At 43.2% G+C, this 1,145,523-nt stretch overlaps 5 protein-coding genes across 27 annotated transcripts; 3 read left to right on the forward strand and 2 right to left on the reverse strand.

Moving 5' to 3' along the window:
* Window positions 1-79,453: 79,453 nt before the first annotated feature.
* RUNDC3B (RUN domain containing 3B) lies at window positions 79,454-310,237 on the forward strand. Of its 6 annotated transcripts, none has more exons than XM_033931222.1 (11): window positions 79,454-79,784; window positions 130,414-130,529; window positions 159,894-160,027; window positions 166,632-166,717; window positions 181,413-181,502; window positions 218,881-218,961; window positions 233,423-233,591; window positions 246,806-246,963; window positions 289,867-290,013; window positions 299,620-299,738; window positions 309,078-310,237. In XM_033931222.1, exons 1-11 carry the CDS (start codon window positions 79,729-79,731, stop codon window positions 309,221-309,223), a joined length of 1,302 nt encoding a protein of 433 aa, XP_033787113.1. In that variant the 5' UTR covers window positions 79,454-79,728; the 3' UTR covers window positions 309,224-310,237. The 6 variants fall into 6 exon arrangements, 4 of the variants coding, with proteins under 4 accessions (XP_033787113.1, XP_033787114.1, XP_033787112.1 ...); XM_033931221.1 differs by lacking the exon at window positions 79,454-79,784 and adding an exon at window positions 88,154-88,547; XR_004538136.1 differs by lacking the exons at window positions 79,454-79,784; window positions 299,620-299,738; window positions 309,078-310,237 and adding exons at window positions 88,149-88,547; window positions 270,693-271,010 and having other exon boundaries at window positions 289,867-290,004.
* Window positions 310,238-321,070: 10,833 nt separating this feature from the next.
* SLC25A40 (solute carrier family 25 member 40) lies at window positions 321,071-463,810 on the reverse strand. 12 transcript variants are annotated; one of them, XM_033931235.1, is made up of 12 exons: window positions 463,705-463,800; window positions 459,330-459,417; window positions 450,208-450,328; window positions 445,932-445,991; window positions 431,544-431,650; window positions 408,276-408,343; window positions 406,645-406,769; window positions 379,374-379,547; window positions 377,480-377,589; window positions 356,973-357,054; window positions 352,362-352,442; window positions 321,071-321,525 (listed from the first exon to the last, which is right to left on the reverse strand). In XM_033931235.1, exons 3-12 carry the CDS (start codon window positions 450,302-450,304, stop codon window positions 321,407-321,409), a joined length of 1,023 nt encoding a protein of 340 aa, XP_033787126.1. In that variant the 5' UTR covers window positions 450,305-450,328; window positions 459,330-459,417; window positions 463,705-463,800; the 3' UTR covers window positions 321,071-321,406. The 12 variants fall into 12 exon arrangements, with proteins under 12 accessions (XP_033787126.1, XP_033787124.1, XP_033787129.1 ...); XM_033931233.1 differs by having other exon boundaries at window positions 463,575-463,735; XM_033931238.1 differs by lacking the exon at window positions 463,705-463,800 and adding an exon at window positions 462,786-462,801.
* DBF4 (DBF4 zinc finger) lies at window positions 462,870-613,903 on the forward strand. 5 transcript variants are annotated; one of them, XM_033931229.1, is made up of 14 exons: window positions 462,870-463,445; window positions 464,209-464,308; window positions 477,025-477,200; window positions 496,155-496,352; window positions 504,320-504,370; window positions 520,183-520,252; window positions 520,432-520,490; window positions 538,652-538,682; window positions 560,338-560,380; window positions 568,490-568,615; window positions 586,271-586,385; window positions 591,738-591,862; window positions 611,469-611,558; window positions 612,633-613,903. In XM_033931229.1, exons 2-14 carry the CDS (start codon window positions 464,263-464,265, stop codon window positions 613,729-613,731), a joined length of 2,229 nt encoding a protein of 742 aa, XP_033787120.1. In that variant the 5' UTR covers window positions 462,870-463,445; window positions 464,209-464,262; the 3' UTR covers window positions 613,732-613,903. The 5 variants fall into 5 exon arrangements, with proteins under 5 accessions (XP_033787120.1, XP_033787117.1, XP_033787121.1 ...); XM_033931226.1 differs by having other exon boundaries at window positions 462,871-463,445; window positions 560,335-560,380; XM_033931227.1 differs by lacking the exon at window positions 462,870-463,445 and adding an exon at window positions 463,858-463,999 and having other exon boundaries at window positions 560,335-560,380.
* Window positions 613,904-653,539: 39,636 nt separating this feature from the next.
* On the forward strand, window positions 653,540-1,140,103 carry ADAM22 (ADAM metallopeptidase domain 22). Of its 3 annotated transcripts, none has more exons than XM_033931244.1 (30): window positions 653,540-654,086; window positions 654,472-654,632; window positions 687,560-687,636; window positions 741,377-741,443; window positions 780,327-780,409; window positions 784,458-784,521; window positions 867,033-867,102; window positions 901,677-901,747; window positions 911,360-911,434; window positions 920,709-920,780; window positions 927,382-927,548; window positions 933,182-933,266; window positions 940,798-940,888; window positions 950,873-950,924; window positions 970,459-970,558; window positions 979,527-979,598; window positions 985,026-985,118; window positions 989,827-989,907; window positions 1,002,659-1,002,709; window positions 1,005,521-1,005,584; window positions 1,007,332-1,007,437; window positions 1,011,214-1,011,333; window positions 1,013,096-1,013,264; window positions 1,025,314-1,025,422; window positions 1,044,302-1,044,392; window positions 1,056,557-1,056,574; window positions 1,079,132-1,079,232; window positions 1,095,203-1,095,269; window positions 1,135,461-1,135,584; window positions 1,137,533-1,140,103. In XM_033931244.1, exons 1-30 carry the CDS (start codon window positions 653,996-653,998, stop codon window positions 1,137,551-1,137,553), a joined length of 2,613 nt encoding a protein of 870 aa, XP_033787135.1. In that variant the 5' UTR covers window positions 653,540-653,995; the 3' UTR covers window positions 1,137,554-1,140,103. The 3 variants fall into 3 exon arrangements, with proteins under 3 accessions (XP_033787135.1, XP_033787137.1, XP_033787136.1); XM_033931246.1 differs by having other exon boundaries at window positions 653,540-653,917; XM_033931245.1 differs by lacking the exon at window positions 1,056,557-1,056,574.
* Window positions 843,303-860,055, reverse strand: LOC117354199 (claudin-12-like). The gene is made up of 2 exons (XM_033931247.1): window positions 859,903-860,055; window positions 843,303-845,059 (listed from the first exon to the last, which is right to left on the reverse strand). The coding sequence occupies exons 1-2, from the start codon at window positions 859,926-859,928 to the stop codon at window positions 844,288-844,290; spliced, it is 798 nt and encodes a 265-aa protein (XP_033787138.1). The 5' UTR covers window positions 859,929-860,055; the 3' UTR covers window positions 843,303-844,287.
* Window positions 1,140,104-1,145,523: the final 5,420 nt, after the last annotated feature.

Genomic DNA, 1,145,523 nt, shown 5'->3' on the forward strand with positions numbered 1-1,145,523 from the left:
TAAAATTATATTCTTACCAAAATTCATCACAGATATATAACCATCTAGTTACTAACTCATAAATTTCTCAGATAAGTATGTTTTCAAACTTTTCTGAAACGACATATAAGATTGAATTTTCCATGTCTGTGGTATTCCAGATTTGAACAGATTGGTACAAAAAGGAATTTTCCAGATATTTTATTAATTTTCCAGATATTTTATTAAATAAAATTCCTTTAAAAGAAGATGCAATTATATCCAATCTATGAAAGCTTTGAATGGAACATAAGAATTGCCGCTGCTGGCATTGTGCCCAGCAGTCCGCTCACGCGGCGGCTCCCTAACCGAGACCAGCCCTACCTGCGTTCGTTCTGGTTCAGCAAGAACTTGTCCAACCTTGTCTTGAATCCCTAGTTCTAGACAGAAAGGATACTAGTTGAAAAACATGTGGTGATGTCAATCCATATTAAATCTTAAAAATAAAATAACAGAATAAATACCGATGCAAAAATTTTTGCTAAGTTGTTAGCCTCCAGAATACAAACTGTTCTACCATATCTCATCTCAACAGATCAAAATGGTTTCATGGTTGGTAGACTTCCCAGCGATAATTCTAGAGTATTAATTAATGTGATCTCACAAGCTTCCCACTCCTCCATGCCTATGGTAGCTATAGCACTGGATGCGGAAAAAGCTTTTGACCATATAGAATGGTCCTATTTATTTTCTGTCCTGCACTGGTTTAAATTTCCTCCTACTCTTATTAATATGATTAAAATTTTGTACACCAACCCTACTACAAAACTTTATGTCAATGGTTTATTTTCAGATCCTTTCCAATCGAAACGGTTGTCCGCTTTCCCCTCTACTCTTCAACTTGGCTCTAGAACCTCAGATCCAACCCCTTAATCATCAGAGCAAAATTTGACTCCTTAGAAATCAAACTGTCGGCTATGCCAATGACGTGCTACTCTATTCTAACCCTAGCTCCATACTACATATTGTGGCGGGGCCGGGGGTAAGCCTAGCGCTGGCAACCCAGCTCCCGCCCCAGGCGTAAGGACCAAGCGCTCCCAGGAGGACTTCCGCTGGGAAACAGTGAAATAATTAATGGAGGCGGCGTTAGTGGTAAAGTTCAGCTTTTCTTTTATTTCCCTCAGTTTACAGCACTAGGGTTTCAGCAGTCCCTCTGTGTTGAGGAGACTCAAACAAAACATACTTTCATACAGTCTAGCCTGATGTCCAGGCAGAAAAGCCAAAAATAAAACCAAAAACGTGTTCTCCTGATTTTGCTTTTTCTGTTTGAAAAATCGTTATGAAGCTCTAGCACTGTCCCACCTGAAGCCCAATGCCCCCACTACCCCAAGCTCTCAGAGTAGGGCTAGGGAACTTTATCACCCAACCGTTTCAGACTGCTGGTAGTCCCCTCCCAAAGTTCCTGCTTCAGGGTTAAATTATATCGGGACTCTAAGTTCCGTGCAAGCTTTCTGAGGAGGTTAATTACAGGTTCTCACCTCCTTCCCTATCTTCACAGGCTTTCCTCTCGGGCTCTAAGTAATTCATGCATACTAGTTCACAGTTAGACTAAGGGAGAAAGAACGCTACTTCCAAACATTCACTTTCATTCCCCTCCCCCATTCATACCTCGTTATCTGTGACTCTCCTGGAGATCCCATGCTGCAAGATTGCATTCCATGTCACTGCTCTCAGATAATGCCCTTTCTAATTCCATTAGGGAATCACCATTCTCTGAGCCCTGGTAAGAACTCCCTTCAGGGCCAGCTAACGAACAGCCCTGTCCTGGAAGTCTCGCTACTTCCCTGCACTGCTGTTGAGGAGTTAGAAGTCTGGTCACTCGGGAGGGTTGTAAGACCAGCTGTGCCTTAGCTGAGGTCTGGGACAGAGACCTCTTAGCAGGCTCTGTCCTGCTTAGTGCAGCCTGGCTCTTCCCTGCAATCCTCCTTCCAGTCTTCTCCACAGTGTTCGTAATCTCCTCAGCCCTCCTCCCATTGTTTCCACCTGGGCTCATTTTATGCTGCAAGCCTAATCTCACTCTCCCTCTGGGTTCATCCTGCTTGCTAGCCACACACCCCTCATTAACCATGCCTGTGCTGGTTTTCTTTCTCAGAGGTTTTGTCAGAGCTTTGCCCAAGGGATCATAAAAGGAATTATAGTGCCCTAAACTAGACGTTATGGTTTCTGTCCTTGCCTCTCTGCCTTGCCCTGCCTGTTGGCTCTTAGTGCTAGGCACAGGGATACTAGACAGTTTCCTGGGCTTAGGAATAGGGACAGCCCTTTGCAAGGCAGGGTTTAAAACCGGGTTTAAACTGCTGACAGGCACTTCCCTGTCACAATATACTACAAGATATTGCTCGATTCTATGAAATCTCGGGCTACAAACTTAATATCTCTAAAACTGAAGTACTACCACTGAATTGTCCCGAAGCTATACACATTATTAAATCACATGGATTTCAATGTTCCACTACTAAGATACAGTGGCGTACCTAGGGTATGTGGCACCCGGGGCCCATCATTTTTTGACCCCCCCCATGTAAAAAAATATTTTTTGTAATGACCATGAAACGGAATAAATGGTCAGAATAGAAACAGGCAGTGAAAATTTTCTTATTGAACCTCATATATGTAACCATTATTCCAAACATAACATAACATAAATTATGTCAGAATTGTCATGACATCAGAAGTACATATGGAGTAGTTGCAGGTGATGCTTGGGACAGTTCTGATTGTGTTCGGTTTTATGTGTTTTTTGAATAAAAGGGTTTTTATTTCTTTTTTGAAGGTTTTGTAGTCTGTGGTCGAGATCAATAGGTTGTAGAGTTGGGGGTCGAGTGTTGCAGCTCGAATGACTAGGAGGTTGCAAAACAGTTTTTTTTCTTTTGATGTTTTTGGTTGGAGGGTGTGTGAATGGTATGTGAGTTCTCCTATGTCTGGTTGAGGTAGATTGAATTATTTAGCTGAAGAAATTAGTTACCCCCCATTCCACACACATTAATTTTCTTCCATTTTTGTTCCCATTATAAAAAACACTGATAAGTTCCCAGAAAAAAAATACATTAAAATAAGAAGTGAAAACAAAGAAGAGAACATAACATAAGAATAGCCTAACTGGGTCAGACCAATGGTCCATCATGCCCAGTAGCCCATTCTCATGGTAGCCAATCCAGGTCACTAATACCTGGTCAAAACCCAAAGAGTAGCAACATTCCATGCTAGCGATACAGGGCAAGCAGACACTTCCCCATGTCTTAATAACAGACTATGGACTTTTCCTCCAGGAATTTGTCCAAATCTTTCTCAAAACCAGCTACACTATCTGTTTTTACCATAACTTCTGGCCACTTCATTTTTAAGTTTAGATCTTTCCTTCCAAACAGAGACCTTGCTAGATGTAACTTCACACGGACTTAGCTGTGCAGGAAATGTGAATCTCCTCATACACCCAATATATAGTGCAAAAATGTGCAAAGGTCTGTTTTTTTTTTTTCTTTCGATCACTAAATAGCCTAATGCCACACAAGCAGCGCTGTTACAAACATATTCTGAAGGTCAATGCTAAGGTTAACAAAGTTTCCTTCCTTGGACCAGAAGGAGAAACTGACAAACCACTGGAAGAGATCCCAAAACAACTACCCAGGAACAACACCCAAAGACCCACTCAGTGTGTGAACCAGTTGAGTGGAGTGGACTAACTGGGGGGTGGAAATGGGCCCGGAGTTTGCTCAGCAGAATTTCCCAGACTACCTCTTCCTCTCAACACACTGCCACACTGCCACCACCACCACCACTAGGAACACCTCACCGGGTAGGCCAGCAATACTATAAACTTTATAAAACACATTATATTTTCTTATAAAGCACATATTTTGAGAAGTCACGTGATGCCATGAGCGTGTGAGGACGTCTCCTCGCTTGCCCCGGGGCTGCCCTGCATACTTATCTGCAATTCTCGACGTTTTCCCCACTTTTCTTGTGGATACACCGTCTGTTGGGATCTACTATTTGCATGGACAGATATATCACCCGATCCCGGGATCCCATGCAGGCGAAATCAGCGCGCAAGGAGCGGGAACGAGTGCGGCCTAGCGAACCTAAAATGGCGGCGAGTCCCGCGGCAGCGGTCTCACACCTTACAGAGACCGCGCTGAGTGATATAAAGGAGGCTCTCTCTCAGGTACTGAGGCCCAAGTTGGAATCGCTCACGGCGCAGATTACAAACATTGAGAGCTTGTTAGAGGTGGCGGCGGCACGCACAAACGAATTGGAACAGCGAGTCTCCATGTTGGAGGATGCCAGCACGGCGCGAGATGCCGATCTTACTGCATTACAGGCGCAGGTTCGAGCCCAAGCTGACAAACTGGACGACTTGGAAAATCGCTCACGCCGCTCGAACCTGCGCCTGATGGGTATCCCTGAGACGATAACAGACCGTTTGTTGCTGGAGGTGCTGGAGCGTTGGCTGCGGGAGGAACTGCCGCTTCCTCCTTCTATGGGGCCCCTGCGCATAGAACGAGCACACCACTTGGGCCCTCGCCCTGGCTTAGAAACACGCCCGCGGGTGGTCATTTTGAAGCTTTTGAACTTCAAGCACAAAGTGGAGATTCTACAACAATATCGAGCTAAGAAGGATGCCTTGAAATATAATGGAACATTGGTTCGCATTAGCCAGGACTTTTCTATGGCGCTGCAAGAACGGAGGAGGCCTTTCTATCCCTTGTGTGCTCAACTATCGGAGTTAAAGCAGAGGTTCCAATTCAACTATCCGGCCCTTCTGCGGATACAACGTAATGGAGTCTGGAAGTCTTTTCAGTCTCCTGAAGCGGCGGCTGACTTTATCAAGCTTCTTGGTAATCCCAGTCCGGGAGGGGACTGACTGAGTGGATTTTATTTACTCATCTAGGCTTGATCATGATACCTAAATGTTAGAGTGCTCTGTTTTAAGGGGAATAATGTCTTACAGGCTCTATAGAGCTTTATATTCAACTGGTTGGGGTGGCCCTGGATGAGGCGTCTTTCGTGACCTGTTTGCTCCCACATGTTGGGGGTTTTTGGGATTGTTGGGTGGTTTTGGGGGGTGGGGAGTTTCTGGGTAGCAGTGGTGGCATTACAAGGGCATTTTGTGTCATATCCTATTTGTGGCCTGGGGTTTAGTACTCTAGGGTTGACGGTAATGTTTGAATGGAGTGTGTATGTGGAGTCTTGGGGTGAGGCTGGGCGCCCTGGGACAATCTCTACAGGAAGGTTCACTTGCTATGGTGTGATGGGTGGGATTCCTCATGGGTGACCGGACATTACGTATACTTTCCTGGTATGTGGCGGGCATTACATCTCCTGCTAAATGCACGAAAATCCTGTCCCAATTAAAGCAGCATTCGGCTGATATAGCTTGCCTACAGGAGACTAAACTCACGGATTTAGAACACCAGAAACTCCGGAGAGGTTGGGTTGGGGACATACTTCTTCACCGGGGAAGAGGGCAGGGGTAGCTATATTAATCAGGAAGGGCTTGCCGTGTACAGTCCAGGTCCTGAGGCGTGATCCTTAGGGCCGTTACCTTTTGGTGAAAGTGATTGGACCTGGGGGGCCCTTTAGGTTGTTGGTGGGCTATGGCCCGAATGGATATCAGCATTCATTCTTTCAAAATTTGGTTAATATATGCTTACGGGATTCCGATTGTCCACTGATTTTAGTGGGCGACTTGAATCAAGTATTAGATTCGGGCGTGGACCGCTCTGGGGGAAGGGGACTGGCATCTGTAAAGCAAACTAAGGGCATTCCCTATCTTTGTCGAGCTTTGGGGTTGGTGGACCCTTGGAGGTTACTTCACCCCACTGAGCGAGACTATACCCACCAGTCTAGAGCCCATGGTTCTTTTTCTAGAATCGATTATACTTTACTTTCTGAAACTTTGTTTGCTCGGGTCTCGGAGGCAACAATAGGCCCCCTTGAGGTGTCGGATCACCACATGATTTGGCTTGATGTTGCGCTGGGGGGTCCTGTAGGTCCTGGGTCAGGATGGAGATTTCCTTCATATTTGCATAATGATGTTCATTTCCGGGACTTTTTATTACAAAAATGGGAGGCTTATTGTTCATTTAATGCTCAACATATGGATCAGCCTATACTGTTTTGGGACACGGCAAAAGTAGTGCTAAATGGGGATATTATTGCCTATGTGGCTTCTAGGACCCAACGCATAGCGCACCGTATTGTACAACTTGAACGGCAGTCGGTGCAGTTAAAACGTGATTTATTGAATAATCCCTCAAGGGCCGCTAAAGACGTGTATGAAGCAGTCCTGGCTGAGTTAAACTCCCTTATCCATGAACGTACGAAAAAATTGCTGTTTTTTTGGAAATTTCAATTTTACAAATATGGTAATAAAGCGGGAAAATTGTTAGCTTCCATAACTAAGAGTTGGACGGGATCTCAATACGTCCCTATGATACGAGAACATTCGGGTAAGATGTTGACTTCCGCGGGGGACATTTTGGCTTGCTTTAAAACCTATTTTGAGGCTTTCTATGCTTCCCCGGGTCCTTATATGGGTCCGGATGTGTGTGACTACTTGGAGGATGCGGGGATGCCCAGATTATCAGCAACACAGGTAGCCCGATTAGATAGACCCTTACACTTACAGGAGGTGTTGCTGGCGATACAGAAATTGAAGCCCTGTACAGCCCCGGGACCTGAAGGCTATTCCCCAGAGTTTTTTAAGATCTTATCCTCCTCTATAGGGGGGTCTCTCTTGGCTTATTACACAGCAGTCCAGGCCCACGGTACATTTCCGCGCTATGCGAATGACGCCCTGATTACACTGATTCCAAAACCATCTAAATCACCCACTGACGTTGAATCTTATCGACCGATATCACTTTTGAATGTTGATATTAAAATACTGGCTCGTGTGTGGGCGGATAGGTTAGCGCCCTTGTTGCCTGCTATTATTGTGCCCGAGCAAGTGGGCTTTGTTCGGACGCGACATTCCGTACTTAATGTGCGTCGAGTGTTACTGGCCTTTTCCCAAGCTCAACAGTCTCATTGCCCTGGATTGTTAGTTGGGTTAGATGCAGCAAAGGCCTTTGACAAGGTTCATTGGCATTACTTGTTTCAGGTACTACAGCATATAGGACTCCCTGATAGTTACTTGGCGTTGATTCGAACGCTTTACTCGGGACCTACTGCTTCGGTATTGGTCAATGGGGTGAGATCCCTTACTTTTCCTATGGGCAGGGGACTCGACAGGGGTGTCCCATGTCCCCGCTCTTATTTCTTTTGTACTTGGATCCTTTGCTACGAACGATTCAGAGAGATGATGGGATCGTGGGGCTACCGGAAGGATCTTCCCAGTTGCGGGTGTTGGCATTTGCTGACGATCTTTTACTTACTTTGGGTAACCCGCATCGCTCGCTGTTCCGAGCTTTGGACCTCCTGGATGAGTTTCATCTTTATTCGGGTTTAGTTCTTAATAAACAGAAATCCTTGGCAATGCCGACCTCGTATGAGGTGCGCCAGACCTGGCAGGGTGAGTTTCCTTTACAGTGGGCTCCTTCTCAATTGACTTATTTAGGGGTGATTATTCCTCAGAATTTGGATAGGCTGTACTCGGCTAATGTCTTGCCCTTACTCCGTCACACAGCGACTACACTTTCTAATTGGCAGAAGTTTCTCCTGTCCCTTTCTGGCAGAATTGCTCTCTATAATATGATGATACTCCCACAATGGCTCTATATATTACAAATGCTTCCCATTATGTTAACACCCACACATTTATCCCAACGCAACTTTCTGCGTATCTGTGGCAAGGGAAACGGGCTAGGATTTCATTATTTAAGTTGATGCTACCAAGAACCCAGGGGGGTTGGGTCTTCTGAGTGTTTCTAGATTTAACCTTGCCTGCCAGTTGCGGCATATTCATGACTGGTTTTGTAATACAAAATGTTTTTCCTTACCTGAGCTTGAATGTTATCAATTTCCACCTTACCATTTTAGCTATCTCTTACATGCTCTCCACTTGCCGGACCTGCCTCTGTTACAATCGCACCCCTTCTTACCTGCAATGCGTAAGGCTTGGAAACTGCTGTGCAGGAAGTTGAAGATCTCCCCCTGTGGAACGCCCTATCTCCCCATCGCTGGTAATGGAGGTTTCTTACCTGGTTTGGATTCTGCAGCTTTCCAGCGCTGGACTACTGTGGATCTTTACTACGTGTCACAAGTGGTGCTTCACACAGGTCTTCCTGTTCCTTTTGCTGATCTACAGACACAGTTTCATCTTTCCCCTGCGGATTGGTTTGCCTACCGACAACTCCAGCATTACTTGCGGACTTTGACCTCAATGGTGTTGAGTGAGGATGTTCACAATAGATTACAAGAAGCTCTTTGTCTCACAGCACAAGAACCAATACCGTTGAAATTTTATCATAGGTTCTTGCAGGAACTTTCTGGTGAACTGGATTTTCTTACCTTGGCCCAGAAATGGTCGGCTGATCTCCAGGTGCCCATATCAGATGACATGATTCGTACAGGCATTCGTCGAGGGCATGCTTCTCTATTGTCAGCGGTGGAGAGGGAGCGAAATTACAAGTTCCTACTGCAAGCCTTTTACCCACCCAAGAGAACTCACGTAATGGGGATCAGTACAGGACATGGCTGTGGAAAATGTGCGCAGCCTATGGCATCTTTTGGACACATGTTCTGGTCTTGCCCCTTGGTCTCTGCCTTTTGGTTGCAACTGGTGTCTACTGTGGCTCGGCTTTGGGGTTGTTCATGGAGGATGCATCCAAGTTTCCTCATCACTCTTCAGATTCGCTTCCACCCACCTCGACCGGGTTGTGCGATTTTTCTCAGAAAAACTGTGTTATTGGGCAGGAAATGTGTTCTTTTACAGTGGCTCTTGCCTCAGCCTCCTTCTATCCAGCAGTGGAGAGCATTAATGTTACAGCAAATGTTATTGGAACGAAAAGACATTGTGGACATGACTGCTAAAGCAGGTCAGTTATTTCGTCAATGTTGGTATTCTTTTAGTTTGACCTTTACTTCTTATGTTCAACGACAACTTTGGGATATGTGATTTGTTTATTGCTCCCATTGTACCTGTGTTATTCTTTTGGAATATTTGCCGCTGCTGCTGCTGCCTGGGAGGGGTGGGTGGGTGGGGGGGGGTTGGGGGGATAGGGGATTGATGTTATATTGTGGTTGAAAATCTACGTCTGCTGTATGCTGTGTGTTTCATGCTGGCTTAATAAAAACTACTTTACATAAAGCACATATTTTAACTGAACTCTCTGACATCCTCAGCCTTTCCATTCACAAAAATAGAAGGAAGAAAAATTACCATTTCCTGCTGTCTCATGTCCCCGGCCTATACAATATTTTTCTTCTGCAGACCCTTCAAAGTCTGACCAAATCCTCGTTTCACTTGCATTACTGAGGATGCCATCTCTTCCCAATCCCAGATCCTAAAGTCTAAGACAGTAGCGCAAACTAGTGCTGCCAGATTCAGGGGGAAAAAATTTTGATTTGATTCAGCCTATTGAATTGGTTTTCAAACATCCTGGTGGGTTTATTTTATAGCTTTTTCACCCCCCCCCCCCCCCCCCTTTGGCTTCTCCTAACCACACTGGCGCTGTGGTGTAAATAAAATAAAGAAACAAAAAGGACTTTTCTTCTCTCTGTTAAATCCTAGCTCACGTTTGCGGTCTAACACCAGCTCTGGCAGGATACACATTTCAAATCTGACATATTGTAATCACAAAACAGAAAATAAAATTAGTTTTTCTACTTTTTGTTGTCAGGTTATTTTTCAAATCTTGTTGGTCCAAGGCTCTGGTTGTCTTCTGATAACTTGCTTGCCAGGATCTCCTTCTTTCTTCTTTCTCCGTGTGCTAACCATCCATCTTCCATCTCTGTCCTCCCCTTCCGTTTACCTTCCCTCCCCCGGATATCTGGCATCTTTCATTTTTTTCGTCTCCCTCCACAGATCCACCTTTTCTTAACTACCCTTTCATCCAGCATCTCTCCCTCCTTTCCCACCACCCCAGGGTCCACCATCTCTCCCTTTCTTTTCCTAACTACCCTCCTAACCAGTATCTGTATCCCCCCTCCACACCATCTCTTGTGTCCAACTTCTCTCCCTTTCTGTTCCTTCCCTCCCTAAATCCCATTGTCTATCATCTCTCTCCCTCTCCTCTATTTTTAGACCCATTATTTCTTCCCACCCAAAGTCCGGCATATGCACATCTCTTTGAACCCCTCCCCCTTCCCTCCGTGTACTTCTACACCAGGGCCCCCCTCCCCTGAAGGCCTGTCCCCCCTTGAAGGCCTGCACCCCCCCAAAGGCCTGTCCCCCCCCTTGAAGGCCTGCCTGCCTGTTCCCCTTGAAGGCCTGTCCCCCTCCTTGAAGGCCTGTCCCCCCCCCCTTGAAGGCCTGTCCCTCCCTTGAAGGCATGTCTGCCTGTCCCCCTTGAAGGCATGTCCTCCTGAAGGCCTGTCTCCCCCTCTAAGGCCTGCTTCCCCCCCTGAAGGACCACTCGCCCTCCCCCCCCAACACCACAAAGGACTGCTCATCCGCCCGGCCTCCCCGCACCATTTACCTAGGGAAGCAGCCTGCAGCAAGATCGCGATGCCAGTGATCTTTACGCTGCTTTGGCTCTGTTTCCTCTGCCGCGGTCCCGCCCCTCCTCTGATGTCAGAGGAGGAGCGGGATCACGGCGGAGGAAACAGAGCCGAAGCAGCGCAAAGATCGCTGGCATCGCAATCTTGCTTCAGGCTGCTTCCCCAGGTAAATGGTGCGGGGAAGCCAGGGGGGGGAATACAGACGCGAGACCCGGACGTCGGGGGCTGAACTGGACGCAGGGGGAAAACCAGACCGGGAGCACCCCCTCAGGGCTTGCACCCAGGGCGGACCTCCCCCCCCCCTTGGTACGCCACTGCTAAGATAAAATATTTAGGTATTCAAGTTGCAGCTACCATTTCAGATATGCAAAAATATAATTCTGATCTCCTTTTAGACCTTTCAAACAAACTCACTTCTAAATGGACGCCACTAAAATTATGGTGGGGTAGGATAGAGACGGTCCGTATGATGATTACCTCTGCTATCAATTATATTCTAGGAATGCTACCTTTCTATGTCTCCAACTACACTTATACCAAAATTGACTCTATTCTAACAAAATTTATTTGGAACAACAAAACCCCGAGAATTAGTCTAAAAAAACTGAAAAGGCCCAGAGTTGAAGGTGGTGTTAACTTTCCTTGCTTCAAAACTTATCATACTGCCTTTATAATGAGACAAGGTTCAAAATGGTTAGCCACGAGATCAGCTGAGGAAGAAATTCCTACTTGGCTCCACGTAGAACAAAAACTACTAGCTCATACCTCAATTGCTCTCTTTTCCTTTTTGGATAGACCCCCAAAACCTTTGGCACACCTTCATATACAAGATACTTCAAAAGTAATCAAATATATTGATGGCAAATTGGAAATTCCCTGGTTATCTACTAGCTATATGTCCATCTGGAACTCTACCAAATTACTGATACAAGGTCAACCCATTCATTGGCCTATATGGGAAAAAGCAGATATCTGGACTTTCAAACTCTTACATAACAAATCCTGGATACCATTCACTACACTATCCACTCAATATCATCTCCCTATGACCCAATACTTCTCTTGGCTCCAACTGAAACACTGTATTACAGACTTCTGTACTTCCCATACACTTACTGATTCTACTCCTGCCATATTAGATCTCAGTATGAAATTTAGCAAGAAACGGAGTGAAACTTCCAATTGGTATAAGACTTTACAATTGAAATCATTAACCAGCACGCCCGGGGTTCAAGATATCTGGAGTAAAGAAACAGGAACACAGTTAGACAAAGAACAATGGCACATCATTTACATACATTTAAATCCCTTAGATTCTCTGCTATAACGCAATCCTGCTATTTCTTATTACATAGGGCATTTTGGACACCATACAAGCTCTCTAAATTGTCCTCGGAAGGAAATAACAGATGTTGGTCCTGTAAATTGGACGTTGGGACTCTTGACCATACGATATATTACTGTCCCATCATATCCAAATATTGGTCCTAAATTTGGGATTTCATTTCCCAAATTTTACCAATTAAGGAAACCATATCTTTAGCGAAAATACTTTTTGGTGAGTTTGCTCTAAACTCTACTCTGTCTAAACATCATATCACTCTCTTCCAATCTCTAATTATGATAACTTTCAAAACCATATTAAATGATTAGAAACATCCTGACAAACTTTCATTTGTTGCATTGTGGAATCTAGTCTGCATTATTTTACAATATGAAGGCATAACTGCCAAAAGGATACATAGATTCCACAAATTTATGCTTATATGGGACCCAATCATTAGTTACTGTAAATTAGAGAATGACAAGATGGCGGTTTACCCGCGGCCACCGTGTTTAGCCATGCCCGCCAAAACCGGTAACAAAAAATAGCAGTCGATGCGGGGATGGGGACAAGGCCATTCACCGCCCCGTGGCTTGCACAAATTACATTGTAACGTGCCATGAAAATAAGAGGGAGGAAGGTAGATAGATAGGCCACGCGAGAGGAGCTGAAGGGTAGTAGAAAGGAACAGATGGTAAAGGAGGGAGGGAAGGGTGGTGGTGGAAAGGATTAGGACAGACATTGAAGGAGGGTGGAGAGGAACAGACCCTGAAGGGAAATGTGGAAGACAGAGTGGGAAGAAGACAGATGCCAGACTATGGGGGAGCGGAGGGAAGAAGATGGGTGCTAGACCAATTGAGGGGGGGTTGAAGGGAGAGGCACAGTAACAGCAAATGGAAGACGCAGAGAGAAGACACACAGTGGATGGAAGGAATTGAATGAGAAGATGTGGAAAGCAGAAACCAGACAACAAAGGTAGAAAAAAAAAAATTCTATTTATTTATTTATTTTTTGCTATAGGATAAAGTAGTATATTAGTTGTGTTGATAAAAATTTATAAACAAAGCCCTGCCAGCTGAACATTTCTTTCTCTAGTTCAGCAGCAGGAACTTTGATTTATAAGAAAGGAATAAGCTAAATATTACAGTACTAAGGCTTATATGGATGCAGCGGGGACGGTGACGGGGCGGTGAATGGGATGGCGGTGGCGGTGACGGGGCGGTGAAAGGGATGGCGGGTGACGGTGACGGGGCGGTGAAGGAAATGGCGGTGACGGGGCGGTGCAGAGGATGGTGGGACGGGGACGGGGTGGTGACGGGGACAGATTTTTTCCCCGTGTCATTCTCTACTGTAAATCACATCTGACTTCTCCCTTAGTTCAATTATTTCCCTCTGATCAGACTCACTCATAATGGTTTCGTTTGTACCTTTGCTTTGGATTAATGCCATGAAACTGCCCAATGATAGATCGATGTTGCCCTTGTTAGTTTTTCTCTATGACATTCCTAATTCTTCCTGGCGATGCCAGTTTAGATTGCCACACTATCATACTTATAGTGCATAAAGTGTTAATCATATTACCAAATGCTCATGTATCGATATTATACCTGTGTAACTTGTCATACATATGTTAAAGTTGTTGTATAACTTTTCTTATTGTTTTATAATATAAAATAATAAAAATATTGAACAAAAAAAAAAAATAACAGACATTAAATACTATTTGTGCTTGAAATGGTAACCAGAGAAGTCCTCTGAACAGGGGTGACATGACCAAACTTGACCTGTCTAAAAATCATTTGGGCTGCTGTACTTTGTAATAATTGCATCCTATTCCCTAGTTTAATGAGGCGGTGCTGAAATGTTCTCAGCCCAACCAAGAAGAGAATGACGTGGATTACACTACAATCAAATCTGAAACAATGTCAAAATACTGAATTTAGTTTCTGCAAATTGGCACTTAGCAAAATAAGATAATACTTTTCAGCTACAGTGGCGAAATAGCATTCAGAATTTAGGAAGTTGGTTGGTTGGGCTGAGAACTTTTCAGCACCCACTAGTAATATATCTTAGCTGTCTCAGTGGCATAGTAAGGGGGGATCAAAGAAAAACCCGAAAAATAGGGAGCTGACAAAACTATGAAGGAAAGGAACTCCCAAGCCCCAAGAAGGAAAACTGTGTTCAGGGAAAGGGACTGCCCACAAGAACGATTGGAGTAAAAAATTACTCGCTTAAAATGATCCTAAAGAAATAAAGAATAATTTATAAAGAGAGCCCTCAGTCACACAACCAACCTCCGACCTCCGGAGGAAACGGCTGCCACTGGTTTGCACCTAGAAGGTGTCAACTGTGAAACATCCTAGGGCTCTCTGTGAATTTAGTGCTAAATAACACAAAAGTGCTATAGTGCAAATAAATCAAAAATGTGCACTGCGAGCAGTCTCTTCCCCTGAACCAGGGGGGCAAAAGATACAAGTGTCCAAATTCAATCTATTGAAGCCAAAAGAAGATACTTAGCTTCTCTGGTAAGCAGTCAGTAAGTCACCCCCCTGGTCTGCAGGTTTAAATCAGAGGCGTCTGTTCTGGTTCAAGCGCCATTTTCTACTATCGCCAATCTGCTCTAGCCTTTTGATTTTTAGGCTCCTGCACAGCGCCAGTCGTTCCTGAAGAAGGGGGAGTGCTCCCCCGAAACGGAGTCCCGTTGGACATTTGGTGACTTACTGACTGCTTACCAGAGAAGCTAAGTATCTTCTTTTGGCTTCAATAGATTGAATTTGGACACTTGTATCTTTTGCCCCCCTGGTTCAGGGGAAGAGACTGCTCACAGTGCACGTTTTTGATTTATTTGCACTATAGCACTTTTGTGTTATTTAGCACTAAATTCACAGAGAGCCCTAGGATGTTTCACAGTTGACACCTTCTAGGTGCAAACCAGTGGCAGCCGTTTCCTCCGGAGGTCGGAGGTTGGTTGTGTGACTGAGGGCTCTCTTTATAAATTATTCTTTATTTCTTTAGGATCATTTTAAGCGAGTAATTTTTTTACTCCAATCGTTCTTGTGGGCAGTCCCTTTCCCTGAACACAGTTTTCCTTCTTGGGGCTTGGGAGTTCCTTTCCTTCGTAGTAAGGGGGGAGACAGGGAGGCAATCCACCCCAGGCATGGTCTTCCTCAGGGCGCTGGCACCCCTCCTGCTCTCTGTCCCCTTCCCTTCCCCACATACCTTTTTAACTCCGGTGCAAGCAACCACTAATTTGCTGCTCGTATCAGCTTCAGTACACTCTCTGACATCACTTCTGTGACCCGCGCCTATGAAATGATGTCAGATAGCGCTGAAGCAGACAAGAGCAGCAATTTCATAGCTGCTCACACTGAAATAAATAGGTATAGGGAAGGGGGACGTGTGTGCGGCGGGGGGGGGGGGGGAAGAGAGCAGGAGAGGGATGCCACTGATGCCCCGCTAGGCCACTGATCTCAGTTTTCATAAACAAGTTATCAACCTGAGACTTAAAGGACAACAAACTACTACTACTACTATTTATCACTTATAGAGTGCTGAAAGACATACGCAGTGCTGTACATTTTGATATTTAATAGATGGTCCCTGCTCAGAAAAGCTTACAATATAACTTGGACAGACAGAAATGGCATATAGGGTTGGGGAATCCAAAATGATTCCCTAATACCTTAGAAAGTTGCTCTACATTTAGAAAGCAAGGACTATGGAATCCAATGATCTTGACACAAGGTTATTCAAATTCAATAAAACATCCAATTTACGGAGTGTCAACTTGACAGTAGGTTACGGATCCAACAGAGTCCGTGTTTCGGCTAACAATAGCCTTCCTTAGGGGTCCAGGTCAGTGAACATTCGTTGATATGAGGAGGTAAATGTAAAGTAAAATCCTTACTGTACGAAACTCAGTAACAAGAAAGGAGCATGTCTGCACTGCATATCCACTGCTTCCCATTTTGTATCCCTTGATGGACGAGGGGGACTGGTTGTGTTCCCTCGACCTGAAGGAAGCCTACACTCACATTCCGATCCACCCGGCTTCTCGAAGGTTTCTTCGCTTTCAGGTGGGGAACCTTCATTTGCAGTATCGGGTCCCCCCGTTCGGGCTCGCTTCATCCCCACGGGTCTTCACGAAGTGCTTCGTGGTGGTGGTGGCGGCCTTGCGGTTGCAGGGTCTTCAGGTTTTCCCGTACCTCGATGATTGGCTTATCAAAGCTCCGTCGAGGGAGGGGGTTATTTCAGCATTTGGGGTTCGAGGCAAACTTCCCCAAATCCCAGCTGTGCCCCTCTCAGTCCCTGCAGTTTATCGGGGCCGTGCTGGACACGGTTCGTCTCCAGTTGTTTCTGCCTCTGCCTCAGCAGACCGCGCTCCTGCGGCTGAGTCAACTGGTGTTCCAGAGGTCTTCGGCCTCGGCCAAGCAGATGATGATCCTCTTGGGACACATGGCCTCCACCGTTCATGTCACACCGTTCGCCAGGTTACATCTTCGTGTCCCTCAGTGGACTCTGGCGTCTCAGTGGTGGCAGGATCGGGAGCCTGCTTCTCAGCACATTGCGGTGACTCCCTCCTTGAAATGCTCGCTCTGTTGGTGGGCCTGCTCTTCCAATCTATCCAGAGGTTTGCTCTTTCTCGTGCCCCCACATCAGAAGGTTCTGACGACGGACTCCTCGGTGTAGGCCTGGGGAGCGCACCTAGACGGCCTTCGGACTCAGGGTCTGTGGTCGAGTGCGGACCATTTCTGCCACGTCAACCTCTTGGAGCTCCGGGCCATTTACAATGCTGTGGTAGCTTTTCATCATTTGCTGCAGGATCGCGTGGTCCTGGTGCACACGGACAACCAGGTGGCGATATATTATGTGAACAAGCAGGAGAGTACGGGTTCCCTCTCTCTTTGCAGGGCAGCCCTTCGTCTTTGGCAGTGGACATTGTGCCACAACATCTTCCTTCGGGCAGTGTATATCCAGGGCGAGCAGAATTGTCTGGCGGACAAATTGAGTCGCCTTCTTCAGCCGCACGAATGGTCGCTCCATTCTCACACTCTGCGGCTGGTATTTGTTCGGTGGGGAACTCCACAGATAGATCTGTTCGCTTCGCCCCTCAATCACAAGTTGCCTCGATTCTGCTTGAGGATGTACTCCCCAGATCATTTCGAGGCCGATGCTTTCCTTCTCGATTGGACGGGCAGGTTCCTCTATGCGTTCCCTCCCTTTCCTCTGATTCTCAGGACGCTGGTGTACCTCAAGTCAGTCTGCGCCACTATGATCTTGATAGCTCCTCGGTGGTCCCGGCAGCCATGGTTCTCCCTACTCCTCCAGCTCAGTGTCAAGGAGCCTCTGCTTCTACCTGTGTTTCCTTCTCTGCTGTCTCAGAGTCGGGGTTCGTTGTTGCATCACAATCTGCAGTCTCTACACTTAACAGCTTGATTCCTCTCTATGTGCCTCCCTCCTTAGGTTTCTCTCAGTCGGTGAGGGATGTTCTCAAGGCCTCTCTGAAGAGTTCCACTCGGCAATGCTATTCCCAGAAATGGACCAGATTTGCTGCGTGGTATGCTGAGCACCACATGGAGCCCCTATCTGCCTCCTTGTCTTCCATGCTGTTTTATCTGTTCCACTTGTCTCGGTTTGGCCTCAAATCGACATCTATACGATTCCACCTCAGTGCGATTGCTGCTTTTCATCAGCCGCTTGATGGGAATCCGCTCTCTGTCCATCCGGTGGTTTCCCGCTTTATGAAGGGTCTCTTCAATGTTCATCCTCCACTCAAACCCCTCCCCCCCACCCCGGTGGTTTGGTATCTTAATGTGGTTCTGGCTCAATTGATGAAACCTCCATTTGAACCAATTGATAAGGCTCATCTGAAGTTTCTCACTTGGAAGGTGGTGTTCCTGGTTGCTCTCACGTCTGCCCGCAGAGTCAGTGAGCTGCAGGCTTTGGTTGCGGACCCGCCTTTTACTGTATTTCATCATGACAAGGTGGTCCTTCGTACTCATCCCAAGTTCTTGCCCAAGGTGGTTTCGGATTTTCACCTCAACCAGTCCATTGTTCTTCCGGTGGTTTTTCTAAAGCCCCACTCTCATCCTGGTGAAGTGGCGTGTCACAGGCTTGATTGTAAGAGGGCGTTGGCCTTTTCCCTGCGATGCACTGAGTCTCATCGGATGGCTCCTCAACTTTTCATCTCTTTTGATCCTAATCGGTTGGGCCGTCCTGTTTCCAAGCATACCTTATCCAACTGGTTAGCTGCTTGTATTTCTTTTTGCTACGCTCAGGCTGGTCTCTCGCTGCAAGGTCGGGTCACAGGGCATAGAGTCCGAGCGATGGCGGCGTCTGTCGCTTTCTTCAGGTCCACACCGATTGAAGAGATCTGCAAGGCTGCCACTTGGTCCTTCGGTTCATACCTTCACCTCTCACTATTGTCTGGATGCTTTTTCAGTGCGACAGCCGGTTTGGCCAGTCGGTTCTGCGTAATCTGTTTTCATAATTGCCAACTTTCCCTCTGTCCCTTTTTGATTAGCTTGGAGGTCACCCACATGTAGATGAATATGCTGCTGCTTGTCCTGGGATAAAGCACAGTTACTTACCGTAACAGGTGTTATCCAGGGACAGTAGGCAGATATTCTCGCAACCCTCCCACCTCCCCGAGGTTGGCTTCTTTGCTAGCTATCCTGAACTGAAGACCACGAGGAGGGGATGCGCCCCTCTAGTGGAGCGGGAAGGCACATGCATGCATGGGCAGCACTAGCAAACTTTGAGATCTTCAATCAAGTTTACTTGAAAAAGCTGTCTGCGATGGGGCTCCGTGGATGACGTCACCCACATGTAGAGAATATCTGCCTTCTGTCCTTGATAACACCTGTTACGGTAAGTAACTGTGCTGTCTAGACCCCTGAGAAACATGGGACCGTGTTGGGTCCCGTACTTACTGTCAAGTGATACTCTGTAAATTGGAGATTTTATTGAATTTGAATCAAACCTTGCATCAAGATTCATTGGATTTCCACAGTCCTTGCTTTCTTTGTTTGGATTTCCTTCTTTGACTGTGGAATACTTGGGCGTTTGTTGTTTTGTTCTACATTTTTTTTTTAATTATTATTTATTTATATCATTTTTATATTTTCATCAAGCATAACAATCTTGACAAAGGATCAGAATATGCACAAATAGGAACATAAATTAACATATGCAAATGCATAAATGTATAAGAAATACAAACAGCTATTTGCTCCACAAATAAAGGATTCAAGACATGGAAATAAAAATAATAATACATTCCACTGTAATCAGAAAATTATCCTAAATTAGAGTAACAGCACTGGTTATCCACGCTACAGCCGATGGTCAGGTCATAAATCAATGGACTAAGCTGACCCTTCCTTTGGTCCTAAAAAATCTATTAATTGTTTAGGCTCAAAAAAAGAAAGTTTTTATTTTGATAGGAAACAAAACATTTCGCTGGAAATTTTAACAAAAAAGTAGCTCCGAGGGCTAGGGTTCTGGGCCGCAAGGCCAAGAACTCCTTCCTACACCTATGAGTTTTTTGTGATAGATCTGGGAAAATCCTAACATTTGAGCCCAAAAATTTATCATTTAAATGGCGGAAATATAAACGTAAAACATATTCCCTATCACTTTCCAGAGCTAGACTCAGCAAAAGAGTAGTTCTATCTGTAACCACCTCAAGAGAACTCTCCATAATAAAGACAATCTACATTGTCCTTAGATGTTTTCCCTTAGGGTCGACTCCCCTTGAGGTCTCTTTATATCCAGATAATAAGCCCTAACATTTGGAGGTAAATTTTCCATAGGAATGGCAAGGACTTCACGGAAATATTTTCTTGCCATCTCCACTGGGGATATGACTGGACATTTAGGAAAGTTCAAGAGTCTCAAATTATTTTTTCTAAGTGAATTTTCAAAATTCTCCAGTTTACGTGAAATAAATGATTTTTCCTTTACCAATTCCAACTGGACAGTATTTTACTTCATTCAAGTTTTCTTCTGTTTCTCCAATTTTTTCAGTTAATTTAGATAGGTGTAAACCCTGCTCCTCCACTTTGGAATAGATAGTTCCATAGTCATTTTTAATTGTTGAAAGACTCAATTTTAGGTTGGCGTCCATTATAGATATGGCCTGCCACAGCGCCTCCATGTCAATCTTTGCAGGTCTTTTCGATTCCCCAAAACCAATGTTGTTCCCACTAGAAGTTCCTCTCACTTCTGCTTCACTGATGGTGGGGGTTAATTGAGCTTCCAAGCCAGCACCTTCCTCCTGAGTTTCCTCCTCTGCTGGAATCCAGACTCCTCTCTCCGGGCTGCTGGGCTCCTGCAGCTCCCTGCACCACCAAACATCCGGGCTGGGGAGGAATTGACCTTTGCTCCGGACTCAGAATTGTCCGGAGTACTCCAGCGCTGAGGTCTCCCGACAGCTCCGGGCTCGCCTCCGAAGTAGCGTGTGTCTCCACACCTGAGCGGGCAAAGGCAGCCAAAATCGTCTGCTGACTCATCATCTGCGGGTCAACAGCTGCCAGAGGGTTAGGGCAACTGTTCCCTTCCTTTTCCCCATTGCGGGTCAGTCTTTCCTCAACCGTGGTAAGTAAAGAAAGAGTCAGCAACTCTCTGCCTCCTGATCAAGCGTCCGTCCTCGACACCATCTTGAATCCACTGCATTGGAGCTGTTTTTGTTCTACATTTAGATCATCTTTCTGATTAAGAAGTACAACATTAGGTATATATTCCAAATAATTAGAAAACCATAAAATCTTAATTGTAGATGCATTTAACTTTAACTTAAATGTTAAGGCCCATTGTTTCAATTTCTGTATACATCCTACTATCTTGGACTGAGTATAGATCATAACCTTTGTTACAGGTACCAATATGGAAATATCTTCTGCATATGAGCAATAAAACTCATCATCTTCCAAGTGAAGATATTCTAAAGAACTCATAAATAAATTCAACAAAATTGGGGACAATACCATCCAGTCCAGGTGTTTTATCACTATTTAATTTGTCAATTTGGTAAAACTAGAGAGCATAATTTGGGATTACAAAGAGAAAGACTTAGGAGCAATGTTAGGAAATTCTTCTTCACAGAGATGGTGGTAGATGCCTTGAATACCCTCCCAAGGGAAGTGGTGGAGAGGAGGAAAATGGTGATGGAATTAAAAAAAGAATGAGATAAAAATAGAGGATCTCTAATTAGAAAATGAAGGATGTAAATTAAAGAACTAAGGCCAGTATTGAACAGACTTGCACGGGCTGTGTCCCATATATGGTGGAGGATGGGCTGGGGTGGGCATCAATGTGAACTCAACTAATATGGTAGATATCCTGCAAACAACAGGATGATTGGATAGGCTGGAGTGAGCTTGGATGGCAACTTCAGCATTTGGAACATAGGACAATCCCAGACTGTACAGTCTATGACCCAGAAATATCAAAGAAGAGACAAGTTAATCTAATCATGTATTTTTCAATGGGTATAACTTATGGGCAGACTGGATGGACTGTTCAGGTCTTTATCTGCCGTCATTTACTATGTTCAGTACATCTTCCAGGTGTTACATTCTCTAACTCACCCATCTTATTTTTTAGGCTTCTAGTATTGTATACAGACACTTTTTCCTTGCATCTACAGGCTGCTTAGAAGTTGACAGGGATAATTTGCGTCCTGTACTCCTGTACCTGGTGCACCATGTGACTGCCACAAGGAGGAGCCTAAGGCTGTGTAACACATTTTGCCTGTGTAACACATTGGAAAAAAAATTCCAGGCAGACCTTTCATTTTTATTTTTTGCAATAACTAAAACCCCTGGTTTTTTGTTTTATTTTTTGCATAGCCAAGCAATGTTGGTACACCAATTGCTTGGCTACTTTTCATGAGGTTTTAGCTAACTTTCATGACCAGATTTTCTGCAAATAATATGTGTTCTGCCCCCATTTTATTTGGGCAATTACTCAGTTTCTTGTGTAAGAACAAGTATAAGTATTTATGCTAATGTGGAGTGAAAAATCAATCCACTTGTACCCATTCTACTCTACTCAGGATTTTGTAGACTTCAAACATATATCCCCTCAGCTGCCTCTTTTCCAAGCTGAAAAGCCCTAACCTTTTTAGTCTTTCCTTATACATGAGGAGTTCCTTTATCATCTTGGCTGCTCTTCTTTGAACCTTTTCTAGTGCCGCTATTCTTTCTTGAGATAAGGAGACTGAGGTTGAACCATGAAGCGATATAGAGGCATTATAACATTCTTAATCTTGTTAATCATCCATTTTTTAATAATTCCTAGCATCTTGTTTGCTTTTTTTGGCTGCCGCCACACATTGGACAAAAGGTTTCATCAAATTGTCTACAATGACACCCAGATAATTTTCTTGGGCACTAACCCCCAAGGTGGAGCCTAGCATCTGGTAACTGTGATTTGGGTTATTCTTCCCAATGTGCATTATTTTACATTTGTCCACATTAAATTTCATCTGCCATTTGGATACCCCAGTCTTCCAATTTCCTAAGGTCTGCCTGCAATTTTTCATAATCCGCATGTGTTTTAACAACTTTGAACAGTTTAGTGTCATCTGGAAATTTAATCACCTCACTCGTCATTCCAATGTCCAGATCATTTATAAATAAGTTAAATAGCACCAGTCCCAGTACAGATCCCTGCAGCACTCTGTTTACTGGTGGTGAATATTAGGGGGATAATCATCAAATCATTCAATTAATTATACAGAGGGGCATAATCAAAAGAAATGTCTAAGTCCGTTTTGACCTAAATTTCAAGTTGCCCCAAAATCAGACATGGGAAAAGTTCCATTTTCAAAAAATACATCCAGCATATTTTTTTCTTCAAAAATTGTCCAACTGTACGTCCAGCCATCTGATCACCCAGACCGCTAAGTTGTCCATTTTTATACCCCATTTTCGTCCCAAAATGCATCCAAGTCACAAACACCTAGAAAAAGACCTTTTGGGCGCGGGGAGGGGCCAGAAAAGTGATGGACTGGACACCCCAGACTGGCACCAGAGTAGTGGGGTACCATACAGAGCACTGCTGTGAACTTCACAAAAAGGGTGTAACAGAAACATCTAACTACAGCTCCCTTATAGGTCATGGTGAGCCCCCCCCAAACACTCCCAGAACCTACTAGACCCACCTATCTACCACCCCAATAGCCTTTATGGCTGCAGGAGCCACTTATATGGCAGAACAAAAGGGTTTTGGGGGTTTTAAGGGGGTGCACATTTTTCATCATGAATGCAGTGATTAGAGTTTTCAAGTTTCAAGTTTATTAACTTTTTAATATACTGACCATCAACAAGTATCTGGCCGGTTAACAGTAAAATTTTAAAAAGAGAGAAAAAAAAATAATAGATATTTAAAAATGGTGATAGTGAACATCAAAGACATTAACTGGACAGACTTGAAAGTGAGGGTAAAAGGGAAGGAGGAGAAAAGTTACATATTTTGAGAAGAGAAGGAAAAAGTGGGAGTGGGGTAAAACATATTGGGTGGGGTCGCTTTTTTAAAGCGGTTGGTTGAATAAGAGAGGAACAGAAAAGAGAAGGAGAGAGAAAAGAAGAGGAAAAAAAAAAAAAAAAGAAGAGAAGATAACTCTAACACAAGTGAAGGTGTCACGAAATAAAAAAGTCTTCAGGCTTATCTTGAATTTATCTAGATGTTGTTCATCTCGGAGTTGCTGTGGCAGAGCATTCCACAACGTTGGGGCGACTACTGCAAAATTTATTTTCCGGGTGTAAAAGAAATCTTTCATGGAAGGAATTAGCAAGAGTTTTTGATCTGTTGACCTCAGAGTATGTGAAGAAGATTGAGGAATGAAAAGCTTATCAAGATATGAAGGCTGGTGAGAGAGTTTTATTTTGAGGTCAGCAGGATGATTTTATAGGTGATACGATGTGTGATAGGAGCCAATGTGCCTCTTTCAGAAGCGGGGTAACATGATCATATTTGCCTGTTTTGTAAATGAGTTTTATTGCTGTATTTTGTATTAATTGTAGGCGTCGGATTTCTTTTTGGGGGATGACCGTTGTAAAGAGAGTTACAGTAATCTAGGTGGGAAATGACTATAGAATGAACCAGAATTTTGATTGCATCAGTCCCTAGAATCGAAGTTAGTGAACGAATAAGGCGAAGTTTGAAGAAACAGATTTTTACAACCGAACTAATGTGATCATGGAAAGTAAGATCCTTATTGATAATGACTCCTAATAGTTTTATTTTTGTTTCCATTTATATAGGAGTGGATTTGATAGAAATTTTTCCTGATAGAGACTCGCTGTTTTTGATTGGGAGTAAAAGGCCACAGGATTTATCAATATTGAGAGAAAGTTTATTTGTGTAGAGCCAGTCCTTTATAGTGTCCAGTTTATTGTTTATGTCTTTTATATCTGAAATGTTTGAGGTGTTGACTGGGTGAAGTAGTTGTATGTCATCTGCATAGGCGAAGATCGTGAATCCAATAGATTGTGCTAGCGTAAGAAGAGGAGACAGAAAGATATTGAATAACAGTGGGGATAGAATAGAACCTTGCGGGACACCATAGGTTTGTGATGTAGATGGAGAAGTTTCATTCTTTACATGAACTTTAAAGCTACGTTCGTTAAAGTATGAAGTGAACCATGAAAGAGCCGGACCTGTAATACTGCAGTCTTTAAGTCGGTTAATGAGGAGAGAGTGGTCGATAGTGTCAAAGGCTGCAGACAGGTCAAGGGCTTGGGCCCTCCTCTCCATGGTTCAATAACCCACCTCCAAGACCACTTAAGCCACCTATTTGCAGCTCTACTAGGCTTTCCTATGCCAAGCTGCCAGGTGCTGATGTTCTAGAGGCAGATATGTAAAGTTGTTATGGAGGGGGGGGTCAGTGATCACTGGTGGAGTGTGTGGGGGTCTGTACTTTGTGTCTGCAGTGGTTATCTTGTCACTTTGGATACCTTCTGTGGACTTAGACCTGGTTTTAGATGGCCCAAGTCACAATGTCCAAGTTCCATCTAGGCAGTGTTGTTCAACTTTTGGTTATACATGCAGTATGACTAAGTCTAGGACGATCCACGTCCCACCCATATCCCGCCCTCACCTCTCCTCCTAAAACACCCCTTTTAGCTCTGGTTATTCAGCAGCACTGTAAAGGCTTAAGTTGTTTTTAAATACGTCTAAAACCTGGTTCAGTTATCGGCACTGAAAGGACACATTTGAAAGGACATAAGTTTTCTGTCTCTGTCTGTGCTGGAGATAATCAAACACTTGATGTTTGGGAAGAGGCCATTTAATCTTGTTCTTGAAGTTAGTTGTTTGAAGACAACGGAGGTTCGACCCTCCACCGCCATGTACCGGTTGAGAGTGATAAGGGAAGCTTTTAACACCTTTAGATTTAAACAATGAAGTACATATCCTGCTCATGCACCCCCTCCCCTCTCTTATCCAACCCCCTTTTCCTGTGTTGATTACCACTGACCCCATGTAAAAAGATATATAAATGGATGTAAACTAATAAAAGATAGGTAATCTCTTTAGGACACTGTCTGCGTATCTTTTCTCTTTCTAAGGGGGAAATGCCTCCGGATATCCGTACCAGGCGACAGGGTGTGGGCAGGGCAGTTTTGGGATCAAGGAACGGACCACCGTTCGCTTCAGGCACTTAGACGACTTTTGTTACTGATCGTCCAAGTGCCCGAGTTAGACCAGTTTTTAGATGTTTTTCTGTTTCGATTATGAGCCCTAAGTGTATTTTCTTCTGCCTTAAGAATCTGATGACTTTTCTGAACAATTGACTCTGATCTCTTAAGCACATACATGCATATTAATCAGAAAGTATAAACTCTATATATCAGTATCATCAAAAGACTGTTCTTTTCTGAATGTTCACTGTATTGCAAATATATGTAGCTAATATACTTAAAAATCAGAAACTTGCTGTACCAAGTTTGAATTTCCAAGCGTAGTTACTGGGAGAAGTTTTTATGGTACAGGTAGAGATGTTTGGCAGATGAATTGAAGTAGTAGGATACAGATTTTGTGGAATAGGTAGAAAGTGATTTCACTTCAGGAGAGAGGGGAGTGGAGTATATTATGCTCTTGAGACCAGATGGAAGAGTCTGCCCTTGTAGGGGCACAAAAGAGCACAAAGAATACTGGCAAAGCTAGAGGGCAGGACAAAAGGACCAATAGAGATAAAGGCTGAGGACTAGGTTACAGAGAAGGTCATTCCTTGATTTGAAAGAGAAGTCACATCCTGGCTGACTCATCAGAGCATAGATTGTAGGAAATGACAGCAGGCAGATAAAGCACTAAGGCTTGGCTGAGAGTAAAGATCATGCATTATGCAAGAGTGGTTACATTCACATGTTAGACTACAATACACAGAATTCTTTGCTCCTACACTAAAGCAGCACTTGAAATCCTAAGAAATTAAAGTAGCATTAAATACATTATATAGATCTATAATATAAAGAATAGTTATAAGGCATGCACACACTATTGAGGCAGAACAATAAATAGTAGATTTTTCAAACAATTTAACGGGGCAGGAGAATTTGCTCCCCAATTAAAGCATGGTGACTGGGGAAACCACAGATATTCAGCAATACTTAGATTTTGCTGCAGAATATTTGGGCAGATTTCAGTGGCACTTTCTGGTTAGTACTAGAGTGGACTTGGAAGTTATCCCCCTAATTCTATATATTTGGCTCAAAAATTATGCATGCAAATCAGGCGCACACCCAATTTGTGCATGCAATTTAATTGTTAAACAAGCCAATTAGCACAATAATTGGGAACTAATAATCAATTAGTGGTGCTAATTGACTAGTTAAAATTTACATGTGTATAAGTCACTTAATCCCCCCATTGCCCCAGGTACATTAGATTGTGAGCCCACTGGGACAGACAGGGAAAACTGCTTGAGTACCTGCATAAATTAATGTAAACCGTTCTGAGCTCCCTTGGGAGAACAGTATAGAAAATTTAATAAATATATAAATAAATAAATAAATATTGAAGCTCCAAGATCCGTACATAAAATTTATGTGCATACTAAAAGGGGGGTGTGGCCATGGAAGGGGCATGGGCAATTCAGGAGTATGCCTGAAACTACACATACTCTTACTGAATAGGGGGATCTTTGCCTAACTTAGGCATGAGGATTTATACCAGGGTTCAGCTGATGTAATTTCATGCCTAAATATTAGTTGTGGATCCTGGTGCCTAAGTGCTATTCTATAATCGATGCCCAATGGTGCTATCTATGAACTAGTGCTTAGCCCTTATGTTTTATGGTGCTGAAATTGGGTCCCATATGGGCAGCGAAAATAGTGCTTAAAAGCTATACCCAGTTGGCTCTCTGAGTATGACACCGAATATTGGCCACACTTGAATGCCCCCAAGCAGCCAGATATTCCATGCCGTTGTGAAAGATTATACTTGGTATTGAATAACCAGGTCAAATTTAGCCTGCCTTTAAAATCACTGATGACTGCAGGCTAAATAATGTGGCAAAGTTTGCTGTACAAGAAGTGTTTCTCTGGCTCAAGTTTTCATGTTTTTAAATTAGATTATCCATCCCCCTCTCTCTATTTTTCTGGCCGATCTTCTTGTATTTTGAATTTGGTAGTATGATGAGATTTCTTTTAGCTGTTTATTCTATTTTAGGTTGGCTTTTACAAAGCTGTGCTGTCAAGCAGCACATTCTAAAAGGCAAGCCGTCCATAGGAACAGAACGGGACTCGGCATTTAGCGTGCACTGACTTGGAGGTGCAGCTGTGTAAAAGAACCCATTAGTTTTCCAATTGAAGGGTTTTTTCTATTTTTGACAGCTGTATGATCAACTCAATTTACATGGCAAATTGTATTAGCTTGTAAAAAAATTATTTTTGGATTTGATGAGGAGAAAATAGAAAAAAAATCAACCTTTGCTATACTGATGAGTGTTTTACTTTCACATCATGAGCTTAGGATAATGGTTAACCTCTTCCTGTTTGCTGATGTCACCTGCTTCCTGATATTCATTACTCTTCACACCAGATGACTTTGTATCAGAATCATTTAAAAATCATTATTTTAGCCAGTGGATGTGGCTGTTCCATTATGGAAAACAAAATGGGCAGGGTCAATATTATGAAATGCTGCACCTCACCTCATAGTGCCAGACAAATTCTGACAAGATATGTATTCCTAAGAGTTCACCTCTCAGAGATGGCAAGGGTGGACCCTACCCAAAGGGTGACATTGAAGGCCAGAAAGTAATTTTTCAGAGAGGAGGTAATATAAAACAAGTTTCAAAGAAATTTGCTCCGAGTAACTAACCCCCTCTTCTACGAAACCGCACTAGCGGTTTTTAGCGCAGAGAGCCGCGCTGAATGGACCCTTAATGAGCGTTGGGAGCAGCGCGGGCCATTCAGCACGGCTTGCTGCGCTAAAAAACAGCTAGCGCGGTTTCGTAGAAGAGGGTGTAAGCAGTTATATGTGAAAATTTTCCAGATTGAAAAATGCCCACAATTCCTTGGCAAAAAATATATGCATAGATTTCAGAACACATGTACTTCTAGGTACATGAAAGAGGAATATGGCAGGGAGAGGCCAAGTACTGTAGAAAGGGTGCTCAGATTTTTTTTCCCAAGTTCCCACTGGTTAAAAACATAAACCATATGGCCTATCCATCCATCCATAAAGACCATATGACCATCTATGCTATCTTTTTTTTTCTTTTTTATATTCTTTATTTATAATTTTAACAATTGACAATAATTACAAGTCAATAAAAGCAAACATACAATGTAAATTGAAATTAAATCAAATTTCCAAATTGATTAAAGGATATCAACCTATACAACGCATTATTAGTCCACAATTTTGGAGACAAAACTGAAGAAAAAACTGAAATAAGGCAACCAAGAAACTAAGTATAAGGCAAACTAAACAGGCAATCTGATTGCTCTTGAACAATTCTTTTTAGAGCTAACTTGAGAATAGAGAAGCTCATGAAGACTCTCTATCAGAGATAAACTTAGATAACTGCTGTGGATCATAGAATACATATCTATTCCCCCAAAATGTCATAACACACATACAGGGATATCTTAGGACAAAGGTTGCCCCTAATTGTACAGCCTGTGGTCTCAATATTAGAAACTGCTTTCTTCTTCTCTGGGTTGAACGAGATATATCAGGGTACATCCTTATTATATTTGTCATAAATGGAACATCTTTATGCTTAAAAAACATCTTAAGCATCCAGTCCCTGTCTGAATCAATTGCAAACTGTAGTATTAATGTGGCGGGGACCTGAATCTCAGTATCCGACCTCTCTAGAAACTGTGTCAAATCTAAACTATCAACAGATAAATTCTGCTGATTTGGGTTTGGATTTTGAGATTTAACTCTCATTGGGAGGTAATATATTTTTGAGAGAGGTGGGTACTAGGTTTCTGGTACCTTCAAAATTTCTGACAAATATCTTTTAAACATAGCTAGGGCAGTCATAGGTTGTTCTTTCGGAAAATTAATAATCTGGAGATTACTTCTCCTAACAGAGTTTTCCAGTGTTTCTTCTTTAAAGTGCAAACTAACACTATCCTTGACTCAAGTCAGAGTTTGTACTTCCAAAGTTTTTACTTTAATCTCAATGTCACACGTTTTATTCTCCAGACATGATACTTTATTTTTGAGTTCCAAATTTTCTGAAAGAACAGTAGTACAGCATGAAGATAATTGTTGAATTTGATTTCCCAGTGAAGTTTGCATATTTGATATGGCCTCCCATATGGATTCCATGGTAATTACCTTAGGCCTTTGTAAGGGAACAATCTCAGTTCCAGGATTCCCTGCTGTGCCCACAGTACCAGTGACCACTTCAGATATCAAAGAAACTTCTTGGGCTCCCAAAATACCTGTAGCCTCCTGAGTGCTTGAAGAATCTCCTAGAGCTTGCTGTGATCTCATCACCGCTTGCTGTGATCTTGAAAGCTCCTCCTTCCCCATTCCAGGGTCAGTCCTCCCACTCTGAGAGGACAGCAAGTGGGCATCCCGAGCCGGCACATCAAAAACGACTCCTCTGTCGCAATGGGACAGCTAGACGGACTCCGCTAATCCGGAGATAGGGTGGCAGCCTCGAAGGAGAGATCCCGCACCTCAGTGTGTGCGCTCTCTCCAGCCGTGGAATCCTCCGGCTGTGGGGTTCGTGAGCCGCAATCGACGAAGACATCCATCGGGCCTAATGGTGCCGCTGCCTCCACGGGAAACACTCGTATTTTCGACTTCCTTTTCACCATGTCACTTTAGGAAACCTTCACCACAAGCGTGACGGCGTCTCCGCAGATACCTCAGACTGCCATCTTGGGTAAGTTCTGCCTCCAGCCATCTATGCTATCTGATCACTCTCTTTCACTCCCTTACAGATCCTATATACTTGTCCCAAGCTTTCTTGAATTCAGATACAGTTTTAATCTCCATCACTTCCACCAGGAGGTCTTTCCATGAATTTACAACCCTTTCAGTGAAGAAGTATTTCCTCAAGTTCCTTCTGAGTATATCCCTTTCACCTTCATTCTATGCCTTCTTATTCCAGAGCTTCCTTTCAATTGAGACTCACCTCTTGTGCATATAAGTCTCTTTCATATCTTACCCCTCTCACCTTTCTGCCAAAGTATACATATTGAGATCTTAGTTTGTCCCTACATGCTTTATGATGAAAACCACTGTCCATTTTAGTAGAACAGGGAAGAGAGAAAGAGAGGAGAAATACAGATCATGGGAGGGAGGGGAGCAAGGGAGGGAGGGAAGAGAATGAGGGAGCAATATTGGATTATGGGGTGGAGGGGAAGGAGGAAAAGGGAGAGGGAGACATGCCAGACCATAAGGTGGGGTGGAGGAGAAGGAAGATGTAAATTATGGTGGTGGGGGGAAGGAGCACAGGGAGACCAAAGAGAGATATTGGATATGGGATAAGGGAGTCAAAGGTGCACAGATGGTAGAGGCTGGATCAAAGAAGGGAAGGTTGAAAAGGGAGATGTTGAACACATTGAGGACATAGAGACACAGAGGGAAGATTTGGGTACAGAAGGAATTAGGGAGAAGATTGTCACAGGCACCTTCAAGGCAGCAGCTCTTGGGGATACCTGCGGCAGGTTTTGCTTGCCTATGGGCCAATTTGGACCACACAGGAATATCAGGAGACAAGTGAGCATTATATACACACACTACCATAGGCTTAATTCAGTTTGGTATTGGGTATTCTTTATTATTCTCAGCAAAAGGAAAAACAAGCCTTCTGGTTTATAAGCCACAATGCAAAGTTCATCAATACAAGCAGAAGACAAAAGCAAAAACAAGACAAAATTGTCAGGAATCAAAAGGTCAGAATGCTCCCTTTCAAATAAATGGCTTGTCAGAAAAACAAAATCAGAGAAGCAAAAAAACCCACCAAAATCCCTAAAAAGGGGGGGGGGGGGGGGGGGGAGGGGATGGTAGACACAGGGAAAAGATAGAGAGAGCAGAAGCAGTTAATCATCTTTCCCTGCTACTCTGACTTTGCCAGTGTTTGCTCCAGGCATAGGAGCTTTCTCCGATCCTTTTCTCAATGTCAGATGCTTTTGAATGCCTTTAAGATATGACAATCCAACCTTTTCTCTGTGGCCACTTACTGATCATAACGAAAATGAGCCTCACTCAATTTAACCGCTTATGAGTAATTTTAGATTTACACAAATCAATCGAAAAAGGGACCAAGAACTAAAACCCATTAGACTACATAATTTTTCAGCCTTTGCTAGTTTTACTAATATTCCTTGTCCTTATCTCAATTTGAGATCTGTTAGGAATAAGGCTCCTCTGTTTAGAGATTGGATTGTTACTAAACAACAATTATTATGAATTTTTGTTACTTAACTCTGCTTCTGCAACATATGGTATATTGCTGGGGGACATCAATTTGCATCTTGAGGAGGAGGATAATGCTAAAATAAAAAATGTTAAAACTTTTCTATCATCAATGGATTATATTATGCCAAAATTTACACAATTACATGAAAGGGTCACCATTTAGATTTAGTAGCTCTCTCCTCTAAGGATGTCTCTTCTCCAAAAATTTCTTTAGATAATGGTATTTGGTGTCCAAACATCTGGTCAGACCACTTCACTTAATATTTTAATCTGGCATGGATGTTCTCACAATCCAACAGACCACCCATATTTAAAAGGGAGGTTGTATCAAAGAGCCCAATTGATCCTACAGAATTCTGGAAATGCGACAAGAAAATTCCTAAGATAAAAGATACAAATGAATTTATTTTCCAAAGATTCTTGTCTTTCTGTCCTTGATAGTATAACCCCAAAACATCAATTAATAAAACAACAACACTCTTATAAATTCAATGACTGGTTTGATAAAGAGTTCCATGCTATGAAACGTACAATTAGACGTTTAGAACAAATCTGGATCAAAACTTGGGAACAATCAGATCGTGAAATTTGGAGAAAGAGAGTCCATAGTTATAAGCAATTAATAAAGGATAAACAGAAAGCTTTGTATTCTGCTAAGATTGGTCCATCAGTAACTAATACCAAAGAGCTGTTTAAGTTGGTTTTTTTAAATATCTTTAACACAACCTACCACACTCAATCATTGCACATTACACTTCCAATGTCAGAAAACTTAGCTCATCATTTTAGCTCTAAAATGAATAGCTTAAGAACATCCTGCCCTCAATTTAGGGACTTAGATTCCCAAATTTTGCTACCTTTATCAGATGCTAGTTTTGCAGATTTAAGTTGGTGCTCTTTTACTAAACTTGACTGGGACTACTTAAGAAAATTATACAATAAGTATGTGAATTTGTTTTGTCACTTAGATCCTTGCCTTCCAGCAATTATGAAAGTAGCTCCATTGGATTTTCAACTAGATTTATTGAACTGGTTGTCTCATATGTTAGAGAGAGGCAAATGGAGAACATATTATAATTACTCCTATAGTTAAAAAGTCTAAAGAATCTACTTCACAAGTTACTAATTATAGAACAATTGCTAGAGCAAGCATGGTCCCTTTTTAAGGACACAGTCACCGAGGCACAAAATCTATATATACCGCATATCAACAAAGGATCCAAGAGGAAAAAGAACAAGGAACCGGCGAGGCTCACTATAGGGGTGAAGGAAGCGATCAGAGACAAGAAGACTTTGTTTAAGGAATGGAAAAGGTCAAAAACAGATGAAAACTGGAAAAAGCACAAACAACATTAAAGCAGATGCCATAAGGCGGTAAGAGGGGCCAAAAGAGACTATGTGGAAAAAATAGCCAAGGAGGCAAAAAATTTCAAGCCATTCTTTCAATATATTAAGGGGAAACGACCCACGAAGGAAGCGGTGGGGCCGTTGGATGACCATGGAATAAAGGGAGTGCTAAAGGAGGACAAAGCCATTGCCGACAAATTGAACATACTTTTTTGCATCTGTATTTACATAAGAGGATATACACAACATACCAAAAGCTGAGAGGCTATATTTAGGAAACAAAGTCGGGAAACTGACAGGGTTGACGGTCAGTCTAGAAGAGGAATGCAGGCAGATTGATAGGCTTAAAAACGATAAATCCCCAGGATCGGATGGCATCCATCTGAGGATAATCAAGGAACTGAAAGGGGCTATAGCTGAACTGCTTCAACTAATAGCCAATCTGTCAATCAAATCAGGAAGGATTCCGGAAGACTGGAAAGTGGCAAAGGTTATGCCAATTTTCAAGAAAGGTTCGAGGGGAGATCCTGGAAACTACAGACCGGTGAGTCTGACCTCGGTACCGGGAAAGATGGTAGAGGCACTGATAAAGGACCGCATCATTGATCACCTTGATGGATACAATCTGATGAGGACCAGCCAGCACAGCTTAAGCAAAGGAAGATCTTGCTTGACAAACTTGCTACACTTCTTCAAGGGAGTAAACAGGCAGATAGACAAGGATGACCCGGTCGACATTGTATATCTGGATTTTCAGAAGGCATTCGACAAAGTCCCGCATGAACAACTATTTCAAAAAATTGCAAGCCATGGAATCGAGGGTGAAATACTCACGTGGATTAAAAACTGGCTGGTGGATAGTAAACAGAGAGTGGGGTAAATGGACAATACTCAGACTGGAAAAGCGTCACGAGTGGAGTGCTGCAGGGTTCAACCCGTGCTTGAACCCATGCTCTTCAACATATTTATAAACGACCTGGAAATTGGTATGCCGAGCGAGATGATTAAATTTGCAGATGATATGAAGTTATTCAGAATAATGAAGACACAGAAGGATTGCAAAGACCTGCAATGTGACATAAACATGCTTGAGAAATGGGCTGCGACATGGCAAATGAGGTTTAATGTGGAAAAGTGTAAGGTGATGTATGTCAGTAACAAAAATCTTATACACGAATACAGGATGTCCCAGTGCAGTACTCGGAGAGACTCCCCAGGACAGAGACTTGGGAGTACTGGTCGACAAATCAATGAAGCCATCTGATCAACGCGCAGCGGTGGCGAAAATAGTGAACAGAATATTAGGAATGATTAAGAAGGGGATCACAAACAGATCGAAGAATGTTATCATGCTGCTGTACCAGGCCATAGTACGCCCTCACTTGGAATACTGAGTCCAGGACTGGTTGCCGTACATGAAGAAGGGACACAATACTACTTGAAAGGGTTCTAGTAGAAGAGTGACTAAAATGGTTTAAGGGGCTGGAGGAGTTGCCATACAGTGAGGAGAATTAAGAAACTGGGCCTCTTTCCCTTGAAAAGAGGAGACTGAGAGGGATTGTGATTCGAAACATTCAAGATAATGAAGGGAATAGGACCTTAGTAGATAAAGACAGTTGTTCACCCTCTCCAAGCTACAGAGAACGCGAGGGCACTCTCTAAAATTAAAAAGGAGATAGATTCCGTACAAACGTAAGGAAGTTCTTCTTCACGCTCTTCCGGAGGCTGTTATAGGGGAAACACCCTCCAGGGATTCAAGACAAAGTTAGACAAGTTCCATGCTAAAACCAGAACATACACAGATAAGGCTAGTCTCTGTTAGGGCACTGGTCTTTGACCTAAGGGTCGCCATGGGAGCGGACTGCTGGGCACAATGACCCACTGGTCTGACCCAGCAGCGGCAATTCTTATGTTCTTATCCATCCCTTTCTTTGTAAAATTAATGGAAGATTTGGTTTACTTTCAGCTATTAAACTATTTGAAGTACCATTTTCTTTTGCATGAGTCCAATCAGGTTTTTGTCCTTTGTAGAACACCGAGACCATTCTAGATGCCATCCTAGTCTCTTTAAATAATTTGTTTTAGTAAAGGTACCAGTGCTTTCATAATGCAGTTTCAATCTGAGTAGTACATTTGATTTAGTGGATCATAAAAAAATTATTAGAATGCCTAGATGCTATTGGCATACAAGATAGTCCATGACTGATTCTGAGGCTTTCTTTCATGGTGCACTTATCAGGTTCAATTTAACAATGACTATTCTGGCAGTTGGAGCAACCCATGTGGTGGTCTCTCAGGGCTATCCGTTTTCACCTTTGTTTTTGTTTTGTTTTTTATTTCTAAGATTTTTACATTATTATCAAGCATCTCATCTTGTACAGAAAGTGTGATCAAGAAAACATAATATTTAAATTTACTTTCAATCCTGAAAGTGAATCAAAGTATAAAGGAAAAACACATCTCATCTTAATCACACACTAGTCCTCCATTTTAGATCCAAGATTAATGAAAAGAGTAATTAAGTTTGAAGAATAACTTTACAAAAAATTCACTTAATCTGTGCTGAAAGCAGAGCTAAATTATCACTTGGATACAGAAGGTATTTCACACTCAAGACGCTTCAGGAGAGAGGAAAGCAATCAAGTGAGCCGGTTCTACAAAACACATATTTAAAGGAACGGTATCTAATGACACATTTACATGGATGTCTAAGAAAGAAAAAAGCTCCTATCTGAGTCACACCTGGTTTCAACATTAGAAATTCCCTTCTTCTCTTCTGAGTCTCCTCGAGACATCAGGAAATATCTGAATATAGAAACCCAGGAAGTCCTTAGAATCTATTTTTAAAGAAAAGTTTAAGGATCAGTCTCTATCTGGAGCCAAAGCTACAATCAGTAAGAGAGTGGCTGAAGAAGCCAACTCTCTATCTGATTGTTCCAATAAAGTAGAAACATCCAAGGGTACTTCCTGAGATTTTCCTTCATCTTCTTTCTTTTGAGGATCCTGATTTCTTGAGGGGAGAGAAATATCAGAAGGACTGGAGACCCTGGAAAAAGAGTTAGAGAAACCAGAGGACAGTAGAAGTCAAGGACAAAACACCAACATGATTAGAAAAATTAAGGGCTTCCTTTTACAAAGCTGCGCTTAGTGCACGCTAAATTGCCTCATTGCGCTAGAACGCTAACGCCAGCATTGAGCTAGGCGTTTAGTTCTAGCCACGTAAACATAGACATAGAACATAGAAATTGACGGCAGAAAAGGGCCATAGCCCATCGAGTCTGCCCATACCAATGGCCCACTCCCCGACTTTTACTCCCCTATAGATCCCACGTGAAATATCCCATTTCTAAACCCACATAGCGTGGGTTTAGCACGCGATAAAATTCTGCATGCACTAAAAACGCTATCGTAGCTTTGTAAAAGGAGCCCTAAATTTCCAGACAACATAGGTAGTAAAAAATTATTTTCAATTTGGTGATAAGAATATGTTGAGTTTTGGAATTTAAGTCTGCTATATTTTGCATAGTACAAGGGGAGTTGTAGCTCTCTAGTGTTACACTGCATGCAGAGTGTAGTTTTTTGAGGTTCAGTTTAATATAAGTATATATTTCTATTTTTAATTTATGATCAGTTATTCTGTACTTGCTGATAGTCTATCAATATTCTAAGCATGTAACTGAGATTGGGTATTCTATTAGCAGGAAATTCTTTGTAGGGATGTTTAGTAATCTCACTTGTTTAGTTTTCTCAGTAGGTGTATTGATGCTCTAGACTCGAGCCTTCTTCAAAATGGTGCTTGTGACCCCTAGCAATAGTCTTGCAGTACTACTGCTGAAGTATACAAGCAGTCATATTAGGACTTTATTTCTTTTATATGGCAGATTGAAACACTTAAAAGTACCATTTTGAAGAAGGCAGCCACTGGAACAAGAATGAGTGGGAATCGATCTGCCCCTTCCCCCCATCATCCCCAGGACCCCTGGGGTGGGATGGAGTTATGCAGGTGAGCTGACTGGCTAGAAGAAAGCTGATGTGGGGAAGTACTGAGATGAGGGGGGGAGTGCTGAGGGGGGTGGGGTATGTGATGATGTGGGGGTGCCAAAGTAAAAGTTGGCTCAAGATGTCACAATCCTTTGTGTCTGGCCTTGACATTAAAGCATATGCATATGGGCCCATAACTGGTGCACCATTCGCTGAACATATTTATTAGAGTGGCCAGGCACAAGCAAGCGGGTGCGTCCTCCTTGGCTTAGTGAAATTCAAGGTCATAAATGTAAATAGCTGGCACTAGTGACTCTATCAAATCCTTATAGTGCTCCTCCAGGGTCTCCTTGGACACCTGCACTACTGTATTATCTCCTCCCCCTGCTTCCAGCATATCCATATACCGGAAACTTGGCACAGGTGATCACTGCTGTAAATTGTCATGACAGTGCTTTTCCCCTGAAGAATTTAGAAACTCAGTGCTTCACTAATAATAGTATTTTTTTTATTTTTGTTGTTCCTTTTTCAGAATTCAAATTGAGTACAAGATAACAGTGGCGTACCAAGGAGGGAGTGGGGGGGGGGGGAAATCCGTCCCGGGTGCAGCCTTAGGGGGGGGGTGCACAGCCGGCTAGGTCCGGAAAATTCTACCGGGCCGATCAGCCTGCCTCTCCCCTACGTGACTTCCCTGGTTGGAGTGCATGCGTCTGTGGCGGAAAAAGACTGCAGAAGCTGCGCTGGAGAGTCTTAAAAAAAATGTAATGCAAAACGAATTGTCTCTGCAACCCCTGATTCTGGCAGTCTTGCAAGCTCAGCGTTGGAGATGCAGGTAACCGTGCGGTGCCGCGTTTGTTCAGCAGCTGTTTTAGGGACGTAGGAGAGAGAACGATAGAAAAATTGGTCGGGGGTGAGGGCCCGGGTGGTTCTCATCTCCCGACGCCTTAAGCTTATATTTGCGACCGTTGTCGAAAAAAAGGGGTTTTAGCTGTACCCCCCCCCCCCCCGCCGCACTATAAGAAGCGTTGAAGCTCTTTGTTGTGGGATCATGAGAGAATGCCGCTTCTGCTGTCCGCTGAGCTGACTTAACCTTGTGCGTATATTGATAGTGAGAACATTCATTCTGGTATTGTTTATATGATTTCTTAGAGGCGTTGTTGTAGTATGCCTTTAGATACTGACGGTATTTAGAGAGATTGTATAATATTGTGGATACCAGGTTTTCATGCAGGCTTTTGTTTTTATTATTTCAATAAAATTTATTTTAAACTTGATAGGAAAAAATAAGCATAGCTTATCTAGCAATTTTGGTGTAATTCATTTTTACAATAAATAAGTCCTAGTATTTTTATTTTTTTCTAAATTTGTGTGGAAAAGTTTTTCAAATGTACCCTGAAATTAAAATGATTTTTGCTTCAGGAAATATTTATTACTGTCATTATATTTTTCTACATCACAGGGGCCCTTTTACTAAACTGCATTAAGAAGCTAGTATGAGTTTTACTGGACATTAGAAGTTAGTGCAGCCAGCGCAGTGAAAAAAAAGAAACAAAAAATGCTAGTTGCTCAACACAGGTAGGGGCAGGGACAGGATGTGACAGGTGGGGTGGAAGGAAGCATGGCCAGCTATGATAGCTAGCACTCAGAACTGTCAGTAGCACAACTATACTAAATGGTATTTCAAGATGTGGCTCTAAGTGTTGGCAAACTGAATTGTCCGATAATGAAGCTACAGCAGAAGTGTTTTGCCCCTCCCAGATCCACCTTCTCCCTGTATCACAGTGGGCTAGATTCACTAAGCAAACCGATCGGTTTGTGAGCCCTTTGCGACCTGATTTTCCTCCGACCTGATTCACTAACCTCTGTGCCAATCCAATTCTGATCTTTGCATGCAAATGAAGGGAAACGGTATGCAAAGTAGGTAGGCAGTGATTCACTGGGTTTCAAATAAGGATTGGATAAATTCCTGAAGGATACAGGGATTGAGGGATACAGATAGAGGTAGAACTAGGATTATGAAAAGGTACAGATAGAAGGATAAAGGAGACTGAAGGGTTTTAGGCAAATGATCACCTTACAGGTCATGGACCTGATGGGCCGCCGCAGGAGCGGACTGCTGGGCGTGATGGACCTCTGGTCTGACCCAGCGGAGGCAACTTCTTATGTTCTTATGTCAATTCTGCCATCGGAGAGGAAGTTCGGCCAGGCAATCGCTGTCTACCTGGGCGGAACTTCCTCTCCAATGGCAGAATTGACGTCGGGGAGAGGAATGCTGGTCGGCCCGATGCAGGGAAGGAGAGCTTGTGGCGGCAGCGGCTTTGGGGCATGTTACCCGATGGTGGTGACTTGGGGGGCTGCTCCCCAATGGCTTGGGGGAGGGCAGGGAGAAAGAAAGAAAGGGGGCAGGCAGGGAGACAGAAGGAAAGAAGGAAAACAGAGAAAAAGAAAGGGGAGCATGAAGAGAGAAAAAAAGAAAGGGAGGCAGGAGAAAGAAAGGGCAGGGAGAGAGGAAGAAAAAGTTGGGGGAGGGAATGGGGTCTGGAGGAGAGGAAGCATACAGGCTGAAAGAAGGGAAGAAAGATTGAATGCACAGTCAGAAGAAGAAAGTGCAACCAGAGACTCATGAAATCACCAGACAACAAAGTAGAAAAAATGATTTTATTTTAGTGATCAAAATGTGTCTGAATCTATATTTTGCACTATGGCCCCCCTTTTACTAAACCACAAAAGCGGTTTTTAGCGCAGGGAGCCTATGAGCGTCAAGAGCAGCCCTGGGCATTCAGCGCAGCTCCTTGCGCTAAAAACTGCTATTGTGCTTTAGTAAAAAAGGAGGGGGGTATTTGTGTATTTTTGTATGGTTGTTACTGAGGTGACAGTGCATAAAGTCATCTGCCTTGACCTCTTTGAAAAAACCCCAGAATAGGAATGATAACATTTTCTCAGCGTACAGTGTGCTTTGTGGTTTTTTTTAATTTTATTGTTGATAGATCATTTTGACTTGGTCATTTTAAAAGTAGCTCGCAAGCCCAAAAAGTGTGGGCACCCCCTGAGCTAGAGCGTTGAAGCTGCGTGTTTCTGCCGTAAAGGTCATCTCTGACACAACCGGAAGTTGCATCAGAGACAACCTTTACGGCAGCCATATGCAACTACAACACTCCGGCTGCTGTAAGAGGGCAGTTTAGACATCGCCAGCCACAGGGCAGGGAGGTTTGTTGGACCGGCCTGTTGTCCGGGCCGGGAGGGGGGGGGGGAGAAAGTTCCACGAAGGTAAGGGGCAGGGAGGGAGAAAGGAAGATGGGGGGGAGAGGAAAACAGGGTAAAACAGAGGGGGGAGAAGGACGCTGAAAGCACATGGGGAAGACAGAATGGGAAGAAGATGCTGAATGGAAATGAGGAACAGAGAGTGGGGAGAAGATGCTGCAGGAAAATGGGGAAGATGAGAGTGGGGAGAAGACGCTGAAGGGAAATGGGGAAGAGAGAGTTGGGAGAAGATGCTGCAGGAAGAAGACAGAGATGCCAGACTATGGGAGGAGCGGAGGGAAGAAGGAGGGAAAAAGGGAGAGGCACAGTAACAGAGTAAATGGAAGATGCAGAGAGAAGAGAGACAGTGGATGGAAGAAAGAGAGTAACAAGAAGATGAGGAAAGCAGAAAACCACAGAAGACAAAGGTAGAACAAAAATTTTCTATTTATTTATTGCTTTAGGGGACATGTGTCACTGTTTCTGTGGTGTTGTATTGTATGCAGAGTCCAGCTTCTTGCTGGTTCAATTTAACCTTTGTCTATGTATTTCTATTTTATCCCCCCTTTTTACAAAACTGTGGAGCATTTTTTAGTGCCAGCCGTGGTGGTAGCAGCTCTGATGCTCAGAATTCTATGAGCGTCAGAGCTGTTACCACCATGGCTAAAATCCACACTACAGTTTTGTAAAAGGGGGAGGGGTTAGTTTGTGATGACATATTCCATACTAGGCAAAGGTGTTTTCTGTGTTCGAAAGACATGGTTTTTTGTTTAGGATTGACTGCAGGATTGATCTGTACTAGTCTGGCTTGTTTAGTTTTACAATGGGTGTATTGATGTTGTACTGCTCACTGCAGTATGTAAGATGCTGCCTTTTCCTAGGTACTCATGTGTGACATGTGGCTTGTTACTAAAAATCATGTTTTTTCATACAGATGGGGGGGTGCCAAAAAATAATGGGCCCTGGCTAGGTACGCCACTGCAAGATAATATAGACATATATAAATGTCCTTCAATGCAAAAATAAAAAAATGTTTATGAAGTTCTGGGAGTAAAACAATTCAGTAAGCTGAGTCTGCCAACTTCTGCTGGCCCTACTCCACGAAATTCCTTCTCCTCTTTGTTTTAAATGTTATGTTATGTTAATCAGGTTTTCTATTCTGCCTTTATCTAATCAGTTCAAGGTTGGATTACATTACAAGAGGTTGGGTCAGTTACCCAGGAAAGTCTGGATGCATCAAGCGATGACTGGAACGGTGGTAGAATGTCAGATTATGATACAAGGGAGGGTACGGTGGGGAGAGGGTGGGGTGGGGGGGTTTAAGGAATGGGATTTTTCTTTGGAGCGGCAATTCTTATGTTCTTATGAGAATGGATATCAAGTACTAAATATTTTCTGTATGGGGTGAACAGTATGTTATGTGATAAGAGAAAAAACCCACTCAGTTTATCAGTATATCTCAAACATAAACTGAGAATGAATTGTTGAAACCTTCTAAACAGGCATATTTGAAAAACCAAGGAAAAGAGGACACTCAGACCATGGCTAACCAGTCCATATCTTTGCTGGGGCATGAATACCATCATAGGTCCATAAACCTTATAGAATTTTTTTCTTTGTAGTATTTTTTACTGGCATGAATACAAAAAAATACCAATTATGTGAAATTGTGTAACTCTACAAGTAATAAAAGCACATAGCTTAAATCCATCTGACGGCAGCTCAACTGATTCACAAAATTTTGCTTCATAAAGGACAATTTGGAAAAATCTTAAGCATACTGAATGTAGAATTGGCAAAATCCAGTTTGGATATCCCAACACTTCAGTGTCACCTTTAAAAAACATCCATAAAGCCATTAATTATATAGAAAAAACTGGCAAATACTGGTTGTATTAAAAAAAAACATTGATATGTCAACAAAAAACATTCAGTCACAAAACAAACTTTACTTACGTTTCTTTTAAATCCAAATAACATTTTATTAGCATTAGTAGGAATGGTTAGCCATGTATGGGTGTTTGAAGTCCCTTTTCCTTGTATTTTCAAATATGCCTACACTGTATTTAGAAGGTTCAACAATTCACTCAGTTTATGTTTCAGTGTGTTATGTGTATTTTTGGTTGCTGGGGTGAAGGCTGAGCACTTTGGCAGCTTGAAACAGAGGTATAGGTTCTTTAATGTATTCTTCATATTTTGAGGGGATTAGATGTCCTGTAATAATGTTAGTGTAATTGTCTGGAATGTTTCTGGCATCACCTCACCTGTGAAACAATCACAAATCTTGCAAACACTGGCAAGGCATAAGGTGGGAGTTGTGGGTTTACAGGAAACCAAATTGTGTGATCTTGAAACATTGCTAACGTTAAAAAACCTCCTGGGCTCGTCATTGTTATTATGTCTCTGCTCCAAAGGAAAAAAGCGGGGGTTGTGATTTTAATTCACAAAATGATCCCTTTTCAATGGATTAAGTTCAAGGATCCTGAACAGAGATTTATTATAGTAGAAAGTAGAATTTAATCATCATCATGTAATGTTAGTTACTGTTTACGTTCCCTAACACTGCATCGCAGTCTTTTTTTAAAATCTCCTCGCCCACTGTCATACAGATTATTTTGGGAGATATTAATTCTGTTTGGACAGTCAAAGACTCCTTAGCTACAATGCTCAAAGGGTTTTGTCTTCAAACAGATAATGGTTTGGGTGGATGGCTTAAAAGTTTAAGCTTAGAGAGTGTTACATCCTTTGGAAAAAGATTTTACACATTTACTGTATATATAGTTCATCATACCATGTCTAGAATAGACTATGGGCTCCTTTTACAAAGCTGTGTTAGGCTTTTTAAATCATACCGTGCAAATATAAGCGCTGATGCACAAGAATTCCTAATGAAAGTCGGAGCTATATCGCCACGGCCAGCAATAAAAAAGCTTAACGTGGCTTCCTAAAAGGGGGAGGGATATATTTTTATATCTAGACATTTCTTTTCATTAGTGCATATATCGGAGATAGGACCACTGGCTGTACCTGTGACCAAATCAAGCCGCAAGGTGCCAGGCGTGGGGTACAAACAAGCAGTTTAAGAGGTACTTAGCTTCTCTGTTAAGTCAGGTGTATGAGGTAGCACACAGGGCATTATCCACACTGGTGCTACCTCCTGACCAGTGGACGTACCTAGCATATGTGACACCCGGGACCCTTCATTTTTCTGACCCCCCCCCCCCCATCTGTACGGAAAACATGATTTTTTAGTAACAATCCACACGTCACACATTGAGTACCTAGGAAAAGGCAGCATCTTACATACTGCAATGAGCAGTACAACATCAGTACACCCATTGTAAAACTAAACAAGCCAGAATAGTACAGATCAATCCTGCAGTCAATCCTAACAAAAAACCATGTCTTTCGGAACACACAGAACACAGAAAACACCTTCGCCTAGTATGGAATATGTCATCACAAACTAACCCCTCCGTCTTTTACAAAACTGATAGTGTGGATTTTAGCTATGGAGATAACAGCTCTGACGCTCATAGAATTCTGAGCATCAGAGCTGCTTACCACCACGGCTGGCACTAAAAAAATGCTCCACAGTTTTGTAAAAGGTGGGATAAAATAGAAATACATAGACAAAGGTTAAATTGAACCAGCAAGAAGCTGGACTCTGCATATAATGCAACACCACAAAAAACAGTGACACATGTCTCCTAAAGCAATAAATAAATAGAAAATTTTTTGTTCTACCTTATGTCTTCTGTGGTTTTCTGCTTTCCTCATCTTCTTGTAACTCTCTTCCTTCCATCCACTGTCTGCTGTCTCTCTTCCCCTATATGGCATATTTTCTCCTTCTATGCCCCTTCCAGAAACTGTATGCCTCCCCCTTCCATCTCTCCTTTCACCCCCATTGGTCTGGCATCTCTCTCCTCTCCTTCCCTCTCCCACACCTCTTCTCTGCAATCTCTTTCCCTTTTTTTCCCTCATTTTCCTTTTCAATTTATTTTCTGCATCTGTCTAGATTACGTTCTTACTACCCTCTCATCAATGTCCTTTTTTACTGTCTACCTAAAGCTTGCCACCTTTTCCCTCACCCTTCCAGTTTCTAACTCTATCCTCATCCCTCAATCCAGCATGTGCCTTTTTTCTTTCTCCTTCCCACTTCCTTCCAGCATCTCCCCCTCTCCCTCACACTTCCATTCAGTGTCTGTCCCTCTCTATACCCCTTCCATCTACTGTTCACCTTCTGTCTCGCCCCTTCCAGTCACTGCCCTCTCTGTCCTTTCCATCCAATGTCTGCCTTCTCTCTCTGTCTCTCTCTCTTCCATACAACATCTTCCTTCTTTCTATGCTCCTTTCATAACTATCTATCCTGTGCCCCTTCTCTCCTTTGTACATGATTGATTTCAGCTCTGCCACCTCTCCATTTTTTTCTCTCTGTCACCACCCCAGCCCCTATGTTCTGGCATCTCTCTCTTCTCCTTTCTTTCCTTCGCACCCCACAGTCTGGTATCTTCCGTTCCCTGATTCTCTGGCATCTCTCTCCTTTCCTTTTCTTCCATCTTTCCCTCCGCCTCCATGCTCTGACATCTCCCCCTTCCTTTTCCTTTAGTCTGGCATACCTTCCTCCTTCCCTCCAAGCCCTGGCATCTCCTTCATTCCCTCCCTCATCTTCCTTCTTCCTCCAGATGGGTACAGCAACACTCTCCCCTGCAGCTCTGGACTTCCCCACATCTGCTCCCCCCAAATTGCCAATGCTTCGGTTACTCTTCTTTCTTCCTTCCTCCCCCCCAAGCAGGACCCTGCGGCACCATCAGCTCTTAGTCCCTCTAACGCTGGCCCTGCAGCTCCGGACTTCCCCACACCTGCTATTATTTTAAGTGTTATGGCACTGTATCCATCAGATAATACTTCTAACCTCGGCCTGCCCCAGAACTCGCCTAGGCGGGAACAGGAAGTCGCTGTTGCAGGAAGAGTTCCGGGGCAGGCCAAGGTTAGAAGTCTCCTCTGATGGAAATAAGGCCTATGCCCAATTAGGTGTCTATGAAAAGTTTGGTACAAAGAGATACAACTTTGAATATGGATTGCAGCCGAGGCCAGAAAAACTAGAGATTAACAGAAAAACACTAGGGGTTACTAGGAAGAAAAAAGCATAATAATAATCTTTTTATGTACTTTGCTGGATTATGCTATATAACACATTTATAGAGGTATTAATCTATTTCTCTCTCTTGCTCTGTTCAGTATTCTTTGTCTAAAAAATATTTCAGTTTCCCGCTCAAAAAGCCTGGGTTTCTGGTGTTGTTTATGTGGATTACCATACCCAGGGGAAAAGGAGAAAACTCAGGACTTGATTGATAACAGATGTTCTTGAGATAGTTAGCTTGGAGAATATCTGATTTCACATTCCATGGCTGGGTAAAGAAGAAAACCTTTCTTAAATATGCTCTAAAGAAGTATTGAATATGACAGAAATATGAATGAAATATGACGTGTGGCGTGTGACTGAATGTGGGATCCCAGAGTGTGTGATGGAATGATTTATACTTAATTTCAAACTTTTTACATTTATAAGATTCAAAAATCTTTAAGAGGGCCTGAGAGCAACATATGGAGCTTGTTAATCTAATCTAATCTAATCCTTAGGTTTGTATACCGCATCATCTCCACGTTTGTAGAGCTCGACGCAGTTTACAATAGGAGAAATAGGAAGGAACTACAACAGAGGGTTAGAGGTAGAAGTGTGAAGAAAATTTAGAGGACTTGGGATGCCAAGATAAGAGTTTTCTTGATTCCTAAGTTGGAAGGAGACTTACATTTTTTGAGAAAAGCCAGGTTTTCAGATGTTTGCGGAAAACTTGGAGAGAGCTCAAGTTCAGAAGAGGGGAGGTAAAGTTGTTCCAGAGCTCAGTGATTTTGAAGTGGAGGGAGTTCCCTAGCTTTCCTGTGTGGGAAATGCCTTTTAGCGAGGGGAAGGATAGTTTTAATTTGTGGGAGGATCTGGTGGTATTAAGCTTGATAAGTTAAGGCTGAAGGAATGGTTACCATGGTCAGCTAGTTTGACCTCTAGTTTAGGAATTCTCATTAAGGGGGTTATATGGGTTTTCTTTTAGTATCTGTGAAACCCCAGGCTGTCAGTTTTCTCCAAAGCATGAGTTCTTGAAGGGTCAGAGAACTGTTTGGATTCAAACTTTTCTTTGGGTATATTATAATGTTTTATGCATATTCAGAAATTGCTGTGAACAAATATATAATTTGTAAAACTTTTCTTTAAGCATGGTAGCTATAAGAGCTACAAGGAATTTCTTTGTTCAAAAACATAAGGACCACCTCTGCTGGCTGATTGGTAGATGGGAGTGATGTCATACTGGTCATTGCGAAAGTATATAAATGAACGCACCAGAATAGGTTCCTCGAGACCATTTAATTCAGAAAGGTGCATTTTACATGTTTGATTGTAAATGCATCTCCATTGTACAAATACCTTTTAAAACAAGATTTCTGTTAATTTTTAATAAACAATATTTGATTGGATATCTAAGGGTGGGATGGGGGAGGGCTGGGTGTTGGGCTGGAATGTTTATTGAAATACTGCTTTTTGTGTACCTGTTCTGATAGTGTGATTTGTTCTATTAACTGGCTTTATCTCTATAACTTACTGTTACACTTGGTTGTATTTTCTTGAAAATTTAATAAATATGAGTTAAAGGAGGTCACGTGATGCCATGAGTAGGTGAGGTCATGTTCTCTGCCTGCTCTGGTACTCTGCTCTCTTTAATGCTTTCTATGCACTTAATTTGACCCGACCTGCAGACATTTTTAGTGTCTTATACTTTTTGTTATATGGCAAATATCTCACCTGCTCTCAGGACGTCCGGATCATGAAATCTACAAAAAAAAGATTGTGAGCGGCCGAAAGTTGAGGAATCCAAGATGACGGAGACTGCAGGCATGGCTGTGTCTCAGTTCACTGAAACCATGCTAAGCAATCTGAAAGAGGCAGTAGCACAAGTCTTGGGCCCTCAGGTGGCCACTTTGTCTACACAGATTCAGTGCCTTGAACAGCTATTGTCTGACACAGCTTCTGGACAATGGAACTGGAACAATGGATGTCCAATATGGAGAATGCCGCTAATGCACATGGTATGGTGGTAACAATGATCCAGGAACTGTTGCATGCCCAAGCCGATAAAATTGATGATTTGGAGAATCGATCACGTCGCAACAAGCTCCGGTTTCTGGGCTTACCTGAAACCCATGCTGATCCTCATTTATTTACTGTAATATGTTCAGGGATATTAAGTATAGGTCAAGGTCAGAAAGAGAATAAACAATATCTGATGCAACTGACCTGGATTGGTTACAAAACCTAAGGAGAGTGATCAAACTTGGATTTATAAAAATACTCAGAGATACGAAACTCTATAAGGAAGGCTGGAAAACCTCCCTTGGGTGAAAAGTTCACCTTCCAGTCATTGTTGTTTTATAAAAACTTTGATCACTGACTCCAAAGATAGTGTATTTGCTCAGTTTCAAAAAAATTTTTTACATCACTATTTGCCAATGTATTTCAAAGTCACTGTATAGTATTGTATAATGCTGTTAACACTTAGCTTCAGTAGGGTTTAAGGAGTCCCAACGTGGCCCCGTTTCGTTCCCTGCCTCAGGGGACCCGATTAAAATTGTTCTAAACTGGTGCCTGGTTCAGTTAAGTGTGCATCCGTGACTATAGAAAGGCATTTCTGAAAAGACAAACAATAAACATCATGTCAGATGTGGGTAACTCAAAAAAGGTCATGCCCACACTGTACTATTACTGACAGCACTGGAAGTAGAAAGTCCTGCTGGAGAATCGATGAAGTAGGTTCTGAAAGTTCAAAATCGCCAGACAGAAAGCTGGCTTCTAGCAGTGTTTTATGGGAAAACGCTGGAAAAAACGTCAAAAACGTCATGACGTCGAGGTTAGAGTAAGGAAATACACTTAAATGAAGGGAGGGAGAGCACTCGATGTGGCACTAATGGAAAATGAATTACAAAAAGGCTAACCACTCGATCTCATTGTTTAAACCTAGAGGGTGCAAGGTGTTCAAAGTATAAATCCATTTTTGCTCTTTCTTCCATAGGATTTTTGCAATATCTCCGCCTCTTGTAGTTGATACTGTATCTATTCGCACCCTAAACGAATCTTATACCCAACATCCCCTATCAATTGACCTGGCAGCCGCCACATGGCACTCTAACATCCAATCCCTCTATAATAACCTGGTCCAGACAAAAACAACCCAAACAATCACCAACAAAGCACCTGCTCCCTGGTACACTAATGACCTCCGATCTATAAAACGATCCCTGAGGAAAGCAGAAAGGATCTGGGCCAAACATCCGAACATTGAAACCAAAACCCACTGGAAAAACATATCCACCACATACAAAGCTGCCATTCTAGAAGCAAAAAAGACCTACTACTCTCGTCTCCTACAACAAGCCCCTTCCAGATCAAAACAACTATTCACCCTCACCAACCATCTCTTCACCAACGCCCAAAGGAATAATCAAATCAACCAAACAGAACTCGATAGCGAAACTCTCTCGGACTTCTTCCAGTCCAAAATACAAAACATCCGAGCTAACCTCGACCTCAACACCAAACCCACTCCTACTCAGCTCCAACCAACTCCATATACCCCCCCTTCCGCCTCTCTCTCCCAATTTCATCTAGCCACTCATGCGGAGGTCCTCGAAACCCTGAGAGAACTCAAACCCTCCAACACCATCCTCGACCCCTGCCCGTCCAGCCTCCTGCTGGCTGCCGGAGACGCCATGGCAGAATCCATCCTCCCCATCATTAACACCTCTCTAACTACTGGAACTGTCCCCCTCAGCTGGAAATCAGCCATTATCAAGCCCACTCTCAAAAAACCCTCCCTTGATCCTAATGAACCTGGCAACTATCGCCCAGTCTCCAACCTCCCAATTGTCTCCAAACTCCTTGAACGAATTGTACTCCACCGCCTACACCCTTTCATTGAAGAACAAGCTGCCCTATCCCCAGTCCAATCTGGCTTCCGTAAGGGCCACAGCACAGAATCAGTTCTCATTGATATCATCGACGACAGCTGGTCAATACTGGACAAAGGCAACGACGCCCTACTAGTCCTACTTGACCTTAGCGCTGCCTTCGACACAGTTGACCATCACCTACTCACATCTAGGCTCCACGACCTCGGAATCAAAGACACAGCCCTCCAATGGATCACTTCCTTCCTTCACCAAAGGACCCAAACAGTCCTACTAGGGACACATAAATCTAACCCTAAGCCTATCAAATATGGCGTTCCTCAAGGCGCCCTTCTATCCCCCCTTCTATTCAATCTCTACATCAAACCCGTCATCGATATAGCGCAAAAATATAAAATCAAAATCCACTCTTATGCAGATGACATCCAGCTGCTCCTCCCCTTAGGCGAAAATCGGCCATCCCAAATTGCTAACCTCGAACTCTGCCTCACTGACATGAAAACTTGGATGTCAAACAACAAGCTTCAACTTAACGCATCCAAAACCGAACTCCTATGGATCAGAAACAAAAACACCAAATACCTACGACCTACACTAACATGGGATTCCACTCGACTAACGGCAGCAGATCAAGTTCGCAGCCTGGGAGTAACCCTAGACGGACACCTATCCTTATCCAACCACATATCCCAAGTAGTCTCCACCTCCTTCTACTACCTTCGCCAACTGAAAAGGATCAAACCCTACATCTCCAAACCAGACCTCGCCCAACTCCTATACGCATATGTCCTCTCCAGAATGGATTATTGTAACTCGCTATTTAACGGACTAACCAAAAATAATATCAGACGCCTCCAACGGGTCCAAAATGCAGCCATCCGCCTCCTACACAACCTCAACTACCGCGATTCCATCTCCCCGGCACTCCATGCTGAACACTGGCTCCCAATTAGCCAACGCTGTACTTTCAAAGCCCTAACAATTGCCCACAAGAGAATCTACTCCACCACCCCCTCCTACATAAAATCCAAACTTCCCATCTACAACCCCACTCGCACCCTCCGCTCAAAGTCAGAGACACGCCTATGCGTCCCCCCCGGAAGATCCCTGCTCACAGAAACTGCCCACAAACGATCCTACAGCCACTTCATTCCACACCTCTGGAACCAACTTCCCCCCCAACTTAGACAACAGAACTCATTATTAGCATTCCGTAAATCGGTAAAGACCCTCCTCTTCAATTAAAGACCTCCTCTGTCTCTCCCCCCCTTAAGCCCCACCCTCCACTCTCCTATCTCCTTCCCGAAATTCCAGTATGACCCTCTCTTACTCTATCCACTAAAAATTTGCATCTATATGCTTATAACTTTCCGTAAATTAAACTACGGTATTTCCCCCTTCTCTCTCTCTGCTTAATCTCCCTGTATTCAATTCTCTCTAAAAACTATAAATCCAACCACTAAACCTGTTGTACTACTTATATGTCTAGTTACTCCGCACTGTGTATGTTCATTTGTAAACCGTTCTGAGCTATTGGGAGGACGGGATAAAAATCTAAATAAATAAATAAATAAAAATAAATAATATGGAAAACTTTAGATCTGTCAGTTCATGATTCTGGCTGGTCCAATGAGCAACTAGAGGTGCTTCTTTTACATTGAATCTAATTCTGCTGATATGCTCGCTGATGCGGATTTTAACACTCCGAATGGTACATCCCACATAGTGAAGATTGCAAGGACACTGTATGATGTATACAACCCGCTCCGTGTTGCAGGTTGTAGGTGGACATCGTAATTTGATGTGAGTCTTAAAAGTCATGTTTGTTAAACTTGTGCTATGTATGCACATCCTGCAATTCCCACATGGACTGTGCTCCCCCACTGCCATTCTGTCTGGGAATGTACCAAAATTGGGAATGTACCAAAAGCTGCTTAAGGTTCCTCTGTTTTGAAAAAGCAAACCGTGGAAATTCTTGAAATTCTGGATGGTATCTTAGAATATTCCAATGTTGTTTAATAATCTTTTTGATATGAAATGCATGAATGGAATAAGGAAGGACACATACCAGTGAGGGTGTGTCTTGAGTATGTGATGAATTCAATAAAAGATCACGGTTTACATACAGCGCACGTTTGTACGCTTTACGAATAACTGTAGCTGGATATCCTTTTTCCACAAAGCGAGTCTTCATATCAGTAGCTTGTTGAATGTATTCCTGAGTAGTGGAGCATAACCTTCGCAGGTGTAAAAACTGACCTGTCGGTATGTTTTTGCGTAGATGTTGGGGATGGAAACTGCTGTATTGTAAAAGATTGTTTATGTCAGTGGGCTTCCGATAAATGCTTGTAGTGAAACACCCCTGGTTTAAGCGAATCTTGATGTCCAAAAAAGGAACCCCTTAAACCCTACTGAAGCTAAGTGTTAACAGCATTATACAATACTATACAGTGACTTTGAAATACATTGGCAAATAGTGATGTAAAAAATTTTTTTGAAACTGAGCAAATACACTATTTTTGGAGTCAGTGATCAAAGTTTTTATAAAATAACAATGACTGGAAGGTGAACTCTTCACCCAAGGGAGGTTTTCCAGCCTTGAGTTTCCAGCCTATAGAGTTTCGTATCTCTGAGTATTTTTATAAATTCAAGTTTGATCACTCTCCATAGGTTTTGTAACCAATCCAGGTCAGTTGCATCAGATATTGATCCTCATTTATTGCCTGGGCTGGAGAATTGGCTGGCGTCTGAATTCCTGATGTCATCCTCTTTGGGTCCTGCGCGTTTGGAATGTGCACACCGGCTTGGTGTGCAGCCGCGTAGAGTGGTGATAGTGAAGTTTCTTAATTACCACCACATGCTGTAGATTCTACGGCTGTACCGTGCCAAAAAAGACACTTTGAAATTTCATGATGTGCAGGTCGACTCACCCAGGATTACTTGACGGCCTTGACCAAAAAGCGGAAAGCTTTTATCCACTCTACGCAAAATTGGTGGATTACAAAGCATGATTTCATGTTTGTCTACCCCACCTTGCTAAAGATTCAGAGGGATGGTGTTTGGAAGTCATTTACAGTGGCAGAGGAGGTTGCAGAGTACATCAACACCACCTTTTCTGGTGCTGAGAGCTCCACTTGAACTAACCGGCTATTTTCTTTATTCCTGTCTACAGGTTTGTCAATACTGCTGTTAGTACTGGCCTACTCTTTGCTGGCAGAGTTGCTACATATTTGACTGGGGTCAGTGCTTGGATGGGGAGGGGAAAGGTCCTGGGGGGTGTCTATATGTACCTGCTACATTTCTCTTCAGGGAAATGTCGGGTGAGCTGTGGGGGTGTTTGGGGATGGGTGGGGGGTTGGTTTTGGAACAGCAGTTGTTTGGGGTCATGTTTGCTTGCTTGCTTTTTGTTTTCTGTTCTGGATGATTGCATTGCTCTTGTGCCTGTCTTGTTGCTTCTTTCCTGAGTGGCGGGTACCTGTTCTGGGGTGAGGCTGGACACTTTGGGGCATTGGTGTAGTCCTTACACTTTATCGCATCTCTTTCTACTCTTCCATGGGGGCTAACCTACTCTGGATTATATCTTGGAACGTTTCTGAGATAACCTCCCCGGTTAAGTACACCAAGATCCTTGCACAACTCAAACACCATAAGGCTGATTTGGCCTGCTTACAAGAATTGTGCCTAATAGACGAGGAACATCAATAATTGCAAAGAGGATGGGTGGGAGAGGTGTTGTATGTTTCTTCCCTGAACAAGAAAGCGGGAGTTACTTTGCTGGTTAGAAAGGGTTTGCAGTGCCTGATTGCCACTCTTCAGCAGGATCCCCAAGGTAGATATCTCTTGGTCCGGATTAAAGTGCATGACACTGCCTTTTGTCTTCTGATAGTGTATGGTCTGAATGTCTATTCTCAAGCCTTTTACAAAATGTTGATCAGTGTTGGTTTGAAAGATACTTCTACTCCTTTGATCGTGGTGGGGGACTTTAACCAGGTGCTTAATCCGGCTCTTGATAAGTCCAAATCTGCTACTCAATATCATTGTAGTGAGACTAAAGGCATTCCTTACTTGTGCACCCCTTTGGGAGTAGTTGATCCTTGGAGGCTTCTCCATCTCACCGACCATGATTATACTCAACAGTCTCGCTCCCTTGGCTCCTTTTCATGGTTGGACTATCTTCTGGTTTCGGACTCCTTATTCCCTAGCGTAGAATCTACTCATATTGGCCCCTTGGAAGTCTCTGACCACTGTCTGATTTGGTTGGATATTGTGTTTGGGGGGGTGATCGGACAGGGTGTACTGTGGCGTTTTACAGCTTATTTGCAAGGTGATTCTGATTTTCAGAAATATTTACAAACTCAATGGGATGACTTTTTACAGTTTAATGGGCAGCACATGGATGACTCCAGACTGTTTTGGGATACTGCTAAGGTGGCCCTTAGAGGGGACATTATTGCCTATATATTGGCTCAGAGAAAGCGTATTTCCCAGGGCATTATTAACTTAGAAAGGCAGCATACTAAATTGAAGGCTCAATATCTGAGGCGCCCATTTCCTTGATTGCAGGTGGAACTCCATGCAGCCCAGGTGGCACTTAATTTGTTATTACACGAATGGACCATCAAATCCTTGTTCTATCGTAAATTCAAATTTTATCAATAAGGGAACAAGGCAGGTAAATTGCTAGTCATGGTTACTAAGAATTGGCAAGGTTATCTGTACATTTCCCAGATTAAGAAAGGGGCGGGTATCCAACACACTAAACAGGCTGATATTGCAGATGTTTTTTTTCGACACTTCTTTCTTGGAGTTCTATGCAGGTCCAGCGCCCTATCAGGGCCCTGAGATTTGTGACTACTTAGATGATGCAGCTTTACCTAAACTTACAGATGCCCAATGCTTGGTCTTGAATGGTCCGGTTCAGGGGCAGGAATTGCAACGCGCTATTAAGCACTTCAAATCTTGCACTGTTCCAGGATCAGACGGATTCTCTCCTGAATGTTATAAAATGATGTTGTTTCAAATTTGTAGCCCGCTGGCAGAGTATTATGTTTCGGCTATGTTTGGACAAGATTCTGGAAGAAAAGTCCACAATCTGCTATGGAGACACACAGGGGGAAAATCGCTGCATGCCTTGGGATTGGTGATACTATTTGGGATTCTACCAGTTACTTGTGACCTGGATTGGCCACTTGGAAGCAGGATACTGGGCTAGATGGAACATTGGTCTGATCCAGCATGGCTATTCTTATGTTCTTATGTTAATAATTAGAAAATAAATCTGAAATTTAAAGGCCCTGGTTATGTTCATTAAAATTTATATTCATTTTTGACTGCAATAATTAGGAGCAGGTGAATCATTAACAGGCAGTAAATGTGCTGGATGGCAAGAGCATATTCTTACAGTTTTATACACTTAACATCAGAAGAAGGGGCTGTATAATCAAACTTTGTACTAGAAGTCAGAAAGAAATGCTGGTTCACCTGAGTTCATCTTCTAATCTCCAACATACTCCTCTCCATGTCATGTTAGGCAAATTGTTAAGGTGAAAAGAGGTTATCATCAGCCTAGGGGGTGAAAGACAGCATTATCACCTATCAAAAAAGATAAAAAGGATCCTTGGACATCATCCATCCTGTAGAAGTTTCAAGTTTATTAAAAATTTGATATACCACCTTATCATTTATTTCAAGGTGGTTATACATTTTAAAATAGGGTAAAAACAGATAATACAATTTAACATAACTTTAACAAAATAAACATACACGATTAGACAAAACAATAACATACACGACTGGACAAACAGGTACGAGTGGAAAAAAGGGGAGAACTACAATGATTAATGAAAAGTAAGATATAAAGGTATAAACAAAAAGGTGGGGTTAAAAAACAAGTAAGTCCAATACAAGCAGACTCATAAAAGATTAAAAAATTTTAAAATCCTTAAAAGGACATTTATACTTGAAAGGCATCTTTGAAAAGGAATGTCTTAAGAAACGATTTAAATTTATCAAGATTAGTTATCTCTCTTAGAGCAATTGGTGCCGAATTCCAGAGGGTTGGGGTAACTACTGAAAAGATAGTGTTTCTTCTAGTGTTAATATGGTTCAAAGTTGGGATTGCTAATAAATTTTGGTCTGAAAGAAAACTTACTGGAGCCAATACCTAGTTAGAAGCCCTTTTCTATTTTCCTGCCTAGACATGACATTACATGACCCAGTGTATAGTAGTGTAATACGAATGCAGTTCATGCACTAAACTCTATAGCAGCCTCACTATCCCAGGTGTGGCTCTATATGTATTTTGGATGGTAAATGCATTGGAATGCTAACTGACAGGTTATCATTATCATACCCCAAAATACCCAAAAATTGAGTTATAATTTTGAATAAAATCATATTTATCAAATTATTTTCTCTCATCTCAGGTTCTAGCATGGGATTAGAACTGAACATAAACAAGATGATCATAAACATGGAAAATGATTAAAATTTTGAGCTTAAAGGCAATAGAATCGAAGTTGTAAAGGATTTCAATCTCCTGGGCTCTTTTGTAAACAAAGAAGCAACAATCAGGAAATAAATATTTTGCAGAATAGCACTTGGTCGCTCTCAACAAAGTTATTCAAAAGCAAGGAAATAACACTCCAAACAAAGATCAGACTTATCCATGTACTCATTTTCTGTGATCAATTACAGATGCGAAAGCTGGACACTAAGGGGTTCATAATAATAAAAAAAACCCCGTCTAAAAAGTGTCCTAAATGGCTACTTGGACAATCAAAAAGCCTGATCGTCCAAGTACCCATAATCAAAGCTGGTTTTAGACGTATCCAAAACCAGCTTAGGCCTTTCCCCTGCCACTAAACGCACAGAGAGAAAAGAGGCGTGTTTAGAGGAGGGGAAAGGGCGGGCAGTGGGCGGGAGATGGGCCAACCTACACCTAGGCGTGCAGCAGGTATAACCAAAACCTTAGGCAGGTTGTCTAGTCTGGAGCTGGCTGGCCTGCCGGACAGGCGGGCTTGGCACCCATCTGGCCAGCCAACATTTCAAAGGTATGGGGGTGGGATTGGGGGTGGGGGGATCATGGGGTCGGCGGGGGGTCACGGGTCAGCGGGGGGGCCGATCAGGGGTTCGGGGGGGCGGTTGTTGGGGGGTGGTGTCGAGGGCAGGAGGGCTTGGGATCCCTCCTGCCCGTATTGTAGTGGGGTGGGGTGGGGGCAGGGGGTCCGCCTGGGCAGCAGAGGTTGGGCTCCCTCCTGCCCCAATATCGTTGGGGGGTCGTCGGTGCCGCGGGGCAAGAGGGCTTAGGCTCTCTCTTTCCCCGATGTTGTCGGGGGGAGGGAGGGGGGTTGGGGTGGATTTTGTAACCAGTGTTATTTTTGACAGACACCGGTTACAGAATCCAGCTTTTAAGCAAAGGACTGGCTCCTCCTTCACCTAAAAGCCCTTATATTGGACATTTGGGGCTTAGGTGTTTTTTTGGTTCATTATGGGGTATAAGTGTAGACGTCGTGGGGGTATAAGTGTAGACATAGTGGTGGTCTGGGCATTTAAACAGCTGAATGTAGAGGCAGGCCATTATCAAACAAAACCTCCATTTGGACGTTTTTTTTGATTATGGACATTTTCCCTGCTTCTACTTTCAACGTTTAAGGCCTTAGGCCAAATGGGGACTTAGATGTTTTTTTTTATTATGCCCTTCCACGGAAACAAGACAGAAAGAAGATTGACTCATTTGAGCTTTGGTGTTGGAGAAGGATATTATGCATGCCGTGGACTACCAGAACTACTAACAAATTGATTCTGGAAGAGATCAAACCGGCTATGTCACTTGAGGTCCAAATGATAAAGTTACAACTGTCTTATTTTGCTCATACTATCAGAAGAAAAAGATCATTGGAGAAGGACATAATGTTTGGAGAGATCGAAGAAACCAGGCAATCAAATGGCTGGACATGTTGAAAACAACCATGGGGATGATGTTGGAGGACCTTACTGGACTAGCACAAAACCGATTTATTTCTAGATCTGTAATTCATCAAATCACTAGAACATGAGTTGATGGCACCTAACTAACTCCATCTCAAAGGGACCTCACCTATTAAAAGGCTATTGATAATCATATTCAAGCTCAGGAGGCCCTGAGAGGACGTTTTCAGCCAAGAAGATGGCACAGGATCTAAAATATAAAGAGAAATTGGCTAACAGTCTTCATCCCTTGAGTGGGATGTAATGGATAGAAACTAATCTATTAAATAATTAAATAGCATGAACTTTTTAGAACACTTGCACTTTAAGGACCTTATACACTGTGACGATTTTGGGAATTTATTGATGATTTTTTCTATATTTTTTCTTTACTATTTATTTTTTGTCTTCTCCCTTGATGGTAATGTTAAAAAGGCATTTATTCTATATTCACACTGGCTATAGTGGTTATATTGAAAAGGACTAAATGATGTATGGGGCAATTCTTATTTAGACTTACGTCTGGTGCTGGTTACCCATGAGTTATTGCCCGAGCCCATAATCCCTTGTTTACTTTCGAAGGGCTCATACTGATGTCCATTATTTAATAGATTGGTTTCTATCCTTTATATCCCCCTCAAGAGACGAAGACTGTTAGCCATTTTCTCTTTAGATTGGTCTGGACATTATTGGCTACATTAGTCCGCAGGGTTTTGTTTTTTGACAGGATCTAATGAACATATGGTGAGTAAAGAGCAGATTTCAAAGATGTAAGTATTGGAAGGCTGAAAGAGTCAGAAGTAGCAGATAATGGAGAGCTTGCCATAGGAAACATAGAAACATAGAAAAAAGCGGCAGAAAAGGGCTATAGCCCACCAAGTCTGCCCATTCCAAGTATCCCCCCCCTGAGTTTACTCCCTTAAAGATCCCACGTGAGTATCCCATTTTCTCTTAAAATCCGTCACGCTGCTGGCCTTTATCACCTGGAGTGGGAGTCTGTTCCAATGATCCACCACTCTCTCGGTGAAGAAGCACTTCCTGGAGTCGCCATGAAACCTCCCTCCCCTGACTTTCAGCGGATACCCTCTGGTGGTTGAGGGTCCCATGAGCCAGAAGATATCATCTTCTGACTTGATGCGTCCCGTGATGTACTTATACGTTTCAATCATATCTCCCCGTTCTCTTCTTTCCTCAAGTGAGTACAGCCGCAATTTCTTTAGTCTTTCTTCATACGTGAGATCCTTGAGCCCCAAGACCATCCTGGTGGCCGTTCACTGTACCGACTCGATCCTCAGCACGTCCTTTCGGTAGTGTGGTCTCCAAAACTGAACACAGTACTCTAAGGGAGGCCCCTCCATGGCTCTGTACAACGGCATCATAACTTCAGGTCTCCTGCTGACGAAACCTCTGCGGATACACCCCATCATTTGTCTTGCCCTGGAGGAAGCCTTCTCCACTTGATTGGCAACCTTCATGTCCTCACTAATGATCACCCCTAGGTCGCGTTCCGCCGTGGTCCTAACCAAGGTCTCACCATTTAGTACATAAGTTCTACGCGGGTTTCTCTTACCCAGGTGCATTATCTTGCATTTTTTAGCATTGAAGCCTTGCTGCCAAGTAGTTGACCATTGTTCCAGCAACAGTAGGTCGTGTGTCATATTATCAGGTAATAAGCTTTTGCCTACTATGTTGCAAAGTTTGGTGTCGTCGGCGAACAGTGATACCCTTCCTCTAAGTCCTTGCGTCATATCTCTTATGAATAAGTTGAATAGAATCGGGCCCAGGACCGAGCCCTGCGGCACTCCACTGATCACATCCGATGCTTCGGATGGGGTACCGTTCACCACCACCTTCTGAAGTCTACCGCTCAGCCAATCCCCAACCCATGTAGTTAGAGTGTCTCCTAATCCTATCGATTTCAGCTTGTTCAGTAATCTTCAATGAGGGACGCTATCAAATGCTTTACTGAAATCCAAATATACCACATCCAGTGACTCTCCGGCGTCCAGTTGTCTAGTAACCCAGTCAAAAAATCTAATCAGATTAGATTGGCAGGATCTACCCTGGGTGAAAAGTCACTTAGGAACTAATCACCTTACTGTGGAATAGTTCTGTCTTTGTCTTAAAGATTTGTGACATTATATCAGCCAATGGTAGTAGAGAAGATAATAATAATAATAACTTTATTTTGTATACCGCCATACCCAGGGAGTTCTAGGCGGTTCACATCAATTAATTAAGGTTACAAACAATGAAGTCATTGGAGTTAACAGTTTGGAAATCTACAGGTCATTGAAGTTGACAAAAATATACAAGAGTGTACAATAGGAAGGTGATATTTATTTACAGGAAAAATACAGGTCATTAAAGTTAACAGATTAGGAGAGTACAATAAGAAGGAGTAGGTGGAGGTTCACGTGCATTGAGGGGAGTTGAAGAAGAAGAAGAGGGTATGTTAAGGGTTCTGTCCGTGGAATAAGTGTGTTTTGAGTTTTTTTGTTAAGTCAAGGTAGGTGGGGGCATCGAGCACAATTTGGGCTAGCCATGGGTTCAGTTTAGCCGCCTTATGAAATGACATAGTTTTAGGGAGGGTAGGCCAAACAAATGAATTCTGCGGGAGTTCTTATTGTTATAATTTAGATTGAAATGTGGGTAGAGGTAGCTCGGGGATATACCAAATACTGTCTTGTAGCAGAGGCATGCGAACTTGAATAGGACTCTGGATTCAAATGGTAACCAGTGCAGATTATGGTAGAAGGGGGTGATGTGTTCCCATTTGTTTAAGCCAAATATAAGGTGGACGGCGGTGTTCTGAATCAGTTTTGGTCTCCTGGTGGTTTTCTTCATGGAGCCCAAGTAGATGATGTTGCAGTAATCCAGGATGCTGAGAATGGAGGATTGTACTAACAGGCGAAATGAGTTGTCGTCAAAGTATTTTTTTATGGTGCGGAGTTTCCAAAGCACCGAGAAGCTTTTCCTGACAGTAAGATCAGTGTGTTTCTCAAGGGATAGATGTTTGTCTAAGGTGACTCCCAGTATTTTTAAAGTTTGTTCTAGGGGGAAATCTGATCCATTCACTTGTATTGTGGTATCTTTGATTTTGTCGTTGGAGGTGGCTAGGAAGAATTTAGTTTTGTCCGAGTTTAATTTTAATCTATAGAATAACATCCAGAGATCTATCTGACTGAGTAAGTTTGATAGAGAGTTAAGCAACTCTGGTGTGAAGCAGGTTAGCGGGATGATTATTGTAATGTCATCTGCGCAGATGAAGAATTTGAGCTTGAAACTTTGCAGGAGGTTTCCCAAGGAGACGAGGTAGACGTTAAACAGGGTGAGGGACAGGGGGAAGCCCTGGGGAACCCCACAGGAGTTGTTCCAGCTGTAGGAGAAAGAGTCATTCTTACATACCCTGATCTATTTCTTAGGAACCCGTGGAACCAGTTGAGAACCTGGCCAGAGATGCCTATGTGTGCAAGGCAGTCTAGGAGAATAGTGTGGTCGACTAGGTCGAAAGCACTGCTCAGGTCAAGTTGTAAGATCAGGGCGCTGAAGCCCTGGCTGAAGAGTGTGTGCCGGTGATCGAGTAGAGAGGCTATGATGGTTTCTGTGCTGTGGCCCGACCGAAAGCCCGATTGGTTGTTGTGTAAGATATTTAATTTTTTCCAGATATGTAGTGAGTTCGGCGTTTACCACCCCTTCAGCTATTTTGGTGACTAGCGGGATGCTAGCGATAGGTCTGTAATTAGACGGGGCGTTGGGCGGTTCTTTTGTGTTTTTTTTATAATTGGAGTTATCATGATGTGGCCTTGCTCTACTGGGAAATTTCCTGAGGATAGTAAAAAGTTGACCTATGCCAACACATTGACTTTGAAGTGGATCGGGGCAGTTTTCATGACATTTGGGGGGCAAGTGTCCAGTCTACAATAGGAGTTGAATTTATTGTAGTATTTGTTAAAGGTTTGCCAGTCTATGGTTGTGAAATGGTTCCAACTTAGATCAGTTCTGGACCCTAGGTCGGATTTGGGTATGTCTATGTCATAGAGAATTGGAAAGTACCCGTGGAGATTGGCCTGGGCAGTTATTGATGATCTTAGTTTTTGTATCTTGGAATTGAAGAAGTCTGCTAGGGTGTTAGCAGTTAATGTGGATTCTTCACGGATGTCAGTAAGTGTCTCGAGGTTGTAGAGGTCGTTGACCAGATTGAAAAGGTTTCTACTGTTAATTGTAACGTTTCCAATTTTTTGGGCGTAAAAATTTTTGCGTTTTTCCTTGGTGAGGTCTTTGTAGTGTTTTCATTTTGATCTCCAAGCAGCTCTGTGCTCTTGAGTACCAGATTTAGTCCAAAGTCTTTCTGATTTTCATAGATCCCTCTTTAACAGTAGTAGCTCTGAATCAAACCATCCCTCTAGATTTGTAGATCTAATTCTGCGGGTTTTTATAGGGGCAATTTTGTTTAGAATGTTAGTGCTGTCTGCTTTTCACTCAATTGAGAAATTAAAAAAGGCACCTAGTAAAATTTGCTGCAGTAATAAGTATAAACAAATAGCATTTCAATTTAGCTAATTTCAGTGAAAATTATATATAATGGGAGCTTATCTTAAAACAATCGCAAAGATAGGTTGTTTTTATGTTTTCACCAAAGATGTTCTTCTCTTCTGAGTTTTTGTTCCTGTAAGCGGAGATCCTGAGAGTGCCAAGTGTTTCTAAAGTTGGCCTATTTACTAATAGACACAATATACAGGTAGGGTGTGCCCTAGGACATTACAGAAAGTCTGATTCCACGGCCTCCACGCTTAAAAATTGAAATGTTTAAATAAGGAGCACCTTCAGAGTGAGTTTGAAAGCTCTTAAGAGTAGCTCACAAGAGCCACTCTGATACTTAAAGAAAGCAGAGCCAGCAAACCATCATTTGGGTGCTCTTATTTGCTCAATATGTGCAAATTAAAGTGACAAACAAGTTTCCGATAAATCAGTAGAGTGACTGCAATAAACAGGGATTCAGCTGTCAAGTAATGCCCCGAATGCCTGAGCCCGCTGACCAAAGACAAAACTTCAAATAACAATCATTGTAATCATTGTAATGATTGCTATTTGAATTTTTGTCTTTGCTCAGCGGGCTCAGGCATTCCCTGTTTATTGCAGTCACTGCACTGATTTATCGGGAACTTGTTTGTCACTTTCATACAAACAGAACACAGAAAACACCTTTGCCTAGTATGGAATATGTAATCACAAACTAACATCTCCCCCTTTTACAAAAACTGTAGTATGGATTTTAGCCACGGCCAGCGCTAAAAATGCTCTACAGTTTTGTAAAAGGGGGGATAAAATATAAATAAAACCACCAAGAAGCTGTACTCAGCATACAATGCAACACCACAGAAACAGCGATGTCCCCTAAAGCAAAAAAATAAATAAATAGAAATTTTTTTTCTACCTTTGTCTTCTCTGGTTTCTGCTCTCCTCATCTTCTTGTCACTCTCTTCTTTTCATCTTCTGTCCTTCTTTGCCTCTTCCAGAAATTGTCTGCCTCTCTTTTCCATCTCTTCTCCCCCCCCCATTGATGTGGCATCCATCATCTTCTCTTCCCTCCTCCAATGGTCTGGCATCTCTCTCCTCTCCTTCCCTCTCCCACATCCCCATGGTCGGACATTTCACTCTCTTCTCTCCCTTCCTTCCACTTCCATCAGCATCTGCCCCCTTTCTCTCTCTTCAACCCAATTCCATCCAGTATCTTTCCCCTTATATCTCTCCCCTTCCCCTGCACACTAATTCCATCAGCCCCTTTCTCTCCTTCCACCACCCTTCCATACCACCCTGCCCCCTTTCTCTCCCTCCACCACCCTTCCATCCTCCTTTCTCTCTCCCCCACGGCAACACCTCTCCCCCGCAGCAACAGCAACACCACCCCCAGCAATGCCCCCCCCCCGCAGCAACAGCAACACCAACGCGGCCGAATGTGTTACAGGAAAGTCCCGCAATGACTGCTTCTGCTGGTCCAGCCCCCTCCGATGTCACTTCTTCCAGAGCAAGTAAGTGACATCAGAGGGGGCTGGACCGGTAGAAGCAGGCATCGCAGGACCTTCCAGTAACACATCCAGCCACATTGCCATTGCTGTGGGCGGGCGGTCTGTTGCTGTGACTGCAGGGGGGGGGCCCGTTGCCGTTGAAAAATAGCAAGGTGAGTCATCCTCCTTCAGCGGGCCCCCCTCACAGTTTCGGGCCCTAGGCACATGCCTACTTGGCCTAGTGATTAATCCTGCCCTTGTGGCTACAACTTTGAAGAACTAGATCTTTCTTCCATTCAAATATTCAACACCAGGTTTTACATAGGACAGGAAGACAATGGAATCTCAGGAAATATCCCACAGGAGTGGAAAGCTACTCTTTTAAAATTACCCCTTTATGTTTAAGACCACATATTCAGCTGAAAATTCACTTAAAAGTTAATTGGATAAGTGTCCTGGTTAATTTTAAGCAGATTTAGAGATGAGCTGAATATGGGCCTCCTGAGTACAAACATGAACCAGCTAAATCTCAGCCCCGTTCTTAGAGATCCATAGTAAAGCAAATTGCTTGCTAAGATTCAAGTTCCAGAAGTCATGCATAGATTCTGTAACTCCTGTGGGGCAACTCACTTAGAAAAGAAATCTAGGAACAGGAAAAAAACAAAACAAAAATTTGAGAACTGGAACATCAGCTATCAAACAATGCCCTCCTCTGGTCACTTGAAAATATGACTGTAGATGACTATTTAAGAACTGCATATCCTAGAGCAGTGTTCTTCAACCACAAGTCTGTGGACCAATGCCGGTCCACAGAAATTTCCTGCCGGTCCACAGGGCCAGCATGTGCATCAGGCCCAAAACAATGTTCTTCATCCACCGGCCACAGTGCAATCGATGGGGCATTATCTTCGAGCCAGCTCCCTTTTCCTCACTAATTCAGTGCACAAAGCCACGGGCAGTGGCTCCTACGCGCTTCCTGCGCCTGAATCGGAAGCCTTTTCTCTGAAGAAAACACCAGGGGCGGCATAAAATGGCCAGGCGGGAGCAGGCCAGAAAGTAAGGCATAGCATGAAGGGAGGGAGACAACAAAGGTAGGAGGGAATGATTTTATTTTTGAATTTAGTGATTGAATTATGTCAATTTTGAGAATTTACATCGGCTGTCAGTGTGCTTTGTGTAGTTTAATTTTGTGGTTAACCATTATGTGTTGTTAATAAGATTATATTGTGTATCTGTGAAAAATGAATGGAAAAAATAGTGTTACAATTAGTACTATTATGGGGGCGGGGTCTGGGGTGGAGATTGGGTAGAGATGAGCAGAGTCTGGCCCACGACTTAGCCCAGTGTTCTTCAACCACCGATGCCGGTCCACAAAATAATTATTTTATTTCTGCCGGTCCATAGGTGTAAAAAGGTTGAAGAACACTGTCCTAGAGCTCTTCAGCTGCGAAGGAAAACCTACTTCAGTTCTGCACATAAGTATTCTCACAGCTCTAGAAACAAATCAAAGAAAGTAATTTGATCTGCCCAGGGAGATTGCAATTTAATGTTTAAAGGGAAACTCCTTTCAGTTTCTCTTTGGACTCCTTTTACAAAGCTGCACTACTGATCAGGGTGCGCTGAATGTGAATCCATGGGAATAGAATGGGCTTCGTTGCATTCAGCATGCCCCTAATCGGTAGCATAGTTTTGTAAAAGGATCCCTTTGAAATTAAGGATCTGCAGATTTTTGACTTTGAGCTTCTTTTCTTACAAAATGAAATCCCCTTATGTCTTTTTCTTACTCTAACCCTGGCATTGCCCCTTTCTGGCATAGCCAAGAGTATAGGTTATGAAACAATTAACATAACTTTGACCCTAGTAGCTTTAGGGGGAAAGGGTAGTTTTCAAATGTAGTATAGTGGTTGGAGCTACAGCCTCAGCACCCTGAGGTTGTAGGTTTAAACCCACACTGCTCCTTGTGACCCTGGGCAAGTCACATAATCCTCCATTGCTCCAGGTATATTAGAAAGATTGTGAGCCCACTGGGACATATGGGGAAAATGCTTGAAGTACCTGTCTGTAAACCGCTTTGAATGTGGTGTAAAACTACAAAAAGACAGTATAGAATTCCCAATCTCTTTCCCTAGCCATGTTAATCATTATAAACATGGCTAAATGCCCATGAAAATTGTCTCAAAATGATTCCTGTAATAGAGGGGGGGGAGGGGGTTCAAGAAAAATATTCACGCTATTATGCAGCTGTCTCAAACTCAAACCTTTTGCAGGGCCACATTTTGGATTTGTAGGTACTTGAAGGGCCATAGAAAAAATAGTTAATGTCTTATTAAAGAAATGACAACTTTGCATGCGGTAAAACTTATAAATCTTTCCTTAATTATTTCTGATTATTTCAGCTATACACAGCTGAAAGCAGTGCAACATGCAGAAGTGAAGTTTAGATAGTTTTTCACTGTCTGCATGTTGCACTGCTTTCAGCTGTGTATAGCTGAAGTTATCAGAAGCAATTAAGGAAAAATTTATAAACTATAAAGAGTTTTACCTCATGCAAAATTGTGATTTAGATTCTAATCTAAAGTATCAACTGCAAGAAACAAGATTTTGGCGTAGTCCTCTAGGCTTTTTTTGTAGAGGGGAGAATCAATATACGACTTGTGCCTGGAAAACTTGTGCCTTAAGTGTCCGGTAGTTGAGTCCGCAATAGCCTTCAGCTCTCACCTTCTCCTGCACTGGACACAACCGTCGTCTTATATCAAGCAGTCACCGCCAGGAGAGGTGCCGAATTTTGCAAGAGTTCATAAGATTACATACACATGCACAAGCTGCACTCCTCCAATGGTTACCTTACGTTCTGGAATGTTGCCTGCCTCAATGCTGTAACCTCACGCAAGCACTTTCCTGCATCTGTATGCAATTGTCCTCTCCACTCCACCTTACAATCGCGTACAGATGCAGGAAAGCGCTTGCGGGCGGGCAACGTTCCAGAACAATGGTAACATACTGAGGGCCTCAAAACAGTACCTGGCGGGCCGCATGTGGCCACTGGGCCGCGGGTTTGAGACCACTAAGTATTTTTTGCTGTGTAGCAAGTTTATACAGAGATCATTGGTCAGCGTTTACCTTTGATTTACATAGGCTCATATCTATTTTTGTTTGCAGTTTAATTTGAAACCTTATTAACCTTGGACCCCTGATGAAGGCGTGTTAATAGAAACACGGACTATGTCGGGTCCCTTGGTTTGTCAAAAGGTGGTAACATTAACCGCATTCAATATTTGATATAATAAACATAGCCTACATCTTGTATGCTTGTTTGCAGTTTTTCCTTGTTTTTCTTTTAAAAATACTATTCCACATGAAACATACTCATTACAAAGGCATATTCACAACTCCTAGAGTTCTGCAGGGGGTCAATAAACAATTCTGTGGGCAGGTTTAAAAACTTTTGTTGCATTATTTACTGTTTCAGCAAAATTAAATGCAAATTCTTTACATCTGACTATTAGGAGTTATCATCATTGCTGGCTGTGTGTTTTCCATCAAGATACTACAATAAAAAACTGTAACATCTGTAACTCAAGGGACAGTATTTAACATCTTTTAAAAGTATTTCTATTTTAGAGAAAAGGAGAACTGCTGTAAATAGCTGGTCATATGTAAAGAATTGTTTTGGAATTGCTTCATCAATTGAAAGCAATAGTAAAGCTTTCCTCTCCCCGACGTCCCCCACCGCTGCCCCAAGCTCTCCCTGCAGAAGTGTCGGACCGACTAGCATTCCTCTCCCTGACGTCAATACTGATATCGGAGAGAAAGTTCTGGGCCAGCCAATCGCTGCCTGGCTGGCCCGGAACTTCCTCTCCGATGTCAGAATTGATGTTGGAGAGCGGAATGCTGGTCAGCGCAATGCTTCTGCAGGGAGAGCTTGGGGCGGCAGTGGCTTGGGGGCCTGTTCCCCGATGGCGGAGGCAAACCTAGTGGCTTGGGGGAGGGCAGGGGGAGAGAATGAGGTCTGGAGGAGAGGAAGCATACAGGAGGCTGAAAGAAGGAAAGAAATATTGGATGCACAGTCAGAAGAAGAAAGTGCAACCAGAGACTCATGAAATCACCATATAACAAAGGTAGGAAAAATGATTTTATTTTCAATTTAGCGATCAAAATGTGGCCGTTTTGAGAATTTATATGTGCTGTTTATATTTTGCACTATGGCTCTCTTTTACTAAACCACAATAGCGTTTTTTAGCGCAGGGAGCCTATGAGCGTCGAGAGCAACGCAGGGCATTCAGCATAGCTCCCTGTGCTAAAAACCTGCTATCACGGTTTAGTAAAAAGGGAGGGTGTATATTTGTCTATTTTTGTATGGTTGTTACTGAGGTGACATTGCATAGAGTCATCTGCCTTGACCTCTTGGAAAAAAATAACGGAATATGAATGATAATTAACATTTTCTCTGCCTTTCAGTGTGCTTTATGGTTTTTAAAAAATTTTATTGTTGGTAGATCATTTTGACTTGGTCATTTTAAAAGTAGTTTGCAAGCCCAAAAAGTGTGGGCACCTCTGATCTAGGATATTCCAAGAATCTGAAAGAAAGCTGTAAATTATACAAAATATGGACTGGTAACCAATGAAGCTGAACATATTAAGGAGTAATCCTATCAAAATTTCTTTAGATGCTAGGATTTTCTTCAAACTATACTGCTTGGAATATAAAATGATTCATGGAATGGCTCCACTCCTATGAAGCAAATTCTCAAAATAGTGCTATTAGTTAGGCGGCGTAGGTGCTCTACCACTGCCTAACTTATTTGTTTTAATTGGTTTTAATTGGCAAAGTAACTAACTGTGCTCCTCCCTGGGACCCTGGGACCCTGGGCAAGTCACTTAATCCCTAGCTGCCCCAGGTACATTAGATAGAGTGTGAGCCCACCGGGATAGACAGGGATAGACCGGGATAGACAGGTAAAATTGCTTGCGTACCTGCATGTAACCCACTATGAATATAAGTGGTATATAAATACATTTTTTTTAAAACCCTCCTTTAAAAAATGGAGGCGCCCTTTGTTCCACATAAAGAGGCACCTAAGGATGCTTAAGGCCAATGTATGTGGGCTAACGCCAGCAGGGCAGGATTAATTTGTCGAGGGCCCCTAGGCACACAAGTACACTGGGTCCCCCGCCCCAGGCGGAAACAGGAAGCTGCGTCAGAGGGAAGCTTTGGGCAAGCAGCACCGTTTGCACAATTACAGTTCCCATTGCCTTTCTTACCCGCGTTGCTTGCTTGTCTTAACTTTCCGTCGATGGGGGGCCGCGTTGCCGATCGATGCTGGAGGGGCCCATCGCCGTTTGGAAAAAACAATGTTGATGCCCTCCTTCATCGGGCCCCCCTGACCATTTCGGGCCCTAGGCACATGCCTACTTGGCCTATTGGTTAATCCTGCCCTGAACACCAGACGTGGCCTTTGGAGCCCCTAGGTGCCTCTGTAGATGTAATTTTTGGAAAGGTAGGACTATAAAACCCTGGTCTACATTTCCGGCGCCTACCCTTCACGTAACCACAATTGTCCAAATGGCACAGTGGCGTGATTGACATGTGATCGGTGGCCATTTTGTAGGCAGCCACCGATAACGGCCCTGTTTGCAGAATCCAGTCCTTTATGTTTTCACCAATAACAGTTCTAGTTAGTTTTTTCAGCTTATAGAGTTTTCTAGTTAGGTTTTCCATCTTATAGAATTTTCTCTACATTATTTTCATACTAAACAGCTAATTTTTGGAATACTTTGCCTGAGTAGGTAATTTTCATGACAAACTATCCCCCCTTTTATCAAGCCATGTTAGGGTTTCATATTGCAGGCTGTGGCAGTAAAAGCTCCAATACTCATAGAATAATTATGACCGTCAGAGCTTTTACAACTATGGCGAGCAATAAAAAAAACCTAACGTGGCTTGATAAAAGGGGGGAGGGGGTATGTTTTTTTTTCACAAAAATATCAAAACTATTTTATTTAGGGTGCAGAGCTTGGATGCACTGCAGGTAAGACGTGTGATCGTTGGCTCTCTCTCCCTCCCAGCACTTTAAAAGTATTTATCAGCATTTTTAAAAATAAGAATCCCCTTTCAACTAACTAACTAAAGGAGCATATTTAAAGCTTAAAGATGCCAACTACCAGACAAACAAGACTGGATTCAGCGATTGCAGCTGCAGGAGGGGCAAAAAGATCTAAGCCTAATCCTCCTACTCCTTCAAAAGTACCACTCCCAAAAGATTCAACAGAAATATTGGACCAGATAATGACAGAACAGCGGACAATTAAAATTTTAATCCAAGATAACACTGATAAACTCTCTAAGGTACAGTCAGATGTTTCAAACCTATCTCAGCAAATGGCAGTTTCTAATGTAAGAATGAAGCAGTTGGAGCATAGAATGTCAAGGGCAGAAGATATTTTATTACAATGCCAGTCTGATCACAAAACTGTAATTAGACTCATTAAAGAGTTAGAAGATGCATATAACAGGAGTAGGAGGAACAATATCCACCTTCTGGGACTGCCAGAAGGAGTTGAGGAGGAATTTCTACCTAAACTGGAGGAATTTCTACCTAAACTGCTTTCCCTTAAATTCAAGCAGCCGTTAGAGATAAAACATTGCCATCGCATACCAATTAACTAAAAAGGTCCCAGACCTTTAATTTTGAAGCTTCTCAGATTCAATCAAGCTATAGAAATCCTTACATCAGCCAAACAAATTAAAAACTTAAAATGGCAAGAAACAAGGATCCTCATAATGCCAGATTTCGCTAAACACACTGCAGCCATGGGAAAACAGTTTCTTTCACTCAAACCACAACTTCAACAGCTGGGAGCAAAATATGGTCTGTTATACCCAGCAACGATGCGGGTTACATTTAACAATAAAACTACTCACTACAGTATTGCATTGGTTTTCTTATTGAAATAAAAATGATTTGAAAAAAAACAACCCAAAAACTACTCACTACGATTCCCCAGAGACTCTGCTTGATTTTGTCAATCAACAACAAAATGCGATGACCTGAAACCCTTTTTATAGATTTGGTAATGAATTTAATTTTTAAGATCCTTTGATAAATAAACTGGCTAGTTTTAAAATTTATCTCAATCAATTAATTATTATAAGAGGCCCGCTATTTGATGGATGGCAAGCCTCATGGACGTCCGTCCAACTTACTTTAAGGTACGGGGAGGCGGTGTCGGGGTTGGTGGTGTCACGGGGTCGGCGGGAGGGTCTCGCAGGTCAGCGGGTGGGGGGCCGATCGGGGGTTCAGGGGGGCAATCGTGGGAGGGGGTGCGCCGAGGGCAGGAGGGCCTGGGATCCCTCCTGCCTGTATCTTTGTGGGGGTGAGGTATCTCTCCTGCCGTGATGGCTGCGGTGGGGGTGGGTAGGTTGACGGGCAGCTGAGCTGATTGCGGCAGCCGCCATCAGCTCAGCAGCCCCTTTTACGGCATTTATACCTGTTTTGACTTGGCCTAAGTCAAAACGTATAAGTGCCGATTAGGCAACCTGCCTAAATTTTTGGTTATACCTGCTGCACGCCTATGTCTAGGTTGACCCACCTCCCGCCTTTTTCCCTCCTCTAAAAACGCCTCTTTTTGCTCTATGCTTTTAGAGGCAGGGGAAAAGCCTAAGCTGGTTTTAGATACATCTAAAACCAGCTTTGCTTACGAGTACTTGGACAATCAGGCTTTTTGATCGTCCAAGTACCCATTTAGGCCACTTTTTAGACATTTTTTTTTGGGGGGGGGGTTATTATGAGCCCCACAGTGTTCCAGACGTTTTCCTCATTCCACCATGTTTCCGTGAAAACAGGCAATTGTAGCAGTTTCAAAATGAAAGAAAAAAATCTCTGTACAATATTATTCTTTTTAAAGTCCAAACACAAACACTTGCACTCCTGGACTGACCAATACTTGCATCAACATTCTTCTCCAGGTAAGAGTGTCCCATTGAGGTTATCTAATATAATAAAACCCTAAGCCGCGCTTGCATACTCCCATCTGCATGCTCCCGTTTTCCGTGCGCTGTTGGGCACTGCAGGTAGGAATGCGCATGGGCGCGAATCTTTTTTTTTTTCTCTCTCTCTCTCCCGAGGTGGATGTTGGCTGCTGCGGCTGTCGGCGGCTGCAGGCCGCGGTGGCTGTCGGGGGCTGCCAGCTGCGGCGGGCGAGCACGGAGCACAGAGCCATCTTTCAACTTCTCTTCCTTCATCCTTTCACTCCTACTCCTCTCTTTCTTATCGTTCTCACAGTTGCTTCTGCCGTCTTCATAACCCTCCCTTCATTCACTTCTTTCTCTAATAGAGACCACGCCCTCCTTCATCCCCAGCCTGCAGCCACCACTGAAGTAAATCAGACAGTGTTTATAGGAAAGGAGGGGTGTGCAGCCCCAGTTTTCAAGGACTGGAACTGCCCACCCCCCATAAGCTCAATAACTCTGTGCTCTCCATTTATTTAATACAGGATACTGCTGTTCCCTGTAGCTATCATAAAATTCATTCCTAAAAATTGGTATTGAAGAGTAGTCTCTCTGGCACCTTGCACAAATGCACACTTAAAGTTAGTCAGCGCATGGTTGATAACGCCCTTATGGATAGGAAAGTCACTCATAGTGAAAACCCAAAGCAGCAGCAAGGGAAACCTGAAGGAGGGTGCTAACCATCAGAAGGAGAGAAACTTCACCTACCGACGGAGGAGAAAAATATTATTTCAAAACAAATCACTCTGCAATTTTTTCATGTGTTTGTAAAATGTCATTAAAGTTCAATATATAGTAAAAAAAGAACCTCAGAAAATATACACAAATTAATATTCCACTTTCACCTACCACAAAATTTCCCCTTCAGAAGCTGGTCCAAATTTAGCATCCGTCGTCATCAACAGCTACTTTCAAAGTGTATTTAATAAAAGGGGTGAAACAGGATCAGAGAGAGATGGTAGAGGATGTGAAAGGGGGAAAAGGAGAGATGGAAATGGTAGGACCACTGCTGCTTTGGGGCACTGAGGGAGGAAAGGTTGGTACGTTAGGACTGCTGCTGCCGCCTCGGGTAAGTAAAGACCCTGTCGGATGATAAATGCAATGGAGGATCTATGAGGGCCAAAAGGGTACAAAGGAAATGGTGAAAGGTGAGGTGGTGGGACTGGGTTCAGTGGGAGGCAGGGTCTGGGCATGATAGAGGCGGGGCATGGGTGGGGTCAGAGTCAGGGTATAGGTGGGGCTATTCTAGCACCCGTTACTGTAACGAATGTAACGGGCTAAAACACTAGTTATTCCATAATCTTCTCACAATATAAGAGTCAAAGGAAAAAGAAGCAGCTCAGCTATCAAGTCAAAAATAACCAGCCAGGTTCAACGTCTTAAGCAACAGTTATGTATCATCTATGTACAATAAACACTTTTCCTTGAGCAGAGAAGAGAAAAGAAATTAAGCCTAGTTTTAGTGCATGTAGACTCATGGCTTCCAAGCCTGACATTGCTCAGCCCAATGTTTGTTCAATGGTTTAATCTTAATCTTTAAGCAAACAGCACAGTAGGGAGTCTTGACCAGATATACATTCACAGAAGCTATCTGTACTTGAGAATAGCATTCTGAGGCCCGGATTCACTAAAGTCAGCGATCGTCGCTAAACCTGTTTTCACAGGTTTAGCGGCGATCTCTGCTATCCACGCAATTTACTAAACAGCCCACCGCGTGCTCTTCCCTATTATCCGATCCGATCCAACCCATGCAAATTAGTAAAACCCCATCCAAAATAGCCAAGCGATTGATTCATTAACATTTGCTTGGCTATTTTGAATCAAAATTTACTATTCTAAAACCCGACTGCTGTAGACCTGTTGATAACTGTGTTAACGACAGGTCTGCCTTGGGAGGGGGTTTCATTTTGTTTGCAATGGCACAGACATTTTGCATATATTACACACGCAAAATATCTAGCCAATAAAAAAAAAATGAAAAAAAAAATAAGCGCCTCTCCCCACCAACAAAGCGCTCCCTCCCTTCCCTTCCCCAAACCCACAAAAATGGCAGGAGGGATGCCTGCTTCCTCCTGCCACCAGACGCTCCAACCTCCCCCGCACAAATATGGCAGGAGGGATGCCCAATCAATCAAGGAGAATCCATTTAATGTCAGTCAGTTCCACTTCTGTTGTTCTGTAAGAAGCATTAAATGGATCCCCTGAAGTAGCCAATTCGGGCGAAACAGAAAGACTTTTCTGTCGGGATAAGAAGCCAGATATGAGATGAGAGGTTTTTTGATTACTACACCTTTAAATGAGTGATATTTTTTATATCTGACATTATTGCTCTGGGTTCCACGTTTGTTAAAACCGTTTGAATTTTTGAAGCTGAGCTGTTGCCCTCGCTAATATTTTAGATAGTTTGGGATTTCTTTCACCTTTTTGATACATACAAAGTTAATTGAATATTGAAAATACAAACTTGGCTGCATATGAATGAAAGCAAAATATATATATATATCTGTATGGAGTTTTTTTACAAACCAGTGATAATGCAAGCGGCTTAGGGTACTTGTGTAGTCCCGGCTGCTTGCAATTGAGGTTTGTTTTTCTCCGTTTTTTGTAATTATTATTTCACACACAATTTGTGTTATGTTAACAGTTCTTGTTCATGTGGTATGAATGAAACCCTACTACTAAATATCATTTACAATACGTTTCAAATCATATTTTTACCATTTCTTTAGGCCATAAATAAGGCAGACAGCCGTGTTCTGGAACACACTTAATTTTCTAATAATTTTCTTGGGAGCGCCTATATAAATAATATTACAATAGTAGAGAATACTCAGGATAGAAGATTGGACTAGTAGACGAAAGGAAACTTCATCAAAATATTTTTTAATAATACGGAGTTTCCAGAGCACTGAAATACTTTTCTTAAACACTAAATCAGAATGCTTTTCTAATGTAAGATGTTTATCCAAGGTTACTCCTAGTATTTTTAGAGATTGTTCAATATTATAATTCATCCCTTTCACATGTATCATGGTTTCCTTGATTTTTATCATTAGGAATGATAAGGGAGGTGAAGGGGAAAGAGCTAGAGTCCTGTATATATACAGATGAAGATCTTAAGTCCTCTATGAAACTAGAGGTGAAGACAAAAAAACCCTGAAAATCCCCCAGAATAATAGGCCAATAAACACTACTAAAGGCCTAAGATGGCTGAAAATGTTCTGACTAAAGCTGTCAGCCTTTGCACGATCTATGCTTGCTGAAATCAGCAAGCCAAGCGAAACTTATGCTAAAATGAGCAGGTGAAATTAAACATTCTTTTACATGGCAACTGGTGTCACATCTGCTGTAGTGCCATAAGAACAGGGAAGTGAACCTAAGAAGGATGAGAACATGTCTTGACCAAGAATACAAAAATACACAATTTGCGAGATATATCCTGGAATGGGCGAAGCCTTACTGGACGGGAATAGATAGTTATTTTAGTAAACAGGGCATACAGTATGACACAACATGACACAAGATAATGTTGACCAATTAATAAACTGATAAATGTAATGACGTTTGTAAGTGACCAATAAAAACTAACAATATGATATGTGCCAACGTGGCCTCAGGCTATCAAGAATTGTATAAGAGACAGCCTTTGTGATTATGAAAGGAAGACAGACATCCAGGTATACTCAAGCGCATGAGGCATACTATCTGTTAGCTCCATATGCTGCAAAGATTTGTTCTTGTAACCTGTTATTGATAATAAAATATATATATTAATTAAACCAGCATATTGAGTTTCCATGAAGCCAGGTATTGAAGGCCGTAAACAGGCGGCTTTTCAGGGGCTGCTAAAAAGCATTTAGTCTTTTCTGTATTTAATTCTAGTCTAAAAGCAGACATCCAGAATTCAACCTAACTTATAATGATTGATAGGGAATTTATAAGCTCAGAGGTAAGAGAGCTTAATGGAATAACAATAGTGATGTCATCTGCATAGATGAAGAATTTAAGCTTTAAACTCTGCAAAAATTTACCCAATGAAACAAGATAGAGGTTAAACAGGGTAGGAGACAGAGGGGAGCCTTGAGGTACTCCACAAGAGTTGTCCCAACCGTAAGAAAGATTATCATCCTTTAGTACCTTGTAAGATCTTTTTCCCAGGAACCCTCAGAACCAGTTCAGGACATTACCTGAGATTCCGATGGATTCTAAACAGTCCAAAAGAATAGAATGAGCCACCAAATCAAATGCACTGCTTAGGTCCAGTTGCAGAATCGTAGCACTTGAACCTAAGCTAAAAAGTAAGTGCAAGTGATTAATCAGTGAAGCTATGACTGTTTCCATGCTGTAACCTGCCCAAAAACCAGATTGGTTATCATGAAGAATATTATATTTCTCCAAGTAGTAAGTTCTACGTTTACTAACCCTTCCAGTATTTTAGTGGCCAAGGGAATACTGGCGATAGGTCTAAAATTAGATGCTATATTAGAGGGTTCTTTGACATTTTTAATAATTGGTGTAACCATAATATGAACTTGTTCCACTGGGAATTTTCCTCAGAATAATAACGAATTAATCCAGATTAACAACTTGGCCTTAAAGGTAACTGGAGCAATCCTCATGACATTTGGCGGACAAGTATCCAGTCTGCAATAAGATTTGACATATTTATTGTACAATTTATTGAATAGGTGCCAATCAATAGCTGTAAACTTGCTCCAACAGAAATCAGTTCTAGGAGCATCAGAGTCCTGCAGAATAGAACAACACTAATGAGGCTTGGCAGGCTCAGTTAATAAAGATCTTAGTTTTTGTATTTTGAGGTTAAAAAAAACCGCCAAACTGTTCGCAGATAGAGTAATTCTTCATAAGTGTTAGTAAAGGTCTCTGCATCATATAAATCATTTACCATTTTAAAAAGGCTCCTACTATTAAAAGAGACATTACCAATTTTTGGGGCATAGAAGTTTTTGCGTTTTTCCTTAGCCATATTTTTGTAGTTCTTCAATTTTAGTCTCCAAGCATCTCTAATTTCTTGGATTCCTGATTTTAACCATTGTCTTTCCATTTTCCTCAAGTCCCTCTTTAGCTTTAATAACTCTGAATCATACCAACCATCTAAATTTCTGAATCTCTTTCTGTGAGTTTTAATAGGGGCCATCTCATTCAAGATATGGGTACTGTTATTAATCCAAGTGTCCATGAATTGTTCAGTTTCTTCATTTTGCTTTGAGATTATCTCATAATGAGACCAAAATTACACGGGATTTATCCTACCTCTACTGGCATGGAAGATTTTATTTCTTGTTTTCTGATTTTTTTTGTGTCGATTTAGTTGTTTTTAGTTGCCAGTCAATTTCAAAATTACAGAGTCTGGGATCTGACCATAGGAAGTCTGTCCAATATTCCTGTTTCCAGTGAATTTTAGAATTGGTTAGTTCTCTAGAGGAGAACGTGACCAAGTCCAACTGGTGACCTCGTTGGTGAGTTTTAACTGGAGAAGGTTTAAAATATCCTAATGAGGAGATAAAAGAACAAAATTCTATAATTTCGAATTGGTCTGTTTGTTCAAGATGGATGTTAATATCCCCACATAAGTTATATGGACCTAATAGCAAATTAGTTAATAAAAAATAAAAATTCTGAAACTCCACAAATCATAAACTAAACAAAAAGGCAAGCCAATGCATACAGCTGTTAATCAGGAAAAACAGAATCACTTGTTCCCATCTCTGCAAACAAGGGCTCCCAGATCATTTCATATTTCCTTAAGTATCCTTTTACTGAGTTGCAGACAGTACTGCCATTTAACCTTCACATGTTTTTGAAAAATGCTGAAGACTTAATTGTTTTCTAGGTTTTTAAATGAGCTCTTTTTTAAATATGTGCTCCTGTAATTCCTGATGTTATGTATCAGTATGGTCTTTTTTTGTATCTAGTCAAGGGAGTTGGCAGGTTATAAATCCATCAAATTGTTCTTCATAGTAAATGTCTCTGAATAGAGACCAAAACTGCCATAACATCACCTCCACACTCTGCAGCATCCTTAGCTATGGATAGAATATACAGTATTTTCCTTTAGCTGTAAAGCAAACATAATCCCACCCCCACCATGGCCCAGAGTGCTAAATGCTCCAACTCTGCTAACTGAGTAAAACAATCCAAATTATACATGCAGCTCTTTGAGCTGATCCCACGTCTGTTTCTGCCGCCATAACATATTTTTGTTAAGGTCCATTAAGAAGAATCTCCCCAAAGTTAGATAGCACACTGTCAGTCTAACAAACAGAGGCCAAACTTTAGTGATCTTGCTCCAGTAGCTGCTCGGCAACACCCCCTCCCCTTTTTTTAATGCAATGTATTATGTGCAATATTGATTTTCCACTACAATTTATTTCCAAGCTTTAATGCTAAAATAAAATTGTTTGCATAAGTAGTAGAGAGATTGTTCTGTACTGGATACCTACATTTTAAACAGATTGGGTGTTGGGACTTACCCCCCTTTTACAAAGCCAAATAGCAATGCACCAAAACTCGTTAATTCCCAATGGGCTTCGATGCATATACCACTCTCCACTGTGCTAATCAGCTTAATCATTTAATTGGTTCAACTTTTATGGGACATGTGTAATATAAGCTATAAGCTGGTGTCTTTAGATGGCAACTCTACAGTCACTAGTGTGCAATGAAAAATGTCCCATTTTTACTGCTGTATATTTGATTTTTTTTTCAGTTTTTAGTGTTGAATGAAGTTACTTTATTTTATTTTAGCAAGATATCATTTTTAAAATTTATCTCCTCCATTATTGTGAATTGTATCTCCCTCAAGAAGCAAAACTTTTATACTATGCTAAAGGTGATTTATATTTTGCTTTATTCCTTGCAGATTCAAAGTGGATTACTTGAAGAATATATACAGCTTTTAATTACATTTCCAAATAAAAACAAACATGCATACAGCTTGCATAAGAAAAGACATACATTGCATTGAAAAATATACAAAAACAGAAACTATTCAAGGAAATTAATAACAATCTGTGTAGATCAAGATAAGGAAAAAAGAAGGGAGAAGGGAGAATTACAGTCACATACAGAAGGAAAAAGAAAACCAAAAAGGAAGTTAATCTAGTATATCAATAAGCAAGATCCGCATTGGGAAAAATACTAAAATATGAATAGGAGCAGTTCTAGCATCACAAAAATTCTGCAAATGCACTGGATCCATAAAAATATAAGTACAGTATTGCTCTGATATTTTATGATTACCGGTATATTTATAAGGAAAATACAAGAAATATGCTACACCTAAAGCCAATACCTGAGCACATTTAGCTACAAAAGCTTTATATCTACTAGTCTATGTGGTTCGAGATAAATCAGGAAAAATCATTCCACAAAATGTACTTTTCTTATAGCAAAACTACAAAGAATCCGATTTTATCAGATTCCAAGGCAAAAGTAACAATCAAAGTTGTTTTAGATGATATTATGGACTGAGTTCTTCAAAAACAAACAAACAAATCAAGCCCATACTAGAAGTTTTTACTTCTCTTCCACCTTTTCAATCTCACTCAAAGGTACATTAACAAAAAAAAATTGTCATGAGAAGGGAGAGAGACTCTTTATGTATCCAAAGAACTTCCCCAAATATTTTTCAATCATGTCCACAGTTGACAATAAGGGAGATTTTGGAAAGTTTGTAAACCTCAAGTTCAGGCGCCAATTAAAGTTCCCAATTCATTCCATTTTCTGATGTATAATATTCGTATCCTTTATTAAGTCCATCTGGCACTTCGTGACAAAGTCTTCCTAGCTTTGGCACAAGGTTAGATAAGGAGCTCAGTAAACCCCGATGCAGGAGAGCCGACCAGGTTGGCCCTGCTGATTATGGAAGCGCTGATTTCCCTTGGTCTAACCTTGAGGAGCCAGACAGGGACTACCAGGGGGAGTTTAGTCCTGTGTCAGATTATGCTCCAGAACCTGCAAGTAGGGCTCCAAGGAACTCAGTAGCTAAGAAACTACGGCTCCCAGAAGGCCAGAGTCAGAACAGGAAGTGGTCACAGAGGCAAGCTCAGCTTCAGAGAGAGTTTTCTCCCTTCCCCCTCCCTCTTTAGGACAGTGGGCAGTTGAAGACTAATAAAGCAGGGCAGCTGAGAGACAAGGGGGGAGGAGCCTTCAGTGTGAGCTCAAGAGGGAGCACACTGCCCCTCAACTGAATCCTGAGGAGCTGAGCCACAATTGGGACATGATAGATATGTCAGAGGTGCGTGAGACTACAGCTGAGAGGCAACTGCAAAGCTGTGAACTGATGGACTTTGATGAACCAACTTTGCCTAATGAGGGTTTGGATGCCATGGACACCAACTGAGCAAAGGTTGGAGGTGTTTGTTAATTTTTGAGTGCCTTACCTTTTTCTGTTCTTTGTTGCTTGATAAGTTTTGAGTCAAAAGGATGTGGTATGCTGAACTCTGTAAGCTTGTTAAAGCTAGTCCCTGAAGCACTGCAATACCTGAACTGTTGCCTTAGACTGTATAACAGTGCCAAACTATAGAGAGTTGGGTTTTCCCTCTTCAGTTCAGCTGGAGGCTAATTGGGGAAAGATAAGTGACTGAAAGAACATAAGGCACAGTGGAACTCCTTTTAGGAAGAGTTCCTTATCTGCAGGCACTCCGTGGGAGGGCTACAACGCTAGCCATTTCTTCCTGTGGCTTTTTTTTTTTTTATTGCTTACAAAATTTTATTTTCCCTACTGCAGGAGTGTGGTTTGCCCCTCGCTCCTGCTCTTTTCTAAAGAAGGAATTATTGCGGGGACTATTGTTAACATAGAAGGCTGGTGAAAAGGATTGACTACACTTTTTGGTGGAATTCCCTAAGCATGTATCACAAATTTGAGTCTTATGCATATGAGAAAAACATGATCTCTCGATTCTCCACGAACATGGTGCGGAAAAAATCACCTTGGTCATTCTTAGATTCATATGTTCATTCTACTCCATAGACACTTCTGCCTTTCTTTCTTTCTTTCTTTCTTTCTACTTATCTATTTCTTGCTTTCTCTCTGTCCCTCCCTCTATCTCCCTTTCTCTTATTTACTCTCCTCGCTTTTCTGCTTTTCATATATCTTCTACTAGCAGTTGCACATACCTTGAACTTTTTTAATAATCTGGTTATATGTTAATGACTATAGACATGGTCTTATTTTATGTCACTGGTTCTTAGTCAGATTTTGTGTGTTTAAACTGCTTTCTGTATATTTCTTGAAATATTCAATAAAAATCATTGAACAAAAAAAAAAAAAAAAGAAAAGGATTGAGGTATCGGGACTGGAGTCCAGCCTAAAGTTTTCTTTGATTGGACAATTTTGAATTAGAACCAGGCAGAGGTTTGTGAAGTCAGGGTGGGCTGGTTGGCCCGGAGCTCTATGTTTTCTACAAACTGTATTGTAAGTTTTGCAAGGTACTATCCATACCTGGGCAAATTAACCTGAAGCAACAGAGTAAAATACATCTTATATTTTTCTTTCTGATATTCTGGAGTGTGTGTGGTTTTCTTTTCCCTTGCCTGAACTTATCGTGAACATTGATCTTATTGTTTTCACCCTAGGCGGTTGCCTAGAAGGCCTGAAGGATTCCCTGGTGAAAGGGAACACGCTGGGAGAAGTTAAGGTCACTAGTAACACAGCTCGCTGTGGCGATCAGGAGCTCGTGGGTGTGACACACTTGAACCTCTCCCAGCTTCTTCTCTAAAGTCTTGAATTTTCCCCATGAACTTCCAGTAATTCTTGATGTTGCTTCATCTCTGTTTGAAGAAAATTTAAAGCATCCCTGGTTTTATCAAGTCTATTCAGTACTAAATGATCCAGTGCATAGCGGTGGCTAGGAGAGCAAATAGAATGTTAGGAATTTTCAGATAAGGAATGTAATGTAATTTATTTCTTATATACCGCTAAACTCCGTTAGGATTCTAAGCGGTTTACAGAAAAAATAGACAATAGGGTGCATTAAAATTATAAGTAAAATGGGTACTTAGATATTCCCTTACTGTCCCGAAGGCTCACAATCTAACTAAAGTACCTAGAAAAATGACAATTAGTAGAGTAATGAAAAAATAAAATAGAGATAGATGAGAAAAATAAGAAAATAAACATTCTAATAAGACTACAATGGTCTAAAGAACTTTGAAAGGTTGAAAAAGAGGGGAGATAGGAAATAGAAGCATAAGGGAGAACCGTTGAAACTATAGAATTCTTGGGAAATGTAAATGAAATTTAAATAATAAAGTAGGAAACAAAAACCAAGTGGCAAAACAATGAATGAGATTTAAAAATAAAATATCATAAACTAAAAAAGAAAGTGAAAAAATAAAAACAAACAGTCAAGACTGAAGTCCAGCTTGAAATGACTTCACTGCTTTGGCTGCAAAACTTCTCCAGATGTCATCCGATCCTTGTCAGCAAACCGGAAGCCCCAAATCCAGTGTCTCCGGTCATCAACTCGTCTAAGATATTCACTCTCTCCGCCTGCATGTCAAATTCGCTGAATCTGTCTCCTTTCAGGACAGGCACCGCTCGCGTCTCTCTGACCGTTTGCGGCGCCAACCATGGCCTCCCCCTCGTGGTGGCGGTGGTGGTCGTGGGGGTCGCTCCTCATCATGGCCGAAGCTAGCGGCTGCAGCGCCTTCTCTGAGTCGACGCTGCTCAGCAGGCCCAGGCTGGCATCAGGGCCGGGTGCCTCTAGCGGCGGGCGAGCGCCGGGTTGGCTGCCGGCTTCTCGGCGACAGGGGTGACGGCAATGATGGGATGGAGGGGCTGGGTGAGCGATTGCGCCGGAGGCATCTCCTTGCCCGCATACTTCAGCTCCAACTCAGCAATCCTCACCGACGCAACCTGCCCCAACAATGCCTGATAAAAACTGAACAGTGACATCGTAAGGGAGGGGGGCGGTCTGTTCTGGGCGCCATGTTGGTCGGGGGCACATTAACTCCTCCTCTTTTTCTGCAGCAGAGTTGGCAGCTGCGCTGAGGTGCAGGAAGGTCCAGTGATGACTCACTCACACGCCAAGCCCTGGAGGAAGAGAGGTGGCCTGGAGAGGTGGCCTGGAGGTGCCAGCCGCGGTGCGAGCAGGCAAAAGGCAGGAGTAGGCGAACGGCTCAACTGCCGCAGTTCAGGAGGGTTCCCGGCTGCTTCTGGGGGGTGGAGCTTGCTCACACGCCGAGCCCCAGAGGAAGAGAGGAGGCTTGGGAGTCCCGGAGGTGTCAGTTGCGGTGCGAGCAGGGAACAGGCCGGAGCAGGTGGCCTGGAGAGGTGGCCTGGAGGTGCCAGCCGCGGTGCGAGCAGGCAAAAGGCAGGAGTAGGCGAACGGCTCAACTGCCGCAGTTCAGGAGGGTTCCCGGCTGCTTCTGGGGGGTGGAGCTTGCTCACATGCCGAGCCCCGGAGGAAGAGAGGAGGCCTGGGAGTCCCGGAGGTGTCAGTTGCAGTGCGAGCAGGGAACAGGCCGGAGCAGGTGAACGGCTTAACTGCCGCAGTTCAGGAGGGTTCCCGGCTGCTTCTGGGGGGCGGCACTCGATCACACGCCAAGCCCCGGAGGAAGAGAGGTGGCCTGGGAGCTCTGGAGATGTCAGCTGTGGTGCGAGCAGGCAAAAGGCAGGAGCAGGCGAACGGCTCAACTGACGCAGTTCAGGAGGGTTCCCGGCTGCTTCTGGGGGGCTGAGCTTGCTCACACGCCGAGCCCCGGAGGAAGAGAGGTGGCCTGGGAGCCCTGGAGATGTCAGTTACGGTGAGAGCAGGCAAAAGGCAGGAGCAGGCGAACGGCTCATAGTATCTGCTGATGTTTAGAATTTACAGCTGGTCTTTTCTCATAACGCATATACCATATGCTTCTTTTGCTTGGTTGATGTCCTTTTAGAGGATTTTATAATTAAATAGATGAAGAATTGTTGTTTAAAAGGAGGGAGCTCAACTGTCAGCCAGCCACCATCCAGCCTCCAAGTTCCGGAATGTAAAACAAAACCTGGTCCTGGGGAGCCACTTGAGTCAGTAAGGATTTTTGGACATCCACAATGAATATACATGAGAGAGATGTGCATGCAAATATTCCTGTTGGATTTCCTGAAAACCTGATTGGCTGAGGTGCCTGCAGGACCAGGTTTGGGAACCACTGCCATATTGTTATCTTCTTAATATTTTCCCTCTTTGTTTGCTGACTTGACTGACTTGAGCTCTTTCCTTAAATTCTAATTTCTAAAGTAAAAAAGAAAATTATGTATTCATATTTGAAAGAATAGCTTTGGTATTCAAATTTAACAAGATTTATAAAAAAACAACAACTCCATATTAAATTAAACTAAGGATTCTCAACTCAGCCTGTCAGGTTTTCAGTTAAAAAGTGATAAAATCATCCCAGGATACTAAAAGAACTTAAACATAAAATTGCTGACCTGCTGTTAGTGATCTGTAACCTGTCATTAAAATCATTTGTAGTACCTGAAGACTGGACAGTGGCCAATGTTACGCTAATTTTTAACAAGGGTTCCAGGGGAGATACGGGAAATTACAGACTGTTAACCCTGACTTCAGTATCGGGCAAAATAGTGGAAACAATTATGAAAAATAAGATTGTGGAGTATGTAGACAAACATGATTTAATGGGACAGAGTTATCATGGGTTCAGCCAAGGGAGATCTTGCCTCACTAATTTACTGGACTTTTTGAAGATGTGAATAAACATGTGGATAAAGGTGAGCCAGCTGATATAGTTATATCTAGATTTTCGGAAATCTTTTAATTTAATGCAGAGTTTATATACCGCTAAAACACAACTCAGTCTTCAAAGCGGTTTACAAAAACAATTAAAATATGACTAATACAATGACCACAAAACTAATCAAGTACTTTTAAGTAATTTCCCTCTCTGACCTAATAGGCTCACAATCTAACTATAGTATCTATGCAGTGACGTAGTAAGGGGGGGTGGGAGGAGTGGACTGCCCTAAGCGCCATCTTGGTGGGGGAGCTGGCATCTCTCTACCTCCTTGCCACGCTTTTGGTCTTCCTTTGTCACCCCACATGTACCTCTTTAAAAATCTTTGCCAGCACAAGCAACTATTCTAGCCTGGGTTGCGGGGCCCGGAAGTGACATCAGAGGGAATGCCAGCATGAGCAGCAGGCCAGAGAAGTTGCTTGCACAGGTGAAGATTTAGAGGTACAGGGGTGGGAAGGGAGGGTGCAAGTGTGACGGGTGGGTGGGGCTTGCAGAAGGAGCAGGGGGAAAGCAGAGAGGAAGGCGCATTGGTGCCTCTTATCCTCACTATGCCACTTTACCTATACAAGAAATATACAAACATATTTTCATATATACCAAGGATAGATAAAGGGAAGAAACAGTACAATAATCCAATAAAAGGCACAACAGAAGAAAAAAAAACCCTCCGATTTAAAGAATCTCAAAGAAAGAACCAAAAAATAACAGCAGTGAAAAAATAAATAATACCTCCCAAACTCCAACAAAAATGCAAATAACCACTAATGGCAACAAAAACTAAAAAAATAAAAATAAACCACCATCTTTTTTACTTCTCCCAGTCTTAATCAGCTTCCAGTTCCATGGAACAAACTGAGCCAGGCCAGCCTGAACTAGCACCATAAAGGCAATTCCTCCATTGCACCTGAAAGGTTTGAACCAAATTCTGCAGCCCCTCCAGCTAGATTAAAGAGGCATCCTCTGTGAAAATTAATGAGTCATGGAATAGGAGGCAAAGTTCAGTTGTGGATTACGAATTGGTTACTGGATAGAAAATGGAGGGTAGAGTTAAATGGTCATTTTTCTCAATGGAGGAGAGTAAACAGTGGAGTGCAGCAGGGGTCTGTACTGGGACCGGTGCTATTTAACTTATTGGAATGACCAGTGAGGTGATTAAATTTGCAGATGACACTAAACTAAATGTAAAGCTAGCTATCCGCTTCATAACCTCTAATTTCTTTTTATGTCCTTCCCTCATTTATTGAATTTACCTGTAAACTGTTCTGAGCTCTATCTTTATGGAGATGATGTGGTATACAAATGTGAACAAATGCAAAGTGATGCACATTGGGAAGAATAACCCAAACCATAGTTGCCATATGCTAGGGTCCACCTTGGCTGTTAGCACCCAAGAAAAAGATCTGGGTGTCAATGTAGACAATACGATGAAACCTCCTGTCCAATGTGCTGCAGCGGTCAAAAAAGCAAGCAAGATGCTAGGAATTATTAGAAAAGGGAAAGTCAACAAGACTAATAATGTTATAATGCCTCTGTATCACTCCATGGTGCAACCTCATCTGGAGTATTGTGTTCAATTTTGGTCACCTTATCTCAAGAAAGAACTAGAAAATGTTCAAAGAGCAACCAAGATGATAAAGGTTAAAATTCTGTATTTTTCGCTCCATAAGACGCACTTTTTTCCCCAATAAAGTGGGTCAAAAAGTGGGTGTGTCTTATAGAGCGAATACAATTTTTTTAAAAACACTTGCCTGCCCGGTACCTTTTTTTTAAAATGCTCTCTCACGCATGTCCGCCAACTCCTGCTCCTCTGAAGAACCAAGTAGCACAACAAAGAAGCAGAGACCCGGTCCTGAGTCAGGCATCGTCTCCTCCAGATAGGAGGGCTGCCTCTTTCCCCTCCCTGATCCGTGCGGACGCTATGGGCCAGTCCTGGCTACTTCCTGTTTGTGCACAACTTCCCGCTTGTGCTAGTCGCTGGGCGGCAGCCTCCTCATGATGTCGGGGCCAGCAGCGCACAAGCGTGCTCCTGCATGGGTCCGCATGCCATCAGTTCTCATGAGTCCCGTGAGAAGTGGCACGTGCCCATGCAGGAGTGCGCTTCTGCGCCGCTGGCCCCAATATCATGAGGAGGCTGCCACCCAGTGACTAGCACAGACCCGTGCCACGTCCAGCAGCTCCTTCACTCCCTGGCCGGGGAGACGCAGGTGCCGTACCTCCTCTGCTGCAAAGTTAGCGTTGTGCCGGGGGGCACATACAGCCTGCCCACTGGTCAAACTGATCAAGCCGGGAGCGGCGAGCAGAGACTGCGGGGGTAGGGAAGGGGAGGCGGAGGCTCCTGGGCTGAAAGGCTCTGCCTGTCCCAAGCACCCAGGCCTTAGCCTGCAGCTCTTTTGCAAAATGTGCCGGCAAGTGGTCTGCGGACAGTGCGTGGGGCAGGGAGCATAATGGTCACAACTCAGTTTGATGAAATTTACCGACTTTTAGATTTGAAAAAGAAACAGGTGCTAAAAGAACTTGAAAATTGGAACAGTAAGAAAATAAAAGAACATCAGGTTTGGAAGCAGATAAAAGACAGTGACAAGAAAACAATTGAAAACTTCCCGAAGGACTGTGAAAAGATTGTGGATGAATGTGATCCAGAATGCTTTCTTAAGGTGAAATGCTAGTGCTTTTTACTATACATACATAAGTGCTAAAACTTCTGTGTGATATAGGGGAAAAAAGCAGGGAAACAGTACAGAGGGAGTTTAACATTTTAAATCTGTTTCTTTTAGTAAAATGTATGAAAATACCCTACATATATCTGGTACATACAAACTAGTGTTACAAAATACTGTACATGCTTTGATTGAATTTAAAATGGTGATCACTGAAGGGAATGGAGCTAAGTGAAGAAAAGGAACTGAAGAAAAAGTGACAGAAATAGTGGCTGTTGACAAACTCAAAGAATGTAGGGAAGTTCACATAGTACTTTAATCTTGCAGAAAAGATGCTATTGGAATGTCTTGGAAGAAATGTTGCTCTATTTTCCTTTTACTGTTTGTAGCTGTTTGTCACAGGGAGGGGGGCAGGTGCATAACCTGGCAGGGAGAGGGGACAGGGTGCAGAGCCTGGAAAGGAGTGTGGGTTTGGGTGCAGAGCCTGGCAGGGAGTGAGGGGGGCTAGGTGCAGAGCCTGGTATATATTAGTACACAATGTGGTTCAGAATGTTTTTTTCTTGTTTTCCTACTGTAAATCTAGGGGTCTTTTTATCAAGGCACGGTAGGGGTTTAATGCGCGGAATACCGCACCTTAAGCCGCCTGTTGCACTAGTCGCTAACGTCTCCATTGACCAGGCATTAGTTTTTTTGCTTGCCGCAAGGGTTAGCACATGATGAAATGTCTGACGCGCTAACTCCGCTAGCGCGGCTTGATAAAAGGACCCCCTAGGGTGCATCTTATGGTCCAGTGCTTCTTATGGAGTGAAAAATACAGTAGCTGGTATTAAGAAAGGTTTGGATAATTTCCTGGAGGAAAAGTCCATAGTCTGTTATTGAGACAGATACGGGGGAAGCCACTGTTTGTCCTGGAGCAGTAGCATGGAATGTTGCTACTTTTGGGGGTTTTGCCAGGTACTAGTGACCTGAATTGGCCACCATGAGGATGGGTTACTGGGCTAGATGGCTGACCCAGTGAGGCTATTCTTATATTCTTATGCAATGTATATACATGAGATAAATTAGCATATCCACAGTGAATATACATAAGAAGATAGATTTGCAAACAATGCTTATTCATTCTAGGCATTCGGAAAACTTGACTGGCTAGGCGTGTCCAAGGACTGGGTTAAGAACCACTGGCTAAAACTGAAGCCTCCTATGATTTGAATCCTTCTTCCTACTGTGTTGCTTTATCGTGTTCAATAAAGATTTATTTACAGAAAAAAAAAATAAAAAACCCAAACAGCAGTAGCCGGGGCGATATTGGCTGTTGAGCCCCGGAGAAGCAGTGAGTTGTAACAGGCTGCAGGGGGCCAATGCGTCCTGTCACGCTGCTCTCTGCCAGCATGCGAAAGGCAGCGCGCCGCGTGCAGTGGCTCGAGCCTCGCGCCGCCGTCATTCTGGACGCTCGTGCAAGTGCTTAAAGCCAGCGCTCGCCTCCCCTGGGCGTTCCAAGAACTCGTCTGGGAGCTTCCCCCCCCCCTCCCTCCCCAGTCACGCGCTGTATGGCAACGAGGAGCGGGGAACTGGGCTCCCTGGGCAATTGGGTGATAGGAGCGGGGAAACAAAGGAGACGGACGGGAGATGGCTTCCTTGAGCTTGGGGCTGAACCTGTCCCGCAAGAAGAGCGTCTGCAGGAGCGCTGCGGTGGAAAGGAAAAATCTGATCACTGTCTGTAGGTAAGGAGCGCGGGCGGGGGACTCGCCCTCATTCCGAGGCAGTTACTCTATCTGATCGGATTGAAAGATCGAAATAAAAGGGCTGTTATGGGGTGGCCTCGTGGAAGGCGTTCAATGCTCTTGGCCGTGCGTTCTGCCATCGATGAAGGGGGATCGAGAAGATCAGCAGCAATTGGAGTAAAGTAGGAAGAAGTGAGGGAGTAAACTCGCAAGTCCTAGGCAATAGCGTTGCCTAGTATTGGCTGCGAAATGCGACTGAAAATAGGTGGAGGAAAGTGGTCCAATTTTTCAGATACGGTAATTGTTGTCTCCCTTTTAGATTAAAACGGTATTGCTGAATAGTTCAGTCGGAACGAATGGCTCTCTAGAGTACCCCGTTTTCAGCTGTTTCCAAAATAAAATAAAAATGTATTTTTATGAAGAGATTCACACGTATGTAGTTGTGGACAGTTCCACTTAAAGGGCAGAGCATGATTGCACTGATATTCAGAGAATCTAACATTGTGAGGGCTCTTGTTACTTAACATACCAGATGATAAGCTGCCTTTCATCCTCTGCATCTATATATTAGTGCGGTCAAAAGCGCTTCCCCCCCCCCCCCCCCACACTTTACTTTATACAGATCGCGCCGCGTTGTGGGGGGTTTGGGGGGTTGTAACCCCCCACATTTTACTGAAAACTTCACTTTTTCCCTAAAAAAACAGGGAAACAGTTAAGTTTCCAGTATAATGAGGGCGGTTACAACCCCCAAAACCCCCCACAACGCCGCCGCGATCTGTATTAAGTAAAGTGGAGGGGGGTTCCCCAACAAAACCCCCCATCGGAGCCCCTAAAAACACTCTTTTTCTTCGGCGCGCGCTTCCATCTTGCGCTCAGTTGTTGGCGCGTGCCTTTTGTCTTTGGCGGTTTTGTCTATGAACCGAAACCTAGGTCCTTTTACTAAGGTGCACTATGCGTTTTATGCTAACCGCGAACATGCCCATTATATCCCATTATATTATAACTTGTGGTTAATATTAAAGTGTTATTGCATGTTATGTGTGTGCAAGAATATGGACACTTATGAAGCAATGTAATGACTGTTTTTAAAATCATACCTAAACCAAGTGATTTAAGTCCTGGTATAACTTAGATTGAAAATCTAATTTTTTGTACGGTGATATTTGGAGTAGACCCTAGCTGGCAGCTAAACTAAACTAAACCTTAAGTTTGTATACCGCATCCTCTCCACAATCGTAGAGCTCGGCACGGTTTACAGGAATTGGGATAGAAAGGAACTCCAATGAAGGGTTAAAGGTCAAAAGAATGAAGAATGTTTAGAGGGCTAGTATATCAGAGAGGGAGGAAGTGTTACATTTTTGAGAATAGCCAGGTTTTCAGATGTTTATAGCTGGTATGTATATCTAGGAAAGTCAGTCTCTCCCCCACCCTGGCTGACCGCTTTCTCATCCATTCTCATACTTTACACACACACACACACACACTTAAAACACATACTTTTTTTTTTTAGTCAAGGTTTGTTTATTGAAAATTTTTGATAAACAAGTACATACAGTTGATTGAAAAACAAGAGTTGTACAAAGCGTGCACTGAAATGTATACATGTATCAACCTGGAATCGCACAATTAAATCATGAAAAAGAATATAAACAGTATTTCTACAACTCACAACTTACAAACCATAAAAAAAAAAGCATCTTAACAGCATGAATCAAAGGAAATAGAAAAGGGAGGAGAAAAAGCAAAAGATAAAGGAGGTTGGAGAAATCAAGTAGGAAAAATATGAAGGAAGAGTCTTAATGAGTTCCATCTGATTTTAAAGCGAGAGAATCTGCAGGTGGATTTAGCTAGGTAAGCTTCAGTGCGGTTAAGTAAGGCATACTGAGTTCCACCAGTGGGAGTGTAAAACCAGAGTGAGATCTTTCCAAGAACTGAGGAGAATCCTGAGAGCTAGAGAGAGCAACATATCTAACAGATAAGCGTCATCCTCCGGGAGTGGAGATTTTAATGCAGAGGATTTCAGTAATAACATTTGATAGGTAAGAGCTATGTTAAGGTGAAAAATGGAACATATGGTATCTCAGACCTCACTCCAGAAGGAGCCTATTGTGGAGCAAGAGAATAGGAGGTGTTTCAAAGGTGTCCAACAATTTTTCGAATAGGAAGGATTTATGTGGTGTGATTTGATGGGAGTCCACGGGGCTTTATGCAAGAGAAAAAACATGCTTTGGAGAAATGCCGCTGACCTGGAAGTATGAAAAGTAGAGTGGAAAATATGGGACCAGTCTTCCTCAGTAATGTTCAGACCTAGCTCCTGTTCCCAGGTTTTTAAAAGGGGGAGGGTCGGATTGGGAAAATAAGACTTGAGAAGTTTATAGAAATGCGAGGTAGTGTGGCCTATGTTTAGAAATTGGTTGGAAAGGGTATATAAGGTAGGTATAGAGTTGGAGACAGAAGTGAGGAAACCAGATCATTTGATGGAAGAGCGTAATTGCAACCAGTGATAGAATTGGGAGTCTGGCAGTGAAAAGGATGTCATTAGTTCATCAAATGTAAGCCATGATCCATCAGGATGACATATGGATTCTAAAGACCAGATGTGTTTGGTAAACCAGGCAGGCCATGCAATAGGTTTTTTATCTATCAGAAAGTGGCGATTATTCCAGATAGGACAGTAGGCAGATTGACACCAAGGAATGTCTAGATGTTTATCAAGATCCATAAGAAGTTTGTGGGTGGTCAGAATAATAGGGTTATGACTCTGAGGAAAGCTTCTAAGTAGAGAAGTGCCCAAGAATCTCAGCAGCGGGTAGGGGCGCATAAGTGCTATTTCTAGGGAGAGCCAATTAGGGAGATCAGAGACATCTGAAGAGGAGAGCCACATCACACCTTGTCTCAAAATGAAGGCTTTATGATAACAGCGGAGGTCAGGGAAGTTGCCCCCTCCGGATTGTTTGGAGGCTTTCAGTTTCTGAAGGGAGATACGATGTGGTTTGTTGTTCCAGAGAAAGCGAAGCATAAGGCTTTCCAGTTGTTTATAGAGAGAAAGAGGAAACATAAGGGGGAACATATTGAAGATGTAAGTAATTTTTGGTACCACCATCATTTTCAACATGTCCAATCTCCACCACCAAGAGAGGTGCAGCGGAGACCAGGAGGCTAGAGCATCTTTAACTTGAAATAGGAGTTTAATGGATATGGCTTGGGAAGAGGAAGAGATATCTTTGTCAAATGGGAGGCCTAGATATTTTATCCCAGAAGAAACCCAAGAAAATGGGCATGATATATTGGAAAAGGGAACACAGGAGTCATTGAGGGGCATTATTTCAGATTTATCCCAGTTGATTTTGTAGCCGGACATCGTTGAAAAGGAAGAGATAAGGTGAACCAGGGAAGATAGAGAGGATTGTGGGTCGGTTAAATACAAAAGAACATCGGCATAAGCCGAAACCTTGAATTCCACATGAGCAATCGTGATACCTTTAATATTTGGAGATTGGCAGATGGCTGTGAGGAGGGGTTCTAAAGCAAGGTTAAATAATAATGGGGACATTTTTATTTTTATTCAGTTTTCTATACCGTTCTTGCAGGAGAGCTCAAAACGGTTTATATGAATTTATTCAGGTACTCAAGCATTTTTCCCTGTCTGTCCCGGCGGGCTCACAATCTACCTAATGTACCTAGGGCAATGGGGGGATTAAGTGACTTGCCCAGGGTCACAAGGAGCAGCATGGGTTTGAACCCACAACCCCCAGGATGCTGAGGCTGTAGCTTTAACCACTGCGCCACACATTCCCTGTCTAGTCCCATGGTACAATGTAAAAGGGGCCGATAACATCATCATTAACAATCAATTTAGCCATTGGGTGGTAGTATAACAGAGAGATCATATGAGTGAACAGTTGAGGAAGGCCAAAATGAGATAATACACAGAAAAGGTATTTCCACTCCACTCTGTCAAAAGGGGCCGATAACATCATCATTAACAATCAATTTAGCCATTGGGTGGTAGTATAACAGAGAGATCATATGAGTGAACAGTTGAGGAAGGCCAAAATGAGATAATACACAGAAAAGGTATTTCCACTCCACTCTGTCAAAAGCCTTCTCCGCATCTAGGGAGACTATTACAGAAGATTGAGCATCTGACAGAGCGGAGTGGAGAACATGACATAAAAGTCTGGTATTGTCAGCACCACATCTGCCCTTCATGAAGCCCACTAGGGCTATAAAATTACACAATATATAAGAGCAAAGAGTGTAGCCCTAGTGGCACAAAATGCAAATAATTTAAACAACCGCATCTTTACAACAAGTTCTTGAATATGCGATGATTGGGCGGTGAGGTAGTAGTTAGAGAATGACACGGTGGCGGTTTACCCGCGGCCACCGCATTTTAGCCGCGGGTCACCCGCCGAAAACGGGGAAGAAAACTAGCAGTCGCTGCGGCGACGGGGACAAGGCCATTCACCGCCCGCGGGGCGGTGAATGGTCTTGTCTCCGCAGTGAGGTATCAAGGATCGCGCGGTCCCCGCAGCCACCGCCCGCCCGCCCGTAGCATTTAGCCAGCTCCCTCCCTCCACCTCACCTTAAATTTCGAGTTTTCCGGCTTCCTTTTTTCCGAGCCGCACGTGTTCAAAAATCCGTGCACGCGCGACTGCGCGAGTCAATCAATCTTCTCCTCTGACGCAACCGGAAACAGGAAGTTGCAGGAGAGGAGAAGTTTGATTGACTCGCGCAGCCGCGCGTGCACGGATTTTTGAACACGTGCGGCTCGGAAAAAAGGAAGCCGGAAAACTCGAAATTTAAGGTGAGGTGGAGGGAGGGAGCTGGCTAAATGCACGGCTTTTTGAACGCGTGCGGCTAGGGAAAAAGGAAGCCGGCAAACTCGGAACGAATATAAGGTGAGGTGGAGGGAGGGTGGAATACGCTAAATATTAGAGTACTAAGGCTTATATGGATGCTGCGGGGACGGTGACGGGGCGGTGAATGAGATGGCAGTGACGGTGACGGGGCGGTGAATGGAATGGCGGTGACGGGGCGGTGCAGAGGATGGTGGGCCGGGGACGGGGCGGTGACGGGGACAGATTTTTTTCCCCGTGTCATTCTCTAGTAGTAGTGTTGGCGTTTTTCCCCTGTTATTGCCTCCATTTCTCTGAGCATAAAATTCATTAACAGTTGTTTGCAGTTTAAAAACAGTACATTTTGAATACTATTAAGAGTGATTATTTCATCGAATTTAGGATACCTCTTTTAATCACTCACTTCTTGGAAGTTTTGAGTTTATTGCCCTATTTTTGTTTATTATGTAAGTATGGGCATATCTTGCATAAATCATATTTGCAAGGGGGTGTTCTCAGGGGCACAGCCAGGATGAAGCTCACATCTAAACATGTAACTTTATTCCTATTGAAATTCTGTGCCAAAAAAATCCAAATTCTATGCACAAAATTTGCAAATTCTGCAAGTTTATTTCATAACATTTAGACCAATATTTTTGCCAGTCGCTCCTATTAGTATTTTCATTAAATTATACTAGAGAAAACAGTCTTCAAGTTTTTCTCGCTCAATGACTTTCTTCTAGCAGCCCACCTTTTATAAAAGCCCACCTTAGTGAAGTTTGGTCGGTTGGTTTGTTTTCAAAGCTTTTATGCTGTTGAAATACATTTTTAAAAGCTGACATATTTCAGTAAATTCAGAATAAAAAACTTTTTTTATCTTTGGTTGTCTGAGCAGTTTATTTTTCCATTCACTTAACATTCCAGAGTCCTTTTTCTACTATTCTTTGCTTTTTTTGTAAATGTCTTCCCAGGATCACCTATTCCTTTTCCATTTTATCCCTATCTGTCCTGTCCAGCATCTTTCTCCCCTGTCTCAATCCTGACCTTTTACTTTTTTTTTTCTTTTTCTTTTTTTTTATTAATGTGTTTATTAAAGTTTTTGTAATCTTCTATATATATAAAATTGAATGTGTGTATGTATGTTCTAGCATAACTCTGAAATGCAAGAAGCAATTTCAACCAAACATTGTATACATATCACTTACTATCTGGGCACAAACACTGTGGGGTTGGGAAGGGGGGTGACATAAAAAGAATAAAAAATGACAGATATTAGTGTCTAATCCATAGCTTTCCATAGAGGGCCATACAAGGCCATAGAGAGGACTATTCTTGCTGCTAAAACTGAAGATGTCCAAAATTCCTTTTCCTGTTTAATAGAAGATTGGGATAAATAAATATCTGGGCAACACATGGAAAGATTTCAACCAAACTTGGTATACATATTATCCCAGAACAAGCAGGCAGAATAGTCTCGCATATGGGTGACGTCACCGTCGGAGCCCCGGTACGGACCACTTCAAAAGTGCAGCGTCTTTAGTGTGATGCGGCCGCTGCTGGAGCCGGGAGGTTTGTGCGTCTTGCGGTGGGAGGTCAATGGGGGTTAGTGTGTGCCGGGAAAGGGTGCACGGCGGGGGGGGGGGAGGGGGCGACGACGGCGGAGATCTTACAGTGAGGGAGTGAGTCGACGTGCGCATCCACACTCTTGCCTGCCGCGGACCTACAGATCATAGAAAATGGAAAACGGAAGCACGCAGGTAAGAGTGCGCATGCGCGCTTAGGGTTTTATTATATTAGATAGAAGATATGATGGAAAAGGATCCAGTGAGCATTTACACTTTCTCATCTTTTCACACTGTTTAGAAACTTTAGAAAGTTCAGAAACTGGATTAAATGAACACCAATAACGATCAGCTGGTATTTCCTCTATAGAATTTTTTGGAATATGTAGGGAGATATCCAATTTCACCTACGGGAAAAGATTGCCTGATAAAGAGAGATTTTATCTTGAAAAAAACAAGCTAGAATATCAGCAGAAGGAGATGAGGATTGGTCAGATTTAGAATCAGAGTTAGTCAAAGAATGCCAGAGTTTAAAAAGGATACCATTCTGGTTATCAGACTTAGCTATTTTACATTTTGAGGCTTGCCTTTCTATCATTTGTAGTGAATTACATTTATCGCTCTTGTTTTTGATTTTGTCTACCATCTTGGGAGCTACCCTAGATTGTTTCATATTTTTGAGTCTCTTATGTGGGATAGTATTGAAAGCTTTGCTGAAATGTAGGTTAGCTGATTTCTCTAGTCTTCTGTGTCAAGCAAATATGATTGACAGAAAAGTGTAACATCCAGTAGACTGCCAATAGGAGATTGCAAAAAATAAATAAATAGAAAAATCATTCTATCACTCTTGTCTCAATTAATTTTCAAATCCCTGAGGTAAGATATAGCCAACTAAATAGTTTCCAGCCTTCTATACAGAGGAACCCCAGTGATCCTTTTGCAGTCTTGCAAAGAATTAGGTGGTATTCTTGGATGAGAACAGTCTATATTGCTTTTTTCCCACAAGCTTTTGAAGCTTATTTAACAATATAATTTGTTACTTTATGCTCTATTAGGAATTTTGTGCTTTATCTTTATCTATTACTGGAAGAACTGTATTTTTGATTCTGATTATAATCTGCCTAGACCCAATATTTGGATTGGCAGATTGTATTAACTTTTGTTTCGGTGTTGTAGTAATACTTTTGTTTAGGATCTCTTTGAATTTCTTCACTAACCTTCGAGAGATAACTTGTCCTCAAAGCATAATGAGCAGATCAGAGCTAAAAATGAGATTGACTGGATCTATGAGTGAATTATAAATTACTTTACAATAGTGAATGGGAGAACTGCAGTCTTCTAATATAATGCTTTTTCTTCTTCTTCTTCTTTTTTTTTTTTTTTTTTTGCTGCAGCACTCTGGTTGCTGCAAAACAATGCTACACTTGAAAATTAATCTCTGTCAATTCTGCAGTACTGCTCACCATAGGTAGTTCTTTGAGATGTGTTCAGATTGTAAAGTATGCCTTACTTTCCATATGCATTCAGGAGATCTTTCGTATAGTTATATTTCCCTGAAAATAAGACAGGGTCTTGTATAATTTTAGCTTTAAAAAATGCATTAGAGCTTATTTTCTGGGATGTCTTTTTTTTTTTTTTTTTTAAATCTACAACAATCATCTGTCCCTTCCTCTCCTCCACACCAATTCTTCCTCTTTCCTATATTCCCCCCCCCCCCATGTGCAGCATCTTTCCTCCCTTTCCTCCCATCCCCCTGTGAAGCAGAACCTCACCATCCCTCCCACTGTGAGACTGACATACCTCCAAGGCAACCAAAAACAGCTTCAGCAGCAGCGCTCTGGCTGCTTCGTGGCCTTCCCCCACCGGGGCTTTCCCTCTGCCACGTCACTGATGACATCAGTGATGCAGAGAGAAGGCCCTGGTGGGGAAGGCTGAGAAGCAGCCCGTTCAGAGGACTGCTGCTGCTGCTTTAGGAGGCCTCGGAGTGGAGATATGTCAGGGTAGGGGCCGCTGAATCGACGAGTCCTATTTTTTCAGTATATTTATCTTCTCCTACTACTGTTGATGGTGGGCAGCAGTCCAGAAATAGTGGAAGCCTTGATTTAAAAAAAAAAAAAATCTAGGGATGGAGTCGGGAAGTATCAGGGACATTCGGGGGGCTGCGGGGTCAATCTTAACTAGGGCTTATTTTTGGGATAGGGCTTATATTAGGAGCATCTTTTAAAATCCTGCTAGGGCTTATTTTCGTGGAAACACGGTATGTAAAAATAAATATCTGTGTTTGTTGATGATGAAAATGAAACATCTATATAACTAGAAAGATGCAAAGTTGCATTCACTCTGCTTATACAAACGTTTTGAACAACATGCTTTGGAAAAACTACAACTTCGACAGAAGACGTCTATACAAAATCTTTGGTCCCCCATTGACATTTATTTGCATTCCTTATGAATAATCTCTATATACTGTAACATGATATTAAATTCCTGATATGTTTTTATGATGTACTCTAGACTTTTGAGAACTGTGTTTGTTATTGAATTGGTTCTTTTTCTTATGCTAATTTTCAATAAAAAAAGATTTGAACTGAAAAAAGAAAGATGCAAAGTGATTGATGCTTATACTGAAATGTAGTTAACTCTGCTTTTCTATCAAAGCAGATGTGGAGCCCCATTTTACATAGAATGTAAAAATCAGACGTGTAGCATCCAGATTGGGAAAGCTGTGTTGATGTAGGTCTTTCTGTAAAATACCTGCAGGAGTGCATAGGTATTTGCCTTCATGTTCAGTGGGATGAACCACTTTACTAATGTATGCATGAACACTGCCTACTTGGCAGCTTTCACATGGACCTTGAAGTCCTTTATGCTTGGAAGTGACACTGTTTGCACTCGGAGCAGCCCAATTTTACAAACTGACACATGGAACTGCCACCACTTACCATTTATATCCTAGATTATCTGTAAAACCTAAGCAAGTTGCAACAAAACATAAAATTGGACAAATTAACTAGTGAAGGTGCAATTTAGATTAATTTTAGAGGAAGAATTAAAACGACATGGGGTTAAGAGCATGACGCTTTTAGAACATAAGAAGCGCCATCTCCGGATCAGACCCTCGGTCCATCAAGTCCGGCAATCCGCACACGCGGAGGCCCCGCCAGTTGTAAATCTGGTGTAATTTTTAGTCACCCATGTCCTTCTATGCCTCTCGTAGGAGATGTGCATCTGGTTTGCTTTTGAAACCTAGGACGGTCGATTTCCACAATAACCTCCTCTGGGAGAGCATTCCAGGTGTCAACCATTCTCTGCGTGAAGCAGAACTTCCTAATATTTGTCCTGAACTTGTTCCCCCTTAGCTTCATTCCATGTCCTCTTGTCCATGTCGAATTGGACAATGTAAATAATTTTTTCTGCTCTATTTTGTCGATTCCTTTCAGTATTTTGAAGGTCTCGATCATATCCCCTCGCAGTTTCCTTTTCTCAAGGGAGAACTATCTCAGTTTCTTAAGTCGATCCTCATATTCCAGTTTCTCCATACCTTTTACTAGCTTCGTTGCTCGTCTCTGCACCCTCTCCAGCAATTTCATATCCTTCTTCAGGTTGGGGGACCAATGTTGGATGCAGTATTCCAAGTGGGGTCTGACCATTGCTCTATAAAGCGGCATTATGACCCTCTCCGATCTACTCATGATTCCATTTTTTATCATTCCCAACATTCTATTTGCTTTCTTTGCCACCGCCGCTCATTGTGCTGACGGTTTCAGGGTCCTATCTATCAGTACACCCAGGTCCTTTTCTTGTTCGCTCTTACCCAGAATTGCACCTGACATTCTATATTCGTATTCCATATTTTTTCTGCCTAAATGCATTACTTTGCATTTCTCCACATTAAACTTCATCTGCCATTTCTCTGCCCATTTCTAAATGACACAAGTCGCTCTGGAGTTCCTCGCTATCCTTCTGCGATCTAATCGCCTGGCATAGCTTTGTGTCATCTGCAAACTGGATGTTCCTTCTTCTAGGTCATTGATATAAATATTAAATAAGATCGGCCCAAGTACCGAGCCCTGGGATACACCGCTAGTCACTTTCTCCCAATTGGAGAACTTCCCATCTATGCCCACTCTCTGTTTTCTGTTCTCCAGCCATTTGCCTATCCATCTTTGTAGATCCCCCACTATTCCATGGCTTTGTAGTTTCCCGAGAAGTCTCATGTAAAGCCCTGACCAAAATGAGCTCTTTTTTTTTATCCTATGTGTGCCTTTTGACATAGTGTAAAACCTGCTATAGAAGTTTCCCTGTGCATGTGCATTCTATTTTGTAAAATGAGGAATACATCCGCTATAATAAAACCCTTAGCGCGCATGCGCAGTTGAAACTCTGTGCGTCAATGATCTGTGTCTCCGTGCCGCTGCATGCGCAGTAGAAGGAGCATGGTTTCGTGTGGTGGTTTCCGCATGTGCAGTGGGAGGAAAGAGTGTGTAGCGGTTTCCCGATCTTGACAACGAGGGTTGTCCTGTGAAAACCAGGAGATTTCTCCGTGTGCTACAGATTGCCTTCCCTCCGTGACGCTGGACAAGGGGAGCAGGGAAGGGATGCTGCTGGACAGTGGGGAAAGAAAGAAAAAGACAGTGGACAGAAAGAAAGAAAGACAGACAGAAAGTGGGCAGGGAGAGAGAAAGAAAGACAGACATAAAGAAAGAAAGAGAAAGAAATGCCTTTCTACACATCTATTCTAGCACCTGTTAACATAACGGGCTAAAAACTGTTTGTATAAATAATCCTGCTCAAGCAATAACCACCCCCTACCCTCGAAATCTCAGCTTTCTGCCATTTATATGTATATGCAATATACCTGTGTGAAAGCTGCTATGCATTATCTTTGAATACTGTATGCTTTGGGCCACTGTAAAGTCCATTACTATAAAGTGGAAACAGTTTGGCACCACCAAGATTGGACTGCCCCTTAGAAATGTGGGATAAAGAAACTGTTGAGGAAGGTTCTGGATGGCTTGAAAAGAACTAGAGCAGTCTATAGCTGAGACTGGGAAATTCTAACTGCTTACATTTTCAAAAGTTCTAGTTCTGGACTTCTGTTATAGAATAGCAGAAAGGATTTGATTTAAATCATACCCATGCCATTATGAATGGATTAATGGAATTCATTTACCAAATTTTTTTTAAATAAAACATTGCATTAATATTCAGCCTCGTACTACATAATTAAAAATTAATTCTTATTTCATGATGAATAACTTTTGGACTATAATGTATCTTCAATAGAAAACTATCTATTTTTCCTCAGAGCATTTTATTTTAAAAAAGAAGCCAATTTAAATTAAAAAAGTGATTTAAATGAGAGAGAAAATTTGATTTAAATCAAACAAATCTTTTTTTTTTTTTTTTTTAATAATCAATTTTTATTTACCCTCTAGAAGAGGCTCTCACTGCAGGGCATTGGGGAACTGAAATAGAAGCGCTCACTAAGAGAATTGACCCTGAAGAGGGTAATATAATGTGTCTGATAGACATATAGGCCCAGATTCTGTATAGGACACCAAGTCTCAGAAGCTGCTTAATGGCTTTTGAGAATTGCACATGGGCATCCTATAGAGAATCATGTCTAAGCACGCCTAAGAACCCCAATTCTCTACCCGATGTCCATGTCACAGGCGCTGGTTAGAGAATTGGGATGCCGCTGAGCTTATCATGGCAAGGGATCTCCCTGCTTCGATAAGTTTAGTGGCAACACATCTCCACTCCCCCACAAAGACTTCCAGCAGGAGGGATGCCCAGTCCCTCCTGTCGGAACCCCCCCCAAAAAAAATAATGTGGCAGGAGGGATGCCTAGTCCCTCCTGCCCGGCACCCGCAAACCCTCCCATGAACATCGCGTGGCAGGAGGGATGCCCAATCCCTCCCCTGAACGTCGTGCGGGAGGAGCGATGCCCAGTACCTCCTGCTGGAACCCCCCACCCCCCTGTACATTGCTGGCAGGAAGGATGCCCAATCCCTTCTGCCATAAACCTCCCACTCTTACCGAATATAGCGGGCATCTCCCCTTCCGGACCTCCCTGCACCCCTGGACCTCTCCCCACCTTAGATAGTTGACCGGCTGGAGGCATCCTTCCTGTCCCCAGCTGGCTGACCTGCCTTCTCAATAATGGCAGGCCTGCCCCTTTCCAGTTCATCGAGGGATGACCAGGGAGGGGCCTTAGGCCCTGATTGGCCCAGGCGCATATATATATATATATATATATATATATATATATATATATATATATATATATATATATATATTTTTTTTTTTTTTTTATTCCTTGGCTAGTGGAAACTTTGTACTACCGGTAATGATGCGAGACTTGTCTGCCTCTCCACCTTGAGTGAAATGTATTGATATTTCAAAATTGTCAGGCTTTGGGGTGGTGGAGACTAAGGGAAGGAGCAAGAATAAATGTGGACAAGTGCCAGAAATCATGTGCTTGCAAAATGATAGCAAAAATTCAGACTCACTGTTCTAATCAATGTAAGCAATTTTTTGTGTGTGTATATTAATATATTCAGTATGCATATTTTTTCTGTTTTGCATATCTACATACGAAAAGAAAGCAGCAAATTAAAGTTAGCTAGCATTGTTCACTTGCAGCTAAGTAGAACAGATTCTATTTTTCTGTTCTGAATATATATCCCTTTTCATGCTGTGTCAATTCAGTGACTGAAAGCATTCATCATTTTTAATGATACCAAATTACGGGGTTATAAATATGCCAGTTTCTGCTTCCAAGATAAGAAGAAAAACCTGTAGAGATACTCCTGGATTAAAATTGGTGGATCTGGCTTTCGGAGTAACATTCCTGGAAATCTACCATATTTTTACTTTAGTCAGTGTTGTGGAGGCTGGAGCCTGCTGATAGCTACCCATTGTGCAATGTCAGAGCTGGAGAGTCTTGAAAACAAAATAAGCCAGACTCCAAAATGTCACACATGGTACCAGACTACAGCCTGCCATGCCCCTGAAAAGCTGTTTTGTTCCACTCACAGTAATAAGCCATCTGATGTCACAGATTTGTACAGAACCTATGATTTGCATTTTGGAATAGTCATGGGAATTAATTTTAGCATAATCTCTACAGAAGCTCAAAGTCTGCCAATGCCATTCTTCAGAGCCTTCACCTGCAAGACCACAGGATAGGAGACATGACGTCAAAATATTTTGTTATTGATGGAGTGTTGCCTAGGTTATAACAAATAAGGGCCCCTTATATCAAGCTATGCTAGAGATTTTTAGCATGACCCAGTGCGGATGATTCCAAAATCTGTAATAAATTAGATACCCATGATGGCGTGAATAATATCAGGAAGGACCTAGCAATGAGGAATGGTCCAAAATTTGGCAGCTAAGATTTAATGTTAAATGCAAAGTCACACATTTGGACTTGGAAAAACCCAAGGAGGGGTGAAGAACTTTTGTGCCCAAAAGAGGAGCGGGACATGGGTTTGATAGTATGTGATAATCTTAAGGCGGCCAAACAGATTGAAAAGGATGCTTGAAGGATGCTTGGGTGAATAGGGAGAGGAATGGTACGTAGGAAAAAAGGGAGTATTGATGCCCCTGTATAATCTAATCTTTCGTTTTATATCTCCCACTTATATCCTAAGGCACTTTATCATATTTTCCTATCTGTCCTGGCGGGCTCATACTCTGTCTAATGTACCAGGGGCAATGGGGGGATTAAGTGACTTGCCCAGGGTCACAAGGAGAAGTGAAGGATTTAAACCCACAACCTCAGGGTGCTGAGGCTGTTGTTCTAACCACTGCATCACACACTCCCTGCATCATCCCAGCAAAAAAGGGTTTGATGTAGTTTACATTAAGACTTTGCACAGTATATTAAAAAAAAATCCCTAATCCGAAATGGAAAACAAGAAAGTCTGTCATCTTTTTCACACACTGATGAGTAATTCATTCTATAAAGTAGTAAATAGAAAAGAGTAAGAATGGAAGACTTGACTCGTTGACTGAATACCTTTAAAAGATGGAAAAGACAGCTTATAAACAGTAGCTCATCTACAGCCACTTTGTTGTGACAGATTTAAAGGCAATGGTACAACTGAGTCACCTAATTGTCCATAAAGTATTTTAAAAACTAGACAGGCACATTTGAACTTGACTCTTGACTGAATAGGAAGCCAATATAGTGATCTCAAGAGGGGTGTGACATGTTCAAATTTATTTTTGTTAAAAATCAGCCGAGCTGCAGTATTCTGTATCAGTTGTAGATGTTTTAAATTACCTTTACTAATACTACAAGAAACTGAATTAGAATAGTCCCATTGAGCTAATACAGCCAACTGAATAACTGTGGCAAAATGATGTTGATAAAATAGGGCTTGTACCGACTTCAGGTGACATAAATTTAGAAAACATTTTCTAACTAGATTATTTATCTGTTGCCGAAAAGATTTAGAATCCCTAGTGTAATACCCAATATTCTTGATGATTTTTTTCAATAGACAAGGCTTTTCCAGAGTCTAAAAAAATATTCTCCCCCTTTTGTGAAGCTGCGTTAGGGATTTTTATCACTAATTGCAGCGATAAAAGCTCCGACGCGCATAGAATTCCTATGAGCGTCGGAGCTTTTACTTCTGCAGCCAACAATAAAAAACCCCCTTAACACGGCTTCATAAAAGGGGGGGATATTAGGAAGTGTTGGACAGTCGGGCCCTAACCACAACAATTTCATCTTCACAGGGCTTAACTTCATAATGGTCAAAGTTAACCACTGTAGCAATCTGGACTAACTTCTTGTAGTATAAAAATATAATCTGCATATGTAAAAAAAGAAATTCATCTGTATCTAAACAGAAAACACTTAATGATATCATGTAAACATTGAAAAGGATGGAAATCCCTAGGATACACCACAGTTGGGAAACCAGGCTGTGGATGTTCTTTCACCAGTTTGAACCACATAGGATCTTAAAGACAGAAAACCCCCAAACCATTTCAGAATACAGTATTATGTGCAATTCTGGAGACCTCATCTTCTAAAAGATATAAACCAAATGGAGTCTAGTTCAGAGAAAGGCTAAATGTTTGGTAGTTTTCATCCGTAAGGCATATGGGGACAGATTTAAAGATCTCAATATGTATTTTTTTGGAGGAAAGGCAGGAGAGGGGAGATATGATAGAGCCATGTAAATAACTACTTGGAATAAATGCACATGAGGCGAGTCTTATTTAATTGAAATGAAACTCTGGAATGAGGGGGCATAGATTGAAGGTGACGGATAGATTCAGAAGTAACATCAGAAAATACTTTTTTCATGGAAAGAGTAGTGAATGTTTTGAATGGCCTACCAGCGGAGGTGGTGGAGACACAAAGGCCCAGATTCTACAAAGCACGCCTAACGTTGGGTGCCATTTGGGCATCCAAGTTAGGTGCCGTTTGTAGAATCGCAGTGAGCGGGGCTCAGCGGTAGATAGGCTTCCAAATTTTTAGGTGTCTTTTACAGAATCGTTTTTAGGTGGCAATTAGACATCCAAAAAATGTCCTTAATATTATATTTATGATGTTATTAGAATGGCAATTTTATAATTGTAAAATTTGTCACCATCTAAAAAAATCTGTTATCTTTTTATTTATTTATCTTCTGTCACAGGGAGTGAGTTGGATTCGAACTAGGAACGTCAGTGTAGAAGGTTGTAGGTTTAACCAATGTGCTACAGACTGAGCTATCAAGCTGCATAGGAATTGTAAAACTAGGGGCTCCTTTTACAAAGCTGTGCTTAGCGTGCGCTAGACGCTAACGCCAACATTGAGCGCTAAAATTCTGCATGTGCTAAAAACGCTATCGCAGCTTTGTAAAAGAAGCCCCAGATCTTGTAGGCATTGTAAGGAAATCTACTTTTGAGTGTAGTATGGGCTCTCCTTAATCCCCCCCATTCCCCCTTAGAAACATAGAAACATGACAGCAGATAAAGACCAAATGGCCCATCTAGTCTGCCCATCAACAGTAACATAAGAACATAAAAAACGCCTTCACCGGATCAGACCAAGGTCCATCTAGTTCGGCGATCCGCACACGCGGAGGCCCATTTAGGTGCTCCTTTTTGGAGACCCGGTTTTCCCGTATCCCTCAATATGATCTGCAAGAAGGTGTGCATCCAACATGCGTTTGAAACCCAGCATAGTATTTTCTGCCACCACCTCCTCCGGGAGAGCATTCCAAGCGCCCACCACTCTTTGTGTGAAACAGAACTTCCTGACATTTGTCCTGAACCTGCTGCCATTCAGTTTTAGGCTATGACCTCTTGTCCGCGTCACATCTGAAAATGTCAGTAATGCTGCTTCCTGGTCAATTTGATCAAATCCCTTTAATATTTTAAAAGTCTCTATTAGATCCCCACGCAGTCTTCTCTTTTCGAGGGTGAACAGTCCCAGTTTTCCGAGGCGTTCCATGTAGCTTAAATTCTCCATGCCTTTGACTAGTTTCATGGCTCGCCTCTGTACCCTCTCCAACAGAATTTTATCCTTCATAAGGTATGGAGACCAGTGTTGGACACAGTATTCCAAGTGTGGTCTGACCATTGTTCTGTAAAGTGGCATTATAACATCTTGCGACCTACTCGTGATCCCCTTCTTAATCATGCCTAACATCCTATTTGCTTTCTTCGCCGCCGCCGCACATTGAGCCGATGGCTTCAGGGTTCTGTCTATCAGCACCCCCAAATCCCTTTCTTGTTCGCATTTGGCTAATGTCACCCCCGAGATCTTGTATTCATGTTATTTGTTTTTCTTTCCCAGATGCATCACCTTGCATTTGTCTATGTTAAAACTCATCTGCCACTTTATCGCCCACGTTTCCAACTGATTTAGATCCTTCTGAAGATCCTCACAGTCCCTTTGAGAGCCAACTGCCCGACATAGTTTTGTATCATCCACAAACTTGATTATATTACAAGTGGTTTCCTCTTCCAGGTCATTTATAAAAATATTAAACAAAATGGGACCAAGAACCGAGCCCTGAGGCATGCCGCTGGTCACCTTTTCACATTCCGAGAATTTCCCATTTATGGTTACCCTCTGCGTTCTGTTCTCTAACCAATTTCCGATCCATCCGTGCACTTCTCCTCCTATTCCATGACTTAATAGTTTACTCATAAGCCTTGCGTGCGGAACCTTGTCAAACGCTTTTTGGAAGTCCAAGTAAATTATGTCCACTGGATCTCCACTATATTTGCTTGTTAACCTTCTCAAAAAATTGAAGTAAATTTGTCAAACATGACCTCCCTTTCCTGAAGCCGTGTTGACTATCTCTCATTAGGTTGTGCTTATCCAAGTGTTGTACAATGCGGTCCTTAATTAGTGTTTCGATTATCTTCCCAGGAACCGATGTGAGACTCACCGGTCTGTAGTTTCCTGGTTCACCTCTTGATCCTTTTTTGAAAATTGGGATGACATTTGCTATCCTCCAGTTGTCTGGTACTTGCCCGGTTCTAATTGACATGTTAGCTAAAGATTGTAGTAGTTCCCCAATTTCTATCTTAAGTTCCTTTAAAACTCTCGGGTGAATCCCGTCCGGTCCAGGGGATTTATCACTTTTTAGTTTGTCAATCTGAAAGTAAATCTGGTCCAGCTCCACATTTATTGATGTTAGGCTCTCCTCTATGCCTCCGGTGAATACCCTCCCAGTGTCTGGCATTGTTGTAGTGTCCTCGTTTGTGAAGACAGAGGCAAAGAATGAATTTAACCTATCAGCAACCTCTTTCTGAGAGATCCCCTGTACCTATTCCAGGCCTTCTTGAATTCAGACACAGACTCTGTTTCCACCACCTCTTCCGGGAGACGGTTCCACGCAACTACCACCCTTTCTGTAAAAAAGTATTTCCTCAGATTACTACGGAGTAGTGCTGCCCGATTCAGGAAAAAAAAATTTCAATTCGATTTGATTCAGCCTACTGAATTGGTTTTTCGATTAGATTCAATTTTCCTGCCCAATTGGGTGTTGTTTTTTTTTTCAAATATCCTGGTGGGTTTATTTTATAGCCTCTTCACCCCCTTTGCCTTCTCCTAACCACACTGGCGCTGTGGTGCAAACAAAATAAACTAACAAAAAAGACGTTTCCTCTCTCTCTTAAATCCTAGCCCACGTTTGCGGTCTAACACCAGCTCTGGCAGGATACACGTTTCAAATCTGACATATTGTAATCACAAAACAGAAAATAAAATTATTTTTCCTACCTTTTTTTTTGTCTGGTTATTTTTCAAATCATGTTGGTCCCATGTTGGTCTGGTTGTCTTCTGATCAGGCTCTCTTTCTTTCTTCTTTCTCTGTGCTAACCATCCATCTTCCATCTCTGTGCTCCCCTTCTGTTTCCCTTTCCTCCCCCAGAGGTCTGGCATCTTTCTTTTTTTTCATCTCCATCCCCCCGCAGCTGCAGCAATGGACCCCACCATCCCCAGATCCACCATATCTCCTTTTCTCAACTACCCTTTCATCCAGCATCTCTCTTCTGTGTTCCTTCCCTATTCTCCTCTCTAATACTGTCCCCGTTCCTATGCTCCCTCGATGTCCAGCATCTTATCTCTCCCCATATCCAGCTTCTTCTTTCTCTCTTCCTTACCTCTTGTATCCCCTTCCCCAGGTACAGGCTTTCTCCTACTATCTCTCCTGCCATCCTGCACCCTGCCCACCTACTTTGGAGCAGTATCTGTCCCTCTTGTACCCTTCCCCTTGCATTTCTTCTCCCTCTCTCTTTAGTCCAGCACCTCTCCTTTGCTTTCCTCCCCCTCTGTTTTGTTTGGTTTCTCTCTTCCCTTCACCCCAGGTGTGGCATCTCTCCTGCCCTCTCTTACTCCTTCCTCCTCTTCCCTCTGCACAAGCCTGCCCCCCCTGCCATGAAGGCACTGTTTGGCCTGCTCCCCGCCGTGAAGATCTGCCCCCTGCTGTGAGGCACTCTTTTTTCCTGCCCCCCCCGCGAAGACCTGCCCCCCCCGCAAAGGCCTGCCCCCTGCAATGAAGCACTCTTTTCTCCTGCTCCCCGCCGCGAAGACCTGGCCCCCCCGCAATGGCCTGCCCTCCTGCCATGAAGGCACTCTTTGGCCTGCTCCCTGCCGCGAACGTCTGCTCACCCCCGCAAGCCTGTATCCTCCCTAAGCTTCCCCGCTCTTACTTTTAAGTTAGCGATTCCTGCAGCTGCCCATCGTCCTTAGTGGCACATTCTCTCTGCTGCGATCCTGTCCCTGACATCAGAGCAGGGGCAGGACGTAGCAAATAGAACGTGCCGCTGAAGATGACGGGCAGCTGCAGGGATCACTATAACACCAACGAGCCTGCAAGCTGCCTTAAGGAGGTAAGAGCGGGGAAGCTGGGGAGAGGCCTTTTTGACTGACTCTTCTCCCTCAAGCAGGAGCGGTAGCGGATGGCCAGCAAGAGGCAGCGCTGCAGCTCCTGCTTTAGGAAGGTACGGTTGAAGGGTCAATCATTGAATCGGGAGGCCGATTTGTTGGGAAATTGAATCGATTCGAATCGTGAACCGGGCAGCATTACTACGGAGCCTTTCACCTTTTAACTTCATCCTATTCAATCCTTCATTACAGAGCTTCCTTTCAAATGAAACAGACTCGACTCATACACGTTTATATTACATAGTTATTTAAACGTCTCTATCATATCTTCCCTCTCCCGCCTTTCCTCTAAAGCAGGGGCGTCAAAGTCCCTCCTTGAGGGCCGCAATCCAGTCGGGTTTTCAGGATTTCCCCAATGAATATGCATGAGATCTATTTGCAATCACTGCTTTCATCGTATGCTAATAGATTTCATGCATATTCATTGGGGAAATCCTGAAAATCTGACTGGATTTCGGCCCTCAAGAAGGGACTTTGACACCGCTGCTCTAAAGTATACAGATTGAGATCTTTAATTCTGTCCCCATACGCCTTATCACGAAGACCACACACCATTTTAGTAGCCTTCCTCTGGACCAACTCCATCCTTTTTAATATCTTTTTGAAGGTGTAGCCTCCAAAATTGTACATAATATTCTAAATGAGATCTCACCAGAGTCTTATACAGAGGCATCAATACCTCCTTTTTTCTACTGGCCATACCTCTCCCTATGCAACCTAGCATCCTTCTAGCTTTTTCTGTCACCTTTTCAACCTGTATGGCCGCCTTAAGATCATCATATACAATCACACGCAAGTCCCGCTCTTCCATCGTGCACATAAGTTCTTCACCCTCTAAACTGTACCGTTCCCTCTGGTTTTTTTTTTGCAGCCCAAATGAATGACCTTGCATTTCTTAGCATTAAATTTTAGCTGCCAAATTTCAGACCATTCTTCAAGCTTCGCCAGGTCTTTCTTCATGTTATTCACACCATCCGGCATGTCTATTCTATTGCAGATTTTGGTATCATCCGCAAAGAGGCAAATCTTACCCGACAACCCTTCAGCAATATCATTTATAAAAATGTTAAAAAGAACAGGCCCAAGAACAGAATCTTGAGGCACACCACTGGTAACATCCCTTTCCCTAGAGCAATCTCCATTGATCACTACCCTCTGTCGCCTTCCACTCGACCAGTTCCTGACCAGCAATTTCTCTTAATGAGACCTCAGGTCTTAAAACTGGGGGCCAGCTTTATACTTAGGTTTCCTTGTAAATTTTGTGTTAAGTTTCAGGGAGCTAAATACGTTTTCTTTGAGTCTTCACAGTTGTCGAGGTTCATTATAGGTAAAGATGTGATTTCTGTAAGCACCCCTGCAAATTCACAGGAGGAAGGCTCGTGAGTATAAACTAAGTTTACATCAGATGTGCCAGTTGGTTTCCCTATGATGATTTGAATTTGAATTAATCCAACTTTTTAAAGCTCTCTCCCCACAACTAGTGGACTAACAAACAGAGTAATGGAAAAAAATTTTGTTTTTCTTTATTATACCTTGTAACGATTTAATTGTTACTGTTTATTTGGAATGATGTTGCGATCATATAATCATTGAAATGCAATAAAGAAAAAATAACCTGGACTAATCAGAACCTCAGCACCTTCCTGGTGCATCCCAGGGTGCACTGGGGAGGGGAAGGCCCACCATTTTGAAGAGGCACTGGGGACCGACCCCTGTGCCAGTGAAAATTAGCAGGAAGGATACCCACTTCCTCCTGTCTTGCTCACTACCCTCCCCCCTCCGTTCCAGTGAGAAAAAAACTGGCTGAGGGATGCCTACTCACTCCGGCTAGGCTGACCCCCCACCCCGCATGAGAAAAAATTGGCAGGGGAGATGCCCCCCATGCGCCAGGCACCACCACTTGAATCAGGATGCTGCAGAAAGAACACTTCCGGGGCAGGCCAACGGCAGGAGGCTGGCTTCATTGCGCCATTGGCTGCTCGAAGATTTTAAATTTCAGCAGCTGGGATGTGGTAAGTGGGGGAGTTGGGACTCAAGATGGTTCCTGGAGAGGGTTTCACTACAGTATACTGTCAGGTGCACAGTCACCGCTGGCCGCATAAATCAGACAGGCGAGCCAAATTCGGCCCGCGGGCCTTGTGTTTGTTACATGTGGTCTAGAGGTATTTAGTGATTCACATACCTAAGGACTTATACTTACCTGTGGGCTTTGGTCACCCTGCCTCAATGATTCTAGTTTAAAGCCCTCTTCAGTAGGTTAACCATTCAGCTGCTGAAGATGTTTCTTTCCTTCTTTGATAGATGCACACCATCCCCGCTCAGCTGCCCTTGGAATCACATGGTCCAGGAAGCCAGAATGTTCACGACAACATCATCCATGCATTCATCTCCAGGTCACTTTCCTCTCCCTCCCACCCCCTTCCTTTCTATGAAAAAAATAGGTGGAGAGGCAATGACATACATAGATGTCCAATTTCAGAACTAGGCACTTCAGGGGGGTAAAAATCAGCCCACATTGCTCAGCATTTTTTTTTAAACACTTCCAACTCTGGACAGAATTAACTCCAGATATTTAGTGCATTCACCCTGGAGATCATATGTGTGCTGCTCTCTGCTTTTGCCTCTTATTTGTGGGTCCACAATAACTTGCTGCTTCTGCCTCAAAATATCACAAAGTCTGTATTGCTCATAGAATTTTTTGTAATGGAATCTGCAGTTCTATACTATATAAGTTGGTCTGTGTTTAACTCTGAAACATAGATTTTGGAAAGGTGGTAGTGATACAGAATTTGTTTCTTCACATCAGTACAGAAGTCAGAAGAAGAAATAGCAAATGTTATAGGTCAGTGGTCCTTAAACTTGTCCTGGGGAACATCCTTTATGCATATACATGAGGCAGATTTGCATACCTGTCACCTCTTATTATATGCAAATCTGCCTCATGCATATTCATTAGGGATATTTTGAAAACGCAAATGGCTGGGGGTTCCCCAGGACAAGTTTAAGAACTTCTGCTATAAGAGACCAAGACGTGTCATTATTCGGCACAGTTTAGCAGAGGAGTATTCAACCTCGGTTCTTGAGAGCCTCAATCTAGTCGGGTTTTCAGGATTTATCCAATGAATATGCATGAGATCATTTGCATGCAGTGTCTCCATTGCATGCATATAGATCTCGTGAATATTCATTATGGAAATCCTGAAAACCTGACTTGGGTGAGCGCCAAGGTTAGTCTTCCCTGGTTTAGCTGATCTGCTGAATCCCCTGCTGTAACTCACTTCACACCACTGGTCCCCTACCAAATACTGTTTATATAAGGGGGTAATTCAGACTCTGGGTATACTTGCAGACAACTGCCTACCAACTTACACTACCCCCCACTATCCAGTTACACCTGGAGGCCACTGACAAGCACAATTGTCATTGAATTTGACTTGTTTGGCCAGCAGCAGAATAGCACAGGTGCTGGTTTACCTGTGTCAGTTTTTCTGGAAGTTATACTGTGTGGATTCATTAGAGCTGTAAAGCTTACTTTCTTGCTTGGATATTACTGGTCTCAACAGACATTTCATGATTCTGCACCCCCCAAAAAAAAACCAAACACAAAACGCAAGGCAATCAATTGATAAAATCCAATTTGGAAACAAAAAGAACAGCAAATGCTCGACATGGCTATGTTTTGCCTAGGGCCGCTTCAGAAGCATTATAAAATACCAACTGGTAATATCAGCCTCATGAACCTGGATTGAAGCAGCCCTAGGCAAAACATGTCCATGTCGGGCATTTGTTTTTAGTAGCTGGAGCAACATAAGTGAATAAAGTCTACTTTCAGTCTTTTTTTTTCGTTTCCTGCTAAATTCTCCCCCTTAGGTTTATGCTGCATATATACTTCATGTGGAACAGTGCAATTAATACATAAGGCTCTGATTAGGATCAGTGCAGTGGCATCTCGATTTGTATAACCATTTCCACAATTACAAATCTAGGCAGAAGGAACTTTCAAAAACTTTAAACAATTGTATTTTATTCTGCTGATTTTCTGTTTTTGATCTGCCAGCTGAATAACAAACATTTGTTGGCGCTGCTGTTTGATTAAAGCACTATGAGATCTGCATGAGTTCTGTTCACAAGACAATGGTTATAAGATCTATTTTAAGATGGTTCTGCATTATAATGGATGTTGCTGACAAAACAGTACAATTGTGTTTGAAATCATTTCAGCCAATCTCCTTTACTGTAGGAGCATAAATGTTTTCTAGAATTGTTTCTTCCCTGTCATCAACAGCAGATGAATCCAGGCAGATAGGTTAAGTCCATCCACCAGCAGGCAGAGATAGAGAACACCAAAGTTGTGATCCATTACCTTGGATAGTAAAGGGTTACCAGATGTCCAGGTAAATCCAGACATGTGCTCTTTTTGGAGGACTGTCTGGTGTCTGGACGGATTTTGGAAAACCTGGCACTTTGGGTGGATTTTGGAAGGCCCCGGCGCTGCATCTGGAGGGCCTATGGGCATGCATGGATGTGACATGATTTCACATGCACAAAAATTGTCGGGGCACTGCAGACTGTCAGACAGTCACAGCAGATCGGACGGCATTGACATCACTTTCGGCTACAACTGATTCAATCGTATCATCAATGCATCCAAATACTTTCCGTGGGGGGAGGCCTTGGAACTGCACTTGGCCCTACTTTTGTTAGATCTTTTTCATACCAGCTAGAAAAGTAAAATGAGGGATTATCCATTGAGCTCAGAGTGAGAAAGGTGGCTAATTAAAATCTCAAACCCCAAATAACAGGACATGTGAGAGAATTTTCAACAAGCACCTATTTTTAAGAGAGCATGGGCCCCATATGCCTTTGTAAAGCTAGCTCCCAGAATTTTCTCCAGTAATGCACAAATGCTCCTAGATTTTACAGTTATTCAGAGGCAGGTATGAATGTGCATGTGTACACAGGTTATAGCAGCTCCATCCCTGTTTCACTCAAGCTACATGCCAAGGGACATGTGTAGACTGTATTAATAATCCATAATAATAAAAGGCTAAGCGCGCATGCGCTGTCGAAAATCTGTGAGTCCTGGTGGCGTGAGCTGTGCTTCTGTGCCAGTGCTCACGGCGCCTGCGCTAGCGCGTGTGCCAGCGACTCCTCCCTCCCACTGCCGGTCCTCTTCAAAGTGGCCTGCTGAGGTTCGCCAGCCACTGTAGCGAACCTTGCAGGCCGCTCTAGCAAATCCAGGGAGGCAAAGGCGGGATGGAGGTTGCAATCGGCAGTGGCTGCTGCTATTCCTCCAGCCGCCTAGCTCCTCTCCGCCAGCCCCGGCTGGCAGCCCCTTCTGCCCAGTCCTCTCTGCTCCGGTGGCCCGCGCAGGAGAAGGAGCGGATGAAGCAGGGAGACTGTGCAAAGGGAAACAAGGGGGTTGAAGGGGAGGGGGAGGAAGCCGAGGAATCTCTAGCACCCGTTAATGTAATGGGCTTAAAGACTAGTAATAATAATAATAACAGTTTATATACCACAGGACCGTGAAGTTCTATGCGGTTTACAATGATTAAAAGATGCTACAGATTGATTGGCATTAACAAAGTTTGGAGTTAGTGATTAACAGTTCTAAAGATCATTTGTTGAGGACTAAGATTGTATAGGTCAGTTACCTAAGTACTTCAGGAACAGATGTGTTTCCTGAATTCCCCATAAGTAGTAGGCATGAGCAGTTGTTCTAGATCTTTACCCCATAATGCTGCGATGCCATGATGTGAGAAAAGATTAAAGTTGGCACAGTCTTTCAGCATACCCGCTGAGCAATTTTCTAACAGCTGTTTTCTGTATAGAAAGCATACTTTACACATGAAAAACGGTTTCTAAAATTACTCCTTTGTTGTTCATTTCATACTGATAATACAGTGTTTTGCAAACTGTGTGCCCTGGAGGATTCAAGGTGTGCCCCAAGATGCAGGCGGGGAGGAGAGGCATTTCCCACACAGGAAAGCTAGGGATCTCCCTCCACTTCAAAATCACTGAGCTCTGGAACAACCTTACCTCCCCTCTTCGGAACTTGAGCTCTCTCCAAGTTTTCCGCAAACATCTGAAAACCTGGCTTTTCTCAAAAAATGTAAGTCTCCCTCCAACTTAGGAATCAAGGAAACTCTTATATCTTGGCATCCCAAGTCCTCTAAATTTTCTTCACACTTCTACCTCTAACCCTCTGTTGTACTTCCTTCCTATTTCTCCTACTGTAAACCGCGTCGAGCTCTACGAACGTGGAGATGATGCGGTATACAAACCTTAAGGATTAGATTAGATTAGGTACTGGCGCTGGCTGACTTGTAGTCAGTCAGCCAGCTTAGCACCTGCGCCTCTGCTCCTTCTCCTCGCCTCTCCTTCTGCAGCAGCCTCCCACCAGTGGCAATAGGAGGCTCAGGGCCACGGCTGGAAGGCATGCACGCATGCGCAGACGTTGATGTGATGACATCATGCATGCGCGCGACATCATTGCGTCAACATCTGCGCATTTCCGGGTGCCCTCCAGCTGCAGCTTAAAAGGTTTGCGACACACCGTGGAAATACCTCAGAGGGAGACAGATATAATTGTCAATTTGTCCAATTTTAACCTGAACAATTCTAGCTTTAAAAAAATTAACATGGTGATACTAAACTGAGTAAACTATTTTCCAACTGTTTCTAAAATTATGCTCCAATTTTTCCTATATCTGAAAAAAAAAGCTAATTATGCATACAGCTGCCTCTTAAGATCTAGTCATAACTGTAAAAGTCAAATCTTTACCCAATTTCGTAGTAAACAAAAGCTAGGCACAAAAATATTAGTACAGCTAACATTAGCACATGTTTAGAATAAAGAAACAAAATTTCATTTCCTGTTGTATCTTATCAGGAAAAAAAATTAACCCTGTAACTGCTGCTAACAGCCAAAATACTAGTGGTGGAACACTGGAAAGCAAAAAAAATGTCCCTAGGATCGGAACATAAACAAATTCTGTGATAATGGCAACACTCCAGAGAGACTGCTGTCACAATTTTGGTGAAACATAAGCAGTATTCATAGACATAACAAAGAACAAACACATTGGATCAAAATGCAAAGACAGAAACCAGGGAAGGTTCAAGAACCCAAACACTATCCTGTGCGCCATGTTTCTTTGTACAGTCTTTCTTCACTAATTGCACATTACAAATAAAGTATTAGTTTTGTAAACTGTTTTTGTTTAAATTTTTTTTGTCTAAGTTCTAACGCAGAATTTTGACAGGATGAAATCCATGTGTTGAGTATATGCAAGTCTTCACACTTATACATTTTCATATATCTGCTGTTTAAAACTACATTTCAGAAAATATTAACGTACTCTATATGAACAAATTACAGAAATATTCAATAAAGAAAATGAAGGGGTCTTTTATTAAGGTGTGCTAACTGATTTAAGGTGCGCTAAAGATTAATGTAACATAGTAACATGTAGTAACATAGTAGTAACACCTTAATACATAGTAGTAACACCTTAATACATAGTCATCTACTATGTATTAAGATGTGCTAACTGATTTAGGGTGCGCTAAAGATTAATGTAACATAGTAACATGTAGTAACATAGTAGTAATATAGTAACACCTTAATACATAGTAGTAACACCTCAATACATAGTCATCTACTATGTATTAAGGTGTGCTAACTGATTTAGGGTGTGCTAAAGATTAATGTAACATGTAGTAACATAGTAGTAATATAGTAGTAACACCTTAATACATAGTAGTAACACCTTAATACATAGTCATCTACTATGTATTAAGGTGTGCTAACTGATTTAGGGTGCGCTAAAGATTAATGTGTGCGTTAAATGCTAAATCGGTTAGCGCACCTTAATAAAAAGACCACAAAGAAAAGTTGATTGCATAAGTCTTCACTTCTCTTGAGTTATTATTGGTAGAAGTATTTTTTGAAGTATGAATGAGCCATAGTGGGATGGTGCAGCCTTTGCACATTGTGCTTGACAAGAGTAACTCAGATTTTTATTTGATCTCGGTTCTGGGTGTTAACAGGCCACTGAAAAGCATTCATGGTCTTTTTGCTGAGCCACTTCGTTACTGCTTTTGCTCCTACTGGAAAGTGGATCTTCTCCCCAGTTCCAGGTCTATAACGGAATGGGACAGGCCTACTCCAGAGCTACCAAATTACCCAGTTCTAAGCGGGAGGTTTTAGGCCAGTGCTGAAGTATTGTGGGACCTGCAGCACTGATTCACTGGCTAGAATGAGAGACTACAAATATCACACTGTACTGGGATATAAGTTCAAAACCAAGACTGGTCCAAAAGTTTTCCTTCTGCAATGAGGGGTAACTTGGCATCCCTGATACTCCAGGATCTGCTTGTACTTTGTATTTCCAACAGTATTTCCAAACCTTGTCTCTGCTACTGCAAAGCACCCCCATAACACAGTTTTGACATCACCATGCGCTCTTTACTTGCTTTATTGTAGGGATGGTGTTTGTAAATGCAAATTTATCCAGCTTTTATATTCTGCCGATGCCACATGAAAGGGTTCAAAGTGGACTACAATGAGAAAACCAGGAACAATTCATCCTGGACTTATACAAAATGTAATTAAATTATATAATATGTTAAATTTAGTAGGTCTTCATAGGAATATCCGATGTTTAAACAAAGCTAGAATGACATACATAAAAACATCCTATCATAGGTATATATTCAATTTAAAACTGTTCAGCTGACTCTCTTTTTTGGATTTGAAAGGAGGTGGCCTAAATACTTGTCAGGTGGGATTCTACATTGAACCTAGTGCAAAATCAACTGTGGTTGCAACTTGCAATACAGCCTCTGGTTTTTGGACAGGGGAAACAGCTGATTTTGCTTGACCTGTTGCGTGCTTTTGAAGTAGTTGATCACACTGTTCTGTTAAAAATATCAGGCTCTTAGATTTGCAGGTACTGTCCAAAAATGGATCAGATGATTTTTGAAAGACAGATCTTTCTAAATATTTATAAAAGGGCTTGCTGTGGCATGTTAATAGGATTGCCATCGTCGCCAGTTCTGTTTGATGTCTTTATAGAACCACTGTTGAGCTTATTTGGTCAAGGAACCAGTCACTGTATGTCTGTGAATAACATGACATATGGAATCTTTTGTATTGTGTTTTCTATTCTAATTTTGGGTCCTGGGTTCAGCCTCGGAGGCAGTGGGAAGTAAGATGAGACGAGAACCAGGTGGTGCATAAAAAGTATATTTTGTATAGAAATAAGCTTAATATTACAAAGACATAATGCCTACAGAGATGTGCTTCAGAATTCCTTTGCTTTTGGTGAATGCGAAAGAAAAAGAAATGGCTGTCCTGTATGTCTGTATGAAGAGGTTAGGTGTGGAGGTGTTGAAGGGGGAAGAGGGGAAGCTGACAGAGAGGGGGGAGATTTGTGGCTTATATTTATAGGTTTCCGTTTGTTCTAAAAATAGTATCTTCCTTCTGTCATAGTTTGGTATCTGTTTGAAACAATGGTTCTGGATTGACAAGAAGCACCTGTTTTTAAGAACAGATAGCTGGAACCATTCTTTAAGCACATGTCTTTAGCACATCTGTTGAAATTCCAGGGCTGTGCAGGATTCTTTCCAGTACTATGCCAAGGGTTCTCTGTTGATCTCAGGTACTAGTATTTTAGGAATCACTTAGTGGCCTTCTAAGGTCTTAGACTGAATAGCAGGGGCCATTCAGTCTATCTGCAGACATTTCTGGGATCTGAAAACATACAACTGGTGAGCCCGGTGGATGAATATGATAGGTGTTCCATTTGTCTAAATTAAAGTAGGTGACGCTAAATATAGAAATGACAGAAGTACTTTATATTAGTAGTGGTGGTATAGATTATACCTTTTTCTCCCACTAAGGCATGATTTAGGGATGAGTTTAGATTCAGCATTTGTTACAAACGTGTACATACGAGGGCTGATTGAAAAGTAATGAGACTGACTCTTATTCATTCCATGCAGTGCTGTTCTGGTTTTTGTGAAGCTCATACATTGGCATTTCTCAACCTGCAGTTGGACTGCCGTAGTCATCATTGTTGTGTCACAGTGAGAGGAAGAACTTTATATGTTTTGTCATGGAGGATGAGGAAGATATGTATCTGTGAGAGTACGCCAGAGGTGTGTGATTGAATTTCGTGTCAAACTTGGAAAGAGTAGTAATGAAGCACTTGAAATGTTCCTAACCCTGAAAAAACTGTACAGAAAGAAGTTCTCTTCAGATAATCAAATGAAAAACATTAGTCACAGCGCTAAAAGTGATGATAACATATTAAATGACAGCAGATAAAGACCTGAACAGTCCACCCAGTCTGGTCTGTAATTACATACATTACAATTTAATTATTAAATTAAAATGTATTTCTTTGTTATTTCTGGACCATAGAAATCTACCCAGTACTGTACTTAGGTTCCTACACTGGAGTTGCCATTGAACCTCACTCTAGTTTATCCAAACCATCTCCTTTGCGGAATTCAACCATGAAAATTAGCCCATTCATATTCTTAATAGAGATCCTTTGTGTTCATCCCACGCAGCTTTTGAATTCTGTTACCATTTTCTTCTCCACCACCTCCCTCAGGAGGGCATTCCAGGCATCCACCATCCTCTGTGAAAAAGAATTTCCTAACATTAGTCTTAAGTCTACCACCCCCTCAACCTCAATTTGTCCTCTAGTTTTACCAATTTCTCTTCTCTGGAAAAGATTTGGTCCTATATTAATACCTTTCAAATATTTAAAGGTCTGTATTATATCAACCCTGTCCCTCCTCTTCTCCAGAGTATACAGTACATGTTGAGATCTTCTAGTCTCTTGTACTTTTTTGGCACAAGCCCTTACCATTTTTTCACTTTCCTCCGGACTGCTTCAAGTTTAATATCCTTGGCCAGATACAGCCTCCAAAACTGAACACAATACTCCAAATGGGGCTTCACCAATGACCTGTACAGGGGCATCAACACCTTCTTTCTTCTACTGGTTACATCTCTCTCTATACACCCTAGCATCCTTGAAAGTCTCATAATTCCACTTTTGCACTTCTTCCTATATCTAAAAAATGTTTGTCTCCCTGTATCAGCTATTTTTTTTTCTTCCATTTGTATTTGTATCTTTGCTTTCCTGACTACTCGACCAGTCTCTCTTAACTTTTCCAGATATTTTTGCCTCACAAAAAGGACTATCACCCTTACAATTACTCTATTCAGTTTTGCCTAGAAACATAGAAACATAGAAATAGACGGCAGATAAGGGCCCACGGCCCATCTAGTCTGCCCACCTTAATGTCCCTCCCCTACCTTTGCCCTGTGAATAGATCCCATGTGCCGATCCCATTTGGCCTTAAAATCAGGCACGCTGCTGGCTTCAATCACCTGTAGTGGAAGACTATTCCAGCGATCAACCACTCTTTCAGTGAAAAAGAATTTCCTGGTGTCACCTCGTAGTTTCCCGCCCCTGATTTTCAACAGATGTCCTCTTGTTGTCGTGGGACCCTTGAAAAAGAAGATATCTTCCTCCGCCTCGATGCGGCCCGTAAGATACTTGAACGTCTCGATCATGTCCCCCCTCTCTCTGCGCTCCTCGAGCGAGTATAGCTGTAATTTGTCAAGCCGTTTTTCGTATGGTAGATCCTTGAGTCCCGAGACCATCCGGGTGGCCATTCTTTGCACCGACTCCAGTCTCAGCACATCCTTGCGATAATGCGGCCTCCAGAATTGCACACAGTATTCCAGGTGGGGCCTCACCATGGATCTATACAATGGCATAATGACTTCCGCCTTACGACTGACGAAACCCCTTCGTATGCAGCCCATGATTTGTCTTGCTTTGGACGAAGCCTGCTCCACTTGATTGGCAGACTTCATGTCCTCACTGACGATTACCCCCAAGTCTCGTTCTGCTACCGTTTTTGCTAGGATCTCGCCATTAAGGGTATAAGACTTGCATGGATTCTGGCTGCCCAGGTGCATAACTTTGCATTTTTTGGCATTGAAGTTGAGTTGCCATGTCCTAGACCATCGCTCCAGTAGGAGTAGGTCGTGCATCATGTTGTCGGGCACTGAATCTTCGTCTGTTGTGCATTTGCCCACTACATTACTCAGTTTGGCGTCATCGGCGAATAATGTTATTTTACCTCGAAGCCCTTCTGCCAAGTCTCTTATAAAGATGTTGAATAGGATTGGGCCCAAGACTGAGCCCTGTGGTACTCCACTAATCACCTCCGTCATTTCGGAGGGGGTGCCGTTCACCACCACCCTTTGGAGCCTACCTCCAAGCCAGCTCCCAACCCATTTTGTCAATGTGTTACCTAATCCTATAGAACTCATCTTGCTCAGTAACCTGCGGTGTGGTACGCTATCGAATGCTTTGCTAAAATCCAGGTACACGATGTCCAGGGACTCCCCTATATCCAGCTTCCCCGTTACCCAGTCAAAGAAGCTGATCAGATTGGATTGGCAGGATCTCCCCTTAGTAAATCCATGTTGTCGGGGATCCCGTAGATTCTCCTCATCCAGGATCTTATCTAATTGGTGTTTGATTAGAGTTTCCATTAGTTTGCTCACTATCGATGTTAGACTCACTGGTCTGTAGTTTGCTGTCTCCATCTTTGAGCCTTTCTTGTGGAGTGGAATGACGTTAGCCGTCCTTCAGTCCAACGGGATGCTGCCTGTACTAAGGGAGAGGTTGAAGAGCGCGGACAGTGGCTCCGCCAAGACATCACTCAGCTTCCTAAGCACCCTGGGGTGCAGGTTGTCCGGCCCCATTGCTTTGTTAACCTTGAGCTTTGACAGCTCACCGTAGACACTGCTGGGCGTAAACTCAAAGTTACTAAACGGGTCAACTGAGCCAACCCTTGTCTGTAGCTGAGGGCCGAGCCCTGGCGCTTCTCGGGTGAAGACTGAGCAGAAGTATTCATTTAATAGTTGGGCTTTTTCCGAATCCTTTTCCACATAGTCTCCGTCTGGTTTCCTAAGACGTACAATCCCGCCTGAGTTTTTTCTTCTATCACTGATATACCTGAAGAAGGATTTATCTCCCTTCTGGATGTTCTTTGCTAGAGACTCCTCCGTGAGGAATTTAGCCTCCCTGACTGCTGTTTTGACGGCTTTTGATTTGGCCAGGTAGTCTGCTCTAGAGTCCTGCTTCCCTGATTGTTTGTAAGAGATGAATGCTTTTTTCTTCTCCTTGATCAGGTCTGAGATCTCCACAGTAAACCACTGTGGCTTATTGTTCCTTCGCTGTTTACTTACTGATTTTACATAGCGGTTTGTTGCTTCTTGTATGGTTGCTTTCAAAGTCGGCCACATGTCTTCCACGTTATCGGTTTCTTCTTGGCTTTGTAGCGCCTGGTGAACGAAGTCTCCCATTTCTTTGAAATTTGTGTCCTTGAATTTGAGGACTTTGGTTAGTGTAGTAGATTTAGTGAAACCTTTCCTGATATTGAACCATACCATGTTGTGGTCACTAGAGGCCAATGTGTCGCCCACCGAGACCTCTGTGACACTTTCTCCATTGGTAAGTATCAGGTCCAGTATTGCCTGATCCCTTGTCGGTTCCAACACCAGTTGCCTGAGGCTTGCTCCTTTCATAGAGTTTAATAGCCTCCTGCTGCTGCCGGAAGCAGAGGTAAGTGTAACCCAATCCACATCAGGCATGTTGAAGTCACCTAGCAATACTGTGTCCCCATGCAAGGTGTTATTTTCTACCTCATTTTTACTCTTTCCAGATGTTCCCATCCAGACAATTCCTTGACATAATCCCCCCATCCAAACAAAGTTGAGTTTTTCTTTTAAGTCTAGAACTTTTACTTTTGAATGAGCCCTCTTTATACCCATTTCGGTATTAAACCGGACCATGCAGTTATCACTGGATGCCAGGTGATCATCCACAATAACATCAGAAACACTTTCCTCGTTTGTAAGCACTACGTCCAGTATGACCCCATCCCTTGTTAGTTCCATTACCAACTTCCCTTATGTCCTCCTATCCTATTAGCTCTTTCTTCAGATTCTCCTCCATTTTACTAAAGTCCACACGTTTAAAATCCAGGACTTTAAAGTTTTGTATGGCCGCCTTCCATTTTACTTGTTATATCAAACTTAACTGTTTGGTGATCACTACTGCTCAGGTGGGCACCCACTTGTACATTAGAGACACATTCCCCATTTGTGAGCACCAGATCTAGTATCACTTTTTCCCTCGTTGGTTCCATCACCATTTGTCTGAGCAGAGTCCCTTGAAAGGCATCCACTATCTCTTTACTTTTTTCTGATTCCACAGATGGAACTTTCCAATCCGTATCTGGCAGTTTGAAATCACCCAGCAACAGCACCTCTCCTTTATTCCACAGCTTTGGATATCTGAAACAAGATCTTTATCAATTTGCGGCACTTGAGTTGGAGCTCTGTAGACAACACCCACGTAGATAGAAGTTCCATCTTCTCTATTCAGAGCTACATATCACCTCTTCCTTTTCCTAGGCCTCCTGCATTTTAGTTGCTTGGATATTGGCCTTTATATGGAGAGCTGCTACTCTGTCTTTTCAACCATCTCTGTTCTTCCTAAAATGATTATAGTCCGGTACCAGGTTTGCATCCCATTCATGGGAATCATTGACTTCACGGGAGCCAGTAAGGAAGCCGCTTAGCACTGAGCAGCAGTGCCAAATCGTGTGCATGTGCTTGTTGCTCAGCGGCCGAAGAAACTCACAGCAGCCGGTTAGCAGCAGGGCAGGAACTCGCAAAGTTCGCTCCTGCCCACTGCACCTCCACTGGGGATTGGCAGTAGAGGTATGAGGCTAGGGCTGGGAGGGAGGATGCGCAAAGTCTGACAGGGGAGGGAAGGAAGGGTGCTGGTGCAGAATCTGACGGGAGGGAGGGAGAGAAGGAAGGAAGGAAAGGGGCTGGGTGCAATGCCTGACAGGGGAGGGAGGGAAGGGTGCTGGGTGCAGTGCCTGACAAAGGAGGGAGGGAGGGAAGGAAGGGTGCTGGGTGCAGAGTCTGACAGGGGAAGGAAGGAAGGGGGCTGGGTGCATAAACTCCGTGTTGGCGTTTTGCTGTTCCTGGTATCAGTCAAATTTGAACCAGGACTTTTAAATATAAGTCTCCATTAAATTATTTATTCAAGCTTAATAGCTGGATGCTTATAAAGTATGACTTCATTAAAATAACAGTCACTTAGTGGTGTATGAGCCTATGAGGAAGCACCAGCGACAAAAAAACCCATAAATTGATATCGTGTGTATCTGGGGTGCCGCTTCTGATGGCTCTATAAACACTGAACTGTTTGAAAGTACTTGACTGCAAGTTTAGTGAAGAATATTTTTAACATAAACTGAATGATTTGCACTATTTTGTAAAATCTTTCTCCAGCACCAAAGCTCAAATGAGTCAATCTTCTTTCTGTCTTGTTTCCGTAGTGTCTAGCTTTTGCATCTGTAACTGACCACTGAGAAAATGAGTGTGTGGACAAGTCTGATCTTTGTTTGGAGTGTTACCTCCTTGCCTTTGAATACTTTGTCGAGAGCTTTCAATGAAGTTCAACCAAGTGCTAGTCTGCAAAGTATTTCCTCCTTGCTAGTTGCTTCTTTGTTTACAAAAGAGCCCAGGAGATTGAAATCCTTTACAACTTCTATTCTATTGCCTTCAAGCTCAAGATCTTCATCATTTTCCGTGTTCATGATCATCTTATTTACATTCAGTTTTAATCCCATGTTATGACTTTCAGCTTTGACTTTTCTCAGTAGATACAGCATGTCTTCTTTGTTGCTAGTGATGAGCATTGTATCATCTGCATAGCGCAGGTTGTTTATATTTTGGTACCAACTTTGAAATCGACAATTCCAAATTTGCTTTTCTGAAGATGGTTTCACCGTGCAAGTTAAACAGATAAGGTGACAAGATATATCCTTACCTGACGCCACATTTTATTGGAAACCAATCGGTGTTCCCATATTCAGTTCTCACTGCAGCTTCTTGATTTTCATAGGCTCTCTATCAGCTGAGTTATTGAGATCCATACAGTCAAAAGCTTTGGTATTCTTTGCTCTTCTCCAGTATCTATCTAACACTGGCAATATTGTCTCTTGTTCCTCTACCTTTTCTGAAACCAATTTGAACTTTGGGTAGTTGCTCAACATATGATTGGAGCCTTTATTGTATTATTTTTAGCAATATTTTGCTTTCATGTGGAATTAATTCAATTGTTCTGTAGTTGTTACAGTCCTTGGTGTTATTGAATTGTAATTGAAATTGCTAAATATTTCTGTAACAATAATTTTGCTGCAGCAGCTCTGAAAAGAATGGGTGGAACCAACTAACTTTGTAGTGGACTGTTTTGAACAGTATATTGAGAACAGGTCTATTCTGATGATTGTGGTTCTAAATATTAAGATTATATATCAGCAAGAAGTCTGTAGAAAACCATGATTTAAATCAAGTCTTGCTGACTCATGATTCAAATCGATTTGATTTAAATCAAATCAACCCTGGATGGAACTTGATGCTAAGAAAAAGAGGTTTCCATTGGTAGGTGGGTGAAGGCAGAACTTGTTTATATGCATTTTGTTTTATATATTATTTTAACTTGTACACCATGTTGGTCAAGCTCCATTAAGTTCCAAGGAATGCAATTTACATATTTAATTCGATTTAATAATTTCTTATATTAAATGAACCACTTAAAATGTCATGCTTTGCTATATTGTGATTGACTATTGTCACAAACCCGAGCCCAATGCCGGCCTTGTGCCAGTTAAACCCCAGAGAAAACATCCCCTGAAACTGGTCCGGGCTAATCACTGTGTCCCTGATAGGCAGGAACAAGACCAGGAAGCACAGGCTGTGTTCAGACCTGCTGCAGAACACAGCCTGGTGAAAACTGGCAGGGCCCCTTTAAATCCTCCATTTTGTGAGAAACTGGCTAAGCAGGGGAGAAGGCAGCCTCAGCTGAAGGAAGTTCAGCCCCTGAGTAGGGCTGGGCGTGGTACAGCAGCTTTGCAGCATTTGGAGAGCTGGCTGACCAGGAGGAGGGGAGACAGAGGAGAAGCTCTCAGGTGGAAGGAGCCTCCAGGTCCCCCTGAGACAAGGGACATTGAAATGCTGGACACAGAACCAGAAGATACAACCCTGGTAAATCCTGAAGGTGAAGCTATGGATTGCAGCACTTTACCAGAGGTGGGACTATTTGAAGAAATGGAAATTAATTAAGTTGTAATTGTTGTTTTTTTTTTTTCCCTAAGTTTTTGTTGAATGTTTCCATTTCTATTGAGCATAAGGATTTTCCTAAAGTCTGCTAATTAATGGAATGTATGCTGGCCCAAGGTGTGCTTGTATGAGAAGTTTTTTTTTCTCTTGCTTACCAAGAGGGCTGCTGTGGAAGGAACTTCAGCAAGTTCCTTTCAGAAAGTGTGAATATCCTGGAAGTTTGAGACAGGATTTGCTGCCACTACTTTTGAAAGGGCAGCGCTACACAGTGCAGTGTGACACAGTTTATTTGTCAATTAACAAGTAAGACTCTGGGAGAGTCAAGGACTGTCAGAGACTCTGTTATACCTGGGACATTGATAAAAGAACTTTGGGAAAGTTATCCAGACCAGGCTGGTTACCAACATATATTTTGTTTTCATGATTATGACCAAGACCTTTTGAGTACATTTTCTTTTTATGCATTTTTGCTTGGACCTGTTCAGTTGAACAATAAATTTAATTTCTTTATTTCATTACTTACCTGTGTGAGGCCATTCTGTTTTATGCACATAGGATAAGTTTATTCACAACAGGGACTTCCTCCCTCTTGGGGAAGCACGCTGGGGAGAATCTTTTAAGCGTGGGCCGGTTACTGCAAGCCTTGAGGGCCGGCCATGCTACACTATACACTTATTCTGCACCAGGACTAGCTTGCTACATACACTTAACTAAATCAGTTCCTTTATACCTTGTTTAATTGTATAAACAAGTTGCTTTGAGTTTAGCCTCCCATCTGTTTATCCCATTGCACACTGTACCACCCATCTTGTCCCTATCTGAAATCTTAAGATTTATTTCTCAAGAATATTCTGAGATTAAGTTGACCATTATTGTTTTACTGTTTTCTGTTGCTGAAACTTGATCTGATAATGTCTGTTTTTGTTTTACTGGAATTTTGTGATCCTGTTTGTTTGCCTGCCTGTGCCACAATTGTAGTGATCATAGGGCCCTCAAAATGATGTGAATGTAACTTGTAAACCGCATAGCTAATATGCGTTATATAAATTTTTAAATAAATATTATCTACATTTGACCCCTTGGCTATAGGATAAACTGTATTTTAAAATAAAACACTAGCAATGTTTTGATTTGTGCTTATTAGATGCTTCATATGGGGACTTGTATACCGCTTTTTATCCTAGGATAAGCAGGCAGCATATTCTCACATGTGGGTGACGTCCTCCACAGAATCTAGCACGGGCAGTGTCAAAAGTGCATTGCCACTTCAAGTCTTTAGAAACTCCGTGAGTGCCCTCCCGCCCGACGTCGACTCGTGGCACCTCAGTTCTCCATTTTACACAGAGTGAAGAAGTGATTTTTTTTTTTTGGGGGGGGGGGGGGACTCCATCCAAAATCATATTGCCTTCCTGTCAACATTTCTCCTTTTTGCCCTTCAGCTTTATTTCTTTCTTTGTTTTATTATTATAGTGTTATTCTTCGGTCTGTAAAAAAAAAAAAAAATTATTTCTTTTCTTTTTTTTACCTCAGTCGGGCCTTGGGCCCTCTTTTTTCCACTTAAGAAGTTTTTCAACCTTAGTATCACCATTGAGTCTTGATTTTGCCGCTGAGATTTGTCCTTTCATGTCTAACCTTCAAACAGTTTCAAAAAGTGCTGTCTGGTGTCGGTGTCGGTGCCCTGTTTCATTTACTGACTTGCACAGTTGGTGCTTAGTGTTTGGGGCCTGAGCATCGAGTAGACACGTACTCATTGTTCTATACTACTGAAACACTATTTAAAGGCTCGATCTAGCCAGCAGGAAAAGTTGTTCGGCTCAGCCATGAACTCCAGTGATAAATCTGAGCCATCATTACCAGCGGTACTGACATTCATATCAACATTAGATGCTGTTCCTCCATCGGGCAAGTCCGCTAAGAAGCCATCCGTTTCCTGACAAGTGTCACAGGCCTCTACAGCATCGAGTTCCTCGATGCAGGCCAAGAGTCGACACCATTAATCTTCTTTAGTGCAAGTGGTGTCTACTAAAGGGTGTGCATGCTCATTGAGGTCTCCCCCCCCTTGACACCCTGCAGTACCGATGGTATGGCTGTTGAACCAAGGGTTCTAGTGCAAGTCTTTAGAGAACAACTGAAGGAGTTCTTCCATAGGGAGCTCTGAGTTGCATTCAGCACCGGTGCTTACATCGACTCCCTTGGTACTGGCTCAGCCTGAGCTTACCACATTGAGGCCACATGGTACCAGTGAGAGGTCTGCATCAATACAGTGCTGCTTTACATTGCAGCACCAAAGCACCACCGAACATCAACATCGCATGCTTCTAGATCCAAGAGGTCATCATCATTAGATCGGTACCTACATCATTGAAGAAGCTCTTCTTGACGCTCTTACACTCATTGGACTCCTTGACATAGAAAATCATTGTCCTACTGAGAATCTCCTTGGGCACAGGATGTCAAGTCTGACTTGTCTCGGCACAATATTGATACCAAGTATGAGCCTACATTATCTGCTCTAGAGCCCTACCACTTCCCTTCAGATCCATTTCCTCCTCATCCCAGAAGATCTCCTCCTCCTCCAGATCCCTCTCTCTGTTACTATAGCTCTTAAAAATATTGACACTCTCTATCGAATACAGTCTTGTCCTGGATTTGATAAACTGCAATTAATCACTCGTTGAATCAACTCTTTAAAAATCCTCCAGGGTCTATGCCACTGCGCCACCAGAACGTGAGGGTCATACTATGGACAAGTTTGGACACCATTTTTATCAGAGCTCTATTAGCTAACCGAGTTCTCAATTACAACTTCTGCATGTCTTTTTACCTTAAACAACTCATAAAGAAGTTATGGCTGATTTTGAGCAGTATATTCCATCTGACAGCCTACCAGAATTTCAACAGACTACTCAGTCTACTTCAAATAAAATAATTTATGACAAGAACATCATTCAATGTATTTGAGATAACATCCAGAGCATCAGCATCTATGAGATGTCTTGCATGGCTGCGAGTCTCAGACATAGATTTTAATTTTCAAGACTGGTTAGCAAACATTCCTTGCCTCTGTGGAGAACTCTTCAGCAATATAAAGTAGAGGCTGCTACTCGGTATTAGCAGAGTTGAAATACTTTAATGGGATCTAAGACTAAGGCTCAACCATCTGAGCCTTCTCAAAGATCTACTTCTTCCTATAAGAGGCATTATCCAACAACATCCTCTTCTTTTAAGCTTCCACCACAGAAGAGGGAGAAGAAACTGAGGTCTCAGAAGCCAGCCCAGTCTTTTTGACATGCTTTTAGAGAGCATAGCCAGAATTCCTACTCGGCCTCTTCCCCAATCCATTGGAGGTCGACTTCTGTTGTATCATCGGTGCTGGACTCATCACCATGGACACCTGGGAACTCAAGGTCATCAAGGAAGGTTACTGTCTCCATTTTATCACCATTCCTCCAGACCACCCTCCAAGAGGGTCCTCTTTCACATCTCAACAGACGTCCCTTCTTCAGGAGATCAAAACTCTACTTCACCTAAATGCCATAGAAGTATTTCCCTCTTCTCAGAAAAATCAGAGATTCTACTCCCAGGTATTTTCTAATTCTAAAGATGTTGGGAGGTCTTCATCCATTTCTTTACATCCGAGCCTTAAATATCTAGTGAAAGAAAAGTTTTGCATGATATCTCTAGGGACCCTATACCCACTTCTAGAATCAAATGATTGGCTGTTCTCTCAAGACCTCAAAGAGGCCTACACATATATATCCTTCTATCCCAATCAAAGAACGTTTTTACGTTTTCAGATTTCTCATCATTTCCAGTACTAAGTTCTGCCATTCAGCCTAGCTTCTTCTTCAAGAGTATTCACGAAGTGCCTAGTGGTGGTGGCAGCAACCCTACATACCCACGGATTTCAAGTGTTTCCATATCTGGATGATTGGCTGATAAAAGCTCCCATCTCCTCATGCAGTACACTCAGCAACACAGAAGACAATAACTTCTCCAGCTTCTAGGGTTCAAAGTCAACTTCCCCAAGTCTAACTTTAACCTTCTTGAGTGCTGCAATTCATAGGAGCCCTGCTTGACACCACTCTTCTACGGGCTTTTCAATCTCAGCAAAGACAAGATACCTTACTTCATCTTTGCAGTCATGTCTCCACTCTACAAATCATCTCAGCAAGGCAAATGATGCAACTCATAGATCACATGGCATCCACATTTCATGTCATCCCCTTCACATGACTTCATAGAAACATGATGGCAGATAAAGGCCAAATGGCCCATCTAGTCTGCCCATCCACAGTAACCATTATCGCTTTCTCTCTCTGAGAGATCCCATGTGCCTATCCCAGGCCCTCTTGAATTCAGACACAGTCTTTGTTTCCACCACCTCTTCCAGGAGACTGTTCCATGCATCTACCACCCTTTCCGTAAAAAATTATTTCCTCAGATTACTCCGGAGCCTATCACCTCTTAACTTCATCCTATGCCCTCTCATTGCAGAGTTTCCTTTCAAATGAAAGAGACTTGACTCATGCACATTTATATTATGTAGGTATTTAAATGACGATCATATCTCCTCTCCTGCCTTTCCTCCAAAGTCTACAGATTGAGAACTTTAAGTCTGTCCCCATACTATTATGCTGTTAACAAAAATGTGCGTTTATGTTGAATTATACCTGCTGTACACTGCCTTGGGTGAATATCATCATAAATGTGGTAAATAAATCCCAATAAATAAATAAATATTGTGTTCTGTCTGAAAGTTATGCTGATAGTTATGCTGATGCCATTGGTTTTCATATTCCAGGTTTTCTGTAAAGACTCTGATTGACCGCTCCTGCTTTGAGACTATTGATGATTCATCACCAGAATTTATCAATTTTGCCTCAATTCTTGAACAGATTCTGAGTCATCGGCTTAAAGGTATGATGAAAAGAAGCAGAATTTTCTTAAACATCTAATTTGTGCAATTTCTAGAACAATCTGGATAAATGTTATAGATGTACTAATACTCACGGTATGTGTAGAAAGCAAAATATGTTGTGCTACTTGTTTATTGAACCTTTCAAGATTTTTTAAATGTGGCTTGATGTCTAGAAAAGGTCCATTGTCGGACTGAAATATACATTTGTATTTTACCAAATGGATTAATCACCTAAAAAAAAAAATAGGTATTTGATTCTTTTAAAAAATAAGTTGGGAAGGGTGATGAATTTCCTGTATTGCCTTGCTATGGTACTACCCTGTTTCCCCGAAAATAAGACCTATCCCAAAAATAAGCACTAGCATGATTTTTAAAGATGCTCATAAAATAAGGCATACCCCAAAAATAAGTCCTAGTTAAGATCGACCCCTGAAGTCCCCCTCCCCCCAAATGTCCTCGACACTCCCTAACTCTATCCTTGATTTGCTGAAAAAATTGAACTTGTCAATTCAGCAACGCCCACCCCTGCTGCTTTAGGAGGCCTCGGAGCAGAGAAACAGTCAAACTTTGGTTTGCAAGTAACGTGGTTTGCTAGAGTTTTGCAAGACGAGCAAAACATTCCTGCAAATTGTGCCTCGCAAACCGAGTGTTGACTCGATTTGCGAGTGCACCCCCCCCCCCCCGTGATCCGGCATCCCCCCTGCTCGCGTCGCTTCCCCCTCCCCCCGGCACCAGCACCAACACACAGGACATGCCGGTGCCAGTGCCTGAAGATTCTCCCTCTTGGCTGGGCTGGGCCTTGAACATCTGCGCATGCTCAAGGCCTTCTGGTTCTCGCTCTCTCCGAGATTCTCGGAGATCTTGGGAGTGTGGGAAACTGGGGCTACTAACAGCTGGTGGGGGAAACTGTAGTAAACGTGTCGTAAAGTCGAACAGTCGTAACTTGAATAGGTCGTAAGTCGACGAGTACCTGTATTGCCCTTGATTATTACTACTGCTTAGCATAACAAGGTTGAACATTGGAATCAAAATACTGTACACTGATCCTGAGATGATAAACACACAGAATCCCAATACCTTGTCATTGAGCATTTTGCTTTTCTCCTGCCCTCTTTCTGCGTTCATTTATTTTTATTTTATTTTTTGCATCATCCCCCCCCCCCTTTTCCCCATCTCGTGTCTGGTTTCACTCTCCTTTCCCCCAGGGTGTGTTCATTGCCTTAGTAACCTGAGCTGTATTAGCACATCTCTTGCAGCAGGCAAGGAGTCAATTTTCCAGGCTAATGTTCCTCAGGATGTTACCAAGATTGCAGGCAATCAAGTGGGCCAAACTGACTTCTGGATGAAATGATTAGATGTGAAAAGTAGTCCAATGCTGAACTAAAATGTTAGAAATCCACATGGAGGAAAGGACAGTGTACTTTCTGTTTTGTCCTGAGAGTGGAGGAGTGTCTAAAATGTTCCTGAATAATGATAAATGATCAATTTATTTTGTAGATTGTTGATGTTGTATTTTTATGTAATCACAAAAAATTGCATTTTGTTTACTGTAGCTCTTTATGGTTATAAAGTTATATGAACTTTAACTGGAGTAACTTATAGATGGACAGTTAATAGTGAAATGTGCGTATAATCTAAACTGGAATTTATATTCTGCTGGATCCCTTAAAATGCAGAGTAGGTTACAAAATGGTTTCAATATATTACTGTCTGTGGTGTAGCGAGGGTGAGTGGCACCCGGAGCGGTGGCGCCCTCCCCTGCCTCCCCTTCCCCATACCTCTTTAATTTTCCTGGCACGAGCTATCTGCATCGTGTTGGCGCTCTCTCTGACGTCTCTTCCTAGGTGCGGGACCCAGAAGTGACATAAGAGAGAGCAGACACTGACATAGGCAGCAAGTCCAAACAGCTGAGAGGCAGGGGAAGCCCTGAAGCAGTCTCTTGCCACTCAGCTGTTCAGGGCAGGAAACCGTTGTTTTTTTTTTTTTTTTTAATGGACACAGATGTTGTGCATATGTTACACCGGGGACTGATGCTCCACCCCACCCCAGTGAATATCAGCAGCAGAGATACCTACTTCGTCCCCCCCCCAAAAAAAAAAGGCAGGAAAGAAGCTCAGTTCCTCCTACTCTGAGGCTCACTTGTCCAAAATGGCAGGCCTTCCGCTACCCAGTTCATCATGTGACGCATGGGTAGGGGCCTAAGGCTCTGATTGGCTCAGAGGCCTTGGGGTAGGAGGCATTGAGCTTCCCTTCTGATCCCAACTTCTAACAAAGGTACGGGGGATGGGGGGTTCAGAGGAGCATCTGGTGGCAGGAGGGAGTTGGCATCCCTCCTGTCTATTTTTGAAGGGGGAGGGATGGTTTGGGTGGGAGCACCTGGTGCGGGAGGGGGGGCTTCTCCGTTGGCAGGAGGGATTGGTCATCCCTCTTGCCAATTTTTTCTCACGCTGTGGGGGGTTAGCATGGCAGAAGGAAGTGGACATCCCTCTTGTCAATTTTCGCTAGTGTGTGGGGGGTGTCAGTCTATGGTGCTGTTCATCAAGGGGACTTTGGGGAGGGTTGTCTTCGGCGTGGGGGGAGGGTGCTTTTTTATTTTTTATGAGTGTGTGTGTGTGTAACACACACACAGCATCTGTGCCCATCAGTAAGACTGATAAGCTTCAATTGCTTGGCTAGTTTGCATGGCATTTTAATATTAAATAGCTAATTTGCATGGCCGGGTCAGAAAATGGGCGATCAAGGGGAAAAACGCATCTGGTCGGCAAATGCGATAGTCACTGAAGCAGTCAAAACTGGTTTAGTGACGATTGCTGACTTTGGGGCATCTAGCTCTCAGTTATCTTTTAAACCCCAAATAAACAATTTAGCTTGTAAAATATTTTTCAGATTAAGGCAATTTAGGTATATTTTGTCTTTTTCAGGTGGCTCATTTTTAGAATATTAATTCATGGCCAGGCTGCTATTCTTTCACAGTTTGATTACTGCAATTCACTTTATTTGAATGTCTCTTAAATTGTCTCCTAAAAGCAGCTAAATTTATATATTTGGATTTTGCTTACACCTTCTTTAGCAGTCGCTCAAGGTGACTTACCTTTAGATACAGTAGGTATTTCACTACGGTTGAAGGGCACACAATCTACACTTATAGCTGAGGCACTGGAATGTTAAGTAACTTTCCCAAAACCATAAGAAGCAGCAGCAGAATTTGAACCAGGCACCCAAGGATATCAAGACCAGTGTTTTAAACTCTAGGCTACTCCTCCATAGTAATTCAGATTAATCTTTGGCAAATAGAGATATGATAGAGTAACGCCTCTGATTGAACTGCGTTGGCTACCTGTGCAGGCTCGTATTAAATAAAAAATAGCCTATACTATTTTCAGATTTTGAATGGATCTTGTTCAGATTGTCAATAGTCTTTATCTATTTGGATGTTTCTGCTTCAAGGTACTTTTCGGCCTAGCCCCCAGATATATAACTGACCTTTTCTCTTTCTTAACCAATCAACTTAAGAGAAGCTCAAACTTGAATTTTGTTTCTCCACCGGTTAAAGGATGTAAATTTAAAAGACACCATCAACTTCTCTTCTCTTATCAGGCAGCATTATGGGTTAAAGACCTGAAACAATTACTCATACTTGCGAATACTTCTGGAACATTTAGGAAACACCTAAAAACATATTTGTTCCTAAAGTACTTAGGCAGCTACACTGAACAATCTCTCCTCACAATAACTGACCGCTAAATCTGAACTCTGTTAGTACCACTCAATCTGTAACTTTTAATCATTGTAAACCACATAGAACTTCACGGTCCTGCGGTATATAAACTGTTGTTATTATTATTATTATTAATATCTTATCCTAGAATGAGATGTTAATCACACTTTGACTACTTTAACTCTAAACTGTCCATTTATTATGCACACTCATTAAAAAAAATATTATGGGAGAGCTCTTTTTCATTTCAGTCAAGTAAGATTTAGAAGGGTCTTCCCCATTTGATAAGAATATTTTTATTTTGAGAGAAACTTTGAAGGGTTTTTTTGTTTCAAAAATTTTTATTACAATAGATTACAGTTGAATATTAACTTTGTTAATATCTATAGCTACAAACTATATTGCTTTTTAATGTTAAACTGCTATGAACCCTAGAGGACTAGGTGGTTTATAAATCAAAAGAATCAAATAGGTTCTACATTGGCAAATCCTGTTCTAAAATGTTTCTGGTTCTATACACATTCCAGCATGGACGTATCCATTCCTATGTCTAGTTTCTGTCTAAAATTGGGCTGATAATTTTCCAGCCACTCAGAAATAAACTTTTATCCTCTTAAACCCTGCAACTAATTTTCCAAAATATTTCCTAAACACTGTCCCCTGTTACCATAGCAATGTTTTGTTAATAGATGTTCTTAGAATCTGCATATTTCAATGTTTTATTTTTATCTGAAACCTTATTCAAGGATGATAATTCCTCATATTAAATGGTGTCAGATTCAGGACCTAGGTGTAGTAAAAAAAACTCATTTTACTTAAAAGACTTTTTTGAATATTTTCTCACTTTCTTGGTGAATTGCATGGCTCTGAGTGTTGCAGAGTGCAGAGTCTATTTATCGCGTTTACATATGCTGCTGTAAAGAAATAGGCAATAGTTTATTAATTCTTAAAATTGTTAATGACAACATAGTTCTTTTTAACATCTTGTACATGATAAGAAGGCAGATTATGACTGTAATACCCATAGAGTTTTCACTCTTTACTTCGTTTAGGGCTTCTTTTACAGAGCCACAGTAGTGATTCTCCCATGGCAAATGCACTGCAGCCCATAAGAACTGACTGGACCTCAGTGCAATTGCCATGGGGAAATAGCTACTGTAGCTTTGCAAAAGGAGACCTTAAACATTTACTATTCATTAGTATACTCTAGTCTTGCACTACTAGGCCAACCTCGTAATCACAAACCTTCTTTTAACTTGCAATCCATGGATAACTATTGAATAGGTGTTCCCTTAGTACATATGTCAAAACTTTCCACTTTGTCATTCAACCCCACAAGTCCAGAGAGATGAGATGTAAGAGAGCAGGTCAGTCCAAAAGTCCTTGATCTTGTCACATGTCCAGAACAAATGACCAAGGGAGGCACCAGGATGGCGACACTTGGGGCAGGTTCCATTTGAAGAGAGTCCCATGTATTGAGCTCGATGAGGAGAGATATAGAGCCAAAGCGCAAACTTGTAATGTTTCCAGTGAATTACATTGTCCATCACCAATCAAAATCCTAGAACAAAGGCTTTGAAGTCCACATACTGAAAGGTAAGAGCTAGATCAGCATTCCAGGCTCTCGCATAACGGGTGAAATTTAATTCAGTACAAGAATCTTGCAAGTACTAATGATGAAACCTCAGTGGTACCCTAAGTTGCGATCCCAACTTGAACATCCTTTCAGATCTTGACTGGGTAAACTACACACATAGTGATGTAGCTGCATGTAGGCAAAAACATTGAGTGATATTGCAGGAAACTCTCGCTGAAGATCAGAATAAGACTTCATGTGACCTTCTTTGGTGATCACTTGATTTAGATAAGAGTCCTATGCCACTCCAACAATGAAAAATTGAACCCTGCTGTCCTGGTACAAAATCTAGATTGTAACAAATAGGCAAGAAAGGGGACACTGCTACAGAATATTCTTGTCTGCGACATACCCATCTCCAAGTGGTTATAGCAGTGGTAAGTATATAGGACCTCCGAAGGATGGGCAGTAAGGGCAGCCCCTTGTGATGCAGGTAGCAGCTGAAATGTCATGGCTTAAGGAATGACAGTTCCAACGGAGTAATGGAAAAGTCCTGCGTCCCACTGTACCAGTCATTAATTTGTCACATAGCGGAAGCTATAGTCAGATAAAGCAGGTTAAGAAGACCAAGGCCACCAAAACACTTAGGTATTTGAATAATAGAAATAGTTAGGAGAGCTCTCTTCCCTTGCCATAAGTAGGTCTGTAGTAGTCTGTGGGGCCACCGCTCATCTGTAAAGAAAGGGAGTCCATTTAAAATATATATAGCCATTTAAGCACTAGCAACATGTTATATAATTGAATGCGCCCCGACAAAGATAAAAGATAAGAATACCACAGGTTCAATTTAGAAGCAGTGACCATAAACAGTGGTTGAATATTATAAGAATACAGTTTGGACAAATTTACAGGGATAATTACTCCCAAGTATTTAAAAGCAGTGTCCGCCCATTGCAAAGGAAATATCCCTTCCCATTGATCTCCCACCTCAGAAGAGAGAGGGAGCGCCTTAGATTTCAGTAGGTTCAACGTAAACCCTGACAGTGTCAGGTACTCCTCAATAGTTGAAAGCAGGGCTGGAAGGGATTTGGCAGGTTCTGTCAATACCGCTATAATATCATTGGCATATGCCAAGATCTTTACTTGATGTGGTGGCACATCCACCCCAGTGACATCATTCCTAGCTCCAAGCACCCGCAACAGAGGCTCCAATGAGAGCAAAAAGGTTTTTAAATGTAGCAAGATTCTCCAGTGGCCTGCTTCTGCAAAGCCACAGCATACATTACTGTTTCTCAGTGCAGCAGTACACTTTACTTGGCTTTGGCCTGGTTTCTCAGAGTTACCAATATAGTCTCAAGCAGTTACGTGAGTCATAGTTAATGTGACCATACGTCCCGTTTTGAATGGGACCATCCTGTTTTTAGATCCCCTGTCTTGTTGTCCCTATGCATGACTTCGGGATGCCAAAATGTCCTGTTTTCAGAGACAGCGTCCCGAAGCTGTGTGTGGGGACAACGGGACAGGCGATCACAGAGCCTGGGCTCTCCCTGCTTCCCCGCCTGCTGCCGTTGCAACTTCAGGAAAGGAAGGTCCAGGCATCGGCCCACAAGCCTTCTCCCCAATTCTGATGTTGGAGAGGAAGTTCCAGGCTAGCCAGGCAGCGATTGGCTGGCCCGGACTTTCTCTCCTATGTCAGAATTGACATCGTGGGAAGGTTTGTGGGCCGACACCTGGACCTTCCTTTTCTGCAGTTGCGGCGGCAGGCGGGAAGCAGCAGCGGCGGACCTGTGGAGGGGGTGTTGTAAGCAGAAGAATTGGCGGTAGGTCAGGCTTTGGTATTGGAGTGATGGAGGGAGGGAGGGCCACTGGCTGGCTTTGGTGGGACAAAGGCTGGAAGGCAGTGAGGGGGATCATAGGACAGAGGGAGGAAGGAAGGAGAGAGAAAGGCAGAGAAAAGGGGGATGGGGGTTGTAAGCAGAAGAAAGACTAGAGAGAGAAAGGCCTGGACCAAAGGGGAAAGACAGGAGGCAGATGCAGGACTATGGGAGGTGCAGACGGAGGGGGAGAGACCCTGAGGAAGAACAGAGAGATGTAAGATCATAACAGAGGAGGGAGGGAGAGAAAGAGAGACCTGGAACAAAGGTGGTGGTAGGTTCAAAGGAGAATTGACACTAGATCTGGGGAGGGTAACAGAGGGAAAAGAGAGAGAGACCTGGACCCAAAGGGGATGGGGCTGGATTGTGAAAGAAATGTTGGAGAAGAAAGAAATGGATGCATTGGATGCACAGTCAGAAGGAAGTACAAACAGAGACTCATGAAATTACCAAATAAAGGTAGGAAAAATTATTTTATTTTCAATTTAGTGATCAAAATGTGTCAGTTTTGAGAATTTATATCTGCTCTCTATATTTTTCACTATATTCGTCTATTTTTCTATAGTTACTGAGGTGACACTGCATATTTTAAAGTCATCTGCCTTGACATCTTTGAAAAAAAACCAAAACTCGTAAATGACAATTAACATTTTCTCTGTTAGTGTGCTTTGTGTTTTTTTTTTAATTTTATGGTTACCATTATGAATTAATAAGATATTGTGTGTACATGAAAAATGAATGGAAGAAATTAGTGGCGGGGCTGGGGCGGGGCTAGGGCAGGATTGGGGGTGGGACTGAAAATTAATAGATGTCCTGTTTTGATGAAAAAAATAAATGGTCACGTTAGTCATAGTCCAAAGTTGTATATGTATCTCTTTTTTGTTTGTGTGTATAACCATATAACCTATTATTGTTTCTGAATTGTTATTGTTATTGTTCTTTTCCAGCACTTGTGCCACTTTGTTTATATTTACTGTTTTCCCAAAAAAGAAACCTACCCTGAAAATAAGCCCTAGCAAGATTCTAAAGATGCTCCTAATATAAGCCCTACCCCACAAATAAGCCCTAGTTAAGATCGACCACTGAAGCCACACCGACACTCCCCGACTCCATCTCTGACACTAGTGCTGCCCAATTTGCCAATCATCTCTCCCTTCCTCTCCTCCACCCCAATTCTTCCTTTTTCCTTTCTTCCCAAACCCATGTGCAGCATCTTTCCTCGCCTCTCACCCATCCCATTGTGCAGCAGCTCCTGAAGCCTCCAAAAATAGTGTCAGTGCTCTGAACGGGCTGCATCACTGCCTTCCCCGCCAGGGCCTTCCCTCTGCCGCATAAAAGTCTCCAATAAACCTGAGAGTATTTGGTTTAATGCGGGATTCAGAAGAGAGCAACATTACCACTGGAGTCCAGGACCACATCCAGGGATTGTCAATTTTACCAATTTAATATTCCTACCAGAAAATCACTGACCTGCCCCCGCCCCCCCCCTTCCTCTTGCCACTCTTACATAGTAGTGGGAAGGAAAAGGAATTACTCGGAACACATGGCCACATTTTCAGGAACTATGAACAGCTCCTGTCCAGCAGAGTGCCAACTCACAGTTACAGGCTTTAGAGCAGCAGCAAAAGACCTGCTGGGGAGGCAGTCTACTTGTCTGAGCTACCTCCAGTCTCACTCCACTGCCAGGCCACTAGGACAAGGAGAAGGAAAGCAACACTCTGGAGAGGAACACATGAGAAACAATTTCTAAAATTACTCCCCTAATGCTATTTCCTTTCTTACCCTGACTGCCTTTTAGTTGAAACAAAAAAAAAACCGTTTTTTTAATGAAGAATCCCTTTAAGTAAAACCCTTCACCATTTTCTTATATAAAAACATTTTCAAGTACTTTCTGAGCTTAATAATGATGTCTTGAAAAACTGCCAAGGAATAAACTGATTCTGAATTTTCTAATTAAAAAGCTAAAATATGGACTATATAAAGTTGGCATGACTGGGGACATTTCAAGTGATTTTGGGCTAGATTCACTAAGCTCACCGATCGTGTCCTGACCAGTTTGCAACCCCAATCCGATTCACTAACCTTCTGCCTGATCCAGTCTGCACCATTGTTCCCTCTAAGGATTGATTGAGGTGTGTGCAAAAAAAAATATGCATGAGCTACATACTCCACAAATTTATGAGCAGGCGCAGAGGACGAGTGCCCCTGAGATTGTGGGAGGGTTAAATACTCAAAACTTAGAAGAATAACAATTTACTTAAAGTTTTTGCTTCGCCAGCTTTCTGGTATCTTTACATACAGTGGCGTACCTAGCATATGTAACACCCGGGGCCCAACATTTTTTGGCACTCCCCCTATCTGTATGAAAAACATTGATTTTTAGTAACTAAGCCACACGTCACACATGGGTACCTAGGAATAAGGCAGCATCTTACATATTGCAGTGAGCAGTACATCAATACAACACCATTGTAAAACTAAACAGCCAGACCAGCACAGATCAATCCTACACCATCAATCCTAACAGAAAACCATGTCTTTTCGAACACACAGAACACAGAAAACACCTTCGCCTAGTATGGAATATGTCATCACAAACTAACCCCTCCCCCTTTTACAAAACTGTAGTGTGGATTTTAGCCACGGTGGTAACAGCTTTGACGCTCATAGAATTCTGAGCATCAGAGCTGCTACCACCACGGCTGGCGCTAAAAAATGCTCCACAGTTTTGTAAAAGGGGGGATAAAATAGAAATACACAGACAAAGGTTAAATTGAACCAGCAACACCATAGAAATATGTCTCCTAAAGCAATAAATAAATAGAAACTTTTTGGACTTGCGAGCTACTTTGAAATGACCAAGTCAAAATGATCTACCAGCAATAAAATTAAAAAACACAAAGCACACTATACGCTGAGAAAATGTTAATTATCATTCCTATTCTGGGTTTTTTTTCAAAGAGGTCAAGGCAGATGACTCTATGCATTGTTCACCTCAGTAACAACCATACAAAATAGATACCCCCTTCCTTTTTATTAAACCACAATAGCAGTTTTTAGCGCAGGGAACTGCACTAAATGCCCAGCGCTGTTCTCGACGCTCATAGGCTCCCTGCACTAAAAACCGCTATTGCGGTTTAGTAAAAGGGGGCCATAGTGCAAAATATAGACAGCATATATATAAATTCAGACACATTTTGATCACTAAATTTAAAATAAAATCATTTTTCCTACCTTGTCTGGTGATTTCATGAGTCTCTGTTGCACTTTCATCTTCTGACTGTGCATCCAATCTTTCTTCCCTTCTTTCAGCCTGCATGCTTCCTCTCCTCCAGACCTCATTCCCTCCCCTAACTTTTTCTTCCTCTCTCCCTGCCCTTTCTTTCTTTTTTTTCTCTCTTGATGCCCCCTTTCTTTTTTTCTGTTTCCCTTCTGTCTCCCTGCCTGCCCCCTTTCTTTCTTTCTCCCTACCCTCCACAAAGCCACTGCTGCCACCATCGGGGAAAACAGGCCCCAAAGCCACTGCTGCGGCTGCCCTAAGCTCTCTCTGCTTCCCACCGTCGGATCCCCCCCCCCTTGGTACGCCACATTTCAGGCGGCGGTGTGGAGCAGTGGATGAAAAAATAAGGCTCCGAGGAGAACGACAAGCGCCAGACTCGCGCCGCTTCCGTCCCCTTTCGCGGTGCTGCACTGGCACTTGGCCTGAGCCGCCGCCGCCGCTGCTTCCTCTCACCTCCGCCCACGCTCAATTCCAGTTGCACCCACTGCGTATTTTAGTGAGCAACACGAGAAAAATTATGAGTGATGCCAATGAAAATAGTGAGCGATCGCTTATGCGCTCAGCTTAGAGCAGTGGTCTCAAACTCGCGGCCCGGGGGCCATATGTGGCCCGCCAGGTACTAGTTTGAGGCTCTCGGTATGTTTATCATAATCACAGAAGTAAAATAAAACAGTTTCTTGATCATATGTGTCTTTAGCTATAAATGACAATATTATTATTAAAACTTAGCCGAAAAGAAAGATTTATAAACTATAAAGAGTTTTTACATCATGCAAAATTGTCATTTATTTAATAAGACATTAACTATTTTTTCTGAGGCCCTCCAAGTACCTACAAATCCAAAATGTGGCCCTGCAAAGGGTTTGAGTTTGAGACCACTGGCTTAGAGGGAACATTGGTCTGCACCCAATCTGATCTGCACATGCAAATGAGGGGAAATGGCATGTAAAGTTGGAAGGCAGCGATTCACTAAACCAACGAAGGAACACCGATTGGGCTGGCCAATCCAAAAAGAAGCGACTGCTGAGGACCAGTCGATCACGTCTTTGTCGACTGTCCTGCTCTCTGCTGCCCTGAAATCCCAGCCCTGCAGCCCTGAAATAAAACATCTGCCACCTTGTCCCTGCTGACTCTCCTGATCTCTGCCGCCCTGTCCCTGTCGACTCTCCTGCTCTCTGCTGCCCTTTCCCTGCAGTGCGAGCCCGTGGTTTTAACCCGCGAGTTAAAAGCGTGTTCCTGGCTGCAATGTTTTCTGTGCAAGCATGCCTATTCTTCCTATACATGTGTGTTCCCCAGTTTTTTTTCTTGCTGCATTATTGAAGAACATGGTTGCTATGTCTGAGCAGGGCTAGGGGATCCCAAGCAGTGCCTGAAAGATGTGCGACACTTTGGTTTTGTGTCTGTGGTTGGGCAGACCTTTTCCTGAATCAGTCGTCTGGGAAGACTCGGCCATGGATAGCCCAACAAAGATGAGCTTAGTGAATCTAGGTCTTTGTCTCTCATTGATAGCTTGCAAATGTGCTGCAGAGCGTGTGTTTCTGTTCAGTCTTTTTGAAGATAGTGTAAGACTTGCTAAAACTCACACATTGTTTTTAATTGTTTGCAAGACTGTGTCAATTAAGAGAACAGAATGAGGATTAGCATGTAGGTTGAAAAATAAACAGCATCATGACAGTTAAATTCTGTAGGCCTGTCAAATATGAATTGTTTAGTCCTTATCTACTGTTTAATTTTGCTAGGCTTGTTTTGTTTGCCGCTTTTGGAGGAATTGGATCTCCTGAACTCATGTAGGTTGAAGAAACTGTTTTGACTAGAAATCTTGCTCTTCCCTATTGCCTTCTGGCAGATTTTATCATTATTATTGCTTAAATGGAGTTTGAAAGAAGGCTATTTCTAAATTGGGTAGCTTTTACAAATAAAGAAAATTGTTCCAATTGAACAAGCATTTCAATCTTGCCAACAGGATTTGTCACAGTAGTGAGAGAGCCCTTGGCATTTACAGTAAGAATAGCCATTTCCCCCTCCCCCCTCTTTTACAAGGCCCGATAGCTTGGGCCGCTGCGGTAACTGCCCCGAAGTCCATGGGGCAGGGGTATGCAACCTTAACCCTTTCCAGGCTGGGTTTTCAGGATTTCTCAAATGAATATGTGTGAGATCCATTTGCATACAATGGAAGCAGTGCATGCAAATAGATCTCATGCAAATTCATTGGGAAGATCCTAAAAACCCGACTGGATTGTACTCCTCAGGGCTGACGTTGGATAACCCTGCCATAGGGATTTAAAGGGCTTTGGGGCTTTTGCTAAGCAGCTTTGTAAAAGGTGTGGGGGGTTAATTTATAAATTAGTTTAATCCTTTTTTTGTTATTTATAGGCATAAAAAGGTATGGCATCACATTTTACATAAAACATAAAGATGGGTATTGAGGCTTGCGGGCTGGGACATACTAGGTTCCAATGATATCCTAGAAAAGTATCTTCTGACTTAAAAAACTTTTTCTAAAATTGCTAATCTTCATGGACCCGGGCACATTTGTATCTGCAGCTTTGTTGTTTCGTAGCATGCCTTTCAAAAGCTGGTTTGCCCCTGATGCAGCCATACAGTTGAAACACAGCCATGTCATAGAAACATAGAGTATGATGGCAGAAAAGGGCCGGTGGCCCAACAAGTCTGCCCACTCAAGAACCCTCCCTAACCAAGTCTGACCTCCCTCAACAAGTCTGTCCACTCAAGTGTCCTCCTTCATGAGAATCCATCTTACAAGCATAACTCTGTAGCAACCCCACTTGTTTGTCCCATCGTCTCTTGAAGTCGAACACGCTACTGGCCTTGACCACCTGGCGTGGTAGACGATTCCATTGATCAATCACCCTTTCAGTGAAGGAGTATTTCCTGGTGTCTCAATGAAATTTTCCCCCTTTAAGTTTTAGCGGATGCCCTCTTGTCACCGTGGGACCCTTAAGAAAAAAGAAATCTGTGTTTTAAGCCAGAAAGCTACAGAGCTCCTCTTAAGAAGTAGGAATGTTTACAGTCCAGAAGAAGTCATGGACAATATGTTGTGTGAATGATTTTAAGACTGTGAAACCAAATTCCTAAACTATATTATATTAAGCTGATTTGTGTACTAGTGACAAAAGAATAGGAATTTAATAGCATACCTGATAAACTGAAACTAGATAAGTGTGTTAATTGCTAACCCTTATGAGGGAATTTGGGAGGGGTTGTATGCTATTGTTATACCCAGGGGGTAATCAGCATAATACGTGACATGTCTCCTCAAGTCTGCTTATCTGACCTCCGTGTCCTGAGGGTTACCTTGACAACACCAAAAGGACACCTCCTGGCTTCCTTTGCCAACGTGTCGCCTGGATAGCATCAAAGAGACAGCAAACTGCAACACCTGCTTGCTTATCTGACATCCTGACCTCATTGATCTTCAAAGGACAGTAAAACCAGATGATCATCAGTAAAGACAGATGGGAAACTACATCAAAAAGAAAGGGACAGTGACAAGTATCTGCTATCTTGACCTTTTTGACCTAGGAGTTGCCCAAACAGCATCAAAGGGACAGTGACAAGTATCTGCTATCTTGACCTTTTTGACCTAGGAGTTGTCAAAAACAAATAACAAAGGACCAGTACCAGCTGTCTTACTAAGAGGCAAGCAGTGTTCCCAGCTTTTCACCCAATATAAAAGACGGGACTTGCCTCTAACCTTAGAATCCATGATGTCTGTAGGGAGAAGCCACGATGTCTAAAGGGACAGTCCTTTGGTCCACCCATCTATCTATTGCACGGATTCCCAATGGTGAAGATGGTCGTTATATGGGGTCAAGGTGATGCTATTTTATATTTAATTCTTATATATGTATAATAAAGTGTTATTGTTTATGTTTTATATTGTCTGTGTGCTTTTCTGAGTGTCACTTATCATCCCATTTGACAGAAATAAGTGGCGGAACAGCTATCAATCTAAAGGGTGGTTAGTTCCCTCTCCACTGGGCATAAAAAGTGCCAGAGCCCAGTGGTGTTAATTCAGGGATGCACAGGTATGCCTGGTGATTAATTGAGTAACATAACATAGTAACATAGTAGATGACGGCAGATAAAGACCCGAATGGTCCATTCAGTCTGCCCAACCTGATTCAATTAAAAAATTTTTTAATTTTTTCTTCTTAGCTATTTCTGGGCAACAATCCACAGCTCTACCCGGTACTGTGCTTGGGTTCCAACTGGTGAAATCTCCGTTAAAACCTACTCTAGCCCATCTAAACCCTCCCAGCCATTGAAGCCCTCTCCAGCCCAACCCCCCCCCCCCCCAATACGGCCATATACAGACACAGACGTGCAAGTCTGCCCAGAGAAGCATGAAGAAAAAGAGAAACTGGGTTTTTTGATTGTGAGAGGCTTGGGTATAGCAGACACTTAAGCCTGCCCAAAGCCCAGTACTGGGACAGTATTTATTTTGGACGAAGCATTAGCACAGAAGCTGAACTGTGATTGCAACTGGAAGGCATATACCTAGTTTAGGAAAGTTTGTGGAGATTTCCTGAGTTTTAATCTATTTTTCAAGCACCAAAGAACTGTTGTGATATTGGCACTTGGTGAACTTTAATCAGTGAAATAAACCAGTTTGAAGAAAAAGTGTTGCTGATGTGTGAACATTAACCTTTTTCTTTTATTTTTACCTCTTTATCACTCCAACAATCACTCGGTTTTGTGCATGTGTCTGTGCTGGATGTCTTGACCCGCTAACAGGTTTCCCTTGTCGGCCACACAAGATATGTGGCAAAACTCTTTTTGATGGGTCTGAAGTATGCCAATTAAAGCATTCCAGGAAACCATGTGGCGTATAGCTCACAAAAATCTTTCCAATCCTTGTGTGTGTGTGTATGTGTGTGCGCATTGTGTAGCTTTGTCATCTCTGAGTGTTTTGGAGGAAGAGAGAAGGGGAGGAAGCTTTGTTCGTGGGGAACAGGGGTTCAGTTTTAAGATGTGGGTGAGAAGTTGTAGGGAATATAAGGAGATGTGGGGGTAGTTGGGGTGTTGGGGGGTGGGGTAGGTAGGAAGTTGAAGGGCATAGATATGGGGGTGGAGTGGTTATCTGATGGGTAGTTTCAGGACTAGTCACACTATTAGTCACACTATCGGTAATCGGCCGAGACACACTATTGCAGATAAGTGCCTAGTTTTCAAACTTTGTAGAGCTATATGGACACTTGCAATAACACAATTGCAATAACACAATAGAAGATGTAGTGCTAAATATAATGTGCTGTGATTAAGAACCTATGCACTATGTCAGCGACCTCGTATCACTGTTTGGCGCCCTGCTGAAGTATTTATGAGCACACGTGAATATAAAAATTCATTATAAAGCTAGTTGTGCAGCAGTTTTAAAATCTGATGATTTAAGATTTTGTGATGGGACAGGGGTTTTCCATTTGTTCTGTATCGATTTTCTCCCCTACCCCTACCCTGTGATTTTGGGTAAAGATGGATGTAGGGCAGAAAGTGAAGGAGAAAAAAAACAAACCAGCAAATGGATAAGAAGGCCCGGAAACAGAGTTAAGAGCACAGACAGAAGGAAGTGCAACCAGAGACTGGGAAAAGATGAGTAGAAAAATAAAATCAGCAGACAACAAAGATTAAAAAAAGTAATTTATTTAAAATTTAGTGATTGAAATGTGTCAGTTTTCAGAATTTACATCTGCTGTCTATATTTTGCACTGTTCAGGAAGAAACGTATTTCTTTCTATTTCTCTGGTGTTGTACTGCATGCAGAGTCTGGCATCTTAAATTTTTTAAAAATATATATTAGGACTTTTAGGGCTCCATTTAAAAAGGTGCGCTAGCGTTTTTAGCGCACACAAAGGATTAGCGCGCGCTAGCTGAAAAAAATACCGCCTGCTTAAAAGGAGGCAGTAGCGGCTAGCGTGTGCGGCATTTTAACGTGTGCTAAGCGCGCGCTAAAATCGCTAGCACACCTTTGTAAAAGGAGCCCTTAGTTTGTGGTCCTGTATTTGCATATGGTTTATTTGTAATCTGCATACGTGACCAAGGCCAGGTGTTCTGGCAGGAATGAATGTGAAGTGTTATTGGTGTCATGGCTCAAGGAAGATATTTGTCGGCAGTTTATCTGGGTTTTGGAAGGCTTCAAGCTCGGGGCCGCGTCTGGAAGGCCTCTGCGCATGCACAGACGTCAGTGTGATGACATCACATTCATGCGCGCACGAGCATGATGTCATCATGTTGACATCCATGCATATGTGGAGGCCCTCCTAGACAGGGCTCGGAGAAGGAGACGTGAAGTTTGTGTGGGGGCAGGGCTGGGGGGGCAGAACATGCTGGAACCGGGGTGGAACGGGGCAGAGCAACGTGTCCTCTTTTATTTTAAGAGGAAATCTGGTAACCCTACATGAGGCAAATTTTTCAATTGAAAATCTCTGGAATGAGGGGATATAGGATGAAGGTGAAAGGAGACGTCTCAGAAATAACCTTAAAAAAACCTTTTTCATTGAAAGGATGATGAATGTATGGAATGATCTCCCTGTGGAGATGGTGCAGATGTAGACTGTATCTGAATTCAAGAAAGCTTGAAGCAAGTACATTAGATGTGTAAGGGAGAGGAAGGGATAGTAGATGGCATGAATGGACAGGACTAGATAGGCCATATGGTCTTTATCTGCCTTTATTTTTCTATATTTAGTAAAAGGCCCTGTTAGATTGTAAGCTCTTTTGGGAAGGAATCTACCAACAATATTCAAATTTGTAGCTCTCTTTGAGCTTGGATTTGAAAAGGCAAGTAATTAAATAAAAATCTAAAAATTCAATTTCAGCTCAGCCTCCCTTTGATATTCAGTCTCTCTGCTTGCATACCTTCCCACACACAGATCAGCCTTGTCTGAATGCTGTGACTTGCACAGTTTTCGATTGAATGTAAAACCATGGTGATAGAAATGATAGCTGAAGATAGGAGTGAAGTGCTTTATTTTGGAATAGCATAAGATTCTTAGATTTGATGAGCCTATAACAAAATTATTATTAGTGTTATGTAAATACCTTTTTGGTTATTTAATTCTTTGATATTAGTATGAAGATGTTTAGGTTTAGGCACTGGTAAGAAATATTTAAAGCAAACTGAGAACCTATCAAGCAGGACCTTGATTTCAGTAGTTTGTTACTTCCAGAAGGAAAGGATTAAAAGAAAAAAGTAATAATTTACAACAGAGAAACTCCTCTTTAAAAACCCCTGACACTTTAATTGTGAATTACCAAAGATCAACCTAGTCATGGCTGAATGGAACATACAAATGATAACAACTGTGCATTCAGAAGTGGCTGTGGCATACTGTATTAATTGCTATTAACTAGAACATAGTGAACTTGGCTAATTCTTGGCAAATCCATAGCAGAATGCTAGTTAGACAAGAATGAAGATTATATGTGTCTGTTTGTTGCAGACAAGATGGATTGGCTGCATTTAGAAGTTAAAATGTAAGTAAGAAGTTTCTAGCACAAGTTAATCTAATGTAGGCATCACAGGTTTAGAAAACGGTGAAATTGCCTGAGAATGCACTCGATGAAGTTACAGGGAAGTACTTTTAAAACCAATAGGAGGAAATTTTTTTTCACTCACAGAATAGTTAAGCTCTGGAACGTGTTGCCAGAGGTTGTGGTAAGAGCGGATAGCGTAGCTGGTTTTAAGAAAGGTTTGGACAAGTTCCTGGAGGAAAGGTCCATAGTCTGTTATTGAGAAAGACATGGGGGAAGCCACTGCTTGTCCTGTATCGGTAGCATGGAATATTGCTACTCCTTGGGTTTTGGCCAGGTGCTGGTGACCTGGATTGGTCACCGTGAGAATGGGCTACTGGGCTTGATGGACCATTGGTCTGCCCCAATTCTTATGTTCTTATGTTGTGGCCCAACCCTTCACTTTTAAATGGATGGCCATCCAATGCTGATTAATCTTCAAATAGTGAAATATCATGGTGGGGAGATTTTTTTTTTCCAGCTAGCATAAATTTTGCAGTAGGTGTGAATGGTGATATTGAATAGTGCTGAAAATTAGATGGTGACCAACAGGCTTTTCTCTTGGTTCTTTCCACAGATAGAAAAGCACAACTATAGGTGTAAAACATTTGGCAATTAAAATATAGTTTTAAATATACTGATTGACTTCATACTTAGGAATCTGTGTGTCTGTTTTCTGATCTCTGTTGGGCACTGTAATGGATCCCCAATCTATCTATCTCATCATTTCGAATTTCCAGGTACACGTAGGCCCAGATTCTGTATAGGATGCCCATCCTGGGCATCCTATACAGAATCGGGCTTACACCTGCCCAAACTAAACCCGATTCTGTAACAGACGTCCATGTTGCAGACGCCGGTTTCAAAATCGGGTTACTTTAGATGCGGCTGCTATACTTAATCTCAGCAAGGGATCTCCCTGCTGCGATTAGTATAGCGGTCGTGGCTACGGCCGCCAGTCTCCCCTCTCTTCCTCCCCCCCCAAACGATCATGGCAGTAGGGTGCCCAACCCCTCCTTCCCACAGAACCCATGATCACCGGCAGGAAGGTGCTCAACCCTTCCTGCCGGTAGACCCCACTGCCCACCCCCAAAGATCGCCGGTAGGAGGGAACCCCCCCTCGGGCTTACCCGCAAGTTGGCCAGATGGGTCCTCGCACTGTCTTTTTTTTTTTTTTTTAATTCTTTATTTATTAGATTATTCATTACAATATCTTTGTAACAAACATGCATGAATGAACACAAAAAATACAAATGTAAATTCCCTAACGGGAATTAACATAATATAAGGAAACAATTTCAACCATATCCTAGTCCACATTAAAGCTGATCGCCAGTACAAATAAAACATCAAAGCAAATCTTTCTATCTACTATCTAGGAACAGGCAAATGGCTATTATATGTATTATACATCATCCTCCTAAAATAAACTGAATGTTAAGAATTAAGCTTTCAACAAAGGTTTCTCTTTAATAAAATCTTCTACCTGGGCTGGATCAAAAAACACATATTTATCATTTCCATATGATATCAGGCATTTACATGGGAATTTTAAGAAGAAAGTAGCTCCGACTGCCAAAACCTTTGGCTTTAGCTGAAGGAACTGTTTCCTCTTAAACTGGGTTTGTCTAGAGACATCTGGAAAAATTATCACCCGTTGACCACAAAACATCTCTTGCTTTTTCAGGAAATATAATTTCAAAATATCTTGTTTCTCAAGCTCTGTCTTGAAGGTCACGAGAAGAGTTGCTCGTTTCTCAATTATGTCTTTAGATGACTCCAAAAACTGTGATACATTCAAACTCTCAGGTGATACTATTCTATCCATTCCACCTTCCTCTACCTTTTCTTTGGAATCTCTTGAAATGTAATATAAATTATCGACCTCAAAGGTCTCCACTTTATTATAATGTAATATCTCCCTCAAATACATTTTCAAGAGTTCCATTGAAGAAAGGTAATGTGTGGTAGGAAAATTTAACAAACGAAGATTCTTAACTCTAATAGCATTTTCCATTTTTTCTAATTTAGCATGTAACATCATACTATCCTTTATATTAGAAACAGCACTAGCTTGTAAATTACCTACTGCCTGATCTAACTTTTCAACCTTTACAGCTGTTTCTCCAATTTTATTATTTTGTTATTTAATTTTCACAGTTACATCAGATGAAAATTGACATAAGTTCAAAACGGTTTTTTGTAAAGATGACTCTATTCTGTTAATACTAAGCCAAACATCATTTAGAGTGATCACTTTATCCCTGGGGAGAGCATCCGAGCTTTGCCCAGTAATCATCTGCACTGGGGTTAGTTCTTTAGTTTGCCCCAGGGACTGTCCTGAAACCTCCAGACCAGATAATGACAATGATTGAGGGGAAGAAGAAATTATTCCTTCCTTAAAAGGGGAAGGAGATTCTTCTAACCGTAAGGAATATGATGGTTGAGGAGGTGGTGTTGGTTCCCCAGAGGATAAGGAGACAGCTTGAATATTAAAAGTTACCTGTTCCTCAACAGGAGGCAAGATAGGAACCACAAGATGGCGATCCATCGGGCCTGTTGTTGCAGCGGATGGTATTGCTTTAGCTTTCCTCTTGCCCATGCTGAAGAATCGATAATCCTGCTCCCTGCTCCTCTTAGGCTCCGAAGGGGCTCAAAAGGGGCAAGCCCCTTTAGCCACGCCCCTTCGGCTCGCGACCCGGGGCTCGCAACCGCGGGCCGCGTACCGCGGCTGTTCGAAGGTTTAAGGCTCCTTCTCCAAGGACCCTCTCAGCTGGCTGGGTCGGGCAGCAGCGGGACTGCCTGTCCCGATGTTTCCAAGTGCAACAAGCACTAGCGACAGGCTCCCTCTCTGCTCTCCGTGCTTAAGGCTCCTTCTCCAAGGACCCTCTCAGCTGGCTGGGTCGGGCAGCAGCGGGACTGCCTGTCCCGATGTTTCCAAGTGCAACAAACACTAGCGACAGGCTCCCTCTCTGCTCTCCGTGCTTAAGGCTCCTTCTCCAAGGACCCTCTCAGCTGGCTGGGTCGGGCAGCAGCGGGACTGCCTGTCCCGATGTTTCCAAGTGCAACAAGCACTAGCGACAGCCGCACTGTCTAGCCAGCAGGCCCACCTCCGTCCAAATGAGGTGGGCCCGCTTCTCCCCTGCTCAACCCACAGGATCATATGGCCAGATTGGCCCAGGTGCCTAAGCCCCTCCCACCATAGGGGGGTTGGGGCGTTTTGATGGGGGAGGGTCATTGGGGGGGTCCGGCAGGAGGGGTTGGGTACCTTCCTGCCGGCGATCTTTGGAGGGACGAGGCCTATCAGCAGGAAGGGTTGAGCATCTTCCTGCCAGCGATCATGGAGTTCTGTGGGCACCATCCTTCTGCAATCGTCGGGGGTGGGGTGGAGTGGGAGAGTCTACTGGCAGGAAGGGTTGAGCACCTTCCTGCCGGTGATCATGGGTTGTGTGGGAAGGAGGGGTTGGGCATCTTCCTGCTGCAATCGTCAGGGGGGAGAGGGGAGACTGGCAGCCATATCTGTGTCCGCTATACTAATCGCGGCAGGGAGATCCCTTGCTGCAATTAAGTATAGCATTTTGCTGGCATACATTGTAAGCATCTCCTGCTCTACTAGGGAGGGAGAATTAGAAGGGCTTGAGCTTGCGCAGATGCATGCTCAAAGCCGGCAGAGAATGGGAAGAAGATCTTCAAGTGGCACTGGCACTTGTGGGCTGCATGCCGGTGCCAAAGGGGGGGGGGTGAGTTAAAGTTGGTCGGGCGGGGGGGGTTCCTGTTTTCGCGGGGGGGGTGCCGATTCGAGCGGGGGGGGCGGTTCTCGTGCCGGTGCCAGACGGGGGTGTGTGTGCCTGTTCTCATGGGGGGGGTGCCGGATCACGCGGGGGGACGACTTTGCGAGCGGGGGGGGAGGGGAGCCTTCCCGCCCGACAGAGGCGCGCGGTCCCCAGTTTTCTTAATTCCGCGGAGCTAAGAAGACGCGTGTTTCCAACGGCTGTTGGAAGTTTTTTCTCTTTTCACTTGCCTTCCCGCTCGCGCGTATTTTTCTCTTCATATTTTATTTCTTTCCTTCTTATTTACAGTTTGTGTAAAAAAAAACAAACAAAAAAAACTTTTTATTTTTCATTTTTTTGTCGATCTGCCCCGGCGGGGCCTGTTGGCACCATCGAAGCCTCGGGCTTCGATTTTGCTACAGCAGTATTTCCCTTCATGCCCCCGTCACCGGGTTTCAAAAAGTGTCAGCGGTGTGCACGCCCTATCTCCCTCTCCGACCCGCACAAGTGGTGCCTCCAGTGTCTGGGTCTGGACCATAGGGCTGAGACCTGCACCCGCTGTAGTTCTTCACAAAAAAGAACTTTAAAAAATCGTCAAATTCAGCAGCGGATCCTTTTCGGTACCGCTATGGAAGTTGCACCGGTGTCGACGACTTCCTCCAAATCGACTCCGACTGCCTCGGCACCGCAAGATACATCGCCGGTGTCGACTCCTGTAGGTAAGCCGGCTAAGAAGCCTTCCCCTGCTGTTCTAGGCCCGCCAGTCGAGCATGCAGTGAGCCAAGTCCTGCAGACTGAGCGCCGGCCCCGTAAACGCTCCGCTCCCATTGAAGTCACTGCCTCATCATCGGCATCGACTTCACCCGAGCGTCGAGCGGCACCGAAGGTACCGAGCAAGAAAAAACCGGTACCGGTGCCATCGGGACCAACGTTGGATGAGCGCATTGCCTCTATCCTCCAGGTCCAGCTTCAGCAGCAACTCCAACAGTTGCTCCCGGCTCTATTGTCTCCGAACCTTCCAGTGTCGGTACCGACTGAGCCTTCGGTGCCGTCTGTCGAACAGCCTCTGTTATTGGCATCGACTGTTTCGGCACCACATAAATCTTTGTCCATGCCTGTTCTGTCAGCAGAACCAAAACGGCGTGCTACTCCTACGGTGTTGGAACCGGTACTGTTCTCTGAACCCCGTACCGTTCTACATTCCCCAGGTACCGTCTCCACTCGGTCTGGTAAATCGGTACGCAAGACTAAGCATACTGAGACATCGACTCCACTTTCCCAGGGCCGTTTACAATCGGTACGGGACCCTGACTTGTGGGACGACTCAGATGATCCCCTCGGTACCGAGGAGGATTACACATCTGATGAGGATGAACCATCGGTGCAGGATACTACTGCTAAGCCAGAGCACTCCTCCTTCACAAAATTTTTAAAGGAGATGTCAGACACCCTGTCTATTCCTTTGGAGTCTGACTCTAAAAAATCCAAAGCATTTTTGGATGCTTTGGATTTTGACCAACCTCCTAAGGAGTTTTTAAAGTTACCCCTCCATGACATCTTGAGGGAAACTTTTTATAAGAATCTTGAAACTCCTTTGACAATTCCAGGAGCCCCAAGAAAACTGGAATCTCTGTATAAAGTGATTCCAATCCCAGGATTTGACAAGCACCAACTTCCCCATGAATCTCTGTTGGTAGAGTCAACCCTAAAGAAATCTGCAGGAGCCAGTGTGTATTCCTCTGTCCCTCCTGGCAGAGAAGGAAAGGCCATGGATAAATTTGGAAAGCGCCTTTACCAAAATGCCATGCTGGCCAACCGTTCAGGTAATTACGCATTCCACTTCTCGTTTTACCTGAAACATCTCATTCAACAGGTGACCTGTTTTCAGAAGTATATTCCGGACCGTAAGCTTCCTGCTTTTCAGCAATGTACCTCTAGTCTTTTGCAACTCAGGAAGTTTATGGTCCGTTCCATTTATGATACTTTTGAACTGACGTCACGAGCTACTGCTATCTCTGTAGCAATGAGAAGGTTGGCATGGCTACGGGTCTCAGACCTGGATGTAAACCATCAGGACCAGCTTGCCAATGCGCCTTGCCTAGGGGATGAGCTGTTTGGGGAGTCCATGGATACCACCACACAAAAGCTCTCCGCCCATGAAACTAGGTGGGACACCTTGTTGAAAAACAAGAAGAAACCTCCTCCTCCTCGTCCATTCAGGCAACAATCTTCATATCAAAGGAGGTTTTCTGCTCGACCGGCTCAGCCTCATCCCCCTCAACCTCGCAGACAGCGTCAACAGCAGCAACAGGCTCGTCAACAACAACAGCCTGCTGTAAAACCGGCTGTTCAACCTAAGCCGACACAGCCCTTTTGACTCTCTTCTCCAGAACATTGCTAGTCTTCCTCCCTCATGTCCTCTACCTCAGCCCATAGGGGGTCGACTACAGGTTTTTCTGTCTCGATGGGAAGCAATCACCTCTGACCAGTGGGTACTTGCTATCATCGCTCACGGCTACGCCCTAAACTTTCAGACTCCTCCACCGTTAAGTCTGCCAAAAGAGTCTGCTTCCAACAAGGCTCAGTCCCTCCTCCTCGGTCAGGAGGTTCAATCCCTCCTTCTTCTCAATGCCATCGAACCAGTTCCTCTAGACCAGCAAGGCCTGGGATTTTATTCCCGGTACTTTCTTGTACCCAAAAAGACCGGAGATCTCAGACCAATATTAGATCTCAGAGATCTCAACAAATGTCTGGTCAAGGAGAAGTTCAAGATGTTATCTCTTGCCACCCTATACCCTCTTCTCTCTCAGGAAGACTGGCTATGTTCCCTCGATCTCAAGGAGGCGTATATTCACATTCCAATTCATCTGATGTCCAGACAATATCTTCGCTTTCTTGTCAACCAACATCATTACCAATACAAGGTGCTACCCTTTGGCCTAGCCTCCTCTCCCAGGGTATTCACCAAATGTCTGATTGTGGTCGCAGCTTATCTCCGCTCCCACAATTTTCAAGTCTTCCCTTATCTGGACGACTGGCTCATCAAGGCTCCTTCTCCTCAGTCCGTACACATAGCCACCAATCAGACCATTTACTTCCTTCGACTGTTGGGGTTCGAAATCAATCTACCCAAGTCGCACCTCATTCCAACTCAGCGACTTCAATTCATTGGAGCCATTCTGGATACTGTTCGGATGAGGGCGTTTCTTCCTCCAAACCGCCTTCACACCATCCTTCATCTCTGTCAGCAGGTGTTCCAGGAAACTTCCATCTCTGCAAATCACATGATGGTGCTCTTGGGACACATGGCCTCCACAGTACATGTCACTCCCTTCGCACGTCTCCACCTGCGTACTCCTCAATGGACCCTAGCGACTCAGTGGTCACAAGCGACGGATCCTTGTTCACAACACATATCTGTGACCTCGTCTCTTCGACAGTCGCTTCTTTGGTGGTTGAAATCATCAAATCTATCCAGAGGTCTACTGTTCCATCTACCTCCTCATCAACTGGTCATCACCACGGATTCCTCCCCCTATGCATGGGGAGCTCACTTGAACGAGTTCCAAACTCAGGGGTTTTGGACCGCCCAGGAAAAGAAACACCACATCGATTTCCTGGAACTCAGAGCGATGTTTTACGCCCTCAAAGCTTTTCAACATCTCCTTTTTCCTCAGGTTCTTCTCATTTGCACAGACAACCAAGTTGCAATGTATTACATCAACAAACAAGGAGGGACGGGATCCCGTCCTTTATGTCAGGAAGCTCAAAGGATTTGGACATGGGCGACTGCTCGTCACCTATTCCTGAAAGCAGTCTACATCCAAGGGGAACAGAATTGCTTAGCAGACAATCTCAGCAGAATTCTTCAACCTCACGAATGGACTCTCGACCCCTCGACTCTCCAGTTCATTTTCTCTCAATGGGGCACTCCTCAGGTGGATCTTTTTGCAGCTCCCCACAACCATCAACTGCCCCTGTTTTGCTCCAGACTTTACTCTCCTCACCGTCTGGAACCCGATGCATTTCTTCTGGATTGGACCAATCTCTTCCTTTATGCATTCCCTCCTCTTCCGCTCATGCTGCGCACCTTATTCAAGCTCAAGAGGGAACAAGCCACCATGATCCTCATCGCTCCACGGTGGCCCAGACAGCATTGGTTTTCCCTTCTACTTCAACTCAGTTCCAGGGAACCCATACCTCTTCCTCTGTTTCCTTCACTACTTACACAGCATCAGCAAACGCTTCTTCATCCCAACTTACAGTCTCTGCACCTGACAGCTTGGTATCTCTCGGGCTGACTTCAGCTCATGCTCTCCTTTCTCAGCCTGTCCGTTCTATTATTGATGCCTCCAGGAAACCGTCTACTCTTCAATGTTACCAACAAAAGTGGTCTCGGTTTTCTTCCTGGTGCCTGTTACATCACCATAATCCCATATCTACAGCAGTGGGACTGGTGTTGGACTATCTATTGTCCTTATCTGACTCTGGTCTTAAATCCTCTTCGATAAGGGTCCACCTTAGTGCCATTGCAGCTTTTCATGAGCCGATTCATGGAAAACCCCTCTCAGCTCATCCCTTAGTTTCAAGGTTCATGAAGGGCCTTTTCAATGTGAAACCACCTCTTAAGGCCCCTCCTGTTGTATGGGATCTTAATGTGGTTCTTTCTGCGTTAATGAAGCCTCCTTTCGAGCCGTTAGCCTCAACGCATTTCAAATTTCTAACTTGGAAAGTGGTCTTTCTAATAGCTCTCACTTCTGCCAGGAGGGTCAGTGAGCTCCATGCACTGGTGGCGGATCCACCTTTCACTGTTTTTCACCATGATAAGGTCGTCCTCCGTACACATCCCAAGTTCCTTCCTAAGGTTGTGTCTGAATTTCATCTTAACCAATCCATCGTTCTACCTGTTTTTTTCCCAAAGCCTCATTCTAATCCAGGTGAACAGGCTTTGCATACCTTGGATTGTAAACGTGCTCTGGCTTACTATCTTGATCGCACCAAACCTCACAGATCATCTCCTCAACTGTTTTTGTCCTTTGATCCTAACAAGTTGGGTCATCCTGTATCTAAACGCACTCTGTCCAATTGGCTTGCTGCTTGCGTTTCTTTTTGTTATGCTCAGTCGGGCCTGACACTGGAAGGTTCTGTCACGGGCTACAAAATTAGAGCTATGGCAGCGTCTGTAGCTTTCCTCCGTTCCACTCCTATTGAGGAAATCTGCAAGGCTGCTACTTGGTCCTCAGTTCATACTTTTACATCTCACTATTGTCTGGATGCATTCTCCAGACGGGATGGACACTTCGGCCAATCTGTTTTACAAAATTTATTCTCCTAATGGCCAACCTTCCCTCCATCCCTCTTTTTGTTAGCTTGGAGGTCACCCATCAGTCAAGAATATGCTGCCTGCTTGTCCTGGGATAAAGCACAGTTACTTACCGTAACAGGTGTTATCCAGGGACAGCAGGCAGATATTCTTGCGTCCCTCCCACCTCCCCGGGTTGGCTTCTTAGCTGGCTTATCCTAACTGGGGACCGCGCGCCTCTGTCGGGCGGGAAGGCACTCGCGCACGCGCGGTGCGGCCTAGCTAGAACTTTCTAAAGTTCTTAGAGTGCAATCACTCTAAAATTGTCCGTACCGGGGCTCCGTCGGTGCCGTCACCCATCAGTCAAGAATATCTGCCTGCTGTCCCTGGATAACACCTGTTACGGTAAGTAACTGTGCTATATCACCACTCTCAATGTATATGATTTAGAATGATTTAAGGATCTTCGGAAATTAGTGCAGTGGTCTTCAGCAGTGTTTTTTGAAGAGCTGCTAAATCGTCATCAATCTTTGAACAAGCCTCTTACTAATTTCTTATGCTTTATATTTTTAAATACATAGAAATAAGTTAAATATATTAATTTAATATCTTCTAGTGCTTTGAGCTGAGTCACTTATCTTTTTTTTTGGCTTCAGCTTCAACTCTGTTGGCTGGGGACATCTGCTGACATGTTTCGCCATACTGGCTTTTTCAAGGCAGTCCCCTAAATAGAAAAATAAATATAGTTGTATTCCCACTACATCTAACTTGCCATGATATATTTTACAAAAGTATTTAACTTCTTAGCCCATAAACAAGATCGGGTTAGATGAGGAGGCGTTATCACAAACGGTAAGCAACTAAGAAGTTATAACTACTTTGGAGGGGATGGACCGGCAGCTGTTTAGAGGTGCAGGAAGATCCCACAATGACTGAATTTAAAGTTTACTGCCGCTGCTGCTGTTGTTTCAGGAAGTTTACGGACCTGGTGTGCTGGCTGTTCACCCCTTTAGAGCGTGAACCGGGGGCAGACCGCCCTTCCACTCCGCCCCTATCAGTCTGTTAAAGTCTACAAATACATTTTACCGTATATACTCAAATATAAGCCCATCCAAATATAAACCAAGATAACATTTTTGTCCCCTTCTGGCATGGTTAAACGATGAGGTAAAAGCAGTTATTAAAGTCAAAGGAGCATCTTTAATTAAAAAGCAGATCCAAAAGAAGAAAAAGGAAAGAGTATAAGTACTGGCAAGTTAGATTTAAAACTTCAATAAGGCAGTGCAAAATAGAATGTGGAAAGAAACTTATCCAGAGTACAGCCAAAGCAAGAAATCTATGAAGAGAATCATATGGTTCACTAGATGACCAAGGGCTAAAAGGTTGCTCAAGGAAGACAAAGCCAGAATAGAAAAAAAAAATTGTTTCTGGAAATGTACATTAGGAAAGGGATAGTAAATAAGACAAAGAATATTAAAATGCCTCTTTGTTGATCCACAGTGCAACCTCACCTTGAGTATTGCATTCAGTTCTAGTAGCTGTATCTTAAAAAAAGATATAGCAGAATTAAAAAAGGTTTAAAAAAGAGTGACCAAAATAATAAATGGGGAAAGACTAAAGAGGTTAGGGCTCTTCAGTTTAGAAAAGAGACTGCTGAGGGAATATATGAATGAGGTCTACAAAATCCTGAGTGGTCTATGAATACAAGTGAATCAATTTTTTTTATACTCTTTCAAAAATTACGAAGACTAGGGGACACTTGAAGTTACAAGGAAATAACTTTAAAACAAATAAGAAATATTTTTTCACTCAAAGAATAGTTAAGCTCTGGAACTCATTGCCAGAAGATATGGAAACAGTGATTAGCATAGCTAGATTTAAAACAGGTTTGGACAAGTTCCTCGTGGAAAAGTCCATAGTCCATTGAAACAGACATGTGGAAGACACCACTTGTCCTGGAGTTGGTAGTTTGGAATTTTGCTACTTATCTGGGTTTCTGCCAGGTATTTGTGACCTGAATTGGACACTGTAGAAACAGGATACTGGGCTAGATGGACCGTTAATCTGACCTAGTATGGCTAATCTTATGTTTTTAGTGTAATGGGTTGATAATCCTGGAACCTAGGTCCAATTCTCCACTGCAGCTCCTGGGCAAGCCGCTGACCCTTTCATTGTCCCAGGTACAAAACTTAGATTGTGAGCCCACTAGGAACAGGGAATGTACCTCCATATAATATAATATATCAAATCCATGACCTCATCATACATTCATTCATGCGCTCTTTTGTTTTTTGTGTTATTTGGATCCAGGGCAGTTCACTTGGTTTGGCTATGAAAGCCCTCGCAGTTTTTGGGACTACATTCGAGTAGCATGTGCTAAGGTTCCACACAACTGCATCTGTAGCATCGAAAACATGGAGAACGTTTGTTCTTCAAGAGCCAAGGTAAGAAACAAAATGGATGTTTTCTTTAGATCAAAGTTGCATCTCCCTGGTCTGGTTTATGTTTCTGACCTGATAACCAGGATTTGTTTTGCTATCCTAGCTACTATTATTCCCCTTTCCTCCAGTTCAGTGCTGAGTTTTTCCTGCTCATTCTTTTGTGGGGGATTCTTTCTCTGTGAGCTTTCCAAAATTTATATCCCCCATTATCTTTGTATTTTGCACAACGTAAGAAGAAATTCATTTCTTTTTCTTTTTCCTTAGTGTTGAATGGCATGGGCTTTTTAAATTTCCAATTCAGCTTTTGTTTTCATGTTTCTGTTTCTAATTTTCAGTCTCTTACTCTGTATTTGATGGATTTGTCTGTGCTCTGACTGTGTGACCAAGGTACAGTATTCTGCAGGCTCTGTAAGGGATCTGTAGCAGTCCGGCTTGTCCTATTATCCAGCCTGTACCATGCTATTGTACTTATTTTTTCTCTTACCTCCTGGAATAAATGAGGGCTCTGAGACAGGCTAATTCTATAAGTGCGAGCCTATAATTAGGTACCTATGATTTTTATGGAATGCTAGTTTAACAGGGTTAAATACATTTATTTATTTATTTTAAAATTTCTTACCCACCTGACACCTAGGCGAGTTACAATTAAAACATACACAATTCAATCACATGAAAGACAACAGTTACAACAATACACATTAACACATAAAACATGTCTTCTTTTATAGCGAGCTCAACAACAGAACATCCCACTGAGCATAAGTCTTTTTTAAGCAGTCATCTATAATGCTCCACATTTTTACATGAACATAAATGACCTTGCTTAACAACAAAACTCCTTAACGAACAAATGAGTCTTGAGCAGTCGCCTAAAGTGTTCCACATTCTTCCACAAACATACTTGACTTGGTAATAAATTCCTCAATCTATCCCCTCCTATTGAGAAAGATGCCTGGCTTGTTGATATATAATGTACTGGATGCACCACCAGTTTCATTGCAGTTTCTGACCTCACCTGCATAAGTCTCGAACACTTATGATTTTAAAGTGTTCGAGGCTTGTGCAGACAGGGATGATTTTTTACTTAAAATGTCTTTTAACCAATGTATCATTGCTGAGTGTGAAAACATAAAAGTTATAACTATAATACCAAGAAATTTGTTCCATTAAGTAAAAATCATACCAAATTTTAAGACAACGGAGCTTCATGTCTAATGGCCCTTGGAGCAGATGCAAACCCCATTACAATACTATCACTAGAGGTTGTGGTGGCCATTTTCACCTAGGGAGCACCAGAGACAGGAGTGAGTAGGGCTCGCTTCTGCCCCATGAACCACTAGACCACCAGGGTTGGTAGATAGACCTGGAAGAGGGCCTTTCTGGGGCAGGAGGGAGGGGCAATAAGCCTGAGGCTATGATTGACAGCTGTGTGGGTGCCGGTTGGTATTCAATGCAGGTATCCACATAGCTAACTGGGCAAAATTAGGACTGCTGTGTATGTGGTCCTACATTCCTGGTTACCTATATGGGCACTGGCACTGAATATTGCTGGAGCCTCTCTTCCCCCATTACATTTCTTTGAATATTGATGTGATACTATTGTACAAAAATACTTTCCATGGATTAATTAATCTGACTAATATCATATGTAGGCTTCAGCCACTACCAACCTAGTCTCTTGAGTTCTCCCCTCGTTCAGTGTCTTATGATATCTCGGATTAAAATAATTGTAACCTGGGCCTCACATTTTCCTTCCCTTTCTTATACATTTTTTTGGAGGGATATCTTGTAAGTTGCATAGATATCTTTTTTTGAAAGGCAGTATATCAAATAAAATTAACTTGTGAACCCATTTGTTTCTAAAGAAAGTGCATCCCTAATAGTTATATTCTTTGTGCTTGTTTAGGGGTTAGTGATATAAAATAACTTTTTGTTCATAAATGGCCACTTATAGTTTAATGGGTTGTGTGTGTAAGCATAAAATGTGCTGTGGCATGAAGGCATCTTCTTTTATGTGACCTGCTTAGCTGTAATGCAACAAATTGATTAAAAAAAGCCAGGTTATAAAGAAGGAGGGAGCATGGGCAGAGTTGAAGAACACACATAGGTTATAAAATATACAAGCAGGTGTAAATGTGCACAACTACATTTTATATGTGGTTGTGAAGGTTTTGTCAGGCTATTTTAAAAAGACATGAAGGCATCTGTGTGTCTATTTCTAGTGCAATGTGTCTAATAGTTCGGAATACTAGGGTTATGCATTTGAACCTACAAGTTGCTTGCAGAATGCCATCAATCATATTTGAACTCCTCCTCCTTCCCTGGCAGCTGCTCCTGCCCCTTAGATTTTTTCTATGAGCAAGTTGCTCAGAAGTGTTTCTGATCTGCTCTGCGTTTTTATTATTTTTGGGTATTTTTTCATAGTGTTTGATTGGAGGCTTGGTGCCTAGAGGTTCCCACATGTTGGGACTTCTGCCTCGAAGAAGATGTAGGCTCACATTGTGGAAGTTTGCTGTTAACAGGATCAGCCCTTGGGGACACCTAGCTAGCCAGCCTGCTTTTGTATTTTTTTGGAGCTCAGGGCCTGTCCCCCGCATAGTTGCTCATATCTCTGATTTATCAGGAGCTTGAGTGTGGGCTGTTTGACTCCATCCCGGCTTAGCTGGGCTTAATAGCAGACTGACTGTGTCCTTTTCTCCTTTGCAAGTGAGGTTTTCCAGGAGTTGAAGTTCAGTCCAACATTGGTCCGACTGGCAGCCCAAAGACCAAGTTCGTTTAGTGAACCTGTGAAGCAGAGTTCTTCTCCATTTGTTCCAGTGCACTCCAAACTGAAACAGGCAGGCACATTGCACAGTGAGTAAGCCTATTATAGCCTAAGGGGAAGATCGGGGAGGGGAGGGGTCTCAAAAAGTGAAATTTGAAGGTTTCTGTAGCCAGAACCAAGATCCCTCACCTCTAAAACTCAGGGAATCCCCATGGATTGTTTTTGGTGCGATTTTGCTGACAGCGACCATCTTGGATTTTAAATAATCTTCTTTTCTAAAGCCTCTATCTGCCTCAAAACCCCTCTATTTTACTTAAAATTGATAGGGATGGACCCCTCAGGTCTACCTCAGTGTATCATGCCAGGTTTATGCTGGATGGCTGGCCGAGGATCGTTCATGTCCTGTGTGCAACAGAACATTTGGGTGGAGGGGAAGGAGGGATGGAGCCTTGGACTCAGCCTACTCTTTCAGGGCTGGGGATCTACAGGAGGCATATTCCCAAGGGAAGAGACCCTTTCCAGAGTCCTCTGAAGGTGTATTGCTAAGCGTAAATGCGTAGTGGCTGTGGAGCCCAGGAGGACCTACAGGAGTTCCCTGCTGGGGTCCTCGAGATTCCCAGTATGAGGCTTCACCCCAAATTTTGTGAGCCTTATGTGGAATGCCTATTTGAGGTGCCGAGGGTCCTCAGCATCTGCGTTTAGTGCGACAGAGGTGATGGCGCAGGGGATGTCCTCTCAGCATGTACCCTGACCAAATGAGGACACAGAGCTGGACTAGGATGTTTAGTCTGACATTGACTGGGAAGATGGAAAGTGATTCCATGCCATTATTGTCCCAGGATGCAGTTTCTCTGGCAGAGTCTAGTTCTCTGCATCAGAACAGCGGTCAAGAAGCAGTAGTGGCCCTAGACCAGGGCGAAGACTCCCATGGTGCACCAACTGTTCAAAGCCTCTGCTCTTAGGCATTATAACTACCTCACTGCAAGAATAGAAGCTGGAAGTTCCTCCAGCCCCTTCGTTGCAGTGCTCAATTATGAGTGGCTTAGTTACTCCGACCGCGTTCTTTCCCACGCATCCGGACATCACAAAGTTGGTTACAGACCATTGTGAGTTGCCAGAGGGGTCCCTGTGAGTGGCTAAAATTATGTCCAAGCTTTACCCTATGGTCTGGATTTCCAGCAGCTGTTTATTCAGCCAAAGGTGGATTAATAGGTGGTGCAGGTCACCAAACGAACCTACTTGTCTAGTGAAGGAGGTATGATGTTAAAAGCATACTCAGGACTGTAAAGTGATCCTGAAGATAAAATGTGAACTCAAGAGAGAATGTGAAACTTTGGCCCTGGGGATTAAGGCAGAAGTGCTTCCTTTATGGCACATGCCACACCTGTCTTGCGTCCCAGCCTCGGAGGAAGACGAAAACCCCCAAATGCTCTTATCTGGGATGAATTATATAGTAGACACTCTGTATGACATCATTGGAGTCATGAGCAAGGTGTCAGCCTATGCTATCTCTGCCCAGCGGATGCTCTGGATCAGACAGTGGGCAAGACCCAAGATGTCTCGGGGCCTAGTTCATGGGCATTTCAAGGCTCTTGAGGATTCCATCTTTACAGTATATGGGAAGCCAAGCAATGCAGAGATTCACCGGGGGACAGAGGTTCAGCCCCTCTCTAGCCTCCAAGAAAGCAGCCCCTGTTCTCCCTGCTTACCAGTTCAGGCAGGGAGAGCAAGGACTGCTTTTTTTTTTTAACAGGTAGACAGGCAAGAGGAGGAGCCATGCTAGCGATTGCTCTTCTGAGCAAGCGCCAGGCACAGTTCCTCCTCCCTTTACCTGTGTTTTTCCGCACACATAGCATGGATATAATTTGCATGCTATTGTACTGAGAATTGCCCGTAAAACAAAAATCACTCCCACCGTGGTATTTTTTTTTACCTGGTGGTGTGGAGCTTAGAGAATCAAGCCCTGAGTCCATACAAGGAGAAGAACCCTGCAGCTACGCAGGCATTTTATTCTCCCCTGCTCCTTCAATATAAGAATGAAAGAAGGCTGTATCATTGATTCTGTGCTAACTTGTTTAAGAAATTGACCTGATCAATTATTTGTGGCATTCAAAGGAATACATGGTTAGGCCTTGTAGAATTTTGTTCTTAATGTGAACAGGTCAGATGCATATCCATTTAAAATAACTTAAGGGTCATTTTACTAAGGGCTCCTTTTACAAAGGTGTGTTAGGGCCTTAACGCGCGCAATAGCGCACATTAAATTCCTGAGTGCGCTCGCTACTACCGCCTCCTTTTAGATTTTCGGCTACTGCACGCTATAGCACGCAGTAATTTTGTGCATGCGCTATAAACCCTAGTGCACCTTTGTAAAAGGAGCCCTAAGATACCAATAAGGGATTTAGCGTGCACTACGGTAAATGCTGTGCAATACATAGGAATTCAAGCTTGTATACGGTAATAGGCTGCTTGACATTAAGATTGTGCTGATCGTTAGCACATGTGAAATCTGTTAGTGTGCCTTAAAAGGACCCCTTAGCAACTTATTGCACTGAGAGAGTTACATTTTATTTATTTATTTATTTAATTTTTAATCTTTATTGATTTTTAATCTAAAACAGTTACATTTTATTTTTATTATTTCCAGAGAAAACTCCAGTCCCAAATTGTGGGGGACAAATAACCTTTTATAAGTCATGCTAGCAAAACTTTACAAAATAAAATATTTTATCTTAATTCACTGAGAGGCTCTGCACATCTCAAAGAATGTTTACTCTCATGTTTATAATTTCAAGTGTAAAAATGTTTATTAAAAGACTATTGTACATTTCAGATTTTGACGCCATAGCAATAGCTCATCAAATTCCCATTATGTTATAATAAGTAAAATAATTGGTACTTCAGGTAGTACTGCAAACTATTCATAAAAAAGATCAGACACTGGTTTGTTGATTCATTTTCACTGCAGATTTTCATCTGAATAGGATGCACACAAGACATTTAACAAAATATATTATCAATAATAGTTTATTATACATTTTAAAAGCTATTTCAATGATGTACTATATAACTTTTGAATGTTTTAAAAGATTGTACAGAATTACTGTTTAACTAAATATTTTTATCAATAAACCAAACATGTTAATGACCACCATGTAAATAAAATAAACAAGTCCAAAAAATGAATAACCATGCACACACAGAGAAAAATATTATATATATATATCAATATAATAACCAATAATGGCAAATGATAGCATCAAAGAAAAAGTAAACCAAAACAAAATATACTATATTAGATAAAATAATGTTTGTATTTATCACAACATAACACAAGACACTGAGGTCTTTTCTCCATTTTTGATGTATGAATGTGTGTAGTGCTGGACATTTATTGGATGTTATTTAGGGATATATATAATACTTATACCTGCCATTTTTACACCTGAATGGTTTTCATCCATATTTTATTATGTTTGTGATACTATTTATTCATTCACTGTGTGTCTCATGTTGTTTCATTTTTAGATTATATATGCACCCCTAATGCAGGCTTTTTAAGCCAAAACACGGACCATGTTGGTTTCTTTTACTTCAGTAAAAGACTTCATATTATGTATTAAATCCGGTTGACGTGTACTGTTCCATCCCCACTTTTTGTGTCTGTTTGGCTTTGTGGGGTTTCTTTCATTTCCCTGTTTTGCTTAAAGGTCAGCCATGGTGGCACTTCTTAGCAGTGTATTCATGTAATGGGTTTCCATCTCCATTCATATTGAGCTAAGTAATTTTCATGCATCAGTAAACCAAGTATTTTGCTGTGAAAACATTTCTGTCTCTTTGCAGGGACGAGCCTGGATAAGAGTAGCACTCATGGAAAAACGACTGTCAGAGTATATCTCCACGGCTCTGAGAGACTTCAAAACAACCAGGTTTTACCTTCAATTTACTTTCTTAAGGGTGAACATAAATACCACTGCATCAGGAGACCTGGGTTTGGGCAAAAGTAATGTTGCTTGCCTGTATATAGGTGTTTTCCATAGACAACAGAATTGAATCAGGTACACAAAGTGAGTGACATATCATAGTGTCGGAACAGAACTGCTGTCCTGGAGCTTGGAACTCTGAAAAGTTCTGAACGTGTGTAGTCTTTCATGCTGCAATGTCTTCAGGAGAGGCTGACCAAAACCATATCTATGGGTCGGTTTTGGCTAGAACCGAAGTTGAAACTGAAAATATTGTGCCTGCTCCCCTACTCTGGCACAAAATGGGTCCTTCCAGGCTGCTGCCCCCCAGGCCCCGTGAGCTGCTGCTATCACCCCCAGACCACCTGATCATCAGTGGGCCCTATCTGGGCCTACCTTAACAAGCCCTGATAGTATAGTGGCCTCTTCAGCGGCAGGCAAGGACACCACTCTTTCCTGTCTGATGTCACTACTGGTGTAAAATGGCTGCTGAGACTTCTTGTGACAGCCTTGCAAGACTGCTGCAGAATGTCCTAGCAGTCATATTAAGATTGCTCTTGTTTATGCTGGTGCTAATCTCAATATGGCTGCAGGACCTCCTGCAGCACTCGATAGCCATTTGAAACCAACAGCAGTGGCACCGGACAGGAAAGAACACCCCACTCTTTCCTGTCCCTGATGAGGCCACTAGACCTCAAGGACTTGTTAAGGTAGGTCTGGGGAGGGCCCACTGATGCTTGGGGGCTGACTTGTCTTTAGGGGTGAGGTAGGGTAGAATGGGGGGTAGAGCTGTTGGCTCGACATTTTCCAAACCCAAACTTTGCTTAGCCTCTAGTCTTCGGCAACTCATTTGGTTTCCAAGCTTAATGCAAGTAATTTTGGGTGAGGTGGGAAGGATTTTGTGCCTGATCAATCCTATTATCTATGGAAAACATCTGTTTCAGGTGAGCAGTGTTGCTTTATCTTCTGACAGCTGGATTGAATTAGGCATACAAATGGATGACTCCCAGATTCTGGGCTGCTTAAGTTTCATATTGTCTTAGTTGTTAGACAAGCCCACCTAGTCAGTTGCAAGCTCATGGGGACAGACTGATCAGCAGTGCTTGACCAAAGGCACTGACCTGTGCTGAACATTGGTCCAAACCATAGTGTGCAGTAAAAGTATGAAGAAAGGACCAGGTAAAACATGCTGTAAATATGGAAAATGCTTTATAAAATTACCCTGTTTCCCCGATGGTAAGACACTGTCTTATTTTTTTTGGAAGGCCAAAATATGCTCTAGGGCTTATTTTCGGGGGGATGCCTTATTTACATTTTTTTCTAAAAAGGGGGGGCTGTCTTATTTGACGGCTGAAGAATCGGTCGGCCGAAAAATCGTACCATGTATGGCCAGCTTTATCCATCATACCATATATTGTACCATTTAATGTCCCCAATGTTCTCCATCAGGGAAACACAGTAAAGAGATTATTCTGTAGTGCAGCATCAGAGGGGACTTGACAATGTGAAACCATTGTTTATATACCGTATGCATTTTAAACAGGCTTTATATACAGTAAGTGGTATTGCTCACAGCAAAAGAAACCTGTCTGCGTGTCTCACTTTTGGATGTTCTGGCCGTGAACAAACTCCTGCAGTCTCCGTTAGGGAGGGATGAGGGAAGCTGCCTGTGTTTCCTTGCGCGGAGTCACGTGCGCGCGCTGCAGTCCTGTCACTTCCTCCTCTTCACTTCATGACGAGGCACGGCACGCAGCCATGGAGGCAAATACGGTAGACGGAGGGACCACACGGAGTCACCCACCGTACCACCCGATTCGGGTAAGCGCAGGTATCGGTGGGTGGCTTATTTGCGGGGGGGGGGTGCCTTATTTTACATTTTTTTTCTAAAAAGGGGGGCTGTCTTATTTGATGGCCCTGCCTTATCGGGGAAACAGGGTACTCCCCAAATGGGGAGTGTGAGATCAGCTTGATGTGCTATGTTGCAATGGTTTTAAAGTATTTAGAAACACTGACAGCAGTTTTCATTCAGAACACATTGTAAGCACAAAGGTGTTTGCCTTTAATATCTAAATAAATGAATAACAGCAGGTTATGCTGTTGCTAGCATGCAAGTTAAACAGAATCAAGCTTCGGAGCTCTAGGTTGTTAGTTTGAGTTAGCCATTGTGTGAAAGTATTCTCCTAACAAAGCATCCAAGAATATGGGTTCTCATTGATTTTAGAAGCAGAAAACGGCAGCTACTTATCTGCCTGTCCAGTTAGAGGAGAAATACTCTAAATTTGCCACCTCTGATTCTGTATATAAGGGAGATCATAAAGGTAAAAAAAAAAATAAAATGATAATAGTCATTAGTGGTACCCTCAATCCATTTTTTTCTGCCAGCAAAATAAAACCAAGGTAGGCCAGCTTTCCCTGCTGTGTTTTCCTCACTTTTTTTTTCTTCTTCTTTCCCCTTCAATCTTTTATATTACAGCTAAGCAGTTGATTAGGGTAAAAATCAAAGTTGTAGTTTTAAGGGATATACAGAGCAGATAACTGTGGAAGTCTGTAGGTACTGTGTGGGTAGCGTATGGAATTTTATACACAGTACTATAGAGGAAAGAAATACAATCTGATTAATAAAAAGAAAGACAATTAAGGTCAAAAACAATAGGAAGGGGAAGGAGAAAAACTCTCAAAAAATATAAAGATAAAATGAAACTCCTAAGCAATTCATTTAGTCATTGAATGCATCTTTAAAAAGAAAGCCCTTGAGTTTGCTTTTAAATTTTTCCAAATTTTTTTTCTTCTCTTAAGTAAATTGGAAGGGAATTCCATGTTTGAGGAGCTGTAACGGAAAAGATGGATTGCCGTCGTGTGTTAATAATTTTAAGGGAGGGAATGACTAATAAGTGTTGGTCATTTGACCTCAGTAATTTGGATGCAGTATAAGGAATCAATACTTTATAGATAAAAGCTGGAGTTTTAAATATCAGAGATTTAAAGGTGAGCAAACTTAATTTGTACATTATACGATGTGCGACTGGTAGCCAGTGTGCTTTTTTAAGTAAAGGAGTCACATGTTCAAATTTTGCTAGTCTGTGCCATATACATTGCTAGTATTTCCCATGACATGCAGTTACCTGGGCTTCTTGACATTGCACATTTTAATCTAAGTTCCTCTTACCAGTTAGCACTGAAGGTGTATTACAAATTAAATAAGCCATATTATAAATTAAACCATACTACTTTATCCATATGAAACAAAAATGTATAAAACATATATGGTTAAATATGTTTCAAAGTCGACATAGATACAAATAGTGGTAAATTCCAGTACTGAACTTTCTAAAAATTAAAAAATATATATGAATATTACTCCTTTATGTAGTGTATCATTTATAGTATATTCTGCCAGCTTCCAATGAAGTTAAAATGCCGTAAAATGTACTAAAAACAAATAACAAGAAAGATTACAATAAATACATCTTAAACAAATGTCTTTAGATATTTCCAAAAGGAGCAATAGGTGTTCAAGATTCTCAACTCCTGAAAACAAGCTGAATTTTCTAGGACCCTCTTATAGCAGACTTCTGACACTGAAAGAAAATAGATTAGGCAAACACCACTAACTGTTACATTGTTAGGAAATAGAAACAGGCTGATCAGGTATTCAGGACTGGAATCTTCAAGAAATGTTATGAATCATACATGGACAACTTAAAGCTGATATGGGCCTCTATGAACAGCTAATGTAAATTCTGTTACATAGAAACATAGAAATAGACGGCAGATAAGGGCCATGGCCCATCTAGTCTGCCCACCCCAATGACCCTCCCCTACCTATCTCTTTGAATAGATCCCACATGTCTATCCCATTTGGCCTTAAAATCAGGCACGCTGCTGGCCTCAGTGACCTGAAGTGGAAGACTATTCCAGCGATCAACCACCCTTTCAGTGAAAAAGAATTTCCTCATGTCACCGTGCAGTTTCCCGCCCCTGAGTTTCCACGGATGTCCCCTTGTTGCTGTGGGACCCTTGAAAAAGAAGATATCTTCTTCCACCTCAATGCGGCCCGTGAGATACTTGAACGTCTCGATCATGTCTCCCCTCTCTCTGCGTTCCTCGAGTGAGTAGAGCTGTAACTTCTTTAGCCGCTCCTCGTATGGGAGATCTTTGAGTCCCGAGACCATCCGGGTGGCCATTCTCTGGACCGACTCTAGTCTCAGCACACATAGGAGTCTGTATTCTAGGGGGGCTCATAATCGAAAGAGACAAACGTCCAAAAACCGGCTTAAGTCGACTCTTCAGGCTGTTCTATTCCCATATTATGCCAGTTCTGGATTGGATAGTTGGCTGAAGAGCATCCGTGTGCTGCATGCCACGGGACACATGAAGGAGCCCTCAAATGCTCCTCTGAGTCCTCTAGGGCTATGGAACTGCATGGGGTCTGGGTGGCAGTGAAGAAATCCCTCCTGGAGGCCCCAAACAGTCCATGAAGTGCAAGTATGTAGAAACAGCGGAGCCCAAAAAAAGCCTGTTTGAGGTCCTGCAGGGGTCCATGAAGCCTCCTTTTGCAGGGGTTTATCCCAGATGTCATTAATCTCCTGTGGAAAGCCTATTTGATGGGGCTAGGATGCTTTGTGCTGCCTGTGAGTATGCCAGGCTTGAACCAGGGAGAGATTCTGCTCCAGGAGACCTCCCTGCTGCTAAGGAACTTGATGCCCAGCCTGAGTGACTAGGCAGACCAGAACTGATTGGAGATCTGACTCAGATCAGAGTTTCTTACTTAGAGGTTTCAGGTTCCCTTTCAGGGACCGGAGGTCAGGAGGCAATAGTCCTGCTCAAACAAGGAGATGATCCCTTGGTGTGGCGGCTTTTTAAGTTGGCTACCATGCCTCTTGTTGTTATGGATGCACTCAGAGAATTGAAGCTGGAAATGCAACAACCATCAAACTCTCAGTGCATGGTCATGAGTGGTACAAATGCTCAAACTACCTTTTATCCTGTATACCCGGACATTATCGTGCTAGACACTGAACGATGGGAGTCTCTGGAAGGCTCTCTAAGAGTAATCAAGACTATGACTAAACTTTACCCTATGTCTCTGGAATTTCAGCAGCTGTTTAGTCAGCCAAAGGTGGATTCCACGGGGTTCATAGACAAAAGCGCGCGATGACAAAGGCGCAATGACAACCCAGCGCAGACAACTGAGCCTGAGTTTGACATCCCTGGTCTAATAGATCTGGTGTCCAGAGAAACAACAGTATTAAGCAAAGGTAAACAAATAATACTAATGCAATTTGATGTTTCAGCAACTTTCAACATGATAAAACCATGCCCTTTAGTAAATAAACTATCTGAATTTAGAATTCAAGAGTTCCTCACAAACAGATGATACAGAGTTCCACAAGGATCTTCTATCTCACCTCTTCTGTATAACATCTTCCTGACCACTCTTAATGAAACTAGGCCATGGAGAATGGATATTCTCTTATACAGATGATATTTTTCTATTAACTCCAGTAGAACTGAACTCAACCAACCTCACTATCAAGTTATCCCAAACCCTAAACAAAGTTCAACAAAACAAAACCTTAAACTAGACACCAAGAAAACCAAGCTACTGTTGTTCAGGCTAAAGGCAAACCTGATCCCTTCCTCCATCAAAATGAGTCACCAGGATCTTGGGAGTCAAACACACAGTGGAATCCCTATGGGTAGAAAGTCCATGTGTAAAGGGGAAAAAGGATAGTGATAGGAGGGTACTACCTTTCACCTGACCAGGATTAATGGACAAATGCTGTAATGTTATCAGAAATTAGGGAGGCTAACAAACTGGTAACACAATAAAAATGGGTGATTTCAACTACCTTGCTATTAACTGGGTAAATATAACATCAGAGCATGCTAGGAAGATAAAATTCCTTGATGAAATCAAGGACTGCTTTATGTAGCAGCTGGTTCAGGAACCAGCAGGAGGTGAAGCAATTCTAGACCTAGTTCTTAGTAGAGTACAAAATGACAGGACATATACATAAGCATGGATTAAGGAGAGAAAGCCAATATCGATTTAGTCAAGGGAAATCTTGCCTCACCAATTTACTGCATTTCTTTGAAGGGGTGAATGAACATGTAGATAAAGGTGAGCAGGTTGATATTGTGTATTTGGATTTTCAAAAGACATGTAACAAAATACCTCAAGAAAGTCATGGGATAGGAGGTAATATCTTATCATGGATTAAGAACTGGTTGAAAGACAGAAAACAGATTAGGTTTAAATGGTCAATATTCTCAGTGGAGAAAGGTAAATAGTATTTATTTGGTTTTCTATACCGTTCTCCCAGGAGAGATCAGAATGGTTTACATGAATTTATTCAGATACTGAAGCGTTTTTCCTGCCTGTCCCGGTGGGCTCACAAACTATCTAATGTATCTGGGGCAATGAGGGGATTAAGTGACTTGCCCAGGGTCACAAGAAGTAGCATGGGTTTGAATCCACAACCCTAGGGTGCTGAGGCTGTAGAGGCTGTAGCTTTAACCACTGTGCCACACACTCCCCTTGAGAATTCGTAAGGAATCAAAAGCCTGTCGATAAACATGGGGGAGTGATTGACTTGAACTTTAAATGCAAGAAAAAGAGTTTTGAATTAGATTCTGTGAGTGATGGGTAACCAATGAGCTTTTTTAAGGAGAGGGGATACATGGTCAAATTTTTTTGTGTTAAGGATAATTTTTATGGCTGTGTTTTGAACTATCTGTAGTGGTCCTAGAGGATTGAAGGAAGGCAGATGTGCCCTTCTCCACAAAAGCAAAAGTAAGAAGGAGTTTGAGAACTACAGCCTGGTCAGTTTAGCCTCTGTAGTAAGTAAATTAATGAAAATACTGTAGCTTTAACCACTGCGCCACACACTCCCATGGGGTTTTCCATGGGTCTGTGCAGGGACCACTGCTTGTTAACATAATTGCTGATGACATAAAGTTGTTAAATCGCATGAGGATTGTGAAAAATTGCAAAAGGACCTTGTTAGACTGGGGGACTGGGCATCAAAATGGCAGATGACATTTAATATGAGCAAATGCAAAGTGATGCAAAGTGGGAAAGAGAAACCCAAACCATAGCTACATGATGCCATCTTAAGCATTCACCGTGCCCGAATGGTACTTTGCCCCCACCCCTCAAAAGAGCCAGTTTTGAGTTTAGTGGTCTGTGGTGATATTAACAGCTCGTCAGTGAAGTCCTACTGAATCAGGATAGCCCGCTCAAGTGATTTAACTGGCCAAGAGCTTTTTCTTGCCTCCAAAAGTGAACTCGATACTCCAAATGGAGCCTCAGCAATGACTTACTTGTACAGGGACATCAACAGCTCCTTTTTTTCTGCTGGTTTTGCCTCGCTATGAAGTCTAGCATCCTTCTGACTATAGCTACCTCCTTGTCACATTGTTTTGTCACCTTAAGATCCTCAGGCACTGTCCCTCTCCCTGTCTGTGCATATCATAACATATACCTATATAGAACCCTTATTATATTGTGCATTTTTCTTCTAAATTCTGAAAGCCATGGATATTAGTAAAACTCTGCACCACATTTAGTAGATAATTTTATAAAGTCATTCCTGGCATAAAATGTACATGCTGTGACCTGACGGCACATACCTGCTGGTAGGCAGGCAGAAGGGTGGCGTTTGGATGAAGCCTAGGTAGTGTTAGCACAGACTTGCAGAGATTATGGAATACTTTAATTTCTGTGCATATATGTATAAAGTATGTGCCCTCATTTACAGCAGGTTTTACCTGCATTCAAAAATGATTTTCACTTTGAATATCAACCCAATTTAGGAAGGATTCTGAGAATGAAAACATGATTTTCTATAATACCAGCAAAAAAAAGAGTGACCCAAAGCCAATGATGATTGATATCTTGAGATACTCCCAACTAGTGGAAATAGTGCATAGGGAGAGGGGTAGGAGAGCAATACTTAGGACTTCTTTTACTAAGGTGCGCTAGCGGTTTTAGTGCACGCACAAGATTAGCGCGCATGGATAGCGTGCGCTAGCCCAAAAATTACCGCCTGCTTAAAAGGAGGTGGTAGCAGCTAGCGTGCGTAGCATTTTAGCATGCGCTATTCTGCGTGTTAAGGCCCTAACGCACCTTAGTAAAAGGAGCCCTTAGCCTGTGCTAATCTCTGAGGAAGAAAATCACTTTGAATGATAAAGCCAAAACACTTGAGGATGCTAAGGCTTCACAGATTCTCTTTCAGAAAATAAAATGTAAACTCAGTAATTTATGTGTGTCAAAGGAGACAAATGAAGAATCAGTGTGAAGTCTCTTAGCTGGGAGTACATATAACAGTAAGTTATATGCATTGTACTGCTGGCTAAGAGACTTCATGCTGATATTTCATTTGCACTGTGCTTATAGCTACAAACAAGAGTCTTTTATGTAACTTAAGGTTTAAGCAAGATTCTTGATTAATTTACCATTACAAGCAAAAGAAGTCCTGCAGTGCTTCTATGTAATTTGACAAAATTTCTAGAAATTTCATGTGGAAAAGGTATTACATAGTGCTACTATCATTTTACAGTACTTTAACCATGAATCAGCATGCTTTGTCAGTGACTTATGGAGAGGAACATAAGAGAACAGAGAACATATCAAGGTTAATAGAAATAGTCAACAGTCAAAGGAGGAATTGAATCTACTGGAGGGAACATGCCTGAAATGACGAATAAATTAGAGACTCTATGGGTCATAATTCCATCTACTATCGACCCCCAGGGCAGTCCGAAGAAATTGATGGAGAAAAGATAGATGACAGAAATGATAGATGAGATCAAGCGCAACTGCAAGGGAGGCAACACAGTTATCATGGGTGATTTCAGCTATCCGGGAATAGATTGGAACCTAGGCACCTCCGGCTGCGGTAGGGAGACCAAGTTCCTGGATGCTGTGGGCGATTGCTTCCTGGAACAACTTGTCAAGGAAAACATGAGAGGAAATGCAATTCTGGACTTAATTCTAAATGGACTGCGAGGACAGGCGCAAGATATAGTAGTAGAGGTGATGCTAGGAAGCAGTGATCACAATATGATCCGCTTTGACCTGGATGCAGGGGCGAAGCATGGATCCAGAAAGACGGCCACAGCACTGAACTTCAGAAAAGGGAATTACGAAAGGATGAAACTCATGGTGGGGAAGAAGATCAAAAAGAGGATAAGCACTGTAAAAACGCTAGAGCAGGCATAGACCCTTTTTAAGGACACGGTCACCGAGACGCAAAATCTATATATACCGCGTATCAACAAGGGATCTAAGAGGAAAAAGAACAAAGAACCGGCGTGGCTCACTGTAACGGTGAAGGAAGCGATCAGAGACAAGAAGACTTCAAGGAATGGAAAAGGTCAAAAACGGACGAAAACTGGAAGAAGCACAAATAGCATCAACGCAGGTGCCATAAAGCGGTAAAAGAGCTCAAAAGAGACTATGAGGAAAAAATAGCCAAGGAGGTGAAAAACTTCAAGCCGTTCATTCGATATATTAAGGGGAAATGACCCACAAAGGAAGCAGTGGGATGATCATGGAATAAAGGGAGTGCTAAAGGAAGACAAAGCCATTGCCGATAAACTGAACACGTTTTTTGCATCTGTATTTACCAAAGAGGATATACACAACATACCATAACCCGACATGCTATACACTTGAGGCGAAGATGGGAAACTGACAAGGTTGACGGTCAGTCTAGAAGAAGTATGCAGGCAGATTGATAGGCTTAAGAGTGACAAATCTCCAGGACCAGATGGCATCCATCCGAGGGTCATAAAAGAACTGAAAGGGACTATAGCTGAACTACTTCAACTAATAGCCAATCTGTCAATAAAATCGGGAAAGACTAGAAGGTGGCGAATGTTACGCCGATCTTCAAAAAAGGTTTGAAGGGAGATCAAGGAAACTACAGACCGGTGAGTCTGACCTTGGTACCGCTGATAAAAGACCGCATCATTGATCACCTCGACGGACACAATCTGATGAGGACCAGTCAGCACGGCTTCAGCAAAGGACGATCTTGCTTGACAAACTTGCTGCACTTCTTCGAGGGAGTAAACAGGCAGATAGACAAGGGCAACCCTGTCGATATTGTATATTTGGATTTTCAGAAGGTGTTCAACAAGGTTCCGCATGAACGACTACTTCGGAAGATTACAAGCCATGGAATCGAGGGTGAAATACTCATGTGGATTAAAAACTGGCTGGCGGATAGGAAACAGAGGGTGGGGGTAAATGGACAGTACTCGGACTGGAAGAGCGTCATCAGTGGGGTGCCACAGGGCTCGCTGCTTGGACCCATGCTCTTCAACATCTTTATAAATGATCCGGACATAGGTACAACGAGCGAGGTGATTAAATTTGCGGACAATACGAAGTTATTCAGAGTAGTGAAGATGCAGGGTGACTGCGAAGATCTGCAACGTGCCATAATCAGGCTCGAGGAATGGGCATTGACATGGCAGATGATATTCAACGTGGATAAGTGTAAAGTTATGCATGTCGATAACAAAAATATCAGGCATGAATACAGGATGTCCGGGGCAGTACTTGGAGAGACCTCCCAGGAAAGGGACCTAGGAGTTCTGATCGACAAGTCGATGAAGCCGTCTGCACAATGTGCGGCGGCAGCAAAAAGGGCAAACAGAATGCTAAGAATGATAAAGAAGGGGATCACGAACAGATCGAAGAAGGTTATCATACCGCTGTACCAGGCTATGGTGCGCCCTCACCTGGAATACTGTGTACAGCACTGGTCGCCGTACATGAAGAAGAACATGGTACTGCTCGAGAGGGTCCAGAGAAGAGCAACCAAGATGGTTAAGGGGTTGGAAGAGCTGCCGTACAACGAAAGATTGGAGAAACTGGGCCTCTTCTCCCTCAAACAGAGGAGATTGAGAGGGGACATGATCGAAACATTCAAGGTACTGAAGGGGAAAGACTTAGTAGATAAGGACAGGTTGTTCACTCTCTCCAGGGTAGGGAGAACGAGAGGGCACTCTCTAAAGTTGAAAGGGGATAGATTCCGGACGAACGTAAGGAAGTTCTTCTTCACCCAGAGAGTGGTTGAAAACTGGAACACTCTTCCAGAGTCTGTCGTAGGGGAGGGCACCCTCCAGGGATTCAATACAGGGTTGGACAGGTTTCTGCTGAACAAGAAGTGCGCTGGTAGGGCTAGTCTCAGTTAGGGTACTGGTCTTTGACCTGGGGGCTGCCGCATGAGCGGACTGCTGGGCACGATAGACAACTGGTCTGACTTAGCAGCGGCAATTCTTATGTTCGTATGTTAACAAGAGTAATGTTTGCATTATAAAGGGTATGAGAACATGCATACTAATTCAAAAGTGACAGTCTTAATAGGCTTAGCCAACGTTGAAATTCAGACTTCTACATACAAGAAAGGGAAGCAAATTGAGATCAGGATATATATTATCAGAGTCGGAAGAACTGCTACTGCATGTTGTGACCGGGTAAGTCCTGGACTGGATTAGCCAGAGTCCTGACCTTTTTCATCCAAGCCTCAGCCAAGCAGTTGAATTAGGCATGGAGGGTAGAGGGATCTCTGCATTAAATAAAAAAGGTCCAGCAAAGGTGTTTAGTGTGAATTATGTCTTTATTTTCTGGCTTATACTTTGGTGAAGGAAAAACAAAATACAAACTTGCTCTGGTGACTTAACTGCTTGTTAGCCCAACCAGGCTCTACAGTTGAACAGTTCAATTTTTCATTTTGTTGTATAATTACTTGAAGGAAAGCAAGCTTTACCTATTTTATTTTTTGAATATAATTATTGGTGTTAATAAATATTACTTTTATTCAATACATGGAACATATCAACTGGGATATTTCCAGTACATAGTGTCTTCTATCCAAACACTTCTGTGCACATACTGTGGTCATATCTCATGGCGGGAAGCCATGACATTTCCAGAGGAGCCAAGGAAGAACATTAGCAATTATGGAACTCATTCCATGTTGGCAGAAATAATGTACAGAGGAAGCAATATACCACAGAACACAGATTAGATGGTATTACAAAATTAGAAATGGTATTAAGTAAGTCTCTCCTTAGAATTTCTCCTGATGCATAATTGCAGATTCTCCCTGCCATACTATGCCTATATAAGAGAGTGATTAAATTCTTCCATATTAATCGGCAAACTCATCAACAGCCGCCCGTGACTTAAGTTGCATGATTCTGTGGGCAAAATCCAAAATAACAAGACAAACCACGGATTGCTAGGTGGAAAATTTGCATGTCACAATCTGCTGATCATAAATTTCATTTGTATTCCCTGAATGTCTGAATTAACATGAAAACTATTATAAAGTCAGTTTATGTATTTAACAGCATTTGTATTCCACTATTAAACCCTTTATTTTGCATTGTTGCTCAGAAGCAACTTGTGTTTTCTATGGCTCTTTTGGGAGATCTGCATTAGAGAATGACACAGGGACAAATTTTTCCCCATCCCCCGGGAACTCATTTTCCCATCCCAGTGAGGCAAGTTCTTTTCCGGTCCCTGTCCCATTCCTGCAAGCTCTGATCTCATCTGCACAAACCTTAAACACTTTAAAATCATAAGTGTTCAAGGCTTATGCAATTAAAACCATACTGTTTGACAAATTCATCTCCTAAACAGAAGCCTCACTACTTACAAAATTATATTCTCCCTCTGTCAATTTCTGTGTAACATACTGTCCCCTCACTTTCTGCATTTTGAAATTTGCTGATTGTTCCTTGGGTTGCATACACAAGACCTATATTATATATCTAAGATTCATATTTTCCTTTTATCTATTTCCTGTTAAAAAGTTATAGCATCATTACTTGCATTCTGTAATTTACCGACTGTCCAGCTTTATTCTGTAATTCGCTTTATTCTATAATTCGCTTTATTCTGTAATTCACAGAATGAAGCTCTATTCTATATTTCACAGTGTCCAACTTTATTCCTTGGAATGTAATTTGCTGATTGTCCAGCCTTTTTTGATGTGAACTGCCTAGAAGTCATTCAACTATGGCGGTATAGAAGAATAAAGTTATTATTATTATTATTAAGGCACAGCTTACAGGAATGGGGCAGGGACAGCGACAAAACTCACTTGAGAAATTGAGTTCCTACGGTGAAAGGAAAAAATTTTGTCCCCGTGTCATTCTCTAATCTGCATCTCCAAATGCCTTTTTACTTGGCACTGTTGCTCGTAAAGCAGCTGTTTCACCATCTGCCAATTAAAGAGTTAATAGTGTTTCAAAGTGGATAACAACTCACCGTAGAAAATAATAAAACTTATACCTAACCCAACAGAGTATTCTGTTAGCCACATTAAATCCTTGTTGAAAAATTGCGGGATATAAGACCTGTATAATATACCAAAGATACATCCACAAATAAGACCTGAGTTCCATCATGCCCAGAAGTCCGCTCACGCGGCGGCCCAACAGGTCCAGGACCTGTGTAGTAATCCTCTATCTATACCCCTCTATCCCCTTTTCCAGCAGGAAATTGTCCAATCCTTTCTTGAACCCCAGTACCATACTCTGCCCTATTACGCCCTCTGGAAGCGCATTCCAGTAGTCCACCACTCGTTGGGTAAAGAAGAACTTCCTAGCATTCGTTTTGAATCTGTCCCCTTTCAACTTTTCCGAGTGCCCTCTTGTTCTTTTATTTTTAGAAAGTTTGAAGAATCTGTCCCTCTCTACTCTCTCTATGCCCTTCATGATCTTATAAGTCTCTATCATATCCCCTCTAAGTCTCCTCTTCTCCAGGGAAAAGAGACCCAGTTTCTCCAATCTCTCAGCGTATGAAAGGTTTTCCATCCCTTTTATCAGACGTGTCGCCTCTTATAAATGGCCCTTTTTACAAAGCTGCGTTAGTGATTCTTCAATGCAAATGCACAGAAACCCTTAGGAATTGAATGGGCTTCAGTACATTTGCCATGGGCAAATCGCTGTTACGGCTTTGTAAAAGGGGCCAAAATACCAGACACCCTGCTACCCCATATTCTTCCATATTTCTGGTTAAATAAATAAGCAGTCTGTTCTGTCACATCCATGTTTCTTAATATTTTGTAAAATATATTTTGTCATGCCTGCTCTTTTGCTTTATAGAATGTAAGTTCCTATTGGCCAAATAGCAAGGGTGAGGAGATGCAGAGAAAATAAGCTGCTTTTAGTAAAATAAATGAAAAAAAGTCGTTGTAAAAATAAGCACATACAAAAATTCAGATTAAATATATTAATAGAACACTACTGAGACTGAGGGATAATGCAACACCTTCACAATCAAAATGTAATTATGTGAATGCCTTCTTAACTGTTCTGTTTTGCACAAACACTGTGATTTTGCTTATTCGGTTTTAAAAAATGCATCATTGCTTATTCTCTCTTGTAATTGATAATTTGGCATTCACCTTTTAGTTTTGCTTTCCAAACAGATATGAGCAAATGGAAACCTGCTGTTCTTTCAGTGCTCATAAAGGGTTTCCATTAAGACATACAGATAAAAGCTGAAAACATTTTTTAAAATTCAATATTACGCACAGTTGGGAAGAACATTTAGTGGCTAGATCATCGCAGCAGATCAGAGAACTGGTGCTTGTTGACATTTGTTTGTTGAAAGCTATTTTATTCCCTGTAGGAGGTTTTATGAAGATGGGGCGATATTGCTGGGTGAAGAGGCAAACATGCTTGCTGGCACACTGCTGGGACTCAACGCTATTGACTTCAGGTAACATAGAAGCATGCAGTATGTCAGCAGATAAAGAATGTTGGGTCCACTCAATTTGCTAAATTAGTACTTGCTTGCCATGCTGCTATAAAATCTCTGGTCACCTTCTTTTTGGTTCCCATTAATGTCCTTTCTAGTGCAATAGGTGTATCTTTCTGGACAGTAGGGTATTCTCCCTATGCTTTTGAGCCAGCCATGCAGAAGGAATCCACTCCAGGTTTTCAACTCCTCCTCCTTCTCCAGAGGGATTTGCTGGCCCCTTCAGCTTTTTCTTTGGCAAAGCGAGCCAGAAGGTGCCTTTCTGATATGCTCTACATATTTCTTTATTATTTCTGTGTTTTTTTTCTACAGTTTTGCGGATTTCAGTGCACCAGAGTTCTCCAGTGTGGGTGTGGTCTGAAAGATCTGTTTTTAAAGGTTTCTACCACTTCCAATAAGGTTCCCCCATCTCTAAAATTCTGTTTTTAGAATTTAAGTTTAGTTAAGTTTAGTTAGCCCTTTTTTTGGTGCCAAAATGCTGCCATGGCAGCCATCTTGGATTTTCCACTTTTTTCCCCAAAGTTCTCCATTCCCTTCAAAACTCATCATTTTACCTCAAAATTGGCAAGGATGGAGTTCTCAGGCTCCTTTACCCCTAATTCATGCCAAATTTGCTCTGGATGATGCCAGAAAAGAGTTCTTGCTTCACATGTAGTGCAGAGTGTGAAAGGGGTAGGAGCTTGGGTTTAGCCTTCCCCTCTGGTCTCTAGGGCTGAGGAGACATTGGGGGGGGGGCAGTCTGCCAGGAGAAAATCTCTTCCAGAGCCCCAGAACAGCGGCTTACCTAAGCATAGGAGCGTAGAAGCCATGGAGCCTGAGACATAAGGTGGAGTTAAATAAAGGGGACTCAGCACTACCTAGTAAAGCCTTTTCACCTGAATTTGATGTGGAGATCTTATTTGGGGCTGCACAGGGGGGCCCAATTGTAGAGGCTGGTCAGGATCCTGTGGACCTTTCTGACAGGGACTCTAAAGATGAGGGGTCACTGTATGCTCTTGCTATCACAGAGCAAGTCTTAGGGGAATACAGGATCACAAACTGCAACAAATGGTTGTGGCCCTTGACCCTACAGAATTCTGGCTATTCAAGCCTGTGGGGCTGTTAGAGCTCATTACTGACTCTCTGTAAGAGTTACAATTAGACACCTAGCAGACACTGTCTGCTCAGACACCTAGCAGGCACCGTCCGCTCAGTGTTCTATGCTGAGCAGAGTAAGAGCACAGCCTGTGCATTTCCTGACATGAGTGTTTTAGTCATGGACTACTGGGAAATACCTGAGGGCTCTTTAAAGGTAACTATACAAAGTAGGGTAAATATAATCAATTACTGATATTCAATTCATTAAAATACTATACCAAGACTACCACAACATAAAATTAATTAAATGTTTAATTTATTAATTTCTTTAATTCATATCCTAAAAACTAACAAAATTTATTTCATCTACTACTAATGACAAAATCATAGGCTGGGAAAAGCTACAGCATAAGCCTTATGCTGATTGAACAATATAATTAACTAAAACTGGAAAACAATAAGGATTAAGAAGAGAGAACCTCAGAACTGATTAAGCATTTCTTATTAGATCATGAATATAAGGAACAACTGACTTGGTCAAGTCTACGGATTACAACTCAAGGAGATATTGGGACTTTAATTGACTCATCATCAAGTTAAGTGAGCTTTATTGGGTCTGAATGGCTTCAATACCTAAAATCATTAAGAGCCTTGAAGATTGATTGATGAACTCTACTTAAAAGCTTTAGATAGTACCTGTAGCTTTTCCCAGCCTATGATTTTGTCATTAGTAGCACTCTGCATTTTGTATTACTTGTTATTGTAGATTACACATGTCATACCAAGATGCATGGGTTTACCCTGGCAGAGGGCAAACTTTTGCCTCAGCTTATGCTAGTAGGGATGGATTATGTGACTGATGCTCTCTGACATAATCAAGGTCATGAGCAAAGTCTCGGCTTATTCGATCTTAGCCCACAGAATGCTCCGGATCAGGCAATGGGCAGGAGACTCCACCTCTAAGGCTACACTCAGCAGACTTCCCTTCAGCAGACAGATATTGTTTGGAAAAGGTCTGGACAATGTTATGGCCACTGTGGCAGATTGTTGACTATAATCTCTACCTGACAGCAGACCAGAGGTTCTGGGTGGTCTAATTTTTGTGGTTCCAGGTGTTTTCATCAGTACTCAGGAGGAACCTCATCTCAGAGATCCTATCAGGGATCAAGACCGAGATTTACAGGACAGAAATGAAACTGAGCTTCCAGATCTCGTCCCACTCCAGCATCCAAGAAAGCGCAATGACTCCAGGACCACAGCCTTTCCCCTGAGGATAGACTTTCAGAGTATGTGGACGCCTGTGCGCAGATCTCATCAGACTGTTGGGTCCTAAAGATTATTCAGGGAGGCTACAAACTCGAGTTCGCTCATCCCTTAACAGACTGGTTTGTGGACTCCCCAGCGAGTAACCAGAGAAGGCAAGCAAAGTCTTAGCATCAGTGCAGTGACTAGTAGAACTTTAGGCTATAAAGCCTGTGCCACCTGAACAATTTGGCTTGGGCATATAATCCATTTACTTTATAATGCCCAAGAAAGGCTCAGAAGACTGGAGAACAATAGTGGATATCACATAAGTTAATGCAGCTCTTAAAGTTCCATTCTTTCACATGGAAACAGTGTGGTCAGTCATCGCAGCGGTAGCACCAGGGGAATGTCTGGCTTCCTTAGACTTGACAAAAGCCTACCTGCATATTCCCATATATCCAGAACACAGGAGGTTCCTGAGATTCTGTATCCTGGAGAAACATTTCCAGTTCTCAGTGCTCCCCTTTGGTCTGGCAACAGCATCCTACACTTTGAGCATGGGCATTGGACGCCTGCACACTCATAAAGCTGCAGCTGCCAATTAAGCTGCTAGCTTTCACTCAAGGTGTGAAAAATAACAAAACATGAAAAATGACACTAATGCAAAATTTTACCAAAACATAATAATTATGTATTTATTAGTTATTGTTTATATTTTTTCAATCATGAAACCAAAAGAATAAAGCATAATTGCTTGTGTTAACAGTTGCATTAGTGGGAGATCGTTATAGTTGCCAAAATGCTGGCCTTCTGATAACGAGCTCAGCTCAATATTTCAAAACACCCCCATTATATACCTTTGGCTCAGTGTGACATCATTGGCCCATGGCCAATCAAAAATAACAGAGGTGGTCTTAAAAGTTAGACAAAGAAAATTCCTCATATGTTTAAAGTTTCAGAAATATTCGTTTTGTTTACATTCATTTATGAATATACATTAACATTTTATAACATATCCAATATTCCTTTTGTCATTCTTAAAACTTATTTCAGACAATTTTTCTATGTATCAGGCAAGATGCTAAAATGTTCTAAGCCTGCTTTGAACAGCTAAGTTTCATGTTACCTACAAACAGTGCTAAAAATTGGTCAGCCTTGGAAGAAAGGAGCAAGAGAAGGAGGGGCTGTCTTCCCCCTTTCTATGCTAGAGACTGCTAATTATTTCCAGATGTTGTGCCCTTTGAATTTCTTTAGGTTGCAAATATATATAATATGTTTTTTCAAAACCCATTCTTTTGTTCAATACACAGCCATACAATACACATAATCACACCAGGGGCCCCTTTCATTCATAACTTGATTCATAACTCGTATTCATATTTAATGCATATTTCATTCATATTTAATGCATGTTATATCTTAGTTTGGGATACTTCTTCCTAGCCAGCCTAAGGCACATCTGGTATCAATTAGAACCACTAGGAGCGGGAAACTTTGCACAAAGAAAAGCAGAGAGAACAAAGAAGACAGAAAATCATTGACACAAAATGGAGTCCAGGACACAGCAGATATAGAAAGACAGAGAACAAAATGGAGTCCATGTATATCCTGATTTCCTCCATTATCTAGCCTAATAGCAAAGTACATAAAAAGAATATTATTATCAAGTTTCAAGTTTCAAGTTTCAAGTTTAATATTTATTTGTTTAATCGCCTTTTCAATATTCAAGGCGATTTACATATTAATAAAATTACACAATAAGATAGTTAAAAACTGACAAGACTAGACAATAACTATACGAACTGGGAACAAAATGAAGGACGGGAAAGAAGTTACAATGTAATTTCCCTTAATATTAATCTGTAATGTGTTTTTCTGGCCTTGGCTAATATTTAGATTTTTATTCACCAATTTTTTGTACGCTTCTATTGGGCGTGGCCTTAACTAACACATATGCTTGTATCTAACTAGAGTTACCCAGAATCATACGAAAACCAGGCCCTTTTGTAGAAAAACTCTACAAAAATACTGCACTATCATGTCCTGATGTCCATTCCATTACCGTCCCATAGACATCACCCCCTACTGGTCACGAGCCACTACTGCTCAACTTTCACCAAGGTGATGGTGGTGGTTGCTGCGCATCGCCACAGGGCAGGATTACAAGCGCATCCATACCTGGACAAGTGGCTGATCAAAGCCCTGTCGTCCTCGGAAGGAGAATGAGCAGTGAATCAAGTGGTCCAGATGTTGAAGAGCCTGAGCTGAATAGTGAATTTTTTCAAGAACCAATTGGTTCCATCCCAATCCCACAGGTGGGGCTTGAGGCGCCTGGGCCAACCGGAATCGGCCCAGTTGTCTTAGGCCCCCCCTCCTGTGGGTGGGGATTTAGGCACATGGACCCAACCGGCCCATGTGCCTAAGGCCCCGCCCACAGGAGGGGGGGCCTAAGATAACTGGGCCGATTCCGGTTGGCCCAGGCGCCTCAAGCCCCACCTGTGGGTGGAGTTTGAGCTGCCTGGGCCAATCAGGCCCTAAGGCCAGCTGTTCCTGAGATGGCTGGCCTGTCGGATGGACGGGCTTGGCACCCGTCCGTCCGACCAACAATTTTAAGGTACGGGGAAGGGGGTGGGGATGGGGGGGTCGTGGGGTTGGCGGGGGGGCGCGATCGGCGGTTCAGGGGGAGCGGATGTGGGAGGGTTACATCGAGGGCACTCCTGCCCGTATTTTAGTGGGGGGTGGGGGTTAGAGGGTGTCGCCGGGCCAGGAGGACTTGGGCTCCCTCCTGGCTAGATCATGGGGGGGGATGGGGGTTGGAGATCGCCGGGCCAGGAGGGCTTGGTAAATTGGTATGATTCTGTTGAGTGATAGAAGCTGCTTTGAATGCATACAATTCCTGCTTAAGCTTATAGAGCTTCTCCATAATACTAGAAAGCTGTAGACAGATGGGGCATGCCCTAAATCTCCAGATGGTGTGCCTTGGAACTAAAGCACTACAATGGTTGCACTAAATAAAAGTCATCCTGATTGGTTGATATGGGAATTGGCTGAGGAATATTCTTGATTATCGGGTTGTCTATATATAAGTCACAAACCCTGGGTTGGTTGGGGAGTGGGGGTGGGACTAAAGTCCTTAATTCAGCAGAGAACCAAGCAGATAAGAGCCAGACTTCCTAATGTAACCATGGGTTACAAAATAAATATGCTATAGTTGACTCGGGGCAGGAGAGACCTGACAGAGGGTTTTTTTTCCTCTAATATTTTAAAGTTAAGTTTTTTTTGTTGTTGTCCAGCAATGATAATGCTGTGTTTGCATGACTGATTGTTGGAATTCTAGACTGCTGATGTCTGCAACAGGTCTGATGACCTCATGTAGAAGTCAGTAGTGCTGGGGAGGATTCTAAAATTGCCAGGGAGAGCAGTTGGGTGATTATCAGTCTGGAAGACAGGTTGGTCTTGGTTGCCTGAGAATAGAAAAAGATTTTAAAAAAAGAAAAATATTTTATGGTGGATCTTAATTTAATGTTAAGTTCAAGTCTGGCCTATTTTTGTGGCAAGGGCTGTGTTTGGTTATTTCATACAGTTTTGGTTTTTTAAAAAAATCTTTATTCATTTTCATATCTTACAACAAGTGTATAATATTCAATCAAAAAAATTTTACAAATCACTTGACATTCTTACTTATAATCATCAAAGCATAAAAAGAATCCCTCCCCACCCATCCCATCCATTAGTAATAAACCAATTAAACAATATCAAATATCCCAATCCCACCCTACTTATATCCTTATATAATAAAAAGGTGTTTAAGGTGTCTGATCATTAGAATATGTAATCAATGGCCCCCAAATCTTTTTAAAATTATGATAATTTCCTTGCTGTATAGCAAACACTCTCTCCATTTTATAAATATGACAGACTGAATTCCACCAAAAGGTATAATTAAGTTTAGTATAATCCTTCCAATTTCCAGTAATATGTTGAATGGCAACCCCCTTCAGTATTAGTAAAAGTTTATTATTATTTGCTGAAATTGGACTCTTAAATCTTATAGATGTACTAAATAAAATACTATCATAGGAAAGGGCAACATGATTTTCTAACAATGAATTAATTTGGGACCAAATTAACTTCCAAAAGGCATTTATATAGGGACAGAAAAAAATTAAATGATCTAAAGTCCCAGCTTCTAAACTACAATGCCAGCATCTATTAGACCTAGAGCTATCCAACTTAGGTTATTTCATACAGTGATTCTCTGTCCCTTTTGTGTTGAGCTGCAGAGCTCTTGTATTTAAATGGAATGCAGTAACAGTTAAATTAATTTTGTCCTGGTTAACATTAAGAAAACAGGATAGAAAGTATCTTTTTGATGTTGTAAGAAGTAGTGCTGAGGAAACATTTATTGATGAGTTCTGGTTATTTACAAAAACCAGTTGTGAATTAGAGTAAATTCTGTCACTAAAATATTTTGGAGATAAGCCTATAGATTAAGATGCATTGTGGGTGGGAAAAAGTTTAGGGAAATTTTAATTATTCATTTTTTTCTCTGGGTAGCTAGTCAAAAGTAAAGAAACAAATATAAATTTCAGGGTGTCATAGGGTTTTGCTTCCTTTGATTTTTTTTTTTTTAGTTAGGAAGTAGGTACTCCATTTATTGAAGCTGAATCTCCAGAGAGAAAGAAGCGCTGGTACCCAACGGCTCTGCAGAAAAAAGAACACCTAGACCCTGTGAGGAAAAAATTATTTCAAAGAACTAATTTCTTTGAGAGAGATTTTATATGGAATCTTATTCTAAAGTTATATAGATATATACATTTTGTTAGATTTGTAAAAATAAACTAACAAAAACTTTTAAAACCAGTATTTGTTTAAAAGGTTTCATTTATTGTTCACCCAGTATATTTTATTTAGGGTAAATTTTATATTTTATGCTAAGTTTTCCCTCTTTTTAGAAACATTCTCACTTTGACTTGTAAGGTAACCTGACTACAGAAGGTGAAGAGAGTGAGAATTGATAATAAAAGAGGGAGAGGTTACATTTTGAAAGTAAAAGAAGAGGGTAGTTTTTTAAAAATTAATTGTTTTGGGGGGTTTATTTTTACTAGCTATATGTAAAATAGAAGATTGAAGGGAAAGTATTAGATTCTATGCTTAAAGCAAAATCAGGGATATACAATTCTGAATTACTTAGCTCAGAGATTTGCAGTACTACAAGCACATGTGTTCCCACCAAGGCTTTGTCCCAGGAAAAAATAAAATGTCGTTATGGAGAGGCATGCCCCTTCGGATAACCTCATGGGTTATTCTGACAATGGAAGGTAGCCTGTTTGGCTGGGGATGTCATTGCCGTGTGTGCCCAGTCCAGGGACAGTGGTCGGCCTCTCAGAGAAAGTGGTCCATCAACAGGTTGGAGCTAAGGGCTATTCGACTGACATTACACAAGCTGGAGAAGAGTCTGGAGGGACAGGCAGTCTGAGTCTTCTTGGACAATGCTACAGCAGTGGCATATGATAATCACCAAGGAGGCTCCAAATGTTCCCAGCTACATCTGAAAGCCCACTTGTTCTTCTGATGGGCAGAGATCCATCTTCAAGCAATTTCTACAGCGCATGTAGTAGGAGTGGACAATGTCCAGATCGATTATCTCAGCAGGCAGACGGTAGACCCAGAAGAGTGGATAATGACTTGGAATGCTTTTGAAGATACTGTTCATTGCTGGGGCTGCCCAACTTTCAACCTGATGGCTAAGACAAACAACAAGAAAACAAATCATTTCCTAAGTCAAAGATCTGAGCCCAGAAGCACAGGGCTGGATGCCTTTGATAGGGCAGATATGCCACAGAGTAGCAAGCCACCCAGGGAGAACGGTGCTTGTGGTACCAGATTGACCATGCAGACTTAGTATGTCTACCATGGGACAAAAGTCTCAGACTATAAGTACATCCTGATCTTCTCTCTCAGGACCCAGTGGTCATAGAAGATTCAGATTGCTTTGGTCTTATGGAATGACTATTGAGCGCATGATGTCAGAGCACAAAGGATACTTAAAGGCAGTTATTACTACTCTCGTTAGAGCCAAAAAGCCTACGATGGTCTCCGCTTATGCTAAAACATGGGAGACATTTCAGCACTGGTGCATGAAAGAAAAGAAGGGCATTCCAGTCCACAGGATCAAAGAAAAAGGAAACTAGTCAAAGGTATGGAGAACTTGAGCTACAAAGAATGCCTCAGAAAACTGGGACTGTTCACCCTCGAAAAGAGAAGATTGAGAGGGGATTTGATAGAGACTTTTAAAATATTAAAAGGATTTGACATAATAGACCAGGAAGAAGCATTACTGACATTTTCAGATGTGACACGGACAAGAGGTCATAGCCTAAAACTGTGTGGCAGCAGGTTCAAGACAAATGTCAGGAAGTTCTGTTTCACACAGCGAGTGGTGAGCGCTTGGAATGCTCTCCCAGAGGAGCTTGTGGCAGAGACTAGTGTACAGGATTTCAAGCGCAAGTTGGATGCACACCTTCTTGCAAATCATATCGGGGGATACGGGAAATCCGGGTCTCCAACAGGGAGCACCTAACTGGGCCTCCGCGTATGCGGATCGCCGGACTAGATGGACCTAGGTCTGATACGGTGAAGGCGTTTAAAAAAAAAATAAAAAAATTTGGTGCTCCAATCACAGTGGTGTTGTTTTTCCTCCAAGCAGGTCTCAACAAAGGCCTCGCAGTGCCATTGCTTAGGGTCCATGTGGCAGTCCTTTCTTGCTTTAGAGCCTGAGAACGCAAAGCTTTCCTGGCTTCTTTTACCAACATAGCCAGGGTGCTAAGGCTCAGACCACCGGTAAAACAACTGTTTCCATCGTGGAACCTTAACGTGGTCTTGCATGGACTCTGTCGGGCTCTGTATGAGCCAGGGATTTCAATGCATATTCATTGGGGAAATCCTGAAAACCCGACTGGATTGCGGCCCTCAAGGAGGGACTTTGAGATCCCTGGTATGAGCCTATTCAAGAGGTGTCTTGATGGATCTTACCATCAAGATTGTTTTACATGTGGCTATTACATCAGTGAGAAGAGCCTCTGAGCTACAGGCACTATTGTGCAGGGAGCCCTTCCTCAAAATCATGGAGGCGGGAGTTTCCTTGTGCACAGTCTCGTCCTTTTTGCAAAAGGTTATATTGGCTTTCCATGTCAATCAAGAAGTAAGATTACCAGCATTCCAGTCCACAGGATCAAAGAAAAAGGACCAGATTCTGAGAAAGTTGGATGCGAGGAATGTCCTCCTACATTATCTAGAGGTTACTAATGAGTTCCTACTGTCTAACCATCTGTTTGTGCTCACCAGTCAGGCTAGACATAGCAGACTGGCATCCAAGGCTACCATTTCAAGATGGATACGCATGGCCATTTCATCAGCATATATTGATTGTGACAAGCAGTTGCTGGTCTCCTTGAAGGCACATTCGACAAGAAGCATGGCTTCTTCATGGGCGGAAGCTCAGATGATTTTGCCAATGGAGATTTGCAGGGCAGCAATATGGTACACCGTGCATACATTCTCCAAGTTCTACAGAGTAGATGTGGCAGTGTGGGAAGACACCGTCTTTGGGTCCTCAGTGTTACAAGCATTTGCAGAGAAGTCGCCCTAGATTTCTGGGACTGCTTTTGTACATCCCTCCTGTCCAGAATGACTCACCTATTGCACTAGAAAAAGAGATTAGTTTCTTACTTTGCTAATATCTTTTCTAGTAGATAGGTGTGTCATTCTGGAATCCACCCTGTCAGCTATTTTTCTGCTTGCCTACTGTCTCAATCAGAAAGTTTGAGTCAAAACTGAGATTTTGATGTCGGTCAGACCTTAAGGGTCTGTAAAATAATCTATTGCTATAATAGATTGAGGAATGTTTGAGCTCCATAAATGTTTCTGTTTGGTATGGTTATTTCGATGCGTGGGTTGTTCAATTATGATGTTTAACATGTTTTGTTATACTTCTGTCAGAGCACAACAGAAAAGTGTTTGGGGAGTCTCTCCGTACCCCTCCTTATGTGTTTCTATATAGGGCTATTGCCTGCTTTGGTACAAAGAGCCCTCTGGAGAAGAAGGAGGAGTTGAAAACCTGGACTGGATTCCTTCTGCACAACTCATGAGCATGGGGAAAATACCCTACTGTCCAGAATGACATGCCTATATACTAGAAAAGATATTAGCAAGGTAAGAACCTAATCTTTTTTTTTTCCATTCCTAAACATGCCTGAATTCTATTATTATTTTGGCTTCTATCACATCAACTAGTGAACTTTCCCAAGATATTTACCACCCTCTCAAGAAGAAAGTATATTCTCATAGTGCTTTAGGCCACTCCTTCCATTCTTATTCTGTTGACATCTAGTCTTTGATTGATATGTTCTATTAAAAATGCTTTTTGATATATCTGATTGAAATGTTCTATCCTAATAGCTAGATGGCTTTAATCTCCCTTTATCTTTTTTCTTCTAGAGATTCTATTTCAGTTGCTGCCCTGTTTCACAGTGATTTACCTTTTCTCCCATAATAATAATAATAATAACAGCTTATATACCGCAATACCGTGAAGTTCTATGCGGTTTACAAAAGATTAAGCAAAGGTACAAATTGACTGACTTCAAGAGGGGAAGAAGAAAGAGAAGTAATTAGACAGGAAATTAATTGTTGAGGAGAAAAGTGATCAAAAGGACAGTAGGTTGCTATTGAGAGGAAAGAGATAAGTGGATCAGTTGTCAAAATGTTTTAGGAACAGGTGTGTTTTTAGACGTTTCCTAAATTCCTCATAAGTAGAGGGCGAAAGTAATTGTTCTAGGTCTTTACCCCATGATGCTGCTTGGTGTGAGACAAGGAATTCATGGTGTTTTTAAAGTTTGCAACCTCTCACTGGGGGGGGAAACGAAGTTGGAATGTGAACTTCTCTTGTGTCTGTTGGTTGAGAAGGAGAAAAGGTCAGTAATGTATTTGGGGGCAAGTCCGTGTAATGCTTTAAAGCAGAAACAGACAAATTTGAACTTTACGCCTTACCTGGTTGACTCTGGCGATGGTGTCAGGCTGCTACTTCCACCTTCATATGGATTTCAACCTCTTCTACCACCTTGGTCTCTCTGCTTTTCTTCCTTTTGAAGTTCACTCCATCCACCTATTCACTCCACTTCCTTTCTCACTGACTTTGGCTCCTGCCTTCCTTGTTTCACAAATCATTCTCCTGTTCCTTCATTCTTGGGGACTTTAACATTCATGTCCCTCTGATTCTTGTGCTTCTGAATTTCTCACGTTGACATTCTCATACAATCTCCAGCTGTGTTCCACTACCCCTGATTACCAGCATGGCCACTACCTAGATCTTGTCTAACTGCTTAGTTTAATTTTTCCACCTAACATAGTAACATAGTAGATGACGACAGATAAAGACCCGAATGGTCCATCCAGTCTGCCCAATCTGATTCAATTTAAATTTTTTTTTTTTTTTTTTTTCTTCTTAGCTATTTCTGGGCAAGAATCCAAAGCTTTACCCGGTACTGTGCTTGGGTTCCAACTGCCAAAATCTCTGCTCATCTACACCCTCCCAGCCATTGAAGCCCTCCCCAGCCATTGAAGCCCTCCCCTGCCCATCCTCCACCAAACAGCCATACACAGACACAGACCGTGCAAGTCTGCCCAGTAACTGGCCTTAGTTCAATATTTAATATTATTTTCTGATTCTAAATCTTCTGTGTTCATCCCACGCTTCTTTGAACTCAGTCACAGTTTTACTCTCCACCACCTCTCTCGGGAGCGCATTCCAGGCATCCACCACCCTCTCCGTAAAGTATAATTTCCTAACATTGCCCCTGAATCTACCACCCCTCAACCTCAAATTATGTCCTCTGGTTTTACCATTTTCCTATCTCAGGAAAAGATTTTGTTCTACATTAATACCCTTTAAGTATTTCTTTCCTTCTCTAGCTATCATCTGATAACCTTCACACTTAACTCCCCCATCAAATAAAGAAGAACACTTATCTTTTAGGGCTAAAAGTTAAGTACTCTTTTTTTATTTGATTTTTTCAACACACCAGATTGATAAATTTCAGCCTGTATTGAATAATTCATTCAGTAACAAGACCAATGATGAACACTTCACCCCAGTAAGGACACGAAGAACTAATCTAGTAGTGTCTTGGATGTTTGAGGTCTTGTTGAATAAGTATTTAAATTTTGCATCAGTTCGGGAGGGATGCCCAATCCCTCATATCACGCAGAACACCTCCCGTGCCATGGCCCCCCTGTGCCAGGCACTCTAGAGCCACTGCCTCCCAAAATATGGCAGGAGAGATGCCCACTCCCTCCTGCCACCAGATGCTCAATCCCACGAACCCAAAAAAAAATGGCAGGAGGGATACTCACTTCCTCTTGCCACTGGACGCCCCCACCCCCGAACCTCCCCTGTACCTTTTTAAAACGTTGGAAGCAGGAAGCCCACTCTCAGGCTTCTGCTTCGGGCCTGCCTGTCTAAATGACAGGCCTTCCCCTCCCCAGTGCATCATGTGATACATGGGAAGGGGCCAAAGACCCTGATTGGTTCAGACATCTAAGGCCCCTCCCAAGTGAGGGAGGAGCAAGGAGACTAAAGCCCTGATTGGCTTGACCAACTGGCTTGACCAATCAGGACCTTAGGCTCTATGTGGGCATGAGTCCAAAGGGGTGTGATCCCTTTCAGAGCCTAGAGGACCCAAGATTAAGAATTTATCTTCCCTATCATTATGGTGGCAGAGGAAAGCCAAGGTGATCATTTCAGTTGTTAAAAGTCCTATGGACCAACATGTGCCAAAGGGAGAAGTTGCTTAATTTGGACATATAAGTTACCTTCATCAGCTATCTTTCTTGTCCTCCTCCTCTGGTGAATATGCTACACCTGAAGGGAATGTTTTACCAAGGGTAGGTGATGACCATCGGGAATGTTATTCTTCATCAATTAGTTTATTAGTAGAGGGTTTGGGTCTTAAGACACCTAAACCGATGCAGATGATCCCAATATTCTCATCAGCATCTGAGGCTGAACAACAAGGTAAGATTATTACCTTGTAAGATATTTGGCAGATTGTTACTCAAACAGAGCAATCTATTCAGAAAACTATTCTAAATTTGTATCAGTTTATTCAAGATACTACAGTTAAAATCTCTGAACATGAAGACAAATTACTTCATAATGACCAATACATACACACAACTATAATGGCTTTGCAATCTGCTGTTTCCTCACATATTAGAGATAAGCTTGATGATTCATACTGAGTTAGAAATGATGGAAATAATTATTTGCTGGACTTTTTGATAAAGTTTTGCCACACAATGGAGCACTGATATGGCAGTGTCTATCACAGCTGAACTACTGAAACAATACTTGTGTTTTCTACAGCATTTACCCTTAGAGGTAACATACTGAGAAATGGGATATAAGTTTGTCTTTCATTATTTTATGTCTCCCAGAAGGGTATAGACACTTTTAATATGGAGAGTAATCTATAAAATATCCTGTGATAATGTGTTTGGACAATACCTTCTATAATCACAGTTACTCTTTATAAGTATAATTATATGTTGTTATATATTGTGGAAATCTCAGACCCAAAAACCCGTGAATGGTGATATCACCATAATGAGGTTCAATTAGGGGACCATCATAGATTTTCACCGTCCCCACAACCATCCAAGTAAGAATTATGTGAAAAACAGAATAAACAAACAAATTAAACAAAACTTATCTGTGGATAGGATGGTATGATATCGATATTGAGCCTCATCAGTGATTGAATGATTCTAGTGCTTGTGATATGTTAAAAACAATCGTTGCAATTCCTTCATACTATATGCTTGTCCCTCCGACTCGAGTTTCGAATGACTTCCTTCTTCAGGGAAGGACTGTGTAAGAACAAGTATACTGGAAAAACAGGAAAGACAACCTAAATGTATCGAAAAATTTTTATATAAAAATCCTTACTAATATTATATACGGGATTCTGTGTTGGCCTAATCGTAAATGCAAATTCCTTCAAAGTCAAAATAAATCTAATATTACTCACGAATCTCATGATAGTACCGGCTCCACAGTACAGAAAGAACAGAAAGCTGGACTGAGTAAATCTGAAAACGCACTGGCCTTAAATAGGATTGAAATTGGATTAAAACGAGGCAGACGTCACGTCCCAAAAACGGAAATGATGTCACCAAGAGGGAAATACCAGAAATTCCAACCATTTAATACAATACAGATGAATTTGAGTGAATGGAGGTTAAAGAGATAACCATTCAATCTCATGATTCAAACCACTAGGTGTTAAGGTATGTGGAGCCGGTACTATCATGAGATTCGTGAGTAGTATTAGATTTATTTTGACTTTGAAGGAATTTGCATTTACGATTAGGCTAACACAGAATCCCGTATAAAATATTAGTAAGGATTTTTATATAAAAATTTTTCGATACATTTAGGTTGTCTTTCCTGTTTTTCCAGTATACTTGTTCTTACACAGTCCTTCCCTGAAGAAGGAAGTCATTCGAAACTCGAGTCGGAGGGACAAGCATATAGTATGAAGGAATTGCAACGATTGTCACAAGCACTAGAATCATTCAATCACCGATGAGGCTCAATATCGATATCATACCATCCTATCCACAGATAAGTTTTGTTTAATTTGTTTGTTTATTCTGTTTTTCACATAATTCTTACTTGGATGGTTGTGGGGACGGTGAAAATCTATGATGGTCCCCTAATTGAACCTCATTATGGTGATATCACCATTCACGGGTTTTTGGGTCTGAGATTTCCACAATATATAACAACATATAATTATACTTATAAAGAGTAACTGTGATTATAGAAGGTATTGTCCCAGAAGGGCATCACATTACTAGACAATGATGCCTGTTTGAAATGTAAGCAACCATGAGCTACGTTATCACATATGTTTTCGAAGTATCCTCATATATGTACAAGACTATTGGGCAGCTATTTTTGGACATGTCCAGGCAATGTGGAAGATCAAATGGCATCTAAATTGTTACAGTTTGTTCTGAAAGTCAGATGTATAAAACCCGCGACTGGTGGGCGTGAATTTTTTTCTGAAATGTACAATGTTGCAAGGCATGCTATGCTGGCCAAATGGCTGGAACCTGATCTACCAATGCCATCCCATTGGAGTTCAAGTACGATAACTTTATTAACTTTGAAATGTTTTGATTTGGAAGAGTGAGGTTCTAGACGGGGACGCCTTCTCACTAATATTTAGAAACCTTTTTGGAATACCCTATCTCATATGGCACTCAATAAAATGGCTGATTTTTTTAAATTAATATTTGAATTAACTCCCGTGCTTGCTTTCATTTCATTTGTATGGGTGGATGGGGGAAGGGTGGGAATAATCTTGTTGTATATTGAAGTGTTGTTCATGTATGTGAAAATGTTTTTTTGTCTTTGTATTTTATACCCAATGGCTTTTCTGCAGTTTAATAGATTTTTATTTTTTAAATTATGGAAAACATCTTCCATGCTAGAAATCCTAGATTCTTTAATTTTCCAGTAATGCATTATTTGGCACCTCTATGGTTTTTGAGAATGTATTTAAGAAATAATTTGCATTTATTCTTGGTGGGAAGCTTTATTTGTCAAAAATATTTATTATGTGCCTAAAGGCTCTGAAGTCATTCAAGAGGAAGGAGGAATTGATCAAGTTTCCACTCTGACAGCCTTGATATTTCTCAGTTCTTGGAAACGACTCAAGAAGTAATTACTAAACGTGCTATGTTGTTGGTTACATTTACTATTGAGGCTGTTAAGAAGGAAATAGTAACATAGTACATGATGGCAGATAAAGAACTGTGTGGCCCATCCAGTCTGCCTAACAGTCACATTCATTCTCAAGGCAACAAATCAGCAATTTATTCATTTTACTTGCTAAGTTTGTCATCCCCACACTCTCTAGTTTAAATACCTAGTAACATACTGTTTGAATTTTTCAGCAAGTAGCCTTCTACCCACCATAGAGAGATATAGGCCATCTTTACAATGTAGCCTTTTGTTTTTCCATATATTGCCCCATCCTCCCATTTATCTAAAACTTTGTTGACACCAGAATTTGAGCCACTTATTCAACTTCTCTATATTATTAAGCCTTTCCTCTCCCTTACCACAGGGAGTACTTCAGAAAAGTCTACAGACTGTACCAAAGACTTCAGACCTTCCCCAAGCTTCTGGAAAGCTTTCTGTGCTTCAAGCTTGCCACTGTTGACCAGATCAATTGTCCCTAAGTGGATTACAATGGATTACAATATCAGTTTTAGAGTCTTTACTTTCTTCTTTGATTAGAGTCAGTATGTGGCTAGTGTCTCTGCTGGCAGAAGATCGAGAAAGGCATTTAACTTTGTTTGGACCTGTGGACCGAGTCCCTAAATTAATGCCTCTGATAATGGAGTCCCCTAATAGCAAGTTTTTTTTGCATTTTGCTGCTTTGTCAGTGCTTTGTGGGTATCTATTATTTTGATTAACACACTTTGTATACTTAACTCCATTTTCTGTGCATCAGAATGCTGCAGTACAGCATAAATTATGAAGGGGCAGTAATTGGCAGGGAGGATGCCTTTGTGTCATTGGTCCTAATTTGCCAGCGCCTATAGTTATCCATTTATTCTTAAGTTGTTTTCTCCTCTGTGGCAGTGGTAGTAAGTTGGCTACAGGCAGTGCAGGTTTAGAAGATCCTTTCATTGCAGCCAATTCCTGACTGAGTCTGTTTACCTCCTCCCTCATAGAAGAGAATTGGAGACAGACAGATGGTGCAAGCCTTAAATGACCAAATGCCTGTCCTTAAGACAAATGAACCACAATTATTTCACTGAATGAAAGCCATGAAGATTGGTTGAAGTGAATGTTAATAGGTGATGAGTATTGACAGGTGCTTTATGATTGATACGAATCAGCAAAATCACTTCTATATGGTGGGTTACCTATATAAAAAGAGCAAAGGGGGTGGGAAGAATATAAGTACAGTAATCTGAGGGCTCCTTTTATCAAGCTGCGCTAGCGGTTTAACGCGCATTATAGCATGTGTTAAACCGCCGGCTGCGCTAACCGCTACCGCCTCCTCTTGATCAGGCAGTAGTTTTTGGCCAGCGCGGGGGTTAGCACGTAATGAAACATCACACGTATTAACCCCGCTAGCACGGCTTGATAAAAGGAGTCCTGAATTTCCAAAACTATGGGCCACCAAATAGTAGTTCAAGTGAAACTATAACATATACACTAGACTGAAAACCAAAAATTATCAGTATCTGTATTAGGAGAAAACAATCTTATTTTTGTTTTTTTAAAGCAGAGAGAAATAACCAGCCACTAAAATTGCACCAGGACTATGCAGATATTAGACAAAGAAGAGAAATACTAAATATTTGCCAGCCAATCAATGAAATATGTAGAGTAAAAAGAACAAGCAAAGAACTTATTTCTCTTTAGCTGCCTTCTCTCTTCCAAAAGCAGAGGTTATCTGGTCCTGTTTCTGCAAATTTGCACTTCTGAGACGCCTCCTTTACAAAGATTAGCTTTCATTTACCCAGAGAGTATTTGGTGCTCTGGGTCTGCCCCCTGCTTACCTAAAATTCCTTTGCAAAAACCAATATTATAGAGTAATCTAAATCTGAATTTCTAAATCTATGGGCCACCAAACAGTAGTTCAAGTGAGACTATAATATAGAATAAAACCCAAAAGTTATTAGTATCTTTATTAGAAGGAGAAAACAAGTTTGTTTTTTTTTAAGCAGAGAGAAATAACCAGCCACCAGATTACACCAGAACTAAGCAGTGTGACAGGTCCCTTAGAGAAAGCTCTGGAACTTGTAGAAAGGCTAGGGCTGTCCCAAGAAACAGGGTGTATAGGGATTAGCGCTGCCTGATTCGCTAATTAGAATCAATTTGCTTTCTAAAAAAAAATCAGACACACCAATTCAGTGAATCCTGACACCTCCGGGTCTCCTAAAGTAGCAGCAGCAGCTGTGGTGGTTGCTGGTGAAAAGAGACAGTGCTCAGAATAGTTTTTTCCTGGTATGCCCCGCTAGGGCCTTCCTCTGCTACATCACCGATGAAGTGGCAGGAGTCCCTGGCAAGACAGGCCAGAAGCAGCCAGTTCAGAGCGCTGCCTCTTCCCGCCAGCCACCACTGCTGCTGCTTTGTGGGAGAAGAAAGTCCTATTTTGTTTACACCATAGTGCCAGCGCGGGGTTGGAGAGGGCAAAAAGGGGGGGGGGGGGGGTGAGTGAAAAGGCTACAAAATAAATCCACTAGGATGTTTGAAAAAAACGCCCGATTGGGTAGGAAAAGTGAATTGAATAAAATAATCAATTCAATGGGCCAAATTAAATCAAAAAATTTTTCCCTGAATAGCTCTACTAGTTTACATGGTATTTTAATATTAATCAGCTTATTTGCATGGTCGGATCGGGGAATGAGTGACTGTGCAGAAAACCAGGTGGTGAGCCATTTTCTGCATCAGGTTGGCAAATGTGATCGTCTCCACAACTGTTAAAACAGGTGTAGCAACGATCGCTGGCTTTAGTGCATCTGGGCCTAAGTAAAGAAGAAATGAGAACTGTTTTGTTTTGGGTTTTTTTTGTTTCACGGAGCAGTACTGGGGATTGACTCTGAATGCAGGATGTTGGGGTTAAGCAAAGAAAAGGAAAACTGCTTTGCTTTGGGGGTTTTTTGCTGCAGCACACAGAAGTTCTGGGGATCGGGGCTGGGAGAAAATTTCCCAGTGCTGAAAAAACGCTGGGTATATGAATTTGATACAGTGACAATTATTCTATTTGGAGCCTATAAGTGGCAGGAGAAGGTGAAACCCAAAGTGTATAAGCTGGATTTATGAGAGCAGATTGAGAAAGGGGCATTTGATTTTACATGCACAGTACTGTTCTCAGAAGGCTCCAATCCCGACTTCAGGCCAGAACTCTGGAATACCCTATTGACAAATCAATTGAGAAGATTCAAGGTGTAAAAGACACTAGATTGAGAGCTTAACATTGGGAGCTATCGCTGTGGACATTGTTGTGGGAAATACAAGTTTTGAGAAACTTAACTTTGAATAAAACCTTCTGGAAATACTCACTGACTTTTCTCCAGATTTATTCCAGTCCAAAGAGCAAGGCTAAATCACGCTTTCCCAGCTGGGGCCACTGGGCAGTGTGACAGCATATAAAGAGCAAAAATGCTAAATATTTGCCAGCCAATCAATGAAATCTGTAGAATTAAAAACAAACAAACGAGCAATGAACTTAGCTCTCTTTAGCTGTCCTCTCTCTCCCAAAGTTATATTGAAGCTATATTTTTCTAAACACCAAGCTCTTTTTTGTAGTCAGCAAATTTGTCCACCCTGATGTGTCCAAACAGTCCCAATCGTAGAAGACAGTTCCTGCAGTTGAGGCCTAAGGCCCTAGCTATAGGGGTTACATTTTTCCTTCGTTTTACATGCAAATGTCTGATCGCTTATGGGAATAATAGATCCAGCTCCTTTAGAAATTGTCCTTCTGGACAAAACTGTTCCTCGTGTAAATGTAACTTGATTTTTGTAGATGTTGGAATAAAAAGGGCTCAAATAATGTATATAGATTGCTAGCCTGCCACTATTGGAATTGCTTATGTAAATCTCTTTGTATATAACCACAGAAATGTGGTATATCAAGTTCCATTCCCTTTTCCTTTCTATAAACAATTATGCACTAAAGACGTGACATTTTTGCTTATAAAATTTTTTTTGTAAAGATTTAATTTCCTTTCTTTGCTTTATGCATTATCTTATATATGTATAGAATAATTATAGATCTGTTTTTTCCAAGTGCAACACACTAATAACTCCTAATAATAGGCTAATGCTAGATCAAGTAAGTCTCTAAAGAAGACTTTATTAGAGACTATGGATCTCAAGTGCCTGCAGCTATTCGCTGTTAGAACCAGTCTTGGCTAATAACCTGTATAAGGGCTATCATCAGTCCAAATATCTCTATTTGAATTCTAATTTTTGAATTTTAAATTTTATATAGAGACATTTGTTATTATTCCTTAGATACAATTGCCTCTATGGGCACATACAAAAATAGCTTGTATAATTTTTTATATACTTTTTTAATATATATTTACTTTCGCCCCTAATTGGGACTCTTGTATATAGTACTTAGCTCGGATGTAGATTTCCACCCAGCCATCAAGAAGTAATGCGACAGAAGATCTCTGTTTCGCTCTAATGATGTATAAAGAGCTTCTTCTGGGAACTGATTGCCATAGAGGCAATTGTATCTAAGGAATAATAGCAAATGTCTCTATATAAAATTTAAAATTCAAAAATTAGAATTCAAAAAGAGATATTTGGACTGATGATAGCCCACATACAGGTTATTAGCCAAGACTGGTTCTAACAGCGAATAGCTGCAGGCACTTGAGATCCATAGTCTCTAATAAAGTGCATCGACGATGCACTTCACGTGCATCGACGATGGATGGAGACACTGCCGTTCAACATCCAGCATCAACGATCCATGTTTCAAGTTTCAAGTTTATTTAATCTTTGATGAATCGCCTATTACATTTTCTAGGCGATGTACATATTATAATTAAGATAGAAGAGACTTTACAAAATAATTCAAATAACAAAATTAAACAATACAGTCATGAGTTTAAGGGGTGGGGTAAAAAGTTACAATATTTGGGTATGGTTAGAAAAAGGAAAAAACAAAAGGGAGGGAATCATAGTACCAATGCACAATATAGTATAGTATTTGATTAAATAAAAAGAACTAATGTTAAGATTCATAGGCATCTTTAAATAAGTGGGTTTTTAACAGTTTTTTAAATTTTACACTATCTTGTTCAGTTCGAATAAACTGAGGTAGGGTATTCCACCATTGTGGGCCCATAACGGAGAACATATCTGATCTTCTGGTCCCAATAATCTTCAAAGACGGCACCGATAGTAGATTTTGATCAGATGATCGTAGGGAACGTTTAGGTTTGTAAGGAATCAATAATCTGGAAATAAACTGTGGCTCATTAAATGCCAATGTCTTAAAAATAAGTAACAAAATTTTATACAGGATCCTGTGGCCAATAGGTATCCATTCCATCTCTGCATCATTGGTGTTGCCTCCCTTGGGGGAACCTCGTAGAACGACAAAAAGCACAAACATCTCTTCTCCTCCAGGCAGGCTTCAGCAATGTCATGGGCTTCTTCTACGTCGATAGAAACATAGAAACATGATGGCAGATAAAGCATCAATGTCCTGCAACTAGATCTCCATCTCTGCAGTTGGTATCACCTCTGAGGTGTGCCTCAACATCGAGATCACCAATGTCTTGACACCTGGAAGAGAAGGTAGAACACTCGACAAGTTTGGTCTCAGGGTATTCCAAAGCTCAATGCCTGCCAGCAGGATCTTAAATTACAACTTTTATATGGCTTTTTGTATGAAGTGCCTTATTCAGAAGCTATCTTTATGAGCAATACATTCATTCAGAACATCTAAATACCTTTCAACACATCTCCAATGATGTACATGAAACACAAAAATATATGGTACATTCTACTTCATGGGTCCAGGAAGTGACATCAGAGGGAGAGCCGAGGCTGGCATGGGCAGCAGGTTGGAGATGTTGCTCATGCTGGTGAAGTTAAAGAAGTGCGAGAGTAGGGAAGGAGCAGGGGGGATAGAGAAGAGGGATGGAGCACCCGCCACCCTTGGTGCCTTCTACCCTCACTGCGCCACTGTGTACATCCTCTGGTTCCAGATTCATGAAAAGCCTTTATCATACTAAACCACTAATCAAACTTTCTCCAGTGGCTTGGGATATCAGTGTTATCCAGTCCACTCTGATGAAGCCTCCCTTTGAACCACTTGCTTCTTCATCTCTTAAACATCTAACTTGGAAAGTAATATTTCTCATATCTCTCACATCTGCACACTGAGTCAGTGAGCTTCAAGCACTGGTATCAGATCGACCTTATACAATATTCTACTATGATAGGGTAGTTCTTCACACTCATAAGAACTGCCATCTCCGGATCAGACCTTCGGTCCATCAAGTCCGGTGATCTGTACACCTGGCGTAGTTTTAGTCACCCATATCCCTCTATGCCTCTCGTAAGGAGATGTGCATCTAGTTTGCTTTTAAATCCTAGAATAGTGGATTCTGCAATAACCTCCTCTGGGAGAGCATTCCAGGTGTCCACCACTCATTGCATGAAGCAGAACTTCCTGATATTTGTCCTGGACTTGTCCTCCATTAGCTTCAGTCCATGTCCTCTTGTTCATGTCTCATTGGTCATTGTAAATAATTTTTTTTCCTGCTCTATATTGTCGATTTCTTTCAGTATTTTTAAATTCTCGATCATATTCCCTCGCAGTCTCCTTTTCTCAAGGGAGAACAATCCCAGTCTCTTAAGTCGTTCCTCGTATTCCAAGTTCTCCATACCCTTTATTAGCTTTGTTGCTCGTCTCTGCACCCTCTCCAGCAGTTTTATATCCTTCTTTAGGATTGGGAGACCAGTGTTGGACACCGTATTCCAAGTGTGGTCTGACCATTGCCCTATAAAGCAGCATTATAACTTTCTCCGATCTACTCACGATTCCTTTCTTTATCATGCCTAACATTCTATTTGCTTTCTTTGCCACTGCCGTGCATTGTGCCGACGATTTCAGGGTCCTATCTATCAGTACACTCAGGTCCTTTTCTTCGCTCTTACCCAGAGTTGCACCTGACATTCTATACTCGTGTTCCTTGTTCTTTCTGCCTAAATGCATAACTTTGCACTTTTCCACATTAAACTTCATCTGCCATTTCTCCACCCATTTCTCTAACTGACACAAGTCACTCTGGAGTTCCTCGCTATCCTTTTGCGATCTGATTGTTCGGCATAGCTTTGTGTCGTCTGCAAACTTGATGATCTCACTGGATGTTCCTTCTTGTAGGTCATATTAAATAAGATGGGCCCAAGTACCGAGCCCTGGGGCACACCGCTAGTCACTTTCTCCCAGTCTGAGAACTTCCCATTTATGCCCACTCTCTGCCTTCTGATCTCCAGCCATTTGCCTATCCATCATAGTATATCCCCCTCTATTCCACGGCTTTGTAGTTTCCTGAGAAGTCTTTCAAGTGGAACCTTGTCGAACGCTTTCTGGAAGTCCAAGTATATTATGTCCACTGGTTCTCCACTATCACTATCATCCCAAGTTTCTTCCAAAGGTTGTCTCGGAATTTTACCTGGACCAGTCTATAGTTCTTCCTGTCTTCTTCTTAAGACCACATTCTCATCTTGGTAAAGCTGTACTCCACACACTGGACTGTAAATGTGCACTTGCTTATTACTTGGATCAGACTAAACCTCACAGAGCTTGCACTCAACTGTTCCTTGGAGCTCCTGTCGCTAAGAGAACCATCTCAATTTGGCTGGTGGACTTATCTCTTTTTCCTATGCTCAGGCTGGGCTGAATCCTGAGGGCTGTGTTACTGCACTTAGAATTTGAGCAATGATAACTTTAGTAGCTTATCTACATTCCACTACCATTGAGTTTATCTGTAAAGCAGCCACCTGGTCCTTAATTCATAAATTCACATCCTACTATTGTTTAGAGAATCATTCCATATGAGATAATTGGTTTAGCCCAGCAGTTCTGCAAAAATTATTTTTTGCTTAGATGCCAACTTCCCTCCAACCCTATTGGTTTCACAAAGCTCATGGTAGTTATCGATAACCCTTTTCTCAGAAGCATGATCCTAGCAGCTAGGGAGTCCCACATGTAAGAATATTCTGCCTGCTGTTCTTCAAATAAGCATAAGAACATAAGAAGTTGCCTCCACTGGGTCAGACCAGAGGTCCATCGCGCCCAGTGGCCCGCTCCCGCGGCGGCCCATCAGGTCTGTGACCTGTGAAGTGGTTTCTGTCTAATCCTATAACCTACCTCTACTTCTATCTGTACCCCTCAATCCCCTTATCTTTTAGGAACCTATCTAGACTTTTCCTTGAACCCCTGTAGCGTGCTCTGGCCTATTACAGCCTCCGGGAGCGTGTTCCATGTGTCCACCACTCTCTGAGTGAAAAAGAACCTCCTAGCATTTGTTCTAAACCTGTCCTTTTTCAATTTCTCCAAGTGCCCCTTGTGTTTGTGGCTCCCCACAGCCTGAAGAATTTGTCCCTGTCTACCTTCTCTATACCCTTCATGATTTTGAAGGTTTCTATCATGTCTCCCCTAAGTCTCCGCTTTTCCAGGGAGAATAGCCCCAGCATTTCCAATCTGTCAGCATATGAGAAGTTTTCCATACCCTTTATCAACTTTGTCGCTCTTCTCTGGACTCCCTCAAGTACCGCCATGTCCTTTTTGAGGTATGGCGACCAGTACTGGACACAGTACTCCAGATGTGGGCGCACCATCGCCCGATATAGCGGCAAAATGACTTCCTTCGTCCTGGTCATGATACCCTTTTTGATGATACCCAACATTCTGTTTGCTTTCTTTGAGGCTGTCGCACACTGTGCTGATGCTTTCAATGTTGTGTCCACCATCACCCCCAGGTCTCTTTCAAGTTTGCTCACCCCCAGCAACGATCCCCCCATTTTATAGTTGAACATCGGGTTCTTTTTCCCTACAAGCATGACTTTGCATTTCTCAGTGTTAAAACTCATTTGCCATTTTCTTGCCCAGTCTTCCAATCTCGTTAAGTCCCTTTGCAGGGTTTCACAGTCTTCCTTGGTTCTAACCCTGCTGTAGAGTTTGGTGTCGTCCGCAAATTTAATGACCTCACAGTTCGTCCCTGTCTCCAAGTCGTTAATAATTATATTGAACAGGAGCGGTCCCAGCACCGACCCCTGTGGGACTCCACTCATGACCAGTGTTCCCTCTAAGCTGCGCTGGCGTGCGCTGGCGCACAAAATATTGCCTCGCAGCGCACAATGTCACGTCACAGCGCACGGCGTACGGAGATGGCAGGCCGCGGCGAGAGGAGAATTGGGCGAGTTGGCGCTGGCGCCCGATATTTTTAGCGCACGGGGAAAAAATTTTGCTCACACCACCCGCCCGCTTAGAGGGAGCACTGCTCATGACCCATTGCCATTCTGAGTAATGGCCCTTTACTCCAACCCTTTGTTTCCTGCCTGCCAGCCAGTGTTTGATCCATCGGTGGATATCCCCTTGCACCCCGTGGTTCCACAGCTTCTTAAGCAGCCGTTCGTGGGGTACCTTGTCGAAGGCTTTTTGGAAGTCAAGGTAAATGAAGTAAATGGATTCCCCTTTATCCATCTGTCTGTTTATTCCCTCAAAGAAGTATAGCAAGTTCGTGAGGCATGACCTTCCCTTGCAGAAGCTGTGCTGGCTTGCTTTCAGCTGCCCATTGTTTTCTATGTGGCCGCAGATGGTGTCCTTAATCAGTGCTTCCATCATCTTTCCCGGAACCGAGGTCAAACTCACCGGCCTGTAGTTTCCCGGGTCACCCCTTGATCCTTTCATGAAGATGGGTGTGACATTTGCTATTTTCCAGTCCTCTGGGATCTCCCCTGTTTCTAAGGAGAGGTTACATATTTTGCGAAAAGTTTCTGCTATTTCGTTTCTCAGCTCTTTTAGTACCCTTGGGTGGATGCCGTCTGGACCTGGTGATTTGTCGCGCTTTAGTCTGTCTATCTGACGGAGGACTTCCTCCCGGCTTACTTCTAGTTTGACCAGTTTCCCATCCTGGTCTCCATGTAAGATCTCTTCGGGTTCTGGAATATTGGATGTGTCCTCTCTCGTGAAGACTGACGAGAAGAACTTGTTTAACCTTTCGTTTCTTTATTTCTTTCTTCCTTTAGCTAGCTGGTGCGGGTGGTTGTAGGCACCGGGAAGCGAGCGGAGAGGAGAGAGGAGCAGCGTGGGCGAGGGCAGGCAAGTCAGAAGGCAGGCGGACAGCGTGGGGTAGCGGCGAGAGGAAGCTCCGCCCACCCCCCAGTGTCACAGCAGCGTCGGCAAGCCCAGACTCCCCCTTAAAAGGGGGTGAGCCAACGGCGCGCGGCAAAGGCGCTCGCCTTAGCGAGGGCGCCTTTGCGAAGGAGCCGAGAGAAGGAGCCAGGAGTCCAGGCTGCTCAGCAGCAAATTCAATTCAATCTTCTTCAATTAAAAAACAAAAAACATTTATTTATATATATATATATATATATATATACACACACACCCTTTCTTCTATACTCATTATTTTTTCTCTTTTTACTTCTCCACCTAGAGACACATCGGGCACACTCCTGTGCACCAACTTTAAATCACAGAGAAGGAAAAATGGAGTTAGCAGAAGGCCAGCGAAGCTTTCCAGTATACTGTATTGATTGTCACATGTATGACTACCTCCCTTCCGGGAGGCAGGCTAACATATGCGGTCGATGTCAGGAACTGGCTAGCCTAAAAAAGGAGGTCGGGAGACTGCAGATCAAAGTACAGGAGCTAGAGGGACTCCGCTCCATAGAGGAACCAAGGGAATTTGAACCAGCTGAGGACACCACCAGAGAAAACCACATCCACGAACAGGTCAGAGAGCTCGAAAGATTCATCGAGGAGGCCTGCAAGATGGTAGAAACACAGGATCACCCGCTCTTCAGAAGGGAACAAACGGATGGAGGACAGGACCCGCCAGGAGCCACCAAGACCCACCAGGACCCGAGGGAGAGGAACCTTGCGGAGGAACCAACCAGGAGAAGGAAGGATTGGAGGACCCAATCATCGACACAGACCTGAGACCCAGGAGGAAGCTGAGGAGAGGAAAATCTGCTATCGTGGTGGGAGATTCAATCCTGAGAGAGGTGGACAGTCACATAGCAGGAGGCAGAGCGGATCGCCTAATGACATGTCTCCCAGGGGTGAGGACAAAGGACATCTCCGACAGAATCGAGAGTATCATGGAGGGAGCTGAGACAGAGGACACAGCAGTGATAATCCACGTCGGAACAAATGATGTCAGCAGAAGGAATTTCAACATGACTACACTGACCGAGCAGTTTAAGATCCTGGGGAGGAAGCTGAAGCTGAGGACAGGGAAGATAGCCTTTTCAGAGATCCTGCCAGTACCAAGAGCAGATGCGAAGAGGCAGACCGAGCTGCAAGCAACAAATGGATGGCTGAGGCGATGGTGTGACGAGGAGGGTTTCCTCTTTGTACGGAACTGGTCAACTTTCCTGGGGAAAAACAAGCTCTACAGGAGAGACGGACTGCATTTGAGCACGGCTGGGACGAGGATGCTGGCACGTAACATCCAGACCTGAATAGACATGACTTTAAACTGATAACAAGGGGAAAGCCGATAGTCGATTTGACCTCGACACATCGGACCACAGTATCAAGCAAGGATACTGAAACAGGAAATGGCAATAGTGGACTAGAGACAAAATGGACACTTTATGGACATAAACCCAAAGATGCAGCACAGGGACCCGAGAGGCAACTAGAACTAAAGAGCAAGACAAGGAGGAAACAGCAGGATCCAGAGGGCTATCAAAGAACAAAGAAGCGGGCAGAGGACGGGATAGACACACCACAGGAGGCAACACGTGAGGAGACCAGCAGGAGCAACAAATCAAGAGTAGATCCAAAAGAAAAGGTAACAAACCGGGACTTAAATTGCCTATATACAAATGCTAGGAGCCTAAGGACTAAAATGGGGGAGCTAGAAGTTATAGCCGGAAATAAGGACATAGACATAATAGGAATCACAGAGACATGGTGGACAGAGGACAACAAATGGGATGTGGCCCTTCCAGGGTACAAACTCTACAGGAAGGACAGGGCACACAAGAAGGGGGGAGGAATAGCACTGTATATAAAGGACTCCATTCCTTCATCCAGAACAGAAACAACAATAAGGGCAGACAGTCTGGAGTCACTATGGGTTAAGCTGACAGGAGGGGAAGGAGCTGACATCAAATTGGGATTGTACTATCGCCCACCAGGACAGTCAGAAACAAACGACCTGGAACTGGAGGCCGAACTGAGGCAGGTGTGCAAAAGTGGAAGGGTGGTGGTTATGGGGGATTTCAACTATCCGGGAATAGACTGGGACATTGGGCACTCAAATTGCACGAGAGAAACTAAATTCCTAGAGGCGATAAGGGACTGCTTCATGGAGCAGCTGGTCACAGAACCAACGCGAGGGGATGCCACTCTAGACCTAATCCTCAACGGGCTAGAGGGACCCGCAAAGGAAGTGGTGGTACTAGCACCATTAGGGAACAGTGATCACAACATGATCCAGTACAAATTAAACATGGGAATATCTAAGGTGAAAAGAACCACAACGACAGCACTCAACTTCAGAAAGGGAAACTACAAGGACATGAGGAAAATGGTAGGAAAAAAGCTCAGCAGCAGCTCAGGGAAGGTGAAGACCGTAAAGGAAGCCTGGACACTGCTAAAAGGCACAGTGCTCGAGGCACAAGACCTGTGCGTCCCAAAGTTTAGGAAAGGGTGCAAAAAAAATCGAACTAGAAACCCAGCATGGATAACATCTGCAGTTAAAAAGGCGATAAGCGACAAGAAATCATCCTTCAAGAAATGGAAAAAGGAACCAACAAAGGAAAACCAGGAAGAGCACAAAAGACACCAGAAAGAATGTCATCGAGAGGTCAGGAAGGCAAAGAGAGAATATGAAGAAAGACTGGCAGGAGAAGCAAGAAACTTCAAACCCTTCTTCAGATATGTGAAAGGGAAACAACCAGCCAGAGAGGAAGTGGGACCACTGGACGACGGAGACAGGAAAGGAGCGATAAAGGAGGAAAAAGAGATAGCTGAAAGGTTAAACAAATTCTTCTCGTCGGACTTCACCAGAGAGGACACATCCAATATCCCGGAACCCGAGGTGATTATAAACGGAGAACACGACGAAAGGCTGGTACAACTAGAGGTAAGCAAAGAGGATGTCCTCAGACAGATAGACAGACTAAAGAGCGACAAATCACCAGGCCCGGACGGCATCCACCCAAGGGTACTAAAAGAACTGAGAAACGAAATAGCAGAAACACTTCGCCAAATATGTAACCTCTCCCTAAAAACTGGGGAGATCCCAGAGGACTGGAAAATAGCAAATGTCACGCCCATCTTTAAGAAGGGATCAAGGGGTGACCCAGGAAACTACAGGCCTGTGAGCTTGACCTCGGTTCCTGGAAAGATGATGGAAGCAATGGTAAAGGAAACAATCTGCAAACACATAGAAAACAATGGACAACTGAAGGCGAGCCAGCATGGCTTCTGCAAGGGAAGGTCATGCCTCACGAACTTGCTGTACTTCTTTGAGGGAATAAACAGTCAGATGGATAAGGGAGAATCCATAGACATCATTTATCTTGATTTCCAAAAAGCCTTCGACAAGGTACCTCATGAATGGCTACTTAAAAAACTGTGGAACCACGGGGTGCAAGGGGATATCTACCGATGGATCAAACACTGGCTAGCGGGCAGGAAACAGAGGGTTGGAGTCAAGGGCCAATACTCAGATTGGCAATGGGTCACGAGTGGAGTTCCGCAGGGGTCGGTGCTGGGACCTCTACTGTTCAATATATTTATTAACGATCTGGAGACGGGGACAAAATGTGAGGTTATCAAATTTGCTGATGACACCAAACTCTGCAGCAGGGTTAGAAACACGGAAGACTGTGAAGACCTGCAAAGGGACCTAACGAGACTGGAAGACTGGGCAAAAAAGTGGCAAATGAGTTTTAACGTAGAGAAATGCAAGGTCATGCATGTAGGGAAAAAGAACCCGATGTTCAACTACAAAATGGGGGGAACACTGCTAGGGGTGAGTAACCTGGAAAGGGACCTGGGGGTGATGGTCGACACATCACTGAAACCATCGGCGCAATGTGCGACAGCCTCAAAGAAAGCAAACAGAATGCTGGGCATCATCAAAAAAGGGTATCACAACCCGGACGAAGGAAGTCATCATGCCGCTGTATCGTGCAATGGTGCGCCCGCACCTGGAGTACTGTGTTCAATACTGGTCGCCGTACCTCAAGAAGGACATGGCGGTACTCGAGGGAGTGCAGAGGAGGGCGACTAAGCTGATAAAAGGTATGGAAAATTTTCCATACACTGACAGGTTAAAAATGCTGGGGCTGTTCTCCCTGGAGAAGAGGAATCTTAGAGGGGACATGATAGAAACCTTCAAAATCCTTAAGGGCATAGAGAAAGTGAATAAGGACAGATTCTTCAAACTGTGGGGAGCCACAAGCACTAGGGGTCACTCGGAGAAATTGAAAGGGGACAGGTTTAGAACAAATGCTAGAAAATTCTTTTTTATCCAGAGGGCGGTGGACACATGGAACGCGCTTCCGGAGGATGTGATAAGCCAGAACTCTGTACAGGGGTTCAAGAAGGGTTTGGATAGGTTCCTGGAGGATGAGTAGTGGCTCGTGGCTGGTTATGGGATGGAAATGGGAATGGATGTCAGACCATGATAGTGCAGTATTTTTTTGTGAAGTTTTTCTATAAAAGGCCAGTTTTTCGTATGATTCTGGGTAATTCTAGTTAGACAAACATCTGTGTTAGTTAAGGACCGCGCCCAAATAGAAGCGTACGGAAAAACAGGTGAATAAAAATCTGAATATAGATGTAGCCAAGGCCAGAAAAACACACTATAGATAAATATTAAGAAAAAGAATAATAATATTCTCTTTATGTACTTTGCTATTAAGCCAGATCATAGAGGAAATTAGGTAAAGCGTAACATACATGCATAGAGATATTAAGAACTCCATCTTGGTTCCCTGCTGTTTTTTGTCCTCTCTGGTTCTTTGTTCAGCTTCCTGCCTTTAGCCTCGTGGTTCTAATTGATAACAGATGTGCTTAGGCCAGTTAGGAAGAGCATATTAGACTCCATATTCCAAACTGAGATATAACGTGTATTAAGTATGAATGTAATATATTGTGTTGTGTGTGAAAGGGGCCCCGAACGAATGAATGATGTATGAAAGATATGTGAAAGAATGGTGTGTACTTAATTTCCAATATTTTATATAGTTTAAACCTGAAGAAACACTAAGGAAAATCCTGAGGCAACATCTGGGAGTAATTAGAGTCAGAGACTGTTGCTTCAGTCTCCAGAATAGGAAGGGGGGCATTGGAAGCCCATGCTTATCACTGTGTGTAACATGAAGCTGTCAGCTTTCCTCTTCCAGACTAAAGTTACTGTCAATTTAAGGAGAGGTTGAGAATTTCTCAGCACCCTGTTAATAATTGTAGAATTCTTTTGAATATGTTAATGTTAATTCAGAAATCAAAAGTAATTTTCTGAAAACTTTGTATAACTTTTAAACATGGAGGAATGTTTCTTTGTCTAAACTTTAAGACCACCCATAGAAATGTTATTGGTCGTCAACCTTGATGATGTCACTAAACCAAAAGTTATATAATAGAATGAAATGAGATATGAAAACGAGACCGTTAGGAGAAGGCCAGCCTTTGGCACCTCTAATGATCTCCCATTAGCGCAACGTTAAGCAATGATGCTGTTCTTTTGATCTAATAATGGAAAAATAGAAACAATAATTCAATAAATCTTGGTTATAATTTTAAAACCTTGCGCTGGTGTCATTTTGCATGTATTATTGTTTTCAAACCTGAAGCTTTCACAAAGGCGTTGATGTCCCTTGCTCAAGGATAAAGGGATAGAGGGGTACAGATAGAACTTGAGGTAGGTTATAGAAGTGGTCAGAAACCACTTCACAGGTCGCAGACCTGATGGGCCGCCGCGGGAGCGGACCGCTGGGCGAGATGGACCTCGGTCTGACCCAGTGGAGGCAACTTCTTATGTTCTTATGTTCTTTCAGCTATCTCTGTTTCTTCCTTTACCACTCCCTTCCTGTCTCCATCATCCAATGGTCCCACTTCCTCCCTGGCCGGTTGTCTCCCTTTCACATACTTGAAGAATTGTTTGAAATTTCCTGCTTTCTCTGCTAGTCTCTCCTCATATTCTCTTTTTGCTTTCCTTACCACTCGGTGACATTCCTTTTGGTGCCTTTTGTGTTCATCTTGTTTGTCCTTGGTTTGGTCCTTTTTCCATTTTCTGAACGATGCTTTCTTGTCACTTATCGCCTTTCTTACTGCATTTGTTATCCACACCGGGTTTTTTGTTCGATTCTTCTTGCACCCTTTCCTAAACCTGGGGACGTACAGGTTCTGTGCTTCGTGTACCGTGCCCTAGTTACTTACCTTTAGCAGGTGTTATCCGAGGACAGCAGGCAGATATTCTCACAACCTTCACACCTCCTCTAATTGGCTTCTTAGCTTTTCTATGGAACTGATGGTCCCGTGAATTGACATCGGGTGGGAAGGCACTGACGCATGCGTGGTACGCGCAGCCTCGAGATTTTTAAAGTGACAGTACAATTTTACACTGTCCATATCAGGCTCATTGGATGTTGTCACCCACTGTCTGCTGTCCTTGGATAACACCTGCTACTTCGGTTTTTTTAACTGTTTATTTTTATGCTGTACTTAAGTATTTTAAAAAATAAGACACAGAGAAGAAGGATAATTAACATGGTAGGAGGATAGGAGCAGGGGCATGGGGGAAATATAGACAGAGTGATAGCGACACATAGTGAAGATGGATGGTGTACATGGAGAGAGAAGTGCCAAATGGACAAAGAGACCCAGGCAAGAGAATTAAGAGAAGATAGATGAAAGCAGCAAGCAGAAACCACAACCAACATGATGAGGAAATGTTCTCTCAGGCTTCCATGTTTGATATCATGATTGTTGCTGTTTCCAGGTCTCGCCGCGTCTGGGTAGGTAGAACCAACATTTCAGCCATCATGCTGTGTCTTTTTTTCAGGGTATGCTGTGAGGTCTGCAGTTTGTCTTTTTATATAGTGGGTTCACTGACCTGATTGAGAAATAGGGAGAACCGTTGGTCATGAATATGAATTTTTGTGGATAAGTTCGTTGGTCACAAATTAGAAATGTGGCAGGAAAGTTTTTTGGTCTTAGATTTGAGTTTTGGCGGAAAAGTTCGTTGGTAATGCAAATTTGAATTTTGTCAGGAACATCCATCAGACAATTTTAAATTCTGGTATGGAAGTCTGGTCACAATTTCTAAAATTCTGCCAGAAATAAAAGGGGGTGGAGACTTTTAGATGGAGGGAGAAGGTGTTTGTCCTCGGCCCCAGTCCTTTTTGCGCTGAATTTCTTTTGGATGAGCTTTTCACTCGTATATGTGGTTTTTTTGTTCCCAGAAATGCCGACATATTGCTCTGTCCCCTGAAGAAGGCAGTTTACCTGCCAAAGCCAGGGTCCTTGTAGGGATTATATTTATAATAAAGCTTAACCTTGGTTGGATTTAGACATCTACTTTTGCTCTTGTCATTGTTTAGGATCAGGGGTCCCCAGCCCCCAGTCCGTGGCCCATGAGACATTGATCACCTTAGGCAACATCTATCCATCCCTCATTCCCATCCTGCATGGCAGAATCCCGTCGACCACGAGGCCGACATACCTCCATTCTGAAAAGTAGCGGCGGCAGCAGCACTGAACACGCTGTTTTGTTGCCTTCCCCAGGTCCTTCCCTCTGCCGCCGCATCGCTGATGACATTATTAGTGACACCGTGGCAGAAAGAAGGCCCTGGTGGGGAAGGCAGCAAAGCAGCCTATTCAGTGTTGCCGCCGCTGCTGCTTTTCAGAACAGAGGTATGTCGGGGCCTCACAGTCAGAGGGTCATCAGGGTTATGCTTCACGTGGGGGATGGAAGGGTGATATGGAAAGGTGTTTCGCAGGGAGATGGATTAGCGGGGTCATCGGGGTTCTGCTGCACATGGGAGATGAGAGGGAGAGATGGAAAGGGTGCTGTGCAGAGAGATGGGTTAGCGAGGTTGTCGAGGTTCTGCTGCATGTGGGGGATGGAAGGGAGAGATGGAAAGGTGCTACACAGGTGGATGGGTTAGCGGGGTTGTTGGGGTTTTGCTGCACGTGGAGGATGGAAGGGAGAGATGGAAGGTACTGCGCAGAGAGATGGGTTAGTGGGGTCAATGGGGTTCTGCACATGGGGGATGGGAGGGAGAGATGATGCGCAGGGAGATGGGTTGGTGGGGTCGTCGGGGTTCTGCTGCATGTGGGGGATGGGAGGGAGAAATGGAAAGGTGCTGCGCAGGGAGATGTGTTAGCGGGGTTGTTAGGATTCTGCACATGGGGATGGGAGGGAGAGATGGAAAGGTGCTGCATAGGGGGATGGGTTAGTGGGGTCAATGGGGTTCTGCTGCATGTGGGAGATGGGAGGGAGAGATGGTGCGCAGGGAGATGAGTTGATGGGGTCATTGGGGTTCTGCTTCACATGGGAGGATGGGAGGGAGAGATGGAAAGGTGTGCATGGGGATGGGTCGTTGGGGTTCCAGTGCACGTGTGAGATGGGAGGGAAAGATGGAAAGGTGCTGCACAGGGGAATGGGTTAGTGGGGTCAATGGGGTTCTGCTGCATGTGGGAGATGGGAGAGAGAGGGTGCGCAGGGAGATGGGTTGGTGGGGTCGTCGGGGTTCTGTTGCACATGGGGGATGGGAGGGAGAGATGGAAAGGTGCACAGGGAGATGGGTCGTTGGGGTTCCGCTGCACGTGGGAGATGGGAGAGAGAGATGGAAAGGTGCTGTCCAGGGAGATGGGTCGGCGGGGTTCTGCTGCACGTGGGGGAAAGGAGAGAGAGATGGAAAGGTGCTGAGCAGGGGAATGGGTTGGCAAGGTCCTGCTGCATGGGATGGGAAGGAGAGATGGAAAGATACTTGATGATGTCATCAGTGACATGGCGGCAGAGGGAAGGCCCCAGCAGGGAAGGCAGCAAAGCAGCCTGTTCAGTGCTGCCGCCGCTGTTGTTTGGAACAGAGGTATGTTGGCCTCGTGGTGGGAGGGTCGGCAGGGTTTTGCTGTGCAGGATGGAAAGATGTTGCGCAAGGGGATCTCTTGCAGCCTGGCATGTCACTGTCTTCCATAATCCCTAGATGGGATCATCTGGTTGCAGGAAAACAAGCTCAGGGCTTTCACTGATTCTGCATTATGGTAAGTTGTATAGTTTCTATTATGATATTATAACTTAATAATAATAGAAATATAATGTATATTGTGTATAAAACTGCCCTACGAACCCACCCCGAATCCTTCCCTCTTCCCCCCATCGGTTCCTAGAAAAATTTGCTTCTATAAAAGCAGTCTTTGGTGTCAAAAATGTTGGGGACCACCGGTTTAGATGGTTCTGATGGTGATAGCCTACATATTCATAGAATCTCTTGAAACCACCCTGCTGGAGAGTGCCAAGCTCAAACCTAAATTGTGGATCCACCATGTAAATGACACTTTTTGTAATTTGGCCCCCACAGATGGGAAAACCTCTGTGAATTTCTAAACCATCTGAACAATGGTCACTCCAGCATAAAATTCATCATGGATGCCTTACCTTTCTGGTTGTAATGATCAGAAAGCAGTCAGATGGATGCCTGGTACACATGGTATACAGGAAACCTATCCATTCCAACTGTTATCTACATGCAGAGTTCCATCACCATCCATCCACAAAGAGGGATTGTACGCACACTGGTGAACAGAGCACTATGAGTTTGTGACCCAGGCAGCCTTCAGAAAGAAAAGGACACCCTCCAGTACACATTCCTTGCTAATGGCTTATAGGCAGCCCAACCCAAGAAAATCAACAATGGCCAACAACCATTAGATGAAAACGCTGTGATAGAACAAAAATGGCAGTGCTTCCCTATGTCTACACCCCCCCATTTACCTGTGCTCCAAACCCCTGGGGTATACGAAATCCCTTGTAGCTGCGGTCAATCCTACATTGGTGAAAGCAACACACCATAGAGGGAAGACTGAAAGAGCACAAGAGACACCACAAGCTATGCAACACAGAAAAATCAGCTGTAGCCCTCCATGGTAAGGAAACTGGTCATGCGATTAGATTTGAGAACACAAAAGTCCTGGAGAAAGAAGACCGCTGGTGGCCAAGAAGAATCAGAGGCAATAGATATTGCAAGACACCCCATAACTTCAGTGGAGATAAAGGGCTCTCCATAAACAAAGCATGGCAACTGCTCATCCCAAAAAAATTCAGCACAAAAAAGACTGGGGTAGAGGACAAATGCCTTCTCCCTCCATCTAAAAGTCTCCACCCCCCTATTTTTCTGACGGAATTTTAAAAAATGTGACCACATACTTCCCCACCAGAATTTAAAATTGATTCCAACGGATGCTCCTACCAAAATTCAAATTTGTGTTATGAACTTTCCCGCCAAAATTTGAATCTGAGACAAACAAACTTTCCCATCACATTTCAAATTTGTAACCAAACTTTCCTGCCAAAATTCAAATTCATGACTAGTGGTCCTCCCTGTTTTTCAGTCAGGTCAGTGAACAAACACACTCTATATAAAGACAAACTGCAGACCTTACAGCATACCCTGAAGAAGGCCACAGCACAATGGTTGAAACGTTGGCTCTACCTACCTTGATGCCTGGACAACAACAACAATCATGATTAGGAAAATTAAATGACCAGCCTATGAAGGTAGAAATTTTTTTTTTCTTTTTATTGATTAGAATATGTAAATTTTGTGGCAAACCTGGCAAAACCTGATTTTAGACACATCTGGGGCCCCAAAGAAGAATCTTGCTCCAGCAAACCTTCAGTCTCCAGCATAGCAAAGTCTCCCAGTTTTGGGATGAGCCAGTTACTTCTGTTGGTTTTCTTTTAACTGTTTTTTTTTTTTTTTTTAATGAATTGACATGGTCCTCTTCTTTTTGCAATAAGTAATGCTAACCTAAAGAGTATGAAATACCTAGAAAGATATGCTGTGAGGTCTGAAGTAGGTTTAGAGAGAAAATAAAATGGCCTTCTGTGATGCTTGTGGTGGTTTGCTAACAAGGTTAGTGACTCCTTACTATTTAAATTTGTTTCAGTACTAATTGATTTTTTGTAATTAAATTTGTAGTTTTTGCCTGAAGGGAGAGGGTTTGGATGGTAACTATCCAGCTGTGATTGACTATACACCTTACCTGAAGTTCACCCAAAGGTACAGTACATTAGTGTGTTCTTGGAATTTTAAGTGTGACAATACTTACATGCCAGCTTATAATGAAGTACATTTGTGTTCTTTAAAAACAAACAAACATTTGTTTATGCTTCAGAAAAGCTGTTATAATTTGAACTGGGTTATAATGGTTTGATTTTAATCTGGCTTTCCTCAGTAGTAATATTGGCAGGCACTCAAAAGCTATGAGCTATAGGATAGGCAGGCAGGTTACATATAATCTCTGCCTCTACCATGATATTATAATCATGATAGCATTTTAGGGATATTGTCACTGAAGCCTACTTTTTTGATTAGGTCCAAAAGCAGTGTCCTGTGTAGAGCTTCTGTAATTGATTTTTTTTTCCTTAGAAAGTAATCCCACAAGCTAGCATAAATCAATATCACTTCAGAAGTTGCAATTCCTAGGAACAGGTAGTTCAAGTACTTGTATACCACTTACTATGTTATACGCTATCATTGATCACAAATGGCAGAGTAGCAAGCAAATGGCTGGATCACTGACCACTTGTTTTAAAAAAAAAAAAAAAAAAAAAAGCAATTTTAAGCTTTTGACATGATTTGAATTGTTATATAATGTTTCTATGAGGAATGGGTAGACTGAACATATGAAGGAAGAAATCCAGAAAAATGGGTAGAAATCATGATAATACGAGACTGTAAATTTGATTTAGAAATCTATGCTGGTGATCACACCCTTTTGAGCAAAAGCGTTCCTCTACCAGCCCAGCAAGACATATTTGTAACCTACCCTCTCTAACTGCATTCCATATGTATTTTTCATACAGTTCTTCACTGTCAGTTTAATTTCCATCCTATAAGTTCACATAGAATTTTTCTTTTTTCAACCATCTTTATTTTCTCTTCTTTATTAATTTCCAGGTACTTTAGTTAGATTGTGAGCCTTCGGGACAGTAAGGGAATTTTTTAAGTACCTTCTTACTTCTCATTTATAATCTTAATGTATATTTTCTTCAAACCGCTTAGAACCTAACGGATGTAGCGGTATATAAGAAATAAATTACATTACATTACATTTAATTGCTATTCAAAATATACAAGCTTAACCATCATTTTGACAGCTTCCAGAATTCATTTTAAACTGGAATACAACCCAGTGAAAATAACTATATCCCCAAACTTTATCCCCTTTTACAAAAGGCAAGAGAGTTTTGGAAGCATGAGTTCAAGTTCAAGCATGCTTTTTCCAGTGGGACTGATATAAAATCTTTGGTAAACATGAAATATTTACAGGACCAGAAGTAATCTAGATAAATAAATAAGTAAGTACCGTATTTTCACACATATAACGCGCGCGTTATACACGATTTTACAAACCATGCGCGTTATACGCGTGAGCGCGTTGTACAACTTTTTTTTTTTTACATAGTCCCCCCCCCCCCGACGCCCGATTCATCACCCGGAAGGACCGCTCACACCCCCACCCCGAAAGACCGCTCGCACCCCAACGGCCTCCCCCCTCCCCCTCCCGCATGGAGAAGCTGCCTACCTTGTTTCCGGATGCCAGTGAGCCCAGCTGCTTCCTCTGCCGGTGGTCCTGCCCCTTCTCTGAGCCCTGCGCTGCGCTGCTTCCTCTTCCGGCGGTCCCGCCCTTTCTCTGACGTCAGTATTCTGGATGATTCTCAGACGTTTGATGGTTTTCTTAAAGGATCCCAGGTATATGAATTTGCAGTAATCTAAGGTGCTTAAGATTAGAGACTGAACCAGCAAGTGAAAGGAAAGGAAGTCGAAATAGTGTTTGATGGTATGGAGTTTCCAGAGGGTGCAAAAGCATTTTTTAACCTGAGCATTGGTATGGTCTTCAAAAGTCAGGCATCGGTCCAGGATGACTCCAAGGATTTTGATGGTAGGATTGATTGGGTAGATTAGCCAGTTTAACTTCAAAGCGTTAGCTTGTGGTTGGGACTTGCCAGGAAAAGCGTGGTTTTTTTCAGGGTTCAATTTTAGTTTGAATTGTGTAGTCCATTGCTCTACCTTAGTGAGAACAGATGAGGTGAATTGTTCAGTTTCTTGTGTCAGTGAGGTTATGGGGATGAGGTAATGTCATCTGCATATATGAATGATTTCAGTTTTAAGCCAGATAACTTATGTCCCAATGATGCCATGTAGACTTTGAACAGAGAACTGTAGTTTGTGCGAAATCCATGCCCTCTTCTCTGCCTCACCCTCCAACATTTCACAGGGTACCCCTCACATTTGGGCCCTAAGCATGTGTGTAATTTACTTTGCCTTAATCCAACCCTGGTTGATAGATTTAGCATTGAAAGTGTTAAACCTTGGGAGGTGAGAGGAGAGATTGAGGGGGCTTGAGGAAGAGAGCACAGGCCTGATGGTGGTAAGATGATAAGGGAAATAGCAGAGAGAGGTTAGGCCTGGGGTGAGGAGGAGGAAAAAGTCCAGGAGGTGTTGGGTATGGTGAGAGATGAGCAGGGAGGAAGTAAGTGATGAATGGAATTTGGAGAGTAGGAACCAAGTAAAAGCATTGAGGTAGTGGCACTTGGAGAATGTCTTGTCCCAGTGAAGAGAAGGAAAGTGCAGAGAGAATTGAGTCCAGAGCGAGACTACAGAGGTAGTTAGGTCCATTCCAAGTAGTGTTACTTTAAAGGGTCCTGGTGTCATGATTGATTGTCGATTAAACATGAAATCTCAGATTGTGGCAGTGAAAAGGTCAATTTTTAAGTTGAATATGATTCGATCCAATAGTTAGTTGTCCCTATCCCCAGTCACTGTATATACTCGAATATAAGCCAACCCGAATATAAACAGAGGCAACCTTTTTTCCCCCAAAAAGGAGGAAAAAAAGTTTGACTCAAATATAAATCGGCAAGGGGGGGTTGTTAATATTCAAGTGCCATGTCCTGCCATGCCAGGCTTTGACCCCAGTCCCCCCTCCCTCCCTTCCTGCCAGGTTCTGCACCCTGTTCCCTCTTCCTTCCTGCCCTGTGCTCTGTCTCCTCCCCCTTCCTCCCAATGCCATGTAGGCCTCCCCTGTGTACTTTTGAAATCCCTTGTGGTCCAATAGTGAGCTAGGACAGAAGGGATCTCCTGCCTCCTGATCTGGCAAACTGTGATGACTTTTAACTCACTCCGGCCTCCCCCATGTACCTTTGAAATCCCTGGTGATCCAGTGGTGGGCCTGGACAGGAGGGATCCCTCCTGCCTCCTGTCCCGGCTGACTGCAATGACTTTTAACTCCCTCCCGCCTCCCTCGAGTGTACCTTTGAAATCCCAATCCATATCTACCAGCATCTGTCCCCCCTCTCCTACCCAAACCACATCCACCAGCATCTGCCCCCCTCTTTCCCACCCATCCCACATCCACCAGAATTTTCCCCCTAGCATCCCCACTGCTGCTGCTTTCCTGAAGCAGCAGCAGCGACAACCTGAAACAAACTGGCTGCTGACTTTCCCATACATATCCATGGCTGCCAGCTTTGCTCTAGAAAAAGAAGTGACGTCAGAGAGGGTGGGCCAGCAGCTGTGGGCATGTATGGGAAGGTCTGGCAGCTGGTTTGTTTCAGTTTGCCACTGCTGCTGCTTTGAGAAAAATAAGAGCAGCAGCATAAGATGAGGGGTACTGCTTCTGACTCCACCTGCTGCGCAGTGGGACTGAATGGCTGTGTGACCTGATGCTAAAAGGTACACGGCTGCGCAGCTTAGAGAGAACATTGCAGTCGGGTTTTCAGGATTTCCCCAATGAATTTGTATGAGATCTATTTGCATGCACTGCCTGCATTGTATGCAAATAAATCTCATGCATATTCATTGGGGAAATCCTGAAAACCTGATTGGATTGTGGACCTCGTTCCCCATTCCTGCCGTAGATGATACCCATGCAGATAGAGGTTCCATCTGCTCTTTCAAAGATGATTCATATTGCTTCCTTCTTTTCCCAAGCCCCCTGCATTTGTCTGTTAATATTGTTTTTCACTCCTAGTGCTACTTCTCCACTTTTGCCCATTTCCAGCCTTTCTGAGTGGATTATAGCCTGGTATGGTTGCATCCTATTCATGGAGTCATGAAGCTAAGTCTCTCTGATAGCAACAATATCTGTCTGCCTCTAACATCAGGGTTTGCAGATTCTGCACTTGGTTACCTAGACTGTGAGCATTTTTGCTGATTCCTTTCTAACTATATTTTATTGTTTGAATTGGCTTAAGTTTTTTTTGTGTGTGTGTATGTATGTGTGTTCTGGTCTCCCCTTCTACTTTACTACTGATAAGTAAGTTGCTAAGATGGTTTCCTCCACTATATTAACTTAATATTAGGGTAAACTTGACTAAATATCAGTGTAAACTACAGTGAGAACAATAAAGCTAATTTGGAGATAGGCAAATTAAATCTTAGCAATAATAGTATATGTTCTCAGAAATATACACATTAAAACTGCAGTAGAACATTCATATAACAAATATGATAAATGTCAGCAAAATGCAAATGATAACACCATAATAGGCAGCATAGCAGAACATTTATCACTAATAATAAAATCTTAAGCGCGCATGCACACTCCTACCTGTGTGATCCGTGCTCTGTAGCTCCGTGGCTTCGCATTCGCAGTAGAAGGAGTCAGCGGTGGTTTCTTCTACGCATGCGGAGGCACTTTAAGCAGGGACGCACGGAGGTGACTCCCCCCCTCCCGCCGTCTAACACAGTGCAGCCTGCAGTCTGGCCGGTTCCCTTACAGTCCCTTGCCAAAGTTATTTTAAGTTCAAAGCCAAGGCGGCGGCTCCTCTCACGAGCCTCACCTGCGTAGGAAGCCTCTCTGACGTTAGGTCAGAGAGAAGGTTTCCGACGCAGGCACGGATTGTGAAAGGAGTCATCGCAGCAGCTTTAAACTAAAAAATAACTTTAGCAAGGGACTGTAAGGGATCTGGCCAGAACAGGGAAGTGGAGGGAGAGGGAATGCTGCTGCACAGGGAAGTGGGGTGGGGGGAGGGAAATGCTGCTGCTGCACAGGGAAATGGAGGGGGAGGGAATGCTGCTGCTGCACAGGGAAGGGAGGGAGGGAAATGCTGCTGGTGAGAAAAGGGGGCTGGAAGCTGAAAGGGAAAAGATGGGAGAAGGGGGCTGGGGGAAGGTAAAAATGGGTTTGGAGCTGGGGCTGAAAATATGAGGGAAGGAGGCTTTACTAGCACCCGTTAATGTAATGGGCTTAAACACTAGTATAACATAATATGATATGATTTACAATATCAGCAAAATATAAATGAAAAACCTTACTAGGCTGTTTGGACATATAGATAAAGAAGATGACTAAGACAAAAGATATTGCGATAAATGGATGGCTAAATTGAAGACAATATACATACAGTGGATTAAGTATGTGGAACTGGTCTCCATTACAGGGTGTGTACCAAGTTAGTCCAGATGTAGAGTCAGTCACCTTAATCATTAAAGACTTAAGAGAGCAGCCTGGCTTTCACCTATTTCCTGAATTAGAATTAGTCCTGAGAGTGCGTTCCAGAACATAGGGGCTACTCCTTAAGCAGGTGTCATTAATAAACAACAAAGCTACCAAGTTACCCAGTTCCAAGAGAGAGACTGTAGGCAAGTTTTGACTTTCTGACAATCCTATCATAATGCATTATGGGACTGCACCAAGGATTTCAATGGGTAGAACCAGATACTATAAATCCCATACTGCTTTAGAATTTAAGTTCAAAACCAGGACTGGCCAAAAAGTCACCTTCCTAGAACTGGGTAACTTAGTAACTCTGAAACAAGTATATGCCTTTTTGGTTTCAGCACAGTTGGAAATATAGTGAAAGGAGAATTGCTAAGCCAATTTTATGGTGTGGAATAGGTGGCTGGATATAGATATGAATGAGTCCAATACAATTTATGAAAATTTCTGAACTGAATTTTAAATAAGATACTAGCATTATTCTTTTCAAAGAGATTACATATAGGGAGAGATTTCAGCTTTGTGTTGGACCCTTATCTTTATTCTGTATCTAGAACAAACTACAAGAAAATAGCCAAGAAATGACGAATATATTTAAATTAGCAACAATATCGATAGAACTGAGGCACTACTGACAGCACAAGTTGTCTCTGTGTGTGAGTAAATGGGACTGAAAAATGTTCATCTAGGGCAGAGGTGTCAAAGTCCCTCCTCGAGGGCTGCAATCCAGTCGGGTTTTCAGGATTTCTCCAATGAATATGCATGAGATCTATTAGCATACAATGAAAGCAGTGCATGCAAATAGATCTCATGCATATTCATTGGGGAAATCCTGAAAACCCGACTGGATTGCAGCCCTCAAGGAGGGACTTTGACATCCCTGATCTAGGGGCTTTAGATAAATATATCTATTGGGGAGGGGGTTCTTTAAATAAAACAATTCTGGGCCTAGCTACACACATGTTCTACCTATTTTATAATATGTGGTAATATATGTGCTTATGTGCCTTTATAAATTTACCCCAGATAAAGTAGACTTAACACATTTATACATATTCCAATAGGCATAATTGAATGTGCATGTGTTCATATTTTATAAAGTCCATACAATTACCCAGGAAAAAAAAAATAAACCATTCATCAACTATTGAACTCTATATTTTGTGGACCTTCATATTTTTGGAGGAATACCCATTCTGCTTCAGTTTCTCTCATAAAATTACAGACATATTTTTTCAAGAACATAAGAATAGCCATAATAGGTCAGAAAAGTGGTCCATCTAGACCAGTGTTCTTCAACCTTTTTACACCTTAGGACCGGCGGGAAAAAAAAAATTATTTTGTGGACCGGCAAACTACTAGGACTGAAATTTAAAAACCCCATTTCTTCCCCGTCTCCGCGAGCTCAGTCCTCGCAAACCATCTGATCCAATCCGCACAAGTCTCAGTTATGACTGTATACTGAATGTATTTTATTAAGGTATAAAAAGAAACAATATTCTGTACAATTGTCATTTTATAAATACAAATAATACAGACCAAGGATCAACAAAACCCCTGTCTCCCCTCCCCTTCACATATATCCCCTCTACTATCAAGAAAACTGAATAAGCCAAATTATTACAGAATGCTACACAGAAATATCATGCTAACAGAATACCGCAGTCACACATAGCAGGAATAGGGTTAGGGGAGTGCAACTAGGGCAACTGCCCCTCTGGTCAGAGAGAGCCCTAAGCCACTGCCTGGACTTTGCAGTCCCCAGTTATGTCTAACACCAGCTCTAGCAGGATATATATTTCAAATCTGATATATTCTAATCACAAAATAGAAATAAAATTATTTGTTTCTACCTTTTGTTGTCTCTGGTTTCTGCTTTCATCTTCTTTTCACTCTCTTCCTTCCAGCGTCTGCCCTCTCTGTCTCTTCAATCCAGCATCTGCCCCTTCCATCTACTGTCTGACCTCTCCCCCTTCCATATGGTATTTGTCTTCTTTCTATGCCCTCCTCCTCTTTCCATCCAGCCTATGCCCCTCTCTCCTTTTTACACGATTCATTCCAGCTTCACTGCTCTCTCCATTTTTATCTCTCCTACACCAGATCTTGCATTATTGTCCCTCTCAATTTTTCTGCTAACCCCCCTTCCCATCTCATTCCTGTCTCTCCCCTTCCCCTCCTCTAATCTCCCTGCAAGCTGTTTCCTTCCTTTTTTTCCTCCCTTCCCTCCTCCCCCTGTCCAGCAGTAACTCTCTTCCCTTTCCTTTCCCTCCTCCCCTCTCAGCAGCATCTCTCCTTCTCCCTCCCTCCAGGTCCAGTAGCAGCTGTCCCTTTTTTCCCCTTGCCCAGCAGCTTCCCAGACTCCTTTCCCTCCTCCCTTCCCAGCAGCATCTCTCCTTCTCCCTCTCCAGGTCCAGTAGCAGCTGTCCCTTTTTCCCCTTGCCCAGCAGCTTCCAAGACTCCTTTCCCAGCAGCATCTCTCCTTCTCCCTCTCTAGGTCTAGTAGCAGCTATCCCTTTTTCACCATGCCCAGCAGCTTCCCAGACTCCTTTCCCTCCTCCCCTCCCAGTAGCATCTCTCCTCCCTCTCCAAGTCCAGTAACAGCTGTCCCTTTTTTTTTTCACCATGCCCAGCAGCTTTCTCCCCTCCCAGCAATTCTCCTTACTTGCCAGCGCTGCAATTCAGTAAGGCAGCCTTGGGTCCTTTGTTGGGTCGCACCGCCTCTGAGGAAAGCGGAAGTTGCATCATCAGAGGCGGCCCGACTCAGCAAAAGCTCCAAGGCTTCCTTCCTGAATCGCTGCACTTGTAAGGAGAGCCATTGGGAGGGAAGAAAGCACAGTCTGAGGCTCCCCATTATATCTCCGGCCCTGCGCTCCTCGATCTTGCCGGTCCTGCGCAGACCGGCAGGAAATTTGAAGATGTTGATCTTGCCGGTCCTGCGCGGACCGGCGGTTGAAGAACTGTGATCTAGACTAGTATCCTGCTTCCACAGTGGCTAATCCCAGTCACTAGTACTTGGCAAAAACCCAAATAGTAACAACATTCCATGCTACCAATCCCAGGGCAAGCATTGGCTCCCCCCATGCCTGTCTCAATAGCAGTACACACACAGTCTGCTTTAATCCATACACATACTTTTTTTCTTTTCCCTACAACAAATCTTACAATTACAATTAAATCATTATATTTCTCTATCACAGGACCATTTATTGCCTCCTGTTTAGGAAGTGCGAAGTGCTACTGCATTAACTCTGCGTTAGTCAGGTAGATCATGCTGAATATAACACGCTAGCTGGCTAATGCTTCCAACATCCATTCTGCATGCATGCCACATCTCCTTAGACAAAAATTCAGAAAAATACAATCATGAGTAGTTTAATGTGCAGTCCCAGTCAAACTTCCACACAACCCCTTAACGTATTTGTCTGGTGGTAGCCTATCACATGTTAATTATGTGGCTAACCTTTTTACCTTTTCAGCTACTACTTTTGAGAACCAAAACAGCTTTCTTTTCCTCTTACTTTTGTTTACTTTCCTAACAAAAAGATTTGTTGCCCCAAAATAGCTCCTTTAAGTTTGGTCCACTGCTTTTCTATTTCCCCAAATGTTCCCATCCAGCTAGCAGCTCTTCTGCGTATTCCCCCATATTGAAGTCTAAAACCTTCAGATCTGAGTAAATCCTATCAACACTTTTTAATTCTAAGCCACACCATTGGGTGATTACTAGATGCCAAATGATCACTCGCTGTAACATCAGGAACACTCTTCCCATTTGTGAACATCAGCTCCAGTATGGCACTACTTCATGTGAGTTCCTTTCCCAAATGCTGGAACAGCACTCCCTTTAGATAAACCAAAATCTTTCTAGACAAGCTTGCAACAGGGATTCCCTAATCTACATCTGGCATGTTAAAAATTACCCATTAATATTGCTTTTCTTTTTGTTGCAATCTTGCGAATGACTTCAATTAAGAACTCCTTTTACAAAGGTACGCTAGGGCCTTAATGTGCGGAATAGCGCGCTAAATTGCCGTGTGCGCTAGCTGCTACCGCCTCCTTTTGAGCAGGCAGTAGATTTTTAGCTAGCGTGCGCTATAGCGCACGCTAATCCAGTGCGTGCGTTAAAAACGCTAGCGCACCTTTGTAAAAGGAGCCCCAAGTCTCAGTCAACTTCTCTCTCTGAAGGAAGCCTGTATATCATACTAGAGTAAAAACATTATTCATTTGCTCTTTCAAGATTAATCCACGGTTCATCTTCCGTACCCTTTAAGCCCATTAATTCTGTCACTTTAATATTATCTTTAACATATAATGCCACTCATCCATCCTTTCTTTCCTGAAAAGAGTATAGCCTGGTATAATGATATCTCAGGCAAGGTTCTCCTTGAACCACATCTCTGTGACCACCATTAAATCCAAGTCAGTCTCTTGTATCACAGCCTCTATGTCCAGAACCTTGTTTCCCATATTACAGATGTTGGTATACTAAACTCTCCAGAAATTGTTCTTTTTTTTTTTTTTCCAATTTCTGTAAAAGTATTATTTGATTGAGGGTTTTTAATTACCTGGGGGCTTTGTTCACCCTTTCCCAATGAATTTAGTTTAAAGCCTTACTTAGTAAAGTTTAAAGACACTTACATAGTAAAGCCTTACTTAGGGCTCTTTTTACGAAGGTAAGCTAAGCGTTTTAGTGCATACACCGGATTAGTACGTGCTATAGTGCGTGCTAGCTGAAAATCTACCACCTGCTCAAAAGGAGGCGGTAGCGGCTAGCGCACGGGGCAATTTAGCATGCGCTATTCCGCGTGTTAATGCCCTAACGCGCCTTCATAAAAGGAGCCCTTAGTAACAAAGTAAATGACGGCAGATAAAGGCCCAAACAGTCCATCCAGTCTGCCCAGCAGTCAAACTCATTATTAATTCATGATTAAATTGTCCATCTTTGGCATTTCTGGGACATAGATCATAAAAGTCTGCCCAGCGCTGTCCTTGGGTTCCAAATTACTGAAGTTTCTATAGAAGCCCTCTGCAGCCCATCCTAAACCTACTTTTTATTCAGGAAACAGACCAAACAAGTCTACCTAGTACCGGCCTTGGTTTTGCACACCTGGAGTCACCAGCTAAGCACCACTCAACACATCAAACACAACATTCAATCATTTTTATCTCCATCACCTCCCATCATCAATCTAATCTAATCTTTAGATTTGTATACCGAATCTTCTTCCAAAATGGAAGCTCGACTCAGTTTTCATAAAGATACTTAACATAGTTAGATCAGATCTAGTTAGCAATTATAAGAAAAATAATTTAACAGAATTCACAATCTTAGTAAGATCTATTAAAAAGATGTGTTTTTAGAAATTTCCTAAACCACTCTCTCCATGAAAAAGAATTTCCTTTTTTTTATATATTTAAGTATTTTATTGATTTCAATATAATATCAAGTAAAACTTATACAGAAAGCAAATTTAACCAAACATTTTACAATCATATAAATCCATACTTAACAAATTAAGTAGTTTACAAGAAAAATTATTATGGTGAAATTAGCTCAAGTCCTCTTTAGATCCAAGAATTAATTTGCGAGAAAAAACAAGAAAACAACCAAAAAAGTAAGAATATGCCTATAGATCAGGTAGGGAGTTATTTTCTTTTAGAGCTTAAGTTGAATTTTCTCCTTGTCCAGAGGGGACATAGCCAGAAAATTAATCCAGTGTTGAGGACTCAAAGAATACATATTTAATGGAACGATAACGGACAATGAACTTACAAGGATATCTTAGATAAAAGGTAGCCCCCAATGAGGTGACCCCCAGTTTCAAAAGAAGAAAATCATGTCTACGTTTTTGAGTTTCCCTTGAAACATCAGGAAACATTTGAATTTTACAAAAAATAGTATCAATAACCAAGATTTATCTATAAGAACATAAGAAATGCCTCCACTGGGTCAGACCAGAGGTCCATCGTGCCCAGCAGTCTGCCCACGCGGTGGCCCAACAGGTCTAGGACCTGTGCAGTAGCCCTCTATCTATACCCCTCTATCCCTTTTTCCAATAGGAAATTGTCCAATCCTTTCTTGAACCCCTGCACCGTACCCTGCCCTATTACGCCCTCTGGAAGCGCATTCCAGATGTCCACAACACGCTGGGTAAAGAAAAACTTCCTAGCATTCGTTTTGAATCTGTCCCCTTTCAGCTTTTCCGAATGCCCTCTTGTTCTTTTATGTTCTGAAAGTTTGAAGAATCTGTCCCTCTCTGCTCTCTCTATGCCCTTCATGATCTTGTAGGTTTCTATCATGTCCCCTCTAAGTCTCCGCTTTTCCAGGGAGAAGAGCCCCAGTCTCTCCAGTCTTTCAGCGTATGAAAGGTTTTCCATGCCTTTAATCATTTGTGTCGCTCTTCTCTGAACCCTCTCAAGTATTGCCATATCCTTCTTAAGATACGGTGACCAATACTGGACACAGTACTCCAGGTGCGGGCGCACCATTGCCCGATACAACGGCAGGATGACTTCTTTTGTTCTGGTTGTAATACCCTTCTTGATAATACCCAACATTCTGTTTGCCTTCTTTGAGGCTGCTGCGCATTGTGCTGTTGACTTCATTGTTGTGTCCACCAGTACGCCCAAGTCCCTTTCAAGGCTACTTCTCTCTAATACTAATCCCCCCATTTGGTAGCTGAACATCCGGTTCTTTTTCCCTATATGCATGACCTTGCATTTCCCTACATTGAAGTTCATCTGCCATTTATTCGCCCACTCCTCCAGTTTGTTTGGGTCCCTTTGTAGTTCCTCATACTCTTCGGCAGTTGTAACCCTGCTACAGAGTTTGGTGTCATCCGCAAATTTTATAACTTCACATTTCGTCCCCGTTTCCAGGTCATTAATAAATACATTGAAAAGCAGTGGTCCGAGTACTGACCCCTGCAGAACTCCGCTCATGACCCTCATCCAGCCCGAGTAGTGACCTTTCACTCCAACCCTCTGCCTTCTGCCTGCCAACCAGTGTTTGACCCATCTGTGTACGTCCCCTTCCACCCTGTGATTCCACAGCTTCCTAAGTAGCCGCTTAAGTAGCTACTAATGTTGCAGGTGTTACCACTTCTTTATCTGACTTCTCCAATATCTCAGTAATATTCAATATTTGTCCTTCAGTAGGAACAGGTTGCTGTTGATGCAACTTTTTACTGGGGAGATAGTAAACTTGAGAAAATGGTGGAAGATTATCTTCCGGAACTCCCAGTATTTCTATTAGATATCTCCTAAACATATCTCTAGGTATAATCATAGTTATTCTTGGAAAGTTTATCAGTTGCAAGTTATTGCTACGCGCCTGGTTCTCTAATAGCTCCACTTTTCTTCTAAGATTTAAATTGTCTTTAATTATAGTTTCCTGGAATTGTTTTACTGAAACCATATCCTGCTGAGTCTTTTGAAGTAAATTTTTTGAAGAAGTCATGTCCACCTTTAGCTTCCCCATTTCTTCTGAATGGCAAATAAGTTTATTTTCAATTTTTTGGGGAAATTAAGACTAATTACTTTCCCAAAAATTGCCCAAAGGACTTCTAGGGTCACCTCAGGAGGCCTATCCCCAAAAGAAGCTTGTATAGGAGTGCAGAGTCTCTCACCTTAGAATATTCTGGTTCCTGTTCCCTCTGTTTCAATCCTCCTCTAGGTGTTAAAATTCCCACTGTGTCTTTTCCGGAGATAATCCGAACCGGAATTTCCATTTTCAAGCTCTCCGATGTCAAATCTCTTGCCTCTGGGGAGAGTACTACCCCTTCTTCCGGGGTTTCCTGACCCCTGGGAGAGCTAGCCAACTGTGGTGGAGGAGGTGGTGCTCTGACATCCGGGCTCAGAGTGGTATCTGGCCCAGGAGGTATCCCGTCGGTCTCGCTCACTCGCGGGATCCTCAGTGGGCTGGCTACCGGACTCTCCAACGCAGCTCCCTGCATCCTCCTTAGCAGCTCCTCGATATTGCCGAGGGAGGGACCCTCGGAGCGCCGCGAGGCTCCAGCAACGCTCCTGCCTCTCCTCTTCGGTATCATCTCAGAAAGAGAAGTGAAACCCGGCTGAGAAACAACCGTCACCAGCAAGAAAAGGAAGTATTTAGGAGCGCTTCAGTCAGAGCTTTAACCCGGTCATTCAGGCAGCGGCCATCTTGGATCTCCCATGAAAAAGAATTTCCTCACATTGCTCTTGTCTATCACCCCTCAATTTTTCAACTCTAAGGCCTGAATCCAATAATACTGAATTTAAAGAGATAGCCCAAAATTAAGAAAAACCAATAACCTTATACAATTTAGTTTCAAAATATCTGATTAATCAGTGGGAGAGGGCAGTTTCAGCAGTATAGGAGGAGTACATTGAGAAAAATATTTTCGTCAACAATTCCACTTCTCAATCTCTCCTCCTTTTCTGTGCTGATTGGATAGCAGGAGGAGGTCATCAACAGTGTTACCTCAGGCCACCATCTCTTCCTCAGTTTCCTGGACCTAATAGAACTTTTGGAACGACCTAATAGAACTTTTGGAACCACCTAAGTTCAATGAGGCCTGGACGGCAGAGGGAGGAGACAACATGAGAGATTTCACCATTGATCTGGAAGGAGGAACTATAACGTGTTTCTGCCACTTCTAGAAACCTCTGTCTTTGCCAAGTTGACCCTACATGGCCTCTGTGGTGATTCCACATATACCATTTAATTCTATGGGAAGAGGGCCCTGCCAGTAGTTAAACTATCAAAGGCGTATTATCGCTTAGTTAATAAAATAAGATTTGTTGTCTTGCATGAATGGAAGATGTGATTAGCCCTACCACTAAATGACCAGTTTGCTTCCTGCATTAACATGGCTCCTTTAAACATGAAAGATGAAACTTTTTTCTTTGAGATTGACTTCCCTTTAGATTGCCTCATTTTCACCAGCTTGTGCAGTTCACTCTTTTAGTGGCATGTGTTCTTAATTCTTACCCAGTGTTCAACAATTCTTATCTATTCTGGAACTTTCACCCTTGCAGCTCTGATAGCATCAGCAGTGATGAAGAAGAACTGAGGACGCTGGGAAGCAGTGGCAGTGAAGGCAGCACACCAGAAAATATTGGCCCACCATTCAACATGGATGAAAACAGCTGGTACAACAAGTGCAAGAGAGTCGAACTGAAATATCGTCTAACTTTGGAGCAGAAGGTAAAATGATGCAGTGATGAGGATGTGAAGAGCAGCTCTGTGCTAGGCATAATATTTTGGGATTAGGTGCCTCCTGACAGTAACTTTTAAGTTTCAACAATTACTATTCTATACATCAAGGACTCCTTTTACAAAAGTATGTTAGGGCCTTAACGCGCGGAATAGTGCGCGCGCTAGCCGCTACTGCCTCCTTTGTAAAAGGAGCCCCAAGACACTGCATAATATCTTCTGTATTTAAAGTGTAAGAGTGTAACATGGATAACTTGATTCAGTTTCTCTGTTTGGTTTGTAAGCTGTTGGGTACAAATGGGAAATTTTAGCAAATCATGTTGTGAAGTTACCCAGAATTCCCTCCAGACTGTCTGACAGTGGCTGAGGCAAACATTGGCTCTGTCGTTTCTTTGTTCATGCTTGCTTATTCAGCACTTGTTATACCACCTGTCAAATGAAGACAAAACAGTTGTAAATCTTAGATGGGAAATGCCTCGTGTTCCTAGATAGTTTTGAAGTTCCCTTTTGGTATTCTGATAATTTCTAATTATTTTTCTGTTTCAAACCTGAATACTTTTCCACTCCCAAAGGGCATTCTAAAGTGATTTGCATGAATTCATGATGTAATATACAATTACATACATAATAAAAGTCAATACTATTCAGAGCAGCAGTATTGGTCTTGCCATGTAACTTTTACCCTGTACTTATAGTTTATTCATAGTTTATTTATAGTTTACAAAGCCATGGTAGTGAGGCACAGCAAATACAATGCAGCCCATAAGAACTGAATAGGCTTTATCACATTTGTTGTGTAGAAATCACCAATGCAGCTTTGTAAAAGGAAAGGGGCTCTTAGTTTGCTAAGCTATACCACTTAATCTCCGAAAAGCAGTGTACAATCAACTGCAGTAGTCAGAAAAGGATGCCAAATAAAGATACACTTAATCAAGGTCAAATAGCCCATCCTGCCTACCATTGTACTAGAGAATGACACGGGGACAAATATTTCCCCATCCCTGTGGGAACTAATTTTCCCATTCTGGCGAGTTCTTTTCCTGTTCCTTCCCAATTCCTGCAAGCTCTGTCCTCATCTGCACAAGCCTCAAACACTTTAAAATCATAAGTGTTCGAGGCTTGTGCGGTTAAGGCAGAGCTTTCAGGAACAAGGACAGTGACAAAACTCACTGGGATGGGACAGAGAAATCGAGTTCCTGTGGGGACAAGAAAAAATTTGTCCCCATGTCATTCTCTACTCTGTACTCCACCCCAGGAACCTACCAGGGTTCTTCCTTGAGGAGTATGATCTTTAGGTGCCACCATTTGGGCACAAGTGACTTTGGTACAGCTTTTTGGGTGCTTCTGTTGGAGTGCACATACAATTGGGAGCCACTCTTAAGGCAGCTGGTGCCATTACTAACCGTGTCACAAGATCTATTAACTAAGCTAATGATATAGCCAGTGTAACTGGGAGAACATAAAAATGAACATTCTCATGGCATGAAAGTGATTATCTGAAAATAAGGCAAAACCTTGTTGATGTCTGTAAAAGACTGCAGATTCCCAAGGTTGTAATTCAGCACCAGATGGCTTGCTTAAATGTAAGGAAAAGTGGCACTGCTTGGTCCTTCTGGGCAATGTGAATTTTTTCTCCCTTCATTCATGATGCCCCGGTATTCCTTGGGCCTATGGATTCTCTGGGTGTGGCAGACTTGGTTCTCTGGCATGGGACAGCTTGTCTTGGCTTCCCATTTTTTCTTTGAGAGATGCTTCATTTCTGTTCCTGTCAGTGGCCTGCACCAGAATTCTTTCATCCAGTGAGCCAGAGACTTTCTGTGCTGAGGTCGAGATTTTTCTTTTAGCAGTGGCAAAGAAGTGATCCATTCATTTTTCTCTCCACCCCCCACCCCAGCAGTGGAGAAGAGGCCATTCTGATGCAAAACAGCTGGACTCAGATTACGAGACCGTGCAGGATTGATATTGTGACTCCACCTACCCTTGAACTGAAGAACCAGTATGCACAGCCCTGAAAGTGGAGGAGATGAGAGCATCCCAGGAAGAGGAAGGCCCAAAGCTTGAAATTCCCAAAATTGCTGGGTCCGTGACCACTAGGAGGCGAAAGGTAGTGGTGCTTGATGATTCCCTTCTGAGGGGTACAGAGGCGTCCATCTGCAGACCAGACATGATGTCCCAGGAGGTGTGCTGTCTGCCTGGTACCAGAATTCAAGATGTTACAGAGAGCTTGCCGAGACTCACCAAGCCTAATGACTATTATCCAATGCTACTCATCCATGTTGGCACTAATGATACTGCAAGGTACTGCTCTGAACGTATCAAAAGTGACTTCATGGCTCTGGGAGGGAAGGTGAAGCAGTCAAGTACATAGGTGGTGATTTCATCGATCCTCCCTGTCGAGGGTAAAGACCAGGGCAGAGAAGCTTGCATTCTGTAGATGAATGTGTGGCTGCACGGATGGTGTCACCCAGAACGTTTTGGCTTCCTGGACCATGGGATGATTTTCTAAGGACTTCTGAGCAGAAATGGTGTGCATCTATCAAAGAAGGGAAGAAATGTCTTCAGCAATAGACTGGCTAGCCTACTGAAGTGGGCTTTAAACTAGACTAGTTGGGGCAGGATAATCAAAACTACCAGGTTAGTATAAGCCCTCAGGTAAGTGAATCACTAAATAGCTTTCATAAATGGGAAAAGGGGGCAATATCTGGAAAGCAGTTTATACTAATGCTGGAAGTATGGGAAACAAAGTTCTTGATCTAGAGGGTGAGTTGGATTTAGTGGCAATCACGAAGCCATGGTTCTTAGAGAGCCTTGACTGGGATATAGGTATACTGGACTAATCTGTTCAGGAAAGACATGGTAGGAAAAAAAGGAGGGGGAGCAGCGTTATATGTTAAAGATCATATTAAAGCCACACAATAGCAGGATCTACAAGGTAAGGAAGAGGCACTGTGGGTCAAACTAGAAAGAGGGAATGGAAAATATATTATATTGGTTTGATATAGGTATGACAGAGATTTAATAGAAGACATTCAAAATATAGCTGTAAAATGTAAAGTAATACTAATAGGAAATTTTAACATGCCAGATGTTGATTGGGGTATCTCTATAGCAGGGTCTTCTAGAAGTAGGGAGATCATGGAATCTCTACAAGGAGAACTGTTCCCGAAGCTGGTATTGGAACCCACTTGAGATGGGGCCATACTGGACTTAGTGCTTACAAACGGGGAAAATGTTTCTGTTGTCATAGTGGGTGATCTCTGCATGGTATGGTTTAATATTAAGACAGGTGTAGAAAGGGCTCATTTGAAAAAGGAAGATTTTAAACTTTAAAAATAAATAGTTTTGTTCAGATGGGGCTTACGCCAACAAATTGTTGTCTGGATGGGAAAATCTGGAAGAAATAGGAAAGCAGTGGGCAAAACTGAAAGGAGTTATTGTAAGGGCAACAAAACATTTTGTAAGAAAAGTAAGTAAAAGTAAGAGAAAAAGAAGTCCGCTTTGGTTCTCAAAAGCAGTAGCTGAGAAGGTAAGGAATAAGAGGTTAGCTTTCATAAACTACAAAAAATCACAGAAAGAAGAAGACAGGCAGAAATATCAGAAAAAGTTAAGAGACTGGTCAAGTAGTCAGTAAAACAAAGCCACAAATGGAAGAAAAAATAGCTGACACAGTAAAATGGGGGGACAAGACATCTTTTTTAAGCTATATTAGTACATAGTAAATGACAGCAGATAGACCTGAATAGTCCATACAGTCTGCCCTTTAATTACATGCAATTCAATTTTATAATTAAATTAAAGTGTTTTTTTTTGTTTATTTCTGGGACATAGACCTTAGAAGTCCACCCGGTACTGTCCTTTGGTACTGGAGTTGCCATCGGAGCTCACTCCAGCCTATCTAAACCATCTCATCATTTGCGGGATTCAGACCATGAAAGTCTGCCCAGCACTGTCATCATGTTCCAAATTGCTGGGGTGCCCAAAGCCCTCCCAAGCTCATCCTAAACTGAATGTACAGCGAGTCTGCCCGATATAGGCCTTAGTATTTCAATTTATACCAATCATATTCTAATTGGAGATCCTCTGTGTTCATCCCACACTTTCTTGAATTCTGTCACCATTTTTTTCACCACCTCACTTGGGAGTATGTTCCAGGCATCTACCACCCTCTCCGTCAAAAAGAATTTCCTAACATTACTTCTAAATCTACTACCTCACAACCTGAATTTATGCCCTCTAGTTTTACCAATTTCCCTTCTCTGGAAAAGATTTGGTTCTATGTTAATACCTTTCAAGTATTTAAATATCTGTATCATATCACCCCTGTTCCTCCTCTCTTCTAGAGTATACATGTGAAAGGAGGAAGTTCAAAAGTGGCATTGTGAGACTCAGAGGTGAAGGGGAGGAATATGTAGAAGCTGATAAAGATAAGGCTGAATTTCATAACAAATATTTCTGTTTTGTGTTTACAGCTGAAGAGCAGGAAGCAGGACAGCAGAAAACCTAAGCAAATATGGCTTGAAGTGTGGTAGACCCTGATCAATTTTTAGAGGATTATGTTTGTGAGGAGCTCACTAAACTAAAGGTGGACAAAGCGATGGTGCCAGATGGTGTACATCCGAGGGTACTGAGGGAACTTAGGAAAGTTCCGCTGGCTCCACAGGCTGAAATTTTCAATCCTTCTCTGTACAGTAGAGTCAGGCATGGTACAAGAGGATTGGAGAAGGGCAGGTGTGGTCCCTCTCCACAAAAGTGGGAGTAAGGAAGAAATAGGGAACTACAGGCTGGTAAATCTGACTTCTGTGGTAAGTAAATTAATGGAAACACTTTTAAAACAGAGAATAGTGTAGTTTCTGGAATCCAGTGGATTACAAGACCTGAGGCAACATTGATTCACTAGAGGCAAGTCTTGTCAGACAAATCTGATCAATTTCTTTTACTGGGCAACTAGACAATTGAATAGAGGGAGTGTGCTAGATGTGGTGTATTTAGATTTTAGCAAAGCCTTTGATAGTGTTCCACACAGGTGTCTAATAAATAAACTGAGTGCCCTTGGTATGGGCCCCAAAGTGACAGGCTGGGTCAAGAACTGGTTGAGTAGAAAGTGACAGAGGGTAGTTGTCAATGGAGATCACTCTTGAGGAAAGGGATGTTACCAGTAGTGTGCCTCAAGGATCAGTACTTGGGCCTATTCTTTTTAACTTTTTTGTAACTGATATTGCTGAAGGGCTACTGGGGAAGATTTGCCTCTTTGCGGATGATAACAAAATCTGCAATAGAATAGATACCCCTGATGGTGTGGAAAACATGAGGAAGGATCTAGCAAAGCTTGATGCATGGTCTGAAATTTGGCAGCTAAGATTTTAATGCGAAGAAATGCAAGGTCATGCATTTGGGCTGCAGAAACCCAAGGAAACAGTACAGTTTAGGGAGTGAAGAACTTTTGTGCACAAAAAAGGAGCAGGACTTGGGTATGATATGTAGTGATCCTAAGGTGGCCAAACAGGTTAAAAGATGATGGCAAAAGCTAGAAAGATGCTTGGGTGCATAGTGGGAGGAATGGCCAGTAGGAAAAAGGAGGTATTGATGCCCCTGTATAAGACTCTGATGAGACCTTATTTAAAATATTGTGCACAATTCTTGAGATTGCACTTTCAAAAAGATATAAACAGGATAGAGTCAGTCCAGTGAAAGTCAACTAAAATGATTATTGGTCTACATCATAAGGTATGCAATAGTCTTTTAATTTAATCTCTGAGGAAGTTTGATGGTAAATTAACTCCCTCCAGTGTTTTAAGGCATTGGTCAGGTCTGGAAAGCTCCTTAAGAATGAACCTCTTTGAGTGATGAACTCCTGAATCATTGCTTCTGAATATAGGATAGGAGGGGGCCACAGACCCACCACCAAAGGCAGTAATCTGTAGCAAAAGGACTTCCAGTCCATCACCATAAGGACTGATAAATCCCCATTAAAATTTCATTCCTAACAGTTTCACTCTGAGAAGGAATTGAATGAGTTGAGTCAGTGGAACGTGTTATTCACCTTGTTCTATTCAATTAAACTGTTGGCTCTACTGGAGATGTGCTATCCCTGGAGCTAAGTGAAACTTTGTTTGAAGGCAGGACTGGCTCACCACAGCCAGGAACCATCTCCAAGACCTGCTCTGCAAAGTCAAAGCTAATCAATCTGCCGTGCCACCACATAATTTTCCATGGAGCCTGGAGAGTGAGGGGGGAGGGGAACTGGTATGGAGGGGAACACCTTGGCTTTGATCTTTGTGCATATCCATATAAAAACATGTAAGAAATTGCTAATAATAATAATTTATTTTCTTGTATACCGCCCAACCAGTAGTTATGGGGGGTTCACAACAGGAGAATACTGAGACATTTCAGCACATGGTACAGTTTCATAGAACACACTATCTACGTACAATCTAAAATTATATAATAAAAGTAATACAATTGTTAAAAACATTCAAGTACATTGTTAAAAATTATTAAAAATTTAAAACATACTATGGCAATAAAAATAGAAACAAAAGACCTCATTTAAATATATCAAAATTAATATTCTTATTTGTCAAATAAATAGGTCTTTAATGATTTCCTAAATGTGAAGTATGAATTAGATTGAACAATCATTGGACTTAGCCAGGAGTTCATCTTCCCAGCTTGATACTCCAAAGTCCTGTCTAAAAAGGTCTTAAAACAACAGGCCTTTGGAGTAGGGAAGATGAACTTTCCAGAATTTATAGTTCATTTTGTTGAATAAGAAAGTTTCAGATAGGGGGACAAATATGAGGGAGATAATCCAAAAAGCACCTTATAACAAATGCTATATTGTGTGACTAGATTTGGGGAATTAACACTCCCTTAAATTAAAAGAGAATACACAAATCAGAAAAAAAGATGAAATTGCCTGACTATAACAGTGAATCATAGGTAATGTTAAAAGGTTGGTTTGAATAGAATGGAGGGGGGGAGATAATTGGTGTGTTAGCAGAAGCACAAAATTATGCTTCTTGTGAGTGAAAGAAAACAGTCATTTTATGTTAGTAATGGACTGTTTTTAATATCCTGTTCATAGATTCAGTGACCTGTCCCTTGAAATTGCCCCTCCCATGGAAGAATACTTTTGAAAAAAATTGCAAAACCTTCAGTTACAGATGACAAGTTTATTCTGTAAAGAACTGGTAAGGAGTAACAGCTAGACGTGAGAGGATGGGGGAATGAAGTGGATGGCTGGAAAGGGAGGTAGTTTGAGCAATGAGAGTTTGTGAGCCAAAGTGGTAGAGTACCAGAGAGGAAGAGTCTCGGTCGAGCAGGCTGGATAGTTGGTCTTTCTGTGTCATCATTTAGTATGTTAGTCATCACCCACACTTCAAAACTGTATTATCTCTGATTTCATGTGATGTCCCAGAGATCCTGCAAAAACCAACCTGCCAGTCTCAACTTAGTGAATTTCTGGGGAGTTGTGGCCTTCTGGTCCACACTGCTACCTTTTGGTTTACAGTATTGCAAACTTGTGTTTTCTTTACCTGTGCTTTATTTTATCATTTATATCTGCTATATGGAGAAAGTGAAAGGTGGGTTCTTTGCAATGCTGTAACCTTCAAATTTTGTTCCTATGACTCGTCTTCTCTCTCTTAATTTCTTTAGACATTGTAATGGGATGCACGTCGGTGTGTTGAGCCTGTGGGAGCTCCAGCAGAATGCTTCTTTCCTATCAAGCATTTGTAGTTCCATTTCTTCCTTTTGGTTTCCTAATTCTTTTCTGTCATTCTTCTTTATTCTGAACTGCTTAGATGCCTTGGCTCCAGGGCAATTTATCAAATAAAAATGAACTTGGACCTGTGATCTGTCTCAAGTATGCTCCAATTCTGTCACATTTTCGCTTGCCTTGACCTCTCCCAATAGCCTCTTCAGACAACTTTTTGGTCATGTTTCTTTTGAACCTTTCCTTCATGACCTCTTGTTCTTGAATTTTCTTGTGGAAAAAATTTACCTTTTTATACTTTGATGACTGCCAAAAATGGAAGTATTTTAGCATATTCTCCCTGTTTTGTAAATTGGAGTTTATGTTGCAGGTCTTGTACCATGTTAGTACTGCTATTTTGATCTCATCCATCATGTGTCCTTTTGAAGACTTTGAATATGATTCTCAAACTGAGGTTTCATCAGTGAAATGTGATTTGCAAGAAGGTGTGCATCGAACTTGCGCTTGAATCCCAGAATGGTAGTCTCCGTCACAATATCCTCCCGGAGAGCATTCCAAGCATCCACCACTCGCTGTGCGAAATAGAACTTCCTGACATTTGTCCTGGGCCTGCTGCCCCTCAGTTTCAGTCCATGACCTCTTGTCCGTGTCACATTTGACAATGTGAATAACAATATTTCTTGCTCTATTTTGTCAAATCCTTTTAGTATTTTAAAAGTCTCTATCATATCCCCTCGCAGTCTCCTCTTTTCGAGGGTGAACAGTCCCAGTTTTCCAAGGCGTTCTTTGTAGCTCAAATTTTCCATACCTTTTACTAGTTTCGTGGCTTGCCTCTGCACCCTCTCCAGCAGGGTTATATCCTTCTTTAGGTATGGAGACCAGTGTTGGATACAGTATTCCAAGTGTGGTCTGACCATTGCTCTGTAAAGCAGCATTATGATGCCCGCTGATCTACTTGTGATCCCCTTCTTTATCATGCTCAACATCCTGTTTGCTTTCTTTGCCACCGCTGCACATTGAGCCGACGGCTTCAGGTTCCTGTCTATCAGTACCCTCAGGTCCCTTTCTTGTACGCTCTTGCCCAATGTTACACCTAACATTTTATATTCATGTTCCTTGTTTTTCCTACCCAGGTGCATCACTTTGCATTTTTCTATGTTAAACTTCATCTGCCACTTTTCCGCCCATTTCTCCAGCTGGTTCAGATCCTTCTGGAGATCCTCGGTGTCCATTTGTGACCCACCTGCCTGACATAGTTTTGTGTCATCTGCAAACTTGATTATATTACTTGTTGTTTCCTCTTCCAGGTCATTTATGAAGATATTGAATAAGATGGGTCCAAGAACCGAGCCCTGGGGCACGCCGCTTGTCACCTTCTCCCAGTCCGAGAAATTCCCATTTATGCTTACCTTCTACAATCTGTTCTCTAGCCATTTGCCTATCCATCTGAGTACGTCCCCTTCTGTTCCGTGGCTTAGTAGTTTCCTCATAAGCCTTGCGTGCGGAACCTTGTCGAACGCTTTATGGAAGTCCAAGTAAATTATATCCACCAGGTCTCCGCTATCGATTTGTTTGTTCACATTCTCAAAAAATTGAAGTAAATTTGTCAAACTTGACTTCCCCTTCCTGAAGCCGTGTTGACTTGCTCTCATCAGGTTGTGATTTTCCAGGTGTTGCACTATGCTAGCCTTGATTAGTGCTTCAGTCATCTTCCCAGGAACCGACGTAAGACTCACAGGTCTATAGTTGCCCGGTTCTCCTCTCAATCCTTTTTTGAAGATTGGGATGACATTTGCTATCTTCCAGTCGTCTGGTATTTGCCTGGTTCTAATTGACATGTTAGCTAGGGTTTGTAATAGTTCTCCAATTTCAACCTTAAACTCCTTTAATACTCTCGGGTGAATTCCATCCGGTCCAGGGGATTTGTCACTTTTTAGTTTGTCAATCTGATAGTATATCTTGTCCAAATCCACATTCACTGTGGTGAGGCTTTCCTCTATGTCTCCCTTGAATACTCTCCCTGTTTCTGGCATTGTTGTAGTGTCCTCATTGGTAAAGACAGAGGCAAAGAATGACTTTAGCCTATCTGCAATCTGTTTTGTCTTCTTTGATGCACCCTTTTCTTCCTTGGTCGTCGAGAGGGACTACTGCCTCTCTTGATGTTTTTTTTCCCTTTTATATATCTAAAAAAGGACTTGAAGTTTTTGGCTTCTTGTGCTATTTTTTCCTTTTTGGCATCTCTTACCGCCTTATGACACTTTTTCTGGTCGACCTTGTGACAGTTCCAGGCCTCCGTTGTTTTTTCATGTTTCCATTTTTTAAACGAGTTCCTCTTTTCCCTCACTGCATCCTTCACCTCTTTAGACAGCCAAGCTGGTTCTCCTTTGTTCTTGTTTCTCCTTCCTTTGGATATCTGTGGAATGCAGAGATTCTGTGCTTCGGTGGTGGTGTTTTTTAGTAGGGACCATGCTTGATCGACCGTTTGGATTTCGGCTTTCCTTTTCTTGAGCCGTTTTTTAACCATGGCTCTCATGCTGTCATAATTCCCTTTTTTGAAGTTAAAGGTTGTGGTTTGGGTCTTGATTGGTTTCCCCTTCCCGATGCCAATTTTAAAATTGATCATGCTGTGATCGCTTGTCCCCAGCGGGGCCGTGACTTCTACATCTGCTGTTCTTCCAGTTATGCCATTTAGTACCAAGTCCAGGGTTTTGGTCCCTCTTGTCGGTTCTCCCACCATTTGTTCAAGGAAGAAGTCCCCTATCATCTCCAGGAACTTTGTTTCCCTGCTGCAGATTGAGGTTCCCAGATTCAGTTTATCCCCGGAAAGTTGAAGTCCCCCCATGATCGTTATGTTTCCTGTTTTACATCCATGGTTGATTTCCTCTATCATTTCTGTGTCTGTTTCCTCCATCTGTCCTGGGGGTCGATAATAGAGGCCAATTTTTGTGTCTGCTTCATTTTGTCTAGGAATCTTTATCCAGAGGGACTCTAGTTTATCTTTTCCTTCCGTTTTCCCTTCTCTGATAGACTCTATTCCTTCTTGGACATACAGGGCAATACCTCCCCCTTTTTTGCCCTATTCTATCTCTTCTATATAGTTTGTATCCCTGCAGTTCTGTGTCCCATTCATTTTCTTCATTCCACCATGTTTCTGTTATTCCAATGATATCCAGTTCTTCTCTTCTCGCTAATGCTTCCAGTTCTCCCATTTTGTTTCTTAAGCTTCTGGCATTCGTGTACATACATTTGAGCTCCCTTTGTGCTACTTTCCTGGACTTTTTAGTCTTCACATCCCTTTTTGTATCTGTTTGCGCTCTTTCATTGCCTCTTGTAGTTTCAACGTATTCTTCCCTTTTATCTGAGCAGTTGCTTGTAGTTCCCTCTCTGGGGTCTCCTGATGTCCGGGCCATCAACTGGTTGTCAACTGTTGGCTCTCCCCTGATCCTTAGTTTAAAGCCTTCTCGATGGTCTTCTTCATGTTCTCAGCCAAGACTCTCGCTCCCTGCTTGGTGAGGTGTAGGCCGTCCTTTCTATAGTATCTGCTTCTTCCCCAGAATGTCGTCCAGTTGCGCACGAAGTCAAAACCCTCTTCTTCGCACCATCGTCTCATCCAGGCGTTGATTGCTTTCAGTTCCATCCGCTCTCGGTACCGGGAGGATCTCGGAGAAGGCCACTTTCACCTCCCTGACCTTCAGTTTCCTTCCGAGTGAGCGGAGTTGTTCCTTCATTTCCTCCCTGTCGTACTTCCGTCCGCTGACATAGTTGGTTCCCACATGGATAAGCACAGCAGTGTCCTCTCCTCCTGCGCTGTCTATGATCCTGGTGATCCTGCTGGCCACATCCTTCATTCTTGCACCAGGCAGGCAAGTAACCAATCTATCCTCTCTTCCTCCTGCGGTGTGGCTGTCCACATTGCGTATGATGGAATCTCCAACGATGATCCCTATCTTCCTTATTTGGGGGTTCCTTGGGGGTCGTAAGTCCGTATCCATGGCGTAGGACCTGTCTTCCTTCTTCTGTGGTGCATCCCCAGATGGTCTCTCATCTCTGCTGAGTGTGTGGTCAGCCTTGGCCTCCGTTTCAACCTCTCCGTCAATTGTATTGATGCCTCCTTCCATATCGCCTGGGCCTTCTTCCTGGGTTGTTCGGGTTCTGATCTCTAGCCCTGGGATCTCCACAAGTTGCTGGTGGGCTTCTTCGATGAATCTCTCCAATTCCTCGATCACTTTGCTGGTACTGGACTCCACCAGCAACTTTTCCTGCTTACGGTTTTCTTCTTTCATGGCGAGGAGTTCTTCTAGTTCTATCACAGTTCCCTCCAGCAACCGGACTTGCTATTTCAGGCTATCCAGCTCCTTGCACCGACTGCAAACGTATGCCCTAGTCCCCGAGGGGAGGTAGTCATACATATTGCAGCCGGTGCAGAAGACTGGAAAGCTCATCTTCTGGCTTTCGTGGGCGATCATATCCTGCTCCCCTTCTGAGCTGCCTGTGCTTTTATGTGAACCTTCTGTTCTCTGTCTGACTGAGGGACAATGCTTATATAGCAGCTGTTATATTTACAGTAAATGCTAAAATTTCCAAAAGAGCAGATCAGTATTGTTGTGCGATTAAAGATGCAAGTATATCCTGTCATGTTTATTAACATGATTAGAAAAACTAACGCAGCATAATTAGGACTTCTGATTCTAGAGAATTCTTTTGAGTCAATTAGATGGTTTCCCAGAGCTGAAAAAACAGGGGTCTATAGATGTTTTTGCTTTGCAAAAAAAAAAAAAAAAAAAAGCACAATTTTCCAGTGCAAGCCCTATCATCTCCAAGATCCAGCAACAGCATCAGCTTCTTCCTTTTTCCCAGTCCCAGCAATTGGGTCTGCTCCCTCCCCCTACTTCTGACCATAATGGCATCAGCAGCTCCCCCCTCCTCCTTCCGTCCTCAATAGGAGCAGCAGCAACAGTCCCCTTTCTCCCAACCTGCTGCATCAGCTCTGCCTTTCTCCTACCCCTAAATGTGTCTTCCTCCCCACCCCCCACTACTTCCAAGGGTAGGAGCTTCTGCTTTTTCTCCTGTTGCTGTCTGTTTCACCAGCAGTAGAATGACTTTGCATCAGGAGAATAGGTCATGCCCATTCTTGCGTTTCAAAGTACTTTAGTGCCAGTCGAAAAGCCAGTGAAACAGACAGTTGTAGAAGTAACAGCAGAATCACTTGCTGGCCCCACCAAGGAACTCTTCTGCAGTGGCCAGCTCTGATGACATTATCCAGCTAAGGAACCAACAGATTTTTGGGGATTATTCAATTATAATTGAAAATCTCAAATTCATTTTCAGGGGTGTTATATCAGGTTTTTTCAGTTATAACCGCAAATTAGAACTCCCGTGTATACTCAAAGGTTACACAGAAGCTGTGTATTTAGAGCTGGGAAGGAAGATAAGATTTTAGAGGAAAGGGAAGAAATTATTTTCATCTCTTATTGTGTTGCATTTCCAGGGTTATCTCGAGGAATTGGTACGGCTTCGGGAGGCCCAACAGTCTGAATCTGTTTCACAGAATAAGCTGCTGCTTCAGCGGATTGAGGATATGGATCTGGCCCAAAAGATGGAGAAGGAGCAGTTGGAATACATAATTGTGGAACTGCAGGACCAGCTGTGAGTGTGACTAGAATATATCTATAAAACAAGAAAACGGACTGGAAGCTCAATTCACAATCAGATAAACAAATTTTCCAGTTATAGTGCATACTGGTGGAACGTGCTCAATTCCTTAACCCCTTGTAAGCATGCAACTGCAGGTTAACATCAAGCCAATAAAACTTAATAGGGGAAATGCCTCAGATGCTACAAAACTAGCATTGCTTTGAGACTCGAAAGGAGAGCTTACATTGTTCAATAGCTCCCTTTCAGCTTTCTATCATCAATGAAAAAACCCCTTGGGTTATGCTTGAAACAACAAAAGCAGCACTCATCTGTAACTGCAGTGACTGCTACTTTCTATTTGAATCAATAAGCCAGTGAGCCGATGATGGCCAGCGTGTCATGATCTACTGATCATTTCTTCAGGGCTCTGAAGTGCTCTCTATGCATTGAGTCTGGCTTGAAGTTAACCTGCAGTTTCATGCTTACAAGGGGTTAAGGAATTGAGCACGTTCCACCAGTGTGCACTATAACTGGAAAATTGGAATATATCTACCACATAGATAGCATGACACATGGATCTGGCTTGAAATCTCATGGATTTTTTATTCTTATTGAAAATCTGATTAGTTTTGTTTTGAGCATTAATGACAATATTCTTCTTCGCACAACATAAACTTTGGAAGCCATAGAACTTGCTTTTCAGAGGTGGGAGCTTTGAAGGGTTGGTTTCAAGAGTGCTCTCAACCCTGAGGTTCTGAATGGAGTTTAATTCATATTCTTCAGCCCTAGCGGCTTTACTTTAAAACTCAGGTGACGAGTAGTGGTGACAGAGGAAATAAATACTTGGATACTGAAGTAGGCAGCTGTCCAGGCCTACCTCGGTAATGAGACCTCTAACGCTATATACTGGTTTCAATAAGTATATATTTATTTAGTCAATCAATAACAGCTTACAGGAATAAATCATTCAGCATATAGCGTAACAGAAGGTGATCTCCAGGCCTGGAGATCCTCTGGAGTCTGTTCTGACCTCTCCCTTCTAAAGGCCTGGTTTTTATACATTTCTTAGTGGCCAACACCACGTTGGTCTACATCACATGATACATCCTTATTGGCTACTTTCCTATGCTTTACTGCCTAGTTACATTCCTTTATTGGCTGGTTGACCTGCGTCATGTTATATGTTCACTCTGTTTACCGTAAGACCTAACCTATTCCCCGAAATGCCTGTTTCTATACCATATATGCATTTCCGAGCAATAAACCTCCTCCCAACTGCAAATATTTCTGACACTTTAGATGATATCTCTTGAAAATTCTATCTTCGGACCATGGTCTGTTTATCTCTTCATGGTATCTGGCTGGGTGGGCCTGATGCCAGACCGCAGCATCAGGACCTATTATTTTCTCTCAAGTTTCACTGACCCAGTAGCTAACTTTTCTTAAAACCTGGGTATTTCTTCATTCTTGCATGTTTTCTGGTAAATTGTATGCAATATCTTTTTACAGTTAATCTACTGTTTCCATCAGCTGCAGAGATAAGATACTAGTTGCAGGGGGAGAGAAAGGTTTTTGTAGAGAGAACAGTTTCTGTGAGCTTATGGTTTTTCCTTGTCCCACTTCACCTGGTTTAATAATGTCAGGACTTACAGGGATCCTTCAGAACTCCCATGCTTTTTCTTCTTTCCATCTCCCTCCTCCTCTCAATATTGCTTCTTCTAAGGTTGGATATGAACTTAAAACATAGGGCCGGTACCACCTCTTGACTTATTGCCAGAGGATACCATCATAACAGCAGTAAATGGGGTGGAGGCATCAGAGAGAGCTAGTGGGCAAAGAAAGGACTTGTGTTCTAGCTCTTAGTAGATTTTATTGTGCTGTTAAACAAAGTGATGATTCAAGCACACCTCTGTAAATAAGACAAATTGATATCTGATTTTAAACAATCAGAAGTCTAGATCTGAAATGCCAAACCTCTCGCAAATCTATATTCTGGGTTTTACAATTTTTGTTTTGAAGACAAAAAAGAATACGTAATTAGTAAAATATTAATACATGAATGTTTCATTCTTTTATCTTAAGCACAATATCTCAGTTTTGCAAATTTATGCAAGTTCCTGTTGCCTGTGAGATCATTTCAGAGGATTTGTGTGTGTTTGGGTACAGAAGTGAAAACACCAAGGAGTGCATATATCCCTTTAATAGTAACTCATTTAACATGGTTTGGCAAAGAAAAAAGCAGCTCCACCGTGACCACCTCATTTAAATTGCAAATATGAGGATAAACTGCTCTAAACTCAGTAAACAAAATTCACCAGACATATCAGTCATACAAAACTAGGATTTGTATTATGTGGTGATGGATTTGCTGTGTGTGTCTACTAGCACTATAGAAAGAAGTAATAGCGGTACTATATATATGCAAATATAAACTGATCTAAATATAAATCGATAAAATTTTTCTCCCTTTCATTTAAGGTTAATTTGAATATAAACTGAGAGTTTATATTCAAGTGTTGCCCAGCTATACACCCACCTCCCCTCCCAAACCTAGCACTGGCCTTTCCCCAGGTCACCTTAAATCCTAGTGGTCCAGTGGTATGAGCCAAACCGGGATGGGAACGATTCTTCCTTCCCCTGAGGTGAGGTGTTGGGTCCTGTCCCAGCTGTCAGCTGGCTGCAGAATCACCGCACGCCCCTTCCTTCCCTCCCTCCCTCCCTCTTTGCTGTAGAATCAATGCACACTCCCAACTCCCTCACTGCTGTAGAATCAATGCGTACTCTCAACTCCTTCACTGGTGTAGAATCAATGCGCACTCCCAACTTCCTCACTGCTGTAGAATCAATGCACACTCCCTCCTCCCTGCTGTAGAATCAATGCGCACTCCCAACTCCCTCTCTGCTGTAGAATAAGTATGCGCCCCCTCCCTCCCTGCTGTAAAATAAGTGTGCGCCCCCTCCCTCCCTGCTGTAAAATAAGTGTGCACCCTCTCCCTCCCTCCCTACTGTAGAATTGATGTGTCCCCTTTCTCTCTGCTCTAGAATTGACACGTGTCTCCTCTCTTCCTCCCTGCTGTAGAATTGACATGTGTCTCCTCTCTTCCTCCCTGCTGTAGAATCGACACGTGTCTCCTCTCTTCCTCCCTGCTGTAGAATCGACACGTGTCTCCTCTCTTCCTCCCTGCTGTAGAATCGACACGTGTCTCCTCTCTTCCTCCCTGCTGTAGAATCGACACGTGTCTCCTCTCTTCCTCCCTGCTGTAGAATCGACACGTGTCTCCTCTCTTCCTCCCTGCTGTAGAATCAACACGTGTCTCCTCCCTCCCTCCCTGCTGTAGAATCAACACATGTCTCCTTCCCTCCTTCCCTCCCTGTTGTAGAATCAACATGTCTCCTCCTTCCTTCCCTACCTCCCTGTAGAATCGACACGTGTCTCCTCCCTCCTTCCTTCCCTTCCTCAGAGAAGCAGCATAGGCCTTCTGTGGGCCTACTTTAAACACTGGTGGTCCAGCAGGGTGAGTCGGTTCAGGAGCTGTAGAATCGACGCATGTCCCCTCCCTCCCTGCTGTAGAACCATGTGTGTCTTCTCCCTGCTGTATAAAGGCCTTCTCTGGGCCTACCTTAAACACTCGTGGTCCAGCAGAGTGAATCAGTTCAGGAGCGATCCTCATATATTCCTGCCCGCACAGTTTAGCTGAAAAATGGCTGCTATGAGTTCCTGCGGCAATTTGAGAGATGGAAGCGCGTTCCATAGTGTCAGGGCTACCACAGAAAAAATTGTCTTGCGGGTTTTGTCATAGAATTTATGTCGAATTGAAAGGAGGGTTTAGTGGGAAGATCATAGTGTAGTAGTAGTCTGTCGATGAAAGCTGGTGTGTGTTCTTGTTTTATTTTGAAGACAAGACGTAAGATTTTAAAGGAGATGCAGTGGGATATAGATACCCTGTGTGCGTGTTTCAAAAGAGGGGTAACATGATCGTATTTTTTAGCCTTGTAGATGAGTTTCACCGCAGTGTTCTGTAATATCTGAAGTTGTCTGATTTCTTTTTGGTTTATACCTTAGTAAAGAGAGTTACAGTAATATTTGAAAGTCTGAATCAAATCTCACCTGTCCCTCTTTTTCTCTAGGGTATACATTTTCAGGGCTTCCAGTCTTTCCTCGTACGTCTTATGGTGCAAACCTCCTACAATTTTCGTCGCCTTCCTCTGTCCACTTCCAAGTCTTATGTCCTTTGCCAGATACAGTCTCCAAAATTGAACACAATACTTCCAAGTGGGGTCTTACCAACAACCTGTACAGCAGGGGTCTCAAAGTCCCTCCTTGAGGGCCGCAATCCAGTCGGGTTTTCAGGATTTCCCCAATGAATATGCATTGAAAGCAGTGCATGCACATAGATCTCATGCATATTCATTGGGGAAATCCTGAAAACCCGACTGGATTTTGGCCCTCAAGGAGGGACTTTGAGATCCCTGCTGTACAGGGACATCAGCACCTTCTTTCTTCTACTGATTAAGCCTCTCTCTATATAGCCTAGCATCCTTCTGACAATAGCCACCGCCTTGTCACACTGTTTCTTTACCTTTAGATTTTCGGACACTATCACCCCAAGGTCCCTCTCCCCATCCGTGCATATCAACCTCTTACCTCCCAGCACATACAACTCCTTCTGATTTCTAATCCCCAAATGCATTACTCTTTATTTCTTTACATTGAATTTTAATTGCCAGATATTAGACCATTCCTCTAACTTTTGCAGATCTAAGGGCCGCCGCATGAGCGGACTGCTTGTCATGATGGACCACTGGTCTGACCCAGCAGCGAAAATTCAAGTTTCAAGTTTATTAAAAATTTGTTGTACACGCAATGTCAAATACTTCAATGCGTATGACAATTTAAAATTAGGAAACAAACAATAAAACAACTTTATACAAATAAACATACAGTGTATATGTACAAATAATTACCAGTACAAAAGGAAAGGAGGGTGAACTACAATCTTTAAAGGAAATAGAGATACATTTAGGAAAAAAAACAACTGGAGGGTAATAGAAATTAATCTTGAAAGCATGGCTATACGTGGAAAAAAGGTAAAGGAGATTACGACCTATGCGTACAATCTGATTAAAATTAAGTATTAGAGCATATGCTTTAATGATAGAAGAATTATGCTATCTATGTCTCAAATGCATCCCTATACAAGTAACTTTTTAAAGAGCTTTTAAATTTTTCTAGTGAGGATTCACCTTGTAAGTAAATTGTTCCAGATCTGGGGTGCTATAACCAAAAAGATAGTAGATCTCCTAGTACCTATTACTTTTAAAGAAGGGATAGTCAGCAGATGTTCTGTTGATCTAAGTGTCCTGACTGGAAAATATGGTATTAGAAGACGATCCAGTGGTAGCCAGTGTGCTTTTTGTAACAGAGGTGTGACATGATCATATTTTTTTGAATTAGTAATAATTTTTATTGCTGTATTTTGTATGATTTGTAGTCTTCTTATTTCTTTCTGGGTTATACCATGATACAATGTATTGCTGTAATTAAGCCTAGAAATGACCAAAGAATGAATGAGAATGTTAAGAGCTTCTGGTTTTAAGGCTTTTGTTAAGGATCTGATAACGTAACTTATAGAAACAGCTTTTAACCACTGAACTAATCTGATCATGAAAGGAGAGTTCTTGATCTAATAACACTCCCAGTATTTTCGTTGGAGTGGGGAGTTATCTAAGATTATTTGCGATGAGAATTTAAGATCATTTTTCCATGGAAAAAGCATTCCTGAAGATTTAGTAATGTTCAGGGCCAACATATTATCTTTAAGCCATTGACTTATCTGTTAGTTTATTGTTTATATTTATTATTTCATTGGAATCAGCTGTATTTAATGGGTGCAAGAGCTGTATGTCGTCTGCATAGGCAAAATGAATCAGTATGGATGTCCAGTAATCATGTTGAACTATTGGAACATACTCATATATGGCTATGTCAACTTCGAGTCCTTCTCCCTCCACCCCCTCAGAAATCTACAACCTGTACCAACATTCATTGATGAAGCCAAAAGACAACATTTGCTCCATAAAATCAGTTAGGCTTTTTAAGCTGTGTGTCTGATCTAATGAACTGATTTTATGGCACAAATGTTGTCTTTTGACTTCATCAATGAATGCTGGTACAGGTTGTAGATTTCTTCAGCTTCATACTGACTAGGGGGCTGTCTGTAAGAAGGACCGGTGGAGATGGAAAGCCATGGTCACCTTTTCAGGTGCTTTTCCTTTTCATTGTGTTTTTATTCAAAGTCTAGTGATCTTTTGTCCCTCAGGAAAAGGTACAGACTGCTGCCCAATAGCTTAGCACACTACATGGGCAGTGACTTCAGAACAGAAGCCTTGCTTAGTAATGTGAAAATGGGTTAGTATTGATTTTTTTATTTTGTTTTTAATCAGCTACGTGTTCACATTTTGTTCCTATAAAAACTACATTGGGAAAACTTGTGGGCACTTTCAGAGAGAGCAAAGAGCTGCTGTCACAGCTGGTCACTGGTGTGTGGGTGAAGCTCCTTTTTTCTTTCACATAGGGTGGCTGTTTGTTCTTTTAAATGCAATGTATTCTCTTCTATTTTACATATGTTTTAGATATGTGTACATATCATTTACTTGTTCTCAAGATGCCCTGTAAAATGAATGCTTTGCACTAAAATTCGGTGTGTACATTAAGCAGGCCCAGGTTTAGGCTCAGGTAACATAAGCATCTTGCTTTGGTGCCAGATTATGATAAGTACCAGAATGTTGCCACTGTACTTCTATCCAGCCCTGCTCTTTGCTTTCTCCTTAGCTACCCCAATGAGTGTAGCAGAAAGCTCAAAGTGAAAACTTGACCATGGGCCTGCTTGCCTTTATGTTCTGAGTCTGATAGGCTCTGCTATTCCCTGTCTGCTCCACTTCCCCCCCCCTAGCACCACCACCACCACCACCACCACACATACTAGTGCTGCCTGATTCAGTGACAAAAATTTTGATTTGATTCAACCTATTGAATTGATTTTTCGTTTCAATTTGCTTTTCTTTCCTAATTTTCAAACATCCTGGCGGGTTTATTTTGTAGCCTCTTCACCCACCCTTTGCTCTCTTCAACCCCACCCTGGCACTATGGTATAAACAAAATAAACAATCAAAAAAGACATTTCCTCTCTCTGTTAGGTCCCAGCTCACGCTCACTGTCTAACACCAGCTCTGGTAGTATACATATTTAAAATCTGACATATTGTAATCACTAAATAGAAAAGTTAATTATTTTTTCTACCTTTTATTGTCTAGTCAAATCATATTGGTCCCAGGCCCTGGTTTCTGTTTGTCTTCGGTTAACATGCTCACCAGGGTCTCCTGCCCATTTGACATTTTCTTCTTTCTCTGTGCTTACCATCCATCTCTGTACCTTTCCTGTCATAGCCAACATTTCTTTCCCACTGACTACCATCTCTCTCTCTCCCTGCCTTGTGCCCTGGGTCAAATCTCTCTATTGCGAGAGTGGAGAGAAATGGTCTCAGAAACTTACATGGATAAGGATATTTCAATCCAATACCAAGCCTTTAAGGTTTATATTTCCATCACTGACTTAATTGCCTCCACCTCCTTTTTTGTGTGACCAATTTTTACTGTGTCATAACTTAATTATTATTTAATTTTTTCTTTTTTATAGACAGCAAAAAATTACTTATCTTAAAGTGTGCAGAGTTACTTACAAGCCCGACGGGGACCCGTTTCGCCACTCATGTGGTGTTTTCAAGGTTTCTCAGGACACTCTGCTGAAATATATAAAAAACAAACCAAAATTAATATTCTCCATATACACACCCTTAAACTGTGTTTTAACTTCTATTTAAAGCTCTTAATTACCGTATTTTCGCGGATATAACGCGCACCATTGTAAAACGCGCACAGGGGTATAGCGCGCAGAAATCACGATGATATGTACAAAAACTTTTCTATACCGCGCTCAGGCATATAACGCGCATGCTGCCCGACTCTCCTTTCGCCCGCCCTGACTTTCCGTGCGCTGTCCCGACTCTCCGTTCACCCCCCCTGACTTCCGTGCACTGTCCTCCCTTGAAGTCCTGTCCCCCCTTGAAGGTCTGTCCCCATCCTGAAAGCCTGATGCCCCCCCCGACGTCCGATACATCCCCCCCCCGGCAGGACCACTCGCACCCTCACCCCGAAGGACCGCCGACTCCCCAACAATATCGGGCCAGGAGGGAGCCCAAACCCTCCTGGCCACGGCGACCCCCTAACCCCACCCCGCACTACATTACGGGCAGGAGGGATCCCAGGCCCTCCTGCCCTCGACACAAACCCCCTCCCCCCAACGACCGCCCCCCCCAAGAACCTCCGCCCGTCCCCCAGCCGACCCGCGACCCCCCTGGCCGACCCCCACGACACCCCCACCCGCCTTCCCCGTACCTTTGTGTAGTTGGGCCAGAAGGGAGCCCAAACCCTCCTGGCCACGGCGACCCCCTAACCCCACCCCGCACTACATTACGGGCAGGAGGGATCCCAGGCCCTCCTGCCCTCGACGCAAACCCCCCTCCCCCCCAGCCGACCCGCGACCCCCCTGGCCGACCCCCACGACCCCCCCACCCCCCTTCCCCGTACCTTTGGAAGTTGGCCGGACAGACGGGAGCCAAACCCGCCTGTCCGGCAGGCAGCCAACGAAGGAATGAGGCCGGATTGGCCCATCCGTCCTAAAGCTCCGCCTACTGGTGGGGCCTAAGGCGCGTGGGCCAATCAGAATAGGCCCTGGAGCCTTAGGTCCCACCTGGGGGCGCGGCCTGAGACACATGGTCGGGTTTGGCCCATGTGCCTCAGGCCGCGCCCCCAGGAGGGACCTAAGGCTCCCGGGCCTATTTTGATTGGCCCAGGCGCCTTAGGCCCCACCAGTAGGCGGAGCTTTGGGACGGATGGGCCAATCCGGCCTCATTCCGTCGTTGGCTGCCTGCCGGACAGGCGGGTTTGGCTCCCGTCTGTCCGGCCAACTACAGAAAGGTACGGGGAAGGGGGTTGGGGGTGTCGTGGGGGTCGGCCAGGGGGGTCGCGGGTCGGCTGGATGGGCGGTCGGAGGTTCTTGGGGGGGGCGGTCGTTGGGGGGGGGGGGGGGTGTGCGTCGAGGGCAGGAGGGCCTGGGATCCCTCCTGCCCGTAATGTAGTGCAGGGTGGGGTTAGGGGGTCGCCGTGGCCAGGAGGACTTGGGCTCCCTCCTGGCCCGATATTGTCGGGGAGTTGGGGAATCGGCGGGGCAAGAGGGCTTGGGCTCCCTCTTGCCCCGATCGTGTCGGGGAGTCGGGGGGACAAGAGGGCTTGGGCTCCCTCTTGCCCCGATCGTGTCGGGGAGTCGGGGGGCAAGAGGGCTTGGGCTCCCTCTTGCCCCGATCGTGTCGGGGCGTCGGGGGGGGCAAGAAGGCTTGGGCTCCCTCTTGCCCCGATCGTGTCGGGGAGTCGGGGGGGCAAGAGGGCTTGGGCTCCCTCTTGCCCCGATCGTGTCGGGGAGTCGGGGGGCAAGAGGGCTTGGGCTCCCTCTTGCCCCGATCGTGTCGGGGGGTCGGGGGGGGGGGCAAGAGGGCTTGGGCTCCCTCTTGCCCCGATCGTGTCGGGGAGTCGGGGGGCAAGAGGGCTTGGGCTCCCTCTTGCCCCGATCGTGTCGGGGAGTCGGGGGGGCAAGAGGGCTTGAGCTCCCTCTTGCCCCGATCGTGTCGGGGGTGCCAGGGACCACACGGAGTCACCCACCGTACCACCCGATTCGGGTAAGCGCAGGTATCGGTGGGTGGCTTATTTGCGGGGGGGTGCCTTATTTTACATTTTTTTCTAAAAAGGGGGGGCTGTCTTATTTGATGGCCCTGCCTTATCATCGGGGAAACACGGTAGAAAAAAAAAAAAATGAACAGTTAAGTCCCAGTTTTTGCCGCTGAGACTCTGCCCTCTCTCACTGTAAAATTAGACTCTACTTAGTCTGTCTTTAAATTTAAAAAATGTGTGTTGTTTTAAAAAACAATTATGTTTTTAGATGTATCTAAATAAAAATAATAACCAAAAATTTATCTTTTTTTATGTCATCTTAGCATATTTTATGCTGCAGAACGAATTATTTTTTTTTACATGTATTCCTATGGGAAAACGCGTTTCACATAACGAACGTTTCACATAACAAACTTGCTCCTGGAACCAATTAAGTTCGTTGTGTGAGGCACCACTGTACATTACATTACATTACATTACATTAGTGATTTCTATTCCGCTTGTGCCTTGCGGTTCTAAGCGGATTACAAGTTAGAAGACTGGACATTTCCAGTAGCATTGCAGTACATGTAATCAAGAATGTGTTAAGTTACAATTGTTATTCTGGACTTTTCCAGGAGACATTGATAGCAGATAGTAGATAGTGATAGGTTGTTTAGACGAATAGAGATAATATTGTCCGGATTCTGTTGTTTAGACCAGTGTTTTTCAACCTTTTTTGGGCAAAGGCACACTTGTTTCATGAAAAAAATCACGAGGCACACCACCATTAGAAAATGTTAAAAAATTTAACTCTCTGCTTATATTGACTATATATAAAGTAATTCTCTTGAATAGGAATCAAATAAACACAAAGAAAGTATTTTATAATTACTTTTATTACGAAATAAAAATTATAAAAATTATAAAATACTTTATTCAGTGCGAAACCTGGGCCTGTTTGGCTGAACACAAAGCTGATATTCTGGCTGGAATCGAAGAAAGACACACACGTAGCTCTTCGTCAACAGCTCTCAGTCTCTCTCTGTATTTGGTTTTTATAGCATACAAAAATAGACAAATATACCCTCCATCCTTTTTATTAAACCACAATAGCAGTTTTTAGCGCAGGGAGCTGCGCTGAATGTCCAGCGCTGCTCTTGACGCTCATAGGCTCCCTGCGCTAAAAACCACTATTGCGGTTTAGTAAAAGGTGACCATATTGTAAAATATAGACAGCAGATATAAATTCAGAACTGTGCATAGTAAGTGAAGGGAAGTTTTCATCTCTGGGAATTTACCCAGTTAACTATTAAGTTATTTGGGCAAATTCCTTTGAAAACTGTGGTAATACTGCCTCCACTTTGCTAAATTTAAAATCAAATCATTTTTCCTACCTTGTCTGGTGATTTCTGGTTGCACTTTCTTCTTCTGACTGTGCATCCAATCTTTCTTCCCTTCTATCAGCCTGTATGCTTTCTCTCCTCCACACCTCATTCCCTCCCCCAACTTTTTCTTCCTCTCTCCCTGACCTTTCTTTCTTTTTTTCTGTTTCTCTTCTTTCCTTCCGTTTCCCTGTCTGCCCCCTTTCTTTCTTTCTCCCTGCCGTTCCCCAAGCCACTGCCACTGCCGCTGCCATCGGGGAACAGGACCCACCAATGGATAACAGGCCCCAAAGCCGACGCGGACGCATGCTCTCCCTGACGTCAATTGTGCAATCGGAGAGGAAGTTCCGCCCAGCCAGGCAGCGATTGGCTGGCCCGAACTTCCTCTCCAACTACAGAATTGACGTCGGGGAGAAGAAGACTTATCGGCTCGATAGATTAGATCGCCAAGACAAAGTGAGTCCTGGGTGATCGACTCACTTTGCCTTGGCGAGCTACTGGCGCCCCTGCCTCGGGCCCCCTGTCAGCTCCGGGCCCGGCGGCCCTGCGGCACACCAGGCAACATCTCGCGGCACACTAGTGTGCCGCGGAACACCGGTTGAAAAACACTGGTTTAGACGAATAGAGATAATACTGTCCGGATTCAAGGTATTGCTGGTGGTGGTGTTATGGTAGTCATGAGAGCATTTTCTAAAACTTTTGTGAGGTTATGATGATGGGAAGTGTTTTTTGAAGAGATGAGTTTTGATTTCTTTTCGGAATACTTTAGTGTCTATTGATTTGGTCAGTAGATTGGTGATGGTAGTATCGATCTTTGCTGCCTGTGTCGCTAAAAGGCTGTCATATAGTTTCTTATAGTTTAGTATAGTTTAGTAATGTAGAATTTGTTAGATGGCAAAAATCATTACCAAGAGCTGATATTACATAGCAACTTTTTCAATCATCTCAAATACAAACAACTTTGCTTACTAGTTTTAACGTCCTGTCTCACTTTGAGCTGTTAATTTCTACTGCGCAACTGCCAATGCCCTAACTCCGTTTAAAGTTCTTTATTGCATGTGCCTTCCAATCAAATTATTAGTGCATGTGTAACAAGTCTACACCATAGTTGCATTCTAAAATGTCCTTATATTAAATACTTTAAACAAAAATACTGAAAGTGCTTAAAACTATTTGTTATTGCCACCTGCCCCACTATTAAATTCATAATGTTTTACACCTACTAATTACTCATTAAATTCATGCGCATGCGTAGCATTCCTGCCATTCACACTAAATTTAAAAAATCCTTAAAGCGCTTAATTGTCATAACTCCCTATAACCATTTAAAACTGTGGCACACCAATGAAGTTTTCCATAATGAATTTCTAAAAAATGTTAATTGTAGACTCTTCAAAAATAAATGTCAACGCTCCCCCTGATTGATGTTGTGTTGCTGACTATTCGACCTTATTACAAAAATAGCATTTTTTTTCATCTCATATTTACTTCATTTTTACAAAATATTCACTGATAACATGTTCAAAAGATATCAGAAGTCAATCACCAAACTCCTCCCAAATTACTGAAAAGAATTGCTCAGGAAAAAATTGCTCAGAAAAAAGGCTTCCAATCAATGAAAGCCGGCGGGGTGTCTGCCAAAGCATGGATCCATGTCAAGTCTTGATTGGTTAAACTTTACATTGGCAGGAAGACATTGTGTTAGACCCCCTACTCCTTTGCTTCTGCATGGGGGTAATCTTTTTTTTTTTACCCTGCTGAGGGTTTTTGTTCACTTATAAAACCCAACATTTAATGTTTGCCATGGGTTGGGTGTTATGTTAATATGTTGGCAGGGAAATGATAACTTGTACTGCTGAGGTTCTCTTCACAGCCCCCTTACAATATCAAAATTGAGGAGGCCTTGTACCCCAATCCTCACACCTCCAATTCTCCAGCACGACAATAAGGGAATCAATGTATTCTGGGATCCTTTCCTAGCCCCTCCTTCTGACAGATACCACTGCTACCTCCATAGTACAACCTCATAGCTGGCACCATTTTTATGGTTGCTTTAAAGACCTAGCTTTCAGCCATATTCTAGCAGCTTTTAAAAATGCTAAATAATATAATTTCTGATAATTGTGCTGAAGGTCAGAAAGTGCGGTGGCCTGGATTCAAATTGTAGGAAAAATCTACCTCTTACTGTCTGATTAAAGTTTTAGTTACTGACCCCCTATCAGTTTCTATCCTCTCTCCACATATGCTCTCTAAAAAAATTTTTTTCAAATTACTGTATGTTCACACATATAATATGCATGTTAGAAGCGTTTCTACAAACTGAATGCACCTCCTGCACACTATGGGGTTCTTATATTAAGATGCACTAATGGATTTAGCACGTGCTAACAATTAGCACATCATGCTAAATGCCAACAAGAGAAAAAGGAAACCGATATGGTTCTCCAAACTAGTGGCAGAGAAAATAAAGGCAAAAGAGTTAGCGTTTGTGAAATATAAAAATACTCAAGAAGAGGAGCACAAAAAGGAATACCGAATGAAAATGAAAGAAGCCAAGAGAGAGATACATATTGTGAAAGCACAGGTGGAAGAGCAAATGGCTATAAATATAAAAAAGGCAGACAAAATTTTTTTCAGGTATATTAATGAAAGAAGGAAGATGAAAAATGGAATTGCGAGACTGAGAGATGCTATGAACTGCTTTGTGGAGAGTAGAGAATGACACGGGGAAAAAACTGATCACTGTTCCCGCCCTGTCCCTATGTGCTTGTCCCCGTCCCTGCCCCGTCCCCGTGAGCTTAAGCCCCATCCCTGTCCCCTTCCCCACAAACTCAGTCCCCGTCCCATCCCTGCAAACTCAATCCCCGTCCCTGCCCCTCAAGCTCGGTCCCCGTCTTGCAAACTGTCAGATCCCATTCATACAAGCTTTGAATAGTTATGAACTTATTTTATTAAAGTATAAAAAGAGACAATATTCTATACAATTGTCATTTTATAAACACAAATAATACAGAGCAAGTGTTGCAAAAACCCCTATCTCCCCTAACAAATCGTATTATCAAATTACTACAGAATGTTACATAGAAAAATCAAGCTAACAGAATACTTCAGTCACACATCGCAAGAATAGTGTTAGGGGAGTACAACTAGGGAAAGATGGGAGCTAGTGTTCTAAGGCGTTGACTACAAATCCAATAACCATAATGCAATGTACTATAAGCATATTTAAAGTGGATCTTCTGTGTGGCTTTAAAATTTTTAAAGGAAGCCTCAGAGTGAAGGCCCATAAGTTAGAGCATTCCACAAAAAGGGCATCAGAAAGAAAAAGGCAGAGTTGACGAGCAGATTCCCATCGTGCAAACGGGGGAGAGGGGAGCACCAGATGTCTGCCTCAAGAGAGTGTGAAGAAGATCTTGAGGGGCTATATGGGGAGATTAAAGAGAATAAATAAGGAGTATTTGCATAATATGCTTTGTGTGTACATGATAAAATCTTAAACTGAATCAGGTCTTCTCAGACTCACTTTCTACAGGGAGAAACAAAAGTACAGTGTGCAGTGAAGGCAATGAAGAGCAGAGATGATGGCAAAAGCAGGCCTTTTTAAACTCACCACTGGAAAATTTTCCATCTAGTTATTATTCATTGCTAGCAATATTGTTACAGCTGGTTGCTAGAAATGGCATGCAGTTTCATCTGCTCCAAAATTAAGAGGTTGCAGGCGATAGGTAGAAACTGATTGGTATTATCTTTTGTGCACTCATTTGGAAACTGATGAGTAAGCTCCAGCTCCTAGAAGTTTATCCAGAACGAAGCCCATCAGAAATTTGAAGGCAGGAGCTTAGCAACCATCTGAAGTATGTTATTACTGATTAGAAAATGTATCAGTGGCACTTCCACTCTAATAAACAGTGATATGAGAGCAAAGTAAAAACAAACATATTTACTAATCTTTTAGTCTGATTCTTGGCAACAGTTCATCCTAGGAAAGAGCTTTTATGTGAAATGAAATTGGTGTTAACTGGAAAACATCTGATATAGTGCCATGGGAAACTGTTCTTCTCAATACCCCGCACATACTATATATACTTGAATATAGGATGAGATTTTTGGACCAAAAAATGGGGGTCTCGTCCTATATTCGGGTCATCACTCACCCCCCCCCCTTCCCCGACTTGATGCAGGCCTCTGATAGGCCGGGACAGGAAAGATCCCTCCTGTCTCCCATCCCAGCTGATGCAAATCATTTTTTTTAACTCTTCCCCCCCCCCCGCGTACCTTTTTTGATACCCCCCCGCTCCAGTGCCTTTTGAGTTATCCCTGGTGGTCCAGCGGTGTATGGGCAGGACCATGCTCCAGCTCTGCGCACCTCCTTCGACTTGCCGATCAGGGCTCGTGGCGCACAAGCACACAGGAGCAAGCTTCTCGAGCTCCCACACGGCCCTGCATTATTAGCAGAATGGCTGCTTCCAGTTTTTGTGGAACCTGGCGGCAGCCAAGGGCCACTTGAGAAGCTCGCTTCTGCGTGCCTATGTACCATGAGCCCCGAGCCCTGATCACCGATTGGTGAGTCAAAGGAGGTGCACAGGGCAGGAGCGCGTTCCTGCCCATACACCGCTGGACCACCAGGGATAACTAAAAAGGTACGTGTGTGTGTATGTGTGTAAAAATAATGATTTGCATCGGCCGGGCCAGGAATCTCTCTTGTCCCGGCCTGGTCTACCACTAGACCACCAGAGGTGGAAGAGAAAGTGGGACAGGGTGCAGAGCCTAGAAGGGAGGGGGGGACCGGGTGCAGTGCAGAGCCTGGCAAGTAGTGATGGGGGCTGGCTGCATAGCCTGGTAGGGCAGGGAGGCAAGGGGGCTGGGTGCAGAGCCTGGTAGGGAAGGGGGCTGGGTGCAGAGCTTTGCAGATCAGGGAGGGAAGGGGGCTGGGTGCAGAGCCTGGTAGGGAAGGGGGCTGGGTGCAGAGCTTTGCAGAGCAGGGAGGGGAAGGGGGCCGGGTGCGGAGCCTGGTAGAGAGGGAAGGGGGCTGGGTGCAGGGAGGGAAGGGGGCTGGGTGCAGAGCTTGGCAGGAAGGGGGGCTGAGTGCAGATGCTGACAGGGGAGGGCGTGAGGACACTGAGTGGAGGGCATGAATATTAAGCCCCCGTCTTATATTCGAGTCAACTATTTTTCCTCCTTTTGGGGGGGAATGGGGGTGTCGACTTATATTCAGATCGACTTATATTTGAGTATATACGGTTTGTTACTGTTCTTCATCAATCCATTATCTCATTAGTAAGGACCTGTAATATAAATAGAATGGCCACCCACTGAAGGCTTTAGGGCCTGTTGTTCACATTCTTTATTTCCTTTTTAAATTTTGCATTTTAGTAAAGTAACAAGCATATAAAAAAGTAAGATGGTCACCAAGCAACACGCTTGTTGAGAGCTCCCGTTTCGTTTGGAGATTTTCTTTCCTTTTTAAGTGTTGGATTACCTTCATTGATGCCCAAACGATGTGAAAGGCTGAGGGGCAATCTTCCAGATGCCCCTGAATCCTCAACAAAGTGAAAGACTGTGATTACAGCGTTCACAGTCCATCAGCCTTTGGCAGGCATATCTGCTGCTGTGCAGGGGGAACTGCATAGCTTAGGCGGCGGGCTATCGCTGAGCCCGCATGGACCACATATGCCTGGAGAAGCTGCGTCGGATCAGACGGTCTTGGAGGAGTCCCAGAATGACTCTCGGGAGAAACGTACTGAACACCCATATATTGCCTATATGATTTCCATAGTAACAAGCATAAAATGTTAAACAAACATACATAGTTCAGTTGTTAAAAAAATAGCATGCTTAAAAATGGTTGATAAACATCAGAAATCTTCAAATCCAGAATTGTGAGGTTGTTATGGTATACAAGTTTATTGCTTTGAGAATGAATGTGACCTTTGGGCTGATTGGATAAACCATACAGATTTTTATCTGCCGTCATTTACTATGTTACAAGTGAATTGTTATGTTATGTTCCCCCATGTCCATCTCAATAACGGACTATGGACTTTTACTCCAGGAAATTGTCCAAACCTTTCTAAAAACCAGCTACATTAACTGCTCTTACCACAATCTCTGACAATGCTTTCCAGAGCTTACCGTAACTATTCTCCGATTAAAATATTTCCTCTTATTGGTTTTAAAAGTATTTCCTTGTAACTTCGTCGAGTGGAGGTAGATGCATCTGATATTTGGTTTCCTGTATATGGATATTTGCATATAACCATTGCTGATAGAAAATATGGTGTCCAGAAAGTTTTCTTTTTCTGTAGTGTAGTCAATTTTGAATCTTATAAAAGGATGGGATGCATTAAAAGAACTGTTAAGGTGTCTCTCTTCTTTTTCAGTCCAAATCAGAAGAAAAATCAATATATTAGTAATATTTACTCAAAAGTGTTCCTTCCAGTTCTATCATGAATAGGTTGGTATATTGTAGTGTTATCCTGGTGCCAATAATAGTGTCCATAATTTGTTGATACATGGCATTATTCAAGCAGTAATAGGATGAAATTAATTTTGTAATGGTTTCTGGTGTGTATTGGTGGTCCAGGGTAGAGGTTTTTAGAAATTTCAGAGAAGCAAAGTTTACATCAAAAAAGTCTTGCATTAATTAATTTTTTTTTTTTTTTTTTTGAGATGCATTAATTTGATGCTTAATCTTAATGCTCCAAATGTCTCTAAGACCATGTTTTGGTTTTTTATTTACAAATCCAGATATTAATTTATGTTTAAATTTGTTTTATTATTTTCGATAAACAACAAACATAAAATACAAGTCATCACATAGTGCATTACAATGAGAAATGATCCCCCCTCCCATTCCCTCCCCCCCCCCCCCCCCCCCCAGGGAACAGCCACTGTTAAACTCGCCTGAATTGGTTTATTCTAACAATCTAGCTTTCGCTACGGGAGACAAAGTTAAACAAAAAGGTCTCCAACATTGAAGATACTGAACCCCTCTCTTAGAATGTATGTCTAGAACATCTTGTCTTTCATAACTCGCCCAATAAATCATCTGAGTCCGCCATTGCGAGACGGAAGGCGTGTGCGGGGACAACCAGCATTGTAAAATAGTCTTTATGCCCACCAGAATAGCTCTTTGTACAAATGCATTCACCCCTGGTGTAACCGGGTCCAAGGAGAATTTCAGTGTAAAGAGAAAAGTCGACGTCTGTGTCCAGGAGCAATTCCATAGTGGCTGTATTGTACGTCCTATTCGCCGCCAGTAGGCTTGAATACCGGGGCATAACAGAAACATATGGCCAAGAGATGCTCTGGCAGCCGCACATCTGGGGCACCTTGCTGAAGTACTGATGTGGGTTTGATGCGCTCTTATGGGTGCTATATAGGCACGAACCAAGAATTTATAATATCGTTCCCTCTCTACTGCTGCCACCAGGATACGTGATCTCAATGTAAAGCCCCTCTTTATCATGGACTCTGTAATTGAGGTTTGTAGGTCCAAAGACCAGGATTCGGCCAAGGCTCTGTAGTCCAGGTCTCCAGCCAGCCCCTGCAAATAGCGATGATAAACACTGAGTGGGGTGGGTTCTTGGGCTGTTAAGCAGAGGGCCTCAGATAGCGTATCTTGAACTATGTCCAACAAAGCCTGTCTTGGCAAGGAATTCACGTAGTGTGACAATTGCCTATAACACAGCCAGTCACTAGCTGAAAGGACCTTAGTATCTAATAGTTTCTGGAAGGAATAGAGGGTCCCATCCGCATTCAGAATTTGAGACAGATAAAACACTCCCCCTCGAGCCCACCTAGATGGAGCCCTGAGACTTATTCCAGGAACATAATCAACGTTGCCATGTATTGGTAAATAAGGTGTCACTTCTGGTCTAATGTGCATTTGATTGCACAGTTTCCTCCAGGTTTTCCTCAACGGGCCCAGTAAGATATCCCCATAGTGTTGTGAGCGCAGAGGCAGTGTGGAAGCATGTATCATGTAGCTGCAATGATAGGGGGTATATGCAAGGCACTCGACCTCAGCCACCGAAAAATGGGAGGTCCCACATAGCCAATCATTTATATGTCGAAGCTGACATGCCATATTCATTCTGCCTAGATGTAAAAGTCCTAAGCCTCCCTGAGATACGGGTAGAAATAGTGTACGGAGGGGTATACGCGAACGCCTGCCACCCCACAGATACCCATTCAACGACTGGTGAAGAACTCTAAGGTGCCGGTGTTGTAACAGCAAGGGTAAGGTCTGTAATAGATACAGCCATTGGGGAATAATCATCATATTGTACAGGGCTATTCGCCCTAATAAAGATAGTGGGTAAGAGCGCCAGGCTCTGAGTTTCTGTCCCGTCAGATGGAGACGGGGGAGAACATTAAGTTTGTATATTTGAGTTAAATCTTGTGGGATCCAAATCCCCAAATAACGTAAAGATTTCGTGGCCCATTCCAATTGAAAGGGCCCCTGCCAGGAAGTTCGGACTTCATCTTGCAAAGGCATGACTAAGGATTTTTGCTTATTTAAGATTAGGCCAGAGAATAAATGGAACTCATCCAACAGCTCGAGGGCTCTAGTCAGGGATTGCTGGGGGCAAGCCAGGGTTAACAAAATATCGTCAGCAAATGCTAACACCCGTAATTGGGATGTTCCCTCCATTAATCCTACTAAAACATCATCTTTTTGTATTGTTCTAAGGAGGGGTTCCAGGTACAGTATGAATAGTAATGGTGACAATGGGCAACCCTGGCGTGCCCCCCTGCCCACCCCAAAGGGTGGTGTATGAATTCCATTTACCAGTATGGATGCTGTGGGGGACGTGTATAATGCTCGCAGTGCGGCTAGAAATTGCCCGCCTATACCTACATATTCCAGAACCGAAAACAAGTAAGGCCACAGGACCTGATCGAATGCTTTGGCCGCATCCAAGCTCACCAAAATGCCCTCAACGTGTGATTCTTGTGCCCTAGCCATAGCCAAAAGAGTGCGTCTCACGTTGAGGACAGAGTGGCGGCCCTGAACAAAGCCCACCTGCGCAGATGATATAATGTGTGATAAAAGCGGAGTGAGACGGTTTGCCAACAAACGGGATAGGATTTTTATGTCTACGTTTAGTAGGGATATAGGTCTGTAGGAGTCAACCTCTTCCCTAGGTTTGTTCGGTTTCGGGATCAGTGTTATAGTGGCAGAATTAGCGTAGGCCGGAAAAGCTCCGGTCTCTGTCACCTCCTCATAATAGGACATCAGTGACTCACAGAGCTGGGGCGACATCATCTTATAAAATTCTGCCGAAAACCCGTCAGGGCCCGGGGCAGTGCAGGAACGCAAGGTCTTAATGGCTTTTTGTATCTCTGGGCCTTCCAGGGGTCTGTTCAAAGTTTCCCGCTGGCGTTCAGTGAAACTAGGCAGGCCAGCATCAGTTAGATAATCAAGAACATCAGGGCCTGAGTATGGTTTGGGATTCGCGTAGAATGTCGAGAAGTGCCGATAGAATGCGTCCGCAATGTCTTTCGGTGCAGTGTGGTAGGTAGTGGGACTATGTTTAATTCTTGGTATATATCTGGAGTCCTGCCAGTTCTTAGTTATTGAAGCTAACATCCGGCCCGGTTTATTCCCAAACCTATGGTATTTGTATTTGCGGTAAATTAAGGAGCGTTTGGTGCGGTCATGTATTAATGTATTAAGAGCTACTTGTGCTACATGAAGGTCTTCCTTCAATTCAGTGGTTGGTGTGCTTATAAATTTCGCCTTCAAAGCTGTGCATTTTCTTTCCAAACTTATAATACTGGCCGCTATGCGTTTATTCCTTGCCACAACGTAGGCAATGATCTCCCCCCTGAGAACAGATTTAGCGGTTTCCCAGAAAAGGCCCGGTTCAGTTCGATGTTGTGCGTTATTTGTTAGGAAATCATCCCAGCGCGTTCTGAGGTAGGCCCCAAAGTCTGGGTCCTCTTGAAGGTAAGATGGGAATCTCCACCGACAGGCTCCCTGAGGAGGCTGTCCCCAAGCCAGGTCAACCCAAACAGGACAGTGGTCCGATATCTCCATAGGGCCTATAATAGAATCTGTGACTCGACCAAACCAGGATTCCGGAACCAGCATGTAGTCTATGCGTGAGAACGACCCGTGTGCCCGAGATTGGTGTGTGTAATCTCGCTCTGTTGGGTGGAGAAGTCTCCATGGATCTACCAGACCCAATGATTGACAGAGTAAGGGGATACCTTTGTTTAAGTTGGGCACCGTCAGCGTTTGGGGACCGGAACGATCCAAGGAAGTGTCTAGCACCTGGTTAAGGTCACCAGCTATTATCAGTGGCAGGGTAGTGTCTTGCAAGCCTAGGGATACCAATTTATCAAAAAATACTTGTGAGTATGTGTTCGGCCCATATACAATCAGCAGCCGGAAATCCGTGCCCTGCATAGATATCTTTAAGAGTAAGTATCTTCCCTCAGGATCCTCAGCAAGTGACGTCACTGAGCAGTGTAACCCCTTGCGTACAAGCAAACATATCCCGGCTCTTTTCCCAGATGAGGAGGCTGAATACACAGATCCCACCCATCCCCTTTGTAGTTTACAGTGTTCTTCCCGGGTCAATTTAGTTTCCTGGAGGCACGCTAAGTCCGCCCTATGGTGTTTTATCTGTCTCAAGAGCTTCGTACGTTTAATTGGTGATGTGATCCCAGACACATTCCAAGACAGAATACGGAGAGAGTGGTCACCCAGGGTCAAAGCACCAACAGCTTGAACCATCCGGCCGCATGTGATCTACACCCAGGTGCCCAGCCTCGCCCGGGTGAGCCAATATGTCCCCGCAGCAACTAATAATCAGGCAAATATGAACAAGTAACATCCCCAATAACCCATCAGTAGGCTGTTCCCCACACTCCAACACCCTCCCCCCCTCACCCCCAAAAATCCCAAAGACCATATCCCCGAAGGAATATGTGGTAGGTCCGAGAATGGCGCCTCACGAGACCCCACCCCCACCCCTGTAAACAATAATTCAACAGTGCCCCCATCATTTCAGGCTAATAACATTTCAGACTAATAACATTTCAGTCTAATAACATTTCAGTAACATTCAACTTAACAATAGCCGGTTCTGCCTTCCAGTATGAATCACGCCGCCTCTTCGTTTGCGCCTATGTCGGCTCGGACGTTGGTGTGATGGCCTTGTTTATATAGTCAGCGGCTGTCACAGCCTCGGTGAACACGTGCCACGAGCCCTCATGGTGTATCTTTAGGACCGCTGGATAGATGAACTGAAAACGATACTTATTTTCTTCCAGCTTAGAGCACAGAGGGTAGAAGGCTTTCCTGCGTTCAGTGAGAGCTGCAGAGTAATCCTGGCTTATCCGTATTGCAGAGCCTCTGAACTTCACTGCGTCGCGTTTAGTGCGGTACTGTCGCAGGATCTCCAGTTTGTGTCTGTAGTTGAGGATTTTCACAATCACCACCCTAGGCCTGGAGTCCCTTGTCGGACGGGGGCCGAGGCGATGTGCTCTTTCCAAGCACAGTGGGCCCAGAGATGTTGTGTCTGGGAATTCCAGCTCCAGCCAGCCCTCCAGCTCCGCAGTTAATTGATTGTCGGGTATAGTTTCGGGCACACCCATAAGGCGTAGGTTCCCTCGGCGAGAACGGTTCTCTAGATCATCCAGTTTAGCAGCTTGTAACTGAACCGTCTCTTGCAGGGCCGAGAGATCCATTTCGTGTGAGTTTAGGGTGTCTTCTGCTGCCGACACCCGGTGCTCCAATTCGGTCGTTCTGGCCGTCGTGTCCGACATCAGCTGTTCCAGCCTGGTCATTTGGGTTGTTAGGGCTTCTATCTGGGGGCCCAGGACCTGTGCCACCGCCGCCTTCAGTTCCAGCAGTGCCCCAGCCGAGAACTCCGTGACCGCCGTTCCGGATGCGGCCGCCATCTTGCCTGCCCCGGGACTGGCACGCTCTCTGTCTTTTCGCGCTGTTTTCGCGCGTGCCGCCTCCTGGGAACGGGTCAAATACCGTTCCATGCGGTCTAGCGTTTGTTGCTAGGCAGTCTTCGCTCTCGGGCGGTCCAATTGTCGGCGGTATGTGCGGGGGCAGAGACGGGGCCTCGGAGCTGAGCGGGAACGCGTCCTCACTCGCTCATGGCGTCAGGTGACCTCTCGATATTAATTTATACCACTTGGAGAGTGTGAGATAATAGTGGCTTGGTGTATTTTAACTCTTTCAGAAAGTCTTGTATGAAGCTGACTTATGTACCACGGGTTTAAGATTCTCAAGTATAAATCTAGATATTTCTTTTACAGGGCGAGGCAAAAAAAAAAATGTAACCACTCCGTGTTTGTGCTGTTTTTTTCAGTACCACTTGGAATGTAAACATGAAATTCTACAGCTGTATTTGTTATTACCATCTATGTGTCAAGTGGAATGTGATTATCTTTAAACACCGCAAAGTTAGAGCCAAATGATCTTCATTTAGATTGTTTTCCATTCTTTCAAGAAAATAAGAAGCAACATAAGCACTGGATGTAAAGCATTGATAAAGAAAAGTAAACAAAAATATGAATAGAAACTTTCCACAGAAGCAACAACTCACAGTACCAACTTTTTTTCAGGTACATCAGAAGCAGAAAGCCTGTGAGGGAATCTGTGAGACTATTCGATTATGAACAAGCCAAAGGAGTTCTCAAGGTGGATAAGACCAGAGTGGAGAGACCAAATGAATTCTTTGCTTTAGTCTTTATGGAAGAAGATGTAAGGGATCTGCCTGTACCAGAAATGTTTTTCAAGGATGACAATGCAGAGGAACTGTAAGAAATCTTGGTGAACCTGGAAACATGAAATTTTTGATCTGCTTTTAGTGATCTCCTACCTGTGATTAAAATTTTCCATCATACTTGAAGATTGGAGAATGGCTAACACCAATTTTTAAAGTAAGTTCCAAGGGTGATCCTGGAAATTATAGACTGGTATGCCTGACATCGGTGCTGGGTAAAATAGTGGAAACTATTATAAAGAATAAAATTACGGAACACATAGGCAAACATGGTTGAATAGGACAAAGTCAGCATGGATTCAGCCAAGGGGAAGTTTTGCCTCACCAATCTGCTTAATTTCTTTGAAGGTGTGAATAAACACATGGACAAAGGAGCCAGTTGATATAGTGCATCTAAATTTTCAGAAAGCTTATGAGACTCCTGAGAATTAAAGTCATGGAATAGGAGGCAATGATTTGTTGTGGTTTAGAAATTGGTTATTGGACAGAAAACAGAAGGTAGGGTTAAATGGCTAGTTTTCTCAATGGAGGAGGGTGAATAAAGAAGTGCTGCAGGATTTTTTACTGGGACCAGTGCTATTTAACATATTTATAAATGATCTATTAATCGGAACAAGTGAGGTGATTGAAAAGTTTTGTGTCATCTGCAAATTTAAAGTTGTTAAAGCACATATGTACTGTGAAAAATTGCAGGAAGACCTTGGGAAACTGGACAACTGGGCATCCAAATGGTGTTTGATATTTATTGTGAACAAATGCAAAGTGATGAAGATTGGGAATAATAATCCAAATCAAACTGATGCTAAGGTCCACAGATCTAGGTGTCATTAACGTTGTAACATAGTAAACGACAGCAGATAAAGATCTGAATGGTTCCTATATGGCTCCCCCAGCTTCCTACTCCCCAAATGATTCACTCTACACTTCTTTGCATTGACAAACATTGGACCACTCTTCCAACTCTTGCAGATCTTTTTTCATGTTTTCCACTCCCTCCAGGTTGTCTACTCTGTTACAAATCCTGGTATCATCAGCAAAAAGGCAAACCTTACCTTCTAACCCTTCGACAATGTTATTCACAGACATATTGAACAAAATTGGCCCCAGCATTGATACTTTAGGCACTCCACTACTCATCTTTCTTTTTTCCAAGTAAATTCCATTAACCACCACCCTCTGGCATCTGCCCATCTACCAGTTTCTAATCCAGTTCAGCACTTTAGGCCCTAACTTCAGCCCATCAAGTTTATTCAAGAGCCTCCTATGAGGAACTGTGTCAAAGATTTTGCTGAAATCTAAGTAAATTACAACTTGCGCACACCCTTGATCCACTTCTCTGGTTGCCCAGTCAAATAATTCAATCATATTCATTTGGCATGATTTACCTTTAGTAAATCAATGCTGCCTCGGATCTTGTAACCCGTTAGATTCTTGGAAGTTCACTATCCTTTCCTTCATCAATGCTTCCATTATTTTTCCAATAACTGAAATGAGGCTTACCAACCTGTAGTTTCCTGCTTCATCTCTGCAACCACTTTTGTGAAGAGGGACCACATCAGCTCTTCTCCAATTCCACAGAACCTCTCCTGTCTCCAAGAATTTATTGAACAAATCTTTAAGAGGACCAGCCAGAACCTCTCTTAGCTCCTTCAATATTCTTGGATGGATCCCATCCAGTCCCATGGTTTTGTCCAACTTCAGTTTTTCAAGTTGTTCATAAACATTTTCTTCTGTGAACAGCATGGTATCCACTCCATTTTCATTTATAACTTTGCCAGCCAATAGTGTCATTGTAGACAAAACCCTAAAATCTTTTACCTGTGGCCAAAAAAGCATATAAGATTCTAGGATTTATTAGGAAAGGGATAGTAAATAAGGCCAAAGATACGTGTGAGTTCACTTTGAGTACGAGGGACCGCATAAAAGTTTTCAACCCAGCCAAGAAGAGTATGATGTGGAGCCATTTCATATCATTGAAATGAAAACTTGGAATAATTTGTAAGTTTCATGACTCCACATCATTCTCTTCTTGGTTGGGCTAAGAACTTTTCAGCGGCCCCTTGTATTACATTCAATTCTGGTCACTGTATCTTAATTAGAAAAAGTTCAAAGAAGAGCAACCAAAATGATTAAAAAAAAAAAATCTTTATTAATTTTCCAAACTAAAGAAAAAGTGCATACAGATATAGACAATTAATAGCACTTACAATTGCATAAATATAAAAATCAAAATACCTTATACCTTCCCCCCTCCCTCCCCTCTCCCCCATCTAGATGTGTGTGGAAAAATAAAAAAATCCAAAAATTAAGGATTGTTCCAATTAACCAATCTACAATTTAATAAATGTTTCCAACAGACCCCAGACTTCTTAGAATTTTTTATTATTTCCCACTTGTTCTGCATACAATCTCTCATACCTTTAATATAAACATGTTTCCCACAAAAAGGATAGGTTTAACCTGTCATAATTTTTCCAATTCCTGGTTATCTATTGAATGGCCAACAACAAGGATTCCAAAACAATATCAAAAAGCAAAAGAGATAAGGGACATCTTGTCTAACTCCCCTCTTCAGAAAAAAACATTCTGAAAATGTATTGTTAATATATAATCTGGCAGAAAGGGAACTATACAAAGTTTGAATCATTTGAATAAATCCGGATCCCATTCCAAACCAATCCATTGCTTGATACACGAAAGTCCATTCTACACGATCAAAGGCCTTCTCTGCATCCAAAAAAACAGAGAAGGCCGGATCATCCATTGTTTTTGCTAAATTTAGCATATGAAATGCCAATCTGGTATTATTTGAAGAATGTCTTTGAGCAATGAAACCTGTTTGGTGCATACCAATCATATAAGGGAGAGCCTTGGCTAATCTTAAAGCCAATAACTTAGCCAGGATTTTCCCATCCACATTAATTAAAGAAATAGGCCTGTAGTTTGAAACCAATATGGGATCTCGGTTTGGCTTTGGCAAAACAATGGTTAACGATTCCGCCATAGTACCTGATATACAACCCTTAATCAGTTGTGATTGATATAAATTTAAAAGATGAGGTAGTAATAAATTTTGAAATTTTTTAAAAACTATACTGTGAATCCATCACTACCCAGGGTGGATCCAACCGTGAGAGACTTCAATGCTGCCTGGAGTTCCGTAGATGATATAGGCACTTCAAGTTTTTCCTTTATATGCTTAGGAATTTTTGGCCCATTTATTGAATTTTAAAATTCTCTACTGTCATGTTCTTTATCTGAATAAAGCTCAGAAGAATAGAAAGCCTTATAATAGTCCAAAAATTGTTTTAGAACATCACCAATATGGGTATGAATGTTATCTTTTTCATCTTTAATGGCCACAATCTTTACTTTTCTTTTTTTGCTTTAAGATAATTAGCCAAAAATCTTCCCCCTTTATTCGAGTTTCCATAATACAGAGCCTGCTGAGAAAACAAATCTTTCCTAGCCAATTGTGAGGAAATCTCATTATATTTGTATTTAGCTTTCAATAAGGCATTCAAAGTGTCTTGTTCCCATTTTGAGACTAATTGTGACTCTAAAATCAAAATAATTTGTTCCAAATTGGAAAATTCTAATTTTAGCAGTTTCCTAGTATGTGCCGAATATGAATTTTTTTTGCCCTTTCATAGTAGCTTTGAAAGCATCCCAAATAATTTCCAAAGAGATTTCCTCTAAGGTGTTGAATTGAATATATTCATTCATTTTTATTTGAATTTCCTCAAGAAAGTTTGAATCTGCAAGCATTGCATTATTAAACCTTCAAACAGGTCTATTAGAATCTTCTTTAGTAAACTGATATTCTATCCAAATTCCAGCATGATCTGACAAAATGATCGGATCTATGCTAGCCTTTGTGACATTTTGAATTAAATAATTCGAAACAAAAAAATATTCAATTCTTGAAAACGATTTATAAACTTGGGAACAAAAGGAAAATTCCCTAGCATTCAAATGAAAAATCTGCCATATATCCTTTAAACCACATGCATGTACCAGATTATCCAGACCTAATGATTTTATTTCTCTACTCGGTTGTTTATCAATTATTAGATCCATGACAGCATTAAAATCTCCGGTTACAATTAAATTAGTTGTAACCAGTGATAGAATAATTTGGAGTGTTTTAAAGAAATCTACCTGATAGTATTCGGTGCATAAATATTAAAAAGCATCATAGTATCTTTTCCTGAAGTCAAATTAACATAGAGCCATCTATCCAATGGATCAGCTCAAAAGTTATCGAAGTTAGCAGAGACAGTCTTGTTAATCAGGATTGCCACCCCTGCCTTTTTACCTACTGCTGGGGCAAAAAAACCAATGTTTTACCCATCGTCCCTCCAATTTGGCGGATAGATGAGTTTCCTGAATAAAATAAATATCTACTTGCTGACTTTTCAAAAAAATTAAGAGCCTTTTTCTTTTGATAGGGTGATTGAGTCCATTTACGTTTAATGAGTAAAATTTTAAAGCCATTTTCTTTTATATGTAGGTACTATCAAATGAAAATGTAACTTCTTTGCCGAAATTATAACTAATTTTCTCACACACATCCAGAATCCTAAACTAACAGTCCCCTCCCTCCCCTAAGGGTTCCTTTTACTAAGGTGCGCTAGTGTTTTTAGCGCACGCACAAGATTACCATGTGCTAGCCAAAAAATTACCGCCTGCTTAAAAGGAGGCGGTAGTGGCTAGTGCGCGTGGCATTTTAGCGTGTGCTAAGCGCACACTAAAACTGCTAGCACTCCTTTGTAAAAGGAAGCCTAAGTATCTCAAAAACTTGGGTGCGTGCATACTGACTAGCAATTGCCACTCTCCCCCAGGCACCCTAAATCTTCCCAATAATTCATCCTCCCCATTTAATAAATAATACAATAAATTATGATTCCCAAATAAATTAAACAACTATATTATTAAGCATGAAATATTCAATATAATTCATTTAGCCCCTCTAGCAGTTTAAGATAATTCCTTAATAATACAGTATTTTGATATTTGAATAATATAACATTCAATGTACGTTTTGTTTAAAATTACTCAGCACCCCTAGATAATATGTATAAGTCTTACCAATCAATAAAGTAAAATTAAAACCTCTGATTTATCATAACTGAATTAAATAAACAAGTCAATTAATTTATAACAAATAAAATTCACCCACCCTCTCATAAACAATGGATATGTCAGTAATAATTAGAATGAAATAGTCAATAAAAACTAGAATTAGTAATACTAATTAATTAATTATTATCTCAAATGTATTAAACGTGTCAGAATATCAAATTTTCTATTACTGATATAATGATTTTCAAATTTGTGCTACTGTAAAAGAAATTTAATATAACATTCAATTTAATAATATATTCAAACACACAGTAACCAACCACCCTACCGTACCCATTCATTCTTTTACTTTTCATTCACAACTACCCTAAAAATAAAAACTCCCACCCCAAATAACTCCATTACCATTTGCCAATTCAAACATCCCACTACAACTACTATCTATCCATGCATCCTTCAGAATTACAAGCCAGAGCATTATAAATAGTAGCCATTATCCCCTTTGTACAGACTACATACAGCCCAGGAGCTATCAATCTCAAATAAACACACCACAAACACCCCTGCCATCCACAACCCGCCCCACATTCTGCAAACAACAAGCAAGTAAAGTCTCACCACCATCCCTGCTAGGAATACTCCAAAACAGAGCTGCTATCATGACATCAGAAGCCCAGGAGAGCAAAGGAGCTGATATCATGCAGAAGGAACAGGCATTCTCCAGTTTCTGCAGTGGAAACCTCTTGCCCATTTCTACCATGAGCCTCTCTTGACCAGTCTCAAATAGATGCTAATGGGACAAGTTTTCCCTGGGTTCAGCTCACAAATCCAAACATGGTTTACTCCTGCCTGCCTCCAGCCAATGTGTTAATTCCCAGGAGGAAGAGGAACTCATTCAGAAAGAAACCTTCCCGATATATTCTCACCAGAGGCCACACATACTGGTGATTAAAGCAGACAGCCGGACCATTGGAGTTTTCTTAGCAAGTCCCAGGATCCTATTGTGGCTGCCGGAAGTGTTTGGGCCATTTGCGGTGTGCTGCATTGTTTAGTGATGGCATTCTGTTAGTACCGACCATTTTAATTCTTCAATGAGTACTTTCCATGTAGCGGGATTGATGAATGAGAAGCACCATAAAACCACCGTTGGCGAACTTTGAACTCCATTCCGTTTTGGATCTACTGAGCTAAGTACTCTTCACTGACTCACACTGGTTTTCATTTTATTTCATTATTTTTTAATTGACAGGCACATAGGACTTGGAATATAGACTGAGGACTTTTTCTAGCTTCACACACTTTTTCTTTGATGTATTGACGACTTTGAGTCATTTTTCACTTTCATTTTTTATTTTTTCACATTTTGTGTTTTTGTTAAGTAAGGTTTCAGGGAGATTTTCTTTGTAATGATTTTCTCTCCTGATGTCCACACCTGGGGATGATAGTGTTTCTATTTAACAAACATTTATACCTCATTGCATATTTTATAATATTTCAAAGGAACAATATGATGTACTGGGCAGGGTTTATTTAGATTCATTTCTTAGTGCTTGTCACTGCATAAACACCGCCCGGGGCCATTGGTTGAATCGAGGGCATCGGGCCCGTACTGACGGATTCCTTTGATTTATTTTGCTTGATTGTATCCGTGACACTTAAGTAGGGGAAATTTAGATTTTTCTTTTTTCGTATCGCCCCCAGGGACATCCTAGGAGAGATCATCATTTATTATACCAATTTTTTTGTATTCTGTTAGTGTCACAGAGTCTGGGCATGCGCAGGGGGTATTTGCCGGTTTAGTCTCGTCGGTCCTCTATTTTCACTCACTTAAGTCTGTAGCATCAAGGTTGCCACTGAAGAAAAGAAGAGGAATCCAGCCACCCACTATTTTAAGTTCTTGTAAACCGTGTCGAGCTCCATTCTCATGGAGATGATATGGTATATAAACTTAAGGTTTAGATTAGATTAGATTAGATGTGGGGAGAGGCTCCAGAGAGCCTCCCTCAAAGATTCATATGCTGGTGAAGTGTGGGTCCTTCATCTCCATCTCAAGTTTGGCACGCAGGAGTCACTGTCAGATCATCTTAACCACACTGTCGAGGCAGGCTCGTGGGAATGACATGCGCCAACAGCAGTCATGCTTTCGCTGCGATCCAGTCCCTTCTCTCCCCAACCTCGGTGCGGTGCCAGTAAATTGCAACGTCACCATGGTGCACGAAGGGGCGGAGCCTAACCGACTCGAGGCTTAGAAAGCACAACAACGCTCTGGCAACAAAAGAGCTACAACTGTAAAAGAATCCATTCCTGTCTGGTCTGCAAGACGTCAGAGCATTCAATCTTACTTCCATAAAAAAACATAACAGTTTCTTTGTGGAATTCTTCCGTAACTATGGTAATCATCCATTTTCCAACCCCAAACATCTCCAATTAAAATAAATAAAAGCTTTTTTTCCTCATAACATCAACCATGTTATAACCAAAAATGAAATAAAAATAAAATAAAACAAAAATGATCCTTACAGTTTTCAAGTTAGAATGATAGAAGTTTATGACATCCCATCAGCAAATTGAGAAATATATTCTTTCAATTTCACAGGGTCTTCAAAATGAATGGTCTTGTTAGTGTGTGTAACCCTCATTACCGCCGTATACTGCTCCCATTTGTCTTAGTTGTGGGCGAAGTTGCAAAAATTGCTTCCTTGTATTTGCATTGGCCTTTGCAAAGTCAGGGAAGAATAGAATACGTGCCTCTTGCTATTTTAAATTCTTTTTCTCTTTGGCAGCCCTTAAAATTTCAAGTGCTTGTGGGAATCTTAGTACCTTAAAGATTATTAGCCTAGGTCCTCTCTGACCATTAATTTGTTGCGATGGAACTCTGTGTGCACTCTCAAATTCTAATGGCTGCTTGAAATTTAAAGAGAGTATCTTAAGGATAAAATCTTCCAGGAATTTGATGGTATCTGCACCTTCTGCTCCCTCTGGAAGACCAATCAGTCTGACATTGTTCCTTTTGCCTCTGTTATTGATTTCCTCGAGGTCCTTAGTCAGTCGCATGATCATTATGTGATCTTCCTGAGTTTGAATCAAGATTCCTTCAGCTTCAGACACCCTGTGCTCCAAGCTTTCCAGATGAGCATTTGAGGCCTGTACCTGCTTTGCCAAATTTGCCATTTCATCCTTAACCATTGTAAGTATAACTGAGTTATTTTGTAACTTGGTAGAGTTGTCCTGTAACATTTCTTTAATGCTTTTCATCTCCCCAATCAGCTGCTCTAAAAGTTCAGTGGAATCCTTCGGCAGAGGTACTTTAGATGGTGTTGGGGGGTCAGGCTTTGACCTCTTAATTAAACCTGATGCTGCAAAAGCATTTTCCAAATGAATTTGTCTTCCCGTAGCCATATTTAACAAATTCTGAAATTTTTGAGGAAGAAAACAGTACTTAGTTGAGCTGAAGAGGCCTTTGAGGGGAGAGCTCGGCAGTTACATAGCCACTCGCATCGCAGCCAAGTTCTGGAATCTCGAGCAACCAAAATGATAAAAGGGATAGAATCCTCTCATGTGAGGAAAGGCTAGAGAAGTTAGGGCTCTTCAGCTTTGAAAAAAAGATAGCTAAGGACAGATATGATAGAGGTCTACAAATTCCTTAGTGGTGTAGATCAGGTAAAAGTAAATCCATTTTTTGCTCTTTTAGAAAATACAAAGACTAGGAAACACTCAATGAAAATTACATGGAAATACTTTTAAAACAAATTGGAGGAAATATTTTTTTTACTCTGTGAATAGTTAAGCTCTGGACGTTGTTGCCAGAGGATGTAACAGTGGTTAGCCTAGCTGTGGTTAAAATAGGTTTGGCAGCATGGAAAGTTACTACTATTTGGGTTTCTGCTAGGTACCTGTGACCTAGATTGGCCACTGTTGGAAACAGGAATCTGGGCTAAATGGGCCATTGGTCTGACCCAGTGATTTTTGTGTTTGGAAATGTTTGCACTGCAAAACTTCTATTATTTGGAGGAAAGGAAAAAAAAAAAAGAAAGGGTGGTAACTAGCTTACTGTTAATGATGTCAGTGTGACATAGACTTTTTCTGGGGGGCAGTGTTGGAGGCCTATCACAAGTAGAGAATTACACAGGAACAAATTTTTCCCCATCCCCACAGGAACTCATATTCCCCATCCTGTCCCCGCAAGTTTTGTCGCTGTCCCTGTCCTTGCCCCTTTCCTGTCAGCTCTGCCTTAACTGCACAAGCCTTGGGCACTTATAATTTTAATGTGTTTGAGGCTTGTACAGATGAGAACAGAGGTTGGAGTAACGGGGCAGGGACAGGAAAAGAACTCACCGGGACAGGATGGGAAAATGAGTTCCCGCAGAGACTGGGAAAAATTTGTCCCCTTGTCATTCTCTAATCACAAAAGCTCCATCCAAAGCTGAAAGCAATCTCCGAACTCAAGGAAGTGCTGCATATGATCTGGGATAGCCTGCCACAAGAACCAATAGACTTGAAGGCCTGTGCATTCCCCATTTGATTTGCCCTACTTTTACTCAATACTTGGCCCTTAAATTTAAAATATAAAGAGAATGGACATGTTAAGCATTCACAGTGACTGTGAAACTCTAACATATTGTTAATTATATTGTTTGAATGATGTTGTTTTATTGTGTAGCCCCTCAATATCTCTCCTCACTTATCTCCTCCTATGCTTTCCCCCTTCCCCCCGTGAACTCTGTTCATTGGGTAAGTCCCTCTTATCTGCACCCTTCTTCTCCACCAACTCCAGACTTCATCCCTTCTTTCTTGCTGCGCCATATGCTTGGAACCAGAGTCAATATAACATGCTCCTTCTCTAGCAGTCTTCAAATCCAAGCTAAAAGCCTACTTTTTGAAGCTGCTTTCAACTCTTAACTTCCACTCACTATCAGATACCTTTACCCATTGTACCATTCCTTCTACCAGAAACTCCCCAGCCCTGAGATGTCCTGTCTGTCCAAATTAGATTGTAAGCTCTTCTGAGCAGGGTTCTTCTATTGAATGTTAAATGTACAGCGCTGCATACGCCTATCATCACTGTAGAAATGATAAATAGTAGCAGTGTCTTAGCTTAAACATTTTAAAAAAATTTTATTTATAGAAGTTATATTTTTACAAATCAATTATAATCCTTTGACTTGATACAGATTACCGTATTTTCACTCATATACTGCGCACCCGTGTAAAACGCGCACACGGGTATAGCGCGCGGGAAACTGTAATTTATGTAAAGAATTTTTTATATAGTGCGCACACCCGTATACCGCGCATGCCGCCCCGACTCTCCCGTCGCCCCCTGACTCTCCTCTGGCCGCCCCGACTCTCCTTTTGCCCGCCCCGACTCTCCTCTCCCCCTTGAAGTCCTGTCCCCACCCTGAAAGCCTGATGCCCCCCCGATGTCCGATTCACCCCCCCGCAGGACCGCTCGCACCCCCACCCCGAAGGACCGCTCGCACCCCCACAGCCTCCCACCCCCCCATCATGGAGAAGCTGCCTACCTTTGTCCTGCTGCTTCCTCTGCCGGCGGTCCCGCCCCTTCTCTGAGCCCTGCGTCTGCGCTGCTTCCTCTTCCGGCGGTCCCGCCCTTTCTCTGACATCAGAGAAAGGGCGTGATCGCCGGAAGAGGAAGCAGCGCAGACGCAGGGCTCAGAGAAGGGTCGGGACCGCCAGCAGAGGAAGCAGCAGGACAACGGTAGGCAGCTTCTCCATGATGGGGGGGAGGAGGCTGTGGGGGTACGAGCGGTCCTTCGGGGTGGGGGTGCGAGCGGTCCTGCAGGGTGAATCGGACATGGGGGGGGGGAACTATGTAAAAAAAAATTTGTACAACGCACTCACGAATATAACGCACATGGTTATACTCGGTTTGTAAAATCGTGTATAACGCGCGCAAATACAGTACATCAACTAAAATAAGGAAACAATTTTCTAGCAGGTAAACAAAATCTCAAATATTTTGCCCACAATAGGTACAAGGTCAAGAAAAGTAAATTATGAAGAAAAACAAAAATAAATTTGAGTAGCAGCACTACTCATCCCAATCTACAGCTGGTACTTGAACAACGTGGTAAGCTATTCATTATTAGCTGTAATTGCCATCTCCTCCTTTGCCCCAATGAATTCAAGCAGTTGTTTAGGCTCAAAAAATAGAAAATTCTTATTTTGATATGAAATATAACCTTTTGCTAGAAATTTCAAAATAAATGTACCACCCAAGGCTAGGACTCTTGGCCTTAGGGCCAAGAACTCTTTGCCTTTGTGACTTTTGAGAAATATCAGGAAAAATACAAATAGTAGAGCCAAAAAACTGGTCATCAATATGCTGAAAATAAAGATGAAGACTATAATCCCTATAATTTTCCAAGGCAAAGGTTATCAGAAGGGTTGTCCTATCTGTTATAACTTCTAGGGAACTCTCTAGAAATACTGACAAATTCATGTCCACTGAATTATCTCTTGGAGTCTCCTTTGGAGTTGAGACCCCTGGATCTCTTTTAATATTCAGATATTGTGCTCTCACAGTTGGAGGGAGATTTTCCATCAGGATAGCAAAAATTTCACAGAAGTTTTTTCACTCCATTTCGTTAGGTGATATAATAGGGCACTTCGGAAAATTCAAAAGTCTCAAGTTCTTCTTCCTAAATTGATTCTCAAAATTTTCCATCTTCTATGATATAAAGGATCACTCTTTAACCAATTCCAATCTATTCATCTCCTTGATCTTAATCTCTTGTTTATCCAATTTATCACCTAAGTTAAATAACAAAAGTCCTTGTTCCTCCACCTTGGAAGAGATAGTCCCATAATCATTATTATGCTCCGAAAAGCTCATTTTAAGCTTAGAATCCATAACAGATATAGCTTGCCACAATGCTTCCATATCAATTATAGCTGGTTTTCTCAACTCCCCAAATTTCAAGATATTCCTTCCCGAAGCTCCCCTTACCTCTTCTGCAGTGTAGAGCAGAGATTGTTGAATACCGGCTAAACTTTCTTCATACAAATTCAATATCGCTGTCCTTCCTAAGCTGGGCTGTGTAGATCCCTCTCGGGGTAACAGTTCTCCAGCTGCTCGCTCCACTGAAGTGCTTCTGGGTTGGGGAGGAACCAGTCTCTGTTCCAGGCTCAATGAGACCTGGTCTGCACTGAGGTCCACCAAAGAAGTTGGGTTCTCTCCCAAAGTAGGTTGGAATGTGTCCACCAGGCAGGTAAGTGCTCCGACAATCGTCATCTGAATCATTCGCCGAGGAACCATCAATACTTGAGGGTGAGGGTGGGAGGCTCTTTTTCTGTTCTCCATATCCGATATTGGGGAGAGTAATTGCAAGAACACCATCTTGATCGAGCTTGAACATTTTTAAAGTGCAAAAATCACTCGGTAATAACATAGATTAAGATTTATTTATTTGGTTTTTATATCGCATCTTCCCATGAGAGCTCAGAATGGATTACAAGTTTACATAACATATATATAGATAGATAGATAGATAGCATGATGAGCATTGTATGACAAAACATAGGATGGCAGTTTAGTATAGCATGGCAAAGTCAAAAAGAACCCAAAGTCAAAAAAGACCTAAAATACTTAGAAAGATACCAGTTCAAAATAACCTGTATATATCTAGAGGGGTTATCTCTCATTGAATAAAATTGCTGTGTTACAAAAAAAAAAATTAATACTTTTGGTTAGTGCTAAATGTTTAATAGTAATACATGAATATTGGGCACTTGGATATATCTTTATAAGGCCAAAAAATCTAAGAAGCATCAAAAACTAAGCCTCAATTAGAATTAATATATTCGTTTATGACCTCAGCAGTACAAACTGTGAGAAAGACTTAATAGTAATACATAGCACAAAAAAAGAAGCACGAGGCCTTTAAGTTCCGAGCAATCAAAAATCTATTTATTAAAGGCCCCCTGTGCTTCTTTTTGTGCTTCCTGTTTAGTCTATACTTCGACTCCCTCTCCATTTTGATTGTCTAATAGTAATATATAAGCATGATTAAGTATGGCAGATTTCTTATTGAAATTCAAAGTGGTTACTAAGAGAATGGCAAAAAATTATAGGGGATTGTTGTGTGTGGGTTTGTTTTTATTTGGGGAGGGGGGGCATTGCCTCACCCGGTATAAATGCTCCAGTATCAGATATGATGGTTCTTCCAGGGTAGTATATAAAAAGTGTTCTCAGAATAGATGGCTTGGTATAATATTTTTCAGATGCGACTGTGCTTTCTTTGGAAATGTGCTGATGACCCCTAGGGTAGAACTGTGAGAGAAGTGCTGGAGGTGTTGCTTGTATCATTTTGAACCCGACTCTGGCAGGGTCAGGAGTTGCTGGGGGTCGCATGTGCCCCATATATTCTAGACACAAGGAATTTGTATAAGCAAGCTCAGAGGGCTTATTGGAGGTTGAGGTCTTTGGTGGAGGGGGCTCCTTAGAAGGGGAGGATTTGTGAAAGGAAGGACCACAGGGAAAATTGTGATGGGGGCTCTTTGGGTAGGGATTTGTAATGGGGGGTTTTCAGGAGGAAGGATGTGTTGGCGAGGGGGAAGGGGGATATTAATCTAGTAATGACCACCCCTTTTAAGATTTGGCCCAAAAACATCAGTGGCATAATACTCTTGATCAAGAAAAATAATGCCTGCTTTTAGCTAGTATTATTTTTCCAGGAAATAACACAACTTGCTGTGTTCACCACAAACTGCGTTACATCATTACAAAGTAAATTGTACATCTTGTGTGCTTTGTTTTTTATTACTGTGTATCTCACAGTAACTCGTGGTAATGCAGTGTATGTTTATTGCTATTTAATGCATGTTAAGGGGCAAATCATATGCATTATGGCCATGATGATGCACATAAATAACTACCCCCCTTTATTTGTTTATGGACACTTATTAAACTACAACTGGTACATCTAATCCTGTTTCACAATTTTTGTTGTTTTTCTGTTAATTTCTCTTGTGGAACTCTTTGGTTCTATTTTGCATGTTGTTGTTTAATCTTTATATACCACCATTTAGAAAATATCAAAAATACTTCTAAGGCAGATTTTTCAGTTTTAAAACAGTGCCTCATTTTTACCCCACATTTTAAAGTTCTTACTAGACAAGTTAAAAACAACAGTGTTTTTTTAGAAGCTTTGCTTGAGGCTTATACTTGTTCATAAAAAGTGGTGCAGCTGAATGCTTTATAGGTATTAATGCTCAAACTGTATTGCTGGGGAGTCAGGCAGTCAAATCAGTTTGAACATGTGTTTTCTTATAGTAGGATAATTTGAAGAGACTAGATGATGTGCTATTTGTATAGGCATAGCCTAGTGGATAGAACAGCAGGCTTAGAACCAGGGTGAGCCAGGGTTCAAATTCCATTAATGCTCCTTGTGACTTTGGGAAAGTTACTTAGGCCCAGATTATCAAAACTTTTAACGCGGTTGCTAAACTGGTTTCTGATGGTTTAGCCTGTATGCATTTTAGCAGCAGATTGTAAAAAAGGCATATCTCTGTCTTTAGCGAGCTTTCTAGCAGTCTCCGACACTGCCATGCAAATGGGCTCTTCATCATTAAATTGAGCACTCCAGTGGATTCTTTAAAATCGCTAAGCCATTTTCTAAGAGTGGTGTCGGCTTTTGGCGACAAAAATCAGCGACTGGTCCAGGAGTACCTGTATAGTGACAGCACTGTTTTAAACTCTGGCAGCAGGAGAGATGTCCCCACTCTCCTGCTACCAAGCAGTGAGAGAGATGCCCATTCTCTCCCACTGCCACACAATACCACCCTGCCTCTGACAGCCCCCTCCCGGTACCTTGAATTAGATGACTTACTGGAGGGATGGCTACTCCCTCTGGCCAGCTGGCCCGCTTCTTCAAAATGGGCCTTCCCCTCCCCGGTGCATCCTGGGATACACCGGGGATGGGCCTGAGACTGATTGCCAGGTTGTTTAAGGCCCCACCTATAGGAGGGGCCTGAGGAAGAATTGAGAGTAAGACCTGCATAAAAATGTATCATAAGACCTGCATATATTGTAGGTGAAGACCCCTGAGAACCCCAAATAGTTATATTTCTAAGAGAGACACTGTGCATATGAATTCAAACTTCTAAGCAGTCATTTTCCTCTCTGATAGTAAGAGAGAGATTCACCTTTGCTCCAGAAACCAGCAGTCAGATCTCCTGACTGTGACATCACTGTTTTGGGACTTTTCAGAACAGTACAATACATGATAAGAAGTCCTCCTAAGAAGTACTAGCAAAGGACAGTGTAACTCAGGAAGGTGGGAGGCTTGCTCTCTTGTTATTAGCCTTAGTATTGGGAATGCATTTGTCAGGGAAATATAGAAAAGTCAATTTTGGCACCAGGTGACGTCACGCTTCAATATGGCTTCATGATAAGTGTATAGACCATTCAGCCAATAAAAATGACATATATGACAAACCAATGAGAAGTGAATAACTAGGAGGTACCCTAGGCTACTGAAATAATGTATATAAGTGACATGCTGGATGGTATATGGGAAGAAGGAGGAGAGAAGAGAGAGGAGTCAGACCCAAAAGAACATCAGATTGCTATTTCTTATGTATGTTATCCTTATAGCCAATATGCTGTACTTTGCTATTTCATGAGTTGCCTTTTGCTTATTGCTAATAAACCTAACTTATTGTAACTGTCACTGTCATGAGGTCTTTATTATGGGCTGAGGATAAGATCTGCAGCAATCTTATCAGGCCTTAAACAACCTGGGTCAATTAGAGGCTCAGGCCCCTCCCCAGATGCACTGGGAAGGGGCCTAAGGTTCTGATTGGCCTGGTCGCCTAAGGCCCCTCCAATGGGGCATCCGGGCCAATCAGAACCTTAGGCCCCTTCCCGGTGCATCCCAGGAGGGAAAGGCTTATTTTGAAGAGGCAGGCCATCTGGCCAGAGTAGGCATCCCTCCAATCAGCCATCTAATTCAGGGGTTGGAGGCAGGGGGGCTGTTGTGTGGCAGTGGAAGAGAATGGGTATCTCTCCCACTTCTGGGAGGGGGGCGAAATTTGCTTGGCAATGGGAGAGAGTAGGCATCTTTCCCACTGCAAGGGGTGGGGTTGGCAGCAGGAGAGATTGAATATCTCTCCCGCTGTTGTGTTTTTTTGTTTTTACGTTTTATCTGCGCATGTGCCAATTGCTATCACCAGTGATGGGCACATGCAAATTTAGCGAGTCTTCGCTACTCTCTGCCAACCTCATTTATATGAGCGTTTTTTGGAGGATGACTCGCTTTTTTTAATTAGCTACCAGAACGGTTGCGATAGCAGCCCGTCATTTTTAATGCGGTTTGTTTTTTTGGGGTTTTTTTTTTTTTTTTTTTTTAAATCTCGGCTTTTGTTGCCTCAGATATAAACTCAGAGCAAAACTTACTGAAAGTTGCTACTGTGTTAACCACATGTTAACATACATTAATGTGTGGTATAACTACTTAAGGTCATTACAGATTAGAACTGAAAGATTATTAGTGATGCTATTTGATCTGAACATACATCACATATCCTGTATTTTCTGTAGTTGTTGCCCATTGAATAGCATCGGACAGATAGGGAAAATGCTTTAGTACCTGATTTGTAACCTGTTCTGATCTCATTTGGGAGGACAGGCTAAAAAACTATAAATAAATTATAGCATTGGTTCACAAGGCCTTTAATAACGAAGCACCTGCATCTGTTGTTGCACTATTGACATTTTAAGATTACAAAATCAATGTTTATTAGATGTTCCCTTTCATTGTTAGATTTGGCTGGCTGAGGCTCTTGAGCAGATATTTTCTGTTGCTACACCCAAGTTTATGGAATTCTTTGCCTGTTGAGCTGAAACTATACTTCTCCCTCCGTATTCGCCGTGATAGGGGATTAACAGACCCGTGAATACAGAAAAACCGCAAATAACTTTTTCATATATTATTTGCTGTTTTCTATTAAAAACCATTGTGAATATGTTGAAACCGCGAATAACATGGTGGGAGACCTGGCCTGTTCCTGAAGGAGAGGCAAAACACGGTGAAGAAAGTGTCGGGAATCAGCAGTTTTTCTGTGTAAACACTTGGAATCGGCGATTTCTCTGTGCAAGCTGATGTAATTGGGGGGGAGGGGGGGAAGGAGCCAGCAAGCAAGCTAAAAACCATGAATAATCAAAACCTCAAATGCTGAAACCGTGAATACGGAGGGAGAAGTGTACTAACAAAATATCCTTACCTTTGGAAAACAGTGTGCCTCCTTTATTTAGACAGGCGGTTCCATTGTGTCTTTGAATAGAAATGATGAGACAATTTCACTAGCAGTTTTAATGTGGCACTGTTTGGCTTCCAGAGAAGTATTGGGAAAGCATGATTTTTTTTTTTTTTTTAATATATATCTATTTTACTTAGTTGTTATTAATTTTTAAAATTTTATATATTTTAAACTTTGGGTTTGATTCCTGTATGTTAAATGTAACTCACCCCCTCTTATCAAGCTGTGCTGCTGAAGTGTACCTGAGCCACCCTTTCTATTCCTTTGGCGGCTCAATAATTTAGCTTATGCTGCTCAGGAGCGCAGCTTGATAAAAGGTGGGGGAGGGTTTTTTTTAAAAGATTTTTATATTATGTAGGCTAAAAAAATTTTAATTTTATGCAGTGAGACTTATTTATCAATATGGTATGTGAGCAACTATAGGGGGAATTCATCAAGATGTGCTAACTGATTTAGCCTGTGCTAAATGCTAAGATGTCCATTATATTCCTATGTGCGTTTTATCATGCTAAATTGGTTAGTGCCCCTTGATGAGTTCCCCCTTTAGTGCACTTTAATTAATGTAGCCCCTAAATTTGTATTGCAAACCCTCCAAAGTAGGGAAATAGATGCTGTTCTGAATGTAGGTTACCCCGAACAACTACTGAAAAGGTTTGAACTAAATCCAATAAAAATAGAAAATCTTAGGGCTCCTTTTACTAAGGTGTGCTAATGGGTTTAGTATGTGCTAAATGCTAAGAAGCCTATTTTATTCTGATAGGCTTCTTAGCATTTAGCACATACTAAACCCATTAGCACACCTTAGTAAAGAAGCAATGCAAAAACTTAATAACATACAAAAGACATACCTTCTCTTGCATAAATATCTGATTAATAAAGGCGCTGTTACATTTCTGGCCCTCCACAATTAAACAGTTCTGTAGCCAGTTTGCACCAAGTAATTTGACGCACAGATTATGATCATCAGTACAGGTTCTCAGCTAAAAGTTCTGCATTTAACACCATCAACGTGTCCTTCCAACAGACCACGTCCACTAAACTAAATCAGAAAGAGACGGTGGGGGAATTTTGTCCAGGAAATTGTGCCCAAAATGTGAAACGAAAATGAGGACAGTAAGCTTCCAAAATGTAAGCCAGCACTGTGAAACACCAAGTACAGGCTAGATTGTATCTAGAAACATTTCCTGGTTTTACAAATTTTGTTTGGAATTTCTCACATACATAAATCTGCAAGTTTCATGATAACTTGAAAACTTTCATTGGCATTAACAGCAGCAGGTCACAGAGCTTCAAAAGCCTTTCATGAATGGCTCTGTGCCAAAATATGAAATTAAGAGGGAAAAGTCACTCTGCAAACGGGAAGAACTGAGAAATGGGTGAAAGTTGGGCAAAACTAATAATGCTAAATGATCCCAGAGGGAGATAAATGATGAAACAGATTCTTAGGGCTCTGCTGCTATTTATAACCTGCTCAAGCTGAGTGCTTTCAGAGGCTATGACATCAGCTGAAGCTCTTTAGAGATCTGATCTTGTGCTCCTTCTGCTGCCATTTGTCCTTCTTTTAACTGGCGGCCTGGAGCTGTCAATCCCTCTGTATTATCTTTTCTTGTGATTGACAACCAAGGCATTCACTGTCTATATTTCCACAGGACTATGCTAAAGAATAATGACTTAAGGTCAAGGCAAGAGTTAACAGCCCATCTCACCAATCAGTGGCCTTCTCCGGGAGTACTGGATGTTCATGCTGTTGCCCTCGATACTTTGTTTTACCGAAAGCACAATGAACAGTGGGATGAGTAAGTCGAAAGTCCAGTTCCTCCATTAGTTGTCCATTTCACTCGCTCATCATGCCCTCTATTAAAAAAAAACCCCTAAAGTACACGTGTCATCCAGCGTGGAAACCTTAATTCTTTAATAAATTGTGCATGCATTCTTCCTGATTGTAGCATGCAATTAAGATATTCAAGATAGCTGGGCATATGTTTCAGATTGTGTAGTGAACATGCAGAGCAGTGTTATTACCTGATGTAATATTTCCTAATTGGAACATTTGGAAATTAATGCACCAGCAGTAGTTCTAAAAGCATTTACAACTTTTTTTTTTTTTAATGATATGATCATTCATCAAACTGAATACTGAAGCACATTAAGGGCTCCTTTTATCAAACCACAGTAAAGGGTTTTATCGTGGGCCAGCAAGGTAAACGCTCCGATTCTCATAAGAATTGAATGAGCATCGGAGCATTTACCTTGCTGGCCTGTGGTAAAACCCTTTGCTGCAGTTTGATAAAAGGCAGCGTAAATCATCTGATTGTGGTGAATTATGACAGAGACAGGAGGATAATAGAAATGCAGAGAGTAATCTTACAACAGACTGCCAAGGTTTAGCAGGCAAGAGGTGCTTATTTTGACCCTATAGTGAAAATCCAACAGCAGTAGTACTTACATTGAAGGCATGGATATAATATGAGTATGCATGTAAATTAGTGTGTTTGATAATTATCAACAATCATACTTAATGACTCCATCTTCACTTTATATGTATAATTTATACCTGTACTTACTTTATAAAATCAAATAAAGCAGTTTGCTAGTGCAAAAATAATAATTGCTGTGTTGTCACATCAAGCTTATAATAAATAATAATTTAAATAAGTGAGCCTCAAAGACTTCAATGCAGCTTCGATAGCAGTTGCTAACTTAGGAAGCCACCTTTATTAGCTCTTTTCAAGCATGGGAAAAAACAGAGCAGTAAAAAAACTTGGAAAAACATACTGAGAAAAACCTGTTTATCAAAAAATCCAAACTTCAGTTTACAAAATAAAGCTTGACTGTGCACAAAATCCAGCAATACTCAGCCTTAGTTTAAATGAGAAACTTCAAAACATAGCCAGCTTAGCCAGAGTATATAAAAATCTAGTCACTTATCACTTGACACCATCCAACGGATCATAGTCACTCAAATAACATTCGAAATGTTGGATGAATTGGTCAAATTCACTGTGGCTGGAACCTTCGTAGCTCTTGACAAGGGCCTTGTTTCATGGACCAAGCCACTGTGTCAGGAGAAAATCGGCAGGCAACGTTAAAATAACAAGTTTAGCAGCGGCATCAGGTTTCCATACAAACGCTGAAAGTGTGCACCAATCAAAATGGTAAAATCTGATGACCTGTTTCAGTGACGCATAGACACATTTCGTAAAGCAATATACACCAATTGTCAACTACCGTATTTTTTGCTCCATAAGACACACTTTTTTCCCCCAAAAAAGTGGGTGGAAATAAGGGTGCATCTTATGGAGTGAATTCCACAGCCCCTCCTCCCCCTGGTACCTTTTTGTACTCTCCCCAGTACCTTTTTCTACTCCTGGCGCTTCCCTCACTGGACGGCTGCAGCAGTGAGAGGCAGAGCGGCGAACAAGGCAGGCGTAAGCATCTCGCATGTCTGCCTGGTCCTGTGCCACTGTGTGAATGGTTGCCATCAGTTCTCACGAGAATTTGAATATCCAAAATTGTTCTCTTTGTTTCAGTTTTCTTTTAATGTCGTCCCCCCCTCCTCACCTTACCCAATGTCATTTGCTCTAAAACCATACATTTCAAAATCTTTAAATAAATGTCCATATTGAACCAGTGGAGTGTCCAGTTTTTTTGTTTTTGATACAGGATTTATGTTCAAGTTTCCAAGTTTACCAAGTTTATTAAATGATTTGATTAATCGCCTACTCTACATTCAAGGCGATGTACAAGATAAAACAAATAATTATAAACATAGGTAAAAAATTATATAAACATAGGTAAAATATTATATAAATGGACAAGATTACAAAAAACAAACACAATTTTAAAAAATTAAGTTGGTACTAATTATATCGAAACAATGGGAAAATTCATTAATGGTTACATGTTTTAAATACCTGTGAGGTGGGCTTAGTATGAACAGGTTTTTCTCGATATGTTTTTCTGAGTTTTTTTCACTGTTCTGTTTTTTTCCCAAGCTTGAATGGAGCCAATGATAATAAAGGTGGCTTCTTAGGTTAGCAACTGCTATCGAAGCTACACTAAAGTCTTTGAGGGTCACTTATTTAAATTATTGTTGTTGTTATTATTATATGCTTGATTTTTTTTTTTTTAATGTATTCAATTTTCTATACCGTTCTCCCAGGGGTGCTCAGAACGGTTTACATGAACTTATTCAGGTACTCAAGCATTTTTCCCTTTCTGTCCTGGTGGGCTCACAATCTATCTAATGTACCTGGGGCAATGGGGGGATTAAATGACTTGCCAAGGGTCACAAGGAGCAGCGTGGGTTTGAACCCACAACCTCAGGGTGCTGAGGCTGTAGCTTTAACCACTGCGCCACATTCTCCCCAACATAGCAATTACTATGTTTGCACTAGCAAACTGCTTTATTTGATTCTATTACATTTAGTACGTTTCTAGTTTGCTACTTTTTTTCTGACTGACTTTATAAAAGCCATTTTACATAGGTATATTGCCACATACTTTCTAAAACAACTTAATAAAATATCCCCCTTTGTAGTGGAAGAGGATAGATAGCAACCAACCAAATCATATACCAAGAATTGGTTTGTAACTATTTCATGAAAATATATTTGTGAAGTCTCCGATGTCTGTTATAGAAGTAGAGCTTACTTTTCTTTTTTCCAAAGACAGTATGGTAAAAAGGCAGAAAATCTGGGGGTCACTTTGTAATACGAGCTTTTTGTAAGATTCCTTTTGTGATAATTGAATCTATGCCCATCCGTATATCTGATGCCTTTTTGGGGGGAGTGGGAAGAGTAAGAAGATTGTTTTTTTTCTTTCTTTTGTTTGTTGTTAAATTTTTGAGGGTCTTTTCATTTACAAAAACTAAACTTGGAGCTTTTCCTCGCCAACTTTGGTATGCTAAGTAAGGAAATTGTATTTTTGTTTTCTTTTCTGAGCATACTGTGTAGCTTTGGAGAAGATGATCCAATCTCTGTTAGGCTATTTTTATGTTTTTGTATTAATGTTTCCTATCCTGCACTGTGTTCTTGTATTTTTGAAGTATGAAATGGTGATAGTTTGACCTTGATGTCTGATTCATATTTACATTCTAGAACAGTGGCCAGTGGCGGCCCCCTGGTTCTGTCTTCAGTGAACAATCTCCCCTCCCCTCTTCCTTAGTCTTGCTGCTAACATACATCTATAAGTTTAAAACCTGTACTACATAGCTCTTTGTGAGTTTGAGCTATGTGCTACCCCAAATCCTACTCTAGCATCACAAAACTAAAAGAAAGGGTGTGTGTGGATGAGATTATTTTTTTAAGTACTTGTTTTGTTCTATTTTAATTATGTATGTGCTTTGCCCCTTAAACATATTACACTGTTCTCAGAATAATAAGTTGGCTTACCTTAGCCATCCACTCACAATACCAGCTCTTCCAAGCAAACCTTTCCAGTCTTCTCAAATTTCCCCTGTGGTTCTCCTTAACCCACGGCTTCTGAACTTTCTCTGCTCATGGAAGCTCTCACCTTCCCTCGGGTACCCTCTCCCAGGGACCTCTTAAGGGGCCCTCCCAGAATGAATCCCAGAATGGGCATATGAAGCTCTTCCTTTTCGAGGACATGTCCGGGGGTCTGGACTGCTTTTCAAAACCAGGCACTTTGTCTGGGTTTTGAAAAGCTTCCTCAAAATTGCATCGGTCAGGAGGGCATCTGCGTATGCACGGATGCCACGTGATGATGTAGCATGTATGTGCGCAGGAGCGTGACATCATCCCATTGCATCTACACATGCATGAATGCCCTCCCCGATGAAAGCAGGCAGGGAGGGGCGGGACGGGACTGGGGCATAACGAGGTGGGGATGGGATGGGTGAAATTGGGTGGACCTAGGGGTGGGTCTTGATTTTACTAAAGTAAAATCTGGTAACCCTATTTCTTTTAGTGATGTGCTGCAGTGTTTGGAGGATTGGCAGTGGGGGGGGGGAAGCTCGACAAATGTCAGACCTGGGCATGGAGGAATGCAGAGGGAGGGAGGGAGCAACTTCAGACAGCCCCCATCATTAACGTGACCATTAATTATTTTCATCAAAACGGGACATGTATTAATATTTAGTCCTGTCCTCAACCCCACCCTTGCCCCGCCCCCAATTTCTTCCATTCATTTTTCATGTACACATAATATGTTATTAATTCATAATGGTAACCATAAAATTTTTTTAAAAACACAAAGCATACTATACGCAGAGAAAATGTTAATTATCATTTATATTTGGGGGTTTCAAAGATGTCAAGGCAATGTCACCTCAGTAACTATAGAAAAATAGACAAATATAGTACAGATATAAATTCTAAAAAAAAACCCACATTTTGATAACTAAATTGAAAATAAAATCATTTTTCCTACCTTTGCTGTCTGGTGATTTCTTGTTGCGTTTCCTTCTGACTGTGCATCCTTTCTTTTATTTATTTATTTCTGCACTCAGACCCAACAATTGTCCCTTTCTATTCCCTCCCTCCTTCCTTCCTATATCCTCAGTGCCCCCTTCCTATGTCCTTAGTGCCCCCAGTGCCTCCTTCCTATGTCCTTAGTGCCCCTTCCTATATCCTTAGTGTCCTCGGTTCCTCCTTCCGAAACCAGAAGTTACGTCCCGGGGGGAGGAGAAGAGAAGGGAAGCCAGCACGCACACGTTAGAGCCTCGGAGCAGGAGTTCACTATGGGCAGCGACGGAGGGAAGCTTACAACTTACTTCGGGCCTTCCTCGCTGCCGGGTCTGACTCCTGCCTACTTTCTGTTTCCGCGAAGGCAGGACCCGGCCACGAGGAAGGCCCGAAGCAAGGAAGAGCAGCAGGTTATAAGCTTCCCTTTGTCGCTGACCTATCGAAGATAGGTCAGCGATGGAGGGAAGCTTGCGACTCTGCCAATGGGAGGGATGGGAAGAGAAAAGCTGCTGCTGCTGTACCCAAGAGCGTGGGTTCAATTTGAACGCTGGAGTCAGCCTGGGAAGGAACATCTACGGTAGGAGCAGGATTAGGGCACGGAGAACACGACGACAAGCAGGCGGAGAACACTGCGGGGCTTTGGCGCTGGACCGACCGTCCCCTTGTCCCTGCGCATAGCTCCAGGACGCTGTCCCTGAAAACGGGACATTTCGGTGTCCCAAAGCGGTGGCTCGGGACAACAGGACGGTTGGTCCAATAACGGGATTGTCCCGTTGAAAACGGGATGTATAGTCACCTTACCCATCATTGGGCAACCCAGAGCTATTTTGCCAGGCTCACTCAATGATAGCTATGCCCTTACTGGCAGCCCCTGCAGGCCTCAGCCAGTTGGCCTTCTCTCGATGCATAATACATAAGGTTACCAGACATCCGGGAAAACCAGACATTTCCTCTTTTTTAGAGAACTGTCCGGGTGCCCAGAGGGATTTCTAAAATCCTGCAGTATGTCCAGGTTTTGAAAGTCCCTGGCCTCAGGGCCTCATCTGGAGGGCATCTGCGCTTATGCATGCATGTGACATCATCACGATATCCATGCATGCGCGTGGGGAGGTTTGGGTGGGGTGGGGCAGAACAGGGCGAGACCTTTTTTTTTAATAGAAGATATCTGGCAACCCTAATAATACAGTTTTTCACAGCCCCTTTCACACACATCACTGATTATATAGCACAAGAGATTACACAAAGTGACCCAATTCTAGGAGGTTGCTTGCTTCCCCTCTGACCTTGGTGTCATTGACTACACACAGGAGGTCCTCAAATCCCCAAAGAGAGAGAAACCACCTACCACAACAAACTTTTCATTGTACAAACTTAATACATTTCTGGCTAGCTTTCAGGTGTTCCACTTCTTTCAATGGATCATTACAAAATGAACAGAGCAGAGTTAAATATAGTATTAGTGGAGTTTCCACCTGAATCAATTTACATTACAACAGTGGTGGGACAGAGTGTGCATAGTCTGTTTGCAGAATAACAAGGTGACAAAGAGACAGAATTGTGTGGTAGTGAGTTAGAAAGTCTGTGTCTTAAATATTTTTTTTTTGTTGTTATTTCAAAGTACTTGATTAATTGATTCCTTAGTGTCTTAGGTTCTTGTATAATTCTTAATTTTCCTTTTAATATCCTGATCACAGCAGTTCCATTGCAGGGGTCTGAGCCTGGAAAGTGTTCCTGGCCTATTTGCAAATATATTGTCCCTCTTGATATTTTCCACAGTGGTTAATATGTACTACATTAGAGGAATAGCTTGAATAAAATTCCTTTATGTTTAATATCTTTTGCATGCAGGTAACATTGAAAGGCAATGGTCTTAGGGATATTTGGAGCATTGAGATTAAGCATCAGATTTCAGCATCTCAATGGCCACAAATTTGGTCTTGGAGAATAAGATGTACAATGTCGGCATCTATGAGGCAAACTTGGTTTTTTCTTTTACACAGAGCTTTTTGGACCCCAGTTAGATTACAAAAATTAAATAGTTCCTTGTCTAATAGATGCTGGCAATCTTGATATAGGGACTTTGGATCATCTTTTGTATTACTGTCCCCATATCTTAGCCTTTTGGAATTCAATCTGGGATCAAATAAATTGTTTATTGGAAAATCATGTAGCGTTATCTTATGATACTGTGATATTTGGAATGTCTATGAGAAAAAAGAGTCAGATATCATCGTATAACAATAAACTTTTATTGATCATGACAGGAGTTGCCATCCAACATATTACTAATAACTGGAAAGACCACAGTAGACTTAATTTTAATTTCTGGTGGAATTTGTTGTGTCACCTATATAGAATGGAAAGATCACTGGCGGTACAGAATGGAAATTATAAAAATTTTATAAAAATATGGGAGCCATTAACATCTTTTTGTCATGATTAAATGCCATTCTTCTATTAATTATACACCACTTAGTGTTGGGAGGGGGGAGGGTTTCTATTGGAGGGTTTATGATCTTACAATTAATAATGGGCTTAGAGGGAGGGTGGGGAGAGGGGTGCTTTTATGTTTATAAAGTATACTGATAAGATGTTCAAGTGGTCTATTTAATTTTGTTAATATGAATTTTGTACACTTGATGAAAGCTTAAAAATGAATAAAGAATTAAAAAAAAAAGAAAACCATGTAGCTCTATTATATGATACAATTCTATTTGGGACATCTATGAGAATAAAAAAAGTCAAATTTCATCAAGTAATAATAAACTTTTGTTGTTAATGACAGGAATCGTCATTCAACATATCACCAGAAATTGAAAAAATTATACTAGACTTAATTACACCTTCTGGTGGAATTTGTTGTGCCATATATTCAAAATGGAAAGAACAATTGCCATGCAAAAAGGGAATTATAACAATTTTAAAAAGATTTGGGGGCCTTTGATAACATATTGTAATGATTAGACACCTTTTTACACTAAAAGTATATTTATAAATAAGGGGAAATGGGGAATTTATTGTTATATTATTGGTCTTCGTATTTTTGATTATAACACTTGTATGATATACTTTATTTACATTATTTGTGGAAAGGGAGGGTGGGGGAAGGGCTTAATTTATGTTTTAAAGATGACAATAGATAAGAATGTCAAGTGATATGTATGATTTTAATTGATGTAATATTGTACACTTGATGAAAGATGAAAAAATGAATAATTTTTTTTTTTTTTTAAAGAAAGGCAATGTTAAGATGTATCTGTGAAAAGGTACACTGGCCCTTTAAACGTGTACATTTAAATGGGAAAGCATGGCCAGTGTTTGAGGAGAAAGTGGCTAACCTCATAACTTAGTGGTAGTGCTGTGTACTGCCAGGTGAAAGATCACTAGATTCCTCCAGTGGCCATATGTAAAATTTGGGTGAATCATGTCTGAAATGAAATTTGCACTAAGAAAACTGCATTGAGGGCTAGATATATTAAAAGTAGGCTGCCGTATAATTTACCACATGTCCGTGGGCATTGAGGCCCTGATTCTGCAAAATGTGTCTAAAGTTAGGCATCCTTTGTAGAATCGCGCGCAGCAGCCTTCAACACTGTTTAGGCATTTAACTTTTTAGACATCCTGCAGGGGTAGAGAACTCCAGTCCTCGAGAGCCGTATTCCAGTCGGGTTTTCAGGATTTCCCCAATGAATATGCATTGAAAGCAGTGCATGCAAATAGATCTCATGCATATTCATTGGGGAAATCCTGAAAACCCAACTGGAATACGGCTCTCGAGGACCGGAGTTCCCTACCCCTGCTTTAGAGAATCAGGTTTTAGATGAGATATAGATGACCAAACAATGTCCTTAATGTTATATTTTATTATTTAGCGATTTTATGCTGTTTTTCATTATAATTGTAATACTAGGAGTTGGATCTGTTTAATGCTTTTATTTATTTCTCTTCCATCAGACAGAGTGACTGGGATTCAAACCAGCAACATTAGGATAGAAGGGTATAGGTTTAACCAGTGTACTAGAGTGAGCTAGTAAGCTGCTTAGCAATTTTAAAACCAGGTCTTATAGGCATTGTAAGGAAGTCTACTTTTGAGCATAGTTTAGGCTTCAGATAGACCTGAGTTCTATGGACGGAACTTAGGCACAGTTTGGATGTCCTTAATGCGATCTGCTAAATAGCCTAAGTTCCGTCCATAGAGCTCAGATTCATTTGCCTACAATATAGGCTTAATATGGACGTCCTAGTTGCTCAGTGTTATGTAAATGAATCAAAATACGGCCAAATTGAGTTATTGCCCAAACCATGCCAATTCCACGCCCACGCCTATTGAGTTAGGCGTGAGTTTTAAACATGGGCGTCCATGAAATTATGGCTGCATCTAAAAAGTAGCGTCTACGTACCAATTATCGCTTGTTAAGACCCTTAATTGGCTCATTAACTATTTAGATTGGATGCCTAACGTTAGGCATGACTGAGGCGCCCTTTATAGAATCAAGGCCTTAATGTACAGCTTTAGATATAAGATCAATTACCAAGATTCTAATTGCTAATGGACTGGTCAACACATAGATGACATTGCAACAAAAGAGTTAATGTACTTGCATATTTCTTTTCCATTGACATACTTAGATACACACATGCAGATGTGGATGGGGTATCCTGTTGTTCTGTTCTTGCACTGTCCCACAAAGAATGAAGAAAAGTAATATAATAGGGATTCCTGTCTAGTGATGCAATCAGATTTAGTTGTCAGAGTAATCCATGGAGTGCCTCATTCTTATGAAAATGCATCTTACAATTATTCATTGTTAATATCCAGTAAACCAGAGTTGTCTGGAGCTCTTGTTGAAAGTCCCCATTCTATAAGATTGATTTGGACACAACTAATTATGTGGCACAGACACACATGAATAGTATATTTGCATGGGTCGAACTGTTTGAAAATCTTGGCTTATTTTTTCTGTTTTTTGCTTGCAGAAAAGGTTTTCAAAGTCTGGATCAGCTGTCCGCTGATGTTCTGTCCCAGAATTCCCTTAATCCAGGTCAATCCCAGGATGGTGATGGAAAGCATGATGGGCTTAGTCTGCTCAGTGAAGGTATCTTATTTAGTTCCAAAGCTTGAAATATTTTGTCATAATCATATACATTTATTTATTTTAATTTCTTATATGTTAATGCTAATGGTGTCTTATATACTGCTATATCTCCTGCTGGATTCAAAGTCGTTTACAAAAGATTTCAAAAATTTACAAAGGATGATTAAGAACAAAAATATTGAAAATTATAAATAATATTGCCAAACATTATGGGGTTGAGTGAAGCCCATTGTTCAAGGATAGAGTAATTTATGAAAAATTCAGTAGGTCTGGGGGCGTAACGGGGCTTGACACAGGCAGAACTGAGGGCCATGGGTCTGGATTTTCCTTCGGGAAAATCTAGTAATCCTATCCAAAACCTCCAAATGATCTGAACTATTTACTGAGATTCATCTCCCACCCTATAACACTGATCCCTTTCTTGAGGAGATATAATTGTTCATGTTTATTAAAGTTGATATATCACAAATCATAGCATAGCTAAGAAGTTTACAGAGGTAATGAAATAAATTAGAAAGACCTATCTCTGATATTTTCAGAATCGCACCAAAATATAGTTCTGTCTGAGAAAGTAGAGCTACTTTGGGGAAATTCAACACTTGCAAATATGGCTTTCTCACAAGTTCTCCAAATGTTTTAACTTATGGACAAAGTGTTCTTAATCGTGAATTAACAAAGATTGTACTATAGTCAGCTGGAAGATGCATTGTTCCAATTTAGTGAATCTCTCCCTTAAATTTTCATATGAGACTTCTGGTTATGCATGCCACTGTAAATGTCAGTGATAATTATAAGTAATGAAGAAATACCATTCTAATTAAGTAAAAAATTGTCACAAATATTAGCCAGGGAGATCATACTGAATTTCTTTAAAGGAGCTCCTATTGCCAACTACCACTGAAACTTTGAAGAACATAATAAGATTTAGGTCCTCTTCTATTAAACTGCGCTAGCAGTTTTCTAGCATGGGGAGGCGCACTGAATGGCCCGCACTGCTCCCGATGTGCTGAATGGCCTGTACGGCTCTCTGCGCTAAAAACTGCTAGTGCAGTTTAATAGAAGAAGGGGTTAATGGTGGACCAGCACCTTTCATACCATAATTCCTCATCTGCAAGATTCTCAAAAAGATCTTCTATTCATGCCCCTGCACCATCAGTAGGTCTTACAATACAGAACTGATCTGACCCTATAAGAGTGTGCCCAGGAATTGGGCTAACAGCTCTCTTGTCTGGGAGGCGGTCTTCTGTATGCCCTCAATGTGAGGAACTGGAGGGCCTGAAGAAGCACGTCAGACTCTTGGAGGGCAGAATATGGAACTAGAAGCACTTCGAGCAGTGGAGGAGGAGGACAGAGAGGCAGAAAACTTCAAGACAAAGGGAACTATTGAGGAAGAAGTCAGGGAGTTAGAGAAGTTCATCGAGGATGCATACAGGGAGGCCGTGAAAAATAACCAACAGTGGAATTGCCAAGATACACCTACAGTGAGTAAGGACAACCATAAGGAAGGAATAGGTACATAGCAGCGAGACCTGGAAACAGCAGAGGGAACCCACAGGAAGACTAGTCCGGTGCAAGCCAATGCCAGGATGAAGGAAGATGGAAGTGCACAGAGGACACAGACCTACGGCTGGAGAGATGGACATACACCAGGGACACGGACCTGTGGTTAGAGAGACAAGAGAAGATAGAGAGGACAGCAATCGTCGTGGGGGTCTCCATCATCAGACAAGTCGACAGCCACATAGCGGGAAGAAAGGATCGGCTGGTGACCTGCCTACCAGGAGCCAAGGTAGAAGATATAGTGAGCCGCATCGACAGGATCATTGACAGCGCGGAAGGGGGAGATACGGCGGTGGTGATCCATGTGGGGACAACAACGTGAGCAACAGGAACTACAGCAGGGAAACACTGAAGGACCATTTCTGGATGCTAGGAAGGAAACTGAAGACCAGAACGCCAAGGGTAGCATTCTCGGAGATCTTGCCGGTATCCAGGGCCGATGGGAAGAGGCAGTCAACGCATGGATTTCCATTTTGGTTTTTCTTTATTTTAATATTGACTTTATTGTATGTTTTTATGGTTATAGTAGTTGTTGATTACATATTTTATTACATTACATTTTGTGACAAATTTCACATTATATTTGTTGATAAATTTAATTATCAACATAGCTGCATTGTTCAATATTTAATCATTAACCTATGTATTTATGACGTATATGTATTTAAGTTTTTTTTACCTCATGTATATGAATCATTCTTCATTTTTACTTTCTTCATAATTTTTTATGTATGTATTTCATATGATGCTTTCGATGTTTTTCATATATCCGTATACTTACTTATAGACTCCTGAGGAAGGCCTGTTGGCCGAAACATGTGCATGTCGAGTCATTGAGTCATTGGATGTATTTTTATGTCATTGGATGAATAAAGATTCCTATATTATCAGATGCATTGGAGGACACTTTCATTAGTGCACACCATTGTGATCTGGATAATTCCACTCAGCCTTTGGTACATTTGAGTTTGTGCTTTTGTTTTTTTCCCCTGTTTTTGCCTTTGAAAGAGCAAGCTATACAGGAAGGATGGACTCCACCTCAGCGGAGACGGAACGAGACTACTTGCAAGAAACATCAACTGAGAAATTGAGAAGTTTTTAAACTAGGAAGAAGGGGAAAGCCGACACTTGACCAAGAGTCGATGGTTCGGGAAATGGTATACCCAGAGGATACCATGCAGGAAAATTGCAGGGAAGACTCACCAGATCATAGGCAAGATAGAAATCCTGATGGATCGAAAGGGATACAAGAGGGAAGGAAATACAAGAAAGTAACGGGCCACAAACTCAAGTGTATGTACACGAACACAAGGAGCCTAAGGAATAAGATGGGGGAATTGGAAGCTAACCTTGACATCATCGGCATCACGGAAACATGGAGGAGCGAGGAAAACATCTGGGACACTGTGCTACCGGGATACAAGCTATACCGCAGAGACAGAGTAGGACAAAAAGATGGGGGTATTGCCCTATACATCAAAGAGGGAATCGAGTCTACTGGAGAGAACACACCAGAAATGAAAAATAAGGTAGAGTCTCTATGGGCCAAAATACCGGGAACAAATGGAATGGAAACGAAGTTCAGCATCTACTACTTACCCCCAGGGCAGTCCGAAGAAATTGATGGAGAAATGACGGATGAGATTAAACGCAACTGCAAGGGAGGCAACGCAGTTATCATGGGCGACTTCAATTATCCGGGTTAGATTAGAACCTAGGCACCTCCAGCTGCAGTAGGGAGACCAAGTTCCTGGATGCTGTAGGTGATTGCTTCCTGGAACAACTTGTCAAGGAAAATATGAGAGGACATGCAATTCTGGACTTAATTCTAAATGGACCGGCGCAAGGTTTACAAGTAGAAAGGTCGCTGGGAAACAGTGATCACAATATGATCCACTTCAACCTAGACACAGAGGCAAAACATTGATCCAGAACAATGGCCAAGGCACTGAACTTCTGAAAAGGGATGAGAATCATGGTGGGAAAGAAGACTGAGAAGAGGATAAGCACTGTAAGAACGCTAGAGCAAGCATGGGCTCTTTTTAAGGATACAGTCACCGAGGCACAAAATATATATATACCACATATCAACAAGGGATCCAAGAGGAAAAAGAACAAGGAACCGGTGTAGCTAACTGTAGCAGTGAAGGAAGTGATCAGAGACAAGAAGATTCGTTTAAGGAATGGAAAAGGTCAAAAATCGACGAAAACTGGAAAAAGCACAAATATCAAAGCAGGTGCCATAAGACGGTAAGAGAGGCCAAAAGAGACTAAGAGGAAAAAATAGCCAAGGAGGCAAAAAATTTCAAGCCGTTCTTTCGATATATTAAGGGAAAACGACCTGCGAAGGAAGCAGTGGGGCCGTTGGATGACCATGGAATAAAAGGAGTACTATAGGAGGACAAAGCTTTTGCCGACAAACTGAACACATTTTTTGCATTTGTATTTACCGAAGAGGTATGTAGGCAGATTGATAGGCTTAAAAATGATAAACCCCCGGGACCGGATGGCATCCATCTGAGGGTAATCAAGGAACTGAAAGGGGTTATAGCTGAACTGCTTCAACTAATAGCCAATCAGGAAGGATTCCAGAAGACTGGAAAATGGCGAATGTACGCCGCTATTCAATAAAGGTTCGAGGGGAGATCTGGGAATCTACAGATTGTTGAGTCTGACTTCGGTACCGGGAAAGATGGTAGAGGTGCTGATAAAGGACTGTTATTGATCACCTTGACGGACACAATCTGATGAGGACCAGCCAGCACGGTTTCAGCAAAGGAAGATCTTGCTTGACGAACTTACTGCACTTCTTTGAGGGAGTAAACAGGCTGATAGACAAGGGTGACCTGGTCGACATTATATATCTGGATTTTCAGAAGGCGTTCGACAAGGTCCCGCATGAATGACTGCTTTGAAAAATCACAAGCCAAGGAATTGAGGGTAATATATTCACGTGGATTAAAAACTGGTTGGTGGATGGAAATCAGAGAGTGGGGGTAAATGGACAATTCTCGGACTGGAAAAGTGTCAAGAGTGGAGTGCCGCAGGGTTCGGTGCTTGGACCCGTGCTCTTCACCATATTTATAAATGACCTGGAAATTGGTATGAGTGAGGTGATTAAAGTTATTCAGAGTTGCGAAAACATGCAATGTGACATAAACACGCTCGAGGAATGGGCCGCAACATGGCAAATGAGGTTTAACGTGGATATGTGTAAGGTGATGCATGTCGGTAAGAAAAATCTTATACACGAATACAAGATGTTTGGTACAGAACTTGGAGAGACCCCCGCAGGAAAGACTTAAAAATCCATAAAAAATAAAAACAGGGTAACAAAGGGGTAGGTCAAACACTGTTCCCTCTAAGCTGAGCAGGAGTCCTCCACTCACAGTCTCACCAATAGAGGGTGTTGTTTTACTATCACATTTTCAATTGTGAGGGACAGGCAAGTTCTGCAGGACTCCAGGGAACATACCTGTTCTTAGCGACTGAAAATATTCCACCCCCTAGTGGTAGCAATGCAGCTGGAGGACACCTGCTCAGCTTAGAGGGAACAGTACTCATGCCCCTTCGATATTACATAGATACCACATAAAAGAGGGCAGGGAAGATGGGCATGGTCTGATGATATCATCCCAATGGGTGAAGCATGCCATGAATGCATTACATACTGACACAAGGTATGGCACAGGACCTACTCTTACTGGAACACTGGTCCACAACTTGGCAACTAAGTTTTAATGCCAAAAAGTGTAAGGTCATGCACCTTGGCAGCAGAAATCCATGCAGAACTTACACCCTAAATGGTGAGACCTTAGCAAGAACTACAGCAGAACGGGGCTTAGGAGTGATCATTAGTGAAGATATGAAGACTGCCAATCAAGTGGAGAAAGCTTCATCCAAGGTTAGACAAATGCTGGGTTGTATCCGAAGAAGTTTTGTCAGCCAGAAGTCCGAAGTTGTAATGTCGTTGTACAGGTCCATGGTGAGACTTCATCTGGAATATTGTGTACAATTCTGGAGACAACATTATCAAAAGGATGTGCTGAGAGTTGAGTCGGTTCAGCGAATGGCCACCAGGATGGTCTCAGGACTAGAGGATCTCCCGTATAAGGAACGTCTGGGTAAGTTGCAGCTATACTCACTCGAGGAACACAGAGAGAGGGGTGACATGATTGAGACGTTCAAATATGTTACGGGCTGTATTGAGGTAGAAGAAGATATCTTTTTCCTTAAAGGACCTACGGCAACAAGAGGGCATCCGTTGAAAATCAGGGATGGGAGATTTCATAGCGACACTAGGAAGTATTTCTTCACCGCAAGGGTGATTGATCGTTGGAATGATCTTCCACTGCAGGTAATTGAGGCCAGCAACGTGCTAGATTTTAAGAAAAAATGGGATAAGCATGTGGCATCACTTCAAGGAAGAACTTAGGGGGGAGGGTCATTAGAGTGGGCAGACTTGTTGGGCCGATGGCCCTTTTCTGCCATCATATTCTATGTTTCTAAGGTAGACGGTAAGAGGACGTCCCAAAAACTGGGAATCTCCCTAGCCTGTAACAGGATGATGTCTGTAGGTATTCTAAGGCCAGAGTAAAAATATATGAGTATCCATTATAATAAAACCCTTAGCGCACATGCGCAGTTAAAACTTTGTGCGGCCATGACCCCAGATCTGTGGCTCCGCATGCGCAATAGGAGCCTTCAGCAGTTTGCAATATGTGCGGCGGTTTCCCCAGCAACATTCCTGCCCCGATCTCTAACGCCGGCTGACTTCTGATTACGCCTCTCCTTTTCACCCCTGGACCAGCAGCGGCAGCAGCCATGGGGCATTAGCTAGGCTGGCCTAGCCAAAGCCCCGAGGCTGCCCGGCCTAGCCAATGCTGGACAGTGAGCCGGTAAGGGAGAAGGGGTACTACTAAACAGGGGGGAGGTAAAAGTAAGGGAGAAGGGAAGACAGACAGTGGGCAGAGAAAAAAAAGACAGAGAGAAAGAAAGAAATGCCTAAGTCTAGCACCCGTTAATGTAACGGGCTAAAAAACTAGTAAGTTATAAATGCATATCTGCAGAGCCCATGCACAAATTTGTGTCGGCTTTAGAGCAGGTGTAAAATATGTGTATTTGCATTTGTACATGGTCTAGGTCAGTGGTCTCAAACTCATGGCCCGGGGGCCACATGCATCCCGCAAGGTACTATTTTGAGGCCCTTGGTATGTTTATCATAATCACAAAAGTAAAATAAAACAGTTTCTTGATCATATGTCTCTTTAGCTATAAATTACAATATTATTAAGACTTGGCCAAAAGGAAAGATTTATAAACTATAGAGTTTTACCTCTTGCAAAATTGCCATTTTTTAAATAAAACATTAACTATTTTTTCTGAGGCCCTCCAAGTACCTACAAATCCAAAATGTGGCCCTGCAAAGGGTTTGAGTTTGAGATCACCGCTCTGTTTATTTTCTAAAGGCACAAAGGTGTCTATATTGCCTTTAAAAAAATAAGAATAAAATAGATGCAATATTCATTCTTTTGGATAGCCTATTGTAAAATTCCCTTTTAAATAACTTTAGCTATTGCAAAATGGAATGCGATTTCATGTATGCAATGGTATGTTGTTTACAAGATTAAAGTTTGAAAATGTAAGATACGCATCTAAATCCTTATATATTCCCAAAATGCGTGGGTTTATTTTCTTTTATTTCTCTGCAGACTTATGCTTTTTAGAAATTTATATCTTTATTTGTAGGCATATACAGCTAAAAATCCATGCATAAGTTCCAAATAAGCTTTTGAAAAAATGTATTCCTGTAGGGATGCAATTCTGATACAAGGCCATATTAGCACACTGATCTGAGCCCTGTAAAAGAATTATGAATCCTTCCTCTTTCCCTCTTGCCACACAGCCATTCTAAAGGGAAAATGTTAGCACCTTGTGACAGAATGCTGAGACATTCCCCCCTCCCCTCTCTTGTCACAAGATCCTTGTCACATATTAACCTGACACACGTTAACCCTTATCTTATTCCTTATCTTAAGTATTCCTAATATGGGCAGCAAACACGTGGAGGGGCATAATCGAAAGGGACGTCTAAGTCCGTTTACATCCATCTCGTAAGTCGTCCAAAGTTAAAAAGAGCCTAAGACACATTTTGAAAGATACGTCCAACTTTTTTTGACCTTCAAAAATCGTCTAATTATTCGTCCTGCCGATCTGATCGTCCAAGCTACTAAATCGTCCATCTTTATACCACATTTACGTCCAAAATGCCTAGAACAAGCCCTGTTGGAAGTGGGAGGGATCTGCAAAGTGATGGACTGCACACTCTGACATGCCACCTAACTAGTGGGGTACCTTATAGGGCATTGCTGTGAACTTCACAAAAAGAGTGCCATGACTTCTCCTCACTACATCTCCCTTATAGGTGACGGTGAACCCCCCAAACCACCTCCAGAATCCCCTAGACCCACTTATCTACCACCCCAATAGCCCTTATGGCTGCAGGAGCCACTTATATGCCAGTAAAAAAAGGATTTGGGGTGTTTAGGGCAGTGCACATGTTTCAGTATCAATGCAGTGATTACAGGGGCTTATGGGCATGGGTCCTCCTCTCTATGGGTCCCTAACCCACCCCCAAGATGACTTAAGCTGCCTCTGGGCTGGATGATTAGGCTTTCCTATGCCAGGCGGCCAGGTGATGATGGTCTGGAGGCTAAAATTTAAAGTTGTGAATAAAATTTTTGTGGGGGGAGGGGGTTGGTGATCACTGGGGTAGTGTGTGGGGGTCTGTGTTATGTGTTTGCAGTGTTTATGTGGTGCGTTTAGGTGGTTTTTTGTGACTTAGACCATGTTTTACATGGTCTAAGTCACAACGTCCAAGTTCCGTCAGACTCTGTTGTAAAACTTTTGGTTATAAATGCTGTACGACTAAGTCTAAGCCGGCCCACATCCTGCCCAACTCCCGCCCTCGACATGCCTCCTGAAACGCCCCGTTTAGCTTTGGACATTGAGCGGCACTATGAAGGCCTAGGTCATTTTTAAATACGTCCAAAACCCGGTTTTATTCTCGGCACTTGGACGTTTTTGAGAAATGTTCGTCCAAGTGCCGACTTAGGCCAGTTTTTGGACGTTTTTCTCTTTCGATTATGAGCCCCATAGTGCCTATGTGCAAAACAGGTCTCTGTCACACGCTGAGTTTAAAGCTGATCACGTAAGGAGCATGCATTATTAACCTTTGGTCTGTCACATGCTATAATAAGCTTTTAGACATATTAGAAGTGTACACAAGGGAATCACTTTATTGTAACCGTTATGATGTACTCGTATGTATCGTGAGATAGAAGCTTTGAGAATTACATTAGATATGTAAACAAGTGAGTTGCCTTGTTATAATCCGCACTGTAAATGCATGATGAAACTATAAGCTTGCAAAGCATTAGCTAAGTAATTAAGGGAGTTAAGATACTCAATAAAAGGGTGCAAGACCATCCATTAGAGTAGTGGTTCCCAAACCTGGACCCCCAGCCAGTCAGGTTTTCAAGATATCCCTAATGAATATGCATGAGAGAGATTTGCATATAATGGAAGTGACAGGCATGCAAATCTCTCTCATGCATATTCATTAGGGATATCTTGAAAACCTGACTGGCTGGGGGTCCCCCAGGACAGGTTTGGGAACCACTGCATTAGAGTCACCTCATCCCGACCCGAGTCCTGTGTGAAGCCTCATTCCTACATATTCCTATGTGCCACTTTAATCATATGCTCTTGTTTTGACAGGAAAAGAAGATACACCTTCTTTGCTTGGTCTCTGTGGCTCTCTGACTTCTGTTGCGAGTTATAAATCTCTGACGAGCCTGAAATCCAGTGAGTATCTTGCAAGCCCCACAACTGAGATGACGAGTCCAGGCCTAACTCCATCATGAATGGGCGAGCGTAGCAGCAAGGAGCAGCTTTACATGTTCTGTGCGTTGTCACATTCCGTCATTTGGACTGCTGTGAAGACTATGGGCTTAAAAATTCAAGCTGAGGTTGAATATGGTTCTACTGCTCCATTTTTGTGTACTTTCTCCACAGTGACCTAGTCAGATATACAGTATGAGGAAAATTGTTCACTCTGTGCTGCTGGAGAACTTTTCATTACTTTAGTCAATATAATACAGTAAAATGATCACACGAGGTTTTGAATTGGATTGCTTTGTAAAAAGCTTTATCAATCCTGTTCGTTTTAACATTTCATTCTAATGGGCATTACACGATTTATTATAATTCTTTAGAAAAAAGAATTCTTAATAGTCTAATACACACATGTAAAAACATATTTGTAATATTCTGACTTTGATAAATTAAAAAAAAAAATCAGGTATAGGATGTATTTCACTTCCAACAGTGAAGAATCCCAGACATGTATAAGATAATTTTTCTCTGTCATGACGGCTAGAATTGTTCATTTCTTTGACTGTGCAATTGTACTTATTAGCAAGTCGGGTCAGTTAAGTCTTGTATGATTAATTATTTATACTTCTATTCTTTTTAATAGAGTGATTAAAAATTAACAGTACAAAATAGAAATAATAAATCTTAGTACACCCAGGTTTCACAACATATATTTTTTAAATACAGTGCAATTATTTTTTACATTTTAACAAGTTGTCTGAATTCTGTGTTAAGTAATTTGAAAGGAGACCTCTGTATTTTCTAGTATGCTAAGAAGTGTTCTTTCCTGGTATGGAACATAACACACTATTAAAAGCAGACAGGATCTGGATCGATGAAGTCAATTAAGTGTGCTGATCTTATGGACCTGTGCTTTGCTGTGCCAAAGAAATTTTAAGATGTAAGTGTAAAAGTGGTGGCCACATTGAATGGTTCTTTGGTTACATCTGTTCACACAATAGCCAGTTTTGTTACCATTACATATTGTACCGGGTTGCACTGTGTGCTGTGGTGTTTTATTGTGAAACACAGAATTCTCTGTAAATCTTTTTAGCTTTAGTAAATCTTTGCAGCTGTCCTTGGGCAAACAGAACTCAAAAATGCTTAGTTGAAACAACCGAAGGCAAGTTATCCCAAGTGCATGCTGCTGTTTACTGACCCTTGTATAGATTTGTGTAAGAAAATGAGTGAAAATTACACATGCAAAACATTATCTAGCTAAAATGACATTGTTCAGAATTGTCTTTATTTTTACGAACATTATGGTTAAGGATTGCAGCTAGGCCTAATATTCCACATATTGAACAGATTCTAAATATGGCACCTAAAAAAATTGGTTCAGACTCCACCCCCTCTACTGAACACTAACACTATTCAATAAATGGTGTGTAACTTTGAGCACCAGGAACTGTGCCTCACTTTAGACATTAAGCTTACTATTATAGGGGGAAATAACAGTCCTCACTAAAATGTTTCCACCCTTATACTTAACCAGCAGTGTGATTTTCATATAATTTATGTTTGATCCACCAGAATATTTCAATATCTAACACATTCTTCATATTCAGCAATTGGGTAAATTCTTATTTGTCATAGGTCCAGTTATTTATTCATTCTTTCAGTATTCTATATTAAGCATTTTTATCACTTTTTTGCATTATAATAAAAGAATAGCAGGAGCCATTTAACGCCAACATCAATTAATGTTTCACCATGCAATTGTTTCATAGGCTAGTCTCCAATAGGTACACTCATGTAAACCATGAATGGTCTTGGAATGATTTGCATGAATGAACCTTTTGGAGACTGGGCTATGAGACAGCTGCATGATGAAGCATGAATATTGGCGTTAAGTAGAAGTCAATAGCAGGAAAGATTTAAGAACATAAGAGTAGCCTTACTGGGTCAGACAATGGTCCATCAAGTCCAATAGCCCATTCTCACGGTGACCGATCCAGGGCAATCAGTGGCTTCCCCATGTCTTAACAGACTATGGTCTTTTCCTCCAGGAATTTGTCCAAACCTTTCTTAAAACCAGCTACGCTATCTGCTTTTTACCACAACCTCTGGCAATACGTTCCAGAGCTTAACTATTCTCCGAGTGAAAAAATATTTCCTCTTAGTGGTTTTAAAAGTATTTCCCTGTAACGTGTCCCCTTGTCTTTGTAATTTTTGAGGGAGTGAAAAATCGATCCACTTGGACCCGTTCTACTCTACTCAGGATTTTGTAGACTTCAATCGTATCTCCCCTCAGCCTTCTCTTTTCCAGGCCAAAGAGCCCAAACCTGGTTAGTCTTTCCTCATAGGAGAGGAGTTCCATCCCCTTTATCATCTTGGTTGCTCCTCTTTGAACCTGATGAAGATAAGTTCTTTTATTATATTGAAAAAAGGGGCAAATATACTTAATATGAAGAATGGGTTAGATATTGAAGTAGTCTGATGGATCCAACACAAATTATATGAATATCACACTGTTAGTTACGTATAAGGGTGACTATAGCCAAAGCCCTTTACACAGATTGGGAGGAGGTGTAGCATTATATACAAAGGATGACATTAAGGTCACAAGAATCACAGATGTCCAATACACTGGGGAATCCCTTTGGGTTAATTTGGCCAGAGGGAAGGACAAATGCCTGTATCTTGGCGTTATTTACAGACCCCCAAAACAACAGGATGACCTGGATATGGAATTGATTGGAGATATAGAGAATATCACCTTGCGTGGGGACACAGTATTGTTAGGTGACTTCAACATGCCTGATGTTGATTGGGGCACACTTACGCTGCTTCCGGCAGCAGCAGGAGGTTATTAAACTCCTTGAAGGGAGCACATCTCAGACAATTGGTGTTGGAACCAACAAGGGATCAGGCAATACTGGACCTGTTACTTACCAATGGTGAAAGTGTCACAGAAGTCTCGGTGGGAGACACATTGGCCTCCAGCAACCACAACATGATATGGTTCAATCTTGGGAAAGGCTTCAATAAATCTACAACACTAACCAAGGTCCTCAAATTCAAGGACACAAACTTCCAAGAGATGGGTGACTTTGTTCACCAGATGCTTCAAAGCCAAGCAGAAACCGATAGTGTGGAAGAAATGTGGTCGACTTTGAAAGCCACCATACAGGAAGCGACGAACCGTTATGTTAAGCTGGTAAGTAAACGCCGTAGAAACAATAAACCACAGTGGTTCACTGCAGAGATCTCAGACCTCATCAAAGAAAAGAAAAAAGCATTCATCTCTTACAAACAATCAAGGGAACAGGACTCCAGAGCAGAATACCTGACCAAGTCAAAAGCCGTCAAAACAGCAGTCAGGGAAGCTAAATTCAACATGGAGGAATCTCTAGCAAAGAACATCCAGAAGGGAGATAAATCATTCTTCAGGTATATCAGTGACAGAAGTAAAAACTCAGGGGGAATAGTACGTCTAAGAAAACCAGACGGAGACTATGTGGAAAGGGACTCAAAAAAAGCCCAACTGTTAAATGAATACTTCTGCTCTGTCTTCACCCGAGAAGCGCCGGGGCATGGACCTCAGCTACAGACAAGGGCTGACTCAATAGACCCATTTAGCGATTTCAAATTCACGCCCAACAGTGTCTACATGGAGCTGTCAAAGCTCAAGGTCTACAAGGCGATGGGACCGGACAATCTGCACCCCAGGGTGCTCAGGGAGCTAAGTGATGTCTTGGCGGAGCCGCTGTCAGCGCTCTTCAACCTTTCCCTTAGTTCAGGTAGCGTCCCGTTGGACTGGAAGAAGGCTAACGTTATTCCACTCCACAAGAAAGGCTCCAAGACAGAAGCTGCAAACTACAGACCAGTGAGTCTCACATCAATAGTGAGCAAACTAATGGAAACTCTTATCAAACACCAATTGGATACAATCCTGAATGAAAAGAATCTACGGGATCCCTGTCAACATGGATTTACTAAGGGGAGATCCTGCCAATCCAACCTGATCAGCTTCTTTGACTGGGTGATGGGGAAGTTAGATGTTGGAGAGTCCCTGGACATCGTATACCTGGACTTTAGCAAGGCATTCGATAGCGTACCTCATCGCAGGTTGCTAAGCAAGATGAGTTCCATAGGATTGGGCGACACATTGACGAAGTGGGTTGGGAACTGGCTTGGAGGCAGGGTTCAAAGGGTGATGGTGAACGGCACCCCCTCTGCAATGGCGGAGGTGATCAGTGGGGTGCCCCAGGGCTCTGTCTTAGGCCCGATACTATTCAATATCTTTATAAGGGACTTGGCAGAAGGGCTCCGAGGTAAGATAACATTATTTGCCGATGATGCCAAACTAAGCAATGTAGTAGGCAAAAGTACAATAGTAAAAAATTCAATGCCCGACAACATGATGCACGATCTACTCTTACTAGAGACCTGGTCTAAGACATGGCAGCTCAGCTTCAATGCCAAAAAATGCAAAGTTATGCACCTGGGTACCCAAAATCCATGCAGGACTTATACCCTTAATGGCGAGATCCTAACAAGAACGGTAGCAGAACGGGACTTAGGGGTGATCGTCAGTGAGGACATGAAGGCTGCCAATCAAGTGGAGCAAGCTTCTTCCAAGGCAAGACAAATTATAGGTTGCATACGCAGGGGCTTCGTCAGCCGTAAGCCTGAAGTCATTATGCCTCTGTATAGATCCATGGTGAGACCCCACCTGGAATACTGTGTACAATTCTGGAGGCCGCATTACCGTAAGGATGTGCTGAGGCTGGAGTCGGTCCAGAGAATGGCCACCCGGATGGTCTCGGGACTGAAGGATCTCCCGTATGAAGAACGGTTAGATAAATTACAGCTATACTCGCTCGAGGAGCACAGAGAGAGGGGAGACATGATCGAGACGTTCAAGTATCTCACGGGCCGCATTGATGCAGAGGAGGATAGCTTCTTTTTCAGAGGTCCCATGGCAACAAGAGGACATCCGTGGAAAATCAGAGGTGGGAAACGGCGTGGTGACACCAGGAAATTCTTTTTCACCGAAAGGGTGGTTGATCGCTGGAATAGTCTTCCACTTCAGGTGATTGAGGCCAGCAGCGTGCCTGATTTTAAGGCCAAATGGGATCGACACTTGGGATCCATTCGCAGAATAAAGGCAGGGGAGGGTCAGTAGGGTGGGCAGACTGGATGGGCCGTGGCCCTTATCTGCCGTCAATTTCTATGTTTCTATGTTACACCAAGGAAAAGTGGTGCAAGTTCTCACACCTAAATTAAATGTGGCTAAATAAGAATATAAGAATAGCCTTACTGGGTCAGACCAATTAGTGGAAAGCCTAGTAGCCCATTCTCATAGTAGCCAATCCAGGTCACTAGTACCTGGCCAAACCCCAAAGAATAGCAACATTCCATGCTACCGATCAAGGGTAAGCAGTAGCTTCCCCCATGTCTTTCTCAATAACAGAGTATGTGGACATTTCCTCCAGGATATTGTCCAAACCTAACTGAGTGGGAAGGGGAATGGGAATGACTTTCATAGTGAGGAAAAGAACAGAAATGCATTTCAGAAAATTAAGTCACTCCCATTCTAAATGCCATCTATAGTTCTATTTATAGAACTGAGTCACATGCACAAATATTTCATAGAATATAAGAACGTATGGGTCAGAGGTGCTAAGTGGCATTTACACACATAAGTGCTAGGCTCTAATTCTGTAAAGTATGCACCAATGCCATATGGATCATGGGCATGTCACAAAGCGATATGCACATCTTATAGAATACTATCTGTTGCATGTATTGGATTGTGCACTTAAATGCACAAATTTACACTAGCCATTGAGCTGTTTATCCAGTGCAGCTTTGCCTTAGCGCCAATTTTATAATAGCACTTAGGTATACTTAAGTGTGCCTACATCTTGGCATCAAGCTATAGAGAATCATCCCTCTGTCAGGGGGACTCAATGTTGGTCCTCAAGATCCACAACCCAGTTGGGTTTTCAGGCTTTCTACAATGAATATGCCTGATTGATCTGCATACTATGGAGGCAATGCATGCAAATAGATCTCATGCATATTTATTGTAGCAATCCTGAAAACATGACTGGATTGCGGAACTTGAGGACCAACATTGAGCACCCCTTGCCCCTACCTTTAGTGTCTTTTTTTATTTTTCTGATTTGTGTTAAGAGTAGCCCAATTCATGATTTTGACACATGAACAGTGTTCCAGCAGAAATCATTTTTTCAGATGTTTTGGTTTGGCAGAGATGTATATTGACTTATGTAACATATTCTCAAGCCAGCTGTCCTCCAGTCTGCGCATTCCCCACTCCATTAAGCTAATGAGCTTAGACTGTGCTCACAAACTTTGATCATGTTTACTGTCAGCCTTCAGGACAGTGCTTTGAATGTAGAGCTCATCTAGTACCTTGCAGTTTGTCACTGCCATGCTCCGTCCCTCATCCAAGTTGAAGTTTAACATGAGTGGTTTTTATATCAGGTTTTTATGTATCCAGCTTCCCCAAGTGGACAAGACTATCCATAGTTCAAGATCCATTCAAATGCAGAATAAAAGCTTAAATTGGTGTGCATATTTCATTGCTTTAATATGTCACTACTGCTGTATGTAAATTAAACATTTTGTACAGTCTAATGTCCTGTGCCATTTACTTTGTACTGTCACAGCCTGTAAAACAATAGCTTTTCCATTGTAGGCAACTTTTTTTTTTTTTTTTATTAAAATATCAACTATAACTGTAAACAAAATAGTGGAAAATCAGTTCTTTTTCAAACATAGTAGTTAGAGAAACAAATATTTCATATAATGAAATTTGGGGTTAGGACCTGAATCATTACTTTAAAAATAGAGATATATATATAACCTCTTGCTTTAGTGGTTATGGGGGTTGGTTATGGATATAGGCCACTGGCACTGACAGCACTTTTGAAACCTCATCAATGGTTTTGACATAGGCAGTAATAGTGTCTACAAAATTAAACTCAATGATTGATTTTTAACAGAGAACAAAACACAACTACTGCACAACAACTCACGATGGCAACCAAAGCGCCCAAGTGAGAGAAATGGAAACAACACTTTTTTTTATTTTTTAAAGAAACAGGAAAGAAAAACCAATGGCTATAAGCTAGAAAATACTACTAATAAGAGCAGGTCAAAGGTATGCTAACTAGCCGAAGCCCAGAACACACTTTGCTCTGCAGAGAACAAAGAACTGAGGTACTGTGAGCCTACGTCGGGTGGGAAGGCGCATGTGTGGTGCGGGCAGTCGCAAAGTTTCTTAAAACTTAGTGACAGTTCATTTTTCATACTGTCCGTACCGGGCTCCATGAATGACATCACCTGTGTTAGAATATTCTGCGTGCTTGTCCTAGGATAAACTATGCACTAAAGCAGGCATATCAAATGTGCATCGTGTATCATACTATCTAATGCACATTCTAATTTAACTTTTGTAAATTGCTTTGAAGTAATTGTAATGGGGAGATTAGGGAGGACAAATATATTAGTGCGACTCATCGATGAATGCTTAGCTGCTTTAGCAGTCCATCATTAGTCATAATTTTGACAGAACTAATGACTCAGAAGCACACCTTTGTAAAAGGGACCCGATAGTCCCCTGCTTGGTCTTACAAACTAGGCAACCTGTTTAAAAAATTACCTACCACAAAACTTCCCTTAAGGAATCTGTAAGAAACATCAAGTTATAAGATCACATAAATCATTCAGTAAGTGAAATTTATTTATTCACAGCTGTACATGAAGATGCTTCTCTCTAGTTGTGAATGCATTTTTAACAATGTAGGCAGCCGGTGATATGTAAATGAATACACATTTACAAGTGTAACTGTCTAACTAAAGGTTTCTACTGCAATAGAGTAACAGAGACCGTAATCTTAGAAAACGTTTACAACTCTTAGAAATAAAATTAAAACTTGTGAGCATAAACACATAGGGAATATTTGATTTTATAAGTTAAATTAGTCACAGTACTGAAGATCCCAGCAGTGTGTAAATGTTTAGATGCCTGCAGGTCAGCTCACAGCATTTTCTCATGCCACACAACTAACTCCCTCTGCATTATACATAGCAATATACACTAGCTATAAATTTTTGTACAGCCCTGCTTTTGACACAATTGTATTATTGCTGAAAAATGTCTGTGAATATGTAGTAGAAACACAAATGCACTTATGTAATACAGTAATATTCACTGCCACTTTGGTACACTGAGACCTAGCTTAATTTAATATCTCAAACACATGTAACAAATTATCAGTAAGCCTGCAAAATATATCCATCTATCAAGTATATCCATATATGAAACACTAAACGGTTTGTTCAAAGTTCTTATTTTTCATTCTACTTAAGTTTCTCTTTTTAAGCCAATTTGAGTGGGAGGGAGAGTTTGGTCATCTCAGTTGCTCTATTTTGCCCACTCACAATTTTGCTCCTTGGCTCTCCTGGTAGGTTGCAAGAGTCTCTGGTTTTGAAAGACAACTATATAGCAGTCCCTTGGCTGACAACAGTCATCCTATGAGAGTAGTTCAGGAGGATTTTAACTCTGTCCTGCAGAGACTACCTCTAGATTACATTATTATAATTATTGCACACTGAATCTGGGAGAAGACAAGACCCAACAGTAGAACAGCTGGCTTTCACAGCATACAAACTGGAAATTGAACCAGGTCTGACTCCGGACAAAATGAAGGACTAAATACCAGATTATTCAGCAGGGGTACCAAAGTCTTATGTTTAAATAAGTTTATATACATTAACTTAGCCTCGACAGTACTAAGCCTATGAAGCTCTGCTCTTACCAGTACATGTTCATATAAATGGCACAACTGTTTCACAAAACTACAGCAAACCACTTCAACAGGAAATCAGAACTTCCCTGGTCACATTATGAAAATTACAACATTTCCATTTGACCAAAAGTTAAGCAGGTACAATAAATCACAATTGCCTCACAAACTGCAGTATTTTAGGATGATGATAAACCTGAGAAAGCAAACAATCAACCTTCACGGTCAAAATATTAAATAAAGGAATAGTTTTAGTCACAGTGCCCTTCTCTGTTTTCACAAAATAACTGGAAAATGGAAGAGAGCTGAAAACTAGTAATAAAAAAAAAAGAACTACTCTCTCATTGTCACAGAAGAAATCAGTGCAAGTGTGCGCTCACCAGGCACACTTACTCATATGACAAATTTAGGGACTTTTTGGCTCACATTTGTCATATGAGTAAGTGCGTCTGGTGAGCACACACTTGCACTGATTTCTTCTGTGACAATGAGAGAGTAGTTCTTTCTTTTCAAAAAATTATCTTACAAGTAATTATTTTTTATTGGGTGTACGAGTTTGTACAGCATGCCCCTGTTAATGTGACAGTGGGAGAGTTCTCACAGCATATGAAATTTGAGCAGCAACAAAATACACCTTACATCACAAAGACAAAATGGTGGTAATACAGGTTCACAGGCAGAATCATTTGGCATACTGTCAGGTTACAGATGAACATGGTGTGATCACTGTTACTACATGAATCCATGTCAAGAAAAATAGGCTGACCATTTTGGTTTTGTGTGGAGATGCAATGAGGTCTGCCAACTCATGAAAATGTTAAGAGTAAGAAAAACCACAACGAGAACATTTTAACTTCATGACACATTTTACTGTTGCCATTTTGTGCACTGCTCAACTTGCTATGCTGAGGACCACCACCTTCCTGAGATGAAGTCTCAAGCACTCCAGCCCAGCTCATAAGAGCTCAAGTTCACTGCAATGGAAATAAGTCATACTGCTCATGATATGTTTACTGATATGACATTATTTCTATGGTCTTGGCATTTTTTTTGTTTCTTTCTAAATTTAGTAATAAGATGACAACCATGGATGCAGTTCTGATTTCCTTAAGTATGACAAAGTGGGAGAAAAGGACTAGGCCAAGATCAGTTGTAGCATCAAACATCAGACTTAGAGCTATGAATTGAGAACAGTCTCTTCTTAACCTTTTGGCCAAGAGTGACTGCAGGGATTTAACAAGGTGCCACCTGATCCCATTTGGGATATTCTGACCTAATGACCAAATGTGAGGGCAGAAACAAAAAACTGTCAATTGCACTTTTGTACAGGTAAAAAAATAAACTAGAAAATAGTATTATTTGGAAATCAAATCCATTAGCACAGTTTTCTTTGTTTCCCTTGGAAATGCATTTTCTCAAACCAGGTGTACTATATAGTGATTTTATGGGAGGAACCAGTCTCAGGTATGAAAGTAATAGATAATCTACAAAAGCAGCATACTCTAGAGACCTGCCTTCGGCAAGCTTGGGACTTATAATAAGATTAATCAATAAATCATAATTGTTCTCTCTCTTGGGTATGGTAAACCACTTTAGCCAAAAGGCAATACTAACATTATTGATATACTGAACAGATTGCACAAGGTACCTTCTTAACTCAAACAACCTGAGTAAATACAATAGATTAAACTGGCACAAATGTTTGAAAAAAGTTCAAAAAATATTATATTATGTACTCTCTCTTGAATAGATATTTTTTTTCTGTTTTCCTGTCATTCATTAAACCTTTATGGAAATCTAGTTGGTCACGTGCTCTCTCATTTTATATACACAGCATGAAAGCAACAAGGGAGTTTTGAAAAGTTCTCAGCCCAACCAAGAGAATGGCGTGGATGTCAATGATCTGAAACAATGTCAAAACATACCCCCTCTTTTACAAAGGTGCGCTAAGCTTATTAGCAAACGTTAATGCGTGCATGTTATCCTATGGACGCGTTAGTGGTCAGCGCTAAATCTACGCTAAAACACTTAATGCGCCTTTGTAAAAGAGGGCCATAGAATTTCATTTCTGCAAATTTGCACTTGCCAAAATAAAACAACACTCTTTTCAGCTATAGTGGCAAAATAACACTCAGAAATTAGGATGTTAGTTGGTTGAGCTGCAAATTTTTCAGCACCTCCTCATACTTACTAGGCAAATTTGTAAAGTGAAAGCATGTTCTTAAAAACAAAGTGCTCCATTAAAGCTTTATAAATTATTTCACTTTACCTGTGCTTAAAAGTTCTCCTTTATCACACAATACTTCTTCAATGGTTCCATTATGCACAAAGAGACACTCAAATTAATATTTATATTTACAAATACAGTGGAACCTTGGTTTGCGAGTAACCCGGTTTGCGAGTGTTTTGCAAGACGAGCAAAACACTTAGCAAACTTTTGTCTCACAAACCAAACATGTTCCGCTACACGTGCACCTCCCCCCCACTCTAACCGGCATCGCACCCCCCCCCCCCCCCGCGAGAACCGCTTCGCACCCCCGTGCTGAAACCGGCATCCGCCTGCCCTTCCTCCCAAACATGCTCCTTACCCCATCTGCCGGTTGTGCCACTGAAAGAAATCTCCCGCCTCTTGCCTGGGCTGGGCCTTGAGCATCTGCGCATGCTCAAGGCCTTCTGGCTCTCGTTCTCTCCAGAAGGCCTTGAGCATGCGCAAATGCTCAAGGCCCAGCCCAGGCAAGAGGCGGGAGATTTATTTCAGTGGCACAACCGGCAGATGGGGTAAGGAGCATGTTTGGGAGGAAGGGCGGGCAGATGCCGCTTTCAGCACAGGGGTGCGATGCCGGTTCGGGGGGCGCGATGCTGTTTAGAGCGGGGGGGAGGGGGTGATGGAGCAGCGCCGGTAGCCTCGGGGGGGGGGGGAGGAGGTAGAATGAATCAAAACGAGTTTCCATTCATTCCTATGGGGAAACTCGCTTTGATATACGAGTAACTTGATTTATGAGCATGCTTCTGGAACAAATTATGCTTGTAAACCAAGGTTCCACTGTAGAAGGGTTTTTTCTTAGCCCCATTTCCTTCAAGAATGATGTAAAAAAAATCAACATTCATAAAAAGAAACAAGACCACAGGCTGTACAGTCAATTTCAGGAAAAGGAATCAAAATAGTCACCCATTTCTCACTTGGCAGTATTCCTTTGGAAAAAATGTGAAAATTATTCTTAATCTTAAAGTGCTGTTTGCAGAAATGTAACATACTTCAAATGCTTTAGTCCATTACACTAGCTAGCAATTTTTTAAAAAGTAGCTATGTTCTGGTTTGAAACATGAAAGTTCCACACTGGCACTTTTTCTGGATTTCTCTTCTACCTTGTGATGGTTGATGAAAGAAACTTAAATACTTTTCAATTGCTGATCTTTGTTTAATTTGCGAAAAAAGGCCTTTCCATATTCGTAAGAGCTGATCATTATGGCACAGGCTGGTGCAACCTTAATTAGTCGAGGGATTAAACCTGAAATAATAATTAAAAAATCAAAACACAAACAAATAAGAACCTGCTTCAACACCGTAGCAACATATGAAAAGGTAGCCTTGATTTTTGTATTATACAGGATCAACCAATGCAGATTCTATGGCATGGAATTCATTTCAGTTAATATGCACAATACAAGTTAATCAAATGCAAGAATCAGTATTCATTATCAAGATTCTAGATCTTACATATCACTTGTATAACTGATTTATAGATTTGTTTAAATTTAAATGAGAAATACAAAGATTGAAGTTTAATGAGAAACAATCCTCACTAGGACTGAAATTTAACAAATTCCTTCATGATTCTCTACAATTTATTTATTTATTTAAAACACTTATAGCCCGCATATAAACTATGTAGATAACAATGATACATACATAATTAAAACAAAACATAAAACAATCTGGCTTTCGCCTTCAACACTCCACAGAGACTGCCCTCACCAAAGTCTGCAGTGACATGTTCATTGCCAGATCTAAGGTCCTTTACTCAATACTCATCTTGACCTGTCTGCTACCTTTGATACTATCAATCACAGCTTACTCCTTGATACACTGTCCTCTGTCCTTGCTTGGATTCCATAAATCTGTCCTCTCCTGGTTTGCTTCCTACCTCTCCCAACACACCTTTAGTGTATGTGTTGGTGGGTCCTCGTCTGCTGCTACCCCGCTAGTGGTTGGCGTACCCAGGGTTCTGTCTTAAGACCTCTTCTCTTTACATCTCTTCCCTCGGTGCCCTGATCTCCGCCCATGGCTTACAGTATCACCTATATGCTGATGACTCCCAGATCTACCTCTCTACACCAAAAATTTCACCAAGAAATGTCTCTGCTTGCTTGGCTGACATTGCTGCCTGGATGTCCTGCCGTTATATGAAACTAAACATGTCCAAGACTGAGCTCCTAAATTCTCTGCTCCTCCTCCTCCTTTCTCCATCTCGGTAAATAATACTGTCATCATTCCAGTCTCCTCTGCTTGCAACCTTAGGGTCGTCTTCGATTTTGACCTCTCATTTTCTACACACATCCAATAAACTGCTAAGGCCTGTCGCTTCTATCTCTACATTATCACCAAAATTTGCCCCTTCCTCTCCCTTTTCCACACTCTCATAACCTCATGCTTAGATTATTGCAATCTATTTCTAACTGGTCTCCTGCAGTGCTGCCTCTCCCCTTGCATCTGTACAAACCTTGCTGCATGACTCATCTACCAACCTTGCTACACTCATGTCACCCCTCTCCTTAAATCACTTCATTGGCTCCCTATCCGCCTTTGAATACAATTCAAGCTCCTATTGCTGACCTACAAGTGTGTTCATTCTGCTGCCCCTCAATATCTCTCCTCTCTTCTTATAACATCTCTCAGAGAACTCTGTTCCTCAGATAAACCATTCTTAGCTGTACTCTTCTCTTCCACTGCTAATTCCAGACTTTGTTCCTTTCATCTAGCTGCCCCATATGCCTGGAATAAATTACCTGAGTTTGTCTGCCAAGCCCCTTCCCTTGTTTAAAAGCAGACTGAAAACCCACCTTTTTGATATAGCCTTCAATCCATAGTCCCCACTGCTCACCAACCCAGCCAGCTGATTAACTGTTCCCCTTAACTGTATCCATGACATCCTGTTTGTCTGTCCATTTAGATTGTAACTCTTTCGAGGAGAGACCATTTTCTTCTTTATGACTCTATACTCTATGATGGCAGATAAAGGCCAAATGGCCCATCTAGTCTTCCCATCCGCAGTAACCATTATCTCTTTCTCTTTCCGAGAGATCCCACGTGCCTATTTCAGGCCCTTTTGAATTCAGATACAGTCTCTGTCTCCACCACCTCTTCTGGGAGACTGTTCCATGCATCTACCAACCTTTCCATAAAAAAGTATTTCCTTAGATTACTTTGGAGCCTATCACCTTTTAACTTCATCCTAGCGCTATAGAAATAATTAATAGTATCTGTCAACTTTGCCCAGTAGAATGATTCAGATTTTGCCCATTCTGCTTGGTAGAATAGCTAATGCTCTTTCAAATCTGCAGATTGCAGGTTTAATAAGATACTTCATACATAAATTAGAAGCAAAAAAATGCCATATAAATTTCCCCTTTTACAGTAACATTTACCTATAAGAGAAGGCGAGACTTCCAACATTCTCTCTTTTTAACATTACTTACATTCCATCTACCTCCTACCCCCCTACCCCCAAGCTAGACCTCTCTTTCCTTTTCACAAAACCCTTCAATCTTACTCCTCTCGCTAGATGCCACCATACTTCTATACCACTACTGACACTGTCATTAACTTTAGACATTCAGAACCACACTATAAGCTTCAGAGACAAGGAGTCTATATATTTGCCCATTTGTTTCTTAGAAATATTTTCTTTTTCAATAGCATTAACTTATACATTACATTTTTCCACTACCAAAAGGAAGGTGGTTCATTATCATCCCAGATACACAATCGGGGCAATTCTAGAAAGTATATATTGCATGTGTATTCATTAATAGTATGGATATGTATATATACACACACTAGTCTTTAAGCCTGTTACATTAACGGATGCTAGAATATATGTCTGTCTGTTTTTCTTTCTTTCTGTCTCTCTCCCTCCCACTGTCTTTCTTTCTAACTGTCTCTCTCCCTGCCCCTGTGTCTTTCTTCCTTTCTTTCTGTCTCCCTCTCGCTGTCTTTCTTTCTTTCTCCTTCCCTCCCGCTGTCTATCAGTCTTTCATTCTATCTGTCTCTCTCCCTGCACCCTATGCAGCAGCAGCATTTCTCTCACCCCCAACTTCCCTGTGCAGCAGCCACAGCAGCATTCCCTCCCCTCCATTTCCCAGTGCAGCAGCATTTCCCCCACCCCACTTCCCTGTGCAGCAGCCGCAGCAGCAGCCTCTCCCCCTCCATTTCCCTGTGCAGCAGCATTTCCCTACCCCACCACACTTCCCTGTGCAGCAGCAGCAGCATTTCCCTTCCCCTCCACTTCTCTGCAGCAGCAGCATTTCCCTCCCCCTCCACTACTCTGTGCAGAAGCCGAAGCAACATTCCCTCCCCCTCCATTTCCCTGTGCAGCAGCATTTCCCTCCACAGCAGCATTTCCCTCCCCCCACCCTACTTCCCTGTGCAGCAGCAGTCTTATTTTCCCTCCCCCTCCATGTCCCTGTGCAGCAGCATTTTCCCCTACCACCCCTTCCCTTTCCATGGTCTGGCCTGCTCCCTTAGTCCCTTGCTGCCCCCCCTTCCCTTCCCGCGGTCTGGCTGGCTCCCTTAGTCCTTTGCCGGAGTTTATTTATAAGTTTAAAGGTGCCATGGCGGCTCCTCTCACAATCCCCATCTGCGTCGGAAGTCTTCTCCGACACAGGTGCGGCTCATGAGAGGATCCGCCACCACGGCTTTTAACTTAAAAATAAACTTCATCCGGTAGGGCCGTATTTCCTGGATGGAGGACTGCCGCTTCGATGGCTTGCATTGGTGGAGAGCAGGGAGGCCAGCGCTTTTCAATTTCTCTGTCGGCCACTGGCACAGCTAAGCACACATGCACACTCCTGCCGGCCAGGGACCTACGGATCACACAGGTAGGAGTGCGCATGCACACTTAGCATTTTATTATAGTAGATGCATAACTTGTCAAAATTCCACTTAAGTGCTATTCTGTAAATATGCAAGTTATCTGACATAGTGTGTATTTGTACAGGTGGGCATGTACATAGTCTGAGTTTAGCATGAGTGGCAGATGCTTCTCAACTTGTTTGATGTCTTCCAGCCACTCTTCACAGAGTGCAAGAACCTGTCTGTCACACTCTTTCTTGGTAAGTTATCTAGATATTATCCTTGGCCTTGGCAGTCCTTTGCGTCACCCTCTTCCAAATACTTGCCATAGGAATCTAGATTGCTTTGAAGCACCATTAGCTTATTAACCAGGATCTTGAATGTTTTCTGTAAAGCTCTCTTCATTGTTGCTGCAAAGGACTGTCCCAACACTAGTTTCTCTGCATGCCGTGTGCCTGCTATTTTTGACCGACTGCTGCACCATGCTCTTCACAGTGTATGCTACTGAGATAGACAGGGGGAAGCCACTGCTACTATTGTGACCTGGATTGGCCACTGTAGACCATTGGTATGATCCAGTATGACTATTCTTATAGTTTTATGTTCTTATATGCTGATTTAAAAGACACTACAATATAAAATGCTGACTGTAGTTCACCACCTTCTCTCAAAAATGTTGAAAGCCGACATGATAAAAATGATTTAGTTTTGTGATGAACAGTCAAGAGTCCACAAGAAAAGCCTCTAACTCCTGTCTCCCTTCACTGCATCCATCACTTTAGACTAAAGTATGACAACAGATTTATTTTTTTTATTGAATTCAGGTCTAAGTTTTAACATGGCCATTCAAAGACATTCACTTTCATCCTGTTGAGCCTCTCCATTGTTGCTTTTCCTTTAGGGTCTATAGCAAATTGGAACAGGTTTTTTTCAGGATCTGCCAATATTTTACACTATCCTTTTTTTCTCTTGATCTTCATAAGTGTGACAAACCCAGCACCAGCACTAGTCCAGTCCCTGATAGGATTAAGTGCAGAAGAATGGACCAGATTGATTCTGGCGCTCAACTTGAGGCTGACCTCCCTTGCCCCTATAATCAAAGTGATAGTGAGCTGGAACAGAGGCAGGCAGGTTGGCAAAAGCAGCTTCCGGGCTTTAGAACAGCTAAAGAAGCCACAAGGAAAGTTGCTGCAGTTGAAAAACTCAGGCAGAGGAAAACTGCTGTAGAGCCAAAACCCATCCCCCGCTACAAGCTAAAGGGGATTGGCTCTGATCTGTTTAAAAGCAGGCAGAGACAAACAGGTGGAGGAGGAGCGAGTGACGAGGGCGAGTCACTCCCACAGCCCAAGCCAGGAGAGGGGCTGTGGAACAGGGCAGCAGAGGAAAACGTGGTGGATTATCCCATGCAGGATTTGGAGGAAGTCTTAACCCCTTCAAACTATCAGGGTCCAGACCAGGTAGAAGGCATGGAGATAGAAATAGCTGGTTCTAGGGTAGAAGGCCAGACAGAAGGTATGGAATTTTGAATGAAAGAATGAAGCAACGTGGAAACTGTTTGTGGTTTGTGTTTTCCTTTTGCATATCGTTTTTTTTTTCTCTGCTGCACAAGTTAAACCTGAAGAAGGGGATATATGTTGAGCTGTATAAGCAAGTGAAGTTTGAGAATAATACTTGCCTGAAGCCTGAATCAAGGTATACATTCAAAGACAAGTTTGTGAACCAGAGGCAAGCTGAAATGTTTAAAGTGCAGTTTGAACTGTAGGAATGTTGCTGTGACTCCCGTTTCAGGGAGCTAATTAGGTTAACCATCTCAGCTGGGTGATTTTTGCCTGCACGTAGGAGCTGAGAGAAAAGCTGAACTGCTAGCAGTGTGCTGTGACAATTTTGCCTAAAGAGTTTTTGTCTGCTTGAGAATGTATTGTAAGTTTGATTTCTGCCAATTTACTATTTTTGTTCCATGACCTGCAAAGTGATATTGTTTTGCTGTTGCATATCTTTTGACCTGGGGGCCAGAATAAACCACTTATTCTTTCCTAAAGAACTCGTTTGTCTGGTGATATGGTGAAACCTTGTACTTACCCTATATCTCGAGGGGCCTAGACCGTTGTCTGGGGCCACCTAAAAATCCTGAAGGTACCCCTAGTTGGAGGGGACGCGCCCGAATCCGTGTGTTTGTCACACGCCAGCCCTGGACTGCAAGAGGGTTGGTGACAATTTGGTATCAGGAGTGCGGATCTGGTACCTCTTCAGGTGAAGATTAGGGAGTGCAAAGGTGGAAAATTTTTTTTTTTTTACTTACTTTCTACAATTGTGTGGTTCAACGGAACCAGGATTACAACTGCTGTTGAAGGGAAGCGGCTTAAACAGTGCAAGGATATCGGTTCCAGTGTCCTGAGTTTGGCGGCTGCAGGAGGTGCGGATAGCAGACCGGGGGTCAAGGCCATCGTCCTGAGCTGGCGAGGAACAAAAGGGGGACCAAGAGGTCTCTGAAGAAGGGTGGTGCACCCTGTAATGAGCACGCAGGCGATGATGCATCAGTACCTCTGGTAAGCATATACAACAGAGGGGCTGGTGAAGATAGTTTCGGGGAGAAAGAACTGTGTGGTATCGCACTTGGAGTGGGTGTTTTTTCATTTGTTTTACAGAGTCAGCATGGAGCCGGCGGCGTTAGCAGTGGTTGCGGGAGAACGTCAGAGGCAGAATGAGGACTTAAAGAAGGTCCTGGAGACTAGCCACGGACTATGGCAAGCAAGCCAGGAGGCTAGTGAACGTCATCACAGTGACTTTATGCGAGCCATGGAGCAGCAGTCTCAATTAATGGCGCAGCTATTGAAGCCTACGACTGGTGGACAGATGCATATACCGGTATTGGGGACTGGGGGTAATCTACCTGTGGTAGGGCAAAACTCTCTAGGTTTATTGAATTTGAACAAAATAACACCACAGGATGCCCCAGATGATTTTTTAAACTCTTTTGAGAGGGTTGCGGCTGCAGCAGGTTGGCCTCCAGAGCAGTGGGCGGTTCGCCTTCTGCCATGTTTGGCTGGCGAGACCCTTGCGGCTTTTCAGACCATTGCTGCGGATCAGGCCAGTAGTTACCCAGCTGTGAAAGCACATATCCTAGATTTTCTGGGATATACAAGAGAGTATTACAGGCAAACCTTTCGTGCTCTCCAGTTAAGGGTAAAAGAGAGACCTAAGGCACTGTTACAACGCCTAACGAAAGCTGCGGAGAGATGGTTACAGCCTTTCTTGGCAGACCCACGAGCGATGTTCGCTGAGTTAATCAGGGAACAATTCCTAGAGGCTCTGCCCCAGAATATAAAGGGGTGGATCCAGAAACAGGGATGCCAGGATCTGACACAGTCACTATCTGTGGCAGAAGCTTATCTGGATGCCCAGGGACTTCCCGAGAAACCAGGCCCAAGTTATAGACCCCAGACACAGTTCCAGAGGGACACTACACTTCAGGCTCCTACTATTAATAACATACCACCTAGGAACCCTCAGAAGCGAGTACAGAAACCCTTTAACCCAGCTCCCATCGTTTGCTTCAGGTGTGGGGGAAAAGGTCACCGACAGGGGGAGTGCGTTGAAAGAAAAGGTTTTACAGTAACCTGTGACCTGGAAAAGGGTAAGATTACACCAGGGGGGAGATATCTGGTGGTGGTATCAATAGGGGGCAAAGACATGGAGGCCTTACTTGATACAGGGGCGGACCAGTCAATGTTAGCCCACCGGTGCTGGAACACAGTATTTCCTAAGGAAAAGGGGCATGATTTTGTAGGTAGAGTAAGAATCAAGTGTATCCATGGGGATAGTAAACAATACCCATTGAGACCTACCACAGTTAGGTATAAAGATAGAGTGTATCAAACTTCCTTTGCGTTAGTGCCAGAGGCACCGTATGATGTTATACTGGGGAAGGATTGGAAAGGGTTCCCGGTAGCATTACAGGAAAAACAGTGTCTAGTTAACACAAGAGCACAGGGATCCTCTAACCATGAACCTGAAGGGACATTAGGCAGGATATTTCCTTTTGCAGGAGAAGCCTTTCAGGAATATGAACAAAGGCAGGGGCGTAGGACACGGGCCCAGAACAAAAGACAACAGCAAGGGAGAAGTAGAGCCATGAAGCGGGCAGGAGAAACCAGGGAAGTCCCGTGGCTCCCCAAGGATGTTATGGATGCTTTTCCTACATTTCGGGAGGAGCAGAAAACCGATCCAACCCTGGGAGAAGAATGGCAGAGAGTAGGAAAGGGGTGTATAGAGGGTAAACGCTGGATCGAGAAACAGGGCTTGCTGTATAAAGAAGGCCCGGGTGACCTAGAAGGGGAAATGGTACAACAATTATTGATTCCCCAAGGGTTTAGAAGACTGATACTTAGGTTAGCCCATGATCACCCGTTGTCGGGTCACAAAGGAACAGAAGCCACTATTAAACAGATAGAAAGACGGTTTTTTTGGCCGGGATTAAGGCAGGCTGTAATAAATTTTTGTCAGTCCTGTTCCACGTGCCAAAAACTGTCTTTGGCGAAACCGGCCAGAGCACCCCTCATTCCTGTACCTGTGGTAGAGGAACCATTACGGCGGTTGGCCATGGATATTGTGGGACCATTGGAGAAAACACCTAGGGGATATAATTTCATGTTGGTAGTAATGGACGTAGCCACACGGTTCCCTTGGGCTTTTCCATTAAAGAAGGCCACATCGACCAGTATTATGAAAGAATTGTTAGGGTTGTTTTGTATGGTAGGGTTTCCCCGGGAGATTCTTACAGACCAGGGTAGCAATTTTTTATCTAGTGAAATGAGGTTGTTTTATGAGGGATTTGGCATCCGTCATATTAAAACGTCTGCCTACCACCCTCAAGCTAATGGTATGGTGGAACGTTTTAATCAGACAATTAAGCAAATGCTGAAAAAGGGCATAGAAGGAGATTCTAAGAACTGGGATATGTTTATTCCTTTTGCGCTCTTTGCAGCGCGAGAGAAGGTGCAGGATTCTCTGGGACTTAGTCCGTACGAATTATTGTTTGGGAGACCACCTAGGGGGGTGCTGGATATGTTGAAAGAGAAGTGGGTGTTTCCCGAGGACTCGGGGAGTAACGTAATAACATATTTAGCTCAGCTTAAGGATAGGTTACGGAGGTCCCTGGAACTCGGAAGAGGGAATTTGGAGTGGAGTCAAAGACAGCAAAAGATTTATTATGACAGAAGGGCAAAGGAACGGGAATTACAGATAGGTGATCGAGTCCTTATATTAATACCCACAGACACTCACAAATTTTTGGCACAATGGAAGGGCCCAGCCACCATTGTGGAAAGGATAGGGGAGGTGGACTATCGGGTCAAGGATGATAAGGGGAGACTGCAGACCTATCATGTCAACCTATTGAAACCATGGAAAGATCGGGAGGTGTTGGCTTTGGTAGCACAACAAGGGCAGGAAGATGACCTAGGACCTCAGGTTACGGACTTCAAGGCTGAGGGGGAAGTGAATGTAGGAACTGCCCTCACACAAGTACAGGTCCATCAGGTGAAGGAAGTAGTCCGACAGTTTGGGGATGTGTTCTCTTCTGTGCCAGGGAAAACGGGGGTTGTATCCCATGATATTATAACAGTACCAGGGAAGGTGGTACGGGTACGCCCCTATAGGCTGTCAGAGGAGAAGAAAGCTCTGGTAGAGGAGTTGGTACAAGAGATGCTAACTTTAGGGGTTATAGAGACCTCGCAAAGCCCATGGTGTAGCCCCATTGTAATTGTGCCTAAAGCTGATGGGACACCACGTTTTTGTATTGACTTTCGCCAGGTAAACGAGGTGTCGCAGTTTGATGCGTTCCCAATGCCAAGGGTGGATGAATTACTGGATAGATTAGGATCAGCCCAGTTTTTAACTACCATTGACCTTACAAAAGGCTACTGGCAAATACCACTGACCGAATCGGCTAAACCTAAAACAGCGTTCAGCACGCCACGGGGCCTATTTCAATTTAGGCGCATGCCATTTGGCTTACATGGGGCGGCGGCTACATGCCAGCGCCTAGTCCGCGAGGTGCTACGGGATCACCATGGGTACGCGGACGCTTACATCGACGACATAGTGATCCATTCAGGTACATGGGAACAGCATGTGCAACATCTTAAAGCTGTCCTGGAAGCTCTGAGGGGGGCCGGTCTCACAATAAATCCAAAAAAATGTTTCATTGGTCAACAAGAGGTAAAGTACTTGGGATATATTGTGGGAAAGGGGCAGATAAAGCCTATAGTGGATAAGGTGCAATGCATTCGAGGATACCCGGCTCCTAACAACAAAAAACAACTCAGGGCTTTCTTAGGACTGGTAGGATACTACAGGAGGTTTATCCCTCACTTTTCGTCTCAGGCAGGACCCTTGACTGACATGTTGAAGAAAGGGAAACCAGAGACACTGGGTTGGGACAGTATGAGTAGGCAGGCTTTTCAAAGATTAAGGGCTAGTTTGTGTGAAAGGCCCGTGCTCAAAGCTATTGATTTTGACCTACCATTGATTTTACAAACTGATGCCTCAGGCACAGGCTTAGGAGCAGTCCTAAGTCAAGAAAGCCAAGGGTTAGAACATCCCATTCTGTACTTGAGTCGGAAGCTCCATCCTAATGAACAAAATTATGCAACAGTGGAACAGGAATGCCTAGCGGTAAAATGGGCTGTTCAGACTCTTGAGCATTATTTACAGGACAGGGAGTTTACGCTAGTGACTGACCATGCAGCCTTGAAATGGTTAAATACCATGCGGAACAATAACGCTAGACTTACACGATGGTATTTAGCCCTTCAGGTGTTCAAATTTAAGGTGGTGCATCGGCCAGGTAAACTTAACACCAATGTTGATATTCTGTCACGTATGCCTGAGAATTTAGGGACTCCTCAGGGTACAAGTGAGGGTCATCCTTTAAGGGTGGGGGAATGTGACAAACCCAGCACCAGCACTAGTCCAGTCCCTGATAGGATTAAGTGCAGAAGAATGGACCAGATTGATTCTGGCGCTCAACTTGAGGCTGACCTCCCTTGCCCCTATAATCAAAGTGATAGTGAGCTGGAACAGAGGCAGGCAGGTTGGCAAAAGCAGCTTCCGGGCTTTAGAACAGCTAAAGAAGCCACAAGGAAAGTTGCTGCAGTTGAAAAACTCAGGCAGAGGAAAACTGCTGTAGAGCCAAAACCCATCCCCCGCTACAAGCTAAAGGGGATTGGCTCTGATCTGTTTAAAAGCAGGCAGAGACAAACAGGTGGAGGAGGAGCGAGTGACGAGGGCGAGTCACTCCCACAGCCCAAGCCAGGAGAGGGGCTGTGGAACAGGGCAGCAGAGGAAAACGTGGTGGATTATCCCATGCAGGATTTGGAGGAAGTCTTAACCCCTTCAAACTATCAGGGTCCAGACCAGGTAGAAGGCATGGAGATAGAAATAGCTGGTTCTAGGGTAGAAGGCCAGACAGAAGGTATGGAATTTTGAATGAAAGAATGAAGCAACGTGGAAACTGTTTGTGGTTTGTGTTTTCCTTTTGCATATCGTTTTTTTTTTTCTCTGCTGCACAAGTTAAACCTGAAGAAGGGGATATATGTTGAGCTGTATAAGCAAGTGAAGTTTGAGAATAATACTTGCCTGAAGCCTGAATCAAGGTATACATTCAAAGACAAGTTTGTGAACCAGAGGCAAGCTGAAATGTTTAAAGTGCAGTTTGAACTGTAGGAATGTTGCTGTGACTCCCGTTTCAGGGAGCTAATTAGGTTAACCATCTCAGCTGGGTGATTTTTGCCTGCACGTAGGAGCTGAGAGAAAAGCTGAACTGCTAGCAGTGTGCTGTGACAATTTTGCCTAAAGAGTTTTTGTCTGCTTGAGAATGTATTGTAAGTTTGATTTCTGCCAATTTACTATTTTTGTTCCATGACCTGCAAAGTGATATTGTTTTGCTGTTGCATATCTTTTGACCTGGGGGCCAGAATAAACCACTTATTCTTTCCTAAAGAACTCGTTTGTCTGGTGATATGGTGAAACCTTGTACTTACCCTATATCTCGAGGGGCCTAGACCGTTGTCTGGGGCCACCTAAAAATCCTGAAGGTACCCCTAGTTGGAGGGGACGCGCCCGAATCCGTGTGTTTGTCACACGCCAGCCCTGGACTGCAAGAGGGTTGGTGACATAAGCCACTCTGTCCCCACTGCTGCAAATCATCCTCACAACATAATACCAATTTACATAGTAACATTAATGACAGCAGAGAAAGACATGAACGGTCCATCCAGTCTACCCAATATGGTTACACACGTTATAAATTTGTGATTGTCTTTTTTTTTTTTATATATATTTCTTGGCCATAGACTATAGAAGTCCACGCAGTTCTGTCCTTAGATTCCAACTACTGGTGTTGCCATTGAAGCTCACTCCAGCCTGTCCAAACCATCTTGTCATTTGCGGGATACATACCATAACAGTCTGCCCAACACTTGTCCTCATGGTCCAAATTACTGGACTTACCATCAAAACCCTCCCTAGTCCATCCTAAATGAATTGTTATATACGGGACACAGACCACGCAATCTGCCCAGAACCGGTTTTAGTTCAATTTATACCATTCATTTTCTTATTAGAGATCCTTTATGTTCCTCTCCTGCTTCTTGAATTCCATCACCATTTTCATCTTCACCACATCTCTCAGGAGGGCATTCCAGGCATCAACCAACCACATTGTAAAAAAGTAATTTCCTAACATTCTTCCTAAGTCTACTACCCTGCAACTTCAATTCATGCTCTCTAGTATTACTATTTTCCCTTCTCTGTAAAGGATTTGTTTCTATATTAATACTTTTCAAGCCTCTGTATCATATCTCCCCTGTCCCTCCTTTCCTCTAAAGAGTCTCTTTTCACATGTCTTTTGGCGCAAACTCCATACCATTTTCTTCGCCTTCCTCAGGACTGTTTCAAGTCTTCTTATATCCAAAACTGAACACAATACTCCAAGAAGAGTCTCACCAATGACATGTACAACGACATCAACACCTCCCTTCAGCTGGTTATGCCTCTCTCTGTACAGCCTAGCATCCTTCTGGTTATAACCACTGCCTTTTCACACTGTTTCATCATTTTCAGATCCACAGACACTGTCACCCAAAGGTCCTTCTCCCTGTCCGTGCACATCAGCCTCTCAGCTCCTAGCACATATGGTTCCCTCACGTTTCTACTCTCCAAATGCATCACTCTGCACTTCTTTGCATTGAATTTTACTTGCCAAGCATTAGACCATTCTTCTAACTTTTGCAGATCCTTTTTCATGTTTTTCACTCCCTCCAGGGTGTCCACTGTCAGCAAAAAGACAAGTCTTACATTCTAATCCTTTGGCAATGTCGCTCACAAACATACTGAACAGAATCAGCCCCAGTACTGATCCTTGAGGCACTCTACTACTCACCTGTCTTTCCTCCGAGTGAATTCCATTTACCAGCACTCTCTGGCATATTTCCATCAACCAGTTTCTAATCCAGTTGACCATTTTGGGTCCTAACTTCAGTCCATCAAGTTTATTTAAGAGCCTCCTGGAAACAGGTAGGCTTTAATTTAATAGTCATTGTAAAGGCAATTTTTGGAAAAAGATTAGGTTCTTATCTTGCTAATATCTTTTCTAGTATATAGGTGTGTCATTCTGGACAGTAGGGTATTCTCCCCATGCTCGTGAATCATACAGGAATCCACTCCAGGTTTTCAACTCTACCTACTTCTCCAGAGGGCTCTGCTGCCTCCTTTAGCTTATATCAAAGCAGGCAATAGCTCTATATAGGAACAAATAAGAAGGGGTATGGGGAGACTCCCCGAACTACAAATCTATTCTGTTCTGAAAGTATAACAAACATGTTAAACATTTTAATTGAAGAATCAAAACATCGAAATAACCATACCAATCAGAAACATTTATTCCAATACTTAAATCCACTTGTCAGTCCCTCTGGCTAAACTCCAAGATTCAAACTGGCGGATTTAAGGTTATCTGGAAGTATTGGATGAAGGCAGGTATATGCACTTTGGATGATATGATATCAGATGGTAAGATGCTTGAATTTTCATAATTGCAACACAAATTTGGTCTTAATAAATCACAAAGTTACAGATGGTTGCAGTTGAAGCAGGCCATTCAGGAGGGGTTCCCTGGATGGAAAAATCTTACAAATCAATATAGCTTTCCGATATTATGTTTTCAGGTGGACTTTCTGCAGCACCAGGCCGCTCAGTGGTATAAATTAATATCTGGATTTTTGAATAAGAAACCAAAAACTGGTCTTCGTGACATTTGGAGCATTGAGATTAAGCATCAGATTACTGCGTCTCAATGGCCACAAATTTGGACTTGGAGGATGAGTTGTATGGTGTCAGCATCTATGAGGCAAACTTGTTTTTTCTTATTACATAGAGCTTTCTGGACCCCTGTTCGTTTACATAAATTAGATAGTTTCAAGTCTAATAGATGCTGCCATTGTCTTCTTGAAGCTGAGACTTTAGATCATTTACTTTACTATTGTCCCTTGATAGTGCAGTTTTGGAGGTTTATTTGGGACCAAGTAAATAATTTATTAGAGAATCCAGTGGCTTTATCTTATGATACTATTTTATTTGGTACACTTATGAGAGCTAAAAGTCAATTATTTATGAGAAATAACAAGCTATTTTTTGTAATGACAGGGGTTGCCATGCAGCTTATTTTAAGAAATTGGAAAAACTGGGATAGGTTGAACTATACATTCTGGTGGGAATCCCTGTGTTATACTTATAAAATGGAACGATGCATGGCCATACAACAGGGACGTTTTAAGAATTTTATGGATGTTTGGGAGCCATTGGCTAAATACTGTAAAGAGGAATAATTAATTTAATTTTATAGTCAAGTAAACATACACATCCTGTATGGGGGGGTAAAGGGAATAGAATTGAAATTGATTCAAGGATTTTATGAATAATTTCATGACAGTTTTATTATATTTGTTTATTAGCTGGAAGGTTGGGGGAAATTTCATTATGCAGTAGTAGTATTTGTAAGTTTTGTTGCGCTTATTATGTAATGTGCAAATATGTGAATCATTTATTGTGCATTTGTAGTTTGAAAAATCAATAAAGAATTAAAAAAAAGAAACATTTATGAAGCTCAAACATTCCCCCAATGAATTATAGCAATAAATTATTCTTCATACTCTTGCAGTCTGACTGACATCAATCTTGCAGTTTTGACTCAAATTTCTGATTGAGACAGTAGGTAGGCAGAGAAATAACTGGCAGGACTGGGTTCCAGAATGACACAGATATTAGCAAGGTAAGAACCTAATCTCTTTTTCTAATGCAATAGGTGTGTCATTCTGGACAGCAGGGATGTATAAAAGCAGTACCAGAAATCTAGGGCAGGACCTCTACACCTACCCTTAACACTGAGGACCCAAAACGGTGTCCTCTCATGCTGCCACATCCACTCTGTAGAACTTGAAGAATGTGTGCAGAGTGGACCAGGTTCCTTACCCTACAAAAATCTCTCCGGGCGCAATCATACAAGCTTCTGCCAATGAAGAGGCTTTGCTTCTTGTGGAATGCACTTTAAAGGAGACTGATCATTGCTTGCCACACGCAATATATGCTGAAGAGATGGCCATTCGTATTTATCTTGAAATGGTAGCTTTAGACACTGGTCTACCATGTCTAACCTGACTGGTGAGCACTAACAGATGATCTGACAGTTGGAGCTCATTGGTGGACTCTCCTCACATTCAGCTTTCTCTGAATTTGGTCCTTTTTCTTTGACCCTGTGATCTGGAATGCTGGTAATCTTACCTCTTGTCATGAATTGCTGAAATGACTTTCAGAAAAAAAGGACAGAACCATGCATAAGGACACTTCTGCCTCCATGATCCTGAGGAAGGGATCCCTGTACGTCAGGGTCTGCAGTAGAGAATGACACGGGGACAAATTCTCTCACTGTCCCCACAGGAACTCAATTTCTCCATCCCGTCCCCGCAAGTTTTGTCACTGTCCCTGACTCTGCCCCATTCCTGTAAGCTCTGCCTTAACCGTACATGCCTCGAACACTTATGATTTTAAAGTGTTTGAGGCTTATGCAGATGAGGACAGAGCTTGCAGGAATGGGGCAGTGATAGAAAAAGAACTTGCGGATATGGGACAGGAAAATGAGTTCCTGCGGGGACAGGGAAAAATTTGTCCCCATGTCATTCTCTAGTCTGCAGCTCCGAGACTATCTCATTGATCCAATGGCCATGAGGAAAACGATCTTGACAGTAAGATCCAACAAGGATGCCTCCTCAATAGGCTCTTATAGAGCCTGATTAAGGCCTTGCAAAAAACTATGTTAAGGTTCCTGATGGAAGTGGTTGCTTTACCAGTGATCTGAGCCTCAGTGCCCCTTTTATGAATCTGGCTATGTCTGGATGCAAAGCTAGAGGAGCTTTATGTTCACGGGCTCTGAAGCACAAGAGGCCCACCACTTGGACCCTAAGAGACACTAGGCTTTTGTTGAGATCTGTTTGGAAGAATGTTAGTACCAGAGATCGGAGCACTAAATGGCTCCACCTTCTCCTTCGTGCACCAGTGTTGAAACATCTCCCATGCCTTGGCATAAGCGGAGACCGTCGTACACTTCTTGGCTCTGAGGAGAATAGCATTGACTACCTCTGTGTATCCTTTGCACTCTAACACTATGCCATAAGACCAAAGTAATCTGGATATTCTATGACAGACCAATGGGCCCTGAGATAGAAGATTGGGTTGCACTTGCAGTCTGACACTTGTCCCTCTGAAAACACACTAGGTTCTACTTGGCCAATCTGGTGCTATAAGGACCACTCTTCTTGGGTGGTTGGCTATCCTGTGAAGTATTCACCCTATTACGGGCCATGGAGGAAACACGTACAACAGCTCGTTCTTTGGCCATGGCTGGATAGGGAATCTAGGCCTTCGCTTCCGGGCTTGGATCTTCAACTGAATGGTTCTTCTTCGCCTTCTTGTTCATTACTGTAGCCATCAGATTGAAAGCTGGCCAACTCCTTCAAAGAACGATGGACTGGAATGCTGCTACAGATAACGTCCAATCTCCTGGGTCTAAGGTTTGTCTGCTGAGGTAATTGGCCTGGACATCGTCCACTCCCACTATATATGCTGGAGGTATAATTCTGCCCATCAGAATAATGTGGGTTTCCAGGCTCAGCTGCACACTCTTGGTGCCTCCTTGGCGAGTGACCACTGCTGTAGCACTGTCTGAGATAACGCAAACTGCCTGTCTTTCCAGATTCCTCTCCAGCTTCTGTAACACCTGACGAATGGCTCGAAGCTCCAGTCTGTTGATGGGCCACTTTCTCATGAGCCTCTTTACTGGGAGCCCATTGCAATGGCCCCCCCAGCTGAACAAGTTGGCATCTGTTGTGAGAATCACCTACAAAGTTATCCTGAGAGGCATGCTCCACAATAATGACTGTGGATGGAGCCACCAACACATGTTGTGGTGGGATTCTGGAGTCCACGGGATGGTCATTTGAAGGGAGTCTATTTGTGGAGACATCGAAACAGCAGCGCATTCTAGAGCATATGTGAGCCCTTATCCAGGTTAAACATGGAACTAGAGATCAATGCTGTGGCAAAAAAGGCATTTTATTTATTTATTTTTTTTAAGTAACACTTAATTCATCAGATAAAGATGTTTCTTTCATTCCCCTCCTACCATCCTACTCCCATACCTCAGAGATAGGAGCGATGCCCATTTGCTCCTGTTTCTCTGGGGTCTATCTTCAAAATTGTGGAGCTTCCTGGGATGCACTGGAAGGGCCTATCTCTATATAAGGAAGAAGTTTTAAATATATTATAATTTTTATGCTAATTGAAGGGCAGTGCATATATATTTTTTATGCATGTTCTTCATCAATAAGATGTTTTCTGCAAGTGAGTGTCACACCTCCATAATAAAAAAGGTTAATTAATTGTTTATCAGAATATGAAATAGAATAACTGCAGAGGCTGTATTGCCACATCTATAGTGGTTGTCATGGAGCCCAGCACTTGAACGTGGTACCATGCAGAGGGGGCTGCCTTGGCCATCAGTCCTGTTACCTGCATGAAAAGCTTCTGTGTTCTTCTGGAAGATAAACCCAGTCTTCTGCCCTATTGAATAGCACACCAAGATATTTGAGGGATCGGGACAGAACCAGATGGCTTTTTCAAACATTCACTATCCATCCCAGGTTCTGTAAGAGCTAGACGACTTGAGCCACTGCTTGTTCTTCTGAGAACGATAGAGCCCTGGATCTGCCAGTCATCCAGATATGGGTGCACTTGCAACTCTGCGGAGATAAGCTGCTACCACCACCATCACCTTGGTGAACATGTGAGGTGCCATTGCCAACCCAAAGGGGAGCGCAGAGAACCGATTACGTCTCTCTAGCACATGGAATCTCAGGAACCTCCTGTGTTCTGTAAATCTGGGAATATGGAAGTAGATTCCCTTAAATTTAGGGAAGCTAGAAATTCCCCCGGAGCTACCGCAGTGATGACTAACCACATGGTTTCCATATGAAAGCGTGGAACCTTCAGGGTCTCATTCAGATGTGTGCAATCCAGAAAGGGTCTCCAATCTTCTGTGCCTTTCTTGAGCACTATATGGAGTATCTGCCCAAGCCTGATTCTTCTGGTGGCACTGGTTCTATGACCTGAAATTCTACAAGTCCCTGCATGACTTTTCTGGGTGCCCCAATGGGAAGTCCACAAACCAGTCTATTAGGGGATGGGCAAACTTGAGCTTGTACCCTCCCTGAATGATATCCACCACCCAGCGGTTTGATGGGATCTGCTACTAGACCTCCACATATGCTGAATCTTCCTCCTATCTTCAGGGGAAGACTTTGGACCTGGTCTCACTGTGTCTTCTTGGAGTTTGAAGTGAGGTGAGACCAAATGGCTTGACTTTGTCAAGGCCCTGTAAATCCCTGATAGGAACACCGAGGTGAGGCTCCACCTGAGTGCTGATGAAAGCACCTGGAATTATGAAAATTAGACTGCCCAGAACCTTTAGAGGTTCTTAAATGCTAGTCATCAGATCGTCCAGACTCTTTCCAAACATTTGTCCTTTGAAAGGGAGTCTGCTGAGAGTAGCATTGGAGGTGGAATCCCCGTCCATGACCTGATCCAGAGCATTCTGCAGGCTGAAATCGAATAAGCTAAGACTTTGCTCATGACTCCAACAATGTCATAAAGAGCATTAGATTATCATGCTATAGCCACATGAATTTTACACATACCACACATGGGGAATCTCAGAGGGTCACCCTGACTTATATAGTACAGCGTGGCAGCACTCCTCACTGGCTCACAAGTTTCAAGTTTATTTAAAAATTTGATTAATCGCCTAATCATAACTTCAAGGCGATGTACAATACTAAAATTATTTGCAACGAATAAGGGAAAATACAAATGCTACTGACTAGACTTATGGGACTGATGGAACCATTAGGAAAGGCAGGGATAGAAATACAATGGTTGATAGTAAATAAGACAATTAGGGGAAGCAACAAAAGGAGGGGTTAGAAGAAATCAGAGATCTTAATATGGGCTAAAAAAACAAGTACCGGTATCTAAAATAAAGTGTGTGGTCTTAACTAAGGGATCTAACAGTCAAAAACAATCTTAAAAAGTGTATGTACACGAACACAAGGAGCCTAAGGCATATAAGATGGGGGAATTGGAAGCTATGACACAAAAAGATAACCTTGACATCATTGGCATCAGGGAAACATGGTGGAATGAGGAAAACGTCTGGGACACTGTGCTGCCGGGATACAAGCTATACCGCAGAGACAGAGTGGGTCAAAAAGGTGGGGGGTATTGCCCTATACATCAAAGAGGGAATTGAGTCTACCAGAGAGAACACGCTGGAAACAAAAAATAAGGTAAAGTCTCTATGGGCCAAAATACCGGGAACAAATGAAATGGAAACGAAGATCATAGAAACATAGAAACATAGAAATAGACGGCAGATAAGGGCCAAGGCCCATCAAGTCTGCCCACCCCAGTGATCCTCACTATCTATCTTTGCGGATAGATCCCACATGTCTATCCCATCTGGCCTTAAAATCCGCCACACTGGTGGCCTCAATAACCCGAAGTGGAAGACTATTCCAGCGATCAACCACCCTTTCAGTGAAGAAGAACTTCCTAGTGTCACTGTGCAGTTTCCCGCCCCTGATTTTCCACGAATGCCCCCTTGTTGCCGCGGGACCCTTGAAGAAGAAGATGTCTTCTTCCACCTTGATGCGGCCCGTGAGATATTTGAATGTCTCGATCATGTCTCCCCTCTCTCGACGCTCCTCGAGATCAGCATCTACTACGACCCCCAGGGCAGTCCGAAGAAACGGATGGAGAAATGACGGATGAGATTAAATGCAACTGCAAGGGAGGCAACACAGTTATCATGTGCGACTTCAATTATCCAGGGATAGACTGGAACCTAGGCACCTCCAGCTGCGCTAGGGAGACCAAGTTCCCAGATACTGTAGGCGATTGCTTCCTGGAACAACTTGTCAAGGAAAATACGAGAAGAAATGCAATTCTGGACTTAATTCTAAATGGACTACGAGGACCGGCACAAGGTGTAGAAGTAGAAGGGACACTGGGAAGCAGTGATCACAATATGATCCACTTCAACCTGGACATGGGGGCGAAACATTGATCCAGTACGACGGCCATGGCACTGAACTTCCGAAAAGGAAATTATGAAGGAATGAGAATCATGGTGGGAAAGAAGATTAAGAAGAGAATAAGCACTGTAAGAACGCTAGAGCAAGCATGGTCCCTTTTTAAGGACACAGTCACTGAGGTGCAAAATCTATATATATTATATCCTGATGAAGATACAAAATGTAGCCCATTCTCATGGTGGCCAATCCAGGTCACTAGTACTTGGCCCAAACCCAAGGAGTAGCAATATTCCATACTACCGATACAGGGCTAGCAGTGGCTTCCCCCATGTCTTTCTCAATAACAGACTATGGACTTTTCCTCCAGAAACTTGTCCAAACCTTTCTTAAAACAAGTTATGCTATCAGCTCTTACCACATCCTCTGGCAACACGTTCCAGAGCTTAACTATTCTCTGAGTGAAAAAAAAATTTCATTCTATTGGTTTTAAAAGTACAGTGGTACCTTGATTTACGAGCATAATTCGCTCCAGAAGCATGCTCGTAATCCAAAGTACTCGTATATCAAATCAAAGTTCCCCATAGAAAAAATGGCAACGCTAATGATTCATTCCACAACCCAAAAGATGCTAAGGAACTGGGAGGAAGTGGCAAGGGATGGCCCAGGGATGTGTACCTGTCAGGTGCTGCAGTTTGTAGGTGGCCAGTCGTGTCCTTGGGGTCCATTGTACAGCAACCATTGGGGTCCTTGTACAGCTGCAGGCAGTGTCACTTCAAGGAGATGCCTCTTCCGTCAGCCAGGCAGCTTTCCGCACCACGTTGGAGAACCCCTGCTGAGTGTTTTACTCGTCTTGCAAAACACTTGCAAACCACATTACTCGCAAATTGAGGTTTGACTGTATTTCCCTATAACTTCGAGTGTCCCCTAGTCTTTGTAAGTTTTGTAAGATTTGTAAGATTTGTAAGTTTTGTAAGTCTTTGTAAGATTTGAAAAATCGATCCACTTGTACCCATTCTACTCCACTCAAGATTTTGTAGACTTCAATCATATCTCCCCTCAGCCATCTCTTTTCCAAGCTGAAGAGCCCTAACCGTTTTAGTCTTTCCTCATACAAGAGGAGTTCCATCCCCTTTATCATCTTTGTCACTCTTCTTTGAACTTTTTCTAGCACCACTATATCTTTCTTGAGATAAAGAGATCAGAATTGAACGCAATACTCCAGATGAGCTTGCACCATGGAGTGATACAGAAGCATTATAACATTCTTAGTCTTGTTAACTATCCCTTTTTTAATAATTCCTAGAATCCTGTTTGCTTTGTTGGCCGCCGCAGCACATTGGGCGGAAGGTTTCATCGTATTGTCTACAATGATATACAGGTCCTTTTCTTGGGTGCTAATCCCCAAGGTGGACCCTAGCATCCGGTAACTGTGATTCAGGTTATTCTTCGCAATGTGCATCACTTTACATTTGTCTACATTAAATTTCATCTGCCATTTAGACGCCCAGTCTTCTAATATCCTAAGGTCCGCCTGCAATTTTTCACAATCCACAAATGATTTAACAACTTTGAACAGTTTAGTGTTATCTGCACATTTAATCACCTCACTTGTTCCAATTTCCAGATCTTTTATAAATAAGTTAAATAGCACTGGTCCTAGTACAGACCCCTGTGGCACGCCACTGTTTACTCTCCTCCATTGAGAAAAATGGACCATTTAACTCTACCCTCTGTTTTCTATCCGATAACCAATTCCTAATCCATAACTGAACTTTGCCAACTATCCCATGACACTTTAAATTTCTCAGGAGCCTCTCCTGAGGAACTTTATCAAAAGCTTTCTGAAATCTAGATACACTATATCAAGCGGCTCACCTTTATCCACATGTTTATCAACACCTTCAAAGAAGTCAAGCAAATCTGTACGGCAAGATCTCTCTCAGCTAAACCCATGCTGACTCCATCTCATGTTTGTCTATGTGTTCCACAATGCTATTTTTTATAATTGTTTCTACCATTTTGCCCGCACTGAAGTGAGGCTTACTGGTCTGTAATTTCCCAGATCTCCTCTGGAGTCCTTTTTAAAAATCGGCATAACATTGGCCACCCTCCAATCTTCAGGTACTACAGACGATTTTAGCAACAGGTTACAGATCACTAACAGCAGGTTAAACTAAACTAAACCTTAAGTTTATATACCGTATCTTCTCCACAGATGTAGAGCTCGGCACAGTTTACAAGAACTTAAATATAGGAAGAGCAGAATAAAGGGTTGGGATTGCATAAAGGGGGGAAGAGAAAGGGTAGGGGATGTGTGAAGAGGGTGAAGAGAAAATTACATTTTTGTGAAAAGCCAAGTTTTCAGGTGCTTACGGAATAGTTGGAGGGAGATCAGCTTCCATAGTGGGACAGTAAGATTGTTCCAAAGCCCTGTGATTTTGAAAAGGAGGGATTTTCCCAGTTTACCCACATAGATAATACCATGTAGAGAGGGGAAGGATAGTTTATGTTTTTGGGTGGGCCTGATGGAGTCAGGACTCGAGGAGTTATAAGATAGAGGGATTAGGGGGAGAGGATGCCGTGAATGATCTTAAAAGCCAGGCAGGCACACTTGAAATGAACTCTGGAAATCACTGAGAGCCAGTGAAGTTTGGACAGAAGTGGGGAGACATGGACAGATTTGCGTTTTGCGAAGATCAACTTGGCCGCAGTGTTCTGGATTAGCTGGAGTCTTTGAAGATTTTTTTTTGTTAAACTTAAATAGATGGCATTACAGTAGTCTAGTTTGGAGAGGATGATAGATTGGACAAGGATAGCAAAATGATGTTGGCGGTGGAGGCTAAAAAAGCATGATTTTGCCAAGGAGTTGAGGTGGTCATTGAAGGAGAGGGAAGAATCGATGGTGATGCCTAGGACCTTGCTTGAGAACTCAAGCTGCAGAGTGTCGCCAGAGGGCAGTGAAAAGAGGGTGGGCAGGTGTTCTAATTTTGGGTCGAGCCAGAGTAGTTTTGTTTTAGACTCGTTCAGTTTCATCTGTACCGAGAGGGACCAGAAGTGAAGTCTTGTTCTCGTGGAGGTTGGTGAGGTTCTGGTCAGTCTCGAGAAGGACAAGGATGTCATCAACGTATATGTAGATTGTTTCGAGGGGAGATAGATGGAAGAATTTCAGAGAAGACATATAGATGTTAAAGAGAATAGGGGATAGGGGAGATCCCTGTGGGACTCCACAAGATGGTTTCCAAGGAACGGACATGGTGCCATTTGTGTTGACAGTGTAGGAACGGGAGCGTAGGAAGTTCGAGAACCATTGTAGGACAGTGGAGTCAATGCCTATCTCGGAAAGTTGATAGAGTAGAATATCGTGGTGGACTACATCTAAGGCTGCAGAGAGATCGAATTGCAATAGGACAGCAAACTTGTTTTGAGAATGTAATTGTTGCACCTTTGAAATTAAGGAGACTAGGAGGGATTCGGTGCTGAAGGTAGGTCAGAAGCCATATTGGTAGGGTAGGAGAATGGAGAATCTCTCTAGGTAAGATGAGAGCTGGGTAGAGATGACGGCCTCTAGCATTTTGGTCAGGAGAGGGATATTTGCTATAGGGCGGTAGTTAGATGGTAAGGAAGGGTCAAGATCAGCTTTTTTCAGTAGTGGAGATCAGCTTTTTTCAGTAGTGGGGACAAGGCAATATGTCCCATTTATGTGGAGAACAGGCCCGATAATAAAGCAGAGTTTATAAGTCTGGTAAGGGAGGATATGGCCTGCGCAGGAATGTTATCGTAGAGGTAGGAAGGGAAAGGATCCAGGACGCATTTGCAGGATTTCAGTTTGAGGCAAAGCTTAGAGATCTGGGGTTCGGATACAAGTTCAAAGGCAGTCCAGGATCTATCTGCAGGGATAGGGTTGGAGTCGTTGGTGCCAGGGAATTGTAAGAGACTGTTGGGGGGAAAGAGCTCCTTATGGTAGTAATCTTTTCGTTGAAAAATGTAGCTAGGTCGTCTGCGGATGGGGAGGAGGGGGGAAAGATGGAGTCGTTTTTTGAAGTTAAGTTGCGCCAGATGTTGAACAGTGTACTATTTTGTTTTTTTGATCTGGAAATTTTATCACCATAGAAACTCTTCCTTGCCTTTTTCAATACTGTGTTGTAGAACTTGATATTGTCTCTCCAGGATTGTCTGTCTGAAGGGGATTTAGATTTTTTCCATTTACGCTCCAGAGCTCTACATTTCTGCTTCAATTCCCTGTGGTATGGAAGATACCAGGGAGCCTTGCGGAAGTAGCAGATAGGTTTAGTAGATAAAGGGGCAAGAGCACAGTAGGTGGTCTCAGAAAGGATTACCCAGTTGTGCCAGTTGGATTCTGGGTCAATAGGTTTAGGAAAAGAGGGAAGTTTGTTGAGAAATTGAGTCCAGAACAGTTCGCTTGTGATTTTTTTGCGGTAGGTAATATAGTTTGTGGCCCAGGGTGGATTGCCAAGGTGGCAACTCCCCTGTTCTTTTTTATGATTCAAAAGTTCCCTCCAATTCCTAGCCTGTATATAAGAAAAAAATAGGAACTTCACCTATTGCCTGTTCAATTAACTGAACCACATGCTAATGTCTACCAATGACCTGGTTGATATTAATGGCAAGCAGGGAGTATTGTTGGACAAAAGCTAGAATTTGATCTATTCCTTCATCACGCTGGTACTGCAATAACAGAGGGAAATGAGCAAATTTTGCTCTCAAATAGGCTTGATGTACCACACTTCTGGGGTATCCCCTCTGGTAGAATCTTCGTTTCATTATACGAGCCTGACATTTGTATTCATTCAGCAAGTGACAGATCCTATGAAGAAATAGAAACTGGCTGATGGGCAAACTTGCTTTCAGTTTCTGAGGATGAAAACTGTGGTATCTGAGCAAGCTATTTCAGTCAGTGAATTTCCGAAAGATGGTGGTAAGGAGCTGACCCTGTGATTTCATAATTTTGATGTCTAAAAAAGAAATTTATTGGAGATGAACTGTGGCAATTCAGCCAACTTAGAAACTCATCCAAGCTATCTCTGGCAGAAGTCCAGATACACAATACATCGTCTAGGAAGCGTATCCATAATTTGACATTTCTAAAATGTTGAGATGTGTACAAAAACTTATCTTTTAAATTGGCCATATTTAGTGTGGCCAGAGATGCACCCATGGCTATGCCATGGACCTGTTGGTAGAAGATACTATGATGCCAGAAATAGCTTTGTGTAAGAATCAACTTGGCTAATTCCATGAGGAACTGGGCAGATATTCTATCACAGACCTCCTATTGTTCAAATATTTGCTGTAAAAGACTCAACGCCCCTTGTGTCAGTATCATAGTATAGAGGGCGGTCACGTCTAAGGTAATCAACAACCAGTCCTCATGAACATCGTGGATCTCTGCTAATAGTTGCAACACACGAGTTGTATCTTTCACATACGATTTCACTTTAGCCACTTCTTTCTGCTGAAACACATCTAAAAATTTTGACAAGGATTCCAACACTCATTTTTTCATGGACATGATGGGTCATCCTGGGGGAGAAGATAACCACTTGTGTATTTTTGGGAGAAAGTAGATTTTCAGAGTCACATGGAAAGGAGGACGTAAAAATGCCGCCTCTTTAGATGTTAACATTTTTGCCTTAAACGTCGAAAAGACTGTGTGCAATCATCTGCTTCAATTTCATAGCTGGATCACCCAATAACTTCCGAATTTAGGGTCAATCTGTCGATGGGCCTCCATCAAATAAGCCTCCTTCGTTTGGACAACAGTGGTACCCCCCCTTGTCCGCCCTAGAAATCATCAATGACTCATCTGCTCTAAACTCATACAAAAACAAGCAAAAACCTCCCAAACCCCAAGAGTAAACAATGGATAGGGGGAAGAGACAAAGACAAACAAAGAACTAAGCTAGCTTTAATGTGATATAAATTATTAGAGCGGGAGAGCCCTCAGTCACACAGCCACCACTGGGAAATCCCAGGGAAAGGCTGTCACGGGTTTACACCCAGAAGAGGGTTAACTGTGAAACATCCCCGGGCTCTCTCCGCGTGAATGAATAAATAAAGTGCAAGAATATCGTGCAAAGTGTGAAAAATCAAAAAAACACACTCAAGTAACTAAGTTTGAATTTGTCTCTGTCCCCTAACCAGGGGGCCAAAAGGAAAAACAAGTGTCCAAATCTAGCCGAGCCAAAACACAGTCCGGAAGTACTTAGCTTCTCCGTGTGAGAACAGCCAGCAAATGGTGACTTCGTCCTACGGGACTCCGTTTCGGGGGTGCACACCCCCTTCTTCAGGAACAACTTGGCTGCGCTGAGTCTCTCAATTCCTCCGACACAGCTAAAGAGCAAGGTAGAAAATGGCACTCAACTGAAGAGGACGCCTCCGATTTAAACTGCAGACGTAAATGTAATTGGTTGAATGCGTCAGCTGATCAAAACAGCTGACTAGTCAGATCCACATCTATTCGAAAAAATGAATGAATGAAGTAAAATACACTGAAAAAACTCTGTAAAACTACTGAAAACGAAAAACTGAAAATAAGAAAGGTAGATATCTGCCATAACAGGAAGGCAAGAGATGGCAACATCCTAGAACCAACAAATCTTACACTTTCAAATCAGTCACCACCTGTAAATCCAAGTGGGCTGTATATGTCATCATATGCCCCTGCAGCATGATATACGTGGGTCGGACTCAGAGAACTGTTAGGACCCGCTTAATTGAGCATCGGTCGCGGCTAAATACCCAATTAATGAGTGCCCCCATGGTTCCACATTGTATCCAGCTTAATCATGCCTTTCAAGATCTCCGCTGGTTCATTATGGAACAATTGTTTGATGATTATCATGGGGACAAATTATCTTGGTTGCAACGGAGGGAACAGTATTGGATTTTTGAACTCCAAGCTCTTACCCCCAGTGGACTTAATGATTACATTGAATGGCAATATACCTACTAGTATGGGTTACTTATGTGTTCAGTTTCGGTTGTGCTGTTCCTGTTATGGCAGATACCTACCTTTCTCATTTTCAGTTTTTCGTTTTCAGTAGTTTTACAGAGTTTTTTCAGTGTATTTTACTTCATTCATTCATTTTTTCGAATAGATGTGGATCTGACTAATCAGCTGTTTTGATCAGCTGATGCATTCAACCAATTACATTTACGTCTGCAGTTTAAATCGGAGGCGTCCTCTTCAGTTGAGTGCCATTTTCTACCTTGCTCTTTAGCTGTGTCGGAGGAATTGAGAGACTCAGCACAGCCAAGTTGTTCCTGAAGAAGGGGGTGTGCACCCCCGAAATGGAGTCCCGTAGGACGAAGTCACCATTTGCTGGCTGTTCTCACACGGAGAAGCTAAGTACTTCCAGACTGTGTTTTGGCTCGGCTAGATTTGGACACTTGTTTTTCCTTTTGGCCCCCTGGTTAGGGGACAGAGACAAATTCAAACTTAGTTACTTGAGTGTGTTTTTTTGATTTTTCACACTTTGCACAATATTCTTGCACTTTATTTATTCATTCACGTGGAGAGAGCCTGGGGATGTTTCACAGATAACACTCTTCTGGGTGTAAACCCGTGACAGCCTTTCCCTGGGATTTCCCAGTGGTGGCTGTGTGACTGAGGGCTCTCCCGCTCTAATAATTTATATCACATTAAAGCTAGCTTAGTTCTTTGTTTGTCTTTGTCTCTTCCCCCTATCCATTGTTTACTCTTGGGGTTTGGGAGGTTTTTGCTTGTTTCGTGATTTTTCTACCTCCCTTACTTTAGGGTTGCTATTTTTGTTCTCTAAACTCATACAAGGCAGCTCTCTCTTCGAGTCAAATTGTTATGTTGGGTTGGCAGATTCTGTTCCAATAATTCAATATCATGAATTAATAAATTTCTAAAAGTGCACATGTTTGGGTGTAGGGGGCCAGGTGGATTTCATCCTGATTTTCTGGAAATTATGGAACAATCACCCCCTATAGGGTTTTCCATGAAATACACCTTCAAATCCAGTCTTCATAGGAGTTTAAAAATAGCTAGCCGTGTCTCAAAAGCATCATAGTAGTTAATAGGCAGAAATCCTAATCCCAAATTAAGGAGAGAGAGATGACCTGCCAATTCCTTCCCCGAAATATTCACTATGGTTGAAAGTTCCTCCATTGGGATCTGGTTTGTGGACCCAGATATTCTCCAGGTTGAGGTTTGTACTTGTTGCCTGTTTAATCATTTCTTCCATCTGTTGAATGCTTTCCTTCTGTTCCTGCTCCAACTTAGTCATCTACTATAATAAAACACTAAGTGTGCATGCGCACTCTTACCTGCATGATCCGTGATCCCTAATCCGTGATCTGTAGGTCCACTGCCGGCAGGAGTGCACATGCATTAGCCACATAATCCACTCCCGTCAGGCTCATTCTCTGCCAGAGTGAGCCATGCATCTTGATATAACAAGTGCACTGCATAAAAGAGGCTGCTGCAGCTGCTTTGATTCCTATGGCCAAATCTTTGAACTGTCTTCTTAAGATCATATCCACTCTGTGATCCTGCATATCCTTTAGTAGCATGCCTCCCTGACTTGGTAGGGATGTGCGCTTGGTTACTTGAGCAACTAAGAAATTCACCTTTGGCTGGGTGAACATCAGTTTACATTACTGTGCCACAAGATGCAGCCTAGTCATTGTTTTGCCTACCTTTAGAGAACTCTCAGGAGCATCTCAGTTCTCTGTGACTAAAACACTTATATTAGGATGCCAGGAAAAAGACATTTGCACTCCACTCAGGATAGAAAACAAAAGTGGAAAGGGCCTGCTGGGAGTCTAAGTGTAACTCCTATAGGGAGTCGGTAATGAGCTCTAAAAGCATCAAAGGCTTGAATAGCTGTGTAGTGTGGGATCCTCCCCTTGTTCAAGGGCCTGCTTCCTGTGTACTAGTTCCAGCTTGGGACCCTAAATAATCCAGCAGGGAAGATTTGCTGTGCGACATCAAGGGCATAAAGACTGATCCCTTGCTTTCCAAGTCCCTGTCAGAAAGATCTCCAGGGTCCTGGACAACCTCTGCTAATGACCCTGATGCACCCTGGGAGTCCAAGGCCCCTTGCGCGACACTTTGCTTGCTGACAGACTTCCTATGAGGATATTAGCTATCCAAATAAGCTCTCCACATAAAATTAACAAATTCAGGAGAAAAGTCTGTACTAGGCAGCTCTGAGACCCCCTTTAGATAACTCCACTTTATGTCTCTTATGTTTTGAGGCTTCCCCCACTCTTACACTTAGGTTTATCGCTGGTCTGGGGCTCCAGGAGGGATTTTCTCTCAGGAAACAGGCCCCCTAAAGGTTCCTTAGGCCAAAGAGGACGCTAAGCCTGATGCCGACACCTCACCTTCACATGCTGCGCATCATGTGGTACAAGGGCACTCCTCCAGTATCCATCCAGCACAAATCTGGCACGAATTAGGGGTAAGAGAGTCTGAGGACTCCATCCCTGCCAGTTTTAAGGCAAAATGAGGTGATTTGAATTATCTAATCTATTTATGGATCAAATTATGCCTGTAGAGATTCATGGCGATTTACAATAATAATCTGGAGAACTTTGAAAAAACATTTGGGAAATCTGTGGCATCATTTTAGTACCAAAAAAACAGCTTAACTAAAAGTTAAATCTCCAATTTTGCTCATAAGCTGTAACCGTCTTATTCACTGTGCCATGGCAGGTCTCAGCTCTAACTCATAGTTGAATCTGAGAGAAGAGAACTTGCCTCAATCAGCCAGTCTTTCAAACAGAGATCTTCGAGCTGCCAGCCAGACTGAAGTCATACTGATCCTCAACCTCCGCAGAACCGTGTATGAAGGGGGGAGATGAAATCACAGCTGGCACTCTGAAGAACCCTGCTGAGGCCCCTACAGATGCCTATCAGCCTGCACTCAAGCCCCTGCGAATCAGTAGGTGAGTTAAGCAACTACAGTAGCTAGCCAAACAAGTCCCCAAGGGATTATCGTGAATGCTGCAGATCCAAGTCTACTTTTCCAAGAGGCAGAACTTTCCCCTGTTTTGGTGTACTGAAAGCTGCAAAGAACACATGACAAACACTGAAAATAATAAAGAAATACTCAGAGCAGAATTAGAAAGATGCCTTCTGGCTCGCATGCACAAGGAAAAAACTGAAGGGAGCAGCAGAGCCTTCTGGGGAAGGAAGTAGAGTTGAAAACCTAGAGTGGATTCTTTCTGCACAACTCACGAGCATAGGAAGAATACCCCACTGTCCAGAATGACAAAGCTATTGCACTAGAAACAGAATTAATGTGAGTTTGATATGTAAATGGTTGTAGAGCCTTATGCCTCATGATATTTTGATTGCTTATTCATTCTTAATTTTTCTGGATATTTCTGCAATTGTCCTTTCACAGGGAAAGTGTAGTGTATGTTGTGTAGATTAGTGAAAAACTCTTATTTTAATGTTTTTAGACAGCAGAATGGGAAAAATGCTAAGACTTATAATGCAAGGTGCTGTTTCTAGCGATTAGTTCTACAAAGCAAAATATCTTCTGGAAGCAATCTAAGAAAGAAAACAAACACTCACCAGCAAACAGTCCACGGAAGCCATCCTCCAAAATGATTCTGTTAATTGCTCTCCACGTAGATGATGACCTCTTCTGGGAAACTAAGGGCAACACTCATAAAATCAGTAAACTAAAATGGCAATTTTTATACTTACTGAGAGCTGCAAAGTCAATAGGCAATTTGAAAACTGCTGAAGGAAAAAGAACCCATTTTGTTTCAATCTCTACCTTACCCTCACCCAATAACACCTCCCCAGGTGTTCTCTGTGGACAACAGGATAGAAGTTCTCACAGATGAGTGACAAATAAACACTATTTGGAAAAGGAAAAAAAAATGAAAGCTGCTCAAGCTTAGACAAATTCTAGAAGATTTAGAGAGTATTGCTGCATACGTGTGAAACCTACTACCATAATATGGGGACCCCTTCAGTCTTTATTAAATATTAAATAAGAATACAACTCCTAGTTGTGGCATATGTGTTATGTGAGGACTTTTACCCTGCTGTCCAGGAAGACCATCTATGTACTATGGGTAAATAATTTGGTTTTCTCTGAGGATCAGTTTAGGGGGTGAAGAACTTATGCATGACAGAAGAGCGGGACTTGGGTGTGATTGCATGTGATGATCTTAAGGTGGCCAAACAGGTTGAAAAGGTGACAGTGAAAGCTAGAAGTATGCTAGGGTGCACAGGGAGAGATGTGACCAGTAGGAAAAAGGAGTTATTGATGCCCCAGTATAAGACTTTAGTGAAACCTCATTTAGAATATTGTGTACAATTCTGGAGATCGCACCTTCAAAAAGATATAAAAAGGATGGAGTTGGTCCAGAGGAAGGCTACTAAAATGGTATGTGGTCTTCATCATAAGGCGTATGGGGACAGACTTAAAGATCTCAGATTTCAATCTGTATACTTTGGAGGAAAGGTGGGAGAGGGGAGATAAATACAGAGTTGTGCAAACATTTTGCATCACCTCCGGGTAATGCATTGTTCCGTCTTTCTTGCTTGATCACAGCAATATTTCTGATGTCTACTGCTGCATATTATATATTGACGTGTTCGGAATTTTATGCTCTATCACCCTGCACTTTTTTAATTGATTTAGGATTTCAGATTTAAGACTTGTAAAGCATAAACTGCAGAATGTCAAAAAATGTCAATATTTCGTAAATGGATTACATTAGCTATTTCAATAAGAACTAAATTTATTCGTACAGTATTTTAACTATTACCCCCTTCAAGAGGAGGTAGCCCTGAAAAGGGCTGGTTGTTTTCTGCTATTCTAATAACGTATGGGTCAGCCTTTGTTCTTGATAACAAGCTTGCAGTGTTGAGGCATGGAGTGAACCAATTTTAGAAGTTCATCTGGCTGTACAACATGGTGCTAAGCATTAATCAGTGCTTCAGTCAACTTGACCTTTGTTTTTGGGTGTTTTCTGAACACCTTGACAGCAAGATTATTCCACAAATTCTCAATTGGATTGAGATCTAGTGACTACCCTGGCCATTCAAATCGCTGAATATGGCTGGATGTCATACACTTTGTCACCATCTTTGCTCGATGACAGGGTGCATTGTCATCCTGGAAGTGGAAGTCACCCTGGAAGAGACTCCTTGTAGACGGAACCATTACCTTTTGCAAAGTGGAGAGATACTTGGTACCGTTTCATCATGCCATCAATCACCTGAAAGCGTCCTATGCCACTGGCTGACACACAGCCCCAGACTATGATTTTTGTCGGATGCTTTACAGTCAAGTCCAGACACTGTGGTTCGAAAGCCTCATTCTTAAATCATCTTACAAACGTGTTGCACTGGCCTCCTAACACACAGAAAATACTCTCATCGCTGAAGAGAACATTTTCCCACACCTCTTGAGTTCACATGCTGTACTTTCTGGCCCACTCAACTCGTCGCTTTCTTTGCATCGCCGTTACCAAAGGCTTCTTTCTTGATCTACAGCCACATAGGCCAAACTCCAGACACCGCCGACATACTATTGAGGCAGATATGTTCACTGAATACATTTCCTGCCACTTGGCTTACAATTCTGGTGATGTGAGTTTACGATCTGCCACTGAGATCCGGCGAACAACCCTGTCCTCTCGCACAGTGGATTTGTGTGGTCTTCCACTTCGAGCCCTGTCAGTCACATTTCCTGTCTCTTTTTTCTTACTGAGCAAGCGTATGACTGTACTTTGATTGCACTTCACCCTGGCTGCAATTTGCCGGTTTGAATAGCCTTCTTCATTAAGTACATCGTCACACGTTCTTCTTTTGAAAGATTTCTAACTTTTCCCATGTTGCAATTATGCTGTCACTGGAGTAGCAGACAGTTATGAAAACTGATTGCCCCACTTCGCGCATGAATGATGCACTGTGATTGGTTCCTCTAAACCAGGGGTGTCGAAGTCGGTCCTCGAGGGCCGCAATCCAGTCGGGTTTTCAAGATTTCCCCAATGAATATGCATGAGATCTATGTGCATGCACTGCTTTCAATGCATATTCATTGGGGAAATTCTGAAAACCCGACTGGATTGCGGCCCTCGAGGACCGAAACCTGTGCTCTAAACAAATGCCATTGGTTTTGACACAAAATATCGACATTTTCGAAATTCCGCAGTTTATGCATTACAAGTCTTAAATCTGAAGTCCTAAATCAATTTAAAATGCACAGGATGAACAAGTCAGTACATAATATGTAGCAGTAGGTGTTGGAAATATTGCTGTGATCCAGCAAGAAAGATGGAACAATGTATTCCTCGGAGGTGATGCAAAACTTTTGCACGGCTCTGTACCTACATAATATAAATGCACATGCTCCCTCTTCATTTATATCTTCTCAGTCAGGGACTGGTGCCCATTGTGAACCCAGGGCATTTGGACTTATCTGTCCCTCTCCTCTACACCACTGTCTAGATATCCTCCAATTTAATTTTTTCTCAAGTCTTATGCCATATACGAGTCTGCAGACGTCAGCATGGAGTACGGTGAGGATTTTGGTCCATATGGCCTCAACTGTACATGCGACTCCTCTGGTACATCTCAGTATGAGATGAGCTCAGTAGATCATCAGCACACAATTGACCCAGTCTACTTAAAGCTCCAAGACTTAGTCTGTATCATTAAAGCTCTACAGGACTGTGTTCTGATGGATTATCCAATCCTAAAATGGTGGGGGCATGGGAGTACTGGTCGACAAGTCAATGAAGCCGTCTGCACAATGTGCAGCAGCAGCGAAAAGGACGAACAGAATGCTAGGAATGATTAAGAAGGGAGAGGGTTATCATGCCGCTGTACCGGGCTATGGTACGCCCTCACCTGGAATACTGCACTGGTCACCATACATGAAGAAGGACATGGTACTACTCGAAAGGGTCCAGAGAAGAGGTTAAGGGGTTGGGGGAGTTGCCGTACAGTGAGAGATTAGAGAAGCTGGGCCTGTTCTCCCTTGAAAAGAGGAGACAGAGGAGACATGATCGAAACATTCAAGATAATGAAGGGAATAGACTTAGTGGATAAAGACAGGTTGTTCACCCTCTCCAAGGTAGAGAGAACGAGAGGGCACTCTCTGAAGTTAAAAGGGATAGATTCCATATGAACGTAAGGAAGTTCTTCTTCACCCAGAGTGGTGGAGAACTGGAATGCTCTCCCTGTTATAAGGGAAAACACGCTCCAGGGATTCAAGACAAGGTTGGACAAGTTCTTGCTGAACCAGAACGAATGTAGGTAGGGCTGGTCTCGGTTAGGGCACAGGTCTTCAACCTGGGGGCCGCCGCATGAGCGGACTGCTGGGTGCGATGGACCACTGGTCTGACCCAGCAGTAGCAATTCTTATGTTCTTATGGGTGTGGGTGAGTGGCCACAATAAGCTCTGGCTTTCAGATTTTGTGTAGTATTTTATTGCATGAAAGATGGATAAATGGAAAGGGAAAGTTAAGGTCTATTCTCCAGACCTAACTGAAGCATTGACACTTACCAAGCCAAGATAAATGGCTTCTTGTGGTTGACCACAGAGGAGCAAGCAGGACTCTTGCAGCATGAGAGGAGAGATCTCTCTAAGCCCCTTTAAGCGAGGGCTGACTCGGAGGGGTGAGAAGTGAGGCAACGTGTGCAAGATACTTAACTGCAGGGACAAGGCCATTCACCGCTCCACAGAGCGGTGAATGGCCTTGTCCCCGTACCTGCAATCAGTTTTTTTTTCCTCCCCGTTCCGGCGGGTTAGCCACAGGTAACAATCACAGTGTTATTCTCTAGCTTTAACTCACAGCTTCTTCAGATGTAAGAAAGCTGAATAGCTGCCTAAGTTGACTTTTGGTCCTATTCTCTGAAGAAGATGAGAACCTTCACTTCCACACTGTGCAATCATTTCATAGCTAAATGCTGTCAGTCCTTGTACTGGGCCTCTTCTAGCAACTGTACTTTTATTGTAGTTGCAGAAAAGGCACTTTTGCTCCCCAGAATAAAAGCGACCCATCAAGAAACCAAATGAAAGAAAACCCTACAGTACATGAAGATACAAGAACACATAAGAGAGGCATTTCTAACTATGAAAGCATGTGTAGTTAATTTATAATAAACTGGTAAATAATTCTTCTGGAAATCTTAAAAGAATCCACAGCACCAACTTACTATTAAAGGCTTCATTTTCTCCAATCTCAATTTGTCTACGTGTCTTCACAACATCAAAAGGCAAAGTCACCACAGCAGAAATCTAAACAAAATAAAATTAACCGTTATTCTTTATAAGAATCTTATTACTTCATTAGATTATCTATTTATTCTTCCTAATATGTATTTACAATATAATGAGGCAAGATGTTAAGAATTATTATTAATTAAATTTCCTGTAAAATGTAACATGGCTTTAAAGCATCCATACTATGATGGATCCAACACCTTCAGTATCTTAAACACATTCAGTGTCCATTGATAATCTTCTTTACTTATCTTAGCTGCACTCAAAAAACCCTCCTCTGCACAGGTTATTCAGATTCGACCGAAGTCTCATGAAAATCAGTTAAGCCAAAGCTGACGGTGGCCAGTCAGCTTTCACTGAAGCTACTTCAGGGTATTAAAGGTTTCAATCGTCACCTCCACTTTGTGCTCAATGGTGAAGGTGTTGGCCACTGAATTTAAGTATATAATGAATGCAGCAAAGACTACATATTTATAACACATTAAAGACATTGAGAAGACACAGCACATGTAAAATTTGTTGAATTTGAATTGGTCATAATGGATTGGTTTGGAAAAGAGGAGGTTTTTTTTTAATGCCAATGAGGTTATCTCTAGCCTGATCGCATGCAAAAGTGTCAGCAAAAAGCTGGAGTCTGAGGCTTTTTCTTCCTTCTTAAACAAACTTTGAGATCCTTGAGTTGAATATAAAAAAAGAGCATTTTGTAGTTTGTTCTGTGTTTGTGGAGTGGATGATTATTTTTGTACCTCTGAGTTGGTTAAATTGTTGGTAATTTAGAACCCCACTATTTACCCTTCTCCATTGTGATTATTAATCATTTAACCATTGTTTTCTTTCTTTTAACCACTTCTTAATTCACAATAGCACATTACCTTCTATCCCATGACTTTAATTTGTTCAGTACTCTGTCCAATGTCTTTTGAAAAGTCAGCTGTGCAATTATCAATTGGCTCACTTTTTTTTGTTATTATTTATTCAATTTTTCATTAAACTTCCAAGCATATAAATCTTGTACAGATAGTGTGATTAAACAAATAAACAAATTAAGGTATAGTAATTAAATAAACAGCAAGAATAACCTACTAAAAAATTAGTATGGTTACAAAAACTAAACACACTCAAGTCCACTATCAAATCCAAGAATTATTGAGTAACGCAATTCAGGAATACAAAATAATAATAAAATGTTTGCTGTTAAGCCAGAAACCCAAAATTTATTCATGAGCGATTGTTGTATAGTTCCTTCCTTTTCTGCTCATTTTTGAGATAAAAATGATGTCAAATGGCTCGGATCAAGGAAAACATATTTAAATGATTTATATCTAACTATGCATTTACAGGGATAATGGAGGAAAAAAATTCCTCCGATCTGGATCACCCCAGGTTTTAACAGAAGAAACCGATGACGTCTTTTTTTGAGTTTCCTTCAAAACATCAGGAAAAACTTGAATACAGTGGAACCTTGGTTTACGAGCATAATTCGTTCCAGAAGCATGCTCGTATATCAAAGCAAGTTTCCCCACAGGAAGTAAGGGAAATTGCTTTGATTGGTTCCACCTCCTCCCCCCCCCGAGGCTACCGACGCTGCTCCATTCTCCCCCCCCTTGAGGAATCCGACGCTGTTCCAAACCCCCCCCCAGCGATCCGGCATCCCCCCCGCTCGCGTTGCCCCCCCTCCACCGCGATCCTACTTCCCCCCCCGAGCAGTCAATGACATCCTTTACCCGACTTGGCACCAGTGCCGGTGCCCGAAGATCCTCCCTCTTCTGGCGCGACCTGGGCTGGGCGGTGCATTGGAGATCCTCCTTCTTCTGGGCTGGGCTGGACTGGCTTTGAGCATTTGCGCATGCTCAAAGCCTTCTGGTCTCGCTCGAGCCCAGCCCAGCCCAGCCCAGAAGAAGGAGGATCTCCAACGCACCGCCCAGCCCAGGCCGCGCTAGAAGAGGGAGGATCTTCGGGCACCGGCACTGGTGCCAAGTCGGGTAAAGGGTGTCATTGACTGCTCGGGGGGGGGGAAGTAGGATCGCGGTGGAGGGGGGTAATGCGAGCGGGGGGGATGCCGGATCGCTGCGGGGGATGCCAGATCGCAGGGGTGGAGCGCTCGTACAGCGAGGCAAGCTCGGTTTACAAGGCACCAAGTTTGCGAATGTTTTGCTCGTCTTGCAAAACACTCGCAAACTGGTGCACTCGTAAACCGAGGTACCACTGTATTCAGTCCCAGGAATTCATTCCTCCTATTCTTGAAGAACATATTCAACAGCCAATCTCTGTCAGGAGATAGTGCCATTGTAATTGTAAGAATGGCTGGAGTAAACTCTCGATCAGAAGTTTCCAATAATGTAGCTTCTCTTTGTATGTTTGCTTCTGTCTCTTGATTTTGCAGCAATGTTGGCAAATAATATGCCCGTGTAAGAGGGGGCAAAGATTCCTCAGGAATTTGCAGAATCTCAATAAAATATTGTTTTATCATTTCTCTGGGTGATATTGAAGAAATCTTAGGAAAGTTTATTAAATGTTGATTGTTTATTCTATTTTGATTTTCAAGAGTTTCAAATTTCCATCGCAATATGATATCTTTGACCACTAATTCTTGATTTTGTTTTAATACTGTAACTTTTTCTATTTTCTGAATATCAGTCTTGTACATTGTAAATTCATTTTTAAGGTATTAATCTTTTCTTTATGAATATTCATTTCTTTTTCCAAAATTTTTATTTGAGGAGTAAAGGATTTTCCTAAGTTCACAACTAAGTCCCAAATAGCTTCAAGTGTTACTTCCTGGGGTTTAATAGGCTCAAAAGGGGAACTTAGCATAGTTAGTGAAGATGTAGCAGGCGTTTTTACCTCAGAAACAGCTCTCATCTTCCCAGCTTGTGATGTTCCAGCCACAGGTTCATCTCCAGGAGACAACTCAAACTGGGAGGTCTCCAACATCATGTTTCAAGTTTATTAAAAGTTTGTTGTACACTGAGCATGGGCATTGGACGCCAGCGCACTCATAAAGCTGCAGTTATCAATTAAGCTGCTAGCTTTCACTCAAGGTGTGAAAAATAACAAAAACATGAAAAATGACGCTAACGCAAGGTTCACCAAAATATTTAATTTTATTGTTTCTATTTTTCTATCATGGACATCAAAAGGCTAGTTGCGTTAACAGGAGGTCGTTATAGTTGCCAAAATGCTGGCCTTCTGATAACGAACTCAACTCGATACTTTGAAGCTCCCCAATATATACCTTCAGTTTAGTTTGATATCATTGGCCCGTGGGCCAACCAAAAACAGAGGTGGTCTTTAAAGTTAGACAAAGAAAATTCCTTTATATGTTTAAAAGTTTCAGAAATCATATTTGTTTGCTTACATTCATTTCTGAATATACATTAACATTTTATAACATATCCAATATTCCTTTTATCCTTTTCACAAAGGTATATTAAGAGAATCCTGTATTTGTTAAGTGCTGAGAAATTCCGAGCCTCAGAGAAAAAGGAGAAGGCAGTCAAGGAGAAGGCAATCAAGGAGAAGGAGGGGCTGTTCCCCCTCTCCCTAAGCTGACAGCTTCATATTTCACCTACTCACACAGAAGCCTTTCTAACTTAACCATTTCCAGATGTTGTGTTCAGGATTTTTTCTTAGTGTTCTTTTTTTTATAAACCATTGCATTTTTAAATATAAATTCTTTCATCCATCCATATCATACATTCAGGGGCCCCAAACATTCATAACTTCATAGCTCGGTCATTCATATTTCATATATGTTATATCTCGGTTTGGGATACGTAATCTCATATACTTTTCTAACCAGCCTAAAGCACATCTGGTATCAATTAGAACCACGATGCTAGAACGGGAAAACCTGAACAAAGGCAGGGAAAAAAGTTGAACACAAAATGGAGTTCAGCCAAACAGATACTGAAAGACAGAGAACAAAATGGAGTCCATGTATATCCTGATTTCCTCCATGATCTAGCTTAATAGCAATGTACATAAAAGAATATTATTATGCTTTCCCTTAATATTAATCTGTAGTGTGTTTTTCTGGCCTTGGCTACATCCATATTCAGATTTTTATTCACCAATTTTTCATACGCTTCTATTGGGTATGGCCTTAACTAACACATATGCTTGTATTTAACTAGAATTACCCAGAATCATACGAAAAGCAGGCGCTTAATACTGCACTATCTTGTCCTGACGTCCATTACATTACCGTCCCATAGACATCACCCCCTACTGGCCACGAGCCACTACTGCTCAACATGCAATGTCAAGTACTTCAATGTGTATGACAATTTAAAATTGTGAAACAAAAATAAAACAATTTTATACAAATAAACGTACAATGTATACATACAAATAATTATCAATACAAAAGGAAAGAGGGGTGAACTACAATCTTTTAAGGAAGATAAAAATACATTTAAGGAAGACACATCCAGAAGGTAATGAAGATTAATTTTAAAAAATATGGCTAAGCCTAAAGTAGAGAGAAGGGGAGATTGTGACCTATACGTAAGGTCTGATTAAGATTAGGTATTTGAGCATAAGGATTGATAATAGATGACTTATTCTATCTATGTCTCAAATGTGTCTTTATACAAGTGACATTCAGGAGTCGAGAGCACTTCCTCTCCGGGTGTGTTCTCTTCTCATGGTGAGCTGGCTCTCTGTGGTGTAGGTTGCATGGGAGGCACTCTTGTATCGGGACTCAGGGTAACATCGAGCCCAGGGACGGACACTGCCGCATTACTCACCGGCAGCGTGTCCTGCGGGCAACTTCCCAACAGCAAGGGTTCCCGCTGTAATCTCCTGAGAATCTCATCAATAGTCATAAGAGGGGCTTCTGGGCGTTGGGAGGCTCCACTGGCACTTTTGCCCCATCTCAACCAGCTCACTTTTATCTATGTTTATTCACCCCTTTAAAAAACATAGTAACATAGTAGATGACAGCAGATAAAGACCTGCCCAACCTGATTCAATCTAAAAGTTTGTTGGGTTTTTTTTCATCTCCTTAGCTATTTTGTTGGCAAGAATCTAAAGCTCTGCCTAGTACTGTTCTCAGGTTCCAACTACTGAAGTCTCCGTCAAATGTAATAGATTGGTGAAGCAAGATTTGCCTTCACTAAATCCATGTTGGCTTTGTCTCAGTGTACTTATGCATATGCTCTGTAATTTTGTTCTTTATAAATAGTATCTACAATATTGCCCGGCACCAATGTCAGACTCAGTCTATAATTTCCAGGATCACCTTTTAAAAAATTAGCTTTTCGTAGACTTCTGGTACCATGCTGGATTTTAAAGAAAGACTACTAATAGCTCTGCAAGTTTATTTTTCAATTCTATTGGTACTCTGGAATATATACCATCTGGTCCAGGTGATTTGCTACTCTTCAGTTTATAAAATTGCCCCATTACATCTTTTAGAGATTTGTTTCTGTCTCATCAGCATTGAATACCATTTCTGGCACTGGTATTTCCCTCACATCTACCTTGGTGAAGACCAAAGCAAAGGAGAAATTAGGTCCTTATCTGCTAATTTTCTTTCTTTTAGTCCCTCAAGATCGGCACAGAAACATCTTGTTTATGCCAAAGTTTCTCAACATACGGTACACATACCCCAGGGGGTACGCGGTGCTGGCACTGTATGTCTCCCAACTTCCTTCTGCCGTCATGTATACGTGGCACTAGGCACTCTATGTCTCCCAACTTCCTTCTGCTGTTGCGTATCTCTCGCCTTAGTCTTCTCGCCCCATCCTTCCTCCCCCCTCCCCCCGGACCAGCAGCAACTGTTTGAACATAAGAATTGCCGCTACTAGGTCAGACCAGTGGTCCATCGTGCCCAGCAGTCTGCTCACGCAGTGACCCTTAGGTCAAAGACCAGTGCTCTAAATGAGTCCAGCTTCACCTGTGTACGTTCCAGTTTAGCAGGAACTTGTCCAACTTTGTCTTGAATCCCCGGAGGGTGTTTTCCCTTATAATAGACTCCGGAAGAGCGTTCCAGTTTTCTACCACTCTCTGGGTGAAGAAGAACTTCCTTATGTTTGTACGGAATCTATCTCATTTCAACTTTAGAGAGTGCCCTCTAGTTCTCCCTACCTTGGAGAGAGTGAACAACCTGTCTTTATCTACTAAGTCTATTCCCTTCAGTATCTTGAATGTTTCGATCATGTCCCCTCTCAGTCTCCTCTTTTCAAGGGAGAAGATGCCCAGTTTCTCTAATCTCTCGCTGTACGGCAACTCCTCCAGTCTCTTACCATTTTAGTCATTCTTCTCTGGACCCTTTTGAGTAGTACCGTGTCCTTCGTGTACCGCGACCAGTGCTGGACACAGTACTCTAGGTGAGGGCGCACCATGGCCCGATACAGTGGCATGATAACCTTCTCCGATCTGTTCATGATCCCATTCTTTATAATTCCTAGCATTCTGTTCGCCCTTTTCACCGCTGCCGCGCATTGCGTGGATGGTTTCATAGACTTGTCGATCAGAACTCCCAAGTCTCTTTCCTGGGAGGTCTCTCTAAGTACCGCCCTGGACATCCTGTAATCGTGCATGAGATTTTTATTACCGACATGTTGATGCCTATTTCTCGAGCTTGATTATGTCACGTTGCAGATCTTCGCAATCCCCCTGTCTTCACTACTCTGAACAACTTTGTATCGTCCGCAAATTTAATCACCTCACTCATCGTACCAATGTCCAGATCGTTTATAAAGATGTTGAAGAGTACAGGTCCAAGCACCGAGCCCTGCGGCACCCCACTGGTGACGCTCTTCCAGTCCAAGTATTAGCCATTTACCCCCCACTCTCTGTTTCCTATGCTCCAGCCAGTTTTTAATCCACGTGAATATTTCACCCTCGATTCCATGGCTTGCAATTTTCTGAAGTAGTCGTTCATTTGGAACCTTGTCGAATGCCTTCTGAAAATCCAGATATACAATGTCGACTGGGTCGCCCATGTCTATTTGCCTGTTTACTCCCTCGAAGAAGTGCAGCAAGTTTGTCAAACAAGATCTACCTTTGCTGAAACTGTGCTGGCTAGTCCTCATCAGACCGTGTCCGTCAGGGTGACCAATGATGTGGTCCTTTATCAGCGCCTCTACCATCTTTCCCGGTCAGACTCACCGGTCTGTAGTTTCCCGTATCTCCCCTCAGACCTTTTTTGAAGATCGGCGTAACATTCGCAACTTTCCAGTCTTCTGGAATCTTTCCCGATTTGATTGACAGATTGGCTATTAGTTGAAGCAGTTCAGCTATAGTCCCTTTCAGTTCCTTGATGACCCTCGGATGGATGCCATCTGGGCCTGGGGATTTATCGCTCTTAAGCCTATCAATCTACCTGCATACCTCTTCTAGACTGACCGTCAACCCTGTCAATTTCCCGTCTTCGTTTCCAGCATAAAGCCTGATGGGTTCCGGTATGCTGTGTATATCCTCTTCGGTAAATACAGAAGCAAACAAATGTGTTCAGTTTGTTGCCGATTGCTTTGTCATCCTTTAGCACTCCCTTTGGTCCATGGTCGTCCAACGGTTCCACCGCATCCTTCGCAGTCATTTCCCCTTAATATATTGAAAGAACAGCTTGAAGTTTTTCGCCTCCTTTGCTATTTTTTCCTTATAGTCTATTTTGGCCCCTTTTACCTCCTTATGGTGCCTGCGTTGATATCGTTTGTGCTTATTCTAATTTTCGTCCGTTTTTGACCTTTTCCATTCCTTAAATGAAGTTTTCTTGTCTCTGATCGCTTCCTTCACCTCTACAATGAGCCACGCCGGTTCCTTGTTCTTTTTTCTATTGGATCCCTTGTTGATACATGGTATATATAAATTTTGTGCCTCGGTGACCGTGTCATTAAAAAGGTACCAAGCATGCTCTAGCTTTTCTACAGTGCGTATCCTCTTAATCTTCTTCCCCACCATGCTTCTCATCCCTTTATAATTCCCTTTTCGGAAGTTCAGTGCCATGGCCGTCATTCTGGATCGATGTTTCATCCTGCTTCCAGGTTGAAGTGAATCATATTGTGATCACTGTTTCCCAGCGTCCCTTCTACACTTTGTGCCGGTCCTTGCAATCCATTTAGAATTAAAGTCCAGAATTGCATTTCCTCTTGTATTTTCCTTGACAAGTTGTTCCAGGAAGCAATCGCCTACAGCATCCAGGAATTTGGTCTCCCTAGCACAGCCGGAGGTGCCTAGGTTCCAGTCTATCCCCGGATAGTTGAAGTCACCCATGATAACTGCGTTGCCTCCCTTGCAGTTGCATTTAATCTTGACCATCATTTCTCCATCAATTTCTTCGGACTGCCCTAGGGTTCGGCAATAGATACCGATCTTCGTTTCCAGTCTATTTGTTCCCAGAATTTTGACCCATAGACTAACTTATTTGTTGGTTGTGGCATGTTTTCTCCAGTAGATTCAATTCCCTCTTTGATGTATATGGCAATGTCTCCACCTTTTTGAGCCACTCTGTCTCTGCGGTATAGTTTGTATCCCGGTAGCACAGTGTCCCAGACATTTTCCTGAGTCCACCATATTTCCATGACGCCAATGATGTCAATGTTATCTTTTTGTGGTCATAGCTTCTAATTCACCCATCTTATTCCTAAGGCTCCTTGTGTTCGTGTACATACACTTGAGTTTGCGGCCTGTTCCTTTCTTGCATTTCCTTCCCTCTTGTATCCCTTTCGATCTGTCTTGTCTGTGATCCAGTGAGTCTTCCCCTCTATCTTTCTGCACGGTATACCAGTTCCTGAACCATTGACTCTTTCTCTCGGTTGACTGTCGGCATTTCCCTTCTTCCTAGTTTAAAAACTTCTCAACTTTCCTCTTGATGTTGCTTGCAAGTAGCCTTGTTCCATCTCTGCTGAGGTGGAGTCTGTCCTTCCTGAATAGCTTGCTCTTCCCCAGAATGTCGTCCAGTTGAGCACGAAGTGGAATCCTTCTTCCTCACACCAGTGCCGCATTCACGTGTCGACTGCTTGCAGCTCCATCTGCCTTTTCTCGTCGGTCCTGGATACCGGCAGGATCTTCTAGAATGCTATCTTCTGCATTCTGGTCTTCAGCTTCCTTCCTAGCTTCCGGAACTGGTCCTTCAGTACTTCCCTGTTGTAGTTCCTGTTGCTCACATTGTTCGTCCACCGCCGTATCTTCTTTTTCCACACTGTCAATGTCGATGCGGCTCACTATGTCTTCTACCTTGGCTCCCGGTAGGCAGGTCACCAACCGATCCAGTCTTCCTCCCGCTATGTGGATGTCGACTTGTGTGATGGAGTCCCCCACGACGATTGCTGTCCTTTCTATCTTCTCTTGATTCTCCAACTGCAGGTCTGTGTCCTTCGTTCCTATCCATTTTCTCTCATCCTGGCGTTGGCTTGCACCGGACTCGTCTTTTTGTGGGTTCCCTCCGCTGTTTCCAGATCTCGCTGCTTTTAACTTCTCCACATAGCTGCTGCTAGCATTAGTTTTAGCCGGCGATTCCATTGGGCAGCTGCAGCCTGCCTCCAATGAAAGAGAAAGTTGCATTATCAGAGGTGGGCCAGCCTAGCAAAAGCCCCAAGGCTGCCTGATGGAATTGCCGGCTCAGCAATATCTCTTTTCTCTCTAGCAGCAACTCTCTGTGTGCTTTTAACTTCCCCACACAGCTGCCACTAGTGTTAGTTTAGCTGTGGTTCCATTAGGCAGTCTCAGGGCCTTTGCTAGGCCGGCCCATTTCTGACTAAAGAGGAAGTTGCATCATCGGAGGCAAGCCGGCCTAGCAAAGGCCCCGAGGCTACCCGATGGAACTGTGGCTAAACTAACGCTAGCGGCAGCTGTGTGGGGAAGTTAAAAGCATGCAGTGAGCTGCTGCTAGGGAAGGGAGAGGTATTCCTGGACAGGAAGAAGGGGTACTAATAGCTCTGCAAGTTTTGCTGGACATGGGAAGAGGGAGAGGTGCTGCTGCTGAACTTGAAGATGCGGAGGGAAAGGAAAGGTGTTGCATGCTGGAGGGGAGGGTGAGATGGTGCATGGGAAGAGAGCATATTAATTGAGTGGGGTTGGGGAGAGGGAAGAAAGGAAGGAAAATTGTTGCAAGATGAGTGAGAGATGAGGGAGGGAGAAATGGACATGGGGAGAGAACATGTGAGGTTGGGGAGAGATGGTCTGGGGATGGGAAGGAGGGATATCACACTTGATGGAAGGGGCGAGGAGAAAGAGAAAGCATGCAGGAGGTAGAAAGAGCTGGACTCATGGAGAGATGGATGGGGAGGGCAGAAAGGATTAATGTCACACAGGGGCAGGGGAGAGAGTAAAAAGTTGGACTCATGTAGGGAGAGAAAGAGAGATGTTGGTTGGGGGAGGGAATGAGGACTGGAGGAGAGGAAACGTGCAGAAAAGAGAAAGAAATGTTGGACTGGTGGAAAAGAGGGAGAAATGTTGGATGTGGCAGTAGATGGGAGTGGGAGAAATGTACCCTGGATCTCTCTCGCTCTCTTTCCCTACTCCCTTTGCAGCAAGGGAGAGAATGAGAGGACAGTGAGAGAGAGAGAGGGAGATATGTTGCCAATGGGTTGGAGGAGAGAGGAAGAAAAAAGTTGGACTCATGGAAGGACAGAAAGAGATGCTGGTTGGGGAAGGGAATGAGTCTGGAGGAGAGGAAACATGCAGGAAGCAGAAAGGAAGAAATATTGGATGCACAGTCAGAAGGAAGTTCAACCAGAGACTCATGAATCACCAGACAACAAAGGTAGGAAAAATTATTTTATTATTTTTTTATATATCTTTATTGATTTTTAAACTTTAATAGTTCAATACAAATTATAAGTCTTACAAACTACATGAAAGCACACTATTAACTATACAATTGATATACTGAACAATCATTTCATCTCCTTCTTATCTTAATTAATAAAGCAATAATACATATGATATGAATTTAATATTATAATGAAATAATTTATCTCCTTAAAATACATTACCCTTCCCCCCACCCCTCGCCCCTCCCTGGATGTGCACGGACTCTAATTAAAAAAGAAAGAAACAAACATAACCTTAATTAGTCAATGGACTTCATATATCATTAAAGGACTTATTCCCTCAACGTTCCACCATCATCCTTTCATACTTATATGTAGTACACACATTTACCCACCAAAAAGTAAAGTTAATCCTATCATGGTTTTTCCAATTATGAGTAATTCCTGTCAATATCATGAAAAGGCAACTTTTATTTTTATCTAGAGTAGGTTTGACATGAAGTAGTGCACCACATATTATCGCTTCATATGACAAGGGGATAGATGATTCAAGAATGAGATTAATTTGTCCCCAAATTGACTTCCAGAAACCAAGTATCAACGGAGAAAAATATAATAGATGATCCAAAGTCCCTATATTAATATGAGAATGCCAACATCTATTAGATTTAGAATTATCTATTTTTTGTAAACGAACTGGAGTCCAAATAATCCTATGTAATAAAAATGACCATGTTTGTCTCATTGATGCTGACGCTGTACATCTTAATCTCCAAGTCCAAATTCGTGGCCAACGAGACATATCTCTTAAGACTATTTTTTGGCTTCTAATTTAAAAATCCAGAAATCAATTTGTACCACTGGGCAGCCTGATGTCCTATTAGATCTTTCTGGTAGCATAGGATCTGCAAGCTGAAATAAGTTTTTAACTCTTTCCATTCAGGGAACCCACTCTGAATAGCCTGCTTCAACTGCAACCACCTAAATTGTTGAGACTTTAAAATGCCAAATGATTGCTGCAGCCGTGAAAAATCAAACAGTTTTCCATTAGACATAACATCATCTAATGTCCTAATATCTGCCTGCATCCAATTCTTCCAGGCGATCCCAGCATCGCCTATTTGAATCTTGGAGTTTAACCATAAGGACTGCAAAGTAGATTTCATTATCGGAACATCTGTCAGTTTGTCAATAAATTTAATTGTTTTCCATGTATCCAATAAAATTATGTTGTCCTTGGCATATCTAGGTAACTTGATACTTAGTATATGAGATAGTTACATGGGGACATAATTTTCCATTCAAGATATAATCAATCTGGCTGATGTTCCATAAGCTCAGGGAGGATCCAATACATACCTTGACGCATTATGTAGGCTTGATGATACCTATAAAAATTGGGAAAATTTACCCCACCCTCCGCAATTGGTTTTTGTAAGGATACTAAAGCAATTCTTGCATTTTTCCCAAGCCAAACAAATTTTGTCAGAATACTATTTAACTTTTTTTTTTTATTATTTATTTATCACATTTTCCATAAAAAATATCAAGTATCCACTTGTACAGAAAGATAGAGTTATCTAAAAAATACAAAAACTTTGTTATAATTAACACTATCAAAAAGAAAAATAGCTTAACTCCAGCTCAAGTCCACAAATCATAGATCCAAGAAGTAATAACAGCGAGCATTAATATAAAGAAAGAAAAAACAGGAAATTCAGGAAATCCAGTCAGCTGAAAAGTATCCAGGTTAATTCAATGAGCTCTCATAATGTCCCTGCTTTCAGGTGCTCAGCCGACAAGAAGGTAGTCAGTTGTGTAGGATCAAAGAAAACATATTTTTGCTTTTGATATATTATCACACATTTACATGGGTGTCTTAAAAAGAAAGAAGCTCCAAGCGCAATAACTTCCGGTTTTAGAATCAGAAATTCTCGACGCCGTTTTTGGGTTTCTCGTGCCAGGTCAGGAAACATTTGTATTTTATGTCCCAAGAATTCTTTTAACTTATTTTTAAAGTATAGTCTTAGTAACCTTCTTTCTGTTTGTCTGGTGCCAAGGGAACTGTAAGAAGTAAAGTTGCTGGTGTCACGGTTTCCTTGTCCGACTGTTCCAAAATTTTTGAAATATCTAATGACTTTTGGTCCATTGGTAATTCCTGTAATTTTGAATGTTGTCCTTCTTCCCTTCGTATAGGCAAATAGTAGACCTGGGTAAACGGTGGCAGCAGTTCTTCTGAAATTCCCAATATCTCTAGCATATATCGTTTCAGCATATCTCGCAGAGGTATTGTTGCCACTCTAGGAAAGTTAATTAATCTAAGATTATTATTGCGAGAAATATTATCCAGTGCTTCCAATTTCCTTCTCAAGTTTATATTATCTCGCATTAATGTTTCTGTTAGCTGTTTTGTGACCGTATTTGAGTTTTTTAATTCTTGCATATCAGTCTGTATATTTGTTATATGTGTTTCATGGGTTTTTAGTTTTTGTTCAACTTGGCACAATTGAGGCTTAATAGAATTAGCCAGATCTGCCACTAGATCCCAAATTGCTTCAAGGGTTATTTCTTGGGGCTTAACTATTGTGGTATATTTTTTAGGCACAGTTTTAGACAATTCAACTGACCTCACTTCTTGTAGGTGTCCCTCCTGAATGCTGTTGTTAGAAATAACCTCAGACACCACAGGGCTCTCCAAATGGGAATCCTGCTCTAAATCCAAGCTCCCCTCTCTGATTTTCGAAGCCTCACAGGAGGGGAGCTCACTGCCTTCCAGTAACTCCTCCTCTTGTGGGGAGCTGGCTGTCCGAGGTAGTGGGGGAGGTGCTCTGGCATCAGGGCTAAGGGAGATCTCTAGTCCCGGGGAGATTGCTTGCAGCCCGCCTCCAAGTGCCTCCATTGGGTGAACCGCCGCCGCCACTGATACCGCTTGCATCCGGCGAAGAAGTTCGTCGACGTTGCCGACTCTGATGGGGTCTGGGCGCCGCGAAGCTGCAGCGGCGCTTCAGCCCCTTCGTTTTGGCATTTTAAAACGAAGAAAAAGTTTTTTGGAACAGCAGGTAAATCGTTTAATCGCCCGAAAGTCTCAGCCAGGACGCTCAGCAAACCGTCCCTGCGGCCATCTTGGATCCCACCGTTCTAGCATACTATTTAACTTTTTGTAAAAGGACCTTTGAAAATAAACTGGCAACATACCCATTTGGTAGCAAACTACAAGTATAATCATCATTTTAACCGTTTGTACTCTCCCCCACCAAGACAAATGTAGAGGGTTCCATTGCTCACACATTTCTGCGATCTTTAACAATAAAGATTTTTCATTAACTTTCATCATTTCTTCCAATGTACTTTTTATCCAAATCCCTAAGTATTTTATACCATCTTCTTTCCAAATAAAAGGAAACTCATCAAATAATCCTTTTACACAATGTACATTTCATGGAAGAACCTCAGATTTGCTCCAGTTTATTTTGTAACCAGAGAATTTTCCAGATCTGTCAATCAAATTAAGCAATTGTGCAATGGTAGTTTCAGGATTCCTCAAATGAATCAAAATATCATCTGCATATGCAGAGACTTTATATTCCCGACCTGCATAAGGAATACCACGAATCTCCTCCACTTGTTGAATAGCCAATAACAAAGATTCCAAAACAATAGCAAATAGCAAAGGAGATAATGGACACTCCTGTCTAACTCCCCTCTCCAAACAAAATCACTCTGAAAAAGTATTATTTATATATAACCTGGCATAAGGGGAGAAATGTTGGATATGGTGGTGGAGAGGAAAGAGAGGGACAGATTGAAGGGATGCAAGGGGATAAAATGTTGGACATAGTGATGGAGGGAGAAATGTGGCATGGTGCTGAAGAGGGGTGATAGAAGGAGAAATTGGTATGGGACTGGTGGGCAGTGGTGAAAAATGCTGCACATGATCCGAGGGATGAGAGAAGGAGAAATGTTAGATGTGGGAGAGATGCACCCTGGATCTCTCTCTCTCTCTTTCCCCACTCACTTTGCAGCAAGGGAGGGAATGAGAGAAAAAGATGGACAGTGAGAGAGAGACAGAGACATGTTGCCAATAGGGATTGGAGGAGAGAGAAAGAAAAGTTGGACTCATAGAGGGACAGAGAGAGATGTTGGTTGGAGAAGGGAATGAGGCAGAAAGAAAGAAATATTGGATGCACAGTCAGAAGGAAGTGCAACCAGAGACTCATTAAATCACCAGGCAACAAAAGTAGGAATGCCGCTGCTTTTGTAGCTCCCCCAACAATCAACAACCACCAACACCCACAGAAAAAAACATACTCTCTGTGAAATAACACAACATGACTAGGTTCTGTGCTAGTTTGGAGGGACTAAAAGAAAGAAAATCAGCAGGTAAGGACCTAATTTTGCCTTCATCATCCCTCCAGACTGACACAGAAATGGAAAGGATGTACCATAGCAGTACCCATCATGGGTGGGACCCCCGAATGGCCGCAACTAGAACGCGTTCACTGAACACCACGTCTCAACACACTTGAATATCCACACGGTAGTGCCACACAAAGGAATGGAGAGAAAACTAAACTGCAGATATCCACTGGAGGTACAAGAGAAGACTCAGCCCAGGAAGCTGCCTGACTTTGAGTGGAATGAGCTTTGAAAAATTCCAGAACAGGCTTTTTTTTTTTTTTTTAAACTTCTTTATTCATTTTTAACACTTACAAAAAGTGAAACAGTATATAACATCAATTTGTTCTTAAATACATCACTTAATATTCTATATAACTCAATTTCAAATCCTATATCCCTCCCCCTCCCTATTCAATAACATTCATCAAACCCAAGAAAACATATAATAACCTCTCCCCTCTCCACATTGTTTACCCTCAAAAGAAAACCAAGAAATCCCCACCCCCCCATCCTAGATGTGCATATTTAAGGAGAAAAAACTGATATTCATTCATTACAGTATTTTGTTAATGGTTCCCAAATATCCTGAAACTCCCCCGCTGTATGGCAATTACCCTTTCTATTTTGAATATATGACAGAGTTCCACCAAAAGCTATAATTCAAGCGATCCCAATTTTTCCAATTTTTAATTATATGTTGTATGGCAACTCCTCACTATAAGTGGGAGCATCGATTAATTTTATCCAATTCTTTAATATTTACCTAAAACTTCTACAAAAAAGAATTGCTAATCTTAAATATAATGCCAAAAAATACTTTTTATAAATACATAATAATCAGTGTAAACTATCAAACATACAAACACAGGATACTTCCAGTTCATCAAACATAAATCATCAATATACTCCTCCCTCTCTACCAATAAATATAGTAATAAGTACTCCTCTACTCCTATGGACTGGTTTTTATCTCTTCTGGAATTGTCGTATCGTCCTGGGCTCAGCTGCAGATTCTAAAGTGCTAAGTGCTCCCTAACAAAATCAAAAAATTCAAAAATCCAAATTTTTTTTAAAGATCACTATCCAACAGTCCATGCTCAGTTCATCAATTCAAACAATCGATGCGATTCATATTATCAAATTCCACAAACTTCCTCGACACAGTGTGTAGTCTCCGGTAATTGTTTGACACTATACGTGTTTCCCCTTCAGCTTTGCCAAGAGGAAGATATTTGCAGCACTTTTTAAACAGCATACAGCCTCACATTGGAACAGAATCCCTTACAGGACTTCATGGTGGCACAGCCGTTAACAAATGCTCTCAATGCATTGAGACTGCAAGGAAGGCTAGGGTGGAACATCCGAAAGTCATGCAAACGCCCCCAGGCAGAGCCACCTCGTGAAACTTGGCGAGGTCGGTCCTCCGTTAACCGAGGCACTTTAGAGTCACACAAAACCTGAACCAGCTTATCTAACTCCTCCCCAAAAAGAAATGAGCCCCAAAAGGGGAAATTACTGAGCTTAGTCTTAGATGTCGCATCTGCCAACCAACCCCAAAGCCACAGGGTATGGTAGGCAGCTACTCCAAAAGCCATGGACTTAGCTGAGGTATGCAAAAGATCATACATGGCATCAAAGAGATAAGACATGCCTAGCTAAATCTTAGCCACTTCCTGATCCACTAAGGACCAGTCAGCAGACTTGCAGTCAAGAAACTCGCTCAGACCACCACAAACAAGCCTGAGAAACCAGACTGCCACAAATTGCTACCTGGACAGCCAGGGCAGCAACATCAAACTTTGTTTAAGCAGAGCCTCCATTTTACAGTCCTGAGGGTCTCTCAGGGCTGAGCCACCTTCAACCAGCACAGTATGTCTGTGCGTGATAGACGAGACCACTGCATCAACAACAGGAAGCTTAAATGTATCTCTATCTGACTCTGTGCAGTGCTGCATGCATCTGGTAGCGCTATAGAAATAATTAATAATAGTAATAGTAGTTTATCGCCATCAGGGATGGGGTAGAATCTTGCCATGGACCACCCCATGCGAAAAGTTATCTCTGGAACTTTCCACTGAGCATGCACTATATCCTGGATATCCTGATGCATAGGGAAAGAGCAGGATGCTAACCAGATTCCTCTCAGCAGAGGGTCCACAACACGAGGGGGGACCTTAACTTCCTCTTCAAAGTTTAAAACTGAAGACACCTGAAGAATGAGCTCCTGCAACTCTTCCCATTGAAATATGCACACAACAGATGCGTCCTCGCCAACTGGCGCCTCTAAAAAGCTCCATCCAACAAATCAGGCCCCCTGAAGGATCTGTAAGGTTCACCCCAAGATCTCATTCCTTATCCAAAGAAAACGGATCAGTCATATAAGAATCCTCATCCCAAGATGCCCACAGCCACTTGGATGAAGGCTAAGGGGGTTGGACAGAAGCAGCCGCAGCAGGAGACTGAATGGGGAAGGCCATGAAAGGGACAAACCCCACAAAGCTGACCCCTGAGAACCCTGGCACTGAAGCAGGATCCACAGCTGCCAGTAAATAAGCCTTTCACATGGCCAACACCAAATCAAGGGAAAAACACCCCCCGAGGCTAACACAGCATTTATGTTAGGAGTAGAAGACATATGTAAAACATGTTCCTGCCTTTCCAAGACAGGAGGAAGGTCACCTGAGGCTGTGGGCAAACTAGGCAGGCTTTCCGCCAAAACTAAGGGTAGGGCCGTCGCCATACTGTCACCAGAAAACATAAGCGGCACCGAAAGCATGGCCTTCCCCGCTGCTACAGCTGCAGCTGAAACGGAATCCCCAGCCCCGGCGAACTGCAATACCAAATCTGACTGACTGCTGATGAAAACCAGGCGTGGGCAACAGGGGAAGCCAAGGGCTCACCACCACCGATGAGAGATGTGTGTGCAAAGGAGAACCTGGCACACTGATATACAAAACTGAGTCTCCCCTGAGGTGGCCAGAACATTTTGTGCAACTGCCAGCTACATTCATTGCTTCATGGTGGCAGTAATATACTCTGGCAAGCAGTCCTTTCCTGGTTGCCGACGAATATAGCAGACAGAGTCACTACCAAATTTAGAGATTCAGATCTGATTGCTCCACAACAATCTTCTTTCATTGCTCTGTGGTCCATCTGGCATACTCTTTAGCCCAATTCAAACGTTTATGATGCTGAAATGCATTGAGGAAGGGCGTTTTCCTGGAATTCTTGCTCACAGGCCTGCTTTCACCTGCGAACTGTCTGGCCTGACACCAACACCCCTGTTTCAACCAGTGACTTATTGATGTCAGCAGCAATTAGTTTCCGATTCTGTAGAGCCATTCTCACTATCCTGCTTTCAGTCTGAAGTATTGTAACCTTTTTTCAGTCCCTTCCAGCTTTGTTTTTGATGTTTCCAGTCTCTTCAAAGCGCTTGCAGAGTTTCAGTATCCCGGCTGGTGACACACGTTGACCAAGTTTGGCTGCAATCTCTTGGTAACAGTAGCCCTTTCTTAAGGTTATGGCAGTCAAGTATCTTCTGCAAAATTTAGCATGCAGCATTTTAATGTATTTAGACAATTAATATTAATTTAATTCAATAAAATCACAATTAATTCAAATAGTAATTCAAATTTTGCACAATGGGCCTTTACACAACACCCACAAGCTGTGACAACATTAGAGCATCAAAATGAAACAAACAACCTACTGTACTATATGCACTCAAAATCTAAGCAATATATATAAAAAGAAACACAACTGATTGCTTACCTTACCTTTCTTATGTCAAATTACCAAAAGTCATTCCTAGCCACAAAATAAACAAAATTACTACACAAATATTACCAGTAATGTTTATAAACAATCAAATATTGCAGGATTAAATAATTAACTACAGCAACTGATGAATAAAGTTCTGCGATCTCAAAAAACTCAGTGTTTCCATAATTTTGGCCACTATTGTAGTTTAGGTTCCTCTTCCCCCACATGCATTACTTTGCAGTTGCTTAAATTAAATGTCATCTGCCAGCCCAAGTCTCCCAGTCTCTTCATTTAGTGCAATATATTCTAATTCTCCCTTCTTGTTTGTTTCTTAGGCTTCTAGTCATTTCTCTGTGTCTAATTTTATAAATATCCTTAGCAAATGTAATTACAGTAAAACTTTGGATTACAAGTAACTTGATATGCAAGTATTTTGTAAGACAAGCAAAACATTATTAAATTTTAACTTGATAGACAAGCAATGTCTTGCGATACAAGTACATATAGTATATACACATCACATCACATCATAACTGAACTGATGGTTCTTCTCTCTCTGACGCTGCAGGAATGTAGTGACTGTTCTAAATGATCGAGGTCTTGCAATACAAGTACATACAGTATTTTGTATTAAAATTTTTGGGTGGTGGAATGAATCATCTAAGTTTCCATTATTTCTTATGGGGAAAGGTTTTACTGTATTTAACTGCCTTTTCGGCTATCAGTGTGTAGCATCATTACCTCAGAACAGCAGGAAAACAGCTTAAATCCCAACAGTCAGTGATCACAGAGTGCAGTACTGTTATGCTGAGGTGAGCTTAACAGCTATAGCCAATAGTACACCAAGCAAACAAGGAACAATTATATATAAGAACTCTGTTTCACCATAATGCTAAACTACCAGAGAGACTACTGGTCTCTTAATACAGGGTATAAATGTGATAAATAAAATGTTCTATACTGTATGCTAACTACAAATATATGTACATGAAATCAGAAAAACAAATTTGAAACACATTGAAATTTGCAGTTACAGTAGAGACAGCTGAGGCAGCCTGATGAAAGATCACTAAAACCTAAACTAATAATAATAACAGCTTATATACCACAGGACCGTGAAGTTCTCTGCGGTTTATAATGATTAAAAATGTTACAGATTGAGTAGTATTAACAGAGTTGAAGTTTAGCTATCAGTTGTGTGGAGAGATTGTGCAGTGCAGCTGCCTACGTACTTTAGGAACAGATATGTTTTTAGGTGTTTCCTAAATTCCACATAAGTATTCCCAAGCATGAGCAATTGTTTCAGATCTTTACCCCATAATGCTGCCCGATATGAGAGATGTTGATGATGCTGCGCAAAATACAAATTGCCACCCTTTACTCTAATTTAACCTGTTTACCTTATACATAAACACAGCCCCACAATTGATAGATACTGAGTTCATGAGGTTACTGGTTTTAGCTTAATTCCTTGTTATCAAGAATCTAATAAAAGGGGAAAAGATGAAATACATATTTAGTGGCATAGGAAAAAAATGAACTTAATGCAGACTTACAGAGCCCGACACTGCCCCTGCAGTAAAACAGATCCCGAATGTTGGCTCCTGGGTACCGTATAGCTGATGCAACCACTGCTTTCCAAGCTCATAGTTATACCAGTACAATGCTATGAAAATAAAGTGAGCATGAACTTCTTGATGGGTTAAGCAGAGACAGCCAGTAAATTCAGCTGGGCAAAGGTCATGTACGATCTTAAAGCTAAAAATCAACAATTTAAACTCAGATTTGGAATCCAGTGAAATCTAATCAAATAAGGTGGAGCAAAATCCTACTCCCCCCATTACAATTTTTGGTGCAGTATTTTGTAAAACTTGGATTCTCTGCATCTGATTCTCAGGTAGTCCCAACAATGTTATATTGCAATAATCTATAGATATTATAGCTTGTACGATCAGTTGTGAATACAGTTTCCAAGAAAGATTTAATATGACAGATTTTTAGATAAATACCTTTTTCACCAGTGAATTCACATGTTATTCCATTAACAATCTAAAGTTGGCTTTAACTCCCAAGATCTTTTTTTCAGATTTCACTATATTTCTGATTCTTCTAATCTTAAAAGACATACACTGAATATCTATCTGTACCTTGCTCCTCTACCCTTGTACATTAGCTTTGATAGGATTTATCTTCAGTCCATGGGTTACCATCCATTCATGTTTAATTTATATATATTTTTTTTCTTCAAAATATTATATATGTATACGTGTAAATTCCTGAATGGAAAAAATATTAAAACATCTGCATAGAAAAAATGTAGCACACTACCCAGATAAAGGTTTTAAAAAGAGTAGAAGATAATAGAAAGCCTTGAGAGACTCCTGTTTCATTTTCATAGAAAAATTGTTTTTCCATTTAACTTGAGAACTATTTTTTAAAAATATACATTTTGTTAATTACACAAGCAAAAGCAGAACACACACCTTTTTCAAAGCATATATAAATTGGATATGGAATATTCATAAGATGTGTGCACATAATGAAAGCAACACATGCAAATCTGTATCACGGATATTCATTGCAAATATTCTCAAAACCAGACTGGCTGTGTGTGCGCTGAGGACTGGATTGAGAACCACTAGTCTAGACAAATGTTCCAAGGCAACTTCCCTTAGAGGGAAACAGAGAATTTAAAATCTCCTTCTAATTGAAGACTGATATCAGTGGCATAGTAAGGAGGAGGTTGGAATGTCCTGGGCGCAATTTTGGTGGGTGGCACCAGCACCTTTCCACCCTCCCATATCATTCTCATGCCCTCTTTAAATCTTCGCCCAACATAAGCAAATTTAGCCTGCTGCTTGCGCCAGCCTGGCTCCCCTCTGAAACCACTTCCTAGTAACGAGGCCAGGAAGTGATATCAGAGGGAGGAAAAGCTAACAATAGCACAAGCAGCAGGCCGGAGAAGCTGCTCGCACTGGTGAATATTCAGAGGTATGAGGGGTGACTTGGGGGCATGGAAGGAGCTGGGGGGTGGAGAGAAGGGCATGGGGAGGGGGAAACACCACCCTGGGCGCAACCTACCCTCAATATGCCGCTGACTGAGATAAGGGAACTTGAACATGAAGGTGTACATACATATCTGGGAGTTGAGGAAGGAGTAACAAATCAAGAACCATCACTGAGAGAAGAGATCTGTAAAGGTATTTTTTTGCTATTAGAACTTCACAGTCAGCTATGAGATGAATACCTGTTTTTAGTTCTCTTTTTACTGAATCTACACACATCTGCTGTACCAATTTATCTTATACTTGTAGTAAGTCATCTCATCTGTACAGGCAATAGATGAAAGTGGGCAATAAATGTCAGGTAAGTTTTATAAGGAAACCGTCTAGATATAGACAGTATATAAATTATAAAAATAAATAAAATATATGGGACCTGAAATTTTACCTGAAAAAGGCACATCTCGAATAACAGTGGCGCTCCACCCACGCCACAGAGAAAGCCAACCATCCTTCGCAACAGAGCTACTGATGCATAGTCTGAGCTCCTTGTAAGACAGAGGACGAAACTGTATCTTTGTTCTAATCAGCTCCAATGGACTTATCACAGTTACTGCACCCACTGGAAAATAAAATTTTCATCATATCTGTGCTAATCTAGATGAAGGCATACAAATGATGGATAAGGATTACTAAATTTCATAATTAAATGCTGCTTTTTATTGCACATAGTGATAATGTCAGCAGTAAAAGAAAACAAGCTTTTTCATTTTGGAAATGTGCCTAGTAAATCTAGAAATATTTCTATTAAAGTGAGGTAAGATTTTGAACATACTGCATTATAACTTTTGTAGTTAATGTTGTGGTAAATGCAAAGCCTATGTAGTAAACACAACCCATATAGGAGGCAGTTCTATAACAGGACACCTTCAATTAAGCACCATAACATGAGCAGTTGAGCCTATTCTAGGAGGACACCTGTGGGCTCAAGCATTCTTAAAGAACACTAGCATAAACCCAGCACCAGCATCCATAAATGTTGCAGGAGTGCAGGTAACTTATAGTATTCTGTTAGTAATCTGTGTAAATGGCAACCACACCTAACCCATCCCATGGACCACCCATATAAATGGCTCACTTACATTTTACACTCTAGCATTTGAGCAAGTTGACCATGGACTCTCATTGAATTTCTTACAAGAGAATGGTTTAAAAGAAGTTGTCTGGGATTGGTTTTCAGCTTTTCTTCAAAGTCGTACTTTTAGAGTAGTCACTGGTGGATTAACATCTCTGGACAGCTCATTAGAATGTAGGGTACATAGGGTTCAGCCCTATCACCAATTATGTTTAACATATTTTTTAGTCCTCTTGCAAGATGAATTCAGGAACTGGGAATTAGTATGTATATTTATGCAGATGACATTCTATTGGTCTATAGATTATCTCCTTTAACATTAGATTTAGATCCACTTATAGATGGTTTAAAAAAGATAGAAGAATGGTTGGGAGAACATAAATTCGTATTAAATATGTCAAACACAGTGGAATGCTGTATCTCAGAAGATAAAGCAACGCCTCAATTAGACTTCTCATTTGATCATTATTGTATAAAGATGGTAAATAGCTTTAAGAATTTGGGAATTATAATTGACTAGTCTTTAAGCCCGTTACATTAACGGGTGCTAGAATAGATGTGAGTGTCTGTCAATCTTTCTTTCTTTCTCTCTCTCTCTCCTTGGCAGCTTTCTGTCTGTCTGTCTTTCTTTCTGTCTCTCTCCTTGGCTGCTGTCTGTCTTTCTTTCTGTCTCTCTCTCTCTCCTCGGCTGTCCACCACCACTCCTTGCCTGCTCCCCCTGTCCAGCAGTAACCCTTCTCTCTTCCTTTTACGTTCAGCAGCACCTCTTCCCTGCTCCCCTTGCCCATCAATACCTGTTCCCAAACCGCGGCTGCTTCCGTTGCATGGGCCTCTTAAGAATTAATGAGGGGGGGGAGTTACCGGCATGTTCTCCACCTCCTTGCGTCCGTGGTCGCCATTTCAAATGCCACATGCGCAGTAGGAGCCAGAAAACCGCCACAGGCTCATTGTATTGGCACGGAGCTACGGATCACGGAGGCAGGGATCACGGCGGTAGAAGTGCGCGCTTAGGGTTTTATTATTATTGATTGTCATTTTGAATTTTGAGGAACAGATCTCGTCCATAGTTGCTAAAGGATTTGGGGCGTTAAAACATCTTAGAGCTATTCGAGATTTTCTGGATGAGAAATCTTTACATACTTTAATTCATACTTCTGTACTATCTAAATTGGATTATGGCAATTTAATATATGCAGGAATAACAGCAGGGCAATTAAAGCGCTTACAAACAGCTGCGATTCAGTTGTGCCATGCACATATTTGTGATCATGTGACTCCTTTGTATTTGAAATTCCACTGGTTACCAATGGAATTTAGGATTAAATTTAAGATTTTGATGTTGACACATAGAGCATTATTTGAGTTACAACCGTTACGTCTTTCTAACAAGTTTTATTCTATGTGGCCCACAGTGACACTGCGCCGGCTTGAGGACGATGCAATGTTTTCCTCTTTGCCACCCCCGGGTGTTTTACCTTCTGACCGGCTCCCTCCTCCCCACTGCCGCATTCGGGTTTATGTGCACAAAACAAGGACAGCTGCTCCACCCAGAAGCCTTCCCTCTGATGTTGGGACATTAGAGAGAAAGCTTCCAGTTCAGGAGCGGGACACATGTAGGAGCCCCTGTCTGTGGCTTTGTGCACAGAAACGAATGCGGCAGTAAGGAGGAGGGAGCCAGCCAGAAGTAAAACACTCGCTTGAGGGAGGCAAATAGTTGAGGCATAGAATGGAGGGAGGGAGAGGGGCATGTTGGGACTCAAAAAAGAGGGAGCAGGGGAGGAAGAGACATCACCATGAAAGATGGTGGTCTAGTACTGAGGCTCCGCCTTTAGCCGCCTGTTTTCCTGCTAATATAAGCTTTTTCAGTGTGGGTGCAGCCCTTAGAGGAGTGGGCAGTGAAAGAATTGGCGTTGGTGCATGACGTCGAGGAAGAATCCAGATCCTGCTAAGCCCTGGCAGCGTGAGGGAGATCGAGTGGTGCTGCGCCGTCACGAGGTAGGGAAATGCTGGTGGGAGCGCCTTCTTCTCCGGAGCGGGAACTAATGGAGAGTGATACGGGGCCAGACTCGGAGGAGGCAAAAGGATCAGTGGCCTTGTTCACTTGCTTGGATATGCAAGGGTGGATGGCAGAAATGAAAACTGAAATATCAGAGGTTGCCTCCTGGGTTACAGCAGCCATCCATGAACTGAAGCAAGATCTGACTGATACGAGTGCCCAGATTGATACGGTGGAGGCAAGAGTGGATGCTTGTGTGGACACTGTCACGGAAGCCCAGCATGGAGTGGAAGATGTACGGGCAGAACTTGCAGACTTGACTAAAATGGAGGACATTGAGAATCGAGCATGGAAGAATAATTTTCACATAAGAGGGCTACCTGAAATGAGTGAGTATGGCCGGTGGCTGCTTGAGGATGACTCTATTAATTTGGGGATAGAGCGGGCGCTCTCTGGGACCCCGCGTGGCCGACTGTCCCCGTGACATCGTTGTTTGTCTCCAAAGTTTTACTCTAAAGGAGAGACAGTTGCGTCGTGCCCAGGAGCTTGGCACAGTCTCCTGGAAAGGTTGTTGCCTGGAATTATATTAAGACTTGGTAGCCAGCACCCTTCAGAAGTGGCGGTCTTTTAAGGCAGTGACCAGAGATCTTGCCATGGCTAATTTGCGCTACCGCTGAACCTTCTCTTTTGGACTAGTGGTTACCATCAATGGGGTCCATAAGCTCCTGAAGCCAAAGCGTTGTTGCAGAAGGAGGGTATTGAGTGTTTGGAGGAGCCTGAACCATCGGGGGAAGGGGGCACACCACAGAAGCGTCCTGCAGAATTTCGCTGGCAGTGGGTGGACAGGCCTTTTGGATCACGTGCGGCAGGGGGCTCCAGGGCTGGCCGGTGATGGGAGTGCTTTGTGGACTGGCGGGTGACCTACATAATTTTCCCTGCTGACTGTTCTATGGGACCTTGCTTCCTTTAGTTTGGGGCGGTTTGCCCTTTTATGGCATTGTTATGAAACTTGGAAATATGGGTGCAGGGGGGGGGAGGGATAACTTTGTTTGTTGTATCCATGGCTTTCTTTCTTTATATTGGTAGTGAGGAGTGCTGAAGTGTCACTGCACTCCTGTATTGTTGCATGTATGTTTTCACTTTCTTTTGTAAATAAAAGTTATCAATTAAAAAAAAAAAAAAAAAAAAGAGGGAGCACAAACTTCAGACAAATGATAGGAGGGAGGGGGCTTGAACTTGGGATATAGAATGAAGAGAAGGAGAGAGGGGAGCATGAGCCATAGAATGGAAAAATGGAGAGAGAGTGAGGGAAAGAGATGCTGATATGAGGGAGGGAATAGAAAAGAGGAACTGGGTGTCAGAGGAAAAGAGAGATGGTACACATGAGGAGTTGAAGAAAGGAATGGAAGGGAAGGAGGGGAGAGAGATATGCCAGACTGCAGGAGGAGAGATGCCAGACCGCAGAAAGGAGAGGACATGTTAGATCTCGGGAAGAGAGGAGGAAGGAGAGAGAGATGCCAGACCATGAGAGAGGAGAGAGATTCCAGATCATATGAGGGGGAAGACAGAGTTGTCTGACCATGGGTGAAGGATGAGATGGTGCACAGCAATGGGTGTGGCAGGAAAGCGATAAGAAGAAATGCTTCTTATGGATAGATGGGAATAGGGGAGAAGAAAGAGGGAGAAGATGGTACACATGGATGGATGGGAAGAGAAGACATGGAAAAGTAGATAGATTTTGAGAAGAAAGCAGAAAAATGAAGAAAATTAAATGTTAAAAGTTAATGGTAAAGATGGATGTATAACCAAAGAAAACCCCCTACACCTGTCACTAAATCTTAAATATGCAAGTCTATGGTTCGGATTTTGCACTAATTTTTAACTTTTTATGTGCTCAAAAACTTCAGGGTACCTAACAGCAATACAGAGTTACTTACGCAATGTGTGGGTTCTTAATCATAGCACATTACTTTAAACACTAACAACTTTTTATTATTTTTTACACTCTCCATATGACTCTTCAAAAAGTTGCAAAATGAGAACTTATCTAGAATAGCTGAGCTATTCCAGATAAGTTCTCATTTTGCAACTTTTGAAGAGTCATATGGAGAGTGTAAAAAATAATAAAAAGCTGTCAGTATTTAAGTTTTCAAGTTTAATTAAAATTTGATAAATCGCCTATTCAATTTCTAAGTGATGTACAAAGCATAAAAGGATCTAAACAAGCAACAGGCTAAATGAAAACTTCACAAAGGCTTTACACTGTACATGATTCAAGGGGAGAGGGGGAAGAAATACATTTTAAAATAGGACTGGGAGACACCTAAGGGAAAAACAATATGGAAAGGGATTGGAAAAAGGAAGTCAGAAGGAAAAATTAGCACATTTGAGAGATGATAAGACAAGATATCACAAATTACAGCACAAGAGTAAGAAAGGCCCCCAAAATATTAATATAAAGACATCTCCTGTGATTGAACTTGATCCAAGTATTTTTGTAGTTGTTCTGGTGAATCAAAGTTGCGCGTGAATCTTCACTACAAACGTGTTTTCCACTGCATGTTCACCTTTCTAGGAGTAAAAACTTGAAATGAACTTACAGAAACGACCAGAACAGAACCTAATCACACCATATTCTGGAAGAAACTGAAAACTCATCTATTTGACACTTAATCACCATACCCTCACCTCCCCCTCCACACACCCCCTCCTTCCTACTTCTTCTCTTCTCCCTTTCCCCTCCTCCTCCCTTCTCCACCCCTGCCCATCTCTATAAGTCGGCTTGAGCCTGCCTAGGTATGGCGACACAGAAATAGAAGATTAGATTAAGGGTAACAGTCATTCTGGCCGGGTACTAAAGGCCGTATCTCGCTCCCATTGACTTTAATCTGGCACGCATTTCTAGAAATTATTTACGCTTCCGAGCAGTGGTTTTCGCCAGATCTGGAACATTGAGAATTTTTTTTTTTCATTATACTTCAGGTTTGTAATACTTTTAGCTGCTGCTAAGATTTGGATGGTTTGTGGATATCGAAAAAGTTTTGACACAATTGGCCTAGGATGTGGAAAACCAGGATTTTGATATGAGGGTGTTCTGGGGGCCCTCTCAAATTGCAGCGGGAGGTCCGTAGTAAGATGGAGGAGGGCAGGAAGATTATTCATAAGGAACTTGGTTAGGTCAGCTCCCTCCAAACCTTTTGCCAGGCCGATGATTCTAATATTGTTTCTACGGTTCCTGTTCGAAAGATCTTCCAATTCTTGATCTAGTTTTTTCAATTTTAGCTGAGTTTGTTCTTCCAATTGCACAAAGGAAAGCGCTGCTGTGTCTGCTCTGGATTCTAAAGTTTCAATCCTAGTCTGGCAGGATGCGAAGGAATTGGTAAATGAAGACATTTCAGTTTTTATGTAGTAATGCTTTGTTATAATATCTTTGAGAGTTCTAATCTCATCAATTACCTCATCCAATTGCGTGGCTAAGTACTTGCTGGTTGAGGGCTTCTCTTGGGATGGTGGATCATGTTTCGATTGTTTGGATCCTGAAGAGAGGTAAGTTTGAGCTTCAGATTTATTCAATTTGTTCTTCGACATCTTATGATTGTTTTGAGCCGTTTCAAAAAAACAAGGATCAGAATTATATAAGTGCTCAGATCAATATTCTAGTAGTTGGAGAGGAGAGAAAACTGTAGGCATCCATCTTGGATCTCAGCTCAACAGCGCCCCCAACATCCAAATTTCAATTTGGACTTGAACTTTCTGATTGAGAGGGTAGGCAGGTGAAGGAGATAACTGACAGGGTGGGGCTCCAGAATGACACACTTATCTACTAGAAAAGATATTAGCAAGGTAAGAACCTAATCTCTTTCTCAAGTGTAATAGGTGTGTCATCCTGGACAGACAGGACATACAAAAGCAGTCCCAGAAATTGTTCCCGCTCTAGATTTCTGGGACTGCTTTTGTATGCTCTGTCTGTCCAGAATGACGGACCTATTGCACTATTGCGGGACTACTACAAAGGCTCATAATACTGAGGACCAAGAAGCAGAGCCCTCCCTTGTGGCTACATCTACTCTGTAAAACTTGGACAATGTATGTAGAGTGGGTCAAGTCATTGCCCTACAAATCTCCTTGGGGGAAGACCATCTGTGCTTCCGCCCACAAAGCTGTCATGCTTCTAGTCGAATGTGCCTTTATGGAGACTGGTGACCATTTTCCACAGGTAATATGCTGTTGAAAGGCCCTACGGATCCATCTGGAAATCAAGACCTTGGAAGCCAGTGCACTGCATCTAGCCCGACCAATAAGCATAAAAAGATAGTTGGATATCTTGAGGTCACCGAGTTCACACCATCAGAGAAGCACTCTTCTCACATTCAACTTTTTCAGAATCTGGTCCTCCTTTACTTATGGAGAATCACATTTTTATTCATCCTACACTCTATCTATGAGAGTGATTTGATTTCTTTTGTCCTCTTGCTTATAACATGGTGCTCTCACCTACCTGCCTTAGCTCTACAAAGCACAGCATGGTTTTCATGCACATGCAGTTTTTCAGTTGCCACTCTTTGTGCTCCTTTCTGATATTTAAGTTTAGCTGGCAGTCATGCCTCTATCATTAGACACAGCGGTGTGCATGCTGGTTTTTGGCAGTGTGTTTTCAAATATATATTTTTCAATTATTCCTTTTTCTTCAATAGTTTCTCAAGAATTACTTTCAACTGTTCTTATCCGCTGTTTTATAATTGGTTTTCATGATTTATTTTTGATTGTGTTTTTTTTAGCCTTTATTGGTCATGTTTTTAACTCACTGTTTGAAATTTTATTTGATTTTATTGTGCTTATTGTAATATGGTTTATTTAAATATTTTTATATTATCTCAATGTTATCTAATTGTTTAAAATTTATTTATATGTTATTTTAGTATTTCACTAGTCCCCTGAAGAAGGAATCTGCCAAAACTGGGATCCTAGTTGGGACCTTAACAGAAGAGTGTGTTTCTCTTTTTTGGACTTTAATGTGCATTAATAAATGTAACATCTTTTGGCTGGATTTAGATATCTCACTTGCCTTTCTCTTTGGTTTTACCCTTATTCTTAGAACAAAGTGGTGCACAAAAAACTCCAGCCTTTGAACATGAGGAAAGGCTTTCTGCAAGAAACAGCCTATAGCTCCAAGACTCTTCTTGCTGAGGTAATAGTCACCAAAAAAACCATCTTGAGCATCAGATCCATCAAGGATTTTCCCTTCAGCGGCTTGTATGGAGCCTGAGGCTTTGCAAAACCATGATAAGGTTCCATTAAGGAAATGGGCTATGTCCAGATGAGACACCAACAAAGACTTATGCTCTCGAGCTCTGAAACAAGAGAGTCCCTCCACTTGAGCTCTGAGGAACACTACTGTAAGATCCTTGTCAAAGCCAATCTGGAGGGATGCTAACACCACTGAGATCAGAGCAGAGAATGGCTCCTCGTTCTTCTTAATGCACCAGAGCTGAAATGTTTCCCATGCCTTAGCGTAAGCAGAAACCGTTGTAGGCTTTTTGGCTCTGAGCAAAGTAACAATGACTACCTCCGAGTATCCCTTGTGTGCCAACGCCACGCACTTAAGGCCATGCCATAAGAGTAAAGCAATCTGGATCTTCTATAACCACTGGTCCCCTGAGAAAAATAGATCTGGCTGAACACGCAGTCTGAGACACGCACCCTGCTGATGACGGACTATAGCTGCATATCACGGTCTCCGTGGCCAATCTGGAGCCATGAGAATGACATCTCCCTGATGGCTTGCAATCCTGCAGAGCATCCAGCCTATCATGAGTAATAGAGGAAACACATATAAGAGCTCATTCTTTGGCCATGGCTGAATCAGAATGTCCGGAACTGCACTTCCAGGCTCGGGTCTTCAACTGAAGAATTGGTCCGCCTTCTTGTTTCTTACAGTTACCATCAGATTGAATGCTGGATGACTCCAGCGCTGAACAATGGATCAGAAGGCTACTGCAGACAGCGCCCATTCTCCCGGATCCAGTGTCTGTTTGCTGTGGAAATCAGCCTGGACATGGTCCATTCCTGCTACACACACTGCTGAAAGAGCCTGAAGATGAAACTCTGATCACCTGAACAGTAAGCGGTCCTCCAGACCCAGCTGCGTATTTTTGATGCCTCCCTGGCCACTGACATATGTTAATGAATATATAATAAAAAGAAAAAAACAAACACGTTCTCAAAGCGCACTATAAATGAAGTTCAAGCAAAACCTTATAAAAACTATCACACTTTCAAATGTAGAAGAGTTGTGCTCAGAGACATGAAGGAAAAAGGGGGACAAAGTCCCCCAAAAACCTCACCACCCAATCATTGAACAACTTTCTCTACAAAATTGAACGGTTATGCAAAGCATCACAAGTAAATAGCACTTATCTTTTTAAACAGAATTCTTTGGCCTCTACGTGCGACGTTTCATCGTTTCTTCAGGAAGCCAAGTAGAGTATTCAAAAAGACACAAGTCTTCTTTACTGGATGTCAGTCTCTGAAACACAAACCCAAATAGATTTTAAAGTGACATTTTAAACTAACTAAGTAAAATTAAAATCTTACAAGCTAAATTAAATCACATTAGTTAAGGCAGATCGGAAGGGTACCTGGTGTAGTTGACAAGTAAACTTTAAAAGCTTCTCACTCCTCTGCTCGCAACAGCAGAAAGACGCAAACAAAGGAATTTGAAAAGAAAAACTTTGCGCCAAAAAAGGGGCGTCACCAGCATCAGTAAATAAAAATGTAGAAAACGTGCACTACTGCTACGGATCTTAAAAAGGGACAAAACACCTCAAAAGAGCGCAGTTACAAGCACATAGAGCACAATGTCAAAAAGTATGTAAAAAAACAAAATGAACAGGTCACAATGCTTGCCACTCCATCTCATTATTCAGCCCAACAGGAGAAAGGGTGTTTAATTTATAAATCCATCTCTGTTCTTTGCTCCATAGCAAACTTGCAAAATCCCCACCCCGAGAAAGTTGTGGTACTTCCAAAACCGAATATTGAAGTTGCAATATAGTGTGCTGGCACGAAAGCCAGTGTTGCACCAGAGGGGCTTCCAGAGTTTGGGTCCGAATCCCACTGATGTGTTCTCCTATACAGATACGTACTGGTCTGGCTGTGTGTCCCACATAGTATTTTGGACATGGGCACCGAATGATGTAAATAACCCCGCTGGTTTCACAAGAGGAAAAGTTTTTGCCCCCACATTTGTTGACCCATGAAGTTCTAAATCTCTCAACAGGACACTGATCACACACTTTGCACTTTCCACAGCAGTGATGGCCTATTCTGGTGGTGCTATCACTGCCAGTGTTGGGTTTAAATTGAGATGTCATCAATTTCTGCCTTAAGTTCTTACCTCTTGAAAAGGCAAAGCGGGGAGGGGTATGAAAAATGGGGTGGAAACATAATACATCCCAATTTGACTTGATGATTTGTTTAATCTTAAATGCATATTGAGTGTAAGGTAACACACATACAAGGGGAGATTCTTGCGGTTTAGCACTGGGATTGAGAAGAGTAGAACATTGGGCATACAGGGCATGTTTGTAAGCCTTTTTAATAACTGTCTGTGGATACTCTTGCGCCTCAAATCTCCGTTTCCTTTCATCAGCTTTGATAACAAAATCAGAACGGGAGGAACAAATTCTCCGCAGTCGCAAAAACTGCCCAACAGATATATTATCTCTCAGATGTTTTAGGTGAAAACTGTCATACCTAAGAAGATTATTTCTGTAAGTATCTTTCCTGAAAATAGTGATCATGAACGAACCCAATTACAACATGATCAAAAGATCTAAAAAAGACAATTGGGTGGAATGCACATTAGAAGAAAAATTAAGATTACTATCGCACTGATTAATCCATATAAGGAACCAGGTTAAGTTCTTCCCTAGATCCTAACCACACCATGAACACGTCGTCAATATATCTTTTCCAAAACATTTTAGAAAAATGCTCAGACAAGTATAAAAAGTTATCTTCAAAATGAGACATGTATAAACATGCTATAGTGGGTGTTATCTTGACCCCCATTGCGGTACCCTTCATCTGCAAGTAAAATTTATCATCAAATTGAAAATAGTTTTTATTAAATGCTATCTGAGCAAGTTGGATCAAAAAGTTAACTCTTGCCTGAGACAACTCTAATGCTTCTAGATGTCTTCTAATGATGGCAACAGCTGCATCTTGAGGGATGTTTGTATAGAGGGCTGTTATGTCAAGAGTGACAAGAATGGAGTGGGAAGGAACATCTTGAAATCCTGATAAAAAGTGGATCATATCGTGTCTGTTAACATAGGAGGTGATTTTGGGCACTTCACTTTTAACTGAAGATCTATAAATTTTTAACTGAAGATCTATAAATTCAGAAAATGGCTCCAGAATTGATCCAATGCCCGCTACAATAGGGCAAGAAGGATTTATGACAGACTTATGTACTTTAGGAACAAAATATATTACTGGAATCTTCTGATGATGGCACAATAGACACTTGAATTCCCCATTAGTAATAATGCCTTTTTCAAAAGCACCTACTAAAATATGAGATATGAAGTCCCTAAGTTCTTCTGTGCTCTATTTCCAGATAATAATTGGAGTCTGATAATTGGAGCTGTGCTTCTTGTATGTACATTGTGGTGTTCATCACAACTACCCCACCACCCTTATCAGAAGGGCTTAATGATATCAGTGTCTGTAGCTAAAGACATGAGAACAGAATGCTGATCTCTTGTTAGGTTTTGTTTAAGAGGTACATATTTTTTTCTAATGCTATATCTTGTTCCACTAATTGTTCCAAAACTTTAGTGTGTGCGTCAACAGGTCCAGGAGGACACCAAGTGGATTTATTTCTGCTCATCATATCCGCATGAATGACTTGGGGTTGATCTTGAAAAAAATGCTGCAATTTCAATTTCCTAATGAATTTATAAATGTGAATCCGAGTGTCTAAGATAAACCCTTATTCAATACAAATAATTCAGTTTGAGATAACTCCCTGCTGGACAGATTGAAGACAATGGATTGATGTAGTATTATTTGGTCATTTTTTGTTTCGGAGGTTTCGAGGTGGTTGACTTGGTGGCATTGGCCAAAAAATTATTTTTGTATCCTTGTCTGGTAGACATGGGACCAACTATAGACAAATTTCTAGTGGATGTTTGTTGATCATCATCCGATGAACCACTAGATGTATTAGCATATGTAAGACATTTCACTGTTGTTTGGAGGGTTTTGTCCATCCACAGATAAACAAAACCCTTTGCATAATAAGAACATAAGCAATGCCTCTGCTGGGTCAGACCTGAGGTCCATCGTGCCCAGCAGTCCGCTCATGCGGCGGCCCAACAGGTCCAAGACCTGTGCAGTAATCCTCTATCTATATCCCTCTATCCCCTTTTCCAGCAGGAAATTGTCCAATCCTTTCTTGAACCCCAGTACCATACTCTGCTCTATTACGCTCTCTGGAAGCACATTCCAGGAGTCCACCACACGTTGGGTAAAGAAGAACTTCCTAGCATTCGTTTTGAATCTGTCCCCTTTCAACTTTTCTGAATGCCCTCTTGTTCTTTTATTATTCAAAAGTTTGAAGAATCCGTCCCTCTCTACTCTCTTTATGCCCTTCATGATCTTATAAGTCTCTATCATATCCCCTCTAAGTCTCCTCTTCTCCAGGGAAAAGAGACCCAGTTTCTCCAATCTTTCAGCATATGAAAGGTTTTCCATCCCCTTTATCAGATGCGTCGCTCTCCTTTGAACCCTCTCGAGTAAGGCCATGTCCTTCTTAAGGTAGAGCGACCAATATTGGACACAGTACTCCAGATGCGGACGCACCATCGCCCGATACAATGGCAGGATAACTTATTTCGTTCTGATTGTAATACCCTTCTTGATTATGCCTAGCATTCTGTTTGCCTTCTTAGCGGCCGCTGCGCACTGTGCTGTCGGCTTCATTGTCATGTCCACCATTACCCCCTAAGTCCCTTTCTTGGGTACTCTCATTTAATAACATCCCTCCCATCGTATAGTTGTACCTCGGGTTTCTGTTTCCCACATGTCATACTTTACATTTTTCAACGTTGAACTTCATCTGCCATCTCGTCGCCCATTCCCCTAGTTTGTTCAAGTCTCTTTGCAATTCTTCGCAGTCCACTTTAGTCCGAGCTCCACTAAATAGTTTGGTGTCGTCCGCAAATTTTATTATCTTACACTTAGTCCCTGTTTCTAGATCATTTATGAATATATTAAATAGCAGCGGCCCGAGCACCGAGCCCTGCGGGACCCCACTCGTGAACCTCCTCCAGTCCTAGTGACCCTTCACTCCTACCCTCTGTTTCCTACCCGCCAACCAGTTTCTGATCCATCTATGTACGTCTCCTTCCACCCCATGGTTCTTCAGTTTCCGGAGTAGGCATTTATGGGGCACCTTGTCAAAGGCTCTTTGGAAATCTAGATATGATGTCTATGACATCTCCTTTGTCCATCCGTTTGTTAATTCCTTCGAAGAAGTGCAATAAGTTCGTTAGGCACGATCTCCCCTTGCAGAAACCATGCGAAGAGAAGAGGAGCAGGGGCTTAACAGCAGCAAGGGAGGCAGAAGGATAAGAGAAACCAGCCGGCGAGGGAGCAGCGAGTCAGGGGTCAGCGAGAGGTAGCTCCGCCCACCCCCAGCGCGTCAGCTCCAACTCAGCCTGAACTTCCCCTTAAAAAGAAGAGAGCCGCGGCGCGTGGTCCCAGCTCGCGGCTCAGCGAAGAGGAGCAGGGGCTTAACAGCAGCAAGGGAGGCAGAAGGAGAAGAGAAACCAGCCGGCGAGGGAGCAGCGAGTCAGGGGTCAGCGAGAGGTAGCTCCGCCCACCCCCAGCGTATCAGCTCCAACTCAGCCCAAACTTCTCCTTAAAAAGAAGAGAGCCGCGGCGCGTGGTCCCAGCTCGCGGCTCAGCAAAGAGAAGAGGAGCAGGGGCTTATCAGCAGCAAGGGAGACAGAAGGAGAAGAGAAACCAGCTGGCGAGGGAGCAGCGAATCAGGGGTCAGCGAGAGGTAGCTCCGCCCACCCCCAGCATGTCAGCTCCAACTCAGCCTGAACTTCCCCTTAAAAAGAAGAGAGCCAACGGTGCACAGCCGTTTGGTACGTGGCGAAGGCAAGCGGCAAAGGCGCTCGCCTTAGCGAGAGCGCCTTTGCGAAGAGACTATGAGAAGAGCCAAGCTGATACCTCCAAGGACAACAGGGAAAGGCGGCAAGGTAGGAATTTAACGTGAACGGGGAGAGCACACACAAACCCAAGCTAGAGCAAGACAAAGTAACAGCAGGCCCAGAGGAAAAAGAAGGGGCAGATCCAAGAGGGGTCACAAACACACACAAACGAAGAAGTGACAGGTCTAGTAGATACTAGCAAAAGACACACAAAACAAGAAAACACAAACACACACTAGCAAGAAGCAACCAAACTAACACCTAACAAACATCGGACAGACTCACACAGTCAACTAACAGGCAGACAACTACAAATATCAGCTAACCAGGAGTCGAAAAAAGAAGGGGCAGGTCCAAGAGGGGTCACAAACACACACAAACGAAGAAGCGACAGGTCTAGTAGATACCAGCAAAAGACACACAAAACAAGAAAACACAAACACACACTAGCAAGAAGCAACCAAACTAACACCTAACAAGCATCAGACAGACTCACACAGTCAACTAACAGGCAGACAACTACACATATCAGTTAACCAGGAATCCAAAAGCAAATCAACTAGCAGGCGGAAAAAGACCAACACTCAGTAAGTGAGAAGCTGAAAAATGGCAGGAAGAACCAGAAGCAACAAGACTGCATTGAAGACCAGCGTCCCAGTCACCGAAGAGAGCCAGAGGATGACCACAGCTTGCATGCAGACAGAAGACTACCCACAACAGATGACAGAGGTCTCTGTGCAGACCGAAGCTATTCCACAGCAGATGACTTCAGTCTCAGTACAGACGGAGATGGTCGACCAGCAACAGACTGACTGAGACATCATGCAAGTATTGATGAGCCTAAGGGAGGAGGTGAAGCATCTCAAAAGCATCAGGGAAGATGAGGCATACATCGATGGCGTCATCCAGGAGATGTCCCAAGTCTCTGAGCATGCACAAGAAAACATGACCACCTTTGAGACACCCAGACCGACCAGATTCGCAACGTTGGAAGTAACAGCTGGGGTACAAGAAGAGGCTGGAGACGTCAATTCCTGGCAACTGGTCACCTCTACAAGCAAATACAAAAGATCTACCCCTACTTCAAGCAATCAGAGAAGCCTCACATCAACCCCACAGATCACCCTAAAGAACAGGTTCCAGCTTCTATAGATAGAACCAGCCACTGACTTTCAGGACAACTTTCAAGAGGATTTCCAGAAGATGACTCAGGCTCCAGGGGCAACAGACCAGCTCCCTCAGAAGAAGCGCAGAGTGGTAGTCATTGGGGACTCCATGCTGCGGGGCACAGAGGGACCAATATGCAGACCGGATCTACTATCAAAAGAGGTTTGTTGTCTGCCAGGAGCCAGAATCAGGGATGTAACCACAAGCCTAGGGAGACTAGTCAAGCCCCAAGACTACTATCCTATGCTTCTCATCCACGTCGGGACGAACGACACCGCCAGGAACACCCCAGAGAAGATTCCCGAAGACTTTAGAGCCCTGGGTGAGAAGCTGAAGCAAATGGGAGCACAGGTGGTCTTCTCCTCCATCCTTCCAGTGAGAGGTAAGGGGAGATCCAGGGAAGATCGCATCCAGAAGACAAACGAATGGCTACACGGATGGTGCAGGGAGATGAACTTCGGCTTCCTGGACCACGGAGAGGCACTACAGGGACTACAGGGATCGGATGGGCTCCACCTAACCAGAAGAGGGAAGAATGCCTTCGGTAGACGACTGGCTCACCTGCTCCAAAGGGCTTTAAACTAGGTGAATTGTGGGAGGGAACCCTTTCTCATCCTGGTAAGCTAAGTAACCATCCTGGTATGGTAAGTAAATACTCCATTACTGAGTCTGAGGTAAGTACTTACGCCGCAGTCAGTACCGCAGGGGACACACCTACTCAGAAGGGACGAACTAACTCAAACAGGGAATTAAAAGGAATACTAAGTCAAGCGGGAAAATCTTCGCACAGACCGGGCATACACGGAGTATGGAAGGCTATGTACATCAATGCCCGCAGTTTAGGCAATAAAATATTGGAATTGGAGACGGAAATGAGGAGTGCTGACCTAGATGTGTTGGCAATATCTGAAACTTGGTTCACGGATTCCCATGGATAGGATATGGCTATACCAGGTTATAGCTTACTCCGCAGAGACAGAGAAGGTAAGAACGGAGGAGTTGCACTATATATCAAGGAAGAAATCAAAGTTACCAGAATCACAGGTGTCAGGTATACAGGGGAGTCCCTCTGGGTGAACCTTGCCAGAGGAAGTGGCAAATGCCTATATCTGGGCATTGTATACAGGCCTCCTAAACAACAGGACGACATAGACAAAGAATTAATTGAAGACATTGAGACCTTTACTCTGCGTGGAGACACTGTACTGTTAGGGGATTTCAACATGCCTGATATAAACTGGAACAAGGTTTCAGCCACAACCAGCAGCAGCAGAAAGCTGCTAACATCTATACGGGGGGGCAAGACTCAAACAGATGGTTCTGGAGCCCACCAGGGATCAGGCGATTCTCGACCTGATACTCATCAATGGAGACAGCATCACAGAGGTTTCGGTAGGCGAGACGTTGGCCTCCAGCGACCACAAAATGGTGTGGTTTCACCTCAGGAAGGGATCCACGAGGTCAAACACGTCAACGAAGGTCCTTAACTTTAAAGGCACTGACTTCGAGAGCATGGGAAATTTTGTCTATGAGGTGCTGCAAACCCAAGATACAACAGATGATGTGGAGGTCATGTGGTCAGCTTTGAAATCCACCCTACAGGAAGCAACCAACCTCTTTATAAGGTCTGTGAGTAAACGGCGGAGAAATAACAAACCCCAATGGTTCTCTGCAGAGATCTCAGAACTCATAAAACAGAAGAAAAGAGCATTTGTATCCCACAAACTATCACATCGACCAGAAGACAAAGAAGCTTATCTAGAAAAATCTAGAACTGTCAAAACGGCGGTCAGATACGCCAAACTCAGCATGGAAGATTTAGCTAGGAATATTAAAAAAGGGGATAAATCCTTCTTCAGGTATGTTAGTGATAGAAAGAGGAATACAGACGGGATAGTGCTCCTAAGGAAACCTGACGGCAACTTTGCAGAATATAAAGCCGACCTACTGAACAAATACTTCTGATCAGAATTTACCTGTGAGGCACCAGGATCCGGCCTACAGCTGCAAAGAGAGAGCTCAGAAGACCCGTTCAGGAATTTTGAATTTTCAACTAGCAGCATCTACCAAGAATTGTCAAGGCTCAAAGTGTATAAAGCCATGGGACCGGATAATTTGCACCCCAGAGTGCTTAGGGAATTGAGAGATGTCCTGGCAGAACCATTAGCCGCGCTCTTCAATCTTTCCCTGGGCACGGAAAAAGTTCCATTAGACTGGAAAATAGCTAACGTCATTCCGCTCCACAAAAAGGGATGCAGGTTAGACACTGCAAATTACAGACCGGTAAGTCTCACGTCAATAGTGTGCAAGCTTATGGAAACATTGATTAAACACAAATTAGACACGGTTCTGGATGACGAGAGACTGAGGGATCCATACCAGCATGGATTTACTAAGGGGAGATCCTGCCAATCCAACTTGATCAGCTTCTTCGATGGGGTAACAAAAGAACTGGATAAAGGAGAGTCCCTAGATGCGTTGTATCTGGACTTCAGCAAGGCTTATGACAGCGTCCCACACCGTAGACTTCTGAACAAGATGAGTTCATTGGGGCTAGGAGAAATATTAACTGCATGGGTTAAAGACTGGCTCAGTGGTAGACATCAGAGGATGGTGGTAAACGGTACCCCCTCTGAAAAGTCGGAAGTGCACAGTGGAGTACCGCAGGGCTCGGTCCTGGGCCCAATCCTATTTAATATCTTCATACAAGATCTGCCTCAGGGACTTCGGGGTAAAATTGCATTATTTGCCGATGATGCTAAATTGTGCAACATAGTGAGCGGAGATACCATGCCCGACGCTATGACACAGGACATACTTGTTCTGGAACACTGGTCTACTCTTTGGCAGCTGAATTTCAATGCCAAAAAGTGTAAGATTATGCACCTTGGTGGCAGAAACCCATGCAGAACCTACACTCTGAATGGTGAGATCTTAACCAGAACTGTGGCAGAACGAGACCTGGGAGTAATCATTAGTGAAGATATGAAGGCAGCCAATCAGGTGGAGAAAGCCTCATCTAAAGCTAGACAAATGCTGGGTTGCATCCGGAGAAGCTTTGTCAGCCGAAAGCCTGAGGTGGTGATACCGCTGTACAGGTCCATGGTGAGACCACATCTGGAGTACTGTGTACTGTGTACAGTTTTGGAGGCCACACTATCGGAAGGATGTGCTAAGAATGGAATCGGTTCAACAATTGGCCACCAAGATGGTCTCAGGGCTCAAGGATGTCCCTTATGCACCTTTACTCTCTCGAAGAACGCAGAGAAATGGGTGACATGATAGAGACGTTCAAATACGTTACTGGCCGCATTGAGGTGGAAGAAGATATCTTCTTCCTTACAGGCCCTACGGTGACAAGGGGGCATCCGCTGAAAATCAGGGGCGGGAGATTCTATGGTGACACTAGGAAGTACTTCTTCACCGAAAGGGTGGTCGACCTTTGGAATGATCTTCCACTTCAGGTAGTTGAGGCCAGTAACGTGACTGACTTTAAGATCAAATGGGATCAACACGTGGGTTCACTTCAAAGAGGAACTTAGAGGGGAGGGTTATTTGAGTGGGCAGACTTGATGGGCCGTAGGCCCTTTTCTGCCATCATATTCTATGTTTCTATGTTCGTTTCTTTCAAAATGTTCATCGATGTTTTCTTTTATCAGTGCTTCCGCCATTTTCCCCCGAACCGAGGTCAGACTCATTGGTCTGTAGTTTCCCAGGTCACCTCTTGATCCCTTTTTAAAGATGGGCGTAACATTGGTTGTTATCTTCCAGTCCTCCGGGATCATGCCTGTTTTCAGGGATAGATTGCAAATTTACTGCAGTAGTTCCGCTATTTCCTCCTTTAATTCCTTCAGAACCCTTGGATGGATTCCATCCGGACCCGGGGTTTGTCAGTTTTTAGTTTTTCTATCTGCCTGCGTACATCTTCAAGGCTTACTTCCATGGATGTTAATTTTTCTGTTTGATTTCCATTGAAGAATTGCTCAGGTTCCGGTATGTTAGATGTGTCTTTGTTTGTAAATACAGATGAAAAGAACATGTTAAGTCTTTCTGCCACTTCTTTCTCCTCCTTCACCACTCCCTTCCTGTCTCAGTCGTCCAGCGGTCCCACCTCCTCCCTAGCCGGTTGCTTCCCTTTAACATATCTAAAGAACGGTTTGAAATTTCATGCTTCCCTGGCTAGCCTCTCTTCACTCGGTGACATTCTTTTTGATACTTCCTGTGCTCTTTCCAGTTCCCCTTAGTTTTGTCCTTTTTCCATTTCCTGAATGAATTTTTCTTATTGCCTATCGCTTCCTTCACTATTTTAGTTATCCACGCCGGGTCTTTTATTCGACTCTTTTTGCACCCCTTTCTGAATCTGGGGATATACAGATTTTGCGCCTCGCTCACCGTGTTCTTGAGAATCTGCCTCATCTCTGTTGAATTTTTTGATTTTGGACAATTTCAACTCTGCTCTAAAGTTGTCAATATTCTTATTAAGATCTTGTGATTCGGAAAATCATGTGGAAATACCATTTGATACTGTTCTGTTCGGTATGTCCATGAGGAAAAAAAGTCAATTATCAACACATAACAATAAGCTTTTGATGATAATGACGGATGTTGCTATGCAACATATTACTAACAGCTGGAAAAATTATAGTAATCTCAATTATACGTTTTGGTGGAATTCCCTGCGTCATATTTACAAGATGGAAAGAGCAATTGCAATACAGAAAGGAAGTTATAAAAAAAATTTTAAAGATATGGAGACCGATGGTTGATTTTTGTAGTGAATAGGCATCATTTTTCTTTGATAATACTGGTCTCTACAATCAGTAGCAAATCATAGGAACATTTATTCAAAATGGCATTCCATTTCTGCTGAAAAATGGTGTTATAAAGGAATAGCCTAGGTTAAGTCCTCATCCTCAGCCCTCTTGGAATATGTTTAACTCTACAGTGGGGGGATTGGAAGATAAGATGTAGCGAAATTGAAATTTTGAAGGAATATGATAGTTTTAATGATTGTATAGAAAGATGGGAGGGGGAGGGTTTTTAATTAATTTACATATTAAGAATATAATGTATGAAGTTCAAGTGTTATATGATAGTATTTCATGTTGTTCTTTTTTACACTTGATGTAAGTTTGAAAAAGAATAAAAAAATTTAAAAAAAAAAGATCTTGTGATTGTGTACTAAATACATCATCTGACAATGAAATTTTCAATGCATCCAATTGAGATGAATAATCCCCTTTGTACTGGTCCAGCTTAGTTTTAGTGGTCTCTACAATCAGTAGCAAATCATAGGAACATTTATTCAAAATGGCATTCCATTTCTGCTGAAAAATGGTGTTATCAAGGAATAGCCTAGGTTAAGTCCTCATCCTCAGCCCTCTTGGAATATGTTTAACTCTACAGTATTCAGCAAGTGTAGCTGCATGTAACTCTGCTCATACAATACGCTTTTGTAAATTCTCTAATTGGTCCCAATCATGTTGAGGCCAAAGAATTCTGTTTAATAAGATAAGTGTTATTTACTTGTGATGCTTTGCAAAACCATTCAATTTTGTAAAGAGGAAGTTGTTCAATGATTGGGTGGTGAGGTTTTTTGGGGACTTTTTCCCCTTTTTCCTTCATGTCTCTGAGCACAACTCTTCTACATATGAAAGTGTGATAAAGTTTTTATAAGATTTTGCTTGAACCTCATTTACAGTGTGCTTTGAGAACATGTTTGTTTGTTTTTCTTTTGATTATTTTTTTCACATTTCCGTTTTTGGAATTTTGTTTCCTCCCCTTCTATTTTTTACTTAATCAGCAATAAATATATAATGCCCTCTTATTAGATTTAAATAATTTATTTATTGAACATATTACTTTTAAAATTTCACATCATACATAATACATATTAACACTGTTTAAAATAACATTAAATACAAACTAAAGTGCTCAGTGTACCTTTAAACAGCTGCTACCTAAGTCAAAAGAGTCATGTGTTTGAAAGACTAAAGATTCAGTCAGCTTTTAATTTCCTCATAACGATTCAGTTTTAACTGTCCATTGTGGTCTTACCACTCAGAATGTTCTTTGTCTGGGTTCCATTTCTTATTAGGTGCAGCCAAATCCCAGTGCAAAAGTAAAGTGCTCTGTGCTCAATTCTTATGTACTATATCCATTAAAAACTTTTCCTCCTAAAGTCTTGCAGCTTCTCCTCCAGTTGAGTTCGTTTTCCACTGCTACCAGTTATCTCCCGACTCCAACTCAAGCTGAGTTTTGAATTACCGTATTTTTCGCTCCTTAAGACACACTTTTTCCAACCCCAAAAAGGGGGTGGAAATAAGGGTGTGGACTTATGGAGTGAATACCCCCCACCTTAGACAGCCCAGGCACCCCCCCACGGTACCTTTTTTTAAGTCCCCTTTCGGTGCTCCTGCCTGTCTCCTTCGGTTCGGGGCCAAGCATAGCAGCGCAGAAGGGAGGCACGTGCTGTTTGTTTTCCTGCCTGGTCCGGCGCCGATTGGCTGCAGTCAGTTCTCGTGAGTCGAAAGAACTGATTGCAGCCAATCGGGGAGCGGCACCGGACCATGCAGGAACGCGAACAACACGCGCCTGACTTCTGCGTCGCTCTGTCCGGCCCTGAACCGAAGAAGAGCCGTCGGCAAGGGAGACAGGCAGGAGCACCAAAAGGGGACTTTCAAAAAAGGTACTGGGGGTGTGTGTGCCTGGGCTACCTATGGGGGGGGTTGTGCCTGTTCTGCCTACAGGGGGGTGCCTCTGCTGCCTATGGGGGGGGGGGTTGTGCCTCTGCTGCCTATGGGGGGTTGTGCCTGTGCTGCCTACGGGGGGGGGGGGCCTACACTGCCTATGGATTTTTTGCTCTCTAAGACCCTGTCCCAGCCTACCACTAGACCACCAGAAGGGGTACAGGGCAGGGCGGTGGGAATTTTTTTTTTTCTGGGTTTTTCTCCTCTACAGGTGGGTGCGTCTTATGGTTTGGTGTCTTATAGAACGAAAAATATGGTACTCATCGTCAGGGAGGTACTATTTGCAAATACTGGGAATAGTTACACAAAGCTCTCACTATCTGACCAGTTAAGATTTCAAATTTCAACAGTTTTAATTATCTAACATCACATTAAATATGAACTTAAACTCATATTTTCCAACAAGTTACCTCCATGCCTTTATACGTGGTGTTCGTAGTTGAGAGTGACAGCTGGGCAGAACGAATGAACGAGTAGACACAGATAGTCTCCTTTTAACCTCAAATTGCCAGTCACATGACCAACACCAGCCAATCGGCTATTCCTATTGTTATTGGCAGGAGCAGTATCCAGTAAAAAAAAATGTCTACTGCAGTTTGGTGGGCCATTCAATCTCATGATTTAGCCCTAATGGTTCCACCGTTCGCCAACTAAAAATTTACTTTTGTTCCTTTTATAAAAGAGTTTGGAACATATCTCCCCCCCCCCCCCCCCGAGATAATGTCACTTTAATTAGGACTGCATATCTTAAATCTTTCACCGAGTGTCCTGCTTCCTTCCAATGCTTTGTAAGGGGCACCTCAATCTTACTGGTTCTTACAATGCTCAAGTATTCTATGATCCTGCTTTTCACTGAACGCTGCGTGTGTCCAATATAATAAAGTCCACACAGATATTCAATAACAAACATAAACCACTCCTTCTGTGGTACAGTTTGTCTTTGCTCGTAATTTAAATGTCTGGATGGAATGGGGGATCCGTATCTCAGCTGTCTCCATTGCTAATGGACAAACAGAGCTCTGCCCACAAGGAGCGTGACCAGGGTTCTCCTCTGTATTATGTTATGGATGTTTTAAGATCTCCCCCAGATTTCTCACCCGCTTAAATGCAAATCTTGGATGTTCCTGTAAATTAGGGTGTAACCCCAAAATGTGCCAATGTTGACTAATAGCACTCTGAATTTGGTGTGTTCTAGTTGAAAATGGTAATACACACGTGAGTGGGCTATCTCTTTGCAAATCATCATTTCTGACTATATTCCACAGGGTAAGAATATTGTGTTCTCTTATAAGCTCTTTTTACAATCTGAAAAGGAAACCCCTCTCTGAGTAAAGTGCTGAGCCAAATCTTGAGCATTGGTCCTAAAGGATTCTGAGGTAGTGCATAATCTTTTAACCCGCATGTACTGTGCTAAGGGAATACTGTCCCTCAGATTTCTCGAGTGAAAGCTCTTATAATGTAGAAGGGTGTTATGATCTGTTGCCTTTCTATATAAATCTTTTGGAAACACACTGTCCTGTAGAGTGATTATGTCCAGAAAAGTGATTTTATGTGTGTGATATGTGTGTGTGATATCATCCACCCGATTAATAAATGAAAAGAATTCCAATAACTGACTCTGTACCCTGCCAGATTAGTACCATGTTATCAATGAATCATTTCCATGATAAAATATGCTGTCTAAATGGACTGTTGTATACAAACTTAGTTTCAAATTCCATCATGAATAGACATGTGACTGAGGGGGACCACCCCCTTTATCTGAAGATAATATTGACCCTCAAATTAAAAAAAAATTAATTATTAATTACACTGTAAGCCATATATTTTAACAACTATTTTCTCTGCTGAGATGGGAAGCTTTACCAAATATTTACTAATTACATCCAGGGCTTCCCCCTGGGGGATGTTTGTCCATTGTGACGAGAATAATGTGTGCTGAATCCAGGATATTTATTTATGATATCAATATAATGTTGAGAGCCACGTATATATGATTGAGTTGTGGACACAAAACCTTTTACATAGTAATCCAAGTACTGGGATAAGGGCTCTAAAATAGAGGCCCTTCCCTTCCTCCTCTATCAAGTTCGATTAAATTTGTTATATAGCTGATAAATTGCTGTAAATCTGTGGTCAACGCGGATCCTAATCTAACTGATGTAAACCGCCTAGAACTCGCTGGGTATGGCGGTATATAAGAATAAAATTATTATTATTATTGGGCAACCGGGGGGATTTTGCAGTTTCTTGTGAATTTTTGGCACAAAATAAATGTGAGGATTTTGGGGTACTCATTAAATAAAAACTTGTATTCTTATGGTATTTGTCCCCTCCATACTAGCACTGACCAAGAAGACTGGGACACTTTGTCCCTCCAGACTCATCTCCAGCTTCTGCCACCCCCAATCAAATGGCTCAAAAGTTCCAATCTGTTGATCAACCACTTCCTTTGGGAGGCTGACCAACGGCCCTGGATTAGGCATCTATTAAAAGAGCCACCCAGATGAACAGGCCGGCATCCGTTCTTACAATTACCCGCAAAACTATTCTGAGGGGTATGCCCCTTGATAATGCCTATGAATGGAGCCACAAGCCCATATAGGCATGAGCTTCCAGAGTCCATGGCAGAGACATCTGCAGAGAGTACAATTGAAATGACCACTGTGACAGCAACACGCTCTGGAAATAACGCATATGAGCCTTTGTCCATGGGACCACATCTATCACAGCTGCCATGGTGCTTAGCACTTGGAGGTAGAGCCATGTGGATAGAGCTGGTATAGCCAACAAGTTCATTATCAGGAATTTTCTGTGTTCTGGAAAGATAGGCATGTGCAATCCAGAGAGGCCAGAAATTCCATGACGGCGCTACCATGTCTGATCATACTGTCTCCATTCAAAAGCGCAGAAATTCAGCACTACATTGACATGTGTAAGATTCAGAATGGGTCTCTAATCGTCTGAGTTAGGCTCAGGTAAATTCTCCATATACTTTGTTGTGCCCAAGAATCTTCAAGTGGCACACTCTATGGCCTGAACATCTAATTGTCACAACCTTGCTTTCTTTCTCTGGTTGCCCTGCTGGGTAGTTCACAAATCAGTCTTTTAAGGGCTGGGCAAATTCGAGCTTGTAATCGCTTTGAATGATCTCCAGCACCCAACAGTTTGATGAGATCCGCATCCAAGCCTCCACATACTTTGGAGCCGTCCCCTATCTTCAGGGGAACTGCTCCAGACCTATCATCATTGTGCTTTCTTGGAGGTTGTAGCAGAATGAGAACTAGAGGCCTGGCTAAGCCTGGGACCTGAGAACCTCTGTCTGGCTCCATGCAAGGATTTCTGAGGGGAGGCTCTTCCTCTGTACTGCCGAAAGTGCCTGTAACTATAAAAATTAGACTGCTTGGAACCTCTAGGTTCCTGGTCTGTCGTCAGATTTATTTTATTTATTTATTCTATTTTCTCCCAGGGGAGCTCAGAATGGTTTACATGAATTTATTCAGGTACTCAAGCATTTTTCGGCCAACAATCTGCCATGTCGGTCAAGAGATCGTTCAATCCCTTTCTGAACAACATTTGTCCCTTGAAATAAAGTCTGCTAAGGGTAGCCTTGGAGGTGGAATCTCCCACCCATTGCCTGATCCAGAGAACTCTTTGGGCTGAGATGAATAAGCCAAAACTCTGATGTCATAGAGAGCATCAGCAAGTAATCAAGTTCAAGCTCAATTTATTTGACATACCACCAATATAAAAACCAGAGTTAAAATCTAAGCGGTTTACAATAAAATAAGAGGTAGGAGATTAAAAAAAACCCTCCCCACAAAACATTAAACATCACTGGAACATACGGCAAGAAATGACAAGGGAAGATTGTACAATAAAATCAAAAGGGAAGGGAAAGAAAAGGGCAAGGAAGAAACAAGGAGGATTTGAATAAAATATTCTTGTTCAGTAATGGTCTCATTCATTGAAAGCAAAAGGAAGCTATTAAGGGAGGCCAAACAGGGCAGCTGCCCTGTGCCTCTCAGCTCCAGGGGGCCCTGTGGTCTGTGGGCATCTGTTCCCCTTATTGGCCCATCTCCCTTCCTTCCACTCACCTTCATGGTTGCCTTTCTAGATCAAAGTTTTCTTTTTCAGTGGCTCCCCAACGTTGCAGCCGTTTTCATAAGTTGCAGGCAGCTGCCTGCCCTGAAGCTTCCCCTCTGATGCAACTTCCTGTTTCCACTTGGGTAGATCATGGCAGAGGGAAAGCTTCAGGTCAGGCAGCTGCCTGCAACTTATGAAAATGACTGCCACACTGGGGCCCCAATGAAAAAGAAAACTTTGATTTGGAAAGGTGACTGGAAATGTGAGGGAAAGAGAAGGAGATGGGCCAACAAGGGGAAGAGGTTGAGTGGTGCTTGTGTGCTGCCAGGAGCATGTGGGAACAGCTAAGGTGAGGGGGCAAGATATTCTATAGAATTCAGAGAGAGAATCTGACTAAAGCCTAACCCTTGCGCACACATGCATGCAAAAGAAGGAGGATGAAACACAGCCTGCACCTCTTGGAACCCTGCTGAGCCCCTACAGATGCTTGACAGCCTGTGCTCAAGCCCCTGCAACCCAGTAGACAAGCACAGCTACTAGGAGACCAGACCCTGGGCTCCACAAGTTTCTGCGGGCTGGCTAACAGGTATCACAGAAGGATTGGCCTGTCAACTGCAGAGTTCAGTCTGTTTCTCCTCCACACAGGCAGAGCTTGACTCTCAAAGTGGTGAGCTCTGAGCAGTGAAAGTCGTCAAAAACTGCACAAAAGGACAAAAAAAAGAAATATACAGGGCAAATCAGAAAGACTCCTTCTAGCTCACACACAGAATAAATAACTGAAGGGAGCAGCAGGGACCTCCAGTGAAGGAGGAGGAATTCAAAAGCTGCAGTGGATGCCTTCTGCATGGCTTGTGGGGATGGGGAGCATGGGGATGGTACACACCTATTGCACTAGAGCAAGAATTAATTTTCAAGGAGTTCAATAATATAAAATTGATTCCAGGATGATTCCAAAATCTAAATTAAAAAACAAAACAACATAACCAACACTAGAGTCATTTACTAATGGTTAGCATGTGCCACCGTTTTTATTTCATGCAAGGGTCCTTAAACAAAAAGTTTATAATGACTATAATGATCTCTATTTTGTTATGGAAGCAAAGACCCTTACAACATATTAAATAAGCACTTTCATTTGTACATAGTACAATATCTGGAACCTTTTCAATTGTTAATCATAAGCTATAAACTGGATGGTGTGTAAATTGGAATAATAATAGGATACATGACCACACTATGTACTAAAATTCTGCACTACAGGAGTCAAGGAGTTAAGAATTCCACACTTGCATCTGAATGGAAACTAATGGCACATTTGAGGGTTCCAGAGAGGATGAAACATACAATGTACAACTCACATCTGGCTAAAGCTCCAGCAAGAAGTGATGCACTGCCCATATTAATTCCAAGTTTGTGTGTCAAAATGTCTCGAAGTTGATCAAAGGAGGTAAAGTAGATCGCTGTGGCAGGCACTGCCATCACTCTACAAAAGTTAAAAGCATAACTAAATATTTATATTTTCATAAAAAGTGATTACAAAACACAAAAATGTGCTTTTGCCCCACTTTCCTTCAGAGGAGATAGTGATAAAAGTTATTACAAACAGAACAAACTACTGTATTATTTTTGAGAAGTGTCAAACCTGATGGGTTAAACCAAAATTTGAGTGTTTCTCTGCTATCTTCATTAATGATTACAGCAAATAAGATGTGTACATCAGCATGAGAAGACCCTTGTGATCATTAAAAAAAACCACCATACCGAGGTCTTCCTCTAAGAGTAAGGGACTAGAGTAGCTGATTCATGTCATCTGTAAGTACACTCAATTTTGCATTGCTTGAATGGACATCAATAGCTTACAATTCATGAAATGAGGACTTAAGCCATAGTAGATAATACATAGAAGATCAAAGTCTCAAAGAATAAAATACAAAATATTAGGCTTAAAAACATTCAAACAAACCAGAGCTCCTGTAATTGGCCAGTGCAGGGTCTGTTAAAGCAGAACAGGCTTCTTCATACAACTCTGCTAATAAACCTACCACATATACTCAAATATAAACCAAGGTAACCTTTTTATCTCCCCCAAAAAGGAGGAAAAAAGATTTACTCGAATATAAACCAGGGAGGTTAATATTCAAGTGCCCTGCCAGGCTCTGCACCCATATCCCCCCCCCACCTGCCAGGCTCTGCATCCAGACCCCTTCCCTCCCTGCTAGATTCTGCACCCTGTCCACTATCGATGCCTTGCAGGCCTCCACCGGGCCTACCATAAGACCTGGTGGGCTGGGCAGGAAGGATCCCTCCCGCCTTCTGTCCAACTCTAAAAACTTTCACCTCTCTCCCACCTCTCCATTGCGCCTTTGAAATCCTTGGTGGGCCATCGGTGAATTGAGGCAAAAGCGATTTTCCCACACTCCTGCCCCATGCAGAGCCACTAGCTGAATGGCTGCTGCAAGTCAAGAACTCGCAGCAGCCATTCAGCTAGCGGTTCTGCATGGAGCAGGAGTGCAGGAAGATCGCTGCTGAACCACCAGTGATTTGAAAGATACATTGGAGATGTGGTAGGGAGATAAAAGTTTTTAGAGTTGGCCAGGACAGAAGGCAGGAGGGATCCTTCCTGTCCTGGCCCACCAGGTCTTAAGGCAGGCCCAGCAGAAGCCTGCAAAAGGTCTAGGAGAGGGTGAGTGGGTGTTGACCCAAATATAAACCGAGACCCTCATTTGGGGGCCATTTGTTTGCCCAAAAATCTCAATTTATATTTGAGTATACCCAGTATGTCAGAACTTGCAATTAAAATATGCTAACTGTGAAAAAGGGTGTCCGTCTCTACAGCTTTATAAATTTGGAAGTTATTTCTGATAGAGATTTATGCTAGTGGGGGTGACTAGAGTCCAAACAAGCCCATGTCTCCACAATGTGGACAGATTGCTACAAGAGCAAGTCCCATTACTCAAGAAAACATAATATACATAATTGCTCAACTTACAATGTTGGAGGAAGGCCACTCCATAAAGACTTAATACCTTCATTCCGAACAATATGAACAAAAGCATCCTGAAATTAAAAAGTGCATTTTCATGGTTACAAATACAGTTGGGTGCAAATGTTTAGACACTTTTGGTTAAATTTTATGTTTCATCGAGGGGTTGTTTACTTCCAGTTAGCACATTATTCCTTAAATGAACAGAAGCTGTACATCCTCTACATCAGTGGTCTCAAACTCGCGGCCCGGGGTACTATTATGAGGCCCTCAGTATGTTTATCATAATCACAAAAGTAAAATAAAACAGTTTCTTGATCATATGTCTCTTTAGCTATAAATTACAATATTATTATTAAGACTTAGCCAAAAGGAAATATTTATAAACTATAGAGTTTTATCTCATGCAAAATTGTCATTTCTTTAATAAGACATTAACTATTTTTTTTCTGCGGCCCTCCAAGTACCTATAAATCCAAAATGTGGCCCTGCAAAGGGTTTGAGTTTGAGACCATTGCTCTACATGGTACAAAGTTAAACAAAAATTATCTACAAATTTTAAAAACACAATTACTATTTGGTGATCTGAACATATTTTAGAAGTTTGGACATCCTTACAGGGGATGTTACTTAAAAATAAATAAAGTTGTTGATTGGACCAAAAAATTGATCAACAAATACCAACCCTTCTGGCCTTGTTCTGACGATTTATAAAACACAGAGTTCACCAGGAAGAGCAAGTATGGTGTAGCAAGTAGCACATGGGTCAACAGGAGCTCTCTTCCAGTTTCCTTGCTGTGGTAGTCCAGAATGGATAAGTGTAAGGGGCAGTGCACATCTTTCCCCTACAACCACTAGAAGTAGCCCATCTTTGGCAAACTACAATAATGTGAGATACAGACTTTCCATTTGTCACCAAAATTCTCATCCAGTTCTGTACCAGTTGAAGTGCTGGCCCTGCTTGAAGATGTTTCTTTTAGTTTGGTGAATGTACTATCCCTCCCCACCCATATAAGTTTGTTCTCAAAGGAGGAAACAGCGTGAGCAGCAGGCAGGAGATATCTGCTGCTTGCTGCCAGTGAAGATTTGAAGAGGCACGTTGGGGGAGCTGTGGGCACAGTGGGGTAGAGTACAGGAGGGCCCCCAGTAAACCTGTATATTATTTTATTTCTAATTGCACTTTACTTTTTCAAGCACCACTTATGCAATTTTCTTAAATGACATAAAAAAACAGAACATGGGCTCATTGAGCATATAGAATTTTTAAAAATGGTCATTATTCAAGCTTACAAAGGAGCAAGGAAGGGGGTAGATACAAAAACACACTCTAGGAAGTTAAATGAAACAGTTGACATAAGATCTGAAGATCAAGAAAGCTCTCTCATGGAGTTAACAACTAAACAGAAGTCACAGACCACTGTAAAAAAAAACCTGCTAAAAAATTTAGCTAACACCAGATTAGTTGTCGACAGGTCCACAGCAGAGTTGCTTATACAACCATGATCTGCAGGAAGAGTTATCAAAAGGAAACATCAAATTTATCTATTTTGTTCTGATGCAGGCAAAAACTGAAACATGACCATTTCAGGTTTTATAGTACTTCATATACCTGATACTGGAAAGAGTTTATGCTGTTGGTACTGAGAAGAATGCATAAAGCACAGTTACTTATCTTAACAGGTGTTCTGAGGACAGCAGGCAGATATTCTCACATGTGGGTGATGTCATCCACAGAGCCCAGTACAGACAGTGTTAAAGTATAATGTCATTTCAAAAAAATATATATATATATATTTTTTAATATTCTTTATTCATTTTTATAACTTACAACAAGTGCATCAGAAAGAACAACATTTTAACTTGGATACAACACTTGGTATTCTGCAATAATCAAATTAATAAAGTTTATCCCCCTTCCCTCCCACCCCTTTCAATACACATACAAAACACGTATACCATATAATACATTCTTTCCTACCAATCCAACTATTACTGAAAGACCAAAAAACTACCCCTCTTACATTTGTACTATTAAGGGAAAAATGGTATCTATTCATTACAATAATTTGTTAATGACCCCCAAACATCTTGAAATTTATTAAAATTTCCTTTCTGTGTGGCTAATGTTCTTTCCATTTTATATATATGACATAAAGAATTCCACCAGAAACTATAGTTCAATATTCAAATTCTTCCAATTACATGTAATCTGTTGTATGGCAACTCCTGTCATAATAAGTAAAAGCTTATTATTTTTTGAAGATATTTGGCTCTTAGCCCTCATTGACATGCCAAATAATACAGTATCATATGATAATACCACCGGAATTTGTAACAAACAATTTTTTTGGCCCCATATTGATTTTCAAAAAACCAAAATAAATGGACAATAGAATAATAAATGATCTAAAGTCCCTGCTTCAAGATGACAATGCCAACATCTATTAGACTTAGAGCTATTCAATTTTTGTAAACAGGGGTCCAGAATGCTCTATGTAACAGAAAAAAAACAAGTTTGTCTCATAGATGCAGACACTGTACACCTCATCCTCCAAAACCAAATTTGTGGCCATTGAGATGCAGTAATTTGATGCTTAATCTCAATGCTCCAATGTCCCTAAGACCAGTTTTTGTTTTTTTATTCATAAATCCAGATATCAGTTTATACCACTGTGCGGCCTGGTGTCCCAGGAAGTCCACCTGAAAGCATAAGAACTATTGATTAAGTTTTTTCCATTCAGGGAACCCCGCCTGAATGGCCTGCTTCAGTTGTAACCATCTAAAACTTTGTGATTTACCAAGACCAAATTTATGTTGCAACTATGAAAAGTCAAGCAGCTTACCATTAAATATAACATCATCTAAAATACGTATACCTGCTATCATCCAATACTTCCAGATAATCTTAAATCCGCCAATTTGAATCTTGGAGTTCAGCCATATAGTTTGATTTGTTGATTTATGTATTGGAATAGGAGTTAAATTATTTACATATAAGGTTTTCCATGTATCTAATATAATAAAGAGCTAGCCGCGCATGCGCATTGCTATTTGCGTGTTCCGTGCGTGTAGGTCTGTGGCCGAAGGAGTGCGCATGCGCGCTAATACGTCACCAGCCGATCGCCTCCACAGACCGCACCGCAGCCAGACGGACCGCGGGAAGGGAAAGGGGGGGGGAGGAGGATTTTGAGGGAACCGGCTGTCCACATAAATTATTTTCATTTCAAATCTGCCGCCGCCGCCGCGGCTCCTCTCTCTTCTTCCGACATAATATAAGTGCAGCTCATGAGAGGGCGCGGCGGCGGCTTTGAAAACGGCTCCCTTAGTTCTTCACTGAATTTTTTTTTTTTAAGTTTAAAACTGCCACCGTGGCTCCACTCACGATCCCGGCCTGTGTCAGAGAAGGCTTCCGACGCAGGCTGGATCGTGAGAGGAGCCGCATCGGCATCTTTAAACTTAAAAAAAAAAACAGCAAAGAACTAAGGGAGCCGTTTTATCTCCATGCTGCTACGAAGGAACAGGTGAGGGGGAGGGAAATGCTGATGCACAGGGAGCAGGCAGGCATGGCAGGCAAGCAGGGGGAGAGGGAAAGGGGCTGCTTTAGGGGTAGGGGTGTGCTGGGGGTACACAGCAATCATGGGCAGGGGATCACAGAGCAGGCAGCCATGGCTCAACAAGGGGAGAGGGAAAGGGGGCTACTTTGGAGTGAGGGGTTTGCTGGGCCAGACAGCAATCATAGGGGGGAAACAGAAGGGGGCCACGGAGCAGGCAGGCATGGCACAAAAGGGGGCAGGGGCATACACCAATCATGCAGGGGAAGAGAAGGGGGCCACAGAGAGATAGGCAGGCAGGGCGTAATGGAGAAATACAGGCAGGCAAGGGCGCAAGACAGAGACACAGACAGAAAGAATGACAGACAGACAGACAGCATCCAAGCACAGAGAGAGAAAGGAAAAAAAAACCAGTCGTCTACTCTAGCACCCGTTGGACAGGGGGAGAACGAAAGAGATGCTGATGGACAGGGGGTTGAAGAAAAGGAACGGAGGACTAATGTTGGACAGGGGGAGAAGGAAAGAGGTGCTGCTGGACAGGGGGGAGGTAAAACAAAGGGACAAGGGCTGTTGCTGCATAAGGAGAGCAGTGGTGGTGGACACAGGGGAGGTAAAAGGAAGGGAAAATGGACAGGGGGAGCAGGCAAGGGGTGGTGATGGACAGCCAAGGAAAAAGAAAGGCAGAAAGAAAAAAAGCGGCTAAGGAGAGAGAGAGAAAAAAATAAAGACAGACACACACACATATGTTCTAGCACCCGTTAATGTAACGGGCTTAAAGACTAGTCTACTAATATTCTGTTTTCTTTATATAACTTTGGCATTTTGATACTAAGAACATGGCATAATCGCAGAGGAAACATTAGTCGCCATTCCAACCACAACCAATCTGGGATATTTTCGATGAGCTCTGGGAGGACCCAATACATACCCTGGTGCATAATATAGGATTGAAGATACCTATAAAAATTGGGAAAATTTACCCCTCCCCCTGTAATTAATTGGCTTTTGTAAAGACACTAAAACAATTCTAGCAATTTTATCCAGCCAAATAAATTTTGTAAGAATACTGTTTAATTTTTTTATAAAAAGACCCCTGAAAAAAAACTGGTATCATACCCATTTGATAACAAACCAAAGGCAAAATCATCATTTTAATAGTTTGGACTCTCCCCCACCAAGACAGATGTAAAGGATTCCATTGCTCACACATTTCTGTTACCTTCTGTAATAAAAATTTTTCATTCACTTTCATTGTTTCTTCCAGTGTATTTTTTTTTTCATTGTTTCTTTCAGCGTATTTTTTTTCCAAATGCCTAAATATTTTATTCCATCCTCTTTCCATAGAAAAGGAAATGAATCAAACAAACCTTTTGTACAATGTACATTAAGTGGAAGAACTTCTGATTTACTCCAATTTATCTTAAATCCTGAAAATTTTCCAAATTTCTTATCAATTCAAGTAAGCATGGAATGGTTGTTTCTAGATTTCTCAAATGCAACAGTATATCATCTGCATATGCAGAGACCTTGTATTCCCGATCTGAATAAGGAATGCCCTGTATCTCTTTTACTTGCTGAATAGCTAATAACAAGGGTTCTAATACAATATCAAAAAGTAAAGGAGAAAAGGGACAATCTTGTCTAACCCCCCTCTGCAAACTGAATCGTTCCTAAAAATTATTAATATACAATCTAGCAGCAGGGGAACTATATAAAGTTTGGATCATTTGTATAAATCCCAAACCTATACCAAACCAATCCAATATTTGATATATGAAGGTCCATTCCACCCGATCAAAGGCTTTCTCTGCATCCAAGGACACAGAAAAAGCCGGATCTTTCATGGCTTTTGTCAAATTTAACATATGAAACATATGATACCAAGATTTGTAACAGAGTAGACACCAAAGAGGGAGTGGAAAATATGAAAAAAGATCTGCAAAAGTTAGAGGAATGGTCTAATGCCTGGCAACTAAAATTCAATGCAAAGAAATGCAGAGTAATGTATTTGGGGATTAATAATCTGAAGAAACCGTATATGCTGGAAGGAGAAAAGCTGATATGCACGGACGGGGAGAGTGACCTTGGGGTGATAGTGTCCGAAGATCTAAAGGCGAAAAAACAGTGTGACAAGGCAGTGGCTGCTGCCAGAAGGATGTTGGGCTGTATAAAGAGAGGTGTAGCCAGTAGAAGGAAGAAGGTGTTGATGCCCCTATACAGGTCATTGGTAAGGCCCCACTTGGAGTATTGTGTTCAGTTTTGGAGACCGTATCTGGCTAAGGACGTAAGAAGACTTGAAGCGGTCCAGAGGAGGGCGACGAAAATGATGAGGCTTGCGCCAGAATATGTATGAGGAGAGACTGGAAGCCCTGAATATGTATACCCTAGAGGAAAGGAGAGATGGGGGAGATATGATTCAGACGTTCAAATACTTGAAGGGTATTAACGTAGAACATAATCTTTTCCAGAGAAAGGAAAATGGTAAAACCAGAGGACATAATTTGAGGTTGAGGCTTGGTAGATTCAAAGGCAATGTTAGGAAATTCTACTTTATGGTGAGGGTGGTGGATGCTTGGAATGCGCTCCCGAGAGAGATGGTGGAGAGTAAAACTGTGACTGAGTTAAAAGAAGCGTGAGATGAACACAGAGGATCTAGAATCAGAAAATAATATTAAAAATTGAACTAAGGCCAGTACTGGGCAGACTTGCACGGTCTGTGTCTGTATATGGCCATTTGGTGGAGGATGGGCTAGGGAGGGCTTCAATGGCTGGGAGGGTGTAGAAGGGCTAGAGTAGGTTTTAACGGAGATTTCGGCAGTAGGAACCCAAGCACAGTACCGGGTAGAGCTTTGGATTCTTGCCCAGAAATAGCTAAGAAAAAAAAATTAAAAAAAATTTAAACTGAATCAGGTTGGGCAGACTGGATGGACCATTCGGGTCTTTATCTGCTGTCATCTACTATGTTACTATGTTACCAACCTGGTGTTATTAGAAGAATGTCTCTGAGCAACAAACCCTGTTTGGTGCATACCAATAATAAAAGGGAGCGCCTTAGCCAAACGTAAAGCCAATGTTTTAGCTAAAAGTTTTCCATCTACATTAATTAAAAAAATAGGCCTGTAATTTGAATCCAAAGTAGGGACTTTATTTGGCTTTGGCAAAACTATAGTTAAAGATTCTGCCCTAGTACCTGTAATGCAACCTTTAGTTAGTTGAATCTGATATAATTTTAATAAATGTGTTAATAAGGAATTTTGAAATGATTTATACCGTAAAACCATCACCACCTGGAGAGGATCCAACTCTAAGAGACTTCAACACTGTTTGCAATTCTTTTAATGATATAGGCCAGTGATGGATAATCTTTTTGAGCCGAGTGCCCAAACTGCCGCACAAAACCAAAGAATTTCCTCAAAGTGCCAGCACGTCAATTAAACCTTAATAACAAGATTTTAGTATCTAAAAACTCTTTATAAAGTTGCCTGAACTATGTAACATCATTTTTAAAGGTTGGAATCTTTGTATTGTCAGAGAATCAATTTGATTCACAATCCTTTGGTTTTCATTTCAATTTATTGGCAATTTATGTTTTAATGATTTCATTCAATTTAATGAATTTAGGAATAATTTGATTCAGTTACACAATATATTTTAAATGTATTATTCACATAACATGTCAAATGTATCCTGAGTAAAAAAAAAAGATAAACTTCTTAAAACTGTTAACTGTGTCAAGACTCGGTGTGCATTCCCAAAGAGTCTATACATGTTTTTTTGTAAAATTTGCAATCAAATTAGAAAATAGTTAAATCATTACATTTCTAATAATATGATGTAAAGAAAACAAGAGCTTTCAATTAAACCTACCGTTTTTATTGGAAATTCCAGATTGGAATACAACAGGGCCATGTAAAGTCCCTTTTTTAAATAACATCTTTAAATAATATTTAAATAACTTAGAAAGTGTCTTAACTGCAAACTGAAAACACTGCTTCATGTAAACATATGCATTGGGCATGCTCTGAAAAAAATTAATGTGATTTTTGTTGTTGCATGCATGCTGATAACTTGTCAATCCTTGGCTCATAGTGCGTTAATTTCAGAGCAACACATGCAGCACTCATGTCATCCATTAATCTGTTTCTAGCATCAGATTTTATATGATTCAAAGCCGAAAACAGCTGCTCACAAGCATAGGATGACTCAAACAAAGTAAGAAGAGCAATCCCAAGTGCTTTCATGGACTTAAAATTGTCTGGCAGAGAATTCCACGCTTTTAGGATTTCATTTTCAGAACTGCTAGCAGTGATTTCATTTGTCACCCTTTCACACTCAATATGTTCAAGAGCCGCACACAGGTCATTGAATTTACTTTTCCAGATAGAGCTTTCTTGAAATTCCAGTAGCTCCATTTCCAAATTTTGAATATCCAACCACTGTAAGCAGGAAAGATCAAGATCTTCAAATGTGGACTTTTCTGGGGAAGTTATAAATGAAAGGGTTGTCTCCATCTTACGGAACTAAGAAAATCTTTTACTAAAATTCTCCTTTGCTTCGGCTACAATGGTGGAATATGCTTTGTGGATTTTCTGGTGTTTTTTATGACTGTCCACAAATGTTGTAGAATTATTCAAATGTATTTTTAGGTTGGGAAAATATTTTAGCTGTCCACTCTCAAGGTCTTTTTCAAAAACATGCAATTTTCTCTCAAAAGCTTTGATGTCACTAAACATGCTTTCTGCTGTTTTTCCCATGCCTTGTAATTTTTTGTTTAGTACATTAAAGTGGTTAGTAAAATCTGTAAAGAACATGAGGCTGGTAAGCCAGGCCATGTTGGTGAGTTGAGGATAGTCTTCCCCCTTCTCGTTCATAAATAGCCTAACTTCTTCCAAGCAGGCCACAAATCTCTCTAACACTCGTCCTCTGCTCAGCCACCGGACATTATTGTACATCAGTAAAGTGTTATATTGTGCCTGAACCTCATCAAGAAGGGCTTGAAATTGTCGAAAATTAAGAGCACGCGCCATGATGAAGTTCACCATTTTTGTTACATCTTTGAGGACATCGGCAAGTTTTTTGCTGCTTTCTTTGGCGCAGAGAGCCTCTTGATGTATTATGCAGTGAAATTGAATCAGTGGATGTTTTGCTTCCTTAGCAAAGAAATGAATGAATCCTGATGTTGTCCCCACCATGCTAGGTGCTCCATCGCTAGTAACTGAAACTACTTTTTCTGGACTTATGTCTAGTGATGAAAAAGCCTCCATCACAGCATTGTGGATATCTATCCCTTGTGTTCTTCCAGGCAAAGACAGCAGTTTTACCAGCTCTTCTCTCATGATGTCACCAGTAGCATAACGCAAAATGAGCGCTAGTCTTGCATGGTTAGTAATATCTGTACTTTCATCCAAGCACATGGAGTAGAAGGGTGCTTTTTGTAAGTCACAAGTAAGCTGTTGACTAACATCAGCAGCCATTCGCAGAACCCTATCTTTTGCAGTATTTCTGCTTAGCGGCATCTCAGAGATGCGCTGCACAATTTTATCCTTGTTTTGGAAATCATGGAAGAGTGAATTACTCCCAGCCAAAATTGCCTTTTTGATAAAATCTCCATCAGAGAGGGGCTTACCATGTTTTGCCATGCACAGTGAAATTTGAAAGCTGGCAACTGTAAGATGATTAGTTTTTGAAAGATAGTTGCTAAAACTAAGAGACTGGGAGTGATATTTCTTTAATTTTCCTACAAGGAACTCTTTTCTTTGAGCTAAACCAAGTTCAGCAACACTGTTATGGTTGGTCTCAAAGTGATGTTTGACACTTGATGTGCGAGACACAACACTTTCATTACACATAATACACAATGCTTTCCCACTGCGTTCAATCACTCCATATGTACTCTGTCCAGGCCTCTTGGAATGGTCTTCCACTATCTGTTTTTGCTTTTTTTGCTGTACTCATTTTCTTTGTTCAAGACTTCAAGTCTACAAAAAGATAAAATTTGTATAATAAAAAAAATCTAATGAAGTGCTGTATACAAATCCGTCCCCATAAAAAAATATGTGATTGGGGAATTTTACTAATTGTAGACATCCGTTTTGGTCAAAAAATATACTGTCCGGGTGAAAACCGGACTTGTGCAACCTGAGTGTATGGGAAAAGGACTTTTATTTTTCATTATTGGAGCCTTTGTTATTTTATTATGATGTTTACAAAAGTACTGTGAAGGGCCACATATACACTTTACTGTTTTTTGCTATATTGAGTTTTCCATAAGGTACAGCGCAGAGGATTAGTGTGTTGGTTGTTCACAGAGAGCCCAGCCCTCCTCTCAGCTTACTGAACTTCTCTATGCAATCATCATAAGCAGCTTTTTTATTTCCTCAAATTTAGCATGTCCCCCATGGAAGATACAGAGGTTTTTACAGAGGAGCACATTATTAGACACATTAACTTCTCACCTCTCTAGCATGGGAGCACTAGGAACTGTTCCTGATTACAGATGTCACATGTGGAGTCGCACTACAGCCTCACTGAGTTCCTGTGACAGACTCAGTGTGAAGCTTCTTTTCCTCCCCCCACTTCCCCCTCACACACTGCCTGGCTCATAGGATACTAAGGGGAAGACAGGCAGGCTAAACATCCACTCACAGGACTGCAGCCAGCACAGGAGGATGGGCTGCGGCCCACCGGGACAATGCCCGGTCCTCCCAATGGCCAGTCCGGCCCTGTTGCCAGGTGAGCTGCAAAGCAGACACCGGCACACTCGCCTCCCGCCGCGCCGCATATCTTAATTGCGGACTAGAGAATTGTGCGGAGACAGAAATCCCACCCGTCCCCGCCAAAGTCTCACCCGTCCCCACCCGTCCCCTTGAGGAATCCCTCCGTCCCCACCCGTCCCCGCGAGGAATGTCCTCCGTCTCCGCCCGTCCCTATAAACTTCAGAAATAGTTATTTCATTTAATTATGCTACTGAATTAAAGGCTCTGGTAGAAACCCATTTACAAATAAGTAAAAAGACTTTATTAATTTGGAAATATTAATTGGGAAGAATACACACTTTGTAAACGGGTTTCTACCAGAGCCTCTTTTGTTTATAAATTTTTATCAACACAACTAATATACTAGTTTATCCTGAAACAAAAAAAAAAGAAAAAAAGAAATAGAATTATTTTCCTACCTTTGTTGCCTGGTTTCTGCTTTCCTCATGTTCTCATTCAGTTCCTTCCATCCACTGTCTCTCTTCCTTCTGCGTCTTCCATTTGCTCTGTTACTGTGCCTCTCCCTTTCTCCCCCCTTCCAAATTGGTCTGGCACCCATCTTCTTCCCTCCACTCCCCCCATAGTCTGGCATCTCTGTCTTCTTCCCTACCAGCGTCTTCTCCCCACTCTCTCATCCCCATTTCCTTTCAGCGTCCTTCTCCCCCCCCATCTTCCCCATGTCCTGTCAGCGTCCTTCTCCCCCCTCTGTCTTCCCCATGGCCTTTCAGCATCCTTCTCCACCCCACCCCCCATCTTCCCCATGTCCTTTCAGCGTCCTTCTCCACCCCTTTGTCTTCCCCATGTGCTTTCAGCGTCCTTCTCCCCCCCCCGTCTTCCCCATGTCCTGTCAGCATCCTTCTCCCCCTTCTGTCTTCCACAAATGCTTTCAGTGTCCTTCCCCCCCACCCCGTCTTCCCCATGGCCTTTCAGCGTCCTTCTTCACCCCTTTGTCTTCCCCAGTGCTTTCAGCGTCCTTCTCCCCCCCTCCTTCTCTCCTGCCCCTGGTGCAGCACAGCCGGCCAGGTCCCCTTACTTTTGTGGCGCTTCCGCAACCGACAGACCGACAACAGCCCCTGTCTGACAAACCTCCCTGCCCTTAACCGCGAACCTAAATTTTCTTCTTACAGCTGCTATAAGAAGGTAATTTAGATTCGCGGTTAAGGGCCGGGAGGTTTGTCGGACCAGGGCTGTTGTCGGTCGGTCGGGTTAGCGTCACAAACGTAAGGGGACCTGGCCGGCTGTGCTGCACACGGGATGGGGCGGACCGCCCCCTCCCTTGGAAGCCACTCGAGCTGCGAGGCTACTCCTCCTTACCTACCCTGCCTGCAGTACAGAGCCGAACGGAAGTCTTCCCAACGTCAGCGCAGACGTCGGAGGGAAGGAGGGCTTTGTTTACCGACGTCAGCGCTGACGTCGGGAAGACTTCCGTTCGGCTCTGTGCTGCAAGCAGAGCAGGTAGGGAGAAAAGCCGCGCGACTTAGTACATCCAGCCCCGCAGGAACCCCGCGACCCTCGGAGGCGTCCTCACGGGATTCCCGCAACCTGTGCAGCTCTCTATTGCGGTCCTTCCCGCGTGCCAGCTGCAAGGCCTTTGCGTGCCACAGGTTCGCCATCGCTGATAAAGGCTCTTCTAAACTTTCTTTTATATGATCAGGAATTTTCAGACCCTTAATTAATTCTAAAAATTCTAAATCATCTTTTTCTTTATCCAAATAAGGCTCAGAAGAATATAACTTTATAAAAATTTAGAAATTGATTTAAAACAGGTCCAATTTGAGAATGTATATTTCCTCTCTCATCTTTAACTGCAATAATTTTAGTCTTTCTTTTCTTTGCTTTAAGATAATTCGCCAATAATCTTCCCGCCTTATTTGAGTTTCCATAAAACAGAGTCTGCTGAGAAAACAAATCTTTCCTTATCATTTTTGAAGAAATCTCATTATATTTACATTTTGCTTTTAAAAGAGCCTGCAAAGTACTTTGTTCCCATTTTTCAATCAATTTAGACTCTAAGGGCTCATAATTAAAAAAAAAAAAAAAAAAGTCTAAAAAAGTGGCCTAAATGGGTACTTGGATGATCAAAAAGCCTGATCGTCCAAGTACCCATAATTATAGCTGGTTTTAGACAAATCTAAAACCAGCTTAGGCCTTTCCCCTGCCTATAAACACATAGAGTGAAAAGAGGCGTTTTTAGAGGAGGGGAAAGGGCGGGGGGTGGGCCGACCTACACCTAGGCGTACAGCAGGTATAACCAAAACATTTGACAGGTTGTCTAGTCGGCACTTACACGTTTTGACTTACACAAAGTCAAAACAGGTATAAGTGCCGAAACAGGGGCCGCTGAAAAGATGGCGGCTGGCACGATCAGCTCAGCGGCCGGCAACCTACCCCCCCCCCCCCCCCCCGACACAACCATTGCAGCAGGAGAGATGGCTCATCTCCCCTGCCACGGTACAATCACCCCTCTACCCGAACTGTCTCGATCCGCGGCAGGAGAGATGCCCAATCTCTCCTGCCGCAGGTTGTGGCAGTTCGGGTAGAGAAGTGATCGCATTGCGGCAGGGGAGATGGCCAATCTCTCCTGCTGTGATGTATCATCCCCCCGACAATGATTGGGGCAGGAGGGAGCCCAAGCCCTCCCTGCCCTCGACGTAACCCCTCCACGACCGCCCCCCCCCCGAACCCCCAATCAGCCCTCCTCCCCGAACCTGAAAATCATTGGTTAGATGGACGGGTGCCAAGCCCGTCCATCCAACAGGCCAGCCATCCCCGGAATGGCTGGCCTTAAGACCTGATTGGCCCAAGAGGCTCAAACCCCACCCACAGGTGGGGCCTGAGGCCCCTGGGCCAACCGGAATAGGCCCAATAGCCTTAAGCCCCTCCTGTGGGCGGAGCCTTAGGCACATGGGCCGGGTTGGGTTGGATAAGTCTTTGATGTATGAATCTTAGTAAATAAAGTAGACATGCTCTGCTGGTGATAAGTGAGCTTTTGCATATTTTCCTCTACTTTGTCGACAAACAATTCCTCTCCCAAACAGGGAACATTGGCTAGTTAATCTTGGACATTAATAACAAGGTTGGAAACCCGAAGCCAGGCTAATTGATGCATAGCTATCGATATAGCTGATACTCTGGATGTTACATCAAAGGCATCGAAAGCAGAGTTTGGAGAAGATTATGGGTAATCTCCTGGATATCTGAAAGGTGATAGCTGGAATAAACTTCTCAAACTCAGTTAGATGTTTGGTAAGTTGTTTAATATAGAAAGTCACAAAAAAATATAGCTTAGCACTCTGCTGGTAAACATAGAATTGTGATAAAGCTGGAGGCCAAACTTATCCAAAATGCATCATTCTCTGCCCAGGGGCACACTGGCATAGACTCAAGGACTTGAGGATTTCTTAAAAGCAGTCTCTACTGGTAAAGACTGTGTTGAAGTTAAGGTTTATCAAAACTAGGACAGGATTGAAGCCGATACAGCAAGTCTATCTTGCTAGGTATAATAGGCAGAAGTAAGGGAAGTTTCCAAGTTCTTCAACATTGCATCCTTAAGCAAATGATGTATGGGAAGTTTAAGGAGGTTCTTTTGATGATGTACCAAATCTAGAGCCTCCAGGAACTTCACTTGTGGCTCAGAATCTGCCTCCAGCTTTACTGGCAAAGCTTTTCCTATTTGCTGGATGAACTTTGTGAAAGATAGTCCCTGAGGAGGTGATCGGCGCCAAGGCAGATGAAGAAATGGCTCTGCAGCAGAAAGTTCAGGATCAGGATCCTCACAGACTGAAAGGTGTGGATCAACTGTTCATACCGCAGGAGACTCTGTATAATATTAGATTAGGAGACTTGCACCTGTCATGGGATGGAGTGTGGCGACGATGACAGTGTCTTGAAGAACTCTTACGATGCCTGCGGTACTACTCTGAAGAAGAAAACGACAATGTCCGACACCTGGAGCGTTAAGATCTTGATTTACATTGAGAAGTATGGGAGCCAATACCATGTGGTGCCAATTCTCTCCGAGAAGTAGGCTTTACATGCTCCAGTACCGCGCGACTTTGATTTCTTGTCGATGCCAGTTGGAGAAGAAGGGGGCCACATAGGAAGAACACTAAAAAAAAAAATAAAGATGAAAATACCTGAAGGGAAAGAAAAAAATGTGCGGCGGGAAGGCAACTCAGACGGACAAAGTCCAAAATGCTACTTCTTCACTCTGCGGAAAACAAAGAACTAAGGAACCGAGAGCCGACGTCAGGCGGGAAGGCAATCACACTCGCGGGTAGTTGCAAAGCTTTATTGAAGCTTAAAATGACAGTACACTTGTCACTGTCTGTATTGGGCTCCGTGAATGTCGTCATCCACATGTGAGAATATGCTGTTTGCTTATTCTAGGACAGGGGTGCCCAACACGTCGATCGCTCAGGCGACCCCAGTCGATCGCAGAGCGGGTTCCCTTCTCTTTTTTCCCCTCCTGACTGGCCTGCTCCTGAATTCTGCTGCTGCCTCCGCTGCTCAACATTTAAAAAAAACAAACAAACAAAAAAAAAACCGGCTTGGAGAATTTATGCTCCGGGGGCTAACGTGTGCTTGTACCAGCTTCCCTTCTCTTCCCTCTGAAACCGGAAGTTATGTCCGGGGGGGGAGGAGAGAAGGGAAGCCGGCACGCACATGTTAGAGCCCCATTCGCGGGCTGCGGGAGACAGGTCAGTGAAGCTTGCGATTTGCTCTTCTTGCTGCCAGGTCCTGCCTTCTGTTCCTCAAAGGCAGGACCCGGCAGCATTTCTCCCAATAGGTCGATCTTGGGCCGATCAGCCTTCCTCTCCCCGACGTCAATTCTGTCGTCGGAGAGGAAGTTCTGGCCAATGGAACTTCCTCTCCGACGGCAAAATTGACGTCGGGGAGAGGAATGCCAGTGGGCCCGAAGCAGGGAGAGCTTGGCCGGTGGCGGGCGGCTTTGGGGGCCTGTTATCCGATGGCAACGGCAGTGGCAGTGGCTTGGGGGAGGGCAGGGAGGGAGAAAGAGGGCAGGCAGGGAGACAGAAGGAAAGAAGAGAAACAGAAAAAAAGAAAGGGGGCATGAAGAGAGAAAGAAAGAGAGGGCAGGGAGAGAAGAAGAAAACATTGGGGGGGGGAATGAGGTCAGGAGGAGAGGAAGCATACAGGCTAAAAGAAGGGAAGAAACATTGGATGCACAGTCAGAAGAAGAAAGTGCAACCAGAGACTCATGTAATCACCAGAGAAGGTAGGAAAAATGATTTTATTTTAAATTTAGTGATCAAAATGTGTCTGAATTTATATCTGCTGTCTATATTTTACAATATGGTCCCCTTTTACTAAACCGCAATGGCAGTTTTTAGTGCAGGGAGCCTATGAGCTAAAAACTGCTATCGTGGTTTAGTAAAAAGGGAGGGGGTGGGTATTTGTCTATTTTTGTATAGTTGTTACTGAGGTGACAGTGCATAGAGTCATCTGCTTTGACCTCTTTGAAAAACCCCCGGAATAGGAATGATAATTAACAATTCTATGCGTACAGTGTGCGTTGTGTTTTTTTAACATTTTATTGTTGGTAGATCATTTTGACTTGGTCATTTTAAAAGTAGCTCGCAAGCCCAAAAAGTGTGGGCACCCCTGTTCTAGGATAACCAACCAACTTCCTCTGGACTAACTCCTTTATTTGGTCCTGTTTGGATGGCACCAGTTCTGTAGAGATCGGTACAGATGGTGCAGGGAATGTATATTATCGAGGCATAGGAAATCTCTATAATGAGGCACGCCTCCATGACAACTTGGAGAAGAAGACCTAGTCTCAATACATGGACGCTTAAGATGTGTCGATAGAGTAGAAGCTTGAGAAGAGGTTGATGTATGTTTGGATGGGGAGAAATACTTAAGCTACTAAGCTCTTTTGGCTGACTCCCCTGACAGTGGTGGTACCGATGATGCCAATGTGGTACACAGTGTTGAAGCTTATAGTGGTTCCGATACTGAGGTATAGTAGAATCTCAGCTACCAAGCACCCATAGGGATTGGTGGATGCCAGATAACTGTTTTCCCAGTTGATTGAGAGTGCTGTGTCTCATCCTAACATCTTCACACAATCTCCAGCTGTGCTCTACCACCCTCACACCAAGATGGCCACTGACTTGACCTTGTTTTCTCCTCCAACCGCTCTACCACCAATTTCTACACCTCATCTCTTCCATTCTCTAACCGTCACCTGTTATCTCTTCCCCTGTCTGACCATCACCTGTTAACATTAATAATTCATCACCTTCTCCCCTAGACCCAGCCAATCACTACCAATACATTTAGAAACCTTCAGGCTATTGACCCTGGCACTCTCCACCACTGTATCATCCTTCCCTTTAACTACATCAATTCAAGTATGTCAAAGAAGCCATCTTCTCCTATAACACCAATCGCTCCTCTGCTCGATACCCGCACTCCTCCCATCTTTTGTTCTGTAAGGCACACCAAACCCCAACATCTACTACTTGCACCTGATCTGCTGAATGTCTTTGGCTTAAATCCTACACACATGCTGACTTCATACACTTATCTCCCCCTATGCTCCCTCCCGTGAACTCCGTTCATCGGGCAAGCCCCTCTTATCTGCACCCTTCTCCTCCACTGCCAATTCCAGACTCTATCCCTTCTTTCTTGCCGCACCGTATGCCTGGAACAGGCTGCCTGAATCAATACGTCATTTTTTTGAGGGGGCATGTTGGGGGTGCTGATATGTGAATATAGCTACGAGGGTAAATCAAAAGGAAAGGCAAAATACACTTAACGGCTTTAATAGAAGTTAAGGACACAGGGTGCGCATTGCGCCTCAACATACAGGGTACTTCATGCTAGCAACTCATACACAGACTTTAATCAAAATAATTTTTATTCAATTTATATTCAATTAAACTTGAGGTTCAAATTAGAATAAGATTACATTGCCAATTAATTATATGCATTACATTCATTATCAATTCTATAAACATTCTGTGTGTGAGGAGGATTGGTCTTGACCCAGGACTAACGGATCCATATAGAGCGAGAGGTCTCTCCCCCCGATCGAAAGCTGGTGATTGCTTATTTACTCTCGCAATGACCAATTATACATCATTTGAATCTGCCAATGTACATCACTAGCACATCACTGAAAAAGAGGCTGGGCTTATTTGAAAAAAAGAATTCCTTTTAGCTCTTATAGATACCAGGCTTAAAGAAAAGTTTTATAGATTATATATTTGTTTATAGCAATTTTTGAATATATATATACCATTATAATATACACAAAGAAAACTCCCTTTCCCAGTATCCTTAAGAGTTTGAATCCAAACAGTTCTCTGATAAAGTTGTCTGCAAAGCGGACAGTTTCACACAGACACCAAGCCCTCTCTTGTCTAGGGAGGCAAGCAGGCCTCTTGGAATGTCACAGACTTAAGAGAGTTTCTATGGTAACCTAGCTTAAAGGTCAGATAGGTTAAACTTCAGAAATTGCTTCTGGATTGTCCAAAATCTAAATCTTTGTAGTATTAGTTTTACATGCACATTTCATATCTAAAACATATACACACACACAATCTGGGGCCCCAAACATTCTCTCATATTTCATCAATTAAACCACAAGGGTTTTAGGTGCGAAACCGAAATGTTTTAGACAAAGAAAGAAACAAAGAATACTGAACAGAGAGAGACAGAGAAAGAGCACTTATAATTGAATTACCCTGTTGCCCAGCCCTATGACAAACCTAGGGCTGATCTATTCTGGAATAACTTTGCCATCCCCACCTGGCAACAATTCTGCAAGTTTAACTCAAGATACGCCAATTCCCACTGCAAATTAGACTGTTACCCTCCAAATGTAATGAAAGATGCCCCGGTCACCTTCAAAGCCAAACTACACACTTGTATCTTCTCCCTTCTACAGTCCGGCACCTTTCCGGAGGACCTAGGCCATATCCTAATCACTCAGATTGTAAAAAAAACCCATAGAATCCATCAGCCTGACTTCTAATTACAGACCCATTGCGAATATTCCCCTCTTTACAAAGCTGATGGAAGGTCTGGTCAACCAAGATTTAGTATCCTACCTGGACAAATTCAACATTCTAACGACAACCAGTCAGGGTTTCGTTCCGACCACAGCACTGAAACTGTTATTGCTTCTCTGCTAGACTCCCTCCATAGCCTGTTTAGTCAGGGCACAAGTGCTCTAATCCTTCAACTCGATCTAAGTAGTGCCTTCGACTTAGTCGACCATGCCATTCTCTTGGACTGTTTGGAGTCAATCGGCCTCTCAGGTAACGTGTTAAAATGGTTCCAGGGTTTTCTAAGTAAATGATCTTACCAAGTATTCAGTGACAATACTCATTCTTTCAGCTGGGTAAACGCATGTGGAATACCACAGGGCTCCCCCCTGTCCCCCACACTATTCAACATATACATGGCCGCCCTAGGGAACCTATTACAAAGTCTGAAAATCAAATTCTACATCTACGCCGATAACATTTCCATAGTCTTTCCCCTAACTAACCTAACTCTCGAGACAAAAAAAAATCGCCTGGCATCTATCTTAAAGCAAATTGAACTATGGATGACAAGACTTCAAATTAAAACTCAATACAGACAAAACCAAATTCTTCCTGGCGAGTCCAAACGACAAAATCAAAGATACATCAATCTCCTTGAACGGTAAAGCCTTTCCTATCACAGATTCCTTAAAAATTCTGGGAGTGACCCTAGACCACAACCTTACCCTTGAAGCACACACCTACCTACTGGTCAGAAAAGGCTTCTCCGCTTTATGGAAATTAAGAATCATCCGAAAATACTTAGATGCCACCTCATTCCACTTACTGGTACAATCCTCCATTCTAAGCTTACTCGACTACTGTAATATCATCTATCTGGAGTCTTTCAAAAAAACCATTCAAAGGCTCCGAATCATCCAAAATTCAGCAATACATCTGATATATAGGCTAAAAAAATGGGAACACATAACTCCCTACTACCAAAAACTCCACTGGCTACCGCTGGAAGCAAGAGTACAGTTCAAGTTTGCCTGCTTTTGTTTCAAGTCCATCTTCGGCTCGGCCCTCTTATACTTGGTCCCCCATTTTAACTTAGACTGCCCTGCCAGACCCACACGCAAAATCCATCTGTTCAGCCACCCAACTTTAAAGGGCTGTCGTTACAAAAAATTCCTGCCTTCCAAGCAGGTCAACTAAATGATTGGCTGGGCAATATTATCTCGCACTTCTCATTCTACCTCAACTTCAGGAAATTATTAAAAAACTAACCTATTTAACTGATTTATAACCTAATTCCCCTAACCATCCATGTTCCTATGACCTCTCTACCTCCCCCCTGTTCCCTGCCCTCCCTTACATATGACCCCCATTATTATTTTGAACCTGTATCCTGCTTCCCTTTAATTGTAGCATCTCTCATTCAATGATAGTCCTTCTTATATTATATTGTACCTGTATCCTGTTCAAAAAATGCGCTGCTTGTCCAGCCCTCTTAATTGTATCTTCTTCCACCGAGTGTACCTATTTTCACTGTTTGTCCAGCCCATCTTTATTGTAAACCGCCTCGAACTACTATGGCTTTGGCGGTATATAAGAAATAAATTATTATTATTATTACTATTAATACCTCTACAAATCCTATTTAGTTTCCCTAAGTCCAGTTTAACCAGCAAATTACATAAAGAGAATATTATTATGCTTTTTCTTACTATTAACCCCTAGTGTTTTTTCTGGCCTTGGCTGCAATCCATATTCAATTTTTTATATCTTTGCATCTAACTTTTCATATGCTCTTAATTGAGCTTTGGCCCTATCTATCACAAGTGCATTGCTAACTAGATTTACCCAGAATCATATGAAAAGTAGGTGTCTGCACGTAGAAAAATCTACAATGTATTCAACACAAATACCTTGAACATTATCCGTTCCAGTATGGCCCGACGCACCCTAGCACCCTTTGTCAGACTGCACCCGCTCAAAGTAACTGTGAGCAATTGAACATATCACTTTTCCACATATAACAAATGCGTCATCTTGCATGGGAACTATCATTCAACTAGCTTCTTCATTCCTACAGAGAAGAGGTTTTTCAGCTGCTCCCGAAGCCAGGTGAGCACTGCTTCCTTTACTTCATCATGCTGTGTCGTTTGCTCTCTGGGTAGCAGTGATGCACCCATGCCTCGTCACCAGTGACAATTCTCTCTAGAACAGTGTTTTTCAACCTTTTTACACCCGTGGACTTGCAGAAATAAAATAATTATTTTGTGGACCGTCAAACTACTAAGACTGAAATTTTTTAAAAAACACATTTCCGCCCCGTCTCCGCAAGCTCGGTCCCCGCAAACCATCTGATCCCATCCGCACAAGCCTCAGTTATGATTTTATATTGAACGTATTCCAGTACCTCCCCTCTTTTCCCCGTCTTAATCCAGCAGATACCTTCCATCACCCTACTCCCTCCATTCCTTATTCAGCATCTTCTCCTTGTCTCCCTATTCTCCCTTCACCATGTCCAGCATATCCCCTGTCTCCCTACTCCCTCTACCCATGTCCAACATCTTACTTCTGTCTTCATACTCCACCCTCCTGTTCAGCATTTTCCATGTCTCTCTGCCCCCTGCAAGGTTCAGCATCTGTCTTTGTGTTCCTATTCTTCCAACTCCCACCTAGTTCCAATAACTATCCTCCCCCTAGGGGATCCACCATCTCCCTTCTGTCACACCAATCCCCCCCCCCGCCCTGGGTCTACCATCCCCTTCCCACAACATGTGGGAATCCAGCATCTCTTATTCCCTCCCTTGGCTGCTGGCCCAGTGTCACAATGGCAGGTCTCACCATAACTAACACTAAATCGGAACCAGGCTGCTTCCGATTTAGTTTACTTACAGTTCCCTTGCCCAGAACTCTGGAACCAGCTTGAAAGGCTTGTTCTTCATTCAGAGTTAAGCCCAATAATGCTGCTGTCTGCCTCCCCTGCTCGCTGGAACTTGCCTCAGACAAGTGCTGAACTGCAGTGGCGGGGAAGCCACCCATTCCATGGGGCTTAGGGATGTCTCTCCCGAACTCGATTGCTATCAACCCTGCCTCCAATTGTGATCCCGCTAAATCAGACGGCTAGAACGAAGACACAAGCTGCGGGACCTTTCCTCTTGCCTGCATTGCTATTCGCTATAAGTTCTGCCGGTCTCAATCCTGCCCTTCAAACACAGGAAGTCACTTCAGGGGGGGGGGGCGGTATCAGAATCAGCAGAGCCTATAGTGATGCAGGCAAGAGGAAAAGTCCCACGGCTTCTGTGTTTCTTTTTGCTATCCGTTGTAGCAGTACCGCAGCCGATCCTGACGCCAGCCCTGGAAGGGAAAGGGAAAGAGATGCCCGACAGGAAATTTAACTGCGTTGATCTGCCGGCCCTCTGTGGAATGGCAGGAATTTTCAGCGGACCGGCACCGGTCTGCGGACTGGAGGGTTGAAGAACAGTGCTCTAGAATACTCAGATCTTCATACCGTCTCAGAATTGGGTTACAACCTCAACACACTGTTGCTTGTGCAGATCAGTAAGCTGTTTGGGATTTTCCTGTATCCCAAGTCATCGTGTATTATAGCAAATGCAGATCCATAGCTGATATCCAAAACTGCAGGCAATTGAGACACAGTTATCCGTTGGTCTTTTCTAATCAAGGCATTCACCCTGTCAATGTGCTCTTGTGTGCGTGATGTTAATGGGGGACCAGAATGACATTCGTCGATTATATCTGTTCTTCCCACTTTAAACCTTTTTCCTCACTTATAAACCTTTCATTGATTCATGTTGCTATGTCCATATTGAGACAATATCCGATGGTAAATTTCCAAGGTTTCACTCCCTTTGCTCAAAGAAAGCACACTACTCCATGTTGTTCTTTGATGGTGCAATCTTGCAATGGAATGCCCATGTTTCTGACCTCGTGGTTGCCACATGACTAAAGGCTGAGCACTGCACTGTGCATGGACAAACTATCCAACAAGCAAAGTTGTATTTTACTAGCTCTGTTCCGATTATTGCATAATTTAACAATTGCTTCTAATTTTTTATTCACCCTCATACATTACTGGTTAGCGCAGGATTATTGCATGACTCCTTACTACCTACAAAATGGGTGGCAGTATGTGCTCATGTGGTAGTTTGGGGTGTTTTTTTTTTAAGGTAGTATGCTAAGGGTAACATTAGTGCATGGCCAGTAATACAAATCATGGAAAAATTGGCCATTTTACAACTGTGGCAAAAATGGACTTAGTATGCAGGAAAGACCTGCATGAGGCACACTAAGGCAACTTTTGCCATAGCTTAGTAAAAGGGCCCCTTGGTGAACATGCTGGCTTATTTGGAAGCATATTTCAAGGAGGCATAGATCTATCTGTTTTTCAAGATGCAGTGTCCCCATGCTCTAATGCTATCTGATTCTTTCATTTTGACTTACTAACCACATACCTAAAAAAAAACAACAATTCCATATGGTTTAAATTAAAACACATTTGGTAACTACAATATACATAAACAGCATTAAAAACAGCTATATTAAACACCAGCAATAAGTTCCTCTCCCCAACCTCGCATATCCTAAATTACTTTTCCTGTGAAAGATCTTAGCTATACCACTCCTTTGATGCATTTCAGAACGGTTATTTGCCTTCTCAATGATGCTCCCTAGAACAGCACCAAAGGGATCCACTGCCAAGGCAATCCTGAAACCTGGGCCTGGCATCACAATCTGCTGCAGTAGTATGAAGCCAAGCTATACTCCTATCTCCCCTTCTGCCCCACTCAGAAAATAGCTACTTTGCATTTCTCTGTAAGCAAAGAATCACCCTTAAATGTACGGTGCTTGCATATCAATATGAATAAGGGACAATGAATGAAAAACTTTTCCTGTCTGAATAATTACAAAATATGAATGTTTCTTTCTTACCAATGTTCCTTTGAAATGGCCAGACACTTTATACCAGGCTTTGCTGTTCCCATTTTCACAAACACACACGTGATCCATGAGGCCATTGCAGTACATAAAACATTTTCCTATCATTAAAACAAGAGAAATTTTTCAAAAAGGTTATTAGATTAAGTTAAAAAACAGCAGTTTGATGATCCCTGAAGCAGAAACCAGTGACATAAACGTGATAAACAGGAAAGTATATAAACTTCCCTTTTTAAGAAAAGTTTATATTGTAGAAACTATGAAATGTATCTTTTCCACTGAAGGACCATGATAATGGAACCAGTTCTAAAAAGTATTACATTACATTACATTAGTGCTTTCTATTCCGCCTTGTGGTTCAAGGTGGATTTAAGAATTGTTATGATATTAAGAAGTGCATACTGATAAGATATTTAAAAAGTACTTAAGGAATAGTTTGAACATTTTCTAATTTGCTAAGGAGTAGTTGGTAATGCAGGAGGAATTTGGAACATTGTTGGTTGTGCTATATTGGTTTTATGTATTTTTTGGAGAGTAGGGTTTTTGTTTCTTTTTTTAAGGTTTTGTAGTCTGTATCTGAAAGCCAACTATTTTGGCTTGCATATGGACCTTTGAGCCTATTAGGAGCTGGTGACAAGATGCAGTTTTATTGTTGATCTTTATATGTTTTTATATTCAATCATGTACAGTATGTACTCGTAATTTTGAAATCCCCCTGGAAAAGGTGGACTATGAATAGGTAAACTACTAAACTCAAGCTCCTTAAGGACAGAAGACCTATAGGATGCATTGCAGACCAAAACCAAATACAGTACATTACATTTACATTTCTAGACTACAAAACATTATGGATCGATGCAATTCACAAAAAGATAAAAACTGGACATTTCCAGTGATCTACAAAATTTGTCATAAAATCATATTAGTGCTCTATTATATGTGCCAAGCCATCCCTTTTGCAGCCATTTGTGTTAAGAGATAAAGCTGAAACTTTGCCTTTGAAGTCTTACTCAATTAGGAACACACTTACTGTATATAATTCTTTAGGATGGATGAATAGAGTTTAGCAAATTGTAATTGAAAAAAAATCTTGATTTATCCTAATTCAAGCCACCTACAGAAAAGTCCATTCCTGGTACTCAATCATACTGAATTATTTTAGTAGTCTTCAAATAGACTTTGTTTGAATTTTGCTAAGATACAGATTATATTGTCATCAATAACTGTTGTTAATAAATGTCTGAAATTTGTATTGGGTTTGTTTTTTGTTTTTTTTAAACAGATGTATATTTATCACAGTCATGGATGAAATGAAGAACTTGGGTGTTTAGATGAATTAAAATAATCAATTGGGGGGGGGGGGTAAATCATGTAAAGTCAGTTATAAAAGCAATACTGTTTAAGCTGCCAGTGTTGTATCATCTGATAAGTGTACTGAATAGTGAAATAAGTGAAAGTTTACATACAGTAGTTCAGAGCTTAGACACTCATTTCAATTACTGCAATACTTTGTACTTAGGTTTCCCATTCTCCACTATGAGCATTATAGGTACCTCATACTTAACTGAAGGACTGTTAAGAGTGAGATTTTTAATTCTGCTCATACTTCTCCAATCTTAGCAAACTTACATTAACTTCCAATTATTTGGTGCACCCAATTTAAGTTTTAACAGCCCATAAAGCACAGTTACTTACCTAACAGGTATTATCCAGAGACAGTAGGCAGATATTCTCACATATGGGTGACGTTACCGACAAAGCCTCAGTATGGACCACTTTAAAAGTGCATTGACACTTTATGACTTTCTTACCAATGTTCCTTTGAAATGGCCACACACTTTATACCTATGGGTGACTTCCAAGCTAACAGAAATGGGATGGTGGGAGTGTTAGCCTTTAGGAAAATAAATTTTGTAATACAGATTGGCCGAAGTGCCCATCCCGTCTGGAGAAAGATTCCAGACAGTAGTGAGAAGTGAATGTATGAACTAAGGACCAGATGGCAGCTTTACAAATTTCCTCAATGGGAGTAGATCTGAGGAAACCAACAGAAGCTGCCATAGCTCTAATGTGGTGGACTGTGACACGACTCTCCAGTGCTAGTCCAGTCTGAACATAACAGAATGAGATGCAGGCAGCCAACCAGATGGAAATCATTCTCTTGGAAACAGGATGCCCCAGCTTGTTTGGATCAAAAGAGAGGAACAGTTGAGGAGATGTGGAATGTGGCTTTGTCTGGTCAATATAATAGACCAAAGCCTGTTTACAGTCCAAAGTTTGTAAAGCGGTTTCTCCAGCATGAGAATAAGGCTTAGGAAAAAATACTGGAGAAGAATTAAGATGAAATTCAGAGACAATTTTTGGAAGAAACTTTGGATGTGCATATGGAACCACCTTATCATGATGAAAACTGTAAAGCAGGGGTGTCCAACCTGCGGTCCGAGGGCCGCATGTGGCCCTGTGAAGTATTTTGTGCGGCCCCGTTCAAGGGCGATGCAGTGTTTTCTTCTGCTGCCCACGGGTGTTTACCATCTTGCCGGCTCCCTCCTGTCTTGCTGCAGCACTTGCGCGGCCCCAGAAACATTTTTTTCGGCCATTGCGGCCCAGGGAAGCCAAAAGGTTGGACACCCCTGCTGTAAAGGGTGGATCTACTACCCAGGCTTATAACTCACTGATCCTTCTGGAAGAGTTGAGAGCAATAAAGAAGATCACTGTCCAGATGAGAAACTTGAGATGAGCTATGGCCATTAGTTCAAATGGTGGCTTCATCAACCTGGAAAATACCATATTAAGGTCCCGGACAACAGGTGGGGACTGGAGAGGTGGTTTCACATTGAAAAACCCTGTTATGAATCTGGAGATCAAGGATGAGCAGAAAGAGGTGTGCGACTGGTGTGTTCGTGCAACTGGTGTGTAAAAAGCTGTAAAAGCGTTGAGATGGACTCCGACAGCTGTAGATTTAAGACCAGAATCAGATAGATGAAGCAGAGAATCCAACACCAAATCCACTGATAAAGAAGTTTGATCATGATGATGGAGATAACAGGAAGAGAACCTAGTCCACTTTTGTCGATAACATTGTTGAGTGGCTGGTTACCTGGATGCATCAAGAATTTGTCGAACAGGCTGAGAGGGATGTAAGGTAGATGGATTCAGCCCGAGAGAACCCAAGCTGACAGGTGTAGTGATGGTAGGTTGGGATGCAGAAATGATCCCTGACTCTGTGTAAGCAGAGTAGGAAATATTGGAAGAGGGATGGGCTCCCTGAAACCGAGTTGAAGTAGAAGGGGGGGGGAGGGGGAACCAATGTTGTCTGGACCACCGTGGAGCAATGAAAATCATGGTGGCTGCTTCGCTCTGGAGCTTGAACAGAGCTTTCAAGATGAGAGATTGGAGAAAATGCATATAGATATAGACCTATCCAATCCAGGAGAAAGGCATCTGCTTCCAGGCGGAGAGGAGAGTAAAGCCCGGAGCAAAACTGGGGCTACTAGTGATTGTGAAGAGCCGTAAACAAGTCCACTTGTGGGGGGCCCTATTGAGCAAAGATAGACTGGAGAGTTGAATAGCTGAGAGTCCCCTTCGTGAGGCTGAAGAATTCTGCTGAAGTTGTCTGCTAGGGAATTCTTTTCCCCTTGAATGTAAACAGCTTTTAAGTGCAAATGGTTGCCCAAGTCCAGAACTTCTGGGCCTCTTGACATAACAGGAGAAAGCCCGATGCAGTACATCGCTACTTGATTGTGCAAAGGAGGAAGACTTGGGACCAGAGAATATGATGGAACACCTTGAGGACATTAAACCCCCCCCCCCAAAAAAAAAACCCAAAAAAAACAAAAACCCGCTCTGAAGTGAAATTTCCGCTTTCTGACTTCCAAAGACCCTGAGTCATAAGATCGTCTATATGAACCCTCCCAAGCATAAGGAGATGCATCTGTCATGATGACCTTGTGATGAGGGGGTAAGTGAAAAAGCAAACTTCAAGGGAATACAGCAGGAACACAGACAGACATATAAATCTGCCCAAGCTTGTCCCAAAGCTGGTGAAACACGTACAACTTGTCTGAACCGGAAAGGAGAGAAGCCGCGGCATACCCTGACCAAAGTCAGCTGTAAATAAACTACTGGAACGCTGCAGTTTCCTTCAAGGGAATACAGCAGGAACACAGACAGACATATAAATCTGCCCAAGCTTGTCCCAAAGCTGGTGAAACACGTACAACTTGTCTGAACCGGAAAGGAGAGAAGCCGCAGCATACCCTGACCAAAGTCATCTGTAAATAAACTACTGGAACGCTGCAGCTCTCCCACCATCGCCAGAGACCCAAGCGCACGTCTGATTCTCACTGATACGTGGCCGCTGCATCAACGCTCCTAGAAACATAGTCGGATTCAAGTCCTGCAAAATTTACCCTGCCGCGGCCTGCATAGAAATAAAATCAGACTCAAGGAATAACCAGAAGGTGCGGTTCTTCTCACAGTGCCGGAAAAAACATGTCCCATCTCATGCGCGCTGCTATAAACCGGTACCTGCACAATCAGCTGCACATGGCCGTGACAAGCACCGCCGAAAGAGAACCTCAGAATAAACAGGACTACTACTGCTGCACTGAAACTCAACGAGGAGAACAAGTGCGAGCATGAAATTGCACCGCTACTGCCGTGCTGTAACCAACAAGGAAACCAAGCGCGTGCATGCAAAGGGCGGGAAAGTCCCGGCTCCCTCAACGGATTTCTAGTCATAAAACTTAGCCTCAATAAAATAACCATTCCTTAAATGTATGTTGACCGAACCCACAGTACTAAGACTCCCAAACAGAACCTGAAGTTCAAACAACAGTAAAAAACACATACATACTCACAAGTTTGTTGTTAGGGCTGGTTGAAGCCAGTTAGAGCTGGATGTGCAGCACTAACAGAGCAGAATGTAGCAACTGTGATCTTCCCTTTTTTTTTTTTTAAACAGAGGGGAAAAGAAGAAAAAAATTGAGACCCAGTCAGACCCTCTAGCAATGGAGGGAAGGTGAGGCAGGGACCTGGGGGGGCCCAGGTGTAACCCCTAAAGCCAGCACCTTTCAGCCGGACACCCCGTCTCACTGAAGAGAAAATCTCAACAGGAAAAATAGCACTGCCAGCTCACTGAAGAGAAAATCTCAACAGGAGAAACAGAATGGCAGTCTCACTGAAGAGAAACCTCAACAGGAGAAAATAAAGTTCCAGTCACAGCCAGAATCCAGGAGCTATTCAAATAGCGACCATCACCTGCTGGGAGATAGAGCATACTGGAGATATAGGAGGAGTGCCAGCCAATAGGACCACCTGTTAATCAGTTTCTCTATCTCCGCCTGCTGGTAGATGTGTGCTATCCCATTGGTTTCTGGATTCATCTGCTGCTGTTGCTAAGGAAAAAGAAGTTACCATGCCAATCTATGAGAAAGGCATTGCACTCCAGGTGACTGGGGGTATAGATTATGTAACAAAGCTTGGAAGTTTGTGATTGTGAGGAGACACAAATACATCCACTTCTGGAGTGCCCCAATTTGCAAAGATCCAACAAAGTAGTGTTGTCGAGGGTCCACTCATATGGCTAAAGAAGCCTGCTCAACTTGTCAGCCATAATATTCTGTTTCCCTGCTACGTAGACTGCCTTTAAGAAAATGTTGCAAGGAATAGCCCAGGATCAGATATGTACTGCTTCCTGGTAGAGAAGACGAGATCCTGTTCTACCCTGTTTGTTGATGTAGTACGTGGCTTCTTTGTTGTCCACTTGAATGAGCACTAGATTGAGAAGGAAGTCCTGAAATGTGCATAGAGTATTGCGGATTGCTTGAAGCTCAAGAAGACTGACGTGGAAAGTTCTCTCAAGAGCTACACGTGCCCTAAGAATAGAGGTCATTTGGGTGGGCTTCCCAGCCAAGCATGGACACATCCTTTGTTAATAACTTCTGAAGTGGTAGAGCATGGAATGGAAAGCCTCTGGAAAGATTGGTTGATGACATCCACCCACTGAAGAGACTGACAAAGGTGCAAAGTTACTTGTATCATTTGGGAAAGTGTTCCGATGTACTGAGACCATTGGGTCAAGAGTGCCCATTGAGGTTCTCCGATATGTGTAGTTGGACAAATGGTGTTACATGAACTGTAGATACCATGTGATCCAGGAGACACTTCATTTAGTGTGCAGTTATGCGTTGATGGGAGGAGACCTTCTGGCTTATTTGTATGAGTGTCAAGTCTCCTCAGGTAGAAAGGCCCGAGATTATGTTTGTGTCCAAGTGCTACTATGAACTGATTGAGTTGGTTGTAAGTGGGATTTGTCATAATTGACTGCAAGCCCCAGATGTTCCAAGAGACGTACTGTTGAATATATAATGAATTGAGCTCGTTGAGGGGATGAGTCTAGATAAGGGAACACATGCAAGCTGTACAATTGAATAGTTGCACCTACTACAACGAAGCATTTCGTGAACACTCTGGGTACTGATGCCAACTATAAAGTGACAGTACACTTTTCCACTGTCTATGCCGTCACCCACATGTGAGATATGCCACATGAGAAAATATGCTGCCTACTTGTCCTAGACTAAAATGTTTATATTAAATTAGGTGCATTTCAACAGTAAGGGATTTTTTTTAATTTTACCAAGGTGTGCTAAGTGATTTAGCACATGCTAATTGCTAAGATGCCCATAGGAATATAATGGGCATCTTAGCATTTAGCATGCACTAACGTGACTAAATCGGTTAGTGCACCTTAGTAAAAGGATCTCTCAGTCATTGCAGCATCTGTTCATCTGGAAGCATGAATCAGAAGGATCAAGTTTAGGATAAACAGAGGATCTCTAATTAGAAAACAAAGAATGTAAATCAGGGGTAGGGAACTCTGGTCCTCGAGAGCTGTATTCCAGTCGGGTTTTCAGGATTTCCCCAATGAATATGCATTGAAATCAGTGCATGCAAATAGATCTCATGCATATTCATTGGGGAAATCCCGACTGGAATAGGGCTCCTGAGGACCGGAGTTCCCTACCCCTGATGTAAATTAAAGAGCTAAGTCCGGTACTGGACAGACTTGCATGGTCTGTGTCCCATATGTGATGATTTGGTGTAGGATTGGGCTGGGGAGGGCATCGATGGGAACCCCACTAACTTGGAACATAAGGATGTTACTGGCTAGACAAGGGATGGGCAACTCCGGTCCTTGAAGGCTGGAATCTATTCGGGTTTTCAGGATTTCTCTAATGAATATGCATTGAAAGCAGTGCATGCAAATAGATCACATGCATATTCATTGGGGAAATCCTGAAAACCTGACTAGATTCCAGCCGTCGAGGACCAGAGTAGCACACCCCAGGGCTAGACTTTATGGTAGATAGCCTGCAAACAGGATGGTTTGATAGGCTGGAGTGAGCTTGGACAGCAACTTCAGCATTTGGACCCTAGGACAATACCAGGTGGATTTTACAGTCTATGACTCAGAAATATCAAAGAAGAGACAAGTTAATTTAATCATGTATTTTTAATGAGTATAACTAATGGGCAGACTAGATGGACCATTCAGGTCTTTATCTGTCATCATTTACTAATACAAAAAAAAACCCAACACATAAAAAACAACCTTTGCCATTGATGATTGGCTGAAATCCAGCAAGACTTTCTGAAGATCCAGTTTTTCTTACCAAATTTCATTTAAATCTGTCCATTAAGAGTATCCCCCCCCCCACTCCAAAATCTGTAATAAGAGTAGGTCATGCTTAAATTTACAGAAGCAGAATTGTGTCTGTGCCATATTTCAAGCATGCATATTTTCAATTTGCTTTTTTATTCTTTCCAACCCAATAGATGTTGGAAAGCAATTATACATTTGGGTCAAGAATGCCTATCCATCTGACCATCTTGGGACAAAATAACTCTACAAACATTTTACAGAACAGAACCAATTTGGTGTGAGGAAAGAACCAGGAAAAGACATCATGTTTGAAAATAGGTCAGTTATGGTACTGGGTTCCTGAAAAATAAATATTCCTCCAAAACTAGCCTAAAATCTCTATGCAAGAAGCAGTTCCAGCTCCTGAAGCACAGTCACATGTGCAAGGTGCTTGGAAGTAATTTCATGAGGTATGCTCCATATACTTTCCCCACATCCTATCCCTAACAGTCTGCTTCTTAGCAATTCAGATGCTTGTTTCATTTATTACAAATTCTACTGTGAATCCTGGTGACTAAACCATGTAACTTTCTTAATGATTGCTAAGTATAGTGACAACAGCGTATAGTCTTGGTGCTGAGTACTGCCAACTAATGGTGGTAATGCATGACAGTACTTGGCATGGGACAGTGGCAACCTATGGTTAAACTGTAAAATCTATTATTTGAAGTATGTTAACAGTAAAATCTAAATGTTTGCTATATTATGACACTATTATTCTTGCCAAACCAACAAACTGGATATCACTCTATTCAATTCCCTACAGGTAAGAGAGAAACAGACACAAACATACATACAGAAGGATGAGAAAGAATGCCATATGTCATACTCCACTTGCTTTCCTGTTTGTTTAGGTCTGATAGCTTCCTCCTGCTCCTATGGATCTGAAGGTGATTTGGTTGTGTTATCCTGAGCTTTGATGTACCCAAAGTTGCCCTCTCCATTTTATAAAACTTATTCCACCCACCTAGCCTAGTGATGATTCTTAGAGAAAGATCACAAACCACAGCTTCTCATAAATCCTGGTATATACATACATCCTCAGCTTAGTCAATAAAGATCACCGTTTAACCAATAGCGGAGACTCCTTCCCTTCAAGGGCATTGAACACTGCTGCTTTTGCATTTCCAGCATGTGAATTGAAGCAGGGCCCAGGAATTTTAACTCATATGTGCTCTAATTCTTAAGGTAATGATAATATGTGAGCCGAGAGTAGAGTGATTTAAATCAAGGTAATTCAAATCAGCATGACTTAAAAATCACCTAGCAAAAACCATGATTAAATTACACTCTTCACATGTGCTGCAAATTTGATCTCTAAAACATGTTAATTTAGGTACATTAGATAGGTTGTGGGCCCACCAGGCCAGATAGGGAAAATGCTCAAGTACCTGTATGTAACTACTTTGAATGTGGCTGTGCAACTACTAAAAGGTGGTATACAAGTCCCTATCCCTTAATATAATACAGTATTATGCAACAAGTAAAAGGGTATTATGTGCTGCAGTGGCATACCAAAGGGGGGGGAAGGCTGTCTACCCCGGGTGCACGCTTTAAGGGACAGCCAGCCCACCAGGTCCAGAACCTCCACCCTACTCTGCTGCTTTCCTGAACCAGCAGCGGCAAACTTTAAATTCAGTCATCGCGGGACCTTTCTGCGCCTTCCCATGGCTGCCGGTCCACCCCTCCGACATCACTTCCTTGTTCCAGAGCGGAGCTGGCAGAAAGCTCTGCGATGACTATATTTAAATTTACAGCCACTGCTGCTGGTTCAAGAAGCATACAGCAGTGGTGGGGAGGTGAGGGGGCAAGATACTGGATGGCATTGTGGTGGAGGGCAAAGTTCCCTCTAAGCTGCACAGGTGATCGGCAGCACACTTCTCTTCAGAGCCCAACTCTTGGGTGCCACGCACCAGGTGTAGCACTTCCCTTCTCCCTCCCACCACCAGGATGTATCTTGGAGCAGGCTGAGCGGCTGCTCCCTGCAATCCGGGGTTCCATCTCTGAACCTCTTTCATTTGTCGGACAGCCCAGAAACTTTCCCTCATAGGCAGGAAGCAGTAGCAGAGGGAAAGCTTACAGGACGCAGGAGGTAGTGTGTTCATTCACACTTGACGGCTGCCCAAAGGATGAAAGAGTAGCTGCTTTACCAGATCCAGCAGAGGGAAAAAAAGAGATGCCAGACCTCTGGAGCAGGGGAGGACAGAACTGCCAGACCATGGTAAGCAATAGGAGGAGGAAAGAGAAGAAGAGATACCAGACCACAAAAAGAGAAAGAGGGAGATGCCAGACCAGGGAAGGACAGGAGAAAATGTCAAACTACTACAGGGGAGAGAAAGAGGGAGGATATGCTGCACAGGAATAGGAAGGGTGGGAAAGGGAAGAGAGATGGATAAAAATGCTGTTTAAGAAAACATGGGAATATGGTACACATGGATGGAGGAGAGGGGAAGGGCAGAGAGGGGGAGGAGATGGTGCACATGGATAGATGGGAAGGGAAGATATGAAATAGTATATAGAATTGAGAAGGAAGAAGAAAAATTGAAGAAAGTTGAATATTGAAAGTTAATGCCAAAGATGGATTTAGGACAGAACATGAAGGAGAAAGAAACAACAAATCGATAAGGTCCTGAAAATAGAGTTAAGGGCACAGATAGAAGGAAGTGCAATCAGAGACTAGGAAAGCATGTGTAGAAAAATAAATAAATAAAAAACCACCAGACAACAAAAGGTAGGAAAAATTATTTTATTTTCAACTTAATGATTGAAATATGTTGGTTTTGAGAATTTACATCTGCTGTCTATGCATTGGCTTCTATTTCTCTGGTGTTGTACAACAAGCATGCAAAGTCTGGCATTAGGGTTTTTTTTGTGTGTATTAGGACTTAATTTGTGTTCCTGTATTTGCATAGGGTTGATCTGTTTTGAATTTGTGATCAAGGCCAGATGTTCTGTTAGGAATGAATGACGAGAAATGTTATTGGTGTCATGGCCCAAATTTGTTTATTAAAAACTTTATTTACCGCATAACAACCTAAAAAGGATCCAAGCAGTTTACAATATATAGTTTACATTCATTAAGAAAAGAACTCCAATTAAAAATAGGAAAGGAAAGAAGAGCAAAAGTTATTTCTTTTTTTTCATAAAATTCTATAAACAAACAAAATCTCAATAAACCATAATTAATTAATACAACTGAAAGTTTTAATAAAAGAAATAAATTACATAAATACATTTGTCAGCTCTCTTTCACAACTTTTGGACTTAAAACGGCCCTCACTTTAGAGGGAAGTGAGAGGGAGGAGAGAGGGGGCAGAAGCAAGCTTTTTTTAAAAAAAAAAAAAAAAAAAAGCAAAGCACCAGCCATGGCAATATTAGCTCCAATACTCATAGGAATTCTGAGCGCCAAAGTTTTTACTGCCACAGCCGGCGACAAAAAAGCCTAACGCAGCTTCATAAAACAAGGGGGGGGGAGGGATAATTTGTTAATTTGTAAAGTGATGATTGTTCTCTGTTTTTTCAACTTTACATCTGCTATCTTTATATTTTGCATAATATTAAGGGACATGCATCACTGTTTCTGTAGTGTTCCATTGTATGCAGAGCTTGAACTGTATGCGATGGCGGATAGGGAGCCAGTGACATGACTTAAGGAGAGGGGTGACATGAGTGTAGCAAGGTTGGTAGAAGAGTCATGCTGCAGAATTTTGCACAGATTGTAAGGGGGAGAGGTGACACGGTGGGAGACCAGTTAGAAGTAGATTTCAGTAATCTAAGCGCGAGATAAAAGTGACAGGTCTTAGCAGCTTGTTGGATGTACATAGAAAATGAGAGGTTGGAATCTAAGAAGACTCCAATGCTGCAAACAGAGGACACCGGAACAATGACAGTATTATTTACCAAGATGGAGAAAGGAGAAGGAGGTACAGAGGGTTTAGGAGGAAAAAGGAGTAGCTCAGTCTAACATATTTAGTTTCAGATGACGGCAGGACATCCAGACAAATGTCAGCCAAACAGGCAGAGACTTTCTTGGACTTTAGGTGAAATTTCAGGAGCAGAGAGATAGATCTTGGAGTCATCAGCATATTGGTGATACTGGAAGCCATGGGAGGAGATTAGGGCACTGAGGGAAGAGGTGTAGATGGAGAAGAGGTCCTAAAGCAGAACCCTGTGGTACATGGACTGCTAGTGGGGTAGCAGGGCAGCAAAGGACCCACTAACACATACACTAAAGTTGCGTTGGGAAAAGTAGGAGTTAAACCAGGAGAGGACAGCGTATCAAGGAGTAAGCTGTGATTAACAGTATCAAATGAGTAAAGACCCTTAGATCTGGCCTTGAACAAGTCACTGCAGACTTTAGTAAGGGCAGTCTCTGTGGAGTGTTGAGACGAAAGCCAGATTGTAGAGGGTAGTTAGTGATTACATATTCCATACTGGGCGAAGGTGTGTTCTGTGTGTATGAAAGACATGGTTCTCTGTTAGCATTGACTGTGCAGGATCAATCTGTATTAGTCTGGCTTATTTAGATTTACAATGGGTGTATTGATGTTCTACTGCTCATTGCAGTATGTAAGATGTTGCCTTTTTCTAGGTACATTTGTTGTGCGATATGTGGATTATTACTAAAAATCATGCTTTTCATATAGATGAGGGGGGTGGTCAAAAAAATGATGGGCCCCAGGTGTCACATATGCTAGGTACACCACTGATATGCTGTCTCGTCTCTCCCCCTTTCTACCTTACTCTTTAGTCAGTGCTGCACTCATCTACCACAAAAGCAAGGGAAGTGTGTCCCTGTGGCTTGCTGGTGATTGACTCATTTTGCTCACCAGAACCAATTGGCAGCAAAAGATGGGAAAGCTATTGTACTTTCAGACAACATATATTTACCACTTGACCCTGAAGCAGAGGGAACGGAGTAAAAAGACCAGAGGAATTATCCATCTCTAGCTGATTTATGGACCGCTTGGTTTCCTGGGCCAACTAATGCCTATAAGCCACTCTGTCTAAGCAGTAGGCTCCCCAGTCTCTGTGGTTGCCACAGACTGCAAAAGGAACCTCATTTCTTTGGATAAATGAGGGAGTGTAATGAAGTAGATAACAGAGGAGAAAGATTTGAGAAGTTTTGATCTAGAAGCCTGCCCCAGATTCTGCTGGAACTGTGCCTATTTGCAAAAAAGTGAAAGAACAGGTAGAACCGTTTGCGACTCCTGCAATTGTAAGACAGGTTTTGCATAAAGAATGCAGAGAAAGGACTGAAAGCAGAGGCATTCGCATATAATTCAATTTTATTTTAAAATACCAATATGAGGGTCAGGCAATATTATATACAAGGGGTGTTCAACAATTTATCTACCCGAGTATGAAAGAAAGTAGCAAGCGTGTTGAAACAAATTTGTGCATGTTGTAACATGTCTCTATGTTACTCATGCACAGTTGTGGCTCAGTATAAGTCTAACATTCTAAGAGACAGGATGTCAGATGCAAATCAAGTAAGAGACTGCTAGATTTTGAGCACCGTTCAGTGATAAAATTTCTCACAAAAGAAGGGAAAAAGCCAAAGGAGATCCACAAACGCATGACTGTAGTTTATGGTGAGTCTGCCCCCATCTTCCTATAAAGTAAAATTTTGGAGTAAGCAATTTAAATGGGGTAGAGAGTCCATTGAAGATGACCCTCACACTGGATGGCCTGTGGAAGCAACTTCCACAGAAATGTGCATATCAGACAAAGGCTTCTCAAATAGCTGACGAAATGGGCATCTCGGCAGGTAGTTTGGAAAATAATTCATGAAAAGTTGGATATGTCCAAGGTTAGTGTAAGATGGGTTCCAAGAATGCCGATGCCATATCAGAATGCCACATGGCTCCAGGGTTGTCAGGATAACTTGGAGATGCTATGTGAAGACTAAGTGATAGACCTAAGTCTCATCTCCAGTTACCAAATAATGAAAAAAAATTCAGAGATCTCGAGTCCAAAATGGAGTCAATGCAGTGGAAGCACAAGTCATCCCCCACCCCAAAAAAGTTCAAAACAGAAAAATCTACAGGCAAAGTTCATGGCAATTGTCTTCTGTGATGAAGGACATTTGCTTCTGGAGTTCATGCCACACAAGACAACCATAATTAGGGAGAATTACTTATGCCAACACAATGATCACTTTGTAGAAGTTAATCAAGGAGAAATGATGAGGAAAACTCAACAGCAGGTGTGCTGCTTCTTCACGACAATGCACATGTCACAACAATCGCAGGCTGTCATCCAAGAATGTGGGTTTCTGCAGCTGAATCATCTACCCTAAAGTCCTGACCTGGCTCCCTAGGATTATTTCCTGTTCTGAATTTTGAAGAAATCTCTCCAGGGACAGAAGTTTTCAAATGACGACGATATCAAGGAAGCTGCGATGTCCTGGTTTGAAGGTCAAACAGAAGAATTCTTTGCAAAGGGGTTAGTCATTGCATGAAAATTGGTTGAAGTGTATGGAACTCTTCTTTCCTACTGAGGTAGATAAATTATTGAATACCCCTCATACAGCAACAGTACCAGAATCATTAAAGTGCTGCCATTAGTATTTCTTTTAAGTATGCTTGAGCTGTTAATGTACATACTTGTAAAGGGTAAGAAACACCAAAATTGAAAGAAATGTTGAGTAATAGAATGACAGATGTAATTATTACCTTTGGAAAATGGATTGCTCTGGGCTTGCAGTCGAATTTTTACAACATCCAGTGGTGTAACTAAAATTTAGAAAAGCATAATTTATTCAAAATTAACAATGTTCAATGCAAATTTTACCAAAAATAAAAGCTATATATTCAGCAGTCATGATCAGCAGACTAAGTGAAGCACTGTGCTTAAGTATAGTCAGTGCCATGATCCAACATTCCTCCCCCTTGCAGCCTTTTCCCCCCCTTCTCCCCCTTATGGTATCCAGCATGTCCCCTCTTTGCTCTCTCTCCCTCCTCCTCCACCATTGCTGCCCCCCCACCCATTAAGAGTTTCCCCACTTACTCCTTCCCCCTGAACTAGAAGAGGTCCCATGTACTTCCTTCCCCCAACAAGCCCTCCTCCTAGATCCATCTTACCAACTTGGTAATCTAGTGGTACTTTGAGGCAGGAGCGATCCCCACTTACTTCTACCCATTCTGTCTCTATAATAAAAGTGGCAGCTGTGACTTCCAACAGCAATCTCATGAAATTGCCACTGGAGGTTGAAGCAGCCATTTTGGGATTAGGGGTGGCAAGTAAGGAAGAAAATAGGACTGGGAGATTGTTTATACAAGAGACCTATTTTTATGCCTTTTTTGACCAAAATAATCTCAATTTATTTTCAAGTATATAGAGCATATGTGCAGAGTACTGAATGCAAAGTCCTTAACCTATTGGATGCCATATTCAGGAAGCAGCTGATCATTGCCACTATCTAACTAAGCCCCAGTACTGTTTCCCCTTATCAAGGTAATTCTGCCCTTTAGTGATTTTTCCTTTTACATCCTTAATATTACACATACATGATGATTAAAATTGTGTTATTTATTCCCTTCTCATGTGTGGTTAATAGTTTATATTGTTGTCCTGTTTTCATCATTGTAATACTTTGTAGGTTCTGGTTTTAAATGTATTTTATTGTATACCACCTTTGAAATACTTATTGAATTGTGGCAAACATAGTAAATGACGGCAGATAAAGACATGAATGGTCCATCCAGTCTGCCCAACCATACATGCTCCAGATATTCTCACATGTGGGTGATGTCATCCACGGAGCCCAGTACGGACAGTCCTAAAGTGTACCGTCACTAACTTTTTAGAAGTGTCTAGATGGCCTGTACTGTACTTTGAAATACATCAGGATATGCATTGGTCAGACAGTCAACAATTCCTTTTGAATATTGGACTGAAAAATTTTTACATACACTTTGAAGAGGGGATAGAGGAGTTGTTACATGTGTTAAGAACCAAATATCCTACATTATTCCCTTAACATGTATTATATTAAATGTAATGCACATTAGCACAAGGTACATAATAATGACTTGCAAAACATGCAAATATATGGAAAGCACCTCATTAATGTGGAATTTCAATAACACAGCTTGAGTTGAGCACTAAATTGTGTTACTCATATAACACCAACTCAAAAGCTGCCATTATTTTTCCTGCCTGGGAGTTCTGGGCCACATACTACATTACATTAGTGTCTTCTATTCCACAAATGCCTTTCGGTTGCAGGCGGATTACAAAAGAATTGGTTGGTCTGGGCATAACCAGTGAAATTACAAGATAGATAATAAGAAGCATTAGGGTCTGGGGATATATTGAGAAGGTTTTTTTGATTTGACAAATTTCCAGGTGAATCTTAAAGAGGCCAGAACTGAATAGTGGCCCTCACTTTTCCCCCTCCTCTGGAGATTTTCCATTACTAACTGAACCAGTCTCTGGTGACCTAGAGGAATAAGGAAAAGAGTGATCTCCATTCACTCATTCTAACCCCCTTTAAGCCTCTGGGTTCAAAATATTGCCCAAAATCCCAAAGACTAAGATACATTGCAGAATATCGCAGACCCTGGACTCTGTTGTGGTCAACCTTCTACAGTCCAGAAACCAAGCCAGAGGCGGGCAAAGGAGTACTAATAAGTGTCTGATGAAAGCAGAGTCCACTCCTGACAAAACTGTAGAAAAAGACAGCCTGTGAGGGAGGAAGACACGCCTGATCTTTGGGGTGCTCTCTCTCTTTTTTTTTTTTTTAATGAGGCTTAGCCACTGCACAGGAATCTGAGGATACCTGGAATTAGAACTGTGGTAACGTGGGCATTTGGGAATGTTTCTAGGAAGAAAAACCTGAGTATCCCCGATGACACTTGCAGGAAGAACGAAGAGAACGACGATCCCCTCCCAACGTCCAGAGAAACTGGTTCACAGGGAGCAACATAAGGTGGCATTCACAACACCAGAGTAGAGAGAGGTCAGCCAGACCTATACCAACAAGAATCTGGCCCTTTAAAAAAACCCAAAAAACTACCACTGAAGGTGATCTTTAAGGCAGCGTCCTCATCCAAAGACAGATCCAAGGAGTTTGGGCTCAGACACTGCATCAGCAGAGAACATACTAAGAACTCAAATGAGATCATAAAGGGTGCCTGGCACCGCAACCACACCAACCAGCACCAGCGGAAGACAGGCATGCATCTCCATAGAGGATGCATAGCACATGCCTGAATGACATACACGCGCCATAAAGGAAATGGCCACCGCCACTCGGCTACCTGAGGATACAAAAAAAAAAAAAAAAAAAAAGTTTGTAACATAACATCCACCCTGCAATCATGAGAGTCCTGAAACCTCAACTCCCCATCACTAGGGACGGCTGTGCGCTGGAAGACCTGTGCAATGGCGGAATCTACCTCAGGTTGTTCAAACCTGTCAAAAATCAAGATTCGGCTTTAGCAGATTGGAAAAAGCTTTCCAGGGATCACATTGTTCTGAAATCAGACCAAGGAGCTGTGGACTTAATGGAAAAAAAAAAAAAAAGCACAGAATGGTCCTGGACCGAAGCCAGAGAATTGGAAGGTGGAAAATCCAAATGGCATTCTTTCAAATCATCAGTCGTAAAGAGGCAGACAGCATCCCACTGCAAATGTGAAGAAGGATCAGCACCTCCAAATCTAGATGGCTCAGGGCAGCCGAAGAGACCAGTGTCAGCAAAGGCAGCCGAATCCAAATACAGTGGCAGGAGACAGAAGAATCATAAAAACTACATGGCAACCACTACAATTGAGATCAGCCACAGCCAGATAAGAAAGCTCCTGAACAGGAAGCTTTGCCTTAGATACCATAGACCGAAAAAGCCCCGATGCACCCACCTGCTGCATCAAACGAGCAGGGTCTAAGGATATGCCGTTCAGAGGATCCAAATAAAAGCTGGTGAAAAGGCCCACTCTGCAACCATTGTCAGACAAAGAAGCAAAATACAACAAATCTGCAGTAAGGGCACGGTAAATCAAAGACCAAAAAAAAAAACTGCAGACAACTGTACAAGATGCAGGCGATGTTTATTTTAGTAAACAATTTGTTGCATACAGATAGACCACCTTATGATAGGTAAAGGGACCTGACACAGACCGTGTTTCGATTAACACATGTTCATCAGGGGTCCCTAAGATGGTTGTTATAAGGTATATTCGCAACAATTTAGCCAGATCTGTAAGATACAGTATCTGATGAGGCTTCTCACTGCTGAAAGAGCTACAATAATCAAACAGAAATAAACTTGCAACTAAAGCAGTTTACATTAAAATTTAAAATATATATTTTAAAGGAGATTGAACAGACAACAAAATAACACTATTAAGGGAAGTAGGTGTTAAAGTTACAATTTTTATAATAATAATTTTAAAAAAGGATTAAGGCTAGAATAGGGGGCAGAGGGTAATTAAAAAAAATAAATAAATAAAGAGTCCGGCTTAGAAACAAATAAACTTAAATCTCGAAAGCATCTAAACAAAAACATCTTAAGATTTGATTTAAATTTAGAAATGCAGTTTTTGGAGACAGATGGGGTAAGCCTTAAATGCCCAAATGACTGTCCTTTAAGATAAATGAGCCACAATTATTACGCTGAATTAAAGACAAAAAGTTGAAGTGAATGCTAACAGGTAATGAGTACTGACAGGTGTCTTACGATTGATAGGAATCAGCAAAATCACTTCTATATGGGGGGTTTCCTATATAAGAAGAGCAAACCTAGGGATGGGTGGGAGGGAAGATAAGTGTAGAAACATGAATTTATAACACTATGGGCCACCAAAAAGTAGCTCAAGAGAGTCTAACAGAATTAAAAACTAAAAATTATCTATATTAGAAAGAGAAAACAAGCATATCCATATAGTTATTTATCAATAAGTTGAATAAAATATTTAACTATGCTACATTAAAAAGCAAGTCAGTTCTTACCAATCAATGATGTAAGCAAAGCCCCAGAAGAGGAAGCTATTATCTGCTGAGTGAGTGTTATTTGATCTAGTTCACTTGAAGGCTTTTCAGTTTCCATATTTTTATCCAGTAGAATATGAACCTGCAAAAGACAGGTAATAAAATGTAGCGCAGAGCTTCCCCCAAACCACACTTACAAAAAGAACAAAAATCATGAAAAAAATGCAAGCCTGCTATCTTTATGCAATGTGTTTTAAAGGGAAAGTTATTCATTCAGTTGTTACAATTTTTTCCATTTCATAAAGCACCTTTCATACCAGGGTAATCAACACTACACACTGAAGATAGCAATTAAAATCAAAAAGCTTTAAGTTTACCTTACTCAGTTATATCCAAACATCTGAATTTGTTTGCCACCTACCCTTATAATTTGAAAATGACTGATAGGAACATTACATTTTGGTGGCTGCAATGGTCTTATGCAATGTTATCCTCAGAAAGCTAAGTCTGAGGAAAAACCCATGATGCAAAATCTAGCAAAAAGAAGTAGGGTTGACCAAAGGTCTTCCAAAAGCAGACTGGAGAATCCATAAGGTGTAATTTATTGTACAACTCTTCAAAACTTGTACGTACTCATATTTATATAGTTATGTTTTCTTATTCATATTATGTTTTTAATTTTAGTAAAAAATGTTGTTCTTATTAACATAACATTTGCATTTCTAGACCGCAAAACCACACAGTTCTATGTGGTTTACAATAAGTAGAGACAGAGTTTCAAGTAATGACAGTCAAATTCCCCAAAAATCTAGCAAACTTAGATTTCAGTAATTTTCTGAAATGTATATATGATGAAGAAAAGGAGAACAATTTATGAAGCTCTGGTATCCAACTGTCAGCTTGATATGCAAACAGTGGTTGTATGAATCTTTTGTAGATGCAGCCGTGTACAGAGGGAAACACAAATAATTACATTACATTAGTGATTTCTATTCCACCATTACCTTGAGGTTCAAGGCGGATTACATCCAAACTAAAACAAGAATTACATTAAAAATTTGAAGGGATAGAATAATGATGTATAGTCATGAAAAAATTAGGACACCCCATGAAATATTCAGTTCTTTCTTAAGAAATGTTAACATAATCAATGACAAATCTTTTTTTGTTTATATCTGGAAAAGAAAGCGATATATAATTGCAGGTAAATAACAAAACTTTTCCTTGATTTATTCATGAAACAAGATAGCCAAAAAAATACGTAATCTAACAGAGGAATAAATTAGGACACCCCCATATATCTCCCACTTAAAGTGGCTCAATTCACACACAGGTGTATCACATCAGGTGCACATGATTAGAACATCGTTGCTCAGCATTTTGAAGGAGGTTTGCCCTACTTAAACCTCAGACATTTAATTTGGTGTGCTCATGACTTCTGCAGTGAGAGTGAATGCCATGGTGAGATCAAAAGAACTGTCCGAGGTGTTCAGAAAGAAGACTGTAAAAGTTTATAAGTCTGGTAAGAGATTTAAAAAGATCTCAAAAGATTTTGATATTAGCCATTCCATGGTCCGTAAAATAGTGTACAAGTGGAGTACTTTCCAAACAACTGCCAACATACCTAGGTCTGGCCGTCCATGCAAGTTGACCCCTAGAGCAGACTTCAAGATAATAAAAGAAATCTCCACAGGCAATGTTTTGTGGGGCCAGAATCCAAATATTTCCAGATGTGGCAAGAGTAACCCAACTTAGACGAAAAGCTTTCTTAGCTTTGAAATCTAAGGTAGTGCCACATTTTTTCTGAAATTTCCGTGTAAGCGTTTGATAACTTTTCAGGATAAGGATTACGTATTTTTTGATCCTATTCAATTAGAGTATTTTCTTGAACATTCTTGAACCCCTTTTTTGTAAGTTGGGGTAGAATTTTCCTTTCTTAGTTATAATAATTTCAATGAAAATAGGAGTTTAAATAGTTAAATGCCTCTATAAAATTAAGGGTGTTATCCCTTATTGATTACTAAATTTTATGTTATTATGTAATATAATTCTTTCTCTTCAATGATGTGGGCTTGATGGGATTTCTGATTTTCTATGACTGATTTAAGTTGTATTAAGAAATAATATTTCTATATTTTTTGTGTAAATTCCCATATCCTGTATACTTGTTTGGATACATTAATTAAAAAAAAAAAAAGAAATCTCCAAAAACCCTAAAATGTCATCATGGGACCTACAACAGGCTCTTGCTACTGTTGATGTGAAAGTACATGCCTCTACAATCAGAAAGACTGCACAAATTTAACTTGCATGGGAGGTGTGCAAGGAGGAAACCTTTGCTCTCTAAGAGAAAAATCAAGGCCAGACTGATGTTTTCCAGAGAGAACGTACAAAAACACCAGGACTTCTGGAATAGTGTTCTATGGACAGATGAGTCTAAAATTGAATTATTTGGACACCAGAAAAGAGGCCATGTTTGGCATAAACCAAATACAGCATTCCAGGAAAAGAACTTCATACCAACTGTGAAGCATATTAGTGGAAGTGTCATGGTTTAGGGAAGCTATGCTGCAGAAGGACCTGGCCAGCTCACCATCATAGAATCCACCATGAATTCTACCATGTATCAGAGGGTGCTTGAGGAACATGTGAAACTATCTGTGAGAAAATTAAAGCTGAAGCGAAACTGGACCCTGCAACACAACAATGATCCAAAACATACCAGTAAATCCACTGAGGAGTGGGCCAAACATTCCTCAGACCGATGTCCGAGACTGGTAGATACAAGAAGCATCTCTTTGCAGTTATTTCAGCCAAAGGAGGTAACACTAGCTATTAGGGTGTCCTAATTTATTCCTCAGTTAAACTATACATTTTTGTGGATATCTTTTGTTTCATGAGTAAATCAAGGAAAATTTTTGTTGTTTACCTGCAATTACATCATTTTCTTTTCCAGAGATAAATAATTAAAAAAAGATTTGACACGGATATGTGAACATTTCTTAAGATAGAACTGAATATTTCATGAGGTGTCCTAATTATTTCACATGACTATATCGTAATGGACATTCTGGAGCAAATAAAGTAAATAAATCCACCAGATAACCAGGTGTCTGGCCATACAGAGCCTTATGGCCAACTGTCCCAAATTTATATATCTATACCAACATTCAAAAACTGTTCTACTCACGTACTTCCCATATTACCTTACCATTACTGTACTCGACTGACCTTATCATGGTCCTATGTTACTTGTACTTGTATCCTCACCTCTCATGTACGATCTTCTATTTAACTCCTGTTAACTGCATCGACCATCACAGTGTATTGCGGTATACAAATAAAATTTTATGTTGTTATGTTATGTAGAAAGAAAACTGGGAGAAAATTAATGGAAAAGTAGGGGAGATACAAGGATATAAATATGTTAGAGTTTTGTGGACCAAATACAGTATTGAGAATTTACAAGGGATTGCAGAAATCATATACAAGAGGATCCCCTCCACAGGCGGCTATGTGGAATTCTTGGTTACATGAACCTTTTGAAGACAAATTGGGTAAATATTTATCTTTGGACAGACATATTTAGTCTTCGTGACATAGACTTAATATAAAATCATTCACAGATTATTATATATTACTCTGGTAGTCCTGGCAAGAGTAAATGGTAGTGGAATGGCTGACTGTTGGACAGGCTGTGGGATGCGAGATACACTCTCACCAGAGGTGAAAGAAAGGCAATAAAGAAGGTTTGAGCCTGGGTGGAAGACCAAATAAGTGACCATCAGGGTATTCGGCACTATATTAACCCACAAAAATGTTTATTAGGAGTGGGGTAGAAAGCTCAGGAGGTGCATGGAAGCAGTCTTAATGATCTACCGATGAATCTGTAGTCCTTGGTTGTACAAATGGTGATGGCACAAGCTTGGGAGACAATAGAATGGTATCTGAAATCTAGGGAGATAATGTTTTTTGATAAATTGTCTTGTATGCTTCAACACAAATTTGTGTTCTTTCAGACCATCTGGAGCCCCAGCTGCTGTTTCTAATAGATAATGTGGATAAAAGAATTGGGGGGAATTCTGATGGGTTAGTCACATGTATGACAGGATTATGTAATAGGAATGGGGATTAAGAGTATTGTAATTTTTGGATCATAAGACGCACCGGCTCATAAAACACACCCACCTGTAAAGGAGGAAAAACCAAGAAAAAAAATATTTGGTTCAGAATTTTCTTCTTCTTGGATTTTTCTCCTCTACACGTAGGTGCGTCTGGTGGTCTAGTGCTGGGAAGCCCGCAGCCCAAAGCTGCCCGGGAACATTTTTTAGTGGTGGTGGTCCAGCATGGTTTCCTGGATGGCTGTCTTGGTATTTAGAAGAGCGACGCACAACACAGAAGCGCAATCTTTGCGTTTCCTGCCTGGTCCCGCGCCACTCTGCGATTGACTGCAGCCAATCACAGATCGGTGAGACCAGGCAGGAAGCGCAAAGATCGCGCTCTTGTGTTGTGCGTCGCTATTCTAAATACCAAGGCAGCCGTCCAGGAAATCGCACCAGACCACAGCCACTAAAAAGGTACCGGGAAGGGGGGGGTGCGTAGTGTATTTGGTCCATAAGATGTACCCCCTTTTTGGGGGTGGAAAAAGTGCGTCTTATGGTCCGAAAAATACGGTATATTGTATTGCCTTGTTGAATAGCTTTTTACTTGGCCTTCAAGGATGTAGAATGTGTCCAGATTACGAAGAAGAAGAAGATGGTATCCAATGAACACAAGACATAAGAACCCGAGTTGATTCCGTTGGAGAAATCTGGAGTTTAAAACTTGGCTGTAAACTTTGGTGCATTTGCTGCAGGAGAAGCATATTGCAGCTTTGTAAAAAGGGGCCCTGTCTCTAGCATCTATTCCCTGGTATAAACCAAATTGATCTAAGTTTACTACAGTTTCCAACAGCTGTCCCAACATAACAATTTTGATTAAGTTGAGAATCACAGTAATCCCTTCTAGACTCAGAGGGCAATTAGAGATGTGCCCTTTTTTAAAGTATTTTTAATCAAAGGCTAACAAAATGATATGCCGTATATATCTGAATATAAGACGATCCAAAAATAAGTCAAGGTACCCTTTTTCCCCAAAAAAGAAGGAAAAAAGATTGACTCAAATATAAGCCAGGGTGTGTATGTTAATATTTATGTGCCCTGCCAGAATCTGCACCCAGGCCCCCTCACTCCCTGCCAGGCTCTCCACCCTGTTCCACCTATCTCCCTGCCCTGTATCCTGTCCCCCATTCTCTCCCGATTTCCACCAAGCCTGCTGGATGACCTGGTGGTCCAGTGGTAGGCCAGGACAAGAGGATCCCTCCTGTCCATCTGACTGACAGGTTTTTTTTACCTACCACCCGCATACCTTTATGAATCCCTGATGTACTGGGCAGGAGCGAGCTTTCTGCACTCCTGCCCCAAGCTCCTCCCTGAATGGCTACCTCAAGTTCTTGCGGCCCAGCGTTGTACTGGGTATGAGTGAGCTTTCTGCACCCATGATCGGCCCCAAGACGCTTCCTGAATGGCTGCCACCAGTTCTCATGAGTCCTGTGAAAACTGGTGGCAGCCATTCAGTGCAAACACCTCACTCCTGCCCGGTACACTTCTGGCCCACAATAACTCACAGAGTCGTTCAGAGGGGCTCAGCGTGGAGCAGGAGTGTGGAAACCTTGCTCTTGCTTGGTACACCACTGGACCACCAAGGATTCATAAAGGTACCCGAGGGGAGGCAAAAAAATTGTCAGTCGGCCAGGACAGGAGACAGCCCTCCTGTCCCGGCTCACCAAGTTTCAAGTTTATTTAAAATTTATTATACTGTCCACTCAAACCTTCTAAGCGGTGGAGACCTGCAACAAGTCCGGGAGGGGGGCAGAAGTTGGAGATCTTGAGGGCTGCATTGACTGACTTTAGATCCCGTATCAGTCTGCAGTTGTCAGAGTCTTTCTTGGGCATGATAAAATATACCGAGTATCTGTCCAAGCCCCTTTCGCCTTTTGGTGCAGCTTCTATGACTCCTAGATCTCTGAGCCTCTGTACTGTTGCCAGAACTCTGACTGATTAGTCCAGCTTTTCCTAAGGAGAATTTATTATTAGATCTGGAAGGGGTCAAAAATATTCTAGCTTGAATCCCTTCTGAATGACGTCCAGCACCCAGCAGTTTGAAAAGCTACATCCATGCATGCAAAAATTATGCCAGCTTGTCCCTCACCATAGGAAGGGGGGGGGGGGGGCTATAGGCCTAGCATCATTGCTGCCTTTTGGAGGCAGCAGTGGCCCAGGATCCGGATGCCTGGGGGCACCTGGCACTCCTGTAATGGTCTCTGGGAAGCCGACGTTCCCAAGTACTATCGAAAACACCTAGAGCCACAAAAATTTCACTAACTGGACCCTTGTGGGCCCCGCAGACTGCTGTCAATTAAGGACTTTGGCTTACAATCTGCCACACTGGCCATCAGATCATCAAGAGCCTTGCCAAAGAGCAATTGCCCTTTAAAGGGGAGTTTGCTCAAGGTCGCCTTAGATGCTGAATCTCCTGCCCATTGCCTGGACCACCAACTACAAACTAAAACTAAACACAGAAAAACAAAAGTCTTTTTGGCAAGCCCCAATAACAAAATAACGAAAACATAGTTAAAAATAAACGACCACGAATATCCAATATCCCAAACCATAAAAATACTGGATATCACACTAGATACACATCTAACCATGGCTGACCACACAAATTTACTGGTGAAGAAATACGCTGTGGAAGCTAAGGACTATCAAAAAATATTTTGACACAACATCCTTTAGGTACTGGTGCAGTCACTGATCCTATCTATCCTGGACTACTGCAACATCATCTTCCTGGGTATCCCACAAAAAACAGTAAAAAATTGAGATTAGTACAGAACACTGCGGTCCACTTAATCTTCGGACTGAGAAAAAAAGACCACATTAGCCCCTATTACAAAAACCTACACTGGTTACCAATGGAAGTGCGAATACTATTCAAATTTGCATGTATCTGTTTCAAACAAGTCTGGGGTCTAGCATCTTCCTAGTTGCAAACACACTTCATTCATAATAAAGGCATCGTTCATGACCATGAGAAATCTAAGAAAAATCCGCACATTCTTCGAAAAAAAGCAATTCCTTCTATTGGTACAATCTCTTATCCTTGGGATGATAAGACTACTGCAACATACCATGTCCCGCGACCATGATAAAGCAACTGCAGACAATACAGAATACAGCCATAAGACTTGTCTATTCACTAAAAAAATATGACCATATCACAGAGGCATACCAAGACTCGCACTGGCTTCCAATAGAAGCGAGATTGCACTTCAAATTCTACTGCTTACTTTACAAGGCTATCAACGGAGAAATCCCAACCTACTGGAATAACCGACTAAATCAATCCTCCTCAACCAGACACAGAAGAACCCACTCACTATTCTCTCATCCATCATCCAAAAATGTCAAACGAAAAAAACTTTGACAACCTAATAGCCTCCAAAGCAGCTAAACTGGACAGACAAATCACCACCCTGTTATCTTCAACTACAAACTACAACACCTTCAAGAGAGATACTAAAACCATACTCTTCAAAAAACATATAAAACCTATCCAGCACGACTAATCCCAATCCAACATCCAACACTCTCTATACCCTTAGTACTCTCTAATATTCTTCAATTTACCTAAAGTTATCTAAAACCACATAATTCACCCCATTCTTATCTCCTAAAGACTTCTACTTCCAGTTGGTAACTCTTTACCCAACGTTTTTTTTGTGGGGGGGGGGGGTTTATTACCTTAAAAATTTTATATCATCGCTTATTCTATATTCTTTCAAATTTTGAATGTAATTCTTGTTTTTAGTTTGAATGTAATCCGCCTTGAACCGCAAGGTAATGGCGGAATAGAAATCACTAATGTAATGTAATGTAATTCTACACAACCCCACATGAACCACCAGAAACAAAAACATCTTTGCATACCCAAAGATCACAGGCTGTAAATACAAATCCTTCCTAGACAGAACCTTCATGTACCAAGCAAACTGAGAGCAATCCTGGCTGGGAAACTGCATAAATGAAGCCCAATAGCACTACAACGCATTCTGAAAATCAATTAAAACCACTCTATTCGACAAATTTATTACCTAAACAGATGACCTTCTCTCACTATGTTATTTCCCCACTGCAATTCCTGATGAAATCTCTCAGGTATCTCTAACCTCTCATATTTTCCTTCCCCATATAACCCCGTTCTCTTATGTAACTTTTCTCTCCATGCATCTGTAATTCTGTAACTCCAATCTCTTATGTAACATTTCCTCTTAATGCATTCTGTAATTCGCTGATTGTCCAGCCTTCTTTCAATGTGAACCGCCTAGAAGTCATTTGAATATGGCGGTATAGAAAAATAAAGTTATTATTATTATAAAGTTATTATTATTGATCCAGAGCATTCTGCAAGCAGAGATCTTAGGACCCTAAAAGGTCATAGCACATTCACTATGTAACCAACCCTGCGGTTATCCAGGTCTCCTGCCCAAGCTGAGCTCTGAATGGCATGCTTGGGTGACAAATGATGCTGCTGCCCCGGTCTCAAATTGTCTCTTAATGACAAAATCCAGTCTGCAGTCCTAGGAGTCCTTCAGAACCACTCCACCTTCAATGGGAAGGGATGTATGTTTAATAACTTGCGTCACTAGGGAATCTACCTTTGGCGTATTAAACAGCTGCTGGAACTTGTCTTCCATTGGATAGAGCTTGGTCATAGATTTGGCTACTCTCAGGGACCTCCCACTGATCAGTTAGCATCCTGGTAATGTCTGGATGTGAAGGAAAGCAAGTTGCCTGTGCCTTTGTACTGCTCATGAGCTAGCACTGTGTGGCAGAAGTCTAGGGTAGTTCCCACTAATTCCTAGAGGGATCCTGTAATGATTCCCTTCAGAGCAGTTGGCTTGAACAGCCTACATACCATCAGGTCCTCTCTTAAGTTCAGGGCTGCCATTTGATCATTGTCTAACCCAGTGGTAGGCAAACTCATTAGTCAAGAGCCAAAATCAGCAGTACAACTATTAAGATTATTTTTGAAAGCCTTACCCCATGACCGCTTGCGCTACGACGACTACGTCAACCCGAATGACACCCTGCTCGCCCACACGTAGTCGAAATCGATTCGTAGCAGAACCTAGAGAATGACACGGAGAAAAAATTTGTCTCCGTCCCCGCAAACTCGGTCCCCGTCCCCGCCAACCATCTGATCCCATCCACACAAGCCTTGAATAGTTTTATACTGAACTTATTAAAGTATAAAAAAACAAACAATATTCTGTACAATTGTTAATTTATAAATCAGCGTCTTCTCCCCACTCTCTTCCCCATTTCCCTTCAATGTCCTCAGCCCACTCTCTCCACTTCCCTTCAGCGCACGCACATAAAAACAAGCAAGCAATTTTATATCATTTTTATTCTATTCATTCATAGAAATTAAAGTCTAAAATAATGCCAGTCACATAACAAAACATGATTTTACAAAAATAATTCCCTGCACAGTCAAGCCTGCAAGGATTACTAGATGTCTTTCAGCAGCTCCCCTCCCTCCCTCTCCTTCGTGGCCAGGTCAAAATGATCTACCAACAATAAAATTTTTTTAGAAAACCACAAAGCACACTTTACACAGAGAAATATTAATCATCATTTATATTCTGTGGGTTTTCAAAGAGGTCAAGGCAGATGACTTTATGCAATGTCACCTCAGTAACAACTATACAAAAATAGACAAATATATCCCCTCCCTTTTTACTAAACCGCGATGGCGGTTTTTAGCGCAAGGAGCTGCGCTGCTCTCGATGCTCATAGGCTCCCTGCGCTAAAAATCGCTATTGTGAGTTAGTAAAAGGGGACCGTAGTGCAAAATATAGACAGCAGATATAAATTCTCAAAACGGACACATTTTGATCACTAAATTGAAAATAAAATCATTTTTCCTACTTTTGTTGTCTGGTAATTTCATCAGTCTCTGGTTGCACTTTATTCTTCTGACTGTACATCCAATATTTCTTCCCTTCTTTCAGCCTCCTGTATGCTTCCTCTCCTCCAGACTTCATTCCCTCTCCCCATTTTTTCTTTCTTTCACCCTGCCCCCTTCTTTCTTTCTCTCCATGCCCCCTTTCTTTCTTTGTTTTTCTCTCTCTTCGTGCCCCATTTCTTTCTGTCTTTCTCTCTACATGCTCCCTTTCTATCTGTCTACCGTCTCCCTTCTTTCTTTCTGTCTCCCTGTCCCTCCCCCTTTCTTTCCTTCTTCCTGCCCTCCCACAAGCCACCATCATTGGGGAACAGGCCGCCGCCGAGTTTGGAGCTCTCCCTGCTTCCCCCTTCCCCGTAAAGAGGACGATGAAGTGCAAGGCCGACCAACTATCGCCACCCGACGTCAATTCTAATGTCAGAGAGGAAGTTCCAGGCCAGCCAGGCGAGAGTTGGTCAGCCCTGCACTTCATCGTCCTCTTCACGGGGAAGAGAAGCAGGGAGAGCTCAGAACTCGGCGTCGACCTGTTCCCCGATGGCGGCAGTAGCAGCCTCTTCCCCAATGGCGGTGGCTTGGGGGAGGGCAGGAAGAAAGAAAGGGGGAGGGACACTGAGACAGAAAGAAAGGAGGGAGACGGTAGACAGATAGAAAGGGGGCATGGAGAAAGAAAGAAATGGGGCATGATGAGAGAAAGACAGACATACAGAAAGAAAGGGAGCATGGAGAGAGAAAGAAAGAAGGGGGCAGGGTGAAAGAAAGAAAAAGTAGGGGGAGGGAATGAGGTCTGGAGAAGGGAAGCAGGGAGAGCTCAGAACTCGGCGGTGGCCTGTTCCCAGATGGTGGCGGTAGCAGCCTATTCCCCGATGGCGGTGGCTTGGGGGAGGGCAGTAAAAAAGGGAAGGGAAGCAGGTTGGGCACCCCTGCTCTAGACGAGCCACGAGCCACACTCAAGTGGCTAAAGAGCCGCAGTTTACCGACCATTGGTCTAGCCCACCAAGCTGAGATGCTTACTTTCCAAGCGCAGAGGACCTCAACGGAGAAGAGAAGCATGGACTATGAACCCTCTTCATCCAAAACCTATGCTGCCTAGGTCCCCAACATTTGAGCATGGCTTAGACAAGGGGACCCTATGCCCTTCATGGAAACTAGCCCAAGTGCCACTGTTGCCGAGGATCCCCCCACCCCCACCCAAAGGGCAAGACTGGCTTTTGTAGCTTAAATCGGGCCGGAGGGAAATCTGGTCGCTAAGGGGTCACAAACTGATCGGTACACGATCAGTTTGCTTAGTGAATCTAGCCCCTTGTTTGGCAAGTGAGTGAGCAGATTGGAAGGAGGTCATGAGAAATTTGAAATGAAGTTGGCATGAGTACGTGATTTGAGCCATAGCTGTTCAGCAGATCTGGAACAGGTACATAAGTAGCTCTTTAACATACTAACAACATATTTTACTACTGTTATGCTAACAATATCGTACATTTTATGTTAATTTCTACCTTCTCCACACCACCTTGAGTGAATCTCTTCATAAAAGTGGTTATTAAATCGCAATAAATAAATAAGCACTCCTGTATGGCCCATCCAATTTGCCCAAGGTGGCCAGTATTGGAATTGACACTCCATGCAGGATTAGTTTCCTCATGATTAAATACTAGTATCACAAACAGAGCAGTTGAAAATTTGCCATCATACCAACTCCATATATGTAGCTACATATGATGCAATATTGGAAGATAACACAATTATCATGCCAATAGTCCAAAAAAGTATAATCACATAAGCCAATATATGATTAATTCAACCTTAAGATCTTCTCCCCCCACATATTGAGACACACAGTACATGTATTCATAGCATGAGTGTGAAACAAAAATATATACCTCATTTATTAGAGTACCATATAAGTGTCAATTTAGGGAGAAAGCTATAGGAAGATGGTGGTGTGAAGTATTGTGTTCACTAGAGTTTACTAGATTATAGTGATCACAGGGTGACGGATGTGCAAAAAAAAAATCAAGCCAGTTTGTGTTGAGTTTTACTATGCACTCTAGGATAGCTGTAGTCCAATCTGCCCCTGAAACAAGAGTGACCCACATCCAACATGATATAAATACAGTAGTCAAAAAGCAAGCGTGTTATGCAATACCATGCTATGGCATATGTTAATTAAAAATGCGATTATTGCAGAAAACACACATCAGTAGTGCATCAGTATCTGCTAAAGTCATACATATCTCAAAAACAAATTGCTACTGCATTTCAAGATACAACCGCCGTGGAAGTTAGCAATATTTCTACCTCAATTATAAGAAAACGATTCAATGTTTAAACCTTTTCTTTCGTTACCTGCCACCAAATAAACGGCCAGAACAGTTTCTTCCCAGCTCACTATCCTTTCGGCATTGACTATACAATTTAGAACAGCATTCCCCAACACCAGCCCTAGGCATCTCTTCTACCCACTATGGAATACATAAGAACACACAGCTGTACCCCGTGCGAGAGAGCGTGAAACTGAAAAAGGATCACTGAACTGCATGAGTGAGTCACGTGTCCCCGCTCTTCGCAAACTTGGCTCCCAGCCCCCAAACGCACTTTCGGCAATCAGCAAAACCAGCCCCTCCTCTTTGTTTCGGCAATCAGCAAAACCAGCCCCTCCTCTTTGTTAAATGCCGACAATAATTTGAGGAAGCTAGAACCGCAGGAGCCGTTCACGCACAAATAATGTATTTCAGTAGATTTGCTGCAGATTCAGTGACTCTGTGAAGGACAATATATCTCTGTTTATTAGCATTTCTTTATAGGGCCCGGCAATTCCCTATTTTATTTCTCATTATCAAAAGAACAAATGTAATCTTTGGTAGACGAGCACGAACGGCACCATCCTCTTTCCGTTAGCGAGCCCCCCCCCCCCCCCCGACTATCAACTATATTTTTATTTTTTTCCTGTTGACCCAGTATAGTTTCGTGCAACGGAGCCTTTCTCAATCGGACTTTTCAGCCGGGTCGAGACGACGGACTCCCGGCGTAGAAGTGACGAACCTGCTGTTCCAGGGAAACTCGCGGACACCTTTACACGCGTTGGGGGGGGTCCGGCGGGAAACTGAAATCAGAGAAAGAGAGGCGGCGGAGAGTCACTTCATCCCTACCCCTTCATTTTCCTTTCAAGAGGCTTTCGTGCAGGTGCTCTGCGGGTGAGTTGGGGGGGGGGGGAGGGGGCACGTTTCATCGTCAACCGTTGCGGCAATATGCAGCAGCCGTGCTAGCCGATCTCCCATTAGGGAAGACTTTTTTTTTTTTCGTCCCTTCGTTTTTATGACTACCTCAGACGTGAGTTTTGGTGGTAACGCGCTCTTGTCTCCGCACCGTACAGTTTAAACTGTTAAAGCTAACAGGCGTAGTGCACAGCCTCGTGCAGGGTATTACAGTACTGCACGCGTGCACTGACGTTACCGGTTGGGCGTCCTCTTGTTTTCGGTGAGTTCACGTGCAGAAGTGAAGCTAAGGGAGCTTTAAACCCAGCAACTTTACTACTAACTGCAATTTGTAGGCATCCCTCCATGTCCTAAACGTAAGCGCCACCTTTATTTATACGAGGTGGAATGGACACTGCCCAGTCAATTGTTGACAAAGAGGTGTGGCAATTGGTAAGCTACTCTGATTCGCTGAACCACGCTGGCGCTTTTTAAATGTAGCTAGGTGGAGCAGAGGGGAAAGACTAATTTCAGTTGTGTGCGGGCTCTGATTGGTAAGTTATAAAATGTGTGCGTGCTTGCTTTCATGAAGAAAATTGTATATAACGCCTGTGGATGCTTAGTAGCTAGCAGATAATCACAGACGAGGTATTTTCTGCTGTATTCTTGAATAGCTAACCTTTGCAATTGTTGAATAAGGTTAAGAAAACACATTTTTAATTTGCTAACCTTTGTTTTATTGGTTTGTTTTTCTGATGCGTAGGTAACTCACCCCTCAAAAGAGAAGAATGTAAAGTATGTAACTTGTTTTCTGACGATGAAATCTTCTTGTTCAAACCTGGATACTAAAACACAATTAAACTGTAAGTTGTATTGAGACTTTTAGAAAAGATTTCCTTATAAAATGTTGGATCACTTTACCTGACATGATTTATGCAGTAAAATGAAACCCTGTGTTGTGAGAAGTTGAGGGTACTGTAATAGTCTCTCCCCCACAATGGATATCATTTAGACAAGATCCCTTTTATAAAGCCAAAATAGCAATCCTGCTAGCTAAATGCTTCAGGATCGCTACCATGGCTTTGTAAGAGGGATAATTAGTTGAAAACTCAAGAAACAATATACAGACTTTTTCTTTGGCTAACCTCCATAACTGATATTTGATCCTCGGAGCCAAAATAGACTATATTGTTGGTTTTCTGATTGTAACATAGTAAATGATGGTAGATTAAAGAGCTGTGTGATCCATCCAGTCTGCCCAACGGTCATTCATTGTTAAGGTAATGTTGAACCAACAATCTAGGATATTATCCCAGGACAAGCAGGCAGCATATTCTCTACATGTGGGTGGTCGCGGACAGCTTTTCAAACAAACTTGATTGAAGATCTCAAAGTTTGCTAGTGCTGCCCAGGCATGCGTGTGCCCTCCTGCTCCACTTGAGGGCGCACCCCCTCCTCCTGTCTCTCTTCTTTGCGTTCTCTAAGTGCCTTTCTAGCACCGCAGCTTCTTTGTTTTCCTCGGGAGTCGCTGTGCGGTTTGTTAATTCCTTGTGCTACTTGTTTTTCATTTTTTGGTTTTTTTTCAATTCGGAGACCGGGGGCTCCATGTTCACCGCGGCCGTTTGTACCTTATGTCCCGGCCTCTTACCGGGTTTAAGAAGGGCTCCCAGCGCGGTGGGGTTATTTTACTTACAGACCCGCACCTCTGGTGTATTTTGTGCTTGGGTGCGGATCACACACGGACTCCTGTCCTCGTTGTGCCACCCTTCAACCTCGGGCTCTTCGGCAACGTAGGGCCAGGATTGCGGAGCTCTTCGCCATGGAGGCTGCTCCTGCTTCAACCCCGGTCTCTGGCTCGATGTCGGCCTCGAAGACCTCGGCTCTGGGTAAGTCCCCTCTTCCTCCTTCAGATTCAGTTCAACTACCGAAGAAGCCTTCCTCGGAGTCTCTGGCCATCTGGCTAGTCCCCCCGGCCTTGACGAGACCACCCTCAAAAGCCTCCAAGAGTGCTTCCACCATACGAGAATACTCATTCTCGAGGTCGCCCTCGGTGGAACGCACTGCTGCACCTGCCCGGCCTAATATGGTCACGGTGCCTATGTTCGAGAAAGTATTGAAGGCTATTATCTCCTCGGAGCTCTCCTCGGCGTTGGCTCAGCTTGGTCCGGCCTCGCGCGTTGTGGACCAGCCTGAGTGTCGCGCCAAGGCTTCTCGGGGCAAGGCACGTCGATCTCGGCGTCTGTCCTCATCTGACTCCTCGCCTCTCCCTTTGAGGCATGCTTCTCCCTCGAGCCGCTTTGCGAAGCGCCCCCAGGATTCCCCCCCCCCCCCCCCCCCCGAGGCGGGGTAGGTCTCTGGGTCCTCGCACTACCGGCTCCATTAAGACCTCGGACCTCACCCTGTCTAACCCGAGTCTGTTGAGGTCGCCGGTCCGGTTGGGTACCCCACTCCGGGAGGAGCTGACCTCGGGGGACCCTACTTCCTGAGGCTTGTCCTCGGGCTGAGATTCTCCGGGGCGCCGTCATTGCACATCGGCGGCACGTGCCCCAACGTCCTCCCCTCCGGGGGTTTCTGAGCGCAAGCTTTTGTCGACCCCTCCTCATTCTCTTAGCGGGGCTTCCTCGGCGTCCATGCTTGTGGATACGGATGTGCCACGCAGTATTCCAGGGAGGCTTCTCCCTCCTTTTCTGCTGTCCTGTGGTCTCGTTCCACCACTCCCCTCGAGGGGCATTCTGAAGGCAGGCCCCCTCTTCCTTCACTAGATTTGTTCAGGACATGGGGAAAGCCTTAAACTTGGACTTCCTTCCTTCTTCCTGGGAGGAGAAATGGGGAGCAGTGCTTTTATTCACTGCATTTTTTGATATGTACGTAGCGTTCTGTGTGAGCTCGGTTTCTAAAGACTTTTAGTTGTTTATATCTCCTTTTTGTATTCTTCAAGGGACGCCTCAAACGTTTGGGGCAGCGTCCGAAGCCTCCATCGCTCAATGGGTCCAGGAGGACATTCTTTATGCTTGCTTGCTGGCAGGGAAGCGGTTGGCGAAAGAACTTCATGACCATTCCGCTGGAGCGATGGCTACTTCTTGGGCTCGGCCCAGAGGTTTTTTCCTTGGAGGAGATTTGTCTCGTGGCTAATTGGTCTTCCGAGAGTGCTTTCTCTCTGCATTTCTGCTTGGATGTGGGGGCGCATGCGGTAGGGGGCGTTTTGTGCTTCGGTTGTTGTGGAGGCGGCGTTTGTTTCCCACCCAAATTGAGGATTGCTTTGCTACATCCCATTGGTCTCTGGATTCATCTGCTGCTGTTGCTAGGGAAGGAAAAATTATATTCTTACCTGTTAATTTTCTTTCCCTTAGACGCAGCAGATGAATCCAGAGCCCCACCCTTTCTGGATATTGTCTCTCGGTTTTTTCTTTTGCAACTTTCGCAGTTTGTTATTATGGCAGGTTGTTTTCTGTATTATTGCATTTTGAGATTTGTTATGGGAAAGAAGTTTTTTACATGCTATGCCTATTGCTGGTTACGTGTGCTTGGGCAAGGAGCTATACTGATGAGACAGGAGGAGTGCCAGCCAATAGGACCACCTGTTAATCAGTTTCTCTATCTCCGCCTGCTGGTAGATGTGAGCTATCCCATTGGTCTCTGGATTCATCTGCTGCGTCTAAGGGAAAGAAAATTAACAGGTAAGAACATAATTTTTCCTTCTCTCCCTCGACGGCCCCCATACTATTTCAGGGCAGCAGTCGCACAAGTCAGGGGTGCGGAAGTCAGGCGCGAGCTTTCCGCGTTCCCTCCTGGCCCCGTGCTGTTTGATGAATGGCTGCCGGAAGTTCCCGCCAGTCATTCAAAAAGTGGCACGGGCCCAAGCGGGAGCGCAGAAAGCTTAGTTCTAACCTCCGCGCTCCTGACTCGTGCATCTGCTGCCCTGAAATAGTACGGAGCCATCGAGGGAGAGAAGGAAGAATTTTAAAAGGTACAGGACCACCAGGCTGCTTTAAAAAGGGACGGCAACGGGGGTGGGGTGGGGTGTTTGTTTTTTAAAAGGTGGTCCTGCAGTGGCAGCGGGCAGGTGGTGTTCTGAAAGGTGGTGCGACTGCGTAGGGGAGTTGTGCATCGTGGTGGGGGGGTACAAATTTTGTATCTTCGCTTCATAAGATGGACAGAGATTTCCACCCAGTTTTGGGTGGATAAGTGCGTCTTATGGAGCGAAAAATACAGTATATGACCTTTTGAAAGTGCTGGCAAAGGTGTCTGAGTATTCTATTTCAGCCTACTGAATGTTCTGGGTTAGGAGTGGGCTGGTGATTCAACCTCCAAGGCAACTCCTCTCGGCTGCCTTTTAAGGGGCAGTTGTTGTTTGGCAAGAGTTTGGATGACCTCATGAAGTCGTTGATGGACCATCACCTGAAGATCCTGCCGGATAGTTGAGCATGATTCAAGGGTTCTGGGTGTCCTGCGTTTCGTGGCTCCCGACAAAATTTTCACCAAGGGTTGGTATGAGGGCTACAGGCACTGTCAGCCTGCCGCCGCCCTGACCTGCCTGTAAGACACAATGATGCTGAGAACCTCTCTGCATATAGGGGGTTGGCTCTCTGAGTTTCTATCTGCCTGGATGCACGTTATGGCAGACTAGTGGGTCTTGGAAATTATTCAGTCAGGCTACTAGCTGGAATTTGCCCAGCTCCTGTCAGACTGGTTCATGTCTTCTCCTGCCGGGATACTGAACAAAGTGTGCAAAGTCCAGGCTCCTGTTCAGCGCTTGCTGGATATTCAAGCAATAGAATCGGTGCCAAGCGCACTTTTGGGCTCTGGTAGATACTCTTTATCATACCAAAGACAGGATCAGAAGATTGGAGACCTATTCTGGATCTGCAGCACGTCAGTGCGGCTCTCAAGATTCATAAGAACATAAGAATAGCTTTACTGGATCAGAACAATGGTCCATCAAGCCCAGTAGCCTGTTCTCATGGTGGCCAATCCAGGTCAGTAGTACTTGGCCCAAATCCAAGGAGTAGCAGTTTTCTATGCTACCAATCCATGGCAAGCAGGAAATTGTCCAAACCTTTCTTAACACCAGCTACGCTATCCACGCTTACCACAACCTTTGGCAATGCGTTCTGGATGGAGACCATGCGGTTGATCATTACAGCAGTGACTCTGGGGAAATTTCTGGCCTCCATGGATCTTAGGGAGGCATATTTGCACATTCCCATTTTTCCAGATCACAGCAAGTTCTATGGTTTCATGTGCTGGATCAGCATTATCAGTTTTCGGCCCTGCCCTTTAGACTGGCAACAGCGCCCAAGAACTTCGCCAAACTGACGGTGGTAGTAGCAGCTCATCTGAGGAAGATGGGATTGCAGGTTCACCTTTATCTGGATGACTGGTTGATCAGAGTGCCCTCAGAGTGCCCTCGTTGGAAGAGAAAATAACATAAGAACATAAGCAATGCCTCTGCTGGGTCAGACCTGAGATCCATCGTGCCCAGTAGTCCGCTCACGCGGTGGCCCAACAGGTCCAGGACCTGTGCAGTAATCCTCTATCTATACCCCTCTATCCCCTTTTCCAGCAGGAAATTGTCCAATCCTTTCTTGAACCCCAGTACTGTACTCTGCCATATTACGCTCTCTGGAAGCGCATTCCAGGTGTCCACCACACGTTGGGTAAAGAGAGACGCACTACTTTGGAGAAAGTGCTCCATGTACTAGAAGACCTGGGCTGGATTGTCAAGAAGAGCCATCAAACACCCATGCAGTCGCTGGAATACCTGGGAGTTCTTTTCAATACGGCGGTAGGCCGTGTTTACCTGCCCGAGGCTCAGAAACAGAAGCTGTGTGCACAGATTTCGGAGCTATTGAAGATGGCGGCCCCTTCAGCGCAAGACTATACAGATTCTGGGTTCCATGGTTGCCACACTGGATGTGGTTCCCTGGGCGAGGGCGCACATGTGTCCTATTCAGACTGCCTTGCTCTCTCACTGGGCGCCCCACCAAGATGCATTAGAGATGAAACTGTTATAGACTGGGGAGACCAGAGTGAGCATGACCTGGTGGCTTCATCCTCAGTCACTCTGCTAGGGCTTTTCATTGCATATTGCCTCCTGAATTGTGGTAACCACAGATGCCAGCCTTCATGGCTGGGAGAGCTCACTAAGATCATTGCCCACTTCACGGCTGTTGGACTCCATCACAGAGGAAGTGGTCAATCAACCGACTAGATCTCCGAGCCATTCGTCTAGCCTTGAAAGAATTGCAGAGGACTCTGGAGGGACAGGCAGTCCAGGTCTTTTCTGACAATGCGACGGCAGTAGTCTGTCATCGTCGGGGAGGAACCAAGATCTCTCCCTTGGCTCAGGAGGCTTGCCTTCTTTTCCTTTGGGTGGAACATCATCATCTGACTCTGATGGCACTGTAAGTGGCTAGAGTGGACAACGTTCAAGTAGACTTTCTCAGCCATCAGACTCTGGAACCAGGTGAGTGGACTCTTATCACAGCAGGCGTTTCAGGCGATTGTGAGACGCTGGGGGCAGCCCCATCTCAACCTCAAGGCCATAGCGCGAACCGAAGGCACCATGCTTCTTCAGTCGCAGATCTGAGCCCGGAAGCAAGGGACTCTATGTTCTAGTGCAACCGTGACCTCCAGATGTTCTTCCATATGTATTTTTGCTTTGGCCGATCGCCTGGGGCTTTCAGAGGATAGCGCCTCATCCCAGTTGCGTCATTCTGGTGGCACCCGACTTGCCTCGAAGACCGTAGTATGCGGGTCTGATGCAGCTGCATGTGGAATGCAGTCTGTGCCTGAGCATCTTTCTGGACTTTCTCACTCAGGGTCCAGTAGCTATGGAGGATCCGGGTTGCTTTGCTTTTACGGCTTGGCTCTTGAGCGCGCACAGCCTTAGAACATTAAAGGCTATTCGGAGCTTGTAATAATAATAATAATTTATTTCTTGTATACCACTATACCAAAAGTTCGAAGCAGTTCACAACAAAGGATACATACAGCCAATATTTAAAATACAGAATAAACAATTGGTAAAAGTTAAGACAATCTCTCAATAATAAGTAAAAACTGTTAAAAATCATATTAGATTTAACAGTGACATGACTAAGAGGAAAACATGTCAAACAGGTGTGTTTTTAATGATTTTCTAAAGTCAAAATAAGAAGTGGCTTCAAGTATTAATCTTCCAAGCCATGTATTCAGTTTGGCGGCCTGGAATGATAAAATTCTGTCAAAGAACTTCTTGTATTGACATGATTTAAAAGAAGGGTAATTAAATAGGTTTATTCTATGAGTACTCCTATTGGAACTATTCATGGAAAACTAGGAGGCAAGATAATCGGGTAGCATCCCAAAAACTGCTTTGTAACTAATGCAGGAAAATTTGAACAGAACTCGACTCCACTGGCAACCAGTGAAGTTTTTGATAGTAAGAGGTAATGTGTTCCCATTTTTTTTTTTTTTTAAACCAAAATAAGGCGAACTGCAGTGTTCTGGACTAGTCTTAGTTTTTTGAGTATTTTTTTGTAAGCCCTTAACTAAATATATAATGTTACAATAATCCAAAATACCCAGAATGGATGTTTGTACCAGTAGACGAAAAGAAAGTTCGTCAAAAAATTTCTTGATGGTACGAAGCTTCCATAAGACTGAAATACATTTCTTGAATAATAGATCAGTGTGTTTTTCCAGGGTCAGTTGTTTGTCAAGAATTACACCTAGTATTTTTATAGATTGTTCAATTTTGTATTTTCGTTCACTCACTCACTTGAATCTAATCTTCTTTTATCCTTTCATTGGGGGTTGTGAGAAAAAAATTTTTTTTTTCCAGTATTTAATTTTAATTTAAAAGCAATCATCCAAAGCTCAATTTGATTTAAGATATTAGCTAAGAAATTAATAAAATCAGATGACAAACAGGTTAGTGGAATCGCAACAGTGATGTTATCTGCGTAAATATAAAAGTTGAGCTTTAGGCTTTGCAACAGATTACCCAGTGAAGTGAGATAAATATTAAAGAGAGTCGGAGACAGGGGGAACCCTGAGGTACTCCACAGGTGTTGTTCCAACTGTAAGATAGATTATCATCCTTGAATACCTGAATACCTTGAATACGTTTGCATAGATACGCTTCTCATGTCCAAGACATCATCCATGGTGTCTGCCTACGCTAAGGCGTGGAAGACCTTCCAACACTGTGACCAGGAACAGGTGGACCCTTCGGCTCCGGTGTCACGGATCCTTTCTTTTCTCCAAGCTAGTTTGGATAAAGGCCTCATGGTGGCATCTCTGTGGGTCCAGGTGGCCGGTATGTCCTATTTTCGATCCTGGGATAGTTGGTTGTCTTTGGCATCACATCCGGATGTTACTCGGTTTTTGAAGAGGGCTCTTTGGGTCCACCCAACCATTAAGAATCCATACCCAGCCATATTAATGTGGTACTGTCTGGCCTTGCCAGAGCTCCTTTGAACCTCTTTAGGATGCTTCTCTCCTGGATTTAATGCTCAACAGTGATTTTCTGGTTTCCATCACTTGCATATAAGAACATAAAATTTGCTGCTGCTGGGTCAGACCAGTGGTCCATCATGCCCAGCAGACCGCTCACGCAGCGGCCCTTAGGTCAAAGACCAGTGCCCTGTTTAAGTCTAGCCTTGCTTACGTATGTTCTGTTCCAGTTGTAACTTATCCAACCTTGTCTTGAATCGCTGAAGGGTGCTTTCCCATATAACAGCCTCTGGAAGAGCGTTCCAGATTTCTACCACTCTCTGGGTGAAGAAGAACTTCCATACGTTTGTACAGAATCTTTTCCCTTCTAACTTTAGAGAGTGCCCTCTCGTTCTCTTCACCTTGGAGAGGGTGAACAATTTCTCTTTCTCTTCTAAGTCAATTCCTTCAATATCTTGAATGTTTCGATCATGTCCCCTCTGTCTTCTCTTCTCAAGGGAGAAGAGGCCCAGTTTCTCTAACCTCTCGTTGTACAGCAACTCCCCCACTCCCTTAACCATTTTTGTCGCTCTTCTCTGGACCCTTTTGAGTAGTACTATGTCCTTTTTCATGTACTGCGACCAATGTTGGACGCAGTATTCCAGGTGCGGGCGTACCATGGCCCGGTATAATGGCATGATCTTTTCTGATCTATTTATGATCCCCTTCTTTATCATTCCTATCATTCTGTTTGCCCTTTTTGCCTCCATCGCCACACATTGCATGGATGGTTTCATTGACTTGTGTACAAGTACTCCCAAGTCTCTCTTCTGGGGGCTCTTTCCGAGTATAGCGTCAGACATCCTGTATTCGTACATATGATTTTTGTTACCAACATGCATCACCTTGCACTTATCCACGTTGAACCTCATTTGCCATTTCGCTGCCCATTCCTTGAGCGTATTTGTTTCTTTGTAGGTCTTCGCAAACCTTCTGTGTCCTCGCTACTCTGAATAACTTTGTATCGTCCGCAAATTTGATCACCTCGCTCGTCATGCCAATTTCTAGGTCGTTTATAAATATGTTGAAGAGCACAGGCCCGAGCACCGAACTCTGCGACACTCCACTCGTGACGCTTTTCCAGTCCAAGTATTGTTCATTCACCCCCACTCTCCGTTTCCTATCCACCAACCAGTTTTTAATCCACGTGAGTATATCGCCCTCGATTCCAAAGCTCGCAATTTTTCGAAGTAGACGTTCATGCGGAACCTTGTCGAACGCCTTCTGAAAATCTAGATATACAATGTCAACCGGGTAACCTTTGTCTTTCTGTCCATTTACTCCAAAGAAGTGAAGTAAGTTTGTCAAGCAAGATCTTCCTTTGCTGAAGCCATGCTGGCTGGTCCTCATCAGTTTGTGGTCATCAAGGTGATCGATGATGCGGTCCATCAGTGCCTCTACCATCTTTCCTGGTACCGAAGTCACTCGCTGGTCTGTAGTTTCCCGGATCTCCCTTCGAGCCTTTCTTGAAGATCGGTGTAACATTCGCCACTTTCCAGACTTACAGAATCTTTCCTGATTTGATCGACAGATTTGCTATTAGTTGGAGCAGTTTAGCTAGAACCCCTTTCAGTTCCTTGATTACCCTCAGATGGATGCCGTCCGGTCCCGGGGATTTACCATTTTTAAGCCTATCAATCTGTCTGCATACCTCTTCTAAACTGACCCGCCGTCCCTTTCAGTTTCCCATCTTCATTTCCTGTGTGTAGCTTGTTGGCATCTGGTATATTGGATATATCGTCTTCGGTAAATACAGACACAAAAAAATGTGTTCAGTTTGTCAACGATGGCTTTGTCCTCCTTTAGTTCTCCCTTTATTCCCTGGTCATCTAACGGCCCCACCGCTTCCTTTGCGGGTCTTTTACCCTTAATATATCGAAAGAACAGCTTAAAGTTTTTGGCCTCCTTGGCTATTTTTTCTCCTTGGCTATGTAGTCTCTTTTGGCCCCTCTTACTGCCTTATGGCACTTGCTTTGATGTTTGTGCTTATTCCAGTTTTCCATTTTTGTCCTTGTTTCTGATTGCTTCCTTCACTGCTAGTGTGAGCCACGCGGGTTCCTTGTTGTTCTTCCTCTTGGAACCCTTGTTGATACATGGTATATATAATTATCCCAGGACAAGCAGGCAGCATATTCTCTACATGTGGGTGATGTCATCCACGGAGCCCCGTCGCGGACAGTTTTTCAAGCAAACTTGATTGAAGATCCTCAAAGTTTGCTGGTGCTGTACCACGCATGTGCCTTCCCGCTCGAGTTAGGGTGCGCGTCTCCTCAGCATGGCCTGAGTTCTTAGTTTTCCGCGGAGCCAGAAAGCCTTCTCTCAGCTCTGCATTGAATCTAAGTGCCTGCTTGCACCACAGCTTTTGTTGTTTTCATCGTTAAGTCGCTGTGCGGCGCGTCAAAAAAAAAAAAAAATTATACTATTTGTCTTTTATTTTATCCTCGTTGAGCCCGGGGGACTTCAGGTTTCCGGCTGGCCGCCTCCCCTGGTTGGCTTCTTTGCTAGCTATCTGAAACGAGGCCACGCTGAGGAGATGCGCGACAGGGCTCCATGGATGACGTCACCCATATGTAGAGAATATCTGCCTGCTGTCCCTGGATAACACCTGTTACGGTAAGTAACTGTGCTATTTTGCACCTCTGTGATTGTGTCCTTAAAAAGAGACCATGCTTGCTCTAGCGTATTTACAGTGCTTATCTTCTTCCTCACCATGACTCCCTTCATAGTTACCTTTTCGGAAGTTCAGTGCTGTGGCTGTCGTTCTGGATCAATTTTTTTTTTCCTTCCCTGTGTCTAGGTTGAAGTGAATCATGCTGCCTTCCCTGTGTCTAGGTTGAAGTGAATCATGCTGTAATCACTGTTTCCCAGCGTCCCTTCTACTTCTATACCTTGTGCTGTAGGGTGTCTGAATTGCAAGCATTGTCTTGTCGAGACTCCTTTCTCTGAATTTCTGAGACTGGAGTTTCCCTACGGAAAGTGGTTTCAGCTTTCCATGTCAATCAGGAAGTGTTTGCTTGCTTTTCAGTCAACGGGCTCCAAGTATCAGGATTGACTGCTGAAGAAGTTGGCTGTGCGCACGGTGCTCCTGCATTACTTGGAGGTCACTAATGAGTTTTGCTTTTCCGACCACCTGTTTGTGCTGACTCATTTTGTTAAGCGAGGTGCTCCCACTTCTAAGGTTACGATCTCCAGGTGGATCTGTAGAGCTATTTCGTTAACTTACATTCTTGCTGGGAAGCGTTCCCCTGTTTCTCTTAAGGCACATTCTACTTCAAGTGTAACTTCTTCATGGGCCAAAGCTAGATCCATTTCTCCTGAGGAGATTTGCTGGGCGGTGACGTGGTTGTCTCTTCACACGTTTGCCAAGTTCTACAAAGTGAATGTTGCTGCTAGACACGACTCTGCCTTTCGGTCCTCGGTCTTAAGGGCCAGTGCAGCAAGCCCATCCTAGCTTTGGGGGGGGGGGGGCTGCTTTTGTACGTCCCTATGGTCTAGACCAGTGGTATTCAACCTAATTCTCAGGGACCACCTGATTAGTCTGATTTTCAGGATATCCACAATGAGGATTAACAAAATGAGGATATCCTGAAAACCCAGACTGGCCAGGTGGTCCCTGAGGACTGGGTTGAATACCACTTGTCTAGAATGTCTCACATATTGCACTGGAAAAAGAAATTATGTACTTACCATGGTAAGCTCTTTTTTCCAGTAGATAGGTGAGACATTCTAGGGCCCTCCTGCCCTGTCCTTGCTATGCCTGCTTTCAGATCTCTGATTCAGATTCCAGTCTTCTTATGCTTCTTTGTCCTGTTTCTTGGAGACGGGTCAGCCCTTTGGGGTTAGGAGGAATTTGTTCCACCTGCTGTGGGAGTAGTTTCTGAGCTCCTTCAAAGCCAATGTTGGCGGTTAATGCTACTGTTTAATTGTTTGAGCAGAACAATAGTTTAGCCTGTCGTTACAGATGCCTCTACTTCACAGATGGGTGTGTGTCTCTATGCTTGAGTACTGACTGCTAGAGGGTGCTAAACTAGCCTGTAAAGTACACTGGAGGCAGAATGGAAAAAGCTGGAGTGGATTTCTTTGCGCTCATGCGAGTATGGGGAAATAACCCTATGGTCTAAACAGGGGTGCCCACACTTTTTTGGCTTGCGAGCTACTTTTAAAATGACCAAGTCAAAATTTTAAAAAACACAAAGCTCACTGTATGCAGAGAAAATGTTAATTAAATTGTATTTGGGGTTTTGTTTTTTCAGAGGTCAAGGCAGATGACTTTAAAATATGCAATGTCATCTCAGTAACAACTATACAAAAATAGACAAATATACTCCCTCCCCTTTTACTAAACTGCGATAGCAGTTTTTAGCGCAGGGAGCTGCGATGATTACTCCTCACAGCTCCCAACGTTCATAGGCTCTATGCGCTAAAATCCACTATTGCGGTTTAGTAAAAGGGGGCCATAGTGCAAAATATAGACAGCAGATATAAATTCTCAAAACGAACACATTTTGATCACTAAATTGAAAATAAAATCATTTTTCCTACCTTTTTGTCTGGTGATTCATGAGTCTCTGGTTGCACTTCTTTCTTCTGTAAATCCAATATTTCTTTCTTTCTGCCCCTTCCCCTTTTCTTTCTGTCTGTCTTTCTCTCTCCCCCCTGCCCCCCTTCTTTATGTCTGTCTTTCTCTCTCCCCTCCCCTAAGTCACCATGCCGATTTCTCCCTGCGTCCCCAAGCCAGGCTTGGCGCATACAAGCATCGGATCCACAAGCCTTCTCTCCCCCCTCCCACCCGATATCAATTCTAATGTCGGAGAGGAAGTTCCAGGCCAGCCAGGCAGCGATTGGCTGGCCCAGAACTTCCTCTGACATCGGAGGTGTGAAGGCTTGTGAATCCAACGCTTGTATGCGCCTGGCCTGGCTCGGAGAGGCAGGAAGAACAAGATCGCAAAGGCTGCCTTTGAGATCTACTGGTCAATCGCGATCGACCATTTGGGCACCCCTGGTCTAAAATGTCTCACCTATCTAATAGAATAGAGCTTACCAGGGTAAATATATAATATCTTTTTTTTTTTTTTTTAATGTATTCCTCTTTTTCTAACAGGCAATATCGAAAGTAATGCTGGCAAAAAAAGATCATACCTGAAAACTGGAAAAAAGGCAGCTGAAAAGTCAGCGAAAACTAATTTTAAAACATTTATTGGAAAAGTGTTTTACCTTGATTTGCCATCTAATGCAGTCTCAGAAAATTTGGAGCGAGATATTAAGGATTTAGGAGGGGTATGTTATAGTTTTACTATTTTCCTTGTAAGAACTTTATCAGTTTTTTTCAGGTGTTCATTTTTTTGTTGCTGTTCTTAAGTCTCTCTCATATAGATTTAAAGTACATCCACAAACTGAAGAAAAGATTGCAAGATAACAAAAATGATAAAATTGTATATTTATGTTCACTGATGGATTCCTTTTGGCATTTTTTTTCTGTTTCATGGTTTCCCCTGTTTTTAAAGGTGGTTTAAATAGGTTCCCAGAGTCTGATGATAACCTTTTAATCGAAATGCAAACTCTTAAAATCAATATTTATGTTTTGTATGTGAACCTTCTCAAGATAAATTTAATTGTTTTACTTTCTTTCCACCTGTATTTGAGGGATTTGAAATTCCGGTTCTTTTTACTAAATTCCTTGCAAAAGAAAAAGTTCATGATGGCTTCCACAGTGTTCTCCCTAGCGCCTTTTAGCCAGACGCTCCGCCCAGCTAATTTAGGTGAGCGCCCGGCTGTCATCTCGGCGGCAAATTTGCCTCAGCCTGACTTTTTTTTATTTTTATTTTTTTTTTTTAAGCGCCAGCAAGTGGGTTTTCAGCTTTTTTAAAAAAAAATTTTCCTACTGCTGGTCGGTTTTTACAGTCGCAGTTGGAGGCAGGGGCTGCAGGCTCATTATAACCGTGTTCGCTTTCATTCTGCCGCTGATCCCGCAAGACAGGCTGATGATGTGTTTCTGCAGTTGGTTTCGCTTTGTGCAGGAGAACCAATTGGAAAGAGGAGAGGCGGAAGCTAGCAGCTGCGTGCTTAATTAACTGCTGCTCCCTCACAGAAAAGGAGGGAGAAGGTGCCTGAGAGGAATAAAGCAGGTCTGAGAAATAGATTCGCTATAGGCTAAGGCAGGAGATAGGGCAGGGAGGGAAGCTTACAACATGGTGTTCTTGCTTGCTTTGGGCCTTCCTCGCTGCCGGGTCCTGCCTACTTTCTGTTTCCACGACAGCAGGACCCAGCAGCGAGGAAGGCCCAAAGCAAACAAAAACACCAAATTGAAAACTTCCCTCCATCGCTGACCTATCTCCTGCCTTAGCCTGTAGTGAATCTGCCGGGGGGGGGGGCAGAGAAATGCTGCTGCTGCACCCAATTTAGGGGGGGAAGGAAGATCAGGGAGAGGAGAGGAATGAGATGCCAAGACTATGGGAGGGAAAGGAAATACCAGACCATGGAGGGGGAGGGAGAGATGTCAGGGCATATGGGGGGGAAAGGAGGCAGATGCCAGACCAGGGGAAAGGAAGGAAGGAGGGAGAGAAAGGAAGGAGTGGAGATGCCAGATAATGGATGGGGTGGGGGAGATGGTAGGAGAGGAGAGAGATGCCAGGGCATGAGGGGGAGGGAAGGGAAACTAAGGAGATAAATGCCAGAACAGAGGGAAAGGAAGGAGAGGTGCCAGAGCAAGGAGGGAGAGGGAGACATAGGAGAGAAGAGAGATGCCAGGGCATGTGGGGAGGGAAGAGAAGGAGATAGAGATGCCAGACCATGGGGTGGAGTGGTAAGGAAGGAAGGAAAGAAGAGAGAGATGCCAGAACATAGGGGAGAGGGTGGAGACAAAAAAATGGAGAGGGGTGAAGCTGAAATGAATCATGTACAAAGGAGAGAAACGGCACAGAATATACAGTTTATTGAAGGGACAAAGAAAGAGGGAAGATGTCATATGGACGGAAAGGGCAGAGAGGATGGACAGTAGATGGAAGGGTTAGAGAGAGACGGCAGAGGCTGGGTGGAAGGGGCAAAGAGAAAGGGCAGATGTTGCATGGAAGTAAGAGAGGACAAACGCTGAAGAGAGTGAAGAGAAGATGATTAAAGCAGAAACGACAAAAGGTAGATAATTTTTTTTGTTGTTGTTTTACGTAGAATCAAGTAGCGTAACTGTATTGATAAAAATCTATAAACAGAAAATGGAAATAAGGTGATTTTAAGTTTGGACTAAACCCCTTTCCTCAGGGTCAGGACAGGATACCATAACAGCAATACTGTACTGTCTTGAAGTATCGGGGGAAATTTACCCCTCCCTCCTTAATTGATTTTTGTAAAGTTACTAAAGCTATTCTAGGTGTTCTACCAAGCCAAAGAAATTTCGTTAAAATGCTATTAAGGGGTAAATTTTCCAAATTTTTATAGGTACCATCAAGCCTATATTCTACGTCAGGGTATGTATTGGATCCTCCTAGAACTTATAGATAATGCACCAGATTGGTTATATTTGGAATGGCGCCTTATGTTTCCCCTAAATTTAGTTCACCTTCCAAGTATTAACATGCCTAGAAGATACAGAGAAAATAAAATTCTAATGGATACTTGGAAAACGTTGAGATTTATAAGTAAATTAACACCTATCCCAATAAACAAATCAACTAATCAATCTTTATGGATAAACTCCAAGATCAAAATTGGCGGAGCTCAAATCCTTTGGAAGAACTGGATTATTGCAGGCATTAGATCTTTAGATGACGTTATTTCAGAAGGTAAACTGCTGGATTTTTCACAATTGCAACATAGATTTGGTCTTAATAAAACACAAAGTTTTAAATGGTTGCAATTGAAGCAGGCCATTCAGGTTGGGTTCCCTGAATGGAAAACATTGAATAATCAATATAGTTTAAAGTTCTTATGTTTTCAAGCAGACTTCTAGGACATCAAGCCACATTGTGGTATAAATTAATATCTGGATATTTGAATAAAAAACCAAAAAATGGTCTAAGATATTTGGAGCATTGAGATTAAGCATCAAATTAATGCATCTCAATGGCCACAAATTTGGTCTTGGAGAATGAGATGTACAGTGTCAGCGTCTATGAGACAAACTTGATTCTTTTTATTACATAGAGCTTTTTGGACCCCTACACGTTTGCAAAAATTAGACAGTTCTAAGTCCAATAAATGCTGGCACTGTAATCTGGAACCAGGGACATTAGATCACTTACTATATCATTGTCCCTACATTAAAAGTTTTTGGAATTCAATTTGGCCACAAATTAATAGATTGATGGAAAATCATATAGCAATATCATATGATACAGTATTATTTGGAATGATGATGAGGAAAAAAAATCAAATTTCACCAGAAAATAACAAGCTTTTATTAATTATGACAGGGGTTGCCATTCAGCACATAACCAATAATTGGAAGAATTATAATAACCTAAATTATACATTTTGGTGGAATACAATATGTCATATATTTAAAATGGAAAGAACAATAGCAACACAAAGAGGGACATATACTAAATTCATAAAAATATGGGGGCCATTGACAAAATATTGCAATGAATAAATAGTAGAATTTTTCTTCTTCTTTTCTTCTTTTAAATATCTTCTTTGTGACACACATAGAGGGAGGGCAGTAAAAATAATTTTACATAACAGACTATAATATGATATATAATATGTAATGTATGATTGAAAAGTAATAGAAGGGTGGGGGGAGGGAGGGGGGATAAAATACATTTAGAATATAATGTATTAGATATAAAAGTGATATTGTGTATTTATCAATTGTAATTTAATATTTTGTACACTTTATGAAAAATTTGAAAATAAAAAATAATATAGAAAAAAAAAAAAAGTATCGGGGGGTGCCCCTGTCTGCCTGGGGGTGAGGGACCCTGCCTGCCTTTCACTAGGACGGCCTGCCTGCTTGTCACTAGGCCTGCCTGTCCTGTGCCCTGTCCCAGCCTACCACTAGTCCACCAGAGGAGGGACAGGGTGCAGACCCTGGCAAGGAGTGTGGGGTTGGGTGCAGAGCCTGGCAGGGAGAATTTTTTTTTTTTCTTGTTTTCCTCCTCTAAATCTAGGGTGCGTCTTATCACAGGACAAGCAGGCAGCATATTCTCTACATGTGGGTGATGTCATCCACGGAGCCCCGTCGCGGACAGCTTTTCAAGCAAACTTGATTGAAGATCTTGAAATTTGCTAGTGCTACACTGCACATGCGTGTGACTTCCCGCCCCACTAGAGGGCGCATCTCCTCAATGTGGTCCTCAGTTCTTAGTTTTCTGCGGAGCCAGAAAGCCCTGTCTCTCTTCTCTGCGAATCTAAGTGCCTTTCTTGCACCACGGCTTCTTTTATTATTTTCTCAGAAGTTGCTGTGCTGCGTCTTTTCTTGTTTTTTCGAGGAAAAAAAAAGTAAAATTTTTTTGTTTTCCGCAACCGGGGGTCCCCGGTTTTACCTTGGCCGCCCAGCCTCGCAATGGCTGCGGCATTCCTTCCTGCCTTATGTCCCGGCCTCTTACCGGGTTCAAGAAGCACATGCAATGCAGTCGAGTGATCTCCATCACAGACCCGCACCGTTGGTGTATCCTTTGCCTGGGTGTTGACCACCCTACGGACTCTTGCTCTTGTTGTGCCACCCTTCAGCCTCGGGCTCTTCATCGCAGGTGGGTCAAGATTGTGAAACTCTTCAACATGGACCCGTCGGCGGATAAGACTTTGACCCTGGTCTCAGCGTTGGCCTCGAAGACCTCGGTCCTGAGCAAGTCTCCCTCGACCTCGAAGGCCTCAGCAGCTCCGGCGTCGAAGACCTCGACCTCGGGTAAGTCTCCTCTTCCTCCTTCAGGTTCAGCTCAGCTACCGAAGAAGCCATCCTTGGAGTCTCTGGCCAACCAGGCAGTGAGTAGTTCTGCTGGCCTCGACGAGACCTCCTTCTAAGCATGCCTCCACATTACGGGAATACTCTACATCGAGGTCGCCCTCGGTGGAGCGCACTGCTGCACCAGTTCGTCCAAACCCTTTGGTCTCGGAGCCCATGTTCGAGGATATGCTTAAGGCTATCTTGACCTCGCAGATCTCCTCTGCTTTGGCTCAGCTTGCCCCGGCCTCGACTTCGCTTGTCGTTGACCAGCCTGAGCGTCGCACCGAGGGGTCTCGAGGCACTCGTCCTCGAGTGCCTCCTCGCCTGCTCCCTCGAGGCGGACTTCTCCCGCCGCCCGACCTCGGTTGAAGCACTAGCCTAAACGTACTTCTTCCTCGAGACAGCGGTCCGCCAAACGGCCCAGGGATTCTCCCCCTAGGCGGGGTAGATCACCGGGACCTCGCACTACGGGGTCCATCAAGCCCTCCGACCTCGTACTGTCTGACCCTCGTCTTCGTCATTCTCCCGTGCCATCTCGGTCTTCGCACCGAGGAGCTTCGAGGTCGAAGACGCCAGCCTCTGCCAAGTCGGAAGGAATCTCCCTCCCGAGGCTCGCAGAGGTAGGCTTCCCAAATCTCTGTTCCTCGGACCTCTGGGTCCTCGCCTTCCATGCTCTATAAGCGCAGGCTGTCGTTGACTCCCCCTCGTTCTATCAGCGGGGCCTTCTCGACGTCCTTGCTTGTGGACACTGACCTGCCGGCGCAGTATTCGAGGGAGGCTCTGCTTCCCCCCTTGAGGAGCATTCTACAGGCAAGCCATCCTTCACTGGGTTCATGAGGAGATGGAGCTTCCTTACCCACCAAAGGAATCCCTTCGCCTCCCCTTTAACCCAGTTTTGTAGCAGACTTTCTTCCGGAATTTAGACATACCTTACTCTATTCAGACCATTCCGTCCAAGATGGAGTGCAGGTACTGGAGGGTCCCCTGTAAGGGGTTTGAGAAGGCTCAGCTCTCCCACCAATCCTTGGTGGTGGAGTCTTCCTTGAAGTCTAATCCTTCCAAAGTCTACGCGGCTGTCCCGCCGGGCCAGGAGGGCCGGACTATGGACAAGTTTGGCAGGCGCCTGTACCAAAATTCGATGATGGCGAACAGGGTTCTTAACTACAGTTTTACTTTTACATCGTATCTGAAACAGTGCATCAAATCCATGCCCTCGTTTCAGGAGGATTTGCCTGTTCATCGCCAGATGGCATTTCGCCGGCTCCTGGATATGCTGTCGCAGATTCACCTTTATATGTTTCAGGCGACCTATGATGCCTTTGAACTCTCCTCAAGGGTCTCCGCATTTGTGATAGCCATGCGCCGCCTAGCCTGGCTCCGCATAGTTGACATAGAAACATAGAAATATAGAAAGATGACGGCAGAAAAGGGCCATAGCCCATCAAGTCTGCCCACTCTATTGACCCATCCCATTAAGTCTGAATGCTAATGACCTAGTTCCTTAACTCGACCCTCATAGGGATCCCACGTGGATGTCCCATTTATTCTTAGTCGAGCACGCTGGTGGCCTTGATCACCTGCACCGGAAGTCTGTTCCAGTGATCTACCACCCTTTCTGTGAAGAAATACTTCCTGGTGTCACCACTAAATTTCCCTCCTCTGAGTTTGAGCGGGTGCCCCCTTGTGACCGAGGGTCCCTTGGGAAAGAATATATCGTTTTCCACCTCGACACGACCCGTGACGTACTTAAATGTCTCAATCATGTCACCCCTTTCCCTGCGCTCCTCTAGGGTATAGAGCTGCAGTTTGCCCAGTCTTTCTTCGTATGAGAGACCCTTGAGCCCCAAGACCATCCTAGTGGCCATCCTCTGGACCGACTCAGCTCGAAGCACATCTTTCCGGTAATGTGCCTCCAGAATTGCACACAGTATTCCAGATGGGGTCTCACCATGGTTCTATAGAGTGGCATTATGACTTCAGGTTTAAGGCTGACAAAGCTTCTATTGATACATCCCATCATTTGCCTTGCCTTTGATGAGGCCTTCTGTACTTGTTTGACATGGACCTGAATCTGCAGGACCGGCTGGCGAATCTCCCGTTTTGAGCAACAAACTCTTTGGCGACTCATTGAGGTAGCCACCGAATGCCTCTCCGAGCATGAGCGCTCCTTTGCCTCCTTGGTTAGGCCCAAGGCGAAGCCCACTCCTCCTAAGTCGTACAAGTTGCCTCCCCAGCATTATTCTCTAAAGTCCACACCGGCTTTTTCCCAGCTTCCTCCTCGGCGTCCGCAGCAGCAAAGGGCCCCTCAGACGCCTGCGGCGGCCAAGCCTGCACCGTCTTTTTGACTGGTCGGGTTGGAGCAGGCCGGCCCCCTCCATCCTCGAGACTTCTCTGCCTATAGGGGGCCGCCTCCATGCTTTCTATCACCGCTGGGAACTGATAACTTCGGACAACTGGATCCTCTCCGTCATCAGAGAGGGGTATTCCCTACACTTCCAGACACCTCCTCCAGACCTGCCCCCAAGAGAGTGCCCTTCTTCGCCTCCGGGCGGTGGAGGTGGTTCATTTGTGTCAGCAGGGCACCGGGTTCTACTCCCGGTACTTTCTAGTTCCCAAAAAGACCGGGGATCTGCATCCTCTCCTGGACCTCCGCGTGCTGAACAAGTTCCTAGTCAAGGAGAAGTTTCGTATGCTCTCTCTTCCCACGCTGTATCCCCTGATGGACGAGAGGGACTGGCTATGTTCCCTGGACCTGAAGGAGGCCTACACTCGCATCCCGATTCACCCAGCCTTTCGTAGGTTCCTTCACTTTCAAGTTGGAGACTTTCACCTGCAGTATCGAGTCCTCCCGTTCGGGCTCGCTTCGTCCCCACAAGTCTTCACGAAGTGCCTCGTGGTGGTGGCAGCGGCCCTGCAGTCGCAGGGGCTTCAAGTGTTCCCGTACCTCAACGACTGGCTTATCAAATCACCGTCACAGAGGGAGGTTATTTCAGCGACCCAACGGACTATTACGTTCCTTCAGTGTCTGGGCTTCGAGGCCAACTTCCCAAGTCCCAGTTGTGCCCCTCTGTCTCTGCAGTTCATTGGGATGATTTTGGACATGGTTCGCCTCCGCTTGTTTCTGCCTCAACCTCGGCAGGCCGCCCTCATCCACCTGTGCCGACAGGTCTCTCTTCAGTCTACGTCCTCGGCCAAGCAGATGATGATCATGTTGGGACACATGGCCTCCATCGTTCATTTGACTCCTTTTGCCAGACTTCACCTCCAGGTACCTCAGTGGACCTTGGCATCCCAGTGGAGACAGGACTGGGATCCCGCCTCGCAACACATTGCGGTGACCCTCCTTGAGGCGTTCACTCCACTGTTGGACGCTCTCTTCCAATCTTTCCAAAGGTTTTCTCTTTCTCATGCCCCCGCCGCAGAAGGTCCTTACAACGTACTCCTCCACATATGCCTGGGGGGCTCACCTCGACGTCCTCCGGACTCAGGGTCTTTGGTCGAGCACCGACCATTGCTGTCACATCAACCTGCTGTAGCTTCGGGCCATTTTCAATGCGCTGGTCGCCTTTCGGCATTTGCTTCAGGATTGCGTGGTCCTGGTGTGCATGGATAACCAGGTGGTGATGTATTATGTGAACAAGCAGGGGGGTAAGGGTTCCCTGTCTCTCTACCGAGAGGCTCTTCGGCTCTGGGAGTGGGCGATATGGCGCAACATCTTCCTTCGAGTGGTCTACATCCAGGGCGCACAAAACTGCCTGGCGGACAGATTTAGGTGGCCTTCTCCAGCCTTAAGAATGGTCGCTCCATTCTTCTACTCTGCGTCAGGTGTTTGCTCGTTGGGGGACGCCGCAGATAGATCTGTTCGCCTCACCCCTCAACCACAAGTTGCCTCGCTTCTGCTCCAGGATTTACTCCCTGGATCGTCTCGAGGCAGATGCCTTCCTTCTGGATTGGTCGTGCATGTTCCTCTATGCGTTCCTTCCTTTTCCTCTGATTCTGCGGACGCTAGTACATCTCAAGTCAGCTCACGCCGCCATGATTTTCAAAGCTCCTTGGTGGCCGAGGCAGCCGTGGTTCTCCCTTTTCCTCCAATTCAGTGTCAGGGAGCTTCTACTTCTGCCTGTGTTTCCTTCTCTGCTGTCTCAGTCAGGGTTCGCTGCTGCATCCCAATCTGCAGTCTCTACACTTAAAAGCTTGGTTCCTCTCCACGTGACTCCCTCCTTCGATTTCTCTCCGTCGGTGAGGGATGTTCTTGAGGCCTCTTGGAAAGAGTTCCACTCGCCATTGCTGCTCCCAGAAATGGACTAGATTTGCTGCATGGTGTACTGGGCATCGCCTGGAGCCACTTTCTGCTTCCTTGTCTTCAGTGCTGGATTATCTGTTGCACTTGTCTCGGTCTGGTCTCAAATCGACATCCATTCGAGTCCACCTCAGTGCGATTGCTGCTTTTCATCAGCTGCTTGATAGGAAACTGCTCTCTGTCTGGTTTCCCGATTTATGAAAGGCCTTTTCAATATTCATCCTCCACTCAAGCCTCCCCCGGTGGTTTGGGATCTTAATGTGGTTCTGGCTCAATTGATGAAACCTCCATTTGAACCCATTGACAAGGCTCATCTGAAGTTTCTCATTTGGAAGGTCTTGTTCCCGATTGCCCTCACATATGCTTGCAGAGTCAGTGAACTGCAAGCTCTTGTTGCGGACCCGCCTTACTGTTTTTCATTATGACATAGTGGTCCTTTGTACTCATCCTAAGTTCTTGCCTAAGGTGGTTTCGGATTTCCACCTCAATCAGTCCATTGTTCTTCCGATGTTTTTTCCTAAGCCGCACTCTCATCCTGGACTGTAAGAGGGCGTTGGCTTTTTACCTCCAACGCACCCAATCTCATCGGATGGCTCCTCAAATCTTCATATCTTTCGATCCCAATCGATTGGGGTGTCCTGTTTCCAAGCGCACCTTGTCCAACTGGTTGGCTGCTTGTATTTCCTTCTACGTTCAGGTTGGTCTCCCGCTGCAGGGTCGGATCACGGGGCATAAAGTCAGAGCAATGGCGGCATCTGTCGCTTTCCTCAGGCTAGCCACGAGTAGTCGCGGGTAATCCGCCAAAACAGTGGAGGGGGAAAAGCCGCCGGAGCGTCCGTGCAGTCGCTTTCAACAAGCTACTCAAATCTTAAAACGTGCCGCAAAGGTAAGGGGGAGGGAGATAGATTCAGGTAGGAAGGAAGGGGCTGCGTGCGCTCGGTAACCGTGCATGTCCCCTCCCTTAACTGAGAGGACAAGGCCATTCACCACTCCACGGGGCAGTGGATGGCCTTGTCCCCGTACCTGCAGTGAGCACCTCCCCCCCTCCACCATTTTGGTGGGGGTCCTTGTTTGCCAGAGGTTTTGGACTAGTGAGTTCAAACTGACGGACTCTAAAGTGCTCTACCTGCCTGAAGACAGTGCTTGCCAGGCACTGCTCAGGAGAGTCTGTGAGATTTTTCTTCAGGTACCACCCTGAGCATGGGACTGCTCCCTACCCAACCTCTGATTTTGCCAGGGGTCGTTTCTTTCAGCGACTGCAGTCCTGTCGGGCCCGTCAGGAGGCTGAGAATCCCTCCGTCGGTTACCCCACTTTCCGTCTTGCCCAATAACTGTGGCCCGCGCCCCCTTTGGTTCCGGTGGGTGCTCGGCTGGAGGTGATTCGGGATGGTTCTGCTTTTCAGTTTGCCCATTCCCTGTCAGATCATTTTCTAGCTTCTCCTTGTCAGGCACTGTGGAAGAAGCAGGTTTTTCGCCAGATCCTTAAAAGGATTGCTAGATCTCAGAGCTGTGGTTCCAGTGCCCCCTCCCAAGTCTGGGATTGGCAGGTATTCGATTTACTTTGTGGTGCCCAAGAAAGAGGGGACTTTTCAGCCCATCTTAGATTTGAAGGGGGTCAACAGAGCTCTCACATTTCCGTCTTTTTGCATGGAGACTCTGTAATCGGTGATTCTTGCGGTTCAGCTGGGGGAGTATCTAATCTTTCTCGACCTGATAGAGGCCTTCTTGCACGTTCCAATCCAGACCTCCCATTAGCGCTTCCTTTGTTTTGCGATCTTGGGCCAGCACTTTCAGTTCTGTGTGCTTCCTTTTGGTCTGGCCACGGCTCTCCCGGATGTTCACCAAGGTTATGGTGGTTGTCGCAGCGGCCTTGCTAACAGAGGGCATTCTGGTACATCCTTCCCTGGACAACTGATTCATTTGCAAAATCCTTCCAGGAGAGCACCTGGATCACTGCTCAGGTGGTGGAGTTCCTGCAGTCGCTGTGATGGGTTCTCAACCTTGCCAAGAGCCGGTTGGCCCCCTCGCAGTGCCTGGAGTAACTTGAGGTGGTGTTCGACACCTCCATGGGGAAGGTTTTCCTCCCAGAGGCCTGAGTAAGCAAATTACACTCTCAAATTCGCCTGCTTATGGCGTCCTGGGTGCAGGTTTACCTCCAAGTCTTGAGGTCAATGGCAGCTTCACTTAACGTGGTGAGGTGGGCTCAGGCCCACATGCGTCCTCTTCAGTACGCCCTGCTTCGGAGGTAGTGGCCCCAGATCCTCAGTCTAGATCACTCTGTTCCTCTGAGGGTCTTGGCTCGCTTCAGTATTCATTGGTGGCTCCAGACCTTCCATCTTGTTCAAGGGACGAGTCTGGATAAGTCACAGTGGACGGTGCTTCTCATGGCTGCCAATCTTCTCAGTTGGGGAGCTCTGTCTAGGTCACTCAGCTCAGGGCACCTGGTCCATGGAAGAAGCATCCTGGTCGATCAATGTTCTGGAAACCAGAACCATTCATTTAGCCTTCCACTCCTTCTTGTCAGGCAAATGGGTTCGCATTTGTCAGACATTGCCATGGCAGTGGCCTATGTCACTCATCAGGGGGGCATCAAGAGCACTCAGGTGGCACAGGAGGCAGCTCTGCTCCTTTTCTGGGCAGAGTTGCATCTTTGGGACATCTCGGCCTCCCACACAGCCGGAGTGGAGAATGTTCAAGCGGACTTCCTCAGTCGTCACACATTAGATCTTGGAGAGTGGTGTCTAAGCAGCCCCTAATGGACCTGATGGCGAGCACTGGAGCGTAAATGGAAAAAATCAAAATCCCCTTCTGACAGACAATCCTGGAGAGACAACATCAAGTTCAACAACACGGTATTGACAAAAGCAAGGAAAAATTTCTGTGGTGACAAAATCACCAGATCAAAAAACCAAACTAGTATACTGTTCAACATCTGGCGTAATTTAACCTCAGAAAATGACTCCACCTTCCCCTTCTCTCCCCCATCCGCAAACAACCTAGCCAAATTTTTTAACGAAAAGATCATTACCATAAAAAGTTCTTTCCCCCCAACCATCTCTTACAATTCTCTACCTCCCAACGACTCCAACTCTATCCCTGCTGATAGATCCTGGACTGCCTTTGAAATAACCTCCGAACCCCATATCTCTAAACTTTGTCTCAAATTGAAATCCTGCAAATGTATCCTAGATCCTTTCCCATCTTACCTTTGCGATAACATTCCTGCGCAGGCCATCTCCTCCCTTACCAATCTTGTAAACACTGCCCTACTATCTGGCCTGTTCTCCACAGAAATGGGACACATTGCCTTATCCCCTCTTCTGAAAAAAGCTGATCTCGACCCTTCCTCACCATCGAACTACCGCCCCATAGCAAATATCCCCCTCCTAACCAAACTGCTTGAGTCCATAGTCGCTACCCAGCTATCTTCTTACCTAGAGAGATTCTCCATTCTCCCCCCCCTATCAACATGGCTTTAGACCCAGCTTCAGCACCGAGTCCCTCCTTGTCTCCCTAATATCAAAGGTGCAACAACTACATTCTCAAAACAAATTTGCTGTTCTGTTATAATTTGACCTCTCCGCTGCTTTCGATGTCGTTCACCACGACATACTACTTTATCAACTTTCCGAGATAGGAATTGATTCCACCGTTCTTAATTGGTTCTCAAACTTCCTTCGCTCTCGCTCCTACACTGTCAACTCTAATGGCACCATGTCTGCTCCTTGGTCTCCTTCTTGCGGTGTCCCTCAGGGATCACCCCTATCCTCTATCCTTTTTAATATCTATATGCCCTCATTGAAGCTCTTCCAGCTTTCCCTCCTTGAAACAATCTACACATACGCCGACGATATCCTTGTCCTTCTTGAAACAGACCAGAACCTCACCAACCTCCACTATAACATAACATCCTGCATAATGAGACTCCACTCCTGGTCCCTCTCGGTACAGATGAAACTAAATGAATCAAAAACAAAATTACTCTGGCTCGGCCCAAAGTTAGAACACCTGCCCTCCCTCTTCACACTACCCTCAGGCGCTGCCTTATACCTTGAGTTCTCAAGCAAGGTCCTTGGCGTCATTATTGATTCCTCTCTCTCCCTCAACGACCACCTCAACTCCTTGACAAAATCATGCTTTTTCAACCTCCACATGCTAAGGAAAGTAAGACCCTGCTTCTGCCAAAAACATTTCGCTGTCCTTGTCCAATCCATCATCCTCTCCAAACTTGACTACTGTAATGCCATTTACCTATGCTTAACAAAAAAAAGCCTCCAAAGACTCCAGCTTATTCAGATTACAGCAGCCAAGCTGATCTTTGCAAAACGTAAATCTGACCACGTCTCCCCACTCCTGGCCAATTAAGATTATTCACGGCATCCTTCCTTCCCTAATCCCACTTTCCTTCAACTCCTCGTGCCCTGACTCTACCAGGACCGCCCATAAATTAAAACTATCCTTCTCCTCCCTACATGGTATTCTCCACGCAGGTAAACTGTGAAAATCACTTCTATTCAAAATCACAGGTCTCTGGAATGACCTTACCATCCCGCTGCGGAACCTGAGCTCCCTCCATTTATTCTGCAAGCAACTAAAAACCTGGCTCTTCTCTAACATGTAATTTATTTTTTCCCTTACTTTTCCACTCAACTTATAAACTTATGTAAACCTTTTCCTACCCTTTCTCATTTTTAAGTTCTTGTAAACCGTGCCGAGCTCTACTTCCGTGGAGATGATGCAGTGTATAAACTTAAGGTTTAGTTTAGTTTAGTCCTCTCGCGACGAAGTCCTGCGACTGACAAGTCAAACCATCGTGGTCCTTCAGAGTCTCGGCTTCGAGGTGAATTTTCCCAAGTCTCACCTCTGCCCGTCTCAGTCTCTCGAGTTCATCGGAGCGGTCCTGGATACAGTTCATCTCCGCTCCTTCTTACCTCAGCCTCATCAAGAGGCCCTTGTCTGTTTGTGTCAACTGGTGTCCCATCTGCCCGCGGCGCCTGCTCACCTCATGATGGTCCTCCTGGGTCACATGGCCTCCACGGTTCATGTGACTCCTTTTGCCAGATTTCACCTACGTATTCCTCAATGGATTCTGGCATCCCAATGGGACCAGGTTCGAGATCCTCTCTCTCGACGCATTGTCGTGACTCCTTTATTGAAGAGGTCTCTCTGTTGTGGATGCTGTCTTCCAATCTTTCCAGAGGTTTTCTATTTCAGGCTCCTCCTCCGCGAAAGGTCCTCATGACGGACTCGTCGACCTATGCTTGGGGGGCTCATCTGGACAGTCTGAGCATCCAGGGTCTTTGGTCCCATACCTTTGTCACATCAACCTTCTGGAGCTTCGGGCAATTTTCCTCGCTCTGAAGGCCTTTTGTCACCTGCTTCGCGACCAGATGGTGCTGGTTCGCACGGACAACCAGGTCACCATGTATTATATCAACAAACAGGGGGACATAGGGTCCAGGTCCCTGTGCCTGGAGGCGATGCGGCTCTGGGATTGGGCCATCCGCCGCAACATATTACTTCGAGCTGTCTACAATCAGGGCCAGAGGAACTATCTGGCAGATGGGTTTAATCGTCTGCTGCAGCCTCACGAGTGGTCGCTCCACTCCGGGACCCTGCGTCAGGTGTTTGCTCGTTGGGGGACTCCGGACATTGACCTGTTCGCGTCCCCCTTCAATCACAAGTTGCCCCGCTTCTGCTCCAGGGTTTATATCCCTCTCAGGATCGAGGCGGATGCCTTCCTTCTGGATTGGACGAACGAGTTCCTGTATGCGTTCCCTCTGATTCTGAAGACTCTCATCAAGCTCAAGTCTTCACGTGCCACCATGATTCTGATAGCTCCTCAGTGGCCCCGTCAACCTTGGTTCTCCCTTCTGTTGCAACTCAGTTCCAGGGAGCCTCTTCCTCTGCCTATTTTTCCTTCTCTGCTTACGCAGAGTCTGGGTTCTCTGCTTCATCCCAACCTCCAGTCTCTGCACTTAACAGCTTGGTTCCTCGAGACTTAATGCCCTCGTTCCAGTTCTCCCAGCCTGTGCTGGATGTCCTGGAGGTGTCTCGGAAGGAGTCCACTCGCCATTGTTACCATCAGAAGTGGACCCGCTTTCCTTCCTGGTGTGCTACTCGGCAGCCGAAGCCACTGTCCGCCTCCTTGTCTGCAGTCCTGGATTATCTGTTGTACTTGTCTGGCGCTGGGCTCAAGTCCTCTTCGGTTCCAGTCCACCTTAGTGCCATTGCTGCTTTTCATTAGCCGATTTCTGTTCATCCTGTGGTTTCCCGCTTCATAAAAGGTCTTTTCCATGTTCATCCACCCCTCAAACCTCCTCTGGTGGTTTGGGATCTTAACGTGGTCCTTGCTCAATTGATGAAACCTCCGTTCGAGCCGCTAGCGCAGGCTCACTTAATGTTTCTTACTTGGAAAGTTGTGTTCCTTATTGCTCTCACTTCTGCCCGTCGGGTCAGTGAGCTTCAAGCCTTGGTAGCGGACCCATCTTTCACTGTCTTCCATCATAAGGTGGTTCTCTGTACCCATCCTAAGTTCTTACCTAAGATTGTTTCTGATTTTCACATCAACCAATCCATTGTTCTTTCTGTGTTTTTTCCGAAGCCCCATTCTCACCCTGGGGAAGTGGCTCTACATTCTCTTGATTGTAAGTGTGCGCTGGCCTTCTACTTGAAGCGCACCGCTCCTCATCGTTCTGCTTCCCAACTGTTCCTCTCTTTCGATCCCAATCGCTTGGGTCGCTCGGTTTCTAAGCGGACCATTTCTAACTGGTTGGCCGCTTGTATCTCTTTCTGTTATGCTCAGGCTGGTCTCTCCCTGACAGGTCGAGTCACAGGCTACAAGATCCGAGCGATGGCGGCGTCTGTTGCTTTCCTCCGCTCGACTCCCATTGAGGAAATCTGTAAGGCTGCCACTTGGTCTTCAGTTCATACGTTCACCTCAAATTACTGTCTGGATGCTTTCTCCAGGCGTGATGGCCGTTTCGGCCAATCTGTTTTGCAACATCTCTTCTCCTAAATTGCCAACTCCCCCTCCATCCCTTTCTGGTTAGCTTGGAAGTCACCACATGTAGAGAATATACTGCCTGCTTGTCCTGGGATAAAGCACAGTTACTTACCGTAACAGGTGTTATCCAGGGACAGCAAGCAGATACTCTCGCAACCCACCCACCTCCCCATGGTTGGCTTCTTTGCTTGCTATCTGAACTGAGGACATGCTGAGGAGACGCATGCCCTAGGCAGGGCGGGAGGGGCATGTGCAGGTCAATCGCAAGCCTGAAGGTCTTCGAGCAAATCTGCTTGCAAAAACGTCCGCTAGGGGGCTCCGTCGGTGACATCACCCACATGTAGAGAATATCTGCCTGCTGTCCCTGGATAGCACCTGTTACGGTAAGTAACTGTGCTTTATGGGGGCGGGGTCTGGCCCGCGACTTAGCCTGTGTTTTAGATTTCGGCCACTTAATGTGATTGAGTTTGACACCCCTTCTTTAGAGGAAAGGCAGGAGAGGGAGAGATATGATAGATTTTAAATACCTACATGGCATAAACGTGCGTGAGGTGAGTCTCTACTAGTGCTGCCCGATTCACGATTCGAATCGGTTCGTTTTTGTAAAAAAACGGACTCACCAATAGCCCCGATTCAAGTTCATTCTTTTTTTCACCACCGGCCGCCAGGCTTGTTCCCATCTAATGTAACTTCCGGCTTTGCAAAACCAGAAGTTACATCAGAAGAAATGAAAGGACGTGGGAGCGTCGAGGGGGAAGCGAGCAGACCTAGTGCAGCGGACCTCGGAAGCAAAGGGTAACCGGCAGGAGGGCTGAGAAACGGCGGGAGAGGGCTGGGAATCGGCAGGGGGGCTGGTGAGTTTTGGGGGCTGGGGATGGAAGCTGAGAATCGGGCATGGGGGCTGGAGAAAATTAGAATCAGGCTGGGGAAGCTTAGAATCAGGCTGCCCGATTCACGATTCGAATCGATTTACCACAACAAAAAATTGGCCTCCTGATTTATTGACTGAAACTCGCCCCTAAAGCAGGAGCGGCAGCACTGCCTCTTACTGGCCTGCTGCTCCTGCTTTAGAGGGTGAGTGGGGAGGGTCAGTTGGGAAGTGGCTTCCCCGCATCAATTTACCTAATTTCAGCAGCCTGCCCTGCAGAAGATCGCTGGCTCTAGTGATCTTTGCAAGCTGCCATACATTGTCCGAGTTGTCTTCTCTCTGCCACGGTCCCGCCCCTTCTCTGATGTCAGAGGAGGGGTGGGGCCACGGCAGAGGGAAGACAACTCGGACGACGTATGTCAGCTTGCAAAGATCGCTAGAGCCAGCGATCTTCTGCAGGGCAGGCTGCTGAAATTAGGTAAATTGAATACGCAGGCCTTCAGGGGGGTGCAGATGTTCAGGGGAGGGGGCCCTGGTGTAGAAGTACACGGAGGAAGGGAGGGAAGAGGGGATTCAAAGAGACGTGCATATGCCGGACTTTGGGGGGAAGAAATAAGGGGTCTAAACAGAGGAGAGGGAGAGAGATGGTGGACAATAGGATTTAGGGATGAAAGTTACAGAAAGGGAGAGATGCTGGATGAAAGGGTAGTTGAGAAAAGGTGGATCTGTAGATGGAGATGAAAAAAAGGAAAGATGCCAGACCTCCAGGAGAATGAAGGGAAATGGAAGGGGAGGACAGAGATGGCAGGATAGATGGTTAGCATGGAGAAAGAAGAAAGGAGACCCTGGCAAGCAAGCTTTCAGAAGACAACCAGAGCCTGGGACCAACAAGATTTGAACAATGACCAGACAACAAAAGGTAGAACAAATAATTTTATTTTCTGTTTTGTGATTACAATATGTCAGATTTTAAACTTGTACCAGAGCTTTTGTTAAACCACAAATGTGAGCTAAGATTTAACAGAGCAAGGAAAAGTCTTTTTTGTTTGTTTGTTTTGTTTACACCACAGCGCCAGTGTGGTTAGGAGAAGGCATAGGGGGTGAAGAGGCTATTAAATAAACCCACCAGGATGTTTGAAAAAAACACCCAATTGGGCAGGAAATCGAAAAATCGATTCAGGAGGCTGAATCGAATCCAAATTTTTTTTTCCTGAATCGGGCAGCACTAGTCTCTACAGACACATGGGATCTCTTAACGAGAGGAGGAGGTAGTTGATGCTGTGAATGATAATAATAATAACTTTATTCTTATATACCGCCATACCCAGCGAGTTCTAGGCGGTTTACATCAATTAACAAATGATCTGCATTGACAAGCGTATTTACAACAAATTACAAGCAGATTTACAACAAATTACAAGCAGATTTACGATAGATTACAACAATTTACAACAGTCAGCAATGAAGGGAAGATGTACAACAATTTAACAGAAATTGCAGCTTTGATCGAACTAGACAAGGGAAGTAGAGAGTGAGACAAAGGGAGGGTCTGGTGAGGGAGGAAGGGGGCAGGGGTGGGGCCGGTGTTATGTGGGGTGAAGGGAAAATTAAGGGTCGTGTTTGCTGAATAGGTAAGTTTTTAGTAGTTTTCTGAAGGCAAGGTATGTGGGGGCCTCGAGTATCATCTGGGCTAGCCATGGGTTCGACTTGGCTGCTTGGAAGGCGAAAGTTCTATCGAGGAATTTTTTGAGAAGACAGTGTTTTGGCGAAGGGAAGGCGAACAGTTGAATTCTGCGTGATGTCCTGTTGTTGCAATAAAGATCAGACTGGATTGGCCATTTGGCATTATATCTGCTGTCATGTTTCTATTGGATAAGCAGTGGCTTTCCCCAATTCTACCTTATTAATAATTTATGGACTTTTTAGGGTTTTATTTTAACTTTTTGAAACAAATCACCTGTTCTATAAGAAACAATAGCTAAGAGCTTTATATTGGTACACAAAATTATAGTTTTAAGGGGGGAAACTGTTCTTGAGAGGTAGAAGCCAATTCTATAATAATTGCATGTTTCTATATGTTTTAGGTATGCTAAGAGATTTATTGATTTTGAGACTTTTCCTGTTAAAGCTTGAAATTGAAAACTGAACTGAATTTTGTTTTTTGTTCTAAATTTTAGACTATAGAGGGATTTCTCAGCAAGGATATCAGCTATTTAATTTCAAATAAGAAGGAAGCAAAATATGCTCAGTCTTTAAGGAAGCTCTCTCCAGTGTCAAGTCCAGAATCTATTCAGAATAACAAGAATGATTCATCGCATCTAAACAGCAGAAGAGACAGTTATGAAGGAAGTTCATATAAAAAATCTACAGAGGCAGTAAGTTGTTTTTTTAGTTTTAGTTTTTTGTTGGTTTGGGTTTGTTTTTGTTTTTTTAATCGATTATGTCCATGGCATGGTCCCATTTTTGTGGGCAGTTGGAAATGTCTTGAATTGGGTCATCTTTCAGTGACTTTGTACTGGTCATGATTTTTTTTTTTTACAAGACACAGTATGCTGAGAATACTTAAATAAAAATAAGATAATATCTTGTAACCTTAGTGTATATTTAAGAGAAATCTTCCCCTAAATGTAGTCCTTTTTTTTTTTTTACCTTGCAGAAAATAACTAGCTTTACTTAAATTTAGCTTCTTTTTTTTATCTTCTCTATGAAAACTGAGTGAACAATTTGACATCAAGATACAAAAAATATTTTCTAAATCTGGTTCACGTGTAAAGAGTGTTTGTAAAATGGTTCTTACAAAATTTAGAGTATATATGCATAAAGAGTAGATGTGCTGAAATATAACGCCTACTTTTACATGATCTGCACATTGTTTTATTGGAGCATACTTGTACCTCTTTGTAAGTACAATGAATTAGGTACAAAGTAGCATACATAAATTTTGAAAATCTGATTTCTTTGTCCAGCTAGACCAGTCTAGACAATGGGTTATGCTCACATGCTACATTCTTATCACCAGTTCCTCATCATATTTTCACTGGCTCCAATTACATATTGATGCATCTTACCACCAGTCATCACATCATTCATTTCTGCACAATACCATATTAAGCATGGCATCTCATTCATTTCAATTATCACGTACTATCTAGTGATGCCTTTATGCACACAGGACACTATGGCATGAAACTCATAATATTACTCATAGGACCCCTGAAGAAGACATTCTGTCGGAACACGGACCGTGTTGGGTCCAGGGTCCAAAGCTTTTCAGCGGACTGTGTCCATCCTTCTGCCTCCTGTTCAGTTCCTTCTGCCAAAAAGGTTTAATGATGCCAGGCTGATGGGTGCTCCTCTTCAGATAGGGGGAAGACTTTTTAGCATTTCTGCAGGCCTGGGAACGCATTATGTCCAACCAGTGGGTTCTGGATGTTATTCAATCGGGCTACAAGCTGGAATTTGCCCATCCTCTGACAGATTGGTTCGTAGACTCTCCTCCAGGGCACCCGGACAAAGTGGTCAGGGTGCAAGTTACTGTTCAAAAATTGCTGGATATTCAGGCCATAGAGCCAGTGCCTCCCAACCTCTCAGGCCTTTATCATGCCAAAGGAAGGCTCTGAGTTTTGGAGACCTATTCTGGATCTTGCGCATGTGAACGAGGCTCTCGGGGTTCTTCACTTTCGTATGGAGACAGTAAGATCTGTCATTGCAGAAGTGGTACCGGGAGAGTTCCTTGCCTCTCTGGATCTCACAGAGGCTTACTTGCAGATCCTGATTTTTCCAGTTCGCTGCAAATTTTCTTTGGTTTTACGTCTTAGAAAATATTACCAATTCTCAGCTCTGCCATTCGTCCTCAAGATTGCTCCTCGGACCTTCACCAAGGTGATGGTAGTTGTGGCAGCTCACTTGTGGAAAATGGGTTTGCAGTAGTGCTGCCCAATTTACGATTCAAATCGCTTCACTGATTCACTTTGGGTGAATTGATTCGAATCGATTTGTTTGTATAAGAAACCAAACTCACCGATTCAAGTCAGCGACTCGGAACCCTTATAGAGAACTGTTCGGGCTTTCCCTCTGCCGCTGGAGTCCATCTAATGTAACCTGCTCTGCACGTGCTGCTTGACCAACAGCCACAGAATCTAAAGGCCAATTCTGCTCCTCTTTATTCTTGCACGCTCTACTCTCAAGCCTCCGAGTACACCTCTTTCACTGCTACCGCTGTTTTCCACCAATGAGCACTGAGGTATACCTTCCGCTTCCTAGCAGCTGACAGCTCAGTCCACACATCCTGCCCTGCCCAGGTGGAAGGCAGGCTAGGGGTGTGGTTAAGGCTACTGAATTGAATACAGAGAGCGACGTCCACAAAATGCAAGGGTTATGAGTTGGTGATGTCAGGGACAGAGCTTCGTTCGGGCCCTGTCTCGCGGAGATAAAGAAAGAATGTCATTTCCTGCGGGACAGGTCTGGCAGCTATAGGCAGCCCGCCATGGTTTGGTTGAGAGGCGTGCCGATGCCACGCAAATTGCTGAGATACCAGTGTAGTATGGTAACCCTTCTCTGGCCCGGCAGGCAAGCAGTTAGCTTTGTGCAGGGCAGGCTGCCGTATTAGCTAAAGCTAAGACCGGGGGGGACATGCAGGCCTTCTTTTGGGGGGAGCAGGCCTTCAGGGGGACACCAGGCCTTCATAGGAACATGCAGGCCTTTGGGGGGGGACCTGGTGTAGAATTACACGGAGGGAGGGAAGTGGGGTTTAAAGAGATGTGCATATACCAGACTTGGGAGGGAGGGAAGAAATAATGAATATAAAAACAGAGGAGAGGGAGAGAGATGGTGGACAATAGGAGGGAGGGAGGGAAGGAATATGATGATTGAAACACTAATTAAAGAAAACATTGTACAACACTTGGAGGACCATAATCTATTAAGGGCTAGTCAGCATGGCTTCAGGAAAGGGAAGTCATGTTTGACAAATTTACTGCAATTCTTTGACAAAGTGAAAAAACAATTGGATAGTGGCAATCCAGTGGATATAATTTACCTGGACTTTCAGAAAGCATTTGACAAGGTCCCACATACAAGGCTCTTGAAGAAACTAATATGCCATGGAATAGGGGGAGAAGTGCACAGATGGATCGGAAAATGGCTAGAAAACAAGGCAGAGGGTTTGCATAAATGGGAAATACTCGGACTGGGAGGAAGTGACTAGCGGCGTGCCCCAGGGCTCGGTTCTTGGACCTATATTGTTCAATATTTTTATAAACGACCTGGAGGAGGAAACATCATCCAATATAATTAAGTTTGCTGATGATACAAAACTATGTCGGGCGGTTGGCACTCAAAGGGACTGCGAGGACCTCCAAAAGGATCTAAACCAACTGGAAACCTGGGCGAACAAGTGGCAGATGAACTTTAACATAAACAAATGCAAGGTGATGCACCTAGGAAAGAAAAATAAAGAACATGAGTATATGATGATGGGGGTGAAGTTAGCAAAATGCAAACAAGAAAAGGATTTGGGGGTACTGATCGACAGTACCCTTAAACCATTGGTACAATGTGCGGCGGCGGCAAAGAAAGCAAACAGGATGTTGGGCATAATTAATTAGGGGATTACGAGTAGATCGGAAAAGGTTATAATGCCGCTTTACAGAACAATGGTCAGACCGCATTTAGAATACTGTGTTCAACACTGGTCTCCATACCTTAACTCTTAGCATAACTCTGCTGGAGAGAGTGCAGAGGCGAGCCACGAAACTTGTCAAAGGGATGGAGCATTTGGATTACAAAGATCGACTCAGGAAACTGGGACTGTTTACCCTCGAGAAGAGAAGACTGAGGGGGGATATGATAGAGACTTTTAAAATATTAAAAGGATTTGACAAAATGGACCATGAAACAGCATTACTAATATTTTCAAATGTGACACGGACTAGAGGTCATAGCCTGAAACTGAGTGGCAGTAGGTTCAGGACAAATGTCGGGAAGTTCTGTTTCGCGCAGCGCGTGGTGGGTGCTTGGAATGCACTCCCCGGGGAGGTTGTGGAGGAGACTACTGTACTGGGATTCAAGCGCAAGTTGGATATACACCTTCTTGCATATCATATTGAGGGATACGGTAATTCTGGATCTTCAAAAAGGAGTACTTAAATGGGCCGCCGCGGGTGCCGATCGCTGGACTAGATGGACCTCGGTCTGATCTGGCGAAGGCGTTTCTTATGTTCTTATGAATAGACAAAGAAGTTGGACACAAGGGATGGTGTGGAGGGGGGAAGAGATACTGGATAGGAAGGTAGTTGGGAAGAGAAAGGGAGAGATATTGAACCCTGCAGTGTTGGGGAAGGAGGAAGAGATGCTGGATGAGAGGGTAGTTGAGAAAAGGAGAGATGGTGGATCTGGGGATGGTGGGGTCCATCGCTGCAGCTGCGGGGATGGAGATGGAAAAAAGGAAAGCTACCAGACCTCCAGGGGAGGGAAGAGAAATGGAAGGGGAAGACAGAGATGGAAGATAAATGTTTAGCACAGAGAAAGAAGAAAACAACAAATGGGCAGGAGACCCTGGCGAGCGAGTTATCAGAAGACAAACAGAAACCAAAGCCTAGAACCAACATGATTCGAATAATGACCAAAAAACAAAAGGTAGAAAAAATAATTTTATTTTCTGTTTTGTGATTACAATGTCACATTTGAAATGTGTATCCTGCCAGAGCTGGTGTTGGACTGTGAACGTGAGCTAGGATTTAACAGAGAGAGGAAAAATCTTTTTTGTTTGTTTATTTTGTTTACACCATAATGCCAGTATGGTTAGGAGAGGGCAAAGGGGGTGAAGAGGCTATAAAATAAACTCACCAGGATATTTGAGAAAAACACCCCAAAAAAACCACCCAATTGGGCAGGAGAATTGAAAAATCGATTCAATAGGCTGAATCGAATCTAAATTTTTTTTTCCTGAATTGGGCAACACTAGTTTGCAGGTGCACCCATACTTGGATGACTGATCAGAGTCCCCTCGTTTGCCGAGAGTCAGCGCACTGTGGATCAGGTGATCCAGATCCTGGAGGACCTCAGGTGGATTCTGCATTATAGAAAGAGCAGTTTGTTGCCCACGCAATCTCTGGGGTACCTGGATGTTCTTTTTGACACGGTAGTGGGCCGCGTCTATCTTCCAGAGTACAGAGGCACACAGACAGAAGCTGTGTAGTTAGATTTCTTCTCTTCTAGCCAAGGCAGCTCCATCAGCCTGGAACTATCTTTAGGTCCTGGGGTCCATGGCGGCCACACGGGATGTAGTATTGTGGGTGAGGGTGCACTTGCATCCTCTCCTGCATGCATTGCTCTCCCGCTGTGCTCTGCACAAGGATGCATTACAGACGTCTCTTCTTTGGACTCTGGAGGCTAGAGCCAGTATGAATTGGTGGCTCCTTCCATAGTCTCTCCTATAGGCATGCTGCTGTGGATTGCTTCCTGGATCATTGTGATGATGGATGTCAGCTTTCAGGGCTGGGGAGCCCATTGTACTTGTCATCCCATTCAGGGGTGTTGGTCCCCTTCTCAGATGAAATGGTTGAGGGCCATTCGTTTAGCTCTGATGTGATTACAGAAGACTCTGGAGGGCCAAGCAGTTGCGGTCTTCTCAGACAATGTGACAGTGATGACTTTTGTCAATTGCCAAGGAGGTACAAAGAGTGTATCTCTGGCTCTGGAAGCCTGCCTGCTCTTTCACTGAATGGAGCATCACCTCCAGGCGCTCTCAGCAGCGCTTGTGGCAAGAATTGACAATGTTCAAGCAGACTTTCTCAGCAGACAAACTGGATCCGGGCAGTGGGTACTGTCCTCGGCTGCATTACAAGCACGACCTCATGGCCACAGAACAAAACAGGAAGGCAGACCTCTTCTGTCGAGGAGCCAAGCCAGGCAATGAGGGTCTCGACGCTCTAGTTCAGCCGTGGCCACAGGGAGTTCTTCTGTATGTTTTTCTCTCTGGCCCATGATCATCCGAGTCGTTTGGCGAATTGTGGCCCATGAGGGCCGGGTAATTCTGGTAGCTCTGGACTTGCCTTGTAGACTGTGGTACGCAGTTCTGATGCGTCTGCTTCAGTGTTGCGTCCTGCAGTTCTGCACACATTCGGACATTCTTACGCAGGGTCCAGTATGCATGGAGGATCCAAATCTTTGCTCTTACAGCATGGCTATTGAGCATGCAGCTTTAGTGCACAAAGGTTATAAGTCATTGCCATTCTGCTCAAGTGTAATAAGTCGACTACTGTGTCTGCCTAAGCTAAGGCTTGGAAGACTTTCCAACATGGGTGTGATCAGGAGAAGGTAGAGCTGTATACTGCTCTGATTTTGGTGGCTCTTGCATTCTTCCAATCGGGGCTTGATAAAGGCCTTTCAGGTCCAAATTGCTGGGCTCTCTTGTTTCTGAGCCTGGGATCATCCTGAGCACCAGACTGTGCTTGGTCACCATTACTTTCACAAGACGTGTCTCGGAAATCCATTCTTGCTCTTCTTGAGAGCCTTTCCTGCAAATATAAGATACTGGTATTTCCTTGTGCATGGTCCCCCTCTTTTCTGCCGAAGGTGGGTTTCTGCTTTCCATGTTAATTAAGAGGTGTTTACCTGTTTTTCAGCCTTCTGGTTCAAGTTCAAGTTCACGTTTATTTGATAAATCGCCTATATAAGACATTCTAAGCGATGTACAATTAAAACAGATTATGGGGAGACTAACAATCTTATTAGTAAGAAATTAAAAACAAAAATTGTTAACAACTTATAAAAAACAAAAAGCAAAGTAAAAAAGAACACATAACTCATTAACAGCAAATAAAAAGCAAAAATAACAAGAAATTTAGTGATTTCTCTGTACATATAGTTTAATGACAAAGATGCAGGATCACATCTTGAGAAAATTGAATGTGCGCAGGGTTCTTCTGCGTTATCTGAAGATTTACTAATGAGTTTCATCTCTGACCATCTGTTTGTGCTGACTCATTCTTCTAAGTGGAGTGTTCACGCTTCCAAGGCCACTATTTCCAAATGGATCTGAAAGGCCATTTCGTCGGCCTACATTCTTTCTGGGCAACAGTCTCCCATCTCTGCATTCTACTAGAAGTGTGGCTTCTTCATAGGCTGAAGCTAGAGCGGTCTCTCCAGAGGAGATTTGCAGGGCAGCAATGTGATCCACATTGCACACTTTAAAAAAAAAAATTTTTTTTTACCTTATGGAAGTGGCAGCAAGATAGGACTCTGTTTTTGGGCCCTCTGTCTGGCACCGTCGGCCCACCCTAGCTCTTTGGAACTGCTTTTATACATCCCACTTGTTTAGAATGTCTCACCTATTGCACTGGAAAAGGAGTTTGTTCTTACCTTGATAATCTTTTCCAGTAGATAGATGAGACATTCTAGACTCCTGCCCTGTCCTTCCTGCGCCTGCTTACTGTCTCATTTTGTTTATGCTTCTCCAAGTTGCTCTTGGATGCCAGTCAGTCCTTTGGGGTTTTGAAGTATTCTGTATATATGTGCATGCTTCTTTTGATGCCTTTTAGATGTTTCAATTTGAGTTTACATATTGAGCACTGATCAGAAAGTAAGGCAAAGACAGCTCAGACCTGTTGGCAAATTTTAACCACAAATGTGACACAACCAGATTAGAGAATCGCTCAGTGTGATCATTTTAATATTAATGACCTCGTACTACATTTGCATGGCAGTATCCTAGACTGCTAAAAAAAACTCGGAAAAGACCTTGGTAAGCTGTTTCGATAATCTGCTGATAAAATACATGCACGCTAAATCGTCTGGAACCGGTTTAGCGAGCACATTAATGGCAGATTTAGTTTTGAGAATCTGCCCCTCAGTTGTTAGCTATTTGATGCCCCCTGCTGGGCAACTTTGAGCCCTTCTGTGTAACTGACCGCAGTAATAGGGTTTTCCAAATTGAGAAGTAAGCACAGCTATTAAATCAGTGCATACTGTGGGAGTGGGCATGTAATGTCGTTTCTGTGAATCTATGCAGAATATGTTAAAGAAGAGCTGCAGATGGGCTTGAGATGGGAGGGATAGCTTTAGGTGGAATAAATATGAATAAACTATTCTTATGCAGAGTAAGTCAGTGGGAGGAGATGTGCGTTTGAAGATATTACTTAAGATGATGTGAATAGGGCCTTTTGAAGGTATTATTTTCTGATGAACATTTACCCGTGCAGAAAGAAGCGGCGGACATCTGCAGCTATTTTGTACTAGTGCTTAAATAAACAGATTTTGCACTTTTTTTCTGCAAAAATAGTGAAATAGTGATATTTTCTATCTAATTTATATTTGTTTAACATTTTTTTTTCTTTTACAGAAATGTATAAGTAGAGGAAAATCTTTAGTTGAAAAAGTTATCAAGGAGCAGGTAGGTACCTGAATTCTTTGGCAGAGTATTAATCATGTGACTTGATATTTACTCTCCTCCCCCTCCTTTTTACTAAGCCACGGTAGAGGTTTCTACTGTGGCCCAGAGCGCTAAATGCTCTGACACTGCTCTGATGCTCATAAGAATTCTATGAGTGTTGGAGCAGCATTGGTTGTTTTTTGGGGTTTTGTTTTTTTTTTTTGCAATTTAAATTTGATCATCAAAGTAAAATACAGGCATCCAAATAAGAAATTAAGGATACAATCTTTATAAAGGCAATATTACCAAATCCAAGTCCACATCATGGGGTGTTATACAGCTGAAAACTTTGCTTCAGGAAATTTTTATTTAAATGTATTTAAAAAAGGAAAAAGCAGAACTTCCAAATATTCTCTTTATATACCCTATTTAACTTAGAGTGTGTGCGTGTGTAAAGGACATACGAGTCCTGACAATAGGTGATATTCCTTAATTTGCAAGTTGATTGCAGAAGGATATGTTCTTCATCTCCGCTGCCTTCTCCTGTACTGTAGAGCCCTCAACCTCAGGTTTTTCCTTCTGTAAGAGAGTTGAAAAGGTATGATTTTCATCTGCTTTGATAATTCTTTCTTTTATTCTTTTTGTGTTTTTTTTATCCGAGTTTGAGGCTTTTGGTGCTGGAGAGGTTATTTATTTATTTATAAACTTACTATACCGCCTGGAGTCGCAACAGTTTCCAATTAAACATACACAAAGCAAGAAAAACAAAACAAAAACATTCTTGAAAACCTCATCAACATGCAGTTTATATAAAAATCAAATTTGCAAATCCTTCAATAACATATTAAAAGAATACAAGAAATGGCCAACACTGTAGGAAAGACGGATCAGAAATATGCATCTACAAACAGTTTGGTTTTCAACATCTTCTTAAAGCTGTAATGATCTGTGTATAATCTTAATTGCCCAGTAAGATTGTTCCAATATGATATTCTGGCAATGGAGAACATTTGGAGTTGAGTTGCCACATATCTTATATTATCAGATGCTACCAATTTCATTTTTCCCCTCAGATCATAGTGCTTGGAGGTTTCTAAATCTCCCATAAAGATTGAAACCAGTGTGACACGGTTTGATATATTATTTGATGTACCAGGGACAGCACTTTGGACTGAAGAAATGGGAACACATAAGCCGCTACTATCAAAAACTCTATTGGCTGCCCCTAGAGGCGCGAACCTGTTTAAGTTTTCTTGTCTGTGTTATAAATCAATATTTGGTCTGGCCCCCACTTACCTAGTTTCCCATTTTAATCTGGCAAGTTCTTTCAGGCCCACACGAAGAATACATCTGTTCACCTATCAGACAATAAAAGCCTGCCACTACAAAAGATTCTTGGACAGAACTCTTGCCTTCCAGGCAGGCAAATGGAACGATTGGCTTAGTAACTTTATCACGCTCTCCTCATCCTACTTCAATTTTAGAAAATTGGTAAAAATGAGTTTGTCCAATCGATTTGTAAACTAAGAATCTACACAGCTCTGCTAAGAACTATATAGCTTTCCAATTCTTTCATTATGTAAGATTGTACTGTTGACTTTGATTGTAACCTCTTCGCTGATTGTCCAACGCTTCTTGCTGTAAACCGCCTCAAACTTCCATGGCTTTGGTGGTATATAAGAATAAAATTATTATTATTATTATAAAAATTATTATTTAAACGGAATTCTTTGCTCAATCAGTAGGCAGTGCAAGCTTTTCGATGTGGAGGTTATATGTGCTACCCTCGTTACCCCACTAATCACCCTAGCTACAGAATTCATAAGCACCTGCAAAACCTTCAATTTTGTTTTAGGCAAGCCCAGAAACAAGGAATTACAGTAGTCCAGCCTTGTCTTGATAACCCTGGAACAGATCTGCCTGGGAGAAGGTGCAGACTTTGGTCAGATGTCTGCAGCTGGCAAGGCAATCCTTGGGTTCCTTTCCAGCCAGTCTCCATTGGATCTCGTGGAGCTTGGAGTCCGTTCCCCTTGAAGCTAGCTCATATCCTGATTTATTAGGTGCTTGAGTGCAGGCTGTTTGGCTCTGGTTTTGGTCCAGCAGGGCTTGATATGTGCCGGATTCATAATTACACCCCCATCCCCACTCACATGTGGAACTGTGGGGGTTGAGGTCTCAGTCCAACTTTAGTCTCACTGGCAGCCCAAAGATTCGTGGATTGGTTTGCTTAGCAAGAGGCAGTACCTTCTCCATTCCCAGCTTCTGTGACAGCTGTAGCAGGCTAGCCCAGCACAGGCAGACAGTAAGGTACTGCCTGTTGAAGTCTGTGGGATAATCAGGTGGAGGAGTCTGATTTTTGCTGTTAAAGGCTTCTGGGGCTGTAACTAGAGTCCCCCACCTCCAAATACATCTTCCCTAAATTTTTTGACCCTTTGGGGGGAGGGGGATCCCAGGCCATTTTAGCATGACCTTGCTGCCGCAGCAGCCTTTTTGAATTTTTCCAATTTTTAATAAAAACCTCAAACCCCATTCAGTTTGGTTTAAAAACATTTGGGATGGACACCTTCAGTGGAGATATCCTTATATCATGCCAGATTTGCAACAGATGGCTGATTGAACAGAGGCTGTGGGGCATGTGAGGGAGGGACAAGAGCCCCATCTGGCACCCTTAAGACTCGGGGATTATAGAGGGCCCCTTTTCCAAGAGGAAAAACCATTCCAGAACCTTGAGATGGAGCACGGGCAAAGCGCATGTGCGTTGATGCTGCAGAACCCAGGAAATTGCAAAGTGAAGCCCATAAAGGCGACCTGGGGGTCCCTAGTCAGGGATTTAACCCAGATTTTGTCAATTTATTGTAGAAAACTTACTTAAACTGGGGTTTGTTTGGGGTTTTTTTTCCATAATCTTTATTCATTTTTACATCTTACAACAAGTGTATCAATAAATTGACAATTGAAATTAAGTACATCACTTGAATTTCTTTCATATTTAACTGTTGAGGCTTTCCACAGCGGTTGAGGGGGCAATGCTGACTGCTCATGGGGAACATGTTGTGACAGGGAAGCTCCTGTCACGGTGAAAACTACTACTAAAACTCCCCAGAATGCAGCACAAGGCTGGATAAAACCAGGCATGGAGTCAGGACAGCTGGCTCAGGCAAAAGAAGGCAAGCCCAGGCAGGTTCCAGCACAGCTGAAGAGCCAATTAAGAAAGGCTCTGCAGACCACTGATTGCCCCTATCACTCCTTTCCTGAAGTCAGGGAGAAACCTGAGGCTAATTTAGAAGGGGGTGGAGTCAGACCCCGGGGTTGGCCTTATAGGAAAGATCAATTTACTGGAGAAGGGAGGAAACTAGAGAAGGAACGAGAGTGAGGAGAGAGGAGAACCAGAAAGAGTGGTTGAGAAGCCAAACTACTCACGTGGGTTCCAGGTCACAGAGGGTGCCTCAAGACCAGCAGGAACGTAGGGCAAGAAGCCCACACCTAGGGAAAGGTGTTACTGCCCTGGAGAGGTATTGTGACTGGCAACTCAAGTCCCAAAGAGCAGGGCTGGGAAAGCCTCCCCAGAGAAAAGCTGCAGATAGTTTTGCAGACGTACAGAGAGGGGGAGGGGAAGCCCAAACAGAAAGAAGTGAAGAAACTTCAAGCCAGAGTTCCCGGGAGTGTGAATGGGAAATGGACAGCGTGCTAAGTAATGAGATAAGTGAAGAAGGCATGGACCGGGGAGAATATGATGTTTGCATGTCCTAAGTTAAACTCCTGAAGAACGGTCTCCTATGGTTTGTATACCCGACAGCATGAGCAGTGCGGGCAGAGTTAACAAGGTGCTAATAAAGTGTTAAACAAATGCAGAGAGCTGAGAAGGAAAGGCTGGATGCAAGCCGTGCTCAGCTAGCTAGGCTCGTAAAAGGTGAAGTCCAGAGTAAGCGCAATCAAGCCCGGCAGGGGCTACGAGCCAAGGAAAGCATTAACTGACTTATACGTTTGCTGGGATTTTACTTGTGATAAGGAAGGGCAATCTTGCTCCTTAGTAGAACCTGGACTGTAAGAGTATAATGTGGGAGAGGCACTCTAAGCACTGTAACCAACTGAAGTGAATGTTTTATGTTTTTCCTTCTGCTGTTTTATTTTCTTTGAACTTTGGGTTAGTAATAAACCTGATACTATATTCTAAAGAATCCGGTATCCGGGTCTTCCTTCCACTGCCCTATAAAAGGCGTATTAAAAATCTTACTTGTGGTCCGGGCCGCAGTTTCCCCCTTACTCAGGGATGGGCCCGGTCACAATGTCCTCTCTAAGTGCACTTGCTTCAGCAGAAATTCCTGATCAGAAGCTAAAGGAACAGTCTGAAAATGACGGGGGGAGACAGGAAGTTGGATTCTATGCCTTTACTGTCCCACAGTGAATTTTCCCTTTTCTGGGATTTCAGAGTCACAAGTAGAGGCTGGAGCCAGGAGATGGTAGTCCCTGTTGAGCAAGGGACAGACCCAACAATATGCTGCTTGTTTAAAGCGATTGTGTTGCTAGAGCTTATCCCAGAGTTTCTGTGGGAGTTAAAACTTGGATTCTCTGCATGCTGTAGTGACGCAGTGCTTGATTGAGTGCTTCCCAGGTGCAGGCTTCATTTTTTCTGTTGCATCCGGATCTTACTGCCCTAATCACAGAGCATTGGGAGTAGAGAATGACACGGGGAAAAAATCTGTCCCCGTCACTGCACCGTCCCCGGCCCACCATCCTCTGCACCACCCCGTCACCGCCGTTCCCGTCACCGTCACCGCCTTCCTTTTCACCGCCCTGTCACCGCCACTGCCATCCCATTCACCGTCCCCGTCTAGCACCCATCTTCTTCCCTCCGCTCCCCCGTAGTCTGGCATCTGTCTTCTGCCCTTCCAGCGTCTTCTCCCCACTCTGCCTTCCACATTTCCTTTCAGGGTCTGTTCCTCTCTACCCTCTTTCAATGTCTGTTCTATTCCTTTCCACCACCACCCTTCCCTCCCTCCTTTACCATCTGTTCCTTTCTACCACCCTTCTTTCATATCTTCTATCAGTCCCCCCACCATCTCTAGCAGTCTCTCTTCTCCCTTACCATGAGCAAATAGAACTTCTGAAAATTGTATTGCTGAGGCATTATTTCTAGTACGCCTTTTTTTCCAGATGGATAATGACATCGATTTTATAATTCTTACTGTCTGCTCTGATTTCATTCACAATTTGGTTTGTGTTTTGTACCTGAGGATTCCATGAGGCATTTAACCTTTTCCTGTCTCTTCTGTGATTTCAAGTTGATTCCTTCAATAATGGAGTCTCAAGGCAGTAGCAGTTTTCTATTTTGGGCTCTTTTGACATTGTTTAAGGAATTTCTTGTACATTTGGTGCTGGTCTTCTTTGATGAGGTCACTTCAGAATCTATTTCCAAGGAAGAGGAACTTTTTCCCTTTCACCCCCTCCTTCCTTGTGTGAGCCGGAACACGCGGTCCCCGCAAGCAAGTAATTTTATATCATTTTCATTCTATTCATTCATAGAAATTAAAGTCTAGATAATGCCAGTCACATAACAAAACATGATTTTACAAAAATAATTCCCTGCACAGTCAAGCCTGCAAGGATTACTAGATGTCTTTCAGCAGCTCCCCTCCCTCCCCCTTACCTTTGTGGCCAAGTCAAAATGATCTACCAACAATAAAATTTTAAAAACACAAAGCACGCTGTATGCAGAGAAAATGTTAATTATCATTTATATTCCGCGGGTTTTCAAAGAGGTCAAGGCAGATGACTTTATGCAATGTCACCTCAGTAACAACTATACAAATATTCCCCCTTCCTTTTTACTAAACTGCGATAGCGGTTTTTAGCGCAGGGAGCTGCGCTGAATGCCCCACGCTGTTCTCGACGCTCATAGGCTCCCTGCGCTAAAAACCGCTATTGCGTTTTAGTAAAAGGGGGCAATAGTGCAAAATATAGACAGCAGATATAAATTCTCAAAACGGACACATTTTGATCACTAAGTTGCAAATAAAATCATTTTTCCTACCTTTTTGTCTGGTGATTTCATGAGTCTCTGGTCCTTCTTCTGATCCTTCTTCTTTCTTCTCCTGCCCCCCCCCCCTCTTTCTTTCTCTCTCCCCCTGGCTCCCCTCTTTATTTCTGCCTTTTTTCTCTCCCCCCTGGCCCCCCCTCTTTATTTTTTCCTTTCTTTCTCTCTCCCCCTAGCCCCCACAAAGCCATCGTGCCAATTTCTCCACTTCCACGATTCTTTCCCTACCCTCACCCCCAAGCCAGCAGCCGATTTCTCCCTGCTCCTTCCCCGATGTCCTGATTTTCTGAACGTCATCGGGCAGCAGCAGCATTCACAATTCACTGCTGTTGCCTGCTTCAGGCCTTCCTCTCTGTCGGGTCCTGTCTTCATGAAAACAGGAAGTAGGCAGGACCCGGCAGAGAACAAGGCCTGAAGCCAGCAACAGCAGCGAATTGTAAACGCTGCTGCTGCCCGAAGAAGGTAATGGAGCACCGAGGCAGACCGCTTCTCCCCCCTCCCAGCCGAACCCCCGCTGACCCTCCTATCCCCCCCCCCCCGTGAACCTTTCCGACCCTCCCAGCGAGAGCAGCAAACCTTCGTGGCTTTCTCCTCCCTCTGCCGCGTCACTGATGACGTCATCAGTGATGCGGCAGAGGGAGGAGAAAGCCGACACTACTGGAGGGAGGTTTGCTGCTTTCGCTGGGAGGGTCGGAAAGGTTCACTTGGGGGGGAGAGATAGGAGGGTCAGCGGGGGTTCGGCTGGGAGGGGGGAGAAGCGGTCTGCCTCGGTGCGCCAAGGCCTGGCGCCATTACCTTTTTTGCCCCTCCCGCCCCCCCTTGGAACGCTACTGCTCTCCAGCTCTCCTTAGTTGGCCGGTTTTCTTTTTCGGCGACCGGCACGCTTTCAAAGAGCCGCGCATGCGCGGCTGCTCAAAGTTCAATCTTCTGCTCTGCTGCAACTTCCTGTTTCCGGTTGGGTCAGAGCAGAAGATTGAAAACTGAGCAGCCGCCCGTGCATGGCTCTTTTGAAAGCATCCTGGTCGCCGAAAAAGAAAGCCGGCAAACTAAGGTGAGGTGGAGAGAGGAAGCTGGGTAAACCGCCACCGTGTCATTCTCTAATTGGGAGTCCCTGGAGGGCTCCTTAAGCGGAGCTAAGACAATGACAAGGCTCTATCTCAAGGCTCCAGAATTTCAGCAGTTATTTGTCCAGCCTAAGGTGGACTTGCTGTCTCGGGCCAGACCATAGTCCAAAGTCGTGTCCATGCTATGCTACTCTTCAACCTCCAGCCCTTAAACGTTGTCAGATTCAAGTGGAAAAGCTGTTCAAGATGGACTCTTCAGCTACACCCTCGGCCTCGGTCTCTGACTCGGTTCAGGCTTCAGCTGGAGCTCCTACTGTTTCCACTACTCCGACCTCAAGCCTCATCAGACCTTCCTCGTTCGGATTGTCGTTGCCTTCGAGTACACCTGCTTTATGCCAGGACAAGCAGGCAGGTATTCTCACTAATGGGTGATGTGATCCAACGGAGCCCCGATGCGGATGCTTCTTTGAAGAAAAACTCGAAGTTTCGAGTCGCCCGCACCGCGCATGCGCAAGTGCCTTCCCGCCCAGACCAGGGCATGTCTCCTCAGTTCTTACTTTTCTGCGGAGCCGAGAAGTCAGTCTTCGACTCTCTGCGCAAAGTTTTCTTCACTTGTGCCTTCTAAGTCCGCGGTTTTGGTTTTATTTGATCTTAATCGCTGATTTTCGTCGTGTTTTATTGTTTTAAAAAAATAAAATAAAATTTCTTCATTCCGTTCGACCGGGCAGGCCACGTGGCCGCATCCCCATGGCTTCGATCTTGAGGCGGAGCTTTTTCGGCCCATGTCCCAGCCTATCACCGGTTTAAAAAAGTGTGACAAGTGCCAGCGCTCAATTTCGTTAACGGACCCTCATCGACGCTGTGTTCGGTGTCTCGGGCCTGAACATCTCTCGAAATCGTGCTGGCTTTGCTCTACACTCACCGCACGTGCTTTCAAGCGCCGTTGCGTTTTGTGGGAATCGCTCTTCATGGAGTCCTCGACGGAGCCGTCGACCACGAAGGGACCTCTGACCACTACTCCTCCACCGATGCCGGAGCTCGAGGACACAATGGGATCCCTTTCACCATCTCGATCCCTGTCCCCAATGGATCTGGAGGCCTCGACCTCATCAAGCCCATCTCGAGGCCCTGCAACGGCCGACCAACGTCTTTCTCCTCGTTCCTTCAACAGATGGCGGACGACTTGGACATCCCCCTGGATACGCGGTCCAAATTCTCAAAAGAATACCTGGAGACTGTGCGCCTCCCTCAACCACCGGCGGAGTCCCTAAAGCTTCCCTTACACAAGCTATTGGACCAGACCTTTGCACGGTGCCTCGAGACACCTCATTTGATCCCCACGGTGCCGGGTAAGCTGGACACCAGATACCGCACTGTTCATCGTAAGGGATTCGACGGCTCTCAGCTCTCCCATCAATCCCTGCTAGTGGAGTCCTCACTGAAGCGGTCCCACCCCTCCCAGGTCTACGCCTCCGTCCCACCTGGTAGAGAGGAAAAGACCATGAACCGGTTGGGCAGGAGAGTCTACCAGAACTCCATGATGGCCTCGAGAGTCCTGAATTACAACTTCCACTTCACAACATATTTGGAGTTCCTCTTATCCGTACTCCAGAAGTTCACACCCTACGTGGATACTAGGGCACAATTCAAGTACCAGGAGGCGATGGCTTCATTATCCCAGCTCCGGGTGCAGCTTATGCAGTCCTCCTACGACGCCTTCGAGCTTGCGGCTCGGGCTGGCTGGCGTGGCTGAGGACAATCGACATGGACCCCAACCTCCAGGACAGGCTTGCCAATGTTCCATGTGCTGGCACCGACCTCTTTGATGAGTCCATCGAGGCGGACCATGAGAAGTCATTCCAGTCCATCCTGCGTCCGAAGTCCAGGCCTGCTCCTCCTCGTCATTCACGCCCGCCACTGATCTGCCAACGGCGTTACACCCCGAAACAGGCTCCCCCCATCCGGCAGCCTGTGAAGAGGCAGCACCCACAGAAACATCAGCAAAAGCCTCTACCACCTGCTGTGCCTAAAACGCCTCAGCCCTTTTGACTGTCTCAAAGAGAGCATAACTTCTGTCGTTCTACCTTCCTCAGCAGCTCCACCTATCGGAGGTCGCATCCATCATTTTTTCCATTGATGGACGACTATCACCACCGACCTCTGGGTCCTCTCCATCATCAGGGAGGGTTACTCCCTTCAATTCCACCAGGTTCCTCCGGAAAATCCTCCAAGAGAGTATCCTTCCAACTTGACGCAGACCACCCTTCTTCTTCTGGAAGCCCAGGCCTTGCTACAGCTCGGGGCTGTCAAACCGGTCCCTCTGGACCAACAGAACAAAGGATTCTCTTCCCGGTAACTTCCTTGTGCCGAAGAAGACGGGCGATCTGCGGTCCATTTTGGACCTCAGGGTGCTCAACAAGTTTCTGGTCAAAGAAAAGTTTCGAATGCTGACCTTGGCATCCCTGTACCCCCTCATCGAGCAGAATGACTGGTTATGCTCTCTGGATCTGAAAGAGGCCTACACTCACATCCCCATCCATCCGGCCTCACGCCAATTCCTCAGATTCCGGGTGGGACATCTTCATCTTCAATACCGAGCGCTCCCCTTCGGCCTGGTCTCATCCCCCAGAGTTTTCACCAAGTGCCTGGTAGTGGTAGCTGCAGCACTCGGGAACCACGGCCTCCAGGTGTTCCCTTACCTGGACGACTGGCTCATCAAGGATTCCATGTATCAGGGAGTCGCCCTCGCAACCCAGAAGACAATTTGGTTACTACAACATCTGGAATTCGAAATCAACTTCCCAAAATCCCACTTACAGCCGTCCCAGTCTCTTCCCTTCATCGTGGCGATCCTGGACACTACCCAACTCCGTGCGTTCCTCCCTCCCCCACACATGGAGGCTCTTCTTCACCCCTGCCATTCAGTGTCCTCTCGCCCTTCCATCTTGGCGAGACAGATGATGGTCCTGCTAGGCCACATGGCCTCTACAGTGCATGTGACGCCATTTGCCAGACTTCACCTCAGGACGCCTCAGTGGACCTTGGTGTCTCAATGGTCCCAGACGTCCGACCCTCTCACTCACCACATCCAGGTCACTCCTGCTCTACAACAGTCTCTTTGCTGGTGGATGCTTTCCTCCAATCTCTCCAGAGGCTTGTTGTTCCAAACCCCCCGCCATCAGAAAGTCCTCATGACTGACTCGTCAACCTATTCTTGGGGGGCTCATCTGGACGGCCTCCGCACCCAGGGTCACTGGACCAGCACGGACTGCCAGTGCCACATCAATCTCCTAGAACTCAGGGCAATCTTCAACGCTCTCCAGATCTTTTAACATCTCCTTTGCGACCAGGTGGTCCTCATTCGCACAGACAACCAGGTCGCCATGTACTATGTGAACAAGCAGGGAGACACGGGATCGGCCTTCCTATGCCAGGAAGCTCTGAAAGTGTGGGATTGGTCGATTTGCAACAACACCTTCCTCAGAGTGGTCTACATTCAGGGGGCTGACAATGCCTTAGCAGACAGCTTGAGCCGTCTTCTACAACCTCATGAATAGACCCTCAACTCCACACCCCTCCATCACATCTCCCTGTGGGGAACGCCTCAGATACACCTCTTTGCAGCCCCCCACAACTTCAAACTGCCTCACTTCTGCTCCAGGATCTACTCCCCTCAGCACTTCGAGGCAGATGCATTCCTCCTGGACTGGACGAATCGCTTTCTATATGCGTTTCCTCCATTCCCTCTGATCCAAAAGACCCTGGTCAAGCTGAAGTCAGACCATGCCACCATGATCCTGATTGCTCCACGGTGGCCCAGACAACCTTGGTACTCCCTTCTACTTCAACTCAGCAGCAGGGAGCCATACCCTCTACCAGTTTTTCCATCTCTGCTTACGCAGCATCAGGGTCTCTCCTTCACCCCAACCTGCAGTCTCTACACCTGACAGCTTGGTTCCTCTCAACGTAACCCCTCTGCAGTTTTCCCAACCTGTGAGGGATGCCTTGGAAGCTTCAAGGAAGCCCACTACCAGACAATGATACCACCAAAAATGGACTAGATTCTCTGTTTGGTGTGTTTCTCAGCGCCAGGAGCATCAACACTCCTCCTTGCCTTCAGTTCTGGACTACCTTTTGCACCTGTCTCAGTCTAGCCTCAAATCTTCCTCCATACGAGTCCACCTCAGTGCAATTGCTGCTTTCCACCAGCCTCTTCAAGGGAAACCTCTCTCCGCCCATCCTGTGGTTTCCAGATTCATGAAAGGACTTTTCCATGTCAACCCTCCCCTCAAACCGCCTCCAGTGGTTTGGGACCTCAATGTTGTTCTTTCACAGCTTATGAAACCTCCATTTGAACCTCTTCACAAGGCTCACCTGAAGTATCTCACTTGGAAGGTGGTGTTTCTCATTGGCCTCACTTCTGCTCGACGAGTCAGTGAGCTCCAAGCCTTAGTCGCAGACCCACCTTTTACAGTCTTCCATCATGACAAGGTGGTTCTCTGCACCCATCCGAAATTTCTCCCGAAAGTGATCTCAGAATTTCATCTTAACCAATCCATCGTTCTGCCAGTATTCTTTCCGAAGCCACACTCTCACTCTGGAGAATCTGCTCTTCATACTCTGGATTGTAAGCGTGCTTTGGCTTTCTACCTAGAACGCACCAAACCTCACAGAACGGCTCCTCAACTTTTCATCTCCTTCGATCTGAACAAGTTGGGACACCCCGTTTCCAAGCGCACCGTCTCCAACTGGATGGCGGCTTGCATCTCATTCTGCTATGCCCAAGCTGGATTGCCCCTTGACAAAAAAATCACAGCCCATAAGGTCAGAGCTATGGCAGCTTCTGTAGCTTTCCTCAGATCGACACCGATTGAAGAGATTTGTAAAGCTGCCACTTGGTCCTCGGTTCATACCTTCACTTCTCACTATTGCCTGGATACTTTCTCCAGACGGGATGGACAGTTTGGCCAAACAGTATTACAAAATTTATTCTCCTAAGTGCCAACTCTCCCACCATCTCACTATGGTTAGCTTGGAGATCACCCATTAGTGAGAATACCTGCCTGCTTGTCCTGGGATAAAGCAATGTTACTTACCGTAACAGTTGTTATCCAGGGACAGCAGGCAGTTATTCTCACGTCCCACCCACCTCCCCTGGGTTGGCTTCTCTGCTAGCTATCTGAACTGAGGAGACGCACCCTGGTCTGGGCGGGAAGGCACTCGCACATGCGCGGTGCGGGCGACTTGAAACTTTGAGTTTTTCTTCAAAGAAGCTTCTGCATCAGGGCTCCATTGGATCACGTCACCCATTAGTGAGAATAGCTGCCTGCTGTCCCTTGATAACAACTGTTACGGTAAGTAACATTGCTTTATCTTCTCCTGGGCTTCCCTCAGGTCAGATACCTAAGCAGAAGGTTCCTGCGGTGGTCCTCAAGTTATCCAAGCAGCAGCCTCAAGTCGAAACATGCTTCTACTGCCACCTCGGAGCCTACAGCCTTGCAAGTGGTCCAGTTTCAGACTCGGATCCACAATTGCAAGCTACTCTCCAGACCATTTTAGAGCAGAAATTTGTTCAATTACTGAGCAAATACATTCCTGCCTCGACTCTGTTTCCTGCAATCTAGCATGGGCAATCAGCAGTCGCCCGCAAGGTGAGCAGTAGTGGCTCGTGGTCAGTAGGGGGTGATGTCTATGGGACGGTAATGGAATGGACGTCAGGACATGATGGTGCAGTATTTTGTGGAATTTTTCTACAAAAAAGCGCCTGCTTTTCGTATGATTCTGGGTAACTCTAGTTAGATATAAGCATATGTGTTAGTTAAGGCCATACCCAATAGAAGTGTACAAAAAATTGGTGAATAAAAATCTGAATATGGATGTAGCCAAGGCTAGAAAAACTCACTACAGATTAATATTAAGGAAAAGCATAATAATATTCTTTTTATGTACTTTGCTATTAAGCTAGATCATAGAGGAAATCAGGATATACATGAACTCCATCTTGAGGCAGTGAACTCCATTTTGTGATATCCCTAGTCTTTGTTCAGGTTTTTCCCGCTTTTAACCTCGTGGTTCTAATTGATAACCAGATGTGCCTTAGGCTGGTTAAGAAGAGCATATTAGATTACATATCCCAATCTGAGATATAACATGCATTAAATATGAATGAAATACATGTTATGTATGGAAGGGGCCCCGACCGAGTGGACGAATGAATGGATGGATGAAAGATATATATGAAAGAATTTGTATTTAAAGTGAAATGTTTTATATAAGGAACACTAAGGAAAAATCCTAAAGCAACATCTGGAAATAATTAGAGTCATAACGTGCTGTATCAGTTTCTAGCATAGGAAGGGGGGCATTGGTAGCCCACACTTAGGAATGTGTCAGTGTCTGTGTCTGGAAATATCCCTCCTCCTTTGTCTGATACTGACAGGAAGGGCTAAGAACTTTTCAGCAGGTTACATAGACAAACTGTCTGAAATAAGTTTTGAGAAGGACAAAAAGAATATTGAATATGTAATAATAAAATGTTTATGTATATTCAGAAATGAATGTAAACAAAAAATATGGTTTCTGGAACTTATATTCCATGTTAAAGAAAAGTTCTTTGTCCAAATTTTAGGACAGCCTCCGTTATTGGATTGGCTGATGGCCAATGATGTCAAACTGGACTGAAGGTATATATTGGGGAGCTTCGAAGTATCAAGTTGAGATCGTTATCAGAAGGCCAGCATTTTGGCAACTATAACAACCTCCCGCTAACGCAACTAGCCTTTTGAGGTCCATGATGGAAAAATAAAAGCAATAAATAATTATTTTGGTAAACCTTGCGTTATGCGTCATTTCCATGTTTTTGTTATTTTGCACACCTTGAGTGAAAGCTAGCAGCTTAATTGGTAACTGCAGCTTTATGAGTGCGCTGGTGTCTCATTATCCATGCTCAGTATGCAGATGACTTGGTGCATATTATGGACCCTTAGCAGTCTTTGTCTGCGTTATTGGAGTTGCTGCACGAGTACAGGGATTACGCTGGATGCTGGATTGTGGCTTAATTTAACTATGTCTGAGGTGTTGGCTTCTTCTGAGGATGTTCGGGAGGGGTGGGAGGGTGCACTTTCCCTTGCTACCTTGGGATCCAGATTGCCATGGATGTCTGCGCCTTGTATCGTTTGAACGTGCCTAAGCTGTTATTGAATACGAAACGTTGGCTGGATGGTTGGCAATTGCTTCCCTTATCTTTGATGAGACAGAATCAGCTGGTTAGGATGATGGTATTGCCCAGGTGGCTCTAGTTATTACAAACACTTCCCTTGCGCTTGATGAGGAAAGATCTTATTAAGGGCCATGACATGTTTTCTAAATTTGTTTGGGTGGTAAAGAAGCCTAAACTGCCCGTGCAGTGTTTACAAGAGGGATGGGGACAGGGGGGTTTGGGCCTGCCTAATTTGCAACACTATAATTATGCCTGTCTGTTGCGCCACTTAGGGGATTGGCTGTTGGGGTTGACTAAGTTTACCCCAGTGCAGATGGAGCGAGCATATTATGCCCCGGCACACCTTTTTTCATTGGTGCATCTCCCCTGAGCACTGCTTCAGGCTCGGTTTTGCCAGAGTTTGCTGGTGAGCTCCATGCAGGCTGCGTGCAAGTGGTTAGTATGTAATTTGGATGGGGACTTGTACATTACTGACCAGATACTGTTCCATGGGCACTGTCCCTTTCCACCAGGGACTGGCAATGTGGCTTTTCTCAATTGGGAATGAGAGGGGGTTTGGCAGTTGGAGCATGTTCTGACACCAGAGGGGAATCTGGTGGCGTTTGCGGCCCTACAGAGCCAGGTTGGGGCAAAATGGGGTAATTTATTTGCCTATAGTCAACTTAAGCATTACTGGGCCACTTTAGATCAGGGGCAGTTGGGAGCCTGTATTGGTTCCCGCCTGTGGGCATTTTTTGGTCTCGACACTGAGGAGGTGTTATTGGTGTCGATGCTTTATAAGGGTTTGGGGAATGTGGAAACGGGTAAGGATATGAGTTTATATCATAGGGGTTGGGAAAAGATTTGCAGGTACCCTTACGGGAGTGGGATATTGTTGCGCAGATGCAGGGAATTCCAGCCTTGACCCCAGGTAACCGTATTGTGGTAGGTTTGGATTGTCTTGCGGGCCCTGATTCCCTCCTGGAGCTTTGTTGAGGGTGGGGGGGGGAGTGCTGTAGGGGGATGGGTTGGGAATATTGGAGGGGTGTTACTGTTGATTGTTTTTTTTCTTTAGTCATCTCTTGTATGGCATTTATTTCAATAAAAATGTTTCAAAACACAAAAAAAAGTAATGGCTGCAAAAGAGTGAGACTATGAGGAAATGGAGCTGAAGAGGAAACAAGTGAAAGTAACTGATGGTAATAGAGAACTGGAAAAGGTCTGGAAGTTTCGTTGTATATAAGAGCTATAAAGACTGCAAGGCACAATTCATTTGGGAGCAACTGTACAAAATACTTTCATTGCTCTTGAAAAGCAGATAATAAAGATCTCAAAACAAACAAAAAAACCTCCCCAAAGTTTGCTATTCTATGTATTAGTGGATTTAGAAGGGTATGAGGTAGAAAAAATATCTGTCTTCTGATGATTATGGATACGTATCCAACTGTCTAATATATTGTGACTATTTAAGTAGATTATATGCTGCATGTTCTGAACTTCACATACAAACTTTGATGTTTCTTCTCATCTTTTACAGGAAATCATACAATCAAACAGTGTCCTGTCAAATGCATTGAACTGGGGAGTAAAAATTGTCCATATAGATGGTATGTTTATATCTTTATTTGAAATCTAGAAAGTCTTAACTTCTAATTTTATTTTAGAGTATAGGGGGAAACAGTTAATGTAATTGTGTTAATTTTATATTTTAAATATTCATACAAACATTTTAAATATTCACACATCAATTCAAACTTGCTAAATGTATCTGCAATTTCTTTCCAAGATATCAGATATTACATTGAACAAAAGAAGGAGCAGCTGTTGAACTCGGTCAAAGACACAGTAAGTATTTCTAATAATTTACACGATGGTTCAAATGAGCTAACTGAGGAGTCTAAACTTCCAAAGTTGTGCACCTAAACCCTTTTAAAATTGACTTCCTTGGTGTCCAAGCTGTATCATCCCGACTGATAGGTTGTATTCCCTACCTTACCAGCAGATGGAGTTACAGAAACTGACTTTCCAGTGACATCACTTGTATAATAGCTGGTGCTCTGTGACAAACTCCAGTATCGGTTCTTTTTTAATGGGATTTTTAGATGTATTTTGACAACACATTTGTTTTATACGTTTTTTGCTGTGTGGTGGGTTTGTTTGTTTTTTTATGTTCATTTTTATTGAAATGTTAATTTTTTTCTCCCAAACCTCATACCAACCTTCAGCAGCTTGCTTTCAGAATGCTACATACTAACAGGAGCAACAAAGTACATAAGAAAACTGTATCAAACAACAACTATAACAACATAATCCAAGTACCCTATTATACTCTCCTCTTCCCTCTTCCACGCTCAGTACAAATTAAAATTTATCAAGGTATAAGAGGTATTCCTCATTTAGATGCCCTTTTAGAACCTGTGAAAAGTCATGCAACAGTTAGAACTTCCTTCCAGTGCAAAAGAAACATGAGTCTTGACCAGTCGGTTATCCATCTTTACCTGCAAGTTTTGCAAAAGAAATCCTCTACAGCTTTTCACCTCCATCTCCTTGTGTCAGTGGGCAATGCCCCATCTTCTCTTTTTCCTTTTGCAAGCAAGTTGAGAAGATATATTTTCTTCTGCTCTGCAATTGGTTTATTATTTTTGTATTTTAATCCAAAGTTCGAGGCTTCATGATGCTCCAGAGGTTCCCAGAATTTCTGGGACAGCTGTTCCTGGGAAAAGATACAGTCTCTCTGGTTCAGATGGAGGGCTGGTGGGGAGGGGCATCCCTTTTGCAGGGAACCTACCTAGCCTGCCTGCACTAATACTTAAGATAACCTGGGGTGCTGTCCTCTGGGAGCTTGGCTCGCCCCTGATTTAGCAGACACTTCAGTGTTGTTCCAGAGGACTATAATGGGTGCCAGCTTCGTCCCCCCTGAAGACACATCAAGAACTAATGGGGTTGAGTGTTTCATGTTGTCAGAGCTTGTCTAAAAGGCAGTCCGAAGAGGCAAGCAGCTGAAGATTCTTCTATGCTTGCCTGAGGCAGAAATCACTTCTGTTTTCCAGCTGCAGTGTGAGCTGATGCAGGCACAGCACCAGGCAGGTCTGTAAGTACAGTATATTACTTTCTTTGAGAAACTTTCAGGGTGGTTCAGGAACTGGACATTTGAGGATCTCTGGGGCTTCCTATAGGGTCTTTCACAACAATAATCAAGTCCTACTGATCACCATACACTTTAAGTAATCAATAGAGAAGAAAAGGATCTCAGAAACCTGCTTGATTAATCAGGATGAACCTTAACCAAGTATTTGCAAGGTTTCATGTTTCTATCATTGATCCTAAAAAACCTTTCTCTGTATTTTTTTTTGTTTTCTTTTTATATTATTAATCCTTTTACTATGTTACATCATGCAAAAAAATAATTCATGCTGCATGCTGAACAAATCTTCTTAAACATGCTTTAGTTAACAGCCCACACTTATCTGCTGAAATACTCTTACTTTATTTTTCCTTCAAACGCCTCCTCTCTCAGGGCTACAATTGACAAGAAATGGTGATAAAGTAATAGTTTTTCAGCAGCCTTATAGAACCCTTGATGAAGCCGGTTAAGGACGGCAAAATGGGTCCTGTCGGGCCAGGGTTGTCTGCAAGATTTAAGATAAGTGTGGGTTGTTAATTGAAGCATGTATAAGATTTGTTCAGCATGCAGCATGAATTAATATTTTTTGCATGAACATTAACATAGTAAAAGGATTAATAATATAAAACGAAAAACAAGTAAATTTCCAGGATCGATGATAGAAACGTGGAACCTTGGAAAGATTTGGTTAAGGTTCATCCTGATTAATCAAACAAGTTTCTAAAATCCTTTTCCTCTCTTGATCACTTAGTGCAGGGGTGTCCAATGTCGGTCCTCGAGGGCCGCAATCCAGTCGGGTTTTCAGGATTTCCCCAATGAATATGCATTGAAAGCAGTGCATGCAAATAGATCTCATGCATATTCATTGGGGAAATCCTGAAAACCCGACTGGATTGCGGCCCTCGAGGACCGACATTGGACACCCCTGACTTAGTGTATGGTGATCGGTGGGACTTGGTTATTGTTGTGAAAGTCTCAGATTTTCCCACCAACCATCTTTGTTGAATGGTAGTGTTGCACTAAGGTTTTGCAGATGGCTTCCTATAGGGTCCCTATCTCCAAAAATCCCTATTCAGTTTTTTCGAAACTTTATTTTGTTCTCCACTTAATGCAAAGACGCTTTTGCAGCAGCCATCTTGGATGTCCCAATTTTATTTTAAAAGCCTCTACCTACTTCAAAATACCTCGGTTTTGTTAATAATCAATTTTTATGGACTCCTCAGGCCTTTTTACCCTTGTATCATGCCAGGTTTGTGCTTAATGGTCGGCTGAGGAGCATCCATGTTCTATGAGGCATGTTGTGGGGGGGAGTACTGGGCTTAGATTCCTCTGGCCACTTCAGGGTCTTGTAATCACAGGAAGCTCGAATGTTGGGTCAAGAATCCCTCCTAGAGCCTTCAAATAGCTACTTGGCATCCTCAGCGGAATGCAGATGCCTTGGAACCCATGGGAAGAGGGGTAGTGTCCCTACAGAGGTCCTTAAGAGATCCAGTTCAGGGATTTGACTGATTTTGTGAATTTGATGTTCACAGCTTATATGAAATATAAAGGGTCATCTGCACAGCCTCGTAGTATTCCAGTTGCTGTTCAGGGGGGTATCGCTTACAGAGTTCTGGTCCATCATGGAAGGAAACCCCGCGGGAACCAGAGGGCCAGTCAGATATGGACTGGGATGACTGGGAGTCATCCTGCGAAGTGAGTCTTTCATGTTTAGAGGATTCTGGGTCACAAGTGGGTGTTATCAGCCAAGAGTCTGTAGCAACCCTGGACCAGGAAGAGGACCTTATGGTGTGCAGCCTGTTTAAATCGGCGGGTTTAATGGAAGTCATTGCAGTATATCTGAGAGAGTTAAATTTGGAACTGCTGCAGACTTCCACGACTCAAATTTCTCTTATGAGCAGTTCCAAGACCCAGTCTGCATTTTTTTTCTTTGCATCCAGAGGTCAACATGATGCTCATGGAGCATTGGGAGGCACCGGGAGGCCCCTTGAGGATTGCTAGAGCTATGACAAAATTGTATCTGATGGCTGCTGAGTTCCACCAGTTATTCATACCACCTAAGGTAAATTCGCTGGTATCAAAAGTTTAAAAGCGCATGTCCCTTCCTAGTGAAGGTAGAGTAATTCTAAAGGATGCACAGTGTCACAGAATGGATTTAGTCCTCAAAGAGCAGTTTGAAGCTCTAGCTCTGGATCTGGCAGCTTCCTTTTGTGGTGCATGCCTGACATAAGATGCTGCGTCAAACTCCAGAGGAGAACATATGCTCTCAGGTGGTACTTTTGGAGGTTGATAAAATATGACTTCCATTTCAAGATGGATTCACATGGCTGTTTCTTCAATGTACATCATTGTGATAAACAACCACTGATTCTTTGAAAGCACACTCTACAAGGTGGAGATAGCAAACTACAGGCCGGTGAGTCTCACATCAATAGTGTGCAAACTAATAGAAACTCTAATCAAACGCCAATTGGATACGATCCTGAACGAGGAGAATCTACGGATCCCCGTCAACATGGATTTACTAAGGGGAGATCCTGCCAATCCAACCTGATCAGCTTCTTTGACTGGGTGACGAGGAAGCTGGATGTTGGGGAGTTCCTGAACATCGTATACCTGGACTTCAATAAAGCATTCGATAGCGTACCACACCGCAGGTTGCTGAGCAAGATGAGTTCTATAGGATTGGGCGACACATTGACGAAATGGGTTGGGAACTGGCTTGGAGTTAGGCTTCAGAGGGTAGTGGTGAACGGCACCCCCTCCGAAATGACAGAGGTAATCAGTGGAGTGCCGCAGGGCTCGGTCCTGGGCCCGATCCTATTCAACATCTTTATAAGAGATTTGGCAGAAGGGCTGCGAGGTAAAATAACATTATTCGCTGATGACGCCAAACTAAGCAATGTAGTGGGCAAAAGCACAACAGCCATAAATTCAATGTCCGACAACATGATGCACGACCTACTCCTACTAGAGCGCTGGTCTAGGTCCTGGCAACTCAGCTTCAATGCCAAAAAATGCAAAGTCATGCACCTGGGCAGCCAAAATCCATGCAAGACTTACACTCTTAATGGCGAGATCCTAACAAGAACTGAAGCAGAACGAGACTTAGGGGTGATCGTCAGTGAGAACATGAAGACTGCCAATCAAGTGGAGCAAGCTTCATCCAAGGCAAGGCAAATCATAGGTTGCATACACAGGAGTTTCGTCAGCCGTAAGCCTGAAGTCATTATGCCATTGTATAGATCCATGGTGAGGCCCCACCTGGAATACTGTGTGCAATTCTGGAGGCCGCATTACCGTAAGGATGTGCTGAGATTGGAGTCGGTCCAGAGAATGGCCACCCGGATGGTCTCGGGACTCAAGGATCGCCCGTACGAGGAACGGCTAGATAAGTTGCTGCTGTACTCACTCGAGGAACGCAGAGAGAGGGGTGACATGATCGAGACATTCAAGTATCTCACGGGCCGCATCGAGTTGGAAGAAGATATCTTCTTTTTCAAGGGTCCCACAGCAACAAGGGGACATCCGTGGAAAATAAGGGGCGGAAACTGCACGGGGACACCAGGAAATTCTTTTTTCACTGAAAGGGTGGTTGATCGCTGGAATAGTCTTCCACTTCAGGTTATTGAGGCTAGCAGCGTGCCTGATTTTAAGGCCAAATGGGATAGACACGTGGGATCTATTCACAGAGAAAGGTAGGGGAGGATCATTGGGGTGGGCAGATTAGATGGGCCGTGGCCCTTATCTGCCGTCTATTTCTATGTTTCTAAGGTGTGTAGCTTCTTTGAGTGCAGTCCATCCAAGGAGATTTATAGGGTAGCTACATGGTCCATCCTCCATACTTTCACAAAATTTTGCAGGGTGGCAGTTGCAGCACAGCTGGATGTTGCTTTTGGGTCCTCTGTACTAACAAGTAGGTTCATCTGTCCTGGCCTAGACTCGGGACTGCTGTGGTACGTCTCACTGGTTCAAGATTCATGCCTTTTGCACTAGAAGAGATGATTAGGTTCTTACCTGATAATAATCTTTCTTGTAGAAAGGCATATAAGTTTTTGTAGGCCCTTCATATGAGATTTCAATTAGCCTGCTTACGATCTTAAACAGGTATGTATTTCCAGATACTGATCGTTCACCTGTTAATCAGGTCTGAAGAGTGACTAGAGACGCACTATTGCTAAAAAAATAAATCAGATTTTGAAAACTACATAAGTATTAGTGCTTGTTGCACTCAGATAGGAGGATAATTTGCTTCCACCATATGTTCCTTGACATTGTTTTATTATTGTATTCATTAAGAACAGAGCAGATTTGACTGTCAGGGAGTTCCTCGGGCCCCTCTTTTTTTTTTCTTCTCTCATAGTGCTTTGGTACAAATTGAAGAGCTGCAGCACAGCCCAGAGATACAGGAGGCAGAGTCAAAAAAAAATTTACATAATACCTTCTACACAAGTCATGATTAGAGGTGAATAACCCACTCGTTCAAGACTCTTATGCCTTTCTACTAGAAAGATTATTGTGTTAAGAACCTAATCTTCCCAAGGTGAGATGTATACCTGGCACCTTTCATGTGACGTTCACAGCAGCGCCCTCTAAGGTGCTTTTCTGGCATGTCTTTGTGGCCGTTGTAGTATATTTGGTGGCTCCCGCCTATGTCCAAATGGCTTAGGTTTGGACGTTTAGAACTTGGACACTTTTGTGTTTGAAAATGGCCAAAAGCTTTAGGCATCTTTTGGATGTCTTGGGCTGTCAGTACGTCCAACCTTAATATGAGTAGGCCATAAAAAAAAGGACGTCTAGTGGTTTTGAAAATGGACATTTTTGGCATCTGAATTTTGAACACATTTCTCAGGACATCCAAATCAGATTTAATGTTGATGCACTATTGAAAATGGCCCTCCACGTATTTATTCAGTGAGATTTTACCAGCAGCTCACTGTTTCAGCTATTTTAGAATTTATGCACAGATTTAAGGGGGAGTTTTCCTTTGACTAGTGATTGCAGTAGCTCCTTAACTGACACTGTGCTATATTTTGAGAAGGAGCAAAGTCTGAGTTTTGTTTGGCTTTTTTTTCTTTATATTTAGTAATTTGTGCTATTCTATTTGAACTTTTGAGTTGCTTTGTGTTCCTTGTTTCCTCGAAAATAAGACGCTTGTCATATTAATTTTGGGCCCAAAAACCCCACTAGGTCTTATTTTCGGGGAAACAATGCCCAATCACAAACCTGTAGCATCTTTCTATCTCAGCCGACCCTTCCAGCTCTCCCTCTCCTTCCGTCTCTCCTTCCCAATGCCGACCACGAGACCGACAAACCCACAGCATCTTTCTATCCCCGCTGACCCTTCCATCTCTCCCTCCCCACACTGACCGCAAGACCAATATACCATTACCTTTTTCCAAACAGCAGCGTCGTGGCAGCAATCTAAATGTGCTGCTTTGGGCCTTCTACCGCCGGGGCATTGCTGTGCCACGTTGCTAATGACATCATCAGTGATGTGGCAGAGAAATGCCCCAGTGGGAGAAGGTATGAAGCAGCACATTTAGATTGCTGCCATATATGCTGCTGTTTGAAAGAAGGTAATGGTATGTCAGTCTCACAGTCGGCGTAGGGAGGGAGAGATGGGAGGGTGCGCAGGGAAAAATGCTGCTGCCTGCGAATCCAGCTCATCAACTAGGGCTTATTTTTCAGGTAGGGCTTCTATTAAGACCTACCCTGAAAATAATGCTAGAGCTTATATATATAGTCCTGTTTTTCGGGGTAGAGCTTATTTTGGGGAAAACATGGTGCGCATGCGCACTCTTACCGCCGTGTTCCCTGATCTATAGTTCTGTGGTCGGCAGAGTGCGCATGCGCGCTAAGGCACATGAAAGGCGGTGCGGACCAGCGGCTGCCAGGAGGAAGGCTTCGCGGAGCAGCGCTGGCGGCGGCTGCTAGGAGGAGGGCTTCAAGCCGCTGAGGGTCGGGCGCTGCTCCCATGAGGATCGCGGCCAGCTGTAGCAAACTTCGCAGGCCGCACAGCACCTCAGTAGAACATTTCCTCTGACATACGCGATCGCTTCAGAGGGAACGTACTTCCGAGGGGCAGAGCAGCCTACAAGGTTCACAAAAGCCGGCCGCGATGCTCACAATGCTGCATACTGGACGGAAAACAGGTAAGGGGTGCTGCTGGAGCAGGGAAGAGGAACAGGGGGAGCAGGGAAGAGGTGCAACTGGACCGGGGGAGCAGGGAAGAGGGACAGGGAGGAGCAGGGAAGAGGTGCTACTGGGCTGAGGGAGCAGGGAAGAGGTGCTACTAGGCTGGGGGAGCAATGAAGAGGGACAGGGAGAGCAGGGAAGAGGTGCTACTGGACGGGGGGAGCAGAAAAAAGGTGCTACTGGACCGGGGGAGCAGGAAAAAGGGACAGGGGGAGCAAGGAAGAGGTGCTACTGGGCCGGGGGAGCATGGAAGAGGGACAAGGGGAGCAGGGAAGAGGTGAAACTGGACTGGGGGAGCAGGGAAGAGGGACAGGGGGAGCAAGGAAGAGCTGCTACTGGGCTGGGGGAGCAAGGAAGAGCTGCTACTGAGCCAGGGGAGCAGGGAAGAGGTGCTACTGGATCGGGGAGCAAGGAAGAGGGACAGGGGGAGCAGGGAAGAGGAGGTGCTGGACCGGGGGAGCAGGGAAAAGGTACTGCTGGACTTGGGGAGCAGGGAAGAGGTGCTACTGGACCTGGGGAGCAAGGAAGAGGGACAGGTGGAGCAGGGAAGAGATGCTACTGGGCTGGGGGAGCAATGAAGAGGGACAGAGGGAGCAGGGAAGAGGTGCTGCTGGACCGGGGTAGCAGGGTAGAGGGACAGTGGGAGCAGGGAAGAGGTGCTACTGAATGGGTGGGAGCAGGAAAAAGGTGCTACTGGACCGGGGGAGCAGGAAAGAGGGACAGGGGGAGCAGGGAAGAGGTGCTACTGGGCCGGGGGAGCAGGGAAGAAGTGCTGCTGGACCGGGGGAGCAGGGAAGAGGGACAGGGGGAGCAAGGAAGAGGTGCAACTGGACCGGGGGAGCAGGGGGAGCAGGGAAGAGGTGCAACTGAACCAGGGAAGAGGGACAGGGGGAGCAAGGAAGAGCTGCTACTGGGCTGGGGGAGCAAGGAAGAGGGACAGGGGGGAGCAAGAAAGAGGTGCTACTGGGCCAGGGGAGCAGGGAAGAGGTGCTACTGGATCGGGGGAGCAGGGGGAGCAGGGAAGAGGTGCAGCTGAACCAGGGGAGCAGGGAAGAGGGACAGGGGGAGCAAGGAAGAGCTGCTACTGGGCTGGGGGAGCAAGGAAGAGGGACAAGGGGAGCAGGGAAGAGGTGCTACTGAATGGGGAGAGCAGGAAAAAAGTGCTACTAAACCAGGGGAGCAGGGAAGAGGGACAGGGGGAGCAGGGAAGAGGTGCTGCTGGGCCGGGGGAGCAGGGAAGAGGGACAGGGGAGCAGGGAAGAGATGCTGCTGGACAGGGGGAGCAGGGAAGAGGTGCTACTGGACGGGGGGGAGCAGGAAAAAGGTGCTACTGGACCAGGGGAGCAGGGAAGAGATGCTGCTGATCAGGGGGAGCAGGGAAGAGGTGCTGCTGGACCGGGGGAGCAGGGAAGAGGTGCTACTGTGCCGGGGGAGCAATGAAGAGGGACGGGAAATGCTGCTGGTGTGAAAAGGGGGCTCGGGCTGAAAGGGAACAGATGGGAGAAGGGCTGGGAGGGTAAAAATGGGTTTGGAGCTGGGGCTGAAAATAGGGGACGTGAGGGAAGGAGGCTTTACTAGCACCCATTAATGTATGTATGTGTATATGTATGCATGTGCGCATGCTCAAGGCCTGAGAGTTCACGTCGAACGTGAACTCTCAAGGCCCAGCACAGGAAGCAGATCTTCAGGCACTGGCACCATGCACAGGACATGCCGGTGCCGCTGTGGAGGCTACAGCAAAGTAAGAAGAGGGTTCGGGTGGGTTGAGGGGACCTCAGGTCGCGGCGGGGGGGGGGGGGGCCCGATGGCGGCGGGGGGTGCCCAATGGCGGCCGGGGGGGGTGCAGATCACGGGGGGGGGTGGGCCAGTTCATGGGGGGGGGCCTTCGGGGGGAGCAATGCCGGTTCTCGTGGGGGGGGGAGCAGCGCTGCTGACCTCGGGGGGGGGGGGGGGAGAGAGGGTGGGGTGGGAACCTATCAAAGCGAGTTTCCATTATTTCCTATGGGGAAACTCGCTTTGATAAACGAGCATTTTGGATTACGAGCATGCTCCTGGAATGGATTATGCTCGTAATCCAAGGTACCACTGTATATATATGTGTGTGTTATAGCCCATTACATTAAAGGGTGCTAGAATATATGTGTGTGTATGTCTATTTCTTTCTCTCTCTCTCTCCTTAGGCTGTTTCTGTATTTCTGTATTATCCCAGGACAAGCAGGCAGGTATTCTCACTAATGGGTGACGTGATCCAATGGAGCCCTGATGCGGACGCTTCTTTGAAGAAAACTCGAAGTTTCGAGTCGCCCGCACCGCGCATGCACGAGTGCCTTCCCGCCCGATGCACCGGGCGTGTCTCCTCAGTTCTTACTTTTCTGCGGAGCCGAGAAGTCCGTTTTCGACTCTCTGCGCAAAGTTCCTTCACTTGTGCCTTCTAAGTCCGCAGTTTTGATTTTAATTGATCGTAATCGCTGATTTTCATCGTGTTTTATTGTTTTGTTTTGTTTTTTTAAATTTCTTCGTACCGTTCGACCGGCAGGCCACGTGACCGCAGCCCCATGGCTTCGATCCTGCGGCGGAGCTTTTTCGACCTATGTCCCGGCTTATCACCGTTTTTAAAAAGTGTGACTAGTGCCAGCGCGCGATTTTGCTAACGGATCCTCATTGACACTGTGTTCGGTGTCTCGGGCCTGAACACATCCTGAAATTGTGCCGGCCTTGCTCCACACTCACTGCATGTGCTTTCAAGCGCCGTTGCGTCCTGTGGGAATCGCTCTTCATGGAGTCCTTGACAGAGCCGTCGACCTCAAAGGGACCCGCACCTTCGACATCATCCGCAGCCCCACAGTCTTCCTCCTCTGCGGCGCCAAGTCTCATCAAGCCCGCCTCGTTTGTCCCGGCTCAGACTCCAGCGCCTGCTGCGATGCCTTCCTCAACCTCCTCAGGTCAGGTAGCCCAGCAGCCCATTCTCCCAGTAGTGTTGAAAGTGCCCAAGGCCTCGAAGTCCAAGCACTCACACACTGCTCCGAGGGAACGGCCTCCCTCTGCCAGGAAGCTCTGAAGGTGTGGGATTGGGCGACACGCAACAACACTTTCCTCAGAGCGGTCTACATCCAGGGGGAGGACAATGCCTTAGCAGACAGCCTGAGCCGTCTTCTGCAACCTCACGAGTGGACCCTCAACTCCACGCCCTGCACAATATCTTCTCTCTATGGTGGACACCTCAGATAGACCTCTTTGTAGCCCCCCACAACTTCAAACTGCCCCACTTCTGCTCCAGGATCTACACCCCTCAGCGCCTCGAGGCAGATGCATTCCTCCTGGACTGGACGAATCGCTTTCTATATGCGTTCCTCTATTTCCTCTCATTCAAAAGACTCTAGTCAAGCTGAAGTCAGACCATGCCACCATGATCCTGATTGCCCCACGGTGGCCCAGACAACCTTGGTACTCCCTTCTACTTCAACTCAGCAGCAAGAAGCCATACCTTCTACCAGTCTTTTCATCTCTGCTTACACAGCATCAAGGATCTCTGCTTCACCCCAACCTGCAGTCTCTACACCTGACAGCTTGGTTTCTCTCAATGTAACCCCTCTCCAGTTTTCTCAACCTGTGAGAGATGTCCTGGAAGCTTCAAGGAAGCCCGCTACTAGACAAAGCTACCACCAAAAGTGGACGAGATTTTCTGCTTGGTGTTTTTCTCATCATCATGAGCCACAACACTCCTCCTTGTCTTGGCGGAGCCGCTGTCAGCGCTCTTCAACCTCTCCCTTAGTTCAGGTAGCGTCCCATTGGACTGGAAGAAGGCTAACGTCATTCCACTCCACAAGAAAGGCTCCAAGACAGAAGCGGCAAACTAAACCAGTGAGTCTCACATCAATAGTGAGCAAACTAATGGAAACTCTTATCAAACACCAATTAGATACGATCCTGAATGAAGAGAACCTACGGGATCCCTGTCAACATGGATTTACTAAGGGGAGATCCTGCCAATCCAACCTGATCAGCTTCTTTGACTGGGTGACGGGGAAGTTAGATGTTGGAGAGTCCCTGGACATCGTATACCTGGACTTTAGCAAGGCATTCGATAGCGTACCTCATCGCAGGTTGGTAAGCAAAATGAGTTCCATAGGATTGGGCGACACATTGACGAAGTGGGTTGGGAACTGGCTTAGAGGTAGGGTTCAAAGGGTGATGGTGAACGGCACCCCCTCTGCAATGACGGAGGTGATCAGCGGGGTACCCCAGGGCTCTGTCTTGGGCCCGATACTATTCAATATTTTTATAAGGGACTTGGCAGAAGGGCTCCGAGGTAAGATAACATTATTTGCCGATGACGCCAAACTAAGCAATGTAGTGGGCAAAAGCACAATAGATAAAAATTCAATGCCCGACAATATGATGCACGATCTACTCTTACTAGAGAACTGGTCTAAGACATGGCAGCTCAGCTTCAATGCCAAAAAATGCAAAGTTATGCACCTGGGTACCCAAAATCCATGCAGGACTTATACCCTTAATGGCGAGATCCTAACAAGAACGGTAGCAGAACGGGACTTAGGGGTGATCGTCAGTGAGGACATGAAGGCTGCCAATCAAGTGGAGCAAGCTTCTTCCAAGGCAAGACAAATCATAGGTTGCATACGCAGGGGTTTCGTCAGCCGTAAGCCTGAAGTCATTATGCCTCTGTATAGATCCATGGTGAGACCCCACCTGGAATACTGTGTGCAATTCTGGAGGCCGCATTACCGTAAGGATGTGCTGAGGCTGGAGTCGGTCCAGAGAATGGCCACCAGGATGTTCTCGGGACTGAAAGATCTCCCGTACGAAGAACGGTTAGATAAATTGCAGCTATACTCGCTCGAGGAGCGCAGAGAGAGGGGAGACATGATCGAGACGTTCAAGTATCTCATGGGCCGCATCGATGCAGAGGAGGATATCTTCTTTTTCAAGGGTCCCACGGCAACAAGAGGACATCCGTGGAAAATCAGAGGCGGGAAACTGCGTGTTGACACCAGGAAATTATTTTTCACCGAAAGGGTGGTTGATCGGTGGAATGGTCTTCCACTTCAGGTGATTGAGGCCAGCAGCGTGCCCGATTTTAAGGCCAAATGGGATCGACACGTGGGATCTATTCGCAAAGTAAAAACAGGGGAGGGTCATTAGGGTGGGCAGACTGGATGGGCCGTGGCCCTTATCTGCCGTCAATTTCTATGTTTCTATGTTTAGTCTTGGATTATCTTTTGCACCTTTCTCATTCTGGCCTCAAGGCTACATCGATACGAGTCCATCTTAGTGCAATTGCTGCTTTCCATCAGCCTCTTCAAGTGAAACCTCTCTCTGCTCATCCGGTGGTTTCCAGATTCATGAAAGGACTCTTCCATGTCAATCCTCCCCTCAAACCACCTCATGTGGTTTGGGACCTCAATGTGGTTCTTTCTCAGCTTATGAAACCTCCATTTGAACCTCTTCACAAGGCTCACCTGAAGTATCTCACTTGGAAAGTGGTGTTTCTCATTGGTCTCACTTCTGCCCAAAGAGTCAGTGAGCTACAAGCCTTAGTTGCGGACCCGCCTTTTACAGTATTCCATCATGACAAGGTGGTTCTCCGCACCCATCCGAAATTTCTCCCGAAAGTGGTCTCAGAATTTCATCTCAACCAATCCATCGTCTTGCCAGTTTTCTTTCTGAAGCCACACTCTCACTCTGGAGAATCTGCCCTTCATACTCTGGACTGTAAGTGTGCTTTAGCTTTCTAACTAGAACGCACCAAACCTCACAGATCTGCTCCTCAACTTTTCATCTCCTTCGATCCGAACAAGTTGGGACGCCCCGTTTCCATGCGCACTATCTCCAACTGGATGGCGGCTTGCATCTCATTCTGCTATGCCCAGGTTGAATTGCCCCTTGACAGAAAAATCACAGCCCACAAGGTCAGAGCGATAGCAGCTTCTGTAGCCTTCCTCAGATCAACATTGATTGAGGAGATTTGTAAAGCTGCCACTTGGTCCTCGGTTCATACCTTCACCTCACACTATTGTCTGGGTACCTTCTCCAGACGGGATGAACAGTTTGGCCAAACAGTACTACAAAATTTGTTCTCCTAAGTTGCCAACTCTCCCACCATCCCATTCTGGTTAGCTTGGAGGTCACCCATTAGTGAGAATACCTGCCTGCTTGTCCTGGGATAAAGCAATGTTACTTACCGTAACGGTTGTTATCCAGGGACAGCAGACAGCTATTCTCACGTCCCACCCACCTCCCCTGGGTTGGCTTCTCTGCTAGCTAGTTGAACTGAGGAGACACGCCCGGTGCATCGGGCGGGAAGGCACTCGCGCATGCGCAGTGCGGGCGACTCGAAACTTCGAGTTTTCTTCAAAGAAGCATCTGCATCGGGGCTCCGTTGGATCACGTCACCCATTAGTGAGAATAGCTGCCTGCTGTCCCTGGATAACAACTGTTACGGTAAGTAACATTCCTTTTCTGTCTTTCTTTCTTTTTCCTCGGCTGTCCAGCACCACCCCTTGGCTGCTCCCCCTGTCCATTCTCCCTTCCTTTTACCTCCCCTGTGTCCACCAGCACCCCTTCACAGCTCCCCTTATCTAGCAGCAGCCCTTCTCCGTTTGTTTTACCTCCCCCCTCCAAAATTCCAGCAGTGCACAGTTGATAAATGCATAGCTTTACATTCTTATTTTAGAAGTGATTTAGGAGTGAATAAGAAGTCTAAGGCAGTGTTTTTCAACCTTTTTTGGGCAAAGGCACACTTGTTTCATGAAAAAAATCACGAGGCACACCACCATTAGAAAATGTTAAAAAATTTAACTCTGTGCCTATATTGACTATATATAAAGTAATTCTCTTGAATAGGAATCAAATAAACACAAAGAAAGTATTTTATAATGCTGCCACCGCCAACAACACCGTTGGCGGCGGTGGCACTCAAGTGGCTAAAGAGCCGCAGTTTGCTGGCCTAGGGACAACACTGGAGGGTGGCCAGCTGTGCACCCCCTTGGGACGTAAACCCGGAGTGGGGCAGACCGCCCCCCCCCCCCACCCTGGTATGCCACTATCTGTACCTCACTCCCTCCCTATGACCAAAAATTCTCCTTTCTTCTATTCCCCGTGTATACAACCATCTCTTTCCCTCCCTTCCTCTCTCCAAAGTCCATGCCTTCTGTGTCCAAACACTCATTCCCTCCCCCACCTCAGCATCTCTTTCCCTCCCTTCCTCTCTCCCAAGTCCATTTCTTCTGTGTCCAAAAACGCATTCCCTCCCCCCACCTCAGCATCTCTTTCCCTCCCTTCCTCTCTCCCAAGTCCATGCCTTCTGTGTCCAAAAACCCATTCCCTCCCCCACCTCAGCATCTCTTTCCCTCCCTTCCTCTCTCCCAAGTTCATGCCTTGTGTCCAAAATGCACTCCCTCCCCCCTTTTGTGTTCCGTGTTTGCCTCCCAGCCCATCTTTGCAACTTTCTCAGCAAAATGAAGCTCAAGCCGCGAGGCTTGTCTTCTGCTTCCTGCCTGCCCTGCCACGCACAAATAGCCGAACGGAAGTATTCTCCGACGTCAGCGCTGACGTCGGAGGGCAGGCTTTGCTTAAGCCCTCCCTCCGACGTCAGCGCTGACATCGGGGAACGCTTGCGATCGGCTATATGTTAGCTGCAGGGCAGGCAGGAACAGAAGACGAGCCTCGCGGCTCGAGATGTATTGAACTCCGCGGGTCCCCCGTCCAGCTCTCTCCTGTCCACGTGGGGCGGACCGCCCCTCTCCCTAGACTGGTGGTACTGCCCTGATGGCGGCCCTGACCGTACGGCACACCAGGCAACATCTCGCGGCACACAGCGGTTGAAAAACACTGGTCTAAGGTGCCAGTTTAACATATATAACTCAGATTTATAAATGTAAATCAGCTTATCCTTAAAAGTAGAGATTGAGAGGAACTGGGTAAAAGCCAGATTCTCTGGATCCACCGGATTCGCTCAGGTCAACAGAGGATCCAGGTTTTACTTATATAATGCCCAGGATTCTCTGCTGTTTGGCATGTGGGGCTCCAACTTCCCCTGCTCTACCCCAGATCCTCTGCTACCTCAGTCTTCCCCAGATTCTGTGGCTGCTCTGAATGCATCTCCATCTTGCCCTGCTCTGCTTTAGTGGGGCTTACCTTGCCCAGGAGCTTCGTGATTTTTTTTTTTCCCTTAGCGTTAAAGTTGGATCTAGGGACCTCATTTGGATTGACTTCCCATATTCTAAAATATGGAAATCCTGTATTTAGAAGAACAGCCCAGAATATGGCTCCTTTAAATCACTTTGCACTAACACATATATAGTAAAACAGAGGAGTCGAGGCGGAAAAGAAAAAGCCGGCAGCGAGATGGCTATCCAGGGCGGCCGGGTAATGGCATATGCCACATGCGGCTCAGGATGAAAAAGTTCATTTTTTAGTGCAAAGCCAACGCCACATCTCCTCTCGCGATCCCCGCCTGGTGCGGTTCGAGAGAGGAACCGCAGCGGCAGTTTTGAGTTAGAATTTCTGTGATATAGTAGGGTCTATGGGGCAGATTAAAAAAAGGAGTGAATCCTACAGATCTGCAAGTTCCGTTAGACTTCACTTAGCTTTCCCTATGTCCTATTTGCCGTCTCCGGATGAAAAAGTTCATTTTTTAGGTCAAAGCTGACACCACGGCTCCTCTCTCGATCCCCGCCTGGTGCGGTTTGAGAAAAGAGCCGCGGCGGCTGGTAAGCGCGCATGCGCACTCTTGTGGCCACATCCCGACAGATCAGATCTCAGGGAACACGAGGCAAGAGTGCGCATGTTCGCTTAGCATTTTAAAATATATATGTATAAGTATTAGTGTTTAAGCCCGTCTTTTGAATATATACCGTATTTTCACGCAGATAACGCACACCCGTGTATAACGCGCACACGGGTATAGCGCGCAGAAACCACGATTTTATGTATAAAAACTTTTGTATACCGCGCTCACGGGTATAACGCGCATGCTGCCCGACTGTCCTTTCGCCCGCCCCGACTCTCCTCTGGCCTCCCCGACTCTCCTTTCGCCCTCCCCGACTCTCCGTGCGCTGTCCCGACTCTCCGTTTACCCGCCCTGCCCTGCCCCCCCCCCCCCCGGCAGGACCGCTCGCACCCCCACCCCGAACGACCGCTCGCACACGCTCCCACCCGCATCCACGATCGGAGCAAGAGGGAGCCCAAGCCCTCTTGCCCGGCCGACTCCCCGACAATATCGGGCCAGGAGGGAGCCCAAACCCTCCTGGCCACGGTGACCCCCTACCCCCACCCCGCACTACATTACGGGCAGGAGGGATCCCAGGCCCTCCTGCCCTCGACGCAAACCCCCCTCCCTCCACCGACCGCCCCCCCCCCAAGAACCTCCGACCGCCCCCCCAGCCGACCCGCGACCCCCCTGGCCGACCCCCACGACACCCCCACCCCCCTTCCCCGTACCTTTGTGTAGTTGGGACAGACGGGAGCCAAAACCGCCTGTCCGGCAGGCAGCCAACGACGGAATGAGGCCGGATTGGCCCATCCGTCCCAAAGCTCCGCCTACTGGTGGGGCCTAAGGCGCGTGGGCCAATCAGAATAGGCCCTGGAGCCTTAGGTCCCACCTGGGGGCGCGGCCTGAGGCACATGGTCGGGTTGGGCCCATGTGCCTCAGGCCGCGCCCCCAGGTGGGACCTAAGGCTCCAGGGCCTATTCTGATTGGCCCACGCGCCTTAGGCCCCACCAGTAGGCGGAGCTTTGGGACGGATGGGCCAATCCGGCCTCATTCCGTCGTTGGCTGCCTGCCGGACAGGCGGGTTTGGCTCCCGTCTGTCCGGCCAACTACCAAAGGTACGGGGAAGGGGGGTGGGGGTGTCGTGGGGGTCGGCCAGGGGGGTCGCGGGTCGGCTGGGGGGGCGGTCGGAGGTTCTTGTGGGGGGCGGTCGTTGGAGGGAGGGGGGTTTGCGTCGAGGGCAGGAGGGCCTGGGATCCCTCCTGCCCGTAATGTAGTGCGGGGTGGGGGTAGGGGGTCGCCGTGGCCAGGAGGGTTTGGGCTCCCTCCTGGCCCGATATTGTCAGGGAGTCGGCCGGGCAAGAGGGCTTGGGCTCCCTCTTGCTCCGATCGTGGGTGCGGGTGGGAGCGCGTGCGAGCGGTCGTTCGGGGTGGGGGTGCGGGTGCGAGCGGTCCTGCTGGGGGGGGTGAATCGGGCGTTGGGCGGGGTGGGAACTATGTAGAAAAACTTTTGTATAACGCGCGAGGGGTATGCGCGGTAGGTAAAAACGGTGTGTATATATATATATATATATACGGTGTGTATATATATATATATATATATATATATATATATATATATATATATATATATATATATATATATACATACATACATACATAGTCTATTGAATGATCTTGTTGTTTTTTATATATAGTTTGTTCTTTATTTTATTGTACATGTGCACATAACTGTCCTGGCCTCATTTTACAGTAGATACAATTTTGTCTACTTTCATGTGGCAATATTATAAGGACCCAAACATTTATGTGTTCTTGTGAATTAGGTCCAAAACAGGTGACTATTTTCCCTCCTAAACTAGATGACCTGTAGATAAAACACCATTAAATGTATATCTTATAGCTTGTCCTAAATTAGGAGCTATCTTAATAAGAATAATATTTTTTCAACAGAGGCAAGGATATAGTACTCAGAAATCAAAATGTAAGTATAAAGTTTTAAGCATGCTTTTTTTTTTTTTTTTTTTTTTTTAAGATTCATAAAACACTAGTCTTAACATCTTTTTTAAGAAATTGGGGTTACATAAAGGCCATACTGCAAAGAAATAATTTTTGGACTCATCTTTTACCATTTTTAAGATACTGCATCACTCATTCTCCTGCATATGTCACAGACTTATAAGGCATGATACTGCAAGGTAATCCTTGAGAACCACATGGTGCTGGTCAAGGTGATAACTATTGTAGAGATGCACCAGCCAGTGACTTGGGGGGGGTTCTTTGGATGAGTGAAGTCGGTGGAAGATGGCATGGCTGAGTTAAGTCTGTGGGGAGGGAAGCAAGCGTAAGCCAGCTTTGTGGTTGGTGAGGGGAGTGTTGATGGGATCTGGCTTATTTGGGTGGGGGCTGGCTAAGGTTAGCTGGGGTGATAGGCTGTGGAATGACTTTGACATTGGGGTTTGAGACTGTTTGAGATAAGGGGGGATTGAGAGGGCAGCAGAAGCCCTTGAGAATAGGTGGAAGGCTGAGAGAGAGAGTAGGGTATTGCTGAGGTTGAAGGTAAGGGTGGGAATGAGAGATGACTGACAGAAATAGAGACTGGTAGGGACAAGTGAGATTGAGAGATGGAGACTGATGAGAACAAGGATGAAGTATTTGAAAGAGGGCGAGTGGTAGAGATGAGAGAGTATGGAGGAAACAGCATCCATTTGGAACAAGCGTCTTGTCAAGATTAGAACATTTTCATCCCTTCAAATCTTAGAAAATAATTAAAAACACAACTTTTTCTACGTTCAGAAACTCATTAAATTCAACTTTCTACATTCTTGAATAACTATTCTTATTGTGGATTTAGTTGTACTCGCATATGGAAGACGTGTTAGGTTTTAGTTAATTTGAATTTTGTCTTCTACTCCTTCAACCTTTTTGTGTAAGCCGAGCTTCTAAATCAGAAGTTGACGCGGTACACAAATCGAAGGATTAGATTACAGAGAAAAAAGGAGACTGGAGCCATGATGGTCATATTGAAAGAAAGGGTGAGAGACTCAGTAAAGGTCAGTATGGAGGGATGATAGAGTGAAGGCAATAAGGAATTGAGAGACGGAGAGCAAAATAAAGGGAAGAGGGGAAGATTAAGGATGTGAAAGATGGAGGTGAGAGAAAAGGAGAAAAGTTGGATAAGGTACAGAAGATAAAGAAGAAATAATGCCATAAGGAAGGTTAAAATAAAGTGTGGGAAGATAGACAAGATAGTGAAAAAAAGATAAAAGAAAGTGAGAAATGCATTTGAAATGTATATTCTTTATTATTTGATTTAAAGTATTTTGAAGTTCATTTGTAACATGCAGAGTTAAGTCAGAAAGCAGAAAATAGATCAGTGATTTTATTTTGAAATTATTGTGAATACTTTCCAGAGCTTATGTTGCACTTACTTCGATGCATACCTCTTCACCTAAAAGGCTTTAGGCAGCAAACAGAAATCCTCATTTCTGTTTTCCAGTCTTGCTCTCTTTCAATGTGACCATCTTATCTCCAATCTTTTTCTCTTTCCTTCTCACCCTAGCTTTAGCCGTTTCTCTCTTAACACTTTTCTTATCCTTGGGATAGATAGCATGGAATCTGCTGCTTTTTGGAAATGATAGGTGTTTGTGACTTGGTGTGACCAATGTTTCAAATTGAGATACTGGGAGAAGAATATAAGGGCATAAGAATTGCCATACTGGGGTCAGCTCAAAGGCACAAGAAGTCTGCCAAATAAGTCCCATCTGTTTGTAGATTTTTTTTTCCCCAGATTACTTAAAATGAATTCCATCTTTTACTCTAAGGGCCTGATTCTGTATAAGACGCTGGTCTTGGTGACTGCCTAAGAAGCAGCTGAGAATTGCCCAACCGTGTCCTATGCAGAATTACGTCTGTCACCCCGATTCTAGTGCCTGCCTGATTGCAAAGATAGGCAACTCAGCCAACTATCTTTGCCAGGGGATCCCTTGCTGCGATCAGCTGAGCTGGCTGTGGCAGAAGTCCTCTGACACCCACCCCCAAAATTGGCAGGAGGGATGCCCACACCTTCTTGCCACCAGATCCCCTTGATTCCCCCCCCCCCATATACACACACACACACATATATCTGTAATCGGCAGGAGGGATGACCACTCCCTTCTGCCATTGGGCCCCCTCGATCTCCCCCAATATCCTACACCAATACCTCCAAGCCTCTCCCTGTACCTTTAGAAGAACACCAGCAAGAAGGAACTGCCTCTTCAAAATGGTGGGCCTTCCTCTTCCTGGTGCATCATGGGATGTACCAGGGAGGGGCCTAAGGTCCTGATTGGCCCATATACCTAAGACCTCTCCCACAGAAAGGGCCTTAGGCATCTGGGCCGGTCATGGCCTTAGGCCTCCTTTCCAATGCAGCCTGTGGGAGGGGCCTTAAGTATTTGGGCCAATCAGGGCCATATGTTCCTTCGCACCAGGAAGGGGAAGGCCCACCATCTTGAAGAGGCAGGCCTGCTGGCAGGAGGGACTGGGCATCCCTCTTACTGACCTAAAGGTACCGAGAGTGGGTCGAGGTGGGGTGTTTTGTGGGGATGGGGGATGCGTTCTGATATTGGGATCGACTGGGCATCCCTCTTGTCTGTCTTCTAAAGGGGTGGGGTGTTGGGGGATCAAAGGGTTTCTGGCTGCTGGAGGGAGTATGCATCGCTCCTGCCAATCGCAGGCGGGGGGTGTCAGACAGTGTTCAGCAGGGGGATACTCACTCCCTCCTATTTTAGGAGTGGGTGTTGAGGGGGTGTCCTCTGCCACAGCCAGCTCAGCTGATCACGGCAGGGGTATGGTCCCTCCCTCCCTCCCCCATCAGCTCAGCCAGCAGGACTCCTTGAAGCTGCAGTTTCGGGGAGTCCTGTCGGCTCAGCAGATCAGGAGGGAACAAACCCTTGCCGCAAACAGTTGAGCCGGCCGAGTCTACTTTTCTGATAAAATGTAGGCCAGCATTTTGCAGGCCTACATATTGGGCATCTGTCGCAGCTCTAAGGAGATGCGTAGGGACACTTTAACTCGCCCAAGGCCACTTCTAGGCGAGCCAATGTCCAACCTTGGCCGAACTTGTGTCCCTCCACGTCTCCCTCGACAAACGCATACAGTGTAGGCATCATTCCTGGCCCCAGTTTTTTTTCTAAAAACATGTGTCCTGATTGGCTGGCTGCCAGACAGTGGTAGGATGCCTACCGCCACCTACAGTCGAGATGCCCATATATAGAATCAGCCCCTAAATCTTTTTCCTTGTGCTTTTTCTGGTTTGGCCACATTAATTCTAGTGCAATGTGTCTAGTAGTCCTGAACTGTAGGGTTATGCATCTGGCGTTACTTGAGAGGGTTCAGAGGAGAGCGACACGTCTGATAAAAGGGATGGAAAATCTTTCATACGCTGAGAGATTGGAGAAACTGAGTCTCTTTTTCCTGGAGAAGAGGAGACTTAGAGGGGATATGATAGACTTACAAGATCATGAAGGGCATAGAGAGAGTAGAGAGGGACAGATTATTCAAACTTTCGAATAATAAAAGAACAAGAGGGCATTCGGAAAAGTTGAACGGGGACAGATTCAAACCGAATGCTAAGAAGTTCTTCTTTACCCAACGTGTGGTGGACACCTGGAATGCGCTTCCAGAGGGCGTAATAGGGCAGAGTATGGTACTAGGGTTCAAGAAAGGATTGGACAATTTCCTGCTGGAAAAGGGGATTGAGAGGTATAGATAGAGGATTACTGCACAGGTTCTGGACCTGTTGGGCTGCTGCGTGAGCGGACTGCTGGGCACGATGGACCTTGGGTCTGACCCAGCGGAGGCATTGCTTATGTTCTTATGCTTATTTTCTTATGTTAATCACCTTTGAACTCATCCTTCTTCCCAGGCAGGTGCTCCTGCCATCTTGTCTTTTTTTTCTGTAAGCAAGTAACTCAGAAGTGTTTCTGCTCTGCAGTTTTATTATTTTTGGGTATTTTAGTGTTTGGTTGGCGACTCAGTGCCCAGGGTTTCTGTTTGTTGGGACCTCTTCCTAGAAGAAGGCGCAGACTCATGTTCCAGAAGTCTGCTACTAGCAGGATCAGCCATCAGGGACACCTAGCTATTCAGTCTGCATTGATATTTTTTTGAAGTTCAGGGGCCATTCTCTGCGTAGCTGCTCGCATTCCTGATTTATCAGGTGCTTGAGCATAGACTATATGGTTCCTTCCCAGTTTGACTGGGATTAATAGTGGACCGAATGCATGGTCCTCTCCCAATTTGTGATGTAGGGTTTTCCAGGGGTTGAGGTTCAGTCTGCCTGGAAGTCCGAAGACCAAGTTCATCCCACAAACCTGTGAGGCAGAGTTTTTCATTTGTCCCAGCTACACTCCTAAGCTGAAGTGGGCAGGCACATGGCCCAGTGAGTAAAGATGATATAGCCTATGGGGAAAATTGGGGGTTCTCCAGAAGTGAAATTTGAAGGTTCTGCAGCCAGAGCCAAGGTCTCCCACCTCTAAAACCCCTTTCCCTGCATATTTTTGTAGTTCAACAGAGTCCCCTTGGGCCTTTGGGCATAATTTTACTGATTGACTGTCACTTAAAATTGATAGGGATGGACCCTTCAGGCCTTCTTACCCCTATATCATGCCAGGTTTGCATTGGATGGCCAGCCTAGAAGCATCCATTTACCTGCATGTGAGGGAGGAGCAGGAGCCTTAGGTTCAGCCTCCTCTTAATCCTCTAGGTCTAGGGAGCTACAGGAGGCATGCTCCCAGGGAAAGAGACCATTTCCAAAGCCCTCTAAAAGTGAATGATTAAGCACAGACGTGTGGTTGCCATGGAGTCCAGGAGGATCTGCAGGGGTTCTCTGCTAGGGCCCTTGAGATCCCTAGTGCAAGGCTTCACCCCAGATTTTGTGAGTCTTATATGGAAGGTCTATTTGAACTGCTAAGGGTCCTCAGCATCTTCATTTAGTGTGACAGAGGTGGTACTGCAGGCATTTCCCACTCAGCAGGTACTCTGACCAGATTTGGTCACAGACCTGGACCACGATATTCAGTCTGAAATAGACTGGGAGGATAGAAAGTCTGATTCCATGTCATCATTATCTCTGGTTGAGTCTGATTCTCTGCATGAGAAAAGTGGTCAAGAAGTGGTAATGGCTGTGGACCAGGGGGGAGACCCCACAGTGTGCCATCTGTTTGAAGCATCTACGCACTCGGGCATTATATCTATCATAGAAACATAGAAATAGATGGCAGATAAGGGCCATGGCCCATCTAGTCTGCCCACCCTAATAACCCTCCCCTATCTTTGCCCTGTGAATAGATCGCATGTGTCGATCCCATTTGACCTTAAAATCAGGCACACTGCTGGCCTCAATCGCCTGCAGTGAAAGACTATTCCAGCGATCAACCACCCTTTCAGTGAAAAAGAATTTCCTGGCGTCACCTCATAGTTTCCAGCCCCTGATTTTCCACAGATGCCCTCTTGTTGCCGTGGGACCCTTGAAAAAGAAGATATCTTCCTCCGCCTCGATGCGGCCCGTGAGATACTTGAACGTCTCGATCATGTCTTCCCTCTCTCTGCGCTCCTCAAGCGAGTATAGCTGTAATTTGTCTAGCCGTTCTTCGTACGGGAGATCCTTGAGTCCTGAGACCATCCGGGTGGCCATTCTCTGAACCGACTCCAGTCTCAGCACATCCTTGCGATAATGCGGCCTCCAAAATTGCACACAGTATTCCAGGTGGGGCCTTACCATGGATCTATACAATGGCATAATGACTTCCGGCTGACGAAACCCCTGCGTATGCAACCTATGATTTGTCTTGCCTTGGATGAAGCTTGCTCCACTTGATTGGCAGCCTTCATGTCCTCACTGACGATCACCCCTAAGTCTCGTTCTGCTACTGTTCTTGTTAGGATCTCGCCATTAAGGGAATAAGTCTTGCATGGATTATGGCTGCCCAGGTGCATAACTTTGCATTTTTTGGCATTGAAGCTGAGTTGCCAGTTCCTAGACCAGCGCTCCAGTAGGAGCAGGTCGTGCATCATGTTGTTGGGCATTGAATCTTCGTCCATTGTGTATTTGCCCACTACATTACTTAGTTTGGCGTCATCGGCGAATAATGTTATTTTATCTCGAAGCCCTTCTGCCAAGTCTCTTATAAAGATGTTGACTAGGATCGGGCCCAAGACCGAGCCCTGTGGCACTCCACTAATCACCTCCGTCATTTCAGAGGGGATGCCGTTCACCACTACCCTTTGAAGCCTACCTCCAAGCCAGTTCCCAACCCATTTCGTTAATGTGTCACCTAATCCTATAGAACTCATCTTGCTCAGCAACCTGCGGTGTGGTACGCTATTGAATGCTTTGCTAAAGTCCAGGTACACGATGTCCAGGGACTCCCCAACATCCAGCTTCCCCGTCACCCAGTCAAAGAAGCTGATCAGGTTGGATTGGCATGATCTCCCCTTAGTAAATCCATGTTGACGGGGATCCCGTAGATTCTCCTCATCCAGGATCTTATCCAATTGACGTTTGATTAGAGTTTCCATTAGTTTGCTTACTATCGATGTTAGACTCACTGGTCTGTAGTTTGCAGCCTCCATCTTTGAGCCTTTCTTATGGAGTGGAATGACGTTAGCCGTCCTCCAGTCCAACGGGACACTGCCTGTACTAAGGGAGAGGTTGAAGAGCGCGGACAGTGGCTCCGCCAAGACCTCACTCAACTCCCTGGGGTGTAGGTTGTCAGGCCCCTTTGCCTTGTTAACCTTGAGCTTTGACAGCTCACTGTAGACACTGCTGGGCATAAACTCGAAGTTACTAAACGGGTCAACTGAGTCAACCCTTGTCTGTAGCTGAGGGCCAAGCCCCGGCGCTTCTCGGGTGAAGACTGAACAGAAGTATTCATTTAACAGTTGGGCTTTTTCCGAATCCTTTTCCACATAGTCTCCATCTGGTTTCCTAAGACGTACAATCCCGCCTGAGTTTTTACTTCTGTCACTGATATATCTGAAGAAGGATTTATCTCCCTTCTGGATGTTCTTTGCCAGAGATTCCTCCATGTGGAATTTAGCCTCCCTGACTGCTGTTTTGACGGCTTTTGACTTGGTCAGGTAGTCTGCTCTAAAGTCCTGTTTCCCTGATTGTTTGTAAGAGATGAATGCTTTTTTCTTCTCCTTGATGAGGTCTGAGATCTCCGCAGTGAACCACTGCGGCTTATTGTTCCTTTGCCGTTTACTTATTAATTTAACATAGCGGTTTGTTGCTTCCTTTATGGTGGCTTTCAAAGTCGACCACATTTCTTCCACGCTATCGGTTTCTGCTTGGCTTTGTAGCGCCTGGTGAACAAAGGAACCCATGTCTTGGAAGTTTGTGTCCCTGAATTTGAGGACCTTGGTCAGTGTGGTAGATTTAGTGAAACCTTTCCTAAGATTGAACCATATCATGTTGTGGTCACTGGAGGCCAATGTGTCGCCCACCGAGACCTCTGTGACACTTTCTCCATTGGTAAGTAATAAGTCCAGAATTGCCTGATCCCTTGTTGGGTCCAACACCAGTTGCCTGAGACCAGCTCCCTTCATAGAGTTTAATAGCCTCCTGCTGCTGCCGGAAGCAGAGGTAAGTGTATCCCAATCCACATCAAGCATGTTGAAGTCACCTAACAATACTGTGTCCCCACGCAAGGTGATATTTTCTATATCTCCGATAATTTCCATATCCAGGTCATCCTGTTGTCTTGGGGGTCTGTAAATTACGCCAAGATACAGGCATTTGTCCTTGCCTCTGGCCATATTAACCCAAAGGGATTCCCCAGTGTACTGGACATCTGTGATTCTTGTGACCTTAATGTCATCTTTAGTATATAATGCTACACCTCCTCCCATTCTGCCCTCCCTGTCCCGGCGAAGCAAGTTGTAACCCGGTATGACCATGTCCCACCCGTGGGAGTCTGTGAACCAGGTCTCGGATATCGCCACCACATCCAGGTCGGCATTCCTTATTTCTGTTTCCAATTCCAGGATCTTGTTTCCCAAACTGTGTGCGTTGACTTACATAGCCCTCCATGTTGTATTTTTGTTACATCTCAGTCGTGATATTCCCGCTTGAGCTACTTGAACATTATTTGTGCTCTCCCTAGACCCAGAACTACAATGTGTACTCTTCATAGACCCAGAATTATAATGTGTACTTCCCCTAGACCCAGAATTACAATGTGACCCATGATTATGATGTGAACCTACCCCCGACTCGAAAGTGTGTGTACTCGCCCCTGACCCAGACCCAGAATTTCAGTGACTACTTACCTCAGCCTCAAAAAAGTATTGGCAGTTTAGTTCGCCAGGTATGTATCCTGCTGTGAGAATTGAACATAGTAACATAGTAGATGACAGCAGATAAGACTCGAATGGTCCATCCAGTCTGCCCAACCTGATTCAATTTAAATTTTTAAATTTTTTTTTCTTAGCTATTTCTGGGCAAGAATCCAAAGCTCTACTCGGTACTGTGCTTGGGTTCCAACTGCCGAAATCTCCGTTAAAAACTACTCCAGCCCATCTACACCCTTCCAGCCACTGAAGCCCTCCCCAGCCCATCCCCCACCAAACATCCATACACAGACAATGACTCCAGCTCCCTACCCCTCATCGCAATACTCAATTATGAGCAACTTAGTTAGTCTGACCATATGTTTTCTCTCGCATCCAGACATCACAAAGCTTGTCACGGACCACTGGGAGTCACCAGAGGGGTTCCTACAAATAGCTAAAGAAATGTCCAGGCTTTAACCTATGGCTCCAGATTTCCAGCAGCTGTTCGTTCTGCCGAAGGTAGATTCACTGTTGACACATGTCACCAAATGAACCTCCTTGCCTAGTGAAAGAACTGTGATGTTAAAGGATACTCCAGGACCATAAAGTGGTAGTCCTCAAGACAGTTTGAAGTTTTGGCCCTAGGAATTAAGGCAGCAGCCTCGGCTTCTTTTGAGGCACATGCTTGCCACACCCAACTGGCTCGAATCCTTTACTCGAAGGAAAACAAGGCCACCAGTTGCTCCTATCTGGGATGAATTATATAGTGGACAATCTGTATGACATCATCAAGTCCATGAGCAAAGTGCCAGCCTGTCTTTGCCTGAAGGATGCTCTGGATCAGACAGTGGGCAGGAGATTCAGCCTCTAATGCCACACTGAGCAGGAATCACCAAAATACAAAAATTCCCAGTGATGTGAATATGCAATCATATATTCATACTGATTACAGGGGTGTCAGAGAGACCACTTGAGGTGAAGACACCACAAAGGTCATAGCTATCTTCATTCATCCCCTATGACGAAATCATAGTTAAATTTGTTGTTATTGAAGTTATATAAGTGAATAATAACTTAGCTTTTTGTCAGCATTTTTTTCTTTTTTTCTTTTTTTCTTATTATTTCATAGTTTTTCAAGTAATTGCTACTGCTTTCTCCAGCGTTCTGAATAGATCGTTCCCCTGCCAACGCGTTTCGCCAATCTTTGTCAAGGCATGGGGTTCTGAGTCCTAACAGGTTCCTAACTTATGACTGCAGCGGCTTCAAAAGCCGTCTTTTGAAGCCGCTGCAGTCATAAGTTAGGAACCTGTTAGGACTCAGAACCCCATGCCTTGACAAAGATTGGCGAAACGCGTTGGCAGGGGAACGATCTATTCAGAACGCTGGAGAAAGCAGTAGCAATTACTTGAAAAACTATGAAATAATAAGAAAAAAAGAAAAAAATGCTGACAAAAAGCTAAGTTATTATTCACTTATATAACTTCAATAACAACAAATTTAACTATGATTTCGTCATAGGGGATGAATGAAGATAGCTATGACCTTTGTGGTGTCTTCACCTCAAGTGGTCTCTCTGACACCCCTGTAATCAGTATGAATATATGATTGCATATTCACATCACTGGGAATTTTTGTATTTTGGTGATTCTTTATTCTTTTGTTTCACATTTTCAATCTGTAAGAATGACACTGAGCAGGAGGCTTGAGAATTTTCAAAGCTTTTGAAGATTCCGTCCTTATACTGGAGGCCAGGCGAATCAGAGGTCCTTTCAAGGGTCACGGCAGAGATATAGTGGGGGCAGCTCACCCTTCTCCAGTCTCCAAGAAAACACAATGATGCCAGGACAGTGGCCAAGGTCCCCCCTGATTGGGGTCAGGCTGTCTGCTTTTTGTTCAGACTGGATTCAGATTGGCACAGATCATTAGGATGCAAAAGCTACTGGATCTTCGTGCCATAGAGCCAGTCCAAGATGAAGAATCAGGCTCTGGCATACTGTATACTTCATCATATCAAAGAAAGGCTCAGATGCCTGGTGGCCAAATCTGAACCTCAAGTCAGTAAGTGCTGCACTGGGAGTACCAAACTTCCACATGAAGACTGCTCATTCACTCATAGCGGCAGTGACTCAAAAATGCTTTTGCAAACTTTGACTAATTTGCTCCATAACTTCTGTTCTTGAACCTTCCTCTAGTCAAACCCTAATCCATTTCCTGATTATCTCGCATATTGATTATTGCAACTCACTATATCATGGTATAACTCAAAAGGAAATTTGCCGATTTACAACTGATCCAAAATATTACATTACATTAGTGATTTTTATTCCGCTTGTACCTTGCGGTTCAAAGCGGATTACATAAGAAGAGAACTGGACATTTCCAGGAGGGTACATGGCTTTGGAGAATACAGGTTGAGGGTATAGACTTAATAACAGAATGAGTGTATAGACATAATAACATTGGAAGATAAATCAGGTTACATTACATTACTTAGCAAATTGTCTGTTTCCATATGATGGTAGGTAATCGGTAAATATCACCATCAAACTTGCCTATAAAGCAAAAAAATATGACCACGTCACTCAGCTAAGCTCATTGGTTGCCAGTTTCCCACCGAACAACATATATAATACTCCTCGGTTTCAAAATTAAACTCACTCACTCCCCAGCTCTTTTAGACAAACATCTCATCCCTTATGCATCCTCTCGGGCCCTGAGATCCACTGATCAGAATCTGCTGACTGTTCCTGTTCCCCCAATCAAAGAACTATACTATACTCGAAACACCATCTTGCCCCTGCCCTCTGGAATGCTATGCCATCACACCTCCGCCTTGAAAACTCCCTAGACAAATTCAAAATCAAACTTTAAGACCTTTCTATTTCAAGATGCTTACCAAAATACAAGATAAGATCCTTTCTCCAATTATGACTGAGAGCCACTTTTAAGAAGCGACTGAAGCGACTTCCCTTCCCTGCATATTCTTCGCCTTCCCCTCCTTACCTCCCTTTAATCCTTTTTTTTTTTTTTTTTTTTACTTCGATGTAATTTTGAATCTTTCCCTCCCCCAGTCCCTCCTGTATCAATATTGTCTATGTTCTGTCCACATATTGCCCCATTTTAACTTAAATTTTAGCATTGTAAACAAACCAGATACTCGTCAATGGTTGGTATATCAAATTGTGAATAAACTTGGGAAATTTCTTGCCTCTCTCGATTTTGATGGAAGCCTCCACATTACCATTTTTCCGGCCCATAGGAGGTGCTTGGCGGTTTCAAGCCTCATCCAGAGAGGAAGGAGAACAGGCAGTTTCAAGAGTGGTCCAACTCCTCCAGGACCTGGGAAGGATAGTCATCTTCAAGAAGAGTCAGCTGGATCTGACCCAGCGCCTGAAGTACCTTGGAGTTTTGTTCGACACGGCCTTGGGCCAGGTTTTTCTTCAAGACCCACGCAGACTGAAGCTCCAGAAGCAGATTTCAGACCTGCTACAGAGTCCAACTTCCATAGTGTGGCAACAGTCTTCCTGGTGGCTATTTCCTCAGCCCCTAGGGTTTTGGAGCTTCAGGCTCTTTGATTTTTCAGGAACAGCACCTCTGCCATCCGGTGCTGCTCCTCCTCAGACCAGCGACTTCGGGCCGCGTGGGAGCCCTGCTCCGCCCCCGAAACCCCCTGCAAGCCTTACTAATTTTTCAGGAACAGCACCTCTGCCATCCGGTGCTGCTTCTCTTCAGACCAGCGACTTCGAGCCGCGTGGGAGTCCAATTCCGCCATCCGAGCCCCTCTGTGACTCAATTTTTATCTTTATTTCTGTCAAGTCTCTTAATAACTGTACAGTTCTACCCTAACTTAGTCAACTACCCCTATTCAAGCCCAACTAAGGCTCTCCTGATTCTATTCATTGTTTAAATCTGACAAAGATCATCAGATTCTATTCAACTGTTTTTGCTCTGCTCTCAATAGATTCTACTTACTTCTCCAGTTCAGCTAAAGATCCCCAGATTTTACTCAACTGTCTATCCCCTACTAAGGATCTCCAGATTTCTCTTAACTGCTTAGCCCTTGCCCAATTACCAGCCCCACCAGATACTATCCAACAGTTTTAGTCCTGCCCAATCGTCCTGCTCCCCTCAACTCCAAGCCTTCCGCTATTCTCACCTCCCACCCTCCAAAGGTCCTCCAAACCCTCCACCATGAAACCACAACTATGGATCCTTCTTCTCCTTATCTGCTCATCCTCCAATCTCTCCTTCTGCCTGAACCCTCCCCCCCCCAACTTACCGAACCCCATCACTGTCAGTCCTATCCACCCTGGTGCAAAAATCCTCACGCTTTTGTGCACCAGAAGTCACCCCTCCAAAAAATCCCCCTGAAAAATCAATCACGCCTCCTTAAAGCCCATTCCCCCTGCCAACCCTCCCAACCACTCCTCAGACTCTCTCACCCCAGTCCCATCTCTATACTGCAACGCCAGATCCGCATGCAACAAAACCCAAATACTGAAGGATCTACTTGAAGATCTCAACCCCGGATTCTTATTCATCACTGAAACTTGGATCGCAAATGACGACACATTCTCTCAAAACGAACTCTGTCCCCACGGTTACCAAGGCCTCTTCTCCCCCAGAATTAAACGGAAAGGAGGTGGTCTGGCACTCCTCCATAAATCATTCTTCGACGTCCAACTTCTAGAAAAGGGTAGCCATGCCTCCCTTGAATACATGCTCGCCTCTGTCAACGACGAGCTCCACCCACACCCACTAGGTATCCTGCTTTTATACCGGCCTCCTTCATCCCCCTGGAACAAATCATCTGACCTCGTCCTTGAGACCATTACAAACGCCTTCCTCAAATTCCAAAGATTACTTATCATTGGGGATATCAATCTTCATATAAACGATACCACCAACAAGGATACAATTGATCTCAACAACTTCCTCACCTCTTTAGGCTTCCCCCCCCCGGCTCCCTCCCCAACCCATGAAAAGGGGCATGCGTTAGACATCATCAGCTTCATCGACCTCACCGTATACAAAACTTCGATCGACGACACCCGCTGGGAACCCGTCCCCTGGTCCGACCACTTCATAGGAGCTTTCTGCCTCCCCGTTTTCATGTCCCGCCTCGACACCCCTCCCCCTCATCCCTCCAATCCCATCACCTTCCGAAAAAAAATTGCGAGCGATTTGTTCTGGGCCAAATTCCTCAACCTAATCCCAACCATCCCAAACCCTTCAAACCCTGAATCCAACTGGCACAATTGGACCACCCTCTCTGAGACCACCTACCACTCCCTTGCTCCTCTAACCACAAAATCTGTCTCCTACTCCCGCAAGGCCCCCTGGTATCTTCCCTACCACAGACAACTAAAGCAGAAATGTCGAACACTGGAACGTCAATGGAAAAAATCCAAATCCCCCACCGACAGACAGTCCTGGAGGGCTCTTATCAAGTTCTACAACACGGAACTAAAAAAATCAAGGAAGAACCACTACGGCAACAAAATCTCCAGATCCAACAACCAAAGTAACACTTTGTTCAACATTTGGCGTTCCCTATCCACTAAACATGATTCCTCCTCATTCCCCTCTTCTCCATCTGCTAACGATCTAGCAAAATTCTTCAATCAGAAAGTGACTACCTTACGATGCTCCTTCCCCCCTACACCCGCCTACAACTCTCTGGTGCTCACTACCTCCAACCCTAATCTAACCGAGACCAACCACATCCCAGCCGATAGATTCTGGACCGCCTTCGAGCTCGTTTCTGATTCCCAGGTATCTAAACTCTGCCTCAAGTTAAAATCCTGCACCTGTATTTTGGATCCTTTCCCCTCCTACTTATATGAGTTCATTCCAGCACAGGCCATCTCATCTCTCACCAAACTTCTAAATTCCGCCCTGCTCTCAGGCCTATTTACTACAGAAATGGGACACATTTCCCTGTCCCCTCTTTTGAAAAAAGCTGATCTGGACCCTTCCTCTCCTTCCAGCTATCGCCCAATAGCTAACATCCCTCTCCTGACCAAAATGCTGGAGTCCATCATAGCCACCCAACTCTCATCCTATCTTGAGAGATTCTCCATTCTCCTACCCTACCAACATGGATTCAGACCCAACTACAGCACTGAATCCCTCTTAGCCTCTTTAATTTCAAAAGTCCAACAATTGCACTCACGCAATAAGTTTGCTGTTCTTCTCCAATTCGACCTCTCTGCAGCTTTCGACATTGTCCACCATGACATACTAATCCTCCAACTTTCTGAAATTGGCATAAGTTCCACAGTCTTAGACTGGTTCTCAAAATTCTTACGTTCCCGCTCCTACCTCGTTAGCACGAATGGTACCTCATCCTCCCCTTGGAAACCGATCTGCGGAGTCCCTCAGGGTTCACCTCTATCCCCGATTCTTTTCAATGTTTATATGTCCTCCCTGAAACTCCTCCAACTATCCACCTCTGAAACACTTTACACCTACGCCGATGACATCCTTATACTTCTAGAGACCGACTCTAACCTCACCAACCTCTCTGACAACATCTCATCTTGTATAACAAATCTCCAATCCTGGGCCCTCACCGTTCAAATGAAGCTAAATGAGACCAAAACAAAACTTCTTTGGCTTGGCCCGAAACTGGATCAGCTACCCTCCCACATCCCACTTCCCTCAGGCACCAACCTGCAGCTTGAGCACTCTAGCAAAGTACTGGGAATCATCATCGACTCTACACTGTCCTTTAACGACCACATCAACTCCCTAGTAAAAAAATGCTTTTTCAATCTTCATATGCTAAGAAAAGTCAGATCCTGCTTCCACCAACAACATTTTGCAGTCCTTGTCCAATCCATCATCCTATCCAGACTTGATTACTGCAACTCCATCTACCTAAGCCTAACAAAAAAAAATCTCCTCAGAATCCAACGGATTCAAAATACCGCGGCTAAACTAATCTTCACAAAAGGCAAATTCGACCATGTCTCCCCGCTTCTGTCTAAGCTTCACTGGCTCCCAGTCACCCTCAGGGTTCGCTACAAATGCGCCTGTCTCACCTTCAAATCTCTTCACGGCATCCTTCCTCCCCTCTTTCCACTATCCTGGCTCTCGAGTACCCACCCCACCAGATCCACGCAGAAATTTAAACTATCCTTCCCATCTCTAAATGGCATTTCCCACACAGGAAAACTTGGAACATCCCTCCTCTTCAGGATCACCGAGCTGTGGAACAGCTTCTCTGCCCACCTTCGGAGTTCGACCTCCCTCCAACACTTCAGAAAACATCTGAAAACCTGGCTTTTCTCCAAAATGTAACCACCCCCCCCCCCACCTCCATTATTCAAAGCCCCCTCTCTCCTTCCTGTTTAGCAGCCCTTCTTCCTTCCATTGGAGTTCCTTTCTCTGTTTTAATTCCTGTAAACCGTGTCGAGCTCCACTTCCGTGGAGATGACGCGGTATATAAACTTAAGGTTTAGTTTAGTTTTAGTTTAGGCTCTCTCCTGCCAGGATCTTTTTCTGCGTATTACAGATTCCATACTTCAAAACGTTCACTTCGGTCCAACACGCAGGGTTTGTTAATGGTTCCCTCACTGAAAATAATAGGAACCAGACGCCATGACATCTTTTCGGTTATGGCTCCTCTTATCTGGAATACCCTCCCCCTTTATATCAGAAACATCAAAGACCTCAATTTATTTAAAACTAATTTAAAAACTTATCTCTTCAAATCCTCATTTAACCTTTAGTACAACTATTCGGAGTACTTGTAAACAATTAACACTTTCATACACATCTTCCCCAACCTACTCGTTTGTTCCTCCCCACTCCATCCCCCTTTCTTCCCTTAAGGAAACCACAATTTGTAACTTTTTTCCCCTAACGTTCTTTCCTTATGTTTCATAGTCCGTCTGTAATGTCAGTTTGTTGTAGCACTTTGAAAATTGTTAATGTAAAATAACTTGTTTTATTCTATACTATAATGCTTTTATTATGTAATTCGCTTAGTTTTAATAGGCGAACCATCAAATTTTAATAAACTTGAAACTTGAAACTTGATGTGCACTGTTCCTTTCTTCCAAAAGTGGTTTCTTCTTTCCAAGTGAATCAGGAAGCCTTGACTCCTGCTTTTGCTTCCTCTGGTTCGAGGGAGCAGGACCAGGTGTTGTGTTCCTTGGACATGCACAGAATGTTGTTGCAGTATCTGGAGGTCACCAACGAGTTTCACCTCTCCAACCATATGTTTGTTCTGGCGGTTCCTGCCCACAAGGGTAGGCCAGTTTCTAAGGTCACCATTTTCAAGTGGCTCAGTATGGCCATTCCACGGCTTCTGTGGTGGCCAGGAAATAGCCCCCCCCCCCTTACATTGGGGGCTCATTCTACCAGAGGTGTGTTTGTTACCTTGGGCAGTCAACGGCTGTTTTTCTGGATGAGATTTGCAGGGCCGCTACCTGGTCCTCCATGCATACATTCAAAACGTTTTACAGGATTGATATGGCAGCCAAGCAGGATGCTGCTTCTGGTGCCTCTGTTTTGGTGGCAGGCTCATCATCCCACCCTGAATATTCAGGACTGCTCTGTTATATCCCGTTATATCCCACTAGTCCCGGAATAAAGTGGGATTGTATAAGAACGAAAGATTACATTCTTACCTTGGCTAATCTTTTTTGTAAATTCACATTTTATTCCGGGAATCCTCCCCCTGTATCTTGCTGATTCGCCGATTGTCTGCCTTGTACTGGTAAACTAGGTTTCTGTTTTCTGACCAGTCTTTATGAGAGTGCCATCAGAATGGGTTTAGCACTTAGTTTAGGTGCCCATTTCTGACATTCAGGTTTCTAATATTTCATTACCTGTTCTCTTGTTTTTCATTGTTGCTGTTTTGCATGTGTTATGAGCAGAATTGACTTACTTGCCAGGGAGTTTCCCCGTTCTTCTTGTTAGCCTCTACAGATGTTCCTGGTTGCTTTAAGTCTGATATTCACAGGGACAGTGATGAGGTAAAAGGGGGATGGGTTTAAGCCTCTGAAGTTTGAGGTTTCCTACAAAGTCCTGACAGGTAGATGGAAATAACCCACTAGTCCAGGAATAAAGTGTGGATTTACAAGAAAAATTAGCAAAGGTAAGACCTAATCTTTCATTGATATGTTTTAGAGAACAACAGAATTGCTTCACCACACCCGATTGACACCAAAATACCACTAAGTATCAATAATCTTAGTTATCCTATCCAGCCCATCATAAAGATACTAGGTGTAATTCTGGATCGGCGCCTAACCATGAAAGACCAGGTGGACTCCTTAATCAAAAAGGGTTTCTTCACTCTCTGGAAGCTCAGATCCATTAGAGCCTATTTCGATACGTCGGCTTTCAGAACCCTAGTCCAATCCCTCATACTGAGTCTACTTGACTACTGTAACATCGCCTATTTGGCAATTTCCAAAAAAAATATGCGACGTTTACAAGTCATGCAAAATGCAGCGGTCAGACTGATCTTCGGGCTAAAAAAGTTCGATCACGTGTCACCCTACTACCAGCAGTTGCATTGGCTGCCGATGGAGGCACGCGTAAAGTTTAAATTCGCCTGCTTCTGCTTCAAAGCACTATATGGACTTGCCCCTAAATACATAACCGACCTTTTCTCCTTCTCAGTCAACAGACACAAGAGGAGCTCACACTCCAACTTCGTTTCCCCCCCAGTTAGATGTTGCAACTGAAAAAACACCATGAACACCTTCTCTCACATCAAGCAGCATTGTGGGGTAGGGACCTAGAACAATTGCTTTCGCCCACCATTTATGAGGATTTCAGGAAACGTACAAAAACATATCTGTTCCTAAAATATCTAGACAACTGACCTCTCTTCTCCTTCCCCTCAATATTGATCACCATGTCCTATTAATCTCTCTCTCCTCAAAAATGGATTTCCTGTCCCACCAACTCTCTTTCTTCCTCCCCTCTTAAGTTCAATCGATTTGTACCTTGCTTAATCTTTTGTAAACCGCAAAGAACTTCACGGTATTGTGGTATATAAACTGTTATTATTATTATTATTATTATAGTATTGGAGATTTTCCCCCATTTCCCTCCTTCCAGTTATTACTGTCATTACAGTGCTCCTTGATTGCTTTTGAACAAACTGAGGGGGCAGGAGTAAGCTGCCTGGGAAGGAGGCAGAGTTCAAAAATGATTGACAGCATTCTGCAAGCAACTTGCAGGTTCAGATGCATAATTCTATGGTTTAGTACTACTAGACACATATATAAGAAAGAAGATTATGGAGGTAAGAACCTAATCTTTACTTTCTTGGTTGCTGCTGTCTTACCAAAAACTGAGACAGAAACGTATGGGCTCACAATACAGGTATTACATACAATTCTAATACACCAATACTGAGCCAATAGCAGTCAGCGTTTATGAAAATGGCAGCTGCCCATGGCCAATTTAGACCTTGATATTTAGTGCTGAGTCGTATCTGGGTAATAGCAATGAATATTTGGGTCAGTAGCAGTCCTGCTAATATTCAGTGTTGTACCCATATAATCATATTTTTGCCTGGTTATTTATGCAGTTTTACTTGCCTGGTTAACTGTGTGGGTATGTTATTAAATATCACAGGCACCCAAGTACTACCTGGGTCCACCCAGTTTCTGGTCCTGGACCACCCTGATACTATCAGGTGCGTTTGCTTCCTTCAAACGCACCGGGAAAAGCGAAGATCAACTGCTACACAGGATCAAGTCCACAGAGGTCAAAACGGCAGTCAGGGAGGCCAAACTTCGAGTGGAAGAAACTCTAGCAAACAACATTAAGAAAGGGGACAAATCCTTCTTCCGGTATATCAGTGACAGGAAAAAGAACACAGACGGGATAGTACGCCTGAAAAAAACAGACGGGAATTACGCAGAATCAGATCCCGAAAAAGCAGAAATACTAAATAAATACTTCAGCTCGGTCTTCACCTGCGAGGCGCCAGGGTCCGGCCCTCAATTGAAACCACAGTCAAACACAAAAGACCCGTTTCGGAGTTTTAAATTCACACCCAGCGAGGTTTACTTTGAGCTAACAAAACTCAAGGTGGACAAAGCCATGGGACCGGACAATCTACACCCCAGAGTGCTTAGGGAGTTAAGTGATGTCCTGGCAGAACCGTTAGCCGTACTATTCAATCTCTCACTGAGTACAGGGACAGTCCCCTTGGACTGGAAAACAGCTAACGTCGTTCTTCTACACAAAAAGGGTTGCAAGACAGAGGCTGCAAATTACAGACCGGTGAGTCTGACATCAATAGTATGCAAAATCATGGAAACACTGATCAAACGCCAGTTGGACACGGTCTTGAACGAAGGGAATCTACGGGACCCCAATCAACATGGATTCACCAAGGGTAGGTCCTGCCAATCAAACCTCATCAGCTTCTTTGACTGGGTAACAAAAAGACTGGATGAAGGAGATTCACTGGACATAGTGTACCTGGACTTCAGTAAAGCTTTTGACAGCGTCCCACACCGCAGACTGTTAAACAAGATGAAATCAATGGGGTTGGGAGAGACTCTGACGGCATGGGTCAGAGATTGGCTGAGTGGCAGACGTCAGAGGGTGATGGTTAACGGTACTTTCTCTGGGACATCGGAGGTGACCAGCGGGGTGCCTCAGGGCTCGGTCTTGGGTCCGCTCCTCTTCAACATATTCATAGGAGATCTGACTCAAGGGCTTCAAGGTAAAGTAACATTATTCGCCGACGACGCCAAACTATGTAATATGGTAAGCGAGGACAATTTACAAGATAGTATGGCGCAGGACCTGCGCACATTGGAATGCTGGTCCTCAACCTGGCAGCTGGGCTTCAATGCTGGAAAATGTAAGGTCATGCACCTAGGTAACAGAAACCCGTGCAGAACTTATACCTTGAACGGGGAGACCTTGACCAGGACTTCAGCGGAACGAGATTTGGGAGTAATCATTAGTGCAGACATGAAATCTGCCAATCAGGTGGAGAAGGCTTCCTCAAAGGCAAGGCAGATGCTGGGTTGCATCCGTAGAAGTTTTGTCAGCAGAAAGCCTGCTGTCATTATGCCATTGTACAGGGCCATGGTGAGACCTCATCTGGAATACTGCGTGCAATTCTGGAAGCCACACTACCGCAAAGACGTGCAGAGGGTCGAGTCGGTCCAAAGAATGGCCACCAGAATGGTCTCAGGGCTTAAAGGTCTCCCGTACGAAGCAAGACTAGACAATTTGCAGCTCTACACTCTAGAGGAGCGCAGGGAGAGGGGAGACATGATTGAGACGTTTAAATACATCACCGGACGTATAGAAGTGGAAGATGACATCTTCCTTCTTAGAGGCCCCTCAAACACAAGAGGGCACCCGCTCAAACTCAGGGGCGGAAAATTTCACGGCGACACCAGGAAGTATTTCTTCACGGAGCGAGTGATTGATCGGTGGAACGGGCTTCCAGTGCAGGTGATCGAGGCAAGCAGCGTGCCAGATTTTAAGAATAAATGGGACGCCCATGTGGGATCCCTAAGAGGGTCAGGGCAAAACACTAGCTAATCTTAAGGGGAGGGTCTATAGTGGGCAGACTTGATGGGCCTTGGCCCTTTTCTGCCGTCATCTTTCTATGTTTCTATGTTTCTATCTGTACTGTTTTGTGGCTGTCAAATGGAAATTCAGTGGCACTGCCCAGTTGCTGAATATCCCCTGCTGAGCTGCTTAGCAAGATTTAACAGGCAAGAGCCAGTCTCCACGAAACTACAGTGCTCCCCCCGTGAATTTGCGGTCCCGGTCATCGCGGTATGCTCTGACCACCTCTTCCTGTACTAAAATTGGCCCTCACCAATTAGGAGCTGCTTTGGCACGCAGCTCCTGATTGGTGAGTCCCGACTTTAGTACAGGAAGAGGCCGTCGGAGCATACCGCAAGTGATTTCCTTCACTCGCCAGCACTCCGGCTGCCCTCTCCTGTCTCCCCTGCTAAAAACTGTATTTGCGGTTTTTCAACATTCGCGGGGGTTCCTGGAACAGAATCCCCGTGAATATCAGGAGAGTACTGTAATTAGAAATTTTTAATAACACAATACCTGCACAGAATATTTTGCAACCTAGTCTTTCTTTTGCTTCTATTTGATTTTGTTCATGTTTTGTTGGGCAAGAAAATAATACCTGCATGACCCTTTCCATTTGTGGGATGATTTTCCATAAAATATTGGCTGTTTTCACACACTTTTAAAAATAGAAAAAAAGTCTAGAGCAGTCTATTAAGTTACTTTGCAGAATGTTAATATAGATAGAATATAACTTCAGCTAAAAAAAAATACACTTTTTTTTCCTCAAGCAGGGAGACTGAAGAAGCCATTTATTAAGATTGAAGATAGAAGTCGGTAAGTAACATTTTTCTACTACTTCACAATCATTTCAGATGAGGCATACATAACACAGCCCAGAAGAAACAGGAAATGAGTGGAGGGGCTGCTTTCTGATAGTGGGAGAATTCAAGCATTAGCCCATTAAACCAGAAGTAAACTGGGAAAAGCTACTAGAAGAAGAAGAGGACTCTGCCCTTTTTCCTTTCCTGTTGTACATGCCAATGCTGACTATCTGAAACCAATTTAGGGCTACTGTCTGTTCCCTCCCTAAGCTCCTTTGCTGAAGACAACCTCATTTGACCTTAAATCCAGTTCCAGTATCTCTGAAGCTCATGAGCTCTTCCCTGTCTTCACCCCAATTCCTTCCTTGTACGTCCTCTGCCTTGCTGCATAGTGCTGTTTCTATGCTTATTTTTCTCAAGGGAGGATTACATGTGCTGGACTTTTTTCTCCATCCCTACCCTTAAGATCTTGGTTTTTCTCCTTTATTCCACCTATGTACAGTGGTGACTGTGAGCCTCCGTCCTTTCTTTGTTAATGAGTGAAATGAACTAAACCAGCCGCTTTGGTACCAGCAAGGGTTTTCTCCCTTTCTTTGGCAGCTTGTGGGATGGGATCCACTAGCTGCCACAATTCTACTCTCTCTTTATTTTTTAGCACCTAGCCCCAATACCATCCCTACATTGGCCAAAAGTGGATTTTTTTTTGTTTTAGACCCAGCATTTTTTTCTTCTCTATCATGTCTCTAGACTAGGCTTGGTTGTACGTTATGGCAACTGATGGACATTGAGAAACACTGAACAAATTCACTCTATATCAGAGATTCTCAATCCAGTACTTGGGAGACCCATACAACCTTCATTGTATGCAGCTCTATCTCATATTTTTTCTGTAGGTATTCAGAAAAGCAAATAATGTATGATCGAGAATTCTCTAAGTGAATATGATTAAATTAAGGCACTTCTAATAAAACATTGGCTAGCAGAACATAATGCTTTTGATGAACATAAGAATAGCCTTACTGGGTCAGACCAATGGTCCATCAAGCCCAGTAGCCCGTTCTCAAGGTGGCCAATCCAGGTCACTAGTATCTGGCCAAAACCCAAGGTATAGCAATATTCCATGCTATCGATACAGGGCAAGCAGTGGCTTCCCCCGTGTCTTTCTCAATAACAGACTATGGACTTTTCCTCCAGGAACTTGTCCAAACCTTTCTTAAAACCAGCTACGCTATTCGCTTTTACCACATCCTCTGGCAACATGTTCCAGAGCTTAACTATTCTGTGAGTGAAAAAAAATTTCCACTTGAAATCTTCAATCAAGTTTGCTTGAAAAGCTGTCCGCATCGGGGCTCCGTGGATGACGTCACCCACATGTGAGAATATGCTGCCTGCTTGTCCTGGGATAAAGCACAGTTACTTACCGTAACAGGTGTTATCCAGGGACAGCAGGCAGATATTCTCACAACCCGCCCGCCTCCCCAAGGTTGGCTTCTTTGCTAGCTATCTAAACTGAAGACCATGAGGAGGGGATGCGCCCTCTAGTGGATCAGGAAGGCACTCACATGCGTGGTGCAGCACTAGCAAACTTGAAATCTTCAATCAAGTTTGCTTGAAAAGCTGTCCGCATCGGGGCTCCGTGGATGACGTCACCCACATGTGAGAATATCTGCCTGCTGTCCCTGGATAACACCTGTTACGGTAAGTAACTGTGCTTTCCATGCTATCGATACAGGCAAGCAGTGGCTTCCCCCGTGTCTTTCTCAATAACAGACTATGGACTTTTCCTCCAGGAACTTGTCCAAACCTTTCTTAAAACCAGCTACGCTATTCGCTTTTACCACATCCTCTGGCAACATGTTCCAGAGCTTAACTATTCTGTGAGTGAAAAAAAGCTTCCTCCTATTGGTTTTAAAAGTATTTCCCTGTAACTTCATAGAGTGTCTCCTAGTCTTTGTAATTTTTGACAGAGTGAAAAATCGATCCACTTGTACCCATTCTACTGCACTCAGGATTTTGTAGACTTCGGTACCGACCCAGCCTGAGCATAAAGCCACTAGGTCTCGCGGTACCGGCACTGGCTCTTTAGAGCGCCATCAATGTTCCATGCCCAAGCGTAGGTCATCTCATTTCACGTCCAGCTCTCCATCGAGGACCCGCTCCAGTTCATCAAGGCATCATCACTCTTCCTCCTCATCTCGATGCTCCAAGTCCAGTGAGCATCATTACTCTTCAAGAGCTTCGAAAAGAAAACATCATTCTCCCTCACAGTCTTCAAAGCATAAAAGTGTGTCACCTCATGCATTATCCTCGTCATCGGATTGACACTGGACTCAACGGCACCATTTATCTTCTCAATGCACTCCTTCACCAAAACCCTTTTTTGACTCTGACTTAGTCTGATTCAGCTGAAGACTTACCTGGGTCTACAACGAAGGCTTATGATACTACCTCGGGAAAAGTCTCCCCCAAGGGCTAAATCTCCTACTGAGAGACTTTCTTTTACCAAATTTATTTGACAGTTGGGCAAAGAGCTACCAATCAAGCTAGAAGCTGATTCTGCCTACAGTGCTGAATACTTGGAGGCCTTAGATTATGATGAGCCTCCTAACAAACTTTTCAGACTACCTTTGCATGGTATACTCAGAGACTCTTCACAAAAACTGGGAAACGCCCCTAACCATTACAGTGGCTCCCAGAAAATTGGACTCTATATAAAATAATTTCATCTCTGGGTTTTGACAAACCACAGCTTCAGCATCAGTCCCTAGTGGTAGAGTCGACTTTGAAAAAATCTGCTCCCATTGAAAATCTATGCCTCAGTGCTACCAGGGCGTGAAGGACGCACTATAGACAAATTTGGACGTTGCCTGTACCAAAATTCCATGCTAGTGAATAGAGTTCTAAATTATCATTTCTTTATTTCCTGCTATATAAAGCACCTTGTTAAGAAATTGCCTTCTTTTGATAGATACATTCCTCCACAACATTTGCAGGAATTTCATCATATCTCTCGCACCCTTGCCCTAGCTAGAAGATATATGGCAAGATCTGCTTATGATGCATTTGGATTATCTTCCAGAGCATCAGCTATGTCAGTAGCAATGAGATGTCTTACGTGGCTACGAGTCTCAGATATGGGAAATAAGCTGTTTGGTTTGACTATTGAAAATGCCACACAAAAGCTTACTGATCATACGAAACATTGGGATACTTTGGTTAAATCCAAGTCTAAACCTTCAACTTCTAAATCTTTTAAGCCTTCTTCATATCAAAGGCATTTTTCTTCAAAACCAGCTCCTCTTCCTAGACCATAGCAGAAAAAGCAAAAACAGTGCCCTCAAATCATCAGCAGCTCCTCAAAAGCCTGCTATGTCTTTTTGTTGGGCTTCTAGAGAGCATAGCCGCTGTTCCTATTCCTCAGCCTCTTCCTCAACCAATCAGAGGTTGGCTCCAGCTATATTATCCTCATTGAGAACTGATAACCACAGACTTCTGGGTGCTAAAGTCATTCGAGAGGGATACTCTCTTCACTTCATCAATATGCCTCCAGATCATTTGCCAAGAGAGTCTTCTTTCAACCCTCAGCAGATGCCCTTCTTCAGAAGATGGAATTCCTCCTTCTCAGTGCTATAGAGGAGGGTTCTAACTGCACAGAGAAACTTGGGGGTTTTACTCCCGGTATTTTCTCATCCCGAAGAAGACAGGAGGTCTGTGTCCAATCTTAGACCTCAGGGGCCTCACTAGATTTCTAGTAAAGGAAATGTTTCAGATGTAGACCCTGGCAACTTTATATCCCCTCTTGGATTGCAACAACTGGCTATGCTGTCTAGATTTCAGAAGCTGACCACCAGGAAATTCCTCTGATTTTAGGTGGCACAGCACCATTATGTGCCTCCTGACCAAGCCAGCTCTGTTGGAATAGGACTATCTTCAAGTTCTAGATTCAATGGTGGCTGTGATAGGTGTGGTTCCTTGGGCGACGACCTACATGTGTCCTCTCCAATAAGCATTACTTATGCGCTGGTCTCCATAGACCCTCGTTACAAAAGTTTTTACCTTGGATACTGGAGGATTGGTGTCTCCTCCCTCAGTCAATTATAAAGGGCATGTCCCTTCGAATAGCATCTTGGGTGGTCATAATGACTGATACCAATCTCGTCAGCTGGGGAGCTTATTGCAATCATCAACTGATTCAAGGGTATTAGTCGCCCACACAGAGGAAGTGGTCCATCAACTGACTGGAACTCTGAGCTTTTCAGATGGCTTTGATGAAACTGCAGAAGACTCTGGAAGGCCAGGTGGTCCATTATAACATTCTTAGTCTTGTTAACCATCCCTTTTTTAATAATTCATAGCACCCTGTTTGCTTTTTTGGCCGCTGCCACACATTGGGTGGAAGGTTTCATTGCATTGTCTATGATGACACCCAGATCCTTTTCTTGCTCGCTAACCCCAAAGGTGGACCCCAGCATCCAATAATTGTGGTTTGGATTATTCTTCTCAATGTGCATCACTTTGCATTTCTCCACTTTAAATTTCATCTGACACTTGGACGCCCAGTCTTCCAATTTCCTAAGGTCTGCCTGCAATTTTTCTTGGCGCTCCAGACTTTCTTGTAGGGCATCTTTCCTTACAATCTGTAACACTGGAATCTCTTTATGCACAGTTCCTTCCTTCCTGCCAAAGGTGGTTTCGGCATTTTGTGTCAATCAGGAAGTTCAATTGCCAGCATTCCAGTCCACAGGTTACAAGAAACAGGACCGAATTTGAAAGAAGTTGGATGTGAAAAGAGTATATGGAGATGATGCGGTATACAAACCTAAGGATTAGATTAAATTAGATTAGATTACTTCAGTATCTGGAAGTCACCAATGAGTTTAGGCTCTATGACCATCTTTTTGTGCTAACTAATCAGCTAAGCAAGGTGCGCCAGCTTCCAAGACCATGATTTTCAGATAACTCCAAAGGGCCATTTCGTCAGCATACATTGGCCTAGATTCACTAACCTGCCTGATCCTGTCCAATCCATAGAAACATCCATGACCGATCCAAGACAGGCTGACTGATTCACAAATGGAGGCGATGCAAATGAGGGCGATTGGAGGCACACCCCCTACCGACTGCATGGATCGCTGGAGAGTGATCCTTATCTTCTTTGCCTGTTGATGGTCTGCGCATGCTCATTGTGAAGGAACAGCTGGAAACTTTCCAGCTCTAAAAAAAAAAACCCCACAACTTTCACGAGCCCTTGGTTTTAACCCACGGGTTGAAAGCGGGGGCTACACCGCAGGTTAAAACCACAGTTGAGGCAGAGAGCAGGAGAAGCAGAATAGGGGAAGGGAGCAGAATTTTTGCACAAGGGACTGGTCCTCAGCAATCGTTTGTTTTTTGATTGGTCAGCCCAGTCGGTGTTCCTGAAATTGTTTTGTGAATTGCGTCCTTCCAACCTGCATGCCATTCCCCTTCATTTGCATGCGCAGATTAGATCGGAGGATGATCGGCACAGAGGTTAGTGAATCGGGTTGGAGGAAAATCGGGTTGGTACATGATCGCAAACATGATTGGTGGGCTTAGTGAATCTAGCCCATTGTTTGTGGGAAACAGTCCCCTGTTTCTGTGAAGGTGCATTTGACCAAAAGTGTAGCTTCGTCTTGGGGAGATGCTAGGGAGTTTCTCCAGTGGAGATTTGTAGGGTGGCGACTTGGTCCACTCTACATACCTTTGCTAAGTTTTACAGAGTGGATGTGGCGGCAAGGGAGGATTCTGCCTTTGGGTCCTCGGTGCTGCGTGCCGGCACAGTCATCCTGCTCTAGTTTCTGGGTCTGCTTTTGTATGTCCTGCTTGTCCAGAATGACACACTTATTGTACTGGAAAAAGTGACTAGGATCTTAACTTGCTAATATCTTTTCTAGTAGATAGGTGTGTCATTCTGAACCCCCCACCCTGTCCTTTTTTTTTTTTGTATCAATTTTTATTAAAATAAAACCAACATCAAAGCAGTATATGCAGAACCAGCATACAATAAACAAGATAACCCACACAATTCACTCTGCTATACAAGGCCCAGCGCATATACCCAACATGGGTCAGCACTACTCATAACTGCGCAAGTAAAGAAAACAACATTGCACACAGTACCCCACAGAACTCCTCCAACCTCCCTATGAACATCTTAAGACCCCACCAAGTTCCCCACCCCTAAATATACTATCCACAACCCCTGCCATCCCCAAACCCACCCAAAAATCCACCAACCATCAACTCTGAAGTTTGTCAAAAAGCAAAGCCCAATCCCGTTGATGTATATCAAAATAACCATGCTGTTTCACATTCCATATGAAGTCCCTCCATTCCCCTTCAGATGGTACCTTGCCCCTTTTCCAATAAGAAGCTAGCAAACATTTGGCTACAGACAACCCTAGTCGCAATAATTTTTTGTGCCACCATACAGTTCTCAAATTAGTAAGTCCCAATAAACAAGTCTGAGGTGTGAGTTGTACTATCTCCCCCAACCAGTCAGTCAGATAGCTAGTAATCATAGCCCAGAATGATCTAACCCTAACACAAGTCCACCATACATGGAAAAAAGTACCCCCCACCCCTCATATCCAGCAAACATTAGGTACAGTAGGAAACATAACATGGAGGCGGTCAGTGGTATAATACCAGCGAAATACAATCTTCTATGCATTTTCCTGAAACATACACACAGATGCTTTTTGGATTTCAGAACAAATGATGCCCCATTGTCCCTCGGTCAGGGGAGACCCGAGATCTGCCTCCCACTTTCCTCAAAATAAATAGGTTGTTTTAGTCCAACCCCGAAGAAAAGAATAAAAAACTGAGATGGCACGGGGTACCCTGCCTAACAACAACCAAAAATTCTCCACATGCTCCCAACCCCCCTGGGATTCTACCAACCACCCATGTGCACGTATATAATGGCAAAGTTGTACATATTGGGAAAAAATCCCCAGGTGGCAACGAATATCTCTGCTGCAAGGTAACAAAGGGATAATCTCATGACCCTGAAGAACATCCTGAAATACCCGGATACCCAACCTTTCCCACCTAGCAAAGACCCCTGAAGTACTACCCACTACAAAGGTGGGTTCTCTCCAGATAGTAGTTAAAGTTGATGTGTCTGCCCCCATCCCCACTGCCTTCTCATTTTACCCCACAATACAATAAGATGTTTAAGAAAGGGATTCCCCCCCCCCCCCCCCCCCCGCAACCGAGCCCCTGTAGACAAGGACCCCCACATCCAGTCCCGCAAAGGCTGCTGCCCAATCCAAAATTGTTCCATCTGCACCCCCAAATTATTCCCCTCCAAAGACCAATCCAAAATAAATCGAAGTTGAGCCACCTGATAATACCAGAAAAGATTTGGTACAGCCCTCCACCCTGTCCTTTCTTTCCTGTGCTTGCCTACTGTCTCATTAAGAATGTCTTCTCCAAGCCTGTAGCTTGGTCAGTCGGCCCTTTGGGTCATGAAGATCAGGGATAGCTCATTGAATGCTTCTGTTAGCATATTCCTGTTTGATGTTACTTTGAGCAGAACAGATTTGTTTGTTGAGGAATTTTCCCCTTTTCCCCCTTCACCTTATTTCGGAGAGGCTCTTGCTTGCTTGGGGACTAACTGCAGGTGGCAGTAGAGCTCTTAGTGAAGTAGGAGAAATAAAGTAAAAATCCAGAGTGGATTCCTTCTGCAGAGGCTCGCAGCCATGGAGAGATAACTGGTTGTCCAGAATGACACACATCCACTGGAAAAGATATTTACAAGGTAAGAACCTAAGCTCTTGCTGGATAGATGATTAGATTGCTAATTTTTCAAATTTGGTTAATTATACCAATCCTCTCTTCTACGAAACCGCGCTAGCGGTTTTTAGCGCAGAGAGCCGCGCTGTATGGCCCGCGCTGTTCCCAATGCTCATTGAGTTCCTATGAGCGTCGGGAGCAGTGCAGGCCATTCAGAGCGGCTCTCATCGCTAAAAAATGCGTGGTTTCGTAGAAGAGGGGGTTAATGTATGAAAATGCAGTCTTGTAGGCATCTTGTCTAAATAACTGTTTAATGTTGTACTGTTTTAATTTTCATATTTCTTTCTGATTGATTTTAATGCAGACATTACAGACCATTTTATCTACAGTTATATAGCTTTCCAGTTCTGAACTATCCTGTTTCAAAACCATGCAGTCCATTTGATATGATTAAGAAGATCAGTGGTGGCCCAAGACAATCAAAACCAAGGTGTGTGGAAGGGCATTGGTTCGATAAGACATTTTGATTCCTCTTTTTAAAAATATTAATACTATTTTCTACATGTAGAAACGTTTATTAAAAAATATTGCATCCAGGAGTCTAATGGAAGGGTATGTGCATTAAAGTAATAACATATATTTGCCTTTAAATTCACATTAAATGGCAATAGTGTGCTTTATATTGTCAGAGCACATATAGATTCAGGTTTCTTGAGCTACCTAGTAATGAGATACAAAGCATGAAAAGGCATGCATATATTAATTTAAGGTAGAGCTTGTGGTAAACTCTGCTAGCTGTTTTAGTCTTAATAATAAAAATAACCTAAAGAAAAATCAGCAGAAATTATTTAAAAACTACTAAACCAAATACAAAACCAAAATGATGTTGCAGATTTAACCATTACCTGTTGGTTGGTTTATATTACTGAGCACCTTCTTTCACAATTATATTTTTCATATTTGTTTTTTGACTGTGAGATCCATTTTTTTTGTTTTTGTTAATAGAAATAACAACATAAACTCAAAGCTTGGTGGGTTCTTCCTGCCCGACAAAATTGGGATGCTAACATGCGGCCTGCTCCCAAGCATTGTCTTGAAGGGGCCTGCATAGGCAATATAGAAGTGGCTTCCCTTGAAAACTTTCCACCCCCCTATAGGTCCCCCCGCATACACTCTAGGCCTACCATAAGTCATTTAGAACAGTGTTCTCAACTTCTTCAAGCCAAGTACCCCCTAAGCCTAACAAATACCAACCAAATACCCCTACCCAAGCTCTGTCCTAGATAGGGGCCCAAGCTGAGCCCCTAACCCACCCCCATGACAGTACTAATTGAAACATAGAAACATAGAAAATGACGGCAGAAAAGGGCCACGGCCCATCTAGTCTGCCCATACTAATGACCCACCCCCCCTAACTTCCTCCATGAATGAATGTAATGTTTATATGAGATTTTTGATTACAATATTTATCCCAGGACAAGCATGCAGGTATTGGGTGACTGCATCAATGGAGCCCGAATGCGGACGCCTCACAAGCAGACTTGCTTGAAGAAACTCGAAGTTTCGAGTCACCTGCATTGCGCATGCGCGAGTGCCATCCCGCCCAGCACAGGGCGCGTCTCATCAGTTCTCAGTTTTCCACGGAGCCGAGAAGTCCGTCTTTGACTCTCTGCGTTTAACTTCGTTCACTTTGAGCCTTTTCTACAACCACGGTTTGTGTTTTTTTCTTCACGAATCGCTGTTTTGTTTTATTTATTTCAGTTATTTTATCCCAGGACAAGCAGGCATGATATTCTCACATGTGGGTGACGTCATCTACGGAGCCCCGATGCGGAAGCATTTTCAAGCAAACTTGATTGAAGATTTAAGTTTGCTCTGCTGCTCCACGCATGCGTGCCTTCCTGCTCCACTAGGGGGCGCATCCCCTCGTGGTCTCCAGTTCAAAATTTTCCGCTGAGCCTAGAAGTCGTGTTTTTTCAGGCTCTGCCCCAACTGCCTTCTAGCACCGCGATTTTTTCTTTTTTTTTCTCGATTAAGTCACTGCGCAAATTTTTCTTTTTTTAACTTGATTCCTACTTCGTTTTTCACCGACCCGGAGGCTTCTGGGTCCCCGTGGCCGCGTGGCTACTCGAGCCGCGGCCACTTTCGATTCTATGTCCCGGCCTTTGACCGGCTTTAAAAAGTGCACCCGGTGCGAGCGGCTTCTTTCCATCACAGACCGCATCGCCGGTGCATCCTTTGCCTGGGGGCCGCTCATCCAACCGACTCCTGCCCCCAGTGCGCTACTTTCCAGAACCGGGCCCTCCGTCGAAGGAAAGCCCGCATGGCGGATCTTTTTGCCCCAGACCAACCCTCTACCTCGGCCTTGAGGTTGGCCCCGGCCTTGACCTCGGCCCCGAATACCTCGGCATCGCCTCGAGACTCGACCCCGAAGTCCTCGGGACAACAGAAAACCTCGGCTCCGGGTAAATCCCCTTTTCCCTCTTCAGGTTCCTTACCAGCAAAGAAACCAACCTCGGGGACACTGGCGACGCATGGCGGAAGCCCCATGCTTACAGCCCCGGCGAAGCCCTCCAACCCTTCGGGCTGTGCCTCCACCACACGGGAATACTCTGATACGAGGTCGCCCCCGGTGGAGTGCACCGAGGCAATGGACATGCCTTCGATGCTGTCCGTGCCTGTCTTCCAGGACCTACTCCGAGCAATGATCTCGTCGGAGCTGTCCGCTGCAATGGCCCATCTACAACCGACCTCGACTCCGCATGTGCCAGACCAGCCTGAGCCTCACGTCGAGCCACCTCGGGGAAAAGTGCGCAAGCTCCGCCGCATCTCATCCTCTGACTCCTTGCCGAGGCACCCGAGGCGCTCTCCCTCCACAGACCGCCACAGGGCAAAACGTCGTGCTAAACCGACAGAAACCTCGAACCGCCGTACCTCCAAGAAGGCCCGGAGTTCCCCCACTCTACGAGGCCGTTCCCCTACACCTCGTACGGGACCGCTCAGGGTGGCGGAGTTATCACTCTCCAACCCGCGCATCCTCCGAACTCCCCCTCGGACCGGGGCTCCGATCCGAGGTGTCAGGCTTTCACCGAGGGAGTCCGGGTTGAGGTCACCGATTCGACATCGATCGGTACCCCGAACCCCGGCATCGTCTCCGAGGGGCTCCTCGAGACGTCGGAGATCCCCGACCCCGGAACACTTTCACAGTGCTTCCCCGGTCTCGGAACGTGGATCGGAGCGGGAACCTTGATACTTGAGGGAAGCCTCCCCGTCCTTCTCCACCCGGCGGATGTCTCGTTCACCGACCCCACACGGGGCCTCGGGAACATCCCACCCATCCTTCACTCGCTTTGTCCAGGACATGGGCCACGCTTTGGACTTAGATCTCCAGTCCGACTCCAGATACTCAAAGGAGTACCTAGAGGAGCTGGACATGCCATCACTGCCCAGAGAGTCCCTTCGCTTACCGCCTAATCCGGTACTCCAACAGGCTTTCTTCAGGATCCTGGAGACCCCCCTATATGGTCACAGCCGTCCCCTCCAAAATGGAGGCCAAGTACCGTACGGTACCCTACCCGGGGTTTGAACAACCACAGCTCTCCCACCAGTCGCTGTTGGTAGAATCGTCCCTGAAAAAGGCTCACCCCTCCCGGGTCTCAGCCATGGTCCCCCCAGGTCGGGAAGGCCGAACCCTGGACAAGTTCGTCAGGAGACTATATCAAAATGCGATGATGGCCTCTAGGGTGCAAAGCTACACTTTCACCTTCACATCCTACCTCAAACACCTCATCGGACTACTGAGAGCCTTTGAGACTGACTTACCAGCCTCCCGCCAAGGAGCGTTTAGCCTGCTTGTAGAGTCCCTCTCCAACCTACGCCTCCATCTATTCCACGCGGCCTACGATGGCTTCGAACTCTCCTCCAGAGAGGCAGCCTTTGCTATCGCCATGCGCCGACTAGCTTGGCTGCGCCTGGTCGACATGGACCCCAACTTACAGGACCAGTTGGCTAATCTCCCCTGCGTGGGAAAAGAGCTGTTTGACGACACTATCGAGGCGGCTACAAAACGCCTCTCTGAACACGAACGCTCATTTGCCTCCCTTGTCCGGCAAAAGCCAAAATCGCCCGCGTCCAGGCCATTCAGAGCCCCTCCGCGCCGCTACCCGCAAAAATCCACTCCTGCCTTCTCCCGGCCTCCGCCCAGGCGTCCGCAAACCCACCACCGGGCCCCACCCAAATCCCAACCGTCTGCAACTACCAAACCATCCCCGTCCTTTTGACAGGATACGCGGAAGGGGACTGACCCCCTCTGCCAGAGTTCCAGGCTCCCTACCTATTGGGGGCCGCCTCAGAGCTTTTTACCCTCACTGGGAACAACTCACGTCAGACGCATGGGTCCTTGGCGTGATCTCATCAGGATACTCTCTCAACTTTCGAGCCATTCCCCCAGAGAGCCCCCCAGGGAAGTACCCTCCCAACCGAACGCTGCTACCACTACTCCTCTCAGAAGCTCGAGATCTGCTTCGCCTGCGAGCGGTGGAGGAGGTTCCCCCCGACCAACAGGGGAAGGGCTTCTACTCCCGTTACTTCCTGGTACCGAAGAAAACGGGAGACCTACGCCCAATACTAGACTTGAGACGACTCAACAAATTTCTGGTACGGGAAAAATTTCGGATGCTTTCCCTACCGACCCTCTACCCCCTGATCGAGAAAGGCGATTGGCTCTGCTCCCTCGATCTGAAGGAGGCGTACACACATGTTCCAGAGCACCCCGCTCACCGCAAGTTCTTGCGTTTCCAAGTAGGGGACCTGCACCTACAATACCGAGTCCTCCCCTTCGGCCTAGCATCGTCACCCCGGGTCTTCACCAAGTGCCTCGTGGTGGTCGCAGCTGCCTTACGCTCCCAGGGCCTTCAGTTATTCCCCTACCTGGACGACTGGCTGATCAAAGCCCCGTCCAGGGAAGGGGTTATCTCAGCGACCCAACAGACTATTATCTACCTACAGAGTCTGGGGTTCGAGGTAAACTTCCCAAAATCCCAACTGAGCCCCTCGCAATCCCTGCAGTTCATCGGGGCCACGCTGGACACGGTTCGCCTTCGTTCCTTCCTCCCCCCTCCACGTCTAGAGGCGTTAGTAAATCTGAGTCGAAAGATCTCACTGCTACCCTCGGTATCAGCTCGACAGATGATGACTCTACTAGGCCACATGGCCTCCACCGTCCACGTCACACCATTCGCCCGTCTCCACCTGAGAATCCCTCAATGGAACCTAGCCTTTCAATGGCATCAAGATCGGGGATCGATCGCCCCGTGACAGTGACTCCTTCCTTGCAACGATCGCTCCGCTGGTGGGCCGATTCTTCAAATCTTTCCAAAGGTTTGCTCTTCCTCGCCCCCCCACACAACAAGGTCCTCACCACGGACTCATCAGAGTACGCTTGGGGAGCCCATTTGGATGGCCTACGCACTCAAGGGATGTGGTCAGCAGAGGACCGTCGCTGCCACATCAACGTGCTAGAGCTTCGGGCCATCTATCTCGTAGCTGTAGCTTTTCAACATCTGCTCCACGACCGGGTGGTTCTCATCCGAACCGACAACCAGGTAGCAATGTACTACGTAAACAAACAAGGGGGAACAGGGTCTTGGCCCCTCTGCCGGGAAGCCCTGCGCCTCTTGAAATGGGCAATCTCCAACAACACCTTCCTTCGAGCGGTGTACATACAAGGAGAACAAAACTGTCTGGCGGACAGACTCAGCCGCCTCCTCCAGCCACACGAGTCGTCACTGCACTCTCAGACCTTACGACAGGTGTTCGAACAGTGGGGGACACCTCAAATAGATCTGTTCGCATCCCCCCACAATCACAAACTGCCTCTCTTCTGCACCCGGATGTACTCCCCGGACCGGCTCGAGGCCGACGCCTTCCTCCTCGACTGGGAGGGAAGGTTCCTGTACGCGTTTCCACCGTTTCCTCTGATCCTGCGGACACTTGTCCACCTGAAAACAGTACAAGCCACCCTGATCCTGATTGCTCCTCGCTTGCCACGCCAGCCTTGGTTTTCCCTTCTACTTCAACTCAGTGTCAGAGATCCACTGCCTCTGCCTCGGTTTGCCTCTCTACTATCACGGGGTCAGGGTTCGCTGTTACATCCCAATCTTCAATCTCTTCATCTGAATGCTTGGTTTCTTTCCCCCTGACTTCTCTCCCCGTGTCTCAATCAGTCAAGGAGATACTGGAAGCCTCTAGAAAAACCTCGACGAGAACCTGCTACTCCCAAAAGTGGACCAGATTCTCAACCTGGTGCTCCTCCCACAGCTAGGACCCGGTGTCGGTCCCCGTCCCTCTGGTCCTTGACTATTTACTTCAATTATCTCACTCCGGCCTAAAGACCAACTCCATTCGAGTACACCTCAGTGCGATTGCGGCCTTTCACCAGCCCCTGGAAGGGAAAGCCCTCTCGCTCCATCCCTTAGTCTCTCGCTTCATGAAGGGTCTCCTGAATGTCCACCCTCCTCTCAAACCTCCTCCGGTGGTTTGGGACCTCAACGTGGTTCTGGCTCAACTAATGAAACCTCCATTTGAGCCCCTAGACAAATGCCATCCAAAATTCCTCACTTGGAAGGTAATTTTCCTGCTTGCGCTCACTTCCGCTCAGCGGGTTAGTGAGTTACAGGCTCTGGTAGCGGACCCACCCTTCACGGTATTCCATCACGACAAGGTGGTACTCCGCACTCATCCAAAGTTCTTGCCTAAAGTAGTATCTGATTTTCACCTCAATCAGTCCATTGTCTTGCCTGTGTTTTTTCCCAAGCCCCACTCTCATCCCGGAGAGGTGGCGCTCCACACTCTTGACTGTAAGAGAGCGTTGGCCTTCTACCTCCAACGCACTCAGTCACACTGGAAAGTCCCACAATTGTTTTTGTCCTTCGACCCAAACCGGTTAGGTCACCCAGTCTCCAAGCGCACCTTGTCCAACTGGTTGGCCGATTGCATCTCCTTCTGCTACGCTCAGGCTGGTCTCGCACTGCATGGTCGAGTAACGGGACACAAGGTCCGAGCAATGGCAGCCTCCGTAGCGTTCCTCAGGTCCACACCTATCGAGGAAATATGCAAGGCTGCCACGTGGTCTTCGGTTCATACTTTCACCTCCCACTACTGTCTGGACTCGCTGTCCAGGAGCGATGGCCGGTTCGGCCAATCGGTTTTGCGAAATCTATTTGCTTAAATTGCCAACTTCCCTCCATCCCTTTTCAGTTAGCTTGGAGGTCACCCACATGTGAGAATATCATGCCTGCTTGTCCTGGGATAAAGCACAGTTACTTACCGTAACAGGTGTTATCCAGGGACAGCAGGCATATATTCTCACAACCCGCCCACCTCCCCGAGGTTGGCTTCTTTGCTAGTTAAGTGAACTGGAGACCACGAGGGGATGCGCCCCCTAGTGGAGCAGGAAGGCACGCATGCGTGGAGCAGCAGAGCAAACTTAAATCTTCAATCAAGTTTGCTTGAAAATGCTTCCGCATCGGGGCTCTGTAGATGACGTCACCCACATGTGAGAATATATGCCTGCTGTACCTGGATAACACCTGTTACGGTAAGTAACTGTGCTTTTTCTTCTTCCATTCAGTTTCCGGGACAGGCCGCTCAGCCGCAGCCCAGGGGCTACGACTTTGTGGCGGCTATTTTTCCATTTATGTCCCGGCCTACTACGGGCTTCAAGAGGTGTAGCAAGTGTCAGCGCGCGATCTCTCTTACGGACCCTCACGGACGCTGCCTCAAGTGCCTTGGGCCGAAACATCATCCTAGGTCATGCCTGCCTTGCCAAACACTTCAGCCTCGTGCTTTTAAGCGTCGTTGCATTCTGGTGGACAAGCTTTTCAAGATAGTCTCCTACTGATCCCTCGACTTCGAAGGCGTCTTCGGCCTTGACTTCCACCGAGGCTCCTTCTGCGCCTACTGCTTCCACCTCGAGCCTCATCAGACCTTCATCGTTTGCAGCGGCTCTTGCTTCGACGTCATCTGCTGTATCTTCCCCTGTTTCCTCAGGTCAGATAGCTCAGCAGTCAGTTCCGCCGGTGGTGATTAAAGTGTTCAAGACTCCTAAGTTGAAACACACTCGCACTACCTCGAAGGAACCTCCAGCCAAAGCAGGTGTTCCGGTTTCAGATGTGGATCCATCCTTGCCGGCTTCTTTCCAGACCATGTTAGAGAAGCAGTTTATTCAGTTCCTTACTAACATGGGACCCAAACTGCTTCCTCTTATCCAGCCCGGGCATTCAGCAGACTCCCGCGAGATTGAGCCGCTTCCTTAGAAACATAGAAAGATGAAAGCAGAAAAGGGCTACAGCCCACCAAGTCTGCCCACTCTACTGACCCACCCCATTAAGTCTGAGTGCTAATGACCCAGATCCTTAACTCGACCCTTGCAGGGATCCCACTGGATGTCCCATTTATTCTTAAAGTCGAGCACGCTGGTGGCCCTGATCACCTGCACCGGAAGTTTGTTCCAGTAATCCACCACCCTTTCTGTGAAGAAATACTTCCTGGTGTCACCACTAAATTTCCCTCCTCTGAGTTTGAGCGGGTGCCCCCTTGTGACCGAGGGTCCCTTGAGAAAGAATATGTCATTTTCCACCTAGACACGACCTGTGACGTACTTAAATGTCTCTATCATGTCACCCCTTTCCCTGCGCTCTTCTAGAGCACAGGTGTCGAAGTCGGTCCTCGAGGGCCGGAATCCAGTCGGGTTTTCAGGATTTCCCCAATGAATCTGCATGAGATCTATGTGCATGCACTGCTTTCAATGCATATTCATTGGGGAAATCCAGAAAACCCGACTGGATTCCGGCCCTCGAGGAGGGACTTTGACACCCCTGTTCTAGAGTATAGAGCTGCAATTTGCCCAGTCTTTCTTCGTATGAGAGACCCTTGAGTCCGGAGACCATCCTAGTGGCTATCCGCTGGACCGACTCAGCTCGAAGCACATCTTTACGGTAATGTGGCCTCCAGAATTGCACACAGTATTCCAGATGAGGTCTCACCATGGTTCTGTAAAGTGGCATTATGACTTCAGGTTTGCGGCTAACGAAGCTTCTATTGATAGCTTCGTTAGCTGCAGTCTGAACTTACACACTTTTTGCAGGGAGCAGAGTCTCTGCGAGTGTCTGGTCTGGCATCCAAGCACGAAAAGCAAGGAGCAGATTCTTTGCGAGTGCCTCGACGAGAATCCTCACACTCTAAACAAGGAGCAGAGTCTTTGAGAGTGCATCGAGGTTCCTTCCCCAAGCCTCTGGAGCTTCGATCTACAGCCTCTAGTCCTATTCATGCATCGGCTGCCTACGTCTCCCGAGGCGAAATCTCGATCCTCGAGATCTGGTTCCAGACACAGTTCTCACCGACATTCGAGGCCTTCATCGAGGCATCCTTCCAGGCATCGTTCTTCTTCTCATGACAGACCATCTTCCTCAAAGCCTCAATCTACTCCAACCTCGACCAGACCACTGACTCCTCATTCGAGATCTCTGATGCCGGACCTCAAGGATGTTCCGGTCTCGATTGCCTCATCCAAGTCACCAGGTTCCTTTGATGCCTTTTTCACTGCTGAAGCTTCTTCTTCGACACAGGCTGCCTCGACGTCCTTAAGTCCTTCTCGAGGCAAAGCATTGCCAGATCAGCTATCTTTCTCATCTTTACTGCGACAGATGGCTGTAGACTTGGATATTCAATTGGATATTGGCTCCAAGTATTCTAAGGAATATCTAGAAGTCATGCATCTTCCTCAACCTCCGGCAGAGTGTCTTAAGCTTCCACTTCATAAGCTTTTGAATCAGACTTTTGGTCGATGCATGGAAACACCTTTTTCCATTCCAGCTGTTTCAGGAAAATTGGACTCTAGGTATGAAACTGTACATCGCAAAGGACTCACAGTTATCTCATCAATCCCTGCTTGTTGAATCCTCCTTAAAGAGGTCCTATCCTTCCAAGGTTTATGCCACAGTTCTCCTGGAAGGGAGGGAAAATTATGGACAAATTCGGATGTCGCATCTACCAGAATGCTATGATGTTTAAAGTCCTCAATTATAATTTTTATTTCATCACTTACTTTGAATTTCTTCTTTCTCTTCTACCAAAGTTTTTGGCTTATTTGGATAACCACATGTATTTTGAGTTTCAGGAAATCATTGCTTCTTTCTCTCAATTACGTCTGCATCCCCTCCAATCATCTTATGATGCCTTCGAGTTATCTGCCCGAGCGGCTGCTTGCTCTGTAGCTATGCGTCGTCTTGCCTGGCTTCGTACCATTGACATGGACTCTAACCTTCAGAACCGTTTGGCTAACATTTCTTGTGAGAGTAACGACATCTTTGATGAATCCATCGAGGCAACCACCAAGAAATTATCTGATCATGAGAAATCATTTGCTTCTGTAGTGAGACCTAAGCCTAAGCCAAAGCCAGCTCCTACCAAGCCTGCACACCCTGCTCTTACCTATCAAAGGCGTTTTGCTCCGAAGCCGACTCCTTATACTCGCCCTCCTCTGAAAAAACAGCAACCTCAGAAGCAACAGAAACCCCAACCTTCTGCTGCACCTAAGGTTTCAAAGCCTTTTTGACTGTTTACAACAGAGCATAATCTCCACCGTTCTGTCTGTCTCCTTTTCACCCTATAGGAGGTCGTCTCCATTTTTACAACCGATGGACGATAATTACATCCGACCTCTGGGTGCTTACTATCATCAGAGAAGGATACTCTCTCCATTTCACTCAGGTTCCACCAGAGCTTCCTCCAAGAGAGTATCCTTCCAATCCATCCCAGACCGCCCTTCTTCTTCAGGAAGCTCAAGCTCTGCTTTCTCTCCATACCATCAAACCAGTTCCTTTGGAACAGCAGAACAGGGGGTTTTACTCCCGTTACTTCCTTGTTCCGAAGAAGACGGGCGATCTGCGGCCCATTCTGGATCTCAGGACTCTCAACAAATTTCTAGTCAAAGAAAAGTTTTGAATGTTGTCCCTGGCATCTCTTTATCCCATTCTCGAGCAGAACGACTGGTTATGCTCTCTGGATCTCAAGGAGGCCTACACTCATATCCCCATTCATCCGGCCTCAAGTCAATACCTCAGATTTCGGATGGGGAATCTGCATTATCAATACAGAGTTCTACCCTTCGGCCTGGCCTCGTCTCCCAGAGTGTTCACTAAGTGCTTGGTAGTGGTAGCAGCAGCTCTAAGGAATCATGGTCTTCAGTTATTTCCCTACCTCGACGACTGGCTCATCAAAGATTCCACATCTCAAGGGTTTATTCTAGCAACTCAATGGACTACCTGGTTCCTACAAATTTTAGGATTCGAAATCAACTTTCCCAAATCTCAACTTCAGCCCTCACAGAATCTACAATTCATTGGAGCTGTTCTGGACACTGTCCAACTCAGAGCATTCCTTCCACAACAACGTCTGAAAGCTCTTCTTCAACTCTGTCCTACAGTGTCTTCTCGCTCTTCCATCTCAGCGAGACACATGCTGGTGCTTCTGGGTCACTTGGCCTCCACAGTACACGTGACTCCTTTTGCCAGACTTCACCTCAGAATTCCTCAGTGGACCCTGGCATCTCAATGGACGCAAGTTTGCAACCCTCCTTCTTGACATATTTCAGTCACTCCTTCCTTGAAGAAGTCTCTCAGTTGGAGGATGCTCTCTTCCAATCTTTCCAGAGGCTTGCTTTTTCAAACGCCCCCTCAACAGAAGGTCCTCACAACAGACTCTTCGACCTACGCTTGGGGCGCTCATCTCAATGGTCTCCGTATTCAAGGCCTCTGGACCAGTACGGATCGTCAGTGTCATATTAATCAGTTGGAACTCAGAGCGATCCTCAAAGCTCTCCATGCTTTTCAACATCTGCTTCACAACATAGTAGTCCTCGTTCGGATGGACAACCAAGTCGCCATGTACGATGTCAACAAACAAGGAGGGAAGGACAGGGTCTGTCTCCCTTTGTCAAGAAGCTCTGGAGGTTTGGGACTGAGCAATCCGCCACAACACCTTCCTCAAAGCTGTCTACATTCAAGGGGCAAAGAATTGCTTGGCGGACAACTTGAGTCGTCTACTGCAACCTCACGAATAGACTCTCCATTCCTCGCCTCTTCGTCACATTAGGGAATGCCACAGATAGACCTCTTTGCAGTTCCCCACAACTACATACTGCCTCAGTTCTGCTCCAGGATATACTCTCCTCACCGCCTCGAGGCAGATGCTTTTTTTCTGGAATGGACAAATCTTTTCCTCTACGCATTTCCTCCATTCCCTCTCATTCTCAAGACTCTGGTCAAATTGAAGAACAATCATGCCACCATGATTCTGATCGCTCCTAGGTGTCCGAGACAACGCTGGTACTCCCTTCTACTTCAACTCAGCAGCAGGGAGCCATACCTTCTACCAGTTTTTTCCTTCTCTGCTTACACAGAGTCAAGGATCTCTGCTTCATCCCAACCTGCAGTCTCTATACCTGACAGCCTGGTACCTCTCAACATAACCCCTCTTCAGTTTTCTCAATCTGTAAGAGATGTTTTAGAAGCTTCTAGAAAGCTTATAACTAGACAATGCTATCACCAAAAATGGACTAGATTTTCTACATGGTGTTTTTCTCATCATAAGGAGCTTCTGTTTTGGACTATATTTTGCACTTATCCAATTCTGGCCTCGTGTCTACATCTATACGAGTCCATCTCAGTGCAATTGCGGCTTTCCAAAAGCCTATTGAAGGGAAACCCCTCTCTGCTCATCCAGTGGTTTCCAGATTCATGAAAGGACTTTTCAATGTCAAACCTCCTCCTGTGGTTTGGGACCTCAATGTTGTCCTTACTCAATTTATGAAGCCTCCATTTGAACCAATTGATAAGGCTCATCTGAAGTATCTCACTTGGAAAGTGGTGTTTCTCATTGCCCTCACTTCGGCTCGACGAGTCAGTGAGCTGCAAGCTTTAGTTACTGACCCACCATTCACGGTGTTCCATCATGACAAAGTGGTTCTCCGTACTCATCCGAAATTCCTACCTAAAGTGGTCTCAGAATTTCATCTCAAACAATCCATCATACTTCCAGTGTTTTTTCCAAAGCCTCATTCTCATCCTGGAGAATCAGCTCTTCATACTCTGGACTGTAAACATGCTTTGGCCTTCTACTTGGAACGCACCAAACCACACAGAACTGCTCCTCAACTTTTTGTTTCCTTCGATCCAAATAAGTTGGGCCATCCTATTTCTAAGCGTACCATCTCCAACTGGATGGCGGCTTGTATCTCTTTCTGCTATGCCCAGGCTGGATTACCCCTTCACAGTAAAGTCACAGCCCATAAAGTAAGAACAATGGCAGCTTCAGTAGCTTTCTTCAGATCTACACCTATTGAGGAAGTTTGTAAGGCTGCTACTTGGTCCTCGGTTCATACCTTCACTTCTCATTATTGTTTGGATACTTTCTTCAGACGGCATGGACAGTTTGGCCAAACAGTATTACAAAATTTATTCTCCTAAATTGCCAACACTCCCACCATCCCATTCTGGTTAGCTTGGAGGTCACCCATATGTGAGAATACCTGCCTGCTTGTCCTGGGATAAAGCACAGTTATTTACCGTAACAGGTGTTATCCAGGGACAGCTTGCAGCTATTCTCACAACCCACCCACCTCCCCTGGTTAGCTTCTCTGCTAGCTATCTGAACTGAGGAGACGCGCCCTGTGCTGGGCGAGAAGGCACTGGCGCATGCGCGGTACTGGCGACTCAAAACTTCGAGTTTCTTCAAGCAAGTCTGCTTGTGAGGCGTCCGCATCCAGGCTCCGTCAATGATGTCACCCATATGTGAGAATAGCTGCCTGCTGTCCCTGGATAACACCTGTTACGGTAAGTAATGTGCTTTATGGGAAGGGTGGGTGGTGGAAGGAGTAAATTTATATATTTAAGATGATAATAGAAAGAAATTCAAGTGATGTATATAAGTTCAAATGATGTAATATTGTGTACTTGATGTAAGATGAAAAAATGAATAAAGAATTGGGAAAAAAAATAGTACTAATTGTAATACAATTTCTTCCATCCATTTTTCATATACACACACAATCTTATCAATATATAATGGTAACCACAAAATTAAAAACCCACAAAGCACACTGTACGCACAGAAAATGTTAATTATCATTTATATTCGGGGGGAGGGGAGGTTCAAAGAGGTCAAGGCAGACGACTTTAAAATATGCAATCGGTAACAACTATAGAAAAATAGACTAATATAGAGCAAAATATAGTCAGCAGATATAAATTCACCAAGCCGACACATTTTGATCACTAAATTGAAAATAAAATAATTTTCCCTACCTTTGTTGTCTGATGACTTCATGATTCTCTGGTTGCATTTCCTTCTGACTGCATCCAATATTTATTTCTTTCTGCTTCCTTCATGCTTCCTCTCTGGACCTCATTCCCTTCCCCAACCTCTCTCTTGTTCTTTCTCTCTCTTTTTCTTACTCATCCTTCTGTTCCCCATGCATTTCTAATTCACTTCTCTCTCTTTGCCCAATTTTCCTTTCTATTCATAGAAACATAGAAACATAGAAAAAGCGGCAGAAAAGGGCTATTGCCCACCAAGTCTGCCCATTCCAAGTATCCCCCCCCTGAGTTTACTCCCTTAAAGATCCCACGTGAGTATCCCATTTTTTCTTAAAATCTGTTACGCTACTGGCCTTTATCACCTGGGGTGGGAGTCTGTTCCAATGGTCCACCACTCTCTCGGTGAAGAAGTACTTCCTGGGATCGCCATGAAACTTCCCTCCCCTGATTTTCAGCGGATGCCCTCTGGTGGTTGAGTGTCCCGTGAGCCAGAAGATATCATCTTCTGACTCGATGCGTCCCGTGATGTACTTATACGTTTCAATCATATCTCCCCGTTCTCTTCTTTCCTCAAGTGAGTACAGCCGCAACTTCTTTAGTCTTTCTTCATACGTGAGATCCTTGAGCCCCATGACCATCCTGGTGGCCGTTCGCTGAACCGACTCGATCCTCAGCACGTCCTTTCGGTAGTGTGGGCTCCAAAACTGCACACAGTACTCTAAATGAGGCCTTACCATGGCTCTGTACAACGGCATCATAACCTCAGGTCTCCTGCTGACGAAACCTCTACGGATACACCCCATCATTTGTCTTGCCCTGGAGGAAGCCTTCTCCACTTGATTGGCAACCTTCATATCCTCGCTAATGATCACTCCTAGATCGCGTTCCGCCGTAGTTCTAACCAAGGTCTCACCATTTAGTACATAAGTTCTACAGGGGTTTCTCCTGCCCAAGTGCATTATCTTGCATTTTTTAGCATTGAAGCTTAGCTGCCAAGTTTTTGACCATTTTTCCAGCAGTAGTAGGTCGTGTGTCATATTATCAGGTAATAAGCATCTGCCTACTATGTTACAAAGTTTGGCATCGTCGGCGAACAGTGATACCCTTCCTCTAAGTCCTTTCGTCATATCTCTTATGAATAAATTGAATAGGATCGGACCCAGGACCGATCCCTGCGGCACTCCACTGATCACGTCCGATGCTTTGGATGGGGTACCGTTTACCACCACCCTCTGAAGTCTACCGCTCAGCCAATCCCCAACCCATGTAGTTAGAATGTCTCCTAATCCCATCGATTTCAGCTTGTTCAGTAATCTTCGATGAGGGACGCTATCAAATGCTTTACTGAAGTCCAAATATACCACGTCCAGTGACTCTCCGGCGTCCAGTTGTCTGGTAACCCAGTCAAAAAAGCTAATCAGATTAGATTGGCAGGATCTACCCCGGGTGAACCCGTGTTGGTGTGGATCACGCAGTTTTTCTTCATCTAGGATTGTGTCAAGATTCTGTTTAATCAGTGTTTCCATGAGTTTACACACTATAGACGTGAGACTCACTGGTCTGTAGTTTGCTGTCTCTGTCCTGCAGCCCTTTTTGTGGAGTGGGATTACGTTGGCGGTTTTCCAGTCCAAGGGGACCCTTCCTGTACTTAGGGAAAGATTGAAAAGAACAGATAATGGTTCTGCCAGGACTTCCCTTAACTCCCTGAGCACTCTGGGGTGTAGGTTATCCGGTCCCATGGCTTTGTTTACTTTGAGTCTTGAAAGTTCGCCGTAGACACTACTGGGCGTAAATTCGAAATCCTGAAACGGGTCTTTCCGGTTATCTCCCGTCTGCAGCTGTGGACCAGCTCCCGGCTCTTCGCGGGTGAACACTGAACAGAAGTATTGGTTTAGTAATTCTGCCTTTGGTAATTGGTTTAGTATTCCCTCCCTTCTGTGTCCCATGCCTTTTAGCTTTGTCCCAAAATTAAGTTGCACACCGGGATTCCTGCCTGCCCGCACCCTCCCCCAAAGCCAACCTGTCCACAGAGGCTGCAGGCGCCGCTGGGGAGCCCTGTCTCCCCCCCGCTGAAGCCGCTGCTGGATATCTCTGCCCGCCTGTGTACATGCCCCTCCCCTTAAGGCCGACCCTGTTAATTTATTGGAGCTGGACTCGCTGCTTCCTCCCTCCAGCAGCAACTCCATGCAGGGACAGCACGTGCAGCAATTCACACACTGCACTTGACTGGCTCACTTGCTTTCCCTTTGACATCTGAGAGAAGATTCCGGGTCAGCTACAGAGCGTGTGAGTCCGCTGCCTGCGTCCCTGCACAGAGTGCTTCTGGGGGAGGAGGGAGCCAGTCCGGCTCCAACGAAGTAACAGGGCATACTCCCAAGGGTACGTGTACCGCATGTTGAGAAACACTGATTTAGAATACATTGACAGAAGCTATCTCCAGTTATTCCATGGTGCAGCCATGACTCCTAGTGATAGTGCTATGAACCTTGCACTGTCATGGGTTGGAACGACTGGGGATCCCTCCTACCTGAGTTGTTTTAGACCATCAGGGTGAACTTAAGACACTGTTGGTCTGAGAGGCCTACACAGGGAGCGGAAGAGTTTGAGTGGAGAGTGATTTTTTTATTTTTTTTTTGTATTTCTCAAGCCAGCCCTTTTAAGAAAGGGAAAGGGATTGGGACTTGGATACCACCTTTTTGTAGTTTTACAACCACACTCAAAGCGGTTTACGTACAGATATGTCAAGCTTTTCCCTATCTGTCCCAGTGGGCTCACAATCTATCTAATGTACCTGGGACAGTAGAGGATTAAGTGACTTTCCCAGGGTCATAGGGAACAGCCTGGGGTTTGAACCTACAATCTGAGGTGCTGAGGCTGTATCTCTAACCACTAGGCCGCTCTCCAATGCTCCCTGGGAGCATGCTAGGAAACAGAATAATTCAGCATGCAAGGTTTATCTGAAGTTACATTGTTCTTGTATCAAAGGAGACATCCTTCTTACCAAGGGATTGTGGCAGGGAGATTCCCACAATCAGCGGCCGCGTCTATTTGAAATGTAGGCCAGCATTTTACTGACCTACATTTCAGACATCTTGCAGCCCTAGGGAGATCCCGAGGGCCGCTTAAGCTTGCCCAAGGCCACTTCCTGGCGAGCCTTGGGTGAGCTTAAGTGTCCCGCCGCATCTTCCTGCACCCATGACGCACCTACTGTGTAGGAAGCCTACTTCTGCCTACAATCAAGATGCCATTTATAGAATTTGCCCCCTACTGTGACTTTTGGGATAACCTCTAGGACTGAGAAGGGGAAGCTGAAGATGGTTCTGAGTCTAGTATTGGCAACAAAGATGACCATTGTTAAGAATATGGAAGCAAGTGGAAGTGCCCTCTTGGAAAAAGTGCTGAGAGGTGTTTGTGTGTGATAATCACTCCATGATGTTTGCTGTATTTCTTAGTATTATGTAATGCTATAGCTATCTATAATGTTAGATGAATATTAGGTGGATTTTGTAGTTTTTCATACACAAATATTTGCAGAATTATATATTTTGTTCTAATTTGCTATTTAATACAATGTGATTAATGTGGCAAATTAAGCAATAAATATTTTCCCAAAGTTGAATTTTTGCTTTAAATATTTTTAGTCTTGCTAGTTATATTCTTTTCATCACAGCTCTGTTCATATTTTGTTTTTCCTTATCTTAAGAGTTGAGTTTTATTTATTTCATTCAGTTTACAGAAAAATATTAATTATTGCTACTTTGTGCTAACAGAAACAAAATAAATAACAAGCATGGCAGTGAAGGTCAAATTCAGCTAAATGTAAAGGAGAAAAAAAGGAGAGGATACTGTGAGTGCTGCCTGAAAAAATATGAAGATTTGCAGAATGTAAGTGCAGAGCATGAGCATTCAAATGTCATAAGCATTTATGTAAGTTGTATCTTTGCTCCCAGTGTTACTGAAGCTATATGTTTTATGAGAAAATCCTAGATGTCTCAAACTTGACATGTAGTATCTGCTGTGAGCTACAGAAGCCTCTTTTTGACAGACTTGTCTCAAAGAGAAGAGAGGAAAGGAGTTAAATGAGATATAGGGAGGAAAAAGCAGAAGGAAAGTAAAAGAAAGACAGATCTCCAAACTAATCAAGAAGAAAAAAATAGACAAAGGCTTTCTTGGTAGCCCCAATGGTAGTTCTATACACTTTCTCCATGAGCCTGGTATCTGTTCTCTGTGTTGGGGGCTGAGGATGTTGTGGAAGCAATATTTATAATGCTAGACTCACAAAGGCCACAGATCTGATCCGATCCGTGGCCGGGGGACTGATTCACGAATCGTTGTCATGTAAATGAGGGCGATCGGAATCACACCCCCAACCAGCTGCACGGATCTGTAGATGGTCTGCGCATGTGCTGGCCCTCCTTGGCAAAGAAAACTGCAAAGAGAACTTTTTTCTTGTTTACTTTTTCGCGAGCTCAAGGTTTTAACCCGCTTTAAATCTATGGGTTAAAACCACAGGCTCGCACTGCGGGGGAAGGCAAGGAGAGTCGGGGCAGAAACAGGGCGGCGATCAGAGCAGAGAGCAGGAGACTCGGGGCAGAAGTAGGGCAGCGATCGGGGCAGAGAGCAGGAGATAGAAAGCATGTGAGCAACTGGTCCCCAGCAGTCACTTCTTTTGTTGATCGGCCAGCCCAGTTGGTGTTCCAGATTTCTTTAGTGAATCGCTGCCTGCTTACATTTGCATGCTGTTCCCCCTCATTTGCATGCACAGATTGGAGTTTAGTGAATCGCTGCCTGCTTACATTTGCATGCCATTCCCCCTCATTTGCATACACAGATTGGAGGTTGCTCGGCACCAAGGTTAGTGAATCAGGTCGAGGAACAATGGGGTCGCAAACTGGTCGGGACACGATCGATGTCCTTTGTGAATCTAGCCTATAGTCCCTTTGGGTTGTCTCAGTCATTGTGCAATGGCAACATGTAGTAGCCAGATGAAGGGTCCATATAGTTGAGTTCCAAAAGGAGCTATAATTTGTTGTCCCCAGCTAATAACTAGGACTGTAATGACTGGATTGAGTTAAAAGGGAACTATAAAGATAGGTGAATGAATATAGTTAGTTGCAAATGAAGGCTCATGATGCCGTTCAATAGAGTCCACTTCTGAACTAGAAAGCCTAAAGAGGTAGCATAAAATTATTCTAAAAAAAAAATCCCTGGTTTGTAAATCTTTTGCTGGTGCCTAAGTTTTATAAATAATTTTTTCTACCTCTGTACTATTTTCTTATGAACCTTAGTTGGCGATCAGGAGCACAAATACAAATGTTTGTTAAATATTTTTTGGGGAATAACATGTAGAGTACAAAAAGGATTTCCATGGAACAATGCTTAGTTCTTTTTACCCCTTGATTAGAATTCAATAAATGCTGAGATCTTGTCTTGTCTTAGAAACACATCCTTCAAAACAGAATATGTACTGACCCTGACCATAATTTGATTGTGTGACAAGACAGACAAACAGGATGCCAGGGTAGGGATTACATTTAGCAGGGATAGCTGTCTAGGGTGGTGAAGAGAGGGAAATGGGGCATAGGGTTATGAGTTGAAGGCTCTCTCAAAAAGGTGGGATTTCAGCCTACTTTTGAACAGTCCTTTTTAGAGCTAGACTCTAAGGCATGCTCTCTCTATTTTATTTAATCTCTGAATGTATATATGTATTTATTTTTAATTCTTGATTTATATTTATCCAAGACAAGCAGGCAGGTATTCTCAAATATGGGTGACGTCATCCGACGGAGCTCGGATGCGGACACCTCACAAGCAGATTTGCTTGAAGAAACTCGAAGTTTCGAGTCGCCCGCACTGCACATGCGCGAGTGCCTTCCCGCCCAGCGCAGGGCACGTCGTCTCAGTTCTCAGTTTTCCGCAGAGCCGAGAAGTCCGGCTTTGACTCTCTGCGTTCAACTTCGTTCACTTTTTGCCTTCTCTCAACTGCGGTTTGTGTTTTTTCTTCACGAATCGGTTTTATTTTGTTTCTTTTCTTTTAGTTAAAAAAATAATAATAATTTTGTCATCTTCCGTTCATTTTCCAGGATGGGCCGCTCAGCCGCAGCCTGCGAGCTTCGACTTTGCGGCGGCTATTTTTCTGCCTATGTCCTGGCCTGCTATAGGCTTTAAGAAGTGTAGCAAGTGTCAGCGCACGATCTCTCTCACGGACCCTCACAGATGCTGCCTCAAGTGCCTTGGGCCGAAACATTATCCTAGGTCGTGCCTGCCTTGCCAAATACTTCAGCCTCGTGCCTTCAAACGTTGTTGCATTCTGGTGGACAAGCTTTTCGAGATGGAGTCTCCAACTGATCCCTTGACTTCGAAGGCGTCTTCGGCCTCGACTTCCATCGAGGCTCCTTCAGCGCCTACTGCTTCCACCTCAAGCCTCATCAGACCTTCATCGTTTGCAGCGGCTCTTGCTTCGACATCATCAAGTTTTCAAGTTTTATTATTAGGCTTTTATATACCGCTTATCGAGGTTATGTAAGTGATTTTACAATCAGGTACTCAAGCATTTTCTCTGTCTGTCCCGGTGAGCTCACAATCTATCTAACGTACCTGGGGCTATGGAGGACTGAGTAACTTGCCCAGGTTCACAAGGAGCAGCGCATGATTTGAACCCACAACTCCAGGGTGCTGAGGCTGAAGCTCCAACCACTGCGCCACACACATCTGCTGTATCTTCCCCTGTTTTCTCAGGACAGATAGCTCAGCAGTCGGTTCCACCAGTGGTAATTAAAGTGTCCAAGACTACTAAGTCGAAGCACACTCACACTACCTCGAAGGAACCTCCAGCCAAGGCAGGTGGTCCGGTTTCAGACGCGGATCCATCCTTGCCGGCTTCTTTCCAGACCATGTTAGAGAAGCAGTTTATTCAGTTCCTTACATGGAGACTCCCTTATCCATACCAGCAGTTCCAGGAAAATTGGACTCGAGGTATAAAACTGTGCATCGCAAAGGGTTTGACAACTCACAGTTATCTTATCAATCCCTGCTTGTTGAATCCTCCTTGAAGAGATCCCATCCTTCCAAGGTATATGCCACAGTTCCTCCTGGAAGGGAGGGGAAAACTATGGATAAATTTGGACGTCGCATCTACCAGAATGCTATGATGTCCTCTAAAGTCCTCAATTATAATTTTTATTTCATCACTTATTTTGAATTTCTTTCTCTTCTACCGAAATTTTTGTTTTATATGGATAACCACATGCATTTTGAGTTTCAAGAAGTCATTGCTTCTTTCTCTCAGTTACATCTCCCTCTCCTGCCCGAGCGGCTGCTTGCTCTGTGGCTATGCGTCGTCTTGCATGGCTTCGTACCATTGACATGGATTCTAACCTTCAAGACCGCTTAGCTAACCTTCCTTGTCAAGGCAACGACCTCTTTGACGAGTCCATCGAGCAGCCACTAAAAAATTATCTGACCATGAAAAATAATTTGCTTCAATCGTCAGATCTAAACCAAAGCCAGCTCCTGCCAAGCCTGCACGTCCTGCTCTTATCTATCAAAGGCGTTTTGCTCTAAAGCCGGCTCCTTATACTCACCCTCCTCTGAAAAAACAGCAACCTCAAAAGCAACAGAAATCCCAACCTTCTGCTGCACCTAAGGATGCTCAGCCTTTTTGACTGTTTACAACAGAGCATAACCTCCACCATTCTGTCTCTGTCTCCTTTTCCCCCTATAAGAGGTCGTCTCCATCATTTTTACAACCGATGGATGTTCCCTTGGAACAGCAGAACAGGGGGTTTTACTCCCGTTACTTCCTTGTTCCGAAGAAGACGGACGATCTGCAACCCATTCTGGATCTCAGGGCTCTCAACAAATTTCTAGTCAAAGAAAAATTTTGAATGTTATCCCTGGCTTTCTTTATCCCCTTCTCGAGCAGAACGATTGATTATGCTCTCTGGATCTCAAGGAGGCCTACACTCATATTCCCATTCATCCGGCCTCTCATCAATACCTCAGATTTCGGGTGGGGAATCTGCATTATCAATACAGAGTTTTACCCTTCGGCCTGGCCTCGTCTCCCAGAGTGTTCACTAAGTGCTTGGTAGTGGTAGCAGCAGCTCTAAGGAAATCATGGTCTTCATGTATTTCCCTACCTCGACGACTGGCTCATCAAAGATTCCACATCTCAAGGGGTTATTGTAGCGACTCAACGGACTACCTGGTTCCTACAAAGTTTGGGATTCGAAATCAGCGTCGAACCCTACTGCCCTCTGCTCACCACCCAAGCCAGCAGTTTAACCATTCCATCTAATTTTAACCCCTACCCTGGCATCCTGTTTGTCTTGATTGTTTAGATTGTAAGCTCACTCGAACAGGGACTTATCTCCTTTGTGACTGTTCAGCACTGCATATGTCTGGTAGCGCACTAGAAATAATAGTAGTAGTATTCTGGGCTTCTTACGCACCTCTATACAACAGTGGATATTCCAGTATGGCAGTCTCCAGTATGTGTGACTCCACTTTCTCCAGCCATGTCCCCATTTCTACCACTTCCTCCCAGAGCAATGTAATCATTGCTGTCCTTACCTCACTTGTGATGGCTTCAGGGTGTGTTTGTTTTTCTAAAGTCCACAAACCACTCACTTCCTTGCATGAAAATGTTGGTTCTTTGCTCTTTGTCTCAATTCTACCTCTGATGTGTAACTCCTGCCAGACACCATATTGTCACACTTAGGATCTCCCTCTCTCCATTCTCAGATATGTAGATTTGAATTTCTCTAACCATTTATATGCCAATGTCATGGGAATTCAGCACTATATCGGGAGACTCCAGTAGGCAGATCCTTAATTACTGAGCCTTAAAGTCTATCTATGGAGTACTCATTTCAGGTGTCCATCTCCAGTGAAATTACTACTTCTCTTCCCAGATTTATTTATTAGGACATTTGGTTTGCATTTATTACACTAAAATGTGTTCCTGTATGTATTTAGTATGGTTTATACTCTCTAAATCCATCTATATTATATTGTAATAGTAGACTATCATGACAAAATAAATAAATATAATAAATTGGCAAATCAGAATTTCAATGTTCTAACAAAAATATTAATTTCTGTTTTTAGTTTTTCTTCTGTGATTCTTTAAAGATTCTGACTGAATGTTGAGTGCTTTCATATCATAAATACAGTTGAATATTTTACAGAGTTATAAATTGTTTGTAGTGATGTTTCTGTAATTCTTTGTTTCAGCATCTTGCAAGTGAACAGCACAAAAACTTTGCAGAAAGCAGCCAATATCAAGTTATTGACAGTATTATAGCCACATTTGTTTATGACTTTGTGGAATGTGGACAGGATACAAGCAAACAGAAAAGGTAATTTTATTCACTTATAAACAGATCTCTAAACAGATAGGAATATATTAAAAGTTTGATCATTTGGAGGATATTGTTGACTCAGGTTTACCAAAAGATTCTATGTACTGGTATTGGAGATGCTACCATGTTTTTCCCACTTCCAGGATGATTTGTATCACAATCTGAGAATCCCTACAGAGAAAATCTCTGAATAAAAATGAGATTTAAAAAAAAAAAAGAGAGAGCATTTTTCTTCCAAGTTGCAAAGGAGCAATAGGTAAGAATATTACCCCAAGATGCAAATTCAACTTTTTAAGCATTGGGTAAATTCACTTATACCAGCAAAAACTATTCCCTTGAAAATTGTGTCCCGCTCCCTGCCCCCCTGTCAGTATAAAGAAGAGCATGTGGGGGGGAAAAAGGCAGTTAACAATTGTGGGTTGTGGGCATGGAAGCACAAACAGATTTCACATGCTTCAAAACAAATACAAAGTATAAACATAGGTACGGAAGTACCTATGCTCCCTACATGCTACATGGATGGAACTGTTATTCAGTGCCATCTAATGGACACAAGCTTGCACAGCAGACAAGTTTTAAAAAATTGATTGTCAAGCACAGACCTGAGTTTTGAGCAGTTAAACACTTTAATGAACACGACTTAACCATAGACATCTGTATGTGTCTTTCCTTCTCTGTAATTTTTCACTGGCTTTAAATAGAGGAGTCTTTGCATTTGAAACTGTCTTATCACATATATCAGTGTAGCCAATGGAATGTCAGAATAGTTAAAGGATTCTTGATGATTTAGGTCAGCAAGGCTTGAAGTAGTCCCAAGGTAGCATCCAAAATAGTTACAGTATATACTTTAAAGCAATAACAAACTTCTATTGATTATGACAGGAGTCGCCATGCAACATATCACCAGTAATTGGAAAAATTACAATAATCTTAGTTACACATTCTGGTGGAATTCGTTGTGCCACATTTACAAAATGGAAAGAATAATTGCTTTGCAAAAAGGGGATTATAATAATTTTAAAAAGATCTGGGGGCCATTGGCAAATTATTGTAATGATTTAGACATCATTTTCCACTGACAGTATATTTATACATAGGGGGGAGGGGGATGGTATAAAGTTCTATTTAAAGGTTAATCAATAAGAATACAATATTTATATGATATTTTTGATTAAAATATTTGAGGGAAGGGAGGGTGGGGAGGGAATAAATTTATGTATTTACGATGACAATGGAAAGAAATTCAAGTGATATGTAAAAGTTTTAAATGATGTAATATTGTGTACTTGTTGTAAGATGAAAAAATGAATAAAGAATTTGAAAAAGAAAAAAAAAAAAGCTGAGATTTAAGTAATGTCAGACTACAGGGAAATTGTGGTTCCAGTTGTTCTTATCTTTATTTATATTGACATACTTAAATATTCTTCATTCTTCTGATACCAAAATACCACCAGGTAAGCTATCCCTTTTCACCCTAGGACACATACCAACTACAGTTGTTCTATCTGATTTCAGAAAGTTACGGCGAACAACATGGGAAAATACATCACATAGAGTGTAGATAAGATGCCATACATAATAGAAATTTATCACCCCAAATAGCAGAACACAAATGAGTAGAAATTACAAACAATCAGTTGTGATAGACCTGTATCCCACCCAACAATGTTATCCATACCATTGCTACATAATGCAACAAAACTACCCTGATCAGAGATATGATAGTGGAGTCTGAACTAGGAGAGAACACGGGGTGGAGGGGAGTAGCAATGATATATAAAAGTTTTTTAGAAATTGAAAAAGCTCCCTATGCAACCCAGAAAAAAAGAGTTGTTCTGACAACTTAGAAGTGACCCTGCACAACAATCTCTAGGCCTCATACTCGGTTAAAGACCTCCCGGTCCATGGTCAAAATGTACACCAAAAGTACAATTATTTATATCTAATGCAGTATGAACATGTTCCTCATTGACACTGCTCAGTGACTTCATCCTACCATTAGAAAATCTCATTCTTTAGCAACTCTCCAGCAAAGGTATCTCACACGTGGGTTATATCTCATCATGACCAGCAGGTGGAGACTGAGACAAAACTTTGGAATGGTACTTAATAGGTTTCTCCCCCTAATTACCTCAGTCTTCTCTCAGTCTCCAGCAGGTATGAGTGAGTTGAAGCCATCTCCCTTGGTTAGGACTGTTGGAATTTGTTGTGAGCTCCTAGTCCCTGTGTTTGTGCTGGACTGAGCTTGGGTGGGCCCTGTATGGGGGTCTGTGCGACCTAGGAGGTGTCACACCCAGCGGGTCTCGTGCTGGGTCCCTCCCCCTTTCCTCCACCTCCCCAACATTGTTTTAGTGGTACCTCAGCAGTAAGCCTTGCTCTCTAATTCAAGCAAGGCATACTGCTTTGAGAGCCAGTGGAGTCTGTTCTGTGGAAAAAAAAAAATCCTGAGGCAGTACTGGTCTGAAGGGTTGCTTTCCCTTTAAATTTGCTGTAAATTACGGTATTTTTCAACAAACCGGCACTTTTTCTCTAGCTAGGTCGCAATTAGAGCAATGAGCACATTGTAAGGGAAAAAGTGCTCATTGTGCTCCAGACACAAGGCACTCGCGGCTGGCCTGAAAAGTAGTGTTCGGGCCAGTGTGGTGGAGAAGCCTCGTCGGCAGTGGGTGTCGGCGTCCAGGGCTCCCTGCCGCTAGTGCCTCGCGAGTGGCAGCTGTTCGCATGGAAGCCCGATCTTCCCCCGCCGCCCACGGAGGGATTTCCTCAGCCACAGATGTAAGGGTAAAAAGGATTCCCTTATAGCTGATGCCGGCTTGCCTGCTTTAGCGGCTGGGACAGTTCAGGCTTCCCAGCCGCTACAGGCCCTGGAGGGGTTATTTTTGGTGGGATTTTCACATTTTTTGATAGTAAGCCCCTCCATCTTGTCTGTAGCCTCAGGTGACCTTCCCCCTTTATTGAAATAACGGGCAGGTTTCAGCTGGGTCCCCTGCTGTGGCAGGGAGTCCCATGGGGCCGCTGGGATGTTTTTCCCCTTTTTCTTTTTGCTTTGTGTAAAGCATATTATCCCAGGACAAGCAGGCAGGTATTCTCACTAGTGGGTGATGTCATCTGACAGAGCCCCAATACGGACGTCTCACAAGCATACTTGCTTGCAGAAACTCAGAAGTTTCGAGATGCCCGTACCGCGCATGCGTCAGTGCTTTCCCGCCCGATGGGCCAGGCGTGTCTCCTCAGTTCTTTTCTTTCCATGTAGCTGAGAAGTTTACTTCAATTCTGCGCCAATTGAACCCGTTTTTTTTGCCGCCTTATTCACCGCGGTTTTGAGTTTATTTTCTCTTTATCATGTGTTTGTTTCATTTTGTTTCTTATTTTCTAAAAAAAAAAAAAAAATTTCTTCCGGTACGTCGACCGGGTCGGCCGCGTGGCTCAGGCCCCGCTCCTTCGATCTCGCGGCGGAGCTTTTTCGGCCTATGTCCCGGCCAATTACCGGTTTTAAAAAGTGTAGCAAGTGCCAGCGCGCGATTTCGCTGACGGACCCGCATCGACGCTGCCTGCAGTGTCTTGGTCCAGAACATTTCCCGAAATCGTGCCGGCCTTGTTCCACTCTCATAGCACGTGTGTTCAAGCGTCGCTGTTTTTTGTGGGAGTCGATGTTTAAGATGGAAGCTGCTCAGGAACCTTCAGCTTCGACTTCGGCCAGCGCTTCATCTGTTCCGGTGAAGTCTCTCGCCACTTCTGTGGCCTCGAGTCTCCTGAAACCGGCTTCTTTTGTCCCGGCTTCGACTCCGCCTGCTGCACCGGTGCCTTCCTCCGTCTCCTCGGATCAGGTACCTCCTCCTCCCATTCCACCTGTGGTTCTCAAATGCCGAAGGCTTCCAAGCAAAAGCACTCGACCACGAAGGAGTGCAAAGTCAGTGCAGGGGGCCCCACTTTAGGTGCGGCAACCTCCTTGTCGGCTTCGTTGCGGTCCCTTTTGGAGGCTCAGTTTGTCAAGCTCATGACCACCATGGGACCCAAGTTGATAGCCACGATCCAGGGTGACCAGCCGGTTCCGTCTCCGGGGGGCGGACCGCCCCCTCCTCCTCGCCGTTCACTCTCGCTGCTTGGCGAGGAGGAGCGGTGCTTGGCGGCCGGTCCCTCGAGGCGGGCCTCTTTTAGTGACATGCCCCCTTTAGAGCCCATTACGCCCCCTGATGAAGAGGTGTGAAATCCCTCTTCGGGTAATCGAAGCCCTGGGCATCGCAAACAACAGGAGGAGTTCTTCCGCACTCCTTATCAGGCCTGGACTGCGTCTCCAGAGGCATCGAATCTTCCACCTCTACGCTCTACGGCCTCGAGTCCCATCTACTCTTTGGAGGCTTCTGGGGACCATTCTAAACATCGCCGCTCTAGATCCCCTTCTAGGCACCGGGAGGGGCATCGATCCAGGCATTCTTCGAGGCACTCCTCTCGACACTCTACGATTTCACCGCAGAAGAAGCTGCCTCGTATGGGGTATTCCTCATCAGATATATCTCCTCCGGGACCGGAGTTCGAGGATCCCTGTGTTTCATATTCACCCTGTCGATCGCAGGTCTCTGTGGATCCCGAGGCCTCGACTTCATCCAGTCCGTCTCGTAGGCCTGTGCTGGCAGACCAGTTATCCTTTTCGTCTTTCCTCCAGCAAATGGCGGATGACCTGGACATTACCTTAGACTCCGGTTCTCGGTACTCCAAGGAATACCTCGACACTATGCATTTGCCTCATCCTCCTGCTGAGTCTCTTCGTCTGCCTCTCCACAAGCTCCTCGACCAAATGTTTATGAGGTGTTTTGAAACGCCGTACTCTATTCCTGCTGTTCCTGGCAAGTTGGATGCTCGGTACCGCACTGTTCATCACAAGGGATTCGAGGGCTCTCAACTCTCTCATCAATCCCTGTTGGTCGAATCCTCCCTCAAGAGGTCTCATCCGTCTCAAGTGTATGCCTCGGTGCCTCCGGGACGCTAGGGCAGGACCATGGATAAGTTTGGGAGGTGCATATATCAGAACTTGATGATGGCTTCCAGAGTTCTCAACTATACTTTTCATTTTGCCACTTATTTGGAGTTCTTCCTGCCTGTGCTTCGGAAGTTTACACCCTACATCGAGTCTCAGGCTCGCTTCGAATTTGAGGAAGTGGTTGCCTCGCTGTCCCAGCTTCGCTTACAATTGATGCAATCCTCCTACGATGCCTTCGAGCTTTCGGCACGAGCTGCTGCCTGTTCTGTGGCTATGCGTTGCTTGGCATGGCTTCGGACCATTGACATGGACCCGAACCTCCAGGACAGACTTGCCAACGTTCCTTGTGCAGGAGCGGATTTGTTTGACGAGTCCATCAAGACCGTGACGAAGAAACTGACCATGAAAAATCTTTTCAATCCATTCTTCGGCCCAAGCCTAAGCCGCAACAGTCTCGACCTTCTAGGCCGCCCTTGATCTATCAGGGGCGTTATACTCCGAGGCAGGCTCCGGCTGCGAGACAACCAGCAAAGAGACAGCCTCCTCAGAAGGCTCAACAAAAGCCTCAGCCTTCTACTGTCCCCAAGGCTCCTCAGCCTTTTTGACTCTCTCTTCAGGAGCATAACCAACCTCGTTCTGCCTTCCCCTGTTTTTCCCATTGGGGGTCGCCTACATCATTTCTATCATCGATGGGAGGCTATCACCACCGACCTCTGGGTCCTTACCATCGTCAGGGAAGGGTACTCTCTTCAATTCCATCGGGTCCCTCTGGACCACCCTCCAACCTTCCAACTTGACACAGACCGCCCTTCTTCAGGAAACTCAGGCTTTGCTCCGGCTCCGGGCCGTCGAGCCGGTCCCTGTGGACCAACACAACCGGGAGTTTTACTCCCGGTACTTCCTTGTTCCGAAGAAGACGGGCGACCTGCGGCCTATTCTGGACCTCAGGGTCCTCAACAAGTTCCTGGTCAAGGAGAGGTTTCGCATGCTGACCCTTGCTTCTTTCTACCCCCTCCTCGAGCAGAACGACTGGTTATGCTCTCTGGATCTCAAGGAGGCCTACACTCACATTCCCATTCATCCGGCCTCTTGCAAGTTCCTCAGATTTCGGGTGGGACATCTACATCTGCAGTATCGAGTGCTTCCATTCGGCCTGTTCTCGTCTCCCAGAGTCTTCACGAAGTGTCTGGTGGTAGTGGCCGCTGCACTCCGGAACCAGGGTCTTCAGGTATTTCCCTACCTCGACGACTGGCTCATCAAGGCCCCCTCGGCTCCGGGGGTCATCTCGGCGACCCTGTCTACGATTCGGTTCCTGCAGAGTTTGGGCTTCGAGATCAACTTCCCCAAATCTCATCTACAGCCTACCCAGTCTCCCCTTCATCGGGGCGGTTCTGGATACCATGCAGCTCAGAGCATTCCTTCCTCCTCAGCGCCTGGATGCTCTTCTTCACCTCTGCCAGTCAGTGTCTTCTCGCCAATCCATCTCCGCAAGACACATGATGGTTCTCCTGGGCCACATGGCCTCTACAGTTCATGTGACTCCTTTTGCCAGACTTCACCTCAGAATTCCTCAGTAGACCCTGGCTTCTCAATGGACACAGGTGTCAGATCCTTTGACTCGTCACATCGTCACTCCTGCTCTTCAGCAGTCTCTACTTTGGTGGATGACCTCTTCGAATCTCTCCAGAGATTTGCTGTTTCACACTCCTCCCCACCAAAAGGTTCTCACAACAGATTCCTCGACCTATGCATGGGGGGCTCATCTGGATGGGCTTCGCACTCAGGGATTCTGGACCAGTGCGGACCGTCTCCATCAAATCAATCTTCTGGAGCTCAGAGCCATCTTCAATGCTCTTCAGGCATTTCAACATTTGCTTCACGACATGGTGGTCCTCATTCGCACAGACAATCAGGTCGCCATGTATTATGTCAACAAGCAGGGGGGCACGGGCTTGGCCTCCCTATGCGAGGAAGCTCTCAGAGTCTGGGATTGGGCGATTCGCCACAACGCCTTCCTCAAAGCTGTCTATATTCAGGGGAAGGACAATGTCTTGGCGGACAACTTAAGTCGTCTCCTCCAGCCTCACGAATGGACCCTCCATTCCAAACCCCTTCATCAGATCTTCTCTCTGTGGGGGACGTCTCAGATACACCTCTTTGTGGCTCCCCACAACTTCAAACTGCCTCAATTCTGCTCCAGGATCTACACTCCTCATCGTCTCGAGGCAGATGCCTTTCTGCTGGATTGGGGGAATCGTTTTCTGTATGCGTTTCTTCCATTTCCACTCATTCAAAAGACTCTAGTCAAATTGAAATCTTACCATGCCACCATGATTCTGATAGCTCCTCGGTGGCCCAGGCAACCTTGGTTCTCCCTTCTACTTCAACTCAGCAGCAGGGAGCCGTTCCTTCTTCCAGTGTTTCCTTCGCTGCTTACTCAGCATCAGGGATCTCTACTTCATCCCAACCTGCAGTCTCTCCACCTGACAGCTTGGTTCCTCTCAACGTAACTCCTCACCAGTTTTCCCAGGAGGTGAGGGATGTATTGGAGGCTTCACGGAAGCCTGCTACTCGACAATGCTACTCCCAAAAATGGACTAGATTTTCTTCCTGGTGTGTTTCTAATCGTAAGGAGCCTCAGCGAGCCTCCCTGTCTTCTGTATTGGACTATCTTCTACACCTGTCTCAGTCTGGACTCAAGTCTACATCTATACGAGTCCACCTGAGTGCTATTGCGGCTTTCCATCAGCCTCTACAAGGGAAACCTCTATCTGCTCATCCTGTGGTTTCCAGATTTATGAAAGGACTTTTCCATGTCAATCCTCCTCTCAAACCTCCTCCAGTGGTTTGGGACCTCAACGTTGTCCTTTCTTGTCTTATGAAACCTCCTTTTGAGCCTCTCAACAAGGCTCCGCTGAAGTTTCTCACTTGGAAAGTGGTTTTTCTAGTTGCCCTCTCTTCTGCCCGCAGAGTCAGTGAGCTTCAGGCGGATCCACCTTTTACAGTATTCCATCATGACAAGGTGGTCCTTCGCACTCATCCGAAATTCCTGCCTAAAGTGGTCTCTGAATTTCATCTCAACCAATCCATAGTTCTTCCGGTGTTTTTTCCAAAGCCTCATTCTCATCCTGGAGAATCAGCTCTTCACACTCTGGACTGTAAGCGTGCTTTGGCTTTCTACCTGGATCGCACCAAACCACACAGAACTGCTCCTCAACTTTTTGTCTCCTTTGATCCAAACAAGTTGGGACGCAATGTTACTTACCGTAACAGTTGTTATCCAGGGACAGCAGGCAGCTATTCTCATCCCACCCACCTCCCCTGGGTTGGCTTCTCTGATAGCTACCTGAACTGAGGAGACACACCCGGACCATCGGGCGGGAAGGCACTGGCGCATGCGCGGTACGGGCATCTCGAAACTTCTGAGTTTCTGCAAGCAAGTATGCTTGTGAGACGTCCGTATCGGGGCTCTGTCGGATGACATCACCCACTAGTGAGAATAGCTGCCTGCTGTCCCTGGATAACAACTGTTACGGTAAGTAACATTGCTTTTTCAGGCATCCGGGGGTCCTGCTTGTGACCTGGGGGTCTGGGGGGTTGCTTCCCTCCACCCCCTGCTGTTTTGACCCCTTAACTCTTTTCGCGTCCCCCCTCTTCCCATGTCCAGGCGTCTGCGGGGACGAGGACTTGTTTGAGGAGTGTTTTGAGCATTAAGGATGAGGACCTGGACCCTTGGGGAGACCAGGATCCTCTCGGGATGACTGCTGGTAGGGGGGCTCTGCGGCTCCGGCTACCAGTTTGGAGGCGACCGTGCTGCACCTTTTTCAGAGGGACGAGCTCCCAGATCTGAATCAGCAGATCTCCTCGGTGTTGCGTTTTGAGGAGGTGCCACCGGAGACCCTGCTTTGGGGGGATCCTCTTCTGTGGGGAATCAGCTCTGCTTCCCACTCTTGTCCAATGCATCCAGATATTCGGGATATTTTCCTGGCATGGTAGACTACGCCAGAGGTGCATTTTTGGTTTGCGCGCTCCATGGCTTGTTTGTATCCCATCCTGGTGGTGGATGCGGTGGTCTCAGTTTAACTATGCAGCATACTGTGCTCTTCTAGGGCGGTTTTGCCTTAAGGTACTCTGAGGAGCGTAAGTTCGAGTCCATTCTTAAACAGAATTTTGATGTGACTGCCTTGGGGGTGCAGGCAGATTTTGTGGGGGGCTGGTGGCTTGGGCTGCCAGAGCGGGTCCTTGACCATGAGTCTGATGACTGGCTCTTGTTGGATCAGGAGGTGGCAAAGATTGGGATAGCAGCCTCTCTCCTCTGACACCCTCTATGACTTGGTGCGAACGTCTTCCAGGTCTATGGCTTTTGGGGTGACCACTCGTCGTACCTTGTAGCTTCACGCTTGGTCCAAAACTAAAATCACTATACTTCCCCTGCGACCTGTCCTGCCCAATGATTCCTTGCCAGCGCCCCCTCTGGTTCTGCTGGGTGCCCGATTGTGCAATTTTTCTCCAAAATGGGCAGATATCACGTCCGATCAGTGGGTCTTGTAGGTGATTTGGGATGGTTATGCCCTGGAATTTGCTCACTCCTGCCAAATTTTTTTTTTTCTAGATTCTCCTTGTCAGGCAGCGTGGAAGAAGCAGGCTTTTCATCAGACCCTTCAAAGATTGTTAGTCTCAAAGCAGTAGTTCTAGTGCCTCCTCAGGACTGTTTCTCCGGCAGGTACTCTATTTACTTTGTGGTGCCCAAGAAAGAGGGCTTTTAACAACCCATCTTAGACTTGAAAGTGGTCAACAGGGCTCTTGGGGTTCTATCTTTTCGCATGGAGATACTGTGGTCAGTGATTCTAGCAGTTCAGCTGGGGGAATATCTGACCTCTCCAAGTTTTATTAGGATTTTATATACCGCCTATCAAGGTTATCTAAGCGGTTTTTACAGTCAGGTACTCAAGCATTTTCTTGATCTGATGGAGGTTTTCTTGCATGTTCCAATCAGGGCCTCCCATCAGCGCTTCCTTCACTTTGCGATCTTGGGTCAGCTCTTTCAGATCTGTGCGTTTCCTTTTGGTCTGGCCATGGCTCTGCGGATGTTTACCAAGGTTACGAGGTGTCAACGAGGTGTCTTCCCTACCTGGACAACTGGTTGATTTGAGCGAAGTCGTTGCAGTAGAGTACCCAGGTCATGGCTCGAGTGGTGGAGTTCTGCAGCCGCTGGGCTGGGTTGTCAACCTTTGCAAAAGTCAGTTGACCCCATCTCAGCGGCTGGAGTACCTTGGAGTTAGCAAATTGCAATCTAAGATTTGCCTGCTTATGGTGTCCTTGGGCGCAGGATTTTCTCCAAGTCTTGGTGTCGATGGCGGCTTCCTTCGACTTGGTGAGGTGGACTCTGGCCCACATGCATCTGCTTCAGTATGCTCTTATTCGGAGGTGGTCACCTCAGAGGCACAGTTTGAATCTTCCTGTTCCTCTGAGGGGCTTGGCTCACTGCAGTTTTTGTTGGTGGCTTCAGACCTCTCATCTAGTCCAATGGGTGAGTCTGGATCAGCCATGATGCTTACAGATGCCAGTCTCCTCAGTTGGGGAGCTCAGTGTCTCGATCACTCAGCTCAGGTCACCTGGTCCACGGAGGAGGCGACCTGGTCGATCAATGTTCTGGAAACCAGAGCCATCCGTCTGGCGCTCTTGTCTTCCGATCCTTCTTGATGGGCAAGTCAGTTCGGGTTCTTTTAAACAATGCCAAAGCGGTAGCCTATGTCAATCGTCAGGGGGGCACCAAGAACACTCTGGTGGCACAAGAGCCGGCTCTGCTCATAGTCTGGGCAGAGTCTCTTCTTCAGGACATCTCGGCCTCCAACATAGCTGGAGTGGAGAATGTTCAAGTGGGCTTTCTAAGTCGTCACGTATTAGATCCCAGAGAGTGATGTCTAAGTCACATGGCTTTTAAGTTGATAGTGCAAGCTTGGGGTCAGCCATTCATGGACCTGATGGCCACGAGTGTCAACGCCAAAACACTCCACTTTTTCAGTCATTGCAGAGACTTGTCAGGCTGAGGGTCTGAATGCTCTGGTCCAACCATGGCCTACGGAGGGTCTGGTGTACATGTTCCCTCCATGGCCATTAGTGAGCAGAGCTCTTCTTTGCATTGTGCGTCATCCAGGCCTTGTAATTCTGGTGGTCCCAGATTGGCCCAGACGTCCGTGGTATGCGGACCTGGTGAGGCATCTGGTAGCAGATCCTCTGCCTTTCTCGCCCGACCTGGCTCGGGGCCCCATTCCAATGTTCGATCTGGGTCCGCCTAGGTCGGAAAGGGTATTCAGATAAAGTGATCCCAACCCTCTTGGGGTCTTGGAGACTTTTTCACTTCTCGGGCTTATGTGCGGGTTTGGCATATATTTGAGGAGTGGCGTGCTGCACGTAGAGTGGTCTCTTTTTGTGCTTCCCTGCCTAACATCTTAGAGTTTTTACAGGATGGCCTGGACAGGGCCTGGCTTGGTCTTCTCTCCGGGTTCAGATTGCAGCCTGGTCAGCCTTTCGTGGGTTGTTACGAGGTCAGCGTTTGACTGCTATTCCTGATGTTCGCTTCTTGCGGGCGACCATATTATTTAAGCCTCCCATGCAACAGTCAGTTCCATATTCATACCTTAATCTGGTCTTGTCCATGCTGATGCGCCCAGCTTTTGAGCCTTTGGATGCCTGCTCGTTGAAGGACCTTACCTCATACGGTCTTCTTGGTGGCTATTACTTCTGCTAGATGTGTTGCTGAGCGGCAGGCTTTCTCTTGTAGGTCTCCCTTCCTGGAGTTTTCTAGGGAGCGAGTTGTGTTGCGGCCTGTTCCTTCCTTTCTTCCAAAGGAAGTTTCTCCTTTTCATATTCATCAGTCAGTGGTCCTCCCGGTGTTGGGTAATCGGGAGGGATCTTCTGAGCAGAAACAGTTGCACAAGTTTGATATCAGTTGGGTCCTTAGCTCTTATGTGCTGAGGACCCAGGAGATTAGGAAATCTTTGTCCTTCTAGTGGGTCCTCGTAAGGGAGATAGTGCTTCCAAGGCTATCATTGCGCGCTGGATCAAGGAGACTATTGCTTCCACTTATCTTCAGAAAAAGCCTGTTCCTGAATTTCTCAAGGCTCATCATTCCACTCGGGGTCAAGCAGCTTCTTGGTCTTTAGTACATTCAGTGGATATTTGCAAGGCTGCAGTTTGGACTTATCTGCATTTCTTTGTCTGCCACTACTGTGTGGATGTTAACGTGTGTTGGGATGCAGTATTTGGTGAGCATGTTTTGGTGTCGGCCCTTTGGGGGTTTCACTCTTGAGGGTACTGCTTTGGTACGTCCTATCAGTCAAGAACTATACTGGTCTATCAGGCGACACAGAAGGAGAAATTAGGTTCCTGCTAATTTTCTTTCTGTTAGCCTTTAGACTGGTATAGTTACCCACCCTTTCTGTCTTCATGCGGTGATTGCAGGTTTTGCTCGCGTGCAGATTTTGATTTTTCTGTGGGTTCTAGTATTTTTCTAGGGCCAGGGGGATATAAGAACAACGGCTATGGCCTAGCTGGTGAGCTGTGGGGACACTTTCACTGCAGGATTCCAGTTCTATGCATTTTCCAACAGTTGTTCTTTAGCACTCTCCAGACCAGTAGAGGTTAACTTTACGAATGGGTATATATCTAATCATGACCAGCAGGTGGAGACTGAAAACAAAACTTTGGGACAGTATATCCTAGCCCCTCCTCTCTATTTCCCTCAGTCTTCTTTCAGTCTCCAGCAGGTGTTGATGTGATCTGTACCCATCTCCCTTGGTAGGGCTGTTGGAATTTGTTTATGGGGTTTATTGTCCCTGTTTTTGGCCGGACGGAGCTTGGGCGGACTCTGTTTGGGGGTTCGTCCGACCTCGGGGGTGTCAAACCCGGCGGGTCACGAGCGGGGTCCCTCCCCCCACTTCCTCCACCTCACCACATTTTTTTAGAGGAGCCTCAGCAGTAAGCCTTGCCCCCTAAATCAAGCAAGGCATATTGCTTCGAGAGCCTGTGGAGTCTGTTCTGTAAAAAAAAAAAAATCCTGAGGTAGTGCTGGTCTGAAGGGTTGTTTCCCTTTAAGAAAACTGTATTTTACTGTATTTTTTCATGTAACCGGCACTTTTTTCTAGCTAGGTCGCGTATGGAGCAATTGTGCCCTTCTCCGGGGGAGTAGGACACAAATTTAGTCCAGCCGCGAGGCACTCGCGGCCGGCCTGAACTCGGCGGTTTGGGTCGGTGAGGTGGTGGAGCTCCGTCGGCAGCGGCTGCAGGCGCCCAGAGCTCCCCGCCGATGGTGCCTCGCGAGTCGGCAGGGAACGGTGGGGAAGCCCGGTCTTCTCTGTCCACCCACGGAGGGAATCCCCGAGCCGCCGACGGTCGGGTTTTAGAGGATTCCCTCTCAGCTGATTTTTTGACAGCTGATGCCGGCTTGCCTGCTTTAGCGGCTGAGACTATTCAGGTTTCTCAGCCGCTTCAGGCTATGGAGGGAGCTTTTTTGGCGGGAAAACCGCCATCTTCTCTGTCTGGCCCCTCCATTTTGTCTTCCACCTCAGGTGACCTTCCCCCTGTTTTGAATATGCAGGGGCAAGGTTCTGCTGGGTCCCCTGCTGTGGCAGGGAGTCCCTTGGGACCCTCGGGGGGTTTTCCCCTGAATTTTTTCTTTTCTTTATGCAGAGCCTATTTTCAGGCGGCTGGGGGTCCCGGTTGCGCCCAGGGGGTTTCGGGGGGTGGGGTTTCCTCCGCGCTCCCTGCGGCTTTGCCTCTCTCGTCTGACGTGACGTCCCCTCCGCCGCCTCCCTTGTCCAAGCGTCCGCGGGTGTAGTGGGACGAGAATTTGTGGTCGGAGGAACGTGTCGGTCTGGAGGAGGACCTGGACCCTTCGGAGGAATTCCAGGACCCTCTGGAGGGGACGGAAGCTGGCGGCGGGTTGTCGGATTTCCCGTTCTCCAGTGACGAGGCGTCCGTTGTGCGCCTTTTTCAGAAAGATGAGCTGCCTGACCTCATTCAGCAGGTTTCTTCGGTTTGGCGTTTTGAGGACGCGCCGCCGGGGACTCCGCGTGTGGGGGACCCCCTGTTACGGGGGATCCGTTCCGTTTCCCGCTCTTTTCCTATGCATCAGGATATTCGGGATATTATTCTGGAGCAGTGGAAAACGCCGGAGACGCCGTTTCGGCTGGCGCGCAGCATGGCTCGCCTGTATCCCATTCCTGAAGGGGATCGGGCTACGTTAGCTTCGCCAGTCGTGGATGCGGTGGTCTCGGCAATTTCCAAGCGGCATACCGTGCCTGTTGAGGGCGGTTCTGCCTTGCGGGACTCTGAGGAGCACAAATTGGAGAACATCCTTAAGCAAAATTTTCAGGTCTCTGCCTTTGGGGTCCAGGCGGCTATTTGTGGGGGACTGGTCGCTCGCGCCGTGTTTCGGTGGGCGGAGCGGGTCTTGGATCGAGAGTCTGACGACTGGTCTCTGGTGGATCAGGAGGTAGCGAAGATTGAGATGGCGGCCTCATTCCTCTCAGATGCTCTCTATGACTTGGTGCGGATCTCGGCTAAGTCTATGGCTTTTGGCGTGGCCGCAAGGCGTGTGTTGTGGCTGCGCGCTTGGGCGGCGGATGCTGCGTCCTAAACTAAGCTTACTAAATTTCCCTTTCGGGGGTCGTTTTTATTTGGAGAGGACTGGGATAAGTTGGTTCAGACTCTGTCGGACTCGAAAGTTCCCCGTCTGCCGGAGGACCGTGCCCGCCCGGCGTCTCGGGGGGGTGCGGCCCGGGGGCGTTTGCGGGAATTTCGCAAGTATCGCCCTGGGCGTGGGGGCTGCTTCTTTCCAGTCTCCGGGGTTTTCCCGGGGTCGGTTCTTCCAGCGCATGCAGCCCTTTCGGGGGGCCCGTCGGGGGGCAGGGAATCCCTCCGCCGGTTCCCCCGCTTCCCGTCCTGCGCAATGACTCCTTGCCGGCGCCCCCTTTGGTTCCGGTGGGGGGCCCGGCTGCGCAAATTTTTCCCCAAATGGGCCGAGATCACGTCCGATCAGTGGGTCCTTGAGGTGGTGCGGGACGGTTACGCTCTGGAGTTCACCCGCTCTCTGCCGGACCTTTTTCTCGCTTCTCCATGTCAGACTCCATGGAAGACGCAGGCTTTTCGTCAGACCCTTTGTGGTGGCCATAAAGGAGGGGACCTTTCGGCCCATCCTGGATTTGAAAGGGATCAACAGAGCTCTCAAGATTCCGTCTTTCCGCATGGAAACGCTGCGGTCGGTCATTCTGGCGGTTCAGCCGGGGGAGTTTCTTACGTCTCTCGAGCTGACGGAGGCCTACTTGCAGGTTCCAATTCGGGCCTCTCATCAGCGCTTCCTTCGCTTTGCGATCTTGGGGCGGCACTTTCAGTTCTGTGCGCTTCCCTTTGGTCTGGCCACGGCTCCTCGGACGTTCACCAAGGTAATGGTGGTCGTCGCGGCAGCCTTGCGGTCGGTGGGCATCCTGGTTCACCCCTACCTGGACGACTGGTTGATTCGGGCAAAGTCGTTGCAGGAGAGCTCCCGGGTTACGTCTCGGGTGGTGGAGTTTCTCCGGTCGCTGGGCTGGGTGGTCAACCTTTCCAAGAGTCGGTTGGTCCCGGCTCAGCGTCTGGAGTGCCTTGGGGTTATGTTCGACACCTCCTTGGGGTAGGTCTTCCTTCCAGAGGCCCGGGTGAGCAAATTGCAATCTCAGATTCGCCTGCTTTTGGCGTCCCGGGGTCCTCGGGTGCAGGATTTCCTCCAAGTCCTGGGGTCAATGGCGGCGTCCCTGGACGTGGTGAGGTGGGCGCGGGCCCACATGCATCCTCTTCAGTATGCTCTGCTCCGGAGGTGGTCTCCCCGGAGGCAAGATTTGGATGTTCCGGTTCCCCTGCGAGGCTTGGCGCGCTGCAGTCTGCGCTGGTGGCTCCGGACCCCTCACCTGGTTCAGGGGGTGGGTCTGGATCTCCCGCGGTGGATGGTGCTCCTTACGGATGCGAGTCTCCTCGGTTGGGGGGCTCAGTTTATGGGCCACTCAGCTCGGGGCACCTGGTCCGCGGAGGAGGCCTCCTGGTCGATCAACGTGTTGGAGACCAGAGCGGTCAGGCTGGCGCTGTTAGCTTTCCACTCCCTTTTGCTGGGCAAGTCGGTCAGAGTCCTGTCGGACAATGCCACGGCGGTGGCTTATGTCAATCGTCAGGGGGGCACCAAGATCACTCCTGTGGCGCAGGAGGCGGCTCGGCTCATGGTTTGGGCGGAGTCCCCTCTGCTGGACCTCTCGGCCTCTCATATAGCCGGAGTAGAAAATGTTCAGGCAGACTTCCTCAGTCGGCACTTTCTAGATCCAGGAGAGTGGTGTCTCGGCGCCGAGGCGTTTCAGTTGATAGTGCAGGCTTGGGGGCAGCCCCTGATGGACCTGATGGCCACGGGTGGCAATGCCAAAGTGCCCCGCTTCTTCAGTCGTCGCGGGGACGGTCTGGCCGAGGGTCTGGATGCTCTGGTCCAGCAGTGGCCAACGGAGGGGCTGTTGTATGTGTTCCCTCCTTGGCCGCTGGTGGGCAGAGTACTTCTTCGCATTGTTCACCATCCGAGTTTGGTGGTGCTGGTGGCGCCGGATTGGCCTCGCCGTCCGTGGTATGCGGATCTGGTGAGGCACCTGGTGACGGATCCTCTTCCTCTGCCTCTCTCGGACGACCTTCTGATGCAGGGTCCCATTCCCATGTTCGACCCGTCTCCCTTCTGTCTTACGGCGTGGCTCTTGAAAGGGGTCGCCTTAGCAAGAAGGGATATTCAGACAAGGTGATCTCTACACTGTTGGGGTCCCGGAGGCTTTCTACCTCTCGGGCTTATGTGCGGGTTTGGCGTCTATTTGAGGAATGGTGTCGGGCGCGGGGAGTGACCTCTTTTCGCGCTTCTCTGCCTATCATTCTAGAGTTCTTGCAGGATGGCCTGGATAGAGGCCTGGCTTGGTCTTCTCTCCGGGTTCACCTTGCGGCCCTGTCGGCCTTTCGAGGGTTGGTGTCAGGTCAGCGTTTATCGGCTCTTCCTGATGTGATTCGATTTTTGCGGGCGGCCAAGTTGCTTAGGCCTCCCCTACGGCCCTCGGTTCCCTCTTGGGATCTTAATCTGGTTCTCTCTGTTTTGGTGCGTCCGCCTTTCGAGCCCTTGGACGTCTGTTCTTTGAAGGACCTTACTTTGAAGGCGGTCTTTTTGGTGGCCTTTACGTCTGCTAGGCGTGTTTCTGAGCTACAGGCTTTCTCTTGTAGGGCTCCCTTCTTGGAGTTTTCTAGGGAGCGGGTCGTCTTGCGGCCTGTTCCTTCCTTTCTGCCGAAGGTTGTTTCTCCTTTTCATGTCTATCAATCGGTGGTTCTCCCGGTCTTGGGTGGTCGGGAGGGCTCTTCTGAGCAACGGCAGCTGCGCAAGTTGGATGTCGGTCGGGTCCTTCGCTCTTATGTGCAGCGGACCCAGGAATTCCGGAAGTCCGATCATCTCTTTGTCCTCCTGGCTGGTCCTCGTCGGGGAGCTGGCGCTTCTAAGGCTACTATTGCGCGCTGGATCAAGGAGACGATTGCTTCCGCTTATCTTCTGAAACAGCAGCCTGTTCCGGAGTTTCTCAAGGCTCATTCCACTCGGGGTCAGGCGGCTTCTTGGGCTGAGTCGTCGCTCGTGCCTCCAGTGGATATTTGTAAGGCTGCGGTTTGGTCCTCCTTGCATTCCTTTGTTCGTCATTATCGGGTTGATGTGCAGGCGCGTCGGGACGCGGTGTTCGGTGAGCGTGTACTGGTATCGGCCCTTCGGGGGTCCCGCCCGTGAGAGGGACTGCTTTGGTACGTCCCATTCGTAAAGTTAACCTCTACTGGTCTGGAGAGTGCTAAAGAAGGAGAAATTAGGTTCTTACCTGCTAATTTACTTTCTTTTAGCTTCTCCAGACCAGTAGAGGTCCCCACCCTGTCTGTTGTTGTTGTTGTTGGGGCTGTTGCGCGGGCAGTTTTTGGTTTTTGCTGCGGGTTCTAGTATTTTTCTAGGGCCGGGGAGAATTGAAGAACAGCGGCTGTGGCTCGGCTGGCTTAGCTGGCGAGCTGTGGGGACATTCTTCCTTCGGGAATTTCTCCTCTGCATTTTCCAACAGCATTTTTGGGTATGTTATTTGTTACTCCTTTCGGAGTATTGTGTTTTCTCTCTGTTTTTTGTCCAGTTCTTGGTTCTGCTTGGCTATTCGGCAGACTGAGGGAAATAGAGAGGAGGGGCTAGGATATACTGTCCCAAAGTTTTGTTTTCAGTCTCCACCTGCTGGTCATGATTAGATATATACCCATTCGTAAAGTTAACCTCTACTGGTCTGGAGAAGCTAAAAGAAAGTAAATTAGCAGGTAAGAACCTAATTTCTCCTTACTATATGTTTGTTATTATTCTCTTGTTCGGAGTGTTTTTACTGTTTACAGTTAGAATTGTGCTCGGTTCTGCTTGGCTATTTGGCAGACTGGGTTGGCAAGGGGGAGCCTCAGCTAATATACTACAACCAAGTTTTGGTCTCTGTCTCCACCTGCTGGTCACAGTGAGATATAACCCATCAGTTAAGAACTATACCGGTCTACAGGCTAACAGAAAGAAAGAAAATTAGCAGGTAAGAACCTAATTTCTCCTTAGTAACAATCTACACGTTGCACAACAAAAGTGTACCTAGGAAAAGGCAGCATGTTACACAATGCAGTGAGCAGAAGAACATCAATACACCCATTGTAAAACTAAACAAGCCAGACTAGTACAAATTAAGCCTGCACAGTCAATGCTAACAGAGAACTGTCTTTCGTATACACAGAACACAGAAAACGCCTTTGCCTAGTATGGAATATGTAATCATAAACTAACCCCTTCCCCCTTTTACAAAACCGTCTGAGTGGTTACTGCCGTGGCTAAAAAACGCACTACGGTTTTGTACAAAGGGGGATAAAATAGAAATATGTAGGCAAAAGTTAAACTGAATCACCAAGAAGCTGGACTCTGCATACAATGCAACACCACAGAAACAGTGATGTGTGTCCTCTAATATTGTACAAAATATAAAGATAGCAGATGTAAATTTGAAAAAAAACAGAGAATTGCAAACATAGAAGCATACCAGATAAAGGCCAAATGGCCCATCTAGTCTGCCCATCCGCAATAACCATTATCTTTTCTTCTCTCTTAAGAGATCATCATTTTACAAATGAACAAATGACCTACCCCATCCCCTTTTTATGAAGCTACGTTAGGGGTTTTTTTTAATTGCAGGCTGCGACAGTAAAAGCTCTGGCACTCAAAAAATTCCTATGAGCGTCAGAGCTAATATCGCCACAACTGGTGATTAAAAAAAAACCTAATGCAACTACATAAAAGGGGGAAATAAAACAAAAATGAAAAATAAAATAACATTTTAATGAACTAACACGTTATTTTCAATTAGTTTTAAGAGGCCAGAACCTCATTTCTCAGGTCAGTAAACTATACTGCTGTTACAGTATCCTGTCCTGACCTGAGGAAGGGGGTTTTGGTCTTTGAATTAGTCAAAAATGTATTACAATTAGTTCAAGTAAAGGATCACCTCATTTCCATTTTCTATTTATAAATATTTATCAATGCAGCTACAATACAGTAAAAAACCACAAGCCGGCAGCCACAGTCATCGTGGGACCTTGCTGCACCTCCCCACGACTGCCGACTCTGCTCCGCAAGTAAGTGACGTCAGAGGGGGTGGGCCAGCAGCCACGGGGAAGTGCAGGAAGGTCCCTCAGCAGAGTAGGGCAGGAGGTTCTGGACCCAGTATGCTATATACCCTCTTAGGGGCATGCACCTGGGGCAGACTGCCCCTCCCTCCCTTGGTACACCACTACCTGAACTGTAGGGTTTTGCATCTGAACCTGCAAATTGCTTGCAGAAAACTGTCAAGCATCTTTTCAACTCCACCACCTTCCCAGGAAACTGCTCTTGCCCCTCCCCCAGTTTGCTTTTTGTAGGCAAGTTGCTTAGAAATGGTCCTGCTCTGCAGTTTTTTTATTGTCTGGTATTTTTTCCAAGTGTTCAATTGGAGGCTTGGTGCCTAGAGGTTCCCACTTGTTGGGACCTCTACCTGGGAGAAGTCAGACTCGCATTACAGAAGTCTGCTACTAGCAGGATCAGCCCTCAGGAATACCTACCTAGCCAGCCTACCTTTGTATTTTTGAAACTTGGGGGATTTCGCCTGTGTACTGCTCACATCTTAATGTACGGCGCTGGTAGTGCTATAGAAATAATAATAGTAGTAGTAGTAGTAATCCCTGATTTATTCAGGAGCTTGAGCGCAGACTGTCTGGTTCTTCTCTGCTCAGCTGGGATTAATAGTGGGCCAGCTGCATGGCCGGTCCGGTTCACCCCACGCCACTTCACAGTGTGATTTTAAATAATGGTAAATTAAACCTATAGCATCATATTCTAGCTCTGATTTGAGCTGAGTTAGAAACACAAAGGAGCACGAAAAAACTGCCAGGCCATAAAAAAAAAATATTGTTTACAAATTCAATACATTTATTGCATATGCATTGATACTATATATATTTTAGCAAGTGATGTCCACAATAACATTAATTACAGTAGTCCAAGTAGCAAGATCCACAACCAAGCTATAGATAGATGATAGTGTTAATTAGTAGGAATAACTTATTTGTTGAACTTGTACATATTTAAGTGGACTGCACATTGGTTATTTTGCTTAAAACTGTCCAAATTTGTTTTTCTCTGTTATGATTTTAAGTATCTTTTTTAAATTTTAGGATCAAGTGTAGCATTGGAGCCACAGTTCCTATTGTAATTGAAAAAAATGGCAAGCTAGAAGAACAACTGAAAAAGGCAAAGATGTTCCAGTGCTGGTATTTTTGCAAAAATAAATTGAGTGAAGTCACTCAAAAAATAAACTCAAACACTCAATCCACAGAAGGATTAGCCAGTTCTTTACAAAACTCTGCTTCCATTCCATATCCAGTATGTTTAAGACATTCTCTTACATCATATACTTCTGAACTTATGAATAAACTTGAAAATAATACTGATGGGTTTTATACAGCAACTGTAAATGAAACAAGTACTGTATCAAATGCCCTAATTTTACCTTCACATAAATACAATAAAGAATGTACAGAAATGATACCAACAGTATCTGTATATTCTAATGATTCAATACTCAAAGGTGAAATAAATGTAAATGCTATAGGTTTAGGATTTCAAGACCTGCAAGCTGAAATACAAAGCTGTCATTCCAGGACAAATGCCCAGAACAGTTTCAGTGGGTCAGAAAGAATTGCTCCACATCTAGAGACAGCCTCACTGAAAAAGCGAAAATCAGATGGCTTATTTCCTTATTCAGCCAAATATTTAAAAACATCTAACTATAATTCAACTTTAGGTAAAATATCTTTTGCCTGTGATACAAATAACAGCCTGCAGAAAGAACATTGTAGCATTCATGAAAATGGACAGCAGCTACATCATCCTGTTACAGAAAACCAGAACAGTACTTCAGTTGATAATAGTACAGACAGTTGTCCTTCTGTGAAGCTACACCGAAAGGTAAAACTGGCTTTACGAAGAAGCAGAAGAGAAAGCCAGAAACAGAATATGACATTTTGTTCTAATCAAAATGATGATCTGTTTGTTGAACAAGAGAGCAAACAAATATTACAACTTCCAAACAAAACTCTGTTTGAATTATTTCAGACAAGTGAATCTACCTCTGATTTTGAGGGCTTTATCAGCAGCTGTGAACAAAAAAGCCCAAATTCTGAGGAGTATTGTTGGGAAGAACAACCGAGCACAAGCTATCTGTGGTCACTTTTTGCACACACTTCTGATGTCTCTTCATTTCTTGGGTTTTAGTGCAATTTTTGTTTCAGATATTTTTTTTAAAGCAAATATATATATATTTTTAATGTTGAAAATATTTTAATGTAAATATGTGAACATGCAGATTTTTTTTAAACAGGTGTGCTAATTTTATAATCGGGGAAAACCAACTAAATAGGTGAGAAATAAAGTCTTTGAAGTTTTTAATTGTGCCACCAACTCCACTTTATACAGTAGCATTTTAGAAGTGTACTAGCTTGCTGCCAATATTTATCCTATAAAACCTTGTTGGGTTTCAGTTGGTTGACAAGTATTCCTTATTGTTGGAATTTGATAAGTTGACAAGTTGTCACATGAGCTATGATTCTATAAATAGCGCCTAGATTGGCAGCGTCTAGCTGATTTCTATGTGGGACTAAATTTTTTTAGTTGATATCGTAATTGAAAATGCCATTAAAAGTCAATTAAACACTTTAAAAACAATTTAAGTTCCATGTGGAAACAGGCATGGTGCCTAGATGAAAAGTAGGAATAGATGTAGTTAAGGGTAGAGTTTGAACATGGAACACATTAGATGCTAGTATTTTAGGCCAGGAAAATTCTGGTCTAATATACCACTGTCTTCGTTTTAGACATTTACCACTGCCTAACTTGATTTAAGCAGGCATGATTCTACAAATGGTGCCTAAATTAGATTGACATTGATGTTTTAGATGCCATTTATAGAATCAGGCCTGTGATGCCTATAACGAGGTCACTCTAGGTCCATATTTAAGCACAAAATATTAGGTACTTATTGAAGTTTTCAGAGATCACTAGGTACCTAATTTTGTTGTTGAAACTCCATCACTCAGTGGTCCATTTACTAAGGCACGCTAGCCATTTTAGTGTGCGTTAAATGCTAACACATCCATAGACTATAATGGACGCGTTAGCATTTAGCGCGTGCTAATATGGCTACTTGCCTTAATAAAAGGACCCCTTAGTTACATAACATTTATGGAGGCAATTTTCTGACTGGTTATGAGGCTTATAGGCTCACAGGAACATTAGTCTCATGGGCCTGCAAGCCTTTTTCATAGAGAAATTCTGCATGGATGTTTGAAAATGTCACTTACTACAAAACAGGGCTCCCATTTCTGTTCCTTTGAAGAGAGAGTGTTATAAAAAGCATTAAAAATTACGCATTCAGATTTGGGCATGTGCAATTTAATTGAATAAGCTAATTAGTGTGATGATTGGGTCTTCAGAAATTATTGATGCTAATTGGTTAATTAAAATTCACACACATAAATTTAGACGCAGGATCTGTGCCTAAATGGTACACTTGGGTCCAAAAAGGGGGCATGGAAATAAGAGGTTCATAGGTGGATCAGGGGTGTTCTTTGAAGTTACATACATAGGTTATAAAATAAGGGATTTTATACCTAATTTAGGCATAAGAATTTACACCATATTTTAGTTGGTGTAAATGGCTGCACTTAAAAGTGTGGCATGGTTCCCAGCCCTATTCCATAAATGATACCTAACTTTAAGTGCCTTTTATAGAATATCAGGAGCACTATTTTTTTGTGTGTGCACTGATTCTTTTTAGGCACTACTTATAAAATTCAGTCCTTAATGGATTAAGAGCTATGTGAAATTATCCAGATTTAACCTAGCTAAAAGAGTGCCTAGGATCCCATAGTACAAGTACAGTAGAATCTCAGTTATCTGGCACTCATGGGGATTGGTAGATACCGGATAACTGTTTTTCTGGTTGATTGAGGGTGCTGTATTAGAAACCTGGTCTAACACAGATATCAATTGCCCCTCTCTTTCCCACCCCAAGTCACCAGCGCGGCAGCAGCCCTGAGCCGCAAAGCCTCCCTCAAGCCCCGAAGCAGCAGAAACAGGTGGTGATCCTGAGCCGTAACCCCCCTCACTCCCTGCCTCCCTCCTTTACTGAAAGTGACAGGCAGGAGGCAGTGTTCAAAAGAGGCTGCTCACGGCCAGCTTCGGCAGGACCTTTCCTCTGAAGCATCGGAAGTGACACTGAGGAAAGGCTCTACCAGGGCTGACCACAAGCAGCCTGTTTTTAGTGCTGCCTCCTGCTTGACCAACTGCCACTTTGGGTAAGGGAGGGAGGCAAGGAGTGAGGGGGCTTGCCGCTCAAGACCGCCACCTGCTTTTTGCTGCTTCAGTGCTTGAGGGAGGGTGGCTTTGCGGCTCAGGACCGCTACTGCTCTGGTGCTTCAGGTTGGGAGGGAGGTGGGGTTTGTGACTCAGGACTGCTGCCACTTCTGTTGCTTTGGAACTTGAGGGACAGAGAGGGGGTTTTGAGGCTCAGGACTAGAGGTCTGCACGGGAATGGGGATCGCAGGAATCCCGCGGGTCCCACAGGGTTAGCACGGGAATCCCCCCCCTAACCCACGGGACTCCCACGGGGACCCCCCTATGGCCCACGGGACTCTCACAGGGACCCCCCGTAAGGCCCACGGGGATTGAAGGCTTTGGAAGCAGGGTTTGTCCATATAATATAATGGGCACGTCAGCCTTAGTAAAAGAGGGGGTTTATAAGTTAATTACCTGAACAGAAAACAAAAAAAGGGTTCCACAAGGAAAACAGCAGCGCAAACACAAAAGAAACTGTGGAATTGATGATCCTGTCAGAAGTAATTGCTGCTTTTTATGGGGACGGGCGGGGATGGAGGTAATTCCTTGCGGGGATGAGTGGGGACGGAGAGGATCCTGGTGGGGATGGGTGGGGACGGAGAGGATCCTGGCAGGGACGGGTGGGATTTCTGTCCCCGTGCAACTCTCTACTCAGGACCACTGGTGCTTTGGGGGATATCTTTTTTTTTTTTTTTTTTTTTTTTTTTCACCTGCAATTTTTTTGCTGAGTGGTTGAGAGTGCAGGTTAACTGAGATTCTACTGTACCATTTAAAAATCCTCTCATTGTGCATTTTAAACATTCTACTGTCAAAAGATACAATAAAGTGTATTACAGTAGGAATTTGTTTCACTGATTTCTACAATATTATCTCAACATGAAATGTGTATAAATTCAAAAAGTAATTAAGAATAAGAAACGTCAAGGTTTTAATCATATAGATCATTAAGTTTTGACTCAGAATACTTGGTAAAAGTCTCTTCTGCAGCAGTAACAGCCATAAGTCATTTAGGGTAAGTGCACAGGTTTTTCCCAGTTTTTTTGAATAGCTCAAGACCTATCAGGTTGACTGGGTAGCAATAGACTTCACTCTGCTTTATCACAGATTTTTGTTTGTATTTAGATCTGGTCTTTGATAGTACCACTCGTAGGATGTTCACTTTCTGCTTGCTGAGGACTTTATTGTTGCCTTGCTTTGTCTATGCGCATTGCCCTGCTGAAATATGAATGTACCCAGCCCCAGATCTGTGATGGGTTGAAAAAGGTTTTCTTCCAGCACATGCCTATATTGGTATAATTTCCTTAGCATCCCTCCAGACTGGTCTAGAAATGCTTGGGTATATATGCAGTTATACCAGCAGATGGAGACTGAAAACCACTAGCTTCAAAGCATACCTATAAGTGTCCTGTATAGCCTTTCACGAGTAGATGAAGTGTGTTTACACTAGTAGATGAAGTGTGTTTATCCTGTGCAGCCAAGGTCTGGGGCAGGTAGGTCTTGGATCCCAATTAACTTCAACTAAAACAAACAAACAGAGAAACATAGCAACAGGGAAGCTTGTGAAGATCAGAGCTTCCTTCTTTTGCTTCAAAGCATCCCCACAAGATAATGCTGTTGCTACAATCATGCTGTAACACAGGCATGGTAAATAACGGTTGTTTTATACCACATATCACTTAGCACTAAGACCAAAACTTTCCATTTGGATCTCTGACCATGAAACCACTACCTACATTTGTGCAGTGTACTATCCTATAAGTGTGTATTTCCAAACAATGTGTGACATAATTAGGGTTATCCAGAAGAACCTGAAGTTGGAAAAACTGTTCAAATTGAAGGTTTTTTTTTCACATGAATTTGATTGTGCTTGATCAGAAAACAAAAAAAATTTTTTTAAGCCCATCCTGAGGTCAATCAAAGCTACTGACTTAAAGCTCTGTTTTTCTTAAAATTTGCTATTCGTGCTTAATAGAGCAAATTTATTGATATTATAGCGATTCTGTTCAATTCCTTGCAACAAGGCTTCACACTGCACTACTATGTTACCTGCATGTAGTTTTCAAGCAGCATATGGGACCAAGCATTCCGATAGGGTGTTTGCTTTGGGGTTTTTTTTGCAAGATATATGGAGCAGGGGTGTCCAACCTGCAGCCCGGTGAAGTATTTTCTTGCGGCCCCAGTCGAGGGTGATGCAGTGTTTTCCTCTGCTGTCCCTGGGTGTTTACCGTCTTGCAGGCTCCCTCCTCTGTCTTGCTGCAGCATTTGCGTGTTTGTACGGCCTCAGAATCATTTTTTTGGGCCAATGCGGCCCAGGGAAGCCAAAAGGTTGGACACTAGTGCTGCCCAATTCAGGAAAAAAAATTTAGATTCGATTCAGCCTACTGAATTGGTTTTTTGATTCGATTCGATTTTCCTGCCCAATTGGGTGTTTTTTTCAAACATCCTGGTGGGTTTATTTTATAGCCTCTTCACCCCCTTTGCCTTCTCCTAACCACACTGGCGCTGTGGTGTAAACAAAATAAACAAACAAGAAAGAATTTTCCTCTCTCTCTCTCATATATCCTAGCCCACGTTTGCGGTCTAACACCAGCTCTGATAGGATACATGTTTCAAATCTGACATATTGTAATTACAAAATGGAAAATAAAATGTTTTTCTACCTTTTGTTGGTCATAATTCAAATCTTGGTCCCAGGCTCTGGTTGTCTTCTGATAACTTGCTTGCCAGGGTCTCCTTCTTTCTCCGTTCTAACCATCCATCTGCCATTTCTGTCCTCCCCTTCCGTTTCCCTTCCCTCCTTCGGAGGTCTGGTATCTTTCTTTTTTTTCGTCTCCATCCACAGATCCACCTTTTCTTAACTACCCTTTCATCCAGCATCTCTCCCTCCTTCCCCACCACCCCAGGGTCCACCATCTTTCCTTTTCTTTTCCCAACTACCCTTCTATCCAGTATCTCCACACCATCCCTTATGTCCAACTTCTCTCCTTTTCTATTCCTTCCCTCCCTAAATCCCATTGTCTATCATCTCTCTCCCTCTCCTCTATTTTTAGACCCATTATTTCTTCCCCCCCAAAGTCCGGCATATGCACATCTCTTTGAACCCCCCTTCCCTCCCTCTGTGTACTTCTACACCAGGGCCCTCCTCCCCTGAAGGCCTGTCCCCCCCCCCCCCCTTGAAGGCCTGCCTGTCCTCCCTGAAGGCCTATGTCACCACTACTGGCCTGTCCCCTCTTTGAAGGCCTGACTCCCCCTTAAAGGCCTGCCTGTCCCCCCTGAAGGCCTATGCCACCATCCCTGGCCTGTCCCCCCCCCCTTAATGGCCTGTTCCTCTCCTTGAAGGCCTGACCCCCCCCCCCACGGCCTGTCCCACCACCTGAAGGACTGCCCCCCTCCCCCCGGGAAGGCCTCCGTGTTCCCCCTGGCCTCCCCGTACCATTTACATTACAGCTTGAGCCTGCAGCCGAAGGGGAGACAGGGACAGGGAGACAGAAAGAAAGAAGGGAAACTGGACACAGACAGAAAGGGGCATGGAGAGAGAAAGAAAGAAAGGGCGGGCATGGAGAAAGAAAGAAAGGGGGCACGGAGAGAGAGAAAGACAGACATATAGAAAGAATGGGGGTATGGATAGAGAGAGAAAGAAAGAAGGGGGCAGGGTGAAAGAAATAAAAAGTTGGGGGAGGGAAGGAGACAGATGCCAGACCAGGGGAAAGGAAGGAGGGAGGGAGAGAAAGGAAGGAAAGAAAGAGATGTCAGACCATGAAAATAGGGACAGAAGAAGCGGTTTAAAGACTCAGAAGTCACCACGTCTCATCAGCAGCGAATCTTCAGCTGCATGTCACAACAGAAATTCGTTTCCACCTTGAACTTGATATAGGAACCTGTTAAGAGTAATCATATTTGGGTCCCCTGAAGCAGGGATCGAAACGGGGCCGCGTTGTGACCCCCTGAATCCTGCATACAAGCTAAGTAAATTGCTCAGAAGTTTACACAGGTGCAGTGACATTCGCAATTTAAAATGCAGTACCTTGTTTGGACACAATGTTTTTGAAGTTTTTTAGAGATGAGCTTTCATACATACCTTTGAAGGAGTGATCAAAGATTTTTTTAAAAGGACTATGACTGGAAGGTAAACTCTTTTTCCAAGAGAGGTCTCACAACCTTCCCTTCAGAGTTTCGTATCTCCGAGCTTTTTTATGAATCTGTTTGATCACCCTTCATAGGTTAGTTACCTATACAGGCCAGTTTTTTCCGGTGTTTAAAGATGGATGCAAGGCAGAAAGTGAAGGCGGGGAGAAAACCAGTCAAAGGACAAGAAGACCCTGGAAACATAGTTAAATGGACCCTGGAAACATAGTTAAATGCACAGAAAAATAAAGTCACCAGACAACAAAGGTAAAATGATTTTATTTTCAATATAGTGATTGAAATGTGTCAGTTTTGAGAAAGGAAAGATATTAAACTTTAAATGTGAGGGCTGCAGAAAAAATAGGGTACTTGGAGGGCCGCAGAAAAAATAGTTAATGACAATTTTGCATAAGGTAAAACTCTTTATAGTTTATAAATCTTTCCTTGAACTGTTAAAGGAAAGATTTATAAACTATAAAGAGTTTTATCTCATACAAAGTTGTAATTTTTTTAATAAGACATTAACTATTTTTTCTACGGCCCTCCAAGTACCTACAAATCCAAAATGTGGCCCCACTAAGGGTTTGAGTTTGAGACCACTGTTGTAGATAATACAATGAAACCTTCCACCCAAGGTGCGGTGGCAGCCAATAAAGCAAACAGGATGCTTGGAATTATTTAAAAAAGGATGGTTAACAAGACTAAAAATGTTATAATGCCTCTGTATCGCTCCATGGTGCGACCTCATCTGGAGTATCGCATTCAATTCTGGTGTCCTTATCCAAGCAAGATATAGTGGCGCTAGAAAAGGTCAAAGAAGAGCAACCAAGATGATAAAGGGGATGGAACTGCTCTTGTATGAGGAAAGACTAAAAAGGTTAGGGCTCTTCAGCTTGGAAAACAGGTGGCTGAGAGGAGATATGATTGAAGTCTACAAAATCCTGAGTGCAGTAGAACGGGTTCAAATGGATCAATTTTTCACTGTCAAAAATTACAAAGACAGGGGATACTTGAAGTTACAGGGAAATAATTTTAAAACCAATAGGAGGATTTTTTTTCACTTGGAGAATAGTTAAGCTCTGGAACGCATTGCTAGAGGTTGTGGTAAGAGGGATAGCATAGCTGGTTTTAAGAAAGGTCTGGACAAGTTCATAGCGGAAAAGTCCATAGTCCGTTATTGAGAAAGACATTGGGGGAAGCCACTGCTTGCCCTTGATTGGTAGCATGGAATGTTGCTACTTCTTGGGTTTTGGCCAGGTATTGGGGACCTGGATTGGCCACCGTGAGAATGGGCTACTGGGCTTGATGGGTCATTTGGTCTAACACAGAACAAGCAGGCAGCATATTCTCACGTATGGGTGACGTCATCCACATAGCCCCGATGCAGACAGCTCCACAAGCAATCTTGCTTGAAGAAATTTAGAAAGTTTGCAACTGCTGCACCATGCATGCCTTCCCGCCTGACGTAGGGCATGCGTTTCCTCAGTTCTAGTTCTTCCACGGAGCTGAGAAGTCCCTACTTGGACATTCTGCGTGAATTACTTAGTGGTTTTCAGCCGTGAGTTGTTTTTTCTTCGGTTTCTACTATGCTAAGGCTGGTCTTCAACTGGAGAGTCGAGTTACAGCCCATAAAGTTAGAGCTATGGCAGCTTCTGTAGCTTTCCTTAGATCTACCCCTATTGAGGAAATCTGCAAAGTTGTCACTTGGTCCTTAGTTCACACAGTTACCTCACATTACTGTTTTTTGTTGCGGTTTGATTTGAGGCCTTTACAAATTAGGATATGTAATATCATATTTCATTTTCTCTATTTGTACTTTATGCACTAGCATATCTTCGTCTTTGCTCACCATTCACTGTACCCACTTCTTTTAATTTATGCATTTGCATGTCTTTGTCCTCGCCCATAATTCACTGCATTTAATTTCTGGTTTGAGTAGATTACACTACTATTACCACATTCTACTTATGCAATATTTACATGCATATGTTTTTATTTGTTTTTATGCACATCAGATCACTTATGATTGTCATTCACCACCTATTTTATGTTGTCCATTCCTATCACGTCTATTTTGTTTCATTATTTTTTATAGTTTGTCATTTTTATCTTTACTTGTTAGGACCCCTGATGAAGGCGTGTTAGCGGGGTCCTCTGGTTTGTATAAAGGTGGTGACATTAGCCACAATATATTTGTTTAAATAAACCCAGCCTGCATCTTGTACTCTTGTCTGCAGTTTTTTTTCTTTGTGCTTTACTGTAGACATATTTGGATTGTGCTTTTGTTTTTATTTGGATTCCTTTTCCAGATGGAATGGCCGTTTGGCCAAACAGTATTAAAAATGTATTCTCCTAAACACCAACACTCCCACCATCTCATTCTGGTTAGCTTGGTGGTCACCCATACGTGAGAATATGCTGCCTGCTTGTCCTGGGATAAAGCACAGTTACTTACTGTAACAGGTGTTATCCAGGGACAGCAGGCAGATATTCTCACAATCCACCCACCTCCCCTAGTTGGCTTCATAGCTAGCTATCTGAACTGAGGAGACGCGTGCCCTACATCGGCTGGGAAGGCATTCGTGCATGCGCGGTGCAGCAGTCGCAAACTTTCTAAAGTTCTTCAAGCAAGATTGTGCAATTGTCCGCATTGGGGCTCCGAGCGTCACCCAGACGTGAGAATATCTGCCTGCTGTCTCTGGATTACACCTGTTACAGTAAATAACTGTGCTTTATGTTCTTATGTCTCTTAACTCCAGGCTCTTTCTTATAGGGAACCGTTCCTCCACATCTTGGAGACTGAGATTTCCCTGTGTATGGTTCCTTCCTTCCTTCCTTTTTTTTAATTTATAAATTTATTCATTTGTTACATCATATAACGAATACAAGAAATATAAAAATTCATACTAGAAGACATGATTGCATTACAGAAACAGATTTGCCTAATTTATCCACTCTCTTCTACCAAAGCTAATTGAGCTTCATGGTCAGTTACTTTATTACTAATCTCAGTTGAAAATTTACATCGTTAAACAACTGTGCCCTGTAGGGAGTTCTCTATTCTGTTCGCCACTGTCCAGACATCCTGAAGTGTTATAACTTTATCAGTAGTAACAGAGCTAACTGTATACACTAAAGGCATTTATACTGAAGACAGTGGTGTAAGTCGGCCCGTTCCCCCCCCCCCCCTCGTTAGTGTCTTTGAGTCCAATTTGTATATCTGAGGAGAAGTTGATTCCAGGGAATTTAAAGTTGATTGATATGGAGGTGGAGGTTCACCCGAAGAGAGGCTGATTGAGAAGTGATCCATCGTGCCTGAAACAACAAGTATTGAAGTAATGTTAGCCTTTCTCTTCCCCATAATCTCCTTCCTGCTTCTCGTTCCTCGTGGTGCTGAAGCAGTGCAAAAGGTGCGTTTCCTGCCCCTTAGGCCACGCGATCATGGGCATGCATCCTTGGGCCGCATTCTGTGGCTCTCAGCTGTTTAAATGTCGGGAGGAAGGACCTTCCATCCCGATGTTGGCTCTTGCCGGGGATAGCTGCAGGAATGCCTGATTAGATGTCAGCATCTTCCCAGTGAGTGAAATCAGCCTCTGGTGCCTTCCTTCTTGCCAAAGGTGTTTTTGGCTTTCCATGTTAATCAGGAGATGTGTTTGCCTACCTTTCAGCCTACTGTTTCCAGGACGCAAGATCGCCTTTTGAAGAAACTTGTGCGCAGAGTGTTGCTTTGCTACTTGGATGTCACTAATGAATTTCGTCTCTCTGACCATCTGTTTGTGCCAACTCAATCTGTTATATTATTGAGAAAATAGACTGACTCAGTGGTATACACAACCTAAGAGAAGGACTCGCTTCTACAAAAACTTAGCTCAGAGATATAAAACTCTGAAGAGGGAGAGGTTACCCCCTCTTGGAAAAAGAGTTTGTCTTCCAATCATTGCTTAATCAATGTTAAAAAGCGAGACCAGCTCAGAGGTGTAAAATTGGTTCAACTGAGTTTATATCACTTAATTACTTAATTGCATTAATTGAAAATACTGTATGCATATAGGTCAAAACAAAAAGAAATTATTTTTGCAAGTCAGGTTGCCACTAAAACTTTCAACTTAGCTTGACTTGATTTTACGAAGTAAGAGCTCATCAGGGTCCCGACGTGGCCCCGTTTCGGTGTCTGCTTCAGGAGACCCTGCCAGAAAAAGAACTTAATTCTGAAGAAAGGTAACAACCATAGCACTGCTCAAAACGTAATCGTGCAAAAATGAAAAAAGCTTTTGCAGCTTCCATCTTGCAGCTCCCAGCACACAGCATGACACAGTGAGTAACAGGCTGCCAACTTGGCCGATCGATTTGGAGAGGTAGGGGTCTCAAAAATCACATTTTGGGAGATTTGATGGTTAGTTCTGGGTCCCCCCCTACCTAAGAAAATTCCAAAATCACCAGTTTTTTGTTTTTGGTTTGCCTTTTCGAGGCTGTTTTTGGTGCTAAAATTGCTGCCACTGTGGCTATCTTGGATTTCCCGATTTAAAAGCTTTTATCTGCCTCAAAATACATAATTTGCTCAAAAACTGTTGAGATGGACTCCTCAGGGCCAGGATACCTGTTTGTGGTAGATGGCTAAACTAAACTAAAATAAACCTTAGGTTTGTATACCGCGCCCTCTCCACAAGCGTAGAGCTCGGCACGGTTTACAGAGTTAGGATAGAAAGGAACTCCAATGAAGGGTTATAGGAAAGGAACAAGAAGAAAGAGAGGGACAAGGGTCCCAGAGAGCAGGAGGTGTTAGATTTTTGAAAAGAGCCAAGTTTTCAGGTGGCTATCGGAGGAGCATCAGTGTTCCATATGCTGTGTGGCATGTAAGGGGGCAGTAACAACCACATTAGCCTACCCCCCTGCTCATTTAGGGGGTTCTGGGTATAAAGGTTTAAAGCAGGAGGAACAGGTGTTTTTATTGTAATCTGCTTAGGCTTTAAGTAGAATAGAAATTTTAAAAATAAATAATCAGAGGTCATTCTGGTCGTCCATCAACATTGCACACATGAGTATATTGACAGGGCGGATGCCTTGATTAGAGAAGACCAACAGATAACTATCTCAATTGGCTGCAAATTTGGATATCAGCTATGGATCTGCATTTGCCATAATGCATGATGACTTGGGATACAGGAAAGTCTGCGCACGATGGGTTTCCAAACAGCTACTGATTTGAACAAGCAACAGCGTGTGGATGTTGCAACCCAGTTCCTGAGACGATATGGAGAAGATCTGAGTATTCTGGAGAGAACTGTCACTGGCAATGAGACATGGATGCATCTCTGTCACCCGGACAGCAAAAGACAAGGCATGGTGAAGTACAGGCAGTGGTACTCACCTGGCTTTGGGAGCAGCCAAAAAACTTCTCTGCAGGAATGCAGAAGCTAGTTGAACAGTACAACAAATGCATTGTCTTGCAAGGGGACTATGTGCAAAAGTGATATGTTCAATTGCTCACAGTTACTCCTATTAAAGCCATTTAATGTATTTTGTCTTAACTTTTTGATTTACCCTCATATATTTAAGGTGCTGGTGTTAACATTTCAAGTTATCCAGAAGAGAGCAGATAATACCAGGTCTTCAAACCAACCACACTTTAATAGCAACCATATAAATAGAACATACATATAACTCAGTAAATATTCAAATGACTCAACACGGGCCGTGTTGCAGCTTAAAAGCCTGCCTTAGAAGTCCTTATGAATAGAGTATCAGATCACCAGTAATGCTAAAAAGTAATAAGGCAATCAGCAGCATACACAAAGTGACTTTGATTTTGACTGTGTAGGTGTTCTTACTGTATATGCTGTTGAGTTATATGTATGTTCTTTTTATATGGTCGCTATAAAAGTGTGGTTGGCTTGAAAACCTGGCGTTCTCTGCCCTCTTTTGGATCTGTTGGTGACTGCAGACAGAGATTGACATTCTCCTTTGGTGAATAACATTTCAAGTTATTCATTTGGGCATAACTTGGTACAGTATAATCTCATTATAACGGACTCGCTTATAATGGAACCTTGCCTATAGCGGACGAGGTCCGCTGGCCCCGGTCGAGCGCCATTATAAATATACAGAAAATCATTGGATATAGCGGACAACTATTTTGTTCCCGAGAGCCACTTTTAGCTGTAGTTTTCTTCGGTTATAACGGACATGGAGGCTCCGCCTAGAAGGCATGTGGCATGCCAGTGATATAGTATCAAAATGCAGCCCAGAAAAAAAATGACAAGAGTATTTTTCTTTCCAGTACAGTGTTCTGGTTTGCAATCATTTTGTGCCATTCCAATGTTTTGCTGAGTTTTGTTATTGATGTTGCTGATATGCTTGTGCAGTGACTGTTGTTCATCAATTTACGTTGTTTCAAGTTGCCCTAAATAAAGTTTTTAAAAAATGCAACTCTGGATATAATGGACCATTTTTCCAGGTCCCTTGAAGTCCGTTATAACGAAATTATACTGTATTTGTAACAAAATATGACATTATATCATCCACAGCGCTCCTTGAGGTCTAAGGTAGTAATGTGTCTTTCATTAAGCGGTTTACAGAAAGTGAAATATGCTGACACAAAAGCAAAAGCTGTCTGGTCGGAGTGAAACTACGGAATAAGTTGGACATTTAAGGATGACAACAAACTTACAGCAATTTAAGAAGTTTTTGAAAACTTTGTTATTTGTTGAAACTTTTTCCTGAATAGAGTTTGGTTTAATATATTTAGTACTTGGTGATGTTTTAAAGCACCTGATTAGTGAAGATTATTTTTTTTTGTATGTTAATTTTTTGTTTAAAATTTGGAGGAAAATGTAATAATAATAATAATTTTTATTTTGTATACCGCCATACCCAGGGAGTTCTAGACGGTTCACAGCAGGTAGATTCAGTACAAACAGTGCAGTTGACAACAAAAGCGAGCAAAGCAATTATAAAAAAGTAACATTCTGGTTATACGTCTACAATTTAAGTAAAGGGAGCAAAAAAAATACATGCAACATGAACAAAGAGAACATAGTACAATAAGTACAAGGAATAAGGACATGCTTAAGTACATGCCGTAGTACATGCAGCAGAATACATGCAATTGATACAATAAGTACGTGCATACAATTTAAGAGAAGGAGAACTGCATACACGCCATAGGGAAAGAGCCTATAAGGAAAAAGTATGCAAACCTTAAGGAGGGAGCCACAGTCTTAGAAGCATGAGAGGGGAAGGTCATGTGGTATGGTTAGGATTCGGTCTGTTGAATAGCTGAGTTTTAATTTGCTTTCTAAAATTGAGATATGAAGAGGCATCAAGTATAGTTTGGGCGAGCCATGAATTTAGTTTAGCCACTTGAAAAGAGAAGGTTCTTTCGAAGAATCTTTTCAGGTGGCATGATTTTAGTGAGGGAAAAGCGAACAGGTTTATTCTGCGGGAGCTCTTGTTGTGGCTCAGGTTGAAGTGAGGGTAAAGATAATCCGGCGACATACCAAATACTGTTTTGTAGCAGATGCATGAGAACTTAAATAGAACTCTGGATTCTAACGGCAGCCAGTGCAGCTTGTGGTAGAAAGGGGTTATGTGTTCCCATTTCTTCAAGCCAAAGATGAGACGGACGGCAGTATTTTGGACCAACCTCAGCTTCTTGGTGATTTTCTTGAAGGCGCCTAAGTATATGATATTACAGTAGTCCAGGACACTCAGAATGGAAGATTGTACCAGCAGATGGAAGGAGGCGTCATCGAAGTATTTTTTTATGGTGCGAAGTTTCCAGAGCACCGAGATACTTTTCTTAAATACTAGGTTGGAGTGTTTCTCCAAAGTGAGATGCTTATCTAAAGTGCCGCCTAGTGTTTTTAAGGATTGCTCAATAAAGTAGTCCAGCCCATTCACAAGTAACATGGTTTCCTTGATTTTGTCATTTGGGGCTGCCAAGAAGAATTTAGTTTTTTCTGGATTTAACTTTAAACGAAACGCTGATATCCAAAGTTCAATCTGATTTAGAATAGATGATAGAGAATTTAGCAGCTCTGATGTAAAGCAGGATAGCGGCATGACAATGGTGATATCGTCCGCGTAGATGAAGAATTTGAGCCCTAGACTCTGCAAGAGGTTTCCTAGGGAGGTGAAGTAGATGTTGAACAGGGTGGGTGACAAAGGGGAGCCCTGTGGGACCCCACAGGGGTTGTCCCAACCGTAAGAGATGGTATCATCCTTAAACACCTTATAAGATCTATTTCCCAGAAACACATGGAACCAATTGAGAATGTGGCCTGAGATTCCGATGGATGTCAAACATTCCAGCAGAATAGCATGGTCAACCAAATCAAATGCACTACTCAGATCTAGTTGCATTATCAGAGCACTTGATCCTTGGCTGAAGAGAAGGTGGAGGTAATCTAACAGCGAGGCTATAATTGTTTCGGTACTGTGCCCTGATTGGAAGCTGGATTGGTTGTTGTGTAAGATGTTGTGTTTCTCCAGATATGTAGTGAGTTGGGTGTTTACCACTCCTTCAGATATTTTGGTTACCAGAGGAATATTGGTGATGGGTCTAAAGTTAGAGGCAATGTTGGATGGTTCTTTAGCATTTTTTTATGATTGGAGTAATCACAATGTGGCCTTGCTCGACGGAAAATTTCCCTGAGGATAGTAGAAAGTTTACCCATGTCAACATCTTGACCTTAAACTTGATAGGGGCAGATTTCATGACGTTTGGAGGGCAGGTGTCCAATTTGCAGTAGGAATTAGCGTAATATATTACTGTTTTATTATGTTATCTGTATTTTGTGTATGTGATTTTGTAATCTCCTTAGGATTTAAGCGAACTAGAAGTTTTTAAATAAATATGCTAATGAAAATGAGGTCATCTTTCTACCAGTCAACTGGCTGATATTCACACTCCAAACAAATGGGGGGGAGGGGGTTGTAAATATTTATTGATTTTCAAACATTAGTGCAATACAATGTCTTCCATTTGATATTTGAATTTAAACCCCACAATTCTAATGTTTTCCAATTTAAAAATCCAATATGATTTATGTCTTTATAAAGTCATAACTGGATCACTCCCCTCTTTTTTTTATACCCACAAAGCATCATAAATCTGTAAATTTGATGGTCCTCACAATGTTGGACCAGTGGTTCTGTTTATATCTTTTTACAAGTGTAGTCTTATAAAATGCACACAATACAACAGAATCCTGGAAAAGGGGGCAATATCTGGAAAGCAGTATATACTAATGCTCGAAGTATGGGAAACAAGATTCTGGATCTAGAAGCTGTGATGGAAGAAGAGGCGGATATAGTGGCGATCACAGAGACATGGTTCACGGAGAACCATGACTGGGATGTAGTTATACCAGGCTATAATCTGTTCAGCAAAGACAGGGTAGGAAGAAAAGGAGGGGGAGTAACGTTATGTTAAAGATCATATTAAAACCACACAATTGCAAGACAAGGAACAGGTACTGTGGATTAATTTGGAAAGAGGGAATGGTGAATATATTTACATTGGTTTGATATACAGGCCTCCTTTACAGACGGAAGAAGTAGATAGAGATTTAATAGTAGACATTCAGAATATATCTAAAAAAAAGTCTTGCTAGTAGGGAAGTCTTGCTAGTAGGTGATTTTAACATGCCGGATGTTGATTGGAGTATCCCAATTTCAGGGTCTTCTAGAAATAGGGAGACTCTGGCTTCTCTACAAGGAGAACTGTTCCAGCAGTTGGTAATGGAACCCACGTGGGATGGGTCATACTGGACTTATTGCTTACAAATGTTTCTGATGTTACAGTGGGTGATCTGGTATCCAGTGATCATTGCATGGTACGGTTTAATATTAAGATGGGTATAGAGAGGACTCATTCAAAAGCAAAGGTTCTAAACTTTAAAAAAAACTAACTTTGGATGGGGTTTACATCAAGGAATTATTGTCTGGATGGGAACCTCTGGAAGGAGTGGAAATGCGATGGGCAAAACTGAAAGGAGCGATTGTAAGTGTGACAAACCTTTTTGAGAGGCAAGTAAGTAAAATTACGAGGAAAAGAAGGCCGCTTTGGTTCTCAAAATGCAAGTGTGCCAAGTCCAGGGACCCTTCGCAGGCATCATTTGGAGTCAGGATGTTATTGGCCCCGGTATGTGGTTTATCCCTAGAATTTATTCAGCTCATGTGAAGAGTATATCTTAGCCCAGGACAAGCAGGCAGCATATTCTCACATTTGGGTGATAAACTAAACTAAACTAAACTAAACTAAATCTTAAGTTTATATACCGCGTCATCTCCACAGGAGTGGAGCTCGACACGGTTTACAGGAATTAAAACAAGAAGGGAACTACAATGGAAAGAGGAAGAGAATTGGTAAACAGAAAGGAAATGGAGGACTTAGAATAATGGAGAGGGAGGGAGTTACATTTTGGAGAAAAGCCAAGTTTTCAGATGTTTTCTGAAGTGTTGGAGGGAGGACGAACTCCGAAGATGGGCAGTAAAGCTGTTCTACAGCTCGGTGATCCTGAAGAAGAGGGATGTTCCAAGTTTTCCTGTTTGGGATATGCCTTTTAAAGAGGGGAAGGATAGTTTGAGATTTTGAGAGGATCTGGAGGAGTCAGGACTCGAGGAGAGCTAAGATAGTGGAAAGAGGGGAGGAAGGATGCCGTGGAGAGATTTGAAGGCTAGACAGGCGCATTTGTAGTGAACCCTGAGGATGATTGGGAGCCAATGAAGCTTAGCCAGAAGCGGGGAGACATGGTCGAATTTGCTTTTTGCGAAGATTAGTTTAGCTGTGGTGTTCTGAATCCGCTGAAGTCTGAGAAGACTTTTCTTTGTTAGGCTTAAGTAGATGGAGTTGCAGTAATCTAGTCTGGATAGAATAATGGATTGAACAAGGACAGCGAAATGTTGTTGGTGAAAGCAGGATCTGACTTTTCTTAGCATGTGAAGATTGAAAAAGCATTTTTTTACTAGGAAGTTGATGTGGTCGTTGAAGGACAATGAGGAGTCAATGATGCTTCCCCGAACTTTGCTAGAGTGCTCAAGCTGCAGATTGGTGCCAGAGGATAGAGGGATAAGGGTGGGTAACTGATCTAGTTTTGGGCCGAGCCAAAGTAGTTTTGTTTTGGTCTCATTTAGTTTCATTTGAACGGTGCGAGCCCAGGATTGGAGATTTGTTATACAAGATGAGATGTTATCAGCGAGGTTGGTGATGTCATCCATGGAGCCTGATAGACAGCTTTAAAAGTGCATCACCACTTTAAGAACTTAAGAAAGTCTGCAAACTGCCAACACTGCGCATGCACGAGTTCCCTCCCACCCAGCGCAGGCCCACGGCTCCTCAGTTCTTAGTTTTCCGCAGAGCTAATAAGTCATGTCTCTGAACGTTGTTCAGTGTTTTTGCCATTTGCCTTCCAGCTCATATGTTTTTTCTTTTATTCTTAACATATTTTTAAGTTAAAGAAAAGAGAAAGAGGAACACTTTTGCCTCTCTTTTTTATCTTGGTGGCTTTGACTGCTGAGGCCTTCAATTTTCCTCAGTCATCGATTTGGCTGATGTGGTCTTTTTGACCTTTTCAGGCCATTAATGGGTTAGGGAAAAAAAAGTGCTGCAGGTGCCCAAGGCTAATCTCTCTTCTGACAGTTGGTGCTTCCAGTCTCTTAGCCCAGAGGAACTTGTGCCCATTGTACTACCCTGCAGAAATGTTCGATAATCAGTCGGAAACTTGAACAGGAAAGATTGTTCGGGACCAGCATGGGCATCAGTCAGACTTTGCATTTAAGACATCAGCGTCGGAAGACATCACTCCACTGGTAAGCCAGTTCAGAGGCCGCCAGCTTACTAGCTGGTGTCGCAGGTCACTTTTGCATCGAGTCTCTTGATGCTGACCAAGCAGCGACAACCACCTGCTGGCTTGCCTCAACTTCAAAGTATGCATCCTCATTGAGGTCACCCTCTTTGGGGCAAGCCGTGGCACCAATGGTACCGGCAGCTACGCCAGAGATACTGGTGCTTTTATTCTGGGTGCAGCTCGATGAAGGAATTTGGGTGATGCATGAAAACTGCTTACCTCAGTATCGACTCCCTCGGTACCGGCCTAGCCTAAATACATGGCTACCAGGTCCTACGGTACCGTAGTTGGTTCTCCGGAGCGACATCGACGTTCCATGTCTATATCGATCCTCTCACCACCGGTCCAGTTCTTCATCGACAATCCAATGGGCATTTATCCAGTTTAGGCCTCAAGACAACTTTGATTCAAGTTTATCTCGGTGCTATCAATGCTTTTCATAGTCCAGTTGATGGTAAACCTCTAACTGCTCATCTTGTGTCCAGATTCATTAACAGACCTTTTCAAGGTCAAACCACCTCCAGTAGCTTGGGATCTCAATGTTGTTTTCTCTAGACATATGAAGTCTTCTTTTGAACCAATGTCTTCGGCTTATATGAAATACCTCACTTGGACAGTGGTTTTTTCTCATCTCTCTTACCTCTGTTCGAAGAATGAATGAACTTCAAGCACTGGTGGTGGATCCACCGTTCCCAGTGTCTCATCATGACAAAGTTGTGTTTCGCACCCATCCGAAGTTCCTTCCAAGAGTGGTCACAGAAGGTCATCTAAAACAATCTACCATACTTCCAGTGTTCTTTCCTGAAGACTCATTCTAATTCTTGAGAAACGGCTCTTCATACTCTCATTTCCAATGAGCCTGGGCTTCCTTCTTACAGAGAATTCAGCCATATAGAGCATGTCCTCAACTTTTCATCTCCTTTGATCCTAATAAGTTGTGACGTCCTGTATCTAAGAAAACTATATCTACAGGGTTAGCGGTTTGTATAATTTTCTCTTATGCTCAGGCTGGGCTGCATCACAGCCCATAAGATCCGAGCTATGGCAGCTTCTCTTGCTTTCCTATGCTTAACTCCTATTGATGGAAATATGTAAAGCTGCTACTTGGTACTTACCGTAGTTCATATATTCACATCTCACTACTGTCTGGAATTTAATTCCAGATGGGAGGGTCACTTCAGTCAAGCAGTATTGTAAAATTTATTTTCTTAATGGCCACCTCTCCTTCAATCCCATTCTAGTAAGTTAGGGAGTCCCACATGTGAGAATATGCTGCCTTTTTGTCCTGAGATAAAACACAGCTACTTACCATAACAGGTATTATCTGGGGACAGCAGGCAGATATTCTCACAACCCACCCACATCCCCTGGATTGGCTTCTTAGCTTGCTTGCAGAACTGAGGAAGCCTGGAAGGCTCTTGTGTATGTGCAGTGCAGGCAGTTCACAAACTTTCTGAAGTTCTTAAAGTGGCAATTCACTTTTAAAGCTGTCCGTACCGGGGCTCCATGGATGACATCATTCACAAGTGAGAATATCTGCCTGCTGTCTCCGGATAACACCTTTACGGTCTCAGCTCATGTGGCAGGTGCGCTGCAGGCTTCCAAACCAGTGCATTCCTTTGCGAAGGTCACTGATCAAGTCCCCAGTGCCCAAGTAACTATGGACCCAGCCTGCTTTAGATGGCACACTAATACTATGCCGCTTATATCACTGGCTACCGATTCCCTTTGCAGAATAGTTAAACAAGATGCCTTGAGAGCCCTGACCTGAGTGATGACTTTGCCATCTGCTGGCTGTTTGTTGTTATTTGTCCACCATTTTATTACAGACACCATGAAGGACTAAAGTTGGAGGGTCAGCCCTCCACATCTCAATGTACAGCCATGAGCCTTTCCAATGCTCTGACATCCTTTTTTCCAGTACATCCAGACCTCATGGCTCTAGTTACCAAACAGTGGGAGACACCAGCGAGTTCTTTTAGACTGACTAAAGCTATGTGTAAGTGTAATCCTATGGCATTGGAATTTCAACAGCTGTTTGAGCAACTAAGTCTTGAATAAACACAACTGTTTGCTGTCATTCTGCTGATAAAAACATTACCTCATAAGGGTTCTGGGTAAAGTCTTGACTTATGCATTGTCAGTTCGCAGAATGCTTTGAATTTACCACTTGGCTGAAGATTAGGTCTCTAAGGTGACCCTATGCAGAATCCATTTTAGGGGCACAATCTACATATTAATTCATCTGAATAGGGGTTGAGGATTCCATTCCTAATGATTTCTAGCAAAATGTAGGGTTATGAGGCATAAAAAAATCAATAAAAATCCAAGATGGTCACCACCAGTAAATTTGCATAAAAAAACAGCCCGTGGAACCAATTTACGAAAATAAAAAATGTCAAAATAGGGGTTTTGGAGGTGGGAGACCTGAAAAATCCATTGTATTGACTCTGTCGGGGATTGACAGAAAGATGATTACCAAAGATAAGAACCTAATCTTAACATTAAGTATGTAATTGCCCATTATAGAATGCTAGTGTAAGTCAGCATTTATGTGCCAACGTTTAAGCGTGACTACTTATGCCATGTCCATGGCAGGTATAAATGTGCATCTAAATGTGGCACCTTGCTTGCATAACTAATTAGTATTCCTCCCCCTTGAACATTCCTTATGCAATTCTGAACTGCACAAGTTGTGTGTACTTCATAGAATAGGGTCGTAACTCAAGCACATAACGGTAAATTAGTGCTAATTAAGGCTAATTATGGATAGCACCAATTAAACACCAATCAAGAGTCAATTAAGTAATTAAGTTATACATGTAAGTGGTATTCCATAATTACATGTGCTATCACATGCATAACCGTGTACACCATTTATAGAATTAGAGCAGTGGTCTTCATTAATTTTCAAGCTGGGGCCACTTTGGCTTCTAATGAGCTGAATGAGAGCCACAAACAATCTTCCTGTATGGAGCCATGACACTGCTGAGCAGTGTGTGTCAATGATATCAATCCCCACAGCCCACCTTCAGACTTCATTGGGGTGTGCCTTCAATGGTTAAAGCATTTCTAAATGCATTCTTTTTTGTCTACTGAAAAATGCCTCATCCTTCAATCATACATTCCTCCCCATTTACTTTTCTCTTTCTACCCAGGTTCAGGACAGAGAGGCATAGAAGCAGAAACAAACAAACAAAAACCCAACAAACAACAACAAAGACAATGAGGGCTGCCAAAGAGGTTTCTGGGGGTCACCATTGGTCCTCAGGCCTTGCATTAAAGAATATTGAATTAGAGCAGTGTCTCTCAAACTGTGTACCACAGCAAAGTGGTGTGCCCCAAAGAGATTCTGTGTGTGCCACGAAAGATTCCAGAATATTTTTGAAAATTCCTGTCATACACTAGATGACATGCATGTTGTGTACACAAGTCTGTGAATGTTATAAGCTTCTGTGTGCGTAAGGCTAAAGCCACCCAGACTAGCATCATTCTTTGTCATGATTAGTCCTGGAAAACTAACAGCAAGTAATTTCATTTTTATTTTTCATGCAGTAGTTATCCTAACTTGAGCAACAAAGTAATCAAGGCTTTGTTATCATTTGGATCTTCTTATCTTTGTGAACTTGGACCCCCTTTTACAAAATCATAGCGCAGTTTTTAGCTTCAGAGCTGTTACTGCCACAGCCGGCACTAAAAAAACGCACTACTGTTTTGTAAAAAAAAGGGGGGGGGGGGGGTTGGTTTTCAGCTCTGACAGAAATTACATTTAAAAAAAAGAGAACGACTGCAGATGGTGGATGCTGAAATGTGTATGCTTGTCAACTATCCGGCCATGTTTTGAGTTAATTTGCATTCAAAAACAAGCACATCCATTGCATTGATTAGCAGTTCTGTTCTATCTACTTTAGTTTCACTGTTGTTACAATTACCCATACATAGCTTAAAGAACTTTAAATAACTCTAAATTTAATTTTTTGTTTGTTTTGCAATTTTATAATTTCAATTATAATGTGCATGAAAAACATTTGCTATGTTTAAAAAGTTTGAGAGACACTGAATTAGAGGGTATATGTTTGCTTTGTTCCCCCCAAAATTGTAAGTGGATTACTAAATTGCTTCTAAACCTTTCCCTCCTACACTGTACCTACTCTCTTTGGTTTTTGAAATCCAAATGCATGTACTTGCTTTTAAGTATTACATCTTAGCTGTCAAACTTCAGACCTTTCCTTTAAGCTTCACTAGGTTCCTCCTCCTCTTATCCACACCTTCCAGGCTTTAATTCCAGCTAGCAAGTCTTGAATAAACACATCTGTTTGCTGTCATTCTGCTGATAAAAACATTAGCTGCATCTTGTCTTTTCCACATGTGAATAGTTAATTAGTATATCTGTAACCTAGGATTGAGGTTGCTCTCTGTCATATTATGAACTAATCAATTAGAAACATTGCTTTTGGCATCACTGAATATTGATTGAACCTTTCATTTATCCTATTTGAGATTTATGAATAGCACACATTAACATAACTATCCTCTATTATGTAACATTTGTTTGTGGACTCTGATAAGAGTTTGATCAATGAATGAATGAATTTAAATGATCCATCTGAATTGTGATTCTTCCTAACCCATTGTATTGCTATCTGAGTCTCTGATATGCCTCAGACAGAGCTGTATTAGTGAGAATTTGTTCCAGGTTTAGCAAACATTGGTTGAGATAACACAGCTGATGTCTGAACTTGAGTAGCACTGGGGCTCCCAAACCTGTTCCTTTGCCCCCAATCCGCTGGGACAGATAGGGAAAAATGCTGAGTACCTGAATGCAAACCGCTTAGACAACCTCCATCAATAGGTGGTATATAAATAAATAAAATGAATATACTGAGATTGATTTGCCTACACTGCCTCATTGATATGCAAATCTTTCATGAGTATTCATAGTGAATATGCTGAAAATGGGATTCCCCTGGATAGGTTTGGAAATCACTCGCGTAACACTTGCCACACCATACCATTCTTTTTTATAATTTAATATTCGTACCTTTGACATGCTGCAATAGGTCTGCTAGGCTCAACATTTCTTTTAAATTCTCACCGTGTGTAAATGCAAATCTAATGGAACAATTTTCAAAAGCTGGATGCATCTATACAATGTCCCATCTATGCTTGATTTCCACTACGTTGAACAATATCCTGAATGTTACTCACATCATTCTGTTTTATACGAGGAGACAAGAGGAATTTAAAAATCCATATGACAGAACACAAATAAATTCTGCTCCCCCCTTCAATGGAAATCTCATATAATTATCCATTTTCTGAATGTACTTCTCAACAATCACTGCATCAGAATTGCTATAGTAAAAGAGATCAAATAATATTAGTAAGCTATGTAGTTAAATTGAAAAATCAATAAATTTAATTGAAAAAAACATTGGGGATCCCATATGTTTTATTCTATCTTGTATGGGCTTCAGCAGTGCCACTTGGAATTCAATTCTTCTCATAGTACCAAGATTATACACCCACCTTGTCATCAGCCCTTTCAATATCACATTGAAACTTCATCTCTCATGTGATAAAAGCTTTCAACTGCTTAATTATTGATTATTTTAGGTTCTATAAATAACAATTATCTTATAGTCCATTCAGCCGATAGGGCTTTTTCAAGGACCTCTCCTAGGTACTTGGGACCTGGGTTAGCCACTGTTGGAAACAGGATGCTGAGGTTGATAGACATTTGGTTTGTCCCAGTATTGCAAGTCTTATGTTCTTATGTATTAAAAATCCTTTCACTAAACAAATATCTACTACTTCATCTTTTTTTTTTCTTTTAATTCTCAACTCATCTATTACTGCCAAAACCACCATATTCACCATAGCTTCTTCCGGACCAAAATGGCGCCAGTGTTCATATTCACTCTTTTAAAGTGTCTTACAAACAGCTGATCCATCCACCAATCACAATCATCAAGAACTTTGAAAGAGATGTCCACTGTATCTCCATATTAAGACCAGAAGGAACCATTGTATTTAAAGTTTATGGGGATAATGCCATGAAGAAAACAGCAGAGAAACAGGAATACCTTAACTGTAAATCTTGGCATAAGAAAAGTGTATGCAAAAATGGTCCTTTCTCATGCCAAGATTTACAGTTAAGATTTTCCTGTTTCTGTATTGATGTTTACTTGGTCTGCTATGCTTCTCACAGTCAGCTGACGATTTTGACGTACAATCTTTGCAATGTTTTAATCAGTTCTGCTCATTACTGACCACCCTGACCTCGCTTCATCAGTGACGCTTTTTCTCCCCTAAAAAACCTGTTTAATCCATTTGTACACTGCCGTTTTCTTCATGGTATTATCCCCATAAACTTGGATCAACATGTCCCTGATTTCACTTCCACTCTTGCCAAGTTTAACAAGAAATTTAATGTTTGATTGTTGCTCTAATTCAAGCTCCGACATTCTTGCGACAGCACACAAAAACATGCAACAATAATGAACGCCACTCAGCAAGACACCGCCACACGTCAACACGAACACAGCTGTAATACACTGATATACCAAGGTTATGAAACCTTACCGAGCTGTTTGTACAGTGCTGCCAATCTATACACAAGGTGACAAGTTCATGAACTTAATTGTCAGATCTCGTATATCCAATATTGCTCTTTGAAATTAATTTCTTTTCAAAATTTCCACCCAACTTATATAGAATCAATCATTCTCCGCCTAATATCTTCCACTCAATGGTGTTTATCTCCAGAGGCAAGCAGGGAATATGCAGGCACATTTGTTGCCTGCGTGTCAGTGCTCTCCCCTAGCTATAATAAGCTTTTAGCATGTGCAGGATGCCCTACACCTGGAGCACCTCCCCTCATCCTGTCAGTTTTTTCTTCAACCGCTTCTATACAGTCGCAGCTCTCCCCACTATCTCCTCAGGGAAAAAAAGGAAAGGAAAAAAAAGCCAAAAGGCTTTCTAGCTATTATGTCACATGTGTCAAACACAAGGCCTGCGGGCTGAATTCATCCCGCCTGGCCATTTTATGTGGCCCGCTGCAGTTCTCTTGGAACTTCCCCTTCTCACGACCCAGCATGTCTTCCCTCCTGCGCTGGTTCGATGTCGCCGTCACACTGAAAAATTTGCCAGCCTCGGCAGTGATTCAGCAATGTTGTCCGCTACTCACCTTCCTGCTTTATGTCTGCCATGGTCCATCTGGGCGGAAACAGGAAGTTGCGTCATTAGTAATGTGACCATTTATTTTTTTCCTCAAAATGGGACAGGACCCCCAGATCCATTCCCCCCCTTTCCCCGGATCCCATTAAATATAGTGCAAAATATAGACAGCAGATATAAATTCTCAAAACTGACAGATTTTGATCACTAAATTTAAAATAAAATAATTTTTCCTACCTTTTATCTGGTGATTTCATGACTCTCTGGTTGCACATCCTTCTGATTGTGCATCCTCGCTTTCATTTCTTTCTTTCTTTCTGTCTCACTGCCCCCCAAGCCACCCTGCTTCCCCGACACAGCCTGCTTCCCCTGCCCCCAACAAGCCAAGCCACCCTGCTTCCCCGACACACCCTGCTTCCCCTGCCCCCCACAAGCCAAGCCACCCTGCTTCCCCTGCCCCCCAACAAGCCAAGCCAGCCTGCTTCCCCAATGCACCCTAGCCAAGCCACCCTGCTTCCCTGATGCAGCCTGCTTCCCCTGCCCCCGACAAGCCAAGCCACCCTGCTTCCCCTGCCCCCTGACAAACCAAGCCACCCTTGTTTCCCTGCCCCACACACCCTGCTTCCCTGACCCAGCAACATGAAGGTGCGTGCAGCGACTGCATTGCACAAGCACCAGGCCTACAAGTCTTCTCTCCGCCCTCCCCCCCCCCCGGTCAATTCTGACATCGGAGAGGAAGTTCCGGGCCAGCCAATCGCTGCCTGGCTGGCCTGGAAGTTCCTCTCCAATGTCAGAATTTATATCAGGAAGAAGGCTTCTGGGCAGCAAGCAGCAGCGGCAGTGGACCGGAGGGGAGGGGGGTTTGAACTGATACATGAGGGAGGCTGGTAAGCAGTGGCAGTGGTGGATTGGGGGGTTGAATTGGGCGCTGGAAGGAGGCTAACTTTGGCGCAGCAGGGAGGGAGGGGAAGCGATCACCTGTCCTGTTGTCCCCACGCACAGCTTCGGGACGCTGTCCCTTAAAATGGAACATTTCAGCATCCTGAAGCTGTGTGTGGGGACAACAGGACAGGGGATCCAAATACGGGATGGTCCCGTTCAAAACGGGACGTCTGGTCACCTTAATCATTAGAGATAGATGCCCATAGGAATTTAATGGATGCCTTAACATTTAGAATGCACTAATCTTTAGCACGCACTAAATTGGTTAGGGTACCTCAATAAAAGGACCCCTAAGTATCTTAATAAAAAATTCGGCCCACGACAGCCTGTATTTTAGATTTCAGCTCCTTATGTGATTTGAGTTTGACACCCTGAATTAGGGCATTAGTTCTTTCCATTAATTTAATGGAAAAAAAAGAGAAAAGAATAGAGAGAGTGAAGAAAGCCTCTCAGAGAGAGAGAAACCCCCCCCCCCTCCCCACTGAAATACAATAGACATGGTCTTAAAAACCGCCTAAATACAGTGGGCTTTAAGACCGTAAAAACATATTTTTTCCTTCACTACTGATGCCATGGACAGCGGCTCACTCCCTCTTCACGCTGGAACTCTGATGAAGGTGTCGAGGCCACCAACTTCACCGCTTGCTCCCTTCCTCCCTCTAGGGCCCTGTCTCAGTACTGCTAGGGGAGGGAAGCTCAGCACTGGCAGAGAAGATAAAACTGGCAGTTGCAGCAGGGCACAAAAAGAAGCCTATCCAGAGGGGTGATACTCCCTCTCCACCAGCGGTAACTTTAGCGGCACATCCCTCTTAGAAAGACACAGAGACACCGCTGTTAACAGTAGATGTTCCTGGGAAGTGTCCCAGGGGCTCAGTTTCGGCCTTACGGTCCTCTCTCAGCTTCATGCTGAAAGATTTGCTGCAACTTTGAAAACCACATCAAAATCGGCAAAAAAACATAATAAGCCTAAACAGGTTGCTTCTCCATTTCCTCTGGACCACGACCAGGTACCACATAAATGTCTTGCTCTGCCTGTTTTAGCTCCAGAACCTCCTTCTCAGGGTTCTGAGTCTATTCAGTCACTTTCTAATTTTTAATCTTTTACAAAGGTTTATGCAGGATAGTGCTGCTTTACTTCAGCCATTCCTCTCCTCAAAGCACAGCAGTGCCCTGCTTGTGTGGAACAACTTTCATCAGAGAACCCTATTTTATCAAACTGTTGATATTCCTCAGAGCATGAATTGGGGTCCCTGCACCCCCATCTGTTCATCTCCAATGCAGGCAGATTCTCCTAAAGTTTGGAAGTTCTTCTTCACCCAGAGAGTGGTAGAAAACTGGAACGCTCTTTCGGAGGCTGTCATAGAGGAAAATACCCTCCAGGGATTCAAGACAAAGTTAAGACAAGTTCCTGCTGAACCGGAACGTACGCAGGTAGGGCTAGTCTCAGGTCGCTGGTCTTTGACCAGAGGGCCACCGCGTGAGTGGACTGCTGGGCATGATGGACCACTGGTCTGACCTAGCAGCGGCAATTCTTATGTTCTTAGATCATAATAATAAAAAATAATAACAGTTTATATACCACAATACCGTTAAGTTCTATGCGGTTTACAATAGATTAAGCGAGGTATAAATTGATTGAATTTAAGAGGGGGAAAGAGGAGAGTTAATAGGACCGGAAATGCGTTGTTGAGGAGAAAGAGATTAATAGGACAGAGGAATCACTATGGAGGAGAAAGAAGATGAGTGAGTCAGTTGTCTAAGATACTAGATAAAGACCCGAATAGCCCAACCTGATTCAATTTGAATTTTTTTCTTCTTCTTAGCTATTTCTGGGCAAGAATCCAAACTCTACCTGGTACTGTGCTTCAGTTTTATAAATGCCATCTCCAATTCTAGAGATGCAGAGAGAAGTTTTACACTGTTCCATTTTATACCTTCTGCTAGAAGAAAGTCATTACCCTGCCCCCCCCCTTTTTTTTACTAAGCCATGGTCAGGAGCACTCTAACGTTCACAGAATTCCTATGAGTGTCAGAGAAATCACTTGTAATGGCTGTTTGCTGTGGACAGTAAGAGTGATAAGGCACGGCATGGCTTGGATGCCGGTGAGGATGGACAGATAGTAGATAAGCTCTCCCCTCAAGTGTCTGTTTTCAGCTAATTTATCAGTTTAATTCAACCCAGGAATATTAGATTTTGTTTGTAGCTGCTTGTAACTGATCTGATCTGATGCATCAGGACGTCAAACAAGAATAGAAGCTGAATTTGTGGCAGCTACATCAAAGAGAGCTAAACCTGATCCGCTCACCCCATCTAAAGTTCCTCTGCCGAAGGAATCAGGTGAGCTGATTGAACAGCTGATGGCTGAGCTTAGGACAATTAAAGAAATGTTACAAGATAATTGGGAGGAGTTAAAATCAGTCAAGGAAGAAGTGGCTAATATATCACTGCAGCTAAAGGTCTGTATGGATCGCACTGAACAGATGGAACAATGATTGGTGGTGTCAGAAAATCAGCTGATTCAATGCAGGTCTGACCATAAGATTGTGGCTCGATTGGAAAGAGAGCTGGAAGATATGAGCAACTGGAGTAGGAGATATAATGTTAGACTTTTGGGACTTCCTGAGGGGATATAAGGATCAAACCCGATTCAGTTCTTAGAAGAAAACATCCCTAAAATGCTCTCAATTAATTTTTGGTTCCCATTTGAAATAGAGTGGGCACATCACATTCCATCACGGGCTGAAAAGAATCAGAGCAGATCTTGACCGTTGATCTTTAAAATGCTTCAGTTTCAACAAGCATTTTGAAATTCTCATTGCAGCAAAACAAAAAAAAAAGATATTAATTGGCAACAGGTGAAAATTTTATTGTTACCCGACTTTGCCAAAAACACGGCAAACAAAACAAAACAAAACTAAACTGATTTATATACCGCATCTTCTCCACTGAAGTGGAGCTCGACACGGTTTACAGAGTTTAAAAAATATGGGAAGAGAGAAGAGAAAGAGTTTACAAAGCATAAAAAGAGGGGATGTAATCAGGAGAAGAGATTATTATATGCTAGAGAAAAGCCAGGTTTTCAAAAGAAAGCAATTCCTGGCCATGAGAGGGCAGCTGAAAGATTTAGGAGCCATGTATGGTTTATTGTACCCTGCAATTATGAGGGTAACATATAATAATAAAACTATTCATTTTGAAGACCCCAGTGCTTTACAAGAATACTTAAATCAGCAATAAGCTCCTATGACTTAAGGGAGAAGTGAAAAGAATAAATGTGACTGTTACAGTTCAATATGGACATAAGAAATGAAATGGTTTTGTTTTTTTTTAAAGTGAGTGGTCTTTCTGCATTAGTTATTTGGGACTTGGTGAATAGTGAATAGATTGTTGTTCTGTGTTTATTTTGACTGGGGAATTGCTCTTCATGATAGTTTTGAACTTCCAACTGTCAAGCTCGGGGTTTTTTTCTCTTGCCGTGGTTTTTTTTTTAAACGGCAGGCATTAGAGCCATGGAGATATTTTATACATGTCATTGGATTGCTGCCTCAAGGTTGGATACTTGTTTCTAATTCCCTTCTCTTCTTCAGGATGACGTGTATGCACCAATTTTTTTTTTTTTTGTAAGTTCTTGTTGTAATACATCTTGGATAATTCTTTTGTAATCCGCCTTGAACTACAAGGTAATGGCGGAATAGAAATCCCTAATGTAATGTAATAGAGGCATGTTTTCAAACACACTGGCAATTGGAGAAACTTCGGAGGTTAAAGAGTAATACCTTCTCCAGATTGGCATGGTGTGAGAAGTTCATTCTACGAAGTTACATCTCAACTTTACATCCGGGTTTGAAGGAAGGTGTCTGTATTGAGACTTGGTAGAGGGAAGTTTAATGTATTAAGCTGGTCTCTCTTTTTTATATATATTTGCTTAGTTATTTAAGGCATATGTAGGCCTGTTTTGTGGGGCCACACTGGCCCGGGGTCTTTTGAATCTCTGCGGCTTTAGAGGCCTGTGCGGCTTTGTGTAATGGGCCTTTAGTGATTCGGGAAAAGGCTAACATTCCTAGTCCTGTTTTTTATCTATCTATTTAGTTGTTTCTATCGAAGTTATACATGTTTTTAGAGAAATGTACATTGCTATTAATTTTTGAAGTGGGCTGTTGAAATAATTTGGTATAATATAAAGTTTTGTAGGGTATTTGATGAATGGTAAGATTTAAGTAAATGTAGGAGATAATTTATTGATGAATTCATAATGGGTTTTAAAATTTTTTTTTAAAAGGGTTGCAAAATGATATATAACTGCTAGTAAGGTTTTAAATATGATCTTAAGGATAAGCTTTTTAAGATATAAAGTTTACTTCAATTTAATATGGAATATGTAATATTTTAGTTTATATAATTCTTTTAGTACTACATTGCTTAATTACTCAGTTTTTGGGTTATTCTATGGTAACTTTATTTGAGATATGTTATTGCAAAAGTGTTAAGATATTATGTCATTTCCTTCTATTCAAATATATAGGGAGTCAATATGAATGAAATAAATTTAATATATGTTTATAAAAAGATACTTGTTATACAAAGGCTGATTATACCTAATGGGAATCAATGTTTAGGAGATTTAATAGAAAAGTTTTTCAATTACTTTAGATGGGGAAGGTAATGGTTTTTTTTAGATATTTCAAACGGATGATTAGAGACTGTATTTAAATGTTTTAATGTATGAATTGAAGTATAATCATTCATATTTAATAATATATAAAGATTGAAATTCATCAAGGGGGTTTAGGTTATTTAATTAAAGGGTCTTTACATATCATAATTGGATCTAATATACGATATATGTTAAAACAAGATGGTATGATTTCATTAGTTTCTGAGATTGTGATTGTCAGGACATCTTTATATTGTACTAAAGCATCACAGGAATGAGTTGTGTCCTTATAGTTATTATATGATTTTAAAATTCTGTAAAAATGGGAAATGAGATTATTTTATAGTTTCTTCTGTTTGAGGTAATGATATTATAGGTATGATTTAGGTAATTTTATTTAATATATGATTTCTAAGTATGGGGGTTGGGAAAATGATATTATAAAGTAGATATTTGGTTGGGTTGGGAAAGCTTGAAGGGCACTGCGGGGAACTTAGAGGCTGTTTAGTCCAATGCTTGCATCTAAGTTGCTATGATATATTAAGGGAGTGGATATGGGAGGGATAGGGAGGCTTTTGGGGGGGGGGGGGCTAGGGTCCCTGGATATTTTTGGTCCTGGATGTGTATGGAAAGTTTATATATTTATTTATTTAAAAGGGAACTCAAGATTTATTTATTATTATGTTTCAACCAATTAGAATGGCTATAAAAGTTTATTCATTAAATGTCACTGGGCTTAATCACCCAATTAAGAGGAAAAAAACACTTACCTTTTTTAAAACAGCAGAAGGCAGACATACATTTCATTCAGGAAACTCACTTATCTGCTATTGAAGCAGCCAAGTTAGAAGGGGGGTGGGTTAAGCATAGTTTTTTTGCTCCTGCTGTGGGAAAGAAAGCTGGGGTGGTTATCCTACTACATAGAAAATGCTCAGCTGCATTTAGTGCAATCTCAGCAGATTCTATGGGAAGATGGATTCAAGTGAACATGAGCTCAGGAAAAGATATTCTAATGCTTCTTAATATTTATGCCCCTAATTCAAATCAGGCTGAATTTTTCAAAACTCTTCAGCAGTTTATTCTGCCACTGGCTACTTCTAATTTAATAGTAGCTGGGGACTTTAATGCTGTTGGATAAATAACCCAGTAAGATACCAAAATCTTTGGGTTTGGATAATTTGGTACAGTCCTGTGGCTTGAAAGATATATGGCGGATTCTTCATTTTAATGCTCAGAAATTTTCTTTCTGCTCCCATGTGCATAAATCATTTTCAAGAATAGATTACATTTTTGTTTCAGGTCAATTAACTCAACAGGTTACAAAAGCCAGCATAGACCTGATCATTTTGTTGGATCATGCTGGAGTTTGGATTGAATTTCAATTTGCTGAAAAAGATTGTAGTAAGCCTGTTTGGAGGTTCAATAATTCATTGCTTGCAGATTTAAACTTTCTTGAGGAATTTCAAATAAAAATGGATGAATATTTTTGACTTAATGCCTCAGAGGAAATCTCTTTAGAAACATTGTGGGATGCTTTCAAAGCTACTATGAGAGGGCAGATCATTTCGTATTCAGCATATATTAAGAGAAAGCTAAAATTGGAATTTTCTAATTTGGAATAAAATATTAAGAATTTAGGGCTCCTTTTACTAAGGTGTGCTAGCGTTTTTAGCGAACGCAGGAAATTACTGCACGCTACGCTTCTAGAACTAACGCCAGCTCAATGTTGGCATTAAGGTCTATTCCGCGCGTTAAAGCCCTAACACAGCTTAGTAAAAGGAGCCCTTAGAATCACAATTGGCCTCGAAATGGGATCAAATTACTTTACAGGCTCTCCTGAAAGCAAAATATAAATACAATGAGTGACTTCCGAGAGAGAGTTAGTGAATGGGATAATGATCGTGAAGTCATCTGCATAGCTAAATAATTTTAACCCCATTATCCCATTGACTAACTCTCTCTTGGAAGTCAATCCCAAAGCAATAGAAGTACTAAATTTGATGGAGCAATGGATGACAGAATTCAGACTGAAACTTAACTGAGAAAAAACAAAATTTTTTGTTGCTTCGCCACACCCGCTTGATACCAAAACATCACTATGCATCAATAAACTCAGTTATCCTATTCAATCTACTATGAAGATACTGGGTGTAACACTGGACCAGAGCCTAACTATGAAAGACCAGGTGGACTCCATAATCAGAAAGGGTTTCTTCACTCTCTGGAAGCTTCGGTCCATTAGAGCATATTTTGATGTGTCATCATTCAGATTTCTGGTACAATCCTTCATACTGAGCCAACTTGATTACTATAACATCGCCTACTTGGCAATTTCCCTAAAGAATACACAGCAACTACAATAAGTGCAAAATACAGCAATCAGACTGATCCTCGGGTTGAAGAAGTTTGACCATGTTATACCTTCCTACCGACTTCTGCATTGGCTGCCGATGGAGGCATGTGTGAAGTTCAAGTTTGGTTGTTTCAGTTACAAGGTACTATTCGGTCTAGCCCCTAAATACATAACTGACCTTTTCTCTTTCTCAGCCAACAGACATAAGAGAAGTTCACAATCAAATTTTGTCTCCCCTCCGGTTAGAGGATGTAAATTCAAAAGATATCATCAACATCACCTCTCACACCAGGCAGCATTAAGGGGTAAAGATCTAGAACAATTGCTTACGTCTACTACTTATGGTGAATTTAGGAAATGCCTAAAAACATATCTGTTCCTAAAGTACTTAGGCAACTAACCTCATCCCACAATAACTGATCCCTAGAGTTGTTAATCACTAGTTTCTAACTTTGCTAATTCCACTCAACTTGTAGCATCTTTCAATCAATGTTAACCGGCAGAACATTACTAAATCCATTCAAACTGTAACATCTTCTAATTATTGTAAACCACATAGAACTTCACGGTCCTGCAGTATATAAACTTTTATATTATTATTATTTCCTCACAATTGGCTAGGAAAGATTTATTTTCTCAACAGGCTCTGTATTATGGAAACTTGAATAAAGTGGAAAGATTATTGGCTAATTACCTTAAAGCCAAAAAAAGAAAAGTAAAGATTCTGGCTATTAAAGATGAGAAGGGTGAAACTCATTCTCAAATTGGAAATATTTTAAAATAATTTTTGATTTATTACAAAGCTTTATATTCTTCTGAGCCTTATTTAAATAAAGAACTTGAGGGTTTAGAGTTTTTAAAGTTAATCAAGGGGCCAAAAATTCCCGAGCATATAAATGGAGATCTAGAAGTGCCTATATCACTTAAAGAACTTCAGATAGCGATGAAGTCCCTTAGAGATGGATTCAATGTGGAGTTTTATAAATCATTTCAAATTACATTATTATCTCATCTTTTAAATTTGTATCAGTCACAACTAACTAAAGGTTGTGTTTCAGGTACTGTGGCAGAATCTTTAACTATTGTTTTACCGAAGCCAAATAAAGATCCCATGTTGGTTTCAAATTATAGGCCTATTTCTTTGATTAATGTAGATGGAAAACTTTTAGCTAAATTATTGGCTTTACGCTTGACCAAGGCTCTCCTTTATATGATCGGTATGCACCAAATGGATTTCGTTGCTCAAAGACATTCATCAGACTACACCAGATTGGCTTTTCATATGTTGAATTTAACAAAAGCCATGGAAGATCCGGCCTTCTCTGTATCCTTGGATGCAGAGAAGGCCTTTGATCGTGTAAAATGGACCTTCATGTATCAAGCAATGTATTGGTTTGGTATACGATCTGGATTTATTCAAATGATTCAAACCTTGCATCGTTCCCCTTCTGCCAGATTATATATTAATAATACTTTTTCAGAACGTTTTCGTCTGGAGTTAGACAAGGATGTATACTATCCCCTTTGCTTTTTGATATTCTGGAACCTTCATTATTGGCTATTCAACAGGCAAGGGAGATACAGGGTATTCCTTATGCAGGTCGGGAATATAAGGCCTCTGCTTATGCAGATGATATTTTGCTTCATTTAAGGAATCCTAAATCTACCATCCCGCATTTACTAGATTTGATTGACCGATTTGGAAAATTTTCTGGCTATAAAATAAATTGGAGTAAATCAGAGGTTCTTCCACTAAATCAGGGATCTCAAAGTCCCTCCTTGAGGGCCGCAATCCAGTCGGGTTTTCAGGATTTCCCCAATGAATATGCATCATTGGGGAAATCCTGAAAACCCGACTGGATTGCAGCCCTCATGGAAGGACCTTGAGACCCCTGCGCTACATGTACACTGTCCAAAATGATTATTTGACTCATTCCCTTTTCTTTGGAAGAAAGAGGTTATAAAATATTTAGGTATTTGGATTCAAAAAACGTTGGAAGACACGATGAGAATAAATGAAAAATCATTATTGCTAAAGGTCTCAGAAATGTGTGAGCAATGGAACCCACTACATTTGTCTTGGTGGGGGAGAGTCCAAACGGTTAAAATGATGATTTTGCCTATGGTTTGCTACCAAATGGGTATGTTGCCAGTTTATTTTCAGGGGTCCTTTTATAAGAAATTGAATAGTATTCTCACCAAATTTATTTGGCTGGGTAAAACTGCTCATATTGCTTTAGTATCTTTACAAAAACCAATTGCGGTAAGTGGGGTAAATTTCCCAAACTTTTATAGGTTCCATCAGGCCTATATACTGCGTCAGGGTATGTATTGGATCCTTCCTGAGCTCATGGAACATCTCCCTGATTGGCTTTACTTAGAGTGGCAACTTATGTCCCCATTACGGTTGTTTCATGTGTTGAGTATCAAGTTACCCAGATATGTTAAGGACAATAGTATTTTATTTGACACCTGGAAAACCTTGAAATTTATTAACAACTTAACAGATATTCCAGTAGAAAAATCCACGTGCCAATCCTTATGGCTAAACTCCAAGATTCAAATTGGCGAGTCTAAGATCTTCTGGAAGCATTGGATGCAGACAGGTATACGCACACTAGATGATGTTTTATCAAATGGGAAAATGCTTGATTTTTCATGACTGCAACAATCATTCGGTATTTCAAAGTCTCAAATTTATAAGTGGTTGCAGTTGAAGCAAGCCATTCAGAAGGGGTTCCCTGATTGGCGAAATCTAAAAAATCAGTATAGCTTGCCGGTCCTATGCATCCAGACAGATTTCCTAGGGCATCAGGCCACCCAGTGGTATAAATTAATATCTGGTTATATGAATAAGAAACCAAAAACAAGTTTGAGAGATATTTGGAGCATTGAGATTAAGCAGCAGATTTCTGCTACTCAATGGCCACGGATTTGGTCTTGGAGGATGAGATGTACAGTGTCAGCATCTATGAGACAAACGTGTGTTTTTTTTTGTTGTGTAGAAGTTTTTGGACCCCTGTTATATTACAAAAATTACATAATTCTAAGTCAAATAGATGCTGGCACTGTCATCTCGATATAGGGACACTGGATCATCTGATCTTCTTTTGTCCCTTGATACTTAACTTCTGGAGATCTATATGGGGATATATTACTCTGATTCTGGAGACTGCAGTTCCGCTATCGCAGGGGTAGAGAACTCTGGTCCTCGAGAGCCGTATTCCAGTCGGGTTTTCAGGATTTCCCCAATGAATATACATTGAAAGCAGTGCATGCAAATAGATCTCATGCATATTCATTGGGGAAATCCTGAAAACCCGACTGGAATACGGCTCTCGAGGACCGGAGTTCCCTAACCCTGCGCTATTGTATGATGTGGTAAACTGTGGGATGTTGTTATCTCCTACACCTCTAGTACAGTGATTCCCAACCCTGTCCTGGAGGAACACCAGGCCAATCGGGTTTTCAGGCTAGCCCTAATGAATATGCATGAGAGAGATTTGCATATGATGGAAGTGATAGGCATGCAAATTTGCTTCATGCATATTCATTAGGGCTAGCCTGAAAACCCAATTGGCCTGGTGTTCCTCCAGGACAGGGTTGGGAACCACTGCTCTAGTAGACAGACATAAAAATAGATTATTGGGTATTATAACTGGGGTAGCCATCCAAGTGATTACAAGAAATTGGAAAAACTGTAACCAATTAAATTTTACTTTTGGTGGCATTTGTTATGTTTATGTTACAGATACGAAAAAATGATTTTTGAGCAAAGGGTAACAAATGGTTTAAACGGGTCTGGGGTCCACTGACTACTTTTATTGATTCTAATTGAATGGTGTTTCCCTATACTTCTGGTTATAATTTATACATCCAGGGAGGGGAGTGGGAGGAGGGAGAGAAACAGTATATTGGAATTGTTATTTGAAAAATATGGAAGTAATACTGTTTGGTTTTCTTGATTACATTGAAATGAGGGGGGGGGGAGGTAAAAATAATTTTCATGTATTTGATTGAAAGATGTAAGTGCTGTTTTTCAAATATTCTGTATGTATTCCTATATGCACTGTCTTAAGTCTGAAAATGAATAAAAATTTATTAAAAAATAAAAAAATAATTATAAGGCACACAATTTCACCTTCTCCAGAGTTCCTCCACCCTTTTAGGCTTTGGAATCAGCTGAGGAGACCCATGGACACAGGAAGAGCTGTGCATGTTCACATATTAGTTAAGAGCTCTGGAAAAGTAATTCCATGCTGTCAGGTGAAGTCACTCACGTGTGTGCCTTATCAATCCTGTGCTCTATGAAAAATCCATTACAGGTGAACAACATTGCTTTCCTTATCTGCTATATTTCACCCTCTCAAAATTTCTATGCTGTAGAAGCTGGAATGACTTCTCCAATACAAATACATTGGAACAATTTTAGACATTTTTGCCTGTGATTCTGGTCCCATTGTAAGTGTTGTAGTAACTAAATAACCCCCCCCCCCCCTTTACTAAACCGCGATAGCGGTTATTAACGCAGGGAGCTGGGCTGAATGCTCTGCACTGCTCATAAAATTCCTATGAGCATTGGGAGCAATGCGGAGCATTCAGTACAGCTCCATGCACTAATAACCGATATTGCGGTTTAGTATAAGGGGGGGGGTTTAAATGTAACTAGTTATTGTACTTAAGTAAAAATTTTGATAAATTTTACTTATAAAGAAGCACAGGATAACATTTGTTACTTTTACTGAAGCAATAATTTTGCCAATTTTTACTACTTTTACCTAGTTACATTTTGGCCTCCTTTTACTAAGGTGCATTAGTGGTTTTAGCGCACGCTACACGCTAATGCCTCCATAGAGCTTGCATTAGTATTTTTCATTTAGCGCGTTGTTAACGTGCGCTAATCATTAGCGAGCGCTAAAAACGCTAGCAAACCTTAGTAAAAGGAGCCCTTTATGCTTGCAGTTAAAAGTAAATGTGGAAGGGAGATGTTAAGAACAATTCTTCAGTAAACCACATAAAACTGGGAACAGACTTTTGCTGTTGTAAACCTCATCATGCAAACAGTGGATCATTTCCTCTGAAATTTTGCTGTTCAGAGAATGTAGCCTATAAGAACAGTGGAGTTGCCTGTGCTTGAACTGATTAGATAAGTTGGGTCACTTTAAAGATGAAGCTGAAGTAGTTCTTGATTAACAGACATGTAGCTGCGGTACTTTTACTTTTTACTTAAAGTGATTATTTTATGCATAGGCAGCGGAATGCTGTTTGGTTGTGGGGGGAGGGGCAGGAGCTTCGCCCTAGCCCCAACGGAATCCTGTGACATGGCCTGTCACCAGCTCCTGACTCCACCCCCTACCTCCTCCAGCATTGTACTTTAAATCTTTGGGGCAGCATCAATGAGCAGACCTGCCCCTGGAAGTAGAATGAAGGGTTCCAGGGCAGGCCTGCTCGTTGACGCTGCGTGGTAGCTACCCTGAAGATTTAAAGTACAACGCCAGGAAACAGGTTGGAAGGCAGGCACCAACCAGGAACTGCCAATTTTTGGGGAGGCCTATGATTTTAGGCCCTTACCTTTTTACTTGAGTAAATTTTTATTTTTCATTATAACTTTTTATTTTTACTTAAGTATCAAAATATGCATTTATACTTAAATACTTTGACCTAGTACTTTAAATAACAATGTCCACTGGTCCACTGTCCAAAAATCACCTGAGTCTTTGCATTGGTTTTCCCCATGCCAAATTTGTTCCAGTTCTTAAATGTTCAGTTTATTTTGCCCCCACAAAGACAAGACTTTCTTTTTCTTAAATTCTTTATTGATTTTTAATCAAAAACAGTATCATACAAATGAAAGAAAAGCTATTCCACTATTATCTATACAGGTAACATAAATATCATTCAATAATTTCATTTTCCTGCATATAATAATCTAGACCCCTTATATATAACTTCTTTCTAACATGGAAACCACAAGTCCCTACAATAACTAAGTAGGCATTACCACGGTTAGATCAGCAGCCCCTAAAGTTTAAAGTTCATTCCTCAGGGGCTACAAACAAAGCCAGGTTTTCAGGAGATTTCTAATAAATATGCAGGAGAAAGATTTGCATTCGGATTTATTTATTTACGAATATCTTGAAAACCCGGTCTGCTTGCAGCCCTCAAAGACTTTAACTTGGACGAGCTAAAATACGCTCCAAAACGCTCGCTCGCACATGCGCTATAGCACGGCACGCGAGCTATAATGCGCCGGTTGGCCTTACGGGGGACTTAAGCTAGAGGTAGGAGCGAGTGCGCTTGCCACAGGCCCAGACGGCCAGTCTGCAACGGGAAGAAGCAAAAATAAATAAATAAAGGAATTAAAATAATAAGTCTTCAATGGTATTAGCGATCAGGCTCTGGCTTTGCGTCCCTAAGGTTGGAGGGCAGAGCGCCGCCCTACCTGCAGCTAGGTGGCCCCCCCCCTTCCCCCGCAGTCGACCACTGGAGCCTCTTGACCCACAGCAGGAGGTCGGGCTTTGCCGGGCAGACCCCTCCCCCCCGTTAGAAATCAGAACATTACTGTAAATGCAGCTTCTGCTCAGACCCGCCTACCTGATCCACACTCGAAAGGCCGGCTCGTTTATTTGCTCTGCTTTCTTACCGTGAGAACGGGTGCCCCAGACCCGTCTTGCCAGAAAACTCCCGACTCTTGCTTTGGAGTCTGTCCCCGACTACCTTCCCCAGTTTAAATCTCTACTTGTTCTGGGATGTAGAGGTCGGTCCCGCAGGGCGGCTCGAGACCCTGATGCCGCCTAGGATGAGGCTCTGCATGTGGATGAGGAGAGATGGGCGGGGCTTGCCGAGCCACTTAGCTACGGCCAAGCGCCCAATGCAGTAAAAGCACAAGGATCCCAATGGGAAACCGGTACAACACAATGCAGCACTAAGGAAGTATCCGGTTTGAATCCGAGAGGAATGTGGTAAAAGCAAATAACATTTCCAGAATGCAAACACTTATCTAGTATTGGTTTGGAGGGGGGAACGAGACGCCAGCGGCCATGCAGACGGCGCGCTGTGGCATCTCCTTCGTGCCTGGCGTACTCGGAGTCTTCTGCCTGGTTTATAGCGCTAGCTTGCGTACAGAAGCAGGTAAGTTCCTATCTGCACGTCAACACGAGCATCCGCACGCTTGATTTCTCTTGAAACTCGGTCATTTGGCTGATCCCTAGCACATGCTTTCATTTACGCTATTAAAGATATACGTCAATAGCCCGAGACAAAAAAAAAAAAAATCTTGTTTATAACGAGCTGAGAGCTCAGCAATCAACAAACCGTGTAAAAAAAAAAAAAATGGAGAGCGTCTGATGTATGAGACAAAGATGCTTCTGCAGCATGTTCCAGCGTTTTGCACTGTAATGGCCCCACTTGGTCCTTAACGATGCGCTGCTGCCTTCGTCTTTCGTGGCTTTTTCAGCAGTTCGACTGTGTAAAGATTCTTTGCAGTGTAATAATTCGCTTTCTTTTCCCACTGGAGGCGATGCCTCGCCGAGAGAGATGCGTCGAAAGCACGAAGGCAGGTTTCTGGAGAAGGAAACCACTGTCCCCTTCCGCCTCTTGTACCGCACGGAGGATGATGAGCAGACGGCCCACAACGCACTGGACACCCGCATCCGGAGCAGCGCTGTTCTCGGCCAGGTAATTGGACGGCCCCCATCTTGCTCCCCTTTCTAGCTGGGGCTGGGGACAAACCTGCCTTCTGGGGTGCTTGGTTTAGAAATCTGCTCAATTCCCCAAACATAGGTTGCTGGCTGGGTTGAAGGAAATCAGTTCGCCAACAACATACCAAGTACAGTATGTCCAAAATGAGGAGGCCACCTTTTCACCACATCCACCCCCAACGGGCTTTCTTTCTGGCGAATTCCACTGAGTACAGATGCTGATCTGTTAATTGAGGAAGAGTTGGCTGACCAACTGCTGTCTTTCAGGGATAGCCTTCTGTAATAGCTCTGATGGGCTAGCTCTGCTTGTGGAGACTTGTGCCCATTAACCAGGATCCAGCAAGATTAATTCTAGCTGTAGGGGCTTTCTCAGCAGGCAAGGATGTCTCCCCTCTAAAGATCTGAAGAGCAGGGTGAAACAGAAGTAGAAAAATGAAGGCAGATAAAGACCACATGGCCTATCCAGTCTGCCCATCCTTGCCATCTATTATCCCATATACTGTACCTGGTCCTAAGCTTGCTTGAATTCAGATATAGTCTTCGTCTCCACCACCTCTACTGGGAAGCTGTTCCACAAATTCACCGCCCTTTCTGTGAAGAAGTATTTCCTCGGGTTGCTTTGGAGTCTGTCCCCTTTCACTTTCATTCTGTGCCCCCTCATTTCAAAGCTTGTATGCCACAGAGGTATTTAAATGTCTCTGTCATATTTCTTCTCTCCCACCTTTCTTCCAAAGCTTACATATTGAGACTTTTAAGCCTGCTCTCATACACTTTATGAATACCATTGACTGTTTTAATAGCTGCCACACAAACTCCAATCTGTTTATATATTTTGGAAGATGTGGTTATCCAGGATTGTACACAGTATTCTAAATGAGATCTCACCTGAGACTTATACAGATCCATTATCACCTCCTTTTTCTTCTGGCCATTTCTCTCACTATGCACCCAAACATACTTCTAGCTTTTGCCATTGCCTTTTTTTAAAAACTTGTTTAGCCACCTTAACACATGATCACACTCAAGTCCTGCTTCTCTTTTGCACACAGAAGTACTTCACTCCCTAAACTGTACTGCTCCTTCAGGTTTTGCAACTCAAATATAGACTAAGAAGGCTATCCTGAAATAAGTTGTTCAGGTCTTCCTTAGTTAACAGATCAGCATCTGTAAAAAGTGTTGTATTTGCACTCTGTGAAATTCATTAGGAAGAAAGCAGGTGGAGGGCATGGAGAAAATGAACAACTCCCATAGTCCTTTCTGGGGTCCTCTTTCCCCTTCAAGATCCGTTTCTAAATGGCAGTTCCTCCTTCTACTCACCACTATCCCAAATAGATTATGGTCCTTCCTAGATGACAGGTTCTCCCCTGTGGCCCCTTCCCATATTCTCTTTAGATTTCATTTCACTGCACCTGTCTGGTCTCAAGTCCAGTGGAAATATTTAGGTAGTGCAACAATTAAAAAATGAGCACATGCTCATTGCAGTTCCTGCTCTGATTTTTGCCTCCCATTGTTTCAACTGGTGCATAAAAATCTCTGATGGGCCTAGGTCCAATCATGTTTGGAGAGGTGAGGCCCATAATAGGAAGAGGCCCAGTCCCCCTGGGCATGATGGTGGGAGGGGGGAACCATCACCTGGGAAGGAGCTATGGAGGGAGAGGGAGGAGAAAGGATCCATCAATGGGAAAGGGCAAGTGAAAAGGCCCTGCCACCTTGGAAGTGGATAAGAGTGGGGTGTAATGGGGGAAGAGTAAAGGGCTAGAGATGCCAGGAAGGAGCTGTGAGGGAGGGAATAAGAATCCATTGCTTGGAACTAGAAGGGAGCCATTGGTGGTGCTTTAGAAATGACCCCCTCTTCCATCTACATATGATGCCACCGGGGGCTAACACTGGCTTCGTTTGTACTGTCATTGAACTATTTATCCAAATCTGCTCACTGTTAGGGGCTGTGAACATGGCTGCTCTGTGTCCCTTATCTCATTCTCCTTAGAGCCAACTGCTGATATTAGTGTATCTTTTAAATATTTTAGCCATTTTTATAGCCTGTTTTTTCACAATTTATTCAGTAGGAGACAACAGTTAATGAAGAATTGTGTATTGCTTTTATACTGTGTAGAGTTCTGTGGAAACTGAGCAACTTGTTCGTTTTTAACTTCTAATCCCCACTCGCTTGTAAAGCACCCATGCCTGAGAAACTCCATAACCCCCTGTTTGTTCTATTGGACTAGATTGTAAGCTCTACTGAGCAGAGACTATCTCTTGAATGTTTTAATGTACATCACTGCATACATCTAGCAGTGTTATACAAGTAGAAATGATAAGTAGTAGTAGTGATAAGTAGTACAGTACATTTAAATATGGCCCATGACTGCTCTCTGTAAGTTACCCTAGCCTTTCTGAAAGCCTAATACTGCAGTTATACAACCTTTCCCTGCACATTTGCTTATGTTCTTCAGTCTTGGTCTTCTAAATTTAATGTAATTGAACAAATTAGTCTAATTACTTTCTTCATTTTGTCTTCCTGCAATTCACCCCCCACCCCTGATTCTTGCTACTGTGTTTTTCTCAAATGTATTAAATTCTGTCATGGTCATAGACTGTTCTGGTAATCTAACACCTTTCTAGTTGTTTCATGATTCCAATAAATACAAGAATTTGGAGAGTATTATTGTTAGGATTGTAATGATGTTAATCTACTTATCAGATATTTACCTTCATATTGAATTCTGGTGCACAGAAAGTAGGACTTGGAGTAACTCTTACCGGTATATTGAAAAATACTATTCCTTTAACCAAGTGTAGTGTCTCTATTATTTGTACAAACATTAAAGTGGATTTATGGCATCTAACCACTTTTTTTTATTTTTGAATACTTTTTATTGAGAGAACATAATAGTCTACAATGCACTGCATGATAACAAAAACAAGTTGTATCCGGTCTGTTCTCAGCTGCAAAGGATTTTCCAAAACCCCTTTGCAGCTGAGAACACTGAGAACAATGCTTGAATGCTTCTGCCCTTAGCCCTGAAGCAGTGGACTAAATGTTATATCCGCGAAACGTTGGCAGGCAGCGGCAATTATTTGACAGCATGACAGCACTTAAAACGAACGCTGAGATAAGTGCTTGGTTGCTAGTTTTTTCAAACTAAGGAAGTGTTGCATCCACAGCTATATATAAAAAAAGCAGTTATTTCAAAGATTTAAAAATTTGTAAAGATATTTATGATAAAAACGTTTTGAACTATTTATTATTAAAAATTGAGTCTCAGGTTTTTTAGCCAATGACTGGAACCATGGAGCGAAAAAACCACGCTGAAAGATAAGTCTATGATAAGACTGAGCGTGGGCTCCTACTCTGAGGCTTTTTCCTGAGTGAATACAGTATATTAATTTTTCTGAAGAAGTTTTTCTGAAAGAAATTTTTGTTAAAAAGTAAAAAATAAGTAAAAAAGCTTAGGTGGTTGTAGCATCTCTATAAGTGGTGTGTTTCTTTACATTTTTGGTAGAATATTCTTTAGAGCCACTTTGGGTGACAGTCTCTGAATTATTGCTACTATGGCACCGTCAGTCACCAACCTGTTCATGTCCAGTTATGGAAAATTGATGGATACAATGTTCCCCTTTTCATGAACAGATGTTAGCTTTATTTTTCCGGACAGCTGCTTCTCTTTTCAATTAAGCTTTTTTCTTAAGCCATGATTGGTTGCACAGGGTCTCCAGGGACCAATCAGAGGTAATTCGCTTTGAAATAATATAAGCATTTGCATCAAATTTTAAACATCAAACTTGAAACATTGGTTCTTGTGGAGCATTTCAGGATGCTAAGTCGCCATGTTTTTCACTGTTGGCAAGCAGAGGAAGAGACTGCTGAAAAGTAAATAAACAACATTTTGCTTTGATGAATCTTTTTGTCTTTTGCAATATCCTACATTGCTAAATCATTTTTTGTAGGTTTGTTTTCTTTGAAGGTTTGTTGGCCCTGAGGAAGTGGTAGTATGCCACAAAATGACCATTGGCCTTGCTGAGTGGGACCTTTTGCTTACAAAAAGTTCAAGGATATATATATATATATATACTAGTCTTTAAGCCCTTTACATTAACGGGTGCTAGAATATATGTCTGTCTTTCTTTCTTTCTGTCTCTCTACCTCCTGCTGTATTTCTCTCTCCTTGGCCCCCTTTCTCTGTCTGTCTTTCTATCCCTCTTCCTGCCCCTGTGTCTCCCTCCTGCTGTCTGTCTTTCTTTCTATCTGTTATCTCTCCCTGCCCCCTATGTAGCATTCCCTCCCCCTCCATTTCCCTGTGCAGCAGCATTTCCTCCCCACCCCATTTTCCTGTGCAGCAGCAGCATTTCCCCCCCTCCATTTCCCTGTGTAGCAGCATTTCCATCCCCCACCCCACTTCCCTGTGCAGCAGCAACAGCATTTTCCTCCCCCTTCCCTGTGCAGCAGCTGCAGCAGCATTCCCTCCCCCTCCATTTCCCTGTGCAGCAACAGCAGCAGTATTTCCCTCCCCCTCCACTTCTCTGTGCAACAGCCTTACCTCTGAACAATAAAGCTTTCCAGAAATGGGCCATTTTAAGACTTATTTGCATTCTTTATAATCATGCAAATTTTTTCATTTTTGAGTGTCATGTATCTTTCTTTCTTCTCTCTTTGGCTTCTGAGGGACCTCCTCTTCTTTTACTTATCTTTCTGCTTTCCCCCCTTTTGTCCTTCTTTAGTTTCCTTCCCCTCTTTCCCTTCCTCTTTCCCTTCCCCTTCTTGATGCATATTGAGTAGACGGAAGCATTCAGGAGTCGCATAATTATGAAAAACTCACCTTCCGTTGGTGCTGGAGCGGAGCTAATTTAGCAAACGTTTAACCGGGCTTGCTCCGTTTGTCTCTCTGTGGACATCCCCGATAGATGGCTAATAGCCTCGGAGGAGCTCTTCCGGAGTCTGAACGGTGAAGAGAATTCACTGAAAGAGTGGGCACAGCAGGAAAAACGTCACTACCGGTCGAAGTTTTTTTTAAAGTTTAAAGTGCCACGGCGGCTCCTCTCACAATCGCCGCCTGCGTCGGAAGCCTTCTCCGACGCAGGTGCGGCTCGTGAGAGGCCGTTTAAAGTTGCCGCAGCAGCTCATCTCTCGATCCCCGCCTGCATCGTAAACTTCGGCCGTGGAGTATGGGGGTCTGCGACAGAGGGAACTTTGTAAGCGCGCGTGCGCACTCTTGCCGGCCACGGACATACAGATGAGGGATCACGGAACAAGCAGGTAAGCGTGCGCATGCACGCTTAGGGTTTTATTATTATAGATATGTTTTTCCTCGTGTTCAATTGCTGAAAGTTTTTTTGGGTCCTTTTATTAAGGTGCGCTAAATGCTAAGGCATTCATTATATTGTATGGGCACCTTAGCATTTAGTGCGCACTAGATCGGTTAGTGCACCTTAATAAAAGGACCTTTGTATGCCTATGGTGTGGAATCAGTAGAGTCATATTGCATTAGACTCACTGTAACCTGAGGCTTTTTCTTTCGTCATGAACAAGCACTTTGGCGTCTTTTGTAATTATTGGTGGAGATTTCTAATTATTATTTTGTGTATTTAGGGTTATAATTTGAATGATTGGGTTGAAAAATCATCATTTTACAAATTTGGCAGTAATTTATAGGAAATATAAATTGTTCATATTATAAGGGTTTGATTCTCTAAACCCTCCCCCCTTTTAAAAAGCTGCGCTAACTGCTCCGAAGTCTAGAGAAATTTAAATGGCTTTAGGGCTTTTGCTGTGTGGCAGCTGCTAATGTGGCTTTGTAAAAGGGGGGAACAAGTCTTTTTATCCCTTTCTTTATCCATGGAAATAGAACTTAATCAGGGCCTAAATTTATCTGGCATAAAAGATAAGGATGGGAAAAATAATGTATCACGCATCTGTGCTGTTCCACACACCAGAGCAGCATCACATCAAAGCTTGAAGCCTGGCGAAGCTTGAAGAATAGTCTGAAATTTGGCAGCTAAAATTTAATATGCTGATCACTATCACAGAACTCTTCTAAATAAATAAATCATGCTCTAGCAGTTAATGGCTCTTGTAAAACATCTTTGCTTATGTGTTTTGATGTGTTCAGACCCACTACTTCGTGTATATTGTGAAGTGTATCATTCACAAACATGGGTTATCTCGGGACCATCATGGCTTCATCAAGTCCTACCGCCTGGATTTACACCTGATGTTAACGTTCACTTTTTGAATTAAGTACTTATCTTATTGTGTGAAACACACTTGCGGCGGTTTCGTTGCTGTAACCCTCCCTTTTGTTCTCCACCCTCATCCCTAAAGCTTCAACACTTTCTTCCTCTCATTCAGCCATCCCCACTCTACCTATATGTATCTCGACCTTAACACAGGCCCCCACTCCAAGCCTCTCTTACTATTTTTTTTTTTTTTTTAAATCACTGAAGAGGAAACTGCACATATCTCCTCCTCCAAACCCACTACCTGCTTCTCTGATCCGATTTCAACCCACCTATTCAGCACTATCTGTCACATCCTCAACATATCATTCTCCTCTGCAACTGTTCCCGATGTTTTCAAACATGACATAGTTACACCTATCCTCAAAAACCCTCACTATACCCCACATCCCCCTCCAACTATTACCCCATCTATTTCCTCCCTTTCTTATCCAAGCTACTTGAATGTGTTGTTCACCATTGCCTGAACATCCTTTCATCTCAAGCTATTCTTTTTTTTTTTTTTATCAATAAATGTTTATTGAAAAATTTTTTGTTTGTGAAAATATACAAACCAGAATATAAATATCAGGGACAACAACAAATGGGAAAGCAAGCATATAAAAAGCACACCAATTCACAAAATGCTCCCCCAGCGGTACAAACAGTAGAAGTTGCTCCCAACAAAACCAATCAGCCCCCAGTATTTATCAATAACCAGAACTCTGCAGTACCCCCCCCCACCCCACCACTCCAAGACCCTCAGAGAGGGACTCCCTGTGGTTTCTTCAGGGAAGTCCCCCTGTACACAATCCCTCCCCCCTCAGAAAGAAGCTCAATGTAAAGATTCGATATTTTCTAATATTCTTGTCCAAGTCCTGGTGTAAGTATAATAGTACCCATGTCGTTTTGCAATAGACAATTCCATGTGAAAAATAAACTGAAGCTTTAAAGTCCAATCCAAATGAGTAGGTGCCAGTCCCTGTTTCCAATGAGCAGCAATCAAGCATTTTGCTGCCGCCAAACCCCAACGTCGGAGCTTAGTCTGCCAAGAATATAGACTAACATTATAAAGGCCTAATAGACATCCCTGTGGAGAAAAAGGCAATAAAATCTGTAACAAGTGTGATAAACATCTCACAACAGTTCTCCAAAAGGGCTTCAAAACTGGACAATTCCACCATATATGTAAAAAGGTCCCCCTAGCTACCACACATCTCCAACACAATGCAGATACATTAGGAAACATACGATGGAGATGGTCAGGCGTGTAATACCAGCGCAGGGCTACTTTATAGGCATTTTCCTTAATAAGTGCACAAAAAGAGGCCTTACCCACTTCCACATGAATTCTAGACCACTCCTCAACAGAAAAAGTACAGTGCAAGTCCACCTCCCAAGCCCGCTGATAGAGAGCCGGGAAGGAAAAGGAGCCCCGAATATATTGGTAAAGAACAGAAATGGGTCTAGGTAGGTTCCGAAGAGTGACCCACATGTGAGCAAAGGGGTCGAGAGATTGAGCGGGCCCCCTACCCCACTTCTGAGAGTGAAGAAAATGACGTATCTGAGAATAAGCCAGAAAATCTCCCCTGGGTAAGTCAGCACTAATCTGGAAGGTTTCAAAAGACACCAGGACCCCCTTCTGAAGCACATCTCAAAAGATAGATAACCCCAACCATTCCCACCCGCTGGGAACATAGGCTTGTCACCCAGCCCCCCAACGCCGTTTAGTAACCCCCACACTCTCAGAAGATGTTCCAAAAACGGGTTCCCTGGGACCGCCAATCGCCCAAGATCAATGGAGGAGGACCAAAGCCAGCGTTTCAAACATGGGCGTCCCACAAAATGTTGTTCCATACGCACTGCCAACTTAAAATCAGCGATCTCCCAATCCAATAAGAGCCGCAGCTGTGCGGCTCGGTAGTACCACAATAGATTAGGTACCGCGCGCTCCCCTCTATCCCTGGCTGCCCACAAAGCAGTTCTGGAAATATGAGGAGATCTCCCCTGCCAAATAAAGCGAAAAAACAAAGCATGTAGTTGCTTTAACACCAAATGTGGGACTGCAACCGGCAACGTTTGAAAGAGAAAGAGCAAACGGGGTAGGACATTCATTTTCAAAACTGCAATGCGACCCCACCAAGACAACCAAAACCCGTTCCAGCGTTGAATATCAGTCCGAATTTGTTGAATAATCCTGGCATAGTTAGCAGTATACAATTGAGATAGATCGGTCGGTAAACGAATTCCCAGATAGTGAATAACCCCAGGAGCCCAGCGAAAAGGAAACCGGACAGCCAAACGACGTTGATCCTCCACCCCCAGGTTGACACTCAACAATTCAGATTTATCCATGTTTACTGTGAACCCCGAAAGCTGCCCATGCTCCAAAAAGAGATCAACTAAAATTGGTAACGAGTCCTCCGGGTCCCGGACATACAATAACACATCATCGACAAAGAGTGCTATACGATGTTCAATATCTCCCACTCGCACCCCCAATAAGTCACCATGTTCCCGAATACGAATGGCCAGAGGTTCCATAGAGAGGGCAAACAACAGAGGAGACAAAGGGCACCCCTGTCGAGTTCCTCTCTCAATGGAAAAAAATTCGCTATAAACCCCATTAATACACACAGTAGCCCGTGGAGCCGCATAAAAGGCCTGCACCCAGGTCAAAAAGAAAACTCCCAACCCCATCTTCGACATCACCTGCCATAAAAAGTTCCAATCAACCTGATCGAAGGCCTTCTCGGCATCAATCACCAGAAAAGCTATTTTAGCAGATGTCCGCTGTGCAGCCCACATAAGGTGTAAACTGCGCCTAATATTATCACACACCTGTCTTTTTTGAACAAAACCAGATTGATCCAAATGTACCAAAGACGGCAGTACCCTCCCCAACCGAAGAGCTAACACCTTAGCTAGAATTTTTGCATCAGTATTCAGTAACGAAATCGGCCGATATGACCCACACCCCATCGGATCTCTGTTTGGTTTAAGCAGGACCGAAATCCCGGCCTCCCCCATAGTGGAGGGCAATGGAGAACCATCCCTCACCCCATTTGCAACCCGAACCAACAACGGAGCAAGAACCTCTCGAAAAAGTTTATAAAACTGATTAGTATATCCATCCAGGCCCGGCGATTTCCCTAACTTCAAATCAGCAATGACTCCCAAGACTTCCCCTAACTCAATAGGCTCATTAAGCAATTTTTCAAGTTTCAAGTTTTATTAGAATTTTATATACCTATGAATTTTATATGCCTATGAAGGTTATCTAAGCGGTTTTTACAATCAGGTACTCAAGCATTTTCCCTATCCGCGTCTGAAAGTCGAGGAAGCCGCAACTGCGAAAGGTATCTCTCAATAGCAGCTGGATCGTGCCCCTACGAGGTCCTATACAAATCAGAATAAAATTTAAGGAAAACCGATCTGATAGCCGAATCAGTCCGATGCGCTGTCCCCCCTGCATCCCGTATCATTGTAATAGCCGCTCTCGCCTGCTTCAGCTTAATTAACCGAGCCAAGCGAGATCCAGGTGTATTATTATATTCATAGACCGATTGCCGCAAACGTGTCCTCAAAAACTCATATTCCTCCATCTGCAGTAAGGAGAGCTCCGCCCGTGCCTTAACAAGTTGCTCATATACTAAGGGGTCCTGGTGTCACTGATGCAGCCTCCCCAACCACTCCAATTGTTCCCGAAGCGTCAGGGAGCGCTGAGCCCGGAGGCGCTTACTATGAGCACCCCATTTGATAAAGATACCCCGTACTACCACCTTCAGAGCATCCCACAATGTCGCATCAGTGACCGTAGCATTATCATTAATCTGAAGGTACTGGTCCACGGTCTCATTCACCTCCCGAACCACAGCTGGATCTTTCAATAGAGATTCATAAAGTCTCCAGAAACGGCGTCCCTCCCCTGTCCAATAACCCACACTAGTTACCCACACAGGCGCGTGATCCGAGATTTGAATAGCTCCAAGTTCCGCCTGGCGAATCCCTCCCCACGAATTACGATGAACCCATAGCCCATCTATGCGTGCATACGATTTATGTGCATGTGAGTAGTGGGTATAAGTACGTTGTGTAGGGTGCAACAGCCTCCAACTGTCCACCAAGCCCAGAGAAGAAAATAAGGATAGTAAAGCCCTTTTAGCAGCCCTTGACGGAGACCTAGTCCCACCCCCAGAGTGATCCAAAGTAACATCAGGTATAACATTAAAATCCCCACCAAGATACACAGACCCTTTCGCAAAACCAACCAGATCTTCTTTGATAGACCCAAAATAACTGGCTTGACCCGTATTGGGGCCATACAAATTGATAAGGGTGATTGTGCGGCCCTGCAAAGTAGCCACGAGAGCCATACATCTCCCTGCACCATCACGATATACTTGATCAACCACCAGCCCCAAGCCCTTTCGTACCAATATGGCCAAACCCCCCACCTTCCTCCCTGGTGTCGATCCCTGGTGGGTCCAGATCTGATCATAATAGTGGGAATTTAAAACTGCCACATCACGAGGCCTCAAATGTGTTTCCTGAAGTAGACAAACATCCCATTGCATGCGAACCATTTCCTTATTCACAATACTACGCTTCCCAGGACTATTAAGTCCATTAACATTCCACGAACCTACAGTAAAAAGCTTCTCATCTACCCTCCCCTTCCCCCCTCCCACCTGAACCCCCCCCCGACCCCACCCCTACGCTGCATCGAACCCTGTATATTAGGATTCGCCAGCTAACAGAAAGTGCAATCCCTCCCAAAGGCATGTATCCCACTCACAGAATCATTGAAACAACCAAAGTGCAAAACCACACACATATATTTCAAATGCCACCCTTCCCCCCCAACTGCACTCAAGTCTCAAGCATTCCCCACACTCACTAAACCCCTTTCAACCCAGCCAATTACCCCCCCTGCCCCCCAACATCAAAAAAGTATAAACCAATACATCCCAACAACACTTCCTGGAATAAAATACAGTGTGTTAGAGAAAGTCACAAGGCGTTGGGAGCGCTGGAAGCACCCAAAATCTCCAGCACAACCGATCATATGCATACAGGCTCCACGAAAGCCAAAGGATCAAATCCCTCTCTGCAAAAAGCAAGGCAGTGACCAAACTCTTTCAGGATTGGGGTTTCGCAGGTTTCTTGCCAGAGCGCAATGCCGTGCTCCAAGAGGCACCCTGTGCTGATGTAAATGCTACTGTGACAAAACGAGTCTCCCTAGCCCCAAGATGAACAACTGTGTGCAGGGGAAGAGACTGCCTACGCAAGCGGTCGGAGTATAAAAATACTCAATTAAAGTAAATGAATAATTTATAATTTATAAGGAGAGCCCTCAGTCGCACAACCAACCTCCGACCTCAGGAGGAAACGGCTGCCACTGGTTTGCACCTAGAAGGTGTCAACTGTGAAACATCCTAGGGCTCTCCTGTGAATTTTAGTGCTAAATAACTCAAAAGTGCTGTTTGTGCAAACAAATCAAAAGTGCACTGCGAGCAGTCTCTTCCCTTGAACCAGGGGGGCAAAAGAACCAAGTGTCCAAATTCAATCTATTGAAGCCACAGGAAGATACTTAGCTTCTCTGGTGAGCAGTCAGAAAGTCGCCAAACGTCCAACGGGACTCCGTTTCGGGGGAGTGCCCCCCCGAAACGGAGTCCCGTTGGACGTTTGGCGACTTTCTGACTGCTCACCAGAGAAGCTAAGTATCTTCCTGTGGCTTCAATAGATTGAATTTGGACACTTGGTTCTTTTGCCCCCCTGGTTCAAGGGAAGAGACTGCTCGCAGTGCACTTTTGATTTGTTTGCACAAACAGCACTTTTGAGTTATTTAGCACTAAAATTCACAGGAGAGCCCTAGGATGTTTCACAGTTGACACCTTCTAGGTGCAAACCAGTGGCAGCCGTTTCCTCCTGAGGTCGGAGGTTGGTTGTGCGACTGAGGGCTCTCCTTATAAATTATAAATTATTCATTTACTTTAATTGAGTATTTTTATACTCCGACCGCTTGCGTAGGCAGTCTCTTCCCCTGCACACAGTTGTTCATCTTGGGGCTAGGGAGACTCGTTTTGTCACAGTTTTGTTTAGCTCCCTATTTTTTCGGGTTTGTTTTTGATTCAGATGTAAATGCTACAGCAGGGGGCCGATCTTCCACTTGCGAGGTCCCACAGCCCAGGGCTCGCATCTCCGCCCAGGCTTCCGACACTGTGCTCACCCTCCGAGATGCCCCATTAACAGTCAGCCACATCCCAAAGGGGAAAAGCCAGCGGTATTTATGGCCCCCAGAGCGCAAGGTAGAGGTGACATCTTTAAATGCCCTGCGCTTCTGCAATGTAGACCACGCTAGATCTTGGAATACTCCCACCGCCAAATCTTTCCACTGGAGTGTAGCCTGTCGCCGGCCAGCCAGCAAGATCCGTTCCTTCAATGTGAACTCTCCAAAGCAAGCAATGATAACACGAGTGTTCTGAGCTCGTGCGGCTCCCAGACTGCGGTGGGCACGCACCAGAACTATATTATCTGGCAGGTCAGCTCCATCAGCTCTCAGCAAATGCTCACAGAAGTCCCGTACCACTGCCTTGCAATCCCTGTACTCCTCTGTTTCAGGGATGCCCTTAAAGCGCAGGTTGCAGCGCCTAGACCGATTTTCCAGATCTTCAACTTGAGTTTGGAGGTCCTGTAGTCCAGAGGACAGGCGGGCCGAATCTTCAGAATTAGATGTCACCGCCGTATTGAGGGTAGCCACGTGGTCTTCCGTCGCTGAGACTCGGGCTCCCAGCTCGCCGACCTCCGATCACAGCTCTGCTATCGCCGCTCGCACGCCGCTCCGCACCCCAATAATATCCGCTTTGAGCTCCTTAAACCAGTCCGTTATGGATTTCTGGGGCGCATCACCGACCTCCCCCCTCTGATCGGGGATATCCTCATCCTCCGACTCCGATTGAGTCGCTGGTCCAGTCGCCATTTTTTTTTTCTCTCTCTCCCCCATGCTGCCCGCCGCCTCCGGGGCCGATTTCTCCGGCGGATCGCCGAAGAATTTAAATTTTTCAAGGCGCTTTCGAGTCGCCATGAAAAGGGGAGCCCGAGCAGTTGAAAACCGTGGCAAAAAAAACGTACTTTGGAAGCGCCAAGCGCTATAAAGCACAGAAGCCCGACGGAGCTCCTGTTTCACTCTGCCATTAGCAAGATGACGTCACTTCCATCCACCTCAAGCTATTCTTAACTAACTTCAATCAGGCTTTCGCCCACTCCATTCCATGGAAACTGCCCTTATTGTCTCTAATGACCTGTTCTTGGCCAGATCCAATGTCCTCTACTCTATCCTCATCTTTCTCGATCTATCTGCTGCTTTCAAACCCGAACTATAGCTACATGATGCAGGGTTCCATGTTGGGAGTTACTGCTCAGGAAAAGGATCTAGGTGTCATCATTGAGGATACTTTGAAACCCTCAGCTCAATGTGCGGCAGCAGCTAAGAAAGCATATAGAATGATAGGAATTATCAGGAAAGGAATGGAAAACAAAGCTAAAAATGTTATAATGCCCTTGTATTGCTCTGTGGTATGGCCACACCTTGAATACTGTGTGCAATTCTGATCACTATATCTTAAAAAAGTTATAGCGGATTTGGAAAGGTACAGAGAAGAGTGACAAAAATGATAAAAGAGATGGGTCGACTTCCCTATGAGGAAATGTTAAAGCGGTAAGGCTCTTCAGCTTGTAGAAGAGATGGCTCAGGGGGTGAAATAGGATACTGGGCTTGATGGACCTTCGGTCTGTTCCAGAATGGTGAAAGAGGTGGGCCCCTCTATGGAAAATGTGGCGCATGTGCTGATCCTACTGAAACCCGGTAAAAACCAGGAATTGGTTAGCTCTTAAAGGCCAATTTAAATAGGAAAGAATAAATAAATAATATCACGTATACACCATTATCTTTATCCTCTTCTATTGAGAAAGAGGATAATCACAGTACATAACACTTGGTGGAGAAAAAAGACCTCACTGTATATCAAGGTACTTATCGTAACAGCAAAAGTTGAAAAGTGAGTGAGCCTTTTAGTCATCATTGGTCAGAAAGACTTGTATAGGCCCAGAAAGGCTCTTATCCCTCCTGAATCAGGATGTAAAAATTTTGGTAGCCACTTTGGCATGTCGGTTCAATCATTTACTTCTAGCAGTAGCAATTCTTATGTTCTTATTTGATATGTTTCGATGAGTTTGATGAGAGTGATGGGGGTCTTGCATGTTCATAGGGGGGCAAGGAGGCACTTCCACTATAGTTTGGCTCGATATGGAGAAAGCATTTGATAGTGTCTCCTGGGAGTACTTGTTCTGGTACCTGGATGAATACAGGAAAGAGAAAAAATGTGTCAATCAAGAATTTAAAAAAACCTCTTTATTGACAAAAATATGTAGTACAAAGACAATACAGGAGGACCCAACATGCTCTGTGTTTCGACAATATGCCTTCCTCAGGAGTCCTAAAAAAATGACATAAAAGAAAGATTTATCAAATTTAAGTTTCAACAGTTTTTATTGATGACACCAATACAGCAAAAAAAGGCATAAAAGTACAATTTGGGTCATCCAGTGTAAAATATTGAATAAAAGTTTATCAAATTTAAATAATACTATGGTATTTCAGTTCCAAATTTTATTGAATTTTTGAAATATACATAACAAATTCAAACAGGAGAGAACATATGCTAAAAAATGCTCGCAAATACAAAAATAACCATCACAGCCTCATATTTTCCAGTCAGACATACCAAGTTCCACCAAAACTGAAAAGATAATAAGGATGCATATTTTCAAAATGGTTTGAATTGCTATCGCAGTAAGAATTGCTATTAACATTTTTTGATCATTGGTTATAATGATGGGAGCATGAAAAATGTTTAAAAATACCACCAGCATACGTTAGAGCAGGGGTCTCTAAAGTCCCTCCTTGAGGGACGAATCCAGTCGGGTTTTCAGGATTTCCCCAAAGAATATGCATTGAAAGCAGTGCATGCACATAGATCTCATGCATATTCATTGGGAAAATCAAGAAAAACCCAACTTGATTCGGCCCTCAAGGAGGGACTTTGGAGACCCCTGCGTTAGAGGAACATCTGAACATGACTCCATACCTGTTGCCAGAAATTATAAACTTTAGAACATAAGAATTGCCACTGCTGGGTCAGACCAGTGGTCCATCATGCCCAGCAGTCCGCTCACGCGGCGGCCCTCTGATCAAAGACCAGCGCCCTAATTGAGACTAGCCCTACCACCGCACGTTCTTGTTCAGCAGGAACTTGTCCAACTTTGTCTTGAATCCCTGGAGGGTGTTTTCCCCTATGACAAGATTCCGGAAGAGCGTTCCAGTTTTCTTCCATTCTCTAGGTGAAGAAGAACTTCCTAACGTTTGTACGGAATCTATCCCCTTTCAACTTTAGAGAGTGCCCTCTCGTTCTCCCTACCTTGGAGAGGGTGAAAAACCTGTCCTTATCTACTAAGTCTATCCCCTTCGGTATCTTGAATGTTTCAATCATGTCCCCTCTCAGTCTCCTCTGTTTGATGGAGAAGAGGCCCAGTTTCTCTAATCTTTTGCTGTACGGCAGCTCCTCCAACCCCTAAACCATCTTAGTCGCTCTTCTCTGGACCCTTTCAAGTAGTACCATGTCCTTCTTCATGTATGGTGACCAGTGATGTACGCAGTACTCCAGGTGAGGGCGCACCATGGCCCGTTACAGCGGCATGATAACCTTCTCCGATCTGTTCGTGATCCCCTTTATCATTCCTAGCATTCTGTTCGCCCTTTTCGCAGCTGCAGCACATTTTGCGGACGTCTTCATCGACTTGTCTATCAGAACTCCCAAGTCCCTTTCCTGGGAGGTCTCTCCAAGTACCGCCCCGGACATCCTGTATTTGTGCAGGAGATTTTTGTTACCGAAATGCATCACTTTACACTTATCCACGTTGAACCTCATCTGCCATGTCGATGCCCATTCCTCGAGCCTAATTATGTCATGTTGTAGATCTTGGCAATCCCCCTGCGTCTTCACTACTCTGAATAACTTCGTATCATCCACAAATTTAATCACTTCGCTCATCGTACCTATGTCCAAATCATTTATAAAGATGTTGAAGAGCACGGGTCCAAGCACCGAGCCCTGCGGCACCCCATTGGTGACGCTCTTCCAGTCCAAGTATTGTCCATTTACCCCCGCTCACTATTTCCTATGCTTTAGCCAGTTTTTAATCCATGTGCGTATTTCACCCTCGATTCCATGGCTCGCAATTTTCTGAAGTACTCGTTCATGCGGAACTATGTTGAACGCCTTCTGATAGTCCAGATATACAATGTTGACCGGGTCACCCTTGTCTATCTGCCTGTTTACTCCCTCAAAGAAATGCAGCAAGTTTGTCAAAAAAGATCTGCCTTTGCTGAAACCGTATTGGCTGGTCCTCATCAGCCCGTGTCCGTCAAAGTGATCAATGATACGGTCCTTTATCAGCGCCTCAACCATCTTTCCTGGTACCGAGGTCAGACTCATCAGTCTGTAGTTTCCCGGGTCTCCCCTCAAACCTTTTTTGAAGATTGGCATAACATTCGCCACCTTCCAGTCCTCCGGAATCTTTCCCGATACGATCGACAGATTGGCTATTAGTTGAAGCAGTTCAGCTATGGTCCCTTTCAGTTCCTTGATGACCCTCGGATGGATGCCATCTGGTCCCGGGGATTTATCGCTCTTATCAATCTGCCTGCATACCTCTTCTAGACTGACCGTTAACCCTGTCAGTTTCCTGTTTTCACTCCCAGCATATAGCCTAATGTGTATATCCTCTTCGGTAAATACAGACGCAAAAAATGTGTTCAGTCTGTTGGCGATTGCTTTGTTCTCCTTTAGCGCTCCCTTTATTCCTTGGTCATCCAACGGTCCCACCGCTTCCTTTGCGGGTCGTTTCCCTTTAATATATCAAAAGAACGGCTTGAAGTTTTTCGCCTCCTTGACTATTTTTTCCTCATAGTCTATTTTAGCCCCTTTTACCACCTTATGGCACCTGCGTTGATGTTGTTTGTGTTTATTCCAGGACAAAAGAACAACATATGATCTAATATTTCCTTCTCACAGAAGCAGGACCAACAGGAAGAAGAACATCCAGAGTTGAACTTACTCAGTTTAAGAGGAGTCCACATCACACATCGGTCCATAAAATTCATGCTACCATATATCACACAGACCTTCTATGTTTCATTTTCGCTATTCCATTTGTACTAATATTTTGTACCAGTTAGATGCTTCTCGACTTAAACCCGTGGAGGGTTTTCATCCAAGTCGCAAGTCATCCAAAGTGAAAAACATCTTAGGACACATTTTCGAAAAATTTGTCCAAATTTTTTTTTGTTTCAAAAATCGTCTAAGTATATGTCCTGCTGATCTGATTGTCCAAGCCACTAAATCATCCATCTTTATACCACATTTTCATCCAACTTTTTGTCCAAGTCAAAATCGCCTAGAACAAGCCCTGTTGGACATGGGAGTGGTCTGCAAAGTGATGGACTGAATACCCAGACATGGCACCTAAATAGTGGGGTACCTTACAGGGCACTGCTGTAAACCTCACAAAAAAGGTGCCATGTCATCATCTCACTACAGCCCCCCAAACCACCTCCAGAATCCCCTTGACCCACTTATCTACCACCCCAATAGCTCTTATGGCTGCAGGAGCCACTTATATGCCAGTACAAAAGGGTTTTTGGGGTGTATAGGGAAGTGCACATGTTTCAATATCAATGCAGTGATTACAGGGGCTTATGGGCATGGGTCCTCCTCTCCATGGGTCCCTAACCCACCCCCAAGATGGCTTAAGACGCCTCTGTGCAGCACAACAAGGCCTACATTTCAGCCGCCTATCTTTGCAACCAGGCACAATTCTCTAACTGCACTGTGGCGTGATTAACACACGATCAGCGGCCACCGACATGGGTGCTGGTTAGAAAATCTGGGGGTGAGTGAAGAAATATTTTCTCCCATTTGTTTTAAATTTCTACTTGGTAGCTTCGTTTTGTGCCCCCTAGTATTTTTGTAAATACTCTCTGTGCAGGATATGTGCATTTTGGCATTTACACATATGTATGTCATTATTCTAATAAATTAATAAAATGAATCTCACGTGTGCATGTTTGGGTATGTTTGTACAGGGAGCAATTCTATAAAGGTCTCCCAGATATGGACACTAAAATATAAGGCATAACATAATATAACACTGGACTTCTAGACCACATAACAAACAAAAGTTCTATGCGGTTTACAAAACTTTATCAAAAAGATACAATAAAAAATATAGGATCAGAAATTTTGGAAAGAAGAGAGTTTTCCATTATGTTCTAAATTATCCATAAGAAATTTTGAAAAGAGAAAAATTTTCAGTTGTTTTCTAAATTGTTCATAAGAAAAAGATGTACATATTAAATGCCAAAAAGGCACTGAGCACAAATTCTATAACGCCATGGGGCTCATTTTCAAAAAAGATAGACGTCCAAAAGACAGCATAAACCGGCATTTGGACTTCTTATTTGTCACTTTTTAGGTGTCTTTCTGGTCATTTTTTTCCAGTGCATCTAAATATTAAGGGAGAGTGTTAGAGGTATGTTTTGGGCAGGATTAGGGCAGGCTTAGTACTTGGACAAAACATCCTGGGCACAATTTGGATGTTTTGGGCTAGACCTGTTATTAAAATAAATAAGGGCCATAAAGGTACCCAAACTGACCAGATGATAACTGGAGGGATGAAAATATGACCCCCACACACTCCTCCAGTCACTGACTCCCTTCCACCCTCCAAATTTCTGCATGAAACAGTACATGTCTGTCTCTATGACAGATGCAAATACTATGGCCTGTCGTAACAGAGCTGCAAGCAGGTCTCTGGAGTAGCCTGGTGGGTAATGCAGTGGACTGCAGAGAAGGGGACCCAAGCCCATGTGGCATCTAACTAATACACTTGTGGTGGAAAGTGTGAGCCCACCAAAACCCACTGTATTGCCATATAAGTGACACCTGCAGGTATAAGGGCTATTGGGGTTGGTAGACAGGTGGGTACAGTGGGTTTTGGGGGAGTTTTGGAGGGCTCACCATATAATGTAAGGGGGTTATGGTGAGATGCGTACCTGTCACCCTTAATATGAAGTTCACAGCAGTGCCCCCTAAGGTGCCCCATTGCTTTGCTGGCATGTCTGTGTGGCCAGTCCATTAAAAATTCTGGCCCCTTCTACATGCAAATGGCTTGTTTTGGATGTGTTTAATTTTGATTTTTTTTCCATAATGGCAAAATAAGTTATCTAGATGTCCTGTTGAAAATGGCCCTTCATATGGCCACCTAGATTCCATTATAGAATAGAGCCTAAGTGGGCATTTGGGCCTCAATATTTTTACACTTTCACACTATGTAAAAGGCAGGCGGAAATGGTTGCACATGGGGGCTAAAGAGACAGATTGAAAAAATAACAAAACACAGAGGACAAGGAGAGAGAGACACACAGACACTCACAGAAGGACAGGGGGCTAAAGAGACAGATTGAAAAAATAACAAAACACAGAGGACAAGGAGAGAGAGAGACACAGGAAAAAAAATGACAAACAGACATACAGCAGCCAAGGAGACAGACAGAGAGACAGTGGGCAAGGAGACAGCAAAAAAAAATACAAACAGCCAAGGAGACAAACAGAAAAAAATAAAAAATACAATGCCCAAGGATAAATTCAGGAAAAAAAAACATACAGACATACAGTGGCCAAGGAGCTAGACTGCAAAAAAGACATACAGACATACAACAGCCAATGAGACAGACAGACTGACAGCGACCAAGTAGACAATCAGCAAAAAAAACACAAACAAACACAGAAAGCAAAAAAAGAGAAACATACAGCGGCCAAGGAGACAGGCATGCAACAAATAGGAAAAATATAAAAACTTTTAATAAATCAACCATACGTGAAGAAGGAATAAAAAAAAAAAAGGAAGAGACATCTACAGGGAAACACAGGATCAAGAGCATATAGAGAAAACAGAAGTTTGCAGGAATCAGGAACATATAGAGAAAGGAGAGCAGAGACCCCTGCAAGAAGAGAAAAATAGCAAAGAGACTGGGGATGAGAAAGAGAGCAGAGATGCTTGCAGGGAGAAAAAGCTAAGCAGTAATGTTACAGCTTGAGAGTGCAGACTGAGGAAGAAAGCAGAGACAGCGCTACACAGGGAAATGGAGGGAGGAAAGAGACAGAAAGAAAAATACAGACAGACATAAATTTTAGCATCCGTTAATGTAACGGGCTTAACGACTAGTATTATAGAATTAGGAGGATAGTAGAGTCATGCATTGGTTAAAACTACAGCCTCAGAACACTGAGGTTGTGGGTTTAAACTCAAGTTGCTTCTTGTGACCCTGGACAAGCCGCTTAATCCCCCCATTGCCCCAGGTACATTAGATTGTGAGCCTGCCAGGACAGATAAGAACATAAGAATTGCCACTGCTGGGTCAGTCCAGTGGTCCATCGTGCCCAGCAGTCCGCTCATGCGGCGGCCCTTAGGTCAAAGACCAGTGCCCTGATTGAATCTAGCCTTACTTACATATGTTACGGGTCAGCAGGAAGTTGTCAAACTTGTCTTGAATCCCTGGAGAGTGCTTTCTCCTATAATAGCTTCCAGAAGAGCATTCCAGATTTCTACCACTCTCTGGGTGAAGAAGAACTTCCTTATGTTTGTACGGAATCTATCCCCTTTTAACTTTAGAGAGTGCCCTCTCATTCTCTCTACCTTGGAGAGAGTGAATAACCAGTCTTTATCTACTAAGTCTATTCCCTTCATTATCTTGAATGTTTCGATCATGTCCCTTCTCAGTCTCCTCTTCTCAAGGGAGAAGAGGCCCAGTTTCTCTAATCTTTACATTACATTACATTAGTGATTTCTATTCCGCCGTTACCTTGCGGTTCAAGGCAGATTACATATGAGTTGTCAGGACATTTAGGAGTACATTAGGAGTTGTCTGGACATTTTCATAAGTGCTAAAGGGTGAAGTGGATTGCAAATGGGGCTTGAGATGGATCTTGCTGTGTTAGTTTGTCATTATGGAGTTTTTGAATAGCAGGGTTTTTATTTCTTTTCTGAAGGTTTTGTAGTCCGGTCAAAATCAGTAAGTTGGAGAGTTGGTGGTCTAGTTTTGCTGCTTGGGTAGCTAGGAGGGCATCATACATTTTTTTTCATTTGACGTTTTTGATTGGAGGGTGGTAAATGGTGAATGGGTTCTCCTATGTCTGGTTGTGGTGGTTTGAATTAGTCGGTTGTTCCAGTAGGCTGGACTGTCTCTGTTTATGGCTTTGAATAGTAGGCAGTAGAATTTGAAATGTATTCTTGCTTGTATTGGGAGCCAGTGTGAATCGAGGTATGACGTTGTGATGTAGTCGTATTTTCTCAGCGAGTAGATAAGTCTTAGAGCTGTGTTTTGTACTGTTTGTAGTTGTTTTATCATGGTTGCGGGGCAGGGGAGATAGAGGATGTTGCAGTAGTCTAGTAGACTGAGGACTAGGGATTGGACCACTAGCTGGAATTGCTTTCTATCAAAGAATTTTCGAACTTGTCTTAGATTTCTCATGACTGCGAATGATTTTTGTATTGTTTAGTTGATTTGTGGTTGCATGGTACAGCCTCTGTCTATCAGCATTCCCAGAAGTTTTAGAGTGGGTTGAATGGGGTATGTGATAGAGATTATTACTAGGTTTGTTATGGTTGGGGTTTTGCTATTTTCGAGGAGGATAAATTTTGTTTTGTCAGGATTTAGTTTCAGTTTGTGCTCTTTCATCCATGTTGCTACTGTTTCTAGTGTTCGGTGCAGTGTGGCTGTCATGGAGGGCGCTGGTTGGTCAAAAGGAAGGAGGATGGTGATGTTATCTGTGTAGCTGTAGGAGATCAGGCCTAGTTTGTCTAGGCAGGTGGCGAGGGAAGCAGTGTATAGGTTGAATAGTGAGGGGGATAGAGGTGATCCTAACATTCTGTTTGCCCTTTTCGCCGCACATTGCACGGACGGCTTCATTGACTTGTCGACCAGTACTCCCAAGTCTCTTTCCTGGGGGATCTCTCCGAGTACTGCACCGGACATCCTGTATTTGTGTATAAGATTTCTGTTACTGACATGCATCACCTTACACTTATCCACGTTAAAACGTGATTTGCCATGTCGTGGCCCATTTCTCGAGCATGTTTATGTCACGTTGCAGGTCTTCACAATCCTTCTGTGTCTTCACTATTCTGAATAACTTTGTATCGTCCGCAAATTTAATAATCTCATTCGTCACACCAATTTCCAGGTCGTTTATAAATATGTTGAAGAGCACGGGCCCAAGCACTGAACCCTGCGATACTCCACTCGTGACGCTTTTCCAGTCCAAGTATTGTCCATTTACTCCCCCACTCTCTGTTTCCTATCCGCTAACCAGTTTTTAATCCACATGAGAATTTCACCCTCGATTCCATGGTTCGCTGTTTTACGAAACAGTTGTTCATGCGGGACCTTGTTGAACGCCTTTTGGAAATCCAGATATACAATGTCGACCGGGTCACCCTTGTCAATTTGACTGTTTACTCCCTCGGAGAAGTGCAATAAGTTCGTCAAGCAAGATCTTCCTTTGCTAAAGCCGTGCTGGCTGGTCCTCATCAGATTGTGTCCGTCAAGGTGATCAATGATGCAGTCCTTTATCAGTGCCTCTGCCATCTTTCTTGTACCGAGGTCAGACTCATAGGTCTGTAGTTTCCCAGATCTCCCCTCGAACCTTTCTTGAAGATTGGCATAACATTCGCCACTTTCCAGTCTTCCAGAATCCTTACTGATTTGATTGACAGATTAGCTATTAGTTGAAGCAGTTCAGCTATAACCCCTTTCAGAGAAAAATGCTTTGAGTAGCTGAATGAATTCATGTAAACTGTTCTGAGTTCCCCTTGGAGAACAGTATAGAAAATTGAATAAATAAATAGTGTCTGAAGCTTGTAAAGTGAGAGAAATGAAAACGCACAAAATAGTTTAACATTTAAAATGCCTGACATCAATTTTGCCATTTTATAGAATTGCCATGGGAGGGGTGGGAATCTGGATGCTTGACAGCTAATTGGGAGGGCACTATGCTGAAGGTTCACCTAGGGTTTTTGATATCATTGCACTAAGCCTGCTGCTGATGGTTTATCGGAAAAGAATAGACTCAGCACAAAATTTTGTGCTTGTGCCTTAATCACAATTCAGCACTATTAGATCAAATATGGACATAGCTTTGCTAGTCAGTGTGGATTCTGAGAATTTCTCATATTTAGTTGTTTCCCATCTTATATCCTTCCCACGCACATACTCAATTCTGCTACTAATGCTGACATCAGATGTTTGCTTCAGGAGTTAAAGAACAGAGATGAAGTCATGCCATTTACAGGCTGACAACAATTTTTCATACATTGGTATAAACAGCAAACAACCACTGAAGATCAAGCAGGACTGAATATTGTATTTGGCTTATCTCTGCTCAGGGTCCTGGAAAATCCCTTATTACAATGCCATTTCTGTGTCAGCAGCAGGATTGTATAAATTTAGAATATAACAAACTGAGTGGTCACAGATGATGCTAATTGTTTCACATGAACAATTGCTCTGGAAATGTAAGACACAACAAAAAATAATTTTACAAAAGGAAAAAGAAATGTGGCACACAAGCTCTTGTCCTCATATACAAAAGTGGCCTAGATGTTAGAGAAATGATCCAAGAACTTGAAAAGCTAGAGTAAAAAATGCTGGTGCTTTTTCTGATTCGCCTTGTGACCTTCACGCTCCATTGCATCAGATGCTAAGTTAGAACCTCACTACTCTCTCTAACCTAATAGAAATGGGAAAGAATTATACAAAAGGAGTCAATAAATGTCTGTGCATGTATATGGAGGCAAAATAACTGAAAATTTAACAGAACGGGATGAACTTGGCATGGAAGAGAAAAATGGTATATCGATACATAGAGTTCAAATATAGCCAGATCAGACCAGGATGAGAGGGGAGGTGTGTGCCTAGAGAAATAAGCTCCCATCCCATAAAAATAGCCGAATTCATTTCTGTGAGTTGCAGGTCCAGATTCTGCAGCATAAAGTCTTACATACAATTGTAATCCTGGGTTCTAGGTGCGCATCAGCAGGCTACACAAATATATTTTTATTGGACTGGCTTAAGGGTAGTTCCGGGACTGGCAAAGCTAGGAGGCAAGTTGACAATTTACACACTCAGCACTCACTCACATTCAAACAGCTACCAATTTTTTTGTTTTGTTTCGTGTTTCAGGGGCAATGTTGTTAAGTATGTGCTCTCTTTTAAAGGAGTGCTCACTCTTTTTCAGTAAGGCACATATTTGCAACTGTGTCTACCAATGCCATAGTGCCCTGCTCATTGCATGATGCCAGTGCCTACATGCCTAGATCCCACCAAACAGAGCCGGGGATCAGCTGTCAATTAAATGTTCTCCTGCTGGGCATTTTGTAATTTGGGGCTAACAGATGGAGCAGCCACTTAAACCCCACATTCTTTACAACCTTCAGGGGATGGTCATCCGATTTTACCTGTGTACCTTCTAACCACTCTGGATGCAGCCTGCCTCTTGGAACGGGACAGGGCTCAGTCTGCCACTGACTGAAGCACAATCAGAAAGAAAGAAACAAGCAACACTTCTCTACCTGCCTCTTGTGCCTAAGTTTGTCAAGCTCAGATTCATAAAAGAAAAAAAAATTTCTCTCTTTCTCTCTAGTCTTCTCTCCTATGCTTTTCCTTCAGGTTTCAGGTTTATTTAAAATTTGATAATATCGCTTATAATACTTCTAATCAATGTACACTTCTCCCTCCGTATTCGCTGTGATAGGGGATTAACAGAAAAACTGCAAATAACTTTTTCATATATTATTTGCGGTGTTCTATTAAAATTCATAGTGAATATGGTGAAACCGTGAATAACATGGTGGGAGACCTGGCCTGTTCCTGAAGGAGAGGCAAAACACAGTGAAGAAAGTGCTGGGAATCAGCGATTTTCTCTGTAAATACTTGGAATCGAGGATTTCTCTATGCAAGCTGACATAATTTGGGGGGAGGGGCCAGCAAGCTAAAAACCGTGAATAATCGAAACCGCGAATACGGAGGGAGATGCGTACATTATAAAAACAAGGATACCTTATTACAGGTTAAAAAAACATTAACAAAGGACTAACATGATACAAAAGGGACAGGGTAGAACTACAATAATTATAGGAAAGTTACAATTAAGGGAAGTACAAATAGGCTAGTAAAGGAAGTAACTGGAGCCTACTATAATTTTGAAGGAGTACTGTAATTATATTTCTTTTGAAGAATGAAGAGCTAAGAGTAGATATTTAATCTTTAAAAGCATCTGTAAACAAAAATGACTTCTATGAGCTTTTAAATCTATCAAGATTTGGTTCTCTGAGGAGTGAAGGCAAAGTGTTCCTTTCCCCAACAATGAGCTGCCAGAGTTCCCTGCTCATCTTATTTAATGTTGGATGTTGGTTTACAAAAAAAAAAAAAAGAGAGCCTCCACACTAATTGGCAGAGTCAATTTTGAAGATGAAAGCCTTTATGCATTATGAAACTAAACCATTTCCTTACAAACATCTCAGAGGACAGGATTTGCAGCATCAGCATGCAATTGCAAGGCCAGTCTTCCACACTGGGGTTGATTCCCTCTGCAGTTCCTCGTGACTCTGGGCAAGTCACTTAACACGCCTCAGGTACAAAATAAAAGGACCTTTTTATAATATGTAAATCACTGCAGCATATCAAATCCCATCTTCTATCCTTTTCCCTCACACAGCTCAGGATTTCTAGTGTTCTTTTTTGCCTCCCCCATTTTCAGAATATGTGTTAGAAAAAGAGCCTTATCATGGACGTACAAGTACAAGCAACCAGTCAGAAATAATTCTGCAGGTATTAAATTATCAGGCACAGAGGGAATGGATGACCTCACAGTTGTGGTAGTGTGCACTATTTGATAAAAGTGCATACTACTTTCTGAAGATGACAAGAATTTTGGACTTCTTTCAGCCTTTTTGGATTTTAATGACATGAAACAAGAAAGTCACATCATTGACATTTCCCATCTCATTCCAAATGTTAGCCCATCCCTGTAAAGCTGTCCAAATAGTTTGTTCAAAACTATGGAAGGTTTAATTTAGTCTGATCATTTATAGACCACTCATACCCCAAAGGATTCAGAAAGGTTTACAAAAGACTAACCAGAAAAGAGCTAAGAAATGCAGCCAATAAACAATTTACGTAGAGTCATAAAATAACAGTTTGCTAAGTAAAATGTTTCAAATGCTTGTGAAATAAAAAGTAAGAGTGCTGTTTAGCAAAAAGAGGTAAACCATTCAAAATTTGAACTTCTTGGGGGAAAAGGACAATCCCAGATTTTCTTGTAGCATACACACTTTGTTGGAGGGAAAGAAAGCAATAGAGCAGGGATAGGGAACTCCAGTCCTCGAGAGCCGTATTCCAGTCGGGTTTTCAGGATTTCCCCAATGAATATGCATGAGATCTATTTGCATGCACTGCTTTCAACGCATATTCATTGGGGAAATCCTGAAAACCCGACTGGAATACAGCTCTCAAGGCCAGAGTTCCCTACCCCTGCAATAGAGTATCCTTGCACTGCTTCAGTATGTTCTTCAGATAACTGGGACAAGCTTCCACCAACTATTTATAATACTTGTGTATACCAGTAAAGATAATTAAAACAAAAAGGTAACACAATCCTCTATTTTCTTCCTAATTTCCTATTCACAGTTCTCAAGATAGAGCTGATTCAATTCAGTTTTTGATCCAATCTGTAACTTTAGGGCCCATACCGAGGGTTCTCAGTTTATTTATCAACATCTATGTGGCACTGTGTCAAAGGCTTTGCTAAAATCCAAGGACACCACATCTAGCCCCCTCCCATATCCAACTGTTTGGTCACCCGGTCAAAGAAATCAATCAGATTTGTCTGACAAGATTTACTTCTCGTAAAACCATGTTTCCTCAGGTCCTGCAGTCCATTTGATTCTAGAAATCTCACTATCTTCCACTTAAGAAGCATTTCCATTAGTTTACTCACTATCAAGGTCAGATTAACTGACCTGTAATTCCCAACATCCTCCTTGCGTTTGCTCTTGTGCAGAGGGACCACATCCGTTCTTCTCCAGTCCTCTGGGACCACTCCAAACTCTAAAGATGCATTGAAATGTTGAAACAACAGAGCTGCCAATTTTACCATATCAGTTATTTTTTTCTTCCATTTGCTTCTTTGCTTTTTTTGACAGCTTTTCCCGCTTCTCATAGCTTTTCCATATATTTTTGTCTGTCCTCCTTTTTCTGTGATGTCTTGTAATTTATGAAGGCTAACCTTTTTCCCTTAACTTTTTAGCTGGCTTTCTTTTCCTTTTACATTTATATATTTTTCTGACGTAGAGGTTTGTGGCCTTTAAAATAGTTCCTTTCAGTTTCACCTACTGTTATTCTACACTTCTTCCTCCGTATTCGCGGTTTCAGCAATCGTGGTTTCAATTATTTGCGGTTTTTAGCTTGCTGGCTCCTCTCCCCAAATTACATCAGCTTGCATAGAAAAATCGCTGATTCCAAGCGTTTACAGAGAAAATCACTGATTCACAACACTTTCTTCACCGTGTTTTGCCTCTCCTTCAGGAACAGGCCAGGTCTCCCACCATGTTATTCGCGGTTTACCATATTCACAATGGTTTTTAATAGAAAACAGCGAATAACATGAAAAAGTTATTTGCGGTTTTTCTGTATTCATGAGTCTGTTAATCCCCTTTCACAGCGAATACGGAGGGAGGAGTGTACTTCGTTCAGATGTTCTCATCCAACTATCTCCTCCTTGTGGTAATCCTCCATCATGACAAAGCACGCGCTAAAACTGCTGGCGCAGATTAGTAAAAGGAGCCCTAAATTCCAAATAGTTTGTTCCAAATTGGAAAATTCTAATTTTAGCATTTTCCTAATATGCGCCAAATATGAAATTATTTGCCCTTTCATTGAAGCTTTGAAAGCATACCAAATGATTTCCAAAGAGCTTTCCTCCAAGGTATTGAGTTGAAAATACTCATTCATTTTCAATTGCATTTCCTTCAGAAAATTTGAATCTGCAAGCAATGCATTATTGAATCTCCAAACAGGTCTAGTAGAATCTTTTTCATTAAACTGATATTCAATCCAAATGCCAGCCATGATCCGTCAAAAGGATCAGGTCTATGCAAGCCTTTGTAACTTGTTGAATTAAACTATCTGAGACAAATATGTAATCAATTCTTGAAAATGAATTATGAACATGAGAGCAAAAAGTAAATTCATGAGAATTAAAATGAAAAAGCCTCTATATATCTTTTAATCCGCACGATTGTACAAGATTATCTAGACCTAGTGATTTTAATTGCTTACTAGGTTGTTTGTCCAATAATGGATCCAAGACAGCATTGAAAGCTCCAGCCACAACTAAATTAGATGTAGCCAGTGACAGAATTAATTGCTAGAATTATTTGAAGAACTCGGCCTGATTTGAATTAAGAGCATAATATTAAAAATCATCAGGGCATCATTTCCTGAAGTCATATCCACATGAAGCCATCTACCCATAGGATCAGCTCGAGCATTACTAAATACAGCAGAATATTTCTTATCTAGGATAGCCACACCAGCCTTTTCCCCCACTACAGGTGCACAAAAACAGTATGTAACCCCCCCCCCCCACCAATTTGGCTGCTTCAGTATGTGATAAATGGGTTTCTTGTAAAAGATAAACATCTGCCTCCTGTTGTTTTAAAAAATTAAGATTTTTTTTCCTTTTAATGGGATGGTTGAGCCCATTAACATTTAACAAAAATATTTTAAAAACCATTCTAAACGATTATAACCTACTACTAAATAATCCCTTAGTTCTGATTTGAACAAGTAAATATACTGTATAATATTCCCCCCCATCCAGGATCCCAAACTAAATCCTCTCTCTCTCCCACCCTTTACCCATCCCATTAAGGGCTCCTTTTACAAAGCTGCGATAGTGTTTTTAGCGCACACAGAATTTTAGCATGCTCTAAACCCGTGCTACGTGGCTAGAACTAATGCCAGCTCAATATTGGCGTTAGCGTCTAGCGCACATGGCGCGCAAAAACTGTTAGCGCAGCTTTGTAAAAGAAGTCCTAAGTTCCCTCCCCATTTCTCAATGTGGACTGTTTCATAAATTGTTGAAAATCTTTTTATTTAATAAAGTTGTGCAATTAATCACAATTACAAATTTTAGTCAAAATGCAGCCCTAAATAAATAAAAGAATGAACCCCCATTTTACTAACGCATAGTGCGAGTTTTAGCGCCAGCAGCGGTGGTAACTGCTCTGACACTTATAGAATTCTTATGAGCATTGGAGCAGTTACCGCTGCTACCGGCACTAAAATCCGTGCTATGTGTTAGTAAAAGCTGAGCTATATGTAATGATAAGATAAGAAATTCAAATTGACAAAGTAAAGAATCTAAAACAGCATGCAGAATAGCTAAAAACAGCCTTATAGTTTTCAGAGTGTACTTCAGAAATGCAGCCCTAGTTTTAATGCCAGGTCTGAGGAAATATAAAAGATTACCGTAGCTCAGAACTTCTGCAGTAGTGTTAGAGTATTTCATGCTTGTTTATTCCTTTTATTGTGAGCATAATGATCTATAATATTTTGCTGATCATGTGGTAGCTGTGCTGGTATGTCAGACTATGGAGAGACAAAGGTCTGTGCACAGGTTCGTTAAAAAAAAATTGTATTGTCACCTGAGTTGCATGTGCATGTGCTGGAATGCTATATATATCCTATTTGTTTTAATTCTATTTTTGCCATTCAATTTGGATTTTCCAATGTATAATATTTTGAAATTTAATAAATAAGAATGTAAAAACCTTTTTACAAAGTTGTTTGTGAATTTTTTAAGTCACTCAGATTATTTTTCAATTGTCTGCTTTTTCCTCACACTGGAAAGTTGTATTAATATGAAATGATGTAGGCTGCAGTCAACTTTGATTGTTTTAGCCTACCTTGGCAGCAATTTTAGTTGAAACTGCTTATTAAATTACCAAGGCAAACAACTTGATAGACCTTCTGACTGAGTGCTGATTAATTTAAGTATAAATTTGTAAACTGCGAATAAAATTATAACTGATTAACTCAACTAAGATTTAACTGTTCACAATAAGTGGCTTTACATTAGAAATTAGATCCTTTACTAACCATGTTTACAATGACTGATTTTATTTTCAATTATTGTACATTATTTGCTTTTCTTGTATTTCTATAAACAGTCAAGGATAATTGTATTAACCTGTACATTTGTCTCACTTGAATTTAAAAGAGAGGTTTCTTTAAAATGAGAAAAAAAAAATCAAACGCTCAAAACTGGGTAGATTAGGAAATTATCTTGACTATTTCTGCATGTAGCTTGAAATAACTGTGTAATTTCTAAATCTGAGCAGGTATATACAATAATGAAATTGCTCACTTAGCAAAATATAAGTGCTGAGATGTATAGATTAATGAACTTCTTGAGCAACTGTTTTTCAATTGGTGTATCATAGAGACCAAGAATTCTGCACAACTAGGACATTTTAAAATGATTACTCCTAGGGGAAGTTCCTTCCCCTATCATGTTCTAACAGTCACAGCTGCTAGCATCCCAAAAACAGTGAAAATCTATTGGTAGTATGTGTCTTTAGTACGTTGGAATCACATGGTGCCAGAACTCTTGTGCTGGCCTTATGATCTCAAGAGTAGAGGAATAGCTTAATGATTAGAGCAGTCAGGTTCAGAGCCAAGGAAACCTGATTCAAATCCTACTGTGGCTTCTTGTGATCTCTGATAAATCAAATAATCATTGCCTCAGATACATACTTAGACTAGAAGCTGTAAGAACATAAAGAGTTGCCATACTGGGACAGACTGAAGGTCATCAAGCCCAGCATCCCATCTCCAGAAGTGGCCAATCCAGGTCTCAAGTACCTGGCAAGATTCCAAGGAGTAAAACAGATTATATTTTGCTTATCCTAGGAATAAGCAGTGGATTTCCCAAAGTCCATCTTAATAATGGCATATGGATGGACCTTTGTTTTAGGAAATTATCCAAATCTTTTAAAAAACCCTGCTAAGCTAACTGCTTTCACCACACTCTCTGCTCACTTCAGTCACTCAGGTTCAAGCTAGAGGTCCTTGAGGGTCGGGGTAGGTACCGACCCACTACCCATACAAAAATCCCCTTATTGTTAAGGAGTCCTTTATTTATCTGGGGTGAGGTCTACCTCTTCCCCCTTGTTCAAATTAGGCTTTATATTCTCTCCAATCAAACTATTCTGTACAATTGAGTTATATTTATTTTTAATATTTATGTACCACTTATAGCCTAAGTGGTTTACTTTCAGGTACTCTAGTATTTTTTCCTTATCTGTCCTGGTAGGTTCACATCTAATGTACCTGGGGCAGTGGGGGATTAAGTGACTTGCCCAGGGTCACAAGGAGTAATGTAGGATTTGAACCCATAACTTCAGAGAACTGCGGCTGTAGCTTTAACCACTGCACCCCACACTCCCCAAATCGAGGTTGCTGTAATATGTTGTCATTGGCTGTTGATAGGCTAATATTGCTGTAATAGAGCTTGAAGAGGAAACAAAGAAACATAGAAACATAGAAGATGACGGCAGAAAAGGGCCATAGCCCATCAAGTCTGCCCAACAACCCCACCCCCTTGAATTTACCCCCCTAGAGATCCCACATGTGTATCCCATTTCCTTTTAAAATCCGGCACGCTGCTGGCCTGAATCACCTGAAGTGGAAGTTCATTCCAACGATCGACCACCCTTTCGGTGAAGAAGAACTTCCTGGTGTCGCCATGAAATTTCCCACCCCTGATTTTCAGCGGATGTCCTCTTGTGGCCTAGGGACCTTTAAAAAAGAAGATATCATCCTCCACCTCAATACGGCCAGTGATATATTTAAACGTCTCTATCATGTCTTCTCTCTCTCTACATATAGTAAAACATTCTGACAAAAAACAAATTGACCAATCAATACAGTTATAAACCAACACCTTATTAGAATAAAGCAATATTGCATCCATTTAAATAAAATATACAGAGAGTACTGACCATTAGCTATGAACACTGGAGACATCATTTTGAAAATGCCCCTCCACATCACCTGTGGTAGCTTGAAATTTATAATTTCAGATGGTGGATTCTGAAGTAATGAAGATATTTTGCTGATTTTGCTTGCAGTATAGCTCATTGTTTTGCCATACATTGCACCTGATATTTGTTAGAAGCCATATTAACATGGATTAACTTGGATTATGGACAATTAACAAATAATTTGCCTTTATGCAGTTTAGTAAATAGAGCCTGAATTATTTGCAGGTTCTTTTTTTTTTTTTTTTTTTTTTTTACTGAAATTCAAAATGATATAAACATGACTATTGTTAAACACCAGGACTTGCCTATCCATTTGGAGAAAAACTTTCTCAGTAAAGGCCAGTATGTATAATTTATTGTGCTGCAAAGAAATACTAACAAGACCTAATCTTTTTATAATTGCAGTCCAGTCATGTTGCCCAGGCCAGCTTTCAGGTTCATGCATTCAGCACATCGTTTATCCTCGATGTAGCATTAAATCAGTAAGTACAAACATATCCTTCATAAATAGCTTTGAAGCCTGTGATTTGTCTGATTATTCTCTCTTCATAGAGTTAATACTAATGCAAAATGTCATTTCCCATTATATTTAGCAGTGCTGCAGTTTAATGTGAATTGAAATCACTTAACTTTGATTTTTCAATATTAAAAAAAATCTGTTTGTTGTATATACATTTTCAATTATTATTTTCTCATGATATATTATTGTTATAGAGCAGGGGTGCCCACACTTTTTTGGCTTGCGAGCTACTTTTAAAATGACCAAGTCAAAATGATTTACCAAATAATAAAATAAAAAAACCCCACAAAACATACTGTAATCAGAAAGAATGTTAATTATCATTTATATTTGAGTTTTATTTCAAAGAGGTCAAGGCAGATGATTTTATTATATGCAATGTCACCTCAGTAGCAACTATACAAAAATAGATAACTATATCCTCTCCCCTTTTACTAAACCGCAATAGTGGTTTTTAGCATAGGGAGCTGGTGATTTTATGACTCTGGTTGCACTTCCTTCTGATTGTACATCCAATATTTCTTTCCTTCTTTCTGCCTCCTGCATGCTTCCTCTCCTCCAAACCTCATTCCATTCCCCTACCAACATCTCTCTCTGTCCCTCCATGAGTCTAACTTTTCTTCCTCTCTCCCTGGCCCCTCTCCTTTCTTTCTGTCTTTCTCTCTCCCTGTTTCCCTTTCTTTCTTTCTCTCTCCCTGCCTCCTTTCTTTCTTTCTCTCTCTCCCTGCCCCCCTTTCTTTCTCTCTCCCTTCCCCCTTCCCCCTTTCTCTTTCTCCCTGTCTCCCCTTTCTTTCTATCTTTCTTTCTCTCTCCCTGCCCCCACCAATGCCACCCCCACCGATTTCTCCCTGCTTTCCCAACACCAGGCCAGGCACATACAAGCACTGGGCCCATAAGCCTTTCACACTCCCCGATGTCAATTCTGATGGAGAGGAAGTTCCGGGCCAGCCACTGCTTACTTATAACAAGTACCACCCCAAGTTGACCCTCAGTAATTAGCCTATATGGAGGAAAAGATCTCAGATTCACCACTTAGGGAACAAATATCGTTCTCCCTAAGAATGTATTTTGTGGTGATGGATTTCTTTTATTGATCAAAAACCTCCCCCCTATTCTAAATTGCTAATCTTTTGAATTTTTTACTTTTATAATTTATTTTTTGTATTTTAATGTTAGCAATATTTATATTAAACTCATTATTTAAATAATCAATGACTGAATAAATACATTTGTTGAGCAGGGACCAATAAATTTTCAGGCTGTAAAGCTTAAAAAAAAGATTCCCTTGCATAAATCAGATAGTATTGAGATTAAATCAAGCAGCCGGCCACTTATCTGTAGGTTGTAAGCAATTATTGGACCCGCGGTGGTCTCTGATCATGCTTTGATTTGGTTAGATGTTAATATTGGCTTTGGTATAAGGGGACCATCCTGTTGGCGTTTTCCTAGCTATTTGTTTCATGATGCTCATTTTCAGGACTTTTTACAAAAAAAATGGGAGGATTTTTGGGAGTTTAATGGCCAACACATAAATAATCCGGATTTGTTTTGGAGTACCGCTAAGGTAGTTCTTAGGGGGGGATGTATTGCATATGTTATAGCACGTAATCACTGCTTATCTAGGGGCATACTTCGTTTGGAGAGAGATTTAGTGGCTGCTAAATGACAATATGTGGCTTGTCCATCCCCTGCTACTAAGGAAACTTTAATATCAATAGAAACATCTCTTAATACCCACATACACGAATGTACGATAAAGATGTTATTTTATCAAAAATTTAATATCATAGATATGGTAATCGTGCAGGCAAATTGTTATCTTACCTTACAAAGAGGGAGAGAGGACAGCGTTTTATATTGGGCATAAAAGATAGCACGGGGAAACTTCATCACGACACCTCCCAGATTTCCAATCTCTTTAGGTCTTACTTTCAGGATTTTTATGCAAAGCAGGATCGGGGAGCGGGCTCACTGATTGGGGATTACCTTGCTGATTCGGGCTTACCCAAGCTTAATGATGATGACATTGCTTCTTTAAATGCCCCTATTACACCTAGAGAATTGCAAAGGGTGATTCGGAATCAGAGGAATTACTCTGCCCCTGGGCCTGATGGCTTTACCGCCGAATATTATAAATTGCTGTCCTCTCAGCTCGGTGCTTCCCTGAGAGATTATTATACACAAGTTATTGAACGGGGGAGCTTCCCCCCGGGTGCTAATGAGGCATGGATCACTTTAATTTTGAAGCCGGGAAAGGAGGCGACTTCTCCCGATTCCTATCACCCCATCTCACTCCTTAATGTTGAGTAAAAATAATAATAATAATTTTAATAATAATAATTTTATTCTTATATATCGCTAAAGCCGTGGTAGTTTGAGGCGGTTTACAACAAAGAAGAGCTGGACAATCAGTGAATATAGGTACAATGCGAGATCATCAAAATACAGGAGAGCAGGATACAGAGGTGAGGCATGAGAGATCTTGGGAACAATTCGGTTGGAGATGGAGAGGTAGGGCTTAAGAGGACTTGGTTACAAATTGGTTAAACAAGTTTGTTTTTACAAGTTTTCTGAAACTTAGGTAGGAAGAGGAGTGTGTGATAATGTTACCCAACCAATCGTTCAATTGACCTGCTTGGAAGGCAAGTGTTCTGTTCAGGTATCTTTTGTAACGACAGACCTTTAGTGTTGGGTGGTTGAATAGATGGATTCTGCGTGTGAGTCTGGATGGACATTTTAGGTTGAAGTGGGGAACCAAGTACATTGGGGCCGAACCCAGAATGGATTTGAAACAGAGACAGGCAAATTTGAACACCACTCTCGCTTCGAGGGGCAGCCAGTGGAGTTTTTGGTAGTAGGGAGTTAGGTGTTCCCAGTTTTTTAACCTAAAGATCAATCAGATTGCCGAGTTTTGGATGATTCGTTGTCTTCGAGTGATTTTTTTGAAAGACCCCAGATAAATGATGTTACAGTAGTCTAGTGAGCATAGAATGGAGGATTGCACCAGCATAGAAGTACTTTCTGATAGTTCTTAATTTCCACAATGTTGAGAAGCCTTTTCTGACCAGCAATTTTTATTGAATCTGTAATCGGAAAGACTTGACCATTTAAGGAAACTGATGAATCTTTGATTTTGTCATTTGGACTCGCAAGGAAGAATTTGTTTTTTTTCTGAATTGAGTTTTAATTTGAATTCGGCCATCCATAGTTCGATTTGTTTTAATATGGATGCCAGGTGGTTCTTCGTCTCGGGGGATAGGTTTGTTAGGGGAAAGACTAAGGTGATGTCATCAGCATAGATGTAGAATTTGATTTTTAAACTTTGCAATAGGTTTCCCAGTGCGGCAAGGTAAATGTTGAACAGTGTGGGGGATAGGGGAGAGCCCTGCAGGACTCCACACGAGTTTACCCAGCTGAAGGAATGAGTGTTGTCGCTGTAAACTTGGTAAGATTGTTTGCTCAGAAAACCCTGGAACCATTTTAACACATTACCAGGGAGACCGATTAACTCCAAACAATCCATAAGAATAGTATGATCAACTAAGTCGAAGGCACTGCTTAGGTCGAATTGCAGGACCAGTGCACTTGTGCCCTGGCTAAATAAGCTGTGGAGTGAATCTAGCAGTGAGACGATGACAGTGTCAGTGTTGTACACAGAAAGAAAACCTGATTGGTTGTCATTTATTATGCTGAATTTGTCCAGATAGGTTACTAAGTCCTGGTTGATCAGGCCTTCCATCAACTTTACAAAGAAGGAAATGTTTGCGATGGGTCTGTAATTTGAAGACAGTTTACTATTGGGGTGATCAGGATCTAGCCTAGGGTCTCTGGAAAAATACCTGACCGTAGAAGGGAAGAAAGCCAAGTGTGTAACTTGGCTTTGAAGGTGACCGGAGCGACTTTCATCACATTAGGTGGGCAACAGTCTAATTTGCAATAGGAATCAGCATATTTAAAGTAGAACTTGCAGAATTGTTGCCAGTTGGGGGTGGTAAAAGTGTTCCAGAACATATCTACCCTAGGTTCGTCATTGAGTTGAGCAACTGGGTAGTTCAGACGGTTGGATGTGGGGACCAAAAGGGTGGATCTCAGGTTGGAGATTTTATTGATGAAGAATTCGGCTAGGGTATTGGCCGAAGGTGGGGAGTCTAAGGTAGGGCAGGTTAAGGTCTGAGTGTTGTAAAGATTGTTGACTAGTTTGAAAAGATTTTTGATGTCTGTACTTGGAGAACTGATCTTTACTTCTTCCTAATCTTATCGGGGTAGAACAGGTAGGATTTGTGAAGGGCAGACAGTCAGTACAAAATGTTCGTAAGGTGCTTTTAACAATGGCCCATGCACAGGTTCATGACATTCCCTTGTTATTGGTGAGTTTGGATGCAGCCCGGGCCTTTGATCAAGTTGACTGGCCCTATGTGTTTGAGGTCCTGGATTATGTGGGGGTGACGGGTTGGTATGCGCAGGCGTTACAGACTTTGTATGCATTCCCGGTAGCGCATTTGTTAATAAATGACACGATAACTGTGAGTTTTCCGATAGAACGGGGCACTCGGCAGTGTTGCCCATTGTCCCCGCTCCTTTTTTTGCTTTATCTAGAGACTTTTTTAAGAACAGTAGTGCGGGATCCTGATGTGAGAGGGATGGCATTTGCAAACCATACGGTCAAGGTATTGGCCTTTGCTGATGATTTAATCTTTACATTGACTCAACCCCTTTTTTCTCTGCCCCATCTTTTACAATCCCTGGAGGAGTTTCGTTTTTACTCGGGGTTTACACTAAACTATCTCAAATCCAAAGCTTTAGCTATTCCTATTGCCCTTCAGGATACCTGGGAAGGGGAGTTTCCCTTTTCTTGGGCTCCTACAGCGATTAAATATTTAGGGGTATGGTTGCCTTGTGATTTGTCCACCCTGTATGCTTGTAATGTGTCTCCGGTGTTGGAGGAAATGAGGCGTCAGCTTAAAATTTGGAATTCTTTCCTTTTATCAGTGGCAGGACGGGTGGCCTCGTATAATATGGTACTATTTCCAAAATGGCTATACCGTTTTCAGGTTAACCCATGCACATAATGTCCAACTTTCTAGAGTTTTACAATCCTATCTCTGGGGGGGTAAGAGGCCACGGATGACCTATCTGCGCATATATCTGCCCAGGGAGAGGGGGGATATGGTCTGTTGAATATCCGCTTGTATGCTTTGGCCTGCCAGATGAGACACATTAATGATTGGTTTAGAGGTACAGCATATTTTTCTGCCACCCAGGTGGAGTTGTCAGTGTTACCTCCCTATCATATTAGCTACTTGTTACATGTCTCAGCCCCGGCTCTCCGCATCATGGTGGCACAGTATCCAATTTTTGCCCCTGCGAGGCGGACATGGCGATGGGTTTGTGGATGCTTAAAACTCTCCTCAGTGATCTCTCCCTATCTTCCGATACAGGGTAATTATGATTTTGCCCCAGGTTTGCAGAATCCCCCTTTTCGGAGGTGGGCCTCCCAATGATTACAGTATGTTTTCCAATTGTATATAGAGGAGGGGACTTTAGCCTCCTTTCGATCCTTGCAACAAACTTTTGGACATTTGGAGGTGGATTTGTTTGCTTATTGGCAAATCCGCCATTATGTACAATCATTGCCGGGACACCACTTGACAGAAGCCTATCGAGAATCTATATCTGAGATGTTCAGTTTTTCGACTCAACAACAGATACCCTTACGTTTTCATTATGTGGGACTTCATGACACGCAACCGGGCATCAATTTAGAGATTCTAGCAGCCACCTGGTTGGAGGATTTACAGTGTGCGCTTACAGCATCACAGGTGAAACAGGTTTTGAAGGATCTGAGGAAGTTGTTTTTTAATGTACTTCATTGGGAACTTCAGCTTAAGTCCCTTCTCCGGCTGTATATCCCACCCATGAGAGCATTTCGGATGGGAATCACCCCAGTTCATAACTACCCCAAATGTAAGCAGGCTCAAGCTACACTGGGTCATATGTTTTGGTCCTACCCATGTATCCGGCAATTTTGGACTTGTCTGGGACACTTCACGACCTCCTTATGGGGCAGGCGCTGGTTGCCCATGCCCAGAGCACTTTTCGACTTTTACCCGATAACATTTCCTAAGCCTAAAGGAATGTCGGGTTTTACAGCTCGAGTGCCGTTGTTGGGTAAAAAAGCCATTTTGACAAGTTGTCTGTGAACTGACCCTCTGGCCTATGATGATCATCCAAGCCTCCTTGGAGCGTAGACACTGTGCAGCTCTTAATGAGAGTCCGGGACGTCGTTTTCAGCAGATTTGGGAACGCTTTTGGATGGATCTGACTCTTCATGCCCGGAGTAGACTTTTGAATGTTTGACTTGGAGTAGTGATTGTTTTGAAAGCTCACGATTTGGATTTGTTGGGTGATATGGATGGGGAGGGGGAGGGGGAGGGGGGGCGGGGGATTGTTTTGTGCAAATTTTCAAGAAAACTGTTTTATTTTGTCATCTTTATATGCGTGCACTTTGATATTTAATAAATATATTTCAACATAAAAGCTGGAATGACTGCCTCTAATCTCTTGCTTCAGAAACATGACCAAGATATAGTAACTTTTAAACAACTGCAAGAGACCTTGATAAAAGATAACATTAATCTTAGAAGAAAAGTGGAAATGCTTGAAAATAATTCTTGTTATAACAATCTGAGATTGATTAACTTCCCTAGGCTTACAGTAGTAACTCCTGAAATGCTTAAAAGATATTTACTAGAAATCTTAGATATCTCAGAAGAAGTCTTGCCTCCATTCATCTGTATATTATCTTCCGGGAAAGTATCAAGCTCATAAAACTTTATCAAATTAGAAATTTTGGAAGTATCTGATAAAGAGGCAGCAGTGCCATCTACTTTGCTTATATCAGTAGCCCTTTCCATAGATAAAACGTGGTTCTTAAAACTTTTCTTTAAAAATAGGCATAAAGATTTTTTAGGTCTTAAAGTCCAAATGTTTCCTGATTTGACACGAGAGATGCAGAAGTGGCGTCGAGAGTTTTTGTTAATGAAGCCTGGGGTTATATCTTTAGGTGCCACGTTTTACTTGCGGCACCCTTGTAAATGTATTGTTTTATATCAAGCAGTTAAATTTGTCTTCTATGAACCAAGCCAGTTGACAACCTTTTTGTCTTTATCTCGTTTGGAAAAAGAACAATCTTAGCCCTGTTTTGATAGTTTATACGTCGCAACTCAAATGCCTTAGCCAGTCTTGATTCTAAAGTAAGATATTTCTTGTTTTTCTCGCTAGATTATAACATATTGGATCCTAATTTGAGGACTTGAGCTTAATTAGTCTAAATTTATTTTCTTTACTTGTTATTGTTATAATGCTGGAACATTTTGTATGACTAATTTTTCTTTCTGTACAAGTTATGCTTGGTAATTAAGATTGAAATTAATAAATACAATAATAATAATAAAAAAATACAGAAATGTATAGATAAACATAACAGAAATACGCTTCCTATTTATGCATGCAATTTAATTGGCTGAGCTAATTGGTGCTGATAATTGGAATCATAACAATCAATTATTGACTTTAGTTGGAATCAAAATTTAGATGCATATTTTTAAACATGGGATCTGTGCATGTTTTTTTTTTTAATGCATGAGTCCAAAAAGAGGGTTTGGCCATGGGAAGGTCATGGGCAGATCAGGGGGCATTCTTGCAATTTATTTGCATGGTTATAGAATAAGGGGAGGGGGAGTTCCATGCTCAATTTAGCCTAATTTACACCATGTTTCAGTTGATGTAAGTGACCGCACCTAAAGTTAGACATGATTCCTGTTGCCAAGCGCTATTCTATAAATGGCACCTAACTTTGAGTCCCAGCGCCCCAGAAGATCTTCGGTTTCAAGACCCTTGACAGCTGTTTGAACTGTATAAGAATACACCATATATTGATTGCGGTTTTGTTCTAATGAAGAAAGGAGCTGCTGTTAGTAATGACGTCATTATGCTACGTGCAAGAGCACTGTGGCCAGCGTGGTTAGCGCCCATTTGAGAGAGTGATTTAGCTGCACGGTGAACAGGAGCTGCTGATCACTGGTGAGCCATTGTTGGGACATTTTCTTTTTAATTTTTTTCTTCTTGTTTGGTGTTAACTGTGAGGAGAGTAAGCGTCAGGACTCATGAGATAGCCATGAGCAAAACAGTACTTCTATGTTTTTGAAAGTTGCTCTGCAATCTGTGTTGGACAACGTTTGAATATTTGATATTTATATTCTGTGGAGTTTTTTTGAGAGGCCAATGACTGCATTGGGCCCTATTTTGCATGGTTTTTAATGTGCTGAATTATGTGGGATTGATTTTCTGAGGTCTCTTTTTCTCCACTTATGGTTTGCAGGAATTCTATCATAGGGGTCATTTACTGTATAAAGGGCTCCTTTTACTAAGGTGCGCTAGCATTTTTAGCGCATGCAGGAAATTACCGCGCGCTATGCTTCTAGAACTAACGCCAGCTCAATGCTGGCATTAAGGTCTAGCGCGTGCAGCAATGTAGCTGTCCCGCTCGTTAAAGCCCTAGCGCGGCTTAGTAAAAGGAGCCCAAAGTGATTTGATATTCTTGTTTATATATAGTTTAGTTCTATGGATTTTCATGCCTAACATTGAGTGCCATTTATAGAATAGTATGGAGCGATTTTTTTTTTAGGCACTATTTATAGAATCTAGCCCATAACACTATTGGCAATGACTAGGCATATATGTAAGACATATTAAAATATATAAATAAAAATACAAAATAATTATTTATGTATGCATGCAGATGTATAGCTTACTAATCACAAAGTTCTAAGCAGTTTCCAAAGTAACATAGATTGTCCAAACAGAGGTGGATATCTGTTATGATGATCCCTCTGTGCAGGAGTCCTCCAACTGCATTCCTGCCAGGTTCTCTGGATTCTTGCAGAGCTTGCCTGTCCCTTGCTACTGAGAATGTATTATTGAAACAGTACCTTCCACTTTCAGGAATGTAGGTGGAAGACTTCTGCAAGCTTACAGGGAATATTGTAGCTGGCTTCCTTTTTGTGAGGTTTGAAATATGTCATTTACACAATATTTTATATTGTGGATCTGTTTCTATTGGAATGTGTGTGTTTTTTCTCATACAACACTTCCACCAAAGGCATTAAAGGAGGAGTGAGCCTTGAATACAAATAAATAAATAGTACTCTATTGTCTTCTGTGGAGCAACCGTAAGGCTTGCAGAGAGGAAGCATATTGATTGCTCTGATGCACTTGGTCTCTCAAGAGGAAGGAAGGATGATAGGCACATTACTTCAAATAGATTTTAGCTCCACAGTGGTGCTGGCTTTAGAAAATGTTTCTCCTCTGACCTTCCAGCTAGATCTAAGGTTGCATGACAGGGAATGAAAATAAAACTTAAAGGGGCAATGGAAAACCAATAAATGAAACTGATATGGAAATGATAAATAGAGTGAGCTAAAATCCAGAGAAAAAGTACAACCCAAATATAATAATAGTAACAAGGCTGGTCTTTGGGCATACTAAATGTGGAAGCAGGTAGAGTGCAGTTGTTGCCCTCTTCATTTAACTTGACCACATCTGTATACCTTAATATTTTAAAAACTCTGTCTTTTATATTCCAAGGTCCTCTGACAGCTGCGTCGCTAAGCAGAAATATTTAAGGTGGCAACAGGGCGGCAAACTAAAATGACATTTCTTCACATCACACCAACCACTATATCTCACACACACACACACACCCTCCCCTTCCCTTTTAAATTTGCATTATAAGATACCAAGGCCTATGCATTAAGAAACCTTCCCCTTTCCGGTTAACTGGTAAAAACCACCATTATAATTGATAACATCATACAACAAATTCTTCTGTGTAGGAATGAAGTCTGGATTCTCTACAGGATTGATCAAAATCTCAATATAAACTCTACACCTCTAACTGTGCATCACAAAACTCCATATTCCATAAAAAAAAGAATAACCTAGTGGTTAGAGCAGCAACTGTGATTCCAGAGAGACCAAGGTATGAATTCCACTGGCTGTACTTGAACAAGTGACCTAACTCTCCATTACATCAGGTACAGATTTAGAGGCCTGTGTGGTAACCGTCAAATTAGCATGTGGTGAAAATAGGTTTATTTTATTTTTGAAGGGAGCATATTTGGGGGCAGAGAGTATGAATTCCTGCACTAACCAGTAAGTGCAGCTACATTACCACTTGCTAACCGATTAGCACAGAAATATTGCATGAGCCATTACTGATTATAAAATGGCAAAATGAATGCATGGCTATTAATACAGCTTGAGTAAAAATGGCCTTAGTTCAAGGGAAAGACCTGCATACGGCCACTTTTTATCACAGCTTAGTAAAAGGATTCCTTAAATTGTGAGCCCTGTGGGGATAGTGAAATACCTAGTGCACCTGAATACAACTTACCTTGCACTATCACTGGAAAGGTGTGATCTACATAACAAATAAATAAAAAAATGTGCTATCCCCTTTATTTTGAGATATAAACTGCTTTGATACTTTTGTCATTTGTAGTATATCAGAAGATTTAATAAATATAAACATAGAAACATGATGGCAGATAAAGGCCAAATGGCCCATCTAGTCTGCCCATCCGCAGTAACCATTATCTCTTTCTCTCTCAGAGATCCTTCTCAGCTACTACTTTTGAGAACCAAAGTGGCCCTCTTTTCCTCTTACTTTTATTTACTTGCCTCACGAAAAGGTTTGTCGTGCTTACAATCGCTCCTTTCAGTTTGCCCACGTTCCCATCCAGACAATAATTCTTTGATGTAAACACCCATCTAAACAAAGTTAGTTTTTTTTAAGTCTAGAACCTTTGCTTTTGAATGAGCTCTCTCTATACCCATCTTAATATTAAACCGTACCATGCAGTGATCACTGGATGCCAGATGATCACCCACTGTAACATCAGAAACACTTTCCCCATTTGTAAGCACTAAGTCCAGTATGGCCCCCATCCCGTATGAGTTCCATTACCAAATGCTGGAATAGTTCTCCTTGTTGAGAATCCAGAATCTTCCTACTTTTAGAAGACCCCACAATAGGGATACCCCAGTCAACATCAGGCATGTTAAAATCACCTATTAGCAAGACTTCCTTTTTTTAAGATATATTTTGAATGTCTACTATTAAATCTCTATCTACTTTTTCCGTCTGTGAAGGAGGCCTGTGTATCACACCAATGTAAATATATTCACCATTCCCTCTTTTCAAATTGATCCACAGTGCCTCTTCCTTGCCCTGCAGATCCTGCAATTGTGTGACTTTAATATGATCTTTAACATATAATGCTACTTCTCCTCCTTTTCTTCCTACTGCTTTCCAGGCATTGCCCCCTTTTCCCATCCGTGTAGAGGTATTTAGTGATTTATTTATCCGAGGGCTTATACTCACCCGGGAGCTTTGATCACCCTGCCCCATCACTTCTATTTTAAAGCCCTCTTTAGTAGATTAGCCAGCCTGCTGGCGAAGACACTTCTTCCCTTTGATAGATGCACACCATCCCTGCTCAGCAGCCCTTGGAAGATCATCCCATGGTCCAGGAAGCCAAAATGCTCTCGACCACACCATCCACATATCCATCTCTGCACTGGCCTTTACCCTCATCAGGGAGGATAGACGAAAATACCACCTGCGCACCTGACTGCTTCACCTTCTCTCCCAGAGCCACAAAATCACTTTGACACATTTGCAGGGGTATCTGGCAGTGTCGTTAGTGCCAATGTAGATGAGCAGCATCGGATAGTAGTCATCAAGCTAGATGAGTCTCGGCAAGCTCTCTGTAACATCTTGGATTTTGGCACCAGGCAGACAGCATACCTCTCATGACTTCATGTCTGGTTTGTAGATGGAGGCTTCTGTACCCCTCAGAAGGGAATAGCCAGCTACCACTACCTTACACCTCCTAGTGGTCATGGATCCAGTAGTTTTTGGGATTTCAAGTTTTGGTCCTTCATCTCCTTGGGATGCCCTCATCTCCTCCATGTCCAGGGCAGCATACCCTTCCTTGCTTCTCTTGTCCAGTAGTACCCCTTCTCCCTTACCTTCCCTGCTCCCCCTGTCCAGCAGCACCCTTTCTCCCTTCCCTTCCTCCATGTACTTCTAGACCAGGGCCCTCCCCCGAAGGCCTGGCCTGCCCCTCCTAAGGCCTGAATGTTCCTCCCCCTTTCTTTGCAGGTCCTCCGGCTTCCCCAGGGCCTCACGCTCTTACCGCAACTTGCAGAGAGGATCGCCAGTGCTCTACATGATCCTTACAGGCTGACACTGACCTCAGAAGCACGTTCCCTCTGACACGATCCTGCCCATGATGTCAGAGAAGGGGCGGGACCACGTCAGAGGGAACATGCTTCTGAGGATTGTGGTATCCTGCAAGGATTGCGTAGAGCACCGGCGATCTTCTCTGCAGGCTGCGCCTATTTTAACCACTAAATCCAACCAGCTATATTGCGCGATATAGCCGGTCAGCCACTATGTGCTAAGTACAAATATTCAGTAGAGATAACCACCTATCTGAATATTCACAGTTTATGTTGGGTTGTTTTTTTTTAATAATTTATATTCCGCATATACTATAATTCTATGTGGCTTACAAATTATTCAGGTACTCAAGCATTATTCACTAAGTGTCTCGTTGGGCTCCCACCCTATCTAATGTACCTGGGACAATGTGGATTAAGTGACTTGCCCAGGGTCACAAGGAGCAATGCGGGATTTGAACCCACAACCTCAGGGTGACAAGGCTGTAGCTCTAACCATTGCACAACACACTAGTTCAGCACTATTTAAGTCACATGTGTCAAACACAAGGCTCGCAGGGCAAATCCAGCCCACCTGGCCTTTTTATGTGGCCCACGGCAACATTCCCAATCTTCCCCTTCTGAGCCCAGCGTGTCCTCCCCTCTGCACCGGTCCGCCGCCGCTGCCGCAACGCCAGAAAGTCGCCTCAGCAGCGACTCAGCAGTACTGGCTCCCTCTCCTGCCCTCCGTCCACTGTGGTCCACCTGGGTGGAAACAGGAAGTTGTGCATCATTGAAGACAGACTGCGGCAGGCAAAAAGCAGGAGACTTTCAGATTCCCCGGCCTGGCAGTGACATTGGACCAGTGCCAGAGGAAAAGGCACGACGGACTATGAAGAGAGCAAGATGAAGGGAGAAAAGTTGGACCTGGGGTAGTGTGGAGATAGAGGGAAAAAGTTACTTGAAAGGAGAACCGTTGGGAAGAGAAAGGGAGAAATGGTGGACCTGGTGGGAGGGAGGCATGCATACAGGGGGAGAGATGGGATGGGGGGCAGTTGGGAAGAGAAAGGGAGAGAAGTTGAATCTGGAGATGGAAAGGGATGGAGAAATGTTAGGCCTGGGGGTGGAAGGGAGAGAGAGATGCAGCATGTCTTTTTTATTTTTTTCTTCCATCTCATTGTTCAGTATCAAGGGGGGAGGGAAGAAGAACAACAGAAAAGAAATTGAGCAAAATGTTGGACCAAGAGGAGAGAGGAGGAGAGATAGAAGGAAATAGGAGGCTGGGAAAGGAGTGAGATAGGAAATGAGAGAGCTACAGAATAAGAGAGATGGAAAATTGATAGGTAGCTGAAAATTTAAAAAGGAGAAGGATGAGAAAGAGGGCAAGATTTGAGTGGACAGAGACAGAAAAGAAAAAAAGGAGAAAAGTTGAACGGGAAAAATAAATATGTTGGAGACAGGGATTGGAGCAAGAGAGAAGAGGAGAAAAAAATAGATAGCAGACACTGGAAAAAGAATTAGAAGATAGACAAAATCAGAAAGAGAAACTGAGACCAAAAGCAAAATGACCAGACAACAAAAGGTAGAAAAAAATAATTTTATTTTCTATTTTGTGATTACAATATGTCAGATTTGAAATATGTATACTGCCTGAGCTGGTGTTAGACAGCAAGCGTGAACTAGGACCTAAAAGAAAGGAAAATATTTTTTTATTTATTTTGTAGCCGGCGTGGGGTTGGAGAGGTTGCATCTCTATACTTCTACTAAGACTAACCCTCTTCTTTGCTGGTGCACAGTGTGGGTTTTGGCGCCGGCGATTGATCCGATGCTCACAGAAGTCCTTTGAGCATTGGAGCTGCCACTGGCGCTGGGGCCCACACTGCGTGTCAGCAAAGGAGGGGGCAAGTATCTTAACAAAAAATCCAGCCCACAACTTAGCCTGTATTTTAGATTTTGGCCTCTTATGTGATTTGCGTTTGACACCCCTTATTTAAGTGGTCAGTGGCTACTCCTGACTAGTTAAATAGCACTGAATATCAAGGGGGGGCTCTGAAATGTTTTAATTTATTAACTAAGGAAATTAATGGCCCTGTGTGGTACTGTGGGCGGCCACAGTACCAGTTCAGGCTCAAAAGATTCACTAAGCTGTCTCTAGCACTATATAAAGAAGCTTGCCCTTTCTTGTAGGCAGTAACACTCAAACATCTTCTTGCCAGTCCTTAGCAGACCTGGTATATGTTCTGAAGACTTCTTCTTCTTCTTCTGGGCTTTCCTAACTTTCTCTAACCCCAGGCTTCTTATCAAGGGCATAACCATCATTGAGTGAGCCAAGCAAAATGCCCAGGTCCGACCAGTGGTGGGAGCCACCTGAAGTTGCACCTTCCCTCCCTTGCCCCTGTGCTTGGGTCTGGCATTGCCTCAGCTCTTCTCCCCCACACGGGTCCAGCATCACTCCAGCTGTCCCCCCTATAGTCCTCCACACGTAGCAAAGAAAGAGCACTGAAACCTGCCTTTCTGGTCAGCGGGACCTTTCCTCTGCTGTCTCTCTGATGCAACTTCCTATGGGTGGGATGCAGTAGAGTAAAGGATTCGCTGACCAGAAAGACAGGTTTCATTGCTCACTCTCTGCTGCATGTAGAGGACTTGCTGGAGTGATGCCGGACTGGAGGAAGGAGCTGAAGTGATTCTAGATCCACTATGGTGAGTGGATGAGGAGGGTAAGGAGAGGGGGCAAGAAAGAGAAATATGCTGGACCTAGACATGGGAGGGGACAGCGAAAGATAGAGAGAGGTTGAATTTGCCAGTTGGGAGGGGACAGATGGGGAGAGATGCTGGACTTGGGAGGAGCAGAGGGAAAATTGAGGGACCTGAAGCAAAGGGAAGAGGGAAAAGATGGTGGAGCAGAGGGGAGAGAGAGACCTGGAGGAAAGGGGAAGAGAGTGAGTAGATGCCCTGTGTCTGGAGGAAAGGGGAAGAAAGTGAGTAGATGTTCTGTGTATGTGTGTGTATGGGGGAGGGGGGGTGCATGGCGTAGCTGAGAAAGAGACTGGACCAGAGGAGAGAAGGGGGACACATGCTGGACCAACAGAGAGAAGGAGAGAGATGCAAGAGCACAGAGGATGGGGAGGGGTGCAGAACATAGAGAAGAGAAGCTTGTCATGGGGAGGGACAGGGACATAGAAGATATGCTGTCCCTGGAGGGACACAGAAGGGTAATTCTGGACACAAGGGGGAGGTTAGGAACACAAAGGGGAGTATGCTGGACAGGACACAGAGAAGAGATACCGAACATGAGGGGAAGATAGTGATGTGAACAATGAGGGGAGACGCTGGACAGGATGGATAGAGACATAAAGAAAAGATGAGTGCTGGACATTGAGAAAGAAGAAATGTCAAAAGGACATGGAAATACTTTAAAACCAATAGAAGGAAATTTTTTTTACTTAAAGAATACTTAAGCTCTGGGTTTAGAAAAGGTTTTGACAAGTTCCTGGAGGAAAAGTCAGAGGTTCATAATCGAAACGGAAATACATCTAAAACCCGCCTAAGTTGGCACTTGGATGATCAAAAAGACAGGTCGTCCAAGTGCCGATAATCAAAACGGGTTTTAAACATATCTAAAAGCAGCTTAGGCCTTTTCCCTGCCGCTGTACGCCCAGAGTGAAAAAGGGCATTTTTGAAGGAGTGGCTAGGGCGGGAAGTAGGCGGGATGTGGGCCAACCAAGACTTAGTCGTCCTGCAGCGATAATCGAAAGTTTCTTTAATATTTATTTCTTTATTAGTTTTCAAATGTAAATTTGAAAAGGACATGGAAATACTTTAAAACCAATAGAAGGAAATTTTTTTTACTTAAAGAATACTTAAGCTCTAGGTTTAGAAAAGGTTTTGACAAGTTCCTGGAGGAAAAGTCAGAGGTTCATAATCGAAACGGAAATACATCTAAAACCCGCCTAAGTTGGCACTTGGATGATCAAAAAGACAGGTCGTCCAAGTGCCGATAATCAAAACGGGTTTTAAACATATCTAAAAGCAGCTTAGGCCTTTTCCCTGCCGCTGTATGCCCAGAGTGAAAAGGGGCATTTTTGAAGGAGTGGCTAGGGCGGGAAGTAGGCGGGATGTGGGCCAACCAAGACTTAGTTGTCCTGCAGCGATAATCAAAAGTTTCTTTAATATTTATTTCTTTATTAGTTTTCAAATGTAAATTCAAACATTGTAACAATACAACATTATAATAATACAGATATTATTCTATAATTTTATATACATTGTATCCATACAATTTTAAAATATAACCAACCCCTCATCCCTTTTCTTACCATCCCTCCTCCCCCTCCCAAGACTGCTAAAATAAATAAATAAATAAACAAACAAATAAATATAATTAAATTAAAATCTATCAATCAAAACACGACTTTGTGCTATAGGAGACAATGTATTTAAAAAGGGATGCCAAATCGTGAACAACATTCTTCCCTTCTTTGTGTCCCATTCGGATAAAGCCATGCTTTCCGTTATTAAGAGATGTAGCATATTGGAACGCCATTGGCTATATGTAGGGTATAATGATCCTATCCAAAGAGAAAGGATGACTTTTAAGCCTGAAAGCATAACTCATTTCAGAAAGCCTTTAAGTCCTGTGGGAATAGGATGCTGTAGATTAAAATAGCCAAAATAAGCTATACCTATTGTAATGCCATCTAGTATTCCACATGCCACTAACTTTAGAAAAAACTATAGACCAAAATTAGTGTACATAAAGACAAATCTGCTAAAGACTCAATTATTTAATAAGTTGATATCTTAACGCATCTCTCTTAACTTAATTTTATGTTATTATCACTTGCATTTTTATTTATGGTCTGTTTTTATTCTGATGCATTATTGAAATGCATGTATAGTTTCCTTGCTTTATTTTACCAGGATATTTTTATGGAATTGTATGTATTATTTCTTGTGTTGTGAGCTGCTTAGAACCTCCCCGGTATGGCGGCATATAAATAAATTATTATTATTATATGAGATAAATTGGCTTTAATATGGCCACACTTGGGACAAGAACCTTCAGAGATAAGTGTTGCACGAAAAGCACGGCAAGGTGCTATATATAAACAACAGATAAATTTAAACCCCATTTCAAAATATGAGATATCAGGTAATATTCTATATATAAATTTCAAAAAATTATGTATATGGGAACCCTGTAATGAAATATTTAGCTCTACATTCCAAGCCTGGGCCACCCTGGTATAATCTAATGATGGAGAAAAATCCATAAGAGAGTGTCTGAAATATCTTAAAGGTACTAATAGTTGAGATTCCAACCAATATAATTCTGATAAAAGTTCATACACCTTAGGAAGTAAATTTAAAGTTGATAATGAGTTTATATAATATTTGAGTTGCATATAAGAAAAAATATCAAAATTAGTCCAACCACAATTAGTTTGCCATTGAGAAAGATCTGGTAAAGTACCATCATCATTAAGAAGCTGATACAAATAAATAATGTGTCCTTCCTTGTTATCTGGAATCTAGCTGATGAAAAAAACATTACCACAAATAGGTAACAAAGGAGAAGAACGAAAATCTATACCCATCTGATTGCAAACTTCTCTCCATGTGGATCTTAAGAGAGCAAGAAAAAAATAATATGGATTCCCCAGAACAGCAGCCACCACTCAAGGAGTATGTAAAAGATAACTAAAATGGTAAGGTTTCCAAAACTTAAGCTCCACCGGAGTCCATGAGAAATAAGAAGTGGATAAGAACCAATCATGTATATGACGCATAAGACGCTTTATAGAGGCATGTCATAAGGACAATATACCCAATCCTTCCTTATCAAATGATAAAACCAACGTACTAAGAGGGAGATGAGAATGACCTCTAACCCAAAGAAATCCACGAATTAATTTTTCCAATTGAAGTTCTATTTTCCTGGTAAGAGATAAAGGGAACATCTGAAAAACATATGATAATCAAAAGTTTAACGAGACTTCCTATCTGGAACTTATACGTTGTGTCTTAATTGATTTAAAAACAGGTTTAAATGCCCAGAAGGTATCAAAAGTGACCAGATAACCACCATACATTCCCCCAGTGATCACTGAATCCCCCATCATAAAAATAGGAATAAAAAAGTACATACCTGCCTCTAGAACATCAGCACCTGGCATAGGAAAGCCAAGTAGAGCTGCACAGAGGTGTCTTATGTAGTCTGGGGAGTGGGCTAGTGAACCATAGAGAGGAGGACCCAGGCCCATAAGCCACTCTAACCACTGCATTCACGGTGAAATATGTGCGCCCACCAAAAAACTCCCAAATCCTACTGTACTGCCATATAGGTGCCATCTGTGGCCAAAAGGGCTATTGGGGTTGTAGACAGGTGGGTATAGTAGGTTTTGAGGGGGCTCATCATGACCTATAAGAGAATTGTGGTGAGATGTTTATGTTGCACCCTTTTTGTGAAGTTCACAGCAGTACCATGTAAGGTGCCCCTCTATGCTGTTGCAATGTCTGGTTATCCAGCCATCATTTTGCTGTTCCCTTCCACGTCCAAAAGGTCTTGTTCTAGGCATTTTTGAGTTGGACGAATTTTTGGATGAGAATGGAGTATAAAGATAGATGATTTAGCAATCTAGACGATCAAACGGTTGGACGTAGAAGTAGACTATTCTTGAAAAAATAAATTTTGGATGTATTTTTCGAGAATGGACTTTGGCGTTTCTGACTTTGGGCGACTAGCAACTTAGGCCCCAAACGGACTTAGACTTTTTTTTTTTAAATTATGCCACTCAGTCTGTTATTGAGATAGACATGGGAGAAACTACTGCTTGCCCTGGGGATGGTAGCATGGAATGTTGCTACTATTTGGGTTTCTGCCAGGTACTTGTGGCCTAGATTGGCTACTGTGGAAACAGGATACTGGGTTAGATGGACCATTGGCATGACCCAAAATGGTTCTTCCCATGTTCTTATGACAAGAGACCCTGAAGAGATTTAAGAAAAATAAGCAGAAGGGAGATACTAGGACCAAAGCAATGCTCAGACCACAAAGATAGACGAAAAATGTGTCAGTATTGAGAAATGTGCATCCTCCCTCTCTCCCTCCCAGCTATGTCACTGTTTCTTATATTTTCTAATTGGAATCCTGTCCTTCTGACTACTGTTTGACTTAAGGTAAACTGATAGGAGAATGTATTTAAGGAAGACTGGAGTTCAACACTACACTCCTGCACACCCTACTTTAATCACACGTACCATATTTTTCGCTCCATTAGACGCACCTAACCATAAGACGCACCCTAGATTTAGAGGATGAAAACAAGAAAAAAACCATTCTGAAACAAATTTTCCCTGTCAGGCTCTGCACCCAACCCCACAGTCCTTGCCAAGCTCTGCACCCTGTCCACTCTCCCTGCCAGGCTCTGTACCCTGTCCCCCCTCTGGAGGGACAGGGCAGGCAGGGACAGGGCAGGCAGGGACAGGGCAGGCAGGGACAGGGCAGGCTGGCCTAGTGGCTGGCAGGAAGGTAGGAACAGGGCAGGCAGGGACAGGGCAAGCAGGCAGGTAGGGATGGAACAGGGCGGGCAGGTAGGTAGGTAGGCAGGCAAGCCTCCCCCCCAGGCAGGCAGCAGGAAAACCCCGGCCTCTCCCTCCCCCCTCCCTATTTTTAATTCAGCATGGCAGGCAGGCAGGTCCCAGCCTCTCCCTCCTCCCTCCCTACCCCCAGGTAGGCAACAGGCAGGCCCTGGCCCTCTTCCTCCTCACCCCCCAGGCAGGCCTTGGCCCTCTTCCTCCTCCCTCCCTACTCCCCAGACAGGCATCAGGCAGTCCCCGGCCTCTTCTTCCTCACCCCCCAGGCAGACGACAAGCATGCCCTGGCCCTCTTCTCTCCCTACCCCCCAGGCAGGCAGCAGTCAGCTCCGGCCTCTTCCTCCTCACCCCCCAGGCAGGTGACAGACAGACCCTGGCCCTCTTCCTCCGCCCTGCTGCCCCCGCGTTTACTTTAAAAAAAAAAAAACCAACAACTTCTGAACGCGGCGCCTCGCTGAGAGCGGCGCACCGGGCTGGCTGCCTGGTCCCACGCTGCTTCCTCCAAGAACTGCCGGCTGCCTCCTCTTATGTTCTCTTGCTTAGCAACACACCAGGTTGCCTTCCTGGTCCCATGCCACTTCCCGCGAGAACTCATTTTCGCGGGATCAGGCAGGCAACCTGGTGCACCGCTTTGCGAGAGAATGGAAGAGGAGTCAGCCGGCAGTTCTCTGAGGAAGCAGCGGGAATCAGGCAGCCAGCCAGCCAGCCTTGTGTGCCACTCTCAGAGAGGGAAGGAGGGCACCGCGTTCAGTGAGGGAGGGCGGCCGCATTAAAATAAGGTAATTGGGAGGGGGGGCGGTGCTTTGGGTATTCGCTCCATAAGACACACCCTAATTTCCACCCACTTTTAGGGGGAAAAAAAAGTGCATCTAATGGAGCAAAAAATATGGTATGTTTGATTTTGAAATGTATACATGAACTTTTTTCCTTCCTTTGACTGCACACATACTTTGTTATTACACGACACCAAGTCATTGTCAACTCATGGCAACCTTATTGAGCTGTGTGCAGCCGTCAGTCAGATGGCTAGTTGTCATTAGAGGGACATTCATGAAAGTATGCAGATATTTTTTGTGCAATTACCTTGGACATGTCTTTTTTTTGGCTTAGTATCTTCTCCTTGTGGCGTTATGAAAGAGACAGATGAAACAGGTCTGAGTTTTGTCACCCACCACCCCTCTGGTCAGGGCAGCAGAGGGCGTTGGTGGAGACCAAACTCATGTACCCCTGGAAATGAGGTAACCCTGTTGGTATGAACCCGGCCCAGGCACTTGCCTAGGGCCTTCAAATGTACTGGCTGCTCCAATAAAAATATACCAGCACACAAAAAAGTATAATGCAAAGATAATAACTTTTATTTTAGCCCTTTTACTGGGCACTGTTCAGAATGGCTTAGCTGGTAATTAGCAAACATTAAAGAAAAACAGGTAACAGTTTGCATAAAAACAAAATACTTTCCAACTTGGATATTTCTGTTTAGGCTGATACTTTTAAAAGACTCGCAGTTCTTTACAGGCAGGAAAGCATTATTGAGAAACAAGCAGAAAAATAACGAACATGGTGTTTCACCACTGTAGTTTGGTTACTTGAGACTGCTTGTGTGGCAGGTGGAAGGGGTGATGTAATTAGGCACTGTGATGGCTGCCTTCAGGTAAGTATCTTCCAACAGGTCTCAGACCTTTCCCTTCTTGGAACAAGGATGAATGAGGTCTGGCTCAGGTAAAAGGAGAGACCAAGTTTCACATTAACTCATGTATGAAACCAAAAATAAATGACACGCCTCTGGTTCTGGCTTTATTCCTCCAAACTCTTCTCAAATTATCAGAGCAAAATAGTTCCGACCTGGCTGCAATGACTGCCCCAGCTTAGCGGTAAGGCCTAAGGGGGAAAAGAACCCCCCCTCTGAAAAACCAAAACCTTTCAGCCAATAAAGGGTAGTAGGAACAAAACAAATTTTTAACAAGCAGAAAAAAACCTCTTAATTCTGCTACCTTTTCTCCTGGTTTCCACACTTTTATTTCACAGTCTTTGTTCAGGAGAGAGAAAATAAAAACTTCCCAAAACAGTCTCTGGGTTCCTTCTACAGAGGTTTGCTTCCTAGCACAAGTAAAAAAAACCCAAAAAAACAACACCACACATGCAAACTGATATTGCAGGACATAAGCACACTTCTGCTTTGCTCATAAGGGACCCACCTCCATGAAGTCTGGACAAAAATTTAGCCCCTCAGGTTCACAGGTAATGTCCATAGCTTCCCAGCTTGAATGGTCCCTGGAAGTTTGTGGCACTGCAAATCCTTCTTCAGTCATCTCGATCTCCTGACCTAGTCAAGGCTCAGGACAGGAGAAGGGCGCTGTTCTCACCCCCTTTTGGTTACAGTTTCCACCTCCCCTCCTCTCTGCTGTTCTAAGCCTTGCATTTTAAGCCTGTGATAGCCACACCTGCTGCACCTGGAACGGGGGAGGGGATCCAGCTCTCTTTAACTGTAGAGCCTGGCTTTCTCTATACTGCTTTCCTGGGGACTGCCTTAAAGTGATAAGCTTCTCTCTGAAAGCGGTACATCTCCTTGGCTTAGATTTAAACCTGTTCTGAAATGTATTTTCTTGAGTATGGCTGAGTGACCAGTCTCTGTCCTGCTCAGCCTCCATATCTGTAGAGTAGCCAGCTGATACCTGACTATGGCTACTGACTTGGTCAGCTCTTCTGATTAGGGAACAAGAGTTAGTGATGCTGCATTTCCTTGGGAGTAAACCAGCGCTGGCGCTGGGTTAGTCACAGTTTCCTTTTATTATATGTAGCCCACTGGTAGAGATGTTGGCATGAACCTGAAGGATTCCCTTTTCAGGGCCTGATAAGAAAATAATTTTGATGTGGCTTCAGGGATCCCCTCTGCATCTTTTCATGGGCTATTACTTTTATTCTTTTGTTTATCTGGGAGAGACAAAACACTGTGCTTTGCAAAATATCTGATTATGAATGAAAACTGTTATGTGTTTTGGTTTATATTCTCTGCTAGTAATTAAAAATATTTTCTGTAGTTCCACGGAGCATTAAATTCTCATTAAAAATTTAACAGAGTTTGAAGGTCTTTGTCCATTATGAAAACCACTTTAATGTCTCAAGCTTTAAAATGCAGTCAGATCAGCAGTTTGTCTTTTGTTAAAAATAAATAAGAAGCTGATGCTCCAACATTTAGCTTGTTAGGCCCCCTGTATAGCTTAATTCTATAATCACAGCCTATATCTGGCTTTCCCCACTACTACCTGAGTACGTCCGTTACGCCCCTTCCCTTCCCTTGTTTAAAAGCAGACTGAAAACTCACCCTTTTGATATAGCCTTCAATCTATAACTCTACTCCCCACTGCCCACCAGCATATTAACAGGCTCCCCTAAAAATTCCCCACCCTGACATCCTGTTCGTCCTGTTTAGATTGTAAGTTCCTTCAAACAGGGGCTGTCGCCTTCGTGACTCTATAGAGCACTGCGTACGTTTGGTAGCACTATGGAAATAATTAATAGCAGTAGTAAACAAGTTTGATACTTCAGAGTTCACCCATGTTTTTCTCCGCTCTATCTCTTTCAAGCCCTCTCTATTCCTCCTTATTGTCAAGATGATATCTTATCAGACAGTCTAGCTAGGTAGAATAAAAGCCCTGTTTCATATGGATTGTTAGGTCAGGAAAGGGGTGTCCAAGTTAGGACCTAACATTTTTTAGTCTGTATTCAAAAGTAGTACAGTGGTGCCTCACACAACGAACTTACCGTATTTTCACGCAAATAACGCGCACCCGTATAAAACGCGCACACGGGTATAGCGCGCAGAAATCACGATGATATGTACAAAAACTTTGGTATACCGCGCTCACGGGTATACCGCGCATGCTGCCCGACGCTCCTTTCGCCCGCCCTGACTTTCCGTGCGCTGTCCCGACTCTCCGTTCACCCCCCCTGACTTCCGTGCACTGTCCCCCCTTGAAGGTCTGTCCCCATCCTGAAAGCCTGATGCCCCTCCCCCCGACGTCCGATACATCCCTCCCCCCCGAAGGACCGCCGACTCCCCAATAATATCGGGCCAGGAGGGAGCCCAAATCCTCCTGGCCACGGCGACCCCCTAACCCCACCCCGCACTACATTACGGGCAGGAGGGATCCCAGGCCCTCCTGCCCTCGACGCAAACCCCCCTCCCCCCAACGACTGCCCCCCCCCCCAAGAACCTCCGACCGCCCCCCCAGCCGACCCGCGCCCCCCCCTGGCGACCCCCCCACCCCCCTTCCCCGTACCTTTGGTAGTTGGGCCAGAAGGGAGCCAAACCCTCCTGGCCACGGCGACCCCCTAACCCCACCCCGCACTACATTACGGGCAGGAGGGATCCCAGGCCCTCCTGCCCTCGACGCAAACCCCCCTCCCCCCCAACGACCGCCCCCCCCAAGAACCTCCGACCGCCCCCCCCAGCCGACCCGCGACCCCCCTGGCGACCCCCACGACCCCCCCACCCCCCTTCCCCGTACCTTTGGTAGTTGGCCGGACAGACGGGAGCCAAACCCGCCTGTCCGGCAGGCAGCCAACGAAGGAATGAGGCCGGATTGGCCCATCCATCCTAAAGCTCCGCCTACTGGTGGGGCCTAAGGCGCGTGGGCCAATCAGAATAGGCCCTGGAGCCTTAGGTCCCACCTGGGGGCGCGGCCTGAGGCACATGGGCCCAACCCCGACCATGTGCCTCAGGCCGCGCCCCCAGGTGGGACCTAAGGCTCCAGGGCCTATTCTGATTGGCCCACGCGCCTTAGGCCCCACCAGTAGGCGGAGCTTTAGGATGGATGGGCCAATCCGGCCTCATTCCTTCGTTGGCTGCCTGCCGGACAGGCGGGTTTGGCTCCCGTCTGTCCGGCCAACTACCAAAGGTACGGGGAAGGGGGGTGGGGGGGTCGTGGGGGTCGCCAGGGGGATCGCGGGTCGGCTGGGGGGCGGTCGGAGGTTCTTGGGGGGGGGCGGTCGTTGGGGGGGAGGGGGGTTTGCGTCGAGGGCAGGAGGGCCTGGGATCCCTCCTGCCCGTAATGTAGTGCGGGGTGGGGTTAGGGGGTCGCCGTGGCCAGGAGGGTTTGGGCTCCCTTCTGGCCCGATATTGTCGGGAAGTCGGCGGTCCTGCCGGGGGGGGGGATGTATCGGACGTCGGGGAGTCGAACGGGCAAGAGGGCTTGGGCTCCCTCTTGCTCCGATCGTGGATGCGGGTGCGGGTGGGATCGCGTGCGAGCGGTCGTTCGGGGTGGGGGTGCGAGCGGTCCTGCTGGGGGGGTGAATCGGGCGTCGGGCGGGGTGGGAACTATGTTTTAAAACTTTTGTATACCGCGCTCACGCATATAACGCGCGAGGGGTATGCGCGGTAGGTAAAAACGCGTATAACGCGCGCGTTATATGCGTGAAAATACGGTAATTCGTTCCAGGAGCAAGTTTGTTATGCGAAAAGTTCGTTATGTGAAACGCGTTTTCCCATAACAATACATGTAAAAAAAAATAATTCGTTCTGTAGCATAAAATATGCTAAGATGACATAAAAAAAGATAAATTTATCTTGTTAGAGCTGTTAGCATGATATAGAGGGGATATATGTGAAGGGGAGGGGAAACAGGAGTTTTGTTGATCCTTGCTGTGTATTATAATCACCCCCCACATACTCCCCAGTACCTTTTTTAATTCCTCCCATCTTTCCCAGCCAGTGGCGTACAGGCCAGAAGCGCAGAGATCAGGAGCAATTCCTCTGCACGCCTGTGTGGGCCCATGCCGATCTCCGAATGGCTGCAGTTAGTTCTTGTGAGTCCCGCGAGAGCTGGCTGCAGTTAGTTCTTGTGAGTCCCGCGAGAGCTGACTGCAGCCATTCAGAGATCAGCGCAGGCCCAGGCAGTAGCACAGAAGGCTTGCTCTTGATCTCTGTCTGCGCTTCTGGCTGCTAGACCACCAGTTCGAGTGAGCGGGTGAGATTAAAGTTGCAGCAGTGGTGGCTTTTTAAAAAAAATATGTGGCGGCGGGGGGAGGTTTAAAAATATGCAGCAGCGGCGGCAGGGGGTTTAAAATATGCAGCAGCGGCGGCAGGGGGGTTTAAAAATATGCAGCAGCGGTGGCAGGGGGGTTTAAAATATGCAGCAGCGGCGGCAGGGGGGTTTAAAATATGCAGCAGCGGCGGCACAGGGAGCCAGGCGGAGAGAGGGCAGTTAAGCGATGCAGCTCGGGCGACTTCGTTGTGTGAAACGAAGTTCGTTGTGGGAAGCAAGACCTGAAGTTCGTTGTGCGCAGCGTTCGCTGTGCGAGGCGTCCGTTATGCGAGGCACCACTGTATATGTATATTTCTCTAAATGTGCAATGGTGGTGACCATTTCCAAATAAAAACAAACAAACATATTAAAAAAAGAATGGCATTACTTGGCAGCTTGCATAGGTAAATACTAGTATATTTGCAAGTAAGTGCCGATTCTGCAACATATATATTTTAAGTACTGGCACTTTCAGAAAACTGCATGCAGCAGGTGCATCTCTTGGGGAAATAGCAAAAGTGTTAATAGAAGCTGAGCATGGGGTAGGAGAAGCATGAGTTGGAGGACAGGGAGGAAATGAGTGAAACAGAAGAAATGGGGACTGTTGAGGGACTGGAAATCAGAGGAGGGAAGATGAGGATTGAGAAGATGAGTCCAGACGGTAGTAATAAGGGGTCTTGGGAGTGGTTGAAAGGTAAGAATATAAGCATTGCCATACTGAGACAGACGGTAGATCCATCAAGCCCAGTATTCTGTTTCCAACAGTGATCAACCCAGGTCACGAGTACCAAAGAGTAAAATATATTTTATGCTTCTTATGTTAGGAATAAGCAGTGGATTATCCCTCATCCATCTTAAAAATGGCTTATGGACTTCCCTTTTAGGACATATGTAGAAATAAAACAAAAAGGGGACTAACTTAATGTAGTTTATGATTAGCTTTTGAAATTTCTGATCTGAGGAAGACGGTGAAAGCTAATCATAAACTACTTGAACTACCCTTTTACAAATCCATACAAGAAGTTTTTAGTGGTATTGTTTTTATTTTATTTCTACATATTCTAACACAGCCACCACACCATTTCACTCTATTAGAAAGTGAGCCAAACTTTTTTCAAACCCTGTTAAGCTAACTGCTTTCACGACATTCTCCGGTAACGAATTCCAGAGTTTAATTACATGTTATGTAAAGAAATATTTTCTCCTGTTTGTTTTAAATCTACTACTTAGTAGCTTCATTACATGCCCCCTAGGTCTAGTATTTTTGGAAAGAGTAAACAAGCGACTTGCATCTACCCGCTCCACTCCACTCAGTATTTTATAGTCCTCCATCATACCTCCCCTGAGCCATCTCTTCTCCAGGCCGAACTGCCCTAGCCACTTTAACCTTTCCTCATAGAGAAGTTGTTTCATCCCTTTTATCATTTTCATCTCCCTTCTCTGTACCTTTTCTAATTCCACTATAGGGCTCATTTTTCAAAAGAAAAACATTCAAAAATGGCATAACTTGGCATTTGGACATTTTTCTTGCTAAAAACATCCAAATCACTGTTTTCAAAACCCATATTTCGGCTGTTTTTCTAGGCTGTTCATCTCCTTCTCGTCTAAAGTCCAAGGGGGTGTGTTGAAGGTATGTTTTGGGCGGGCTTAGGACGGACTTAGGACTTGGACATTTTGTAGTAATAATCGAACATTTAACAAAATGTCCAGGGCACCATTCAGAAGTTTGGGGCTAGAATTGTTTAAAAACGAGGGCCAAAAAGGTGGAGTGATTAAGGCCTGCCCCCCTTATCCTCCAGTGGTAACTGACCCCCTCCCACCACCCAAAGATGTGAATGAAACAGTACATACGAGACTGTGTGACAGCTTCAGATGGCCACACAGACATCTGAGCAGAGCAGAGGGGCATTAAATTAAAGGGTAAGCCCTCCAAAACCCACCCAAAACCTACTGTACCTACTTAAAGATGACTCCTGCAGGCATAAGGACTATTTTTGTGATGTACATGTGGGTATAGTAAGTTTTGGATGGGTTTTGGAGGGCTCATCTATAGTTTGGGTTACTCTTTCCCAACTTCATCACTTCATACTTGCTCACATTAAATGTCATGTGGGGAGCAGCAGGGGGAACTGTGAGATCGATCATGTGAATAGGGATGTCTGGAGTTGTGTTAAATTGGAGAGGAGTTTTAGGAAGTTAACTGAAAAGTTTTGTGTAGATTCATATTTACAATACTGTACACAATTTTTTTTTTTTTTAGTATAAACATTTAGGGCCAGATTCTGTAATTTGGTATTTAAAACATAGGTACTTAAAGTTAGGCAACTATTGCATGTCAATCACACTTAGGCACACATTACAGAATTGTGCTTAGTGATGCCTAACTTAAAACTTAGGCACCTGTAATATAGGCCAGGGTTTTAAAGGCCTATAGTATAGGCGCCAGTACCTCCTGTTCCCAACTTTTAAGGTACGGGGCAGGGGGCCTGGAGGGGGGTGGAGTGGGCACTGTCATGGCAGGATAGAGTGGACATCCCTCCTGCCTTTTTGCGGGGGAGGGAGCACCTTCAAGGCAGTAGGAAGTGGGCATCCCTCCTGCCATTTTTTGGGGGGAGGGACTGCCTTCGTGGCAGAAGGAAGTGGGCATCCCTCCTGCCATTTTGGGGGGGTTCGGAGGGTGCGTTTGTTGGGAGGGGACTTCATTTTTTTCTTTATGGGATAGATATTTTGCGTGTGTAATACACACCTTGTGCTTTCAACTACTAACTCCCATTCACCTCAGAATATCTTTGTTCATCCTAGCATTCTATCTGCAAGAAACTTCCCACTGTCTCCTATCTGTCCCATTTGTTCTGTCTGTCCTAAGTTCTTCTAAACAGAGACCGTCTATTACCTCATACATGTTGCATATGACAGTAATAATAGTGCTCCCAATGAACCAAAAAGACCATTATCTGGTCCATTCATTTATTGTTATCATAATAAAATGTCTTGCATTGTCCTTGTGTTTTTGGGCTTTTTTAAAGGTATTTTATAAAGACATCATAAAAAGTGCACTGCTAGGTATAAATCAAAGAACCTAAATGCTCTCACACAGATTTACACCTGCTCAAGGTGCTACCCCTAGGAACTGGAGCTTATGGGGCTCATAATCTTGCTATTATCCGCAAAAAGGCAAACCTTACTTTCTAACCCTTCAGCATTGTCGATCACAAATATGTTGAACAGAATCGACCCCCAACACCAATTCATGTGGCACTCCACTACTCACATTTCCTTCCATTGAGAGAATTCCATTAACCACCAATCAATTTCTAAACCAGTTCATTACTTTGGGTCCTAAATTCTGCCCATTAAGTTAATTCAAAAGCCTCCTATGTGAAACCATGTTGAAGGCTTTGCTGAAATCTAAGTAAATTACATCAATCGCATGACCTCGATCCAGTTTTCTGGTCGCCCAGTCAAAGAATTCAATCAGATTTGTTTGGCACGATTTACCTTTACGATCCATGTTGTCTTGGATCTTATAACCCTTTGGACTATAGGAAGTTCACTATCCTTTCTTTCAGAAATGCTTCCATTATTTTTCCAATAACTAAAGTGAAGCTTATCAGCCTGTAGTTTCCCGCTTCATCTCTGTGACCGCTTTTGTGAAGAGGGACCACATCTGCTCTTCTCCAATCCCATGGAACCTCTCCTGTCTCCAAGAAGTTATTGAACAAATCTTTTAAGAGGACCCGCCAGAACTTCTCTGAGCTCCATCATTATCCTTCAGTGTTTCAATTTGTTTAATATCCTTCAATGTTTCAATTTGTTCATAAACACTTTCTTGCATAAACAGTGCAGCATCTAAGCTAGTCTCAATTTTGCCAGCCAATCATGGTCCTCCAGGATTTTCTTCCATAAACAAAGAGCAGAAGTATTTGTTTAAAAAGTTAGCATTTTCCCCATCAGTCTCTACGTAGTATGTAGTTTGTAGCTTTTTTCAGTCTCACAATTCCATATTTTGCCTTCCTATTTTCACTAATATACCTGAAAAAAAATTTCACCCATTTTTTTTTACATTTCTAGCCATTTGCTCTTTCACTTGCATTTTCGCCAGACATTATCTCTCTTATAGCTTCTTTCTATTTCATCTTCTGGAGATGCAGACGCTACTGAGTATCTTCTACCTGACCTGGGATTTGCTCCTTTAGTTTAAAACAAAGCAAGGGCCAAAAGAAGCCAGTAGCCATGCAGCAAGACAGAACACACAAAAAATGTGCAGGACTCATGCATATGTACATGCACAACAGAAAAAAATTCTAGCAGCTCCCTCCAACCAGCACAATTGAACAGTCTACTGTGGGCCAAGGCTTGTGGTTTCTCATTAGACTTCTCTCTGCTTCCAAAGAGAGTCTTAGCAGCTGCCACGTGTGCATCAGTCTGGGAATGGAAAGACTTCAGTTTCTTGGCTGCCTCTGGCCAGCACACAGGCTACAGGCACATAGGGGATGTACACATGCTGTGAGAAAGTTGGTGGTGGGCTGTAACTACAGCTTCCTCCAACCCTAGGAGAATTCTGCTTGAATTGAAGCCCTGATGCAGGCAATAAACTGCCTACACTAGTGTCAGGTTCCTAAGGTTCTTGGCTGGATGAGAGGGGGAACATGTGTGAATTTGTTTTCAGCCCTGGCTTTTGGGACTTTCAGCCAGACTGTGTGTGTGCTGAGGTCTCAACTCTTGGTCAGGGTAGGGAAGAAATTTGGGTGGCAGAAGTATGTGTGCCGAAGCCTGGCTGCCAGAACAATAAACCCAGCTGTGTGCACACTCATGCAGAGGTATTGCTACCAGGTCACTCATACAAGGCTCTGAGAAACCAGGCTAACATGACCCTTACCAAGCAGTGTGTGTGATTTGAGGACTGCAGGCCAGGATTTTCTGACAGGCTGCATGTATGCTAGTACAGTGTTCTTCAACCTTTTTACACCTATGGACCAGCGGAAATAACAGAATTATTTTGTGGACCGGCACCAGTCTACGGACTGGCGGTTGAAGAACACTGGGCTAAGTCGTGGGCCAGACCCCGTCTATCTCTGCCCTCCATAATAGTACTAATTGTAACACTATTTTTTCCATTCATTTTTCATATATACACATACAATATAATCGTATTAACACATAATGGTTTACCACAAAATTAAACTACACAAAGCACACTATATGCTTCTCAATATTCATTCCTACCAGAACACAGATAACCCCTATGCAAATATGGGACCAAAAACTAAAAGTACTAATATATACAAATGAAACCCTAAGATTCAAGACTCTGCATGCAGTACACCCCCAGAGAAAAAGAAACAAATGCATTTCTTCCTGAACAGTGCAAAATATAGACAGCAGATGAAAATTCTCAAAAATGACACAATTAAATCACTAAATTGAAAATAAAATCATTCCCCCTACCTTTGTTGTCTCCCTCCCTCCATGCTGTGTCTTACCTTCTGGCCTGCTCCTGCCTCGCCGTTTTATACCGTCCCCGGGGTTATCTTTGGGTCGTCTCCCTCCTCCTCACTGATGCAGTGCACAAAGCCGCTTGTCCCATTCCTCATCTGGAAGGAAGCCTTCCCTCTGATGTTGTGACGTCAGAGAGAATTCTTCCGGTTCAGGCGCAGGACGCGCGTAGGAGCCGCTGCCTGCAACTTTGTGCACTGCAGTAGTAAGGAAGAGGGAGCCGGCCCAAAGATAATGCCACATCGATCGCACCGTGGGCGGCGGTTGAAGAAAACTGCCTTGGGCCCGATGCACGTGCCAGCCCTGCGGACCGGCAGGAAATTTCTGCGGACCGGCTGTTGAAGAACACTACTTTAGCCTATGTAAATCATCTAGCACAGAAACCAGCAATAATTTGATGATATGATGAACCTTTTTTAACCAGTTTGCCTAAGAAAGGCAGATTTCAAATTGGTCTGTAACTCGTGCAATAAAAATGTCTTTTTAAATATTGATTTCATAAAAGCTTTTCTTAGCACAACCAACAAACTTCCTTTTGCAAATGATACATTTACTATACCACAAATTCTTTCCTTCAGCTAGCCTCTACAGGAGATGAATAAGCAGTGATTTTCAACCCTTGTATAATCTCCAATACTTCATCCAACATAACCAAGGAAAGTGTGTGTGTGTGTGTATTGTGTGTGTGTGTGTGGGGGGGGGGGGGGTGAGCAATTCCATCCTGGATGTTTCCCTATTGTTTACAACAAGTACTGGCATACCATCATTTCCCAAAGAAAAACACCCAAACCTATCCCACAGTCTCGCAAAAAGAAGCAAGGTGGTCCTTGGTTCAAAATAATGAGAAAAATCTATGAGTAAAACAGCACAGATTCCCTTGCACAGTCCTCCAAAACTACCTTTCATAGTACATGAAATAACTCATGTGGTCTATTATTGACTTTATGAACCAACATAGAAAATTAGACTGTGTTTTCTATTGTAATTTCATGACTAAGTGGCAGCATGATTTTTCCACTGAATTTTATTTTCTGATGTGTTCTTTCTTTGCCATTATCATTCTAACTGCCTTTATATTTGGTTTAATGACCTTACAGCCTGTTACTGTCTACTCTTGTGATTCAGTATTATTGTAATTGTCTATGCTAAAAATGGTTATCCTGATACATTATTATCAATAAGATGATGGGGGCGCTGGAAAGCAATGACTGTCCCAACTGTATGTAATTACCTTTGTCCTCTGTGGAAAAAGTCAGTGATCACCTCCTACATTTTAATACTAAAACTAGTTTCACTTTTGACAAATGTTTGCTGTCCTTTGTGAGAGTCTCAGAAGAGGCAAAGGCATAAATGGGTTTGAAACTCATACTGCTCTCTATCACATGTCTTCAGCTGCCTTTTCTTGTTAAAGAACGTCTAGAGCAGGGGTAGGGAACTCCGGTCCTTGAGAGCCGTATTCCAGTCGGGTTTTCAGGATTTCCCCCAATGAATATGCATGAGATCTATTTGCGTGCACTGCTTTCAATGCATATTCATTGGGGAAATCCTGAAAACCCGACTGGAATACGGCTCTCGAGGACTGGAGTTCCCTACCCCTGCTCTAGAGTATGTATGTATGTGTTTATTTAATTTGTTTTCTATCCCGTTCTCCCAAACAAGCTCAGAACAGGTTACAGGTTAACATACATAATATAGAGTTAATGGGTTACAGTTTGCCAAAGTTACAGTACAAATTTTTATCCTAACTCGACACATATTAGGGATAAACATTATATACAGTTTACTGGTTACAATTTGCACAAAGTTACAGTGCAAGAATTTCAAGTTTTTATCCTAACGCAACACATACTGAGGATCTAATACCAATATACATTTCTTTGTAATCCACCAGCCATAGGCAGAGGAGTTCGGTGAAGAAGTATGTTTTTATTGCTATCCTAAAGTTTAGGAGTCCTTCAAGGGATCTGATCTGTGGGGACAGTTGATTCCAGTGATTTGGTATGAAGTGTGAGTAGGAATGTCATTTGGTGGTTTGAAGTTGAAGGGCAAGGGCAAGACCAGGGGGTGTTTTGAGTCGTATTTCATCTTAGGAGCAGAGGGATCTGTCTGGCACATATGGAAGAACCTCGGTTGCCATGTAGCCTGGTACCATGTTGTACAAGGATTTGAACGTTAGCATCAGGCCCTTGAAGACACAAAGTTTGGTTTTGGTTAGCCAATGAGCTGATGATAGAGTTTGGGAGACAGGGTTGCGGACATGGGGGCCCTTAGAACAGCCATCCAGAAAAGAAAAGGAAAAATGCAGGTGTAGCTTTCTGGTTCCTAACTTCTGGTAGTGTGAGACTGAGAATAGGATAGGAATTCAGGTAATGTGTGGCACAGATTATTGACAATTCCAATAAAATTTGATACAACACTAAACTTTTAGGTGTCATCTTAGATGATAAGCTTTCTTTCAATAAACAAGTCAGTTCAATTGTCTGCAAATGTTTCTTCAAACTCAAAATGATCCATTCTCTATCTTCCCTTTTGGATATTAAATCCCTCAATATCCTTATTTATTCATTAGTAATCTCCCATGTAGACTACTTCAACTCATTCTACCTGGGTATCACATAGAAGGAGATCCATAGAATTCAAATAATACAGAATATGGTGGTTAAAATCATTTATAAAGTCAGAAAATATTACCTCGATACACCTCTCTTAAAGGATGCCCACTAGTTGCCTGTAGCACACCGGATTACTTTTAAGCCATTACACCTTATTTTCAAGGTACATTCAGATCACTCACCAGTGTTGATTGATAGAATCTTGACTCCATATACTATGATAAGAGTGCTTAGATCCACCCAACAATATCTTGTTTCTATTCCCTCCTTGCACAAAATAGTATACGACACCATCCATAAAATTATCTTTTCTGTGGTAGCACATACATTGTGGAACTCTCTTCCCATTAACCTCAGACAAGAACATTGTAAATCAGGCCTCAAAACCGTCCTTTTCAAAGATGCTTTTGATATCTAGTTCTCAACATTTACCCCTGATTCCAGTTTTTTTTGTCTGTTTGTTTTTTCTCTCTTCTTCTTCTTTTCCATTCATCTACTTTTCTTCTTTTTCCCACCCTCTTGGTTTGTCCCTTCCCCATCTCCTCTTATTTTAATATGATGTATCCTCTTGTCGTTTTTCCCTTTTGTGTCCAGTTTGTCCATTAATGAGTTTTAATAATCCTTGTAAGTTTTTGTAAAGTTTAGCCCCCAAAATGTAAGGTTTTGGAGGGGTAATGTTGAAGCGGCCTTACAATCCACCAGGTCCCGGGTTCAATACCCTCGTTGAAGATTCTCATTAGGAAGTGAAATTACTGACAAAGATAGCTAAGAGTGCTTGCATAAAGAATATAAATATTGTGCAGAAATAGGCTTAATATTACAGAAAAGCAAGATTTATAAAGATATATCAAGCATTACAATTGTACAGATAGAAATAAGCTTTACAAATACAGAGACTGCTTCTGTGCTCTTGTGAATGAAAGAGAAAAGACAGTTTACCTGCCTTACAGAGTCCAGAGGAAAGAGAGAGGGGGAGGGGTGATGTTCCAAAGAGAGAGAGAAAGGGGGGGGGGGGGTTCTAACCTCCCATATTTATAAGTTTGAGGCTTGTTCTAAAAATAGAATCTATTGAAGTTAAGTACCCCTATCTTTTGTAAACTGTTTGAAACAATGGTGAATAAGGTGAGTGGGGTGTGAGAGACCTGGAAAAGAAAAGAGGGAGAACCTGTTCCTCACAGTATCACTTTGACAGTGGTTTCTGATTAACCCTAACTATGGGCTAGATTCAAGAACCTGCTCGATTGGGCACAATCTGGGCAGGTCCGATGAATTCAGGAAACCCTAATATGCAGATGGGGGCAATAGGAGGAACGCCCCCATCTACTTGCCCGGATCGCTAGATAGCGAATAAGCGATCCCAGCGCATGTACAGACTATCTGTAGATGGTCTGCACATGTGCTGGACCTCTGGGCCCGGCATAGGTTTTTTTAATTTCTTTTTTTTTAAGGAGCCCATGCACAGCGAAGAAGGGTGGGAGAGTCGGGGCAGGCAGGCATGTTCGGGGCCGCAACTTTTTTTGTTTTAACTTTTTTTTAACTTTTGTAGACCAGCGAGTCCTTGGTTTTAACCCGCTTTAAATCCACGGGGAAGAGCAGGAGCAGGCAGGAGAGATGGGGAAGAGCAGAGTGGCGATCGGGGCAGAGCAGGGCGGCATTCGGGGTAAGCAGGCAGGAGACATCGGGGCAGAGCAGGGCAACATTCGGGGAGAGCAGGCAGGAGACAGATCAGGGCAGAACAGGACTTCTATGGAGCTGGAGAGTCCGAAAGACGTTTTCGACTGGTCCCCAGCAGTCGCTTCTTGGGATGATCGGCCAGCCCAGTCGGTTTGGAAAATTTGTGTTGTGAATCGTGTCCTTGCCTACTTTGCATGTGTTTCTCCTCATTTGCATGCACGGATTTGAATCAGATTGCAGGAGAGGTTAGTGAATGGGGCCTGAGGGAAATCTGGTTGCAAAGGAGTCGCAAACCGATTGGTACACGATAGGTTTGCTTTGTGAATCTAGCCCTATCTGTGTTAGACCATGCAGCTGGGCTTACTGTATATCTTGAGCACAGACATTAACACTTCTTCACACCTCTTAAGTGTACCAAGGTCCTTTGTTACCTTTAGGCACTGATGTAATTTAGGCATTCTGGGGCAATCTAAGGCTGTCTGCACTGACATACCCTAAGGCCAGATATGAATGATATGATCTCCCATAGGCCTTTGCTGACATTGGTAAGGCTAGCAAGTTAAGGCTGGGCTGACAGTTTTCCCTAATTTTATATTTGTGTAAACATTTGGATGGAAACCACTTAGGCTTTAATATGCAGTATATAAAAATATAATAAACTTGAAACTTGACAGCCCTGAGGTCCTGGAAAACAGCAGCTATTTGAGGCTGGCAAAGGCAACTTTTATTTATATTTAATAAACTTGATATACCACGTTTCCAAAAAGGTCAAAGCGGTATACAATCTAATAATAAAAAGACAGCAAGGAACTCTAAATTTTAAATAAAAGAATAGATACTAAAACATCAACTATGCAATAGATACTATAGATACTAAATACAACACATATGCGAACATTAAAAAAAACCCCAAACAAACAAACCTGGAACTCTTTGAAGATGCTCCAAAAACCCTGGTTGAAAAGCACTGCATTAACCCAGTCAAACTCTAGTCAGATTTTCAGGATATTTGGAATGAATGTACATTAGCTCTCTCAATCTATAATAGGTTTCCCTAAATTTAAGTGTCATTTGCATGCCTAAATTTATAGACTACCATTCCACGTAATTAAGTTTATAGTTGCACTTGTAATTGCATGCTAAAATGGTTTCATATATAATAGAGAGGAAATGTTCACAGGGGAGGGGCTTGCTAGGACTGACAACTACTCACCTGGAGGCCTTATTACTAAACTGTATTAAGCAGTTAGGAAGAGTATCTATAAAGAGTGCCAAAAGTTATGCACTGAAAACATTGGCGCTGTGCCCCATTCTATGAAGGGCACCAACCTTTATACAATACAGTGGTACCTTGGGATCCGAACGTAATCCTATTCAGAACCCCGTTCGAGTTCCAAAACGTTCGAGTTCCAAGACAATTTTTCCCATTGAAAATAATAGAAACTGGATTAATCCGTTCCTTGGTCCCACAAACTCAGATTTTCCAATAAATTTAACAGTAAACACACTGGATTTGGCAGAGACAGCAAGATTGGGTCCCCCTGGCAGAGGCAGCTCAAGATCAGGTCCTCTTGGCAGAGGCAGCAAAATTGGGTCACCCTGGCAGAGGCAGCAAGATCGGGCCCATGTGGCAGAAACAGTAAGATCGGGACCCCCTGGCAGAGACAGCAAGATCGGGTCCCTCTGGCAGAGGCAGCACAAGATAGGGTCCCCCTGGCAGAGGCAGCAAGATCGACAATGTAAACTGCAAACAGTGCTCAGCCCAAAGCTTCCCTCCCAGGCGGAAAAAGGAAGCTGCATCAGAGGGGAAGCTTTGGGCTGAGCAAAGCTTACAGTTTCCGTACGTTCGGATTCCAAAGCAGCATTCGGATTCCGGGGCAAAATTTTTTTTATTATTATTCTTTATTTATTAATTTTTATAATTTTGACAATCACAATCTAAACACAAGAAAAAATATCATGAAAAACAAAATATCACTAAGTCCAAATAATTCAAGGCAAAGTTTTGATTACACAATAGAGTTAGTCCACTATCAAATGGAGACGGTGCTGAAATTTAATCTACAAATTATATAACCAAGAAAACCAAGAGGAGGCTTGACTGCCGTTGAACATTTTCTTATCTAAATGGATTAAAAGAATCAGAGTAAGCAATTACTTACTATCCTGAGATGCAATAAATTTAGATAACTGCTGCAGTTCTTAGAAAACATATCTGTTCTCTTTATATACCATAACACATTTACAGGGGTACCTCAAAACAAAGGTCGCCCCCAACTGAACCACCCTAGGTCTCAATATAAGAAACTGTTTTCTTCTCTTCTGTGTCGGATGTGAAACATCTGGGTACATTCTTATAATACTGGACAAAAAGGGAACATCTTTATATTTGAAGAACAATTTTAACATCCATTCCCTATCTGAATCAATAGCAAACTGTACTAATAAAGTAGCTGGTACTTGAGTCTCAGTGGTCCTTTTACTAAGCTGCGATAGCGTTTTTAGTGCATGGTAGACACTAACGCTGAGCTGGCGTTAATTCTAGCCGCATAGCGCAGGTTTAGCACGTGTGGCAATTCTGCGCGCGCTAAAAACGCTATCGCAGCTTAGTAAAAGGAGTCCTCAGTTTTGGACCTCTCCAGGAAATTAGATAAATCCAAACTATCTGCAGATAAATTCTGCTGATTGGGATTTTGAGACTTGCCTATTATCAGATTCGACATTATGTTCAGTCTCTACCAGTGACTTATCTTACTGAGGACAGCAGGGATGCTCTTTCGGAACTCTTTAGCCTTTCTGCTCAACAGAGGATTCCTCTTCGGTATCATATTGTGGGGATCCGGGACTGCCAATATGGCCCCAATTTGGACATTTTGGCGGCAGCATGGGCCGAGGACTTGCAATGTACACTAACGGCCCAGCAGCTACAGCGGTTATTGAAGACTATTCAGAAGGTGTCACCTAATATCACCCACTGGGAAATGCAGTTGAAAATTGTTCTGAGACTCTATATCACACTAGAACGTGCAGCCCGGATGGGGATTACTGCATCTCATTCTTGCCCGAAATGTGCTCACGCTTCATTGGGGCATATGCTTTGGACTTGCCCCAAAATTCAACAGTTTTGGAGACATCTAGGACATTATAGTACGATGCTTTGGGGGAGGCGTTGGCTCCCGCAACCGAGAGCATTATTTGGGTACTATAATATAGCCACGCCTAAACCCAAAGGAATGTCAGCTTTTATTACTAGAGTGCTCTTGATGGGGAAGAAAGCAATTCTCACTAACTGGCTGTCCCGAGATCCCCCCTTCCTATGCCCAATGGAGAGTCTTGATGATAATACATGCTACGCTGGAGCGGAGACTGGTGGGAGACTTGGATCATGGGCCAGGTCGTAGATTCTGCCAGACCTGGGAATGTTTCTGGTAGAACCTCACACCGCATGCTCGCAGTAGACTCTTGAATCAATAGGTTTACCTCCAACTCTCAATCTTTGTTTTGGCACTGGACTCTTGGGGTGGGGTGGGATGGGAAGGGAGGGGGGGAGGGTGTGTGTTTGCTCTGTTATTTCCTGGAAAATTTGCTCACTGTATTCGTTTGTTTATTGTTGAAATAATAAAAATCATTTGAACATAAATATTTGAAATTTAAATTAATAGTGTTGTAATAATAGCGAATTTGAGGAGGTACACTGTATATGTATAACGCTATTTAATACTGTGACTTTAGCTCCGTGTTAGATGATTCATTATATTCTATGGATGCATTGGCATTTAGCGCGCGCTAAATCGGCTAGCGCGCCTTAGTAAAAGACCCCCATACAGCATTATAGTAGTCTAAAATGCACCTTTCAGCGACTGAGTCAATAAATGAAAGGGAAAAGGGTCAAAGTAACTTCTAATAGATCTTAAGCGCCATAACAAAGAAACTTTTTTTAAAACTCTGCATTCTCCTGATGAACCATAGACTAGTCACTGCCAAATACCGTATTTTCACGCAAATAACACGCACCCGTATAAAACGCGCACACGTGTATAGCGCGCAGAAATCACGATGATAAGCACAAAAACTTTGGTATAACGCGCTCACGATTATACCGCGCATGCTGCCCGACTCTCCGTTCACCCCCCTGACTTCCGTGCACTGCCCCGCCTCTCCGTGCGCTGTCCCGACTCTCCGTTCACCCCCCCCCTGACTTCCGTGCACTGCCCCGACTTTCCGTGCGCTGTCCCGACTCTCCGTTCACCCCCCCCTGACTTCCGTGCACTGCCCTGAATTTCCGTGCGCTGTCCCGACTCTCCGTTCACCCCCCCTGACTTCCGTGCACTGCCCCGCCTCTCCGTGCGCTGTCCCGACTCTCCGTTCACCCCCCCCTGACTTCCGTGCACTGCCCCGCCTCTCCGTGCGCTGTCCCGACTCTCCGTTCACCCCCCCTGACTTCCGTGCACTGTCCCCCCTTGAAGGTCTGTCCCCATCCTGAAAGCCTGATGCCCCCCCCCGACGTCCGATACATCCCTCCCCCCGAAGGACCGCCGACTCCCCAACAATATCGGGCCAGGAGGGAGCCCAAATCCTCCTGGCCACGGCGACCCCCTAACCCCACCCCGCACTACATTACGGGCAGGAGGGATCCCAGGCCCTCCTGCCCTCGACGCAAACCCCCCTCCCCCCCACGACCGCCCCCCCCCAAGAACCTCCGACCGCCCCCCCCAGCCGACCCGCGACCCCCCCTGGCGACCCCCACGACCCCCCCACCCCCCTTCCCCGTACCTTTGGTAGTTGGGCCAGAAGGGAGCCCAAACCCTCCTGGCCACGGCGACCCCCTAACCCCACCCCGCACTACATTACGGGCAGGAGGGATCCCAGGCCCTCCTGCCCTCGACGCAAACCCCCTCCCCCCCAACGACCGCCCCCCCCAAGAACCTCCGACCGCTCCCCCAGCCGACCCGCGACCCCCCTGGCGACCCCCACGACCCCCCCACCCCCCTTCCCCGTACCTTTGGTAGTTGGCCGGACAGACGGGAGCCAACCCCGCCTGTCCGGCAGGCAGCCAACGAAGGAATGAGGCCGGATTGGCCCATCCGTCCTAAAGCTCCGCCTACTGGTGGGGCCTAAGGCGCGTGGGCCAATCAGAATAGGCCCTGGAGCCTTAGGTCCCACCTGGGGGCGCGGCCTGAGGCACATGGTCGGGTTGGGCCCATGTGCCTCAGGCCGCGCCCCCAGGTGGGACCTAAGGCTCCAGGGCCTATTCTGATTGGCCCACGCGCCTTAGGCCCCACCAGTAGGCGGAGCTTTAGGACGGATGGGCCAATCCGGCCTCATTCCTTCGTTGGCTGCCTGCCGGACAGGCGGGTTTGGCTCCCGTCTGTCCGGCCAACTTCCAAAGGTACGGGGAAGGGGGGTGGGGGGGTCGTGGGGGTCGGCCAGGGGGGTCGCGGGTCGGCTGGGGGGGCGGTCGGAGGTTCTTGGGAGGGGGGACGGTCGTTGGGGGGGAGGGGGGTTTGCGTCGAGGGCAGGAGGGCCTGGGATCCCTCCTGCCCGTAATGTAGTGCGGGGTGGGGTTAGGGGGTCGCCGTGGCCAGGAGGGTTTGGGCTCCCTTCTGGCCCGATATTGTCGGGAAGTCGGCGGTCCTTCGGGGTGGGGGTGCGAGTGGTCCTGCCGGGGGGGGGGGGATGTATCGGACGTCGGGGAGTCGGCCGGGCAAGAGGGCTTGGGCTCCCTCTTGCTCCGATCGTGGATGCGGGTGCGGGTGGGAGCGCGTGCGAGTGGTCGTTCGGGGTGGGGGTGCGAGTGGTCCTGCTGGGGGGTGAATCGGGCGTCGGGCGGGGTGGGAACTATGTTTGAAAACTTTCGTATACCGCGCTCACGCATATAACGCGCGAGGGGTATGCGCGGTAGGTAAAAACGCGTATAACGCGCGCGTTATATGCGTGAAAATACGGTAATACTCCTAATATTTTTATAACAGGAGTAATAGGATAAGTAATACCATTTAAAGACAATGAACTTATATTGACAATATTTGGAGATGCTTAAAGAAATGTAGACCCCCTTTTACTAAGCTGTGGGAGCAAGTTCCACATGGCAAATGCTCCGACATCCATTCAATCCCTAAAGACTTTTCTGAGAAAGAAAAAGAAGTTAATTGGAATTATGATGGCAATGTCATTAACATAACTAAAATGCCATACACCTAAATCAGTTAAATTTATACCCAAAAGATGACATACAAATGTTAAAAAGTAAAGGTGAAAGAGGAGAGCCCTGGGGCAATCCATATGAGTTCCTCCATTATTAGAAAGGGTATCTCCTAATTTAACCTGATAACTTCGTAGTTCCAAATACCTCCAAAACCAATTAATTACTTTATCAGACAATCTAAATAAAGATAGTAAAATTCTATGGTTAACAAGAGTAAAAGTGCTACTTAAATCTAATTGAAAGACTAAAGCTTTTTGACATTTACTTAATAAACTTTTCAGTTAATCTAATAGTGAAACCACTTCTGTTTCAGTGCTATATAATGATCTGAAGCCAGATTGAGAACTATGCAACAATTTAAAATGCTCTAAATAATCTTGTAACTGAATGCATACTATACCTTCCAATAATTTTACAAAAGAAGGTATTAGAGCAATTGACCTATAATTAGAAACTTGGGATGTTGATTTTTTACGATTGAGAATAATAAGCAATATTATTGGCGGAATAGAAATCACTAATGTAATGTCTGGTAATTATTATGTGGCTCAGATCAACAGGAAACATTCATAAGAACATAACAATTGCCATATTGGACAAACCGAAGGTCCATCAAGCCTAGTATCCTATTTCAAACAGTGGCCAACCCAGGTCCCAAAAACCTAGCTAGATCCCAAGTAGTAAGGAGGAGAGTGTGGCTCAGTGTTTGCAGCAACAGCCTCAGCACCCTGAAGTTGTGGGTTCAAACCCTGCGTTGCTCCCTGTGACCCTGGGCAAGTCACTTAAGGGCAAATTCTATAAGATGTGCCCAAAAGTTAGGCGCCTAATTATGCACTGTTGAGCTCAATTCAAGTAAAATTGAGTGCTGCTTAATGAATCATTCTGAGCGGAACCTATTTTGGAGGTGCCCAAGAAATAGGCCAACTATAGGCACAATTAAATGTTTGGCACCTAGCTGAGCACTTTAGCACGTTTAAGAGCAGCGATTCTGCAACAAGCTGCCTAACATGTAGCCACGCCCATGCCTAACATGCATAACGCCTATTTTTTTGAAGGCCACCTACATTTTTAGAGGCGCCTTGTTGCAGAATCGCTCTTTCTTGATAGGCACCTAAGTTTCAATTATTCCTGATTAAAACATAAACATAAGAACATAAGAATTGCCGCTGCTGGGTCAGACCAGTGGTCCATCGTGCCCTGCAGTCTGCTTACGCGGCGGCCCCTAGATCAAACACCAGTGCCCTAACACTAGCCCTACCTGTGTACATTCTGGTTTAGCAGGAACTTGTCTAACTTTATCTTGAATCCCTGGAGGATGTTTTCTCCTATAACAGCCTCCAGAAGAGCATTCCAGTTTTCTACCATTCTCTTGGTGAAGAAGAACTTCCTTACGTTTGTACGGAATCTATCCCCTTTTAACTTTAGAGAGTGCCCTCTCGTTCTCTCTACCTTGGACAGAGTGAACAACCTGTCTTTATCTACTAAGTCTATTCCCTTCATTATCTTGAATGTTTCGATCATGTCCCCTCTCAGTCTCCTCTTTTCAAGGGAGAAGGGGCCCAGTTTCTCTAATCTCTCACTGTACGGCAACTCCTCTAGCCCCTTAACCATTTTAGTCGCTCTTCTCTGGACCCTTTCAAGTAGTACCGTGTTCTTCTTCGTGTACGGCGACCAGTGCTGGACTCAGTATTCCAGGTGAGGGGGTACCATGGCCCGGTACAGCAGCAAGATAACATTCTCCGGTCTGTTTGTGATCCCCTTCTTAATCATTCCTAGCATTCTGTTCACCCTTTAGACTTCTCATTTAGGAAATTATCCAAATCTTTTTTAAACCCCACTAAGCTAACTGATTTCACCACATTCTCTGGTAATGAATTCCAGAGTTTAATTACACGCTGCGTGAAGAAATATTTTCTCCGGTTTGTTTTAAATCTACTACTTAGTAGCTTCATCCCATGCTTCCTAGTTCTAGTATTTTTGGAAAGAGTCTACAAGCAATTCACATCTATCCTTTCCATTTCACTCAGTATTTTATAGACTTCTATCGTATCACTCCTGAGACATCTCTTCTCTAAGCTGAAGGGCCCTAGCTGCTTTAACCTTTCCTCATAGGAATGTTGTCCTATTCCTTTTATCATTTTCATCGCCTTTCTTTGTACCTTTTCTAATTCTGCTATATATCCATCAAAAAATTACAAATTACAGGGAAATACTTTTAAAACCAATAGGAGGAAATATTTTTTCACTCAGAGAATAAACTCTGGAATTCATTGCCAGAGGTTTTGGTAAGAGCGGATAGTGTAGCTAGTTTTAAGAAGGGTTTGGACAATTTCCTGGAGGAAAAGTCCATAGTCTGTTATTGAGAAAGACATGGAGGAAGCCACTGCTTGCCCTGGATTGGTAGCATGGAATGTTGCTACTCTTTGGGTTTTGGCCAGGTATTAGTTACCTGAGAACAGGCCACTGGGGCTGGGCTTGATGGACCATTGGTCTGACCCTGTAAGGCTATTCTTATGTTATTCTGACATATGGCAACCAGAATTGCAATATAAGAGCACCTATTTATAAAGATCCATTTTAAATTTTGAAGAAGCAACACGCATCAAAGAAGAAGGTCAAGAGTCTAACAGACAATATGATTGTGCGTATCTAGCATAAAGTTTGTTAACTAAAAACCAATCTGTTTTCTCAAATTCACTGCAAGACATAGCAGTTGGACAAAATTCTGTATTCTGAGTTAATAAATCTATATCACAATTTCCAATCTTATTACAAGACTTTCTCAGTTCTAATACCTTAGAACTAAAATAAAAAGCTAAGGAATCTGAAGTAGGTTGAGTTTTCAAAGAAGATAGTTTGTACGTACCTACCGTAACATTAGTCAAGTTGGACACTAACCTAAAAAGCTCTTTTGTGTTCAGTGAGTTTTCCCCACTATAGCAGAATAATACAAGATTTATGTCAGCTCTACGCTTTACACTATGAATTTGTTATGGTTTTGTTCCTTTGTTATTGAAAACTTTAATAAAAATCATTTAAACATAACATACATTTATAGTCATGCAACCATCAGTTGGGATTTAGAAGAGGATATAGTATGGAGACCGTCCTAACTTCAATGCTTGATTATCTTCATGGTCTATTTAGCAAAGGCACTAGTGCCTTAATTCTTGAGCTAGATTTTAGTAGTGCCTTTGATCTAGTAGATCGTGAAATATCGTTGAGTTGTTTAGACACAATAGGACTTTCAGGAAGGGTCTAGAACTGGTTTCAAGGTTTTTTGAAGAAAAGATCTTATCGAGTGATTTGTAACGGTAACTATTCTCATTCATGGAGCAACCCATCTGGTGTGCCCTAAGGTTCTCCTCTGTCGCCTACCTTATTCAACATCTACATTTACCCTTTAGGACATTTATTACAGAATTTAAATGAAAAATTTTATATATATGCAGCTGACATTTCTAATTTAATCCCTCTAAATAATTTTATCACTGAAATTTTAAACCAGATATCTTCTATTATGACTCAGAACAGTGGACAATTAATTTCAAACTGAAACTCAATATGGAAAAGACCAAACTTTTCTTGGCTAGTCCCAACGACAAAATAAACTCATTGCTTCATCTTAATGGTCATGACTACCTGATTATTAAATCTATCAAAATTCTGGGAGTCAGACCAGACTGACATTTAACACGAGCAGAATACACGAACTTAGTGGTACAAAAATGCTATTTACATTGTGGAAATTAAGAACCATAAAAAATATTTTGATCCTTTATCGTTCAGACTATTGGTGCAGGCATTAGTTTTATCTATTTTAGACTATTGTAACATCATCTATTTAGGAGCACCCAAAGAAATTAAGGATAATTCAGAATACAGCTGTTCGATTGATTTTTGGTTTAAAAAAGAACGACCATATTAGTCCATATTATCATTTACTTCATTGGCTGCCTTTGGAGACAAGAAGGGTATTATTCAGATTTTCCTGTATCTGCTTTAAGCTGATACGGGATTATCTCCAGCTAACCCTTTTCCTCATTTTGTGTTGCATAGACCATCAAGAGAAACTAGAAACTTCTACTTATTTGCTTACCCAAAAATTAATGGGTGTAGATATAAGACCTTCTTAGATAGGACCCTAGCATTTCAAGCTGGTAGGCGACAATCTTGGTTAGATAAATGTATTCAGCAAGCTATGTTATCCTATTGCTGTTTTCAGAAATTAATTAAGACCACTTTGTTCGATAAGTTTATTACTTAGTGAGTTTTATTATTGAAATTCTATTTTACAAATATTTGAATTTTTTACTGTATTATTGTATTTCGCTGATTGTCCAGCTCTTTTTAGTGTAAACCGCCTAGAACTTTTGGTTACGGTGGTATCTAATAAAGAGCTAGCCGCGCATGCGCACTCCTATTTGCGTGTTCTGTGCGCTGTAGGTCTGTGGCCGAAGGAGTGCGCATGCGCGCTAATACGTCACCTCCACAAGCCGGACCGCAGCCAGACGACGATCTCCGTTCCTCCTGCCGCCACCGCCGATCTCCGTTTCTCCTTTGCCGCTCACCCCCTTCTCTTCCCGCGGGCCCGAACGGCGATTCCAGCAGCGTGTGCATCACTCTTCACACGCTGCTTCGGGCCCTTCTACTGCCCTGATTTGCTCTGCCGCGTCTCTGATGATGTCATCAGGGACGTGCCAGAGTAAATCAGGGCAATAGAAGGGCCCGAAGCAGCGTGTGGAGACTGATGCAAGCGCTGCTGGAATCACCACCTTTGTAGTCCGGACCACGGGAAGGGAAAGGGGGGGTAGATGAAACGCTAATGCTGCTGCACAGGGAACTGGTGGGGGGGAGGGGAGGGAAATGGAGGGGAAGGGAATGCTGCTTTGGACAGACAGACAGAGAGAGGAAGGGAAACACAAAGAAAATAAGAAAGACACAGGGGCAGGTGCACAGGGAACTGGTGTGGGGGGAGGGAAATGGAGGGGGATGGAATGCTGCTTTGGGGGGGGGGGAGGGGAAGGGAATGCTGCTTTGGACAGACAGACAGAGAGAGGAAGGGAAACACAAAGAAAATAAGAAAGACACAGGGGCAGGTGCACAGGGAACTGGTGTGGGGGGAGGGAAATGGAGGGGGATGGAATGCTGCTTTGGGCGGGGAGGGAAATGGAGGGGAAGGGAATGCTGCTTTGGACAGACAGACAGAGAGAGGAAGGGAAACACAAAGAAAATAAGAAAGACACAGGGGCAGGTGCACAGGGAACTGGTGTGGGTCGAGGGAAATGGAGGGGGATGGAATGCTGCTTTGGACAGACAGACAAAGGGAGGAAGGGAGACAGAAAGGAAAGAAGAAAGACACAGGGTCAGGGAGATACACAGAAAGACAGACAGGCAAAGGGGGCCTGGACAGCCACAGACAGAAAGGACAGCGAGAGCTGCGTCAGGAGGGGTGCAGGATGCGGCAGTGGGAACTTTTCCAATGGGTGCAACTGGGCAGCTGTCGGGAACCTCTGATCAGGGGCAGAGCAAGGTAAGAGTATCATAGGGATAAGAAGGAGGAGGGAGGATAAAAAAGGAAGGGATGCCTACTGCTGGACAGGGGGAGAAGGAAAGAGATGCTGATGGACAGGGGAGATGAAGAAAAAGGAACGGAGGAGTAATGTTGGACAGGGGGAGAAGGAAAGAGATGCTGATGGACAGGGGAGATGAAGAAAAAGGAACGGAGGAGTAATGTTGGACAGGGGGAGAAGGAAAGAGGTGCTGCTGGACAGGGGGGAGGTAAAACAAAGGGAGAAGGGCTGCTTCTGCATAAGGAGAGCAGTGAAGGGGTGGTGGTGGACACAGTGGAGGTAAAAGGAAGGGAAAATGGACAGGGGGAGCAGGCAAGGGGTGGTGATGAACAGCCAAGGAAAAAGAAAGGCAGAAAGAAAGAAAGCGGCTAAGGAGAGAGAGAGAAAGAAAGACAGACACACACACATATGTTCTAGCACCCGTTAATGTAACGGGCTTAAAGACTAGTAAAAGAATAAAGTTATTATTATTATTGATCTCCACTGCTTCTCAGTATCTATACTTTTGTTCTTTCACCAAATTCATTCTAATCACCTAACAGAACATTTCATTAAAAGTAACTCTGCATCTGGCCATTTATTTAATTTACGATGATGGTTAGTTTTCAAATGTTTTCAAATATTGAATCAAGAATGTTAGTGCTTACAGTTTCCCAGTGAGTGGTGAAATTCTCTAATGAGTCCAAACCAGAATGGGAATCATAACTTGATGAAAACAATCCATGATCTATGGTTCCTCTACCAAGAACTCGTTTTTCTTGTGGTGCATTATTTATCCTAAATTTCTGCCAGTTAACATTAAATCTATATAAATAGTAATCTGACCAAAGAATGGGGTACCAAACTCCATCTGACAGTGGATCTGGAAATAATGAATCTTTAGAAGAAATAGTGACAAAATCTAAATTATGACCCTTTTGAAGTGAAGATGTAAAAATAAGGATTTCACAATTCAACTGCTGGAAAAAGGACAATAGGTCTTTAACTCTCGAATCAGCCTTTTCCTCTAGGTATACATTAATATTGCCTAACAATAAACACTGAGGTGCAGAAAGAGAATTACTAAAATCATGGATCTTTTATAACATTTCAAATGCCTCATGCCTATGTTTTGAAAGGAAGCTTACAGCATTTTGAAGTGGTGCAGTTTTCAAGCAAATTTTGCACATTTGGTTATTTATGGGGTCTTTTACTAAGGCGTGTCCATAAGATATAATGGGTGCATTAGAATTTAGCATGCGCTAAATTGGCTAGCACACCTTAGTAAAAAAAAACCCTTAAATGGTTAAGCAAGAAGGTAGTGGTGTATCATTTTGTTCAATGAATGAAGTGAAACGCTGTTAGTGGGACCGAGTTCTCAGTTAAAACAGTTAGGTTTTTGTTTCTAATGATTTTTTTCACTATAAAATAGAGCTATGAATTATTTACATCGGTTTCTTATACCTAAAAGATTGCTCTAAGGCTTTTCCCCATTTTATTGTTTTTAATTTTCACTTTAGCTCTGTCTCTGCATTGTGGTATTGAGCATAATGATGACACTGGGAGATTTTGTTGATAAGTTTGAGTTATGCCCAGAAGGGACCCAAAATGGCATTTGTTGTCACAGTGCTTAAGCCTGGATAGGAGCCAGCCCCGGTGAAGAGTATTAACAGGGATTGTATTGTGAGAGACTCTGCTTAAAGGACTAAGCCTGCGTCATAACAGCCAATTACAGTCCTCTTGATGTATATAAATAAAGTAATTTTTACTTTTACCTGCATCTTGTGTGTGTGTGTGTGCATGCCACATTTCTATGAGATCCTGCAGTCAGCCATGTACCACACTGCCACACAACATAAAACCTGTTTAATTGTAACTCTGTAATTAGTCACAAGCTGTCCAGATACTTTCCAGTCTTGTGACTGGTTATGAACCTTCAACACAACAAAAGAAAAAAGAAGACCCAAAAATCCACAGAACAATCAATCCAATGATAAAAAACAAAAAACTGTGGATGCTGATGCTGATGTTCTGAAAATGATTTATTATACGTCTTTTCACAATAAAACCATAACAACATAAAAATACATATGAAATAGTCTAACTGGACCCTACATGGTCCGTGTTTTGGTGAACACGGCCTTCCTCAGGGGTCCAATTGTGCCTTTTGTGCTTGTCTCCAGTCAGTTCTTACTACATGCTTATAGACAAGTACACTGTTTTTAGTCCATTTCTCTATTTGTGCATTTGACATCAATTGGACCCCTGAGGAAGGCATGTTCGCCGAAACACGGACCGTGTAGAGTCCAGTTGGACTATTTCATATGTATTTTTATGTTGTTATGGTTTTATTGTGAAAAGACGTATAACACTGCACAACAAAGTTTTTGCTTCCTGAACACTGCTGGGTGTTTCTTATAGAATTTTGGGTGCTGATCATGAATATTACATCAAAAATTACCCATCACGTACCATTTCAGAGAAATCTTCAATTTTGTCGTGATTTTTTCTTATATTTGGATGCAAACAATTTTTTCTCCCATAAGTGTCTTATCAACAACGGTTTGTGCCGCCTGGGTATGTCCATGCATAAAATCTAGCCAGGTTGGAAGCTGTTTTATGGAAGATGACATCCTGGGCATGTCTGGGCAGGTCTGAACGAGCTTGCGCTGTCTCACCATGCTATAATGGTGGCTTCCATACACCGATCCTGCTCATTTGGTTAATATAGATAGTCCGTGTGTGTATATAGTATCAGTATAGTAAAGTATAGTAGTATAGTAGCTGTAGCAATATAACAGTAAGTAAGCTTGATGCTATAGACGTTTTGGTGTCGGGCAATATGTCTCGTCGGTGTCGTAACAGCCGCGACACATTCTGCTATATCTGTGGGGAATATACACTTACGCCTCAGAGACGTTCGATGACTGCCCTTGTAAAGAAAGCCTATCATCTGTATTTTGGCTGCAAAATAGGTGATCAAGACAAGCAATGGGCGCCTCACATTTGCTGTGCGACATGTGCTGTTAGTCTGAGAGCCTGGCTCAGAGGTACTCGAAAGACGATGCCATTTGCTGTTCCGATGATATGGCGAGAACAGAAAGACCATGTGACGGACTGTTATTTCTGTTTGACTAATGTGTCTGGTTTCTCTGCCAAAAACAAGAAGTCAATTGAATATCCTAATCTGCCTTCAGCAATGAGACCCATGCCACATGATGACAGTCTTCCAGTTCCGAAACCACCAGAGGATTGGACCTTAGACGAACCAGATGAAGAAACTGCAGTGCAGGGTTCTAACAGTGACATTGACCCGGATTTTGAACCATCCTCATCAGGCGATCCACATCTGATAACACAGTCCGAATTGAACGATTTGGTCAGAGATTTGGGTCTGTCAAAAGCAAAAGCTGAGCTGCTAGGTTCGAGACTGCAGGAATGGTGTTTGCTATCACCAGGTACGAAAATTTCTGTGTTTCGAGACCGGCATCATGATATAACCAAATTTTTTGCACAAGTCGACAGTCTCTGTTTCTGTTGTGACATTGAAGGATTGTTCTCGGTCTTTGGTTGTGATCACAACCCGGAAGAGTGGCGTCTTTTCATTGATTCGTCAATGTTAAGCCTGAAAGCTGTTCTGTTGCACAATGGCAACGTTTATCCTTCAGTACCTGTTGGCTATGCAGCACATATGAAAGAAACATATGAGAATATGGAAATGTTACTAAAGTATGTCCAGTATACCAGGTATAACTGGAATATCTGTGGAGACCTCAAAGTCGTTGCTCTGTTACTAGGACTGCAGCTTGGCTATACAAAGTACTGCTGTTTCATCTGCGAATGGGACAGCCGAGACAGAGAGTCGCACTATTCTAGAAAGAACTGGCCACTCCGTAAAAAGTTAGTTCCAGGACAGAAAAATGTAGCACATGAATCGCTTGTTGACCCGACAAAGATATTTTTGCCTCCTCTTCACATTAAACTGGGACTCATGAAGAATTTTGTGAAAGCAATGAACAAGGAAGGGGAAGGTTTTCGTTATTTAAGACAGATGTTCCCAAGAATAACTGATGCCAAGATCAAAGAGGGTATTTTTGTTGGCCCCCAGATCAGACATGTTATGAGTGACAAGCGATTTGAAGATCTGTTAGTTGGGCCGGAAAAAATTGGCTGGAAAGCCTTGAAAGACGTTGTTGACAATTTTCTGGGCAATTACAGAGCCCCAAACTACATTCAGCTGGTAGACAAACTTCTCAAAGCATACAAGAGAATGAAGTGCAATATGTCACTCAAGATTCATTTCCTCCATTCACACTTGGACTTCTTCCCCGCAAATCTCGGTGCTGTGAGTGACGAGCACGGTGAAAGGTTTCATCAAGACATAGCTACGATGGAGAAACGATACCAGGGCAATTGGAATCCGTCAATGCTTGCCGACTATTGTTGGATGCTACAACGTGATGCACCAGACACTGAATATAAAAGAAACTCGGGAGCAAAACACTTTTAATTCTGTTTCATTTAGTCGCTTGTGCGAAACGTAAACTTGACTATATATTTTATTGTCAGTAAACATAAAAATGTCTATTTCTCATAGTTCTTACGTGATGCAGTAAAACCAAAACCATATTTGAGCATACCAAGTTGGTACCTGTCATAATCACCAAAAACTTTTCAGGAATCAAGACTTAACCAAAAAATTGTTGTGCAGTGTAATAAATCATTTTCAGAACATCAGCATCCACAGTTTTTTATTTTTTTGAAGTGCAAACAATTTTTATTGAACAATAAAGATACACTCAACAAACGAACAGTGGTGGTGTTCAATATAATACAGAAAGACTCCAAACTCAAACCCCCTCCCCCTCCCATTAAGTGAAACAATTATTTATGATAAAAGAACAAGAAGAATAGAGGAAGCAAAATGGTACAGTCATGGCATCAACAATTTTCCTACTTGTTCCAAACCAAGAGAGAACCCCCCTACAACACATGTCCAATCCCACATCCCAAAGGCCAGTAGCAAGAGAGAGAGAGAAAAAAAAAAAGGACCAGCCAGGAAATAACCAAAAAGAATACCTAAGTCCCGTCCAACACTCTCCACCCCAAGCTAGCCCCCCAACCCCCCAGAATAGAGACGAGGTAGAAGGAAACCAAAAAAGCTTTGGAAAACAGGATAGACTTAAAGCAAATTCAAAATTTGGCTGCGCTTTTGAGATGGTAGAGAATTAAGATAGGATTCCAAACAGCTAAAAACTGCTTTTTCCGCTTAGAGGTACCTTGTGCATCCTTAGCCTCCCAACCCAATAACTGAAGGATAGCCTGTCTCCAACCCTAATATGAGGGGGAATCCGGTGAGGTCCACACTTTCAAAATCGCTTTCAAGCCCAAAATACCAAGCTTCCGAATCCACAATCAAGCTCCCTTCCCTCGAACCCCACAGAAACGCAAGAATCCCAAAAGGAGCTCCTCAGGAGATAGCAGCGAGGGCTGGCCCAGAATGCTTCTAATAAAGACTCCAGCACGCTTCCAAAAGGTTTGCACAGAGGAACAATGCCAAAAACATGAAAGAAAGTGGCCTCTGCCAAGGTTCATTTCAAACAAAGAGGATCTGGGGCATAGCCCATTCTATGAAACTGGGCAGTTTTTTGTTTTTAGCGTTGGTTATGAACCTTACCACTGGGTTGTTTTCATTCTTGTTAGCACAGCTGTGCAATATGCAGAAGTAACAAACAATACAGAATGGTTTTGAAATACCATGTAACCAGGGCAGGATTAATTTGTCGAGGGCCTCTAGGCACACAAGTACACTGGGCCCCCTGCCCCGCCCCACCCCACCATGCGCCTAGGCGGAAACAGGAAGCTGCGTCAGAGGGAAGCTTTGGGCAAGCAGCACCGCTTGCACAATTACAGTTCCTGTTGTCTTCCTTACCCGCGTTGCTTGCTTGTCTTACTTTCCGTCGATGGGGGGGCCCGCGTTGACGATCGATGCTGAAGGGGCCCATCTCCGTTTGGAAAAAACAATGTTGATGCCCTCATTCATCGGGACCCCCCTGACCATTTTGGGCCCTAGGCACGTGCCTACTTGGCCTATTGGTTAATCCTGCCCTGCATATAACTCATTATAATGTATGTTCTGATGAATATTTCTGAAAGTTGCTGTGCAGAACGTGTACTCTTAAATTGTTCACTTAACGTTTAAATAGAAGTAAAATTTCCAATATTTATATATTTAAGTTTATATTTTTTATTCTTACAGTGATTTGCTATCATCAAAATACATCGAAAGGCATATTCAGCATGGAGGAAAGACGGTAGAGATCAAAGTAAGAAGGTTTTTTTCAGTCCTTGAATGTTTTCTCAGAGCTAAAGATTAATAAACAACAAACTATAAGGTGATTCCTTTTTATAGGACCAACAATACATTTTTTGATGTCTTTCAGAAGCTAATGCACCTTTCCATTGGACAGAATAGAATGAGCAAAAGATGGCAATACTAGAAAATATAAGTGACCCAAAGAAAGCATTCCAGTGAAAGGGAAAATGGTTGAGAAACTAAACTAAACCTTAGGATTGTATACCGCATCTTCTCTATAACAGTAGAGCTCGGCATGGGGAGAAAGGGTTGTGGGCGATGGGTGATCAGGTAGTAGATGTGTGTGGTTCATAATGCATTGAAAATCTAAATCTTTAAGGGTAGCCAAAAATTAGATGTTGGGATGCTGCACGCTGAACATGGATCCTGTAATGCGCAATTGCTGTTATAAAAGACTAGCACAAGTCTGCAGTTATATGCCTAACTTTAAGCATATGTAATTGCTAATTACTGCCAATTAAACACTAATTATAGCCAATATTTGGTTGTTAATGGCAATTAGCAACTTGTTAGCTAAGTGAGTTACAGTATACTCGAATATAAATCGATCTGAGTATAAGACAAGGTACCTTTTTTCCCCAAAAAAGGAGGAAAAAAAAAGATTGACCCAAATATAGGACGGGGGGTGGGGGTGGGGGGTTAATATTCTGTGCCCTGCCCCCCTCCCTGCCCTACTCTGTACCCAGCCCCTCTCCCTCCCTGCCAGGCTTGCCCCCTCCCAGGCTCTGCACCCAGCCCCCCTCCCTGCCCTGCCAGGCTCTGTACCCAGCTCCCCTCCCAGCCCTGTACACTGTCCTCTCTCTCTCCCAATAACCTACAGGCCTCCATTGGGCCTGCTGTATGACATGGTGAGCCAGAATAGGAGGGATCCTTCCTGTCTCCTGTCCCGGCGGACTCTGCCAATTTTTTTACTTCCCTTCCACCACCCCTGCGTACCTTTTTGAATCTCTGGTGGTCCAGTGGTATATTGGGCAAGAGCAAGCTTTTTAAAAACTATATTTTGGCAGAGGGTCATTACTGGTGGAAGGATATAATACATTTTAGTGACATTTTATCCAGGAATAGTGGCTATAGGTATGTATTTTGATTGGTCTCAGTTTTTCAGGCCTGGATTGTATGTTACTACAAGAGTCATCTGTGCTTGCTTTTTCTTTATATTGCAGTAGGCTTGTCCTGTTGAAGAAACAGTATTCCTGTAGAATAACAGTGGGCAATTAATTTTTCCAGACACATGAGAAACTGGGACTGTTTTGGAGGGCTGGACCAACCACTGAACTCTGCTCCACATTAATTTTATCTCTTAAAAAAAAAAAAAGCTGTAAATTGTATGGTTTTGATTAGCTGCTACTGATAGATGTTATGATTAGGCTATGAAAATATGAAACAGGCATAGTAAAATACTAAGGGGCTCATAAGAAAAAAAAAATGTTCAAAAAGTGGCCTAAATCGGTACATGGATGATCAAAAAGACAGATCATCCAAGTACTGATAATCAAAACTGGTTTATCTAAAACCAGCTTAGGCCTTTACCCTGCCTCTGAACGCCTACAGCAAAAAGAGGCGTTTTTAGAGGAGGGGAAAGGGCGGGAGGTGGGGGGGAAATGGGCCGACCTAGACTTAGTCGTACAACAAGTATAACCAAAAGTTTAACAAGGTTGCCCAGTCGGAACTTATACGTTTTGACTTAGACCAAGTCAAAACATGTATAAGTTCCGAATAGGGGCCACTGAGCTGATCGCAGCTGCCGGGATCAGCTCAGCAGCCCTGGCAACCTGCCCACCCCCCACCACAACGATCGTAGCAGGAGAGATGCCCAATCTCTCCTGCCAGCACCCCAACCCTCCCGACAATACCGGCAAGAGGGAGCCAAAGCCTCCTGCTGAGGCGCAGGCCCCCACCCCGACAATACCGGCAGGAGGGAGCCCAAGCCCTCCTGCCAGAAGGCAACCCCCCCCCCTCAAATATGGGCAGGAGGGATCTCAGGTTCTTCTGCCCACGGTGCACACCGCCACCCCCGATTGACCCCCCCAAACCCCTGATCATCCCCCCTGAACGGCCCCCCTAGCACCCCCAACCCTCCAACTTACTTTAAGGTTGGCCAGCCAGCCGGGTCCGAAGCCTGGCCGACTGGCAGGCCCGCCATCCTCATAATGGTGGGCCTGATTGAGTTAGGCGTCCAAGGCCCCGCCCATAGTTGGGGGGGTGTCGGAAGTTGGGGGATAGTGGGGGCCGTTGGGGGCAATCAGGAGTTCGGGGGGTCGAGTGGGGGGGATTGTGGGGAGGATATGCCTTGGGCAGGAGGGCCTGAGATCCTTCCTGCCCGTATTTGAGGGGGGTGGGGGGGTTGCCTTCCAGCAGAAGGGCTTGGGCAGTTAGGCGCCCTTAGGAGGATCTGTGGTGTCTCACAGGGTGCCGGTGTAGTCTCAACCACCGCCCGTCTTAGTGCGTGTCTTTCAGCCAATAGGGGTGGTGGTGCAGTCAGGCATTGGATCTGACTGGCAGCTTGAAGATCAGTGTTACAGAGGCATTCCCAGCATGAGGCATTCTCTGATCCAGCTATTTTAAGAGAGGTCACAGTGAGTAAAGGCTGTCACAGCCTGAGGTGAATTGGGGAAGGTCTGAAAAGTGGTGTTTTCAAGGTTTTTGCATGTCCCCTTTGTTTCCCCCACCTGAAAAATCCTAAAATCATCACAATGGGGAGTCCTGCCAGCTCAGCTAATCAGTGGGAAATTCCCCTGCTGTGATCAGCTGAGCTGGATGTGATGGGCAAAGAACCCACTAATACCTATCCCCGAGATCAGCAGGAAGAATGGTTACGTCCTCCTGAATGACACTCCCCACCACCAAGATCGGCAGGAGGGATACCTACTCCCTCCCGTCTGACACTCTACAACACTCCGCTCCGAGACCATCAGGAGGGATGCCACTCTCTCCTGCCAGACACCACCCCCCCAACACCCGTCCTTGAGATTGGCAGGAGGGATGCTCACTCCCTCCTGCTGCCGAACCCCCTTGAACCCCTTCTGAACGTAAACTCGCAGGCCTTGAGCATGCTCAGATGCTCAAGGCCTAGCAGAAGAGGAGGCCGATCTTCAGGCACTGGCACCAAGCACAAGACATGCCGGTGCCGGTGCCCAGATGAGGGTAAGAAGTGTCAGCGGGGGGGGGGGGGTGCCTGATCGTGGCGGGGGGGTGCCCAATCGCGTCGGGGGGGGTGTGCCGGATCGTGGCGGGGGGGGTGCCCAATCGCGTCGGGGGGGTACCGGATCGTGGCGGGGGTGCCAGATCGCGTCGGCAGGGTGCTGGATCGCGGGGGGGGGGGGAGGGTGCTGGATTGCGGGAGGGCGCTTATAAATCGAGCCATGCTCGGTTTACAAGGCACCGATTTTGCAAATGTTTTGCTCGTCTTGCAAAACACTCGCAAACCGGTGCACTCGTAAACCGAGGTACCACTGTACCTCCTGTGGGTTGGGAAAATGGGAATGTGAAGATAGGCCTCTGTCAGATCTAGGGCGGCAAGAAATTCCCCCAGAACCACAGCCACTAAGATCGACTGAACAGTCTCCATGCAGAAATACGATATCTTCAGAGCCATGTTGACCGACTTAAGGTCTAGAATCGGTCTGCAGTTGTCTGAGCCTTTCTTTGGCATGAAGAAGTATATCAGCCCAAGTCTACATCCGGGACCAGTTCTATGTCCCGAAGAACCAGAAGCCTTTTCATCATAGCCTGAACTTTGAGGGTTCTCTCTGGCTGGTCAGACATCACAAAGTGGTCTGGCATTGGAGCACAGAACTCAGTTTTGTACCCCTCCTGGATTACATCCAGAACCCAGTGCTGTGCCAATCAAAGACCAGACCAACTAAAAGGCTGACAGCCTGCCCCCCATCTGGTGGAGCTCGGCCTCTAACCTGGCGGTAATTGTGCTTTCTTAGCGGGTGATGAGGGGCAAAACCCCAGGGCTTGCTGTCTCCTGCCCCTGCTGAATGTCTGACGCGATCCCTGAAAGGGTCTTTTTGTCAAGTGGCCTCCCGAATAAATACAAAAATTGCCCCAACCTGAACTCCGGGGTTTGCTGTCCAGTAATGAATTGGGGCAGTGGTTCGTCACACTGGCCATTGGGTCATCTAGGCCCTTGCCGAAGAGCATCTCCCAGAATGAATCCCAGATTGGGCATATTATGAAGCTGTTCCTGCTTGGGTTCCACCCCATGACTCAGCAGAGTAGCCTGTTCATGCAGTTCAGCGCCACCTGCTGGATGAGGATTGAGCTCTGAGCTATAAAGCTCAATGCATCTTGGACCCTGTAGTTCAGTGTCACCTGCTGGACGAGGAGTGAACTCTGAACTACAGAGCTCAATGCATTCTGGACCCTGTAGTTTACCCACTAATTGGCCAGTGCCCTCTACTGCCCACCAACATAACAACATCCCTCGTGAGGGAGAATCCTCGACTGCCTCGTAAAGGTAACCAATATGACATGCACAGTGAACTGTTATTACGCTTTCCCACTACAACAAGTAAAACAAAAACCCAAAATACTGAATTCGTCTTTATATCAAACTGCCTTATCTTGAAACTCTCTCTCAATGGCATTGAGAACACTACAGAGTTAGCAATTGTTCATAAGGCACTTAAAACTTTTCTGTTTAGAAAATATGTACTTCAGATGGAATGATGTAATTTGGCAGTTTTACAGTTTTCTGTGATTTCATTGTGCTGTTTATTTTCCATTGATCCTGTAGTCAGCCGTAAACCTGAAGTCATTATGCCACTGTATAGATCCATGGTGAGACAGCACCTGGAGTACTGTGTGCAATTCTGGAGGCCGCATTACCGCAAGGATGTGCTGAGACTGGAATCGGTCCAGAGAATGGCCACCAGGATGGTCTCGGGACTCAAGGAGCTCCCGTACGAGGAGCGGTTGGGGAAATTGCAGCTCTACTCACTCGAGGAACGTCGAGAGAGGGGAGATATGATCGAGACATTCAAATATCTCACGGGCCGCATCAAGGTGGAAGAAGACATCTTCTTCTTCAAGGGTCCAGCGGCAACAAGGGGGCATTCGTGGAAAATCAGGGGCGGGAAACTGCACAGTGACACTAGGAAGTTCTTCTTCACTGAAAGGGTGGTTGATCGCTGGAATAGTCTTCCACTTCAGGTTATTGAGGCCAGCAGTGTGCCGGATTTTAAGGCCAGATAGGATAGACATGTGGAATCTATCTGCAAAGATAGATAGGGAGGGTCACCGGAGTGGGCAGACTTGATGGGCCGTGGCCCTTATCTGCCGTCTATTTCTATGTTAGCTCCTGGTTATAATATTAACCAGTTATGCTTTTTGTAATCTGTGCAGAACTAATTGTTGGTAGTCACGCTGGACCTTAGAACATCAGTGTACCTATTTGGGAAAAGAAAACATTGAATGACTACAGATCCCTACATGGGGAACTTTGTCACTGTGTAGGTCCAATTTTTTTTTTACTCTGAGACAGTTACGCACAGGTAGAAGTCTGTTTGATACCAGTACCTTTCATACACGGTGTCAGGTCAAAAGCGCGCCGGGACAAAGACAAAACTGAGCGCAGCGTGGAGGCGCGCGCCGAAGAAAAAGATTGTTTTTAGGGGCTACGACAGGGGGTGTGGGGGGGAACCCCCCTACTTTACTTTATACAGATCGCGCCACGTTGTAGGGGCGTTGTGGGGGGTTTGGGGGGTTGTAACCCCCCACATTTTACTGAAAACTTAACTTTTTCCCTGTTTTTAGGGAAAAAGTTACATTTTCACTAAAATGTGGAGGGTTACAACCCCCCAAACCCCCCACAATGCCGCCGCGATCTGTATTAAGTAAAGTGGGGGGGGGGGCTCCCCAACAAAAACCCCCGTCGCAGCCCCTAAAAACAGTCTTTTTCTTCTGCGCGTGCCTCCGTCTTGTGCTCAGTTGTTGGCGCGCGCCTTTGTCTTCCGCGTTACTGTCTATGAACCTTCATACACTTATTCTCTTTCTTTTTGATCAGATTTGACAGTAATAACACTGTCTACGCTGGATAAGCTTTAAGATGTAAATTACAGACTGCATAGAAACATGATGGCAAATAAAGGCCAAATAGCCCATTCTAGGATTACCAGATGTCTGGATTTACCCGGACATGTCTCTTTTTAGAAAACATGTCCGGGCATCCGGATTCCTTTTCAAAACCTGGCAATTTAAGCTTCCAGCTCAGGACCATGCCGGGAGAGCATCTGCGCATGAATGGATGCAACGCGATGATGTCACACACATGCATGCATACGTGTGACATCAACGCATTACACCTGGCGCTAAAAACCTCTTCTGCGCTTTTGTAAAAGAGGGGAGGGGGTCTATTTGCATCATGACCTACCAAAGTAATATTTAAGCAGGTTTGTTTATCATTGCCATGCTTCAGAAGCTTCAATTTGAAATCATTTAACATTTAAAGAAGTTCACAGTTTGATCAAATTCCTCATAATGATTATTAGAATGAATTGGATATTTGATTTCATAAGTGAAATCGGTACTGAAAAAATAATAAAAAGATATTTAAATATATAAAAATTATATATTTGCTAGAGTTTGTGAAGCTATATTTAGAGTGATTGGCTTTGAGCCAAAAGAAATTCATGAATCTTGCACATCTTTGGCACTTGTTTTTGCTAATTAGATTTATTTTTAAAACAATTGGGATAATTATCAATTAATCTGGTTTACAAATGACTGTGTTTCATTGAGAAAGCTTTGGGGGGGGGTTAAAGACAAGGAAATTTTATTGACTTTTCTCAAAATTATACAAATCAAGCTAAAGGAACAAGAAAACTTTGTTTTAGTGAAATTCTTTCAGAGTAGTGTTAATTATTTCATTCTAGTCAGTTCAGCTTATTAAAGAGGTGTATGATATGTTTTTCTGTTATGATCCATATATGAGCACACAGAAATCCTTGGATTTTTTTTGAATTTGTGCTCTTGTGACATTGGTTAACCCAGCTCTGCTGATAATCATCTAATTTTCCTATCTGATTAATTGTAGCTTTATTTTATTTTATTTGTATATGTATAGATACATTTTAATACCGTTTGAACAATCAAGAAACTATGGTGCTCTCTATGAGCTTCTGACACCGCACAGCCCCTTCAGACTTCTTTCACATCTGAAGGGGCCTATACAGTTGGTAAAGATCAGGCACCACAACTTTTTTTTTTTTAATGTTGGCCTTTCAAATTCTCTGTCTTTCTCTGAGACCATTGTGGCTACTGGAGCTGTATGTTTTAGAAAACCGTTAAAAGAATTTGTACTGCTCAGCAGTACTAATAAACCATAGATTTTTTTTGAAGGTATGAACTTGCAAAACAGCAAAACCTCATAGAAAATAAATTTATGCAAGGTAAACATGGCCAAATAGATCTGTGGCTATTTTTGTGCTTGATTCCTTTTAATATATCCTTATGTTGTTAATATGCTGTGCACATCCAGCCTAGGCTCGAGCACAAAGCATGGCTAATACGCCTTTATTTTGGTTCACAAGCAGGCGGTTTGATTCAAGAAGGATCCAAATGGAACCAGCCAGGATTAAAAGCTATGGCCCTGCCCTTCATTTTTTAACATTTCTTTTGTATTTTTCTTAATTCTAAATAGTTTTGCTCTACATCTAATGAACGTGGATATCCCAGAGGAGGGGAAATGCTGCTGATTAGAAAAGCACAAGGCACAATTAATGAAATTAGGTATTGCAGAATCCATAGCTCATACTAGGAATCATAATTAATAATTCTAATTATTTATTACTTATTTACACTTATTAGACTGGCAGTTTTATAGAAGTGCTATTTGTGGTTCAGAAAGAAAGCGAACACAGTCGCCCATAGGGCCTCTTCTATTAAACTGCGCTAGCAGTTTTTAGTGCGGGGAGCCACGCTTTTTTCGTAGAAGAGGGGGAAAGTTTAGAGCTGGGCTTCTACAGTGCACTAGATTATTTAGTTTTGTGTCAGACATGGTTGTCCATTGTTCCAGTGCATTGTTTTATTTTTAAAAGGCTGGTGGAACATCATTGTTCTTTCCCAAACCAATACCTTTGAAATAAACTCTTAGGCCCTCTTTGACTAAGGTGTACTAATCGAATTAGCACGCGCTAATTGAATTAGCATACGCTAAACGCTAACGCGTGCATGTTAGTCTATGGATGCGTTGGCGTCTAGCGTGCACTAATTCGATTAGCGCACACTAATCGGTTAGCGCACCTTAGTAAAAGAGGGGGTTAGTATAATGAAAATATTCTAGGAATAATGTAATAGATAATGGTAGATAGAGCCAATTAGCCCAGCTATTTTGGCCTACATCTGTAAACTTTAACCACCTGTTTGATTTGTGATGTACTGCCTTTTCTGTGGTACACCCAAAATGGTACCCACTGTATTTTTCTCTATCCCTAGTGGGCTCGCAGTCTAAATTATGTATCTGGGGCAATGGAGGGTTAAGTGACTTGTCCATGATCACAATGAGTCCTTTAAGTTCTCAGCCCATTACATTTTACTTATTTCTTTATTTATTTTAAACATTTATACCCCATATATACCTAGGCAGCTCACATAATGAACATAGATATTTAACTATTAGACTACTCTTCCACTTCATAATATTCTTCATCTAAGTCCATGTTGCTTATTTCCTTGCTGGTTCTCTATTATCTGGGGTAGAAAAGCAGACATGCCCTTATGTCCTGCATCTTTTCTAGCTTATGCATCTTCCTTAGGGGCAGGCTAAATAATAATGCATACATTATGTATAGTTAGGTACATGTAATTGCTGATATAAATTACTTAGAAGAGGAGGATATTATGCATGAAAACTCTATATCCAAAATCAAACTTGGGGAATATAAATCTAATGTTTGGTGAATCCAAATGATGAACAATTCAAGTATATAAATAACTGATCCCTTAATACATTATATGTGAACTAACTTCAGATGTGCTCAGAACCCACAGGTAGGGAAGCCACAAACGGGGACATGCCCCAAAATGCAAGCCCCCTTGGTCTATCACTGCACTTCCTCCTACACTGAAAGTCTGTTTAAATAATCTTGTTATATTATATTATAGCCACCCTCTGAGCAGAACACTTCAAGAACAAAATTACAAATGCCAGAGCCACCCTCAATTGTACTTCATCCCATCTAAACAAATTCACAATTCATCCCACAAAATAAGAATCAACTGCAGCAGACAGAGCATGGTCTCAATTCCCCAACATACAATGGTCTGAACTCAATAAACTCTACAAAAAGTACAACCACGCATCCTGTGACCTCAACCACTGCCCATCGTATCTCCTTACAACCTCCAGCGCAAAATTCCGTACTCTACTTCTGCAATGGATGCAAACCATGCTCACAGATGGCCTTTTCCCAACTGACCTCAGCGAAATCATCATCATCCCAATCCCAAAAGATCCAAAAGGACCTACAGACCAACCATCCAACTATAGACCCATTGCCTCAATACGTCAAACTAACAGAAGGACTAGTTGCCAAACTCCTCACCAACTATCTAGAAGACCATAACATACTTCACCCCATGCAATCTAGCTTCAGAACCAACTTCAACACAGAAACATTACTAGGCTCCCTTATTGACACAGCCAGACAACACCTTAGCACAGGAAAAAAAATGCTTCTCATACAACTGGATCTGACCGCAGCATTTGATCTGGTAGACCATGACATCCTACTGCAAATTCTGGATGCAATAGGTATCTCAGATAAAGTATACTCTTGGTTTGAAAGCTTCCTAAAATCCAGAACATACAGAGTAAAATCAGATAAAGAAAAATCTGAACCTTGGTCCAACCCCTGCGGCGTACCACAAGGATCCCCACTATCCCCTACTCTCTTCAACGTATATACTGCCTCTCTCGGAACATACCTGGGTAATCTAGGCACAACCACCTATAGTTATGCAGATGACATTACCATTCTCATAACTTTTGATCAACCAAAGACTGCCATGACAAACACACTACACCGAACACTAGAAACAGTAACGACCTGGATGAAAGATCACAAACTGAAACTCAACCCAGACAAAACCAAATTCATCCTCCTCGAAAATGACAAAGTCCCAACCATAACCAATATAGAAATCAACTCAATCAACTATCCCATCCAAACAACCATAAAACTACTAGGAATGACTATAGACAAATGCTGCACCATGCAACCGCAAATAAATAAAACAATACAGAAATCCTTTGCAGTTATGAGAAACCTAAGACAAGTCTGGAAATTCTTGGAAAGAACACAATTCCAGCTTATAATACAATCCCTAATCCTAGGTCTTCTAGATTACTGCAATATCCTCTACATCCCCTGCCCTGCTACTATGACCAAAACTACAAACAATCCAAAATACAGCCCTGAGTCTCATCTACTCATTGAGGAAACACAACCATATTACAGAAGCATACATCAACTCACAATGGCTACCAATCCAAGAAAGAATACTATTTAAATTCTACTGTATGTTATTTAAAACCCTAAATGGAGAAAGCCCAACTTACCTGAACAACCACCTCAATCAGACATAGAAAAACACAAACTCCATTCACACACCCCCAATCAAAGAAGCAAAACAGAAAAAACTATACGATGGCCTCCTAGCCACTCAAGCAGCAAAACTAGATAACCATTTCTCCAATCTACTGATAACTATCCCAGACTACAAGATGTTCAGAAAATAAATAAAAACAATGGGACTCATAACACTGCACAACAATTTTTTGGTTAAGTCTTGATTCCTGAAAAGTTTTTGGTGATTATGACAGGTACCAACTTGGTATGCTCAAATATGGTTTTGGTTTTACTGCATCACGTAAGAACTATGAGAAATAGACATTTTTATGTTTACTGACAATAAAATATATAGTCAAGTTTACGTTTCGCACAAGCGACTAAATGAAACAGAATTAAAAGTGTTTTGCTCCCGAGTTTCTTTTATATTCAGTGTCTGGTGCATCACGTTGTAGCATCCAACAATAGTCGGCAAGCATTGACGGATTCCAATTGCCCTGGTATCGTTTCTCCATCGTAGCTATGTCTTGATGAAACCTTTCACCGTGCTCGTCACTCACAGCACCGAGATTTGCGGGGAAGAAGTCCAAGTGTGAATGGAGGAAATGAATCTTGAGTGACATATTGCACTTCATTCTCTTGTATGCTTTGAGAAGTTTGTCTACCAGCTGAATGTAGTTTGGGGCTCTGTAATTGCCCAGAAAATTGTCAACAACGTCTTTCAAGGCTTTCCAGCCAATTTTTTCCGGCCCAACTAACAGATCTTCAAATCGCTTGTCACTCATAACATGTCTGATCTGGGGGCCAACAAAAATACCCTCTTTGATCTTGGCATCAGTTATTCTTGGGAACATCTGTCTTAAATAACGAAAACCTTCCCCTTCCTTGTTCATTGCTTTCACAAAATTCTTCATGAGTCCCAGTTTAATGTGAAGAGGAGGCAAAAATATCTTTGTCGGGTCAACAAGCGATTCATGTGCTACATTTTTCTGTCCTGGAACTAACTTTTTACGGAGTGGCCAGTTCTTTCTAGAATAGTGCGACTCTCTGTCTCGGCTGTCCCATTCGCAGATGAAACAGCAGTACTTTGTATAGCCAAGCTGCAGTCCTAGTAACAGAGCAACGACTTTGAGGTCTCCACAGATATTCCAGTTATACCTGGTATACTGGACATACTTTAGTAACATTTCCATATTCTCATATGTTTCTTTCATATGTGCTGCATAGCCAACAGGTACTGAAGGATAAACGTTGCCATTGTGCAACAGAACAGCTTTCAGGCTTAACATTGACGAATCAATGAAAAGACGCCACTCTTCCGGGTTGTGATCACAACCAAAGACCGAGAACAATCCTTCAATGTCACAACAGAAACAGAGACTGTCGACTTGTGCAAAAAATTTGGTTATATCATGATGCTGGTCTCGAAACACAGAAATTTTCGTACCTGGTGATAGCAAACACCATTCCTGCAGTCTCGAACCTAGCAGCTCAGCTTTTGCTTTTGACAGACCCAAATCTCTGACCAAATCGTTCAATTCGGACTGTGTTATCAGATGTGGATCGCCTGATGAGGATGGTTCAAAATCCGGGTCAATGTCACTGTTAGAACCCTGCACTGCAGTTTCTTCATCTGGTTCGTCTAAGGTCCAATCCTCTGGTGGTTTCGGAACTGGAAGACTGTCATCATGTGGCATGGTTCTCATTGCTGAAGGCAGATTAGGATATTCAATTGACTTCTTGTTTTTGGCAGAGAAACCAGACACATTAGTCAAACAGAAATAACAGTCCGTCACATGGTCTTTCTGTTCTCGCCATATCATCGGAACAGCAAATGGCATCGTCTTTCGAGTACCTCTGAGCCAGGCTCTCAGACTAACAGCACATGTCGCACAGCAAATGTGAGGCGCCCATTGCTTGTCTTGATCACCTATTTTGCAGCCAAAATACAGATGATAGGCTTTCTTTACAAGGGCAGTCATCGAACGTCTCTGAGGCGTAAGTGTATATTCCCCACAGATATAGCAGAATGTGTCGCGGCTGTTACGACACCGACGAGACATATTGCCCGACACCAAAACGTCTATAGCATCAAGCTTACTTACTGTTATATTGCTACAGCTACTATACTACTATACTTTACTATACTGATACTATATACACACACGGACTATCTATATTAACCAAATGAGCAGGATCGGTGTATGGAAGCCACCATTATAGCATGGTGAGACAGCGCAAGCTCGTTCAGACCTGCCCAGACATGCCCAGGATGTCATCTTCCATAAAACAGCTTCCAACCTGGCTAGATTTTATGCATGGACATACCCAGGCGGCACAAACCGTTGTTGATAAGACACTTATGGGAGAAAAAATTGTTTGCATCCAAATATAAGAAAAAATCACGACAAAATTGAAGATTTCTCTGAAATGGTACGTGATGGGTAATTTTTGATGTAATATTCATGATCAGCACCCAAAATTCTATAAGAAACACCCAGCAGTGTTCAGGAAGCAAAAACTTTGTTGTGCAGTGTAATCGAAAGAGAAATACGTTAAAAAACCGGCCTAAGTCGGCACTTGGCCAAACATTTCTCAAGTGCCGATACTAAAAACGGGTTTTGGACGTATTTCTGAACTACCTAGGCCTTCATAGTGCCGCTGAATGACCAAAGCTAAACGGCGTTTCAGGAGAAGTGTCGAGGATGGGAGTTGGGCGGGACGTGGGCTGGCTTAGACTTAGTCGTACAGCATGTATAACCGAAAGTTATACACCTGACGATCGATGGAACTTGGACGTTGTGACTTAGATCATGTAAAACATGGTCTAAGTCACAAAAGCCCACATAAACTCACCAGATAAGCACTGAAAACACATAATGCAGACCCCACACACACTACCCCAGTGATCACTGACCCCCTATCCCTATAAAAATATTAATCACACCTTTAAAATTCAGCCTCCAGACCATCATCACCTGGCTGCTTGGCATTGGAAAGCCTAGTTGTCTAGCACAGAGGCAGCTTAAGTCATCCTGGGGGTGGGTTAGGGACCCATAGAGAGGAGGACCCATGCCCATAAGCCCCTGTAATCACTGCATTGATACTTAAACATGTGCACTGCCCTATATACCCCCCAAACCCTTTTGTACTGGCATATAAGTGGCTCCTGCAGCCATAAGGGCTTTTAGGGGTGGTAGATAAGTGGGTCTAGGGGATTCTGGAGATGGTTTGGGGGACTCACCATGACCTATAAGGGAGCTGTAGTGAGGAGAAGACATGGCACCCTTTTTGTGAAATTCACAGCAGTGCCCTGTAAGGTACCCCACTATTTAGACATTACTAGGCTCCCTTATTGACAATGTGTCTGGGTCTCCCTTATGTCTGGGTGTGCAGTCCATCACTTTGCAGACCCCTCCCACATCCAACAAGGCTTGTTCTAGGTGTTTTGGACTTGGACGGAAAGTTGGATGAAAATGTTGTATAAAGATGGACAATTTAGCAGCTTGGACGATCAGAACTACAGGATGTATAATTAGATGATTTTTGAAACGAAAAAAAAGTTGGTCGTATTTTTCGAAAATGTGTCTTAAGCTGTTTTTTAATTTGGACGACTTGCGAGATGGACGTAAACGGACTTAGACGTCCCTTTTGATTATGCCCCTCCACACTATTCAAGAAATTCCTGAAAGAGTCTTAACATCACATATACCGTCCTTCCTCCCTCCCTTTTCCCGCCACACTGAAACTACTGGATTTACTCTTTACCTCTAGAAATGACAAATGATCTTCCATTGTAACCCACCGTTTATAATTTTATTGTAATCTGCCTTGAACCGCAAGGTAATGACGGAATAGAAATCTCTAATGTAATGTAATGTAATTTTCTTCTTTATATGAGATGGTTTGGATAGGCTGGAGTAAGCTTCAATGGCAACTCTAGTAGATGGAACCTAAGGCAGTACCAAGTGGACTTCTAAGTTCTATGGCCCAGAAATAACAAAGAAAAAAAAGACATTTTAATTTAATCATGAAATTGTAAAGCAAATACCGTATTTTTCGCTCCATAAGACGCACTTTTTCTACATCAACTTTTAAACCCCCCTGCCGCCGCTGCATCTTTTAAATCCCCCCAGCCGCCACCGCATATTTTTTAACCCCCCTGCCACCACTGCAGCTTTTAAACCCCCTGCTGCTGCTGCATATTTTTAAACCCCCCTGCCACCACTGCGTATTTTTAAACCCCCTTGCCGCTGCCGCATATTTTAAACACCCCTGCCGCCGCTGCATCTTTAAAACCCGCACGCCCGCTCGCTGCCATCATACCTGGTGGTCCAGTGTATTTCCCGGCCAGCGGTGCACAGGCCAGAAGCACAGGGATCAGGCGCAAGCCCTCCACGTTCCCGCCTGGGCCCGCGCCGATCTCCAAATGGATGTAGTCAGCTCTCGTGGGCGGGCTTGCTCCTGATCTCTGCACTTCTGGCCTGTGCGTCTGCTGGCTGGGAAAAATGAGAGCCGTCTAAGGAGGGAGAAATTTATAAAGGTACCGAAAGGATATGATTAAAGGTACCGGGGAGGATGATTTAAAAAGATACTGGGGTGGTACGTGGTGGGATGATTTAAGGTACTGGGGAGGGCATATGGTTGTATGGGGGTATAATTTAAGGTACTGGGGGGCACATGGGGGGATGATTTAGGGGCACCTGGGGGTATGGGAATGATTTAAGGTACTGGGTGGCATGTGGTTGTATGGGGGGATGATTTAAGGTACCGGGGGGCACGTGGGGATATGGGGGGATGATTTAAGGTACTGGGGGGCACATGGGATGATTTAAGGACATGGGATGATTTAAGGTACTGGGGGCACATGAGGTATGGAGGATAATTTAAGGTACTGGGGGGCACATGGGAGTATGGGAACATGATTTAGGATGCTGGGGGTACATGAGGGTTATGGGGGCTGCCTGCCTGACACTAGGCCTGCCTGCCTGCCTGTCACTAGGCCTGCCTGCCTGCCTATCACTAGGCCATTAGGCCTGCCTCTCTGTGCTCTGTCTTGGCCTATCACTAGACCACCAGAGGGGGGGACAGGATGCAGAACCTGGCAGGGATAATTTAGGTCAGAATGTTTTTTTCCTTGTTTTCCTCCTCTAAATCTAGGGTGCGTCTTATGGTCAGGTGCGTTTTATGGAGCGAAAAATACGGTAATTATAGAGCAGACTGGATGGATCATTCAGGTCTTTATCTGCTGTCATTTACTATATAAATTGCTTAGTGCTTGAAATTCATGATTGAGATTTCAATCATTTCATATGAATGCTAAAAAAGTCCATAGCCTAGTGAAGTCAATGAAGCTTACTATGATTGTGCTATCAGGTTCTGACGCGTTTCACCCTTGCGGGCTGCCTCAGAGAACCTACCACTTCTTGTGCCAACCAAGAGGACTACTGCTTCTCCTATAACAAAGAAATAGAATGTTTTAAAATATGATACTACCGAATATACTCAAATATAAGTCGATCCGAATATGTCGAGACCCCCATTTTTCCCCCCAAAAAGGAGGAAAAATGGTTGACTTGAATATAAGTTGGGCAGCTTAATATTCAAGTGTCCTGCACTGCCAGGTTCTGCACTAGCCCTCTTCCCTCCCTGCCCTGCACTCAGTCCCATTCGCTACCAGGCTGTGAACCAAGCCCCCTTCCCTGCCAGGCTCGGAACACTGTCCCACTTTCCTTCCCTGTACCCTCTTCCCCCTAAAAAGAGCCAACCTCAGCAGTGATGTCACAATGGCTTGATTGTCCCATACTCCCCTCTGCCCTCTAACCCAGCCAGAAGATTAACTCTTCCCCTTAACTTAAACCACCTAGTGGTTGGCCGAGACAGGAGGGATCCCTCCCGTCTTCTGCCTCGGCTAACACTAATAATTACCACCCTCCCTCGCTTACCTGTTCCCTGGTGGTCCAGCATGTATCCCGCGCTGAAATCCTGAAGATTGTAAAAGTAGTAGCCAGCAGTGCACCCAGGCCGGCATGTAGGAGCGAGCTTTTCGTGCTGCCGGCTGGTCCTGCCCCGCTACTTGATATGCTGCTGCGAGAACTGCGAATACTGTGAGAACTTGCTGCAGCCTATCAAGGAGCAATGCAGGCCCGGCCGGCAGCATGAAACACTCGCTCCTGCATGCCGGCCCGGATGCACCATTGGCACCCGGGATACATACTGGACCACCAGGGAACAGGCACACGAGGAAGGGAAGGAGGGAGAGTGGTAATTATTAGTGTCAGCCGGGGCAGGAGATGGGAGGGATCCCTCCTGTCCCGGCCTAAGGCAGGCCTGCAGGAAGTCCTGGAGAGTTTTGGGTGGTCACTGGGGGATGACCTGAATATAAACCGGGACCCCCATTTTTGGGCCAATTTTTGGTTATGGCGGTGTAAAAGAATAAAATTATTATTATTATTAATAAATGTGGTACTATAGCGTATAACTGATAGTATTTTATAACACGTGCACTAGAATAGTCAAAATGCCCATGATCTGCCCATGACCCTCCCACACGGACACCTCCTTTGTAGTTGGGCATTAGATCATTTGCCTGCATTCTTTCATGCATATAACTGCACATTAATTCCAAATGGTGTTAAGACCAATTATTGATAGCACCATCTTAAGTGCCAATTAAGAGCCAATTAAGTAATTAGATTAAGTACACAAGTGTACAGTTGCATGCATAGTTATAAAAATTAAGGGGCAATTACACAAAGATTAAAAATAAATTTAACTAGACACTTTGGGCAGGGTTCACTAAACCTCCAAACCGTGCACAATCCGTTTCCTATTGCATGCCGGCCGACTGATTCAGTAAAGGCCCGCATGCAAATGGGGATGATCGTTTACGCGCCCCCTACCCATGGCCAGAACGATCCCCGCTCATGCGCACACCCTGACAGTACTGACAGGAGAAGCAGCCTCCTATCACTGCTGTCAGGGCCCAGCCCAGATCTCTCTTGCCTGCTCCCAGACTCTCCTGCTTTCTGCCGCTGTTCCCTGCAGTGCAAGCCCATGGTTTTAAAGTGGGCCTGCACTGCGAAGAACGGTGGCAGAGAGCAGGAGAATCCGGGAGCAGGCAAGAAAGATCTGTCCGACACCCCCCCAGGCCCCAGTCTCTCCTGCCTGCCCTGCTCTGCCATGCCCCCCCCCCCAACGGAGAAAAAAGCAGGAGGGATATCAACTCCCTCCTGCCATCGGTCCCCCCCAACCGGCACGGCCCACCCCAGACACCAAAGTTGGAAGCAGGACGGGTGCTCGGTCCCTCCTGCTCTTAGGCCTCCCCCCCTGGCCCACCTTCTCCTTGGGCAAGGCTCCCCAACATCTTTGGGAGCAGGAGGGGTGACCGCACCCTCCTCCTGCTCCTTTGCACCGGCAAAATCTTCGGGAGCAGGAGCAAACTCCTCCTCCTCCTGCTCCTACTCTGCTGCCCCGCCGCCGCCCAATAGTGGCCTAGGCCCCGCCCTGGTGCATCATTTGATGCATGGAGAGAGGCCTAAGGCACTGATTGGCTGAGGCGCCTCAGGTTCCTCCCTTTGGAGGGGCCGGGGCACCTCAGCCAGCCAATCAGTGCCTTAGTTAATCAGCCACTCAGTGCCTTAGGCCTCTCCCCGTGCATCAGATGATGCGCCGGGGTGGGGCCTAAGTCTGCTATTGGGCAGTGGCGGGGCAGCAGAGTAGGAGCAGGAGGAGTTTTCTCCTGCTCCCGAAGATTTTGCCAGTGCGTAGGAGCAGGAGGAGGGACTGGGCACACCAAATGCTCCCAACAGTTTTTCAGATACCGGGGTGGGTGGGCCAGGACCAGGCGGGGGGGTGGGAGGCCTAGGACCAGGAGGGACCGGGCACCCCTCCTGCTCCCAAGTTTCAGTACATTGGACCCGCTATCTTATTTTTTTTACTTTTTACTTTTTTTAGTAGTTGTGAGCTCTGCGAGCCTGTGGTTTTAACCCGCTTTAAACTCGCGGGTTAAAACCACGGGCTCGCAGGGCGGCATGACTTAGGGGAGATTTGGGGTGGGGCAGAGAGTAGGACTTTGGGGCAATGCAGGGTGGCAGGACTTCGGGGCAGGAGATTTGTGCTTGAGTTGGGGCAGAGAGCAGGATATGCAGTTGCAAACCACTGAACGACTGGTCCCCAGCAGTCGCTTCTTCCATTGATCGGCCAGCCCTGTCCGATGTGATGTTTTGTGTAGTGAATTGGGTTGCTGTCCAGTTTGCATGCATTTCTTTTTATTTGCATGCACGGATTAGAAGCGGATTGCAGGAGAGGTAAGTGAATCAGGCCGGAGGGAAATTTACTCGTTAAGGGGTCGCAAACCAATCGATACACAATCGGTTTGCTTAGTGAATCTAGCCCTTAAAAACTAGATATGTACTTGAGAGGCTGATATTAAGACTGCAAGAGGTAACCGACTAATTCCCACGGTTGGTGGTGAGCCTGGATATTCAATACCGGGTTGATTCCTGGCTAGCAGTTAGCTGTGAATATTCAGCAGAGATAGCCAGCTATCTCTCACTGACTATTAGCGCTTAGCTGGCCAAATACTATTTACCTGGCCAGGAGCCATTCCGAAGCTTTATATTCCATGGTGTGGCCTTTCCTCACACTGCTGTTCTTATGGTTGCAAGCAGGTTTTAGCTTTCTTGCTGATAGTGTGTGTAGTGTGTAAATCTTGGTTTTTTTTGCTAAAACCACCAGCTGGGGTGCTAATTAACCTGCCAATTGTGGTGATAGGTTTGGTGGTTTGTAGCTTGCCTTCTGAGACTTAGACATTATCACCTCACTTCACAGAGGCTGTCAGCTTCTGTAGAATGACTAAAACAGAGGGAGAGAGTTGTAGAAGAAATTCATTCAAGCCTTCGGATTACTTATGGGGGATAGCCTGTGTTTCCTATGTTGGAACTTTATCCTGTAGCTGTTCCTCTGAACATTAGCTCTATATTTTATTAATCTGTGTCTTCAAAAAAATTGAAAAGGTACAACAATTTTTTTTTATTACTAAATTATTCATCTCCTGTATTCTGCTGCTGTTATGCCTGGAAAGTAACAGACTGAAAATGGTCTTTGCTGCTTTTTATCTAAAACACTTTCCACCACTGGACTTGATTTAACCACTTCACTTCCCTTCAGATTGGGGGCAGGATGCACAACACTCCAACACAATAAAAAAATACCATTTGTAGAATGATTTTTTTTACTATGCTATGCAAATCATATGCATGCTATTTGTGCGGAATAACCCTGTAAAAGAGAGGAGGAACTGTGCCTAGCACCTGCTCAGAAGAGCAATCATTAGACACAGTTCCTTCTCCTGCCTGCAGCCACCATTCTCCTCCTCTGCCCAGCTGATGGCTGTATTTGTTTGGAGCAATACTATTTTTACCTTCTACCCTGGTTGACTTTAATCTGGCAGATCCCAGCTATTCAAACTGCCAGAATGGAATGATAAGAGGGGACAAAAGGAGTGAGAGAGGGGTGGGGTACAGTGAGAAGACTGGGGTTAGAAGTATGCAGCATCCAGACAATGAGCGGTGCTCCACACCACAATGGGGGGAAGATTCTCTAATGTTCGCGGTAAATACCGATAGGCCACTATTGCGGCCACTGTTGTAACAATTTCAAAAAGAAGAGTCATTCTTTAAAAAACTACACATACAAATGAGCAGTGGCATACCAAGGGGGGGAGGGTGGGACGGTCCACCCCGGGTGGACACCCCAAGGGGGTGCACAGCTGGGGAATAGGCTGCCACCGGGGAAAGTCTTCCACTGCCGTCATTGGGAACAAGCCAGCTGAGTTCTTCCTTCTTTTCTTCCCTGAAGGGCCGCCCAACTCTCGCCGCCCAACGCAAATTCTGACGTTGGAGAGGACGTCCTGGGCTAGCCAATCACTGCCTGGCTGGCCCGTAACGTTCTCTCTGACTTTAGAATTGACGTCGGGCAACAAAGAGTTGGTCGGCCCCGCGGGGAAGAGAAGCAGGGCGAACTTGGAGCTGGCCTGTTCCCGATGGCGGCAGTGGCAGCCTTTCCCCAGCGGTGGTGGCAGCATTTTCCCAATGTCGGTGGCATAGGGGAGGGGAGGGAGAAAAAAAGAAACAGGGGGGGAGGACGACAGGGAGCCAGAAAGAAAGAGGGCAGGATGAAACAAAGAAAAAATGGGGCACGGAGAGAGAGAGAGAAAGACAGACATACAGAAAGAAAGGGGGCATGAAGAGAGAAAGAAAGAAGGGGGCAGGATGAAAGAAAGAAAGTTTGGGGAGGGAATAAGGCCTGGAGGAGAGGAAGCATACAAGGGAAGAAATATTGGATGCACAGTCAGAAGAATAAAGTGCAACCAGAGACTGATGAAATTACCAAACAAAGGTAGGAAAAATGATTTTCTTTTCAATTTAGTGATCAAAATATGTCCGTTTTGAGAATTTATATATGCTGTCTATATTTTGCATTATGGCCCCCTTTTACTAAACCGCAATAGCTGTTTTTAGCGCAGGGAGCCTATGAGCGTTGAGAGCAGTGTGGGGCATTCAGCGCAGCTCCCTGCGCTAAAAACCGCTATCGCGGTTTAGTAAAAAGGAAGGGGATATATTTGTCTATTTTTGTATAGTTGTTACTGAGGTGACATTGCATAAAGTCATCTGCCTTGACCTCTTTGAAAACCTGCGGAATATAAATGATAATTAACATTTTCTCTGCGTACAGTGTGCTTTGTGTTTTTAAAATTGTATTGTTGGTAGATCATTTTGACTTGGCCACGAAGGTAAGGGGGAGGGAAGGAGGGGAGCTGCTGAAAGACATCTAGTAATCCTTGCAGGCTTGACTGTGCAGGGAATTATTTTTGAAAAATCATGTTTTGTTATGTGACTGGCATTATTTAGACTTTAATTTCTATGAATGAATAGAATAAAAATGATATAAAATTACTTGTTTGTTTTTATGTGCGTGCGCTGAAGGAAAGTGGAGAGAGAGTGGGCTTAGGATGCTGAAGGGAAATGGGGAAGAGAGAGTGGGGAGAAGATGCTGATTTATAAATTGACAATTGTACAGAATTGCAGAGACATCCTAGCGCGCACAAAGTTCAAGCTAGGATGTCTCTGCTTCAAAGTATTAAATGGCCTAGCCCCAAAATACATCACAGATCTCTTCTCATTCCCAACCAACAGACACGAAAGAAAAACACACATGAAATTTGTTTCCCCACCGGCTAGAGGGTGCAAATATAAGAGATACCATCAACAACTGCTATCATATCAAGCAGCCATATGGGGAAAAGACCTAGAAAAACTCATAGCACACACAAACAACTATGAAGAATTCAGGAAACACCTAAAAACTTACCTATTCTTGAAACACCTAAGCAACGAACCGGAACATCAACCCCCTCGTAACACCATCACATAACTAAACTCGCAAACTGTTAACCCCAACCCCTAATCACTATCTACGAACACTCTATTCAAGTCACGGAATACTTCTACTTCTGAACAAACAGCTTGGCACTTCCGGGCCTTACAACACACAAACTGTTGTTAAAATTATTATTATTATTAATATTATCAGATGTAACCTGCTTTACTTTATGAGTCATTGTACGAGAAGTATACTGCTAAACTCTTTAATTCATTGTACGTAAAGCCTCTCTTTATTGTATTTACATTTTCTTCATTGTATTCACAATCTCTTTTACTGTAAACCGCCTAGAAGTCGCAAGATAGCTGGTGGTATATAAAAATAAAGTTATTATTATTAAGTTATTATTGTTTCTTTTTATACTTTAATATAATAAGTTCAATATAAAACAATTCAAGGCTTGTGTGGATGGAATCAGATGGTTTGTGGGGATGGGGACTGAGCTTACGGGGATTAGTCCAATAAAATGGTATTTTCTTATTTCTCATTATTTGTTTTATTTTTATTTCTTAATTTGTAAAGTGGTGATTGTTATGTATTAGTTTTTTCAAATTTACATCTACTGTCTTTCTATTTTGCACAGTATTAGAGGACATGTATTACTGTTTTTGTGGTGTTGTAGTGTTGCATTGTATGCAGAGTCTGGTTTCTTGGCGGTTCAGTTTAACTTTTGTCTACATATTTCTATTTTTAGTTTGTGATTATTCCATATTGGGCGAGGGTGTATCTGTCTGTGTGTATGAAAGGGACATGGCTTTCTGATAGCATTGACTGTACAGGATCAATTGACTGTACAGGATCTGGCTTGTTTAGTTTTACAATGTGTATTGGTGTTCTAGTGCTCACTGCAGTGTTTAAGATGCTGCCTTTTCGTAGGTACACTCTTGTGCGATATGTGGATTGTTACTAAAAATCATATTTTTCAAATATATGGGTTGTGTGTGTAAAAAAATGATGGGCGCTGGGTGTCACATATGCTAGGTACGCCACTGCAAATGAGGTTTGCATAGAGTTGCGGAGGATTGCTAAATTTGCATGGGATGATTTGCTGGTGATAGCAATCGGCATATGTGCAGAATACACCTGCAAGTTAAAAAAAAAAAAGACCCCCAAAATGAAGATCAGCAGGAGGGATGCCCACTCCCTCCTCCTGCTGCTGCCGTCAAGTGGGAGTGTTGCCCACTCCCTCCCACTGCCATTGTCAATCAACTCCCCAACCCCTCTCTCCCAGCAATGGAAGGGAATCAGTGTTCCCTCTAAACTGAGCGCATGAGCGATCGCTCACTATTTTCAGTGGCGTCGCTCATACGTTGTCTCCTGTCGCTCACTCGAGGGGGGAGGTGAGAGGAAGCGGCGGCGGCCTTAGGGGTATTTTAAAGTTGAAAGATGCAGCGGCGGCTCCTCTCAAGATCCCCGACTGCATCGGACTTCTGACGCAGGTGGGGATTCGTGAGAGGAGCCGCTGCTACGTCTTCAGTGGTGTACCAAGGGGGGGGGGCGGTCGGTCCGCCCCAGCTGTGCAACCCTCCTAAGGCTGCAGTCGGAGAGGAAGTCTGGGCCAGCCAATCGCTGCCTGGCTGTGCGGAACTTCCTCTCCGATGGCAGAATTGATGTCGGGGGAAGCAAAGAGAGCTTGGGGCAGCCGAGGCGATGGCTTTAGGGCCTGTTTCCCCCGATGGTTGCGGCGGTGGCTTTGGGGTCTGTTTCCGCCGATGGTTGCGGCGATGGCTTTGGGGCCTGTTTCCCCCGATGGTGGCAGCAGTGGCTTTGTGGAGGGTAAGGAGAAAGAAAGAAAGAAAGGGGGCAGGCAGGGAGACAGAAGGGAAACAGAAAAAAAGAAAGGGGGCATCAAGAGAGAAAAAAGAAAGAATGGGCAGGGAGAGAGGGAGAAAAAGTTAGGGGAGGGAATGAAGTCTGGAAGAGAGGAAGCATACAGGCTGAAAGAAGGGAAGAAAGATTGGATGCAGTCAGAAGATGAAAGTGCAACCAGAGACTCATGAAATCACCAGACAAGGTAGGAAAAATGATTTTATTTTAAATTTAGTGATCAAAATGTGTCTGAATTTATATATGCTGTCTATATTTTGCACTATGGCCCCTTTTACTAAACCGCAATAGTGTTTTTTAGCGCAGGGAGCCTATGAGCGTCGAGAACAGCGCTGGGTATTTAGCGCAGTTCCCTGCGCTAAAAACTGCTATTGTGGTTTAATAAAAAGGAAAGGGGGTATATTTGTCTATTTTTGTATGGTTGTTACTGAGGTGACAATGCATAGAGTCATCTGCCTTGACCTCTTTGAAAAAAACCCCAGAATAGGAATGATAATTAACATTTTCTCAGCGTATAATGTGCTTTGTGTTTTTTAATTTTATTGTTGGTAGATCATTTTGACTTGGTCATTTTAAAGTAGCTCACAAGCCCAAAAAGTTTGGGCATCCCTGAGCTAGAGTGTTGAAGCTGTGTATTTCTATTTTATCCCCCCTTTTACAAAACTGTGGAGCGTTTTTTAGCGCCAGCCGTGGTGGTAGCAGCTCTGATGCTCAGAATTCTATGAGCGTCAGAGCTGTTACCACCGTGGCTAAAATCCACACTACAGTTTTGTAAAAGGGGGAGGGGTTAGTTTGTGATGACATATTCTATAGTAGGTGAAGGTGTTTTCTGTGTTTTGTGTGTTCGAAAGACATGGTTTTCTGTTAGGATTGACGGTGTAGAATTGATCTGTGCTGGTCTGGCTTGTTTAGTTTTAAAATGGGTGTATTGATGTACTGCTCACTGCAATATGTAAGATGCTGCCTTTTCCTAGGTACTCATGTGTGACGTGTGGCTTGTTACTAAAAATCATGTTTTTCGTACAGATGGGGGGGGGGTTGACAAAAAATGATGGGCCCCGGGTGTTACATATGCTAGGTACGCCACTGTATATAAAGATACCAGAAAGCTGACGAAGCAAAAACTTTAAGTAAAGAACATAAGAACATAAGCAGTGCCTCAGCCGGGTCAGACCATAGGTCCATCCTGCCCAGCAGTCCGCTCCCGCGGTGGCCCAAACAGGTCACGACCTGTCTGAATCTCCAGAAGGGGTCCCCTTGCCACCTTGGTTTCCCATTTAAGTCCTAGCTTCCCATCGAAGTCCTAACCCTCCGGTCTTGCACATGCACGACCTGGTTGGGTTTCTATACTTATTACCTGGTTAGCTTTCTATACCTGTGATACATCCCAGCACCTCTCTCAGTATCCCACGACCCCTTTATCCCTCAGGAATCCGTCCAATCCCTGTTTGAATCCTTGTACCGTACTCTGCCTGATCACTTCCTCCGGTAGCGCATTCCAAGTGTCCACGACCCTTTGGGTGAAAAAAAAAAAACTTCCTTGCATTTGTTTTGAACCTATCTCCCTTCAGTTTCTCCGAATGCCCCCTCGTACCTGTTGTCCCCTTCAGTCTGAAGAATCTGTCCCTATCCACCCTCATGATCTTGAAGGTCTCTATCATATCTCCCCTGAGCCTCCTTTTTTCCAGAGAGAAGTAAATTGTTATTCTTCTAAGTTTTGAGTATTTAACCCTCCCACAATCTCACGGGCACTCGTTTCAAGTTTCAAGTTTATTGAGATTTTGATTTAAACGCAATATCAAATATTTTCAATGCGTATAACAAAAATAAATTTGGGGAAATAAATAAAACCATTTGAACAATAAACATACAAACATATCCATAGATGATTAAAAATACATAAGGAGTTCAAGGATAAACTACATTTGTTTAAAAATGCATCCTCTACGCCTGCTCATAAATTTGTGGAGTATGTAACTTGTCGCTCATGCATATTTTTTTTTGCACACACCTCATCAATCCTTAGAGGGAACATTGGGAGGGATGACTATGTTAAGGTTAGTCTTAGGGTAGTTTTGGGCCTATAGGCTATAGGAAAGTTAGGTTAAAGTTGGGGTTTTCTACATAGCTGTTCAGACCAGGCCTGAACTTTTTTTTTTTTTTTTTAAACAAGTGAATTAAGCTGGCAGCATTATTGATCCAAGATGGTATACTGAAAAAAAAATTGCAACGTGGAACTGGATTGTTTATTCTCGATGAGATCATGGGACAGAAGAACCATGGAGGAAGGCCATTTAGGTCATGATATCTGGGACAATCCTGCACACCCATAAAGGTGGTCAGAGGGCAGGTCTGCTTAGACTCCCCTTTAATAAGCCTATCAGATAATGTGTTGTGTATGCTTAAACTGACCTGGTCTTTGCATCATAGGACCAATTCCCATGACTTAATCCTCATTAAGCTGGACCAATCATGAATTGCCAAGATCCACTACTTCCATGTTAGCCTGTCAACAGCCAATAATAGGACTTACTATTAATAGCTATGGAGACAAATCCTATATAATAATGGATTTCCTGGACATTAGGGAGAAGGAGAATGTGATAGAGCTGAATATGAGTGAGAGCCAGAATGAGAGAGTAAGAGCATGACAGAATGTGAGACAGAATTGGTGGCATCCAGCCCTGCTGAGGGACTGTAAGATGTGCCATGGAGAAGGCTGCCTTGCCAGGAAGAGGGTGGGGGGATATCAGTCTCTTCCTGGGCAGAGGTGAGAAATGCTGCTATAATGAAATTCTGTTTTAAATCAGACTTTTTAGAGCAGTACTAGTCTGTCAGCAACTGGTAAAGTTCAAGTTCATAAACTAAACTAAACCTTAGGTTTGTATACCGCGCCATCTGTAGGCTAGAGTAAATAGGTTGTATCGACCGTGTGGAAACATTAAACATAACATTTTACTGAGACAAAGATTGTACATTTATCTGACCTTAAGATTGTTGATCTATTTTACTAGCATAACACTAAGAAGGTATAAACGGATCTGTTACAATCACTCCCTCCTGCTGCTGCTGTCAGGCAACACTTCCCCCCTCCCACCCGGCCACGGGAAGAATGCCCCCTGCCCCCCCCCCCCTTTTTCAGGAAGGCCAGCCGGAGGGATGCCTACTCCCACTTCAGAGATCAGAAAACTCATTCTCTTCTGTCTCTTCATGAGGCCTTTTTTTGCCTCTTACTACTTACTCAGATGCTTGGTTGTCTAGTGGTTTGTGGTTGGCCAAGGACAGAACAGTGTTAAAGTGTCTTGTCCAGCCAAAAACAGAGGTAGGTCCATTAACTACACTATTTATATGTACAGTTCAGACTTCCTTCCATTGTTGGCAGGAATTCCTCTTAACATTACCTTCTCTAGCCTCAATGTATTTTGGCATCCAGAACAAATATGGTTTTTCTCTCCTTCCTAACATGCAGGTGTGGAGCAGTAGCCTAATGGTTAGTATAGTGGGCTTTTTATCTGGGTTTGAATTCTACTGTAGCTCCTTGTGAGCATGGGCAAGTCACAACCCTCAATTGCCCTAGGAACAATACTTACATTGTGAACCCACTGGGGACAAAGTACCTGTATATAATATCTACAGCAATACATATTTCTACTAGCGCTTTAGAAATGATTACTAGTAGTTGTAGTCCTGAGAAAGTGGTAGGCTAGTAGATGTAGGGTATTCTGGCTGTTTGGATTGGGAGTAAAGGATAGTTTGTGGCTGACTGGGTTGGTTTCTTTTTAGATTTGTTTTTTTTATGATTTTCAACTGATGCATTTATTGTACTGCATCTTATTGTTTTTATTGCTGTACGTGAACTTTTGATTTGGGAAGACAGTATGTGAGTATATGAAATAAAAGTGAAGCAAATGTTGAGATGGGTAATCAAGATAAAACAGATCGACAAGACTCTATATCCCATTCGATGGTGTTCCTAATGTATTTTATTCTAAAACATATGAATGTTTAAGAAAGCAGGTTGCTGGCTCTGTGATGTAAGTAGCAGCTTGATGTTTAAGCCATATGCAGTTCCAGGTGTTCATGGAATTTGCAAAATCTCATCCAAAATTAGCGAAAGAGAATACTTGACAGTGTGATTTATAGTTGCATAACTACAAGGGAAGCAAAGCTGGACAGATTACATTTATATTCAGGTTTAAGGGGTATATGCTTATATTATCTTATTGCATTATGCTGGTAGTACCCATTTTATTTCTTACGCTTTCTTTTGCATACCTGGATGTAGACTTATGTACACAGAACAACCTGAAAGTAGGTCTTACACAATGGGTAGTGTGACAGGGCCATGGGTAAGCCTAGCGCTGGCAACCCAGCTCCTGCCTCAGGCGCAAATATTAGCGCTCTTTGGAGGACCACTCTGGATTGAGCACAGCGGGAAAAAAACTCTCCACCAATAATTCACAGTTCCAAGTTTTATTATCCAGTTCACCTTGCACTGGTTCTAATACAGCTGCACTGGCTTGGAAGGAAACTTATCACAAACAAAAGTTCTTTTTTTACAAGTCCTTGCTTCAATCAGGAAAGGAAACAAAACCCCAAAACAATTCCTTTTTAAACAGGGTTTCTTTCTCACAGTTCTGCTGCCATGCTTTGCACAGTTCGGGGCAGCATTCTGGTTTCAAGAACTTATATACAAGAGCCCCTGAAGACCAGCCAGCCTTGGGCTTTAGCTCCATACCTTCTAGGCTTGGCACAATTACTGTATTGAACCCACTGTGTTTCTTCAGGAAGTTCTCCCCATCTAACTACCTGAATTATAAATACCCCTACTGACCCTTCTTATTTCTGGGCAGTGGGTTGGGAACCATCCACCCTTGTTTTAAAGGTCTAAGATTCCCCTCCCAAAGTTCCCATTATCAGGGATGTGAAATGTCAGATCACTGAATCAACTCAGGGCTTTATTTCTCCTTCTAACATTAGCTACCATTAGCCCATCCCCCACTCACTATGCTTTGCTTGCTTACAGGGATTCTGGTTTAATTTCTGCTATTAGGCAATCCTCACAGTCACACATCAAACTTTCATTCATTATACAGTCCCACATAAGGACAGAAATGTTTCTTTAAGTACTTTAGACCATTGTTATAGAACAAACTTTCATTCCCTTCCCCCCCACAGTACCTTACTATACTGACTCGTGCTGCATTCAGATATATAGTCTAAAGCAGGGGTCCCCAAAGTCCCTCCATGAGGGCCGAATCCAGTCAGGATTTCAGGATTTCCCCAATGAATATGCATTGAAAGCAGTGCATCTGTTATCAATTAGGCACATAGATCTCATGCATATTAATTGGGGAAATCCTGAAAACCCGACTGGATTCGGCCCTCAAGGAGGGACTTTGGGGACCCCTGGTCTAAGGCTTCTGGGCTGCAGTCCATTTCATTCCCCTCAGAGATCTCTCCCTCTACCTCCATAAGAGATTCCTCACTCTCTGAAGCTGGGTACAAGCTATCCTTTGGAGCAGCGTTTGGCCAGTCCTGCTCATGGAGCTTTTCCCTTTCAATTAGCCTCTGCTTGGAAAGCAAAGTTTGTCGGCAAGGCAGTGCTATGGGACTGGAGGTTTCTTAGCAGAAGGCAGTAAGACAGAGCTTCTGGCCTTCAGTTCCCTGTTCTGTGAGGAACGTCCTTCCCTCTAGGTTCCTGATTGCCTGTGTGTGTTCTCAGCTGGCCTTGATTTATTCTGGTATGGAACTTTCACTAGTGCTCTATCACATTCTGCCTGTTAGCTCCACCCCTTTTCTTAACCCTTGTTGGGTCAGATTGCCTGACCAGAGGTTTAACTGGAGAATTAACAGATGGTTTATAAAAGGGATTATAGTGGTTTGGAACAGGTATTCTATTCTTCTCTGCCATCCCTTCTCTGTTCTGCCCTGCCTGTCTGATCTTAGCACTGGGAACAGAGTTAATGGGCAGCTTCCTTGGCTTAGGTATAGGCACATTTTCTTTAGGAGCAGGGTTTAAAGCAGATTTTGAACCAGTGACAGTATTCACTACTTATAAAATTGGCTTTCTTCTTTTCATATATGTTTTACTCTCAAAATTATCTGAATTATTTTTTTATGGCCTCTCAATATAATTTTCCAAGATCCCTCACAATCTTATAAGTTCTGGCAGCTGATGATTGAGCCGAGTTTTGGTTCTACCTTGCCCATAGGTGCACTGAAATGATGATAATTGTACAAATATTCCAGATAAAATCTTGTTTTATTAAAATTCAACAGACAGTCCTGTTTCAAGGCATTCATTTGTACAATGGAGGAACATTACAAGTCAGAGAGTGTAAATGCAACTTCCCTGACATAACGCCCTCAAAATTCTGTTCTGCTAGATTCACTTAAATATACCTAATACTTGACGACATTTTACTGCCTGCATCTAATTGGTCATGAATACTTGATACATATAAGGTGCGCTTGTATGCATATTGGGGGAGTGTCCGTCCCCCTCACACACAGATTCTTAAAAGTTACATTTTAATACTAGCTTATCTGATAAAGAAAAGGTACAGAAGAAATCAGGAAAAAGTATTACAATATAATATACTTACAGAGGAAAAATTATCCATTCACACAGCTTTAAATCATTTCTTTTTAAGAGTTAAACTACTTCTCCCATATTACTGAGTCATTTAAGAGCATGCACTGAAAATCCCGTGTCTCAGTGAAAGAAAAGGGGAGTGGCTAATCCACTCCCACAGACCCTACATTTTCCTATATGATTCCTCCAGTACAATTGTTAGAGGTAATTATATTTCAATCTGAACCCTTGAATATGACAGTTCCTACACTATTAGTTCACTAAATTTAATTCATCATTTTGTATATCCAATTAGCATTTCTAAATTTACCTTGCAAAAAAGGAGAGGGAAACCCCCTTCCCTGGAATGTAATCTCTGTAGTAAGAAGAAAAGTCCATCTCTATAACAACCAATTCAAAAGCCAAACCTTATCTGTTCTACAGGTCTCTGGAAATCAAATTGGACACACATTGAAACAATGGGACTTCATAAAACTAAGCTACAGCCTGTGTGCATCTTCTCTGGTCCTTCAACAGAGCTATCAAATTCATGTCTAGGGTCCTAAGAGAATGCTGCTCTCTCCCTGTTTCCAGTGATCTCAGCACAAAAACACATATTTAGGTCAATATATTATCCCCTGTTTGTTTTATCTGGTTTGTGTTCTGGCTTCTCCAATTGTAATTTTATCTAGCCATTTAAACCCTCCTCCTTTTCCCTTGGATAGGTCCTTATCTTATAACCAAAACTCTGACTAGTAAATCCAGAGCAATGGAAGGAAAATAATGGCTATTTTATTTTTCATGCTTGCCCATTCCACCACATAGCTGTCCATTTTTAATAGGCTGCCACGCCCAGGTTCAAAAGAGCCTCATCATGGTGTAAAAGTATACGCCATATGAGCTGCAAACAGCTTGAATTTCTGAGAAGGGCTATTATGACACATTTGACCACAGTCAGAAGTAATGAAATATTATCTGTCTGTTAAGTATTTTTATTACTACTTCTATGCGTCCAGGATAGTTATAATTTCCAGTTAGATTCAAGTGTGTTCTTGGATGGACACTACTGCTAGGAAAATATTTTTCAGGTAAACTGTCTTGAAGTGCCCACTCCATAACTAAAGAACACATCTTTGTGTACCCTGGAGATCTAGCCAGTTGGTGACTCAATTCTTTAGGGAGGCTAAAGTGGGGTAAAGTGGGGTGAGGCAAATTTTATAATCCTTAGGGGAGGGTGGGAGGAATAGTAGTTATGTCAGCATTAAAAGGGACAATAGGGGCACTATAGAAAACAGGAGGGAAAGGCCCCTTTACTGTGTATCATCTGTCTCCCCTAGTACTGGATACACTCAAATGGCCCAAAATTGGGGGGTCTCGGTTTATATTCAAGACTTCTCCCTCTCAGATCCATTACAGGTCTCTCCCCTGCGTACATTAAGCCCTGCTGGACCAGTGGTGAGCCAGGGCAAGAGAAATCCTCCTGTGCTCCTTCCCCATGCAGTCTCGCTATTCAAAATAGCTGACATGAGTTACTTCTACTACTAATTATTATTCTTACAACATTGCTAGATGTACGCAACGCTGTACATTAAAACATTCAAGAGACAGTCCCTTCTCAGTAGAGCTTACAATCTTGGTTTATATTCAAGTCAACCTCCCCCACTTTTTTGGGCGAAAAGGTTACCTAGGTTTATATTCAGATGGATTTATATTCGAGTATATACAGTACCTCTGTTAATGATAGTATTATACACATTGAATACTTGAGCAGCTAGCCTTGCTCTTAGGTGTGCAAAGTGTGCAGAAATAATGGCAATGATGCAAATGTTCCTAAAAAGATATTGATTTTATTAATTTCCATAACATCTATCAAAAGGCTATTTGCGTCATGGGGATTATTACAGAATCCAAAATCTGGCATTTCTAGCAAAGAACCCCACTCTATACTAATTGTTCCACCAATATATATCTTCTGACCAGTATGATATCACACTTGTCAACCTATCTCTCCAGTCCAGTATCTTCCTGTTGGCCATTTGAACAGTGGTGTTCTGCAGCATTGTAACAGAAATTCTATGGTTACTGGCAACCATAAGATTATTTGCTTATCACTTTAAATGATAGGTTGCCAAATGTTCAGATCTGCTGGCCTTTATTTTACTGTTGAGTTACCAGACACGTTTATAGAGAATGATACAGGGACAAATTTTCCCCATCCCTGTGGGATCTCTATCTCCCCGTCCTGTCCCGTTCCTTCGAGCTCTGTCCCTGTCCCATTCCTGCAAGCTCTGTCCTCATTTGCATAAGCCTCGAACACTGTAAAATCATAAGTGTTCTATAAGCCTATGCTGTGTGTGGAGGGGGGGTAAGGGGGACAGAGGGATGAGGGTGGGGGGAGGGTCTTTGGGTTTCCGTTGTTTGGGTATTACTTCTGTATTTGGGTATAGTTTGAAGTATTGGGACAGTATGTTTAAAAATTTCAATAAAAGTATATTAAAAAAAAGCCACATAAGTGTTCAAGGTTTGTGTAGTTAAGGCAGAGCTTGCAGGAATGGGACAGGGCCAAGGATGTTGAGAGCATTTATACCTAGCATTTATCTGCACAGGTTGTACAACAGTATCAGTTACATGCCTAACTGACAGCAGTTAGATACAAGCATTTACACCAGTCATTGAGCTAGCATAGGTGCTTGCCCCCTAAGATAGGCACATAACTGCAGACTGATGCTAGTACTCTATAATGGCAATTATATACATGCAATTGCTGATATAGATTTTGCAGTTAGTGTGCATCATCCCAGACCTTAACTTTAGATGACCTATAGAGAATTACCTTCTATAAGTCTAAGTAGTGCCACCTCTGAAATGCCCCCAATTCCTTCCCATTTTTGGTGTTTTGGCACCTCTGCCATCTGCATAAATACTTTGTAATATTGACCTCAACATGATTTATAAAGAAAAATAGCACAGTTGTTTAAAATGGTGGTGTTTGAAGGAATTGGAATTTTCTGATACAGTATTTATTACATACCTGTAAGCCACAGGGTTGCTGTCAGATGAGAACGACTGGTGCTCAGGCTGCTCGATTTTGTTGAGAAAGTTATCAGGCACACAGCATTCTAATCTTAAATGGGCTTTGGAGGTACATCAAGTTTTGAGTTCACTGGTTATTCTGCCCCCACATCTTGTGTCTATATGTTTACATTCAGTTTGTACTATAATGACAGCATGTGAGCTAAAAGCAAGCAGCTGTTTCCTGATACATAGGTTTGTGTAATCTCTGTTGTTGTATGTTAAATGTTGTCTATGACCTATTCATTCCAGTCTCCTTGGTACAACCTTTGACCCCATTGGTTAATTTCAGAGCCCCTGGTTTTGTAGATATTCTTTTGCATGCCATAGCACAAAAATTTCCATCTTGCCATCTTTGGCTCAGAAAACAAAGCACTCCTCTGCCTTTTTCTCCTCCACTCCTGGAATCTGCATAATTCTTTCACTAGTTAATTCAGCTTCCAGCAACAATCAGTCAGTTAAATAGCATTCCATTATCCAATCTGCAGAAAGACGCATTGGTGTAAATATTCAGCCCGCGGCATTATTCCCAGATTTTGAATGCAGGGCCATGCCACGGCTTCAGCACTAAATGCACAGTTTTTGCAGAAATAGCTAACGCATAGCCAGCTAAATCAAAATTTACCGCTTAAGTAGCTATGAGTTGTTGGTGTGTGATGGGCTCAGTCTACTTTCCATCAATATTATATAAAAATATACTCTATTTAAGGTTATGCCTGGAATAGACTACCTGAAACCATGCATCACAAAACTTCCCTTCCCTTATTCAAAAATAGACTGAAACCCCACCATTTTGAGATTGCCTTCAACATTTAACTCATCACCCTAGTCAGCAGTTTAACTATCCCACACTAACTGCAACCACTACTCTGGCTGGCATCCTGTTTATCTGTCTTGATTGATTAGATTGTGAGCTCATTCGAGCAGGGACTGTCTCCTTCATGACTATGTACAACGCTGCATACAACTGGTAGTGCTCTAGAAATAATTAATAGTAGTAGTAGTGTGCGTTGCTGCATAAAGAGAGGTCTGATTTTTATGCAGTCTTATTTATGAGGGTAACCTTGCTGAATCCACTCCACCCTACCCCAGGAACATTCCCGAAATAGGCGGTTTTCGCTTACATTATAACAGCTAATTTATAGTGGCGATAACTGCTCAAGTGCCGTAGCAAATTAGCAAATAGCCCCTAACAAGTGATTTTATCGTTCAGTGTCTGTTTCTGGCTGGTAAAGTTGCTTGGAATATCGACCTGATTGTGTCTTGTATTTGAACCAGAATTAGTGTTGCACTCTTGGGTTTAGCTCTCTACAATAAGGAGTACCGTATTTTCACGCAAATAACACGCACCCGTATAAAACGCGCACACGTGTATAGCGCGCAGAAATCACGATGATAAGCACAAAAACTTTGGTATAACGCGCTCACGATTATACCGCGCATGCTGCCCGACTCTCCGTTCACCCCCCTGACTTCCGTGCACTGCCCCGCCTCTCCGTGCGCTGTCCCGACTCTCCGTTCACCCCCCCTGACTTCCGTGCACTGCCCCGCCTCTCCGTGCGCTGTCCCGACTCTCCGTTCACCCCCCCCTGACTTCCATGCACTGCCCTGACTTTCCGTGCGCTGTCCCGACTCTCCGTTCACCCCCCCTGACTTCCGTGCACTGCCCTGACTTTCCGTGCGCTGTCCCGACTCTCCGTTCACCCCCCTGACTTCCGTGCACTGCCCCGCCTCTCCGTGCGCTGTCCCGACTCTCCGTTCACCCCCCCCGACGTCCGATTCATCCCCCCCCCGGCAGGACCATTCGCACCCCCCACCCCGAAGGACCGCCGACTCCCCGACAATATCGGGCCAGGAGGGAGCCCAAACCCTCCTGGCCACGGCGACCCCCTACCCCCACCCCGCACTACATTACGGGCAGGAGGGATCCCAGGCCCTCCTGCCCTCGACGCAAACCCCCCTCCCCCCCAACGACCGCCCCCCCCAAGAACCTCCGACCGCTCCCCCAGCCGACCCGCGACCCCCCCTGGCGACCCCCACGACCCCCCCACCCCCCTTCCCCGTACCTTTGGTAGTTGGGCCAGAAGGGAGCCCAAACCCTCCTGGCCACGGCGACCCCCTAACCCCACCCCGCACTACATTACGGGCAGGAGGGATCCCAGGCCCTCCTGCCCTCGACGCAAACCCCCCTCCCCCCCAACGACCGCCCCCCCCAAGACCCTCCGACCGCTCCCCCAGCCGACCCGCGCCCCCCCCTGGCGACCCCCACGACCCCCCCACCCCCCTTCCCCGTACCTTTGGAAGTTGGCCGGACAGACGGGAGCCAAACCCGCCTGTCCGGCAGGCAGCCAACGAAGGAATGAGGCCGGATTGGCCCATCCGTCCTAAAGCTCCGCCTACTGGTGGGGCCTAAGGCGCGTGGGCCAATCAGAATAGGCCCTGGAGCCTTAGGTCCCACCTGGGGGCGCGGCCTGAGGCACATGGGCCCAACCCGACCATGTGCCTCAGGCCGCGCCCCCAGGTGGGACCTAAGGCTCCAGGGCCTATTCTGATTGGCCCACGCGCCTTAGGCCCCACCAGTAGGCGGAGCTTTAGGACGGATGGGCCAATCCGGCCTCATTCCTTCGTTGGCTGCCTGCCGGACAGGCGGGTTTGGCTCCCGTCTGTCCGGCCAACTTCCAAAGGTACGGGGAAGGGGGGTGGGGGGGTCGTGGGGGTCGGCCAGGGGGGTCGCGGGTCGGCTGGGGGGGCGGTCGGAGGTTCTTGGGGGGGGACGGTCGTTGGGGGGGAGGGGGGTTTGCGTCGAGGGCAGGAGGGCCTGGGATCCCTCCTGCCCGTAATGTAGTGCGGGGTGGGGTTAGGGGGTCGCCGTGGCCAGGAGGGTTTGGGCTCCCTTCTGGCCCGATATTGTCGGGAAGTCGGCGGTCCTTCGGGGTGGGGGTGCGAGTGGTCCTGCCGGGGGGGGGGGGATGTATCGGACGTCGGGGAGTCGGCCGGGCAAGAGGTCTTGGGCTCCCTCTTGCTCCGATCGTGGATGCGGGTGCGGGTGGGAGCGCGTGCGAGTGGTCGTTCGGGGTGGGGGTGCGAGTGGTCCTGCTGGGGGGGTGAATCGGGCGTCGGGCGGGGTGGGAACTATGTTTGAAAACTTTCGTATACCGCGCTCACGCATATAACGCGCGAGGGGTATGCGCGGTAGGTAAAAACGCGTATAACGCGCGCGTTATATGCGTGAAAATACGGTAGTTATCAATCTGAGTAAAGGCTCTAAGACATGTTATTTGCCCCTTAATTTGTGTTACAGGACACTGACATGACTTAAATTATCATAATGCAACAATAACTAAGTCACCATGAGATGCAAATGCATGTAAAGTAGCTCATTAGTAGGTAAAATGTAAAACACAATATGCAGTGAACACCTGGATGAATAATCCTAACCAAAAGCTGGAGTTATTTTATCGTTCCTGGAGCATAAGGCCTCAAAGCCACTGCCTGATGCTCCCAGGACATGTTTTATAGGGACTATAGTAGTGTTGTCTCTTCCACCCTCCCCCAAACACCTCTCTGCACAAGACATCAACATTTCGATGACACGTGAACTCCCCTATATATGACCTCAGCCCCCCCAATCAGAAGCGTCACCTCCACCATCCTAAATTGATACTAATGCTGGAGCACCATTTTGTCAGAATGTGCAGCAAGGGCAGAGCGACTACGGAGACTCATGCCCAGGGACACACTACACCACCAGAAGCTAGTAAAGATGGGCCCATGGGGATGGATGTGAGTGGGTTCATTTGAGGGGTGGGGGTCGGGTTTCTGATCAAGGGGGTTTGAGTGTTAGCAGGGGGTTGGGTCTTGTATAGGGGGGGTTCAGAGATTATCAGAGAGTTGGGGTATTGTGCTGAGGGAAATTTGGGTGTCATTGTGGGGATTGGGTTGATAATTGGGGAGGTTGGGGGTGCGCATCGATGGGTGTTGAGGTGATGATCGGGGAAATGGAAGGGCAGCCTTTTTAAGTTGTGACCCGAGAGCATGGGGCCAGGGCTATGAGGTCTGATACTACCAAACTTCTGTATTAAACACTGCTTGTAAAGTGGCTTACTAGTATTGAAATTCATTTATAACAGTAGTCAGCAACCTGTGGTACTGTAATATGGTATTGCATCTTTATGCAGTAACCTGTAATACCACAGGTTAGTGACTCCCATGGTAACTTGCTTTTTTACCACATCTTGCTAACTTCACCCCCCCACCCCCCCACTAAGTTTCTCATTTACTTAATTATAATAAACAGTTGAAAATTAAGATACTAAATCTTCTCTTTGGATGTTGAACTGGTTTAGTTCATTATTTACTGTTGAGGTGGAACATGAAGTATGAGAACAGTACACTGATTGCAAATAGGAGTAAGTGATCCACATATGCAGGTTTATGTATGAAGCATCTACCAATTTATGTATGTTTTTTATTTATTTATTGGGATTTATTAATTGCCTTTATGAAGAGATTCACCCAAGGTGGTGTACAGCAGATGAAGTTTAACATATATAGTACAGTTTTGTTAACAGCATCACAATAGTAAAATGACCAACTGTTAACATAAATGCAATAAATGAGGTAAACGAAATCAACAAACTGAAACTTAATAGGACTGCTATGAAACAGTATCCAAAATATACACACTGAAATTCAAATAACAGAGATATAAAACAATGTCAGCATAATACCAATGTCAGCATAATACCTAATAAGCAGGAATAAGAACATTCAGCTAACAGAGGTATGATGTTAATGTTTTTCGACAATACAGCTTATCATATATCCGAGAGGCCAAGTGCAGACATATAGATGGGAACAAGATGGGTGGTATACTGTAGAGTCCATAGGAATAAACAGATGGGTGGCTAAACTCAAGGCAACTAGTTTGTACAGTTAAACAAAATATAAGGAGCTGATCCAGATGTAGAATGTGTACAATCAGTCACCCTGTATATTAAAGGCTTGGAAGAAGAGCCAGGCTTGCTTCCTGAAGTAGAGGTATTCTCGAATTAGATGTAGGACTGGTCTCAGCTAGGGTGCTGGTTTTTGACCAGAGGATCTCTGCGTGAGTGGACTTCTGGGCATGATGGATCACTGGTCTGACCCAGCAGTGGCAATTCTTATGTTCCCCTCTGTTGTATTCGATGGACATGTTATAAACAGCCTGCATTTATAAAAATAACATGATTGTATTTTTATTCCATGACATCTGCTTATTACATTTTGTCTTTTGTCTACAAAACATACTGTGTTGAAACATATTCTGAAATCTCTTTCTCCATTTTCATTGCAGGGTGGAGAGCATTGCTATTACCAAGGACATATCCGAGGGAACTTGGAGTCACTTGTGGCTCTATCAACATGCCATGGACTTCAGTAAGTGTTGGTTACATTTTCTTCTCCAATTTGCATAATTAAAGGGGTATAATAAAAAAAAAAAAAAGTCTTAAGTCCCCTTTTAGCCTAAGGCCCTAAACGTTGTAAGTAGAAGCAGGGAAAATGTCCATTATCAAAAAAATATCCAAAAGAGGATTTTTAAAAATAATGGCCTGCCTCTACTTTCAGCTGTTTAAATGCCCACATCACCACTACGTCTACACTAACAACATATAATCAACCAAAAAAAGCCTAAGTCCCAAACACCCAACACAAGAGCTTTTAGGCGAAGGAGCAGCCAGTTCTTTGTCTAAAAACTGGATATCTGTTAAAAACAACACCAGTTACAGAATCCACCCCCCCCCCCAATGATCCGGGCAGGAGGGAGCCCAAGCCCTCCTGCCCTGTTGAGCCGCAACCCCCCGACAGAGAAAAAGAAAGAGAAACAGAGAGAGAGAGAGAGAGAAAAAAAAATATACGATGTGTGTATGTAAGAGGTTTAGCCATAGGTAGGCCATGAACTGCTTAATGAGTCTAACATTACCAAATTAATTGTTTCATCCAAGGTGGAATGTACCTGTATTCCCAGATATTTAAAGCCATCTGGCTGCCACTTGAAAGAAAACTCCCTAAAAGGTCTTAATTGATTAACACATTAATTGGCAATAGCTCTGACTTTAACCAATTTATTTAATAGCCAGAGAAGCTTCCAAAATTATTAATAACTTCAAGTAATATGGGACTAATCTGCATAGGCTCCATCAGATAGAGAAGCACATTATCAGCATATGCGTTTAATTTATATATGTCAGAACCACAGGGGATCCCTTTAATATTAGGTCCCTGTCTGGTTGCTAATAATAACGGCTCAAGTGCTAAAGTAATGGTGACAAGAAGCACCCTTGTCTTGTTCCCCTGTGTAATGTGAAGCTTGGTGATAAACAGTTATTAACATATAACTTTGCACTTGGTAATATATAAAGTGCTTTAATCATGTTACAAAAATTGTTGCCCAATCCAAACCATGATAGCACATCCATCATATATAACCATTCAACTCTGTCAAACATCTTCTCAGTGTCTAAAGACACCAAGAAGGCAGGTGACTCCAAAGATTTTGCAATTAACTGGCCAGTGCTGAATATTGACTTAGCCAGTTAAGTTAATAGCAGCCAAAAAAACCCTGGATATTCAACGCTAGTTATTGGAAACGGCCTGCCATTGAATATCCAGGCTCACCGCCGATCACAGGACTTAACCAGGCTGCCCCCCATGGTCTGAATAGACCTCGTGTCTATAAACTTGTCCTTACTCTTCAGTGTTATTTATCTCTGTTTTACTAGAGTACCTGAATAAATTCATGTGCATAAGAATAGCCTTACTGGGTCAGACCAATGATCCATCAAGCCCAGTAGCCTGTTCCCACGGTGGCCAATCCAAGTCCCTAGTACCTGGCCAAAACCCAAAGAGTAGCAACATTCCAGAATCCCAAAGAGTAACAAGTAATATTTTAGTCTTTCCCTTGTTCTGAGCTCCCTTGGGACAATGGTATAGAAAATTGAATGAATGAATAAAATAAATAAATAATCAGGAACTCACACTAGTAGCACAGAAGATTAAGAGATTGATTATACTGTATATAACTATTATTCCTGAAGCTGCTAAATCTCCTGCATTGAGAGAAGACTTGCTGTTGTCTCTTTGCTCCCACTGAGCTAGGATAAAGGGTGGAAAATAGGCAAAGAATGTGGCAGGCAGGAAACATTTGCGTTTTCTCTGTTGCTGTTTTTTTAGTTCCCTTACAGCCATTGCTACTTCTTCATAACATACAGAAATATAAAGTGGTGTGGATACAGCAGGGAAAGAATCAACAACTGCAGAGAGAACCTGGTCCCACTTCCCTAATATAAAATGGTCCAACCTTAACAAACTCTACAGAAAGTACAGCCACGCATCATGTGACCTCAACCACTGCCCACCATATCTCTTAAAAACCTCCAGCACAAAATTCCGTGCCCTTCTCCTACAATGGATACAAACCATGTTCACAGATGGCCTTTCCCAACTGACCTTCGCGAAATCATTATCACACCGATCCTAAAGGAGCAATGGATCAACCATCCAATTACAGACCCATTGCCTCAATACCGCTCTATGTCAAACTATCAGAAGGGCTAGTAGCCAAACTCCTCACCAACTATCTGGAAGACCACAACATACTCCACCCCATGCAATCCGGCTTCAGAACCAACTTCAACACAGAGACACTACTAGGCTCCCTTGTTGATACAGCTAGACAACACCTTAGCACAGGCAAAAAAATGCTACTCATACAATTGGATCCGACAGCAGCATCCTACTGCAAATTTTGGATACACTGATAAGGTATACTCATGGTTTGAAGGATTCCTAAAATCTAGAACCTACATAGTAAAGTCGAACAAAGAAAAATCGGAACTTTGATCCAACCCCTGTGGCGTACCCCTGCGGATCCCCACTATCTCCTACTCTCTTCAATCTCTATACTGCCTCCCTCGGCGCCTGCCTGGACAAACTAGGCCTAGCTTCATATAGCTATGCAGACGATATCACCATTCTCATACCTTTTGATCAACCCAAGCCTTCTATGACAAACACACTACACCGAACATTAGAAACAGTAGTAACATGGATGAAAGATCATAAACTGAAGCTGAACCCAGACAAAACAAAATTCATCCTCCTCGAAAACAACAAGTCCCAACCATAACCAATATGGAAATTAACTCAATCAATTACCCCATTCAACCCACCCTAAAACTACTAGGAATGACGATAGATAGATGCTGCACCATGCAACCACAAATCAATAAAACAATACAGAAATCATTCGTAGTTATGAGAAAACTTAAGATAAGTTTGAAAATTCTTTGATAGAACACAATTCCGGCTCTTAGTAAAATCCCTAGTCCTAGGCCTTTTAGACTATTGCAACATTCTCTACCTCCCCTGTCCAGCAACAATGATAAAACAACTACAAACAATACAAAACACAGCACTGAAACTTATCTTTTCATTGAGGAAACACGACCACATCACAGAGGCATACCTCAACTCACACTGGCTTCCAATTCGGGCAAGAATACTATTCAAATTCTATTGCCTACTATTTAAAACCATAAATGGCGACAGCCCAACCTACCTGAACAACCGCCTCATCCAAACTAAATCAACTAGGCATAGGAAAACCCACACTCCATTCATGCACCCTCCTATCAAAGAAGTCAGACGGAAAAAACTATATGATGGCCTCTTAGCCACACAAGCAGCAAAACTCGACAATCAAATCTCCAATCTACTGATTATGACCCCAGACTACAAAAAACATTCAGAAAAGAAATAAAGACCCTACTTTTCAAGAAATTCCTGCAAACGACTTAATACCGTTAGCTCCTTCCCACGCCCAATACCACTTCCCAATACCTTCCCAATTCCCCAAAGCAACCTCATCCACTCTTTATCTCCTCTAGAAATTACCAGATATCCTATTCTTGTAATACAGTTTTTGTAATTCTTTTGTAATCTGCCTTGAACTGCAAGGCAACGGCGGAATAGAAATCTCTAATGTAATGTAATGTAAAATGAGATGTATTGTTTCTTTAAGGATTCTGATTTGCTTTAGTTTAGGAAGAACATGTTTATCTGAATTTATGAAGCGTTAGAAGCAAAGCTCACATATAAACAATAATGATCCTTTAAATGCATAACCATAAATGTATAACCTTTACTGTAACTTAGAACATTGTGGCTTTATTGATATTATTTCTATGGATTTCTTATCATTTTTTTCATAAAATGCATGACTTAAGAAGGATGGGAGGGATGGGAAAGGGGAAGGGATAAAAATTTATATAATGTACCAATGATTGTTTATAAGTGATATATTTATTGTTACTGTGAATGAATATATTTTACACTTAATGTAATTTTGAAAATGAATAAAGAATATTAAAAAAAAAAAAGAAGATAGCATGAATGAAAAACTAATTGTGTTTTCTACTTTTCTCAGTGGGATGTTCTATGATGGGAATCATACTTATCTTATTGAACCAGAAGAGAATTTCACCTGCAATGTAAGTAGTATTTTTCTTCAGTGGCAATGGCAAGAGTCCCTTCTCAGATGTTCAAAAAGCTCTCACATGAGAGATATCTTAAAACATTTCAAACCATCTAACTCAAAAAAGATGGAAAAATGCTCTTTGATAGTTTATAACTGTAGTATTAAACATTGTTAGAAGAAACAATCTTGAAATTGATAAGTTGCTCTGTGATATGGAGCATATGGACCTCCATTTAAGCATAAGCCTTCATTCTTTAACAGGGTGCCCAACTTTATCTGTTGTATACTTAAATGTATAGAATACTAGTGTTTAGGAGCATAAGCATATGAGTACACTTAGGGGCCCATAATCAAAAGACATAGGCCCCGATTCACTAAAGTCATGGATCCTCGCTAAACGATCACTGCTAACCGACCCAATTCACAAAAGGGCCCACCACGTGTTTTTCCCCTCGATCGCCCATTTTCCGATCCGGCCATGCAAATATGTAAAATCCAATGCAAAATAGCCAAGCGATTGATTCACTAACATTTGCTTGGCTATTTTGCATCAGGTTCTACGATCCTAAAACCTGACTGCTGTAGACCTGTCGGGGTAACTGTGTTACCATCAAGATACTACAGATTAATGCCTTAAGACATCAGACCTATATCTAAATCTTTTATAGCAAAAAATGGGCCACCGTGCAAATCATTTGCATGCAAACTTGATAGCAACTCAATCGCTGTTTGAAAATCAGCCAGAAAATTGGCCAACAGCGATTGAGTCGCTGTCTTTAGTGAATCTGGGCCATAGACGTCCAAAAAACATCCTAAATCAGCACTTGGATGTCCAAGTGCCAATCAGAACCATCAAAACTGATCAAAGTGCCGGGGAAATACTTTTAAAATCAATAGGAGGAAATATTTTTTCACTCAGAGAATAGTTAAGCTCTGGAATGTATAAGAGTGGATAGCATAGCTGGTTTTAAGAAAGGTTTGGATAATTTCTTGAAGGGAAAAGTCCATAGTCTGTCATTGAGAAAGACATGGGGCAAGCCATTGCTTGCCCTGGATCGGTAGCATGGAATGTTGCTACTCTTTGGGTTTTGGCCAGGTACTAGTGATCTGGATTGGCCATCGTGTGAATGTGCTACTGGGCTTGATGGACCTTTGGTCTGATCTAGTAAGGCTATTCTTATGTTCTTATGAACCGTTTAAACATAAACTTAAAATACTAACTCTGACCTGCCTGGAATTGTGGTTACAGCTCCATGCTCTTTTCTTCCTGAGGCATTGGAGTAGCCGAGTCTTCCTATTGCATGGCAGAGTCTGGGAAACTTCCTTCTGCAATCGTTTCCTCCTTTAGGCTCACATCCTCCATGCCACAGTCATCGGTGTGGTGCTGGTATGCCTCAGGCTGTTTCCTACTCCTCCCTCTTTCACCTGGCAAGCTACAGGAAATAAAAGGCTCTGCATCACCTGGTCCCTCCCTCTCAGCAGATTCAGGCATCTTTTTCTATCTTTTTCTATCTCAAGTCCTCAATTAGACAACGTGATCCAAGAATAAATCTGAGTGATGATAAGGACAAAAAAGGAAATAACAATAATAGGTAAGCTGTAGTCTGCAGCTGAGTGAAAGTCTTTTTTTATTCTTTAGAGGCTGGTATGCTAGTGTTCTATAACAGCAATTACGTGTGTAAGCACCGTTTTAGTATAAGGTGGTCAAAAATGGGCACCAAACCCCCCCCAAAACAGTGCTCAGTGCTGTTTTATAATTGGCACTCAAAGGGTCTGATTGGCTAAAGCTTTTCTCCCATTCTTTATTGATGGGAAATAACAAATTTAGCAGATACTATTCTTATGTCCTGAGTAGCTTTTTATTGCAGTTCTTCCAGTTGTAACGGCATCTGCCCTAACCATCATACAAATACACATCTTCCTGGGGGTTTTCTCCTTCACCCATCCTAGCCTTTGCTGCAATCATTCTTGCCTCAGGGACCAGGATTTTCTTTAGAACTTATACAAGTGTGCATCACAGTGAGCATATGGGTGTTGCTGGCTAAGATTCTTTCCTGACAGGAGCTGTGAATGAGCCAAATCCTGGAATCAAAACCAAGATCTCCCACATAGGTGTCATAAGGGAGCACAATGTAAAATTCAGTGGCAGCAGCTGATGAATTGTTGTTTCTCTCTGAGAGGGAGAGAATACATTTTTCCCTCAAGTCTTGCTGAGTACCTTCTTGTGGTGACCCTATTGTATAAAATCTATATCAAATCTCAGCAAACTAACTTTACAGTGAAGTATGGTAGAAAAGAAAATAATAAGAATGCATACTGATTGTTGCAGTTGTCTGGGTCTTGCTGTCTCTGAGTAGGTAGAACCGATGTTTCAGCCATAATTCTGTGGCTTTTTCAGGGTGTGCTGTGAAGTCTGCAGTTTGTATTTATATATAATGTGTCTTCCAACCTGATTAGCTGGAGCTTGAGGTGATTGATGAAGGAAAGTCCACTGGTCTTAAATTTGAATTTTGGTGGGAAAGTTCACTGGTCGTGAATTTGAATTTTGGAGGGAAAGAACATTGGTCACGATTTTAAATTCTGGCAGTAGAGGGCTGGAAACTTTGAGAAGGAGGAAGAAGGTGTTTTTTCTTACCCCCAGTTCTTTTTGCACTAAGGATAAATGGTTGCCATGTTTTGTTTATTGGGGTATTGGGGGAGATAAAGGGCATTCCATAAACAAAGCAAGGCAACCACTCGTCCAAAAGAAATTTAGCATAAAAAGATCTGGGACCAAGGACAAACACCTTCTTCCTCCCTCTTAGGCCTAGATTCACTAACCTCATGGATCCAATCTGATCCATGGGCGATCTGATCCGTGAGGTGGCTGGGCACCCGATTCACAACGTGCCCGCAGTCAAATTAGGCCAATCGAAGACATGCCCCTAACTGACCACACTGATTACTGAAGAGCGATCCTAACACATGGGCAGACTATTTTCTTTGCCTGCGCATGCACTTTCTCTCTATTCTTTTTTTTTGCTATTGGTGCAATTTTTTTTTTTTAATTTTCTTATTTACCAGCCCGTGGTTTTAACCTGCGGGTTTAAAGTGGGGCTGCACTGCGGCGTGTTCTGGAACTTAACAGAACACAACCATAGTGCAACCCTGCTTTAAACCCGTGGGTTAAAATCACAGAGGCGGGGCGGCAAGAGCAGGAGAGTTGGGGCAGAGAGCAGGGGAGTCAGGGCAGAGAGCAGGGCGGCAGAGAGCAGGGTTTTTGCACAAGAGACTAGTCCTCAGCAGTTGCTTGTTTTTGGATCGGCCAGCCCAGTCGGTTTGCCTGAATTTGTGTAGTGAATCGAGGCCCTTCCTACTTTGCATGCCATTTCCCCTCATTTGCATGCATAGATCATGTGCGGATACGCTCGGAAGGTTAGTGAATCGGGTCGGGGTCGCAAAGTGGTTGGGACATGATCGATGGGCTTAATGAATCTAGCCCTTAGTTTCCAACCCTTTGCTGCCAGAATTAAAAAGAAATTGTAAATTACCAGTGCGCATCACTTTCCTGCCAGAATTTAAAATTAACAGAGTAGACACGGAGTGGAAAATATGAAAAAGTATCTGCAAAAGTTAAAGGAATGGTCTAATGTCTGGCAACCCCAATTTATTGCAAAAATGATTTTCCCACACAAATCTGCTCGTTCATTAAGATCCTCTTCATTAAATTTGCTATCAGTCCCTTCACTAAGAATCATAGGCACAAGACGCAATGATATATTCTCTGTAAAAGCGCCCACACTGTGGAACTCCCTTCCAAATTTTATCAAAAACGAAAAAGACCTTGTTGCGTTTAAGAAAATTTTAAAAACATATTTATTCCAGGACGCATTTGACCTATAAAACATAGTCTTTTTTAGGCTTCCATACCCTTCTTTTTCATCTTAACCCATCTTTACCCAATGTGCTTTTACCCTTGGATGTTAAACTTTAACAGATAACAAAATTGTAACTTCTTCCCTTGCTTCCCACCCCTTCATGTTCGTCAATCTTTGTCAGTTTCTTAAGTGATTTTTTGTCAACTAAATGTATGTCTGTCTCTTAATTGATTTTTATTAACTAAATGTATTGCCACACTCTGATGGTTTTTAATTGTACATCGCTTAGGTATTGTGATAAGCGATTCATCAAATAAAGGTAAACTTGAAACTTGAAACTTGAAACTCAACTAAAATTCAATGCAAAGAAATGCAGAGTAATGCATTTGGGGATTAATAATCGGAAGGAACCGTATATGCTGGGAAGTGAGAGGCTGATATGCACGGATGGGGAGAGGGACCTTGGGGTGATAGTATCCAAAAATCTAAAGGCGAAAAAACAGTGTGACAAGGCGTTGGCAGCTGCCAGAAGGATGCTAGGCTGTATAAAGAGAGGTGTAGCCAGTAGAAGGAAGAAGGTATTGATGCCCCCTATACAGGTCGTTGGTGAGGCCCCACTTGAAATATTGTGTTCAGTTTTGGAGACCGTATCTGGCGAAGGCCGTAATAAGACATGAAGCGGTCCAGAGAAGGGCGACGAAAATGATAGGAGGTTTGAGCCAGAAGACGTATGAGGAGAGAATGGAAGCCTTGAATATGTATACCCTAGAGGAAAGGAGGGATAGGGGGAGATATGATTCAGGCGTTCAAAATACTTGAAAGGTATTAATGTAGAACAAAATCTTTTTCAGAAAAAGGAAAATGGTAAAACCAGAGGACATAATTTGAGGTTGAGTGGTGGAAGATTCAAGAGCAATGTTAGGAAATTCTACTTTACGGAGAGGGTGGTGGATGCCTGGACAGAGTTCAAAGACAGAGTTCAAAGAAGTGTGGGATGAACACAGAGGATCTAGAATCAGAAAATAATAGTAAATATTGAAGGACTAAGGCCAGTACTGGGCCAGTGGCGTACCAAGAGGGGGCGGTCTGCCCTGGGTGCAGCCTAAGGGGGGTGCACAACCGGCCAGGTCCCCTTACCTTCGTGGCGCTTTCGCCCTCCCGCCCGCCAACAGGCCTGGTCCGACAAACCTCCCTGCCCTGTGGCCGCGAGTCTAAATTACCTTCTTACAGCAGCTGGAGTATTGAAGCTGCGTGTAGCTGCCATAAAGGTCATCTCTGACGCAACCAGAGATGAAGCCTTATGCAACTACAACACTCAGCTGCTGTAAGAAGGTAATTTAGACTCGCGGCCACAGGGCAGGGAGGTTGTCGGACCGGGCCTGTTGTCGGTCGGTCGGGCGGGGAAGCGCCATGAAGGTAAGGGGCAGGGAGGGAGGAAAGGTGGAGTGGAGAGGAAAAGATGCTTAAGGGAAATGGGTAAAACAGAGGGGGGAGAAAGACGCTGAAAGCACTGGGGAAGACAGAGGAGGGAGAAGGACACTGAAAGGACATGGGGAAGACAGAGGGGGAGAAGGATGCTGAAAGCACATGGGGAAGACAGGGGGGAGAAGGATGCTGAAAGCACATGGGGAAGACAGAGGGGGAAGAAGGACGCTGACAGGACATGGGAAGATGGGGGGGGGTGAAGGACGCTGAAAGGAAATGGGGAAGAGAGAGTGGGGAGAAGATGCTGAAGGAAAATGGGGAAGAGAGAGTTGGGAGAAGATGCTGAAGGAAAATGGGGAAGAGAGAGTGGGGAGAAGACGCTGAAGGGAAATGGGGAAGAGAGAGTGGGGCGAAGACGCTGGCAGGGAAGAAGACAGAGATGCCAGACTATGGAGGGAGCGGCGGGAAGAAGATGGGTGCCAGACCAATTTGGAATGGGGGAGAAAGGGAGAGGCACAGTAACAGAGCAAATGGAAGACGCAGAGAGAAGAGAGACAGTGGATGGAAGGAATTGAATGAGAACATGAGGAAAACAGAAACCAGGCAAGTTTAGTTTTACAATGGGTTTATTGATGTACTGCTCACTGCAAAATGTAAGATGCTGCCTTTTCCTAGGTACTCATGTGTGACGTGTGGCTTGTTACTAAAAATCATGTTTTTCGTACAGATGGGGGGGGGGGGCTGCCAAAAAATGATGGGCCCCGGGTGTCACATATGCTAGGTACACCACTGTACTGGGCAGACTTGCACGGTCTGTGTCTGTATATGGCCGTTAGGTTGAGGATGGGCTAGGGAGGGCTTCAATGGCTGGGATGGTGTAGATGGGCTGGAGTGAGCTTTGATAAAGAGTTTGGAACCTAAGCACAGTACCGGGTAGAGCTTTGGATTCTTGCCCAGAAATAGCTAAGAAGAAGAAAAAATTTTTAATTGAATCAGGTTGGGCTGACTGGATGGACCATATGGGTCTTTATCTGCTGTCATCTACTCTGCTACTAATATGAATGATTAAGCTCACTGATATTTATCATATTGTGTTTGAGTAATCTAAATATATGGAACTCAAGGGAAAAGAATACAGTATAAGTTATTATTTTTCTGTATTTTAAATCCAAATTACATGTATGGGAAAGCCCTTAATCGGGACTATTATGTGATGATTTATTCTAAGCAATCATAATTTGCTAAAATATTACTGTTCCTAGAACAATTCAGGACTTGAACAGGCTGATTGGATGCTCTAGATAGGTGTGTGTAAAAAAAAGGCTGGGCACAATTTAACCTACTGTGAGAATGAAAAATATAATCCTTTCAGTTTGGTAGGTGTTGAATGTCATCTAGTGGTTGTATTGTGAAACTGGCTATACTTATCCAAACAACATTAGAGAAATGCTCCAGAATCCCATTGTAAGTCAATTGTGTCATTTTTTAATGTTTAAAGATTTTTATTGAGAATTCAACATAGTACAATTGATAATTGTATTCAATATCCCCTTCCCGCCCCCACCCTGATTCCCCCATTTTCCCCTTCCTTAAAGTTATGCAATTACTCCGTGGGATGCAAATTTTCTGCTAATCAATAACATTTTAAGTATTTAACAACCAACTTCTGGCTGAGGGAGTAATGCTCATCCAAAACAGTTCTCAACCCAAACATGATTTTTTAAACAGGTTTGTATCCAAGTTCTTAAGATAATCTTTCCACAGAGGCCAGTAGAATCATCAGTGTATGTCATACTGTCATTTTTATTTTCGTAGCACTGTAGTACTTTTAAGAACATTATCACTTAGGGGGTAGTTATTAAGGTATGTTACATAACTGTTAATGCACATTAAAATGAGGTACTGTGGGATATATATTAGTAATGAGATGTATAACATGCAAAACATGTCATTACTGTGTAAATTGTACAACACATGTTGTGTTATTCCTGGAAAAATACTGTCATCAAAAAGCTGGTGGAATTCTGCCATCCTGGGAGCATCAGCCAAAAAGGGGAAAGGGGACTTGTTAACTGATTTTTTTTTTTTAGGTTACACATTCAAAGCAGTTTACATATATACAGGTACTTATTTTGTACCTATTGCAATGGAGGTTTAAACAACTTTCTCAGGGTCACAAGGATCCCATAACCTCAGGGTACTGAGGCAGCAACTCTACTACTAGGCCACTCCTCACCTCACCGTAGCCTGATGCTCACTATTAGGCCAGTCCTCACCTCACTATAGCCTGATGCTCCCCACCCAAGCACATTTTAAAAGGGCCAATACACAATAGCCTGAGCAGTCCTCCCTCTTAGAGCACCCTCACCTTAATTCAAGACTCTTCTTTCTTTCTTTTTTTTGTAAATCTTTATTCATTTTAAAGCCAAAAATAAGTGCAACATATTATAGTCATTTACACTTTAACAGCACTTAAATTCACTCAGAATTATATTCTATGACAAATACATATAACATCCCCCCCTTCTACATGTCTAAAAATTTGCACTCAAAATTAAAAAAAAAATCTTCCCACCCACCCTGGATGTGTATTATCAAAAGGGGAAAGACCTTTCAGTAGTCTACCCATCCTGAGTCTAGCTTGCGTAATTCCTGGTGTCTAGTAGGGTTGGGCAGGAGTGATCATCAGTTGCTCCTGTTCGTAACTTGCTCTGGGTTCAAAATGGTGACAGCAACCTTAGCGGTAGTCTCATGGCAGCTTGACTCCTACTAGTAGTACCATGAAGTTGATCGCAAACCATATTGTTACATCCATTCAGTAGACCGTACATATGGTGATCAATCCGTTCCCACGAACTGGACTAGCAGAAGTATGAGTACATACAGCTTTGAGCACATCCGTCTTGGAGGCTCAGTCTTCTTTCAGTTCTTTTTCTTCAAGCGAACTGTGCAGAGGTGTTCTGATCTGCTCTGCTAAGTTTCGTTTGGCCTAAGATCTTCTGTTCAGATTGGTGGCAGCCCCCTGCATTTTCACCAAGGTTATGGTTGTGATTGTGGCTCATCTCCGGGATCCAGGTACATCCTTACCTGGATGATTGGTTGATCAGAGCCCTGTCCAGGCTGGAGTGTGAGATGGCAGTGCAGCGTGCTGAAATTGCTCCAGCAGTTGGGCTGGATTGTCAACTTTAAGAATAGCTATCTGGAGCTGACCTAGTCTCTGGAGTTCTTTTCAACACAGCTTAGGGCTGTGTTTTTCTTCCAGAGTCACGCAAACAGAAGCTGCAATGACAGATCCTGCCTCTCATGTCAATGCAGATTCCTACTGTGTGGCAATACCTTCAGATGTTGGGCTCCAAGGCAGCGCCTATGGAAGTGGTCCCCTGAGCCATGGCGCACATTTGCCCTCTGCAGAGACATTCGCTTCAGATGCAGCTCCCATAGACAGGGACAGCGAGAAACAGTTTACGTTGGTGGTTTCAGGAAATCTCCTTGTTGAAGGCATGCCTCTCCAAATAGGAGTGGGTGACTCACATGACCAATGCCAGTCTTTTCGGCTAGGAAGCTCATTGTGGGGACCACTCAATTCAGGGCCAGTGGACTCATCATCAGAAGAGGTGGTCCATAAATCGTCTGGAGCTCCAGGCTATCTGACTGGCCTTGAAGGTACTGAAAAGATTGTCGAGGACAAAACTTTAAGGTGTTCTCCGACAATTCCACAGCAGTGGCGTATGTGAACATTCTGGGAGGCACCAGAAGCACACCCTTTTGCCTAGAGGCTCAGCTGCTCATCCGGTGGGTGGAAGCCCACTTTCTCTTTCTGCAGTCCACTTGTCCAGTGTGGAAACTGTTCAGGCCAGCTTTCTAAATCGTTGGTTCCTAGATCTGGGATGAATGGTCACTCTCCCAAAGGGCATTCAATCTCATTGTATGCTGTTGGGGCAGGCCAGAGATGGATTTGAAAGCTTCTGCCAAAAACTCAAATGTGAAGTGCTTCTTCATTCAAAGAGAGGAACCAGGAAGCTCGATGTTGGATGCGTTGGTCTAGCCTTAGCATTGCAAATCATCCAGGTCTTGTGTTCCTAGTGGCCCTAGACTGGCCTCACAGTCTATGGTATGCAGACCTGGTACGTCTTCAGTGGGACAGGAGCCAATCCTCATGGATAATCCATAGCGCTTTGGTCTTACGGCATGGCTGTTGAGTGCAAGGCTCTGATCCACAAGGGATATTCAGGCGTGGTTATTGCTGTTCTCCTCTCCTCTGAGCTAAGAAGCCGTCTACTATGGCAGCCTGGAAGGCTTTTCAACAGTGTTGTGAAAAGGACCAGGTAGAGCCACTACAGGTTCCCGTTCCAGTCATCTTGGCTTTCCTTCAGGCTGGACTGGAGAAAGGCCTTGCAGTGACGTCCCTGAAAGTGCATGTGGCCAGGATCTCCTGTTTCCTGGTGCAGAGTTACAAGTTTTCGCTTACAGCTCATCCAGATATGACAAGTTTCCTGAGAGGTTCAGCTTGCTGCGACATCCTTTCCCTTCATGGAATCTTAACATTGTCCTAAAGTACCTCCCCAAGGCCCCATATGAGCCATTTGGAGACACTTCCCTTTTGGATCTCATGATCAAAACTGCGTTTCTAGTGGCTGTTGTTTCTGCACGGTGTCTCTTGGAGCTGCAAGCTCGCTCCTGTAGGGAGCCCTTCCTTAGAATTACAGAAGTGGGTGTCGCTCTCCATCCTGTACCCTCCTTTCTTCCAAAGGTTGTGTCTGATTTCCATGTCAACTAGGAAGTTCATCTGCCTGCTTTTCAATCTACAGGCTTAGACAAGCAGGATACAATTTTGAGGAAGCATGATGTGTGGAGAACTTTGCTCCAGTATTTGGAAAGGACCAATGACTTTCATCTTTCTGACCATCTGTTCATGCTTACCAGCCAGTTCTGGCATGACAGGCTTCCATAGCTAGATGGATTTGCATGGCCATCTCTTCGGCATACATTGCTTCTAATAAACAGCTGCCAGTCTCTCTCAAGGTGCATTCCACCAGGAGTGTCGTCTCTTCATGGGCGGAGTCTCGGGCAGTTGCTCCCGCAGAGATTTGTACAGCAGCTACCTGGTCTACGCTGCATACGTTTTCCATATTTTACAGAGCGGATGTGGTGGTTCGAGAGTACACCACTTTTGGATCCTCGGTCTTGTGGGCAGGCTCTTCTGTCCCTCCCTAGACATCAACCATTACTTTGCTACATCACCATATGTACAGACTCCTGAGTGGATGTAACTGGAAGATTAGATTCTTATTTGGATAATTTTCTTTCTGTTAATCCTCTCAGGAGTCTTTAAGGCTTCAGTATATACTGTTTTGCCTGCTTTTCTGTCTCGGATGTTTCTAGATTCCAGTCCTGGCGCTTTTCTCCTGTCAATCAGATGGCTGTATGTGAAGAAATCCTGTACTGTATATGTAAGTGCATTCTTCAGCCTCTAGCTCCTTATTTGTTAGATCTAGTTATACTCAGCAGGTTGGTTCTCTAAGGTTGCTTTATACAAATGGAAAGAAGATTATCTAGATAAGAATCTAATCTTTTGTTATTCATAAACTGCAAGAGTAACTAACTTGGCTACCACAGCTTAGTCAATCCTGTGGGAAATTAATTTTTACTGCACCTTAATAACTCACCTCCCCTTAAACATCTTGGCACTGCAATCAACGTAAGACTCCTAACTACTCTGATTTTCATTGTGAAATGATTTCTTAAGTTAGCAATAGAGTACAAATATTGATAAAGTTATATAAGAATAGCCATACTGTGGTTCATCTATTCCTGTTTCCAACAGTGGCCCATCCAGGTCACAAGTACCTGGCAGAATCTCCCGTGTTCCCGCTAAGCTGCGCTGGGGTGCGCTGGCGCACAAAATATTACCTCGCAGCGCACAAGTTTCTCGTCACAGCGCACACAGTGTAGAGCACAGTTCTTCAACCGCCGGTCCGCAAACAAAATCTTGCCGGTCCGCGAAGGATTCGGTCCCCGCCGCAACGAAAGGCCAGCGTCAGCTGACTTGCAACTTCCTGTTGCAGTCGCTGTGCCGGGACTCCTGCCTTCGCCGGGACTCCTGCCTTCCACCGCGTTTGCCTCCTGCCTTGTCTCCGCACCTCCAGACCAGCAGCGGCAGCTGTGTATGCTTTTAACTTCGGCACAGAGCTGCCCCTAATCAATAGTTTAGCGCGGTTTCATAAGGCAGCCTCGGGGCCTTTGCTAGGCCGGCCCACATCGCATCATCGAAGCGGGCTGGCTATCAAAGGCCCCGAGGCTGCCTCATGAAACCGCGCTAAACTATTGATTAGGGGCAGCTCTGTGCCGAAGTTAAAAGCATACACAGCTGCCGCTGCTGGTCTGAACTCTTGGGCCGCTGAAGGAGGGCAAAAAGCAGCTGTCCTGGAGGTTTCCCTTCCTCTCGCCTTTACAGGTTCCTTTTTTCCACCTTTTTTTTTTTCCTTCAAACGGCAACGGGCCCCAGCATCGACATCAATCAAGTAAGTTCCACTGTCAATCAAGCGGTTCTGCTCGGCCAAAGCTTCCCCTGTGACATGAGCCACCCTCAGGGGAAAGAAAGTGACCCACAAAGGTGAGGGGAAGGGGGGCAGATGATGGAAGTTGGGGGGGGGGAGAGAGAGAGAGAGAGAGAAGGGGCAGATGATGGAATGGAGGAGATGAGAGAGAGAGAGAAGGGGACAGATGATGGAAGTGAGAAGAAGGGAGAGAGAGCAGAAGGCAGATGGATGTCAGTTGAGAAGGGAGAGCAGATGCTGAATGGAAGTGGGGAAAGAACACATACTGGATGGAAGGAGGAGATAAATAAAGGGGGAAGAAAATAGTAAGATAATGGAGGGGTGAGGGAAAGGGGTGACAAGCTGTGTGTAGACACAGTGAAAAGAGGGAAACGGGACTAAATAGTAAGAAAGAATTTAATTTAGATGGAGGCAGAAAATAGAGAAGGAAGACCAGAGAAGAAAAGGGAAGAGAGAGCAGAGAATGATCAGATCTGAGTGGAGGAAATGAGAAGAGAGATATGCTAAAAACCACAGGGGGGAGGGAAGGATAGAGATGCCAGACCATGAGGGGAACAGAAGGAAGATGATGGATGCTAGACCAAATTGGGGGGTGGGGGAGGGCAGGAGGAGAGATGGCAGGGAAAGACAGACAGTGAATGGAAGGGGCAGATGCTGGACTGAAGAGACAGAGAAGGTTATCATGCTGCTGTACCGGGCCATGGTACGCCCTCACCTGGAGTACTGCGTCCAGCACTGGTACTTTAAGAAGGACACGGTACTACTCGAAAGGATCCAGAGAAGAGCAACTAAAATGGTTAAGGGGCTGGAGGAGTTGCCGTACAGCGAAAGATTAGAGAAACTGGGCCTCTTCTCCCTTGAGCAGAGGAGATTGAGAGGGGACATGATAGAAACATTCAAGGTACTGAAGGGAATAGACTTAGTAGCTAAGGCAGGGAGAACGAGAGGGCACTCTCTAAAGTTGAAAGGGGATAGATTCCATACAAACGTAAGGAAGTTCTGTGGTAGAAAGCAACATATTTATTTGGCTCATAACTTGCTGGCGCCCGATATTTTTAGCTCACAGTGAAAAAAGTTTGCTCACAACACCCGCCCGCTTAGAGGGAACACTGGTTACAACCAAATCAGTTTACATATTATATACTGCCTGGCTGACCTGGAACTTCCACAACGTTAGAATTGACGTCGGAGGTGAAGTCTTGTGGGCCCGGCGCTTGTACGCGCCAGGCCTGGCTCGGGGAAGCAGCAAGGAGAAATCGGTGTGATAGCTTGGGGGGGTAGGGAAAGAATCAGGGAAGTGGAGAAATTGGCGTGATGGTTTGGGGGGCAGGGGGAGAGAAAAAGAAAGACAGAAATAAAGAGGGGGGGCAGGGGGAGAGAGAAAAAAAGGCAGAAAGAAAGAAATATTGACTTTACAGAAGAAGGAAGTGCAACCAGAGACTCATGAAATCACCAGACAAAAAGGTAGGAAAAATGATTTTATTTTCAATTTAGTGATCAAAATGTGTTCGTTTTGAGAATTTATATCTGCTATCTATATTTTGCACTATGGCCCCCTTTTACTAAACTGTGATAGTGATTTTTAGCGCAGGGAGCCTTTGAGCGTCGGGAGCTGTGAGGGGCATTCAGCACAGCTCCCTGCGCTAAAAATCACTATCGCAATTTAGTAAAAGGGGAGGGGGTATATTTGTCTATTTTTGTATAGTTGTTACTGAGGTGACATTTCATATTTTAAAGTCATCTGCCTTTACCTCTGAAAAAATACCCGAATACAAATGATAATTAACATTTTCTGTGTGTACAGTGTGCTTTGTGTTTTTTTTAAATTTTATTGTTGGTAGATCATTTTGACTTGGTCATTTTAAAAGTAGCTTGCAAGCCCAAAAAGTGTGGGCACCCCTGCTTTACACCAACCATTAGGTTAGATGGTATTATAGCCAACTTTAAACAATATGAAAGTCATTTTAAAATGTTAATAATGCCTTCAATATTTCCTGTTATACTCAATCTTCTCATACATTGATTCCATCTTCCAATGACAGCCAATTTTTTCAGCTCAAAGGTAGTAAGAACATAAGAATTTCCGCTGCTGGGTCAGACCTGTTGTCCATCGTGCCCAGCAGTCCGCTCCCGCGGCGGTCCCTAGGTCAAAGACCAGTGCCCTAACTGAGACCAGCCCTACTTGCGAACGTTGTCTAACTTTGTCTTGAATGGTGTTTTCCCCTATAACAGCCTTCGGAAGAGCATTCCAGTTTTCCACTACTCTATGGATGAAGAAGAACTTCCTTATGTTTGTATGGAATCTATCCCCTTTTAACTTTAGAGAGTGTTCTCTCATTCTCCCTACCTTGGAGAGGGTGAACAACCTGTCTTTATCTACTAAGGGGTAAATTCTCTATTACTGTGTTTATTTTAGGCGTGCTTTAGGCGTCCGATGTAAGTGAATAATTACGGAGTCAAGGGTCTTAATTAATGTTAATTGGGAAATAAACAACACATAGACGTCCCTAAGACGTAGTTGATGGACTGACGTCTATAGAAAGCATAGTTCCGTCTCCAGCTCTGGACGTGGACGTTCCGTGGGCGTGCCAAATGGGGACGCTAGATGAGTTCTACCTGAGCGAGCAACTGTGTCTAAATATCGTGTATTATGTAGACGTAAGAAACCCTGGTCTAACTTGGATTTCAATGCCGTTTCAACTATCGTAATTGCGGCTCTTTGTTAGACGCGAGGCAGACGTCCGCTGTGTTTTTTCATCAATAATTCCAATAGTGAGTTTGAATAGGTAATTTTCATCTTTTCTCTGTCCTAATAAATATAATGACACCATAACAATGGAACACATTATATTGCATGGATAACAAACCACATTTCTGCCCAAACAATAATATAATTTACACATGGCTTTTACAACCCCCTTTTTTTTTCTCAACAAACAGCACTGCAATCGGCTCTCTTTTGAAAGCAAAGAAAAAACAGCACACATTATCAGCACTTAAAAAGAGAATAAACAGATACACACCTTAACATTCAGCTTCCCTCATTGCAAAATGGAGGTCTTCAGTTGCACAAAACTGACCTCATTGTGACCTCATCAATCTGCACCTTCAAAGTAGTATGCCACAATTAAAAGATGTGCTGGGTGTAGAACTCACAACCTCTGGATGTTAGGAGCACAGGCTCCTAACACATAGGCTCCTAACACATAGAGCTACAACTGCTTCTACTTAGGTCCATCTCACCACCCTTCCATATCATACTTGACTGAGCTGTCTATGCTCATTAGCGATCATATCAGGATGAACTCAAATAAGTTTAAGCAAAGGAATGCCTAAAGATTTGGAAGGTTTTCAAGTAGAAAACCAATATCAACTATGTATTAAAGAATTGCAGCACAAATGACGCTGATCGGCAAGGGCAAAAAAACACCACTTTTCCGGGTATGACGCCTAAACGGAACAGATTACTTACAGTCATATATGCATTAGTACAGTGCTTAGAATGAAGATTAGCGTGTGAGAAAAAAGCACACTTGGGAATATGGGTTTGGGGCTCAGTGAAAGCAGCGCTTTTAACCATTGAGCTACCACTCTTTTATCTCAGCCTACTATGACATTATAGCTAAACTCCTTTTCCCTTAGCACTTCACTAAGATATGATATGACAAGGGAGCCAGAGGCATTGGAGCTGTAGCTCAGTGAAGAAAGGCACTCTCTACCAATTTTCTGGGCTTTGAGGGTTCAAATCCCAGCCTGTATTTTACTTGTGGCATATCTACCTTCCAGGTGCACTTTGATGATGCTTTCCACTTCTTATAGGAGTTGAATATAACATTACTGTGCAACTTTGCTGTGTAGCAGAAAAATAAACTTTTCTCCCTTCCATGCTAAGAATTTGAGTTCAACTCATCTTATATTTCGCCTTTTAAACATGGCATACTTTGTTAGTTTTTATCATGGTAAAGTATACATTTCTGAAATGGTGAAGAAACAATAATATACAACTGCAGTGTTTTGTCTCACCAAACTGCTATAAGCACAAGAAAGCATTACTAGGTCAACACGGTAATGCTCCTGTTCTGAGCTCTGACCTCTGAAACTCCCCGGTTTGACTCCCACCTTTGCTCATTTTAATAAGGTCCTAGTTTTTTCCTATTAGCTCTTATAACAGGGTCTACATGGTGGACTTTGCCATTTGTAAGGTGCACATTTCCCTTTCCAGGCAAACCTATTTTCAACTTACCATGGCTCGGACATCCTAAGCAGTGATGAGAGCACATTAACCAGGCGATCCACAAATGTCATCTTGCTGTCAGAGGAAAGGTTTCCTCTCATCACTGCTTAGGATGTCCGAGCCATGGTAAGTTGAAAATAGGTTTGCCTGGAAAGGGAAATGTGCACCTTACAAATGGCAAAGTCCACCATGTAGACCCTGTTATAAGAGCTAATAGGAAAAAACTAGGACCTTATTAAAATGAGCAAAGGTGGGAGTCGAACCGGGGAGTTTCAGAGGTCAGAGCTCGGAATAGGAGCATTACCGTGTTGACCTAGTAATGCTTTCTTGTGCTTATAGCAGTTTGGTGAGACAAAACACTGCAGTTGTATATTATTGTTTCTTCACCATTTCAGAAATGTATACTTTACCATGATAAAAACTAACAAAGTATGCCATGTTTAAAAGAAGAAATATAAGATGAGTTGAACTCAAATTCTTAGCATGGAAGGGGGAAAAGTTTATTTTTCTGCTACACAGCAAAGTTGCACAGTAATGTTATATTCAACTCCTATAAGAAGTGGAAAGCATCATCAAAGTGCACCTGGAAGGTAGATATGCCATAAGTAAAATACAGGCTGGGATTTGAACCCTCAAAGCCCGGAAGATTGGTAGAGAGTGCCTTTCCTCACTGAGCTACAGCTCCAATGCCTCTGGCTCCCTTGTCATATCATATTTTAGTGAAGTGCTAAGGGAAAAGGAGTTTAGCTATAATGTCATAGTAGGCTGAGATAAAAGAGTGGTAGCTCAATGGTTAAAAGCGCTGCTTTCACTGAGCCCCAAACCCATATTCCCAAGTGTGCTTGAATACATGTGAGGTGGAGCTCCATTTTTCTCACACGCTAATCTTCATTCTAAGCACTGTACTAATGCATATATGACTGTAAGTAATCTGTTCCGTTTAGGCGTCATATCCGGAAAAGTGGTGTTTTTTTGCCCTTGCCGATCAGCGTCATTTGTGCTGCAATTCTTTAATACATAGTTGATATTGGTTTTCTACTTGAAAACCTTCCAAATCTTTAGGCATTCCTTTGCTTAAACTTATTTGAGTTCATCCTGATATGATCGCTAATGAGCATAGACAGCTCAGTTACGTATGATATGGAAGGGTGGTGAGATGGACCTAAGTAGAAGCAGCTGTAGCTCTATGTGTTAGGAGCCTATGTGTTAAGAGTCTGTGCTCCTAACATCCAGAGGTTGTGAGTTCTACACCCAGCACATCTTTTAATTGTGGCATACTACTTTGAAGGTGCAGATTGATGAGGTCACAATGAGGTCAGTTTTGTGCAACTGAAGACCTCCATTTTGCAATGAGGGAAGCTGAATGTTAAAGTGTGTATCTGTTTATTCTCTTTTTAAGTGCTGATAATGTGTGCTGATTTTTCTTTGCTTTCAAAAGAGAGCCGATTGCAGTGCTGTTAGAGGGCTTGGACAGGTGTTGAAGAATGATCCAGTTAGGGGGGGATGTTTTTGGTGGGGGAGGGTGTTCAGCATGAGAGAGAACAGGTTGCATTAAATATTAGACAATGGCTGCACATAATAAAAGCTGAAGCAAAATATTGATATGTAAAGGCAAGGCTAAAGAGTTACCAGGTGTCCTTGCTGAGAAATGAATATAAACTATTTGCTAACCTTACTCAAGACTTGAACCCCCTGAAGTATGGAAGATGAAAAGCAATGCCTTAAGGCATAGAGCTATAGAGGTAACTTTGTTTAGAACATAGAGCTTCGTATCAAAGCTTAGAAATGTGAAGGAAATGACTACAACGTCACTACAGCTGTATATGGCAAAACGACATCCAATGCACTTCCAATTAGATTTGAATCCTAATGGTGCCTATGACGTCAGCCGCTAATTAGGCGTGCCTAGTATATAGAAAGCTTTAGCACAGCCATTTTTCCTATGTGAGTTGGTGTTTATGGTGTTCCATTTCCTCAATGATGAAACTTTGTGCTATGACTTGCCTGTTCTCCTTTATACTCCCTTCTGCCTTTGACACTCCTCCCCACCCCCATTATCTGTATTTCTTTAGTTTATGGATTTTTCTGGGTGTTGGTGTGAGGGATTGTTGAGGACTTAGGTTTTGTGTTAAGTGTGGAGGGGAATCAATTGTTAGGGAAAAGAAGGGGCCAGGCCAGGTTACACAAAGATGCCCACACCCACCACTCTCCCTGCTTTCATAATGTCATGGTCTGCCCCACCTCCATTTTCCATATCTGCAACTCTCCATGCAAGAAATTCGATTTCCGTTTTGGAACCATGTTGTAAGGTGAAGACATCTTTTCAGGCTACTTGTAGAACACATTCAAACACACCCCCATAGAACATCCAATGAGGTGTGATGGGCATGGTTAGGAAGCGGGCCAAGGGACCGCGCCTGAACGGCGCCCAATAGGCATAGAGAAAGTTTTCCCGCCATGCTGACGTCAGACGCTACATAGGCGTGCATGGGTATAAGAAGGTCCAGGTGAGCAATGTTTCTTTTCTATTCTGTCCTATTGCTTATGCAGATGTTTGAGACTTTACTCTGTCTTAGTCTTTTACATTTTTTTTCCTATCTCTGCCTCCCATTTCTCTCTATTCCACAGAGCCATTAACAAGCTACATTTCATTCTAATATGTTGTTTTATCTTTTCTAGAAGCAGCTCAGATAGTAAGTCCAGGTGAGAATGATATTTTGTAAGCTACTTAGGTGTCCTTATGATAGAACTAAAGAAACCAACCAGCAAAAACTGACTTCTCTTTATGGGCTTTCATTGTGTGCTATTGTTTATAATAGTTATTTTATTTCTGATATCTCTTACTCTCCATTCCATAGGGCTGACAAAAATGACTGAGAAGACTGATAAAGACCATGCTGGTAGAAATTTTGCTGGTAGAAATATGGATATGTAAGTAAAATGGATGTGTTCATACATCTGAGAGGGTTTATTCATAGAGCTAAAGTTAATTCTTTGTAGAATCAAATTACAGGCAAGTTAAAATCAGGTGAGGAATGGTTCTGTGTACTAACTCATTGATAAGAATAGGTCGGGTGTGTTGGGGGGGGGGGGGGAAACACTGCCATTCAGTGGACATCCAATCAGTGTACATGGTTCAGGTGGAAAACTCCTAATGAGTGGCTAATGGCTGCCATTTTTAATAAGGAGTCTAAAGGTATGTTAGCAGCTCTGTTACTTCTAGGTGTGTGTTCTGCCACAACTTCAGTGTTAAATTTGGAGACATAGGTCTTTGTTAACAGTTTCTCTCTATTCTTCATTTCAGGTTAACTCTGCTCATCACCTATGTGTTTGCCAGAGAGAGACCAGACGAGCAGCTCAGCACACCAGCTTGCACCTAGCCAAACAGTTGTAGCTAGCCAAACAGTTGTAGGTGAGAATGATATATGGTAACCTTTATTTGCTTACTCTACTATTCTTCACTTGAGTCACTCTTCTGATGAGTGAAATAAATGTTCACAAAGCTAACATGTTTCACACTTCTATTGTTCTCTTCACACAGGTATCCTTGATGACTTTCAGGAACAATAGTAAATTGATAATGTTGGCCTCATAGAACACCATGGCACGCATTCCTGCTGTTATATGCACACAAACTTTTTGTTTTCAGTTAGTCTATTCCCTCACATGAGTTCTAAACAGTAGCAGTGGAGGATTACAGGTGATATTAACCCACACCATCAGCGAGTTAAGGCTATTGCTTTAACAACTATAACAACCACGGTGACATCTAAGCAGCTCAACATAAATGAGGTTAACACATTGCTTCAGGGAAGGGAGGACAGATATGGACCTTGGGGGTTGAACCCCCTGTTTGTGAACCTTGTGTAAACCAGCTTCTCCTCTTTTCTGTTTTCAGGTGTCTTAGACAGGCAACTGCAGTATTGTCAGATGGAGTTTTGTATTACTGAGAGCAGTGCAGCTGTGAGCATCTTTGTGGTTTCCACACCTGCTTAACCAAAATAGTGCAGCTCAAGAACCAGGAGGATAGATTGAGGTATGTGGCCTTTACTTCCATCACCTTCCGTGAAAGGAAGAAAAACCCAAATGTCTCATTTGGATTCTCCTGGTGTGGAGCCAACTCTTACTAGCAGTAACCCTATTCCTCAACAACAAATCTACCACAGTGACTTAGATTCTCTTCCTTATGTAGCCATTTACTTTGGAACAGGGACTGGCTTACTTTGCACATCATAGCTGAGATGTCGTCATCTACCTACAGTTGCATATTGTCACAAGCCCGAGTCCAATGCCGGCCTTGTGCCAGGAAAGAGTCATAAAAATCACTCCCTGAAACTAGTCCGGGCCAACCATGTTATCCCTGATAGACAAGAGCAAGAACAGGAAACACAGGCTGTGTTTAAACCTGAGGCAGAACACAGCCTGATGAAAATTGGTAAGGGCCCTTTAAATCCTCCATTTTGTGTCAAGCTGGCTAAGCAGGGGAGAAGGAAAACACAGCTGAAGGAAGTTCAGCCCCGGAGTAGGGCTGGGCGTGGTACAGCAGCTTGGCAGCATTTAGAGGGCTGGCTGACCAAGAGGAAGGGAGACAGAGGAGAAGCTCTCATGTGGAAGGAGTCTCCTAGTCCCCCTGAGCCAAGGGACATTGAGATGTTGGACACTGAACTAGAGGATACAACCCTGGTAAATCCTGAAGGTGAAGCTATGGAGTACAGCACTTTACCTGAGGTGGGAATGGGTGAAGAAATGGAAACTAATTAATTTGGAATTGTTTTTTTTTTGTGTGCTGAGTTTTGTTAAATGTTTCCTTTTCTGTTGAACCTGAGGATTTGCTTGAAGTCTGCTAATGAATGGAAGATATGTTAGTCAAGGGTTTTGCTGTTGTGAGAAAGTTTTTTTTTTCTCTTGCTTATCAAGAGCTGCTGTGGAACAAAACTTCAGCAAGCAGGTGTGAATATCCTGGAAGTTTGAGACAGGATTTACACTGTGTCATGGTGAATAGTTTGGAAGTTTATTTTTCTTTTTGATGCCACAGAACCCTTTGACAAATCTGCCAATGTTTGTTGCTGCATTTGCTGAGGCTGTACAGTGCAGTATACCACGCAGAGTTTGCCAATTTCCAGTAAGATTCTGGAAGAGCTAAGGACTATTAAGGGACTTTATTACACCTGGGACATTGCTGAGGAACTTTGGAACATGATCCAGACCAGGCTGGTTTCTTTCATATTATGTGGTATGTTTTGCCAAAGACCTTTTTTGTTGAATACATTTTTCTTTTGATGCATTTTACTTTGATTTGTGAATTGAACAATAAATTTGACTTTTGTTATTCATTACTTACTTGTGTGAGGCCATCCTGTTTTTTCACATAAGATAAGTTTATGTACAACAGGGACTTCCTCCTTCTTGAGGAAGCACGCTGGAGGAGAATATTGCGAGCGTGGGCTGGTTACTGCAAGCCTTAAGGACCGGCCACGCTACAATATACCCTTGCATTCACTTGCTTCTTTCCTAGATTCTGCAATGATTTGACATCAGAGTGGCTAGCAGGTAATAGAATGAATGACAGACCCCAATAAAGATTGTCAAACTTTCTATATGTCACCTTGTTGTTATATTGAAAAGGGCCCATTCAGCAGTCCCTCCTGAACCCCTATCTACCTTGGACTCTGTCCACTAAACTGCTGATGCTACAAGGTTAAAACCACACAGGAAAGTTTAAACTATAAAAAAATTTTTTATTCAAATAGAAAACTTTTTTTAAAATTTAAACTTTAGAACAAAATAACTATTTACATAACACATAACGCAGGGAAAGAGGGTGGGTGCCCCCCAAGAGCAGCTTGAGCTACCTCAGGCGAGGGGGGCGGAAGAGGTGCAGTTATTGAGAGGGTGTATGGCTGCTGGCACCATGCCCTCTTTCGGCTACCAGCCGCAAGAGGGCATGTTCCATCCTCTCAACACACCCTCTCAATACCTGCACCTCTTCCAAGAGGGCAGAGTAGGGCTCTATCTCCCTGACCACCCCCTCCTGAGGCTGGTCGGGCTGCTCCTGGGGGGAAACAGCAAGGAAAGGGGGTGGGATGGGAACAGGAAGGGCAGGAGAGTGAGGGGAAGGGCTATGGGTGGGGGAAGGGGAAGGTCCAACAGGGGATGGTGGTGGTGGTCCTGGAGGTAGTGGTGGGGAAGGCGGTGGGGGTCCAGGGAGCAGTGGTGGGGCAGGCAGTCCAGGGGGCAGTGGTGGGGCAGGCGGTGGAGGTCCAGGGGGCAGTGGTGGAGGTCCAGGGGGCATTGGTGGGGCAGGCGGTGTGGGTGGTCCTGAGGGCTGCCAGGCCTCCTCCTCCTCCTCCTCTTCCATCTCCTCTTCCTCCTCCTCCTCCGCCGAGGACCAGGGTGGGGCTCCCTCCATTAGTTGCGGGGCCTCCTGAGGGGGTGCCTGCGCTGCTGCTTGACAAGAGAGAAATAGGATACAGTCAGATATGTCCACAACACTTTTGAACATGACATTCTTTACTACGTTATTTTCTTCAAATGCTAATAACAGGATGCAAAGCACCTACTCCACTGTAAACATCAAAATGTAGCGTAAGTAAGTGAGGCAAGTAGAACACCATAACGCCATTGTGACATGATATCACAATAGCAGCTTTACTGCAGATTTTATGATTAAGAATGGTTTACAGCTACTCAAGCATTTTCATCTATTTATTCTGGTAGGCTGATCACAAAGAAACACACGCTGGACTCATTACTCACCGGCTTCAGCGCGCAATTCCTCCCTCACCCCCTCAAGTAAGGCCCGCTCCTGGCGCCTCAGCAGCCGCCCCCTTTTCCTGAGATCCTCAACCTGGATAATAGAGAGAGAGAGAAAGAACAGAGAGGGAGGGATATGATGAGTGCCATCTAGCACTGTGGCATAACATGTTTACTTAAGTATTGACCTCTATAAGCACATAAAAATGGAGTACGCTGCCCTCCAAGAGCCCCTATCCGCTTTGCTGTCTGCCTCCACCCCCTTCTGCCACATGTTTTACATGAATTTATTCACGTACTCCAGCATTTTCCCCTTTCTGTGCTGGAGGCATCGCTATCTCTCTACTGTACCTGGGACAGTGGGGGGGGGGGGGGTGTGAGGTGACATGGCCAGCATCACAAGGAGGAGTGTGGGATTGAACTCACAACCCCAGGGTGCTGAGGCTGTAGCCTATCAGCACTGCCCCACATTACAGCATGTCCTGGTGAGCTTACAATCATGCAGCAGGGAAAATAAAATAGTTTGGTCAAAAGGAGCAGCGTGGCTTGAAACCCCTGACGTCAGGGTACTGACGCTGTCACTTTAAACGTCATGCCACTATCTCCCTAGACCAGCAGATTGATACAGGAAAGTTGAAGGTATTTGAAATGACATAGCAGCACTTTAATATATTTGTTTTCCTTTGGCAAAGTTGATTTCAAGATGTTTCTATTACAAATGCGAAGCTTGTGACCCAAAAATTAGTTGTGTGCATGTTGTGAATGGAATAGATGCCTTCTAGGAGCTGAATTTGTCATTTGAAATCCTACTACTGCTCCTTTGGGATGTGCTTTAATTTCAGTATTCAATGTAAAAAATTTATTATGCACAATTTTAAAAGGAATCAAAATTTACCCACAAAAACATGAACAATTTGATTGAGACAGGTTTCCATCATTACATTTTACATGATTATTTGTGAGGGCCTGACTTGGAATACTTACTTCCCTGGGACCTGAGGCTCTTCTGTTATACCGCTGGGTCAGGCGGGTCCAGGAGTCCCTGAACTGCAGGTATGACCTGCGATGGCCTGCCACTCTGAAATAGTGGTGCTCATGCACTAAAAAGAGCCTGGCCAGCAGCCTGGAGTCTTCAGTGGTGAAGTTTGGCTGTCTCCTGGCAGCCATTTTAGGAGAAATAACTGCATATGAAGAACGGGCGATTCTATGACGTCACAATGCAAAAAAACGCGATGACGTGTTTGTGCCGCTTGGGCGTGCTTGCAGCGGCCGCTCCGCGCTACATCAACACTGTAGATTACATCCTAAACCACGCCGATATCGCTGTTATACAAAAAAGTACAGCAGAACGCTTAGAAGCTTACCATGTAAACCTAATGAAACTTCACCTCCCACAAACTCAATGACAAGTTATAAATTAAATAAATGAAGATTGGGAAGTGAGGTTCACATGCTTAGCTATGCATGTTTGGGTGGGTGGAAAATAAAAAGAATATTATGTCTTTGGTAACTTTAATCAGGACTTGAACCCCTGACCTTTGGAAAATACATGCAGTGCTTTTAAGCACTGAGCTATGTTGGGGATTTGGGGATTTGGGAATGGGAGTCTCCAGAAATGACTTTAGGTACAAGCTTAGAAGCTTACCATGTAAACCTAATGAAACTTCACCTCCCCCAAACACAATGACAAGTTATAAATTAAATAAATGAAGATTGGGAAGTGAGGTTCACATATTTTTAGCTTAGCTATGCATGTTTGGGTGGGTGGAAAATAAAAAGAATATTATGTCTTTGGTAACTTTAATCAGGACTTGAACCCCTGACCTTTGGAAAATACATGCAGTGCTTTTAAGCACTGAGCTATGTTGGGGATTTGGGGATTTGGGAATGGGAGTCTCCAGAAATGACTTTAGGTACAAGCTTAGAAGCTTACCATGTAAACCTAATGAAACTTCACCTCCCCCAAACACAATGACAAGTTATAAATTAAATAAATGAAGATTGGGAAGTGAGGTTCACATATTTTTAGCTTAGCTATGCATGTTTGGGTGGGTGGAAAAAAAAAATATTATGTCTTTGGTAACCTTAATCAGGACTTGAACCCCTGACCTTTGGAAGATACATGCAGTGCTTTTAAGCACTGAGCTATGTTGGGGACTTGGGAATGTGAGTCTCCAGAAATGGCTTTAGGTACAAGCTTTAACAAAGGGTAATCATTGCAAGTATCTACAGGTGTATTTGATCTGAGAACACCCAATGAACGTCCAAAACGATTTCAAAATTCTAACGGCTTCTATGATGTCAGACGCTACTTTATGGTTAGGGTTAGGGCTACAGTTAAGTAGCTTGGTAGCTCAGTGAGTAAACGCGCTGAGCTACCAAGGTTGTGAGTTCAACTCCCAGCTTGTCTTTTACTTGATTATAACATGAGGGGTTTATGCTGCAGGAGTGTGTTGTTGGGGTGTTGCAGGGGTGTCTAGGATGACAGAGAATAGTCACTTGCATTTTCAACAATGCATTTGAATTTCTTAAGATGAAACCTTAGTGAGCCGGGGGAGGAAGGTCACCGCAGCCTCGCGCCTCAGATGAAAAGGTTAATTTTTTAGGGACTGTGTAAGCTGATCTGGGACAGTCTTCAGCGACTCGGAGCCCTCCTCCCGGCTGGGCAGAAGGAGGAGGCTTTGGCGGTGGTGGTTTTGGTGGTGAGTGAGGGCGGGAGGGGGGAGTCGCCTGGCTGCTGCATCTGCACTCCTGCTTGCCATAGACCTACTGATCACAGAGCAGAGATCACAGAAGCACGCAGGTATGTGCGCATGCGCGGCTAGGGTTTTATTATATAGGATATACACCTATCGCATCTCATTTTCATCACAAACACATTAGCGAGACTATACACAATACATTACAAAGTTGAGCTTGGGTTTGATAAAATAAACAGCATAATTTTGACTCTGTATTACATTTATTGAACCATACTTAAGAATATGGGTGTTGCATCCATGACAGTGGTGCTTTACACCATTGAGCTACCAGTCTTTTGCCTCAACTGACTGTGATATGATAGCTAAGTAGAGTATACTTTAGCACATCACTAAGGTATGCTATGGCAGGGGAACCAGAGACACAGGTGTAGGTCAGTGAGTAAAAGCACTATATCGATCATCTGTAGGTTGTGAGTTCAATTCCCGGCTTGTCTTTTATGGCATATCTACCTTCCAGGTGCACCTTGATGATGTCACAATGAGGTCAGCATTGTGCTGCTTGCTACTTCCTCTTCCTGTGAACTGGAAGCCACATTCAGGTCTAATCTGTGTTTTGATTCTGTTTCTAAGTTGGGCCAGTGTAAGTTATGGGATTTACCTTTGTTCTGAAGAATGAGCTGATTGTTGCAATGTTTTAAGACCAGGAGAGTGTTCTTTCGAGCAAGATATCACTTCTAAACTATCCTCTCTGAAATAATGTCTCTGGGAAATCGAGAGAAAGCTTATTGGATGACTTAGGGTGCCTTTCCTGCCAGTCTTTGTGGAACTTAAATGAAGTTTATAAAAAGTCTATATGGTGTTCAAAGTCCTATCCTTTCCACTTCTAATAGGAGGTGAGTATGACATTTCTGTACAGCTTTCTGTGTAGCATACATCTACCGGTTCCCACCTTCCATACTGATAATGTAAGTTCAACACCCACTCGGTACGTTTCATCTTCTAGTTCTCCTTTGAAACATAACATATTTTTTTTCCTTGTATTAATGGTAAACTGTACAATTCTGATATCCTAGAGGAAAAAGATACAACACAGCAGTGTTCTCTGTCTGCCATTCCCTACCTCACTGATATTGCTAGATCAACTAATATATAGTTTACAAAATGGTATACTGTGTTTTGGTTATCTTTTTCATCATCCTATACTTACAATGCTGAATGAGTGATAATAAAGAGTATAAAAAAAGTATAATCTTAAAAAAAAAAAAAAAAAAATCGTACCCACGTCTATAACGGGTCCATTGGAGACGTCTTAATGATGGTTCAGACATCTGCGTCTATCTTGCGCGAATAGGTTGTAGGGACGTCTACCGCACGCTTAAGTACCGTTTGATTGGCACTTGCGTTTGCCGGACGTCTAAAGCACGCCTAAGTTAGACGTACTAATAGAGAATTTACCCCTAAGTCTATTCCTTTCAGTATCTTGAATGTTTTGAATCATGTCCCCTCTCAATCTCCTCTTTTCAAGGGATAAGAGGCCCAGTTTTTCTAATCTCTCGCTGTACGGCAACGTCTCCAGCACCTTAACCATTTTAGTTGCTCTTCTCTGCACCCTTTTGAGTAGTACCGTGTCCTTCTTCATGTACGGTGACCAATGCTGGATGCAGTATTCCAGGTGAGGGTGTACCATGGCCTGGTACAGCGGCTTGATAACCTTCTCCGATCTGTTCTTGATCCCTTTATTAATCATTCCTAGCATTCTGTTTGCCCTTTTCGCCGCCGCCACACATTGCGCGGACGGCTTCATCGACTTGTCAACCAGTACTCCCAGGTCTCTTTCCTGGGGGGTCTCTCCAAGTACTGCCCCGGACATCCTGTTTTTGCGTATAAGATTTATGTTACCGACATGCATCACCTTACACTTATTCACGTTGAACCTCATTTGCCATGTTGCGGCACATTTCTCGAGCATGTTTATGTCACGTTGCAGATCTACGCAACCTTCCTGCGTCTTCACTACTCTGAATAACTTAGTATCGTCTGCCAATTTAATCACTTCATAATACCCCTCGAACTACATGTTCAATAAAACAATATTCATGTTGATCAACTGGCTATCATTCAAAAAGCCTGATTGGACACAATTCATTAAATTGTACAATAAATATGTAGATTATTTTTGTGCCTTAGATCTCTGCTCCCCGGCGCTTATGAAAAAAGCTCCACTAAATCTAAAACTTGACTATCTCATCTTTTGGAAACAGGTTCCTTTCCATACAATGAAGGTCACATCATAATTACGCCTATTGTTAAGAACTCTAAAGAACCTATTTCTATAGTTTCCAGTTCCTCAATTCCATTCTTCATTAAAATAATGGAAGGAGTGGTACAATTGCAACTATCAAATTTTCTTGAGCAGCACACTCTTTTACATAACTCGCAATACAGTTTCCATTCACAATTCAGTACTAAAACTGATATGGCTGCAATTCTAGACTATCTTCACAATATATTTAGTAAGGGCATCAATGCACTTATACTACAGTTCCATTTGAGTAGTGTCTTTGATTTGGTTGACCACAAAACTTCTGGAATGCCTGAACAGTATCGGTATCTATGATAAGCTCTATTCATGGTTCCAGGGATTCTTAGAATCCCATACATACCAAGTTCGAGTCAATAATATTGACTCAGCCTCATGGAAAAATCCTGTGGAGTCCCTCAGGGATCACCTCTATCCCCGACACTTTTTAACGTCTATCTCTCTTCTCTTGAATGAAGACTGTCCAATCTTAGAGCAAAATTGTTTAGTTATGCTGACGACATTACTATCATAGTTCCTTGTAAAACATCGTTAACATAATTCACATCATCGAGGCTATTTTTAACATCATTGAGGCTTGGATGTCAGAATTCAAACTGAAGTTGAATTCTGACAAGACAAAATTCTTTTTCGCCTCTCCACAACAGTTATCTTATGATTCATCTATATCTGTAAATTCCATGCAATATATGATCCGCTCCACAATTAAAATACTGGGTGTTACTCTAGATCAGTGGTTCCCAAACCTGTCCTGGGAGACCACCAGCCAGTCAGGTTTTCAAGATATCCCTAATGAATATGCATGACAGAGATTTGCATATAATGGATGTGACAGGTATGAAAATCTCTCTCATGCATATTCATTAGGGATATCTTGAAAACTCGACTGGCTGGTGGTCCCCCAGGACAGGTTTGGGAACCACTGCTCTAGATCATAACCTAATCATGAAACATCAAGTTGACACAGTGGTTTCTCCATGCTGTGGAAATTGCGTATGCTTAGATCTTATTTTGACACTTCAGTATTCAGATCTTTGGTTCAGTCCCTGGTCCTAAGCCAGCTCGACTATTGTAATATAGTATACCTTGTGGGTTTCAAGAAAAACATCTTAAGACTGCGTATTATTCAGAATACTGCAATCAAACTTATATACAATCAAAAAAAATATGATCATGCTACTTCATTGTATCGAGAGTTGCACTGGCTCCCTGTGGAAGCACGCATTATTTTCAAACTAGGCTGTTTTACTACAAAGTTGCTACTGGTCAAGCCCCACAATATCTGACAGACCTATTTGTTTTTTCATCTCAGAAGAACCCAAGAAAAACCCATGCTTTTTTCATTTTTCCTCCAGCTAGCGGCTGCAAATACAAAAAATTTCATGAGCGTCATCTCTCTTTTCAAGCTGCATAGCATGATAAGGATCTTAAGCACTTGAGGGCAAATTCTATAAGAAGCACCCAAAAGTTAGACACTGATATAAGCACTGTTCAGCGCGATTCAAGTAAAATTGGGTGCTGTTTAGTGAATCATGCTGAGCGGCACTTATTTTGGAAACTGCCCATTAAATAGACCAGCTCTAGGCACAACTAAACGTTAGACGCCCATGCGAGCGCTTAAGCACACTTAAGAGCAGTGATTCTGTAAGAAGGCGTCTAACACGTAGCCACGCCCAACATGCAAAGCGCCTATTTTTGTAAGGTCGCGCTTTCTTGTTAGGCACCTATGTTTCAATCAGTGCTGATTAAAAAGCTTAATTGGGCTTGTTATTCCATTTAGATAGGTGCTTATCTAGTTGGGCGCTTCCAAAATAGGTGCCTAACTTTAGGCGCCGGTTACAGAATTTGGGCCTTGTTCTCTGTCTCACTCTTATCTTCAGTTTAGAAGGCAATTGAAAACTCATCTCTTTAATAAATTTATAGGCAACTAGTTCTCTCTCTCCAATCTGTTCATTCCTTGTATTCTTTTTTATTACTCTTTTGTAAACCACATTGAATTACTTGATTATGCGGTCTAGAAATGGATTTATTGTATTATATTGTAAAATGGGGCAGGGTGGTGCCTCTCTTTTATCTATTTTATAAAGACACAGATACCTACCTATGTGTACCTATGCATAGCCTCCATTGTATGCAGATCTATCTCGTGCATATTCACTGCGGATATCCTGAAAACCTGACTGGCTAGGTGTATCCCACGGACAGGTTTCAGAACCCCTGCTGTAGAGTCAAGGAACAGTGCCTTTTAAAATAAACTAATGAAAATTTTGAATGTTACATTTATCCTTAAGCCTCTGACATGAAACAATATTAACTGAATGAGGCATTAGTTGCTGTGAAAGGTTTATGAAACCTAATTCCCTCCATGTATGAAAGATTTGATATTTCAGTCCAGGCATGAAATTGTTTACAGTTGATTGGATTTGGATTATAGTATTTTCTCATCTATATCCATGACATTATTAGTGATTTTATTATTCTATTAGGTGGTAGATATTCAATGCTGAAAACATTTTCTACATAAATTAACATAAGAACATAACATAAGATTTGCCGCTGTTGGGTCAGACCAGTGGTCCATCATGCCCAGCAGTCAGCTCATGCGGCGGCCCTTAAGTCAAAGACCTGTGCCCTATTTGAGTCTAGCCTTACTTACATATGTTCTGTTCCAGTAGGAACTTATCCAACCTTGTCTTGAATCCCTGAAGGGTGCTTTCCCCTATAACAGCCTCCAGGAGAGCATTCCAGACTAGAGGTCTGCACGGGAACGGGGATCGTGGGAATCCCCCCTGGCCCACGGGGATGCCCCCTGACCCACGGGACTCCCACGGGGACGCCCCCTGGCCCACGGGACTTCCGCGGGGATGAAAACAGGCCTATCTAAATTCTGGCGATGCAGGCATGCAGCTTACAAGTCCGGCGTCGCGGCGGAAACAGCCATGCTGAGCAGTGAGCTCAGCATGTACACAGCTGAAAGCCTTGCTTGCTGATTGGTCCGGCGGCACGGCGGTGCGGGGCTGCAGGACCAATCAGCAAGCAAGGCTTTCAGCTTTGTATGTGCTGAGCTCACTGCTCAGCATGGCTGTTTCCTGCCGCGACGCCGGACTTGTAAGCTGCATGTCTGCATCGCCAGAATTTAGGTAGGCCTGCTTTCATCCCCATGGGAGTCCCGTGCTCTATGGCTGCAAGTCTCCTTACTCTGGGGCACCAGACCTCCCTCATACAAAGGCCGGGAATGCAGAATTGGTTCCGTTCTCGGCAGGGGATGCCTCGGTAGGCTGGATTGCGTCACGGCTCAGATTCAGTCCTGTTCTGGGTGGAGGACACTTGTGGGGTGGGGAGGGGAGGTGAGGGGGGCTTGTTTGTGCCATCGTGCAGGCTCACCACTCTGCCTCTGCCGGCAAAAGCACAGTCTGTCCCATTCTAGGGGGAGAAAACATAGCAGGGACCAGGCTGCACCACAATACTGGCTTCTAGAAAGCACAATGGACTAGTGGGGGGGGGGGGTCTAGCAGTGTGTGGCACCATTTGGACCCATGTAGACTTGCACGGCCATTCTGATGCTGACCTGAGGTCCCTTTCCATCCAGCATCTGCCCCTCTGTCTCCTGCTTCTGCCCAGCATCTGATCTATCTCTTCCTCCTTTCTGCCCCCTCTGTCATCCCATCCATCATCCACCCTTCTTTCTCCCCCTTCCATCCAGCATCTGCCCATCTTTCCCCCCTTTCAGCCCAGCATCTGCTTCATTTCTCTTTCTCCCCTGGCACCTCAGCATCTGTGACTCAGGGACGCTACTGCTGCCTACCAAGCTTGGCAAAAGGGACCCTCGGCCAACTGCAAAGGAAGTCCTCAGCTGACAGCTTGGGGGTTCTCATCAGCTGAGTATTTATATTTTATATTTACATTAGAGGTTCTGGTAGAAACCCATTTACAAAGTATGTATTCTTCCCAATTAATATTTCCAAATTAATAAAGTCTCTTTTCTTATTTGTAAATGGGTCTCTACCAGAGCCTTTAATTCAGTAGCATAATTAAATAAAATAACTATTTCTGAAGTTTATAGGGAAGGGTGGGGACGGAGGGGATTCCTCGTGGGGACAGGTGGGGACGGAGGGGATTCCTCGTGGGGACAGGTGGGGATGGATGGGATTCCTCGCGGGGACGGGTGGGGATGGGTAGGATTCCTCACGGGGACGGGTGGGATTTTTGTCCCCACACAACTCTCTATTCCAGACCTCCACCACTCTCTGGGTGAAGAAGAACTTCCTACACAAGAAAGGCTCCAGGGTGGATATGGCAAACTACAGACCAGTGAGTCTCACTTCAATAGTGAGCAAACTAATGGAAACCCTAATCAAACACCAAATGGATAGGATCATGGACGAGGAGAATCTGCGGGATCCCCGCCAACATGGATTTACTAAGGGGAGATCGTGCCAATCCAACCTGATCGGCTTCTTTGACTGGGTGACGAGGAAGCTGGATGTTGGTGAGTCCCTGGACATCGTCTATCTGGATTTCAGCAAAGCATTTGATAGCGTGCCACACCGCAGGTTGCTGAACAAGATGAGTTCTTTAGGTTTGGGCGACACTTTAACCAAATGGGTTGGGAACTGGCTTGGAGGTAGGCTTCAGAGGGTGATGGTGAATGGCACTCCCTCCGAGATGTCGGAGGTGATAAGTGAAGTGCCACAGGGCTCCGTCCTGGGCCCGATCTTGTTCAACATCTATATAAGAGACCTGACAGAAGGGCTTCGAGGTAAAATAGCATTGTTTGCCGATGATGCCAAACTGTGCAATGTAGTGAGCAAAAGCACAACAGACAAAAAAGCAATGACAGACGATATGGTGCATGACTTACTTTTGCTGGAGCACTGGTCTAGGTCCTGGCAACTCAGTTTCAATGCCAAAAAATGCAAAGTCATGCACCTGGGAAGCCAGAATCCATGCAAGATCTACACCCTAAATGGCGAGATCCTGACAAGAACTGTAGCAGAAAGAGACTTGGGAGTGATTGTCAGGGAAGACATGAAGTCGGCAAACCAAGTGGAGCAAGCTTCATCCAAAGCAAGGCAAATCATAGGTTGCATACGCAGGAGTTTCATCAGCCGTAAACCTGAAGTCATTATGCCACTATATAGATCCATGGTGAGACCGCACCTGGAGTACTGTGTGCAATTCTGGAGGCCGCATTACCGCAAGGATGTGCTGAGACTGGAGTCGGTCCAGAGGATGGCCACCAGGATGGTCTCGGGACTCAGGGAGCTCCCGTACGAGGAGCGGTTGGGGAATTTGCAGCTCTACTCACTCGAGGAGCGTCGAGAGAGGGGAGATATGATCGAGACATTCAAATATCTCACGGGCCGCATCAAGGTGGAAGAAGACATCTTCTTCTTCAAGGGTCCCGCGGCAACAAGGGGGCATTCGTGGAAAATCAGGGGCGGGAAACTGCACAGTGACACTAGGAAGTTCTTCTTCACTGAAAGGGTGGTTGATTGCTGGAATAGTCTTCCACTTCGGGTTATTGAGGCCACCAGTGTGGCGGATTTTAAGGCCAGATGGGATAGACATGTGGGATCTATCCGCAAAGATAGATAGCGAGGATCACTGGAGTGGGCAGACTTGATGGGCCGTGGCCCTTATCTGCCGTCTATTTCTATGTTTCTATGTTAGGTTTGTACGGAATCTTTTCCCTTCTAACTTAAGTAAGTGTCCTCCCCTTTTTTACAAAACTGCGATAGCGAGTTTTAGCGTAGGCTGGTGTGCTGAACACTCAACATTTAGTGCGCCAGCCTGCCCCCCCAAAAAATGCTATCGTGATTTTGTAAGAAGGGGGGGTGATAAGTAAGGATCCTTTACTAGAGAGCTTCGTAAGAAATGGGATTATACCCTCAGGATATTCACAAGCTGCATTGTACCAACTCAAATCAGACATACTCGGTCCTCTCGTGTCTTTGTTAAACGATAGCTTAGCAAGCTAATGCTGGCAGTAGAGAATGACACGGGAACAAATTTGTCCTTATCCCTGCAGGAACACAATTTCCCTGTCCCGTCCCCATGAGTTTTGTCGCTGTTGCTCTCTCTGCCCCATTCCTATAAGCTCTGCCTTAACTGCACAAGCCTCAAACACTTATGATTTTAAAGTATTTGTAGCTTGTGCAGATGAGGACGGAGCTTGCAAGAATGGGGCAGGGAACAGGAAAATTGCTCTGTGGGACAGGAAAATGAGTTTCCGCGGGGATGGGGAAAAATCTGTCCCCTGTGTCATTCTCTAGCTGGCAGTTTTGCCATTCCAATTAAAACTAGAAAATAGCAGGCTAATATTCAAATGGAGTTGTGCATTCACTGGTGGCTGACACTCTTCTACCCATATGTTTTGAAAAACTGGGGCATATATGTCACTAAGGCATAATTCTATAACAGAGTACCTAGAATTAGGGGCTCATAATCAAAAAACATAAGTGTCCAAAAAGCATCCTAAATCAGCACTTGGATGTCCTAATCATCGGGACGTCCAAGTGCTGATAATCAAAACCATCTTTCTGTACTTCTAGCAAGGTGTTCCTGCCTCTGTACGAGATGGGTATGGCGGAGGCATGCTAAGGGCGGGCTTTGGGCAAACTCAAGGGCTGGTTAGACATGGTCATCTTGCAGCGATAATCAAACATTTTCAAGACATCCTGGACAGAACTTATTCATTTGGAATTAGACCTATTTAAGAAGGCTCTAAGTGCCACAAAGGTGTCCAAACTGACCAGAAGACCACTGCATGCATCAAGGTAAGATACCTCCACACTCCCCTAGTGCTCACGGACCCCCTCACATCCACAAAGATCAGAAAACAAACGCACATACCTGTCTCCAGAGCATCAGCACCTGGTATAGGAAAGTGTAGCAGAGTTGCACACAGGTATCTTATGTAACTTGGTGGGTGGGTGGGCTAGTGAACCATAGAGAGGAGTAGCAAGTCCCACAAGCCACTCTTAACTACTACATTCATGGTGGAAATTGTGAGCCCACCGAAACCCCCCAAACCCTACTTTACTGCCATATAGGTGCCTACTGCAGCCATAAGGGCTATTGGGGTTGTAGACAGGTGGGTATAGTGTGTTTTGGGGGACTCACCATAACCTATATGGGAGTTCTGGTGAGATGTTTATCTGGCACCCTTTATATGAAGTTCGCAGCAGTGCTCTCTATGGAGGCTCACTGCTTTTTGCCATGTCTGGGTGGCCAGTCCATTACAGGATTGGGCCCTCCCATGTTCAAATGGTCTTGTTCTGGGCATTTGGGACTTGGATGGAATTTTGGTTGAAAATGTGATATAAAGATAGTCATCCTGAGGGTCTGGGCATCCCAATGGCCTGGATATCCTGATAGAGGTTTAAAAATAAAAAAATTAAAAAATTTCTAGATGTATGATAGTTTCCTTTTCGAAAATAGGTATTTTCTTATTGCAGACTTTGGATGTCTAGCGCCATATGTCCAAATCGGACTTAGACGTATGTTTTCAAAATGCCCCTCTTAGGCATCTGGAAGGCACACACTAGGAGAAGCTCACGTCCTGGAGATCAATGCTTGGCTGTGTGGTTTTGAGAGCTTTTTGGCATCCTGGACCATAGGATGATTTTCTAAGTTTTTGAACAGAGATGGTGTGCATCTATCAAAGAAGGGACGAAATGTCTTCAGCAGTACCTACTACTACTACTACTATTTATTATTTCTATAGTGCTATCAGATGCATGCAGCGCTGTACTGAAGATGGTTTTAAACTAGAATTGTTAGGACTGGGTGATCAAAACCCCCAGGTAAGTATAAGCCCTCAGGTAAGTGAAGTATTAAATATCTCTACACAAATGGGAAAAAGGGGCAGTGTCTGGAAAGCAATATATACTAACACCCGCACTATAGGAAATAAGGCTCTGGATCTAGAGGCTGTGATAGAAGAGGCCCAGTTGGATTTAGTGGCTATCACAGAGACATGGTTCACAGAGAACCATGACTGGGATATAGATATACCGGGTATATAATCTGTTCAGGAAAGACAAGAGTAGGAAGAAAAGGAGGGGGAGTGGCATTATACAGATTATATTAAAGCAACACAATTGCATGATCTGCAGGGTAAGGAAGAGGCATTGTGGGTCAATCTGGAAAGAGGGAATGGAAAATGTATTTACATTGGTGTGATATACAAGCCTGTTTCATAGACAGAAGTGGACAGAGATTTAATTGAAGACTTTCAAAATATAGCTATAAAAGGGGATGTACTAATAATAGATGATTTTAATATTCCAGATGTTGTGTGGTCTCCTAGAAGTAGGGAGATAATGGATTCTCTGCAAGGAGAACTGTACCAGCACTTTGTAATCCAAATGGGATAGGGCTTTACCAGACTATGGGGGATATTCTATAAATTGCGCCAAAACTTAGGTGCCAGTAGGTGCCCTGCTGGTGCCTATGTTAATTAAGAACACCATTTAAAATGGTAAAACATGGTAAAAATAAAATAAATAAAAGGTGTGGAAAATCCAGGCCTATATTTCCAGTGCCTATCTTTGCTGGGAGATCCTGAAAGTAGTGCTCAGTTTGCCATCCAGCTGATCATGGCAGGGGAGTCTTGCTGGCTTAGCTGAACTGGTAAGAATATCCTCATTTCCTCTCTCTCTCCCTTCTACCCACCGATCCTCCCAGCCCCCTACCGCTGAGCCCAACATCCCAAACTCCCCAACAATCCTTCAACATCCCCACACACCCATCCATAAGCCATCTGTACCTTTGGATTAAACATTGGCAGGAGGGATGCCCACTCCTTCCTGCCAATAGGGCTGCCTCTTCAAAATGGTAGCCCTTCCCTCCTTAGGCCCCTCCCAGTGCATCCCAAGATGCACTGGGAAGGGCCACCATTTTGAAGCGGCAGCCCTATCGGCTGGAGGGAGTGGGCATTTCTCCTGTTGATGTTTCATCCAAAAGTTCGGTGGTATGTGGAGAAGTGTGTGGGTATATCGGAGGGATGTTGGGGGGTGGTGGCGGGTGTCAGGAGGGGGGCTAGTGGGACATTGGGGGATGTGGAAGAATGTCAGGATTTGTGTGTGAAGTTGGGCTCGGTGGGAGGGGGCTCTCTGTGGAGCAGGGCGGTGGGGGGATTGGTGGGTAAGAAGGAAGGTTGAAAAGAAATGGGAATCTCCCTGCTGCAATCAGCTGATCGCAGCAGGAAATCCCCAATCAGCTGATGGCAAGTCTTGGACTATTTAGATTTTTGAGGTGTGATTCTCTAATAGGCACCATCACATGATTGACACCCAATCAGCTGCCGCTTTTAAGTCAACTGCCGACTTTGGCGCCAGTTAGAGAATTCAGGCGTTAGTGCTTACAAATGGGAAGAGTGTTTTTGATATTATAGTGGGTGATCACCTGGCATCCAGTAATCACCGGATGGTGTAGTTTAATATTAAGACAGGTAAAGAGAGAGTTCATTTGAAAGTGAAGGTTCTAGACTTCAATAAAACTAACTTTGTTCAGATGGGGTATTATATTGTTGTCTGGATGATAACATCTGGAAGAAGTAGGAAAACAGTGGGCAAAACTGAAAAGAGCTATTGTAAGGGCAACAAATCATTTTGTAAGAAAAATAAGTAAAAGTAAGAGGAAAAGAAGGCCGCTTTAAATAGCTAAAAAGTAAAGAAAAAGAGATTAGCGTTCATAAACTAAAAAAGATAGCAGAAAAAGGACGATGCAAAAATATCTGGAAAAGTTAATAGAAGCTGATAGAGTAGTCAGGAAAGCAAAGATGCAAATGGAAGGAAAAATAGCCAACATGGTAAAACAGAGAAATAAGACATTTTTTAGATGTTAGTGACAAGAGGAAATGCAAAAATGGCATTATGAAACTCAAAGGTGAAGGGGAGGAATATGTAGCAGCTGATAAGGATAAAGCTGAATTGATTAACAAATATTTCTGTTCTGTGTTCACAGCTGAAGGGCCGGGAGCAGGACCACAGATGACATGCACAAATAGGAATGAAGGTGTGGTAGACCCTGAATGATTTTCAAAAGACTGTTTTCATTAGAAGCTAGCTAAACTAAAGGTGGACAGTGATGGGGCTGGATGGTGTACATCCGAGGGTACTGAAGGAACTTAAGGAATGTCTAGTGATTCTGCTGGATGACCATTTCAATGCTTCTCTAGAGTCGGGAATGGTATCGGAGGACTAGAGAAGTGCAAATGTGGTCCCTCTCTACAAAAGTGGAAGTAAGGAAGAGGTAGGGAGCTATTGTCTGGTAAGTCTGACTTCCGTGGTAAGTAACTTAATGGAAGTGCTTTTAAAACAGAGAATAGTGAAGTTTCTGGATTACAGGGTCTGAGGCAACATGAAGATAAGAACATGAAGATAATTTTCTATACTGCTCTCCCAGGAGAGCTCAGAACAGTTTACATGAATTTATTCAGGTACTCAAGCATTTTTTCCTGTCTGTCCCGGCGGGCTCACAATCTAGCTAATGTACCTGGGGCAATGGGGGGATTAAGTGACTTGCCCAGGGTCACAAGGAGCAGCATGGGTTTGAACCCACAACCTCAGGGTGCTGAGGCTGTAGCTTTAACCACTGCGCCACTCTCTCCCCCATGTTGCCATACTTGGACAGACCGAAGGTCCTTTAAGCCCAGTATCCTTTTTTCAACAAGTGGCCAACTCAGGTCACAAGTACCTGGCAAGATCCCAAATAATAAAACAGATCTTATGCTGCTTATCCTAGGAATAAGCAGTGGATTTCTGTTTTAGGAAATTATTTAAACCTTTTTAAAAAACTACCAAGCAAACTGCTTTCACCACATTCTCTCTCAACGAATTCCAGAGTTTAATTACACATTGAGTGAAGAAATATTTTCTCTGGTTCGTTTTAAATTTACTACTTAATAGCTTCATTGCATGACTCCCATTCCTAGTATTTTTGGAAGGAGTAACCAAGTGATTCACATCTACCTTGTGTTTCACAGTTCAGCGCTCACATAGGAGAATTTAACGCCTGTTCCATTTGATTTTGTTTTTTTCCAAACTGGTTTTTTGATATTCCACAAACCATCATCTGGGACCCCCTGAGGAAGGAGTGTTTCTTCAAAACACAGACCGTGCCAGTCCACATGAATACTAGAACCAGTTTTGGATTTTTATTACATTTTTTAATGTATGCTATACATGTTTTTATGATTTTTCATTAAATTTCTGCACCTTGTACATTATACTACAATTTTGGTTTTGTTTTCTGCTTTGCATTTTTTCTTGCAGTTCATATTGGGGGTATTTTGTCTCACATCTATCTGGTCCACTCCATTCAATATTTTATAGACCTCTATCAATCCCCCCCTAAGCTGTCTCTTTGCCAGGCTTAGTATCTGTAGCCACTTTAGCCTTTCCTCATAGGTAAGTTCTCCCATCCCATGGATCATTTTCTAATTCCACTATATCTTTTTTTGAGATGTGGCAACCAGAATTGCATACAATATTCAAGATGAAGTCGCACCATGGAGCAATACAAGAGCATTATAACATTCTCATCTTTGTTTTCCATTCCTTTCTTGATAATTCCTTACATTCTATTTGCTTTCTTAGCCATCGCCGCTCACTAAACTGATTGTTTCAACATCCTCAATGATGACACCTAGATCCTTTTTCTGGGTGGTGACTCCTAACCTGGTACCCTGCATCGAGTAGCTGTAGTTAGGGTTCCTCTTTCCCACATGCATCACTTTGCACTTGCTCATATTAAACATCATCTGCCATTTTGATGCCCAGTTTCCCAATCTCAGAAGGTCCTCTTGCAATTTTTCACAATCCTCATGAGATTTAACAACTTTGAACAACTTTGTGTCATCAGCAAATGTAATTACCTCACTAGTTATTCCCATCTCTAGATCACTGATAAATATGTACCCTAGCCTATGTCTGACCCACATTCTGTGTCAGTGTATGCCCCTTTGCAAATATATAAGTTATTTCAAATATATAAGTTATTTCAAATATATAAGTTATTTCAAAATCTTATTAATGTAGAAAAAGTATAAAACAAGCCTCATAAACAAGATCAACAAAGTACAAATCCCCCCCATCTCTCACAAACAAAACACTAGCTTGAGGCCTGTATTCTTTTGACCTAAAGAACCCCTCTTTGGATCCCCCCCTTCATCCCTTCTCCCCACCCTCCTGCCTCCTGCATCTGTGGTGGGAGTTCAGTTAGAAATGACGTTGATCTTATTCAGCTTTACTTTACTATTCAGCTATTCTTTACTTAACTTCTAAAATTATAGGATATCTGTTGCAAATAAGGATCCCAGATAATCATAAAATTCTTGTAATGTTTAGGAGATACACTAGCCCCATGTGATTCCCAAAGCATCAGTGAATGAAGCCTGCTCCTCCTGTACTAGAATATAGGAGGTTCAATATACATTTCTTATCTAGAATGTATGATTTCCCCAAGAAAAGCTTCTCTTCTTTTACATGAGCCCCTAGAAAGCAGTAACATTAAATATGTGTATCTGAATAGTAAATCTGAGTGGATGTCCAACACTGATTGTAGGTAATGAAACAGAGCCAGCTTTTAAACATAAGAACATAAGAAATGCCTTCACCGGATCAGACCGAGGTCCATCAAGTCCGGCGCTCCGCTCACGCGGTGGCCCATTTAGGTTCTCTATTATGAAAACCTGAAATTACCGTATCCCTCAATATGATTTGCAAGAAGGTGTATATCCAACTTGTGCTTGAAACCCCGAAGAGTAGTTTCCGCCACAACATCCACAGGAAGAGAATTCCAAGCGCCCACCACTTGTTGTGAGAAACAGAACTTCCTGGCATTCGTCCTGAACCTGCTGCCACCCAGTTTCAGGCTGTGACCTCTTGTCCGTGTCACATGTGAAAATGTTAGTAATGGTGCTTTTTGGTCTATTTCATCCAATCCTTTTAATATTTTAAAAGTCTCTATCAAATCGCCTCTCAGTCTTCTCCTCTCGAGTGTGAACAGTCCCAGTTTCCTGAGGCGTTATTCATAGCTCAAATTTTTCATTCCTTTGACTAGTTTCGTGGCTCGCCTTTGCACCTTCTCCAACATAGTTATATCCTTCTTGAGGTAAGGAGACCAGTGTTGGACACAGTATTCTAAGTGTGGTCTGACCATTGCTCTATAAAGTGGCATTATGACTTCTTCCGATCTACTCGTGATCCCATTCTTAATCATGCCCAACATCCTGTTTGCTCTCTTCGCCGCCGCCGCCGCACATTGCACTGATGGCTTCAGGTTTCTGTTAATCAGTACCCCCAAATCCCTTTCCTGTTCACATTTTGCTCCAACATTCTATACTCGTGTTCTTTATTTTTTTTTTCCTAGATGCATCACCTTGCATTTATTTATGTTAAAATTCATCTGGCACTTTGTCGCCCATGTTTCCAGCTGTCTCAGATCCTTCTGAAGCTCCTCGCAGTCCCTTTGAGAGCCAACCGACCGACTTAATTTTGTATCATCGGCGAACTTTATTATATTGCAAGTTGTTTCCTCCTCAAGATCGTTTATAAAAATATTGAACAAAATAGGCCCAAGAACCGAGCCCTGGGGCACTCCACTAGTCACCTTCACTCAGTCCGAGAATTTCCCTTTTATGCTAACCCTCTGCATTCTGTTCTCTAGCCATTTACCGATCCATCTATGCATTTCTCCTCCTATTCCGTGGCTTTTATCTTTGTACACTGCTAGATGCCATGGAAAATGTGTTTTCCTCCACAGTGCATTTTCGACATTGAGGAGTGTCTGTACAATTTGCAAGAAAAGCATGCCATTGAGAAAAATATGCTTGGTATACAGGTATGTCACGAAAATGGCACTCTTTCAATGTAATTCGATGTGTAAACAGGAGCCAGTGTGATTTTATAAGCAGAGGGGTAACGTGGTCGAATTTCACTGCCGTGATTTGAATAATTTGTAATCTTCTTATTTCTTTTTGTGCTTCCTTGATACAGAGTTGCAGTAATCGAGTTGCGATATTACCAGGGAGTGTAATAGTATATTGAGAGAAGAGGGTTCAAGTAAGCTTGTAACTGATCCCCAAAATTATGTTAAGTGCCTGGGTTAGGGGAGGAATGAGGGCACTATTAAGAACTAACCAATTTGTAGCAATATTCAGCCACTTAGTACTGTCAGATAGCAGGTCTCTGACTGTGTGTTCAGCACTATTGCTTACATTGAGAGCTGCAGATTACATGTATACTAAAGCTGAATATACAGTATGTATTAATTTAAACACCACTGCTGGCACATAAATTAATGCAGTGACCACACCAGCTCCATACTGGGCCCTATGGATTAAAAAAAAAATCGGATCTGTTTGGTTCATCCAACATGGAATAAAATGTAGTAGCTATGACAATTTTAGTAACATGGTCATCTTCAGTAAAGCACATTTGCTGAATAAAGAAAGGTCAATCCTTCAATTTGGATAGCAGCAATTTAATTTTCTCAAGGTTCAAAATGTTTCATCTGGATATTTGCTGGCACATCATTGCACTTTGAATTGCTAGTTAAATGAATCTCTTATTTCATATCTATGGAAAGGTCACTTTGAGAGGAAAGGCTAAACAGTAGATATACTATAGAGAAGTATGTATGTCCAAAAAAAGAAAAAAAAAAAGTATGAAAGCTTCAAAAGTTGGTAAGGTTTTAGAGATAGATACTATACGGTAGGATTTTGTAAATCAAAAACATGTCATCAGCAAAAAAAAAAATTATTTTGGCTTCTTCTTCTGAAAAAAGGCATCACCACCAGAACGAGGGAAGTTATCCTGCCGCTGTATCGAGCGATGGTGCGCCCGCATCTGGAGTACTGCGTCCAATACTGGTCGCCGCACCTTAAGAAGGATATGGTGATGCTCGAGAGGGTCCAGAGAAGAGCAGCAAAAATTATTAAGGGCATGGAAAACCTTGCTTATACCGAAAGGCTGGAGAGGCTGGGGCTCTTCACCCTGGAAAAACAGAGACTTAGAGGGGACATGATAGAGACCTATAAAATCATGAAAGGTATAGAGAAGGTAGAGAGGGACAGATTCTTCAGGCTAGCAGGGACATCAAAAACAAGAGGGCACTCAGAAAAACTGAAAGGAGACAGATTCAAAACAAATGCTCGGAAATACTTCTTCACTCAGAGGGTGGTGGACACCTGGAATGCGATAGGACAAAGTACAATAATGGGTTTCAAAAAGGGTTTGGATGACTTCTTGAAGGAGAAAGGGATTACAGGGTATAGATAGAGGGGTACTATACAAGGTACTTCAGGATTAGGGCATAAACAATTCAGGTGGAGGGAACTTACATGTCAAGGACCTGGAGGGCCGCCGCGGGAGCGGACTGCTGGGCTCGATGGACCCCCATGGTTTGACCCAGCAGAGGCAATACTTATGTTCTTATGTTCTTTTATTGTGTAATACTCTTAGCTTAGTGGTTGTGTTTTTGCAGAATCAAGATATGATAGTTGCTTTTTCTGGAAAAGTTAAATATTTTGGCCATTAATCTAAAATAATTTGGAAAATCCTTCCTTGATAGTTCCCAGATTTAGAATTTTCTGATTGCATTTTTATCATTCAGAAGGCTTGTTAGGAGTCTGTACAGGGGGAATCATGGGCACCATGGCACCCTACAAAATCCCAGGAACACCAAGATCTCCCCATTTTCACCCCGCTGCCGTCGCAGGTCTAGGATGATTCAGCCTTTCTAAGACTGGCTTCTTTATACTACAATAATTCCATATGGTTTGATCCCTTTTGATACAGATTCTTCCCATTCATTGATTTTGGTTTTTATTTGTATTATGAATGGATTCCTGTAACATAGTTTATCTTGGTGCCACTAAGCCCTTACTTAAAAGATTCCAAACTCTACAAAACACATCTATTTGGCTTCTCATCTATTCACAGCAAACAGATCTTATCACCCCTGTGATGAATTGCATAGTTTTAAACCCTCTTGCTTGCTTTTAAAGCATTTCATCAGATACGCAGCCCTGTCATCTTTGACTGTCCCATACTCTCCGGCACGTGTCTTGAGATCTCTGGATGACTATTGTATAGTCCTGCCTGGACCTCATTTGGTTTAATTGAAAAGTATCCAGCAAAGTGCTTTTTCCTTTGTAGCCCATGCTGTATGGAATCCAATGCCTTTAGCACTCTGTTGTGAATGTTCTGTGAAAACTTTTTAATCATCACTAACGCCCTGCTGCCCAATATTCAATGCTACTTAACAAGCCAGTAATGGCTCCTGGCCAGTTAAGTAGCATTTGGCCAGCTAACTGCTAACATTCAGTGGGAGATAGTGGTTTATCTCTGTTGAGTATTAGTGGTTAGTGGGTTAAACTTGGCTGGCTATATTGTATAATAGCTGCCAATTTTAAGACTGACCGGCTAAGTTCAGCTGCTAAATTGGACCATGCAGGTAAATCTTTGGCGTTATAACTTAGCCGCCCAGTGCTTAAAATTGATTTAGCTGGCTAAGTTTGAGCCGGCCAAAGATAGACTGCATATTTAGTACCAGTAACCAGAAATGGCCTGGCATTGAATATCAATGGTCAGCACTGGCTATGGGAGTTAGCCGGCCTCCCTTCTGTAGTCTCAATATGGCCCCCTGGCTATTTGAGCAAGCCTTTAACTCTTGATTCTGGCCATGGGCTGACCTCTGCAGATCCTCAATTCCTTAGACATTTTGTTTGTGAATCTGGTGTGGATGTGTCCGTTTCCTATTTTATTTGGAGTTCCTTGCTTCTGATATTATTTTGTTTGTAAATTGCTTTGCTCTGCTAGACAGCTGAAGCAGTATAGTAATTTGGGAATAAATAAATAAAATTTTAATATGCTATCTTTATATTTCGCATCACTGTTTTCTTTGGTGTTGCACTGTATGCAGAGTCTGGCTCCTTGGGTGTTTAAGTATTTCTCTTCATATTTCTATTTTTAGTTTTTGGTTACTATTCTGGGTGAGGGTTTATCTGTGTTCTGCATGTGTGAAAAAGTCATAGGCTTTTAATAGTATTGAGTGGGCAGGATCATTCTATACTAATCTGGCTTGTTTAGTTTTCCAGTAGCTGTATTGATGATCTAACACTCACTGCAATGTTTATGGTGTTATGTTATCCTAGGTATGCCTTTGTTGTGTGATTCATGCTATTATGGTATGGTAGCATTGCTCTGTAGGTCCTGAATGACATTTGTAGTATTTTGTATTACTTCACAGAGACCCAGATTCTCAAAATCTTAATGCGGTTGCTAAACTGGTTTCCAGCAGTTTAGCCTGCCTACACCATCCAGCAGTGGAATAAATACCCAGTCTCTCCCGCCCAACCAACACACCCCCAGGCAGTGGGAAAGATGTCCAATGTCTCCTGCCACCAACCAACCAACCCCTCCTTGGCAGCCAACCAACACACACCACCGGCAGCAGGAGACACGCCCATTCTCTCCTCCCCAACCGACACTCCCCCAGGCAATGGGAGAGATGCCCAGTGTCTCCCGCTGCCATGCAATTCCCCAATGCCTCCTACTACCACCACCACCCTCTCCCCTTATCTTATTTTCAGATGGCTGGGCCCTTTGGCAGTGTGAGAGTTGCCCACACTCTTCTGCCGCCATGCAACTCCCCAATGCCTCCTATGACTACCACCACTCTCTCCCCTTACCTTATTTTCAGATGGCTGGCTGAAGGGATGCCTACTTCCTCTGGTCAGCAGACTCACCTCTTCAAAATGGCGGGCCTTTCCCCTGGAATGTACCAGGGAGGGGCCTGAGGCTCTGATTGGCCCATGTTATTTAAGGCCCCCTCCTATGGGTGGGACCTTACGTGCCTGGGCCAATCAGAGCCCCGGTTGTATCTGGGGAGGGGCCTAAGGCTCTGACTGGTCCAGATGCATAAGGCCTCACCCATAGGAGCACTTCTACCTGCCATGTAAAATCTAGTGATACTAAAAATACCGTGCCCTGAAGCAATGATTGCATACGAAACATGCATATCGGCAGCAGTGCAGTTTAATATCTACAGGTACATGTTAGGCTTGACACCACGTTGGAGATTTTCAGATAAGTCTTTATAATAAGAAAATATAAAAGTAGAAGTAAATAGATGAGCTGATGAGGAAGCACAGCAGTGGAAAACTCTACAAGTTGTAGTACTTTATGTACTTTGGAGTGCCGCTTCTGAAGGCTCTTGAACTATAAATTGTTAAAATACGTTTCAATATGTTGGAATTGTATGATAGAACCTTATGAAGTTGTAATAAGTTGAATAGCATTACTGAAATAAAGATTGGTTTGATATTCATCAGTGATATATGCTTTAGATCAAACTTACTAAGAAGTTTAAGTTTCAACCAGTCTAAGTGATTTGGCTAGAGGGAGTAGGCATCCCTCCAGCCAGCCTTCTGAAAATATGGTCAGGAGAGGGCAGGGTTCTCGGAGGCATAGTGGTGGGAGAGTGTGGGCAACTCTCACGCTGCCAAGGGGAGGGTTGGGGGGTGTTGGTTGGCGGTGGGAGACATTGGACATCTCTCCCGCTGCCTAGGGGGGTGTCGGTTGGTTGGGAGAGATTGGGCAACTCTCCTGCTGCCGGTAGTGTATATTGGTTTGCAGTGGGAGAGTGTGGGCAACTCTTCCACTGCCTGGGAGGGTGTTGGTTGGCGGCAGCAGACATTGGGCATCTCTCCTGCTTTTGCTTTTTTTGTTTATTCTTCACATGCCCATCACTATAACTAGCGATGGGCACATTCTAATTTAGCAAGTCTTTGCTACTCTCCACCAACCTCATTTGCATGTGCATTTTTGGGAGAATGACTCTTTTTTAAAATCGCTACTATAATGGCTGTGACAGCAGCCCGTTGGTTCTTTATGCGGTTTTATGAAAATCTAGCCAGAATGTGGATTTTAGATTTGAATTTAAATCACATCTTTCTTAGGAGTAGCTCATTGTCAACTTGATATAGAGACACTGGATCATCTATTGTTCTATTGTCCTTTGATACTCAATTTTTGGAAGTCAATATAGGGACATATTAATACCATACTGGATTCATCGATCCCATTAACCTACAATGTAGTTATCTGTGGGACGCTATTGCATATTAAACCACCGTTGGATCGGTATAAATGCCGGCTTTTCCTGATCATGACCGGGATAGCCATGCAAATGGTTCCTCGCAATTGGAAAAATTGGGATCGCCTTAGTTTTACTTTTTGGTGAGCGAATTTATGCTTATGCTACAAGTATGAAAAAATGAACGCTGACATGTTGGGACATAATAAGTTATTCAGATTAGTTTGGGGTTCATTGACGTCTTGTGTTACTTCAGTATAGTTGTCTCTTACCTTTAATTGTCTGTGGATTTGCACACACATTCAGGGAAGGGTTGGGGGGGGGTGCTATTTCTTTTGGTTTTGTTTTATTCCTTGATTGAATGTATTGGAAGGGAGGGGGGTTATTCTTTCTGTATTGTTATTGATTGATTATATGTGCTTACTCTGATTATTAATGTATGTATAATGTTGTGCACTTTTTATTAGCCTTGAAAACTTAATAAAGATTAAAAAAAAAAAAAAAAAAAAAAGGAGTAACTCAAGGTAAGTTACATTCAGGTACAGTAAGTATTTTCCTATCCCTGGAGGGCTTATAGTTTAAGTTTTGTATCTGAGGCACTGGAGCATTAAATGATTTGTCTAATATCTCAAGAAGCAGCAATGGGATTTGAAACCTGACTTTCCTTGTTCTCAGTTTGCTGCTCCATTCATTAGGTTCAGCTAATACACACATTATCTGTATGAGTTGTAACTGAGTGGCAATTCAACAGTAAACTAAAGGCTAGCAGAGATGAAGACTGGTGGCCATTTGACATCTTACCAAAAATATTGATAAGGGGGATGTGAAAAATGATCCACCCTGGGTGTCAAATACGCTAGGTACAAAACTGCTGTAAACTTCTCTTTAGTAGTCTTTCGCAAATGGGGTTTGGCCTGGAAACTCCTTCTTCCTTCTGGGCCTCTCTGACTTCCTATAACCCCTTTTATTTGTCCTGGTATGAGATCCTACTCTGCTAGTTCTGTTATTTTGCAGTTCTGAAAGGCCCTCTATCAGTATATTTCTATACTAGTCTTTAAGCCCGTTACATTAACGGGTGCTAGAACATATGTGTGTGTGTCTGTCTTTATTTCTTTCTCTCTCTCTCCTTAGCCGCTTTTTTTCTTTCTGCCTTTCTTTTTCCTTGGCTGTCCATCACCACCCCTTGCCTGTTCCCCCTGTCCATTTTCCCTTCCTTTTACCTCCCCTGTGTCCACCACCACCCCTTCACTGCTCTCCTTATGCAGCAGCAGCCCTTCTCCCTTTGTTTTACCTCCCCCATGTCCAGCAGCACCTCTTTCCTTCTCCCCCTGTCCAACATTAGTCCTCCGTTCCTTTTCTTCAACCCCCTGTCCATCAGCATCTCTTTCGTTCTCCCCCTGTGCAATGGGTGCTAGAGTAGACGACTGTTTTTTTTTTCCCTTTCTCTCTCTGTGCTTGGATGCTGTCTGTCTGTCTGTCTGTATTTCTCCATTGTGCCATATCTGCCTATCTCTCTGTGGCCCCCAGAACACCCTTCCCCCCAAAGCAGCCCCGTTTCCCAATGCCCCTGCCCCCTTTTGTGCCATGCCTGCCTGCTCTGTGGCCCCCTTCTGTTTCCCCCCTATGATTGGTGTCTTGCCCAGCAAACCCCTCACCCCAAAACAGGCCCCTTTCCCTCTCCCCTTGTTGAGCCATGCCTGCCTGTTCTGTGATCCCCTGCCCATGACTGCTGTGTGCCCCCAGCATACCCCTACTCCCAAAGCAGCCCCTTTCCCTCTCCCCCTGCTTGCCTGCCATGCCTGCCTGCTCCCTGTGCATCAGCATCAGCATTTCCCTCCCCCTCACCTGTTCCTTCATAGCAGCATGGAGATAAAACGGCTCCCTTAGTTCTTTGCTGGATTTTTTTTTAAGTTTAAAGATGCTACGCGGCTCCTCTCACGATCCGGCCTGCGTCAGAAGCCTTCTCTGACACAGGCCGGGATCGTGAGAGGAGCCACGGCGGCAGTTTTAAACTTAATTTAAAAATTCAGCGAAGAACTAAGGGAGCCGTTTTCAAAGCCGCCGCCACCGCTGCGGCTCCTCTCATGAGCTGCACTTATATTATGTCGGAAGATGAGAGAGGAGCCGCGGCGGCAGATTTGAAATGAAAATAATTTATGCGGCCAGCCGGCTCCCTCGAAACTCTCCTCCCCCCCCTTTCCGTTCCCGCGGTCCGTCTGGCTGCGTTGTTCTCTCCCTCATTCTCAAACCGTCCGTGCCCTACCTTCAAACTTGCAGTTCAGGCCTTGAGGATCAGGAAGGAAGGCATTGTTTGGCGGCCGCTGGAAGTTGTGGGGAGTGATGAGCCAGCGGTGCATCTGGATTGTGAGCAGCCCTGCCTTCGGTCCTGTCTCGGTCCCACTAAACCGGCTGGCAATAACGAAGCCAGACATTATGGGGGCTTTCCCTCTTGCTAAATCGCTATAGGCTCTTCCGGTCTCGATCCCGCCCCTCAGGATCGAGACCGGCAGAGCCTTTAGTAATTTGGCAAAAGGGAAGAACCCATGGCATCTGACTTTGTAATTGCCAGCCGGTTTAACAGGGACAGGACTGTTCACAATCCAGATGTGCCACAGGACTCGGCGTTCACTCGCTCTGTGACGGTTCGTCTTCTGCCAGTGATGTACTATGCGCGCATGCGCAGTCGTGTGGCCACATCCCGACAGAAAGGGGATCAGGGAACACGTTTCGCTAGTGCGCATGCGCGGGCTAGCATTTTATTATTTAAGATTGTGGGGCTTTACCTTAATGGTAAACACCTGCACTTCTGTTTGACCAATTTTCCACTACTCAATTTCAAAAGAGGCTAAAGGGCTTTCTGAAATGTGCACCATTGCTGGCATGAGTATTTTACTAATTAGTTAATGGCAAAAGCTCCATCTCTGGCCCACCTCAGATCCAAAGCAATTTCTTTGCTTACCATAGAGAAAAAGGGAGTAGGTAATTACTTTCACATACAAGGTTACTGTATCCCTTTTTGAAACTGCTTAACTCATATGGCTCATAATTCAATATTAAATATATAATAATTAGCCTTTCAAATCTTACTTGCCCACACAAGATTATTTGACTATATAGCCCTTGGAGAAAGGGGTAGATGGGAGGCTGTGTAGACTTAATGTGTTTTGTATTTGGGGGGAGAGCATAGATTGAAAACTTGAAGGGTTCATACAGACTGATAGACAATTAGATGATGATATAACAAAACGAAACAAAACTAAACCTTAAGCTTATTTACCGCATCCTCTCTGTAAAGATAGAGCTCGGCATGGTTTACATGTACTTTTTAAAGTAAGGAAAAAAACATAAGAATTAGTGATTATAAAGAGAGCAGCGAAATTTACCTTTTTGAGAATAGCCAAGTTTTCAGATGTTTTTGGAATAATTGGAAGGAGCCCAGATTCCGCAGCTGGGTAGGAAGGTTATTCCAAAGCTTGGTGATTTTGAAAAAAAGAGATTTCCCTAATTTTATGGGTGAGGTGGTTCTTAGCTGAGATTACTCCATATACACTGCTGAGATAATTGTTCTGCTATGTATCTTTGAATATTTTGGGAAGTTAATTTGATAACTTGCAAACAGAATGGTGAGGCTGAAGAAGGACATTTAAGAAAAAGAGGTTTGTAGCAGAAAGACTGCTTTATTATTTTATTTAAAAAAAATATGTAGTGGTTTACATATAAGAAAAATAATCACCTCATTAACTTTGTTCTGTAAAAACAATGACAAACATTACCATACTGTACAATAGAATAATGGAATGCAGAATAAAAATCTCTGGAAAATTCTTAGTTTAAGAGACACACAAAAATTACATAGTTTGTGGCTATTACATTGAGAGTATTTTAAAAAAAATAAAAACATCCATACCATCTCTTCATTTAACCAAGGCTCTAAAACCATAACATATAAATCCAAACTGCAGCAGGGGTATCTTTAATGGGTGTGTATCCAGAAAATTTTAATTTTGTGTTATTTTTGAGAATTTTTATTTTTTTCTGTTGTCAGAGTGCAAATGTCATTAAAAGCACATATTCTTTTGAAGAAGAGCACACTATTGACAGCAAACAAAAAAAAAAAAAATTGGGGGAGGTTACTGTTTGTTTTTATTTGCCAATGACATGAAATGATATGAGATACATCATTGACATTTCCTATTAGTGCTGCCCGATTCAGGAAAAAAAATTTCGATTCGATTTTCCTGCCCAATTGGGTGTTTTTTTCAAACATCCTGGTGGGTTTATTTTATAGCCTCTTCACCCCTTTGCCTTTTCCTAACCGCACTGGCGCAGTGGTGTAAACAAAATAAACAAACAAAAACCACTTTTCCTCTCTCTTAAATCCTAGCCCACGTTTGCAGTCTAACACCAGCTCTGGCAGGATACACATTTTAAATCTGACATATTGTAATCAGAAAACAAAATAAAATTAGTTTTTCTACCTTTTGTTGTCTGGCCATTATTCAAATCTTGTTGGTCCCAGGCTCTGGTTGTCTTCTGATAACTTGCTTGCCAGGGTCTCCTTCTTTCTTCTTTCTCCGTTCTAGCCATCCATCTGCCATCTCTGTACTCCCCTTCCGTTTCTCTTCCCGCCCCAGGAGGTCTGTCATCTTTCCTTTTTTTCATCTTCCTCCATAGATCCACCTTTTCTTAACTACCCTTTCATCCAGCATCTTTCCCTCCTTCCCTACCACCCCAGGGTCCACCATCTCTCCCTTTCTTTTCCCAACTACCCTCCTATCCAGTATCTCTATCCCCCCTCCACACCATCCCTTGTGTCCAACTTCTCTCCCTTTCTGTTCCTTCCCTCCCTAAATCCCATTGTCCATCATCTCTCTCCCTCTCCTCTATTTTTAGACCCATTATTTCTCCCCCTCCAAAGTCCGGCATATGCACGTCTCTTTGAACCCCCCTTTCCTCCCTCCGTGTACTTCTACACCAGGGCCCCCCTCCCCTGAAGGTCTGTCCTCCATGAAGACCTGTACCCCCATCCCTAAAGGCCTGTCCCACCCCCTGGACTGCCCCCCCCCCCAAAGGACTGCCCCTCCTGAAGGCCTACCTGTCCTCCCTGAAGGCTTATGCCACCATCCCTGGCCTGTCTCCCCCCTTGAGGCCTGTTCCCCCCTTGAAGGACTGCCCCCCCCCCCCCCGGGAAGGCCTCCGTGTTCCCCCTGGCCTCCCCGAACAGTTTACCTTATAGCTTTAGCCTGCAGCTGAAGATCGCGCTTACAGCTTCTTTGCAGTGCTTTGAGCTGTTTCCTCTGCTGCAGTCCCTCCCCTACTCTGACATCAGAGACAGGATCGCGGTGGAGGAAACAGCTTAAAGCACTGCAAAGACGCTGTAACCGAGATCTTCGGCTGCAGGTTAAAGCTATAAGGTAAACGGTTCGGGGAGGCCAGGGGGAACATAGAGGCCTTCCCTGGGGGGTGGGGGGGCGCAGTCTTTCGGGGAGGCCAGGAGGGAAGCCAGACAGCAGCACTTCCCGACTGACCCTCCCTCCTCACCCTCTAAAACAGGTGCAGCAGCGACCAGCCAGCAAGAGCAGCGCTGCCACTCCTGCTTTGGGGGCGAGGGTCCGAATCAGGAAGCCGATTTTTTTAAAAATTTAAATCGATTTGAATCGATTCACCTGAAGTGAATCGGTGAACTGATTCAAATCGTGAATCGGGCAGCACTATTTCCTTTGCCATTCCAAATGAATGCATAACCCTTGTATCTATATGCAAAGTGGAAACAGCTAAGCATCACAGAAAAAAAATATTTTAAAAAGAAAAATCCCCCGCATTCTGACCATATGCTTACACATTTACGAGTAAATAACATAAAAAGACCACAACCTCATCTTTTAATAAAGAAACTACAGGAAATGGGAACAAAGTCTAGTGTGCACAAAGTCCAGTGTGGCCTTATGTACATCCTGCCCAAGGTGCTCTCAGGTGAATGAACATGTAAAATCCAAGCAGCTCTTTGTTAGCCATTTTATCTATGACAACTTCCCTACTGCTTTTGAGGACCATCTGTTTTGTGTGGTGAAAGAAAAGGACAGCATTTTCTGCTGCCACAAAATTTGTATTCCTGCTGGCAAAAGCCTATATCCAGTTAAGCTATTTTACAGCCCGTGTTTGGTCTAAAAATGGCAAGGAGAAGGGGTGATATGGGATGAAGTGTGGGTGAGGAAGGGCTTTGGTCATTGTTATGGGGGTAGGAGTGGGAGGGGGGTTATCAGGTTTTATCCCCAAAATTTTTTCATATCACAAAATGGTACTTTGTGCATACAAGTTGAAAGAGTATACAGTGGTGCCTCACACAACGAACTTAATCCGTTCCAGGAGCAAGTTTGTTATGTGAAACGTTCGTTGTGTGAAACGCGTTTTCCCATAACAATACATGTTAAAAAAAATAATTCGTTCTGTAGCATAAAATATGCTAAGATGACATAAAAAAAGATAAATTTTTGGTTATTATTTTTATTTAGATACATCTAAAAACATAATTGTTTTTTAAAACAACACACATTTTTTAAATTTAAAGACAGACTAAGTAGAGTCTAATTTTACAGTGAGAGGGCAGAGTCTCAGCGGCAAAAACTGGGACTTAACTGTTCATTTTTTTTTTTTTTCTACCGTGTTTCCCCGATGATAAGGCAGGGCCATCAAATAAGACAGCCCCCCCTTTTTAGAAAAAAATGTAAAATAAGGCACCCCCCCGCAAATAAGCCACCCACCGATACCTGCGCTTACCCGAATCGGGTGGTACGGTGGGTGACTCCGTGTAGTCCCTGGCACCCCCGACACGATCGGGGCAAGAGGGAGCTCAAGCCCTCTTGCCCCCCCCGACTCCCCGACACGATCGGGGCAAGAGGGAGCTCAAGCCCTCTTGCCCCCCCGACTCCCCGACACGATCGGGGCAAGAGGGAGCTCAAGCCCTCTTGCCCCATCCCGACTCCCCGACACGATCGGGGCAAGAGGGAGCTCAAGCCCTCTTGCCCCCCCGACTCCCCGACACGATCGGGGCAAGAGGGAGCTCAAGCCCTCTTGCCCCCCCCGACTCCCCGACACGATCGGGGCAAGAGGGAGCTCAAGCCCTCTTGCCCCCCCGACTCCCCGACACGATCGGGGCAAAAGGGAGCTCAAGCCCTCTTGCCCCCCCGACTCCCCGACACGATCGGGGCAAAAGGGAGCCCAAGCCCTCTTGCCCCGCCGATTCCCCAACTCCCCGACAATATCGGGCCAGGAGGGAGCCCAAGTCCTCCTGGCCACGGCGACCCCCTAACCCCACCCTGCACTACATTACGGGCAGGAGGGATCCCAGGCCCTCCTGCCCTCGACGCAAACCCCCCCTCCCCCCAACGACCGCCCCCCCCCCCCAAGAACCTCCGACCGCCTCCCCAGCCGACCCGCGACCCCCCTGGCCGACCCCCACGACACCCCCAACCCCCTTCCCCGTACCTTTCTGTAGTTGGCCGGACAGACGGGAGCCAAACCCGCCTGTCCGGCAGGCAGCCATCGACGGAATGAGGCCGGATTGGCCCATCCGTCCCAAAGCTCCGCCTACTGGTGGGGCCTAAGGCGCCTGGGCCAATCAGAATAGGCCCGGGAGCCTTAGGTCCCTCCTGGGGGCAGGGCCTGAGGCACATGGTCGGGTTGGGCCCATGTGCCTCAGGCCCCGCCCCCAGGAGGGACCTAAGGCTCCCGGGCCTATTCTGATTGGCCCAGGCGCCTTAGGCCCCACCAGTAGGCGGAGCTTTGGGACGGATGGGCCAATCCGGCCTCATTCCGTCGATGGCTGCCTGCCGGACAGGCGGGTTTGGCTCCCGTCTGTCCGGCCAACTACAGAAAGGTACGGGGAAGGGGGTTGGGGGTGTCGTGGGGGTCGGCCAGGGGGGTCGCGGGTCGGCTGGGGGGGCGGTCGGAGGTTCTTGGGGGGGGCGGTCGTTTGGGGAGGGGGGGTTTGCGTCGAGGGCAGGAGGGCCTGGGATCCCTCCTGCCCGTAATGTAGTGCAGGGTGGGGTTAGGGGGTCGCCGTGGCCAGGAGGACTTGGGCTCCCTCCTGGCCCGATATTGTCGGGGGGTTGGGGAATCGGCGGGGCAAGAGGGCTTGGGCTCCCTTTTGCCCCGATCGTGTCGGGGGGGCAAGAGGGCTTGAGCTCCCTTTTGCCCCGATCGTGTCGGGGAGTCGGGGGGGCAAGAGGGCTTGAGCTCCCTCTTGCCCCGATCGTGTCGGGGAGTCGGGGGGGCAAGAGGGCTTGAGCTCCCTCTTGCCCCGATCGTGTCGGGGAGTCGGGGGGGGCAAGAGGGCTTGAGCTCCCTCTTGCCCCGATCGTGTCGGGGAGTCGGGGGGGCAAGAAGGAACCAGGCGGAGAGAGGGCAGTTAAGCGCAGTGCCTGCGCGGAAGGATGCAGCTCGGGCGACTTCGTTGTGTGAAACGAAGTTCGTTGTACGGATCAAGACATAAAGTTCGTTGTGCGCAGCGTTCGCTGTGCGAGGCGTCCGTTATGCGAGGCACCACTGTAGTTGGTTGATCTATAGCTTGATCTTCCTTCCCTTGTTGTAAATTAAGTGTATTACATTAGAATTTAATGGATCGCTAATATAACCTAGGAGTTCAATGCGATTTACAATTTTAGAAGAGCCTCACCATATCCAGGGATTACGTTATTTCATTAGGGTCCATGACACAAATAACTTGGTTTGTGTTTGTGTAGGTATATGATTATGGTGTATGATTTGGAGAGAAGATAGGCTATATCTGGTATTGAAGTCTTTGATATTACAGATTCTGGTATGTGTGTCATTTTCCTGGTGTGGAGGAAGCTTAGTCATCAATCGAGATAGATTGTTGCTTTGGTTTGTGGTGGTCATAGCCTATTGTTTGTGGTAGGAGTAAGGTACTTTTTAAATAGATAGGTTTTTAGGTCTTTATGAAAGTTTTGGTAGGAGGGGTGTTCCTTAATTGTGCTGGTAAATGATTCCACCATTTTGCTGCAAGGTATTGGAAGGAGTGAATAATTTTGTATTTGATTCCTCTAGGATTTGGGAATCTTATTCTCATATGGCTGCTGATCAGCTTGTATTTGTTTTTAGGTGGTTATTTTGATTAAATTCAACATGTAGTCTGTTTTGCCATGGAAGATTAAAAATATCAGTGTACATATTTTAATACAATTTTTTTCAACCGCCAGTCCGTAGAAATTTCCTGCCAGTCTGCATGTGCATCAGGCCCGAGACAGTGGTCCACGGTGCAATCGATGTGGCATTGTCTTTGGGCCAGCTTCCTCTTCCTCAGTGCTGCTTTGCACAAAGACTCGGGCAGCAGCTCCTACACACTTCCCGTGCCTGAACCGGAAGCCTTCTCTCTGATGTCGCATCAGAGAGAAGGCTTCCGAATGAGGCGTGGGACGTGCGAGGAGCCACTGCCCGTGTCTCTGTGCACTGCAGCACTGAGGAAGAGGGAGCCGGCCCGAAGACAACACCGGGGGCGGCATAAAATGGCCAGGCGGGAGCAGGCCTGAGGTTAAGGCACAGCATGGAGGGAGGGAGACAACAAAGGTAGGGGGAATGATTTTAGTTTTGAATTTAGTGATTGATTTACATCTGCTGTCTGTTTAGGAAGAAAAGCATTTGTTTCTTTTCCTCTGGGGTTGTACTGCATGCAGAGTCTTGCATCTTAGGGTTTATTTGTATATATTAGTACTTTTAGTTTTTGGCTCCGTATTTGCATGGGGTTATCTGTGTTCTGGTAGGAATGACTATTGAGAAGCATATAGTGTGCTTTGTGGTTAACCATTACGTGTTAATATGATTATATTGTATGTGTGTGTATATATGAAAAATGAATGGAAAAAATGGTGTTACAATTAGTACTATTATGGGGACGGGGTCTAGGGTGGAGATGGGTGGGTTCTAGTCCACGACTTAGCCCAGTGTTTTTCAACTGCCGGTCCACAAAATAATTATTTTATTTCTGCCAGTCCATAGGTGTCAAAAGGTTGAAGAACACTAGTTTAATTAATACACCTTTCTTAAAAAGGGAGTAGTTTGAGGTACAGGTGTGTCACTTTGTCATATTTGAGGTACAGGGGTGTCACTTTGTCATATTTGGTTGTTGAGAAAAGTCTGGCTTCTACATTTTGAATGGTTTGTAGTTTTTTCCGTATATTTTCTTTGCATCCTACATAAAGGACATTGCAGTTATCTAGTTGGGATAATACCAGTGACTGAATCAAGATCTGAAAGTTTTCTTTGGTGAAGCAATGCTTAATTTGTCTCTGTTTTCTCAGTGTTGTGAATATTTTCTTGGTTAATGTTTGCATTTCTACCTCCCAGGATAGGTTCTTGTCAAATATAATCCATATGATTCTTAGTTCTGATTTCAGTTTCATATTGATAGCAAGGAGAGCACCTGTCTTAGCTTTAGTGAATAAAAATCATCATGAATTTTGAAGCATAAGAATTTCTTTTTGAAATACCAGCCACAGGCAAGCTTTGAGCAAGCATTCAAGAATCAAAAGAAGAGCATAATTCCATAATCATTGAGGTAATGTTCAATGTGTGCAGTGCAGTTACTTACCATGAAACTATCATCCCTAAACCTTCAAAATTATATGAAAATCAGTTGGTTATTGAGGTTTTTCTTTAAAAATAAACAGAAAGAGTTTCTTGGAAGTAAAATTCAAATGTTTCCTGATCTCTCAAGAGAAACTCAAAAACGCTGTCAAGAATTTCTTCTTTTGAGACCAGGGGTCATTTCATTGGGGGCTACATTCTTTTTAAGACATTCTTGTAAAAATATGTTTTCTTTGAACTTCAACAGCTAACTGCTTTTTTGGCCTTGTCCTGACTGGATGGGGGAGAAATCAAGTGCTCCATAAGTTTAAATATGTTACTCCTACCTCAGCCCTATGGTTATAGCACATCTTAAATATATAGAATTATATTTTTCTTTTGTCTCACTTATGTGAAATCTTGGATCCAAATATAGAGGACTTGAGCTGAGTTACTCAAAATTTATATTTCTTTTGTCTTTAGGAGTGTTAAGATGTAATATGTCTTATACTTTAACAAAAGTAATATCTTGTCTAACCAACTTTCTGTACAAGTATATACTTGGTATGTAATTTAAAAACTTATTAAAAAAAATTATATGAAAAGCAGAACTAAAAATAAAACCGTATGTCAACATTTCAGTTGTCTGCAAGACCAGAAAAACAAATGCATACCACTTGTAAAGAGGGGAAGTCAAAAATAATATTAAAATTAGCTAACAGAAATTCAGACTTTAATAACAAATTCTTAATGCTGCTTTTGAAAATACACATAGTAGGTCCTGATAACTTTAAAATACTGTTCTAAACATTAAGAGGAGCATAATCAAAAGAAACTTCTAAGTCTGTTTTGGCTTAACTCACAAGTCGTCTAAAGTCGGACACGGGAAAAGGTCCATTTTCAAAAAATACATCCAGCATAATTTTTTTTCAAAAATTGTCCAACTGTAGTCCAGCCGTCTGATCATCCAGACCACTAAGTCGTCCATCTTTATACCGCATTTTCGATCAAAAATTCATCCAACTCAAAAACGCTCAGAACTAGACTTTTTGGGCGTGGGAGGGGCCAGAAAAGTAAGGGACTGGACACCCAGACATGGCAACAGAGTAGTGGGGCACTGCTGTGAACTTCACAAAAAGGGTGCCACATAAACATCTCACAACAGCTCCCTTATAGGTCATGGTGAGCCCCCTAAAACTCCCCCAGAATCTACTAGACCCACCTATCTACCACCCTGGTAGCCCTTATAGCTGCAGGAGCCACTTATATGGCAGTACAAAAGAGTTTTGTGATTTTTTTTTGGGGGGTGCACATGTTTCTCCATGAATGCAGTGATTAGAGTGGCTTATGGGCCTGGGTCCTCCTCTCCATGGTTCACTAAACCACCCCCAAGATCACAGAGAAATTACTGACCCAAAATCACCAAAGTAGTCTGCCAGTTTCAAGAGTTCTTCTTTCATTGTAATCTTCTAATTATTAGATTATTTCTTCACCCCAAAAATAATATGACTACAACAGGATACTGTAATGATAATCATGTATGTACGAGTAAATACCCCAAAAGCAACTTAACTCATGTTCAAGGCAGTAGAGCAAGAAAAATAAAATAAAATACCATATAATCCTTACTGCAGGATGTGTCAAACGGACAAGAGATGTCATCAACTAGTTCCATCTGTATGTCTTGTTGAATTTTGACAGCTTGTTACAGAAAAGATCAGAATTTCTCCAGGACTGCCACCAGATATACTAACAATTGTTCCCCATTTTATTTCTATGGTGGAAATGCTTAATATGTAGGTACCTAAGACTTGAAAGGCTCTTTCCCCATTTTATTTCTATGGAGGAAATGCTTAATATGTAGGTACCTAATACTTGAAAGGCTCTTTTTCCCAAAAGTAAAACTTTTAGCTCAGTCAAAACGAATGAGGAAAGCAGTTCATTTATCCATTAATGTTCAGATAGCTTGTTCTTTCAAAAAGCACATGGTGGCAACAAACGCATTTCCTTAAGGAACAATTACCCTCTGGTTACTAATTATTATTCTTAATGTCAACATCTCTAGCATCCTAAAGTAAGAAAATCATCATAAAGGACATTTTGGCAAATTCATATCTATATCTCTCATTTTTTTTTCTACTTTGGTAAGTAAAAAGTGAGTTGGATTAATGTTTAAACAGTGCTTCCAAGGTTTGAACTGAGCTTGAAAAGTTTATCTTTATGTAAATCCCTTTTTGTCTTTAAGCAGTGTGAGTAACAACAGGAATATCAATTTCAATGGCAGACATGCGGGATCGTGCTGAATAAGAGGGTGTGATATAACCGTGCATGCTGGGAGCCTGAGAATATAGAGGCTGCCAGATTGGGGAAGGCAATGCCTTGCATGCACAGTACCAGAGGAACAACAGAATGGAAGTGAAGAACATGCCCCCTGAACTACCAATTGCTACAAACACAGCAGTGTCATAGTCAAAAACAGGTCCATATTTCCTGTTCAAGAACTCATTATAAAATATGACCCAGACAGATGGAATAACGCTGATGGAACCAGCCAATACAAACAAGAAACCAGCCACAAGATGGCACCCTGCACTGTTTATGAGACATTTCACGAGTTTCAGATTTGGCACATTCGATCCAAAGGTTGTGTTACATATCCCGATCAAGCAGAGTATCAGTGCTGAGGCAGCAGTCAGTATGCTAATGGGGAGTGCAAACTGGAGGACCCTTAGGTCCAGCTGGTCAACTGTGGCATACCAATCTTTATCATACATCACGCACTCGCTACTTCCGTGATAGCGGGCACATTTCACCCACAGGCCAGTGTACACAGTCACATTCTTCTCGCTCCTATTGAATGTATAGAGCTTCATTTGCCTCCATTGAGGCAGAAGTGTAGCAGCAAAGAGTCCAGAAATTGAAGCAGTGCCACAGACGAAAGCCAGCAGTGTGGCAGCATGAACCTCTTGGCATCCCATGGTGATTTTGATGAAAGCACCACCCTGCCGAGAACTGAAAACAATAAATATAAGTTAAGAGCTTGTGGAAGTTTTATGAGCTTCTCAAAAAAAAAAAAAAAAAAAGACCCAATGTAATAACTTGCTGCAGATGACCTTATTCAGAAATGAGCCTATCAAGCTTGTCAAAAACTAAACTGGATCATGTAGTCTGGATAAAACACACATGTATTAGGCTAAGATTCAAGCTTTTAGACTTACCAGATGAAGCAGGAGGAAAATATCTTTGCCCTGAAAGTTTCAATCTTGCTAAAGATATCGTCTCTACCAACCTACTTTATCCTAGAAATTTTTATTCCGAAACCTTTGGTTCAACTAGACATTGGTAGCATTAGGCTCAGAACAGCCAACATGTGACCATATGAAGAGGTCTCACTAAAAGTAACCTAATCCTTGTGCCGACTGCTTTCATATGGAACAAGAGGCTGCATCAGCTTAATCATTTGTCCCTTTCTTGTTCATATCAGCCCTTGTAATTTAAGATTTTGGTTTTCTTCACAAATAATGTTCTAGTAACTTATTCCATGTGAATTAACACTAGTGTAAGTCCCTTCCCAAAAGAGATTACGGGCATGGTCATGTAGTGTGGACTGTACGCAAGTGGTGATAGGTTCAAACAGCAACCTAAAATCATGATAGCAAAATATAGGACATACTTTCTGCTGCTGTGCCAGACACATACAAAAAATAAAAATAACATTTTGCATTCCTGAAGCTCCTAATGTAAAAAGTGTGCTTGATATGGATTAGATTTACTGCATCACATTTGCCTCATTAGAATGAAAAAGAAAAACCCTTCAGAAAGGATTCTGAAGATCTTTTTTCACTGTTGTCAATACCGTGAGAACACAGAGCTGTACAGGCAAAAATAAAGCTGTTCAGTACGTCAAGTGCTTAGAGTGGGTTTACATCGCCATTCTCACAAGAACTGTAGAATACGGCACTTTTCATGGTTGATGGCACCATTAATAGGCATAATTAATTCAGCTTTTAAAATTAACTAAGAAGCCTGCAGACATATTGGTGCTTTTACCATAAGTTCTACATAGTTCCTTTGCATGAAGAAAGATGTAGCAATATAACACACTAAAATTTGTAGAAATAATCTTCAAACGTTAGGTGTCAGCTAAAATACTTCTAGTCTCCACAGCCACTCCTCCCCTCTTATGCCTTTAAATAGCAGGGAATGAAGCCATCGAAAGAGCTCAGCACTCTCCTGCGGGTTCTTTGTTTACAAGGGTTTGGTTGGACACCTCATGGAAAGAGGAAGGGGAAGGACCTATAGTGCAACAGGAGCTACTTGTCCTGGGCTTTTGAGTTCTCCTTCAGCCATTCATCAACAATTAGCAGAAGCCTGATGTCTTTGAGCAGCAATACCACCATTGCCTAGGCTGAATCAAGGAAATGGAAGAGCCATCGGGGTAAAGAGAGTCTCCCTTACGCTAAGATATTGAAAAAGAACAAGCATGGTCTCTGTTTTACACAGCAGCTCTTTGCCTACCCAAACTCCCATGTTTGAGAATTGTGTGGAGCTAACTCTTGCTTAATATAAGCAGATGCATAGTATTAAGAATTAAATCGCACATGTGGCTCAGAAGTAGGGCTCCAGAAAAAGGAGGACAGATTGAGACATCTGGGTTTTACTTCCATTGATTTCAGTGGAAGTAAAGCCTGGATGTCTTAATCTGTCCTTTTTTTCCTGGAGCCATATGATAACCCTACTCAGAAGTCTTTATAATAAGAAAATATAAAAATAGAAGTAAACAGATGAGCCGATGAGGAAGCACAACGGTGGAAAACTCTACAAGTTGTAGAGCTAATTTAATTATGTTTGTGTTCTACCATGTCTCTATAGAGATGCTATTTTAATATACATTTTTTTTCTTTTGAAAGTGAGGGTAACTGTACTACTGTAAAAATACATTCACTGAATTAAAATTTAACAACCTTGGACAAGAGACTTTCAAGTTCTAAGAATTAGTTTGACAAAAAAATCACCTCATTTCCTCTTTTGTTTTATTTCTATTTATTAACATGGCAACCATACTACTTTTATCCAAGCTCTATGAATGGCGGCTGAGCAGGAGCAATTACAGGCCAGCCTCTGTGTGTATGAAAATGGACATTAATATAGCTGGTCTATTTGCTGAGATTCTGCATCCTAAGAACTATGCTAGCTTCTACCTAGTAAGAAGAGAAACTGTGTACTACAGCAAGCATCCTAACATGTAAGCAATTTAAAGCACTCAGCTTAATCTAGCTTTCCTGCTTGGTAAATTGACAGTTGTTGCATAGTTAATATTTCAGGTATTTAGTTTAAAATATTGTATATATTATAGAATAATTTCTATTATCTTTGTTCAACAAACCAAGCAAGTGTACAAAGATGCAGCAACATCTTTTCATCACCAGCAATACCTCCTTACTGCCTACACCCAGGGTGGGATGACTTGCCCTTGGTACACCTCTGACATGGTCAAATACCCTCTATCTTTGTACTGCCAGAGGTAGACTAGATCAAGCATTTGATCAATTTTGCTTACTGGGCAAGAACTGAATGTTATTTACTTTGATTTTATATTTTCAGCAGAAAAGAAAGTAATAATGTCTATTAACAGGTCACTTGTGGGAGCTCATATGAAATACTATGCTCAGATCTTGAAGCTGTATCTCTGAAAGGAGACAGAAAGACAGCAGAGGTAATCTAGAGGTGACAAAAAAAAGGAGTCTACGCTAGGGCCCTGATTCTCATAACGACATTCTAAGTTAGGCAGTGGTAGGCACTATGCCACCGCCTAACTTGTTTTAATTGTGATAAACTGCGTGGTAATTGACTGTATCATTTAAAACCAATTAAAAACATACTAGAAAAAAAATGTAGGTGTTGCAAACAACGGCAGCCACCTTCCATCCATAGAGGCACCTACTGGTGCCTACATCAAAAGTAGGCATGATTTACGCCAGAAGTGGATGTAGGTGCCAATAGACATCTCTATGGATGCAATTCTTGTCGAAAGTAGGTACCGGAAATGTAGGCCTGTAAAACCCTGGCCTACATTTGATGTGGCTGCGATTCTGTAAATGGCACCATCGTGGGATGATACATGAACGGTGCCGCTTTTCTGGGTGGCCACTGATAACGGCACCGTTTACAGAATCTAGGCCTAAGTGCCCAATAAAATAAAATGTAAGGATTTAACTAAGTATACCCTAGAAAAGAGAGAGGCGATATAACAAGAGGTATTCAGACATCTCAAAGAAGCAAACATTCATCAGTGGAATATAGTTTTGTGAGAAGAGGTCAAAATAGTAAGCACTCAAAACTATACTAGAAAAAACAAGGCATCCTTGGTATATGAGTATATAAGCAAAGAACTTGAGATATGGCAGATTCTGACCTATTGCATAAAGAATAAGCAGACATGATTGCTCTCTTTGGCCCTTTTTTACATTTATATTCTGTATTTGCACATTTCTGTAATTATTCAAGAGATCAAATGTATATATAAGCATTGATTCCTAGAGAGGAAGTAGCAATCCCTAGAACAAAGTATTATACGAGAGTTCTGGTTCAGTTAAATTAGTGTGCTTGTGCAGCCTTCAAGCAGCAAGGATTAACGCATAGAATCTGTTCCCATTAAAAAAGAAAAAAAAAAGGTTTCCTGCCCCAAACAGCTGAGTGGCAGGAGGCTTTCCCTTGCCTCTCTCCTGTTCAGGTTTCCCCTGCCAACTCTGCGCATGTGTGAGAGTCTCTCTCACAACAATAAATTGGACGGGTGAGTTGGGGATTGATGAACCTGTGCATGAATCACTTGCATGCAAACTTTTTAGTACATGAATAGCTCTTTTTGAATCGGCTAAAAATCGGATCTGAGCAGACTCTTTAGTGCAGCTGGGCCTATTATTGCAGAAATAACACTAGATACTCATTCAACTTTGAATTACCTTCTGAATTTACTACTTGGGTTTCCCAGTGTTGTTATCAAGGGATTAAGGGATTGGGACTTGTACACCGCCTTTTCTTAGTTATACAACTACACTCAAAGTGATTTTATATACAGGTACTTCAAGCATTTTTCCTATCTGTCCCAGCAGGATCATAACCTAACTAATGTACCTAGGGCAGTGGAAGATTAAATGACTTGCCCAGGGTCACTGTCAGGGAGCAACATGGGGTTTGAACCCACAACCTCAGGATGCTGAGGCTATAGGTCTAACCACTAAGCCACATTTTCTTTGGTACTTAGTAATAGTGCTGCGCGATTTGCCGATTCGAATTGTTTTGTTTTCTTAAAAAATAAAAAAAATCGGGCTTTCAGATTCACTGACCAACCTTCCTCCCTGCATACCTTCAGCTCTCTGGCAGCGAAAAGCCTGTCCTAAGTGCTGCCTCTTGCTGGCCGTCCACTGCCGCTGCAACTGCTTTAGAAGGCCTAATGTCAGAGTTCATGGGGGGAAGGGTGGGGGGTGGGGGGAGGGTCGGACAGGAAATTCTGCATAGGCGCCAGTGCTGTGGGTACCCTCAGCGCGTGGCTTTAAGGAGTTTTCCAAAGCCGGCATGTTTTCCTCTTCTTCCCCACCATCGTCTGGCTTCCCCCTGGCCTCCTGGTCTTATTTTCAAAACTAATTATGGCTTGAAGAGGATCCTTGGTGATGTAGCGATTCGAGCAGGCTGCCGTCAGTCTCTGCTGCATGTTCTCTCTGCCGTAGTCCATCCCAGACCAAAACAAGATGTGATATCAGAGGAGGGATGGGACCGCAGCAGAGGATACGTGCAGCAGAGGTTGACGGCAGCCTGCTAGAATTGCTACATTACCAGCGATCCTCTGCAGGCAGTAATTAGTTTTGAAAGTGAGACCGGTAGGCCAAGGGAAAGCTGGATGACGGTGGAGAGAAGGAGGAAACATGCTGGCTTTTGGAAGGCCCCCTGGTGTAGTTATTAGAAGTACATGGAGAGAGGGGGTTCAAAGATAGGGGCATATGCTGGAATGAGGGTGGGGGTGAAGAAATAATGGGTCTTAAAACAGAGGAGAGGGAGGGAGAGAAATGGTGGACAATGGAATGAAGGGAGGGAGGGAAAAGAAAGTGAACCCAAAGGATGATGTGGCGGGAGGGGGGATAGAATACTGAATGGAGGGAGTAGTCATTAGAGAAATGCTGGCCTGCAGAGATAGAGACAAATAAAAAAAGGAGAGGTGCCAGACCTCCGGGGGAGGCATTCTCAGCCTTCTTTATACAGCATAATTATTTCTAACTTCTGTTGGGTTGGAAAGAATAACAAGTGGGGAAAGCATGTGGAGCATGATTCTTGGAATTCTTTCTAACTAGTCTGCATGTAAATGTGTATATGTGTCGGGGGTAGAGGAGTAATGGGTTTGTGGGTATCAATATATGTCTATGTTTACCTCTTATGTGTTAGTGATTATGAAAGTAAACAAAGGGGGAGGGTAGTTTGAAAAGGTAGTTTCTTAATCACTATCGTACAGTAATGTGTGTTGCAGCTTTTGGAATTGCATCTCCCAAAGAAAGGTATTGGGGAATATTTTGGAGGGAGTTATTTAATTATCTGCCTCCCACCAGATGCAGAAACTTTACTTCTGCATCCCGAGTCATCAGCATATCGCACAGGGCCCCCCATGCTGGGCTGTAGCGAGCTATGTGCGGGCATGCGGCTGCACAGGGTACAAGTAGGTAGGGGTTCCAAAATTGTGACCTATCCATTGCCTTCCCTGCTAATGCAGGGGGTGAGACAGGAGCTTTAGGGGCCATGTCAGACAGGGGGCATTTCCAGCTTGGGACGGTTCTGTACCCCCCCCCAAAAAAAAACCCCCATATATATCCACTCATATGACCTCCTTGTCACTTATAACCCTTACATTTAATCATTCAGTTCCCAGAAATCTAGGGTATTATCTTTGGGTGCTACATATTATTTGATATTTCCCTACAAATGTATAATTAAATTCCAAGATCATGAATATATTTTTTGGGATGTAAACCAGTTGGAACAGTTTCTAATTCAAAGGGAACAACATTAGTATAATTGACTCTTGATCTTTTAGAGAGTAGTCAAAGAATTGATTCATCACCGCTATGAGGGAAATATAGTGTTTGTTTTAGTTTCTTTTTTGAGGGAAGATAAATTTTCTGTAGCAGTGTATTAACTTCTTGATTATTTTTTCATTTTGATGTTTATAAAATATGAAATGGTCCTCCATTAATTGTGGGCTAGAGGGATAATGATGTTATTTTTGAAATATAATTAAGGTTGATAACATTTTTTTATTAATGTTTGTAAATTTCCATTTCCTTGCTGTATTGGCAAAAGTTTGAAATAAAAGTAATATATATATATCTAGTATAATAAAACACTAAGCGCGCATGCGCACTCTTACCTGCGTGTTCCGTGATCTGTATATCTGGGGCCAGCAAGAGTGCGCATGCACACTTTGACCCCCCCTTCACTCACTGTAAGGAAGGAAGGCAGTTCGTCGTCGTTGACCCCCACCGCACCCAAACCTCCGTTGAGCCTCCCATCCGCCCCCTCCCACTGCGAAAACGACCACAAACCTCCGCATGTTTCCATCTCCCCCCCCACCACTACCGCCGCCATGCAGCCGACCCCATTGATGACATTATCAGAGACAGAGATGCGGCAGAGGAAATCGGCAGTAGAAGGCCGCGAAGCAGCTTGTTTAAAGTGCTGGGGACGCTGCTGGTGCCGGCAGATTTGTAGATCGTCTTGCGGTGGGAGGGGTGGATGGGAGGGTCAATGGGGTCAGCTGCACGGGGTGATTGTGGTGGGGGGGGGGCTGATTACCGGTTCTACTGCACAGGGTGGATGGGAAGAAGAGAGGGAAAGAAAAATGCCGGCTTCTACTGTACAGGGGGAATGGGGGAAGGTAGAAATTGAAAGATGCTGCTCAATGGTTCTACTGCACGGGGGGATGGGAGGCAGGCAGACAGTCTGGCTTTGAGGGTGGGGGTGGGTCAAAGTCTGAAAGGCAGTGAGGGGAAGGAGACACTGGGGGCACTAAGGACACAGGAAGGGGCACCGAGGGCACTAAGGACATGGGAAGGAGACACTAGGGTACTATGGACACAGGAAGGAGGCACTGGGGGCACTAAGGACATGGGAAGGAGGCACTGGGGCACTAAGGACGTAGGAAGGGTACTAAGGACATGGGAAGGAGGCACTGGGGGCACTAAGGACATAGGAAAGGGCACTAAGGACATAAAAGGCACTGAGGGCACTAAGAACATAGGAAGGGGCACTAAGGACATAGGAAGGAGGCACTGAGGACACTAAGGACATAGGAAGGCAATACTAAGGACATAGGAAGGCAACACTGGGGGCACTAAGGACATAGGAAGGAGGCACTGAGGGCACTAAGGACATAGGATGGGACACTATGGACATAGGAAGGGGGCCACGGAGAGACAGGCCTGCATGGCGCAACAGAGAAATACAGGCAGGGAGACAGGCACAGAAAGAAAAATAGATAGACAGGGGGCCAGGGAGAGACACAGACAGAAAGAATGACAGACAAGACAGCGTCCAAGGAGAGAGAGACAAAGAAAAAAAACCAGACAGACAGACATCTACTCTAGCACCCGTTAATGTAACGGGCTTAAACACTAGTATATATATAAAAACATTCAGTTCCCAGTAACTGGGTATTCCTTCATCCATTCAGTTCCATCACCAATAATTTCTCCCTATTCACACATTTAGTCTCCCCTCCAGTCTTAACTATTCCTTCCACTCAAACACACACTCCAACAGAAAAACATTCCATCATGCAGCACTTGAAAAATGCATGCTCTCAGTTTTACTTTTTCTTTTGATTGCACTTAATTCTGATCTGTAAAGCTTATTTTCATTTTAAAGCTGATATGTTTTTTCTTCTTCTCCATTCAGTGATATATGGAGAGGAAGAATATACTTTTCATTCAGTAGCACTCATGACTTTTGCCATGGCTGCCAGAACCAAGTGCATTCATAGAAACTAAGCTGGAAGGAAGTGTCATTCATTGCCATCTGTTGGGGATTGCTGTTAGTGTCTGAACAGTAAAACATACTGGCTTAGACAGGCATATTTCACTGCTACATTTGTTTGGGTTTTTCAGTTTTGTTGTTAAAATTATCTAGTTTTGTTTCTGTGTGTTTTAAATAAAAAAAAATAGAGATAAAATTTTTGATAGGACTTGTGATCATTTGTGGTTTTATCAAAATAAAATAGTTGCAACTTGCTTCTTCAGCCTCTAAAAACTTTGCTATTCTCACAATATTTAAATAGTTTGCCCATAAGACCTAGTAACCGTTAAGGCAGGGGTAGGGAACTCCAGTCCTCGAGAGCCATATTCCAGTCGGGTTTCAGGATTTCCCCAATGAATATGCATGAGATCTATTTGCATGCACTGCTTTTAATGCATATTCATTGGGGAAATCCTGAAAACCCGACTGGAATACAGCTCTCGAGGATCGGAGTTCCCTACCCTTGCGTTAAGCAATACAGGACTCATTTTTACGGTAGGCTAGGCTAAACTCTATTACCCTCCCTTTCTCTTATTTCAATGTGTATTCTGGTCTTCTGATTTCTGTTAACCGAGTCGAGCTCCGATTGGAGATGACCCGATGTATAAACTGAAGATTAGATTAGAACATCACAAAAAATTCTGAACATAAAATTAAAAAAAAAAAAAAATCACAAAAATTGCTGGAAATTGGTAAGTTCATTTTTAGATAAACTACTGCAAATGGGGGCTGGCTTTGCAGTAAGCCTTGTGTGAAAATTTAAATTCCACCTTAGTAAGCTGCTGCAGTGTAATGCAAGGCAACTCATTACTGTGAAATTTTGCAAGAATGAACATGCAAATAAGGCTTTAAGTTGGATTCCGGAGGCAGACAGTAAAATGGCTGATGTCAAACAAAAAGCAGCATTTCAGAGGGTAGTTGAAAACATGCTCCAGGATTTTGGTGCACTACTTATTTTTATATCACAGTTGTCATGATCCAAGACATGTCCCATCTCTATTTAATAAATATAGGACTTCATTTATAGATAAAAAGCAAAAATATGGATCTGTATTAGGAAATATAGGCCCTCTTTTACTAACCCGCAACAGAGGTTTCTACCGCAGCCCAGATTGCTCTATGCTGCGACGCTGATATGAATACTATGAGCGTGGGCCACGGTAGAAATCTCTACCATGGCTTAGTAAAGAGGGAAGGGGGGGATAGTGACTGTTCTCTGCTCTACTCCAGGCTTATCTCCTCTTTTCCTCTTCCCTGAAAGCTACTTGGGAGGATGGGGATGGAACAGAATATTCCTGCTGCTTTGGAGTCTGAATAGAAATGGTGGAATTGTATTTCAGGCCATCCCCCCCCCCCCCCCCGAAAATAAACTCTTATTAAATGTTGCCCTAAACCACTTAACCTTGGTTCCTTCTTTCCCTTACTACAGTGTATCGCAAACTGTGTGCTGCAGCATATTAGGGGTGTCACGAGACACCGGTGAGGAGGAGAGGGACCAGCACCGGCTGACTGCCTACAGGACATGCCTTTCACAGCAAGAGGTACATCCTGTAGGCCAGGGCTGCCCAAGTCCGGTCCTCGAGATCTACTGGCAGGCCAGGTTTTCAGGATATCTACAATGAATATGCATGAGAAAGATTTGCCTGCACTACCTTGTTGGTATGCAAATCTCTCTCATGCATGTTCATTGGGGATATCCTGAAAACCTGGCCTGCCAGTAGATCTCGAGGACCGGACTTGGGCACCCTGCTGTAGGCAGTCAGCCGGCACTAGTGCCTCCCCCCCCCCGGCATAGTAATAGCTCAGGGCCCCATCTGGAGGACGTCTGCGCCCTACAGATGCGGCCCCAAGTTTAGTGTGCTGCGGCTTCAAAAGGATTGCGAGACACTGCCTTAGTAGCTTCAGGTGTTTCCGCTAAATCAGATTTTTTTAAACAAACGCTTCATTTATGTTTTAAATTCAGAGGACTACATACTAAGACTTCTCCAACTGCTCAACCACCATTTAAGATTCCCTAGATCAGGGGTAGGCAATTCCGGTCCTCGAGAGCCGGAGCCAGGTCAGGTTTTTAAGATATCCACAATGAATATGTATGAGATGGATTTGCATGCACTGCCTCCTTGAGATGCAAATCTATCTCATGCATATTTATTGTGGATATCCTGAAAACCTGACCTGGCTCCGGCTCTCGAGGACTGGAATTGCCTACCCCTGCCCTAGATCATTGATTCTAAAACCCGTCCTGAGGGATACGCAGCTAATCGGATTTTCAAGCTATTCCTAATGAATATGCATGAGGCAGTTTTGCATGACTGTCACCTCTATTATATGTAAATCTGCCTCATGCATATTTAATAGCTGGTTTTAAGAATTTGAGTTAGGCATATTCACTAGAGATATCTTGAAAACGCAACTGGCTGGGGGTCCCCCGGGATAGGTTTAAGAACCACTGCCCTAGATCTCTTTCCCACTTACAAGTACAAATACGAACAGACATCACGACTCATGTGTTCTTCTTGATGTAACAACAAAGGCCTTTTTCTTGATTTTTGGATTTATCCTCTCTTCCTTTCCCCCAAAGTTTGGCCCTTAAGGTTCTGAATTATTTGGGCTGCATTTCCAAAAGATCTATCTATATATCTAGGGCGGATCACAAAATCCCAATGCTAATAAATCAGCCAGTGCATAAGAAAAGGTGAATCAGAATCCTCATTTCTAATGAATATGTGGGTGGCTTTGTGGGGTTTTAAAAAAATTCACAAGGACTAATTCACATTTTGATGATTACCTATACGTTTGGCAACAAAACATTGCTGGAAATCTATACTGAGCTTGGGCAGAAAGTAAAGACATATGTCTTCACTATAAGCCTTTACAAATAAAAGTGTTTATCTTTTGTTGGCGCATTATAATGAGTATTTCAAAACTTCTCCGTTTACTTTTTTCTCTTTTGCATTATTTCCTTGGTTTTGTCTGTGCAGCTTTGTAACAGGCAGGTGACCTGGATTGTAGCTCTAGCTCCTTTGAGGGCACAGTTGCAGGGAACTGCCCTGGGTCAGAACTTCAAGTTTTCTGGAACAGCCAGGCCCCAAAGTTAAGGACCCTTTCATTGAAGTGCACTAAGCTGTTAATATGCAAGTTGACATGCACTGTTAGTGCACAACTGGAGTGAATGTTACCACACTAGCATGAGAGCATGTGATAATTCACATACTAACTGCATACCATGTTGTGAGGCAGGTTATATGCATAGAGGGTGCACTGCAGCTATTGCAGCATGGATGCATTGCATATGTACTATCTGTAAGTATACGTGCCACACAGCAATATGTTTTTGTGTGGGAACAAGCTGCAAATGCCCCCAACAGTCATTGCAAAGATTGTGAGCTCACCAGGACAGACAGGGAAAATGCCTGAAGTATGTATGTAAACTGCTTTGAGTGTGGTTGTAAAACTAGAAAAAGGCGGTATACAAATCTCAATCCCTTTCCCTTTGTAATTACTGCTCAGTAAATTCAAAAAACTTTATTGGTGTTTTCATGCAACTAAATGTTTTTCTAGCCCTGCCAGTTAAACATATCTCTTAGTCATGGCTAGATTATCAGAAAACTCAGTTCTAGCAACTGAGGAGGTAGGAATGGCACATTAAGGAACATCTACACCAGGGGTATCCAACCTTTTGGCTTCCCTGGGCCGCATTGGCCGAAAAAAATGTTTCTGGGGCCGCGCAAATGCTGGCAAGACAGTAAACACCCGGGGGCAGCAGAGGAAAAAACTGCATCGCCCTCGACCTGGGCCACATAAAATACTTCACGGGGCCCCATGCGGCCCTCGGCCACAGGTTGGACACCCCTGATCTACACCAGTGTTTCTCAACTTCTTCAAGCCAAGTACCCCCTTAGTCTAATAAATATTAACTGAGAACCGCCACAGACCCCACCCCCATAATAATAGTACTAATTGTAATGCAATTTCTTCCATCCATTTTTCATATACACACAATATAATCTTAATACATAATGGCAACCACAAAATAAAAAAAAAAACCAAAGTACACTGTACACAGAGAAAGTGTTAATTATTTATATTCTTTTTTTTATCAAAGAGGTCAAGGCAGATGACTTTAAAATATGCAATGTCACCTCAGTAACAACTATAGAAAAATACACAAATGTAGTGCAAAATATAGACAGCAGATATAAATTCTCAAAACTGACACATTGTGATCAGTAAATTGAAAATAAAATCATTTTTCCTACCTTTGCTGTCTGGTGATTTCATGAGTCTCTGGTTGCACTTCCACTGTGCATCCAATATTTCTTTCTTTCTGCCTCCTGCACGCTTCCTCCCCTCCAGACTTCATTCCATTCCCCAACCAACATCTCTCTCTGTGCCTCCATGAATCCAACTTTTCTTCCTCTCTCCTCCACCCCCATTGGCAACATGTTTTCCTCTCTCTCTCTCACTGTCCTTCTTTCATTCCCTCCCTTGCTGCAAAGGGAGCAGAGAAAGAGAGAGAGATCCAGGATTCATCTCTCCCACTCCCTCTACTGCTACATCCAACATTTCTCCCTCCTTACCACCAGTCCAACATCTCTTTCTCTCTGCCTCCTGCACGCTTCCTCTCCTCCAGTCCTCATTCCCTCCCCCAACCAACATTTCTCTCCTTCCATGAGTTCAACTTTTTACTCTCTGCCCTCTCCCCCGAGTGTGACATTTCTCCTTCCCATCCATCTCTCTCACTCTCTCTCTCCATGAGTCCAACACTTTCTGCTTCCTGCAGGCTTCTTCTCTTCCGTACCTCACTCCCTTCCCCAACCAACATCTCTCTCTGTCCCTTGATGAATCCAACTTTTTTCCCCTCTCTCCTCCACCCCTCTCTGTCTCTCACTGTCCATCTGTCTTGAGAGATACAGGCATCTCTCCCACCCCCCTCTACTGTGACATCCAACATTTCTCCCTCTCATCCCCCAGATCATGTGCAGTATTTTTCACCACTGCCCACCAGCCCCATGCCCATTTCTCCTATGACCCATCTTCAGCATAATGCTACATCTCTCCCTCCATCACTATGTCCAACATTCCTCCCCCTTGCAATCCCCTTCAATCTGTCCCTCTCCATCACCATATCCAACATTTTTCCCTCTCATCCTTCTCTCCCCATGTATCTCTCCTCTATGACCAATTTTCCTCTTTCTTCTTTTCCCCATGTGCCAACATCTTTCCATCTCACTCACACTCAAACCCAATTCTGCCTTCCCTTTCTACTCCCTTCCTCCTATGTCCCAAGTTAGTGCCCCATCCCTTCTGGGTCCCATGTTCATGCCCCCTCCCTTCTATCTGTGTTGAGTTTGTGCCCCCTTCCTGCATGTAAGTAGCCGCCTGTCCCTAGAAGCTGCCTCTGCATCTGGGGATCCTGCCTTCCTGCCCGTCCCCCGCTGGGGTTCCCTCCCCATCCCCCAAAGCCAACCCAGTTCTTGTTCAAGCCACACTTGATCCTTCAGTCTTTAGCAGCACTCCTTGTATGGATGGCATAGGCAGCGATTCACAAGCTACATGTAGCTGACCCACAAGCCTTCCCTCTGACATCGTAGAGGTTTCCAGGTCAGCTACTTATGTGCAGTGTGAAAATCGCTGCTTGCCCCATCCCTGCAAGGAGTGCCACTGAAGGAGCGAGTGTGGCTCGAAGAACTGGGTCGGCTTTGGGGTAGGGGGGAATCCCCAGCAGTGGCAGGGGGCGGGCAGATCTCTCAAAGGGACTGTAAGAAAGCAACATGATTAATTCTACCCTCCTGAGGCTGCAAGCCAGTTCCTTTATGCTTCTCAGTCTCTCTATGTGAACAGGACAATCCAGGAACTGTTTCCGATGCTAGTTAAGCAAATATAGGCAGGGATGCTAAACCTTGTTTCTCTACAGCACATTCTGAAATATGACTAGCCAAGAAACTTATTTTTCAAAATAACTATTTTCTTTTTTCAAATTTTCATAACTTCTGTATAAACTGCCTCTGCTTAATCTTCTTCAAAGTCCCAGCGTTTCTCATTGTGTACAATGCACTACACTGAGGGCATCGAGGTATAGCACAAAGATACAATTATTTACGTTATAAAAGAGAATGCAAATTTGTCCCCTGATTATACTTGAAAAGCACAGCAAGCAAACTGCAAAGCTGGCAGTATTAGGTAGCCCCCCATCAAGCAAAACATCAGATTATAGCAGATAGAATCACATGCAATATGAATAATAACAATAATAAAATACTGAACCACCAGTGATAAGTAGTCAATACCTTATAATACACCTACATTAAAATCCCATGAGGTCACACCCAGCCTAATTAATGTATGTGCCACATGGATATGTAAAGGAACCAGAGAAAGCTGCTTATTCATGTCACAACATCGAAACAGTGTCTGGGTGGTGATTATCAGAAGCTAATAAAACCACTCTTTCAAGCTCGAAGCGTTTACCAGAGAAAGGTTGAAGCTGATCAAATTCATGTATGGTTATATAACTACACACTTAAGAAGCCTTCATTGTCAAGTCAAAAATAAAACACTGCAACCACCCTTTCCCCTTGTTGCACCCATTAATGCTGTTAAAGGTCAAGTAATAGCTCTAATCTTTGTTTTAATAATAATAACTCCAAAACCATCGGGGTTAAATACAGGGTATATGCTTCTTCCATTACTAAAAATAACAGGACTTTTTCCTTTGCAAACGCTAATATTCAAAAAATAAATTCAACAATTATTTTAAAAAAATACATCTCCAAACATTTGATATTAATAGTACCTACCAGTTCCACACACACTGCAAACACATTAACAGCAAACAAGGAGCTTTACTCCCACATGCTCCTACTGAGCATGCATAGGATACGACGAGCCCTTCTTGGAGGATGCTGGGATTGCAGTCCGTTGTCTTGCACTGAGTACAATGTACTCAGATGGAGAGACTGCAAATCCCAGGATTCCAGCTAAGCATCGAAACACCCAACCACTGCTTTGGTGTGGTGGGAGGGGCAGTGGGGAGAGGAGAGCAGACGGGACAGTGAGGAAGTGTTTTTGCTACTTGAAACCAGCAGTGCAAAGGGAATTTCCTCACCTGGCCATTATTTGCATGCCTGTGGAAATAGTCTGAAAACAGCGTTTTATGCGGAAGGGTAGTGCTCTCTTCCGCTTTCATTTATTAGTTTGAATTTAACTCACATATTTTCATTTCACTAGTACCTCAAGGAGAATATTCCCTGTTCCTGGATGGATGGCAATCTAAATTTTAATGATGAGGCTGTAAGGGTTGGCCAAGCTCACAAGCAACAGGATTTGAACCAGGATTCCCTGATTGTCAACCTGGCCTGGTCCTCGAGATCTACTGGCAGACCAGGTTTTCAGGATATCCCCAATGAATATGCATGAGAGAGATTTGCCTGCACTGCCTTCTTGGTATGCAAATCTCTTTCATGCATGTTCATTGTGGATATCCTGAAAACCTGGCCTGCCAGTAGGTCTTGAGGACTGGAATTGGGCAGCCCTGCATTCAGTATGCTGGTGTAAATAAAGATATAATGTACTACAAAAATATTTAGGTTAAGTCATGATGATAAAAATAAGTAAAGTCTCCATAACAAATTCAGGTGCTTTAAATAAAGGTAGGTTGGTATTTGACAAAAGGATTTGTTCCTTGACATCTAATTTTACAAAAATTGAATTTTGTTAGCTTTGCATCTGCAGTAGCTGTTAGATGTCTTTCACTTGCAGAGTATTACATTAATTCTGTGGCACCTCGGCACTTTGCCCAACCTGACAGAAACTGCCTGTGTTTGCAGCCAAGCTATAGGGCAGAGCTTTATACCAGCTAGAAGCCAACTGAATTTTAGTATTGGTTTCGGTTATGGCGCTGAAACTGGCCCAGAAACCTTTTTGTGCCTGGTTTTGGTTTCAGCCAAAAAGTTATTTTAATTTTGGTCATGTTTTTGGTTTCATCTGAAAATGACCACATGTTTTCAGTGGAAGCTGAAAATTTGAGTTTTGTACTGTTTGTTACCCTGCCTCCCAGACCCTCACCCCGCCCGGCCCTCACCCCGCCCTCCCTTACAGTCCTTGGTCTAGGGATGTAGTCAGGGTAGGTTCAATCCCATTACTCCTGCTCATTCTGGCTCTGCTTTCAAAATGGCTGCTGCAACTAGGGCATTGTTCTTGCCCTGACTACTCCACTAGACCACCAAGGATTGTAAGATAGTTGGGGGGGGGGGCTACTCTTTGTATTTTTTTTTCTTTTGTGCTATGATTGCATATATTCCATGCAATAGTGGCACAATAGTGTATATACTGAATAGAGTGCTCCAAATAAATGCTTTAACAGAAATTTAAGTCTATAACCTTCATTTTACTAAGCTGCGGTAGAGGTTTCTACTGCGGTCCAGAGTGCTAAATGCACAGACACTGCTCCAATGCTCATAGAAACATTTAGCGCCCCGGGCCATGGTAGAAACCTCTATCACGGCTTAGTAAAAAGGGGGTTAAATTTGGGATTGTAAGCTCCTTAGTAATTAGCCTCTCTGGAGTTATGACATCACCTGTCACTCGAGTGTGGTATAAAGTCAACCACTGCAAAAGTACTGTGACTTGTAGTTTCAATTTTCAGTAGCTAATTTGTTTGGGCTAATGTAGTGATGTAGCAAGATGAGGTAAGAACTCCAGCTTGATAAAGATTGATATGTTAATGTTAATTTTGTTCGATATACGTACATTTGGTTTGTCTTTATAATATGTATGTTATTTTGTACATCGCTTTGATTTTAAGCAGTTTATACATTTAAAAAAAAAAATATAAATAAATATATATACTGTGGTAGGGTGTTTCAGTTTTAGGGGTAGATTTTTATTTTTTCAAACTTTACAAACTACTAGTGAACAAATTATGCAGTTTTGTATGCTGAATCTAAAGCTATCTTCAGAAACTGGTTAAAGTGAGGTACTGATGCCCCTGCACAAAACTGGTGAGAACTCATTTAGAATATTTTGTACAATTCTGGGGACTGCACTTTCAAAAAGATATAAACAGGATGGAGTCAGTCCAGAGGAAAGCTACTAAATTAATCAGTGATCTTCGTCATAAGGCGTATGGGGACAGACTTAAAGATCTCAGTATGTACAGCATACTTTGGAGGAAATGCGGGAGAGTGGAGATATGATAGAGACATTTAAATACCTACACGGTATAAATATGCATGAGACAAATCTCATTGGAAAGAAAGCTCCGAAATGAGAGGGCATAGGATGAAGTTAAAAGGTGATAGGCTCAAGAGTAATCTAAGAAAATGTTTTTTTTACAAAAAGGATGGTAGATGCAAAGAATAGGCTCTGGTAGAGGTGGTGGAGCGAAAGACTGTCTGAATTCAATAAAGCGTAGGACAAGCTCCTGGGATCTCTTAGGGAGAGGAGGAGATATTGGATGCTGTGGATGGGCCTTTATCTGCCATCATATTTCTATGTTTCTACCTGCATCAAATCACAGATGAAATATGTAAAAATTAAGTACTGTTTATTTGAATGTATAGATAATCTGAAATACATCTGTAACCACATACTTGTTTTCAAAATGTCATTTATACAGTTAATTTAATGTTATTTAACAAAATGCAGCAAAGAGACCATATCTTATTTGCTTCTGTTTTGGCTCATGAGCTCCCTGCTGACCAAGCAAGCTGTAGAATGAAAAGCAAGTTTGACAAATGGCGCCATTTTTCAAACTTGATTTTCATTCTACAGCTTGCTGAAATTATTTATACCACGTGAAGCAGTGCTGAGTTCCCAATGAAGAAGGTTTTTCCTTCGAAACGGAGCCCCGTTGGACTTTACTAGCATGCGGAGCAGTCTTGGGTTTTTGAATCTTTTCCAAGCCTGAAGATAAGTACTGTGTTTTTTACTATTTTTGTCCAGCAGTGTTGCGGTTACACCGCTAGTGTGGTGACCTTTAAATGGGACGTTGATGTGTATTACCTATAGCAGCAGCGATATATTATTGCTTAGTCACTGATATTATTTTGCACATTTTTGCACTATCACTCTGAATGATGATAAGGGCCCAGGGATGTACCACAAGTTACCCTTTTTGGGTTATTTAGTGACAATCTGTGTTAGGGGTTTTTGTGATTTACCCCAGGTGCGAGTTGTGATAACTGAGGACCCTTCGTTTTACACTCAATTGTTCCTTAGGTTGTATTTCTATTATTGAATATATCTGCTGCTATTGGTTCCACGTATAGAGGGAGAGATCTTTTTGGTCTCTACAGTTTTATCTTTCCCCTTGGGTTACATATTTTGAGAAATGTTGAAAATCTGTGCATTAGAAAATGAAACTAATGTGCTTATGTCAATAGGGGTGTATAAGTAAGATAAATTGATAATTGAGATAGAAAACGCATTATAGTATAGAAACACTACTGATTTCTTTGGTGGTGAAAGTTCAGGGTCTTCTATCTCAGGGTCGATATGCAATTTTGCTACAGTTTGACATATCAGCGGCTTTTGATATCGTTAATCATAATATTTTGATTTAGTTAGCTAATATTGGTCTTAACGGAAAGGTATTAGACTGGTTTAAAGGATTTTCAATGTTAAACTAAACTAAACTAAACCTTAAGTTTATATACAGCATCCTCTCCACGGAAGTGGAGCTCGGCATGGTTTACAATATAAGAAGAGAAAGGAAAAGGTTTACATGAGCTTATATATAGAATATATATTAAGATCGTATCGAGTCCATAATGAGGGCAAGTTTTCACCTATCTGTTTGTGGGGTACCGCAGGGCTTTCCATTGTCCCCTATTTTGTTTTACATTTATAAGACTACTTTTCAATCTTTGAAACTATTTCCAATCGAAACAATTTATAATTATGCAGATGATATTTTTATTTTGTTGGAAGTCAATCCTTCTCTGAATAGTTTGAAATCAGATATTAATTCCTGCATCTTAAGAATCCAAGATTGGGCATTTTCACTGTGCATGAAATTAAATACCACTAGAACAAAATTACAGTGGTACCTTGGATTACGAGCATAATCCGTTCCAGGAGCATGCTCGTAATCCAAAATGCTCGTATATCAAAGCAAGTTTCCCCATAGGAAGTAAGGGAAACTTGCTTTGATATGTTCCCACCCCAAACCTTCCCCCCCCTACGAGAACCGACATTGCTCCTCCCGAAGGCCCCCTCCCGTGAACGGGCACCCTCCCCCCGCTATCCGGCCCCCCCCCCCGCCGCCATCATACACCCCCCCCCCCCGCCGCCACCTGAGATCCCCTAACCCACCCGAACCCTCTTCTTACTTCCCTCCGCATCGGCATCGCCGGCATCAGCATGTCCTGTGCCCGAAAATCTGCTTCCTGTGCCGGGCCTTGAGCATGCGCGCACAGGAAGCAGATTTTCGGGCACAGGACATGCTGATGCCGGCGATGCCGATGCGGAGGGAAGTAAGAAGAGGGTTCGGGTGGGTTGGGGGATCTCAGGTGGCGGCGGGGGGGGGGGGGGTGCCCGATGGCAGCGGGGGGGTGCCGGATTGTGGGGGGGAGGGTGCCGGTTCTCGGGGGGGGGGGGGCGCTCGTACAGCGAGGCAAGCTCGGTTTACGAGGCACCAAATTTGTGAATGTTTTGCTCGTCTTGCAAAACACTCGCAAACCGGTGCACTCATAAACCAAGGTACCACTGTATTATGGTTTGGGCCAAAAATTGAGCAGTTGCCTAGCTCAATTTTGTTAGCCTCTGGTAACTCACTGAAAATTGATTTTTCATCTAGAATTCTGGGTTTTATTCGTTATCTAATCAAATTAATCATGTTACTAAAAATGCTTTTAGAAGAGTACCTCATCTTTTTTTTTCAGCAACATTTTGCAGTTTTGGTTCAGGCCATTATTTTATCTCAGTTGGACTATGGCAACTCGCTTTATGCTTGTTTAAGTAAATGTAATTTGAGGAGGCTACAATTTATCCAGAATACGGTAGCTAAACTGATATACGGTAAACATAAATATGATCATGTCACACCTTTATTGAGATCCCTTCATTGGCTTCCCGTTTACTGGAGGATCCAATTTAAATGTGCAACTGTAATTTCCAAAATCCTGTATGGTATTTTTACTCCTTTGGTTCCTGTCTCAATTCACAAGAAATTTCTAATTCTAGGAGCTCTCAGAAATATAAATTTGGCTCTCCCACTGTTAAAGGAATAAAAACTATGGCCAATTTTTGTCGATCAGTTTCTTTTTTTATTCGTAAAAGTTTGGCATGACCTTTCTTCTATAATTAGAGTTTTCTCTCATCTACCCACTTTTCATAAAGTACTGAAGACATATTTATTTCAGAAATGTACTAATGATCCTTCTTTTTCAAATCAATCATAAAAGATAAAATTCTGGCCTAAAAGATATAAGGCTCCTTTTATGAAGCCGCATTAGCGGTTAAACGCGCGTAATAAGGCGCACTAATTTGACGGCCGCGCCAGCCGCTTCTCTTGAGCAGGCGGTAGTTTTTCGGCTAGCGCGAGGGTTAGTGCGTGCTAAAAGGTTGCGTGCGATAAAGCCACTAACGCAGCTTCATAAAAGGAGCCCATAGTTTCTGTTCTAATCCTTTGTATAATTTTATTAATATTTTGTTAACAGAGTCGAGCCCTCATGTTGGGATGAATCAATATAAAAACTCAGATTAGATTAGATTAATATGCAATGCAAACACATAAAAACTATTACTTGAACACTTAAACATTTCAGTAATATGTATATTTTTGCATAATTTTATAGAAATTCCAGGTAGGTAAATAACATTACACAACATTTAAAGCTAGTTGTTGATTTGCCACATGAAATTGTACCATTTTTTCATTAGTGCTTTTTTAAAATAATTATGACATCTCCATAATTGACACACACTATTATACTAACAAGGTTATATGTGCATTTATAGTATTTTATTAAGTCTCTGAAGCAGCACTGGTTAGCTTTGTCTGTCTTCCACACTAGGGGCTCCTTTTACGAGAGGTCATTCAGAAAAACTGAGAGGAGACAGATTCAAAATGAATGCAAGGAAGTTCTTCTTCACTCAGCGGGTGGTGGACACCTGGAATGCGCTTCCAGGAGAGGTGATAGGACAAAGTACAATACTGGAGTTCAAAAAGGGACTGGATGACTTCCTGGATGCGAAGGGGATTGCAGGGTACAGATAGAGGGTTACTTACAGGACATTAGGTGATTAGGGTATGAACGTATTAGGTTAGGTTAGCAGGAAAAATTGCTCCGTGGAACGTTGCGTTAGTAGGGTTTTGCGTTGCACGTTCTTGTATCCCAGAAATGCCGCAAATCCCTGAAGAAGCGTGATAGCGAAACAGGGAGCCCTGTTAGATTATGTGGAAGTGTGTTAGTGGTCATGCTTGAATAGCTCTAAGCTTATCCTCCACAGAGCAATTTTTTCTGCTTTCCAACCTCAGGACTACGTTCAAACAGCAATGTTCAGATAAGTGACTTTATTGAAAAAATTGAAAAAAACCTGAAAAAATTGATTTTGAAAGTGAAAGTGACTTTTATTGAAATAACTGAATTTGAAAGAGAGTGTGATTTTTTGAAAGAGACTTATACACTGTATCTCTCTTATTTGGGAGTTTTTTGACCAAGGATGTGTCTGCTGGTATCAAATTATGTTTGAAACCAGCTTGTCAATGTGGGTAGCTATATAGAGCCCCTATTGGACACTGAGGTCTTTTCTCCTTTTAGATATAACTTGATACGTAGACCTGTGCTTTAGAGGGTGTTTTTTTGGTTAGTGATATGAACAATGTCATGAAGCCAGGCATGTGTGTGGAAGGCTTTTAATAACATTGCCCAGTTGCTTCTTGTCATTTTATGGATCATTCTAACACAATCATTTTGTTTTCTAGGAGGACATTAACTACCATTCTGTTTATAAGTCAAAACAAGTAGAACGTCCTCTGGATGACCAGCAATCTGGTAAACCATTTTAGTATTATCTTTTCAATAACACACCAAATTTGCTGAGTGTCTTTTGGTATTTAATTTTGTTTATCTCATTTATTGTGATGTCATGCCTTCTTGCATTGATCTTTATTTTGTTCAAAGAACTAAATCAAGGACAAAATAAAACCTGCTCTAATGAGAGATGCCTCTTCTGTGTAATATAAACTAATTCAAAAGTATACATAGCAAGTAACAGTACCTATTTTCTGTCGACTAAGTATTTTATTGGGATAGAACTAACATACAATCAGTAGACTCCATAGCCCCTACACGTTTGCAGTGTCAGCATATCCAAACCCTCACCCTGGTACACTGAGACGGAAAAGCAAGAATGATGACGCTTAGAAAGACAATGGCAGAAGAGCCGCACTCATAACCACAAACTAATATGAAAATCAGCCGTAAAAACATACAAACAGCACATAAATGAATCTAAAAAACAAACAAACCCCACATTGCACTTCAGAATTTGAAAACAAAACCTTTGATATCAAGAAACTATTCCATCTGATGTACTTCGCCACCACGCTCCCTTCACTAGACATTTCCAACATAATTTCACAACCAAATGCACAGGAATTAGCTGACTTTATTATCTTAGACAAGATCAAGGGAGTACAAACCAAAATAAATAACCTTCAGAATACTACTATCCCAATGCAACGACCAGATCCTAAAATCACAGACCCTTGCAGAGCCGATCAAATCTGGAGCGCTTTTGGCCCTCTTACCCCAGGTGACATATAGTCTCAATTGAAAAGATTATCCAACAAAAGCTGTGTGCTGGATAAATGTCATTCACATCTCTACACATACATCCCAAGGACTACAACACTATGGTTAGTTTCACTAGTCAACAATCTATTAGTAACAGGCAAGCTACCAGAATGTATGGGGCACATTGCACTTACACCAATTCCCAAAAACAAGGAGCAGACCTATCTAACCCATCAAATTTCAGACCAATATCTGGCATTCCTCTTTTAACCAAACTACTTGAAACCTTAGTCTGCACTCTTCGCCGCCTACATCAACAAATTCTCCTGCCTTCATCCCACTCAGTTTGGCTTTCATGCATATCACAATATAGAACTCCTACTACTGATCTTAACAACCAAAATCAAACAGATGCTGAGTATAGGACAACAATCAATCCTACTCCAATTTGACATGTCAGCCACCTTCAACTCTGTAGATCATGACTTATTACTTAGCAAACTAAATGAACTAGGCCTAACTGGGTCAGTTCTCAAATGGTTTAGAGACTTTCTAACAAATAGAGAATACAGTACTCCCCCGATATTTGCGGGGTTTCTGTTCCAGAAACCCCCGCGAATCTTGAAAAACCGCAAATATGGTTTTTCGTGGGGGAGACTGGAGAGGGCAGCCTGAGCGCCGGCGAATGAAGGAAATCACTTGCTGTATGCTCCGACTGCCTCTTCCTGCACTAAAATCAGGCCTTACCAATCAGGAGCTGCATGTCAAAGCAGCTCCTGATTGGTGAGGCCCGACTTTAGTACAGGAAGAGGTGGTCGGAGCATATAGCGAGTGATTTCCTTCACTCGCCGGTGCTCCGGCTGCCCTCTCCTGCCTCTCCAGCTGTCCTCTCCTGGTTGGCAGTTCGCGGTCGGAAAATACCGCAAATGACCAGGACCGCAAACTCGCGGGGAGCACTGTACTGTGTCTGGAAAGATAACAGTTGCACAAACATGGAAATCCTTCTGCGGTGTCCCTCACGCTTCCCCTCTATCCCCCATATTATTCAACCTGTTCATGAGCTCCCCAGGTAACATCCCCTTCACCAAGGGCAAATACCTTCTATCCTATGCAGATGACATCTTTCTACTTATTCCACTAAAAGCTAACTTGAGTGAAGCATTTGCAAAAGTATCAGATGGCATAGAAAAAAAAAATCTACGTTTGGGCATTACATAACAAAATTCAAGCTTAAACACAACCAAAACCAAATTACTATGGTCCACAACTGATTCTAGATAGTCCTCACATCCCTAACACTACCATCGTGATCTACTCTTAAAGCAGACAAAACTGCCATAGTTCTAGGAATCATACTCAACTCTACTCTCTCATATGAACCCCAAGTCTCCAACTTATGGAGAAAAGCTTTTTACAGACTGAAGCAACTAAGACTGATCTGACCTTATTTCCATAATCACCACTTTGCCATTCTAGTCCAAATGTTGGTCTTGTCTCAGCTTGGCTACTGCAACTTACTTTATGCAGGCCTGAGTTCTTTCCTACAACACAACAGCCACCCCATCCCCGTGAGTTTTGTCACTGTCCCTGTCCCTGCCCCATTCCTGTAAGGCTCTGCCTCGAACAAGCCTCGAACACTTACGATTTTAAAATGTTTTGAGGCTTGTGCAGATGAGGATGGAGCTTGCAGGAATGGAGCAGAGACAGGAAAATAACTCACGGGGATGGGATGGGAAAATGAGTTCTCCCGCGGACGGGGAAAAATGTCACTGTCATTGTAATTCCCTATATAATATGAGTCTCTTTATTTGTAATTCACCTTGAACCAATTCTGGATAAGTTTGATACAGAAAATTAGATTAGATTACCGTAGATATTCTTTAAGCTACTTTTTTGCACTACCCCTGTTTAAAATAGTCTTGTCATTTACCTCTTGTGGGAGGGTGTCCCTAGGCCTATGAGTTGAAGATCTTCATTTGAAATGTCTGTATCAGTGCAGTAGGGCTGATAGTTTCCCAGAGCCTAAGGAACCAGCCAGCAATAAGTGACAGCATATAGTATGAGTTTTGAAAACAATGCTCCTGCTTCAGGTACAGTGGAGGCAGGGCAGCAGGGAGCTTTGTGCCAGTTTCCTACTATATTTGGGCACCAGAGACAGAAAGGGGGAGTGGAGAGGAACCTTTCAGCTATTCTATGGTAAGGTTCCACAGCAATGATGCCATTTGCAATGTCCTTGGTTCCTGAGGCTGCAGAGGTAGACCTCTGTTAGTAATATGGTGATTGGAGTGGAGCTGGTCAGTAGGTCCCCTCTCTAACAGAATCTAAAGGTCACATGCTGCCTGCTTTGAGGAATTCTGTTTCATTTGCCATGAGATGAAATACTGCCTGTTCTTCAGAATGCTTTTCAGGGGAGAGAAAGGATGCTGCAGGGCAGGTGAATAGAGAAAAGAGGGATTCTGGTAAGAAGGCAGGAAGATGGGGATGGTGTACCAGAAATGAGCATCACTGGTAGGTAAATCATCAGGGAATGTGGGTGGGGTACAAGTTGCAAGACTAAAAGAACCCTTAATAACTTTGCAGCAGCCTTGTAGTTTATGACAGTAGAGGAAAGGGTTATCAAAGCAGGATAGGTTGACTCGTAAGCTCTGTAAGACTTAAGGAGCAAAGGCAGTGTATAGCAAATGGGTGCTGTGGCACACTATTGTGCCCTGGAGGATTCCAGGTGTGCCCCAAGATGCCAGTGAGGAAGAGAGGTGCCTGCGTCGACCGACTGCTTACAGGATGTGCTTCTTCGGTGAGAGGCACGTCCTGTAGTCAGTCAGCCGGCACCTGTGCCTCTCCTTGCCGGTGCCTCTGCTTTTTCTCCTCACTTCTCCTTCTGCAGCACCTCCCCACCAATGGTAATAGGAGGCTCAGGGCCATAGCTGGAGGACATCTGCGCATGCGCGGACATCGACTTGATGATGTCATGCATGCATGTGACGTCATTGTATCGCATTGTATCGCAATGTCTGCGCATTTCTGGGTACCCTCCAGCCGCAGCCCCGAGATTATATAATAATAATAATTTATTTTTTTGTATACCGCTATACCAAAAAAGTTCAAAGCGGTTCACAACAGAAAGATACATACAGTCAATGTATATAAAGTACATAATAACACAGTCGATAAAAAAGAATACATCAATTAAAAAGAAAGAAGAAGTTAACAGTATCACAACTAAAATGTAAGCATGTCAAACAGGCGTGTCTTTAGTGATTTTCCAAAATCAAAATAAGAAGTAGCTTCAAATATAGGTTTTCCAAGCCATATGTACAGTTTAGCGGCCTAAAATGATAAAATTCTGTCAAAAAACTTCTTATATTGACATGAATTTAGAGAAGGGTAATTAAACAGATTTATTCTACATGTACTCTTATTAGAATAGTTCAAAGAAAACTGAGAGGCAAGGTAATCTGGTGGCATCCCGAAAACTGCTTTGTAACAAATGCAAGAAAACTGGACTCCACTGGCAGCCAGTGCAGTTTTTGATAGAAAGGGGTAATGTGCTCCCGTTTTTTTAGTTCAAAAATGAGGCGAACCGCAGTGTTCTGAATCAGCAACTTAAAAAGTTTGTGACATGCTGGACTAAGGGGTTCTTTAACTAAGCTGCGTTAGGCACTAATGTGGGTTGCGCTGATGCATTCTGTGTTAGTTTCGATATGTGTCTATGCTAACTGTATTCTAATTATTTTTTTGAATGTTTTTGAGGGGACATGACAGCAAAGAATGGTGTTCCTGCACTAATTAGTTAGCACATCTACATTGTTGCTTGTGAACTGGTTAGTGCATGGTTAATGCTGGAGCCTTTATTGCCTCACAGATTCCTTAATAGGTAGTAGTAATTTTTAAAAACTGCCACATGTTAATAGTGATGACCATTAATTAAATAAATAGAATTTTTTTTTTCACAGCCACAGTAAAAATGGACTTAGTATGCAGAAAAAATAATCATAAAGACACATTAAACCAATTCTTACGTCAGCTTAGTAAAAGGACCTCTAAATGTGCGCAGCGGCCGCTAAGAGAGCGAATAGAATGCTAGGTATAATCAAGAAGGGTATTACTACCAGAACGAAAGAAGTTATCCTGCCATTGTATCGGGCGCAGGTACGTCCGCATCTGGAGTACTGCGTCCAGTACTGGTCGCCGTACCTTAAGAAGGATATGGCGTTACTCGAGAGGGTTCAGAGGAGAGCGACACGTCTGATAAAAGGGATGGAAAACCTTTCATACGCTGAGAGATTGGAGAAACTGGGTCTCTTTTCCCTGGAGAAGAGGAGACTTAGAGGGGATATGATAGAGACTTCCAAGATCATGAAGGGCATAGAGAGTAGAGAGGGACAGATTCTTTAAATTTTCAAAAAATAAAAGAACAAGAGGGCATTCAGAAAAGTTGACAGGGGACAGATTCAAAACGAATGCTAGGAAGCTCTTCTTTACCCAACGTGTGGTGGACACCTGAAATGCGCTTCCAGATGACGTAATAGGGCAGAGTACGGTACTGGGGGTTTAAGAAAGGATTGGACAATTTCCTGCTGGAAAAGGAGATAGAAGGTTATAAATAGAGGATTACTACACAGGTCCTGGACCTGTTGGGCCGCCGCGTGAGCGGACTGCTGGGCACGATGGACCTCAGGTCTGAGCCAGCGGAGACATTGCTTATGTTCTTATGTGTATGTCTAAGAAAAGTAAAGAGCAAAGGGAAATATGATAGACCCATTCAAATATCTTATGCTAGGTTTACTAATCGGCACTAGATGTTTTTAGTGTGGGCTGGTGAGGTAAATGCTCCGATGCTCATAGGAATTCTGTGAGTGTCGGAACATTTACCTTGCCAACCCACACTAAAAACCTCTAGTGCCATTTAGTAAAAGGAGCCCTTAATGATGTAAATACAGTGTTGATGGCAAAACCTTCCAGAACAAGGCCTGGCTGTTTTACCACACTTTTGTTTAATTGGTTTTCCCATTGTAGTGTGGCTGGCCCTCAAGACTAGCGGTAACCGGCCCACGCTTATAATATTCCCTCAGCATGCTTCCCCAAGAGGGAGGAAGACCCTGTTGTGGATATACTAATCCTGGGTTCAAAAACAATATGGCTTCACACAGGTACGTTTCAAAAGAAAGAACTCAAATTTATTGTTCAACCGAACAGGTCCAAACAAAAAAGGCATGGAAGGTAACAGTCTCAAAAGGTCATGGCAATAATAGTGCAAACAAAATAATATTGCGTTTACCAGCCTGGTCTGGTTTTACTAATGTTTTACTAATGTCCCAGGTAAGTCCTACTGGCAAGTAGTGAGAACAGTCCAAAATATAATAGAGTCTCTGGCAGCCTTTAACTCTCAAACAAAGAAAACTCTGAGCAGTCAAAATGTAGCCGTGCTTCTCCCTTCCCTTCAGGCATACAAGAGCGGAAGGATATGAGCTCTACCAATACAGCTCCTTGGTACAGCAAAGCACAAATGAAAAATATAACCCCCAAACATACTATCCGGCAGTCATGAAAACTGACTCCCAATCTTCTGGGTTTTCACAATTCTCCCCAGTAATGCTTTGCTCATGTGGCTTAATTGTCCTTAAGCCCAGTTCCTGCAGCAAGCCACCCAGCACACAAAAAAGTCCATAACAAAATCCAACTTTGAAAAACACACACCCAGCCAGTTCAGTTTACTTCCATGGCTTCCGGACATTTCAGCTCTGGAAGGGAACTGCAATCCATGTCCTCTGGTACCTGGGTCTCCGGTGCTTGCTGGTCTGACTCTGGGTCAAACATCTCCACGTCTGTGGGCTTGGGAGAAGGTAGAGGTTCCTTCCACCTGGGAACTTCCTTTCCTTCCTTCCTCCTCCTGGACAGCCAGCTCTCCAAGTGTTCTAAGGCTACTGTGCCCCACCCAGTCCTACTCAGGGGCTGGACTCCTTTCAGCTGAGTCTGCCTTCTGCCCTGTTTAGCCAGCCTCTTGCAAAATGGAGGATTTAAAGGGGCCCTGCCAGTTTTCACCAGGCTATGTTCTAAAGCAGGTCTGAACACAGCCTGTGCTTCCTGGTCCTGGTCCTGCCTAACAGGGACAAAGTGGTTAGCCCGGACTAATTTCAGGGGTAGCTTTTTATGATTCTTCCCTGGCACAAGGCCGGCATTGGGCTTGGGTTTGTGACACCATTCAGCACATGTCACAGGCTGACAGTCTAATTTAGAGGACCGCCCAGCTGTCATCTCGATCGCAAATCCTGCTGCTACCCCGGCTGCTCAACATTTTTTTTAAAAAACCCTCTCACTGGCTTGGAGATTTTCTGGGCTGACTCGGCACAGCCTGAATCGCCGCTGAAAGTATTTGACCATCGCCTGAACTTTTTTTTTTTTTTTCTGAACGCCAGCAAGCGACTCAAACCCATGCCTCGGGGCTCTAACGTGTGCGTGCCGGCTTCCATTCTCTTCCCTCTGAAACCAGAAGTTACGTCTGGGGAGAGGGGGGAGAGAAAAGAAGGGAAGCCTGCACGCACACGTTAGAGCCCCGGAGCATGAGTTTGCTACAGGCTAAGGTGGGAGGTCAGCGACGGAGGGAAGCTTACAACTTGATGCTCTTGCTTGCTTCGGGCCTTCCTCACTGCCGGGTCCTGTCTACTTTCTGTTTCCGCAAAGGCAGGACCCAGCAATGAGAAAGGCCCGAAGCAAGCAAGAGCAGCAAGTTGTAAGCTTCCCTCCATCGCTGACCTATGGAAGATAAGTCAGCGATGGAGGGAAGCTTACAACTTGCCTTAGTCTATAGCGACTCTGCCGACGGGTGTGTGAGATGGGAGGAATGGGAAGAGAAATGTTGCTGCTGCACCCAATTGGGGAGAGAGAGGGGAGAAGGAAGACAGGGCAGGGAGAGGAGAGGAAAAAGATGCCAAGACCATGGGAGGGAGGGAAAGGAAAGGAGCTACCACACCATGGAGGGGGGGGAGAGATGTCAGGGCATATGGGGGGAGGGTAAGGAGACAGATGCCAGCCCAGGTGGATTATAAACTGGTTATCGGACAGAAGCCAGATGGTGGTGGTTAATGGAAGTCAGTCGGAATCAGGAAAGGTGAGTAGTGGAGTCCCTCAGGGTTCGGTGCTGGGGCCGATCCTGTTCAATATGTTTGTGAGTGACAGTGCTGAAGGGTTAGAAGGAAAGGTTTGCCTTTTTGCAGATGATACCAAGATTTGTAACAGAGTAGACACCGAGGATGGAAGGCAGGAGAGAAGGGAAGGAGAAGAGATGCCAGATAATGGAGTGGGAGAGGGAGATGGAAGGAGAGGAGAGAGATGCCAGGGCATGGGGGGAGGGAAGGGAAACTAAGGAGACATAAAATGCCAGACCAGAGGGAAAGGAAGGAGGGAGAAATTGCAGTGGATAGAAATGCCAGGGCATGGGGAGAGAGAAGGGAAGGAGATAGAGATGCCAGAGCATAGGAGAGGGGGTGGAAACAAAAAAAATGGAGAGGGGATGAAGCTGAAATGAATCATGTACAAAGGAGAGAAAGGGCACAGGATGTACAGTTTATTGAAGGAGGGAAGATGCCATATGGAATAGAGAGAGTGCGGTCAGTGGATGCAAGGGGCAGAGAGAGGGTGGACAGTAGATGGAAGGGATAGAGAGAGAGAGAGGGGGCAGAGGCTGGATGGAAGAGGCAAAGAAAGAGGACAGATGTTGCATGGAAGGAAGAGAGTACAAATGCTAAATAGAAAGAAGAGACTGAAGAGAAGATGATTAATGCAGAAACGAAAAAAGGTAGGAAACATTTTTTTTGTTGCTTTACGTAGAATCAAGTAGTATTGTAACTGTATTGATTAAAGTTTATAAATAGGAAATGGAAATAAGGCAATTTTTTGGGGACTAAACCCCTTTCCTCAGGTCAGGACAGGATACCATAACAGCAGTATACTGTACTGTCTTGAAGAAAGATTTGGCCTCTGAAAGTTAATTGAAAAATGGATTAGTCCAATAAAATGGTATTTTCTTATTTCTCATTATTTGTTTTATTTCTGTTTGTTAATTTGTAAAGTGGTGATTGTTATGTAGCAGTTTTTCAAATTTACATCTACTGTCTTTATATTTTGCACAGTATTAGGGGATGTGTCACTGTTTCTATGGTGTTGCATTATATGCAGAGTCTGGTTTCTTTGTTCAGTTTAACTTTTGTCTACATATTTCTATTTTTAGTTTATGATTATTCCATATTGAGCGAGGGTGTATCTGTGTTCTGTGTGTATTGAAAAGAACATGGCTTTCTGTTAGCATTGACTGTACAGGATCAATTGACTGTGCAGGATCTGGCTTGTTTAGTTTTACAATGTGTGTGTTGATGTTCTGGTGTTCACTGCAGTGTTTAAGGTGCTGCCTTTTCCTTGGTGCACTCTTGTTGTGTGACTCCTGAATTATTATTAAAAATAACTTTTTCATATAGAGGAGGGAATTGTTAAAAAATGATCAGTACTGGCTGTCATATGTACTAGGTACGCCACTGGATTTAATGACCCTATTCTAACTTTACTGTTGACGTAGGTGTTGTCCCCCCCCAGACACTCACTATAAAAAATTAAGTTAAAGTTGTATTAACATCAAGCAGCTTTCAAATGACATTATAAGCAAATAAAAATAAAATATTTTTAATACATTGCTAATTCTGCATCTTTACCTAAACTGTTTTGCCCTAGCTCTCACTATGATCTTTATCTGCTACTTTTTTATTTTGCTGTAGTGCAATCACACGGGTCTCCTTAAAGGCTCAGTAACACCTCTCCATAAATTATGTGGAAGAGGTTTGGAAGTGGGGATCGCATCTATTTCATATCCTCAGTGAGACCTCAGGAAGGAACCTAGTGATCAAAACATTATTAGAGGTGCAGTAGAGCCTTTTCTTGTATGACTGGATGATCTATATTTATTTATTTATTTATTTTTAGTTGTTTAAATTCATGCAGAAATAAATAGCTAGATTGAACCTAATGATTTCATTAATGCATTTCCCTTTTTTAAACCTCTATACCAGGGGTGCCCAACACGTCGATCGCGATCGACCGGTAGCTCAGGAAGGCAACGTGAGTCGATCACAGAGCCCATCCCGGGCTCCGTGATAGACTCGTGTTGCCATCCCGATCTACCGGGCCTATCAGCCTTCCTCTCCCGACGTCAAAGATGCCGACGCCGGGCATTAGGCTGTTTTTGTCATTTCAGGGGGGGGGGGGGGGGAAGCGTGGCAGTGGCAGCAGCAGCAGCCTGAAAAAGAAATCATCCTGGCCGGGGTCGGTGTCATGCTCTGGACTTCTACAGCCTTCCTATCTCCCTCTCCCTTCTACCTGCTTCCGGCCACACCCCCTGCTCCGCGGCTCTCTTCGGCAACTCAGCAGCAGCGATCGACACAAGCTTCTGACGTCGGGGCCTACCCTCTGCGAGTCCCGCTTGTTTCAACTTCCTTTTTCCACAAAGGCGGGACTCGTAGAGGGAAGGCCTTGATGTCGGCAGCCTGTCTTGATCACCGCTGCTGACGAGTTGCTGAAGAGAGCTGCGGAGCAGGGGGTGTTGCCGGGTGCAGGTAGAAGGGAGAGGGCCAGATGCAGTACTCGTGGGTGAGGGAGGGGAAGAGAGAGAGAAAGAGAGAGGGGAGGGAAACAAAAGGAAATATTTCATACAGGGCTGGGCCTGAGTGGAGGGAGGGTGGAATGATTCTGGCTACAGGGTGCAGTAACAAAGGAAAAGGGGGGAAAGCAGAAAATGGAGATAGTGACACAAAGAAGAGAAAGGGTAAGCAGGACCTACTGAATAAGGATAGAGATACAAATGGTGAACATGGGGTAAAGACAAGGACAGAGACAAATGAAGATTCTGAAAAAGTGGTGAGATAGGGATATAGGTGAGATGGAAACAAAGGGTGATGCTGGAAAATAGGTAGAATGGTAATTCTGATAGACACAGAAGGGAAATGCTGGATCAAGGAGAGATGGGGCTCAGGCTGGATGGAATGAGGAGAAATGCCTTGTTGGCCCGGAACTTCCTCTCCTACGTCAGAATTGACATCAGGGAGCGGAATGCTGGTCAGCGTGACGCTTCTGCAGGGAAAGCTTGGGACGGCGGTGGCAGCAAACCGAGTGGCTTGGGAGAGGGCACGTAAAAAGAAAGAAAGGGGGCAGACAGGGAGGCAGAAAGAAGGGGGAACAGGGAGACAGAAAGAAGGGGGAACAGGGAGACAGAAAGAAAAAGTTGGGGGAGAGAATGAGGTCTGGAGGAGAGGAAACATACAGGAGGCTGAAAGAAAGGAAGAAAGATTGGATGCACAGTCAGAAGAAGAAAGTGCAACCAGAGACTCATGAAATCACCAAACAGCAAAGGTAGGAAAAATGATTTTATTTTCAATTTAGTGATCAAAATGTGTCTGTTTTAAGAATTTATATCTGCTGTCTATATTTTGCACTATGGCTCCCTTTTACTAAACCGCAATAGCGTTTTTTAGCGCAGGGAGCCTATGAGCATTGAGAGCAGCGCGAGGCATTCAGCGTAACTCCCTGTGCTAAAACCTACTATTGTGGTTTAGTAAAAAAGGAGGGGGTGTATTTGTCTATTTTTGTATTTTGTTACTGAGGTGACATTGCATAGAGCAGGGGTGCCCACACTTTTTGGGCTTGCGAGCTACTTTTAAAATGACCAAGTCAAAATGATCTACCAACAATAAAATTAAAAAAAAACCACAACGCACACTGTACTCATAGAATTGTTAATTATCATTCCTATTCCGGGGTTTTTTCAAAGAGGTCAAAGCAGATGACTCTATGCACTGTCACCTCAGTAACAATCATACAAAAATAGACAAATACCCACCCCCTCCCTTTTTACTAAACCACAATAGCAGTTTTTAGTGCAGGGAGCTGCGCTGAATGCCCAGCGCTGCTCTCGACGCTCATAGGCTCCCTGCGCTAAAAACCTCTATTGCGGTTTAGTAAAAGGGGACCATATTGTAAAATATAGACAGCAGATATAAATTCAGACACATTTTGATCACTAAATTTAAAATAAAATCATTTTTCCTACCTTGTCTGGTGATTTCATGAGTCTCTAGTTGCACTTTTTTCTTCTGACTGTGCATCCAATCTTTCTTCCCTTCTTTTAGCCTGTATGCTTCCTCTCCTCCTGACCTCATTCCACCCCCCCCCAACGTTTTCTTCTTCTCTCCCTACCCTCTCTTTCTTTCTCTCTTCATGCCCCCTTTCTTTTTTTCTGTTTCTCTTCTTTCCTTCTGTCTCCCTGCCTGCCCTCTTTCTCCCTCCCTGCCCTCCCCCAAGCCACTGCCACTGCCGCTGCCATCGGATAACAGGCCCCCAAAGCCGCCCGCCGCCGGCCAAGCTCTCCTTGCTTCGGGCCCACCAGCATTCCTCTCCCCGACGTCAATTTTGCCGTCGGAGAGGAAGTTCCGCTGGCCAGAACTTCCTCTCCGACGGCAGAATGGTCGTCGGGGAGAGGAAGGCTGATCGGCCCAAGATCGACCTATTGGGAGAAATGCTGCCGGGTCCTGCCTTTGAGGAAACAGAAAGTAGGCAGGACCTGGCAGCAAGAAGAGCAAATCGCAAGCTTCACTGACCTGTCTCCCGCTTTAGCCCGCGAACGGGGCTCTAACATGTGCGTGCCGGCTTCCCTTCTCTCCCCCCTCACCCCGACATAACTTCCGGTTTCAAAGGGAAGAGAAGGGAAGCCGGTATAAGCACACGGTTAGCCCCCGGAGCATAAGTTCTTCAAGCCGGTTGTTTTTTTTTTTTAATGTTGAGCAGCGGAGGCAGCAGCAGAATTCAGGAGCAGGCCAGTCAGGAGGGGAAAAAAGAGAAGGGAAGAAGGGAACCCGCTTTGCGATCGACTGGAGTCGCCTGAGCGAGCGACCTGTCGATTGCGATCAACGTGTTGGGCACCCCTGGCATAGAGTCATCTGCTGTGACCTCTTTGATAAAACCCGGAATATGAATAATTAACATTTTCTCTGCCTTTCAGTGTGCTTTGTGTTTTTTTTAAATTTTATTGTTGGTAGATCATTTTGACTTAGTCATTATAAAAGTAGCTTGCAAGCCCATAAAGTTTGGGCACCCCTGCTCTATACCATTTGAAAGAGGGCGCATATCTAATTATTCACTTCTAGAATTGGATGCTTCTTAAATTTAGTAAAAAAAATTCTGGCACAAGTGTCAAACCTTAAAAAGGAAGTCATATTGAGTATTTTAAAATAATAATAATTAACTAATAAAAATAGTACACATTTAAGGCTCCTTTTACAAAGGCGCACTAGGGCCTTAACACGCGCTAAATTGCCACGCAAGCTAGCTTCTACTGCCTCCTTTTGAGCAGGCGGTATATTTTTGGTTAGCGCGCACTAATCCATTGCATGCGCTAAAACACGTAGCGCACCTTCGTAAAAGGAGCCCTTAATTTTCCCCACCACCAAATTTCCCAGTCCCACCCTACCCCACCCGGATACTTTTTCATGCCACCCGGCTGGAAAACATTTCTGGGGAGAACACTGGGGGGTCTTAAAAAGGGGGCTTTGGTGGTTTCCTTCAAGCCCTAACCCCACCTTAAAATCCTAAAATCTGTTTTTGAGGACTCCCTGTGTTTTTCCCAGGCTATTTTTAGTGAAAATTGGCACCTGCGGTGCCTCTCTTGGATTTTTCCCAATTTTGTTTTAAAGTTATTTTTAGTACTTGTAATTTTTCACATTCCTCTTGTGATTAAACAACTTTGAACCATTTTGTATCATCAGCAAATTTACTCCCCATTTTATCAAGTGGTGCTGCTAAGCAGCATGTGCTACATGCTAAGCAACCTATAGGAACAGAATGGGCGGCTTGGCATATGGCTCACGCTACTTGGCAGCATGGCTTGATAAAAGGGGGGAGGGGGTTAATGATCTCACTAGTTATTCCTATCTCTAGATCATTAATAAATATGATAAAAAGCACAGACCCCTGGGGAATCCCACTATTTAACCTTCTTCATTGAGAATATTGACCATTTAAATTCTACTCTCGGTTTTCTGTTTTAAACAGGTCTTAATCCATAATAGGACATTACCTCCAATCCAGATACACAATATTGACCATCTTATCTTTATCCACATGTTTATTCATCCCTTTGAAGAAATGTAGTAGATTGGTGAGGCAAGATTTCCCATGTTGACTTTGTCTCATTAATCCATACAATCTCATTAATCCATGCTCTGTAATTTTGTTCTTTATAATAAAATAGTCTCTACCATTTTGCCCAGCACCGACATCAGATTCACTGGTCTATAATTTTCTGGTCACTTCTGGACCCCTTTTTAAAACTTTGTGCTACGTTAGCCATGCTACGTTGGCCACCCTCCAATCTTCCAGTACCATGCTGAATTTTAAAGATAAATTACAGATTAATAACAATAGCTCTGCAAGTTAATTTTTTATTCTATCATCTGATCCAGGCAATTTATTACTCTTCAGTTTGTTAAATTATGTCTTCTAGGTTTACAGAGATTTGTTTCACTTTCTCTGACTCAGCAATGAATACCATTTCTGGCACCAGTCTCTCCCCCACATCTTCCTTGATGAAGACCAAAGTAAAGAATTAATTTAATATCTCCGCTATGGTTTGTTTTCGTTGAGCATCCCTTTTATCCCTCGGTCATCTAGTGGTCCAACCAATTCTTTTCTCAGCTACTTGCTTCTAACATACCTAAAGTTTTTTCCTTCAACACAATCTTCTTTTCAAGGTCTCTCTTTGCCTTCTTTATCAGAGTTTGCATTTGACATGCTATTCCTTATGCTTTTTCCTATTATTTTCAATCAGATCTTTCTTCCACTCTGAAGGATTTTCTTTTAGCTGTGATAGCTTCCATCACCTCACTTGTTAACCACACCAGCTGCCATTTGGCCTTACTTCTTCCTTTATAATCATGGAATATATCTGGTCTGGGCTTCCAAGATGGTATTTTTTAAATAACTTCCATGCCTGATGTAAATTTTTGACCTTTGCAGCTGCTCCTTTAAGTTTCTTTGTTATCATTTTCCTTCTGTTATTATAGTCTCCTTTTTTAAAGTTAAATGTTATTGTATTTGATTTCCTATGTGTACTTACTCCAGAGATTCTATCAAATCTGATCATGTTAGGATCAAGTGGATCCAGCACCATTACCTCCTGCACCAAATCATGCACTCCACTAAGGACTAGGTCTAGGAGGCTCTTGAACAAACTTGACGGGCTGAAGTTAGGACCCGAAGAGGTGAACTGGATTATAAACTGGTTATCGGACAGATGCCAGATGGTGGTGGTTAATGGAAGTCACTCGGAGGAAGGAAAGGTGAGTAGTGGACTCCCTCAGGGTTCGGTGCTGGGGCTGATCCTGTTCAATATGTTTGTGAGTGACAGTGCTGAACAGTTAGAAGGAAAGGTTTGCCTTTTTGCGGATGATACCAAGATTTGTAACAGAGTAGACACCGAGGAAGGAGTGGAAAACATGAAAAAGGATCTGAAAAAGTTAGAAGAATGGTCTAATATCTGGCAACTAAAATTCAATGCAAAGAAATGCAGAGTAATCCATTTGGGGATTAGTAATCGGAAGGAGCCTTAAGTGCTGGGAGGTAAGAGGCTGATATGCACAGATTGGGAGAATGACCTTGGGGTGATAGTGTCTGAAGATCTAAAGGCGTAAAACAGTGTGACAAGGCGGTGGCTGTTGCTAGAAGGATGCTGGGCTGTATAAAGAGAGGCCCGGTGCAGTAGAAGAAAGAACATGGTGATGCCCCTATACAGGTCGTTGGTGAGGCCCCACTTGAAGTATTGTGTTCAGTTTTGGAGACCATATCTGGCGAAGGACATAAGACTGAAGCGATCCAGAGGAGGGCGACCAAAATGGTAGAAGGTTTGCGCCAAAAGATGTATGAGAAGAGACTGGAAGCCCTGAATATGTATACCCTAGAGCAGTGATCTCAAACTCAAATCCTTTGCAGGGCCACATTTTGGATTTGTAGGTACTTGGAGGGCCTCAGAAAAAATAGTTAATGTCTTATTAAAGAAATGACAATTTTTCATGAGGTAAAACTCTTTATAGTTTATAAATTTTTCCTTTTGGCTAAGTCCTTATAATAATATTGTAATTTATAGCTAAAGAGCTATGATCAAGAAACTGTTTTATTTTGCTTTTGTGATTATGATAAACATACCGAGGGCATCAAAATAGTATCTGGCGGGCTGCATGTGGCCCCTGGGCCGTGGGTTTGAGATCACTGCCCTAGAGGAAAGGAGGGACAGGGGAGATATGATTCATTCGTTCAAATTCTTGAAAGGTATTAACGAAGAACAAAATCTTTTCCAGAGAAACAACAATGGTAAAACCAGAGGACATAATTTGAGGTTGAGGGGTGGTAGATTCAAGAGCAATGTAAGGAAATTCTTCTTTACGGAGAGGGTGGTGGATGCCTGGCATGCGCTCCTGAGGGAAGGTGGTAAGCGTAGCATAAACACAGAGGATCTAGAATCAGAAAATAATAGTAAATATTGAACACTAAGTCCAGTACTAGGCAGATTTGCATGGTCTGTGTCCATCCGTATATGGCCGTTTGGTTGAAGATGGGCTGGGGAGGGCTTCAATGGTTGGGATGGTTTAGATGGGTTGGAGTGAGCTTTGACAGAGACTTCAATAGATGGAACCTAAGCACAGTACCGGGCAGAGCTTTGGATTTTTGCCCAGAAACAGCTAAGAAAAAGGAAAAATTTTTTAAAAAATTGAATCAGTAATTTAAAGAGTAGGTAAGGTTGGGCAGACTGGATGGACCATTTGGGTTTTTACCTGCCATCATCTACTGGGTTTACTATTATAATTGCTTCACCTCTTGTCAGTTCCTGAACCAGCTGCTCCATAAAGCAGTCCTTGATTTCATCAAGGAATTTACCTCCCCAGCATCCCCTAATTTGTATTTACCCAGTCAATATCAGGGTAATTGAAATCACCTATTATTATTGTGTTACCCAGTTTGTTATCCTCCCTAATTTCTGATAATATTTCAGCATCTGTCCATCCTGGCCAGGAGGAATGTAGTCACTCCAATCACTAGCCTTTTCCCTTTTACACATGAAATTTCAACCCATAAGGATTCCAAGGTGTGTTCTGCTTCCTGTAGAATTTTGTTTCAAACATTTTTATTGGTTATCGCAATACAACAGTACAATCCAAGATAACAAAACCAAAATAGTTAATGAAAAGATAAATTCATACAACTGATCCAGTCCCACTAAATTGCACTCCAGCACAATATGGTGATAAGAAATTACATTTATGGAGTCCTTCCTGGGTTTCAACAAGACAACAATTTGAGCTAACTGAAGCAAAGGTGCCATCTCTCCCATATCCACATCATGATTAAACAGCTTTATCAATGATGGAAGAATGACAGATTGCAAGATTTTATAAAATTCTTCATGCCCACTCCCTCTGGCCGGCATGCTTGCCTCTTCAAAATGGCGGGCCTTCCCCTTCCTGGTGCATCTGGGAAGGCAGGCAGGATTCACTAGGAGGGGGAAGGAGACAGGATTCACTAGGAGGAGCCTTTAAGGCCCTGATTGGTTCTGGCACCCTGGGAGGAGCCTTGCAACCTGAGTCAATCAGATTCTTAGTCCCCTGCCCGGTGCATCTTGGGATAGGGAGGGTCCTTAAGTGCCTGAGTCAATCATGGCCTTAGGCCCCTTCTAGTGCATCCCAGGATGCACTGGGAAGGGGAAGGCTTGACATTTTGAAGAGGTACAGGGGGGTGGGTGCTGTTGGGGAGTTGTTGGGGGCGGGGGACGCTGGTGGCAGGAGGGAGTGGACATCCCTCCTTCTGTCCTTCAATTAAAAGGTGCTAGGGGGGCTGTAAGGGGGGGGCAAAGGATGCCAGTCCTTCAATTGAGAGGTGTGGAAGGCTGTCAGGGGTTGTCATGGGGGGGTGAGAATGCTGGCAGCAGGAGGGAGTGGGCATCTCTCCTGCCGAACAGGGGGCATCGCATGGCTCTGGGGGAGATCGGTGGGAAGGGGGGGGGCATCTCAGCTGTGAAGCCTTACTTTGTGGTCAATACCTAAACCAATCAGCACTCAGGCACTGACCGGAAAGTAAGGCTATGACAGCTTAGACCCTGTCAGAATTTTGCCTGCAAATGTAGCACAACGAGGTTAGAGAATCACCCGGCAATCATAGAGAATCGCCTGATGTACTTGTTTAAATATTAATGAGCCCATTTTACTACCATTTTAATATTAATGATCTCATTGTACTACATTTGCATGGCAGAGTTGGAGTCTGCTAGGATTCTCGGAAAAGACCACGGTGAGCAATTCTGATAATCGGATGGTAAAATACTGGCACGCTAATCCGGCTGGAACCAGTTTAGCAGCCATCATTAAGGTCATGACAAGTTTTGAGAATCTGGCCCTGAGTTTCTTTCTCTTCCCCCCCTTCTGTGTTAGCATCTCCCTAACTGCTACTGCTCTTTCTACTATTTATTATTTCTGTAGTACTATCAAGTCACATACCTCAAGTCATTTCATTGACTCCCTATCCGTTTCCATATATAGTTTAAACTCCTCTTACTGACCTACAAATGTATTCACAATGCAGCTCCTCAGTACCTCTTCTCTCTCATTTCTCCCTATACATCACCCCGGGAACTCCGCTCATTGGGTAAGTCTGTCTTATCTGTACCCTTTTCCCCTATGGCCAATTCCAGACTCTGTCCCTTCTGCTTTGCTGCACCATATGCTTGGAAAAAACTTCCTGACTTGGTACGTTAAGCTCTGTTCCTGGCAGTATCCAAATCCAGACTCAAAGCCTACTTCTTTGAAGCTGCTTTCAATTCCAAACTCTAACCCACCTGCTAAGCACCCATACCTGTCTTAACATTTCCTCTGTAATTCCCCCACCCTAGCACTGTGTATAGATGCTCCTTTTAGTCCAGTTTGTCTGAGTTAACTATATTGTAAGCTCTTTTGAGAAGGTTCTGTCTCTTCCATTTTTTGATGTACAATGCTGCATATGTCTGGTATTGCTAAAGAAATGATAAGTAGTAGTAGTACCAGGTGCACACAGTGCTGTACATTAAACACACAAGAGACGGTCCCATCTGCCTATCCCTCCAATGTCCAGAGCCCCCTTTGTCTTCTTTTTGCATCACCCATCTGTCTTCCTATTCACATCATGTCCATTTTTCCTTCATTCTACAACCCCCATGTACAGCATATTCCCTTGCCCTTTTTTCTTCCTTTTCTGCTTTAACAACTCCTTTCTCTTCAGGTTGACCACTGTTGGAAATAGGATACTGGGCTTGATGGACCTTCGATCTGTCCCAGTAAGGCAATTCTTATGTTCTTTCCTAAGACTGCCAGTCCACCATCTACCTCCATTCCATCCTATTCCAGTACCTCCCTTCTCTTCTCCGTCTTAATCCAGCTTCTCCCTTCTATCATCCTACTCTCTCCATAATCAATGTCTCCCTTCCATCCCCAAGCAGTCATATTCCCTTTTTTCTTTCCTTATTCAGTATCTCATATCCTCCTCCATCCAGAATCTTCCCTTTGTCTCCCTACTCACCCTCCATCATATTAAGAATATCATCTCTGTCTCCCCACTCTCGCTACCCATTTCTGGCATCTCCCTTTTATCTTCATACTCCACTCTCTTGTGTCAGCATTTCTCATGTCACTCTGCTTCCTGCAGGGTCCTGCATCTGCCTTTGTCTCCCTATTCTTCCCACTCCTACCTAGTTCCAGTAACTTCTCCCCCAAGCAGATCCATCATTTCCATTCTGTCATACCAATGCCCTCGATGCCTTCCATCCCACTCTCAACTTCCCATAGCAAAAATTTCCCATTTTTCCCCTCTCCCCACAATCCAGCATCTCTGTTTTCTTCCTTGGCTGGTTGGCCCCGATCTACATCGCCTAGAAAATTTGAAATAGGCGATTCATCAAGAACTAAATAAACTTGAAACTATGGTTGGCTGGCCCTGATCCATATTCTATTATCCTTTGCCTCCTCAAACACTCAGTTGCCATAAGCCCTACCTTTACCCATGGTTCTGCTAAACCAGATGACAATAACCAAGACAGAAGCCTTCCCTCTTGCCTGCACTGCTATAGGCTCCCACCCCTCAAAAATGAGACCAGCAGAGCCTATAGCAACACAGGCAAGAAGTAAAGCCTGGTGACTTCTCTTATTATTGCCATCCAGTTTAGTGGGACCAGGGCCAAAGGTAGGGCTGATGATAGCCAAGTGAGTATTCGGCATCCTAGAGCCAAGGTTTAAAACTGCTGCTTCGGTTCCAGGCCAACTATGCACTAGAACTGGGGTGGCAAGTCCTTTTTGTGTGTGTGTGTGTTGGGGGGGGGGCACTTGGCACCCTGTAGCAACACCTATGTCTTCAGTTTCTCTTTTCAGAGGGAACCCAGTGCAGCAGCCATGCTCATAAACTGCTGGCAGCTGCCCTGAAGCTTTTTCTCTGCTGCTGTCTGCCCCCCTCTGAGGGAACATCCTGTTTTCTACCTGGATGGCTCACAGCAGAGGGAAAATTTCAGGGCATCTGACTGGCTGCCACACATCTGCACATGGGCAGAGGATATGCAGACACAGGCCCAAGCTTGGGAAAGGAGACATGTGGTTCATGTGGAGGCAGGGCTGAGGGCAGGGCTGGAAGCAGAGCAGGGCGGGAGTGGGAGCGGAGCAGGGTGGGGCCAGGTGTCCTCTCTTTTTTTTAAAGAGGAAATCTGATACCCTAGATGAACTAAAGTATGACGCATCCAAATTCTGTCTTTCCAAAATTAGGATTTGGACATTCTTAGCAGATGAACAATTTTTTAGGCATTTTGAGGTGTCCATCTGCTTTGAAAATGAGCATCATAGTGACTACTTATATGCACCTATTCTTTCTGGCACATAACCACACACAATTGCATCTACCCTGTAATCTAATATAATAAAATAATAGGCCGCGCATGCGCACTAAAAAAAACATGTTCCCTGATCCGTCGCGAAAACACGAGTGTGCATGCGCGGATTTTACGTCACAGCCACCTCACAATACGGAAGTTTCTTCACACGCTGACGATCGCCTCCACAAGCCTTCTCCCAGCCAGCCGACGATCGCCTCCACAAGCCTGGACTGGGGTACAAAGACCGCCTCCTCCCCCCCCCCCCCGGGACGAACTGAAAAACTGACCCCGCCGCCGGGACCCAAGTCCTTTGCCACCCCACCCTTCTCTTCCCGCGGACCACAGGAGGAGTCGGTTTCCGTGTAAGCCAGATCGTCGTCGTCGCCCCCATCCCCCCGGCGCACACGAACCCCTTCACGCGGTCTGACCGCTACCCTTACTCCCTTGCCGCCCCCCCTTCACGCGGTCCCCACAAACCTATCGCCTCTAGCAGCGGCCGCAGTACTCTACACACGCTGCTTCGCTGCCTTCAACTGCCCTGATTACTCCACCGCGTCCCTGATGACATCATCAGAGATGCGGCAAATCAAATCAGGGCAGTTGAAGGCCTTGAAGCAGCGTGTGTAGAGTGCTGCGGCCGCTGCTACAGGCAAGAGATTTGTGAAGAGTTGCTGCTGACCAGGGGAGCAGGGAAGAGGTCCCGCTGACCAGGGGAGCATGGAAGAGGTACTGCTGACCGGGGGAGCAGGGAAGAGGGACCGGGGGAGCAGGGAAGATGTGCTGCTGAGCGGGGGATCAGGGAAGAGGGACCAGGGGAGCAGGGAAGAGGTGCTGCTGACCAGGGGAGCATGGAAGAGGTGCTGCTGACCGGGGGAGCAGGGAAGGTGTGCTGCTGAGCGGGGGATCAGGGAAGAGGGACCAGGGGAGCAGGGAAGAGGTGCTGCTGACCAGGGGAGCATGGAAGAGGTGCTGCTGACCGGGGGAGCAGGGAAGAGGGATCGGGGGAGCAGGGAAGATGTGCTGCTGACCGGGGGATCAGGGAAGAGGGACCGGGGGAGCAGGGAAGAGGTCCCGCTGACCAGGGGAGCATGGAAGAGGTACTGCTGACCGGTGGAGCAGGGAAGAGGGACCGGGGGAGTAGGGAAGATGTGCTGCTGACTGGAGAAGCAGGGAAGACGGACCGGGGGAGCAGGGAAGAGATGCTGCTGACTGGGGAAGCAGGGAAGAGGAACCGGGGGAGCAGGAAAGAGGTGCTGCTGACCAGGGAAGCAGGGAAGAGGTGCTGCTGACTGGGGGAGCAGGGAAGAGGTGCTGCTGACCGGGAGAGCAGGGAAGAGGTGCTGCTGACCGGGGGCGCAGGGAAGAGGTGCTGTTGGACCGTGGTGGAAGGGAGGGGCGTAAAAATGGGTTTGGAGCTGGGGCTGAAAATAGGGCACATGTGAGGGAAGGAGGCTCTACTAGCACCCGTTAATGTAACGGGCTTAAACACTAGTAATTTTATAAAGGCCCCTAGGCACAGACATGTTGTCTTTATAAAACAGGTAGAACATATGACACACGCTTTTACAGTCTAGGCACCCTGTTATAATATTATAATTAAATGGACTATCAAATTGAATAAATACGAGGTCATGATATGAGACTAAAAGGAACAAAGAAAGCATTTCTTTACAGAAAGGGAGTGGATACATAGAACATCTCCTCACTAGAGTGGTGAAGGTCAAAACAGTAATATAATTCATGACAATATGGTTCAGGCACAGAAGATCCTTGAATATAAAGCCTGATGCTGAAGTAACTCTTTCTGTTGCAGCAGGATGGCCCTTACAGTCCGTAATGACATTATATTCTATATACCTGTTTTCAAATTTGCAGGAAAATAAGATTAAAGATTTCAAAATAATGACTCAGTAACAATATACATTTTGCTGAGTGAATGTGGTCAAATATGGTTCCTATTGTCTGTACCAGTGAAGAAAGATTCATCTATATTTTTTGCTCTGCCTATCTTTACCTGACTTTGCTGTTGTCATACGTTGTACATGTGCTCAGCGTTCAATGTGTAATTAAGAACAGTGCAGCTACAATCCAATCTTCTGTTGTCTATTTCCTGTTGTCATGGCACATCAGACTGCCTTGAATATACTCGTATTATCTTCAGTAAGAAGCACAAAATGATTGCAATGAATCCAGAATGCTGGATCCAAATTCTTATACAGGGCAGGATAGGCCATAGAGACCACATTTCCTCTTTTTTGTGGTCTTTCTACGAGTTACCATTGGCTTAACATGTTTATTTTAAGGTCCTGAAATGCCCTTTGAGGGTTTGCATAATATGAGACCTGTTTATTAAAAGGAGCAATTAGCATTTTATTTCTGTCTGCTCCCTGTGTTCCCAAGGAAAAAAAAATAATGAATGGCTCTTCCCCTTCAGATGATTGTGGGGAGGTAGTACCTTTTCTCGAGTTACCATAATATGGTAGATTAAATTACCATTACCAGCTATAGCAACTAGAGGGTTTGATGCTATTTAGGAGGGTGTTAAAAAATTGTGTTTTACTGACTGCTACGTGCTTTTGTGGGATATTTTTCTGCTGCTAACTTTCAAATTGTCTTTGTGTTTTGCTGATACTGTTGTGTTTTGGGGTTCAGGTTATTTTTATTTTATATGTTTAAATGTAACCCATCTTGGGTGGTATTTGTCAGGACAGGGTGAATAGCAAAATAAAGAAATATGACTGCTTGTTCTGTGTATGTTTACAAACTGCAGAATATTGGCCAACCTAATGGCTTAGTGACACTATTGCCCACTACTGTGACACTATTGTGCCCCCAGAATAAACTTGGGATGTTTTGGAGGCTCCTCTGAGAAGCAACTCTTAGCCATGGGCAGTGTAGGCAAAAATGGTGATGGAATTTTAAAAAAAGGAGAGAGGTATAGAGGATGGAAACCAAAGATAAGATGGCTCAACTCTAAATAGCAAATGACTTCCTGTTCTTCTAAGGAAGCATGGAGGTGGGAGACTTATGTGCATAATGCAGCAGTTACAATACTAAACACTTTACATAGCACTAACACATAGATGCCAAACTTGCAGTTTGCAGTCCATTGCCCTTTTCCTCAGAATGATCTCCATTGACCACTTCTCTCTGTCACCTTCACTCAACCAGTTTCTGACTCAGTCTGGAACCTATACCAAAGACACTCAGTTTATTTATTAGAAGCCTGTGTGGAACACTGTCAAAGGCTTTGCTGAAATCTAAATGCACCACATCTAGTGCACTCCCTCTATCCAATTCTCTGGTCACCCAGTCAAAGAAATTGATCAGACTTGTCTGACAAGACCTGCCTGTAGTGAATCCATGTTGCCTCAGGTCCTGTTATCCAGTGTTTCTCAACTTCTTCAAGCCAAGTACCCCCTAAATATCAACAAATATCAACTGAGTACCCCCACCCAAGCTCCACCCCAGACCCACCCAAGCTCCGCCCCTGATTCCACCCCCATAATAATAGTACTAATTGTAATGCAATTTTTTCCATCCATTTTTCATATACACACAATATAATCTTATTAATACATAACAGTAACCACAAAATTAAAAAAACACAAAAAACACAATTAAACTGTTCGCAGAAAAATTAAAAAAACACAAAAAAACTGTTCGCAGAGAAAATGTTAATCATCATTTATATTCGGGTTTTTATTCAAAGAGGTCAAGGCAGATGACTTTAAAATATGCAATGTTACCTCAGTAACAACTATAGAAAAATAGACAAATATAGTGCAAGATATGGACAAATATATATTCTCAAAACTGACACATTTTGATCACCGTTTCTGCCACCAAATTTTCTTCCTCTTACCTCTTCCCTCCCCCTGTGCCATCAGATATCCTTTCTCTCCTTCCCTGTACTCCAAGGCTTCCTTCTTTGGATCGTGGTATCGGCAGTGACTCTCACGTGCTACCTGCCGCTAACCCAAAAGTCTCCCCTCTGCCGCAGAGAGACTTCTAAGTCAGCGGCAGGCAGCATTTGGGAATTGCTGCTGATACCGTGACAAGATTCAATGATGATTCGCTCCCCTCACCCCTGATTCGATGCTGATTAGTCTTGGCTCCAACTCCAACCTAAAGTAGAAGCGGTAAACAGGCTGCTCCTGGCCTGCCCACCAGGGCATCCCTCTGCCACGTCATCAGTGATGTCATCAGCGATGTAGCAGAGGAAAAGCCCCAGCGGGCAGGCCAAGAGCAGCCTGTTTACTGTTGCTGCTTTAGGTTGGAGTCTGAGGCGAGCCGAATTAGCATTAAATCAGGGGCGGGAGCGGGGCGGGGGGGGGGGGCAGCAAATCATCATTGAATCTTGTTGCGGTTTTCAGCAGCAATTCCAACAAGCTGCCTGCCGCTGACTTGGGGGGGGAACGATCGGATCCATTCAATTGAATCAGGCAGTGCTACTGCATACCCCCAACAAGCGGCTCACATACCATAAGGGTACGCGTACCGCTTATTGAGAAACACTGCTATAATCCACTGGATTCACTATTCTCTGTTTTGACAGTGTTTCCATTAATTTACTTACCACAGAAGTCAGATTTACAGGCCTGTATTTTCCTACTTTTTCCTTACTTCCACTTTTATGGAAAGGGACCACTTCCGCCCTTCTCCAGTCCTCTGGTATCAATCCCGACTCCAGAGAAGCATTGAAAAAGTCAGCCAGTGGTGCTGCCAGAACTTCCCTAAGTTCCTTCAGTATTTAATGTGGACAAATGCAAAGTGATGCACATTGGGAAGAATAACCTAAATCATAGTTGCCAGATATGTGGTGTCATTGTACATAGTATGCTGAAACCTTCATCCCAATGTGTGGCGGTGACCAAAAAAGCAAACAAGATGCTAAGAATTAGAAAAGGGATGGTAAACAAGACTAAAAATATTATAATTCTGTATTTCTCCATGGTGCGACCTCACCTTGAAAAGAGCAACCAAGATGATAAAGGGGATGGAACTCCTCTCCTATGAGGAAAGACTATTTAAAGAGGTTAAGTTTCTCCAGCTTGGAAAAGAGAGGGGTGAAGGGAGATAAGATTGAAGTCTACAAATCCTGAGTCATGTAGAACGGGTACAAGTGGATCAATTTTTTACTCCATCAAAAAATACAAAGACCAGGGGACACTCAATGTAGTTAAAGGGAAGTACTTTTAAAATCAATAGGAGGAAATATTTTTTCATTCAGAGAATAGATAAGCTCTAGAATGAGTTGCCAGAGGATGTGATAAGAGTGGTTAACATAGTAGGTTTTAAAAAAGGTTTGGACAAGTTCCTGGAGAAAGTCCATAGTCTTTTTGCCCTAGATTGGTAGCATGGAATTTTGCTACTATTTTTTTGCCAGGTACTTGTGACCTGCAGTGGCTACCATGATGGCCGGATACTGGGCTAGGTGAACCATTGGTTTGACCCAGTATGGCTATTCTTACCCTCGGATGTACACCATCTGACCCCATCTCTTTGTCTAGCAGGAACACAAGAGCTACACAGAAGATCCAAGCCAATCACGATACAGAAAGGATTGTAAGAGCTATCCAGGAGATAGGGTCACACAAATAATGAACTAGTCAGCAGTGGGTCTAGGACAATTTATTACAGCCATTTCATCACTGAATCGGCCACGATGAATTGTCCTAGAATTGGAGGATGGGGCACCGGGTAAGGAAAGCTGAGGGGCCTGAATCACCTCAAATATGTGTGTGTGTTTGTGGGGGGGGGGCTCCTAAACTACACCCCCCACATGGAGCTCCTGTTTTGTAGATGGGGCCTCAATTGCTTTGTTTGGGAGGGCAATGCCACCCCCCCCCCCCCAAACTACAACTTCCACATGGAACTCTCCACATGGACCAATTTTGTCCTTCTATTTTGCGGATGAGGCCTCAATTGCCTCATTTGGGGGGAGGGGCTATATTTTGCAGATCTTTAGGCCAGGGATAGGAATGCTATGATAGATCTTTCTCCCACAGTGCCCCATGAAATGATTTAACACGGCTGCAATGAACAATCCTGCGATGAAATGGCCGCGCTGAATTGTTCCATTCCGCCAGCAGCAGAGAAGAAGTAACCCTGTCAGACTGAGCTGGTTCCTGCTGTTGCAGCACATAGTAGAGATTTATAAAGAATGACATTGGGACATGTCCCCATCCCCATGAACTCTGTCCTCATCCCTGCTCCATCCTTGTGCACTCTGTCCCCCCTTCCCCACGAGCTCAATCTGATCCCATCTGTACACGCGCCAAACAGTTATATTTAAATCACTTTATTAAAGTATAAAAAGAAACAGTATTCTGTACAGCTGTCATTTTATAAATCACAAACAATTCAGAACAAGGATTAACAAAACCCATCTCCTCCCCCTCATAAATCTTCCACTATTGGGAGACGTGAACAAGCCAAATTACTACTGAATGCTACATAGAAAATTCATGCTAACACAATACCTTGGTCACACACATAGAACACAAGTACCAAATACATAATAGCTGACTAAAAATGATAAACATAAATTAAACCAAAATCCCAAGAAGCCACACCTTTCATGTAGTACAAAAGGAAACAAATAGAAAGATCCATTTCCTTTTAAAGGTGCAAAATATAAAGATCACACATGCCAGGGATGATGTTAGGGCAACTGCCCCCTGGCCAGAGAGAAGCCTGCTGGAAGCTGAGGGCAGCACGATATGGTAGTGGGTTTTGAAATCTCCTCACATATTTCTGCCCTGGGCCCTAGCCACATCTAACACCAGCACTGGCAGGATACACATTTCAAATTGGAGATATTCTAATCATAAAACAGAAAATAAAATTATTTTTTCTATCTTTTGTTTGGTCATTTTATTTTTCAAATCATGTAGATTCCAGGCTCTGTTTTCCTCTGTCTTCTCTTAACTCACTTGCCAGGGTCTCCTGCTCATTTGACATTTCTTCTTTCTCTGTGCTCACCATCCATCTTCTATCTCTGAGTACCTTTTTCCCTTCTCTTTTTCCCACTATGCTTCCCTGTCCAGCATCTCCCCCATGTCCATCTCCCTGCATTTATCATCACCACTCTTATGTTCATAACCCCTCCCTCTATGTCCAGCATTACTCCTTTGTGTCCCTATGCCCTTCAAGTTCAGCATCTCTCTCCTGTGCTCCTATTCCCCCCCAAGTCTAACACATTTCCTCTGTGTCCATATACCCCCTCCCATGTCTGACATTGCTCCTCTGTGTCTGTGTCCCATCTCCTTGTAGCATCTCCCTTTGTGTTTCTATCCCTACTCTCCTCTCCATGTCCATTATTTCCCCTATGTTTCTGTATACTTCCTTGTTTATCTCTTCATCTGCTGTGTGTTCAGTATTTCAGTCCCTTTTCCTTCATCCTCTTAGTTTGGCATCTCTCTTTCCTTTCTCTTTCCTTCAGGCCCTTTCCCACAGGTGCAGCATCTCTCCCTCTTCCCCCAGCTCTAGCACACCTCTCCCTTCCCTCTAGTTCCATAGCTCCCTCTTGTGGGTCCTGCAGCTCTCCCCTTTCCTTTCAGTTTCAGCACCCCCTGCTGTGAGTCCAGCACCTCTCCTACCCTTCCCTTCAGTTCTAGCTCTCCCTCCCATGGATTCAATACCACTCTCCCCATTTCCCTTCAGTTCCAACCCCCTCCTGTGGGTCTAGTGCATCCTTCCCTTCAGTTCCAGCTCCCCCTTCCCATGGTTCCAGCACCTTTTCCCTTTCCCCCAGCTCCAGCTCCTCTCTCCATTCCCTCCAGTTCCAGACCCCACCAAAGGTTTCAGGACCTCTCTCCCTTCCCTTTCTGTCCAGCCTCCCTACTACTGCTATCATTTCTATAGTGCTGATAGACATGTGCAACACTGTACATTAAAACAGTCAAGAGACAGTTCCTGCTCAATAGAGCTTATAATTTACTCAAACAGACAAACAGGACAAGTACCTCCCATGGTTCCTGCATCTTTCTCCCTTCCCCCCAGCTCCAGCTCTTCTCTACCTACCTTCCCTCCAGCTCCAGACTCCCCCCAAAGGCTCCAGCATCTCAGTCCATTCCCTTCCCTTCAGTTCCAGCCCCCACCCTCCTGTGGGTCTTGCACATCTCTCCTTTCCCACCAGCTCCTCCCCAAAAGCTCAAGCACCTCTCTCCTCTCCCTTCAGTTCCAGCCAGTCTCCAGCCCCCTCTAATGGGTCCAGCACCTCCCTTCCCTCCAGCTCCAGCCCCCTCCTGTGCCCTTCCCTTTGAACTGCAGTTATAGAATTTGTGTTTAGCACATTATATCCTGGCACCTAACTTTATACACCCTTTACTGAATCTATCCCTATACCACTCAGGCACTATCTTATAGACTGCCACTTACATGTGTAAGTAAAAAAGTAGCCTAATGGTTTGAATGGTGGGCTCTAGGGAGGACTGGTTCAAATCCCTCATATGTTCCTTGTGATCTTGGGCAAGTCATTTAATCCTTTACTGCCTCAGATATACATTCTGTTTATTTAGCACCATTATATAATGGCATCTTGGTACCAAGATTTCATTATAGAATAGTAGCATAAGGTTGGCCTTGGTGTGCCCATGTGTAGGCATGCCCTCTTATGTAAGTTTGTGCGCCAAGTGATGTGTATAGTATATAGTACTCTGTAAACTAAGCCTGTAACTGGAGACATACTCATGGTCCACCAATGTTCCACTGATTTGTATGGCCCACCTTGCTGTTAAGCACTATGGCACTTAGGCCATAGAACCTAGTGTATATAGGCACTTAACTGTCAATTTCATGAAATCTTTGATGCATGTAAGGGCATGTACTTGTAGGCGCAATGTATAGAATTGCCCCTTTGATTGTAAGTCTGCGTGAACAGAAAATTACCTACAAAAGCTAAATCGACACCACTTCGTTAGCCTTTGGGCTAGAGAATAAGAACATAAGAATAGCTTTACTGGGTCAGACCAATGGTCCATCAAGCCTAGTAGACCATTCTCATGGTGGCCAATCCAGGTCAGTAGTACCTGGCCAAAACCCAAGGAGTAGCAATATTCCATGCTACCGATCCAGGGCAAGAAGTGGCTTCCCCCATGTCTTTCTCAATAACAGACTATGGACTTTTGCTCCAGGAACTTGTCCAAACCTTTCTTAAAACCAGCTACGCTATCCGTTCTTACCACATCCTCTGGCAACGTGTTCCAGAGCTTATCTGTTCTTAGAGTGAAAAAAATATTTCTCCAATTGGTTTTAAAAGTATTTCCCTGTAACTTCATCGAGTGTCCCCTAGTCTTTGTAATTTTTGACAGAGTGAAAAATCGATCCACTTATACCCGTTCTACTCCACTCAGGATTTTGTAGACTTCAATCATATCTCCCCTCAGCCATCTCTTTTCCAAGCTGAAGAGCCCTAACCATTTTAGTCTTTACTCATACGAGAGGAGTTCCATCCCCTTTACCATCTTGATTGCTCTTCTTTGAACCTTTTCTAGCGCCACTATATATTGAGATAAGGAGACCAGAATTGAACGCAATACTCCAGATGAGGTCGCAGCATGGAACGATACAGAGGCATTATAACATTCTTAGTCTTGTTAACCATCCCTTTTTTAATAATTCCTAGCATCCTGTTTGCTTTTTTGGCCACCGCCACACATTGGGCAGAAGGTTTCATCGTATTCTTCTACGATGATACCCAGATCCTTCGGCGCTAATCCCCAAGGTGGACCCTAGCATCCGGTATCTGTGATTCAGGTTATTCTTCCCAATGTGCATCACTTTGTATTTGTCCACATTAAATTTCATCTGCCATTTGGATGCCCAGTCTTCCAATTTCCTAAGGTCCACCTGCAATTTTTCACAATCCGCATGCATTTTAACAACTTTGAACAGTTTAGTGTCATCTGCAAATTTAATCACCTCACTTGTTCCAATTTCCAGATCATTTATAAATAAGTTAAATAGCACCAGTGCCAGTACAGACCCCTGCGGCACTCCATTGTTTACTCTCCTCCATTGAGAAAAATGACCATTTAAACCTACCCTCTGTTTTCTATCTGATAACCAATTCCTAATCCACAACTGAACTTTGCCACCTATCTCATGACACTTTAATTTTCTCAGGAGTCTGTCATGAGGAACTTTATCAAAAGCTTTTTGAAAATCTAGATATACTGTATCAACCAGCTCACCTTTATCCACAAGTTTATTCACACCATCAAAGAAGTCAAGCAAATTGGTGAGGCAAGAACTCCCTCAGCTGAACCCATGCTGATTCCATCTCATTATATTATGTTTGTCTACGTGTTCCACAGTTTTATTTTTTAGAATTGTTCTACCATTTTGCCCGGCACTAAAGTGAGGCTTACCGGTCTGTAATTTCCCGGATCTCCCCTAGAGCCTTTTTAAAAATTGGCATAACATTGGCCACCCTCCAATCTTCAGGTACTACAGACGATTTTAGTGACAGGTTACAGATCACTAACAGCAGGTCAGCAATTTCATGTTTAAGTTCTTTTAGTACCCTGGGATGTTTACCATCTGATCCTGGCGATTTATCACTTTTTAACTTGTCGATTTGGCTTAGTACATCTTCCAGATTCACTGAGATTTCTTTCAGTTCCTCCACATCATCACCCTGGAAAACTATTTCTAGTTCAGGTAGATCTCTTACATCTTCTTCTTTAAAGACCGAAGCAAAGAATTCATTCAATATTTCCTCTATAGCCATATCCTCCCTGAGCATCCCTTTTGCTCCTTGATCATCCAGCGGTCCCACAGATTCCCTCACAGGATTTCTGCTTCTGAGGTACCTAAAAAAAAATGCTATGAGTTTTTACTTCTTTTACAAGTTTCTCTTCATATTCTTTCTTAGCTGTCTTTATCAATGCTTTGCATCTAACTTGCCAGTACTTGTGTTTCTTCTTATTTTCTTCATTCGGATCCTTTTTACATTCTTTAAAGAATATATTTTGGCTCTAATAGCCTCTTTCACTTCACATTTTAACCACACCGGCTCTCGTTTCCTCTTCTTTAAACCTTTGTTGATATGTGGAATACATCTGGTCTGAGCTTCCACGATGGTTTTTTTTAAATAACATCCACGCCTGGTTTACAGTCCTAACTGATCTTTTTAGCTTCTTTTTAACCATTTTCCTCATTTTATCATAGTCGCCTTTTCAAAAATTAAACACCCCTACAGTAGATTTCTTTTGCAACATTACTCCCGGTATCAGCTCAAATTTGATCACTGTTTCCCAGCGGACCCAACACAGTTAACTTCTGTACTATGTCTTGCATTCCACTAAGGACCAAATCTAAAATAGCTCCCTCTTGTTGGTTCCCGGACCAATTGCTGCAAGAAGCAATCATTTATGACATCTAGGAATTTTACCTTCCTAGCACTCCCCGATGTAACTTTTAACCAGTCAGTATTGGGGTAATTGAAATCATACTATTTGAAAAATTGAGAAGCATATGGTGTTTCACCAACATATATATAAAAAAAATATGCTAGACACTTATCTCAGTCTATCTGGTGTACAGAACCATGAGGTGAAACAAATTCAAACTGGAGCAATGTTCATTCAACCCGAGGAGCACCTTTCTAAAAAACAATATTTGGAGAAAAAAAAGACCTCAGTTAAATGGCTTCATGGGTCTAAAAAAAACCTCCAAAATAGGTGCTACCACTCGGGTCCACAATAAACTTCTGTATCTTAAACTCTTCAATGTATAGCAAATTTTACTCTGAAAGCACAGTCTCAGCTAGTACACACTCAAAGTCTAATCCCAGAAGATCGTTTAGAATCAGCATGTGCTGCTAATCAGAACTGCACAGCACTGAATATAAAAAAAACAGAAAGGAAGACAGCTTCTGCAGGGATCCAGCAAAATTCAATTTTTCTGCCGGTTCTACTCTCTACACAGGCTCCAGATGTCCCTTCCTGAAACCCAACAGGGAGTCCCTGTTTCGCTTCTCAAAGCTGTGTCAGGGGTCTTGCCAACAGGACTGCGCTACTGCAAATTCAAAATCACACAAATCACATCCACTGTGAAAAAATGGCACTGCAATTCAGAGACGCTCAGACAGGGTTTAAACTGGCTGCACTGCTCCTCCCCTTTTGATGACATAATACCAGGGAGGAGATGTAGGCTGCATTAATTAACTCCTCCCTTAACTTCCAGCCTTCTGTGATTGGATATATAGCTGATGACACAATACCAGGTGAGGAGCTGAAAAAAGAAAACAAAAAATTCCAGCAATCTTTAAGACAGCTCAAAGTGTCATCAGCTGTATGCTATGAGTGTCGGAGCAGTTACTGCCGCTGCCGGCGCTAAAACCCATGCTACTCGTTAGTAAAGGAGGGGGTTAGTTCAATATATCAAATATTCTTACCAAATATACGTTAAAAGCCTACACAAACCCAATCCCAGGAATGCCTCTAACCGCATTGAAGTAATTTATGCGTGTACAAGGTGTGTATATATATATATATATATATATATATATATATATATATATATATATATATATATATAGAGAGAGAGAGAGAGAGAGAGAGAGAGAGAGAGAGAGAGAGAGAGAGAGAGAGAGAGAGAGAGAGAGAGAGAGAGAGAGAGAGAGAGAGAGAGAGAGAGAGAGAGAGAGAGAGAGAGAGAGAGAGAGAGAGAGAGAGAGAGAGAGAGAGAGAGAGAGATTTACACTTGTAACCCTAAGGAAATTCTATAAAAGTTAATTTCTATTCATATGCTCTATGTGCAAAATTACTCTCTTACTTCTGGATTCTATAAAGTTGCCTGTCCAAATTTCCGACTAGCATGCAAATTTGGTTGTGCAAGTTTTAGTATAGTGCCAAGTTGTGCACCTAACCTAATTGTTAAATGAGGTGCCAGTTGGCCTTAAGTATCAATATTAGCCCTAAGTGGAGTTAATTTGTAGTTATGTGCATAACTGCAAAGAAGGTGTGTACATGGGTGGATCAGGGGCGTGTCTTGCAGTAGAATACAATCACTTACATGCGCAAATACTACTTTAGGCACAGTCATTTGCACCAGCCTTTGACATGGTGTAAGGGGTTCATGCTTAAAGTTTGGCACAGACATCAAATGTGCGCGCAATTGCCATTTTTAGAATTGGCACTTAGCGCCCTTATTCTTCATGTCTAATTTTTGATGCTCTTTCTTGACTCTACCCCTTAAGAGTGTATGGAGGGGGGGAGCTCATAAAATTAGGCACTATATTTTAGTAATTTATATAAATTATGTCTTATATTTTTTATTCCAAAAGAACTTGGTTATTGTGGAAAATACTTGAAATAATGTTAAGAATAGGGTAACATGAATGATAAGAAAGAGGATGGCTTCAAGAAGGGGTTGAATACCACACTGTGAAATACTTTTTTTTAGATAACGGAGAAGAATCAGAATAGAAATATATTTTCAATAAGGATTTGAAAATAAAGTGTGAATAACGTATAGGAAGGAAGGTAGAATGTTCCAGATAATAATGGCAGAAATAAGAGTAGGGAATGAAAAAGTCAGGTCACACAGGATACAGGAAGGAAAATACTGAGTGATAAGGTGTGAAAGGTATATAGAAGCAATTGAGTGGAAGATTCTAAAGCCTAGTTGGTCAAGGTGGTAAGTCAGTGGAATTTTTTAAAGTTATGGGAAGGGTGGATCAGTAGTTACTTGCCTACAAGTGGAAACAGAGGATGATTTAACAATTCTAGAAGAAAGCAGAGGACTAGAGGTAGGAAAGATACTTGGGGGAGCATCTTGGAAATTCCAAGTTCCAAGCAGAATAGAAAAAATAAAACATTCATAGAATTTGTCATTTGTGCCTTCCTTTTAGAATTTTGGCAAATGAATGACACATCAGAGAACTTTCTCATTAAACCAAGATACACAAGAAGTAAAAGGCAGGTAAGTGGCCTATGGTATACTAATTGATAGCTGAGAGACAGTATAAAAGTTTTTACATCCTTCTGCTTAAGTTGAGTCTGAAAGCATATTTCTATATTTCCACTTTTACCTCTGTGTTGAAGTGGTATCCCTTAAAAAAAACCCAATAGATATATACTGTGTGTGTGTATATATATATATATATACACACACGTGTATATACATATACGCACTTGTAAAATTACATGAATTATATTGTTTCACAGTTAATTTCTGACATTTTTTATTAATATGAGAATGTGAAATCAATACATTATTCATATACTGTAAAAAGAAAACATTATTTCAGACACATACCAGGAAGATATAGTTATTGGGCAACAAAATTGATGCTTACTAATATATTTACTTGGCAGCGGTCAGCTTTTTTTTAAAGCACTGACTGCCACTGGCTAAATTAGACCTGGTTATCCAGGTCTTTAGCCAACCTGGAAGTTTTGTGGATGCCGACCAATATTTAATGCCCTATCCATATATCTAACCAAAGATAGAAATTCATTTTCTGTGGCACTGAATACCACTGATGCCCTCATAACTTCCAGGTCTGCACCAATACTACCCTGGCACTGCTTGTATTGTGCTGGGAGTGGTCAGATCCAATATCCTGCAGTACTAACTAGTAAAATACTACTGAATTTAGGCGGTTGGTTAGCTTAGCATGGTTTAATTGGGTAGAAGCCTCTCCTTTCTGTTTAAACCATGCTGAATATTGACTCTGTATTTTGGTGAGACAAAATACAGTGAGAGAACTTTTCAAAGAGATTTACTCATGAGTTCTAAGGAGTTATCCAGGTATGTTTCCTAGGCTGCAGATTGGCCTCCCCTCACTGGTGAATACTTTCACCTGTAGGGAAAAGGATCAGGGATGGTCACGTATCATCCAGTAGGGCCACAAAAATTGAGGGTATTGATATAAAGGCAATAGACAGTTTAATGAATAAATAAATAAATAATTTTAATAGCAAAAGAGGAAATTTGTCAAGTGAAGACAGTTTGCTTTCCTAATTTGATTAAGGCCTCTCCAAATGGGACTAAGGAGCTATCTGGAATGGTTAACAGGTCGTTGAGAGGGGGAAGAAGTGTGGGTGCAGAAGATTTCTGTTGGAGGAAATGGTCATGACAGACTTTTTGTGTAAAGAGCATGCAGAACTTGAGGAAGGGATTTACTACTATTGTTTATCATTTCTGTAGCACTGAAAGGCATACACAGCGCTGTATGTTTAACATTCAATGGACGGTCCCTGCTCAGAAGAGCTTACAATCTAATTTGGACAGACTTGGATAGAGGATAGAAATGATACTGGGCAAGGAGGATGAATGGTCTAAGGAGGAAATGAGGGGTAGGACATGAGATTATTTTTCACTGCCAAATCTCTGATCATTGGGAGCCTTTTCCCTTTCTTTGCTACTTTCTTTCAGCTTGACTCCTCTTTGGTATGAATTTTGAAGAGGTTTCCTGAGGGTGCCTTGAAGTTTGTTGCAGAAATAGTTCACTAGTTGGAAGGGAAAGTCCCCAATAAGCAGCAGTGTGTTATTTTCAATCCACTGCTGAAAAAGTCAAGCTTAGAATTATAGGCCAATAACATATTTGCCATTTTTTGTTAAAGTGTTGGAGCAGGTACCGTCTTTTCAGAAAAGTGAGATTTTGTGGAAAAAGTGAATGGCTTGGCAAAGATCCAAGTGGGCCTTTGAAAGAGAGACAGCACAGTGGCTATGCTTGTAGTTCTGCAAGATGAAATATGTTACAATATTGACCAGGTCTCGTAGGATTTGCTGATACAGTTAGATATGGTGTTGGTCTTTTTGAGCAGAAGCTGCTATTCTTTAATTTTGAGGATAATGAGGAAGGCTTTTGATCTGATTAAATCTTCTGTGAGGGAGTGAAGAGCCCAAGTAGTTAATAGTTGAAGGAGTGGCTGTGCTACATTCCCATGTGAAGTTCCTCAAGGGTCATATCTAGTCTCACTTCTGTTCAACCTTTATCTGCGGCCTTGGGAGGATGTTAATTGTAAGATTGATTTGAAAGAATTTTTGTATGGGGATATTTGTCCCTCTGGGTAAAATGAGAATGCTGCTTTAGCAAAGCCAAATGCAGAGTTGATTGCTATTGAACAGTAGCTGCTGGGTAATCAATTGGGCCTCAATATGTAGAAATAGAAAGTTTGCTTGGGATGAATTTGAAAATGTGGGAGCAGAGAGAGCTCAAGTTAATTTACAGTGATGGAGGCTTGGTTTGTTGAAGGAAATGAGAGATCTGGGATGATATTTCTATCAGAGATTAACAGTGGAAGGCTAGGTGACATATACTATGGGGCTCATTTTAAAAACACTTAGACACACAGTAGAATAGTAATCTGGCACTTTGTGTGTCTAAGTGCTTTGAAAATGAGCCAATATATCAGTGTATCTCAAACTGTGTGCTGGGGCACACTAGTGTGCCTTCTGAGATTCCAAGTGTACCACAGCTGACTTCCCTATGCGGTACAGTGCCAGCGCTGCCTGTTTCGCCAAAGGCCTGCATGTTTTCTCCTTCTCTCTAGCATCCTTCGGCTTCCCCCCTGGCCTCCCGGTCTCACCTTTAAAGCTAATTACAGCAACCTGCAGAGGATCGCTGGTAGGTAAAATGATTTTATTTTCAATATAGTGATTGAAATGAGTCAGTTTTGAGAATTTATATCTGCTGTGTATATTGTGTATATATGAAAAATGAATGGAAAAAATTGCATTACAATTAGTAAAGGGGATGGGATCTGGGGCAGAGCTTGGGTGGACCTAGGGAGTTCTGTGGTTGGGGTACTCAGTTGAAATTTGTTAGACTTAGGGGGTACTTAGCTTGAAGTAGTTGAGAAACACTGCTGTAGGCAATCAGCTGGCACCAGTGTCTCTCCTTCTCTCTGGCCCTCTTCCCTGCTGGCACCCCCTACTGGCGACTCAGGGCCAATCTGGAGGGCCTCTGCACATGCGTGGACGTCGACATGATGATGTCATGCATACACGTGATGTCATCATGGCGACATCCTCGCACTTCTGGGTGCCTCAAGCCATAGCCACTACCTTTAGTGTGCCCCGGCTCAAGAAAGTTTGAGAGACACTGATCTATATGTTTTCTATATGCAAAGTTGAGAACTGTGTGGTGGCTACAACTGCTTTTGCCACCAGATATGTTCAGGTTAGTGCAGATGTCAGTACTCCCATTTTTAGATCATCGCAATGGGCTTTACGTAGAACTGCCATTGTGGTTACTCTGCCATTTACAAGTAGCTCAAAAGGTTGCTGGAAGGTTAATTTTTAATCTCTGTAGGTAAGTTTTAGCGCAACTTTTGTTTAGTATTCTTCATGGTCTTTCTATTCAGGCTTACATTGTTGTTTGGCCTTTCAGGCATTACAAGGTGAAGTCTTTGTTTATTTGGCCAGGACACCGAACTGATATACTTCTTTCTAGCAGTTGTGATGAAGTTGGAGAGTTGCTTTAGCTGGTCCCATTTGTGTGTGCATTTGATCAGGTGGAAAGCTTTAGCTCTCCCAGTACTGATTCCAGAATTGTGAAACAACATATGAAAGATGCTGTATAAAGAGACAAATTATGGATGATTTCACAAAAATTTGACATTGAAAGGAAAAGGACTGAGAAGTCAAGTAAAAGGCATGGAGGTTGGGTTGGCAATTTGTAAGCTCATCAGTGGCAAAACCTGGACTAAATGGGCCTTGGGCAGAAAAGTTAAGATGGGTGTCCTACTGCTGTCTAATCTAAAGCTAGGCGTGAGCGTGGTTTGCCCCGGAAGTAGCCTTAGGCAAACCTAGGTGGCCATACGTATATCCCTAGGCCAACAGGAGACACATACAATTTAGGCCAGTGAAGATTCTGGTTGGCTCATGCCTAAGGCCCCCCTAATGGGCGAGGCCTTAGGCATATTGGTCTACCGAAGATTCTAGTTGGCCCAGGTGCCTAAGGCTTCTCCTATGGGTGGGGCCTTAGGCCCCTCCCTGGTGCATCCCACAATGCACCAGGAAGGGGCAGGCCTGCCTCATTTCGACGGAGGCGGGCCTGCCAGATGGATGGAGGAAAGGCCCATCCAGCCAGCCATCTTTAAAGGTTAGAGGGAGGATCACGCTATCTACGGGGTGGGTGTAGGTGGGGATGTTCCGGCAGGAGGGATTGGGCACCCTCCTGCTGGCAATCTATAGGGGGTGTTCCATCAGGAGGGATTGGGCATCCCTCCTGCTGCGTTCGTTTGGGGGGGGTGGGGACTGACAGCTGCAGCCACGGCCGCTAAGCTTATCACAGCAGGGAGATCCCTTGCCACGATAAGCTTAGCAGCTGCATCTACAAGAACCCGATTCACTAACCGGCGTCTGTAACATGCACATCGGTTAGAGAATCGGATTCACTTTAGGCGGCCTTAGGCCCGATTCTATATGGGACACCCGTCGGCTTCTGAGACCAGGTGTCCTATACAGAATCCGGGCCTAAATGCTGGTATATGACATCATCTACAGTAGTTGGAGAGGGTGTTAATATGAGGGCACCAAAAATAAGTGCTAAATGCTATTCTGTGAATGGCACTCTGAGAATAGTATTTAATGGCAGGATCTTCACCCAATTATTCGGCATGAGGATTTACACCAATTGAAACCTAGTGTAAATACACCTAAATTAGGCACAGATTTACCATAGTCTGTAACACTGTCACAATGTATACAAATTCTAGGAACGTCCATGAACCTCCCATACCCCTCCCATGGCCCCACACCATTTTTGGATCTTTGTGGAAAAATTACATGTACGTCTTTATAGAATCCGGGCTAGGAGGATTTCAAATTTTACTTATTTTGATGAATCATCCCTAAAAGACCCTACTTTATGCTCTATTTGCTCTAGACCAGTGTTTTTCAACCGCTGTTCCGCGGCACACTAGTGTGCCGCGAGATGTTGCCTGGTGTGCCGTACGGTCAGGGCCGCCATCAGGGCAGTACCACCAGTCTAGGGAGAGGGGCGGTCCGCCCCACGTGGACAGGAGAGAGCTGGACGGGGGACCCGCGGAGTTCAATACATCTCGAGCCGCGAGGCTCGTCTTCTGTTCCTGCCTGCCCTGCAGCTAACATATAGCCGATCGCAAGCGTTCCCCGATGTCAGCACTGACGTCGGAGGGAGGGCTTAAGCAAAGTCTGCTCTCCGACTTCAGCGCTGACGTCGGAGAATACTTCCGTTCGGCTATTTGTGCGCGGCAGGGCAGGCAGGAAGCAGAAGACAAGCCTCGCGGCTTGAGCTTCGTTTTGCTGAGAAAGTTGCAAAGATGGGCTGGGAGGCAAACGCGGAACACAAAAGGGGGGAGGGAGTGCGTTTTGGACACAAGGCATGAACTTGGGAGAGAGGAAGGGAGGGAAAGAGATGCTGAGGTGGGGGAGAGAATGGGTTTTTGGACACAGAAGAAATGGACTTGGGAGAGAGGAAGGGAGGGAATGCGTTTTTAGACACAGAAGAAATGGACTTGGGAGAGAGGAAGGGAGGGAAAGAGATGCTGAGGTGGGGGAGGGAATGTGTTTTTGGACACAGAAGAAATGGACGGGAGAGAGGAAGGGAGGGAAAGAGATGCTGAGGTGGGGGAGGGAATGAGTGTTTGGACACAGAAGGCATGGACTTTGGAGAGAGGAAGGGAGGGAAAGAAATGGTTGTGTACACGGGGAATAGAAGAAAGGAGAATTTTTGGTCATAGGGAGGGAGTGAGGTACAGATAGTGGCATACCAGGGTGGGGGGGGGGCGGTCTGCCCCACCCCGGGTTTACGTCCCAAGGGGGTGCACAGCTGGCCACCCTCCAGTGTTGTCCCTAGGCCGGCAAACTGCGGCTCTTTAGCCACTTGAGTGCCACCGCCGCCATCGGGAACAGGCCGGCGCCAAGTTCTCCCTGCTTTTCCCTGTGGGGCCGGCCAACTCTCGCCACTCGCGTCAATTCTGACGTCGGAGAGGACGTTCTGGGCCAGCCAATCGCTGCCTGGCTGGCCTAGAACGTCCTCTCCGACGTCAGAATTGACGACGGGTGGCGAGAGTTGGTCGGCCCCGCGGGGAAGAGAAGCAGGGAGAACTTGGTGCCGGCCTGTTCCCGATGGCGGCGGTGGCACTCAAGTGAATTACTTTATATATAGTCAATATAGGCACAGAGTTAAATTTTTTAACATTTTCTAATGGTGGTGTGCCTCGTGATTTTTTTCATGAAACAAATGTGCCTTTGCCCAAAAAAGGTTGAAAAACACTGCTCTAGACTGGATTCTTAGGGTGCTTGCAATGAAACTACTAAGTAGTAAATTTAAAACAAACAGGAGAAAATATTTCTTCACTCAACATGTAATTGAACTCTGGAATTTGATGCCATAGAATGTGGTGAAAACAGTTAGCCTAGCAGTATTTTTAAAAAGTTGGATAATTTCCTAAAAGAAAAGTCCATAAGCCATTTTTAAGATGGATTTTGGAAAAGCAGCATATAATCTTTGGCTTTCTAACCTCAAAATCTTTTGGGATCTTGCCAAGTACTAGTGACCTGGAATGGCCATTGTTGGAAAGAGATACTGGGCTTGATGGACCTTTAGTCTGTCCCAAAATGACAACTCTTATGTATTTATGTACTCCAACGCAATCTATTTGGGTGTTCCACAGTATCTTCTCATGCTTACAATCAATGCAAAATACTGCTATATGGATTCTTTCTCACACCAGTAAGTTTGATTCTGTGTCTCCACTCTTCATTCAACATCACTAGCTTCCTATTACTATAACATTTTAATTTTCGTTGTCAGAGTGCTCTATACATATGTTGCTTCATATCTTTCCTCTCAACTTATACCTCTAGAGCAGGGGTGTCAAACTCAGTCACATTAGGGGGTCAAAATCCAAAACACAGGCTAAGTCGTGGGCCAGACCCCACCCAATCTCCTCCCCAGACCCTGCCCCATAATAGTACTAATTGTAACACAATTTTTTCCATTCATTTTTCATGTATACACACACAATATAATCTTATTAACAAAACATAATTGATAACCACAAAATTAAACTACACAAAGCACACTGTATGCTTCTCTACATTCATTCCTACCATAACACAGATAACCCTTATGCAAATATGGGACCAAAAACTAAAAGTACTAAGATATACAAAGGAAACCCTAAGATTCAAGACTCAGCATGCAGTACAATCCCAGAGAAATAGAAACAAATGCATTTCTTCCCGAACAGTGCAAAATATAGACAGCAGATGTAAATTCTCAAAATTGATACAATTCAATTACTAAATTGAAAATAAAATCATTCCCCCCCTACCTTTGTTGATTCCCTCCCTCCATGCTGTGCCTCAACTAGGTGCCTCCCTCTGGCAAGTGTCTTACCTTCTGGCTGGCTTCTGCCTGGCCCTTTTTTGTGGCCTGCGGTGTGATTCGGCGTTTTCATTGCCGCCACCAGTGTTATCTTCTGGCCGGTTCCATCCTCTTCACTACCATAGTGTGCACAAAACTGCGGATGGAGGCTCCTAGCACGTCCCGCATCTCATCTGGAAGGCTTCTAGTTCAGGTGCAGGATGCATGTAGGAGCCATAACCTTGTGCACACTGCGGTAGTGAGGAGGAGGGAGCTGGCCAGAAGATAACACCGAGGGGCGGCAATGAAAACGCCGCATTCTACCGTGGGCTGCATAAAACGGCCTACCTCTAGAGGTAAGATAGATGTAGATCAATTTTGGAATCTTTTAGGATTACAGATAAAGGAATAGGAATTATCTCAACTTTTAAATAACTGAAACTCAGTTGCTTTAACAATATTAGATGAGAGTGCTCCTTTAAAAGACAAAAATAAAACAACATAGGAAATCAAACCTATGGTTTGATGAAACTCTTCTTGAACAGAAACAAACTTGCAAACAATTAGAGAGAAAGTGGGGGAAGAATAACTCAGAAATGAATAGAACAAATTGGAGGAATACTATAAAATATTACAAATTATTATTGAAAAACAAAATTAGAGAGATAGGGAAAGACGTCAATGATTTGAAGAAATTATCCCCCCCCCGGCCATACACACACATTTACAAAGCCACATTAGGCTTTTTTATCACCATCTGCAGTGGTATTAGCTCCAATGCTCATAGGAATTCTATGAGCATTGGAGCTAATATTACCATGGCCGGCGATAAAAAAAAGCCTAATGCAGCTTTTGTAAAAGGGGAGTATATAAACTATGGATTTTATCTCAAAGATCCTAGTGACGTGGAGGGGCATTTTCAAAACATAAGTCTAGGTCCGATTTGGACCACTTTTTCAACCCAAATTTTGTCCAAGTCCCAAACGCCCAGAACAAATCCATTTAGACAGCTAATCAGGGGTTCCCTTGCCATGATCAGCTGATGGCAAGGGATCCCTCGGCAAAGATAGGTGGCTGAGGCGCCTGTCTTTGTGATCAGATAGGCACGATTCTCTAACCGGTGCCTGTGACATAGGTGCTGTTTAGAGAATCGGGGGTGAGAGGTGGGTGGGTAAGGTATCGGTTCTTTAAGACAGACACGATTCTTTATAGGATGCCATTGTGCGATTCTCATCCGCTTCTTAGGTGGCCGCTGAGACTGGCATCCTATACAGAATCAGTCCCTTAAAGTGAAACAGTGGCCATACTGCTGTCTAATATACCAGCATTTACACATGTTCTTAGCACCTAACCTAGGTAACTGCATATAAAATTACAACTTACTGTAATTGTATAAATGTTGGCTTTGAAAATACACATTAACTTTAAATGGCCAGTTATGTTTAAAGTTACACCTGCTGTTTACCTGTGAGCGTTTCAACAACTAGGTTATAATTTGGTAGCTGAATTTCACCACTGAATGTATAACTTATTTTACCCACTCCGAGTCAGGCCCAAAACACATCCCCTTTTCTGACATATAATACTATGGCCATTTTTTGAATGAAGCAGCCAAAGATCTGTTGATGATTAAAAAAATATAGGACTGATCTATGTTCCCTCTAAGTTGAACACTTGAGCAATCGCGCATACATTCTAGGAGTGTCGCTCACAAAGTTTATATAGTCGCTTAAAAAAATACTTGCAAATCTAAAAATTGTTGGTTTTTAGAACTTGTTGCTTATATGAAAAAATTTTTTTTAGAACTTGCTATTCACATGAGAAAAAAATTTGCACGCACCCAGCCAATCCTTAGAAAGTATTGGGACTGATGCAGCCACCGGCCACATAGGCACTTTAGAAAATCAGCCTCATTGGGCCCAATTTACTAAGGCTATTCTCCCATTCTGTGTCTGATGAAAGGCTTAGTACATGAGCTCAGTGAAATGTCAGTGGGATACTTTTACCTGCTGCTTTCAATCTGACCCTGGAGTACCCTTTTTAAGATAATCTTCTTGTGTAAAATTTCTGAAATATATCCTACTCATATCTAAAGTCTGTTGCTACCTATTAATTCAGCACCATGAGCAAGGAACAAATGACTCATGCTGTCAATACAAAGAGAGCTAAATAAAATTTTTTCATTGCCAAATGTGTTACATTGTCTTTCCTTCTCATTCTCTTTGCAGGTTCATCGGATTCGACGTAGTGTTGACGAAGAAACAAAATACATTGAGCTGATGATTGTAAATGACCATCTGATGGTATAAATATTTATTTGTATATATTTATTTATATTTATTTTTGAATCAGCATGTGGTGTTTTAAAATGTATTGCTTAAGAATACGATCAGGCCAGTATTCAGCTATCCAGCTATCCAGTTTTTTTTTTAATGCTGGCTGCGGCAGTCAGAGAATGTCAGCTGGTACAAATAATGTGGTTAGCGCCAGAACAAATTTACTCCCTCCTTTACAAAGCTGCACTAGCGTTTTAAGCGCCAGCCGGGGCGGTAACAGCTCGGACGCTCATAGGAATTCTATGAGCGTCGAAGCTGTTACCACGACGGCCTATGCTGAAAATGTTAACTCGGCTTTGTAAAGAAAGGGGTTAGATAGTGTTGATATTCAGTCTGATATTCAGATAACATAGGACAGCCATTTTGTTGTCCTAAGTTATCCAGATAACAGACTGCATATCTACATTATTTATATAGGTTCCGGAACAACCCTGGCCCTGAGCATTCTCTGCCTTGGCACTGTCTCCTTTATGCCTCTGAATATACTGTGCAGCAGATTTTACCTGGCTTCTATCAGGATAAGTGCTTTTGAATATTAACCCAGACTTATCTATTAAAAATAATAGTGAAATGTCAGGGAAGTTACTTGCATTGCTTTTGTACATTAATATCTATACATGGGAAAACTTTCATTTATAGCAATTATGTCTGCATAAAAAACTATAATTTGGTTGATCATTTTATTAGCCTCAACATGCATGCAAATGAAGATGCTCTTAAAATATGTATTCATAGTCATTACTAGAGTTGGCTGAGGACAACTAGAATATATGAGTAAATATTTAAAGTGTTTGTTTAAGATTTTTGTTTTATTGCCTACAACACATATGTCAGAATTCACTGTGTACCATACTGAAAAAAGTAAACCGCTTGTTTTAATATGTCTGTGGAGACAGTAACTGATGTGGTCCATGAAGATGAGTTAAAAAGGAGAATACATATTAATCATTTAAAATGTTCAATTTGAGAATTCAGTTAATGCTGAGAAACAAAACCTAAAGAGGCAAAGGACTACACCCCCCAAAAAAATTATCACCAAAAAAACGCTATTCTATAAGCTGTGCTTAAAGTTAGGAACTGTGGCTAAATTTAGATGCGGCCATTTGCATCAAGAAAAATGTGATGCCAATGCCTGCACCTAAATCTCCCTCTCGTTTTCCCCTTTCTTTGTATTTTTATGCAATGTATCCCTCCCATTCCACTTTTGTAGCATGTTTTTTGTCTGTAATACCGTGTAGTCTGTCTTTTTATTACTCTATTTTTACTTATATTTTAAATTTTGTACAATGTAAACCGCTTTGGTAATTAAAGCGGTCTATCAAGGCTAAATAAACTTGAAACTAATTCTATAATTAACTTAGAGTAACACCCCTGACCCACCCATGTCCACGCCCTCTTTTTGAATCGCATGTAAAATTTAGGTGCGTAACTTGACTGTTGTCCAAGTATCAAACACTTGGCTAGTGGGGACAGTCTAGAGACCTGAAAGTTAGTTGAGGCGGGTATAAAACTGAAGGTGGCCTAGGATGTCCAATACTCTTGCACTGCCCTCTATTTTGATATTAGTTTATATACATACAGCACCTATAGATGTCACTACAGGATAGCACAAGTGGCAAGTGCATTTGCCTTGCCACTCTAACTAGAAACAGCATCTCTAAGTTGGTCTGTTTCTTGTTTTTTTTTTTAGTACTTTATTTATATCATGGAAAGAATACATGATATATCAGTAAACTTAAAACCAATACACCATTAACTAAGTACAAAGAGGTGAAAGTGACAGTAAGGCATTTGCAGATAAAATGGGTATTCCTCTGTGGTGGAAACATAGACATATGACGGCAGATAAATGCCAAATGGCCCATCCAGTCTGCCCATCCGCAGTAACCATTATCTCTTTCTCTCTCTGTGAGATCCCACGTGCCTATTCCACACTTTCTTGAATTCAGACACAGTCTCTGTCTCCACCACTTCGTCCGAGAGACTGTTCCATGCATCTACCACCCTTTCTGTAAAAAAGAATTTCCTCAGATTACTCCGGAGCCTATCACCTTGTAACTTCATCCTATGCCCTCTCATTGCATTGGAAAGTGTGAGTGCCCCCAAAACGCAAAAATGCCTTCTGAACCCACATATAGGTGACATCTGCAAACATAAGGTTTATTTGTACAGTTGGGTAAGTACATTTTTGGTTATATCCGTAGGGCTTACCGTACAATATAAGAGGATGTGTACCTGGGATCTTTAATGTGAAGTTCGCTGCAGTTTCCCCTGCTGCACTTTTCAACTTTACCACCTCAACCTCCCTTTTCTCTCCCACCCTTTTCTCAACCCTTTTTGGTCCCAAAGAAGACCGGGGACTTACGCCCCATTTTAGACCTCAGGAAGCTCAACAAGTTCCTGGTCCGGGAGAAGTTCCGGATGTTGTCACTTCCGGTATTATATCCTCTCTTGGAGGAAGGGGACTGGATGTGCTCCCTGGACCTGAAGGAAGTGTACACCCATGTTCCGGTGCATCCCGCTTTCCGCAAATTCTTACGGTTCCAGGTGGGCGAGCTGCACCTGCAGTACACTGTACCAGCTACTACACTTTCTCCCTCTCATTCAGATATCCCCATTCTAGCTATATGCATCTCGACCACGGTGTAGCCCCCATGCCTCTTCTACACTCACTCATATTCTCCTACTTCTCCCAATCATCACTCAGCCTACTCATGGGGATCACATTGCAATCTAACCAATCTTATTTCTGTTCCTCTCCTCCCCTTTTTATGTGCCCTATGGAATGCCTGCTCCATCTCCAACAAACTTACCTTCATCCATGACCTCTTTATCTCTAAAAAGCTCCACCTGCTAGCACTAACTGAAAACTGGATCTGTCCTGAAGATTTTGCTTCAGCTACTGTCCTGTGTCATGGAGGGTACCTTTTCTCACACATGCCTCGCCCAGATGGTCATGGAAGTGGGGTTAGACTCTTACTCTCACCATCTTGTAAATGTCAACCCCTTCTTCTGCCTCAATCTCACTGTTCTCCTTCCTTTTAAGTTCCTTCCTTCCATCTATTCACTCCTCTATCTCTCAGAGTAGCAGTCATTTAACAACCCCCCCACCCCCCAATAAGTCCTTCTCCTCCTTCCTCACTGATTTTGACTCTTAGCTCTCCTTTCTTGAGTCCTCATCTTCCTCCCTTATCCTCAGTAACTTCAACATCCATGCTGATGACCCCTTTGACTCCTATACGTCCAGGTTTCTTGCTCTGACCTCCTCATGTGACCTCCAGCTGTGCTCCTCCACCTCTACCCACCAGAAAAGCCACTGCCTCAACCTCATCCTCTCCTCCAACTGATCACCAAAGTCTGCACTTCGAATCTTACCATCAGCTGTTAACCTCCCCCCCAACCCAACCGATCACTACCCATACATTTAGTAACCTTCAGGCTGTTGACCCTGACACACTCTCTACCACTGTCCCTCCTTTCTACTACTATGTCACACAAGTCTGTCAATGAAACTGTCTTCTCCTATAAATCCATTATCCCAGGACAAGCAATCAGCATATTCTCAACATGTGGGTGACGTTATCCACGGAGCCCTGAAGCGGACAGCCTCGCAAGCAGACTTTCTTGAAGAACTTTCAGAAAGTTTGTAAGTGCTGCATCGCACATGCGTGAGTGCCTTCCCACCGAATGTAGGTCACGCGTCTCCTCTGAGGTACCTCAGTTCTCGTTTTTCCGCACAGCTAAGAGGCACCTGTTTCTAAGCTCTGCCCCGAATTTGAGTTGTGCTTTCTCGCACTGCGGCTTTTTTCTTTCTTTTGTACTAAGTCGTTGTGCGTCGCGCTTTAAAAAACACGCAAAGAAACTTTATTTTGTTTCTTCCATTCTCATCCGGCGGGGCTTGGCCTTAGGGCCTGCTGCCAGAATTTTTTGTCTATGTCCCGGCCTGTTACGGGATTTAAAAGGTGCAGCCAATGTAATAGGGCAATTTCACTCACTGACCCGCACCGTTGGTGTATCAAGTGCTTAGGACCCGAACATTGTCCTGAATCATGCCCACGCTGTACTACCCTTCAAAAAAAAAGCTCTCTGGAGACATCGTGCCCAGATTCAGCAGCTCTTTGGAATGGAGCCCTCTACTGAAAAGGCCTCGCCCTCGACCTCGTCCGCGGCCTTGTTGGTCAAGCCCTCAACCTCCAGTAAGTCTCCTTTGTCAGTGAAGACCTCGTCTGCCGCGCCTCCTAAGGCCTTGTCCTCAGGCAAGTCTGTTCTTCCCTCCGCAGGCACGCTAGCTAAGAAGCCTCCAACTGAGTCTCAGGCATTCTAGGCAATGAGTGCAGTTGTGCCAGCCTCTACGAGACCTCCTGCAAAGCATGCTTCAAAAATAGGGAATACTCATCTTCGAGGTCGCCCTCTATGGAGCGAACTGCTGCACCTTCTAGACCAGAGTCATTGGTCTCGGTGCCTGTCTTCGAAGACATGCTGGAAGCCATCTTGACCAGGCAGCTCAGCTCTGTGTTTGCTAAGTTTGCCCCTGCCTTGACCCTGCTTCCTGCGAGCCAGTCTGAGCATTCTGTCGAGGCGCGAGGAGCTAAACCTGTTAGGTCTCAACCTTTGTCCTCCAGTGACTCCTCGCCTCGTCCTTCCAGGTCCAGGTCTCCAGCTACTCAACCTGCTCGACAGGTGGTGCAGAAGCCTCAATCCAGGTCTCATTCGAAGCATCCCTCTTCATCGAGGCACAGAGGAAGGATACGGAGTCTTCTCTCCCTCGTTCTTCGAGGCCCATTGAGACTCCCTCCAAAACCAGGCATAGGTCTCAAACCACGAAGCCTTTAACACCTCATTCTTCTCCACATCGAGGCTTGTCCAGGCCCCAGACTCCTCTGTCGAGGCATGCTACGAGGGATCCTCGTTCGCCGGTTCTATGAGGCATGAGTCAAGGTATTCAGTCCCTCACACTCCAGGGACCTCTCCATCCTGTCCTGTCAAACGTATACACTCTCTGACTCCGCCTATATCACACAGTGGAGCTTCTTTTGTGACTCTTACGTTGGATACAGACATCCCTTCCCAGTACTCCAGGGAAGCTGCTCCTTCTTATTCTGCAGCACCTCGCTCTCGCTCTGCTTCTCTTCCTGAGGGTTCTTCATCTTTGAAGTCCACATCATTTTTCAAATTCATATTTGACATGAGTAAGGCTCTTCAAATTGATCTACAATCTGAGTCTAAGTATACTCCTGAGTATTTGGCTGAGATGGAATTGCCCCATCCACCAAAGGACACTTTGAGACTTCCCAGGAATCCTGTTTTGAAGCAAACTTTCCTGAGAAATCTTGAGACTCCTTAGTCTATTCCGGCTATATCCTCCAAAATGGAATCTCGTTACCGCACAGTTCCTTGTAAAGGGTTTGAGAAGCTGCAATTGTCTCACCAATCTTTGGTGGTAGAATCATCTCTCAAAAAGTCTAATCCCTCCAAAGTCTATGTTGCAGTCCCTCCAGGAAGAGAGGAACAGACCATGGACAAATTTGGACGCTGTCTGTATCAAAATTACATGATGGCAAACAGGATTTAGAACTACAACTTCATATTCACCTCTTAGCTGAAGTACTGCATAAAGATCATGTCCTACTTCTTCTCAGACTTACCTGAGCAGCGTTTGCTTGAGTTTCAACAGCTCCACCATACTAAACTAGTATTCTGGCAAATCTGTGTATCTTATCTATTATAAAATACTAGTATAGTCAAAAATTAGGCATATAAATTTGGGCGCTTCCACTTTGTTCTATGACAGATGTAAATAGGCGCTCCTGATCCAGCAGTTAGGCTCCTACAGTGTTGAATACAGTGAGTACTTTTTGTTGGCATTAAAAACTAAATAAAGTTAAAAAATCAACCCAACAACAATATTGGGGAAACCAATAAAAAAAGAATACAGTGCATATTTAAATAGAACGCCCTTGACCCACCCACAGACAGACGTCAGAGGGTGGTGGTTAATGGAATTTGCTCAGAGGAAGGAAAGGTGAGTAGTGGAGTGCCTCAAGGATCAGTGCTGGGCTGATTCTATTTAATTTGTTTGTAAGTGATATTGCCAAAGGGTTAGAAGGAAAGGTTTGCCTTTTTGTGGATGATGCCAGAATTGGTAACAGAGTGGACACTCTGGAGGGAGTGGAAAACATGAAAAAGGATTGGAAAAATGGTCTGATGTCTGGCAACTAAAATTCTATGCAAAGAAGTACAGAGTGATGCATCTGGGGAATAGAAATCTGCTGGGAGGCGAGAGGCTGATATGCTTAGATGGGGAAAGAGACCTTGGGTAATAGTGTCTGAGGATCTGAAGGCGATGAAGCAGAGTGACAAGGCGGCGGCTGTAGCCAGGAGGTTGCTGGACTATATAGAGAGAGGCATAACTTGCAGAAGAAAGGAGGTATTGATGCCCTTGTACAGGTCATTGGTGAGGCCCCACTTGGAGTACTGTGTTCAGTTTTGTAGGCCATAGCTGACCAAGGATATACGAAGACTTGAAGCAGTCCAGAAGAAAGTGACAAAAATGGTAGGGGGTTTGTGCCAAAAGAAGTACAAGAAGAGACTAGAAGACCTCAACATGTATACTCTGGAGAAGAGGTGGGATAGGATGATATGATACAGCCATTTAAATATTTGAAAGGTATTAAATATAGGACCAAATCTTTTCCAGAGAAGGGAAATAGGTAAAACTAGAGGACATAAATTGAGGTTGTGGGGTGGTAGACTTAAGAGCAACGCTAGGAAATTCTTTTTCAGAGGGTTTTAACTGGGCAAGAGAACCTCCTGCCTGGTTAAATCCCACTGAGCTGACCAGCTGCCAATATTCAGCGGTACTTAACTGGGTAGTGCCACTGAAATATCAGCTTCAACCTACCATTCCCTAGGCTACGATGATCTGGGGAAGAGTGTGTCAGGAGCTGCTACTTAGCAAGTCAGTGGTTATATTCAGTCCACTAACTGGCTAAATAAGCAGATAAAGTTTAGGACATCAGAAACACTAGTTAACCAGGTACTAGTCTGAACATAGGCCTGTGCCTAGTTAACTTCTGGATTGCTGCACTAACCTGAATATTTTATGCCTGAGGGTGGACATACCCTAGCATTGACTCACTGGAATTAATTTATCCTGTGGCTGTGAGCAGCTTACAAGTTGCTTACCTGCTGCAGGCTGAATAACAGGCCCATAGTTATTTAAACTACTTTGCCTCTAAAGAATAAAAAGTGTCAAGATTAGACAAGGTTGGTGCCATATGTGACTAAATTCTGCTTGAAGAATTTTTCAGAGATACAAAATTGTAAGATTTTCTTTTATACATGAGAATAAAGTATTGAGGCATTTTTTTTTATTTGACTGCACTGCGGGGGAGATCCAAAGAGCATGCTGCCTTTTTTCACACTAATTCACACCCCCACACTATGTGGTACAGGCAAATGAAGAAGACAGAAGCTTTCTTCAAGAAGCAATTGACCTTGGAAAGCATTCTGTATAATTTCTCTGCTTCAACTGAGAGGTATTTCAGGGAACGGAGTGTATTTGAAGATTTTGAAATTGGTTGTGTAAGTGAAATATTGTAATAAAAATATCAAAACATGAATGATTTCTGGTTCTTTGTGTCTTTGCAGTTCATGTAAGAAATAATATTTACTTGCTTGCCTTTTCCCCAGCCTGAGTTCTAGGTGAGTTACCCATTTATATACAGTTGTTAAGTTTTTATGCAAGATGGCTCATAAACTACAGTATATTCAGCTCAGCGGCGTGCAGTAGAGATTTTCAGTAAATGTTCCAAACATTAATTCTACTTGTAGATAATCACTGTTGGTACCTCATAGCCACTTCTCCCTGAATCAGGCAAACAAGTAAAAGTGAAAGACCTCACACTCAAAACACTAACTGAAAAGGTGAATTGGGTGACTGCTAGCAAGTCCAGAGGAAATGCTAATTAATAAGTAAACAATTTGTTATGAACAGAAACAGGTACCGTATTTTTCGTTCCATAAGACGCACTTGACCATAAGACACACCTAGAGTAGAGGAGGAAAAACCAAGAAAAAAAATCAACCAAATTCTGAGCCAAAAAGTGTACCCTTTTCCCCTTCTGGTGGTCTAGTGGTAGGCCGGGACAGGGGACAGGGCAGGTCTAATGGCAGGCAGACAGACAGTACCCCCCCTCCCTTTTGTTTTAAATTCCGGCGGTCATGGTATAATGGTAGATTAGGTCTTCTTATGGAGCAAAACATACGGTAAAACTTATACTCATACATTGCATGTTAACAGCAAATGAGAATGTTGTAAAAGCAGTTAGCTTAGCAGGGTTTAAAAACCGTTTAGCTAACTTCCTAAAAGTCTATAAGCCATGCAAACTTGCATGCAAACTTGTTAGCGCATCGATCGCTCTTTAGCAATCGGCCAGAGAATCGGCCAACAGGATCCAGTCAGTATTACCGACTGACTTTAGTGAATCTAGCCCTAAGGAGATAGGATAACCCCACTGCTCAAACTTCTTCAATATCTCAGCTTTATCCAAAAACTCACAATTATTGCTGCAAATACACTGGTATCTCAGAAACTGAGCATATAGAATACTTACCCACATAGGAAAAGGATGCCTGCTCCCAAATTCCAAAAGGGAATTTTTATCCATCTTCTGTGAAAATACAATGGTTTCAAAATGATCTCCCTCAATCTTTACCAAAACATCCAGGAAAATAATCTTGCTAGAGTTGTATTTCATCTCTAAATGTATAGTGAGATGGGGTTGCTCCAATATCATGAACATAGGTTCTGAGCTCTATACGAATGATTTCCTGGATTTAGCACACCCAACTGAATAACAAGAGGCATCAAAGGACTAAACGAGGACATGGAGCAGAGGAGTAGTATAGCATAATGGTTAGAGCAGTGGAATCAGAACCAAGTAAGCCCAGTTCAAATCCATTGCGGCTCCTTGTGACTCAGGTACAAACTTAGATTGTGAGCCCTCTAGGGTCAGGGAAATATCTACTGCACCTGAGTGTAACGCTTTTACTGAAAGAGGTGTGATTTCTAACTGTATTTTCGAAAACAGATGGTAGAGGTGTGGAACAGAAATGAGCTCTCACATCATTATTAAGCTTCTGTTGTTAACATTTCAGTTTATAAAAATAGTATTCAGACTGCAGATAATAATAGATATTCTGTTGAAATGTTGGTCTTACTCTATTCTCTTTTTTTCAGTTTAAAAAGCATCGATTGTCAGTGGGGCACACAAATAGTTTTTCTAAGTCTGTTGTGAACATGGCTGATTTGGTAAGTATTACTTAGCTATAACAAATATTGTGTTAGCTGGCTTGGTGGTGTGGTCTCTTTCAGAAGACATCCATTAAAATTCCATTGAACATCAAAAGCAATATCCTTCACTTGTAGCAGATGTTCTCCATAAGCAAAAGGACTGGTAAGGCACACTAGTGAATGCACAATGGTCTCTTCAGAGTTGGTTCCAAAGCTCAAGCTATTAATTTTCAGGAAAGTGGGAGCTATTATGTGCTTTATCAATCCTGCTGTCTGTGGAAGACATCTGTTACAGACAAGCAGTATTGCTTTTTTCTTTTACAAATAGGATTGAGTCAGGCATGCAAGCAGGTGACTGCCAAGCTTAGTTATGTTGAGAACAATTCTATAAAGAGACACCTAGGGCTCGTTTTACGAAGCCGTGTTAGCGGCTTTATCGCAGGCACATTTTTAGCGCGCGCTAACCCCCGCGCTAGCCAAAAAACTAACGCCTGCTCAAGAGGAGGCAGTAGCGGCTAGCGCAGCTGGCAAATTAGCGCATGCTATTATGCGCATTAAACCGCTAACGCGGCTTCGTAAAAGGAGCCCCTAGTTTTACATAGCAAGAAGGTTCCTATTTGGAACGTGTTCTATAAAAGAAACTGGTACCTTTTTTCCTTTAAAGAATACTAGCATAACAGGTAAATTAAATGCCTATATTTAGGCATGACCATTTACCCCACCCATAGAACTGGTGTAAATGCTATCATCTACAGTATACGTATGGCTCAAATACGCTTGTAATTATAGTATTCTAAAGCTTATACACATAACTGTGCACCCCACCAAAGCTCCACTCACACTACAGTATATGTATGCTTACCCTCAAACCATTGCATATAGGCGTCATATTATAGAATTGTGGGTAGCCAGAATATTGGCATTTATTTTTTATTTTTTGTATTGGATATACTGTCGTTGGTACAGCTATCTGAGCGGTTTTCAACTCAGTTCATAATCTAATCAGTTACTCTAGGTGTTTCCCTATCTGTCCCGGTGAACTCACAATCTAGCTATGGTAACTGGGGCAGTGGAGGGTTAAGTGACTTGCCCAGGGTGACACTGGGCTCAAACTTGCAACTTCAGGGTGCTCAGGCAGCAGCTATAACCACTAGGCCGCTCCTCCTTAAAGATGACTTTGTTCAGATAAACTTGGGTATATGGTTCATATATTACCAGTGCTTTGAAGCTCACTAACTTTCCTAGTTGACGTGGTAGCTACAAGGGAAAGTATTTTCTAAGTCATGAACTTGGTAGCTTCTAGAGGCTCAAATGGAGACTTCAAAAATGAATCAAGTACTAGGTTCAGGTTCCAAGACATAGAGGGCTTTTCAAAGGAGGTTTTACATGAAGCAAATCTTTCATGAAATGTGTGACAACCTGTGATAGCAAAGCTAGAATGTTATCTGTTGGTGAATGTTCAAAGCACTGAAATGAACTCTTATAGGAGAGGTTTGAAGCCTGAAATGATAGATAATGCAGAATCATTGTACGAGGGCATATGGCAGAGTCTTGGCCGTTAGCTGAACAAAGATGGCAAGCCTTCTCCACTTGAAATCATACATATTGTCTAGTGGAAGGCTTTCAAACATCTATCAAGATGTCTTAGATTTGCCGAGTAATGCTAAGGATAGATGCTAAACATTGCTGAATTTCCAGGCTGATTTCTGGAAGTTGTTAAGGAATCCTAGAGACTGAAGAAGTTGATTTTTCTATGTAGAGGGTACATATCCAGTTCCCCTTTGGGCTAGGGCTCCTATGATTAATGATAGGTCATAATCCTCCTTTTTTGGAATGAGAAAGTATCTTGAGCAGAAGCTTCAATTCCTCTCCTAAGGTGAAAGAAATTCTATGCCCTTGGTTTGGAGAAGTAGGTGGATCTCCTCTATTAACATTGCAAGGTGGCTGGAAGGAGATTTTGTATCTAGTAGAGAGTGATCTGGAGGATGGCTTGTGAATCTGAGGCCATAGTCATCCCGAATAATGGGAAGGACCCATATGTCTATTGTGATTTTCTTCTAAGTCAATAGAAGAACTGTACCCTGACCTCCACAGGTCAGGCAGGGTGCATGTTTTAAAGAAAGTGGATATGAGGAGGGTGTTGCTTAGGAAGATTCATTGGCTTCTCTAACTAATATTGGAGTCTTAGGAGTAGGACATTGCACAGATAATTGCACAGTTGTAGAATGTTTTGTGCTGAAGGAACTGGTCTCAGGATTGAACTGCTCCACAGAAGAGATACTGGCACTGTGCTAATGCTTCCGCACAAAGAAACTACCCAAGCATCTCCTTTTATCAGAAGAAAAATCTACACTGACCTGCTTGTGTTTATCTAGCTGAACTTATGTAAGCAACCTTTGCTCAGTAGACTGCAGACACTTAAGAAGTAACTGTGCTATGAGGTTAGATATTTCAAGAGTCTTTGCCCTTTGAGTGACTGGACTCTTAGGGACACTATGCCAAGAGGTTGAAGGCTTTTCCAGGGAAGATTCTCAATTGGTCTGCATAGAAGTAGATAATTTCTATGCTTTCAGTGAAATATTTCCAAGAGCAGTTTCTTTTCAGCATCCAAATACTCTGAGTCAATTGAGACTATCTTTTCATGCTCGTGAAGACATTCAAGCACAATATTTACAGTTCTTTTAGTTGTGTTCAGGATTGAAGCACAAAAGGCATTTGGTGAGCGTGTTGAAATTCTGAATTTTTCTGCCACACTTTGGGCATAGTCAAAAGCCCAACTTAGCCAAATGTAACAATAAGGAACAAATAAAATAAATGCAATGAAAAACAATGTTGGAGAACAAAACACACAGGAGCATTGTTTCACATGCATTTGGCTGAGTGGGAATAAAACAAAATTGTGGAGCTGAGAACATTGCTGTGCATGGGAAGGGTTGCCCATACTCAGAACTTTCGATAAAATTCTGAACTTCAGGAAAGTTCAGTCCTGGTACTATTGGATAGTGTCACCTGCTTATGAGCCTAATTCAGTCCAGATTGTTGACAGAAAAAACAGTGTTCTTTGCAGGCCTCCAACTAAGCAGTGACTAAAGCTAACCAAAGTATGTTTTTGAAGTTTCCTAGTTTCAGAAGTCCTGGTGATATGAATGGGAGATGTTTATACTAGAAAAGTTGAAAGGGGACAGATTCAAAACGAATGCTAGGAAGTTTTTCTTTACCCAACGTGTGGTGGACACCTGGAATGCGCTTCCAGAGGACGTTATAGGGCAGAGTACAGTTCTGGGGTTTGAGAAAGGATTGGACAATTTCCTGCTGGAAAAGGGGATAGAGGGGTATAGATAGAGGTTTACTGCACAGGTCCTGGACCTGTTGGGCCGCCGCGTGAGCGGACTGCTGGGCGCAATGGAACTCAGGTCTGACCCAGCGGAGGCATTGCTTATGTTCTTATGTTCTTAAATGATAAGGCAGATGTAAATGAGCAATGCATTGTATTGAAGATGTCGAGTAACTGCTGTAGGATGAATGACATTTGCTGTACACAACTGGTGTAGGGGTAGAATTGGTATGGATGGAAGCTGTTTTATAGAGAGGGTATGGTCCTAGATATAAAATGGGAAAAATCATCCATTTATCAGGCCATTAGGCCCAGATTCTATAAAGAGCGCCTAAATTGCACCTTAGGCGTCCAAATAAAGTGGTTAACGAGCGAGTTAAGGGTCTTAACAAGCGCTAATTGGCACTTGGGCATCCAAAGGATGTGGACGTGAGTTCGGACATGGGTCCACAATTTCATGGGCGCGCATCAGGAAAAGCTATGCCTAAATAGAGAGGCGTGGTATAGGCATGTCGTGGGAGAGGCTTCAATATAGACATCTGTTGACTGATTTACATAATGCTGAGCACCAATGGGCATCCATATAGTGCCTTCATTGTAGACAAAAGAAAACCAGGTCTACTTTTCAGCTTGGTTTGGGCTTCATATAGGTGTGAATTCTGTGGATGAGACTTAGGCATCCTTTGGATGTCTCCAATGCGTTTTGTTAATAGGTCTCTGGGTTTTTATTTTTGCTTTATTAAGCTCAAAATACATTTAATAATGCACCACATAAACAGGGCACATGAATACAAAGATAGTGCAAGCAAAACCTACTAGTTTTCTGGCAAACAGCAATGTTATTTGCTAATTATAGCACATGAAAAACACAGCTTTATGTTTCTTGCTAAAGAGCTACTCTTTTTTCCTCACTAAAGACTGCTCCAATGAGCTCGTTCTTGAAAGAGATGCATTCAACATACAAAGCATATGACAAAAAAATATATTGCATAGATAACTTCATTTGCAAAAGGTTAAAAACTAAAAAAACAGATCCAGACCTTAGCATGGCTTCTAGTTCATTGCAAATGGAGGTGTGCAGCTTCACAATGGTGACCTCATTTCTTCAAACACATACACTCAATTGTTCCCCTCAACCCTGAAGAAAAACATTGTTTGAAACATGCATGTCGGGAGAGGTGGCATTGATGAACATTTGAGAGCTAACCTCGAAGCTAAGTAGCTAAGTAATAAGATTAAATTAGAAGAAAAAGACATTAAGTAAGGTAAAGAAGGAAACTAAAATGAAATACAATGAAGAAATAGTTATGGAATTATGAAATTAAGAATAAGTATGAAACTAAATGAATTTTAGAGTTTTGAGTAAATAAACAATAAAATGGACTGATGAAGACAAGAGATTGCTGGACATTATTCATGGTCCAGTTGATATCCGAAGGTCCATACAAATGAAAAAATAAAGAATTAATATATATATACATATACATATATTATGAAGTATATGTTAGTACTAGACCAATAATCTCTTTACAGTGTATATGAGGCCGCAGTATATAAACAGGCACCATATAGCTTTACAATATTAGAGATTTAAAAAGAGTACAGAGAATAGTTAGTGATTTAGAGAGAAGTGAATAAGGACTACACTAACAATTGGTTAAGATTTATCTACTTTAATTGTGACATTCTACCTTCCTGGTGCACCTTGATGATCTCTTTCAAAAATGAGCTCTTTGGAGCAGTCTTTAGTGAGGAAAAATAGGGTAGCTTTTTAGCAAGAAACATAAAGCTGTGTTTTTCATGTGCTATAATTAGCAAATAACATTGCTGTTACCCAGAAAACTAGTAGGTTTTGCATGCACTATCTGTGTATTCATGTGCCCTGTTTATGTGGTGTGTTATTAAATGTATTTTGAGCTTAATAAAACAAAAATAAAAACCCAGAGACCTATTAAGCAGATCGCATTGGAAACATCCAAAGGATTCCTATGTTCCATCCACAAAATTCACGTCTATCTGAAGCCCAAACTATGCTTTAAAGTAGACTTCCTTACAATGCCTATAAAACCTAGTTTTACAATTCCTGTGCAGCATGTTAATTCAGTCTATAGCACACTGGTTAAACCTACAACCTTCTACACTGACGTTCCTAGTTCCTAGTTCGAATCCAACTCACTCCCTGTGACAGAAGATAAATAAATAAAAAGATTACAGATTTAAAAAAATGGTGACATCATTTTACAATTAAAATGAAAAAGCATAAAATCGCCATTTTAATAACGTCATAATTATAAAATTAAGGACATTTTTTGGACATCTAATTGCCGCCTAAAATTCGATTCTGAAAAGGGTGCCTAAAAATTTGGAAACCTATCTACCGTCAAGCCCCGCTCAGGGCGATTCTACAAAGGGCGCCTTACTTGGATGTCCAAACGGTGCCTAACTTTAGGCGCGCATTACAGAATCTGGGCCTTAGTGTACAGTAATTGGTATGGGAGCCGCAGTTATGAGTGGTAGGTGTTATTTGCCTGGTTTGAGTGGGAATTGATTTTCTAATCTAATTTAATGGTCCCTGGAAAGGGGTAAAGTGAAATAGAAATAATCACGTGAGAATGATGATCTGATCTAATGTAAACTGAGGTTTATAAACCATCTTGTGGCCTGAATTGGCCACCGTGAAGACGGGATACTGGGCTAGATGGACCGTTGGTCTGACCCAATAAGGCAATTCTTATGTTCTTAATTTTCTGGCCCATCTAAGCACCATCCAATGTGGATTGCAAAAATATATGACTATGATGATGCTCCTAGCTACAGAGTTATGTGGCCTTAATGGAAGGATGGAGTGATTTAGGGAAAGTTTGGCTTGAGGTTTTATGTAGGAAAGGAATAAGAGGGCAGGTTAATTAATTGGTTGGGTAATTGATAGCTAAAGAGATAATGACTGTTTAGCCCTTTAGTGAGAGGAGGATTTACGAGGGATTATTTGACAGCCTAATTTTTATTAATTTACATTGCTTTTATATTTTGTTATGTGTTAAGTACTATGCAGTTTTTTTTAGAATATATTCATTTGATTATGTAGTTGATATTACATTGTTCCCTCTAATGTTACTGCTGTATATGCAAAATGTATTTTAACTGACCTCCCCACCCCCTTCAAAAAAATCTATTGCTTTCGAAATTAAAGATAATCATATTTACCCTTTGATTTAGAGAGAAAGACATCAGGTATATACTTTTTTTTGTTATTTAAAAATAAAATCTATTTTCTTAACATATTAGCTATTCAAAGAGCAACTTAACACAAGGATAGTATTAGTTGCCATGGAGACCTGGGCAAGCGATAACAAGTTCAGCATATCCGAGAATCCTCTGGTGACCCTCCGTGAGTTGATGAAGTATAGAAAGGATTTCATCAAAGAAAAGAGTGACGCTGTTCATCTTTTTTCGTACGTATATTAATGTCATTTTACTGCATTTTCTTTGTAGGTGGAATGCGTTGTGCTTGAGACTGGCTTGACTAGACACTTTGATAATTCAGAAAGATGGATGCAGAAATCTTATTTTATGCTCCGTGAGCAAAGCTGGGAGTTCTGCAGTTTTGCAATAGCAAAACAAGTTTTAAGAAACTTTTGGAAACACATTTGTTTATGGAAGTATTTCATGCAATGCAAATGTAATTATTCTGTTGGTGGAATTGTTGTGATGGTAGTTTGTGTTTTATTCTGATTTTTTATATGTGCTGATTGTAATCCACCTAGGTTATAGGCAGATTATAAAATTTTTAAGTAAATAAATTCATCTTGAATATACTACAAGCAGGGCAGGTACAACGGTATTAGACGACCTAAACAAGCCTTTAGGCTTTATTCTTGTCAATTAACTTCCATATCCTAAGCCTTCATACTCATCCCAATGCCACTTCTCAAAGAACTATAATGTAGGAATGCATATTTGGATATCAAGCATTTAAACATCAAGAAGCCCTTTTCCTAAAGTGCATTAAGCAGTTAATATGTAAACTAATGTGCATTAATTGCTATTGCAAAAGCATAGTTTCCAGTTTATAAACACTAATTTGCACTTATGGGGCTAGATTCAGTAGGTGCTGGAAAAAAATCAGTGCTAAACTTAATTGAATAACGAACCAATTAGCATTGATAACTGGCTTCTTAACAAGCTATTGTTAATGTTAATTTGTACCTTAAAAAAGGGGGCATGAAAATGGGAAAGTCATGGGCAGTTTCGGGCGTTCTTCAAAGTTACACGCATAATTATAGAATAAGGGACATCCACACCTAATTTTAGGCACAAGGTTTTGTACCATGTTTCCATTGGTGTGGCACCGAAGTGCTATTCTATAAAACACGCCTATCTTTAGGTACCATTTATAAAATAGCACTTAGGCAGGTTTTTTTTCGGTACCAATTATAAAGACTCCTAAACTTTGGACCCCTTTTATCAAGCTGCGCTACAGGTTTTTAGTGTGAGGTTTTAGTGTGAGCGGTAAATGCTCTGATACTCACATAATTCCTATTAATGTTGAAGCACTTACTTCACCGGTCTGCGCTCAAAACCTCTAGCACAACTTGATTAAAGGGGGGGGGGGGGGGAGTTGGTACATATATACATAAAGGGGATAATTTTACAAAGGGGAACCAATAAACATTCTCACAAAAACATTTTTATGAAAGCTACATAGGTGCCAATATGGCTTTATAAAACAGGCTTGCAAATGCCTACACACATATTTACACCTACTATGAGGGAGGTTCAGCTACATGCATGAATTCTATGAGAACAATTTTATAACAGGGCATCTAGGATGATAGAACAGGATGGCACCTAATTTTTGTCTGTTTTATAAAGACACACAACCCTAGATTTTAAGAACATAAGAATTTTCATACTGGGACAATCTGAAGGTCCATCAAGCCCAATATCCTGTTTCCAACAGTGGCTAACCCAGGTCCCAAGTACCTAGCTAGATCCCAAGTAGCAAAACAGATGTTATGCTGCTTATCCTAGGAATACGCATTAGGTTTCCCCAAGCCTTCTCAAAAAATGGCCTATGAACTTCTCTTTTAGGAAATTATCCAAGCCTTTTTTAAACCCCGCTAAACTAACTGATTTCACCACATTCTTCGGCAATGAATTCCAGAGTTCAATTACACGTTGTGTGAAGAAATATTTTCTCCGGTTTGTTTTAAATCTACTACTTAGCTTCATCGCATGGCCCCTAGTCCTAGTATTTTTAGAAAGAGTGAATATCTACCCCCTTCCACTCCACCCCTGAACTGTCTCTTCTCCTGAAGAGCCCTAGCTGCTTTAGCCTTTCAAGTTTCAAGTTTTATTTAAATTTGATGAATCGCTTATTTAGATTTATTAAGTGAAATACAACATTAATAAAAAATATAAGCGTATATTTAGACATACCATTTAAAATGATGGGGTTAGACCAACAGACTTACAGACTAATCAATACACAAGGTAAAAAGGGACAGAACTACAATTCAATCCTTTAAAGTACAGAGGAGAACCTCAGAGAGAAGTCATCCCATCTCTTTTATCATTTTTGTCACCCTTCTCTGTATCTTTTCCAATTCCGCTATATCTTTTTTGAGATATGGTGACCAGAATTGCACACAGTATTCAAGATGTGGCTGTACCATAGAGCGATACAAAGGCATTATAACATTTTTATCTTTGTTTTTCATACCTTTCCTGATAATTCCTAACATTCTATTTGCTTTCTTAGCAGCCGCTGCACATTGAGCTAAGGGTTTCAACGTATCCTCAACAATGACAACTAGATCATTTTCCTGGTCAGTGATGCATAACACAGAACCCAGCATCAGATAGCTATAATTCAGGTTCTTCTTTCCCACATGTATCACTTTGCACTTGCTCACATTAAACATAACTCACAAAGATGTTTAAAAGAACTGGGCTAAGGACCAATCCCTTTAGTACTCCACTTGTAACATCCATTTCTTCTGAGTGAACTCCCAATTACCACCACCAGCTGTCGTCTTTCACTTAATCAGTTTTTAACCTGGTTAGTGACTTTTCAGTTCAGATTAAGGGCACTCAGTTTATTTATCAGTCATCTAAACTTTACTGAAATGTACGTACACCACATCTAGCACTCTCCATAAATCCAACTATTTGGTTGCCCAGTCAAAGAAGCAATCCATTTGATTCCATGTTTTAAACATGTTTCCATTTTACCTGCCACTGAGGTAAGACTAACTGGCCTGTAATTCTCAACCTTCTCTTTACTTCCGCTTTTGTGGAGAGCGACCACATCCTCCCTTCTCCAGTCTGCCAAACCACTCCTGACTCTAGAGAAGCATTGAAAAGGTCAGATAATGGAACTGCTCAAACTTCTCTAATTTTCTTCAGTACCCTCAGATGTATTTATTTAATTATTGAATTTTCCGGTGACGGAGTTCAAAAAAACATGGGATGAATACAGAGGATCTAGAATCAGAAAATAATAGTAAATACTGAAGAACTAAGGCCAGTACTGGGCAGGCTTACATGGTCTGTGTCTGTATATGGCCGTTTGATGGAGGATGGGCTGGGGAGGGCTTCAGTGGCTGGAAGGGTGTAGATGAACTAGAGTGAGCTTTGACGGGGACTTCGGTAGTTGAAACCTAAGAACAGTATTGGGCAGAGCTTTGGAATCTTGCCCAGAAATAGATAAGAAGAAGAAAAAAAAAAACAACAAAATTTTTAGATTGAATCAGGTTGGGCAGACTAGATGGACCATTCGGGTCTTTATCTGCCATCATCTACTATGTTATTATATGTATTTTCCCAAGGGAGCTCAGAATGGTTTACATGAATTTATTCAGGTACTCGAGCAGTTTTCCCTGTCTGTCCCGGCGGGCTCACAATCTATCTAATGTACCTGGGGCAATGGGGGGATTAAGTGACTTGCCCAGGGTCACAAGGAGCAGCGTGGGTTTGAACCACAACCCCAGGGTGCTGAGGCTTTAGCTTTAACCACTGCGCCATACACTCCCCAATCTGGCTTCATTGCTTTGTCTACCTTTAGTCTAGCTAGCTCCTCATGTACCCAGTCTTCTGAAATTTGATCAAAGCAATCTAGATGCAAGCATTTACACCACCTGTATGGATGGTATAAATGTCTGCACCTGCAAAGTAGATGTATGTAAGGTGACTATGCTAGTGCAGGCAGTCCCCAGGTTAAGAACGAGTTACGTTTTTAAAGCTGTTCATAAGTCGGATTTGTATATAACTCAGAACTTGTAGATTTTAAGATTCTTGCTGCTTACCTCTGCTCCCAGCTAACAAAAAGTCCAACTGTTCCTTCCGGTGTTCCTTGTAAGGTACAGTGTGCACAACCATGCACTGTTTTTAATGTGGCCATGAATCATTCCTGAATCTGCTACAGGGGAAGTGTAGGAGTCTATGTCATTGGAAATACTGTTCAATGAAATCAAATGAAGTCGCAACCGCCCGAGTCATACTTAAGTCGGGCGTCTGTAACTCGGGGACTTGCCTGTGTTCTATTAAAAACAAATAGGTGTCTGCTTTTCTTTATAGAACAGGCTTTAAATAAGCACTTTCCTAGCACCTAAATCTAGGCACCCCCTAATAGAATTACCCTCCTACCATACAAGTATGCATACATTTAGGTATAACTTACTTTATCCCAGGACAAGCAGGCAGCATATTCTCACAGATGGGTGATGTCTGTGGATGACATCACCCATGTGTGAGAATATCTGCCTGCTGGCCATGGATAACACCTGTTATGGTAAGTAACTGTGCTTTATAAGAGCTTATTTAGGGTAACTGATTTGATATACTAGCTTTCTTAGGTACAACCAAAGCGGTTTATATTTATTACCTGCATAAATCTGTTTTCCATAAAAGATGGTTTATAAACTTACCTTCCACATATTTACGTTTATATGTTATAAAGTATGCATGTACCTTGCATATCCACCCTAGCTTCACCCTAGTTCTGCCATGGAGGACATCTGTGGACAGAGCAGTGTACATAACAGTATGTGTACTGCTATTGGCAAATAGTAGAAGTAGTAGTTCTTACACATGTATATTCACCCACACAAATTTATAATAGCTATTTTCTGTATGTAAAAAAAAAATGGTTAATCACAAATACAATATCTCCTCCAGTTCTAAACGCTGAGTATGATTGCCTATTTAACTTCTACTCCCCCCCCAAAAAAATAAATGGTTAAGACATAGAAAATGGTTTATGAAATTACCCCTAGGAAGGACAGTTTTTCCAAAAGTCATTTAAATGGGGACATGAACTGTCCGAAAACTCCTCCTCAACCCCTCCCTCTCCCATCTGATGAGGAAAAAAATTGCACTGACGATTCTTTGCTTTTGAGTAGCTGTGAGGACCTGTTGTATTGCTTTGGCTCTAGTTGCTCTTTAGCTCCTTCCCTGCCCCTTCAGAAGCTACTACCCTATTGTTAAACTGAAGCTGGCTCCAGGCTCCCCTGTGATATTGTGTCTACTTATGCACATATCCAGTCACTTTTGCATAAATTTTGGACCATTTCATCAGATCAAATTTTATCTTGTGCTACAAGTTTGGGCTCGTGTGAAGAAAAAGCTCAGATATCCTGTAGAAAACAGTAAAGTTTCATTAAGAAGCAATCTGTTAATGAGCAACATTACTTAACACATGGAAGACATGTGGCCCCTAAAATAGGGAGTGTAATGCTCCTTATATAGTAACATGTAAAGCCAGTGTTTAATGCTCTCATAGTCTTTAGACAAGTTGCAGTTTAAATAACCAGATCATGGTAAGTACAGTTTTTAAACCATTTTAATAGTTGCATAGTTCCTGTATCCCATAGTTTGCTTTACCTGTGGTTGTTGACCCTTTAGTTTCTGACTTCCATGTGTTAAAGGGTCTGCCTTATATCTTGGATTTGTGCTTTTGCTGTTCTGACTGGATTGATAAAGGACTACCGGTACTCTTATCAGGCTATATTAAAGACAATAATAATGTCTAAAGAGACTGATTCGCATGAACTTCTATATTTTTCTCCTTTGTTTTCTTTGTAAGGGGAAGTCAGTTTCAGAGCAGTCACAGTGGAATAGCGTACATTGGTGGAATTTGTTCACTGTTGAAAGGCGGAGCTGTAAATGAGGTAAGTAGACATATCTGTACACAATAGTTTTTGTAATAGAAGCACAGTTACTATCCCAGCAATTGGTAGTGAGAAAAATCAGCAAATGTTATGCATAGACATAGTTTGCCTGTTTTGCTATAGAAGGGTGAAGGGGCAAGTGGCATGAGGAGGCTGAACTTTCTCTCTTCCCCTCATTTTCTTATTAATTAGCTTTTTCATTCTCTAGACGTTCCCTTGAAGACACTCTCATATTAATATACACAAGTGGAGGGGCATAATCAAAAGATATAGCTAAGTCTGATTTGGTCGTATGGTGCTAGGCGCCCAAAGTTGGCAGCAGGAAAATGTCCATTCTCGAGAAATATATAAAAAAAATATATTAAAAAAAAATTTTTTTTTCCGAAAATTACATCTAAAATATTTTTTTTAGAGAATGGTCTATCTGGATGTCCAGGCTATTGTTCATCCAGACTGCCAAGTCGTCTATTTTTATACCACATTCTCAACCAAAATTTTGTCTATGTCCCAAATGCCCAGAGCAAGACCTTTTGGATGGGGAGGGGCCACCATTGTGATGGACTGGCCACCCAGACATGGCAACAGAGCAGTGGGGTACCTTACAGGGTGCTTCTATGAACTTCACAAAAAAGGTGCCACATAAACATCTCACCAGATCTCTCTTATAGGTGAGCCCCCCCAATACCCCCAAAACCCACAATACCCACCTGTCTACAACCCCAGTAGCCCTTATGGCTGCAGGTGCCACCTATATGGCAGTACAGTAGGGTTTGGGGGGTTTTGGTGGATGCACATGTTCCACCCACATGTAGTGGTTAGAGTGGCTTATGGGCCTGGATTCTCCTCTCTATGGTTCACTAGCCCCCTCCCCCCCAGGTTATTTAAGAGACCTGAGTGCAACTGTACTAGGCTTTCCTATACTACAGTGGTCTCAAACTCAAACCCTTTGCAGGGCCACATTTTGGATTTGTAGGTACTTGGAGGGCCTCAGAAAAAATAGTTAATGTCTTATTAAAGAAATGACAGTTTTGAGGAGGTAAAACTTTTTTTAGTTTATAAATCTTTCCTTTTGGCTAAGTCTTAATAAATAATATTGTCATTTATAGCTAAAGAGACATATGATCAAGAAACTGTTTTATTTTACTTTTGTGATTATGATAAACATACCGAGGGCCTCAAAATAGTACCTGGTGGGCCACATGTGGTCCCCGGGCCACAAGTTTGAGACCACTATACTAGGTGCTGATGTTCTGGAGACAGGTATATACGATTTATTCCAATCTTGAGGGGGTCAGTGAACACTGGGGGAGTGTGTGTGGGTCCTTACTTTGTCTTTGCAGTGGTTATCTGGTCACTTTGGATACCTTTTTGGCATTTATACCTGTTTTCACATCGTCTCACTCACAACATATAAGTTACGTCCAGTAAGTCAAGTAAAACATTTGATTATCCCTGCAGGACGACTAAGTCTAGGTTGACCTACATCCTACCCACATCCCGTCCCAACCACTTTTCCAAATACACCCCTTTCAGCTCTGGGCGCACTAAAAAGTCCCTGGATACGTCCAAAAATAGGTTTGATTATCGGCACTTGGACAACCTGTCTTTTAGGTTGTTTAAGTGCCGACTTGGAGACGGTTTTCTAGACATGTTTAAGTTTTGATTATGATCCCCACAGTGTATCTCACTTTCTACACCTTTCTTCCAGGCTTTCCACCAACATTTCAACCTTTTTTACAGTTCAATAGGAGTTGCACCAGGATCATGCACTAACATATTTTTCAGACTGTTGTATTTCTTAATCTATTTACCATATTTTTCGCTCCATAAGACGCACTTTTTCCACCCCCAAAAAGGGGGTGAAAAAGTGGGTGCGTCTTAAGGGGCAAATACCCTTCACCCCCCGATACCTTTTTTTCTAGTGGTGGTCAGTTTTGGATGGCTGCCTTTCTCCCTGCAGAAGCACGACCTTTGCACTTCCTGCCTGGTCCCACTCCGCTCCGTGATTAGCTTGCCATCACTTCTTGCGAATCGCGAGAACTAACGAAAAGCCAATCACAGAGCTGAGCAGGACCAGGCAGGAAACACAAAGGTGCGCTCCTGCCTTATGCGTCGCTCTGCAGGGATAAAGGCAGCTGTCCAGCACTAACCAATGTCAGAAAAAAAAGATGCGGGGGGTTGCGGGCTTCGGGCTTGCCAGCACCAGACGCACCCCCCTGTAGAGGAGGAAAAATCAAGATAAAAAAATTCTGAACCAAATTTTTTTTCCTTGGTTTTTTTCGTCCTCTACAGGGGGGTGCGTCTTATGGCCGAGTGCGTTTTATAGAACGAAAAATATGATATTTTATGTTTCTTTTTAAAATTCTTATATATTTTCATTTTTCTACTTTCCTTATTCATTTTTCTTTTCCTACATTTCCTCTCCTATCTGATTTTATGGAGTCAAGATTCAGAAATTTAGGCAGCAGTTATCCATAAAACTGACATTAATCCATAGGGATTATGAGTGTCAGAGAGGCTGAGTATGGGATTATGACTAGCTGAGCGGATGAAGAGCTTTTGATTGGCATTGCAGAGTGTGTGCAAGGGGAACTAAATGAACACTGTGGGGAAGTGTGAGTGAATACGGAGCTGGGGTTGATAATTTTTGACTACCGAAAAGATGGTTTTAGTGCTAGGTAGGCTTAAGTAACCCTTCCCCTCTATTTCTATTTTTTATCTTCACATTTTCCCTTCTCTTATTCACTTCTCTCCTCTACTTTCTCAGCCCTTCTATTCAATGTCCTTCTTCTACTCACTTTCCATCTTATATAATACCTCTTTATCGCTCTGTTATAATGTCTCTGTATTTCTCCATGGTGCAACCTCACCTGGAGTATTGCATTCAATTCTGGCCGCCTTATCTCAAGAAAGACATAGCAGAACTAGAAAAGGTTCAAAGAAGAGCAACGAAGATGATAAAGGGAATGGAACTCCTCTCGTATGAGGAATGACTAAAAGGTTAGGGCTCTTTATTGGAAAAGAGGCAGCTGAGGGGAGATATGATTGAAGTCTCTAAAATCCTGAGTGGTGTAGAATGAATACAAGTGGATCAATATTTTACACTAGCAAAAATTACAAAGACTAGAGAACACTCAATGAAGTTACAGGGAAATATTTTTAAAACCAATAGGAGGAAATAAGTTTTCACTCAGAAAATAGTTAAGCGCTGGAATGCATTGCCAAAGGGTGTGCTAAGAGCAGTTAACGTAGCTGGTATTAAGAAAGGTTTGGACAGTTTCCTGGAGGAAAAGTCCATAGTCTGTTATTGAGACAGACATGGAGGAAACCATCGCTTGCCCTGGATTGGTAGCATGGAATGTTGCTACATTTGGGGTTTTTACCAGGTACTAGTGACCTGGATTGGCCACCATGAGAATGGGCTGCCGGGCTAGATGGACCATTGGTCTGACCCAGTGAGGCTATTCTTATGTTCTCTTTCTTACCTTCATAACTGACCTGTACTAGCAGCTCTTAGTCTCCTTCTGTCTCATGGGTTTGTGGTGCTGCCTCCAGTGGGCCAGTCTTCAGTAGAATTTTGTTTGAAGTCCATTTCATTGCCTTGTCCTCCACTGTTAAGCAGCAGGTACATGTTAAGATTTGCATTGCAGCTTTTTCCTTTTTTGAATCACTCTTCAACAGCTCCTATGAGTTGCAATCCCAAGCACTGTTTCCCCCAGTTTATTCTTCAGCAATGACTTCAATTTGGATTTTATCCCTTTTAATTCAGGACCGTATGGTATATATCCCAGGGTACTAAAATAACTCAAACATGAAATTACTGACCTGCTGTTAGTGATTTGTAACTTGTCACTAAAATCGTCTGTAGTACCTGAAGATTGGAGGGCGGCCAATGTTGTGCTGATTTTTAAAAAGGGCAGATCCAGGAAATTACAGTCCGGTTAGCCTGACTTCAGTACCAGGCAAAATGGTGGAAACAATTATAAAAAATAAAATTGTGGAACACGTAGACAAATAGGATTTAATGAGACAGAGTCAGCATGGGTTCAGCTGAGGGAGATCTTGCCTCATCAATTTGCTTGACGTCTTTGAAGGTGTGAATAAACATGTGGATAGAGGTGAGCCAGTTGATGTAGTGTATCTAGATTTTCAGAAAGCTTTTGACAAAGTTCCTCATGAGTGGCTACTGAGAACCGGAGGAAGGGGGAAGGTTGGTTTCGAGGGGAATGGGAAAAGGGATTTATGGCCTTTGGTCGGTTTGCTGTTTTGTTGCAATTTAACCTATCTGCGGCTTTTGATGTCATTAACATTAGTTTAGATTAAAAAGTATTAAATTGGTTCAGAGGTTTTTTGAAGTTACAATCTTACCAAGTACATGCTGAGGGGTAAATTCTCTTCAGCTTGGACCCCTGTCTGTGGAGTACCACAGGGTTCATCTTTGTCTCCCATATTATTTAAAATATTTGAATTTATCCTCCTCAGAATCGATTTTTACTTTCGTAGATGACATAGTCATCTTACTTGAAGTTCATCCCTCATCAACAAATTTAACAGCAGACATTAATTCTTGTATTTCAAAAATTCAGGACTGGGCTTTCTCTGTGTGTATGAAGCTAAATACCACCTATACAAAACTTCTTTGGTTCGATCCTAATCTAGACCGATTACCATCTTCATTGCAGTTAAACTCTGGTGATACTTTAAAGATTGAGTTCTCATCAAAAATCCTGGGGTTTGTTTTGGATTCTACTCTTTCTTTGTCTAATCAAATTAATAATATGAAAAAATGTTCTGGTTCGGGCAATTATACTGGCTCATTTGGATTATGTAAAAACTCTTTATATCAGCTTAAGCAAGTGAAATTTAGGACCCTGGAAAGAGCTATCATACATATTGGTTGGTATAATACCTTCCATGTTGTGTTAACTTGTAGTTTAATTTAATTTATGGTTAAACTATTTTTATTGAAAGTTTCCAATAGCACAAAAAACCCCCCAACATAGCCAGCTATAATGAACAATAGAGAAAACAATAATATCTCCAACACACTTCAATCCAAATCTTAGTCTTATATACTGAGTCATCCCAACTATGGGGCTAGATTCGGTTTACAAAAGTTAGCTACTAAGGCAAAGAAGTCGTCAGTTACAATCCCTTATTTATCAGTTAGAAATTTCTGAAATAAATAAGTTTTTAAGGTTTTCCGAAAGATATACAAAAAAATCTGATGTATATGATACAATTTAGGACCCCTGAGGAAGGAGTGTTTCTTCGAAACACTGACCATGTCGGGTCCGGGTTCATCAATCCTTTTGGATGCAAACTGTTTTATGACAATATTGATATTTATATCTTATGATTGTCCATTAAAGATTTGGCATTTTGTACATCACCACTGCAGTTTTTGCTTTTGTTTTTCGACTCAATTTCTCACTTCAGTTCTTTTGGATTCTTTGTTTGTTGTTGACCTTCTTAATTTTGCATGACTGCTGACATTACAGGTTAAGTGATACATTGAAGGAACCTTTAACATGAAAGATGAAGCTCCAGTGCATGGATGGGGATTGAGAAATTGTGAGGCCATGATATCAGTGCAGGATATGAGGACTGTACAGTGCATGTTAAGGAAAGGTGACTAGTGTGTTTTATTTTTTGAATGTAATAAATGGAGATGGGGAGAGGTGCATTTTAGTGCTTGGATTTTCCATATTTGTAGTGTATTAAAGGGACTATAACACCAATACTGCAGCAATTCTTAGCAATAAATAAATAGCAATGCCTGGTTCCAGGCCAATTAACCCTGTAGCAAGAACAGTGGCGTACCAAGGGGAGGGCAGGCGGGGGGGGGGGGGTAGTCCGCCCCGGGTGCACGCTCCAAGGGGGTGCACAGCCGGCCGGATCCGGAACCTCCTGTGCTGCTGCAAACAGCACCTCAGCACGACTGCCGTACTTAGAGCAGAGTCGGCAGCCGCGCTGAAGTGAACGAAGGTCCTGCGATGACTGTGCCATCTACCACCTCTGTTCCGGAAGAGGTAAGTGACATCAGGGGAGGGGTGGACCGGCAGCCGCAGTCATCACGGGATCTTGCCGCAAATAACTGCGTCTGCCGGCCCAGCCCCCTCCGATGTCACCTTTTCCATCCGGAGCAGAAGCAATCATCGCGGGACCTTTGGGATGGAGAAAGAAAGGAGCATAGTAGGGTGGTGAAAGGAGATCAGGGTGGCATGGAAGGGTGTGGAGGGTGAGAAAGGGAGTCAGGGTGGTATGGAATCATGCTGAAGGGTGACAAAGGGGGGTCAGGGTGGTATGGAATCATGCTGAAGGGTGAGAAAGGGGGTCAGGGTGGTATGGAAGGGTGTGGAGGGTGACAAAGAGGGGTCAGGGTGGTATGGAATCATGGTGAAGGGTGACAAAGGGGGGTCAGGGTGGTATGGAATCATGGTGAAGGGTGAGAAAGGGGGTCAGGGTGGTATGGAATCATGGTGAAGGGTGAGAAAGGGGGTCAGGGTAGTATGGAAGCATGGTTGAGGGAGAGAAAGGGGCAGATGCTGATGGAAGTGGGGGGAAGGGAGAGGAGAGAGTGAAATGCCAGACCATGTGGGTGTGGGAGAGGGAAGGAAAGAAGAGGAGAGGAGAGATGCCAGACCATTGGAGGAGGGAATGGAGGAAGATGGATGCATGGGGTGAAGGGGGGATGCATAAAGTTTCTAGAACGGAATAGAAAGAGAGAAGATGCCATATAGAAGGGGCAGAGAGACGGTAGACAGTGGATGAAAGGAAGAGAGTGACAAAAAGATGAGGAAAGCAGAAACCAAAGAAGACAAGGTAGAAAAAAATTCTATTTATTTATTTATTTTTTGCTTTATGTGAGAAGCATCGCTGCTTCTGTGATGTTGCATTGTATGCAGAGTCCAGCTTCTTGGTGCTTCAGTTTAACTTTTGTCTATGTATTTTTATTCTATCTCCCCATTTACAAAACTGTAGAGCGTTTTTTAGCGTTGGCATCTGAGCTGTTACCACCGTGGCTAAAAACCACACTACAGTTTTGTAAAAGGGGGAGGGGTTAGTTTGTGATTACATACTAGGTAGGCAAAGGTGTTTTCTGTGTTCTGTGTGTTCGAAAAGACATGGTTTTCTGTTAGGATTGACTGTGTAGGATTGATCTGTACTAGTCTGGTTATTTAGCTTTACAATGGGTTTATTGATGTACTGCTCACTGCAGTATGTAAGATGCTGCCTTTTCCTAGATATTCATGTGTGACGTATGGATTATTACTAAAAATCATGTTTTTCATACAGATGGGGGGGTGTCAAAAAATGATGGGCCCCGGGTGTCACATATGCTAGATATGCCACTGAGCAAGAATATCATCTAGACAGACATTATAAAGGGGATGGGGCTTGACAATCAAAGCACTTTACATGGGGCAATGAAATGTTAAGTGACTTGGCCATTTAAACAGCAAAAACAGGTTCTTCAATTATATCTCACTGCCCACTTTATTTTATTTTGTCTTTTTTTTTCTTTTAGTTTGGAAAAGCTAATGAAATGGCAATCACGCTAGCTCAGTCCCTGGGCCACAATCTTGGTATTTTCTCAGACAAGAAAAAGTTGCTGAGTGGTAAGTATCGGCACACAGAAATTATGGGTTGATGCATTGCACAGCAAAGCCTATTAACTAAAATGCATTAAAAAATGGGTTTAGCTCATTTTAGTATGGGGAATTTCCCATGCACTAAGTTTATATTTAAAGTTCTCAAGGTTATTTATTACTTGATATACTGTCTAAGCAGTTTACAATTAACAATCATAATATAAAAGAAAGAGAAAAGAGTCTAACAGGGCAGATATGGGATCGAAAGAAGAGAATGAACAGGAAATACGATAATAAAAAAGAGGGGGAGGGGAGGGGAAGTAGGGAGAGGGAGAGGGAAAGTAGGGAAAAAGTATGTTCATCCATACAAGCTGACTCCCAAGCTGGTCCAAGGGAAAAGAGTAAAATAAGACCTCATCAGGTAAAGGAGGGGCATCAGTTAAAAAAAGCTTTTTAGAGGTTTTTTTTTTTAATTTGCAGGTTATACACTAATGTTGTCATTAAGGGGTCCTTTTATTAAGGCGCGCTAGCCATTTTAGCGTGTGCTAAATAGCGCGCGTTAAAACGCTAACACGTTCATTATAGTCTATGGATGCATTAGCGTTTAGCGTGCGCTAATGTATAGCGCACGCTAAAACAGCTAGCGCACCTTAGTAAAAGGACTCCTAAGAGAGGCAACTGCAAATAAACACAGAAAAACTTACTGCCTCCTGTTTAGAAGGCGCTAAGTGCTCTTGTGTTAGGTCTCTGTTATTGAGGTAGCATGTGCTAATCATAACACGCTGATTAACACTTCCACGCCCATTTCTCACCCATGGATCGTCCTCTCTGAAAAAATATTTTTGAAAAATAAATAATGCATGCTTAGTATATGGAAAATGTTTGTGTTAAGTATTTTTCCGCGCATGAAGCAATGTTAGGGCTTAATGAATTTTATTAAAAGGGCTCCTAATACCTGACAGAAAAATGGTATGGTTTAAGTAATTAAGCAAATCAGAGGTTGTGCAATTATAAACTTTTTCAGTGTACATAAAATACCTGGTTTGAATTTCTGCAACCAATCTTTCTTTGAATGGAATTAATAACTAATCCCCCTTTTACAAAACCATAGCACGGTTTTTAGCGCCCGCCTCGGCAGTAACAGCTCCAACGCTCAGAGGAATTCTATGAGCATCGGAGCTGTTACTGCCGTGACCGGTGTTAAAAACTGCACTAAGAACTCCTTTTACGAAGGTGCGTTACGGCCTTAACGCGCGGAATAGCGTGCGCGCTAGCCGCTACCTCCTCCTCTTGGGCAGGCGGTACTTTTTCGGCTAGCGCACACTAATCCGGTGCGTGCACTAAAAACGCTAGCGCACCTTTGTAAAAGGAGCCCTAAGTGCTTGTAAAAGAGGGGGTGGTGGTAAATATCATATTGTTATTCCAACATGAAGCAGTTTTCTTTCCAATAATAATTTTGACATAGGTATGCAAATGTATGAATCCAGCTCATTGTAGGTGCTGTCATAATAATGAATAATGAATTCATAACAAGTGGGGAAAGTGTGCACAGCATGGCTCAGAGAATTATTTTCAGACCCTCTGCATATGGGTGACGGGATAATCACGCACCAGACGCCAGCGCGCCGACAATCCAGTGCCGAAAGTTCGGCGCAAGACAGAAGCGCGCGGGGAAAAAATAATTTTTAAAGAGCTCCGACTGGGGGTTTGGGATGGCAACCCCCCCACTTTATTGGTTAGTGTTTGCGCTGCCATTGTGGGGGGTGTGGGGGGTGAAACCCCCCACATTATAGAGAAAACGGAACTTTTCCCAAAAAAAATCAGAAAAAGTTCCGTTTTCTCTATAATGGAGGTTTCCAACCCCCCCGAACCCTCCTCCAACAGCAGCGCAAACTTTAACCAATAAAGTGGGGGGGTTGCCACCCCAAACCCCCCGTTGGAGCTCTTTAAAAATTACATTTTTCCCTGCGCGCTTCTGTCTTGCACCGAATTGTCACCGCTGTATTGTCGGAGCGCTGGCGTCTTGTGCGCCACTGACTATGAACCTGCATATGTGTGTGTATGTATTGTCAAGGAGGTTTTATGTTTGTGTGTATCTGTGCACATGTGTTTGTCTGTGTTCTTTCTGTCTGTGATCGTGTGAAGAGGAGAGATGAGAGGGGAAGGCAATTTGAAAGGTGCAACTCCTTAATTAAGAACATAAGAACTGCCATCTCCGGATCAGACCCATGGTCCATCGAGTCCGGCAATCCGCACACGCGGAGGCCCAGTCAGGTATACACCTGATGTAGTTTTAATCACCCATATCCCTCTATGCCTCTCGTAAGGAGATGTGCATCTAATTTGCCTTTGAATCCTAGCACAGTGGATTCCTTAATAACCTCCTTTGGAAGAGCATTCCAGGCATCCACCACTCGCTGCGTGAAGCAGAACTTCCTGACATTTGTCCTGGACTTGTCCCCCCTTAGCTTCAAACCATGTCCTCTTGTCCGTGTCACGTTGGACAATGTAAATAATTTGTTTTTCTGCTCTATTTTATCGATGCCTTTCAGCATTTTGAACGTCTCGATCATGTCCCCTCGCAGCCTCCTCTTCTCAAGGGAGAACAGTCCCAGTTTCTTGAGTCGTTGCTCATATTCCAAGTTCTCCATACCTCTTATTAGCTTTGTTGCTCGTCTCTGCACCCTCTCCAGCAGTTTTATATCCTTCTTTAGGTTGGGAGACCAATGTTGGACACAGTATTCCAAGTGTGGTCTGACCATTGCTCTATAAAGCGGCATTATGACTTTCTTCGATCTACTCGTGATTCCTTTCTTTATCATGCCTAACATTCTGTTTGCTTTCTTTGCCGCTGCCGCGCATTGTGCCGATGGCTTCAGGGTCCTATCTATCAGTACACCCAGGTCCTTTTCTTGTTCGCTCTTACCCAGAGTTGCGCCTGACATTCTATACTCATGTTCCTTATTCTTACAACTAAATGCATTACTTTGGACCCTATGGGAAGAAATGCTGGCAGCCTAACCTCTTGGTTGACATGAAATACTGAGACAACATTTGGAGGAGACCCCAAAGAATGGATTTATCCAGATGTATATAGCAGCTGTTGGAACTATTTCTCCCAAAGAAATATATTAGAGTATTTTTTGGGGAGGGGGGTCAAGTTCTATTTTGCCACCCTAGCACATTCAGAAACCTCACTTCTACAGCACAGAAACTTCCTTCTCCCTTAATGTGACAAGAGCTGCTTTACAGTCCTGTTGCCCCTTATTGCCTTCCCATTGGCTGGATCATAGCTTTAGTTTCTGCTGCTAGTTATAATGGATTAAAAAACACAAAGCCCCAATATAGTATCAAACGGTATTTCAAAAAAACTGTAAAAGAGTGGATAATCAGAGGCTAGACCTGGTACCAAGGAGCTCTTTGACCAATTACTGAACTATTAAAATATCATTGTTTAATTATTAATTAAATATTAAAATTTTTTAAAAAAATTAATTTGGGGGGAAACCCTCAGTGTGAGGTTATGAGCTTGGAAGAGCAGCTTTAAAACAAAACTGCTCTAATGCTCTAAATCACAACCATAGGCAAAATCCCAATAAATTTAAGCCGCACACCATCATCAGGTAACTCCCCACATGTGTGCATACAAAATATAGTGAATAAATTAAACAGTGACAAATTGTGAATCAACAATAATTCAGTAATTCATAAAATGTTAAAGCAATAATTAGCCCAAGGTCCAAGAAAAGCCCCTAATGTCACAGCCAGAATGAAAAAGTCTGTGGCGGATGATTAAAAGTCACAGTAATAAACATGGAGGGGCATAATCAAAAGAAACGTCTAAGTCCCTAGGTGCAGAAAGTAGGCAGCAGGGAAATGGCCATTCTAAAAAAAAAAAAACCCCCACCCAAAATGAGTTGGTTTTTTTTAAAGAATGGCTTACCTCTACGTTCCATTATCTTGAGAATCACAATAGCAGATCTCAAGATAATGGCACAGATTCAAACCACTACTAACCAGAAGACATTTAGTTTTTCGGAGGAACAAAAAACAACTTTTACATCTACGTTCAGCAGTTTAATCGCCCAAACCACCACTGCGTATATCCTTACAACACATTCACGACCAAAACATCGCCCAAGTCCCAAACACCCAAAATAAGACTTTTTAATTGAAGGAGGGGCCAGTCCTTTGCCTAAAAGCAGGATTCTCTAACTTGTGTCTGCCATAAACAACGCTGGTTAAAGAACCCTGGAACTTCCCTCGTTCCCCATCCCCCCTCCCCTGTAACGATCATGGCAGGAGAAATGCCCAGTCCCTCCTACCGCAATCTCACACGACCTCCCCCCATCTCTCCTGCTGCGATCCCTCTGAACCTCCCTGGCAGGGGGGTGCCCATTTCCTCCTGCTGGACACAACCCCATCCCCCCCCAACACCCACACGATTACCGTCAGGAGGGTGCCCAATCCCTCCTGCCTGACAACCCCCCTCCCCTCTTCAGCCCACTCATGCACCCACCCCCTGGACTCCCCCTAACCCCCCAATCCCCCTGGATCCCCCTCTAACCTTAGTAGATGGCCAGACGGATGGGTCCTCCCTCTGTCTGGCAGGTCCACTTACTCTGAATGGACTGAATGGGATGCACTGGGGAGGGGCCTAGGGCTTGATTGGCCCAGGCATCTAAGGCCCCACCCATAGGAGAGGCCTTAGGCACCTGAGCCAACCGGAATTGGCCCAGTTGCCTAATCCCCCTCCTATGGGCGGGGCCTTAGGCACATGGGCCAACGTAAGATTCCGCTTTGTTTTTAAATTATGAGACCCTTAGCTTTTAGCTTGAGTAAGCTGGCACAAAGCTGAGCATCAAAATTCAAAGACAATAGTCCATTCTTGTCATGCTGTAAAACCTGACTGAGGCCTAAGCAAGCTCAGTTTCAAGGCAAAAGCCCCTTCATCAGAGACCATAAGACTAGGGGACTCTTGATGAAATTGCAGGGAAATCCTTTTAAAACCAATAGGAGGTTGTGGTAAAAGCGTATAGCGTAGCTGGTTTTAAAAAAGGTTTGGACAAATTCCTGGAGGAAAAGTCCATAGTCTGTTATTAAGACATGAGAGAAGCCTCTGCTTGCCCTGGATCGGTAGCATGGAATGTTGCTACTATTTGGGTTTTGGCCAGGTACTAGTGACCTGGATTGGCCACCCTGAGAACGGGCTACTGGGCTTGATGGACCATTGGGCTGACCCAGTAAGGCTATTCTTATGTTCTTGACACCTACAATAAGCCAAGACATGCAAAGACTGAACGTATGATGTATGTGTGAGCGAGAGAGAGGACAGAGGGCAGGTGTGATGTGAGTGTGAGCGAACTTGCCCGTAGTGACCAATCAGATTTCATGTTTCATTTTCCTGGAGAGAAGATGAAACTGTATTGGTCACTAATGGCAACTTTTGTGTAGATCGTCCTTTTCTCCTGTTGTTATAAATAGGCCCTATCATTGTTCATTTTCACTCAATTTGTAAGAATTACATTCCATCATGCCAAGTATGCCTTAGTCTGTATGCCAGTTGCAGTGACCTGTATTTGTTATGTATGTTGCTTAGTTAGTTACTGTTTAACAATAAAATGTCCATTTCTAAATCACTGCTGCTCATAGCTCAGGGGTATTTGGAATTATTTAAAAAAGGATAGTTAAGACTAAGAATATTATAATGCCTCTGTATCACTCCATGGTGAGACCTCACCTGGAGTATTGCGTTCAATTCTGGTCTCCTTATCTCAAGAAAGATATACAGTAGTGGCACTAGAAAAGGTTCAAAGAAGAGCAACCAAGAGGATGGAACTCCTCTCGTATGAAAAAAGATTTAAAAGGTTAGGGATCTTCAGCTTGGAAAAGAGATGGCGGAGGGGAGATATGATTGAAGTCTACAAAAGTCTACTTTTAAAACCATTAGGAGGAAATATTTTTTCACTCAGAGAATAGTTTAGCTCTGGAACGCATTGCCAGTGGTTGTGGTTAGAGTGGATAGCGTAGCTAGTTTTAAGAAGGGATTGGACAATTTCCTGGAGTGAAAGTCCATAGTCTGTTATTGAGAAAGACATGGGGAAGCCACTGCTTGCCTTGGATTGGTACAATGGAATGTTGCTACTCCTTGGGTTTTGGCGAGATACTAGTGACCTGGATTGGCCACCATGAGAACAGGCTACTGGGCTTGATGGACCATTGGTCTGACCCAGTAAGGCTGTTTTATGTTCTTATGATCTAGGTGGTACTTAGTTTGAAGAAGTTGGGAAACACTGCTCTATGGGGTACTGCAGTGAATGTCACATTAAAAAGTCCCAGGTACACATGTCACCATAACCTGCTTAATATTGTATGGTGAGCCCTCCAAAACCCACCCAAAACTTTATACCTGCAGGTGTCATCTTTATGTAGGTACAGTAGATTTTGGATGGGTTTTGGAGGGCTTACCATATAATATAAGCAGGTTGAAGGCTCACCATATAATATAAGCATGTTATGGTAAGACCTGGGACTTTTTAATTTGATGTCTGCTGCAGTACTGCCCATCTGCTCTGCTGAAACTTCTCTGTGTGGCGATCTGAAACTAATATACAGGCTGGAATGTACTGTTTCTCATCTTTGAGGGGTGGGAGTGGGTCAGTTACCACTGGGGGAGTGTGAGGAGGCCATGCCTTAATCCCTCCAGTGGTCATCTGGTCAGTTTGGGTACCTTTTTGGCTCTTATTCATTTTTAAAACAGATCTTGCCCCAAACGTCCAAATTGTGTCCTGGACGTTTGATAAAAACTTTGACTTTCCCTGTAAAACATCTAAGTTCTAAACCCGCCCAAATCCCACCCATAACATGCCTCCAGCATATCACTGCATACCACTGAGATTTAGACACACTGCAGACAAAAAGCCTAGTAAAATGTCCAGAAAGTTGGTTTTTAAAAATGACAACTAGGACATTTTGGCAAGAAAATGTCCAAGTGTCACTTTATGCCATTTTTTTCTGTTTTGAAAATGAGCCCCATAGTATCAATGTGTAAAGTAATTTAAATGACTCAATATTATCTATATAAATTTTGAAATAACAGATAAGCAAATTAAGGGGCCCTTTTACTAACCTGGACTAAAAAGAGGCCTGTGCATGGTATTTCTGTGCGCTGTTGTCTCTTTTAGTGTGGCTGTAAAATGGCCATGTTTTCAATTTCCTCAATTGATGGCCACACACTAATTTCCCAATTTGCGTGGAAGCCTGTGGGGCTAAATCAGATTAACAGCACCTCATGGATGTTGGTGCAAAGATGAATGTGTACTCTTATAATTAGCATTCTGGAATTTAGAAAATTAGAAAATATTATACATTCCTTGGTTCTTAGATCAAACTCACAGCCCTGGTTATTCTGACAAAACAGACATAAGGCCAGAGTGTTATAAAAAAATTAAATTGTTTATTAGCAGCAGATAAATTAATAGAATGCAAGAAGAATTACAGATGCACTGATTGGCTAAAAATAGTGATTTTCAGCTAATCAGGGCCTTAGGCCCCTCCCACTGCATCCAAAGATACATTGGGAGAAGGAAGGCCCGTCATTCGCAGCATGCAGCCCTGTAGGCAGGAGGGAGTAGACTTCTTTCCTGCTAGTACGGGGAGTTGACTTCCTTCCTGCTAGAACGTGGGGGTCCAGGGATGTGTGTGTGGGGGGGTCCAGCAATGTTGGGGGATGTGGGGGGGATGTGGGATAGAGGAGGAGTGTAGGGCTCTGTAGCTCAGCTGATCCTGGTAGGGGGAATCCTCATCAGCTGAGCTGGCTCAGCTGATGGGGATTCCTCTGCTGCGATCATCTGATGACAAGCCCTCAATGTGCTGTTTTTTTACCCATCTCTGGGTGGTGGGAAGGGGTTGTGACCACTGGAGGAGTAAAGGGGGGTTATGTCTTAAACCCTCTACTGCTCATCTTGTCAGTTTGGTTGCCTGTTAGGTACTTAGACCTGTTTTACTTTGGTCTAAGTCCCAGAGTGTACGTTTCACCTAGGATGTCCTGGAAAAGCTTCAATTATTGCTTCAGGATGTCCAGGTGGATGCCCGCCCAATTCCTGCCCATAACACACCTCCCAATATGCCCCTTTGAGCTCTGGACGCACAGCAGCTTAGAAGTGTTGCTTAAACGTCCAGAAAGTTTATTTTGAGTATCAGCACTTGGACATCCCTGCTATTAGGACATCCAAGTGCTGACTTGGGCAGGTTTTTGGATGTTTTAAAGTTTTGATTATTCCCTCTTAGTATCTTAGGCCCACAACTGTTGGACCAACTATATTTGTCTGGCTCTACCAAAATAGAAACAGTTACTAGAAACTAGCCAGTGGAGATCCTCCTATGAATGCTGAAGTAGGAGAGCTAGTAGAGAGGCTGGGAGAACTGAGCAACACGGCTTTTCTCGGGACTTAGACATACAGCAGGTGCAGGCTGGTAAGTTGAGGATTCTGTCTTTGTGGGATGCAGGATAGCAGAGGAGACCTGCATGGTGCTGCAAGGTTTTACAAGCTGATCTCTGAAGCACTGGTAGTTCAGATCCAATTGTCACCAGAACACCAGATAACCTCATGCTTCTCAAGAGGTTCCAAATATGCTGTTCTTGGAGGTTACTGTGCCCCACAGACATTTATCACACAGTGACCACACCTTTTGACTCCACAAATCCCAAGTACATCCCCTTTTATATGAAGTGTCTGGGGAACTTTCCTTGACAGAGTTGCACATGATTTTTTAGGGTGATAAGGCACCGGAGTTGCATCATAAGTAGACCATAGGCATCTTTCTGACTGCTCGGTGGATTTGGCAAACTCAAGTCATAGGTCATGCCAACTTTAAACCAAGCAATAAAGTGCAATACAGTTACAGTTTACAGTTTAATTTTATATACTGCCCAAATGCCATAGTAAATCCAGCGGTGTACAATTCCAATAAAAACAAGATTAAAAAGAAAGGACCCCAAACACAACCCATCCTAAAGAGTCCCATTTCTGAACCACTTACTTTGCCCCCAATGCTTAATCACCATCGGCAGTGGAACCCCAAACAGCTGATTAAACAGTAAAGTTTTAACTGCTTACGAAAATGAGGCAAAGTTCTGCTCAAAGATCAGCTGGCAGGCTGTTCCACAACATAGGCGCCAAAACAATAAAAGCGCCCCGACGCATGATCTCCAAACGCGCCTTAAAAACTGCAGGAACTCGAAGTAATATTTCTGAACTGGGATTCAATGCCAGAAAAGGGGTGTAGTGAGAAATGCAATCCGGCAATAATACAGGCTGACTGGTGTAAATCCAATAAACTCTTGCAGGAGAGTTTTAACTAGCCAGGTCTATATTGTAGTGCTATGAGTGTATTTTAGTGCCATGTAGAGGTAACCTATTGTCTAGGCCAGGGGTAGGGAACTCCGGTCCTTGAGAGCCGTATTCCAGTTGGGTTTTCAGGATTTCCTCAATGAATATGCATTGAAAGCAGTGCATGCAAATAGATCTCATGCATATTCATTGGGGAAATCCTGAAAACCCAACTGGAATACAGCTCTTGAGGACTGGAATTCCCTACCCCTGGTCTAGGCAGTAAGGGCTCGCGCACTAATTGGTTAGCATGCGGCAGTGTAGCTTTGCTAACTGATTAGCGCTGGGCATGCCTTCTCTTCACCCTCAAGCACACGATTTTTAGCACATGGGAAGCGTGCGCTGATCAAGAACTTACTGTGGGACACTTGAGCACACCCCGCGGTAGTGGATCTTAACCTGCAATTAGCCTCTGTGGGTTTGCTGCCCCCACTGAATGCACAATTTGTTTGGAACATCAGTTGCATATTTTTCTGATATTTATCTCAGAAAGCTGTAGTTATTTTGTGGAAATTCATTTAAATATAACTTGTAAATTATAATATTAAAACATGTTTTAGATAGTTGTTTAAAACATGTGTAAAGATCTAAAGGGATGTACATATTAAATTTCCCTCAGGTGAGTGCAAGTGTGAAGACAAATGGTCTGGATGCATAATGGGAGACATTGGGTAAGATGGCCTTTTTTTTTTTTTTTTTTGCTCTTTTAAATAACTGAAATTATTATTTGTAAACTCTGGAATGTTATTTTTACAGACGATCTCTTTTGGGTCAATATTCTAAATTGTTTATTGCTTATTTTAAAACTTGCTATATATTTTCTGAGGTCAGATCAATGTAGTTTGCAATAGTTGAAAACAAGAATAAGAAAACTACAATTAAAATAAGAAAAAATAGTTAACTGGCTATGTGTTGGCTGGCTCTGGATACCCAGAAATTCAATGCTGATTTACTGGGACTAAGGGCCTGTTTTACAAAGCCGCGCAGCAACAGCCCCGAAGCCCTTTAAATCTCTACGGGCTTCGGGGCCGTTACCGCGCTGCAGCCGTTAGCGCGGCTTTGTAAAACAGGCCCTAAGTATTTTTCCTACACATACATCTATAAATTCCTAAATGTGATGCATCTTCATTGGCAGTTTAACGCTAAAGTTATTTTATTTATTTAAAAATAGATCCCAAGAATTTTAGATTTCCATCTTACTAAGGGCCCCTTTTACAATGCCATGGTAGCGATTCTCCCACAGCAGTGGCTTTGGTGCATTTGCTGTGGGGGAATCGCTATTGCAGCTTTGTAAAAGGAGCCCTAAGTTTTGACAGAAAACAACAATATGTATATGAAGCCACCAGATGGTGCTACATTGCTTTGCCTTCTACTTTTATTGGTCATTTTTGAGATGCTAAACCTAAGCTGAGTAGTGAATGGACATATAATCAAAAAATATTTGAAATCTCTGCTACTCTGTCCTATGATGCTGTAATTTTTAACATTGACCCAGACCACCTTTATTTAACTGAGGAGGATGTACATTTATCCCAGGACAAGCAGGCATGATATTCTCACATGTGGGTGACGTCATCTACGGAGCCCCGATGCGGAAGCATTTTCAAGCAAACTTGATTGAAGATTTAAGTTTGCTCTGCTGCTCCACGCATGCGTACCTTCCTGCTCCACTAGGGGTCGAATCCCCTCGTGGTCTCCAGTTCAAAATTTTCCGCTGAGCCTAGAAGTCGTGTTTTTTCAGGCTCTGCCCCAACTGCCTTCTAGCACCGTGATTTTTCTTGTTTTTCATCGTTTAAGTTGCTGTGCGCAAAATTTTTTCTTCTTCAACTTGATTCCTGCTTCATTTGACCGACCCGGAGGCTTCCGGGTCCCCGTGGCCGCGTGGCTACTCGAGCCACGGCCACTTTCGATTCTATGTCCCGGCCTTTGACCGGCTTTAAAAAGTGCACCCGGTGCGAGCGGCTTCTTTCCATCAAAGACCCGCATCGCCGGTGCATCCTCTGCCTGGGGGCCGCTCATCCAACCGACTCCTGTCCCCAGTGCGCTACTTTCCAGAACCGGGCCCTCCGTCGAAGGAAAGCCCGCATGGTGGATCTTTTCGCCCCAGACCAACCTTCTACCTCGGCCTCGAGGTCGGCCCCGGCCTTGACCTCGGCCCCGAATACCTCGGCATCACCTCGAGACTCGACTCCGAAGTCCTCGGGACAACAGAAGGCCTCGGCTCCGGGTAAGTCCCCTCTTCCCTCTTCAGATTCTGTACCAGCGAAGAAACCAACCTCGGGGACACCGGCGACGCATGGCGGAAGTCCCATGCTTACAGCCCCGACGAAACCCTCCAAGCCTTCGGGCCGTGCCTCCACCACACGGGAATACTCTGATACGAGGTCGCCCCCGGTGGAGTGCACCGAGGCAGGGGCTCCGATCCGAGGTTTCGGGCTTTCACCAAGGGAGTCCGGGTCGAGGTCACCGATTCGACATCGATCGGTACCCCGAACCCCGGCATCGTCCCCGAGGGGCTCCTCGAGACGTCGGAGATCCACGACCCCGGAACACTTTCACAGTACTTCCCCAGTCTCGGAGCTTGGATCGGAGCAGGAACCTCGCTACTCGAGGGAAGCCTCCCCTTCCTTCTCCACCCGACGGAGGTCTCGTTCACTGACCCCCCACGGGGCCTCGGGAACATCCCGACCATCCTTCTCACGCTTTGTCCAGGACATGGGCCACGCTTTGAATTTAGACCTCCAGTCCGACTCCAGATACTCTAAAGAGTACCTAGCGGAACTGGATATGCCATCACTACCCAGAGAGTCCCTTCGCTTACCGCCTAACCCGATACTCCAACAGGCTCTCTTCAGGAACCTGGAGACCCCCTATATGGTCACAGCCGTGCCCTCCAAAATGGAGGCCAAGTACCGTACAGTACCCTTTCCGGGATTTGAACAACCACAGCTCTCTCACCAGTCGCTGTTAGTAGAATCCTCCTTAAAAAAGGCTCACCCCTCCCGGGTCTCAGCGGCGGTCCCCCCAGGCCGAGAAGGCCGAACCCTAGACAAGTTCGGCAGGAGACTATATCAAAATGCGATGATGGCCTCTAGGGTGCAAAGCTACACCTTCACCTTCACATCCTACCTCAAACACCTCATTGGACTACTGAGAGCCTTTGAGACTGACCTACCGGCCTCCCGCCAAGGAGCCTTTAGCCTACTTTTGGAATCCCTCTCCAACCTACGCCTCCATCTATTCCACGCGGCCTACGATGGCTTCGAACTCTCCTCCAGAGAGGCAGCTTTTGCTATCGCCATGCGCCGCCTAGCTTGGCTACGCCTGGTCGACATGGACCCCAACTTACAGGACCGGTTGGCTAACCTCCCCTGCTTGGGAAAAGAACTGTTCGATGACACTATCGAGGCGGCTACAAAACGCCTCTCCGAACACGAACGCTCGTTTGCCTCCCTCGTCCGACAAAAGCTCAAACCGCCCGCGTCCAGGCCGTATAGGGCCCCTCCGCGCCGCTACCCACAAAAATCCACTCCTGCCTTCTCGCGGCCTCCACCCAGGCGTCCGCAAGCCCACCACCGGGCCATGCCCAAGTCCCAACCGCCTGCGACTACCAAACCATCCCCGTCCTTTTGACGGGATACGCGGAAGGGGGCGGGCCCACTCCGCCATAGTCCCAGGCCTCCTTCCCATCGGGGGTCGCCTCAAAGCCTTTTACCCTCGCTGGGAACAAGTCACTTCGGACACATGGGTCCTTGGCGTGATCTCATCAGGATACTCTCTCAACTTTCGGGCCATTCCTCCAGACAACCCCCCAAGGAATTGCCCACCCAACCGGACACAGCTACCCCTGCTCCTATCCGAGGCTCGAGACCTGCTTCGCCTCAGGGCAGTGGAGGAGGTTCCCCCCGACCAACGGGGGAAGGGCTTCTACTCCCGTTACTTCCTGGTACCGAAAAAAATGGGAGACCTACGCCCAATACTAGACTTGAGACGCCTCAACAAATTCCTAGTACGGGAAAAATTTCGGATGCTTTCCCTACCGACCCTCTACCCCCTGATCGACGAGGGCGACTGGCTCTGCTCCCTCGATCTGAAGGAGGCGTACACACATGTCCCAGTACACCCCGCTCACCGCAAGTTCTTGCGTTTTCAGGTGGGGGACTGGCACCTACAATACCGAGTCTACCCCTTCGGCCTAGCATCATCACCTCAGGTCTTCACCAAGTGCCTTGTGGTGGTCGCAGCAACCTTACATTCCCAGGGCCTCCAGGTATTCCCCTACCTGAACGACTGGCTGATCAAAGCCCCGTCCAGGGAAGGGGTTATCTCAGCGACCCAACAGACTATTACCTACCTACAAAGTCTGGGGTTCGAAATAAACTTCCCAAAATCCCAACTACGCCCCTCGCAGTCCCTACAGTTCATCGGGGCCACGCTGGATACGGTTTGCCTCCGTTCCTTCCTCCCCCCTCCGCGTCTAGAGGCGTTAGTAAGTCTGAGTCGAAGGATCTCTCTGCTGACCTCGGTATCAGCTCGACAGATGATGACTCTCCTAGGGCACATGGCCTCCACCGTCCATGTCACACCCTTCGCCCGCCTCCATCTGAGAATCCCTCAATGGACCCTGGCCTCTCAATGGCGTCAAGACCGGGACCTGATCGACCGTCCCGTGACAGTGACTCCTTCCTTGCAGAGATCGCTCCGCTGGTGGGCCGACTCTTCAAATCTTTCCAAAGGTTTACTCTTCCTCGCCCCTCATCACAGCAAGGTACTCACCACGGACTCGTCAGAGTACGCTTGGGGAGCCCATCTGGACGGCCTACGCACGCAGGGGATGTGGTCAGCGGAAGACCGCCGCTGTCACATCATCGTGCTAGAGCTCCGGGCCATCTATCTCGCAGCTGTAGCTTTTCAACATCTGCTCCACGACCGGGTTGTCCTCATCCGAACCGACAACCAGGTTGCAATGTACTATGTAAACAAACAAGGAGGAACAGGGTCTTGGTCCCTCTGTCGGGAAGCCCTGCGCCTCTGGAAATGGGCAATCTCCAACAACACCTTCCTTCGAGCGGTGTACATACAAGGAGAACAAAACTGCCTGGCGGACAGACTCAGCCGCCTCCTCCAGCCACACGAGTGGTCACTGCACTCTCAAACCCTACGACAGGTGTTCAAACAGTGGGGAACACCTCAAATAGATCTGTTCACATCCCCCCACAATCACAAACTGCCTCTCTTCTGCTCCCAGATGTACTCCCCGGACCGGCTCGAGGCTAACGCCTTCCTCCTAGACTGGGAGGGAAGGTTCCTGTACGCGTTTCCGCCGTTTCCTCTGATCCTGCGGACGCTTGTCCACCTGAAAACAGTACAAGCCACCCTGATCCTGATTGCTCCTCGCTGGCCACGCCAGCCTTGGTTTTCCCTTCTACTTTAACTCAGTGTCAGAGATCCACTGCCTCTGCCTCTGTTTCCCTCTCTACTGTCACAAGGTCAGGGTTCGCTGTTACATCCCAATCTTCAATCTCTTCATCTGAAGGCTTGGTTTCTTTCCCCCTGACTGCTCTCCCCGTGTCTCAATCAGTCAAGGAGATATTGGAGGCCTCTAGAAAGACCTCGACGAGAACCTGCTACTCCCAAAAGTGGACCAGATTCTCAACCTGGTGCTCCGCCCACAGCCAGGACCCGGTGTCGGTCCCCGTCCCTCTGGTCCTTGACTATTTACTTCAATTATCTCATTCCGGCCTAAAGACCAACTCCATTCGAGTACACCTCAGTGCGATTGCGGCCTTTCATCAGCCCCTGGAAGGGAAAGCCCTCTCGCTCCATCCCTTAGTCTCTCGCTTCATGAAGGGTCTTCTGAATGTCCACCCTCCTCTCAAACCCCCTCCGGAGGTTTGGGACCTTAACGTGGTTCTGGCTCAACTAATGAAACCTCCATTTGAGCCCCTAGACAAATGCCATCCAAAATTCCTCACTTGGAAGGTAATTTTCCTGCTCGCGCTCACTTCCGCCCGGCGGGTTAGTGAGTTACAAGCTCTGGTAGCGGACCCACCCTTCACGGTATTCCATCACGACAAGGTGGTACTCCGCACCCATCCAAAGTTCTTGCCTAAAGTAGTGTCTGATTTTCACCTCAATCAGTCCATTGTCTTGCCTGTATTTTTTCCCAAGCCCCACTCTCACCCCGGAGAGGTGGCGCTCCATACTCTTGACTGTAAGAGAGCGTTGGCCTTCTACCTCCAATGCACTCAGTCACACCGGAAAGTCCCACAATTGTTTTTGTCCTTCGACCCAAACCGGTTAGGTCACCCAGTCTCCAAGCGCACCTTGTCCAACTGGTTGGCCGATTGCATCTCCTTCTGCTACGCTCAGGCTGGTCTCACACTGCATGGTCGAGTAACGGGACACAAGGTCCGAGCGATGGCAGCCTCCGTAGCATTCCTCGGGTCCACACCTATCGAGGAAATCTGCAAGGCTGCCACATGGTCTTCGGTTCATACTTTCACCTCCCACTACTGTCTGGACTCACTGTCCAGGAGCGATGGCCGGTTCGGCCAATCGGTGTTGCGAAATCTATTTGCTTAAATTGCCGACTTCCCTCCATCCCTTTTCAGTTAGCTTGGAGGTCACCCACATGTGAGAATATCATGCCTGCTTGTCCTGGGATAAAGCACAGTTACTTACCGTAATAGGTGTTATCCAGGGACAGCAGGCATATATTCTCACAACCCGCCCACCTCCCCGAGGTTGGCTTCTTTGCTAGTTAAGTGAACTGGAGACCACGAGGGGATGCGACCCCTAGTGGAGCAGGAAGGCACGCATGCGTGAAGCAGCAGAGCAAACTTAAATCTTCAATCAAGTTTGCTTGAAAATGCTTCCGCATCGGGGCTCCGTAGATGACGTCACCCACATGTGAGAATATATGCCTGCTGTCCCTGGATAACACCTGTTACGGTAAGTAACTGTGCTTTATTGTATATTCTAACAGCTGTAGCACTTTCAACAGATAATGAGAAACATCAGAAATAAGAATCTCTTAAATCCGTGTCTCTTAAACTTTTTTACCTCTGGCACACTAACCTCCTCTTCTATTAAACTGTACTAGCAGTTTATAGCGCAGAGAGCCATGCTGAATGGCCCGCGCTGTTCCGACACTCATAGAGCTCCTATGAGCGTCAGGAGCAGCGCGGGCCATTTAGCGCGGCTCTCTGCACTAAAACTGCTAGCGCAGTTTAATAGAAGAGGGGGTAAATGGAGCAAATGTTTTTCACGGCAAATTATAATTGAAATTATAAAATTTCCAAAAAATTAAATTTGAGAGTGGCTTATTTAAAGTTCTTCAAGCTATGTATGAGTAATTGTAACAATAGTGAAACTAAAGTAGCTATAATAGAATTGCTAATCAATGCAATGGATGTGCTTGTTTTTGAGTGCAAATTAACTCAAAATGTGGCTCAATAGTCAACAAGCAAACACACTTTCATCATCCACCATCTGCAGTCATTCTTACTTTTTTAAATTTAATTTCTGTCAGAGCTGAAAATCCAATTTCGCAAAGATAAACAGATCCAAACAGTAGCAAAGCCTTGATTACTTTTTTGCTGAAGTTAGGATAATTACTACATAAAAAATAAAATTACTTGCTGTTAGTTTTCAAGGACCAATCACGTTAAGGAATGATGCTTGTCTGGGCGCTCATAACATTGACACTCTTGTGTATGCGACACTTATGAAGGAAATTTTTAAAAACAAAGTAAAATTCTGGAATCTCTCAAGGCACACCCAGAATCTGTTCAGAGCACACTACTGTGGCACACAGTTGAGAGACACTGTCTTAAATGTACATTTTTGGTGGAATTAAGTATTATATATAAACATGAGTTAAATATGATGACAATAAATGAGTCTTTCTAACTGAGACAAAATATGGGCATAAACATATAACATAGCATAGATATAAAATCAACTTATAGACTGCATAACCGTGAGGATCTATATGGCTTACAAAAGATTAACCTATATCACAAATGAAACTCTTAAAGAAATTAGTTACCCAAGAATCTAGAAAACAAATAAGTCTTTAGATGCCTTCTGAAGTCCAACTATGAAACAGATACAGAGAATAGTTGCTTAAAATCTTTATGCCAGACAGCGGCTTGATATGAAAGCGTGCGTTCATGATATCTTTTAAATTTGCAACCCTTTACTGACGGATAAATGAAAAAAGCATGAGCTTTACGAGAATGTTTTAGATTAGAGATCATGAATATATCTAATAGATATGAAGGAGCCTGACCTGTTTTAATTCTGTAATAGATACAGCCAAACTTGAAGATAATACGGGCCTCGTTGGGTAGCCAATGCAATTCACGATAAAAGGGGGATATGTGATCATGTTTTTTCAAGCCGTAAATTAATCTCACCGCCGTGTTCTGTATGAGTCGCAGTCTAGAAATAGTCTTCTTTACCCCCCACTAAATAGACAATATTGCAATAGTCTAAGGGCTCCTTTTACTAAGCTGCGGTAGCGTTTTTAGCACGCACTGCAGATTAGCGCACGCTGCCCCTCCCACGCTACATGCCAAAAACTGATGCCAGCCCTAAATGTCCTAATACCAATGATTGCACCGGTAACTTAAAATGCAGAGATATCAAAATAAGCTCCAAGAGTCTGCAGTTTCCATAAGGTATGGAAAGCCTTGTGAACTACCATATCAACTTGTTTCTGCATAGTCAGATTCTGATCTAAAATAACTTCCAATATTTTAACCGAAGAACAAACTGGATATTGCATAGTCTTGATAGTACTAGAATCCTCGTATGAATTCTGACAGGGCGAGGCAAAAAATAATTTAGTTTTTTCTGAATTTAATTTTAATCTGAATTCTAACATCCAACCCTCAAATTAGTTCGATTACCTAAGTAATACTTTGAATAACATTGGAGAGTAAAGAAGGACATGGAATAATAACTGTGATGTCAGCATAATTAAAAAGTTTTACTCCCAATTTATTGTCTTTTTCCTAGAGAAGAAAGATAAACATTAAATAAAAGTGGGGAGAGTGGTGAACCCTGCGGGACACCACATGGATTTTTCTAATCAGCAGAACAAATATTGTTCATTTGAACACGGTAGGAGCGAGAAATAAAAAAAAATCCTTAAAACTTAGCATACACCTTATCTTGAATCTCGTTCGCATCTAGACATTCCAATAATTTGGAATGATTCATCAAATCAAAGGCACAACTCAAGTCAAATTGTAAGATAAGGGCATTACTGCCTTTACTAAATAAATGATGTAAAAAATCCAGAACTGCCACAAGTACTGTTTCAGTATTATGGTGAGAACGGAAACCAAATTGGGAATCATGTAACAAAAAATGATCATACAAAAAATTAGATCTGTCTGTGTTTGAACTAACCCTTCCAAAATTTTGGGAAAAATGGTATGGAAGCTATTGGTCTATAATTGTAGACCAGGGTTGGAGATTTTTTAAAGTTCTTAGCAATTGGAGTAATGATAATAAAACTTCCATCTAGTAGAAATTTTCCAGTGTCCAAGAGATAGGTCAACCAATTAAATATCTCCATTTTTAAGCTTAAAGGCACTGCTTTCATAATAACCGGTAATCTGAAGTGCGATAAGGTTTTACATATTTGTTATAAAGCGTTACCAATTGATTCCAATCTGGTTTATGAAATGAAACTAGCTGAGATCAGCATGACTACCTTCGCTATCCTGAAAAACATCTTGAGTAAATAAATGTTCATGTGGGATACAAGATGATCGTAGAGACAATCTTTGAACTAAATTAATTAGCCAAATAATTTGATGTTGGTGCTACAATGTGAGAAGATTGTGTGACTCGAGACACATGAAAAATATCTGAAACTAATTGAAACAATTTTTTTGTGTTAGTGGCAAATATTCCCACTTTTGCGGAATAATAGGCTCTCCTTTTTTCCTTGAGTAGAAGTTTATAGTGGCAAACTTCATTACGCCATATTTCACTATCCAAATTTGTTTTGGTTTTTATCCATTTCCTTTCTAAGCACCTGACTGAGTGTTTTGCTTTGTAATTCATTATCAAACATTCCTTGGATTTACCTGAACGTTTCTTGATGGGATGCTTTAGGGCTATCTCATCAAGAATATGGGGCAGGGAAACATCCATTTTCAAAATCTCTAGATGTCCAATTTTTTTTAATGACCTATTTGATTGTCTTGGCCATCAGGACATCCAACCTTAGGACGCCTAACTTTGTTCACCTTTTATACCACAAAAATGTCCAAATCCAGACCATTTGGACATTGCAATGGATTGGCGACACAGACATACCAGCAGAGCAATATGGCACCTTAGAGGGCACTGCTGTGCAGGGTCCCAGATGTGCATTTCACCATAACCCCCTTATAATTTCTGGTTAACCCTCCAAAACTCCCCCAAAACTTACTATACTCACCTGTCTACCACCCCAAAAGCCCTTATGGCTGCAGGTGGCACCTATATCAGTGGTTAGAGTGGCTTATGGGACTGGCTCCTCCTCTCATTGGTTCATTAGCCCACCCACCAGGCTACTTAAAAGACATCTGTGTGCTTCTCTTCTGGGCTTGCAACAGGGAATCTTGCTTCCAGACCACCGGTACCCATGGTGAGACCATGAGTGATGCAGTTCCCACTTGTGGGTGACCCCCACTGCCTCCTCATTCCTCCTGGGCCTCCCTGAAGGTAAAAAAAAACAAAAAATTTTGTCTAGACTTAGAGAGAGTCCAAAACCCAGACAAATTGCCAGGTTTTAGAAAAATATCCAGTCACCCATTCAGTTCTCTAAGAGGACTTGACCAGGTAAATTCTGACATATGGTAATCCTAATCCTGGTACATTATGGGATGTAAAGCACTGATTTCACTTGATGGTATCGGGGACTACAAATAGCACACTGAATTGGGATATAAGTTCAACCACTGGATTGACCAAAAAGTCCCTCCTGGAGCTGGGTTAACTTGGCAGCTTTGCAGCAGTGGGCCAAGAACCAAAGAAGTTGCACAAGTCATTTTCATTCGCCATTATCTCTGGTACAAACTAGAGGTGCCAAGGGACAATGTGTCTGAGGTATATATTTACAAAGTTTTATACGTGAGTAAAGCTTCACAAATGGAAGCAGCAAAGTATTCACATTCATTGGTGTTTATGAAAGGGATGTAGATAATGGCATAGTGAGGGAAGTTGATGCCTGAGGCAGAGGTGCTTGGCATTGCCACCCCATGTGCCCCGATACACTTTTTTTCTGCCACCCTGACACTGTCATGGTCCCCTGCTCTTCTTTGCTGCACTGATATAGCTGTTCCCCTCCCCCCCCCTGGCCGTACCTCTTCACTGGCAACGAGCAGGCTATCATACACACTGCTTACAACAGCTGAGCCTTTCTTCTGATGTCACTTCCTGGTCCAGCAAACAGGAAATGACATCAAAGTGAGGAGTGAGGCTAGCATGAGCAATGCATATATCAGCCTGCTTGCTGCAGGAGATTTTAAGAGGTAGCAAGGGTGCTTTTCTGAGATCTGCTCCCCCCGTTATTACATCACTGGATATAGACAGAGAGAATGCAGTATTAGGACATTGTTCAAAGCAATTTGTCCAGGAAATAATAGCTAGCTGGGTAAATTCCCTAGGTTGAAAGCTTCCCTTCATTTAGTATATGCACAGGTACATCTACAGCAGTGGACTTTCAAAGGTTAGTTCAGCCGACATTTTCAAAGGGATGCTCTATTTATATGACTGTCCACACCAGAGAACACAGAAGCATCTATAAGTACATGCACTCTCTCAGTCAGAGTTCCCACTTCCACATGAAAATTCTTGCATTTGCTGCCAGTTCTTTTTCTCAGCCTCATTGATCACAGTGGCGGTTTGATAGCAGAGATCAAGCGTTGATTAGCACTGGGATGTGCAGCCATGGTGAGCAGGGGCCAAATTTGGAAGTGCAGGGACGTCTCAGTCACCATCAAACAAAGACTGATCACTGCCATTGTGTTGCCAATTGCGAAAGAAGATAGAAGAAAAATTGATGCCTTCAAGCTGTTGTGCTGGAGAAGACTTCTCTGAATCCCATGGACAGCTAGGATCACCAACAAAGATGTTCTTGATTATATAAACCTAGAGTTGTCACTGGAAGAGAAGATTACTAGACAGAAAATGACCTATTTTGGACATGTGATGAGGGTGAATTCACTAGAAAAGGAGGTGCTACTCGGAATGGTCAGAGGTAAAATGAAGCAGGGGAGACCAAAGGCCCATTGGTTGGATACCATCAAGAATGACACAGGAATTAACATCAAGCAATTGAAAGAAACCGTGGAACATGGAAGCATGGCGAGGACTGGCCTACAGAGTATCCAAGGGTTGGACACAACTGAATGGATAGTAGTAGTAGTGGCAGAGGTGGTAAATTGGTCAGATGGTGTGTAATCCTGGAAACTGCTTTAATTGCAGTCATTTCTTGTCTCAGTTTGGTGAGTTCCTTTTGTATAGCAAAGAATTATAGACAGAGGGAACAAGCTCTAATTCTCCATATGGTTTGCCATAGGTTGACAGCACCATAGGTAATACACTGAGTTGAAGTCATGCTGACAGGATGGAATGAGGTACCAGAGGTGAACTACGATAATAAATACTGAGCATCTAGATTACATAATTAGATCTGTTTTTTCAAGTGTTAATTGGTGTATTGGGACTGCTAGATAGGAAATGTAGCTATGGGGTAGAAGGGAATTAAAGTCAGAAAAGAACCAAAGCAGATAAGCAAATTCTAGCAACAAATTTCCCAACCTGTGAAGGAACAGAATTTTTTTTTTTTTGGGGGGGGGGTTGAGTATTTTTATTTATACTTGAGAGATTTATACCCAGTTAGGAAACAGAATCCGGAGTGAAAGGAATAGTGTAGGAATCTGAAGGAAAAGGAAACAGTATAGGATTTAGTACTAGACCCAAGAACAAAACCAGAAATATTCAGCAAAATCTGACATATATAATTTCAAATCGGCCAAAAAGAACCAAAACAATACCAATATTGGAAATAAATCTACGTCACAAAAATTGGTACTACAATATATTATTCTCCTGAACCGAACCAACAACGGCGTGAAACATGCACCACCAGCTAAGTCCTTAAATAAGGAACTAATTTGATAAAGAAGCAAAAGGCAATAATCAGTACGGGCCTAATTCATCCCTCGCAATAATCAACAGCCCCAGGCAGGTGTTCATGAAGTGACGTGTACTTAGACCGAAGTCTAAATGAATCCTGCCCCGTACATCATCATACCTCTATATCTATAAATAAATAAATAAGCTGGTAAGAATGAAGTGCAAAAACACATCCGGAGTGGTGACAGGGGGAGAACAAGTATAAATGTTGAGGGAAGTAGAAGAAAAAGCCCTTCTGGAAGAACACTCAAACAAAAATGAAAAAATGAAAGAAAAAACTAAATAAAAATGTCAAGAATCAAAAACATTAAAGAGTCATCTAATATAATAAAACGCTAGGCCGCGCATGCGCACTCCCATCTGCGTGCGCCCGTTTTCTGTAAGCTGTAGGGCACCGTAGGTAGGAGTGCGCATGCGCGCGAAGCTCTCCCTCCCCCCCAAGGTGGATGTCGGTCGCAGCGGCTGTTGGCGGCCCGAGGCAGATGTCGGCTGCGATGGTTGCTGGCCGCCCGAAGCTCTCTCTCTCCCTCCCCCCCAAGGCGGATGTCGACCGCGGCGGCCCGAGTCGGATGTCGACCGCCGCGGCTGTTGGCAGCTGCTGGCCGTGGCAGCTGTCGGCGGCTGTAGGCCGCGGTGGCCAAACCCGGACAGCATTTTAAAATAAGTTTTTAAACGATGGCTTTTCAACTCCCCCACCACCACCGCCGACGCTGCAATACCTTTTAAAACCCTCCCTCCCAGCTTTGTGCTTAAGGCCTGGCTTCTTCGGGCAGCAGCAGCGTTTAAAATTCGATGCTGTTGCCGGCTTCATGCTTTCCTCTCTAGCGGGTCCTGCTTACTTCATGTTTTCATGAAGTAGACAGGACCCGCCAGAGAGGAAAACCTGAAGCTGGCAACATCAATTAATTATAAATGCTACTGCTGCTGCTGCCCAATGAAGTTGAAGGAGGAAAGGGAGCAGAAGGGGAAAGAATGGTAGGGCATGGAGTTGAGGAAGGTATAGGGGTGGGAGGAAAATACTGCACAGGGAAGTGGGGTGGGAGAGAAATGCTGCAGCACACGGAAATGGAGGGGCAGAAAAGGGATTGATGGACAGGGGAAGAGGTGCTGATGGACGGGGGGGCAGAAAAATGAAGACAGGCCTACTGTTGGACAGGGGAGCAGGAAGGAGGTGATGATGGACAGGGGGAGGTAAAACAAAGGGAGAAGGGCTTCTGCTGGATAAGGTGAGCAGTGATGGGGTGGTGGAGGACACAGGGGAGGTAAAAGGAAGGGAGAGTGGACAGGGGGAGCAGGCAAGGGGTGGTAGTGAACAGCCAAGGAAAAAAAAAAAAAAGACAGACAGAAATACAGAAAGCGGCTAAGGAGAGAGAAAAAAAAAATAAAGACAGACACACACACATATATTCTAGCACCCGTTAATGTAACGGGCTATAAGACTAGTAATCCATAAAAGAGTCCATATCAACGTCCAAGTCCCAGTAGTGATAAACAGTGAACAAAGTCTTTATCTAAGTATCCAAAATCAATGCGAAATATGTCAAACAAAAAACGTGAATGGAAAAAATAAGCAAAGACAAAACTCCGTGAATGAGAAACTAAATACTCTAAAAATCAATAAAACATCCAGCCAGAACCGCCCCACACGAGAGTAATAGGTTCATAATAGAACACACAACGCTGGGCTGGAAAAAACCACCCCACGTAGGTATAGAGAATCAAAGTACTTAGCTCTGGCTGCTGGAGTTACTGTGTGAGTGGAGGTGCAGACCTCTCATTGGGTTCTCGCTCCCAGGACTGATGAATTTAATACATCAGTTTTTTGTCATTTTGTTCTCCCTCCTGATGAGGAAATTGAAACAGGACCTGTTGAGTGGAGATACAGCGCGGACTAGAATCCGCATTTGAATTGATAACTCCAGCAGCCAGAGCTAAGTACTTTGATTCTCTATACCTACGGAGTTTTGTCTTTGCTTATTTTTTCCATTCACGTTTTTTGTTTGACATATTTCGCATTGATTTTGGACACTTAGATAAAGACTTTGTTCACTGTTTATCACTATTAGGACTTGGACGTTGATATGGACTCTTTTATGGATTATGACTCTTTAATGTTTTGATTCTTGACATTTTTATTTAGTTTTTTCTTTCATTTTTTCATTTTTATTTGAGTGTTCTTCCTGAAGGGCTTTTTCTTCTACTTCCTTCAACATTTATACTTGTTCTCCCCCTGTCACCACTCTGGATGTGTTTTTGCACTTCATTCTTACCAGCTTATTTATTTATTTATTTATAGATAGATAGATATAAAGGTATGGTGATTTACGGGGCAAGATTCATTTAGACTTCGGTCTAAGTGCACGTCACTTCATGAACACCTGCCTGGGGCTGTTGGTTATTGCGAGGGATGAATTAGGCCCGTACTGATTATTGCCTTTTGCTTCTTTATCAAATTAGTTCCTTATTTAAGGACTTAGCTGGTGGTACATGTTCCACGCCGTTGTTGGTTTGACTCAGGAGAATAATATATATAATTTCAGACATGTGAACTGCTGCAAAGTGCATATGCTGCCAGAGTTTTATCCCAGGTTTTTTCCAGCACCCCAGGAAATGGCTCCTCTCTGCAAGGCACAGGTCCAAGACTGGCAATACCATTATGTCTACATCCCTCGCAATAACCAACAATTTTACAAACTTGCATATATATATATATATGTGTGTTGCCAATTAACCTGTGATGCTGCAACTTTATTTTAAATTTGAAAGCAGAAATAAAAAAAGGGGATTATAGAGAATTATTCCCTTAATCGCTTGTGTAAAGCCCTAGCCTAAACCAACATTTGTTAAAAATCTGTCCACAGCTCTGAAGTGGTGCAAAACCCAATGATAAAAATAGTTTGAAAATAGGTGTATTCTCATTGTAAAACACATAGAAACATGATGGCAGATAACATAACAACAAATTTCTAGACCGCATAACCATAAGTTCTATGTGGTTTACAAAAGATTATACTAGAGAAAAAAACAAATGGAGGGGCATAATAAAAAAAAATGTCTAAGTCCCCTTTTGGTCTAAGGCCTTAAACGTTGAAAGTAGAAGCAGGGAAAATGTCCATTATCAAAAAAACGCCCTTTCCCCTCCTCTAAAAATGCCTCTTTTGGCTCTATGCATTTAGAGGCAGGGGAAAGGCCTAAGCTGGTTTTAGATACGTCTAAAACCAGCTCTGATTATGGATACTTGGACGATCAGGCTTTTTGATCGTCCAAGTACCCATTTAGGCCACTTTTTAGACGTTTTGTTTTTTTCTGATTATGACCCCCCATAGGTTTTATGAAAAGTGCAGAAACAATTTGTCAAGAATTTAGAAAAAAGATGTTTTCAGCAACTTTCTAAAGTGCTCATATGAAATAGAATTCATTACAAATAATCGGAAATCTTTGTCATAATATGCTGCTTGATATGCAAGAATATGCTCATGATATTTCTTGTGTTTGCAACCTTTAACCGAAGGAAACACAAACAGAGCATGTGATCGTCTATTATTCTTCTGTGGTAGAATATCAAATCTGTCAACCAAGTATCGTGGGGCAAGTCCAAAAGCTACTTTATAATACAAACATCTCAAAGATTATTCGAGCCTCAACCGGAAGCCAGTGCAGTTCAATGTAATAAGGCATTACATGGTCAAACTTTCTCAGACGGTAAATCAATCTTACCGCCGTATTCTGCACCAAGGTCAATCTAGCTAGATTTTTCTTGGTGCTTTTCAAATAGACTATATTACAATAGTCCAATAGGCCCAAAAGTAATGATTGAACAAGAATTTTGAAAGCAGCAGTCTCAAGATAGGGTCTAATAGTACGTAACTTCCTTAAAGTGTAATATCCTTTCTGCACTACTGTAGCAATCTAATTCTTCATAGTTAGACCTTGGTCAAGAATGGCTTCAAGTATTTTAATTGTAGGACTTAATGTATAAGATACTGAATTAAATCTTAATTGTTGGTTCAAAAAGAATCTGTTGAGATGTTGCAAAGAAAAATTTAGTTTTATCTTGATTTAATTTAAGTTTAAATTCCCGCATCCATGTCTCCATTAAAAGTAGTACCGACTCAATAGATTGGATGCTGTTGGACAAAACTCCACAGCATGGGACAACTATAGTGATGCCATCTTCATAACTGAAGAATTTTAAACCTAAATTACTCAATGAATGGCCCAATGAGGACAAATACACATTAAATAGGGTAGGAGAGAGTGGAGAACCCTGAGGGACTCCACAAGGATTTTTCCAAGTAGTAGAGAATGTATCATTAAATTTAACCTCATATAGTCTTGATTCGAGAAACCCTTTGAACCATGTAAGGACTTTGCCCTGAGTACCCAAAGCATCTAATGATTCTAACAATTTAAAATGATCTACAAGGTCAAAAGCACTACTTAAATCAAATTGGAGTACTAAAGCATTACTGCCCTTGCTTAAAAGACTATTTAAGTGATCAATTAAAGTAGTTAGCACTGTCTCTGTACTGAAATGAGATCTGAAACCTGACTGAGAGTCATGTAATAAGTAATAATGCTCTAGATAATTTGTTAGTTGCATTTGCAGCATCCCCTCCATAATCTTTACAAAAAACAGAATGGACACAATAGGTCGATAATTTGATGGCAGAGAAATTGATTCCTTATCATTTTTAATAATTGGAGTGATAATTATATTACCCTCTTCTTGTGGAAAAATACCATTATCTAGGGAGTCAGTTATCCATTCTAACACTTTTAGTTTAAATCCTGGAGGAGCACAAGACATGAGATTAGTAGGACAGGAGTCCAATGCAATGTGATTTAGAATATCTACAAAAGAGTTTGGAAAAATCAGCCCAATCTGGGTTTTCAAAAGTCGACCATATAAGATCTACAGGAACCTCATCTTGGACCCTACTGTTATAGTCTCTAATGTTTCCCGAGCACGACGGACATGAGGTTCGTAGATCCTTAATCTTAGAGCTAAAAAAGTAGCTAAATCATTTGCAGTAGGTAAGGGTAACTGAGATATTTGTAACTTTTTTGTTGTATTAAACATCTTATTCACCAGGTTAAATAGCCAAATGTCCCATCCAGTCTGCCCATCCACAGTAACCATTATCTCTTCCTCTCTCTAAGAGATCCCACGTGCCTATCCCAGGCTTTCTTGAAATCAGACACAGTCTCTGTCTCCACCACCTCTACGACCCTTTCTGTAAAAAGCCTATCACCTCTTAACTTCATCCTATGCCCTCTCATCCCAGGGCTTCCTTTCTAATGAAAGAGACTTGACTCATGCACATTTACATCACGTAGGTATTTAAACGTCTCTCAAGAAAAAATCTGTAGTAACACAAAAACTCAATAAATCAGAAAATGTTACTCACCAACAGTGGGCTCTACCGAGAAGATCCACATTACTCAAAAGGGTGGAGAAAAAGCCTAAAAATGGGCATGGTTAGGGGGTAGATCATAGGCGTGTTTTCAAGTTAGGCGCCTCTTTGTGAATTAGGTGCCATTAGGCGCCAATATTGGTGCCTAACTTTAATCAGTGATGCCTAAATGGTAACATACTACGTGCCACCTAAGTACATTTAGGTGACATCAACTGTGATTATATAATGGGCGACTGCATTTTATAGAATTGGTACTGATATTGGCACCTAACTTTAGGCAGAATCAGACCTCAATGGACAAATTGGTCTGTACAAAGGTTGACCTAAAGTTATTGGTTAAAGTTATCTGAATGTGCACCTCTGACCAACTTGACGAACATTACCCTCCAGATATTTAAACCCTTAGTGAAAAAAATAATGTGTGTTACACTTTTTATAGGAATGTGTTCTCTCTTTTTTTTTTTTTTGCAATTCTTTATTTAGAACATGCTCAAATACAACTGAAAAGATACACCAGAACAATGCGCTCATAAATACAGTCTAAATTGCATTTTCATTGATGTCTGAAGACATTCTAATGTGAGGCTCCCTTTGAAGATACTTTTCGTTATCAAGTTTTGAAATGTTTCTGGGTTGTGAGTCCTTCTGCTTCTTCCTTCATTACATTAGGTCCCAATTTAAACATCAAGTACCCACAGTCTTTGAATAAATACAATTATATAGCTAGTTGCTTGAGAGCATATGTAGGAGATAATAGAATGAGAAGCAATTGTTTGCTTTCAATAAATCTACCAAGTGCTTCTCTTTACTATATTATAGTGGAACAACTTCTAATAAATTCAATATACTGTACAGGTAAATGTAGCTATACAGAAATGTCAGGGAATCTTTGCCACTAGAGACCAGGGACACCAATAAGCCCAGACTGTCGATCAGGGGTGGGATGGAGAAACTTATGGGCAGAGAGTTAAGTTTGAAAGCCTAGCGCCCTTGGGGAATGCTGCCACAAATGCAGGGCTAATGCCCACATCTAGGGGGAGAGGGCTGCTAGAGAACTACCAGAGAACTACCTGGATGGAGGAGAGCTGTGAGGCAAGGGGCCTGGAGGAATGTTGTTGCTCACAAAGGGTGGATTTATGCTGCAGGGTGGAGGGTAAGGTTGTTGCCAATGTTCCCTCTAAGCTGTTCAGGAGTTCTTTACCTACATTCTTGCCAATGGGCGGTGCTGTTTAATGTGTCACATTTTCAGTAGGGAGGGACAGTCAAGCTATACAGGGCTCTAGGGAACTTGCCTATCCCTCATGATGGAAAACACTACCCTTCACTGGCAGGAATTTGGTTGGAAGATTCCTACACAGCTTAGAGGGAACATTGGTTGTTGCTACCAGAAGGGTTGTTTCTGTCAGGGGTGGGAGTGCTGCTGATGGGGTTGGGAGAAGCTGGCGTGGGGGCATGGTGGGGGCGTTGATTGCTGCCTTCTATCCATTAAAATGAAATTAATTTCCAGTATAATATTTGGCAGTGTATTATGTTGGACCCTTTTGTTTTTTTCATTTGCATGTTTATTGTGTTGCAGTTATTATCTTCCACGCAAGTTCTCCAAGTGTAGCATTGAGGAGTATCATGAGTTTTTAAACAATGGAGGTGGAGCCTGCCTTTTCAACAAACCATCAAAGGTAATTAACCATCAAGTCATTAAGAAACTGTTAAATTTAAATGGGCCAAGCTAAGAGGATAGATTGCTGAATACCTTTGATATGTGAGGTCCATAGTCCTAGAAAAACTGCCCCAGTCATAATATTGAAGGCAATAATGAAATTACATGGGGGGTTCTAAGCCCCTAATATCCTGGAACCTAATTTTCAAAGGGGAACTCATTTGGTCCATGTATTTTTGCACTATTTAGAAGCATTTGTGTGCATAAGTCTGATTTGTAAATACACATATATCTAGGAGCTTTGGGGTATTACATATGGGGGTCCTAAGTCCCAATACCCTCTATCCAAGCAGACCATTTTTTCTTGACATGGGGGGTGGCTGTTGCGTACCTCAGCCCTTTCCTCACAAAAAGTGAAACTTGAGTGCCCGAGCTTAAAAAAAAAAAAAAAGCTTTTAACTAGTATATGGTAGGCCTCTGTCTGCTGTTTTCCTTTTTTTGTGAAAACAAGAGACTCATTATTTTTGTGTGGAAACCTTGATGCTTACTCAGCACTACATTAGAACATAAGAGTTGCCATACTGAGACAGACTGAAAGTCCATCAAGCCCAGTATCTTATTTTCTACAGTAGCCAACCCAGGTCACAAGTACCTGGCATGATCCCAAAGAGTAGGAAATTCCTACTCAGTTTTGTTTTGGGGTGTAATCAGGGGGCTGTCATCGGAGGGGGGGGGGGTCATCACAATTTTTTTTTGTAATGGGGACATTAAAAAAAAGAAAGAAAGAAAAAAAGTCTTCCCCAAACAGCTGTGCAACAGGAGGCTGCTTCGGGGCTTCCCCTGCCACTTAGCTGTTTGAGCTTCCCCTGCCGGCTCTGTTCATGTGTGAAAGGCGCTTTTCTAGCAACTGGTGGGGTTGGATTATGGCTGACCTCTGCAAAACTATTTTACATGCAAAGTCCATCGTATATTGATCACCGTTTTAAAATCGTTCAATGAAATGGCCCATAGCGACTCACTCTGCTAGAGCGACCATTTTTAGTGCTTCCTGGCCGTAGTGAGGACAGGGGGAAAAGCTCCAGTAAAACACATTCTAGACCTTTACAGAAAACCTGTCACAGTAATCATTAAAATAGAAATTGAAATGCACATTTTTCAAACCTGGCATATTACAGTTTTTTATACTTATCTCTGGTCATTGCTTTGGTCCCATTGGGGCCCATGATCCAAAAACATAGATGTCCATAAAGCATCATAAATCATCACTTGGATGTCCTAATTGCCAGGACTTCCAAGGGCAGATAATCAAAACCGTTGTTCTGTACGTCTAGCGAGGTGTTCCAGCCTCTAAGCATTCAGAGCATGAAATGGGCGTGGTGGAAGTATGTTATGGGCGGACATTGGGCAGTCTCAAGGGTGGGTTAAACATGAATGTCTTGCAGTGATATGACAGAGTACGCTACTGGGTTTCAAATAGGGATTGGATGATTTCTTGAAGGGATTGGATGATTTCCTGAAGGAAAAGGGGATTGAAGGGTATAGATAGAGGATTGGATGATTTCCTGAAGGAGAAGGGGACTGAAGGGTACAGATAGATGATTACTATGCAGGTCCTGGACCTGATGGGCCGCCGCGTGGGCGGACTGCTGGGCGTGATGGACCTCTGGTCTGACCCAGCAGAGGCATTGCTTAAACATTTTGCAAGAAATCCTGGACAGAACTTATACGTTTGGAACTAGACCTGTTTTAGAAGGGTCTAAGTGCTACAAAGGTGCCCAAACTGACCAGATGACCACTACATGCATCAAGATAAGACAACTCTACACTCCCCCAGTGCTCATGGACACTCTCACACCCACAAAGATCAGAATACAGACCTACATACCTGTCTCCAGAGCAATAACACTAGGAAAGTCTAGTAGAGCTGTCTTAAGTAGCCTGGTGCGTGGGCTAGTGAACCATAGAGAAGAGGACTTAGGCCCATAAACCTCTCTAACCACTATATTTATGGTGGAAAATTTGAGCCCATCAAAACCCTATTCTACTGCAATATAGGTGGCACCTGGAGCCATAAGGGCTATTGGGGTTGTAGACAGGTGGGTATAGTGGGTTGGGGGGCTCACCATAACATATAAGAGAGTTCTGGTGAAATTTTTGTGTGGCACCCTTTCTGTGAAGTTCACAGCAGTGCCCTCTAAGTTGCCCTACTGTTCTGTTACCATGTCTGGCTGGCCATTCCGTTACAGGACTGTTCTCTCCCATGTCCAAATGGTCTTGTTCTGGGCATCCAGATAAAGGATTAAAGGATTAAAAAAATTATTTCTAGCCCCCTCATCATATTCAGCAACTGTTTTTTTAATGTCCAGATCCTCCCTCTATATTCAGCATCTCCCTCTGTATCCCTATTGGTATGCTTCCTCCTTAGTCTGCATTTCCTCTCTGAGTCCCTGTCTCTCCTCATGTCCAGCTATTCCCCACTCTCTTTTCCCACTGCATCCCCATCCATCTCTCTCCTCTCAGTCCCTCCATTGATGTAGCATCTCTCCTCTCTGATCCAGTCTTTATTTCTCCTCCTCCCTTTTGTTCCAGGTCTCTCCTGATCTCTCTACTCCCCTTCCATATGCTTCCCACCCAGGTCCAACATCTCTCCCTCTCCCCTTTGCTCCATGTCCTTTTCTTTCTCAGTCTCTCTTTTTCTCCTTTCCCTCTACTTCCCCACCAAGTCCAACATTTCTCTCCTCTCCTTTGCTCCATTTCTTTCTCCCCCCTTCCCTTTTTCTTCTTTCCCATTTGCTCCAGGTCTCTCTCTCTTTCTCTCCTCTTATCCCCCCTCAGTTAGCATCTCTGCTCCACTTCTGGTTCCAGCATCTCTTTAACACTCCTTTCCCTCCCTCTGTCCCTTGGTCAGGCCTGGCATCTCTATCCCCTCCTCCACCAACCTGCATCACATTGCTCCCATCTGCTATCCCTTAACCCACATGAACCCTGCATCTCTTTGTCCCCCCTCCGCAATTCTCAAAACACTCACAGCTGACTGGTAGAGGCAGCAATTGAAACAGGCTGCCTCTGCTCAAACCCAGCTGGGCCTTTCCTGTGCTGCTTCCCACCTCTATGATGCAACTTGTCAGCAGAATGGAGCACAGGGAAGACCAGGTGGGGGCAACCTGTTTCAGTTGCTTCCTCTACCAGTGAGCTGGCTACATGTGGATGGGAAGGGGGCTAGCAGACATCAGATCCAAGGGGGGTGACTACAGAGTAAGAAAGAGATGTATTCACAGGGAAGGAGTGTAGGTTCACAACCACAGGTGCCCCCTACCATTAGGTAGTCCTGAGCATTGAATAGTCTGCAATCTTAGGATCAATTTTGTTGAAAGAAGACAATAATCTAACTTTGAGAGGATAAGAGCTTGGACTAAAATGGGAAAATGTTTTTCTTCAAACAATGTATGAAGTCTCCTAAGACAGTCTAATTTGTAAAAAAGTGGTTTTAATCAACATGTCTATATGTTGTTTCAGGGATAGTATAGTAAAATAGATACCAATGATTTTAACTAGCTTATCCACCTAATTTACAAGGCGGTGCCTAACTCAAAAACATGTCCATGATCCACTCCTAACCATGCCCACATTTAGGTAGGCACTTTGGACTAGGTTCCTACTATTTATAGAAATGTGTTTTTCAAATTAGGAAACTAACTTCCAATTAAGTCCAATTAAACATAGAAACATGATGGCAGATAAAGGCCAAATGGCCATCCAGTCTGCCTATCCCCAAGAACCCTTCTGAATATTGGATGCTGAGCTGCCTTGCAAGTAAGACCGGCTACAACTAGTCTTACTTATACGGCAGACTTTTAAGCATGGGAAACTCTCTCTTTCAGTGTTCCCTTCCCCTGTTTTAGCATCCCCACCCCACCCCAGCCTTTGCATATGGCATCAATAAAGTGCACATAAAGACATTTTGCTAAAATAAGAACTCATATAAATTTATCTGACTGGCTGCTGTCTTCTGTGATCCATAGTTGATTAGAAAATATTCAAACATTAAGTTCCCAGATTTGGTTACTGTAGCAGAAGAAAAGGACATTGGTACGACGAGTGAGGTGATTAAATTTGTGGACAATACAAAGTTATTCAGAGTAGTGAAGACAAAGGGGGATTGTGAAGATCTGCAACGTGACATAATCAGGCTTGAGGAATGGGCATCAACATGGCAGATGAGGTTCAACGTGGATAAGTGTAAAGTGATGCATGTAGGTAACAAAAATCTCAAGCACAAATACAGGATGTCCGGGGCGGTACTTGGAGAGACCTCCCAGGAAAGAGACTTGGGAGTTATGATCGACAAGCCGATAAAGCCGTCCATGCAATATGCGGCGGCAGCAAAAAGGGCAAACAGAATGCTAGGAATGATAAAGAAGGGGATCACAAAGAGATCTGAGAAGTTTATCATGCCGCTGTATCGGGCCATGGTGCGCCCTCACCTGGAGTACTGTATTCAGCACTTGTCGCTTACATGAAGAAGGACACGGTACTACTCGAAAGGGTCCAGAGAAGAGCGACTAAGATGGTTAAGGGGCTGGAGGAGTTGTGAAAGATTAGAGAAACTGGGCCTCTTCTCCCTCGAACAGAGGAGATTGAGAGGGGACATGATCGAAACATTCAAGATACTGAAGGGAATGTACTTAGTAGATAAGGACAGGTTGTTCACCCTCTCCAAGGTAGGGAGAATGAGAGGACACTCTCTAAAACTGAAAGGGGATAGATTCCTTTCGAACATAAGGAAATTCTTCTTCATCCAGAGAGTGGTGGAAAACTGGAACACTCTTCCGGAGTCTGTCATAGGGGAAAACACCCTCCAGGGATTCAAGACAAAGTTAGACGAGTTCCTGCTGAACTGGAATGTACGCAGGTAGGGCTAGTCTTAGTTAGGGCACTGGTCTTTGACCAGAGGGCCACCAGGTGAGCGGACTGCTGGGCGCGGTAATCCTTATGTTCATAAGTATTTGTTTCCTTTACGAAACTCAGAATTACTTGTTTGCAAACAATGAATATTTGTTCTTCTGTAAAGCACTTGAATTACAACAAGCATAAAAAAGGTGCATACTTTATTTTCCCAGTTTGAAGCATAGCTCTTAGTGCTCAGGTATTAAGAGCTTCTCAGTTACAAAAAGTCCTTAGTTTGCCTAAATGCTTCTCTGGCCCTTCAGATGTACATAATTAGCATGAGGGAGAAACTGAAAAGCTCAGGCTTTGTCCTCCACTGAGCAAATGATTACTGTATTGCTTCTGTAAAGAGCAGTGGTAATCAGCACTTCCTTGTGATTATTTCCCCTTCATTATTTCACAATATTTACTCAGAATGCATTCATTCAAGTTCATTAAATTAATTAAAGTGAATTAAGCATGCATTTATTAAGAGTAACTCAAATGTTCAGTGTTTGCTTTCTTCTTTAAGAAAAGTGGAGGGAAATAAGATAATTTGCAAGTAATACTGTAGTCCGTTTTCATCAAGGTATCAGTGAATAAGCGGAATATATCACAATTGGTGAAGCAGATGTTTCAAGATTCAAAAATACTTTCGTGTTCTTTGTAAAATGAAGAGATGGAGGAGCATTTTTGAAAGAATTTGGACTTCCTGCTTATAATGTCCAAAAATGTCATCTCACAGCTATTTTTGAATAGGAAAATGTCAAAATTTCCTGTTCGAAAAGACATAAGAAGGCCATTTTTGCACTAAGAATGTCCAAAATATGAACTCCAAAAAAGAAGGCACAAAAATGTCTGTCTAGTGTTATTTTTACAGAAATGGCCATATAGACATTCACATCCGGGGTACATAGAGGTGCCCTGATTGAGCAGCTGACCACTGCAGGAATGAAGGCATGACCCCTTGTTCATCTCCCGATTTAATTGACAGATTGGCTATTAGCTGAAGCAGTTCAGCTATAGTCCCTTTCAGTTCCTTGATAACCCTTGGATGGATACCATCCGATCCCAGTGATTTATCACTCTTAAGCCTATCAATCTGCCTGCATACCTCTTCTAGACTGAAAAGCCGCTGGAAAACCGCCTGTTTACGGCTTTCAATACCTGGCTTCACAGAAACTCAATATGCTGTTATAATTAATATATATTTATTTTATTAACAATCAATAACAGGTTACAAGAACAAATCTTTAAAGCATATGGAGCTGACAGATAATATGCCTCAAGCGCTTGAGTATATCTGGATGTCTGTCCGTTTTTCATAATCACAAAGGCTGTCTCTTATACAATTCTTGACAGCTTGAGGCCACATTGGCACATATCATATTGTTAGTTTTTATTGGTCACTTACAAACGTCATTACATTTATCAGTTTATTAATTGGTTCATGATATCTGTGTCATACCATACGCGTGTTCTGTTTACCAGAAAATCTACCTTTTCCCCGCATATGCCGTTTTAATCATCATGTCAGCAATTTCAAGCTATTGGCCAGTAAAAGCCTGCCCATCACAGGATATTCGTGCAAAATAATGTATTTTTATATTCTTGGTCAAGACATGTTCTCATCCTTCTTAGATTCACTTCCCTGGCATTACAGCAGATGTGATACCATGTAAAAGAATAAGTTTCGTTTCACTTGCTCATTTTTAGCATAAGTTTCGCTTGGCTTGCTGATTTCAGCAAGCATAGATTGTGCAAAGGCTTGACAGTTTTAGTCAGAGCATTCTCAGCCATCTTAGGCCTTTAGTTGTGTTTATTGGCCTAATATGTTAGGGAATTTCAGGGTGGGGCTCTTCACCTCTAGTTTCATAGAGGACTTAAACTTCTTCACCTGTACAGGACTCTCTCTCTGTCTCTCCTCCCTTCTCATCACTGACAATTAACCCTGTCAGTTTACCGTTTTCGCTTATAGCATATAGCCTGATGGGTTCCGGTATGCTGTGTATATTCTCTTCAGTAAATACAGACACAAAAAAATGTGTTCAGTCTGTCGGCGATTGCTTTGTCCTCCTTTAGCGCTCCCTTTATTCCATATCTAGCGCACTCCCTCTATCCAATTCTCTGGTCACCCAGTCAAAGAAATTGATCCGATTTGTCTGACAAGACCTACCTCTAGTGAATCCATGTTGCCTCCAGTCCTGTAATCCACTGGATCCCAGAAACGTTACCATTCTCTGTTTTAAAAGCGTTTCTATTAATTTGCTTACCACAGAAGTCAGACTTACTGGCCTGTAATTCCCTACTTCTTCCTTACTTCCACTTTTGTGGAGAGGGACCATATTTGCCCTTCTCCAGTCCTCCGGTACCAGTTCCGACTCTAGAGAAGCATTGAAAAGATCAGTCAGCACAGCCACCAGAACTTTCCTAAGTTCCTTCAGCACCCTCAGATGTATACCATCCAGCCCTATTGCTTTGCCTACCTTTAATTTAGCTAGCTCCTCATCAGTACAACCCTCTGAAAATTGATCAGGGTCTACCACTACTCCATCCCTATTTGCATTTGTCTTCTGTGGTCCTGCTCATGGCGCTTCAGCTGTGAACACAGAACAGAAATATTTGTTAAGCAATTCAGCTTCTACATATTTCTCCCCTTCACTTTTGATGCTCACAATGCCACTTTTGCACTTCTTCCTATCATTGATATATCTAAAAAATGTCTTGTCTCCCCATTTTACCGTGTCAGCTATTTTTTCTTCCATTTGTATCTTTGCTTTCCTGTCTACTCGACCAGCCTCTCTTAACTTTTCAAGATATTTTTGCCTGTCTTCCTCTTTCTGTAATCTTTTGTAGTTTATGAAAGATAACCTCTTATTCCTTACCTTCTCAGTTATTACTTTTGAAAACCAAAACAGCCTTCTTTTCCTTTTCCATACTTGCCTCACAAAAAGGTTTATCTCCCTTACAATAACTCCTTTCAGTTTTGCCCACTTGTAATGTTGAAGCGGCCTTACAATCTGCCAAGTCCCGGGTTCGATACCCTCGTTGAAGATTCAGTAGGCAATAAAATTAATGACAAAGACAGCTAAGAGTGCTTGCATAAAAAATATATATTGTGCAGAAATAGGCTTGATATTACAGAAAGGCAATTTTTAGAAAGATGCATAAGCTTTACTGGGTTACAAATGGACAGACAGAAATAGACATAAGCTTTACAAATACCGAGTGGATTCAGAGACTGCTTCTGTGCTCTTGTGAATGAGAGAGAAAAGATAGCTTCCTGAATAGGTGCTGTGAGGACAAAGAAAGAGAGAGAGGTAAGGGGGGGGGGGAATGTTCCAGAGAGAGAGAGAGAGAGAGAGTGGGGTATTACAGAGAGGAGGCTTTTATAGGTTGGAATCTTATTCTAAAATAGAAACTATTGTATTTCCCAGTATCTTTCTGTTTATAATTTATAAACTGTTTGAAACAATGGTTAGTTTAATTGATAAGGAAGATATGATACTTGAAGGCATGGTAGATGGGATTAGTCTCTGGCTTCTTTGTCCCATTCAATCTAGTCTGGCTGGATGCTTAATGTATGTGAATTCTGTGCAGGAGCATTTAGGGTCTATCTGCATCAACATTCCAGAGTCAGATTTATATAATGTCCCATAGGCCTTTGCTGACATTGGTTAGGCCAACCGAAAATGCTGACTGCTAGCAATGCTAGGCTGACACATTTCTACTCCTTCCAGATGTTCCCATCCAGACAATGTCTCTTGACTTGCTGAATGGGGCTGACATTTATACTTCCCCCTTATGAGGCTACGTTTGCAACCAAATAGCATAAAAAAGTGCTGGATTGGATGGCTTACTTTTAATTTACTACTGCTATTTTCAAACATATACTTAGTTTTAACTTCCTGTACTATTCACTACAGGACTCTCCATTTCTACAGAATTTACTTATGTTGGCAGTTGATGGTCCCCTCATGACCCACAGCCTTAACTGTAAGAAATTAATGTATCACTGGCATAAACCTTTTATTCTTACCTTTTGTGTGCTTTTTCTTTAGCTACTGGATCCTCCAGAATGTGGCAATGGTTTTGTTGAGGCTGGAGAAGAGTGTGATTGTGGAACCCTTGAAGTAAGTGCACAGAGTATGGACTAGGAGTCTATTGTAGTTGGTACAGCTCTTGCTAAAGTGATAGTAAACCTGTAAGAATTGTTTGCCTGTAATTGGTGTTTATGGTTACCAACTTGTATGTAGAGCCATGTGTTGCATTGCTTGCTTGTCCTTATGCATGCACAAGCTTTTGACAGACAGGGCCTGATTCTATAAACGGTGCATACATTAGGCATCCTAATTGTGGATGCCTAATGAAAATTCTTATAGAACTTCATTGAATTTTTTAAATTATTATTTTAATAGGTTAAATCAGACATGGGCAACTCCAGTCCTCGAGGGCCGGAATCCAATGGGGTTTTCAGGATTTCCCCAATGAATATGTATTGAAAGCAGTGCATGTAAATAGATTGCATATTCATTGGGGAAATCCTGAACACCCCATTGGATTCCGGCTCTCGAGGACCGGAGTTGCCCATGTCTGGGTTAAATAATGAATTTTAATGGGTTAAATATGAGCAATTCTTTTACAATCTCACTTATTCCGGGACCAATGGGTTATGCATCTCTAGCCGCCAGGCACTGTAGAAAGCTTCAAATGATTGAAGCCATAACCCCTCCCCTTTGCTAGCATATCCTGGAGCATGCTCAGTAGAATCCAGTTTTTGCTTTCTACAAGCCAAGCCTGTAGGAGCTTATTTCTTTTGCTTGTGTTTTCTTTGGATAGTTTCAGTAATGTTTTCAATATTTCCCTCGTGAGTCAGCCATCGTGCTGTGGAGGTTCCCTGTGGGGAAATCCTTGTGGTGAGAGATCGCAGAAGGTTGGAGAACATCTACTTCTGGGGGGTTCCCTGTGCGGCAGTAAGCCCCCTGGACAGCCTGCAGAACAGATCAGGGCTCCGGGATCGGGAGCCAGCTCACCCCAGGTTCATCCGCTAGTGGGTGCAGCGCAGGCTGAGTGGTTCCGTGAAGTGCACCCGGGATCGGAGTCGGACTGCGTGCCTCTGCCCGGTGATTGCACAATGTATCTAAGGGTGGTGGAGGTCACTAGCTGTGATGGTTGGGCCAGTGGGGCAGTCAGACTTGAAATCCAGCTTTACAGCTTTTGGAGGCATTTGATCTCCCTATGTGCTTCTACAGCATTGCTGCATTTCTCCCATTCAGCAAAAAATGGAACAGTGAGTAAACAGTGTGACAGCCTGTTTTAATGATTTGGGGAGTTCTTTAAAAGGGGTTTGGGGGGTTTCATGGCATGCCCTGCCCTCCCCCACCTCTAAAATCCCCAAATTGTCCTTTTCTGGGGATTCCCGTTCCTTTACCAGGCAATTTTATTACAAAATCAGCATCCGGCGGCCATCTTGGATTTTCCTGATTTGAATAAATCATTATTTTTTTATAGTTAGGAGCTTTGTTTTTGCTACAATCTTCACAGATGGACATCCAAGGTTGGGATGAGCTGATTTCATGCTTCATTTGCGGTGGATGGATTTTGGTTGTGCAGTCGCATTTCGTATTTGCTGTGGCCCACGAGGGGGGCTAAATTTGCATGGAAGTGGTGCCTTTTGCCTCAGGGGAGTTGCTCCTTGAGCCTTTTGCCCCAATTTCTGTGAAAAATGCTTTTGGGAGTTCTTGGGTGAGCTCTGGCAGCATTATGGCGTAACACAAGCGCGTTTGGGAGAAAAACTTTTTAAGTCCTCATTCTAAGTTCAAGGTGCACAGGGTGACTTTCACCACAGGAGTCCTTCTTTCCCAAGGGAATTGTACATAGGCTTTCTCAGGCATACCTTGCACAGAAGTCCATGCCTGTGATCATCCCACCGGCGTCTAGGTCGTCCATGGGGATGTCACTGCTGCTCAGCCCAAGTCTTTCGCTTGGTTCCCTGGCAGGAACTCTGGAGTGAAAAAGGGTGATGCTCGCGATGGTGTTGGGGCGCTTTCATGATTCCCCTCCTTTCTCAGGGACGTTCAGCAGCAGTGAAATATTTGGCAGAGCTCTGCAATCAACCTCCGTGTGGGTCTTGGGACCTGGCTGACGATCTCACAGAATGCAGGTTCCTATTACCTGCTTGTCCTGATGATCTCCTCATAGAAGCGCTGCAGGACTGGTCCCTGCTGCAGGCACAGCCGGTCCAACAGGAATGTTCTCTCAGAAGTGATTAAGAGACTACTACCTGCCTCCTTTCCTTGATACCCCGATGCTTGCTATTTCCTGTTGGAGATTTGGGGTAACTTGGAGGGTCCGCTCTTTTGCGCTAGATCCATGACAAGGATTTGTCCCCTGGCAGGCAGTTTTACGAAGCGTTTTGCTTCTCCAAAGGTAGATTCAGCTGTGACTCAGGTCACCATGCACACTTCTTTCCCTACCAACGGAGAAGTGGTCCTGAAGGATGTTCAGGACAGGCGGCAAGATCCAGAATCAAGGCGGTGCCAGCATCATCTTTTGTTGCACAGACGTGCCTATCCACGATTCGCCATGTCATGTCTCTGTGGTTCTGCATGATTTGGAATTTCTCATCTCCGGGGTGGATTGTATGGCTGACGCCTTCTCTGACATTCTGAACGTTTATGCCAAGCTGGGCGCTTATTCAGTGTCTGTCTGGAAGATGCCACAGATAGGCAGCTGTCTGGGGTCTCCTCCTCTGAGGCCACCCTGAATACGTTTCTCTTTTGGGGACAGCATTGGTTAGGCCAAGGTCCATGATGATCTCCTGGCAAATGTACAAGACTGCAAGCCGCTGGCTTTGCCTGGGAACAAGACGCGTTCAGGGCATTCTGTTTTTAGTCCATCTGGACGTCCTCACCAGTATACTGGTCCTCCCTCCTCAGGGCAGAGGTGCCCTGCTTTCCCCAGACCCTGTTTTAGGAGGTCTGGCTGACAGCAGTCCTCAAACGGACATCTAACAGCCCCCCCCCCCCCACCTGAAGACACAGGGGGGGTAGGAGGAAGCTGTCTACTTTCTTGGTAGAATGGGAGACCATAACATCAGACCGCTGGGTCTTGGAGATGGGCTCACTTTGGAGTTTTCATGTCCTCTCTACATGTACTTTCTTGTTTCCCCTGCAGACCGCCCTGAGGTGGTTCTTCGGGTGCAGAACGCGGTCTGAAGACGTTTGGATCTTGCTGCCCTTGAGCCCATGTCAGAGGGCGACTTGGGCTCAGGGAGATACTCGATATGCTACATTGTCCCAAAGAAAGACTCCAAAGTTGGAGAACGAGCCTGAATTTCAAAGTGGTCAATTCGACCCTGAAGGTACCCCATTTACGCATGGAGATGGTTCGTTCTGCCATTGATTCACTAAAGCAGGGGGAGTTTCTGACCTCCCTGGATTTCATGGAGGTATATCTGTTTATCCCCATTTTTCCAGCACACAGGACGTTTTGCATTCTTCACGTCCTGGAGCTGCAATTTCAGTCACGGCTCTTCCCTTTGGGTTGGCAATGATGCCCAGGATTTTCACCAAGTTGTTTGTGGTAGTGGCAGCACATCTTCGCTGTATGAGTGTCCTGGTCCACACTTATCTGGATGTGTTGTTCAGAACTCCCTCTCTGGCAGAGGGGTTCCAGGCGGTTCTTCAGGGGTCCACTTGCTGCAGCATTTGGGCTGGGTGATCAGCCTTTGGTGGAGTCACTTGAAGCCTACTTAGGATTTGGAGTACCTGGGGGTTCTCTATCTCAGTGGTTCCCAACCCTGTCCTGGAGGAACACCAGGCCAATCGGGTTTTCAGGCTAGCCCTAATGAATATGCATGAAGCAAATTTGCATGCCTATCACTTCCATCATATGCAAATCTCTCTCATGCATATTCATTAGGGCTAGCCTGAAAACCCGATTGGCCTGGTGTTCCTCCAGGACAGGGTTGGGAATCACTGCTCTATCTCACCTAATAGAACAGGGGTAGGGAGCTCCGGTCCTCGAGAGCTGTATTCCAGTTGGGTTTTCAGGATTTCCCCAATGAATATGCATTGAAAGCAGTGTATGCAAATAGATCTCATGCATATTCATTGGGGAAATCCTGAAAACCCGACTGGAATATGGCTCTCGAGGACTGGAATTCCCTACCCCTGTGATAGAACGTAGTGCTTTTCATAACTCCCATCATATGCAGATTTAGGCAATCATCTGAGTCCCCTGATAACTCAGATCCCGACGGCCTAGCAGCATTTCCAGGTCCTGGATCTTTCCTCCTTAAATTTGTTGTTCTGTATATCTGCCTTATGTGAAGTTGTAACCTTGTTTCTAAACTTCTACTGTGTATGTAAACTTGTAACCCGTTCTGGGAAGACAGGCTAGAAATGTGACTAAATAAATAAATAAATATTGCAAAAAGGCAGTGGGAAACTGTGAGAACTACATAAGTGTTAGTGGTGGTTGCACTCAGGTAGGTGGCTTGTTCGATTCCACCTTGTTGTTTTGTTATGTTTCAGTTGGTTTCTTTACTATGAATCGTTTAAAAGCAGAGCAGACTTGGCTTTGTTGGAGAGTTTCCTGTATCCATCATCTTTCTTTCTCCTCTTGTAGTAGTTTTCGATTGCTTTGGTATGAACTGAGGAGATACAGCACAGCACAGTGGTGCCAAAAAAATGTAGATGATGCCTTCTACACAGCTTGCAATTAGAGGTGAATAACAAATGGTTCAAGACTTGTATGCCTTTCTACTAGAAAGAAGATTATCGCAGTAAGAACCTAATCTTCCCTTAGCCATTAATACAACTAAAACTAATTTAACATATATGCAAAATTTAATTGTGCAACAAACACAAGTATATACAAAAGTGTCTTGGAACGAGTCATGGTATTTTTCATACTCTTATGATGTAATACTGTCACTTCATCAAAGATAAAACTGGAACAATTAAAAGGGCAAAATTGGAACAATTAGAAAGCACCTGTCAGTAAGTTCCACAATGAAGTTAAAACAAGTCAGAATTTAAAGTATATATATATATATATAATATAAATATATATATATATATATAATAAATAATAAAATTAACTCATTATATATATAATAAAAAATAAAATTAACTCACCAGAGCCTCCAGTCACATGAAACTCTGCTTATACATGCATGTCTGTGCATTACCAGAGAGCTGTCTTTTAAACTGAGGCTGGGTCACATGACTTACCAGCTATCAAGTAAAACTTTATTTACAATTGGAAAAACCGAGTTAACCAGGCACTGGTCTAAATATTGGCTGATGCCTGATTAACTTCCAAATGCCGGGAGGCACACATGCCCCGACAATGAATCTGGGATTAGGTCAGCTCGCAGTTGGAAGTAGCTTACAAGCCATTTGCCACTGCGGGCTGAATATTACCTCCATCAAAAACTCATTTCATTTCAAAGACAGGACAATACAAATTGATTCCCCTCTCCAGTGCTTAAATCAAAGCGGAGCCTATAATTGAAAGTAATATGGGTTTTTCCTGTGTTTTTGTTCTATTAGGAATGTGCCAGTGAAGGAGGAGAATGTTGTAAAAAATGCACTCTCACCCAAGGATCGCTATGTAGTGATGGGCTTTGTTGTAAAAACTGCCAGGTAAATATATTATACTAGAAACAATTAATGCCTTAATCCTGGAAACAAATAAGATTCAGTTACCTTATTGTACACAACACAATGTTTCTTGTAGTTTCTACACAGAACAACATGTTTTGCAGTTTCATATTTTTGTGCTGTTGCATTGCTGGCAAGGGAGTACTGGTGAATGGTGAGCAACACATCTAATATCCCAGTGGTCCATCTGACTAATTAGCAGGAGTACACAATGAACATCTCATACTTAATTGTATGACGCAGAGGGCCATAACCCTCAAATTAACTAAAGCAATAATAATAAAAAAAACCCAAACAAACTGGAAAAGGAAAGCAACTTCTCTGAAAAGAAGTTTGAAAGTAAAATAGTCTACAGACTACTGTTAATTTTCAGAACCTAAATAAGTGTGGGGCATTAAATATAGTTTATTTATTCATTTAACTTTTATTATTTACCTACCTGTGTTGAGTGTAAGTTCAGGGTGGGGGAAGGATTAAAATTTCTATGCTTTTGGGGCAGGGGGCGATATTGTTACTTCCTTGCAGAGATTAACGAACAGAAGACTATTGCTGATTCATAATTTTCCCCCTCTTTTACAAAGGCGCGCTAGCCAATTTAGCGCACGCTAATTGATTTAGCACGTGCTAACGATTAGCGTACGCTAAATGCTAACGCGCCCATTATATTCCATGGAAGCATTAGCATTTAGCATGGGCTAATCGTATTTAGCGCACCTTAATAAAAGGAGCACTTTGTAAATGTCTTTTTGCCAGATGTATTTTGGCTGGTTGTTGTTAGTTTCATTTACTGGATTTGATCTTGTGTGTGCCATGCTTCTTCTTTACTGATAGTTATGTGTAGAATAAATAAAGAGTAAAAAAAAAAAAATAAAAGCCCACTAAGGGGGTCATTTACTAATAGCAAATGTTAAGACATATAAATGGTAAGAAATATTAACATATTAGAGGACAGCAGATAAATACCTCTATGGTCCATCCAGTCTACCCAACAAAATAAACTCAAAGTGTGATGTGATACTACATATGCATATTTGATTCGTCCTTGCCATTTTCAGGGCACAGACCCTAGAAATCTGCCTGGCACTGGCTTATCTGTTCAGCTATGGACAGTAGAAGTCTGCCCAATACTGGCTTCTCAATTACTAGTGTTGCCAACTAACACCTTAACCATAAATATGCATTGTTTGACACAGGGCCTATAGAGTGGACCCTGCATGTTTATTTATTTATTCAGTTTTCTATACTGTTTTCCCAGGGGAGCTCAGAACAGTTTACATGAACTTATTCAGATACTCAAGTATTTTTCCCTTTCTGTCCCAGCAGGCTCACAATCTATCTAATGTACCTGGGACAATGGGAAGATTAAGGCCTAGATTCACTAAACTCACTGATCCAATCCGTGAGCGATCCGTGGCCGAGTCTTCCCGGGCAACCAATTCACTACGAGTCATCATGCAAATTAATACAATCAGAGGCACGCCCCACAGTTACCCCACGGATCGCTGCTGAGCGATCCTGACGCATGCGCAGACCATTTTCTTTGCCTGTAGATGCAGTCCATGCATGCGCTTGCTCTCCACACAAGCAAGATCAAAGCGGGGGGGGGGGGGATGCTTTAATGGAACAGAACAAGCTGCAGCCAGGAACAGAACATGCTTTTAACCAGCAGGTTAAAACCACAGGCTTGCACTGCAGGGAAGGGGTGCAGAGAGCAGGAGAGTTGGCAGGGACAGGACGGCAGAGATCAGGATAGTCGGCAGAGCTTGCCTTCTTGTGCTTTTTGCATAAGGGAGATGTGTTTAAACTAGGATTTCAGGGCTGGGATTTCAGGGCAGCAGAGAGCCCCTGACTAGCAGGATAGATGCCTACTCCTTTCGGCTGGCAGGCCCGTTTCTTCAAAATGGTAGGCCTTTCCCTTCCTGGTGCATCCTGGGATTCACTAGGAGGGGCCAAAGGCCCTGATTGGCTCAAGCGCATAAGGCTTCTCCCTATCCCATGATGCACCAAACAGGGGAGGAACCTTGGGGGCAGGGGGCTATTGGGGGGGGCGAAGGATGCTGGCAGCAGGAGGGAGTGGGCATCCTTCCTGCCGTCCTTCAGTTTAAATATGCAGGGGGCTGTCAGGGATGGGGGCAGGGACACTGGTGGCAGGAAGGAGTGGGCAACCCTCCTGTCCATCATTTTAAAGGTGAAAGTTCTGTCATGGGGCGGGGGGATGAGATGCCAGCGGCAGGAGTGAGTGGGTATCTCTCCTGTTGTCCTTCAATTTAAAGGTGTGAGGGGCGGGGAGCTTTTGGGGGATGCCAATGGCAGGAGAGAGTGGGTATCCCTCTTGCCAAATGGCGTGCATCGAAGGTCCCTAGTGGGGGGATCAGTGGGAGGGAGGAATTAGGGGTCTTTTTTTAATTTGGGGGGGAGGGGGGCAGCATGGGGATGTGGTTCTGAGCTCTCAGGCCTTTCTTGTCAGTGCCTGAGCCAATCAGCATTCAGGCACTGACCGGAAAATAAGGCTTCAACACTCTACTCTACTGGAAAATTTTGCCCGCAAATGTTGCATAGTGAGGTTAGAGAATCACCCGGCAATTATAGAGAATCACTTGGAGTGATCGTTTAAATATTAGTGATCTTATTTTACTACTAGTTTAATAGTAATAACCTTGTTGTACTACATTTGCATGACAGAGTCAGAGTCTGCTAGGAAGCTCAGAAAAGACCACGGTGAGCCGTTCTGATCATTGGCCGTTAAAATACTGACATGCTAAACTGTCTGGAACTGGTTTAACGACCATTGTTAAGGGTACAGTAAGTTTTGAGATTCTAGCCTTGACAGGGAAATTCTATAACCAGCTCCTAAACTTAGGTGTCAGTAGGTGCCCTGCTGATGCCTGTTCATTGAAAAATGTTGTCAGAAGCAGCAAAAAAAAAAAAAAAATGGCAGTGTTGAAGCGCCTACCAATGCCTAAATAAAAGGTGGCTGGAATCACAGCTAGGTAGCCGCTTTAGGTCGCAGAATGCCAAAGTAGGTGTGGCCAAAGCCAGAAGTGGCAATAGGCAGGCTAAAGCGGCTACCTATCCCTGATTCACGGCAAGAAAGGTGGTTATAATGTATGTCCAGAAAACCCTGGCCTACATTTTAGCTGCCTATCTATGCCGCCACGAGATCCTAAAGCCAGCCCGCAGCAGCCATAAGTTGATCATGGCAAGGAAAGTTATCCACAATCAGCTGAGCTGGCAGGGCTCCCCAAAGCCATAGTAACATAGTAAATGACGGCAGATAAAGACCTGAATGGTCCATCTAGTCTGTTCATGGGGAAAATACACCTGCCGTGATCAGCTGAGTAGCTGCGGCAGGGAACCCCCCGACAATGGCAGGAGGGATGCCCACTCCCTCCTGCCAAAGTCCCGTGACAGGAAGGATTCCCAGTCCCTCCTTCTGGCAGGCTTCCCTGAACCCATGTTCCCCCAACCTCCGATACCCCTGAACCCCCCATTCTGACACACTCCAAACCCCCATGCCGCCATTCCTAAGTCCACCCCATCCCCCTCACGTACTTTTTATAGTAAGGTCAGCTGGAGAGATGCCTTCCGCCTCTGGCCAGCAGGCCTGCCACTTCACAATGGTTATCCTTCCCCTTCCAAGTGCTTCCTGGGATGCACCGGAGAGGGGCCTAAGGCCCTGATTGGCCTAGGTGCCTAAGACCCCTTCCATAGGAGGCAGCCCTCTGGCCAGCCTTACTACAAAAGATATGGAATAGGGATGGGGTGGACTTAAGGGTGCTGGGTGGGGAGTGGGTATCCCTTCTGTCGCAGGAGTTCAAATGGTGGTTCGGGGGTTCGAGCAGTAGGGAGTGGGCATCCTTCCTGCCACAGGATTTCGAAGGAGGGGTTCGGTTGTTCCAATAGGAGGGAGTGGGTATCCCTCCTGCTTTGGGACTTTGGGGAGGTCGGAAGTTCCGACAGGAGGAAGTGGGCATCCCTCCTGCCAATGTTGGGGGTCCCCTGCTGCAGCCACTCAGCTGATCATGGAAGTGGTATTTTCCCCCCAATCCACTGAGACAGCAGAACTCCCCGAATCTGCGGCTTCAGGGAGCCCTGCCATGATCATCTTATGGCTGCTGCAGGCTGGCTGTAGGATTCTATGGCAGCGTAGATAAGTGGCTGAAATATAGGCCAGGGAACCCCCCTCTGACAGCCCCCCTGAATGTAATTTTTGTGTATGTTGGGTTGTAAAGGGCTATATGCTAAATAAATAGGAGAGGTACCACCTTAGATCTAAATTACCCACTGAATAACAAATAAATGGTGGAATCTGAGCACACAAATAAATGAATATGAAAAATAAGGAGGAAAAAAGCCTCAGACATCCTGTAGTGCACAGCTATTAAAGCTAAAGTGTCAACATTACTTAGGACCGTTTTCTTTCATCTGCCCTCCAAAATTCAAACATATTCTTATGTTATAGCACAAGTTATGTTTTGGTTCAGGCAAATTGCTGTAGTAAGCTGAACTATTTCAAAACATGTAGCTTGCTTTTTGTACTGAAATTGTTCAGATTGCTACAGCTTACTAGAGCAGTTTCAGCCATAATATAAGAGTAAAAAAATGCTGATAGCTTGTTTCCTTTTGTTATCCAATATGTAAAAGACATGGAGATTTCAGTAGTTCACGTTTTCTTCCTTTTTCTTTTTAGTTTGAACTTAAGGGGGTTGTGTGTCGAGAAGCAGTAAATGACTGTGATATTCCAGAAAGTTGCACGGGAAACTTCAGTCAGGTACTATTTTCAAATTCTTGCAAGAAAGCGCTTAAACAAATACACACATGAAATCTATTGATTTTTGAGGGGTTTTGCTGCACAAACCTTATTCAATTAGAACTTGGAAGGTCTGATGTGCCTGCTGTGTCCATAAATTAGCTCAGTATCTCTCATTTCACCCTGGATGATTTTTTGCTGTGGATATGATTTCCATCTTCAATTCTTAGTTATCTGGTCATTCACGCACATCTGTATCTGATTGATTGATTCTGTGGTTCTCAATCTTTTGTCTCAGTTTGGTTTTTAGGATAATATACATGAAATAGATACAGTGAATGCAGATCCTAAAAATTCAACTAGTTGATGGTGTTCTGGCAATCACTGGTTTGAACTAGTGCTGCCCGATTCGAATCTATTCACCGATTCATTTCGGTGAATTTGTAAGGAACTAAGCTGCGATAGCAGTTTTAGAGCACGCAGAATTGCATTGAGCTGGCATTAGTTCTAGCCACGTAGCGCAGGTTTAGCATGCGCTAAAATCCTTCGAGCGCTAAAAAACACTATCGCAGTTTAGTAAAAGGAGCCCTAAGTATATTATTTTATTAACATGAATGGGGATAGGATGACAGGTTTAGTGAGACAGTGGCTAACTTAAAATGGAAGACAAGAAGGAAATTTTCTCTCTGGAAATGGCTGACAGACCTGATTGCTTATTTGGGTTGTTTTTCAGATCAGCAAAAGCCCTTTGGCTTGCTATCTGATATTTAGCAATGACCATATGTTTAAGTTGGGCCCAGAAATGGATGATCATGCAAAAACCAACAAGGATGAAGAACGGATTTATCAGTAACATGACATGCCTGGATATGAGGAACAAGGTGACCAGTGGAGATTGGCTGGTATTGTCTATCCTCCCCCCCCCTTTGGGAGTTGTGCAGAGCAGACATGTGCCCTAAAGCCATGTATGCATGAATTTTTGGGACTTTCCATATGATCACATGGTGTGAATTTTATGGATAAAGGTCTGTTTCTAGAGGAATGAGGGTTATTTTGCTGGGTGGCTTCTCCTGGTTTGGTCCCCTTCCTTTATTGGGTGCTTGAGCTGTTCCACAGAGAAAATCACTTTGGGGTAATATATATGTTTTTTAAAATCTAATTTAAAGACTATAGTTATTGAGGGTTTATCTGTAAATGAATAGAATATAGGGTAAGAGTTAGCTACCTTAGAAGGGTTTAAACTGTGATCAAAAGCTGAAATTCATTTGTTAGCCTCTAGTTGTACATTAACTTGCTGCACTAGTTCAATTTTTTCTTGTAATTATCAAATTAATTCTTTCAATAAAACAATTTGATTATTTAAGTTCATTTCTGGTTTCCGTTGTCATGTTTGAGAACTTTGTTTGTGAAGGGAGATCAGGGATTCTCGATCCCAGTTTCCTGACAATAGCTCTGCAATAAAACAGGCCTCTGGGTAAAAGCACAGCGAAAGAGAAAAAGCTCACATTCTTTTAGGTATAAATTACAAAGGTAGTTTTTACCGAGAAAATCAGACTCAACATTTATGTTTAAATTTGTTTTTATTAACAAAAAGAACCACATATCAAGAAATGCAAATTGGCAGACAATAAATTGGAAGGTACAAGAGAGGAACTCCCTCAAGAGGACTGGACTCTGATGTCCTCCGGGGTTACAAAGGCACCCCTGCCTCAACCCTCCCCCCCCCCGGTACAGATCCCCCCCAATACCCTCCCCCAACCCCTTCCCTCCCCCCCCAAATCCAAGAATGAGAAAGGAAACAAGATCAGACAGGAAACAACCGCAGTCTGTTCAAAATATCCAAATAAGAAGACCAAATACAGACAAAGTCTCTGCTTCTGCAGCAAGAGGAATAAGCCATTCTGGCCTCCCAAGTTCATGTTATTTGCTCCTCTAATACCAGAAGGAGGGGGGAACGTCAGCCAGCCAGTAATATCCCCAGAATATAACATTTGCTCAAAAATAATTTCTCAACAGAGGTATAAACAGAAAACACGGAGAAGTGAGCGAACAACATATGAAACACAGAGATAGGAACATGCAACAGGTGTCGAAGAAAGAAAGCCAAATCCCCCTAAAAGCCCTGAATACTCTCACAACTCCAAATGCCATGAAAGTAAGAATTCACTTCAGTGAGACAAGTAAGACAGTGTTGGGTATCTACACAGCCCATGTGGTAGGCCCAGCTCTGGAAGGTATATGCTCTCAACAGGGTCCTAAATTGGCACTCTTGGAGCTCAGCATTATGTACTAGAGCGGGGATACGTTTAAGAGCCTGTAGCAAAAAATCTGCCCCAAGCTCCTTCCCCAAATCCAGCTGCCAAGCCTCCAACACAAAAGAGTAATCCTGAGGAGGTCCAAGGGCAGGGGCTTGAGTGACTTAGCCTTCCCTTTGCTCTATAGGGTTGAGGAACAATTGGGAGATCCATCGGTTGGGAGTAAATACCATCCAGAGCCCCTAAATGGTAGCCATCCTAAATGCAGGGGTGTGGAGGCCGCGGATCCCAAGAGACACAAGCTGGAGTCATTTAAAGGAGACTCCACGCTGTCTAATATGGCAAATATTATGGCAAATAATATGGAAAATGCTGTATTACAGGGGGGAGTGTCAATAATTTATCTACCTGAGTATGAAAGAAAGTACAGTAACAAGCATGTTGAAACAAGTCTGTGCATGTTGTGACATGTCTCAAGGTTCTCATGCACAGCTGTAGCTTAGTTTGAGTCTAACTTTCCAAGAGACAGGATGTCAGGTGAGTCCTCTTATGAATCAAGTAAGAAATTGCTAGATTTGGAGCAAGGTTCAGTGATAAAATTTCTCACAAAGAGAAAAAGCCAAAGGAGATCCATGAACACATGACTGCAGTTTATGGTGAGTCTGCCCCATCATCCTACAAAGTAAAATTTTGAAGCAAGGAGTAGTGCTGCCCGATTCACGATTCGAATCGGTTCAAACTTCCCCCCCCCCCAAAAAAAAAAAATTGGTTCCCGATTCAACTGGCCCTCTAAAGCAGGAGCGGCAGCACTGCTCTTGCTGGATGGCCACTACCGCACTCGCTTTAGAGGGCGAGGGGGGAAGGTCAGTTGGGAAGTGCTGCTATCCGGCTCCCCCCCCCGGCGTCCGGCTTCCCACCCCTGGCCTCCCGCTTCCCCCAGGCCTCCCCGCATGGTTTACCGTTGAGAAACAGCCTGTAGATAAGATTGCGATGTTAGCGATCTTTCCACTGCTTCGGAGCTGTTTCCTCTGCGATCCTGCCTCTGACATCAGAGGAGGGGCAGGACCGCGACAGAGGAAGCAGCTCCGAAGCAGTGGAAAGATCGCTAGCATTGCAATCTTATCTGCAGGCTGTTTCTCAACGGTAAACGGTGCGGGGAGGCCAGAGGGGAAACCGGACACCAGGGGAGGCCAGGGGTAACATGCAAGCCTTCTCGGGGGGGGGGGGGTGAGAAGTCCTTTGGGGTGGGGGGGTGGGACAGGCCTTTAGGGGGAACAGGCAGGCAGGCCTTTAAGGGGGGAACAGGCCTTCAAGGGGGGACAGACCTTCAAGGGGGGGGCAGGCAGGCAGGCCTTCAAGTGGGGGGGACAGGCCTTCAAGGTGAGGTGCAGGCCTTCAAAGGGGGGGGGAAGCAGGCCTTCGGTGGGATGCAGGCCTTCAAGGGGGAGGACAGGCTTTCAAGAGGGGGCAGACAGGCCTTCAGGGGTGGGACTCAGGCCTTTAAGTGGGGGGGAAACCTTCAAGGAGGCAGCAGGCCTTCAGGGAGGACCGGCAGGCCTTTAGGGATGGGGTGCAGGCCAGAAGGAGGTGCAGGCCTTCAGGGGGAGGAAGGCGTGTTCAAAGTGACGTGCATATGCCAGACTTTGGGGGGGGGGAAGAAATAATGGGTCTGAAATAGAGGAAAGGGAGAGAGATGATGGACAATGGGATTTAGGGAGGGAAGGAACAGAAAGGAATAGAAAGGGAGAGAAGTTGGACACAAGGGATGGTGTGGAGGGGTGATAGAGATACTGGTTAGGAGGGTAGTTGGGAAAAGAAAGGGAGAGATGGTGGACTCTGGGGTGGTGAGGAAGGAGGGAGAGATGCTGGATGAAAGGGTAGTTGAGAAAAGGTGGATCTGTGGATGGAGACGATAAAAAGGAAAGATGCCAGACCTCCTGGGGAGGACAGAGATGGCAGATGGATGGAGACCCTGGCAAGCAAGTTATCAGAAGACAACCAGAGCCTGGGACCAACAAGATTTGAATAATGACCAGACAACAAAAGGTAGAAAAAAATAATTTTATTTTCTGTTTTGTGATTACAATATGTCAGATTTGAAAAGTGTATCCTGCCAGAGCTGGTGTTAGACCGCAAACGTGAGCTAGGATTTAACAGAGACAGGAAAAGTCTTTTTTGTTTGTTTATATTGTTTACACCACAGCACCAGTGTGGTTAGGAGAAGGCAAAGGGGGTGAATATGGGCTTTGGTCTTATGGGCAAGGAAGGTCAGCCTCAAATTGGTCCCCAGAATTAATCTGGTCAGCTCTTCTGCACAGGATCCTGTTAGGTGCAAAACTAGTGCGGGTGTTAGGTTTATCACATCCTGCAGAGCCTGGGTTGTAGTGGATTTCCGAAAGAGCCAACTGATTCCATCCCAATCCCTGGAATTCCTGGGAGTCTTCTTCAACACGGCAGAAGGTTGTGTCTATCTTCCAGAGGCTTTGCACTCAGCTTATTGGCCAAAGCAGCTCCATCCGCTATGTGCTAGGATCCATGGCAGTCACAATAGACATAGTCCCAGGGGTGAAGGCTCATATGTGTCCTCTCCAGAGTGTGTTGCTATCGCAGTGGTCACCTCAGTTGGACTCCCTGCAGATGTCTCTGTCGTGGAAAGTGATGAGGAGAAAGCGAATGTGCTAAACAAATACTTCTGTTCTGTGTTCACAGAAGAAAGTTACACGAGAAAATGGAGTAGATTCTGCACCGTTCACGGAGGAGGGTGTTTATGAACAACTTGAAAAACTGAAGGTGGATAAAGCAATGGGACCAGACGGAATCCATCCCAGGATACCAAGGGAGCTCAGAGAGGTTCTGGCGAGTCCTATTAAAGACTTGTTCAACAAATCTCTGCAGACGGGAGTGATTCCTGGGGATTGGAGGAGAGCAGATGTGGTCCCTATTCATAAAAGTGGTCACAGGGATGAAGCAGGAAACTACAGGCCGGTGAGCCTCACTTCAGTTGTTGGAAAAATAATGGAAGTTTTGCTGAAAGAAAGGATAGTGTACTTCCTTGAATCTATTGGGTTACAGGATCCGAGGCAACATGGCTTTATAAAAGGTAAATCGTGCCAAACGAACCAGATTGAATTTTTTGATTGGGTGACCAGAGAGCTGGATCGAGGACATATGATAGATGTAATTTACTTGGATTTCAGCAAAGCCTTTGATACAGTTCCTCATAGGAGGCTGTTGAACAAACTTGAAGGGCTGAAGTTAGGACCGAAAGTGGTGAACTGGGTCAGAAACTGGCTGTCGGACAGACGCCAGAGTGTGGTGGTTAATGGAAGTCGCTCGAAGGAAGGAAAGGTGAGTAGTGGAGTCCCTCAGGGATCAGTGCTGGGGCCAATCCTGTTCAATATGTTTATGAGTGACATTGCTGAAAGGATAGAAGGAAAAGTGTGCCTTTTTGCAGATGATACCAAGATTTGTAACAGAGTAGACACCGAAGAGGGAGTGGAAAATATGAAAAAGGATCTGCAAAAGTTAGAGGAATGGTCTAATGCCTGGCAACTAAAATTCAATGCAAAGAAATGCAGAGTAATGCATTTGGGGATTAATAATAAGAAGGAACCGTATATGCTGGGAGGAGAGAAGCTGATATGCACGGAAGGGGAGAGGGACCTTGGGGTGATAGTGTCCGAAGATCTAAAGGTGAAAAAATAGTGTGACAAGGCAGTGGCTGCTGCCAGAAGGATGTTGGGCTGTATAAAGAGAGGCGTAGTCAGAGAAGGAAGAAGGTGTTGATGCCCCTGAACAGGTCATTGGTAAGGCCCCACTTGGAGTATTGTGTTCAATTTTGGAGACAGTATCTGGCGAAGGATGTAAGAAGACTTGAGGCGGTCCAGAGGAGGGCGACGAAAATGATAGGAGGCTTGCACCAGAAGACGTATGAGGAGAGACTGGAAGCCCTGAATATGTATATACTAGAGGAAAGGAGAGACAGGGGAGATATGATTCAGATATTCAAATACTTGAAGGGTATTAACGTAGAACAAAATCTTTTTCAGAGAAAGGAAAATGGTAAAACCAGAGGACATAATTTGAGGTTGAGGGGTGGTAGATTCAAAGGCATTGTTAGGAAATTCTACTTTACGGAGAGGGTGGTGGATGCCTGGAATGCGCTCCCGAGAGAGGTGGTGGAGAGTAAAACTGTGACTGAGTTCAAAGAAGCGTGGGATGAACACAAAGGAGTTAGAATCAGAAAATAAGATTAAATATTTACTTAAGGCCAGTACTGGGCAGACTTGCACGGTCTGTGTCTGATATACAACTTTTACACTCTTTGGATCCTAATAATTCTACTGAAATAGCACATATTAACTCCAAACTCAACCAGATCCATCACTGGTTGGAAACAAATAGACTTGCCCTAAACATTGATAAAACAAATGTTTTACTATTCCCTTGGAAAGATACTCCTACTCTTATTAATCCAATTACTATCAAAGGTATTTCTCTGAAACTCATTCGTAGAATTAGAATTCTCAGTGTAATTTTAGATGATAAACTAACGTATCATGATCATATCAGTCAAGTCGTGAAATCTACTTTCTACAGTCTCCGCCAAATACGTTCAATGAAAAAATTTATTTGTCCAAAATCTCTGAATATTTTGATACATTCTTTAGTAATTTCAAAGATAGACTATTGTAATGCCTTATTTAACGGAATAGCACAAAAAGAAATCAAGCGCCTGCAGATCGTTCAAAATACCTCGATTAAACTGATTGAAAACGCTAAGAAATATGATCATGTTACACCATTACTCCGGAAAGCTCATTGGTTGCCAGTCGCATATCGAATTATCTATAAATTAAACCTGCTTACCTTTAAATCAATAACATCAAAGACTCCAGCTTTTATTTATAAATTCTTAATTCCCTATAAAACTTCAAGAGTATTACGATCAACTGATCAACATTTATTAGTTGTCCCATCATTAAAAGTTATAGGCACACGACGACAGACCATTTTTTCTGTTACAGCCCCTCTAGCCTGGAACTCTTTGCTGATTTATTTGAGAGAAGAAAGAATTTTAGATAAATTTAAGAGTAATCTTAAAGGATTTCTTTTTAAAGATGCTTTCAGCGATTAATTAATTTTTATATTTTAACTTTTTTTAATCATTTTAAATTCACCTACCTTTCCCATTGTTTTTATCCTTAAATGTCTCTATTATATTAAAATGTATTTCTATACCTCATCTTACCCATTGTTTTCAAGTTTGTATCGTTAAGTCATGTATACTTCGGATACTTTAACGTATGTTAAATTACTATAAATTTATATAATTTTGTAATTACTGATGTACATCGCCTAGAACTTTGAATAGGCGATTAATCAAATTTTATAATAAACTTGAAACTTGTATATGGCCGTTTGGTGGAGGATGGGCTGGGGAGGGCTTCAATGGCTGGGAGGGTGTAGATGGGCTAGAGTAAGTCTTAACAGATATTTCGGCATTTGGAACCCAAGCACAGTACAGGGTAAAGCTTTGGATTCTTGCCCAGAAATAGCTAAGAAGAAAAATTTAAAAATTTAAATTGAATCAGGTTGGGCAGACTGGATGGACCATTCGGGTCTTTATCTGCCGTCATCTACTATGTTACTAAGTCTCTGGAAGCCTGCCCACAGGCATGATCAAGGGCATGCCCTCAGAATAGCCTTGTAGGTAATTGTGACAATGGATGTCAGCCTGTTCAGTTGGGGGGGTTCACTGCAACAGACGCCCGATCTAGGGGTATTGATCATTCTCCTAAAGGAAGTGGGTGATCAACAGATTGGAACTTCAAACCAATCACTTGGCATTGCAGAGGCTGGAGAACAGTCTGGAGGGCCAAGTGGTTTGAGTCGATTGCCCTAGAGACACCAAGAGTGCGCAGCTGAGTCTGGAGGCTCGCTTATTGTTCAGATAGGCAGAGTTTCATCTTCAGACTCTCTCAGTGGCACATGTAGCAGAAGTGGACAGTGTCCAAATTGATTTCCTCAGCTGACAGACATTGGATCCAGGAGAATGGACTCTGTCTGCAGTCTGCTCAATGGTTGTAAATAAGAAACAGACTCTCCTAACTTTGCTAACTGACTCCTGTTATGTCAATCTAGAGTGGGGTACTTATGCTAATCCTGATTGGGATGATTTTAGGAAACTGTATAGTAAATATGTAAAATCATGCTGTTCATTAGATCTGTGTCCCCCCGGAAATGATGAAACTAGCGCCTTTACAGTTTCAATTACATCTGTTTATCTGGATAACTTATCTGCTCGATGGTAGTATTTTCCAGGAGGTCATATTATTGTAACTCCAATTCCCAAGGATCCTAAGGGTTCTGTATCCTTGGTGGCTAATTATAGGCCCATTTCGTCAATCCCATTCTTTATAAAAATTATGGAAGGATTAGTAAATATCCAACTTTTGAATTATCTGGAACATTTCTCCATTTTGCATGGATCACAGTCAGGATTTAGACCATCATATAGTACAGAGACAGTGCTGGCATCTCTAGTGGATAATTTATGTAGATTTTTTAGTAAGGGTACCAGTGCTCTGATTTTGCAACTGGACTTAAGCAGTGCTTTCGACCTTGTGGACCACGATAAACTATTGGAATGTCTGGATGCTATAGGCATACATGGCCAAGTTTTGAAATAGTGTGAGGGTTTTCTTAAATTTAGAACTTATCAAGTTAAGCTCAACAATGAGCTTTCAAACAGTTGGCATAACCCCTGCGGAGTATCCCAAGGGTCTCCACTGTCTCCATTGCTTTTTAATATTTATTTGGCCTCTTTAGGCAATAGATTATCCCAGTTCAAAATTAAATTATTTAGTTATGCTGACGACATCAAACTGTGGTTGAGATTCTACAGATAATTGAATTTTGGATGTCAGAATTTAAATTGAAAATTAATACAGAAAAAAATGAAATTTTTATTTGCATCACAAATTTAAATGAAGATGTTACATCTATTGTTTTAAATGATACAATCTATAATATCCAGTCAACCATAAAGATAGATCGTACCCTTGCTATGAAAAATCAGGTTGACTCGTTGGTTCGAAAGGGTTTCTATACTTTATGGAAACTAAGAACAATTAGAGCATACTTTGATATTAACTCATTTCGATTGTTGGTTCAATCACTTATCCTTAGTCAGTTGGACTATTGTACATTGTTCATCTTGCTGGTACTCAGAAAAATCTTCATAGACTGTGCATAATTCAGAATGCAGCAGTCAGATTGATTTTCAACTTAAAGAAGTATGATCATGTCACTGATTTTTATTGTTGACTGCACTGGCTTCCAGTTGAGGCACGGGTTAAATTTAAGCTCAGCTGTATTTGTTTTAAGGCACTAACAGGCTTAATTCCTGAGTCTCTTATAGAATCTTTTATCATTACAAACTCTAAACATTCTAGAAAATCTCACTCATTATTTTCATTCCCTTCTGTAAAGGGATGTAAATATAAGAAATTTCAGGAACGATTGCTATCTTTTCAGGCAGCCTTATGGACTAGGGATTTAACTCATATATTCATATTCCCAAATTCAAAGCAACAATTTTGACGTGCCTTAAAAACATATCTTTTAGGGAATCTTTCGGAAGTTAGATATTGGATGTTTATTCATTTGTATTACTAGTCTTTGTGAACCGCATAGAACTTAATGGTAGTTACGGTATACAAGTGAGTTTTATGTTATGTTATGTTATCTTCCAATCCATTGTTTGTTGCTAGGGTTGCCCAGTGTTTGATCTGATGGCAACCACAAGAAACAGGAAAGCAAACTTATTCTTTAGTTGAAGATCCGAGCCTGGGATTGCAGGGCTGGATGCACTGGTCCAGCTGTGGCCAAAGAGCAAGCTTTTGTATGTGTTTCCTCTGTGGCCCATGATAGGCCAGATACTCCACAGGATTGTAAGCCGTTGGGGAACAGTCATTCTCGAGGCTCCAGGATTGGCCATGCAGACTGTGGTATGCAGACCTAGTGTATCTTCAAAGTGGTGCAAGTCTCAGACTGTGAATACAACTGTCCCTTCTTTCTCAGGGACTAGTGGTCATAGGAGATCCAGATTTATTTGCTCTTATGGCATGGCTCTTGAGCATGCAGCATTAGCACGTAAGTGTACTATGAGGTAGTCATTGTTACTCTTCTCAGAGTCAAAAAGACTACAATGGTCTCTGCTTACACTAAGGCATGGGAAACATTTCAGCTCTGGTGCATTAAGGAGAATGAGGAGCCATTCTCTGTCCCAATCTTGGTGGTGTTAGTTTTCCTCCAGGCTGGCCTTGACAAGGGTCTTACAGTGGCATCTCTCAGAGTCTAAGTAGGAGGACTTATGTTTCAGGGCTCGAGAACCTAAAGCTTCATTGCTGTCTCATCCAAACATAGCCAAATTCCTAAAGGGGGCACTATGGCTCAGGCCCCCGGTAAAACGTCTGTTTCCATGATACCTTAACATGGTTTTGCAAAGCTTCAGTCAGTCTCCATATGTGCCGCTGCAGGAAGCATCCTTGATGGATCTGATACTCAAGATGGGTTTTCTTGTGGCTATTACCTCAACAAGAAGTCTTGGGGCTACATGCTCTTTCTTGCAGGGAGCCTTTCCTCAAGTTCACAGAGGCTAGAGTTTCTTTCTGCACTTTTCCATCCTTTTTGCTGAAGATTGTTTAGCTTTCCATGTCAATCAAGAAGTCAGATTGCTGGCATTCCAGTCCACAGGTTATAGAAAGAAGGACCGGATTCTGAAAAAGTTGGATGTGAGGAGAGTGCTTCTCCAATATCTTGAGGTCACTAACGAGTTCAGGCTATCTGACCATCTTTTTGTGCTCACTAGTCAGGCCAGATGCGGCACACCAGCTAACAAGGTCATGATCTTCAGATGGATCCGTAGGGTCTTTTCGTTAGCATTTATTGTCTTTGGAAAGCAGTCGCCAGACTCCGTAAAGGCGCATTCAACTACTGTAGAAGTGTGGCTTCTTCATGGGAGGAAGCTTGGGCAGTCTCCCTCAAGGAGATTTGTAGAAGAGCAACTTGGTCCACTCTACATACATTTTCCAAGTTTTACAGAGTGGATGTACAAGCGACAAGGGGGGACTTCGCCTTTGGATCCTCAGTGTTATGAGCCAGCGCAGTGGTCCTGCCCTAGATTTCTGGGACTGATTTTGTACATCCTGTACATCCAGAATGACACACCTATTGCACTAGAAAAAGAGGTTAGACTCTTACCTTGCAAATATCTTTTCAAGTAGATAGGTGTGTCATTCTGGAGCCCTGCCCTGCCAATTATCTCCTGAATCTGCTTACTGTCTCAATCAGAAGGTTCCAGTTCAGTCTGAAACTTGGATATCAGTCAGACCTAAGGGTATGAAGAATAATTTATTGCTATAACACATTGGGGGTCTTATTTGAGCTCCAAAAAGATTTCTATTTGACATGATTGTTTTGCTGTTTTGATTGTTCGATGGCAATATTTAACATGTTTGTTATGATTTCAGAGCAGAGCAGAGTTGTAGTTCAGGGAGTTTTCCTGTACCCCTCCTTCAAATGTATTTCTATATGGGGCTATTGCCTGCTTTGGTACAAAATGAAGGGGGCAGCAGAGCTCTCTAGTGAAGGAGAAGGGATTCAAAAGCTGGAGTGGTTTCCTTCTGCATGGCTTGTAAGCATAGGGATATTACTCATCTGTCAGAATGACACACCTATCTTCTAGAAAAGATATTAGCAAGGTAAGAACTAATCTCTTTGTTTTGATGACCATGGCTGTAGTTAGCTTTGCTTTCTGTTAGTTCTTTGTTTCTATGGGGTTTTAGAGCACACGTATTCCTCCTAGTGGTAGCTGGAGCTATTCAATTCATTTTGCTATGAACGTGCTCTTGCATTATGCTCATAACATATATAATTTACTAGCTGTTTTGAGTCACAATTTTTCTTCTGTATCTACACTAGCTGATTAATTTACAGCACTCAAGGCCACTTTAACTAATAAGCAAAACAGTATAAAGGTGTGGAGCTGCTGCCTCGGCTGCACAGCTGATGGCTCTGCAGATCCCATCCTTTCTGATGTGGATTCCTGTTTCTGAGGGGCAGAACCAGCAGAGTCATCAGTGGTGTGGCCCAGACAGCAGCTCTGTACCTTTATACTGCATTTTTTTTTCAGCAGGAAGTGGTTTGACTACCAAGGGCTAAAGAAGGTGTGCCACTGGACAGGGGATTGGATGGAGGAAGAATGCTACTGGACTAGGAGGAGGGGGGATTCTTAAAAGTTTGCTTAAAGCCCCATAGCTGTTTAAATGGTCCTGACAGCAGTCTAGGGTATATGATAGTGAACTCTGAACTTAGAAAGATGTCCAAACTAACATTAATTATTGTAACTTGAATGAAATGTTCAATAGCTGGGTAAAAACTTAAAATAGGGCTTCATTTCGGAGCAATCTAAAGAGCCTTTTATGTTTTTTTTTTAATTGTGTTTGTTGTAGTGTCCTTCAAATATTCACAAAATGGATGGCTATACGTGCGATAATAAAGAGGTAATTACTACTATGTTATTAATTTGATGATTTCTGTAATTGTGTTTGAAGAGTGCTAAGAAAGCATATATCTAGTAGGAAGACTAGTTGTTTAATCACGAGAATCTTTTGAGGAAATACAGTACATCTGGGTTATGCTGGCAGTGTTTTCAGCACACAGTGGTTTATAATGATGACCTTTTTACTAAGCTGCAGCAAAAATTGGCTTTAGCACATCCTTGCACGGGTTTTCCCACACATTAAGGCTATTTTTGGTATAACGATAAAGGACCAAATATTTATTTTTTGTATCAATGGCGATTCACTAATGTTAAAAAAAAATCAATCTATACAAGTTTGAATGGGGAAAATTACCACACAAAAACCATCCAAATTTTAGCATACCTCGCAATGGACATAAATCAGATAAGTTATATCTTCTAAAAAATGGAGAAAAGACATCAGTGTCCTAAGGGGTGTCAAAATCTCTTAAACCCCATAGACAAACTTGTCTCAACTCAACACAGCGTTAGACAAGAAGACACATCCTTGGTCAGAAAAACTCCATAAGCTGTCATTCAATGCCCATATAATCTCTTTCTGTAATGCTTTGTTTCATATGCAGAAAAACAACAAAAAAACTTATCTGTTTAGGTCCAGTGTACTGTGGCGTTATGCAGAGGAAAGAAGAGTTACATAGAAACATAGAAACATGATGGCAGATAAAGGCCAAATGGCCCATTTTGTCTGCCCATCCACAGTAACCATTATCTCTCTCTCTCCAAGAGATCCCACTTGCCTATCCCAGGCCCTTTTGAATTCAGATACAGTGTCTCCACCACCTCTTTTGGGAGACTGTTCCATGCATCTACCCCCCTTTCTGTAAAAAAGTACTTTCTTAGATTACTCTGGAGCCTATCACCTGCACCTATTAACTTCATCCTATGCCCTCTCATTGCAGTTTCCTTTGAAATGAAAGAGACTTGACTCATGCGCATTTACATTGCGTAGGTATTTAAACGTCTCTCAAGAATACTAATTGCAATAACAAAATATAAATTCAACACACAATCAAAATGTTATTAGCCAAGTGGTGGGATGCCCCATGAAAAAACATCTTTTTATATCTTTTTGAAGGTGCGGCCTCCAGAATTATACACAATATTCTAAATGAGGCCTCACCAAAATCTTATACAGGAACATCAATACCTCTTTTTTCCTACTGGCCATACCTCTCCGTATGCAACCTAGCACCCTTCTAGCTTTTGCCATCACATTTTCAACCTGTTTGGCCACATACAATCACACCCAAGTCCCACTCTTCTGTCATGCACATAAGTTCTTCACCCCCTAAACTGTACCGTTCCCTCGGGTTTTTGCATTTCTTAGCATTAAATTTTAGCTGCCAAATTTCAGACCATTCTTCAAGCTTCGCCAGATCTTTCATCATGTTATTCACACTATCCGGCATGTCTATTGCAGATTTTGGTATCATCTGCAAAGAAGCAAGTTTTGCCCGACAACCCTTCAACAATATGGTTTATAAAAATGTTAAAAAGATCAGGCCTAAGAACATCCCTTTCTTCAGAACGATCTCCATAGATCACTACCCTGTGTCACCTTCCACTCAACCAATTCTTGACCCATCCTGTCACTTTGGGACCCATCCCAAGGGTACTCAGTTTATTTTTTAGACATCTGTGTGGAATATTGTCAAAGGCTTTGCTGAAATCTAAAATGCACCACATCTAGCGCACATCCTCTACCCAATTCTCTGGTCACCCAGTCAAAGAAATTGATCAGATTTGTCTGACAAGACCTACCTCTAGTGAATCCACGTTGCTTCCAATCCTGTAATCCACAGGATTCCAGAAACTTGACCAGCTAATGTAGCCTGGAGCGTACACACAATCTTCACGCCCAATAACCTCCGCTGCTAGTAACAAAAGTCACTCCTTCATCATAAGATTTCCAACAGGGCCCCTATTTCGCCGCAGCTTCATAAGGGAAATCACTAGAAACTTGAAAAATATATTCAGAACAGACAACTACAAAAAGAAAAAAACAATAAACTTAACTTCACTAACAGCGCTAGTTATCCCGCTTCACCATCTGTTACAAAATGGCTCCTTGGCATTTGCTCTGGTTTAAATTACATGATGTAATAACGTCACAGCGTAATGTTGTCAATAAAATCTTCATTCAAAAATTATCAGTCAAAAAAAGACTTTCCACTCTATGAAGGCATTCAACCCCACAGGTTCGCAGGTGTTTAAGCAATAGATCCATTTCTGTTCCTTTTGTTTTAAGTTATTTAAAATCACCTCCCCATATCGAAGGGCAGATTTGTTCTAAAATCCAGCAACGTAACTCCAAAAAAGGATGCTGGAAATCCATACAGTGTTGTACTTATGGTGCCTTCAGTTTCTCTCTGGGAGCCAATCAAAGAAGCCGCTGAGCACCGAGCAGACAGCGCCAAAGCGCACTCTTGTTGGTTGCCACTTCCCGACAGAAGAAATCTGCTGCTGCTGACCAGGTTAGCAGTGGGCAGGAGTGCGGAAAGCTCGCTCCTGCCCGCTGCTCCCCTGGACAACCAGGGATCAAATTTTTGGGGAGACCACAGCCCCTGTGCCTCCCCCCTCCTCCCGTTCCGACGCCTATGCCCTCCATTACACCTAGATTGCTTGTAAAATTTTTGGAGCAGGGACAGCCTTACCTGTTGTATTTCCCTGACTACTACTTTTCCTTACATCCCAGTTTTGATTTACCTGTGTTTTACCTGCTACAGAGTTGCATTCTGTCACTGCTTTTTGTTTCTTGTCTCAACTTCAGGGTCTTTGCTTTGGTGGTCGATGTAAAACCAGAGAAAGACAGTGCAAATATATCTGGGGAGAAAGTGAGTAAATCAGCCTCCCAGCAAATAATTTCTAATCACCTACTAAACACAAAGAGAGACATTTTAACAAGGGTTTATTTTGTTATTGATAAAGTTCAAGATGAGCAGTATTTATTGTGTCCTTTCTTAGAAACTGCTTTTGATGTACTTTCTATAAACTGTCTCATGCAACTTATAGCACAAATATTAAAATCATGAGCAGGGTGGGAAAAGTAAATAGGGAATTGCCCTTTCAAATGATGATAAAACTTGGGAACACTCCAAGAAACCAGCAGACAGCAGATCTAAAATATATTTTTTTAAAAAATTTTTTTTCAGTCAGTAAATGGTGCCCAAAGATAGACAAAGAAATGATGTGCACTATGCTGGTATTCTGTAAAGGGTGCTCTGTGTGGAATAACCTTTAGCGAGCATTTTGGTCCATATTATATATATGACACCTAAAATATCAGTGCTGAAAAAGACAGTGCTTAGTGCGAGTCTATAAAAGTCTCAGAAGTTAGGCGCAGTTTATAGAATCACGTGTAGCACCCGTCTGTATGACTAACGTTTATGTCAATGAAGACCAGGCCTAAATACCTGTACCTAATTTGTACGTGGATCGAGCATATTTTAGTATGCAAGGATCGCAAAAAGGGATGCCAGAGGTGCAGTTTGAGCAGGTCATGGGTGTTCCTAAAAGGAACACACACAACCTGCCAACTCCTCTCCTGGCACCCCCTTTTGAGATCCACACACTAGAATTTATGTGTACCACTTAATAGAATATGCTTAGAAATTTGTGCATGGAAATTCTAAAATTAGTACCAATTATTACTTATTAATTGCCAAATATCAGTGCTAATTAGCTTGTTGATTAAGTTATGTGCACAAATCAGTAATGCGTATAGATTTGCGCATGCAGCTTTGGTTGCACTATACAGAATCTGGCCTTTTGTGCCTCTCTTTGGTTACGAGTATCTACGCCTGCCAATGGCTGGTACAAATGGTCGCATCCAACTGATGATAGTTGCACAAATTGCTCCTAATTTCTGGGAACACTCCTGACCTGCTCATCCTCCTCCCAAAGTGTAGTCACATGTTTTATAGCATAGGACGTAGGTCAGATTTACATGTAATTCATAATTACAGCCAATTAAGTTTGGATTGGATTGATTTGATAAACCGCCATTCACATAAGTTTTAGACGGTGTACAAAATTACATAATAAATAACAATTTCTAGTCATGTCATATAATAGCATCAGTTATCAAAGATAAAATTACTACTATTAAACTAAACATAGCAAAAGCCTCCCCTAAGACAAATAGTTTTGCTTGTTAATGCCAATAATTGATTGTTATTATCCAATTAGATAATTAGTTTGCATGCAGATCTGTGGTCCATGCCCAAAATTGTGCATCTAACTGTGAATGACCTATACAAAATCCGGGGGGAAATTGTTACTGGAGAATGTGGTCAAAACAGCCAGATTAGTTGAGTTTAAAGGGTTTGGTGCAAGTTTCAGAAGGAAAACTTCATAAATCATTATTAGCCAAATAGTCTTGGGAAACCTATCACTTTACTGGGAATCTGTCCTTTGGGATCTGCTGAGTACTTCCTAGCAATCTGGATCTGCCACTGTTGGAGACAGGATGTGGAGCTTGGTGGACCCTTGGTCTGCACAGCATGGTACATCTTGTTTTTATATTTTATGAGGTGAATTATGCCCTGGTATTCTTTTAATCTGAGTTATTGGGATTTCTAGGAGTAACAGCTTCAGAGAGAGTCTGCTATGAGAAGTTGAACATTGAGGGAACTGAGAAAGGGAACTGTGGCAAAGACAAGGACACCTGGATTCAATGCAAGAAACAGTAAGTCATCATTGACTTGGGAATATTCTAGTTATTAAAAGATCATTACAATTTTTAGGTATTTGAAAGCAAGATCAAAATATAATATTCTCACCTTCTCTTCTTTATAGAGACCCTCAGACTATCCTGCTTCATGTTCATGGCCTACTCAGTGCTCAGCAATACCCTATATGCCAAATTCCTCTTATATTTATTTGTTAAATTTTCTATTCTGTTCTCCCCGGTGAGCTCAGAATGGTTTACATGAATTTATTCAGGTACTCAAGTTTCAAGTTTATCAGGTTTTTATATACCGCCTATCAAGGGTATCTAAGCGGTTTTACAATCAGGTACTCAAGCATTTTCCCTATCTGTCCCGGTGGGCTCACAATCTATCTAACGTACCTGGGGCTATGGAGGACTGAGTGACTTGCCCAGGGTCACAAGGAGCAGCGCAGGGTTTGAACCCACAACCCCAGGGTGCTGAGGCTGTAGCTCCAACCACTGCGCCAATTATCCTTCACAAATAAACTCTCCAGAATTAATTAACCCCAGTTAGCAGGCTTTAAAAAACCAATTTAAAGGCATTTTTCTATCATTTCTCTAAGAAGATACCTTGGTATATTACATCCAAGTAGTTTTGTTCACTGAATGTATGCTGCCTAACACTTGAACAGCTGGGAAGCATGCAGCTGGGAAGCATGGAATTCTTTCCAGTCCTTCTGTGCGTGAGCTCTGCATGTGTTGGTCAAGGTAGCTGAGAGTGGTGGGAAGTTTTCAGGAGGATAGTTGTAGAAGAAAAAAAAATTGTAGGGGAAGGTGTTGGTGGTGTACTAATAACCGTTATCGCGATTTAGTTAGTTAAAACACTGCATCAATATAAAGATGTGAACCTGCCCTAACCCTTAGTTTCATGTATTCAATTCTGCTATGAATAAATGCCAATTCCTCTCAGCTCCATGTTCAAGCCTCATTGATATTGTACTTATTATAGTAAAACCAGCGCTCTAAAAGCTTACTTTGATAGATAATCTTCAAAGCAGCTGTGTAGTCCTCCCTTTATTCTTTACTGCACATCACTATTTGGACTAAGACTCGAGAAAGTACAGTACCTTTGATCAAACTGGTTCTGGTCTATCTGTCCTCAGCCAACAACTCTCACAGTCAACTATGTGGACTGCTCTAAAGTCTAAGACAATGTGAAACGAGCAGTTCTAAGCTGGGGAATCACCCATTTCTATACCTAACTCAGTCCTGCTTGTCGACAGAAAAAGCAATGTTGCTAGACAGCAGGATTGATAAGGCACCCAATCCCACCCTTGTCCCCAAGAGTTGCTTTTCTTTCCACAGCTTTATTACAAACTGGTGGTGACCAAAATGATTAAGGAAATGGAACTCCTTTTATATGAGGAAAGGCTTAAGAGATTAAGGCTTGATAGAAATCTACAAAATCCTGAATGGTATAGAATGGGTAGAGGTGAATTGATTGCTTACACTTTCTAAAATTACAAAGAGAAGGGGATACACCATGAAGTTGCATGATAATACTTTAAAAACAAAAAAAGAGAAAATAATACGTCACTTGATGATGCAATGCCATCTACTTAAGCCTATCCAAAAAAAGTCTTCAAAGACTCCAGCTAATCCAGAATACTGCAGCCAAGTTGATCTTTGCAAAACACAAGTCTGACCATGTCTCCCCACTCCTAGCCAAACTTCACTGGCTCCCAGTGATTTCCAGAATCCATTTCAAATGCTCCTGCCGGGCTTTTAAGATCATTCACGGCATCCTTCCTCCCTTAATCCCACTATTTTATAACTCCTTGAGTCCTGACTCTACCAGACCTTCCCAAAGGTATAAACTATCCTTCCCCTCTCTACACGGTATTCGCTATGCAGGCAAACTGGGAAAATCCCTTCTCTTCAGAATCACAGGTCTTTGGAATGACCTTACTACCCCGCTGCGGAACCTGGGCTCCCTCCAATTATTCCGTAAGCAACTGAAAACCTGTCTTTTCACTAAAATGTAATTCTATCCCCCCCCTTACTCTTCTCTTCTATATATAAGTTCTTGTAAACCGTGCCGAGCTCCACATCCGTGGAGATGATGCGGTATATAAACTTAAGGTTTAGTTTAGTTTAGTTAAGCTTTGGAACTCATTCTTGGAGAATATGGTAACCGCAAATAGCCTATCTTCATTTTAAAAAGATTCAGACAGATTCCTGGAAAAAAACATCCATAAACTGGTATTAAGGTAGACCTGGGAAAAACCATTACATATCCCCAGAGTTGATAGCATGGAATTTTGATACTCTTTGGGATTCTGCCAGGTATTTGTGATCTAAATTGACTACTGTTAGATTTAGGATACTGTGCTAAATAGTCTGAATCAGTATGACTATTTTAATGTTCTTAGTCTTATCAGTTGAGTCCTTTGTGTGTGGAAAAAGCTGTGCATGCTGGGAGAGCAATTCTCTTCTGGTGTTACTGGATAATATCACCTACTTGTGTGCCTTTCTAGTTCTGCTGTCCACAATAAACATCCATTTCAGGTAAGCAACATTGGTTTGGGTTTTTTTTTAATGCTCTGTTAAAAAAGGAAATCAAACTGTAGATAAAAACATAAGAACAGCCAAACTGGGGTCAGACCAGTGGTCCATCTAGCCCAGTATCCTGTTTTCACAGTGCCCAATCCAGGTCACAAGTACTGGCAAAAACCCAAATTGTAGCAACATTCCATTCTACCGATCCCAGGGCAAGCAGTGGCTTCCCCTATGTCTGTCTCAATAGCAGACTATGGACTTTTCCTCTATGAACTTGTCTAAACCTTTTTTTTTACCCAGCTATTTTAACCACTGTTACCACAACCTTTGGCAGTGCGTTCCAGATCTTTACTATTCTCTGAGTGAAAAAATATTTTTTCCTGTTTGTTTTAAAAGTATTTCCCTATAACTTTATCAAGTGTCCTCTAGTCCTTGTAATTTTTGATGGAGAAGAACATAATAATAATAATAATAACAGTTTATATACCCCAATACCGTGAAGTTCTATGCGGTTTACAAAAGACTAAAGGAAGGTACAAATTGATTGAACTTAAAAGAGGTGAAAGAAAGTGGTTAATAGGTCAAAAGAACCGTTAATTAGGAGAAAGAGATGAATGGGTCAACTGTCTAGATACTTTGCCAATTAGCACCAGTCAACTGCAATGAATGCTACTTATTGATTGTTAGTGCCCATTATGGTTTAATTAATGGTGTTATGTGTATAATTATTAGTATTCTATAACCCAGGGGTGTCCAATGTCGGTCCTCGAGGGCCGCAGTCCAGTCGGATTTTCAGGATTTCCCCAATGAATATACATGAGGTCTATTTGCATGCACTGCTTTCATTGTATGCTAATAGATCTCATGCATATTCATTGGGGAAATCCTGAAAACCCGACTGGATTGCGGCCCTCGAGGACCGACATTGGACACCCCTGCTATAATCTGTGTGCGCAAACTGCAAAATTGTGCTCAAGATATGTAAATTAGCATGCAAAGTTATAGAATGAGGGTGTTATGACCAGTTATGTGCTCAGGGCCTTATTATGTTCCAATATATTTTATTAAATTCCAACTACAATGCATTTAAACATTCAAAAACAGTCAGCAGAGTCATCCACTAGAACATAAATCCCAGCCCCGCCTCTCAGGGCCTTATTAATGCTACTCATTAGGTTTTTTTTGGGGGGGGTTCATTTGTTTGATTAATATTAGCAGGTCAGTTTAATGAATGTCATTATCTATTCATACAGAGATGTATTCTGTGGCTATCTTCTGTGTGCCAACATCTTGAACATGCCAAGACTTGGAGAGCTTGATGGAGATGTGACCACATCTGCAGTCTTACAACAGGGAAAATTCTATAATTGCAGGTAATATTTAAATTTTCACATAGATCATAGTATGTTATTTTAGGCTTATATTCCACGACTACCATAAAAGTTCTGCATGGATTGCAAAAATCAACAGTAGCTGGATAAACAATATAACAGGAACTACATAGTCACAGTAATAAAATTACATTTTAAATATTTGATGATAAGACAAGCAATCATACTTGCAGAATAAAAATGTCAAGAACCTTAGGTAGTATTTTACATGACTAAAACAACAAATTCATATTAAATTGGCTAGTTTGACCATTACAATGCAAGTTAATGGAGTACTTATGGTAACTATCTTTTGATCATAAAAATAACTCTACAAGTTAGTTTCTCTAAAAGGCTCATAAAAACATATCAAAAAGAACTACAATTAATCCTTTAAAGTGCCCTAAAGTGCTTATAAAGTGCTCAGTCACCAACCAAAAAGTGCTTAAGTACCATCAAAGTATTAGTGCTGGTTGTAATGGGGGACCATCATTGCACTAAACCGTCCCTCCTACTGCCCTCCATAAGCGTATAGATAGTATTGAAAATTAAACAATTTGTTCATTACTTATCTGGTAAATAACATGGCGGGCAGGTTATAGCAGTCATGCAGCGCTGTATCCAGTATACTATACATTAATGCTCTAAAACACCCCCGTGTTCTGTTGAAATTGGCCTCCCTTCGACTCGAGTTTCGCCAACAGTGTAGTCAAGAAGGGGGCTAAAAAAATTGAACATAAAAAATAATAAAGAAACGTCCGTGACTTTTGGTTGAAAAATCAAATATATATAGATTTACTTAACTCGTAATTATGATAAATAAAAAATTCTTCCATAGTAAGATAGATACTAATATTATAATAATAATAATATAGTAATGTTAATAAACTTACTCCTAAAACCACAGGAGCCCGGCACAATTTCAACAGAACAGGGGGTGTTTTAGAGCATTAATTTATAGTATGCTGGATACAGCACAGCATGACTGCTATAACCTGCCTGCCATGTTATTTACCAGATAAGTAATGAACAAATTGTTTAATTTTCAATACTGTCTATACGCTTATGGAGGGCAGTAGGAGGGACACTTTAGTGCAATGATGGTCCTTCATTACAACCAGCACTAGTACTTTGATGGTACTTAAGCACTTTTTGGTTGGTGACTGAACACTTTATAAGCACTTTTAAGCACTTTAAGGCACTTTTTCAAGCACTTTAAAGGATTAATTGTAGTTCTTTTTCGTATGTTTTTATGAGCCTTTTAGAGAAACTAGCTTGTGGAGTTATTTTTACGATCATATATTTAACTCAAGTAATTTCAGCTAATACTCCTTAGTTTTTTTAGTAGGTAACTCTATCTTTTGCTCTGATTTTGTCCTGACCTCTCTTGGATGAGGCCGGAGTAAGAGGAATTGGTCACTTATGACTTGCTTTTTCTGAGCAGCTGAAACAGAGGATTGGGCCACTGCCCTGAAAAATTCTGAGGGTGGGGGACTGGTGAAGGCTTTGTGTCTGGACCTGTACCCACAAAAAATGAATCGGAACTCTTCAGCACAGACTCATGTTTTTTCTAGGTCCATTATGTTTGAGCTTACATCATTGTGAACATGAATAAATTTCCAGTTTACCACATATCATGATAAGGTACCATATATTCTGGAATATAAACCAAATTTTATATATATATATATATATATATAGTCTCATATCATGTGAAGAACCTCAGGTAATTTGGTTTTCTTTGTTGTTGTTGTTGTTGTTGTAGTGGTGGTCATGTTAAGCTAGATGAAGAGACAGATCTTGGGTATGTGGAAGATGGAACTCCATGTGGCACTAAAATGATGTGCCTTCAGCACCGATGTCTCCCTATAGATGCCTTCAACTTCAGCACCTGTCCAGGCACTACCGATACCAAAATTTGTTCCGGTCATGGGGTATATTTGCACATTCCTTAGTTTTGTCTGGATGAGAACTATACGTCTTTGTGTAGGTGTTCTAAAAACAAGAACATCCATGACGCTTTCTCTCACTGTGCACAATTTAATGATTTATTGATACATGTGAGCTGTATGTTTCATAGTGAATACCTTTCTAAATTAAAGAGCTGCTCCATGTAGCCATGCCTATATAGGGCTCCTTTTACTAAGGTGCGCTAGCGTTTTTAGCGCACGCAGGAAATTACCGCGTGCTACGTGGCTAGAACTAACACCAGCTCAATGCTGGCATTAAGGTCTAGCATGCAGGGCAATGTAGCACGCGCTATTCTGCGCATTAAAGCCCTAACGCAGCTTAAAAGGAGCCCATAATGTTGCCTTGATTCCAAATATATTACTACTTCAGGCTTTTATTAAAAACCTGTAGCTCACTTCCCCATATCCCATTTCCTTTCAACTTTCATTTTTTATTGAGATATTTGGTTTATAAAGATTGTACATGATCAGAGCTGCATTTTAACACACCTACTGTTCTATCCCATGCTTCCATTTCTATCCATGGTAAAGGAGTTACAGCTTTGCTTTTCCCTCTTTCTGCTTCTGGACAGACACAATCTATTTGTTTCTCTTTTATTTTTCTTTATACACCTTTATTTCCGTGCCTAAGGCAGCAAATGATTTGTGGTGTCTTATCTTTTCATTATCTTGCTATAGGTACATAGACTCATGCAGCCTTGTACTCACGTGCTTAGATCCTTAGATGTTATATAAATAGAAAAAACATAATGAACTGCCAGTAGACAAAACAAAAACAGGCAGAAAAATATATATTTATGAATATACTCAAGGGAATGATCCCCATTGGCCAATCTCAAATAAAGGCACATATATGTAAAACTCCAAGGTATGAAATTGGTTGGCGAGACTTCAGTTCTGGGGGACTGCTCTAGGTAACAAAGGCAGTTCAACCCAATACAGTATCTCAAATGTGGCACTGATGAAGCCCGTGCCTAAATAAATCCACTCTGTACATCATAATGTCTCTCGAAATTTAATGCAAACCAAATATCAAAATCCCAGTGAATGTGTTCAAATATATGTTAGGTGCTCCTTTTGAGATAGGTCCACTCAATCAATAATATACAAACAGTCCATGTGCCAACCATGCTTGAAAAATCATATAAGGTGACCGCAAGTTTTCAAAAATCACAATCAATGAAAAGCAAACAACAAAAAGCAAAACATATCTGAATCAAAGGAATTATAGTGACTGCATGACAGAGCTCTGTTTCAATCCTTCTTCAAGGGCAGAAGTAGATTCACACTTTTTGTACATAGAAAAATGGCGTCTGTGAATAAAATGGTCCTCATGCATACAAAAATGGCATCTATGAATAACACGCTCCAAAAGTTCACAATCAAGTTTCAAGTTTTTTATTTATTCTTGATTAATCGCTTTCTCTAATTCAAAGCGATGTACAAATCAAATTTAGTTAAAAGAGAACAAACAAACAAACAAAACAAACTTTGGGAATTACAATGCTTACAAAGGTTAAAACTTGTTATACAACATTGGGTAAAAATAGGGTTATGAAATACATTCGTTATATAAAAGATTAAACATAGGAAAACACATTAGGAAAAACAATAAATAAAAAATCAGGAATTAAAAGCATCATTAAAAAGAAATGTTTTTAATAGTGATTTAAATTTTACCAAATCTTGATCGTTCCGTATAAAAATTGGAAGAGCATTCCAGGTTTGAGGGGCTGTTACGGAAAATATAAATTGCCGTCTAGTATTAATCAATTTCAGTGAAGGTACTGTTAATAAATTTTGATCAATAGATCTTAATGTTCTAGTTGGATGGTAAGGTATTAAAAGTTTATGTATAAAAGACTGCTTCACAAATTTCATGAAAACATCGCTGTTTTTTGTAATGAAGTTGAAAATGGTGTCTATTCAATGAAGCGTTAAGGAGCCCGGCATAAACAACACACTCTATATGTGCATATATGTCATGTACTTGAATAGCTTTATTGGAAGTATAATTAACTTCCAAAAAAAACAAACCTTATTGAGAATGAGATTGATTTGAGAATGAAGATCCTCATGAGATGTAATTCCCACTGTGCAGTTGAAAAAAGTAATGCCATGTATATATCCTGATATACACTGATCCACGTTTTCATTGAGACCATAGGGACTGAAAGCCTTTAAATGAAAATCCAATACTGTTCTCATTTCAGAATGTAAGATGATTTGTCTCCGTTAAAAAAAGTGGGAATTTGCTCAATATTACATCATTTCAGCTCAGAAAAACTTTGGTCATGTTCAACGTTGTGAGACACCATGGGGGCAGTATATTTCCTAGTATTTAAACAGCTGCAATGTTCGATCAGCCTCATTCTGATGGGGTGAGTAGTACACTAATACTATACTCTCAGGAAAAGGGTCAGTTAAACTCCAATTATATTACCTCTAAATCAGAACCCCATATAGACAACAAACCTCCCCTCTGCAACACTAGCAGGCTTTAATTTCACACACACACACAAGCCAATCACACAACAGGAAGTAACAGGGAAAAAGAAAGGTGGAGAAAAAGCCTCAGTTCAGCTTCATCTGGCAAAAAAACTCCACCTTTCAAGGCTAACCCTGTACTCCAAAATATAGAACCAGTAGAAAAAGCTCTATGGTAGCCTGCAGGGAGATGTTACAAAACACACCGAGACACACAGCCCTCAATTGTGAAAAAATGGGTAAATCAGCACTGTAGCAGAGGTAGTCCAGGATTCAGCATGGAACACAGCAAAAAAAGAGAACAACTTAGCTGCTTCGGCATCCAGGATCTCTCAGTTCTTCACCTCCTGGGCCCTGCAGCCACTGAACCCGACGGGGAACCCTCCGTTTCGCTCTGGTTGCTGCGTCAGGGGTTTCAACTTCACTGCTTCTCATACGCTCTATCCAGACCCACCAAGCTCTTCAGGCTCTCACACCACTTCACAGATCAATACAGGTACCGGTACCAGTAGTACACCCCACATATATTAAACCACAAGGGCATGATATCACATATATTACAAAGGAATAAGAGCAGGATGTAATAGCTTTCAATCTATAACTAGCACCTGTCTGAGGAAGAATGCAATGATGTCCTGTAAAGGAAGTATGCCACATAGTACAATTACCACATGGTTCGTGATTTCCTTATTTGGGAAAATCCTGCAATACTGAGTGAAAATTTGATGAAACCAAATATTCTGATAAATTTCTACCCCTAGTGTAGGCAATGCAAGGTTTTTCCTGAAAAACTGGATGAAGTTGCAGAATGTGCCAATGTTAGTAAATGCTTTTGACAATTGCTGAAGCTTGAGTGGAATGAGATAACGCACACACACATGATTGGTGGAGGCTTCTTTGGGTCTGTCCGATAGTAAACGTTCATGATTGGCCTAATGTACTATAGTCTTCGGCTATCCCCTTGCCCTTGGAGCTTTACATGTAAGTGCCTTTATCCCAGGACAAGCAGGCAGCATATTCTTTACGCATGGGTGACGTCACCGACGGAGCCCACGGTACGGACCTTTTTACTAGAAAGTTCTAGTTGGCCGCACCGCGCGTGCGCGAGTGCCTTCCCGCCCGACGGAGGAGTGCGTGGTCCCCAGTTTCTTCGTTTCCGCGGAGCGAAGAAGACGTGTGTTTTTCAACGTCGTTGAAATACTCCTTTTGCCTTCCCGCTCGCGTTCTTTTTTCGATTTTTTCACCTTCGGGTGCTTTTTTCTTTCTAATTAAAAAAAAAAAAAAAAAAATTCCTTTCTTTTTGCTTTATTTTTCGTTCCTGCCCCAGCGGGGCCTGTTAGCACGATCCAGGCCTCGGGGTTTGATTTTGCGGAGGCCGTGTTCCCATTCATGCCCCCGCAGCCCGGTTTTAAGAAGTGCCAGCGGTGTGCACGCCCGATCTCCCTCACTGACCCACACAACTGGTGCTTACAGTGCTTGGGACCGGATCATCGGGCGGATTCCTGCACCCGCTGTGCCACTCTTAAAAAACGCACTTTGAAGAATCGTCAAATCCAACAAAATCTACTTTTCGGCACCGGCCCGACTATGGATTCGACCTCTTCATCTGCGGCACCGTCGAAATTGACACCGACCACTTCGACACCACCTGAGTCGACATCGGCGCCCCCGGCGCCAGGTAAGCCGGCTAAGAAGCCTTCCACCCTTGAGCGCCCTCCCACCTCGGGGACGACACCAGTCCTTTCGGCTCCACGCCGAGCCAAAAAACGCTCCACTCCGATTTCGGTGAGTGCCTCGTCATCGGCCCCCTCATCGCCGGAGTGTAGAGCGGCACCCATGGAACCAAAGAAGAAAAAAGTGGTTCCGGTGCCTCCCCTGGATGACCGCATTGCGGCCATCCTCCAGGACAAGTTGCAGGAACAACTCCACAAGCAACTTAAGCAGCTCTTACCCTCTATCTTGGCACCGCTGCTCTCGGTACCAGACCGGCCCGAGCCCCATACCGTCCAACCGGTATCCACTCCCTCGGTACCTATGGACTCCTCCATGCCCATTCTCTCGGCACCACATCTCCATTCCCATGCCGAGGCTATGGCCTTGACGACGACCGATCCTCCTCGGGACCGGGCAGGGCACCGGTCTCCCCACGACTCTGACCGGCACCGTACTTCCCGGGACCGAGACAGACACAGGTCTGCATCACCCGGTAACGTCTCGGTACGCTCAGGCAAATCTTTGTCTAAAACTCACCATGCCGAGCCTTCCACTCCAGTCTCTCGACACGCACACACCGATGTCAGAGACCCGGACCTATGGGAACAATCCCCTACCGGTACCGAGGAGGATGCATCGTCGTCGGATGAAGAGCCTTCGGCACCCGATATCGCATCTAAACCTGAACAATCTTCCTTCTCAAAATTCCTCAGGGAGTTGTCGGGTGCTTTGTCTTTGCCACTGGAATCTGACTCTAAGAAGTCACAAGCTTTCCTGGAGGCATTAGATTTCGATCAACCTCCCAAAGAGTTCCTAAAGTTGCCCGTGCATGATATCTTACGGGAAACTTTTTATAAAAATTGGGAGAACCCGCTGACTGTTCCTGGGGCCCCCCGTAAATTGGACAGCCTCTATAGGGTTATACCAATCCCAGGATTTGATAAACCCCAACTCCCTCATGAGTCTCTCCTGGTGGAGTCCACTTTAAAAAAGACTCAGGGCTCCAGTGTCTATGCCTCTACCCCTCCTGGCAGAGAGGGCAAAACTATGGACAAGTTTGGCAAGCGGCTCTATCAGAATGCCATGCTTGCCAACAGGGCAAACAACTACTCGTTCCATTTTTCATTCTACCTCAAACATCTGGTAATGCAACTCTCCGCCATGCAAAAGTACATGCCAGAGCATAAGGTTCCACTTTTCCAACAGCACGTCTCCAGCCTGCTTCAACTAAGAAAATTTATGGTGCGCTCTATCTATGACTCTTTTGAGCTCACCTCCCGTGCATCTGCCATCGCCGTGGCCATGCGCCGCCTAGCCTGGCTCAGGGTCTCTGATCTGGACGTTAACCATCAAGACCGATTAGCCAATGCCCCATGTCTTGGTGATGAATTATTCGGAGAGTCCCTGGATACCACCACGCAAAAACTCTCTGCCCATGAGACCAGATGGGACACTCTCATAAAACCTAAGAAAAAGGCTCCACCTGCTCGTCCTTACAGGCCACAGTCCTCATATCAACGCAGGTTCTCCGCTAGGCCGCTCAATCCACCTCCACAGCAACCTAGGCGGGCCCGCCAACACCAGCACGCCCAGGCTCGTGCCCAGTCTAATCAACCGGCCAAGGCTCTTCCTCCTGCCAAACCATCTCAGCCCTTTTGACTCCTCTCTCCAGGGCTTAGCCAGTCTTCCACCCTCATTGCCTCTTCCTCAGCCAATCGGAGGCAGGCTCCACATCTTCATCAGCCGTTGGGAGGTCATCACATCGGACCAGTGGGTCCTAAACATCATCCGCCACGGCTACTCTCTCAACTTCCAGACTCTTCCACCAGACAATCCTCCCGTAGAGTCTGCTTCTCTTTCAACTCAAACCCCCCTCCTCCTGAGGGAGGTCCAATCCCTCCTTCTACTCAATGCCATCGAAGAAGTGCCTCTGGAACAAAGGGGCCGGGGATTCTACTCCCGTTACTTTCTAGTTCCAAAAAAGACAGGAGACCTACGTCCCATTCTCGACCTCCGGGACCTCAACAAGTGTCTCGTCAAGGAGAAGTTCAGAATGCTCTCCCTTGCCACGCTATACCCTCATCTCTCTCGGAACGACTGGCTATGTTCCCTGGACCTCAAGGAGGCCTACACTCACATTCCAATCAATCCATCCTCACGTCGCTACCTACGATTCCAGGTGCACCATCGCCATTATCAGTACAAAGTGCTACCTTTTGGCCTGGCTTCATCTCCCAGAGTGTTCACCAAATGCCTCATTGTGGCGGCGGCCTTCCTCAGGTCTCACAACCTCCAGGTGTTTCCCTACTTGGACGATTGGTTAGTGAAAGCACCTACGTCTCCACTTGTGCTACAAGCCACTCATCATACCATCTCTCTCCTCCATCTTCTGGGGTTCGAGATCAACTACCCCAAGTCGCATCTGCTTCCCACACAGCGACTTCAGTTCATCGGAGCGGTTCTCGACACCACACTAATGAGGGCGTTTCTCCCCTCCGATCGTCAGCGAACTCTGCTCCGCCTGTGTCGTCAGGTGCTCCTTCATCACTCCATTCTGCCAGACAAATGATGGTCCTCCTGGGCCACATGGCCTCGACGGTGCATGTGCTTCCCCTGGCACGACTCCACCTCAGAACACCTCAATGGACTCTGGCCAACCAGTGGTCACAGACCTCGAATCTTCTTTCTCATCCCATCTCTGTGACATCGTCTCTTCAGCGATCTCTACAATGGTGGTTGAACTCCTCAAATCTTTCCAGGGGCCTTCTTTTTCATCTGCCCCCGCATTCCATGATCATCACCACGGATGCCTCCCCTTATGCATGGGGAGCTCACCTGGGAGACCTACGCACCCAAGGTCTTTGGACCCCGCAGGAGCGTCTCCATCACATCAATTTCCTGGAACTACGAGCCATGTTCTATGCTCTCAAGGCCTTCCAGCACCTTCTTTGCCCTCAGGTTCTGCTTCTGTGCACGGACAACCAAGTTGCCATGTACTACATCAACAAACAGGGCGGCACCGGATCTCGCCTCCTTTGTCAGGAGGCTCTTCGCATTTGGACCTGGGCCACGGCCCGCAGTCTCTTCCTCAAGGCTGTCTACATCCAGGGCGAACAGAACTCCCTGGCCGACAATCTCAGCCGCATCCTTCAACCTCACGAGTGGACTTTGGATCCTCCCACGCTCCACTCCATCTTTGCTCGCTGGGGCACTCCGCAGATGGACCTATTCGCAGCTCCTCACAACCATCAGCTGCCCCAGTTCTGCTCCAGACTCTTCTCTCCTCATCGTCTGGCCCCGGATGCATTCCTTCTCGACTGGACGGATTGGTTCCTCTATGCCTTTCCTCCTCTACCTCTGATGTTGCGGACTTTATCCAAACTCCGCAGGGACGGAGCCACCATGATCCTCATAGCTCCCCGGTGGCCTCGTCAACACTGGTTCTCCCTTCTACTTCAACTCAGCTCCAGGGAGCCCATTCCTCTACCTGTGTTTCCTACTCTACTTACACAGCAACATCAGTCTCTACTACATCCCAATCTGTCTTCCCTCCACCTGACAGCTTGGTTTCTCTCGGGCTGACCTCTTCAGGAAATCTGTCTCAGCCTGTCCGTCTCATTTTGGACGCCTCCAGGAAACCGGCCACCCTCCAATGTTACCATCAGAAGTGGACCAGGTTCTCCTCTTGGTGCCTCCGTCATCATCACAATCCCACCTCCTTAGCGGTGGAAACTGTTCTGGACTACTTACTCTCCCTGTCCAACGCAGGCCTCAAGTCTACCTCAATCAGAGTCCATCTCAGTGCCATCACGGCATTTCATGAGCCTGTCCTAGGAAAACCTCTCACGGCTCACCCTCTGGTTTCCCGATTCATGAGGGGCCTCTTCAACATCAAACCACCTCTGAAGCCTCCTCCGGTCGTCTGGGACCTGAATGTGGTTTTGTCTGCCCTCATGAAACCTCCCTTTGAGCCACTTGCCACAACTTCGCTCAAATTCCTGACATGGAAGGTGCTTTTCCTCATTGCCATCACCTCTGCCAGGAGGGTTAGTGAGCTTCATGCACTGGTTGCCGATCCACCGTTCACTATTTTTCACCATGACAAGGTGGTTCTGCGCACCCATCCAAAGTTCCTTCCAAAGGTGGTCTCAGCTTTTCACCTCAACCAGTCCATTGTTTTGCCTGTGTTCTTCCCGAAACCTCATTCACATCCCGGAGAACAGGCATTGCACAGTCTTGACTGCAAGCGTGCCCTGGCTTACTATCTCGATCGTACAAGGGCTCACCGCTTGTCCCCTCAGCTCTTCCTGACCTTCGACCCGAATCGTTTGGGTCGACCGGTCTCTAAACGGACGCTATCCAACTGGCTTGCAGCTTGCATCGCGTTCTGTTACGCTCGGGCCGGTCTGTCACTAGACGGTGCTGTCACGGCCCACAGGGTAAGAGCTATGGCCGCTTCTGTTGCTTTCCTCCGTTCCACACCCATTGAGGAAATCTGCAAGGCGGCCACCTGGTCCTCAGTTCACACATTCACTACTCACTACTGTCTGGATGCTTTCTCCAGACGGGATGGGCACTTCGGCCAATCTGTACTTCAGAATTTATTTTCCTAATGGCCAACCATCCCTCCTCCCTCTTTGTTAGCTTGGAGGTCACCCATGCGTAAAGAATATGCTGCCTGCTTGTCCTGGGATAAAGCACAGTTACTTACCGTAACAGGTGTTATCCAGGGACAGCAGGCAGATATTCTTACGTCCCACCCTCCTCCCCGGGTTGGCTTCTTAGCTGGCTTATACTAACTGGGGACCACGCACTCCTCCGTCGGGCGGGAAGGCACTCGCGCACGCGCAGTGCGGCCAACTAGAACTTTCTAGTAAAAAGGTCCGTACCGTGGGCTCCGTCGGTGACGTCACCCATGCGTAAAGAATATCTGCCTGCTGTCCCTGGATAACACCTGTTACGGTAAGTAACTGTGCTTTATTTGCAAACAAGAAGTAAGATAATTGACCCATAGAACAAATTGTTCAAGCTCTGTTTCAGAGGTAGTCCAAATAAAAAAGATGTCATCAATGAACTGCATCTAAGATATGACCTTCTGAAATTGAGTAGCTTGGTATATTTCCTCCTCGAATTGGGTCATAAACAAATTTGCGATACTTGGAGCAGCAGAAGTGCCCTTGGCTACTTCTTGGCATTGTTGAAATATTGGCCATCAAAACAAAAATAATTTTTAGTTAAGACCAACTGAGCTAATGCCATGAGAAATGGAGTAGGGAACCTATCTGAAGGGTCTCTAGAATTTAAAGTTTTTTCCATTATCTTGAGGGCTTGATCTTGGGGTATACTCATGTAAAAAGCAACCAAATCTAGGGTGACTAAGAAATTGGTTGTTGTTAAATCAGTCACCTTTTGTTGTTTTCTTTAACATATGATTTAGCTTTCCCCATGAAAGGTTGTAGAAAAAAAATCCAAAAATTTAGAAAGGGTTCAAGCACCATACCTATTAGGGCAGTGATTCCCAACCCTGTCCTGGAGGAACACCAGGCCAATTGGGTTTTCAGGCTAGCCCTAATGAATATGCATGAGAGAGATTTGCATATGATGGAAGTGATAGGCATGCAAATTTGCTTCATGCATATTCATTAGGGCTAGCCTGAAAACCCAATTGGCCTGGTGTTCCTCCAGGACAGGGTTGGGAACCACTGTATTAGGGAGATGATAGGTCTCCCAGGAGGTGTTGACAGAGACTTATGATCTTTGATACAGTGTAAAAAAAGGAAGTCCTGGGATGAGGGCATTGGAGAAAACAGCTTTCAGCACGAGTAATATGCCCTTGAAAGAGAGCCTCCTGTACTTTCTTGCTAATCTGAGATTATAATTCAGATAAGGGATCTATTGTTAAAGGAATGTACTTATAACAAAACATAAATCTTTAATTGTATACCGCGAAAGCCTTTTGGTTCAAGGCATTTTACAGGAAAAATGGCTGGTACATCTAGAAATAGAAATGAGGAAGTAGTTTTTAGCTTTCAAGCCTCAAATGTTGCTTTAAGGCACAATTTTTTTCTTCATTTTCCATGTCATTGTCCCCCTCCTTTACAAAGCTGCAAAAGCGTTTTTAGCGCCAGCCACTGCAGTAACAGCTCCGATGCTCATAGAATTCCTATGAGGGGGTGTATCATTAACTATAAACAACAGAAATTTGCTTTTTATGATCCTGTTCAGAAGCTTTTCTTTTGGATAAAGAACAAGAAATGGAAGCAGATTCTGATGGAAATTAGGTTAATAATTAATTGACCAATATATCTAAGTAATCTTGGGCCTCCTTTTACGAAACTGCGATAGCTGTTTCTAGCGCGGGGAGCTGCGCTAAATGGCCTGTGATGCTCCCGATGCTCATTGACTTCCTATGAGCGTTGGGATCAGCGCAGGCCATTCAGCGCAGCTCCCTGCACTAGAAACTGCTATCGCAGTTTCGTAAAAAAGGGGGTAAGTGTTTGCCTCTTTACCTGTTTGTTTGTTCTCTGCTCTCCATTAATGTGAACTAGTTTTTCTTTGTAATATTTTTTGTTTTATTGCATAAATAAAGATTATTGGGGGGAAAAAAAGAAGACAGTCCATAAGCCATTATTAAGATGGCCTTGGGAAAATCCACTACTTATTTGTAGGATAAGTAGCATAAAATCTGTTTTAATCTTTTGCCCACTGTTAAAAATAAGATTCTTGACTTGTTGAACTTTCGATCTATCCCGGTACAAGGAGCCGCTGGAAGTTCGGCCCAACCAAGATGTAGGAATGACACAAGGGAAACACACACACGCAGTCTTAGGGTCGGGAGGAGGCACTGCCAGGGGCTAGCTCCGAGTCCCTTTTTATTATGCTTTTAAGCTAATGACATCATAGTAACTCCCTCGTTTACACATCTCATGATTGGTGGGTTCAAAGGTACATGCTTTTACATTGGTGGCTACAAAGAAAGATACATGCTTATACATCGTGATCACCCTCTCTTTACCTCGTGCTTTTACCTCGTGATCATCCTCCAACTCAGCACTTAGACAAGGGCCTGATTAACACGTGAACAGCACCTGAGTCTTTGCACATCCTCAATGCTTGTCAGCTGATGTCCTTTCCAAATAAGGACTGCTTGATTAAGATAAGGGTTAATATATGACAGGGGTTTTGTGACAAGAAAGGAGGGGTGAATGCCTCAGCATTCTGTCACAAAGTGCTAACACTTTTCTTCCTTAATGAGGGGAGAGGGAATGGGAATAATTCATAATTCTTTCACAGGAGCTCATAATTCTTTCACAGGGGTGGTGAAATCAGTGTGCCGATCTCGCCCTGTTTCAGAATGGCAGAATGGCGTCCCTACACCAAGAAGAGAATGCTGTGGAGCCATGAAACTTACAAGTTATTCCACACTTTTCTTGACACTTTTTGTTTAAATGATATGAAATGAAATGAAAAGTTTAATGGCTCCACATCATTCTCTTCTTGGTTGGGCTGAGAACTTTTTAGCAGCCCCTTTTACGGCTACTTTTGTATACTTAAGGAGTCGGTGACCTCGCCACTGACAGTTAGAGCCAATTGTGATGATAAGATTTAGTTGTCTGCATACCTTTTCAGCAACTCATTTTAGAGATCCGCAGCATAACTCGTAGACCAAAATCTTACACATCAAAACATGAAACTTGGAAAGAATTGTCCATTTCTCCCTCTGTATTTCTATGTAAGCATACAACGAAATTATTTTATTTTTACCTTGTCACATTTTGTTACAACTGTGTTTTTATACCTGTGTGAATTGCAGGTTTGCAGCAGTGAGATAAAGTGTGTCTGTGAAAACCTCTGGACTGGTGATGACTGCAATTCTTACTTCCCATATAAAAGTTTACCTGAGGATGGCTTCCCAGATAAAGGTTTGTAGACAATTTGTGGTTAGTGGAAACAACTTGATAATTGTATGCCTGTATTTAGGTACCCAAAGGTCACCTGGTAGGAGCCTATTTTATAAAGAAACATAGGCATCTATTTTGCTTTATAGAATACTAGTGTAAAAGGGTAGATAGCGCTGGCATAAGTGTATGCACTTAAGTGCTGGTGATAGAGGTGCTGTCGTCCTCTGCAGATGGAATTCACAAGCTTGAGCATCTGTGTTGGAAGGGTACCACTAATCTATAGTGCCTCTTGGTTTCAGCAGTAATTCCAAGCACTATAATGTAGCCAGCACTCAGGCCCTGATTTTATAAAGGGAACCTAAAAGACGCTTAAGTCCCGCCTAATGCTGAGTGGGACATAGGCATCTAAATTAAGTGGTTAATGAGCCATTTAAGGGTCTTAACAAGTGATAATTGGCACATGGACATCCAAAGGATGTGGACGTTACTTTGTAGGAGCCTCCACAAATTCATGGATGCCCATTGGGAAAACTCACGCCTAACGGAATAGGCATGGGCGTGGTTTGAGCAATGATTCAATAAGGGCGTCTTTCGATTCATTTGTATAACGCTGAGCGACCTAGGGCATCCATCTCATGCCTACATTCATACAGATCTGAGTTCTATGGACGAAACTTAGGCACAGTTTGTAGGTCCTTAATGCGATCTGCTAAATAGCTCTCTGGGTTTTTATTTTTGCTTTATTAAGCTCAAAATACATTTAATAAGGCACCACATAAACAGGGCACATCAAAATAGATATATTGTATGCTTTAGTTTCAAGCAGCGTTTTCCTTTTGACTGTCCACATATCAGTTTTTCCATGCATCTACTACTATAGGACCTTCAGGTACCTCTGAAAAAGACTATCTTGTCGAAACGCAGACCGTGTTGGGTCCTGTACTTTCAGTGGACTAGATCCTTTAGGTTTTTATGTGGATTATTTTATTTTCATGTGGATTGCTCAATTGCATCTTTGGGACTTGGATATTTTCATTAAAGTCCATTTCAGGAACATCATCACTCCACAGTGTTTTTTTGGTTTCTCTTGCTAAAAAGCTACTCTTTTTTTCTGACTAAACAGTGCTCCAATCAGCTCTTTACTGAAAGCAAGGAAAGCACATGAAAAAAATATATAGCTTGCATAGATAACTTCATTTGCAAAAGCTTAAAAACAGATATAGACCTTAGCATGGCTTCTACTTCATTGCAAATGGAGGTGTGCAGCTGCACAATGCTGACCTCATTGTGAGATCATCAAGGTGCACCTGCAAGGTAGAATTCCACAATTAAAATATGTGCTGGGATTTGAACCCATGACCTCTGGAAGATGAACACAGAGCTTTTATTTAGTGAGCCACAGCTGCTTCATTTCAGTCATGGGGGTTCCTACCATGAGAGCTTAGTGATCCTAGCCATGTGAAGGTGAAAATACCTGAGAAGATCATAGCATAGCAGATCCATAACCTATCATATTAGATGTGAGGAAGAAAGACATTAGTGGAAGCTGCTGTGGCTCAGTGGGTAAAAGCCCTGTTCCCATCTTCCAGGGGTCATAGGTTCAAATTTCAGCACATATTTATATATTTTTTTAAAATTTATAAATTTATTGATTTGTTACAACAAATAACACTTAGGCAATTAAACAAATTCAAAGAAAATACATCAAGCTAAAAAATAATCTTATCAAGTCCACATTATTATGGGGGCTGATTGTCCTGTAGGAGTCACCATGAAAGCAAAGAAAAAAGAAAAGGCAAACAATATACCATTATCTCCTAAGTCAGGCAAATAAACATTCTATTTTCATTCGATCTCAATCTCTGTGTTAGTTAAAGGCAATATGTCTAATTTAGGTTTATCTTGAAGAAAAGTTTCTAAATGAGCTGGATCAACAAAAATATATCTAGTATTCTGATATGTCACTAAACACTTACATGGAAACTTAAGAAAAAATAAAGCTCCCACAGCCAAGACACGAGTCTTGAGCTGCAGAAACTGCTTTCTCCTGTATTGCATCTGTTTAGAGACGTCTGGAAAAATATTTATCTGTTGACCACAAAACAAGGCATTTTTATTTATAAAATATAATTTAAGAATGGCTTGTTTTTCTATTTCAGTCCTAAAGGTGACCAACAATGTTGCTCTTTTGGCTATAAAATCTTTCGATGACTCTAGGAATTGAGAAATATTTAAACTATCGGGTGACACTAATTGATATTTTCCCCCCTCTTCTGAAACCATTTTGGAACCACTAGGTATATAGTAAAGATTATCCGGAGAAAAAGTTTCTAACTGAGTATAACAAAGTATATCCTTCAAATACATTTTTAGTAATTCCAAAGGAGAAAGATAATGAGATATAGGAAAATTCAGAAATCTGAGGTTCCTAGATCTCATTGCATTTTCCATTTTTTCAATCTGTAGTGTAATAAAGTATTATCCTTCACATGAGATGCAGCACAGGATTACATTACAGAGATAGATGCTTCTACTTTGTCCAATTTCTTTTCCATCACAGCCAATTGAAAATCATGCTTAGCCACCTTATTTGTTATTTCAGATGAAAATTGACAAAGCTTTACTACTGTGCCCTGTAATGAGTTCTCAGTTCTATTCACTACAGTCCAGACGTCTTGGAGCATAACAGTTTTATCGCCCAACTCGGGTCTAATAATAGGTCCTGTAGGCATTGAAACAGTAGACACAGAGACAAATTGTTTTCTCATTAAAGAATTTTTTGGGTCCAGCTCAAAACTTTGTGGAGAAGTTGAGTCCGAACCAGATGTGGAAACGGAATCATCCTTCTCTAATAAAGATAAGACAGGTTGAGGTGGAGGCGTGGGTTCGCCAGATGAGAAAGAGGCAGATTGGGATTGTAAATCAATTTTACCTTCAAAGGATGTTCCAGAAACTGGGCATAGGTGGCGATCCTTTGGTCTTATTATGTTAGAAGAAGAAATAATCTTAGCCTTACGTTTGCCCATACTTTCTCCCCCCTGGCTCCGAAGGGGCTCAAAAGGGGCGTGTCCTGCCCCATTGGCCATGCCCTTTTGGACACACGGCCTCAGGCACGTGTCCGCGGGCTGCATTCCGCAGCTCACTTGGGTTTTAATCCTAGGAGAGAGGACCTCCCCTCCCGATAGATGCCGAGTGGTGGCTGCAGGGGTGCCTGACTGAGGAGAGGAAACACCAACAGGCTTAGTCAGCCCCTCCAGCACATATTTAATTGTGGCATTCTACCTTGCAGGTGCACCTTGATGATCTCACAATGAGGTTGGCATTATGCAGCTGTACACTTCCATTTGCAATGAAGTAGAAGCCATGCTAAGGATATGTATTTGTATCAGTTTTTTTCTGTTTTTAAGCTTTTGCAAATGAAGTTATGTATGCAATCTACATATTTTTTCATGTGCTTTCTTTGCTTTAAAGAATGAGCTGATTGGAGCACTGTTTAGGCAGAAAAAAGGGTAGCTTTTTAGCAAGAAACATAAAGCTGTGTTTTTCATGTGCTGTGCTTCATTTAATGGATCTTTTCCTCTAATTAGCAAATAGCATTGCTGTTTGTCCACAAAAATAAAAGGTTTTGCATGCAATATATCTGATTTGTTGTGCCCTGTTTATGTGGTGCCTTATTAAATGTATTTTGAGCTTAATAAAGCAAAAATTAAAACCCAGAGAGCTATTTAGCAGATCACATTAAGGATGTCCAAACTGTGCCTAAGTTTCATCCATAGAACTCTAATAACATCATAATAATAAAATATTATAATATTAAGGACATTGTTTGGACGTCTAACTCTCGCCTAAAATTTGATTCTCTAAAGGATGTCTCGAAAATTGGACGCCTAAACAGTGCTGACCGTCGATGAGTACGATGCTACAAAACACGCCTATCTTGGACGTCCAAACTGCTCCTAACTTTAGGAGCACTGTGCAGAATCAGGGCCTCAGTCTTTATCTTCTTTAATCCAACCTGTCTATAGTACATGGTCTGTGTATCAGTTTGGGAGACTTAGCTTCCTCTCTTCTCTCTGTTGGCTGTTAATACTCAAATCCTCAATAGGGTTCTAAACAAGCAACAATTTTCAGAGTCTTTGAATTCTTCAGAACCCTCTCTATCTTATAGCCAAGAAGATTGATAAAACTTCCCTAGTTCAGAACTCACCAGATAATAATATCTAGACAGTTTCTTTACAAAATCTCAAATCATTTTTTCTAAAAACTAGTTAGAAACTTTCCCCTCTGCAATGAGAGGGCACAGGATGAAGTTAAGAGCTCCAGAGTAATCTGCAGAAATATTTTTTTTTACGAAAAGGATGATAAATGTGTGGAACAGTGTCCCGGAAGAGGTGGTAGAAAAAGAGACTGTGTCTGGTAGAGAGGGACAGATTCTTCAGACTAGCAGGGGCAGCAAAAACTAGAGGGCACTCAAAAAAATTGAAGGGAGATAGGTTCAGAACAAATGCTAGGAAGTTCTTCTTCACGCAGAGGGTGGTGAACACCTGGAATACGCTTCCAGAGGAGGTGGTAGAGCAGAGTACGACTTTGGGGTTCAAAAGGGGATTGGACGAGTTCATGAAGGAAAAGGGGATCCATGGGTACAATTAGAGGGTTACTATACAGTACAGAAGGCTGTAAAGTAATAGAGTAGTAGAGTAATAGATCACTACAGGTCATTGACCTGGGGGGGCCACCGTGGGAGCGGACTGCTGGGTGTGATGGACCTATGGTCTGACTCAGCAGAGGCAATGCTTATGTGCTTATGTCTGAATTCAAGAGGGCCTGGGATAGGCACGTGGGATCTCTCAAGAGAGAGAGAGAGAGAGAAAGAGATAATGATTACTGTGGATGGGCAGACTAGAGCCATTTGGCCTTTATCTGCTGTCTTGTTTCTGTTTCTATGTAATCCATAAGACAGCTGCATAATCTTGTTCTCACCAGTCATGGCAGTAGCAAATAAACAAATCCAGTAAAAAGAAATAATATAAGTCTGAATACAGCTTCAGTCCCAAAATTCAGTCAAAATATCCTTCAGCCTTTGGGATCTCTCTCTCAAGTAATCAAACCATTATTGCTTCCCTGCAGCTGACAGACTTGCAAAAACAAACAAACACAGACTGCAGGAAGAGCTCAGAAAAGAAAACCCAAACACTTTATTGCCAAACACTTTGTCTTCCATTTGCTTTATTTTGTCTTCCTACGGTAAAGACAGACAAGAGGAAGATCCCGCTGATTTAAGGCCCAAGGCCAATACCTCAAATTGTCTTTTGAGGACTAGGTCCATCCTGCGATCCTGCATGTCCTTCAGGATCACTCACCTTTTGCTAGGCAGAGAAGTTCTCTTTTTAACCTGTGTTATGTTAATCAGGTTTTATATTCCGCCCTTACCTATTCAGTTCAAGGTCAGATTACATTACAAGAGGTTGGGTTGGTTACCCAGGAAGTTACAATGGACAGTTTGACACGGACATTCAATAGAGTTGCTAGTACAAGTAGATCAGTATAGTTATTAATACAATTAGGTTGTAGTTACAAATACAAGTAGGTCATCATTAGACAGTTTAGAAATGGGCTTTTACAATTGCCATTTAGTAACTTCAGGGTGCCACCAGAGAATCCACCTTAGGAGATGTGAACAGCTGTTGAAACTCAGCATCCATTAGATAGAATTTCAGCATTGCCCTGGCCTCAGTTAGAGGGCCCTCTGGTGTTTCTTAATGCACTGTTATCATCCTGTTAATCTGAAGGGAAGCATGTGGACTTTGGTATTGCTTAACAGCAAAAGCTGGGGAGCAGACATCTGCGAGATCTCCAGGTCTGACTCCCGCAGAGACTCAGTCAAAGTCACTGTCCTGAAAGGTCTGTGCATGGTCAGATTCTCTTCCAGGTTTAGGGCTGCCACCGAATCCTGGTTGTCTGCTCCAAACCGAGATGCAGACTCCTCCACTGAGGATGGATTTTTGGAGAGTAGTGGAATGGAAACCGAGCCTAAATCATCCCAGTCCCCTTTGGACTGGTCCTGCTGGACTACTGGCTGCCCCTGAAACTCTCTCTGAGAAGGGAAATCTCTCTGAGCACTTACCAGCTGGCACCCCGAGGATACAGACAACCCTTTACACTTCTGGTCACAGACCTGACCTGGATTCTCCAGGGACCTATGTCGGTCTATCATGTACCTTTTCCCAGGGTTAGCGGTGACCACGCGGATGGAAATTTTTAGTATCACATCCCCAAATTTATGGAATGCTCTCCATATTCACCTTCACCTTGAAAAATCATGGCAAACCTTTCAAACCCAACTCAAACTTTTCCTTTTCTATGACGCCTGGGTACACGAGTTTCCATCGGTGTCAGGTCAAAAGCGCGCTGGGACAAAGGCACGCCCAGACAATTGAGCGCAGCGCAGAGGCGCGCGCCGCTCAAAATTAATGTTTTTAAGGCTCCGACGTGGGTGGGTGGGGGGGAACCCCCCCACTTTACTTAATAGACATTGCACCGCCGCGTTGTGGGGGGGTTGTAACCCCCCACATTTTACTGAAAACTTCACTTTTTCCCTGTTTTTAGGGAAAAAGTTAAGTTTACAGTAAAATGTGGAGGGTTACAACCCCCCAAACCCCCCATAACGCTGGCGCAATGTCTATTAAGTAAAGTGGGGGGTTCCCAAACAAAACCCCCCGGAGCCCCTAAAAACAGTAATTTTGAGCGGCGCGCACCTCCAAGCTGCGCTCAATTGTCTGGGCGCGCCTTTGTCTTTCGCGCCGTTGTCTATGAATCGTTTCCATCTACTCATACCTAGTTTAGGTTCAGACTCTGAACCAGCAGAAGCCTACCCCTCCCTCCTATATTTTTTCTGTGACAACAGAATTCTTCCTTTCCTCATTCCTTCCTCTAATATTTTTAAATTCCTTCTTTTAAATATTTTTATACTATCAAAATGCCTAGAAAGAATCTCCTTTTCTAGGGCAGCATATCAAAATTTTAATAATCCTGAAACCTAAATGTATGGGTATGTTTGAACTAAGTCTATCTAAAATATTATGCTTTATCCCAGGACAAGCAGGCAGCATATTCTCACATGTGGGTGACACCATCCACAGAGCCCAGTACGGACAGTGTTAAAGTGTACTGTCATTTTAAGCTTTAGGAAGCTTTAAAACTGCTTGCACCGCGAATGTGTGAGGGCCGCGAATGTGTGCCGGCTCGCAAGGTCATCAGTTTTTCATTTTCCGTGGCGTGAAGATGACATACCTGGATTTTGTCTAGTCAAGTTTGCCTTCCCGCTTTGTTTTTTCCATTATTTCTCTCATTTTTTTTCTTAGTTGGTTTTTCTTTGAAATCCTTTCAAATTTTAATTATATTTTTTAATTTTCACTTTTGGGTGTTTTTGAATCCTTTGTCCCCACCGGCCTCATCGATGGCTTTTTGGCCTTCTTTTCACTTGACCCGTGCTGGTCTCTCTTTCCTGCTGGATATCTTCCAGGGCTAATTTAAAAAAAAAAACCAAAAGAAGAAGAATAAATGCCAATCCAAATATTTTATTCTTCCTGCATTTTATTTTTACAAGAATATATTAGGCCTGGGGTCGGGCACCCAGCAACTTGAACTTTTCTGTGGTACCAAGTACTAGTGGTACCATTGCATTGATCATCGATCTTCAACATCAATCATTGACATTGATCATCAGCGTCGCAGGCATATCTCGCAACAAGTCTCTTGACGCATGCCTCTCCTTGATGCCATCGATGCAGGCTGTCATTTCTGAAGCAGGCCTTATCTTGGGATTAGCAACGCTTTAACATACTGCTGCATCTATGGTACCAGCTGACTAGTATACAGTATGTGACAACCCGTGGCCTCTGATGAGCGCAGCAGACCACTCAGGTTGTGACTAAATACTGGCCCGGCGTGTCCCCTTTAACTTGGGGTACCCTTCAGGCCTGGCAACAGCTATGCTGTGGTTTAAACCCCAGTATTCTGGGTAAGGATTTTCATTTCCAGCAAACCAGAAGGAAACTTCCACCAAAGGTTCAAGTTCTTAACAGGTTTATTATTCTTGACCACTGGCCAGGCTTCGTGTTTGGGTTCAAAGCACACTATTTCTCATAGAACAATTCAACAGTTTCCAAAAGTAACAAAAGCAAAGAATTTCAGCAATACACAAAAATACAGCTTTTCCTCCAGCAACTGCCCAACAGCCACCTCAGCTGTTGCAATTAGATAAACTCCAAAAATCTTAGCTTCTTGGCCAGCCCTATGCCAGGTATACACACTGGATACAGAGAGGTACAGAATAGCAATACTTTCAGGCAGATTCTTAAGATAGCTAGTAGTAATGCTTAACTTTATCATGGTATCTTGCCTCTGGTAGCAAAAGCATAGATTTATCAAGGTATCTTGCAGGCAGGCAGCTTTTGCTCAAAGAGTTCTCAAATAACTGTCTCTGGTTATAAGTGAAGCAAAAGGATTAAATATCAGCTTCTCAATCGTAGACCAGCAGCGTATAATCATACGAAGAACATTTCTTAGACGCAGGCTGGCTAAGCATTCAGAACAGCTTCTAGGCACAGCTGTTGCACTGCACTGTTCAAACGTATCTCAGTGCCAAAACTTCAGCAAAACAAAATAGGAAAAACCAAACGTTTTCTCTGAGCTAGATTTGAAAAAACCCAAAAACTACTAGCTCAGAAACAATACAGTCCTTAAGCAGGAAAACTTCTGCCAGCACAAAACACTTTCTTCTAGGCAAAATATTCCAAACAAAAACACAGTTCAAAATAGTGTTCTCCTCAGAGAGTTAATGGCACAGTCCAAACACTCACTTTTACAGCAGTTGATTCTCCTGAGTTCCACATTAGATTCTGGTACACTTGCTGCTGTTTCAAAATTCTTAAGTTTCAAGTATTCACCTGTCTCAGTCCTCCAACCACTCATAGTCTGGCTGGTAAAGCAAACGTCCTCTCTTCTGCTGGGCACTTTCCAGCTTGTACTTCCTCTCTCCTCATCTCTGTCCACACTTGTTTCTCTGTCTCTTCCTCTCCGCCTGACTCCCTCACCGGCTTCCATTTTAGGGAGCTCCGAACCATGCCCCCTCTGCAAAGCTGAGGGGGGGGAGGTGAATCAGTTCTCTAGAGCAGTGTTTTTCAACCGCTGTTCCGCGGCACACTAGTGTGCCGCGAGATGTTGCCTGGTGTGCCGCAGGGCCGCCGGGCCCGGAGCTTACAGGGGGCCCGAGGCAGGGGCGCCAGTAGCTCGCCAAGGCAAAGTGAGTCGATCACCCAGGACTCACTTTGTCTTGGCGATCTAATCCACAGTTCTTCAACCGCCGGTCCGCAGGAAATTTTTGCCGGTCCGCGCAGGACCGGCAAGATTGACTCATTTGAACTTCCTGCCGGTCCGCGCAGGACCGGCAAGATCAGCATCGGAAGCGTGCGCTGGGCCGGAGAGATCTTGGGGAGCCTCCGACAGTGGCTTTCTCCCCTCTCTGCAGCTCTCCTTTACTTCCCAGCGCAGCGATTCACGAAGGCAGCCTCGGGGCTTTTGCTGAGTCGCGGCTGCCTCTGATGATGCAACTTCCTCTTTCCTCAGAGGCGGCGCGACCCAACAAAGGACCCGAGGCTGCCTTCGTGAATAGCTGCGCTGGGAAGTAAGAAGAGCTACTGGGAGGGGAGAAAACCACTATCAGTCTGGGAAGCTGCTGGGCAGGGGAAAAAAGGGACAGCTGCTACTGGAGAGGGAGAAGGAGAAGGAGAGATGCTTCTAGGAGGGGAGGAGGGAAAGGAATCTGGGAAGCTGCTGGGCCAGGAAAAAAAAAGGGACAGCTGCTACTGGAGAGGGAGAAGGAGAAGGAGAGATGCATCTGGGAGGGGAGGAGGGAAAGGAATCTGGGAAGCTGCTGGGCAAGATAAAAAAAGGGACAGCTGCTACTGGAGAGGGAGAAGAAGGAGAGATGCTTCTGGGAGGGGAGGAGGGAAAGGAATCTGGGAAGCTGCTGGGCCAGGAAAAAAAAGGGACAGCTGCTACTGGAGAGGGAGAAGGAGAGATGCATCTGGGAGGGGAGGAGGGAAAGGAATCTGGGAAGCTGCTGGGCCAGGAAAAAAAAGGACAGCTGCTACTGGAGAGGGAGAAGAAGGAGAGATGCTTCTGGGAGGGGAGGAGGGAAAGGAATCTGGGAAGCTGCTGGGCAAGGAAAAAAAGGGACAGCTGCTACTGGATAAGGAGAAGAAGGAGAGATGCTTCTGGGAGGGGAGGAGGGAAAGGAATCTGGGAAGCTGCTGGGCTAGGAAAAAAAGGGACAGCTGCTACTGGAGAGGGAGAAGGAGACGGAGAGATGCTTCTGGGAGGGTAGGAGGGAAAGGAATCTGGGAAGCTGCTGGGCAAGATAAAAAAAGGGACAGCTGCTACTGGAGAGGGAGAAGAAGGAGAGATGCTTCTGGGAGGGGAGGAGGGAAATGAATCTGGGAAGCTGCTGGGCAAGGAAAAAAAAGGGACAGCTGCTACTGGAGAGGGAGACGGAGAGATGCTGCTGGGAGGGGAGGAAGGGAAGAGAGTTACTGCTGGACAGGAGGCTGGGAGAAAGAAAGAAAGGGGGCAGGCAGGGAAACAGAAGGAAAGAAGAGAAACAGAAAAAAAAGAAAGAAAGGTCAGGGAGAGAGGAAGAAAAAGTTGGGGGAGGGAATGAGGTGTGGAGGAGAGAAAGCATACAGGCTGATAGAAGGGAAGAAAGATTGGATGCACAGTCAGAAGAAGAAAGTGCAACCAGAAATCACCAGACAAGGTAGGAAAAATTATTTTATTTTAAATTTAGCAAAGTGGAGGCAGTATTACCACAGTTTTCAAAGGAATTTGCCCAAATAACTTAATAGTTAACTGGGTAAATTCCCAGAGATGAAAACTTCCCTTCACTTACTATGCACAGTTCTGAATTTATATCTGCTGTCTATATTTTACAATATGGTCACCTTTTACTAAACCGCAATAGTGGTTTTTAGCGCAGGGAGCCTATGAGCGTCAAGAGCAGTGCTGGGCATTCAGCGCAGCTCCCTGCGCTAAAAACTGCTATTGTGGTTTAATAAAAAGGATGGAGGGTATATTTGTCTATTTTTGTATGCTATAAAAACCAAATACAGAGAGAGACTGAGAGCTGTTGACGAAGAGCTACGTGTGTGTCTTTCTTCCATTCCAGCCAGAATATCAGCTTTGTGTTCAGCCAAACAGGCCCAGGTTTCGCACTGAATAAAGTATTTTATAATTTTTATAATTTTTATTTCATAATAAAGTAATTATAAAATACTTTCTTTGTGTTTATTTGATTCCTATTCAAGAGAATTACTTTATATATAGTCAATATAGGCAGAGAGTTAAATTTTTTAACATTTTCTAATGGTGGTGTGCCTCGTGATTTTTTTCATGAAACAAGTGTGCCTTTGCCCAAAAAAGGTTGAAAAACACTGCTCTAGAGAACTGCTACATCTGCCAGGAGTCAGATTTCCCTGCTCCTTTTTTAAAAGAACAGCAAGCATTTCAGGGGAAAATCTCCTGCCAGGATTTAAAGGCTCTGTACAAGAGTGCAAGCTTTCCTGAAAGACTTTCCCTGTCTCATCCTGGCTATTCCAGAGAGAGTCATCACCTGCAAGTTCCAGGGCTCTTCTGCACTGGAGCTAAACTTTACACATTTCCTAGGAACAAAGCCACTGCAGACAATGGGTTTGTTACAAGTAATAATAATAATAATAATTTTATTCTTATATACCGCCAAAGCCATAGTAGTTCGAGGCGGTTCACAATAAGAGGAGCTGGACAATCAGCGAAGATAGATACAAGAAGGTATTAAAGTACATGAAGTGGATACAGGAAAAAGAGAGGAGGAGCCTGCTGCAAACAATCAGCGAGAGTGGGGCACTGGACAGACATCAATTCCAGTAGGCTAAGAGCAGAGAGGAAATGAGAGAACGTGGTAAAAATCAGATGGAGTAAAGCGATAGGGCAAAGGAAGCAATTAGGATACAAATCGGTTGAACAAGTTTGTTTTTACTAGTTTTCTAAAACTTAGATAGGAGGAAGCGTGCGTTATTAAGATGCTCAGCCAGTTGTTCATTTGGCCTGCTTTGAAAGCAAGTGTTCTGTCTAGGTATCTTTTGTATCGGCAGGCCTTTATTGATGGATGGGTGTACATATGGACTCTGCGTGTAGGTCTGCTGGGGTAGTCCAAGTTGAAATGTGCAACAGGTATGTGGGGGCCGAGCCAAGTATAGATTTAAAACAAAGACAGGCAAATTTGAACAAGACTCTTGCCTCCAGTGGCAGCCAATGAAGTTTCTAGTAATAGGGGGTTACGTGGTCCCATTTTTTAATGCCAAAAATCAGTCAGATGGCTGAGTTTTGGATGATTCAGAGTCTTTGAATAGTTTTCTTGAAAGATCCCAGATAAATAATGTTGCAGTAGTCGAGTAAGTTTAGTATGGAGGCTTGCACCACTAAATGGAATGAGGTTGCATCGAAGTACTTTCTGATGGTTCTTAGTTTCCATAGAGTTGAGAAGCCTTTTTAAATCAATAGCTCTGTGTGTGCTTCAAGAGTAAGGTGACGGTCCAGGGTAACTCCCAGAATTTTTATGGAGTTGACAATAGGATAGACTTGACCATTTGAGTTGGTCATTCGGGCTAGCTAGGAAGAATTTGTTTTTTTCTGAGTTGAGTTTCAGTTTGAATTGGGCCATCCATTGATCGATTTGCTTTAATATGAATTCCAGGTGGCTCTTTATTTCAGGGGATAGGTTTGTTAGGGGAAAAACTAAAGTGATGTCGTTTGCATAAATGTAAAATTTGACTTTTAAGCTTTGCAGTAGGTTCCCCAATGGGGCTAAGTAGATGTTAAATAGTGTAGGGGAAAGGGGGGAACCTTGTGGGACTCCACATGAGTTGACCCAGCAGTAGGAATGATCATTGTCACTGTAAACTTGGTATGAGTGTTTCTTTAAAAAACCCTGGAACCATTTTAGAACATTACCCGAAAGGCCAATTGACTCCTTTCATGGATTTATCTTCTAGGTGGTATCGATTCCCTCCGGTGCCGGTGATCATCGACAGTTTCATCACTATCATCACCAGTGTCATGGGCATTTTCAGCCTTGAGTCTCTCGATGCATGCCTATCATCAATGCCATCATTTATCGATGCAGGCTGTTAATTCTGAAGTGCACTTCCCCTTGGGATTCCTAATGCTTCGACACCCTGTTGCACCTACAGTACCAGCTTCACAGCCCTTTGTACCGGTGCAATTTCCTACCATATACAGAGGCACTGCATGGTGCATGGATGACCATGAGATCACAATGAATTTGGCCTCAATGCGTTCTTTTTTCTTTCCATGATACCGATACAGCTTATTTAGCATCGGACTCTGCTCGGTACATATTCTTCCATGCGTTGTGTTATTTGCCGAGACTCAGTACCAATGCTACATTCTACCTCGGTACTGTTGCTGCTCCTGTAACTTCAGTTCAACAACTGGTATCAGTGCTTCCACTTTTCCCTCTTTACCGGCCTACCCTCAGCATATGGTTGTCAGCCTACATACAGGTTCCCCACCCCATAGCTCAACAATCCATGTTGATTTCAACAACTCTCGTGAGGCACTTTCACTGTCTTGGTCTGGACCGTCAAGTACTCTGAATACAATCTTGTTCTGGACTTGACAAGCCGCAATGGTTATATCAGTCTTCGCTGGTTAAATCCACTCTTTGAAAGTCCTTCAATTCCAGAGACTATGCCACTGCACCATCAAGACCGTGCTATGAATAAGTTTAGATGCAGTCTTTACTAAATCTCTATGTGGAACAACAGAGTTCTCATTTCAGCTTCAAGATGTTGTTTTATCTCAAACAGCTCGTTAGATGTATCAGGAGCATTTGACTCGGTGGATCTTCAGAAATTACTGCTGAGATTAAAGAATCTTGGAATAAAAGGTACCGTTTTTAAATGGTTCACTACGTACTTGACAGGTCATTCTTTTCAGGTTAGAAATGGATGTAAGATTTCAGGTGAATATAAAGTGAGGATAGGAGTTCCTCAGGGATCGGCACTTTCGGAGCTTTTATTTAATATTTACATGGCCACTATAGGTCAACTGTTTCAATCTCTGGAAGTCGAATACCGAATTTATGCGGATGATATTATCTTTTTTTCCCCAGTGTGTGGATGGGGAGAAATTCTGGAGAGAATACTGAGTAATTATATGAGTAAGATTGTTGAATGGATGGGAAAGCAGGGCTTGAGATTGGATAAGACAGAAGTAATGTTTGTGGGGAAATCTGATCAAGATAGGTGGCCATTAAAGATAATAGATGAAGTACTTCCAGTGAGACAGTCAATGACAATCTTAGGAGTAAGACTTGACCCAAGCCTCACAATGAACTGTCAAATGGCCAAAACAGTACAAGCATGTTTTGCACAGATAAATTTATTGTTTCAAGTAAAACTGATGTTATCATCTTTTGACTTTCGTAGTGTTGTACGGGCAATGGTCTTGTTGAGGCTTGACTATTTTAATGCCCTGTACCTTGGAATAACTTAAGATGAGGTGCAGGACATTGCAAATGGTGCAAAATGCAGCGGCTAGATTGATAATGGGAACATCTAAATATGCTCACATCACACCATGCCTTCAATAATTATACTGGTTGCCAGTTGCATTCAGAGTCCAGTACAAAGCAGTGATGATTTGTCATCAATTCCAGTACGGTACAATCCCTGATCTCTTCAAGAGTATGATGGCTAATTACCAACCAAAAAGATCATTGCATTCTGAAATTTAGTGCTGTTATGGGCAAATGTTTACCCAAAACTTGTCGAAATGAGCACAGTGACCTTTTGTTGTGCAGGGGTAAAATTGTGGAACTCACTTGTGGGACAGATACGGGAATGTGGTAATAGAGTTGCATTTAAGAAATTACTTAAAACACAATTGTTTGTAAAAGCCTTTTTTTAGGTATTGATTTCTCCTGACTGCTGATTTTCTGAGGATCTGATTATTTATATTTGTTTGTTTTTACATTATCTTAAAATTTGGGTATATAAAATTTTGTAAACCGTTTTTAGGCTATAGATGGTATAGAAATTTTTAAAATAAATAAATGATACATATTTTTCCATCCCACAGGCTTTGCCTTTCCTGTCTGATTCTTTTCTACTCTCATACCATTTTTCCCAGCTATAGTCACTCTGGAGTTTGCTTCCATGGGATTACATTTCTTTCTGGATATACTCTTCCTAATTCAACAGGAACATTTAATGTTTTTATCTCCCGTTCACTGCTCCTTCTAGCACTTCTCAACTGGATTCCCTTTGTTTTCTTTCCAGCACATATCATGAGAGCAAATGCTTCTCCTCTGCTTTCCTGCTTTGGCTCTCTTCTCTTTACAAGACATTCCAGAACTCTCACCACAGCCCCTGGCAGAACTGTTCGCATATGACTTAATCTTCAGTCAACTAGACTTTCATTTCAGTTCTATTCTACATTCCATAGTACGGCATTTCTCTTTTCTCTATGCCTTTGTTCCCAATCTCATCCTTCAATATTACTCTATTCAGTGGGAACCACCCTTTCATTTTGGTTTTTTCCCTTTCATAAGAACATAAGAACATAAGCGTTGCCTCTGCCGGGTCAGACCAGGGGTCCATCGTGCCCGGCAGTCCGCTCCCGCGGCGGCCCCCCAGGTCCATGACCTGAAAGTGTTCCCTACCTAACTTAAAATACCCATACCCTATTCACTCAATGTCCTGTAAGGTAAATCTCTATCTGTACCCTGTTATCCCTTTCGCTTCCAGGAAGTCATCCAGTCCCTTTTTGAACCCCAGAATTGTACTCTGTCCTATCACCTCTCCGGGAAGCGCGTTCCAGGTGTCCACCACCCTCTGAGTGAAGAAGAACCTCCTTGCATTTGTTATGAATCTGTCTCCTCTCAGTTTTTCTGAATGACCTCTTGTTTTAGTTGTCCCTGCTAGTCTAAAAAATCTGTCCCTCTCCACCTTCTCTATGCCTTTCATGATTTTATAGGTTTCTATCATGTCCCCTCTCAGTCTCCGCTTCTCCAGGGTAAAGAGCCCCAGCCTGTCCAACCGTTCGGCATATGAAAGGTTCTCCATACCCTTTATCATCCTCGTTGCCCTCCTCTGGACCCTCTCGAGTATTGCCATGTCCTTCTTGAGGTATGGTGACCAGTATTGGACGCAGTATTCCAGATGTGGGCGCACCATTGCTCGATACAGTGGCAGGATAACTTCTTTTGTTCTGGTAGTGATACCTTTTTTGATAATGCCCAGCATTCTGTTCGCTTTTTTAGAGGCCGCTGCACATTGTGCCGCCTGCTTCATTGTGTTATCCACCAATACCCCCAGATCTTTTTCTTGGCTTCCTTCCCCGAGTACCCTCCCTCCCATCGTATAGCTGTACATGTAGTTCCCCTTCCCTATGTGCAAGACCTTACATTTCTCCACATTGAAGCTCATCTGCCATTTTTTTGCCCACTCACTCAGTTTGTTCAGGTCGCTCTGCAGTTCTTTGCATTCTTCAACAGTTCCGGCCCTGCTGGAGAGTTTTGTGTCATCCGCGAATTTGATAACTTCGCACTTTGTCCCCGTTTCTAGATCATTAATAAATATATTGAACAGCAATGGTCCCAGCACTGACCCTTGCGGAACACCACTTGTGACCCCTATCCAGTCAGAGTAGTGCCCCTTTACTCCTACCCTCTGTTTCCTGTCCGCCAGCCAATTTTTGATCCATCTGTACACGTTCCCTTCCACCCCGTGACTCCACAGCTTCTTCAGTAAGCGTTCATGGGGCACCTTGTCAAAGGCTTTTTGGAAATCCAGATATATAATGTCCACTGGGTCACCTTGGTCCAATTGCTTACTTATCCCCTCAAAGAAATGCAGTAGATTTGTCTGGCATGATCGGCCTTTACAGAAACCATGCTGGCTCGATCTCATCAGATTATTTTTTTCTATATGTTCGTTGATACCTTCCCTGATTATTGATTCGACCATCTTCCCCGGAACAGAGGTTAAACTCACAGGTCTGTAGTTTCCCGGGTCGCCTCTCGATCCTTTTTTGAAGATCGGTGTAACATTCGCTATCCTCCAGTCCTCCGGGATTACCCCTGTTCTCAAGGACAGGTTGCAAATATGCTGCAGTAATTCTGCTGTTTCGTCTCTAAGCTCTTTCAGTATTCTCGGGTGGATCCCGTCTGGGCCCGGAGCTTTGTCCGTTCTTAATCTATCTATCTGCCTGAGAACGTCTTCGAGGCTTACCTCCATGCATGATAGTTTCCCCTCTTGATCTCCCCTGAAGATTTTTTCCGGTTCTGGCACACTGGATGTGTCCTCTATTGTAAAGACCGACGAGAAGAACTTGTTTAGCCTACCAGCCACCTCTTTTTCCTCTTTCACCACTCCCTTCCGGTCACCCTCGTCCAGGGGCCCCACCTCCTCCCTCGCTGGCTGTTTCCCTTTCACATATCGGAAAAATGGTTTGAAATTTTTTGCTTCCTTGGCTAGTCTCTCCTCATACTCTTTCTTGGCTTTCCTGACTACTCGGTGACATTCTTTTTGTTGCTTCCTGTGCTCTCTCCAGTTTCCTTCAGTTTTGTCCTTTTTCCACTTCCGAAATGATTTTTTCTTGTCTCCTATCACTTTCTTTACTTCACTGGTTATCCATGCAGGGTCCTTTGTCTGATTTTTCTTGGAACCTTTCCTAAATCTTGGTATATTTAGGTTTTGTGCCTTGTTTACTGTGTCCTTGAATAGGGACCAGGCTTGCTCCACAGTCCGCGTTTCCTTGGAGCTGTTTCTGAGCTTTTTTCTCACCATTTGTCTCATGGCATCATAGTTCTCTTTCTTGAAGTTAAATGTTGTTGCCTTGGTTCTCTTTCCCATAGGTAGTCCTACTTGCACTTTGAACTGAATCATGTTGTGGTCACTGGTTCCTAGTGGTCCTATGATCTCCACATCCTTTCTCAAGTTGAGAAATGAATGGCTTTGTGGGATTCTTCATATGGCTCTCCTAAATGTGCCACTTTCTGTTCACCTTTCTACATTTCTCCTTGAGTCCTTGTAGCATCTCCCTCGCTTATACTCAAACGCGCCTGTCGTTCTGAGCTCATCTCCTTCTTTTAAGCTTCCTTGCACGTTGCTCTTCTTACATTGTTGCCCTTTCCTCTTTCTGAGGACGGTTGCATGCCTCTAATTATTCTCATTTGTTTTCCTTCCCTTGCTCCACCTGCTCGAATTGAACAATATATCTACTCTTTGGGCGGAGACCTACATATTTCTGTTTTATTTAGAGGCCAACTCTCCCTCCATCCCATTTCCTAAGCTAGGGAGTCCCACATGTGAGAATATGCTGCCTGTTTGTCCTGGGATAAAGCACAGTTATTTACTGTAACAGATGTTATCTGGGGAAAGCAGGCAGATATTCTCACATCCCACCCACCTCCCCTGGTTGGCTACTTCACTTAGGCATAGAACTGATGACCTTGCGAGCTGGCTTTGGGCGGGAAGGCACTCGCGCATGCGCAGTGTGGGCCTTCTTAAAGCTTTCTAAAGCTTAAAGTGACAGTACACTTTAACACTGTCCGTACTGGGCTCCGTGGATGACATCACCTACATGTGAGAATATCTGCCTACTGTCCCTGGATAACACCTGTTACAGTAAGTAACTGTGATTTCTACTGGTTAATGTTATTATTTTTGAAATTTTATATTGAACATGTATTATAAACCACTATATATGTTTGTCGTTTACAGTATATCAAAAGAAGCAATATTGTTGTCAATCAGTATTGTTTTCTGTGTTTTGCAGGTATCATTAGCACAAATATAATTATTGGTGCTATTGCTGGTACTATTCTAGTGTTGGTGCTAGTATTAGGAATTACTGGATGGGGTTACAGGTAAGTATAGCCTATTGGATGTCACTAAAATATTTGTTATTGGTGTTTTTAATTAGAAAGAAAGCACTTTGTTAATCTCCTAAACATTGCTTGATGAAGGAATTTAGAAATCCCCCCAAAATGCATTTTTAACCTTTCATCAACCTGGCCCCATTTTACGAAGTCATGTTTGGCTTTTTTCAAAAAAATCACTGGCCACAGAAGTATTAGCTCTGACGCTCATAGAATTCCTATGAGCGTCAGAGCTAATACTGCCATGGCCAGTGATAAAAAAGCCTAATGCAGCTTCGTAAATGGGGGGGGGGGGGGAGGGGAGGACAAGTAGTGTGTCTATTTGTTAATTCGAATTTGAAATGATAAGTCAATAACCATAGTTTGGTATGTTAGTATATTTACATGGGGTGCTGTACTTCTGTAAATGCATTAAAATGGTTTCTCTATAAGGCAGATCTCTGGCAATGAACTATGTATTGCAGATACTTACAATCAAAAAATCTGCACCACGTATTCACTTCTAATCAGAGTTCAGTGAAATGTGTGGTGATGGTCTACTACTAGTACTACTGTTATTTCTAGAGCACTGCCAGGCCTATGCAGTGCTGTACAGAGTCACAAAGGAGGCAGTCCCTGCTCGAATGAGCTCACAATCTGATCAAGTCTAAGCAGTCAATTTGATGATTGTCTAAGCAGTGAGTGAATTCTATTCTTTCACATGTTCAGAATTAGTGCAAAAATATTTGAAGATCCAATTGAAATCTGGCTACCGGCACATTTCATAGGCTTCTTCCAGTTTGCAACCACTATTATTCTTGTATCTTATGGAATATCATTTCCAATTGGTTATATATTCTAATCACAAAATAGAAATAAAATTATTTTTTTTCTACCTTTTGTCGTCTCTGGTTTCTGCTTTCATCTTCTTTTCACTCTCTTACTTCCAGCATCTGCCTTCTCTGTTTCTTCAATCCAGCATCTGCTCCTTTCATCCACTGTCTGTCCTCTCCCCCTTCCATATGGTATCTGTCTTCTTTCTATGCCCCTCTCCCCTTTCCATCCAGCCTGCGCCCCCTCTCTCCTTTTTACATGATTCATTCCAGCTTCACTGTTCTCTTCATTTTTCTCTCTCCTACACCAGATCTACCATCGTTGTCCCTCTCTGCTTATTTTTCTGCTGACCCCTTCCAATCATCAATCTCTCTATTTTCTCATGCCCGTCTCTCCCCTTCCCCTCCTCTAATCTACATGCCAGCTGTTTCCTTCCTTTTTTCCTTCTTCCTTCCCTCCTCCTCCTGTCCAGCAGTAACTCTCTTCCCTTCCTCCCCTCCCAGCAGTATCTCTCCTTATCCTTCCCTCCAGGTCCAGTAGCAGCTGTCCCTTTTTTCCCTTGCCCAGCAGCTTCCCAGACTCCTTTCCCTCCTCCCCTCCCAGCAGCTTCTCTCCTTCTCCTTCCCTCCAGGTCTACTAGCAGCTGTCCCTTTTTTTTCCCTTGCCCAGCAGCTTCCCAGACTCCTTTCCCTCCTCCCCTCCCAGCAGCATCTCTCCTTCTCCCTCTCCAGTAGCAGCTGTCCCATTTTTTTCCCTTGCCCAGCAGCTTCCCAGACTCCTTTCCCTACTCCCCTCCCAGCAGCATCTCTCCTTCTCCCTCCCTCCAGGTCCAGTAGCAGCTGTTCCTTTTTTCACCCTTGCCCAGCAGCTTCCCAGACTCATTTCCCTCCTCCCCTCCCAGCAGCATCTCTCCTTCTCCTTCCCTCCAGGTCCAGTAGCAGCTGTCCCATTTTTTTCCCTTGCCCAGCAGCTTCCCAGACTCCTTTCCCTACTCCCCTCCCAGCAGCATCTCTCCTTCTCCTTCCCTCCAGGTCCAGTAGCAGCTGTCCCTTTTTTTCCCTTGCCCAGCAGCTTCCCAGACTCATTTCCCTCCTCCCCTCCCAGCAGCATCTCTCCTTCTCCCTCCCTCCAGGTCCAGTAGCAGCTGTTCCTTTTTTCACCCTTGCCCAGCAGCTTCCCAGACTCATTTCCCTCCTCCCCTCCCAGCAGCATCTCTCCTTCTCCTTCCCTCCAGGTCCAGTAGCAGCTGTCCCTTTTTTTTCCCTTGCCCAGCAGCTTCCCAGACTCCTTTCCCTCCTCCCCTCCCAGCAGCATCTCTCCTTCTCCTTCCCTCCAGGTCCAGTAGCAGCTGTCCCTTTTTTTCCCTTGCCCAGCAGCTTCCCAGACTCCTTTCCCTACTCCCCTCCCAGGAGCATCTCTCCTTCTCCCTCTCCAGTAGCAGCTGTCCCATTTTTCCCTTGCCCAGCAGCTTCCCAGACTCCTTTCCCTCCTCCCCTCCCAGCAGCATCTCTCCTTCTCCCTCTCCAGGTCCAGTAGCAGCTGTCCCTTTTTTTACCCTGCCCAGCAGCTTCCCACTCTCTAACAGTGGCTTTCTCCCCTCCCAGCAACTCTCCTTACTTGCCAGCGCAGCGATTCAGCAAGGCAATCTCGGGTCCTTTGTTGGGTCGCACGGCCTCTGAGGAAAGCGGAAGTTGCATCATCAGAGGCGGCTGCGACTCAGCAAAAGCCCCAAGGCTGCCTTCCTGAATCGCTGCGCTGATAAGTAAGGAGAGCCGCTGGGAGGAGAGAAAGCACACTGTCGGAGGCTCCCCATGACTACAGCTCATCGATCTTGCCGGTCCTGCGTGGACCAGCAGGAAATTGGAGATGTTGATCTCGCCGGTCCTATGCAGACCGGCAGGAATTTTCCATGGACCAGTCCATGGACCGGCAGTTGAAGAACAGTGGACTAGACAACCATACACCAATATACGCCCTACGCTCAAACCAATAATACCTACTGGAAATACCCTCCTTCAGAGACATCAAATATAAAAGCGTCAGGAAAAGAATGTTCTCGGTGATGGCCCCCAATGTGGTGGAACTCCCTTCCAAAGGAACTAAAACTAGAAAAGAACACCAGAAAGTTCAAGAAAGGAATTAAGATGATACTCTTCACAGAACACTTTAGCAAATAAAGAAACATTTAGGGGGAATAGCAACATGGAGAAACAGCAGGCTATTCCCCACTTGTAACATGAAAGGGTAAACTCACAAATAATACAAAGAAAGACAAGTATATAATAATACAGAAACTATAATTATAGCATATGTGCACAGATGGTATAAATGGGTAGGTTATACATATGTTTAGCTCATATGTATTGTAATACTATTGCTGAAGCTCATGCTAACCACTCTGAATTGACTCCCCAGTCATTAGTAGCGGTATAGAAGCTTTCAATAAACAAAAAAGTAAACATAAATAAAAGGCACCAGAACGTGTTAACATAGGTGCTTTAGGCTGCCGAACGCCAAAGTAGGCGTGGCAAACACCAGAGGTAGTGTTAGGCAGCCTAAAGTGATTCACGCAAAGATAGGCACCAGAAATGTAGACCTGGAAAACCCTGGCCTACATTTCAAGTGCCTGTCTTTGATTTGAGATCCCAAAAATAGTGCACTGCTTGCCATCAGCTGATCGTGGCAGGGAAAGTGCTGATCAGCTGAACCGGCAGGGAGATCCCCCATTTCCTTTTGTAACCCCTTCCTCTTTGAACTCCCAATTCCCACTCTCTTAACCTTTAGTCTTAGGTTACCTAACAAAAAGAGGGAAAAGTTAACATAAAATATAAAATTACCCTAAATAAAAAAAATACAAGGAATAAGAGTTTTTTCTCACAAGATTCCATTGTATTATTTACAAAGCCGTTGGGTACCAGAGCTTCTTCTTTCCTCTATGGAGATTCAGCTCTAATCAACAGCATAACTACTTCCTAACTAAAAAAAATCAAAGGAAGCAAAACCCTATCACCATGAAAATTATATTTGTTTCTTTATTTTTTGACTAACTACCCACAGAAAAGAATGGATAATTGAAATTCCCTAAACTTTTTCCACCCACGATGTATCTTAAACTATTCTTAAGCAACTCCAAACCAACCTGTTTCCAAACTGATCACTCCCCAACTGCCCTCTCTCTCTCTCTGGCAGTTTTAGAATCCTGACCAGCACTTTTATTTCTTTTTTAAGTTCCAATCTTTTTATTGTATTTTGTAATAATGAACAAAAAAAAACAAAATTACATTCAAGTATAATGAAAGTTCACAAAAGCCATATACACAACAGAAATCGGTTTAACAGACCAAGAGCAGATGTCGTCATTTTCATTGAAATGATTACACGGATTGTAGATATTCTTCAATAGGTGACCAAAGATTTTGACTTGATTGTCTCTGTCTCAAAGGCAATTTTTCTGCCACATATTGTTCAAATCGTTTATATAAACATAGAGAATGCCACCAAAAGGTAAAGTTTAATCTTGAAGCTGATTTCCAACATTGCAGAATCTGTTGGATACCAACTGAAATCATAATATCAATCAATTTGTTTTCACATATACAATATTTAAAGCATGGATGTAAAGAACGTTTAATAATAATATCAAAGGAAAGATTTGCAGAGCATTTAGTAATTTGACATATAAGGGTCCAAACTTGAGTCCAAAAAGGTTGGACATCAGGACATGAAAAAAGCATATGTTTAAGCGTACCTTGCGAATTTTGGCAATGCCAACAGGTATAATCAGATGACAGATTTGCTTTCTTTTTCTTATATGGAGTCCAAATTGCTCTCCACATGACAAATAATAATGACTGAGACATACTAGCAGATAAGAGTGGTCTATTAATTTTAGACCATATTTGACACCATTCTTTTTCAGTCAGAGGGGTTTCAAAGTCTGCAGACCATTTATCCATTATGGTTAAGGAAGGAACATAACTAGAATCCCTTAATATTTTATAATAAAATGACATTTCTTTTCCCGTTTCTTTGGATACTATACTCCACTCTGAGATAGATGAAGTGTCAGAAAGATGAAGAGTAGAGAGGAGAGAAGAAAGAATCGTCCATTGGTGTTTTTTAGAAAATAATGACGGAAAATTTGCACAGAAAGCGGAGAAGGGTAGCAGTACCGATCCATTGTATAATGAATTGACAGACCATACACCAGCCTTTTTCCACTTCTCCCAATTTATATATCGCTTATTAATTTTCAGGGAAGTATTATTCCAAAGCGACATAATTTTGTGGGAAAAGATAGATTTAGGAGCCATTTTATCTAGAGTGTGTAATGCAGAGAGAGTTGCCGGAAAGAGAGAATATTGTTTGAGATGTTTAGGAATTCGCATGGTAGGGAGGATATGGATAGGGATTGGGTTGCTGATTGAGATTTCCAAATTTACCCAGGAAGGTACGATAGAAGTATCATCAGACTCATCGCAGGTGATCCAATAAGTCCCATATTTAGCTAATGATGCTAAGTGGTATTTGTAAAAATCAGGAAGATTAACTCCTCCATAATTTTTAGTAGCTTTTAATTTACTAAGAGCTATTTTAGGACATATATTGCGCCAGATAAAAGAAGATAATTGTCGATCAATCCATTTGTATATCTGTGGTTTACATAAACTGGGAAGCATAATGAGTTTAAACAAAATTTGAGGTGGTAAAGTCATTTTAAGTGCCGAGATGCGACCCCACCATGTAATATAAAGTGGGGACCAAGTCGAGATATTATGAGTTATTAGTTCTTTCAATTTAGTGACATTAAAATCCATAACAGTCTCAGGGTCTTTATGTACATACGTACCTAAATATTTTACAGGTGCAGTAGACCATGAAAATGGGAATGTTTGGACATCTGAGTACGAAGCGTAATTATTGAGTGGAAAGATAACTGATTTATTCCAATTAACTTTATATCCTGAAAAAGTTGAGTATAAGTTGGTTAATGAGATAAGGGCTGTTAGAGATTGTGTAGGGTTTTTAAGATAGAGCATAATATCATCAGCATACGCTGCGACCTTGAATTCTTGAGAGGAGGTGGGAATTCCTTGTATATTGGGGGATTGTCTAATGGCAGATAAAAAAAAAGGGCTCTAAGGAAAGGTTAAAGAGAAGAGGTGAAAGGGGGCATCCCTGCCTTGTTCCCCTACATAAGTAAATTGGTTTTGAAAGAGAATCATTTATTAGAATTCGTGAGCATGGTTTCCAATATAGCGCACGAATCCATGCTACAAAATTATCCCCAAAATGATACCATTTCAGAACCTGCAGCAGGAATCGCCATTCCACCCAATCAAAGGCCTTTTCGGCATCTATTGCTAGTCCCACCACAGGTTCCTGAAAAGTTTTGGCACATCCAGAGAGGTTATGAAAAATTTGAAGATTATCTCCAATATAACGTTGTTTAACAAATCCCACTTGATCGGGAGAAACCAACAACTGAATTACTTTGTTAATTCTATTCGCAAAAATTTTTGCTAAAATTTTGTAATCTGAGTTGAGTAATGAGATTGGTCGGTAGTTCCCTACTTTTGTGGAATCCCTATCAGGTTTAGGAAATATAACTATATTAGCTTCTGTGAAATTATGTTGTAATTCAGGGTGAGAATGAACAAAATTATAATATTGTAATAAATGGGACTTAATTGAAGCGACAGAGTTTTATAAAATTCACTGGTAATGCCATCTGGTCCAGGGGATTTATTCGAAGCAAGAGACTGAATCACTAATTGAATTTCTTGGATAGTAATTGGACTCTCTAACTCTGTTCTTATGTGGGAAGGCAGGGTCGGGTGTGAAATGGTATCTAAATAATTATTTATTTCATCTTGCGATGAGTCTGATTTGGATTGAAATAGTTCAGAATAAAAATGCTCAAATTCAGAACTAATACCATTTGAGTCAGTAATAGTTTGGTTTTTGGAATTTATAATGGAGGAGATATGGTGTTTCTCATTTTTCTTTTTTAAGTAGCGGGCTAAGTTTTTACCCATTTTATTCCCCCCTACATAATGTCCAGATTTCAAAATAAAGATATCGTTGTTAGCCAGTGCAGAGGCAATAGTATTGTATTCATATTTTTTTTAAAGCAGTTGTGAATGCAGTATCATATTTGTAGGGTTAGAAAAAAATTGGGTTTCAAGTGTTGTTATTTCTGATTCTAAGGTATTTAATTTTGTATTAGATTGTTTACGCTTCCATGCCATTAGGCTGATAATTTCACCTCTCAAAGTGGCTTTATAAGATTCCCAAATCGTAGCCGATGTTAGAGAGGGGTCAGAATTAGTAATGAAAAAGTTAGTGGTAAAAGTACTCAATTGGAAAGTAATGGATTCATCTGAAAGAATACTATTATTTAACCTCCAACTTTGTTTAATGGTGTGAGACATAGAAATTGTAAGAAATAGAGAGATTGGCGCATGATCTGAAATGATAATAGAGTGGTTGACAGCATTTGAAATGTTTGATGAAAGAGAAGAGGAAATTAAAAAATAATCTAATCTGGCATAGGTATTGTGAGGAGCTGAAAAATGCGTATATTCACGTTTAGTGGGATTTAGAGTCCTCCAAGGGTCTATAAGAGCAAAATTCTTGATAAGACTCTTGAGTTCTTCTAGAGTTTTAGATTTAGTAATTTTGCATTTGGACGTTCTATCTAAAACAATATCAAATGGTTGATTATAGTCTCCACCTATAATGAGTGAAGCATTTGGAAATTTTAACAAAATGTTCTGCAAGGATCGAAAGAATTCAGGTTTATCTGAAACAGGAGCATAGATATTAAGAAATATTATGGGCTTATTGTATAGGATAACATATACCAAACACCATCTACCCTCTGAATCTGATTCGGTAGAAACAACAGAATATGTGAGGGATGACTTAAAGTATGTGGATACTCCGTTCTTTTTCTTCAAAGCAGGAGAAAAGAAAGGTGAAGTATAACCGGGAATTAATGTCTTTGCATTATCAGACTGATTAAGGTGCGTTTCCTGAAACATGATAATATCTGATTTCAAGGAGCGCAAATAATTAGTCACCTTTTTTTCTTTTAATACAGTGGTTCAAACCATTGACATTAAAGGAAAGAATGTGTAGATTGGTCATATATTATCATATAATATACACTTTGAGACTTGGATATTATACCATGTATCAATATTGAAATATAACATAGCCAAAAAACAAGATATAATTAGGCTTTTGGAACTGGTGAACAATCAAAAATGCCCTCTCTAATACGGCAAACAGCACCAGAGAGAGGACATTTAAACAGCACATGTAAATCAGGGTGGATTTGTGACTGTTGAAGGTTGATCAGCGCAACCCACGGAGCTCTTCAAGAACAGCAGGATTCATATGAAGAGAAGTCAATGATGATGAGGACTGTCTCATTCAGTAAAAGCTGCTTCAGGAAAGAAATGATGCAGTGCTGTAAACTTATTGCATCTTAATAGAGTCAATATAACGCTGCAACTCAGCCGGATCTAAATAGGTGGTGGTTTTATTTTGATGTGTGACCAGCATTTTGGCAGGATATAGAAGACCAAACCGGGCACCAATATCTTTCAGATCTTGCCTTTGTTGTAAGAAAGATTTTCTGCGGTTCGCCGTCGACTTCGCAAGATCAGGTACCAGAAGAATTTTCCTACCTTGATATAAGATTTGTTTCTTTTCTTTACCAGCAAGTAGAATCTGCAGCGCCTGTTGATAGCGTAAAACGTTAGCTACGATGGGACGAGGTGGTTTTTGAGCTTGATTAATTCTAGAAGGAATGCGGTGTGCTCTCTCCAGTTCAAACGGCATATCAAATTTTATGCCCAGCAGGGAAGGAATTAATTTAGTAAGAAACTCAATTGTGTCGCTTCCTTCAGCCGATTCTGGAATTCCTAGAATTCTAATGTTATTCCGACGACTTCTATTCGAAAGATCTTCCAAATCGTTTTTCAAGGCCGCAATTTTCCGCTCATGTTTGGGTATTAAGGAGACATCTTGAACATGTGCCGCCTGAAACGCTTCAAGAGCGTCCAATCTATGGCGCGCGTCCGTGAATTGTGAGTTCAGGGCTTTAATTTCTACACGGATTAGTTGTGATTCTTCTACTTGCTTAGTCATTATAGTTTTAAAGGCACGCACCTCCGTTATAAGCAGCTCTAATTGCGAATCAACAGATTTTGGCACTTGCTTTTCCGGCGAAGGGGCCTCGTGTTTAGGCCGCTTTCCACTGGGGGTTGCGGTAGGTGATTGTTCCGCTTTGCAGCTTTTTGACAGAGACATAGTAGAATCGCCAGTTATTTCCGGAGATAATAGCGTTGTTTTAACTGACTGGAAAGAGACAATTTTCTGTTAAAGTCGCAAAGAGCTCTCAATCTGCACATCTGATCGTCATGTCAGACAAGACCTATTTAGATCCCTAGCACTGTTATTTCTACATGAGATCATCAGACCTGATGCAGACATCAGCATTCTAGAATTCTTACTGTCAGTCAGGCAAATACAGCATTAATTTTGCTGGCTAACAACAAAAAACTTTTCACTTTAAAATATTAGAGAAAAAAAATTCTATCAGGTCTTCTGCCCTGGGTAAACTATAACATATTTAAAATTTATTTTGTAACCCATGGTTACACTTTCTCCCTCCCTCCTGCCCACCGATCCCCAGCCTCCCTCCAAAGAGAGCTCCCTTCCGCCAAGCCCAACATCCCACACATATCCTGACACCTCGTCACACCCCCCCATATCCTCCCCAGCTCCCTTCCTGACATCCCACACATACCCCTCCGCACACACCCTGTACCTTTGGATGAAACATCTGCAGGAGGGATACCCACTCCCTCCTGACGATAGGGCCACCTCTTCAAAATAGTGGCCCTTCCCACTCTAAGCCAATCGGGACCTTAGTCCCTTCCCAGTGCCATCAGCTGATTCCCTACAAGTGCCATCAGGGATTCCCCTGCCATGATCAGCTGATGGCAAGCCCTGGACAATTTAGCTTTTTGAGGCGCGATTCTCTAACAGGCACGGTCGCGATTTTGGCACTGGTTAGAGAATCCAGGTGTTTGTGTATGTGGTACAAGAAACCTAAGTTGTAGTATCTGGTTCGTCAGTGCTGGCCAGCATTCTTTCTCAAGGCCAGTAGCGAGGTAGAGGTGGGGGAAGGAAAGATTATTGGTGTTTTTTAAATCCTTGATCCACAGGTAGCACTGAAGACTCTTCCTTTCCAGCCCTTGGTCAGTCAGGGGAACTGAACTGACCTGTAGGAGAAGGCCCATGCAGTCAGGTGAAAATAGTGCACTTTTTTTTTTTACGTTAGAGCTGCAAGGTAGGAGAACACTTGCAATTTGCTGTTAAGAAACTTTTACAACTAAATGGAGCACAGAACCTTTACTGAAGATTGGATCATGCTGGGAGGTTTCTCCAGTGTTGATGTTCAAGCAAGTAATATTGCAATGGGGATAACGAAGGTAGATTTCAGTTACTTCTTGACTGAGCGTAGTGAAAGATTTTGTTTCTGTCCTAAATGTGGATATATTAGTATAATATTATGATCGGTGTGTTCTAGTAATGCTATAGCAAATTCTTTTTGATTGAATTCAGGACATCAGGTACCTAACAAATATATACGTACTTGTAAACCCTTGTGGAGTAAGGCAATTTTAAAACACAAGCACCTATAAACATTGAGTTGAAATTCAGATTATTATATGGGTAAATATTTAGGTGAAGTAGAAGAGATTTGTAAAGTTAGGCACATTAACCACATGCTCTCTACATGTGTACATTTTGAAACTGTAGGGCAGGTATGTACATCTATTAAGTACCTCTGGGTTTTATTCTATGTGGTTTGGCTACACCCTGCTCATACAGCTGAAAATCAAATTACTTAATGCCATTTTAGTTTTGTTCAGGGTCATTCTTAGGAATCATGAATCTGGACAACTTCTTCAGGCCCTTACTATGCGTGGCCGCCATAGTTGCTCCACCACTGACACAATAATTTTAGGCTCATCCCATCTTCCTGATGTGGCCCAGGTCAACATAGAAAGACATAATTTCTATGTTGCTCCCACCCTTCTGAAGAAGCTCATGTGGGCCTGAAGAACTTTCAGTCACCATGTTCCCTATAGCCCATTGCATCCATAAAGGTGAGAGGCAGTACTGCCTCTGACTGCAGTCTGACCACAAGGAAAGTAGGGCTCGCAGTTTAAAACTTTTAGCTACTTTTCCTTTCAACGACTCTCTGCCTTCCCACACTGGTCAGATTATCTGTACTATACAATAGGGAGAAGACCAGGTTAGAATCTTTGGCCTACCAACTCTACTCTTCTGCTGACTGGGCCAAAGGTGGGGAGGGAGATAGAGAGGTACCTGGAGGATTGGCAGAGCAGCCTTCACACTGGGAAATTGGAGGTTATGGAAGGAATAGTGGGGGAGGGGCGAGAGAGTATGGTATGAACTATTTATTTATTTTGCAATATTTATAGACTGCCTGCCTTCCTGGAGTAACCTTTTAAATATATTTTTAGAAAGTCCAAATAACATAAAATCAGATATTGAAACAAGTAAAATTACATTATTATATCGCATTTAAAAGAAAGTAGAGCAACAATAAAAAATATGCAATAAACACACGACTAATACATAAAATAAAAACTAACCAGAATTGTGGAGAGAAGGGACATCGTTTCCTACCTGTTAAAGTATTTTAGCCCACAAGTTTAAGAACCAAGTGAACAGTAGGCTTTAAAGTTCTTATGAAATCTCAAGGAGAACCTGATTGTACAATCTGGGGGCTGCCAAGAGCAGGCTCTTGCCTTCCAACTGCTCTTGAGCATTATATTGATGGAATCAACTTGAATCATGCATCCTTGTAATGACCACTGTGGTTTTGTAGACATATTCCACTGTAGGTAGTCCAATATGTATAGCGGCTTACTCTTACAATTTAAGTGTCAATGCCATTGATTTCAATTTTATACATTTTTCTGTAGGATGTCAATTAAGTTTAATCAAAGTAGATTTTGCAGACTCCCTTCTAAACCCAGGAAGACTGGGAAGTGAGGAATATGGTTGAGAAGAAGCTAGGTGAAGACTTGAGGTTAGGGTACGGAGAGTGGGAATTGAAGTTGGCAGAGAAAAAGCAGAAGGATTGAGGAGGGTGAGGGGGGGGACTGAGGAACTGAGTAAAGACCTACATAACTCCTCAAATATGTATTATTTTCTAGAGAAAACCAATGTATAAAGGCTGGCATTTGTAACTCATTCATTTCTCTTTTCTTCTCTCCTATACATAGAAACTATCGAAAAGAGAGGTATGTAGTTATTCTAACCTGAAGACAAAGCCTAGAGCAGTTACAAATTCAGAATTTTTTCAGAACAGTCTGTTTGTGGCACTTGAAATTGCATTTGTTATGCAGTTATTGTGTTCTAAGTGTTGAGGTGTTTGAAAGCAGCCATGAAGCTGTAGGGAAGGAATTCTAGAGGTTATTTGCTTTCTGAAATAATGGTAGATTGTCTTTAAAAATTCAGTCTGTGCTAGTTTTGTGGAACTGTCTATTTTTATCTATAATTCTTGAAAAACTCAGCACATTTTGGAATTCATTCAGGCTGTAACGGAATGACTAAAAGCACTGTCACAATATGTGTACACAGTTGTTTACTGGCATTTTCCTATCACTGAAAATTGTTTCTGAGACAGATTCTATACACATTAAAGAGACAAGTGTTCAGTCATATAATTTGTTCAATAAAAAATTTAGATGAATGAAACTTTATGTGTCTCTGGCTGGCTTGAAGCCAACTCAGTTCAGTAAAGGCCAAATACCTTTACCATCTGAAAGGCATATAGGGGACATACTGGGAACTTCATGTTACAGCCTAAATGAATTCCAGAATGTGCTGAGTTTTTCAGGAATTAGAGATAAAAATAGACAATTCCATAAAACTAGCACAGATTGAATTTTTAAGGACATAATGGGAATCTATCATTATTTCAGAAAGGAAATAACCTTTAGCACAGTGGTTCCCAACCTTCCTAATGCCATGACCCTTTAATATACTTCCTCATGTTGTGGTGACCCCCAACCATAAAATTATTTTCATTGCTACTTCATAACTGTAATTTTGCTACTGTTATGAATCGTAAAGTAAATATCTGATATGCAGGATGTATTTTCATCGTTACAAATTAAACATAATTAAAGCATAGTGATTAATCACAAAAACAATATGTAATTATATATTGTGAAATATTTATTTCTAATTACAAATAAATGTATGTGGGCGTATCTGCATGTGGGTGGACCCGCCTGGAGACGGATAGAGGAGCGGTGTCTCGGTTCCTAAGACCAGTGTTCTTCAACCTTTTGACACCTATGGACTGGCAGAAATAAAATAATTATTTTGTGGACCGGCACTGGTCCATGAACCGGCAGTTGAAGAACACTGGGCTAAGTTGTGCCCATTTCCACTCAATCTCCGCGCCAGACCCCGCCCCCATAATAGTACTAATTGTAACACAATTTTTTCCATTCATTTTTCATATATACACACAATATAATTGTATTAACAACACATAATGGTTAACCACAAAATTAAAATACACAAAGCACACTGTATGCTTTTTAACATTCTTTCCTACCAGAAAACAGATAACCCCATGCAAATGCAGGACCAAAAACTAAACGTACTAATATTTACAAACAAACCCTAAGATGCAAGACTCTGCAAGCAGTACAACCCCAGAGGAAAGAAACAAATGCATTTCTTCCTGAACAGACAAATCAATCACTAAATTAAAAAAAACAGACAAATCAATCACTAAATAGAAAAAATAAAAGCATTTCCCGTACCGTTATTGTCTCTCTCCCTCCATGTACCTTGCCTTCTGGCCTGCCCCCGTTGTTATCTTTGGGCCGGTCCACTGTGTGATCAACGCAGCGTCTTCGAGCCAGCTCCCTGAGTGCTGCATTGGCCAAAGCCGTGGGCAGCAGCTCCTCACGCGCATCCCACGCCTCATCTGGAAGCCTTCCCTCTGACATTGCGACGTCAGAAGGCTTCTAGTTCAGGCGCAGGCCACGTGTAGGAGTCTTTTCCCACGACTTTGTGCACTGCGGCACTCAGGGAGCTGACCCGAAGACGCCGCGTTGATCGCACCATGGACTAGCAGCTGAAGAACGCTGTCTTGGGCCCGATGGATGTGCCGGCCCTGTGGACTGGCACCGGTCCATGGACCGACGGTTGAAGAACACTGCCTAAGACTATCGGAAATATGTGTTTGCCGATGGTCTTAGGTGACCCCTGTGAATCAACTCCCAAAGGGGTCGCGACCCACAGGTTGAGAACCGCTGCTCTAGAATACCTTTCCTAAAGCTTCATGGCTGCTTCAAGTTAGGTGCCCAAATTACATGGGCTATAAATTTAATGAAAACTATGGAAAATGTTGCTATTTGTATCTGCTTTCATGTAAAGAAAGATTTCTTTTTGTACAGGTAATAGATGGAAGTGGGCAAGAAATGTCATGAAGACTCAGCTTTTTGTAATGTTGATTTTATGTTATGTATGTTTTATATGGAAACCATCTAGATATACTGTATATACTCGAATATAAACCAAAATTTTTGGGCCAAAATGGGGTCTCGGTTTATATTCAGGTCAGCACTGACCCTTTCTCCCCCTCCCCCCCGAACCTATTGCAGGCTTTTGCTGGGCCTACTGTGAGACCTGGTGAGCCAGCGGTGGCTGGGACAGGAGGGATCCCTCCCGCCTCTTGTCCCAGCTGATTCTAAAATTTTTTACCTCTCTCCCGCCTCCCCTGCGTACCTTTAGTGTCCCTGGTAGGCCAGCAGTGAACCATGGCACGAGTTCTCGCGGGACCATGAGAACTTGCGGCAGCCAATCAGCTAGTGGCTCTGCATTGGCAGGAGTGAAGGAAGGTCACTCCTGCCCATGCAGAACCATTAGTTGATTGGCTGCCACGAGTTCACAGCAACCAATCAGCTAGCGGCTCTACAAGGGCAGGAGCGAAGGAAGGTCACTCATGCCATGATTCATCACTAAATGTTTACAGGGGAGGCTGGACGGAGGTAAAAATTCTTAGAATCGGTTGGGACATGAGGCGGGAGGGAGGCCACTGCTGGACCACCAGGTCTCACGGCAGGCACGGTGGAGGTTTGCAAGTCATCGGGAGGGAGAGGAGACAGGGTACAGAACCTGGCAGGGAGTGAGTGAGGGGGCTGGATGTAGAGCTGGCAGAGCAGTGAGGGAGGGGGAACAGGGTGCAGAGCCTGGCAAGGCTCTGCATTTGAATATTAATGCCCTAGTTTATATTCGAGTCAACCTTTTTTTTTTGGGGGGGGGGGAAGGTTACCTCAGTTTATATTCGGGTCAGTTTATATTCAAGTATACGGTAAACGGTATATAAATTTTAAAATAAATAAATATTCTGTAAGATCACTTATGTGATTGTGTACTTATAGAATACCTGCTTAAGTTGACATCTATGTGCCTATACATAGATGCCAATTATGTCAATTGTAGGTGTAAATGTGAATGCCTAAATTCAACACTGTAGCTACTGCTACTACTATTAATTATTTCTACAGCGCTACCAGACATATGCAGCGCTATACAGAGTCACAAAGAAGAAAAAAACAGTCCCTGCTCGAAAGAGAGACAAACAGGATGTCATGGATACAGTTAAGGGGAACGGTTAATCTGTTGGCTAGGTTGGTGGGTAGTGAAGAGTAGGGTTATGGATTGAAGACTAACTTACAGTATTCTGTACATTATGCATGCAAATGTTGGACTCTCGCATACCTTGACCATGTGGAGGAGTAGCCTAATGGTTAATTCAGTGGAGTAAGATCCCAGGGAACTGGGTTCAATTCCCACTGCAACTCATTATGAACCTGGGCAACGCTCCATTGTCTCTGGTACAAAAAACCCAAAACTTTAGATTGTGAGCCTACTAGGGAAAACCAACCCCACAAAACAAAAAAAAACTCTGTGGAGTGACGATGTTCCTAAATGGACTTTATTTGAAAGAGTCAAAGTTCCAAAGTTACACCAAAATCATCCACATAAAATAATTTAATCCACATAAAAATAAATTCATCCACATAAAAATAGGTTATCCACATAAAAGCCTTAAAGGACCTAGTCCGCTAGGGATACAGGACCCAACACGGTCCGCGTTTCGACAAAAAGTCTTCTTCAGGGGTCCCTGGGGGTCCTATAAAGGTGAATGCATGTGAAACAAGTGAGACACTGCTTGCGTTTGCAATAGAAAAGCATATATCTAGGGGCATATATCTAGTAGTGCTCTAGAAGTAATTGGTGTAGTAGTGGTTGTGCATGTTATAGAATCCTGCTGGGCACACAGCTAGCAGTTAGACACGTAACTTGTGAGCCTTCCAGAATCAGTGAGATATATCTACTGTACCTAAATATTAGACACTTGGAAACTTGAGGGCTACCGAGGTGGTGCACATTCAGGCACTGTACATATTTCCCTGTATGTGGAGGGAGCACCATTTAAAATAACAGAGTTGCAGTGGAATAATAACCTGGGTGCTCTGGATTAAAGTCCACTGCACTGACCACTAGGTTGACCCTTGTCTGTGTGGCCATTTTTGTATAAATGCTGTCAGACAGATGTCCTTGTTTCGAGAAGGGGAGGGAAGTGGGGATTGGTGTTCATATGATGTGGACATTTTATTTTTGGAAAATGGCTGTTCATTTTCAACATTCTCATATATTTTTGATTTTAAGAACTCGGTCAAGATTTAGACAAGGTTCCAGCATGAAGACACTTTTACATTCTCTAGTAGCTCAAGCTAGTTTTTTTTCTGTTGCAGAAAAAGTCAAGTCATTCTTTTTACAGTTTGATTTATTCTCAGCATTTGACTTGGTAGACCACACTATGTTAGAAAATTTAGGCCTTGTGGGAGTGGTACATCAGTGGTTTGAGGGATTTTTGAGAAGTGGGATTTGTAAAGTCCATACAGGTAGTCAGATTTCAAATTCATGGAGGTTTACAGTAAAGGTCCCCTCTATCCCCAATACTTTTTAATGTATTAATGACAGTTTTAGGGACTGTTTTATTCTTTTAAAGGATGACATTTATATACAGATGATATTACAATTATGTTCCCTTCACTTAACTTTGATGATAGTATGGAGGATATAACTAATTGTTTTAAAAAGATGGAACTTTGCAGTATAAACTAAACTTAAACATTGAAAAGACCAAGATTTTGTGGCTTATACCTCCTTCAAAATATTTGCCTAATAAAATGCTTCGTATTTAAGGTAAGTCATTTACTTTAGAAACTAGTGCTATATGGTGAGGTAAATGCTCTGACACTCATAGAATTCTTACGAGCATCCTAGCATTTACCTCGTCAGCCCATGGTTGAAAGCTCTAACACAGCTTTGTAAAAGGAGCCCTAAATTAAGAGTTTTAGGGATATTATTAGATTCTCAGATGTCTATGAATGACCAAATTAATCAATTGATTAGAAAAATATTTTTCAAGTTGCGACAGCTTCAGTGTATCAAAAATATTTTTATCTAGGAATATTTTCAACTGGTGGTTCAAGCACTGGTGCTGCCGCAATTTGATTACTGTAATTCATTGTACATAGGCTGCTCTAAGACATCTTTGAGGCGCTTAATGGTTATGCAGAATACTGCAGCAAAATTGATATATGGTAAAACAAGTTTTCATTGGCTTCCAATAGAAACGTGTTGTCATTTTTAATTATGTGTATTAGTAAATAAAATATTACCTGGTCATTCTCCAGGTTATATGATAAGCCTTATAGTAAGAACATAAGAACATAAGCATTGCCTCTGCCGGGTCAGAGCAGGGGTCCATCGTGCCCAGCAGTCTGCTCCCGTGGTGGCCCCCCAGGTCCATGACCTGTAAATTCTCCACCACCTAAATTGTTTATATCCTAATCCTGAAGTACCCTGTATAGTAACCCTCTATCTATACCCTGTAATCCCTTTCTTCTTCAGGAAGTCATCCAATCCCTTTTTGAAACACAATATTGTACTCTGTCCTATCACCTATCCTGAAAGCGCATTCCAGGTGTCCACCACCCTCTGAGTGAAGAAGAACTTCCTAGCATTCGTCTTGAATCTGTCTCCTTTCAGTTTTTCTGAATTCCCTCTTGTTTTTGATGTCCCTGCTAGTCTGAAGAATCTGTCCCTCTCCACCTTTTCTATGCCTTTCATGATTTTATAAGTCTTTATCATGTCCCCTCTAAGTCTCCACTTTTCCAGTGTAAAGAGCCCCAGCTTCTCTAGCCTTTCAGTATATGAAAGGTTTTCCATGCCCTTTATCATCTTTGTTGCTCTTCTCTGGACCCTCTCGAGTATCGCCATATCTTTCTTAAGGTGCGGCGACCAGTATTGGACGCAGTACTCCAGATGCGGGCGCACCATCACTCGATACAGCGGCAGGATAACTTCCTTCGTTCTGGTAGTGATACCTTTTTTGATAATGCCCAACATTCTGTTCGCCTTCTTTGAGGCCGCTGCACATTGTGCCGCTGGCTTCATCGTTGTATCCACCAATACTCCCAAGTCTTTTTCTAGGTTGCCTTCCCCCAGTACCCTTCCTCCCATCATAGCTGTACATCGGGTTCCCTTTCCCTACTTGCTACACAGGCGGCGAAACTTGACCCCACCATCTCCAAGCTGCTGATCACAACTACTGACTATAAAGCGTTCCGAAAAGATATCAAAACCATACTATTCAAAAAACACATCCCAACAACCTAATCTCCCCTCATTTCCTATCCCTACCGCACTTTCCTTGCAATTCCTCCCTTTCAGGCAACATCTAATCAAGTCTCTATAACGATACGTCAATACATACCCGGAAACATTGTAACCATTAAATATCTCAAAACGTCCGATACCTCTACTTATAAACCGAATCTAGTTTTCTGTAATGTAAAGTTATGCTATGTAAAATAATGTAATGTAAAGTTATGTAAGTACTGTAAGGTAATGTAAAGTAATGCAAAGTAAATCTACGTAAAGCTATGTAAAGTAATGTATGAAAAGTTATGTAAAGTAAGGTATGCAAAGTTTGTAAAGTAATGTAAAGTATTGTATTGTCATCGCCTGGAAATGACCAGCCATCTTCTAATGTAATCTGCTTAGAACCGCAAGGTACAAGCGAAATAGAAATCACTAATGTAAGGTAATGTAATGTAATCTATGTTCGAGACTTTACATTTCTCTACATTGAAGCTCATCTGCCATCTTTTTGCCCACTCACCCAGCTTGTTCAGGTCACTTTGTAGTTCTTTGCATTCCTCAACAGTTCTGACCCTACTGGAGAGTTTTGTGTCGTCCGCGAATTTTATAACTTCGCACTTCGTCCCTGTTTCCAGGTCATTACTGAATATATTGAACAGCAACGGTCCCAGCACTGACCCCTGTGGGACACCACTCGTGACCCCTTTCCAGTCAGAATAGTGTCCCTTTACTCCTACCCTCTGCTTCCTGTCCGCCAGCCAATTTTTTACCCATCTGTGCATGTCCCCTTCCACCCCGTGGCTCCACAGCTTCTTTAGTAGGCGCTCGTGGGGTACCTTGTCGAAGGCTTTTTGGAAATCCAGATATACGATGTCTATAGGGTCACCTTTGTCCAGTTGTTCGCTTATCCCCTCAAAGAAATGCAGTAGGTTCGTTTGGCATGATCTTCCTTTACAGAAACCATGCTGGCTTGTTCTCAACAGATTATTTTTTTCTATGTGCTCACTGATACTTTCTTTGATCAATATCTTCCCCGGAACTGAGGTTAAGCTCACCGGTCTGTAGTTCCCTGGGTCGCCTCTCGATCCTTTTTTGAAGATAGGTGTAACATTTGCTATCCTCCAGTCCTCCAGGATTACCCCTGTTCTCAAGGATAGATTACAAATCTGACGCAGTAACTCCGCTGTTTCGTCTCTGAGCTCTTTCAGTATTCTCGGGTGGATTCCGTCTGGGCCTGGAGATTTGTCAATTTTTAATCTATCTATCTATCTGCTTGAGTACGTCTTCGAGGCTTACCTCCATGTATGATAATTTTCCCTCTTGATCCCCCTTGAAGATTTTTTCCGGTTCAGGCACGTTGGATGTGTCTTCTCTTGTAAAGACCGACAAGAAGAACGTGTTTAGTCTGTCAGCCACCTCTTTTTCCTCCTTCACCACTCCCTTCCTGTCTCCCTCGTCCAAAGGTCCCACCTCCTCCCTCACCGGCTGCTTTCCTTTCACATATCGGAAGAATGGTTTAAAATTTTGTGCTTCCTTGGCTAGTCTCTCTTCGTATTCTTTCTTTGCTTTTCTGACCACTCGGTGACATTCTTTTTGCTGCTTCCTGTGCTCCTTCCAATTTTCATCAGTTTTGTCCTTTTTCCACTTCCAAAATGATTTTTTCTTGTCTCCTATCACTTCCTTTACTTCATTGGTTATCCATGCTGGGTTTTTTGTATGATTCTTCTTGCATTCTTTCCTAAATCTGGGTATATACAGGTTTTGCGCCTCGTTTACTGTGTCTTTGAATAAAGTCCAGGCTTGCTTCATAGTCTGTGCTTCCTTGGTGCTGTTTCTGAGTTTCTTCCTCACCATTTGTCTCATGGCATCAGAGTTCCCTTTCTTGAAGTTAAACGCTGTTGCATTGGTTCTCATCCCCTTTGGTAATCCTATTTCTACTTTGAACCGGATCATGTTGTGGTCACTGGTTCCTAGTGGTCCCACGACCTCCACTCCCTTTGCAAGTCCTTTAAGCCCATTGAGGATTAGATCCAGAATCGCTGACCCTCTCGTTGGTTCCTTGACAAGTTGTTCCATGAAGCAGTCCCGTATAGCCTCCAGGAACTCCGTTTCCTTTGCACATTTTGAATTTCGAAGACTCCAGTCTATCCTGGGATAGTTGAAATCTCCCATAACTATGGTGTTAGCATTCTTGCATTCCCGCCTCAACTCAGCTTCCATTTCTGTATCATTTGTTTCAGTTTGCCCAGGTGGACGGTAGTACAGTCCCATCTTTATCTTGGATCCATTTCTACCTGGTATTTTAACCCATAGTGACTCCAGTTGGACATTTGTCGCTGCTGCGTCCACTCTGGTCGAGTGAATGGTGTCCTTTATGTATAGTGCTATTCCTCCTCCTTTCTGATATGTCCTGTCTCTTTGGTAGAGCTTGTACCCTGGCAGTACTATGTCCCATTTGTTTTCCTCGTTCCACCATGTTTCCGTGATCCCTATAATGTCTAGGCTCTCATTTTTGGCCATGACTTCAAATTCCCCCATTTAGTTTTTTAGGCTCCTTGGATTAGTGTACATGCAGTTCAAGTCCTGGTATTTTCTCTTCCTTGCTATTTTTCCTTGTGTTTCATTCTTCTTTCTGTCCCCTTCCTGATCTGCCGACTCCTGATTTATGTCTCTTTTGTCTCCCCCTTATGTTCCTATTGTCCTCCTCTTGCTCCTTCCCTTTGTCCAGTTCCATTTTGACTTCCCCATGTAGTATGTTCCTCGTGTCCTCCTCTCCTTTGTCTTGTCTCCCCCTTATGTTCCTACTGTCCTCCTCTTCCCGTTGTCCAGTTCCATTTTGACTTCTCTTTGTAGTATGTTCCTCCTGACCTCTTCTTGCTTCTTCTGTCTCCCTTGTTTTTTCAGCTCCTGTTTGCCATTTGTGTCTTTCCAGCGTTTTTCCCACTCAGTATCTTCTCGGGATACTGTCTTCCGAACCGTCGACACCAGGTCAACTGTCGGCTTTCTCCTTCTACTTAGTTTAAAGCTTGCTCTATTGCTCTTCTGACGTTATTTGCTAGTTGTCTAGTTCCCGCCGTGCTCAGGTGTAGTCCATCTTTCTTGAAAAGCTTGTTCTTACCCCAGAATGTTGTCCATTTCCTCACGAAGAGAAATCCCTATTCCTCACACCATCTCCTCATCCACGCATTTATTGATTGTAGTTCTGTCTGCCTTTTCGGTTCTGCCCTCGGTACTGGTAGGATCTCTGAGAAGGCTATCCTCTGAGTCCTCATCTTCAGTTTCCTTCCTAAGATCTTGAACTGTTCAGTCAGTGCATTCTTGCTGTATTCTCTCCTGGTGACATTGTTTGTCCCGACATAGACTATCACTGCTGTCTCTTCCGTCTCTGCTCCCTCCAGGATTCTTTCAATTTTGTCGACGATGTCCTTGGTTCTTGCTCCTGGGAGACAGGTCACTAGCCAATCCTCTCTCCCTCCTGCTATGTGACTGTCTACTTGCCTTAGGATTGAGTCTCCCACCAAGATTGCAGATTTCCCCTTTTTCAGCCTCTGCTGTGGTCGCAGATCCGTGTCCTTGGTGCGCTTCATTTCTTCTCCCTCTAGGCACTGATAGAATCTTGCCTCTTCTTTCTGCGAGAATCCTCCATGAGTACCTTCTACCTTGGTGTCAGATGGTTCTTGTCCTCTGTTCTGTGTGTCTTCCTTGTTCCTGCGCTGCTCGTGTTCTTGTTCTTCCACTCTCCTGTAGGCATCCTCGATGAACTTCTCGAGCTCCCTGACTTGTTCCTCTATGTGCCTCTCTCGCATAGAGTCTTCGGCCACCTGGAAGGGGTCTTCTAAGATGTAGAGTCCCTCCAGCTCCTGGATCCTGTGTTTCAGATGACTGACCTCATTCTTCAAGCTCTCTAGTTCCTGACATCGTCCGCACACATACGACTGCCTCCCAGAGGAGAGGTAGTCGTACATGTGGCAGTTCGTGCAGTACACTGAAAAGCTCATCCTCTGGGTTCCTTCAGCTTCCATTCTTGTCTGCCTTCTAGGAATCCTGGTACTCTGCTTGTGTGCTCACTCCTGTGCTTGGCTCTTCCTTACCTTCTTCATCTTTCGCTACCCTTTGCTTGTGTGTATGTTTTATCTGCCTCTTGCTTTCCTTCTATGCCTGCCTTTTCTGTTTGCTAGTGTATTTGTGTGTGTTTTCTCTTGAGTCTGCCTTTTCTTGTCCTGCTGTGCCTGTTGCTGCTTTATTTTTGTTTGTGTGTGCGTATGCTACCTCCTGGGCCTGCCTCCTGGGCCTATCCCTTCCTTATCTTCTGTCCCTGCTGCTTCTTCTGCACCTTCCTCACCTGTTGCATCCCTATTCATGTGTCGCTTCCCTTTGTTTGTTTGTGTGTGGGTGTGGTCCCCCCTGGGCATACTTGTTCCTTATCTTCTGTGTCTGCTGCCCCTTTGCCTCACTTGCTTGTATGTGTATGCTCTCCTGCGCTCTTGCTACTCTCTTACCTTGCTGTCTTTCTTGGGGTTCCTGGATGTAGCGACCCGGCCCTTCTTTAGGCCCTTCGCAAAGGCGCTCTCGCTAAGGCTGCGCGACGTTGGCTCCCTTCCTGTTAAGGGGGAGTCAGGGCGATGATGCTGATGATGCAGTGGGGGTGGGCGGAGCTTCCTTTCGCTGCTACCCGCTCCTCGCTGCAGCTATCTCCTCTCTGGCTCCTTTCTCGCTCATCTCGGCTTGCCTCCGCTGCTCCTCTTCACCACACGGCTGCAGTGGCCTTTGCGCCGTTGGCTCCCTTCCTGTTAAGGGGGAGTCAGGGTGATGATGCTGCTGATGCGGTGTGGGTGGGCGGAGCTTCCTCTTACCGCTCTTTGCCGCCGCCGCCGCTATACCCTCTCTGGCTCCTCTCTCGCTCTTCTCGGCTTCTCCCTGCTAGCTTCTATCCCTTGCCTCCGCTGCTCCTCTTCACCACGTGGCTGCAGTGGCCTTCGTGGCGTTGGCTCCCTCAATTAATCTTTCTCTTAGATCAAAAGGTTCCTGTATTTTACAATATCCTTCATGTAAAGGAGTAAAATTTAAAACTATTCATTCAATAGGTTTTGCTTTTTTGGTCCTTTGTGTTGGAATTCCTTTTCACAGAATTAAGATTGGCTCTATGGGCTCCTTTTATCAAGCAGTCGTAGAGTGTTTTACCATGAACCGGCGAGGTAAATGCTTAGATGCTCATTCAATTCCTATGAGTATCAGAGCATTTACCTCACCAGCCAGCAGTAAAACGCTTGATAAAAGGAGCCTTATGTTGTTTGAAGTTCAGAAAATTGTTAAAAGCATACCTATTTCAAGAATACTTGATGTAACTAACTATATCTGTTATTGGCAATTTTTTTATAATATTATATATTCTGCTAGAATTGGCTAGCATTTATATTGTAAATCCACACTGATCCAAATTATATATGTAGCTGAATATAAATTCAGTTATAATTATAACAGGAAACCCCAATATTTTTCCTGTTCGAAAATAACTGTGAGGTGGATAGGGTTTTTTGGACGTTAAGAGTGGGATGTCCCAATTCTGACTTAAATTTTCTTTCAAAATGCCCCTCTTTGTATTTTAAACAATATGATATTAAAGGAATGGGGACTATTTTCTCATCCACATAGTTGTAAAGTACAAATACATTTTTAGGGTCGGATTCTGTATAGGATGTCCGGTCTCAGCAGCCACCTAAGCAGCTTATGAGAATTGCACATGGGCGTCCTATATAGAATCGCATCTGTCCTGACGGACAGACACCTAAACCCACCTAACCATCCCAATTCTCTCACTAGCGTCCATGTCACAGATGCCGGTTAGATCATCACATTGCCACTGAGCTGATCGTTGCAAGGGAATCTCCCTGCGGCGATCAGTTTAGCAGCTGCGGCAGGGAACCCATCTCCCCTGCAAAGTTAGTCAGCAGGAGGGATGCCCAACCATCCTAACCCCCCCCCAAATGTCCACAGCAGGAGGAGTGCCCAGTTCCTCCTGCTGCCACCTCTGAGACAACCCCTGGCTGGCAGGATGTCCATTCCCTCCTGTCGCTATCCCCATCATTCCCTGAAGCCCTCAAATACTCATGAATCCACCCCTGACACCCCAAGATTCCCATGACACTCCCTGAATACCCCAACACCCCAAAATCCTCCTACCACCCTCTGATCTACCTTAATATGATGGCCAGCAAGAGGGACGACCACTCCCTTCTGCCAGAAGACCCACCACTGCAAAATGACGAGCCTTCCCATTCCCGGTGCATTCTGGGATGCACCGGGGAGGAGCATAAGGCCCTGATTGGCTCAGATACCTAAGGCCACTCCCAGTTTTAGGCCACTCCCAGTGTATCCCAGGATGCACTGGGAAGGAGGCCTAGGACTTCAGTTGGCCGAGGTGCCTAAGGCCCCTCATGTGGGAGGGGCCTTAGGCATCAGAGCTAATCAGGGCCTTAGGTTCCTCCCTGGTGAATCCCAGAATGCACCAGGAAGGGGAAAGCCCACCATTTTGCAATGGCAGGCCTGCCAGCAGGAGGGAGTGGGCATCCCTCTTGCTGGCCAACAGATTAAGGTATGGGGAGAGTTTTGACGAGGGTGTCGAGGGTATCTTGGGGTGTCAGGGGACATTCAGGGATTGTCAAGGGGATCTTGGGGTGTCAGAGAGTGGTAGGGGTGGAGTCGGGGAGTGTTTGGGGGGGCTTCAGGGGATGATGGGGCCAGCGGCAGGAGGTAGTGATCATCCCTTCTGCCAGGTGATGTCTTGGGAGGTGGCAGCAGGAGGAATTGGGCACTCTTCCTGCTGCAGATATTCAGAGGGGGGGGGGGGGCTTCAGGAATTCCAGCAAGAGGGCAGTCCGAAGAAATTGATGGAGAAATGACGGATGAGATTATACGCATCTGCAAGGGAGGCAATGCAGTTATGGGTGATTTCAATTATCCGGGGATAGACTGGAACCTAGGCATCTCCGGCTGCAGTGGGAGACCAAGTTCCTGGATGCTGTAGGCGATTGCTTCCTATAACAACTTGTCAAGGAAAATACGAAAGAAAATGCAATTCTGGACTTAATTCTAAATGGACTACGAGAACCGGCGCAAGGTGTAGAAGTAGAAGGGACGCCAGTAAGGAAGCCGCTCAGCGCCAAGAAGCAGCACAAATTGCAGTGCTGCGCGTGCCGCTGAGATGAACAAAGTGGAACCGAGCAGCCAGTTAGCATTGGGGCAGGAGTTCAGAAAGCTTGCTCCTGCCCGCTGCACCTCCACCAGGGATCGGCAGAGTTATGAAGATAGGGCATGGAGGGGGAGGTGACAGAGGGCAGAGCCTGGGAGGGAAAATGAAGAGTCTGACAGGGGAAGGAAGGAAGGGTGCTGGGTGCAGAGCCTGACGGGAGGGAAGGAAGGAAGGGTGCTGGGTGCAGAGCCTGACAGGAGGGAAGGAAGGAAGAGTGCTGGGTGCAGTGCCTAACAGGGGAGGGATGGAGGGAAGGTGGCTGGGTGCAGAGCCTGACAGGGCACTTGAATATTAAGCCACCCAACTTATATTCAAGTCAACCATTTTTCCTCTTTTTGGGAGGAAAGGGGGTCTCTGCTTATATTCGGATAGACTTATATTTGAGTATATGTGGTGTTTTGTTTGACAAATTTGTAAATTGACTTCTCTTTTTTTCATAGTTTGTATTTGTACTTGTATCCTTGATTGTTCTTATTCTTAATACCTGTATTTCACTGATTGTTCCGTCTTCTTCTTTGTGAACCGCCTAGAACTGTGTGGTATGGCGGGATACAAGAATAAAGTTATTATTATTATTATTATATCAGATTCCTGCTCGTCTTTCTCTTTTATTTTTTTTTCTTTTACTAGAATGTGTGAATCTCAATTATTAATCTCACTTTGAGACTTAAAGCAGAACTCTTGAATTATCCCAAACTGTATTGATTTCCCCTTCGTTATAGACTGGGGACCACATCCCAGTCAGGTTTTCGAGATTTCTACAATGAATATGCTTGAGATCTCGTGACCTTAGAATTACAGGGTTCTAAGTGACAATTTTCAGTATTTTTAACTCCGATGACTTCCGGGTTCTATCTGACATGTAGATGTTACAACACTCACGAGGATTTATTGCAACTTAACCGTTCCTTCATTTCATAAGAAATTACATGGTTCTATGTACAGAAATTAGTCTGTGCATGGGATTACAAGGTTCTAACTGCGAGAATGACTTTTGGTACAGTTAGAACCATGTAATTCTACAAAGGAAGCAGTACATGTAAATCAGTCTCTTGCATATTCATTGTAGAAATCTAGAACATTCGACTGGATTGCGGCCCATAGTTTCCCACCCATGTTATACAACAATATTTTGATAAAAATCACAATTTAAAACCCAATTCCAAAATGAACCTCAATTGTAATATCGATACTCTGAAACATTTGCTCTGGTCAGTCAGAATTGATTATCCATGCAGTTTTTTTTTTTTTTTACAAAGTGGGCTAAAAGATTTTAAGTATCTCAGAGACTGTGTTCTGAAATTTTCACAATCTGCATGTGTCAATTAAATGTTAATTATAGTTTTATATGTTATAATGCAGCTATTTCATACCTGCCATTTCCCTATTCCCTCCTCTTCCTTACCAAATATTTGTAATTGTGCTGTGTATGTGTGTGTCATGCGTGTGTCTTGTTTTCTGACTTTAAAATTATTTATTATACTTTAGAGAAATACCCCAGGGAGATTATGTAAAAAAGCCTGGAGATGCCGACTCTTTTTATAGCGACATGCCTCCTGGAGTCAGCTCAAACTCTGCATCTAGTTCTAAGAAGAGGTCTGCTTTTCTGTCGCATTTTCAGCTTTCTACCTGTTCCATCATACATTATTCCATTAGTCAGAACATTTCATTATTTTGCAGCAGGTTTGATTACTTCTTCCTTCTTTGTCGAATGTTCACAAAATGGTCTCTCTTGTTCTTTGGCTACCAGGTACACATTCAGTAATTCAGTATATTGTGTTATTCTTTTTTCCTAAACCAGATCCGGAAAAGAACCCCCCCCCAAAAAAAAAATATTTGCATCTGTTTGTAAAGTTATGGAATTCATAAAACAGTGATGTCTCATTCTCTTATACCTAAAACTGTAAAATTCAATACATTTACAGAAATTGTCATGTGGTTTTTACCTAATTTATACCTGTGTAGACAAAGAAAAGGGTCACTAACATTCTCCACAAGCAATTATCAAATAAAACTGGTTAGTATAAATACTATAGATTTGTGTTTACAAATGCACTTACTTTTTGAAGCCAAGTTATATATTACTGAAGAAAGGTTGATTTCCCACAATTTCAATATCTTAGAATTACTTTCATGATCATGTTTAAGCATACAGTTCTTTTTCAATATTCAGCATGTCTAGTGTTTTAACCTAGACCTGCGCACACGCCAAACAACTTCCATGCAAGTTCACAACATTGTCTGGTGCAGGTTAAAGAGCTGCTTAGTGAGTGATGCAAACATATTTGGCATGCTTGTGATATAAAATGTAAGAAATAGCGTGCTCACGCTCTTCCATTGCATGGAAATTCAAATGCATTGGCCAAATAGTGTGAACATGTTACATGAAAATGGGCAAGCTAAGTAACATGAGCATGCTAAACTGAGCTGCTCAGGTCTCTCTTTCTCTTGTTCCCTCTTCTGGCTTCTAAGGGAAATACAAGTTTGTTTGTTTATATCATACCATACAGTTTCTTATACCCTGCAAAATTTCAGCAAGGATTCTTTGTGGTTTACAATAAGATTGCAAGATCAAGCATTACAGTTACAGTAGGAATCTTAAGATCCCAATATATATGTACACTGCCATTCAGAACAAACCAGCGAAGCAGTTTACAACTACTGTGTTTCCCCCAAAATAAGACCTACCCTGAAAATAAACCCTAGCATGATTTTCGCGGTAGGTCTTAATATAAGCCCTACCCCCAAAATAAGCCCTAGTTCCCAGAAGCCTAACCCGAAAGTCCCTGGATTTGCCGGCAGAAGCACTTCCTCCCTGCCCCTGCCCCCACCGTGCAGCTGAACCCCTGCTAACCTTCCCATCTTTCCATCTCTCCCTCCCATCCAAACCCCGCTGTCCCTCCAACCGCGAGACCTACAAAGAGCAGCGTCGGCAGCACTCTAAACAGGCTGCTTCGTGGCCTTCTCCTGCCGGGGCATTCCCTCTGCTGCATCACTGATGATGTCATCAGTAACGCAGTGCACGGAAGGCCCCGGCGAGAGAAGGCCGCGAAGCAGCCTGTTTAGAGTGCTGCCGACACTGCTTTTTGGAGAGAAGTATGTAGGTCTCGTGGTCTGCAGTGTTTGGATGGGAGGGAGAGATGGAAGGATGGGAGGGTCAATGGGGTTTCGGCTGCACGGCAGGGGCAGGGGGGCTGCTCAAGGGTTCTGCTGCACAAAAGGGAGGGATAGAAGCTGTGCAAGGGTTCTGCTGCACGAGGGGTGGGAGGGATAGAAAGATGCTGTACGGAAGGGAGGGATAGAAGCTGTGCAAGGATTCTGCTGCATGAGGGATAGGAGGGAGGGAGGAATAAAAAGATGCTGTGCACAGTGCAAGGGTTCTGCTGCACAGTGGGATGGGAGGGATAGAAAGAGGCTGCAGAGGGAAGGCACAAGGGGATGGGTGAGAGGGGAGGAAAGATGCTGCACATGTGGGGAAGAGAAAGGAAAGAGGAAGAATTGCGTGAAGGAGAGGAAGGGAGAGATGATCATGTACATTAAAAAATAAGACCTACCCCGAAAATACCTAGTGCATTTTTAGGGCCCAAAATTAATATAAGACACTGTCTTATTTTCAGGGAAACATGGTATTAGAGAACAGAAAAGAATTCTATTCAGATAGAATAATAAAGCAGGATTGTTTGTCAATACAGAGGGAAGAAGTAGGATTCCTGTTGCCCTGTCTTAGAACAACTCTGGCATCTGACTGTTTCCCTCTATAGGCACTGCAGTGGCTGCACCACACAGTCTATTACTTCCTCTAAGCTCACGGAAAGAGCATTGTGTTCGTACTGAAACAATTGGCTTATAAATGCTATTGTAGCTAAGGACACTATCCATCACAGCAGAAACCATGGCCCCCCTGGTATCATGTTGCTTGGATGTAAATTCGCCTCACATAAAAGCAGGCAGATGTATTAATTGCTGAAGAGAGTGTGAGATGCCTCTTGTCACCTCTTTTTTTCTTTCTCTGTCATTCTCTAGCTCTCTACCAGGTGTTCCCTATCTTGTTACTGCCCTGAACTCATTCTTTGTATATTTGGGGTGAGGGAAAGTACAGTACCAGGGACCACTGGGAGAACCTCCTTCCCCCAAGAAGGAAGCACCTAGCTTTTGTAACTAACAAAGGTCCCCCTCACAAAAATGGTCTCACACATAAATCTTTAAGTGTCAGTCCTGGTTGGCAGTCAGACTAACCACACCAATGATAGTGGTGATCCTGAGAATGGTGACAGTATTCTGGAGTTTGTCTGTACCCAAACCAGCATGAAATCTCTGTGTGTTGTACACTATGAGGTGTGGCGCAGTGCTTGAAGAGCCTCTGTGAGGAGTCACCATTTTGTATGAGAAAACCTGTCTGCAGAGCAAATATGCATATATATGTAAAAAATTGTGGAAAAAAGTGTGTATTAGTTGTGATTTGTTTTGGCAAGGAGAAATATGGTCAACTGTATTTATGATCAAGGGGCCTATGTCTAGGGTTGTACAGGGTCATCTTCTGCCCATGTATTTTATATTTGAGGCCCTCTCAAGAGTATGCTCAGTTTATCATGATTATGCTATGTAGTTAGCCTTCAGTAAGCAGCAGGCTCATATTAATGAGTTAACACCAGACCAAGGTAGGTATTAGATAGCATTCTGTTAGCCAGCACTTGGCAGATTGTGTGGAAGATGAGCATGCCACATGATTTACCAAGTACATGCTAAACCTTCAGTTGTAGATGCTATGCCTTCATTTGCATGTGCAGATATGCAGATTTTTGCACGCTCAGGCTAACACCTTTACAGACCCTTTTATGTGTGCAATAAGCCTTTCTGCATAGCTCTTATTTTAGCATGCTCATGAGGGCTTTCATGTGCATGGTAAAGTTTTTTCGGTTCCTAAGTGTCTGTATTTAACAAAAACAGAAAAAGATATGACTGATTTTCCTAAAAAATTTTCTTTCCAATTTTTGGGAAATACCTTACATGTGGAACTTCACGCTATGTACAATTCACACTGTTACATTTACTGTGCATACAGCTGAAATCAGAGATATGGAATATTTTAAGCTTTATAAAATGAAAAGTTAAAATTATATGTAGCGTGTTACATTTTTATACATCTCGTAGTATCAAAAATAACAGCTACTTTCAGATAAAAAAAAGCAGAAGAAGGAACTGGAAGTATAATATGGTTCATACATGTAGAACTGTTTTGATAGGTCCATTTCTTTTATGAATAAATTAATAGCATCATGAATAATGCAACATTGAATCCCAGTTACATTCATATCAATGATCCTCCTTTAATCTCTTATAATCACAATTCATTTATTTGTTAAAACCCAATTATCCACCATGTCCTGGTACATCATAGCAGGTTATAAGATTTTTTTAAAAAAACTTTTATATATAACATTTACAAGTAATAAGTGATATATAAAATATTTTAACATCTTTATAAACTCAATAAACTGAAATAAGTTGCTTACCCCCCAAAAAGTGAGTAGCCAAAAGTCTATAGTTTACATGGGTCTGAATTCCATAATGCTGGGACACAAACAGTGAAATGCCATATTCTAATGGCAGAACATTCGTTGCCTGACTGCTCTTTCTAAGGACTTAGACCAAGTCAAAACAGGTATAAGTGCCGAAAAGGGGCCGCTCAGCTGATCGTGGCTGCTGCGATCAGCTCAGCGGCCCCAGCAACCTGCCTACCCCCTACAGCAATGATCGCGGCAGGAGAGATGGCTCATCTCCCCTGCCGCGATCCACCCTTCCCCCCCCCAACGATCAGGGCAGGAGGGAGCTAACCCGGCCCATGTGCTTAAGGCCCCACCCATAGGAGGAACCTAAGGCTCCCGGGCCTATTCTGGTTGGCCCAGGTACCTCAGGCCCCACCTGTGGGCGGGGTTTGAGCCCCCTGGGCCAATCTGGCCCCATTCCAGAGCCGGCTGGCCTGCCGGACGGGCGGGCTTGACACCCGTCCGTCCAGCCAACGTTTTCAAGGTATGGGGGGTGGGATTGGAGGTGGGGGCGGTCGCGAGTAGGCGGGGGGGCTGATAGAGGGTTCGGGGGGGCGGTCATGGTGGGGGTCGATTCGAGGGCAGCCTGGGATTCTTCCTGCCCATATTTGAGTGGGGGTGGGGGGTAGGGGGTCTACCTGGTCAGGAGGGGTTGGGCTCCCTCCTGCCCGATATTGTAGGGGGAGAGGATTGCGTGGCCAGGAGGGCTTGGGCTCCCTCCTGGCCGGATCATGGGGGGGGAAGGGGGTTGGAAAGTGCAGGGCCAGGAGGGCTTGGGCTCCCTCCTGGCCCCATCAGACTCAGGGCGGGATTGGGGATCGCGGGGCAAGAGGGCTTGGGCTCCCTCCTGCCCTGAACGTAATCAGGGTGCCGCTGGGGCAAGAGGGTTTGGGCTCCCTCTTGCCCCGATCGAGTCGGGAAGGTTCGGGGTGCCGCGGGACAAGAGGGCTTGGGCTCCCTCTTGCCCCGATCATTGTTGGCAGGGCCAGGAGGGCTTGGGCTCTCTCCTGTCCGATCGTTGTAAGGGGGGGTGGGTGGATTCTGTAACCGGTTACAGAATCAAGCTTTTAGGAGAAGGACTGGCTCCTCCTTCGCCTAAAAGCCCTTGTTTTGGACGTTTTGGCTTTTTTAAGGTTGATTATAGGGTATAAGTTTAGACGTAGTAGTGGTCTGGGCGTTTAAACAGCTGAACGTAGAGGTAGGCCATTATCAAAAAAACCTCCTTTTGGATGTTTTTTTTGATAATGGACATTTTCTCTGCTTCTACTTTCAACGTTTAAGACCTTAGGCCAAAAGGGGACATAGACGTTTTGGTTTTTTTTATTATGCCCCTCTATGTTTATGAAAGAAAATCTAGGTATTTCTGGCAGTGTAGTTTGGAGCTGTAAGTAGACGTGTATTATATAAAATATGCATATACATGCACAGATTTGCACTTGTCTTGGTACAGGTATCAATATATTCAGTTGCATTTATTTACTAACAGGGACAGGCTTGAACAGGAATCTGTACAATCTCTCCCATCACAATCTCTCCCATAACAACTGATTCCTTAAACCTTTAGCCACTAATCATGTCTGTTAGCCACTAATCTCCAACTATGTATGTTCCACTCAATTTGTAGCATCTTTCTAATCATTGTAAACCGCATAGAACTTTACGGTCCTGCAGTATATAAACTGTTATTATTATTATTTACTAGAAGTCTTTTGACTATGGCGGTATAGAAGAATAAAGTTTATTATTATTATTAAAGGACACTGCATTTTTGCATCTCATGTGCTTTAACAAAATTAAGATAGTACACTTGCTAATAAGAATTTTATGCCTGTGGTCTTCTTAGCATTTAGGATACACTAAAACAGGGGTGTCCAATGTCGGTCTTCGAGGGCCGCAATCCAGTCGGGTTTTCAGGATTTCCCCAATGAATATGCATGAGATCTATTAGCATACAATGAAAGCAGTGCATGCAAATAGACCTCATGTATATTCATTGGGGAAATCCTGAAAATCCGACTGGACTGCGGCCCTCGAGGACCGACATTGGACACCCCTGCACTAAAAGAATTAGCACACACTAAGCTATTGCACATTACCCTCCTTTACAAAGCCATGCTAGCATTTTTAGCGCTGGCAGCTATGGTAATGGCTCCGACACTCATAGAATTCCTATGAGCATCTGAGGTGTTACTGCCGTGGCCAGTTCTAAAAATGCTAGCGTGGCTTTGTAAAGGAGGGGAAATGTGCACTATTTATCTTTTAGCATGCTAAGTAGCCTTTGCATCATATTATGCTGCTTAAATGCATTGGCCACCTTATGTATTCCACTCAGCATATTTTTTTTGTAATGGATAAACCCTCAGATTCTATAAAGGTTGCCCAAATTTGAACGTGGATCGTAGATCAGCACCCAAAATAATTTGATGAGCCTCGTCAATGATTTAATTATTGGAGATAACAAGCATTTAATTGGCCTTAATTATGATTTGCAAGCCAGTCTGGCTATGTGCTAATCTGTAACAATGGGCGCCCAAAGTTCAGTGCTGAATTGGGCACTCAATACTATTCTATAAAAAATGCTGATCCTACAGCATCCTTTCAGTGCCATTTATAGAATCTGACCCAAAATGTAGAACTGGTTATTCATACTTACTACACATGCATATTACACTTCCAACCCCAGTTTCCCAGATGTAAATTTATTACTCCTAAAAAAAACCCCCAAAAACCAGTTTCCTTAGGTTTTCAGTTAAGCTTCATAGTTTATGTAGACTTTTTTTTAATACGTGAAATCTTAATCCTTTGCCCCCTACAGCAAGCTTCCAGAGATTAAGAAAAGGTCAGATATGTAGGTCAAGCAACAGAATTCAAGTGCCCCGTTCTGTGAAGTAATACCTTGTGTTGTTGAGGTCTGTGCTTTCCCATTAAGTGAAGCCTAAAGAAACCCTTAGAAAATGAATCTTCTTAATTTTGTTCAGGGAGTGAGCAGGTGCCTCTCTTTCAGTAACAATCATTCTGACCTTGTTGGTTGTTTTTTTTTTGGTGAACATTTTGTTCCTTCCTTCTTCATTAAGTAAGTCAATGTTTTTGCTTTCATGCTTTCCTTTCATTTCTGTTTGATTGCTTTATTTTTCTTTTGGGGGGTCTCTCACATTTAATGCACTGCGCTAAGAGATCCCTAAGCTTTGTTTTATGATATTGCACAAGCACTGGAAAACTGAGCAGTTCAATTGCTTGTCATGAATACCGTGTTATGAGAGGAGAATCAAGTGATCAAGTCCCACCCATTCCTGTTGTAGGTCCAATGGCATGTCACACTCCTGGAGTGAAAGGATTCCAGACACGAAGCATATTTCAGACATCTATGAAAATGGGCGCCCTAGAAGTAATTCATGGCAAGGTGAGAATACACTGCTTAGACATCTTATAAATTAGAAAACTATACCATAGAGTCTCAAGTTACAAGGGGCCTCATGCTTCACTAGCATGGAAAATTGTTAAATTTAAAATTAAATTCCTACTTAATCAAGAAGGGCCTCTGAAATCTTACCGCTTAACCCTTTCAGGACCATAAGGATCGTAGGCCAATTTTTGTGGTTTTGACGACATTTTTATGGTAAAAAGGGCTTGCAGATGCCAAAAAATTGATTTTTTTGGTGAAATATCATTATTATTTTTTTAAAAAATCACACTTCTGGCTTATGGACAGTGTGGCAAGTGAATCTTCTCGTCAATCTGGCAACGACGCTAATGAATGAATGTCGGAACCAGTTTGTTTACATAAAGGCAGTATCATATGGAATCCGTACATATCAAATTTAGAACTGTAGACTATCCCAATCAAAATTTATAGGATTTTAAAGTTATGGGACAAATATGTCCCTTGGTCCTGAAAGGGTTAAAGGCCATCATACACAGAAATACGGCCCTGCCTTATCCAAACAAGGGTGTGGATTTGGGTTATGGGTGCATTAGTTCTGTTTATGGTAAACCAGCAGAAATGCATATTATTTATGGGCCCTTTTGCCTGCTGAATAATGAATCTTTAGGAAAATTTTGTGACATGTTTGTTTTCATGGGAGTCACAAAAGATCCTAGGCCACGTGTTTGTTCCTTGAGGACTGCATACAGTTCAGGATTTCAGTCTGAAGGCATTATAACAGCTTTGTCTAAGAATCAATATATGCTTGTTGGAACATTGGAGAATACTGGAGAAATTAAATAATACACACAGACTATGATGTGGAACAGCTTTATTTTCATCAGAAAAGGCTTCTGAATGGACTGAGTACAATATGGATTAATTTATGTTTAATGCATAATATAGGGCTCCTTTTACTAAGGTGCGCTAGCGTTTTTAGCGCACGCAGAAAATTACCACGCGCTAAATCGCGTGGTACGCTTCTAGAATAACGCCAGCTCAATGCTGGCATTAAGGTCTAGCACGTGCGACAATTTAGCGTGCGCTATTCCGCGCATTAAGGCCCTAACACACCTTAGTAAAAGGAGCCCATAGTGTTAAGATTTGTGTTATTTAATAAAAATATACAGTGGTACCTCGGTTTACGAGTGCACTGGTTTGCGAGTGTTTTGCAAGACGAGCAAAACATTCGCAAAATCGGCGCCTCAGAAACCGAGCGCGCTTCGATTTGCGAGCGCACCCACCTGCGAACCGGCACCCTCCCCCCCGCGATCCGGCACCCTCCGTCGCCATTGGACCCCCCCCCCCCCGCTGCCATCAGGCACCCCCCCGCCGTGACCTGAGGTCCCCCCAACCCACTCGAACCCTCTTCTTACTTTGCTGTAGCCTCCGCAGCGGCACCGGCACCAGCATGTCCTGTGCGTGGTGCCAGTGCCTGAAGATCTGCTTCCTGTGCTGGGCCTTGAGCATGTACGCATGCTCAAGGCCTGAGAGTTAACGTCGAACGTGAACTCTCACGTCGAACGTGAACTCTCAAGGCCCAGCACAGGAAGCAGATCTTCAGGTACTGGTACCACGCACAGGACATGCTGATGCCGGTGCCGCTGCAGAGGCTAAAGCAAAGTAAGAAGAGGGTTCGGGTGGGTTGGGGGGACCTCAGGTCGCGGCGGGGGGGTACCCGATGGCGGCGGGGGAGTGCCCGATGGCGGCGGGGGGTGTGGATCGCGGGGGGAAGGGTGCCGGTTCGTGGGGGAGGCCTTCGGGGGGAGCAATGCTGGTTCTCATGAGGGGGAGGAACGTATCAAAGCGAGTTTCCATTATTTCCTATGGGGAAACTCGCTTTGATAAACGAGCATTTTGGATTATGAGCATGCTCCTGGAACGGATTATGCTCGTAATCCAAGGTACCACTGTAGTATATTTAAATAAAAAACCTGTTTAGTTATATTATATGTAACAAATAAAATGGGGTAATACTGAGCCTGCAGCAGTCTGTCAGCTTTTAAACTGCTGACAGCCGTGGACTAAATTGAGCCTGGATATTCAATGCCAAACCACGTCCAGGTTTCCGTATTGATGCAGATAAACTAGCAGTGATATTCAGACTGGTGCCCAGCAAGCTTAGCAAATAGGACAGCTTTATTTGCTGTGCTAATTTGATGTACTTAACCAGTTAGCAGACTGAGTATCATTGCTAACTGGTTCTGCCCAAACTCTGCTTTGGACTGCCCTAGCACTAACCAAACAGTGCCACACAGGTCAGAGGTAATAATCAACAGCATACCTAATTAAGAACCGCTAAATATTGGCAGATGGCCAGCCTAGTGGGGTTTAATCATCAGGAGCCTCTCTTGTTAAACCCTTTTGAATATTGGCCCAAAGGGATAGATTTGCATACAGTGGAGGTAGGATACATTTAGCTCTATCTCATGCATATTCAGTACATATAGATTTGAGCTTATGATGATGGAAACCAACCGATGGGGAGCACTTGATGGACTAGTTGGGGTTTGGGTTTTCTAACTTTGTATAAACTGTGACATATTTGTCACATATTGTTTTAGGAAGTGTTTTGATTAGGACCTTGTATTTAAACAAATAAAAATATTATCTATAAACTATTACATGTTATTTAGTTTATCGTGTGTGTTATAGTTCTCCAAATTGAATGTCTTATTGAATTTAATTGAGCTATTAAATAATTTTGTGAAACCCTGAATATAGTTTGCATATTCAATAGGGATATCCTGAAAATCTCAGCTGTTTACGGCTCCAAGGACTGAACTTATGCACCTCTATACCCAGCTCAAACAAATGCTGAAAAGTGTTATTTCTGATGGTAATATGGAGCCCAATTTTATATAGAACGTTGAGATTGAATTGAGATGTCCAGGTCAGGATGAACTGAATTCCAGCAGTATTTTAGAAAAGGCTGTGCTGACACCTGCAATGGGAGCAACCATTTTAGAAACGTAATGTAATTAAAATGAACGGCATGATCCTTGCATTTTCTACATACAAGTGTCATTTTTGCATGTTCTACTTGTAATTGGCGCCACTTTAACTTTGGTTTCCCATTTTACAAAATTAATCCATGTAAGTTCCATCATCAAAATAAGCTACAAGTTTCACTTTGGAGGCAGAAATAAATAACGGGGAATTAAGAAGAATGACTGACTCTCTTGATCCCCTGTAAAAAAAAAAAAAAAAAGCCCAGGCCAAAACAAGTACTTTTTAAAATTCTATGTGTGCTTTTGAGATGGTGTAAAGCCCAAAGGGGATGCTTTTTCCCATACACATGTATTCCTTTTATACAATGGAGAATAAACATGTAGACTTTTGTCTTTTCCAAGACCCACCTTACAAAGCAAACATACTATACTTCACATATCAGATGCATAAAACAAATGTCTAAAACTTTAAAGGATAAGCTAAATAATTGTATACCCCAATAACATGTAAGGAAGTGAGTAGAACTACATGCACAGAGGAAATCAGAACAGGTTCTTAGATCTCACATAAAAGTATCTACCTACTTCTTGTAACCTAGTTGAATGTAAACCACTTTTAAACTTAGTGTATATGACAGTATGTAAAGTACACAAATAGAATACAACTTACTCAACAGCTGAATGAAAAAAATAGAGTTGGGATTTTGGTAGGTCTTTTTCTCTTTCCTATTCACAGGTACAAAGAATCCTACTGTTGAAGTATAGCTAAGAAACGCTGCACCACTAAAGCTGCTACTCGCATTACAGCTTCTGCCTCTGTCCAGACTAAATGCTTGATCCAAAGTGAGGGATTGGTTTCATTTGCCAGATGTATGCACATTGAAGAGGTGGCAAGACTATGAACCATCTGTGACAAGAAACCAATCCCTGAAATGCATCTTAAGGTATTGGAGATCTCTATTAAAGAGAAAGGAGATGCTGTGCTAAAAGACAGCTTGACACCTATCATCACACCCTGCAGAATGAACCCCCTAACTCCAGCTTCAGGTTTGGCTGTTTGCGTGTGCAGAGACCCGCAAGATTTCATAATACTTGAATGAGGTGTTTCATTCATAGTAGGCTACACCACTCAAGTACCTGATCATTCTGTAAAAGGCTCCTAAGGCAGGCCATATTGGCCGAAACACGTGCACGTCGAGCCAACATACAGACTTTTATGATTGATGAATAAATTGCACACCAACATTACATCATATCTCCACTATGGTTTGTTTACTTCCATTTGGATTGTGGAGATCCTTCTACTGGTTTATTCATCCTGAAAAACTTTACAACCAAGAAAAAATTCTAGCCATCAACAAATGGAATGAGAACATCGAAGAAGAACTAGACAAAATGTTCCCTAAAAGAGTGAAAAAAATTGTAGGTAGAAGAAACTCCCCCTGGTTCACAAAAGAACTGCTGTCACTGAAATGGGAATGCAGGATACTAGAAAGGAAATGGAATAAGTAGCAAAATGAAGTGCACACAATGTCATGGAGAAAAAAGATCAACCTCTACAGAGCCAAACGTAAGTATTATTCTGAACAAATCGAACAAGGAAAACAAGATTTGAAAAAACCCAACTGAATTAACAACAAAATCAACAAATACTCCAACTACAGATGAACTGGCAACCTTTTTCAAAGCAAAAGTAGACCACCTCAGAACTGACGCTAACAAAGGAAACACAATGAACTGCATAGAAGTATTAGGAAATAACACAAAATCAAAATAGAGAGAAGATCCTCCACAAACAAAATGCCCAGCAGATACATAGGGCCTGTTTTACAAAGCCGCATTAGCGGCTGCTGCGTGGTAATGGCCCATAGAGATTTAAAGGGCTTTGGGGCTATTGCCACGTGGCTTTGTAAAACAGGCTGATAGTGGGAGGAATTCTCCCCAATCACAATAACAGAGTTAATAAGATTACTACCCAAATAAACCAGATCTTAATGCTCATTAGATGTCTGCCCAGTTTTCCTATAAAAATATCCATAATAAATATATACTACAACTATGAGATAGAACAAGCTCCCACACGGACTACAGGGATCGAAGACAAATGAGGCTGAGGCCATTACTTGGGGTGGGAGGGTGGGGGTTTGGGGTAGTGCGAGGAGGCAAGGAAAAGGAAGGATAGAGGAGAAAGGAAGGGTGACAGAGGGATAGAGTAGGCTAAAGAGGGAGGGGGCCAATCAGGAAAGGGGAACTAGGAAGGGGTGGAGCATGGGATAGTGGGGCTTGTGGGGGAACTCAGTCTTTTCACCTCGGCACATGCTCAGATGGCAGCGAGTTCTTTTCTCCTCCCAGACCAGCCCACTGCACATGGACAACGGCGAGTTCTTTCACTGACCACCGTAGTAAATCAGAGTGGGAAAGTAAGGGTAAGCAATTGTGAAATCAAGTTACCACTTACCTCTGGTATGCAGTGGAGGCAGTGTACTTAGGCTCTGTGCGGTGAAGCAACATGCAGGGGTTGGGAGGAGGGTCAGCATCTTGCTCTCACGAGCCTCGTGCACATACGGCTAAGCGGCCGAGACTTAAAGCCGCGATGGCGGGATGTACGGCATGGCGGCATCCACAATGGAGCATTGGCATCTCGCGCGACTGAGTAGCGGAGATTTGAGGACCCGATGGCCGGGCATACAGCGTGACGGTATCCAGTGCCCCCGAGCCCCAGGCATGCGTGCCTGAGCACTAGAGTTAGGGGCCGCGCTGGCCAGCAGCAGAATGCGCGTGCAACTGAGCGCTAGAGTTAGGGGCCGCAATGGCCGGCAGCAGCGGAGCCACGCTAGTACAGGAGTCACCAGCACCCAAGCAGCAAAGTGCTATGGGCCGCGCAGGCGGTAGCAGCGTGCGGGGGAAGAGATACAGGCTCGGAGTACACACTCAGGTTGCGCAGTGGCTGTGACCTGCAGGCAACAAGGGAAGTAAGGGCCGGCACAGATGAGGGGGGGATATTTGCAGGGTCCAGAGGCCTTTTTGCCTGGCTGGGGTAAGCACAGGGAAGTGCAGCTGCGTTCATGCTGGCTAGAGTAAGCACATGGCGGAGCATTACTGTGCCTCAGGCTGAGCTCAATGGGGCAGGGGGAGTAGTGTAACGGCGCGGCACAGAGACCCTGTTCATGATGTCTAGGCGCATGCTTAAATTTTACCCTCATTCATAGGCTGTGTCAGTATTTTGTTATGATAGCGGAGTGGTATAGGGTAACTGTGCTGTACAGTGTAGAGGTCTGCACGGGAACGGGGATCGCGGGGATCCCGCGGGTCCCGCGGGGATCCCGCGGGTTCCCCCCCTGGCTCACGGGACTCCCACGGGGACGCCCCCTGGCCCACGGGACTCCCACGGGGATGCCCCCCTGACCCACGGGACTCCCACGGGGACGCCCCCTTGCCCACGGGACTCCCACGGGGATGAAAACAGCCTACCTAAATTCTGGCGATGCAAGATGCAGCTTACAAGTCTGGCTTCGCGTCGGGAAATAGCCATGTTGAGCAGTGAGCTCAGCACGTACACAGATGAAAGCCTTGCTTGCTGATTGGTCCGGCGGCCCCGCCCCACCGTGCCGCCGGACCAATCAGCAAGCAAGGCTTTCATCTGTGTACATGCTGAGCTCACTGCTCAGCATGGCTATTTCCCGACGCGGGCATTAGGCTGTTTTTTTGTCATTTCGGGTGGGGGATGGCAGCGGCAGCAGCAGCCTGAAAAAGAAATCATCCTGGCCGGGTTCGGTGTCATGCTCCGGAGCTTCTACAGCCTTCCTATCTCCCTCTCCCTTCTACCTGCGGCTCTCTTCGGCAACTTAGCAGCAACGATCGACACAAGCTTCTGGCGTCGGGGCCTACCCTCTGCGAGTCCCGCTTGTTTCAACTTCCTTTTTCCACAAAGGTGGGACTCGTAGAGGGAAGGCCTCGATGTCGGCAGCTTGTCTTGATCACCGCTGCTGACGAGTTGCTTAAGAGAGCCGCGGAGCAGGGGGGTGTTGCCAGGTGCAGGTAGAAGGGAGAGGGCCAGATGCAGGACTCGTGGGTGAGGGAGGAGAAGAGAGAGGGGAGAGAAACAAAAGGAAATATTTCATACTGGGCTGGGCCGGAGTGGAGGGAGGGTGGAAAGATTCTGGCTACAGGGTGCAGTAACAAAGGAAAAGAGGGGAAAGCTGAAAATGGAGATAGTGACACAAAGAAGAGAAAGGGTAAGCAGGACCTTCTGAATAAGGATAGAGATACAGAGGGGACATGAAGAGGAGGTGAAATAGAGACATAGAAGTAATGCTGAAAAAGTGTGTGTGGGGGGGGAGATAAAGACATTGAAAGGGCAAATGGTGAATATGGGGTAAAGACAAGGACAGAGACAAATGAAGATTCTGAAAAAGTGGTGAGATAGGGATATAGGTGAGATGGACACAAAGAAGGGTGATGCTGGAAAATAGGTGGAATGGTAATTCTGACAGACACAGAAGGGAAATGCTGGATCAAGGAGAGATGGGGCTCAGGCTGGATGGAATGAGGAGAAATGCCTTGTTGGCCCGGAACTTCCTCTCCTACGTCAGAATTGACGTCAGGGAGCGGAATGCTGGTCAGCGCGACGCTTCTGCAGGGAAAGCTTGGGACAGCGGTGGCTTGGGGACTATTCCCCGATGGCGGTGGCAGCAAACCGAGTGGCTTGGGGGAGGGCACGGAGAAAGAAAGAAAGGGGGCAGACAGAGAGACAGAAAGAAGGGGGAACAGGGAGACAGAAAGAAAAAGTTGGGGGAGAGAATGAGGTCTGGAGGAGAGGAAACATACAGGAGGCTGAAAGAAAGGAAGAAAGATTGGATGCACAGTCAGAAGAAGAAAGTGCAACCAGAGACTCATGAAATCACCAAACAGCAAAGATAGGAAAAATGATTTTATTTTCAATTTAGTGATCAAAATGTGTCTGTTTTGAGAATTTATATCTGCTGTCTATATTTTGCACTATGGCTCCCTTTTACTAAACCGCAATATTGTTTTTTAGCGCAGGGAGCCTATGAGCATTGAGAGCAGCGCGAGGCATTCAGCGTAACTCCCTGTGCTAAAACCTACTATTGTGGTTTAGTAAAAAGGGAGGGGGTGTATTTGTCTATTTTTGTATTTTGTTACCGAGGTGACATTGCATAGAGTCATCTGCCTTGGGAAATGTATATGGCAGATATCTTTGTTTTGTGTTCAAAAGAAAAGGAAATGCATTTCTGGTTTTATTTCTACAGTGTTGAAGTACTTGTTGGCCCTTGCTGTGACTGGTGGGGATCCCCAAGCACCGCCAGCAGAGGACCTCCTCTAGAGATGGTCAGAACTCCCCTCCACCAAGCGCAGCAGTCGCTGGCAGCATCCATGAGCCACTGAGGTGCCAGCATCTGTGACTCAGGGACGCTACTGCTGCCTGCCAAGCTTGGCAAAAGGGACCCCAACTGCAAAGGAAGTCCTCAGCTGACAGTTTGTGGGTTCTCATCAGCTGAGTATTTATATTTTATATTTACATTAGAGGTTCTGGTAGAAACCCATTTACAAAGTATGTATTCTTCCCAATTAATATTTCCAAATTAATAGTCTCTTTGCTTATTTGTAAATGGGTCTCTACCAGAGCCTTTAATTCAGTAGCATAATTAAATAAAATAACTATTTCTGAAGTTTATAGGGAAGGATGGTGACGGAGGGGATTCCTCGCGGGGACGGGTGGGGACGGAGGGGATTCCTCGCGGGGACGGGTGGGGACGGAGGGGATTCCTCGCGGGGACGGGTGGGGACGGAGGGATTCCTCACGGGGACGGGTGGGGACGGAGGGATTCCTCACGGGGACGGGTGGGGATGGGTGGGATTTTGGCGGGGACGGGTGGGGACGGGTGGGATTTCTGTCCCCGCGCAACTCTCTAGTACAGTGGCCTTGTTCATGATATATGGATTCATGCCTACATTTTACCCTCATTCATAGACTGTGTTCCTTTCACTATTTAGTCATGCCGCCTCAGCGTAAGAAGCAAAGTGTAAAGGCGGGAGTACAGGCAAAAGCAGCAGGGATTAAGCGGCAACGTGGGTCCAGGGCCACGCGAACCGTGCGTGCGGCAACTGCAAAGACCGCTACCACTAGGTCCCGGGCCGCACAACAGGAGCTTTCCCAACTCCTGGCAGAGGTGCAAAAGCAAGCGGATCAATACAGAGTGCAAGTGGTACGGCAGTGGCTCTTGGATGGCCTGGTGGTTTCAGCGGGGGAATCGTCAGCGGCATATTCAATCGCACCAGCTACCCCAGTAGCACCAGTCACTACAGCAACATCGTCAACTGCATATCCAGCCGCTCCAACAGCACCAGTTACTCCAGCAACATTGTCAACTGCATACTCAATCGCACCAGTGATTCCAGCAGTGCCAGTTACTCCAGCAACATATCCAAGAGCACCAGGAGGTTCTGACCTCACACCACTAGCTGTTGATGCACAGGGTAAGGACACAGACTCACAAGTGCGGGGTAGCAGCCCCCCTTCTACGCATGAGGCTGCTTCTGGTGGTAGGCCAGATGGGGATAATATGGCTCTCATACAGATTATACGTGATGCACTGTCTACATTTGAAAAAGGTAGGGCCGCCCCACATGCGTGTGGAGTGGCAATGGGGGGACAGCACTAGAAAACACAACAGAGCCTGTGATTTGGAAAGGGAAGGATGATGTTACTTGTGGTGTATCTGCGCTAGCTGCTGCAGTCCCACGAGCCTTAAAAGAGAAAATATGGAGAAAAGAGTATGTTGACATGTTTTCACTTTTGTTGAGGGAGCCAGATGAGGACCATTACATGGAAAATGACAGGATTCTCATTCAATTAGAGAGGGAGAGAAAACCAAAAATATATAAGTCTCTAAGTAACTGGATATCTGCGTTTCATGTGTTCATGAGTGTGGTGGTTGAGAGAGAGCCCGATATGAGCCCATACCTGATCAGATATTCAGGTACCATTATTAGGGCGCATAGGCATAGGAAGAGCATGGCGGAAAATAGGTCCATTACCTGGAAACACAAGGTAGTGGACTTATGGTTAGATGAATTGTCAGCCCTGAGACCATTTCAGCCAGACAGATTTCTCAGCCAGCCCCCAGTTTTTGGTGACAGGCAGCGGCAATTTCATCAGCTCCCTAGTAGAGGGGCAGGGGGTAATTTTAGACAGGTGGGCCAGCAGATCGGGAGGCGTACATGCAGGCAATTTAATAACGGTTCCTGTACATGGCCCAATTGCAAATTTAGGCATGCCTGCCAAGCATGCGGAGTGTCCCACACCGCCATGCAGTGCCGAAAGTTTAGGGATAGATGTGCAGCGACACAAACCCCTAGCAGCGCTAACAGAGTTGGCCCCAACTCCAATTAAGTCTGAGGCCCTCGGCCCGTGGCTGAGACGTTACCCCAACCAAGCAGATGCTATAGCCATAAGAATAGGTTTTCAAAATGGTTTTGTGATACCATACACTGGCCCTGAGATACCTTTGCAGAAGCACCCTAGGAATACAATGTCTTGCGGTTCGCACAGGCAAGTTGTACAGGACAAAATAGCAAAGGAACTGCAGTTGGGTAGGCTAGCTGGTCCATTCCGTTCCTTAACTTTGTAGTCTCTCCAATCGGTGTAGTACCCAAGAAGGAGCCAGGCAAGTTCCGGCTCATTCATAACCTTTCTTATCCATCAGGTTCCGCTGTGAACGATTCAGTACACAGTGTACTGAACGATTCAGTTCAGTACACTTCGTTAGACCAAGCAATAAAATCCATCAAACAGTTAGGTCTGCAGGCCAAGCTGGCAAAGGTGGATATCGAATCCGCGTTCTGACTTCTGCCAGTCCACCCATACTCCTTCCCATTACTAGGTTTTTACTGGGATGGTCAATTCTATTTTGACAAATGTATGCCAATGGGGTGTTCCGCATCCTGTGCGTATTTCGAGCAATTCAGTACATTTGTCAATTGGGTTTTTGACCAATTAGTATCAAACGGCACGACGGTTCATTACTTGGACGATTTTTTTATTCATTGCTCCCAAGGTGCAGGAGTGTGAGCACTTATTGTTAACATTCAAACACCTGGCTGCCCAATTCGGGATCCCATTGGCAGAGGACAAAACGATGGGACCATCAAGTGTGTTTACCTTTTTGGGAATCAAGCTAGATGTACCTAATCAGGTCTCCCGCCTACCAGCGGATAAGATAGAGAAATTGCATAACGCAGTGAGAGCGATGGGTGGGCAGACTAAGTCAACGTTGCGGCAGTTCCAAGAGCTTTTGAGGTTGCTGGGTTTCGCCACTAGGGTCATTCCCATGGGCAGAGTATTTTCAAGGAGGCTGGCTAGGGCCACGGCAGGGGTAGAGAAGCGACACCACCACATACGAGTAACCAGAGCCATCAAGGATGATCTCAGAGTATGGGATTCATTTTTGACTAGGTTTAATGGCCTCACATTTTGGCAGGAACTGATGGAGCTCACTGACACACTGCAATTATATACGGATGCCGCAGGTAGTGAGGGCATGGATATCTACTTTAGGGGGGCATGGTTTGCAGCTAGATGGCCAGCCACTTTGTATAGTATAGTCCATTGCACATTTCACCAAGAATATATCCTTCTTGGAGTTATTCCCTATTATGGTGGCATTGCACATGTGGGGGGATAGGTTGTCGGGTAGATCCACTTTATTTAGGTCAGACAACTCAGCTGTTGTAGAAGCTATCAATAGGCTATCCGCGAGCTCCATATCTACCATCAACCTACTTAGGGAGATTGTTTCACTTTGCTTACAGTTCAATATTTCGGTGAGAACACAACATCTACCTGGGTCCCAAAATTTTATAGCTGACTCTTTATCTCGTTTCAAGATGACCATCTTCCGGGCCTTAGCCCCGTCAGCGGACCAGCATCCAACACTGATCCCAGAAGCAGTGTGGAAATTTGGCCCCCCCGAAGTATGGGACATGATGCTGCATTCCCTAGCGGAGTCCACAAGGAGAAAATACTTGCAGTTATTCCGTGAATACATCCGGGATTCCAGCAGGGAAGACACAATGGCTGATTGCACAGTATAGTCCATTGCGCATTTCATACTCTGCGCTAAGCAGTCAGGTATAAGAAGGAGCAGGGTGGCTGCCATGTTATCCAGTATCAGCTTTTTCAGGGAGGCCCAGGGCTACCCTAACCCTATCAAAGCTTTTGTCATCAGACGTATGATGAAGGGTTAGGAAATATTGCAGGCTGTCCCTCCTGATCGCAGGCTCCCAATATTGTTGCACCATTTAGTTAGCATTCTTGAGGTACTACCGGCCATATGCTACAAGTACAAAGTGAGTCTGTTTCGATATGCTTATGCCCTAGCCTTCCATGATGCGCTGTGGATAGGAGAGCTAGTCCCATCAATAAGAGGCCAGACACAAAGGGTGGATTGCTCCTGGCTAATGTATTAGTTAAAGGGAATACTCTAGAAATCCTGATACCCAGATCTAAAAGTGACCAGCTTGCCAGGGGAGCCTGGGTCACATTGACCGGCTGCGTGATAGCAAGTGCTTGCCTGGTCAACAATTTCCGGGATTACATGAGCCACAGGCCCCCAGGTTCAGCTCCGTTGCTAGTGCATCAGAACGGCTGCCCATTGACACGTTTCCAATTCGCCAGGGTGTTAACCTGTCATTGGTTAGATTAGGGATGCAGGACATGTGCTTCCGAACACACTCATTTCGGATAGGTGCAGCCACCACAGCAGCAGAACAGGGCCTCTCAGAACAGCAGATCAAAGCGTTAGGCAGATGGAAATCTAATGCATTCCGGAGGTACATCAGGCCCAATGTTACAAGCTAACATATTCACATGTATGCCTTCCAGGTATCCACCCAGGACTGAATCATATTTGGATATGCGGGCACTCCTTCATTCACTGGGCACAGAGAAGAGCAGTAGTGAGACCGGTATGAGAGAATCTGGGTCTACCTAGATCCGAGGCGATGGTGACTTGGCTAGGGGCGAGGGGAATGTTGTGGGAGCAGTTGTTGCCATCTATCTTATGGACACTATGGTCTCGCCCTCAGCCAAAGAGCATCATTATCCATTTAGGGGGCAACGACATTACATCCATAAACAGCATCCTCTTAGTTAAGAAAATGCAGCGTGATTGCATGTACCTAGCTAGCATACTCCATGGCACTACATTGGTTTGGTCCCACATTGTGTCCAGATTAGTCTGGAAAGGGGCCAGATCTCATCAGGTGGTGGAGAGAACCAGAAAAAAGATTAACAAATGGATGAGTAGGTTCATGGCTACAATTGGGGGGTTGTCTCTGCCACATGAACTGTTAGAGGATAGCTTTCCAGGCGTCTATCGACCTGATGGGGGGTCCACCTGTCCAACATCGGTCTCGACATCTTTATTAGCACACTGCAGGATGGCATAGAAGCTCTTTTATTACCGACAGGCCGCAGTCATAATATTTAGTGGGGAGCTCGTGATAAGCGTGGGGTCGCTATCGCAGATAGTGGAGGGTACCAGATAAGGGTCACATGCACAGCATATGATTAACAGAGAAAACACCACCTGTTGTGGCAAAGGGCATGTCTCCCTGCTTGGACAGTGGGGAGGCCAAGCCATGGCATTCACTCGAAAGAGCAGCATATGGAAAGGACCCATCCTTGAACGGGCGAGGAGTGGGAGGCTTGGACGGCACCCCACAAATGTAAGCTGAAAGAGCTCGATATGCTGTGCAATTTGATAACATGTTGGTGATATGGTTGTATGTAATGGGTGATCCATAAGAAGTGATATGTTCTGTTTCAATGTTCAGTATTTCATGTTAAAGTGATTGATGTACACGAGTTGGTTGTGTATTGGGCATTATGGCTGCGGCCAACAATAAATTCCACATTTGTTGACAAATAACCAGAGTCATGTGATATTGTATTCCATGGATGAGAGTAATGAGTGCTGAATGCCTAGTTTGACAATTCATTTCTATAAGACTGGCTGAACAACTCACTAGAAAAAGAAATATTCCCCATACACCTAGGAAAAATCATTCTAACACCCATCTCAAAAGATCAAAATGGAGAAATGAACAATGTCAAGAATTACAGACCAGTAGCTTTAATCCTAGAAAGCATGGTAACAAATCAAATACAAAGGGCTAGATTTACTAACCTTCCAATCCATGTCTGAGCCATGTGCGATTGGAGGCAAGCCGACTGATTCATCAACCATTTTCATGCAAATGGGGATGATTGGAGGCACCCCCCCCAACTGACTGCACGGATCGGATTGAGTCGAGGAGAGCCCTGACAGTAGTGACAGGAAAAGCAGCCTCCTGTCACTGCTGTCAGGGCTTCTGCCGGCTTTTTTTTTCATTTTTTTTAATAGGCTGCAAAATATCAGGCCTATTAAAAATTTTTTTAAAAAAAAGCCCCCCCTACCCAACAAAGTGCCCCCATACTGAATACCCTCCCCCCATGCACGCGCGGACCGGGATACACACACTCCCTCCTGACCGGCATATTACAGAGACATTATTAATATGATTGTTAGAGGAGATAAAATCATATATGGGTAAGGGAAAAGGAGCTATTAATACAACTAGACCTGCCAAGCACATTTGATTTGTTTTAAATAACATAAGACTAGTTGGAAATGTATTGACTTGGTTTGAAAAGTTTCTATCATTCAGATCCTATAAAGTCAAGATGCAAGATGTTCTGTCAGAAAAGTGGGTTGCACCATCAAGAGTGCCGCAGAGTTCTTTATCTCCTATTTTATTGAATGTATTGCTTTCATCACTAGGGAAAAAATTAGAGATGACAGGTTATCGCATGTTTATCTGTGTTTATAGTACAGTCTTGTTCGACTTGAATAGTATACCACCCCACCCACTTTTTACAAAACCGTACTGCAGTTTTTAGTGTGGGCCACGGCGGTAACAGCTCTGATGCTCATGGGAATTCTATGAGTGGTTTTGTAAAAGGGGGGGATAGTATATTACAAGATATTAATCCATAATTGAAGAAAGATAAAACTAACCCTCTCCCCCCTTTTACAAAGCCGTGGCAAGAGGCACATTCTGTGGGAAGTCAGCCAGCGCAGATGAATCTCCTCCTGGCTGGCGTCTCTCTTCCGCACCTCCCGAATCCCTCCACCGAAGCGGATCATGGTCAGATGGGCCTCCGCGCATGCGCGTGATGTCATAACTTTGACATTCGTGCACTTCCGGGTGCCTTCCGGCCGGGGCACTGGATTTAGTGTGCTGCCGACCAGAAAGTTTGCGAGACACTGGTGTAGTGCACCAATCAATTGGCTATTTTGCATGGGATTTTAGCTAATTTGTGTGGCCGGATTGGAAAATGCGCGATCGAGGGTAGAAACACGGAGTGGGCCGTTTTGTGCATCAGGTTGGTAACAACGATCATCGCTAAAACCGTGAAAACAGGTTTAGCAGCGATCGCTGACTTTAGTGCATCCCCCAGTATATCTTAGGATCCTTATATATCTATTTTGTTTAATTGCCCCATAGGTTCCCTCTTGTGCCCTTCAATATGCCTCTGCACACTGTTTGAGCTTGCCTTCTATCTTTTGTTCTTGTTTTGAGTCTACCCGGCATTTCACTTTTGTCTTGTATAATGGCTGCTGCCACTGCATGCAGTCATCACATACATGTCCATTCCCTTGTGTATTTTGAAAAAGGTTCTAAGTTGGAAGATCCTTTCCTAAACTACAGAAGAATTTAACACATCCCAATCTAGGCATCTCAATTCCAATTTGTATGTCCTTTCTAAAATCTGCCTTTTAAAGTTATTGAATTTTGAACTGTTTGTTGTTTTATGAATTGCATTTGCTGTAAATCACTATAGAACGTTATCCCTTTGGGCATTGCTAATTGGCATTCTGCTGGGGTGTTTAAGATCTGTAAATCTTGAATATATCTCTCTGTTTTTTTCCTAGGAAACATAGGTGGCAACAGAAAAAAACTCAGAGGCAAAAGATTTCGACCCCGTTCAAATTCCACTGAGTAAGTACAAGCATCAAACAGAAAACCAGAAAATAACTTTAGACCATATACTATTATGTGTTGTTTGGTCACTTACAGAAAGATGCTGCTTTTTAACCTTTGACATACAGATGAAGCAGACTCTATCTAACCATATCTCTATCAGCACAAAATAGGAATAAAAGCTGTACTGAAAAGGACAGGTTGTTCTGGGAAATATTAAAACAAAGTCCAGTGTTGCCTAATTTTATATTTCATTATTTCAGGGTTTAGATTTTGAACTTTAGTTGAATTTCCTTTCTTCTTGTGATTACTGTAACAGTAGTAAGTGATTTTGGCATCCTGCATTGATACTGCAAGTCTTGCCATAGTATTTAATTTATGCATAATATAGTATTCCACCTTATGAAAAGTTTAAGTTCAAAGCGGATTTCAATAAGAATTAAGATATGAGATCCCGAATAATACCACCGACAAGGCTCACATCTATCGAAAACAAAGACTGCCCAAGTTTAAAATATAGGATCATAGACACATGAGCAGCATCCCAAAAATAAAAATCATTCCTAATTAAAACCAAAATATCTTTGAAATAGCCAGATTTTTATTTCATTTTTAAATTTCAGACACCTCTGAACACAGTTTCCACCTCTTTCCCCTTCTTTCCTTTCTTACCAGTATTTTATCATCCCTTTCTTCTTCCCTAGAATGACTGTCCTGGTTGTGTTTTCATCTGTTTAATTGAGAAATTGTAGTTGCTTTCATGTTTCCTTTTAGCTTGTACACCATTTTTCTGGTACATGAGCAAAGGCGGTACAGCAAATTGTTGTTTTTTTAAAGTTCTTTATTGATTTTCCAAACTTCAATAGTGCAATACATAAAAATGCAAATAAACTATGAACTAGTTTTAATTTCCAGAGACAGGATATTCCACAACTCTGGTCTTTTGCCTAAAATTGTCTTAGTTCTAGTAGAAGCTAATCAATATTGCTTAGGGAAGGAGAAAGACAACCTTATTAGTCATTGTCCAATCAAAGGAACTATAACTGATTTAATGAGCCATTCGCAGTTTCACTGTACCAGCCTTGGCTTAATCTTTGAGACAATCATGTGCTTCTGGCAGGATCAACCAATGACTAGTTTCCTTTGGACTCAGATATGTTGGATTATCATTTATATTGTTTTTTGATTATTTCTCTTTGGTGTCTTTTGGGTTTGTGCAGTGAAAGAAAATTGAAGATGACAGTTTTTAACAAACTTACAACTGCTAGATGAGGAGAATACACAGAATAGTTTTCACATTATTATTATTATTATTATTTTCACTTACAATTATTCTCTCACCACAGAGGAGACATTATGATATACGGGGCGAACTCACTTAGGTTATAGCCATTAAGTCAGTCAAATCTAAGTTGTCTGCCCGGGGTTATACTGCTAGTTTGATTCATTGCAGTTCCCCTGTACCGAGGTCTCTCTCTTTCTTTCTATTGGGTTTTGTTACACTTTATTTTATTTATTAAAACTTTTTCAGACTCTCCCCATTTTGGCTAATATAGTGAGGGTTACTCCCCTTTCTATATTTATCACCAAACTTTTTTGGTACTTTGTTGAATTATTTTTGGCAATTTTAGGTTTAGTTTCTAGGCCTTTTGGTGAAATATTCTAATCATTACATCTGATATCTTTATATTTTGCACAGCATGCAGGGGGGGATGTGTCACTGCTTCTCTTTCTCTGATTATTGCATTATTTGCTGAATTTGGCTTTTTGGGGGTTCCATTGAATTCTTGTGTACAATACATATTTCTACTGTATTTTTGGTTTGTGGTTACTTATTCTATACTTGGTTAGAGTCTGTGATTTGCACGTGTGAAAGAGATCAGATTTTCTGTTAGCCTTGACTGTCTGTGTAGAAACAAACCATACTAATTGGGCTTGGGTTGTTTTCCAATAGGTGAATTGATGTTCTAGTGCCTACTGCAGTGTTTACTGTGCTTTCTTTTCCTAGGTGGGCTCTGGTTGTGTGACACCTGAAAGTTAGGGCTCTTGTGATGTGGTAGAATTGCTTTATAGGTTCTGAGTGGCATTTGTAGGGCTTTGTATTACTTCACAATATGCTTGGTGTTAGATTTTGGATTTGAATTTTGCTCATGCCTTTTCAGTTATAGCTCAGTGCAAGTTACATTCAGGCACAGTATTTTCCTGTCCCTGAAGGGCTTACAGGCTGGTTGTACCCGAGGCAGTAGAGGGTTAAGTGACTTGTCCAGAATCTCAAGGAGTAGCAGTGGAATTTGAACCCTGTCTTCCCTGGTTTTCAGCCTGCTGTTCTAAGCATTGGGTACAGATAAAACATGTTCCACAAACATGTTTGGTAACTGAATAGTAAACTAAAGGCCAGCAGATTTGAAGCCTGGTGGCCAAATTCCCCCCCCAAAAACCCCACCCAATTGAAGGCAGATCATGTTATGGTTGCCATTAACCACAGAATTTCTGTTACAGTGCTATTGAATACATGTTAGACTGAGATGGCAATGGCAGACTGGGAGTTAAGGGGTTCATAATTGAAACAGAAATACATCTAAAAACCTGCCCAAATTGGCACTTGGATGACCTAACAGACAGGCCGTCCAAGTGCCGATAATTGAAATGGGTTTTAGACATAGCTAGAGACAGCTTAGGCCTTTTTACTGCTTCTGTATGCCCAGAGCTGAAAGGGGCGTTTTAGGAGGAGTGGGGAGGGCAGGATTTGGGCAGGACATGGGCAGACCTAGATTTAGTCATACTGCAAGTATAACCGAAAGTTTTACGAGGCTGCTTGGGCGGAACTTATAAGTAGTGACTTAGGCGATCTAAAAACAGGTATAAATGCCCAGAAGGTATCCAAAGCGACCAGATAACCATTGCAGACACAAAGTACAGACCCTCCCACACTCCCCCAGTGATCACTGATCCCTCCCCACACCGCTATAAAAATCAGAATATTACATACCTGCCTCCAGAACATCAGCACCTGGCATAGGAAAGCCTAGTAGAGCTGCACAGAAGTGGCTTAAGTAGTCTGGGGGGGGCTAGTAAACCATAGAGAGGAGGACCCAGGCCCATAAGCTACTCTAACCACTGCATTCATGATAGAAAATATGAGTCCACCAAACCCCCCCAAACCCTACTGTACTGCCATGTAGGTGACACCTGCAGCCATAAGGGCTATTAGGGTTGTAGATAGGTGGGTATAGTAGGTTTTGGCGGTCTCACCATGACCTGCAAGGGAGTTGTGGTGAGATGTTTATGTGACACCCTTTTCTGAAAAGTTCACAGCAGTGCCCTGTAAAGTGCCCCACTACTCTGTTGCCATGTCTGGGTGGCCAGTCCATCACTTTGCTGGTCCCTCCCACGTCCAAAAGGTCTTGTTTTAGACATTTGGGACTTGGACGATTTTTTGGACGAGAATGGGGTATAAAGATAGACAACTTGGCAGTCTGGATGATCAAACGGCTGGACATAGAAGTAGATGATTTTCGAAAAAAAAATATTTTGGATGTATTTTTTGAGAATGGACTTTTAGACGCTGCTGACTTTGGGCGACTATCGTTCTAGGCCCAAAATGGACTTAGATGTATTTTTTTATTATGCCCCTCCACGTGTCAAAGCGCCTTCATATATTTTCTGATTACTGCTAATATTTTTCTATTTATCTTGTATAGTTTTGGTGCATTGCTCTGATTTTTTGGTACATAATTCCAGGAGTATATTCAGATTGCATATTACCATCTGTAACAGAGGTATTGGTGGAGGAGCCATCTTTTGCAGCTGCACCAGAGCCACATTGAGGAAGCCACTGCTTCTACTGGGAACTGTAGCATGAAATGTTGCTACTATTTGGGTTTTTGCAAGGTACTTGTGACCTGGATTAGCCACTTTTAGAAACAGGATAATGGGTAGATGAAGCATTGGTCTGACCCAGTATGGCTATTCTTATGTTCATATAGTGAGGGATTCCTTCCTTGCTGTGTGAACCAATTTAGTACCTGTCTTGAAATGCCAATGGAATCAAGGCACCTAAGCAGGAAGTCATGATCAACAAGGTCGAAGGTACTGCTCAGGTCGAACTGCAGTACCAGTGCAATTTTTACCCGGGAAAACAAATGGAAAAGATGGTTAATCATGGAGGCCAAAACTGTTTCAGTGCTGTAATTTGTTCGGAAGCCAGATTGAGAATCGTGTAGAATGTTAAACTTCTCTAAATATTCCGTGAGGTCGATGTTAACCAGACCTTCCATTAATTTAAGAAAGAATGGTATGTTGGCAATGGGTCTGTAGTTGGCCGTCAAGGAAACGGACTCCTTTGGGTTTTTGATAATAGGAGTCAGGAGGATATGATCAAGTTCCTCTGGGAATTTACCGGTATGCATGCATGATGAAACCCAGTTAAAAAGTTCAGCCTTGAAGGAGATAGGAGCTGTTTTCATAATAGTCAGTGGGCATTTGTCCAATAGTCAATTGGATTTTACATATTTTGAGTAAAGCTTGAGGAAGTGGCTCCAGTCTGGGTTTTCAAAGTGATTCCAGATCATATCAACAGCTCTACCCTCTTTGTCTAAGGCAGGAAACATGATAGGTAAATCTGTGCTTGAACCTGCAAGAGACTATCTCAATTTGTGGATTTTTGTAGCGAAAAAGTCAGCTAAGATCGCCGCAGGGGGTGGAGAGGCTGTATTGGAGTACTTGTGTGTCAGCCTAGCTATCGCTGCCATTCAGCATTTTTAGTTGGCATTACGCCTATGGGAAATTATATCAATCTGACTCTGGCATAGGAATGCAGATAGACCTTGAGGACATAAGTAATGCCAACTAAAAATGCTGAATGGTAGCGATAGCTAGGCTGACATTGTGGAATTCAATATCAAACAAAGAATTGACTATTTTGAAAAGTTCATGACTATGTAAAGTGGGAGAATTAATTTTTTGGGAGTAATGTTTACTACGCTTTTCTCTGATCATTATTTTGTATTCTTTAACCTTTAGTCACCAAGTAAGTCTATCCTCATCTTTCCCTGTTTTGTACCATATTCTTTCCAATTTGCGTAATTCTCGCTTTAAGACCATTGAGTCGAATTCGTACCAGTTGTCTGATAAACGTTGTCTTTTTGTACATTTTTTCAGAGGGGCTATGTCGTTTAAGACCTGATCACTAAAGTTTTTCCATCCTAAAATGAAGTTAGGGTCAAAAGCTGGGTTTTAGATTAAGCTATAGTGCATCCAAAATTCTACCGGGTTCAGCTGTCCTCTTGTGCAAATAGTTTTCTCTTTGAAGTTGTTCCTTGGTTATGTTTTAAGTTGTCTTTTAATCCAGCATAGTTCAAAGTTGCATAAGAGATGGTCCGACCAGGGAGTATTGGACCAGGTTTCACCTTTGAGACTTATACTGGGGGTCGTTGGGGCATTAGAAAGGAATGTGATCAGATCTAAGTGGTGACTTTCTGGTGTGTTTTAGTCAGGGATGGTTTGGAGAACCCTAATGATGTAAGGAAGGAAAGTAGGTCAGTTACATTGGAATTGTCTTTTCGAGGTGTAAATTAACATCCCTGGCTATAAAGGTGTAGGCACCGGCTTACCGAGTTTGCAAGGAGGAATTCATAAAATTCCTCTTTTGCTAGGTGCCATTTGTTGGGGGAGAATGTAAAATATTGTGAGGATCAAGTTGTCTTTGCAATCCTCTTTAGATATTTTACAGGTGAGAATTTCCAGGTCAGTAGTCAGTTTGGAGTCTAACACTTGGAACTTTAAGTGGTCTCGGAGAATTATTGCTAAACCACCTCCTCTTTTTTTTATTCTTGACAAAGGGATAATTTTGTAGTCTGAAGGTAGTATGTAACCTATGATGATATCCTGATCAGAGATTAACCATGTTTCAGTTAGAAGTAGAATATCCAGATGGGTTTCTTCCAGCCAGTCTTTGACCAGTTGTGCCTTATTCCTGCCTTGCAAGGACTGTTACCAGACTTGGATTATGACAAACTGGCACTTATCTGGAACCCTGATTTGCAGATTACTTTGACTAGTCATGATGCAAAAAGTTTTTTTAAAAGAGTTTTTCTACTGTCTCTTGCCAAATATCTCTTTTTGAGATGCATTATAAATTCCTAGCACAACTCCATGTGTCCCTGTCTAGAGCAACTTTGTCAGTCTTCAGATTGTAAGAAATGTATGGCTCCTAATGCTACCTTGGGGCACATGTTTTGACTTTGTCCTTATATTCAAACTTATTGGCAAGCCATTTACAGTATATGTTTGTCTCATGTCTGGAAGACCAGATGGAATTTAACTTTGCTTATGTTTATTAAAAATTTGATACCCTGCATTTGCAACAGGTCAGTGCAGCTGGTCTTCCCCAAAGCCTCTCAGTTATGGTCATAATATCTATAAGTGAAGGTTATTTGGAAAATTCTCTGTGTTCCTCGCAACCTAAAGGACTTAAAGCATTTGCTCAAAGAACAGTCTTATTGGGGAAAAAAGTAATTTTACAAACTTGGAGATCTAATGTAATCCCTACACTCCAACAGTGACGGATATTAATGATCCATTAAATGTCCTTTGAATGTCAAGAAATTATAACATAGACTCCAGGGGAAACAGCTTTGTACTACATGGGAACCATTTTGGATGTCCCTAATGCCTACTTAGAGAAGCCACCTTATAAATGCTTAAGTTAGCTGTTTTTTGTACTTTATAAGGAATTGCATTAAAATTTATGGTTGTTTAGGATAGTAGGGTGGGAGGGAAGGTAAGTGAAATGTCAATAAACAGATTTTTTTGTGAAATTTTAAATTTCTTATAAGAGGCCTTCATACAAAATTGCAGTGGAATCTGATTTCACATGAAAAGTACAAGTACAATGAAAAGCACACTCCCTCATAGACTTAAGGTGAGGCACTAAAGGGGTCAGAATAGCTAACCCACCCTTATTAGCTGAACGAAATGACCTCGCAGTAGTGCTGCCCAATTCAGGAAAAACACATTTTGATTCGATTCAGCCTATTGAATCGATTTTTTGGTTTGATTTGATTTTCTTGAACAGTTGGGTGTTTTTTTTTCAAACATCCTGGTGGGTTTATTTTATACCCTCTTCACCCACCTCACCCCGTTTTCTCTCTCCTACCCAGACTGGTGCTGTGGTGTAAACAAAATGAACAAACAAAAAAAGACTTTTCCTCTCTCTGTTAAATCCTAGCTCACGTTTGAGGTCTAATACCAGCTCTAGGAGGATACACATTTCAAATCTGACATATTGTAATCACAAAACAGAACATTAAATTATTTTTTTCTACCTTTTGTTGTCTGGACATTATTCAAATCATGTTGGTCCCAGGCTCTACGACAAATGTCTTCTGATAACTTGCTTGCCAGGGTCTCCTGTCCATTTGTCATTTTCTTCTTTCTCCGTTCTAACCATCCATCTTCCATCTCTGTCCTCCCCTTCCGTTTCCCTTCCCTCCCCCGGAGGTCTGGCATCTTTCTTTTTTTTGTCTCGATCCCCGCAGCTGCAGCGATGGACCCCGCCATCCCCAGATCCACCATCTCTCCTTTTCTCAACTACCCTTTCATCCAGCATCTCTCCCTCCTTCCCCACCACCGCTCCCTTTCTCTTCCCAACTACCCTGCTATCCAGTGTCTCTATCCACACCCCGTACACCATCCCTTGTGTCCAGCTTCTCTCTCTTTCTGTTCCTTCCCTCCCTAAATACCATTGTCCACCATCTCTTTTCCTCTCCTCTGTTTTTAGATCCATTATTTCTTCCCTCCTCCTTCCCTCCCTCCCCCCCAGCCCGGCATATGCACATCTCATTGCCCCCACCTTCCTTCCTTCCCTCCCTCCGTGTACTTCTACATCAGTTCCCCCTTCTATGCAGCGTCCTCCGGCTTTCTCCTTGGCCTCCCGGTCTCACCTTCAGCTAATTAGGGCAGCCTGCAGAAGATCACCGGTGCTGTAGCGATCCTAGCAGGCTGCCGTCGGGCTCCGCAGCACATTCCCTCTGCCACAGTCCCGCCGCTCCTTTGATGTCAGGGGCAGAATCGTAGCAGAGGGAACATCTTGCAGAGGATGACAGCAGCCTGCTAGGATCGCTACAGCACCAGTGATCCACTGCAGGCTGCCCTAATTAGCTGAATGTGAGACCAGGAGGCCAGGGGGGAAACCGGAGGACACTGCAGTGGTACCTCGGTTTACGAGTGCACCGGTTTGTGAGTGTTTTGCAAGATGAGCAAAGCATTCTCAAAATTGGTGCCTTGGAAACCGAGCTTGCCTCGATGTACAAGTACCTCCCCCCGCAATCCGGCACCCCCCCTGCAATCCGGCATCACCCTGCTTGCATTGCCCCCCCCCCCCCACCGCGATCCAACATCCCCCACGCACCCATCCACCCACCCGAACACATCTCTTACCCCCATTTGGCACCCGGCACTGGCACCAACGCACAGGACATGCCGGTGCCGGTGCCCAAAGATCTGCCGTCCTTTTTGCTTGGCCTTGAGCATCTGCGCATGCTCAAGGCCTTCGAGTTCCCGCTCTCTGGCGGATCGCGGGGGGATGGCAGATCACATGGAGGGGGCCTTCATGAGCGGGGGAAGCAATGCCAGTTCTCGGGGGAGTAGAGTGAATCAAGCGAGTTTCCCTTACTTTCTATGGGGAAACTCGCTTTGATATATGAGCAATTTGGTTTACGAGCATGCTTCTGGAACGAATTATGCTCGTAAACCAAGGTTCCACTAAAGAGCGCCTAGGCAGCACTTCACGACTGACCCTCCCCTTCACCCTCTAAAGCAGGAGCATCAGCAGCGGCAATGGATGGCCAGCAATGGGTAGCGCTGCCGCTCCTGCTTTAGGAGACTTGAATGAATCGGCGAGCCCATTGTTGTTTTTTTTTAAACAAATCGATTCACCAAAGTGAATCAATGAATCGATTTGAATTAGCAAATCGGGCAGCACTACCTCCCAGGAACATCGAACTGAATTAAAGATGAAAATGAAACTAAATAAAGAAAATTTTTTTTTACCAATAAGCCCATCCAGAATCATCAACAACAACACTCAAATAACACTGCATAACGACCCACTGAAACTGGAATCAGAATTGAGAATCCTAGGGATTATATTTGACAAGAATCTATCCTGGGAAGCACAAACGTGAACTTTAACAAAGAAAATATTCACAACACTTGCTTCACCAAAGAAAACTTTCAAATCTTGGTTGTCACTGGTACTATCCCAACTAGATTATTGCAATGTCCTTTAGGTAGGATTTCAAAGATATATGGGGAAAAAAAACTAGAACACAAACAAACGAAAACTGACCCTTGATACTCCACAAAATCAAAGGGCAACCAAAAAACCATGTGGAGAAGATGTCCAAGATGCAGGTGCCAGACTTATTTTCTCAACAACCAAATATGATGAAATAACACCCTGTACCTCAAAATATAGTACACTGGCTCCCCTTTCAAGCAAGGTGCATTTTAAAATTATGTACACTGATCTTTTTAATCTTCCATGGCGAAACACCAGAATACATGTTGAATTTTTTCAAAATACCACCCAAAGACAAGCATAAGCTGATCAGCAGCCATATGAGAGTAGATTCCCAAATCCTAGAGGAACTAAATAGAAAACTATTCACTCTACAACTTTCCCATACCTGGCAGCAAAATGGTAGAATTCTTTACCAGTACAATTAAGGAACACCCCTTCCACCAAAATTTTCCTAAAGGCCTAAAAACTTATCTATTTGGAAAATACCTCCCCCCCCCAAATGACAGGCTACAACCACCAGAAACCAAACAAGACACAAATCACCTCTTCTATCTCGATACATGACCAAGCTCCTTATAAACCGGGAAAGATACCCATACCAGAACCCATAACATCAAGATTACAATACCAGCTATAGCCAATCATCTCTCCAAACCATATGCCATAATCATACACCTACATGAACACAAACCAAGTTATCTGTGTCTTGAATCCTAATGAAGTAATGTAATCTTTAGCTATGACCATGCTCTTCTAAATTGTAAATCGCATTGAACTCCTTCTAGGGCATATCAGTGATCCATAAATACTAATGTAATACATTCACCAAGAAAAAGCTGAAGAGGAGGACTGCTCCATAATGAGACTGCACCTTTAATTTTGTGTGCAGTTCTGAATGCCACATTTCAAAAAATGTAATGGAACTGGGAAAAGCTATGAAGAAGTGGAACCAAAATAATCTAATATAATCTAATACATGATTTATTTGCCATACAAATTCCAGCAAAGGGAATTAGGCAGCTACAGATATAAGAAGCCCAAATGAAAAACTATCAAGGAATTACAAGTAATATGAATAATTAAAAACACAAAAATACAATACCTCAGTGTTATCAAAATAAATCAATTACACAAGGATTAAAATTTATTAAATAAAAAACTTTCAATTTTTTTTCCAAAAGCACATGTAATTTGATTTTGTTCTAATAACCACTGGAAGTTAATTTAGAAACATAGAAATCTCAGATCAAAATTGCTGAAAAGAAAAAGATGGTTAAGAGAAGAGTTTGGAGAAGAGATGGCTGATGAGGGTATATAATAGAGGTCTATAAAACCCTGAATGGAGGGAAAGGGTAATGTAAACTAATTGTTTACTCTTTCAAAAATTAAAAATATTAGGGGATACTCCATGAGATTGCATAGTAGCACATTTAAAACAAATAGGAGAAAAAAAAAATATATATATATATTTTTTAATCTTAGTTTATTTATTAACATTTTTTATAATAACAACAGTGTATGAATTCGTACATGGAATCACATCAAACCTAACATGAGAAATGGTCTGCTTTGAAAGATTATCTGTCTAAAGCTAACAACTCATTGCCAGAACAAGTGATAAAGACAGTTAATGTAGTCTGGACAAATTCCTGGAGGAAAGTCCATAAACCATTATTAATGTAGACCTGGGGAAAGCTGCTGCTTATCCCTGAGATTAAGTAACATGAATCTTGCTACTTTTTGAACTTCACCATAAACATATGACCTGGAAACAGGATATTGGGCTAGATGGATCCATAGTCTGACTCCAGTAGGGCAACTCTTCTATTCATATATTCTAAGTGAGGCATAGTGTGAATGATTTTCAGAAGATGGTTCAATGAGGAGCTGGCTCAAAGTGAAAATGCCAGATGGGATACATCTGATGGTACTAAAGGGACTTGGTAGCTCAGCCATCTGACCTTTTCAAGAGTTTCTTTAGAGTTTAGAGTGGCCCAGAGGATTGGAAATAGACAGATGTTGTTCCTCTTTTTTCCTGATAATTTATATTCCACATATCCTACAATTCTATGCGGATTACAAATTATTCAGGTACTCAAGCATTATTCCCTAACTGTCCCAGAGGGCTCCCACTCGATCTAATGTACCTGGGGCAATGGGGATTAAGTGACTTGCCCAGGATCACAAGGAGCAGTGCGGGATTTGAACCCACAACCTCAGGGTGCCAAGGCTGTAGCTCCAGAATTGTACACAGTATTCACCAGAGACTTTACACAGAGGCATTATGTCCTCCTTTTTCCTGCTGACCTTTCCTCTCTCTATGCACCCAAGCATCCTTCTGTGAGGAGCAGCCTAGTGGATGAGATGCTGCCTCGGAACCCTGAGGTTGTGGGAAATTACAGACCGGTAAGCCTGACTTCAGTACCGAGCAAAATGGTGGAAACAATGATAAAAAATAAAATTGTGGCATATGTAGACAAACATGATTTAATGAGACAGAGTCATCATGGGTTCAGCCGAGGGAGATATTGCCTCACCAATTTGCTTGACTTCTTTGAAGGTGTGAATAAACATGCAGATAAAGGTGAGCCGGTTGATGTAGTGTATCTAGATTTTCAGAAAGCTTTTGAAAGTTCCTTATGAGAGGCTCCTGAAAAAATTAAAAAGTAATGTGATAGGAGGCAATGTTCAGTTGTGGATTAGGAATTGGTTATTTGATAGAAAAGAGAGGGTAGGGTTAAATGGCCATTGTTCTCAATAAAGAAGGGTAAATGGTGGAGTGCCACAGGGATCGGTAACATGGAATGTTGTTACTCTTTGGACTTTTGCCAGGCACTAGTGACCTTGATTGGCCACCGTGAGAACAGGCTACTGGGCTTGATGGACCATTGGTCTGACCCAGTAAGGCTATTCTTATGTTCTTATCCCAGTGCTGCCCTTTCTGACCCTGTGCAAGTCACTTAATCCTCCATTGCCCTGGGTACAAAATAAGTACCTGTATATATGTAAACTGCTTTGAATGTGTAACCAAAAAAAGACAGTATACAAGTCCCATCCCCTCCCTTTTGCCACCTGTTTGACCACCTTAAGATCGGTACTTATGATCATCCCTAAGTTCCGTTCTTCTTTTGTACACAGAACTATTTCATCCTATATACTTGTATCATTTCTGTGAGATTTTGTAGCCCAAATGCATGACCCTGCATTTTTTAGCATTATTTATTTTTTAAATTTCTATACCGTTTTTTCCAAAACTGTTTACAAAAAGTTACATACATTAAATCTTAGATCCAGATTGTGGATCATCATTCAAGCTTTGCTAGGTCCTTCCTACCATTAGAGAGATGTTCTGGCAGAACCGTTGGCTGAGCTTTTTAATCTTTCCCTAACCAAGGGAAAAGTTCCCTTGGACTGGAAAACTGCCAATGTTATTCCGCTCCACAAAAAGGGATGCAAGTCAGAGGCCGAAAATTACAGGCCGGTGAGTCTCACATCAATAGTATGTAAACTTATGGAAACGTTGATCAAAAACAGATTGGACACGATTCTGGATGACAAAGGACTAAGGGATCCCCACCAGCATGGCTTTACGAAGGGAAGGGCTTGTCAATCCAATCTGATAAACTTCTTTGACTGGGTAACAAAGAAACGGGATAAGGGAGAGTCCCTGGACATCATGTATTTAGACTTCAGTAAGGCTTTTGATAGAATCCCACACCGTAGGTTATTGAACAAGATGAACGTGATGGGCGTAGGAGAAACACTGACTGCATGGGAAGAAGACTGGCTTAGCGGTAGACTTCAAAGGGTAATGGTAAACGGTATTCTCTCAAAAACGTCGGAAGTAACCAGTGGAGTACTGCAGGGCTCGGTCTTGGGCCCGATACTATTCAATATCTTTGTAAGGGACCTGCCTCAGGCACTTCAAGGTAAAATTACATTATTTGCTGATGACGCTAAACTATGCAACATTGTGGGCAGCGCAGCAGAACCTGATAGCACAACCATGCCCGGCACTATGGAGCAGGACCTACTTTTACTAGAACAATGGTCCAGTACTTGGCAACTAAATTTTAATGCCAAAAAATGTAAGGTAATGCACCATGGTAACAGAAATCCATGCAGAACATACACCCCGAATGGTGAAAACTTAACCAGAACTGTAGCAGACAGGACTTGGGAGTAATCATCCAGGAAGATATGAAAGCTGCAAATCAGGTGGAGAAAGCTACAGCAAAAGCTAATCAAATGCTGGGCTGCATCAGAAGGAGCTTTACCAGTCGAAAGCCTGAAGTTATACTGCCATTGTACAGATCAGTGGTGAGACCTCACCTGGAGTACTGTGTTCAGTTTTGGAGGCCACATTATCAAAAGGTGTATTGCTATTATTCTTAGGGTAATGCTATATCCAACTTTCCCTTCCCCTCACCAGCTCTCTGACTGGGAAAATTAATAGCATACACAGAGAACTAAAAGCATAATATAGGTTTATTCATACAATTTTATAATAATGAAATCATGGAGTAAGGAATCAATAATTTGTTACCATATATTGGTTCATCACTCTGTTATCGGGGGACCAGCAGAGGCAGCGCACTCATCTCAGCATCACACGGCTCGTCAGCAGTGGAGAAGTCCCGATTCCACTGAGTTCTGCCTGTCTTTTTATGCTCAAATTATGGTCAGGATCCGGTTTATGTACGTGCTCCAATATGAGCATGTCACAAACAAGTTAGGCACTTTTTTGCTCAAATTATTATGGTCAAAATCCGGTTTATGTACGTGCTCAAACATGAGCATATCACAAACCATTTATGCACATCCCCCTTCTCTCGATTAAGCCATCCATATCCTGTTTTGACTAAATCTGGCTCGCCAGGTGCAAGTTATCTTTCTGAACTCTAGTTCCCCTTTTTTAAAAAAAACAAGTTGTTATTTGGTATTAGGATCCCCTTTTAGTAGAAGATGGTTTCTTAAACAGCCATTGTTACTAAAAACAACTCTCAATTCTCCAGGTATATCCCATCCGTATCACATCCGGCCCTTAACAATGAGTGTTGTATGTAACCATCATCACTTTTTGTTGTTTACAACAAATGCCATATGCCACATAACAATTCCAAATAGATAAAATTATTACCAGAATAACAACTATTAACAGAGGATGGATGATCCAATCCAGAGTCGTTTTGGCTGAAGGTGAATATCCTAAAAATATATCCCACCAATGATGTGAAGTAGCATCAGCTATTCCTGACCCTATTGTCACTATCGAGTCTGCTGCAATAGTGGTGGTAAGCTGATGAGCCATAATACTTTGATTTAGGTATCGGATGGCACTCTGTATTTTGGTTGATTGAGTTAATATTTGCTTAAATCTGGTCTGAAACGTTATATGACGGAAATATTGGAACTCTCTGATGAATCATTACCACCATTTACGCAGGTTTATTATCTTCCAAGTAAGCCTCAAGACCAACAACAACAGCAATTACAACAGAAGTCGGGACCTGATTTAATGAATATATCCAATATATTGGAAATGTCTGATAGAGAATTAGTGACCCCTGCAACCTTATTATTGACAGTAGCTCTCGCACCAGATAAAAACTGGTTGCTGAGACTTTTCTTTAAAAATAAGCAAAAAGAGTTTTTAGGTTGTAAAATTCAGATGTTCCCAGATTTGGCCAAGGAGACGCAGAGAAGGAGAAAAGAATTTCTGTTAAGGAAACCTGGTGTTTTATCTCTGGGGGCGACTTTTTACTTGCGACACCCATGTAAATGTGTTGTTAATTACCATTCTCATAAATATGTTTTCTTTGAGCCATCTCAACTGACAACTTTTCTCACAACTGCATCTTTGGAGAAAGAAAGTGCTTAGTTTAAGAAAGGGTGCCTCAATCTCATTCGACTAGCTATTATTTTGTTTTATAATAATTTCTTTCTATCGCCTATTTTCCTTCTTGGATCTTATTGAGGACTTGAGTAGAAATTTATGCTTATATGTTCTTTGATATATGTTTTCATTTGTATTAATTTCTTGCTAAATTTCCTTTCTGTACAAGTTATAATATGCTTGAATATATTGAAAATTTCAATAAATATTAAATTAAAAAAAAAAAAAAAATCTGGTCAAATTTAAATCCCAATTTGGAACATCCCATTTAGTGCTATTCCAAATGATAGCCACATTCTTATCCACATCGGAAGTTAATATGAATGTGTCATTTTCCCAGTGTAATACTGAAATGTTATGAATACATCCCGAAAAAGGCACTGCCATTCCTGGTATCACTGGTTGATCAGTTACTACACATACCACTTGTGGTGCTATTTCGACCATATACCTATAGGTTATTGGCATAATAGTCCATTCACATTTGTTTACAGTATTTTGCAATAAACATGGTTCATATACAGCAGATTGTAATTTACAAACTTTTCCACTTAAAGTGTCATCACAAAAAGTTAAATCATGGGTACGATTATACATATCTATCACCTGTCCATAAAAGGTGGGGGTCCAAAAGTGTTGATTAAGAGCTGACCCAATTAGTAAAGGCATCACTATGTATTTACACATTATACTCTGTTTGGTTACATTGTAAATGATAAAATATCCCTGACATAGGGTTTCCTCACACCTTATCCCCGAACTAGGTATTTGTAGCCAATGGCCTGCACGGATTACATCAGAAAAGACGGTCCTCCACACTTGTTCATTTGCTGTCAAAAGTTGTGTTTGAAAGACATTTTTCTGTTGTTGCTGCTGTAATGTTTGCAAAGAACATATAGTCCAATTGATTATGTGAGTAATATTAGTATCTACAAGGAAGGTTAGAGAATTACTAGCATTAAAAAGATCTAACATATCGTTATCCACGCCAGCTGCTAGTATCATTGGGTACCAAATAGTAGGCATCCAATTAGCTTGTATAGTTAAAGCATCATTAATTTTACTTCCAGCGTTATGCAGCCTATTTGCTAAAGATTCTATATCATAACTGTTTATTGTCCCGGTAATAGTTCCAAATCCTCCCAAAATAGTATCATACCAGGCTCTCCTATATCTACATCGACTAGAGGGAGGAAAGGTAATTTTAAATTGTACACGTGTGTGTTCCGCATGCTGACCCACCATTTCACATGTTGACGGTAATCGTTTAACCTGCCCTGGATCAATTTTTGCAGAATCTATATTTACAAAGATAATATAATCTGCCCATGTAGTACGATTTTTAATAAAAGATGCATTGGTACATACAAAATATTTGGGATCTTCTAATGTTAGATGCAACACAGTTCCATTCCAGGTGCTACAATTTTGTATTGCCTGCCATTTCTGTTTCGTATTTAATTCTGGGAACACAGTCTTTAAGCAACATAGAATTGACACATGGGCAGTGACATTTACCACTACTTGACTCTGATATAGGGCATAAAAGATATACCCTCTTCTGTCATTGAGAGGGCCTTTCCATATGTCCACATTAGTTGTGATGTTAGCTATTGTACATCTCTGTCCTTTTTCACAACTAAACTTTTCCTGTTGTCGTCTGCTGGTAGCACTTCTCCATCCCCATTGAAATCGAACATTGTCATCCAAAACCAGACGCCTAGCCGGAGTCCATCCTTCTACGTGACCCAAAGATACGATACCAAGGACTGTGAATACGCATAGGACGATTAGGGTTTCCTGTAAAATTAAACACAGTATTACTCCCGTAGGTAACATTTCTCCTGTGGGACATATTCCCATTTTTCTACACCGGGCCTCATTATCAATAGCGTACGGTCTTGTCCCACTGCTATCACTTCAGCGGGAGAGGGGGGACCATTTCGGTTGCTAATCCATATTTTGGCCCCAACATTTACAGTATTTGTGGATCCAAACCCTTTTGCCCCCCTAACCGTCAATTCTGTAGGGGCTGTGGTTTCTCTTACCGGAGCTATATATATAGGAATTAGAAACAGTTGTGCAATTCTTTCTCCCTGTGCTATTATTACATCCTCCGCACCTAAGTTAATTAGTATTACCCTAACCTCCCCTTGATAGTCAGCATCAATTACCCCTCCCAAGACAGTTATTCCTTTTGAGGCATAACTGGATCTGGTTACCAATTGCCCATAATGTTCTTTCGGAATTTTTCTCTGTGTTCTCCACAGCTCTAGTGGTGGAATGTGGTACTGCGGGTCAGTGTAAATCCTGGAAGGAAAGCACATGGTCATTAACAAAAAGAACAAAGAAAAGAAACACATGAAACGTTTTCCCCTCTGTTAAACATGACTAGTTCTTGTATCGCAGAGTCACAGTCTCTGTGTTGAATTGTTGAAAAGATTCAAAAAAGGGTTTTTTTCCTTTTTTTTTTCCTGAAACACAAAACACACAGATTAAATAGACTTATTTCAGGGTCCTGTGGTACCAAATATGGCCACAGGAAAATTTAAACAGGCAGACACATTCTCTACATGGTAAAATTAGACTGTCTTTTTCCTAACATCAGGGAATTATTCTCAATCCATATTCTTTATTAGGTTCCTATCCTGAAGAGCTTACTTGTAAAAAGTAAGCAAAATTTCAATTCCGAATTCATCCACTTACATAACAAGGTTAACAAGCCTTTTGTTTCACATTTATTTTAATTGTATAGGTACTTAACCTCTACTTTTGTTAATCTTTTTATTTAAAATGCATTTAAATTTAATTACTCCCTAATCATACATTTCGGGCAATGCACACTTTTAAACCATGCAGGGGCACAAAAATTCATATTCAAAACTAATTTGAACCCTGAGATAAAAATACAAAGGCAAGGAAACTTTTTTTCCTTAACATATTTCACAAACCTTTCTCCCACATTCCAATTCCAATATAACAATTCAGTGTTAAAACCCATCTAGCTGTTCAAACTTCTTTTATCCATTCACTTATGGCAAAATCCACCTCATTTAATATCACATCCTGATTCCTTTTGACCCTGCATTACCTTTCTTTCAACATTCTGATAACCTTTTTAAAATATAAAGAAACAAGGGAAAAATTCAGGCTACATTAACATATTTGTGTTTTTTTTTCTTGTTCTCGTACAGAACTTTCAGACAAACAGCTCCTAAACTACTAAAGTACCTTAATTGTTCTTAACAGCACAGATCTACACTGCAAAAACTCTTTTGAACTTAAATCAACATACGCAAACTTTCTTTGTTTCTTGAACATCAAAAACAACAAGAACTTTTCCCCACGGCTGATCGGAACTCCAAACAGCATGCATTTCCCTGTGTGTGCTCGTAGAGTTTTCATTCTAAAAATCTAAAAATCCTCCTGCTGCTAACAAGGTAATTGCAAGTTACTACATTTGAAATCCCTCTGCTAGCTAATATTTACAACAGCATAAATCGATACCTGTGTTTGACAAATATCTCAGCAGTTCAGACAAAGAAAATCTCCATACTGTCTCTTTCCTCTTGTAATGGGCTGCATTCTTTTTATTACAGATGGCGGGTCTATTTCAGGGTCCGGACAGTGGGGTCCCCTGGGGCAATCATCCCAATCCCTTCTAATCCTCCCTTTCCTTTTTTTATACTTATTTTGTGCCACTTTTACAGCTGCTCTTTCTGCTACATCCTGATAATGTTCCAGTTTATCCTTTAATAATTTACTATTACATTCCAGCACCAGACACCGTCCCTCTAATTCTAACCTACTCTGTTCTACTCTCCCTTTCTCTTTAAGTGCCGTCTGCAACCGCTTGTGCACCCCACGGTATGCAGAGGCCAACACCCAACTCCTTCGAGCCAGGGTAACTGCTTCACCTGTTTTCACAGGGATTGTTTCAAGTACTTGTACAACATTCTTTGGTTCACATTCCCTTAACTCCTTATCCCATGATTCCGCCAATCCATGATTGGCCATTTCTGCCGCTATTATTTCATACGGGTCCCCGGTCCAGCCAGGTATCCCTGCAGGTTCTTTTTTAGATTTCTCCTTTCGCCGGAACATTGTTCGGTCTTATTTAGGGAGATCCTGCCGACTACGCCAATTAATGTATTGCTATTATTCTTAGGGTAATGCTATATCCAACTTTCCCTTCCCCTCACCAGCTCTCTGACTGGGAAAATTAATAGCATACACAGAGAACTAAAAGCATAATATAGGTTTATTCATACAATTTTATAATAATGAAATCATGGAGTAAGGAATCAATAATTTGTTACCATATATTGCATCATCACTCTGTTATCGGGGGACCAGCGAAACAGCAGAGGCAGCGCACTCATCTCAGCATCACACGGCTCGTCAGCAGTGGAGAAGTCCCGATTCCACTGAGTTCTGCCTGTCTTTTTATGCTCAAATTATGGTCAGGATCCGGTTTATGTACGTGCTCCAATATGAGCATGTCACAAACAAGTTAGGCACTTTTTTGCTCAAATTATTATGGTCAAAATCCGGTTTATGTACGTGCTCAAACATGAGCATATCACAAACCATTTATGCACATCCCCCTTCTCTCGATTAAGTCATCCATATCCTGTTTTGACTAAATCTGGCTCGCCAGGTGCAAGTTATCTTTCTGAACTCTAGTTCCCCTTTTTTAAAAAAACAAGTTGTTATTTGGTATTAGGATCCCCTTTTAGTAGAAGATGGTTTCTTAAACAGCCATTGTTACTAAAAACAACTCTCAATTCTCCAGGTATATCCCATCCGTATCAGAAAAGGATATGAAGAGAATGGAGTCGATTCAGCGAATGGCCACTAGGATAGTCTCAGGACTAAAAATCTCCCATATGAAGAACGTTTGAGCAGACTGTGCTTATATTCTCTCAAAGATTGCAGAGAAAGAGGGGACATGATAGAAACATTCAAATACATCACGGGCCGCATTGATGTGGAAGAAGAAATCTTTTGTCTTACAGGTCCCACGGTGACAAGAGGGCATCCGCTAAAACTCAGGGGGGGAAGATTTCATGGGGACACCAGGAAGTATTTCTTCACCGAAAGGGTAATTGATCGATGGAATGGTCTTCCACGTCAGGTATTCAAGGCCAGTACCACGCTTGACTTCAAGGGATGATGGGACAGACAGGTGGGGTCGCTCCAGAGGAATGCTTAAAAGATGGATTCTCGAAGGAGGGAGGGTTCTTGAGTGGGCTGACTTGTTGGGCCATCGGCCCTTTTCTGCCGTCATACTCTATGTTTCTATGTTTCTATTAGGGGTGTCTACCCTATTGTAGATTTTGGAATTATCGAGAAAGAAGCAAACCTTACCAGGTAGCTCTTTGGCAATATTGCTTGCCTTTTTGGTTTTATGCTAAGGCAAGTTTTCTTCTTGTCAGGTAGTTATTTGGCAAAATTGCTTACAAAAATGTTAAAGAGAACTGGTCCAAGAACTAAACTTTGTGGCACACCGCTGGTATCATCTCTTTCCTCATAATGGGCTCCATTTGCCACTACCATTTGTTGCCTTCCACTCAGCCAGTTCCTAACCAAGTCAGTGGATTACACGTTTATTGTTTATTTAAAGCTTCTATACCACTACTAATGACTATGAAGTCAATTCAGTGCAGTTTCCATGAGCAGCAATGATGGAAATGTGAACATTAACTCCATTAATGAAGGTACAGTGCTCGAGCTACAATATACTGCAGGAGTGGGAAAAAAAAACCTAGAAATGATGTTACATATAGAATTATATTGTTTCTGAGATTTCCAATATACATATATGTACAAATCATTTTCCTTAATCATTCCTTTGATTGCCAACAATAAAGAGAATACTATAACCCTATATTCATTCATTATACTATTTATATCTTATACCTCTCTAAATATACATGCTAAACCTTTGGTTGCCATTTAAGTGTATCCTAATTTAAACTTCCTTAGTATTTCCTGCTTCACCTTTTCGATATGAACTGTGAAGTAGTGAGCTATTTCCACCATATTTCTACTCCCCCATTGATGATTAATTAATCTGAGAAGAGGAAGGTCTTCATTTCTTTCTTGAATTTTTTGGTATCGTTTTGTAGTTTTAATTCCTTTGGTAGGGAGTTCTACCACATTGGAGCCACCACTGAGAACATTATTTTCCTGACACTTTTATATTTGATGTCTTTGAATGATAGTATTTCCAATAAGTATTCTTGACTCAAGCAAACTATGCATGTTGTACACTCCTCCCTCCATATTCACAGGGGTTAGGGGCAGAGCTGGCCTGCAAATATGAAAAATTTGTGACTAACTTTTGGGCCTACTCTGAGCCACCCCCGTCTCCTTCCTGCCTCCCTCCTGCGTCCCGGACCTTACTTGGTGGTCTAGCGGTGACGTGGGGCAGGAGCGATCTTCCTAAATCTTGCCCCGTGCAGAGCCATTATTGAAAATGGTTCCCGTGAGTTCCCGTTATAGTCTTCTGAGACCACAGGAACTCACATCAGCCCTTTTTGATGACGGATCTGCACGGGTCAGGAGTGTAGGAAGATCGCTCCTGCCCTCCGTCACCATTAGACCACCAGATAGGTCAATTCACTAGGGGGGGGGGGGTCCCAGCACCAAAAACCGCAAATAGTCGAAACCACGAATAAGGAGGGAGGAGTGCAGTGTAGTTGTATAATCTGGTTGCTAAGTAATGTGGTTCTGAAAGATGAATGATTTTGTATGTCAACAACATGATTTTGATTTTTACCCTACTTTCAATTGGGAGCCAGTGTAATTCTTTCAGAATCTGGATGGCACTCATATGTTTTGATTTTCCCAGCAGAAATCTTTCTGCTGTATTCTGTACTATCTGGATCTGTTTGAATAATGTACTTAGGAAGGCCTAGCAGGATTGCATAGCAGTAGTCCAAAATAGAGAGAACCAGGGATATTATTACATTGGACATTGCTTGATAGTTCAAATATGATTTTAGTCCTCTGACCCACTAGAGTTTGCCATAAGCATTTTTTACAATGCATTGAGTTTGTATTGGCATGTCTAAGTTTGGTTTCAGCCATACCTCTCCCATATCCAAATGGTCTGCATTTGGATGTTTTCAACATGGATTGATCGAAAATGAGATATAAAGATAGACGTTCTGGCAGCCAAGACATCCCAGTGGCCAAGACGTCTAAGTAGACAATTTTCAAAATATGCAAATATATATATATGCAAATATATATATATGCAAAATATGCAATTATATATGCAAATATGCATATATATATATATATATATATATATATATATATATATGCAAATGCAAATATATATATGCAAAATATGTATATATATATTTAGACGTCCAGCAATTTGCCATTCAAAAATGGCCATTTCTGTTCAACTTTGTATGTCCAGCTGGAAACATCCAATTTGGACTTAGTCGTTTTTTTTTCAAAAATTCCCTTCAATGTGTTCATCTATAGATGAGATAACAACAGGTGAAGTATTCTAGTACTAGGAAAATGGCCATTTCAGTGACTGGAGTGAATTTATGGAATATCTTGATTGGACAATTGAGATTAACAAAAGAGATTAGGAGTTTTAAAAAGATTTTAAAAACAAAACTTTTTAATGGAAGCTTTTAATATGGGTAGATAATAAGCAGTGGTTGAGAGATAAATAAGTGCAAGATGGACTGTCAGTAATTTTGTTGTTTTTATGTATTTGTTTTTAATGATATTTTCATGTGTTCTTATGATATTGTATGTGTGGTGGGGGGGGGTTTAATCCACCTAAGTTTAGGTGGGCTACACATTTTTTTAAAATAAATAAATGCAATATACTTCTGCTAGTAAAGTGGGCTGACTTCTTGCCAGATATATAGCAATAATAAAATTGAACAATGATCAAACAATAACCACTGACTGATATATTCCTAAATATTTGTTCAATATTATCAATGCTTATTCAGCTCTTCCTGCTCTGATCCTACTGATGCTATAAATAAATTTCTTGAACAACTACCTCACCCAACCTTATCTTGTGCACAAAATCATCTACTGGTGCATTTTGAGCAGGGGACTTACCAAACCCTGCCCTTAGTTGCCCAGGAAAAATGACAAATGCCCACATATTACCAGTACAAATACATGGCATGTGGGCATGGGAGCCCCTCCCCCAAGCGTGTAACATGCGCCTCTCCTGAAGTAAAGGTCTCCAAAGAATTGATATTGGTGCGTCCTTTTTATATTTTTCCACTGACCAGTATGACATCATACTTGTCAACCAATCAGCCAAAAGAGGCTGTCCTTAGGCTTGAACAAAGAAATTCCTTTACATAGGAACAAGTTTTACAAACTCAAATACAAGTTTTTTTAAAATCATATTTTTGTTTACATTAATTTCTGAATATGCATAAAACATTATAACATACCCAATACACTTTTTGTCATTCTCAAAAAACTTAAATCAAACAGCCTTTCTGTTAAAGCCAGCCTGCATTTCTGCTTTCAGCATCTGCTGAAAAGTTTGTGTCCCTTTGTCAGAATTGAAGCAGGAGAGACCTACTCCCCCTCCCTTCAGAATTTCACAGAGTAGAAAGAGTTGCTTAAGGTCAAAGAGGTCAAATTCCAGATGTTATTCTCAGGATTTCTCCTTAAAGTGTCTTGAATCTTATATATGTAAAACATTTGAAATTAAATACAAACCATTCTCTCACACATCATTCATAGGGATCCCTTCATACACAACACGGTATATTGCATTCAAATCTATTCAAGATTCTTTTTTCTATACCCAACATTGGAATGTGAAATTAAATATACTTGAAACTAACCAGCTCAAGCACATCTGTTAAATTAGGCCATGAGGATCAAGGCGGGAAACTGCAAGACGCAAAGAGAACAAAGAGAGACAGAAAGAAACATGGAGGCAGTTTAATACCTCTATGTGTGTATTATGTATATCTATACCTGATTTCCTCTGTGATCCTGCCCCACCTAACACCTCACACAAATAGGAATTCCCCTTTTCCTATGCTATATATCGGTTTCCTGGTCTTTTGTTTATCATCCTGACTTTTTCAAAGTTTTAAATATGTTTGCATGTCTGATCAGGACTAGAAAGGTCTCTGTCATGCCCTGCTAATGCTTCTGTGCAGTTTGCGTTAAACCAGGCCTTCTTCAATTTATAAAATTGGAAGAAATACCTTCAGTCGTAAAATAACTAATAACAAAGCTCCTGGTTCAGATGGATACAGAGCTGAATTTTACTGCATCTTTCATGCCACATTATCTCCAATCATCTGATCTTTATATCAATATCTGTGGGAAAATCTGAATTCACCAAATCGATTTGCTGAAGCCAAGATGGTAATCTTGCTTAAACTGGGTAAAGATATATCTAAAGTTCAGAATTTTCATCCCATCTCCTTTGCATATGTTTTTATGTCTATTGTTTAAATAATTTATTTCCCCAAATTTTAATTTTTGTAATACGCATTGAAAATATTTGATATTGCGTGTTAATCAAAATCTTAAACTTGAAACTTAACCTGGACCGTAAAATTATGACAAAGATATTGGTCTTGAAACTAGAGAAAGTCCTTGGTTCTTTAATCCACAATAATCAAATCTGATTTTTGTCTAGAAGATTTATTGGAGATAATGCAAGAACTTTCCATAATCTTTTTTATTATACTAACATTTACAAATTTTCTGCTTTAGCCGTATCTTTAGACAGAAAAAAGCCTTCAACGTGGTTGAATTGCCCTATCTGTTTAAAGTTCTTGACTGGTTTGGATGTGGTTCAGACTTTAATAATTGGATAAATGTTCTTTATGCTAAAGCTTGTTACAAAATTCAAATAAATGACAATCTTTCTCATGATGTTCTTTTGGCCCGAGGTACCAGATAAGGTTGCCTATTATCCCCCTTAATGTTCAATCTAACATTAGAACCATTATTGATTGCAATTAGAAATGACCCCCAACATATCTGGTATTTTATTAGCATATACTGATGACCTTATAATTTTTCTTACAGATATTTTAAATTTGATTCCATCTCTTTGTAGTCTGATAAACTGCTTTTCTTCATTCTCAGAATATCATATTAATTGGGACAAATCTGAAGCCTTGCCCATGATACAATCTGATATGGGTACTGTTACTCTTAGATGAGCTCCAATATGTATTAAATATCCAGATACTCTTTTTCATATAGAGAGGGATCAACTGATGGATATGTACAAAGATAATATCTTGAAAAAAGTTGATATCCTATTTCAAAGATGGTCCCCTCTCTCTTTCATGGTGGGGATATCTAGAAACCATAAAAATGACACTCAAGCCTGCTATTAATTACTATATTAGTATGCTTCCAGTGTTGGCTCCACCCTTCTTGTATAAAACTATCGATAGAAAACTAGTTTAATATTTATGGAAAAATAAACAGCTCAGAATAGCAGTTAAAATACTTAAAGCTTCAAAAGAAGAAGGAGGAATTGGCTTCCTTGACTTTCATACTTATAATCTACCTCAGGGCCTCAAAGTACGGCCAGTGGGCCGGATATGGCACTCCAAAGTCATTTACCCGGTCCCCGCTCAAGAGTTTACTGCTCATGTTCCTAACCACTCACTGCGCGCCACCAGTAACCACCTGCAACCCCATCAGGTGAGCTGGACAGCCAGACATACAGCGCTGACATCACACTTCCATGCCGTATGACCCATCCACTGAGCGCGTGGGCTGGTGTGCACAGCCCTGCTGTTGCTGGAAGGGTTTCTTGGAAGTTCGGTACAGCTGGTGGGAAACTTTTGGCATTAGTGAGTTGTTAGATATTTGGGCTACTTTATTGCAGGGGTTTGGTAGTACTTCACTGAATGTTCCAAACTTCAGTATGCTGTTTTGGCTCTTTTTGTGAATTCCAAACCTCATTCTGGCACTCCAACAGCTTTTCTCAGTATATTTCAAGCCTCATACTTGTGCTCCAATAGCTTCTCTCTGTGCGTTCCAAGACTCATTCTGGCGTTTCCATCTACATTTTTCTGCAGGTGTTTTAGAGTGCTTTGTTGTGATCCCCCATGACCATCTGTTAGTTTTTTTGCTGCTTCAGCATCATTAGCGTCAGTTGGGGGGATGTGGTGTCTTGATGCGAGTACATGCCGAGCCACCATCACTACGCTGAGGCAAACAGGTAATAGCCAGGCTCAGAGCAGGGCCTCCTACTCTCCCTCAGTTACTAGCTGTCTACACAACAGCAGGCCAGCAATGCTGCCAGTCAGGCCCTGTGCTCAGGCCAGCAGGCTAAAATCGATCAGTTGCCCATATCCTGGGCCTTACCGGAGCCCCACAGCACCAACAAAAAGTACCCAGACGCACAGGCCAACAGCAAACGTGATAGCTACGTGCACCCATCCCAAAGAAGTAGTAGCCATTGTGCATCCCTAGGAAACAATTTTGTCAAGGAAAAGAAAAATTGACTCCGAGTGCAGGATATTCAAAGAACAGTGGACCTACGATTACTTTTTCATGCTTGTCTGGTATGCCAGGATTGCTTATGAAGATATTCTGTACCACACAGAAGTTCGTTGGCTGAGTTGAGGGAGAGTTTTGAAAACGTTTTTATGACTTACTTCCACAGGTTTTTGCTTTTCTGTTTTCAAAAAAACCAAAGTACCAGAGCTTAAAGATGTGCAGCTTCAAGGAAAGGAGAAGCTCATCTGTGATATGCATTCACATATGAAAGCATTTGAAGTAAAATTGGGCCTCCTCATTAAACAAGTGAAGGAGGAAAACTTCTGCCATCTCCCAACTACTCAGAAGGTGTTGGCTGAGAAACCAACAGTTACATTCCCAAACAAAAAATATGTGGATTCACTGGAAATGTTGCAAAGGGAGTTTCAAATGAGATTTAAAGAGCTTTATCTCCATGAACAGGACTAAACAGCTTTTCTGGAACCCATTTTCTGTTGACATTGAAATTGTTGATCCGATTTACCAAATGGAACTGGTCGAACTACAGAATTGTGACTCTCTGAAAGACGCATTCTAGTCAAGCAGCCTTACTAATTTCTATGCATCTCTCCCCTCTGAGACATATCTTAATCTCAGGAACCATGCACTCAAACCATCTTTGACAGCACCTATGTCTGTGAACAGACTTTTTCTCAAATGAAACATCTGAAATCTCCAACCAGATCCCGACTAACTGATGTACACTTGCTTCACTTGTTATGACTGGCAGTGACAAAACATGGAACCGGACATTGACTATCTTATCAGCCAAAAGCAGTCCCACACTTCCCATTGAAATACTGGTAAGTTTATGTTGGTTAAAATTGTTCTTAATTTTAAATATTGTATTGTTCTTTCATGGGGGGTTTTTGTACTACAAATAAGATATGTGCAGTGTGCATGGGAATTCATTCATTTTTATTTTTTGTTTCAAACTAAAGTCCGGCCTCCAACAGTCTGAGGGAACATGAACTGGCCCCCTGTTTAAAAAGTTTGAGGAGCCCTAATCTAGCTCATCTTCTCCGATACGAAGCACAATGGTTATCCAGTATTAATACTCGTTCTACTAAACCAGATTGGTTGTTAATAGAAGAGTCTTTATTATCCAATACTGTATTCCAATTCAGTGCCTACCTTTTATGCATCTCCCATCTTTGTCTCAACGTATAGAACAATTAGATCTACAATTATTGAACTTCTTACTTTAGAAAAATATATGCCTACTTCTCATTGGCAATCAATGAATGCACTGTACCTTTATGGCACAATGACAAAATATATTTTAATAGATAATAAAATGATATTTCGGAATTCCTGGAATACACTTGGAATATGGACTCTAAATCATATACCCCCTTTTTTACAAAACCGTGAAAGCGGTTTTTAGCACAGGCTGGCACGCTGAATGCTCTATGCTGCTCCTGACACTCATAGATTTCCTATGAGCATCGGGAGCAGCGAGTATACAGCGTGCCAACATGCGCTACAAAATGCTTCCGTGGTTTTATAAAAGGGGAGGATACTGGCAGGGAATTCTTTTGTTTCTTTTCAGACATTAATGGAGACGTATAAATTCCCTTCTAACCAATTTTATGAATGGTTACAATTACAATGTAGTATTTAAAAAATCTTAATATTTCTAACTTCAAATTGATTTCAGATCTTAATAAAGATTGTAATCTCACTCTCATGCAACTTCATATTTCTATAAGAAATTGAGAGCCAAAATATTCCCTATTGCCTCTTCTATACAATCTAAATGGGAGCAGGACATCAATTTGACCTGAACGATAGAAGACTGGAAATATCTCCAACACATAAATGGACCTATCCTATCTACCAGTCTTACCCAAACTTTATATTTTTTAATACATAAAGTATCTTGGACTCCATGTAAAATGTTTAAAGCTTGCCTTTTACAATCTGGTGCTTACTGGTATTGTTCCTCCAATACTGGAGACTTTAATCATATATATCCCTTAATTATTCCATTGGACAGCAATATGGTCAGAAATAAAAAATTTTCTTCCTATTGATGAAGAATTGAATTTTAATATAATAATGTTTGGATCTTTCCATTTTTATTAATTTATATTCCACCATATTTCACAGTTCTAAGCAGAGTACATAATATAAGAGACTGAATAACATCAGGAATTACAAAATTAAAAATATATCAAATGGCATATATTATAATTAATTAATCATAAATCTTCAAAACAGTAATGTTTTTAATTCAAATAATCCCAAAACTTCCTCATCCAATTTAACTGCCTGATAAGCATATAATGTCTTTAGCTTTATCAAATCCGCTAGATAAAAAAGTCACGGTCGCTACACCTCATTATAGCTATTATAATATAAATTATATTCTTGAATTGGAGAAATGCTTCTTTATTAAATTTATGGCATACTATTTTTATGATTCATGGTTTTGAACGTAAAGCTTCTGATTGTACTACCATGTCAAAAGCTGTGGAAAGAATATGGTCATCACTAGTTTCTTATAGAAATAAATTATTACATTGAGGCACATTCAATATATTTAAACATGTGGAAGGGCATAATCAAAAGAAACGTCTAAGTCCATTTTGGGCCTAAGTCACAAGTCGCCCAAAGTCGGATATGGGAAAAGGTCCATTTTTGAAAAATACGTCCAATATATTTTTTTTTCCCAAAAATCGTCCAACTGTACATCCAGCCGTCTGATCACCAAGACAACTAAGTCGTCCATCTGTATACCCCATTTTCATCAAAAAATTTGTCCAAGTCACAAATGCCTAGAAAAAGGCCTTATGGGCACGGGAGGGGCCCATATACCCAGACATGGCACCAGAGTAGTGGGGTACCCTACAGGGCACTGCTGTAAACTTCACAAAAAGGGTCCCACATAAACATCTCACTTCAGCTCCCTTAAAGGTCATGGTGAGCCCCCCCAAAACACCCCCAGAATCTACTAGACCCACCTATCTACTACCCCAATAGCCCTTATGGCTGCAGGAGCCACTAATATGGCAGTACAAAAGGGTTAGGGTTTTTTTTTGGGGGGGTGCACATTTTTCACCATGAATGCAGTGATTAGAGTGGCTTATGGGCCTGGGTCCTCCTCTCTATGGTTCACTAACCCACCCCCAAAACCACTTAAGCCACCTCTGTGCAGCTCTACTAGGCTGTCCTATGCCAGGCTGTCAGGTGCTGATGTTCTGGAAGCAGATATGTAAAGTTGAAGTTGTTATTATGATTTTTATGGGGGGGGGTCAGTGATCATTGGGGCAGTGTGTGGGAGTCTGTACTTTGTGTCTGCAGTGCTTATCTGGTCACTTTGGATACCTTCTTCTTCTGGTTTTAGATAGCCTAAGTGACAACATCCAGGTTCCGTCTAGGCAGTGTTGTAAAACTTTCGGTTATACATGCAGTACAACTAATTCTAGGATGGCCAACATCCCTCCCAAATCCCGCCCTCGACATTCCTCCTGACACGCCCCTTTTAGCTCTGGTCATTCAGCAGCACTGTGAAGGCCTAAGTCGTTTTTAAAAACGTCTAAAACCCGGTTTGATTATCGGCACTTGGACGACCTTTCTCCCTGATCGTCTAAGTGCCGATTTAGGCCGGTTTTTAGACGTATTTCCGTTTCGATTATGAGCCCCATTATATTTTAGTTCTACGTATGCCCACATCTTGTTGTTTTGTTTACTAGTGTTTCATGTTATGCTGTTTTGTTTCAGTGATGTGTACATCTTTCATGCATTGTTGTTATATGCTTTTTTTTCCTTTCTTTTTGCCATTTATTGACTTGATAAAATAAAAAATATGGTCCTCTTTTACTAAGCCGCAGTAGAGGTTTCTACCGCGGCTAAATGCGCTAAATGCTCCAACGCTCATAGGAATTCTTTGAGTGTTGGATCACCTTCAGAGCATTTAGTGCTCCGAGCCACAGTAGAAACCTCTACCATGGCTTAGTATAAGGGGGGAGGGAGGGGAGGTTGTATGTGAACTTAAAAAATATTTATTATTTTCATCCCTGTGCACCATCAGAGCTGCATTAGAATGTGGGAACTGAGAAACTGAATTCACTGTGTAACTGAGACCCGTTGATAAGTTTCCTGATCAGTCTTTTGCAGTAGCTCAGACTCTCATACCTAGTGAATGGGGACTTATCTTCATCCCACACTCTTGACTAATCAGTGTATCATATTGCCACAGTCACTGGCATGTTAGGGAATGATAATATCCTTGCTCAGCTTGTGCTGCGTTCTCAGATTTTCTATTCTTCTGCTTTCTCTCTTCCTTCCGTTGCTTTCTGCAGGTGTATAAATCCATGGTACAAAAGGGAAGATATTGTAGCTAAGTGGGTAGAAGAGGTGAATAAAAACACTGAAGGACCATATATTAGGTATTTTGTGAATTGATTCTATGTCCTTTGCTTTAGAGCTGTTCCAGCATGCACTGCACAAATATATGGCTGGACTTGCTATTTTAATTTGTTAATACAAGTTATTTCAAGGACCCATTAATTTGCTGCTTTTGGTTTCTTTTCCCAGCTTCCTGTTTAGTTGCAATTCTTGTCTGGAGGTGCTCATAGCGCATGCCTCCCTCCATCTACCTTGCCATTACCTGACCCTCCTTTAATGTAACCTTATGGGTCTGTAAAACATTTACTGCATTACATTATAGTGTGGTAATAATTCAAGGTGTATTCAGTTTATTGGAGCAAATTATTGCAATCATTACAAACAATGGGGCTTCTGGTGGAGATAAGATACTGGGCTTGATGGACCTTCGGTCTGTCCCAGTACGGTGAAGCTTATGTTCTTATGAGCAATTCTTCATGTTACACAAATTAGCATGTTATTCACTAAAATGTAAAACTCTTGCATGTAAATTTTTGCCCACAAAAGTTGACCTCATTGGGATCTCATATTACAGGTGGAAAACTGATTTTTGTTGCTTTGCTGGTCACAGGAAGCAGTAACTGGCGCTTGGCCTTCGGCCCTTTTCCCAAGCATCAGGGGGGAGGCTGTCTGCTTTCTTGGCAGAATGGGAGACCGTCACATCCCTTTTTTAATAATTCCTAGCATCTTGTTTGCTTTTTTGGCTGCCGCCGCACATTGGACAGAAGGTTTCATCGAATTGTCTACAATGACACCAGATCCTTTTCTTGGGTGCTAATCCCCAAGGTGGACCCTAGCATCTGGTAACTGTGATTTGGGTTATTCTTCCTAAAGTGCATCACTTTGCATTTGTCCACATTAAATTTCATCTGCCACTTGGACGCCCAGTCTTCCAATTTCCAAAGATCTGCCTGCAGTTTTTCACAATCCGCATCGTTTTAACAACTTTGAACATTTTATTGTCATCTGTAAATTTAATCATCTTACTCGTCGTTTCAATTTCCAGATCATTTATAAATAAGTTAAATAGCACCAGTCCCAGTACAGATCCCTGCGGCACTCTACCGTTTACTCTCCTCCATTGAGAAAAATGACCATTTAACCCTACCTTCTGTTTTCTATCCAATAACCAATTCTCAATTCACAACTGAACTTTGCCACCTATTGCATGACTCTTTAATTTTCTCAGGAACCTCTCATGAGGAACTTTGTCAAAAGCTTTCTGAGTGTGGGGAGAGTGTGGCATAGTGGTTAAAGCTACAGCCTCAGCACCCTGAGATTGTTGGTTCAAACCCACGTTGCTCCTTGTGACCTTGGGCTAGTCACTTAATTCCCCCATTGCCCCAGGTACATTAGATAGATTGTGAGCCCACCGGGACAGACAGGGAAAAATGCTCGAGCAACTGAATTAACGCATGTAAACCGTTCTGAGCTCTCCTCGGAGAACAGTATAGAAAATTGAATGAATGAATAAATAAAAATCTAGTTACACTACATCAACCAGCTCACCTTTATCCACATGTTTATTCTAGGTCGCATGACATCAACAGTTCATGTAACTATTTGCCGTCTACATCTCAGAGAACCTCAATGGGCACTATTAACTCAGTGGCCTCAAGCATTACATACATTATCCCAGAGACTACAAGGGGCCTCATCACTTTGTCAATCCCTTCAATGATGGTTACAACTGACTAATCTCTCAAGAGGCCTTCTCTTCCACACTCTGCCTCATCAGAAGATATTAACAACAGATGATTCCATGTTTGCCTAATGAGCCCACCATAGCCTACATACTCAAGGTGGCTTCAAGAGAAACCTCTTCACATCAGTCTCCCCAAGCTGTGAGCAATCTGCAATGCTCTCCATGCCTTTCAAGATCGCCTTCTCAGTCAAGTAGTACTTATCCAGATAGACAACCAAGAAGCCATGTATTACGTGAACAAACAGAGAGGGACAGGATCTCACTTCTTTTGTCAAGAAGCCTTACAGATCTGGTCCTGGGCAATCCCTCGCAACATATTCCTCAAAGCTGTTTATCTAGCAGGAAAACAAAACATTTTAGCAGACAAGCTCAGCTCAGTTGTGGAATTCCAGCGATAGATCTCTTTGCTTCTGCTCATGATCCCAAACTTCCAGTGTTCTGTTCCAGAATATACACTCCCAACCACCTGGAGTCAAATGCCTTCCCTCTGGACTGGACCAGCAAGTTTCCAAATAATTCCATTAATAGGGAAAACCTTGTTCAAATTTTGCCAAAACAAGCTACCATGATCCTCATAGCACATTGGTTGCCTTGATAACCATGGTTCCCTCTTCTTCAACTCAGTGTCCGGGAACCCTTCCCACTTTGAATCTTTCCAACCTTAATAACACAGAATGAGGGGTCCCTTCTCCATCCTAATCTTCATTAATTGACTCTCACAGTGTGGGTTTTCTCTCCCAACAATTAGATACATTTACACTGTCTTCACTGGTATTAGCCATCATTGAAGCTTCCAGAAAACCATCCATGCAATGTTGTTACTGCATTAAATGGACTAGATTCACACTTTGTTGTAACCAACACATTACATCAGGACATGAGTCCTCTCCCATCAGTCCTGGACTATCTTCTATACCCCTCCAACTCTAGTCTAAAAACCACTTCAGTCAGAGTTCATCTTAATGTTATTAGCGCCTTTCATACACCTCTGGATAAAAAACTGCTATCTGTCCATCCTTTGATCTCCAGATTCATGAAGGGACCTTTTTCATACCAAACCACAAATCAAACCTCACTTTGAGCTTCTCTGATATCTCACGTGGAAAGTGCTATTTTTAATCTGCATCACTTCAGCATGCTGAGTCAGTGAACTACAAGCACATGACTCAGATCCACCATATACAATATACCACAATAGGGTAGTTCTCCTCACACATCCCAAAATTACTTCCTACGGTCATCTCAGATTTTCATTTGAATCAGTCTATAGTTCTTCCTGCCTTCTTTCCAAGACCACATTCTCACACTGGTGAAGCTTCACGCCACACATTAGACTGTAAGTGTGCTCTTGCTTGCTACTTGGATAGAACCAAATCTCACAGGACTTTCACTCAACTGTTCCTCTCATTTGATCCAAACAGACTTGGACTCCCTAAAACCAAGAGAACTATCTCTACATAGCTTGTGGGCCTTTTGCTATGCTTGGGCTGGGCTGAGACTAGAAGGTTGTATCACAGTACATAAAGTTAGAGCTATGGAGACTTCAGAAGCTCATGTACATTATACTTCCATTGAAGATATCTGTAAAGCATCCACTTGGTCATCAGTTCTACATCACACTACTGCCTGGAGAGACATTCCAGAAGAGATAGCCGATTCGGCCAAGCAGTCTACAAAATCTATTCTCTATCTAAATTCCAACTACCCTCCAACCCTTTTATTTCCAGCTAGTGAGTGCCACATATGAGAATAATACTGCCTGATTGTCCTAGGATAAAGCACCTAAACAGGTGTTATCAGAGGACAGCAGGCAGATATTCTTACAACCCTCCTTCCTCCCCTAGTTGGCTTCTTATCTCTTTTACTGAACTGATGGTATTGCGACCTGTCAGGCGGGAAGGCACCAGCGCATGTGCAATATGGGCAGGCTCAAGACTTGCAAAAAGTTTAAAGTGACAGTACACTTTTACACTGTCCAAACTGGCTTCTCTTGATCATGTCACCCACATGTGAGAATATCTGCCTGCTGTCCTCAGATAACACCTATTATAGTTAAGTAACTGTGCTTTAGGCACTGTAATTGTATCTGAGTTGGCTTAGGTTCAGAGATTGGTTCCCTATAGCCTGTAGGTGTGATTAGTTGCTATACTTGTGTCTGAGCAGGCACTGTGAGTGATGTCAGTATCCGGGGGGGGGGGGGGGGGGGGGGGGGGGGGGAAACAATTCTCAAATGCCATCCCTGACTCTCTCCATTCCTCCAATGCTTTTTGGGCTGCTGTAGTCATTTGGGGACTTCAACAGGCAGCTGTTGGTGGATCAATGGCTGCCCCAATATCCTGCCTGCTCCCTGGTGCTCTGGAAGATGTTTGCTGCAGGCACCACAAGTGCCATCAGCGTTGGGGTGGGGGGGGGGGGGGAAAGAAATTTTCCTGCTCTAGCCCCGACTCTTTCTGTTCCTCTAATGCTTTCTGGCCCACTGCAGTTGTTTGGAGGCTTCAACAAGCACCTCTTAGTGGCTGATGGGCTACCCCAATGTTCTGTTTTCCAGTGCCCTGAAAGATGGTTGGGTGGGTTCTGCAAGTGACATGGGGGGGTGATAGCATGTCTCCCATGTCAGTCCCAACTCTCTCAGTTCCTCTGATGCCTTTTGGGCCACTGCTTTGGGAGCTTCAGTGAGCAGTTTCTGGTGGGTGAGGGGCTGCTCAGATGTCTTGCCTGCTTCCTGGTGGTAGGGGGCGGTTCCACTGACTCTTTCCAGATGTACTTGGAAGAAGATTTAAAATAATTTTTATTTCTAATTTCTCTGATTGCTCTGGGCCAAGGCAGGCAGAGCTGGTGGAACTTAAAAAATAGGGTATTTAGGCTTTACAGCCCTCTGGAATGTGATCAGAAGGAAATGTTTTCCAAAAGATTTCAAATGTTGGTTTTTTAGTTTCATAAACTTTAGTTTTCGTGGTAAACATACTGAAATAGTTTCTTGAAACAAGATAGTTTTTGAAGTCCAGCATTTAATATCTAACAAAGCACTTCTGTTCACTAGGGATTAAATCAAAGATTATGTATTCACTCCTGTGAAATTATTTGGAAGTTTTACTGCAGAGGAAGATTCAATAGAATATCAAAAATGTATAGAAAATTTCTTTTAAGGATAGGAGCTTCAACTCACAGATTGTGGTTATGGTTTCCTCGTTTTGCAGTTTCTGATTCCAAAGTCCTTTGAGGATCTGATTGATGTAGATCACTAGAGGCTTTTTGTTGTGAATACAGCTCAGAGAGAAAAAGTAGCTTGAATTTGAAAGGGGGGAAGGAGATGGGATGATAGTTGGACGGGCAGGTAGGGTCACCTGGAGGTATTTTTAGGAGTAGTGTAACCGCAGCATGATTGAAGGCATCAGGAACAGTGTAGTGGAAAGTGATAGACTAAGGTTATGACAGATAAGAGGGGAGAAGCTTTAATTGCTTTGTTCTACACCAGGTCATCCTATGAGGTAGATGGTGTGTTTTCTAAAGAATTCAATGGTGTAGAAAATCAAAATTAGGGCTGTAACTTACACAGAACTGTCTCCTTGGAGGCTCCATCTTAATAATGAACTAGCTCTTCTATCTATTAATTGGAGAGAGTGTATCTCTTGCATGTTTACTGCGCCTGTGGTTCAAAAATATGTATGAATTGTCATTCTTTCTGGTTTTGTCTAAAAACTAATCTTAACTGCCTGCTTTGGATTACTTGACTGTTATTTAAGGAGTAATGTTTGCTGACTTATTCCATATTCCTGTCAGTCATGGTCCATTTTATACCTGTCTTAAACAGATAGCAATGCCCTCACAAAGAAGCATCACCCAGAGACTCCCATTACCTCTGCCCTTCATAGATTTATTGTTTCTTACTCTCATTTATTTTACAGATGCTCACTTTAATTGTTCTCATCATTGAAGAGTTTTGGCTTGTGTTACACACTTACCATTACTTGCATGGCTAATAATTTATCTTGTTAGCACTTATGTTTGTTCTTCACAAATGATGGTCTGGCCACAGATTCAGATGATTTACCTATTTGTTTTAAATTAAAACTTCTATTTAAAAAAAAAAAAACAACCAACCAAAACCTTGTTTAAAAATAAATTAGAGATCTTTCTAATAAAACCCGTCTCTTATGTTGTATTGTAAGCGCTGTAATGTATTGTAATTAAAGTACTTGCCCTCATAAGGGGAGAGTGTGGCGCAGTGGTTAAAGCTACAGCCTCAGCACCCTGAGGTTGTGGGTTCAAACCCATGCTGATCCTTGTGACCCTGGGCAAGTCACTTAATCCCTCCATTGCCCCAGGTATATTAGATAGACTGTGAGCCCACTAAGACAGACAAGGAAACATGCTTGAGCACCTGAATAAATTCATGTAAACCGTTCTGAGCTTCCCTGGGAGAACGGTATAGAAAATTAAATATAAATAAATAAATAAAATTTCATGAATTCCTAACTTCTTTCATGTCACAGCACATCCAGCATGGATTTCCTTTCATGGTAAAACATCATCCCGTCTCTGACTCTCTGCCATCTTGCATAATCAGTCTTCCTCTCCAACCACCCCTGGTTTTAACAGTCTGCCTTCTCTTTCCCCACCCCTACCTTCAACCTTTTCCTTTCCTTCTTTCCCCTCCTCTATCTTCTGGTATCATCCTTCCTTTCCCCAACCTTGCCATAACACTTAGCCTCTCTAACTATAGGGCCATCTGTCCCTCCCCTCCCAAAGTATTAATTTTCCCTCTACACCAGTGGGTGTAGGAGGAGTGGAATGGGGCAGGGATAATTATGTCCATTCTCTGCCCTACAACTGGCAAATATTAATAAGCAGTGCTTATCTTCTGCCTTTTCCTTTTCTGTCAGTCTTATTGGGCCAGCAGGTTTTGTGAGACTATGAAGCTCCACAAAGTTCTGATTTTAGATGAAAACTGGCTGAAAAGAAAGCTGCAACAGCAGTTACGTGTTGCTTGCCAACTCTGCTAGATAGAGGAAATCCTACAGACCTAGTTGGGCAGGGTTAGGGAATGGAGAAGAATACAACCAGCTTTACTACACTTTACCTCTGTTCCTCAAATAGAGCATTTTTCATTGCGCCAATATATTGGACATGAGCACAATAAAATATTGTTGTCTTCAGTACCAAAAGCTGGTAACAATGGTGCACCAATTTTCTTTGGGCTTGTTTCATCTATCTTGTTCAGTATCATGACCCCCAAACAGCTCTCTGCTTTCCTCTAGCTCCTTTGCTATCTCATGTTGTCAAGTACAGGATTAGCTGATTTGTCACCAGAACCCCTGACTACATGTCCTGTAAATTTTAGTTTCCTTTTGTTCAGGTCTTCTAGCAGGATCTTTCCCCTCCTATCAGTAAATAACTTAGGACCAGATTCTCAAAACTTACTGTGCCTTTAATAATGATTGCTAAACTGCTTTGCTTTTTTTTGCTAAACTGGTTCCAGCCAGTTTATTGTGCCAGTATTTTATCAGCCGATTATCAGAATGGCTCACCATGGTCTTTTTTGAGCTTACTAGCAGACTCTGACTCTGACTCTGCCGTGCAAATGTAATTCAACTAGGTCATTAATATTAAAACAAACACGCCAGGTGATTCTCTAAAGTTTTGGGGTGATTTTCTAACCTTGTACATTTGCAGGCAATATTTTCCAGCAGCATCTGAGCTGTTGCAGCCTTAATTTCTGGTCAGTGCCTGAGTGCTGATTGGCTCAGGCACTGACAGGAAAGTAATGACAGCTCAAACCCCACCACAAAAAATCCCCTCCTGCCCACAAATTTTTTTAAAAGACCCCTGCTTCCTCCCTCCCTCCCACCCACTGAGCCCCCCGCCCTAGGGCCATTCGATGCCCACTTCCTCCTGCTGCTGGGGTCCCTGCTCCCCTGACAGCCTCCCCCCTAATACCTTTAAATTGAAGGACAGCAGGAAGGATGCCCATTCCCTGCAGCCAGCAGGCCACTGGGGTCACCTAACAATCCCCTACCCCCATACCTTTAAATCAAAGGATGGACAGAGGGATGCCCACTCCCTTCAGCTGGCAGGCCTGCCTCTTCAAAATGATGGACCTTCCCCTTCCAAGTGCATCCTGGCATGCAATAGGAGGGGCCTAAGGCCCCTCCCTTGCCTGGTGCATCCTGGAATAGAGAGGGGTGTTAAGCACCTGAGCCAATCCCTCTAGCCTTCCTTTGACTTAAAGGTACAGTGGGCGGGGAGTTGGAGCCTGCCGGTAAAAGGGAGTGGGCATCCCTCCTGCCAACCTTCAATTTATCTAAATAGAAATTGGCTAACAGTCTTCGTCCCTTGAGGGGGATGTAAAGGATAGAAACCACTCTATTAAATAATGGATATCAGTATGAGCCCTTCTATTATTTAATAGATTGATTTCTATCCTTTACATTCCCCTCAAGGGATGAAGACTGTTAGCCAATTTCTATTTAGATTTTTTCGAACAATATTGGCTACATTAGTCCGTAGGGTTTTGTTTTTTGAGCTGATCCTTCAACTTAAACATATGGGGGAGGGGCAGTGACCTGGCAGCAGGAGGGAGTGGGGAGCCCTCCTGCCAAGGCACAGGGGTATGAGGGGATTCAGGCAACGGTGTCCAAGTTAGGAAAGAGTGGGCATTGCTCCTTCTGATCTTGTACAGGGTGTGGGGAGGGAAGGCAGGTAGCAGGCAAGGGGGGGTGTCAGTGAGAGGGGGAACTTTTCCTTCTGCTGCTCTCCCTGCCAATCAGCTGAGCCGGCAGGACTCGGGGAGACCTGCAGCTCAGTTGATCAGGGCAGGGAGAGCAGCCATGATAGGGAGAAGGAGCTGTACCTAGCACGTGCTCTTTTGAGCAAGTGCCAAGGACAGTTCCTTCCTCCCCCCCCCCCCCCCTTTACTGACAATTCTCTGCACAAATAGTGTGCATATAATTTGCATGCTATTATGCCGAGAAACACTTGTAAAAGAAAAATCGCTCCTCCTATGGCCACTGCATCAAGCCGCTGGATTTTACCAGTGAGTTTTGAGAATCTGACCCTTAATTTGCCAATATACTGGGAATTCTTTTGAAACATACAGTTACAGGGAGGAAAAGCTTCAGAAATGTTGTTTCTCAGGGGCTGGTAAAAAAAACAATTGTTGCATTAAAATAAATTTGAAACTTGAGAGCAATATCTCCAGTTTTCAGTACTAATTCAGCCTCTTGTTACCATGTATCAAATGTGTACAACCTCTCCATATGGCCCCGCTTAACTAAAATACTTTTTTTTGCTTTTTAGTGGCTGTAGTAAGTAGTAAATATTTTCCCTGCTCTGTAAATACAAAAACCTATATTTATTTCCCATGTTTCAATGTTTCAGGACTTTGTCACCTACCAAGTCTCCAAACTCCTCTACTGGATCTATTGCCTCCAGCAGGAAATATCCATATCCAATGCCACCGCTTCCCGATGAGGAGAAGAAGCCTAACAGACAAAGTACAAAGGTAGGAATGCTTTTATGTTTACAGTTCAAATCTACTAACAAAAGATTAGGTTCTTACCTTTGCTAATCTTCTTTCTTGTAAATCCTCACTTAATTCCAGGATCAGTAGGCTATTGCCCTCCACCCGCCAGGATCTGTATGAAGCCTCAAAACTTCAGAGGCTTTTACCCCCTCACTCTCAATCTCATCACTGAGCATGCACCTGTGTACAGCAGTCAGCTCGCTCTGGCACGAGTTCAGTTGCCACAATAATCAAAAGTCTTCAGATTGTGGCTTGCACCTGAACCACCTTCTCAGGGTGGCTCATAGGGGAATCGAGAAAATACTTGGCCAGAGGACAGAAAAACTCCAATTTGCAGCTTTCTTTGAGAACCTTTAGAACCCAGCAGTCAGAGGTGATGGCCTCCCATTCTGCCAGAAAAGCTGACAACTGTCGCTACCGCCAACCCCCTCCCCCCTCCCGATGCACGGAGGAGACATTGGCTGGCATCAGAACTGTTGCTTAGCGGAAGCCATCGGTTGATTTACCACAACTGCTGATGGCGGGGCCTGCTGAAGTGTGGAGTGGTTGGCAAAGAGGACCATTGTCCTATGGAAGGACCCGAGTATGGGCGAGAATACCGGACGGGATGATAATTAGAACACCCAGAACTCCTAGAGAGGTGGGACCTGCTCCCAGGCAATGCCTTCGGTTTACGATCCTGAACAGTGGCCATAAGGTCATCCAGACTTTGTCTGAACAGGAGCTGACCTCTTGAAGGGCAACCAGCTCAATGCAGCCTTAGAAGAAGAATCCTGGGTCCAAAGGCACTTCACCCTGGCAAACTTCGCCCCCACCCACAGGCCACAGTGCACGTTGAACACGGCTGCACAACCGACAGACATCCACTGCAAATGAGGCATGAATCCATCCAATCCTACCCTGGAGAGGCCATCTATACAGTCTTCTTGCAAAAATGAAGCTCGGAAGTAGGAAAAATAACTTTAGAATCAAATAAAAAAAAATCCAAGATGGCAGCCACGGGTGTCCACGCCAAGTGTTGCTTGGCAGCGGGTGAGAGTGGGCATCTCCCCCGCTGCTGGGGGTATTGCTTGACGGTGGGAGAGAGTGGGCATCTCCCGCTGCTGGAGGGGGGGTGTTGCTTGGTGGCGGGAAAGAGTGACATCTCTCCTGCTGCTAAAGGGGTGTGCTGCTTGGCAATGGGAGTGGAATCTCTCCCGCTGTTGGGTTAAGGGTTGCTTGACTTCAGCAGCTCGATTTGTTGGTGAGGGTTTTTGTTTGTTTTTTTTGCGTTTATTCTGCGCATGTGCCCATCGCTATCACCAGTGATGGACACATGCAAATTTAGCAAATCTTTGCTACTTCCTGCCCTCATTTGAATGAGCGTTTTTTGTGAAATCACTACTATAACAGCTGCGACAGCGGCCCATCAATTTTTAATGCAAATTTTTGAGAATCTAGGCCTATAAAACACCAAGAACTGGGATCTAAGTTTCTAAACCAGGACCAATTAAAACAAAAACCTAACAACCCCTCTTTTGGAGTTGGAGCTGGATCAAACATCCAATAAGAAACCATGCGATTGCATTTTGTGCTAACTGGAGCATTTTAGTATAGGTAGGACCAAGGCCTGGAAAACCAATCAAAAATCAACAGACTACAGCAAACATTAAGCCCCTAACAGTAAATAAAGTGTCATGGCTTCCCCACTATGCATCCAAAATTAAGTTCCATAAGACAGACTCACCTATTAATCTTAAAAGCATAAAAAGCACAATAGGTTGCAAGCTTCAGGAGTTTTGCAGAATTAAGATTGATATATAATTTATTTGACTTGTATTTTATCTTAATTTTTAATATAAAGCCATCAATTCAGCTCTATTGCACCATTTACCGTTTCAGAACACCTTATATGTACTTGTTTCATGTTTCCTTTTATTCACTACAGCTGTGGGAGACCTCCATTTAAATCCAAGGTTTACACAAGGCCTCAGCTCAGTTTCAACCAGGTTCCAACTTTTATAGACATTGAATCGTCATCACTTGGTCAGTGCTCTTCAGAGACTCAGATCCCACGCAACGTGGAGCCAGCAGATCCCACTGAGAGCATGTTCTATGGTCCACACACTACAGCCTTTTGCTGCTGACTGGAAAGCAATGGAAACAAAAGACAGAATGAACAAACCGAATCAGTGAGAAGTTATGGTACTCTGCATGATCAATGTAGAAGGCACCTCCATCAGGAATAATTTTAACCACATCAGGAAAATTCAGTTTGCCATGCATTTGATGCCAACCTTCCCTCGAAAGGACACCATTAAAAACTGTTCTCAGCAGCACAAAAGCACTATAGTAGGCATTATATGCATGAACCCTATTGATTTTCATTTTCCATATGTAAAGAATTATTTTTAAGAAGCAGATTAGAAATTAGCATGTAGGAGTACAAAATACATATGTCTGTTGCAGGTACTTCAACTTTAGAAAGCTTTTATTCTACATAAAGTTCAGCAAACCTATAATCCTTTTTATCCTTAGCATTCAAAAATTCCCATTATACAAATACAGGCATATTAGCGTGAACATCTTAACATGTAAAAACAGTTTTTCTCAGTGAATGAGTGCATTTTGGAGTCTATTTATTAGACCACATTGCGTGTTTACTGGAGGTTTTAATGTGGAGCTCAGAAACCAGTTAATGCACCACATTAACAACTAGTGTATATTAAGTCCCTTGTTAAATATTTAATATAGAATATTATATTAGAGGTGAGGATGGATTGGGGCATGCACCTTGCAGTTTACATGAGAGGTATTAATGTACATTAAGTGTTGACTGCATTCTACTTGACCAGCACTGCTGCATTCCCCAAGTGCCAAGAAAGCCCGTAATGATTACTGCAGAGATAAACTTATACGTAATATGCATTAACTGCAAAACCTTTAGTAAATGGAGTCTTTTGTCACCTGCGTAGAGAGACACTAATAATAAACGTTATATTTCTATCCCATTTTTAGACTGCTACAGCTGGTGGGCATTCTCCTGTACCTCAAGTATGTCCTGCCAGAATAAACAAAACACAAATTCTGTACAGTATATTAGTTTCTGAGCACCGGGAACCCTGACTAGGCTAAGACTGTGATTAAACAAGATAACTACTTCAAACATGCCAGAAAATATCAAGTCAGCAGATCTGATCATCCAATTTCACCTCTTCTAGTGCTTAAATCTCTTTTTGCAAAAGCTCTGCTGGTCAGCAAGGTATGAATTTTGTGGTTACTGAATATGACTCCAGAGAAAGGAAGCAGATACTATACAGTAGATAAAAAATATGATAGGCGATAGATGAATGTCTTTACATATTACTGGTGCATATCCTGGTTCAAAGAATCAGACTGAAACATTGTCAGTAGGCTCCAGAACAGAGGCAAACAATCCTCCTTTATGTATGAGCACACATAAATGCCCAACTCAGAAACTCCAATTGATTGTTTTACCAGTTCTTTTCACGTGTGGAGAATGCACATCAGGGGAAGTGGAATGAAACCAACATCACAACAGCAGCAAAAATAAAATAAATTGAAAACCATCTTGCAATGATTTATAGTAATATGAATGGATATTTATTTTAATATTAGAACATATCTGAAAGGTGTGGCTCACTGAGAGGTTTATGCTAAGTACCACAACATAAATATCTGACAGAATCAAGTGTATATAGTGCTAAAAATAGTTTGCTTGTAATACATGACTTGAAAGGATGAGGAATGGAAGAAAGCATGCCATAACCTATGACAGTGGACATTTTCTCCACTCCTAGATTTCTTAAAGTATCACTATATATCTAGAAATCATTTTTGTAAAAACGAGGCCTTGCATTCTCATGCGAGCTTGCTTAGTGAATTCCTTCTCATATCTTTTCACTTTGTTGGTTACAGCTGCCCTTAATGACTGACCAGCGAGAGAGATATGAAACACTATATTCATCTCTGCTGATTACATTATAATGTGGCTGACAAATGACTTTATGAACTGGGCCAATGAAAATCCTAGTGTATCTATACAGAATCATGACTTTTTTAGTGGTGTAGAAATGTTTTAAATGCTGTTATACAGGGCTAGGGTAAAAATGCTTACACTTACACTACAGCTTTTTCTGTTGGTCATTTTCAAATGTTTACATGCCTTTTCGGACATTCGGTTTAAATCGTGGAACATTCTTAGCACATTTATGTATATGGATGTCAACAGTCTTGCAATGCTAACATTATTCCCATCTAATCAAATTTCATTATGACATGGCTGACAAAATTGAATGTTAACACATTGGCAGGATTTTATAATGCTTATAAAGAAATGATTTCATTGATTTTAAATCATTCTGATTATACTGTAGCTTTCTATGATATACCAGTATTTGTGTGTATAATAATTAGTGATCATTATAAACCACTGGAAATATTCTAACAGAAATGCTATAAGCACTGATTTTAAACTAAATAAATGGATTCTCACTTGTTCAGAATTGTTTCTGTATAACCATAAAAGTTTTTATTAATCTACTCATAGTATATATTAACTGTTTTTACATACATAGGCATTCAATGTATCTTTATTATTTTTTTAATATATTGATCTTGAGGTAAAGTAGATGAGCTTTGAAGATCATCGTTCACTTCTGAAGAAGACAACTTACAAGGTTTAATACTTTTTTTAAAGCATAGATACAGTGTCATCTTTGGATAACCTTATATCCATCATATCACAGAATGTATTACAGTCTGCAGACAATCTATGCTTTCTATTTTCAAACTTCTCTAAATGTGATTAACAGCATTTTAAACTCCTTTCAATGTTCCATCTCTTCTTTGGGAAAGGACAGGTTTTTTTTTATTAAACTATGGGTTTTTTTCAAGATTCCTTCAAAGAGAGGAACACACTTAAAATGGGAAGCAGAGGTGCTCTCTGTACCACCACTCTTAGGGCTCCTTTTACGAAGCCGTGGTAGCGGCTTCAGCGCGTGCGACTTTCATCATGCACTAACCCCCGCGCTAGCCTAAAAATTACCGCCTGCTCAAGAGGAGGCGGTAGCGGCTAGCACGGCCAGCGGCATAGCGCACGGTATTACGCGTGTTAAACCGCTACCACGCCTTCATAAAAGGAGCCCTTAATTTATTAAGCAGCCATTTTTATCTCTAGCAATTGAAATATCATACTCCTTGCTTATGCAGGCCATCAAAAGGGTTTTGGATTTAGTGCACACCTTTTTCAGGTACCGAGCTCAAGGTGAAGGTGCTGTATATAAGGGTAAATCAAAAAGTAAAGGCTTTAATAAAAGTAACTGTGATCAATTTAACATATTGCTTTTCCAAATAGTCCCTATGCAAGATGATACATGTGTTGTATCGTTCAACTAGTTTCTGCATTCCTGCAGAGAAGTTTTCCAGCTGCTCCCAAAGTCGGGTGAGCATCACTTCCTTTACTTCATCATGCTTTGTCTATTGCTCTCCGGGTCGCAGTGATGCACCCATGTCTTGTCAATGGTGACAGTTCTCTCCAGAATATTCTGATCTTCTTCATACCGTCTCAGGAACTGCATCGCAACTCCCACACACTGTTGCTTGTGCAGATCAGTAAGCTTTTTGGGAATCCATCATGCGCAGACTTTTCTGTATCCCAAGTCATCATGCATTATGGCAAATGCAGATCCATAGCTAATATCCAAATTTGCAGCCAATTGAGACACCATTATCCGTTGGTCTTATCGAATCAAGACATCCGTCCTGTCAATGTGCACAATGTCGATGGGCAAACAGAATGACCTTTGTCGGTTACACCTGTTCTTCCCGTTTTAAACTTTTTACCCACTCATAAAACCATTTGTTGATTCATGGTGTTATATCCATACTGAATCAATATCTGATGGTGAATTTCCACAGGTTTCACTGTCCAAAAAAAGTGCACTACTGTGCGTTGTTCTTTGATAGTGCAACCTTGCAATGAAGCATCCATGTTTCTGACGACTAAAGGCCGAGCACTGCATTGTGCATGTATGAACTATCCAACAGGCAATGTATGAGTACATATCATATGTTGCATCTTGCTAGCTCTGTTCTGATTATTGCATAATTTAACAATTACCTTTATTGTTTGATTTGCCCTCATATTTTGGTACCTTATAGGGATGTTAACAATTAGAGTTGGGGGAAAAAAAATCAAGACAAAACAGTATGGTATGTTTTTGAAATGTGGAAGTTGCTATTAAAATTAAGTGTGACTGGAAGCACTAATCTACAGACAGATAAGTCTGTTAAATGCTTCAGCCTGCCTCAATTTAAGTTGTACAGACATTAAGTTTGCTGCATGTTTCAGCCTGTTTCAACTTTGATATTTGAAAACTTCTAATAGAACTGTTACAGAGTTGAGGGTTTTTATGCCAATGAAAGATAAATGAAGGTGAGCCAATTTGCTAAGCTCTTTCTTCATAGTTACATTGAAGTGATCCTGTGTAGCTTCTGAGGCTTTTCCTCCCTCTTTTTCTGTTGAATTTTGGTAGCCAACTAGCCTCAAGGGTATTTATTGTTGCTTTACTGGAGGGTATATAAAGTATAAAAAGAGCTTAATAATGTATTTTAATTGCTAGTATAGGTACAAGCTCCTTTATCCTAAATCTGAAATTTGACTATTTATGTTTGAAGGTATTATTCCAGTCCCATACTTTGAAAAATGTTTGTGTTTGAATCGCTTGACATATTTAATGTTTGCCTTATTTAGAAATAAAAAAGTCTGGTGGCAATTTTATAGTCTTGTCCAAACCCCTAAAAAAAATCAAAAAACCTAAATATGCCTGGTCCCAAGGATTTTGAATAAATGATCTTGTACCTGTACAAAAGTCGCCTGCCTGACGCAGCCACATTTCAGCTTGCGCCTGCTTCAGGGGCATGTGAAGTTAAATTTGAGATTCTCCATTAAAGTAACTGTCAAAATTTCAAGCCTCCGGCAATGAAATTTGTCAACTTCTTTCTGCAATTCAAAATGGGCAATCCTTGTGGCTCACACAGCATTTGTTTTAAGTCATGTAAGAATGCCCATATGTTCATTAGAGTTTTGGAACTGCAGAAAGGGTTGACTAGATCTCATTGCTGGAAGTCTGAAATGTCAACAATTAAATTTGAGATTGCCCATTAAGATAACAGCAACTGCCCCTGAAGCAAGCACAAAATGTGGCCGTGTATGGCAGGTGACTTATTATCTTGATTTTTTCCCAACTCTGTTTTCTAACTGTAGACTGTCTTGATGGTTTTTTTCACCTGACATTTTTTTACCTCATCGGGATATGCATAGGGAGAGACTTCAAGGTTTGCTTTTAGTTTATTTGGCCTTTTCCCCCCAATTTTCAGACACTCTTTGATTCATCTTCATACATTTGTTCCAATAAAAACAAAAAGATTTTAACATGTTAATTTATAGGCTAATAGACATTAAGTCAATTTTGTGTGCACTAATCTTTTTAAGGTACAGAACTAAACTGAATGGATATGAATGCACACCCCTTGTGCTGGAAGTTTCCCTTCAGTAGCAGAGAACTACTTCTGTTACTTCTGGCAGAACATGCCAAATACTGTATTTTTCGCTCCATAAGATGCACTTTTTTCCCTAAAAAAGTGGGTGGAAATAAGGGTGTGTCTTATGGAGCGAATATACCCCCTTCCCCCCCCCCCCCACCGGCAGTACCTTTAAATTGTGGTGGTCGCTGGATGGCTGCCTCGGGGCTAGCAGTGCACAAGTGCGCTAATGCCTGGGCCCGCAACACTTCATCGGGCGAAATGGGAGATCGGCATTCAGCACGCTGTCAGCTGACACAGCAGAAACTACCACAGATATCTAGGAGGCACAGCACGCCAGGCCGGGGACCCCAGGGCAGACTCCACCCAAAGGGAAGCAGCACGCAACTGTCGTCATCTGAGCGTAACAGGCACCAGTATTGAAAAGAGCAGGGGAGAGGTCAGGGCATCATTGATGCTGAAGGGGGACTGATTGCTGATACAGCTGGAGTCGGCATCCCCCAGCAGAAAATCCGAAACATTTTTGGCCTGGGACGCACCATGGAGAAATCCGATTTGGTTTGCAGTCAACAGCAGTTCCTTGGCCTTGCGCAGGTCTCATCTAGTTCTTCATTAGCTTTGGGCACCATGCTGCATTAGTTTGCTTTATTGCTCTGGGTCTTTGATCCTGTATGTGTTTGTCTTTGTTCATGCTGTTTCCCTGGAATTCTGATGGGTTCAGTATGCTCTGTTAATTTACTTACTGCCTGGGACAGCTCATTTTTTCACTCTACTCTGTGTTTTAACTTATCTGTTGTCTTGTGCTCTGATACTTTATATACTTTTATATCTCTTATTTTACATTTTATATTTTAGTCCACATATGGTTGCTTAGTAGATATGTTTTGTTCCATTATTCCTGCGTTTGGTGATCTTTTATTCTATTGCATTCTAATTGATCCTTTGCTCTATGATAGGCTTTGTGGTATGTTTTATTAATTTGCCCTTTTATTTTGCTGCTTTGGTTCTGTTGATATGCATTTTGATTAATCCTTTGCCTTGCAATATTTCTTTTATTGACGATTGCTCTGTAACATGCTCTGAGATGTGCTTTGTCACTTGCACCCTTGTTTTGTGCCATTTCTGATGTCCTTTTAGCATACGAGCCCTGTCCCTGCCTGTCCTGTGTCCTGGCCTACCACTAGACCACCAGGGTACAGAGCCTGGCAGGGAGAATTTGGTTCAGAATGTTTTTTTCTTATTTTCCTCCTCTAAATCTAGGGTGCGTCTCATGGAGCAAAAAATACGGTAACTCTTACTACAAATACAGAATCAAATCAGAACATTGTACTGTACTGCTTCAACCAAGAAAACTGTACAAGTTTCTGGTGCACTAATCTAAAATATAATAAATTATAATATAATTAATCTAAAATAAAATAAATAATAACTTTATTTTTCTATACCGCTATAGTCAGGCGACTTCTAGGCGGTTTACATTGTAAGAAGGCTGGACATTCAGTGAATAACAAAAGGTCTTAATACAAAACAATAAATCTACATACAATACAATACAATACAGTACAGTACAATACAGTGAGTCTAAATATAATACAATACAATAAGACTAGATACAATACCATGCAATGTGTCTAATACAATATAATAGTCTAATGGGAAACTAACGTGCTAATTGGAGTTCTATGCGTAATGAATACCTGAATACTTTAGAGCTTACATATGAGTAGAGGATATCTGAATAGATGAGGAGCTTCTTGAGAGGAAGAAAAGGCGTTTACGGGGAGGGGAGTCCTAGTGAGGGAGGGTCCTAGTGAGGAAGGGGACAGTTTTAGTCAACAAATTTTGCGAATAGGGTGGTTTTGATCGATTTACGGAATGCACTGTAAGACAGATTGGGTTCGTTTATGTAGTTTTTCAGCCAAACTTGCTGTCTGCTTGCTTGGAACTTAAAGGTTCTGTCCAGGAATGATTTGTATCTGCATCCTGTAATCTTTGGGTATGCAAAGATGTTTTTGTTTCTGGTTGCTCGTGTGGGGCTGTGCAGGATGAAGTGAGTTTGCAGGTATGAAGGTGCTAGTCCCCAGGCTTGCCTGAAACAGGTGCAAGCAAATTTGAATAGTATTCGCGCTTCTATTGGAAGCCAATGCAGTTTTTTATAGTAGGGGCTGATGTGATCGTTTTTTCTTAGTCCGAAAATTAGGCGAACGGCGGTGTTTTGTATTAATCTCAGTTTTTTTATTGTTTTTTGTGGGATGCCCAGGTAGATGATGTTGCAGTAGTCAAGAATGGATAGGATCAGTGCCTGTACCAGCAACCTGAATGAAGTTGGGTCAAAGTATTTTTTTATGGTCCTTAGTTTCCATAGCGTGTAAA

Source organism: Geotrypetes seraphini, chromosome 2 (assembly GCF_902459505.1).
Source record: "Geotrypetes seraphini chromosome 2, aGeoSer1.1, whole genome shotgun sequence".
Taxonomy (NCBI): domain Eukaryota; kingdom Metazoa; phylum Chordata; class Amphibia; order Gymnophiona; family Dermophiidae; genus Geotrypetes; species Geotrypetes seraphini.

What these genes read in the sequence shown, in the direction of transcription:
- RUNDC3B (XM_033931221.1), top strand. Translation starts at nt 88,453, where the DNA reads ATGGCTTCCTTGAGCTTGGGGCTGAACCTGTCCCGCAAGAAGAGCGTC. An exon ending in TACCTGAAGTTCACCCAAAG is followed by an intron (nt 218,962 to 233,422) that starts GTACAGTACATT and finishes TCACCCTTGCAG; the next exon opens with CTCTGATAGCATCAGCAGTG. An exon ending in CACAATGAACAGTGGGATGA is followed by an intron (nt 290,014 to 299,619) that starts GTAAGTCGAAAG and finishes TTTTGCTTGCAG; the next exon opens with AAAAGGTTTTCAAAGTCTGG.
- SLC25A40 (XM_033931232.1), bottom strand. Translation starts at nt 450,304, where the DNA reads ATGGAAACTGAAAAGCCTTCAAGTGAACTAGATCAAATAACACTCACT. An exon ending in TTTGCTTACATCATTGATTG is followed by an intron (nt 445,992 to 450,207) that starts GTAAGAACTGAC and finishes TCTAAATTTTAG; the next exon opens with TTACACCACTGGATGTTGTA. An exon ending in GAGCAATCCATTTTCCAAAG is followed by an intron (nt 431,651 to 445,931) that starts GTAATAATTACA and finishes TTTTAATGATAG; the next exon opens with GAAAATGTTTTATGTACTGC.
- DBF4 (XM_033931226.1), top strand. Translation starts at nt 464,263, where the DNA reads ATGAAATCTTCTTGTTCAAACCTGGATACTAAAACACAATTAAACT. An exon ending in TAGTACTCAGAAATCAAAAT is followed by an intron (nt 538,683 to 560,334) that starts GTAAGTATAAAG and finishes TTTTTCCTCAAG; the next exon opens with CAGGGAGACTGAAGAAGCCA. An exon ending in CCAAGACAATCAAAACCAAG is followed by an intron (nt 568,616 to 586,270) that starts GTGTGTGGAAGG and finishes TTGTGCTAACAG; the next exon opens with AAACAAAATAAATAACAAGC.
- ADAM22 (XM_033931244.1), top strand. Translation starts at nt 653,996, where the DNA reads ATGCAGACGGCGCGCTGTGGCATCTCCTTCGTGCCTGGCGTACTCGGA. An exon ending in GTGATTGTGGAACCCTTGAA is followed by an intron (nt 979,599 to 985,025) that starts GTAAGTGCACAG and finishes TTGTTCTATTAG; the next exon opens with GAATGTGCCAGTGAAGGAGG. An exon ending in TTTGTTGTAAAAACTGCCAG is followed by an intron (nt 985,119 to 989,826) that starts GTAAATATATTA and finishes TTTTCTTTTTAG; the next exon opens with TTTGAACTTAAGGGGGTTGT.
- LOC117354199 (XM_033931247.1), bottom strand. Translation starts at nt 859,928, where the DNA reads ATGTGTTTGCAGTGTGTGTGGAACTG. An exon ending in TTGCAGTGTGTGTGGAACTG is followed by an intron (nt 845,060 to 859,902) that starts GTAGGTACTATT and finishes TATTGTTTTCAG; the next exon opens with TTCTCGGCAGGGTGGTGCTT.